Raw genomic sequence first — 1,142,436 nt, 5'->3', positions numbered from 1 at the left:
TGTGGAGGTGTGTGTGTGTGTGTGTGTGTGTGTGTGTGTGTGTGTGCAGTCACATCTCACCCCAGCGATCACCACGGCAACACCGGGGGAAAGAGAGAGGTAACGTGCATACTCCGGTGAAGGAATGGCGTTATTTCATGAGCTCATGATATTCGAACATGCACGGGTGCTTTCTGAAGAGTGGTCTTGATTGCAGTGAAGATCCATGGGCAGCGATCTACACAAACGGAACACACGGCTGCCGGGGACTGGAGCACTCAGTTTGAAACTGTTGGTCAGCAGGGACACGCAGGGCTGAAGGACCTGTTGCTGTGCTGGTTAACTTTACGACTCTATGAGAGCACAGGTAAAAGTTCATCCCATGATCACAGCTTTGGAGAACCTGACTCTGCAAAGAATTATGGCTGTCCATAGTGTCTCTGGGACCCTGTGAGAGTTGGTGCATCTCTGCTTATTCCTCACCTCCCGATCTCCGATAAGTGGTCAGCTATGGCGTGGCATCACCTCTGGTGGTAGAGGTGGTAGAGAGATGGCGCGCGGACTCTCCGGTGATAAATATCTGTAATCTGTCAAGTAGGAGGCCATGCACAATTCTGATTTGGTGGAGACAGACGTGAGAGCACGGAGGAACATCTGGAGAAACTTCTGAAATGCCTGCTTTGCTGCCGCTGCTACTGTGTGATCGAGAATCTCCGGAGGGGAAGGCCCCAAATCCTCGGCTTTGCCTGTTGCTCGGCGGCCGGGGCCGGGGTCAAAGCGCTCGGCAGAGATGGTGCTCGGTGCTCGGTGTCGGAGAGCTGGTCGGAGGCTCGAAGTTTTCGGACGGACTCAGAGTCGGACTGTGGTCTGGTGCTTCCAGGGTGCTGCATCAGCAAGTTTGTGGCGCTGAAAGCTCATGGGAGTGAGAGTTTCTCCCTTCAACTGTCTGCGTGAAATGGGGCTATCGGGACTTTGAGACTTTTTTTTACTGTACCTATGGTCTGTTCTTCTCAAATTACAGTACTGCTTTGCACTGTTGTAACTATATGTTATAATTATGTGGTTTTTGTCAGTTTTGGTCTTGGTCTGTCTTGTGTTTCTGTGATATCATATCGGAGGAACATTGTATCATTTTTAATGCATGCATTTCTAAATGACAATAAACGAGGACTGAGTGTCCTCATAATCTAATCTAATCTAACTGTTCCCATATTTATTTAACCCCAATCTGCTATCCCGAGCTCCCTGTCCCCAGATGAGGAACTATCTATGTCTGCACTGCCTCTGCTCCTTTAACTTCCCTGCCTACAGGCAGAGATTTCTATATCCCCATGATTTCAATATCCATGCTCGCTTCTCTGCGACGTTCGCTCTGCTTTCCCTGCACTGAGTCTGAGGCCGTGGGCCTGCTTTGGCTGCTCCAGGCTTCATGATGTTTACTCTGCCATGCGTGGAACTGAGCCTGAGGCTGTGGCCTGCTCTAGGCCTCGTACCTGAGGACTCACTTTCGTTCTAAATGCTGTTTGCCTATCGCTATTGTCTGCACGATTTTTCTGCTCTAAGCACATCGGCAGTTCGTTGGACTTTTTTTTAATGGATTCATTTGGGTCTCTTTGTTTTGAGGCTGGCTGTGAGGAGACGAATCCCAAGGTTGTATAGTATTTGCATACTTTGAACTTTGTTCTTTCATTTCTTTCTCCCTCTGGCGTGTTATTTCTGAATCCATGATCTTCCTCTCTTCACACTGTGAATTCTGTCAGAACATGCTTCGATTTCTCTGTCCAATGCTGTGAATTCTGTATCTCTCTGTGTGATTTCTCTGTATCCATGACTTCTATGGTTCTGTACTCTGGCCTCACCATTTCTCTGCTCCCTTGCTGTGATTGATATGTCCCTGTGATTTCTCTTTCCGTGTAGCGTGATTTCCTCCCCCATGCTGGGATTTCTGTTGCTAATGCTGTGATTTCTCTGTCCATGGGCTAGGTATCTATTCCCATAACATCTGTTTCCCCTCTCTGAGCTTTTTCCGCCACGCTTTCCCTGAGCTGTGATTTCACAGTACCTATAACAATGCCTTGGTGCTGCGATATCTCTGTCCCAATGATAGCCGTTTACCTGCTGTGATATTCTCTCCTGCCTTGTGTTGTTTCCGTTACAGTGCCGTGACATTGTTGTTCCAGTGCTTGTTCTATTGTGATAACTCCTTCCCCGTTACGATTTCTTTTCACTGTGATTCCCCTGTCCCCTGCCATAATTTTACCCCCCCCCGTGAGATCGCATCCATGTTATTTTGCTTCTCTGTACCAAAGATTTCTTTGCCCCTGTGCTGCTTTCCTTTTGCCCACGGTCTGATATTCCTGACCCCATATTGTGGCATCTCACTCCCTGTATGCTATGATTTCTCCATCCCCATATTTCCTCACAAAGTTCAAAGTAAATTTATTATGAAAGTACGTATACAGTATCTCACCTCCTACAACCCTGAGATTCATTTTTTGTGGGCATACTCAATAAATTCATAGCAGAATAATAACCGTAATAGAATCAATAGAAGATCTCACCAACTTGACTGTTCAACCAGTGTGAAAAAGACACAAGCTATGGAAATACAAAAGAAAGGGATAATAATAATAATAATAATAATAAAAAATAAATAAATAAATAAATAAATAAGCAATAAATATTGAGAACATGAGATGAAGATTCCTTGAAAGTGAGTCCATGGGTTGTGAGAACATTTCAAAGATGGGGCAAGTGAAGTTATCACCTTTGGTACAAAAGCCCGATGGTTGAAGGGTAGTAACTGTTCCTGAACCAAGTGGTGTGAGTCCTGAGGCTCCTATACCTTCTTCCTGATGGCAGCAGTGAGAAGAGCGTATAGACTGGGTGACTGGGTGATGGGCTGCCTTGTGCCTTGCACAATTCTGATTTGATGCAGACAGACGTCAGAAGGCACAGAGGAACATCTGGAGAGATTTCTGAAATGCCCGGTTCGCTGCCGCTGCTACTGTGCGATCAAGAATCTCCGGAGGGAAGGCCCCAAAATCCCCGGCTTTGCCTGCTGCTGGCGACCAAGGCTGAGGTCGAAGCGTTCAGCAGAGATGGTGCTCGGTACTCGGTGTTGGGGGCTGACCAGAGCTCAAAGTTTTCAGACGATTCAGATTCGGACTGTGGTCGGGCATGGCAGGGAGAGTTTTCTTCCTTCTCCCGTCTGCGTGAGATGTGGGATATTTGAGAGACTTTGAACTTTTTACTGTGCCATGGACTGTTCTTCATCAAGTTATGGTATTGTTGCACTGTTGTAACTATATTTTATAATTATGTGGTTTTGTTAGTTTTTCAGTCTTGGTCTGTCCTGTGTTTCTGTGATATCACGCCGGAGGAATATTGTATCATTTCTTAACGCATGCATTACTAAATGACAATAAAAGAGGACTGCGTGTCCTCATAATCTAAAAAAAAGTGTGACAGCTACAGAGAAAGTGCAATGCAGGTAAATGATAAGGTGCAAGGTCATAATAGGTAGATTGTGAGGTCAAGAGACCATCTTATTGTTATAGGGACCACTCAACAATCTTATAAAAGTTGGGTAGAAGCTATCCTTGAACCATGCTTTTAGGCTTTTGCATCTTCTGCCCAAAGGGAGACAGAGTCCATGGAGGGGAGGCAGGTTCCCATGATGTGCTGAGCTGTGTCCACAACTCTCTGCGGTTTCTTCTGATCATGTGCGGAGCAGTTGCTATAACAAGCCATTAGTTCAAATTAATTTATTATCAAAGTTCATATATGTCACCATAAGCAACCCTGAGATGTGTTTTCTTGCAGGAATTCACAGTAAATCCAAGAAACACAACAGAATCACTGAAAGACCACACCCAACAGGACGGACAAACAACCAATGTGCAAAAGACAACCAGCTGTGCAAATACAAAAGGAAAAATGAAATAATAATAATAAACAAATGAGCGATAAATATTGAGAACATGAGAAGAGACTTTGAAAGTGAATCCACATGCTATGGGAACAGTTCAGTGATGGGACAAGTGAAGTTATCCCCTCTAGTTCAAGAGCCTCATGGTTGAGGGGTGATAATTGTTCCCAAACCTGGTGGTGTGGGTCCTGAGGCTCCTGTACTTTCTTCCGAATGGCAGCAGTGAGAAGAGAGCATGGACTGGGTGACGATGGAGACCTTGATGATGGAGGCTGCTTTCCTGTGACAGTGCTACATGTAGATGTGATCAGCGATGGAGGGATTTTACCTGTGGTGGACTGGGCCATATTCACTACTTTTTGTAGGACTTTCCATTCAAGGGCACTGGTGTTTCCAGACCAGGCTGTGATGCAATCAGTCAATACACACTTCACCACACATCTATAGAAATTTGTCAAAGTTTTAGATGAACCGCTGAATCTTTGCAAACTTCTAATGAAGTAGGAGGCACTGCTGTACTTTCTTCATAATGGCACGTACGTGCCGGGCCCAGGACAGATCCTGTGAAATGATAGCACCGAGGAGTTTAAAGTTGCCAACCCTCTCCACCTCTCCCTTGATGAGGACTGGCTCATGGACCTCCAGCTTTCTCCTTGTGAAGTCAATAATCAGCTCCTTGGTCTTGTTGACATTGAGAGAGAGGTCGTTGTTGTGGCACCACTTAGCCAGATTTTCAATCACCTTCCTATATGCTGATGCATCACCACTTCAGGGATGTCGTCAGCAAATCTGAATACACCTTTGGAGCTGTGCTTAGCTTCGCAGTCCTAAGTGTAAGGTGAGTAGAGCATGGGGCAAAGCACACAGTCTTGTGGTGCACCTGTGTGGGTGGTGACGGTGGAAGAGATATTGTTGCCAACCTGAACTGATTGGGTCTACAAATGAGGAAATCGACAATCCAATTGCACAAGATGTATTGAGGCCAAGGTCTTGAAGCTTATTGATTAGTTTTGAGGGGGTGATGGTACTGAATGTTAAGCTGCAGTGGATAAGTAGCATGCTGATGTATGCGTCCTTGCTGTCCAGATGTTCCAGGGTTGAGTGAAGAGCCAGTGAAATGGCATCTGCTGTGGGCCTGTTATGCCAGTAGGCAAATTGGAGTGGATCCAATCTGTTTCTCAGGCAGGAGTTGATATGTTTCAAACCACTTCATCACAGTGGATGTAATTGCTACTGGACTATAGTCATTAAGGCAGGTTACCACATTCTTCTAAGGCACAGGTATAATTGAAGCCTGCTTGAAGCAAGTGGGCACCTCAGACTGCCAAAGCGCTCGGGTAAAGTTATCAGTGAGAACACTGCAGCCAGCTGATTGGCACAGGTATCTAGTACCCGGCCAGGTACCCCTGTCTGCGCTGGGTGCTTTCTGTGGGTTCACCTTCCTGAAGGGTGCTTTCACGTTGGCTTTGGAGACTGAAATCACAGGTTCTTCTGGGGCTAGGGGAGTTCGTGAAGATTCCTAAACGTTTTTGACGGTCAAAGCTAGCGCTGAAGATATCGAGCTCATCTGCGAGAGAGGCCTTGTCGTCAACAGTGTTGCCTGGCTTCGCTTTGTAAAAGGCGACGGCATTCAATCTCTGCCACGGCTGTTGAGCATCCTCCAGTGATTCGTTTCGTCCGGAATTGCCACCTCACGTGTAGAACGGCTTTCCAGAGGTCATACCGGGAACTCCCATATCTTACTTGCTCACCAAACATGAGTGCCACTGATCTGGCCCTCAGGAGATTGTGGATTTCATGGTTCATTCAGGGCTTCTGGTTGGGGAAGACGCTAAATGATTTAGTGAGGACACACTCATCTACATCTGTTTTTATAAAGTCCATGACAACCATGGTATGTCATCTGCATCTGGCCACGCAGTTGTGAGTCCATAGGGAATAGAGTAGGGGGGGTTAGGATACAACCTTCGGGCCGCCAGGGTTTAGAATAATTGTGTTGGAAGCATTGCCGTGTATTCTCAATGGTCGCAGCCTGTTGGTCTGGAAATCAAGGATCCATGAGCAGAGGAGGCATTGACTCCCAGCTCTCAATGTTTGTTGATGACTTTGCTTGGAATTGTAGTTTTGAAGGCAGACCTGTAGTCAATGAACAATAATCTAACATGTTTTTCTCACATAGTGCTGTGATTTCTCTCTCCTCACCTATTCTCTGGCCCAGTGTTGTGATTTTCTCTTTCCCATTGTCTGCTTCCTATGTACAGTGTATCCACACGGGATTTTCTGAGCCTGTTTTGTGCTTCCTTCATGTCCATGATTCGAATTCTCTGATTATGTTGTGAATTATCTGTCCTTGTTTTATGATTTCTTTGGCTCACTTTGTGCATTTAAGCCCATAAGCTCATAAGATATCGGAGCAGAATTGGGTAATTTCGTCCATCGAGTCTGCTCCATTTTGTTATGGCTGACCCATTTCCCTTTCAGCCCCGATCTCCTGCCTTCTCCCCTTATCCCTTCTTAAGCCTGATTTGAACTTCTGCGTCAACTCGACGCCGTAACCTACGCAAGTGGCCTACGCACGTTGTGAGCATTTATACTTGTGCGTCGGTGTGTCTGCGTCGCTCTGCAATTCGAGCACGTCGCACATGCGCACACACCTGCCCGTGCAAGGCTTCACGGTCATGGTAGTCTTTCTCGGGGTAAACAAGTTTAAAGCGAGCGTCTTTTTTCGTAAAAGCGAAACTTGTTCTCCATAATTTCGGAAAGCATTGCAGCCACAGTTCCTTCCCTGCCCTTCAGTCGGCCAATGGGAAGCTATTGCAGCGTAGGAGGAAATGCGATGCTACCAAGCGGACCAATCACAGCTGTTGCGTTCTACGTTGCCGCGACGCGCAGTTACATTTTGGGAGAGGTGCGCGTCAGGCTTGGCGTAGGGATCCGCGTCGGCTCTGCGTAGGGTTTGCAGCGACACAGTACTTACGGTGTCATATGAATTCCACAGATTCACCACTCTCTGTCTAAAGAAATTCCTCCTCATCTCTGTTCTAAATGTACGTCCCATCTGTGTCCTCTGGACTTAAGACTCTCCCACCACCAGAAACATCCCCCCACATCCACTCCATCGAGACCTTTTAACATTCGATAGGTTTCAATCAGGTCCCCCCTCATTTTTCTGAATTCCAGTGAATACAGACCCAGAGCTATCAACCGCTCCTCACAGGATAAGCCTTTCAATCCTGGAATCGTTTCTGTGAACCACCTTTGAACCCTCTCCAATGTCAGCACATCCTTTCTTAGGTAAGGGGCCCAAAACTGCTCATGAATCTCCAACTGAGGCCTCACCAGAGCCTTATAAAGCCTCAACTAACATCCTTCCTTTTTACAATCTAGTCCCCTTGAAATAGTCATAGTCATACTTTATTGATCCCAGGGGAAATTGGTTTTCGTTACAGTTGCACCATAAATAATTAAATAGTAATATGTAAATTATGCCAGGAAGTAAGTCCAGGACCAGCCTATTGGCTCAGGGTGTCTGACCCTCCAAGGGAGGAGTTGTAAAGTTTGATGGCCACAGGCAGGAATGACTTCCTATGACGCTCTGTGTTGCATCTCGGTGGAATGATTGCCAGCATTGCATTTGCCTTCCTCACCACAGACTCAACCTGCAAGTTAACCCTTAGGAAATCCTGCACAAGGACTCCCACATCAATTTCTCTCTAAGGTGTGCGTGTAAACACATTTTTTGCTACTAGCACACAAAGGAATTTAAACTGCGCACAGATGGTTATCACCTTCTACTTCATTGGCATCTTAAGTATATTTCACAGTTGTACACAATCACATTCCCTTTTCGATTTCTGATGCGGACGGTGTTGGCAACTTGGAGTTCATGATGGTTGGTCTGTGAATTTTAGAACTGACTTACTTGTACTGTTTTTAATTGAAGAAATTATTGATTCACTATATCGAATTCCAAAGAAGCAAAGGGCGTGGGGTGCCCAAGAACTGCTAGTTCATTTAAAGCAGAATAGCTTAGTGAAACAGTAGAAATTGCTACTGCAAAAGCTCATGAGGTCAGGAGCGTGCAGCTACAAGAAAGATTTATATTCAATACAGAAACCGGTGTTACCAGCATATATTGTCACAATGCAAAATTTGCTGGAGAATTTGCGGGTGGGAGGAAGTGCAGTGATAACTTGGAAACTTGACTTTTTAAAGTGTCATTTAGCAAGCAAATCACATATGGACGGTGTGCAAAAGCTCTGGTGAGGAAGTCCTTCATTACCCACTACAGGCCTGCTACATATGTTTTGTGAGAGTGCAGATGAACGAGTCTTATTGACAGTGTTTTGCTAGTTGTTAAAATGAATACCTCTACATAGTGTACAAAATTCAGTGCGCACATGTTGCTGTCACGGGGCAAAAAACTGCACAGCACAAGATTTTTGTGCACACTGGTCATTACAAATTAGAGCGAGCATTGTCCCAAGTGCCTTTTCACCTCAGATTTTTGAATTTTCTCTGCATTTAGAAAATAGTCTACGCTTCTATTTCGTCTACTAAAGTGCATGACCATACACTTCCCGACACTGTATTCCATCTGACACTTCTTTGCCCATTCTCCTAATCTGTCTCAGTCCTTCTGCAGCAACTCCGCTTCCTCAAAACTACCTGCCCCTCCACCGATCTTCATATTGTCCACAAACTTGGCCACATTTAACCTTTCTGTCCCCAAGTGTTTTGATTCCAGTCTCAGTATTGTGATTTTCTTGCACTATGCTGTTTCTGCTCTGACCATCTGTTGTGATTTTCCTGAATTTGTGTTGTGATTTCTCTGTCCATGCTACTTCCCTGACCCTGTGTTGTGATTTCTCTGTCTGTGTGATTTCCCTGATTCTGTGATGTGATTTCTCTTGTGATTACCTATTCCTTTTTTCTTTGACAAATTCACCATCTCTCCTGACATCTAATGTTCCCCAGTCTTGACATTTTAATCCTTCCTTCTGACTGGAAGATACCTGCCCTGGACTCTGTGCATTTGGTCGTTAAACACCCTCCACATGTCTAGTGAGAACTTACTCAAAAACAGCTGTTCTCAATTAACTCTCCCTATCTTCTGTCTAATATTCTTGGAATTTGCCCTACTCCAACTTAATACTCCTCTAAGTACACACTTATCCCTATCGAAGTTTTATATCTAGTTTAAAACTTTAGTTCTCCCAAATGGAAGTTCGGTCACCTGGCCAGGCTCATTACCCAGTGCAAGATCCATTCCAGCCCTTCTTCTGGTCAGACAGTCTATATGCTGTTAGAAACCATAAGACAAAGGAGCAGAAGCCAGCCATTCGGCCCGTCCAAACACATTCTGTCCCGCCTAAACCTCTCACTTTGAAGAGGTCCCAATCTATATTTGGGAAGTTGAAGTCAACCACACCAATAACCCTGGTGATTTAGCACCTTTCCCTAACCGGTCTACACATCTGCTCCTTGGTGTCTTGGTGTCTATTGAGGGGGAGGGGGAAATGAGTCTGTTGTTCAATTCCATCACTTTGTTATTTTTGAGTTCCACTCATTTGAATTGGCTCCTTAAGGTTGTCATAGCTGAGGGAGTTAGTGAGGATGAGCTCCCATTATCTACTGTATTAAATATTTCCAACGGCGCGTGCCTCAAATAGCTTCTGACAGCCAAGTCCAGCTCCTGACCTTCAAGAGTGGCTTAACTAACAAGCCCTGTGGAACCATTTCTACTGACAGGAGAAGGTGAAAAACCGGCTACTGGCACCTTCAAACCAGTTTCTCTGGGCAGATGGGGCTTGTCTGCTGCGGTTGGCAGCCCGTCTAGGAGAAGAAAAATGCTAATCTCAAACCTCTGCTGCCTTGCAGCTATATCCACTCATTGTAACGGCTCCAGGAGTAAATCCCGAGGAAAAATCCGGAGCTGGAGACCCTAAGGCAGTCCGACCTTGAGTTCGACACTTGACTGGCAGCTCCTTTGATGCCGCTGGTGCCAAACTGTATCGGTCTCTGCCAATCCTTTGGATACATCAGCTGCGTGGAGAGGGGGAGCTTGCTACATGGGCAATAGCTTGCTGTCCATATCGTACAGTCCTGGCTTGCGTGTACAACTAGAACTCGACATCCATGGTTGACCCTTCTCATGTAGACTCAGCGGAAAGGCTACTCCATTATGTCCCCCCTGAGTGTAGCTGTGATATTGCCCATGATTAATAATGGAACTCCATCCCCTCTTTTACCTACCTCGCTATAACATCGAAACTCTGGAACATCAAGCATCCAGTCCTGTCCTTCTCTCAACCACGTCTCTGTAATGACCACAACATCATAGGTCCATATACTGACCCATGCCCTAAGTTCATCACCCTCACCCACACTGCTCCTAGCATTAAGGGGTGCCTCGTAGGCCTAGCGATTAACGCGATGCTTATTACGGTTTGGTCTGTCAGAGTTTGGAGTTCAATTCCAGCGTCCTCTGTAAGGAGGTTGTATGACCTCCCCATGAATGAGTGGGTTCTCTCCCACATTCTAAAGACCAGTTAGTAGGTCAACTGGTCATTGTAAATTGTCCTATGGTTAAGTAGGTGTTTTGCTGGCTCATTGGGCTGGAAGATCCTGATCTGCACTGCATCTCTAAATAACTAATACCGACTCGACAATCCTCCCGTCCCATTGTGCCTGTCACCTTGCTTCTGCCTGTCCTCCCTTACAGGTTTACTGGTCACGACTTCCACTGTTCCTTCAGTCCCTCCATTTTCCGACCTGATGTTCTGGTTTCCTTTCAATTCCAGCCTCCCATCTGCCTTGCCACCCCTCTGCTCATCTGGCCTTTCTGTCAACCGTGATTCCTCTTTCACGGTATTATGATGTTTTGGCCCCTGTGTTGTGATATCACTCTCTGTGATGACTTTACTTGCCCCATGCAATGATATCTCTGACTCCCCTGTCCCTGGGTTATGATCTCTCTCTCTCTCTGTGCTGTGGTTTCTCTGTTCCTCCCCACCCCCTGTGATTATCCCAATGATTTCTGTTTCCCCCTGCTATGATTTCTCCGTCCCTGTGCACACACCCTATGTGATTTATCTATCGCCATGTTTTATTTCTGTAACGTGATTTTTGTGTTCGCATTTAATGATTTCTCTGCTGCTGTGTGATCTCTCTGTTTTCTGCTATGATGTCTTTGCCCCCTTAATTTGTCTGACTCAGTTTTGTGCTTTCTTTGTCCCCACACTGTCTCCCTCTGTTATGGTTTATCTGTGCCCATGTTTTCTTTGCCTTCTGTTGTGATTTCTCTGCCATGGTATCAGTGATGTCACACTGTGAATTCTGTCTGCCTGTGCTGTGATTTTGTCACCCCTGTGCTGTGATTGCTGTTTCTGCCATGATTTCTCTGTCCCTCTGATTTCTTCATCCCCATCCTTTGAATTCTCTGTATAGTGAGTTCTCTGCAACCATCTTGTGATTTTTCAGTCCCTGTGATTTCTTTTTCCCCATGCTGTTATCTCTCTCTCAGTGCTGTGATATCTCTGTCCTGGTGCTGTGATTTCTCTGTACGTGCACTGTGATTTCTCTGTACATGCACTATGATTTCTCTATACACGCACTGTGATTTCTCTGTACATGTACTGTGATTTCTCTGTCCCGGTGCTGTGATTTCTCTGTACACACACTGTGATTTCTCTGTCCCGGTGCTGTGATTTCTCTTCACGCGCACTATGATGTCTCTGTCCCGGTGCTAAGGTTTCCCAGTCCCCATGATTTTTCTGATCTTACTTTGTGCTTTCTACGTCCCGCACTATAATTTCTCTTTCCGTGTTCTGATTTCCCTGTCTGCATTCTGTAATTTCTCTGTTCCCATGCTGTGATTTTGTGATCTTGTATGGTGAGTTCTCTTTGGTTTATTTGTCCTCTTGGTTTTGCTCTCCCAATGCTATGAATTCTCTAATCCCTTGCTGTAATTTCTCTCCGTTATGATATATTGTTGTGTGAAATCAGCGAGTAGCAGTCCTGTGGGTGAAAACACCTTGTTAATGAGAGAGCTCAGAGGAGAATGGCCAGACTGGTTCAAACTGACAGGAAAGCAGCAGTAACTCAATAACCATGTGTTGCAACAGTGGTGTGCTCTATCGGTCTGTGTTCTATATGATTGAGAAGACTGCCTTCAAACTGTAGTTCTAGCTGAGTGGTGTCAAAGTCCATTGAGGATCCTTTCAGATGTGAGAACTGTGTTTACTTGAGTAGTTTAACTTGCTTGTTCTTGTTACCAATTGTGTAAAAAAAGGCAATTGTCTTGCATTGAATCAGAACCATGTTGTAATGAAATAGTGCTTCTCCATGCTGTTTAATTTCTGTGTTACTACTTTTCTTTCCATGTTATTTTGTTTGAACACCCAGAGGTCGTGATCAATTTAGGTACCAATGACATGGGTAGGATGAGTGACGAGGTCCTGCAAAATGAGTTCAGGGAGTTAAGTGGTAAGTTAAAGGACAGGGACCTCAGGACCTCCAGGGTTGTGACGTCAGGATTGCTACCGGTGCCACGTGCTAGTGAGTCCAGAAATAGGAAGACTATACAGTTTAACACATGGCTAAGGAGATGGTGTAGGGAGGAGGGCATAAGATCTGTGGAACATTGGGCTCTCTCTCTTCCAGGGAAGGTGAGACATGTACAGAAGAGACAGCTTGCAACTGGCCTGGAAGGAGACTAATATCGAGTGGAAAAAGGATGCAACCATGGCTGACAAGAGAAGTCAAAGCCAAAGTTAAAGCAAAGGAGAGGGCATACAAGGAAGCAAAAATTAGTGGGAAGACAGAGGATTGGGAACTTTTTAAAAGCGTACAAAAGGAAACTAAGAAGGTCATTAAGAAGGAAAAGATTAACTATAAAAGGAAGCTAGCAAATAATATCAAAGAGGATACTAAAAGCTTTTCCAAGTATATAAAGAGTAAAAGACAGGTGAGAGTAGATATAGGACCGATAGAAAATGATGCTGGAGAAATTGTAATGGGAGATAAGAAGATGGTGCAGGAACTGAATGAGTATTTTGCATCAGTCTTCACCGAGGAAGACATCAGCAGTATACCGGACACTCAAGGGTGGCAGGGAAGAGAAGTGTGCGCAGTCACAATTACGACAGAGAAAGTACTCAGGAAGCTGAATAGTCTGAAGGTAGATAAATCTCCTGGACCAGGTGGAATGCACCCTCGTGTTCTGAAGGAAGTAGCTGTGGAGATTGTGGAGGCATTAGTGATGATCTTTCAAAAGTGGATAGATTCTGGTATGGTTCCGGAGAACTGGAAGATTGCAAATGTCACTCCGCTATTTAAGAAGGGCGCAAGGAAGAAAAAGGAAATTATAGACCTGTTAGCTTGACATCGGTGGTTGGGAAGTTGTTGGAGTCAATTGTCAAGGATGAGGTTACAGAGTACCTGGAGGCATATGACAAGATAGGCAGAACTCAGCATGGATTCCTTAAAGGAAAATCCTGCCTGACAAACTTATTACAATTTTCTGAGGAAACTACAAGTAGGCTGGACAAGGGAGATGCAGTGGATGTTGTATATTTGGATTTTCAGAAGGCCTTTGACAAGGTGCCGCACATGAGGCTAATTAACAAGATAAGAGCCCATGGAATTACGGGAAAGTTACATACGTGGATAGAGCGTTGGCTGATTGGCAGGAAACAGAGAGTGGGAATAAAGGGATCCTATTCTGGTTGGTTGCCGGTTACCAGTGGTGTTCCACAGGGGTCCGTGTTGGGGCCGCTTATTTTTACGTTGTGCATCAACGATTTGGATTATGGAATAGATGGCTTTGTGGCTAAGTTTGCTGATGATACGAAGATAGGTGGAGGGGCTGGTAGTGCTGAGGAAACAGAGAGTCTGCAGAGAGACTTGGATAGATTGGAAGAATGGGCAAAGAAGTGGCAAATGAAATACAATGTTGGAAAGTGTATGGTTATGCACTTTGGCAGAAGAAATAGACAGGCAGACTATTATTTAAGTGGGGAGAGAATTCAAAGTTCTGAGATGCAATGGGACTTGGGAGTCCTCGTACAGGATACCCTTAAGGTTAACCTTCAGGTTGAGTCGGCGGTGAAGAAGATGAATGCAATGTTGGCATTCATTTCTAGAAGAATAGAGTATAGGAGCAGGGATGTGATGTTGAGGCTCTATAAGGTGCTGGTGAGACCTCACTTGGAGTACTGTGGGGAGTTTTGGGCTCCTTATTTAAGAAAGGATGTGCTGACGTTGGAGAGGGTACAGAGAAGATTCACTAGAATTATTCCGGGAATGAGAGGGTTAACATATGAGCAACGTTTGTCCGCTCTTGGACTGTATTCCTTGGAGTTTAGAAGAATGAGGAGAGACCTCACAGAAACATTTTGAACAGGGTGGATGTGGCAAAGTTGTTTCCCATGATGGGGGAGTCTAGTACGAGAGGGCATGACTTACGGATTGAAGGGCGCACATTCAGAACAGAGATGCGAAGAAATTTTTTTACCCAGAGGGTGGTGAATCTATGGAATTTGTTGCCACGGGCAGCAGTGGAGGCCAAGTCATTGGGTGTATTTAAGGCAGAGATTGATAGGTATCTGAGTAGCCAGGGCATCAAAGGTTATGGTGAGAAGGCGGGGGAGTGGGACTAAATGGGAGAATGGATCAGCTCATGATAAAATGGTGGAGCAGACTTGATGGGCCGAATGGCTGACTTCTGCTCCTTTGTCTTATGGTCTTATGCTCTAAATCAGTGACAGAAATCAGACTGCACTGTCAGAGAGCAGTTACAGAGAAACCAGAGGCAGTGACAGAGAAATCAGTGCACAGTGGTTTCTCTGTCACTGTAGCCTGATTTCTCTGTCACTAGCTCTGATTTCTTTGTCATTGCACTCTGAATTCTCTGTCACCATAGTCTGATTTCTCTGTCACTAGCTCTGATTCCTTTGTCATCGCACTCTGAATTCTCTGTCACTGTGGTCTGATTTCTCTGTCACTGTACTGTGATTTATGTCCTCTGTGATTTTGTGCAGCTGTGTTACAGGTTATATGCCCCCCTCTGTGATTTCTCTACCACAATGCTGAGCTTTTCTGTTTGTCTGTGTGGTGCTTCGTATATTGTGCTGTGATTTTGTGTCACTGTGATTTATTTGTTCTTGTGATGTGATCATTTGTGACAAGAGTCTGTGTTTTCTGAGTCTCTGTACTGTAATATCTGTCACTCTGGTGCTAGTTCTGTGTCATCATGCAGTGATTTTCTGTGATAAACGGGCTGTGATTTCATTGTCCAGGTGCAGGGATTTGTGTTCTAGTGCTGTCACATCTCCTTTCTCCGTGTTGTGATTTTTTCTGCTGATTTCTCTGTTCTTGCGCTGTTTGTTTCTGTGTAATTGTGTCACTAATTGTGACTCCTCCAGGCTGTGCCTGTGTACCTTTGATCAACTGCTGCAGTTTCTCCGTCGCTCTGCATTTTTTTTTGTGTGACTTGCATGTCCTTGTCTCATTTCTGTCTCCCAGTGCTCAGCCTCCTGTGACCCAGTGCTGGAATCTCTCTGACAGAGTGCTGAGATCTCTGAATCACTGCAGTGTCAGTTTTGTTCCTGTCACTCATTCTGCTGAGCTGTCACTTCCTTTCCCCAGGATTTGAATTTTGACTGAATCTCGCTCTGATCTGTGTCCGTGTGCTCTGATATCTGTGTGGCTGCGCTGTGATTTCTACAATGTGATTTGCGTGTCACCAGCGGAGCTGTGTTGGGCCGTGACTTGATGCGTATGCTGAGGTTTCAATCTCATTGTTCTGTGGCGTGGACATTACAATCTCCTCACTCAGTTTCTTCTGCATCTCAAACAAGAGAAAATCTGCTGGAAATCCAAGCAGCACACACAAAATGCTGGAGGAACTGAGCCGGTCAGGCAGCATCTGTGGAAAAGAGTAAACAGTCGACGTTTCGGGCCGAGTCCTGATGAAGGGTCTCAGCCCAAAACGTCAACTCTTTACTCTTTTCCACAGATGCTGCCTGACCTGCTGAGTTCCTCCAGCATTTTGTTTGTGTTACCTCTGGATCTCTGTTCTTTATTTCTATCTTTAATATCTCTATTTTTCCCTTTCAGGGCTCTTTTGAGGATCCTGGCCTGGAGTTACACACTGACTTCAGTTCTTTGCGGGAATGGGACCCGCTCTCAGGGTCTCACGACTGGCTGCTATTCGATATACCAAAGATGCGGCCTAGAAGACTAGTGTACCTCAGGGTGCCGGATTTTTGTGGCTTTGGAGGTGGGTGGACTCGAGGTCGGTGCCTCCGCAGGAATCTGGTGTGTCATGGGAGACGGAAGTTCAAAGCAGCAAGCTGGTTGCTGGCTGTGTGGCCCGAGACCCGAGTTCTTTGGACACAGAGCTCGGAAAAAGCGATGCAACAGATTTTTGACATTGTAAATCAGACAGCTGTTTGTTATGTCTCCCCTCTCGCTATGAAACTGGGACACCTCTTCTCCCTTCTTAGGGAGAGAGAGCCTGTGGTGTGTCGAATTACAGATTGATTGAATGAATAGTTTTTGGGGTACTGCAAGTCTGTGTCTTTAAGGATGCTTTGCCGCACGCTTGAGTGATTGGTGGGGGGCGCCGATGCTTTTTTTGCTGGTGGAGGAGGGGTGATCGTTGTTTTGCTGCTGCTTACGTGTGGGAGGGGGGAGCTGGGGGGTGGGGCTTTGGGGTTCTAACATTTAACTGTCATTCTTTCTTTGGGGCACTCCTTTGTTTTCATGGATGATTGCGAAGTAAGAGAATTTCAGGATGTATATTGTATACATCTTCTCTGACGTTAAGTGTACCTTTGATTTTCCAAGTCTGTTGTTTCTCTCTGGTGTCCTTCTGTATTCTTTGCTCCGTTTGCCTGATGTCTTCCAGTGAGTGGATCGTTCCACGTGGGGAGACAGCAAGTGCATCATGCTGGGCGGAGGGTGGAGAGCAGAAAACTTTGGGAAGACTACTCAGTACCCCAGTCCATCCTAGGCTGCTAATCATGGGAGATGAAAGGGGCCGTTGTAGTCTGATTTCCATCGATGACTTTGAATCCTACTTGTGAGGGGCAGGGACAGGGCCCGCAGGACTCCTTCACACAAGGTTGTCTCACTCTGAGAGGTCACGGGCTGACACCACTCACTCCGCCAACAGATCCACCTGTGTGTCCTCTCTGAGATGGTGCGTTAGGTTTGTGTGGGAGGACAAGTCTGCTTTGCCTTGGAGAAAATGCCCTCATTCACTGGCCTCATCCATTGTTCCAGTGCACCAGTGCATTCCTACTGGTGGTGAACTGTACACAGCAAAGTCAGAGATCACGTAGCCAAAATCTCACACACGATTCACCAGGCATGATAACTTCTGCAAGCCTTGGTCTTTGCACCTCCCTCCTGTCTCTCACTGTGTCCCCAACCCCTCCCCATCTCCCTGTGTGAACCTATCCTGTCCCCAACCCCCTCCCTTCTCTCACTGTGTCCCCACCCTGTCTCCCTGTGTGAACCCATCCTGTCCCCAACCCCCCCCACTGTGTCCCCACCCTGTCTCCCTGTGTGAACCTATCCTGTCCCCAACCCCCCCTTCTCTCACTGTGTCCCCACCCCGTCTCCCTGTGTGAACCTATCATGTCCCCAACCCCCCCCACTGTGTCCCACCCCCGTCTCCCTGTGTGAACCTATCCTGTCCCCAACCCCCCCTTCTCTCACTGTGTCCCACCCCCGTCTCCCTGTGTGAACCTATCCTGTCCCCAACCCCCCATCTCCCTGTGTGAACCCATCCTGTCCCCAACCCCCTCTTCTCTCACTGTGTCCCCACCCCACCTCCCTGTGTGAACCTATCCTGTCCCCAACCCCCCCTTCTCTCACTGTGTCCCACCCCCGTCTCCCTGTGTGAACCTATCCTGTCCCCAACCCTCCCCCTTCTCTCACTGTGTCCCACCCCCGTCTCCCTGTGTGAACCTATCCTGTCCCCAACCCCCCCTTCTCTCACTGTGTCCCACCCCATCTCCCTGTGTGAACCTATCCTGTCCCGAACCCCCCCTTCTCTCACTGTGTCCCACCCCCATCTCCCTGTGTGAACCTATCCTGTCCCCCAACCATCTCTCACTGTGTCCCACTCATCTCTCACTGCCTCCCCCTCTTTCGTGTCCTACTCTTTCCTCCCCGTGTGAACCTATCCTGTCCCCCACTCATCTCTCACTGTCCCAACCCCACCCCCATCTCTCTGTGTGAACCTATCCTCTCCCCCACCCATCTCTCACTGTGTCCCCACCCTCCGTCTCTCTGTGAACCTATCCTCTCCCCAACCCATCTGTCACTGTGTCCCCACCCCATCTTTCTGTGTGAACCTATCCTCTCCCCAAGCCATCTGTCACTGTGTCCCCATCCCATCTCTCTGTGTGAACCTATCCTGTCCCCCACACATCTCTCAACTGTGTCCCCAACCCCATCTCTCACTGTCCTCACCACTCCCTCCCCCTGTGTGAACCTATCCTGTCCCCTCCCCTTCCTCTCCCTATGTGAACATTATCCTGTCCCCCCCACTGTCTTTCACTGTGTCCCCACCCCTCCCTCCCCTGTGTGAACCTATGCTGGCCCCCATCTCTCACTGTGTCCCCACCCCCATCTCCCTGTGTGAACTTATGCTGCCCCTGCCTCTCACTGTGTCCCCACCCCTCGTGAGAATCTCTCTTGCGTCTCCCCCCCACCCACCCCCCACCTCTCACTTGTGCAGTGACTCACTTGCCTGGTTTGATTTGCAGTGGTTGTGAGGTGGGAGTAGAAGCAGAGGCAAGAAAACTTGGTACAGCAGGGGAGAAGTCAGCAATTAAACTTATAAATTAGGGTGTCAGAACAGAGAGTGCTCCTGGTGATGCATTTGTATGACTTTCGCAAGCTGTTAACGTGCACCATTAAGGCCCATCACAATGGGCTCCAGCTGAAATTAAAATGCTCTGTCACAAATCTGCCACATCCACACCCCTGTATCTGAGGAAGTATTCTGATTTATTGAATTATTTCAGTTCATTACATTCACAGGCTCACAGCGAAGCCTTCCCCTTCCCCAGACTTTCACTTCCATTGTCCAAATCTGACGCTCCACATTCACCATTGCTGCCTCTCCTCAGTCACAACCACCTGATGTAAGTCTCAATCCACTCTTCAGCCAGTCCTCGTCTGAGAACCACGTCGCCTCGGACAGTCACGTCTTCCCTCAGTAAACTTGGCTCCATGTTCCGGCAACCCTCTCTGTCGGAGCAGGAGACAAGCATTCTGCCTCACAAGACTCCTCCATCATTCAAACATTTAGGTACCTACCTCCATGTCTACTGATGCTTCTGATACTCAGAAGCATCTGATTACTCATCCAAGTAGCTTAAGCTTATGGTTGAAGTTCAAGTTTCTTGTCATGGGCATACACGTACAGGGTGTAAACGCCACGCAAATCAGCTTTTGCAGCAGCACAGTACATTAGAAACTATAGGGTACGTCCACACTACGCCGGATAATTTTGAAAACGAAGCTTTTTCTCTTTGTTTTGCCCTCCCGTCCACACTGAGCCGGCGTTTTCAGCCCCCGAAAACAGAGATTTTCGAAAACACTCTCCAGAGTGTGTAAATTTGAAGACGATTGTTTCGTATTGTAGTGTCCTCACCCTCCTCACCCTCCAGCAACTCCTGATTTAACTCTAGCCTTGTCATGGGACAATTTATAATGACCAACTAACCTACCAACTGGTTCATCTTTGGACTGCGGGAGAAAACTGGAACACTCGGAGGAAGCTCACGCGGTCACAGGAAGAACGTGCAACCTCCTTATAGACAGTGGCTAGGATGTACCTGTGATAGAACTGGCAGAGTCCACCACTCTCTTGCGTTCTGTACACAAAGCCATGATGTGACCAATTAGACTGATTTCAACTGTACATCTGTGTAAGTTGTCAGCAGGGTTCCGGAGTGGGAATTCCATGCGGGCGGGTGAAATGAGGTCCAAGGACCCCCTAGGCTCGCGAATTGGAGAGACTGGAGCTTGAGGCCTGGTGTTTGGAGTCCCGTCATCGGTGAATCCAGAGTTCAAGGCCTGGTGTTCAGTGATCAGCACGTCCTGGTGTTGATGCCCAGAACTGAGGCCTGAGGGTCAAATCGTAAGTCCAGAAGGTGAGACCTGTTGTCCGGAGCCGAGACTGTGAATGTCTGCAAGTCCACTGGGGAGGCCAAAGCCCACTGTCCGCAGGCCTGAGTCCAAGTCTGCTGGAGGCTAGAGGCCTGTTCTGGGGTTGAAGGACTGTGCACGTAAATGGGTGGAAGAGCAGAGCGAGTCTTGTCTTGTCTTGCGTTGTTGTTTGTTGTTTGGGGTGCTCTGTGTTGTTTTGCCGAGCATTGTGGGCATGTTATGTTGGCACCAGATGTGTGGTGAAAGCTGCAGGCTGCCCAGAGCACACCACCGGGTGCATTGGTTGTTCACGCAAATGATACACTTCATTGTATGCTTTGACGTACATGTGATAAATAAACTTGAATCTTGAATCTTGTGACCAATTAACCTACTAACCCATACATACTTGGGATGTAGGTGACAACTGGAGCACCAGAGGAAACCCACACGGGCACAGGGAAAACGTACAAACCCCTTTCAGACTTGCAGCAGAACTGAACCTCAACTGTGGGCACTTTAATAGCATTATATTAACCGCTGCACGACCGTCCCTCCCCCTCACGCTAGCTTAGCGCATTTATTCACGAAATAGATCACTGACGCTGTCTGTTGTGAAAGCTGTTGTTTCGTGGCAGCATGACGTACAGATTTTATCATGTTACATAAAGATAAATAAATAAATAACGCGAAAGAGGAATAGCGAGGTTGTGTTCGTGGTTTCATGGTCCAGTCAGAAATTTGGTGATGGAGGGAAAGAAACTGTTCGGAAAAGAACTGCGGCTCTTCCAGCCCCGGTACCTCCTCCCTGATGGTAGTAACGAGAAGAGGGCATATCCCGAGTGGAGGGAGTCCTTAATGATCGATGCCGCTTTTGAAAGATGTCCTTGGTGGTGTGGTTTGCCTCATCCACTCACTCTTTCCAATTCCAGCAAACTGAAGGCCGACTCAGAGGAGAGTTAACCTCGTTCCCTTTCCTTGGTACAACATCTGGCCAGCTGTGCCCAGCAACTGAAACCATGCATTCCTCTGGATCTGATTTTTGGCCTTTAACCCCTGCACGTTAAGCTCTGCCCAGTGAGAACTTAGAAAAGAAAATCAGATGAACCGAAACCTCACCCAAACAACCAGACTCCACCAATTTCAGTGGAAGGAAAGGGAAAGGATTATAACCAATGGGTCATCCTCTCTGCCAGATGATTCCTTACACCCTCACAAAGCGCAAAAAAAGGGAGAGGGGAATGACTGTCTGTATGAATGAACAGTTTCCTCATGATCTGCCATTGTGAATGAATACAGACTCAGTCCCCTCCCACTGGACAATCTGAGTGAGAATTTGATCTCCTGTCACCTTGTCCAATGTCTCCAGCGCAAGGAGAGGCTGGACTTTTCAGTTATTGTGGAGTAAGCCCACTCTTGGTGGGACGAGATGCTGGAAGCAAATAACCTGGGCAATGAGATCAAAGTTCAAAAAGTTCAAAGTAAATTTATTATCAAAGTACGTGTAACACCCAGGTTAAGATTTTTACTGCTGTGCTGTAGGCAGTTCTGCAAGAGTAGTCTGGTCTGCTTTCAAAATGTTTAGGTATGAGCTAATGATAAGGGGCTATGTTGCTCAACTTAGGGATGTTGTGTCAGCCAATCAGGATGGTGGAATTGAGAGAAGGTACTCCAGAACGCTGGGTGGAGAGGTTTAGTGTGTCCTTTTGGTGGGAGCTGGGAGAAGACAGGAGGGAAGATGGTTGAGGATGCTTTGTGCAGATGAATGGCTTCTGGGAGAAAGGACCAACACTGCTATGGAGAAGCCCATTTGTTTGAGATGGATTTTGAGCAACATTTGGAAGGTGGTGTGTGCTTTCATGCAAACCATGGGTACAGCACATGAGTTAAAGACAACTTCAGGATGACTGCCAATTTATGTGCACATTTGGACTGGGCTAACTGTAATGGGCCCTTTTAATTTTATCCTTTTTCTTTTTCCTAGTTTGATAAAGCTGAAATTCATAAATATGCTTTCTTTATGATTGTATGCAGTGTACGGTCTGTTAGTTCTTGCTGGTGGGTAATTGCAAGTGGGCAGCATTTACACAGTATTTGCCTGCTGAGATAATTGGCTTGTTATCGAGGGGCTAACCACCCGTGTTTCTGAGAAGTCCAGTAAAAAGGGGTTTCATACGTATTTGTCACAATATACTACCCTGAAATTCATTTTTTTTCTTTATTTATTGAGAGACAGCCCTTTGTGCCCTTTGACCCCCTGATTTTAACCCTAGTCTAATCATTGGACAATTTACAATGTCCAATTAACCTCCCAACCGGTACGTCTTTGGACTGTGCGAGGAAACTGAAGCTCCCGGAGGAAACCCCACACCGCCACGGGGAGAACGCACAAACTCCTTACAGACAGCAGTGGTGGGAATTCAGCTCGTGTCACTGGTACCGTAAAGCGTTGTGCTAACCTCTACACTACTATACCTCTCTACCGTCACAGTAAATACAAAGAAGCACAACAGAATCAGTGAAAAACGGCACACAACAGAGACAGATAAACGAGCAGTGTGCAAACACAAAAGAAATAATAATAAATAAGCAATAAATATCAAGAATATGAGTTGTAGATTAGTCATGAGGTCCACTTTAAAAGGGATAGCTGGACATGGCAAATCACTCACATCTGCAGTAACATGCATTCATCAGAATTGCTTCTTTAACTTCATACCTGAGCCTTAAGTGTACCTAAACCTCGAAAGGCGACAAGCTGGAATATTCATTTCCCATTTCTGGTAAATATTATACTTCAAGAACAAATGGCTACAACCTTGTGATCCCAAACCACTTGCCATTTAAGGATATTGGGAGCTACGAGTTACAGCCAGTAATATCAATGCAAAATGATCACATATGGGATGGATTCTCCTGTCTTTTAATGGCACTTTATAATGGGTTAAAGTCTTTGAATGTTACATGAACACATTAAGTGTTCCTCTGCTAATACTGTGAACAATTATTTCTAGGTTAATGAGTTCACTTACAAAACGTTATTCAATGCAGAGAAGGGGACAATTATCCTTGTGTTCTTTGCATTGCTTTTGTGCTTTCATAAATTCTGGGCGATGAACATTTTAAAAGTTGGCAGCATGGTCTGTGAAACATAACTTACCGCACCTTTGATAACTTGGCTCCAGTTATTCATCAACTTGCACAGCCAGAGAGGGGGAGGGCAGGGTGAGTGTTATTGTGAAGTGGGAACCGGAACAGTCAGAGAACATTCCCACTCACACAAATCAGCTGAGATCGAGGGAGATTGTAGTGCACGTTTTGGGCAGTGGGCCACTCGCACAGGAATCCATCCAATAAGTGAGCACCGGGAGTGCGAGGCCTATAGAACGTGCCAAAACATGGTCAACTCAGGGAGGAGGAGGAGGAGAAGAAGGCGGCGCGATGCAGCGCACGCAGCCTCTCTGGTGAATGATATCTGTAATCTGTCAAGTAGGGGACCGTGCACAATTCTGATTTGATGGAGACGGATGTGAGAGTACGGAGGAACATCTGGAAAACTTCTAAAATGCCCGCTTCGCTACCGCTGCTACTGTGTGGTAACCGGAATCTCCGGAGCAGAAGGCCTCGAATCCTCGGCTTTGCTTGTTTCAGCGGCCAGGGCGAGGTCAAAGGTGCTCGGCAGAGGATGGCACTCGGGAGGCTGTATCGGAGGGGCTGGTCGGAGGCTCGAAGTTTTCGGACGGACGGACTCAGTGTCGGCTGTGGTCGGCTGCTTCCAAGGCATCGACAGTTGGCGGTGCCTGGAGGTTTGTGGCAGGGAGTTTCTCCCTTTTGCCGCCTGCTATCAGGGACTCGGGAGTCGATCGGGACTTGAGACTGTTTTTTACCGTGCCCGTGGTCTGTTCTTCATCAAATTATGGTATTGTTTTGCACTGCTGTAACTATATGTTATAATTATGTGGTTCTGTCAGTGTTAGTCTTTGGTTTGTCCTGTTTTCTGTGATATCACTCTGGACAAACATTGTATCATTTCTTAATGCATGTATGCATTCCCAAATGACAATAAAAGAGGACTGAGTGTTCTCATAATCTAATCTAATCTAATCTAACCCCTGGAACATAATGTGTGGGGTCTTGCTGTTCCCTTCACTGCCCCATGACTGTGGCAAGAATTGCAGCATTTGATTGATTGGTCACTGATTTCCACAGTGAAAGAGTTGATGGTGCACTCTCCATTTCTTGGCTTTACTCTACTTTGACGTGGGAAGGGCACGCAGGCGGTGTGGCGAGGAACATTTCGTCCAGGTCACGCCTGATCACCGTGCCCGGCCAACAAGGACGTGACTGTCACTGAAGAAGTTGTGGCTTTGGGGCTCAGACAGAGAGATGGGTGGGGAGGGGGCTTTTACTGAGGGGCGGGGTGGTAAGTAGTAGGATTATCACTGTCACTTATTTCCTCACACTTCCATGGGACAGCAAGGAACAGAGAATATCATACCTAACGGGAAGGCACTTACTAGATTGCAATCGAACAACTGTCTTAATCACAGTCACTCTGACATCGTGGGGACTTAGAAGTAATTTGTACAGATATTGGTGAGGCTGTGCCTGGAATACTGTGTACAGTTTTTATTTATTCAGGTATAGTGTTGAATCGGCCCTTCCAGGCCAGCAATCCGCCTACTTAACTCTAGCCTAATCACAGGACAATTTACAATGACCAACTAACCTGCCAACCGGTACGTCTTTGGACTGTGGGAGGAAAGAGGAGGGGAACGTACAAACTCCTAAGGGCCGCGGCAGGAATTGAACCCGGGCCGCTGGCACTGTAAAGCGTTGTGCTCACCGCTGTGCTACTGCACTGCCCCCGCTCTGTCTTCATCAAGCTGGAGAGAGTGCAAAGAAGATCTACAAGCATGTTGTGAGGAGTTTTAGGGAAAGGTTGGGCAGTCTGGGTCTTTATTCCTTGGAGCACAGGAGACTGAGGGATGACCTTATAGAGGTGTATACGTTCATGAGGGTCAATACAGTCTTGCCCCCAGGGAAAAGCAATCAAAATCTAGAGAGTTTAACTTTAAGGTGAGAGGGGAAAGAGTTAAAATGGACTTTTTCAAGGGGCAGCTTCTTCACTCAGAGGGTGGTGAGTCTATGGCATAAGCTGCCAGAGGAGGTGGCTGAGGCAGGTACGACGACGTTTAAGAGACACTGGACAGGTACATGGATGGGAAAGGTTTAGAGGAATGTGTTCCAAATGCAGGCAGTTGGGACTAGCTCAGATGGGACACTTGTCTAATGGATGAGTAGAAGCGAATGGTCTGTTTCCACCTAGAACTTAGAATAATATAGCAGAGGGACAGGCTCTTTGAGAAACTAATGAAGCTGATGATATCTCATCTTCTCTGTCTCCACATAGTCCATATCCTCTGTTCTCTCTACATCCATCTGCCTATCTAAGGGCTTTTTAAATGCCCCTGTCATATTTGCCTCCACCACCACCCTTGGGTGGTGTGTGTAAAGAAAACTTGCCCTGCACGTCTCTTTTGAACTTGCACCCCCTCACCATAAATGCATGTCCTCTAGTATTAGACACTTCAGCTCTGGTAAAAATATCTTAGCTGTCCATGTTACTGTTATGCCATTGGCGTTCAGGGCAGCAATGAAGGTTTTTCTTCACTGCTGTTTCCGTAACAATTTCTTTGACCAGTTGAACTCCCCGAACCTGAAGGACCTTTGGACCACTCTTAGCCTGGACTCCACCCATCGACCTGTTTGGCATGGGTGACCCCACTAAGAGCCCTGACTCCAGCCCGCATGGATCTCGGGTCATTTGAGGCACACAAGCCTTCTACCCCTACAACAAGGCTCACTGGTTCCATTTAGTGTCGGGGAATGCATACAGTATACAAATAGGCAGGAGGAGAAGATGGCAGTGCGCGCAGCTCTCCGGTGAAATGATATCGTATCTGTTAAATAGGGGCCGTGGACAATTCAGATTTGATGGAGACAGACGTGAAAGCACAGAGGAACATCTGGAGAAATTTCTGAAATGCCAGTTCGCTGCCGCTGCTACTGTGCGATCGAGACTCTCTGGAGGGAAGGCCCCAAAGTCCCCGGCTTTGCCTGCTGCTGGCGACCGAGGTTGGGGTCGAAGCGTTCGGCAGAGATGGTGCTCGGTACTCGGTGTCGGGGGGCTGATCGGAGACTCGAAGTTTTCGGACGACTAGGAGTCGGACTGTGGTCAGGCATGGCGGGGAGAGTTTTCCTCCTTCTCCTATCTGCGTGAGATGTGGGACTTTCGAGAGACTTTGAACTGTTTTTTACTGTGCCATGGCCTGTTCTTCATCAAGTTATGGTATTGTTGCACTGTTGTAACTATATGTTATAATTATGTGGTTTTGTTAGTTTTTCAGTCTTGGTCTGTCCTGTGTTTTTGTGATATCACACCGGAAGAATATTGTATAATTACTTAATGCATGCATTACTAAATGACAATAAAAGAGGACTACGTGTCCTCATAATCTAAGCTAATCTAACCTGAAACTCTTACTCTTCACAGACATCCACAAAAACACAAAAGGACCCAGAAGAATGGATGACAGTGAAACATTAAAACCCCAAAGCCTCCCTCTCTCCCCTGCTACGCACAAGCAGGAACATTAACCCTCATCCTCCTGCTCCCCTCCCCTTCTTATTTCAGCAGGAAGCATCAGTACTCACCACCCACCAAGGAGAGACCACGATCTACAGTCCAACAAAAACTAATTGTTCACCCGAGAATTCGACAAGCCATGGGCTCTCCCTCTCCCTAACGAGGGACAGAGAGGTGTTGCCTCTTACCCAGAGCGACGGGGGAGACCACCAAAACAAAACAACTGGCTGATTACGATGTTACGGTCTTCCGCGTGGCTTTTATTCTGAGTTCTCTGACTCGAGAATCAGCAGCAAACTTTCCCCCACCATCAAGAGAAAGGGGGGGGAGTGTGTGTGCATGATCACCCAAGTCCAGAGGCCTCTGATAGCCGATTCGCTGTTTGCGATGTTCCGCTTCTCCCCCGTCACCTCAGTCGATGACACTGGCACGAAACCGGTTCGGCCACAGGGCCACAGGTCTCAGGGCCTTCCCTGAAGGTGCACTTCTTCCCGGCCGCATCCTGGGGATATCGAGGAAAGGATAGTTGGTGAGCTCCAGGAGCAGGAACTGCTGCCGTAACATACCACTGCTTCAGCACCGATGTAGATCATGGACTCCATCAGAACCCCATCCACATTGAAAAGGGAAAATGAGACATTAAGGGGAAGAAATTAAGCTGTTTCGCAGATGAGTTCGAAGAAGCCACCCTCTGGCAATATCTTAGCTCTGCCCTCCACTGTGGTCCTCTTGGAGGACCTGTCTATGTCTGCCTCTCACAATCTTATAAACTTAAATCAGGTCTCCCCTCAGCCTTGGTTGCTTCAGAGAAAACAACCCAAGTTTGCCCACCCTCTCCTTATTGGACATCCCCTCTGAACTTGGCAATATCCTGTAAACCTCTTCTGCACTTTCTCCAAAGCCTCCACATTCTTCCAATGATAGGGCAACCAGAACCTCCCGATAATGAGGCAACTAGAACTTCCCAATAATGGGGCAATCAGAACCTTTCAATAATGGGGCAACCAGAAGTGATCTGTGCTGTATCACTCTATGACTCTCTGTTTACCACTAAGAAAGTCTGGAGCAAAAAGCAAACTGCTAGAAAAACTCAGCAGTCTGAGCAACATCGGTGGGGTGGGGAAGAACTGTTGATCTCAATCCTGATGCAGGGTCTCAATCTGAAATGTTGACAATCCCTTTCCTCCCACAAATGTTGCCTCACCCACTGAATTCCTCCAGCAAGCTGCTTTTTGAGCGAGGTCCCACCAACCACCGTCTCTCGTGTCTCCGAGGAAATTTGTACAGCTTTTTGTTAAGTTTATTGGCGCGCCACGGTCATGCAGCAGTTAGCAAGACCTTACGACTGCTCACAGCTTTGGAGTCCAGGGTTCATTTCCGGTGCCCTCAGTAAGCAAGTTCGTACATTCCTTCCTGTGAATGTGTGAGTTTCCTCCGGGAGTTCTGATTTCCTCCCACAGTCCAAAGATGTACCAGTTAGTAGGTTAATTGGTCATTGTAAATTGTCCCGTGTTTAGGCTAGGGTTAAAATTGGTGGGCTGCGGGGCAGCGTGGGCCTATTCTGTGTAACATGTCTAATTAAAATAAATAATACAATAAAATAAATTAATTCGTTAGCAGCCTGGCCCTTAGCTTGTTTGTTTACTTACGCTGGAAATTCTGGAACGTCACTCCTGGGACTGCCAAAGCAAAACTAGTTTATATGTTCACACCAGGAAGTGGCAAATTAACATCGGCACAACCGTGAAGAAAACACATTTCACATAAAATGCTCTCTGGGCAGCTTTAGAAAGTTCCTTTGAGAAAAGTAAGTCTTTAAAGGCTGCATTTTAACAGCGTATTAACTGCTAATTATGTAACTTGTAAATTAACACGTCTTTAACTTGGATTCCTCAAACCATTAGATCACCTTTAAAATGTCAATCAGCAACCAACGGTGAGATCTGTTTGACTGATCAGACTGCAGGCCTTCATGACATCTCCTCGGCCCGATGAAGGGTCTCAGACAAAAACATCCACAGTTCATTTTCCTCCACAGACGCTGCCTGAGTTGCTGAGTTCCTCCAGCACTTTGTGCATGTTCCTCCTTCTAACCGTTTGATTCATTGATAATTGATGGAGAGGAAGCCTGATTTTATTTTTCTGCAAAGCACCAGCACACGTTCCCACAAGTTCCCCAAATTCAGGCACACCAAAGCATTTCTTTCACTGATGTAATTCTGAATTGTGATCATTCCTTGTGTAGCATTAATTTACCTCTATCATTTTGTACTGTAGTTTCTTGCTTTTGGATGGGCCTTGCTCATTTATCATTATTTATTTGTTTTTTTTTTGTTTATTTATTGAGACACAGTATGGCATCGGCCCTTCGGCCCTTCGAGCCTGCACCGGCCAACAACGCCTGATTTTAACCCCAGGCTAAACACGGGGCAATTTACAATGGTCAATTAACCTACCAACTGGTACGACTTTGGACTGTAGGAGGAAACCAGAGCACCCGGAGGAAACCCACACGGTCACGGGGAGAACGTACAAACTCCTTACAGGCAGCGGTGGGAATTGAACCCAGGTCGCTGGTGCTATAAAGCGTTGTGCTAACCACTACACCACCGTGCTGCCCCATTATGACACCGTAAATGCCATTCTGCCCACCAGCTCTGTGCCAGCTCATAGCTGAGTAATCCCATTAGTCCTATTTCCTCCCTGTAACCCTGCAACATATTCAAAGTTCAGAGTAAATTTATGATCGAAGTACACATATGTCACCATATACAACCCTGAGTTTCATTTTCTTGTGGGCGTACTCAATAAATCTATAGAATAATAACCATAACAGAATCAATGAAAGACAGCCCAAAGTGGGCGTTCAACCAGAGTGCAAACAACAACAAAAAGTGCAAATACAAAAAGGAATAAATAACCATAATAAATAAGTAATCAATAAATATTGAGAACATGAGACGTAGAGTGCTTGAAATTGAGTCCAGTGGTTTGGGAACAGTTCAGTGATGGGGCAAGTGAAGTTGAGTGAAGTCATCCCCACTGGTTCAAGAGCCAGATGGTTGAGGAGTAATAACTGTTCCTGGTGCTGTGAGTCCTGAGGCTCCGGTACCTTCTTCCTGATGGCAGCAGTGAGCAGACAGCACAGGGAGCGTGACCTGGGTGGTGGGGGGTCCCCGATAATGGATGCTGCTTTCCAGCGACAGCATTTCATGTAGACGTGCTCAATGGTGGGAGGGCTTTACCCGTGATGGACTGGGGTGTATCCACTTCTTTTTGTAGGATTTTCCATTCAAAGGCATTGGTGTTTCTATTCCAGGCTGTGATGCAGGCAATTCAAAATACTCTCCACTATGCACCTATTGAAGTTTGTCAATGTTTTAGATGTTGTGCTGAATCTACGTAAACTCCTAAGGAAGTAGAGGTACAGTCATGCTTTCTAAGTAATTGCACTTACATGCTGGGTCCAGGATAGGTCCACTGAGTAATTTAAAGCTGCTGACTCTCTCCACGTCTTATCCTCCAGTGAGGACTGTCTCATGAACCTTTGGTTTCCTTCTCCTGAGGGCAATAACCAGCTCCTTGGTCTTGCAGACATTGAGTAAGTATGCCCTGTCCCAAGCCCTTGCTCCCACCTTCCATCAGGTTCTTAACACAATATCATCTGCCTCAGAGGTGACCACACTTCCTACCGGCGAACCAACCACACACTGTTCAGCCATTTCCCACCCTACTTACCGTGCCCAAAGTAAACCTCTCGGACAGGGAACTAACAGCTCAAAGCCTCTGCTGAACGGAGCAAACACCCAGCTCCATGACTTTGTTCTCTGGCCGCAGAAACCCACGCACTGAGGGCCACGCCGGCGTGGCAAACTCCTGACCGGACAGTCAGAACGGTGCACGACTTGAAGGACCCGAGCGAGGGTTCCCGAGGCATTTCTGCCTTGCTGGGTGGAGGCAGCCCTGCTACCTACACCTCCACCTCCACCTCCTACAGCGGTGCGCATTGCACCAGTAGAGTTTAGATGGTGTGAGGAGTGTGCAGTCAGTATCCAGAGGCAGAGACTGGCGTCCGGCTCCTGGATTTGACTATATAAAACATGAGGTAGACACCTGGTCTGAGAAACACGGCCTCAGCCTGTGTCCACGAAGGGGTTTTTTTTATTATTTATTTCAGATTACAGGCTTACTCAATCATCCGTGACCCCAGGTTAAACACTAAAGGCTGACCAGAGGGGCACAGTGTGTTACTGAGGGAAGCGAGTGGATTTTCTTTTGATAATTATTTATGTAAATGCTGCGTTTGGAGTTTGACTTGGCTCCCCTGTGATTAATTATACCTTCCCATCTGTAGCCCTGTTCCCCGTTACCTTTAGTCAGACTCCCTGCCGGGGCTGTGTTCAGGCACGTTCCTCACACAGGACGGATCGGCTGAATCCAGGCCTCCTTCATGTTCGCATATCCACAGATGGTTATTCAGAGTGCGCGGGAGCGAGCAGTCACCGCCGCCCACGCTGACAACGCCAGGCTCGATGAAAAGAGACTGTCACGTTCAGGTCAGGCTGACTGCCGGTTCGGCTGTCAAAGCCAGCACCACGTGGACTGGAATCCTCACGGGGAGAAAGTGTTGGCCGCTGCCTCCTGCTGTGATTCTCTGAGTGGTCCTTCCTGTCGCCAGGACATCCCAGGGCACTTTGCAGCCAGTGTCACTACTCAACATAAAGTGGTCTCTGCAAGTGCCGGACAGTTTGTGCACAGCGAGACCCACATCACAGCAAGCTGATGGAAAGCAGAAACCCTCTCCCAGTGCTGTCCAGTGAAAGGGAACACCTTGGCATCCCACCTACAAGTTTACAAGCTTGCAAATGACACCACCGTAGTGGGCCGTATCTCAGATAACGATGAAGGAAACAGTGACATGGTGTCACGACGATAAGTTTTCCCGCAATGTCAGCAAGACAGAGCTGGTCGTTGACTTCAGGAATGGGCCCCGGTGGACATGAAAGTCTGCAGATGCCGGAAATCCAAAGCATCACACACAAAGCGCTGGAGGAACTCAGCAGGCCAGGCAACATCCATGGAAAAGAGTATACAGTCGACGTTTTGAGCCAAGACCCTTCATCGGGACTATTCATTTTCATGGACCTGCTGAGTCCCTCTAGCATCTTGTGTGCATTGCCAGTGGACATTCACCTATCTTCATCAATGGTGCTGAGGTTGAGAGGGTTGAGAGCTTCAAGTTCAAAGGTCCAAGTAAACTTATTATCAAGGTACACGTATGTCACCATATACAACCCTGAGGTTCATCTACTTGCAGACATATCCAAGAAACACAAATAGAAAGAATGAAAGTCTGCCCCCATCTAAAGTTCCTAGGAGTGAACATCACCAACAGACGGCCCTGGTCCAACCACATAGACAACATGACTAGGAAAGATCACCAATGCCTCTGTTTCCTCAGGAGTCTAAAGAAATTCGGCATGTCCCCGTCGACACCTTATTGTATCACAGCCTGGTGTAGCAACTGCTCTGCCCGTGACCGAAAGAAACCGGAGAGAGTCGTGGACACTGCTCAGCATGGCACAAAAATCCTCCCCTCCACGGGCACGCTCCACACTTTTCAGTGCCTCAGTAAAGCAGCCAGCATGATCTACGACCCCACTCATCTCGGACATTCCTTCTTCACCCTCCTCCGATGGGCTGAAGGCACGTAGCACCAACCTCAAGGACGTTGCCATCGGACTAGTGAATGGTTCCCTAGTATGATAAACTAGACTCTTGACCTCACAAATTATCTTGCTGAGATCTCGCACCCTATTATATACCTGCACTGCTCTTTCACAGTAGCTTTATTTTGCATTCAGCTATTGTTTTGGTCCTGCTATAGGTACTGTTCTATAGATTTGCTGATTATGCCTGCAGGAAAATGAATCTCGGGGTTGTATGTGGTGACCTATACCGTACGTACTCTGATAATAAAACTTACTTTGAACTTTGAACTTTTGAACTTAGTTTTACCCTGTTCTACCTCAATGCACTGTATAATGATTTGACCTGTATGAACCGTACGCAAGGCAAGCTTTTCTCTGTATCTCAGTACATGTGATAATTCCAATTCCACATTGAGCCATTCTGGCAGCTCCACACATACTCCACACCGACCCAGGAACTTTAAACCAAAGGGACGCCAAAGCTGCAGGAGAAAACAGAGGAGCAAAGTGGGAAGTGTTTTCCTATAGCGTACAGAGAGGTGCGGGCAGAGGCAGGCTGTGCACAGGACCCAGCTCCTATTTTAACGAAGCATTTCCATTCACATCAGGAGCTGTGCGCAATTTGTGTGAAATATAGGTTAGTAGTCCAGGCCAGAACCCAAAGGTACTGATGGTCACGTTGACCACGATCTCTTCAGGCCAGTGCTCCACTCCCCAGGAAATGAAGTTCAATCAGCAGCACCGATCGACTAGAAGAATTATCTGTTTAGTGTAATTTTCTTATTTCCTCTGTATCTTTCACTTATTAGGTAGGAAGTGCTGGAAACGGACAGACTCCTTCGCCAGTGGCGTGTTCGGGGACAAAAAGTGTTGTGCTGAGAAACCTAAGCAGGGCTGGCCACTCTAATCACAGCTGGGGCAGAGGTGAGGTGACACTGGAGCATCCACAGGGAGGGCTTTAAACTCATGCTGCCCTACACAAGAAACAAAGACTTCAGCTCGGCTGAGGGAGTAAATCCTTGGCGCAGTGAGTCTTTGAGGCGGGCTCGATAAATTTCACAGCCGATAAATGGGACAAGGAGAGAGGCTGGTTTGGATTTTCTTTATCTGAAGGGGGTACTTGAAAGGGCTGTGGGTTGTGAATAGCTGCTGTGGTTTGGAGGGAGGGGGGAGGGGACCTTTGGCAAAGCTTGGCGTCAGCAGCGAAGAATTTGAAGGTTCTCTGAGGGGGCAGCTACCTTCCCGCCATTGTGTGGCCTCTCAGACTCAGCGCAAGGGCTGCAGAGGCCGAGCCAGGGGAAATGTTAGCGGGGTGACAAATGGAGGAAGCTCGACAGAGGAGCTAATAAATCTTACCTGCAGGCCTCCTGCAACGGGGCCACTGGTGATTAACCCCGATGGGCCTGCAGTACATTACGCTGAGAGGTTAGTATTTCCATCTTCACTCACACAACTTTAACTCTCTCTGTGCCAGAGAGCTTCGGAGTTGTTTATCTCCCAAGTAAAATAAACCAGCAGACAGGGGATTGGCACTGGGCAGTTCAGAACATCATTTGTACCTTGGGATATAATCTCGAGTGAGCAGAGCAAGAGCCCGAAACACTCGACGCTCCGTGCTAATTGAGCATTGTGCGCTCCGTGCTAATCGAAAGATACCAAGCTCTCTTTAGAATGGTGCCTCGGGATCTTCCATGTATTCTCTGAGAGAGCAGAAAAGGACTAATCTTTGGATCCAGTCCAGACTCAGATTTATTCGTTTACTTATCACACTTACATCAGAACAGACGGTGAAACCCGTCACTTGCGTTAACAACCAGCACGGTTTAAGGATATGCTGACTGCAGCCTGCAAGTATCGCCAGACACTCGGTGTGAACATGGCCTGCACACAGTCTTGAGGAAACAGCTATGGAGCGACAGCAAACCGAGACCTTTTCATCCCTCCCATTCACCCGCTCGTACGCCGACAGTCCTCCAAACCCAGGGCAGACCAGCTCCGGGCCTGCAGCCTCCAGTGGACTCGCGGACTCGCATACATCAGGCCCCTGACTTCCCCAGTGGACTCGCAAGCTCAGAAACCCATCACGACAGGCATGGAGCGTTGATTTCCAGACTTCCAATCGACCTTCGTACTTTGATCTTTGCCATTGACCCCCAGACTCGCCAATGACAGGACCCCGAGCTTCAGGCACGCCAATTCACATGTCTAAGGGGTCACCAAAACTTGTGCCTCTTGCCTGCGTGGCCTCCGATCCTGGGTCCCGCCAAGCTGGGGTGGGGGGGACTCGGTGACCTGGAGCAACAGCACTCTTCTTTGTTGGTCTTCATCCACAGTGCTTGCAGGTCTGACATCTGAATGTCCACGTATGTCCTTTGTTACACACCCACACCCCTGTCTTTTGAATGCAGAGCGCAGAGAGGACCTCTAACTCCCCTAATCCCTGTCCCAAAACCCTACTTGACCCCTAACTCCCCTCTATCTCCCCGAAACCATCCCTACCAACCTAAAAAGTAAAAACTAGGTCTAAGCTATGACCTTGCCAAAAACTGCAGCTCAGCACCATCATGACGGGAACCAAAAAACGCAGCACCCCCTCAGTCCTGCTGCAGAACGTACCAGGATCTGGAGACGGACCCACAATCTTCTCACACAAAGACAAGAGTGTTACCCCTGGACGACCAACATGATCTGCAGGAAGCCAGTCTCTTTTGGTCAAGTACCCCAAAAGGAATGAGAGCACCAGGTTCCCTATAAAACATTTGTGCCTCCTGACCTGGGCCAGGCTGGAAGTTTCCGAGGATCAGAAGTTTACAGGGACCTTGTCGGCTGAAACAATGTTTGAAAGAGGAAAGGATTGGATTCAGTCCGGACTGTCCTCAGATCCCACCGCAAGCAACAACACCTAGACATGATGTGTTTCCCCGAGCACTTCCTGCCGACTGAAGCAATCCAAAACTCCCATCGAATGAAAGAATGATTCCTTACTTCACTGCCTTCCTCTTCTATAACTTCTCTCACATATTGTACACAGCTTCCAACTTCAGTCAGTTGTCAAAAGGGTGCAGGAGACTGTGTAATCGGCTTGGGAGGAGGCTGTAGCTACTCCTCTCCCAACACGTCCTCCCACCTAATTCCTGTATCTCCCAGTTCTAATGCCCCAAAGTCTTTCAAATGTACATAATCAATCTTTCTCCAAGGTAGAGAATTCCAAAGATTTACAACCCACTGGGTAAAGGAATTTCTCCTCATCTCTGTCCTTTGATACTAATGCAAAGTTTAAACAAGGTTGATCTTTAGAAATCTGACCCACACCTAGCTAAACATGCAAGCGGGATTAGTTTCCTCAGGCGTACTGAAGGAATTGTCAGAGTCCTCCCTCCTTTAACGACGGCAGCGAAACCGCAGAGTCAAATCAAAAAGCAAAGTTTGCTTGGAGACGCCATTAATTAGGAGCTTTATTCCCCAGACACCCTGACTGACTACTTGTAAAAGGCTGCCAAAAAAAAATCATAGCAGAACATCTGAAGGGGAACTTTCCATTGGTCAAGTGATGGCTGAGGGATATCACCTCATTCAAAGCAACTACTTATGAAGAAACCAGCGACAGTTCTTGCTGCTTCCTGATACCCAGCGATCCATGGTCAAACTTCGGCCGAGAAGAAACTCAGGCCTCAACTGTAATGTCAGATTTCGTTTGAAGTAGTGACTACACAAGTGACCAGGAAATTTGAGGCCCTTTCCTTGACTGTCCTGTCCCCACTGCACCACACTGCCCTCTGGCAATAACGGCTCACGGCAAGAACCTGTAACCTGTAAGCTTTGGACCATTTCCCAAACCTCAGGAGCTTCCTTCTCATGATGAAACCACTTTCTCGTCTGATGACATTCACCACTGCTGTTTATCTCCACACTGGCACAAGTCTCCCTGCATCAAGAAAATCTTTAAACGATGGTGCTTGTATAAGGTGGTATCCATCATTAAGGACCTTCACCACCCTGAATATGTATATGGTATAAAGTATACTGAATAAGATCTATATATATATATATATATTATTGTTGTTATTATCGTTATTATTATTATATTTTTTCTTCTATATTATGTATTGTATTGAACCACTGCTGCTAAGTTAACAAATTTCACGTCACATGCCAGTGATAATAAACCTGATTCTGATTCTTATTCTGAATATGCCTGATCTCATCACTTCCATCAAGGAAGGGGTATAGGCACCTGAATGCTTTAAAAACAGTTTTTTTTCCCTCCGCCAACAGATTTCTCAACAGTACATGAGGCCATGAATACTTCAGTGCTATTCCTCTTTTGCTGTATTTATTTATTATTGTACATTACAGATTTTTTTTTATGTCTTGCATTGCACTGCTGCCTCAAACCAACAAATTTCAGAAAGTATGTCAATGATAAGAAGCTCAATTCCGATTCTGACTTTGTGGATCTCCAGCACAGTCTCTGGCCTCACACTTGACACAAAACTCACAGTCTCCAGGCAACAGTGATTCTTGCACCGGGACAAGTAGAAGTCCTGTGTAAATGATGGAAAGGGTGTCCCAAATACTAACTACTCCTATGTCCTCCTGTCCTGGTTTGGGCAAGAGTCTCTGAGTCCTATATTTGCAACTCAGAAACTGCCAAACTGGAGTGGGAGCAAGTTATCCCATGTTCCCAGAGCAGCTGCCTTAAACAACAGTCCTACTGAAGTCTTTGAAAATCTGAATTAAAATTTGAAAATCTGGTAACACTCAATAGGTCAAGCAGCATCTGTAGAGAGAGAAACTGAGTTAATATCTCAATCATCAACTTGCTGAGTATTCCAAGGTTTAAAAAAAATTAACAATACATACCTAGAGAACATTGTAATTATATTACAATACAATAGTCAAAGACAGTTTAGTGTAGCAGATCAATGTTGCAATTCTCAGTACAGTGACACAACTACACTACAAAGAAACAGTTTTTCTTCTAATATTTGTACATCCATACACTTGTAATGCTACTGTGACACTGTAATTTCCTTTGTGATGAGTAAAGTATCTACCTATTACAACGGTGACACAACTACACTGCAACTGAACAGTTTTACAACAGTGATACAACTACATCACAATGGAACAGTTTTACAATAGTCCTGCTGATGGCTCAGTCCAACATGAGTAAAGCCCTCGTCACCATTGAACACATCTACATAAAACAATGTCACAGAAAAGCATCATCCATAGAAACATAGAAAATAGGTGCAAGAGTAGGCCATTCAGCCCTTCGAGCCTGCACCACCATTCAGTATGATCATGGCTGATCATCCAACTCAGAACCCTGTACCTGCCTTCTCTCCATACCCCCTGATTCCTTTAGCCACAAGAGCCATATCTAACTCTCTCTTAAATATAGACAATGAACTGGCCTCAACTGTTTCCTGTGGCAGAGAATTCCACAGATTCACCACTCTCTGTGTGAAGAAGTTTTTCCTCATCTCGGTCCTAAAAGGCCCTTTATCCTCAAACTGTGACCCCTCGTTCTGGACTTCCCCAACATCGGGAACAATCTTCCTGCATCTAGCCTGTCCAATCCCTTTAGGATTTTATACATTTCAATAAGATCCCCCCTCAATCTTCTAAATTCCAGCGAGTATAAGCCTAGTCGATCCGGTCTTTCTTCATATGAAAATCCATCTTCAAGGACCAGCACTACCCAAGCCATGCTCTCTTCTCGCTGCTGCCATCAGGAAGAAGGTACAGGAGCCTCAGGTCTGACACCACCAGGTTCAGGAACAGTGTTTACCCCTCAACCATCAGGCTCCTGAACCAGTGAGGATAACTTTACTCAACTTCACTTGCCCCATCATTGAAATGTTCCCACAAATTATAGGCTCATTTTCAAGGACTTTTCATCTCATGTTCTCTATATTTATTACTTATTCATTTATGATTATTATGTATTTATTTTTGTATTTGCACAGTTTGTTGTCTTCTGCACTCTGGTTGTACGCTCAAGTCGGGCTCTCTTTCATGGTTAGTATTCTATAGATTTATTGAGAATGCCTGCAAGAAAATGAATCTCAGGGTTTTATATCGTGACATATATGTACTTAGATAATAAATTTACTTTGAGCTTCGAACTTTTGAAATTTGATTGGTTCTGGCTGTTGTCTAAGTTTCCTTGATGATGGTAGAAAAAAAGTATGGTTCATGTCTATAGGAAGGATGTGAGCACTGGAGATGTTGCCTGGAATGGAGTGCGTCAGTTATGAAGAGAGTATGAAGAGGCTATGTTTCCACCAGAGTGGTGGGCTAGAGATACAGCTCTGTCAAAGCAGGTGTGAGATAACCCTTCCCTCTGAAGATCACCCTTGGGCAAGGTACAGCACCTGCTTAGCCTCCCTCTATCAGGGTCTCGTGAAGCCATGGGGGGCAAGTGGTGGATGGTGGGATGAGCAGCTGGTGCAGGGGTCACCCGTCTTGTAAAGACACTGCCCACAAGACAGCAATGGCAAACCATTTCTGGAGAAAAATTTGCCAAGAGCAGTCGCAGTCATGAGAACATGATCACCTGCGTCATATGATAAGGCACATGATGATGACGATGTGGTTCCATTCCTTGGCGTGGAGCAGACCGAGGGAAGACCTAACAAACCTGTACCGATTTCGGAGGGACAGAGGTAGGGTGAACGGGGGAAAAGTGTCCCATGGAGATGTAGGTTTAAGGAGGAGAGTAACACCCACAGAATGCAGGAGGAGCTCAACAGGTCAGGCAGCATTGATGGAGGGGAAAAACCAGTCACCGTTTCAAGCCAAGGTCATTCATCCAGACTCGACAGGAAAGGAAGGGAGCAGAAACCAGAATATGAAGGTGGGAGAGTGGGATGAGCAAAGCTGGCAGGGATTATCTGAATTCAGGTGAGGGAGAAGGTAGGGGACAGGCGATGGGTAGGAAGGATATGAGAAACTAGGAGGCAATAGGTGGAAGAAGTAAAGGGCTGAAGAAGGAGAAATCTAATAGGAGAAGATGATAGACCATGGAATAAAGGGAAGGAGTTGGGGAGCCAGAGGGAGGTGATGGTCAGGTTGTCAGTGCAGAGGAGGGGAAGAAAAAGGATGAGGGGGCCACAGGAATAAGGAAAAACAAAGGGGGGGGGGAACTGAGGGAGGTGTTAATGGAAGTTAGAGAAATCCATGTTGATGCCACTAATGCCATTAGTGCAGGTATGTTCTAGATGGCTGGCATAGACTCGGTGGGCTGAAAGGTCTTTCCTGTGTTGTATGACCGTATGACAAGGTCACATAACGTTCAACCAAACTGGACACCACAAACAGACCAGGTGGTTGTGGATGGCCAATTTCCAAAAGACCACGGCGCATAGGAGTAGAATTAGGCTATTTGGCCCATCCAGTCTACTCTGTCATTTCATCATGACTGAACTATTTCCCTCTCAGCCCCACTCTCCTGCTTTCTCCCCGTAAACTTTAATGCCCCGACTAATCAAGAACCTATCAACCTCCACCTTAACTACACCCAGTAACTTGACCTCCACAGCCGACTGTGGGAGTGAATTCCACAGATTCACCACCCTCTGGCTAAAGAAATTCCACCTCATCCCTGTTCTAAATGGACGCCCCTCTACTTTGAGGCTATTCCCTCTTGACCTAGACTGCCCCACTCTAGATCTTTCAATATTCGATTAGTTTCAGTGAGATTCCCCCCTCGTTCTTCTAAATTCCAACGAGAAATAACGTCCTCACTTAAAGGACATTCGTGACCCAGTCGGGAATCTGGAAACCCTCAACAGGAAGGAGGAACAGAGTTCACAGGTCAGATTTAAGTCCCCTCATTGGACAGAAACACTGACTTGGCTTCTCTTCCTACAGGTGCTGCCTGACCTGCTGAGTGTTTCTGGTTTTACCTCTAGCACCTGCAGGTTTTTGATTCTTCTTGATGATCCAATGGATGTTCATTACTAACAATGACTGATTTGATTTCGCTTTTAGATTATGAACCAAATTGAAGTTCTGCAGCTGTGTTGGGGGAGAGGGGAGAGTTAGTAGCCTGCTGATGTCATCTGATCGGACATCGGTAACCATGGAGACTTCAGAGAAAGTGATTAAAGAGCTGTTCCCTCTGCCAGAAGTGGCTGAGAGCTAGAGGAAAGTGCAAGGAAAAAGAAGCAAAGCGACTCAAGGAAAACCTGTTCTTTCAGTGGTGGGTAGTTCAGGATTTGGAGATTCCAGAGCATTTTACTCTCTGTGCTAGAAATTCCAGTGCTCAAGATTCTAAGTGCTGGGATTCCAGTGTCCGGGTATCTCAGTGCTAAAAGAGCAAATCCTCACAGTCACCGCAAGCTCAAAGGGTGTTGCACCAACTCATGCTTAAACACGTGATGTCTGTGACCCGGCCAAGAGGGCGAAGGTCGAGTCCCTGGCCAAGGGATCGAAGTACTACTGCCCGCCAGCAAGGGGAATTGGGAGCTTTGCACCGCGGCCAATCGCAGAGTTGGGAGGCACAACAGACGCACAGTTGCTGGGACCTGGAGGAACAAGCAAGATGCTGGAGGGACTCAGTGGGTCAGAGGGCATCTGTGGAGGGTAATGGACAGTCGACATTTCAGGTCGAGAGCTTTCATCCGGACAGAGTCCGGAGAGACTGGGGGGCTGAAGGTAGACGGGTTGGAGGTTTGTGGTTAGTCAGTATTGCGAGAGTCATGGGGGCCCAGGGCAAGGCATAACTGTCGCTCCAGGGATTCCTTTTCTCGGATAACCGGATCTAATTTCACCAGGAATCCCTGGAAAATGAGGCCATTCCATGTGGGACTGATACCTAGAGATGAATCCCAGCCAGAGGTGCCCACAGATGCATGATTTGACCAAGAAATAGCCACTTAGACATGTCACTCCAGAGAAAAGCCAACCTTCAGAAGAAAGACATTGATACTTCATGTTGGAATTGGCTTATGATTGTCACATATACCAAGATACAGTGCAAAGGTTGTCTTGCATACTATTCACACCGATCCAAAGGTTGTCTTGCATACTATTCACACCGATCTGATCATTCCACAGTGCATAAAAGCAATACAGAGAGAGTGCAATGCCGGTAAGTGATGAAGTGCAAGAGCATAACGAGACAGACTGTGAGGTCAAGAGTCCATTTTGTCATTCAAGTATCTGATAGAAGTGGGATCGAAGCTGTCCTTGAGCCAGTCGTACGTGCTTTCAGGCTCTTGTATCTTCTACCCAAAAGGAGAAGGAGAAAATGTAGTGGTGGGTGGGGTCTTTGATTAAGATGGCTGCTTTACTGAGATAGCAAGGAGTACAGACAGTGTCTATAAAGGGGAGGTTGGTTTCCACGATATACTAAATCTGCGTCCACAACCCTCTGCTGTTTCTTGTGGTCATGGGCAGAGCCATACCAAGCCATAATGCATTCAGACAGAATGCTTTGTATGGAGCATCAATAAAAAACAGTGAGGGTCGACAGGGACCTGCCAAATTTCTTTAGCCTCCTTAGAAAGTAGAAGCTTTGATGAACTTACTTGACTGTCACGTGCCAAGTTCTGGAGCGAGAGGCAGAGCAGTTTGCACCGTAACTTCTGAAAGCAGTGAGGTAAGTACTTGAAGAAAACATATTACCGTCTCATGAGAACAGAGTCTGAAAATGGGACTGACTTCATTTGCTTTGACAAAGAGTCAGCATGGGCCTCTGGTGCAGTATTGATTCGGAGAGTACATAATGGGGTGAATGTAAGATCAGACAAAATTGGACTCACATCAAGCTAGGCAATATATCCATACGACACTTCCCCACAAAACACGGAAAAGGCAGCCTCTAACCATCCCTCAGCATTTCTAACCCCTCAGTTTCATGAGAGTATTCGCAAATATATTTTTGATAACGTTGACAGACTGCTCTGCATTCTGCTTTGAAAAATCCACTGCCTTCCCCTTTCTTTGATCTCTGTTGTGCTGTTTCCTTGAAAAATTAAATCAAAGGCTTCCTAGTGCAATGGCTGTGAGCTCCCCTCTAAAGCTATCAAATTGATTATTATTTGGTGGGGATTTGAGATTAACACCTGCTGATTAGAAACTTAATAACTTATCTACTGGACTACAGTAAATTTTTTTACCCTTTCTGTGCTGTTAGATTCCAAGAATATTTGAGGGGCTGGTCCAGAAATTACTGGAACTCCGAAGAGGGGTCACCAACACACCTATGGAAAGGTATAAACCCAGTGATCTCAGCGGCTCCCCACTGGAAGTTTGTTTAAGTCCATTCTGGTGAAACATGGTCAGAGAATTTGGGATCGATGAGATGAAAGCTGTTTCTACCGCTATAGCCATTGGATAGTTTATCAGTGGCAGGGATAACCGGTTGTGAGGTGCTCATAATCCTTTACCTGCTACCACCCAGCTAGGTCCCATTAAACTAGATCATGTCTGGAATACCCACCCACCGATCATGTTCTTTTTAGTTTACCCCTCATTGACTCCGGGCTGACATGACACAAGGCAGCAGGCTGGAAATTCCAGTCGGATTTCATGCCATAAGTTTAGGAATCACTCCAACGGAGTGGGGAGAGTTGTACAGGAACCAGTTTTGACTAGTTGTTTAAATCTTCTGGATAGGGAGGGATAGCCCAAAGCCCAAAACCTTAGTTTCAGGAGAGAATCCTTACTTGCTCCACTTGGAACTGTGACTTTTGGTTACAGACTGAACAGGGTCCTTGAGGGTGTGAGGTGGTTTGACAGGGTAGACAGAGAGAAAAAATAGTAAACACAAGAGATTCTGCAGCTGCTAGGAATCCAGAGCAACGTACAAAACACTGGAGGAACTCAGCAGGTCAGGCAGCGTCTACGGAGGCAATAAACAGCTGACGTGAAGGCTGACCCTTCATCGGGACTGGGAAGGAAGAGTGCAGAAGCCAGAATAAGGAGGAGGGAGGGGGTGGAGTGCAAGCTGGGAGGTGATAGGTCAAACCAGGTGAAGGGGAAGATGGGTGGGTGGGGGGGGATGATGTGAGAAGCTGGCAGGTGATAGGTAAAACCAGGTGAGGGGGAAGATGGGTGGGTGGGAGAGCAGGGGGATGAAGTGAGAAGCTGGCAGGCGATAGGTAAAACCAGGTGAGGGGGAAGATGGGTAGGTTTGAGAGGGGATGAAGTGAGAAGCTGGCAGGTGATAGGTGGAAAAGCTAAAGGGGGCAGCAGAAGATGGAATCTGATAGGAGAGGAGAGCGGACCATGGGGAATGTAAGAGAAAGGAGTGGGATGATGATTACGGGAGGTTAGAGAGATTGATATTAATGCCATCAGGTTGGAGGCTCTCCAGACAGAATATTCATTACTAAAATTTATCTATTGAGGTACAGCACGGAATAGTTCTTCCCGCCCTTTGAACCGCACCACCCAGCAATCCCCCAATTTAACCCTAGCCTAATCACAGCACAATTTACACTGTCCAATTAACCTACCAACCAGTGTGTCTTTGGTCTGTGGGAGGAAACCGGCACAGTCATGGGGAGAACATTCAAATCCCTTACAGTCAGCAGCTGGAATTGAACACGGATCTCCCGTACTATAAAACGTTGTGCTAACCACGACACTACCACACCACCTGACCTGAGAGTGGCCTTATCCTGACAGTGGACGAGGCCATAAACTGACATGTCAGAATGGGAGTGGGAAGTAGAATTAAAATGGATGGTCGGTGGGAATTCCTGATTGCTATGGCGGACAAAGCGAAGATGCTTGACAAGGTGGTCACCCAAGGGGAGGGCGATGGTGAATTGAGTTTAAGCACTACTTGTACAATAACTTCCAGACACAGTCAGACCAGGTCTAATGAGGTGAGCGCAAGAGCAAGGCTGCGTGCTCCAGAATGGGTCTGTGTGAGGGAATGTAACGGGACAAATCAGAGGGCAACAGAGAAAACATTGGCTGGAAGGGAAAACCAGAGGAGCTGAAGGGGAATGAGAATAGGCAATAGCAACCGAGGAACCACCGGTCAGCTTTTACAGTTCAGAAGACTGGATATCAGCACGATGAGGGAAGATGTCGGGAGGTTACGGACGCCATTTGCTCAAGTTGCTATCAGGACTCTATCACTGCCCAGCTGCAGCAGAGAGGCCCCTCTCCACTTGCCCCCACCCCCAGCTTGGTCACCATCGTCCCTTGCAATTATTTATTGTGAATGATTGCTGATGTTTGTGGGAAACTTGACATGTGGAAATTGGCAAGCTACGTCTCCCTCCATAGGGTGCTGATTACCCGTTCCAAGCAATCTTCATTTCGTGGTTTCAGGGAGCCTCACAGATGTAACTTTGGTCGTACATTCTGCTGTTCTTGAACTGCTCAACTTGGCTCTTTCCTTCTTCACTTAACCCTTGCAGTAAGAGGGGGGGAGGTGGGCGTGAGTATGGAGCAGTGGGATTTGTCTCTGTGAGGTACAGCAGGCTTGTAACAAGCTGAACAACCAAAGTAATTCAAAATGAAATTCAATCAGTGCCATTTATTACAACACTAGGCCTTGTGTCACATAACTCTTGAGCTGCTTTGTCATTGGCTAATGCTCTCACGGTTGTCAAATGGCAGTCAACAATTTTTCGCTGATCACATCATCCCACAGTGCCTCTTGATTGGCTGCCAATTGCATCATGTGGTACAATTAAGCAATAGCTTCCGCTCCGCAGTTGAGCAAAGAGGAAATAATTATCTTGTGCACTTATTAAACGTCAACATAGTTTACTTTTCCATAAATCACTAGTCTGAGGAAACTAACCTTGCTGTACTTTGATATGATTGGATTTGTATTGATTTTGCTTGTATTGTGCTGAGAAGTTTATTCCACAGTTATTGTCCAGGGGTGACAGATGTCTGTTCCACTGTGATATTACACTGGTGATTTCCACCTGCCCACAGCCACCCTGAACCTAACGTTCCGTGATGGGACTGCACGTGTCTTCCGCAACTTGAGGGTATCCCAGGGTGCTCTGCAGTCAATGGAGAACTTTGAATGTACAGTAGTTAATGTCTTGATGTAGGATATACTCCCGCTCATTTACGCCCAGCCAGCTCTAGAAAGATCAGTGACACCTTTTTGTTTTGAGAGCTCCAGTGCCTGAGCACTGACCAACCCCATACATACACCCCCCCCACCCCACCCCCGTTACATCAGGCTGCTGTTCATCAACTACAGCTCAGTGTTCAACACAAGCATCCCATCCAAACGCTTCAACAAGCTTCAAGGCGTGGGCCCGTCTGCCACTGGATGTTCAGCTTCATCAGCTTCATCCATTCGGAGTTTGAAGAGATTTGGCATGTCAACAAATACACTCAAAAACTTCTATAGATGTACCATGGAGAGCATTCTGACAGGCTGCATCACTGTCTGGTATGGAGCGGCTACTGCACAGGACCAATAGAAACTGCAGAAGGTTGTAAATCTAGTCAGCTCCATCTCAAGTACCAGCCTACAAAGTACCCAGGACGTAGTTAATTCAGAAACAAAGGTTCTGAACTTAAAGAGGGGTAACTTTGAAGGTATGAGACATGAATTAGCTAAGATAGACTGGCAAATGACACTTCAAGGATTGACGGTGGATATGCAATGGCAGGCATTTAAAGGTTGCATGGATGAACTACAACAATTGTTCATCCCAGTTTGGCAAAAGAATAAATCAAGGAAGGTAGTGCACCCGTGGCTGACAAGAGAAATTAGGGATAGTATCAATTCCAAAGAAGTAGCATACAAATTAGCCAGAGAAAGTGGCTCACCTGAGGACTGGGAGAAATTCAGAGTTCAGCAGAGGAGGACAAAGGGCTTAATTAGGAAGGGGAAAAAAGATTATGAGAGAAAACTGGCAGAGAACATAAAAACGGACTGTAAAAGCTTTTATAGATATGTAAAAAGGAAAAGACTGATAAAGACAAATGTAGGTCCCCTGCAAACAGAAACAGGTGAATTGATTATGGGGAGCAAGGACATGGCAGACCAATTGAATAATTACTTTGGTTCTGTCTTCACTAAGGAGGACATAAATAATCTTCCAGAAATAGTAAGGGACAGAGGGTCCAGTGAGATGGAGGAACTGAGCGAAATACATGTTAGTAGGGAAGTGGTGTTAGGTAAATTGAAGGGATTGAAGGCAGATAAATCCCCAGGGCCAGATGGTCTGCATCCCAGAGTGCTTAAGGAAGTGGCCCAAGAAATAGTGGATGCATTAGTGATAATTTTTCAAAACTCGTTAGATTCTGGACTAGTTCCTGAGGATTGGAGGGTGGCTAATGTAACCCCACTTTTTAAAAAAGGAGGGAGAGAGAAACCGGGGAATTATAGGCCGGTTAGCCTAACGTCGGTGGTGGGGAAACTGCTGGAGTCAGTTATCAAGGATGTGATAACAGCACATTTGGAAAGCGGTGAAATGATCGGACAAAGTCAGCATGGATTTGTGAAAGGAAAATCATGTCTGACGAATCTCATAGAATTTTTTGAGGATGTAACTAGTAGAGTGGATAGGGGAGAACCAGTGGATGTGGTATATTTGGATTTTCAAAAGGCTTTTGACAAGGTCCCACATAGGAGATTAGTGTGCAAACTTAAAGCACACGGTATTGGGGGTAAGGTATTGGTGTGGGTGGAGAATTGGTTAGCAGACAGGAAGCAAAGAGTGGGAATAAACGGGACCTTTTCAGAATGGCAGGCGGTGACTAGTGGGGTACCGCAAGGCTCAGTGCTGGGACCCCAGTTGTTTACAATATATATTAATGACTTGGATGAGGGAATTAAATGCAGCATCTCCAAGTTTGCGGATGACACGAAGCTGGGTGGCAGTGTTAGCAGTGAGGAGGATGCTAAGAGGATGCAGGGTGACTTGGATAGGTTGGGTGAGTGGGCAAACTCATGGCAGATGCAATTTAATGTGGATAAATGTGAAGTTATCCACTTTGGTGGCAAAAATAGGAAAACAGATTATTATCTGAATGGTGGCCGATTAGGAAAAGGGGAGGTGCAACGAGACCTGGGTGTCATTATACACCAGTCATTGAAAGTGGGCATGCAGGTACAGCAGGCGGTGAAAAAGGCGAACGGTATGCTGGCATTTATAGCGAGAGGATTCGAGTACAGGAGCAGGGAGGTACTACTGCAGTTGTACAAGGCCTTGGTGAGACCACACCTGGAGTATTGTGTGCAGTTTTGGTCCCCTAATCTGAGGAAAGACATCTTTGCCATAGAGGGAGTACAAAGAAGGTTCACCAGATTGATTCCTGGGATGGCAGGTCTTTCATATGAAGAAAGACTGGATGAACTGGGCTTGTACTCGTTGGAATTTAGAAGATTGAGGGGGGATCTGATTGAAACGTATAAGATCCTAAAGGGATTGGACAGGCTAGATGCAGGAAGATTGTTCCCGATGTTGGGGAGGTCTAGAACGAGGGGTCACAGTTTGAGGATAGAGGGGAAGCCTTTTAGGACCGAGGTTAGGAAAAACTTCTTCACACAGAGAGTGGTGAATCTGTGGAATTCTCTGCCACAGCAAACTGTTGAGGCCAGTTCATTAGCTATGTTTAAAAGGAAGTTAGATATGGCCCTTGTGGCTACAGGGGTCAGGGGGTATGGAGGGAAGGCTGGGTTCTGAGTTGGATGATCAGCCATGATCATAATAAATGGCGGTGCAGGCTCGAAGGGCCGAATGGCCTACTCCTGCACCTATTTTCTATGTTTCTATGTTTCTATGTTTCTTCAGGGAGCGGTGTCTCAGAAAGGCAGAGTCCATTACTACGGACCTCCAGCACCCAGGGCATGCCCTTTTCTCACTGTTACCATCAGGAAAGAGGTACAGAAGCCTGAAGGCACACACTCAGCGATTCAGGAACAGCTTCTTCTCCTCTGCCATCCGATTCCTAAATGGACATTGAACCCATGAACACCACCTTACCACTTTTAATATAGATTATTTCTGTTTTTTCCACAATTTTTAATCTATTCAATAGATGTATACGGTAATTAATTTACTTATTTATTTATTAATATTTTTCTCTGCTAGATTATGTATTGCATTGAACTGCTGCTGCTAAGTTAACAAATTTCACGACACATGCTGGTGATAATAAACCTGATGCTGATCATCAGAAGACCTCCAAGAGTGAGGGTTGGTAACAACTTCTCCTTCTCGCTGACCATCACACTGACACTTGCTTAGCCCTCTGCTCTATACACACACGACTGCGTGGATAGGCTCAGTTCCAACGCCATGTACAAATTCACCAGCGAATTACAAGTGGCGAAAAGTCGGCTTACTGGAGCGAGATAGGATAGCTGGTTTAGTGAAGCCATCACGACAACCTCTCACTCAACATCTGTAAAGCTAAAGAATCGATTACACACTTACACCGGTCTACGTTGGGGGAGCAGCTGTGGAGTGAGTCGGCAACTTTAAATTCCTGGGCATTGACATATCAGATCACCTGTCCCGGGCCCAGCACATAGACGCAATTGTGAAGAAGACACTTTCTTAGAAAGTTAACACTCAAACAGTCTCCTATAGATGACTGGTTGCATTATCAGAATCAGAATCAAGTTTAATATCACTGGCGTATCTCATGAAATATGTTGGTGAATGCAGCAGGCCAGGCAGCATTTCTAGGAAGAGGTACAGTCAACGTTTCAGGCCGAGACCCTTTGTCAGGACTAACTGAAAGAAGAGCTAGTAAGAGATTTGAAAGTGGGAGGGGGAGAGTCTCCTATCATTTTGGATCTCCCCCTCCGCCTCCCACTTTCAAATCTCTTACTATCTCTTCTTTCAGTTAGTCCTGACGAAGGGTCTCGGCCTGAAACGTCGACTGTACCTCTTCCCATAGATGCTGCCTGGCCTGCTGTGTTCACCAGCAACTTTTATGTGTATTGCTTGAAACTCCAGCATCTGCAGATTTCCTCGTGTTTGCGTCATGAAATTTGTCGTTTTGCAGCAGCTGTAAATAGCAATGTATAATAATTTTAAAACTATAAATTACAATAATATATTCCAATCTATGTATAAATAATTAAATTGAATAAGTAGTGCAAAAATAGAGGAAAAGAAATTCTGAGAATGTGTTCATGGGTTCATTGTCCATTGAGAAATCTGATGGCGGAGGGGAAGAAGCTGTTCCTGAAATGATGAGTCGTGGTCTGGAGCAGCAATGAGAATGTGTAGGAAGCTGTGGAGAGGAGGTGAACTCTCCCCAGTACACCATGGGCACGTCCCTCCGTACTATCGGCAGAACCTACAGGAGGACAGCGTCCATCATCAAAGTTCCCCGGCATCTGGACCATGACATATTCTCACAGCTACTGCATGGTACGTTTAAGAGCCTGACACTAGTGGGATCGAAATAAGATAGATATGCATCAAACATAATGCTCCTGTGTCTTTACCTATACTGTGCTGAGACCACATTCTTTACCAGTACTGACACACTGAGTCAATTCCTGCCTTGCTGAACCAATCAGAAAGGGATGTCCTAAATTTTGTGAAACCTACTCCAGAAGGAAGTTCCCATGTTACAGAGGAATGGAAACAGAGAGAAGAAACTCTGAGTTCAAAGTTAATTTATTATCATATATATCACCATAAACAACTTGGAGATTTGTTTTCTTTAGTGCATACTCAGTAAATCCAACAACCATAATCGAATCAATGGAAGACCATACCTAACAGTGCAGACAGCCAGTGTGCAAAAGGTAACAAAATGTGCAAATACAAAAGAAAAAAATAAATAATAATAATAATAAACAAATAAACAAAAAATATTGAGAACATGAGATGAAGTCCTTGAAAGTGAGTCTATAGGTTGTGGCAACAGATCAGTGATGGGTCAGGTGAAGTTGAGAGAAGTTATCTCCCCTGTTACAGGAGCCTGATGTTTGAAGGGTGGTAACTGTTCCTGAACCTGGTGGTGTGAGTCCTGAGGCTCCTGTACCTTCTTCCTGATGGCAGCAGTGAGAAGAGAACATGAGCTGGGTGGTAGGAGTCCCCGATGATGGATGCTGTTTTCCTGTGACAATGCTGTGTGTGGATGTGCTCAGTGGTGGGGAGAACTCTCCCCGTGACAGACTGGACCGCATCCACAATTTTTTGTAGGATTTTTTGTTCTAGGCAATTGCAGGGGGTTTGGGGGTGGAGGCTCTGCTCTCAGGATCACATCCAGCGGAGTAGCAATGATCAGAGTTCCTGAGTAATGAGTTAGTTTGGAGTTTGGGTGGGGTTCGACCATGAACGGGAACCATAAATTGCTGGGGTTTGACTAAATGCTGTTTAGTGAAGAGATTTCTCCAAAGCTTGTCTCCTTGTTTCCCTCGACGGAGTTCCTTTGTACTTCAGCTGGTCAGGACTTGGTCAAAGCCCCTTCTGGACACTGGACTCAGTTTATTCACTCCCATAAGGATGATGTCTGACCTTATTCTTCCTGTTTGCTGATTGAGGACACCATGTCTCAGCCCATTCTGGAGTCCCAACTTCCTATCTTCCCATTTCCCTGACTTCCTACAGTATATCCCTTTCTCTCTCTTTGGCCACATCACCACACCTCTCTGAGCCTCTGCCCTGGCCCCACACTAACCCTGTCCTGGATCCCCCTCAGGGTTCAAGAAAGGTTCTCAGCCCCCTGATCAGTTATCCGACCTCACTGCTCTCTTTTTGGTCACCGGGAAACCACCGCAGAAGAAACACAGGAGCTTCTGATGTGCAAACCAAGGCCTGGGCTTAAATACAATCCACTCCAAAAGCGCACGGCAAAGTTTGACGATACACACGCCAACATACGTCAAGGGAGGCTGAGGAGCGTTTAGAGAATTGCTTTTGCAGGGTTTTGCCAATAAAATGGCAGAGGTGTTTTATGTTTCAGAAAGGCTGTAGCAGCTCATTTATTGAACCTTAAAAAACTGAGCACAAAGTGTGTAAAACCCCTTCACCTACAGTAACTACATCATCATGTCAGAGCAGCCCCCAACTCAACGTCAATGGCTGTGAATTATGTATACTTCCACCAATTATATTACACTACACAGTCCCCCCCCCCTCAGAATTCACTAAAACCGGCATCGTGAGCAAATGCAGCTCAGGTCCTTAGTTCCAAGGGTGGAGGAAAAGCAGGTGCCTTGGGCTCATCCCGAGACGTGTTGGTCATGTCGTGATGGCAGGGGCATGACAGCGGAATCCTCCAAATCTTGGTGGGCCGGTTTAAGGCAATCTGCCAAAACATGTTCAGGTTTAGCCCTCCTGTCTATGATAAAGGTCTTTTCTCCCAGTTACAAAACACGGAATGGGCCATTGTAAGGGGGCCTAAGATGATGCTGGTGTGCATCATGGCAGATGAAAGCAAACGAGGCGGAACGTAGGTCAACAGGAACCCATGAATGCCATGATGGGAGGTAGGAATAGGTGAAAAAGAATTGAATTTACCAAGGAGGGTGGAACACTGTTGAGATGTCAACCAGGCGGTCATGGCTTCAGGAATGAAATCACCAGGCACTCGTAACAGCTGTCCATATACCTACCCAGCCACAGACGACTGCAGGTCCTGTTTTGGAGCTGTTCCGAGCTCCAACAAGACTTACGGGAGACGATCATGCCAACACCCATCAGCCAGCGATGAGCAGCCTTTAAGGAGCGGTGAAACAGCTCACGTAGGCCACTGGGCTGCCATGCTGTGGGGTAGGCTAACGCAGCGGCTCCAAGCCATCACAGCCCAGGGGTCTGATATGAATTTGGGGACCGCGGTCAGAGGGGGCGCCAATGGCGCCTGAACATGACGGTTAATTTTTGCCCGCTGGCACTCCACGCAGACTGCAGTCCGATCACGCACGTCCTGTCGAAGGCCATGCACACAAGCTTTCGTGCAACCATTTTCTGTGAGGCCACAGCATAGTCTGAGGCATCAGTAGTAAAAAGCAGGTGTGCCAGTCGGGTTGCGTTAAAAAGAACTCATCTGGTATCATCAACTGCCCTGGTTATGTCCTCTGACCAGTGAAGCACTTGACGAAGGGTATTGCCTTTAAGTACACTGTCCAGGGCAAGCTCAAGTTCAGCAGCTAATGGAATGAAACGGTGGCAGAAATTCATTGTGCCGAAAAACTGTAGTTTTTTAGCAGTGCGGGGCAGTGGGAAATCCATAATAGCGACTGCTTTTGATGGGAGGGGTTTCGCAAAGATGCGATACCTGAGGAAGTCAATGGTTGACAACCAAACTGGCATTTAGCAAGGTTACTAATCAACCCGTGTTGGCTAAACGCTCGAAAACTGTGGGAGGTGGCGTACCTGCTCGGATTTGGATGCACTGGTGACAAGTATGTCATCCAGGCAAACAAAAAGAAAATCGAAGTCTTTTAATACAGAGTTCATCAGCTGTTGGAAAGTCTGTGCTGCATTTTTTAGTTCAAGTGGCATGTGCAGAACTCAAAGGGGCCAAATGGGGTTATCACAGCCATTTTGGGAATGTCCTTCAAGCTCGCAGACACCTGATAGTAACCCCTAACTAAATCAACTTTGGAAAAAGTTGACTTTCTGCTAAACGTGCTGAAAAGTCTTGGATGCTTGGGATCGGGTAATGATTGAGGTGGTGGCCTCGTTAAGGCATCAGAAATCACTACATGGGTGGCAACCACCATCAGACCAGGACCATAAGGAGGGTGAAGCCCAAGGGTATTCAACTGGCATACAATGCCAAGCCTTTCCACGTTGGCAAACTCAGCCTTCGCGGTTGCCTGCTTTTCATGGTCCAGTCTACGTGCACGGGCATGGACTGGCAGTTCCGTTGTGGAAATACGGTGCTTGACCCCATGTTTTGATACTGTCCTTGAGAATGTGGGCTTGGTAAGGTCTGGGAATTCACCCAGCAGTCGAATAGTGTCACGTGCAGTGGTGCATGCACCTGACAGAGTCATTGTGGAGAACTTGCTGGGGGAGCAGGGTAATGACACAACGTCCTCGACATCCACAAGCCGGCAGTTGTTAAGGTAGACCAACAGACCTTGGGCATACAGGAAATCTGCACTGAACAGAGGTCTAGCCACTTTAGCCTGGACGAAGTGCTAACTTGATCAGGCATTTGCTGCATGAAGAATTCTTCAAAAATAAAACAAGGATGGTGGTTTCCCAGGAGAGTTAGCATGTGGTCCGTTCGCTCTGAAGGCCCAGCATTACCAAGGCCAGGCAAGGAGAGCAACTGTTTGGCGTGCTCAGATTCTGACCTCCAAAAGTCTGTAAAAAGAGGGTTTTCAGTATTTATCGTGTTCAGGCGGGTGTTCAATCAGACTCATCGCTCTCACATGCCCTGGAGTCGCTGAGCAACACAACCACATAGAAATATTTGGCGTTGTCGGCAGATATTTCTCGAAATGTGAAATGAGCCTCAGCATGTTCGAACCGAGCGACGCCATTTTGCTCCCAAAACTCGAGCAGTTTCAAAGCGACTGCATTGGCCGACACGTTCAATAACTCTGGAATCGTCCTAGAGCATTGGGATCACCAGTGTAGGTTTTCACAAATAAAATGGCAGAGGCATTTTACGTTTCAGAAAAGCCGTAGCAACTCGTTTATTGAACACCGCAAAAACTGAATACGAAACGTGCTAAAAACCCTATACGTAATTACGTCATCATGTCAGACCAGCATCTTAAAGTGAATCCCTACTCAATGTCGGTGGCTGTGAATTATGTACATTTCCATCAATTTCATTACCCTACACCTTGAGTCAGTGGACTGGACGGTACTTAGGGATTCATCTTCAAATCTGAATGAGCATGCCACAGTTGTCACCAAATGTATCAGGACTTGTGTGGATGAGTTCGTGCCTGCGAAAACATACCATATATACCCAAATCAAAAGCCATGAATGAACCAGGAGATTTGTAGTCTGCTGAGGGCCAGATCTGTTGCATTCCAGAAGGTGATACAGAACTAGACAAGAGTCCAGGTATGACCCGTGGAAGGCGATTTTAAGAGTGAAAGAAGAACTCCAGTTGCGGTTAGAAGTGGAATTGAATGCATGTGACTTTCTATAAACCTAACATTGTGAGTGGCTGAGATGCTTCTCTCCTAGATGAGCTCGATGTCTTTCATGCACGCTTTGAAAGGGAGAACAAAACTACACCTGTGCTCATCCCTGCAGCGTCTGATGACTTTGTGATCTCTCTGAGGTCTACGTCAGAACACCTTTCGGGAGGGTGAACCTTTGCAAGGTGTCGGACCCTCATGGTGAACCTGGTGGGGCTCTGAAGATCTGCGCCAACCAACTGGCGGGAGTGTTCAAAGGCATCTTCAAACCACAGCTGAAGCTGCTTTAAAAGGGCAACACTCACACCAGTGCCCAAGAAGAGAAGGACGAGCTGCTTCACCATCGCCTAATGGCATTCACTTCTCCTGTGATGAAGTGATTTGAGAGGTTCTTCAAGGCTAGAACCAACTCCTGCCAAAGCAAAAACCTGGTCCCACTGCAATTTGCCGATTGCCCCTATAAGTCAATAGTGGATGCAATTTCACTGGCTCACCACTCATCCTAGGATCGCCTGGACAATGGTAATATCCACATCAGGCTGCTGTTTATTGATTACAGCTCAGCGTTCAACACAATCATACCCTCAGTTCTAACCAACAAGCTCCAAATTATGGGCCTCTGTGCCTCCCTCTGCAACTAGATCCTTAACTTCTTAATTGAGAGACTGTCACAGTCAGTGCGGGTCAGAAATAACGTGTCCTCCCCACTGACGCACCTCAAGAATGTGTGCTTAGTGCACTACTCTGCTGTCTCTATACCCACGACTATGTGGCTAGGCACAGCTCAAACACCATCTACACATTTGCCAGTGACACAACTGTTGCTGGCAGAATTTCAGATGGTACCAAGAAGACACACAGGAGCAAGATAGACCGGCAGGTTAATAGACAATAGACAATAGGTGCAGGAGTAGGCCATTCGGCCCGTCGAGCCAGCACCGCCATTCACTGTGATCATGGCTGATCATCCACTATCAGTATCTAGTTCCTGCCTTATCCCCATAACCTTTGATTCCGCTATCTTTAAGAGCTCTATCCATCTCTTTTTTGAAAGCATCCAGAGACTTGGCCTCCACAGCCTTCTGGGGCAGAGCATTCCATATATCCACCACTCTCTGGGTGAAAAAGTTTTCCTCAACTCCGTTCTAAATGGCCTACCCCTTATTCTTAAACTGTGGCCTCTGGTTCTGGACTCACCCATCAGCGGGAACATGCTTCCTGACTCCAGCGTGTCCAATCCCTTAATAATCTTATATGTTTCAATAAAATCCCCTCTCAGCCTTCTAAATTCCAGAGTATACAAGCCCAGTCGCTCCAATCTTTCGACATATGACAGTCCACCATCCCGGGAATTAACCTTGTGAACCTGAGTGGTGTCGCAAAACCAGCCTTGCACTCCACATCAGTTCGATCAAGGAACTGACTGTGGACTTCAGCAAGGGGAAGTCGAGGGAACACACTCCAGTCCTCACTGAGGGATCGGCACTGAAAAGGGTGAGCAGTTTCAATTTACTGGGTGTCAACATCACTGAAGATCTGTCCCGGGCCTAACTTATTGATGCAATGACGAAGAAGGCATAATGGTGGCTACATTTCATTGGAAGTCTGAGGAGATGAGGTTTGTCACCAAAGGCACTTGCAGATTTGTACAGATGAACCATGGATAGCATCCTAACTGGTCGCATCACCATCTGGTGCAGGATTGGAAAAAGCTACTTGTAGTTGTAAATTCAGCCAGCTCCATCATAGACACAAGTCTCCCCGGCATCGAGAGTGCCTTCAAAAAGCAATGCCCCAGAAAGGTGGCATCCATCGTCAAGGACCCCCTCAGGGAGGAGGCGCTGGAGCCTGAAGTCATACAGTCAATGATTCAGGAACAGCTTCTTCCCCTCTGCCATCAGATTTCCGAATGGACAACGAATCGATGAACACAGCCCCATTTTTTCCCTCCTCTCTTTTCACGCTATTTATTTAATTTAATTTTTGAGCATACTTCTAATTGTAATCTAGAGGCTTATTTAGTATTACATATCGCACTGTACTGCTGCAGCAGAACAACTAATTTCACGACTTATGCGGGTGATATTAAACCTGATTCTGATACTGACATTGCAAAATCACATCAGTTGTTTAATTCTGCAAATTCCCCTCATGTTTTCCTAAGAGTTTAAAAGCCCAGCCCCCACATATAGTCATGGGAGGGTTCATCGCACAAGAAAAAAAATCATATCCCATGAGAGGTTAATAAGCAGATTAGTGTAAACTGGCTGAGTTCTGATGATGGTGAGCAGGAATCTGGGTAAAATGGACTGGAGCACATAAGCCTGTCAATCAAAGGTCTGCTTTGTCCTAATTTGCATTGATGTCTATCAGCCTGATGAAATCTCCATGCAGAAACAGCGCCAGCCCGCTGTGCATCGCCTGTGGCACTCGGCACTCTCTGTCAGGTAACCACCACGCCACTGGAGGCACGGGCGGGAGTGGTGGTCCGACCCGGGCCTGAGGAGGCGGTGAACCGCGGCTGGTAAAGCTGGCCCCCTAGGAACAGCAGTAAGGAACGCAGGGGAGGGCACCATGTCCCGGCGCAGACATTGCCAGCTGGACCAGAGGGTCGGGGGGCGCGGGCAGGAGGAGAGGGGTAGGGGTCGAGGCAGGGTGTCAGGGTGATAAGGGCGGAACAGAAACGAGACAGGAGCATGGCTGATGGAAAACAGGAGTGGGTGTAGGATTGCAGAGGAGCAGGCCAGGGGTGTAGGATGGGAAGAGAAGGGGAGAAGGAGGAGCGAGGGGAGAATGGGAGCAGAGTGGGTTCCTCGGGCTATTAAAGGGAACAGTGGCGGGTGAGGAGGTGAGGGACAAGGGAAGGGGTGAGAGGAGGTGCAGGGAATGAATTTAGATCAGTGCAAGGTTGAGAGCAAGGGTGGGTTTGACATTGACTGAGAGGGCTGATCAGTGAGAGTGGGTGGATGCTGCGGACCGTAGGAGGGTGGGAAGGTGGATGAACAGTGAGTGTGAGGTGTTGTGTGGGATGAATATGAGGTTAGTGACTGTTCATGAATCACTAGCTTCTGGAATGATTCCAGAGGACTGCAAACATTGAAATTCCACTCCACACTTCAGGAAGGGAGAGAAGCAGAAGAAAGGAATTTTTAGGCCAGTTAGCCTGACTCAGTGGTTGGGAAGGTGTTGGAGTCTATTATTAAGAATGAGGTTTCAGGTTGCTTAGAAACACATGATTAAATAGGCTAAAGCCAGCACGGTTTCCTTAAAGGGAAATCTTGCCTGACAAATCTGTTGGAATTTTTGAGGAAGTTACAAGCAGGATAGACAATGGAGAGCCAATGGATGTTGTTTATTCAGATTTTCAGAAAGCCTTTAAAAAGGTGCTGCACATGATCTTGCTAAACAAGAGTCCATAGTATTACAGGAAAGATTCTAACATGGTTAGAAGATCAGCTGACTGGCAGGAGGAAAAGAGTGGGAATAAAGGGGACCTTTTCTGGTTGGCTACCAGTATCTAGTGATGCTATGCAGAGGTCAGTGTTAGGACCGCTTCTTTTTACGTTATATGTCACAAAGAATTGGATAATGGAATTGATGGTTTTGTGAAGTTTCCAGAAGATACAAAGACAGTTGGAGGAGAAGATAGTGTTGAGAAAGAAGGGAATCTACAGAAGGACTTAGAAAGATTGGGTCAGGGTCTTAGATAATGTCTTGAGAGGTTGGTGACGAAAAGTGACCTGGATCCGCTCCAATTTGCCTACTGGAGCCACAGGTCCACAACAGATGCCATCTCATGTCTCTTCACTCAACCCTGGAACATCTGGACAGCAAAGATACATACATCAGAATGCTCTTCATTGACTACAGCTCAGCTTTCAGTACCACCATCCCCTCAAAACTAATCAATAAGCTCAAAGGCCTTGGCCTCAATACCTCCTTGAGCAGTTGGACCCTCGATCTCCTCACTTGTAGACCCCAGTCAGTTTGCATTGGCACCAACATCTCCTCCATGGTCACCATCAGCACAGGTGCACCACAAGGCTGTGTGCTTAGCCCCCTGATTTACTCGCTTTACACCTAAGATTCTACACTGCTCCAATGCCATATTCAAGTTTGCTGACCATACCGCCGCTGTAGGCTGAATCAACGGTAGTGATGAATCAGTAGAGGAGGGAGATTGAAAATCTGGTTGAGAAGTGCCATAACAACAACCTCTTACACAATGTCAGCAAAACGGAGGTCTGCAGGAGGAGGAAACCAGAGGAGAGTGGGCCAGTCCCCATCAGAGGATCAGAGGTGGACAGGGTTAGCAACTTTAAATTCTGAAGTGTTACTATTTTGGAGCACCAATCCTGGGCCCGGCACGTAAGAACAATTACGAAGAAAGCTCGGCAGCATCTCTACTTCCTTCAACACACATCAAAGTTGCTGGTGAACGCAGCAGGTCAGGCAGCATCTCTAGGAAGAGGTACAGTCGACATTTCAGGCCGAGACCCTTCGTCAGGACTAACTGAAGGAAGAGCTAGTAAGAGATTTGAAAGTGGGAGAGGGAGGGGGAGATCCAAAATGATAGGAGAAGACAGGAGGGGGAGGGATGGAGCCAAGAGCTGGACAGGTCTGAACCGGCCAGAAACTTCGACTGTACCTCTTCCTAGAGATGCTGCCTGACTGGCTGCGTTCACCTGTCCAGCTCTTGGCTCCATCCCTCCCCCTCCTGTCTTCTCCTATCATTTTGGATCTCCCCCTCCCCCTCCCACTTTTAAATCTCTTACTAGCTCTTTCTTCAGTTAGTCCTGACGAAGGGTCTCGGCCTGAAACATTGACTGTACCTCTTCCTAGAGATGCTGCCTGGCCTGCTGCGTTCACCAGCAACTTTGATGTGTGTTGCTTGAATTTCCAGCATCTGCAGAATTCCTCGTCTCTACTTCCTTAGGATTTTGCAGAGGTTTGGAGTGATGGTGTAGAGGAGAGTCTATTGACTTTCTGTTTCACAGCCTGGTGTGGAAACACCAATGCCCTTGAACGGAAAATCCTACAAAAAGTAGTGGATAAGACCCAGTCCATCACGTAAATCCCTCCCCACCATTGAGCACGTCTACATGAAACACTACCACAGGGAAGCAGCATCCATCGTCAGGAACCCCTCCAGCAGGACGTGCTTTCCTCTCGCTGCTGACATCAGGGAGAAGGCACAAGAGCCTCAGGACTCACACCACCAGCTTCAGGAACGGTTATTATCCCTCAACCATCAGGGTCTTGAACCAAAAGGGGTAGCTTCACTCAACTTCATTTGCCCCATCACTGAACTGTTTCCACAACCTACGGACTCACTTTCAATGACTTCTCATCTCATGCTCTCAATATTTATTTATTTATCTATTTATTTATTTATTTATTTATTTATTTATTTATTTATTATTTCTTCTTTTGTATTTGCACAGTTTTTTGTCTTCTGTGCTCTGGTTGAATGCCCAAGTTGGGCAGTCTTACATTGATTCTGTTATGGTTATTATTCTGTAGATTTATTGAGCATACCCACAAGAAAATAAATCTCAGGGCTATATATGGTGACATATATGTTCTTATGTAATAAGTTTACTTTGAACTTTGACAATGGGCAAAGAAGTGGCAGATAGAATATAGAGCAGGGAAGTGTATGGTCATGCACTTTGGTAGAAGGAATAAAGGCATTTTCTAAACGGGGAGAAAATTCCATAATCGGAGATGCAAAGAGACTTGGGAATCATGATTCCCTAAAGGGTAATTGATAAGTTAAGCCGGTGGTGAGGAAGGCAAATGCAACGTCAGATTTCATTTCGAGAACTAGAACATAAGAGCAAGTCCATAATGTTGAGACTTTGTAAGGCATCGGCCAGATCACAGTTGGAGTATTGTGAGTAGTTCTGGGTCCCTCAGCTAAGAAAAGGTGTGCTGGCATGGAGAGGGTTCATGAGGATTATTCTAGAAATGGAAGGGTTAACACGTGAGGAGCATCTGATGGTTCTGGGCCTGTACTCACTGGAGTTTAGAAGAATGAGGGAAGATCTCATTGAGAGGATATTGCCTATGGTGGGTGAGTCTAGGACCAGAGGGCACAGCCTAAGAATAGAAGGATATCTATTTGGAACAGAGATGAGAAGGAATTTCTTTAGCCAGAGGGTGAACAGTCTATGGAATTCGTTACCACAGATGGTTGTGGAGGCCAAGTCATTGGGTATATTGAAAGCAGAGGTTGGTAGGTTCTTGATTAGTAAGGGTGTCAAAGATTATGGGAAGAAGGCAGGAGAATGGGATTGAAAGGGAAAATAAATCAGCCATGATTGAATGGCAGAGGAGACTCGATGGACTGAATGGCCTAATTCTGCTCCTATGTCTTATGGTGTAATGGTTTACGGGTGACTGAGAGGGTTGAGTGAGAGGGATGAGGTGCGAGTATGGGCTAACCCACACAAGAGTTGGATCAGCTGGGGTATCATGAACGTGCGGCAGGTTTAAGTGGCCGAATAACCTCTTCCAATGACTCAGCCCTCCACCCGGTGTGTTGCTGTCCTCTCCTCTCCTCTCTCCCTCTGTTTTCTCCTCTTTTTCTTTTCCTCTACTCCCCCCTCTGTTCTCTCATCTCTCTCATTGTTCCCCCCTTTCTCTTCCTCTGTTTTCACCACTCTCTTGTCTGCTCAGCCTCTCTTTCTCTCTCACTCTCTCTCTATTCTCTGCTCTTTCTCTGATTCCTACATTCCCACTGTTGCTTGCTCTCTCACTATCTCTGTTCTCCCCTCTCTCTCTCTTTTATACCTCTCCCCATCTCTCCCTCTTTCTGTTCTCCACCTCTGTTTTATCCCTCTTTCTCTGTTTTTCTCTCTCTCTGTTGTCTGCTCTCTGTTTAATATCTCTCCCCCTCTCCCTCTCTCTGTTCTCTGCCTCTCTGTTTTACCCTCTCTCTATTTCCCTCTCTTTCTCTGTGTTTTCTCTCTCTCTGTTGTCTGCTCTGTTCTCTCACTCTCCCTCTGTTCTCCCCTCTCTCCATTTCATCCCTTTCTCTATCTATCTCTCTCTCTGTTCTTTTTTCTCTCTGTTTTCTCCTCTCTCCATTGTCTGCTCTCTCTCTCTGTTCTTGGCTATCTCTGTTTTCTCTTCTCTTTCTGTTTTCTCATCTATTCCTCTGTGTTCTCACCCCTCTCTCTCTCGCAGTTTGCTTAGCGTGGCCACTGACCAATGAGCAGGTCATCACAAAGAGCCATCGAGCTGGAGGAGCGACACAGACAGGCAGGTTCCTGGTCTGGTAGTGTACATGGATGAGTCAGTCTAAGTACGGGAGGAGGAGGTGGGGCTGGGGGAGGGTTGGGTTGGTGAACGTTCACAACCCAAGGGCCGAGAGCATCGTAACAACCAGTGCTCCGCAAACAGCTCCAGCAGGGCATTGAGCAATCCCATGATCCAGCTCCAAAGGCAATTTGTCAGGAAGGCAGGGAGCGAGGCCTTGGAGCCATGGACCAAAATCCTTGATGAATTATCAATTTTAAAGGGTATTTTAAACAAATAACAACTGAATTATAACTTAAATATTGTTCTTTGTTGCCAAGCAGACAGGTTTAGGAGGGGACCTCTGAGCTTGAAGCCTGGGAAGCTGCAGACATGCCCAGAGATGGAGGGGCTGGAGGAGGCTCGGGTGCCATGGAGAAAGGCAGGCCTGAGGGGCAGCGGGTGAAGAAAGAAGGAGCAGGAGACGGCCACCCAGTCCCATACGGCTGCCCCACCATTCATTATGATCATAGCTGATCTAAACTGGCCCCAACTCCTCTTCTGTGTCATACTTAATTCCTCAATCTTTCAAACGTTTATGCTGCTCCCCCCTAGATATATCTAACGATCCGGCCTCCATCGGTCTCGGGCAGAAAGCTCCTCTGAAGTTCTGGAGCAGGTGAGGGAGTGGACTGATTCTGGAGATTTCAGACACACACAGCAACGTTTCATTACGGGTAGCGGGAGGGGCAAAGGAGCATGATGGGAGGAGGCTGAAGCATAGAACGGATGGGTTGAATGGCCAGGTTCAAAGTTAAAAGTTCAAAGTACATTTATTATCGAAGTACATATATGTCAGCATATACAGACCTAAGATTCATTTCCTTGCGGGCATTCACAGTAAATATAAAGAAACCCATAGAATCAATGAAAAGCCGCACACACGATGGACAAACAACCCAGGTGCAAAACTGCGCAAATATAAAGAGAGAAAAATAGCAATTATAGTAAATCAGTAAGCAATAAATATCGAGGACACGAGATGAAGAGTCCTTGAAAGTGAGTCCGCAGGTGGTGGGAACAGTTCAGTGATGGGGCGAGTGAAGTTGAGTGAAGCTATCCCCTCTGGTTCAGGAGTCTGATGGTCGAGGGGTAACAGCTGTTCCTGAACCTGGTGGTGTGAGTCCTGAGGCTCCTGCACCTTCCTCCTGACGGCAGCCGCCTGGGCGGTGGGGGTCCCTGATGGTGGACTGTTTTCCTGCGACAGCGCTCCATGTGGGTGTGCGGAATGGCGGGGGGAACTTTACCCACGATGGACTCGGCCATTCAAGGGCGTTGGTGTTCCCAATCGGGGCCGCGTGGCAACCGTTCCGATCTTTCAGACCTAAGCCAGGTGATACTTCCTTGGCGCTGCTTTGAATTGAACAGATCGAAGGGAAAGGATGCGCCAACTGACAACATGCATCGTCCGGCAAAACAAGGAGGTAAAACACAGGGGAGGCCGCACCAGCCTGAGCCATTACATTTCCACGTCCTAATCAGCAACGTGCTGAACATCGCCCAGTGCTGCGGGCAAGAGGATTTGCCCGAATTGCTTCATGAGCTGCTGACAGGGCCTGTCCTTTGATTTGCGAATTGATGTGAAGATGTGCTCAATTTGGGACTGAGTGATGGGACTGGAGATGGGAGAGAGTCCGCACAACCCGTGGTGCTACCCTGGGGCTGCGGTTTAATAGGGCGAGGATGCCAGCTCCGCCAGCAGTTCTGAAACATTTCTTGGCTGGTGACATGGAAAGTAAGGGAGATGCCTCATCTCGCTGACAGACACAAAGGAACTGTCAATGAACTGCAAGTCAGACGGCATTGGTAATTACCCTCTCTTCCAGGCTGAATGGGAGATTTCGCTCACAGACGCAGCACCGCTCACAGCAGGCAGTTTTTACCAACACTGCCACATCTGGTCAGATCAGATGTTAACCCTTGCAGAATCAAATCCACCTGCAGCTCAGCCAGCTGTACAACGGGGGAACAGCGCACGCACCCGGCCTCCTTCGGTCAGAGGCTCCGCTTCTCACAGCCCCGGGACACCCCCCATCCAGCGGGGTAGTGCTGATGTGTGAAGTCATGACGAGGAAGCAAATGCACGGCAGCCTCCCACGAGCACGGAGTAATAACGTCCAGAAAATCCACTCTTAGGGTTAACAAAATCAGCTGAGGGGCTAGGCCCGAACTCTCGCTGCACCTCATGGAATACTGCCCGGGTCAGAGACTGTTTCCCATCTAGTTCTCTCCCAAACCTAAGAGAGCAGCCATAAAGTTCATCAACATCTCTACCTCCTGAGGAGGCTGGAGAAATTCGGCCTGTCCCCGTCGACCTTGACCAATTTCCTAATCAATCCACCACAGAAGGCGTTCTTGCCTAGATGCATAATGATGCATGTGGGCAACTGCTCTGCATGCGACCCAAGGCACTGCAGCGGATTGTGGACACAGCTCAGCACATCACTGAAAGCAGCCTCCCCTCGCGGACTTCTCGATGCCTCAGTAAAGCAGGCAGCCTAATCGAAGACTCCAGGCATTTTCCCCTTTCCCCTCTTTCATTAGGCAGCAGGTACAAAGGCCTGAGAGCCTGTACCACCAGGCCTAAAGACAGCTTCTGTCCCGCTGCTGTCAGACTCTTGAACCGTCCTCTTGTACAATTAGCTGAACTCTTGACCTCACAATCTACCTCATTATGATTTTGAGCCTTAATGCTTATCTGCACTGCACTTCCCGGTAGCTTTTCACTTTATTCTGCTTTGCTCTTATTTTACCTCAAAGTAATGATCTGATCTGTGTGAACAGTTTGCAAGACAGGCCTTTCACAGTATCGTGGGTACATGTGACAATAATAAACCAATTCCAGTACCCTCGATACCACACCGCGAGCGTTGGCCTGGATTTTGCTGAAGGCTCTGGAGCGAAGACTGGATCCACAAACTCTCCTGCATCTGTTTCGTCACAGCAGAGGCCGAAGGAGCTTGCGGCAGAAGCTGGCTGTGTTGATAATGAGATTCAATTACAGATACAAGTGCCACGAGTTGTCTATAAAACTGCCTGGAGATTTGAGCATGTGCACCCCCTGCACTATCAATAACCCGAGACACGGAGAGTGCCTTAACCCATCCTGCCACTACACACTGCCATGCTCTCTGTGACAGTGAACTGTGGCGATGCCAATGCCCGACTGAATTCAACCAGGTCCTGCCCGTCACATCAGACAACAAATCCCGCTTCCTCGTCTTTGCTCCCCTTCCCGCTGCCCGCAAACCTCCACATTCCTCAACGCAAAGGGATTTTGACATCTGACAGACGACTCTCCACGGAAATAAGGGACAGTCACAAGTCATCCTATCCGGCTCCCTGCTGACATCTTGTCAATGGAACAAGAGATGTTGATGCGAGGTGCCCATGGTTAAAGTGGCCAACATCCCAAAAATATGGATTTCAGTGGATGCTGGCTGTTTCCAATCTCATTTCTAAATGAGTTCTTGGACCCTTGGAAAAATAATAATCAAAACTGCAGATGCTGGAAATCTGAAATCGAGATCTTAAAATGCTGCAGACAACCAGGAGACCAACATAGCATATCCCCATGGCAAACCTCACTTCAACCTATCAGATATTCCCTTTCATCGACCTATCGCTGCACCCTCATCCCTGCGCCTTCATTAGTACTGGGAAAACTGCTCTTTCCCAATTCTGATGAAGGGCTTTCAATTGAATTGAACCAGCAACTCTGTTTCTTCCACTACAGATGCTGTCTGACCTGCTGAGGATTTCCGGCATTTGTCATTTTTCTTCAATGTTAAAATATATTTCACATTTTTTCCCTTATTCATCATCTATTCAATATTTTCAGTCCATTTTACCTAAGTACACAAAATAAGATTGAAAGTGTGATCAGGATAATTTTGAACAAAAGTAAATCAACACGGTGCAGGGGACAAATGGTGTCACAGAGTGAGGAGAGGTGTGAGGACAGGGGGCTGGTGAAGAGAGAAATGATGGTCAGACCCATGGGGAGGCAGAGTTGGGAGAGAAGGTGAGTGGATAGGAAAGGTTTAACAGTGACTACTGTCTTGTGATGCTCTGGACCTCCAATTACCCAATCTTAGATTTGCTACCTCATTCAGAGGGGGGAAATGGTGAAATATCTAAATGTAAACAAATTAAAAACCTGAACAAATATGTCCTTTGCTTTTCAAGACTAATACAATATCAGGAATAACAACCCATCTATTTTTAATACCTTGTTGCTAGAGCATCCACTGAGTATTAATAATTGCATGATGTAATGAAGGCTGACAGGCAGATGATCAATACGTTTGTATTGAAGATAGCAACTGCTTCCTCGCAGAGTGGGTTTTGTGTGCAGTAGGAGGGGATGTGTTTAATATCACAGTCTCAAAGTCTGCTGATTATAATCGATGAATCTGGAGATCTTGAACAAGCTGATGAAATACAGTGCTGTACTGTGCAAAAGTCTAAGACACATTTGTATAGCCAGGGTGCCTAAGATTTTTGCACAGTACTGTAGTAATTTTATGTATTGCACTGTACTGCTGAAAAAAAAACTAATTTCAAGACATACGTGAGTGATGATAAACTTGATACTGATACGGGTCTCTATTGCGGATCGAGAGTGGGAAGGGGGCAGGGAGAGGGGAATCATGGTTAGGAAAAGGGGAAGGGGGAGGGGAGGGAGCAGGAAGTACCAGAGAGATATTCTGTAATGATCAATAAACCAATTGCTTGCACCCATTCCACCACCACCCCGGCAATCCCTCTCTGCCACCTGCCCTACACCCCTCCCTTTTCCATTCTTTGCTCCCTTCAGATTTACAAACTTGCTTTCCGCTAACACGTTGACAAATACAGTTCTGTGCAAAAGTGTTAGGTGCCCTAGCTCTATACACAGTGTGTGCCTAAGACTGTTGCATTGTTCTGTAGAACACAGATAAAAGGTCATGTTCTGTGCCGAGGGCGTGCACCCTCCATGAGGCAGTGAGAGATGGCTAGGTCAATTCTTCCAAATGTTTTGTTGGGTCATGACAATACCTCCCATGCCCACTGCAATCTCTTCATTAGAGACAGTCACTGCAGATCAAGGGGGGCCGTTCTGTGGCATCTGAGGTGGTGCACAAAGTCTGATGTGAGACCTGGGTTTGTTCACAGATGGGCCAGGAGATGGGAGATGTGTTATTTATGTATGAGCTGACATGTTCCTTCCACCACTTGTCCCAAATGTATGTAAGTCCTCAATGCAAAGGCACAGGTTGTCAGTGCCATCCCACGTCACTGTGGAGTGGTCGGGGTCCAGTCATAGAACGTAGAATGGTACAGTGCTGGAACTGCCCCTTCAGCCCACTGTGTCTATGCTGAGCACGATCCCAAATTAAACTCAACTCATCTGCCTGCACACGATCGATATACTTCCATTCCCTGTCTGTTCATGTGTCTGTCCAAATGTCTCTTCAACAGTCTTATTCCATCTGCTTCCACCACTTTTCCAGGCACCCACCAGTCTCTGTGCAAAACAAAACCTTCCTTGCACATCTCTTTTAAACTTTTTTCTCTTACCAACAATTATTCTTGCCAATACTTGATATTTACAGCCCTGGGTAAAAATCCTGACTGCCTCTGTCAATGTCTCTCATAATCTTATAAACCTCTATCAGATCCCTCGTCAATCTCCACGTCCAGAGAAAGCAAGCCAATTTTTACCAACATCTCCTCATAACAAACACCTCTTATGCACACACACACACGCACACACGCACGCATGCACATGCGCACGCACACACACACACACGCACACACGTTTCTGTAATTGCTGGAAATCTTGAGCAACACACACCAGTTCTGGAGGAACTCAGCAAATCAGGCACCATCTATGGAGGGGAATAAACAATGTTTTGGGCTGAGACCCTCACTGGAACCCAAACTCTTCCACACCCTCTCCAAAGCCTCCAAATCTTTCCTATAATTTGATGACCAGAATTGAATGCAATAATCCTGATCATACGAGCATAAGACACAGGAGCAGAATGAGGCCATTCAGCCCCTTGATTCTGTCTGCTATTCCATCAAGGCTGATTAATTATTCCTCTCAACTCCATTCTTTAGCCTTCTCCACATATTCTTCGATGCTCTTGCTAATCAAGAACCTATCAACCTGCACTTTAAACGTACCCAGTGATTTGGCTTCTACAGCCACCTGTGACAACGAGTTCCACATATTCACCACCTTCATTGCTATTCATCTCTTTCCTAAAGGGACATCTCTCTATTCTGAGGCTGTGTCCTCTTGTCCTAGAGTCTCCACTATAGGAAACATCCTCTCCGCATCAACTCTATCGAGACCATTCAATATTCAATAGGTTTCAATGAAATTCACCCCCCCCCTCCATTCTCCTATACTCCAGTGAGTACAGGCCCAGAACCATCAAACTCTCCTCATAAGTTAACCCTTTCATTCCCGGGATCGTCCTCATGAACATCACCTGGACCCTCTCCAATGTCAGCATGTCCTTTCTTAGACAAGGGACCCAAAACTGTGCACTTACACTACGCCAGATGCAGCCAGACTAATGCCTTATGAAGCTGGAACATTACAGCTTTGCTTTTGTATTCTAGTCCTTGCAAAAAAACCGCTAACTTTGCATTTGCCTTCCTCACCACTAACTCAGCCTGCAAGTTAACCTTTAGCGAATCCTGCATGAGGACTTCCAAGTCTCTTTTCATCACTGGTTTCTGATTGCTATGCCTTTATTCCTTCTCCCAAAGTTCATGACCATACATTTCCCTACACTGTATTCCATCTGGCACTTCTTTGCCCATTCCCCTAATCTGTCTAAGTCTTTCTGTCCTGCTCCCTGATTCCACAGCACAACTTGCCCCTCCACCTATCTATGTATCATCCCTAAACTTGGTCACAAAGCCATCGATTTCACCATCAAACTCATTGACATATAATGTGAAAAGAAACAGTCCTGAGGAACACCACTAGTTACCTGCAGTGGACCGGAAAAGGCCTCTGTTATTCCTACTCTTTGCCTCCTGCTAGTCAGCCAATCTTCTGTCCATGGTAGTATCATTCCTGTAATACCGTGCCCTCTTACCTTGATTAGTAGCATCAGGTGCAGCACCATGGAAATAGCCTTCTGAACATCCAGTGAACAACATGCACTAACTCTCCTTTGTCTATCCTGCCTGTTATTCCCTCAAAGAATTCCTCTAGATTTGTCAGGAAAGATTTCCCATTAAGCAAACCATGCTGACATTGGCCTATTTTATCATGTGCCTCCAAGTATCCTGAAACCACATCCTTAATAATGGACTTCAACATCTTCCCAACCATTAAGGTCAGGCTATCTGGCCTATAATTTTCTGGTGTTTGCATCCCTCCCTTCTTAAAGAGTGAAGTGACATTTGCAGTTCTCCAGTCCTCTGGAACCTTTCCAAAATCTAGCAATTCTTGAAAGAACTCTACTAATGCCTCCACAGTCTCTTCAGCTACCTCTTTCAGAACTCTGGGGTGTAGTCCATCTGCTCCAGGTGACTTATCAACGTTTAGACCTTTCAGATTTCAAAACACCTTCTCCTTAGTAATAGTGACTACATTCACTGGAAATACTTCGGAAAATGTGTGGCTCATGTGGTTGATGGTTGGGTTGAGTTGTTCTCCAATCCTGGCCATCAACAGCACACTGATGATGTCTCCTCGTATGGTGACGAAGCGTTTGAAAGTAAATTGGTAAGATTGGAGAACAATTCAACCCAACTGCACTCAATTCTCCCCCTGTCATTCCTGAATTTCTGGCATAGCCCTGTGTCTTCCACAGTGAAGATGGATGCAAATAATTCTTAAGTTCATTGTCATTTCTTTGTCTCCCATCACTACCTCTGCAACGTCCAGTGGTCCAATATCCATTCTCGCCTCTCTTTTATTCTTTATATATCTGAAATTCATTTTATTTCTATTATCTTATTGGCTAGCTTACATTCATATTTCATTAGTTGTTTTAGCGTTCTAATCCTCTAGCTTCCCAATAATTTTTGCTGTATTATATACCCTCTCTTTTGCTTTGATGCTCTCATGCAGAAGCAGCCTAACCAGAGTTTTATAAAGCGGCAGCATAACTTCCTGACTGTCGCATTTAATGCCTTGACTAATAAAGGCAAGCATGCTGTCTGCTGTTTCCACCGCCCTATCACCCTCTGCAGCTACTTTCAGAGAGCAATGGACTTAAATTGCGATATTCCTCTGTATGTCAACACTGCTAATCTTGCCCTTAACTGTGCACTGTCTCTTTACATTTGGCCTCCCAAACAGCAACACCTCTCACTTGGCCCGATTAGACTTGATCTGCCATTTCTCTGCTCTTATTTGCAATACCTTCTGTATCGTTTGGCACACTATCCACAACACCACCAAACTTTGTATCTTTAGAGAATTTGCTAACCCACCCATCTACATTTTCATCCATGTCTTTATTTGTAATCACAAACAGCAGAGGTCTCAGTACAGATCCCTGTGGAACACCCCTAATCACAGACCTCCAGCTAGAAAAAGTCACACCAACCACTACCCTCTGCTTCCAATAGGCAAAGCGATTCTGAATCCATATAACCAAGTTAGCTTGGACCCATGTATCGTAATCTTCTGCTTGAGCCTCCCATGAGGGATCTTGTCAAAAGTCTTAATAAAATCCAGGTAGACAACATCCACAGATCTACCTTCATCACCTCCTCAAAAACCTCAAATCATTAGCAAGACATGACTTGCCCCGCACAAAGCCATGCTGTGTTTCTAATTAAACCTTGGTTTTCCAAATGTTCGTAAATTCTATCGTAAGAATCCTCTCCAATAGCTTCCCTGTGACTAATGTGAGACTTAGTGGTCTATAACTTCCAGTATCACCTATTTTTCCCTTCTTGAACAATGGAACATTAGCTCCTTGCCTGTCCTCTGGGACCTGACCTTGTGACTAGAGAAGATACAAAAATCAGTTATCTCATAACATGTCTCTAAAAATAATCCAGGCTATATCCCAGCAGGTCCTGAGGATGTATCTGCCTTAAGGTGCCATACTTGATGCTGCTTAACAAGTTAAGATCCCATGGTATTACAGGGAAGATACATGGATAAGGCAGTGGCTGATTGGCAGGAGGCAAACAGTGAGAATAAAGGGAGCTTTTTCTGATTGGCTGCTGCTGATTAGTGGTGTTCCACAGGGGTCCTCGTGGGAACCACTTCTTTTTACGTTATATGTCAATGATGTAGATGATAGAATTGATGGCTCTGTGGCCAAGCTTGCAGACAATATGAAGATAAGTGGAGGGGCAGATGGTTTTGAAGAAGCGCAGAGGCTACAGAAGGAATTGCACAGATTAGGAGAAGTGGCAGATGGAATACAGTGTCAGTAAGTATATGGTTGTTCACTTAGGTGTAATGTTGGGGATTTATAAGGACACTGGTGAGGCCTCACTTGAAGTACATTCTGTCTAAAAAAGAATGTGTTGGCATTGGAGAGCGTTCAAAGGAATTTCACAAAAATTATTCTGGGATTGAATGTCTTATCATATGAGGAGCGTTTGATGGCTCTAGGCCTGTCCTCACGGGAATTCAGAAGAATGATGGGGATCTCATTGGAACCAATCGAATGTTGAAAGGCCTTGATAGAGTGGATGTGGAGAGGATGTTTCCTATGGTGGGGGAGCCTAAGACTAGAAGACATCACCTCAGAAGAGAGGGATGTCCATTTAGATCAAATGAAGAAAAATTTCTTCAGGCAGAGAGTGGTGAATCTGTGGAATTCGTTGCCAAAGGCAGCTTTGGGGGGCCAAATCACTGGGTATATTTAAGGCAGAAGAGATAGATTCTTGATTAGAGAGGGCATGAAGGGATACAGGGAGGAGGCAGGAGATTGGAGCTGAGAGGGAAATGGATCAGCCGTGATGAAATGGCAGAGCAGACTTGGTGGGTCAAATGGCCTAATTCTGTTCCTCTGTCCTATGGTCTTAGGGTCTTAGGGTCTTAATATTCTTCAAGAGATCCAGCACCACCTCTCTCTTATCTCAAAATGCCTGAGCACATTAGTACACTCCACACTAATCTCACTGTTCTTCATGTCCTTCATCCTTGGTAACCACTGATGCAAAATACTGGGTAAGGACTCACCCTCCCCACAACATCCTCCACCCCCAAGCTCATATCTTCCCTTTACCCTTGTGTGGTTCTACTCACTCCCTAGTTATCCCCTTGCTCTTGATGGTTTGTATAAAATGGGATCCTACTTGTCAAGGACTCTTTGTGGCCCCTCCCGGATCTACTAATTCCCTTCTTGAGTTTTGTTTTTAGTTTCTTTATAATCCTCAAGCGTCCTCTGTGATTTTATCTGACATATGTTTCCATTTTCTTCTTGACTAAATTCATCACTTCTCTCATATTCTAAGGGTTCCCTGACTTTGCCAACTTTGCCTTTTCTTCTGAATAGAACATACCAGTCCAATACTTTATAGTTGGTCTTTAAACACCCTCTGCCTGGAGGCCCAAAAACAGCTGTTCCCAATTAACTCTCCCTTAGTTCCTGCCTAATAATCCTGTAATTTGCTCTGCTCCAGTTTATTACTTTCACACTTATCCTTATTCACTGGTATCTTAAAACTTAATAAGCTGTGATCTCGATTTCCTACAGGTTCTCCCAAAGAAAAGTCAGTCACTTGATCACCTCTCAACACCATGTCCATTGTGGCTCCTCATCTAGTTGGACTATTCCCATACTGATTTAAGAAGCTGTTTTAGATGCAGTTAACAAATTCTGCCACATTGAAACCTCTTGCACGAAGGAGGTCCCAGTATGTACTGATGAAGTTCTCACCTCAACTGTCTCAACTTGCAGTTCTAGTTTCTCAACTCTCTCATCATAAATTAAATGCTCCATCCCAGGTAACATTGACGCTTGGCATTCAAGATGACATATTAAATTGGATTAGACATTGGCTTCATGGAAAAAGCCAGAGAGTGATAATAGATGGTTGCCTCTCCGACTGGAGGCCGGTGACTCATGGTTTGCTGCGGGGATCAGTGCTGGGTTCGTTACTTTTTGTCATCTGTGTCAACGGTCTGGATGATAATGTGGTAAATTGGATCAGAAAATTTGCGGATGGCATCAAGACCGTGGGTGTAGTGGACGGCGAGGAAGACTATCAAAGCTTGCAGTGGGGATGGGACCAGCTGGAAAAACGGGCTGAAAAATGGCAGCTGGAATTTAATGGAGACAAGCGTGAGGTGTTGCGCTTCATTGCGACCAACAAGGGTAGGGCACTGAGCAGTGTGGTGGAACAAAGGGATCTGGGAATACACATTCATAATTCATTGGAAGTGGATGCACAGGTAGATAGGGTAGTAAAGAAAGCTTTTGGCACATTGGCCTTCAGAAGTCAATGTATTGAGTACAGGAGTTGGGATGAAGTTGTATAGGACGTTGGTGAGGCCTAATCTGGGGCATTGTGAGCAGTTCTGGTCACCTACCGACAGCATAGATATAAATAGGATTGAAAGACTGTAAGGAAAATATACAAGGATGATGCCGGGACTTGAGGACCTGAGTTATGGGGAAAGATTGAATAGTTTAGGACCTTATTCTCTGGAGCGCAGGAGAATGAGGGGAGATTTGATAGAGGTATGCAAGATTACGATAGGATAAATGCAAGCAGGGTTTTTCCACTGAGGTTGGGTGAGACTAGAAACAGAGGTCATGGGTTAAGAGTGAAAGGTGAAACGTTTAAGCGGAATATGAGGGTGAAGATCTTCATTTGGAGGGTGCTGAAAGTGTAGAATGAGTTGCCAGCAGAAGTGGTGGATGCGGGTTCGATTGCAATACTTAAGAGAAATTTGGATAGGTACATGGATGGAAGGGGTTTGGAGGGCTGTGGTCACGGTGCAGGTTGATGGAACTAGCCAGAATAACAGTTCGGCATGGGCTAGATGGGCCGAAAGGCCTGTTTCTGTGCTGTGGTGTTCTGTGACTCTATGACTTTGAGTATGACAAGTGCTATAAGAAGTGGAGAGTCTGTCATCGTGGCCGAGTCCGGCCCCCTAGGCCTGAGTTGATGTAGTAGTAGTGTAACTGCCCCTACATCTCCTTCCTCACCACTACTTAGAGCCCCAGACAGTCCTTCCAGGTGTGGCAGCACTTCATTGACACGTCTGTCAGGGTCATCTACCCGGTGCTCCCGGTGTGGTGTCCTTGGTGAGAACCGGCCCAGACTGGGAGATCACTTTGTCGAGCACTTTTGCTCTGTCCAGCACAAAAGGCGTGATCTCCCGGTGGCCACCCGTTTCAATTCGACTTCCCATTCCCATTCTGACACGACTGACCATGGACTCCTCCACTGCCTCGATGAGGCCACTCTCAGGTTGGAGGAGCAACACCTCATATTTTGTCTGGGTAGCCTCCAAACTGGTGCCATTAACATTGATTTCCCCAGCTTCCAGTAACTCCTCCCCCTTCCTCCTTCTCCTTCTATATTTAAGGTCGGGTGCTATATGGGAGGCAGGGTTTAAGGGTCGGCACAACATTGTGGGCTGAAGGGCCTGTACTGTGCTGTACTATTCTATGTTCTATGTTCTTATTTCCCATTTCCCATTTCCCAATATGGTTCCCCTCTCACTCCTTCTGTTCTCCTCATCTGCACCCCTCCCCCCCACTGTTCCCCTCACCCTCCTCTTTCTTGTCTGGCCCCCGTCTTCTCTCTTATTAGATTTCTTCTTCTTCTGCCCTTTACCTCTTCTACTTATCCCTTCCCAGCTCCTTGCTTCACCCAACCACAAACCTTCCCCCTCACCTGGTCTCACCTCCCAGCTTGTACCCCTCCCGCTCTCCCCACCTTCTTATTCTGACCCCTGCCCCCTCCCCGTCCAGTCCTGATGAAGTGCCTCGGACTGAAAGGTCGACTGTTTATTCAGTCAGCTGCTGCCTGACCTGCTGAGTTCCTCCAGCGTTTTGTGTGTTTTGTGAAATGTTAACCGTTTGCTTTCCACGGACACTACCCGACCTGTGGTGTGTCGCTAGCATTTTCTTGTTTTATTGTACATGTCTACTTCATTTTCCTTCTCATTAACTTCCGTGTGACCACCCCCCCCCACCCCGTGAACTCTGTCGCATTTTATTGGGCAGGAGTTAACTTCCAGTAGGTCCTCTTGATAAATATTGTAGAGCTGAGGGCAAAACCACCATGGAGGAAGCTGATGAGTGATGGCCCAGCAAAGGTTTTCTGTCTGGGAATATGTTCCAGTTGGTTACCCCACTGGGGCTGTTACTTACTTTTCTTATTGCTCTAAAGTCCGATGAGTAAATTGCAAAGGGAACTTTCACCAGCCTCTACAAAGAATGTGATAGCAGCCAGCAGAAGAGATTGACTAGGTTGTGGCAGGACCAGAGATGTTCGTCCACAAGGAAAAATTGACATTGATTATTGAAGCACTGGAGACTAGATGAGGTTGAACTGGGAGGTCTAAGGTTCCAGGGGCTTAAAATTGGATCGGAAATCCTTACCTCCTATCCACAAACTGTCTGATGTAGTGTTGAAAGCATCTGTCGAGGAGCTGTGTACATACATCTACTGATGCTTCTGTACACATCTTCAGTGATGTTCCTGGAATCATCGGGTGTTTCGGGTCTTTCAACATCATACAACCTCCTCCAGGTGACCCAGCCGGGGCTGATCAGACCCCAGCTTGTGTCCAGATGGCTAGCGACTTATGACTCCATGGCTCCCCTCTTTTGAGCCACAGCCATCTTGAGGCCCTCTCTGCCGATGGTGGTACTGCGGATGGCTCTCCTCTTCCTCTCTCCCGCGATGCCCAGAATGCTGAAGGCTCTAACTAAAGAACGGGCTACGAATCCCCTACAACCAACCTCCACTAGGAGACACCTCGCTCTCCATCCAGCCTGCTGACAGTTGCTGACCAGTCCTGTGTACTTGGAGAGCTTCCTTTCAAAGGCCTCCTCCAAGCGATCTTCCCATGGGACTGTCAGCTCCAGCAGTACCACTTGCTTAGTAGACTCAGACACTAGGACAATGTCTGGTTGCAAGGTGGTGGCTGCGATATGGTTGGGGAACTTCAGCTGCCGTTTGTGTCCAGCTGGCTAGCTACTAAAGGTTATGGGGATAAGGCAGGAACTGGATACTGATTGTGGATGATCAGCCATGATCACAGTGAATGGCGGTGCTGGCTCGAAGGGCCGAATGGCCTACTCCTGCACCTATTGTCTATTGTCTACTTATGACTCCATGGCTCCCCCCTTTTGAGTCACAGAAGGAAATGTCAACATTTCAGATTGAAATCCTGCATCAGGACTGAGAGTGGGGAGGGACAGTAGCCTGGGTGAGGAGGAGAGTGGGAACAGTGAGACAGGGCTAGTAGGTAATCTGTCCCCCAAGGAGGGGTGAAGGATGATGGCCCGTTCCTGCATCCAGCACCGTCTCACCTCCTTATAGTAGATGGGAAGATGTTGGAGTCCATTATTAAGGATGACTTTTCGGGGTACTAGGAAGCACATGGTAAACAGACCAAAGTCAGCATGGTTTCCTTAAGGGGAAATGTTGCCTGACAAATCTGTTGGAATTCTTTGAGGACATAACAGGCAGGATAGACAAAGGAGAGTCAGTGGATCTTCTCATGGTTGAGAGTCAGTGCATGTTGTTTACTTGCTTGCAAGGTGACACACACAAGGCTGCCAAACAAGATAAAACCCATGGCTAATGTAGCAAAGTTACTAGCATGAATAGAAGATTGGCTGATTGGCAATTGGCAAAAAAGGGCCTATTCTGGATGGCCGCTGATGACAAATGGTGCTTCACAGTTGTTGGCATTGGGACCACGGCTTTTCATGTTATATGTCAATGATTTGAATGACGGAACTGATGGCTTTGAGGCCATGTTTGCAGACAATACAAAGATAGGTGGAGGAGGATGTAGTGTTGAGGAAGAAGGGAGTCGTGCAAAAAGATTTCACAGATTGAGAGAATGGGCAAAGAAGTGTCAGATAAAATACAGTGTGGGGAAGTATATGGTCATGCACTTTGGTAAAACGAATAAAGGCATAGACTATTTTCTAAATGGGAGGAAAATTCAAAAATACAGAAGTGCAAAGGGATTTGGGAGTCCTTGTGCAGGATTCCCTAAAGATTAACTTGCAGGTTGAGTCGGTGGTAAGGAAGGCAACTGCAAAGTTAGCATTCATTTCCAGAGGGCTAGAATATAAGAGAAAGGATGTGATGCTGCGGCTTTATAAGGCATTTTTCAGACAGCACTTGAAGTGTTGTGAGCTGCTTTAGGCCTCTTATCTAAGAAAATGTGTGCTGGCATTGGAGAGGGTGCAGAATAAGTTCACGAGAATTATTCTGAGAATAAAAGGGTTAATGTATGAGGAGCATTTGATGGTCCTGTACTCACTGGAGTTTAGAAGAATGAGGGAGGATATCATTGAAACCTATCAGATATTAAAAGGCCAACACAGTGTGGATGTTTCCTATAGTGGGTCAGTCTAGGACCAGAGGGCACAGCTTCAGAATAGGAGGAAGATCCTTTAGAAGAGAGATGGGAAGGAATTCCTTTAGCCAGAGGATGGTGAATCTGCAGAATTCATTGCCACAGATGGCCGAGGAGGCCAAGTCATTGAGTGTGCTTAAATCAGAGGTTGATAGGTTCTTGGTTAGTTAAGGTGTCAGGGCATTACAAGGAGAAGGCTGGAGAATGGAACTGAGAGGACCAATAAATCGACCATGATGGAATGGCGGAGCAGACTTGATGGGCCAAATGACCTTCTGCTCCTATGTCTTATAGTCCTATATCTGCTTCTCCTACTATACTCTCAGTCCCGATGCAGGGTCCTGAACCTGAAACATCAGCCATCCCTCTTCCTCCACTGATGCTGCCTGACCTGCTGAGTCCCCCTGCAAAGGGGTTGTTCACTCGTCCCAGCGACAGCGGTCTTGTGTGTCTCCATTTCACTCCGGTGGCAATTGGTAAAGTAGCACCCAACTTCAATGATCTTAAATATTTCCTGGTTTACAGGAACTGTGTGATCTTGATCTCATGGAACATGAGCCACACTTAGCATCACTGCCATTAACCATTTGGAGTTGCCAAGGGTTACCAAATCTTCCATTAAAACATGGGAGAAATTCTGGATCATCGTTTTTTTGTGGACAGAGAGTAATAATGATAATAACAACTTAGCCATTCCAAACACATATAGCCTTACAGTAATCAATCAGTTTACAACACCAGAAATTATTAAAAGAGGGAACTGAAGGACTTTGGAACATGAACAGAGTATACATTGTCCCAATTGTAGTATCTACAACTGGTATCATCCCAAAGGCGCTGCACAATAGCATTAAAAAATTAGGGGTACAGTGTAATATCTATGTAAATCGTCAGAAAGCCACAATATTAAACACCACTAGAATAATCTGAAAGTTCCTAGCAATTGAGAGATGAGCATGCTTGGCTGTGTCCGTACCTCAGGTTTTACCAGCTTGAGCTGAATTTCTATAATAATAATTATAAAAATAATAATCACTTTATTTATAGAGCACTATTCATGCAGATAATTTAATTCAAAGCGCTTTGCAATAGGATGAAAGCACAAACATGAGAACGAATAAAAACTAAAAATAAAAATAAGCATGAAAGTAAAAGACAAAACGATGTTAGTTAAAAGCAGGGTTAAATAAATAGGTTTGGAGCTGGTGTTTCAAAGTGTCAGCTGTGTCTGCATCCCTTATAATTTTAGGGATTGAATCCCACAGTTGAGGACTGTAGTTCAGAAAAGCTGACCCTGCCAATTTTCTTGTGAGGGAAATTGTTTAAATTTAAGAGACCGGTGGAAGAAGACCTGAAAGCTCGAGCAGGATTATAAAACGAAAGCGATTCTGTGATGTATTCTGGTCCCAGGCCAGTGAAAGCTTTAAAAACAAGTATGAGAACTTTAAGATCAATTTTAAAAGATGCAGAAGCCAATGGTGAGTAGTTAGACTGGGAGTAATATGAACCCTCATCCAGGTTTTGGTTAAAAGACTAGCAGCAGTATTCTGAATGAGTTGAAGTTTGTCAATAGCTTGCTTTGGAAGGCCAGTAAATGGTGCATTGCAGTAATCTGGTCCATTCGCTATAAAGCTGTGAATTAGTTTTCCAGCGTCATTTCATGACAGAAACAGTCTCTTGATTTCCCAGTGAGTGAGGGTGCTGCCAGTCACATCAAAGCCCGTACTGCAGCGGGACGGAGGGACAGGTCAGACAGCCAAAGCACAGCTGAACGTCAGCCTTGGCCGCTGTCCAGAGTGACGGCCAGTCGGACCTCCCTAATGGGATCAACACACCTGAGATAAGAGGGGAAATCAGGGCAATTTCCTGCTTGGCTTTGCAATCCTGAGTCTTGCAACTCCAGAGAATGGAGATGGGTATTCACACCCTGAGAGAGGGATCTTCATGAAACTATTTCCATGTCCAGAGGAACATAAATCAAGTGAATTAGCAAAAGACCCAGGGAGCAGATGAGAAAGATGCAGAGATATTTTTAAAAACTTTACTGTCAGGTAGTATACAACAAGATCTCACAGTGACGAACGGCCAGGCAGGAGCATCGAGGAAATTTCGTTTATTGAAATGAATAAAGAAAATGCTAGAAACACTTGTCTGGTCAGACATCATCTGTGGAGAAAGAAATAAAATTAGCATTTCAGAAACATGGAATTTCATCAGAGCATTTCCAATATTTTCTATTTTCTAACACGGCGGTGATTTTGCTTTTAGTCCCTGGATCAGCGATGTTGATTCGTGGATGGATATTGGCCAGGACTCCAGGAACTCCCTGTTTGCAACTGAGAAGTAGCACAGGCCTTTACACCCAACCGAGGCACAGACAGATCTCTCTCGCATCTCACCAGCCACAAGTCTGCACAACGTGGAACTCAATTGTCCGTGAAAGGGGCTCAATTCCTTAACCTCATGAATCTCTCTGCGCCTCTACAGAATTACTCTGAGTTATGTAGAAAATAATACAATATGGATATATTAACATTTTAATTTGATGATACATCAACATGAAATCTCTGATTCACTCCGGCCTAATTATAGCAGTTCGTTGTCTCCAGGCTTGTCTGCCTCAGCAGTTTTATACTGTCCGAACCCATTATTCTGCTTGTTTATAAAAGGAGAATTCTCTTTGCTCCATGTCTCTGGAGACTGTTCACACCATCCTCACAAGGCATGAGGAAGTCTGGCAGATCGCAAACACAACGTACGAACTGTGCAAGTGTTGTAAATTCTGCAGCAGACTATATCAGCAAAGCAGTGAGAGCTGTAAAACACAACCGCCTGAGCACAGCCAGAGAGGAGAAGTGAAGGCAGAACCAGGCAGGGAATTGTGGAGAGAAAGTTCACCAAAAGTAGAGCAGTGTTAGACAACATTATGTTGTAAAGAGAGATGAACTTTGTCAAGTGAATAGAACAGTGAACACGCTGTATGAACTGAACTGGACTGGAATTCAAAGCCTTGTACAAAGGATTGTTAAACCTTTGAATTGCCTACATTCTGGTTGCCCCACTATAGGAAGGACGTTGAGGCTTTGGAGAGGGCTGCAGAAAAGGAAGCTGCCTGCTTTAGAGGGCAGATGCTATCAAGAGAAGCTGGATAAACTTGGGTTGTTTTCTCTGGAGTGCTGGAGGCTGAGGGGAGATCTGATAGAGGTTTACACAATTATGAGAGGCATGGATGGAGTATCTGTTTCCCAGGGTTGAAATGTCTAATTGCCAGAGGACATCCATTGAAGGTTTGAAGGTGAGAGGGGATAGGTTCAAAGGAGATACGAGGGGTAAGTATTTTACTCAGAAAGTGGCGGATGCCTGGAATGTACATGAATATCGATTTCTCGAACTTCCAGTAATGTCCCCCCCTTCACCAGTCCCATTCCCTTTTCCCTCTCTTATCTCCTTGCCCGCCCATCACCTCCCTCTGGTGCTCCTCCCCCCTTTTCTTTCTTCCATGGCCTTCGTTCCTCACCTATCAGACTCCCCCTTCTCCAGGCCTGTATCTCTTTCACCAATCAACTTCCCAGCTAGTTACTTCATCCCTCCCCATCCCGGTTTCACCGATCACCTTGTGTTTCCCTCTCCCCTTCCCCTACCTTTTAAATCTACTCCTCACCTTTTTCCCTCAAGTCCTGCCAAAGGGTCTCAGACCGAAATGTCGACTGTACCTTTTCTCCATAGATGCAGCCTGGCCTGCTAAGTTCCTCGAACATTTTGCGTGTGTTGCTTGGATTTCCAGCATCTGCAGATTTTCTCTTGTTTGTCAACAATCATGAAGTGCCTTGAGCAGCTGTATAGTAAATTGTATACCATCCTACCTTCCAGCTACATAGGATCCTTTCCAGTTTGCCTACTGCTCAAACCAGTCCATTGGTGACGTCGTAGTCTCCGCCCTCCACTCCAACCCGTCCCATCTGGAAAACAATGCCTCATACGCCATTGACTTCAGCTCTGCATTTAACACGATCATCTCTCAGAGGCTGGTGGGTAAAATGTCTTCGCTGGGACTCAACACCCCTCTCTGTAACTAGATGTTGGACCTCTTGACAGAAAGACAAGAGGTGGCAGTGGCAGCTCAAGCTCTGTCACACGGAGCGTGCACAGCCCACTGCCCTTCGTGCTGCTGACTCACAATAGCACTGCCAGATCCAGCTGAAACTGCATCATCGAGTTCACTGATGACACAACAGTGGTTGGCCTCATCAGCGACGAGTCAGCGTACAGAGAGGAGGTAGAGAAGGCTTGTCAAATGGTGCGAGAATAACGACCCGAGCCTCAACATGGACAAGACAAAAGAGATGATTGTAGACTTCAGGATGGCACAAGTAGACCATTCTCATTTTTTGAGGATGTAACTATGAAAATGGACAAAGGAGAGCCAGTGGATGTAGTGTACCTGGACTTTCAGAAAGCCTTTGATAAAGTCCCACATAGGAGATTAGTGGGCAAAATCAGGGCACATGGTATTGGGGGCAGAGTACTAACATGGATTGAAAATTGGCTGGCGGACAGAAAACAAAGAGTAGCGATTAACGGGTCCCTTTCGGAATGGCAGGCGGTGACCAGTGGGGTACCGCAGGGTTCAGTGCTGGGACCGCAGCTGTTTACAATATATATTAATGATTTAGATGAGGGAATTAAAAGTAACATTAGCAAATTTGCCGATGACACAAAGCTGGGAGGCAGTGTGAAATGTGAGGAGGATGTTATGAGAATGCAGGGTGACTTGGACAGGCTGGGTGAGTGGGCAGATGCATGGCTGATGCAGTTTAATGTGGATAAATGTGAGGTTATCCACTTTGGTGGTAAGAATGGGAAGGCAGATTATTATCTAAATGGAGTCAAATTAGGAGAAGGGGAAGCACAACGAGATCTAGGTGTTCTTGTACATCAGTCACTGAAAGCAAGCATGCAAGTACAGCAGGCAGTGAAGAAAGCTAATGGCATGCTGGCCTTCATAACAAGGGGAATTGAGTATAAGAGCAAAGAGGTCCTCCTGCAGCTGTACAGGGCCCTGGTGAGACCAGACCTGGAGTACTGTGTGCAGTTTTGGTCTCCAAATTTGAGGAAAGACATTCTTGCTATTGAGGGAGTGCGGCATAGGTTCACAAGGTTAATTCCCGGGATGGCGGGACTGTCATATGTCAAAAGATTGGAGTGACTGGGCTTGTATACTCTGGAATTTAGAAGGCTGAGAGGGGATATTACTGAAACATATAGGATTATTAAGGGATTGGACATGCTGCAGGCAGGAAGCATGTTCCCGCTGATGGGTGAGCCCAGAACCAAAGGCCACAGTTTAAGAATTAGGGGTAGGCCATTTAGAACGGAGCTGAGGAAAAACTTTTTCACCCAGAGAGTGGTGGATATATGGAATGCTCTGCCCCAGAAGGCTGTGGAGGCCAAGTCTCTGGATGCTTTCAAAAATGAGATGGATAGAGCTCTTAAAGATAGTGGAATCAAAGGTCATGGGGATAAGGCAGGAACTGGATACTGATAATGGATGATCAGCCATGATCACAGTGAATGGTGGTGCTGGCTCGATGGGCCAAATGGCCTACTCCTGCACCTATTGTCTATTGTCTCTCCATTGCACATCAAAGGCTCTACCGTGGAGAGAGTAAAGAGCACAAAGTTCCTTGATGTGCGCGCAACACATGAATGGATGATCTAACCAGGACCCACAACGCCTCCTCACTACTCAAGAAGACACAGCAGCATCTACACTTCCTGAGGAGATTGAGGTGTGCAAGGCTCCCCACCCCCATTCTAACAACTTTCTGCAGGAGAGCCATCAACAGTGTCCTGTCTGGCTGCATCGTTGTGTGGTACGGAAGCTGCAAGGCAATGCACCTCAAGAGCCTACAGAGTAAAACTAGGGTCTCCCTTCCCTCTATTTGTGGCGTTTACTGGGAGTGTTGCAGACGAAGGACCCAAAGCATTGTTGGGGATCCCTACCACCCATCCCACAATCTCTTTGACCCACTACCATCAGGAAGGAGGTACAGAAACATCATGACTAGGACTGCCAGACTGTATAACAGCTTCTTCCCTCAGGCTGTGAGACTAATGAACACCCTGCCTCCACCGAAGTCTTGTCATTAGGGCTGTTTACCTGTGCTGCGCTTTACTACGTGCATTTTGAAATATATCTTATTAACTTATCTATAGTATAATATGTTGGTTTATGTGCTGTGCGTGATATATGTTGTGTGGGTGTGAGGTCTGTTGTTTTGTTTGGTCGTATATACAGTATGTACATTCGTAAGGCCAGTGATGTTGTGGGGATGGAACTGGACTCTCTGACGGTGGTGTCTGAAAAGAGGATGCTGTCCAAGTTGCATGCCATCTTGGACAATGTCTCCCATCCACTACATAATGTACTGGGTGGGCACAGGAGTACATTCAGCCAGAGACTCATTCCACCGAGATGCAGCACGGAGCGTCATAGGAAGTCATTCCTGCCTGTGGCCATCAAACTTTACAACTCCTCCCTTGGAGGGTCAGACACCCTGAGCCAATAGGCTAGTCCTGGACTTATTTCATAATTTATTGGCATAATTTACATATTACTATTTAACTATTTATGGTTCTATTATTATTTATCATTTATGGTGCAACTGTAACAAAAACCAATTTCCCCCGGGATCGATAAGGTATGACTATGACTATGACTACAGTCAGATGACAATGAACCGGAAGTTGAACTTTCAGTGGTTTTTCTCCAGGATGAAAGGGGACAGCCTGATACACCAGCCTCTGCTCTGAGCACAGCTGGAGGAAGTTAAGTACAGGGATGGATGGGGTACAGGAAGCTCTTAGCTGGGAGCAGGGGAGAATCCACAGTATGGCACTCTCAGTAAATGTTCCTAGCTGTATTGAAGAATACTCCTCCAAAACTACAGACATGGACCTTCTGGAAAATGAGCAATGTTATATGGTATATATAGACAGAGCTTTAGTGCAGTTTCTCTTTCTGCAGATGATGCAGAAACGTTACGCCAGTCACCACTCATTGTACAAAGGTGTATAAATGAGAAGAGAAAGGGAAGGAATTAGAAATGGAGGAAAGGAGGGAAAAGGGGGAAGAGACTGGGAGAGAGGGGGAACAGAGAGGGAGATGGACAGAAATGTACTAAAAAAGTAGGAGGAAAGGAGTAGGGGAGGGGTCAAGGGAATGGAAGCAAAGGTTTGACTACAAACAGTGTCCATCCTTACCTCAGTCCTAAACAAAGAGGAGCAGGTGTTGTCCTGGGGTCAAGGCCAGAATCCTTTCACCAGAGCCAAAGTGACTGGCCCTCGGCCCCTCCGTCAACCGAGAGCCACTGCCCTTTCAGAACCACGAATGGTCAATGTAATGAATGGGCAAAGCACAATCAAAGCAGGTTGCATGCTTCAAGTGGTTTTCAGAGGTTTAGGCACCATCTCGATTACAAGAGTCCAGGAGCGAGGAGAACCCCAGGTTTAGTCCTGCAGATGAATGCCAAACTTCAGTTGCAGACCCATCGGGGTGCTCTTGCCATTGTCCCAGGAGCCTGCACCCACCAGCTGGACAGTGTTTGAGCAGGGTACCCCTGTCGGGCCTGTTGGGGACACAGCTTTGTCCCACCTGGACGGATCTGCCTCATGCTCGGTGAGTAATGGATGAAGGGATATCAGTTTGACAGCAGTTCTACAGGTGGAGTTCCTGCCCCCCCAAAAAAAAATCCCCTTCCTTCTCTCCTGGGAGAAAGTGAGTTAGTGGGAGCAGCAGGAAGTGTGCGCATGGGGTGTTGCCATGGTGATTGTATTGGCTCTGACAGGCTCCGACAGCAGCTGTCTGTGAAGCTGCCACAATCTACACTACAAAGATGATCCTGCACAACTTCAAAGGGCTGATGTTCACATCAGAGCTGCTTTGATGAAGCTTCCAGTTGAGAGACTTTCTGAAAGTCTTGTTGCTTTATAGATGGAGGAAGATCATTCCAAACACTGCACCTAATGAAGTGGTGAGTTTCCGTGCAGGATTGCCTGCCTCGTGGGGACAATCGTATGGGAGGAGTGTACGACTGGTGTCAATGGTGGGTGATGTCAGCCTGTTTCTGTGCTCTGTCACACCATCACCCAGTGATTAGGGATAGCCGTAACTGGAACTCGCTGGGGCCTGTGATTTCTCACCAGTCTGATCCTGGAGATCTACCTGTTGCACGGCAATGGACCAGGTGAGAAAGTGAGCGAGGAGTCTGTCATCCTGGAGAAAGGACACAGAGGCCTCAGGTCCCGGTGAATGGCATCCAGCAAACCTCAGAGCAGTACCCCGCGAATCTGAATCCCATCGGATTCACAAAACAACGTGCTTCAACATCTTGCCATGTAATGGGAGTTTTCATCCTGCCCCGTTGTGAATAACCTCCCCCCAGACCCTCAGCACCCATGTCAAAGGGATGAGTCCACAGCTGTACCCAACAGTACCTGGAAGTAGAAATGGAAACACATATGAGCCCGCGTCCAATCAGAACCTGCTCAAACCCACCAAACCGAGCAGCGCAGGAGGGTGAGGGGTGAGAGGATGTGTGTGTAGGGCTGGGTGAGGGTAAGGGTAGGACTAGGTGAGGAGTGAGTAGGTGTGTGTGTAGGGCTGAGTGAGGGAAGAGGAGTGAAGTGACTGGGTAGTGAGGGATGAGGGTGAGCGTAGGATTGGGTGAGGGGTGAGGTTAGGACTGGGTGAGAGATGGGAGTGAGGGTAGGGCTGTGAGGGGTGAGTGGATGTGTGTAGGGCTGAGTGGGAGGTGAGGTGAGGGGATGGGGAGGTAAGGACATATCTGTGACTGGAAATGATTAGATATGGCCGAGGTGTTGGGGGCGGTGGGGTAAGTTGATCTGGTTGTCAGTGGAGGATGTTGGGGCTGGTTGGGTGTTCGAGGGCTGAGGATGGGGGTGTTGGGGATATCGTTGATGGGGCTGGTCTCTCGCATCTCCCACACCACCTACTGATCGCCCAGACTCTCTCAGCCCCCACCCAGCTCCTGTCACAAACAACCACAATGTTGTGGGCTCTCCCCGAACAACTGGCTTCGAATCCTTTGAACAGCGTGGTCCACAAACTATTGGCGTGGTGCGAGGACAGGTCCATACTTCACGGAGGTCTCCCCTCCATCATCAGCCTTCTCCAGCCAAGGGCAGGGAACCTGATCTCAGCCAATGGCGGGGTCTACGCTCTGCCTGTGACCTACCCTGACTGGCAGGATGCCCTGCCCTTCCCTCTGAGGGTCACACACTCCTGTCCTCGCGTTCTAACTGAAGCACAGAGAGTTGAGGAACCCTGCTTTACTGCCCCAGGTAAGGTTCCCAGATCGAGTTGAACTTCCTTTGGTCCAGCAGCAAAGGATCTTCACTCTGTGTGGCCCTCTGCTGACGAGCACCTCTGGCATTTGGTTCCTGTCCCATCTTCCTATCACTGTAAGCCCGGTTCATTCGTTCATTAGTGCGACCGGTGGCCGGGGAGCTGCACGACCTCAGTTGATGCGCACACAGACTCTCATGCTACGGCGTCGCCCGCTGCAGCCGCCCAGGGCAGGAGATGCCGGAGGCGGTGTGAGAGAAGAGCGGTGGGCACGCTGGAGTCCATGCAGGGTCGGGGGCTAAGCCGTCCCGTCGATGCTGCTCTCCAGTGATCGGTTCAGTGGATTGCATGCAATGCTTGTTCCTGTGGGTACAGGGCTCCAGGACAACACTCCATGCTCCACCAACCTTCGGACCATCCCACTCGGAGTTGTGCTACATTATTTTTGTGACTGTATGTTTTTCAGCAATTGCAACTCTATCTGCTACAGCATGCACTGTGTGCTGTGTTTGACTGTTCCTGCTATGGTTTGCACCTTGGCTCCCAAAGAATCTTGTTTCGTTTGGCCGTGTACCTGCGTATGGTTGAATAACAAATAACCTTGAACTTGAACAGGCTGCCCAAACCTTGTTGTGATCACGAACACGAGAAAGCCTGCAGATGCTGGAAATCCAAAGCAACACACACAAAATGCCGGAGGAACTCAGCAGGTCAGGAAACATCAATAGAAAACAGTAAACAGTCAACTCTTCTTCAGGACTGGAAAGGAAGGGAGAAGATTGCCTGAATAAAAGGAGGTGAAGGCCGGTGGGCGGGAAAGGTCGAGGACAGGAGAAGAAAGATTCTGGTGGGAGAGGAGAGTGAACCATAGGAGAAAGGGAAGGAGAAGGGGATACTGGTGGAAGTAACAGGCAGGTGAGAAGGAGTGGAAGATCAGAGTGAAGAATAGAAGAGAGGGGGAATTTGTTCACCGGAAGGAGAAATCAATATTTAAGCCATCAGGTTGGAGGGTACCCAGATGGAATATAAGGTGTTGCTCCTCCACCCTGGGCACGGCCTCACCTTGGCACAAGAAGAGGCCATTGATGGACACGTCAGAACAGGAATGGGAATGGGAATTAAAATGTCTGGCCACAGGCAAGTCCTGCTTGTGACGGGTGGTGCGGAGATGCTCGATGGAAATGGTCCCCCAATTTATGACGGGTCTCACCAAAGTAGAGGAGGCCACATCGGGAACACTGGACACAATAGACGACCCCAGCAGACTCACAGGTGAAGTGTTGCCTCACCTGAAAGGACCTTTTGGGGCCCTGAATGAAGGTGAGGGAGGAAGTGAACTCTCCTTCCCAGTCTGAGAGAGGAAAATAAACAAATTCTTTCCTAGTGGACTCGGCTTGACAGCCAGTTAAGGGCCCATTGACCCCACCCACCTCCATGATGTTTTAAACAGACAGAAAAATTGCTGGTCTTCTACCAAGGTCATGTGATTGTGTTTTTACTTTGATGTGGGAGATCGTTTTGTCCATGGAACTGGTTCTCAGATCACTCTCAGGCCTTCTGAACAATTGGTAATCTCACAACATTTCACCCAAACAGAATCTGAATCAGATTTAACGTCACTGGCATACGTTTTGAAATTTGTTAAATTTACGGCAGCCTTACAATGAAGTACATGATAAATAAATATAGAGGAAAAAAACTGAGTTACATTAAGTATATATATGTCTATTAAATAGTTGAGTTCAAATAGGTAGTACAGAATAACAGAAATAAAATAGTAGTGAGGTAGTGTTCATGGGTTCAATGTCCATTTAGAAATCGGGTGGCCGAGGGGAAGAAGCTGTTCACATACCAATCCTCATAGAGGGATCAGAAGTGGAGAGAGTGAGCAGCTTCAAGTTCCTGGGTGTCAAGATCTCTGAGGGTCTAACCTGGTCCCAACATATCGATGTAGTTATAAAGAAGACAAGACAGTGACTATACTTTATTAGGAGTTTGAAGAGATTTGGCATGTCAACTCAACAAATACACTCAAAAACTTCTATAGTTGTACCATGGAGAGCATTCTGACAGACTGCATCACTGTCTGGTATGGAGGGGCTACTGCACAGGACCGAAAGAAGCTGCAGAAGGTTGTAAATCTAGTCAGCTCCATCTTGGGTACTAGCCTACAAAGTACCCAGGACATCTTTGGGGAGCGGTGTCTCAGAAAGTCAGCGTCCATTATTAAGGACCTCCAGCACCCAGGGCATGCCCTTTTCTCACTGTTACCATCAGGTAGGAGGTACAGAAGCCTGAAACATAGAAACATAGAAAATAGGTGCAGGAGTAGGCCATTCGGCCCTTCGAGCCTGCACCGCCATTCAGTATGATCATGGCTGATCATCCAACTCAGAACCCTGTACCAGCCTTCCCTCCATACCCCCTGATCCCTTTAGCCACAAGGGCCATATCTAACTCAGTGATTTACACTCAGTGATTCAGGAACAGTTTCTTCCCCTCTGCCATCCGGTTCCCAAATAGATATTGAATCTTTGGGTACTACCTCACTTTTTTTTTAATATACAGTATTTCTGTTTTTGCACATTTTTTAATCTATTCAATATATGCAATTGATTTACTTGTTTATTTATTGTTATGATGTTTTATTTTATTTATTTATTTTTTCTCTGCTAGATTATGCATTGCATTGAACTGCTGCTGCTAAGTTAACAAATTTCACATCACATGCCGGTGATAATAAACTGATTCCGGTTCTGATAATAAACCTGAATCAGTGAGTGTGTGCCTTCAGGCTTCTGTACCTCCTTTCCAACGGTAACAGTGTGAAGAGGGCATGAAATGGGTGGTGAAGGACGACACCTTCCTAAGTCACCACTTCCCTTGAAGATGTCTTGGATACAATGGAGGCTGGTACCCACGACAGAGCTGACTAATTTTACAAGTTTCTGCAACTTATTTCGATTTTGTGCAGTAGACCCCCCCCCCAACACATACACGCACACGCATCTGCCTGAGTGACCGTGGTACAGGGATGAGCAGGGGAAGCGTGCTCCTGGCCATAGACACTTCACCTGCGGAGGACAGGGATGGGAGGGGATATGTGGCCAAGCTGAGCAGCTGTAAAGTGAAACCAGCTGAGCAGGCTTTCCAGTGTTCTTTTCCTGGCAGCCTTGCCATTGCGGGATTAGCTGCTACTGTTCTCCTTCGATGCTTCTGGAAGGTGTTTTGCAAATTGACTCTCATCTCCTTTCAGCAACACTGACCTGATTTAAAGCAGTTGGATGTGAAGGGCCGTGTGGAATCCATCTCCTTCCTGTAGGCGATTAGGAGACCAGCCGCAAAGAAATTGTGTCAGGCCCGTGTGAGTTTAATTTGTACAAATGAGTATGCGTGAAATGCTCGAGGATGTGAATGATCTACGAAGGTGAGAAAGATTTCCGAGTGTGTGTAAATGAGAAAATATCCACACAAAATCTTTGTGTGTGTGTGTGTGTGTGTGTGTGTGTGTGTATTAATCTGCATGCGTAAACGTGCCATTTCAGTTGATATGTAGGTGAGTACGTGCACAATTGTGCATCTTTGTATGTACACGTGTATGTGTATGTATACAGGTATGTCTGAGTGTGTGTCCATGTGTGTGTGTTTGTCTGAGTATATTTAATGCATATGTATGTGTGAATGTGTTTGTCTACAGCATATACTGTATGTGGTTACATATGTGTGAGCTTGTGAGTATGTGTGTATATGTGTGTGTGTGTGTGTCTGTGTGTGTGTGTGTCTGTGTCTGTGTGTGTGTGTGTGTGTGTGTGTGTCTGTGTGTGTCTGTGTGTGTGTGTGTCTGTGTCTGTGTGTGTCTGTGTGTATATGTGAATGTGAGTCTGTGTCTAAAACCTCACTGAAGTATAACACTCTTGTCCTTGATCTCATTTTACTGCAGGAAAGTTTTATTAAATTATGCCACTTGCAACTCCCCTTACCCTTCCTACCTATAAAATAGTATCACCCAGGAGTGTTCAAATCACCTGATGCCAACAGTGCTTTGAGAGCCGCTGAGCTGTCTGTGTGAGGTCATATCATGGTGGTAGGCAGCACAGAACACTGTTAATTGTTATTACAGGACCTGGACCTCAGTGACATCGCCAGCATTTTTTTGCCCATTCGAGCAGACGGGGCTCGTCGGCCGCGGTTGACAGCTCACCTGGGAGAAGGAAAGCTCTGATCTCGAACCTATGATGCCTTGCGGCTGTACCCACTCATGGGGACGTCTTCGGGAGTAAACCCCGAGGGAAAACTCTGGAGGTGGAGAGGCAGTCCTACATTCAGTTCAAAGCCAAACTCCTGCAACACTTCTGGTACCAAACTGCATTGGTCTCTGCCATTCCTTTCGGTTCATCAGATGCACGGAGAGGAGGAACTTGCTACATGGGCAATAGCTTGCCCTCCATATCATACTACCCAGGCTTGCGTATCTAGACAGCTAGGACACACTATCCATGGTCACTCAGACCGACAGAGGCCTCAGAAATATCCTTGACAAGGTGGTGATTATCTCCCTCCTGAAGCATTGCATTCCTCTTGGTGCTGACATGGTGCTGTTGGGTTGAACCTCCAAAATTCAGACCCAGTGGCAATAAAACTCGACATTGTACTTCCAACTGAGGACGTGGTGAGACGTGGGGGGACGTGCAGGTGGCCGTGCTTTCCTGCATCTCAGTAGGTTTGGGAGGTACTGTTGGAGTAGCCCAGGCAAGTAACCACAGTTCATTTTGTGGACGGTACAGGATGGGGCTGGAGTGCCCGTAGGTGGATTGCCATGCCTTGAATGCCGTCGAGCTTCAGGGTTGTTGGAGCTGTGTCGTATTCTTGATTGGTGCTCTGTAGCCCTCTGGGTGCAGGAGATCCCAAGCACTTACACTGTCGGAACTGCAACTGGGCATTAAAAAGATCCATTGGGAATTTTTTCTCTTCCCAGCTCCAAGGCAGACAGACAAAAGCAGGCGCGGCACGGACCAGGCAGCGGATCTGGGCCGTGATGATGACTCATAGAGTCACTGAACGTTACAGCAGGGAAACAGGCTGTTCGGCCCAAAATTTTCACACTGAGCAGTGAACACCTTTCGAACTAACCCCATCTCCCAGCACTTGGCTCATGCCCTTCTGTGCAAAAATCGATTGGTACACATCCAGACTCTTATTAAAAGCTGTCAGCAACTCTGCTTCCACCACTCTCTCATGTAATGTATTCCAGCTACTCACCTCTTGGGGTGGAAAAGGTGTCCCTCAGATTCCCTCTAAATCTCTGTCCCTCACCCTAAAAATACATCCTCTAGTTTTATCCAGCTGTGATAGGAGGTACGGATTCCTGCAGTCTACTCTGTTGAAATTTGTCATGTTCCCATCAACCCTTACCAACTCTTATCAACGCCTCACAGAAATCACCCTCTCCAGATGCATGGGCAACCGTTCGGCCCATGACCACAAGAAACTGCAGAGCATTGTGGACACAGCTCGACACATCTCATCTTCTCTGCACTTTCAAGGATCTACAGACTTCTGCTCCTTGGTACTCCCTAGGACATGACCATTCATGGTATGTGTCCTAGCCTTACCCGTACTCCCAAAATATGTCATCTCACATTCATTTGGGTTAAACTCCATCTGCCATTTCACCGGTACGCCGATGCCTCTCTGCAACCGGGGACAACCTTTTACACTCTTGATAACTCTGCCAGTCTTCATGTCGTCTGCAAACTTACTGACCACGTTTCCCACATCTGCCATCAGTTCCATCAGTTACCACAAACCCTATCTAAATGAACAGCACAAGCATTGGTAAATCAGACTTGAAAGCCAGGTTATCCCGCCTTACAGAGCTGTGAAAGCTGTGTTAGCTGTGTTCGCTCTCATAAAAAATGCCATTATGCAGTAATGATGACCTAACAAAAGCTGTGTCTTTGCTGCAGGCAACTCAAGGCTCAGGGCTGATTCACCTCTAATTGCTTTTTGATGGCACCAAGACATGAACTTACGATCTATTGTATATTTCTGCCAGACGAATTATACAGGACATTAACAGAATTGGAGACAAATTTGCTGTTTGAAAGACAAGCAATCATGGTAATTGGGTCTGAATTTTGAAAGGAGGTGTCAATAAAGGAGCTGTTAGTATGGTATTCCTGTGCTTTCCCCTCCAGAAGGAGGATCACTGCGTTCTCTCTGACCTCCACAGATCAGACCTGCAACACAGTTTGGATGCACAAGGCAGCAAAGTACCTGAGCTGTGCTGAAGGAAGTGTAAATACAAGACATTGTGTAGATGCTGGAAATCCAGAGCAACACACACACAAAATACTGGAGGAATTCAGCAAGTCAGGCAGCATCTATGGAAATGAATCGTTTAGGGTCCATTATTCATTATTGAGTTCCTCCAGCATTTTGTGTGCACGTTCCCCTGGAAGGTTAATTAGTTCAGTGAAACATTCAAAATAGATGTACAGATTTTTTTTTATTGGCTGAGTCTCTGAAAGGCAAACTAAGCAAGACTGTGAGATGGGGAAGAAGGGGAATCTGGAAATACCCCTCCGATCTGATTCGTACTCCACATCAGGCCCTGTGAATTATTTAAATGATCAAGTTTCTGTTTACATACTTGTTTGCTGCATCCAGCACCAAGCTCAGGATCAGTTACGCCTTTACTGCTGGCGGCTGTCCGGCGTTGAGAAGACGCCGGAGAAAATCTGCACACCTTCAAAATGTAGACCATTCATTAATGTTGACTTCATCGCTTAGTCCGGCTCCAGCTGTAGATTGCCAGAGACGATTAGAAACTCTGCCCAACCTCCAGGCTCGGCAGGAAGCTCAGAGACCCTGGCCTTCACCCTGCCTTGTGCAGCTGGATCCTGGACTTCCTGTCAGGTGGTAAGAGTGGGCTCCCTCACCTCCACCCCTCTGACCCTCAACACAGGAGCACACTCAGGGCTGTGTCCCAAGCCCCTTCCTTTACTCTCTGTATATCCATGACTGTGTCGCTACCCACAGCTTCAAACTGCTAATTAAATTTGCTGATGATACTGCATTGATTGGCCTTATCTCAAATAATAACAAGGCAGCCTACAGAGAAGAAGTTATCACTCTTACACAGTGGTGTCAAGGAAATAACCTCTCCCTCAATGTTGCAAAAACAAAGGAGCTGTTTGTGGACTACAGGAGGAATGGAGACAGGCTCAGCCCCATTGACATCAATGGATCTGGGGCTAAGAGGGTGAACAGCTTTAAGTTCCTTGGCATAAACAACACCAAGGAATTCCGTACATACTGGCTGTGTAGTGAAAAAGGCACAACAGCACCTCTTTCACCTCAGGTGGTTGAAAAAGTTTGGTATGAGTCCCCAAATCCTAAGAACTTTCTATAGGGCACCCAGCCAACACACTTTTCATCCCTCTTCTCTCCGGGAGAAGGCTCAGGATCTTGAAGACTCGTACGGCCAGATTTGGGAGCAGCTTCTTTCCAACTGTGATAAGACTGCTGAACGGATCCTGACCCGGATCTGGGACGTACCCTCCAAATATCCGGACCTGCCTCTGGATTTTTTTGCATTACCTTACTTTCCATTTTTCTATTTTCTATTTATGATTTATAACTTAAATTTTTAGTATTTATTATCAATTTGTAATCCAGGGAGTGGGAAGCGCAGAATCAAATATCACTGTGATGATTGTACATTCTAGTATCAATTGTTTGGCGACAATAAAGTATAAAGTATAGGACCACAACTGAAAGCATCCTGACTGGCTGCATCACTGCCTGGTATGGGAGCTGTACTTCCCTCAATCACAGGAGTCTGCAGAGAGTGGTGCGGGCCCCCAGCACATCTGTAGATGTGAACCTCCCACTATTCAGGACATCTACAAAGACAAGTGTGTAAAAAGAGCCTGCAGGATCATTGGGGACCTGAGTGTCCCCAGCCACAAACTCTTCCAGCTGCTACCATCTGGAAAACGGTACCATAGCATAAAAGCCAAGACCAACAGGTTCTGGGACATCTTCTTCCACCAGGCCATCAGACTGATTAATTCATGCTGATACAATTGTATTTCTATGCTATATTGACTGTCCTTTCATACATACTATTTATTAGAAATTACTATAAACTGCACATTGCACATTTAGTTGGAGACGTAACGTAAAGATTTGTACTCCTCATGTATGTGAAGGATGTAAGAAGTAACGTCAATCTAATTCAGTTCAGTTCTCTGTCAGGATGTTTGAGTTGCTGCAGGTTCACCGGTGTAAATGAACAGCAGGCAAAGGGAAAACAAGGTAGAGTGAGACCCCTGCCAAGTGACTGAAGCCTCGATCATCTTTCAAACACTTGCCATGTAGCTCAGTATATAAATCAGACAGGCAAAGGGACGACCAGCAGATCTTCCAAGCCTTAAAAAGCTGTGGCATCATGCTCCATCCTGCAAACCTCCAGCAGCCAGCAGCCAGCAGCCAGCTAGGTGAGCCAACGGAAAGAGTAGGTTCTAATCCCAAAGCTTTGAAGGGATTGTTTGACTTGGTGAAGAGTTGTGTAGATGCAGTTTCGCTGAGAGAACCAGGGAGAGAGGATGAAGTTGGATTACTCGAGACCTATTCAAGGGTTGCGGCCGGCCGATGGTGTAGAGGCATCAGCACCAGACTTTGAGGCGAGTGGTCCTGGGTTCGAATCCAGCTGGTTCCTTGCACGCTTTCCTCCTGTGCCGGGTCAAGCTAGCAACTCGGCCTCGTAAAAACAAGCAGAAATGATAAAGAAGATGCTGGGAAGCCAGCCGATGTGCCACAAGGCGTGGAGAGAAATAACAATTCACGGGTTGACCAGGAACCACAACGGAAACTCATTCTCTGAATAATCCATATCAGCGTTCCTCTTTCTTTAATCCCTTTCTCAACATCTTTGTCAAACACATTCAATTATCCCCCAGTTTTGTCCAACCTGGACTATAATTTAAACCTTTGAACTGATTTTATTTCAGTGGCTCTGTGCTGAGCACTGAAGTTAGGTGGCAGGTGAGTTTTGATAAATTGAGTCGGTAACGTAAAGTCTTGATTCATCTGAAATGCCTTTGTAGGGGCAAACCTGTAACAGCCAAGCTGCTAGGCATCAACATTCAGCAATTCACTCAGCCTCGCTAAACTGAAGTGGGCAGCTTTCTAGATTCCTGTACCTCACATTATTGAAATAACTGTTAGCTCCCTCACATTCACCTAGATACGAAGTATTCGCTGAATCTAAACTATTCCTAACTTCAGCACTTTGGAATTTCTTCAAGGCATCCAACCAATCACTTCGGGGAAAGGCAGTGCCAGAGAACTTATTCCAGTGGCCTTTGCTGAACTCCTGAGAAGGTCGTAAAAACAAAGGAGCTTATCTTTTACATTCTATCTGTTAATACTTGATAGTTTTATAGTGTGTTTATTACAAGGCAATATATCAAATTCCCCTTTGGTGTCCATGCTGCATTAGTGATGAGCTGCTCTCGTGCTCAGTGAGGGCAGAGCAGTGGAGTCTGTTTGATAAGCAAGTTTACCCGGTTATCAGCTTGCATCTGTTTTCTCCTCTTCTCGTCCTTACTACAGATAGTTCCCTCAGGTTACCTCTGTTACCTCGTATCAAATGCCATTCAATGAGTGTCAAAAGCCGCAGGGGCTGAAAATCTAAACTAAAAACAGAAGATGTGGGAAACTCTCAGCAAGTGAGACCACATCAGCCGGAAGAGAGGCCGGGCTAACGTTTCATGGTTGAAGGCCTTTCGTCAAAACTGGGAAGGAAACAAAGGAAACTTGTAAAGCAGCAGAGAGGGTGGGGGAGGACAATCCCACAGATGGGCTAAAACCAGGGTAACCATGGGGATAAGATGTAAACAAGGTCATGGGTCACTGAGTAAATGGGAGTAGTCAGACAGTGAGAACAGGGACAAAGGAATGATGGAGTTGCAAGATGGAGGGCAGGAAGACGTGGCTGGCAGGTCAAGCTGGGCAGTTGTCCTCCCCCAGAACGGAAAAAAAAAGGGAAAAGGTAAATAAAGGAGGGGAAAGAACAAAAGCAACAAGCAATTGCAAGGGGAAGTGCTGCAAGAATAGGAGTGCTTGGTGGGAATGGAAGAGTGCACTAGGGAGACACAAAAGAAAGGGTTCCTGCAAAGGGCTGTAAAGGGAGGAGATGGGGAGATGAGTCTGGTGGCACAATGTCTTCGAAAACCTTGTGTTACACACGCAGAATGCTGGAGGAACTCAACAAGTCAGGCAGCGTCGATGGAGGGGAATAAACAGCCATGTTTCGGGCTGAGACCCTTCACTACAGCCCAAATGCCAACTGTTTATTCCTCTCCATAGGTGCTGCTTGACTTGCTGAGCTCCTCCAGCAAGTTGTGTGTGCTGGTCAAGATTTCCAGCTCCTGCAGAATCTCTTGGGTTTAAAACCTTGCGCTGTTGTCTCGGATTCAGAATCCTCCAGAATTCACTGGAAGTTCCAGCAATTACTGCCTCCCATACAATGAGTTCTCAAAGCTAGAGAATGTAATCTTCTTACAGAAAGACGTGTTTCCAGGCTTCCCACAATGCTTTGCAGAAACAGAAGTGTAATCACTGTTGCAGTGTGGGAAATGCATCTCCTGTTTAGCTGATAGAAAGGCCCCGCAGACTGTAGTGAGGTAGCCAAGTTTTCGCAGGTGGGCAGAGATTCCAAATACTGGCACCTAAAGCTCAAAGGCTGGCCAAGTAGCTTTGAAGAAAATTGATAAATTGGTTTATTATTGTAACATGCATCGAGGTACAGTGGGAGACGTTGTTTTGCATGCCATCCAAACAGATCGTGTCGTTACATCAGTGCATTGGGGTAGTACAGGGGAAATAAATGACAGAATGCAGAATGGTGTTACAGTTACCAAAACGTGCAGTGCAGGTAGATAATAAGGTGCAAATACTTGGGAGGCCAGAGATAATATTCATCTTTAGAAGAGATTAAAGTTCATTGGCAAATCTAACAATAAGTTGCCATTTTTCTTTTCCTTTATGGATTTTTTTTTTTGTTTCTTTCATTCAAAATTCACAGGATCTCCTGCCTGTACCTAGAATCCTCAACATTACTGCGCCTGAAACAGGGGATGGTCTAACCTGGACAAAGGTTAAAAGACTACATACTAGGCTTTAGAATGGCCTGAAATGCTCACTCACCTTGTACAAACAGCTGGATAGAGGTTTGTGCAGCAACTCATTCTTTTGGTCCATCGCAATTGCTTAAGCTACAAAGTCACTCTTAAGTTCTAATTAAGTTAAAACCTGTTTACGTTGCGGCCTTCGCAACTTTGGGATGCCTGATCTTACCACCGATGAAGTATTTGTGAAACGCGGTCAGGGTTATAATGCAGGAAACTAAATTGCTAATTTGCACATAGCTAGGTTCCACACACAGTAATGACCAGATAATCGGTTTCAGATCTGTTGATTGAAGAATACTGTTAGACAGGACACTGGGAAAAATAAATCTTGCTTTGAAAGGTGCACTGGGACCTTTCCTGCCCACCAGAGAGGAAAGGCCTTGTTTAAAACTGCATCTGAGAGACAGCACTTCTGCTGTATTGAATTATGTGGCTCAACACATGCATCTGAAAGGTAATAAGTACCACAAACAATTAGAGGCAAGTTCAGGAAAAGCAAATTCACCCAAGAGTAATTAGGTCTGGCATTCACTGCCTGAAACAATGCAGAGAGGGAAACTTCGGTATGGATCAAGTGACAGTTATAAAACTGCAGACCAAGACCTGGGGACTGGGAATAATCCAAAAAGGTCCCAGGTCACTTTTCATAGAACAATCACATACAAATTGACACCCATCTGCAGAAACAGGTACAGGGAGAGATAGCTAAATAATTTGGAGAGACGGTATATTCCATACAGAAAGACAAAAAAGGATGTAGAAGATTGAGGATGGCATTCCAAGGCCAAAACAGCAAGAGGTACACGCAGCAACAAGGAACATTTTTAAATCCACGATTGACGGGACCATGGGACTAGAGGAGCACGCAGACGCTCTCAGGCAGAAGTAGGGCTGAAGGAAGGAGATGCAGAGTTTTTACAAATTTCTCCTTGCTGTAGCACACAGTAAATCCCAGATCATCCCAGTAGCTCGAGAACACTACATGGAGTGTAAGGAGGTTCACTCCATCTTGTACCATAGTTAGATGATACTCCTGTTGAAAGCAAGATGTCTGAAATATTCACCAAGTCATTGTATGGAGGCTGGGCTGCATCTGGGAGAGAGAGAGCTCTAGCAGCCCCTCTCTGCCCTTCCCAGCACTGCTCTCTGCTGATGAACAGGGTCTCAACAGCCCTGCGCCTGATGGGATTTCTATCCCAGACGCTGCACAAGAAGGGAAGAGCAATTGCGATACCTTATCACAAGAATAGCCAGATGAAAGAACCCGGTAACTATAGAGCTGTGAGACTAACACCAGTGGTTGGGAAGGGGACAAGTCACTTGGAAAGACAGGGACTGATCAGAGATGGCCAGCAAGGATTTGGTATTGGTTTAATATTGTCACATGTACCTAGATACAGTGAAAAACTTGTATATTGTTCATACATACTAAATCATTACAGAATGCATTGAACTAGAATGAGGTAGAGCAATAACAATGTCAGGGGCAGATCCTGTCTGACCAATTCGATTGAATTCTTGAAAGATGAACCGACGTGTATCAATTAGGGCAGTGTGCTAGATGTACTTTATATGGACTTCAGAAAGCCATGGACAAGATCCCACTTGGGAGATTGGCCCAAGAGATCCAGAGCAAAATTACATTTTGGATCCAACATTGACTTGGCAATCAGAGACAAAGGGTCATAGTGGAGAGTAATTCGATGTCTGTGTTATTTCACGGGCACTGGTCAGAAGCAGAATCAGGTTTAATATCACCAGCATATATCATGAAATTTGTTAGCTTTGAGGCAGCAGTACAACGCAATATATAGTAATATAGAAAAAAATAAACAAGCAAATCAATTACAGTAAGTATATACCTGTATATATACGTATGTATATTAAATAGTTACATTTAAAATAGTGGAAAACCAGAAGTTTTTTTTTAAAGTGAGGTAGTGTTCATGGGTTCAATGTCCACTTAAGAATCAGATAGTAGAGGGAAAGAGGCTGTTCCTGAATCACTTAGTGTGTATCTCCTTCCCAGTGGTAACAGTGAGAAGGGGGCATGTCCTGGGTGGTGGGGGTCCTTAATAATGGACACGGCCTTTCTGAGGCACTGCTCCTTGAAGATGTCTTAGATACTACCGAGGCTAGTAGCCAAGATGGAGCTGACTAATTTTATAACTTTCTGTAGCTTCTTTTGATCCTGTACAATAGCCCCTCCCCAACCATACCAAACTGTGATGCAGTCTGTAGAAGTTTTCGAGTGTTTTAGGTGACAAACCAAATCTCCTCAAACTCCTAATGAAATATAGCTGCTGTCTTGTCTGCTTTACAGCTGCATTGATATGTTGCGTCCAGGTTAGATCCTCAGAGATATTGACACACTGGAATTTGAATTTGCTCACTCTTTCCACTTCTGATCCTTCTATGAGGACTGGTGTGTGTTTCCTCATCTTATCCTTTCTGTAGTCCACAATCTGTCCTTTGGTCTTACTGACTCTGAGTGCATGTTTGTTGCTGTGACACCACTCAGCTAGCTGATATATCTCACTCTTGTACATCCTCTTGTCACTGTCTGAAATTCTGCCAACAATGTTTGTATCATCAGTAAATTGATAGATGCTGTTTGAACTATGCCTAGCCACACAGTCATGGGTATAGAGAGAGTAGAGCAGTGGGCTAAGCACACACCCCTGAGGTGCGCCAGTGTTGATTATCAGCAAGTGGAGATGTTGCTTCCAATCCTCACAGATTGTGGTCTTCTGTTCAGAAAGTCAAGGACTCAGTTGCAGAGGGAGGTACAGAGGCCCAGGTTCTGGAGTTTTGCAATCAGAACTGTAGGAATGAGCGTGTTAAACCCTGAGATATACTCAATAACTAGCAGCCTGACATGGGTATTCGTATTGTCCAGGCGATCCAAGGCCAGGCACTGATGCAGCATTTTAGGATGCTCTCTCCTGCGCATCTGTAGAATAAAGTGAGTATAGAGATGCACAGTCCAGTCTCTGCAGCCTCCTCAGAAAGCAGAGGTGTTGGTGAGCTTCCATGATTGTGTAGGATGTGTTCGGGGGCCATAAGAAATCGTGTAAATGTGTACAGCCAGGAGTTTGAAACTGCTGGCAGATCCCATGGCTGTGCCACCAATTAATTAGGCCATGTTTTCCCTAATGTTCGTAAATCCTATCCCTTGGACTCCTTTCCAACAGCTTCTCTACCAATGGCATGAGATTTGCTGTTCTATAGTTACCAGCGCTATCCCCATTTCCCTTCGTGACCAACGGAACAACATCAGCTACTTAGCAGTGCTCGAGGACTTCCCCTATGGCTTGAGACAACATGATGATATTAGTCAAGGCTCCAACAATCTCATTTCTTGCCTCTTTCAATAACTTGGGGTGATCCCAACAAGCCCTGGGGTCTTACCCTCCTTAATGTTTTTCAAGAGACCCAACACTACCCCCTTCTTCATCTCGATATGCTGTAGCATATTACACTGATCTCCATGTCCTCCATCCTTCTCCTTGCTAAGTACCACCTCAAAGTCCTACAGCTCGCAGCTACCCTATTGCCATGTCATCTGCAAATTCTACTAATCACACCTCCTACATTCCTATCCATATTGGTAGTGCCTTTAACGGACAGGAGATTTGGATGGAGAGAAGCCCCAGACTGTTCACCGCAATTTCCCTCCTTATCACAACCCATCTGACCTTGTAAAAGCCGAACCAAAATACAGGAGCTCCCATGCCCCACGGTATTGTGGGAGAAACTTCAACCCAAACCCTGCAGTGGGTCAAGAAGAAGTTTCTCCACCAGCCTCTCCAGCACGAGTAGCAACAGCCACACACCTACTTGCCAGGAAATAAAATCTTTCTCATTCCATCACACTTCCTATCTTATCCTTCCATGGTTGTTGACCATCTCAGCATCTGCTTGATTGCAATGAACAAAATTGTTTTTGTAGTGCCAAACCACACCCATACATCTAGAACACAAATCTGCAATCGTTAATTAAGCTCTGGTGCATATCTCCATGGTCCCTCTCAGATGTTGTACCAACCTGGTGTACAGCCTTTTCCTGACTGCAGAGAGGCCTAGGCAATGGTTGCAAACTACACTGTGCTTTGATGACCCAGCTTTGTGATATGTGGGCTCACCACACCTACTTGGTTGGCTACTGGGCAAACCAAAGATACAACAGTGTGGCTGAAGTGGATCACCAAGAGAGCTCAGCAGTTTCTGCCTCCATTGAGCCAACGCAGCCTATTGGGGAATGGGTTAATGAAATGCCACTCCATCACCAGAGGCCTGGTGAGAAGTGATATCCAGAGGCCAGAGGCCTGTTGAGAGGTGATACCCAGAGGCCTGAGGCCTAGTGAGAGATGATACCCAGAGGCCTGAGGCGTAGTGAGAGATGATACCCAGAAGCCTGAGGCCTAGTGAGAGATAATATCCAGACCTGTGATGCCATCAGCTAAAGATTTCACTGCTACCCCAACTTCTACCAGAATCTCTGGAATTCTCTACCCTGAGAGTTGTGGAGGCTGGATTGGATTATTGCAGGTGTTTAAAGAGGAGGTGGATTCACTTTTGAAGGACTAGGGAATTGAGGGCCTCGGAGAACCAGCACAGAAGAGGTGCAGATCAGCCATGATGGTTTCTGAATGGTGGGATGGGTTTGATGGGCTGAATCACCTTCTCCTGCTCCTGTATTCCTTGTGTGTAGTGATGGCTGAGCCGTCACCACCAGTTTGCTCCGTACTTGTTAAAGAAACACAGTCCTTCCTGTGTGCAAGGGTGCTGGGAGGTGCCTTAGTGTTCCTCCTGACATTTGCACACAGTCAGACCTGCCAGGACCCAGAGCTGTGTTCCCGATCTGAGTCCCTGTGAGTCACGCCTCTGGAGTGCCACAAATGGTATTGACTTCATCCCCCATGCTTCAAGATTCCAGCGGCAACTCCTCCAAGCCCCATGTGTTGCATCCTTCCCTTCTCAGGAATGTTAGGGAGGAGTGAACTTGGACAGATAAGATTGGAATTCGTGACCTGTGACGTGCTGTAAGGAACAAGAGCGCAGTCACGTCCGGACTAATCAGGGTAGCCTCTCCGTGAATTGCTGGTTTTAAATTACGGAGTTTCTCAGTTTTGAATGTTCCGCAGCTGGCACCGCAGACGTGTATGAAGCAGGCCATGATGCACACCTGGAGGATTTTAGATCTTTGCAACTGCTGTTCCAGCTGCATCACCAGCTACCACAACCAGCTTTCACCTGCAACACACACAAGGTGCTGGAGGAACTCAGCAGCTCAGGCAGCTTCTGTGGAAATGAATAAACAGTCGAAGCTTGAACTGCCTGAACAGTTTTCTTCTGGATTGCTTAGGCAGAGCCTTCTAAAGCAAAGCACGAAGCGTTTCCACTTGCAGGTGATACCAGACCCATGGACGATAAATATCAGATTGTCACTAATAAATCCAACAGGGAGCCCAGGGGAAGTCTCACTCCCCAGAAGGTGATTACAATGGCAGAGTCACTACCACGGGGAATCATTAAGCAGAAAAGCATAAATTTATTCAGGGAAAGCAGCTGAGAAGAAGGGAATAAAAAGATGTTCATTAAGAACCTAGGAAATAGGATCAAAAGCAGGCCATTTCCCCCACAGCCCTACAATGATACTCTTCAAGATCTTGACTGATCTCCTGCATCAAACACTACTTTCCTGCCCCATCCCCATATCTCTTGATTCCCTCAATTAACCCTTCTCTGTCTGATAGGAACTCAGTGCCGGAGGCTCTGTATTGCCCCAAGGTGGAGATTTGCCAAGAATCCCCACAGTCTCATTCCTAAATAGCTGACCCTCTATCCTGAGGTGACACCTCAGACAGTGGGAAGAAGCATCATCCCTCCATCCACCTGTGGAGCACTACAGAACTTTGGATGTTTCCTGCATCTCTAATTCTTCTAAACTCCGGAGAGTGAAGGCCAAATTTGCTCAGTCTTCCTCATCTGACCAACCCCGCCACCGGAAGATCCGGTGTGGTGAATCTTCACTGCGCTCCCCATACAGCAAACATACGAAAGGAAACCGAAGCTGAACACACTACTTCAGGCGGGGTCTCACCTGCCTCTTGTATGGTCAGCTGGGTGAGGCCAGGCAATAAGATGGCGGGAAACTCCAGTGGAGCCTAAACAACAGTAGAGAAATTAGGGTCGACTGCCCTGATTCTCTACTTTCTAATGTTAATACTGCTCAAATTTAAGGCACTTTTCAGAAACATAGAGTCATAGAATCAACTGGCATGGAAAAAGGCCCTGTGGCCCAACTGGTCCATGCTGACCAAGATCCCCGTCCAAGCTTGTCCCATTTGTCCACCTTAGGCCCATATCCCTTAAAACCACATACATGTCCAAATGCCTTTTAAAGGTTGTTAATGTATCTGCTTCAACCAGTAACTCTGGAAGGTCAGTCCATTTACAGACCACCACCTGGGTGAACATGTTGTTCCTCAGCTCCCCATGAAAAATCTCCCCTTTCACTTTAAACCTGCACCCTTTCGTTCTCGATTCTGGCAAAGAAGGTTGTGCCTTCACCATATTTATGCCCCTCATTATTTTATATCTCTCCCTACTATCACCCCTCATTCTCCTATGCTCTAGTCTACCCAAACTCTCTCGAAATCTCAGTCCCTTGAGTCCCGGCAACATCCACATCAATCTCCTCTGCTTTCTGTAATGCTTAATGTATCTTTCCCACAGCAGGATGACCAACCCTGAACACAATATTCCAAACAACAGGAATTCTGCAGATGCTGGAAATTCAAGCAACACACATCAAAGTTGCTGGTGAACGCAGCAGGCCAATCAGCATCTATAGGAAGAGGCGCAGTCGACGTTTCAGGCCGAGACCCTTCGTCAGGACTAACTGAAGGAAGAGTGAGTAAGGGATTTGAAAGCTGGAGGGGGAGGGGGAGATGCAAAATGATAGGAGAAGACAGGAGGGGGAGGGATAGAGCCGAGAGCTGGACAGGTGATAGGCAAAAGGGGATACGAGAGGATCATGGGACAGGAGGTCCGGGAAGAAAGACAAGGGGGGGGGTGACCCAGAGGATGGGCAAGAGGTATATTCAGAGGGACAGAGGGAGAAAAAGGAGAGTGAGAGAAAGAATGTGTGCATAAAAATGAGTAACAGATGGGGTATGAGGGGGAGGTGGGGCCTAGCGGAAGTTAGAGAAGTCAATGTTCATGCCATCAGGTTGGAGGCTACCCAGACGGAATATAAGGTGTTGTTCCTCCAACCTGAGTGTGGCTTCATTTTTACAGTAGAGGAGGCCGTGGATAGACATGTCAGAATGGGAATGGGATGTGGAATTAAAATGTGTGGCCACTGGGAGATCCTGCTTTCTTTGGCGGACAGAGCGTAGATGTTCAGCAAAGCGGTCTCCCAGTCTGCGTCGGGTCTCACCAATATATAAAAGGCCACATCGGGAGCACCGGACGCAGTATATCACCCCAGTCGACTCACAGGTGAAGTGATGCCTCACCTGGAAGGACTGTTTGGGGCCCTGAATGGTGGTAAGGGAGGAAGTGTAAGGGCATGTGTAGCACTTGTTCCGCTTACACGGATAAGTGCCAGGAGGGAGATCAGTGGGGAGGGATGGGGGGGACGAATGGACAAGGGAGTTGTGTAGGGAGCGATCCCTGCGGAATGCAGAGAGAGGGGGGGAGGGAAAGATATGCTTCGTGGTGGGATCCCGTTGGAGGTGGCAGAAGTTACGGAGATTTTCCAAATTTTCCAAATGCAGACTCGCCAATGACTTGCACAACTGCAGCATGACATCCGAGCCCTGTACTCAGTGTCTTGACTAATGGGGGTAAGTGTGTGAAGAGCCAGCTTCTCCACCCTGTCGACCTATGACACCACTTTCAGGGAACCATATACTTGTACTCCTCGGTCCCTCTGTTCTTCAACACACTCCAGGGCCTTACTGTTTACTATGAAAGTCCTACCCTCATTTGTCTTCCCAAAAAATGTAATACCTGTTATACGTCTGAATTAAATTCCATTTGGACAACTTACCCAGCTCCTGCAAAACATAGTGGATACAGTTCAGTCTGTCAAGGGTAAAGCCCTCCCTCCCTACCATTGAGCAAATCTACACAAAGTGTTATTGCAGGAAAGCAGCATCCATCATCAGGGACTCCCACCACCCAGGCCATGCTCTCTTCTCGCTGATGCCATCAGGAAGAAGATACAGGAGCCTCAGGACCCACACCACCAGGTTCAAGAACAGTTACTACCCCTCAGCCATCAGGCTCTTGAATCAGTGGGGATAACTTCACTCACCCCATCATTGAACTGTTCCCACAACCTATGGACTTACTTTCAAGGACTCTTCATCTCAAGTTCTCAATATTTATTGCTTATTTTTTTATGATTATTATTTCTTTTTTTCTTCTGTATTTGCTCAGTTCGTGGGCACGTGGCCAAGTGGTTAAGGCATTGGACTAGCAACCTGAAGGTCGTGAGTTCGAGCCCCAGCCAAGGCAACCTGTTGTGTCCTTGAGCAAGGCACTTAATCACACATTGCTCTGCGACGACACTGGTGCCAAGCTGTATGGGTCCTAATGCCCTTCCCTTGGACAACATCGGTGTCGTGGAGAGGGGAGACTTGCAGCATGGGCAACTGCTGGTCTTCCATACAACCTTGCCCAAGCCTGCGCCCTGGAGAGCGAAGACTTTCCAGGCGCAGATCCATGGTCTCGCAAGACTAACGGATGCCTTTAATTTGCTCAGTTTGTTGCCTTTTGCACGTTGTTTGTTCATCCTGTTGGGTGCGGTGTTTCATTGATTCTAATATGCTTCTTGGATTTACTGTTTATGCCTGCAAGAAAATGAATCTCGAGTTTGTATGTGGTGACATAAATGAACTTTGATAAAAAAAATTACTTTGAAGTTTGCACTTTGACCAAGATCCCTCATAATCTCTGATAACCATCTTCATGTAATCTAACTTCCTATGGCACCTTATGTAAGAAAAATTAATGCTGAACTCTAGGAGAAATGAGGATACCTGGCGCAGAGGTAAGCTTTAAGTACCAGATTAGACAGGAAATCCTGGAGTTTTGGGCTTGCACAGAGAAAATCACCAGAGAGCAGGGAAGCTGGGGATTCACTAGAGGCCAGAACTGGAAGAGCACTGAGATCTCCAGGGGCTGTAGGGCATCAGAGATATACCATTCCATCAGCTATATTCTTTGTTGTACTGTGACAATAACATGCTGTAGATTATTGAATGCAAACCACAGACCAGACCAAACACTATAAAACTGCCTGGTTGATGTGATGAAAAGGCTAATCGACCAGAAGCCTGCCCAAGTAGATTGACTCATTTGTAAATGTAGATATAATTGTACAGTAGCAGCCAAGGTTTAATATCCATTAATCAAACGACATTTTAAAAAATTACTGGATTCAATTCCTCCAAAAACAAAATAATTAAGCTGCTGAAATACTTTGGCAAAATACTGAACAGGGAATTAATTCTGCAATTAAAATGTCTGCTAATTAATACACACTTCCAGACACCTTTTAAAAATGTCAGTTATACTTTGCTAAGTTGCTTGTCAGTTTCTAAAGAAAAGACTGGCTCTGTTGCTGTGGCAACCAGAGAGGGAGAATGTACAAATGTGCTTTTTACATGCAAACCATGGCATTAATTGCACCCATCAACAAATCTTGGCAACTAAATTTGGAATACTTTTATTTTACTTTAAAGCGTAAAAATCAGTGCATTGTTGCAATTTCAGAAATAGCAGCACTGAATACTTTCAGTAAGGCTCTCACTAAAACATATGGATACACAGGCAAGCACAAATATATATGCATACACACGATGAATCGTAGAGTCATAGAGCACTACAGCACAGAAATAGGCCCTTTGGCCCATCCAGTCCATGCTGGTCTGGTCTTCTGCCTAATCCCATCCACCTGCACACGACCATAGACCTGCATACCTCTCTTATCAATGTACCTAAGCAAACTTCTGTAAGATGTTACAATTGAACCCACTTCTACCAATTTTGCTGGCAGTTTCTTTTATACTTGCATCGCCCTCTGAGTGAAGATTTTGCTTCCCAGATTCCCTTTAAATATTTTACCTTAACCTATGACTTCTGGTTCTAGTTTCACCCAACTTGAGAAGAAAAAGACTGCATGCATTCACCCTATTTACGCATGCTCCTACATGTGTGCAGGTACAGATGCCTCGAGGCACATACACAGCAGCTTCTTCCCCTTTGCCATCTGATTTCTGAATGGACATTGAACCCATGAATACTACCTCACTACATTTTATTTCTAATTTTTGCACTACTTCTTTAACTAATATATATATATACTGAATGTAATTCACTGTATATTTTCTCTACATCATCATGTATTGCATTGTACTGCTGCTGCCAAGTTATCAAATTTCGCGACACAACTCCATAATCAAGTTCGCAGACGACACCACGGTGATCGGTCTGATCAGAGGGGCTGACGAGATGGCCTACAGGGACGAGGTCCAGCACCTGGCTGCGTGGTGTGCAGACAACAGTCTGGCCCTTAACACCCAGGAGACCAAGGAGGTCATTGTGGACTTCAGGCATGCCAGGAGTCACACTCACGTCCCCATCTACATCAACAGAGCTGTAGTGGAGCGCGTATCAAGCTTCAAATTCCTTGGTGTCCACATTTCCGAGGATCTCACCTGGTCCCTGAACTCCTCCATCCTAATTAAAAAGGCACAACAGCGCCTTTATTTCCTGTGGAACATCAAGAAAGCTCACCTCTGTCCCAGGATACTGACAGACTTTTACCACTGTACCATTGAGAGCATACTCACCAACTGCATCTCAGTGTGGTATGGCAATTGTTCTGTATCAGACTACAAAGCACTCCAGCGTGTGGTGAAAACTGCCCAGCGGATTATCGGCACCCAATTGCCCACCATTGAGAACATCTACCATAAACGCTGCCTGGGCAGGGCGAAAAGCATTATCAGGGATGCATCTCACCCTAACTATGGACTTTTTACTCTCCTCCCATCCGGTAGGCGCTACAGGAGCGTCCACTCCCACACCAGCAGGCACAGGAAGAGCTCCTTCCCTGAGGCTGTGACCCTGCTGAACCTCTCATCACAGTGCTAAGCAGTAATGCACCCATATTGTACTGTCTCAGTACTTTTATATTTGTGTGCTGTAGCACTTCTTTTATTCAGAGTTATTTTGTAAATAACATTATTCTTTGCATTTCTGGTCAGATGCTAAATGCATTTAATTGACTTTGTATCTGTACTCGGCACAATGACAATAAAGTTGAATCTAATCTAATATGCCAGTGATAGTAAACCTGATTCTGATACTGACGAACTTCTCATATAACTTCATATCATCCCAACTGATTATGATGGCCAATGTGCCAAAAGCTCTCTTTATGACCCTATCTAGCTCTGATGCCGCCTTTACAAGTGTAATACCACATCATGCATACCCATGTCACACATCCTCATACACACAATGCCCACACATAAACATAAGGTCAGAGAAATACAGCCGTAAGTATATACACAACCTTACACACACACACACACACACACCCTCACATATCACCCTCCCATCCTGAACTATAATGGCATAGGGCCAGTTGCTATGAGTGGGATCTTTGATTCCAAATTTCAGCAGTGACGTAATGCAAAGTTCCTCAAGGAAGGAACTGGCTTTTACTGACCAGACCCATACCACTGGGGCAAGTTATATTCAACAAACATAGCTATCAGGTAGAAGGGGATCTGTGTATGCGATGAAACTATCATAGCTGATGGTAGGGGATAATCCAAGGTCCTTGATCGGTAATTAATACCCATTAAATTGTCACTCAGAAGAAACCTGGTCAAAAAGCAGAGAGAAATGCAAAATATATTAACAGGTCTGGTGGGCATTACTTTTGATCTAATTTGTAAATCATTGATGGGGTAGCCAAGGGGCAGTTTTATTTTATCTAAGCAAAGCTTTAGCTTCTGTGAAATGTTCAAGGGGAAATTTGAGAGGATAATTAACACTATCTTCAACATGAGTTTTGCCTGTCCTTGCATTGTTCAATGGAATAAGTGGAGGGAGAGAGCAGAGAGAATTTTAGACTGTACGAAATAAAAACGCACAGCATGTCAGGTCGCTTTAGTGGAGAAAGAAAAAGAGTCAATCTTTCAGGTTCATGATCTGTGTTCAAAGATCAAAAGCATGTTTTCAGTTGTTGATAAGGCTGGGGCAGCTGACAATGATACTTTTGTCTTTATTTCTGATTTCCACCATCTATGTCTTCTTGCGTTTTGAATACCCAGCATGGAACTTTTTCTATCGTGACAGTGGGTGTTTAATGGGAGGTATATTCAGTGACTGGCTTGTACTATACCTAGACTTGGGAATATATGACAGGATAATGAACAGGGAGTTTTAATCAGAAGCTGCTGCATGCTACACCAGCCCTGAGTGTGTGATGGGATAGAGGGAACTTCATGAACTTTCTGCTTGCTCATTCTCCCACTTTTCAATCCTGCTTAATCCTATGTCTACAAAACTGAACTAAGCCACTCGGCCCTTTGTGTCCATGCTGCCTGCCCTTAGTCCTCGGCTTCAGAGTTTACAACACTGTGGATGTTGATCCAGTAACTTTGTAGAAGCGACAAGGGCTTCAGCCTTCACCACTCTTCAGCAATGAAACTTCACCACTCTTTGCCAAGCAAAAATTCCATCTTATCCTTTAGTCCATGATTCTGGTCACCAACTTCTCTGACAAGTATTTCTCTTTCCTGTTTATTGGAATCAGAATTAGATTTAATATCACCAGCATATGTGGTGCAATTTGTTGTTTTGCGGCAGTAATACATTGCAATACATGGTAACAAAACTATAATTTACAATAAGAAGTATACACGAAAAATAAATTAAACAAGCAGTGCAAAAAGAGAGGCGAGAAATTGCTGAGGAAATGTTCATAGGTTCTTTGCTCAATCAGAAATCTGTTGGTGGAGAGGAAGAAACTGGCCCAAAACATTGAGTGTGAGTCTTCAGGCTCCAGTACCTCCTCCTTGATGGTAGCAATGAGAAGAGGGCGTGTACTGTACTGGATGATGGGGATTCTTAATGATAGATGCCACCTTTTCGAGGCATCACCTTTTGAAGATGCTCTGGATTCTGGAGTGGATAGTGCCTATGATGGAGCTGGCAGAGTTTACAACTTTCTGCAACTTTATCTGCTCCATGCAAACAGTTAGAATGCTCTCCATGATATACCTGCAGGCACCTGTGTGTCTCTTTGCTGACAAACTAATTCTCTTCAAGCTCCTAATGAAATACAGCCACAAACAAGAGAAAATCTGCAGATGCTGGAAATCCAAGCAACACACACGAAACGCTGGAGGAAGTCAGCAGGCCAGGTAGCACCTATGAAGGCAGTCCTGCCAAAGGGTCTTGGCCCGAAACGTCGATTGTACTCTTTTCCACTGATGCTGCCTGGCCCGCTGAGTTCCTCCAGCACTTTGAATGAAATACAGCCGCTGTTGTGCCTTCTTTGTAATTGCATCAACGTGATGGGCCCAGAATAGATCAGTGATGTTGACACATAAACTTAAGAGTGCTCACCTTTTGCAATGCAGATCCTCGGTGAGGACTAACTTTCCCTTCCTGAAGTCCACAATCAATTCCTTAGTTTTATTGACGTTGAGTGCAAGGTGGTTACTGACACTCAGCCAGCTGACCTATCTCACACCTGTACACCTCTTCATCATCATCGGAAATTCTGCCAGCAATGGTTGTATTGTCAGCAAATTTATAGATGTCATTCGAACTGTGCCTAGCCGCACAGCTGTTAGTGTAAAGAGAGTTGAACTGTGGGCTAAGCCCGTATTCTTGAGGAGCGCCAATGTTGATTGTCAGCAAGGAGAAGATGTTATTTTCAATCTGCTCTGACTGTCTGTCTTCCTCCTTCCTGACAATCCACAATTAAATGTGCTTCATTTCAGTCTCCTCCCAGGATGCTCAGCTCCAAGCTCAACAACACCAGCATGGCCCCGGGGCAGTGCCCCTCATTGCCAATCTCTCATTGCTACAATCAGAAGTTCCACGTGCTTCAAAAGGGCAACAATTATACCATTGCCCTAGAAGAGCAGTGAGAGCTGCCTTAACGAACATTGTCCAGTAGCACTCACAGAGACGGTGATAAAATGTTTTGAGAGGTTGGCCATGGCTAGAAACAGCTTCTGTCTCAGCAAGGGCCTAGACACATTGTAATTGCCTATTGCCACAATAGATCTACAGTGGACACGATCTCATTGGCTCTCCATGTGGCCTTGGACCACCTGGACAATACAAATACCTATGTCAGGATGCTGTTTATTGATTACAGATCAGCTTTTAACACCATCATTTCTATAGTCCTGATCGAAAAGCTACAAAATATGGGCCTCTGTACCTCCCACTGCAACTGGGTCCTCAGCTTCCTAACTGGAAAACACAATCTGTGTTCTTTGGAAATAACATCTCCACCTCGCAGACAATCAACACTGGCGCTCCACAGGGATGTGTGCTTAGCTCACCGCTCCTCTCCCTCTACACCGTGACTGTGTGGCTAGGCACAGCTGAAACGCCATCTGTAAATTTGCTGATGAAATAACCAGATAGTGATGAGAGGACATACAGGAGTGAGATGTACCAGCTAGTGGAGTGGTGTCACAGCAACACTCTTGCATTCAACATCAGTAAGATGAAAGCGCTGGTTGTGGACTTCAGAAAGGATAAGACAAGGGAACACAAACCAATCTTCATAGTGGAGAGAGTGAGCATTTTCAAGTTACTGGGTGTCAACATATCTGAGGACCTAAACTGGTCTCAACATAAAAATGCAGCTATAGGGAAGGCAAGACAACATCTATATTTCACTGGGAGTTTGAGGAAATTTCGTATGTCACCCAAAACACTCACGTATCTCTACAGATGTACTGTGGAGAGCTTTCTAAGTGGCCGCATCACCATCTAGTATGGGGGGTGGGGGTCGCTGCTGCACAGGATCAAAGTAAACTGCAGAAACTTGTAAAATTAGTCAGCTCCATCTTGGACACTAGCCTCCATAGTATCTAAGACATCTTCAAGGAGAGGTGCCTCAGGAAAGCGACGTCTATCATTACGGACTCCCACCACCCAGAACATGCTCTCTTCTCATTGTTGCCATTAGGAAGGAGGTACAGAAGCCAATGAAGCATGACTGCGCAGGCACATGGATGTCAGCAAGTTAGACCAGCGGGAAGAATTTAAAAGGAGAGCAATTTTTCTTCACTGGTTTGTTTGAGGCACGACTGCATAGGCACGTGGACGTAGCAAGTTAGACCGGTGGGAAGAATTTAATAAGAAGACAGCTTTATAGAGCAGGCACCAAAGTAGAGGGAGTCAGAGTAGGAGGGCTTTGGCTCAACAGGGCTTCGATGATAACAGGTCGAAGTGAGGTAAGTTACTTGTGAAGAATAGGAATAGGAAGTATGTCTGTGAGGCTGGTGTACTTAACTGGGTGTCAGATATGGGATGTCCGGGAGACTCCCAGCCTTCTGGACAGCCACATCTGTGGCAGATACGTCGAGCTGCAGCTCCTTAGGGACCGGTTTAGGGAACTGGAGATGCAGCTCGATGACCTTCGTCTGGTCAGGGAATGTGAGGAGGTGATAGAGAGGAGCTATAGGCAAGTAGTCACACCAGGGCCTCGGGAGACAGATAAGTGAATAACAGTCAGGAGAGGGAAGGGCAAGAGTCAGATACTAGAGAGCACCCCTGTAGCTGACCCCTTAACAATAAGTACTCCTGTTTGAGTATTGTTGGGGGAAGCAACACTGGCTATACCTCTGACACAGAGTCTGGCCCTGTAGCTCAGAAGGGTAGGGAAAGAAAGAGGATGGCAGCAGTGATAGGGGACTCTATAGTTAGGGGGTCAGACAGGCGATTTTGTGGACGCAGGAAGGAAACGTGGATGGTAGTTTGCCTCCCAGGTGCCAGGGTCCAGGAGGTTTCTGATCGTGCCCACGATATCCTGATGGTGAACATCCAGAGGTCGTAGTACATATTGGTACTAACGACATTGGTAGGGAAAGGGAGGAGGTCTACAGGGAGTTAGGAAGGAAGCTGAGGAGCAGGACCACAAGGGTAGTAATCTTGGCATTACTGCCTGTTCCACGTGACAGTGAGTATAGGAATAGAGTGAGGCTGAGGGATTGGAGCAGGGGGCAGGGATTCAGATTCCTGGATCTTTGGAACCTCTTTTGGGGCAGGCGTGACCTGTACAGAAAGGACGGGTTGCACTTGAATCCGAGGGGGACCAATATCCTGGCAGGGAGGTTTGCTAAGGCTATTGGGGAGAGTTTAAACTAGTTTTGCTGGGGGTAGGAACTGAGCTGAAGAGAAGGAGGAAGGAGCGATTGGCTCACAAGTAGCAAAAGCTTGTGAGTATTGTGAGAGGTGGGATTGGCAGATGATAGAGAAGGGAGGCACTCAGACTGATGGTTTGGGATGTGTCTATTTTAATGCAAGGAGTATCATGAGCAAAGCGGATGAATTTAGAGCGTAGATCAGTACTTGGAGCTATGGTGCTGTGGCCATTACAGAGACTTGGATGGCTCAGGGGCAGGAATGGTTACTTAGAGTGCCAGGCCTTAGATGTTTCAGAAAGGACAGGGAGGGGGCAAAAGAGGTGGGGGCATGGCACTGCTGATCAGAGATAGTGTCACGGCTGCCGAAAAGGAGGAAGTCATGGAAGGATTGTCTACTGAGTCTCTGTGGATAGAAGTTAGAAACAGGAATGGGTCAATAACTACTGGGTGTTTTGTATAGACCACCCAGTAGTAACAGGGATGTCGAGGAGCAGACAGGGAGACAGATCCTGGAAAGGTGCAATAATAATAGGGTCGGCATGATGGGAGATATTAATTTCCCCAATATTGTTTGGCATCTCCCTAGAGTGAGGGGTTTAGATGGGGTGGAGTTTGTTAGGAGTGTTCAGGAAGTTTTCCTGACACATTATGTACATAAGCCTACAAGAGGAGAGGCTGTACTTGATCTGGTATTGAGAAATGATCCTGGTCAGGTGTCAGATCTCTCAGTGGGAGAGCATTTTGGAGACAGTGATCACAATTCTATCTCTTTTACCATAGCATTGGAGAGGGAGAGGAGCAGACAAGTTAGGAAAATGTGTAATTGGAGCAAGGGGAAATATGAGGCTATCAGGCAGGAACTTGGAAGCATAAATTGGGAACAGATGTTCTCAGGGAAATGTATGGCAGAAATGTGGCAAATATTCAGGGAATATTTGTGTGGAGTTATCCATAGGTATGTTCCAATGAGACAGGGAAAGGATGGTAGGATACAGGAACCGTGGTGTACGAAGGCTGTTGAAAATTTAGTCAAGAAGAAAAGAAAAGCTTACAAGAGGTTCAACAAACTAGGTAATGATAGAGGTCTAGAAGATTATAAGGCTAGCAGGAAGGAGCTTAAGAATGAAATTAGGAGAGCCAGAAGGGGCCATGAGAAGGCCTTGGCGAGCAGGATTAAGAAAACCCCAAGGCATTCTACAAGTATATTAAGAGCAAGAGGGTAAGACGTGAGAGAATAGGACCAATCAAGTGTGACAGTGGAAAAGTGTGTATGGAAACTGAGGAGGTACTTAATGAGTACTTTGCTTCAGTATTCACTACGGAAAAGGACCTTGGTGATTGTAGGGATGACTTACAGCAAACTGAAAAGTTTGAGCATATAGACATTAAGAAAGAGGATGTTCTGGAGCTTTTGGAAAGCATCAAGTTGGACAAGTCACCGGGACCGGATGAGATGTACCCCAGGCTACTGTGGGAGGCGAGGGAGGAGATTGCTGAGCCTCTGGCAAAGATCTTTGCATCATCAATGGGGACAGGAGAATTTGCAGAGAATTGGAGGGTTGCGCATATTGTTTCCTTATTCAAGAAAGGGAGTAGAGATAGCCCAGGAGATTATAGACCAGTGAGCATTACTTCAGTGGTTGGTAAGTTGATGGAGAAGATCCTGAGAGGCAGGATTTATGAACATTTGGAGAGGCATAATATGATTAAGAATAGTCAGCATGGCTTTGTCAAAGGCAGGTCGTGCCTTATGAGCCTGATTGAATTTTTTGAGGGTGTGTCTAAACACATTGATGAAGGTAGAGCAGTGGATGTAGTGTATATGGATTTCAGCAAGACACTTGATAAGGTACCCCATGCAAGGCTTATTGAGAAAGTAAGGAGGCATGGGATCCAAGGGGACCTTGCTTTGTGGATCCAGAATTGTAGTGGCAGATAGTGTTCAACCCAGATAAGTGTGGGGTGGTTCATTTTGGTAGGTCAAATATGATGACAGAATATATTATTAATGGTAAGGCTCTTGGCAGTGTGGAGGATCAGAGGGATCTTGGGTCTGAGTCCATAGGACACTCAAAGTTGCTGCGCAGTTTGACTCTGTGGTTAAGAAGGTATACAGTGTATTGGCCTTCATCAATCGTGCAATTGAGTTCAAGAGCCGAGAGGCAATGTTACAGCTATATGGGACCCTGGTCAGACCCCAGTTGGAGTACTCTGCTCAGTTCTGGTCACCTCACTATAGGAAGGATGTGGAAACCACAGAAAGGGTGCAGAGGAGATTTACGAGGATGTTGCCTGGATTGGGGAGCATGCCTTATGAGAATAGGTTGAGTGAACTTGGCCTTTTCTCCTGATAAGAGGTGTATAAGATGATGAGAGGTATTGATTGTGTGGATAGTCAGAGGCTTTCTCCCGGGGCTGAAATGGCTAACATCAGAGGGCACAGTTTTAAGGTGCTTGGAAGGAGGTGCAGAGGAGATGTCAGGGGTAAGTTTTTTATGTAGAGAGTGGTGGGTGCATGGAATGGGCTGTCAGTGACAGACGAGGAGGAGGATGCAATGGGGTCGTTTAAGAGACCCTTGGACAGGTACATGGAGCTCAGAAAAACAGGGGGCGATGGTTAACCCTGGGTAATTTCTAAAGTAAGTACGTGTTCAGCACAGCATTGTGGGCCGAAGGGCCTGTATTGTGCTGTAGGTTTTCTATGTTTCAACAATTCAAAAACAGCTTCTTCCTCTCTGCCACCTGATTCCTAAATGGACATTGAACCCATGAACACTATCTAACCACTCTTTTCAAATTTCTGTTTTCCCACTACTATATATCTTTTTTCACACCCCTTATGGCTGGTATGTATTTTTCCCTCAATCTCAGATCCTCCACCAGAGGCCTAGGAGCTTGATGGTTCATTGCAGGTTCTTAGTACTGTACTCTCCTGGACCAAATCTTAGATGTTGTTCCCAGGATGTGATGGAGCCACTCTCCCAGTTCAGGTGTCACAGCCCCAAGTGCTCCTATCACGACCGGGATTACTCTGGCTTTAACCTTCCACATCCTTTCTATCTGCTCTTTCAAGCCCTGGTATTTCTCCAACTTCTCATATCCTTTCTTCCTGATGTTACTGTCATTCAGGATCGCCAGATCTATTACCATTGCTTTCTTCTGTTCCTTGTCCAGTATTCCTGTGTCCGGTTGGTTGGCCAGTACCTGTTTATCAGTCGGTATTTAGAAGTTCCACAGGATCTTAGCTCTGTCACTCTCCACTGCCTTCTCGGGTGTTTCCGATCTGGACTTGGGAGTGTCCAATCCATGCTCCCGTACACAATTCCTGCAACTTGCTTGTGCCATTCAGTGTATGCTGTCCCTGTCTGCATCTTGCAGCCTGATACTATGTGCTGGATGGTTTCAGCAGATTCCTTGCACAGTCTGCATCTTGGGTCCTGTCTGGTGTGATAAACCTCTGCTGCTACTGCTCTTGTGCTCAACCCTTGTTCTCGTGCAGCCATGAGCACTGCCTCTGTGCTGTCCCTCAGCCCAGCCATTGGCAGGACTTTCTTATGCCAGCAACCTCTGATATCTGGCGATGGTACATCCCATGAAGCTTATCCTGCCAATGCCCTCTGGTCCTCTGGCTCTGCTACACCCACTTCCATTTCCACATCCCTGCCTGCTGTCTGAGGTTTTCCCTAGCAAGTCATCCTTAGGGACCATCTTCCTGTCACAAAAAGCATTCATGCCCCCCCTCAGAGGTTTTCATGTTTTATTGTTTTACAACATTGAATCACAATGGATTTAATTTGGCTTTTTTGACACTGATCAACAGAAAAAGACTCTTTCGTGTCAGAGTGAAAATAGATCTCTACAAAGTGATCTAAATTAATTACAAATATAAAACACAAAATAATGGATTGCATAAGTATTCACCCCCTTCAAGTCGGTATTTAGTAGATGACACACCAAATCATCACTGGTGCAGCCAGTTTGGTTTTAGAAGTTACATGATTACTTAAATGGAGATCACTGTGTAGAGTCAAGGTGTTTCAATTGTAAAAATTGTAAAAGATCGTACAAGATCCAACTGCTGATGAGTCAGTATCCTGGCAAAACTACACCATGAAGACAAAAGAACACTCCAAGCAACTCTGTGAAAAGGCTATTGAAAGGCACAAATCAGGAGATGGATACAAGAAAATTTCCAAGTCACTGAATATCACTTGGAGTACAGTTAAGTCAATCATCAAGAAATGGAAAGAATATGGCACAGCTGTAAATCTGCCTAGAGCAGGCTGTCCTCAAAAACTGAGTGACTGCACAAGAAGGGGACCAGTGAGGGAGGCCACAAAGGGATCTCTAACAACTCCAGAGGAGTTACAAGTTTCAGTGGCTGAGATGGGAGAGACGGCACATACAGCAACTGCTACCCGGCTGCTTCACCAGTTGCAGCTTTATGGGAGAGTGACAAAGAGAAAGGCGCTGTTGAAAAAAAGTCAGTTGAAATCTCGGCTAGAGTTTGCCAGAAGACATATGGAAGGCTGAAGTCAGCTCGAAGAAGGTTCTATGGTCTGATGAAACCAAAATTGAGCTTTTTGGCCATCAGACTAAACGCTATATTTGGCGTCAGCCTAACTCTGCATGTTATCAAAAACACGGCATCTCTACCGTGAAGCATGGTGGTGGCTGTATCATGCTGTGGGATGTTTCATGGCAGGAGGCCATGGAAGGTAGAGGGTAAAATGATAAAATACAGGGAAATCCTGGAGGAAAACTTGATGCGGTCCGCAAGAGAACTGCGACTTGGAATGAAGATTTGTTTTCCAGCAAGACAATGACCCCAAGCATAAAGCCAAAGCTACACAGGAATAGCTTAAAAGCAACAAATCAATGTCTTGGAGTGGCCAAGTCAGAGTCCAGACCTCAACCCAATTGAAAATTTATGGCTAGCTGAGATTTTATATGAGTTTTCTTCAACAGTGGCTTTCTCCTTACCACTCTCACATAAAGCTGCGACTGGTGAAACACCTGGACAACAGCTGTATGCGCGGTATCTCCCATCTCAGCCACTGGAGCTTGTAACTCCTCCAGAGCTGTCATTGATCTCTTGGCGGCCTCCCTCACGATCCCCATGCAATTTGACAGAGCTTGAGCCGTTTTGTAAAGAAGAATGGGAAAAAAATTGCAGTGTCCAGATGTGAAAAGCTGATAGAGACCTATCCACACAGACTCAAGGCTGTAATTGCTGCCAAAGGTGCATTTACTGAATACTGACTTGAAGGGGGTGAATATTTATGCAATCAATTGTTCTGTGTTTTATATTTGTAATTAATTTAGATCACTTTGTAGAAATCCGTTTTCACCTTTGACACAAAAGAGCCTTTTTCTATTGATCAGTGTCCATTAAAAGATAAATTAAATATGTTATGATTCAATTTTGTAAAAGAATAAAACATGGAAAACTTCCAAGGGGGATGAATACATTTCAGCTCATGGATGTTTCGCATTTCTTCCATGACTATGGCCTTGACACTTCTAAATCCCCGTCCTCCTTTATTCCGGCAGGTGTACAGTTGCTCGATGTTGGACTTTGGATGGAATCCTCCATGTATTGTAAGTAGTTTCCGGGTCTTGATGTCAGCAGCTTCAAGTTTGTTCCTTGGCCACTGTTGCGGCTGGGTATCTGATGACTGGTAAGGAGGAGAGAGAGCAGCGCGCCTGCGCGTGCGCAGCCTTCCCATGAAAAATGATATCATATCCGTTAAACAGGGGCCGTGGACAATTCTGATTTGATGGAGATGGACGTGAAAGCACAGAGGAACATCTGAAAAAATTTCTGAAACGCTCGCTCGCTGCTGTCGTTACTGCGCGGTCGGGAATCTTTCGGAGGGAAGACCTCAAAATCCCCGGCTTTGCCTGCTGTTGGCAACCGAGATGGAGGTCGAATCGTTCAGATAGTGATGGCGTTCAGTACTCGGTGTCGGAGAGCTGATCAGAGCTCGAAGTTTTCGGATGACTCAGAGTCGGACTGTGGTCGGGTATGGCAGGGAGAGTTTTTCCTCCTTCTCCCATCTGCATGAGATGTGAGACATTTGATAGACTTTGAACTTTTACTGTGCTCATGGATTTCTTCATCAAGTTATGGTATTGTTGCACTGTTGTAACTATATGTTATAATTATGTGGTTTTGTTAGTTTTTTTCAGCCTTGGTCTGTCCTGTGTTTTGTGATATCACACCGGAGGAAATATTGTATCATTTCTTAATGCATGCATTACTAAATGACAATAAAAGAGGACTGCGTGTCTTCATAATCTAAAAAAAATGTGTTGATGGCTCTGATCTTGTTCTTCCCATTCGGGTTGGCTATTTAAGATATGTCTGACTCTTTGGAAGTACTTGAATGTTAAAGTCTTCCTTGTGTTCTCATCGTGGCTTCCACGGGCCTGCAAATCCCCAGATATTGTAGCTGTCCTGAACATCTGGTATGTGGCCTTCAGGAAACTCGACTCATTCATTCTTGATGAGTTTGCCTCTTTTCACTACCATCCGGCTGCACTTTTCCAGGCCAAATGACATCTCGATGTCTCTGCTGTACACCCTTGTCAGGTGGATGAGTCAGTCAATGTCTCTTCCATTTCTGGCATACAACTTGATGTCATCCATGCAGTTACAGTAATCCACAGAATTTCTCTCTATTATCATGTATTGCTTTGTACTGCTGCCGCAAAGTTAACGAATTTCATGACAGATGCCGGTGATAACAAAGCTGATTCTGATTCTGATCTTACTGCCGGGCGTCTCTCTGTGTTTTCTCATTCCCCTGCGTTGTAGGAGAATGAGGCAGTCGCTGTGCATCGAGGATGGTGTACTGCCCTGCCAGTTCTGTGGGTTCCAAGGTGGCTGATGTGACTAACATAGTAAACCCTTTCACGAACAGGCAGGGCACTCCCAGGAGTCGGTGGGGATTTTACATTTTTACAAGGGCCTTGAGCACATCCTTGGGTTTTTTTTTCTCTCTGGTTAAAATCTCTTCCACAGATAAGGCTGGGAGTTAGACTGTTTGCCTCGGGAGTCTGGTGGCAGGGATGTGACCAACATTGCCTCCCTACTGTGGCCACTGAGTGTAATTAAGGTGTTAACACAGGAGCTGTTAGCCTGGGAAAGAAACACTAGTTCACTCTTCTTTCCACTTAATTTGGTGGATTTTGCTGAGACCTTTGGTGGTACCTTTTAGGTGAAGTTCAAGTTTAATTATCAATCAACCATACAGACAAATGAAACAGGTGCCAAGGTGTAAAACGCATTACCAACAGCACACAGCACCTAGCACATATGGTTATAATAGCAGGAAACATACTGTCATTAAAAATGTAATGGTCCAAGTCCCTGAATGGTCAGTAGAATGATTGTGCTTGGGATAGTGTCCTGGTCCAGCTTGTTCTTCCACCAAATGAACACTGGGGGGCAGCACAGAGTGAACACTGATGTAGTGATTGACCTGCATTTCTTCCTGTCTACTGCATTGGATTCAGAGTCCATAAATTGCTTTCATCTATGGTGGAGAAAGCAAACATGAAGGAATGATCCTGAGCTCCCTGTTCCTGACACTTTAAACCTCAATCCCATTCCCACTTTGACCTTTATGTCCAATGCCTCCTGCACTGTAACAACGAGGTTTGAGAACAGCATCTCGTTTTCCACCTGAGCTCGTTGCAGGCTTTCAGACCCAATATCAGACTCCCCAGCTTTAGTTAGTTTGTTCTTTTTTTCTGACTGTACCAGAGCTGGCTACCTCTATCTGAGATTATTTTGATTCTGTTTTCTTTCCCCATGTGTTTTCTTTCCCCTTGTCCTGTTTGCTATGCTCCATGATCAACATTAAATGACTTAGACAAAGAAGCATAATGTGTGTGTAATTGCTACTCCAACTGCTCTGTTGACGCATTTAGTCTCAATTCTGTCCCTTTTACCCACCCATCTCTCCCCACTGAGGTATAATGTCATCTCCTCTTTCCCAGTTTTAACTATGGATCTTATATCTGAAATGTAAACTTTTCTGTCCCATGGAAACTGCCTGACCTGCTGATCTTTTCCACATTTTCCTTAATGACAACAAGAAAAGGAGATGATTATTGACTCCAGGAGAACATGCACCACTCATATGATCCTTTACATCAGTGGCACAGCAGTGGAAACTCCTGGGAGTACACATCACACCCAATCTCTCATGATCCCAGAACATATCCCACAGTGTCAAGAAACGCTCACCGACATCTCTGCTTTCTGAAGAAGCAGAAGAGAGCTGGACTTTGCACATCCATACTCACGTCACTCTACAGATGTGTAGTAGGGAGCATCCTAACAAACTGCATCGCTGCTCGGTGTGGAAACTGCACTGCAGTGGGCAGGAAGTCAAAACTGCCCACACATCACCGGCACCAACTTAACTGCCATCAAGGGCATGTTTGGAGAAAGGTGCTGGAAAAGGGCCAGTAATATGACGGATCCCACCCACCTAGCTCATGGACTGCCTCTTCCACTCCCATCAGGGAGGAGGCTACGTAACGTCCAGGCCAGGACCAGCAGACTTAAAAACAGTTACTTTCCACCCACTGATTAACACCTCCACCCACTAACTCCACCATTACTGTATTATTTCCCATCAGACACCTTGTGTACAGCCTTTATGGACATGCAATCAATTTATGTATATGTAGGGTTCTCAGTAATATTAACTGTTAACTACGAATAATAAAATGGCTTCTCTGAAGTGTTATAATGAAATGAATTCTCTGTAACGTTAATTGATAAGGTAATGTTCGTTGTAGCTGAAATGTTTGGGTTATAAGTGTAGATAACGGGGAACTAAGCAATGGAAGTTACGTTATTCTATCTGTATGTGTGGGAACCTGAGTGAGTGTGCGGGAGATCGGTGAGGAGAAGCGAAGAGGGAGGACGTGTGGGAAGCGCTCTGGTAGACCACCGTGGCTGGTCCCAGTCCGAGGGTCGTGGAGTTCGGAGGAGATCGAATGGTGGACCGAGGATATTGCATGAGCTCCAACGTGTGCACAAACTGTATAGTCTCTATTCTTGGCATCTTTTTATTTTATATTTTTGTTTCTCTACTGACTCCATAGTCACAGTAAAACTTATAAAGTGTAGTCGTTTAATCGTACATCGTGTACTGTCTGATACTGTACGTTGTGAGGTTTGTACCGGGGTGCATTACACAGCATCTATGCAAATGGGAGACACAGTTTGGCGGGCAGACGGCGGTTTCCCCTAGACCAACGTGGATTGATAGAGCTGAGTGTTACAATAGACAATAGACAATAGGTGCAGAAGTAGACCATTCGGCCCTTTGAGCCTGAACCGCCTTTCTGAGATCATGGCTGATCATCTACTATCAATACCCGGTTCCTGTCTTGTCCCCATAACCCTTGATTCCCCTATCCATAAGATACCTATCTAGCTCCTTCTTGAAAGCATCCAGAGAATTGGCCTCCACTGCCTTCTGAGGCAGCGCGTTCCACACCTCCACAACTCTCTGGGAGAAGAAGTTCCTCCTCAACTCTGTCCTAAATGACCTACCCCTTATTCTTAAACCATGCCCTCTGGTACTCGACTCTCCCAGCAACTGGAACATATTTCCTGCCTCTATCTTGTCCAATCCCTTAATAATCTTATATGTCTCAATCAGATCCCCCCTCAATCTCCTCAATTCCAGCGTGTACAAGCCCAGTCTCTCTAACCTCTCTGCGTAAGACAGTCCGGATGTCCCAGGAATTAACCTAGTGGACCTACATATATAAGATTTATTTATTTACTTATTTATTGAGATACAGCACAGAACAGGCCCTTCCAGCCCTTCGAGCTGTTCTGCTCAGCAATCCCCCGAAATGACCCGAGCCTAATCACAGGACAATATACAATGACCAATTAACCTACTGACTGGTAGGTCTTTAGAAAGTGGGAAGATACTGGAGCACCCGGAGGAAACCCATGTGGTCAAGGGGAGAACGTACAAACTCCTTACAGACAGTGGCAGATATTAAACCCGGGTTGCTGGTACTGTAAAACAGTCTGCTAACCACTATGCTACCATGCTGCCCCATCTTATGTATTTACAGTATATTTTTATTATTATTATTGCTGTGTACTTTATCTCCTGCGTTTGTTTTGTGCTGCATCAGATCCGTAACAGTTACTTTGCTCCCCTTACACTTGTGTACAGGAAGTGACATTATCTCGAATCTTGAATCCTTTCCAGCACCTGCAGTTCCTTTATCTCCATTTGGTGTCCAGAGGGAGCCGGGTGCCTGTTACATGAGCCACTGAAAGGTAACCTGCAGGTACAGCAAGCAATTCAGATGCAAGGCCTCAGCAACGAACACAACTACTGGGGAAACTCTCTGCGGTTCAGGTATCATCTGTGGAGGGGAGTGAACAGTCAACATAACGGCCAAGACTCGTCATCATTAGGATCCTGATGAAGGGTCCTAACCCGAAATGTTGGCTGTTTATTCCCCTCCATAGATGATGCCGGAACTGCTGAGCTCCTCAAACATTTTTCGTGTGCTACTTAAGATTTAGATTATGAAGAAACGCAGTCCTCTTTTATTGTCATTTAGTAATGTATGCATTAAGAAATGATACAATATTTCTTCTGGTGTGATAGCACAGAAACACAGGACAGACCAAGACTGAAAAAGCTGACAAAACCACACAATTATAGCATATAGTTACAACAGTGCAACAATACCATAACTTGATGAAGAAGTCCATGAGCACAGTAAAGTTCAAAGTCTCTCAAATGTCCCACTTCTCACGCAGACGGGAGAAGGAAGAAAGACTCTCCCTGCCATGCCGACCACAATCCGACTCTGAGTCATCCGAAAACTTCGAGCTCTGATCAGCTCTCCGACATCAAGTACTGAGCGCCATCTCTGTCCGAACGATTCGACCTCAACCTCAGTCGCCACCAGCAGGCAAAGCCGGGGATTTTGAGGCCTACCCTCCGAAAGATTCCCGACCGCGCAGTAACGACAGCAGCGAACGAGCATTTCAGAAATTTCTCCAGATGTTCCTCTGTGCTTTCACGTCCGTCTCCATCAAATCAGAATTGTCCACAGCCCCTATTTAACAAATACAATATCATTTTCACCGGAGGGCTGCGCACGCGTGGTGCGCTGCCTCTCTCCTCCCGCCTTATCTAGTATCTAGTATCCTGCCTTATTTCCAGTATCTACAGAATCTCTCATGTGTATGTAGACCTTTGATGTGGAAGATTTGGGCAGAGAAATCTTATTGCAATGATACAGTGTCCTGCAAAACTGCAGCTGGAGTATTTCCCTCCTGAGGAATGGGTGGGGATTGGGGGAACAATCAGTAATGTGAAGGTACACTAGACTGGTTGCTAGTATAAGGACCACAGTTCAGTCAGGGGTGCAAATGTGATGTTCTAGCAGAAGACGTTAAACTCTCTAAACCTTTTATCTTTGTGGTTTAGATTAGAGATGATCGCAACAAAAACTTCCACAGATCTTTCTTTTACAGAGAACCTCTCTGTAGGTTCTCTAGGTTGTCAGGACCAGGGACACAGCCTCAAAATAGAGGTGGGGGGGCGGGGTGGCAGACATTCAGGACCAGATTACAAGTATAACAATCCTTCAGTGACAAGGTTGTAAATCTTAGGAATACTTTGCCCAAAAGACCTAAAGAAATTTAGTCATTGAATATATTCAAGTGAGACTGAGAGAGCTTTAGTTTTCAAGGAAATTAAAGGATGTGAGATTAGTGTGGGAAAGTGGCAGGGAAGGTAAACATCAGCATGATCTTACCAACTGGGAGAGCAGGCATGGGGTCCTGTTGCTAATTATTACCTTCTTATTTTCTTATGACAAGGATTTACAGCTCTCTGAGAAAGACATTTCACCTCATTTCAGCTTTCGGTGCTTGGCTCCTTATTATGAGAGTCAGCCCAGACCAGTCTAAACTCCATCTTCAGCAAAATCTCCTCACAGCTAAATCTGGCTCTTGACCCTCAGAATATTACACATGCTTCAGTGAATTATCCCCGATGCCTTGCCATCAACATTACTGAAGCAACATCTGGTTATTATCAGACCAGTGTTGCTGCGTAACCACAATGGCTTCACTTCAAAACTAACTAAAAGATTGTAGATTGCTTCAAGGTTCAGAAAGGCAATGTGTAGGTGTACGTCCTTCTTCCAATGAGTGCCAGGCACAGCATGATTCTGTTCCTGGACTTATCTTCCCTTTTCACAGCAACTTACAAAAGCAAGTACTGCAGATGCTGGAAATCTGAAATAAACAGTGGGAATGCTTGTAGTTTCAAAGGTTCATTTAATGTCAGAGGAACGTATACAATATACATCCTGAAATGCTTTTTCTTCGCAACCATCCACAAAAACAGAGGAGTGCCCCCAAAGAATGAAAGACAGTTAAATGTTAGAACCCCAAAGTTCCCTTCCCCCTACCGGCAAAAAAATGCATCCGCACCCGTCACCAACAACTCAAGTGTGAGCAAAGCAACAATAAAGTCATAGACTTGCAGTTACCCCAAAGACTACTCATTCACCCGGCATTCAATATACCACAGGCTCGCTCTCTCTCTCCCCCCCCCCCAATAAGGGAGAAAGAGGTGTCTCCATATCACAGCGACCGGGGAGACATAACAAGATAACAAGCAACTCGCTGGTTTACAATGTTAGAAGTCCATTATGTCACTTTTTTTGAGCTCTGTGCCCAAAGATCTCAAGTCTCTGGGCACACAGCCATAGATATTCCGACTCCCCCGATGACGCACGGTTCAGTAGGTCACTAGCCATGGAGAGAGAAATAGAAGCATTGTTGATGAGCTTTCATCAAAAACATAAACTCTTCATCTTTACGCAGCTCCTTCCCTCCTGCAATTAGATTTCATGAACCCATGAACACTACCTCACCATTTGTCTTTTGTACTATTTATTTATTTTATAACTGAGAGTAATTTTATGTCTTGCACTGAACTGCTGCCACAAAACAAGTTTCATGATATATATCAGTGATAATAAACCTGATTCTGATTCTGGTGTTGGAGTGGATGCGATGAAATATTCCACTCCAGAGGTCAGTTCTAACTGTATTGTAGCAGGAGCACTACTGGATGTCACACTGAGGGATGATCGGCCCTCAGGGAGTGTCACACAATGGGAGAGGTGGTACAGAGGGAGGGTCGCATTGTAGGAGGGGTGGTGATGAGGGATATCCACACTGAGGGAGGGTGGTACTGAGGGATATCCACACTGAGGGACGGTGGTAGTGAGGGATATCCACACTGAGGGACGGTGATACTGAGGGATATCCACACTGAGGGAGGGTGGTAGTGAGGGATATCCACACTGAGGGACGGTGATACTGAGGGATATCCACACTGAGGGACGGTGGTAGTGAGGGATATCCACACTGAGGGATGGTGGTACTGAGGGAGTTCAAGTTCAAGTTTAATTGGCATTCAACCATACATGAATACAGCCAAACAAAACAGCGTTATTCCAGGGCCACGGTGTTAAACACAATGCCAACACTCATACACAGCACAAGACACATATAAGATATTAATAAAATACAGTCATACAAAAAATATGAGAGTCCAACATCCTGTATCCATGGATGTTGCAGCAGTCTGCAGTCGAAGACAATACGGCTTGTCTTCTGTCGAGTGAACACTAGGGGCAGCACTGACTCCAGCTTGGACAGCGTACCACAGCTCCCCTGTCACTCCATTGGAGCGCACCGACTCCCAATCCCTCTCTCCTGGGACTTGCTGCATTTCACATTAACAATGTCCAACAGGGTCTTGCGATCACAAGAAGAGCAACTAAGCTGCTCACCCTGCTGTTAGACTGCGCACCGCCTTCACCCATCGAATCCTCCGACGCCTCTTGATGCTGGCAGCGGTGCGATCCGCGCCAAGTCCCGACCCTTCAGTTTCTCCGCTGATGAGCAACTGGCTGACTTTACGGCGGCGCTGAAGGGGAGTCGCACTGAGGGAGGGGTGACACTAACGGAGAGCTGCACTGAGGGAGGGGCGGTACCAAAGGAGAGCTTCTATTGTTTAGTGCATCAAAAAGCAGGCTTCGGTGTGGTTTTGGTCACAATGATTATTGAAGGGCACGGCAGCTTCCAGTAAGAGAATCTATTCTAACTCTAACAGCAAGAATGCTTAAATCATAAGTATAACTTCAGACAATGACCTCACTGCATCCTCTGACCATGTCACTTGTTTACCTAACCACAAAATTCAGAAGAAAACTTCTGAAATGCCCGCTTCGCTGCCGCTGCTACTGTGTGGTAACCGGAATCTTCGGAGCCGAAGGCCTCGAATCCTCGGCTTTGCTTGTTTCAGCGGCCGGGGAGAGGTCGAAGGCGCTCAGCAGAGGATGGCGCTCGGGAGGCTGTATTGGAGGGGCTGGTCGGAGGCTCGAAGTTTTGGGACGAACGGACTCAGTGTCAGCTGTGGTCGGCTGCTTCCAAGGCATCGGCAAGTTGACGGTGCCTGGAGATTTATGGCAGGGAGTTTCTCCCTTTTGCCGCCTGCTATCGGGGACTCGGGAGTCAATCGACTCTGGGACTTTGAGACTTTTTTTTACCGTGCCCATGGTTTGTTCTTCATCAAAGTATGGTATTGCTTTGCACTGCTGTGTTATAATTATGTGGTTTTGTCAGTGTTAGTCTTTGGTTTGTCCTGTTTTCTGTGATATCACTCTGGAGGATCATTGTATCATTTCTTAATGCATGTATGCATTTCTAAATGACAGTAAAAGAAGACTGAGTGTTCTCATAAACTAAGAAAAAATTACATTGTAACAGCACCTTCCATCATATGTTAATTTTCATATTTTCTTATACAAAAGGCTATTCAGCCCATTGAATCTATGTTGGCTCTATCCAATCCTATCACTCATTTATTTCTCACATGACCATCAAACCCCTGACTTGACCCCATTACTCTAGGAATGATTTATTGAAACTGGCTAAACTTGAGTGCTGTGTGGCCTCGGGCCAGATCAGCTGCTCAGAACTGGGCTCCTGTCATCATCACTGAGGACCGTCAGCAAAATTGTCCAGCAGCACAGTCTGTACCCTGATTGCCCGAACTAACATCAGAATCAGATTTACTATCACCGGCATGTGTCGTGAAATTTGTTAACTTGGCAGCAGCAGTTCAATGCAATACATAATCTGGAAGAAGAATAAAAAATAAAATAATTATAATAATAATAAGTAAATCAATTACAGTATACGTATACTGAATAGATTTAAATAGTGCATGAACCAGAAATAATACATATTAAAAAAGTGAGGTAGTGTTCACGGGTTCAATGTCCATTTAGGAATTGGATGGCAGAGGAGAAGAAGCTGTTCCTGAATCGCTGAGTGTGTGCCTTCAGGCTTCTGTACCTCCTGCCTGATGGTAACAGTGAGAAAAGGACATGCCCTGGATGCTGGAGGTTTAATAAAGGACGCTGCCTTTCTGAGACACCGCTCCTTGATGATGTCCTGGGTACTTTGTAGGCTAGTACCCAAGATGGAGTTAACTAAATTTACGAGCCTCTGCAGCTTCTTTTGGTCCTGTGCAGTAGCCTCCCCCCATACCAGACAGTGATGCAGCCTGTCAGAATGCTCTCCACAGTACATCTATAGAAGTTTTTGAGTGTTTTTGTTGACATATCAAATCTCTTCAAACTCCTAATGAAGTATAGTTGCTGCCTTGCCTTCTTTATAACTACATCGATATGTTGGGACCGGGTTATAAAGAAGGCAAGACAGCGATTATACTTTATTAGGAGTTTGAAGAGATTTTGGTATGTCAACAAATGCACTCAACAGCTTCTATAGATGTACCGTGCAGAGCATTCTGACAGGCTGCATCACTGTCTGGTATGGGGGGGGGGCGGGGGTCCACTGTACAGCATCACGTCAAACTACAGGATAAGCCACAGTTCAATGGGGGGGGGGCCACAGGAGGGCATCATGGGATTCAGCATCAGAATACCTGAATGAGTTAACAGCCTACTTAGACTGCAATACTTTTAAACAACAAAAACAATACTCAGCTGAAAAGTTTAAGTGTCCTCTAGCTAACAAATCAGATTAAAACTCAGCGGATGAGTTGGTAGCCGATTAAACAGGTATCAGGGAGAGGAACCTCCGAAGTGTCTCCATCCTCAGAGAAGGCTGGAGCATATAAAACCAGGTTCACCAAGAGGTGCTGAGTGGATAATCGATTGCAGCTTCCTGTTGACGCTTCCAACAGCACAGAAGCCAATTTAATTCACTCCACATGATATCAAGAAACAGCATCAGGCACAGCAAAGACTATCAGGGCAAACAGCATGCCAGCTGTAGCACTGAAGCTACTCCAGAGACAGAGAACAAATTGTTTGAAAACAGTTCGTACCCTGGCATCCCCCCAATAACGTGGAGCATTGGCCAGCTACATCCTGTCCCCCAAAAGCAGGGCAATCCAATCCAGCTAATCATTGCCCAGTCAGTCAGCAGCAAAGTATTATCAACCCTTCTACCAGTGGAGCCCATTCCTCACTCTGATGCCCAGTTTCGTTTTGCCAGAACCATCTAGCTCCTGGGCTCACAGCAGCCTTAGTCTAGACACAGGTCAAAGAACTGACTTCTGGAGTCTAGACACGGGTCAAAGAACTGACTTCTGGAGTCTAGACACAGGTCAAAGAACTGACTTCTGGAGTCTAGACACGGGTCAAAGAACTGACTTCTGGAGTCTAGACACGGGTCAAAGAACTGACTTCTGGAGTCTAGACACAGGTCAAAGAACTGACTTCTGGAGTCTAGACACGGGTCAAAGAACTGACTTCTGGAGTCTAGACACAGGTCAAAGAATTGATTCTAGAGGCAATCTGAGAGTGACAGCCCATGATACGGAGGCAGCATTGACTGAACATGGCATTAGGAAGCCCTGGCAAAATTGCTCGGAGGGGTGACAGGGGACGCACAGCACTGGCTGGGGTCATACCTCACACAGTGGGAGATGGTCATGGCTGTTGGAGGTCAAACATCCCGTCTGTGGGACATTACCTCGACCACCTCCAGCTGCTTCATCATAGGGTCAGAAGTGAATGTTCACTGATAATCGCAGAGTATTTAACTCCATTTTCAACTCCAGTGAGTAAAGTAGCAAAACCTAAACACCATCCAGGCATGGACTGATAAATAACAAATGACATCCAGGCCACAGATGTCCCAGACAATGAGTATCTTCAACAAGAGAAATTCTGACCACTTGATCTCAGTCCCTTTACCATATAACTCCAACCATTGTTGACACAACTGGTACAAATCCACATCAATATTCTGAGGTCACCATTGACCAGAAATGCAATTGGGCAGTCACATGACTAATTCTTAATTGATTTTTACAGGAGTGCCATTGATAATGTCCTGACCAGCTGCCTCACTGCCTGGTATGGGAGTTGCAAGGCGTCTGACTGCAAGTCCCTACAAAGGATTGCAAGGAATGCTGAGAAGATTGTCGGGGTCTTTCTTTTACCCGTCAGAGTTATTTATCAAGAGCGCTGTGTACGCAGGTCGCTCAGCATTGTCAGTGATCCCGCCAACCATCCAACAATCTCTTTGACCCCCCTATCATCAGCAGGAGGTACTATATCATCAGGACAAGAACTGTTAGGATGGGAAACAGCTTCTACCCCCAGGCCATAAGACTACTGAACTCCCTCCCGCCACTCAAGTCTTATCACATATGAAGCACCTGTCACGTTGTACTGTTTATATGCACTTTATTATTTCTTAATGTATTTGTAGTAATATTACTTATGTGTTACACGTGTGAGTTATATGTACTGTGTTTTTATTTTTTTCCAGAGGAATGTTGTTTCATTTAGTGCTGTTCATCTGTATGTCTGATGACTGAATGAAAATACACTGAACTTGAACTTGAACTTAAAGAGATCGGGAGGATATCTTAGGTCCTGCCGAAGGGTCTCGGCCTGAAACGCCAGCTTACTCTTCTCCACAGACGCTGCCTGGCCTGCTGAGCTCCTCCAGCATTTTGTGTGTGTTGCTTGGATTTCCAGCATCTGCAGATTTTCTCTTGTTTGCAGAAGGGTATCTTGGTGGGCAGCTTACCTCCTGGTACTGCACAGCTTATCCACAAAGCTCAAGTCAGGAATACGATGGAATGCTCTCAACTTGCCTGGAGGTGTGTAACCCCAACCATCATTGACACCACTGGTACAAAGCAGTGCACTTAATCACATCTCACCCACCACCCGAACGTACATCCCACCCACCGCCCGAACGTACATCCCACCCACCACTCTAATGTACATCCCACCCACCGCCCTAACGTACATCCCACCCACCGCCCTAATGTACATCCCACCCACTGCCCTAACGTACATCCCACCCACCGCCCTAATGTACATCCCACCCACCACTCTAATGTACATCCCACCCACCACCCAAACGTACATCCCACCCACCATCCTAATATACATCCCACCCACCACTCTAATGTACATCCCACCCACCGCCCTAACGTACATCCCACCCACCATCCTAATATACATCCCACCCACCACTCTAATGTACATCCCACCCACCCACCTAACGTACATCCCACCCACCATCCTAATATACATCCCACCCACCGCCCTAACGTACATCGCACCCACCACCCGAACGTACATCCCACCCACCACTCTAATGTACATCCCACCCACACCCTAACGTACATCCCACCCACCACCCGAACGTACATCCCACCCACCATCCTAATATACATCCCACCCACCACTCTAATGTACATCCCACCCACCACCCGAACGTACATCCCACCCACCATCCTAATATACATCCCACCCACCGCCCTAACGTACATCCCACCCACCACCTGAACGTACATCCCACCCACCACTCTAATGTACATCCCACCCACTGCCCTAACGTACATCCCACCCACCACCCTAACGTACATCCCACCCACCACCCTAATGTACATCTATTTTACTACTCACAGCAGTTTGGTGTTTTGAGCAGCGGCCAGTTGGAGATCTGAAGCCTGAGAAGACGTACCTCACTCAGGTTCACTGATTGAGTAGATAAGGCATTGACACGTGGCAGTTTGGTGTTTTGAGCAGTGGCCAATCAGAAATCTGACGCCTGAGAAGGCGTAGATCGCTTAAGTGTGTTGATTCAGTGGAAAAGGCAGTGACTCACTGAAGTTTGGTGTTTTGAGCAGTGGTCATTCAGCAATCAGCAGTGATTGGCAAGAAGAAATTAAAACAAGGCAGGGGCAAGCAGAGTGGCAATTGTTGGAGCGGACAGAGTTAGAGTGGGATTTTGAGGCTTTAGTTCTTCAAGGCTTCAGCAAGGAGAGGCTTGAATGAGAGAAAGCAAAAAGCTGTAGGTAGAGTTCCCCTCCCCCACCACACACACAGTTTATGTATTGTTTTTTCTTCTATACATTTGCTTAGTTAGAACAGTAGGGATGCCAGGCAGGATAGTTGAATGCTCCTCTTGTGGGATGTGGGAAGGCGGGGAGACTTCCCGTGTCCCTGACGGCTATTCTCGTGAGAAGTGCATCCAGCACTAAGAAACTGGTGCTGAAACAGGATGAGCTCTGGATCGTTCAGGAGGACGAGGGGGTAATAGACAGGACGTAAAGAGAGGTAGTTACATCCAAGGTGCAGGACACAGAAAACTGGGCGACAGTCAGGAAGGGGAGAGGGCTGAAGAGTACCCCTGTGACCAACCCCCTCAACAACAGGTATACCTCTTTGGATACCGTTGGGGCTAAATGACCTAGCGGAGGAAAGTCACAGCAGTCAGGTCTCCTCTGCCACTCCGAAGAAGTGAACTGTGGTGACAGGGAATTCGTCGGTGAGAGGAATAGAAAGGAGGTTCTTTGGATGAGCACAAGATTCTCAGATGGTATGTTGCCTCCCAGGTGCCAGGGTTTGGCACATCTCGGATCAAGTCCTCAGCATCCTTAAGTGGGAGGGTGAACAGCCAGAGGTCGTGGTCCATGTAGGTACCAGTGACATAGGTGGGAAGATTGATGAGGATCTACAAAGTGATTTTAGGGAATCAGTGCTAAGTTAAAGGGCAGGACTTCCAGGGTTGTCGCCTCAAGATTGCTACTCCATGCCACGTGCTAGTGAGGGCAAAATTAGGAAGATCAAACAGTTTAACACGTGACTAAGGAGCTGATGTAGGAGGGAGGCTGTCAGAGTTTTGGATCATTGGTCTCTCTTCCAGGGAAGGTGGGACCTGTATAGAGAGATGGTTTGGACCTGAACTGGAAGTGGACTAATATTCTGGTGGGTGGTTTGCTAGTGCTGCACGGGGGTGGGGGGGGGGTGTAGTAGGAGGCAGTGGTTTAAGCTAGAGTTGCAGGGGGATGGGAACCAGTGTGCCAGAACAGATAATGAAGAGGTTGTGGAGACAGATATTAAGACCTCAGACAAAGTCAGTAATCAACAGGCTGAGCATGGTGCGACTGATGTGCTGAATTGTGTATATTTCACTGCAGGAGGTATGGTAGGAAAGGCAGGTGAGCCCAGGGCATGGATCAACACCTGGAATTATGATATTGAAGCCATTGGTGAGACTTTGGTTACAGGAGGGTCAGGGCTGGCAGCTCAGTATTCTGGGGTTCTGTTGTTTTAGATGTGACAGAGCGGGAGGGATGAAAGGAGGAAGCGTGGTGTTACTAGTCAGAGAAAATGTCACAGCCGTGCTCCATCAGGACAGACTGGAGAACTTGTCTAGTGAGGCTTTATGGGTGGAATTGAGAGAAAAGAGGGGTATGACCACTTTAATGGGGCTATATTATGGATAGCCCACGGGATTTAGGGTACAAATCTGTAGAAAATTTGCAGACTGTTGCAAAATTGGGGGTGTAGTGGACAGTGAGGAAGACCATGAGACCTTGCAGCAGGATATGGACCAGCTAGAAAAAAATGGCAGATGGAATTTAATGCAGAGAAGTGCAAAGGTTGTACTTTGGAAGGATCAACCAGGGTAGGTCTTACACAGTGAATGGTTGGGCACTGAGGAGTGCGGTGGAACAAAAGGATCTGGGAATACAGGTCCATAATTCCTTGAACGTGGCGTTACAATAGATAGGGTCGTAAAGGAAGTTTTTTGCACATTGGCCTTCATAAAGCAAAGTATTGAGTGCAGGAGGTGGGATGTTGACATTATATAAGACATTGGTGAGGCCTAACTTAGAGTATTGTGTGCAGTTCTGGTCATCTACCTACAGGAAAGATGTAAATAAGGTTGAAAGAGTGCAGAGAAACTTTACAAAGATGTTGCCGGGACTGGAGGACCTGAGTTTTAAGGAAAGATTGAAAAGAAGGACTTTATTCCTTGGAATGTAGAAGATTGAGGGGAGATTTGATAAAGGTATTTAGAATTATGAGGGTTATAGATAGGATAGGACAGGTGCTATGTGGGACTACATCTAGAAGTTATGGGCTACAGGTGAAAGGTGGAAAGTTTAAGGGGAACATTAGGGGAAACTTCTTCACTCAGAGGGTCTCGAGAGTGTGGAAGGAGCTGTCAGTGCAAGTGGTGCATTCAGGCTTGATTTCAACATTTAAGAGAAGTTTGGATAGGTGCCTACATTGTAGGAGTATGAAGGGCTATGGTCCTGGTGCACGTCGATAGGTGTAGGCAGTTTAAGTGGTTCAGCACGGACTAGATGGGCCAAAAGGCCTGTTTCTACGACTCTAACACATATCTCACCCACAACCCTGACATACATCCCACCTGCCACCCTAACACAAATACAAGAAAACCTTTAGATGCTGAGAATCCAAGCATCACCCTAACGTACATCCCACCCACCACCCTAACATACATTCCCCTCACCACCCTAAAATACATCCCATCCACCATGCCCCAGGGCACAGAATCGACAAAATGCACTGCTGACCCTTACCTAGGCTATTCTGGTAGCACCTCCCAGACCTGTGACCTCTATCATCAGTAGGAAAAGGGTAGGAGGAGATTGGAACAACACTATCAGCTGGATTTACAGTATCCTGATTTGAAAAATACCATCAGCCCTTCAATATCACCCAATTGAAATCACAAAACTGCCTTCCCAAAGACACTGCAGCAGATCAAGGCAGTGACTCACCAGCACATTCTCAAAGTAGTTCAGGATGAGTGATAAACGCTGGCCCTGAACAGGTGAAGGCCAATTTTGATGAGAGGTCATCTATCAAAAAAAAGAGCTCTGTTTCTGTCCCCCAAATGCTGCCTGGCCTGCCTGTTTTGATTTCACATTTTCAGCATGTTCTGTTTCTCATTTCCCTTGGTTGGGTGGACCTCTTCAATTGTGTACTTGTTTCTGATGCATTTGTTTCAACACTTAACTTTCATTTAGCATTTTGCATTCATTCACCTTTTAACTTGATTCATCGCCTTCCTGGGAGTTTTCATTGTCAGGAATGGATTCATGGAGTCACGAAGTTACAGAGTTACACAAGACAGAGTCCAGCCCAATGTGTCCATGTTGACCACGCATACTAACCTCATCAACCAGCACTCGGCCTTCAGCCTTCTTGCCTTGGTGATTCAAGTGTGATTTAAGTTCAATTACTCATTGAGATACTTCTGAAATGTTGTGATAGCTCCTGCCTTTACTCCATCCTTTCAGACAGTGTTTCACAGATACCAGCTGCCCTACACCTGAAAATATTCTTGTCAAATCCTCTTTATACACTCCCCTCCTATCTTAAACCTATGCCATCCAGATTTTGACATCTCTGCGTGGAAAGAAGTTTCCTAAGTATCCCGTCTATGCCTTTCATAATTCTTTATGGCTCTCTCCATTCCCCCTCAGCCTGCTCCACTCCAACCCAACTTATTCAGTCTCTCCTCAGAACTTAAACATTTCATCCCTGATGAATTTCCTCTGCACCCTTTCCAGTGCAATCACATCCTTCCAACGGTGTGACAAACACAACTGCACACGGCAGTCCACGTGTGGCCCAACCAAACTTCTATGAAGTTGTACTATAGTTCAATGCTTTACATCCATACCCCAACTGATGATGTTTTGTATACCAGTCACCTTCCTCATTACCTTAGCTACACGTGCTGCCACCTTCAGGAATCTTTGAACTTGTACTTGAGACCCTTAGTTCCTTCGTACTCCCTAGTCCCTAATTTTGATTGTAGATGTCCTATGATCATTAATCCTCTCAATGTGCCTCACCTCACACTGATCAGAACTAAATTCCATCTGCCTATCTTATCAAGTGATCACTGTTTTCCTGTAACCAAAGACTACCCTCCTCACTTTCAGCAACACCAGCGAATTTTTAAGGCTATCTGTGAGCTTAGTAATAATGTTGCCTCCTGCACCCATCACAGTTGTTCATGGATATGACAATCAGCAAAGGCTATACTTGCATACATCAGCGTCCACAGGCTTCCAATTTTAAAAAAAACAATCTGCCATCATCATCTCCCACTGCCAAGCCAACTTTGGACTTACTTTGGATCCCATAAACACAGCCATGTCAAAGACCTCACTGAAATTCATCAATTGCACACATTTTGCTACCTCTTTGAAAAAAAAACACAATCAGATTGGTCAGACAGTGCTTCCCCCTGATAACTCCTGAATAATTCCTGCCTTTACAAAAGTAGATTAATCTTGTCCCTCGGGGCGTTTTCTGAAAACATCCCCGGAAATCGGATGGCAGAGAAGAAGCTGTCCCTAAAACATTGAGTGTGTGTCTTCAGGCTCCTTTACCTCCTCTTCGATGGTAACAACGAGAAGAGGGCATTCCTGGGTGATTTGGATCCTTAATGATGGATGCTGCAATCAAGTATAAACTAGTTCTCAGATCTGGATTCCATTACTCTAATGACTCTAACTCTCTTACAGAAAAACTGCTTTGCTATTTATCAAAAATACATCCCCTGCTCTGGACAATCAATACTTGTTTGTTCTTTTCTCTATTCCTGAGCTGTAGCAAGGTCAGTCCCCTACATGGACAACAATGCAGTATCAGCTCCACTGGAGAACAACCAGCAGCAGGGTGTGATATCATTTGCATTCAAGCAAGAAGCTACACAAGCTATGATTCATTGTGAACTAACATATTGCTGGAATAATTGTTTCTCCAAGGTTTCTTTTAATATTCATACAGCTCTCTCTGTGGGCCCGATAGAAGTACAGTCACACAGGGGAATCAAGAGATGATTGATATCATTAAGAATCATCAATGCAAAGTGAAGAATTGCCCATTACTGGGCACTAATTCTGCCTGCACTCCATGTGTAGCAGAGGTCCATCACAACTCTTCAGCAGTGACTGCCAGTGTTGTCCATGCATGTTTGACCTCAAACCATAAGCACATGGAAGCCATCTTTCCACTGCTGACTAAATTCCACTTGGACTTTGTGAAATGATCTGATCAATCACTTCCACAGTTCTAAACCAGCACTGCTGGACACTGTTGAAAGGCTGCATACATGCTAACCTCCTGATGTGGGCTTTCATTCAATGATTTGTGTTTGACATGTGATCCATCTGTAATCCCCTCCCTGAGAACTTTAGAAATGATTACTCATTTCCTATTTTAAACATCATTGGCTGGTTCATAATCAATTCTGCAATGATTAAACTTCATTTGGACTCAACAAATGAGGGGAAATGATTGTATCATCTGTAAACTTATAGATGGCATTTGTGCTGTGCCTAGCCACATGGTCATGTAGAGAGAGTAGAGCAGTTGGCTAAGCACACATTCCTGAGGTGCACCTGTGTTATTGTTAGTGAGGTGGAGATGTTATTCCCATTCCACACAGTTTATGGTCTTCCAGTTCGGAAGTAGAGGATCCAATTGCAGTAGGGGGTACAGAGACCCAGGTTCTGTAGCTTTTCGATCAGGACTGTAGGAATGATGGTGTTAATTGCTGAGCTGTAGTCAATAAGCAGCATCCTGACACAGGTATTTGTATTAACCAGGTGATCCAAGACCACATGCAGAGCCAATGATATCACATCCACCATAGACCTATTGTAGCGATAGACAAATTGCATTGGGTCCAGGTCCTTGCTGAGAGCCTGTCAGAGATAGTTTTTGATGGACTCTGGATCAAGGTCTGTTTGGGGGCTTTGTTTTTGCTTACACGGTGGGGGGATGTACTCTTGCTGGCGCAATTGGGGGGAGGGGGATGGGAGGGTCAATGCATTTGCTGCTGCTTGCATGTGGAAGGGGAAGGGGCTTTTAGGTTCTGATGTTTTATTCATTCTTCAGTGTTTTCTGTGTTTTGTGGATGTCTGTGTAGAGTAAGAATTTCAGGTTGTATACTGTATACATTCTCTGATATTAACTTGAACCATTGAACTACTGAAGTGAGACCACTGTAGATAGTAAGCAAGGACGTGGCCTATTTCTAAGCATTTCATCTCGATAATTCCATGATATACACCACACCGCATAAACCACACATACACACCCACCCTCATACACGCCACACACTCACAAACGCTAAAAATGTCACACAATCCTGCACACACTACACACTGACACAGAGCAAACCTTCATACGTACAGTGGTACTTGTTCACACGTACAACATGTACTCAGATACACCAGCCATCCCCACACACACACACCCACCACACATGCTACACAATGCTACAGTACATTGCTGCACACAGGCAGATGAAGACAAAGTTCTCTGCATGAGGAAAGGCATGTCACTTCATGCAGTGTATTCTGCCGAATTCCTTTGGATCTGTCCCAGGATATTCTGCAGTCTTTTCAGAACCTTACTGAAAGACGGCTGCTCAAGTTTCCCACGTGCTTGCAGCCAGGGTGAGGTACTGCAGCTGTTTCTCCTCCTGTCCCAGCACCACCCTCCCACTCATGGAAAGTGCGCACTTCCATGGCCCTCCTCGGCCTCAAGAAAATGCAGCCATGGTAGGCCAACTTTCCTTGTGTAATACCTACTGCAAATATCCCAATGTGCTTCAGCAGGTCAACTTTCAAGCAAGTTTTAAAGTGTCACATTAAGAGTTTTAAAAAAAAGTAGACGGCCTAAAATTTAATCAAAGGGCTTGGCTTTAGGAGGAAGGGGAGAAATTTTGTACTGGAGTTCTGGAACAGGACTTGGCTGATGAAGCAACTACATTCAAGGATGCCGAAGAGGCCAAATATTTTAGATGGAGGGAGAGATTACAGTGCTATAGAAGGCGCAGATGAACATAAGGCAGTGTCTCTGAAAGATGGTCAGCTAGATGGTTATTTCGGGATTACTATGTGAGAAAGTGTGTGACATGAGTGTGTGTGTGTGTGTGTGTGTGTGGTGTATAGTTCATAGTTCATAGTCACACTTTATTGATCCCGGGGGAAATTCGTTTTCGTTGCAGTTGCACCATAAATAATTAAATAGTAATAAAACCATAAATAGTTAAATAGTAATATGTAAATTATGCCAGGAAATAAGTCCAGGACCAGCCTATTGGCTCAGGGTGTCTGACCCTCCAAAGGAGGAGTTGTAAAGTTCGATGGCCACAGGCAGGAATGACTTCCTATGACACTCAGTGTTGCATCTCTGTGGAATGAGTCTCTGGCTGAATGTACTCCTGTGCCCAACCAGTACATTATGTAGTGGATGGGAGACATTGACCAAGATGGCATGCAACTTGGACAGCATCCTCTTTTCAGACACCACCGTCAGAGAGTCCAGTTCCATCCCCACAACATCACTGGCCTTATGAATGAGTTTGTTGATTCTGTTGGTGTCTGCTACCCTCAGCCTGCTGCCCCAGCACACAACAGCAAACATGACCGCACTGGCCACCACAGTATCTGAGTGTGTTTGCTGTGTACTAGTTTGTGTGGAGTCAGAGCTACTACTCAACTCTCAGATGCATGAACTTTGCAATGGGGTTTGTGTGTGTGGAGTCACTTGATAAAATGTTCACTCACGTCCCAAGAGGAATTCGATGGCAGTCATGGGCTGAAACTGCCTGACGTATTCCTCTCTATCTTGTGGTCAGTATGAGCAGTGGGTCTTTGTTGTAGTCTAAGTGGTGCTTACTAAACCAAGTGTTGAACCACAGCCCTGGGAACTCTCCCTCAACTTCTGTCTAGGCCCCACACCCTTCACCTCACTCATCACCCACTGAAAAGGCCTGGGTATGTTGGTGACAGCTTTGTGCATAGCTTTGATAGCACGTCGTTGAATGGCTTGGGTGTGGGAGGGAGCAGGTGATAGCAAACTGAGTCAAATAGTTTACAGGGGATTGGCTGCTGCTGGGGGTGGTTGGGAAATTGTTGCAAGCAGCAAGCCCCCAGAATTAATACCCTTACCGAAGCAGATTAAACAAAGGGTGTTGGTACTAAATGGGGAGCAGCTCAAAGCAGTGGACTAACAATCAAATGGCTTCCATGCGCAAAGCCTGCAAGTGCTAATGTACATTTACCCTTTGCAGCTGATTTTTGTGAAGTGCCTGTTTCTCTGAGCACAGCATGCCTGAAAAAACAACTGTCAGAGGTGTGCCTCAGCCCCCAGCTCCAATTGCATTCTGAGTCTGCTAAAGGTCAGATTCACTGGCAGGCATGATTGACGGCCCGTTACCTTTGACCCTGAAACAGGGATCAAGTTCAGGTTTCAAGGAATCGGTGGGGGTGGGGAGGTGAAAAGGCTGGTTTCCTGCTGAGTAAAATCACAGAACATACCAACTCCCGCAGGATTTAAAACACAGCAAAACAAGAACCCAAGGTGCAAATCTGCAGGGAAAAGAAGTGAGCTTTCAACATAAAGAGCCCACTAACTGGCAACTGAGAAGTAGATTTTGAACACAATATCTGATGAACAGACAGTGTCTTCTCAGCAGACCGACAGAAAATAGCCGTTACTCACCAGAAACTGAAATGTGATATGATTTGGAACATTAACCAAGATGTTAAAGCTTTGTACATTTTAAACAATATTTCTCCGTTCAACTTATACCTTTTCTTTTCACTTCTCTCTTGTCCTCTCGTTTCCACCCCTTCTTCTCCCTTCCTCCCACCTCCCCTCCCTCATTCCCCACTCAACCCTCATTCTCCCTGGTGACTACACCAGCGATGGAATCACGCAATGCCAAATAACACATCAACTCAGCATGGAGCAGATTGTCTACCAACATATCATGTCCGTCTGATTAAAATATCTTTATGAAGCTGAAAAGAGTTTAAATCACCTGTTTTAAGTCACAATACCCATGAGAACAAAAGTTGTAAAACAACTACCCAGTACTTAGAGGGAAAATGTCTGCTGTAATGAAAAAAAATCCTTTGTTTGGATTCAAAACAGAACCCTCATTTTCATCTGAATACATACAAAAACCACTGTGGGTCTGATTTTGTGGTGGGTTTCCACAACTTCCAGTCGCCTCTAAAATTACCTTCTCCATCTCTATAAAATGAAAAAATCCTGGACGTTATTCATGATCAACAGATTTTCTATGACAATCCACATGTAAACAAAATACCCCATACCATTACACCCAGTGAGTTCAAAGTTCAAAGTATGTTCATGTCACCATTCCCTACCCTGAGATTCATCTTCTTGCAGGCATTCACAGGAGGGCAAAGAAATACAATATAATCAATGAAAAACCACACACAAAGAGTAACAACCAATGTGCAAAAGCACAAGAATAAACAAGAAATAAAAGAATACAAGAATAAATACAAGATAAGATAAACAAACAAATATATAACACCGAGAACATGAGTTGTAGAGTCCTTGAAAGTGGGACCATAGGTTGTGGAATCAGTTCAGAGTTAAAGTGAGTGAAGTTATCCATGTTGGTTCAGGAGCCTGATGGTTGAAGAGTAATATCTGTTCTTGAACCTGATAGTGTGGGTCCTAAGGTTCCTGTACCTTCTTCCCGTCGGCTGCAGCAAGGAGAGAGCACGGTCTGGATGGTGAGGGTCTTTGATGATGGATGCTGCTTTCTTGGGACAGCACTCTTTGCAGATGTGTTCATTGGAAGGGAGGGCTTTGCCCGTGATGGACTGGGCTGTGTCCACTACTTTTTTGTAGCCGTTTTCATTCTTGGGCATTGGTGTTTCCATACCACGTCATGATGCAACCAGTCAGGGCACTCTACACTGTGCACCTATAGAAGTTTGTTTAAGTTTTATATGACTGCCAAATCTGTGTCAACTTCTTTGTCATGGCCCTTATGTGTTGGCGCCAGGACAGATCCTTAGATATCATACCACCAAGGAATTAACCCCCTTCCACCTCTGATCGCCAGAGGAAACTCTGGATTAAATAAAAGTATTATTGACAAAATGTCCTGACAAAGGATCCAGGTCGAAACCTCGACTGTGCTTCTTCCTATAGATGCTGTCTGGCCTGCTGCGTTCCACCAGCGTTTTGTGTGTGTTGCTTGAATTTCCAGCATCTGCAGATTTCCTCGTAGAGTATTGACAAAATGTAATAGGGCACATATCAAAACTCCATTCCTGTCACACTGGACATTCACCAATATGCTTACCGACTGAACCACTCTACAACAGATGCCATAGCATCAGCCATGCACCTGGCCCCGACACACCTTGAAAACAAGGGTACTTAGGTTAGAATGCCATTTCTGGATTCCAGTTCAGCATTCAACAGCACTGTGCCATGGACTTTGGTGAACAAGCTCCTACTCCTCAGTCTAAACACACCACTGTGCAACTGGGAGTTAGGCTTCCTAACCTACAGACCCCACTGAGAGAGTCAAGATGCACAGCTGCTCCTCCCTGCCGATCATCCTCAACACGGGTTCCCCCCCCACCCCCAGGGTTGAGGGCTGAGCCCACTGCTGAATGCTACTCACACATTACTGCTTGGCCACACGCACGAGTAATCACGTTGTCAAGTTCGTCGATGACACGATCGTGGTGGGGCTCATCACCAACAACAATCAGAGAGCCTACGGAGAGGGGGTGGAAGAGCTCAAGGCCTGGTGCCAGGCAAATAACCTCTTCCTCAATGTCAACAATGATTATTGACTTCAGAAGAACTCGCTCTACTCACATCCCTCTTTACATCGTCAGCGCGGCAATGGAAACAGCGAGCAGTTTCAAACTCCTGGGAGTGCACATCTCACACAACCTTTCATAGTCCCCGACACATCGCATACAATCAGAAAAACTCACCAAGGCCTCCATTTTCCGAGGAAGCTGAAGAAAGCCGGACTATGCACAGCTAGAGTCACGTTTCTTCTGCAGGTGTGCGGCAGAGAGCATCCTAACTTGCTGTGTCACTGCATGATACAGTGCAGCACACAGGAAGGCTCTGCAATGGGCCGTCAAAACTGCCCAGACCATCACCACCAGCACCAGCCTACCTGTTATCAAATACATATACATCGAAAGGTGCCAGAAAAGGACCAGTAACATCATGAAGGATCCCTCCCACCCTGCTCATGGGATGTTTATCCCACTCCCATCAGGAAGGAGGCTACGTAGCATCCACACCAGGACCACCAGACTCAAAAACAGTTACTTCCCCGATCAACACGTCCACCCACTAACCCACCACCACGATTTTATCATTTCCTGTCAGAGTCACCTTATGTACAGAGACTCCTGTGCGCAGTGTCACCTTACAGAGATACACTCAGTCTAGGGGTACTGTTTATAAGCTATTGTATGTACATATTTATATTTATTGTGTTTTTTATCATTGTGTTCTTTATCTTATTTTGTTTTTCTGTGCTGCATCAGATCTGGAGTAATGATAACTTTGTTCTTTCTACTTGCATACTGGAAATAACATTAAACAATCTTGAATTTTGAAAAGGGACATCATAATTCCATGACATTTCCCATCTCTGTACCTTGAAGAGGTATCTTTAATACTGTGCAAAAGTCTTAGGCACAGATACATAGCTCGGGTGTCTAAAACTTTTGCATACTACTGTTTATAGTTAAAATAGGAAGGTAGTTGGGGAAACAGAAAAAAAAGAGTATTAGCTTTGGATTACCTCAGTAGTATTAAGTGTTATTTGGTAACTGCAAAGACCTAATATGCAGCACTGTGCAAAAGTCTTAGGCGTCCTAGCTATATGCAGTATATGTGCCTAAGATTTTTGCACAGTAGTGTAGATAGAAAAGGCTTAGAGAGTGTCAGCCAGACGCAAGAACATGGGGTTAGTTCGGAGAGGTATGTGGGTCAGAATGGTAATTAGGCTGAAGGGCCTCTATAACCTGATAAATCAGTGAGTCGATGTACCAGGATCCGTACAGTGTCACAGTCAGTACAGTCACTCCAGTGACCCATGTTCAGTCCTGACCTCTGATAGTGCCTGTGTGGGATTTCCATCCTCTCACTGTGACGGCATGGGTTTCCTCGAGGGCAGGGGTCCACAGATCCCTTGGTTAATCGTAAGGCTCATTGGCATTAAAAAGCGTGGAAAGCCCTGCCCTAGGAGCTCCTGTTTCCTCTTACATCCCTAAGACAGGTTGGTCAGTATACTGGCCACTGTAAATTGTCCCTAGTTGATGGTGAGTAGACGAGCAGTCGGCTTTTGGAGGAACTGTTGGGAATGTGGGTTGAAAAGGGTAGGATTTGTGTTAATGGGCACCCTAACATTTGGAGTGGACTCTGTGCACAGTACAACTCTGAACAAAATGTATCTGTGACATTTCATATAAATTTCACATGGAACTGTTAAAAGTAAGTTAGAGAAGACACAGGCATAAAAGTGAGAAAACTGGGTGTATTCATCTTGTAGCCAAGGCATAAACATATTGGTCAAGTCTTTATTAATAATGCCTGCAGTTGCCACATATTTCATTCCCCTGAGCCAGGAGCAGAAAGTCTACCAAACTAAATCCCAATGGTCCTGAGTATTGTAACTCCAGAAACAAAGTGTCCATTCATGCACTTCTTACATATAACCTGTAATGAATTATACTTTATACTTTATTGTCGCCAAACAATTGATACTAGAATGTACAATCATCACAGCGATATTTGATTCTGCGCTTCCCGCTCCCTGAATTACAAATCGATAGTAAATATTAAAAATTTAAATTATAAATCATAAATAGAAAATAGAAAAATGGAAAGTAAGGTAGTGCAAAAAAACCGAGAGGCAGGTCCGGATATTTGGAGGGTACGGCCCAGATCCGGGTCAGGATCTGTTCAGCAGTCTTATCATGGTTGGAAAGAAGCTGTTCCCAAATCTGGCCGTACGAGTCTTCAAGCTCCTGAGCCTTCTCCCGGAGGGAAGAGGGACGAAAAGTGTGTTGGCAGGGTGGGTCGTGAGTTACGTAAACAAACAATGCTTAATGAAACAATGTATTTACAATATTACTGAAATATTAAATATATACACACATACACATTAATATATATATATACACACAGTAAATATATGATATAATTACTATAGAAATATGCACAGCATTGTAAATTTCAAATTCTCCCATTCTGGCTTAAAGATCTCATCGCTGTGGAGGATTTCTTACTGGTGTGGGATAATGCCTTTCCTAACAGGGGGTGGGATGGGGAGGAGAGGGTGGTAGGGGGACACCCTGCTTGGCAGGTGAGACTTGAAACAATCTCAGGTTCTACGGCCTCCTCTGTGCTGGTTGTAGGAGTTGACTCTGGGAATGCAGGAGGTGATTCTGACAGCTCTGGACACATTTCTTCTCTAACAATTGACTCTACTCTTCTTAACTGATTGAGTGTCCAATCTCCACTGTGTAGGAGAGTGGTCCAATTCTCTGTAGTCCCTCTCCAGGTCTGCTTGTCCAGGAGCGAAACATCAAACCCTCCTTGTTCGAGGAGCCCTCAATTTGTCTCAGCTGTTTTCCTTCTGAATCCTCCTTCTGAGATTGGGTTTGAGGAGATCCAAGCATGAATGCAGAGGGCAACCCAGGGACAGCATACGTAGCTGGTGAGTGTACTGCATTGCGATATGCAAGGAGGAAGTTGGCAAGCTTCTGATTCAGTGTAGTGCATTCCGCTAACGTTGTTTGCAGTGCATTCTTTAGGGTCCAGACAAACCTTTCTGCCCAAACCATCTGTAGTTGGGTGTTATGATGCACATGTAATATATCTTATTCCATTTATTTCCAGGAATGACTGAAACTGTTCCACAACAAAGTTCGGTCCAATGTCACCAACTGCGTATTCTGGAACACAAGTCCTTCAGAAGAGACCTCTCAACACATCAACAGTGTGCGAGGCTGTTGGGAACACTTCAGGCCACTTTGTAGCTGCATCCACTACTACCAAGGAAACATCTGGGAAAATCCACATGAATCCTCTGTTAGGACAATTCAGGTCATTTCCAGGGATAGAGAGGCGCTGATCTTGGCATTGTCTGGATGTGTTGGCCATCTGGAGCCAGAGATTCCCAGGAGTGAATGGGCATATTGCATTTTCACTATATTTGGCTCCGTCTGCCTGGTGAACACTTCCTGTGGCAGAGGCTAGATTAGAGTGTCTGATCAAAAGTACCTACGCACCCAGCTTTCGTTATTCATTTCACCCCGGTTAATACGAAACCTCATCCTTTTTCTTCTAATTACACTTACAAGTTTTCTTCCACAACTTCTACACCGTGGAATCCTGCATTAAAGGTGCTACTGGGAAAAAAAGCACTGGACAACAAAGATTTTGCTTCCTGAATCTTATGTGTGTATCTTATGGATTTTGGGCTGTTGATCATGAAAATTGCCGTGAAACATGCACCATAATTTTTGAATTGCCTGTATTTGCTATTTCAATTCATAATTCAAGTCGATTAAAATGTTGCACACAATGTAAGCTGAAAAGTTTTCTGTCTTGTCCAGGCATGCCTGGGTGTGCTTTGGGTTGCCAGCACGACCTACAACAATGGCATCTTTTTATTGATTCTTCAGTGTTCAGCCTGAAAGCTGTGCTGCTACACGATGGCAATGCCCTCCCTTCAATACCAATCGGCTGTGCAGTACGCATGAAGGAAAACTACCGACATTTGGAAGTTTTGTTGAAACACATACAGTACAGCAACTACAACGGGAACAACTGTGGTGACCTGAAAGTAGTAGTGCTGTCACCAGGAACACAAAATAATCTGCAGATGTTGGGGTCAAAGCGACACTCACAGCACGCTGGAGGAACTCAGCAGGTCGGGCAGCATCCGCGGAAAAGATTGGTCGACGTTTCGGGCCGGAACCCTTCATTAGGACTGAAGAGGGAAGGGGCAGAGGCCCTATAAAGAAGGTGGGGGGAGGGTGGAAAGGAGAAGGCTGGTAGGTTCCAGGTGAAAAACCAGTAAGGGGAAAGATAAAGGGGTGAGGGAGGGGAAGCAGGGAGGTGATAGACAGGAAAGGTGAAGAAAGAATAGGGGAAAACACAATGGGTAGTAGAAGGAGGCGGAACCATGAGGGAGGTTATAGGCAGCTGGGGGAGGGGCAGAGTGACATAGGGATAGGGGAAGGGAAGGGGAGGGAATTGCCGGAAGTTGGAGAATTCTATGTTCATACCAAGGGGCTGGAGACCACCTAGACCGTATATGAGGTGTTGCTCCTCCAACCTGAGCTTAGCCTCATCATGGCAGTAGAGGAGGCCATGTATAGACATATCTGAATGGGAGTGGGAAGCAGAGTTGAAGTGGGTGGCTACCGGGAGATCCTGTCTGTTGTGGCGGACAGAGCGGAGGTGCTCGACGAAGCGGTCCCCCAATCTGCGTCGGGTTTCACCGATGTAGAGGAGGCCGCACTGGGAGCACCGGATGCAATAGATGACCCCAACAGACTCACAAGTGAAGTGTTGTCTCAACTGGAAGGACTGTTTGGGGCCCTGAATGGTTGCAAGAGAGGAGGTGTAGGGACAGGTGTAGCACTTGCGCTTACAGGGATAAGTGCCAGGTGGGAGATCCATGGGGAGGGATGTGTAGACCAGGGAGTCGCGGAGGGACCAATCCCTGCAGAAAGCGGAGAGGGGTGGAGAGGGAAAGATGTGCTTAGTGGTGGGGTCCTGTTGAAGGTGGCGGAAGTTGCTGAGGATAATGTGCTGGATCCGGAGGGTGGTGGGGTGGTAGGTGAGGACAAGGGGAACTCTGTCCCTGTTGTGGTGGCGGGAGGATGGGGTGAGGGCCGAAGTGCGGGAAGTGGAGGAGATGTGGGTGAGGGCATCATTGATGACAGCAGAAGGGAAACCACGATCCTTAAAGAAGGAGGACATTTACTAGGAATGCAGCTTGGATACACTGGGTACTGTTGTTTCATTTGTGAATGGGACAGCCGTACTGAAGAATCTCAATACATTAAAAAGGATTGGCCTCTCCACAAGCAGTTGATTTCAGGGCAAAAAGGTATGGCACATAAGCCATTTGTAGACCCCACAAAGGTACTTTTACCTTCTCTTCATATAAAACTGGGGCTTTTGAAAAATTCTGTGAAGGCAATAAACAAGGAAGGTGAAGGATTGCAATATTTGAGACAGATGTTGCCCAGAATAACTGATGCCAAGATTAAGTAAGGCATTTTTGTTGGTCCGCAGATCAAACAGGCCATCAATGACGGGCAATTTGAAGAACTTCAATTCGGAGAAAATGGCATGGAAGGCATTCAAGAACATTGTTCAAAAATTTCTTGCCACCTACAAAGCACCAAACTACATGCAGCTGGTTGATAACATGCTTTAAGAATACAAAACTATGAAGTGCAACATGTCACTAAAGATTCATTTTCTGTATTCCCATTTAGACTTCTTCCCTGCAAATCTTGGCGCTGTCAGTGACGAGCATGGTGAAAGGTTTCACCAGGACATCATGGTCATGGAGAAACAGTATCAGGGCAACTGGAGTCCGTCAATGATGGCCAATCATAGTTGGACACTTACACGGGAAACCTCAGACACTGAGTACAAACGGAAATCATGAACAAAATATTTTTAGCTTGGTTGATCTATTGCAAAATGTCAGCACCATTATGCAACTAAGCACATTATATTCAATAAAAGTTAATTTCTTGTTTCTCCAAATTCCTATGTGATACAAGTAGAAGGGTCTCGGCCCGAAACGTCGACTGTACCTCTTCCTAGAGATGCTGCCTGGCCTGCTGCGTTCACCAGCAACTTTGATGTGTAGTCTGAATTATCTTTGTGTTCAGCTTCAAGTGGTCTATCATAACTCAAAAACAAATACTGAGGAAGCAACACTTTTGAAAAAAAAATGCTGTCCTATGAAATTAATGTTGTTCAGCTTTAGTCTCTCTTTTCTCATGCAATCAATACTTCTTAACTACAGGCCATTCTTAGGTTACAAATACTCAACTTACTGACACCAGTAGTGTGAACAAGTTCCCATAATATCATCAATTTCAAAAGTCTGATGTGTTAGTTCCTACAAATGGTAGAACTAGTTTCCTTTCCCACTAAATGCTCTTATCAGTCTTTTTGAATGCCATTCATTATAATACTGTGGAGGTGTAGTTAGCTCATTGTGCGATATTTGTGTGCCTTCTGACTTAAAAGAAAACATTGATTAAAGGCCATGTGAAAAACTAAAACTGATTCATTACCTGGGAATGGACTGGATATGCTTTCAAGTTTATTTTGCAATTTTGACTTGGCTCTCTCAACCTTTTAAAGCTCAGACATTTAAATGAATTGACCTAATTCAGACTGGAACAAGAGACCGCAAACATTCCAAGACAATGATGCTGAAACTTAAACGCTTCCATAATGAAGGTAATATGCACTTACTTTTCCCTAAATACAATAACTAGAGCCATATTTCTTTTATTTTAACTGACAAAAACTGAAAAAAAAAACATACCCAAAGGCCTACTTGGACATTTTCTTCTTTTCCAATACAACTAGTGATAAATAGGAACCATTCAGGACTTACATTTCGCTTTCAATATGTTTCATGTACCTTTCAAATTATTTGACAGGCCTGCTTTGCAGAGGATGTTTTCTGTTGTAGGAGAATCTAGAACTAGTGATTACCATTTAAAACAAGAAGGCATAAATGAGATTTCCCCCCCTCCCCTCCCTCAAACATCAGTGTAAGCAGAACCCTTGAATATTTTTAAGGCTCTGGCAGATAGCTGATAAGCCAGAGGTTAAAAGGTTACCGCACACAGACAGGATTGCAGAGCTGAGATTAACATCAGATAATCTATGATTTTATTGAATAGCAGAGCAGGTTTGAGGAGCTGAGTGACCTACTCATGCTCCTGATTCATATTTTGATGAGACGCCATTTAGCGATTTTGCCATTTGCAATATCTTGCATCTACTGTCATGAAGAGCTTTGAGTGGTTCGTCGTGGCTGGAATCAACTCCCGACTGAGCAAGGATTTGGACCTGCTGCAACTTGCCTATTGCCATAATAGGTCTACAGCAGATGCGATCTCACTAGCTATCCACTCGACCTTGGGTCACCTGGACAATATACTTATGCCAGGCTGCTGTTCATTGACTACAGCTCAGCATTCAACACAATCATACCCTCAGTTCTAATCAACAAGCTCCAAAACGTGGACCCCTATACCTACCTCTGAAACTGGATCCTTGACTTCCTCACAGACCATAGTCTGTGTGGATTAGAAATAAACATCTCCCCACTGACATTCGATACTTGTACACCTCATGGATATGTGTTTAGCCCATTGCTCTACTCTCTGCACCCATGACTGTGTGGCTAGGCACAGCTTAAACACCGTCTATAGTAATGTGCAAAGGTCTTAGGCGTCTTAGAATTTTTTTTTACATGGTTTCAGATGGTATGGCCTCCACAAAGTCCTGATCTCAACATTATTGATGCTGTCTGGGATTACCTGGAGGGACAGAAGCAAGCGAGCAAGACAACCAGTGCCTGCAAAAGAATCGTGGCAAGTTCTCCAAGATGCTTGGAACAACCTACCAATCAATTTTCTTATAAAATAACACAACAGTGTACCTAAGAGAATTGATGCAGTTTTAAAGACAAAGGGTGGTCATACAAAATCGTGATTTGATTTAGGGCTTTTTACTACTGTTTATAGCTTTTTTTTTGATATTTAGAAACTTTTCATTTTTGAAAGCATATTAACTTCACAGAATATTTTTCACCTGTGCAAAAGACTTTTGCACAGTACTGTATAAATTGTTGGCAAAATTTCAGATGGCGAGAGGAGGTGTACAAGAGTGAGATATACCAGTGGTGTAACAACTGCAGCCTCGCACTTAACATCAGTAAGACCAAGGAATCGATTGTGGACTTCAGGGACATGGAGCCGAGGGAATAAACACACCAGTCCTCATCGAGAGATCAGCGGTGGGAAGGTTGAGCAGTTTCAAGTTTCTGCGTGTCAACATCTCGGAAGATCTATCCTGGGGCCAACATATTGATGGAATTGCAAAGAAGGCACAACAACAGCTATATTTCATTAGGAGATGTAGAGACTTTGAAGACCAAAGACTCTCAAAAATATCTACAGATGTACAGTACTGTGGAGAGCATTCTACCTGGATGCATCACTATCTGGTATGGAAGGACCACTACACAGGGTCAGAAAAAGTTTCAGATAGTTGTAAACCCAGTTAGCTCCATCATGGACACTAGCCCAGCATTGAGGACATCTTGAAAAAGCGATGCCTCAAAAATGGCAGCATCTATCACTGATGACCCCCATCGCCCAGGACATGGTCTCTTCTCATTGAAGAGGAAGTACAGGAGCATGAAGGCATTTCACTCAGTGATTCAGGAACAGCTTCTCCCCTCTGGCATCGGATTTCTGAATGGACAATAAATTTATGAACACTACCTCACTACCTTTTCCTTTTTGCTCTACTTACTTAATTTTTTTTAAATTTATACTTGTTACTGTAATTTATGGTTTTTTTATTATTATGTATTGCATTGTACTGCTGCCACAAAACAACAAATTTCACGACAGACAGTATGCCAGTGACATTAAATCTGACTCCAATTTAGTGGCTTGTTTTATTAACTGCTTTGTTGAATACTGGAGAGCATTCACAACATTTCTGCTAGCCAACACAACCTCTGTAGAAGAATCCCTCAGCCTGAATAATTTGCTCAGCTACAAAGGAAAAAAATGTATTTGGTTTTGCCAACGTATGTTTATGACAGAGTACATCATGCCTTTGAATCAATCAAAGTTTCAGGAAGTGAAGCAACCCATTTTCATTGTTAATGCCTCTGGAATGAGAATAATCACAAATACAGTTAACTCCGATAATCTAGCATTTTCAGAATTTTGATTGTGCTGGATTAGCAGGTTTTCCAGACTATATGTTACCTCTTATAAATACACTCTTAATTAACTTTATTGAAGGAGGGTACACAGTATTTAAATAAATTTTCCACAGGGACCATGGGAACAGGGGCCCCTCTGGGTGAAAAGGATTCTGCGTATATAGCTCCCAGGCCTGGGGAGTGGGATGTGAGTACAGCACCTATCACCTGACAGGCCAGATGCCAAATGACCTCCAAATCCAAGTCATCATATTGTGGATTATCACAGTTTTACTGTGCTCTTCTTTGCTAAACTTCCAATCACTTACCATCGGCGTGAAATTTAAAACCCCTATTAAGCCTTTGCAGTGTCTAATGACTACCACCACCAGCAGGACAGTTAACATAACATAACAAAGTATAACAAAGGAGCATGCTATCTGGCTCTCGAGCCTACTCCACCATTCCATAGACAATAGCTGGTCTCCTGCCTCGATCATTTTTTCTGCTCTATCCTCAGGGGATAAAGAATTCCTAATGTTCATCAAAAGTAAATTCACATTTCAATCCTGGATTTTGATACTGTGACCCCCAGTTCTAAACTCCTCAGACAGAGGAAACTTCCTCTCATGTTAAGACCTCTAAGAATTTCATATTTTTCAATGAAGTCATCTCTCTTCTCAATCCCAAAGCATAAAGCCCTTAGCTACCTAATCTACTTTCATTTGACAGATGGCTACCACAGGGGATGGTCTGGTGAATCCCCACTGTAGGAAATATACTCTTTTTTGTGGTATGCAGTACTCAATACCACAGGCGTAGTCTCACCAAATCCCTCAGGGCAAACTTTCTCCAGTCATTCAGCATAAAGTGTTTGACAGTCAGCAGACCTTTCAGAGAGTTCCACCTGAAGTTAGTGTCAGTGTGTTCTACCAATGCCATTGATTTGCATTAACCTTCACTGTCTGGGACGTCTGTAAAAAAATGGTGAGGAAGAGTTTCAGAAAAATTGGACCTTGTGGTCCACTTGTGGCCTGGATCATAAGGTTCGGTGTGGATCACTAATAACATCTCCTTCTCTCTGACAGTCAACATAGACGCACCTCAAGGACGTATGCTTAGTCCACAGCTCCATCCCCTCTCTGTGCTCATGACTATGGAGTTAAACACAGTTCAAATGCCATCTATAAATTTTCAGATGACCCCGCTGTTGTTAGCAAAATCTCAGAGAGTGACAAGAAGGCATACAGGAGTAAGATAGATCAGCTGGTTGAGTGGTGTTGCAACAAAAACCTCACGTTCAACGTCATCAGAACCAAGGAATTGATTGTGGACTTCAGGAAGGAAAAGCCGGGGAAAGGAACACGGGAGTCCACATTGAGGGGTCAGCAGTGGTAAGGGTGAGTAGCTTCAAGCTCCTAGGCGTCAACATCTCAGTGGATCAAGCCTGGCTTCAACACATTGATGCAATCCCAAAGGAGGCATGACAGCAGCTCGACTTCATTCGGAGTTTGAAGAGATTTGGTAGTCAAGTATACAAATCGCTATCGGTATAGCAGAGAGCATTCTGACGTTACATCACACCCTATATGGAGGCTCTGATGCACAGGATTACAAGAGTCATTTTGCGGGTTATAGACTCTACTAACTCCACCATGGGCAAAACCCTCCCCACCGTCAAGGCCATTATCAAGAACAGTGCCTCACAAAAGTGGTATATTTTATTAAGGATCCTCAGCACTCTTCTCATTACCACCATCAGGAAGGAGATTCAGGAACCTGAAGACCAACGGCCAATGATTCAAAACAGCTTCTCACCCCTCCACCATCAGATTTCTGAATAGCTCATGAAACCACGAACAGGAACTCATTTCTCTTTTTTGATATTATTTACTTATTTTTGTGATCTATAGTAGTTGTATGTTTTTGCACTGTACTGTTGGTGCAAAACAACTAATTGTACATCATCCAAGTCAATGATACTAAATAACTCTGACCTGACCTGATCTGCAAGTACTGTTTGCTGATGATTATTGCTTTAGGTTTCGTAGTGTAATGGAAGCAAGGGCATAGGAACGAGCTGATACCTGAGCACGTGGAATCAGATAGACCTTGTCAAGTTTATGTCAGAGGTAATTGGAACAAAAACTCACATTAATAACCCAATGGAATACTACGCACAGTTTTGGTCTCCAGGAGGCAGACAGAAAGAGATTTACCAGACACGTTCCTGGGATAAGAGGGTTGTCCAATGAAAAGAAGATAGACAGTTAGGATCTGAGATTAGAATAATTGTGGTGACATTATCGAAACGTATAAGGGTGAGTTTTCCAATGTTTTCACGAATGGGACAGAGACCAACAAGATGACAGAGACATAAAAGGAGGGACCATTCTTTTAACTCTGAGGTGTGTAAGAAGTTCTTTTCTCAGAGGACAGTAAATCTCTGGAATTCTCCACCCCTGAGGGTAGTGGCAGCCAATTATTTAAGGTGGAGATAGATAAACATTTGAAAGCTGAGGCAATTGAAGGTTACAGGGAGTGGCACAGAAGAGGAATTGAGGTCAATAAGGATCAGTCATGATCAAACCGAATGGTGGTATGGGCTTGAGGGGGTGAGTGGCCAACTGTTGTTCCTATTTTCTTTGGCTTTTGTGTTCTCAACTGCCTGGAATCATACCTCACAGATGGTTGTGGCTACCGCAGTTTGATCACTCAGTCCTAAGAGACTAGTGTGGTGGTGGTGGTAGGGGAGTTTGTAATTATGACAGTTACCCGGGTCCAACCACCATCGGCTGATTCATTAAGAATCTTCCTTCCATTGATAATAATTCACACTCCTGTCATCAGCAAACCTGTAAATTTCACACTTGGTCCCCTCATAAAACATATGGTCTATATCCTTCCATTCCTTGTCCCGTTCACATGCCAGTCTGAATATCCCTTAAACATTACAACTGTATCTGCCTCCATCAGCTCCCCTGCCAGCATGTTCCAGGCACCCTCCATTCTATATGGAAAATAAAACAGCCTTGTAAATCGCTCCCCCTCTTATCTCAAACCTAAAAGCTATTTGATATTTCAATCCTGGGAGAAAGACTGACCCCACCTCTCATAATTTTATTAACTTTTATCAGGTTCCCCCTCCCCCCTCAGTCTCTGGCATTACAGAGAAAACCATCCAAGTCTGTACAACCTCTCCTCATCGTGAATACTCTCGTATTCCCCCAGCTAAATCATTCGTGGAATGGGGTTAAAGTTCAAGTTGTTGACCCTCTTCATACTGAGTAATACGACAAGCCTTGCAAAGCTTGAATCCCCAGCATTTTGTGTGTGTGTGTGTTACCTTGATTTCCAGCATCTGCAGATCTTCTCTTGTTTGTGAAAGCTTGAATCTTTCTGCTTCAAAGCTTACGAGTGATTCTTAAGGGCTTTGCACAGAAAGATCGCGAGGTGCTGCAGGTCATTTCTTGGGATGCATGTATGTTCACTCAACCCGTTACAAGTCCAGTCATTGCAGATGGTGTCATAGTCATGGTGTCATCCAGCATGGAAACACCCCTTCACTCCAGGGAGTTCACATCAAGTATCGAGTATCCATCCGAATCTCCCCAAAAGCTAATCAACTCCCCCAGATTCTCCTACACAGCAGGAGGGAATTCACCTTCCGGCCTGCACTTCCTTGCATGAAATTGGAAACCAGAGCACCAGAGGAACATCACGTGATCAGACAAAGACAGAGCCTGGCATAGGTCGGTGGAGCTGTGAAGCAGGAGCCCGACTGGCTGTACCACTGTGCTACATAGGAAGACGCCAGCCATCGGCAGTGCTCATAATCTGAGGCCATCTGCTGTCTGGAGTCCACTAAGGAGGTTGCTCCCAGCTTCCTATGTGACATGCAAGCCAGGACTGTACGATTTGGAGGGCAAGCTGTTGCCCATGTAGCAGGCACCCCTTCTTCATGCAGCTGATGAATCCAAACAAATGGCAGTTTGGCACCAGCAGCATCGCAGGAGTTGCCAGCCAGCTTTGAATTCAACATAGGGCTGTCTTAGGGACTCCAACCTCCCTATTTTTCCATTGGGGTTTACTCCCGAAGCCTTCCCCATGAGTGGGCATAGCTGCAAGGCAGCGGAGGTTTGAGATCAGAGTTTTCCTTCTCCTCGGTGAGCTGCCAACTATGTCTTATGAGTCCCAACTGCCTGAAGAAATCGGTTTCAAGGCACCAGTAACCTGCCTTCTGTCAGTAGAAATGGTTAGTAGCTAAGCCACACGTGAAGGCCAGGAGCTGGACTTGGTTGTCAGAGGCTATTTGAGACGCATGCCATTGGGAGCATTTAATAGGTAGTGGGAGCTTATCCTCGCCCCTGACTATAACAACCTTAAGGAATCAAATGCTCAAAACCACTGTAATGTAAAACATTTCTTCTCTCAGATAAGTGTCACCAGTGACCTCAGAGAAAGAGCATCAATATCTGCAGACTCATTAAAAATGCATAACATGATTTACTACAATGGATTTTTACAATCTCGGATGTGGAAACCTGCAGTTTGACCCAGCTTTTATGCTCATCACTAGACGTACTTTATTTTATATAAATCATTGTTGTGTAAATAGACAATCAAATATCATTTAAATATTTCAAGTAAGAAAAAAAAATCCAGAGCACAGGCAATGAATTAAATACATTTTAACAATACGAATTTGAATACACATTGTAATTTTGATTTATTTGTGCTTTGAGCCCAAAAGTTGACGATTCTTGGTGAACTTTTTAAAATTGATTTTGCAGAATAATAAAAACTAAAAGAACACCCTGAACTGAATCAAAAATAAAAATCTCAAACCTTTCTCTGAGCTCCTCCTATTCTATCTTCATTCCCAAAAGGAGGTGACTCTTGCTGGAGTACAAACTTGCACACTATACATGGAAAATTTGGGTTGTCTAGGGCTTCATGGAGATCATAAAGTGTTCACCAGGCTTTAACTACCAAGAAAGTCTGAAAGGAAATATGATGGTCCTTCCCTTGGTTCACCCCAAACACAGGAGTCTGTGCTCTATCTATGCGCTGTTCTGATGGCCACGATGAGACAAACATCGAACGCTGCTGGAAGGTCAACACCTCTGTGAAAGGTCTACATTGCTTTACCAAAGACTTGCCGGTCTTCCAGGTGTAATGGGAGGACTGACACTGGCACTTCCAGGTGCAAAAATCCGGACTGAGGGACACACTGAAGCTGGTGCAGCTATCCCAAAGGCTGTGTGGGGAAGGACTACGATCTGGGGCCCTACCACCAATGAGAATTGAGGAGCTGGACCTCATGTAACAGTCGCTCAGATATTTCATGGATGCATTGTCTAAGGAGACATGGATGGTATTGACACATTGTGAGAGACTACACTGAACAACATGTCGTAATTGACTTTACTAAAGACGCTATCAATGAAATATATTCTTGCAAAAAAGAATGTCCTTGCTTCTCTGTCAAAACTTGTTCAAGTGGGCAGTCATCAATAGTGAACCTTGGCAGGAAGCTTATGTGAGGAGAATTAGGGTGCAGTAGCTTTAGGCTGTAGTCCTCCCCAAACACTCTGGCATTTTCAACTTCCAGTTATATGACGCTACAGAACCTGAAATATAGCCTGGTGTCTCAGGACCTCTCAAGCAAAATATGAAACTGCCCATCATGGGGACATTTTAGGAAAGCTCAAGGATGTGGGCTTTATGGAAGGAGTGGTGATGCACTGATCTTTAAGGAGGAAAATCTGGAGGTGAAGCCTTGGCAGATGATATTACCAAAGGGAAGGAATTTGAGGTAATTAAAAAAGCAGCATTGAAGATGTGCAGATATTTCAAATGATTATAGAAAATGAGGGTAAAGCGATGGAAATATTACAAGTATGAAAACTGATTTTAAAAGTGAAAAATTGATTAATTAAAGCCAATAAGGTGTGGTTCATTTGTTATGCATCTTGTGTGACATGGGCAATCATGGTCTTTTCATGACCATGACTATTCTTGACCATTTTTTCTACTGGGCAGTGTCTTTGCAAGATGGGTGACCCCAGCCATTATCATTACTCTTCAGAGATTGCCTGCCTGGTGTCAGTGGTTGTATAACCAGGACTTGTGCACCAGCTGCCGATATGATAATTTACCAACGGCTCCCAGAGCTTCAAGTGATCCTAATCTGGGCATCTAAACGGGTGCTGCATCTTGCCCAAGGGTGAGGCTAGCGGAGGGAAGAGGCACCTCATACTTCCTTTGAAGGACATATCTCCACCCTGCCACCCAAAGGCATAGTAAACGGTACTTATTGCAAATCAGGTATAGTTGGCAGAGTTTTGGATGACCTCAGGTTTAAAAAGGGTTGGTTAGAGAATGAGTGGGGATGGGCAAGTCCAACGCTACCAAAAATGTAGATGTAGGGTTAGGGTCTGATCTCATAAGAAGCCAGAGTCAGTTCATGTTAGCTACCACAGTTTAAATATAACTTTCTTTCTGGGGAGCTACTTTGCAGCTCAAACAGGGAACTGTAAATCTCTACAAGAGCAACAACAGGATGGCCTTTAAATATTGAAACAGAACCTGTGCTGTATCCTCTGGTGAAACACAGGTGACATTAAGTACACAGAGTTTTGAATGTAGTCTTACCGGATGAGGTGGAGAGATACATTCTAAGATCGCAATGACAAAACAGCTGTTTAACATAATAAATCAAGCTGAAAGAGTATAAATGCTGGCTGTAAGAAATCGAATGAGCTAATGTTCAGAGCTCCCACCACACCATGCAACTCACACCCACAGTTCTACCCTCTGACAATTGTACAATATACCCTGAGCAAAGCTTTATGTGAAGGAAAGTAGGAATATTGCAATTGCTGCCAGGACTAATTAGTAACTGTCATAATGCTCTGAGTGTGGCACCAGAAAGCTGCCATTGGGACCGTAGGATATCTCAGTACTCAAATCAACACCTCAAACACCAATATACAGTTCTATCAAATCACATTGCCAATGTTTTCAGCATGAACATCGCTGCCCTGCAGTAAAGACTGTCTACAAGATCCTAAATGCAACACCCATCTGCAGATTGTGAGATGTTACAGATAAACTTTGTAGCAGTTTGGGAAGTTCCAGTGGTCACAGAAATTGATGGTTCGTGTTATCTTTACAGTCACTGGTGATAACGGTTCTGTTTTTGCAGCTGCAGAGGTATCAGGACTTTTGCTTATCATTGGTCCATGATGAGGAGCATGTAGGAAAACAGCTCAATGAATGCCCTTCTTGAATTAGACTTCCTACTGAGTGTTTTTGTACGCCCCCCCACCACACACACACACACACACACACACACACACACACACACACTCTCTTGTTCTGGCAGCCATTCTCTGTTTTGCCCTCTCCTCAGTTTGCAATCCTGTTTGGACGGTCAGCCCAAAACCACATGCTTAATCCTGCAAAACAAATCACTTGCTACCCTCCGCAAATAAATCAGTCAGCAGGCAACATGGAAGAAAGTGATGAGCCCTTTAGTTGGAGCAGATGGTATTTTTCCAACTGTAATTTGCTGGTCCTCCACGCAAATCCTTGTGAGTTGACGGCCAGATTTTAGTTGCACTGGCATCTAATTTGTCGTTCTACCGTCAAGTGAACTTTGCACACTGTTTGATGTCACAATCTGACTGTTGTGCATCCTGCTGATGTACATAACCATTAACTGTGCTGCAATGTTTCCGATTTGAAAGACCACACAAATCATGCTTCAAAAGTGCACATGAATTATCAAGGTGTTGTCCCAGTGCCCTGGTCAAGATTTATCTCTCCATTCATATCTCCAAAGAAATGAGGTTTTGTCATTTTTCTCATTATTACTTGTAAGAACACGTAAAAACTGACTATTATGTTTGTGCACACGATAACGTTAATTGTTTAAAATGAAAAACTATCTTTAATGTACCTTCAGATATCCTGATAATACAAAAAGGCATGATATAAGGCAAATTCTTTTATTCTCTTTTCACAAGATGAAAAAAATGATGACTTATTTTCCATCAGAGGAAATGAAATCCCGTGACAGTTGATACTATGATCTGAGGTTCATAACCAATTAATGAATGTATGGAGAATGTTGCATCATTAAAAAAAATTACTACACTTTTCTTACCCCTGCATTTGTTTTAGGAACACGTTTTTATGGCTGTCAAGTACAAATGATTCAATTCCCAAACCAACTCTGATCTTTATGGAAACTGAACAAAATGTCAAAATTCCTCTTAAAAGGTACATTCTTCAGAAATGTCGATGCACTACCAGTACTTTCCTCAGGGCACCTTGCTCATTTTTCTCCAATGTTCTCCAGCAAAACAGTTCATTTTGTAATTTAAAATAAAATATCTGAGATTGTAAATTTTGAACCTAACATGGTGAAATGTTACATTGGGTATGAACATTTAGGGTATCCAGTTACAGTAGTAGTTAGTCCCAAGTAGAATAAATTTAGCCACAACTTCAATAGATTACTAGCTTTACTGTATAAATGCCCACCCCAGCCATTCAATGGTCTGTGAGGTAAAATTGCTCTGAAAAGAAGTTTTGACATAAAAGCAAGGATGTAGGGCTTTGCTTATGTGAGAGAACCAAGGATTAGATCAATGTCCAGTACAAGTCCAAAGGGTCTGTTATCCTGAGTACAATCTTTCTACCCTTTAAGGAGTCAATTTTATTTTCCCAATCTTTGCAGGTTTGTTGATAAGATTTTTTTCCATATTGGTGCTTCTGAGTTTCCTTTCTTCTTCTTTAACTGTGATTTTCCCTCCATCAAAATTGACAGCCTCTCAACTGTGTCTACTTCATTTCTCTCTTTTCTCTTTTCAGTCCCTCTCTTTCCACACAAGTGCAAGGATAGAGTTCTAATTGTCCTCACTTTCCACAATGCCAGGCTCCACGTTCAATGGGCCAATCTGTCTAATTTCTTCCAGCTACAGAGAGATGCCATTTCCAGACACATACTCCCTATCCTTCACATCCTGAATCTGTCGGAGCAGCTGACGGCTTCCAGTCATAAACAAGAGAAAATCTGCAGATGCTGGAAATCCATCCTCCCGCCACCCTACCAGAGATAGGGTTCCTCTTGTCCTCACCTACCAACCCACCAGTCTCCGTGTCTAGCACATAATTCGCCAGAGCTTCCGTCAGCTCCAATGGGATCTGACCACCAAGCACACCTTCCCCTTTCTCCCACCGTCTGCTTTTCCGCAGGGTTTGCTCCCTACGCGACTCCCTTGTCCATTCATCCCTTCTGGCACTCATCCCTGCCAGCGGAACAAGTGCTACACCTCCCCCGTCACTACCATTCAGGGCCCCCAAACAGTCTTTCCAGGTGAGGCAACACTTCACCTATGAGTCTGCTGGGGTCATTATCTGTGTGAGGTGCTCCCGGTGTGGCCTCCTGTGAGACCCGATGTAGATTCGCTAAGCACTTACGCTCCATCTGCCAGAAGCAGTGGGATTTCCCAGTGGCCATCCATTTTAATTCCACTTCCCATTCCTATTCCGATACGTCAATCCATGGCCTCCTCTACTGTCGTGGTGAGGCCACACTCAGGTTGGAGGAACAACACCTTATATTCCATCTTGGTAGCCTCCAACCTGACGGCATGAACATCAATTTCTGGAACTTCTGGTAATGCCCCACCTCCCATCTCCTTCACCATTCCCCATGCCCTTTTCCCTCTCTCACCTTATCTCTGTGCCTGCCCATCGCCTCCCTCTGGTGCTTCTCTCCCCTTTTCTTTCTTCCATGGCCTTCTGTCTTCTTTTCGTATCCCTGCTTTCCAGCCTTGTATTTCTTTCAACAATCAACTTCCCAGCTCTTTACTTCATCTCTCCCCTCCCAGTGTCACCTATTGTGTTTCTCTCTCCCCTCACCCCCACCTTTTAAATCTACTCCTCGTTTTTTTTCTCCAGTCCTGCCAAAGGCTCTCAGCTTGCAATGTCAACCATACTTTTTTGCAAGGACGCTGCCTGGCCTGCTGAGTTCCTCCAGCATTTTGTGTCTGTTGCAAGGCCTCCCAGTATCAGTTGTCTACAGGGCCTGTCTCCTAGTTTACTGTTCCACTTCCATAAGATCATAAGATATAGAAACAGAATTAGTCCACTTAACTCTTTGAGCACGCTCTGCCATTCAATCATGGTTGATTTTCTTTTCTGAATCCCATTCTTACGCCTTCTGCCTTTAACTCTTAATCACCTTACGAATCAAGCTCCTATCAATCTCCACCCTAAACACACCAAATGACTTGGCATTCGTAGCCCTCTGTGAAAATGAATTCCACAGATTCACCACTCTCTGGCTGAAGAAATTCCTCCTCATATCAGTTCGAAAGGGACGTCCCTTTATTTTGTTGTTGTGCCCTTGGATCCTAGAATTTCCGCACCCTCTCCACATCCACTCTATCCAGAATCTTCCGTATTCTGTAGGTTTCAATGAGATTCCACTCTCCTGCCCCACTACCACCATTCTTCTGAATCCCAGTGAGTACGGGCCCAGAGTCATCAAATGTCCCTCGTACAATAACCGTTAATTCCCAGAATCATTTTTGTGAACCTCCTCAGAGCTGGCACTCTTTCCCTCAGACATGGGAGCCAAAATTGGTCCCAATATTCCAAATGCAGCTGGAACAACAGTAAAGCCTCAGCTGTACAGCCTCGCTTGGATATCATTGTCTTCTCAAAATGATTGCTAATACTGTATTGCGTTTTACTTCCTCACTGCCAACCCAACCAGCATATTGACCTTAAAAGAATCTCAAAATAGGATTGCCAAGTTCCCTGGATTCCATCTGCTGCTTCTTTGTCCTTCTTCAGTATGCCTGCCTCCACCACACTACCTGTTCCTCCACCCATCTTTGTACCATCTGCAGACGTGGTCACAATGTTATCATCTCCTTCATATAGATCCTTTCCACTCATGATGCTCGCCAACTGCATCTCAGTGTGGTATGGCAATTGTCCTGTATCGGACCGCAAAGCACTCCAGCGTGAGGTGAAAACTGCCCAGCGGATTGTCGGCACCCAGTTGCCCACCATTGAGAAATCTACCATAAACGCTGCCTGGGCAGGGTGAAAAGCATTATCAGGGATGCATCTCACCCTAACCATGGACTTTTTACTCTCCACCTATCCGGTAGGCGCTACAGGAGCCTCCGCTCCCACACCAGCAGGCACAGGAAGAGCTTATTCCCTGAGGCTGTGACACTGCTGAACCTCTCATCACAGCGCTAAGCAGTATTGCATCCGTATTGTACTGTCTCAGTACTTTTATATTTGTGTGCTGTAGCCCTTTTTTATTCACAGTTATTTTGTAAATGGCACTATTCTTTGCACTTCTGGTCAGATGCTAAATGCATTTCATTGGTTTTGTATCTGTATTCAGCACAATGACAATAAAGTTGAATCTAATCTAATCTAATCTAATGATCACACCCCTTCTCATTACGCCTTCCCATTAAATCTCAGGAGATGGCATATCTGCTCTCTCACCTCTTCCCTTCTCCTACTCAGGGACTTAAACACTCCTTTTAAGTGAAGCAATTCCAATTTAATTTATGAATTGTTTTCATGAGGAAGTGCTCTGAAGACTGGACAAAGGTATTCTGCAGAGGTATCCCTAAACTTTCATTTGCTTATCAGTTTCCATTCTACTCCCAATATGCTCTTGGCTCCATCCGTCCCCCTCCTGTCTTCTCCTATCATTTCGGATCTCACCCTCCACTTTCAAATCTCTTACTAGCTAGCTTTTCTTTCAATTAGTCCTAACGAAGGGTCTCGGCCCGAAACGTTGACTGTACCTCTTCCTAGAGATGCTGCCTGGCCTGCTGCGTTCACCAGCAACTTTTAAGTGTGTTGCCCAATATGACCTGTCTTTGGCCTCTTACACCATTTCTTTGAAGACTGGCTTAAGCATGAAGAATAAAACTCTATCTGTTAATTCAACATTGAATCAGAAAGTTTCAGATAGCCAGACTTTCCAGTTCAATTGTAACATCACTCATCTACAATGTTTACTCAATTTTCTCTCTTCATTGATGCTGCCTGACTTACTGAGTATTTCCATGTCAGCTAGAATGTGTCATTTTCACCCTGATATAAGCATCCCCTCTGCAGTTGCCACTTCCCTAAAGGTCATTACCCTAAAATTGCTACTCAGCTTCTCCACGGATGCTGCCTGACCCGGAGTATTATCAGCATTTTTTATTTTGTAATCAAAGAATCCGTTCCTTCTAACACAGAGGAGAAATTTAAAAGAGGCATTCAAAATTACGAGAGCTTTTGATGGAGAGAAGAAATCCGTTTCCACTGTTTGACAGAGGTCAGAAATGTGAGTCAATTTGCATAAGAATCAGAGACAAGATGAGATGATATTTGCCTTATGCACTCTGTGATATTTAAATGCACAAACTAAAAGGGACGGGGGAGGGGAGAATGGGAGGACTGTAGTTCCAACGGTGGCTTTCAAAAAGGGAGATAGATGTATATACAAGAAATTTGCAGGGTGACAGAGAAAGAACACATCAGGCGCCTGACTGTAACTCTTTAAAAGTGCAGCAGAAGCATGATCGATGGATCGCTTTTATTCTGTGCCATAGGATCGATGATTCATTGAAAGACAATTCTGAAATAAACTTTCCCCTACCATCTTCTAATTTCTCAATGTCTCACGTATGTCAGAGAACTTGTCTTTGTCTCATTCTCCAACTCCCTGCTAATGGGAAATATTTCACCTGGCACTGATCCTGATCATTTTTACACCTCTTTTCACCTCAGAATACCAGAATTGAACCCGTGACCATAAATCAGCTACTATCATCCAGCGAACAAAATCTTGTTTCTATTCCCAAAATGAGCATGCACAAAGGGTTAATTTTATTACTTTTTCTTGCTAATTAGGTTACAGAGAGCACGGGAGATGCAAAACATTGCAAGTCTTTTTCTTTATCGCCTGCTGATTTACTTTAAACCATTCTTCATCGGTGACTTTTTATCTTTTTTGCACAAATCACTTAGTAATTTCAGCAACATTATAATCCCTAAAATCAAATTTGGTTGAAAGTAATCATTCAAAAGTTTTTATTTCAAAATAGAGAAAACATTTCCCCATTAAGCTTCATGTACCAAATAGAGAAGTCAAACCCTCTCCACCTTTAACTTATTTATTTTTACTTGCCAGGAAAGATCCATTAGTGTTGTATAAAGAGGATATTCACTGGTGACAGGTGATTTATTGTGAAAAACCAAATGGCGATTGACACATGTCACTGATGGTACAGCAAGAATAACTCATTAGTTTCCGTAAAACAACTTGTTTCTGACATGTCCACTATTTGAGCATGTGTAGATCTGCTGGCTTATTAATTAATGAACAACTCTCGCAATGAGACTCCGTTGTAAACTCCAAACACTTCAGGCCCATTATCTCTTTGACCAATTATTCTGCCTTATAACATTTCTCGTATTATATACTTTAATTAACTGTTAAGATATCTTATCAACTTGTATTGCAAAGTGAAGTAATACTGCAAACAAGGTATCTGATGGTAAGTCATGATTTAAAATAAACAAAAACATTTCCGAACATTTGCTCTTGCTGTGTTTATGACTTGTGTGCACACGCCATTCAAGTTTATTTTTTGTAAACCATCACTCAAATGTCGTGCATCGTCTCTTCAATCTGCCAATCACTGGCTCCGGAATGTATCAGTCACCAGCAGCACCAAGGCAAAACCTCACTTGCAACAGCAAGAGCCGTTGCCTAGCAGCAAGAGCTGCCAATCATCCGGTGTCCCTCCACCGCCAATCATTGTCTCCTTCAACGGCAACCCTCGGAGTCCGTCTCCTAGCAGCGGCATCTGTCAATCATTCGCGCCATGGGCGGGTTCCGCAAACCGAGCACGGCTGGGCCGTCCATCAAGCCCACACCCGCCAATCCAGGACGAGCTGGCAGCCGACGAAGGCAGCAAAGCCACCTCCACCAGTAAGACGAGAGACCCGCAGCTAGGGGGCGGGACGGCAAGGTCTCGCTTGAGCGCACTTTTTTTCCTGTGGCTCCCGCCGTCAAAACAATCGGCGACGAGCTGGTGCGGGTGCTGTGCGCTCGAGCTGCGAGCGGCGGTTAAAATTCGAATTGCTCCGTCCTTCGGCTGGCTTGCGCTCGCGAGCCGCTGGGGCCAGTCAGTCGGACCGGCCGCTCCGTCCTCTCGGTCTGTGACGGGGATCTTTGGATATAAGCCGGCGTGCAGAAAGGAAGAAAAACAACCCGTGACATTTGGCGCGGGTGCTGGGTTCTGTGTGTGCGCGCTCGGGGAGGCGACTTGCTTGGGATTAGCCCGCCCTTCCATTCCAAGCCTCGGCCGACCGGCCTCTGGCTCTCTTTGTGTGTGTGTGGGGGCCGGTGTGTGATGGAGGACCAGTCCCGGCTGCTGCAGCCTCACCCCGGGGTGGCTCTGGCGGTGCACTCGCTGCCCCCTCACTCTCAAGCGGACGGAGGCGACCCCGAGGGTCGGAAACAGGACATCGGCGACATCCTGCAGCAGATCATGACCATCACTGACCAGAGCCTGGACGAGGCGCAGGCCAGGTCAGTACTGCGGGTCTAACCAACCTCGGCAGGAAGGTCCCCTCCCCACTTCAGTAACATGACAGTATGCTCACTGAAAGAAAAAGTTTATCTCCAGTTTTAAACCAAACGCCATTTTAGAGTTTCATGCTGAATAAAAAGTAAACTATCAACTTTCTCCAATCTCAACAATTCACTGACTCTTTGTCCAAAGAAACTTTCACTCCTCTCACCGTGTACTCTGTACATGCCAAAGGAATAAAATACATATCAAGTATTCACAATTCTTGATGCATTTTTTAAGGAGGGAATGAACATCGGTCGATTTTAATTTTATAATTCTCGCCGATAGGTCACACTTTATTTTAAATCTACTTGGACGTATCAAATAATTCAGTCGTAGCCCATAGTGTTCAGGTTTTGATATGGAACGCTGTTCAGTGTATTGTATGGGTATTACTATATGGGGGCGGGAACTGATTCTAGTTCTGGCTTGTGGTTTGTCTAACTCATTACTGAATTTAATAAGGGACATGTTTTGCAGTACAGTAGTGGAAAGGGGATATTCGATGACCTGGTAATTCTAGACTTAATTCATTAAGTGTCTGCCTAAATTAGTATTATTGAATGCGCTGCTGGAGGCGTGGAGTTAGTGTTTCAGGTACATTTGGGGTTCAAAACTGAATAAGGTTTAGCCAAATGCTAATTACAGTACATTTGTTTGACTAATGTGCCTTGTAACCCTTTTTAATCAAATTTGCAAATGGTCTTATGAGAACGAGGATGATAGTAGGCAAAGCAAATGTTGAGAAAATATTTGGAACTGCAAGTAATCGGAGTGTAACACAAACGCTAGTTTGTGGAAGCCCGAGTGGTTGACAAAGACGACATAGTAAAAGTTTCTTCAAAACACAGACTTGGGGACTGCAGTTGAATAAGCAATTGTTGCCGGTGAAAATAAACTGATTCCATTATTTACAGTGGAGGATTTTTGTATTGAATTGAGTAGACCTTCGTCGAAAAAAGAATTTGGCGCCACTATAATTTTGAATATTTTTATCATGTGTCCGTATGCGCTCGGTAAGATTAAGATCGGATGAGAATCCAGATTGTATTGAAAACATCATGTGTTTTCAAGCTACAATGTTACTGTAAATAGAGAGTGACAATATAATTGACTTCAAAGAATCACTGTTGGTTATACTCATTTAAATACTTGTTGAATAATTTTTTTGTGGTGTTTGATCTTTTATTTTTCCATAAGAGTTAAATGCCACTCCGCTCTAAATTTATCCAATGTTAGGTGAGTACTAATGTAAAGTTAAAAAGAGCTGCATTCAGCTATAATTAAACAGCACTTTAATGCATCTGCATTTGTGAAGAAAAGGTGAAGATGGAATAATGGAAGTGATTTAGTAAAAGTTGGTTGTCCAGAAGTGGGTTAGTTTGTTAAAATCTATATGTATTTTCCCCCATAATTTAGAGCAACATGTGTTTTACTGGTGTCACTTACGGCAGACTATGTAGAATTGTAAAGAATTTTCTTAAACTTTTATGCAAAATGTGCTTCAAAATTGAACATTACTCCATTTATCAAAATCTACTGCTGCAGATAATTTTAAAATTTAAAACCTCACTTAAGATTATAAAGTTTCTAATAAGTGTGTATTTTAATATATAAATTGTAGTATAAGGCAATTGTTCTGGTATATATGTTTATAATTAACGTATATTCTGTGATAATTGCACTATGATTTTGATGAGAACAAAGGTGCCAAAAGAATCCATAAATTGTCTTTGCACTTCAATCCTTTTCACTATTTGCTTTATAGAGCAATTAATTGATTACAAATTTTAATCAACAGATAATTAATCTATTCATCAACATCATCTGGCCAACCAGTATTGGCATTGTGACCAAGATGGGATATGAGATTAGGTAGAAGAAAATGAAGTGGGGCCAGGGCTCTTTAAGGTTCAGCTTTGAGGCATTGCAACCTATTTACACCCATTGTTCATATTGTTTTCCATAGAAATCTACTACATACAGGCATTAACAAAATATAAAGAGGCTCTTTTAAAAATAGTAACTAGTTTAATTTGTATGATATATAGAAGTACACAATACATTGAGCTCATTTAGTAAGATGTAATATTTATAAATTTCAGCTTGCTTTGAGTACTTAACTGACAGCTCACTATGGCAATCTGCTATCAGTTTTTCAGAAATGTCAGGCTAAGAATTGTGTAGGATATGAAATGCTGAACAATGTCAAATATTGAAGTCCGTGTACTTCTGCAACTGGAATGTAATGGCTGAATTTGGACATCCAATTTTGCTTACAATCCAAATAGATTGCATGTTGTACTTAAATTGTTTTAGACTTTAACAGTATTCCTGACACTTCCTTTGAATAATCTGTTGTTTCAGGTTCTTGTACGGTGTGTAGTGTTTTATGATGAAAAAATATTTTGTGTTCTAGTTGGAGATCTTAATAATTTGACCAGGCCTATCCACATTATTAGCTTTTTTTATGGAAGTATATAATTTGTTATGTCTTTATCTGTGCTATTATTACTGAAATTAAGTTCAGCATATGACTCTTATGATAGGTACATTTAATGTCAGAGAAATGTATATGATATATATCCTGAAATTCTTGCATGTTTAATAATTGTTCCTTTAGGTAAACACGATTTTATTTTCATTCAATTACATTGTGGTCAAAACTATCTTGTTTTGTGATCTTTTCACCACCAGCTTTTTAGTTTTGGTTATTTGTATTAGGCATTTTGATCTTGTTTTTAATGTTTTCCCTGAAAGGTGGAAGATTGTGGTTTAGAGAGTTTACCACAATATAGATAAATAATTAATGCTGGTGAAACTAACTGCACATTTTTTAAAAATCTGAAATTATATTTGATAAAACTGAATTAATTTGAAGAATGAGTGTATTTGATGTGTTTTCACTTGAGCATGTCATTTTATAGCAATTCAAATCCTTTTTAATGAAAAGTGAAACATAATGTTGATGTATTTTGAAAATAATAAATAGAAAGCCAGTTAGTTGTGTAGCTTTCAACAGTAGTACTGCTGGAGTTTTCTGCTGGCTATGTAAGCAAATGTAAAACAAAGGATAGTTAATTCACTTTCTGAAGCATTTTAAGGTGCAGAATTGTATTGTTACAAAGAAGAAAACAATGGATTGGAGATTAGATTTTGATACATTTATGTTGTAGAAAACTAAACCAAACCAAGTTGAATGGATGGTTTGTATATGACTTCTGCATGGTTTTAACTTTCCTATTGGTACTGGATTTGTTAGTACTATTTACTATTGTGTTCTAACACTAGCATTCTTTTTATTTTCCCTGTATTTTGTGTTTTTTTATATATATTTTGCAGTCAGATTATTTTGTTGCTAGTGCCTATGGCTATATCCAGTCTATTTCATAGGCAGCATGGTTTTGTTGTGTCTTTGCTTGAGACAGTTAGCTGCAAGATTTGAGAAGCTCTAGTGGGAAATGTTCTTTATAAGCTTTCTATTTTCCTCTTTCTCCAAGTGTTTTTGCTGTAATGGGCAGTAGTATTTGGTTGAAGAAAGTACATTTATTTTAATTGTCCACCAAGAATGCTGTATATTAGACACTGCCATTTAACAACTTTGTACCATATAAAGGGAAACATTGTATTTTTTGATATCTTTTCAAAAGCTCTAGTCATTGTTTCCTTTCCTCACCCCCCCCCCCCCCCAGTGTTTCGTATCTTGCTATCTAGTTGTGGAAAAGACCTGCCAGGTATAGGAGGAATGCTTACTTGTGATTGCATTTGGGTATTTGATTACAGTGAACCAACAGAATGGATTAGGAATTATTTGTACAATTTTGTTATGATATTGTTCTCAGTTTTCTTGCTTTGTACCCTAACTTGTAGTTAGAATCCTTTGCAAACATACCATTATTTTGCTTTGTCTTTTAAGTTGTGTCCATTGTTCCATATTGTTGAAATACAGTTACTATAACAGACCAGGCATGGTTTGGTTTAACTAAATTTTTGTAGATTTTCTGTAATGGGATTTGTATAGATATAGGAGTTGTATAAGTTTAAATGATAAATAATTAATGTCATGTAGTTGCTTAAAGTCTGCTAAACTACAATTTTAAAGTGCCATGATTGAATCTGTATATGAATTTTGGATATGAATTTAGAAAATAGCTTTGTCCTTCAGCAAAAACATTTTGTAGTTTTTTTGTTTTAAAGATCCTTTTTTGTGGAATTTGTATAAGGTTTATGAATGTAACAATCTGAGCAATAGCAATAAATAATCAACATAATTTAAGATAAATTGCTGTTGGAAGTAAGACAAATTCTAAGATAAATGGCTTGAAATGAAATGTCGGGGTTTTAAGATTATATTCACCTCTGATTACTAGGTGTAATATTTTCCAAAACTCCTCTGTTTTTAAGTCGATTTTACCATATTTAGTTTCTTTCGGTCTCTGTATAATTTATCAGTTGCTTATGGTCATGTTCAGCAAGAAGATTGTTTGCTGTAGATGGACCAGCTTTATTGACATTTTATTATCAAATTTAGTTTAAAGTTCCATAAGCAAGATATGAAAAGGTGTAGTTTTTTGAGTCTTTTGAAGTCTGGGAAATTTTTAAGTGAGGAAATCCAGTTCAGAACGCAATTAATGCTTTGGTATGTATCAATAGTGTGTGCAATTGGTTGTCAGTCACTGATGAGCAGTTAAATATTTTAATAGCATGTTTACTACAGCTTTAATTGACGATTTTGACGATGTGAAATTTATTAGAAAGATTACAATATTTTTAAAAGATGTATAATAGGAATTGGAAGTCGGGAGCCGTCCCATGTTGTTATTGAGTGTTAATTCAATGCAATTTTTAGGGGTCTAACCGCTGCCTGGGGAAACTCGTTCGTAATTGAATGTCAGTGTTTCACATTGATGTTCCCAATTTTGTGCTTCGATGCAGTATGTTTTGGGTGTTTGAAATCGTCGTTTGCCATTCGCAGTTTAGAAGGCGATCCTAATGTAATTTTAATTATTTTGCAGGAAACATGCGTTAAACTGTCACAGGATGAAACCAGCTCTTTTCAGCGTTTTGTGTGAAATCAAAGAAAAAACAGGTACTGTTTGCGAATGCATTAAACATCTTTTTGCAACTGAGAATGAGTGAGATGCATCTCGCCATGTTAGTTGTGTCAGAACTGTAGAAGTCTCGGTGCGGTGCCGGCTCCTGTCGATCGCCTTCGGAGCGGTCCATCACCTTATTGACACTTGAGTCGCTATTTGCTGTTTGCGACTTTGTTAATTTCTTCGATTTAGTTGTTGCGATGCAAATTTTTTAAGCAATATGATCTCGACTAAATCGCTGAAAATAGTGCTTTAAGCAAAAGTACTAGCGAGACCCGCAGTTTCTTCCGACTAGTTGAAGCTGATTGCGTTGAAATTAGTTGTACTCACTTCCTATGATTAATGTTTAAAAGTCGCCATATAGGGAGTTGAGCGTTTTTCTATTGCTATATATAACTGATATGATATTGTGTATATTCATGAAGAACGAAGGCTGTGGCAACGTAATGTGTGAAAGTAGGAAGACAGAAAAGGATCGTTGGGCTGGAAATGGCAGATCTAGCAAGCTTTGTACGAGCACAATAGCAGCAAAAATCTCAGGACAAAAGCATCCCCGTTTCCTTTTATTATGCGACGATTAGCAATCATTTCACAAAGTTTGTGCTTTTGTATGTTCTAAAGATCGTTAATGAGTCCACGGAGAAGTCTTTTTAATTAGTTTGGGCACGGAGTCACGATAAAAGCAATTGCTGTTTTCAGGCACTGTTTAAATATTTTAAAAGGTCAACATTAAAAAATACATTGGGAGAGTATTTTTCTCTCTGAGGAATATGTAAAATCCCTTTTTTGGATTGGATAGACAAGACATAGTGAAATAGAAACTGGTGTTAAAACACGTATGATATTCCACAATAAATTATGTTTAGATTTTAGTGACTAAAATTTGCAAACCCAATCCAAAGCACTCTTGGGTTCTTGGATTACATGATTGTGGTAGCTTTTTATAAATGGAACCTAAATGATAGCTCACCTCATGCAGAAAAGAGCTTTTGTGAAGTTCTGGTAGGGTTGTGTCAACACTGTAGGAAAAGTTCAAATAAATTTGGGTAGATTCAGAAAAATAATTGTATTCTTTTGCAAGTCATCTAATAGAGTTTTGCTTGGAATTCTGTAAAACTGGAAAAATTCTGTGGTGGTCTGCAAAAGTTTGTGGCAATGTTATCTGGCAACTCCATGCCAAAATTATTTTCAATGTTGTGAATCAGCTGTCTCAGTTTTGATTAGCTAACATTTTTTTTGTTGAACTGTGCCCTTAAAATTACACACAATACTTAATTATTTTTAAGTGCAAAAACATTTCAAATTACTGTGTGAAGAAAGCTTGTTTAATGTGAAATGTTACTTGACGCTAAGGAACTTAAAACTTTATTTCTTTGAATAAATATTTAACCAAAAAATAAAATCTGTATTCTGCAGCAGAATTTTGTAGTTCAAACTTGCTGTTAATATTTTATTTCTCTGTACCTTTAGTCATATCATGAAACATTCACACAAACACTATATCACCAACTATGTAAATTGAAAATCAGCCTGTAGCAAGTCTGGTTCTGGCAAGTTGCACATCTGACAGCTTTACCAAAAATTCTGTTCTTCAAAATTAGTTTAAAAAATACCATTCCAGTATTTGTGTAGTGTGATTTACTAATAACATGTCTTTTTGAAATAATAAAATTTAATCTTCATGCATAGATGGAATAATCATTTTCCAGCAAACAGTTATGCAGTCTAGCTGGCTAACTTGAACTTTGCAATCAGCCAATGCACTGGGCAGAACAAAGCTTATTGCAGAGAGTAGTGGTTAGCATGACACTATACACCTTTGGGTGACAGAGTTCTATTCTGGTGTCCTCTGTAAGGAGTCTCTGCATATCCTTCCCGTGGAATGAGTGGATTTTCTGTGGGTGCTCTGGTTTCCTCTCTCAGTCCAAAAACGTACTGGTAGGTTAATTGGTTATTGTAAATTGTCCTGTGATTAGGTTAGGGTTAAATTGGAGTTGTTGGGGTGAGGGGGTGTTGCAGGTGCGGTGTGGCTCAAAGGGCAGGGAGGGCCAATTCTCTGTTTCTCTAAATAAAATTAAAAAAAAATCTGCTGGAGGGATGTATTTGTAGTTGAAGTTTTAACTGAAACAAATTAAACTCCTACACATAAAAAATGTACTGATGTCTTCAGTAAATTTCCTCCAGAGGTTTCATGAAGGTCTCTTAAGTGTAATGAGTTAATAGATTGGCCTCTCAACTCCAGTCACCTGAATTCAACACTGAATTACAAAATCCTGTGTGGAAAGGGTTTTTGATGTTTTTGAATTAATGAGCACCATCTAACCATAAACAGCTAATCTAATATTCTATAATTTGTCAATTTGCAATTCTGCCTAAGATGCCCTATAACTGCTATAAAAATGGAGAACTTCATACCATATGTGCAAGTCTGGTTGGAATTCAAACAAACTAGTGGAAATCACAGATGTTTGGGATTGGTGACAAAATAGTTACAGGGTCATACAGCACAGAAAATAGCCCCTCAACCTACCATGTTTATTACTAACAATCAGTTGTCTTTCTGCTAATCCCACTTGGTCTCTGGCCAATTTAAGTGATTGTATAGACACGAAGTTGTCTTTTTTTCTTGAAAACTAGAGGACATAGTTTTAAGGTTAAAGTCAAGGTTATAGTCATATGCACAAGTACATGTACAAGGTGCAGTGAAAATTTTACTCACAATTACTTTCTGAGGTGAAAGGTTTAATAAGAATCTGGGGGCAACCTTTTTTTCATAGCTGGTGACAAATAGTATGGAATCTCCTATCAGAGGAAGGGCTTGAAGCAGCTACATGAGGTACATGCAGTAAGTATGTGGCCAGGTATATGGATGATAAATTTTAGAGACATGTAGGCAGAGTATTGAAAAATGTGATCAGTTTGAATATTCAACTTGGTCAGCAAGAGCCAAAGGGCCTTTTTCCATGCTCTACAATTCTATACTAAAATGTTATAGAAGTACCTGCCTCATCCAGCCTCTTGGGTAGTGGGCTTCAGATCCATCCATTCTCACTGATTCCACTTAAACTTATTTTCCCACTTACCTAAAGTTGGTAAGTTTTAGATTCCTTAAGTCTTTTGGTGGAGAAAGGAGTAAGTTAGTTCTCCACCGCTAGACTTGCTGAACACGCTGTTGTTCCATATACAAAATTTAAAGAATAGCACTCTAGCTAGTATTATTAAATGTGTGGTACCAAATTAAAATGTGGAAATCACGGTCTTTTCAGCTTAAGGACAAAGAAGTTGGAAGTTGCAGAAAATCCGTGAATGCTGCTTAATAGGTCTGTTCAAAATGTACCTTTATTAAATACTGACACAATTTCAAGGATAATCTGCCTTTTCTCAGGTCATGACATGTGGCATTGATTTATATCAACCAGTATCAATTTGGATAACTTGAATGGGACACTTGTGAGGCATTCCAGCAGCTTCTCTTAAGCTTCTAGCACCTGATTATTGTTACTGGACTTACTCACAACTGTATAAATTGATAAGCTTGACCATGCTGTTATACTTGATGGAATGCTCTTTCAGTGAAAAAATGTTCTAGTTCACATATTCCCATTCTGAATATGAACAAGTTTCATTTAGCTAGCTTCGGTACTGCCTTGAAGGATATGTGAAATATCTTATCAGAATACTTCTGTAGTGTTAAATCATATGTGATTTTTAAATAGCATGGTGTTAGTATTGAATAGAGGCAATGCAGGTGATTTCTTGTGCTACAGATGCTCTAAATTTAAAAAGGAAACGTAATATTCTTGACATGCACAACATCTGTGGAAAGGGTTACCATTTCAGGTAAATGGCCATTTGTCAGAACTGGTGGGGGAGGGGTGCTGGGGGAGATGGAAGGAAGTTTAATTGTGCCCTTCTATTTGATACCAAGCAAACTGATGAGCTTTTCTAAGGAAATATTTAAAATTTACAGCAATTTCTGTTTATAAAGATCAATGATCTCAGATTGTAGTAGCAGGGTGCTGGCTACTGGACTTGAAGTAGTAATAACTTCATTCTTCGGTGTTCAGGATGGGAGATCATTCTGATTCTTTTAGAATGAAAGTATTTTGCTGATAGCTGTGTTGTCCATTGGTGGTTGAATTGCTTTGAATAGACTTTTAGACCAAGCCTAAATCTATATTTCCATTTACTTACATTTTAAAATTTGCTAAAAATAGATCTTAGTTGACTCTTAAATATCAGACTGGCATGTGGCATGGAGAACAATTTCTTTCTAGTTTCGAGTCAATTTATCAAATAAATGTAAGAGTCAAAATAGCTTTCAAGAACTGTGTATGTTCCTATACTTGTTGGAATTCTTGAGTATATAATTGTAAGAAGTTGTACTGAATATGATCAAAGTCGTGTTTCTTTTGGAGGATCCTATTGAGCTGGATTTTAAATTCAGTTAGGTGTCTTGGTTCAGTAGAAAATGTTGAAAATATTTTTCTTGGAATTCTTTCATTTTCAGCAGTATTGCGAATGTATTAGGAATATAATAATGGATGCTGTAATTGATTTGTTGCGTAGATGTTTATATAGTGAAGTGTACGGGAGTTAATGTTGCTATTTATAGCAATGAAGTAACAAATAGGAAACTGCAGCAAATGTTCTTAGCATTTTTTGGAGGACTGCTGCCCTAGTAATGAATCAGATGTACAAGTTTGTAATTCAGACTTACAGCTGCTGAGATGTATGCTGTTTAATGGGTCAAATTTCTACATAACTTTGTGTCCCTGCATTCATTTATAGAGTTGGAGAGTGTGCAGAGGAGATTGATGTTTCCTGAGATTCAGTGTTTTGGTTCTGAGGAGAGATTGAAGACTCTAGGTCTGTTTTCCTCAGGGCAGAGAAGGTTAAGAAAGGACTTTGAGGTATATAAAATTGTTGGGTATAGATAAGGTAGAAACCTTTACCCCATATGAGAGAGAGAGAAAACTAGAGGGCATAGAGTTAGGTAATACATTTAGAGGAGATTTGAGGGGTGGTTTTTCACCCAGAGAGATGAGCACTTGGAAGAGACTGCCTGAGAGAATAGTAGAAGCAGTTGCTTGCCAACATTTAAGAAGTGTCTAGCTGAGCACTTGGATTACCCAGAAATAGCAGGTTACAGGCCAAGGACTGGAAGATGGGATTAATATCGAAGGTTGTTCACTGGTTGGTGTAGACATGGCAGACCATTTTGTGTAGTTCTGACTTTGACTTGTGTCAGGTTTGGTGGACAAGTCTTGCTGACTCTCCACCTCTGGGAGTCAGTTCGTGAGGCCTGTTGAGTAGACTCCAGTTGTCATAATATTGTGAGTCATCCCTGGGACATCACTGACAAAAGGTAAAGTTGGGGCAGAGCTTTGTCTGTTGTCAAAGTTGTGAAGTAATTTAACAGTTTTAAGTGTCTCTAATATTATTCAGAAATATAAAAACTACTAAAATTAATGTGAATAATTAAAAGATATTTCAATATTTTACAGTTAAGCAACTTACTTTGATTAGTTTTTAATGATTTTCTCATTAAATATGTAGTAATTTGACTTCACTTTTTCAGTGGAGAAATATTCCCATTCAGGTCAAAAGGATCTCTGATCTTGTAGCAGGTCTTGTAGCATGGTTGGATACCCCAAGAATGGAGCTGTCTTACTGATTGAATTATTTAACTTATTTCAGTGTATTACAATACTACTTGCTGTTGCACAGAATCATGTTATAATTTTGTGATCTTTTGTGATCTATCCGAGCTTGGCCCAGATCTTGTGGTTATAGTTTGGTAGAGACATCCAGCAAATGCAGGAACTGTGTTCACTGACTTGTAACTTCTTGCATTGGATACTGCTGGAGTATAAAAAGTTTTCAACGAGTTCAGAAATGCTTTACTAATTAAATGTCTTAATTGGTGGTCAAGGGAGAAACTTTTATACTCATTGCACTTTGGAATTATCTACTTCCATTCAGCTGTTTGGCTTTAGAATTGGTTTTCAAAAGGAAAATGGTTAAGTACTAATGGCCATTTGATGACTAAAGTTACCAAGAACTACTAGATGAATTTTATTTGTGCACTGCTAATTGTTTTTCTATATTTTAGTAATTCTTTAAACTTAAATAGTATGTTTGTCTGTGGAAACAGTAAATAGATTTTTCCTAATGTACCTTGGTGATCAATGGAGTTACACTGATTCACAAATGTAAATTCTGCTAAATGGCTGTAAAATTGAGTAGGTTTAATGTTAGCAGATTTTACATACATTTTTACATACAGCTTTAAGTATTTAAATCATCTGCAGCAAAGCTAGTATGATTGGAAGCACACTAAGTTATTCTTGGGGTAGTTAACAAAAATGTTTTTGAGCAGATATGCAGACATTGCATGACTGCCGAAATTGCAGGACAAGACCAGGCTGAAAAAATGTGTGTGCTGTCTGGGGAGAAACAGTTTTGTGGAATTATAGAATTCCTCAGGAGATGAAGTCTGTAATTGTATGAGATGCAATTGCATGTATGATGGTCTTACTCCAGAGGAATATATGAAATGTCATTGGCTTGGCATTAATTAGATTAGATTAAATTATGAGGACACGCAGTCCTCTTATTGTCATTTAGTAATGCATGCATTAAGAAATGATACAATATTCCTCAGGTGTGATATCACAAAAACACAGGACAGACCAAGACTGAAAAACTAACAAAAACTACATAATTATAACATATAGATACAACAGTGCGACAATACCATAACTTGATGAAGAACAGTCCATGGCACAGTAAAAAAGTTCAAAGTCTCTCAAACGTCCCACATCTCACGCAGACAGGAGAAGGAAGAAAACTCCCCCTGCAATGCCCGACCATAGTCTGACTCTGAGTTGTCCGAAAACTCCGAGCCTCCGATCAGCCCTCCGACACTGAGTACTGAGCACCATCTCTATCCGAACGATTCGATCTCAGCCTCGGTCACCAGCAGCAGGCAAAGCTGGGAATTTTGGGGACTTCCCTCTGGAGATTCTCGATCGCACAGTAACAACAGCAGCGAACCAGGCATTCCAGAAATTTCTCCAGATGTTCCTCTGTGCTTTCACGTCTGTCTCCATCAAATCAGAATTGTCCACAACCCCTATTTAACAGATATGATATCATTTCACCGGAGAGCTCCACACGCTGCGTCGCACTGCCACCTTCTCCTCCTGCCGTTAGTGAGAGAGAGATTGATGTGCCAAACAACAGCACTGTCTTTTTCAGTTAGTTTAATTTTAATAGGTTATTTTAGATTTTTTTTACTATATAATGAAGAATTAACAGATCTTATGGTTGAGGATCCCTTGGGCATATTAGCCTGAGTTTTGGTAGAAATTCAGATAGAGTTTGAGGTGAACCCCTTGAATTAATAAGTGCTCTCAACTTGAATAAGGGCAATTACAGTGGTATGGAGGTAGAGTTATCTGGTTTATTGCGTAAATAAGCTAAGAAAGAGGGTCACTAAAGAAACTGCAGATGCTGGAAATTTGGAGTAACACACAAATACTGAGGAACTCAGTAGGCTAGGCTGCGAGGTGATGGGTGAATCCAGGTGAGAAGGGGAAGGCAAGAAAGCAAGGTGGAGGAATGGAAGGGAATGATGTGAAAAACTGGGAGGTGATAGCTGGAAGAGTGAAAGGCCTGAAGAAAGAGGAATCACAGAAGAGGACAGTAGACCATCAAATAAAGGGAAGGGGATGGGGAAACCAGAGCTGAAGGTGATAAACAGGTCATGAGGATGAAGGAGGGGAATGAAAAGGGGTAAATAGGCCACATAGACAAGGGAAAAACAAGGAGAGAGTAATTTAAAAAGTGAGTGGAGTGATTACCAGAAGTTAGAAAAATTGTTGTTGATGCTATTGGGTTGGAGACTACCTAGACGGAATTTGAGGTGTTGCTCCTCCTATCTGTGCTACCCTATGGTAGTAGAGAGGCCATGGGCATACATCAGTGTGGGAATTGGAAGTGGAGTTAAATTAGCTGGCCACCAGAAAGTACTGGCTATTATCGCAGATGGAATGAGGATGTTGAGCAGGAGTAGGCAACCTACAGCCCGCGGGCCACATCCGGCCTGTGAGCAAGTATTGGGATACTATACTTATCTGGCCCATGAGCAATTTTTTCCCCCTTATTCTGAGTGTTTCACGTGACCACACTGATGGACATGCATGGTGTCTTGTTACACTGGCCCCAGGCAGACTACCTTATTAATATGTATTAGATACTCTCCGTGCACGTGCAGGTTTTCAGATGGGATCGTTCAAATTTGTAAACAGAAACAGTGTCACTGTGTTTTAACAAGAAATCCACGCTAAATATCCAGATATTTACATGTGCTACGATACTTATTGAATAACTCACGTTTCGAAATAAAATCATAAGAAGAAAATTCCAATGGCAATGAATGCAAAATGCAGGAAGGTAGACGCTGAGTGCTGATATTATAAGACCTGCCATAGTGGAAATTTTAACAAGTTTCCTGGGCAAACAAGGAAAGATGAAGTTGGGCAAATGAAGGCTAGTTTCGGAAAACAAACGTCATTTTTTGCCAGGAAAAGCAGTGAAAATGAAGGAAATATCTGTGCCAGCTACGAAGTCTCAAAACGTATTGCAGAAAAGAAGCTTTTTACAGATGGAGAGTTTGTTAAAGAATATTTACTGGCAGTGGTGGATACTGTTTGTCCTGAAAAGAAATCTTTATTTGCGTCAATCAGCCTGTCAGCAAGAACGATCACACGGTGAGTTGAAGAAATGTCAGCAGATGTTAAAGCAACACACATCAAAGTTGCTGGTGAATGCAGCAGGCCAGGCAGCATCTCTAGGAAGAGGTACAGTCGACGTTTTGGACCGAGACCCTTTGTCAGGACTAACTGAAGGAAGAGCTAGTAAGAGATTTGAAAGTGGGAGGGGGAGGGGGAGATCCAAAATGATAGGGGAAGACAGGAGAGGGAGGGATGGAGCCAAGAGCTGGACAGTTGATTGGCAAAAGGGATATGAGAGGATCATGGGACAGAAGGCCCAGGGAGAAGGAAAAGGGGGAGGGGGGGAAAAAGGCAGAGGATGGGCAAGGGATATAGTCAGAGGGACAGAGGGAGAAAAAGGAGAGTGAGAGAGAAAGAATGTGTGTATATAAATAAATAACGGATAGGATACGAGGGGGAGGTGGGGCATCAGCAGAAGTTAGAGAAGTCAATGTTCATGCCATCAGGTTGGAGGCTACCCAGACAGAATATAAGGTGTTGTTCCTCCAACCTGAGTGTGGCTTCATCTTGACAGTAGAGGAGGCTGTGGATAGACATATCAGAATGGGAATGGGATGTGGAATTAAAATGTGTGGCCACTGGGAGATCCTGCTTTCTCTGGCGGACAGAGTGTAGGTGTTCAGCAAAATGATCTCCCAGTCTGCGTCGGGTCTTGCCAATATATAGAAGGCCACATTGGGAGCACCAGACTCAGTATATCACCCCAGCCGACTCACAGGTGAAGTGTCGCCTCACCTGAAAGGACTGTCTGGGGCCCTGAATGGTCGTAAGGGAGGAAGTGTAAGGGCATGTGTAGCACTTGTTCCGCTTACAAGGATAAGTGCCAGAAGGGAGATCAGTGGGGAAGGAAAGTGGCGGGGGGGGGGTCCATCTGGGTATCCTCCAACCTAATGGCATGAACATTGACTTCTCTGACTTCCGTTAATGCCCCACCTCCCCCTTGTACCCCATCCGTTGTTTATTTATTCATTATATTTATATATATATATATATATATAAAATGAATAAATATATAAAATATTCTTTTTCTCTCTCTCCTTTTTCTCCCTCTGTCCCTCTCACTATACTCTTTGTCCATCCTCTGGGCTTCCCTCCCTCCCCCTTTCTTTCTCCCTAGGCCTCCTGTCCCATGATCCTCTCATATCCCCTTTGCCAATCAACTGTCCAGCTCTCGGCTCTATCCCTGCCCCTCCTGTCTTCCCCTATCATTTTGGATCTCCCCCTCCCCCTCCAACTTTCAAATCCCTTACTCACTCTTCCTTCAGTTAGTCCTGACGAAGGGTCTCGGCCTGAAACGTCGACTGCACCTCTTCCTATAGATGCTGCCTGGCCTGCTGCGTTCACCAGCAACTTTGATGTGTGTTGCTTGAAATTCCAGCATCTGCAGATTTCCTCGTGTTTGCATTTTGTAGAGATTGGAGGAATGTGGATGATCTTCAGGCAGGAGGGATTGTTAAGAGGTATCATTAGCATAATTGGTTTGACAGGGCATAATGTTTTGAAGGGCCTGTTCATGTACTGTTACTGCTCAGTTCCATGACTTGAGCCTTTTCAACTGGCTTTGGATACTTGGTTGAGTTACTTGCCACAGGATGGAAGCCGGTTATTATTAGAAAGATTATTTTATTTCCCCCACTTTTTTAAAAAGCTAATGATAGAATTAACTTGAGTATAAATTCAGAAGGTCATTAGTGTAATCAATTCCCATTATTATACATAAAGATAACCCCCAAATTCCAGAAGTTCTCATTAGGTAATGTCCTTATGGAACTCTACACAGTATTATGACCACAATCCTAAACATCAAGTTTAGGCCAAGGTTCCTTGGTTTTAATATTTGTAGTTTTCTCTAACAATCTAAAGGAGTCAATCAGTTTCCTGATTGTCTGGAAGTTAAAACATTACCAAGATTACTATTTTTAAATAAAGCATATTTTCAGCACTTGGCAAACCATTAAAGTGCGGATTACTGTATACTTACTAAACATATGTAATTATTTCAGATAAACATCTTTTCATTTAGCATTGTGATTAAGTGGTATTATATCTTTGGTCCAGTAACAAAAGAATAATATTTAGTTTATGTGCATTAACATTAGTATTCATGGTTGATTCTACCTGTATTCAAAGTAATTTGATTTATCTATCTAATTTTAGAAATCTCATGGAATAAATGATAATTGGAATAATTTTGATCCATTAAATACTTTAACATTTTTTGCTTTTTATATTCAGAAAAGTAATTATTTGACACTAGTAGTCATTAAATGCAGTATGCATTCACATCATATGGGTGTCAGATCTATGAATGGCTTTTGCTGTTTGGAAGTACAAAACCTGAAAGCAGCTATTCATCATGTGCTTTGTGTCTGTCATTCAAAGTAATTTCTAATTTTGAACTGACCTATTTTTGTTCTATATAGACATTTTTTGTTTGCTCAAAAAAAGTTTCTTGCTCTGTATGCATGTGTGGTATGGTACTTAAAGGAATTGGAAGACCAAAGGATCGGAAATAACTTCACTGGAGGTTGGGGCAAGTTGCAGTGTTTCTGTACTGACCAACATACCCCTACATTTATTTTACAGCTGCATGGACCAACCATTGCTCTGAGCAGGAAATTTTTGGACTGAAAACGCTGCAGCACTTTCAATTTTTTTTTGCAATATATGCATACTATTTAAATTAGAATGAAAATGGAAAAATTGCATACTTTTGATTTTATCTATTAATTGAAGGTTGTATAAAATACAGTGCAACAAAGAAAATCTTTCACGATTCGTAAACCTTGGCTGTCTTTATTTCATCAGTGCAGCAACTAAGGCTGTGCGTATGGGAGCATTTCAGTTACTATATGGCCGTGCACCAGCGCAGCTTGGAGAGAATAGAGGTGCTGATAGATATTGGTAAATGGAAAGAATTTCCCCTAATTCTTATGTGAGGCGATTTAGGATATGAGACATTTACCTCCATTTACTGTAAGATTTGAATCAGAATCAGGCTTTATAGCACTGGAATATGTCAACTGTACTTTTTTCCATAGGTACTGCCTGGCCTGCTGAGTTCCTCCAGCATTTTGTGTGTGTTGCTTTGATTTCCAGCATCTGCAGATTTTTCTCTTGTTTGGGATTTAATTTGGCTTTTTTAAAAAACCCTGATCAACAGAAAAGGCTTTTTCATGTCAAAGTGAGAACAGATCTCTACAAAGATATTTAAATTAATTACAGATTATAAAACACAAAATAATTGAAATCATAAGTATTCACCCCCTTCAAGTCAATATTTAGTGGATGCACCTTTGGCAGCAATTACAGCCTTGAGTCTATGTGCATAGGTCTCTATCAGCTTTGCACATCTAGACACTGCAAATTTTCCCCATTCTTCTTTACAAAACTGCTCAAACCCTGTCACATTTCATGGGGATTGTGAGGCAGCTCTTTTCCAAGTCTAGCCACAGATTCTCAATTGGATTGAGGTCTGGACTCTGACTTGGCCAGGCCAGGACATTAGTTTTGTTTTTAAGCCATTCCTGTGTCACTTTGGCTTTATGCTTGGGGCCATTGTCTTGCTGGAAAACAAACCTTCTCCCAAGTCTCAATTCTCTTGCAGACTGCATCAGGTTTTCCTCCAGGATTTCCCTGCATTTTGCTACATTCATTTTATATTCTACCTTCACAAGCCTTCCAGGGCCCGCTGCAGTGAAGCACCCCCGTAGTATGATGCATCCACCAATGTGCTTCATGGTAGGGTTGGTGTGTTTTTGATGATGTGCGGTGTTTGGCTTATGCCAAATGTAATGTTTAATCTGATGGCCAAAAATCTCAATTTTGGTTTCATCAACCCATAGAACCTTCTTCCAGCTGACTTCAGAATCTCCCACATGCCTTCTGGTGAACTCTAGCCGAGACTTCATGTGAGTTTTTGTTAAGAACAGTGGCTTTCTCTTTGCACTCGCCCATAAAGCTATAACTGGTTAAGCACCTGGGCAGCAATTGTTGTATGCACAGTCTCTCCCATCTCAGCCACTGAAGCTTGTAACTCCTCCAGAGTTGTCATAGTTCTCTTGTTGGCCTTTCTTCTTGAGCAGTCACTCAGTTTTTGAGAATGATCTGCTCTAGCCATATTCTTTCTATTTCTTGATATTGACTTAGCTGTACTCCAAGGGATATTCAGTGTCTTCGAAATTTTCTTGTATCCATCTCCTGACTTGTGCTTTTCAATAACCTTTTTGCGGAGTTTAGAGTGTCCTTGTCTTGATGGTATAGTGTTTGCCAGGATACTGACTCACCTGCAGTTGGACCTACCTAGATACAGGTGTATTTTTGCTACAATCAGTTGAAGTACCTTGACTCTACATGGTGATCTCTAATTATGGACTTCTAAAAGCACTTGACTGCACCAGTGATGATTTGGTGTGTCATATTAAAGGGCGGTGGGGGGGGGAGGTGAATACTTATGCAATCAATTGTTTTGTGTCTGATATTTGAAATTAATTTAGATTATTTTGTTCAGATCTATTTTCACTTTGACACAGAAGTCTTTTTCTGTTGATTAGTGTGACAAAAGCCAAATTAAATCCACTGTGATTCAATGTTGTAAAACAATAAAACATGGAAACTTCCAAGGAGAGTGAATACTTTTTATAGATAACCTGGGTAAAAACATAGGTTGGTGGGTTAATAAGTTTGCAGATTGCTGGTGTTGTTGATAATATAGAAAAATGACAAAGAATGATCAGAGTTTCTCAACTGAGGTTCTGCGAGGGTTGTTTGTGGTTCCGTGAGAGGTCGCGATTTAAAAATAACATTTTTTTTGAACCGTGTGATGCGCGATGCTAGCACTCGCAGTGGTGGGCAGTGACTGAGTAGCCCCATTAGAGGTCTGTCAGCCCAGTATGGCAGTGCAGAATAGGAATATGTTTATTTTGTTGAGTCCATTCTCATTTTTTGATGTGAGATAGGGGAGGCTGTTGATAATTGATGAACGCTGTATTGCATAGAGGGGAGTACTGTAGGCTGATAGGAAGCGTGAACTGTGTTTTCCGAGCATTGAATGGACTCACCCATTTTTATATTTTGTTAACCCCTATGTTTTACAGACAAGTCTGACGGTCCAGTGTGGTGATTTTTGAATTGCAATCTTCTGAGTCATTTCATTGTACTAGTGCAACAATGGACACAAAGAAAGTCTGTCTTTACAATGGGTTTTACATGGATTGGTGATCCAAGTTGTCTTATTCCATTGTGCTTAGTCTGTGCAAACAACTTACGAATGCAGCAATGGCTCCAGCAAAATTGAAAAGCCACTTAACTACAAATTACAGCCGTGTGACTCATAAAATTGCTGATTATTTTGAATGGCTATTGGAATCTCTGAACAAACAAAGTAAAGCCTTTGTTAATAAAGTCACAGTCAGTAAAGGGGAGCTGGAAGAAAGTTATTTAGTAGCAGAAGTTATTACCCAGAAAAGGAAAGGTTTCATGGTTGTTGAGAACCTAATAATGCAAGCATTTAAAATTATAGTGGGTAAAATGCTAGGACAAGATGCAGTATGAAAAATTGAAAAGGTTTCGCGTTCAATGAATATGATGGCTGGTTCTTCACTTGTGAAGATCAGGAGGGAAGAACAGTCCTCAGGAGCAGCAGTACAATCGTTGGTGACTATAGAGGCCAATTAGGATCTGCAGACTTTTGAGCAGTAGGGATGTGGAGACAGTTGGGATGTGGTGCCTGGGTAGTAGGATTCTTCCTGCATCTCCTCTTCTCTTCAACAGTTGCTGTTCTGGATTCCTCAAAGTTCTTGGCTTCACCTTGGATCAGCATTCTCCAGTGGTCTCTGTCACAAGCCAGCTGCTGCCACTTATTGACATTGATGTTTGCCTTAGAGAGCTGCTGCTTAAATCAGTCTTTGTACCTGTTGTGCGGGGCACCATGATCTCTTTTGCCTTGAGAGAGTTCTCTCTAGATCACCGCTTTCAGTGACCTGGAGTTGTCCATGCGAGACATGTGGCCTGACTGCCGGAGCTGCCTGAGCAGCAAAGTGGTTTCAATGCTTGGAAGTTGAGCCTTCTCCAGGACCTTGTTGTAGGAGACACGATACTGCCAGCTGATACCCATGATGGAGCAGAGGCAGTGCTGATGGAGGTGCACGAGCAACCAGATTTGCTTGCAGTACAAGACCAGGCTTTGGAGCCGGATAGTGTTGTGATAACGGCAGCTCTATACATCTGGAGTTTGGTGGTACACCTGCACTGTTGGTGGTTCTTCCACATGCGTTTCTGGAAGTGCCCGAAGGCATTGCTAGCTCTGGTGAGTTGATTGTCAACTTCCCTTACTACTGTAGTGTTTTTGGATAATACACTGCCTAGGTAGTGAACTGCTGAAGGGTGGTTGTCAGTGGTGATCCGCGATGGGTTGTAAATGCCACGAGGAGGTTTCTGATGGAGGATCATTGTTTTCTTCAGACTGACTATTAACCCAAAAGACCTTGCAGCCTTGGCGAACTGTGACTGTAGCCTGTAGCACGTCCTCTGTGCATGAGAAGAGCACTGTTGTCTGCATATAGAAGCTCAAGAATGGGCTTTTGCATGGTTTTTGTTCAGGTGAGAAGGCAGCCACTCTCTAACAGTATGATAAGTTGTCGTATTGATGACATGTCACATGATGCTAAAGAGCTTTTGTGTGATAAACTGAAAAAAAATAACAGCTTATCTATCCAGGTTGATGAGTCAACAGATTTTACCAATAAATGTCATGTTGTAGCATTTGTAAGATTTCTAAATTATGGTGAAATTCAAGAAAACTTTTTGTCTATTGCAAAGAGCTGCCCGAAACAAATAAAGGCCAAGATATATTTAATGTTTTGTCTTCATATGTGGAAACAAAAGGTTTGTCTTGGAGAACTGTGTTGGTATCTGAACTGATGGAGCCCATCAATGGTTGGCTCCATCAGATGTTTTGTTTCTCTTGTTTAAAAAAACAGAAAATCCTGATGTTATCACAACACACTGCTTTCTTCACAGAGAGGTGCTGATTTCAAAAACTCTTGCAGATAAAATGAAAAAAGTTCTGGATGAATCGACAAAAATTGTTCAACAAAGACCAGTTCACTCGGAATGTTTAAAAAAAACTGTGTGAAAACCTGGACAAAGAGCACACCTATCTCCTGCTGCATACAGAAATCCGGTGGCTTAACAGAGGAAGAGTTCTTAACAGGGTGTCGGAGCTGAAAGGTGAATTGCAGGAGTACTTTCAAGAAAATTATATGCCACATTTTGCTGTGTGCTTTGAAGATGAAGAATGGCTGCAGAAACTAGCTTTCTTAGCACACGTTTTTCTTCATACAAACCAATTGAACAAGTCTCTGCAGGGTCCTGGAGAAAATGTTTTGACTTCAAGTGACAAAATTCTTGGATTTAAAAGGAAATTGAATCTTTGGAAAAATCATGTTGCAAAAGGAAATCTTGAAATGCTTCCACTGCTACTTGGGCTTGAGAGTGAAGAAGGATCAGAAAGTCTCGAGTCTTATTGAAAACCACCTGGAAGAACTGCAGAACAAAGTTGAACAGTATTTTTCCTCCCTTTTAACACAAGTGTATGAGTGGGTGAGGGCCCCTTTCTCTAAATCTTCTGTTCAGCTTGAGAACTTGACTTTGAAAGAAGAAGAACTTTGTGAGATGCAGTTTGATCATGCACTTAAGATGAGATTTATTGACCTGCCCCTGGACGTTCTAGATTTTTGTGAAAGAAGAGTATCCTGCCATTCATAGGAAAGCAACAAACATTTTGCTGCAGTTTTCAACTTCTTGCATGTGTGAGCAAACTTTTTCTTGATTAACAAGCATCAAGAGCAAGGGTAAAGATCGTCTCATTTCAGTTCAAGGTGAAATTGTGTGTGCTTATCTCAAGTTCATCCCAGAATTGAGTATTTGTGCAGCAAAAAGCGAGCACAGGTTTCACATGCTAGGCCTATATTTGACCCTGATCATGTCAATGTAAGGCAATGTTTTTTTCAAAGCCTTGTATAAAATTGTGTCTTAGGCTATATTTTCATTCATATTGCTTTGGCTTGTGGTTTTTAGTAATTTTACTATTCAACATTGTCAATAAATTTTCATGTTGTAAATAGCTTTAATTAAAATCAATTTATAACCTTTACTTAAATTAAATCTACCAAGCCTACTTTTAGAAAAATTAAATCCCATTTTGGCTTAAGTTAGTTATTTAACAGAAACTTGTTATGTTTGCCTTATGAGTTTCTAAAATTTATGAAAGGTTAGGAAAGAGATTAATTTCAAGAAAGGCAAGTTAAGCTTAATCTTTTTTTTCAAGAAAGATTGGCTATAAATTCATTCTCTGCTCAAAAGAGCATTGACAATTATTTTTGGATTATTGTATCTACAACTTGCTGATCATGTTAATGTACCATGAGCTGTAGACTCAATAATTTTTACGCAGGTGTTCCCTGAGACCTGAAAATTATTTCAAAGGTTCGTTCAGGGCAAAGGTTTGAGAAAGGCTGATAAAGAATGTTGTAGATCAGTTGCAGATATGGGCAGAAAAATGGCAGGTATTCAAGCTGACCCAATATGATGTGATGCACTTTGGGAAATGAATGTAAGGAGCCAGTTAAGTGTCTTGGCATCAACAGTGTAAGGAGTAGAGAGATCTTGAAGTCCAAGTCTGTAGCTCCTAAAAGTGGCTCCACAGATTGATAGGGTGGTAAAGAAGGCATAAGGCATGCTGCCTTTATTAGTCAAGTCTTTGTGTTTAAGAGTTAGCTTTATAAATCACTAGGTTCCATCTGAAATATTGCATTCAGTTCTGCTTGCCCCATTATAGATTGTTAAATCTTTGAAGAAGGCGCAGAAGTGGTTTACCGGGATGCTGCCTGGATTAGAGAACATGTGTTATCAGGGGAGGCTGGATAAACTTGGGTTGTTTTCTCTGGAGTAGCAGAGGTTGAGGGGAGATAGAGTAGAAAGCCAGTGTTGAAATGTCAAATACCAGAGGCATTCATTTAAAGTGAGAGGGGATAAGTTCAAAGGACATATGTGGACAAATAAGATGGGGGGTGTTCAAAAGGCTCTTAGGCACATGCATTGAAAGATATGGATATTGTGTAAACAGAAGGGAATAGTTTAGTTGAGTATTTGATTACTAGTTTAATTTTGCACAAAACTGTGGTTTGAAGGGCCTGTTCCTGTGCTGTGTTCTTCTCTGTTCTATTTCAGGCTCTATGTCAATGGGGAATTTTGTATTTAAAATAATACATCTTACAGTATCCAAGGGATTTTCAGCAGCTAAAACTAACATCTAGTTAGTGAGACAAAAATGTTTAAGAATGAAGGTTGCTTATTGCAGTTATCGGAGGAAGATCTTTGGAGAATTCTGATCCTATATGTTGGAGTTTAAAGTAAAATAGAAGGGAGAAATACACACAAAATCTAGATTTCAGTACAACTGATGACAGAAACCAGGTCTTGTTTATCTGTCAATTTTCTTAAGTGCTGATCTGATCCTTGGTGGTTCAGGAATGTATACATCAGAAGCCTGTGCTATCTAATGATTTCAACGTGTAGAAAGGAAAAGGGGGCTTTAGAACTGGTTGGGGATGGGGCGACGAGCAAGCTCTGTCCTTGAAATAGCGGGAAAAATCATTTACAATTGCTCAAGCCACATTATGATAAATCTGTAAAAGACTGTATTTCTGAACATCTGGAATGATAAAAAAATTAAAAATTTAAAATAAGTCAACTAAATATTAAAAATGGTAAAAGAAAACAATTACCTGATGCTTTTGTCCACTATCCATTTAAATTGACTGTTTGTTCTTGCTTAGGTTTAGGGTTTAGAGTGGTTCTTGGTGGCATTTGCATTGTCTATGTGTCGACATGGGTTTCCCCTGAGTGCTTTGTTGGCCACTGTAATTTGGCACTGAAGTAGATGGGTGGAAAATCACCAATGAATTGATGGGAATGTGGAAGAATTGGTTGCATGGGGAATGGAACTGTTGTACGTTCTGTGATAACCACTTTGTCGGCTTTAATGTCGATACAAAATGAGCAGACAGGTTTCTCGGTGTAATGGTTGTGGGTTTGTTTTGTCACTGGAGTTTAAAAGAGGAGTTCAATGTTGGACTGTTGTCAGAAAATGATTAATGAAAGGTATTCAGTGATTTTGGGATGTATGCTGCCTGGTTGTCTCATTTGATCCTCCCTCATCAATGTCAATCCTATCCACCAGCCTATTAACTATTTTCCCTTATTTGTAAAGTTTGGAACATAATTCCACTGAACCACCTATAACTGTGGATTATAATTATACTCTTAACAATTTACATATTCTAGCATTTCACAAATATTTAAACTAATATATTAGCTATCACTGAGGCTGTGCTTCAAGATGTTCATGGAATTCAGTATACCAGGCATATACTGTGTGACTTAGTCCATTTAAAAATCTGTACTCCTGCTGAGAAAAAGCATTATCAAACACACTTGGCAGTGGAGACTTACATTTGGGTTTATCAGAAAAGTCTATTTTTTTTGCTTGTATATCAATTTGGAATGGAAGAAGTAGGGAACTTGTGTATATATATTTAAGTGGATTTTATTGGGTGTGCTCAAAGCTAAAAATCAGGCATTCTCTTCTAATGGGAATTTCCTGAATGATGTTTACTTTGAACTTATTGGCAAGTCACCTGATTATAAAACCCATAGTAGTGTTTTGGCAATTGTTTAAACCACTCTCCTAGGCTGAACCAGCCATTCACACTGTCAAATAGCTTGAATGTTTGTGAATTAGTGACATTTGGAATAATTAAAAAATAAGTTAAATTATTAATATTTCTTAATATTAAAAGAATAGTAAATGCTAAAAGTGATTAAATACATTTAGATTTGCTTAATTTAAAAGAAGTAAATGAATTGAAGCTTATTTGTCTCTCTCACAGTGGTGCGCCTGATTGAAATGAAGTTGCAGATCCAATTGGCAAATTTTCCAATGTCACTGCTGGGAAACTGCAGGAGGTTGGCACACCATTCTGGACTCCATGAAGAGTTCAATGTTAGAGCACTGTTGGAATAACAGTGCTGAGGGCCTGTCAGGATAATGAGCACTCTTGTTATGTGGAATTGTGCTGTGGTCCTGAACCTCTTGACATTTATGTGGGGAAATGCTACTATTTACAAGGAGAACTGCCTCTGTTTCATAAATTCCCAGCCATATTTTGTTGTACTTATTTATGAAATGATATCTGGATGTCACATAAACAAAAGTTTTTCACTGTATGTCAGTATATGTGACAACAATAACCCAATACCAATAGTAGTTCCAAAGTGTATGAATATACCATAAGATGTTAATATCAGCCATGAATATAGTATATTTTCTGTTGAATGTTTTATGCATTGCAGAAGAACTCAATTTTATAAAATTGAATATTAAATGTAATATTGCATAATTTTAATTGTATATTGAACATGGATGCAGGTGTAGACTTGAAGGAAATAATTGATCTTTTAAAAACAGTGCAGTTGGGAAGCTCTTTGTTTTTAAGCTCTTTGTAAACTGACAGAGGATGCACAGATAAATGTGTGCTACCCAGAAAGCTAATTGAACATGTATTCAATGGGCCTAAAGGACTAGAAAAAGCAATTGGAAAAATATTACAGCTGAATTAGTTTTATAAAGCGATTAATAATGTTGCTGTAGTATTGAAGGATCCTCTTCAGAATTCCACAGCAAGTCACCTGACACAATAAAGCACTTAAAATTTAAGATACGTATCAATGTGTGGACTGGGTACTTAAGTTGTCACATTGATCTGATTCCCAAGGTGCTGGGTGCATAGCTTATAAACCATAATTTCTAGGGTAATATTCTAGATTGGTGTTGGCTGTGCCAAATTGAACTGGTGTTGAGTTCAAAGTCCATATACGAGTGGGTTTCAAAACCCACATATACAGGGTGACACAGTGGCTGACTTGTTCAGCACTGACAAAGTCCTTCACAGAACTTCCTGTGTGATGTTTACATGTTCTCCCTGTGACCATGTAGAATTACCTCCTGGTACTCTGGTTTCTCCCAACATTCTTCAAAATGTGCAAGTTTTTAAGTTAACTGACCATAGTAAATTGTCCCTGTTGTCTAGGTGAGTGGTATAATCTGGGAGATGATGTGGGAAAGGTGATGGCAATACATGTATGGAGAATAAAATGAGGATTAGTGAGAAAAAGGACGTATGATGGTTGTTGAGGACTTAGTTGGCCATAGGGCTTTTTTTTCTGTGCTGTCTCTCTATAACTGACAATCCTGGATGTTTAGGTAATTCTAAAAAGCTGCTAAATGGCAGTTTCCCAGGAAGAGTAGTGGACTGGAGTTGTGTTGAATAAATTGTTTCTCTAAAATCAATTGGCTCTTCCAATATTACCTACTGGGAATCGTCTCCCAGGGGAAGGCAGGTTTATGGTGTCATGGATGATACTGCCACACAGGTTGAAAGGGGGAAAAAAGGAAGAGCTATTGTGATAGGCAATTCAATTGTAAGGGAAGCAGCCAGACAGTGCTGTGGCTGCAACTACAGGAATACTTGATTTTTAGGAAGAACATGCAAAAAGAGAGGTGGAATAGGGTTAGGGTTTTAAAAGAGGAAATTAATACAAAGTGGTAAAGGGTATTACCTCTGAGAATCAGAGTAGTGGAGTTTAAGTGTAGAATGGGCTCTGCAAGCAATCTCAATATTATGTACTCCAATTGATCTGCCATGGAAAGCAGGTTATTCTGTATTTTGCTGCTGATTTTTTTTCTTCTTCATGGTCTATATCTGTCCTGAGAGGTACATCGTAATTGCTGAAGGACTTTCCTACTAAATTGGTGCCACAGTTTTGACATTTTGTGGCTGAACTATGATTTTTATGTTGGGTTTAGGAATATTTTGAAACAAAAAAGGAAAGCACATTGATTGATGACATCTGTGGAATCTCAGGGACAGTCGTGATTATAGAAGGGTAGAGCTGTTCCTGAAGAGCCTTGAAAAATAAAGAGCTATACCTGAAATCCTTGTGCTAACTAGGGCTAATTAACAAGCCAAATAAAGTAAATAATGAAATGTTTATTTTTCAACAAGCGGGAACTATGAATAAACCTAAGACAATTTAGGCCAGTGGTTATTTTGCCAAGTGATGGGTTGAAAAGTTGCTCTTTTAAAAGCATCAACTATTGCTGTAATGTTTTATTCTTAATTTATATTTTTTGTCTGAACATTTGGGTTATATTTCATAGTAAACCCCTGCTGTTTAAAGTAATCTTTCAGGAAATATGTAAGCAACCTATAAGCTTGGATACTATAAAATTGTTTGGGTGCCAAAAGTTGCAGTTGCGAATAGAAGAAAGAAGAAGAAAGCCCTTAACTCCAACTCATGACGGCGTTTTTTTAGCAGGCTTTCTTATTTTTACGAGGCAGAGTTGCTAGCTCATGCTCAACCCAGCACGGAGGGAAAGCATGCAAGGGAGCTGGCTGGATTCAAATGCGGGAGCTTTCGTTCCGAAGTCCGTTGCTAATGCCACCAGCCAGCCGTAGTTGGGAATACTGAAGTGAAAATCTTAACATTTTTCTTCACTCCAGCTCCATCTGCAAGTTTGCAGATGACAGCACCATAGTGGGCCAGATCTTTAAATTGCGATGAGACAATACAGGAAGGATTTAGTGTCTAGTGGAATGACATGGTTTCAAGACAATTTTTCCACAGTGTCAGCAAAATGAAAGAGCTGGTCATTGTCTTAGGGAAGTGGTGCCAAGCACCAGCATATACATGCATCAAAGGTCATGAGATAGAGGTGGTTAAACTTCATTTGTAGATGTAAGACCATAAGATATAGGAGTAGAATCAGGCCATTTGGCCCATGAAGTCTTCTCTACCATTCCCTCTTGGCTGATTGGTTATCTCTCAACTCTATTCTCCTAACTTCTACCTATAACCTTTGACACTCTAACACATCAAGAACCTATCAATCTCCGCTTTAGATACACCCATTCAGTTGGCTTCCACAGCTGTCTGCCAGTGAATCCCACAGATTCACTACCCACTGGCTAAAAAAATTCCTCCTCATCTGTTCTATTTTGATTTTATATTTGATAGGGTCCATGTTACTGTAATAATGTTACTGTAATATTGAAGGATCCTCTTCAGACCTTTACCATAGCTCCGGACAGGGATGGGAGCAGATGTTATGGGAAAGTATTTAATTGGGGTGGGCAAATTATAATGCTATTAGGCAGGAACTTGGGAGCATAAATTGAGAACACATATACTTGGAAATGCACACTAAAATATGGAGTTTGTTAGGGAGCATTGGTTCTGGATAGGTTTGTCCCATTAAGGCAGGGAAAGGATAGGGTGAAGAACCATGACTGTCACGATGTGGAACATCTAGTCAAAAGAAAAAAAGAAGCTTAAGATTTAGGAAGCAAAGATCAGACAGGACTCTTGAATGTTTCAAGGAAGACCGGAAGAAGGTTAAGAATGGACGGGAGAGCTGGAAGGGTGCATGAGAAGGCCTTGGCAAGTAGGATTAAGAGAAACCTCAATGCATTTTACAAGTACATGAAGAACAGGAGGATGACTAGAGTGACGCTAGGGCCAATCAGGAGTAAAAGAGGAAATGTGTTTGGAGTACGAGGAGGTAAGGGAAATCCTTAATGAATACTTTGCTTCACTATTGAGAGGGCTCTTGAATAGGCTGATATGCTAGAACATGTGAGATTAAGTAAGGGGATGTGCTGGAACATTTGATAAACATTAGAATAGATAAGTCCTTGGGGTCAAATATGATATAGCCCAGGGAATTGAGGGAAGAGATTGCTGCACCTTTGGCAATGATCTTTGTGTCCTCACTGGTCACTGAAGTAGTCCCAGAGGATTAGAGGGTGGCAAATTTCTTTGTTCAGGAAAGGTTATACGGATAACCCTGGGGATTATAAAACAGTGAGTCTTACATCAATTATGGGAAAATGATTGGAGAGTATTCTTAGAAACTGAACTTGAAAGCATTTGGAGAAGCATAGTCTGATTAGGAATAGTCAACATGGCTTTGTGAGGGACAAGTTATGCCTCATGAGCCAGATTGAATTCTTTGAAGATGTGACAAAACACATTGATGAAGATAGAGACGGATATGTGGATTTTAGTAAGGCATCTGAGAGAATTCCCATCCAAGGTTCTTCAAGTATGTGTAAAATGCATTGGGGCTCATTCAGAAAGTCAGGAGATATGGAATCCATGGAAATATGGCTGTGTGGATTTAGAATTGGCTTGCGCATAGAAAGGGGGAGTAGATAGAATGTATTCTGTCTGGAGGTCAGTGACCAGTGGTGTTCCACAGGGATCCATTCTAAGACCCTTACTCTTTTCGATTTTTTTTAATAAAAGAAAATGGATGAGGAAGTTGAGATGGATTGCAGTTTTAGCCTGGAGGAACTTGATAATTTAAATACACAGGGATTTTGAAGTTATTAAGAATGAAAACCCTTTTTAAGGTCATATTAAAAAATTGTGTACTCCAGGAAAGTTCTTTAAGTGTTAAACAGGCAGTAACAGAACTATAATTGTAAATTTAGAATTCACTAAAGTGGAAATTTCTTCTGCATAATCAAAAAGTGGCATTTGGCCTGATAGAGGGGGAAACAAACATCACTGAGGGATATAATAGTAATCAATTTGTGTAATAGCACTGTAGTTATACTTGTCAGGTTTGGTAGCATTGTCAGGAGGTAGATAGTTCTTGTTCCCAGTTCATGCAAACGAGAACCATGCTGCTACATCGTACCTAGCAGGCTGTTACATCCTGAAGCAAAGATTCTGCTGCTTGGATTTGGATGAGTTGGTGGGGTGGAGGGGAGAGGGGATGGGAGTGGTGATAGAATGTTATTCAATCTTAATAATAATACCCTACAGAGCACTTTTCATACGAACAATGTAGTTCAAAATGTTTTTCAATGGGATAAAGTGCAAGCATAAAAATAAGACAAAATGATGTTAGTTAAAAGCAAGGTTAAATAAATAGGTTTTGAGCAAGTGTTTAAGAGTGTCAACTGAGTCTGCATTCCTTGGATATGGTATTCGACAGGTTAGGAGCATAGTTTAAAAAAAGCCAACCTATCTCAAAATTTTCTTTTGAGATAGATACTTCAAATTTAGGAGACTGGTGGAAGAAGACCTGAAAGCTTGAGCAGGATTATAAAATAAAAATGACTCTGTGATGTACTCTGGTCCCTGACCATTGAGAACTTTAAAAACAAGCATGAGAAATTTAAAATCAAGTCTGAAAGATACAGAAGCCAATGGTGAGTAGTTAGGACAGTTTCTCATTCTGGTTTTGGTTAAAATTCCAGCAGCGGCATTCTGAATGAATTGAAGTTGGTCAATAGAATGCTTTGAAAGGCCAGTTAAAAGTGCATTGCAGTAATCTTGTCTATTTAAAGTAAAGGCGGTAATTAGTTCTACAGCATCATTATGAGACAGAAACCGATGTACCTTTGCAATATTTTTTCATTGTAGAAATGCTGCTCTGGTCACTTGCTTTATGTGGGATTTAAAATTCAAATCTGAATTGAGGATGACACCCAGGCTTGTCACTTTTGATTTTACAGGTGGGCTTAGTTCCTAAGTTTATCAAGAAATTTTAGCTTTGGGACCAACTAAAATTAATGGATATGGCCCAGACCATCACAGGTAATGCCTTCCTCACCATTGAGCGCAACTATACAGAGCGTTGTCACAGGAAAGCATCCATCATCAGGGGCCTCCACCACCTAGGTCATGCTACCTTCTTGCTGCTACCATCTGAAAGAAGTTACAGGAGCCTCATGACTCTCACCATCAGGTCAGGAACGGTTATTACCCCTCAAACATCTGGCTCTTGAACCAGAGAGGGCAGCTTCAATCAAATTCAGTTGCTCTATCACAATCTATGGACTCACTTTCAAGGACTCTTCACCTCATGTTCTTGATATTTGTTGCTTATTTATTTATTATTATTTATTTTTCCCTTTTGTATTTGCCCAGTTTTTTTCTTTTGCACATTGGTTGTCTAACACCCCCACCCCGTTAACGGGAGGGGAGGAGAAGATGGTGGCGCGACGCAGTGTGTGCGGCTGCTCCGAATTGATATCGTATTTGTGAAGTAGGATGCCATGCACAATCCTGATTTGATGGAGACAACCGTGAGAAGCATGGAGGAACATCTGGAGAAACTTCTGAATTGCCTGCTTCGCTGCCGCTGCTACTGTGCGATCGAGAATCTCCAGAGGGGAAGGCCCCAAATCCTCGGCTTTGCCTATTGCCTGTTGTCGGGGCTGGGGTCGAAGCGCTCGGCAGAGATGGTGCTTGGTGTCGGAGAGCTAGTCGGAGGCTCGAAGTTTTCGGACGGACTCTGAGTCGGACTGTGGTCGGGTGCTTCCAGCATGCTGCATCGGCAAGTTTGCGGTGCTGGAAGCTCATGGCAGGAAGAGTTTTCTTAATTCAACAGTCTGTGTGAGATGATGGGACTTTCGAGAGACTTTGAGACATTTTACCGTGCCCATGGTCTGTTCTTCTATCAAATTACGGTATTGCTTGCACTGTTGTATCTATATGTTATAATTATGTGGTTTTTGTCAGTTTTGTCTTGTGTTTCTGTGATATCATTCTGGAGGAACAAATTGTATAATTTCTAAATGCATGCATTACTAAATGACAATAAAAGAGGACTGCGTGTCCTCATAATCTAATCTAATATGGTCTTTCATTGATTTTATTGTGAATATTGGATTTACTGAGTATGCTCACAAGAAAATGAATCTCAGGGTTATATATAGTGACATATATGTACTTTGAAAATGAACTTACTTTGAACTTTGAGATATTTCAGTTTTCATTTTGCCCTTGTGATAAAACAGCTCATGCATGACTTGTCAGAAAATAAACTGAGAAGCATAGTAAAGAAGAGAAAAAAGTGAATGATATCAGAACATAATAAGTAGAAGCAGGAATAGGATCATGTCTAATATAATATCTTAGTACAACCTTCCTCCATAATCCTTTGATTCCTTTAATATTCAAAAATCTATTGAGTTTTACAAGGTATATATTCAGCAAATGAGCCTCCCAGGCTTTTGGAACTCGGATAGATAATTCTTCAGGGTGAAGAAAGTTATTCTTATTGGATTCCTGAGTAGCTCTTATTTTGAAACTGTGACTTCATGTTCTAAGGACCCCAACAGAGGAAACATCATCTTCCATTTAAAATGAGGGTTTACAACCTTTTTTATGCCATGGAGCTTTTCCATTAACTGAGGAGTCTGTGGACCCCAAAGTATCGGAAAAGAGACAAGGAATAGATAATAGTGTCACCTCTGACCTGTTCACTTGATGATATATACTGACATAACGGAATCCTGTCATGGAAAAATAATTCAATGAAGACTTGATTTAAATTCTGTAACTTAGAAATATGAAAGGTGAGTTCATGGAGATGTATATGTAGAAATTGACCTGCATGGGTAAAGTAAAGTTAAACGGTCAGATTGTAAGATAATTAACAGATGTTTTGTTCCAGGGCCCATTCGAAGGAAATTTAGTAGTGCATGGGAGGTTCAAGAATTTGTCCTATATTCTGCCATTAAAGAATTGTGTAAAGCTGGGTTAGTTAGGTAGTTGAAGCAGGTAGTCCAGAGATGAGGTATGGTGAACAGGATGAATATTGGACAGAGTTGGTGCATTTAGTGAGCAGAGGTGTCAGGATGAAGGTAGCCACTGGGAAATGGTAGAGATCTATATTTAGGAGGGGTTACAATGGTTGAGTGGAGAGCTTGTACATTAGTAACCAGGAAGGGGTTATTAGAGTTGGGGAAAGATGGCTGTTGATAGTTGGGGTGTTGTCAAATGGTGATTGGGTTGAATGGTGAGTTGAGGAATAAGGGATGTTGCAGTTGGAGTTGTTGGCAGAGAAGAGATGAGAATTAATCTTAAAAATGACTTGCTTAAGACTGGTTTTCAGCATCAACCCGATATGATGTTGCAGGCCATATACTTAAAAATAAAAATCCTGGGAATGGTGTCTAGTTGTGCATTGCACGTATTTAGGTTCTATTGTATGTTAATCCATTAATGCATTGAGAACCTGGAATAAAAGTTGTGCACATTATTCTTCTTGTAAGCATACGTGTGAGTGAGCCAGTGTTGGAGTGGCTCTGGCGAGATCAGGCTTAGGTGAGGTAAGTATGTTTTCTTTATTCTTCATTCCTTATCTGTTACGGCACAGTGCAGTGAAAATGGCTCCAGGGGCTGCATTTTGTTTTGTGTGTGAGAAATAAAAGTGTTAGAGGCAAGGATAGATACTAGACCACTGGGAAATGATACTGGAGAAGTAGTAATGGGAAACAAGGAAATGGCAGACAAACTGAATTAGTATTTTGCATCAGTCTTCATTGTGGAAGACACTAGCAACATGCTGGAAGTTTTAGTGTGTCGGGGCAAAAGTGAATGATGTTGTTATTACTTGGGAGAAGGTACTTGGAAAACTGAAAGGTCTGAAGGTAGATAAGTCACCTGGAGCAGGTGGTCTACACTCCAGGGTTCTGAAAGATGTGGCTGAAGAGATTGAGGACACATTTGTAAATATTTTTCAAGAATCAATGGATTCTTGCATGGTTCCGAAGAACTGGAAAATTGTAGATGTCACACCACTCTTCAAGAAGTTAGAGAGGCAGAAGAAAGAAAATTATAAGCCAGTTAGTCTGACCTCGGTGGTTGGGAAGATATTGCAGTGGATTTTTAAGGATGTGGATTTGGAGTACTTGGAGGCACATGATAAAATAGGCCGAGGTCAGTATAGTTTCCTTAAGGGAAAAATCTTACCTGATGAATCTGTTGGAATTCTTTGAAGAAATAACAAGCAGGATAGATAAAGGAGAATTGGTGGATGTTGTGTACTTGGGTTTTCAGAAGACCTTTGAGAATGTGCCACACACAAGGCCACTGAACAAGTTAAGAGTCCATGGTTAAGAGCATTGGCTGATAGGCAGGAGACAAAGGGTGGGAATAAAGGAAGCCTTTTCAGGTGGTTGCCGGTGATGGGTGGTGTTCCACAAAGGTCTGTATTGGGACAGCTTTTTATGTTATTTGTCAATAATTTGGATGATGGAATTGATGGCTTGGTGGCCAAGTTTCTGGACAATATCAAAATAGGTGAATGGAAGGTAGTTGAGGAAGCAGAGAGGCTATAGAAGGACTTGGACAGTTTAGGAGAATTGGCTAAGAAGTGGCAGATGGAATACGGTGTTGGGAAGTTTGTGATCATTCACTTTTGGAGAAGAAGTAAAAGCATAGACTATTTTCTAAATGGTGAAAAAATTCAAAACTCCGAAGTAGAAAGGAACTTGGGAGTCTTTATGCAGGATTCCTTAAAAGTTAATTTGTAGGTTGAGTCGGTGGTGTGGAAGGCAAATCCATTTAGCACTCATTTCAAGAGGATTAGAATATAAGAGCAAGGATGTAATGTTGAGTGTTTATAAGGCACTGGCAAAGCTTCACTTGGAGTATTGTGAGCAGTTTTAGGCCCCTTATTTAAGAAAGGATGTGCTAACTTTGGAGAAGGTTCAAAGGAGGTTGACGAATATGATTCTGGGATTGAAAGGTTTATCATATGAGAGTTGTTTGATGTCTCTGGGCCTGTATTCATTGAAATTCAGAAGAATGAGGGGGGATTTTATTGAAACCTATTGAATGTTGAAAGCCCTCCATAGAATGGATGTGGAGAGGATATTTCCTATGTAGGGGGAGTCTAAGAGCAGAGGGGATAGCCTCAGAATAGTGGGATGTACATTTAGAATTGAGATGAGGAATTTATTTAGGCAGAGAGTGGTGAATCTATGTCATTGGTTGCCATAGGCGACTGTAGAGGCTAATTCATTGGGTGTACTTAAGGCATAGATTGATAGATTATTGATTAGTCTGGGCATGAAGGGCTACGGGGAGAAGGCAGGAGATTAGGGCTGAGAGGGAAGTGGATCAGTCATGATGAAATAGTGAAGCAGAATCAATGGGCCAAACGGCCTAATTTTGCTCCTATAATTTATGGTCTTCTCATCTTCATTATTTCATTTTATGATCTAATTTCAATTAAAAATATGGCATAGAACAGTTTCCAAGTATTAAAGTTGTTCAAGTTGTTGTCATGGACAGACTAGAAGTTAGTTGATGAATTTCAAAATAAGATGTGACGGTTTATTTTTGGAGCAGTCCAATCAGTTACTGAAAGTGAACTGTTTTCCCCCCAATGAAAAAAATATATTTAGACCATGTACTATAGAAAACTACAGCACATAACAGGCCCTTCGGCCCACAATGTTGTGCTGACCATGTTACTCTAGTACCTATCTGGAATTTCCCTACTGCAGCGGTCCCCAACCACTGGGCCACAAAGCATGTGCTACCAGTCCGCAAGGAAACGATATGATTTGGCGATATGAGTCAGCAGCACCTTTCCTCATTCCCTGTACGCACTGGTGAACTTGAACGCAGGCGAGGTCATGACCCGGGCGTCATCCATGTCAGCGCGGGAAGGAGATCAACTTCTTGAGCTTGCAAATAATGGCGGGCTGAAAAGTATGTTTGACATAACATCTCTGCTGGCATTCTGGATCAAAGTCAAGGCTGAATATCCTGAGATAGCCACTAAAGCACTGAAAACGTTGCTTCCATTTCCAACATATCTCTGCAATGAATGCAACAAAAACTAAATTGCGGAATAGACTGGACATAAGGAACCCCCTTCGACAATCGCTGTCTCCCATCACCCTTTGTTGGGACCGTCTTGTTGTAGGAAAACAAGCCCAGGGCTCCCACTGATTCAGCGATATCGGTGTGTTGCAATGATTTTATATGTTCATACAGGGAAAATATGTGCTGTGTGTTTAATATCCAAACGTTACTTAAAATGTTATGATGCTATTGACTTATAAGTGACTTATATAACCATATAACAATTACAGCATGGAAACAGGCGATCTCGGCCTTCTAGTCCGTGCCGAACACTACTCTCGCCTAGTCCCACCGACCTGCACTCAGCCCATAACCCTCCATTCTTTTCCTGTCCATATACCTATCCAATTTAACTTTAAATGACAGCATCGAACCTGCCTCTACCACTTCTACTGGAAGTTCATTAAACACTTACTTCAAGCTCCCCGTCCTCACCTGATAATTGACTTATCACTATATTCATGCAAGGAAAATATGCACTGTGTGTTTAATATTAAATTCGTGAGATAAACCCTTTTAGAAATGTAATTGAGTGTATTAGCCACTTATCACCTATATTCCAGGTTGGCCGGTCTGCAAGAATATTGTCAATATTAAACTGGTCCGCAGTGCAAAAAAGGTTGGGGACCCCTGCCCTACTGAATAGCCCTCTATTTTTCTAAGCTTCATGTACCTATCTGACTCTTAAAAGGCCCAGTTCTTTCAATTTTTCCATTGGATGTCTAACATATAATCACTGGCAATTTGGAGTGTTTCAGGTTAAATATTTTATGCTCAGAAAATGATACTTAGAAGAAGGGAAGTTATTTTGTTGCCTTACTAAAACTTGTGATCACTATATTGCAGAGACAAAATGAACACACATTTTAGGCAAGGCAACAGAATTGCAAAGGCATCTGCCAGAGAAAGAAGAGAACTTGCTTAACAAGTTTCTAAAGTTACGTCTAAGATAGACAGAGGTATGTTAATCTGTTACCACCAGAAGAAAAGCATGCTATTGAAAGAGGTTTCCTGGTGCTGGCCAGAGTTCATCCAAAGTTCGTCTTGGTTTATTAGTTTAAGATGGTTATTCTGAGCTCATCCTTGTCTAATTTAATTATAGCTTTGTTAATGGTTTCCCAAATAGTGCATGACCATTAAGGCAGAACAAATTATATAATAGACCTCAGAAATTTCAGCCAGCAGAATGCACACAAGTTTGCAACTGTTGTAATTACTGATGCAGTTTTCATAAAGTTCTTAACCCATAAATTGCTGGCTCATCCAGTAACATGGCATTGTCTACAAGAAATAAAATGATTCGATTCATCTGCTTGCAAAGTTCTATTTCCAAATTACCTTTGTCTCATCCAATTTAATACCTTTTGAGCCTTTATTTTTCCTCTGTTTAAAGTAGATTTTGAAAGATTTCTTTCCCTCTGCACTGCACTAAAGAGTTGTCACAGGTCTTCTCTTTTTAGTAATTAGATATGGTGGCTGAAAATAACTTTAAATTTCAGTTTTCCATCCAAACAAAAGATTATTTAACAAAAATATACTTGAGATGTGGGCATGACTCTCATCATTAGTTTCAATTTGGTACTAAGCTGCCACTTTGAACAGTTATTATTTGTAACATTTTGATCTATCTTATCCCTTGGGGACTTTTTAATTTGTTTTTTTTTCATGTTATGTATTCTCATCTTGATTTAGGGTAAGCAGCATACACAAAATGCTAGCAGAACTCAGCAGGTCAGTCTGCGTCTACGGAAATGATTAAGTAGTTGACGTTTCAGGCTTTCTTTAGGACTGGAAGGGAAGGGAAGGGAAGACAACAGAATAAAAAGCAACACACATAAAATGCTGGTGGAATGCAGCAGGCCAGGCAGCATCTAGAGGAAGAGGTACAGTCAACGTTTTGGGACTAACTGAAAGAAAAGATAGTAAGAAATTTGAAAGTGGGGGCGGAGGGGAGGTAGGATAGCTAGAAGGTGATGGGTGAGGCCAGGTAGGTTAGAAAAGTAAAGGGCTGCAGAGGAAGGAATCTGATAGGTGAGGAGAGTGCACCACAGAAGAAAAGGAAGGAGGAGGAAGGGGAAGTGATAGTTAGGTGAGGAGCAGCAAGAGGCCAGAGTGGGGAATAGAATAAGAGGGGAGGGAGAGGAAAGAGAACTCTGTTCATTCTATCGACCAGAAAGAGAACTCTATTCATGCCATCAGACAGAATACACAATGTTGCTTCTCCACTCTGAGGACATTCAAGCAGGCCACGGACTAACATGTCAGAAAGGGAATAAGAATGGGAATTAAAATGTTTGGGCATTGGGAAGCTCTGCTTTTGGCAGATGGAGCAGAAGTACTTGACAGAACAGTCCCCCAATATATGACGGGTCTCAGCAATGTAGCGGAGGCTGTATCGGAAGCACCGGACACAATAGATGACCCCAGCAGATTCGCAGGTGAAGTGTAGCCTCACCTGGAAGGACTGTTTGGGGGTTCTGAATAGATGGATATAAAGGAGGAGATGAATGGGCAAGTGTAGCACTTTGGCTGCTTGCAGAGATAAGCGCTGGGAGGGAGATTAGTGGAGAGGGACGATTGGACAAGGGAATCACTGAGGGAGTAATCCCTGAGGAAAGCAGAGGGAGAGGGGAGATAAAGATATGTTTAGTGGTAGGATCCCTTTGGAGGTGGTGGAAGTTGCGGAAAATGATGTATTAGATGAGGGGGCTCATGGAGTGGTAGTTAAGGACAAGAGGAACTCACAATTAAGGGGCGGGAAGACAGGAAATGGAGGTGATGTAGATGAGGACTGCATCAATGGTGGAGTAAGAAAAATCCTGTTCTTTGAAGAAGGAGACATCTCTGATGTCCTGGACAGATGCAGCGGAGATAAAGGAACTGGAAAAGGGAATAGGAGACAGGGTAAGAAAAGGTAACATCAAGATGGGAATTGCTAGGTTTATAAAAGCTGTTGGCTGAAAGTTTTTCTCCATAGATGGAGACGGAGATTGAGAAGGAGGACGTAGGTGTCCGAAATGGACCAAGTGAATTTAAGGGCAAGTTGAAGTTAGAGACAATGTTGATGAAATTGATGAGCTCAGCATAGGTGCATGATGTAGCACAAATGCAGTCATCAATGTAGTAAAGAAAGAGTTCGGGAGCTTTACTGGGCAAGGCTTGGAACGTGGACTGTTCTACTTAGCTAATGAAAAAGCAGATATAGCTGGGGCCCATGCAAATACCCATGTCTACCCCTCGAGTCTGGAGAAAGTGGGAGGAATGTCCTACACCTTTCCATTCACCTCCTCCCCTCACCTCAACTCAGAGCCCCAAATAGTCCTTCCAGGTGAATCACCAGTGAATTTGCTGGGGTCATCTATTGTGTCCAGTGCTCCCAATGTGGCCTGCTCTACATTGGTGATGTTGTACATTTAGTATTTCAATAATATTTGAGTGTGAGTGTGTGTGTGTGTTCGTCAATGGGTACATTTAATGTTGGAGAAATGTATCCAATATACATCCTGAAATTCTTTTTCTTCGCAACATCCACAAAAACAGAGAAGTGTCCCAAAGAATGATTGACAGTAAAATCATTAGAACCCCAAAGCCTCCCCTCCCCCAGCTCCCCCTCCCACGCTCAAGCAGCAGCAAGGCAACGACCCTTCCCACCCCCGCTAGCAAAAAGCATCAACACCCTCCACTGAGCACTCGTATGCAGCAAGCATCAATAAAGACACAGACTTGCAGCACCCCAGAAACTACTTGTTCATCCAGTAATTTGATATACCACAGGCTGTCTCTCTCCCTAATAAGGGAAAAAGACGTGTCCCTGTCACACAGCGAGAGGGGAAACATAACAAGCAACTCGCTGGTTTATGATGTTAAAAGTCTGTTGTGTCGCTTTTTCTGAGCTCTGCACCTAGGGAGGCACCATAAAGGTGCGGTTCTCTAGACACACAACCCCCAGCAGCTAACCTGATGTTCCGTATTCTCCTGTGACGTTTCAGCCAGGGGCACCGTCTTCAGAGCCATGAAAATCCAGAACCCCAAAGGTGTGCTCGCCTTTCAGGCTTCGTCTTTGGGATATCAAAAGTGGCTGGTCATGGGGCCCTGAGAGTGGGTTCCATTCCCTCAAAGTCAGAGTATAACTCCAGGTCAGGGTCTTCAAAAGAACCTTGAAAAGGAAAGAAAGAGATATCAAAGATGGAAATAGAGCTGTTTCTGAAGATGTAAGCAAAGGACTCGCTGTTTAGTGCCATCTTGACTTTGCTGCACCTCTATCATACGTGTGCCTGTGTGTGTATGTATGTTATATGTATAAATGCATGAAATGCATACATCATGCTAGTACATGATACATGCTTGCTTTGTCTAAAGTAAACATGAAGTTGGACACAATTTTTGGACTCCCTTGTCTTCCTTTGCATTAGTTTAATACTTGAAGTTACACAATATAACATTGGCAATGAGGTATTTTTTTTTAAATGAACCTGAGACCAATACTGATCTGTTGAAGCACAGCCAGATGTTGAAATAAAAAAAATACAGTAAGAGCAATGGTGAGTAAAAAAAGCACAGCCCAGCATGTGCAGCGATGGTTGAGTTAAACAAAGCAGTGCACCATGTCTTTTTCAGAAGGGAAGGCACGATTGAGTTTTTTTTTTAAAAAAAAGGCTTAAATGGAAGGATTCAGGGTTCCTAAGCAGTGAGTACTGGGTGATGATTATTATTTAAAAAAAGAGCAGAAATGGCTGGCTGCATTGGAAAGATTGACAAATTTGATTACACAACGGGTAGCTGGCTATTACATGCTGAGCTAATTCAGCATTATTTTGAAGTAAATGGAATATCCAATGAGAACCGAGTACCAATTTTGCTAAGTGCATTAGGTTTAAAGACATACAGTTTGCTAAGAAATTCAACGGCTCCAATCAAATCAGCATGTGTGAGATTTACTGATATTGTAAATGTGATACAGGAACACTTAGAACCAAAGCCACTGTTGATTGCAGAGGATTTTAAGTTTCATAAGCAGAATCAAAAAGAAGGGGAGTCCATTTCAGTGTATGTGGCTGAATTGAAGAGATCGTTTGAGCATTGTGGGTTCGCTAATTGTCTTAATGATTCACTGAGAGATTGGTTAGTTTGTGGAATGTTACAAGAAACCATTCAAAACCGGCTCCTAACTGAAGCACAACTTACATTTAAAATAACAGTTGAAATTGCTGTTTCAATGGAAACTGCAGACAGACACAATTGAGTTGCAGTTAGGAATGAAAGTGAGCATGAATAAAATTGCAGTGTCTTAACAAAAATCTGCCTGGCCAAACAAATTGTGTTATCGTTGTGGTAGGGCCCTCACATACAAAGCAGATTTAAGGTGAAATTTGCAGAAAATGCAACGAAGTAGGATGCGTACTAAGAGCATGTCAGGCAAACAAAAATAAATAGTCTGCGGCATAAAAAGCAAAAAGTCAAGTTACAATTTCAAAAAAATCCCTAATCTGCATGCTATTGATGAGAAATCTGATAATGACAAGAATATCACAGGACTGTAGCCTAGAGATTTACAGTGTGAAAATTAACAATAGGCAAGCAATATGGCTTATACCAGAAGTGACTGGGAAATTAATTAAAATGGAGTTGGACACTGATTCGGCTATTTCAGTCATTCCACAAAATGAGTTTGAACAGCATTTGAAAGGTACCCTGCAAATATCCAAATAAGAACTTTTACTGGAGAAGGGATAATTCTTGTGGGAATGATGTGTAACAGTGAAATACAACTAACAATAAGTCACATTGGGCTTGGTATGTAGTAAAAACAGGAGGATCAACATTGTGAGGATGTGCGTGGCTGCGTCAACTACAACTTGATTAGGGGTCCATCCACTATTTTCATGCCACATTCTTTGCAATGAAGCCAACTGAAAGTGAACTAAGAAAGGTACTGGATGATGCCTCAGCTGTCTCTAGGCCAAACACCATGAATCATTGCCCAACAGAGGACAAACAGGTGGTGGTGCTGACCTCTGCCTTTGCTTAGAAAGCATATAGGACCAAGGAAGGACATGCTGCTCAGAGGAAGCATGAAAGTGACGAAAGTAGTGGTCTGACTGCAACAGTTTTCGTAGACATTGTATTTGAGGAAGCTTCTGGTATGTTAATTAGCCAGTTACTTGCGAAATATGGTTTGGTTTTAAGCTGGAAGAGAGTTGAAGGAGCTTTAGAAAAGTTGCAAACATTCAGCTTTTGTGAGTCTAAAGAATGCACTGCGAGCAATGACAGCAGAACATACTACACTAACACTGAATCAAAAGCTCACCAATTTCCTCTTTGCATATCACAATACAGCACATTTCATAACCAGCAACTCACTAGCTCTGCTGTTTCTGAGTCAACCTTGTGTTCATGCTTGGATCTCCTTAAATCTGATCTCAGAAGGAGGACGCAGGACAAACAGCTGAGACAAATTGAAAGCCTCTCAAACAAGGAGGTTTGTTGTTTCATTCCTGGCCAAGCTGTCCTGGTGAGGGATGACAAAGGTGATCAAAAGTGTGTACTCAGATAGATTAAGAACAGAACTGGACCACTCTCCTACACAGTGGTGATGGTGCCTAATCTGAGACAACACATCGATCAATTGAGGAAAGCAGAGTTAATTGTTAGAGAAGAAATTTGGTTACCACTAACAAAACCACTTCCTGTAGTCTGAGTCATCCACTATTGAGGAGGCCCCAGAACCTGAGATTGTTTCCAGCCACAAGTCTCAACTACCAAGCAAGGTGAAACCCTTTGTCTGGAAAAACATTATCCACAAGAGTAAGAAATCTTCCAAAGTGATTAAAATTTTAAGCTTGAATGGGACAATATAAAATTTACTATGCTGTGGATGCTTGTATATAGTAGTTATATAGCTGAGTATAGTTGAGTTGCATACACTATTTGAGTTGAAATTTATAGTTAAGCAGGGAGGAGTGTTGTGTATTAATATTTGAATATTAATACTTGTGTCTATATATTTGATTAAGCATTCTTGTTCATTTAAATAAATTATAGGTTATATGTATAAATACATGAATTGCATGTGTCATCATGCTACCATGTGATACGTGTGAGCCTCATTTAAAGTAAATGCAAACTTAGAGTCCCGTGTCTTCCTTTGAATTAGTTTAATATTTTGAAGTTACAAAACATAACAAGTAAGATCTGTTGTAATTTGGGGGACTGCTTCGTCAAGCACCTCTGCTTCATCTGCCAAAAGCGGAACTTCGTGGTGACCATACATTTTAATTCTGATTCCCATTCCAGTTTTGATATGTTGGTCCATGGCCGCCTCTTGTGCCATAATGTGGCCACTCTCGGGGTGGAGGAGCAGCATCTTGTATTCTGCCTGGGTAGCCTCCAACCTGATGGCATGAATATCAATTTCTCCTGATTTAAAAAAAAAATCCCTCTGTTCTCTCTCTTCTACTCCCCACTCTTGTCTTTTGCCTGTTCTCACCTGCCTGTCACCTACCCCTTGCCCCCCCCATGTCAGATTCCTTCCTGTCCAGCCCTTTATCTTTCCTACCCACTTGGCTTCACTTATCACCTTCTAGCTATCCTCCTCCCCCTACCCCACCTTTTTATTCTGACATCATTCCCCTTCCTTTCCAGTCCTGAAGAAGAGTCTCAGCCTGAAATGTTGGCTATTCATTCATTTCCGTAGATGCTGCCTGGCCTGCTGAGTTCCTCTATCATTTTGTATGTGTTGCTTTGGGATTTCCAGCATCTACAGAATCTTTTGTGTTGTTGATTGAGGATAACTTGCTTCCGCTCTGATTTTGTGGGCTCTGATGTGACTGATTTTCAAAGCTTTCTATAAATGGGCCAGGAGATGGCTGACAGGTGAGCAGAACACTCCTTTTTTGGCATTACTGGGTATCCAATGCATGAACTTGAGGTTCTTGATGTCATTTTGTGTCCATCATCTCTATTTTGTAGCAGTGTTGGGCAAGAGTTTCCCAAGAGTCTGTGCCATATTTTTAATCATATATAATTGCCCCCATGTCTTCTTCGAATTTACTCAGTAACCTTAAATGCATACATGTATGTCCTCTGGTATTAGATATTTTAATCCTGGGAAAAAGATACTGCCTGTCTGCACTATCAAAGCCTTACATAATCTTATAAACTTCTATCGAACCTACCCTCAGGCTCCACTGCGCCAATGAAAACAACACAAGTTTGTCCAGCCTCTCTTTAATCAGGCAGTGTCTTGATAAAAATAGCACCTGCCCTCTAATCCAAGTAAAACATCTATTTTCAAACATCCGTTTCCTGAATGAAGCAAAAGCTTTGGTGATTTAGTGAAGGCAGTGATGATTGTCATCATCTATATATGTATTCATTGAGTGGTGGCTCTGGAGAAATGAGAAGCAGTCCACATTTTGTAAGGTCTTATTGTAAACCTTTATTATCAGAGAGCAAGTGGGTTGGTGGGAGACTTCTGTTTTGTGGATGTAGAGCTCAAGACCTATCCTCTCCAATGCTTGAATGAGTCAGTCAGTGACAGATTGAAGCTCAGCCTCTTAGTATGCGCAAAGGCTTGCATTATTTGTGTACTGCAGCTGGATTCTGGAGGTTATATAGTTTCTGGTACTTCTGAGTTTATCTCACTTCCAAGGGAAATTTGTTGGTGAGCTGCGACGTTATGGTGAGAAAGAATAAGTAGAGTTTTAGGTTAATGACAATGAATTAGATACATTTTAGTGACAATCCAGTAGCCTAATGGCCACTTTTAATGATTTTTAAAGATGTTTTGACACTGCCATCATGAGATTTGAATGCACATGCAGCACACACTGACTCAATTGTCCATACAAGATGCTGGAGGAACTCAGTTGGTCAGGCAGCATCTATGGAAATGAATAAGCAGTCAACGTTTTGGGCTGAGAATCCTCCTGACCAGCTGAGTTCACAGTATATTATGTTTGTTGCTTTGGATTTCTAGATCTGGAATTTTTTGTTTATGTTTTTTCATATGTCCATGCTACTTACAAGGTTAATAGGTTTGTCACTGAAAAGGTATGTGTAGTGCACAGGTTAACAAGATTCTTTGGTGAGGTATAGGTTAATATTTCAACAACCATTTGCTAACTAGTTCCATTCTGAAGCCATTACAGGCAGTCCCCGGGTTACGAACGAAACCTGTTCCTAAGTCTGTCCTTAAATCGAATTTGTAGGTAAGTCGGAACAGGTGCATATGGTTCTTATTTAGCATCAGTTAGTCAAATGTTTGTCTTAGGCTACGTCCACACTAGACTGGATAATTTTGAAAATGCCCGTTTTGCGTAAAAACGACAGGCGTCCACACTAGGCGTTTTTAAAAATACCTCTGTCTACATTAAAACGGATATTTGGGTGAATCTCCTCCTGCTGGGCATGAGCAGGACACACACAGAAAGCAAGCGAAGAGGAAACGGTATACTTGGTGTGCGTTTGTTCAGTTACAGACGAGAAAAAACTTAAACGGAAATTGCCAAACGAAAGACTTGGTGCACGTTTATCCAGTTACAGACTAGAAAAACTTAAAAGGAAATTGCCAAACGAAATGCAATAAGGCTTGTTACTGGGCAAAAGTGAAATTTGCTGTTACCTTATTTGTTTGCCTTTACTTTTGCCATGTCCTTGTGTATTATTTTGCTGTATTTAATATGTGCAATAAAACGAATTACTGGGCAAAAGTGACAATTGCACCTATTGAATGTTTGCACAAGCAATACATTAATAAAGCACCTTGTTAAATGTATAAAACATGTCTGCATCAGTGTTACCTTGTATTTCCATACGATGTTACATTAGGCTGTTACACATCTATTGTCAGATATTGTTGTGGTGTTGGGGGTTGCGTTCAAGAAAACAATGAAATGCCAAGCTGCCGCCACCATTTGTTCCGGTACGTCATGACAGCAGTTTTAAAAATATGCAGTTACCCCATACACACTACGCTGGATATTAGGCATTTTCAGATTTATTCACTCTGGAGAGCGTTGTTGAAAATCTCCGTTTTCAGGGGAGGAAAACGCTATTTCAGTGTGGATGGAGGGTCAAAACGAAGAGAAAAAGCTTCGGTTAAGGATTTATCTGGTCTAGTGTGGACATAGCCTTAGTATATAGTATATATTTTACCTTTCTATGCGTATAAAACACTTAAGAAACACGAGTCTTTTCTTGCACTAAAGTAAGGCTAATAGGCATATTACGCTGATTTTGATCATCTAACCAAATTATCAGTAGCCTTTCCATTTCAATAATTAAACCACTGTGTTGCTTAGTAATAATTGTAGCTTTCATCGGGGCAGGACCTTTCACATGCTCCATTATTCTCACTTTATCCTTTAAAATTGTTCTGATCGTTGACCGACTGTAGCCTAATGCTTTTCCAATGACCGATGGTGTTTCACCTCTTTCCGATCGCTTTATTACTTCCACTTATTTTCAATCGTGATCATTTTTCTTTTCTTTGATGCATCACCAGCACTTGCATCTGATTTACGCTTTGGAGACATGGTTACAAGGGTAAACAAGAGAAGAATTTAAGACATATACAAAGTTACACATTCAACACAGTGTTAATGTGATCCGACTTAAAATGGTGGACGGCGTTCTCCTTCCTCGAGCCGATGAACTGCTGAAGCCGCGCAATGTTTTCATGAGCGTCATAAATTTTTAATATACAATAGGCTTTATGGCAGTCTGTTCGTAAGTATGAGTTGTCCGTAAGTCGGACGTTCTTAACCCGGGGACTTACTGTTTGCGAAATTTTAATTTGGTTACTGTTTCTTCGTTGTTCATGCATTCACATGCTTTAATTATTACTTTAATGCTACAAATGATCAATGTTAGTGGACCGGATTATTGTTGGGAAAAACATTAAATCCTGAATATATTGATTTGCTTCATCACTGTGTTATTGATTTTGTTGCTGTATTTGGTCAGAGGATTTACTGTTGATCTTGGTTGAAAACTAGCAATTTTACTGTGCCCTGGCTAATATTTATCCCTCTATCAACATCATTAAACCAGGTTGCTATTTTACTGTTGTTGAGATCTTGCTGTATGCAAATTGACTGCTATGTTTCCTATTTTAAAATGATGGTACTTTAGTGATACTTAATTGCTTCTGTAAAGTAGTCTGAGATGACATAAGGCCATAAAGGTGCCATATAAACACAAATCTTTCGTTTCTGATGCGTATGTTGTAGTGTAGGCTTGATATGTGACATGCTAGACAAGCAAGATCAAGGTCTGCTGTAAACCATGTATGGTTGGAAGAGGACCCCTTTAAACTTCATCTCTGGGGAGCTGTGGGTGTTTTGAACAGTTAAGTTAATAAAAAAAAAACTTAATGGACTCTTTGTGCCATTTCCTTTTACCAAGTCTGCTAATCCAGAATTCTCTACATAGCAATCTGTTAATAGTTGTTTCAATAATTGCAGTATTTTAAAATAAAATTAAATTCTGTTTACTTCTGCTATGCACATCTGCAAGACAGCAGATTTAAGCCAGTATTATGCAAACACTGTTAAAAGTAGGTTGGCATCACATAAGGGAAAGCAAAACAAGATTTTTGGTAAAATTTTATCCTGACTAAAATTGAAATGCTCCCACAGTATGTTTTTATTGGTGTCATTCCCTCTATCTCAGTACTTTTATATTTGTGTGCTGTAGCACTTACTTTTTATTCAGTTATTTTGTAAATAACACTATTCTTTGCATTTCTGGTCAGATGCTAACTGCATTTCATTGGCTTTGTATCTGTACTCGGCATAATGACAATACAGTTGAATCTAATCTAATCTAATACATCTTATTTTGCTTTTAAGACCTGCTGTGTTTTCATGGTTTGAATTGCAACAGAAGTTTTATGTTCATGTTTAAAAAAATAAATTCACACTACTTATGGTGGGAAGAGAGAAATCAAAACAGTGCATAATGAACTTGCAAAATAAATTCCAATTGCACAGACTAGATTTGTTAATATAACTGAAATGTTCTTTTGCTCTGAATTGTTCTTCATTAACACTCCTTTTCATTTCTTCTGATAATAGCAGTGAACATGATTTTCACCAAAACAGAAATGTCTACAGATAGAAAAGCTTCAATTAATTAACTGTTTTGGGAATGATGGTAGTAGTGAATTAGGTGAGAACTAGCCAGTTCCTTGAACAATTATAACTTTTTATCATGTCATAGTAAGATCAGGCAAAGGTTCTGCTGCGTTTACAGAGAAAAATTCTTCAAAGCTATTCATCCCCATTATGTAGTTTATCACGAGTATATAGGAGTCCTGTTCCCAGATTTCAAATATACTCCTACAACACAATATGCCATTTCTGTGCTTCTCATCGTGGAGTCCATCTAGTGCTGTGAAATTTGAATGCAAAGGATCTTATCTTTTTAAAGATCTTATAAACCTAAATATCTCCATCTCAATCTTCCCTTTCTATCATGCAAATGCATCAGGTCCCAATCTTAATATTTTATGACCATCCTTCCAGTTGTAAATCACTGACTTCCCAAAGCCTTTTACTATGAAGTAGATCCGCACAAACCCATTCTTCCATATCTCTAGGGCCTGGTTAATAAATTCTGTTAAAGTCTTGGCACATAGTGAGATTAACCTGATAGTCATTAATCTCTCTTCCACTGTTCAACATCACATACAAACATGCTTAAGAAAGTTAAATATGATGCCAAGTTGAAAAAAAAGATGCATCATGTTGCAAAGACTGATGATAGACCAGACTACTGGGAAAATTTTAGAAACCAGGCAAAAATTGTAAAAAAAATAGAAACGATATAGAGTATGGGAGTAAATTAAATTAACAAATAATAAAAAAAGATGGTAAGAAATGCTTTTTACATATATACACACACATACATACATACATAATGGAAGAAGATAATTAAAATAAATATTGGCCCTTTAGAAGATGAGACTGGATAATTAATATTTGAAAATGGAGAAATGACAGATTCTAAATAATTATTTTTGATCATCTTTGATAAAAGATGCCAAAAGCATGTCAATAATAACTGATAATACCAAGGCAAAGAGAAACCTGAAGCAATTGCTACCATTAAAGAAAAAGTATGAAGCAATATAATGAGGTTAAAGGCTAATAAGTCTCCCTGGACCAGACAATTTGCATCCCAAGGTCTTCAAAGAAGTGGCTGCAGAGATGGTGGATATATTGGTGCGAATTTACCAAAATTACCTGGATTCTGAGACGTCACAGTGGATTGGGAAACTGCAATTGTAGTGACATTTTTCAAGGAAGGAGGGAGTCAGGAAGCCTTTTCCATAGTGTAGTAGTTATCATAGTTTTTGTAGTTTAGCAGTTATCATGTTCATTTCGGTTGCTGATACACTGTGTTCCACTCACTTTAGTACTCACAATAATAAAGTAGTGGTTGTTGAATGGTGACAGATTACATAGTATTGATGTCCTAAGGGACCTGAGTGTGCCTATATATAAATTACTGAAGGCCAACATATAGGTGCAGTAAGCAATTGGCATGTGAGCCTTCATATATGAGAGGGCTTGATTACAAGAATAAGGAAGATCTATTGCAATTATATAGGGCCTTTTGAGGCCACGCCTGGAGTATTGCATACAATTTATTATTATTTAGAGATAGAGCAGGTAACAGGTCCTTCCAGTTCAATGAGCCTGTGCTGCCCAATTACATGCAAAGACCAAGTATCCTACTAACCTGCATATCTTTGGAATGTGGGAGGAAAACAGAGCATCCAGAAGAAACAAGTGCAGTCACGAGGAGAATATACAAACTCCTAAGCGGCACACAGAAAATGTTAGAGGAACTCAGCAGACCAGACAGCATCCATGGAAAAGAGTAAGCAGTTGACATGAAATTTGTTTTGTGGCAGTAGTAGGGTGCAAAGGTATGAAATCACTATAAATTACAAAGAAGTGCAAAAAACAGTATTTATGATTTACCTACCATTTTTGTATTTTGTATCTAAGATAAGATTTTCTTTATATGTTCAAGTGCAGTGAAGGTTCACTTGGTTGGTCCTAGGAATGATGGATTTGCTGGATGAGCCTGTTTTCTTGGGAGTTTAGGAGACCACAAGAAAACTGAAGGTCTTGATCAACTACACGTAGTGAAGATGTTTCCCCTGTCCTGTTGAGAACAAGGGCTAGCTTAGTATGGACTGAGATGAGCATTTTCTTCAATCACAGGGTGGTAAACCCTTTGAATTCTTGACCCTTAATGCTTAGAAAGTGCGATAGTTTTATTAATTTAAGATGAACAGATATTTGGACACGGAGAATCAAGGGACATGGGGATACCGCAGGGAAAAGGCACTGACGTAGATCAACCATGATCTTGCTATCATCAGGAATAGCAGACCATTTAGAAAATCATAATAAGCAGAGTTGGAATGAGGTTGTGTTGAATGTATTTGACGAAGTTCTTGCTTCATTATTCCAGCAACATTGATTTGATCTTGACTTCTGATGCTGTCTGTGAGGTTTGTACACTTTTTTTTCTCTGACTGCCTGGGGTTCCTCTGGGTGGTTGGGCATTATATGCATGTTAATTATGTACAGGTAGGTTGATTGATTATACTAAATTATTCGGGGTGTAGATTAGTGGTGGGAAAATGGTGGGGGGGAGTTCATTGACATGTGGGAGAGTGGGAGAGAACAGTTTGTAGGAAAATAAGTGGGGGTATGAGATTGATGAATCACCATAAATGTGATAGGCTGTCTGGGCTCTGATTCCATATAAAGGGGAGCCAGAAGATGAAATATGTTTGGATTTTCAGAAGACCCCATAACAATACTGATCAAGAAAAGAGTATAGATGTTAGAAGAATAAATTAGCTAATAGAAGACTGAAAGCGCAAACACAAGGAAATCTGCAGATGCTGGAATTTCAAGCAACACACATAAAAGTTGCTGGTGAGCGCAGCAGGCTAGGCAGCATCTCTAGGAAGAGGTACAGTTGACGTTTCGGGCCGAGATCTTTCGTCAGGACTAACTGAAAGAAGAGCTAGAAAGAGATTTGAAAGTGGGAGGGGGAGATCCGAAATGATAGAAGAAGACAGGAGGGGGAGGGATGGAGCCAAGAGCTGGACAGTTGATTGGCAAAAGGGATATGAGAGGATCATGGGACAGGAGGCCCAGGGAGAAGGAAAAGGGGGAGGGGGGATGCCCAGAGGATGGGCAAGGGGTATAGTGAGAGGGACAGAGGGAGAAAAAGGAGAGCGAGAAAAAGAATGTGTGTATATAAATAAATAACGGATGGGGTACGAGGGGGAGGTGGTGCATTAGCGGAAGTTTGAGAAGTCAATGTTCATGCCATCAGGTTGGAGGCTACCCAGACTGAAAGAGTGGGTCCATTTTGGATTAGCAGTACTAACTAGTGAAGTGCTGGTGTGATCAGTGTTGTGGCCACAAATATACGGCTATCGAGTGATACCTTATTACAATAAAATGATCTCTTGACCTCTCAATATACTTCGTTATATCTTGTACCTTATTGTCCACTTACACTGCACTTTCCCTATCTGTTGTACTTCACCTGCATTCTGTTATTGTGTTACCTTGTATTTCTGCGGTGCATTGTGATTTGATCTACATGAGCAGTGTGCAGAACTGACTCTTCAATGTACCCATGTACATGTGACAATAATAAACTAATTCCAAGAAATTGAAACCAGTGTTGCTAAATTTGTTGCAGACACAAAGGGTGGGTTGCCAACTTGTAATGTGATGCAAGAATCCTACAAAGAATCTTAAAGATAGGATAAATAGGATGAGAAATTAGCAGATTGTATATAATATGGGGAACTGTACAATTATCCACTTTGGAAGGATGAAATAATATTATGGTACAAAGGATCTGGGGGTTACAGCTACGGAGAGTAACTTAGAACATTAAAAAAATATTGGTCTTTATTGCAATCTTTGTGGAATATAAAAATGGGCAAAAACAAAAAATTTTGGAAAAACTTAAGGTCAGCATCGATGGAAGAAAAGATGGTCAAAAGTTTGGGTCTGTGCTGCTTCATCAAAAGTAAAAAAAATATGTAAGGGTTGTAAATCTTTGGAATTCACTACACCAAGGATTTCTGCTGTCTGTGTTATTGAATGTATTTGAGATACCTGTATATATAACTATACAGAAAACAGACATTCTGGGAAAGTGATGAGGCCAATACTGGTTAAGCCATGATCTTATTGACTGGTGGAGCAGTCTCATGGGGCTGAGTGGCCTATAGTTGTGCCTTTTTTTTATATATTCTTACATTATTATATTCTGTCCTTTATCATCTTCACATCAATCACACTGCTTCTCTGACAGTGCACAGATGTTTGTCAGTGATTGGTAGAATCAAGGGAGAATTGATGAAATGTGAGGAGAATAAAAATGTAAAAGGATGGTGGTTGTCCATCATGTCCGATGATAACAGGAAACCTATGTGGGAGAGTTTTTAGAGTGAAAAGCTGTTGCACTGGGCAGTTCTACTCTCTTGATCTTAGAAGTCCGGATCCAGTGATATGAACAAGCATCTCAAACTGGAGTCTTCCTTGGCAGTGGATGACCATGACACCTTCTGCACCTTGTCATGCTCTTTGTTTTCCATGGAGCATTGCAGTACTGTCTTCCTGGCCTTTGGATCTCTCTGTAGATCTTATCTGCCGTGTCCACTGGAGCTGACTTCACATGCTAGGTTAGGCATGACCCTATCTTACCGGCAACCCTCACCTGCTTTAGCCTGCCTGTCGAAGCGCTCTACTGGGGTGTGGCTGCTTTCACATGCAAACAGCTACTTGGAGCCACAGGTGAGTGCTGAGTGTCCGGTGGAGAACAAAAATAAGTGAACTGCCCTGGAATGGAGACAACAAGCCCCTTCACCAGAGGTGCTACCCCTCCCTGGCACCCTATGCACGCCAACATAAGAAAAGCGTAATCACAAATGGGATTATACTACAGACCACACCCCCATCCCGGCAGGCAGATTAGAGAAAAGTACAAAAGTAAAAGAGTTGTTGCAAGATTAATTGTATAAATGAGTGTTTGATTTGTGTAACTTTGCTGGGCCAAATACCCTATTTTTTGTGTTTATTACCCTATCATCAATGATCCAATCACAATTGTGATAGAACCACTTCGGTATAAAAATGATCATTCCACGAATATTTGGAACTTTGGGTGTCAAGAAGCCAGAAGAGTAAAGCAAAATACAGCACTTCTAGACACTTTGAAATCTGAGCATTGTTGGAGAGCTTGGGCAATATCAAGAGAGAAGTATTGAGTGAGGGAGAGGAGTCATGGATTCATACAGAACAGAAACAGCCCATTGGCCCACCATGTTGAATCCTCTCTATAGAATTACCATTTACCCATACAAACTCCGTAATCCATTACAGTTTAGTAGTTCAAAGTGCGCATTTGGATGCTGATTAAATGTTCTGAGTGTATCTGCCTCCACCACCATCTCACTTTACACATTCTAAATTGCCCCTCTAGGGTGGCGGGGATGGTTTCTAACTCTGGTTTTCTCTAAAACAGTTACTTATCTTACAGCTATGCCTTCTGATCTTAGACACCTTTGCCATAAGAAAGTCTTTCTTACTATCTACCCTATCAGTGTCTGTCACAATTTTGGTATGCTCTGTTAGACATCCCCCTGACCCCCCCATCACCCTTGTTTCCTTTGTTCCAAGTACCCACTCTTTGTCTTTCATAACTTAAACATTCCATTCCTGACCACATTCTGGTGCAATGGAGACACTAACAACAGAAGATACTATAGTCTGAAGTGCAAAAAAATGAAGTTCTGTTGAAACTCAACAGGTCGAGCAACATCTGAGGAAGCAGAGGGTTAGTAGGCATTTAAGGATGACATTCTGCTTCAGATTCTGCTTCTTCATATACATACTGATTACTTCAGTACTTTGTTTTTAGATATTCTGATGAATCTCTCCTTCACTCCCCCCATGCAAATATGTCTTTCCTGAAGCATGATGACCACATCTGATGACAGCACTCTAGTTGTGGCCCAACAACTTTTTAAAAGTTGTACTATAACCATTCTTCTCTTGCATCAATGTCCAGCTAATGAAGGCAAGTATCTCACAAGTATATCTATTTGTCTATGCTGCTACCTTCAGGGATCCCTGAACTTGTATCCCACCCCTCTGTTTCTTCATACTCCAACAACCCTATTGTGTATGGCCTATCCTTATTCATGTGCCCAAAGTGTTTCACCTTACATTTACAAACAAGGGAAAATCTGCAGATGCTGGAAATGCAAGCAACACACACAAAATGCTGGACGAACTTAGCAGGCTATGCTGCCTCTTCAGACTGTCCTTCTGAAGGATCTTGGCCCGAAACGTCAACTGTATTTTTTCATAGATGCTGCCTGGCCTGCTGAGTTCCTCCAGTATTTTGTGTGTGTTGATCACCTTGCATTTATCAGGATTGAATTCCATCTACCATTGATCTGCTCATTTTACCAGCTGATCAGCTCTGTAACCCATGACTGTCATTCTCACAATCAACTACGCTACAGATTTTAATGCCATTTTTCAAAACATACATTTTATGTTCATATCAAAAAGGTAAAACTCTATATAATGGCCTTCAGAATTATTTCATGTAGAATGATGCTGAGATTTCAAAGGTTAAAACAAGTTTAGAGAAAACTATATTTGTACTCTCTAGAATTTAAGGATAGGGAAGAATTGGAGTTTGACAGAAGTTATGAGAAGCTCTTGGAGAAGGTGAGAAGGTGGTGTCTACAACCAGATTGGCAGTTCCTGCTCTTCATAACTGGAATTAGGAAGCACTTCCACAAGCAGAAGATAGAATAAGTTTGGAACCCTTCTAAACAGGTAAGTATGCAAGATGAAATGCTGATGAATAAGTTCTGTGATCTAGGGCAAAGTCTGTTGGTTGGAATTCATCATAATCTAACTGAACAGTGGTGTATGTCTGAGGTGCTAAATGTACCAGTCCTGTTCCAGTGAAACATTGTACCTATCATCATCAATCCAACACTCTTGGACATCTCCTTGGACCTTAGTTTTCTTGCACCCAAGCTAAACAGCTGTTGAGGTACTTTGTGCAGCTGCACCCACCAGATGTATGTCAGCTATAAAATTACCAGCAATTGAAATTTATTGCATTGCAAATGGCTAAATGAAAGAAGGTTACCATCTGTAGATCTTATACAATTGTCTATAGGTTTAAGGTAGGAGGGGAAAGGTGTGAAAGGGACCTGAGGGGCAAGTTTTTCCATGTAGAGGGTGGTGAGTGTAGGGAATGAGCTGCCAGGAAGTGGTTGAAGCAGGTACACTGATATCATTAAGAAGCACCTAGATAGGTACTTGGAGGGGCTAGTTTAGAGCAGGGGTTCCCAGTCTGCTGTCCATGGACTCATCAATTAATGGTAGGGGTCCATGGCATAAAAAAGCTCGTGAACCCCTGGCTTAGAATTGGGCTGAATGCAGGAAATTGTGATTAGCTGGGTGTGCACTGTGTTCAGCATGAATTTGTTGACCTATATCCATGTTATATTGGTCTGACTTTGACTCTACATGGTTTGTCTGCTGTCCTCCTTGAAGGGTGTACTACTTTTGCTGCCCCTCCAGTTGGGTGGTACTTGCCTGTTGCTAGTGAAGATTTGTAAATCTATCAGAGCCACAACAATCTCCACCGTTGCATCCCATCCACTCATGTGATTGAATCCACTGTAAAGCCTCCTGGAACAACTTTTTGCTTAATGAAAATATGTTCTAGAATTTCACTGAAGCATCTCCTCAAGTTATTACTAAATATCCTTTATGTAGCCCTACTATTTTCCTGTTTGCTTTTACGCTTTATAAACTTATAAGCACTTTTTTTGTGATTTTCCTTAATCTTGTGTACCAGCGAATCATTAAACCCTTCTTTGCCCTGAAATTTGAAAAAATACTCTTCAATGTATTGATGCAATTGCAAAGAAGGCACACCAGCAGCAATCATCCTTCCTTAGGAGCTTGAGGAAATTTGGTATGTTGCTATCGTTAACAAATGTCTATAGATGTACCATGGAGAACATTCTAACTGGTTGCATCACCACCTGGTACGGAAGCTTCAATGCTCTCCTTTTGCACGAGTTTAAAAGATAGTATAACGAGGTAACTTTTTATACATCGCACCATATTGCTGCCACAGAACAACAACTTTCAAGTCAAGTACACACAAAATGCTGGAGGAACTCAGGAAGCCTGGCAGCATCATGGAAAAGAGTAAACAGTTGACATTTTGGGGCGAGACCCTTCATCAAGACTGGGGAAAAAAGAGATGAGAAATCAGAGTAAGAGGTGGAGGGATGAGGAGGAAAAAGTACAAGGTAGTAGGTGATAGGTGAAACCAGGAGAGGGGATGGCGTGAAGTAAAGAGCTGGGAAGTTAGTGAAAGAGATAAAGGGCTGGAGAAGGGAGAATCAGACTGGAGAGGACAGAAGACCATGGAAGAAAGGGAAGGGGAGAAGCACCAGAGGGAGGTAATCGGCAGGTAAGGAGATAAGGTAATAAGGTGAGAGAGGAGAATGGGGAATAGTTAGGATGGTGTGGGGGGTGAAGGCAATACTGGAAGTTCGAGAAATCGATGTTCAGTTCTGCCTGTTCTTCCAGCATTTTGTGTGTATTACTTTGATTTCCAGTGTCTGCTTTATTTGCCATGTAACTTAATTTTTAAAAATTCAATAATCCAGGGTTTTAAATCTACAAGTATTTTTCACCTTAAATGGGAATATGTTGGTCTTGAACTCATTATTTCACTTTTGAATGTCTCCCATTTGAATAGACCTATCTGCTTAAGCCAGGTTCTGCTTAATAATAGTAAAATCAATCTTCTTTCATTTCTGGGTTATCCTTATCCTTTTCATAATTGCTTTGGTAATCCATATGTATGAATACATGTATGGTCTTCTGAGTGTGAGCAACATGAGGGGGTGAATACAGTTTATGAAGTTGAGGGCTGAAATAAATCGCTGCATGTGGATGTTGGAAATAGAAGTGGTGATGGGGCAGGCATTGCATTTCCTATGGTTGCATGATGACATACGTTGGGATATAGAGTATCTATATTAATGGATTTGAATGCTTGTAGCTATTTTCACAGTATTCCTACTAGTACTTCCCTTTTTCTAGGTTTCCCTTTCTCTGTCATACTTTGTTGTGATCAAAACGTCTTTCAACCCTGTGACTGTCAAACTGGTGTGTTTAACCACAGTTCCTGTAGCTCTCCTTTCACTACTTGTTGCACTTGTAACTTTTAAGTCTTTTTCTGAATGATCATAACCTCAACTGTTAACCCTGTTTCTCTTTCTAAAATTGAATTCTGTCTGATTTGCTGAGTGGTTTAGCATTTTTAACTTGAGAAAGGTAGATTGATTTTTTTTTCCCACACAGCCTTAGAACAAGATTTTATCTAAGGTGATTTCCCCCTTGTTCCCAAGAATATAATGCACCTGTAGATAAGCTGTCATTTTATGTAGTGGAACTCTGATTTGGCCTCTCACTTTAACCATAGAACAGTGCACCACAGTAACAGGCCCTTTGGCCCATGATGTTCTGTGGAACTAATTAAGCTAGTAATTAAATGCCAAAGTAATCTAATTCCTTCTGCCTACACAATGTTCATATCCCATATCCCTTCACATTCATGTGCCTACCTAAAAGCCTTTTAAACACTTCTATTGTATTTACCTCCACTACCAACCCAGGCATCCAACACTCGGTTTAAAAAAAACTTAACCTGCAAACCTCTTTTAAACTTTGCCCCTCTCATCTTAAATGCATGTCTTCTATTACTAAACGTTTTGACTCTAGGGGAAAAGAGCTGTCTACCCCATCTTTGCCTCTCAGAATCTTATACTTTTATTTGGTCTCCCTTCAGCCCCTGCAGTTTCAGAGAAAAGCCAAGTTTGTCCAATCTCCCCTTATAGCATGTGGCCTCTAATCTAGGCAGCATCCTTGTAACCTTTTCCACATCCTCTCCAAAGCCTCCACTTCCTTCCTATAATGGGATGATCAGAATAAAATGAAGTACTCCAGATGCAGCTTATCAGTTTTATAAAGCTGCAACTTAACTTCCTGACTCTTGAACTCAGTGCCTCGATTACTACAAGCAAACCTGCCATTTGCTTGCTTTATCACCCTATCAATCTGTGCAGCCACTCTCAGAGCTATGGACTTGGGCCCCAAGATCCCTGTGTACATCAAGACTGTTAAGGGTCTTGCCATTAACTGTGTACTGTCCCTAGGTTTTATTTCCCAAAGTGCAACACTTCATACTTGGCCAGATTAAACTCCATCTGCCATTTCTTACCCCATTTCTGCACCTTATTGAAATCCTGCTTTGTCCTTTGGTAATCTTCTTCAGTATCCACAGCATTGCCAGTCTTTATCATTTGCAGGAGTTAAGAGCCAGAGACATTTGTTTTGATCCAGAATCTGCCTCAAATATTCTGTAATATTTACAATATGTAGATTTATATCATCTCCCAGTCTACTTGGTTACAAGAAGGTGAATTTATGAATTTATAGCGTCGCCTCTGATCTGGGCCGACATTTACATGCTGGGCGGCACCTAATTAATTAGCTTGTTTATTTCGGCTTTTTTGCTTAAAGATGTGCTGGGTGCGTCCCGGCCACCACTGTACCGCTGCGTTCTTTGTGGCCCGGAGGTTGGGAACCACTGGATAAGAGTACAGACTGTCACAAACGTCAATATACGGCACTTGCCCGTGATATCCTGATAGCATGGCGGAGGCTCCACGAAAGAAGGCGAAAACATACAAATTCCATCCAGAACGGGAAGAGGAATTTCTATTTACCTTGGTGAAAGACAAGTGTGTATGTATGTTGTGCCACCAAACACAAGCACTGACTAAAAGAGGGAATCTGGAGCAGCACCACAACACCAACCACCAGAAATTTAAAGACACCCACCCTCCAAAGAGCGCAATTCGTGCCAAGAAAATTGATTATTATTATGATTATGAGGACACGCAGTCCCCTTTTATTGTCATTTAGTAATGCATGCATTAAGAAATGATAAAATGTTTTTCCAGAATGATATCACGAAAACACATGATAAACCAACTTAAAAATTAACAAAAAACACATAATTATAACATATAGTTACAACAAGTGCAAAGCAATACTGTAATTTGATAAGAACAGACCATGGCACAGTAAAAGTCTCAAAGTCTCTCGAAAGCCCTATCATCTCACGCAGACGGTAAACCTCCAGCGCTGCCAACTTGCTGATGCAGCATCCTGGAAGCATCCGACCACAGTCCAACTCTGAGTCCGTCCAAAAAACTCCGAGCCTCCGACCACCTCCCGACGCTGAGCACCGAGCACCATCTCTGCCAAGTGTTTCGACCCCGGCCCCGGCAACAGACGATACGCAAAGCCGAGGATTTGGGGCCTTCGTCTCCGGAGATTCTCGATCGCACAGTAGTAATGACAGCGAAGCAGGCATTTCAGAAGTTACGCCAGATGTTCCTCCGCGCTTCTCACGGCTGTCTCCATCAAATCCGGATTGTGCACGGCACCCCTAGTTATACGTATCAATATAGTTACACAATCGGAATGGCCGCGCGCGCTGCATCGCACCGCCATCTTCTCCCTCCTCTTGAAATCAGGAGCTGAAATCAGGGTTGAAGGCCTAGCAATTGTTTTTCACAAAACAAGCTGCTCAAAATAAGGCTGCTATTGAAGCAGCATTTCGTGTAAGTCACCTTTTGGCTAAACACAAGAAGCCTTTTACAGATGGCGATTTAGTCAAGGAAGCAATGACCATTACTACAGAGACTGTTTTTAATGACTTTAAAAACAAAAACCACATCACAACTGCAATACATAATATGCCGCTTGGCCCTGCAACAGTGACAAGGAGGGTAGAGTCACTGTCAGAGTTCGTGGATCGACTTGCCACTCTGTGAATGTTTTTCACTACAGTTCGATGAATCCCTGGATGTAATGCAAACAGCTCAGCTTGTATTTGTCAGAATGGCTTTCCAGGATTTTACAACAAAGGAGGACTTCCTCACTCTTACAATTAAAGGAGAGAACGAGAGGTGAGGATATTTACAATGAGTTTTAAAAATATGTCCGTGAAAATGACAACCCCATTCATAAACTGGTGGCAATTACTACTGATGGGGCCCCAGCAATGCGCAGTGTGCGCGTTGGTTTTACAGTACTAAAAGTCGGTGCCTACTTCGGGTCAACTTATCTATGTGAAATTGCATTTTCACGGATGAAAAATTATTAAATCTAAGTTCAGGAGCTGTCTTACTGACAGACACCTCACAGACTGTCTCAGACTGGCTGTCTGTAGTTATGAGCCAAATTTCAGAGAACTAGCAATAAGTATTCAGCCCCAGTCATCACACTGAGTGCAACAGTCACTTTTTATTCATTTATTTTTCGTGTTGAAATAAAATTAAATAATGAAACTTAGGATTAACGGTGTGCAATATTGTAATATTCTTAAAGAAAGGTATGCTAGTTACAGTGTTTTTTTGTTTGAATTAATTTGAGAGTTTGATAAAAGTATTTTGTGTAATTCAAATGCAATTAGCCCAAATAAAAGGCCTCAAATTGGTAGTACAATCTGAGCTGTTTTTTCTCTAAACGATTTAGTAGGTAGATCTTGCCTTTCACTAAGGTCGAGGTAGGGGATCTTGGGCTTTAAAAGGTTGGTGACCACCACCCTATTGTACCTGCCTCCACCACCATTGCCGGCAGCCCATTCTACGCACGCTCCACTCTGCGTAAAAAAAAAACTTACCTCTGACATCTCCTCTGTACCCACTTCCAAGCATCTTAAAACTGTGCCCTCTCCTAGATGGACCAATTAATAATTTCTTGTCAGTTGTCACAAGTTAATAATCTTAAGAAAATGGAAATGTTATGAAATTATCCCAAAGGCCATAATTTTTTGCCTTACATCATGTCCACTGTCATGTACTAACCAAATAAAATAAGCAGTGTTTCAGTTCCTTAAATATGAATTGCATGATTTTTTAAATATATTAAGTACATGTAACAATTAATACTGGATGTTTGTATATACCTTTCGTAAGCTGTAGCTAAATATATCATCATTATCATCAGGTGCCGTGCGCAGTTTGAGCTTTGATCGCCATGGCCCACACATTCCTGTTTCGGGTCAAGTGGATCAATTCATTGGTATTCATTTCCAGTTCTCTGGCTGCTGTCTCCATCATCATTTGTCTTTGTCTTCCTCTTGCTTTCTTCCCTTCAATCTTTCCCATAATTACCATGCATTCTAACTCCTCTTTCCTAATCACATGTCAATGAAGTTATGTTGCCTTTTCATGATCTCATACATTATTTCTCTTTTTGTGTTTGCTCTGTTCGTGACATCCTCGTTAGATATTCGTTTCGTCCATGATATTCTCTGCATCCTCCTCAAAAAACCACATCTCTGCTGCTTCAATTCGTTTCTTCATGTTACTAGTTATTATCCAACATTCTGAGCCATATAACATAACTGGATAAACGTAACATTTCAGTACTCTGAGGTGGGTTGTCATGCCTAGTTTAGTATTGGTCAGTATATTCTTCATTCTCGTAAAGGTGTCTTTTGCCATCCCTATTCTTCGTTTGATGTCCATGTTGCACCTGCCATCTGATGTCACCCAGCAAAAGTTCTATACTTGTTTTATGTCTTCCCCGTTTATTCTCAGCCTGCAGAGAGGACTCTCCTCTTTGGATATCACTATACATTGTCTTTTTGCAATTGATAGATAGACCCATTTTTGCACTTTCTTCAACAACTATATCAATTAAGTTTTGTAGTTCTTCCTCCGTACTTGCAATTAACACAGTGTTATCCGCATATCTGAAATCATTGATGTTTTCACCGCCAACTTTAATTCCCAAGATGTCTCTTATTTTTTGTAATATTGTTTCACAGTACACATTAAATAAATCAGGGGAGAAAACACACCCTTGTCTAACGCCTCTCTTGATTTTTGTAAACTGACCCATTTCTCCATCTATTCTACCAGTGGCAGTTTGTTCCCAGTACAGATTTCTGATTAGGCAAAAGTCTTTCGAATCTAGATCTAGAGACTCCTGTAATATTTCAAATAACTTATTGTGCTTTACTTCATCAAATGCTTTTGTGTAGTCGATAAAACAAACAAATCTTTTTGCACTTGAATAGCTCGTTCTGTTAGTATCTTTAACATCAATATTGCGTTTCTTGTACCTTTGTCTTTCACAAAACCAAATTGTTCTTTACCTATTTCAGCTTGTATCTTACGTTTAGCTCTTGTCATCAAAATTCTTAGAAGTATCTTGGTGATATGACTCATTAAAATATGGTCCTATGTAATTCACATTCTGTTGCTCCAGGTTTCTTAGGAAGAGTGATAAATACTGATTTTTTTCATCCCTTCTGGTATTATTCCAGTCTCATAAATGTCATTGATTAAATCAGTAAGTTTTTCAATTCCATAATCTTCAAGGGCGATAATTTGTTCTATTATTAATTCATCAGGACCTGCTGCCTTTCCTTTCTTCATCTTATTTATTGCATTACGAACTTCAGATTTTAAAATACTTGGACCTTCAATGTTTTTGTTAATTTCTGGTTTTTCGCCTTGATCGTCTTCAAACACTTCCTGAATATACTCAGTCCATCTGTTCATAATCTCATCTTTTTCCATGATAATAGTACCGTCCTTTGCTTTCAAACATTCACCTGAAGAACAGAGGAGCTTTTTACCAGTGATATTCTTGATTTGTTGATGTAAACTTTTTGGATCAGTAATAGGGATTCTTTCTATTTGCTCACATTCCTGGTTTAACCATTCTTCTTTGGCTTTTTGACATAAGCTTTTAACTTTTTTATCTAACTTATACTCTATAGGATTTGCTTTCTTCAGTCTCCTTTCTTCCATTAGATTTTTGATTTCATCTGTCATCCATTTATTCTTTGTGCTTTTTTCTTTTTTTAGGAATCACTGACTTTGCTAATTCTACCAAGGCATCCTTTAGAGAGTTAAACTTCATTTCTACATGATTGCTATCATCTTCAACAGATTCTATTTCTAGACTTTGAAATCTATTCCTTAGTTCAATTATAAATTTTTGTCTTAAGCTTTCTTCTTTAATTAATTGCGAGTAGTCAAGGGACTGTTCAGGTTTTTGCTTATTTAGTTTTTTAAGTTTTACTTTTACGTGACATACTACTGGGCTATGGTCACTATTACAGTCTGCACCTGGATATGTTTTGCATTGATTCACTGAGTTTCTAAATCTTTGGTTTATATTAATAAAGTCAATTTGATTTCTAGTGTTATCACCTGGACTTTCCAGGTCCACAAATGTCTTGGCTGATTTTTCAAGCAGGTATTCATAATGACCTGATTATACTTAGTAGATATTTGTCTGTAAGGATCTTGTGAAGTGCATTAATATTTAACTAATGTTAAATATGTTTCTATTATTCTAAGAACATTAGGATGGTCCAAAAGGTTAGATCCATGTGATCCAGAGCAATTTAGCAAATTGAATACAAAATTAGCATGACAATAGGATGCAGAGGCTGATGATAAGGGTTTGTTTTTGTGACTAGATGCCTGTAACTGGTATTGTTCAACAGGCGTAAGAGCTGTGATCCCTGCTGTTTGTAATACATGTGAATGATTTGGATATGGGTGTAGAAGGCATGATCAGTAAGCTCACATCTCAATAGAATTGTTGACAGTGTGGAGAGTAGTATTATGCTACAGGGTAATTTTAACGTGTGGATGGAATGGATTGATAAATGTCAGCTGGAGTTTAATCCTGATAAGTGTGAGGTGATACATTTTGGGAGTACTAGTGAAGCTAGGACATACTGCATGAATAGTGTCCTAGGAAGCAATGAGGAACAGAAGGATTAAGATGTGCATGCTCACAGATCTTTGAAGATTAATCAGGGCAGCGGGGAGATTGGTTGCTGCAACTTTATAAAAGGGTGGTGAGACCTCAGCTGGAGTACTGTGTGGAGTTTTGATGGACATACTATGGGAAGTATGTGATAGCGCTGGAAAGGATGCAGATTCACTAGGAAAAAAAAAAGTCCTGACGAAGGGTCTCGGCCTGAAACGTCGACTGCGCCTCTTCCTATAGATGCTGCTTGGCCTGCTGCGTTCACCAGCAACTTTGATGTGTGTTGCCAGATTCACTAGGATGTTGCTTGAGGTGGAGCATTTCATTTATGAGGAGTTGGGAGTCTATTTCTGTTTTTACTGGAGCAGAGGAGGTTAGTGTGGGGACACTAAAGATGTAGATGTGAGGGTTGAATTGAGATGGAGAACTGTAGTGAAATGTTTAATTCAGTTGTTCGAGAAAACAGTTACTCAGTCTACTTTTGGTTTCCTCATTGCAGAGGAACCATGTTATTAGTGCTGGATGCAGTGCACTAAATCAGAAGTAGAAGTAAAAGGCCTTTTCGGGCCTTTTGTTTTGACTACTCCTCCCATTACTTTGCCCAAGAAGAGCAGGTTGAGCTGCTTAAATGACTATTGTCTAGTAGCACTCGCAACTATAGTGATGAAGTGCTTTGAGAGGTTGGTTATGGCTAGAATCACTTCCTGCCTCATCAAGGACTTGGACCCATTGCAATTTGACTATCACCACAGTAGGTCAGAATCAGATTTATTATCACCAGCATGTGACACGAAATTTGTTAACTTAGCAGCAGCAGTTCAATGCAATACATAATCTAGCAGAGAGAAAGAAAAAATAAATCAATAAAATAAAACATAATAAATAAACAAGTAAATCAATTACGTATATTGAGTAGATTTTAAAAAATGTGCAAAAAACTGAAATGCTGTATGTTTAATGTCCATTTAGGAATGGGATGGCAGAGGGGAAGAAGCTGTTCCTGAATCACTGAGTGTGTGCCTTCAGGCTTTTGTATCTCCTACCTGATGGTAACAGTGAGAAAAGGGCATGCCCTGGGTGCTGGAGGTCTTTAATAATGGATGCTGCCTTTCTGAGACGCCGCTCCCTAAAGATGTCCTGGGTACTTTGTAGGCTAGTACCCAAGATGGAGCTGACTAGATTTACAACCTTCTGCAGGTTCTTTCGGTCCTGTGCAGTAGCCCCTCCATACCAGACAGTGATGCAGCCTGTCAGAATGCTCTCCGCGGTACAGCTATAGAAGTTTTTGAATGTATTTGTTGACATGCCAAATCTCTTCAAACTCCGACTAAAGTATAGCCGCTGTCTTGCCTTCTTTATAACTACTTCGACATGTTGGGACTCAGTTAGGTCCTCAGAGATCTTGACACTGAGGAACTGAAGCTGCTCACCCTCTCCACTTCTGATTCCTCTATGAGGATTGGTATGTGCTCCTTTGTCTTACCCTTCCTGAAGTCCACAATCAGCTCTTTCGTCTTACTGACGTTGAGTGCCAGATTGTTGCTGTGGCACCATTTCCACTAGTTGGCATATCTCTCTCCTGTACGCCCTCTTGTCACCACCTGAGATTCTACCACCAATGGTTGTATTGTCAGCAAATTTATAGATGGTATTTGAGCTATGCCTAGCCACACAGTCATGTGTATAGAGAGAGTAGAGCAGTGAGCTAAGCACACACCCCTGAGGTGCACCAGTGTTGATCGTCAATGAGGAGGAGATGTTGTCACCAATCCGCACAGACTGTGGTCTCATGGTTAGGAAGTCGGGGATCCAATTGCAGAGGGGGGTACAGAGGCCCAGGTTCTGCAACTTCTCAATCAGGATTTTGGGAATGATGGTATTAAATGCTGAGCTATAGTCGATGAACAGCATCCTGACTTAGGTGTTTGTGTTGTCTAGGTGGTCTAAAGTATGTGGAGAGCCATTGAGATTGCGTCTGTTGTCGACCTATTATGGTGACAGGCAAATTGCAATGGGTCAAGGTCCTGGCTGAGGTAGGAGTTCAGTCTAGTAATAACCAACCTCTCAAAGCATTTCATCACTGTCCATGTTACCAGGCGATAATCATTAAGGCAGCCCACATTATTATTCTTAGGCACTGGTATAATTGTTGTCTTTTTGAAGCAAGTGGAAGCTTCCTGCCTGTAGCAGTCAAAACGTCCTTGAATACACCGGCTAGTTGGTCGGCACAGGTTTTCAGAGCCTTACCATCGGGACCTTCTGCCTTGTGTGTACTTTGATAATAAATTTACTTTGAACTTTGAACTTGTGAACTTTGAAAGTTGATGTCCATGTTCAACAAACAGGTAGAAAGACAGCCTAACATTGGCCTCTGAAACAGAGATCACAGGGTCATCAGATGCAGCAGGGATCTTCACAGCTCTAGTTGTGTTCTCTCTTTCAAGGTGTACATAGAAGGCATTGAGTTCATTTGGTAGTGAAGCATCGCTGCCGTTCATACTATTGGGTTTTGCTTTGTAGAAAGCTTTGTACAGTGGATGTAATTTCATTGGCTCTTCACGTGGCCTTGGATCACCCGGACAATACTAAAATATTAAAACTGCTGTTTATTGACTATAGCTCAGCATTTAATATATTAATTCCTACAGGTCTGATCAAAAAATTCCAAAACCTGTGCTACTGTACCTCTCTCTGCAACTGGATCCTCAGCTTCCTCACCTGACGACCATGTCTATGCAGATCGGAAGTAACATCTCCACCTTGCTGATAATCAACACTGGCACACCTCAAGGATGTGTGCTTAGCCCAATGCTCTACTCCCTCTACATCCATAACTGTGTGGCTAGGCATAGCTGAAATACCATCCATAGATTTGCTGACAACACAACCATTGTTGTTGGAATTTAAGATGGTGACGAGAAGGCATACAGAAGCGGGATATATCAGCTAGTTGAGTGGTGTCACAGCAACAACCTTGCACTCAATGTCAGTAAGATTAAAGAATTGATTGTGGACTTAAAGGATAAGGTGAAGGAACATACACCAGTCCTGGTAGAGGGTTCAGAAGCGGAAAGGGTGAGAAACTTCAAGTTCCTGCGTGTCAGCATCTCTGAGGATCTAACCTGGGTCCAACTTATTGATGTAGATACAAAGACAGTGGCTATTTTTTATTAGGAATTTGAGGAAATTTGGTATGTTGCCAAAGACACTCACAAATTTCTACCGATGTACTATGGAGAGCATTCTTATTGACTGCATCACCATCTGGCATGGGAGGCGACTGCATAGGGTTAAAATAAGCTGTAGAAAGTTGTAAACTCAGTCAGTTCCATCATGGGCACTGGCCTTCCCAGCAGCCAGAACATCTTTAAGGAGAGATGCCTCACAAATTGGGCATCCATCACTATGGACCCCCATCACCCAGGACATGCCTTCTTCTCATTACTACCATCAGGGAGGAGGTACAGGAGCCTGAAGGCGCACAGTCAACAATTCAGGAGCAGTTTCTTCCCTTCTGCTGTCATATTTCTGTATGAACATTGAACCCATGGACACTACCTCACTATTTTTCCCCCTCTTATTGCACTGCTTATGATGTAATTTAACTTTTTAAATAAATAAGTATACATACTTTACTGTAATTCAGTGTTTATTATTATGTATTGCAGTGTACTGCTGCCGCATAACAACACATCTCATGACATATGCTGGTTTTACTAAACCTGATACTGAATCTCTTGAATTTTTTTTCATCATCATAAATAAACAGTAGACTTATTTTTCTTTTTTCCACAGATATTGCCTTATTTGCTGGCTTCAAATCTGTGTTTTCCAGGGTAAGAGTTATTCAAAGAGTCACAAGTTCATACTGTGGTGAATTTAGAACAGCTTTTATTTTATATATATCACCGCAGAATCGGAGGTTTTGGGATTGAGAATGACTTGCTTCCACTCTAGTTCTACACATACTGAGGTGACTGTTTGCAGTCCCATCGAGGAAGAGGCTATGTAGCATCTATGCCAGGACCATCAGACTTTAAAAAACAGTTACTTTTCCCAAGCAGTAAGGCTCATCAATGCCTCCAACCACTAACCCACCCCTCCACATCCCCAACCACCACTACTTTATCACTTCCTGTCAGACACTTTTGTGCCTTGAGTTACTTTATGGGCATATGATCAATCTATGTATATAAACTATCTTAGGTATTCATGTTTATTGTGTATTTTTATTATTGTGTTCCTTATCTTGTTTTTTTGTGCTGCATTTGGTCCAAAGTAACAACTATTTCATTCTCCTTTACACTTGTTTACTGGATGACATTAAACAATCTTGAATAGCAGAAAGTGTCCAAAGGAGTGAAAGGGTAAGTGGGTAGTTTGTGCGGTGGTTGTGCTGTTTCTACCATTTATGCTGCTCTTCTGTTGGTCCTGATGCATGGGCTTAGTTCTCAGTACCATCCAGAGTGGTTCCTGTTCCATTTGGAGCAGCTATGATCAAGAATTTCTAGGAGTCAATCTATCTTAGGAATACAACAGTGTAACAAGCACTTCTGGCTCAGCAAGCCTGTGTAACCCAACTGCACCCATGTTGACCAATTAACCTGTCAATGTGGGAGAAAACAGAAGCATCTGGAGCAAAACCACGCAGTCATGGGAAGAATGTATAAATTTCTTATAGGCAGCAGTGGAATTGGACCTGGGGTACTGGATACTGTATTTTGCAGTTTGCTGCTATGCCACCCTGTTACACTGCTGTGCTGTGTTACGTCTTTTTAAGGAGGCTTGAGAATATTCAAGAATGTTTTTCTTTACCCATGTGGTAATTACTTCACCTGATGGAGCTCAGATAGAGTGTGGTCTCAGGCATGTTACGGCTTTAGTAATATTTTTCCAGTGCTTTGAGATGTCTGCTGTCTGGATATCAGAATTATATCATAAGTTTTATGCCAGGTTTGAAGCCCTTTTCCAAAATCGACATGGCTAATATGACACTCTTAAAGCAGTCATGAATTTCATTGCCTTCATATATATGTTAACTATATATATAAAAGTTCCAATATATATGTCTTTGTTTTCTAAGTTGATGCTCTGAGACATTATTATTGGAGTGGTGTTGAACGGCAGGACAGACTGGAAGAGTACTTTGTCCTGTTGATGTTGAATGCCAGGCCCATTCTCTTGTACCCTTTATTGATAACAGTGGAGCTTAGTCTCTGAAAATGTGCAAATGCAGATTCTGTTGGCATATTGTGACTAGACTACTCTACTGTGGCCTTGATTGGACACATTTCCTGTTGATCTGAAAATTAGTTTTTCTCCTACTTGTTGAAGGTGAGGTTCAGCAAAGTTGTGAAAAGGATTTAAAAAATGTCATGGTAATGATGCTTTTGCATTGAGGTTAGCTCTGTTGGCTAGTATCATAGTTTGGATGGAGATGAATTTATGTGGACAGCTGAGTGTGAAGAGGGTCCCTCCTGGTTGAGGGAGTTAACAGTTTTGGCGAGGTTGAAAATGCCTGTGTAAGTAGTTGGTGCAAGAACATGAAAACAATGCTAGGCATGAACTTCAGAATTTTATTTGTGCAGGGCAATTATTTTAAACAGTAATGTGAATTACATTTTAAACTGGTTTTCAGATTCATTCTGTTTGGTTAGAAAAATTGCATTTGTTTCATATTTTTAAGAGGCCTCTGTACAGCAGCAATAGCATATCAACTTCTGACAAGCATTCATGATAAAGAAGAGAAATTAGTTTAAACTTTTGAAAATAAATACTTGTATTATATTTGTTTCAAATATTTGATTTTTATTCCTTTAACGTTGAAGAAAGTACATTAATATTTTAAAAATTCATTTAGAAAATCTCATTGTTCAAAAGGAGAGCTGTTATGCAGTTTTAATGCTTCAATTTCTGTTATACTGCTAGATTTTATTATATCAGTGATTTTTATTTTTTCCTGTTTAGAATGTCTAGGGCTGAGTAACAGTTGCTATTTCACCCCTGATGTGTTCTAAAATGAGAAACCCATGAATGACTGAGCGGTACCAACTAGCTCCAATCTAAACAAGAAACATTTGTATTTAGTACATGCCTGTCACATACCCCACAAAATGTACCATATTTACTTTTCAAATTAAGTTAATTTGTAAAGCGAAATTTGCAGACAACCAAATTGCCCATTGATATCAGAAATTTATAAGTAACTACAATTGCCAAGATAATATTAATGGTATAGATCTTAAAAAGCTAGTTTAGCAGCTAATGATGTGCATTGACTTGTAGACTCCAGACTCATGCCAGGATGGATGCAGAATGGATACCAGGGCTCTCATTGAGTATTAACATTTTCAAATACTTGTGAGCAATTTGTGCAGTATTGGGTGATAATGTGGTGATTAAAATATATGTTTTTAGAGTTTTATAATCGTCTATTCAAGATTTTCTGTTGAGATGTCAGGGCATATTGCCATGAATTTAAAATGTTCTTCCTTGTTTTCAAACCCTGTTGTAACATTGCTGCATCCAGTCCCTGTGGTCTCCTTTAGCACTTAAAAACTCTGTGTTACAATTTTGCCTCTTGTAAATTCTCAATTTCAGTACTTCTAGCATTGATTGTGAGGTCTTTAACTGCCTAGACATTGTGTTTTGTAATTTCCAGCATAAATCACGTTGCCTCCGTTTCTTCCTTCTGTGCTTATTAAGATCTACCTATCTAATGAAGCTTTTGGTCATCTATCCTAATAACATCATTTGGCTTGGCATCAAAACTTTGATAGAGGTGGAGGGAGTGAATGTTTGTTGGTAGTTGGGTGTTAATGTGGGTGTGGAATGGGTGTCACTTGCTGCAGTATACTTCATCTCCGAACTCTTGTAGCAAGTGTATTTATGTGGCTGGGCTATTTGTGTCTCTGATCAATGTTGACCTTCCCAGGATGCTGTTGAGGGATTTGGAGTTGTAATATTGTTGAAAATAAAGAAATCAAGATTGTTTAATGTCAATTCCTCTACACAAGTGCAAGGAGAAAAAAAATAATTGTTACTCTGGATCTGAGGCCGCCAAAGAAAAAAATACAAAGCATAAAGAATACAATAATAATTAAAAAATACACAGCAAATATAAATACATTAGATAGCTTATATAGTATACATTGATTGTATGTCCACAAACTGATGCTAGGCTGTACGTAAGGTGACTAATGGGAAATAGTAAAGTAGTGGTGGAATTAGTGCGTGGAGGTGTTGGTCAGCCTTATTCCTTGTGAAAAATAATTGTTTTTTGATCTTGTGATCCTGGCATGGATGTTATGTAGTCTCCTGCCTAATGGTATTGAACAAACAGTCCATGACCAAGGTGGGTGGGATCCTCCATGCTGTTACTGGCTCTTTCCTGGCACCTTTCTGTTTATATGTACTGGATGGTCAGTAGGTTGGTGCCAGTGATGCATTGGACAGATTTGACTACCCATTGTACAGTCTTCCTGTCCGCCACAATGCAGTTTCCATACCATGCAGTGATGCCGCTTGTTAGGGTGCTTTCTACTGTGCATCTGTAGAGTGATGCATGGCTATGCAAAGTCTAGCTCTCTTCAGCCTCCTCAGAATGTAACAGCGTTGGTGAGCTTTATTGACTGTGTAGGATGTGTTCTGGGACTGAGAAGCTCGAAACTGCTTGCGAGCTGCAAGCATTGTTGTGCCACTGATGTAAAGGGGTGTGTGAGTGATACGAGTGCTCCTGAAGTTCTTTTTGACATAAGGGAAGAGGTTACTTGCCTGGCATCAGGGTTTAAGCTCTTCCACCCCTCTCTGTAGTCCACCTCATCGTTGTTGGTGATGAGCCCCACCACTGAGATTAGGATGTCTTTGCCCAGCACTTGTGTGGTATAATTGTTACTTGCTACTACCATTTAGGTGCAGGTTAATATTATCAGTGATATGACAGTTTCAAAATGAATTCAGCAATGTGCAGCAGCAGAGGATGTTACCGTTTCTGAACTTGTAATAATGGGAAGGTCATTGAAACAGCTGAAAGTGATTGGTTCTGTCTGTAGCAATGAACTAGACCAGAGATAATAGGTTTACAATAATGCCCATTCCCTTTGTACTAGGTTTGACTCCAGTCAGGGAGAGCTCTCCTTTCGATTCCAGTTCTATTCAGTAGTATTAGAGTGCCCTAATGTCATTCTTGGTTATAAGCTATCTTACTTCAGCTGAGACTTCTGCTCTATTATTTTCCATGTTTAGATCAAGGTTGTAGTGAAACAAGGAGCTAATTGATCCTAGTGAACTCAGTAAGTGCAGTTTGACAACATAATCAACAGCACCTTCAACACTATGCTCATGATTGGTAATGAATTGATTCATCAAATTGAATTGTTCCTTTGTGAACCAAATGTACCCTGGCAATTTTCCATATTGTTAAGTAGATGTGTAATAGATATGCTGAAGTAGCTTAGACAGAAGTGTGCCCTTTTCTGGTGTATCTGTTCAGTACTGCAACCAAGATGTCTATTGTAGTTGAAATTATGAAAGGTACATAACATTTTCTGAAGACTGGATTTTCTCCTCATGGAAACATTTGGAAGAAATAGAGATGAATCAACAATGTGGCAATTCTAGCTGAAGATAACAGTATGGATCAGAATTGGGGTTTTTATGGTATGCTGTGGGTGTATTGCATACACTGTATATGGTGCTATTAAAATCAAATTTTTGAATCAGTTGGGTCATTAATGATGGATGCCTCAGAAAGATACCATCCGTCATTAAGGACCCCCATCACTCAGGACATGCCCTCTTCTCATTGGTACCATCAGGGAGGAGGTACAGAAGCCTGAAGGCACACACTGAATGGTTCAAAACAACTTCTTCCCCTCTGCCATCAGATTTCTGAATGGATATTGAACCTCACTACTTTTTTTTTCTCTCTGCATTATTATCTATTGCAATGTACTACTGCTGCATAACAACAAATTTCACAATGTATGTTGCTGATATTAAACATGATTTTGATTTATTCTAATATCCATATGATGAATGGTACATACAGTAGCAGGGTTATTTTATGTTTCCTACTTAGGTTGCAGTCATAGAGTACCACAGCACAGAAACATGCCCTTTGTCCCAACTAGTCCATTCCAAACTGGTATTCTGCCTAATCCCATTGACCTGAACCTGGAATATAGCCCTCCGTACCTCTCCCATCCATGTACTTATCCAAACTTATCTTAAATGTTACAATCAAACCTTCATCCACCACTTTTGCTGGCAGCTTGTTCCATATTCACAACGCCCTGTGAGTGAAGAAATTCTCCCTCATGTACCCCTTAAACATTTCATCTTTCACACTTAACCCATTACCTCTAGTTGTAGTCTCACCCAGTTGCTGGAAAAAGCCTGCTGCATTTAATCTATCTATATCCCTCGTAATTTTGTATACCTCTATCAAAACTCCCCTCATTCTCCTTCACTTTAGAGAATAAAGTCCTAACCTATTCAACCTTTCTCTATCACTCAGGTCTTCAAGTCCCAGCAACATCTTTGTAAATTTTCTTCCTACTCTTTAAATTTTATCTTTCCTGTAGATTGGTGATCAGAGTGCATACAATACTCCAAATTAGACCTCACCAACATTTTGTACAACTTCAACATAACATCACAATTCCTGTACTCAATACTTTGATTTATGAAAGCCAATGTGCTGGAAGCTCTCATTATGATCCTATCTATAGGTATGTGACACCACTTTTTAGGAATTATATGTCTGTATTCCCAGATCCCTCTTTTCTACTGTGCTCCTCAGTGCCCAATGGTTCACTGTGTTGTCCGACTCTGGTTTGTCCTCCCAAAAGGCAACACCTCACATTGGTTTGCATTAAATTCCACCTGCCATTTTCTGTTCTATTTTTCAAGCTGGTGCAGGACTTGCTGCAAGCTTTGATAGCCTTCCTTGCTGTCCATTATGCCCCTAATCTTGGTGTCATCTGCAGATTTGCTGATCCAGTTCACTTGCAAAAGAGTTAAATGCAATGTAGTATAGCAAATGCTGTTACAAGAATCAGTTATTCCTGTGCTTGAGCAAAACAGTGCATGAATCCACAGGTATGTGATGGAGTGTGCTTCCATATCAGAGAATGACTTCAGTTTTTAATGCAAGAGTCAGTTGGTAAGATGTATCACTGTCCTTGAACACAACTCACTGGGGCATTTCTTCTGGCGTTAACCTTTGAAGTTCTCTTCTTACGCCATCTTTTGTAACCTATGGTAGACTGACAGATACCTCCTCAACAAGGGCTTCCAGTGGACTGGAGGTCTTTTGGTGTACGAAAATATTTAAGAGAAAATATTCCTACAGATTTAAGGAAAGTAGATCTGAGGGGAATTAAAATGTTGAAAATCAAAACTGCAGATGCTGAAGGTCTGAAATAAAATCAGAAATGCTAAAAGTGCTTAATAAGTCAGGAAGCATCTGTAGAAAAAGAAACTGTTAACTTTGCAGATAAAGGACTTCAACAAGAACTGGAAATAAGTAAAATAAGTAAGTTTAAAGTTACAGGCAGAGTGGGGAATTTTCTGCAATTTACAACTCCCAAATAAGGATACATCACTAGGGTTTTCTATTGCTAATCATTTGGTGAAAGGGTATATTTAAGAAATAAATAACAAATCTTGTAGCCTGCTCTACCTTCTTTTAAAATTACTAAAATATAACACTGAATTTGAAACCAAAGTTAAACTTCATTCAACTAATCCTACCCAAACTCCCACATCTCAAGTTCCAGAGAGCCTGGCCAAGGCCCCATCTCATTCAGCCTAAAGATCTCGGAGGAGATGGGATGGTTTAAAAGGCAAGGCTGCCAGTCAAGACTGATAAACTAAACTTCCAGTGGTGTGGCAAGGGACTTAATTTGCTGGTTCACAGCAGGTTGGCAGTTTTGTATAGCCTAAAGACTCAGCTGATCAGGTCATTTACAGTTTGCATCTATTCCAGTTTTCTTGGGCTGGAGTGATGCATCCAGACAAGTAATAGTTTTAATTTATATTGCCTGGAAACCAAAATTATCATATTGAGATAACAACAGAGTGTGCATGCTTCCTGAATAATGAGCATGGAGTTAAATGTGCATGTTAACTGTACTTCCTAACTCCTAAGCTTGCTCTAGAGTGCTATCAACTTTTGCTTCTGTTTAGTTGTACTCCATCCCCTCTCAAATCAGGGCTACCAAATTACTGGCCCGATAACATTCTCTGATTTATCTGCTCAAAAAGTCAGTTATTCAGCACCAAATGAGTTTTTAGGCCCATGCTGACCATCAACTATTCACTTATATTAATACTATTTTTATTTTCCTGTATATTCTCATCAACTTCTCCAATCACCTACATACTAAGGGCTTGTTACAGTGGACAGTTAACCTACTAACTTGCACATCTTTGGAATAAGGATGGAAAAGGGAGAATCTGAGGGAAAAACAAACAGTATTGGGAAAATGTGTAAACCCCACACAGGCAATCCTAGAGGACAGGGATTGCTAGATCTGTGAGGCAGCTCCATAGCTACACCAATGCTGCCATATCTTTTCTGATGACAGCATTTTCTATGCCAGTGCGCTCAAGATATATTTCTATGTCCTTAATCTTGTTTCCTTTCCACCATAATAGACAGATCTCCCACATGGAACAAGGGAAAAAAAGTTACCCTCTCCTTCCAGCCCATTCACCCTTCGCATTCAATATATCATCATAATTTCTGCTGCTTTCAACATGGTGGACCGTCTGATACCATTTCCTTCCCTTTCAGCATTCGAGTGACCTTGTTCCTTTCAAGACCCTGGTTCAATCTGCCAACCCAGCAGCACTCACTCATGTCATCTACTCATGCAGCAATTGCCCTTTATCTCTCTTGTTCTCAACATCTATAGATCCAACCCACCTCTTCCAGGTGAAACAGCGATTAACCTGTATTTCTTTTAATGGAGTGTGCTGTGGTTCTGTGACCACGATATGATCACCTCCAAATTGTGGAAACAAAATACAGATTGAGTGTTTGCACAATCGTTCAGTGCAGAAATGTGACCCAGCGTTTTCACTTACCTGTCACTTCACCATCCCACTGTGATATTTCTGACTTTGGTTCTTATGCATTTCCAAAGAAATCAGTGTAAACTTAACTCATCTTTTACATAAACATGCTATAGCTCTTGATTTAGTCTGTCAGAGTTGGCTAATCAACTGAGTATGTATTCACCTGTAAGATTGAAACTGATTTAAGTACATTGCATCAGATACTGCCTAACCTGTGAGTACTTTTGGCATTCTGTTTTATTTCATGTGCCAATCATTTTGTATTTTGTAGTTGCAGTTCCTTTATATTTTGCTCTTTCTCTGTTCTTCAGCCATTGGTTTCTTGAGACAAAATTGCTGCAGTGAACAAGAATCATCTTGAGATGTTTCACCTCTGCCATCAATGACATTTTTTTGTCAATCGATCTTTCATAGTTCCATGCTGTTGTAGAGTTTTTCTTTGTTGTGTTCTCCTTTCTTCCTTCTCTAAAACTTAAAATACTTATAACTGTTCGTTCTGACGCAAGACTATGACCCGAAAAGTTAAGTTTTTCTCTCTACAGATGCTGTGTGATTTGAGTATTTCTAGTACATGTATTTTGCTTTTACAGGCATTCCAGAGTTTATGAGTACTCCTGTTATGGAAACCCCTATGAATAAATAAGTTCTAATAATATTAAATTCAAAAGTTTTGTGTACAGTACATACATGTTTTTTCCTACAAACACCAAAGCTAGTTTTCTTTCTGTCTATTTCTAGTAACTGTTTCTTCATAGTTTAATGTTCCATTGATGCTATTTATTACAATACTGTGTAGCTATGGTTAGCATATCAAGTGATTTTGTTTGTATTTTACAACTCACAGACAAAAATTGACATATGGACATTTGTAAAAACAGAATCTGTTCATTATCTGGGGCTGGTCTGTAATTCAGATTCCAGCATTTGCAGTTTTGTTTATGCTTTTTGTTGCCTTTTATAAATCCCTGCTGAGTCTACTTAATTGTATGCCTTCATGTATACTGATTCTATGTCTCTTGCAGATACTAGCTTGTTAGTACTTACAGCTAGGCTGGTTCCCTGTTTTCTTTCTCTCTTAATGGCAAGCTTACATCTTTTAATTTCTAGACAGCAGAAACTATAAAGTTCCATGAGAATGAAATATTCATTACTTGTGTCTCACAGTAGTTCTTCTCTCATTCATCTCCATTTACACATTATCATGATCCACTAGTTTCCTCTCTACTGGTACCACCACTTTTAAAACCCTAGGGTATTTGGCATTTTCAACATTAGCTAATTTGTAAACATTTTTGGCCCTGTCAATTTTACCAAGCTTTTCTAATTCTCACGAGAATGCTGATTCTGCTCATTTTCTGGAATGCTGCTAGTCCTAATCTTAATGACCTCATTTCTATGATAATGACTGTTAAAATATAAACAGTGTTAGAATACTCAGCACATCAGACAGCGTCTGTAGTGAGAGAAAAAACAATATCTCAGGGCATTAATCTTTCATCAACCTTTAGAAAAATTAGGAATCCAGTGCATTTTAAGTTGCAAGGAGGGAGTAATGGGTATGTCTGGGCAAGGATGGAGACCAAGGGAGACTGACAGCAAATGTTGTGGGGCCATCTCAAAGAGCTGTAAATTGAAGAAGAATGGAGACAGATAAAAGGGGGACAAAAAAGAATGTTTTTCAACACTCACAGCACGCTGGAGGAACTCAGCAGGTCGGGCAGCATCAGTGGAAACGATGAGTCGATGTTTCGGGCTGGAACCCTTCGTCAGGAGAGTTAAAGAATGTTTGTGTTAAAGAACGTTTTTCAGCTGAGATAGTTACTGGAAATTTGAAATAAAAGAGAATGCTGGAAATAATTTCTCCTAGTACTGCCTGTAAGCAACCAAAGTTTATTTTTGCCAGTCTCCCTTTTGAATATTTACAGAAGCTTGTGTATCAGGAAAATTTACTCTGATTTTGTTCTCTTCTGTAAAAGTTCTTTCTCGTGTTCATGTTTTGCTAAATTCTAAACTCCTAATCATTTGGTTTGCTACTTTTAGTTGACTGTTTTTTAAACCTAATTTTTTTAAATTTGTGAGGTACTAGTGCATTATTTTTCCTGTACAGTTTTTTATTCTTGTATACTTGTTTTCAATTATGAATTACTTAGTAGAGATGTTTGGAATTACATCCAACAACTTGTCTTGTAATCACATTTTCTCAATCTACTTTAGCAAATCCACCCAACATCTAGAGTTGCTTTGTTCAGATTTATGACTCCTTTTGTGAATTTAACCAGATTGTTTTCATTTGTTTCATCAGAGATTTCTTTGATCCTATTAACCATCTCATTATGTTATATGAAATCTAAAATAGATTAAAAGATCCTGCAGATGATAGAAATCCAGAGCAACACACACAAAATGCTGGAGGAACTCAGCAGGTCAGGCAGCATCAATGGATATGAATAAACAGTTTACGTTTTGGGCTGATGTCCTTCATCATGACTGGAAAGGAAATGGGGGAGAAGCCAGAATAAGAAGTAGGGCAAGGTGTACAAACTAGAAGATAATAAGCAAAGCCAGGTGGGTAGGGGAGGGGGTTGAAGTAAGAAGCCGAGACATGTTAGGCAGAAAAGAAAAAGGGCTGTTTTTGTGCATATTTTAGTGGCTATCCATTTTAATTCCAATAGCCATTCCCATTCTGACATTTGAGTTCATGGCTTCCTCTACTAGCATAATGAAGCCACTCTCAGGCTGGAGGAACAGCACTTTATATTCCATCTGGGTAGCCTCCAACCTGATGGCATGAACCGATTTCTCCAACTTCTGGAAGTATTTCTTCCTCCCCCTTCCCTCTATTTCATTTCCCCACTCTGGCCTCCTCTTATCTCTTCTCTTCTTACCTGTGTGCCCGTTCTCCTCTTTTTCCATGGTCTACTCTACTTTCCTATCAGATTCCTACTTCTACACCCTTCTACCTTTTCCACTATCAGCCCCCAGCTTCATACATCATCCTTCCTCCCCCACTCACCTGCCTACACCTAACACCCCTATAGCTTGCATTCCTTCCTCTCTCCCTCTCACCTGCATATTATGGCTTCTTTCCCTTCTTTTCCTGTCCTGGTGAAGTTCTCAACCTGAAATGTTGAATGTCTAAAATAGTGTGCTTCTTGGTTAGTTCCATGATATACTGATCCAACAAATTATCTTAAACACATTAAATAAACCTGTACTTCACTTAGACTCCACCTATTCTCTATGAAATACTGCAAGATTGCTGAATTACTGAGACATCAACTGTTATAGGTAATTTTCCCACCAGTGCTTATTGCCCTTTTTTTAAAATTTGGCTTCATCTAAACTGATTTGGCATCTTGATTTTCTCACTGCATTTGTCTGTTAATTTCAGAAAAAAAAAAGCCACTCAAATTATGTTGGCATGGCACCATTTGTTCATAAATGTCTGTTGTCAGTAAATGTGCATTGTGATGACATTTCACAATCAATTTTTTGGTTGCCATGTCTGAGCAGATTTTGAAGTCACTTTTTTTGTTTTCACACTTAAAATCATGGTAAGCCACTGATTAAGCTAAGTTTCAAAAAAAGTACTTAATTATTTCAGACCTACATTGTGCTTCAGTTTATTTCCCCGCGGAAAATTGCAGCTCTGCTTTAAGAAAGCTGTTTACTGTCTGAAATCGATGCTTGAATACTTTAAATGTGCGTGCATTGAAGGTTTGGTGCTGCTTGTGTGTGAGAGGAGTAGGGGGCATCGGGGTTGTTGCTTTTTCTGTCTTTCATTCTTTGGAGTTTTTCTTCTGTTTCGAGGATGTCTGCAGACATTTCTTGTTGTATATTGTATACATTCTCTGATATTAGATGGAACTACTGAACTATTGATATGTATGGTAAGACATGCAAAAAGAAAGTGAAGTTAGAAATGAATATAAAGATCAAAAGTGAAGTGATTTGATACAAAAGGTAAAATAATTAAAGCTTTAATTGTAGTAAGTCAGTTCTTTTAGGCAGGCTTCATAGTTTTTGTGTCTACCAGCTGACTATACCAAGCTCTGCCATGAGTAGAGGTTACCAGATAGATATGCTCAAAGTTATCTTGTAGGGAGGAAAATGCATCTACCCTACCGACTCCTGGGAATTCCTGGCCTATAGCTGCTTAAGTGGAGGTGTAGCTTTCGGGATGGTGTGATGACATTGAGAACCTCCAATCCCTTTTAATGAATGAGAATTCTAATTATGTGGCAAGTGACAGATTTTACAGTGTGTTCACAGCATAATTAGACTCTGTGCTGGTCTCTACAACATGGCCTGCTCATCATGGACTTAAGACAGTCGTTTATAAAGCTACCTCAATGCAGCACTAGGTCTTGATGATAAGCTAGTTTTCCAGCATTGTGCATTAAAAATTTTGCTGTTTGATTTCTAGGACTAGATTTTGTATGAATGTTTGCCCCATTACATCAAGGCCATTGGATTGTACTTATCAATAGTAATAATAATAACTTTATTTATAGAGCACTTTTCATACAGGTGATGTAGTTCGAAGTGCTTTACAATGGGATAAAAGTGCAAAAATGAAAATAAAATTAAAAAAAACAAAAATAAAAGGCAAAAAAGATGTTAGTTAAAAGCAAGGTTAAATAAATAGGGTTTGATCTGGCGTTTAAATGCCAACTGTGTCTGCATCCATTATAGTTTTAGGTATTGAATTTCACAGTTTAGGAGAGAAGTTCGAAAACGCTGACCTGCTAATTATCTTTTGAATAATTGAATGTAAGATTAACTTGTATTATTCATTTTTAGCTGTCTTACAGATTTGTCTGAGAACTGTATATATTTTATTATTATATTTTTTTTTACTTAAAATTATGGACCATTACTAAAATGGATCACAGAAATATGGCATGTAGGTTGCACACATTGAAGGTGGATAAGCTGAGATTTAAAGGTACTAGTTTGGTTGTTCAGAGTACCCGGTCTAGCTGTACAACTTCGTAATATTTTTTGTGGGACCTCTGGAAATGCCTAATTTAGCCTTTTTGTCATAGGTTTGAAGATTCTTTCTTTCTCAATGCCATAAAAATTTTAAAGATTCAGATTCATAGATATCAACAAAATAGATTAATTTCACAATTAGTTAAATGATTATTTTTAAAGCAAATTAAGATGAGAGAAAACATTCAGTGCATTACTTCCATTATGTGCAGTAAAACTCTGATAATCATATATTCAATACTTCAGAAATCCTGATAGTTTGCCAGTGGGTTTGGAGCTGGAGATCCAGTGCATGAGAATTACATGCAGGCAAAGCCAGGGATCTGGAGTCTGGACTATGGACCAGATATCCAGCTGGGTTTGGGGTCTGGAATATCAGTGGTCAGGCACATTGAGTATAAGGCTGGAGCCAGAGTCTGGAATACCCATGTATTTCCTTTTTTCTTTACAGTCACTGAGTTCAGTAGAAAATAGATTATACCTATGTAATATATATGAAGTTTAAAAAAGATAGTGAAAACAGTGTTCTGGTGTATTATTAGAAGTACCATGCAGTAAAATTTGCAAGTCCCAAGGATGATGGATTATCAGGGTTGTGCAGGACCCTGCTTCTATTTCCATTTCAATGCTTGTCAGAAATATTACATCTTTTAAGAGGTGTTGAAAGCAAAGCATTAACTTTATTGAAGATACTGAAAGATATCATTGTTTGAATACTTCCCTTCTAATCCCATTATTGTGGGGTATGTATTACTCCTATTAGTATGAACTATGTTTAACTCTTCATTTCAGTATTTAGAGATTTCAGAAACTTAATGTGAATTGAGATTTTGTAAAAGCATTGCCAAATGTTTAGCACAATATTGTAAACATAGTGGCTGCAACGTAGCAGACTTCTTTAAACTGATGAAACATTTCTCCAGGAAGGCAAATGAAAACATCTGGTGTTAGACTTTACGTTGCATGTTTGTTTGGCAGGCTGCTGAAAGCATAAACTGATAACATCACAGCCAAGAGAAGTACGGAATTTGGAACTTCACCAGACCAAAAAAACCAGGGAACTCCTTTTAATAAATGAATTGAAAAATTGTGAGATGTGCAAGGACTGAGAAAGTAGAATGAATTTGAATTTTTCCAACATGTTACCCTGTGGTCTCCTCTTCTGCCACTATGAGGCCACTCTCAGGTTGGAGGAGCAAAATCTCATTCCATCTAGGTAGCTTCCAACCTGATGGCATGAATATTGATTTCTCCAACTTCTGGTTATTTCCCCTCTGTCCCTTCCTCCTTCTTCATTACCCCACTCTGGCATCTTATCTCCTCCTCACTTGCCTATCACCTCCCTCGGTGTCTCTCCTCCTTCCTTTTCTCCCATGATCTACTCTGTCCTATCAGATTCTTTCTTCTCCAGCCCCTTTACCGTTTCCACTTTTCACCTCCCAACCTCTTACTTCTCCACTCCACCCACCCACCTGGCTTCATCTGTCACCTTCTAGCTTGTCCTGCACCACCACATCATATTCGCATCTTCCCCCTTCTTTTCCAGTTCCGATGAAAGGTCTTGGCCCAAAATGTTGACTCTCTCTTCATTTCCTGAGATGCTGCCTGCCTGCTAGGTTCCTTCAGCATTTTGTGTGTTTGATGCAATAAATTTGAATAGGTGAATTCAATGTGAATGTGATCACAATTAAAATATTCACTTGGGACTGATTTCCATTGGGCATTCCATGTTTCTGTGTTGAAAATATACAATCCATTCTCCTCTTCTGAAATTAGGGTTAGGAGAAGAGATTAGGTACTGGAGCACACAAAATTGATGGTTGGGTTAGATTTGGCCTGGCCAAATGAAAGTGTCCATTTGAATGTCATGATTTGGCGTGATTTGACTGGGCCATGATCACAAACTTAATTGACTCCACATTAAACTGATTTTCAAATGATATTGTTGAAAAGAAATTTAACATATGATTGAATATAATGTATACAACATTTTATGGGAATTATTTTTTTTATCTCCAGTTGGAAATTTGTACTGTTTTACTAAATATGCAATATTAAATCCAGATAGAAGAAAGTTGAGAGAAAAGAGAATGTTCTACAGCGTAGTGGTAGGGTGGTATAGTAGCTTATTGGTTAGCACACCACTTTACAGTGCCAGCTGTAAAACTAATTGGTGTTCATTCCCACCACCATATGTTTCATCTGTGACCTCCGAGTGCACTGGTTTCCTTACACATGCCAAAGATGTATGGTTAAGTTGTGGGCATGCTACATTGCTGTTGGAAGCATGGTGACATTCACAGACTGCCCCCAGCACAGACTTGGACTGACACAAGAAGTACTGCAGATGCTGGAAATTTAAAGTACTGCACAATGTGCTAGAGGAGCTCAGCTGGTCAGGCAGCACCTATGGATGGGATTTAACTGTCCTTTTCATCAGGACTTTGGCCATTGATGAAAATAACACATCTCACTGTATGTTTGATGTACATGTGACAAATAAAGTTAATCTTATCTTTACCTTTAATGTTCCTTAGACCCTCCCCCACTGTGCGCCATAACCGTGATATTCAAATGATACTAATCTGAATTTTCAAATTGGACTGTGTTGGCTATAGATTGAAAATGGTGCATTTCACTGTATGTTTGATGAGCATGTGACATATGAAGCTAATCTTATCTTTATCTTTAAGGTTCCCTTAGATCTCCTGTAACCATGACATTCAAATGATGCTAATCTCAGTTCTCAAAAACTTGGTCATTGCTTTCTTGACCAGTGGCTTATTGTTTTTGTGGTAAAAACTAATTTTAGTTGATTGCTAGTAGTTGAGTATATTAGAAAAAACGCCATTTGGTTTTGGACTATAAATAATGTAAACGGGAGAGAAATAATATGAATGGATTTTCTGTCTTTGGTGTATGAAAATGTGGTTATGTATCCTTGGATGTAGTCCGTTGTTGTTCTTTATTTGAACAAAGTATTCAATCAGTGATATGAGAGAGCCTGAATGGAGAGCGTTGGAGTTCCATCTGATTAAAAGGCTATCATATTAATTATATTCCTGCCTGGCACTTGCATCTTCACTTCCCATGGGATCAGCCTTTTGCTCTTGTGAGTTATTGTACCTATCCACCAGCTAGGCTGAGATCAGCACATGTTGGGAAATTACCTCTGATTACCTTTAAGGTAGTTAACCATTTTAAAGATAATTTAAACTTTTCTCTTTATATTAAGAAAGATTGCCTAACAATTCATCTACGTTGCTATTGGGTTGCTAATTCAGTCCCAAGTGGTTCAACCTTGCCAATTCAAACATAAAGATTGCAATTATTTATTTCCATGCTCATGTCACTGTGAAAACATGTGATTTTGCAAGGCAGTGCTTCCTTATAAACAGCATGGGCCTGGACTAATTTTTATTGAATTTTCCACAGTTGTCAACACTTAGCCGTGTCGCAATTAGAGAGGAGCCCTAATTCTTAAATGGTCTCTTTCCTTGAAGCTCTACTTCTATTGAAAATGATTTAGCAAGTTGAAGTGGAGACAAAGAAGCAGGATGGTGTTTCATGTAAGAATTCTAAGGAACTTTTTCTTTCTAGACCCACTTGGACAGTTCTAAAGAGTATACAACAGATAACCTAAGGTTCATGTTTGAAGGTGACAAGATGTAATGAAGGAGTAGTTAGCAAGCCACGAAAGGATCCTGAACTTAATAATATCTTTGAGCAGAAAGTAGGGGAGGTTATGCCCAGTTCTGATCATTACATTCTAGGAAAGAAGTGAAGATTCTTGACAAGCAGAAGCAATCCACTTGGTTGATTCTAGAGATGAGAGATTTTAATTGCTGTGTTAGTATGGACAAGCTAGGATTGTTCATGTGGAGCAAAGGTCATCGAGGAGAGTTTTGGAAGTATGCAAAAATTGGCAAGTTTCATTGTCAGTGTGGAAACAAGTCATTCAGCCCAATTTGTCCAAACTGATCACTAGACACCTTTCTGTACCATTGTACCATCTCCCAGCATTTGATCTATAGCCTTCTAAATCAAGTGATCATCAAGATCAGGGGTTCCCAACCCTTTTTATCCCATGAACCCCTATTATTAACTGAGGGGTCTGTGGACCCCAGGGTTGGAGCACCTGATTTAGATGCTTTTTAATCATTGTTAGCACCCAGTTTCAGTCACTCTTGGGCAGTGTATTTCAGATGCTGATAATTCTTTGGGTGAGAAAAGGTCCCCTAGATCACCTCTAAATATCTTCCTGATTATCCTAAATCTTTGTCCCCTTTTGTCATCTGCTTCTGATATGGGCAAAGACTTTCTGCCCCCTACCTTATACAAAATAATGAGGAATACAGATATCTCAATCAAATCCCCTCTTAACCACCTCTTCTCCAGAGTGCAAAGACTTGGCTTTTCCAGTTTTTCCTCTTAACTGAAACGCTCCATCCCAGGAGACTAACAGGAAAATCTCCTTTGCATCATCTCCGGCACCACCATTTCCTTCCTAAAGATTGGAAGTTCAGGCAGTATTCCATCTGAGAATAAAGTTGGGACATAACCTCCTACTTATGTATTCTGTGCCCTGTCTAATGAAGGGCGGTATCCCATATGCCTTAACTATGTTTTCTACCTGTGTTGCCATTCACAAAGATCTAAGGATTTGTATTGTTCCTCAATACAGGTTATGATCTTACTGTTAATGATGTATGGTCTAACATCATTTGTACTCCCAAAACTCACCATCTCACATTTATCTGTATTTAACTCCTGCCAGTTTTCAGCCACTTCACCAATACATTGAAATCTCTCTGCAGCTTAGGACTACCTTTTATATTATCAAAAACTTTGTCAATCTTAGTGTCATCTGCAAGCTTACTGATCATCTCCAAGTAATTCACATATACAGTCGATTCCAGTTAATTGGGACACATTGGGACCAATATATTTTGGTCCAACTAAGCGGCTATCCCAATTGGCCAAAGTTTCATGGAAATAAAAGGTATAAGAAAAGATAAACCCCATTATCTGACTAACAAATTATTTACAGTGGATTCTGGCTCATTGGGCAATCAGGTAATTGGAGCAGTCACTTATTTGGGACAATTCTTAAAGAACAAAATCCAATCTAGGGTATTTTCCAAATTCCCTTAGTTTATTTGGGACACTATGCTGCTTAAGTGGGTCAGGAGACTTGCTGAGCAGGTCCTAACTAGAGTCAGTTACACACATTTGTGTGCCCTGCTTAGAGCAAATAGTTTAAATAGCGTCAGTTACCCGTGTTTGTGTTGAAAAACTGGTGATTTTTGTCAGTATAGCTGGCAAGGAAAACAGTAAGACAATTCAGAACTGTTTTGCTCAGTGCAGTTTCAAACATTCAGGTTTAGAGATACTAGAAACGACCAGGAGTGAAAATAAAATTATTTTACTTCTTCAAGTTAGGAGCTACAAAGAATAATCATCTTTATTTTCATTATAACTTTCAAGATTTGGAAGATGTAAATGTTGATAGCATTGTATGAAATATGAAGTCCGTTATGTGCACTAGGTGTCTGTGCTGATTTTGTTCATTTTGTACCCTGGATGAATTCCTCAGTTGATTACTATTAGGAAAAAATGCAGTTTTATAGCACCGTTGGTAATTTTCTAATTTGTTCTGTATTTCATTTAAATGCATAATTTGTTACTCAGTTTGACTTTTTTACACTTTTGTAACTAGTTCCATGAAACTTTGGCTAATTGGGTCAAAATGTACTTGTCCCAATATAACACACACGAAATGCTGGAGGAACTCAGCAAGCCAGGCAGCATCTAGGAAAAGAGTGCAGTTGATGTTTTGGGCTGAAACAATGACTGTACTCTTTTCCTAGATGCTGCCTGGCCTGAGTTTTTCCAGCATTTTGTGTGTGTTGCTTGGATTTCCAGCATTTGCAGATTTTCTTTTGCTTGTCCCAATGTGTTCAATTAACGGAATTCACTCTATTTAAATGAGGGTTAGGCATCCATTAGTCTCATGACACCATGGATTTGCACCTTGGAATGCTTCCAAGGCATGGGCATGGGCAAGGTTGTATGGAAGACTGGCAGTTGTCCATGCTGCAAGTCTCTCCTCTCCACACCACTGATATTGTCCAAGGGAAGGGCACTAGGGCCGATGCAGCTTGGCACCGGTGTCGTCACAGAGCAACGTGTGGTTAAATGCCTAGCTCAAGGACACAACACGCTGCCTCAGCTGATGCTCAATCTTGCGACCTTCAAATCACTGGACCGATGCCTTAACCACTTGGCCACGTGCCAACACTATTTAAATAAAATACAAAAGAAATTAGAACACTAACAAAACTATTACAGTACTGTAAAACCGTGTTAGTTCCTAATAGTTATTAACAAAGGAATTTATTCAGTGTATGCTGGCGTGTTCTTTTGATTGACTTTAAATGAGCAAGTTCAGCACAGACACATTGCAGATAGTAGACTGCCTTCAAACAGTGCTTTCGACGATTGCATCCGCCAATTCTTCAGTTTCATTGTATCATTCAAGATGATTGTGAATACCTGTAAATTCTTTGTAGTCCCTAACCTGAAGAAGTGAAATTGTTTCTCATCACTCCCAGCCATTTTTGGCATCTCCAAGCCTGAATGGTTGAAACCGTAGTGAGCAAATAGTTCTGAATTGTCTTGCTATTTATTACTCGCCAACTATTGGTGACAAAAACCACTGCTTTTTGAGCGTAAACACGCCAGTGGTGCTATTTAAAAATTCTTGGCTCTAAGCACGATGTCACAGATAATCGCCACACGATGTGCATGCGACTGACATGAGTTAAAAATGTTTGGCAACAGTCTTCTGCCCCAGTTAAACGGCAGAGTATCCCAAATAAACGAAGGGAATCCTGGCTATTTTCTTGATTAGTTTTTGCTCTTTAGGAGTTGCCCCAATTATCTGATGGTCCAATTAATCAGAATCCGCTGTTTTACAAACATCAAAGGTCGTGGTATTGATCCTCGTGGGACATCAGTAAAGTGGACAGAGAAAAACTGTTTCCATTAGTTCTTTTTGTGTAAGGCATTGTCCACAGATTTTAGCATATTGGGGAGAAAGTGGGAATAAGGGGAAAGAGCTACATTGCTTGGTGCATGGTAATGTTTTGGAACTCCTGCCAGCACACACCCCAAAGATTATCCATGTTTCAAAGGAAACTTGAAATGAATTTGAGTAAATTCTGGATTTTCATGTTAGACAGAGCATGTGTAGAACTCTGAAGTTAATATATTCAAGCCACTAAATGCTGATTGGTTTGATTTAAAATCACTAAATATCTGGCTGAGTATTTTCTTCATTGTTCTCATTTTGATTCAATTAAATCTGATGTGTGATTCAATATTAGTTTTATTGGGATATCTGGTATGCAATTTACTTTACGAATTGCTTTTATATATCTAAAATAAACATGTTATTCCTTATTTTAACCAGCTTTTTTCATATTAAGGAAAGCTGATTTTCACACTCTCATAATGGTTAACTTTTTCAGTGTCTTTCTTACAAATATTTGGGGACTTGTGTTTAAATTGGGAGATGTATCCACAGCTTAACATTGTACTGGCAGAATCCTATCTTACAGACAGTAAGACAGTCTTCCCTTTGGCATTTCGCACTCACCAGTGATAGTGGCATAGTGGTATATATCCATGAAAGAGTACTCATTGTAGGCCTCAGAATTTACTCTTGACCTCATTGAATCTCATGGAATATGATCAAATATGAACAAAGAAACCTCCTCATGATTACTGGCATCTTAGAATCTGTGCTTCTTTATGCTGAATAGTATTTGGAGGGTGTAATGAAGGAAGAGAAAAGTTATGGAACATGTCTAGGTAAGAGACTTCAGTATCCAATACCGAAAGTGGTGTGCCAGCTCGTGGTGACAGAGTTGGATATGTTGTGAGGAAAGTAGCTACCAGACTGGGTTTGTAGCAGATAGTGAGCAAATCAACATACAAAAAAAACTCTTTGATCTCATTTTCCCAATCTACTTGTGATAAATGCTTCTACTATTGCTGTCACAGACTACTGCATAGTCCTTGTGGAAACACAGCAAGGGTTACCTAACATTCTGCAATTTGGCACTACAGTTATGCTAAATGGAGTATAATATATTCAGCATCTTAAGACCAGGCATGCATGAAGCGTAATGGGCCAGGCAACATCATCAGAAATGTCGCCGTCAATCTGTCACCTCATGGTCTGTCACATATCTCATTTGACCATTACTAAAAAGCTTGGGGATCAACCCTGGTTCAGTGCGGAGTGCAGAATGAAGTAGCAGCAAGCATACTGATAAATAAGGTGCCAGACCAGTGATCTTTCAACTCACAAATCAGTTCTAAGTTCTGCACTCCTTCCATATTTAGTTGTGAATGGTGGTGATCAATTAAATAGCTAAGATGATGGGGAAGATTTAAGAGTCTTCGGTAATAGTGGGTTCCTGGATGTGAATACTAGAGATGATGCTGAACCATTTCGCATCTATGTTCAGTCACAGGTCTGGTATGGATTATCCATCATGGCATCCTTCTGCAATTCTCATCTTCACAGGAATTGATGTTCACTATCAAGAAACAGAATGCAGCAAAGGTTGTAGGTCTGACAGCATACCATCTGTAGTACAAAAGACTTATGATCATTGCCTGCAAAGCAATCCGGATGCTTGTCTTGTCTTGTCTTGTCTTATTTGACCTTACCTCCAAAATTTAGCTCCTTTGCCACCAAGAGAGAAGATGCCCACCCATCGCCTCCCTCTGGTGCTCCTCACCCTTTTTTCTTTCTTCCATGGCCTTCTGTCTCTTTCACCAATCAACTTCCTACTTCTTTGCTTCATCCCTCCCCCTCCAAGTTTCACCTATCGCCTGGTGTTTCTCTCTCCCCTCCCCCACCTTTCAAATCTACTCCTTAGCTTTTATTTTCCCAGTCCTGCCAAAGGGTTTTGGCCCAAAATGTCTACTGTACTTTTTTCCATAGATGCGTGGCATGCTGAGTTCCTCTACCAGTTTGTGTTTGATTGTGTATGTGGCCCTGTAGCTTAGATGGAGTCATCTTCTAGAGAGAAAGAAAATCTAGTTGGAGGAATGTATTTTTGAAGGTGATGGATTTATTTTCTAATAATTATTCTCCAACTGGGTGATAATTTAGCAATTGGCAGCTGATTAAGAAGTTTTTTCTCTATTGCCAGTGTCATAGAACATAGAACGTAGAATAGTACAGCACAGTACAGGCCCTTTGGCCCACAATGTTGTGCTGACCCTTAAACCCTGCCTCCCATATAACTCCCCCACCCTAAATTCCTCCATATACCTGTCTAGTAGTCTCTTAAATTTCACTAGTGTATCTGCCTCCACCACTGACTCAGGCAGTGCATTCCACGCACCAACCACTCTCCTTCCTTTAATATCCCCCTTGAACTTCCCACCCCTTACCTTAAAGCCATGTCCTCTTGTATTGAGCAATGGTGCCCTGGGGAAGAGGCGCTGGCTGTCCACTCTATCTATTCCTCTTAATATCTTGTATAGCTCTATCATGTCTCCTCTCATCCTTCTCTCCAAAGAGTAAAACCCTAGCTCCCTTAATCTCTGATCATAATGCATACTCTCTAAACCAGGCAGCATCCTGGTAAATGTCCTCTGTACCCTTTCCAGTGCTTCCATGTCCTTCCTATAGTGAGGCGACCAGAACTGGATGCAGTACTCCAAGTGTGGCCTAACCAGAGTTTTATAGAGCTGCATCATTACCTCACGACTCTTAAACTCTATCCCTCGACTTATGAAAGCTAACACCCCATAAGCTTTCTTAACTACCCTATCTACCTGTGAGGCAACTTTCAGGGATCTGTGGACATGTACCCCCCAGATCCCTCTGCTCCTCCACACTACCAAGTATCCTGCCATTTCCTTTGTACTCTGCCTTGGAGTTTGTCCTGCCAAAGTGTACCACCTCACACTTCTCCAGGTTGAAGTCCATCTGCCACTTCTCAGCCCACCTCTGCATACTATCAATGTCTCTCTGCAATCTTCAACAATCCTCTACACTATCCACAACACACCAATCTTTGTGTCGTCTGCAAACTTATAAAAATCATGAAAAGTAGAGGTCCCAGAGCCAATCCTTATGGGACACCACTAGTCACAACCTTCCAATCTGAAAGTACTCCCACCACCACGACCCTCTGCTTTCTGCAGGCAAGCCAATTCTGAATTCACCTGGCCAGACTTCCCTGGATCCCATGCCTTCTGACTTTCTGAATAAGCCTTCCGTGTGGAACCTTGTCAAATGCCTTGCTAAAATCCATGTAGATCACATCTACTGCACTACCCTCATCTATATGCCTGGTCACCTCCTCAAAGAACTCTTGTCAGGCTTGCTAGACACAATCTGCCCTTCACAAAGCCATGCTGACTGTCCCTGATCAGACCATGTTTCTCTAAATGCCCATAGATCCTATCTCTAAGAATCTATTCCAACAGCTTTCCCACCACAGACGTAAGGCTCACTGGTCTATAATTACCTGGACTATCCCTACTACCTTTTTTGAACAAGGGGACAACATTCGCCTCCCTCCAATCCTCTGGTACCATTCCCGTGGACAACGAGGACATAAAGATCCTAGCCAGAGGCTCAGCAATCTCTTCCCTCGTCTCATGGAGCAGCCTGGGGAATATTCCGTCAGGCCCCGGGGACTTATCCGTCCTAATGTATTTTAACAATTCCTCCTCTCCCTTAATATCAACATGCTCCAGAACATCAACCTAATACCGAAGAGAAGTATTCATTGAGGACCTCGCTCACTTCCACAGCCTCCAGGCACATCTTCCCACCTTTATCTCTAATTGGTCCTACCTTCAGTCCTGTCATCCTTTTGTTCTTCACATAACTGAAGAATGCCTTGGGGTTTTCCTTTGCCCTACTCGCCAAGGCCTTCTCATACCCCCTTCTTGCTCTCCTCAGCCCCTTCTTAAGCTCCTTTCTTGCTACCCTATATTCCTCAATAGACCCATCTGATCCTTGCTTCCTAAACCTCATGTATGCTGTTTTCTTCCACCTGACTAGATTTTCCACCTCACTTGTCACCCATGGTTCCTTCACCCTACCAATCTTTATCTCCCTCACCGGGACAAATTTATCCCTAACATCCTGCAAGAGATCCCTAAACATCGACCACATGTCCATAGTACATTTCTCTGCAAAAACATCATCCCAGTTCACACCTGCAAGTTCTAGCCTTATAGCCTCATAATTTGCCCTTCCCCAATTAAAAATTTTCCCGTCCTCTCCAATTCTCTCCTTTTCCATGACAATACTAAAGGCCAGGGAGCGGTGGTCACTGTCCCCCAGATGCTCACCCACTAAGAGATCTGTGACCTGACCCGGTTCATTACCTAATACTAGATCTAGTATGGCATTTCCCCTAGTTGGCCTGTCAACATACTGTGACAGGAATCCGTCCTGGACACACTTAACAAACTCTGCCCCATCTGAACCATTGGAGCTAATCAGGTGATCAATATTAGGGAAGTTAAAGTCACCCATGATAACAACCCTGTTATTTTTGCACCTTTCCAAAATCTGCTTCCCAATCTGCTCCTCGGTATCTCTGCTGCTACCTGGGGGCCTATAGAATATTCCCAATGGAGTAACTGCTCCCTTCCTGTTCCTGACTTCCACCCATACTGACTCAAAAGAGGATCCTGCTACATTACCTACCCTTTCTGTAGCTGTAATAGTATCCCTGCCCAGTAATGCCACCCCTCCTCCCCTTACCTCCCCCCCCCCATCCCTTTTGAAGCACTGAAATCCAGGAAGATTGAGAATCCATTCCTGCCCTGGTGCCAGCTAAGTCTCTATAGTGGCTACTACATCATAATTCCATGTATGTCAATGATATCATTTACAGCAATGTTGATTCTGCCCATAAATCTATTCTGTGAAGTATTTTTTAAAACCTCAGAGCAGTTATGTTAAAGGATTTCAACAATTCTGTGGAAATACGTGACCTGAGCAAAAAAAGCAACTTAAGGCCCAGCAACTTTGGTTATGATGCAGCTATATTGCAGGGCAATTTCACTGTACTGCTAGTTAAACTTCGCTGATTATTTTAAAGATTATTCCTCAGGAGCAACAGTTGTTTCTTATGGTGTGAAACCAATGACTACCTAATATTACTGCTAGTATTGGACCCAGTGCTAATTTGTGTTTTGTCATTTCCCTTGGGAATGATGGGGGAAATGAAAAGGATTTCTGTAAGCCAAACATAGTCAAATATTCTCCTATTTCTTTATTGCCTGGAATTTATTGGAGTGAATGCTGTTATTTTGGATGTGACAATTTCTGATATTTTGATATACAGTACATGGCCCTCAGGGAAGGAAAGATACAAATACCATTTGCAACAATTTATAGTTCTGCATCCTAATACCATGAAAGCACTTCTGTCAACATGTGCAATTTATTAAGTACGTACTTTTTAAAGGACCAGCTAAAAAGATGAATTAAACTTGCTATATTTTAAGTAGCACTTTTTCTTTATTGAAATGAACATTCTTAATTGCAAATCAAAGCATGACTGCAAATGATTCAAAAATGCTGGAAAAAATTAGCAAGTAAGCTGTATGTGTGGAAAGAAAAAACAGTTTATGTTTCAAGTCTGGAACTGTTTGTCAAATCTTTTAATTGCAGTTTGTCTGAGACACTGATCTTGATCCTTGAACATAGAACACTATTGCACAGTAGAGGCCCTTCAGCACACGATGTTCTGACCTTTTATCCTACTCTAAGGTCACTCTAACTCAGCCCTCCATTTTTCTATCATCCATATTGGATCCGGCTGGATCGACTAGGCTTGTACTCTCTGGAATTTAGAAGATTGAGGGGGGATCTGATTGAAACGTATAAAATTCTAAAGGGATTGGACAGGCTAGATGCAGGAAGATTGTTCCCGATGTTGGGGAAGTCCAGAATGAGGGGTCACAGTTTGAGGATAAAGGGGAAGCCTTTTAGGACTGAGATGAGGAAAAACTTCTTCACACAGAGAGTGGTGAATCTGTGGAATTCTCTGCCACAGGAAACAGTTGAAGCCAGTTCATTAGCTATATTTAAGAGAGAGTTAGATATGGCCCTTGTGGCTAAAGGGATCAGGGGGTATGGAGAGAAGGCAGGTACAGGGTTCTGAGTTGGATGATCAGCCATGATCGTACTGAATGGCGGTGCAGGCTCAAAGGGCCGAATGGCCTACTCTTGCACCTAATTTCTATGTTTCTATGTACCTATCTAAGATTTTCTTATGTCTCTAATGTATCTACCTGCCTCTATCACCGCTCTGAGTAGGGCATTCAATACCCTCACGACTGTAAATTACGCGTCTGACATCTCCTATACTTTCCTCCAGTAACCTTAAAATTATGTCACCACATATTAGCCATTTCTCCCCTAGGTTGAAGTCTCTGGTTAGCTACTTGATGTATGCCTCTTATCATCTTGTATAACTATAAGGTAACTTTCATTCTCCTTCACTCCAAAGACAATAGCTCAGTCAAACTATCCTCATAAGACATGCTCTCAAATCCAGGGAGCATCCTGGTAAATCTCCTTTGCACCCTCTGTAAAGGTAATCAGAATTGAGCACAATATTCTAGAAGAGGTCTAACTCGTGTTTTATAGAGCTACAATATTATCTCTCGACTCTTGAACTCAATCTGCAACTAATGAAGACTAACACACCATACTTCTCCTTCATCGTCTTATCAACTTGTGCTGCAACTTTGAGGGATTGATGGTTGTAGACCCCACGATTCCTCTGTTCCTCTACGTTACCAATAATCATGCCATTAACCCTGAATTCTGCCTTCAAATTCAACCTTCCAAAGGGAGTTACTTCACAATTCCTCAGGTTGAATGCTATCTGCTACTTCTCAGTTCATCTCTGCATCCTATCAATGTCCCATTGTAACCTATAACAACCTTCTACATTATCCACAACTCCACCAACCTTCAGGTCATAGAAACATTGAAAACCTACAGCACAATACAGGCCCTTCGGCCCAAGAAGCTGTGCCGAACATGTCCTTACCTGTGAAATTACCTTGGGTTACCCATAGTTCTCTTTTTCTGAGCTCCATATACCTGTCCAGGAGTATCATATCCGCCTCCACCACTGTCACCGGCAGCCCATTCCATGCACTCACCACTCTCTGCATAAAAAAAAACTTACCCCGATATCTCCTCTGTACCTACTTCCAAGCACCTTAAAACTGTGCCCTCTCGTGCTAACCATTTCAGCCCTGGGAAAAAACCTATGACTATCCACGCAATCAAACTTCCTAACCCACCCTTCCACTTCCTCATTCAAGTCATTTATAAAAATCACAAAGAGCAGGGGTCCCAGATCAGACCCTTCAGAATACCAGTAGTCATCGGCCTTCAAGGAGAATACACTCCATCTACTACCATCCTCAGCCTTCTATGGGCAAGCCAATTCTGAATCCAATTTTTCCTAAATTCCATGCCTCCGGACTTTCAGAATGAGCCCACCATGGCAATGTTATCAAGCACCTCACCAAGATCTATATGCACCACATCCACTGCTCAATCTTCATCCTTGTGCTTTGTCACATCCTCAAAGAATTCAGTTAGGCTTGTGAGGCACAACCTGTCCCTCACAAAGCCATGCTGACTATCCCTAATCAGACCACGCTTCTCCAACTGCTCATATATCCTGTTCTAATAATCTTCAATAATTTACCCACTAAAGGAAATCTCGCTGGTATATGATTCCATGAATACCCCAACTCCCTTTCTTGAACAAAGGCATAATATTTGCTACCCTCCAATCATCTGATACAACTCCTGTAGCCTAAGAGGATGCAGAGATCATTGCCAAAGGTGCAGTGATCTTTTCCTTCACTTTCTGTAGTAACCTGGGGTATATCCCATTCGGCACTGAGACTTATCTATCCTAATGTTTTTCAACAGTTCCAGCACATCCTCTTTCTTAACGTTAACATGTTCTGGCATATCAGCCTATTCAACAGTGTCTTCAGACTCATCAAGGTCTCTCACTGGTAAACTGAAGTAGTCATTAAGGACCTTTGCCATCTGCTCTGACTCCAGGCATGTTTCCTCTTCTATCCCTAATTGGTGTTACCCTTACTCTAGTCACCCTCTTGTTCCTCACATGCATGTAGAATGCCTTGGGGTTTTCCTTGCCAAGGCTTTCTCATGCTCCTCCTAGCTCTCCTAAATTCATTCTTCAGCTCCTTACTGCATACCTGGTAACCCTCTAGAATCCTGCTTAATCCCAGCTTCTAAGGCTTATGTAAACTTATTTCTTCCCCTTGACAAGATGTTCCACATCTCTCATCAGCCGCGTTCCTTCGTCTTAATAACCTTTCCCTGCCTCAATGGGACAAACCTATTCAGAACCCTGTGCAAGTGCTCCCTTAACAACATCTGCATGTCTAGCCTCCAACCTGATGGCACAAACATCAATTTCTTGAACTTCCGGTAATGCTCCACTTCCCCCCCAAAACCATTCCCCATTCCCATTTCCTTTTCCCTCTCACCTTCTCTCCTTACCTGCCTATTACTCCCTCCCTCTGGTGCTCTACCCCCCTTTCTTTCTTCTATGGCTTTGTCCTCTCCTATCATATTTTCTCTTCTCCAGCCCTCTATCTCTTTCACCTATCAACTTCCCAGCTCTTTACTTCATCCCCCCACCCCCAGTTTCACTTATCACCTTGTGGAGTTCCTCCTCGCCCCCCCCCCATTTTCTTACTCCTCTACTTTTTCTCCAGTACCAATGAAAGGTCTTGGCCTGAAACATCAATTGCTTACTCTTTTCCATAGATGCCGCCTGGCCCACTGTGTCCCTCCAGCATTTTGTGTGTATTGCTATACATTTCTGTTGTGCATTTCCTTGAGTACATCCGTTTCCAATTTATGCTCTTATTTTCCTACCTTATAGCATGATAATTTGCCCTATCCCAATTACTTTCCCATATCACCTGCTCCTATCCCTGTCTAAGGCTATGGTGAAAGTCAGGGAATTAAGGTCACAGTCTCCAAAATGCTCAGCCAGTAAGAGATCTGACACATGACCTGATTCTTGCCTAGCAAGAGGTTCAGTGGAGCCTCACCTTTAGTCAGCCTGTCTACATATGTGTTAGGATATTCCTCTCCATAGATGCTGCCTGACCTGCTGAGTGTGTGAGTTACTCCAGATTTACAGCATCTGCAGAATCTCTTAAACAAGTGAAATTCTACAAATGCTGGAAATCCAAAGCAATACACAAAATGCTGAAGGAACTCAGCAGGTCAGGCAGCATCTATGGAAATGAATAAACAGTTGACGCTTCAGACTGAAACTCTTCTTCAGGACTGAAAAGGAAGGGGGAAAATGCCAGAGTAAAATGGTAGGGAGGAGAGGAAGAAGGACAAGCTAGAAGGTGATAGGTGAATCCAGGTGACTGGGAAAGGTAAAGCATAGAGAGGAAGGAATCTGCTAGGAGAGGAGAGTTGGACCATGGGAGAAAGGGAAGAAGGAGGGGCACTGGGGGAGGTGAGAAGACGTAAGAGGGCAGAGTGGAGAGTAGAAGAATCATGGCAAAAGAGGCCATGGACTGGTATGTTGGAATGGGAATAGGAATTAAAATGATTGGCCATCAGGAAATTCCACTTGTGGCAGATAGACTAGAGATGTTCGACAAAGTGATCCCCCAATTTACAATGGGTCTCACCAATGTAGAGGAGGCTGCATCAGGAGCACCAGATATAATAGATCAGCGGTCCCCAACTACCGGGCCGCGCGGAAACAATATGAGTCAGCTGCACCTTTCCTCATTCCCTCTCACGCACTGTTGAACTTGAACATAGGGTTGCCAACTGTCCTGTATTAGCCAGGACATCCCATATATTGGGCTAAATTGGTTTGTCCCATACTGGACCGCCCTTGTCCCGTATTTCCCCCGCTAAGGTAGAGTGTTCCTATGAAACCTTTCGTGCCGAAATGGCGTAAAGTGAAGAAGCAATTACCATTAATTTATATGGGAAAAATTTTTGGGTGTTCCCAGACCCAAAAAAAACTACCAAATCATACCAAATAACACATAAAACTGAAAATAGCACTAACATATAGTAAAAGCAGGAATGATATGATAAATACACAGCCTATATAAAGTAGAAATAATGTATGTACAGTGTAGTTGGGAAGATGAAGGCAAAACCGATTTATGGGGAAAAAAATCGGCACATACGCGCATGTGCACATGACATGCGCACGTCACGCATGCACACAGGTGCCCGCGCAAGGCTTCATGGTCATGGTAGTCTTTCCTGGGGTAAACTGTCCCGGGATTTGTCTGCTACTTTTGTCCCTTATTTGGGAGTGAGGAAGTTGGCAATCCTAACTGTAAAAGACATATTCAGGTGAGTTTAACCCTACGAACACCCCCCCCCCCCAACCGGGTCAGCCGGTCCGCAAGAATATTGTCAATATTAAATCGGTCTGTGTTGCAAGAAAGGTTGGGGTCCCCTGCAATAGATGACTCCAACAGATTTGCTGTTGAAATGTTGCCTTACCTGGAAGAACTGTTTGGGACCCTAAATGGAGGTGAGGGAGGAGGTGAATGTGCAAGTGTAGTAATTTGGCTGCTTGCAAGGAAAAGTGCTAGGAAGGAGATTACTGGGGAGGAATGAATAGACAAAGGAATCACAGGGAGCAATTCCTGTGGAAAGCAGAGAGTTGACGGGTTGGGGAGGTAAAGATCTGTTTGGTGGTAGGATCCCTTTGGAGATGATGCAAGTTGCAGAGAAAGTGTGTAGGATGTGGACGTTTGTGGGGTGGTAGGTGAGGACAAGAGGAACTCTATCCCTGTTAAGGCGGTGGGAAGATAGGGTGAGTGCAGATGTCTGGGAAATGGAAGAGTTGTGGGTGAGGGCAGCATCAGTGGTAGAGGAAGGGAAACCCTGTTCTTTGATGAAGGAGGGTATCTCTGATGTCCTGGAAAGGAAAGCCTCATCCTTGGACTAGATGCAGCAGAGGCGAAGGAACTGAGAAAAGGGTGTAGCATTTTTACAGGAGACAGGGTGGGAAGAGGTATAGTCAAGCTAGCCGTATGAATCAGTATCTTCCACTAATTACTCCCTCCCGACTAACCACGTTCCTGATATTTATCCCTGCAAGTGGCCAAAGTGGTACACTTGCCCATTCACCTCCTCCCTCACCTCATTCAGGTGAGGCAACAGTTCTTTTAGGTGAAGCAACACTTCACCTGCAATTCTGTTGGATTCATCTATTGTACCTGGTGCTCCCAATGCAGCCTCCTCTACATTGGTGAGATCCATCATAAATTGGAGGTCTGCTTTGGTGAGCACCTCCACTCCATCCACCAAAAGCAGAATTTCATGGTGGCCAACTTAATTTTTATTCCCATTCTCGTTCCATGGCCTCCCCATTTGCCACACTGAGGCTACTGTCAAAGTGGAGGAACAACACCTCATATTCCATCTTGGTACCCTTCAACCTGATGGAATGAACATGGAATTCTCCTGCTAGTTCAAAAAAATTCCAGCCCCTATTCCCTTCTGACTTCTTGCCTCTTTTCTATCACCTCCCCCTGGTGTACCTTCTTTTTCTTTCATGGTCTACTGCTCTCTCCTTTCAGATTCCTTCCTCTTGAACCCTTTACCTTTCCCACACACCAAGCTTCACATTTCACCTTCTAACTATCCTCTTTTACCTCTCCCTATGTTTTTATTTCGGTATCTTCCTCCTTCCTTTCCAGTCCTGAAGAAGGGTCTTAACCTGAAATGTTAACTGTTTATTCATTTCCATAAGTGCTGCCTGACTTGCTAAGTTCATGCAGTATTTTGTGTGTGTTGTAGAATCTCTTGTGCTTAGGAATCCTTTGTGGAAACACCTCACAAATTCTGCCCTACTAAAATTTTTGCACTAAGGAAGTGCTCATCCAATATTAGGGAAGTTGAAATCATGCACCTTTCTAAAATCTGCCTTGCGCTATTACCTCAGTGTCTTGGTTGGGGTGGGAGAGGGTTGGTAGTGCCATAGGTCTGTAGATTAGATGCAATAGAGTTACTGTTGCCTTCCTATTTCTGACATCCGTCCACACTGACTTAGTAGACAATCCCTGCGTGATATTCTCCCTTTCTGCAGATGTGATACAACACTGATTAGTAATGCCACCCCCACCTGTTTACCCTCTCCTTTTCTCTTTTAAAACATCTAAACCATTGACATTCAGCAGCCATTCCTTCCGTTGTGACATCCAAATATTCATAATAGACACAACGTTGTAGTTCCATACTACCCCATGTTCCAAGTTCATCACCCTTGTTGCTGATACTTTTTGCATTAAAATAGACACACCTCAACTCATGCGGCTTTGCCCTATCAACTGCCTATCCTTCCTCATCTCACTACATGTTGTTTCTACGTATCTACTAACTGCTGCATCCTTTGCTGTATTACTCCAGTTCCAAGCTAGTTTAAACCGCACCCCACCCCCAGACAACTCTAGCAAACCTGCCTGCAAGGACATTGCCCCCACTGAGTTCAGGGTCATATTTTCCCCAGAAGATCCACAAGTCTGAAACATTGTCCCCTCCACCAACTCTCAGCCACTCATTCATCTGCCAAATCATCCTACTGTTACCATGACTGATGTGTGGCACAGATAGCAATCCTGAGATTGGCTTCCTCCCCAGCTCCTTATATTTTCTCTTCAGGACCTCATCTCTTTTCCTACCTATGTCGTTGGTACCAATAAGTGCCATGACTTCTGGCTTCTCATCCTCCACCTTTAGAATGCTGTAAACTTAATCTGAGACATCCCTGACCCTGGCACCTGGGAGGCAACAAACCATTCGGATGTCTCTTTTACATCCACAGAATCACCCGTCTGCTCCCCTAACTGTTGAATCTCCTATCGCTATAGCGATCCTCTCCTTTCTCCTCCCCTTTTGAGCCACAGCGCCAGACGGTGCCGGTGACCTGGTTGCTGTGGCATTCCACTGGTAAGTCATCATCTGCCTCACCCCTCACACCCCCCCCCACTTCAAAGTGGTATTCCTGTTATTGAGGGTAATGGTCACAGGCGTACTCTGCACTGTCCATTCCCTTTTCCTCTCCTGAAAAACACTCAGACACCTGACTCCTGCAACTTAGGGATGGAGCTTCTGTTTATCACCTCCTCACTCTCCCGTATGAACCAAAGATCAGTTCCCTAATGTGGTTTGTAAGGAGCTTCAGCTAGATGCACTTCATGCAGCTGTAGTTATCAGGGAGACTGGACCCCCAGAACTCCCACATGTCATATGAAGATACACCACTGACCCTGGTCTCATTCTCACTACACTAACTAGGCAGTAATATACAAAGGAAGAAGAAAATTTATCAGCAACCTACCTTAGTCCCCACCTCTCCTCACAGACACCTCTTGAACCAAAGCCTCTAGCCACTCTAACACTGTCCCACTCACTATGGCTGTTCCACTTAAACCTAGTCTCTTTTTATTGGCTTTTGCCAACCATCTAATTACCCAAGAAGGCAGAACGTCTCAACTGGCCCTTCTGTCTTTTTCAAAGCTCATGCTCCATCCACAGGCCAACAGCTTTGACAATCACAAGAGCACTGAATAAACTGACTGGCTGAAGAATGTCTAATAATTCAGTAATCAGCATCTGGTGTACCACGGGTTTCTTGCGAGCTGGATGGGGTGTAATCAGAGTTTTACTGTACGATCAAGATACAGCTTTGGACTCTCTGGATAAAGCAAAGATTATTAACCTTTGTAACATCCTGGCTAATGTGCAAAAGCCTTTTGCTTCAGAGCAAACTACCTTGTCCCCAGCCAACATGTTCAACTATAGATACAACAACATGTCAAAATGCAAAATTGCTGAAGTGTGTTTTGTTGAACTTTGAACAAATGGACAAGTCCAGTCTGGCTGATTTTCATCTTAAAAATATGAATTAGCAATAATAAGCCACTTCTCTTATTGAGCCTGAAGTGCTATTTAGTTGTAGCTGATGTGACTCCCCCCAGTAACCATTGTGCACTTGCTTACGAAGAATTTATCTACTTCTACTTGAAAAATATTCAAGGAGTCTGCTTCCGCCTGCCTTGGAGGAAAAGACTTCCAAAGGCTCTCAGCCTTATGACCATCACACTTCAACTCTACCTTAAATGGTTGTCCCCTTATTTTTTAATTGTGTCTTCTGCTTCTAGATTCTCCCACATGATGAAACATTCTTGCTTTATCTACCCTGTCAAGACCTCTAAAGACTTTAAATCTTTCTATCAAGTAAACTCTTACTCTTAATCTCCAGTGGATCCTAGCTTTGCTCATAAAACAGCCTGCCCATTACAGGTGACAGTCCAGTGAGCTTTGTATGAAATACTTACAGCATGCCCATTTCTAAATCTTGGAGACTATTATCGTAAATAATATTCCAATTGGTGTACCAGTTTCCACCAATGTCCCAAAGACATGGGGTAAGTATCCAGCCTTGTATCCCTTTTGTCAATCAACTTTCCAGCTCTTAGCTCCATCCCCCCCCCCTCCTGTCTTCTCCTATCATTTTGGATCTCCCTCTCCCCCTCCCACTTTCAAATCTCTTACTATCTCTTCTTTCAGTTAGTCCTGACAAAGGGTCTTGGCCCGAAACGTCAACTGTACCTCTTCCCATAGATGCTGCCTGGCCTGCTGTGTTCACCAGCATTTTTTATGTGTGCTGGTTAGTAGGTTAATTTAACTGCAAGTTTGAATACAGTGTGATTCCACATGACTCTCTACCAGGTCTTTTGCTTTTCATGGTATGTACAGAATGTAATGGCAACAGTTAAGAAATTTGCTGGTGATGCCAAAATAGACCTTATGGTTGATTGTATAGAAGAAAGTTCTCAGCAGAAAATATCAATAGATCATTTAGGTGACCCAAAACAAAAATGAAATTTTTATTCCTGAGGAGTAAGATATTTGGAAAGCGCAAACAAGAGAAAGCACAGTAAATTGTAGGTGAGAAGAATGTAGAACAGAGGTATCACAGAGTACATTATAATGTGGTTAAGAAGACACATGAGCTGCATTCTTTATCAGTAGAGGCAAAGATAATGAGTGTGAGGCTATATCAGAACTGTATGAAATATTAGTTAGGCCACATTGACATAGAAACAAATCGTTTATTCATTGTCACTGGATTTAAATTCTGAATTCCTTACCCAACAGTATCACCAGAAGGTCTGCAGCAGTTCAATAAAATGACTCTCTGTTACTGCTTCGTCAGGGTGTTTCAGGATGGCAATAAATGAACACCTTGGCAGTAATGCCATATCTTGAAAAAAAAGCAAAGAAAAAAGTCCTGGACAGCATACCAGAAGAAGAATCTGGTAGCATTTGAGACTTGCAAGAATGTTGCCAATTTGGAAAATTATAGATTATGGAGCCGACCTAGACTGGGTTTGTTTACTTTGGAATGAGGGAGAGACTGAAGGCAGATAAAATTGAAATGAGAAATATATACAGAATAACAGAAATAACCTATTTTCCTTAACAAAGAGGTTAGTAACTATAGGGCATAAATTTTGCTAGATAACAGGATTAGTAAAAAATAATTCCATTGTTTGATTGATGGAGGTTTGGAAATTGCTGCCCAAAAGGGTGTTGGAGAGACAAGTCTTTTGTCACATTTGAAAGGTGCTCAGATGAGCATCTCAATTGGTATGTTGACCCAAGAATCAAAAACTTAATCTACTAGTGTTGGCAGCCTCCTTTTGTGCCTTAAATTTTGGTTCCATTGGCTAAAATTTGATTTCATGTTTAAAAGCACAGCACCTCTTTCTAATGGGTGTTGTGGAACACTAATTGTTTAAATGACAATGTATTATCAGTCTGGCATTGAGAAGTGCACTGAGTAATTGGGAGTTGAATTTCTCAATCACTGATACTGATAACTACAAGGATGGAAAAAGAGTTAAGTCTAGGGATTTCATCAACTGTACCAATATACAAACTGAAAAGTGTATTAAGCACAGAGCTGATAACATATTTATTTTAAATAATTAACCCTTTTTTTTGGGCAGTGGCTTGTGGTCAAGGGTGTTTTTACAAGAGCCTCTGGAGTGTTTTACAAATAACTATTTAAAATATTGAATATTTGACCATAACCCTCAAAGCTGAGTTTGATTTTGTACTCAACAGCACTTTTCAGCAATGGGAATTGCCACAGGGACCTCGGCTATATTTTTCTTTCCTTACCTTGGGGAACAGAGGCCAATTTTAACCTTAGTTGTTCCTTCTGCAAGATAGTATTTTTGTTTTATAGCTATTAAGCTGTCGATAGACTAGCAGTTGAAGAAGTTGGTATTGCTTATGCTGTGGAGCAGCACCTCCGTGCTGTGGTATGATTTTAATTTATTTTAAATGCTGGTTTTAAGCATTTTAACTATTTTAGGCATTCATATTTAGCTTTAAGCTCCTGACTTAACTCAGGGGTGGAAAGGGACCCTAAATTAATTTCAGTGCAAAGACTAATACAGGTATTGCATTTTTAGCAGTTATATGTTATTCTATTATGCTAAATAGATTGAGCACATATGGATACATTTAAAAAAAATTTATCTGTTTACACTGTGCTCTATCACAAAGAGGACTTGGAAGTTAATTATTTGGAAGTGATGGCCATTATATTACTTTTCGTTCCAGGCATTTATTTATTCTTATAACAGGTTCTTAAAGCAGAGAAAGAGTTTTGGATTATGGTGTAGGACTAGCTTTTTGAAAGATCTTTCTAGTCTAATTCCTTTACTCCTTTCCCATAGCCTTATTTTTTCCCCTTTCATGTTTTAGAATTACTGTTGAATTGCGTCCACCAACTCTTTATAAGTTCCAGAACATCATACCATTTTGTAACATTTCTCCTTATCACAGTGTTGTGCCTGGTAGAACGAGCTTACAGCCATTCTTGGAGCAACAAGCTCCCTATCTTCAGCCAATAAGTATGAAAAAAAAGGCTGTATTGTTTGGCATGGTGATGGCTAAGAAGTTAATCCTGCAAATGTGGAAAATGGACTCTGTGCCTACGTACTGAGAGAACTGGCAAATACTTTACATTTGGAGAGACTGAGACTATGTAATGAGAACAGAGGGGACATCTTTGAAAGGATATGGGGCCCTGTATTGGACTTTCTTACGGGGTGAGGACTGAGGGTTTTTGGTGTGATGCACCTCTGCTGTGTATGTTTACTTTTGCCTTTATATTTTTCTCCCTTTTGCTGCTCAATATTTAATTAGATTTTGTTAAGGTCATGGTTTTTGTAGATGTGCTGATTTTTTTGTTTGTAATAAAAAAAGAAATGAATATGTATGCAAAAGTGGTGAAAATCTTTTACTCCAAGAGTTGCTTATCTCTTGTGTTTCTTTTGCCAATAACTTTAAATCTGGGTTTATGAATAATACCTTAAATTCCTCACCTACATCATTAAAACCCTTTATAATTTTGAATGCTTTTATTGAATCTTCTAATCTACTTTGCTCTAAGTCAAAGGAAAATGTACTAATCTGTCCACTAAACTGATTTTCCTCATCCTTGGCACCGTTCTAACAAATCTCTCTTTCAATGCCATATCTCTTTTGGACACATTGTCCCAGCTCAGATGTAACAAGTGATTTATAAGGGTTTTATGCTGGTGTCGTACAGTTCTAGTTATAAAGCAAAGGATCCCAAGTGCTTTCGTTTTAAACAGTCTTAGTAAAATTTTCTGTCATAAACAGAAAGAGATTCTGCTGATGCTGGCAATCCAGCGCAATACACATAAAATATGGAAGTCATACAGCATTAGGAAAGGGAATAAACTGTGGACATTTTGGGTTAAGTCCTTCTCCAGCACTGCAAAAGAAGGGAGAAGAAGCCAGAATAAGAAGGTGGGGGGCGGGGTGGGGTAAAGAGTACGAGCTGGCAGGTGATAGATGAATCAGGTGGTGGGGGGTGAAGTGGAAAACTGAAGGTGATAGGTGGTAGAGGTAAAGGGATGAAGAAGTAGAATCTTTGAGGAGAGGAGAATGGACCATAGGAGAAAGGGAAAGAGGAAGGAGGTGATTGGCAGGCGAGAAGAGAATGGGTAAGGTGGGAGCTGGAATGGAAAAAAGAGAGAAGAGGTAGAGGGGAGAAATAATTGGGAGTTAGAGAAATTGATGTTTATGTAATCAGGTTGGAGGCGACCCAGACATGTGTTGCCCTTCCAACCTGTGAGTGGCCTCATCGTGGCAAGAGGAGGCCATGGATCAATATGTTGGAATGGGAAGTTTAATTTAAATGGGTGGCCACCGGGAAGACCTGACCTGTGTGGCAGATAGAGCGAAGGTGTTCAACAAAGCAGACCCCGATCTACTGTATGTTGGGACTCCGTGCATCTCACCTTCTAGTTTATACCTACATTGCTTAAGGCCATGCCACTTGTTGCTGCACTTGTGTAAAATTTAGTACTAATGACATCAGTTCATGTGTCTTAAGCTCTTTGTTGTGAATACACAAAATAAACAGCTTCTTTGTGCACACTCAGTTCATACCGATGCTCAACTACCTTCCCCCATTTTCAATAATTCTACACTAATTCTTCTGTATTTTGAACTTTGTACTTTTGATTTCTGTCTGCTAACCCCCCCCCCCCAAATATTAGAGGGCAATTCACACCATTCAACCAATCTGCATGTCTTCTGGATGCATGCTTAGTGCTGTCCATGTATTTATGCATTATTCAAGTCAAGAATAATAATAATAAGTACTTTATTGATCCCGAGCAGGAATTATTTCATTACATTTAAAAACACACAGCTATAATAATAGATAATAAATATAATAATAATATTAACTAATAATAAAGTACAGAATAAATTACACAATAATTTACCAATGTGCAATAATAATGTACAAAATAATACAACAGAGACTATTGTACAATGGTGTGTGTCCTCCTGTTGCACAGAAATTGACACACAGATATGGATCACGTAATTTTCAAAATGTAGTGTTGTAAGTTTTTTTCTGTTTAAATGGATTAAAGGACGAGGTGCATAGTGAATAGCTTCGAGTTGTAGCCTCATGACTCCAGTGACCCAAATTCAATCCTGCATGTTCTTCCTGTGGTCATGTGGGTTTCTTTTGGATGTTCCAGTTCCCTCCTGCATTACAAATATATACAGGCTGGTAGCTTAATTGACTGCTGTAAATTGCTTTCTAGAGTGTAGGTGAGTAATGAAATCTTTTAGGAGGTGAAGGAAATGTGAGTAGAATAAAATATATTCATGCAAATAGATATGTTTTTCCACACAGATTCCACGGTGGTTATCTGGAACAAGGGAAGTGGTGGAAGCACATGCAGTAGTAACATTTTAGAGGTATTTAGACACACGAGTGTAAGAGAACTGATGTTTAGGCGGATGAGGTTAGTTGAATTGGCATCTTGGTTGGCACAGACATGCTATGGTGTACAGTTCTAAGTTCTGTGACCAGTGAGGTACCGCAGAGATCAGTGCTTGGTTCACTGTTTGCTATACTGTATACAAGGGGTGATGTGATTGATAAGTTCGTGGCCTAAGATAGAAGGAGTCAATTTTAGAAAACCTAGCATATTTATTTTCCCTATATTTACACACACAGTCCAGCTGTCGTGGAGCATACAGACCCCTTAATCTGAACTCTAACTCCCCCGTATCACTGTCCTTGAACTCTAACCTGATCCCTGACTCCCCTTTCTGATCCCAAAACCATCGTACAAACCCAACAGAGACCATAGCTCATTACCATCTTCATGACTCCTGTTAGAGTTTGTTTCATCTTTACCTACTGCCATTATGTTAGGGATAACTCTCACTCTTATCTAGATCCAATTTTTAAAGTTGCTGTTGTTTCTCCTTGCTACTGGGCCTGCAATTTGGAAACACTCTGCCTTTATTGAAGGGTGATGACTGTGATATAGGAACTCGTCCATATTTACTAGGATCTAACCATATATTTTTGGAGTACAGTGTTGTAAATTGAGAATAGATTGGTAGAGGACCTCCTTTTGAAGATGAGATAATAAGATCCATCTTATTGAAGATGACTTGGGCCATCTCTTAAATACTTGCACACAGTAGTTTTCCCACTGGGTTTGGAATTATCTTGATTCTGGAGAAAGTTGCCATGTAGGTTAAAAACTTCCCTGTAGTTCACTCTAGTGGAAGCCTATTGATGGTAAGGCACATCACTACAGTGAGGAAGATTACAGTAAATGTCAGGCCTTAGATTAGCTCTGTTATAGAAACTTTGGTTGGGGACAAAGTGGGCACTATGGGTCCAATGTGAAGTTGAAACAAATTTCTGTGGAAAATAATGATATAATCTATAAGAGGTCAATGTACTTTCATGAGATCTTGCTCATCTCTCTAGCAAAGTTGGTTATGACAGACATTTGTATGGAATAGGAATCTGGTGATTTGTCCTTGGTTGCTCTTCTCTGGTGCCCAAAATGTGGTTTTAAATGTAATTTTAAAAACAGATGGCTATCTCACCCAAAGTCTGGAAGTGTCGAAGTTATACAGCACAGAAAAGGCCCCTAAGTCCACTATGTCTCTGCTAGCCTTTATTCCCCACAGTGCTATTTGCCTGGATCATGCCTTGCCCATTCACGTGCTTGTCTGAATGCCCCTTAAATGTAGTAATTGTATCCTATTCCACACCTCATCCAGCATGCTCCAATTCAGGCACAAGCCACTCTCTGTTTTAAAAAAAAAACTCCTCTGCTCACCTCATAGCTATACTCTCATGTTTCTGACCTTTTTAAGTTAAAAGCGATAGTCCAATTTATAAAAGTTGTGAGAGTTGATGAACTGCCAGTGATCAATCAGGAATATCTTGTATAGATTCAGTTGCTTTACTTCTCTCAGATCTGTCCAAGCACCAACCAGCAGCTGACATTGGCGAATTCTCTACTAAACTAGCAATGTTTGTTCATACTCAGCTGAACCTGAGTTTTTGCTTCACAGCAATGCAAAATTGGAGAGTTATTAAAACTGTCAAAATACATGAGCCCTGTTGTAGTCCTGGGTGATCTCGCGTCTACCATAGCTCAGAATAATTCTCCACGCCATTCAAAATTGCATGCCTGACTCCAGACTTCACTTTTATTACCCAATACTGCCTAGTGTCCCTGTTACCTGATTACAGCCTCTGGTGTACAGCATGTACTGTATATACTGTATATTCTTGATTGTCAGTGATATATTTTGCTTTGTTTTTGTTGAAAACTAAGTTTAACATTGAGAAAATTTGGACTTTTTCATGATTTATTTTACCATCTATCAAATTTGTATATGAACATCCTATCAAAACCCATATTTTTCCACTTGGAAGATGGCCATTCAGCCCAGCAAGTCCTTACAGTCAATGTAATGGGTGTCAACATCTCTAAGAATCTATCCTGGGCCCACCATATGTTGATGCAATTACAAGGAAGGCATGATTACGACTATATTTCATTAGGAATTTGAGGAGATTTGGTATGTCACCAAAGACACATGCAAATGTCCACAGATGTACTGTGGAGAGCATTCTAACTAGTTGCGTCACTATCTGGTATGGAGGACCCACTGCACAGAATCAGAAAAAGCTGTAGGAAGTTGTAAATTCAGCCATTTCCATCATGGATACTAGCTGCCTCAATATCTAGGATACCTTCAAAAGGCGATGCCTCAAAGAGGCAGTGTTCATCATTAAGGACCCAATATCACACGCCTTCTTCTCATTGTTGTCATCAAGGATGAAGTACAGGAGCATGAAGAGACATACTCAACACTTTAGGAACAACTTCTTCCCTGCTGCTATTAGAATTCTGAATGGACAATGAACCCTTCTTCAGTATATTTTTCCCTCTCTTTTTGCACTATTGTACATTGTAATTTCTAGTTATACTATTATACTATGTATTGCAATGTACGAGGGGTGATTGAAAGTTCGTGGCCTAAGGTAGAAGGAGTCAATTTTAGGAAACCTAACACATTTATCTTTCCTACATTTACACACTTAGTCCAGCGGTCGTGGAGCATACGGATCCCTTCTTTGTAGAAGTCGGCATCCTGGACCTCCAGAAGTGGTCCACAGCAGGGGTGATTGATAAGTTTGTGGCCTAAGGTAGAAGGAGGTGAGTTATTAATTTCAAACTTGCTGCATTTTCACTCAAAGAGTTGAATTGCACATGCAAGTAACTAGAGCTGTATACCTCATCTCCTTCTACACTAGGCCTCAAACTTATCAATCACCCTTGCTGTGGACCACTTGGAGGTCCAAGACGCTCTCGTTACATGCACGTGCAATTCAACTCTTTGGGTGATAATGCAGAAAGTTTGAATTTAATAACTCATCTCCTTCTACCTTAGACCACGAACTTATCAATTACCCCTACTGTGGACCACTTCTACAAAGAAGGGATCCGTATGCTCCACGACCGCTGGACTAAGTGTGTACATGTAGGAGGGGACTATGTTGAAAAATAAATGTGCTAGTTTTTCTAAAACTGACTCCTTCTACCTTAAGCCACAAACTTATCAATCACCTCTCGTACTACTGTCATAAAGCAATAAATTTCATGACCTGCCAGTGATATTAAACCTGAGTCTGATGCAGGCACTCAGATCAATCCCATTTCCCCTACTTATTTTCCTGTAACCTATTCTGCCCGTACACTCATCAACACCTTGCTGCCTCTCCTATTATCCACCCTCACCAAGCTTAATTAAAAGCACCAGTTTAACCTACCAGCGAATGTGTCTTTGGAGCAGCACACAGTCTCCTGAAGGAACTCGATGTGTTGAGCAGCATCAATGAGAGTAAAAGAATTGTTGGTGTTTTGGATTAAGACCCTACATTAGGTCTTGTGCGGGAATCTGTTGCTCTGCACCATAGCATCCGCAATTTCTTGCGTTTCTAATATTACTTTGTGATGTGGGAAGAATTCAGAGCACTTAAGTTGCAAAGGTAAATTTGCAAACTCCATGCATGTAGTGGGAAAGCTGATATTGAATTTGGCTTTCTGGAACCGCAAAACTGCAATACAACAAGCAGCACCACTGTGCCACTTTAACTCTAGTTAACTTAAAATTTACTGGATAGAAGGATTGATGCTTGTAGATTCATTGTCAAAGTAAATATATATCACATATACAACCCTGAGATTCATTTTCTTGCCAGCATACACATTAAATTCAAGAAACATGGTAGAATCAATGAAAGACTGCACCCAACAGGATGGGCAAGCAACAAATGTGCAAAAGACAACAAACTGCAAATAAAAAAGAAATGATGAGAAATAATAATAATAAATAAATAAGCAATAAAAATCACGAACTTGAAATGAACGGTCCTTGAAAGTGAGCACATAGGTTGTGGGAATAGTTCAGTGATGGGGTGAGTAAAGCTGAGTGAATTTATCCCCTTTGGTTCCAAAGCCTGATGGTTGAGGGGTAGTAATTGTTCCTGAACCTGGTGGTATGGGTCCCGAGGCTACTGTACCTTCTTCCTGATAGCAACAGCGAGAAGAGAGCATGTTCTGGGTGGTTTGCAGTTCTTGATGATGAATGCCGCCTTCCTGTGACAGTGCTCCATATAGGTGTGCTCAATGGTGTGGAGAGCTTAACCCTGATGAACTGGGCTGTATCCACTGCTTTTTGTAGGATTTTCTGTTCAAGGGCATTGGTGTTTCTATACCAGGCCATGATACAACCAGTCAATATACCCTTCACCACAGAAGTTTTTCAAAGTTTTAGATGCCATGCCAAATCTTTGCAAGCTTCTAAGAAAGTAGAGGCACTGCCGTGCTTTCTTATAACTGCACTTGAGTGCTGGGCCCAGGAATGATAACGCTGAGAAATTTGAAGTTGCTGATCCTTTCTTCCTGTGAACCTCTGATGAGGACTGGCTCATGGGCCTATAGTTTCCTCCTCTTGAAGTCAATAATCAGATCCTTGGTCTTGATGACATTGAATGAGAGGTTGTTGTTATGACACCACTCAGCCAGATTTTAAATTTCCCTCCTAAATGACGGTTATCACCACCTTTGATTATCCAAATAAATGCAGGAAATGGTTCAACATACTATAAATATTTTGGGCATTAGGCACTATATAGTTAGTAAAAGCATGCCAAAAGTATTATATTATTGTGTTTTCACAATGAAACAATTGTGTGTATTATGTGATCGATATAAATGTGTAAAATGTATATTTTTAAAATTCACAAGTTCAGAAATAAATGGGTTGTGTCTTGACTTTGTTGTTGTAAACCACTGGTTGAGTAATTTCAGCAATAAGTAGAAGCCCAAGACCTGTTTTTGATACCAGAACATTGAACTGTTAGTTTACCATCATGTCTTATTGATGATGTTGTTAAAGTCAAATCTGAATAAAATGTGGGAGACCAGCTTCTTATCGTCATCACAGTTTATTGCACATTCTCCTGCAGGAGTTTGAGACCCAGGCCCAGCCACCCTCTGACAAGTGGGACTGACTTAGTCAGGTTACAGCCGTATATTTAAACATAGTAAGCCACATATGTTACTATTGCGAGATGTTATTAGAACTGGTATACCCACCAAATCTGTTGGTACAAAACTTAGTTACAGTTAAGAGAGTCCACTGAATCAAGGTTTAATTACAGTTGGATTTGCTGTCCAGTCCATATCAGTTATTCCCCTTGCTAGGCCCTAACTTAATTACAGATGGATATTCATTCCTGTCCTTATTGGTGAGTTCTCTTCCCTTTACTCAAACAAGGGTATAATGTATAATTTATCAAATTCTCAATGCCTTTCTGCCAATTAAAAGGGAAGCAGTATAAGCTGATTATTTTTCTAACTGCTGAAGACAGAGTTTACTTCAGTTCAAAAATTCCTGTTCAGTCCCAATTATTCTTTTAGCCAGAGGTTACTTAGGTTCAAAATGATTTTTTTATATCCTCAATTCCTCAATGTAGGATTATAATTTGCATTTGGAGATGGCCATGCTACACAGTTGCTTTGTCATTCTACTTGCTGACAGTTTCCTTTCCCCATGTGTATTTACTTTGACATTCATTTAGTTGGACGATTTGCAATCTTATTGTTCTAAATATTGATAAATCTAATCTGCAGATTCTCAGTGTCTCTTTTAGTATCCAAGTCCATTAATTCTGAAATGCAGATCAGTTTCTTTACAGACCTATTCTCTATTATTTTTCTTCCTTGTAAGCCAAAGTACACCATGATTAATTATGATTCAGATCTCCACTGTACTTTTTGTTTGAATGTTGGGTCACATAAGTCATCAGCTTTTGTAAAGTTGAGTGTTATTAAGTCAAAATTAATCTTATTTCATTTTACTTTGGAATGCATTCTTTGCAAAGTATCTAAGATCTAAGAAGAATTAACAGTCAATGATAATGAAGGGTCTCAGCCTCGAAACTTCGACTGTTAATTCCTCTCCTTAGAATGTCTGACCTGCTGAGTTCCACCAGCATTTTGTGTGTGTGTGTGTGTTACTCTGCATTTGCAGAACCTCAAGTGTTTGCCATTCTTTGTAAAGATTGTTATGAGGAGTATTCACCTGCAAATTATAGTTCCTGACATTGGAGGTGATTCAGAACAACTTTTTTCTGGTTGTACCACCCTCCTCTGGATTCATACACCTTTACCAACTTCTACACCCTTCTTATTGGATTTGATTGATAGTAATACTGTTCTGCAGATAATATTGCTTGTCTGCTTTACAAATGAAGATGTTACAGGTTTCCCCCGCCATCCAAAAGTAGAGTGTTCCTCTGAAACGGTTCGTAAGCCGAAATGTCGTAAAGCGAAGAAGCAATTACCATTTATTTATATGGAAAAATTTTGTGAGCGTTCGCAGACCCAAAAATGACCTTTCCTATCATGCCAAATGACACATAGAACCTAAAATAACAGTAACATATAGTAAAAGCAGGAATGATATAATAAATACACAGCCTATATAAAGTAGAAATACTTTTCCACAATCATTGCCGGCACAGATCTCTGTAGCGAAAATCTCACGCAAGCGCCGTCGGCAGAAAATCTCACGCAAGCGCTGTCGGCAAAAACACGGAGTAAGCGCTGTCCAGTAATCTTTAAACTATGAAGCTGCCAAATAACAGATAAAAATACACAGCCTATATAAAGTAGAAATAATGTATGTACAGTGTAGTATCATTTACGGGAATCAGGAAGACAGCGAGCACACTGATGATGGTGTGTTAGACTGAGTCGTTGCAGGCTGGGGTGGTGCAGTGGCCCCCAACCTCCAGGCCGCTGAGCGATACATTGCCACGAAGAACGCAAGGGTCCAGCGGTAGCTGGGAGGTACACAGCACATCTTTAAGAAAAAAGGGTCTCGGCCTGAAACGTCGACTGCGCCTCTTCCTATAGATGCTGCCTGGCCTGCTGCGTTCACCAGCAACTTTGATGTGTGTTGCTTGAATTTCCAGCATCTGCAGAATTCCTGTTGTTTGATGCTAATTAATTAGGTGCCACCCGTAATTGTCGACCCAGATCAGTGCTGATTTCCGATTGCGTCGTCTCCGATTTGGGCTGACAATTACGTGTCGGTGGCACCTAATTAATTAGCATGTTTATTTCGGCTTTTTTCTTGAAGATGTGCCGTGTGCCTCCTGGCTACCTTTGCATTCTCCGTGAATCGGTATCTGTCCGTGGCCTGGGGGTTGGAGTGGTGGGACACTGGGGTGTCATCTCGTCGCCTGTTACCATTAGAGCAGGCAGCTCATCTTCTTCTATCTCTGCCCGCCTCGATGTCGAAGGTCGAGGTTCGTCGTCTGCTGTGGCTGATGTGGAAGGCTTGCTTGATTGCTGAGTCTCGCGCATTTTTCTATCACACAGTTCTTTATAAGGACTCAAACCATCCTGCAAATATCCCCTAAGCCGACGTACCCTTTCAAAATTAAAGTCGTACTTTATCATTACTCATTCAGTTTCCATTGTTATCCTTTTTTCTTCCAATTGCATCAGCTCTTCATCTGTCAGTTCTTGGTGATGGGATGCCAAAACCTCTTCAACATCATGTTCGTCAGCTTCCACAAGCCAAACTCACGTTGTCCTTACTTCATTCACCACGATCAAAACGCTTAATTATGTCTAGTTTTACCATAAGTGTAACACCCTTACGAGCTCTTTCAGGCTTTTCCGATACCATAGAACTCATCTTGCAAATGGCTGCTCACAGGCATGTGTTAAAGCAAAGCAGTTCCCAATCCGGGGGAGAGCGGCTGCTCAGGGCGCGCTGATTTTTTATCGCGCACTGAATTTTTTTTTCGTAACAGTGAAAACACCTTCTGAAAGCAAAAATAGGGTACTAATGTAGGTCTTTTGTAACAGTGAGGTTTCGTAAAGCGAACGTTCGAAAAGCAGGGGATACCTGTAATGATTATGGTATCTCTGAGGAACCTACAGTGTTTTCCTCTTCCCTGATTTAGGAACTTCTCAAATTCTTTCTGCCATCTTCATCTAGGACTTTAAGGATACAATTTACTCCAGATACCATGCTTTGCAATTGACATGGCCTTTTTCTATCTTATGAGACAAGGGTGGTGTTCAGATTGGATTAAATAGTGTTCGTTCATTTTCTCTCTCTGTCTCTCTCCTTCTCTCCCTCTCCTCCCTCGCTCCTCCCCCTCTCCCCCTCCCTCTCCCTCCCCCTCTCCCCCTCTCTCCATCCCTCTCTTTCTCTCTCCCCAGTCAGTGCTGACTGTTACACTTCTTTAGCCTTTGGGTGTTTAGATCAGTGGTCCCCAGCCACTGGGTCGCAAAGCATGTGCTACTGGGCTGTGAGGAAACAATATGATTTAGTGATATGGAGGGAGGAGAAGATGGCGGCGCGACGCAGCATGCGCAGCCGTTCCAAATGAATATCGTATTTGTGAAGTAGGATGCCGTGCACAATCCGGATTTGATGGAGACAGCCGTGAGAAGTGCGGAGAAACATTTGGAGTAACTTCTGAAATGCCTGCTTCACTGCCGCTGCTACTGTGTGATCGAGAATCTCCGGAGACAAAGGCCCCAAATCTTTGGCTTTGTCTATTGCCTGTTGCTGGAGCCGGGGTCAAAGCGCTCTGCAGAGATGGTGCTGGGTGCTCGGTGTCGAAGAAGTGGTCTGAGGCTCGGAGTTTTCGGACGGACTCGGAGTCGGACTGTGGTCGGATGCTTTCAGGTTGCTGCAACGGCAAGTTGGCGGCGCTGGAAGTTTACCATCTGCGTGAGATGATGGGATTTTCGAGAGACTTTGAGACTTTTACTGTGCCATGGTCTGTTCTTATCAAATTACAGTATTGCTTTGCACTGTTTTAACTATATGTTATAATTATGTGGTTTTTGTTAGTTTTAAGTCAGTTTGCCATGTGTTTTTGTGATATCATTCTGGAAAAACATTGTGTTATGTAACCGGCAACAATGAATATTAATCGAGACAGGTTTTATGAAAACAACCAAACATTTAGTAAACATGTATAAACGATAAGGAGAAACAAAAAATAACAAAGGAAAACTTTAACCGGAGATTAACAGGTATGCAGCCGTTCATCAACTCCACTCGGCTCTGGTTCTTAAAGCGTTAAATGCGGGAACAGTTCTTAAAGCGATACAGTCAGATATAGTTCTTAAAGCAATAACTTCGAAAGTCCAACAGTTTTACACATTCAATCGGGAGAGACTTCTCTGGAGAAGGATTTCTTCACTGACGCACCTTTACTGCCGGTTCTGTCCACAGGATTCCCGATGCCGAAAATAAACAGTTTAAATCGACTGACCTTAAATTCCTTTTAGAGAGAGAGAGCCTTTGTGCATGAACTCATTGTGCTTTTACAAGAGTTATCTCGATGCAGGTTCCCTCCAATGAAGACTCAGTAAGGTCGATCCTTTATTAAACTGCCAAACGATGCCGACTTCTCTCGATCCTTCACTTCGATGAATTCTTCACTCTCCCTTCAAAACTGTCAGAATTGAGTAAATTGGCACTTCCAGCCACAAACTTCCAGTCCAAATACAATATCTTGTAAGAGAATGCAGCCTCCGTTTTAAAAATGAAACTGCGTCACAAAAACAAACACGCAACAGAAATGGAGACACAACACGTTCTACCTGGAGACCTACAAACTCAAAAACCTACTGCGTCACCTGAGTCGATCCTTATATAGTCACGGGGCACATGTCATCATGTGACCTCACATCGGTGGGAAAATCACATCAGGTGACCTCCAAAAGACCATTACATCATTCTCACAAAAAAAAGATCTCCTTGAGCATGTAACACCTCCCACCAAAAAAAAATTTTGGTCTCCTGAAGAACAAAAATTTAACAATTTATACAAAAAAAAACAAAGGTATAAAATTTACAAAATACACAATATATATAATCTTATCTTTCAGCCCTTTACAAACTAATGTACATTAGGAGTGTTATAAATGATAAAATATCACTTCAAAAAAAACAAATTTTCATTGTACATTTAACATCTAGACAGTCAGTGATCACATTATCTTTACCCTTGATATGAGTGGTCAAAATATTGTACTCCTGTAACATTAAACTGGATTATTAAATTGGAGTTTAATTTCCTTAACCCTTTTCCTTAACAGTCACAGTGGCAACTTCTCTCTCATAATATGGTTTTATCATATTTATGTGACACAACTGTGTTGTCTTTCTCCTATCTGGGGTTTTTAACCACATAATCCACCTCATTTACTTTAGATTTAATCTCATAAGGACCATGGAATTTGGCTTGTAATGGGTTCGTTTGCCCTGGGAAAAGAGCCAACACCTTATCTCCGGGCTTAAATGACCTCATCCTAGCTTCCTTATCATACCATGTCTTCATCTTCTCTTGAGCTAACTTTAAATTCTCCTTGGCCAAACTACAAGCTTTGTACAATCTGTCTTTAAATTTCAAAACATAATCTAACAAACTAGTGTGTACTTCTTTATTAATCCACTGTTCCTTCAACAAAGCCAAAGGTCCTCGAACTCTATGTCCAAACACAAGTTCAAAAGGACTAAAACCTAGTGATTCTTGTACTGCCTCCCTGACTGCAAAAAGTAGTAAATGTATACCTTCATCCCAATCCTTTTCATTTTCTACACAATATGTCCTAATCATAGTTTTTAATGTAGAATGAAATCTCTCCAAGGCTCCTTGTGATTCTGGATGACAGGCTGAGGAAATAATCTGCTTTGCTCCCAGTTTATAAACTATCTGCTGAAACAACCCAGACATAAAATTACTTCCTTGATCTGATTGTATTTCCTTAGGCAACCCAAAATAAGTGAAGACTTTTATAAGAGCTTTTGTCACAGTTTTAGCTGTTATATTCCTAAGAGGTATTGCCTCTGGAAATCTAGATGCTGTGCACATAATAGTTAATAAATATTGATGTCCAGTTTTAGTTTTTGGCAAAGGGCCTACACAGTCTACAATGATTTTTGAAAACGGCTCACCAAATACAGGAATTGGTTGCGGTGGAGCCACTGGAGTAACCTGATTAGGTTTACCAACAATTTGATATGTATGACACGTTCTACAAAATGTTGCCTCATCTTGTCTTAAACTAGGCCAATAAAAATGTTTAGAAACTTTGTTCATAGTTTTCTTTACCCTTAAATGACCACCCAAAGGAATACTATGAGCCATAGTCAAAATCTCATTTCGGTAAATTTTAGGAACAACAACCTGATGATTAACTTCCCATTCCTCACTAGCGGGAATTGTAGGCGATCTCCACTTTCTCATTAATACCTCCTTTTCAAAATAATATCCAACTGGTACTTTTCCAATTTCACTATCTGGAAGAGCTTGTTCTTTTAATTTAACTATCTCAGGATCCCTACCCTGCTCTGCTATCATCTCCTTCCAAGATAAAGACATATCTTCCTGATCAGACTTACCACCAAAATCCTGATCAAATAAGGTAGGTAAGAAAGTTTCTGATACATCCTCAAAATTCAAATCTTGATTTGAACTGTCATGGGTAACAACCACATCCTTTACATCAGTCTTTTTAGCCATAGCTCTTGTTTCAACACAGGAAGAATCTGTGTTGGAATCCTTCTGTGGTTCCTCAGAATTTGAATTTATTGTCAAATGCACTTGAGGAAAAACTTGACCACCTGCTAAACCATTCCCTAACAAAAGAGAAACATCATTCACAGGTAAACTGGATTGTAGTCCTACTTTAACAACCCTTGTAACTAATCCTGACCTTAAATTTACTCTATGTAAATGTACTGGCATTAGGGCACTCCCTACTCCTCTTATATAATTTACCTCACCAATGTCAGACTCATCACTAAACCTTAACACGCTATCTAATATTAGTGATTGTGAAGCTCCAGTATCTCTAAGTATCCTTATCGGTACTGCATTGGATCCTTCTTTCAAGGATACAAATCCTTCTGTTATAAAAGCCTCATATCCCTTCTTAACTTGGTCAGACTCTGACACATCTTCATTAATATTTTCTAAACCCTGTGGTTTTACAGGTTTTCCACTATGCTGCACACAAGCATCTGGGGCCACTTCTTTCTCTTCCCGTTTCAATCGGAAGCAGTTAGCCACTACATGTCCAGGTTTCTTACAATAATTACAAATAATACCAAAATGTCCTCCCTTCATCCTTACTTTTCTCATTAACTTCAGATTTAATTTCTGATTTACCTTGACTCTCTGTGCTAGTTTTCCTTTTAAAAAATTTACCTGGAGAAAATTTATTCTTGTGAATTAAAACATACTCATCAGCCAATTTAGCAATCTCCTGCAACGTAGCAGTGTCCCATTCATTTAAGTATGTTCTCACTTCAACAGGAATGCTTCTTTTAAATTCCTCCTGCAAAATTAGCTCTTTCAATTTATTATACTCCCCATTCACATTTTTAGAGGAAACCCATCTCTCAAAACACACAGATTTCTCATAGGCAAATTCCACATAAGTTTTTTCCACCGATTTCTTTAAACTTCTAAATCTTTCTCTATACGCTTCCGGAACCATCTCGTATGCTTTTAATATATTCTCTTTAACAATATCATAATCCAGTGCTTGTTCAGCATTTAAAGCTGTATAAACTTGTGCCTTGCCTTTAATTACACTTTGTAGCATCACTGGCCATTGTTCCTTCGGCCACTTTAAACTCAGAGCAACTGTTTCGAAATGCTGAAAATATGCATCCACATCAGCTTCATTAAATGGAGGAGCCAAAACAACCTCACGACTAGCAATAAATTGTTTTGTAGAACCAGAAGACTGATTCCCAGACCTTATTTTCTCCATCTCTAGCTCAGATTTCCTCTGGTTTTCAGCTTCTCTTTCTCTCATTTCCACTTTAAATCTTTCAAACTTTAACTGTTCAAGATGCAACTGCATTTCCAAATTACTCATTGGAAACTTCTCTAACACCTCCTCCTCAAAATATTCCAAATTAATATAATGTTCAACAATTTTCCTTTGTATGAAAGCCTTGGTAGAATTTCTCGTAATTCCTTTAATATCCAACTTCTTAGCAATCTCCAATACCACAGGTTTTCTCGCATTCTCTAAAAATCCCGAGTCAGGCGTCTTCAAAAACTCGTCAATATCCATTGTTGCCGAATACAACACATACACCAATCAAACCAAAAAAAAATCGGATATTCCCTTTTACCAAATCAAAATTGCAATTACCAGCACTTAAACTTAAAATTGGAACATATCCCGGACGAGCCCCCACAAAATTATGTTATGTACCCGGCAACAATGAATATTAATGGAGACAGGTTTTATGAAAACAACCAAACATTTATTAAACATGTATAAACGATGAGGAGAAACAAAAAAAAAACAAAGGAAAACTTTAACCGGAGGTTAACAGGTACGCAGCCGTTCATCAACTCCACTCGGCTCTGGTTCTTAAAGAGTTAAATGCGGAAACAGTTCTTAAAGCGATACAGTCAGGTATAGTTCTTAAAGCAATAACTTTGAAAGTCCAACAGTTTTACACATTCAGTTGGGAGAGACTTCTCTGGAGAAGGATTTCTTCACCGACGCACCTTTACTGCCGGTTCTGTCCACAGGATTCCCGATGCCGAAAATAAACAGTTTAAATCGACTGACCTTAAATTCCTTTTAGAGAAAGAGAGCCTTTGTGCATGAACTCATTGCGCTTTTCCAAGAGTTATCCCGATGCACGTTCTCTCCAACGAAGACTCAATAAGCTCGATCCTTTATTAAACTGCCAAACAATGCCGACTTCACTCGATCCTTCACTTCGATGAATTTTTCACTCTCCGTTCAAAACTCTCAGAATTGAGTAAATTGGCACTTCCAGCCACAAATTTCCAGTCCAAATACAATATCTTGTAAGAGAACACACCTTCCGTTTTAAAAATGAAACTGCGTCACTAAAACAAACACACAACAGAAATGGAGACGCAACACGTTCTACCTGGAAATCTACAAACTCAAAAACCTACTGCGTCACCTGAGTCGATCCTTATATAGTCACGGGGCACATGTCATCACGTGACCTCACATCGGCAGGAAAATCACATCAGGTGACCTCCAAAAGACCATTACATCATTCTCACAAAAAAAGATCTCCTTGAGCATGTAACAATTGTATCATTTCTTAATGCATGCATTACTAAGTGACAATAAAAGGGGACTGCGTGTCCTCATAATCTAATCTAATCTAATATGAAACACTATGAATCAGCTGCACCTTTCCTCATTCCCTATCACGCCCACTGTTGAACTTGAATGCACGCGAGGTCATCAGTGACCCAAGACGTGCAAAGGAATGAGTCTGTGACCCATTTGTGAATGTCCCCGGTGAATCATCCATGTCAGCGCGGGAGAAAGATCAACTCCTTGAGCTTGCAAATGACCCTGGGCTGAAAAGTATGTTTGACATAACATCTCTGCTGGCATTCTGGATCAAAGTCAAGGCTGAATATCCTGAGATAGCCACAAAAGTACTGAAAACATTGCTTCCATTTCCAACATCATATTGCTGCAAAGCGGAGTTTTCTGCAATGAATGCAACAAAAACTGAATTGCGGAATAGACTGGACATAAGGAACCCCCTTCGAGTATCGCTGTCTCCCATCACCCCTTGGTGGGACTGTCTTGTTGCAGGAAAACAAGCCCAGGGCTCCCACTGATTCAGCAATATTGGTGTGTTGCAATGATTTTATATCTTCATATGAGGAAAATATACGCTGTGTTTAATATCCAAACATTACTTAAAATGTTATGATGCTGTTGACTTATAAGTGTCTTATAATTCAGTGGTCCCCAGCTTCCAGACCGCGGACCGATACACCCTGATTGCTGGTTGCATCGCCTCTGATCTGGGCCGATATTTACATGCCGGGCGGCACCTAATTAATTAGCTTGTTTATTTCGGCTTTTTTCTTAAAGATGTGCTGGGTGTGTTCCGGCTACCGCTGTACCGCTGCATTCTTCGCGGCAATATATGGTTCGCGGCCGGGAGGTTGGGAACCACTGTTATAATTGACATCACTATGCTCATGCGAGGAAAATATGTGCTGTGTTTAATATTAAATTCGTTAGATAAACCCTTTTATAAATGACTTATAAGTGACTTATAGTTGACTTATCACCTATATTCCGGTCGCAATTAACACACCCCACCCCCCGTTGGCTGGTCCGCAAGAATATTGTCAATATTAAACCGGTCCACGGCGCAAAAAAGGTTGGGGACCCCGGTTTAGATTGTAGGCAAAACTATGCTGACAATATCTGCAAGCTGCTAGATTTAAAAGTTCTTTCCACTCACCTACTTATTGGAAGGTATAAGACTGTGAAGCATACTAGAGAACTACTTTGTGGGGTCCTTGAAAGCTTTGACATTGTGAAGAAAGGAGACAAATCTGAATGTGGCATTTATAGAGGATTTATTTTATTTAAGGTTACTGCACAGAGCAGGCCTTCTGGTCCAACGAGGCGCACCGCCAGCAACTAACCAATTTATACTTGCAAACAACAGGAATTCTGCAGATGCTGGAAATTCAAGCAACACACATCAAAGTTGCTGGTGAACGCAGCAGGCCAGGCAGCATCTCTAGGAAGAGGTACAGTTGACGTTTCAGGCCGAGACCCTTCGTCAGGACTCAGGACTTGTCCTGATGAAGGGTCTTGGCCTGAAACGTCGACTGTACCTCTTCCTAGAGATGCTGCCTGGCCTGCTGCGTTCACCAGCAACTTTGATGTGTGTTGCTTGAACCAATTTATACTAGTTATATTAATCACAGGACAAGTTAAAATGACCAATCAACCTACTAACGGGTGCATCTTTGGACTGTGGTAGGAAACTGGAGCGCCTGGAGGAACTCCGCCCACCCCCTCCCCACCCCAACACACACTGGAAGAAGGTACAAACTTTCTTACAGAGGATGTGGGAATTAAACTCCAGACTCTGACATCCTGAGCTGTAATAGTGTCATGCAAACCACTATGCTACCAAGGATTCTCTTGTTGCTACTGAAGGGTCTTTACACGAGTTCTCTTCAATTGTTAAAGAGTAACTTTACGAAATTGTATTGTGGATTATGTCTTTCTAAAGGCACTGTGGACATAGAATAGTACACCACAGGAATAGGCCATTTGGCCCAAAGTGTTATGCTGAACAAGTTACAGTAATGATGCCTAATTACCCCAGTCCTTCCTTCTGGCACTGTAAGAACTGCTGCCGTAAAACAACAGCTTTCATGACATCATGCCAATGATGTTAAATCTAATTCTGATTCTTGCATGTGGTCTGTATTTATCCATTCTGTGCACATTCTTGTGTTTATCTAAGAACCCCTTAAATATATATATGCCTCCACCAACCCTAGCAGAGCATTCCAGACACCCACGACTTTGTTTCAAGAACAACATCTGTATCACACATCTCCTTTGAACTTGCACCCTCCGACTTGAAATGCATTATCAAACATTTCAAGTAGTAGAGATTTCAGCCATGGACTGTCTATCTTTGTCCCTCATAATTTTATAAATTTTTATCATGTCTCCCATAAGGCTCTGCTACACCAGAAATAACAGCCTTAGTTTGTCCAGCCTCTCCTTATGGCACCTACCCTGTAATTCAGGCAGTATATTGGTAAACCTCTTATGTACCATATCCGAAACCTCTACATCTTGCAATAGGGTGACTAGAATGGATGTAATTTTCTAGTTGTAGTCCTATCAGTCTTCGCTGCACATTAGCCACAAGAAAAACGCAGGAAGCACCATTAAAAGACCACGTACAACTCTGACGTTCTTTTTTCTGTGTGCATACTTAGCAAATCTATAGAACGGTAACTGTAAGCAGGATCAATGAGCAACAAACTGTTACAGAAGCAAATCCAAGCTGTGATTCCCATTAGTGGGTCCACCACAGACCTGACCTAGTACAGACTGAAGTCAGCTAAGGCTGCAACATTACCCCAAAACTACTTTTGATTTTTCATGTTGTAATATTGCATCACCTTTTGCCATTATGTACAAGATCCTTCTGCATTTATTACTAGCTTACAAAAAAATGCTGCTTCCTGTACTAAAGTGGAGGACCTTGCACTCCTCTACGTAGTGTTCCATCTGCCATATTCTTGTCTATTCACAGCACAACTATCTCTTTACACTCCCTTTAGAGTCATAAAGTAACATAGCATGGAAACAGGCCCTGCAGCCCAACTGGTTAATGTTGACCACAACATCCTCTCAGATAGTCCCAGTTGCCCATGTTCAGCTAGAACACTCCAAGCCTCTCACCTCCATATACCTATCCAACTGCCTCTGAAATGCTCCAGTTGTACCTTCCTTGACCATTTCCTCTGGCAGCTCATTTTGGGTACTGGCTGTGTAAAGAAGTTACCACTTGGGTCTCTTAAAACTTCTCCAAGTGCAATTTGTCTCTCTTGTGAAGGTTACTTCTACGCCAGATGAGATCCCAATGATTCAAGAATCCGAATCTCTGCCTCCTACACCAGCTCTTCAGCCATGCATTTATCTGGTCTCTCTTTCTATTCCTGGACTCACTAGCATGTGAGTAGGAGAAATCCAGAGATCATTATCATCACCCTTAATGTCCTGTATTTTAATATTTTCCTAACTCCCTAGACTTGCCCTTATCCCTTGTTCTACCTATGTCATTTGTATCAATGTGAACCACAACCTACCTATTCACCTACCCATTCAAGAACTTTCTGCCTTCCTGTTTACTTTTCTATAGATTTGCTAAGTATGCCTGCAGAAAGAGAATCTCAGGGTTGTATGTGGTGACGTGTGTACACTGATAATAAATTTTACTTTGAACTTTGAACAAGCTTCAAAACCTGGGCCTCTGTAGCTCTGTCTGCAACTGGATGTGTGTCTTCCTCATCAAGAGGCTGCAGTTTGGCAGATTGGAAATAATATTCTCTCCTTGCTGACATCAGCACAGGCCCACTTCAAGGATGCGTGCTTAGCTCACGGTTTTACTCTTGCTGCACCATGACTGTGTGACTAGGCAGAAACAGCACCTATAAATTTGCTGATGACACAGCAGTTAATGGTAAAGTCTCAGATAGTGATGAGGAGACGTACAGGAATGAGATGGATCGGATAGTTGAGTGGTGTCAAACAACAAATTTGCACTCAACATCAGTGAAACCCACAAATTGATTGTCGACTTCAGGAAGAGGAAGGTGGAAGAACACACATCAGTCCTTATCGAAAGGTCAGCAGGGAAAAAAGTGAGCTGTTTCAAGTCCCTGTGTGCCATTATCTTTCAGCCCACCACATTGAACAAATTTCTACAGATGTACATGGAAAGCATTCCAACTGGTTGCATCACTGTCTGGTATGGAAGTGAAATGCATAGGTAAAGCTGCAGAGGGTTATCTGTTGTGTACATACATATATTGATGCTTCTGGACACATTTTCAGTGATGCTTCTGGAATCATTGGGAGTTTCGGGTCTTTCAACATCATACAACCTCCTCCAGGTGACCCAGCCGGGGTTGATCAGACCCCAGCTTGTGCAACTCAGCCAAATCCATAATGAGCACTGCCTCCCCACCATTGAAGACATCGTCAAAAGGCAATGCCTCACAAAGGTGGCATCCATTATTAAAGCCCCTGTACAGCCAGGACATGCCCTCTTCTCTTTACTGCTGCAGGGAAAAGGGTACAGGGGCCTGAAGACACACACTCGATGTTTTAGGAACAGCTTCATCCCCACTGCCATCAGATTCCTGAATGGTCTTTGAACTCATGAATACCACATCACAATTTTACTCTCTTTTTGCACAACTTATTTATTTATATTTTATATCTAATTCATCTATTAAGTATATCTTTGAAGTGTTGGTGGAGTGCCAGGAAAAAATCTATTGGAGAGCTTGCAAACTCTACATAGATAGTACTCATGGGTAGAATTGAACTGGGTTGCTGGAGCTATGAGGAAGAAGCACTAACTTCTGCATCATTATGCACAAACAGTAAAGTAAAACACTGGAATATTTTTACTCCCCGGAAAAAAAGTTCCAGTAACTCAACTGGATTCTGCTGTGAGCTTTGCTGAATTGAATTGTGAGATGATAGATAATTGCATACCTGACCAGATGCAAAAGTATAATGAATGTCAACTGCATCGATGGAAAGTTAAGTGCAACATTTTGGTGTTGTAAAGCAGTTCATAATCATAAAGCTGTTAAAACATGCATTTATGACTATTATGTGAGTTTGGAAATATTGTTGAATTTATCTTCACATTTTATTTCTATGGGAGAATAGATTCATCATGCAGCGAACATAAAAACGAGATTATCTGCCCAAGATAATTTTTTGGAGGACTATAATTATCATATAGGTATACCTTTTCTATGCATTTACTTGGGAAGCTGAGTGGTTTTTCAAACTTGCCACAGGGGATGTGAATTGTTGCCCTGTAGTTTAATGTACTCAACCTATGTGGGAAAAGCTGACCCACAAAACCAAGAAAAGCTCAGTTCTAACAAGCCAGTCAGAGAGAGTTTAAGAGAGTGACAGAAATGAATGGGTTCTACCCCAAGCAGCCTGTGATTAATAGCCTTTGTGTTTGCAAACATAGTCTCACTGTCAGTCCTAAGGCTGGAGTAAGATAGAATAAAAGCATATGCAACATGTATTGCATTCCTTTGGCTGGTTGTTAGTAGCAATGGGTCCTATACAACTCCCCCTCCGATTACCACACTTTTCTCTTTTCATCTTCTTGTTCCATAGATCACTGCTTCTGTGCCAGTTGTGCTTTATGAATCCTGTGCATTTTGTTTTCAAGCTACATTACATTACATGGCAGTTTTTCTCTATCAATTTATATCTGTTTCAGTCAAAGTGCAGCTGTGAACTGCAGGAGAATATGATTCATGAAAGCATAGTGACATCCCTACAGTGGATTAAGCACAAAGTGGATAAAAAATGTAGTTGTATCAAAAATACAGCTTGGGCTTCTTAAAAGATTTCCATTATTGATAAGGGTTGTGAAATAGCCGATAGAATATCAGACCTTTTGGTGACTTAAATTTAAAAACGTTATTCAAATATTTACTTTTGACTGAAAATTTGTATTTAATACTTTTGAACAACCTATGGTAAGGCTGTGGGGCTTATGGAATGTTTAATTTCTTTATTTAATTTTTGTCCCATACAAATTGGGAGTTATAGCCTTATATTTCTAGAGAAATATTACATCTACATTAAATATCATCGTTACATTATCAACTGTGGTGATTCAGACGGTCTCCTACTCCCACACCTCATGAGCATCATTTGCATCTCCCTAAGCAGTTGTGTGAAGAGATGGAAATAATCTGGCTAGAAGTTTGGAATATTGGGTCTCTGTCTCTCCACCCCCCCCCCCATCATTTTGTTAATGTTGGCAGTCAGAAACATTCATTCATAAGGAAATTAATTCTGAAATAAGTTATCATCCGCTTCTTATTTGCATTTATCTAGAATGTTGGCTTTAACTTTTCAAACCTATTCAGGACATAGTTATTAGTTCTATGTTTCTCTGCATTATCTTGCCTGAGAGATTCTGCACCCAAGTGAAAGACTGCCTGAGGTTTCTTCATGGCATTCCCTGACTATCTAATGAGCTGCATCTTTTAGGGTTTTCAGGGGCATTGTTTTGTTCTTTGCTATGAGTTTCATATTTTCTAGATAGAAAAGACATAATTATTCTACACTTTTCAGGGCTTCTAACATTCAGCCATACCCTGGAAAGGGTAGATATTTAGGAGTTTATAGTTGATCCATCTATCTTAACTTCAGGGCAAAACAAATAAGTTAAAAGTTGTAAAGCTTTTGTGTTGCTTTATGTTGCTTACAACGTTTTGATCCTTGACACACATCTAGCCAGTCTAGTCTGAACTCTTTTACCACTTCATTAGTCTGAATGGAGTGGAATGAATGTTTGATCATTGAATCGTACATCAATAGATCAATCTTTTTCTATGTAATGAAACAAAATAAAATTTGACCTAAGTGGCATGTGTGATGGACATCTTTTATCCATCAATTTGAATCTATGCCCCTGACCCACTAATGGGAGCAGCTTCTCCCTATTTGTACTGTCTCATGATGATCTTGTACCCATCCATCAGACCTTCTTTCAACATTCTTGTTTCAAAGAATACAGTTGCTGCTTCTCTAGTCAAAGCCTGTTGCTGAAATAGTAAATTTAAGTAAATTCTTTCTGCTTTCTATCTAGGGCCTTTCTATAGTGTGATCATGATTTTTATATAATACTGAAATTGTAGCCTAGTAGTGTTTAGTAAAGATTTGATTTAACCTCTGTCCTTTTGTATTCTGTGCCTATGTTTATGAAACTTTGGGTCCTGTATGCTGTTGTAACTCCTCTCTCAATATGTTTGGCTACCTAAAGGAGCGCCTGCTTTAAAATCAAATATTAAAATTGTTTAGCTGGTAAAGTGAACATGCCATTGTTCCTTTTTAAATTCATTTTTGGGATCTGAGACTATAATTATATCACAATCATTTTGTCACCTACACATCACGCCAACCATCATATTTGTCCTTCATGAAACACTATAGTCCTTCTATAAAGGTACCTCCCACTATGCTGTCGGACAGAAAGTCACAGAATTTGAACTTGGGCTGGTAATATATTTCTAAGGCAGGATAGTGTGTGGAACTGCTGTATGTGGTACTGCTGACCTTTTCCTTGGTGGTAAAGGTTGCAACTAGTTCTGGAGCACAGGTGTTCAGTACTACATATGATTGTTTGGTTCCATTGTCTTTGCTGAATCCGCTGCTCACATCTTTCTTGATATCACATGGAGTGAACTATATTGGCTGGAGACTAGTTTTTGTAATAGTGAGGATTTAAGGAGAAAGCTGAGATCCTGAACAAGGTTGTGAATTCTGGTGCTTCCAGCTTAAGGTGAGTGACAGCGTACTGGTAAATCATAAGGCAGGAGGATCAACTAAAAACGTTATATATAACATCTTTCATGAATTATGATGAGCTATCTCCACAGACAGTGAGGAGGCAGGCATAGGTGAGGCTGGTTCGGGGGATGAGCCGTGCTGGGGCGTTGTGAGGCACAATATGTTTAAGCCGCCGGGTTCACAGACTGAGCTGTTATCACTACAGGAGGTGGTGTGAACAATTTGGAGAGGAGTTGATGCAGATGCCTTGTGATGCTTGTCTACCTAGCCCAGATGCGAGGCTGGATTGCTCCAAGGGCCGAGTAGATTTGATGAGATCGAGAATGGCTTCGAGTGGGGTGTGCTAGGCATATTGAGGCACTGAGAACCAGGTCCTAGAACGTGGCACTACTCGGTGCTTGGACAATTTAAATGCTGGCTTAGCTAGACTGGAAGCCTGAGTGTCAGGTATGGAAGCGAGGGTTAGTTTACTCTCATGTGAATGTTCATTCCTTTCTCCATGGCACTGAGGCTTGGCTTGGGCCTACTCCAACTTCTCCAGCAGCAGATCTGGGGCTCAGTCTGGTTCAGGATGCTTTCAGCTTGCTTCTGTTGTTTGCACGATGTGTATCTGTGTCTTTCTTTCCCTAGGCAGTGGTCTTCGGTCTTTTTTTTGGTTGGGTTATTCGAGTTTCTTGCTCTGTGGCTGACAAATTTCAAGGTGTATAATTTATACATTCTTTGATAATTAATGTGCTTTGAATCTCTTTGAATTCTTCAGTGTTCTCTCTAGCACTCACATTGCTGAAGGTGTACTGGAAGTCTTCTCTACTTCATGTATTATTCCACAAAGACCTCAAAACCTTTCTCAAGTTCCAGGCAATGTACGCGAAGTGATTAATCATTCAACTATTTTCTGTCCCTTAATTATAATGATAATATCAAATCCCATAGTTAGCTTTAATTATAGCACATACTGAATTCTTCAAGTTTGCAAATGTTGTTAGACTGTCTCTCTACCCAATTTCCCAGTTTCTACTAAGTATACAGGTTTTAGTTCCAGAAGGATCCTCCCTGTTTAGAAACATAGAAAACCTACAGCACAATATGGGCCTTGCGGCCCACAGTGCTGCACCGAGCATGTGGGTCTCTCAATTTCTAGCAGCCTTTTCTGCAACATCTGACATATCTGCTGATAATTGCCACAACAATTGCATCTTCACTTTTAAGTGTGGATCCTATGCTGCTTAATTGTCTGCACTATCCATGAGTACTTGTAGAAGGACTGTAGAGATTCAATGTTATTCATTGCTTCTGAGATTTGTTAGCACACAAGTATTCTTGCATTGTAGCTTCACTAGGTGGTTGCTCGATGCATTGGAGTAAGACCTTGTTTTAGATTGCAATATAGAAATTGCTTTAAAACTAATTTATTGAAAAAAAGATTTCAACATCTTTAATGCACAGACATATGTTTCAGGAGGCTAACTTTAGGAGGACAAAATTAACTGTAGTGAAAAACTTATAATAGTGAGTTGAGAAGAAGTTGATAAATAATGGTTAGTTGGCTAAATATAGTGATGTGATTTTGTGAAAACAAAAAACTACTGGCTGGAAATATTGGACTTGTAATTCTAGGATACTGGAAACATGCAGGTAGTAAAAGGACAGTTAATATTTCAGGTTAATTGCCTTTCATCAGTAACTTAGTGAGAGCTGTTATGTAAGGGGAAGAAATGGAATTTGTGTGGGATTGGCACTGAACAGTGAAAATGCAATTGTTGTGGCAATATCAGCAGATGTTGTAGAAAAGGCTATTGGAAATTGAGAGAACATCTGAGGTAAGGAGGATCCCTTGGGGACTACAAATTACATCTTTGATAGAAGTTGGGAAATTAGGTAGAGAGACATTCTATCAACATTGCAAATTTGAAGAATTCAATCTGTGCTATAATTAAAGCTAACTATGGGATTTAATATTATCGTTGCAATTAAGGGAAAGAAAATAGTTCACATAGATTGCCTAGAACTGGAGAAAGGCTTTGGGGTCATTGTGGAATATGGAGGCTTTGGATAAAAGAGGTGATGTATGGTCTTCAGCAGCTGGTGAGAAGTAGTATGTGGAGGATAAGAGATTAGACCCAAGTTGGAACTCTTTCAGGGATACTGTAGTGGGATAGAGTAGGGAAATAATAGAAAATGAAGCCTAATTACTCAACCTCATTTAGCGGAGGGGTGATGGTGCCAGTGAAAATGCTGATTTTATTTCAGCAGCGTGATATTATGTTTGAGAATTGAGCTTATTTGAAAGTAACAACATTTTACAAAGCAGTGTCAAAGTTGAAAGCTATAATTAGAAAGAACTCATCAGAAGAAATATGAGGCAGATTACTGAAGATCAGAAAACAATGCAGGGGACAAACTGATATCGAAGTGTCAATTGTGCTGGCTAGTGGAGTTTAAAATTGCATTTGAAGTTTTGATTTCTTCATAACACAAGCATTCTTTCACTGTTTAAAGGCATTTCCGAACAGAACTCTTAATAAATTACTAATTATATTTTACACATTCTGAAAAATGCTATCCTGTGGCAGATTGACTTCTGATCCAGTAGGGTCAGGAGTATAGGATGCATTTCAGAAGGGAGTACAATAGAAGAATTGTATAGATTGTTTGGCACGTGGGTCATCCTGAGGTGATTAATTTTGTTAGGCAAGGTATTAGATTAGATTATGAGGACACTCAGTCCTGTTTTATTGTCATTTATTAATGCATGCATTAAGAAATGATACAATTTGTTCCTCCAGAATGATATCACAGAAACACAAGACAAACCAAGGCTAAAAAAAACTGACAAAAACCACATTATTATAACGTATAGTTACAACAGTGCAAAGCAATACCGTAATTTGATGAAGAACAGACCATGGGCACGGTAAAAAAAAAGTCTCAAAGTCTCTCGAAAGTCCCATCATCTCACGCAGACGGTTGAAGGGAGAAACTCTCCCTGCCGTGAGCTTCCAGCGCCGCAAACTTGCCGATGCAGCATCCTGGAAGCACCCAACCACAGTCCGACTCTGAGGGGGAAGTACAAAGAAAATGGAGAGAAGGGCAAGGAAATGTGTAGGTGCAATTATGGTGGCAGCTGGAAGAAGCAAGGTTGCAATGTTGATGTGGAGATATATTAAGAATCTGTTTAAAAAGTGTACTATAGAATCTTCTAGTGATCATTTGTTGTACAGTTTACTATGAATAAACTGACCAAAATCTACAGGTTAACTTTGGACTCTTCATTGATTTTACTGATCCATTATATGATTAAATACCTAGACAAGATGTAAGATTTTACAACTTAATAACATTTCTCTTGTGTTCCATTGACCACCATCATTTTGAAGAATCAATTAATGAGCTATTCAATTTCTTCATCCGATGAGCAGCTTGGAATTTTCCTGCTAATAATTTGTATTTTTTTCTCAGAAAAATCCTCGTGTCTCAACTGGCAGTCTGACTAGAACAATTATTACTGTGTACCAGCATATTATAGAGCAGAATATGCAGTATGTGGGTTTGAGAAGGAATTTTCAGCTATTTAAGGTGCCTGAAACAGGAAGGAACTAGTTATCTCATATGGATAGATGAAAGAAAATGATTAATCATCTCTTGGATACATTAGATGAAATCTCATTTGTAGTAGTGCAAGGGTTCTCGACCTTTTTTTATGCTATGGACCAATACCATTAAGCAAGGGGTCCGTGGATCGCAGTTTGGGAATCCCTGCAGTAGAATGTCATTGATGAGTTGTTTATAGTTAACATTTTTATTAATGGTTGGATCACCTGCTGCAACTTGAAATCACAGTCAAAAGGTATCATTGTGGATTTAAGAAAATTGCAGTGTGTATATACAAACTTGCTATCACATTTTGTTGTGATGATTTTAAATTGATTTTGTAGGCATAAGGTGACACAAATGTGATTTGATATTATAGTGTTGAATACTTAATGGTGTTACTAACACCTGATTCTGCTACTTAGGATGTAACTAAAAATGTAATTCATCAAATGCTTTTAAAATGGCTTGTCAATATCAATTAAAACATTTTTTTTTGTTGAGCGGCCAAATATATACAAAGTATCGCACACAAAATGCTGGTGGAACAGCAGGTTAGGCAGCATTTACAGAGATGAATACACAGTTGATATTTTGGGCTGATACCCTTCTTCAGGATTGAAAAGGAGGGGAGAAGATGCCAGAATGAAAAGGTGGGGGGAGGTGAAGGAGGATAGCTAGAAGATGATAGATGAAGCAAGATGGGTTGGAAAGATAAAGGGCTTGAGAAGAAAGAATTTGACAGGATAGGAGGGTGGACCATAAGGGAAAAGGAAGGAGGAGGGGACCTAGGGGGAGGTAAGAGACCAGAGTGGGGAATAGAAGAAGAGGGGAGGGGAAGGAGGAATCGATATTCATGCCATTAGGTTGGAGGCTACCCAAATGGAATATAAGGTGCTACTCCTCTACCCTTAGGGTGGCCTGATCTTGGCATAAGAGGAACCAACATGTTGGAATGGGAATGGGGATTGGAATTAAAATGTTTGGACACTGGGAAGTTCTGTTTTTGAAGAATGGAGTGAACGTGCTCAATGAAGTGGTCCCCCAACTTACGACAGGTCTCATCAGTGTTGAGGGGACTGCATTGGGAGCACCGGACACAATAGTAGATTCGCAGGTGAAGTGTTGCCTCACCAGGGAGGTTTGTTTAGGGCTCTGAATAGAGGTGAATGTACAGGTATAGTACTTAAGCCGCTTGTAGGGATAAGTGCAACAGTTTGTTGGGCCTTGTATAGATCTTCAGCAATTTGACAACCAGGACCCTGAAGCTGCTCACTCTTTCCAACACTGACCCTTCAATAAAGACTGGTTTGGTCTCCCAACTTGCCCTTCCTGAAGTCAGCATTCAGTTCCTTGGTGTTATTGATTGTTGTTGTGACACCAGTCAACCAGCTAATATCGCTCAATCCTGTATGTCTTCCCATCACCAGAATCAGAATCAGAATCAGGTTTATTATCACTGGCATGTGATGTGAAATTTGTTAACTTAACAGCAACAGTTCAATGCAATACATAATCTAGCAGAGAAAAAAATAATCAATAAAATAAAAATAATAATAATCAATAAACAAGTAAATCAATTGCGTATATTGAATAGATTAAAAAAGTGCAAAAACAAAAATACCGTATGTTAAAAAAAGTGAGGCAGTGTCCAAAGATTCAATATCCATTTAGGAATTGGTTGGCAGAGGGGAAGAAGCTGTTCCTGAATCGCTGAGTGTGTGCCTTCAGGCTTTTGTACCTCCTACCTGATGGTAACAGTGAGAAAAGGGCATGCCCTGGGTACTGGAGGTCCTTAATAATGGTTGCTGCCTTTCTGAGACACCGCTCCCTAAAGATGTCCTGGGTACTTTGTAGGCTAGTACAAGATGGAGCTGACTAGATTTACAACCTTCTGCAGCTTCTTTCAGTCCTGTGCAGTAGCCGCTCCATACCAGACAGTGATGCAGCCTGTCAGAATGCTCTCCACAGTACAACTATCTGAGACACCGGTACAACACGGTAGAACCATCTGAGTTCTTACAACAACAGTGGTGTCATTGGTGGATTTATAGATGGCTTTTGACCTGTGTGTAGCCACACAGTCATGAGCATAGGGAGAATGGAGTAGAGGGCTAACTACGCATCAAGGTTGTCAGCGAGGAGATGTTACACTGAAGGTGTGTGGGTTTGGATTTTCTTTAATCCTACTTGCCAAGGACACTTCATGGCCCCTTTTTACTCTCCTAATTCCTTGCTTGTATTCTCTACTACTTTGTGTATATTCTTTAAGGGCCCAATTTGATTTTAGCGTCCTAAATCTTGCATATGCTTCATTTTTTTCTTTTTGTCTAGATAAGCAACATCTCTCTTCATCTGAGGTTCCCTAACATTGCCATTCTTGTCTTTCTTTTTCACTGAAAGATGTTAGTCCTAAATTCTGATCAGCTGGCCTTTAAACGCTTCCCACATGTCAGATGAGGGTTTAACTAGTAACGGCTGTTCCTAATGTGCTCTCACAATTCCTACTTGATATCATTGTAATTAGCGTTTCCCCAATATGGTAGTATCTCTTCTCTTGAAGTGCAGTTATGACGTTCTCTCTGATAAGTATTGCAACTCCCCCACCTCTTTTGCATCTCTCTCTATTGCATCCCCATCAATATTAAATTGATGGTGCTTAAGTTATTGATGTGAAGAACATCTTTGTCTCCATCAATCATCATTATACACGGTGAATTGGTGGTTTGGATACAGAATTTGCCTTCCTTCAGAAGGTATTGGTGGAAGGTAGTTGATGTCATGGCTAAGAAAGCTCACTAGTGCCTTTACTTTTTCAAGAGGCTAAAGAAATTTGGCCTGGCCCTGTTGACCCTTAACAAATTAGTGTGGATCAGTGCTGGACCCTTTGTTATTGGTAACACTTGGTTGAAAATGTAGGTGGATTGGTGAGTAGGTTTGTAGATGGCACAGATTGGTGGATTTGTGGATAATGAAGAAGGTTTTCAAAGGATACAGCAAGATATGGATTGGTTACAGATATGGGCAGAGAAATGGCAGGTGGTATTTAATCCAGCAAGTGTGACTTTGCTAATCCACTTTAGAGATCCAGTATTAGAGAAGGTATTCCACCAGTACCTTCTAAAGTAAGACAAATTCTGAATCCAAACCACCAGTTCACTGTGTATAATGATGATTGATGGAGTCAAAGATCTTTTTCACAGCAATGACCTAGGGACCATCAATTTAGTAATGACAGGACACCAAACACAGACCCTTGGAACTGGCCACAGAAGTGATAAGGTGGTAAAGAATGCATATGGCATGCTTGCTTTCATGGTATAAGTAGCTGTATAAAACTTTGGTTAGGGTGAATTTACAATGAAGTGTGAAATTCTGGTCTCCCCATTACAGAAAGAATGTGGAGGCTTTGCAAACGTACAGAAGAGGTTTAGCAGGATGCTCCCTGAATTAGGTGGCATTAGCCAGGAGTAGTCGTGGAAGCAGATACAATAGTTCATTTAAGAGGCTTTCAGGAAGATGAATAAATATGTAGGGAATGGAGTAATTTGAATCTTATGCAGGCAAAAGAGGTTTTAGTTTAGCATTGTGTTCAGCACAGACTGTGGACTGAAGGGCTTGGCCCTGTGCCATACTGTTCAATGTTCTCTACTCTGTAATTTTAAAGTCCTGTGAAAGATGATGGCCAAATTTATTAAGGTCTCAGGTCATGATTGTGTTATGTACCTCATGGATGTCTTGTGACCGTCTTATGACCATGATGTAATTGAGTATCTTATGAGCATGATGTAATGGTCTTGTGGAGGTCACATGATGTAATTTTCCTGCCAATGAGGTCACATGATGACCTGTTTTCAACAAGTCTATAAAGGAGACCCCTGGTGTGACACAGTTAGTTTTTCAGTGTAGTTTTGTGTTAATTACTCCGTATTGCTGCGTATTTGTCTTATGACGCAGTTACGTTTTAAAGTGGAGTTCTACTTTCTATTGTAAGTAGTATTGGAGAGTAAAGACCTTACCAAAGTACAGGAATTCGCAGAGTCGAGTAAAGCTGATATCGTTTGGCAGTTTTGGAGAGGATCGACCTTTATTGAATCTTTGTTCAAGAAACAGTGACTGCATGAGATAACCCCTGCTAAAGTAGGAAAGGTTGTGCAGTGTCTGTTCTCCAGAGGAAAAGGTCAGTTCCTTTAAACCGCTTATTTCCGTTGCTGTGAATCCTGCGGACAAGGCAGGTTCCGGCTGGGATCCGCAGTAACGTCACGTCTTCGAGGAATTCTTTACTTCAGGAAAGTCTCTCCTAATTGACTATATAAATCTCTTGGATGTTCGAATTTATCATTCTAAGTACTGTGTTGGACTTTACCACCTTAAGAACTGTTTTCGCATTTACCCTTTTAAGAACTGTTCCAGAGTTGCCGTATAGCAGTTAACTTCCGGTTAAGTTAGTCGTTTAAATGCATTTCGAACTTTTGAGCAGAGTTTACTAAATATTTGTTTGTTTTTACAAAACCTGACTAAATTCGATATTCATTGTTGCCAGTCACATGACAATTGCCGCTACTGTCTATTGTGGCAGGAGATATTTCCATTGTCATCCAAATTATGGTTGAACTGTGGTTGCCATAATCTTCTAAGTAGTCTTGTCTTCATTAAAGGCTGCCTCCTTGCTGGAATTGCCACTTATTCCAAAATAACCATTTAATCTAAGCCATCTTTGTAAAATCACTAGTGCCTGCGTTTCTGATCATCAGTATACTGGTGACTGTGCCATTCTCTTATACCTTGAGAATGACCTCCAATCTGTATGAATTTTATTCTCAAACCAGTTAAGGCCTAGGTTGAGAGTTAATATCAAAAAGATCATTGTGCTTTAATCAGCCGGTCTTATGCCTTGCACATGATTCACACAAATCACAACTGAGAGATGAAATTTGGAGACAGTTGAGTATTTCTGTTATCTCTGTGGACACTTCTGTTGCAGTTCTTGTATCAGCTATGAAGAACGCAGATTTCACTGTTTGGGTGCTTCTTTTGAGAAGCTATTCTGCATTTTCATTGTGTATTATAGAAGACCACCAAGGTCCCAGCAATAAAATATTTGTCATCACTATTCCCACCTATGGATATGAAAATTGATTGATGTACTGGCAATGCCTCAAATCAGGAATGAGGTTGTCAGTGATACCTGGAAGATGATATGCCTTAAGTGGGAAGGTCACCACACAAATGACAGTATTCTCACTCATGTCAGTCTCACTTGCATTGAATCAATAATTCTCAAGAACTACTATTAGATGATTAGCTAATCTGTGCTGTTGCAAAATGTTCACATCCACTAAAGAAGCCTGCTATTCCTTTTTCCCCCTCATTAATTGGAGAACCAATACTTGTTCAGAAAAAATACCACAAGGACATTTAGTAACCACCATCCCCACTAAAACCATACCCGAAGGAAATGAATAGACATCTAAGCTGGGAGGAGAAAGTGAGATATGGCCTGGTTCCAGGACAAGCACAAATTTTCAGGAGCTGGATTGAGAACAAAAGGACCTCCAAGAAAAATGGCTCATCTTTTCAAGAAAGAATTGGACCCAAATTATCCTAAAACGCATAAATGAAAAAGTGGTGAAGACCATCTTGGAGAAGTTATAGAGTGATATATTCACACAACTGGGAAACTGGTCTTTTGATCCAAATCTAAAAAGAAAGAACAGGAGGAATATGTTGGGATGTCATGTTCATAAACTTTTTAAACTGAACTGAGGTGTTGATAATGATAGGGTGAGTGGGATCAGAGTGTGCAGAGAAAAAGTTAAATGGATACAAATTATTGGTTAGGCTACAATTTGAATACTTTATCAAGATGTGTAACATCAAGAAGGATAATGTGACATGGAGAACATTACTAAAGTGATCTTTGGTAAAGTGAAGAAGTAATAGTGTTGGAAGCAGAATACACAATCCTTATTAGAAAGAAAAAAATAGTGAGAAACAAGCAGCTGAAAAGGAATGGAGAAAGTGAAAGGAATGGTTTAAGACCTTTTTTAAATTGACTGAGTAATCTCATATGCTGCAAAACAGATGTAGTTTTGAGTGACTGAAATATTTAAGGGCAAAGTTGAACTCTATTCATATGCAGAGGTCCAATGAAAAATTTACTTGTAGCAGGATCACAGGCACATGGCGTAATATAGGCAGCATTCGTAAGTAAAACAAACATAAATTAAATACAAGTTTTAAAAGAAAACACAGAACAAAAAAAAATGATGTAGTCCATTTTGGTGCAAAGTAGTCTAAGTGTTAATAGTGTTTCCAAACTGTAGTGTTCAGTGTTTTGTCAGTTGGTTCAAGAACTGAATGGTTGAAGTGAAGTCGCTGTTCTTGAACCAGGTGGTGTGGGACATTTTAGACTTCTGTACCTCTAACCAAAAGTAACTGAGAAGATGGCATAGTCCAGAAGGTGGTAGTCTTTGATGTTGGATGTTGCCTTCTTGAGGCAAGCCTCCTGTAAATACTACCACTGGTGGGGAGGGATGTGCCCATGATGCATTGGGCAGATGCACTGCTTTGTTCAGCTTCTTGTGTTCCCATGCATTTGAGTTGCTGCACCATACCACGATGTACCAAATAGTCAGGATATAGAAGTACTTACAAGCTTCATGTCATAGTGGTATAATTATATGAAATTCTTTTTTCTAAAGAGATGCTCGACTTTAGAAATGGCGGAGCAGACTCAATGGTCCGAATGGCCGACTTCTGCTCCTTTGTCTTATGGTCTTATGGTCTTCTTTTGATATACTTCGTTAGAGTCTTTAAACCATTAAAAAAATTAGATCTGTGAATTGGACATTAAAATGGCACTGATAAGTGGTGACTCTTTGCATGCAGTTCCAATGGGAATCATCAAATTTTCCCAATCAGGTCTACTACAGCTGAAATCCTCAGTTGCAGCCATGGGTATTTCAGTAAGCAAAATTGTTTAAAGATACTTAAAAAATCTATTGATCTTCAAAGTTGACGGAACCTGGACGTTAGACCTGGGCCTCTGTATCTATCTCTACAACTCGATCCTTGACTTCCTCAACGGGAGACCCCAGTCAGTGCAGATTGGAAATAACATCTCCTCACTGATGATCAACGCTGTTGAACCTCAAGGATGCATGCTTAGCCCAGTGCTGTACACCCACGACTATGTGGCTAAGCACAACTAAAGCACCATCTATATATTTGCCAGTGACACAACTATGGTTGGCAGAGTATCCAATGATGACAATGAGGCATAAAGGAGTGAGCTGGTTGAGTGGTGTTGAAACAACAACCTTGCACTTAACGTCAGTAAGAACAAGGAATTTATTGTGAACTTCATGAAGGAGAAGTTGAGGGAACACACACCAGTCCTCATTGAGGGATCAGCAGAGAAAAGCATGAGCAGTTTCAAGTTTCTGGGTGTCAACATCTCTGAAGATCTGTCTTGGGCCCAACAACTGATATAATTACAAAGAACACATTACAGCGGCTGTATTTAATTGGAGTTTGAGGAGACTTGGTATGACACCAAATATTCTGTGGAGAGCATTCCAACTGGTATGAAGGGTCCACTGCACAGGATCGAAAAAAGCTGCAGGAAGTTGCAATCTCAGCCATATCCATCAGGGGCAATAGCATCCCCAGCATCGAGGACATCTTCAAAAGGCAATGCCTCAAAAAGGTGGTATCCGTCATTAAGGTTCCCCATCAGCCAGGACATGCTCTATTCTTACTCCCCGCAATCAAGGAGGAAGTAAAGAAGTCTGAAGAGACACACTTCTTGAACCAATAAACGCTACTTCACTATTTTTTTTGTCCTCTTTGCACTATATATATACGTTTGTAGTACAAAGAGTGTGTGTGTATGTATATATATATATATATGTGAAATTGTAATTTATAGCTTTTTCTTATGTATTGCAATGTACTGCTGCTGCTAAACAGTGATATTAAACCTGATTTCTGATTCTGAATTACAAATGGCACTGTCGATTTCTTATCTGCTTGAAGAAATTCACATCAATCAGTGTCAGATTTTATCTCCAGAAAAACTTCATGTTCGATGATAACATTTTCAAGGCAAATCTGGTTTTAATGGCTGCAGTGGGTATAAGCAGTTGTGAACTGAATTCCAGCTTCATTTGACGGGTTTACAGGGGAAATTTGTGATGTGTGAAGTAGTTATCTAGTGAGTTTTAGGAAGTTCACAGTCTATGGGATCTGTAATCAATCCACTTACAGTAACACTTGGCAAGTCAATAACCCGTATAACTTAATAGTATCAGTTTAACAATGTTATGTAAAACAGCCATTTCATTTTCCAGCCTGCTGTAAACAGTATATCATTGTGTATATAGGATACTGTGCAAAAGTCTTAGGCACATATATATATAGCTAGGATGCCTAAGACTTTTGCACAGTATTGTATATTAGGTCATTCCAGTTACCAAATAACACTTAATACTACTGAACTAATCCAAAGCTAAGTACTCTTTTTTTTCTGTTTCCCAACCACCTTCCTATTTTAACTGTTATACAATATCGTGCAAAATGATTTTTGTAAATAGTGTATGTATAGTGTAGATTTTTAAAACTAGTATAAGTGATATTAGCGTGAAAGTACACTCCTCCATATTAGCTTCTGAGCTTGTATTGAGTAAATGAATGCTTGCAAAGAGGAAATACCTTAAGGTAGTTTCTCATATTTCTGGTTGAGAGTCTTCTTGGGTTAAAGAGAAAACATCATTCCTGAATCTTAGGTTGATTCTATCTTTTACATAAACACCAGGAATTCTGCAGATGCTCAATCCAAGGTAACACACGCAAAGTGTTGGAGGAACTCAGCAAGTCAGGCACCATCTATGGAAATGAATAAACAGTTGATGTTTTGGGTCGAGACCCTTCTTCAAGACCGGAGAGGAAGGGGGAAGATGACAGAATGTTATCTATCTAAAGAATTCTATCTTCTTTATTAGGTAGGGCAGCAGACACCATTGCAGAGAATGTCATACTAAAAGCATGGGGAAAATACGTGGCCTTATTTCACTCCGTTGGTGACTACGAATGGTCTGAAAGCTCTGTCACCCATAACTCTGACCAACATCCTGTCATGGAATTGTTGGACAAATGTGACGAACTTCTCATACCATGGATCTTCATAGCAAAACTGTCAATAGCTTTAATGTGATCCTCACAGGTGGTGAACAAGCTGCAGGTTTGTTCTTGTAACATGGAATTTTCTTGCTGTAAAGAACATGCCCACTGTTCCACTCCCTTCATGGAAACCATAGTGCTTTTATGTGGTTAGTGATCTACCAATATATATCTTATATCCTCTGAAATTGCAAGCTACTAAGTTCTGGGAGATTAGAGAAACAACATAAGTACATCTTGTGACGAGAATACACATAGATTAAGATGTAGCTGTCCTGTGCTGGCACCGGGGGTATCAGCAGTTGGTCTGCCACCTCTCTTCAGGAGAGGGAGAGATAAGGAAAACAATGGAGCAGCATTTGGGAGATGTGTAATGAAGGGACGGGAGAGAGAGCTGTCTAGAGCGGCTCCCCCTTTGAACCCTGAACTGTTTGAAGTGATGGACAAGCGATACCCCAGCAGGGGGATAAAAAGGGACAGGTTCGCTAAGGCAGGACACACACGACACCCGAGGTAACGAGACCCTGGAAGCGGTGCACCTCTCACAAGTCGGTGGGAAGCTGTTGGACGACTGATCGCGGGATCAAGCCATAAACGCACAGGGTGGAAAGGCACGATCGACGGGAACCTGGTGTGTGTCCACCCTTGCCTGGGTGCCAGGTTCAGCGCAGGGAAACGATCGTATCTGGAAACGGAGGGTTCACGGTCAGTGACCTCAGATGACATCACAAAAGGACTCGCCCGACAGCTGACTGCGAAGGTCTGTGTGTGGAAGCTGTGTTTAATATTCATTCGTTTTGCTCTCTCGCCTCTCCCCCCCACTGTCCATCACCATGGCAACGATTACTGCGAACTGAACTAAATTGAACTGGACTTTGTGTCACTTTGAAACTGGTCATTTACCCCTAGACAACGATAGAGCTTGATTAATCTTGTTATCTTAATTCTGTGTATGTGTGTGTTTATCATTGCTGAACTGTTGCATTTATTATCCTTTTTGATTAGAGTACTGTGTTGCTTGTTTCTTTAATAAAACTTTCTTAGTTCTAGTAATCCAGACTCCAACTGAGTGATCCATTTCTGCTGGTTTGGCAACCCAGTTACGGGGTACGTAACATAAGTGGGGTTCTCGTCTGCGATTTTGAACGCTAAATTTGGGACGGAGTAAATTGATTGGGTCAAAATTCCCGAAAGAAAGAAAAGACAAACAGCAGAAATGGAGGCTGAGGAATTTATAAAGGCGCTGACCTTGGAGGCATTAGAGGATGCCAGGAAATCGGAATTGGTAGCTGTGGCCAAACGGTTGAATCTTGCTAAGGGGAAGTCAACAATGAGGAGAGAGGAGATACACAGAGCTATCGTAGAGCACTATGTATCTAAAGGTGTGTTTCCCCAAGGTGAGCTGGAGGTGGTGTCTATTGAAAAACCTGCCGGAGACGCGGTACAGGTGCAGCTTGAAAAACTGAGACTCGAGCACGAGTTCCGGGTACGACAGTTGGAGCGAGAAGAGAAAGAGAGAGAGAGAGAGAGAGACAGTTGCAGCGAGAGGAGAAACAGAGGGAAAGGGAATTCGAGTTGGAGAAGTTAAAGATAAGGGCCGAGCAGGGGCTCGTGCCAAACCAAGGTGGAGGGTTCCGGGCGACCCAGGAGGTTAGGCTGGTTCCCCCATTTAATGATACCGATGTGGATCGGTACTTCCTCCATTTCGAAAAAGTGGCTGTAAGTCAGGACTGGCCGAGGGATAAGTGGGCTGTTTTACTTCAGAGTGTACTGAAAGGGAAAGCCCAAGAAGCTTACTCTGCTTTGTCCGCGGAAGATGCCCAGAGGTATGAGGTGGTGAAAGAGGCCATCCTCAGGATTTATGAGTTGGTCCCGGAGGCATACCGGCAGGGGTTCCGGAATGCGAGGAAGCAGTGGGACCGCACGTATTTGGAGTTTGCCCATGAGATGCAGACATATTGTGAGCATTGGTGCGCCTCAAAGGGAGTAGAGGGGGATTATGACAGACTGCTACAGCTGATCCTGATTGAGCAGTTTAAAGGTTGTGACCCTGAGGGTATGAGACCCTACCTAGATGAGAAGGAGGCAGCCACGTTAGCCGCAACTGCTAAGTTAGCGGATGAGTATGCGTTGACGCATAAAATGAAGTTTGCCCCGAGTAAAGGCTACCAAAAGGGTCGTCAGGACGGCGGGGAGAGTCCGCCGGAAAAGTCAGAAAGTAAGCTGGGGACTAGTGAGAAGAATAAGGTAGACCGGGAGCAGTCTGGTAGGAAGTCTCCTGGGGTCGTCTGTTATAATTGCGGGAAAGTCGGACACTTTGCGTCCAGGTGCTTTGCCCCAAAGAAGGAGACGGAAAAAGGGAAAACAGCGATTTTGACTGGCTGTATCGAGCTGGTAAGCAAACCGCTAGGACAGGACAGGTCTGCCAAAGTTCAGGAAGGGCGCGAGAAGTTTATCTCGGCCGGATTGGTGTCAGTGAAGGAGGGGTTAAATCCAGTTCCAGTGCGGATCTGGAGAGACACGGGAGCGTGTCAGTCACTAATACTGAAGAGTGTATTAGAGTTTAGCTCAGAGACCCAGACTGGGGAGGTAAAGGTCAAAGGTGTTGGGGAAAGGACAGAGTCAGTCCCTTTACACCAGATACAGTTACAAAGCAACCTGGTCTCTGGACTAGTCACGATCGGGGTGAGGTCCGAATTACCGATGAAAGGCGTGAAAGTCTTGCTCGGTAATGACGTTGCCGGGGGAATCGTGTTCCCAGTCGTGAGATTGACAGGTCGGCCTGCCAGCATTGAGGCCCCGCCCATGGACTCACAGGTTCATCATGGGGCTGCGGTGGTAAATTTAGCTGAGACATTTCTGCCAACCTTGTACGAGAAGGGGGTAGAAAATGAAAAGAAGGAGTGTGGTGAGACAAGAGGTAGTGAGGGAGCTGGGACAGATGTAGCAGTAGCCAGGAAAGAATTTGTGCAGACGCAGGAGCGAGACGAGGGGCTGATGGTTTTGGCAGAGACAGCTCTCTCTGACACAGACTTGACAAGGGAACTAGTAGGCTATTGTGTGGAGGAGGAAGTGCTAAGGAAGCAAGGGAGACCAAGTGCCGTGCCTGCAGATGAGGAATGGGGGGTGGTGCAAAAGAGTTATGGGGATGAGGTTTTTAACCTGGCCCACAAGGTACCCCCCGGTGGACATTTTGCGGTGCTGGAGGAAACAGTTGGTGGAATCATGAAAGAGATTTACCGGCTGCCCAGGCGGAAGGATGTTATTGATTATGGCCGACGCGAACTGGGACGGTCACAGGCTTTTGATATGCTAACAAATCTAGTCGGAGTTAGCGCAGAAATTAATGAAGCTAGGGGCCCCCGATAAGAGAAAAAAACCATTTTGAAAAGATTAGTATGGTATCGATCAGATGGGAGAAGGCTATTGTTTTGGCCAGGTCTGCTGATAAGGTCTCTCCCTTAATCCCCGAACAAAGCGACTCTTTAGGAGAAGTAATTAAACAACTTGCACCCATTTGTTTGATTGTCCCGAGGCGATGCAAAGAACTGGGACATTGGGTGGTGTCAGTTACAATAGGTCAGCCTAGTAAGCAACATCTATGTAGAATGAGTAATTCAGTGACTAAAGGGCTGACGAACACAGAGGTGTGTATTGGCAATTTAATACGGCTGTCTGAAGCCAGCTTGATAGTGAACCTTGAAAAAAATGAGTTCGGCCACACGAAGGTCACTTACCTGGGAATTGTGGTGACACAGGGGCATCTGGCAGCGATGCAAGCTACAGTGCAGGCTTCGCTGACCTCCCACCCCGACAGACAAGGCCCTCAGAAGGCTCTTGGAGATGGTGGGGTACTGTAGGAAGTTTTGCAATAACTCTGCGGTCACTACCCCTCCCCCCCTACTAAGCCCTTGCGAGAGAAAACTAAGTCGGAATGGGACGACCCTTGTTATTGTGGTCTGGGACAAAACCAAATGAGAGGTTACATTGATCGCAATTCATCAGTGTTTTTGGCCACTATGAAGTTTGCTAAGTTGGAGCCTGGTCTAAGGGATTATTAATAACACCTATAAAAGGAATAGAAAATGTGAATAGAAAAGTCCTGACGAAGGGTCTCGGCCTGAAACGTCGACTGCGCCTCTTCCTATAGATGCTGCCTGGCCTGCTGCGTTCACCAGCAACTTTGATGTGTGTTGCTAGAAAATGTGATGGCTGACTGTCTGCCAGGTGTTGACAACTTCAAACTCGCTGTATTAGCCAAATAGCTGATAAAGATGTATATTTGTGTGTGTATCAAATAACGTATTCATGTTTGTAATTTTTACCCCCCGGTAAAAATCCTTAAAGGGGGGAAGTGTGACGAGAATACACATAGATTAAGATGTAGCTGTCCTGTGCTGGCACCGGGGGTATCAGCAGTTGGTCTGCCACCTCTCTTCAGGAGAGGGAGAGATAAGGAAAAGAATGAAGCAGCATTTGGGAGATGTGTAATGAAGGGACGGGGGAGAGAGCTGACTAGAGCGGCTCCCCCTTTGAACCCTGAACTGTTTGAAGTGATGGACAAGCGATACCTCAGCAGGGGGATAAAAAGGGACAGGTTCGCTAAGGCAGGACACACACGACACCCGGGGTAACGAGACCCTGGAAGCGGTGCGCCTCTCACAAGTCGGTGGGAAGCTTTTGGACGGCTGATCGCGGGATCAAGCCATAAACGCACAGGGTGGAAAGGCACGATCGGCGGGAACCTGGTGTGTGTCCACCCTTGCCTGGGTGCCAGGTTCAGCGCAGGGAAACGATCGTATCTGGAAACGGAGGGGTCACGGTCAGTGACCTCAGATGACATCACAAAAGGACTCGCCCGACAGCTGACTGCGAAGGTCTGTGTGTGGAAGCTGTGTTGAATATTCATTCGTTTTGCTCTCTCTCCTCTCCCCCCCCACTGTCCATCGCCATGGCAACGATTACTGCGAACTGAACTAAATTGAACTGGACTTTGTGTCACTTTGAAACTGGTCATTTACCCCTAGACAACGATAGAGCTTGATTAATCTTGTTATCTTAATTCTGTGTACATGTGTGTTTATCACTGCTGAACTGTTGCATTTATTATCCTTTTTGATTAGAGTACTGTGTTGCTTGTTTCTTTAATAAAACTTTCTTAGTTCTAGTAATCCAGACTCCAACTGAGTGATCCATTTCTGCTGGTTTGGCAACCCAGTTACGGGGTACGTAACAATCTCTTGTTAGTGACTTCTGAGAATGAATCAGGAAAAAACATATTTCTGCATTTGGATATGATGTAGAAATGTAATTTTGGATAAACTGGCAATGTAGTGTTTTTACATGGAGAGTAGGTGCCAGGAATAGGCTGCCAAGGGCAGAGGTGGTAGTAGAAATGATAGAGGTGTTTAAGAGTATGTTAGGCAAATGTAGGAATTAGCAGGATTTGAAGAGATCTAATTTAGTATCATGTTTAACACAGATGTTGTGGACCAGACGGCCTTTTCTTATACTGTATAGTTCCATGTGTTTGGTACCACGGCGTCACCTATTACAAAAATCTAAAAGGAAAGAAAGCCATATATTCTCAGTATTTCCCAGATTATTATTCAGTGAACATACCTGTATCATAGTGATAGCGTAGTTTTCTACCTGTCCAAGTTTTGCTGTTAACTTTGCCTATGAACTACGGATTATAAGGTTCTGCTGCATCAGTTGCATATTGAGATTGTCTCCTGAATGAACCATGAGATTGTCTCACTAAAGGTGCATTCAGAGTGTTACATATCGCGACATATTTTAGCATCAGCAAATGTGCCAAGGAAAATTTGAACTAGATGGACAATTAATCTGTCAACATGTTTACTCCTTCAGTGAGTTAAAATATCCAAAGTGCTTTCACACTGAAGAGAGATCACACCAATCTGAGACCCTAAATTGCTGATGGGTTCACTGAATTAATCAATTAAGATAGGTAGCCTTGTTATTTCTCCAAAGGCTGGGAATATGAAGTACTGATTCATGTCTGGAATGGTGATTGATGAAGAGGAGATAGCACACAATTGGTCAATGTCTGTAAGAATGGATGGTAGTTTGAGTTCACCTATTCTATTTTCTGTAGCACTTGTGATTTGTTTTAGAGATTGCAAGTTATACACTCTGGTTATTCAGCTGACAGGTGTTCTTAAGTAGAGTTGGAGGGTTAGATGAAGAGTGTATCATGTGTGGCTACATATAGATTACATGAAAAAGGAAAGGTAATATTCATTGGGTGGAAGGGTGGAGATATGCCTCTATCAGAGGAGGTGTTATGCACTGCTTTCCTCTGTTAGCCTGCAGGTTACCCTTGGACAAGGTGTAGCACCTCCCCCCTCCCAATCAGGGTCAAGTGAAGCCATGATCATATGAGCAGCTGGTGCATATCACAAGTCCTGGCTATGTGACCCACTGACACCAGGTAGACAATCTCTGTAGAGTATGGCTAATGGCTAGGGTCATTCGTCTTGTAAAGACACTGCCCAGAAGACGGCAATGACAAACCACTTCTGTAGAAAAATTTTCCAAGAACAATCATGGTCATGAGATCATGATCACCCATATTGTACGGCACGACACATAATAATGATGGTGATAAATATTCATGCTGATCATATGCTACTCTGAATTATTTGCCACACAAAGGGTCAGGAAAAATCCAATTATTTGTCTGTATTTGTCAATGGATTTCCAAAATATTTCTGAGCTCAATCTCTTCTTTCCTCCAAAGGTATTACGTATATGCAAGTGCATATACACTTTTCATTGATTAACTAGTGACTTTTGTGATCCCTTTAACTTAAGTGGTCATTGAAAGGATGCAACAATATATCATAAATGAATCTTAATTTATGATTTAATTTGATTATGGTAGCATCAATAATAATACTGTATAAGGAAACCCAACATGATTTAATGAACAGTCTCTGGGAAATGATGGGTAAGGGAAATTGCATTTCTATTTATTCAGTATTTCAGCCTATTGCAATAATATGAAAAAGCAATTTAATTAAATGAGCATTAGCCTAATATGATCCATGAAACAGACATACACTTCTTGTTTAACCCCCTTAACCATCATTTAGAAAAAAATATTTTATCCAATATCAATGAGCTCTTTTAAGATAATTATAAACAAAATGTATAAAAAGCAAAATAAAACATTTCAACATCTATATGCCTGAGATCTGAAATTAAAAAAATAAAGATCCTGGAAATACTCAGCGGATCAAACGGGAAGAAAAACTGAGTTAATTAGTTTGTGATGAAATGTCACCTAACTTAAAAGTAAACGTTCTCTGCTTGCATGCTTCTTGACCTAATGAGTATTTTTAACATTTTCTATTTTTATTTCAAATTGTACAGTTTTGTTTGCACTTTGAATTATGTGATACGAAGTACTATTTTATAAGCATCTTTTTTTAAAAGTGAAGAAATAGGATAGATACTTGAAAATGAGAATGTTAAATAGAAAGAGCATTTAAGGAGAGGACACTCGGACAATGTGGCTAGTGTAAAATCACTTGTGCATTTTTTAGGAACATAGAAGCATAAAAAACCTACAGCACAATACAGGCCCTTTGGTCCACAATTCTGTGCCGATCATGTACTCACTCAGAAATTACCCAAGGTTACCCATAGTCCTCTATTTTTCTAAGCTCTATGTACTTATCCTGGAGTTTCTTAAAAGACTCTATCGTATCCGCCTCCACCACCGTCGCTAGCAGCCCATTCCATGCACTCACCACTCTGTGTTTAAAAAAAACTTACCCCTGCCATCTCCTCTATACCTACTTCCAAGTACCTTAAAACTGTGCCCTCTTGTGTTAGCTATTTCAGCTCTGGGAAAAAGCCTCTGACTATCCAGATGATCAATGCCTATCATCATCTTGTACACCTCCACCAGGTCACCTCTCATCCACCGCCGCTCCAAGGAGATAAGGCCGAATTCACTCAACCTATTCTCATAAGGCATGCTCCCCAATCCAGGCAACACCCTTGTAAATCTCCTCTACACCCTTTCTATAGTTTCCACATCCTTCCTGTGGTGAGGTGACCAGAACTGAGCACAGTTCGCTAAGTGGGCCCTGACCAGGGTCTTGTATAGCTGTAACATTAGCTCCAGCAACTCAGCGCTGAATTTAAATGAATAGATGTAAAACTGGATTCTATTCAAAAAACTTTAAGTGAACATGATAAACCGATAAAAGAGAATGAAGACATTTTGACGATGTTGGATGCGAAGACTGATGACCTGGAAAAGATCTGTAATAAACAGTCAAAGGTTAATGAAACATTAAGACAGAAGATTATCGACTTAGAAAATAGAAGCAGAAGAAATAATTTATGTATTCTGGGTTTTAAAGAGTTAATGGAAGGCAATCAGCCTTCAGAATTTTTTGCAAACCTTTTGGCTAATTTATTTCCGAATATTTTAAAATCTCCACCTAAAATAGATCGAGCTCATAGATCGCCAGTACCAAGACCTCCTCCAGGAGAACGATCCCGTTCAGTGATCATTTGTCTTCATGACTTTCAAACAAAGGAACTTTTAATTCGTGAATCTTGTCGGAAAGGTATGATTGATTATGAAGGCCAGAAGATCAGAATTGTGGAAGATTTTTCACTCGAGGTGTTGAATGGACGCTGCAAGTTTCAAAAAGTTACGTCGGAGTTGTATAATAAAGGTTTTAAACCCTCTCTTCGTTACCCCACTCGTCTTAGAATCATTTTGAAAAATGGCGCTCAGAAATGGTTCCGTTCGATTCAAGAGGTGCACGATTTCTGAATTTCCGAATCAGTATCAGAAGTTTAACTGTTCAGTAATTCCCTACATAAATCTATGTTGCATCTGCCTGATGGATCCTTTTTTTAGAATCAGCAGTCAAACTGCTTATTACTTTCTTTTATGAACAACTGATTTTTTTTACTTTTGGTATACCTGTGTATCTAATTTTTTTTGTACTTTTATTTCTTTTTTAGAAAATTAAAGGCTTAACCTTAGTAAGTTTTCATTGAGTTAATACTTTCCAAATTAATATGTTCTGATTTTTCTTAGTTCTTTTTAATAATTTATACTATATTTTTTCATGAGGTTTTTTAAATAAGTTTAATTTTGCTCTGTTTTTTGTTGTGTCATGTTGGAATGCAGTTAGCCTTGGAAATTTTTCAGAGCTCAGCCAGTAGATTGTTTTGGGAGGGTAATGTTGGTAGGTTTAGCTGTCGACTGCCCTTTGGTCGATTTTCTTTCTTTGGGTGAGGGGGGTGGGTTTTTTCTCTTCTATCAGCTGTTTGCTTCTCTTAGCTTCATTTGTTGCTTGGTTACTTTATCTTAAAGCTCATTGTTTGGATTTAATATACATTCCAGCGGTTTTTATTCTAACCTCTCTTTTAAGCAATATTTAAAATGGACCAAACTATTAACTTAAAAACGCAAACACGAGGAAATCTGCAGATGCTGGAAATTCAAGCAACACACACAAAAAGTGCTGGTGAACGCAGCATGGTCCTGACGAAGGGGCTCAGCCCAAAACATTGACTGTACCTCTTCCTATAGATGCTGCCTGGCCTGCTGCGTTCACCAGCATTTTTTGTGTGTATTGCATACTATTAATTTAATTAGTTTTAATGTGAAAGGATTAAACCATCCTGTGAAATGTAATAAGATATTTAATTATATTAAGAAATTGAATGTCTCAATTACTTTTTTTTACAAGAAACACATGTTCGTAAATGTGATAATTTACACCTTCTCAGCTGTTGGAAGGGCTTATTGTTTCATTCCTCTTTTCCTCCTTTCAGGCTAAGGCTAGAGGAGTTTCGATTCTTACAGACAATTCAGTTTCTTTCGTTGAACATAATGTAGTGTCCAGTACCAATGGGCGTTTTGTTATAGTGTCAGGGAAATTAGATAATAAATTAATGGTTTTTGCTTATTTGTATGCCCCAAATATAGATGATCCAGGTTTTTTGAATGCTTTTTTTTTTGCTTTTACCAGATTTAAGTCTGTATTCTCTAGTTTTAGGAGGAGACTTCAACTGTTGTCTAGACCCTGTTTTAGATTGCTCATCTTTTAAACGATTGACTTTTAGTAGATCTGCCTCCTTTATCCAATCTTTTTTAATGAAATGTGATATTGTTGATGTTTGGTGCTTTTTGTATCCAACAGATAGCGAGTACTCATTTTTTTCTCATATTCATCATACGTATTCCAGGATTGATTTTTTTTTATTGATAGTCAATTGATTCCATTGGTTCAATCTTGTGAATATAAAGAAATTGCTGTTTCAGATCATGCTACTGTGTTTTTATCTTTAAATCTTCCGGGTGTCTCCCGAATAAACAAATTCTGGCGTTTTAATCCAACTCTGTTATCTGATAAGGATTTAAAAAAATTTTTGGAGAGACAAATTACTTGTTTTTTGAAGTGAATATACTAGAAGAGACTGCTAGTCTTATTTTATGGGATGCTTTTAAGGCTTATATTAGAGGATAAATTATTTCTTTTACTGCAAGTGTTAAGAAAAAAGCTAATAAGGAGAGAATTGAATTAGCCAATCAGTTGAAACAATTAGACCAAAAATATGCTTTGGCTCCAGATCCTGCTTTATATAAAAGACGTGTTGAAATTAAAACTAAATACGATCTGCTTTTAACTTATCCAATTGAAACTCAACTTTTAAAAGATAAAAGTCAGTTTTATGTTCATAGAGACAAAATGGGTAAACTATTGGCTAACCAATCAAAGACCTCTATAGTTAAATGCCAAATTAAAGAAATTTGTAAAGCTAATGGTGATAAAACATCCGATCATTTAGAAATAAATGATACTTTTAGAGAATTCTATTTTAAACTTTATAGTTCTGATCCTCCTAAAGATAATACTGTAATGAATAATTTCTTAGATTGATTAAACATTCCTACACTTTCTGATGATAATCGAAAATTGCTGGATCAACTCATTTCTTACAAATTGCCATGGTTGTTCACTGTTTGCACTCGGGGAAGGCTCTGGGTCCTGGTGGATTTTCTGGAGAGTTTTATAAGGCTTTTCCTCTTTGCTTATACCTCACTTATATTCAGTCCTTTTGGACTGTTTTAAACTAGGTAGGTAGTCACAATCTTTTTATGAAGCCTCTATTTTGCTTATTCTTAAAAAGAATAAGGATCCAACTGAATGTTCTTCTTATAGACCAATTTCCTTACTTAATGTTGATACTAAAATTTTATCTAAACTTTTGACTCGTAGGATTGAAAATATTTTGCCATCTATTATTTCTGATGATCAGACTGGATTTATCAAAAATCGATACTCCCACTTTAATATTCGTCATTTATTGAATGTTATTTATTCTCCTTCTAAAGAGATATCGGAATGTGCGATATCCTTAGATACTGAGAAATCCTTTGATCGGGTTGAATGGAATTATTTATTTAAAACCTTCGAAAAATTTAACTTTGGGCCCGATTTTATTCAATGGATTATATTACTTTATTTACCTCCCTCTGCTCAGGTTCTTACTAACTCTCAGAATTCTAAACCATTTAAACTTCAACATGGAACCAGACATGGTTGTCCTTTGAGTCCTTTGATTTTTGATTTGGTCTTAGAACCTTTAGCTATTGCTTTCCGGGAATCTAATTATATCACTTGTATTTTAAGGAGGGGTATTACCCACAAAGTGTCGCTTTATGCTGATGACCTTTTGTTCTACACTTCTAATGTGGAGTCTTCTTTACTTTCTGTACTTTCTTTACTCTCCTGCTTTAGTCAGTTTTCAGGATATAAACTTAACTTTATTAAGAGTGAACATTTTTCTTTGAATAATTTGGTATTAGTTAATACTAACCTTCCTTTTAAAATTGTAAGAAATCAATTTACTTATTTGGGTGTAACAATTATTAGGAGTTATAAATTCCTTTTTGAAGAAATTTTTTAAATACTTCTGCATTATGCTAAGAAGGCAGTATCGAATTGGTCACCCCTCTCTTTATCGTTGATTGGCTGAATTAATTCTATTAAAATGAATATTTTGCCTAAATTTTTATATTTATTTCAGGCCATACCTTTTTTTGTTCTTAAATCCTTTTTTGATTTTCTGGATTCTATTATATCTTCTTATATATGGAAAAATAAAATTTCTCGATTAAATAAAGTTCATCTTCAAAAAGCTAAAAAGAATGGAGGTTTAGCCTTACCCAGTTTTAGGTTTTATTACTGGGCAGTCAATGTACGGAATCTTACATTTTGGTTATATTATATTAATAGAGAGGACTGTCCGGTGTGGGTTTCTTTAGAAGCTAATTCTGTTCATGTATTTTCTATCACTTCTCGGATCCTCAATTCCTTTATCATTAAGTAATTTAACTGATAATTTTCTAGTTAAATACACCTTGAAGATTTGAGTACAATTTAGAAATTATTTTGGTTTATTGAGTTTTTCACTTTCAAGTCCCATTTTTTCTAACTTTTTTTTTAAAACCTTCTATGACTGATGTAGTTTTTAAAGAGTGGAATAGATTGGGTATTAAATGTTTTCAGGATTTGTTTGTTAGAGATAGTGTCTCTTCATTTGAACAATTGTCAGCTAAGTATAGCCTACCCAAAACCCAGTTTTTTTGATATTTTTTCTAAGTTTCAAATTAGACACTTTGTGCATTCTCAAGTACATAATTTTCCTAAAAGTCCAGATAAGAATTTACTTGATACAATTTTTAATTTGAAACCCTTCCATAATGGATCTATATCTAATATTTATGGTATCTTGTTGGGAATGAGAAATATTCCTTTAGACAAAATTAAAAATCTCTGGGAACAAGATTTACAGATTCCAATTTCTGAGGATACTTGGAATGAAATTTTTAAATTGGTTAATACCTTATCGTTATGTGCCCGTCATTCCCTTCTACAATTTAAAGTGGTTCATGGGGCCCACATGACCAAAGATAAGCTCTCTCATTTTTATTCGACATATCTCCCTATTGTGATAGATGTAACAATGGAGAAGCTTCACTAATTCATATGTTTTGGACTTGTCTGAGTCTTGAAAAATATTGGAAGGAAGTATTCCGAACTTTTTCGGTGCTCTTTAAAGTAAATTTTAAACCTAATCCTTTGACTGCCTAATTTGGTATTGTTGGAAAGAGAAGATTCGCTGTTCAATTTCTGAACCTAGACAAGATTTTCTAACATTGTGGGGACCTTTTTTGAATTATTTTCAAAATCTTTGATTTGCTATTAAGTATAGATGTTGGCTAACAATATGTTTTATTACATAAGGATTTTTTCCTTTTCCTTTTTTTTTAAACCAAACAGCTGTTTTTTTCTGGTAGTGGATTTAGATTTTTTTTGTATAATAGAAGTATCTCTTTTCAATATTATGTTTAAATTTAATGTATACGGATATGGGGTAATGAGACTATATTCGTGATTCCAATATATTGTAATCGATATATAGTAGTCATAGTCATAGTCATACTTTATTGATCCCGGGGGAAATTGGTTTTTGTTACAGTTGCACCATAAATAATTAAATAGTAATAAAACCATAAATAATTAAATAGTAATATGTAAATTATGCCAGGAAATAAGTCCAGGACCAGCCTATTGGCTCGGGGTGTCTGGCCCTCCAAGGGAGGAGTTGTAAAGTTTGATGGCCACAGGCAGGAATGACTTTCTATGATGCTCTGTGTTGCATCTCGGTGGAATGAGTCTCTGGCTGAATGTACTCCTGTGGCCAACCAGTCCATTATGTAGTGGATGGGAGACATTGTCCAAGATGGCATGCAACTTGGACAGAATCCTCTTTTCAGACACCACCATCAGAGAGTCCAGTTCCATCCCCACAACATCACTGGCCTTACGAATATATTATATATCCTACTGTATTCTGTATTCTTTTATGTAAGAAATCAATAAAAATATTGAAAAAGAACATTAATTCTCGGCTCTTAAACTCAGTCCCACAGTTGATGAAGGCCAGTGCACTGTATGCATTCTTAACCGCAGAGTCAACCTGCGCAGCAGCTTTGAGTGTCCTGTGGACTCAGACCCCAAGATCCCTCTGATCCTCCACATGCCAAGAGTCTTACCATTAATACTATATTTTGCCATCATATTTGACCTACCAAAATGAACCACCTCGCACTTATCTGGGTTGAACTCCATCTGCCACTTCTCAGCCCAGTTTTGCATCCTACTGTGTCCTGCTGTAACCTCTGACAACCCTCCACACTATCCACGACAGCCCCTTCATTTGTGTCATCAGCAAATTTACTAACCCATCCCTCCACTTCCTCATCCAGGTCATTTATAAAATTCATCAAGAGTAGGAGTCCCAGAACAGATCCCTAAGGCACACCACTGGTCACTGACCTCCATACAGAATATAACCTGTCTACAACCACTCTTTACCTTCTGTGAGCAAGCCAATTCTGGGTCCATAAAGCAAGGTCCCGATCCCATGCTTCCTTACTTTCTCAATAAGCCTTGCATGGGGTACCTTATCAAATGTCTTGCTGAAATCCATATACACTACATCAACTGCTCTACCTTCATCAATGTGTTTAGTCACATCCTCAAAAAGTTCAATCAGGCTCGTAAGGCACGACCTGCCTTTGACAAAGCCATGCTGACTATCCCTAATCATATTATGCCTCTCCAAATGTTCATAAATCCCTCTCAGGATCTTCTCTATCAACTTACCAACCACTGAAGTAAGACTCACTGGTCTATAATTTCCTAGGCTATCTCTACTCACTTTCTTGAATAAGGGAACAACATCTGCAACCCTTCAATCCTCCGGAACTCTCCTGTCCTCATTGATGATGCAAAGATCAACGCCAGAGGCTCAGCAGTCTCCTCCCTCGCCTCCCACAGGAGCCTGGGGTACATCTCATCTGGTCCTGGTGACTTATCCAACTTGATGCTTTCCAAAGCTATGAGAGACATTGATAGGATAGATAGAATTATTTTTGAGGGCAGGTCTTTAGAAGTAGAGGTCAGAGATTTAAGAGGGAAATTCAAAGGAGATCTGAGGGGAAAATTTTTTACTCAGAAGGCGGTCGTTAACTGGAATGAATCTCCAAAGGGAGTGGTAGAAATAGATATAATTAAAACATTTGAAATTGAGCCATATCAGATTAACTGTGAGAATGTGGTTCAATGTTCAAAGGACATCTGTTATCAAAGTATGTATACTTTACACATCCTTGAGATTCGTCTGCTTAAGGGAAAACAAATCCAAACAAACTCGTTAAGAAAAGAAGACTGTAAAACAACCAATGTGCAGAGAAAAGAAAACAAATTGTGCAAACAATAAAAGTAAGCAAATAGCATTCAGAACTGAAGGTTTATGAAAGTGAGTCTGTCCACAGGTACAAAGCCAGATATCACTGGCCAATTCAAGAGCAGGTCACAGCCTCAGCTCAGCACAGAGCTGAGTAAACGTTGCAGGCAGCGAGCTGAACTGGCCTGGCCCTCACCTCTGGCCCTGAGACTTTTGACCTTGTCAATCTGGCCTGGCACTTAAATTGTTCACATATCGGGTCAATTCTTGCTTCAATTCGGCCTGGTGCTTAAATTGATCAAATCTCTGCTCTTTCCTCACTCTCAAGCCGGAGACTGGGCTTCGCCTTGACTCTGCCTCGCCTCAGTTTTGTCCCATTGAATCGCCTCCAAGTCTGCTCCAGCAATGGCCGCACATTGGCTTGTTCTCTGCTCTCCCATCTGGACCCCGCTGCCTCATTTCAGTCTGTACAAGTCGCATTGTGACGGTCCTGCACCTTTGAGACTTATTTCACACCGCAAAAATGCCAGGTTGTACAGGTGGTTCGAAAACTCAACTCGGAATCAGAAGTTACAGACTCTTGTTTGCAATGATTATATTGCAAAAAGTGGGCATGCAACTGATTAATAATGCAGTGAATTATTGGGCCTCCTATGTGTGGGAGGTGCTCTCTTTCGGTGCGGGTATTCGAGTGTGTATGTTTTCATCTCAGTCGGCCCAGTTTGTTGCTCGCATACTTGAAGATGCCCAGTGTGTATCATTACCTACCCAACTGAGTAAAACGTTTAATTACACTACTCCGTTGTCAGTCTTGCCCCGCATGTATGTAACAGAAAAACATTTGGTCAAGTAATTAGATAGGAATGATATAGAGGGATGCAGACCTAATTCAGTAAATGAGCTTAGTTTAGGTTGGCATTAAAATAGGCATGGATGAGGTAAACCGAAAGGGCCCATTTCTGTGCTGAACAAATCTGATTTCTAAATTGAAACAATCTGATCCAATGTACCTTCTGTTTCACATCAATACTATTGTGCCGTGCCAGATACCATATTGGAAGTATCAAATTAGGGCAAGGCTGCTTCTGCCAATGACTGGAAAAGTCTCCATAGTAATGAATTTTTATATTTTGCATTCGTTCTAGCCTGAAGCTCCAGATAGTTGTAACATCTCATGATTTTATATCCACTATTGCGTAAGGGTGATTGTTGGAAAAAGACTCACTGATCTAAGTATATTTCTTTCTCTCAGGCCACACTAGCCCTGAGTTTCATGAGAATATCAGGTTTCCATATTGCTCATGCTGCCATTGACTGCCCACACATCACATTGCAGCAAGCCAACTTTGAGAAGCAGTGATCTACTCTATCAATTTCCAGATGGTGTGTGACCATAAACAAAGCTTAATGTAAGCCAGTACCAAACATGCTGGCAACAGTGAAGTTACTATTCATTGTGCAGCAATCTCACTGCCATCACAATTATTTGACAAAAGTGTTCTTGAGTATTATGGATTCCCATCAGAGCCTTGATTCCATGCATATGCCAAAAGCTGTGCTGCTATATGAAATGGAAAAGTGATTCTTCTGCCTGACCATTATGCAGGACATTTGCAAAGTGGGTGTCAAGACTTGTCATACTTGTCATATGAAGTACTCTTGTCCCACTTCAAGAGCCAACCTAGGTCCCCAAATCTACAGTAAGCGGCTGCAAACGATTTAAGGGTGGGAATGAGTGGTGGAGTTGGGGTGTAACGGTATTGAACCAACTTCACTTGCCCCATCATTGAAATATTCCCACAACCAATGGACTCACTTTCAAGGATTCTTCATCTCGTATTCTTGATATTTACTGCTTAATAATTGTTATTATTATTTCCTTATTTTTGTATTTGCACAGTTTATTGTCTGCTGCATTCTGCTTGAATGGCCAAGTTGTTGTAGTCTTTCATTAATTCTGTTATGGTTATTTTTCTACAAATTTATTGAGTATGCCAACAAGAAAATGAATCTCAGGGCTATATATGGTGACTAATATATTTTTTTGTAATAAGTTTACCTTGAACTTTATGATGGTGTTAGTGTAGTGGACATATTAGGTAATGGGATAAGTGTGACATAAGTAACAGATACTGACTAAAATATTCATTAGCAACTTGTAAACAGGCCCTATTCCTCATTCCAGAACGTTCTGGCTGGTCCTGGCTGTGGCCATGTGCAATGGACAGAACTAATTCTTATGTTCATTGCTGATAGCCACAGCTTCTGCTTGGCTACAATGTAAAAGCAAAGCTTTCACATAACAAATATTCACAATAATATTTGCATATTAGCTCATGGTGCAAGCACTGATTAAATACGGCAACACACACAAAATGCTGGAGGAACTCAGCAGGCCAGGCAGCATCCATGGGAAAAAGTGCAGACAACGTTTCAAGCCGAAACCCTTCGGCTGGACTGGAGAAAAAAGGTGGGAGGAGGGGAGAGAGAAATGCCAGGTGATAGGTGAAGCTTGGAGGGGGAGGGATGAAGCAAAGAGCTAGGAAGTTGATTGGTGAAAGACACAGAGGGCCATGGAATTAAGAAAAAAAAAGGGGGGAGCACTAGAGGTAGGCGATGGGTGGGCACGGAGATAACATGAGAGAAGGACAAGGGGATGGAAAATGGTGGGGGGGAGGCATTATTGGAAGCTTGAGAAATTGATGTTCATGCCATCACGTTGGAGGCTACCCAAATGGAATATAGGGTGTTGTTCCTCCATCCTAAGTGTGGCCTTATCCTGACAGTGGTGGAGGCCATGGATGGACATATAGGAATGGGAATGGAAGTGGAATTAAAGTGGGTGGCCAGTGGGAGATCTCGCTTGTTCTGGTTGACGGAGTGTAGATGCTCAGTGAAGTGGTCTCCCAGTCTACACTGGGTCTCACCATTTATGGCTTGCAGTATCTGCAGCTTATAATCAGATATGTTGTTTATTGGATGATTGAGGTACAAGTTTTAGGCATGAGAATGTCATTGCTTTCTCAAGTTACGGCACTATCCTACTGGCTTTAAAGGAAATGACCCCTCCTGGTGATTCTTTTGTCCAATCTCCCAGTGCATTTGGGTGATTTGTGAATGGTGAAATCTTGAACTTTAGGTACAATCCTGATTGAATGAGTGTTGTTACGTGAAATTGGTTGTGGTGTATTGTACAGTGTTTGAACGCAGTGGTGCTGTTGGTGGCAAGACAAAATCACTGTTCTCAAGGAACCTTTTGCCATATCACCTCCCTTTTGTGGTACAACCTTGCATCAACTGCCACAGCCTTTATTGAGTGTTCTGATAGTTTCTGTTCTGTGGATCCAGAATTAGAATCAAATTCATTATCACTAACATTTGTCATGAAATTGGTTGTTTTGTTGCAGCAGTGCAGTCAGTCCAAAGGATTAAAATACTATAAGTAGGGAAAAATAAATAAACAAACAAGTAAATAACACAAAAGAAGAATAGCAAAGTACATGTACAGTTCAGAAATCTGATGGCAGAGAACAAGAAGCTGTTCCTAAAACATTGAGGATGGCTCCTCAGGCTCCTGTACCTGCTTGCTTATGGTAGCAATGAGAAGAGAGCATGTCCTGAATGGTTAGGATTCTTAATGATGAATGCTGTCTTCTCGAGGCATTGCTTTTTGATAATGTCTTGATTGTGGGGAAGTTGTGCCTGTGATGGAGCCTCTTTCAATCCTGTGCATTGGAGCTTCCATACGAGGCTATGATCCAGCCAGTTAGATTGCTCTCTGCCATACATCTGTAGAAATTTGCCACCTTTGAAACTTCCCATCACCATGAAGGCCAGTCCAATATATACAGTGCATGGACCCTACTCGAAACATATAATAAGCATTCAATTCTCAAAATGCTTTCTGCTGTAGAATGTCTGTTATTGCTGCCATAGCTATATTGCATCCTCCTCAGAGATTTATGTGCATTCAATTATTGGTAGTTATTCATGATTATGGGTTCATGTTAAGGAATGCAGCCAGTGAACAATGATCCATCCTGGACTCAGCAATAATACTAATATGTAACAGCACGAATTTGACATGCTGCCTAAACTGTTCTTAATGATCGTAAGTTAGTAGTTGTGCATTATGAATCCCACTCCTGTTTTCAAATCTATTTAGTTCAGCTTTTATTTCCTAAAGGTTCTAGTGCATCTTAATTGTTCATTTACTAAATAAAGCTTATATTTATACTGGCAGATGGAGGTATTTTTATAATGACATACAAAGCAGACTGTGTTTTCTTACTGTATCTGGATTAGCTATGGTCTCCACCTCTCATAGCTAGCACTAATCTTTAGTTGGGTTCCCAACCTGGGTCCATGGTTAAGCACGGCATTGGTCCATGGCCTAAAAAATGGTTGGGAACCCCTGCATGACTCAGCATATGCTGAGTGCTTTCAACTGGCGATTCTGTTAAGACTATAAACTTTTACATTTAATAATTTTATAGTAGTTAAATCTGCATAGTACCATGTAGATTTTTGTTGTATGGGCTAATCAGGAACCAGTAGAATAGTTCATTTAATCCTTCCTGTCAAAGCAGTTATGCAATTTTTCATAACAATATTGTTGATTGCCATTTTAAGATTATAAATAGCATTCTCCAGAAGATTATAGTTCATTAGAAAGCAGATGAATTGCCTGACAGACTAAAACTTCACCTACAATTATGAGCTAAGAGTGCAGTGAAAAGTGTTCATAAATATGCTTTTTAAAATCATTCCTAGGAAAATTAGTGATGGTTGTTTATACCGAGGGTGGTGTTTCTACATAAGTCTGTCTTTTGCAGTGAAAACTGTGTGATCTACTAATTATGTACTATTAATTGATATACTGCCTGACTGAGAATACATGAATACGGGGTGAGCTGCAGAATTGCAAGTGTGCAGAGATGGTGTAGGATGGTTGAGTACCATATCTCCTTAGTTTTGATCTTGCATTCCACACAAGCTTTGATTCAGTCTAGCTCTTGAATAGATAGTTTCCATGTGCTGCATTGTTGCTTTGTTTACCTGACATCTTTCAGAATGTCTCTTCATAAAATCTGATGTGTTCTGGACAAAGTAGAGAGAAAACGAGTTTGAACAAATTGCATATCATTCTCATTTTGGCATCACTGGGCGCACACAGCTCATTAAAAGACTGCAGATCTTTAATTAATGATATGTAAATATCCTCAAATGGATTGGATTTGCATATCGAGAGAGATTTGAACGCTTTAGGATGTAATATATTCTAATTAAGGTTTAATTAAAAATGATGGGAATTTCATTTGGCCTTGCAGAATTATTTTAAATTTTGATGAACATCAAGTGAAGAATGTAGTGCGAATATATAACCCTCTGTTTTACTGCAGCTTTGATTTTACAATGTGCCTGCCCTTGCGCAATATTTGTAAAAGTGTAATTAAAAATGAAGAATGGAGGAAGCAAGGCGTTAGTACTTGATTGGGTTATCTGTTGTCTTCTTAGTCATGCTTGAAATTTTTTAATAGTTTTTAGCCGATGTATGATAGCCATGCAGCAATTACGTTAATGGGATACTATTAGCCTTGAGCTGCTAGGCAGATAACAGCTGAGATCAGAGAATTAATATTTGTGACTTTGACTCATAGATTTCTTCATCTTGGTGGACCTTTAAGCAAAATTTACATTCTTGGAGATAGAGGATCATTCTACTCAGATATTTTCCATCTTCATGCATAATGGGAATATTTTCAGATGGAAAATGTTTACTCGAGTTACAATTTTTAAGTAACAGTAATTGACTGCTTTTCATAAAGCTTTGGAATCTACATGTAGAATCATTGTACATTTTGTTTTCTTGTGTACTTATAAATTCTATACATCATAATTATCCCATTGCTGATGAGAATGCTAAACCTAGGTTGCTAGCCAATTTTGCCTTCAACATGTTTACAAAAATTACTATCATATACTGCAAAGTGTGAATTAGCACGTGCTTTGATGAAAGTAATTATAGATTCAGATTCAGTTTCATTTATTTATTACGTACATCAAAACATACACTGAAATACACAGCATATAAAGATGTGCTGGAGGTAGCCTGCAAATGTCACCATATATTCTGGTGCCAACATAATATGCTCATGATTAAAGCCACTGTTATCCAATCCTATCTCACTTGGAAAAATGAAGTGGTCAGTTTGGTTTGAGATTTTTAGTATTTCTACGAACGAAATACAACTTCTCAGAACAAATTTTTATCATTTTAGAAGGCAGTACATATCAATTTTAGCATTGTTCATATTACCTTTTCCTTTATGGTCCTGTATCATTCAAATCACTGTTTAATTTCCATGATGGGAGGATGGTTTTGCACATGGCAGTCATGCATACAGTGTATGCAATTCATAGCATCATCTGTTCGCAATTCTGATTTTGATATCAGCTTGCTCAATTGCAGCTAATGGACTAAGTGTGATTATTTAACATTATTGATAATTTGCTGTCTAACCGCTCCTGGTATTTTGAGGAGAGCATGAGTGAGTTGGCAAAAAGATGGCCTGTAATGAGGAGAAAATATGAGGTTATCCACTTTAATAAGATTTCCAGAGAATAAAGTAAGTGGTGCAGGACTGTTAAATGTTGGTATTGTGAAAGGAAGTATGGTATCAGCATGCAGGAGTGGCAAGTAATTAAGGAAGCAAATGAAATGTTAGTCTTCAATGCAAGGAATGGAAAATAATTCTAAGGAGGTGTTCCTGCAACTGAATGAGGTTTTAGTGAGAACAAAGCTGAGCAAAAGTTGGAGTTTTGGGGTTAATTAAAAAACAATGTACTTTGAAAGTAACGTGGAGTATATTCACTGGAATGATTCCAGGGATGAAAGGATTGCCACCAGGAAAGATTGACCAGATTTGGCCTATAGTTAGAGAGTTTAGAAGAATGTAGTATTCACTACTGTTGCTGAAGAAAATGATGCCATATTTTAACTTCATTCTCCTTCAGATTGCTTATCATCCCCGCTGTGATACATTGTAGTCATTTTCATAGAAGGTAACATGATGGGGGGAAGTGGGGAGAAGAAATAACATACAAGTGAGGAAAGAGAAGCACTTATTGGATGGTCACAAATCTAAAACTTTGATTTTCTCTTTTCACAGTTGCTGACTGACCAGCTAAATTCTTCTGTATTTTCTGTTTTAATTTGTTGGATATTCACAAAATTGGACATGCTACTAATATCCGAACATAATTAAGAGCATTGGATGGTTGCTAAATTCACGATAGTAACATAACAGCATGAATTTCACATACATCCTGGACTGGGTTAAATGGGTGCAATCATTTATGCTTTACTATTTTTCAGTGCTTGTTAATACAATTTTTGTGCCTGTGTATGTTTTTGCTTCTGATACAGTGTTTCATTTTATATGAATCATATGTATCCATAATTTTCTAGCTAAGAGTCTCAGTGCCAGTAGTGATATTATAGCTATTTTTCTCTTGCGATCCATATATTTGTGCTAAAATTTATGAAGGAAACAAATGGGTCCTGTTTCTAGATTACTCATTCTCCATTATGTTGGAATAATGTGTTCTTTATGGGATTTTGAGAGTTAGTTGTAAGGCCAGAGTTTGGACTTCATTCTGAGCTTTATCCAGTCATTCAAATGACTGTATTTTGTAAGCATTTAATAATTTTTCTAGAAATGTGATTTTTCCATCTGTCTCTCTTTTACATATACGCTAGTGTTCCATCCATTGTATAAAGACTGGGATTCTATAATATAAAAAGCACGTTATCAAAATAGTGATAGGTTCCAGAATTCTTGAAATGCTGTCAGCTATTGCTAGGAGAATTGAATACAAAAATAGGAAAATTATGTATCTATTATGTAGGGCATCTGTAGAGTATTGGTCTTCTTATTTGAAGAAGACTGTTGGGTGCAGTTTGTTGAAGGTTTATATAGTGATACCTGGAATGGATGGATTGTCTTGTGTGGAAAGATTGACAGATTTGGCAAGTATCTGCTGGGAGGAGCTAGTATTTGCTAGCATAACCCAAGAGGAGACTTGACTGAAACATATAGAATCCTAAGGGATCTTGAAGGGACTATTGTGGAGAAGGTGTTTCCTCCAGTGGAAAAAATTAGAACTTGGGGGTCATTCTACTAAACTAAAGGACTACTTAATTAGGACAGATGAGATTTTTTTTCTCTCAAAATATTTTGGAAGTCTCTTCCTTAAAGGGTAGTGAAAAGGGTCTTCAAATATTGTTAAGAATTAATCCACCTTTACCAGGAAATGGTTACCACAGGAGACCCCAACTCTAAATGTACTTACGGAAATTACAATGGACATTTACAAAATGGAGAAGGTAACAGTATCTGTTAATCATAAGTTGGAACAATTTTATTCATACTGGAAAAATGGTTTAACTACATAACACCTCATAGGCCTGATTTTATTCTCACAAGTCAATGAATATGTTGTGAAAAAAGATCACTCCCTACTCTGTACATAGTTTTCTTCTTTCAATTATTCTTTCTTTCCTCTCCTTTTTGTAAGTGTATACCTCAGATAACTATTATGTGGAGATTTGTGACAAATATGATTGTGAGAGTAAGCGTTCGGCATGGATTAGAAGGGCCGAGATGGCCTGTTTCCGTGTTGTAATTGTTATATGATATATAGCAATTGTTATATGATATATATGTACAGTATCTGAAATACATCTTATGGAAATGTTTCTTTGATGATGAAATTCAATAAAAAATAAGTTACAAAAAAAAGAATTAATCCACCTTTAATGAGCAAGGGCTAGAAGATCATTAGTTTATTATTTGGCACCTGTTTCGAGAATCAGTGAAAATCTTTTGTTTGTAAGCCATCCAGATGGAGCATTCCATAATGCAGAAAGTGCAGTGCAGATCAACAAATAAATTGCAAGATTCACAACACGCTAGAGGAACTCAGCAGGTCGGGCAGCATCCGTGGAAACGATGAGTCAACGTTTCGGGCTGGATGGTGTCCGACCTGCTGAGTTCCTCCAGCATGTTGTGAGTGTTGCTTTGATCCCAGCATCTGCAGATTAATTAGTGTTTAATAAATTGCAATACCATGGTGAGGTAGATTGAGCGATTAGCGGTTCATCCTTTATTATATAAAAGGCCTATTCAAGCATTTTATAACAGCGTTATAGGAAGAGCCTGATGGTGTGTATGTGTACTCCAAACTTTTGTACTTATTGCCGTGAAAGAGGGTAAAAGACGGAATGTGTAGTGTGGAGGGAATCTCTGATTACGTTGCTTGCTTTATCAAGGGAATTGGAAGTATAGACAGAGTTAATGGAGGGAAGGTTGGATTTTGTGATGTACTGGGCTGCAATCAAAATTCTCTACAGTTTCTTGCCAGGGTTCGGCAAGAATGTAAGATAGAGGTTTTATTTTAATCAGGCATGATTATGTTGAATGACATAACAAACTCAAGGAGCCAAGTAGCCTACTCCTCCTTTTCATCTGTTAACTTCTGATAGAATAGGACTGTGTTAATGGTGAAGTCTAGAAGAGTTAATATGTGAAGAAGATTAAGCCATTCACATTTTAGTGAGTGGTTAAGTGACCCATTTTTCATATTCTGTGGAATTCAATTTGCTCATAAGATGAGTGTTGCATCTTTAGGATTTCTAACAGCTCCAAATTGCTACCATTTATGAAGATATTATGTTACCATAGTACTTCCTAATCCCAACTTTTTGTTTAAACAATTAGTGCAGTATATAGTGGGTAGGGTGTTCTAGGACTTAGTCCCAGCAAAAAAGAGAAAGTGTTTCCAAGACAAAATGCTGTGTGACATGGAGAGGACCCGAAGATGGTAAGGTTGCTGCTCATTTTCTCTTTAGGTAGTAAGGATTGTGGATTTTTAAGAGTAGATGTGAGAGTAGTCTTGTTAAGCTGCTGTTTTTGGCTCTATCCTAGAGTAAATATTTGGGAAGATCAATGGGGTGCCAGTTAAGGAGCTTGTTTTATCTCAGATGATGTTGAGTTGCTGTCATCCTGGCAAGGGAAGAGTATTCTATCATAGTCATTGCTGTGTCTTATTGATGGTAGGAAGGCCTTGGGGTGTCAAGAAATGATCAGTACAGATACTAGGATTTGACCAGCTATTGTATCCGTAGCTCTTATTGGGCTGGACTAGTTTAATTTTGGACTAGTATTGGCCTACAAGGATTTTGATGGTTGGGGGTCTTGTCAGAGATGGTCTTTGCCTAAAATCTTTAATTGGTTCTAATGTCTACTCTGTATGAATTATTGTAGATAAATTTTCTAACCTTTTTATATTTGGCTTTTCATTTCTTTGCATCACCTTAATCTTCCGAATATGTGTCATTGGTCTTGTTCCAACACCAATAGTTGGCTGCCACGAGACTTATGAAACTCGGGTTGTCTGATCTTCTAAGGGTATAACTTTTAGCTTTATACTCTCCTTTTGGCAAAAAGCATTTACCTTTGGTTTATTTTTGCCACTGACATAGTGGAACCGAAGAGTAATATTCCTGGTATGGTACTATTCATACTGTCTGAGGGAAGATTTTCAAATCCATTGTCAGGAAAATGAATTTTGCCATTTGTTCCAAGGTCAATGTCACTAACATTTAACTTTTTGCATGCTTGACATAAGGCTTACAACACAAGAGCTCTGCTTAGTCCTTTATAGAAAGGGATTACCATAAAGATAGCAGACTCTTTACGGATATTTTCAAAGCCTTCTTGAAAAATTGTGACATTTTAAAACTCATCAAAAGAGGGAGTGAGCATCTGAGTCTCTTTACTGGACCACAAAGAAATCTAGCAAAAGCTGCTGAAGGAATGCATCATCTCCTGCAGTACCCACCACCTGCCCTGTTGAACACCTCCCGCCAAGCAGTAATGCTCTGTGGACCAAGCTTCATGAACATAAATGGTGCCTAAGGAGCGGAGATATCAATTTAATTTATTAAGAAATGTACAATAGCACATTGCTGTTAAAATTGGTGCCATGTCTGGGGAAGTTACTGGAGCCATGAGGCAGGAGATTGACACTGACAATCTCCTTTCATGCCTTAATTTCAGAAATATCTTCACTTTGATGAAATATAAGCAACCTGGACTACTTGAAATCATTTAATGTGCCTTTACAAAGGGGTTGCAACCTTAAACATCCTCCCTTAGATGTGGCCTGATCTGCTATTTTCAGCTATTTAGAACATAGAACATTACAGCACAGGATGAGGCCTTTCCGCCCACGATGTTGTGCCAAAATAATTAATTTAATAACTCTTAACCCCTTCCAGTTTAAGATGGTCCTACTGAAGATGGGCATTAACATACTGGCAGTAAATAAAGCAAGAAGTAAATGAAATACTTTATTAGTAACACATTTTCTGTGGAAAATTGTGGTAGACAATCACTGCAAACAATAAAGAGGCAAGCAAAAGTGAGGCTAACTCAAGGCTCAAGACATGCCAGTGTGATGCAAAGTTGGAGCGAGGTCGAGGCGTGTTCGAGAAGCGATCGGAGCAAGGTTGAGACATGGTTAAGATGAAGTCGGGAAGTGAGAAGCAGAGAAAACTCGGAGTAAAGGAGATTTGGAGCCCTTTCACCTAAATTGAGAGCAAGGTTTGATTGATCTACGTGCAGGGCCGATTTTGGAAAGGTCATGTACAGGCCTTGGTAGCGGGTTCCAGGCCCAGAGTGACAGAGCCCAGATCCTAGTGCAAGGAACGGCCCAATGTTTTGATGATTTAAATGCCATGCTGGGTGGATTGAAAAGCAGGGTGTTGTGACTGGAAGTGAGTTTCGGGCTGGTTCTGTGCGTTGCTCTGGATGTTTACTCCACTCTCCATGGCACTGAGTCCGAGGCTGTGGCCTGCTCCAATTGCTCCAGGCTTTGTGTCTGTGAGCTCTGCGATGCTTTGTTCCGCTGTGTGATGTGTTGAGGCTGTGACCTGCCTTGGCTGTTCTGGACTTGTGTCTATAGACTCGATTTCATTCTGCATGCTGTTGCTTACTTTTATTGTTTGTATGATTTGTGTTTTTTCCCCCTGCTTTCTGTGCACATTGAGTGTTGTTTTTTTAATGGGTTCCTGCAACCCGTTATGTTGTATGGCTGCCCACAAGGACAAGGATATGAATCTGAAAGCTGTATAATTTATACATATTTTGATAATAAGTGTACTTTGAACTTTGAACTTCTGCCTCCACGTGGTCCATATCCCTCCATTCTTTGCGTATTTATGTGCTTGTCTTAAATGTCTCTATTACATGTTCTTCCACCACCACCCTGGGTAGGACATTTCAGCCATTTGCTACCCTGTCTCATTAACTGCACCCACTATAGTATTTAGGATGTTGACTCGTGGAGAAAGATACAGTAGTTTACTCAATTATACCTCTCATAATGACTTGGATTTCTATTGGGTCTGTCCTCAGCCTCTATAACTCCAAAAAAAACCCCATAATTTGTCCAACCTCTTCTTACTGCACAGGGCCTCTAATCCAGGCTGCATCCTCGTAAACCACATATGAACATCTCCGTAGCCTCCACATCATTTTCTGTTTGTATTAAAATTCATTGCTAAGTTCAGTTTCTTGTTTTTGATACTGGAGGTGAAATTTATTTTAGCCTTGCTTGTCTAATGAGCATATCCTAAAGCTATGTGTTTTTCATCATTTTCTTGCTTTTTCACAATTCTGAAATGTTAACGTAAGTGGAAAGATGGATATTTTACTTGAACAATGTATTGTAAAAGTTAAATTATTCAGTTTTAAAAATAATGATTAGTCCTAAGTAAAATTGGTGATGGATTGAATTTTAGTATCCATCAACAAAATTAAATGTTTATTTTAGGTACAGTACTTTTGCATGTGAACAGGCTGTCGTTTTACATTTGATGTAAAAGATTGTAGTGTTGCCATACCAGTGTTCATCTTGTAATGGTAATGGAATTGTTTCTAATTCAAATGACAGATTTATCACAGCCTTTGATTCTCAGATCAGATACTTTTCCATATTATCATCAATAAACTTGCAGCTGGTGTCAGAAAAGTCCGAGGGGATTTGTTTGAAATCTGTAACTGACAAAACTACAGGAGTGATTGGTATCATATGGAACATTAATGTATTCTACACTCTGCCTGCTTAAGCTAGGAGTTGACACAGCTGGAGCACCAAGTGTAACAATTAATGGGGCTCACTTTCGCTGTATTAAGTAGCAAGAGAATTTTATTGTTCTCATGTAACAAATTTATTCATCAGTAAGTGTGGGATCCTTCATGCTGCACATGAGAATACTAATAAAGGAAGATAGTTCAGGAGTATGATCTCTATTAATATGTGACACAACTGTTTTTGGCTATGATGATTTTTTCTCTTTAATTTTAGTAGATGATTCAAATCTGACACAATCTAGCTGAACTCATGATTATTCATGGCTATAGTGCTACATTGCACCTCCCCACTGAAGCACAGAGTGGAATTCTGTGTGATTTGCTGTGTATTTTCTTTCAAGATTTAGTTGTTAGGTCTTTGTGGCTTCAGAAAAACCTCATGGCATTTTGTTTATGTCGTATTACAACACTGTAAATTTGTAGTTTAATTTCTTGCATATAGCCATCAACTCCTGTTTGATTCTTTGCCACCTATCTTTTCTATGGTATAATTAACAGTAGTCAATTAATCTATCAGTACATCTTGGGACGTGGGAGAAATCTTGAGCACCCAGCAGAAACCCACAGTCACAAAGAGAGCATCCCCAGCTCCACATAACAGTACCTGAGGTTTGGATCAAACCCAGAATCCCTGAGTTGTGAGGCAGCAACATTAACTACTGCCCATCTTTGCCACCTAACTATTGCAACATAAGGCACTGGGCTAAAGTACTTTCACAAAGGCCTTTTAATAAATATACAGTATGGACAAGACAAGGCATGCATTGGTTGAGATGAAATTGTGAAATACTTTTAAGGAAAACGATGTAGTCATATCTAAATGGCATTGGATCCTATCCTCCTTAGTGAAGGTTCAGTTCTTCTGCAACCTCCAGAAGGAAATAATGGAAGAAAATGTCCACTGTTTGAATCATGTGTCCTCTTCACAGATGTAACTTAATTATTTATGGTATGAGGCACAATGTATGTTGATAATGGGATGCTGCCTGACCTGCTGAGTTCCTCCAGCATTTTGTGTCTGTTGATTTAAAATTATCGTTTACTGCAGAACAAGGTATCAAGGGAATGTAAACTCTGATAATCTGGCATCTGATTGTTCAGAAATCCGGATTGTTGAATATCCTGTTTACTTGTAATTAGACTCGAATTGAGCTGGAATCCAGAGTGCTGCAGAGCTGGGATTCACATCTGAAACATCAGCAGTTAGGAGCCAAGGTCTGGGGTGCTTGTATATTTGCCGATCCCTTTAAACTCACCAAGTTCACTTGCAAATTCATTATATTATGGTGTTATATGTGTAAAAAGTGAAATAAAAGTGTGTTTGGATATTAATAGAAATTACTACCAATATCCTGAAAAATTTGCCAGTGCTGGGTTATGAGTTATCAGTGCTGTGCTGTACTACTGGCAGTCAGACTTGTCTTTAAATTTTAATAAAGGTGTTTGTTGTACTGCTCTCCAAAATTTTTAATAAATGGCAAAATTGTGATAGTACATTTCAGTTATTTCATTGATGTTCCTGCAAACCTGACTGCAAAAGTTTTCAAAAATTTAAAATAACTTGGTTTTCTATTGGTCTTTTTTACTTAAAGTTTTCAGTATTTAGTTCTTAAAATTGCAAGTGTTTTAGCAAGAAACTGTTATTCATTGTACCATCTTTTCATGCATTAAATTAGTATAAATAATGCTTAGTGCAGTGGTCTTCAATCAAATTTGTGCATCCCTTTTTTGGATATTGCCATTCGATGCTTAAAAGAGATTTGAGGAGGTTCATCGCAAATTAGAAATCTAATGCATGTTAAAGGGTCCCTTTTGGAAATGTATGTGTAATGCCCTTGGTTCATATTTTTACTGTTATGCTGTATGTATTTCAATTTGGCAGTTCTGTAAGAGCAACTTGTTTTCAGCTTGTTTGGGTTATTGTTGAAGATAAGAGATGAGGAGAAGTATGTGCCATCCAGTTGGGATGCACAAATTAAGGGGAGGTTTCTGTAGTTGGGCTTGGGTGCTTTTGTTTGAGAAGAGTTGAAGAGAGAAGAAGCAGGAGAGAAGAGTTCGTAGGATTCGACCTGGAGTGGGACCATGATTCAATGAAGCCAGGGGCAAAGATCATTGACTATGGAGGAACTGTGAGCTCCAACTTGTGCATATTAGACTGTTTCATTAAAATGGCTCCCTTTTTTTTGACACACACAAAATGCTGCTGGAACACAGCAGGCCAGACAGCATTCATAGGAAGAAGCACAGTCAACGTTTCGGGCCAAGACCCTTCGTCAGGACTTCGTCATTGGGTATATTTAAAGTGGAGGTTGATATGTTCTTTCTTATTCTGGGTGTCAAATGTAAGAAAAAAAGTGATCTCAACACCGACCCACGCAGAACACCACCAGTTACCAGCAGTCAACCAAAAAAGCCCCTTATATTCCTACTCTTTGTATCCTGCCAGTCAACCCATGCTAGTATCTTTCCTGTAATACCATGGTCTCTTGTTTAGCTGCCTCATGTGTGGAACCTTGTCAACGGCCTTCTGAAAATCCAAGTGAACAACTCACTTCCGCTGACTCTCTCCTGTCTATCCTACCTGTTATTTCCTCAAAAAACTCCAACAGATTTGTTTGGCAAGATTTCCCCTTAAGGGAACTATGCCAACTTCAGCCTATTTTATCATGTGCTTTCAAGTACCCTGAAACCTCGTCCTTTATAATGCGCTTTAACATCTTCCCAGCAACTGAAGTCAGGAGAGCTGGCCTATAATTTCCTGTCTTTTGACTCTCTCCCTTCTTAAAGAGTGGAGTGAGAATGAGTCTTAAGCCAATTTTGCCATGCTTTATCAGACATTTTTCAGGCTTCATTTAATTTCTAGAGTATCTTCCCACACTATTTTCTTGCAATGACATTTTATATTTGTAGATATTCAGGAAGAACAGATTATCCAAGCTTTTACATTATCAGCAATCAAAATTCAGAATTTAAATTCAGAATTAAAATAATTTGTCCATACTGTATTCAGAAAGATTCCTGCTGTTGATCATAACCTGATCTGTTTAAAGTGAGAATGTCAATTGAGGTCAAAATTTTGCTGGTCTCTGGTGTTTGTAATGACTAAGCACCTGATAAAAGGCTCACAGAGAAACTAGGGCAAGACAATGAAAGAATGGACCCATTAAACTCTATCCAGCATAGACATAAATTTTTTCATGAGGAGTTTATAAGTAACAAATGATTAGGTTTAAAAAGAGAAAATGGAAATGTTTTGCTAACTGAAAATCCAACAATTTTGTGTAATGGTCTTAGGTGCAGTATTCCTGTAATCGGTCTCCCTGTTGCTACTTATTATCCACCTGAATTCCTGGATGTTATTTGTTTAAATTAAAATATTGTTTTGTGCAAGCGAAACTAATCAGCTGTTATTTTCAGAGAAGCAAGGAATCAAATTTGATGAAAAATAAATTATCTTTAGCTTTGTGATGATATAATTTTCTGCACAGGCGCTCCAGTCAGTAGTAGTGAGTAGCTCAACTGAAATTCCCTGATGTGAGGGAGTGAGTAAAATTCTTGCACCCCACTATTAGAGTATGGTCTAATATTAGTTAGACACCTGCTTATAGGATGCTCAATATCCCCTTGTGCAATTGTGCAATTGGATCCTGGATTTTCTCAGTTGTAGATCCCAGTCAGTTGGGATTAGCAAAAACATCTCTTCCACAATCTCCATCAGCACAAGAGCACAATGGGGATGTGTACTTATCTGCCTGCTCTACTCACTTTACGCCTATGACTATGAGGCTAACTACAGCTCCAACACCTTATGCAAGTTTGCTGATGACACCATTGTTGTGGGCTGTATCAAAGGTGATGAATTGGCATAAAGGAGAGAAATTGAAAATGTGGCAGAGTGATGTAATAACAGCAACTTCTCACTCAATGTCAATAAGACTAAGGAGCTGATACTAGACTTCAGGAGAAGGAAATCAGAGGTCCATGAGCCAGTAATCATCGGAGGATCAGAGGTGGAGAGGGTCAGTAACTTTAAATTCCAGGGTGTCACCATCTCAGAGGACCTGTCCTGGACCCAGCCTATAAATATAATTGCGAAGAAAGCATAACAGTGCCTCTACTTTCCACAGGAATCTGTGGAGAATTGGCATGTCATCAAAAATCTTGGCAAACTTCTGTAGATGTGGGTGGAAAGTGACTGGCTGCATTAGAGCCTAGTATGAGAATAACAATGCCTTTGAGTGGAAAATCCTATAAAAGGTTGCGGATTTGGCTGAGTGCATCACGGGTAACCCCTCCCAACTATTGAGCACATCTACGTGAAACGTTGCCATAGAAAAGCAGCATCCATCATCAAAGATCCTCATCATCCAGGCCATGCTCTTTTCTCACTACTGCCATCAGGTAGAAGGTACAGGTGCCTCAGGACTCGTACCACCAGGTTCAAGAACAGTTACTATCCCTCAACTATCAGGTTCTTGAATAAAAGGGGACAACTACACTCCTTCAAGAACAGTTTTATCTTGTTATTCCATGTTCATTATTTATTGAGATTTATTTATTATCTGCATTTGTATAGTTTGTTTACAGTTCCTGATGGTTACAGTTTACAGATCTTGTTTACAGTAACTGTTCTGTAGATATGCTAAGTGTGCCCACAGGTAAAGAATCTCATGTTGTATGTGGTGACATGTATGTACTCTTGATAATAAATTTTACTTTGAACTTTGAAGGTAATGGGTTATTCAAAAGTTTTGTTCTTTGGGTGTGGCCATCCCCATGCTACCAAATGCTAGCCATTAACTGGAGCGTGGTATATCAGCACAGGGAAATTATGACACAATTAAACATTAATTTGGCCATGACGTGAATATTAGGTGCAGTTCTGGTTACTATACTATGGAAAGCATGTGATTGTACTTTGAATGACCAGTTGAGTAGCCAAGACATAGAGACTATGGAAAAATTGCTGGGAAAGTGAGATTACTGTAGATGGAAACTTGATAGTCAGCATAGACATGATGGGTCACAGGACCCACTTCTATGCTGTTGCATTCTTTGACAAGCTAATTTAAATTGTAAAATAGCTGTATGACTCTGTGGCCAGCATCATCAAGATATAAAATGTGTAATCTGGCCTGATCTGTGCTGTATGACTTTATAGTAAAGATTGTTGGGCTACATCTTTAGGCATTTTTAAAAATATGAGCTGGTAAATTATGCAAGAATTTCTCACTATATGCAAACAGATGGGAAACTGATATCAAAGTAAGACTGAGAAAGGGAAGGGACAGATGAAATCCTAGTTGAAAGAGTAAGATGTTAGAAATCAGCAAGAGAGAAAAGTGGAGAATTAAAATTGGTTTGGAAAGAAGGTCCAGAGAACTGTGATCAAGCAAGCTGATCACGTGTTATCATTCAGACTGAAGAAAACACAAGCATCTAATAATGTTTAATAGGAAAGTTACTACAGTCATTGCAGAATTGAAGACAAATGATTTAAGTTTCATGCTGTGAAGTGGGGGTAGTGTAATACTATAGTAGGTTATCAAGGATGGAAGCAAAGTGCAAGCTGGGGCTGTAAAAGAGGAGGGACATTGCATTATTGATCAAGGGGACCAAAAATGCAGTATTGAAGGATGATGTCTTAGGTGGTTCTTCAAATGAAGTCATATTGGTAAAGATTAGACATAAAAAAGACACAGTTTGTTGGGATTATGCTGCAGACCTACCATTACTCAGTGGAAGATAGAGGATGGGGCAGAGAGGTGTGAGAAGAATAATGTTGTAGTGAGGTTTTTCAGATTTCTCCAATATTAACTGGGATCATCATGTGTGAAAAGATTAAACAAGATGGAATTCTTAAAGTGCATCTGGGAGACAAAATCATGTTCTCTACTTCAGGAAAACAGATCTAGTCTCTCCTTATAATTGAATAGCTCCATCCTGGTAACATCCTGGTGATTCTCTTGTATCTTCCTTACTTGGTCTGGTCTACATATGACTTCCGATGCAGAGCAATATGATGGAAATAATATGATTTTTGATGATTAACAGTAGAAGCAAGAAAGCTTCTGGTCACCTCATTAGAGGAGGGATGTGGATACTATAGAAAGAGTGAAGAGGAGATTTGCAAGGATGTTGCCGGGACAGGAGAGTGTGCCTAATGAGAATAGGTTGAGTGAACATGGCCTTTACTCCTTGGAGTGATGGAGGATGAGAGGTGACCTGATAGAGCTGTGTAAGATGATGACAGGCACTGATTGTGTGGAGAACCAGAAGCTTTTCCCCAGGGCTGAAATGGCTAACACAAGAGGGAATAGTTTTAAGGTACTTGGAAGTAGGTACAAGGAGGATGTCAGAGGTAAGTTTTTCACACAAAGAGTGTGGGTGCGTGGAATGCACTGCCAGCGATGGTGGTAGAGGCGGATACAATAGGGTCTTTTAAGAGACTCTTGAATAAGTACGTGGAACTTAGGAAAATAGAGGTCTATGTGGTAGGGAAATTCTAGTCAGTTTCTGAAGTAGGTTACATGGTCAGCACACCATTGTGGGCTGAAGGGCCTGTAATGTGTTGTATATTTTTATGTTTCTATGTTTCTAAAGTGGGAGGGTGGAAGAGAGATAAATAGGGAATGGTTTTCCAATCCTGAGTTCTTTAAAGGAAGATAATACGCTTCCTTGGCTTCAATATTATTGTGGCACAGGGAAGGAGAAGAGTTCCGTTAAGAATCTCACTTGATGATTTAATGAAGGAAGAGAGAAATCTGAGGTGATGATCATACTGACCTGCAATGGAAAACATAGCCAAACCTCTCAATAAATTCATGAAAAAGTACCTGACTGCCAAAGTATTCCTGTGCAGGCTGAAGGCTATTGTAACAATTGATGGAAATGACTTTTAGAAAAAAATCTGCTGGCTTCAGCAACTTTGCTTGCTATATTGTGCTTTTTCAGGAAAAATACTTGAGATTAGTAGAAATATAAATTTGAGCACTGGGATTAACCCAAGTGCTCTCTGTACTACTGGATTGTAACAACGTATTACAGCTTTTCATGTTATCAACCTACATGCTACTATATTATTTCAGTTATTTATGGCTGTTGTTCACAATACAGCTTGACATAAAACTGTGCAGTATCACAATTCTAGCTTGTCGTGCCACAGCTATAGTCATGCAATCTACTACATTAATTGATTTTTAATTTAAGGTTTAACGTTTTATTAGTTCAAAGGCATATCGTATCAAATTTGAAATAGAGGTATGCACTTCATCTGTGAAAAGAGAAATAAGGGCCAAAACCTTTCAGCAGAACTTGGAAAGAGAGAAGCCAAGTTGTTTTTTTACAGAGGGTGGCGGAATTTGGAACTTTTTGCCTGAGTAAGAGGTCGAGCCAGAAGACATCTTGTCTTCAAAAAGCATATAGATATGCACTTTGAATGGAGTGACCTGCTAGGCTGTATGGATTATACTGGAACGTGGATTTAAAATGAAGTGCTTTCTACTGCTGGCACCTTTCCATGTGGTTAAAAAAAATCTGTTATTACAGAATCTCCCTTCTGAAAAGTGCTTTTAAAAAATATAAATTTTTACACCATTCTTAAAGTTTCTTTGCTCAGACAGTTATTTGACCAACCATTCATATCACCTCAGTCACTGCATTGCATGTCGATCAACACATCAAATTCCTAATATATGTAAATATAAATTCATGGGCTGCACAGCAGCCTTGTGGTCAGCATAATGCTATTACAGTACCAGTGACCTGGGTTTAATTTCACTGCTGTCTGTAAGCGGTTTGTACATTCACCCCATAACTGCAATGGTTTCCTCTGGGTACTCTGGGTTTTTTTTTCTCCCACATTCCAAAGATGTACAGGTTAGAAAGTTAATTGACCCACATGAATTTAAGTGGGCAACATGGGCTTCTTGGGCCAGAAGGACTTGTTACTGTGCTGCATCTCTTAAAAATAATATGATGAATAAAGTTGATCCTTGATCCCTGGTATTAAAGATACAACTAATGCTTTGATTTAGTTTGGTGTAATGGCAAGGATGGAAACCTGATTCAAAATATTTTTGAGTATATTTTTAAATTGTTTTGTCTGGAGAGGGCACAACCTATAATGCCAATTGACAATTGGTGAGGAAATGAGTCTTGTGAACAAAGTGAGTTGGGAGAGGGTGTTAGCAGAGATAGGAGGAAGGAAATTAGAGAGCAGCTTGGCTTCAGTGCATTGCTAAGACACTTGGCAGGATTGGTAAAATTAGATGAGGTGAGGCTGGTGTAGAAACAGTAAAAGTACTAAATCATAAGACCATAGGATGTAGGAGTAGAACTAGAGATTTGGCCCAGCAAGACTGTCCTACCATTTCATCACCTCAGCCCCAGTCTCCTGCCTTCTCCCCATATCTCTTCATGCCCTGACCAATCAAGAATTTATCAACCTCTGCCTTAAAATGATTTAGCCTCCATAGCCGCCTGTGACAGTGAGTTCCACAGATTCACTCTCTGGCTAAAGAAATTCTCCTCATCTCCATTCTAAGTAGACATCCCTCTATTCTGAGGCTGTGTCTTCTGGTCTTAGACTCCTCCACCATAGGAAACATTCTCTCCACATCCACTCTGTTGAAGCCTTCCAACATTCGATAGGTTTCAATGAGATCCTCCCTCATTCTTCTGAATTTCAGTGAGTACTGACCCAGAGACATCAAATGCTGCTCATGTGGTAAGCCTTTCAATCCGGGAAACATTCTTGTGAATCTCCTTTGAACCCTTTCCAATGTCAGCACATCCTTCCTTAGATAAGAACCCAAAAACTGCTCAAAGTACGCCTGGTGAGGCCTCACCAATGCCTTATTAAGTCTCAACATTACATCATTGCATTAATATTCTAGTCCTCTCAAGATGAATGGTAACATTGCATTTGCTTTCTTGACCAACAACTCCACCTACAAATTAACCTTTAGGGAATCTTGTATAAGGACTCCCAAGTCCCTTTGCAACTCAGGTTTTTGAATTGTCTCTCTATTTAGAAAACAGTTTATGCTTTTATTTCTTCTACCAAAGTGCATGACCATACACTTCCTGACACTGTATTCCACCTGCCACTTCTTTGCCCATTCTCCTAATCAGTCTGTCCTACAAAGGTTCAAAGGTCAAATTTAATGTCAGAGAAATGTATACAATATACATCTTGAAATGCTTTTTCTTGACAAACATCCACGAAAACAGAGAAGTGCCCCAAAGAAGGAATGACAGTTAAACGTGAGAACCCCAAAGTCCCCCCCAGCTCCCCCCTTCCACGTGTAAGCGGCAGTGAGCAATGATCCCCCTTCCCCCCACCAGCAAAATGACGCACATTGATACCATCACCGAGCCCAAGTGCGTGCTAAGCAATAGCAAAGACACAGACCAAAGTTACCCCAAAAGCTTTGCATTTCATCCGACAATCGACAAACCAAAGATTCTCTCTCTCCTGTAGCCTCTCTGCTTCCTCAACACTGCCTGTCCGTCCACTTTATCTTCATATTGTCTGCAAACTTGGCCACAAAGCCATCAATTCTATCATCCAAATCATTGACATATAACATAAAAAGAAGCAGTCCCAACACAGACCTTTGTGGAACACTACTAGTCACTGGTAGCCAGCCAGAAAAGACTCCCTTTATTCCCACTCTTTGCCTCCTGCTAATCAGCCAATGCTCTATCCTTGTTAGTATCGTTCCTGTAACATCATGAGCTGTTAACTAGTTACTCAGCCTCATGTGTGGCACCTTGTCAAAGGCATTCTGAAAATTTAAGTACACAATATCCACCAATTCTCCTTTGTCTATCCTACTTGTAATTTCTTCAAAGAATTCCAATAAACGGCGGGAGGAGAAGATAGCAACGCACCGCGTGCGCGCAGCTCTCCGGTGAAAATGATATCGTATCCGTTAAATAGGGGTCGTGGACAATGCTGATTTGATGGAGATAGATGTGAAAGCACAGAGGAACATCTGGAGAAATTTCTGAAATGCTGGTTCGCTGCCGCTGTTACTGGGCAATCAAGAATCAACCAAAGGGTAGGCCCCAAAATCCCCGGCTTTGCCTGCTGCTGGCGACCGAGATTGAGGTCGAGTCGTTCGGATAGAGATGATGCTCGGTACTCGGTGTCGGAGGGCTGATCAGAGGTTCGAAGTTTTCGGATGACTCAGAGTTGAACTGTGGTCGGGCATGGCAGGGAGAGTTTTCTTCCTTCTCCCGTCTGCGTGAGATGTGGGACATTCGAAGGGACTTTGAACTTTTTTGCTGTGCCATGGCCTTTTCTTCATCAAGTTATGGTATTGTTGCACTGTTGTAACTATATGCTATAATTATGTGGCTTTGTTAGTTTTTTCAGTCTTGGTCTGTCCTGTGTTTTGTGATATCACACTGGAGGAATATTGTATCATTTCTTAATGCATGCATTACTAAATGAAAATAAAGGAGGACTGCGTGTCCTCATAATCTAAATCTAATCTAATCTAAATTTGTCATGCAAAATTTTTCCTTAAGGAAATCATGCTATGATCTTACTTTAATCATGTGCCTCTAAGTACTCTGTATCCACATCCTTAACAATCGACTCCAACATTTTCCCAACCACTGAAGTCAGACTAACTGGTATATAATTTCCTTTCTTCTGCCTCTCTCCCATCTTGAAGAATGGAGTGATATTTTCAGTTTCCCTTTCCTACAGAACCATGCCAGAATCCATTGATTCTTGAACTAATTACTAATTTCTCCACAATCTCTTCAGCCACTTCTTTCAGAACCCTAGGGTGTAAACCATCTCGTCCAGGTGACTTATCTACCTTAAGACCTTGCAGTTTCCCAAGCACCTTCTCCCTGGTAATATCAACTTCATTCTCTTCTGCCTCTTGACACTCTTGGATATCTGGCATGCTGCAATTGTCTTCCACAGTGAAGACTGGTGCAATGTACTTACTTCGTTCCTCCGCCATTTCCTTGTCCCCCATTACTACCTCTCTAGAATCTTTATCCAGCAGTCCGATACCTACTGCTGCCTCTCTTTCACTCTTTATATATCTGAAGAAACTTTGGTACCCTTTTTATATTACTGGCTAACTTACCTTCATATTCCATCTTTATCTTCTTGCTAACGTTTTAAATTTGCCTTCTGTTGGTTTTTAAAAGCTTCCAATACACTAACTTCCCACTAATCGTTGATCTATTATATGCCCTCTCCTTGGCTTTTATGTTGGCTTTGATTTTTCTTGTCATCCATGATTGCATCATCCTGCCTTTAGAATACTTCTTCCTTGGGATGTATTTATCCTGTGCCTTCTGAATTGCTCCCAGAAACTCCTGGCATTGATACTCTCCCATTATCCCTGCTCGTGTTCCCTTTCAATCAGTTTTGGCCAGCTTGTCTCTTATGCCTCTGTGGTTTCCTTTACTCCATTGTAATCCTGATACATCTCCCTTTAGCTTCTCTTCAAATTGCAGGGTGAATTCCATCATATTATGATCACTGGCCCCTAAGAATTCCTTTACCTTAAGCTCTCTAGTCAATTCTGGTTCATTATACAACACCCAATCCAGGATAGCTGATCCTGTAGGGGGGGTCTACCAGGAGCTGCTTTAAAAAGCCATCTACAGGCGTTCTATAAGTTTCCCCTCTTGGGATTCAGCATCAACCTGATTTTCCTGATTTAGCTGCATATTGAAATCCCTCATGACTATCATAACATTATTGAAAGTTGTTTAGGCTTAGAACTGAACAGTTCTTGCTCTCTTCATCAGTGGAATCAGGAGAGTTCTGCTAGGGTTGAGCATGAGGAGGCAATACTGGGTACTTTTCAAAAAAATGAGAGAGAAAGTTAAAGTTTACTTTAGCAGAAATTATATTTGTACTTTGCGTGAGGGTTTGCCTTGAAACCCTCCCTATGGCACTGTAATAAAAAAAAGATGGTGGTAAAGGAGATGAAATTAGGGCATATCTACATAATACAATACAATATTCTTTTGTTTAAAATATGGATAGTCAGTGGCTAAGTAAAATATTTGGAGCTCTCAATTAGACACTAATAAACAATTAAATCAGAATATATTTAGGTTGTGTTCAATGGTTATGAGATCACAATGATTCAGATGCATTTTCAGCTGTAACATTTTCATGTCTATTTGCTCTCCTTTTTATCACCTGTCAATGACTTTTTAAATGATCCCTGCAAGCTTTTTCTACCAATGCATCTTGTGGGAGCGTCATTTGAATGGTGCTTATTGGTTGGATTGTCATGTTTGTTGCACAAACAATTGTTGAAGCAAATCTCCTTTGCTGAAGGCAAGATTGGTGTTTAATACAATGTTCAATATTTGTTGTGGGTAGATTATATAGTAAGGTATAAAAGTGGGAATTATCTCATGTGTTTTCGGGCTAGTGGTGGGGCTTATCTTTCAGTGGCAGCTGTTGAATCAATAGATTGAGATACTATCTGAGTGTTGATCTAAAATCTTTTAATAATGTATTTGGTTTATTGGTTGGTCTTGGCACAAGTTCTAATTCCATACTAGATTGGTTATAGGGTTATAGAGCAGGGAAGCAGGCCCTTTGGCCCAATCATTCATGCACACTATGATCCTTACTTGGTTGATATTCCTCTAAACTTTTACTTTCCGTGTACCTGCCCAAGAGTCTTTTAGACATTGTAATTGTATCCACCTCTACAACATTCTGTGCTCATTCCATTAAGCCACCCCTCTCAGGTCCCCTTTAACTCTTTCTCCTTTCACCTTAAATCTATGCTCTCTAGTTTTAGTCTCCATTACCCTGTGACAATGACTGAGACCATCCACCTTATCTCTGCCTCTTATAATTTCATAAACACTCTTCAGCCTCCTTCGTTCCGGGAAAAACATACATGTTTTCCCTAGAACAAAGCTTAACATCTCCCAAGGATACACATTGTATCGAAAAAATAGGCAGGTAGGTAGAGGGTGTGGGGTGGCCCTGCTGGTAAAAATAAATGAAATCAAATTCTTCAGAAAGAAGTGACGTAGGATTGGAAGATACAGAATCCTTCTGGGTAGAGTTAAGTAACTGCAAGGTTAAAAAGACTCTGATGAAAGTTATCTACAGGCCTCCGAACAGTAGCCAGGATATGGGGTACAAATTATAATAGGAGATAGAAATCATATGTAATAAGGGCAATGTTCCCATAGTCAAAGAGGATTTCAATATGTAGATAGATGGGGAAAATCAGGTTGGTACTGGAGAGAGAATTTGTAGAAAGCCTACAAGATGGCTTTTTAGAGCAGCTTGTAGTTGAGCCTACTAAGACAAGAGGTATTTTTTGGGTGTTGTTTAATGGACCAGATTTGCTTAGGAAATAGTAAAGGAACCCTTAAAAGGCTGTAGTCATAACATGATAGATTCACCCTGCAGTTTGCGAGGGAGAAGCTAAAATCAGATGTATTTGTGTATTGTATTGTAGTGGAGTAAAGGGAATTACAGGGGCATGAGGGAGGAGCTGGCCAAAGTTGATTGGAAGGGACAATAGTGGGGATGATGGCAGAGCAGAATGGCTGGAATTTCTGTGATCAAATTGGAAGGCGCAGGATAAATACATCCCAAAGAAGAAGTATTCTTAAGGGAGGGTGAAGAAACCACAGCTGACAAGGGAAGTCAAAGACAACATAAAAGGTTATGAGGTGTTTTGAGAAGCTGGTGTTGAAGCATATCAGCTCCTGTCTGAGTGGCGATTTGGATCTGCTCCAGTTTGCCTAATGAAGCAACAGGTCTACAGCAAATGCTATCACATTGGCTCTTCACACAACCCTGGAACAACTGGACAGCAAAAATGCAAACATCAGGATGCTTTTTATTGATTACAGCTCAATATTTAATACCCTGATCTCTTGAAAACTAATCAGTAAATGCCAAAACATGGACCTCAATAGCCCCTTGTGCAATTGGATCCGGATTTCCGTACTTGCAGGCCCTGGTCAGTTTGGATTGGCAAAAATAATTCCTCCACAATCTCCATCAACATAGGAGCACCACAGGGATATATGCTTAGCCCCTTGCTGTACTCGCTTTACAACTATGAATGTGTGACTAAGTACACCTCCAACACCATCTACAAAGTTAGTTTATGACACCACTGTTGTGGGCTGTATCAAAGGTGGTGATGAATCAGCATACAGGAGGGAGACTGAAAATTTGGCTGAGTGGTGTAAAAACAACAACCTCTTACTCAATGTTAATAAGATCAAGGAACTGATTATAGACCAGGAGAGGGAAACCAGAGGTCCATGAGCAAGTAGTTGTTGGTGATCAGAGGTGAAGAAGGTCAATAACTTTAAATTCCTGTCACTTTCTCAGAAGACCCGTCCTGGACCCCATCATTTAAATATAATTACAAAGAAAGCACGACAGTGCCTTTAGTTCCTCAGGAGTCCACAGAGATTTGGCATGTCATCAAAAACCTTGGCAAATTTCTATAGATGTGTGGTGGAAAGTGTGTTGACTGGCTGCATTAGGGGCTGGTATGGGAACACCAAAGCCTTTGAGTGGAAAATCCTACAAAAGGTTTTAGATTCGGCATAGTATAGCTTTCTCAACCATTAAGCACATCTACACTAAATTTTGCTGTAGAAAAGCGGCATCCGTTGTCAAAGATCCTCACTACTCAGGCCATGTTCTTTTCTCGCTGCTGCCATCAGGTAGAAGGTACAGATGCCTCAGGACTCGCACCACTGGGTTCAAGAACAGTTACTACCCTCTTGAACAAAAGGGGATAACTACACTTTCTATTTCTGGTGGTCCCACAGCGGATGGTCTCACTTTAAGAAGAACTCTTTATTTTGTTTTTGCACAGTTTGTTGTTCATTGATCCTGTTTACGGTTATTGTTCTATAGATTTGCTGAGTATGCCCACAGGAATAAGAATCTCAGGGTTGTATGTGGTGACATGTATGTACTCTGATAATAAATTTTACTTTGAACTTAAAATAAAGAAGGCATATAATATAGCAAAAATTAGTGGGAAGATAGAGGATTGTGAACCATTTACAAACCAAATAAAAAGCTTTGAGGAGAGAAAAGATGAAATATGAAGGTAAGCTAACCAGTAAATTTAATAGAAGATATTAAAAATTGTTTTCAGATATACTGTATAAAGAGTTTACTGGCAAGAGTGGATATCGGACCACTATAAAATGATAATAGAGAGGTAGTAGTGGAGGTCAAAGAAACTTGAACGAAGTGTGGAAGACATAAGCAGTAAATTCGATAATGTCAGGGGGCAGAAATGTGTGTAGTTGCTAATACTAAGGAGAAGGTGCTTGGGAAGCTGAAATGTTGAAGGTACAGAAGTTGCCTAGACGAGATGAACTACATCCCATGATTCCGAAAGAGGCAGCTAAGGAGTTTGTGGATGCTTTGGCAGTGATCTTTCAATAATCACCAGATTCTGGAATGGCTCCTGAGGACTGGAAAATTGCAAATTTCACTCTACTCTTCAAGAAGGGAGGGACTCAGAAGAAAGAAAATTGGAGACCAGTTAATTTGACTTTAGTGCTTGGGAAGGTGTTTGAGTCCATTTTTAAGGATGAGATTTCAGTGGACTTGCAGCCACTTGATAAATTAGGCCAGTTCTGAATTGTCTTGCTGCTTTTTTCTTGCCCACTATTAGTGACAAAAATCACTGTTTTTTGAACACAAACACATACAACTGATGCTGTTTAAAAACTGTTTGCTCTAAGCACAGTGTAGTGTTTAGTGGCCACATAAGTGCACGTAACTGATGCTAGTTAGAAACTTCAAAAACGGTCTCCTGGTCTAATTAAGTGGGAGAGTGTCCCAAAAGAACAAAGGGATTCCCGGCTAGTTTTTGATTAGTATTTGTTCTTTAAGACCTGTCCCGAATAAGGAGCTGCCTCGATTAACTGATGGCCCAATTAACTGGAATCTACTGCATTTGTAATGCCTGTATAATTTGGCATCTGGAAATTGTGTTGAACCTAAGTGTAGTTTAGTGATAGAGATACAAATCAGCAGTTGACCTCTTGGAGTCCATCCAGTTAAACCAACTCAGTGTCTCTAACCAACCTCTATTTTTTCATGCCCATGAGCATTTTGGGGCTGCTGAGATTAATTAATAATTTTTTTGTAGAATACTGTAAGTGGCTTTTGGAAATATTAAATAGAAATGATTACCACAATTTTCTTGAGTTGTCACTATTGCATTAAAGATAGGATTAGTGTAAAAATTAGTGCTTGTTGGGTTGACATAGGCTCAGTGGGCTGAAGGGCCTGTTTCCATGTGATGTTCAGTTAACTTATGTTGTGGGCCAGTTGGTTAGGTATGTATTTCTTCATTGATATAATTTTTTACAGCATGCTCCTGATAAGGAATTTGATTTTCTTACACTGATAAGAAGTAAAATGAATGGGTTTTTAATTGCTACTATTCTGAATAACAACGTTAATGTTAATGCAGTCTATTCTAATCTGCTGCTATCTCCCATTATAGCACAAACCTGACAAATTGCTTTGCTGCTAAGCTTGTGTTCCAAACTGTCAACAAAGAATGATGCAAGGTACCATGAAATGTTTACATTCAACACTGGCAATTTGCATGCATTTTCTTCATTCTACAAATATTTACTTGTCCAATAAATAAACTTTTCTTCAAACAAATCTTTTCAAATATGTATCTTTAATTTTCCAATTAGCACTATTGATTTTTTGCCCAACTAAAGCATTCTTACATTTTTACAAATCATTCTAGAGCATTGAATGGGTATTTTCCATGGTGAAATGCAATTGCTTTGCTAAAATACTTTGCTTTTTATGCTCAAGTAATTGTTTTGGCCTGTATTGATGGGAAAGGTTAAAGAGATGTCATGAAACACGGGAATTAAACAGTAAAAAATTAATTCATGCTATTTTCAATTGGCCCATCTGCTGCTGAATTTTATTGACCTCTAAAATGTACTTTTAATAGTTGCCAGCCATTCATCAGCATCTAAAAATAAAAGGGAAGTTATTTGCAAAAAATTGTGAAAGTATATGTAGATGTTAAGGTTATTAATCATAAATTCTATTTCCTAAATTGATATGCGTGATTATATTTATGGCAGCAGGTTGGTTTGAAATCTTCAAACAGTCCTGTTTCTTTGTGATGTTTGTTTCAGAGGACTCATGCTGGCATGTTTCCTGTTAGCTATTTGACCTTTCTCCTCCATTCATTCTCATCTTATTTTCATCCTAGTTTCATGCCTTTGCTATTCTTTCTTGCTGTGATTCTCCCTGTGGTAACAAAAAGCTCTTCAGAATTTATATACATTTTAGAAGGTCTTCAATATAACTTTCCTGCAGTTATTCCTGAATGGCAAATGTTGGCTTGCTCATGAACTACTATAACATCCATGCTGTCCAAAAGGAGACATGTAATAGCAATGAAGCCTTGCTGATTTTTGATTTCCTCCTCCGTGTAACAAACGTCTGAGGATCTGACTTACTGAGTTATTTAACTGATACCTGAGATAGGCATGTGTGACTTGCTTGTACACACAATGCTGTGTATTTCAGCCACTAGGAAAGCACAGGCAGGGTTTTGAGTAAATTACCAGCTAATTTGTTCCAAGTGAGGCATCCTTCATTTAATAAAAATATTAAAACTAAGTCTGGTCATCTTGAGTTTTTTTCCCTATTTTTTTGTTTACTTCAATCAAAACATCAATTCAGTCCAGTTCCAACCACTTTTTCAATTGAGAGAGTATCTCATTTCACCTACTGATCAGCTGTAATTAGAAAGGCAAATCAGTTGGATAGCTACAAATAAATGTTTTATTGCTATTTATTTAAGTCAATAAAAATTAGCAGTCTGGGGTCTGATTGAAAAATAATCAAGAATTGATTTAGCCATATTAATTGATCAGAGTTGTCAGTTCACTAATGCTGCTAGATAAGTAATTATATTACAGTAGTCACACTTAACTAAAAAAACTCGAAATCTTATAACACGCACAAAATGCTGGATGAACTCAGCAAGCCGGACAGCATCTATGGAAAAGAGTAAACAGTTGACGTTTTGGGCTGAGACCATTCATCAGGACTCTTGTAAGTTCTGTCAGTTTTTCCTTCGGGTTATAAAGGGTGCCTTTGTTTGCCTTTTAGTGTTAACTTTTCTTTAATCACTATGCAATTCCTTGGTAGAATTACACATTTTTCATTATTTTCATGAAATATTTTAATTTTGAATCAAGACTAAATTTGCAGTGATGACAGAACCTATCATAGTATTCTGTATTAAGCAGTAAGAACATCTGTTGAAAAAGACGAATCTATGGTTTTATATTTTGATAAACGAGAGTTCATATTCACTCTAAATTGACAGTTTTCATGATTTTTGAGGTGGTTATTATTCTGTTATGTCATATGCTTAATAAAATATCTTTCACATTTACGCAGTGATGGTCTATTAATAATTGAAGTTCAACAGTGTAGACCAGCCTTTCTCAACCTTTTTATCCTGGAGGAACCCTTGAAATAATTTTCAGGTCTCAGGGAACCCCTGTGAAAAATTATTATATCTGCAGCTCATGGTACATTAGCATGATCAGTAAGTTGTGGTTATAATAATCCAATAATAATTGTCATTGCTCTGTTGAGAAGAGAATGAATTTTTAGCCAACCTTTCTTGAAAAAGCTGGGCAGTTAAGCTTAGCTTACTTCTCTTGATATTAATCTCTTTCTTTCTCTTTCATAAATTTTAAAAACTCATAAGCAAACATAATGAATTTCTGTTAAATAACTGGCTTATGCCAAAATGAGATTTAATTTTTCTAAAGGTAGGCCTGGTAGATTTAACTTAAATAAAGGTTGTAAATTGATTTGAATTAATGTTACTTACAACATGAAAATTTATTGACAATGTTGAAGCAGTGTGTTGTGACAACGTCAGAATTTTGCTTTACAAGAGAAGCGAAACCTCTCACGGAGCCAACCATTGATGGAACACCATCAGTACAGATGCCAACACAACTCCTCTAAGACAGACTTTTTGTTTCCCAATATGAAGACAAAACATTAAACATATCTTGGCCATTGCTTGTTTCGGGCGGCTGTTTGCAACAGAAAACGTTTTCTTGAATTTCACCATCATTTATAAATCTTACAAATGCTACAACATGACATTTATTGGTGAAATCTGTTGACTCATCAAGCTGGATAGAGAAGCTATTGCTTTTCAGTTTATCACACAAGACTTCTTCAGCATCATGTGACATGTCATCAACACGTTGACTTATCATACTGTTTGAGAGTGAAACCTTTTCAATTTCTGGTACTGCATCTTGTCCTAGCATTTTACCCACTATAATTTTACATGGTGGCATCATTAGATTCTCACTAACTGTGACTTTTCCTTTTCTGGGTAATAACTTCTGCTACTTAATAACTTGCTTCCTGAATCCTTTTACTGTGACTTTATTAACAAAATCTTTACTCTGTTTATTTTGAGATTCCAATAGCCATTTAAAATAATCAGCACTGTTACTTGTCATATAGCTGTGATTTGTAGTTAAGTGTCTTTTCAATTTTCCTGGAGCTATTGCTGCATTTATAAACAGTTTGCCACAGACTAAGCCCAATGGAATAGGACAACTTGGATCACCAGTCCATATAAAATCCATTGACAAATAACTTTCATTGTAAAGATGGACATTTCTTTGTGTCTGTTGTTGCATAATAAGAACGGCATAATAAATAACTAAATGAGAAAGCTGCAAAAGAAAAGAAAACTTAAAATAATTTACTTCTAACCTACACAACCCCCTTTTTGCATTGTTTACGACAAAGGCAATGCGGCAGGCCAGCAGCTGATTCACTGTGCATAAAAATTCCTTCTTTAGGATGTAAATTTCCCTCCAATTTTTTACTACACCGATAGCTTGTTCACTCCTATAAGTCATTCGGCGACACGTAAAGGGAAGTTGGAGGAGGTAATTCAGGAGAGTGTGGCTGATGTCACAGCCCAAATTGAGCGAGTCCATTCAATGCTCCTCATCAGCTTGCCGTCCTCCCCTCATGCAATGCAATGCTCACAAATTAACAACAGCCTCCCCTATCTCACATCAAAAACTGAGAATGGACTTAACCAAATAAACACGGTCCTACTGTGCACTGTCATACTGGGCTGAGAGACCTCCAATAAGATTGCTAATGGGGCTTCTCGGTCACTACCCACCATCGTTAGCATCACAGAATGTGTGAAGTTCAAAAACCAATTTTTTTAAATCACAATTTCTCGCAGAACCCTAGGTTTGAGAAACCCTGGTGCAGACTGATTAGAAACTTCTTTTTCCATCTCTGAAAAATTAGTGCTGTTAGAAATGATTGAATCTTGATTCACAAAATTCTTGAGCTCCTGAACTAATCGTAGGAATATGCATTGGTTCACTGCAGTGATGGGTATGCTGTACTGGCATTAAACCAAGGCGAGTTTTCTTATGTATTGTAACTTCAAAACATAAAAACTAATTGACAGGAAACACTGAGCCAGGAATAACATAGAACATAGAACATAGAAATTTACAGCACATTACAGGCCCTTCGGCCCACAATGTTGTGACAACCATGTAACCTACTCCAGAAGCTGCCTAGAATTCCCCTAGTGCATGCATCTGCCTCCACCACCGCCGCTGCCAGTGCATTCCACGCACCCTCTGCTCTGTGTGGAAAAACTTACCCCGACATCCCCTAACTATGTTTTTACTTTAAGTGAGGTGCACACGTATATGATATGGTGGCTTGATGACACCTGCCATTCCTGTACTTCTACATATAACCATAATGAATTATTACACAAACAAAAATGTTTACTTAAACAATATAGTGATAACATAACTCTAATATTACTTAGCTATAAATTCCAACTCAATATAGAAAGAGCCTCGATAGATACATATTTTTTCCTCCTCACCTCTTATGGGTGGTATGTATGTGTATTTTTCCCTCAATCTTGGATCCTCTACCAGTGGCCTGGGAGCTTGAGGGTTTGGTGCAGTATCCTTTCTGTTCCTAATCATATTTTCTATAAGTTTCACCTTTAAATCTGCATTGGTCTGGTGTATATGAATCCCTGCCACAATTTGTTCATCCACGCCAGTTTTGGACATTGCAATTTTGATATTGCTCACTCTCATTCCTGACTACAACTCAATTACATTTCTGTTACTTATCTTAAGTACCATCTGTTACTTATTTTTATGCACACATTCTTTCTCTCACTCTCCTTTTTCTCCCTCTGTCCCTCTGAATATACCTCTTGCCCATCCTCTGGGTCCCCCCCCCCCCGTCTTTCTTCCCGGACCTCCTGTCCCATGATCCTCTTGTATCCCCTTTTGCCTATCATCTGTCCAGCTCTTGGCTCTATCCCTCCCCCTCCTGTCTTCTCCTATCATTTTGGATCTCCCCCTCCCCCTCCAACTTTCAAATCCCTTACTCACTCTTCCTTCAGTTAGTCCTGACGAAGGGTCTCGGCCTGAAACGTCGACTGCACCTCTTCCTACAGATGCTGCCTGGCCTGCTGCGTTCACCAGCAACTTTGATGTGTGTTGCTTGAATTTCCAGCATCTGCAGAATTCCTGTTGTTTTCAATTACATTTCTGGCAGCTCTTCCTGTTCATGCAGTGATTTCTACTGCTCTTTTAACTGTAAGTTATGTTTCAGTTAGGACCTGTTTTTGAATGCTTTCTTTTAAGATTCCACAAACTAAACAATCTCTCAGTGCATCATTAAACCCATCACTGAACTGACAATGCTCAGCAAAATCTCTTCAATCCAGCAACATATGCTGAAATGGACTCCCCTTCCTTTTGATTCCTCTTTTGAAACCTAAAACGTTCTGCAATCAACAATGGTTTAGGTTCTAAATGTTTCCGCATCACTTTCGTGATAGCAGCAAGGCTCACTTTGGCTGGCTTGGTTGGAGCAGTTAAACTTCTAAGCAAGCTGTATGCTTTTCCACCCAGTGCTCTCAGCAAAACAGATACTTGTTTCTCATTGGCTGTTGCTTGAATATACGCTCACATACATATTCCAGTTATTTCTTGTGGAATTGTTTGCATCTATCTTTCTGGTGTAGCCATCCTTTTCTGCTTTTTAAAAAAAATCTTGAGTATTATCACCTTGTACTCACTGTTTATGAACTCATGAATTTGTTTGTTTTCTGCCATTTTTAAAACTCGAATGTCTTCTCCTCTTGTGAAGAAAGCGTGCAGCACTTCTTTAAAACTCAAACATCTCACTGCACTTGTGTTACTTCCAACAGGTGGATAGTCATCTCAGGTTCATTTAAAACTTCCTCGCCACCACTGTTATGCTTTGTAACTCCAAAACATAAAAACTAATTGAAAGCAAACACGGAGCCAGGAATAACGTGTCTAACTATGTTTTTACTTTAAGCGAAGTCCCACATATATGATGTGGCAGCGTGATAACGTATGCCGTTCACTTACTTTGTGCATATAATCGTAATGAATTATTTGAACAAAATGTTTACTCAAATAATATTTACAGTATTACTCATATCTTACTGATATATTAAATACAGAACAAATTTACCTCTACTACGAATTCAAAAGCAATAGAACCTTCAACAACCAGCAATAATTCTTCAATCATCAGCACCACAAGCAAAGTATTATTCTAAAGTTAAATTAAAAATTAATGTACTAGAGATGCTCAGCAGGCCAAGCATCTGTAGTCTCTTGTACTGCCATCATTTTGATTTTAATTTCAGAATGTGAGTATGCCGTTTTTTTTAAGGTTATGAGGACACTCAGTCCTCGTTTATTGTCACGTAGAAATGCATGCATGCATTAAGAAATGATACAATGTTCCTCCAGAGTGATATCACAAAAAAAAGGACAAACCAAAGACTAACACTGACAAGACCACATAATTATAACATATAGTTACAGCAGTGCAAAGCAATACCATAATTTGATAAAGAACAGACCATGGGAACGGTAAAAAAAAGTCTCAAAGTTCCGATCGACCCCCAATAGTCCCTGATAGCAGGCGGCAGAAGGGAGAAACACTCTCTGCCACAAACCTCCAGGCACCGACAACTGTCGATGCATTGGAAGCACCCAACCCCAGCCGACTCTAAGTACGTCAGAAAACTTCGAGCCTTCGACTAGTGCTTCGACCCCATCCTGGCTGCCAAGCAACAAGCAAAGCCGAGAATTTGGGGCCTTCCCCTCCAGAGATTCTGGATCACACAGTAACAGCGGCAGCGAAAAAGGCATTTCAGAAGTTCCTCCAGATGTTCCTCTGTTCTCTCAAGTCTGTCTCCATCAAATCAGAATTGTGCATGGCACCCTACTTGACAGATCACAGATATCATTCACCGGAGTGGCTGTGCAAGCTGTGTCGCGCCGCCATCTTCTCCTTCTAATTTTATTTTATCTTTATGTTGTTCTACTTTTGATGTTTTGGGACCTTTACTGTGCACACTTTGGTTGTTATATTTTAAACATAAGTGGATGAACTTTATATGTAATTTTTATGGCAAACTGTTGTACATGTATAGAGTGTTTTATGGCACAAGATAAATGTGAGTTCATTCCTTTCTAGTGAAAGAATTCAGAAAGGGTTTTCAGATCTGCAATTGACAGCAGGATGATTTATTGTGTTTATAGTTTTACAAAGTAAAATGTTTATTATGCAGTAATATTGATTCATGTCAGGATGCTTGTATAACTGCAATGTTTAGAATAGACTAGCTATTTTAAAAATATGGGGCATGACAACTATCAGGGTTCAACAGAGAATATTTTTGAATGCCCCATGAATTTTTTAAACAGTCAGCTAGGACTGAGCAAAAACAGATCAGCTTCTGCACTTCTGTAGCTATAAGAATTATGGATTAAAAAAAAGATGGCACCATTTTGTTTATGTTTCCAATTTGCTATGAATTTTGTTGAACTGTTTCCTCTGATAACTCCAATGTGAATGTGTCATTAAACATATTCTTTGGAAGCTTGTGCTGCTAATTTGAAAGGTATCATAAAAATAAAGCTACCCAGACCTAACATGAGTATTCAATAAATTATGTGTCATTTGCTGATGGTTAAAACTTTATAGTGCTTAATTTTAAAAAAATGATCTTGTGAAGTTGTATAAAGGCTTGCTAGTACAAATCTAGAAATTTTTTTGTTGTCTTGGTAAAGCATTAAAACCTTGGTTGTCTGCCTTTCCATCCTGTTGCTTAGGAATTAAATCCAGAGCATATAATGGTTTCAAAGAGGACATTGGCAAGTTAAGTTGAAATAAATTTTTGTACATTTCTGGAATTTTTTAGTTACACTATCATTTTGTAAGCTGTTATAATTTCAAAAGAATAAATATTTCAAACATCAGTAACATGTAAGTACTTTACGACTTTATTTAGTTTTGTTCCAAAGAGCGTAAAGACAGGTAGGTGTTAATAGGTAGGTACTTTAATGATTTCATGGCACTTTAGCTCTCTTTACTGGTCTTGAAATAACCAGCTTCTTATGGTCTTAGAATGCTAAATGGAAAATCTAAATGTATAGAACCTGGTGGCTAACTGACCTAAACTGGGCAGGACTCAATTAAGTCTATCAGGTTTAATTCGGGAGTGAAAAAATATATCCTTGCTCTTGGGTCAGGTTAGGTTGGTCCACCATAAATAAGTGCAAATTTTCAGACTCTGTTATATTACATTTTAGACACAGAAAGGTTCAAATATTTGTTTGTATTGTATTTCATTTCAGATGTTGCTATTCAGAATAAAATTTCTCAGTTAAAACCTAAAGCAAAAGTGCATATTCCCAGTGAGGTAATGGAAATTGTTACTGTTTTAGAGCTAGCCACATGCTGCAGGGACTCGTGCATTTTATAAACTTGGTTTCCTCTGTATTGAGGCTCTGGCTGAATTTGGCTCAAAATTCTTCTCTTCCTGGAGTGTTTCGATTGGGATGAGGGTGGGAGTGGGAGCATCAAAATGCAAGGTTGCCTCATGCTTTGTACCTTGTCTGCATGCAACTATTCCCACAACTCCTTCCAAAGCTGAAGGGGAAATTGCTTTAAAGTTTACTTCCTGGCTCAGTGCTCCAGTCATATTGCCTTTAATTTCTCTGGTGGTAGATACTGCTATATTATATGGGTGCTACTGTGTATTTTAAATCCCAGTCATGATGTATTGTGGTAATATAATTCCATTAATCTAATGAATGATCTGATAGTTATTACAGAATCATGATTAAACAGTTACTGCAGTTGGGTATTTAAATATATGAAATTCTTAAAGGAGTTGATGTGCTGCTGAAGTTTTTCTATGACTAAGATGTCTAGGGATGGAGATTGAGGTGGACGGTCATAAATCTCAAAATAATGTTCATCGTCTAGGACCTCAGTTGAGAAGAAACTACTTCATGTAGTGAGCAGGGCAGAGTGGTTGTTTACTGCATTGCAAAGTCCACCATATTTGTGGGATTCAGCAGGGAAGTGGCATTGAGTTAAAACACCAGTATGATCTTATTTATTTCTTGAACTAGTGGGAAAGGCTGAATAGCTTAACGTGTTTTGATTTCTAGTGTCTGTTTTCCCTGCATTTGCAATGCATACAAAATTATCCCAGTTCTATTGGTTTTAACAAGAGCAGCAATGAAAATATACCCTTTATAGCTTTATAGTATGGAGACATTTCTGAGCAGAGCTTGGTTTGCTGACTTTAGCTAGAAGTAGCATGACTTTAGCATGAAGGACATCAGGATGCTTTTCATTGACTACAGCACCTTGTGCAACTGGATTCTCAGTTTCCTCACTTGCAGACCCCAGTTGATTCAGACTGGCAACAACATCTCCTCCACAGTCACCATCAGCAGAGGTGCACCACAAGGCTTTATGCTTAGCCCCCTGCTCTACTTGCTTTACACTTGTGACTGAGGCTAAGCATTATTCCAGTGCAATATTTAAGTTTGCTGATGACACCACTATTGTTGGCCGAATCAAAGGTGGTGACGAATCAGCATATATGAGGGAGATTGAAAGTATGGCTGAGTGGGGCCACAACAACAATCTCTCACTCTATGGCATCTAAGCTACATATCTAATTATTGACTCCAGGAGGAGGAAACCGGAGGTCCATGAGCTAGTCCTGATCGGGACATCAGAGATGAAGAGGGTCAGAAACTTTAAGTTCATCATTCCTGAGTCAAGCATGCAACAGCCATTACAAAAAAAAGGCACAGTAGTAAATCTACTTTCTTAAAAGTTTGTGAAGATTTGGCATGATATCTAAAACTTGGACAAACTTCTATAGATGTGTGGTGGAGGGTATACTGACTGGTGTATAATGGCCTGATATGGAAACTTAAAGCCTCTGTACAGAAAAGCTTACAGGAAGTAGTAGATTTAGCCTAATCATCACAGATAAAGCCTTCCCCACTGTTCAGCATATATAGAAAAGAGCACTGTCGCAGGAAAAAAGCATCCATGATCAAGGGCCCCCACCGTACAGGCCATGCTGTCTTCTCACTGCTGCTATCTGGAAGAAACTACAGGAATCTCAGGACTCACACCACCAGGTTCAGAAACAGTTATCACCTCTCAACCATCAGGCTCTTGAACCAGAGAGGATAACTTCACTCACCCCAACACTGAACTGATTCCACAACCTATGGACTTATTTTCAAGGCCTTTAGAACTTATGTTCTCGATATTCATTGCTTATTTATTTATTATTATTTTGGTTTTTAAAAATTATATTTGGTTGTGCACAGTTTGTTGCCTTTTGCACATTGGTTGTCCATCTTTGTTGTGTGAGGTTTTTCATGGATTCTATTGTTTTCTTCTGTATTTACTGTGAATGCTCGTAAGAAAATAAATCTTAGGTCTGTATATGGTGACATATATTTATTTCTTAATAATTTACTTTGAACTTCAAACCTGAGTGTGAATATTAAGTATTTAGAAAATTAAGAGTCCTCTTGGTTGGTTCAGATTGACTGTTTATAGCGGGTTTCATTTTATACTTCTGTAGATCCCTATCATGATGGAATGAGCCAATTAATGTTTCTGGGGTTCAGCTAGTGTCAAGTTCTTGTGTTAAAAACCTAAAGTTTTAGAAAATGTATTAATCTTTTATAATTGTGAGAATGTAAAATATGCTTTTAAATTAAGTATGTTTTTGACTGTTAATCATTAAGTAATTCTGTTGTGAAATTTATCATGTATGATACACAGCTGAAAAGTAGAAAGGGAAGAATCATCTGCAGAGTCACTATCAAGGATAGAGAATGTACATTTTCAAGTTAACTAGCCCTGCATCACACCATCCACATCATTGGCAAAGATTTTCTCATAAGAATAGATTCATTTTTTTTCTCTTGATTTCTGAAATATAGAACTAAATAATTACTACATTGCTATCATGATCACAGGCAAGTATGAAACACAAACAGGAGTTGTCATAGATCAATAAGATGTAGCATGATTATGGTCTGCACACTGTTCCAGGAATCAGTTGGAAATCCACAGTAATTAAGCTACTGTGCTAATTATAGATCGGTATTACAAAGATAATTTTTTTTAAGGTGTAGTAAAGCTTACACAATTGTGCGGTGGCATCTCATTGTGAGAGAGAATTGCTATGTAGGGCAAAGTAACAAGGGAAAAGTTCCCTCTTTGGTCACAAATTGAAAGGGACGGAATGTTCACTCGTATCTGCATATGTGATATAAATTCAACATGTATGCATGTGAATTGCCACTGTCAAATGATGAAGAACATCGGTAGCTCTATAGTGAAAATTCCATTTCTGAATCAGAATATTCAGGGAGATACTTGAAAGAGGCAGATATGCGCAAAGGCCAATGGATATATTTTCCATTACTATTTTTATAATTTGTTATGACCTTTGTTGAAGGGTGCACTTAATTATATGCAAATCAAATGGGTTAGTTATTTACTTTAATTGTTGTTATTGATGAAGCTGCTGAAGTTCCGTAATTATAAATTTTCTGTTGGGGCAAAGCAGAGTCATGTTAGTTTGTATAGAATATTTTAAGGAATAACAGTTGAGTGAAATCTGGCCCTTTTGAAACTGCCATGCCTAAGACTGATTGGGTTGTGGTTAGTTTCAACTACTCATAATGCTAAATGAATCTATATGAAAAGGAGAAGTCAGATGGTGAGTGGCTTGGTGACAAATGATAACCTCTTGTTCATTGAGTGAAACCCTCTGGGTTATGGAGTGAGCTAGACTGTGGCACCTAAAGCATGGAATCAATTGATTATAGCAGAATTCATTGTTTCCTTCAGAAATCTCATCTCCAACAGGTTAGGATTGCTGAAGTACCATTTTCCAGTTTCAGATGCTCCATTAGGACAGGAGTATGTAATAGAGGTAATTAAAATTGAGAGGGATAGATAGGGTAGATAGTCAGAATATTTTTCCCTAAGATAGGACTAACAAAAATAGGAGGGCATTGGTCTGAAGTTAGAGGAAAACATTTTAAAAGGGACTTGAGGTGAAAGTTTGTTACACAGAGTGGTTTGATTACTGGAATACACTGCCAGAGAGGTGATGAAATTTAGAGACAATCACTAGGTTTAAATGGTTTCAGACTTGAACAGGTAGGACACAGACAGACATGGACCTAACGAAGTCAGATAGGATTAGTACAGATTGACAAAAACAATGACATGGGCATGGTAGCCCTTGGGACCTTGTGGCATAGTTGTACTCTATGACCTAAATCTGCTGTGATACTGAGTCGTCATACGGTATTCAGCCTCCTGCCCTCAACTATTTCACCATTCCACTTATCTGACAACCACTGCTGCCACCTCTGCCAGAGCATAATATCACATTCAGGCTTTCTGTGCTTAAAGTTAACCTTCAGAGCCTTTTGCCGACTCCTTCACTAAATGTCTGTTGCCTTCCATAAACTATGTTATCAGGTTGGGCAAAGATACACCAAAAATAGACAATAACTAAATGCATAAGAATAATTAATTGACTTTCAGACTGTATAGATCACAGAAGGAGGGCATACACAAACCTCCACTGAGTAAGGAGCTAATAGCACACCTTGAAATCTAGGTGTGATATATAATTGGAGAGTCAGGACTTTTTAAAGGCAAATGGAATTACTTTATGATTGTCAGATGTACTGAGGTACAGACAAAAGTTTGTCTTGCATAGTATTCATACAGATCAATGTATTACACAATTCATTGAGGTAGAACAAAGTAAAACAAAAACACTGACATAGTGCCGTGCAAATTATCAGTAAGGTACAAGATTATAGCAAGATAGATTATGAAGTCAAGACATAATTTTCTTGCTAATTTTTCCTTAACAATATTCTGTCCAGAAGAAATGACTGTATTTCTGTAATATAAATGCCATGTTCAATATTGTTAATATATAATATAATTTGATAATTATCTCTATCTGTCCTAAATAGACGTACTTGTTTGATTGCAGGGTATTTACTGTTAGACATAAGAGTCATCATCACAAAATATCATTTAGGACTAAGAGGAGAAACTTCTTCACTGAGAAGGGCAGGAATATTAAGGTTTTTACATCATGTAAGTATAAGAACATTCAAGAGTTGTACAGGACAGAAATCCATATCTTTTTGAAATTAAAGTAACCGGAGGTTTGCTAAGGCTATTGGGAGAGTTTAAACTTGCATTGCTGGCGGGGTGGGAACCAAAATTAAGAGACAGAGGAAGAGGTGGTTGGCTCACAAACAGAGAAGGCCTGGAGGCAGTGCGAGAGGGTGGATAGGCAGGTGATAGAGAAGGGACATGCTCAGACCAATGGTTTGAGATGTGTCTATTTTAATGCAAGGAGTATTATGAACAAAGCGGATGAACTTAGGGCATGGATCAGTACTTGGAGCTATGATGTTGTGGCCATTACAGAGACTTGGATGGCTCAGGGGCAGGAATGGTTACTTCGAGTGCCAGGCTTTAGATGTTTCAGAAAGGACAGGGAGGGAGGCAAAAGGGGTGGGGGCGTGGCACTGTTGATCAGAGATAGTGTCACAGCTGTAGAAAAGGAGGAAGACACGGAGGGATTGTCTACGGAGTCTCTGTGGGTGGAAGTTAGGAACAGGAAGGGGTCAATAACTCTAATGGGTGTTATTTTAAGAAACCACCCAATAGCAACAAGGACATCGAGGAGCAGATAGGGAGACAGATTCTGAAAAACTGTAATAATAACAGGGTTGTCGTGGTGGGAGATTTTAATTTCCCAAATATCGATTAACATGTCCCTAGAGCAAGGGGTTTAGATGGGGTGGAGTTGTTAGGTGTGTTCAAGAAGGTTTCTTGACACAATGTGTAGTTAAGTGGACAAGAGGGGAGGCTGTACTAGATCTGGTATTGGGAAATGAACCTGGTCAGGTGTCATATCTCTCAGTGGGAGACCATTTTGGAGATGGTAATCACAATTCTATCTCCTTTACCATATCATTGGAGAGGGATAGGAACAGACAAGTTAGAAAAGTATTTAATTGGAGTAAGGGGATATATGAGGCTATCAGGCAAGAACTTGGAAGCATAAATTGGGAACAGATATTCTCAGGGAAATGTATGGAAGAAATGTGGCAAATGTTCAGGGGATATTTGCATGGAGTTCTGCATAGGTATGTTCCAATGAGGCAGGGAAAGGATGGTAGGGTACAGGAACTGTGGTGTACAAGGACTATTGTAAATCTAATCAAGAAGAATAGCTTACGAAAGGTTGAAAAAACTAGGTAATGATAGAGATCTAGAAAATTATAAAGCTAGCAGGAAGGAGCTTAAGAAAGAAATTAGGAGAGCCAAAATAGGCCATGAGAAGGAATTGGCGGACAGGATTAAGGAAAACCCCAAGGCATACTACAAGTATGTGAAGAGCAAGAGGATAAGCCATGAGAGAATAGGACCAATCAAGTGTGACAGTAGAAAAGTGTGTATGAAACCAGAGGAGATAGAAGAGGTACTTAATGAGTACTTTGCTTCAGTATTCACTATAGAAAAGGATCTTGGCGATTGTAGGGATGACTTACAGCGGACTAAAAGCTTGAGCATGTAGATATTAAGAAAGAGGATGCGCCAGAGCTTTTGGAAAGCATCAAGTTGGATACATCAACGGCACCGGGTGAGATATACCCCAGACTACTGTGGGAGGTGAGGGAGGAGATTGCTGAGCCTCTGGCGATGATCTTTACATCATCAATGGGGACGGGAGAGGTTCCGGAGGATTAGAGGGTTACGGATATTGTTCCATTATTCAAGAAAGGGAGTAGAGATAACCCAGGAAATTATAGACCAGTGAGTCTTACTTTGGTGATTGGTAAGTTGATGGAGAAGATCCTGAGGGGCAGGATTTATGAAAATTTGGAGAGGCATAATATGCTTGGGAATAGTCAGCATGGCTTTATGAAAGGCAGGTCGTGCCTTACAAGCCTGATCGAATTTTTTTGAGAATGTGACAGAACACATTGATGAAGGAAGAGCAGTAGATGTAGTGTATATGGATTTCAGCAAGGCATTTGACAAGGTACCCCATGGAAGACTTATTGAGAAAGTAAGGAGGCATGGGATCCGAGGGGACATTGCTTTGTGGTTGTAGACGGGTTATAATCTGCATGAAGGTTGGTCACCGGTGTTGTGACTCAGGGATCTGTTCTGGGATCCCTACTCTTTGTGGTTTTTATAAATGACCTGGATGAAGAAGTGGAGGGATGGGTTAGTAAATTTGCTGATGACACAAAGGTTGGAGGTGTTGCGGGTAGCGTGGAGGCCTTTCAGAGGTTACAGTGGGACATTGATAGGATGCAAAACTGGGCTGAGAAGTGGCAGATGGAGTTGAACCCAGATAAATATGAGGTGGTTCATTTTGGTGGGTTAAATATGATGGTAGAATATAGTATTAATGGTAAGACTCTTGGCTGTGTGGAGGATCAGAGTGATCTTGGGGTCTGAGTCCATAGGACACTCAAAGTTGCTGTGCAGGTTGACTCTGTGGTTAAGAAAGCATATAGTGGGTGCATTGGCTTTCATCAATCGTGGGATTGAGTTTAGGAGTCGAGAGGTAATGTTGCAGCTATATAGGACTCTGGTCAGACCCCACTTGGAGTACTGTGCTCAGTTCCGGTCGCCTCACTACTGGAAGGGTATGGAAACCATAGAAAGGGTGCCGAGGAGATTTACAAAGAAGTTGCCTGGATTGGGGAGAATGCCTTATGAGAATGGGTTGAGTGAATTTAGCTTTTTTTCCTGATAGAGGTGTATAAGATGACGAGAGGAGTTGATTGTGTGGATAGTCAGAGGCTTTTTCCCAGAGCTGAAATAGCTAGCACGAGAGGGCACATCCTTCTACTTAACCTATTTCTTTGTTCAGAGATTGTGAGACATCGGATGTACTGTCATGTTCAGTAATGTACAATAAGATAATCACATTTCCAGAAGAATTTTATGGGACATTTTTAATACTTTGATGGTGATTGATGATAATCATGTGTTGATTGATTTTAATATGCGGATCAGTTGAGAGAAAAAAACAAGTGACTTATTTTATTTTCTGTATCTATTTCACTTAGCAAAATATAATTACCACAGTATTGTCAGTCTGATAAAGGAGTCCAGAACTAGCACAGAGCTCAAGACCCATCCTTTCCAGTGTGGAAGTGGTGGCCTTTTCATTCACACATGGATGTAACATGATGTAATATCTAGATGCTAGAAATTTGAAAGAAAAAATAGAAATGTTTGAAACATACAGCATGTTAAGTAACAGCTGTGGAAGATCTTAAATCAGAAATGGAGAGGTAAGAAAGTAAGTATATTTTAAATTGCAGAAAGGTGTGAAAAGAGAAAATAGTGGGATTCTTTGTGATAGGGTACAGGCCAAAGTTGTTAAGGTAACAATTATTTAAAACTGACAGTTAGAGCCAAGAGAATAAGATAAGTAAATAAGTAAATTGAAGCAGAAAGATATAGCCAGTCTGTGAACAGAAAGTAAAAGGGTAGTTAACTGAAGCATGTAGAACAGAAATAGGGCCACTTTGCCCACATTATAAATACCTTTCGGGTTGCCTATATATGCTAAGCATAATCATATTTGCCCACATTTGGCCCATATTCCATTATGTCTTTTTATACAACACCTATACTAATGTTTTTTAAACATTGTAATTGAATCTGTCTCTACCATTTCATCTGTCAGCTCGTTCCAGATAACCTCTCACTTTAACCTGTGCTCTCCAGATATCATAGAGTAATTTAGCATAGGAGAAGGTCCTTTGGCCCATCTTGGTCTATGCTGACCTAGATTCTTATCTAAGCTAGTCCCATTTGCCTGCATTTGGCCTATATGCATTTGTCGAAGTACTTTTTAAATACTGTTAATGTAGCTACCTTAACCACTTTCTCTGGTAGTCCTTGCCATAAACTGATTACTCTGTGATCAGTTGCCCCTTAGGTTTTCTACTAAATCTCCACTCCCACTTAAATTGTATGTCCTTCTGTTCTTGATTTCACCAACCCAGGGAAAAAGGCTGTGTATATTCGTCCCAATGTATGCTGCTCATGATTTTATACACTTCTATAAGATCATCCCTCATTCTCCTACGCTTTAATGAAAGAAAGTCCCAACCTATTCAACCTTTGTCCATGAATCAGAATCAGGTTTATTATCACCGACATGTGATGTGAAATTTGTTAACTTAGCAGCAGCAGTTCAATGCAGTACATAATCTAGCAGAGAGAGAAAAAAATAAACATAATAAACATAATAAATAAACAAGTAAATCAATTACGTATATTGAATAGATTTTTTAAAATGTGCAGAAACAGGAATACTGTATATTAAAAAATAGTGAGGTAGTGTCCAAAGCTTCAGTGTCCATTTAGGAATCGGATGACAGAAGGGAAGAAGCTGTTCCTGAATCACTGAGTGTGTGCCTTCAGGCTTCTGTATCTCCTACCTGATGGTAGCAGTGAGAAAAGGGCATGCCCTGGGTGCTGGAGGCCCTTAATAATGGACGCTGCCTTTCTGAGACACCTATCCCTAAAAATGTCTTTACTCAGTCCTTTGAGTCCTGGTAGCATCCTTGTATATGTACTTTAAGACTCCCCTGTCCTTCATCTAGACAATAGGCTGGTGAAATTCTGAGACCCTTTAAAAGAATGGGAAGCTGGAAGTTGGAGAGATCAAAGAAGGAGTACGATGGAGAGTTAAAGTGAAAGACAATTACATTGCCTTTAGATTGGTGGCAGAGTAGTGGAAACTGCAAGCAGCTTTAAACTCCTGGGAGTGCACATCACATAGAACCTCTCATGGTCCCAGAACAAATCCAACACAGTCAGGAAAACTCACTAATGCCAGTACTTTCTGAGGAAGCTGAAGAGAGCCGGACTTTGCACATCTATACTTTCATCATTCTACAGGTGCGCATTAGATAGCATCCTAACAAGCTGCACCGCTGCATGGTACTGAAACTGCACTGTGGTTGACAGGAAGACTGTGCAACATGTAGTCTGAACTACCCAACCCATCACTGGCACCAGCCTACCCACCATCAAGGACAGAAATACGGAAGGGTGCTGGAAAAGGGACAATAGCATCATGCAGGATCACATCCACCTTGCTCATGGACTGTTTGTCTCAGTCCCATCATGGAAGAGGTTACGTAGCATCCATTCCAGGAACACCAAACTCAAAAACAGCTACTTTCCCCAAACAATAAGATTGATCAACACCTCTGTTCACTAACTCCACCACTACTTTATCTTTCCCGTTGGTCACCTTACCAATCAACCAAGCTATCTTATGTATTTATATTTATTATACAGTTTTTATTATTACTATTCTGTTCTCTATCTGTGTGATTTTTTTGTGTGTTCATCAGATCCAGAGTAACAATTATTTTGTTCTCCTTACACTTGTATACAAGAGATGACATTAACAATCTTGAAACTTGAATCTAGAAGTTCAAGATTGCCTTTGGGACAAATGGAAATGTTTTGCTAAGCAATTGCAGTCTATATTTGTTTACTCCAGTGTAGACGAGGCTGTGTACATTGATTGAAGTCCGTAAAGTGACGCTAGGTTGTACATAAGGTGACTGATGGGATATAATAAAGTAGTGATAGAGTCAGTGGGTGGAGATGTTGATCAGCCGGGGAGCATTAAAGGCAATAAAGTAAGAATGGAAACAGTGCAAATGAATAGTGGATCTTTTGGATGAACTATTTGGGTGCCTAGAAGTAACAAGGGAAGAATTAAAAGGGCAGGAATTGCATATCTTAGGGTTGTTTGGGAAAGTGTCACGTGGAGTAGAGTGGTTGATTGAGATAGAAGAATGCCACAGAGTCTTGGATGGAACAATCCCTTTGGAATGTTGAAAGTGGAGATGAAGGGGTGTCTGGTGGTGGACTTCTGTTAAAGGTGTCGGAATCATAGGGGATAATCTATTGAAAGTGGAGGCTGATGGGTGGAAAGCAAGTCTAAAGATAATCCTATCTTCGTCCTTATAGAAAGCAGAGGGGATAAAAACAGAAATGTAGAAAACAAGAAATTTTGTTGAGAGACCTCCTGCTGTGGTGGAGGGATAGGTAGAGTTAAGCAAACAGATCCTTGGTATAAAAAACTGTTACCAGAACAGGTATAATAAAGACAATGAAACTAGGAAAATTGAATGTGTCCTTAAAGGAAAATGGGTGAGAGGAAGTGTAATTAAGATAGTTATAGAAGGTGGTGAGCTTATAAAAGATATTGGCCGTTAAACTGTCTCTTGCAGTGGAGATAACAAGAAAAAGAAGAAAAATCATCTGAAGATTTTCTCTTGTTTGTGAAAAGAAGAGCAGAGTTTATTCTGGACTCTGTAAAAATGAGAGCAGAATGGAAATTAGGACTACTTTCTGTAAATTCTACAGGAGGAGATTAAACATGATAAAAATGGTAGGAAGAAATAAGTTATTGGTGTAAAAACATACTGAAACAGTGGGTCTACCAGGATGACACTCATTGTGGAGGATTTATGTTACTCCTTGGGTGTTACTGGCAAAGCTTGAATTTATTGTCCATATCTACAGTAATTGCCTTTGAGAAAGTGATAATGATGGTTGCCTTAAACTGCTGCAGCTCTTCTGGTGAAGGTACTCTCTCAGAGATGTTGGGATAGAGGTTTGCTGATACAGACCCAGTAACAATGAAGGACCAGTCTTATATTTCCATTCAGGATGGTATGCAACTTTGATGGGATTATGTAAGTAGTAATGCTCATATATGTATGCGCCTGTGATCATCTTAGTGCTAAGAGTAACTAGAGTAAGTAACTGCAGTGGAGTTTGTGTCCACTGGTCACCAGACCCAATACAGGTCCTCAACCCAAAACCTCGACAATTCTTTTCCCTGTCAGATGCTGCTCAGCCCACCGAGTGCCTCCAATAGCTTGTTTTTAGCTCCAGATTACAGCATTTGCAATCTCTTGATTCTTCTTGATTTTACGGGGTTGTTGCAGGTGTTGTAAGTAGAGAAAGGAGTAGATTAGCATGAATTAGTATCACATTGACAGTGAGATCTAGAGAAGGTAACAGATTGGGAGGTAGGGGCTAGATGGATAGGAGATTTTGAAGATGTAAGCAGATTTGTATTTAGAGAAGATTTTTAAGGACACAATGGTGGTGGCAGTTGTAAAGTTCCCCATTGTTTTGGGGAGAAGGTGCGGTATATAGATGAAATTAAGATTACTGCTTAATCAGCGAATGGAGGATCAGAAGTGAAAGTGAAAACACAGCGAAGGTGACAGGAGGAAGAGATGCAGACAAAGGAAAATGAAGGAAGAAAATGAGAGAATTCAAGTACTGTTGAAATTTGGTCTCTGTTGTCTGAAAGAAAAAATAATTTTATATTGATGTAATGTCTGATGGAATTCACAGTAAGTTTGTAAATTGGATACAAGTTGGCTTATTCACTGGGAGTAATTTGGAAAATACAGGATGAATTCATTATAGAGAAGAAGTATTCTAAAGGAAGGTTGATGCAACCAGTTAAAGTCTTTTACCCAATGTGTTAAGGTCAAATACTAGTGGGCATAATTTTAGGTGAGAAGAGGAAAGTTAAAAGAATATTTTAACGAGTAAGTTTTTTTTGTACAGAAAGTGGTAAGTACTTGGAACGAGTTGCAAGGGGAAGTGGTAGAAGCAGATATGATAGTGGCGTTTAGGCCATAAGACATAGGAGCCAAATTAGGTCATTTGGCCTGTCGAGTCTTCCATTTAAGAGGTATTAATGTAGGCACGTGAACAGGCAAAAAATAGGGATATTGGCCATATGAATGTAGATGAGGTGAATTTAGATTAAGATCATGGTTGGCACAGGAATGGTTCTTGAAGTGTATTATATTCCATGTTCCTATCTAAGTTCAAAGTAAACTTATTATTGAAGTACATACAGTGGCATGCAAAAGTTTGGGCACTGCTGGTCAAAATTTCTGTTACTGTGATTAGCTAAGCGAGTAAAAGATGACCTGATTTCCAAAAAGGCATTAAGTTAAAGATGACCCATTTCTTTAATATTTTAAGCAAGATTACTTTTTTATTTCCATCTTTTACAGTTTCAAAATAAAAAAGGAAAGGGCCTGAAGCAAAAGTTTGGGCACCCTGTGTGGTCAGTACTTAGTAACACCCCCTTTGGCAAGTATCACAGCTTGTAAATGCTTTCTGTAGCCAGCTAAGAGTCTTTCAATTCTTGTTTGGGGGATTTTCACCCATTCTTCCTTGCAAAAGGCGCCTAGTTCTGTGTGAGATTCTTGGGCCGTCTTGCATGCACTGCTCTTTTGAGGGCTATCCACAGATTTTCGAGGATGTTTAGGTCGGGGGACTGTGAGGGCCATGGCAAAACCTTCAGCTTGCGCCTCTTGAGGTAGTCCATTGTGGATTTTGAGGTGTGTTTCGGATCATTATCCTGTTGTAGAAGCCATCCTCTTTTTATCTTCAGCGTTTTTACAGATGGTGTGATGTTTGCTTCCAGAATTTGCTGGTATTTAATTGAATTCGTTCTTCCCTCTACCAGTGAAATGATTCCCATGCCACTGGCTCTAACACAAGCCCAAAGCATGATCAATCCACCCCCTTGTTTAACAGTTGGAAAGGTGTTCTTTTCATGAAATTCTGCACCTTTTTTTCTCCAAACATACTTTTGCTCATTACGGCCAAAAAATTCTATTTTAACTTCATCAGTCCACAGGACTTGTTTCCAAAATGCATCAGGCTTGTTTAGATGTTCCTTTGCAAACTTCTGACGCTGAATTTTGTGGTGAAGACCCAGGAAAGGTTTTCTTCTGATGGCTCTTCCATGAAGGTCATACTTGTGCAGATGTTGCTGCACAGTAGAACAGTGTACCACCACTCCAGACTCTGCTAAATCTCCTGCAGGTCTTTTGCAGTCAAATGGGGGTTTTTTCATTTGCTTTTCTAGCAACCCTATGAGCAGTTCTCTCGGAAAGTTTTCTTGATCTTCCAGACCTCAACTTGACCTCCACAATTCCTATTAACTGCCATTTCTTAATTACATTACGAACTTAGGAAACAGCTACCTGAAAATGCTTTGCTATCTTCTTATAGCCTTCTCCTTCTTTATGGGTATTATTTATTTTAATTTTCAGAGTGCTAGACAGCTGCTTAGAGGAGCCCATGGCTGCTGATTGTTGGGACAAGGTTTGAGGAGTCAGGGTATTTATAAAGCTTTGAAATTTGCATCACCTGGCCTTTCCTAACGATGACTGTGAACAAGCCATAGCCCTAACAAGCTAATTAAGGTCTGAGACCTTGGTGATAGTTATCTGAGAGCACAAATCTCTTGGGGTTCCCAAACCTTCGCATGGTGCTCCTTTCCTTTTTTTCACTCTAAAATTGTACAAAACAAAAATAACACGCTAATCTTGCTTAAAATGTTGAAAAGAATGTTTCATCTTTAACTTTATGACTTTTGGAAATCAGTTCATCTTCTACTCACTTAACTATTCACAGTAACAGAAATTTTGACCAGGGGTGCCCAAACTTTTGCATACCACTGTATATATCACTATGTATACACCTGAAATTAGTTTTCTTGCAGGGATACTCAATAAATCCAATAAATCAGTGAAAGAACCGCATCAAATAGGGCAGACAACCAGTGTGCAAAAGATAACAATCTTTGCCAGTTCAGAAGAAAAACAAATAATAATAAAGTAATAATAATAATAATAATAAACAAAAAGGAAGTAATATTAAGAACATGAGATGAAGTGTTCTTGAAAGTGAGTCCATTGGTTGAGGGAACAATTCAGTGATGGAGCACGAGAAATTGAGTGAAGCTATCCCCTCTGGTTCAAGGGCCTGATAGTTGAGGAATAATAACGGTTCCTGAACCTGGTGGTTTGAGTCCCGAGTCTCCTGTACCTTACTGATGGCAGCAGCATGAAGAAAGCATGACTTGGGTGGTGGAGTCCCTGATGATGGATGTTGCTTTAAACTATAAGACTATAAGTTATACGCCAGAATTAAACCATTTGGCCCATCGAACATGCTCTGCTATTTTATCTTGACTGATCCAATTTCCTCTGAGACCCAATCTCTTGCTTTCTCCCTGTATTCCTTTCATGCCCTGACCAATCAAGAATCTATCAACCTCTCCTTAAGTAGACATAAAGATGACCTTCACAGCTGCCTGTGGCAATGGATTCCACAGATTCACCACTCTCTGGCTAAAGAAATTATTCGTCATTTCCATTCTAAAAGGATACCCCTGTATTCTGGATTTAGACTCCCTCTACATAGGAAACACCCTCTTCACATCCACTCTATCAAGGCCTTTCACTATTTGATAGGTTTCATTGAGGTCATCCCTCTTCTGAACTTTCATGAATGCAGGCCCAGAGCCATCGAACACTCTTCATTCAATCCTGGAATCATTTTTGTGAACCTCCTTTGAACCCTCTCTAGTTTCAGCACATCCTTTCTACGATAAGGGGCCCAACCCTGCTCACAATACTCAAGTGAGGCCTCACCAGTGCTTTATAAAGTCTCGATATTACATCCTTGCTTTTATATTCCAATCCTCTTGAAATGAATGTTATATCATATTTGCCTTCCTCACTACAGACTCAACCTGCAAATTAACCTTTAGGGAATCCAGCACAAGAACTCCCAAGCCCCTTTACGCCTCAGTTTTTTTGTATTTTCTCTCCATTTAGAAAACAGTCAACCCTTTCATTTCTTCTACCAAAGAGCATGACCATGCTCTTCTGGATGATCTATTCCATCTGCCATTTCTTTGCCCATTCTCCTAATCTGTCTTAATTTCTTCTGGAGACTCTCTACCTCTTCAAATCTACCTACCCTTCCACCTAGCTTCATATCACCTGCAAACTTTGCAACAAGGTTATCAATTCCATCATCCAAATCGTTGATATTCAAAGTAAAAAGAATTGGTCTCAGCCACAGACCCCTGTGGAACACCACTAGCCAACCAAAAAAGGCACCCTTTATTCCCACTTTTTGCCTGCTGCCAATCAGCCACTACTTTATTCAAGCTAGAATCTTTCCTGTAACGCCTTGGATTTATAGCTTGCTAAGCAGCCTCATACTGCTAGAGTCTTCCACAGTGAAGACTGATGCAAAATACTTATTCAGTTCGTTCACCATTTCCTTGTCCCCATTACTATCTCTCCAGCATAGTTTTCCAGTGGTTCCATATCCACTCTCACCTCTCTTTTACACTTTATGTAGCTGGAGAAACTTGTGGTATCCTCTTTGATATCACTGGCTAGCTTACTTTCGTATTCTATCTTTGTCTTAATTATTTTTTTAGTTTCCTTCTGTTGGTTTTTAAAAGCTTCCCAATCCTCTAACTTCCTACTAATTTTTGCACTGTTATATGCCCTCTCTTTGGCTTTTATGTTGGCTTTGAATTCCCTTGTTAGCCGCAGTTGTGTCTCTTGCCTTTAGAATACTTCTTCCTCTTTGGGATGTATATATCCTATGCCTTCCAAATTGCTTCCAGAAATTCCAGCCATTGCTGCTCTGCCATCATCCCTGCCAGTGTTCTTTTCCAATCAATTCGGGCCAACTCCTCTCTCATGCCCCTGTAATTCCCTTTAGTCTACTGTAATACTGAGACACCTTACTGCGACAGCACTCCATGTAGATGTACTCAATAACATCTACACATGATTAATTGAGGTGTATCCAGTACTTTTTGTAGGATTTTCCATTCAAGGGCATTGGTGTTTCCATACCAGGCTGACGCAACCAGTAAATATACTCTCCACTGCACACCTATAGAAGTTTGTCAAAGTTTTAGATGTCATGCCGAATCTTCATATTGTGTGCTGGGCCGAAGACAGGTCCTCTGAAATGATAACACTGAGGAATTTAAAGTGGCTGACCCTCTGCACCTCTGATATTCCGATGACATCTGCCTTATGGACTTCCATCTTCCTAAAGTCAATACTATGATTGTGTTTCAGGCAGCAAAAACCTGCTATTCTCTCAGGAAGACTGCATTCATTCTGCCAACTTTGCTACTTGCAATACTGTAGTTACTTTTCTTAGTGTTATTAAGTTATTCATCCTCACTAGGATGACCTTCAAAGCCATTGGCACCCTTGCAACATTCTTAACTAATTGGAGTTGTATTACTTAAGCATACAAGTACATTGTGAAGCGCTAGGAACATGGGCACTGTGTCAATGAAATATGGTAATTTGTTAACTTATGTCTGAAATATAGAGTCATTTACAGTATATGTTTGTTTAGAATATTTAACCTGTAGTGTTTTTTTTTATTTTCATGTTGTGTCCAAGCAGTTCATGATGTTATTTGTGACGGGGAGAAGATGAGGTGAGAAAATGTTAGTAATGGAGAAATGCGGTAAAGGCAACTGGTGTTAGACTTCAATGTGTTCTCACGGACTGCTGTGGTAGTAAATGACTGTTTGGTTTTCCATGCCCTCAGAAAATTGAGATTATGTTATTTTGTGTTAGATCACCACAAATCTGAATATATAGGTTGGTGTACTGCACTCTCTTTTAAAGCACACTTGTGTCTTCAATTTTGTCGCCATCCTTCAATTGTTTTGGCAACATAAGCTGTTGTAGAGTGTTGCTGTGACTTGAGTGGTAAAGTGCTTGGAGCTACACACTTGGAGTCAGATTAAGAATGTTCTTCAAAGATTTCTGAGGCACCTTTCATCCAGACAAGGTAAATGTTGTATAAGAAAAGCCATCTTCTTCTTCATGTGCCTTGCGCGTTACACGCTTGGGCGATCATGGCTCTCATGATCCCTCGCGGCGTCAATGATATCTGGCACACTTAGATCTGTTAGTTCTTTCACAGTTGACCATATAGTTTCTTCTTTGCCTTCCTGTACCGCATTTCCCAGGAATACAGCCTTGTAATGTAAGGTATTCTATTTCTCCCTTTCTGATGACATGGCCCAGGAATTTAAGTTTCCTCTCATTTAATGTTCTCATTAAAGATCTTTTTGTATGGGCACATTGGAGTACTGTCTCATTAGTTACCCTATTTCTATATGATATTTTCAACATTCTACAAACGTTTGTACTAAGAAACCACATTTCTGTTGCTTCTAAGTTTATTTGGAGTTCTGGTGTTATAGTCCATGCTTCGGAAGCAGACAGCAAGATTGACCAGATGTAACATTTTAGTAGCCTAAGCCTTGTTGTCATAGAAATGTGTCTGTTGGTAAAAACAGGTTTCACTTTTTGGAAGTTGGTTCTGGCAATGGCAATTCCTCTTTTTGTTTCTACTTTACTTCTAGTATCTTGTGATATAAAACTACCAAGGTAATTAAAGCTGGTATTTTGTTCAATCTCTTGGTTACTGATGTACAATTGGCAGTTGGGAGTATCCTGCTGTTTTGATATTACCATACATTTCGCTTTTTTACTGTTGATGGTTAGACCAAAAGAAAAGCCATACCACTACAAAATAACACCACTACTACTTACCTGGTCTCCTTGATAATGTAACCGTTTTTGGGCTCACTTCTTTGTAGTAACATTATTGTCAAAAATATTTAGAAGCTTTCATCTCCTTAATCACAAATCTCATTTCTCCTTGCAGTTCAGCTCTTAAGTACTCTACGTCCATGTATGTAAACTAGTGTAGCAGAGCAGAACAATATATAAAGATTAAGATATAGACAGGAGTATGTAATTCATTCTCTCAAGACTACTATACCATACAACAAGATTAAAGCTAATTTTGCACCTCAAATGGCGTTTTTTTTATCCTATCCCATATACCGTGATTCTTTTAATATATGGAAACCTAATCACCTTTGTTTAAATGCAATCCATAACTGATCCTCCACAACCTTCTGAGCTAAAGAATTCCAAAGACTCACCACTCTCTGAATGAAGTAATTTCTTTTCTAACAGCTATTAGTCCTGGACAATTTAGTTGTCAGAATATCCTCCCTGCATCTATTCTGCTTAGCTTCTAAGAATTTTGTATATTTTAATGAGGTCACAGCAATGGTTTTCAATCTCTCGTTATTCTTGTTTTTTCCCTCTACCAAAGTAATATAACCTCACATTTTTCCATGTTTTACTTCATTTGCTACCATTGATTCAACATGTCTATTTTGTCTTGCACTCTCATCACTACCTAATTCTCAATTAGACCTTTCATCAGCAAATCTAAGCACATAGCATTTTGTAACACCTGTGTAGCACCAGTCTTATCAGGTGACTAGTCGCCGCACTCTGAGAAAATCAAATTACTCTAGGTGCTAGTAGGGCATCAGTAGAATCCAGGTATCAGAAGGAGGCAGTGAATAGAAACCACACACTTCTGGAGATAAGTTTTGTTTATAAGAAAATAACAATATGTACAAAATATTTACATGAGCAAGAACAATTCAGAATTCGAACATTCTGTTTAGGTTCCAAATCTTAGATATCAATCCACAACAAATTTCTTTTTAATTAGAATCAGTGATATTCATTAGAGTAACCTTTGTTACTCCAATTTCTCTAACTAATTAGATCTAGTGTTATTCCCTATTTAAAAGTTTACAGATTAAACTTTCCTTTTTACTTATCCCTAGTTAGTTAGGAAACCAAATATAATTCCTGTTCTCAAGTATTAGAGTTAACTTCAGTTTCAGTTCCAAGCAATATATCTACAAGTTTAAATTCAAATTAAAAAATTACATACACTGTTTAACACCTTTCACGACAATTCTCCAACATCACAACTCTTAAACAAAGTAAATCTCATTCAGTAACTTGTCAAAGTCTTGCAAAAGTAATCAGTTCTTGCAGAAAATCTAATTCAGATTTTTCAAATGAAAATAAACTTATGCATCCAACCATATTACATCCTCTGCGTCATTACACATTTTGATCCTGCACTGGTTCTTCATCTTGGGTGGCTCGCCATCTTGTCTCTTAGTTCATTGTAATGAAATAGTTTATCATCCACAGAAAGTCAATTCACAAACTTGTTCAAAAACTTGACCAAATCCCTTGGTATGGTTTTGCAGAACTAATTCCCGACTACAAGGTGGAATTTTGCCGATATTGTTAAAGCTGCTGCATGTTATAGCTGTAGCTTCAATAAATCTTTTATTGCTATTGTCTCTCCTCCAGGGGTTTCACCCTGAAGTTTTCAAGTTAGTAGGGTAAAGATACTCACTACTAATTCCACTCTTAATAGTTCATGTCTTCAGCTTCTAATTGTTGCTGCTTTTCTGTCTTTGTTCATCCTGTGTCAGTCCCGTTCCGCCCTCCCAGAGCATATTTTCAAATTATCTTTTTTTAAATCAGTAAACCTCGTTTTCATCCCTCCACAGGTAGAACTTTCTTTCTTTTTCTTTTTCCAATATTTTTATTAAATTTCATATACACAAATACAGAATTCATAAGGATACTTATTATAAATCAAAATAAGGTAGCCCAAAATGCACTATATATAAATCACACTGATACAATCACGGTATCCCATATTCATGATCAATTAAATAAAATAAATTGGATTATGAAATACAATAATATAGTTAATTATATTATTTAAAAAATCTACACCCACTACCAAGACAAAGCTGGTTGGTAAAAAAAATCAAAAGAAAAAAAAGAGTACTTTACCATATAGTGTCTTATAATAATAGCCCAGATCTATATTTTGATAACAATAACATTTCAAAGATTTTCAAAGTAGTTCAGAAAGGGTCCCCATAACATTTGGAAATCTTGATTAGAATCAGAAATTGAACAACGAATCTTCTCTAAATTTAAACATGAGTTAACATTGCATAACCATTGAGCATGTATGGGGGGGGGGGCAACCTCCTTCCATTTAAGCAAGATCGCCCTCCTAGCCATAAGAGAACTTAAAGCCAGTACAGGTTCACAATCCCTTATCCGAAATCCTTGAGGCCAGTTGCATTTTGGAATTCAGAATTTTTCAGATTTTAGAAAATTGATAATTATATTGATAATTAACCTGTCTCAGTGCGAGTGGACTTTAAGTCCTGGGAAAGCTCCGGACCTACGCACATCCTCTCGTATGCTTTAAACCATCTCTAGATTACTTATAATACCTAATACAATGTAAATGCTATGTAAGTAGTTGTTATCCTTTATTGTTTAGGGAATAATGACAAGAAAAAAAGTCTGTGCATGCTCAAACAATGAGTGCTGGAGAGAGAACTTCCGGGTTTTCTTGATTCGCGCTATTTTTGACCTTTTCACAGTGAAATTAAACACAAAGTCAACAGTGAACACAAAAAAAATAGTTAAGTGGGATAAATAAGGACTACAAATACTATTACAGTTTTATTAAACATTCAATAAAACATAAAAATATACAGCTTTAAACGAACCGAATCAAACACATGGTAAATGACGTAAATACTCTAGGACATAGGTTATTGAACCAGTCAGAAAACATTTCTCGGGTTACCCATGCTTTCTTGTTTGCATAATAATGCACAGGTAAATTGCGTACATCTTTCAGATATCTCGGATGTTGGCCTTTTCCAATCACTGCCAACTTCACCTTGGGTGTGCCTGCTGCATTGGCACACCCAAGAATCATTAACCTGTCCTTAGCATCTTTAAAACCTGTTGGTGCTCTCTCATCAGCCGTTGTTAATGCTTTTCTAGGAACGTAGCGCCAGTACAAAGCTGTTTCATCAACATTGTAAATTTGTTCAGGGCTAAGGTTTTCATCAGATATTATCTTGGCAAATTCGTCAATGTAATTTTCAGCTGCTTCATGATCAGCAGAAGCTTTTTTAACACAGATTTTCAGATATTTTACACCATGATGCTTCTTAAATTTCTGCAGCCAACCCTCTGAATATTGACACTCACCTTCAATGTTCAGTTCTTCATGGTATATTCCAGCTTGTTTCATGATCAACATGCCATTCAGTGGCATACATTCACTTCTTCGTTGTCTAATCCATTCAATCAACACACGGTCAAGATCTTCATTTTTTGCCCTATGCATTGTTTTCCTGTTTTTCATTAGTTTATGGTCATCACTGTCACCATAAAACTTCAGTAATTTGTCTTTCTGTTTCTTTAAATGATATACAGTGGTGGTTCCGACGCCATATCCTTCAGTAAGATGCCACACAGACACACTACGATCAAGCTTCTGCAATAACTCCACTTTCTGTGTTATCGAAAAGGATAAATGCTTCCTTTTCTTTTTCTCATTGTTACCCATAGGGTTATCTGCAGCTCTTTTTGACATTTTCACAGTGAAATTAAACACAAGGTCAACAGTAAACACAAGGTCAACAGTGAACACAAAATGTCAGTGAACAGCAAATGCACGTGTAACCAGTACGACGCGCTGAGCCACAACTGACGTCTAGCTAATGCTGCCACGTCACACCTGACTGACGTCAGTTGTTGGCGAAAAAAACTTCGGTTTTTGGAGCTTTTTCGTTTTCAGAATTTTGGATAAGGGATTGTGGACCTGTACCTGCAAGTGAGAAGGCTCCAAAATTATAGCTCTTTCCTCAACAATACCAAATAAGGCAGTCAAAGGATTGGGCTTAAAATTAACTTTAAAAAGTACAGAAAAAGTTTGGAATACATCTCTCCAATATTTTTCAAGGCTCGAACATGACCAAAACATGTGAATTAATGAAGCCTCTCCATTATTACATCTGTCACAATAAGGAGATACATCTGCAAAAAAATGAGAGAGCTTGTCTTTAGACATATGAGCCCTATATACCACTTTAAATTGTAGGAGGGAATGACGAGCACATAATGATGAAGAATTAACCATTTTGAAAATAGCCCTCCAGGTCTCATCAGATAATGAAGTCTGTAAATCCTTTTCCCAATCTTTTTTAATTTTGTCTAAGGGAGCCATTCTCAGTCCCAACAACAGACCATAAATATAAGATATTGAGCCATTATCAAAAGGTTTCAAATTAAAAATTACATCTATTATGTTCTTATCCGGGCTGGTAGGACATATATGTAGTTTAGATCTTAAAAAATCTCTAATCTGTAGATATAAAAAAAGTGGGTATTTGCTAAGTTATATTTCACTGAGAGCTGCTCAGAAGAAGAAAGAATCCCTCCAAAAAACAGGTCCTGAAATCGTTTAATGTCTAATCTATCCCATTCTCTAAAAAATAGATCGGTTGTAGATGGTTTAAAAAAAAATTAGAAAAAATAGGACTAGAAAGAGAAAATCTCAATAAACCGAAATGTTTTTAAACTGTAGCCAGATCCTCAAAGTGTGTTTAACCACCAAACTGTCAGTTAATTTATTTAAACAAGAAGGAAGAGAGGATCGGAGAAGAGAAATAATAGAAAATTTCTTAACAGAGTTGGCTTCCAAAAAGACCCATATTGGACAATCTTCATGATTAATATAATATAACCAGAACGTAAGATTTCATATGTTAATTGCCCAATAATATAACCTAAAATTGGGTACAGCAAAGCCTCTATTCTTTTAATTTTTTGAAGGTGGGCTTTATTTAATTTGGGTTTTCTGTTCTTCCATATATAGGAAGAAAGAATCGAATCTAAAGAATCAAAAAAAGACTTAGGAATAAAAACAGGTACGGCTTGAAAAAGGTATATAAGTTTAGGTAAATATTCATTTTAATGGAATTAATTTGACCAATCAATGATAAAGAGAGAGGCAACCAATTAGAAAGTGTCTTTTTTACATAATTCATTAAGGTTAGAAAATTTCCTTTGAATAGATTTTTATAATTCTTACACCGAAATATGTAAATTGTTACACCCAAATATGTAAATTGTTTTCTTACAATTTTAAAAGGAAGGTTAATATTGGTTGGTATCAAATTATTTAAAGTAAACAATTCACTCTTATGTAAATTCAATTTATATCCTGAAAACTGACTAAAATTAATCAGTAAAAGAAACATAGAGGGTAAAGAAGTTGTAACATTAGATATAAAAAGCAATAGGTCATCAGCATAAAGCGAAACTTTACGAATACATGTGGCCCCCGTTTTCCGAACATTTGCTTTACGACACTTTGCTGTTATGAAAGACCTACATTAGTTACCTGTTTTCGCTAACAGAAGATGGTTTCACTTTTACGAAAAAAGGCAGCACATGCCCGAACAGCCAAGCTTCTCCCCTGGAACTGCATTCTAGCCGCCATTGCTTAAACACGTGCTTTATCTCGATTTATTTTGTGCATCCGTTAGCAAGATGAGTTCTAAGGTATCGGAAAAGCATAAAAGAGCAACTAGACATAATTAAGTGTTTCGATCGTGGTGAATGAAGTAAGGACATTGTCCTCGCGTTGAACTTGCCTGCGTCCACCATTCGTACTATTTATACGCAGAGAGAAAGAATTTTGAAAGCTGTCGATGTTACTTTTGGTTCTGCTTGTAGCAAAGTGGTCTCTCTTAGTCAGCATCCAATAATGGATAAAATGAAAAGTCTATTGCTTGAGTGGATTGATGGGTGTACAAAACGTGGTGTTCGTTAAGTTTTCTTATACTTAAGGAGAAATCAGACAGTCTTTTTAATCAGCTGAAACAGAAAGCACTGGATAATGGTGATGAAAGTGTTGTGAAAGTGGAATTTAAAGGTGTCATGGGTGGTTTGATCGGTTTCTGAGGCAAGGGCAGCTTCATAGTTTCACGTTTACTGGAGAGAGTGCTTCGGCTGATATTGAAGCTGCTGAAAAGTTCCAAGCAGAACTGAAGAAAATAATTACAGAAGGTGATTATTCATATAAGCAAGTGTTTAACTGTGACAAAACTGCAATTTATTGGAGTCTTCCCAATTCCAGTAAGTGAAACTACACTGTACATACATTATTTCTACTTTATATAGGCTGTGTATTTTTATGTGTTATTTGGTATGATTTGGCAGCTTCATAGCTTAAAGGTTACTGGAGGGAGTGTTTCTGCAGAGAGCTCTTGCGCCGTGTTTCCGCCGAGAGCGCTTTTGCCGAGAGTGCTGCCGTGAGATTTTCGCTGCGCTAGACAGTGCTGCAGAGAAGTATTTCTACTTTATATAGGCTGTGTATTTACCATATCATTCCAGCTTGTACTATATGTTATTGTTATTTTAGGTTTTATGTGTTATTTGGTATGATTTTGTAGGTTATTTTTTGGGTCTGGGAAAGCTCAAAATTTTTTCCCATATTAATGTGGTAATTGCTTATTCACTTTACGACATTCTGGCTTACGGACCGTTTCATAGGAACGCTCTACCTTCGGATAGCAGGGGAACCCTGTAGTACCTTTCCTTAAAATACCGGTGATATCTTTAGACTCTTGAAAGGCAATTGCTAAAGGTTCTAATACCAAATTAAAAAGCAAAGGGCTCAATGGACATCCTTGTCTGGTTCCACGTTATAGTTTAATTGGTTAACAATTCTGAACGTTAGTAAGGACCCAAGCGGAGGGAGATAAGTAAAGTAATTTAATCCAAGGAATAAAATTGGGCCCAAAATTAAAATTTTCTAAGGTTTTAAATAGGTAATTCCATTCAACTTGGTCAAAAGCCTTCTCCACATCCAGAGAGATCACGCATTCCGATATTTCCTTGGATGGAGAATGCATAACATTTAACAATCGCCGTATATTAAAATGGAAATATCGATTTTTAATAAATCCTGTCTGATCATCAGATATTATAGAAGGTATAATATTCTCGAATCTACCGGCCAAAACTCTAGACAGGATCTTAGCATCAACATTGAGTTAAGAGATTGGTCTATATGAAGAGCATTCAGTGGGATTCTTATTCTTTTTAAGAATAAGCAAAATGGAAGCTTCATGAAAAGACTGTGACAACCTACCCACCTTGAAGGAATCAGTAATGGTAAAACATAAATAAGGTATAAGCAATGAAGAAAAAGCCTTATAAAATTCTCCAGAGAATCCGTCAGGTTCTGGAGATTTCCCAGAATGCAATGAACGTATAGCCTCAGTGATTTCCTCCTGTGAAATAGGTTAGAACTTTCTAACATTACAACTTTGGGTTTAATTAACCTGAGTTACAATTTGGAGACTCAACGTGGCTGTTGTTATGGGTTGTGAATAGTTGGGTTCCAAACACCAATCAATACATTACCTCCCACTAGTCACAGACTACTGATCTGAGAGCCTGATTATTCCTACACCAATTTTTACTGTCTGTTAACCAGCATTCAATCAATGCTGTTTATATTATCTCCAGCCTTGTTCCCTAATCTTAACAAAAGCCTTCTGAAAATCAAACAAACATTAATCGATTCCCCCTTATCTACTCTGAAAGAAATACCCTCAAAGAACTCTAAGAGATTAATTGAACTTGGTTCTCCTTTAGCTAATGATAACCAGAGCCTGTATTATCCCAAGAGTCACTGTTTTTCAAAACTCTGGTATGTTTTTCAGATCCTTGGGAATTGCTGGTTTTCAGGTTCTTTAATTTCTACAGTAGTTTCATTTATTACTACAAATAATCTTAAGGAATTTTTGTGATAATGACATTGATGTTTCATTTAGGCTGTACTGATTTTCTCCCCCCTCATTTGCACTGTACTGTAGGTTCTCCAGCATATCTGGGACATCTGTTGTATCTCCACTTCTCTGCCATTTCCTTTTTCTCTCATTATATATCATAGTGTGCTTCAAATACAGAACCATATTATTTGACATTAAAAGTTGCAAAAGAAATGTTACAACTTTATCTTGTGCCATTTAAACTTCATATTTAAGGATATGTTTTTGCTGATGCTTAATTTTTTTTCCTGTGTTGTGGGCACGTGAACCTTAATTTCCACTCCAAGTAAACGTATTGTTTCCAGTGCCAGTCAACAGTACAGATTTTAATATGTTGAAGCATCTATCATTGTAAGTTACATTATGGAATCCTTACGTTAACAAAAAAACAGTGACTTCATGCCAGTGGTAAAAATCATCTGCAGTATATCATTAAAAACAAACTTGTTTTTATAGTGAGGGATAAAGCATTTTGTAGTATTCTTGCTCAGTGTAATTTTATATTCTGTGAAATATTTATATTGGTTTCAAAGAAAGTTTCTACTTAATTTAAGCTGTTTGCTGATCAGAAAAGATGTACCATAATACTTTAATATTACTGATGAAATTAGTTGTTATGGTGCAGCTATGAGCCAGAGTCAGATGCAACAAACCCACAAATGCACTGGGAAAGTGTTGTACTGTACATTTTAGCTGACTAAACTGATTTAATAAATATATGGAAGGATAGATTTACCTAAAAAAAATTGGTTAGAGAATGCTATCTTCCTGCTTGCCTTTCTGATCACGTACACACCAACTCCCAACAGACTCCCTGATAGCTTTGTAGATTGGGAAATTTGTCTGTAATGCAAAGAATTCTAAGAAGGAAGCCTACTTAAATACATCTCTGTGTGGTACTACTGTCCCGTGGGATGTCGACTTGAAAATTGCTACCTGTTTTAGAAATGAATTGGAACAAAATGAACTCCCCTACAGCTTGCAGTGATGCTGACTGCGATTTTATACTGTCTTTGAGAAGCCCAAATGAATTGTTTTATTAGGCATCAGTATTTAAATATCTGCTGTAAATGTGCCAGCAAATGGAGATGAAGATAGACAGAGAGTTAGATCTCAATGTTCTCTGTGCCATCTACAGTCATCTCTAAAAACAAAACACCTCTAAGATGTCAGAGAAAAACTCTGTCATTGAATTGGCTTCAAAATTTAAATGAAAGATGCTGTAAAGTGCAAGTTCTTAATTGCCACCTTATTTGCATAAGTATGCAAATTAATGACCTATCATATGAATAGCAATTTTTCATAAGATTTTTCAGATTTGCTTGAAAGTATCTGTAATTAATAGTAGTGTTCTGCATAATCTTGGCTAATGGATGGATATTATGCATGCAAATATACAAGACATGACAGTCTTTTCTGCATTTAAAAAAAAAAGCAGATTCAAAGCCTGTACACATCTTCTGGTCTTTTGATTTGCCTTTCCTGTATGCTATGTTGGTGCTGGAAGGATGGCGACACTTGCAGGCTGTCCCAGCACATCTTCAGACTGTGTAAAGTGGCGCAATTCACTATTCGTTTTGATGTACATATGATGAATAAAGTTAATCTTCTAATTTCAATTGCTTTCAAATGGTAGCATTTGTTGTGTGTTTTAGAGCCAGTTTAAACAACCTCTCTTTTAAATTGATAACTTTCATTGTACTTCTTTACCTTCAGTGTTAATTTGAAGCAAAATGTCATTTATTAATATGCAGGGTTTCTGTAATTACAGTATTTATTTAATTCCATTATTCCTTTTTGAAGTAATACTATCAAAGTTTTGTTAAGAAAAAAAAACTGTAACGGTTAAGTGTCACAGTGGCTCAGGGAGCAGAGCTGCTGCCTCACAGTAGCAGAGACTTGGGTTAAATCCTGACCTCAGGTATTGTCTGTTTGCATGATTCTCTGCAAATGTGTTTTTTTCCTTCGGGTGCCCTTGCTCCCGCCCCAAGTGCTGTAGTTTAATTGGCCGCTATAAATTACCCCTAGTGTAGCTGAATGATAGGATCTGGGAGTGGGGAAAGAGTTGATGAACATGTTGGAAAATTAAAAAAATAGTATTAATATAGCATTAATGCAAATGAGTAATAGATGATTACTATGTTCTTAGTGGGCTGAATGGCCAGTTTCTATGGTGTAAGTCTCTGTACAAAAAAAGCCACGGTATGTAAATACATTCTTATCTTATGGCTGATCATCTCAAAATCCCTCAGATGTAGTTAATTTTTTTGAAGTACAGATACCATTCTGGTTAATAATTTGTTCTTACAGTTTCAAAACAAAAGTGGTGCTGCGTAGCTGGAAATTGTAAAGCAACAATGTGCAAATTTCTGAGTACATTGGTCTTCTCACTTTGTGACAGTATTTTCCTTCTCCATTTTTTTGCAGTGTTAATTAATGGTAGCGAAACAGTGAAGATACATCTGCAGTGAGATTTTGAACATCAATGATTTAAGAAACATCATCTGCTACTTATTTATACATCAACCAGCTTTATAACTCTGTTTACTCCTAAACTACCCTATTTGTAGGGATGCTATTCATTCTACATTGTTCTGTGATGAATCTGTGACCTCATAACACCTTTGAATGATAATGCATGTGTACTTTGCATGCGTTAGTCCTGACGAAGGGTCTTGGCCTGAAACGTCAACTGTACCTCTTCCTAGAGATGCTGCCTGGCCTGCTGCGTTCACCAGCAACTTTGATGTGTGTTGCTTGAATTTCCAGCGTCTACAGAATTCCTGTTGTTTGCATGTGTACTTTGACTGTTTTGCCAATAGACTTAAGGCCTGTGGGCACTCTTGGATTCCATCCTGGCTGTAGGTACAGACCTCTGCCATGTTTCATTATTTGCTGCTCATGGCTGTATTACAAAGGCTCCAATACCATACATGGCGAGGAAACTTCACTACTTTTCCTTCAGCCTATTGGAACACGTAGAGTGGTCATGGTATTTGATTGAATTGTAGGCTCTCCCAAATTTCAGATATTAAGAGGCTGTACTAAGGTCATTAAAAGAGACCTGCCTGACCTTCTTCTACCTGGAGTGTCTGGCTATGGTCTTGGAATCTCACTGCATAAAGAGCTGCTTTCTACCAGTAGAGTGTCTCATCAGTCCATGCAGGTTCTTCTGACCTCCTGGAAGCACACTCCTATTCTCTCATTTCTCATCATTGAAACGTCAATCTGTTCTTTCACTGGCTGAAGTCTTCTCACTGGAAGAGTATAGTTTGTGTCAATAGCTTGCCCCTTTTTAAGAGTTGCATGCAAAAGCCACAGGTGCTGTTTGCAGCAAGAACTGACAATCTTTTAGTCTGGAATGTTGTGCCAAAATAGACAAAGCCAATTTCAATTCACTGTTATACAGCGAGACGTGACAATGTTGTTCCAGGACTTTTGAACTGGAAGTTCTCACTCTTTCTGTGAGTATCCTTTGCTGATTTAACATTTTAAAAAGCAAGTAGAGCAATTTCTAGTCCAGCAGTCATTTTGCAGACAACAAGATATCCACTACCTGAGAGGTTGCATTTATTACCTATCTTTGCTATGCACTTTACAACTTGGTTACAGTAAAGGCAAATACATTAGGGGCATTTAAGAACCACTTAGATAGGCACATGGATGAAAGAAAATGGAATACTGTGTAGGAAGGAATGGTTAGATTGATCTTAGTGTAGGTTAAATTGTAGGCACAACACCATGAATCAGAGGTTCTGTACTGTGCTGTTAAGTTCTTGTTCTATAAATTATATAGAACTTTTACAAGAAAGAACACAATTAGAGCTACAAAGTCCACCTTAGTGATCAAAGTGGTCATTGTGTTGCTAAACTGTGGTGATCAGGGTTTTGCTGGTTGATAGAAGTACTGAATGGTTAAAGGGAAGTAGCTCGTTTTGAAATTGGTGGTATTGGACAGGCTTCTGTACCTCCTGCCAAATGGTAGCTGTGAAAAGATGGCATGGGCTGGATAGTGGAGAGTGTTGGAAAGATTATCGTAGAGTGAATTATTGCTGTATGTTTAAGAACAAGGTCTAACAATAGTCAAATTTGTAGATCAGTAGGTGCATCTTGATTCGGTATTACCACTGTGGTTTCTGCATATAATCCTCGCTAACAGCACAGTATTTAATAATTATCATATTTGTGCTGATGCAGTCTTTTGTTGCAGTAAACTGAAGTCCTTTGTGTCCTCTAAGGTGAACAAAAGAGAGATCCTATGGCACTATGTCGAAGAATTCACCCTGGTTTATCACTCAACCAGCTCACGGGTTATTATTGTTTTGCTGTTTGTGTATCCTCTGTACGCAAATTAGTTTCTGTTTCCCAAAGTGTTACAGTAATTATGCTTCAAATATGTTGCATTGTTTACTGTAAAGTCACAATTAACAGGTTAATTGTTTTCCAACATTAGATATTGTGTAACTCTGTGTAAGACATAAACCCTGATTGTAGTTGATGTTCAGCTGAAGTTAGCTGGATCTATCAGTTTAGCTGTAGCATTGTTAGTGATGGCAGTGCTGTTCCTAGGGTTGTACCCTTGATCTGACCAACTTTGTCAATATTAAAAATGTCATTTGTTTTTTAGTTTTTGTTTAGTTAAACTTCAAAGTCTTTAGGTAGAACGTTGTAATCTGAATGATTAGTAATAATTTTTTTGCTGCTGAAATAGAATGGCAGTTTTATTTTTATATACCAGCTGTGGATTGTGTTTCTTAGTTTTTTTTTCTGTGTTAATTTGCTCTATATTTTAACAATAAAATACAGACTGAGTTGACTTTCTGTGATCTTTACAAGCTTCTGTTTTTGTTAAATAAAAAATTAATCTGAATAGAACTGCAACATGTTGCACAGCAGCAGTAAGGGTAGGGAAAACCATGGGAGAGCAGACTCAATCTATCACAAGTGAAAAATAGCTTCTTGCATAAAAATGTAACAGGTGCACTCTATGCAAATCAAACAAAACATTCAACTTTGTGATCTACAGTGTAGGATAGAGGAAATTAGAAATGTGATTGCAACAGAATGAAAATTGATATCAACTTCTTTATTGCTTCTTAAGGAAAGTGTAATAGCCATGTACATATTCATCTATCTCTTCTGCGTCAAATGTCTTCCACTTGATATATACTTTCTTGTCATTATATTATAAAAAAGTAAATCTTGAAGTAGACTTATTATGTTATAATTGCTGAATCCTTGTTGTCAAATGATACTACTTTATCTGCTAGGAACATAATTAGCAGCCTCATTAAAACTTAAAAAATACTTAGATGACGACATGGTAGGTGCATGGTTGATATTCCTCTTAGCAGGGTATTTCTAGAACCGTGGGCCATCGCCTCAAAACATGGGCTGGCCATTGACGATAGAATTGCAAAGGACCTCTTCAACCAGAGGTTGAAGATATATATTTGGTTCAACAAACAATCTGCTGAAGGAACTCAACAGGTTGAGCAGCATCTGTGATGGGAAAGGAATTGTTGACAATTGGGTCAAAACCTGCATCAAGACTGAGAGCGGAGAGGGGAGATGGCCAGTATAAAGTGAAAAAAAGGAGGGGTGAGACAGGAGCCTGAGATTCGATACAAACTCACAACCTTTGTCTCACCTGCAGAACGGGATGTGGTAAAACTGTCCAAACAAATGTGAAACTACAGTTGAAAAAGCGAGGGGCCATCTCATCCTGCACATTTCCTGAGGTTGATGACCTTTGGTCTACTAAGGCAACCAAGGGGTCTGTGTCTTAAAATACTACTGTTGTTAGGCATGTAACTATGGGGGTAGCTAGGAAAATTGTTTACTGCTACTTCACAGAAAGTATATAAAAAAGGACTCTGTATTTGTGTGCAGATAGAGAGAGACCACTGGTACGGTTCCCGTGTGTGCCCGAGAAGTGTGCTCTCTCTCCAGTAGCGAGCTACTAATAAAGAAGCAGTTGCTTTATCTCCCGTAGTACTGTGTGTTCTTGCATCAGGTAGCAGGTGATAATTAGAAGTAAGGTTTAACAATATAAACCTTGTACAGCACCTACATGTCTACTTCATACTGACTCATTTTGCATTTAAAACATAATGCATTTCCATAAAATAATCATGTAAAAGTGCACAAAAGCTTGGTTTGGAAATTCATCCTAAGACATTTAACAGTTCTAAGTGAGATTCAGATATTTTTTAAGAACTTTTAAAATTGAAGTAAAGGCTAAGAAATTTAAGTGATTTGTGAAAAGAAATTTAAATATCACAGAAACATTTAAATGTTAAACTATTGTAAAATAATTGTGCAATAGGTTACCCTTTTAACACCTGATAATCCTATGAATGGTATTTCAGATTGAATTCCAAGTATGACTTCTTGTTAGTCAATACCTTAGGACTGAGGATGACGTACTTACAAATGGCACAACCTGTCTAACGTAGCTTGCTGAGTGTAACTAGGACCTCAAATTTGGAGATGTTTGTTTTGGAGAGGACACCAAATTGGTTCCATCAATGAATTTAGATGTTTTTTGTGGAGAAAACATTCTTGAAAATTTTCCGGTGTCTTGAAATGTCTGTGCCCGTCATTACAACAGATGAACAGCAGATGCTATTTCATTAGCTCTTCACTCAACCCTGGAACATCTGGACAATGAAGATGTCTACATTAGTACGCTCTTCATTAGCGATCACCCCTGAAAACTAATCAATTAACTCCAAAACCTAGGCCTTAATACCCCCTTGTGCACTGGAGTATCGATTTCCTCACTTGCAGACTGCAGTCAGTTTGGAATGGACATAACATCTCCTCCACAATCACCATCAGCACAGGTGTACCAGCACATTGTGTGCTTAGCCCCCTGCTCTACTCGCTTGTCACTTATGACTTGAGGCTAAGCACAACTCCAATGCCATATTTATGTTTACTAATGACACCATTGTTGTTGCCTGAATCTAAGGGGGTGATGGATCATCACATAAGAAGAAGATTTAAAATCTGGCTGAATGGTATCACAACAATAACCTCTTTCTCAATGTCAGCAAAACCAAAGAACTGACTTTTGATGACAGGAGGAGGAAACTGGAAGACCATGAGCCAGTCATCATCAGGGGATCAGAGGTGGTGAGGGTCAGCAATTTTAAATTCCTCAACGTTATCATTTCAGAGGATCTGTTCTGGATCCAGCATGCAAGTGCCATTACAATAGAAGGCACGACAGCAGCTCCACTTTCTTAGATGTTTGTGAAGATTTGGCATATCATCTAAAACTCTGGCAAACTTCTGTAGATGTTTGTTGGAGAGTTTATTGACTGGTTGCATCACAGCCTGGTATGGAAACACCAATGCTAATGAAAGGCAAATCCTACAAAAAGTAGTGGAGACAACCTAGTGCATCACAGGTAAAGCCCTCTCCACCATTGAGCACATACATAAGGAGAGCTGTCGCAGGAAAGCAGCATCCATCATCAAGGACACCTCCATCACGCAGGCCATGCTCTATTTTTGCTACTTCCATCAGGAAGAAGGTACTGGACCCTCAGGGCCCACACCACCAGGTTCAAGAACTGTTATTACCCCTCAACCATCAGGCTCTTGAACCAGAGGAAATAAATTCATTTGTTCCACCACTGAACTGTTCCCACAACCTATGTTTCTTTCAGTGACTCTTCATTTCACATTCTCGATATTTATTGCTTATTTATTTATTATTAATTTGTTAGTGTTTTTTTTCTTTTTGCATTTGCAAAGTTTGTTGTCTTCTGCACATTGGTTGTTTGTCTTCTGTGCGTTTTTTCATTGATTGCTTTGTGCTTATTTGTATTGACTATGAATGCTCAGGAAACAATCTCAAGGCTGTATATGGTGACGTATATGTATTTTAATAATCAATTTACTTTGAACTTTGACTTTGTTGCAGGTAGTCTCACTTTCAGAAATAATAAGATGTAGCTATTATTTTTACTTAATAGCCAAATGGGTTTTGTACCAAGTCTGAGGTCTTGATCTTCAAATGCCCCTTTCCACAAAAAAAAAGGCAGCTCTGTTGGCACATTGAAAGCAATGATATGGGGAATGGTCGGCCTTTAGCAGGGTCTTATTGTGAACCTTTATTGCTCCAGGGCAGCAGGAGGAGCTTGTTGGTAAGCAATTATTTTGCAGCTGTTGAGTATAAGGTCCATGTTATGCTCAGTATGTTTCATTGAAAGTGTTGTCAATGGTGTGGAGCTCACCCTTTGTGTAATCAAAAGTGTTATCCATATATTACGACTGAACTATATTTAAGTAACCTTGATTCTGGAGTGTAATCACTGTAGATTGAACAGCTTCCCATGAGTTTTGAAAATTAGCTTCATATGCAAGGGAAGTTTATTGGAGGCAAAATACAGCATTGCAACCAAAATTTGACATTAGTTCACTGTGGGTGGTTCTGTTGATTAATATTGTGGCCTGGATGTCATTATAGTGCAACTTGTGGAGTAATACAGAAGGAAAACAGACCCTTTTGACCCATCTTGTCTGTTTTTCCGCAAGGTCCCTTTGATGTTTGGTTAAGTATAAAGTAGGGATGAATTTCTGTAGGTATATGAATTTGTAGTGGGTGTTGTATAGTCCCTCTCAGTTGCTGGAGTCAAAAGCTTTGAGGACATGTATAGTGCTGGTTCTACCTCCTTCATATTTATGAAGCTGTCACGTGGTGAAAATTTTTGAATGTCCCACTGGATGGATAGGGTGAGTGCTTTTATGATTCTAGGGTCAACTGTTCGGCCATGAAAGATGGTTGAGCAGTATTCTAATGATGACCTCGTCTGTGACAATCGGCAGGGATTCCTCTTCATAGATACCATATCAGGTTGTATTTCCTTTCTTGATGATCATGATTATAGCATCTCTACCTACATGTGAGTTTGTGACTGATGCTATTAACCATTGAATTCTATCGTTTCAATGGGATACTGTCAATTTTCAACGCCTTGCTATTTGTGGGATATCAGTGATAAGTGCTGTGGAAATTTTAGCTAGACCATGTATTTTCTTTCTAGCATTGGATTACATGTGGACTCCAGCAACAAAGAATGCTGACAGATGCAATGCCATCTGTCACACAAAAAGTCTCAGGCTTGATGTTTAACACCACATGTCTGAGACTAACTTAGACAACTAAACACCCAGTTGTATCTACTGACCTAATATCCAGGGGTGTGTATGAATTAAATTAATTGAACTGTGCACCATCAGGCCATATTTTTTTGAAATTCCAGTCAATTAAAAAATCTCTGGAGCATGCCGAACAGTAATGTAAATCACTAACTTGTGAATACTGTTTTATAAGGTATATGTAAATTATTACTGTGGTAGCTTTATTGCAAGTCTTTACCAAATCAGAAACGGAGTCATTGTCTTGTATTATTGCACTCTCATACAAGCATCTTGTATCTTCATTCAAAAATCTTAAGTATATTGCAACATTCCAAACAACTTTTGTGTGAAAATGATTTTGCGATATCTAGTAATATTGTAGTTTTCCAACTTGATTAAGCTTGTTCATTGTACTGACAAAATAGAGCATGTAGTTGTCTTTATCTTTTATATGTATTGAAGATTTTCTGAAGTGCTGTGTTCCTATTATAGCTGTATTTTCTCATTAAAAATAAATTGAATATTTCACAAAAATAAAAATTCTTATGTTTTCCAGTGAGCGGTTGAGCTGCTGCCCACTAGGCTGGATATAAAATAAATATCAAGATCTTTGTGGATGTGATGCTTAGTTAGCAGGGTTCTAAGACTTACTGCTGTTAATATTGTGTACTCATTATGAAGTGTTTGAAAGGGAGTTTAGAATTCAATTTCTAATACTTTTAGCTTAAAACCTCCTGTTTGCTTTGATTTTGTATATGTGGAAACAATTGAAGTGCTGCTGTAATTCATCAGGGTTGTGTAGATGGACTGTTACTGATCTATGGATAGAATTTGAAAACCTGATCCGTCATCCATTTTTGTTGTGTATTGGAAGAAACATTGCGCATATTTTACCTTATTTCCATTTAAAAGCTTCCTCTTTGAAGACTGCTGCAGTGGATTGATAAAGGCATCGATTATAAGTTTCATATTCAGTTTCGGATTCACATTGTGCGAAATTCACTGGAGAGCAACATCAATTAAAATGCTAATTCAGGTATTTGGCAGCGAGTGCAGATTGACAGTGTGAAGAATTGCACATGAAAAGGCAAGCAGAATTGTAATGGAGACCACAGCCACATTCTGTATGCACAATAATGTGCATGGATTGCTGAAAGAAGACAGAAGATGTTTGAAGAGCAAAACAAAGCCATGGTCGTTCATCTCCTGTATTGACAATAGCTTGCAGCTAGAATTTTGATTTGGCTTTTCATTTATGTACCTTACCACTCCAAAACGGAGTGTATTTTCAGTCATGACTACTGCTGCAATTACGCTTGTAATTGTAATTGTAGTGTATGTCAGGCACTCTCAGTAGTTGCTGCCATTGCCACTTTGTGATCAGTCAACAGGAAGCACAAGTCTGTGGAGCACAATTACCTCTCCCTCACTGTGACCCAAGTTCACCACAAAGATGTGGTGTAAACATCGGATTGCATTCATTTGGGAATCGTGATCAAAATAGTTGGTTTTGTAAAAGGGGATTAGTGTCTTGCCATGTTAATACGTGTATTATTCTGTTTACTACTCTCTTGTATTGAAACTAAAGCAGATTCAATAAGTGGAGAAAAACATGCTTTATGTTAGCTATGCTATATTTTCCTCGAGAAAACCAAAGCCTATTACATAACAACATAAAATCTATGTAATATTGAATGACTCATTTAATATTTTAATATTTCTCCCTATGCATGTGTGTGTGAATTGGTTAAACAATGCATATTACAAAATTAAAGGAGGAAAATGATAATTGGATCTACTGAAGAGAATGTGTCCTGTTAAAATTAACATTAGCAATAAACATGTCCTTTAAGGAGTCAGTAGTAAAATAATTGGCTTAAATCCTATGATCAAAGTTGTCACAAAGACAGAATATTTAGGTGGTGTGATCCTGAAAGCTTTCTATTTCTGTCTGTCTTCCAACTGGTGAAATTCTTATCTTTCAGTAATGAAAGTATCTGCTGATTTAAAAAAAAGTCTGCTTAAATAATCAGTCGAATATCATGCGCAATATGGATAATAACCATGAAATGACTTTGGCAGAGTGGGAGAATTACTGTTGAGCACAAGACGCAAGAAGAGATATTTGGTAGAAATACTGAAAAGTGTAAAATATCCATTAAGTATGCATTATTGGTAGAAGTTTCCAATATGCCTACTATGTGCATTTGCAATACTGTTTTATTGTGGAACTAGAAAGCTATAGGGTCATACAGCACACAAATAGACCTTACAGTATGCCATCTTCGTGCTAGCTATCAAGTAGTTATCTGTACTCATAGCACTTTCCAGTCTGTAGCCTCCAATGATTTGGAAATTCAAGTGCTCATGAAGATAATTCTTTAATGGTGTGAATTTGCCTTTACTAGCCCCTCAAGCAGGTATTCCAGATTCCAATAAACTTTTTATCTCTAGTAATGCTTTGCTGGTTATCTATAGAATATGTTTGTCCTGCTAAGTTTGCTCAATAAAAGGCCACTCTAAGATTTCTTCTACTTTGAAAATCATGAAGTCAAAATAAATTTCTTATATAATTAACTCAATAAATCAACAACAGGAAGTATAAGGTAAATGTTCTGTGAATCGCAGAATCTTATTATTAAATTGAATTGACTTTATTACTTATACCCTGGGTCAGTGTGGAAGGAAACAGAGTAGGAAGGCTTTGGCTCAACGGGACTTCAGCGATAACGGTTTGAGGCGAGGTAGGTTGCCTGTGTAGAATACAGACAGGAAAAATGTATGTGAGGCCGGTGTTCTGTGCTCGGTGTCAGATGTGGGAAGTCCCCACTTCCTGGACAGCCACATCTGCCCCAGGTGCATCGAGCTGCAACTTCTTAGGGACCATGTTAGGGAACTGGAGATACAGCTCGATGACCTTCGTCTGGTCAGGGAAAGTGAGGAGGTGAGAGAGAGGAGCTTAATGTTTATATGGCTTACCTTTTTTGTATACTTACTCAATAAAAAGATTTAAAAAGAAAAGAAAGAGAGAGAGGAGCTATAGGCAGGTAGTCACACCGGGGCCTTGGGAGACAGATAAGTTGGTAACAGTCAGGAGAGGGAAGGGCAGGAGTCAGATGCTAGAGAGTACCCCTGTGGCTGTACCCCTTGACAATAAGTACTCCTGCTTGAGTACTGTTGGAGGGGAAGGCCTACCTGGGGGAAGCAACAGTGGCCACGCCTGTGGCACAGAGTCTGGCCCTGTGGCTCAGAAGTGTAGGGAAAGGAAGAGGATGGCAGCAGTGATAGGGGACTCTGTAGTTAGGGGGTCAGACAGGCCATTTTGTGGATGCAGGAAAGAAGCATGGATGGAAGTTTGCCTCCCACGTGCCGGGGTCTGGGATGGTTCTGATCATGTCCACGATATCCTGAAGTGGGAAGGAGAACAGCCTGAGGTTGTGGTACACATTGGTACCAATGACATAGGCTGGAAAAGGGAGGAGGTCCTGAAAGCAGACTACAGGGAGTTAGGAAAGAAGTTGAGAAGCAGGACCACAAAGATAACACACATCAAAGTTGCTGGTGAACGCAGCGGGCCAGGCAGCATCTATAGGAAGAGGCGCAGTCGACGTTTCAGGCCGAGACCCTTCGTCAGGACTAACTGAAGGAAGAGTGAGTAAGGGATTTGAATGCTGGAGGGGGAGGGGGAGATGCAAAATGATAGGAGAAGACAGGAGGGGGAGGGATGGAGCCGAGAGCTGGACAGGTGATAGGCAGAAGGGGATACGAGAGGATCATGGGACAGGAGGTCCGGGAAGAAAGACGGGGGGGGTGACCCAGAGGATGGGCAAGAGGTATATTCAGAGGGACAGAGGGAGAAAAAGGAGAGTGAGAGAAAGAATGTGTGCATAAAAAAGAGTAACAGATGGGGTACGAGGGAGAGGTGGGGCCTAGCGGAAGTTAGAGAAGTCAATGTTCATGCCATCAGGTTGGAGGCTACCCATACGGAATATAAGGCGCTGCTTCCTGCACGCATGCAGAACTCGTTGACTTTATTAACTTTGCCTCCAACTTTCACCCTGCCCTCAAGTTTACCTGGTCCATTTCTGACACCTCCCTCCCCTTTCTAGATCTTTCTGTCTCTGTCTCTGGAGACAGCTTATCCACTGATGTCTACTATAAGCCTACTGACTCTCACAGCTATCTGGACTATTCCTCTTCTCACCCTGTCTCTTGCAAAAACGCCATCCCCTTCTCGCAATTCCTCCGTCTCCGCCGCATCTGCTCTCAGGATGAGGCTTTTCATTCTAGGACGAGGGAGATGTCTTCATTTTTTAAAGAAAGGGGCTTCCCTTCCTCCACTATCAACTCTGCTCTTAAACGCATCTCCCCCATTTCACGTACATCTGCTCTCACTCCATCCTCCCACCACCCCACTAGGAATAGGGTTCCCCTGGTCCTCACCTACCACCCCACCAGCCTCCGGGTCCAACATATTATTCTCCGTAACTTCCGCCACCTCCAACGGGATCCCACCACTAAGCATATCTTTCCCTCCCCCCCTCTCTCTGCATTCCGCAGGGATCGCTCCCTACACAACTCCCTTGTCCATTCGTCCCCCCCATCCCTCCCCACTGATCTCCCTCCTGGCACTTATCCGTGTAAGCGGAACAAGTGCTACACATGCCCTTACACTTCCTCCCTTACCACCATTCAGGGCCCCAAACAGTCCTTCCAGGTGAGGCATCACTTCACCTGTGAGTCGACTGGGGTGATATACTGCGTCCGGTGCTCCCGATGTGGCCTTTTATATATTGGTGAGACCTGACGCAGGCTGGGAGACCGCTTTGCTGAACATCTACGCTCTGTCCGCCAGAGAAAGCAGGATCTCCCAGTGGCCACACATTTTAATTCCACATCCCATTCCCATTCTGACATGTCTATCCACGGCCTCCTCTACTGTAAAGATGAAGCCACACTCAGGTTGGAGGAACAACACCTTATATTCCGTCTGGGTAGCCTCCAACCTGATGGCATGAACATTGACTTCTCTAACTTCCGCTAGGCCCCACCTCCCCCTCGTACCCCATCTGTTACTCTTTTTTATGCACACATTCTTTCTCTCACTCTCCTTTTTCTCCCTCTGTCCCTCTGAATATACCTCTTGCCCATCGTCTGGGTCACCCCCCCCGTCTTTCTTCCCGAACCTCCTGTCCCATGATCCTCTCGTATCCCCTTCTGCCTATCACCTGTCCAGCTCTCGGCTCCATCCCTCCCCCTCCTGTCTTCTCCTATCATTTTGCATCTCCCCCTCCCCCTCCAGCTTTCAAATCCCTTACTCACTCTTCCTTCAGTTAGTCCTGACGAAGGGTCTCGGCCTGAAACGTCGACTGCGCCTCTTCCTATAGATGCTGCCTGGCCTGCTGCGTTCACCAGCAACTTTGATGTGTGTTGCTTGAATTTCCAGCATCTGCAGAATTCCTGTTGTTTGCGTTTAAAACCACAAAGGTAGTCATCTTGGGATTACTGCCTGTGCCACATGACAGTGAGTACAGGAATAGAGGTGGAGGATAAATGCTTGGCTGAGGGATTGGAGCAGGGGGCAGGGATACAGATTTCTGGATCATTGGGACTTCTTTTGGGGCAGGAGTGACCTGTAGAAAATGGACGGGTTGCACTTGAATCCGAGGGGGCCCAATATACTGGCGGGGAGGTTTGCTAAAGCTACTGGGGAGAGTTTAAACGAGGATTGTTGGGGGGTGGGAACCAAACTGAAGAGATAGAGGAAGAGGAGGTTGGCTCAGAAATAGAGAAACTTGGAGACAGTGTGAGAGGGAGGATAGGCAGGTGATATAGAAGGGACGCGCTCAGACCGATGGTTTGAGATGTGTCTATTTTAATGCAAGGAATATTATGAACAAAGTGGATGAGCTTAGAGTGTGGATCAGTACTTGGAGCTATGAGGGTGTGGCCATTACAGAGACTTGGATGGCTCAAGGGCAGGAATGGTTACTTCGAGTGCCAGGCTTTAGATGTTTCAGAAAGGACAGGGAGGGAGGCAAAAGGGGTGGGGGCGTGGCACTGTTGATCAGAGATAGTGTCACGGCTGCAGAAAAGGAGGAAGACATGGAGGGATTGTCTACGGAGTCTCTGTGGGTGGAAATTAGGGACAGGAAGGGGGTCAGTTACTCTACCGGGTGTTTTTTATAGACTGCCCAATAGTAAGAGGCACATTGCGGAGCAGATAGGGAGACAATTTCTGGAATGGTGTCACAATAACAGGGTTGTTGTGGTGGGAGATCATAATTTCCCAAATATCAATTAGCATGTCCCGAGAGCGAGGGGTTTAGACGGGGTGGAGTTTATTAGGTGCATTCAGGAAGGTTCCTTGACGCAATATGTAGTTAAGCCTACAAGTGGAGATGCTGTACTTGATCTGGTTTTGGGAAATGAACCTGGTCAGGTGTCAGATCTCTCAGTGGGAGAGCATTTTGGAGACAGTGATCACAATTTTATCTCCTTTACCATATCATTGTAGAGGGATAGGAACAGACAAGTTAGGAAAACATTTGATTGGAGTTGGGGGAAATATGAGGTTATCAGGCAAGAACTTTGAAGCATAAATTGGGAACAGATGTTCTCAGGGAAATGTACAGAAGAAATGTGGAAATGTTTAGCAGATATTTGCATGGAGTTCTGCATAGGTACATTCCAATGAGACAGGGAAAGGTACAGGAACCGTGGTGTACAAGGGCTATTGTAAATCTGGTCAAGAAGAAAAGAAGAGCTTACAAAAGGTTGAAAACGCTAGGTAATGATAGAGATCTAGAAGATTATAAGGCTAGCAGGAAGGAGCTTAAGAATGAAATTAGGAGAGCCAGAAGGGGCCATGAGAAGGCCTTGGTGGACAGGATTAAGGAAAACCCCAAGGCATTCTAGAAGTATGTTAAGAGCAAGAGGATAAGACGTGAGAGAATAGGACCAATCAAGTGTGACAGTGGAGAAGTGCTTATGGAACTGGAGGAGATAGCAGAGGTACTTAATAAGTACTTTACTTCAATATTCACTATGGAAAAAGATCTTGGCGTTTGTAGGAATGACTTATAGAGGACTGAAAAGCTTGAGCATATAGGTATTAAGAAAGAGAATGTGCAGGAGCTTTTGGAAAGCATCAAGTTGGATAAATCACTGGGACTGGACGAGATGTACCCCAGGCTACTATGGGAGGCAACGGAGGAGATTGCTGAGCCTTTGGCGATGATTTTTGCATCATCAATGGGGATGGGAGAGGTTCTGGAGGATTGGAAGGTTGCAGGTGTTGTTTCATTATTAAAGAAAGGGAGTAGAGATAGCCCAGGAAATTATAGACCAGTGAGTTTTACTTCAGTGGTTGGTAAGTTGATGGAGGAGATCCTGAGAGGCATGATTTATGAACATTTGGAGAGGCATAATGTGATTAGGAGTGGTCAGCATGGCTTTGTGAAAGGCAGATCACGCCTTACGAGCCTGATTGAACTTTTTGAGGATGTGACTAAACGCATTGATGAAGGAAGAGCAGTAGTTTTAGTGTATATGGATTTCAGCAAGGCATTTGACAAGTTACCCCATGCAAGGCTTATTGAGAAAGTAAGGAGGCATGGGATCCAAGGGGACATTGCTTTGTGGATCCAGAACTGGCTTGCCTACAGTAGGCAAAGAGTTGTTTTAGACGGGTCATTTTCTGCATGGAGGTCAGTCACCAGTGGTGTGTCTTAGGGATCTGTTTTGGGACCCTTACTCTTTGTGATTTTTATAAATGAGCTGGATGAGGAAGTGGAGGATGGGTTGGTAAATTTGCTGATGACACAAAGGTTGGAGGTGTTGTGGATAGTGTGGAGGGCTGTCAGAAGTTTCAGTGGGACATTGATAGGATACAAAACTGGGCTGAGAAGTGGCAGATGGAGTTCAACCCAGAAAAGTGTGAGATGGTTCATTTTGGTAGGTCAAATATGATGACAGAATATAGTATGAATGGTAAGACTGTTGGCAGTGTGGAGGATCAGAGGGATCTTGGGGTCCAAGTCCATAGGACACTCAGAGCTGTTGCACAGGTTGACTCTGTGGTTAAGAAAGCATATGGTGCATTGGCCTTCATCAATTGTGAGTTTGAGTTTCGGAGCCGAGAGGTAATGTTGCAGCTATATAACCCTGGTCAGACCTCACTTGGAGTACTGTGCTCAGTTCTGGTCACCTCACTATAGGAAGAATGTGGAAACCATAGAAAGGCTGCAGGGAAGATTTACAAGGATGTTGCCTGGATTGGAGAGCGTGCCTTATGAGAATAGGTTGAGTGAACTTGGCCTTTTTTCCTTGGAGTGATGGAGGATGAGAGGTGACCTGATAGAGGTGTATAAGATGACGAGAGGCATTGATCGTGTGGATAGTCAGAGGCCTTTTCCCATGGCTGAAATGGCTAGGACGAGAGGGCGTAGTTTTAAGGTGCTTGGAAGTAGGTACAGAGGAGATGTCAGGGGGAAGTTTTTTACGCAGAGTGGTGAGTGCATGGAATGGGCTGCTGGCGACAGTGGTGGAGGCAGATTAGATAGGGTCTTTTAAGAGTCTGCTGGACGGATACATGGAGCTCAGAAAAATAGAGTGTTATAGGTAACCCTAGGTAATTTCTTAAGGTAAGGACATGTTCGGCTCAGCTTTGTAGGCTGAAGGGCCTGTATTGTACTGTAGATTTTCTGTGTTTCTATATACATGAGGGGTAAAAATCATTACGTTACATCTTTACTCAAATGTGCAATGTGCAACTATAGTAAGTTATAATAAATATTATGTACAACAGGATAGTCAATATAACATAGAAATACAGTTGCATCAGCATGAGATATTTTTAAATTGGCATGGTTTTTGTATGATGGTTAGCAAACAAACGTAGTGATTTTCAGTGATTAGCTAACTAGTTTAATATTTTATTAGGCCCACTAAGTAAATGTGAAAGGTTGTAAAAGCCCTTCTGTTAAATGGCCCATCACCTTCCTATACTGTTAAATTTTGTTTGAGTGATAAGACAAAATACTTGTGCATGATAAATAGAAGTCCTTATAAAAAAGTAATAAATTGTTTTGCTTTATTTGAAATCTCAAATTCCTAATGTTAGAATGCAGGCGAATTGTCATTTTGTATGGTATTTATAGTACAGTTTGTATTAAACCAACATTATACTGAAAATGTTAAGTTTAAACTGATAGTTGAAGGATAGGTTGCCACCACAAGTAATCTTCTAAACTTACTTTTAAAAGAACACTGATTTGATGTTCTTAGTTCTTTGGTAGGGCTTTGCAACCTTTGAAGAAAGAAATCACCCCCCCCCACCCTATTAGTCCTAAAAGAGAGTCCCATGAACTGAAGGTATCTTCTAGTTCTAGACTTGAGAGGGGCAAGGTGGGGTCACAATGATACTGAATTGGTGAAGCCTCATTTTATCTTTCAGTGAGTTCAGCCCTTATTCATTTAAACTGCAGGTACTGAGGCCCATTTTATTTGGTCTCCATAGAACAATTATTAGACATCCGTTAGTGCTATGTGAATAATGTAATTTTCCTAGAATTTATTAAGATAATTTCTACTTCAGCAATTACTCCCTACCTACCAAACAATTATTATAGAAGTTCTCCTTGGGTTACATGCACTTGGCTTTTGGACACACATAGTGTTTGGAAGATTGAGAGGTTGAATTTGCCAGCTGCTGCTGGCTGCAGACACTATCTGCTGGGTTAAAATGGGACACTTTTATGTGCTTTCTTTCCCAACCTCCTGAACTGTAATAATATGGCTGGGTCAAACCAAGCCGAGTTGGGAGTACCGAGCAGACTAGTTTGCTTACTCACTGTGTCAGAAGAGGCTAGTTGATCGTTGCTCTTCCCCTGCCTGCTCACTCTCTTGTCACAGCTTTTTCTGTGATCCACTCCCATGCAGTATTTTTGTTTATTTCTGACTTATGAACAGTTCATGTTATGAGTAGTTCTCAGGAATAGAGCCTTTTGCAACCTGGCGACTGCCTATATCTTATATTAAGTAACATATTCTACAAAGATTATTGCATATGGGATCTGCTGAGTTGCTCCTAATATGAGGCATAGGGATTGTGACTGCAATATGAGTGAACCTTTAATTGCCCTCATGAAGGGGGTGTCAAGGTAGGTTTGCATGTCATGCCTCAATATTTAGATCCAGCAATGATAAAGAAATGGGGACATATTACAATTCAGGACAATGCAGTGTATGTGGATTATAGTCTGTGGGAGGCTAGTGGCTGGGCTCTTGACTAGAATATCAAGTTTCTAAAGTACTGGTAAACAAGCCATGCAGCAAGTGGGGAGAAAAGTTAGGATAATTCAAGCAGGTTCAGTGGGCAGAGCTGACAAGGGTAGGTTAGGGAGTGTGTGAGGACTGACAGGCTCAACTTCACTGTTCTTCTTGCAAAGAAGCTCACAGGTTGATCAAATGAGCTTGGAGCGTAGATCTACACTTGGAATTATGATGTTGCATCACGGAAGCATGGTGAAAGGAAGGGCAGTTTAGCAGTCTAATGTTCCATGCTGTAGAAATTCATGACACAACAGAGGGAAATGCAAATGAGGAAGGGGCTCACATCATTGATTTTAAATAATCAAATAACAGTACTTAAAGAAGATATCTGGAGGGATCAGCCAATGAGGCTGTATAGATAGAACCTATGTGTCAGAGAGAGGCAATCACTTTGTTGGAGTTATGTTATAAGCATCCTGATATTTAGTGGGAATTTGAGGAATGGCTGTGTTAGAAAATTGCAGAAATATGTAATAACAATAGGTTTTGTAATAATAGGGGACTTTAACTTATTGTTTGTAGATTGCCTTATTGCAAGAGGTTTTGACTGGGAGAAAAAGTGTGGCCAAATATGTAGAGAATCCTACTAGTGACCTGGGAGTACTTAACCTTATCCACAGAAATAAAGCTGAGCAAGCAAAGGTGTCAGTGGGGAACAGTGACCATAATTCTGTTAAGTTTTAATTTAGTTATGGAAATGGATGAGGCTCGGCTTCAAACCAATGTCTTGAACTGGGGGAAGGCAGACCTCAAGAGCATGAGAGAGACCTGTCAAAAGTAGATTGGAAGCAGATGCTTAAAGGGATAAAGTAACAGCTGACAAGTAGGACTCTCTTAAAAAACAATTAATAAGAGTTCAGAGCCAGTAAATTATGGTAAGGGAAGCAAAAATGCAAAAGATTAGGAAACCTTGGACAGCAAAGGTTATGGAATGTTTGATTATGGGGGAAAATAAACAAAATCAGAATCAGGTTTAATATCACTGGCATCTGTCATGATATTTGTTATTTTGTGGCAGAAGTGCATGCAAAATATATTAAATGAATTACAATAAGGAATAGTTTAAAATAAATTAGTACAAAAAGAGAGCAAAAAAGAAAAGATTCATGTAGTGAACATAGGTTCATTGCCCATTCATAAATCTGATGACAGAGGGGAAGAAGCTGTTCCAAGCATTGAGTGTGTGTCTTCGAGCTCCAGTACCACTTCCTTAATGGTAACAATGATAAGAAGGCATGTCTTGGGTGATGGGGTTCCTTGATGATAGCTGACACATTTTTAGACATTTTCCTCAATACTGGGGAGGCTAGTTCCTCCTGATGGAGCTGGCTGAGTTCACAACTCTTTGCAGTTTTTTCCGATCCTGTGCAGTGGTCCTTCCATATCAGACAGTGATTCAACCAGTTAGAAGGCTGTCCACGATACCCGTAGAAATTTATGAAAGCGTTTAGTGTCATGTCAAGTCTTCTCAAGCCTTTAATGAAATAAAGCCGCTGTAGTGCCTTCTTTTTAATTGCATCAGTATGTTGAGCCCAGGATAGAACTTCAGAGATGTTGACATCTAGGAACTTGAAACAGCTCACGCTTTCCACTGCTGATCCCTCGATGAGAACTGGGGCGTGCTTTCTTGACTTACCCTTCCTGAAATCCACAATCAATTCCTTGGTCTTACTGACATTGAGTGCAAGGTTGTTGATTCAATGTCACTCAGCTAGCTGATCTGTCTCGTTGTTGTACGCCTCGTCATCACCATCTTAAATTCTGCCAACGATAGCTGTGTCATTGGCAAAGTTATAGATGGCACTTGAGTTTTGCTTAGCCACACAGTTGTGAGTAGAGCAGTGGGGTGAGCTCACATCCTTGAGGTTGGCAGTGTTGATTGTCACAAGGAGGTGATGTTATTTCTGATCTGCCAACTGACTGGTCTCCTGAAGAGGAAGTCAAGGATCCAGCTGCAGAGGGTAGTTCAGAGGACCAAGTTTTGGAGCTTGTTAATTAGTACCGAGGGAATGATGTTGTTGAACCTTGAGCTATAATCAACAAACAGCAGCCTGACGTAGGCATTCATATTGTCTAGGTGATCCAAGGCCAAGTGGAGAGTCAGTGAGATTGCATCCAGTGTAGATCTATTGTGGTGATAGGCAAATTGCAGTGAGTCCAAGTCCTTGCTTGGGCAGGAGTTGATTCTGGCCAGGCCAACCTTTCTAAACATGTAATCACTGTAAATGTGAGTGCAACTGGTAGATGGTCATTGGGCAGCTCCTACTGCTCTTGGACAATGGTATGATTGGTGTCCTTTTGAAACATGGAATAACTGGGATTGATGTTGTTTCTTGAGGAATGTAAAGTGTTTAGGAGGGAACTTAAAATATTAGGAGGACAAAAAGGGAGCCATGAAATATCCTCAGCAATGAGATTAAGGAGAATCCCAAGAGGTATCAGGAGCAAGAGGGTCACCAGGGAAATATTGGGTCACCTCAGAAACCAAAGGGGCTGATCTGTGTTTGGAACTCGAAAATATAGGTGAAGTCTTAAATGAATACTTCTGCTCTGTATTCATCAAGGAGAAGGACATGGTTGATAGTATGTTCAGGAATGGATATGCGGATAATCTGAAACGTTCCATATTATGAAGAAAGAATGTTAGATGTCAGAAAATTGATGAAGGAAGGGGGAGTAGCCATTATCTTTATGGACTTCAGTAGGACATTTAAAAAGGTGCCACTTGGGGACTGGACCAAGGCGAACTGGCTAGTTGGATCTAAATTCAAACCTTTGACTTGAAATGACATTTCTGTTTCTCTTCCCACAGATGCAGACTTGGATATGAATGTAAGAATTTGGGAAGTCAAAAAAAAAGTGTAGGACATGTATGGGAAATAGTAGGGCACTTAGCAATGTTGATGAACGAAGGATCTGAGGATTCAAGTATAAAATTTCTGAAAATTGCAACACAGATGGGATGATGAAGACATGTATCATTAAAAAAAAAGACTTTGCAATTATTAGACCGTCCCATCATGTATGTTGGTTGTTAGCTAAATTTCTTGTCTTTTACTTTGAATGCACTGACTACACTTACAAATATGACACCCTGTTCGGAATAATTATATAGTCAAGATCTGCGTTGAAATTTCATTTTTTCCCTATCTGGATTGTTATCTTGCCTTGGAAATGCCCTTGTTCCAGTTGAATCAGCAGTAGAACTCCATCCATATTCTTTTAGTTAATCCTATAACATAAGAATTCAGAACAGGAGTGAGTTATTTAAGCCTAGCCATCTAATGAGAAATGGTTTATCTGTGATTTGACTGCATAAAATCGTCTTTTTCTCATTTCACTTGCAACCTTTGAACAAGGCTATATCAATCTTAAATATTTTCATTATACTTTTCACCACTCTGCCTCCTGTAAGACTCATTCCATTTTCAGAATTCCTTATCTCTATAGCTTATATTTCAATAGTGAGACATTCCTCACCATTGCCTCTGAAGTGACTTCCAGAACCATGGGATCTGTTCTGCTGTAGTGGCAAAATCCCTTGACACATCTCATCTATTTCCTGTAGTTCTTCTATCACATGCTGTCATCGTGGGTACAGCAAGAACAAGGTTTTTCTGGTCATCAACTTCCATCCCACCAACGTCCATTTTCAACAGATCAACTCTTTGCAATTTCTGTTAGCTCCTACAAGGTTCCGTATGTATTCCCCTCCCCTTCTGTATCAGCATTTTGAAGTGATCACTCCCTTTTCAACTTCCTGGTCCATTGTTCCATCCCCACGGACCACTCCCTGTCTTTGTGGCATTTTTTCATGCAACGGCTGGAGGTGCAACAACTGTGCTTTCACCTCTTCCCCTTCCACCATCCAGCAATCCAAACGGTTATTCCAGGTGAAACGGTAGTTTACTTGTAGCTTCTGCACTCTAATATTTCACATTTGGTATTTGCAGTGTGGTTTATAAAATTATTAAGGACATAGGACAGACAGCCAATCATTTTCCCAGGGTGTGGGGATCTAAATCTAGTCAGCACAGGTTTAAATTGAGAGGAGAAATTTAAAGGAGGCCTGAGAGGCAAGTCGTTTTTCCCCCAACACAGAAGGAGGTGTATATATGGACCAAGCTGCAGAAATGGTTAAGGCAAATATAATTATAACATTTAAAAGCCATTTGTAAGGGTACATGGATAAGAAAGGAGTGGAGGGACATTTGCAGATAGGGTTAGTGTAGATGGGTTTCACATTTGGCATGGGCAAGGTAAGCAGAGTTAGTATTACTCTGCTATACTACTTTATGACATTGGAGAAATCAAATGCAGATTGGGGATCTAAATTCCAGAGCACTTTCTTTCAATCTGCACGAGTGACCCCAAGTTTCAGTTGTCCAGCACTTTAATTCTGCATTATATACACTCATTCTCACCTGTCCAACTAACTTGATTCCCTCATACCCATTAAATTAATTACTCCTAAATAGTCAAATGCTCAGGAACAGGACAACGTGATTGCAGAAGAGGCAGGGAGAAGGATTCAGAGGATAGCTTTAAAGTAGCTTCAGCTCTTAGCTTACCATTGTCTAGCTCAGGGGTCCCCAACCTTTTTTGGGGAGGGGTGTTCAAGTAGGGTTAAATTCACCTCAACATGTCTTTTACAGTTAGGGTTCCCAATTTTCTCACTCCCAAATAAGGGACAAAAGTAGCAGTCAAATACGGACAGTGTTTACCCCGAAAAGACTATCATGACCATGAAGCCTTGCGCGGGCACCTGTATGCGCATATGTGCCGATTTTTTTTTCCCACAAATCAGTTTTGGCTTAATCTTCCTGACTATACTGTACGTACATTATTTCTACCTTATATAAGCTGTGATATGTATTTATCATATCATTCCTGCTTTTACTATATGTTAGTGTTATTTTAGGTTTTATGTGTTATTTGGAGTGATTTGGTAGATTATTTTTTGGGTCTGCGAACGCTCAAAAATTTTTCCCATATAAATTAATGGAAATTGCTTCTTTGCTTTACACCATTTCAGCGCGAAAGGTTTCATAGGAATGCTCTACCTTAGCGGGGAAATACAGGACAAGGGCGGTCCCGTATGGGACAAACCAATTTAGCCCAATATACGGGATGTCCCGGCAGATACGGGAGAGTTGGCAACCCTATGTTCAAGTTCAACAGTGCGTGACAGGGAATGAGGAAAGGTGCAGCTGACTCATATCGTTTCCTCGCGGCCCGGTAGCACACGCTTTGCAGCCCGGTGGTTGGGGACCACTGGTCTAGCTGGTGGAAGATTCTTGCTCCCTCTATAAGGAGGTTGTGCAAACTGTCCAGAATCATGGCACAGATAGCCATTTAAGTGGGAGGAGAAAAGGAAAGTAATGTAGTCATAGGGGATAGCATAGTTAGATGAATAGACACAGTTTGCTGTAACAAAGACAGTTTGTTGCCTGTTTGGTTATATGGTTCAGGATGTCTACTGGTTTGGAAAAGAACTTGAAATAGGAAGGAGAGAATCCAATGCTTATGTTTCATGTAGCCATTAACAACATAATGGGGATGAGAAGCTTGGGGCAAAACTTATTAATGCCTAACCAAAAGGGTGATAATATCTAGATTATTACCTGAGCTATATGCAGATTGGTTAAAGCTAAATAAAGGGAGGCATCCTTTACCTTCACAAGGTTAAGGGTAGATAATTTCCCAGAATCAGATAGGATTTATCCCATGCTGTTACAGGAGTCAAGGGAAGAGATTGCTGACATTTTAAAATCTTTTCTAACCACAGGTGACATACCAAATGTCAGTAGGAAACCAAAAGTGGATCTTCTTTTCATGAATGGCAACAGGGGAAAGCCTAGTAACTATAGATATGTGACCCTAACATTGGTGGAGTTACTGGAAAAAGAACATAGGTAGAGGATCAGTTGTAATGGCAGGACAAATCAGAAAACAGCCTTTTAATGGCAAGTTAATATTTAGGAAAATGAAGTTCCTGTTTTTATAGCATCTGTCTGAAGTCTGCCTACATACCCATTCCTCTGTCTCTTGTTGATTTTTGTTTCTAATCTGTATCTATCTTGCATTGTTTGAAATGTCTGGGATATCCTCCCTGAAGTAATGTAATCTATGATTAAGAATGCAATACCTCCTCCCTTTTTATTCCCCTGAAAATTCTATATCCTGGGATAATGAGTTGCCGGTTTTGCACCTCTTTCAACTGTGTATCAGTGATGGCAATACTATTGTTGACCCATGTGTTGATTAAAGCTTTGAGTTCACCTGCTTTACTATTTACTTTTTTTGATTTAAATGAGATATAACTCTGAGTTCCCTTGATATGTGCTTACTTGCTTGTCCTGCCAACTGAACTTTGTATTTCTCCTCATTATCTGAGCTTGCTACCCAGTTTAAACCTTCTCCAAACGTTCCCATCAATGATATTGGTCCGACTCTGGCTTAAATGCAGCCCATCCCTCATATATAGAAAGTACCATCCCCAGAAATGGTCTTTATGATCCAGAGACCTAAAGCCGATCCTCCTGCACCATTCTTTCAGCCATGCATTCAGCTGACTTATCCTTCTATTCTTCTACTCATTGACCTGTGGTGCCAGAAGTAACACAGAGATTAGAAGCTTTTTAAATCACTAGCTAGCTCAGGAAACTCACTTTTCAGTATGTCATCCCTTCTCCTACCCAAGCCTTTAGTACCTACATATACTATGACCTCTGGTTGTTCATTCTATCCTTTCAGACTGTCTAGTAGCTGCTTTGAGATGTCCTTGAATCCAGTGAGCCAATATTCCAACACAGTGCCCTGTATCTGACCATAGACTCCCTTATCATGACTTTCTCCCAGACTTCCAACTTCCCATTCAGTGTTCATTTCCGTATTCACTTTCTCTTTTGGTTTCTTTTAGTAAATATATGGTTCTTGCTCTTAGGGTTGTCAACTGGCTGCTAGCACAAAAGAATAAACTCATTCTTGGTCACCTTTCTAATAGATAAATTATTATTTGCTGTTTTGTTGTTTATTAAATCTTGCTTAATGTTTCCTGCTTCCTTGTTAGTCTAGGGCATATTATTGCAGAAAACTATCCTGAGGGCACTTGAGAAATTTACGGCTTTTCAGATGTGAAGATGTCTGCTTATCTGCTAATCTATCTACTTTGTCTGTGTATCTGCTTAAGTACCATATTGGTTGTTAATGCAAGAGTAATGATCTAAAAGGCTACCACTGATAATTCAGAGACATTAGTTTAATTCCCTCAGCAGCTGCAGAACTTAAATTTGGCTAATTAAATACATTCTGGAATTAAAAAGCTAGAGTCAGTAATGGTGCCCATGAAACTACTGGATTATCATAAAACCCAACTGATTTTTTAATTCCCTTAAAGGAAATAAAAATCTGCAGACCTTGTGCAGTATGGACTAATGCAGGATTCCAGACCTGAAATGTTAACTGTTACCATTTTCATAGGTGCCTGAGTTTTTCCAGCATTTTCTGTTTTCCTTTTGGGCTAGAGTGACTCCAAACTCAGAGTAATGTTAATGCCTTGTAATTGTCTTCTGAAATGGCTTAGCATTGGGCATGTTAATAATGAGCCTGTTAATAATGGGCCCAGATATCCACATCCTATAAATACTTATCTCCCATTTAAGTTGTCTTATTTTTTTTAAATTCTAAATTTATACATTTGGATACTTTGTGTTTTGTATAACTCCCATTAAAGTTTCTTGTCTCCAATGCCAGCTTTCCCATTGATCGCTCCCTACACAACTCCCTTGTCCATTCGTCCCCCCCATCCCTCCCCACTGATCTCCCTCCTGGCACTTATCCGTGTAAGCGGAACAAGTGCTACACATGCCCTTACACTTCCTCCCTTACCACCATTCAGGGCCCCAAACAGTCCTTCCAGGTGAGGCATCACTTCACCTGTGAGTCGACTGGGGTGATATACTGCGTCCGGTGCTCCCGATGTGGCCTTTTATATATTGGTGAGACCCGACGCAGACTGGGAGACCGCTTTGCTGAACATCTACGCTCTGTCCGCCAGAGAAAGCAGGATCTCCCAGTGGCCACACATTTTAATTCCACATCCCATTCCCATTCTGACATGTGTATCCACGGCCTCCTCTACTGTAAAGATGAAGCCACACTCAGGTTGGAGGAACAACACCTTATATTCCGTCTGGGTAGCCTCCAACCTGATGGCATGAACATTGACTTCTCTAACTTCCGCTAGGCCCCACCTCCCCCTCGTACCCCATCTGTTACTCATTTTTATGCACACATTCTTTCTCTCACTCTCCTTTTTCTCCCTCTGTCCCTCTGGATATACCTCTTGCCCATCCTCTGGGTCACCCCCCCCCGTCTTTCTTCCCGGACCTCCTGTCCCATGATCCTCTCGTATCCCCTTTTGCCTATCACCTGTCCAGCTCTCGGCTCTATCCCTCCCCCTCCTGTCTTCTCCTATCATTTTGCATCTCCCCCTCCCCCTCCAGCTTTCAAATCCCTTACTCACTCTTCCTTCAGTTAGTCCTGACGAAGGGTCTCGGCCTGAAACGTCGACTGCACCTCTTCCTACAGATGCTGCTTGGCCTGCTGCGTTCACCAGCAACTTTGATGTGTGTTGCTTGAATTTCCAGCATCTGCAGAATTCCTGTTGTTTCCCATTGTTTAATTGATTTCACCTGAATCACTTGGTTCCAAGGTGCCTATGATCCCCTCTCATGTAGATGTTATTACCTGTTTTATGTCTCATGTTGCTGTACCTTGCAGACATGTTTTAGTAATGGCTAACCTGTCTTACCCAACTTGCACTTCATGCACTTGATTATGAAAAAAAGCTTATGTGTCACTTATTCTGACATGTCCATGTACTCACATGTATGATTCACGATATCTTTACATTCATTAGTTTTCTTCTTGCCTTTAGTGCCCAATGCTAATTTTCTGATTATTCTTCACTTTTTTGTTTTAGACAGTATTATTAATAAAAATAATAGCTTTTTGATCACTTGTCACATTTAAAGTTTAAAATGCATCTATTTTCAATGTATACTGTATACAACCTTCATCTTCTTGCAGGCAGCCACAAAATAGAGGAATACAATAGGACCCATTTAAAAAAACCCACACAAAAAACACCCAACGTGCAAAAAAAAGAAAAAAATTTGTAAACAATAAAAAGGTAAACAAATAACACATGAAACAGTAACCTCAGAGTCCCTAAAAGTGAGTCCACATCTATGGGGTCAGTCCTGCACTGAGGTGAGTGAAGCCAGTCCAAGAGGCCGATAGCTACAGGTCATAACCATGGAGCTAGTTCAGCGCTGAGGTGAGCGCCAGTGGTTGCAGGCCACGGTTGCAGAGCCAGTTCAGTACTGAAGCAAGTAAACCCTGTGGATTGGTAAGTTTATCAATGGTTTATCCTTCGTCCTTAGTCTTGATGCCTTAATCAAATCGCAAAAATAGTCTTAAAAAAAGTTAAACAAGAAAGACTTAGAACATGAACTGTAAGGTCCCCGAAAGTGACTCCACAGCTGCGGAGTCAATTCAGCTGAGGTGAGTGAAGCCTATGCAGGAGCCAGAACAGCCAGAACTCCTGTACCTCTTGACAGTAGTGAGAGAGGATGACCAGTCAAATGCAGGCAGATGGTGCCGAACACTTGTTCATTTTCCGCTATCACCTTTGACAATTTTTTTCTTGCTCAATGTTTTAATCGGTGTGGAATGATGGAGATGACCATAGGTTCATCTTCTGCTATCAGGCCTCGATACAGCATGCACCCCTCAGTGGGTTGTTCCTGCACTCTCAAGAATCTATTTTGTCACCTAGGAGTATCTAGTTTTGTAAGCTGTCTGCAAAACATAGTTGTTGGTTGCTGCTGCCATTTTTACAGACTGTCCCTGATTTATGAGGTCCAACATATGAAATTCCCTAAATATAAGCAAGCTCACATAATACTATTAAATTCAGAAGTCTGATTATACATACATATGTTTATGGCAGAATTAGTTCTCCACCCTATTTTCAACCCCATCTCCCTCTCTACTTTTACTAATTGTTGTTTCTTATCAGTTTTATGTGCTTTTGATGTTATTTATCAGATAACTGCAGAGGATGTTATTTATCAGATAACTGCAGAGGTATGGTTATCTCTTTGATGATCTTTGTACATTTTCTTATTTATGAATGAAATTGATTTGAGGACATTTTAAAAATGGAACCTGTCCATTTGCCACGGATTGTATACATTAGTTTAAATTCCTTGTGAACCCCCAATGGCTAGTCCCAATCTGGTTCAGTTCCTTCCACATACTGGTGCTCGCATAGTAAAACAAATAGCATTATTCTTCTCAACATTGTTCCTGCACTGTGTGTTCTCATAGCTATAGGTTATATTGTTTACCCTGATTTGAGATACTATTTTGGGAGCAGATAGGAAACAAGACTTTGCCCAAATCAGACTTTGATTGAAATATGCTATCAGTCCTGCTTATGGTAATCCACAATGCTGTCACATTAAACTGCAGCTCTTGACTGCCTTTCTTACCAGCCTCTTATTAAAAGAGGTCAGGATGTTTGGAGACCTTCTGACAGCAACTTATGCTTATACTTACAGTAGTAATTGCATTGCACCTGTTGTTCAGGGTCTAATTATAAATAATGATGAGGCTCCTTTTACTCTATATTCTATTGATCCCATCAATCTCGTTCCGATTCCATAGAAGGCGTTTCTGGACTTACTCCACGCTGATGTGTAATTCAGCTTATTTATTGTATTATTGCCAGAGGAACTCAAGGTGTAGACATTAATGAAAGCAAACATTCACATTCTGAAAGTATAAGAGATTTCAGGTGCTGTAACCTGGAATGAAAAACTTTTAGTTGAACCTGGTGAGTAAGGCAGCATTGCTGAAGGGAAGTGAACAGTCAAATGCTTCAAGACAAGATTGGACTTGACCGGAAACATCAGCTATTTATTTCCCACCACAGATGCTGCATGACTTGCTCAGTTCTTTCAGCAGTTTATTATTAGCATTCTGTCGTTGAAAGACAGAATCAGCTCTGTCATAATCTGTTACTTTGTCATATTTCCTGTTGATGTGAAAGGAGGCCATTTGGCCCAACAAACCTATGCTAGCTTTTAGAGAAATGAAATCAATCCTATTCGTCCAGCTATTCTCCTGTATCCTGTTCTTTCCCAGATGTTCATTTGTCTCCTCTCCCGATTTCCCTGACGTTCCCTTATAATAAAGGCAATTTACTGTCAGGAAAAATCTTCTAACCAGCAGATCTTTGGAATTTGAGAGGAGCACCCAGGGGAAATTCAGGTGGTCACAAGGAGAACCAGTAATCTCTACCCAGACAACACCAAAGGTCAGGATTGAATCTGAAAAGCTGTAGCAGAGAGGCAACAGTGTTATCTGTTGTATGCTCTGCCACCGCTTGTTAAATTAATTGGATTTTATGTTTTAGTCTATAATGTGTATTTAATGTAAGTTAACATAGTTAATTACGTCCTAAAACAGTGCATATTTTATCTACTTATTGCATCAAATTTATTGAAATCACAAAACAAGCTTTGAAAGCAAAAGCAGCTCTCCTTTCCTCTCCACATTAAATTCCCTTGGAACCAACTTTCCAGATTTATAGTTTAAGAATGATAATTTTAAAAACCATTCCACATCCCCGCTCACAGCCTTGTGAAGTTAGACTGAAGGATTAACCAAACTTTGCAAGTCAGCACACTTGAGCATCTGATGAGTTTTTATGTATACAAGTGTCCCCTGTTTTCCGAACGTTCGCTTTACGACACCTCGCTGTTATGAAAGTCCTACATTAGTTACCTGTTTTCGCTAACGGGTTTTTTCACTGTTACGAAAAAAGGCAGCATGCGAAAAAAAAGACAGCGCGCGCCCTGAGCAGCTAAGCTCCTCCCCTGGAACTGCATTCTATCCGGCATTGCTTAAACACGAGCCTGTGAGTATCTGTGCTTTATGTTAATTTATTTTGAACATCCGTTAGCAAGATGAGTTCTAAGGTATCGGAAAAGCCTAAAAGAGCTCATAAGGGTGTTACACTTAGCGTAAAACTAGACATTATTAAGCGTTTCGATCGTGGTGAACGAAGTAAGGACAAAGTGAGTTTGGCTTGTGGAAGTTGACGAAGATGATGTTGAAGAGGTTTTGGCATCCCATGACCAAGAACTGATAAATGAAGAGCTGATGCATTTGGAAGAGGAAAGGATAACAATTGAAACCGAATTCAGTAGCGAATGGACCGAAAGTGAAATCGTCCAGGATCTGAACGTGAAGCAACTGCGTGAGATTTTTGCTGCAATTGACAATACTGCAGTGATTGCAGAAAAGTACGAATTTAATTTTGAAAGGGTATGTAGGTTTAGGGCATATTTGCAGGATGGTTTGAGTGCTTACAAAGAACTGTATGATAGAAAAATGCGTGAGGCTAGCAGTCAAGCATACTGTCGTTTTTCAAGCCTTTCACATCAGCCACAGCAGACGACGTACCTCGACCTTCGACATCGAGGCAGGCAGACATAGAACAAGATGACCTGCCTACCCTGATGGAAACAGATAATGATGAGATGACACCCCAGTGTCCCACACTCCAACCTCCGATGACTCAACCTAACAGACCATCATCAGTGTGCTTGCTGTCTTCCTGATTCCAGTAAGTGATACTACACTTACATAACATTATTTCTACTTTATATAGGATGTGTATTTTTATGTGTTATTTGGTATGATTTGGCAGCTTCATAGCTTAAAGGTTACTGGAGAGAGTGCTTCTGCCGAGAGCGCTTGCGTGAGATTTTCGCTATGGTGGACAGTGCAATGATTGCAGAAAAGTATTTCTACTTTATATAGGCTATGTATTTATCATATCATTCCTGCTTTTACGATATTTTACTGTTATTTTAGGTTTTATGTGTTATTTGGCATGATTTGGTGGGTTATTTTTGAGTCTGCGAAGGCTCACAAATTTTTCCCATATAAATAAATGGTAATTGCTTCTTCACTTTACGACATTCCGGCTTACGAACCGTTTCACAGGAACGCTCTACCTTTGGATGGCGGAGGAAACCTGTATTCTACCTTTAATGTAATGAAATGTGGAAAGGAAATTTATGGAGCAGAGCAAATAAAATTTGACACTGAGGCATATAAAAATAACGGTAGATTCTTTGTTATAGACTTTAATTAATGTCTTTAAGGGATTTTAAGAACAAGAAAGAGAAGCTGAGGAAGGAAATTCTAGAACTTAAATCTTTGGGGTCCAAATGCATGTTTTCTATTGAAGGAGCAATTACAGTTGAGCGAAGGAGGTTGCAAATATTGCAGGAAGTTATTTAAATAGCTCCAATGTGCCCTTTGTATGGCCTTTCTCATTCCACCATCTAGAAACGGATGGCACGGTAGCATAGTGGTTAGCATATTGCTTTACAGTACAGGGAACCCGGGTTCAATTCCCTTCACTGCCTGTAAGGAGTTCGTACGTTCTCCTTATGACCGCATGGGTTTCCTCCCACAGTCCAAAAATATAACAGTTAGCAGGTTAATTGGTCATTATAAATTATCCTGTGATTAGGATAGGATTAAATTGGGCAATTCCTGAGCAGCACGGTTCGAAGGGCTGGAAGGGCCTATTCTGTGCTACATATCAATAAATAAATCTTGAGATCACCTTAAAGATTATTGCCACCTATTCACCTATCAGCATATTGCTAGTTGACTGACTAATGTTCTTGTTAAAGCACTGAATTAAATTTTGATTCTTCTTCACATTCTTCTTTGATTCTTCTATAGCTTCACTTTTTTTTCACAATTTTGTATTCTTCTTTTTAATCTTTTGAGTTAACTGTGTTTTTCCAGTGCTGGTCTTGATCATCTAAGTTTGCTGAGGACACGAAGATAGGTGGAGGGGCCAGTAGTGCTGAGGAAACGGAGAGTCTGCAGAGAGACTTGGATAGATTGGAAGAATGGGCAGAGAAATGGCAAATGAAGTACAATGTTGGAAAGTGTATGGTTATGCACTTTGGTAGAAAAAATAAACGGGCAGACTATTATCTAAATGGGGAAAGAATTCAAAGTTGGGAGATGCAACGGGACTTGGGAGTCCTCGTACAGAATACCCTTAAAGTTAACTTCCAGGTTGAGTCAGTAGTGAAGAAGGCGAATGCAATGTTGGCATTCATTTCTAGAGGAATAGAGTATAGGAGCAGGGATGAATTGTTGAGGCTCTATAAGGCGCTGGTGAGACCTCACTTGGAGTACTGTGGGCAGTTTTGGTCTCCTTATTTAAGAAAGGATGTGCTGACGTTGGAGAGGGTACAGAGAAGATTCACTAGAATGATTCCGGGAATGAGAGGGTTAACATATGAGGAACATTTGTCCGCTCTTGGACAGTATTCCTTGGAGTTTGGAAGAATGAGGGGAGACCTCATAGGAACATTTCGAATGTTGAAAGGCATGGACAGAGTGGATGTGGCAAAGTTGTTTCCCATGATGGGGGAGTCTAGTACGAGAGGGCATGACTTAAGGATTGAAGCGTGCCCATTCAGAACAGAAATGTGAAGAAATTTTCTTAGTCAGAGGGTGGTGAATCTATGGAATTTGTTGCCACGGGCAGCAGTGGAGGCCAAGTCATTGGGTGTATTTAAGGCAGAGATTGATAGGTATCTGAGTAGCCAGGGCATCAAAGGTTATGGGTGAGAAGGCAGGGGAGTGGGACTAAATGGGAGAATGGATCAGCTCATGATAAAATGGCGGAGCAGACTCAATGGGCCGAATGGCCGACTTCTGCTCCTTTGTCTTATGGTCTTATCCCAATTGTTTGCAATGGGTTTTATATCTTTAGCCAAGCCCTAATTTCATATATTTTTAGTCTAAACCTTGGCAGTGGTTAAATTACTAGATTCGTAATCCAGAAACTGAGATTCATAATACTGTGGAATTTAGCTTCTGATAATACGTTTCTAAAATCAAGTCAATACCAGTGAAAACTACAAGATTACTGGACTGTGTTAAAATAAAAGTCACCTAGTTCATTGATGCTCTTCAGGGGATAAAATGTGCCATCTTACCCAGTCCCACCAATGTGGTTGACTTTTAAATAACTAAGCAAGCTAACCATTTCAAGGACAGTTAAACATGGGCAACAAACATGGTCTTGCCAGTAATAGCCGAAACCTGAAAGAAGAACAACTTTGGTTTAACCTTAAAAGTTACCTCTATAAGTAGCTCATTTTTATCATCTGCATTAATATCAATTTGTAGTTGATATCAAATCTTGTTTGATAATGGTATTGTAAAATGCCGTGGGATGTTTTGCCATTCAAAAAATACTACTTAATTACAAGTTTTTATTAGTTATAGGTGCAGAGATCAGTATAATATAAGGAGAGAAGAGATTAGTATTGTGTGTGAAGGAAGTTTCTACTTAAGACAACGAGAGTGGTGATATAGAAATGGTAGAAGGGTTGAGATAGTGAGGGGGAGTAAGGAGAGGATGGACTCTTACTGTACACTGTACATGTGGGAAAAAAACTGTTTTCAGATGATGCCTTTGAGGTCAGTGTTCAGTGCGAAGTGTGAGGAAGCTAGAATCAATCCTCTGAGATGTCAGGGGTGGTGGTGTGGGAGTAGGAAGAGAACACATTGCAGGTGTTTACTGTTTTATAAGATGCTGTCTTGGAGATGGTTTTTCTCAGCTGGTTGTTAGAGTTAGATGGCATAAGACCATAAGATGTCGGGGCAGAATTAGGTCATTTGGCCTATCTAGTCTGCTCTGTCATTTCATCATGGCTGATCTATTCCCTCTCGGCTCAAACCTTCTCCCTGTATCCCTTCGTGCCCTGACTAATCAAGAACCTATCAAGCTCTGCCTTAAATATACCCAATGACTTGGCCTCCACATCCACCTGTGGCAAAAAAATTACTCAGTCTTTCTCTGAAGAAATTCCTTCTCATCCCCGTTCTAAAAGGATTCCCCTTTATTCTGAGGCTGTGTCCTCTGGTCTTAGACTCCCCCACCATAGGAAACATCCTCTCCATATCCACTTTATCAAGGCTTTTCAACATTTGATATGTTTGATGAAGTATTGAGAAGGTCAAGGAAGAATATTTGCCAAAATGAGGTAGAAGGCCATCTGTATCTTTGATAAAGGCCAGTTTGGCATTGTAACAAGGCAGGAACCTGATTTAAGTACGTTGGAGAGGAGCTGGGATAGTAGGTTGCAAGGGCAGGAGATCAAGGTATTGCTTAAAAAAGTGACGAAGACAGATTTGAAGTAGATGGAACCTGATGAGAGAGAACTAGCAGTAATATCAACATACCTTTGTTATTTTGTTGGATGTTGGCATCACCTTACAAGGTTATCAGTTTTTGGCTGCCGCTTATTGACCTTCCAAAGATTGTGATCTATCTCCTGAACTATTAAAGTTCAACAAGTAATCTATTTCCTGCTACCAGTGAGAAATGTCTAGGACTTCGTTTTGGCAAAAGTTAAGGAATGACAATATATCTCCAAGACATGGTGGTTTGTTACTGTGTTGGAGCTGTTCTTGTTCTTTTGATGCTATAGGTCCCGTCGCACTCACATTCATCATCATGAAGTGTTTCAAGAGGCTCATCATGAGGCACATCAAGACCCTGCTGCCCCCTCACTGGACCCCTGCAGTTCGCATACTGTCCCAACCATTCAACAGATGACGCCATTGCCATCACCCTCCACCTGGCCCTAACCCACCTGGACAAAAAAGACACGTATGTTCGAATGCTGTTCATAGACTTCAGTTCAGCATTCAACACAATCATTCCTCAGAAACTGATTGGAAAGCTGAGCCTACTGGGCCTGAACACCTCCCTCTGCAACTGGATCCCAGACTTCCTGACTGAGAGACCCCAGTCAGTCCAGATTGGAAGCAGCATCTCCAACACCATCACACTGAGCACGGGTCCCCCCAGGGCTGTGTGCTCAGTCCACTGCTGTTCACTCTGCTGACCCACGACTGTGCTGCAACACACAGCTCGAACCACATCATCAAGTTCGCCGATGACACGTCTGTGGTGGGTCTCATCAGCAAGAACGATGAGTCAGCAGACAAGAGAGGAGGTGCAGCGCTAACAGACTGGTGCAGAGCCAACAACCTGCCTCTGAATGTGAACAAAACAAAAGAGATGGTTATTGACTTCAGGAGGACACAGAGCGACCACTCTCCACTGAACATCGACGACTCCTCCGTAGAGATCGTTAAGAGCACCAAATTTCTTGGTGTTTACCTGGCGGAGAATCTCACCTGGACCCTCAACACCAGCTCCATAGCAAAGAAAGCCCAGCAGTGTCTCTACTTCCTGCGAAGGCTGAGAAAAGTCCATCTCCCACCCCCCCGTCCTCACCACATTCTACAGAGGACGTATTGAGAGCATCCTGAGCAGTTGCATCACTGCCTAGTTCGGAAATTGCACCATCTTGGATCATAAGACCCTGCAGCGGATTGTGAGGTCAGCTGAGAAGACCATCGGGGTCTCTGTTCCTGCCATTACAGACATTTACACCACACGCTGCATCCGCAAGGCAAACAGCATTATGAAGGACCCCATGCACCCCTCATACAAACTCTTCTCCCTCTTGCCATCCAGCAAAAAGCACCGAAGTGTTCGGGCTCTCATGACCAGACTATGTAACAGTTTCTTCCCCCAAGCCATCAGACTCCTCAATACCCAGAGCCTGGACTGACACCAACCTACTGCCCTCTACTGTGCATATTGTCTTGTTTATTATTTATTGTAATGCCTGCACTGTTTTGTGCACTTTATGCAGTCCTGGGTAGGTCTGTAGTCTGGTGTTGTTTTGTGTTGTTTTACGTAGTTCAGTGTAGTTTTTGTATTGTTCACGTAGCACCATGGTCCTGAAAAACGTCTCGTTTTTACTGTGTACTGTACCAGCAGCTATGGTCAAAATGACAATAAAAATTGACTTGACTTGACTTGACTTGAGGTTACTATCATAGAATTTCTGGTGCATAATGCTGTACTATTCTAAAACAGAGAGTTGATGATGGAAAAGAAGTTGTTTATGGTGGTGGGTGGGTTGTTATGGACGAAGGTAACTTGGTATCAAAACTGTTTCATTATATGATGCTTCAGGTAAGTGAAGAACACCCCTTCGCACACTTGCCCTACCTATAGTAGGTTGAAAGGGTTGAAGAGTGAAGTCTCTGGCCGGAAGTACATGACTATTGGTGTTTTACCTGGGTCCATACTGGACCTCTGCTGTTGATGACAAATGAAATGACTTTGATGAAAATGTGAATGAGTAAATACAGTTTGGAAGCAATACAAACTTGATGGCAATGTGAATAGTCTAGACGATTACTTAAGAATACAGTGGGAAATAGATCAGTTACAGATACATTCAGTATCCAGTTTATTAGGTACTTCCTGTTCATCTGAACAACAACTGAACCTCTTGACCATATCTGCATGTTTTATACACTTGAGTTGCTGCCAAATGATTGGCAGCAACTCATACATAAAAGTATGCAGGCATGGTTGGTTGGCTGATTAGATATTTTCACTAAAGTGCAGGTGTCCCTAATAAAGTGGTCACTGAGTTATGTGTGGAGAAATGGCAGACAGCTAAGTGTGAGATGTTGCAGTTTGGGAAATCAATGTAAAGGGATAGTACATGGTGAAATTTGAACAATTAACATTGTTGAAGTAAGGTATGCAAGGATTTTGGTGTCTTAAGTCCTTAACTTCCTGGAAGTGGCTGCACAGGTTGATAGGGTGCGTTAAAGGCAAATGGTATGCATGTCTAATTAATTGAGGCATTGTCAAGAGTCAGGAAGTGATGTTGCAGTTGCATAAAACTCTAGTTAGGCCACATCTGGAGTATTTTATTCAAGTGTGGTCACCCTATTATTAGAAGGATATGGAGGCTTTGGAGAAAGTGCAGAAGAAGTTTGCTTGGATGCTGCCTGGATTAGAGAGTATGTACTACCTGGGAAGATTGGACAAACTTGAGTTGTTTTCTCTATAGTAGTGGTGGCCGAGGAGTGACCTAATAGTTCATAATATTATGAGAAGTATAGATAGAATAGAGAGCCTGTATCATTTTCCTAGTGTCAAATTGTCTAAAAGGTGAGAAAGGGTAAATTTATAGGGGAGATTTGGGCAAGTTTTATTTTACACAGAATGCTGTGACAGGGGAGGCAGTGGAAGTGACTACAACAGAAGCTATTTGATAGGCACATGAATATGGTTAGGGTGAAGGGATCTGGACCCTCTGTAGGCAAATGGATATAGTTTAGTTAGGCGTTTAATTACTAGCTTAATTAATTTGACACAGCATTGTGGGCCAAAAGGCCTGTTTGTGTGCTCTACTGTTCTGTCACTTGCTCAATTTTCATGTGATTGATCTAGTTAGGCAATCCTAATGGTGTTTTTTTTTCATGTGGTATTTCTCTACAGTGCTGTAAGGAAGTCGTACTAAATGTTCATTGCTTAATGAGGCACCAATGTGGGTGTCTGGAGGTTGGCATATCAGCTATTAAGTGAGAATAGGTTTGAGGGAGGAGTTGGCTTCTATGGAAAAGGTAACTATTTTATATCATCCATATGTCTATCCTCTTCATTTAAAATATCTTGTGTGTAGATAATTTTACAATTGTTTATTTCTATAATCTCTATTAATATCATAAAGGATATATGTGCCTGATTAATTGTACATTAGATTTAGAACTAAACAAATAAAATTGTATTGAACATGCCTAATAAAGAGGGATTCATATAAAAACATAAGTTGAATTATCGTTGGAGCCAGAAATTGTAAGAGCGAGGCATATAATCAAAGAAATTAAAGAAGCCATTAACTATACAGCATTAGAGATTTTTGCATTAAATTGAAAACTTGGCATTTCTGTGAGAGTCCTACTTCCCACTGTGTAAGTATATTGGCTGACAAAGATTCAGAATAAGAAAATACTGTAGTACTTCGCTGAGCACGATAGACTGATTAAATTAAAATATCTTTTCTTACTGTGCTCCGAGCTATATGGAAGCTATCACTACTTAGCAGAGACAATATCTGTTAGTTTTGGTCATTGTATAATGAGACGGCCAGCTAGGAACATGCTTAGAGTTACTCAATAGCTTGTAGTCAGATAAGGCACACAAATATTAGTTTTATTCTTTAATTTTTCATTCTGATGAATGACGTTGGTAGTCCACCGTGGCAGGAAGCAAGGCCTTGGGCAATTCTTCATATAAGAGCATTTCTTTCAAATTTTTCAATGAGCTGTCAAAGACAGTTAACTTCATGCAAATTCAGTCTGCGGCTTCTCTTAATTTGGCATATAGGCCTACTGTGTGTTATGGCACGTTCTAGTTGGCTGGGATTTAAGGCAATGCAAATACAAAGTAAGCAGATTTTCATAAATTTTGTTACAAATAGACTTCAAAGGGAATTTTGCATTAGCCTTTCCTACAATTTTGACATTTGTTTCAGAGTATGGCTTTCATCTTTGGGAACTGTACACTGCATGCATTCTGCTTTTAATCCATTTTTAAACAAAGCTATATATTGAATATTTGCATATAAATCAGGTTATGCACATCTACAAAAATGTGCTCTGAATGCAGGAAGAAAGATGAAAGTGAAGAAGTTAATCATTAAAAAATTTAAAATACCTAGGACTGTCTGATTAAAGTCCTGCTCCAGTGAGAGCAATGCTTGTGTATTACTTTTCAGGAATTAAAAAGAATAGATGAGTACACAGTTTTAGAAGGTGAGGGGTTAAACACTAGACCATTAGCTGGAGCGGTAGCATAGACTGGTCATGTCATTTCTCAAATCCATAACTCAAAAGTTTCTAGGTCTTCTGCAGTTTGCCTATAGAGCCAATAGATCTATAGTTTCAAGATTCACGATTGTTTAATGGCATATCCAATACACAAGTGTAAAGGAAAATGAAATAGTTGTTAATCCGGATCTGATGCAGCACAAAAACACTCAAAGATAAAGAGTACTATGAATATAACTGCATAAGAGAGCTTAAATGCATAGATTGATTATATGCACATAAAGTGACACTGGTACAGGATTATTTCTGCATAAGGTGATTCTGACAGGAAGTGATAAAAGTAGTGGTGGTGGGGTGGAGATGTTGATCAGTCTTAGGAAAGTAACTGTCTTAGAGTTTGGTAGCCCTGATGATTCAGTTAACATCAGTCTGGACTTCATACTGTAGCACCTAGACTCCCCTGGAGCTTATGTCAGGATTCTCTTTATTTATTTCAGTTCAGCCTTCAATACCAACATTCCTGAGCTTATGCAAAGGGAAACTCTGTAAACTTAATGTTCCAGGTCCCACCTGCAGGTGGATCCCAAATTTCCTGTCTGACAGTAGGCAGTATGTGGGACTAGGCAAGCACATCCCCACATCCCACTCCCTCAGCACCATTGCACCGCAAGGGTACGTGCTCTCCCCAATCTTATTTTATCTCTACACCAATGACTGTGTCTCCAGTGATTCATCAGTTAAATTCGTAAAGTTTATAGACAACACTGCTGTCATTGGATTATTCACAAGAGATGACAAATCCAAGTACCACAGGGATGTAAACAAGCTAGTGTCCTGATGCAGTCACAACAACTTGGATCTGAATGCCTTGAAAACCATGAAGATGTTTATTAACGACAGGAGGAATGTGTCTCCTCTCCACCCATTTATCAGCACCATGATAGCATAGCTGTTAGCGCAACACTATTAAAGATCAGGGCATCAGAGTTCAGAGTTCAATTTCGGTGCTGTCTGTAAAGAGTTTGTAAGTTCTTCCTGTGACTGTGTAGGATCCCTCCGGCTGCTCTAGTTTCCTCCAACAGTCCAAAGGTATACCGTAGTAGGTCAATTGGTCATTGTAAGTTATCTTGTGATTAGGCTCGTGTTAAATTGGTAGGATACTGGGCGGCGTGGCTTGGTAGGCTGAAAGGGCCTGCTCTGTGCTTTATCTCTAAATAAAAAAAAAATAACATTCAGGTTCTTGGGCATCATTATTTTGCAGGACCTCAGCTGGGAGAAACATATCTCCTTCATCAACAGAAAAACTCAGCAGTGGATGTACTTCTTGCAGCACTTGGTAAAATGCATCTCCCCAAGAACATAAAGATATAATTCTACAATGCTATCAGAGAGAGTATTGTCACATGTGCCATTACTGTCTGGTTTAGTCAGCATCCTCTCACAGTATGCAGAAACTACAATGAACTGTCAGGTCAGTTGAAAAGGTCATTGGCTGCAGTCTACCATCACTGTATGTGTCCAGGACAAAGAAGTGAGCAGCGAAAATGATTGTGGACACTATCCATCCAGCAAACTACCTTTTCTAAAACCATCCTTCTGGAGCGCACTACAGTGCTATTAAAATAAAAAAACTTAATTCCTTCTTAAAAGTTTCTTCCGCAAGGCAGTTAATCTGTTCAACTACTTTAGTTACCCTGACCCCACTCCCCTCTATCTATTACCTACCTCAGTCCTTGGACTGCACTGTAAACACTTTAAAATACTTCTTAATAATGCTGTTTTTGTTGCAAATACATGATGGTACTTGTGTATTTATGCATATTTTATTGCATATTTGTATTTTAACCTCTAATCAAAGGTTATGAGGATAAGGCAGGAACTGGATACTAATTGTGGATGATCAGCCATGATCGCAGTGAATGGCGGTGCTGGCTCGAAGGGCTGAATGGCCTACTCCTGCACCTATTGTCTATTGTCTATAATTTTATTTTTATATAATTCTTTATTCTTATAATTGTTGGATGTTGCTGGTTTTGTTGTATGTTGTGCCAAAACAACAGCAATTTTCAAATACATGTAAGTGTATTGGTGAATGAAGTTGATCCTTAAGTTATTGGATATTACTAGACTTCTGGCTCAACAATCTAGAAGCACTAATTGAATCCCACCACGTGACAGCTGGAGAATTTAAAATCAGATAATTAAATAAGTATTTTAAAATATGCTAATCTCTATACTGTAAATACTGTCATAAAAATGCTTCTGGTTTACAAATCACACACAGGAAAGGAAATCTACTGACAAATGCAAGTGCAGAAAAATTTAACTAAGCTCTTTGTTTGTTTATTTATTTATCTGTCTCTTTTTTTTAATCTATTTAGAGACGCAGCATGGAACAGGCCCTTTCAACCCAATGAGCTGTACGCCCCAAGAACCCACCTATTTAACCCTAGCCTAAGCACAGTATAGTGCCTAACGGCCACACAATTGCGTGTGACTGACGTCAGTTAGAAACTCTTCAGCAACAGTTTCCTGTCCCAATTAAGTAGCATAGTGTCCCGAATAAACAAAGGGATCTCAGCTATTTTCTCTATTAGTTTTGATCTTTAAGAGTTGTCCCAAATAAGCGGCTGTCCCAAATAAGCGGCTGTCCCAATTAGCTAATGCCCAATTAACTGGAATCCACTGTACTTTCTTCTTCTATAGCCTAATTGGAGCATCAATATTGTGAGCAGTATTGGGCCCTAATCATTGGAGAGAGTTCAAAGGAGGTACACATAAATGATTCTGGGATTGAAAGGTTTGCCGTTTGGGGAGCATTTGATGTTTCTGGGCCTGTACTTAATGGAATTAAGAAAAACGAGTGGGGATCTCATTGAAACCTATCAAATGTTGAAAGGCCTCAAGATAATGGATGTGGAGAGGATGCTTCCTGTGGTGGGGAGTCTAAGACCAGAGAACACAGCCTCAGAATAGGGGAACGTCTATTTAGAATGGAGATGAGGAGGAATTTCTTTAGCCAGAGAGTGGCGAATCTGTGGAAATTATTGCCACAGGCAGCTTTGGAAGAAAAGTCACTGGGTATATTTAAGGCAGAAGTTGATAGATTCTTGATTATTCAGGGCATGAAGGTATATGAGAAAAGGGAAATGCATCCAGGTGAAATTGCAGAGCAGACTCAATGGGCCAATTGGCTTAATTCTGCTCCTATCATCTTAAGTCAGTCTTTCATGATTGTTGCACCATTCGTTGCTGATCAAAAACCATTTATATTCCTTGATTCCAGATCTATTTTTATTAATTGGGCTAGCATCAATTACTTTTGTGGGATAATTGTGCTTTTCTACCACCCCTTTCATCTGCTGTCCTTGTTAGATCTGGATGTAGACACTAAGAATAGAATACTTAACAATTCTGAACACCCAGACTCAATATCAGCAACTAAAGGTGAATAAAGTGCACTGTTCCACATCAATAATGTGATAATGTGATACTCTCAGAAAAGAGTAACATTCTTGTAATGTTCCTGATAATGCCAGTCATGGCCAACTAATTGTCCCAAAACTATCATAATTCTATTTCAGTGAAGGTCCATACAGACGTTTCAGAGGGAAGACTTTCAGTATCTTAGGTTGGACCTGGGCTTGAAGTTCAAAGTAAATTTTATTATCGGAGTACATATATGTCACCATTTACAACCTTAAGATTTATTTTACTGTACTCAATAAATACCCAATATGTCTATAGAATAATAATCATAACAGAATCAATGAAAGATTGCCCAACTGGGGTGTTCTACCAGAGTGCAGATGACAAACCGTGCAATTACAAAAGGAAGGTATAATAAATAAATGAACAAATAATAATTAAAAAAATAAACAAACAAACAAGTAAGCAAGCAATAAATATTGGAAACATGAGATCAAGGGTCCTTGAAGGTGAGTCCATTGGTTATGGGAACATTTTAATGATGGGGCCAGTGAAGCTCAGTGAAGTTATCCCCTATGGATCAAGAGCCTGATGGTTAAAACATAGGAACTGTTCCTGAACCTAGTGATGTGTGTCCTGAGGCTCTTGTACTGTCTTCCTGATGGCAGCAGTGAGAAGAGAGCATACTGAGTGGTGGGTGTCCCTAATGATGGATGTTGCTTTCCTGCGACAATATTTCATGTAAATATGCTCAATAGTTGGAAGGGCTTTACCTGGGATGGACTGGGTTGTAACCATTACTTTTTGTACGATCTTCCGTTCAAGGATATTGGTGTTTCCATGCCAGGCTGTGACATAGCCGGTCAATATACTTGCTACTACATATCTATAGAAGTTTGTCAGAGTTTTAAATCTCATGCTTTCTTCGTATTTGCACTTATGTGCTGGGCCCAGGACAGGTCTTCAGAAATAACAACACTTAGGTAATTGAAGTTACTAACCCTCTCCATCTCTGATCCTCCGATGAAGGCTGGCTCATGGACCACTGGTTTCCTTCTCCTGAAGTCTATAATCAGCCCCTTGGTCTTGCTGACATTGAGTAGGAAGTTGCTGATTTGACACCACTCAGTTAGATTTTCAATTATCCTCCTATAAGTTAACTCATCACCTCCTTTGATTTGGCCTATGACGATGGTGTCAGCTAGAATGTGCCATTGGAGTTGTGCTTGGTCACACAGTCATAAGTATAAAACGAGTAGAGCAAGGGACTAAGCACACAGCCTTGTGGTGACGAAGCTGATGGAGATCATGGAGGAGACGTTGCATATCCAAACTGACTGGGGTCTGCAAATGTGGACATTCAGGATCCAGTTGCAGTGGAGGTATTGAAGGCAAGTCTTGGAACTTATTGATTAGTTTTGAGGGGATGATGGTATAATTGATCCCATGCATCTTAATCTTCTGGATGAACTGCCCCTCTGTTCCTTGTCAAACGCCTTATTAAACCTATGTTAATATAACTATATAACCATATAACAATTACAGCAAGGAAACAGGCCATCTCGACCCTTCTAGTCTGTGCCGAACTCTTACTCTCACCTAGTCCCACCGACCTGCACTCAGCCCATAACCCTCCATTCCTTTCCTGTCCATTTAGCTGTCCAATTTAACCTTAAACATTCCACACAGCTACCACTCTCTGAGTAAAGAAGTTCCCCCTCATGTTACCCCTAAACTTTTGCCCTTTAACTCTCAACTCATATAACTCTTGTTTGAATCTCCCCCACTCTCAGTGGAAAAAGCCTATCCACATCAACTCGATCTATCCCCCTCATAATTTTAAATACCTCTATCAAGTCCCCCCTCAACCTTCTCCGTTCCAAAGAATTAATTCCCAACTTGTTCAACCTTTCTCTGTAACTTAGGTGCTGAAACCCAGGTAACATTCTAGTAAATCTTCTCTGTACTCTCTCTATTTTGTTGACATCTTTCCTATAATTCGCTGACCAAAATTGTACACAGTACTCCAAATTTGGCCTCACCTATGCCTTGTACAATTTCAACATTACATCCCAGCTCCTATACTCAATACTCTGATTTATAAAGGCCAGCATACCAAAAACTTTCTTCACCACTCTATCCACATGACATTCCACCTTCAGGGAACTGTGCACCATTATCCCTAGATCCCTCTGTTCTACTGCATTCTTCAATGCCCTACCATTTACCATGTATGTCCTATTTTGATTAGTTCTACCAAAATGTAGCACCTCACATTTATCAGCATTAAACTCTTTATCTGCCGTCTTTCAGCCCGCTCTTCTAACTGGCCTAAATCTCTCTGCAAGCTTTGAAAACCTACTTCATTATCCACAACTCCACCTTTCTTAGTATCATCTGCATACGTACTCATCCAATTTACCACCCCATCATCCAGATCATTAATGTATATGACAAACAACATTGGACCCAGTACAGATCCCTGAGGCACACCACTGGTCACTGGCTTCCAATCTGACAAACAGTTATCCACCACTACTCTCTGGCATCTCCCATCCAGCCACTGCTGAATCCATTTTACTACTTCAATATTAATACCTAACGATTGAACCTTCCTAACTAACCTTCCGTGTGGAACCTTGTCAAAGGCCTTACTGAAGTCCATATAGACAACATCCACCGCTTTACCCTCGTCAACTTTCCTAGTAAGTTCATCAAAAAATTCAGTAAGATTTGTCAAACATGATCTTCCACGCACAAATCCATGTTGACTGTTCCTAATCAGACCCTGCCTATCCAGATAATTATATATACCATCTCTAAGAATACTTTCCATCAGTTTACCCACCACTGACGTCAAACTCAGGCCGATAATTGCTAGGTTTACTCTTAGAACCCTTTTTAAACAATGGAACAACATGAGCAATACGCCAATCCTCCGGCACCATCCCTGTTTCTAATGACATTTGAAATATTTCTGTCAGAGCCCCTGCTATTTCCACACTAACTTCCCTCAAGGTCCTAGGGAATATCCTGTCAGGACCAGGAGACTTATCCATTTTTATATTCCTTAAAAGCGCCAGTACTTCATCTTCATTAATCATCATAGTTTCCATAAGTTCCCTGCCTGTTTCCCTTACCTTACACAATTCAATATCCTTCTCCTTCGTGAATACTGAAGAAAAGAAATTATTCAGAAGTTCCCCCATCTCTTTTGGCTCCACACATAGCTGTCCACTCTGATTTTCTGAGGGACCAATTTTATCCCTCACTATCCTTTTGCTATTAATATAACTGTAGAAACCCTTGGGATTTATTTTCACCTTACTTGCCAAAGCAACCTCATATCTTCTTTTAGCTTTTCTAATTTCTTTCTTAAGATTCTTTTTACATTCTTTATATTCCTCGAGCACCTCATTTACTCCATGCTGCCTAAATTTATTGTAGATATCTCTCTTTATCCGAACCAAGTTTCCAATATCCCTTGAAAACCATGGCTCTCTCAAACTTTTAACCTTTCCTTTCAACCTAACAGGAACATAAAGATTCTGTACCCTCATAATTTCACCTTTAAATGACCTCCATTTGTTTATTACATACTTCCCATAAAACAAATTGTCCCAATCCACTCCTTCTAAATCCTTTCGCATCTCCTTAAAGTTAGCCTTTCTCCAATCAAAAATCTCAACCCTGGGTCCAGACCTATCCTTCTCCATAATTATACTGAAACTAATAGCATTGTGATCACTGGACCCGAAGTGCTCCCCAACACAAATCTCCGTCACCTGACCTCTCTCATTCCCTAACAGGAGATCCAACACTGCCTCTTCTCTAGTTGGTACCTCTGTGTATTGCTGCAAAAAACTATCCTGCATACATTTTACAAACTCCAAACCATCCAGCCCTTTTACAGTATGGGCTTCCCAGTCGATGTGTGGAAAATTAAAATCTCCCACAATCACAACCTTATGCTTACTACAAATATCTGCTATCTCCTTACAAATTTGCTCCTCCAATTCTTGCTCCCCATTTAGTGGTCTATAATACACCCCAATAAGTGTTACTACACCTTTCCCATTCCTCAATTCCACCCAAATAGCCTCCCTAGACAAGCCCTCTAATCTATCCTGCCAGAGCACCGCTGTAATATTTTCTCTGACAAGCAATGCAACATCTCCCCCTCTTGTCCCTCCGATTCTATCACACCTGAAGCAATTAAATCCTGGAATATTTAGCTACCAGTCACATCCCTCCTGTAACCATGTTTCACTAATAGCTGCCTCATCATACTTCCAGGTATCAATCCATGCTTTAAGCTCATCCACCTTTCTTATAATGCTCCTAGCATTAAAATAAATGCATTTAAGAAATTTTCCACTTCTTACTCTCTGTTTATCACCAATGGTGCAAACAACTTTACTGTTTTCTTTTTCTTCCTTCTCCGCTACATCTGTTCCTACACTCTGGTTCCCCTCCCCCCTTGTATCTAGTTTAAATCCACCGGAGCCTCTCAGCAAACCTACCTGCAAGAATATTTGTCCCCCTCCAGTTCAGATGTAAACCGTCTCGCCGGAACAGGTCCCACCTTCCTTGGAAAACTGCCCAATTATCTATGAATCTGAAGCCCTTCGTCCTGCACCATGTCTTCAGCCACATGTTGATCTGCGCTATCTTACTATTTATGTTGAAATGTAAAATTGCAATTTTCTTTATAGACTGTTTAGTTGGAAATAACACAGTACAATAAGGGACCATTTAATTCATTCTGACTCATGCAAATTTTTCAATTTGCTGAAGATGTGGTGAACTAACTGGGAGAAGAATGTGGTCTTAGAGACAAAGTATATATCACAAGGATTTAAGAACTGGCAGAGGATTTAATCCATACTTTGTCTCCAATTTCACAGAAAATATGTTAACCATCCCAGGAAAATTGGAGCTAAAGTTAAATGCAAATAAAGTATCAAGGAAATTTAGCAATGAACTATTGCTAGAAAAGTGCATAAACCAGAAATTAATAATTCCTAGTTTCTAGATTGTATCCCAGACTTCTGAAACAATTCACTATGAAATTAGTGGATTCTCTGGTTGTCATCTCCCAAAATCCTCTAGATTGTGGGATGGTTCCTGTAAATTAGAGGCTAGCAAGTGTGATCCTGGTAATAAGAAAGGAAGGAGAGAGTAGATAAGGATCTACAGACTTTTTAGTCTGACATTGATAGAGATACAGTATTGAAAGAATAGTTTGCATCGATATATATGCAAGAATGGAATAGATGGGATTGCTCTGAAAACTGAAATTTATGGTCCCAATAGCCTCCCCTTGTGTCATAAGAAGTTTGATATATTGTTTTTAAAAAGGAAAAGTATGATTTTAAAAATTGGCAAAAGATCAGGAAAAGTGATGAAAAGCTTTTGTAACAACAAATAGCTAGGATCTGGAATTTGCTACTTGTTTGCATGATGGATAAAGAGTGATGACAATATGAGAAACAGAAGCAGAGGTAAGCCATTTAGACTCTGGGTCTGTTCCACCTTTCAGATCATGATTCATTTTTTTTTACCTCAGCAGTACATTTCTGTAGAACTCTTAATTCCTTCAATTCCCTTAATATCCATAAACCTGCGGATTTTAGTCTGAATATATTCAGTGACTGAACCTCTGCTGGCCTATTGGATAGAGAATTCCAATGATTCACTACCGGTAGTATGAAAAAATTTTTCTTGTGTGACATAAAGAAAAAGCTGAATGTATTTTGAGAATATGATCCTTGCAACTGTATCAATGTACTCTTTCTAGCCCCATAAAAATTTGGTATATTTCAGTGAGATTACCCAGATTATGTAGGTCAAATTTGCTTATTTCTTTGTAAAATAGTGCCTTCAGTACTCAGAACAGGAATTGATCAATTGGTTGAATTATGCTGTCTAGTATGTAATATATCATAACCACAGTAGGATACTTTTTGAAAGCATGGTTAGTGCTGCAATCTCTTAGTTTTGTATCATTTGCAGATTTGAACATTTTACAAATGGCCTCCTGACGTAAGTTATCATGAAAGATTGTGAAGAGCTGGAGTCTCAGCCCCATTCTCTGCAAGCCCGACTAGTTAGAGCATTTAAAAACTCCTACTCTGTTTTTTATCCGTAATCAATCTTTAATTCTATGTGCTCAACCACTTCTTGTGTAACACTTTATCAAATCTGTACTTTAACCTCTAACTTTATTTTCTGTGCAATTCTTTATTCTTTATAAATGTTGACTGTTGTTTTTTGTTGCATGTCGCACCCTGACCAGCACACTACAGCAAATTCCTAATACGTGTAAATGTATATGGTGTATAAGGTTGATCCTTGATCCTTGAAATGTGTTCTGATATTGAAATACAGCAAATCTACTCCCTATAATTCGTTAGTTACCATCTCAATAAATCTACATCCTATCAAAGATGATTTCTTTTTCTCTGACTCTGCCCAATCTTATTAGTATTTTGTAAGTACCCGATGAGCACTTCCTTGATAATATTCAAGTATTTCCCCTACAGATGATGTTTTTCCCTCTCTCTCTCCCCCCCACCTTTCTCTTAAATAATGGGGTTACATTTCTTATTTTCCAGTCTAGTAACCTTTATAGAGTGTGTAGAACTTTGGACAAATGACAAATCCATCGCTACCTCCTATAAAACTGGGATGTGTTCATCACGTGCTGCGTATATTGGTATCAGCCTGATTAATTTCTCCAGTACTACTTTTTACATACTGTGTATAATCAAGGCTTTCAAAAAGAAATTGGATTGGAATTTGAAAGAATAATTAGCAGTGCCATAAAGGATGAGGGAATGGGATTGTTTGCTGTACTTAGACACAGCACAAATTTACTGTGATAGACCTCTTTCTGTGCCATAATGATTTAATGATTCTATATGCACCATTGGCAATAATGACAAAGGCAGAGGTTATAAAATCAAGATGAAAGTTAACGGTCAGTATACTAATATAAATATCAATACACCTTTCTATTGCTCACATATTAGCGGTTGTATTACATTAAGAATTCTGCAAAGTGTCTTTAACAAAAATTTGGTCCAATCTGAAGGAATAGCCTGATGAGAAGTTGTAACCCCAGATCAGATGTTAATGTGTAGTTTCTCATAAGAGTAAACCTACTAATCATGGTGGCTAACCACACAACAGGCCAGAATTATTCTGGAAAATATAGGCTCAAATATTTAAACATGGACTGGAAGAATGTATTTAGTATGAACTCTTAGCTACAACTAGGTAAGGTTAGAGCAATATGCAGAAATGTTCAAACATGCATATTCTGCCATTAAAAGGTCCTGCTTCAGGATGGCACCAGTGGCAATGTGACCAATGGTGATGTCCTGTAGTCAGTATGTGAAACAACTATTACTTCTTTTAAATATGCTCCTACTACTAAAATGTGTATGATTGGAGCCTGTAGTATACATTTTGATGATATGTTTTTGGGCCAACTGAACAATCTGGTGCTGTTGTTGGCTCTGGGAAATTTGGAAAGGTTGAGAGCAGAGTGTGCGGCCTAAAGGTGGACCATGAACCCATGATTGGCTCTGTTACCTCCAATTCTGATTTCAAGCTGCATACAGTGGCATGCAAAAGTTTGGGCACCTCCGGTCAAAATTTGTGTTACTGTGAATAGCTAAGCGAGTAAAAGATGACCTGATTTCCAAAAGACATAAAGTTAAAGATGACACATTTCTTTAATATTTTAAGCAAGATTACTTTTTTATTTCCATCTTTTACAGTTTCAAAATAACAAAAAAGGAAAAGGGCCGGAAGCAAAAGTTTGGGCACCCTGCATGGTCAGTACTTAGTAACACCGCCTTAAGCAAGTATCACAGCTTGTAAACGCTTTCTGTAGCCAGCTAAGAGTCTTTCAATTCTTGTTTGGGGGATTTTCACCCATTCTTCCATGCAAAAGGCTTTTAGTTCTGTGAGATTCTTGGGCCGTCTTGCATGCACTGCTCTTTTGAGGTCTACCCACAGATTTTCAATGATGTTTAGGTCGGGGGACTGTGAGGGCCATGGCAAAACCTTCCGCTTGTGCCTCTTGAGGGAGTCCATTGTGGATTTTGAGGTGTGTTAGGATCATTATCCTGTTGTAGAAGCCATCCTCTTTTCATCTTCAGCTTTTTTTCTTTTTTTTTACAGGCAGTGTGATGTTTGCTTCCAGAATTTGCTGGTATTTAATTGAATTCATTCTTCCCTCTACTGGTGAAATGTTCCCCGTGCCACTGGCTGCAACACAAGCCCAAAGCATGATCAATCCACCCCCCTGCTTAACAGTTGGAGAGGTGTTCTTTTCATGAAATTCTGCGCCCTTTTTTCTCCAAACATACCTTTGCTCATTGCAGCCAAAAAGTTCTATTTTAACTTCATCAGTCCACAGGACTTGTTTCCAAAATGCATCAGGCTTGTTTAGATGTTACTTTGCAAACTTCTGATGCTGAATTTTGTGGTGAGGACAAAGGAAAGGTTTTCTTCTGGTGACTAGTCCATGAAGGTCATATTTGTGCAGGTGTCGCTGCACAGTAGAACAGTACACCACCACTCCAGAGTCTGCTAAATCTTCCTGAAGGTCCTTTGCAGTCAAACGGGGGTTTTGATTTGCCTTTCTAGCAATCCTATGAGCAGTTCTCTCGGAAAGTTTTCTTGGTCTTCCAGACCTTAATTTGACCTCTACTGTTCCTGTTAGCTGTCATTTCTTAATGACATTACGAACTGAGGAAATGGCTCCCTGAAAACGCTTTGCTATCTTCTTATATCCTTCTCCTGCTTTGTGGGCCTCATTTATTTTAATTTTCAGAGTGCTAGGCAGCTGCTTAGAGGAGCCCATGGCTGCTGATTATTGGGACAAGGTTTGAGGAGTCAGGGTATTTATAAAGCTTTGAAATTTGCATTACCTGGCCTTTCCTAACGATGACTGTGAACAAGCCATAGCCCTAACAAGCTAATTAAGGTCTGAGGCCTTGGTAACAGTTATCTGAGAGCTCAAATCTCTTGGGGTGCCCAAACTTTTGCATGGTGCTCCTTTCCTTTTTTTCCACTCTGAAATTGTACAAAACAAAAATAACACACTATTCTTGCTTAAAATGTTGAAAAGAATGTTTCATCTTTAACTTTATGACTTTTGGAGATCAGTTCATCTGCTACTAACTTAACTATTCACAGTAACAGAAATTTTGACCGGGGTGCCCAAACTTTTGCATGCCACTGTAGGTTAAAATGGCAGTGTGAGTGCAACAACAGTTTTTGTGGTTCTCAAAGGAGATACGATGGTACGTTTCTGGGGACCATAAGGTAAACTTCAAAGAAACAGACAATTCTACTTTTTATCGATGTTACCAGATATGTATGCTGAACTCTCCAGTGTTATGTCCTTTGCTACATTGCACTTATCACAGACGTGTGGAATAGAATTGTAAAGTGTGAAATGTAAAAAGTTTGATCAGGGAGCAAAATATATTGATGAGGGCAGGGTTGTAGATTTTAAAGGATTTTGATAAGGTCTCACTTGAGAGACTGGTTCAAAAAGTTGGATCCAGCACAATGTGGCAAAATTGTTTTGGCAGGGGGATGGTAGAGAATTGTTCATGTGATGGATACCTGTGACTAGAGGTACTCCATTGGATTGGTGCTGGAACCTTTGCTGATTGTAACATTCGTGAATAATTTTGTTGTGTATATAGGAGACGCGATCGATAAGTTAACAGATGACACTAAGATTGGTGGAGTTAGTAACATATTGAAAAGACTTAGGCTATAAGGTGATATTGTTGTGTTGGTGAAATGGGCTGAGAAATGACAGGTGGAGTTTAATCAAGGTTAAAGTAAGGTGATGCATTTTGAAGGTACTAAAAAGAAAATCTGGAGTGCTGTGACAGCAAAAACTTATCTAAAGAAGAATCAGAGGTTCAAACGTACAAATTAATGTCAGAGAAATGTATACAGTATACATCCTGAAATGCTTTTTCTTCTAGACGAATTGGAAGCATTTCAGAGAAGGTTTACTGCACTGATCCTGGAATGCCCAGGTTATCTTTATTTTTTTCTGCCAGGTGTCCATGAATTTTTAGAACTCTCCTTTTAAAAGGGTAGTGAAAGTGTTTTTAAGACCGAAATACATTGGTGCTTGGTAAGCAAGAGATTATGAGATAAAAGGAAGTGGATTTGGAGTTGATGATAGCACATATGGTGAAGTAGGTTCAAGGGGCCAAGTGGCCTACTTCTGTTCTTATTTTACACAATATTGTAACAAAAGTTGTATCACGTGATAAATAAATTTTCTGGAAGATGCACACCCACATGTTATTCTTCTTTACAGACAGTCCCTTGGCATTGATGATTACTTGCCTGATCCAGAACCCTGATTTGAAGGGTTCTAAAGTGGCTAATAAGGCCAAGTGTGGGAACTGCAGCTTGACCACTGAGATTTGGCTAACCTTTGCTGTGAAGTGTGCTGACTGCATTGAAGTACTTCCCATATGTATGCCACATAAGCTACCCTTATTGCAATGTCAGCTGATGAACAGTAGTTGCTAGTTTCAATATGTTTATAAGGAGAACCCAAGCTAGTGTTGAACTGATCTGAGAAAGACAAGGGAGTTAGATCTTGTGAACTTAAAAGGAATTCCAATTCTTAAGTTGCTGAATTTTTTCAATATAGCAAAGCAATAGTGAGACTCATTAAAACTTACTGTATTCAGAGCATTGAATTTGAGCATTATCAAGTTGATGCTAAGAACAGCATCCCAGTCACAAATTTAATAAATTATGAAAATTAGAGAACTATGACTCATAGCAGCCTTATTTAGTACTCCATATCATTATGAGTGATTATTAATTACTTAGTAACTATGACCAACAGAAAAGTCGTGAGAAATGATTTTGTGGTTAATATGCAGATCTGTGTTGCAGTTTATTCAGAGAAATATGATATATTATGAAGATTTCTCTCTTATCCAATATAGTTTCTACTGAGTTATCTGGCATCTTTGGATATACATGCAAGTTTCATTTAAAAAAAGATTATTTGTAGCAGTATCAAAATGTTGGCTATCCAGTGGAGAGAACTTTTTCATTTTATTCTTTTTTTTAAAACATAGAACACAAAACAGGAACAGTTCCTTCAAAGTCTAAGTATATTTTATCATCAAAAGTATATATAGTATATGTTACCATACACAACCTTGAGTTTAATTTTCTTGCAGGCATTTTACGGTAAATAAACAAATACAATAGAATTCATGAAAAATCACACATTCAAAGATGGCATATTGTATGTTGGCCTTCATCAACCGTGGGATTCAGTTCAAGAGCAATGAGGTAATGTTACAGCTATATAAGATCTTAATTAGACCCCACTTGGAGTACTGTGAAAACATATGCGTGGAGCTGGAGGAGGTAACGTAGGTACTTAATGACTACTTTTCTTCAGTATGCACCAGTGAAAAGGACCTTGGCAATTGTGGAGAGGACAAAGTGGACTGAAACACTTGAGTGTATGAAGAAAGAGGATGTGCTGGAGCTTCTGAAAGGTATTAAGTTAGATAAATCGCCAGGACCAGACGAGATGAACCCCAGGCTACTGTGGGAAGCAAGGGAGGAGATTGCTGAGCTTCTGGCAATGATCTTTGTGTCATCAATAAGGATGGGAGAAGTACCAGAGGATTGGAATTTTGCATGTGTTGTTTACTTGTTCAAGGAAGGGAGTAAATAAAACCAAGGAAATTATTGACCAGTGAGTTTTACTTCAGTGGTGGGCAAGTTGTTGGAGAAGATCCCGAGGGGCAGGATTTATGAGCATTTGGAGAGACGTAAACTGATTAGGGATGGTTGGTATGGCTTTGTCAAGGGCAGATCATGCCTTACAAATCTGAATGAATTCTTTGAGGATGTAACAAAACACATTAATGAAGGTAGAATAGTGGATGTAGTGTATATGGATTTCAGTAAGGCATTTGATAAGGTTCCCCCTGTGAGGCTCATTCAGAAAGTAATGAGGTATGGGATACAAGGAGACCTTGCTTTGTGGCTCCAGAATTAACATGACTACAGAAGGCAAAAGGTGGTTGTAGACAGTTTGTATTCTGCGTGGAGGACGGTGACCAGTGGTGTTCTGCAGGGATCTGTTCTGGAACCCATTCTCTTTGTGATTTTTATAAATGACCTGGATGAGAGAGTGGAAGGGTGGGTTGGTAAGTTTGCTGATGTTGGGTGTGTTATTGATAGTCTGGAGGGTTGTCAGAAGTTACAGCAGGACATCAGTAGAATGCAGAACTGGGCTAAGAAGTGGCAAGTGGAGTTCAACCCAGATAATTGTGAAGTGGTTAATTTTGGTAGGTCAAATTTGAAGACAAAATATAATAATAATGGTAAGTGTGGAGGATCACCTTGATTTTGGGGTCCATGTCCATAGGATTTTCAAAGCTACTGCGCAGGTGAACAATGTTGTTAGAAGGTATATCGTGTGTTGGCCTTCATCATCGTGGGATTGAGTTTAAGAGCCATGAGATAATGTTACAGCTATATAAGATCCCACTTGGAGTATTGTGCTCAATTCTGGTCACCTCATTGCAGGAAGGATGTCAATACTATAGGGAGAGCACAGAGGAGATTTACAAGGATGTTGCCTGGATTGGAGAGCATGCCTTATGAGAATAGGTTGAGTGAATTTGGCCTTTTCTCCTTGGAGTGACGGAGGATGAGAGGTGACCTGACAGAGGTGTATAAGATGATGAGAGGCATTGATCGTGTGGATCGCCAGAGGCCTTTTCCCAGGGCTGAAATGTCTAACACAAGGGGGCATAGTTCTAAGGTGCTTGGAAGTGGGTACCAAGGGGATGTCAGAGGTAATTTTTTCGCACAGAGAGTGGTAGAGACGGATACAATAGGGTCTTTTAAGGGACTCTTAGATAGGTATATGGTGCTTAGAAAAACAGAGGGCTATGCAGTAAGGAAATTCTTGGCAGCTCTGGAGTAGGTTACATGGTTTGCACAACATTGTGGGCTGAAGGGCCTGTAATGTGTTGTAGATTTTTTATGTTCTATGAACAAAGACTGACAACCAATGTGCAAAAGAAGATAAAATGTGTAAATAAATAAAAAAAATATATAATACTTAGAGCATGAGTTGCAAGGGGTTCCTGAAAGTGAATCTGTAGGTTCAGTGTAGTTATCTACGCTGGTTCAAGAGCCTTATGGTTGAAGGGTAATAATGGTTCATGAACCTGATGGAGAGCCTAAGCCCTCTGTACAGTACACCCTGCCCAGTGAAAGTAGTGAGAAGAGGGCATGGCTTGGATGGTAGGGGTCCTTGATGATGGATGCTGCTTTCTTGTGGAAGCACTCCATGTAAGTCCTGCTGAAGGGTCTCGGCCCAAATTGTTGAATGTACTCTTTTCTATAGATGCTGCCTGGCCTGCTGAGTTCCTCCAGCATTTTATGTGTGTTGCTTAGATTTCCAGAATCTGCAGATTTTCTCTTGTTTTTAAATGTGCTCAATGGTGGAGAGGGTTTTTCCTGTGATGGACTAGGCTGTATCCACCACTTGCTATGGAATTTTCCATTCCTAGGCATTGATGTTTCCATACCAGGCTGTGATGAAACAAGTTAAGGATACTCTCAATTGTGCATCTATAGAAGTTTGTAAAAGTTTTTGGTGACATGCTGAATCTATGCAAATTTCTAAGGAAGTAAAGGTTCTGGTTCCAGGATAGATCCTCTGATTTGATAGCGAGGACTGGCCCTTAATGAGGACTAGCACATAGACCTTTGTCTTCTTCCTCCTGTAATCAATAATCAGCTCTTTGGTTTTGCTGATGTTGAGAGAGAGGTTGTTGTGACACCATAATATTGTGCCAAACTAATTCAGAATCAGGTTTCATATCACTGGAATATGTCATGAAATTTGTTGTTTTGCATCAGCAGTGCAGTGCAATACATAAAAAAAAACACTGTAAAAAAAATCCTGGCAATTTTTTTGATTAGTTTTTTTTGTAGGAGTTGTCTCAAATAAGTGGCTGCCCCAATTAAGCGATTGCCCAATTAAGTGGAATCCACTCTGTGTGTGTGTGTGTGTGTGTGTGTGTGTGTGTATATAATAGAAAGAGAGAGGAAACCATAGAGGCAGTGTACATGGGTTTATTATCCATTCAGAAATCGGATGACGATGGGAAGATACTGTTCCTAAAATACTGAATGTGTGTTTTCATACCTCTGTACCTCCTCCATTGGTAGCAATGAGAACCGGACATGTCCTGGGTGATCTGGGTCCGTAATAATAGATGCCACTTTTTGAAACTAATGACTTAATTAAACTAATCTATTCTGCCTGCAAATGGATATTCCTCCATATATTTTGCATCTGTCTCCAACCTTACCTCTGACAATGCATATCAAGCATCCACACACATCTCCTCTCATTTTAAATTCATCCCTCTAGTAGTAAACATTTTGACCCTGAGAGGACGATACCAGCTTGCAATCTATTTTATAAATTTATCTGAGATCTGATTTGATCTGTTGATCCAGAATAAACAACCCAAGTTTGTCCAATTTCTCCTTGTAGTACATTGTCTGTAAGTCAAGCAACATTTTAGTATATCTCTTCTGCACCCTCTCCCAAGCCTCAACATCCCCGCTTCAGTGGAGTAGCCACAATTAAATACAGTACTCTGGATACAGCCTACCCAGACTTTTATACAGCTGCAACATAACTTTGTTGAGTCTTAAACTCAGTGCCTCATCTAATATAGGCAAGCATGCCATATGCCTCCTTTACCTTCCCATCAACATCTGCAGCTCGTTTCAGGGGACTATGGACTTAGACCTCAAGATTCCTCTGTACATCAAACAGGATTTATTCACAGGAAATAGATAAGTTTAAAATTGTGAAGAGGGATGAATATATATGGAGATTAATATTTTACATTTGCATAATATTGAAAAACAAATGAAAAATCTTGTTAGCCTTCTTCATTAGATCCATGTATATATGCAGCTAATGCTGTGAATCCTACTTTTATTCCACTGTGAACATGACAACATATATTACATATGAACCCCTTATTTTGGAGAATAGATTACTGCACTAAGTATTAATCTACCATTTAATTACTTCTGTACTTTTAATGTGCTGCTTTTGGTCTTCATTGTACTGCATTAGACATTATTGAAGTCAGCTAATGAACAGAAGCTGCTAGTTGGAACTGTGATTTACAGTTGATATCAGTGTGCTTTTAATTATCATTTGAATTTTATGACTGCTTTTTATTGGGTGAATCATGTATAAAATCAGTTGCGATTTGCACGGACCAATTAACACCACTTTCCTAACCACATCCTCAGCATGAGAGCAGTGAGCAGCACATCAGAATGACCCCTTGTAAAACACAATGACAAGCTGGACAAAAAGAGATTCAGCACTAGGCATCAAAGATGAAAAACAAAAGTGCATGACAATGAATCTGCGATGATGTCTCCTCAGTCAGTCAGTCAGCCATCCTGGTGGTCGCTTGCATCGTCCCCCTGGAATTGTTTGGCAGCGATGCCCCAAGCCTCTCTCTGCTTCATTTGGCTGTGCTCCACATCATCCGTTTAATCATGATTGCTATAGTCAGTAATGTTTCAGTGGACAGACACAGTATAGGCTATAGAGTTATGAAATGATAGTCTGCTCCAAACCACAGGCCTGTGTCGATCTTTGTTGTGGTCCAAGAGTCTCTTTTGTACTGAATTATGTAATTACAAAACTATAGACTATATACAAAGGCATTTAGCAAGGTTGAAATTTGCTTAAAAAGAGCACAATAAGAAATAATTTTGTTTTATAAACGATGTTTTCTGAGCCAACTTGACGAGAGAAATTTTGATTTATTTAGAGCTAAATAATGTTTGTACCTGAGGATTAAAGTAAATACATATAAAGAATATTCTCTGGGTAAATAACATAATATAATAACATATCTGACTTCATAATGCATACTTGAGTGAAATGTTAGTGGCTTATAAAAATCATATAAAATATGAATTTTTTTTTGCGTCATTGGGCTTATGGGAATGTTATTTTGTAATTTCTTAAGATTGGGTATAGATCTATGTTAAAATAAATGTATCCACTTGCAAATATATCATTTGCATTATTTTTATCCAGCACACAATGCATAAAGCAGTAGTGCTCTTGGACAGTATCCTGGATTTACTTGCACTTCAACATCCTTTCCTGCTTAGAAATGGCCTGGAGTTCATTTGATCCCTATTATCACAGGTTGACCTGATTTGGGAACTTGCTGCATTGGAAATTGAAACTTCCATAAATATTTCTCGGTTATCTCAAAGCATTCAGCGTGACACTGTAAATTTTCCTGTGAAGCATCAGTGAGCCAATAATGAGGCAGACAGTTGGATATATCAGCATCAATGTTACATCTTATTTATGGGCAATTGTTTATTTCATTTAAGCTTACCTATGAATTGTTTTGTGAATGTAAATAGAAAAAAAACTGTTAGGGGTATCAGTAAAAGGATACAGTAATTTGAGATTACTTAAGAGATTGGGAGAACTTTCTTTGCCTAAAGGGCTTGTGTGTGGATATCTCTAATAGATGAGTATTTATTGTCAATGAGAAGGTATTGGTGAGATGCTTGGATGCTCTGCAGTGTCTTGATAAAGGAAGTCCCACAATTGGATAGGGAGTTCCAAGATCTAAATCAATGAGGATGAAACAATGGCGATACATTTCTGTATCGGGATAGTGTGACAGGATTACATTATGTAAGTTCCCCTATGTCTGCTGCATTTCCTTTGGTGGAAATCACTGTTTTGAAAGGCACTGTCAAAGACACGCTGACAAGTCATTGCAGTGCTTTTTGTAGCAATGATGGAGCAAGTGAATGTTTATATTGATGAAGTGGGTTGCTTTGATCGAGATAGTTGTGAACCTTTTGGCATGTTCTTGGAACTGTATTGAACTACTTGTGGAGAATGTTCCATCATCTTTTGGTGTGTCCATTCCAAATAGTAGAAAGGCTTTATGAGTCAGGTGTGAGCTCAACTTTTATAGCTAGACAATTTACAAAGGTTGTTCACTTAAATTCTTAGTCAGTGGTAACTCACCAAGATGTTGATGATAAAGGACTTCACATCAAGGCTAGGTGGTTAGTCTCTCTCATGTAAATAGTCTTGCCGCATGCTGGCATGGAATTTTCTGAGATGTTGCAAATAGAATCAATGGCATCAGTGGTGAATATCCCCAGCTGACCTTATAATGGAAGGAACATTACTGATGTGGCAGTTAATGATGGGTTGGCTTAAAAACTACCTGAAATAACTCCTGTTACATCCAGAAAGGACATGGAGACTTCAGAGAGGATGTTGAAGAGGTTTACTGAATTAGCTATAAAGGAGATGTTTAACATATCTGAATTGTTTTCTTTAGAGTACAGGTTTCCCCCGCCATCCGAAGGTAGAGCGTTCCTATGAAACGGTTCGTAAGCTGGGATGTCGTAAAGCGAAGAAGCAATTACCATTTATTTATATGGGAAAATTTTGTGAGCGTTCGCAGACCCAAAAATAACCTACCAAATCATGCCAAATAACACATAAAACCTAAAATAACAGTAACATATAGTAAAAGCAGGAATTATATGATAAATACACAGCCTATATAAAGTAGAAATACTCCTCTACAACGATTGCCTGCACAGATCTCCGTAGCGAAAATCTCACGCAAGCACTCTCGGTAGAAAATCTCACACAGGCGCTGTTGGCATAAACGCGCTCTCCAGTAACCTTTAAACTATGAAGCTGCCAAATCTACCAAATAACATGTAAAAATACACAGCCTATATAAAGTAGAAATAATGTATGTACAGTGTAGTATCACTTACTGGAATTGGGAAAACAGCGCCGAGCACACTGATGATGGTGTGTTAGACTGAGTCATCGCAGGTTGGGTGGTGTAGTGGCCCCCCACCCTCCGGGCTGCCGACCCGATACATTGCCGCGAAGAACGCAACAGTAGCCGGGAGGCACACAGCACATCTTTGAGAAAAAAGCCGAAATAAACATGCTAATTAATTAGGTGCTGCCTGGCACGTAAATGTCGGCGCAGATCAGAGGCGATTGCGGATTGCATCGCCTCTGATCTGGGCCGACAATTACGTGCTAGGCAGCACCTAATTAATTAGCATGTTTATTTCGGCCTTCTTCTCAAAGATGTGCTGTGTGCCTCCCGGCTACCACTGCATTCTCCACAAATCGGTACAGTATCTGTCCGGGGCCTGGGAGTTGGGGTGGTGGGACATGGGGGTGTCAACTCATCGTCGATCAGGGCAGGCAGCTCATCTTCTCCTATGACTGCCCACCTCGATGTCGGAGGTTGAGGTTTGTCGTCTGCTGTGGCTGATGTGGAAGGCTTGCTTGACTGCTGAGCCTCACGCATTTTTCTATCACACAGTTCTTTGTAAGCACTCAAACCATCCTGCAAGTATCCCCTAATCCTACGTACCCTTTCAGAATTAAAGTCGTACTTTATCATTGCAGCAAAAATCTCACGCAATTTCTTCACTTTCGCTACTGCATTCGGTTTCAATTTTTATCCTTTCCTCTTCCATTTGCATCAGCTCTTCATCTATCAGATCTTGGTCGTGGGATGCCAAAACCTCTTCAGCATCATCTTCGTCAGCTTCCACAAGCCAAACTCACTTTATCCTTGCTTCGTTTACCACGATCAAAACGCATAATTATGTCTAGTCTTACGCTAAGTGTAACACCCTTACGAGCTCTTTCAAGCTTTTCTGACACCTTAGAACTCATCTTGCTAACGGCTGCTCAATGCAACATGTTTAAGCAATACCGTTCCAAATCCGGGGGAGAGCGGCTGCTCGTGGCGTGCGCTGCCTTTTATCGCGTGCTGATTTTTTCGCGCGCTGATTTTTTATCGCCGCTGCCTTTCTTCGTAACAGTGAAAACACCTTCTGAAAGCGAAAACAGGGTACTAAAGTAGGTCTTTCGTAACAATGAGGTTTCGTAAAGCGAACATTCGAAAAGTGGGGGACACCTGTATTGGGTCTGATAGGCAATCTGATATATGTGTATAAAATTATGATGGAATCTTTTTTGAAGAGTCTTAATGTCAAATATTATAGGGTTTAAGAAAGGAAGAGCAAAGTTTAATGCAGGTGTGTACGGTAAGATTTTTGTAGAGTGATTTGTGCCTAAAAAGTGCTGCCACAGAAGGAGGTGAACACTCCTATAGTAACATTTCAGAGGCATGTAGACAGGCATGTGAACAGGCAGGGGATTGAGGGACATAGACCTTATGAAGGCAGATGGGGTTAGTTAAAATTGGCATGGCTGGCATAGATATTATTGGCAGAAGGGTGTGTTCCTCTGCTGTACTGTTCTATGTTCTAGATTAATGAGAACCATTTTCCTTTATGTGAGACATGTGTCCTTCTATAAACCTTTTACTTTCCTCTCAATGACATCAGATTTTACCAGGGCTTGTTGATGTCATAGTTGGTTAAATGTCATCAAGGGTAGTGTCTCTTGCTGGCTCTTTTTTTTTCAACATTTAGACCAAGGTTATGATGAGGTCAGGAGCTCAGTAGATGTGACCCAACTCAAGCAGAGAATCAGTGAGCAGATTTTGCAGTTTTGAAAGTATTGTAGGATCTTGCTGTTAAGAAGAGTTGATTGATTGCCTGCATGAGATTTGTCTGATTTTTGTGAACAGGACGTAAAGGTAAATGCAATTGTGAAGAAAGTATGGTAACACCTCTACTTCCTTAGGAGTCTGTGGTGATCTGGCATGACATCAAAAGCTTTGACAAACTTCTATGGATGTATTTTAGAGAATGTATTGACTGGCTACATCACAGTCTGGTGTGGAGACACCTGAGCCTTTGAACGGAAAGGCCTACAAAAGGTGGTGGATTTGGCCCAGAACATCATGAATGCAGCTGTCCAAGCATTGAGCACATCTACATGAAACACTGTTGTAGGACAGCAGCATCCATCATCAGAGATCCTCACCACCCATGCTCTTTCTCGCTGCTGCCATCGGGTAAAGGGTGCAGGAGCTTGGGAATGGCACCACCAGGTTCAAGAACAGTTGCTACCTGTCAACCATCAGGCTCTTGAACAAAGAGGATAACTACACTCACTTGCCAATCCATTGAGATGTTTCCACACCAATGATCTCACTTTAAGGACTTTTTATCTTGTTTTTTCATGTTCTCATTATTTATGACTATTTTTGTATATTTGTATTTGCACAATTTGTTGTCTTTTGCACTGTGGTTGATCTTTCATTGATCCTGTTATTGTAACTGTTCTATTGATTTGCTGAGTATGCCCGCAGGAAAACGAATCTCAGGGTTGTATGTACTCTGATAATAACATTTACTTTGAACTTTGAAATTTTATCTGTACTGCAAGTATTTGGCAAGGGGTATGACTTATTCTAGTATTATAGCTTTTTCTGTATCAATTGCTTCAGGTTGGATGAAGACTCATTTCTATGTATCCAGGGACATTGGGAGGTAGCCAAAATGGATCATACGGTTCTCAGTATGTGATTGAGGAAATTCCATCGTTGAAAGGAAAACTAGATTTGAAACTGGTTTCTAAAAAGCAGAATTAGTTTTGGATTACTCCAACATAAAATGAGCTGAATTGCTATGTTACACTGAAACTGTGTGACATAACTTTGTCTGTTCCTGGCATTTCAGTCATTATGTTTTTGTTATTAGCGCAGTACTTATCAGTGAAATATCTCTGGGTCCTCAATGAATGTGAACATACGTTCAGTACATCTATGCAAACATATGATGTATGATAATATGCAACAGTTTATGATGTTACAATGTGAAGAAACAAACCTTGAGTTGTTGACAAATGCTGTTGATCTACTGAAGTTCCTGTGGTCTAGGTTATTTCATTGTGCATTCCCCAGGCACTATCGTTTATTACTTAAATTATTTGGTGAAGATGTCAACACATCCCAGGCCATGAAACAGAGTGTGCACCTTAGTTGTGTGAAGAGAGTCATTATTCACTCGTGGCTACTGTCAGCTGTGGAGTGTGCAATATCAGCTTTTTTTAAAAAGGAGGTTTTACATCAACATTTTGGAATGAAGTATTCTGCACTAGTTAAACATCTTTACTCCACTGCTTTTAGTTAAGGTCTATTGATTTCTTTCCTCTTTCTAAAAATTTTGAAACAGGAATTAATTTTTCTTTCTTTTCGTTAGGTGAAAATGAGCTGCAGCTTTTGATAAAGTGGTTGTGTTTAGTGTAATATCAAGCTCAAATGTGCACTTTCCATGGTGCAATCATTTATTAAATGCTTAAATTTTGAAATTATTTTTCACAATTGGACGGTCATCCATCTGATGAGTGAATAGATTTGGAGCTACTGAATGATAACAGATTAACTGAATCTTAATGTTGGTTATGACAGGCGTTTGAGTTTATGACCAGCCAGATTGAGAAAGTTATTTGCCTGGAAATTCAACTGTAAGTGCTCCTTGTTTTCAGTACTAGGCAATTGAATATTGATTTTAGTTTTCCAGAGTGAAATCTGATAACCATTTAGATGGGTCATATTCTGCATAGAGGTCGGTCACCAGTGGTGTGCCTCAGGGATCTGTTCTGGGACCCCTACTCTTCGTGATTTTTATAAATGACCTGGATGAGGAAGTGGAGGATGGGTTAGTAAATTTGCTGATGACACAAAGGTTGGGGGTTTTGTGGATAGTGTGGAGGGCTGTCAGAGATTACAGTGGGACGTTGATAGGATGCAAAACTGGGCTGAGAAGTGGCAGATGGAGTTCAACCCAGGTAAGTGTGGGGTGGTTCATTTTGGTAGGTCAAATACGATGGCAGAATAGAACATTAAAGGTAAGACTCTTGGCAGTGTGGAGAATCAGAGGGATCTTGAGGTCCGAGTCCACAGGACACTCAAAGCTGCTACACAGGTTGACTCTGTGGTTAAGAAGGCATACGGTGCATTGGCCTTCATCAATCGTGGGATTGAGTTTCAGAGCCGAGAGGTAATGTTGCAGCTATACAGGACCCTGGTCAGACCCCACTTGGAGTACTGTGCTCAATTCTGGTCCTCACTTTAGGAAGGACGTGGAAACCATAGAAAGGGTGCAGAGGAGATGTATGAGGATATTACCTGGATTGGGGAGCATGCCTTATGAGAATAGATTGAGTGAACTTGGCTTTTTCTCCTTGGAGCGACGGAGGATGAGAGGTGATCTTACAGAGGTGTATAAGATGATGAGAGACATTGATCATGTGGATAGTCAGAGGCTTTTTCCCAGGGCTGGAATGACTAGCATGAGAGGGCACAGTTTTAAGGTGCTTGGAAATAGGTACAGAGGAGATGTCGGGGGAAGTTTTTTTGCAGAGAGTGGTGAGTGCATGGAATAGGCTGCTGGTGGAGGCGGAAACGATAGGATCTTTTAAGAGACTCCTGAATAGGTACACGGAGCTTTGAAAAATAGAGGGCTATGGGTAAGCCTAGGTAGTTCTAAGGTAAGGACGTGTTCGGCACGACTTTGTGGGCCGAGGGGCTTATATTGTGCTGCAGGTTTTCTATGTTTCTATGTTTATAGATAGTATGTGCCATTTCTGAAATTTAGTTAGGCACTGCGAAGTGTGTGACACAATTTTGGCATCAAGAGTGCATATATTGGCTTCATTCACTGTGTGAAAGTGCAGATGAATTTAGACTACATAGACCTGGAGAGCCCTTTGTTTGGTATTCTTTGGTAATCTGATCTTCATACTGATGTGTCGTACTGAAACATCCAGAAGTAATTGATAAGAGTTTGGATCATCAAATCTGTCATCATCCATTTCCCTCCCTTCCGTCACCCACCTATAAAACACCTATAGTCTCCGAATGAGTCAAGTTTGCCCCTCAATACCCGAGCTCCAGTCCATTGGTTCTAGACACTAGGTTTTCCCAACTCCTTCCCAACCAAGTTCTTTCCAATTTCTCCAGCTATCAGTCATGCAAACATTCATCTCTGCCAGGACTCCCAGCCAGTCATTGATCAATGTCCTTTAATACCACTTCTGATTGACCGTTGCCACCCCCCACATCCCCACTACATCTTTGGCCTGGCTGTCTCATCACTCACCCCTCTGCCCCCACCCCTCAGAATAGAGAATATTCTTAACCATAAGTTTGTAATAGTAGATAATTACAGAAACTGTCCTTGTTGCCCCATAGCTTTGCTCATCTAGTGCATTGCACCCACTTGTATGTGACATGATCCTAATCTACTAATTTATTTATTGTACAATTCATCCCTCTTTTTCTAGATGTCTTCTCAGTGTTTGTTTATTTTTCTGTTTGAAACAAATGACTTCTCAACAAAAGGATGAGCAGATGATGATTTCAAGTTCTTTTAAACAACTGCTAGAAGCTGCCTGCATGTGGATCTTGGTTTTTCTTAAAGTGTGTTTTCTCTTTGTGGAGCATTCCTCAAGTCTAATAGCGAAGTAAAACTACAGCTTATTGAAATATGAAATGAAAACTCGAGATAAGCAATTATGGAGTGAGAAATGGAGCTACTATTTCAGTTCAAAGTTCTCATACCTGAACCCTTTCTCTGTTCCAATTCTGATGAAAGTTCATCAAGCTGGAACATTTACTCTATTTCTCTGTTGAATGATGCTATCTGACCTCCTGAGCATCTCTAACGTCTTCTGTTTTGTTCTAATATTTAATTACTGACATGAACACCCCCATATCCTCATATTAATGAATACTTTGAACTCAATTATAATTGTCTAGATAAAAATGGGTAGGAATTGCTATTCCATTGCCCATATTTCCTATAAAAATCAATTTGCCAATTAATATGCACAGTGTGTCTCCATTTCCAGTACGAATCTACACAGACATGTCTCAATCCCTTGTTTTTTCCTGCTAGCTGTCTTTTGTTTATATTTTCCTTTTCTTGCCTCCTTCCTAGTTTAGATGAATGAGAGTTTAGAAGAATAGAATTGATTTTACTGAGACAGTTAAGATTCTGAGGAAGGCAAGATGCAGTGAGGCTATTTCCCCTGGTAAGGTAGGCTAGAGCTCAGGGATATAGTTTTAGGATAAGCAGTGTCTGATTTAAGACTAAACTGAGAAGGAATTTTGGTTTGAAAGCTGTGAATCTTTGTAATAAATTAGACAGCCCTGAGAGCTGTGCATGTAGAGTTATTAAGGGTATTCAAAGCTAAGACAGAAATATTTTTGGGCTACAAGGAATCCAGGGCTTGTAGAGTTGACTTATTGAATGGCAGAGTAAGCTCAAGGGCTAAAGTCCCTTGTGTTCATATGTTTTGCCCATCACTCTTTCCTTTCCATCACCTTCATCTTTTTCTGTCTTTTATCTCCAGTAAAGAGACATCAAATGAAAAAAAAATGTGAATAAGAATTGAATTGGCATATAAAATCCCATTTTAATTTTTCAATTTTTCTCTTTAGGCTGTCCTTTGGGATTGAAATGACTTGTTTTTTTTCCATTAATTCCTTCTAATAAGTTCTGGTGTTCCCATCATAATAATTGCGAGCAATGACTGACTATCGTTCTATTACAGTAACTCTGCCTGACACTCATGAATGAAAGAATTAGCTTAATTGCATGTGAGTGGATGTTGAGAAAATGAGCAAAAAATCCTGGAATTAAGAAGATTATAAAGCTGATATTTGAAATGCTATGTTTGTTTCTTTACCAGTTTTAACAATATAGCTGTCTCCATATCCTATGCACATCACAGCTGGAATCACTGCATAGAATTTACAGGTTTTACATTTAACCTTGTGTTCATGACAAAGTCGCCAACATAGATGCTAAATGCCATAGCAGTTGTATTCATTAATTTTCCATCTAGCCTTTGAAGAGAACTAGATATAGATACTGGAATAATTACAGTAATCATATAAAAATTCTTTTTAAAATGCATCTATTTTGCATTCAATACCAGCCCCGTGAATTTGTTTAAAGTGTAGGGCTTCCCTGTTGGGTTAATATTGATGCTAAACTCAGTCACACAAATCAGGCTCAAATGAATTCTGAACAAATGATGCCAAAAGACTTTCAATATTCATGCATAAAGCTTTGTATGAGCTTTTTTTTCCATCCTCCCCCACTGCTTTGAGCCACTGAGACTTCTCCCTGCATTAGTCTCATGGAGATGCTTCTAGAGAGATGAATTGCCATAATGGAAATAGTGAGTGATGATTCACCAGCCATGCACTGTATAATTACCTGCAGGCAAGTCCACTTCATCCTGTGTGTGTCATTTTCATCATAACACTGGATGCATTAAAGGTATTATGTCTTCTCTCTTAGCAGACTTGTTAAATATCTCTGTTCAAGAATGGATGTTGGTCTGAAATCTGCAAAGTATTTTAATTGAACCTAAACTATATTTTAAAGAACTCATAACATAATAATAGAAGGAAAAGGGGGACAAAGATCATACTAAGATTTCTTTAATAGAATCCTGATATTTTTTGAAATATAACAATTTGAATGCAGTGGCAGAGCTTCCCTAACAAAGAAACACTGCATTTTATGTTAAACATTACTTCAAAGATTTAACTTTCCAAGTTATGTCATATTCATGTTTCTGCCAAAAGTAGTGTTTTTTTTACTGGTAGGAGATCATTTGTTATGGTGCAGAAGTTAAGAAAATAATGCAAACCTTTCAATTGAAATTATTTCCAAAGGAAAGTAAATTTTGTTGGAATAACAGAACTTACTTTCATTTGTTTTCCTTTAATATTTTTCATGTAGTTAATTGACAAACTAACTGCATTCATAATGGCTTTGTGGCTAAAACTGTTGCCTGGTGTATTGTCAAATCAGGCAAGTTCCTAGGTTCAACAAATGATTTTTCCTGTCTTTAGTTGGGTCGACAGTAGTGGTATTACAACTAGTACCAGTTCTATGGCCTAAAGAGGAGAACACTGAACCAAATTTCTTACTTTGCGACACCACTGACCACTTGAATAACCTGAAAATATGCTTTTCTGGGCATCCGAAGGAGGGTTCATACTGCCCATGGAAATGATGTCCAGAAGATATTGGGTAGTTGAAGTGGTGAAAAAATAGGACAAGGAAAAGTAATACTGTATTTGGAAGAGAGAATATCATTTACAGTTGGGAGAGAACATTGTTTATAGTTTAAAAATTCACTTTGCCTTGCTGTCTTAAACTTGCCCTTCCTTCCCTCCCCACCCCCCAAAAAAAAGCAGGTAGTCACACATTCACTACTGAAAATATACAGCTTTGGTCAGTTGCCTTGACATAAATATTATTTACCCAACTTAACCTCTAGTGCTCTAAAAACCTTATCACCCAGTTTTGAAATTTGGGAAGTGGGGGCTGTGGAAATGGAGTTATAGATTTTATCTAACCTCTGTGTGAGTAAACATTTTTTGTGTACAAGATCTCTGAATGATCTGATTACAATTTTAAGGTTATGGCCAGTTGTTTGTGATTGCCTCACCAGAGCATACTCAATTTCTCACTATCTATTGAAATATTTTAATCAACCTTTAATATTCTATATTCTGGCAACTACTCCCTTAATTTGAACAACCTGTGCTCTTCTTTACTCTTTTAACCTTAGTAGCATTTTGTGCTGCAACCTTTACTATTTTCTTTCTAAAATAAAACAGAAAATTCTGAAAATAATTAATGTAGCTTTTGTGAAGAATGAAAGAGAACAGATGATTCAGGTCAATGAACTCTCATCAGAACTTGCAGTGCTCTAGATGCATTCAGAGAGTTTTAATTTCCAATACTTAACATTCTAGACTTTTGGAGAAAATAGATCAATGTTCCATTCATCTGTGTAATGTTGATTTTTTTTATTGATATCAGTACCTGGATGCCTAAATCTTGACTTGGACAGTTTTTAGTTTCTCGGTATTCTCTGATACATCTCATTTCCAAAATGGAGTTCATTTTCATATTGAACTCCAAATACAAAGCATGTGCTGAATCACTTAATATTTATTTATGATCTTCCATGACTATCTACACTGTTTATTGGAATCAGCATTAGATATACATTTTTTCTTAAATTTCACACCATTTATAAACAGTACAGCTCCCAAGGGCAACCACCAGTCACATCGTACCAGTTAAAGTGTTCTGTATCCTATAATTCCATATCCAAGTATTTTCATTTTATTAATAGTCTTTTATTAATATACCATATATGCTTTCTAATGTGTTTTATCTGCCATATTGTTTCTCAGAATTTCACTAATTGAGATTTGATACCATGTTGTGAGTCTTGAGTCAGCTCTAATCGTCATGGAAATACTTACATGCAAGCCATGATACTCACCACCAGATCTACAACAGAACCAATCTCAGTGAACTTTAGAGTTAAACATCACTGCCCCAATACGTTTCTCTATGTTTTTCACAAACTCTGTTGCACCACATCTCCAGAAAATGTTCGGTAAAAGTGAAGCAAATCTTCAGAACTAATGGAAAACTTTTCATCTTACAGTATCTACTCTCCAGAACCAATGGAGATGGAGCTTCTATTTGTGTACTATAGGAGGTTAAGGTCTAATACATCATCAACAGTTTACAGAATCACAGGAAAGGTTGGGTCTTCTGTACCCCAATGCTATTCAACAATAAAGGTTCATGAGTAGCTGCTGGCTCCCAATATATGGGAAATAGTCTACCTTTTAGCTAATGTCAGTGATAAAATTCACCACTACCTTTTTTATGCCAGCATAGCATTTGGTTAGTTGAGGAAAAGATTATCTGAAGGCTAGGACTTCAATCCTGCCATAAAAATCCATGGTAAGGCAGCAGTGATCCCAAGTTCCTGTCAGCTTCTGAGACCTGAATTACCAAGATAAGCATTTCAAGATGCTTACAATCATTTCTGTGAAATCTGTTAAATTCACTGGAAGGATAAACAAATTAACAACACCATCTTCTTTTCCCAGGTCAACATTCCCAACGATGAAGCCCTAATTGCTTGTATTTGATGTGTTGGGTTCTTCATAGGTTTCAAATGCCTGACACCAGACTGCCTGATAGCAGTCTAAATTCTTTCATAGGAGAATATTGCTAGATAGAGAAAGAAAAAGATTTTAAAATGTTTTCAAACAGTCTTTGAAGAAAGTGTAACATCCCCATTAGCTCCTAGGAATATCTAGCCACTCAAAGTGGTGAAGGAACAATAAGAATTCTATTGAGAACCTTGAGGCCATGTATCTGACATGCACAGCAGCCTTGTTTAAGAGAATAGATGTGTGACCCAACTCACAAACTACATACTGCTTTCCCTATCAACCACCTCTTGTTCCATCTGTGGAAGTATCTGTGTTTCCCACATCGGCCTCATCAACCACCTTAGAATTCATGGAACTAGAATCAAAGGAAGACATCCTTGATCTGAGGGGCAGCCTATGAACCAGGAGATGAACAATGTCTATGCTTTTGAATTTTGTAGCAATTATACTTTATCATACTCCTAGTGGCAAACCTTGGACTAAAGATAGCACTTAAGTAACCTCAGATTAAGTAGCTACACTCTTTGCGATTGTCTTATTACCACATAGTGTCTGGTCTGAATGCCAATTCTTTGGTTACCCCTTTTGTGGAGAATAATTATAGCCACATAATTAAAGTTGCATATATTTTTAAATGTTACGTCAAGATGCTGGTGGTGATGTTAATGATCTATTTATTACACACCTCTAGTTAAAAGTGGTAATATGATTCCTCAAGTAATTTTGTCTGTATACTGATTGCACAATATGATAGGGTGCCAGTGTGTGAACAGGCAACAGAGATCTGGATTACTGAAAAGAGACTTGAGTTTGAATCTCATTAGCTGGAGAAACTAAATTAAAATGGGTACAGAATTCAATCTCAGTGTCAGTAGTCTTGAAACTTCGGATTTTTTTCACTGATATCTTTCAGGGAAGAAGCCCTCCCGTCTTTACTTAGTGTGGAATCATGACTGTGATTAAATGCCTCCTCAGATCTGGGGAAATTAGAGAGTGACATATCTGGTGAATGATTTTTAAAAATTTTTATCTGTTAAGAAATGAGAGTATTTTTCAGGCTAATTATTCTGACAAAATGCATTTAGTGGCAGTTTATTCTGAGAGTGCGCATACAGAGAATACTGTACTATGTATTGCATATGCACCAAATACAATGTCTTATTAACATTGGCTATATTTGGCTGTAAAGCACTTTGGGAAATCATCATGAGAAGTGCTATACAGACCAACGTTTTCCCCTTGGCAATCTCTGAGGCATTGATTTCTAGTAGAGTTACATTGTCATAGGTAATGACTGCTGTTAATACCTTGCTTAATTGCTTGCTTTTCATGCATGGCCCTTCAGCAACAAGCACTGGGAAGTATATGATCATCAGACAATCATAATCATGCCTTATCTTGTCCTTGATCAAATTTGAACTTAAGTACAATTGCAGCCTTTTCTCTTTTTAGCCCTGGAGATCAAATCCTTTCACAAAAAATAGCACTGTCCAGAGCATGAATTTGACACTGGTTTTGATCAATGGGTCAGCTGTTCATGGAGCTTAAGGGAAAAATATATTTATGAACTTTAATCTCTGCACATTCCTTAATAGTATTGTGGCAATATCAAATAATCTTAGACTTTCATCTGATTAATCTCTGATGTGGGTTGTTACCATATTTTTATTATTACTAGAGTTGCTATCTTTAAGGGATTTACAAATTTTCTTCAAGTAAGCCAAAGATGACACTTTATATCCTGCACTGCTGGGTAGAACATGATGTATTCTTGCAATACTTCATAGTTTATTATAATAGTGCAACATTCCCCCCTTTATGTGAATGATGACATAGAATACATCTTCCATCACAGAAAATCAAATTTAAAGTGTAATTTGATGTCATTTCTAAGTGAAGCCATTTAATCAAACTCAGTGATATATTCCCGCATATACTATACATTTTGTTCTGCTACTACCACTTTTAACTACATTGTCAAATCTATGAGCTGCTTCTTTTATTCTCAAAAACACATTTTAAGATGAATTATTTTAGACTGCAATTCATCCCACTGAAATTACAATAATAGAATAGAATAGAAATGCTTATGTTATTAAGTACAATAAACCAGCCACGCATTTTCACATACTCTGCAAATCTTACAAGACTAATCTTTTTATGCTGAGCATTTGTTCAGGTGCACATGGCAAGAGTTTGTCAAGCTTAATAAGGTTCTGGGAATTGAGTAATTATTAACCTCAATATAGAGGATAGTTATGAGTTCAAGCAGTAATTTTGCTGCTTCAAGTGCATCATCTAAGTATGCTGTGTTAAATGAAAAGTTAAATTGGTAGATTGTAGGAACCTCAAATTAGGCCTAAAATATTATTTAGTTCATATAATGATAATACCATATGAATCTGGCAACAACATTTTCACAGTGATTTCATCCTGACCAAAGCATGACCTGTCATAAACTATATGTGTCCAATAAGTAGATGTACAGTATTATACAAGCAATACTTCCAAGTTTATAAAAATAACTGGTCTTAAGCACATCAGATAGTTCGTTCAGAATAATAATATTTATACTTCTTTGACTGCTGACGGGCATTCTGCTTGATCAAAGTGTATCGAGATTTAAGCTCATCCTCTTTGATTCTACCATCAGGCAGGAGACTCCTGTTTAGATTACCTTGTTAATATGGTTGAGATCAATTTAGTCAGCTAATATGACTACATGGTTTTATAAGATTTGTTGTTAGATTTTGTTTCATAACAGACATTTAGCAAAAGATAGCAAAATAAAAACATATGGAATGAATTCATAACATTATAGATACAGTATCCGTTGAGGAGCAAATAGACCAGTTACATTTCAGTTCAATAACTTCTTGTCAGAAATGTCAAATTTGACCTGCTAATTATTTCCAGCATTCTGTGTGTTTATTTAGTCAAATATTCTGTGCTTATCAGCACCACTCATTCAGTTGGACCTCTTGACTGCTTAACTTACTTCATCAGGTTCAAGTGAAAATTGCTATGAATTGCTTTCCAACTATCAACAGTAGTGATGCGGTTGGCTATGTTAGTGCTCCCTCTAATGCCAAAAAGACACATTTTTTCAGAGGAGGTTTCTGATCTCACAATCAGACAAGATTCTTTCCATGTTATTATGGAGCTTTAAAATTGTTCCTACTTAAAAATTTGTGCGTAGTTGAATACCAGTTGTAAGATGCTGTTTATTCTTTTCATATCCAGATATGTTTCCAGATACTGCGATGCAGAGGCACCACATCTTGAAATTGGAATAAAGCAGGAGATAACTGATTGAATTTTATTTTTTTCATCTGTGAGCAACATTTTCATAGCCCTTTACCCAATAATAGTTATTCTTAAAAATAAAATCTAAGACAGAGAAGAAAATATTCTACTGGACTGTATTATTTTTATACATTGTAGATTCTTAATTAATCATTGTTACCTGCTGTCTGAAGATACATAATAAGGGTAATGCTTTGAGCATAATAGATGGTGTTGATGGAAGGGCTTCTGGTAATTGCAAGCCTTTGCCTTGTCTGCAGAGCACATTGGCAATACTAGGACCCTAAGGATTTTAAGGGTTCCAAGCTTGTGTTCTGTCATGGGCAAGCCCAGTGACCTGCCATCATTGAACAGTGCACAGTTTTCACATGTAAGTTGTACGACAGATTTCATCTGGCTTTTACCACTTGACTTGCGACTAGCTTATGTGTGAATAATTAATGGCAATTAATGTTTAATTACAGTAATTAGACAAGTCACAGAAAATTAAGCTGCAGCTGGGAGGGATGTAGTTTGTGGCATAGAAGAAGGCTGCAGCATCCTAACTATGCTGAGCATTTCTGACAGCGTGGCATAGCTCATATATACCGTTTCCGACACGTTTTCTAATTGCTATTGAATTACACCCCCGTGTTTCAACATTCCACTAAAACGGGCAACTAAAATATCATGTCAAGCATGTCTTGTGATTTATTTTGTGATGTTGTAGATAAGAGCTAGGCAGATTAAAATCACCAAGGTGGAGAAAGGATGGGTTCTCTTGCATAGTTAAATCCCACTGTATATTGGTATCTGTACTGCTCTTGAAATAAATAGAATTATTGGACTTGGTGACATTTTAATTTATTTTTATTCAAACAAATGAAATAGTTACATTCAGTGATTTGGTATTAGATGATAGCATGGGTGGATATAACCAGACAGTAAAACATTTTCTTGGTGAGACTGCCTGAGCAAAAATGGCAATAGTGTCAAATAATATTCCATAATAATATTTCCAGTAGAAATAATGAGATATTTCCCTAAGACAATAGTTTTTTCACTAAATTCAAATAAAAATAAAAAAGCTTTAAACACCATCAAAACGAAAGTCTATAATGCTGATTGATAAAATTAGCCACTGTTTTGCTGTTTAAGTATATTGTATCTTCAGTTTTCAACTCTACCCCCACCCCCGGCAAACCCTCACAGGATAATTTATGGTGATTGAAGTGTGTGGCTACTGATTACTTTCAAACTACCTGCCCAAATGGGCCTAATGATATTCATTCAGTTGTGCCTTAGTAATTGGGTTGAGAACCCTGTTCTGGATAGTAGTCATAAAGGATGCATTTTGATGTTGATACTTTTTTGCAAAATGCGATTCATTGTACAGGCAGGAGGGATCATATCACAAGACAATTATTAACCATCCATGCAGACAGATTTTAAAGATGCTTTCTCTTACAGCACCTGCAGTTGATTTGACAGACTATTCTGTCTCCATTACCCTCGCTGTTAGGCTTTTCCACATGTATATTGCACTGTATGAGGAAAAATTTCTGAATTCAGCCCCAAAGCATCTTTTTCTATCTGTGTTCTTATTTCACTTGCACTTAGGCTGTGCACATAGGAAGTCGTATTTGTTGTTAACTTTGCCGTACTCTCATTTTACCTTTCAGACACCTTACATTCAGGTTAAAAATTGTGTGTTCTCAGTCTTTCACGCTCTGGATTACTCCTTCTGACCCCAGTGATTAGCCCTAATAGCTCTGCTCTGTCTTTGGCGGTTGTATATCTCCCATGTGAATATTCTGTCTGTCTGTCTGTGTCTTGTTTTACGGCGGTTGGCATCTAGCTTAATGGTGCATTACCGCCACCCTCTGCTCCAGAATGTGCACTAGACATACATTCTAAATCTCTTCACCCAATCACGCGCGCGCGCACACACACACACACACACACACACACACACACACACACACACACACACACACATATATACAAACCTACACTTCACCCTCCCATCTTTGACCATCGTAGTATCCTATTCCTGTTTATTCTTCATATTCTATAAAAAACCCCTGTATCCCTTATGTGAATATTCTGTAGGCAGCTCACAAAGGGGTATACTACAAACGAGGCTTCCAGTGGATCTTCTAATGATTGGAAGTAGGGTGGGGGGGGGAGTAATGTGGGTGGTAGAGTACTCTCAGAGTGTTAGATTGCTAGGAAGAATTGATAAAAAAAAACAGTACTCCACAGAAAGGAATAATTTAATGCTTACATTTGGGACAGCTGCATTGCAGGTTGGCCACTCAGCTGCTTCTTAGAGGTGGATGAAGAGAAGATGAAATCTGTTCTTCAGTATGGAGCTTCAGCAACCTGCCCAATGCAACTATGAACATCAAGTTCTTGAGATGCAGCAGGGAACACCTGACTGCAATGATCCTGAGATGAGGAAGCTGAGAAAGAGTTTGGCCCCCACAAGCAAAGCCGTCTAGCCAGACTTGGGGCTGTATTAGAAGTTGCAGGAGGATACAGATGTAAGTGGACACAAGAATGTTGTTTGCTGTTGGACTCTGGCCATATTATTTGCCAAGGGAAATCTCGCATGCAATTGTGGTTGTTGTGTACATCCCTCCCTCTGCCAACCCGACGCCGGCGTGTAACATCATTTACACCGTCATAGCCAAATTACAAAGCTAGCACCCGAGTGCCCTCATTACCATCTTGGGTGACTTCAACCATGTTATCATGGCTGGAATACTGCCCAACTTCACACAGTATGTGAGCTGTACAACCAGAGGGGAGAGGACTCTGGATTTGATGTACGCTAAACGTTAAGGATGCATACAGCTCCTCTCTCCTCCCCGCCGTTGGGAAGGTCAGATCACAACCTGGTGCATTTAAAACCCTGCTACGTGCCTCTGGTGAGGAGTAAACCTGCAACCTCGAGGACAGTGAGGAAGTGGTCGGAGGAGGCTTATGAGGCGCTCCAGGGTTGTTTTGAGGTGACAGACAGGCAGGCACTCTGTGAGCCACATGGAGAGGGTATTGATGGGCTCACAGAGTGCATCACTGATTACATCAGCTTCTGTGTGGACTGCAGTGTTCCGACAAGAACTGTCCTTTGTTATTCAAATAACAAGCCATGGGTAACAAAGGACATTAAGGACATCCTGAACGCTAAAAAGAGGGCGTTTAGAGATGGAAATAGGGAGGAGCTGAGGACAATACAGAGGGATCTGAAAGCCAGGATCAGGGAGGCTAAAGACAGGTATAGGAGGAAGCTTGAGTGGAAACTCCAGCAGAACAACATGAGAGCGATCTGGAGTGGGATGAGGACCATCACTGGGTTCTGGCAAACTAGCAACAGAGGAGCTGAAGGCAGTGTGGACAGGGCCAATGAACTTAACCTGTTCTTTAACAGATTTGACATTGTGGCTCCTGCTCATCCCCCACATGAGTCATCTGTTGTCGGCCCCCAACCAACACATACCTTCCACTCTCCCCTCCTACCCCTCCTCACAGTCCCCCACCCTGCTCTCATGACTATACCCCTTCCCCACACGAAACCACCACGGTGGGCTTCCTGGCTGAACAGGTGAGAAGACAGCTGAAACGTCTCAACCCAAGCAAGGCTGCAGGACCGGATGGTGTCAGTACCAGGGGCTCAAAGCCTGTGCCCCTCAGCTATGTGGAGTACTTCACCATGTCTTCAACCTGAGCCTGAGACTCCGGAGGGTTCCTGTGCTGTGGAAGACGTCCTGCCTCGTCCCTGTGCCAAAGATGCCGCGCCCCAGAGGCCTCAATGACTACAGACCGGTGGCATTGACCTCCCACACCATGAAGACCCTGGAGAGACTTGTTCTGGAGCTGCTCTGGCCTATGGTTAGGCCACACTCAGATCCCCTCCAGTTCGCCTACCAGCCCCGACTAGGAGTTGAGGACGCCATCGTCTACCTGCTGAACCGTGTCTACGCCCACCTGGACAAGCCAGTGAGCACTGTGAGGGTCATGTTTTTTGACTTCTCCAGTGCGTTCAACACCATCCACCCGGCTCTTTTGGGGGAGAAGCTGACAGCGATGCAGGTGGATGCTTTCCTGGTATCATGGATTCTTGATTACCTGACTGGCAGACCACAGTACATGTGCTTGCAACGCTGTGTGTCCGACAGAGAGATCAGCAGCACTGGGGCTCCACAGGGGACTGTCTTGTCTCTCTTTCTCTTCACCACTTACATCTCGGACTTCAGCTACTGCACAGAGTCTTGTCATCTTCAGAAGTTTTCTGATGACTCTGCTATAGTTGGATGCATCAGCATGGGAGATGAGGCTGAGTACAGGGCTACAGTAGGGATCTTTGTCACATGGTGTGAGCAGAATTATCTGCAGCTTAATGTGAAAAAGACTAAGGAGCTGGTGGTAGACCTGAGGAGAGCTAAGGCACCGGTGACTCCTGTTTCCATCCAGGGGGTCAGTGTGGACATGGTGGAGGATTACAAATACCTGGGGATACAAATTGACAATAAACTGGACTAGTCAAGGAACACTGAGGTCCTTTAACATCTGTCGGATGATGCTGAGGATGTTCTGCGAGTCTGTGGTGGCCAGTGCTATCATGTTTGCTGTTGTGTGCTGGGGCAGCAGGCTGAGGGTAGCAGACACCAACAGAATCAACAAACTCATTTGTAAGGCCAGTGATGTTGTGGGGATGGAACTGGACTCTCTCATGGTGGTGTCTGAAAAGAGCATGCTGTCTAAGTTGCATGCCATCTTGGTCAATGTCTCCCATCCACTACATAGTGTACTTGGTGGGCACAGGAGTACATTCAGCCAGAGACTCATTCCACCGAGATGGCCATCAAACTTTACAACTCCTCCCTTGGAGGGTCAGGCACCCTGAGCCAATAGGCTGGTCCTGGACTTATTTCCTGGCATAATTTACATATTACTATTTAATTATTTATGGTGCAACTGTAACGAAAACCAACTTCCCCCGGGATCAATAAAGTATGACTATGACTATGAAATATGGTTTCTCCTTTCAATAGCACAGTTAGAATCATTGAGTCATAGAACACTACTCCACAGAAACAGACCTTTCAGACCATCTGTCTGTGCCAAAACATTAATCTGCCTATCCCAATTGACCTGCACCTGGTCTATAGCCCTCATCACCAATGTACATATCCAAATTTCTCTTAGATGGTGAAATCAACCCTGCATCTACCACTTGTGCTGGCAGCTTATTCCACGTTTTCACCAACCTCTGAGTGAAGAAGTTATCCCTCATGTTCCCTTTAAATATTTCACCTTTCACCCTTAACCCATGACCTCTAGTTGTAGTCTCACTCAATCTCAATTGAAAAAGCCGGCTTGCATTTACTCTAGCTTTACCCCTCATAATTTTGTATACCTTTGTCAAATCTCTGCCAATCTTCTACATTCCAGGGAATAGAGTTGAAATCTACTCAACCTTTGCATAGAACTCGGGTCCTCAAGTGCTGGCAACATCCTTGTAAATTTTCCCTGTGCTCTTTCAATCTTATTTACATCTTTCTTGTAGATAGCTGACCAAAACCACACAGAATACTCCATATTAGGCCTCACCAATGTCTTATACAGTTCCAACATAACATTCCAAGTCCTGTACTCATACATTGATTAATGAAGGCCAATGTGTTAAAAGCTTTCTTTGCGACACTATCTACAATTATGAGTCTGTATTCCCAGATCCCTCTGTTCTTCTGCACTCCTCAGTGCCCTACCTATCATTGGTTGGTGCTACTGAAGTGCAGCACCTAGCACTTGTGTGGATTAAATTTCATCAGCCAGTTTTCACCCATTTTTCCAGCTGGTCCAGATACCCCTGCATGCTTTGGTAGTCTTCCTTGCTATCCATTACATCCCTAATCTTGGTGTCATCTGCAAACTTGCTGATCCATTTTATCACATTATCATTCAGATCGTTGACATAGATGACAAACAGCAATGGGCTCAGTACCGATCCCTGCAGTGCACCACTAGCCACAGGCATCCAGTTAGAGAGGCAACCATCTACAACCACTCTAGCTTCTTCGGCGAAGTGATTGTCGAATCCAATTCACTGCCTCATCTTGAAAGTCAAGCAACTGAGCCCTCTTGACCAACTTCCCATGCGGGACTTTGTCAAAAGCCTTGCTGAAGTCCATGTAGACAACATCCACTGCATCTACTTTCCTGGTAACTTCCTCGAAAAAACTCGATGAGGTTGGTTAGACAAGACTTAACATGCACAAAGCCACATTGACTATCTCTAGTCAGTCCCTTTCTATCCAAATACTCATATATCCAGTCCCTTGGAATACCTTTCAATAACTTTATCACTACCCATGTCAGGCTCACTGGCAGATAATTTCCTGGCTTATTCTTAGGACCTTTCTTAAACAATGGAACAACATTAGCTATCCTCCAATCCCCACATGGCTCACACATGGCTAAGGATGTTTTAAATATCTCTCCTTGGGTCCTTACAATTTCTGCACTAGCTTCCCACAGGGTCCAGGGGAACACCTTGTCAGACTTTGGGGATTTATTCACCTTAATTTGTTTTAAGGCAGCAAACACCTCCTCCTCTGTAATCTGTATAGGGTCTGTGACCTCGCTGCTGCATCTATCATGTCTAAAACAACAGAACTCTGCAACACTGAGCTGCCTTTCCTGCTCCTCCTGTAACAAAGTCCCATTAATGGTTGTATGTCATAATCCCATGTGCTGATCTATGCCTAAATATGTACAGCTCAGAACATTTGTCCCACCTTTTGTTTCCTGACCTCATATGTAGGCCTAATAACATCTTTCTTCACGACCTCTCCACTGTCTGCTCTGGTTCTCATCCCCCTGCAACTGTAGTTTAAATTCCACTCCTACCCCCCACCCCATGCAGTATTAGCAGACCTTCCTTCTAGCCCTCTAGGATATTATTCCCCCTCTAGTTCAGATGCAAACTGTCCCTCCTGTACATGTCATAGCGTCTCTGGAAGAGAGCCCAATGATCAAAAATCTGAAGCCCTCCATCCTGCGCCATCACCTTAGCCACATGTCAAACTGTGTGATCTTCCTATTTTTGGCCTCACTAGCATGTGGCACAGGTAGCAATCTGAGATCACAACCCTGGAGGTCCTGTCCTTTAACTTAGCACCTAACTCCCTGAAATCACTTTTCATGACCTCATCATCCATCCTTCCATGTCATTGGTACCAATATGGACCATTCTAGCTACTCACCTCTTCTCCTAACCAACGAATTCTCTATCGCTACAGCTCACTTCTTCTCTATCCTTTCCTCCTGAGCCACAGATCCAGACTCAGTGCCAGAGGTCTGCATGCTGCAGCTTTTCCATAGTAGGGTGTTTCCCCCACCATACCCCCCCCACCAAAGAGTATCTAAAGTGGTATATGTAATATGGAGGGGAACGGCCACAGGTGTTCGGCACAGGCTATCTTTTCCCTTTCCCTGTCTTGACAGATGCCCACGAATCTGCTTCTTGCAACTTAGGAGTGACTACTTCCCTGTAGCTCCTATCTATCACTTCCTTATTCTCCCATATGAGCTGAAGGTCATCCAGCTGCAGCTCCAGTTCCTTAGTACAGTCTCTAAGGAGCTGCAGCTCGATACATTTCATGCAGATGTAGTTATCAGAGAGACTGGAGTCTCCCATATTTACCACATCTCACACAACGAATACACCATAAATTCTGGGCCCATTCTCAGTGTACTATATATGTACTAACAGAAGAAATCTCATCAGAGATTACTTAGAGCTGGTGTCTGTGCTTGCCCAAGCCTGTCGAGCCAACTCGACCACTCTAACACTGTCCCACTGACACAATGGTCACTCCTCTTGCACTTCCTTTCTTTTTATTGGCTCAAACAATGATTCACTTCTGATGAAACTTACAGTTTTCAAATGGCTCTTGCCCTACAAGTTGTTGCTCTCACTTGCTACTTCAAATAGTAATTCACTCCTGACGAGATGTGCAGTTTTCAAATGGCTCCCACTGGTGTGTATTTAATATTTAAATAATTGAAATATTGCAGAATATGGGTAGCTCATATTGGCTATTTGGATGTTTGGTTGATCTCCGAGCTTAGCCAAATTTTAGCAGATTTTTGGTTTCAATCGAGAGGCTATCATTGGTGCGCAGTTGCGAGTATTGTCTCCGCAGAATACAGGCTTATATACTCCTCCAGGGTCAATCGTAATCTGGTTGGCTGGTTCAAAAACACTGTGATCAGTTTAGCAGTAGAAGATTCTGATTGGCTAACTTTGAGGGAGGTCCATTGGAAGTGCTTGCTTCATTGTCCAGATCGTAGGATTACTGGAGATTCATTGATTGTTGACATCATCATTTCTCTTTTCTCCATTAAGGGTTCATATACTGGATCTATGTTGATATGTTGTTGATAGATCTTTCTGTAGAGAAGCATGCTCCAAGAAATTCTCATTCAACAAATCGCCGGTAGTCTCGGAATCTGGGCAGCGAAGCAAACACTTCCAATGGACCTTCCTCAAAGCTAGCCAATCAGAATCTTCTGTTGCTAAACTGTTTACTGTTTTGAACCATGATGTCTAATCATATCCATTCGGATCCTGGATGAGTATATAAGCCAACATTCTGAAGTGACAATATCCTCAACTGCGCACTGGTGATGGCTTCTGGATTGGAGCTGATCTGTCTGCAAACATTTTGCCATGCTCTACGATCAACCAAACTTCCACATATTTAAGTAACATTTGAATAATCTTGTATAATTATTGGTTGATTAAGCATTCTTGTTCGTTTTAGTAATTCATTGCGAGTTATAGGTATAAATACATGAATTATATATGTGATCACACTACCATGTGATACATATGCACCTCATTTAAAGTAAACACGGTTAGATGCACATTTGGACTCCCACATCTTTCTTTAAATTAGTTTATTGTTTTGAAGTTACAAAACATAATGCCCACCCTACCAGATGTCGCTCTCTCACTCACTACTTCAATAAACGAATAAGCAACGTTCTTTTGAGACTGAAAATTACTCTGGAAAATTATGAGAATCTTGCAAATTGAATTGAATTGACTTTATTCTTTACATCCTTCACATACATGAGGAGTAAAAATCTTTACGTCTCCGTCTGATTGTGCAATGTGCAAATTATAGTAATATGTAATAAATAGTATGTACAGTAAGATCTACAACAGAACAGTCAATATAGCTTAGAAATACAACTGTGTCAGCATGTTAATCTGTCTGATGGCTTGGTTGAAGAAGCTATCCCAGAGTCTGTTGGTCCTGGCTTTAATGCTGTGGTATCGTTTCCCGGATGGTAACAGCTGGAACAGTTTGTGGCTGGGGTGACTCGGGACCCCAATGATCCTTTGGGCCCTTTTTACGCTCCTATCACTGTAAATCTCTTGAATAGTGGGAAGTTCACAACCACAGATGCGCTGGGCTGTCCACATTACTCTCTGCCAAGGCCTGCGATTGAGACAACTACTCGGCAGAGACCAGCCAGTGACAGAGCCGGTCAGGGTGCTCTCAATTGTGCCCCTGTAGAAAATCCTTAGGATTTGGTGTCGAATTTCTTCAACCGTCTGAGGCGAAAAAGGTGCTGTTGTGTTTTTTACACTACACATCTGGTATGTACAGACCAAACGAGGTCCTCAGTAATGTGTGTAGAACATAGAACATTACAGCACAGTACAGGCCCTACGGCCCACAATGTTGTGCTGACCTTTAAACCCTGCCTCCCATATAACCTCTCACCTTAAATTCCTCCATTTACCTGTCTAGTAGTCTCTTAAATTTCACTAGTGTATCTGCCTCCACCACTGATACCGAGCAGCTTAAAGCTGTTCACCCTCTCAACCACAGATCCATTGATGTAAATAGGGGTTGGCCTGTCTACATTCCTCCTGTAGTCCACAACCAGTGCCTTTGTTTTTGCGACACTGAGGGAGAGCTTGTTTTCTTGACACCACTGTGCCAGGGTGATGACTTCTTCTCATTATTATTTGAGATAAGGCCAATCAATGTAGTATCATCTGCAAATTTAATTAGCAGACTGGAGTTATGGGTGTACAGAGAGTAAAGGAGGGAGCTTAGGACCAAGCCCTGGACTGGCTGCTGTGTTGAGGAGCGAAGTTGAGGGAGCCCACTCTTACCACCTGCCAGCGACCTGACAGGAAGTCCAGGATCCAGCCGCACAAGGCAGGGTGAAGGCCGAGGTCTCTGAGCTTCTTGTTAAGCCTGGAAGGAATTTTGGTGTTGAACGCTGAACTGTAGTCCAAGAACAGCATTCTCACATAAACATCCCTCTTCTCCAGGTGTGTAAGGACAGTGTGAAGAGCTGTAGCTATTGCGTCATCTGTCAATCAGTTGTGTCAGTAGGTGAATTGTAGGGGTCCAGTGTGGGTGGTAGCATGCTGCAGATATAGTCCTTGACCAGCCTCTCAAAGCATTTGCTTGTTATTGAAGCAACACACATCAAAGTTGCTGGTGAACGTAGCAGGCCAGGCAGCATCTCTAGGAAGAGGTACAGTCGACGTTTCGGGCCGAGACCCTTCATCAGGACGAAGGGTCTCGGCCGGAAACGTCAACTGTACCTCTTCCTAGAGATGCTGCCTGGCCTGCTGCGTTCACCATCAACTTTGATGTGCGTTGCTTGAATTTCCAGCATCTGCCGAATTCCTCGTGTTTGCTTGTTATTGAGGTGAGTGTGATAGGACGTCTGTCATTCAGACATGTTACCTTGGTTTTTTTAGGTACAGGGACAATGGTGGATGTTTTCAAGCAAGAAGGCACTCTACACTGGGAGAGGGAGAGATTAAAAATGTTTGCATACACATCAGTCATTTGTGCCACGCACATTCTGAGTACCTGACTTGGGATACCATCCGGTCCTGTAGCCTTGTGGCTGTCCATCCATTGGTAACACATGCGTACTTCAGCCTCAGAGATGACCAAGTTGCAGGTTGCATCAGTGGCTCTCCTTAGGGACTCAGTGTTGGCAACATGGAACCGAGCGTAAAAAAGACTTAGCTCATCTGGGAGAGATGCCGCAATGTTGGCAGCACTACTGCATTTAGCTTTGACGTCTGCAGTAGTGTGTAGACCTTTCCGTAAGTTGCGAGTGTTATTGGTGGAGAGTTGTGTCTGAATCTTGTCCCTGTATTGTCTTGCATTACTTACGGCACCACAGCGTTAAAGCCAGGACCAATAGGCTCCAGAATTGCTTCTTCCACCAGGTCATCCGACTGATTGTATTACTGTTGCTGTTTGAGGAAATTAATGTTTGCAGAGGTGGATGGAATTGCAGTCGTGGGTTAATTTGGCCTGAATGGTGCTGAGGTTTTTGAGTTTTTCGTACATATCCTAAGTTATGCCTCATAAATGGTAGAAAGCCTGGGTAATCCATCTTTGATCTTCTTTTGCAGCCATGATATTTGTGTGGTCTGTCGAGATATATTTCTCTCTTCCTCCCAAGTGGTGGTGGAGGATTTTGTGATAGTACCATGATTGAAAATCAAGGACAGGTGGTTCTCACTTATTGGAAAAGTGATGCAAAGGAGGCTAGAACAGAAAAGACCAAAATGCATAAGCCAATTTAGGTCATGAATTCCAAATTATTTCTGTCATCTACACTATTAAGGAGTGTTTTATTTCAGGGGCCTTCCTCAAAATTGATTATAAGTCTATAAGAAGCTAAAAGGTGAAAGTAATGGATCTGTAGTGATCCATCCAGTTAGCAAAACTGCAAAGTTTATTAGAAACCTAACAAATACCATGTTTTCACTCAATCTCATGACATTAGTTGCAGGTTTTTAAAATAGGTTGTCTTTCTATGTTGTACTGCAGAATTGTAAATAATGAGACAGCTCATCATCATCTAGTGTGTAACTCCGCAGTGTTCCTAAACCTCCTCACTCCCATTTCATTTCATTATGGGCTTCTTCATATTCTGTTCTATCATATTGAAAATTTTTTTAAAAGACCATGTAATCCGTCACTATAGGATATTACATATCTATGTGGTTTCTACATTGACCGCTAAAGGAAGCAATACAAATTGATATTGTTCTGTGTGGGGATTTTAGTTCAGACTGTTTCAAGCAGAGTGCTTTGTAAATATGCTCATAAATACATTTGAATTGGTCTGCAGAGGTGTTGCCATTTGTAGGCTAGGTTAACTTGTCAGTGATTTAATATTAGCTATTTTAGAGTAGTTATACATGATATTTTTAGTATTATTGCTTTGATGTTCTACTTCTAGCTTTAACCATACAGTACTTCGACCATATATTTTAGGAACAGTCCCTGAATATGATTTATGTCCCCAGGCAAACAATGATCTTTGTGAAGTGTCTAATTCACAACATGGATCCCCGCAGTTTATGTCGGCTGGCTGCCAACCTGAAAGTTATATTATTCTGTATATGCATATGTATGTACCTGAGTAACCTGAACCCTGATTTGTACTGCCTTGCTACTAGAGCCACACATGCTTATCTAATGTTGCAATGATCAGAGAGGAGCAGAAGATCAAAGATGGTCAGAGGAAAGGTGGGAATCAAATGGGAGAGTGAGAATGAGGAATGCAGAGAAATGTTCAACCACCAGTGCTGTTTCCACTCTCCAGGAAGGACAGGATTGCACTGGAGATGGTGAAAAGGAGATGAAGCATGGTGATGCCTGGAATGAAATGTTTCAGTTATGAGAAGAGATTGGATAGGTTGGTTTTGTTTTCCACATTGGTACAAATAGTTAAGTCATTCATTCATTCATTGCTAATCCATGGTTCCCACGAAGGAGGCATTAACCTGCATTTATTTATGAAGTGTGTTTGATTCTGTTTCAGTAGAACAATACCATACGCAATAATCTGTCTTACATTTATTGTTAAAAGATGGGTTTCTAAAAACTTTCACTGCACCATTCAACCTACATCCTATCCCCTGGCTACCTTACTCTGCTACTATCCTTTGTGGAAAACATGCACACCCTGCTGGGTAACATAGACACATACTGCAGAAGCTGGAAATCTAGAGCAATATACACAGTGTGCTGAAAGAGCTCAGCAGGTCAGGCAGCATCAATGGAAAAGAGTACATGTCAGAATGGGAATGGGAATCAGAATTAAAGTGTTTGGCCACCAAGAAGTCCCGGATGGTGCAGAGGTGCTTGAAGAAGCTTTTTTCCAATTTATAACAGGTCTCACCAATGTAGAGGAGGCCACATTGGGAGTACCAGACACAATAGATGACACCAGCAGACTCGCAGGAGAAGTGTTGCCTCACCTGGAAGGACTACCTGGAGCTCTGAATGGAGATGAGGGAGGAGGTGTATAGGCAGGTGTAGTACTTAGGCTGCATGCAGAGATAAGGTCCAGGAGGAAGATTAGTGGGGAGGAGTGAATGGACAAGGGAATCGTGGAGGGAATAATCCCTGCAGAAAGCTGGGGAAAGGGGAAGAGGTAAAGATAAGTTTAGTGGTAGGATCCCTTTGGAGATGGTGAAAATTGCAGAGGATAATATGTTGTATGCAGAGGCTGATGGGGTAAGGACAAGACGAGCTCTATCACTATTAAGGCAGTGAGAAGATGGCTTCATTGCAGTGCAAATTTATTTATTAAAGGGAAACAAAATATTGAGTATATTAGAATTTTGTAAAGTTGTGTCATGGAATGTGAGTTTCTGAGTTCTTAAATGCAGATTCCCACGTGCTGATTTCTAAACTTTTGCCCTTTTTAGAGGCCTGATGCCTTTTCTGCTTCCTCCATTGAAGGAAGAGATTTAACTGTTAAAATTGTTGCTGTGGTTCTTAGCTGCCTCCTGGCAGAAATATGAGAGTAGGTTTTGTATGTGAAAATGATATATGGTATTTGGAGAAGAAGGGAGAGAGACTTAAAATTTGGAGAAAATCCATTAAATTATTTGTTCATTGCTGTAAGGCAATAAGAAATTGCTGAGTTTGGTGGTAATACATTACATGTCACATTATCTAATTTGGTATGGCACTTTTCTGTCATTCTGCATCGCAACAGAAAACCTAATAAAATATTGATTTAGCAATACAGTGTAAGTGTGCTGCTAAATCGGCTTTCCTCTAAGTCCTTTTACAAAATGCCTGTGATCTGTTGTATATAAATGAATTGCAGTGCACGAAAAGTCGATATGTAGCAGAACACTGCAGCATTGCTGCATTTTGAATTATGTTTCAGCCTGAGTCTATTTCTACCACTTCAGAGTACTCTGTGGTGTTTTATTCTTTGGAGATTGTAGGTCAAAAGTTCATTCATCAGCAGGGAGTTTTGTGATAGTGCTTGGTCCTCTGAAAAGTTTATTTATCTTAAGCAGTTTCTCAACAGTGTAAAGTGTTATTTATTTAAATACAGCATGATAAAATATCCCAGTAGCTGGTGTGGATAATAGTTTTCATTTCATCATGTAGCCAGCCAGGATGCTGATGACTTTTTAGGGAAATACAAATTTGAGAAGGATATCACATGATGTTTCACGTTTGACAGAATCAGAGCTTTTTGTTTGAAAGCAGGCAGGCTTTGTAGAAAGCAACACACACAAAATGCTGGAGGAAGCCAGCAGGCCAGGCAGCATCTATGGAAAAGAGTACAGTCGACATTTTCTCCAGTCCTGATGAAGGGTCCCAGTCCAATACGTCGACTGTACTCTTTTCCATATATGCTGCCTGGCCTGCTGAGTTCCTCCAGCATTTTCTGTTTGTTGCTTGGATTTCAAGCATCTGCAGATTTTCTCTTGTTTGTGAGAGACTATATATAAAGATGATTGCTGATTCCCACAGTTTCGATTTGTCACATGGTGAAAATCATATCGATTGTGCCCCTTATTAGGTGGAATCTGCATTGTACCTCAGGGAGAATTGCTTCAACGCTTGAAATGTGCATTTCATGAAAGATTTTGGAACGACTGTCTCTGTGGTAGGTTTCAAGTAGTCTCTTCTGCAATGTTCATGGTTGCAAATCTCCATTAAGATCAACATGATTTTTATAACTCTTGAGTTCCCTGCATGAAGTGTATGTTAACATGTGGCATATACGTATGATGCGTATGGATGTGTTCACTGTAGTTAGAGTCCAATAAAATAGTTGCACGTACCCTTGGTTTCTCTGTACCTCTTATGTTTCTCTGTTTACTCTACGTTGCTCATGTTTGACATGAGGAACCTGTGCATGTAGACAAACCTTACAGAATGGCAACAATCAAAAATTAACAGAGAAAACATTATATCTTTTGTGTGACAAACTTGACTGAGCAGTTTGTGGAGGTCCATGGCCCTTTCTTTTCACTTTAACCATGTGCAAAGTGTATTTGTCTGTAGCAAAGACTGCAGTGTATGAAACAGTAAGAAATGAGTAAAAAGTACAAGAGAAGTTGTGATCTGGAACCTTTATGGAGACATGGTTGCAAGGGTAGGTACTTAATAATTAGGGATATTTAGATAGAGTGGAAGGAGGAGTGTTGGGTATCTATTGATAAGAGGTTAAATAAGTACTGTTATGAGAGGTGACCTAAGCTTAGAAGATGATGAATCCACTTGGGTAGAGTTTAAAAAATAGCAAAGAAAGAAGACACTGGTAGGAATAGTGTACAGACCCCATACCATATGATAGGGTATAATCAATGAATGATGGAAGGGTGTAGTACAGTGGAATAACTTATCACATGTGCATTGAAATATATAGTGAAATGTGTCATTTGCATTAAAAACCAACACACCTGAGGGTCAGTCTAACTTACCAAGATTTGTACATTCAGGGCTCCAGATTTTGGACCTTGATTTCTGGACTTCTGATCTGATCCCAAGACCCACCAATCACCAAACATATTAGGCCTTGAACTCTGGTCTCACTGATGATGGGATCCCAAATGCCAGGCTTTGAACTCTGGTCTCACCGATGAGGAAGCCTGTGGAGGGGGTGGGGTATATGTGTTGACCTTGTTCCACTTGCCCATATGGAACTCCCAACTCTGGTACCCAGCAACAACTCACTGTGTGGGAGTGGCATCAGCTCTTGTCCATGATGGCCCACCAGCCTGATATCCAACTGGACATCCAGGCCCGGTTTGTGGTAGTCTCATGTCCACATTGATGGCCTTCAAATGCGGAGTGGCAATTTAGTCTCCAGTCTGACCTTCAGTTCCTCCATATTCCTGTCCCTAAACCAATACCTGACACCTAACTCCTCTTTCCCCAAAATTATCTCTAAAAATCTAAAAACATTGAACTAAATCTGAGCTGTGAAATGGAGGTTGCAGCTCGGCACCATAGTGGATATGTTAATCATAATTTTCCTAAAATCTTGAGAATCTGGCATATTACCAGATTGGAGAACTACCAAATAGGGGATAGAAAAAGACAAGTAATTGGCCTAACTTGGGAACATGTTAGGATCAATTATTAATTAATAGCCACATATTTGGAATGTTATAGTTTAATCAAATAGAGTCAGCATGATTCATGAAGGGAAAATCATACCTGACAAAATCATTAATTTTTTTGAGGACGTCACAGCTAGATATGTTTAGATTTACAGAGAGCTGCCTCACAGAAGTTTAGTCACAAAGTAACAAGCTATGGGAGGTAATATACTGGCTGTATCCACCACTTTTTCAGGCTTTTCCATTTTTGGGCACTGGTGTTACCAAACCTGACCATAATGCAACCAGTCAGGATACTCTCCACTGTGCATCTATAGAAGTTTGTCAAAGCTTAAGATGGCATGCCAAATCTGCACGAACTTTTAAGAATGTAGAGGTGCAGCTGCAATTTCTTTGAAATGTTTTTTATGTGCTGGTCGCAGGACAAAAGGACACGAAGTAGAATCTTATGAAATGATTCACAAGACAAACTCAGTGAGGATTGTGGCTTCAATGCATCAGCACAGAGAAAAGTACATTCTCATAAAAGTTATAACTAATCTGACCAAAATTATAATTACTGCAAATGTGTACATTAGAACCTACTTAGAAAATGAGACATAGTGACAGTATTAGGCTATTTAGGCCATCTTGTCTGCTCCACCATTTGATCATGGCTGTTTTATTTTTTCTCTCTCAATCCCATTCTCCTGACTTCTCCCTGTACTTCTGATGTTCTTACAAAGCAAGAACCTATCAATCTCTGCTTTAAATGTACCCAATGACCTAGTCTCCACAGCCATCTGTGGCAATGAATTCCACAGATTCACCATCTTCTGGCTAAAGAAAGTCCTCCTCATCTCTATTCTAAAGGGACATCCTTCTATCCCGAGGCTGTGCCCGCTGGATCTAGACTCTCCCATTATTGGAAACATCCTTTCCATGTCCACTGTATCCAGGCCTTTCAATATTCCACAGGTTTTATTGCGATCCCCCCACCCCTAAGGGAAGGACAAGCAATTTAGCTATTTACTCTTAGTCAGGAATAAAGTCAGTGTTAAGATTTATTTTGGACAGGTATGGGAAAGATGTATGTATGATTTGACAGATGGCTTTATTGTGTGACCAGGGATAAAGGCAAACTTGGAACTTGACAAGGCAGGAACATAGAAATAGAAGCAGGAATGGCTAGTCTACTTTAATACTGTTCTGCATTTCTGCCCATCTCATTTTACTGCTAATGAATATTGAATATTCCTTCTTGACTGTTTAAGATGCCTTCCATAGTGGAGAATTTCACAGATTCTTCACTCTCAGGGTGAAAAGTATTTACTACTCCAGGCTCTTTCAAGATTACTGCATTAATTGTTAGATTGGGAGGGAATGTTGGATTTTTGCGTTGCAGTGAAAAAGAATTTCAGAGTAACAGCCACAGTGTATACTCAATTGACACAGGAGTACGTAGTAGTAAAGAAAGTTTGTAAATACACTTTGAAAGAATTGGGATGCATTGGGTAAAAGTCTAAATAAAAAATTACAGTAATTATTTCAAGTTTGAACTGTTACCTAATAGTATGGTTAATATTAAGACATAGAATAATCATTCCAATTATCCTCAGGAAAAGGATTTTAGTCAGGGTGCATGTCACGCACTGTGAAATTATCAGTAAGAAGACTTCTTCCAGTAGTTTTGTATACTGACTGAACATTGGTTGTATTATGGATAGCAAGGAAGGCTATCTAAGGCCACAGCAGGATATAGATCAGGTGGAATGTTGAAGGGAATGTGTGTAGATAGAATTTAATTGAGATAAGTTGAAGGTCGATAGATTTTGGAGAGTCATATATAATAAATGATAGGCTGCTGAAGAATGTTGATAAATAGGGGTCTGAACTGTTCAAGTTCCTGATGTTACTGTGAATTGAGTCACTGGATAGACACTGGCGCTGGGTGATACAGCAGTCTTTATTCATTGTGACAACCAAGGCACTCTGTTGGAGATCCTCTCAGTAGAATATTCCTGGACTCAAAGTTATCAAGTTTTTACATTCTCATGATCAAAGGTAATGGCGGGTGATTCAATACAATTGCAATAATTACAATAACATTGTTTACTTAGATATTTTGAGTCTGACAAATGGTTTCATTGAATTACACCATATCATTGGGAGCCCAGTATAACTGATAAGACATCTCTGAATGCTCATAGATCTTTACTGGAATATAGGAATTCACACAGATGGTCTAAAAGAGAAACCCAGACACCCACAACATTGTGAGGGCTGACTCATTGGGTAGACAAATATTCCGGTGATTGATAGAACAAATATGCCAGTGACCATGTTTAACGTGCTAGGTGACAAACTAAAATGGCTGTTGTGGAGGCTTCTTTGAACTCGGTCAGAATGGTTGAAAGTGCCTGATGCATGGTTGATAATTGTAAACCAATTAACATTCCCAGTTGTCTTACTTTTGGCTGATATATACAAGATGTATCATGGTCTCTTGAGCAGCCAGCCTGCTGTGGGCCAGTATAATGTGCTCTGTGGGCAACAGTATTTAATTTCAAACTGGTTAATGCTTGCAATTGACCTTCAGTACTGAGGACTAGTACTCATTTCAATTAAGCCCAGTATGTTCACATAATTCCATAATCCTTGAATCCCTAACATTCTCCCAGATACAGGTAGATAGCCTATTAAAGATGGCATGTAGCATGCCTGCCTCATTGTTTGGGGTGTAGAATATTAAAGTTGGAATATTATATTGCAACATTACGAAACACTGGTTAGAGTACACAGAGGGGTGAGGGCAGTTCGAGTCATCATATTACAGGAAGGATGTGGTTGCATTGGATAGTGCAGAGAAGATCTACTAGGTTATTGCCTAGATTGGAGAACTTGAGTTAGGGGGAAAGCTGAGTTTGTTCTGCTTGGAGCGGAGAAGGAAGAAGCAGTGACTTGAGGTATATAAGTCCATATGACTATAAGAAACAGGAGCGGGTTTAGGCTATTCAGTCCGTCAAGAGAGCTCCATAATTCAATCATGGTTGATTTGCATTTTTCTAATATGAAATTGTAAGAGGCATAGAAAGGGTAATTAATCAGAATTTTCTTTCTCTTGGGATATCAAAAGCAAGAGTGCATGGGTTTATGGTGAGACAAGCGAATTTTAAAGGTTATATGAAGGGAAAGGTTTTCATTACAGAAAATGACAGATATCTGGAATTTGCTACCAGATGAAATGGTGGAGTCTAGATTTAAGAGACAATCACTTTAACAGGAAAGAATCCAGACCTAATGCAGGAAAATAGGATTAGGTAAATGAGGAAAGTGGTCAACATTGATGTGACAGAACGAAGGGCCAGGTTCTGTTCTGTGACTGTTGATAAGGTGCTGGAGGAATTGTGTCCAACTGTACAGTATACTCCCTTGGGCATTAGTATAAAATAGCTGAATCAAGTACCTTCATGTTTGAATACTATACAACTCCACACTCTGTTCTTCAGTGGAGCTACTACTCCAGGTGTAAGAGTTAATTGTGAAAATCTAAAAGAATAATGCTTATCACAGAACAATTAAAATTGTTTGTTTTTGAATTGTAAATAATTATGAAAGAAAAGGTTAGAAGAAATATTGGAAAAAAACATACCTAGAAAATTTAGTGCAACCTAGCACAGAGTGACTTGCTAACTGTAATTTCAGTCCATTCTGCCCATACCTCTCTTAAGTTCTGCCTTAACCAAGTTTTCTGGTTACAAGCAAAAGAAAATCTGCAGATGCTGGAAATCCAAGCAATATACACAAAATGCTGGAGGAACTCAGCAGGCCAGGCAGCAAAGAGTAAGGTTGACGTTTCAGGCTGAGACCCTTAATCAGAACTGGAGAAAACGTTGACTGTACTCTTTTTCTATAGAGGTTGCCTGGCCTGCTGAGTTCCTCCAGCATTTTTTGTGTTACCAAGTTTTCTGCTTGCTCATTTCATATACTCACCACCCTGTACATGAAAAAGTTGCCCTTCGGGTCCCTGTTTCCCCTCTCAGCTAAACCAATGCCCCCTAGTCTCAGACTACCCTACCCTGGTGAAAAGACTGGGTTGGGGAGCTGATTATTGGCCTAATCGTTAGGGCACTTTAGATGAGGTGCTTGCCGTTTTAGTTGTTGTTCTTCTTGCTTAGATACTCTTACAGGAGAGAAGGCTTTGAAGTTACTATTTGTGGGGATAAGGTGAAAGGCACTGGATGTTCATTTTGCATGGGGGTTGGGATGGAAAATGTATGTGATATTTGAATGGTCATAACAGAAAGAAAACCAGGCAGGAATTGAGGAAAAAGTCATGGGAAACATTTTTGAAGTAGGCAGGGTGGATGTGGTAGACAATCCAATATTTGGAAGAGGGTGAGATTGGAGAGGCTAGTTTGTTTTTACGGAGGCTTTGGAAGCATGAGTTGGGTAAGATATGGGGTTGAGAGGGTTGGGGAGAGAACACCAACTGTGATAGGAAGAATTGCAAGGCCAGTGTGGATGGGGCTCGGGGAATTTTCTATAGGCCACCTAATAAAAATATTGCAATGGTAGAGGCGATTAACCAAGAAATAACTGAGGATTATAAGAATGAAACGGCAGTTGTCGTGGGGGATTTTAACTTCCACATAGATTGTGTGAGTCAGGTTGGTCAAGGAAGTCTTGAGGAAGACTTCATAGAATGCATCCATGATGACTTTCTTGAACAGCATGTTAGTGAACCTACAAGGGAAAATACTATCTTAGATCTAGTCCTGTGCAATGAGACAGGTAAGATTAATGATCTTGTAGGCAGGGATCCTCTTGGAAAGAGTGATCATAGTATGATTGAATTTCACATTCAGATGGAGGATGAAATAGTTAGATCTAAAACTAGTGTATTATGCTTGAACAAGGGAGACTACAACGGGATGAGGGAGAAGTTGGCTAATGTGGATTGGGAGCACTAATGTGGATTGGGAGCACAGACTATTTGGTAGGACAGTTGAGGAACAGTGGAATACTTTCAAAGAGATTTTTCACAGTGCTCAAAAAAAGTATATTCCGGTCAAAAGCAAGGACAGTAAGTGTGGGGAGAGCTAGCCTTGGATAACTAAAGAAGTAAAAGATAGTATCAAATTAAAAGCTCGTGTACAAAGTTGCAAAGAGTAGTAGGAGGCTGGAGGGTTGGGAAAACTTCAGAAAGCAACAGAGAACAACTAAGCAAGAAATAAGGAAAGGGAAGATAGAGTATGAAAGTAAATTAGCACAAGATATAAAAACAGATAGTAAAAGTTTTTATAAATATATAAAGCTGAAGAGGGTGGCTAACGTCAATATAGGTCCCTTAGAAGACAAGAAGGGGAAATTGATATTGGGTGATAAGGAAATGGCTGAGGCATTGAATGACTATTTTGTGTCTCTCTTCATGGTGGAGGACACGTCAAATATGCCAAAGAACGATGTTATGGACAAAATGGGAGGTGAGGACCTCGATAAAATCACTGTCACTAAAGAGATAGTGATGAGCAAACTAGAGGGCCTGAAGGTAGATAAGTCCTCTGGTCCTGATGGGATGCATCCCAGGGTGCTGAGGGAATTGGCGGAGGTTATAGTAGATGCGATCGTAATCACTTATCAGAACTCTCTAGACTCTGGGCAGGTCCCGGTGGATTGAAAGACAGCAAATGTCATGCCACTTTTTAAAAAAGGATGTAGGCAAAAGATGGGCAACTATAGGCCAGTTAGCTTAACATCTGCAGTCAGGAAAATGCTTGAAGCTGTCATTAAGGAAGAAATAGCGAAACATTTAGGAAGGAGCAGTTCCATTAGACAGACGCTGCATGGATTTGGAAAGGGCAGGTCCTGTTTGACAAACTTACTGAGTTCTTTGAGGACGTAATGAGTGCAGTGGATAGAGGGGAACAGGTGGATGTCGTTTACTTGGATTTCCAGAAGGCATTTGATAAGGTGCTGCACAAGAGACTTATAAATGAGATACGGATGCATGGAGTTGGAGGAAGTGTATTGGCATGGATAGTGGATTGGTTAACCGATAGAAGGCAGAGAGTCGGTATAAATGGGTGTTTCTCCAGCTGGCAGTCAGTGGTGAGTGGGGTGCCGCAGGGGTCAGTGCTGGGCCTGCAGCTGTTTACCATTTACACTGATGATTTGGAAGAGGGGACTGAGTGTAGCGTAACAAAATTTGCTGATGACACTAAACTGAGTGGAAAAGCAAATTGTACAGAGGATGTGGAGAGTCTGCAGAGGGATATAGAAAGGCTAAGTGAGTGGGCCAAGGTTTGGCAGATGGAATACAACATTGGTAAATGCTAGATCGTCCATTTTGGAAGGAATAATAGAAGAGCAGATTATTATTTAAATGGTGAAAGATTGCAGCGTGCTGTTGTGCAGAGGGACTTGGGAGTGCTTGTGCATGAATCGCAAAAAGTTGGCTTGCAGGTACAACAGGTTATTAAGAAGGCAAACGGAATGTTGGCCTTCATTGCTAGAGGGATTGAATTCAAGAGCAGGGAGGTCATGCTGCAACTATACAGGGTACTGGTGAGGCCGCACCCGGAGTACTGTGTGCAGTTCTGGTCTCTATAGTTGAGGAAGGATATACTGGCTTTGGAGGCAGTGCAGAGGAGGTTCACCAGGTTGATTCCAGGGATGAAGGGGTTAACCTATGAGGAGAGATTGAGTCACCTGGGACTATACTCTGGAATTCAGAAGAATGAGAGGGGATCTTCCTGAAACATACAAAATTTTGAAAGGGATTGATAAGATAGAAGTAGGAAAGTTGTTTTCATTGGTAGGTGAGACTAGAACTAGGGGACATTGCCTCAAGATTCAGGGGAGAAGATTTAGAACGGAGATGAGGAGAAACTGTTTATCCCAGAGAGTAGTGAATCTGTGGAATTCTCTGCCCAGGGAAGCAGTTGAGGCTTCTTCACCAAATATATTTAAGATGCAGTCAGATAAGTTTTTACATAGTAAGGGAATTAAGGGTTATGGGGAAAAGACAGGTAGATGGAGCTGTGTTTATGGACAGATCAGCCATGATCTTATTGAATGGCGGGGCAGGCTTGATGGGCCGGATGGCCTACTCCTGCTCCTATTTGTTATGTTCTTATGAATTGTGAGTCTGGAATGTGTGATTTTGGAGGAGGTTAAGTGCAGAGTGTGGGCGGACTGAGAATTTTGGTAAGTATTTTATTTACCTGCTTCTCTCCTCAGACCTCATTGTATTTGTGACACTACATGTCCACCAAGTACATCAACAGGAGTTGTGTGAAGAGAATTTTAAATGAGGTAACGAACAAGATTCGCAACATGATTTAAATGATTTGACCCCGAACTGGTTGCAACACCAAAGTTCAAAGTACATTTATTATCAAGGTATATATACAGTATACAACCTTGAGATTCATCTTCTTGCAGGCAACCACAAAACAAAGAACCGCCATACAACCCATTTAAAGAAAAAATCCACGCACAAGCCTATCAAGTGTACAAAAAGTAAAAAATCACGGGAATTGAATCCAATTTAAATTTAAAATTGAAGTTAAATTTAAAATTGGTCTGGGTCTAAGCCTTGGATTCATAGTTCAGTGCGTGTTGTTCTCAGTGCAAGAGATAAAGACATTTTTTTTCTGGTTTTGATAGTTTCTTCTTTCAAAACTGGAATCTGAGTACAAACCAGATTATAATCTATCTAGCTGTTGGTTGTCCGTTGTATCCGATGATGACAGTGAAACCTGTGCAGGAGGGTTTTTAAAGTGGAAAAACCATTACACTGGGGCAGGTCCATTCTCTTGACTTTGGAAATCTGGATCCACTGCTAAGATTAGTTGTCACAACTGGGCTGTTCCTTGGATGCAGAGGATGACCATGACTTCTTCTGTGCCTTGTTAATGCCCTTCGTCCTGCACGAAGTATTTCAGGTCTCACTGCTGATCTCATAGTATGAGGCTCATCGGCTACCCGCAGCTGGTTTAGTCTACCTAGCTACTTGAATGCGACAGTGGCCACACTCCGGGGTACTGGAAACAGCTTCTTGGAGCCACAGGTGAGAGCTGAGTGTCCGGTGGGGCTTAAAGGTGAGAGAGTTCCCTCCGATGACAAGCCCCTTCACCAGAGATACTAATCCTCCCAGAACACCCCACAGACCCCATCTAGCTTCCATATAGCTAATATATACACACACACTTTAATTATGTTTCGGATATAACATCTTGTTTATAAATCATCGTATGTTAGTATTTTTAATGGAATATTTCTAGAATATTCAGGCATTATCTCTCTGCATAATTTTAGCATACCAGTAATTTTATTGGGTAAGTAGCTGTTACTATTCAGTTATCAGGAAGGCTGAACAAATGAGAGAGGTTTAATATTTCCTTATTTAATAGGTAAAAGTAAATCAACAATATGAAGAAACAAAGAAGGGTTCCAGTTATTTACCCGAGTTCATTAATACTGAAGGGACAGATGAGATTTAAGAATTTTTCCACCTTCCATTGTGGGAGATGTAAGATGCCTCTATGGACCATTCTATGATCTGAATTAATAGCTAAAGTAAAAAGTAATGAGGCTCCAAACATCAGGATAACTAATGTTTAGTTAATAGTTTATAACTATTTTGTGAATATCATCACCAGATACAGCTTCCACTATTAGCATTACTGCTATAAACATTGGCAGAAGCCTGTAGTTTATTTTTAAACAACATAATTTTGATGATTGATTTTCTGTACAGTGCCTCTTGATCTAATGATAAAAATAAACCATATAAGATCAGTTAACCGTAAAGGTGTGACTGGTTGTGAAGGACTGACTTGTTTTAGTTGGGAAACCACATGTGATGTGTAACCTGCCATCCCGGATCTTTGCCAATATTGTGACTCTGCAGCTGTGCTTTCTCTGTTCCCCTGCAGCCTGGCCCACTTTCCAAGATGACCTATGGTCAATGTCAAATGCAACTGCTTTCTTACTGTGTTCGATATTTTACCTTATTGTCATTTGAAACCTTAAATGAAGTTTAAATTACGTAACTGGAAATGTCACCGTTGGGCTCATCAAGAATACAAAGTGTTCCGGCAGATTAAGACAAAAGCTTTACAGGCATTCCCCAGGTTACGAATGAGATCCGTTCCTGTCTGTTTCTAAGTTGGATTTGTACGTGCCGGAACAGTTACATCCGGTCTTATTTAGCGTCAGTTAGTCAAATATTTGTCTTAGTACATAGTACATATTTTACCTTTCTATGCGTATAAAACACTTAAGAAACACTTCCAAATACACTAAAACATCTTAAACATAATAGTACAGTACATAATAATACAGTAATAATAAAAGTAACTACATACGATTCCATTGGTGTCTTGCATACCGGAAGGGGCATTCGTGAGGTAATGTTATGATGGACCTGGTGCTGGAGAGTCAGGGTTTGATTCTGCTGCTGGAGAGGGTGGAGTTTACTACTGGAGTCAATTTCTTGAAGTAGGCATCAAGGGGAGGTTTGTACAGGGCTTTTCTTTTTCTCATCATAAGTGGCCTTGTAGCAGCTGAGGTCCTCTGTAACTGCATGGTAAACTTTGGTGAACCTCTCTGTATTAGGATCTTGCTCCTCTAACTTTGCCATCCCTGCTTCAATGAGACAAAAGGCTTCAGCTAACTCTTTCATCACAAACTTTTTTGGTTCCAGAGTTCCTAGGTCCCAGTCTTTTTCTTCCTCAAATGCTATCATCTGCTGCTCAGTTCCATAAGGTCTTCATTGGTCATTTCTTCGGCATGGGAGTCGAGTAACTCTACATCATATTCACTGATGTCTAACTGCAGTTCATTACCAATATCAACCACACTGTGCCTGGCTTCAGTGATGTCGTCAGCTGTAAACCCCTGAAGAGCATGCGTGAATTGGGGGCACAATTTAAGCCAAATACAAAGTTCACACTCAACACAGTGTTAACGGCAACGTGGTCCAACTTAAAATGGTGGATGGCGTTCTCCTTCCTCAAGCCGACGAACTGCTGAAGCCACGCAATGTTTTCATGAGCGTCACAACGTAGTGCATGCGTTTGTTATTACGAACCATTGTATTTGACTCAAATTTTCAATATAATAGGCTTTATGGCAGTGGGTTTGTAAGTACGAGTTGTCCGTAAGTTGGATGTTCGTAACCTAGGGACTGCCTGTACTGTCTATTCTTAAGTGTTTCAGTTGTACACTGATGTACAAGAAATTAACTTATGAGGTTAATATATTACTAAAATTTGTAAAATTTTTTGTGCAAGAACTCATTTACAATATTTGGAAAGCCCTTGGAACCTCCTGTCTTTTATGCAAATTGCATTTCTATCACAGAAGCTTGTATGTTATTACAACTTCTGTGATGGAAATGCAGTTCCATTAAAAGACAGATGTAACAATCCATCTAAAATGCTGGAGGAATTCAGCAGGCCAGGCAGCATCTATGGAAAGGGATAAACAGTCGACGTTTTGGGCCGAGACCTTTCATCGGGACTGGAACAAAGAAATTAGGAGCACAAGGTTGTGGTCTACTTGGAGGACTCTGAAATATGTAGCAGCCATATTACAAATTAAGCCTAAAGTGCTGCTAGTTTGCCTACTAAATGCTGTTAGATTTCCCAGTTGGATATACCCCAGATTATTGGGAGAGGCAAGAGATGGGATTTTTGGGGCCTTGACCAATACCTTCATGTCCTCTCTAGCCACAAGTGAAGTCTGGAATGACTGGCAAATAACTGATACTGTTCCATTATTCAAGAATGTTATGTTGAAGCTGTACAAGACTTTGATGAGGCTTAATTTTGAGTATTGTTTGCAATCTGGTCAGCAACCTACAGGAAAAATATTAATAAGATTGAAAGAGTAAAAAGAAAATTTACAATGCTGTTGTCAGAATTTGAGGACCTGAGCTAGAGGGAAAGATTGAATTGGTTAGGACTTTTTTCATTGGAGCATAGGAGAATGAGGGGAGATTTGATAGAGGTGTATAAAGTTGATGAGGACTATATGGATAAGGTAACTGCAAGCAAGCTTTTACCACTGAAGTTGGTTGAGACTAGAACTAGAGGTCATAGGTTAAGGCTGAAGGGTGAAATTCTTATGGGGAACCTGAGGGGGATCTTCACTGTGGGTATGGAATGAGCTGCCAATAAAATTGGTGGACACAGGTTTGATTGCAACATTTAAGAGAGGTTTGGATAAGTACCTGGACGGGAGAGGTTTGGAGGGCTGTGGTCTAGGTGCAGGTTGATGGAACTAGGCAAAATAATGGTTTGGTGTGGGCTAGATTCACATGAATTTGCTGGAGGTTTTCTTGACATACCAAGTTTCCTCAAACTCCTAATGAAATATAGCCTTTGGCATGCTTTCTTCATAATTGCATCAATATGTTGGGAGCAGGATATATCTTCACTGATGTTGGCACATAGGGACTTGAAGCAACTCACCCTTTGTACTGTTCAACCCTCAGTAAGGTCTGTTGTATGTTCCCTCAACTTCCTCTCCCTGAAATTCACATCATTTCCTTGGTCTTATAATGTTCTATAGTTCTACTTAATATCAGAGAAATGTATACAATATACATCCCTGAAATTCTTTTCCTTTGCAGACATCCACAAGAACAGAAGATTGCAACCAAAGAATGAATTACAGTAAAAATGTTAGAAGCCCAAAGCCTCCACTCCTCTCTCTCAGGCACAAGCAGCAGGAAAGCAACAAACCCTCCCCCACTCCCACCTACTTCCGCAAAAAAGCATCAGTACCCTCCTCCCACCAAGCATGCAGTAGCAAAGCCCCCAAGAAAGACCATAATCTGAAGTACAACAAAAACTAATCATTCACCCAACAATTTGACATACCACAGGCTCTCTCTCTGTCCCTAATTAAGAGAAAAAGAGGTATCCCCTTTTCAGAACGAGAGGGGAGACAAAACAAAACAACTTGCTGATTTACAGTGTTAAAGTCTGTTGTGATGCTTTTTTCCCTCCGAATTCTGTGACTCAGAAATCGGCAACAACCTCTCCCCCACCGACGAGGTGGGGGGGGTGGAGTGGGGGAGAGGGAGACACCAAGCCTTCCAACAGCTGATCCAATGTACCATTCCCCCCACCCCCCGGTGATACTTCTAAGTTGCACTGGCTTAGCATCAGCCTGTCCCCAGGGCCACAAAACCTCAGAACCCAAAGGTGCGCTAGTCTTCTAGTCCTTGGGATATCGAAAAGCACCAATCATGAGCCCTCGAGAGTGGGCCCCACCACCGGAAAGAACCTGTAACTGTAACTCCAGGTCAGGCTCTTCACAGAACCCCATCTACCTTGAAAGGGAAAAGGAGAGACATTACAAGTAGAAATTAAGCTGTTTTCGCAAATGGACATGAAGGCATCACAATTTAATGCTATCATGACTCCACCTACGAAATGGAGTGCTAGGTTTTTGTTTTGAAATTATTCAATTAGCTGATCTATCTCACTTCTGTATGCCTCCTCATTACTAACTAAAATTCTACCAGCAATTGTTGTCATCATTAAAATTACAGATAGTAGTTAAGCTGTGCATTGCCACACAGTTGTGAGTTCAGAGAGAGTAGAGCATGGTTTAAGCACACACCCTTGAGGTGTGCCTGTGTTGATTATTAGCGAGGAAGAGATGTTATTTCCAATCTGCACTGACTATGGTCTTCCTATGAGGAAGTAAAGGATTCATTTTGCAAGGGTACAGTAGGTACAGAGGGCCAGGTTTTGGAGATTGTTGATTTAAACCAAGGATATGATTGTTGAATACTGAACTGTAATCAGTAAACAACAGCATGAAACATACATACTGCTGTTATCCAGTTGGTCCAAGGCCAAGCGGAGAGCCAATGAGATCGCATCTGCTGTAGACCTATTTTGGTGATAGGAAAATTGCCGTGGGTCCATGTCCTTGCTCAGACAGGAATGAATTCTAGCCATGATCAACATCTTAAAGCACTTCATTACAGTAGATATGAGTGCCACTGCTCAATAGTTACTGAGGCAGCTCACTAGGTTCTTGGGTCCCAGTATGATTGATGCCCTTTTGAAGCATACAGGACTGCAGGAATGAGAGATCAAAGATGTGCTTGAACATTCCTGCCAGTTGGTTGACACTGGTTTTCTGTGCCCTATCAGGTACAGCATTGGGGCATGATGCCTTGCAAGGATTCATACTTTTAAATGATGTTCTACTATTGGCATCTGAGACAGTTATTACAGGGTTGCCAGTTGCTGCAGGGATTTGCACAGGCATAGTTTTATTCTCCCTTTCAAAGCATGCATAAGAGGTGTTGAGGTTGTTTGGAAGTGAAGCATCGCAACATTCATGATGGAAGGTTTCACTTTGTAGGAAGTATAGCCTCAAACTCTACTACAGCCGATCTGCATCTGATCGTGTGTCTAGGTTCACTCAGAATTGCGTTTTTGCTCTTACAATAGCCTTCCGTTGAACATATCTGGACTTGTAGATTTCTGGATCACTGGTCTTGATGCAGATTGGGCCCTCGGCATCCTGCGAATTTCACAGTTCATCCACAGTTTCTGGTTTGGGTATGTACAGTATGTTCTCAAAGGCACATACAGTGGCATGCAAAAGTTTGGGCACCCCAGTCAAAATTTCTGTTACTGCAAATAGCTAAGCGAGTAAAAAATGACCTGATTTCCAAAAGGCATAAAGTTAAAGATGACACATTTCTTTAATATTTTAAGATTACTTTTTTATTTCCATCTTTTACAGCTTCAAAATAACAAAAAAGGAAAAGGACCCGAAGCAAAAGTTTGGGCACCCTGCATGATCAGTACTTGGTAACACCCCCTTTGGCAAATATCACAGCTTGTAAATGCTTTCTGTAGCCAGCTAAGAGTCTTTTAATTCTTGTTTGGGGGATTTTTGCCCATTCTTCCTTGCAAAAGTCTTCTAGTTCTGTGAGATTCTTGGGCTGTCTTGCATGCACTGCTCTTTTGAGGTCTATCCACAGATTTTCGATGATGTTTAGTCAGGGGACTGTGAGGGCCATGGCAAAACTTTCAGCTTGCGCCTCTTGAGGGAGTCCTTTGTGGATTTTGAGGTGTGTTTAGGATCATTATCCTGTTGCAGAAGCCATCCTCTTTTCATCTTCAGCTTTTTTTTTATATACAGACAGTGTGATGTTTGCTTCCAGAATTTGCTGGTATTTAATTGAATTCGTTCTTCCCTCTACCAGTGAAATGTTCCCCATGCCACTGGCTGCAACACAAGCCCAAAGCATGATCAATCCACCCCTGTGCTTAACAGTTGGAGAGGTGTTCTTTTCATGAAATTCTGCACCCTTTTTTCTCCAAACGTACCTTTGCTCATTGCGGCCAAAAAGTTCTATTTTAACTTCATCAGCCCACAGGACTTGTTTCCAAAATGCATCAGGCTTGTTTAGATGTTCCTTTGCAAACTTCTGACGCAGAATTTTGCAGTGAGGACGCAGGAAAGATTTTCTTCTGATGACTCTTCCATGAAGGTCATATTTGTGCAGATGTCACTACACAGTAGAACAGTGCACCACCACTCCAGAGTCTGCTAAATCTTCCTGAAGGTCTTTTGCAGTCAAACGGAGGTTTTGATTCGCCTTTCTAGCAATCCTACGAGCAGCTCTCTCAGAAAGTTTTCTTGATTTTCCAGACCTCAACTTGACCTCCACAGTTCCTGTTAATTGCCATTTCTTAATTACATTACAAACTGAGGAAATGGCTACCTGAAAACACTTTGCTATCTTCTTATAGACTTCTCCTACTTTGTGGGCATCATTTATTTTAATTTTCAGAGTGCTAGACAGCTGCTTAGAGGAGCCCCTGGCTGCTGATTGTTGGGACAAGGTTTGAGGAGTCAGGATATTTATAAGGCTTTTAAATTTGCATCACCTGTCCTTTCCTAACGATGACTGTGAACAAGCCATAACCCTAACAAGCTAATTAAGGTCTGAGACCTTGGTAAAAGTTATCTGAGAGCTCAAATCTCTTGGGGTGCCCAGACTTTTGCATGGTGCTCCTTTCCTTTTTTTCACTCTAAAATTGTACAAAACAAAAAATAATACACTAATCTTACTTAAAATGTTGAAAAGAATGTCTTGATGAAGTCAGTGACAACTGAGGCATATTCATTCAGATTCAAAGATCAATTCCTGAATGTGGTCTAGTCTACCAGTTCAAAACAGTCCTGTAAGCAATCCTCTGCCTCCCCTGACCAAACCTTTGTGGTCCACACCACTGATATTGGGGACCTCAGTCTCTGCCTATCTGCAGGGAACAGAAATTATCCAGGTGACGAAACTTGCCTAAATGTGTGTGTGGGATGCTGTAACAGTAATCAAGTGTGTTGGCTTCTCTGGTTTCACAGGCGACATATTGGTGGTAAGAGTTTTTTTCAAGCTGGCCTTGTTGAAACTTGCAATGATCAAGAAGGCATCAGGGTGCCCCATCTACTGACTGTTGATCATGGTACTCAACTCCTCCAGTGCCAGCCTGACAGTGGCTAAGGGTGGAATGTACACTGTAACCAACATGGTGGCAGATAACATGGACGACATTTGATCTCCAGATGTTCCAAGTCGGGGGGAGCAGGACTGAGATGGAACTGCTATATCTGTGCACCACAGTGTATTAATCATGAAGCAAATGCCACCACCTCTTCCTTTAGAAGATACCACTGTCCAGTCCATGTGGTGAAAGGTAAAGCTCTTGGACAGCAGCACTGTGCCTGGAGTGCTGGGATAAACCATATCTCTGTGAAGGAAAGAATGCAGCAGTCCCTGTTGTCCCTTGGGTACTGCAATCTTGCTCTGAGGTCTTCAATTTTATTTTCCATAGACTGGACACTAGCCAGGAAGGTGGTAGGGAGTAGGATCTTCAGGGACTTGCGTTTCATTTTAAATTGCACTCGCTACCTGCGTGGTCTGTGGTCCAAAGTATCTAAAAGATAGAATTTTTAAACATCTCGAGAGAATGTTGCTTACCTGTGATTGTAGATTTCAGTTGTAGTAGTTATAAAGGAGAATATTTGATGATTTCTTTGGAAACTGTAATAAGTCATCACTCTCTGGTGCCACCTTGGTAGTATGGTAAAGAAGGTATATAGCATGCTTATCTTTATTAGTCAAAGAATTGAGTTCAAGAGTCGTAAGGTTACGTTGCAGCTTTATAAGCCTCTAATTATGTCACATCTGGAGTATTACGTTCAATTCTGATCACCCCATTATACAAATTATTTTATTACTATTTTATGCTGAAGCTTTGGACAGGCTGCTGTAGAGGTTTGCCAGGGGTAGTACCTGGCTTAAAGAGCATGTGCTATAAGAAGAGAGACAAACTTGGGTTGTTTTCTTTGGAGTGGCAGAGGCTGAGAGGAAACCTGATAAAAGAGTAGAAGATTATGAGAGGCATAGATAGAGTAGGCAGCTGGTATCTTTTCCCCAGGTTTGAAATCTCTAATACCAGAGGGCATGCATACATTTAAGACGAGAGTGAATAAGTTCAAAGGAGAAGTGCAAGGAAAGTATTTTACACAGTGAGTGGTGGGACCTGGAGTATTGGAGGCAAATATGATAAGAGGTGTTCAAGAGGTTTCTAGATAGCAATGGCTACATCCATTCAGGAAGGATGTAGACATTGTGTAGGCTGAAAGGATTAATTTGATTACTAATTTAAATAGTTTGGCATAACATCATAGACCTAAAGGCTTTTACTGCTCTGTATTCCAGATAATATGCTTTCAGATTACAATACATTGTTTATAATTCTGTGCCGAACAACACCTCCAATTTTAGAACAAGTTACTTTACTTACTTCACTGCTGTTTCTGGTCATGAGGGTGTCTGATTTGATGGAAATCCATTCTATCCTATCAGCTGCAATTGCCATTTTTTAAAGGTAAAGGCACTCTTCTGCTGTCAGCTTGAGATTCTTGCTGCTTTATTTACTGGCTGTTCAGTAACCAGAACTCAGTATTGCAAATGATATCATGCATTGCCAAAAGACTTAATATTAATGTGTCACCCTACTGTTTCTACCTGTCACTTTGAAACGGGTAATTAATGGCAAATAAATGAGACGTCAAGTGAAGTTTAGGTACATTCAACAACACTCTCCCTGGCATCATCTGCCTGTTCTCCAACAAAGTTATTAGAAAATATTGCATTGTTTTGCCAGTTGTTTTTTGAAAATCGAAGTCATTATTGTTTCTTAAATAATTTATTTTTAGAAAATATTGCATTGTTTTGCCAGTTGTTTTTTGAAAATCAAAGTCATTATTGTTTCTTAAATTATTTATTTTTAAAATGTTAATTAAAAATATGAGTACCTTGAAACAATGGTCTGAGGACTTTTGCATGGAGAGTCAATTGAATTAATTGCAGATATTAACCTGAAAAAATCAGTATTGTTTTATAATTACAATCTTCACAGTTTTACTCAACGTCATTATACTTAAAAGGTGTGAGTTTAGGCAGCATATTTATCAACAATTTTAAGGTGATAAAATTATTCTGAAAATATGACAAAATTCACATCTGTTTTGCATCAATCTTGCCAATAACAATTTATGTCAAAATTTGCTGAGAATCTTATTAATAAATACTGGAATATAAAACCTAGCAGAAATCAGCATAAAATAAATGGGCCTTAGATCATGAACCATGTTTCTTCTTTTTTTCTTCATTAGTACGGCGATGTCATTAACATTCTTTCTGTGTCCAAGCACACACATATAAATAAAATTTAAGGAAATTTATTAATTCATTGATTCTGGTCTCAGGAGAAATTATACAGAAATACAGGATATGTCTCTTAAAAATCTATAATATGACATGCTGCACCTAAAACTTTGATTGCAATTTTGTTATGCTTATAATAAGTAAGAAAGCAAGAAATGTGTATTCTCTACTTATATGAGGAATAAGCTATGTAATAACGCTAGATTAGCCACAATTGGAGTACTGTGTCTGATTCTTGGCACTGTAATTCAGGAGTGATATAAAGTGGATGTGGAAGAGATTTGCTAAAATGATTCCAGGTTTGAGGTACTAGTGAGAATAGGCTAGAGAAAAGAGAAAGCTTTTGGATAAAGTGAGAGGGAGCAGCTTCAAAGACCTTTGAAAGGATAGTTTTGTGTACAGAAATTGGTTCATATCTGGGGCTCACTCCAGGGGCTCTGGTTATGAACAAGGAACTCCAGGAGATGGTAATATTCAGATACAATCATTACATTTAAGAGGCTTTGAGGAAGGCACTTGAATAGTCAAGGCATAGAAGGATACAAGTCTATTACAGCCAGAAAAGATTAGTGTAGATGAGCAAAAAGGTTGGCATGCACTTGACATCAGGGCCCTATTTCTACACTGCAAACTCTGTGACTAAGAGGAGCTCCAAGGGGTTTAAGATTAAGATATAGATAAAGAGAAACTGATTCCCAATAGAGAATGGGTGATGACTTAAAAATAGGGGACTTGAAAGAACTAAGGTGACACAGCAAGTATAGGGTCTGGCAAGGACTGCCATGAGTATTAGTAGATTCTGTATTAACATTCAAAAGAGAGTTGGAAATGCATGAGAAAGAATTTATAGTGCACTGAGGACAAGGACAAGCTAGATTTCCCCTACCAGTTTGGTCTCAATAGGCCAATTAATCTCATGATTTAGCCATTCTAAGATGACTAACTTAAAAGAACAAAATTGATGAACAAATTGCTTTCAGTGCCAGTGACCCAGGTTCAGTTCCACTGCTATCTGTCATGAGTTTGTGTGTTCTCCCTGTGACCACGTGGGTTTCCTCTAGATGTTCCAGTTTCCTCCCGCATTCCCAAAATGAATGGGTTAGTAGATTAATTGGGCTTTGCAGGTGTGTTGGGCCAGAAGGGCTTGTTATAGTGCTGTATCTAAATAAAAAGGAAGTAAAATAAAGTTGGTGTAATTTTTGTGAATTTCTTCAAATCCATCTGCTCATTATCCCCTTACCATCCAGTTCTATGTATCACCTACCAGCCTTTATTCCATCTGTTTCATCCTGCTACAATCTCTCCTGCTCCCCTCTGTCATGATGTAGGGTCTTGACACAACGTGTTGACTTGCACCTTCTGCCTTCACATGATACAAATTAAATCAATATATGTACTGTGCTCAAATTTTATTTTTAGAGCTCTTTCAACCATTGTGCTAAATTACTGTCTGCATTGTTCATTCACAGAAGAATCAAACTTGAGTAACAATAAAGAATCAAAGGGTCTTAGTTGAAGGGACAGATATCTCTCTTGGACAATGGCAGAATGCTTCGTCTTTCTGCAAAACAAATGTTAAGTAGACCAACCCGACTTGGGATCTCAGTCTTCACACCAGCAGATGGGCTCAGCAAGATGGCCTTCAAAATTAAGTGGTCAGAAATAAGTAAAACAGAAACTGGAGAAGGGAATCAAAAGAGATGGCACTCATGGCAGGAAGGTGCTAGTAAGATTTCTGCAAGAGCCTAAGTTTCATCATAAATGACTGCATGTTCTGGAAACCTGAGCTGCAAGTGAAAATCTCTTTCAGGTGTGAATACAAAAGTCATACCTATAAAAGATGAAAGGCTCTTCATTTTGTCAGTGGAGTTATTCTGGACTTCTGCATGCAGCATGGGTGTCATATGTAGCATATTATCAGCAAAGGTAGCAGTTTCTAGTGACCCTGATTTTGGCTTGAGAGCAATGCAAACACAAAGTGCATTTTTTTTTGTTGGAATTTTATCCACAAAGGTTGTTGAAACTGTAGGTAATCCATGAGACCTGCCAAACCCTTCTTTGTACTGATCTATGTAACATTCCTGAACATGAAACCTTATGCAGTATGGGAGTCCCAGTCAATATGTTGGAAACTTAAAATCACCTACGATAGCAACCTTGTTTCTTGTAACAGCCTGCGATCGCTCTACAAATTTGTTCTTCAAGTCCCTCAGACCATTTTAGTATAGCCCCATTAACATGGTCATATTTTTCTCGTTACTCAGTTCCACCCATAATGTCTCACGAGATGAGTTCTGTAGTCTCTTGACAGAACAATGCCGTGACATTTTTCTTGACTAGTAACACCATCCCTCCTTTTTCAGTCCCTCTTGCTCTTTTGGGACTTAGGAACTTTATGATGGAATTGTAAGTCCATTAATGAGAGTCCAAATGATGTGAAGTTAAGCTGAACAAATGAATCAAACAAGTTACCTTACTGCTTTCCTCATCCATATTACCAGCTTGTATTCTGATGGCATCAAATACAGAAAAATGTGCAAAAGTTCTAAGAACAAGAACTGTTGGGGTTAACTCTGGATTTAGTTTAGTATAATCATCTGACTTAAGATTTGATCTATCTGTTAAATCACTGTATTCCTTATTCTATTAGTAAAGTATTGCAAACTTTTTCAATGATAGTTAACATCAAAGTTGGGTTCATTGCCATATGCACAAGTGTAATGAAAAAATTACTTGCAGTGGCATCACAGGCACTGGCTTTGAGATCAACAGGATTCAGAAGAAAAACAAATTGTACACAATTTTTACAAGAAAAAAGACAGTAGTCCATTTTAAGTAATGTAGTCGTGGAGTTGCTATAATGATGTGATTACTAGGGCTGTGCTTCAGAAGTTTAAGGTTTATATTATTATGTCTCTCCCATGCATTCATCAGCTCTCTCCTCCACATTTCTGTACTTAGTCCAAAAAGTAAACATTTGATGTTCTGCTTTTTAACCCTTTCTTTTGCTGCCTAAATACTGCTTGTAGCCTTAAGTAACATACACAAAATGCTGAAGGAACACAGCAGGTCAGGCAGCATCTATAGAAAAGAATAAAGAGTTGACACTTCAGGCCAAGAGCTTTCATCAGGCCCCTCACCCTTCCCTTTGAGGATACTCTGTGTCATTCACTGGTATCCTTGAACCTGACACCAAGGAGACAACATTGAAGATGTAACTGGTGTTGGTCCTTCAGCCCTATGAGTTCCCCTAACAGTATTTTTTCATTGTACTTATTTACTTGATTTTCTCACTGTAACTTTAGTTTCCCAACATATCTGAGGGAGAACACAAAAAAAATCAGTTTGGCTGATTTTGTTCTCAATTATAATTTCCTCATTTCTGAATGTAGGGGTTATTTACCTTCACTAACGTTTTTCTCTTCACATATTTGGGAAAAGGTTAATATATTTTTATGGTCACTGAAGCTTACCTTCATATCTGTCTTCCTCTACCCCTTAATCTTTTTGTCTCTTTACCTTAAGCTGATTAAAAATATTATTTTGAAATCAGATGAACTGCACTTTATGGAGATGTAAGTGAAGACATTTCTTCCTCCTACTGACTGGCTTGAGTGTAGCACTCTAGACCTGTAACTAGAGTCACAGTGAGATAGTGGAAACGGGCCCTTTGGTCTATCACAAACCACCCAAACCATCCATTTACACTAAGAACACGACTGGTACAGCACAGGCATGATGCAAAGATCATCATCAATACCCGAACAATCTCTTCCCTCACTCCCTGGAGTAAGCTGGGGTATATCCTGTCCGGGACCAGTGACTTATCTATCCCAATATTTTTTAGAAGATCCAACACTATCTGTTTCTTAATGTGAACATTATCCTTTTATGCTGAGCTCATATTGTTCCCTCTCCCTGGTACAAAGTGTTGAAGCAACTGTTCATTTAGGACCTACCCTAACTCCTTTGCATCCAGGCACATATATCCCCATTTATCCCTGAGCATTCCTATCCTCAGTTTAGTGATCCCCTGTGTTGTTCACATACATACGTGTAGAATGACTTGGGGTTTTCCTTAATCCTACTTGCTTCTTCTAGCTCTTCTAATTCCCTTCTTAAGCTTCTTCCTGGCTATCTTATAATTCTCAAGAGCCCTGACTGCTTCCTAAACCTTATGCTTCCTTCTTCCCATTAACTAAACACTCTGCCTCTCTTGTCAACCATGCTTCATTCACCCTACCTTTCTATGTCACAGTGTAACAAGTCTATCTGGAGCTCCACATAGGTGATCCCTAAGCAACCACCACATACAGTGGCATGCAAAAGTTTGGGTATCCCGGTCAAAATTTCTGTTTCTGTGAATAGCTAAGCGAGTAAAAGATAACCTGATTTCCAAAAGGCATAAAGTTAAAGATGACACGTTTCTCAAAAGGTCAAGATGGCGCCGGTATCTGGTGACTCTGCGCGTGCTCTCTCGAGCAAACTACCCTCTGCACTATCCTATACCCGAGAAACCATTCTAAACCTCCAATCTGCTACATCTAGCAAGACCAACAACACCCTGGCGAAGCTACTGACCCAGCTGGAGATCACCGCACCAGAATTGCTTCTTCAACTCTGGACCGCACCTGGACCCAACCAGTGAGGCCTGGTCCGAGGCCCAGCACGTTCCCGGAGACCCGTGGCCTGCTACCATGCCGGAGTGCTTAGAGACACAGCCCATTCCGAACAGCACCACTCCGGAGCAGACGATCACACAGAAGTGATGTCGGACGCCCCAGACACTTCCCCGGAATGGCCACCATAAAGCCCCATTGGTGGCCATCCACAGCTGCCGGAAGTGAGGCCTCTGCTGCTGACCTCTGAAATCAAGCCCGAGGCTTGACTGGAGTGGAGGCCTCTGCAACTGTGACTCAGCTCACAGACTTGTTTCAGCATTGCTCAGCCCGACCCGGAGCGCCCGACAACGCGACCAGCCGATCGATCCCCGCGGGACGCATCCACCAACCTCAAAGAGTTGCCAACAACACACTGCATCAATGGAAACCTGGAAAGATGCACTATTTACCGAGGAAGAGTGGGAAAAAAGCTGGGCTGCTGGTCAGATTGAAGCTGAGGGGCTTCAGGGTTCCTATGCCCACCATCCTACTAGCTAATGTGCAAGCCATAGAGAACAAGGTGGATGATCTTAAAGGGAGACTCACCTACTGCAGAGAAATGCTGTGTATTCTGTTTCACCTAGACCTGGCTCTCCCCTGCTACCCCCAACTGTGCCATCCGATGGGAGAGATTTTTGATCCATCGGATGGACCGCAGGGCATCTTCGGGCAAGACAAGGGGAGGTGGTTTGGATACAGTGGCGCTGACAAGCTCCTGCAGCCTAGACCTGGAACACCTGTCGGTGAAGTGTTGTCCCTACTAAATGCCACGGGAATTCACCTCGGTCATACTGACAGTGGTCTACATTCCACCCCAGGCGGACGTGGAGTGTGCTCTGAACATACTGTATGCCAACATCAGTGAACTTGAGACCAGGTATCCGGAGGCTTTGCTCATTACAGCCAGGGACTTTAACCAGGCCAACCTCAGAAAGGCGCTGCCAAAGTTATACCAACATGTCTCCTGCCCCACTAGAGGCCCGAATGTACTTGACCACCGCTACATAGCAGTCAAGGATGCCTACCATTCCGTCCCATGACCTCACTTCGGAAAATTGGACCATCAGGCCGTACTCCTCCTCCCGGCTTACAAACAGAAACTGAAGCAGGGGATCACGGTGTCAAAAGTGGTGTCGCATTGGATGGAGAAAACGGATGAGGTCCTCCGTGACTGCTTTGAATCGGTGGACTGGTTAGTATTCAAGGACTTGGCAGCTAATCTCGATGAGTATGTCTCAGCTGTCACGGACTTTGTCTGGAAATGCACGGAGGACTGTGTGTCTCGCAAGACGATCCGGGTATTCCCTAACCAGAAACCTTGGATGAATTATGAGGTCAAATCCCTTTTGAAGGCTAGAGCTGCGGCTTTTAGGTCCGGGGATACCAGTTGCTACGCGGAATCCAGGCGTGAACTCTGGAAAGCCATTAAGGGCGCCAAGTTAGAAGCCCAGGCTAACCAGGGGGATGCCGGTAGACTATGGCAGGGTCTAAATGAGATCACTGGGCACAAATAAAAAGCTGGGAATATCAATAACTGTGGCGCTTCTCTTCCTGACGAAATTTACGTATTCTACGCAAGATTTGAACAGAAGAGGAGCGTCCCGCTCCCTCTGCGTGAACCGGACCTGGTGGCATCGAGATTCATCACCACCGAGGAGGACATAAGAAGGGCCTTCCTGGAGATAAATCCAAGGAAGGCGAGGGGCCCAGATGGCATCCCGGGACGGGTTCTCCGGGGCTGTGCAAGCGAGCTAGCTGAAGTGTTTGCTGACATCTTCAACTGCTCCTTGCTTCAGTCTAAGATTCCCTCGTGTTTTAAGAAGGCAACGATAATCCTGGTGCCGAAGAAGAGCAAGGTGGCATGCCTGAATGACTATCAACCTGTGGCTCTGACATCAATTGCTATGAAGTGCTTCGAGCGATTGGTTATGGCACACATCAACCGCAGCCAACCGGTCAACCTCAATGCTTTGTGATTCGCCTACCGAAGCAACAGGTTTAAGTTCCTCAGGGTCAATATCACAAATGACCTGACTTGGTCCAACCAAGCAGAGTCCACTGCCAAGAAGGCCCACCAGCACCTATACTTCTTGAGAAAGCTAAAGAAATTTGGCCTCACTATTTTTTATAGATGCACCGTAGAAAGCATTTTTCTAGAGTGCATTACAACCTGGTATGGAAGTTGCCCTGGCCAAGACCGGAAGAAGCTGCGGAAGATCGTGAACACGACCCAGTACATCACACAAACGAATCTTCCATCCTTGGACTCACTTCACACCGCACGCTGTTGGAGCAGTGCTGCCAGGATAATCAAGGACACGACCCACCCAGCCAGCACACTTTTCATCCCTCTTCCCTCCGGAGAAGGCTCAGGATCTTAAAGACTCGTATGGCCAGATTTGGGAACAGCTTCTTTCCAACTGTGATAAGGCTGCTGAACGGATCCTGACCCGGATCTGGGCCATACCCTCCAAATATCCTAACCTGCCTCTCGGTTTTTTTGCACTACCTTACTTGCCCTTTTCTGTTTTCTATTTATGATTTATAATTTAAATTTTTAATATTTACTATTGATTTGTACTCCAGGGAGCACGAAGCACAGAATCAGATATCGCTGTGATGATTGTACGCTCTAGTATCAATTGTTTGGTGACAATAAAGTAAAGTAAATTAAATAATAAAGTAATATTTTAAGCAAGAAAACTTTTTTTATTTCCATCTTTTACAGTTTCAAAATAACAAAAAAGGAAAAGGGCCCGAAGCAAAAGTTTGGGCACCCTGCATGGTCAAGTACTTGGTAACACCCCCTTTGGCAAATACCACAGCTTATAAACGCTTTCTGTAGCCAGCTCACAGTCTTTCAGTTTTTGTTTGGGGGATTTTCACCCATTCTTCCTTGCAAAAGGCTTCTAGTTCTGTGAGATTCTTGGGCCGTCTTGCATGTACTGCTCTTTTGAGGTCTAGCCACAGATTCTCGATGATGTTTAGGTCAGGGGACTGTGAGGGCCATGGCAAAACCTTCAGTTTGCGCCTCTTGAGGTAGTCCATTGTGGATTTTGAGGTGTGCTTAGGATCATCATCCTGTTGCAGAAGCCATCCTCTTTTCATCTTCAGCTTTTTTTTTACAGACAGTGTGATGTTTGCTTCCAGAATTTGCTGGTATTTAATTGAATTCATTCTTCCCTCTACCAGTGAAATGTTCCCTGTGCCACTGGCTGCAACACAAGCCCAAAGCCTGATCAATCCACCCCTGTACTTAACAGTTGGAAAGGTGTTCTTTTCATGAAATTCTGCACCCTTTTTTTCTCCAAACATACCTTTGCTCATTGTGGCCAAAATGTTCTGCTTTAACTTCATCAGACTTGTTTCCAAAATGCATCAGGCTTGTTTAGATGTTCCTTTGAACCTTTTGAATAAGGCCCCCCCCCCCACTCCTGGTATTAAAAGATGAAAAATAGACGATCAAATCCACTCTATTGCAGTTTTAGATGCTCTTTATTATTTAAATGTGTCTCCTGCAAAAAGGCTATGTCACCCTTTCCTTTTTCAGGTTTAGTAGGATTTTTTTCCTGTTGATTGGTGAATAACGCCCCTTAATGTCCCTTTTTTAACTATTTATTTATTTATTGATTGATTTATGAATGATCTTAGCCAAAAGGCCGAGAAGTGAGCCCCTTAATGTTCCAAGTACACAATTTTAATATATTACTGATCATAATAATCATTTGACTCCGGAGGAGAAGAAACTTGACTTAAGATCAGTTGAACAGCAATAAGTGAATTAAAAAAAAACACATACACAAAAAAAAAGCGCCAACAGCGCTGAACAAGAGGACTTTACCCCACTCTTAAAGGGGATATCTGAACCTTCTAGCACCCCATATTCTGCCCCACTGCCAATATGGCATTTAACATAGTCAAAAATGAAAACGGCATAATTTATCAATCCACCGATTTGTTACCATCATGTTTAAGCTCCTTCAGGCTGGAGCAGCACCGCTAATTTAAACAAATAATGAAACTATATTAATCAAAACAAATATATTACCCATCCTATAAGATATCTTGCTGTCAAGTAATGAAAAGGTGAAATAAAGCGACCATCGAGCATGTTATCGTCCATAACCAGGGCTACACAGTATATACATTCTTTAGCCCAACGTGTCTACAAAAGTTTTAGCTTTGTCAGGAGGATCAGAAATCTTGGTGGTCCCGTTGTAGGTGATTTTCAGCGTCGCTGGTTACAGCATAAAGTACTGGATTTCGGATTCTCTCAGCCGCTTCTTTACCTGGTCGAATTCCTTGCACTTCCGAATAATGGCTGCCGAAAAATCTTGAAAAAACATAAGCCTGGATCCCTCATATATTAAAGCCTAGGCATCAGTCCCACGGCGTCTCGAAGCCTCTATCACTCTTTGTTTAACACCGAAATTATGAAACTGCACAAGGACAGGTCAAGGACGTTGGTGTGGGCCCGGTTTTGGAGCCAGCGTACGATGAGTTCTTTCCACTTTAATGCGTCCAGCCGTGGTTTCCAAATCAAGGAAATTAAGCAGCCAACCCTCAAAAAACTTCGCTGGCTGGCTGCCTTCTGTACCTTCAGGTAGGTTGATGATCTGTATATTCTTCCTCCTACCTCTATTCTCAAGATCATCAATATGGTCAGACAGGCTTTGAACTTGCTTTTCTAGCGCCTGGATGCAGCTTTGGGCCTGATCGGCTACAGTCTCAACCGTGGAGACTCGGCCCTCGGCCTTGTTCGTTCTTGTATCGAGATTTTTAAGCTCCAGTATGTGGTTCTGGAGTGTTAGAGAGAGTGGACCCAGCTTCTCGTCCATCATTTTGGATATGTTCTCCGTAACTTCCTGAATTACTTGTTAAAAAGCAGGGTCCAACGTGTTAGCATAGCTAGCAGCAGCTAGCTCCTCAGCCCCGGGCGAGCGCTCTGTGCAGTCCATCTTGGCTGCCTTTTTAGTACTTTTCAATGGCATGGTGTTGAAACAGCTCAAAAAAAAAATCAATGTTCATGTTATTAAATCTGACACTTGGGCATATTAAAAAAAAGTTGAAACGGATATGTTTATATACGAAATTATCAGTGTTGCAGTGCTGAGCTCAGCAAAACAGACCTTTCACTGCGCCGCCATCTTGAAAAAAAAACCTGCTATTCATTTTTAGTATCTTAGAAAGAGGAGCAGGTCTAGACCATGATGACTTTGAGCCTGCTCTGCCTTGATCAATGTTGACCCTCAGTCTCAGCATTTTCCAATACTATTACATATTTTCCTCCAAGTCATGGTAACATTTCAGAATGGAATTCTTATTAATCTTTGCATTATAGATTTACAAATCTATAACGCAAAGATTTCCTTCTTTGTGTTATACGGATGCAATGAGAAGTATAGAGTTGATGGATGCTGGTTTCTGTATTTTGGATCCAGGACAGGTCATTCAATCCGCTCCTGTACACTGACTCATCACCACCTATGATTCAGTCAACAAGAGTGGTTTTGCCTGCTTATCCCTTTCTCTTCCTCCTTTCTTTATCATGGCATCTTCAAATCCACTGAAACAATTTCAGAATATACAAAAACCCTGAAGGTAAAATTATCTATTTCAAAACTCGGGATATGGATCATCAGGTCTTTCGGATTTATCAACTTTGAAGCTCATCAACTTGCCTCGTGTTATTTTTTAACTTAGTTCCTTCAGTTCATCATTCCTGCTCAACCTTTCATTCTCTAACATATCAAGCAAATTTTATCCATGAGGTAAATTATTCTGCTAGTTCTTCAGTTCTCATTATAAACTGTGCTGTCTCTGTTTGGAAGAGGCCCACATTTGTCTTCACTAATCATTTCCTTTTTATGTACCTATAAAATATCCTACAATCCAGTTTTATGTTTCTCATCAATCTACATACATCTTGCCTTCAATTTCATGGTCCTCCTCTGCCAAGTTCCAAAAAGTTTCTAATCCTTAGGCTACCCACACAAAATGCTGGAGGAACGCAGCAGGCCAGGCAGTATCTATGGGAAGAAGTACAGTTGACGTTTCGGGCTGAGACCCTTCATCAGGACTAACTGAAAGGAGATAGTAAGAGATTTGAAAGTGGGAGGGGGAGGAGGAGATCCGAAGTGCTAGGAGAAGACAGGAGGGGGAAAGATGAAGCTAAGAGCTGGAAAGTTGATTGGCAAAAATAGCTTCATCCCTCCCCCTCCGGTCTTCTCCTATCATTTCGGATCTCCCTCTCCCCCTCCCACTTTCAAATCTCCTACTATCTCTTCTTTCAGTTAGTCCTGATAAAGGGTCTTGATTCAAAGCGTCGACTGTACTTCTTCCCATAGATGCTGCCTGCCCTGCTGCGTTCCACCAGCATTTTGTGTGTGTTGCTTGAATTTCCAGCATCTGCAGATTTTCTCGTGTTTGTGTTTTTAATCCTTAGGCTAGCTGCTATTTCTGGCAACTTTCTAAGTCTCTTTTTTTGACATGATACTCTCTTTAATTTTTAGTGTCAGCCACAGATGATTTGATTTTCCTTTTGGGGTTTTAGTGCCTTTCAGGAATGTATTCTTTTGCAGTGTATGTATGCATTATTTCTTTAAACACCAGCTACTGCCATATATTTCAAAAAAGTGTTCTCCCAGTCACCCATTGCGAACTCTTCTCTCATATCTTAAGAGTTTATTTTGCTTGATTTAAGATTTTAGATATTTGAGATCTAAATATGGCAGAAAAGCCAGCATTTATTTATTACCTTACTTAATTGGACTTGAGAAAACCATGATGAGGTACCTTCTTGAACCTCTGCATTCTTTCTGTCAGTTTCAGGATCCATATTCAGTAATAACATAGTGATGGTGATACGTTTCCAAGTTAGGATGGTGTGAGGCGGAAAAGAAAAGGTGAAGGATTGGTAATCCAGTTGCCTTTATTATTATTTGTAGTAGACACCAAGTGTTTGGGAGTGTTAGGGAACATAACCTAATAAGTGTACAAATCAGCATGGAAGCTAATAGTACTATACAAAAGTATGTTTACAGAATATGCTTCAGTACATTGTTAATTTTTCTGTGTTGCATTGATTGCCAATATCACTTGAAACCTAACTGAAAAATGCAGGGCTTTCAGTACGCAATCAGTTAGTTGGGAATCATTGCTGAGGATCTTTTAATTGATTATTGATGCTGTTAGAATTGCTCTTCATTATTTTACAAGCCTTTGTTAAAATTCAATAGTGTAGTTTAATTTTGATATAGATCTTGAATAATATAAAATTTTAATGCACTGAAATGTTAAATATCAATAGCATACTACAGATTCATTGTGAAGTTATTTGTTAACCTTAGATGATAAATCTGTAGTTCCATTGCTAAATCCCAATCTCTGGAATTTTTAATCCTAATCTCTATTTGATATGTTTTACAACAGGCAGTGCTTCTGACCATATGTGAGAAGGCCACTTAAAAAGAAGCTTGTACATTTTTAAAGGATTTTCTACCACTAAAACATCTCTTTGACTGTATGTCTTGTGATTAGTTAAATGGTACATGTATCATTCTTCAATTCCAACTGCTTTACTGGATGGCAATGTGCTATATCATTTTAACACCTGTTGATTATGGCAAATGTATGGTTTTATTTCTTGGCACATTTTTTTATTGATGTTTCCATTGCAAAGTCAATAACAATCTCTTTTGCTCTACACAGTGCTGAGTATTCGGGGTGTCCAAGAAGAGGAGCCTCCAGATCCACAGTTGATGAGACTGGATAACATGCTTTTGGCAGAAGGAGTATCTGGTCCTGAAAAGGGTGGAGGTTCAGCTGCAGCAGCAGCGGCAGCAGCGGCATCTGGTGGATCACCAAATGACAATTCCATCGAGCACTCTGACTACAGAGCCAAACTTGCACAAATCCGACAGATTTACCACTCAGAGCTGGAGAAATATGAGCAGGTGTGATCCATATAACCAAACATTGGAAAGGAGTAATAGCTCATAGTACATTGGCTTTACTTCTTTTGAAATTTTGTATTTGTGTTCAGCAAATAAATCCTTTCACCAGTAGTAAAATCAATTCAAACATGAAATGAAGCATTCGGGTTGTTTGAGTGACAAACATTAGTGGATTGCCTTACAAGTTTATATTTAACCTTTGTAAAGCATGATTTAATCATAACAAAAACCAAATGTTAGAGCCAAGTGAATTTTTTCTAGAGAGATATTTACAGAACATAAGCCTCTACGTGTTAATGAATCTGGCATAGCTGGACAATAATGAATGAGAGAAACTTTGCTTACACTCCATAATTGTCCTTAAGTAGTGTCCAATGTTTTTACCTGGTGGCTGACAGCTTGACAATCTAAACTATGTACTTCAGAGGCTCATTCATAATAACATTTAACTTAATAATGCTTAACAAGATATTGATAAATGTTATAAAGCCACAAATGCCATAGTGTAAGTTAGTTTTTCTTTAAAGTGTAAAATAGTCACATTTTACAAATTACACTCTAATTATTCAAACAATACAATACAAATTCCTTCATCTAAGGTCCTCATAAGGATCTGCTTGTGTATAAAATGAAAATCTGACCCATCCACAGCAAATCTGTGCCTGACCTGAACTCAAGTACTTACAACTTTTTCCATTACCAGACTCAAAAGGCACTTGGAGAACCACATGATCCAATTTTTTTTTCTGAAGTTGTGGAGTATTGCATGAGAACTTTGTAGCATGTTGTCTATAGGAGCAGAAAGCTTCATTTACTGATATAGAAATAACACAAATCTCATTATTACCATCCATTTATGAATTCTATCTGATGAGTTCCTTGTTAATGCATCTTCTAATCTTGGATTGTTCTGTGGGTAGGCATGTAGTGAATTCACCACACACGTCATGAACTTGCTTCGTGAACAAAGTCGGACCAGACCCATTTCACCAAAGGAGATTGAGCGCATGGTTTCTATTATCCACCGCAAATTCAGCTCTATTCAGATGCAGCTAAAGCAGAGTACATGTGAAGCAGTGATGATCCTCAGATCTCGATTCCTTGATGCAAGGTAAGTTTCAAACTGCAGGCATCTGTTGAAACTGTTGATGCTGTTGTTACTTGTAAAAGTGAAGTATTGCTAAATCTGTATGAGTTTTTGACTGCAAACTGTTAATTAAGGACTGATGGAGAAAGTACCTCATTTCTCCACTTGCCACTCGAGAAGCCATCAATGGGCAAAGATTCAAATGTGAGGCTTTCCATATTATACAAAACAAACTGCTGTCATAAAATGGCTGCAGATCTACAGGTGAGCATGTGTGTAATAAAGATGTTAATGAAACTCTGTGGCAATGCTTAAATGTGTGCTAACTACACAAATGGAAGCTCAATGGAAACATGAACTCGAATGACCTGGTTTCATGCTTGTGACTTGCTGATTCTATGGCACTGTAATTTCCAAGGAAGCAAACATTGCAAGAATGGTACTGATGGATAATATTGAACTTTGCAAAAAAAAAATCTAATATAATGAAAGAACATAGTGACAGAGTTTGTTTTATGGTGCTGTTAGTTATAATATATATCCAGTGAAACACCCAAAGAGAAATGCTGGCTGGTTTTATTCTCATTAGAATGTAGGAGGCTGAGAGATGACCTTATGAAGTTTTGTAAAACACTAAGAGGCATGGTTAGGGTAGGGAATTTGAGTCTTTTTACAGAATACATAGGTTTAAGGGTAAGAGGGGAGAAATTTAAAGAAGATCTGAGGGGTAAGTTTTTCCACATGGTATGTGGTAGTTATATATGAAGTGAGTTCCAAGTGAAGTTGTAGATGTAGATATAATTACAGCATTTAAACATATATACATATTTGGAGGGTACTAGGATGGCAAAGGATGGGAGACAGGCCTAATGTGAGCAAATGGGATTCGGTAGATAGGCATCATGGTTTCCATGTGTAAATTGGGCCATAGTAACTGTTCATGTGCCATACAATTCCATGATACTATAATGTTAAGAATACATGATACTGAAGATTTGAAATAAAGACACATTCGGAGTTGGGTATAGGACAGCATTAAGTGATGCTGGTAGGACTAATGGTGAAGAACTGTAACATTGCTTTGAAGCTTGAAAGAGGGGATCATTTTCATATCAATACATGGGATTGGAAAGTGAAGCTGAATAGGCGAGAAGCCAAAGAGACAGAAATTGAGTTTCACTGTAACCTGAAAACTTACCAACCATGTCTTCTACGTTGTCATCCAAATCATTGATACAGGTGACAAATAGAAATGGGCCTGGCACCGACCCCTGAAGCATGTTACTAGTCACTGGTTTCCAGTACTAAAAGCATCCTTCCACTCTGCTTCCTATCATCATGCCAATTTTGTATCCAGTTAGCCTGCTTTCCCAGGATTCCAGGGAGATGTAACTTTTCAAAGCAACCTATTGTGTGGAACTTTATTAAAGGCCTTACTGAAGTTTGTATAGACTACTGCCTTGCCTTCAATGACCTTGAGTCGTTAGTTTGTTTGTGATGTGCCATGTCATATGACATAGGCAACCATGATCTATGACCATGATTGTTTTTGCCAATTTTTTCTACAGAAAGGGTTTGCCATTGCTACCTTCTGGGCAATATCTTTACAAGACGAGTGACCTCAGCCATTATCAATACTCTTTAGAGATTGTCTGCCTGGTGTCAGTGGCCGCATAACCAGGACTTGAGCTGCTCATACGATCATCCATCACCTGCTCCTATGGTTGAGGGCTAAGCTGGTGCTACACCTTGGTCAACGGTGACCAGCAGGCTAGTGGAGGGAAGGAGTGCCTTACATCTCCTTCGGTAGAGATGTATCTCCACATTCCCCCCCCCCCCACCACCTTCAAAACACTTAAATCAAATTCATGAGACCTGATCTCCCACACACAAAGCAATGCTGATTATTCCTAATTAACTCATCCTTAAAATGCGCACATGTCTTATACCTGAGAATCTCCTCTAGTCACTCACCTACCTAGATGTTAAGCTTAGTGGTCTATAGTTCCCCAGTTTTTCTTCGCAGCCCTTATTAAATAACATTGGCCCCCTCCTGCCTTCTGGCACATCACCTCTTGTTAACAATGATACATATATATATTAGCCAAGGCTCATTCAATTTGTTCTCAAGCTTCCAACGGTGTTTTTGAATATACCTTTGATATCGTTTTGAGGAGGTTACCAAGGAGGCTGGTGAAGGGAAGGTCGTGGATGTTGTCTACATAGACTTTTGCAAGATTTTTCACAAAGTCTCACTTGAGAAACTGGTCCACAAGGTTAAGTCACTTGGCATTCAGAATGAAGTAATCATTTGGATTCAACATTGACAATGGGAGAAGCCAGAGAGTGGTAATATATGGTTGTCTCTCTGACTGGAGGCCTGTGATTAGTACTGAGCTGCAGGGATCAGTGCTGGCTCTTTTGTTCTTTTACATATATGTTTATTAATGACTTAGATGATAATGTGGTAAACCGGATCAGCAAGTGACACCAAGATTGGTGGCTTAGTGCACACTAAGGACAGCTATCAAAGCTTGCATCCTCACCTCAACCAGCTGGGCAATAGGGCTGAAAAATGGCAGATGGAATTTAAAGTAGACAAGTGTGAGATGTTGCACTCTGGGAGAACAAACCAGGGTAAGACCTACACAGTGAATGACGGGGCTCCATAGTGTGTGGTAGAACAAAGGAACTTGGGAATACTAATTCATAATTCCTTGAAAGCGGCATCCCAGGTAGATAGGGCAGTAAAGAGAACTCTTAGCAAATTGCCCTTCATAAATCAGGGCATTGAGTACTGCAATGTTGAAGTTGTATAAGATGTTAATGAGGTTGAATTGAGTTATATAGGGAAAGGTTGAAAAGGTTAGGACTTTACTCCATTTATCACAGGAGAATTAGGGGCAATCTTATAAACATATACAAGATTATGAGGGACATAAGGTTGGTTGAGACTAGAGTAGAGGTCATAGGTTTAGGGTGAAAGGTGAAATATTTAAGAGGAATCTGACGGGGATCTTCTTCACTCAGAAGGTGGTGTGAGAGTGGAATGAGCTGCCATCAAAATTATGAGGTTCAAATTCATCTTTTAGGACCGGATTGGATAGATATATGGATGAGAAGGGTATGGAGGGCTATGGTCTAGGTGCAGGTAGATGAGACTAGGCAGGAGACAAGGCTGGCATGAACTAGATAGGCCAAAGGGCCTTCTTCTGTGCTGTGGTACTCTAAGACCTGATCAGTCCCTGGAGATTTAACTTGATACACTTTAAAAAATCCAGCATCTCCTCTGCTGTGATGTGTACTATCCTTGATTAACTATCTCACATTCTGAAATCTTCATGTTTTTATCCAGAGTTAAAAGAAAGGTGAAATATTCATTGAGGATCTTATTCCTCTTTTATGGCTCCACACATAGACGCTTACTTTAGTCTTTGAGGGGGCTTGTTCTTTCCCATTTTACTGTTTTTCCCTTAACATCTTATAACATCTCTTTGGATTCTTCATTATTCCTTCTGTCAATGCAATCTCATGCTCCCATTTTGCCATTCTGATTTCCTACTTAAATATACTTTTGTATCCTGTACACTCATCCAGGGATTCACTTATTCTCAGCTGATATATCTGAACGTGCATCCTTTTTTCCCCTTACCAGAGCCTCAATATCCCTCATCATCCAGGGTTCCCTAACCCTACCAGTCTTATCCTTCACTCTACAGGAACATGACAGACCTTGAATTCTTGTTATTTTACTTTTAAAAGCCTCCTCCCCCGACTATATCAATTTATAACCAATTTAACCAATTTCCCCTGGGATCAATAAAGTAATGCTATGACTATGACTACTATATACCAATTTGTCAGCAAATAACCTGCTGTATTCAACTTTTGCAAGTTCTGTCTAATACCGCCAATATAGAACAGTACAACACAGGATCAGAATCAGGTTTATTATCAGTGACATAGGTTGTGAAATCTGTTGATTTGTGGTTGTAGTACAGTGCAATACATAAACAAAGAAATTAATATAAGTTACAATAAGAAGTATAAAAAATCCATAAGTAGTGCAAAAAGAGAATAAAGTAATTTGGTACAGTGCAGGCCCTTCAGCCCTTGGTGTTATGTCAGCCTTTTAATCTACTCCAAGATCATTCTAACACTTCTCTTGCACATAGCCCTTCATTTTTCTTTCACCTATGTGCTAATTAAGAGTGTCTTAATTGTCCCTTCCTCTGCCACCAACCCTGGTAGTGGATTCAATGCACTCACCACTCTCAGTGTAAAAAAAACTGCCTCTGACATCCCACTTGTACTTCCCCCCCCAATCACCTTCAAATTATGTCATCTCCTATTTGCCATTTCTGCCCTGAGAAAAGGTTGCTAGCTGTCCACTCAATCTATACCTCTTACTATCCTGTACACCTCTCAAGTCATCTCTCGTCCTCCTTTGCTCCAAAGAAAAGAGTCCGAGCTCAATATTTTTCTTGTGAGTCATGCCATCTAATCTAGGCAACATCTAGGTAAATCTCCTCTGCACCCCTTCTAAAGCTCCCATGTCCTTCCTATAATGAGGCAATATTAAGAAGAATTATCTCAAAGTCCTAATATTTAATCTATATGAAATAATTCAGGTTTGAAAACACAATTAAGGTAATTTTAATTCTTAATCACAAAAGATAACTAAATCAACAAGGATTGTCAATTGCTTTTTGTTCTATTGAAAGTAATGGAAAAGTAAATTGGGCAAGATAGACAACACACTGCTTAACTGTTATTGGCCAACACTAAAAAATTGTTATTAGTTTAAAATTAAAACTTCTCGTATTCACATGAAATGAAATTAAGGGAACAACATTAGTTGAAGCAGCCAGCTAGTTTAGAAGAATGAAATGAAAGTTAATGTAGTTATTTGCAGACTCTTGCAACAAGAAGAAAGTATGAATAGCACTTAATCATGGGCATTACACTTCCTGAAGAGTGTGTACATGCTGGAGCATCTGGAGGATAGATTTATTTGTTGCTGCAGAACAATGATCAAATCTAACAAAAAACCTGCAATCATTGCTTTTGGCCAACCACTAAATGGGTGGGATTGGTAAAGTAATCACAGGCTGTTTTGCATTTATTGCATAATCTCCTAAGCATCACAATAGGAATTCAGATCTTCAGGGGAATACTCTATGCCCCTGTATCACAGCAATACTTATTCATGCTCCAAACTCGGCTCGTCAGTTATTAATGCTGTACGTGATTTCCTTGTCTTCCAGAATAATGCTCCATATCTTTTTCCTTAGTGTGATTACCTATTCTCCTATTAAGTACATTAGTGATTTCTATTAGTAACTAGCTTCAGATTAACATCAATCTGCTCCATTTATTTCTTAGTGACCATATTATTTCAATGGCTTCCAGGTTTTCTTTTTACTTCAAGTGGAAACAGTTTTATAATTATGCAGATCCTTGTTAGGTCACTCACAGCTTTTGCAAATAAAATAAGACCGAGCCATTTCATCCTATTCTGGCAAGTGTAATCTCACAGTTATCACCAGTGCTTTCTCATTCCAGCCAAGGCTTCCAGGAGTTTAACCTTGACCCCATTCTGCTCTCAATATTGTTCCTCAATAGCATTAGCTTACTCTCTGGGGTCAATTTATGCATGTTCAAATTTCATCTCGCCATTATCTCTAAACTTTTATCTGTATCTCCATTTCTCAGCTCTCTATTGAAAAGATAGAATTTCCGTCCCTAATTGTTTTTGTGAAGACATTGATAGTAAAGGATCTCCCACAACATTGTTATCCAGACTGTTTTACACTTTTAATCCAGCATAGTGAAGGAATGGTAATCTATTTCTAAGACAGACTGGTGGATCACATAAGAATTTTGGTGTTAAAATATGGTTAGTGTCCTTCTGTGTCTAATTGGAGCAGTTATGTATTAGGTCAGTGTTTTTATGGAAGACTTTCTAAGTTGCCTCAATAAATCCTACAGATGATATATACCACAACATTAGTATGCCACCGGTGGAGGGAATAAACATGTAGTATGGGGGATGGAGTACCAATCAAGTACATTAACTTGTTCTGCGTGATTTCAGGTTTTAAATACTTTTGAAGTAGTACTATGAAGACTAGGTGGAGCAGTCCACATGCTCCTGACATTCCTTATTGAGTCATATTCCTAGAATCATAGAGCACAAAGAAGGCCATTCAGCCCATCACATCCATGCCCACCATCAAGCATCCTTCAGCCAAAAAAAAATAATCTGCTGGAGGAACTCAGTGGGTCAACAGCATCTGTGGTGGGAATTGGACAGCTAACATTTCAAATCAAAATCCTCATGCAAGTATCAATTTCTAGCACTTAGTCCATAATGCTCTAACTTATACTGTCAGCCAGAGATGTACACGATTCTTCAGCTATGGCCTAATCAAAGTTTTGTAAAGTTGCACTAAACTATATGGTGCACCAATTTCTTCCAAATAACTTTGTAGTTATCTGTTAGAATAGATGAAATATGTTGTTGACTTTACAACTTTAATAAGTCGTGAACGCCTAGTGCCTTTCCACAACGTAATTTTTGAGGAAATAAAGCAATGTAATCCAATTAATTTAGCTATGCTATTGATTCTTTATGGCTATTAATTTTAACTATCAACCAAGCCCTTTTTCCCACCATGTTCTCACCACTACCTCAGTTATAATGCACCAATAATTCCCCAGGCACATGACTGTTAAGTGGACTGTGATCCAAATGTCCACACTGTATGTGTTTTTATCCTGCCAGTTTTAAAATAATCATACAAATGTGCTGTGTCAGCTGTCAATACTGTCATCTAAGGCAGCAAAATAAAGCAATAATATTTTGGGCAGTGAATTGTAATTTTGTCAAATGGTCAACATCTGTGTTCTCTGTTTTTCTAGTAACTCTGCTAGCTGACAGATTCCCCACTTTACTGCAGTTTTCAAGCAATATCACATTTGAAGGCATTACAAGGCAAACACTAGCGTGGGTTCCAAGTATACAAGTAAATATGGAAGGAAAATGTTGAGCAATTGACAAAAAGGTCCCTCACTGGCCAGCACTATGTCTTCAAGAAGAAATTTGAAGAAACCTTTGCCTCTTGCAATAAAGGACAATGTACCAGATGCCTCCCTAATTGGCTGTTACATCAGTATGGTAATTTTCAGTGACATATATATACCTCACCACTTCAGATGTCAACATTTCTAATCTCTCCATTTCAAGATCTGTGGCATTTCTCAGCAAATAACCTGACATTATTTTTCTTACTTGTCCACTCTGTTCTTCTATAACCTTTTGAAGTCTCTTTGCATCCTCATCACTACTGACATTGCCATTTACTTTGATTCATCAGCAGACCTGTCAATGCTATGTTCACTGAGCTAAGTTGTTTATTGTGAACAGCTTTGGCCCAAAGGCTTTGTCATGGCTGGTTCATTTCTTCCCTATTGAAACTAGTTGTCCTCCATCTACAAAATTTTCTTAAGATTGACTTTTTTCTCTTCTCCATTATCCATTACAAAATGGCATTGCTCATTGCTGTTCCTAGGTGTTCGCCATTGTTACATAGTCCACTCACCCTGTCTCATTGCTGAGAACCAAACCCAGTAATTAGACTTAATTTGTTGCGCTGATAACATATTAATCAAGCTTCCCCTACATACTTCAGAAACTGCACCTCTTCTTTATCTTTTCCCCAATGTTATTCCAATCACCTCTGTAACTTCTCTACAGATTTTCCTTACTTTTTTTTCACTATTTAGTAGTCTGTAGAACACCTTGTATCATGATTATAGTCTAATTGTCTAATTCTGTCCTTAACCTTTCAAGGCCAACTTATGTCTTCAATGTTACAACATCTTAAACAACAGAACCACATCATGTTTTTTTGTCACAATTGATACCATCTATGTGGACTTTAAAATGGCATTAACAAAGTACCTCATAGTAGGTTTGCCATTAAGGAGACACAGAGATTCTGTAGATGCTGGAAATCTAGAGCAAATGGCATTTTTTTTGCTGTAAGATTGAATGGAATAAAATGGACAGTAGCAGCTTGGATGGAAAATTGGCTAAGTGATATGAAAGAACTAGTGCTTTGAAATCTCTTAGTGAGCAGGACTGGGACTACTACTTTTCTTAATGGTTTGCATATAAAAGGACAGATTTCCAATGGTGGAAATGGCAGAACACTCGGAATTATTGCAAACTAGAGGAGAATACTAGTAAACTTAAGGATGACATAGACGGATGTAGAAATGAGTGGATGTATATCAGATGAGATCAAACACAGAAGAGTGCAAAATATTACATTCCAGTCATCAGAATGAGATGAGACACACAAAGGCACAGTTTCAAAAGTGGGGGGGTGGGGATGTCATTTTGTAATCGTCGTGGTGGTGGCTATCCCTCAAGGTCGAGGATGATGGTCTTCGTTCTGTTGATCTACTTATGGGCTCTCAAGTGGCTTTTGAGTCCAATCTTGGCTTTGAAAGTTCTTCCACATTCAGGGCAGCTAGTTCCAGATGGCAGATTGGGCTTTGGTTGTTGATGCCTCTCTTTCCATTTTCTTCTCTTTTCTTCTAATTCTGCACATCTGTTGGCTTCGAAATTTGCTGTTTCTTCTCGGATGATGGCTTGCCAGAGTTTCCTGTCCTTGGCATTGGTTTCCCAATTGTTGATGTTGATGTTACATTTCTTCATGTTGGCTTTTAAGATGTCTTTGAATCTCTTCTGTTGTCCTCCTCTTTGACGTTTGCCTTCTTTCAGCTGGGAGTAGAAGATTTGTTTCGACAGATGTTCGTCTTTCATCCGAACAACATGACCGTTCCATCTTAGTTGGTTCTTGATGACGTAGGCGTCAATGCTTATTGTTTTTGCTTCATTTAGCACACTGATGTTGGGTTCTTCTATCTTCCCAGCTGATATTTAAGATGTTTCGAAGACAGCGTTGATGGAACTTTTCAAGTGCCTTCAGATGTCGTTGGTATGTTGCCCAGGTTTCTGATGCATACAGGAGTGTTGGGATTACCACTGCTTTGTACACTAACAATTTGGTGTCTGTTTGGATGTCACGATCATGAAAGACTCTTGTTCGGAGACGTCCAAAAGCTGTTCCAGTGCATTTAAGACGATGTTGGATCTTGTCATTAAGGTCGACATTGGAGGAGAGGTGACTTCCAAGATACGGAAAGTGGTCCATGTCTTCCAGGGTTGTTTCGCCAAGTTGAAGTGATGGTTCTATCCGATTTGTCTCAATTGGTGAAGATTGGTAGATGATCTGAGTCTTCTTGGAATTGATGATAAGTCCAAATTTCGTGTATGCACGGTTGAAGGCAGTCAGAATCTGTTGTAGGTGGTTTTCTGAAGGAGCTGCAACACTGTTGTCATCTGCATATTGGAACTCGATGAGGGAACTTGTGGATGTCTTCGTTTTGGATTTGAGACGGGCAAGATTGAAAAGTCTGTCATCTGTTCTGTAGACAATTTCGATTCCTGGGGGTAGGTTGTCCTTGATAATGTGGATGATTGTCGCAATGAAGATGGTGAACAAAGTTGGGGCAATCACGCATCCCTGTTTTACTCCTGATCTAACTTGAAAAGACTCACAGTTACTGTTGCTGACCACGACTGTGGCAAGCATGCCATTATGGAGGAGTCTCAGGATTCGAATGTACTTTTCAGGACATCCATAAGTGGATAGGACATCCCATAGGAGTTCCCTTGATCCCGAGTCAAAGGCTTTGGGGAGGTCGATGAATGCCATGTACAAAGGTTGAAGTTGTTCACAACATTTTTCTTGTAGTTGTCGCATTGTGAAGATCATGTCGATTGCTCCACGTGATGGTTTAAAACCGGCTTGTGTCTCCGGAAGGATCTTCTCAGCTAAAGGCTTGAGCCGGTTGTTCAGAATGTGGGTGAGGATCTTTCCTGCTGTGGCTAACGGAAATTCCATGATAATTTCCGCATTCGGATTGATCGCCTTTCCTTTTGTGGATGGTAACAATTGCTGAGTCTCTAAAGTCTGCTGGTACGTCTTCATTTATCCAGATCTTGATGAGAAGTTGATACAGTTGATAATGAAGCGGCTTACCTCCAATTTTGTAGACCTCAGCTGGTATTCCATCGAGTCCAGCGGCCTTGTTGTTTTTCAAGGTTTTGATGGCTTCCTTGACTTCTTCAAGTGTTGGTATTTTGCTTAGGGAGTCGTCAACGGGCTGTTTTGGAATGTTGTTAATCACATTCCTGTCAAATGAGACAGTTTGATTTAGAAGATCTTCAAAGTGCTCCCTCCATCTAGAATTGATGTCAGCATTGCTCTTCAGGATGGTTGAACCATCTTTGCTTTTGAGAGGGGCTTGACTTTGCGTGGATGGGCCAAAAATAGCTTTAGTTGCATTGAAAAAGCCTCGAGTGTCATTGGCGTCTGCTAGTTGTTGGATTTCCTGAGCTTTCTTCCTCCACCATTGGTTTTTCAGGTTTCAGATGCTCTTCTGGACTGCAGCCTTGCATTCCTGATAGTGTTTCCTTTTGGTAGCCGATTGTTGGTCATATTGTAAGGTAATGAAAGCTTTTCTCTTTCATCGATGAGTTGTTGGAGTAGTTTGTTGTTATCATCAAACCAATCCTGATTTTTTTTTGTCTTGAACCCAGTTCTTTCTTTGCAGGATGTGATGATACCATTCTTCAATTGATTCCAGTGTTCTACTACAGATGGTGGGATTTGTTGAGGCAGTTGTTCTTGAAGATTTTGTTGGAACTTCTGTACATGGCTGATGTCTTGAAGGATGTCAACATTAAATTTCTAATAGTGCTCTGATTTTGGTGTTTCCTTTTGGGCTGAATCTTCATTCTGATGGTGGACGAGATGAGTCGATGTTCTGTCCAGCACCCGTCAGCACCAGTAACAGCTCTTGTTATCAGTACATCTTGTTGGTCCCGAGATCATACAATGATGTAGTCGATGAGGTGCCAGTGTTTGGAGCGTGGATGCTGCCAGGAGACTTTGTGCCTGTTTTTCTGGCAAAATAGGGTGTTTGTAATCACCAAGTTGTGTTCAGCACATTTGGTGAAGAGGAGTGTTCCATAGGCGTTGACCTTGCCAACTCCTTCCTTGCTTATTATTCCAGTCCAGAGCCTGATCTTCCCCGACTCTGGCACTGAAGTCTCCCAAGAGAATGATCTTGTCGTTGTTGGGAACAGAGGAAAGGAAGTGGTCAAGTTGGGCGTAGAAGTTCATCTTTACTTCATCTTCAGCATCCAGAGTTGGAGCATAGGTGCTGATGATGGTAGCGTGTTGTTTCTTGACAAGTTGGATTCTCAGAGTCATGAGACGTTCGTTGATTCCCAGTGGTTGCTCTGTCAGCTTCTGAAGTAGGCTGTTTCAGATGGCAAAACCTACTCCATGGATCCTTGGTTGTTTAGGATCAAGTCTTTTCCACAAAAAGGTGTATTGATCTTGCTCTTCCTTTAGTTGCCCTTCTCCAGGTCTGCGGGTCTCACTCAGAGCAACAATGTCAAAGTTGAATTTTTGGAGTTCCCGGGCAACAAAGGCAGTTCTCCTCTCTGGTTGCTCTGAGTTTGGGTTATCCATCAGAGTTCATATATTCCAGGTTCCAAATTTCATAGTTTCACTTCTCGATATTTTTTGACCGCATGATGGTGATCCCACTGGACACAGCTTTCCAGACGGGATGGGATGAAGCAGACTGTTTTTAGGGCACCTTTTCTAGCCCCTTCCCAGTTCAGGGTGAGCAGAGTGGATCCTAAATAGGGCTGCTCAGATGTGAATACTGCTGCCGAACAACTTTCCTGCTTCTGTCCAAAAGTTGAGCGACTGACTCAAGTATTCACCACTTTCGTGCCGGTTCTTGACTAGGAGCTTCCAGCCATCACATTGCCTGCTCCTGTCACCCTTCCCCGATTGCCGAAAGACTTGAAGAAGTGGCCCACAGAACGAAGACGCCAGTGCGTGTATTTGTTTAACGTGTACTTGATGTTGCACTCCAAGAAGCACACGATACTTCACAAATCAACCAACTGATTCCAATGGCATAGAAACCACGACGACTGGAGCTGATGGATTTGTTGCAGCCTTCATCCGCCTTTACAGCCGTTGAGTTCGAGGTAACTTCATCTGCCTGTTCCACCGTTGAGGTCTTGGTTGGATTGTACTTTGTCAGGGACCTCACCCTCGACCTTACCGCCATGGGTGACCCTACCAGGAGCAAGACGGCATCGCTCTCGGGATCTCAGGACCACACAAGCCTCTGCACCGCGACAAGGTGACAATCCATGGAGAAGGATTGTAATAATAGAAAGTGGTAGGGCAAGAAGATGCTTAGAAAATCATAGGGGATACTGGACTTTATAAACAGCAATAGAATCATACAACAGGAAAACAAGCCGTTTAGCTCACCATAGCCATCCCAACCATTAAGTACCCATCTATACTAAGTTCCCTTTAACATAATGGGGCCTAATTAGTGGGATATCAAGATGGATTTCCACAGAAACATACATTTGCACAGCACAGAAATGGGCCTTTCAGCCCACTATCTCCATGCTGACCTTTTTGACCATCTACACTAATCCCATTTGCCTGCATTAGGACTATATCTTACTATGCCTTGCTTCTTTAAGTGTTACAGTGAATCAAAATGACTGGTTTTTCTTCAGGCTGGAATTATGTAGTTAGTAGAGTGCCCCAAGGATCACTTCGTGTTTATACATACTGTAGAATAAGATAGCTAAGGAAAAGACCACTTGGCCCAAAATGCTAGAGCTAACCATTATCTCAATCCAACCTAGTGCAAATCTCCTTTAAATGGTCCTCTTCTCACCTTAAACCTATAACTATATAGCACTTCTACCCTGGGAGAAAGACTGCTATCTGTATTAATAACTTAGAGGAAGGGAGCAGAGTATAAGGTAACCAATGACTTGAGAACAGTTGAAATGGCATGCTGCAAAGACAGTATTTGTACTCTGCAGCAGGGTATAGATGGGTTGAAAGAGTGGATAAAAACTTATCCAGTGAGTTTAATGTGAGAAACTATGTGTTCATGCGCTTTGACAGGAAGAACCAAAAGGCAGGGAGATGACAAATGAGTGATTAGGTGTTGTGCATGAAGCTTAAAAAATGTTAGACTACTGCACGAAGTGCTCACAGATGCAAATGGTATATTTTTTATTGCAAGAGGATTGGAGTTCAGAAATAGAGAAGTATTGTTACAATTGTACATGATATTAGTGATGCCAGAAATGGTGAACTCTGCATAGTTTTGGTCCCCTTATCTTAGAAAGCATATACTAGATACTGCAACTCTACATAAAATTGGTTAGACCATGCACAGAGCATTATATGCATTTCTGGCTGCCACACAGAAGATGAGAGTGCAGAGGAAATTCACAAAGGTATTGCTTGACATGCTGAGTTCCTCCAGCAGACTGTTTGTTGCTCCAATTTTCAGCATCTGCAATCTCTTATGTCTTCATTAAGATGTTGCTTGGAATGAAGGACTTTAGTTACGTGGAGAGACTTATAATATAAATAAATTCATAACAAATGGAAATAGGTCATTAGACTCACCAGGTCGACGCTGACCAGTGGACATCAATCTGTATTAATCCATATATCTTCCAGAAATTGGCTTGTATCCTTGTATGTCGAGAACACTCCTTAAGTGCTGTCGACAGCTTTGCTTCTGTCACTCTCTCAGGCAGTGTATTACAGATACTCACATCTCTCTTGAGTGAAAAAGGTCCTCACCAAATTCCATCTGCATCTATTCTCCATCATTCGAAATCTCTTTATTTTAGTTAACCTTAAGAATTCAAGTCAAGAATGGCCAGGTGAAGTAGTAATGTTAAGAAATGGGAGTCATGTATGATGAGGAGAGTGGGAACCCATATAAACCTCACAGATAAATTGAAATTGATTTAAAATATATTTTAGATGTGCATAAGTATTTTGTCAAAGTAGAGAACAGACAGATAGCTGGGAAATTATTTCAATGCCCAGAATAGTCAGGAGAGATTTGATGACATGAAATGTAAAAGATCAGGACGTTGTCGCAGAAGTGAAAATACAGTAGTGCAAAATTCTTAGACACATATACAGCTCTAGGATGCTTAAGGTATTTGCACAATACTAAAGTAATTTTATGTACTACACCACACTGCTGCCAAAAAAAATTAATTTCATAATATATGTGAGTATTGATAAAGCTGTTCTGATATGGGTCTCTGTTGTGGACTGAGAGTAGAAGGGGCCCGGGGGGGCGGGGAGCGAGGGGCGCGGGGAATCATAGGAAAAGAGGCAGGGAGAAGGGAGGGAGCAAGAATCACTAGAGAGACATTGTGTAATGATCAATAAACTAATTGTTTGGGGAATCAAATGACCTTGCCTAGTGTCTCAGGGCTGCGCGTGTCTGCACCCGCACTGGCCCTTCCCGTTGCTCCCACCCCTAGTAGTCCTTCTCTGCCTCCTTTCCCACACCCCTCCCGCGACACTCCACCCTCGCCATTCCCAACATCCTTTGTTTCCGCCAGGTTTACAAACTTTCTTTCTGCTCCACATTGACAAATACAGTACTGTGTAAAGGTCTTAGACACCCTAGCTGCCCAAGACCTTTGCATAGTACCGTAGCTTTTGCTGGAGATGGATTAAATAAGTGAATGAAAGCTTAGTCCGTGTACAGCACACCACCAAGGTGTGTGTAGTAACTTGGTCAGCAGTTGAAAATTTCCTTGGTTGTGAATGGTGGTCAGGGAGTCAAGCTTTTGGCAGAGATACTAGGCAATGGCTTTACCTTTTCTTACGTATTTAGTTATAGAAAGCACCTGCTTTTCCAGTGGTGTCCAATAACAACAATACAACTACAAAGGAACAAAAACTTGAGGTTAGAGAGGAAAAGTCATTGGTAAAAAACAAAGGTCAGATAAGAGAAGTAACTTCGGTGCAACGGGTTTTTATTATCTTGTCAGCACTAGAGTCATAGTGATACAGCATGGCAACACACCCTTTGGCCCAACTGTTCCATGTTGACCATAGCATCCTCTCTATGAGTCCCAGTTGCCTGTGTTTGGCCCATAACCCCCCAAGCCTCTCCTCTCATTATACCTCTTAAGTGTTGCATTTGAACTGCCCTCAGCCACTTACTTTGCGAGTTCATTCCAGATTACTCACTACGCTGTGTGTAAGAAAGTCTCCTCTCAGTTCTCTTTAAAATCTTTCCCCTTTTATCCTGTATTGGTGCCCTCCAGTTTTGGACTTCCCAACCCTAGGGAAAAGACTACAACCATTCACCTAATCCATACTCCTCACTTTTGTGAGGTCACTCTTCACCTGCATTCTAGGGAATAAAGATACAGGATGGCCATCCTCTCCCCATATCTCAAGCCCTCTAGTACAGGCGGCATCCTCGTACATCTAATCTGTACTCTCTTGAACTTGACAATGTTTTCCTATATCAGGATGACCAAAACTGTATACAATACTCCAAGTACAGCCTCACTAACAGTTTATAAAACTGCAACATAATATCCGTGACAATATCCGTACTCCTGAACTCAGTGCCCTGACTGTTTAAGGTCATGATGCTAAATACCCTCTTCACATGCACAAGTGAAAAGGACATTGCACAACTGCTTTCAATGTACTGTGAACATTGCACTGTGGGTACACCGCTAGTCACTTGGTCTCCAGTCAGAGAATTAACCTTTAACCATCACTCTCTGCATCCTACTAAGCCAATTCGGAATCTACCTTACTAACTCCCCTGAATCACATGCGAGCTAACATTCCAGATCGAGCTGCCACGTAGGCAGAGACGTTACTAAGTAAAATATAGACAATAACTACTGTCCTACCTTCATCTATCCCCTTAGTTGCCTCACGAAAAACTTGATTAGTCAGATATGACCTCCCACACACAAAACTGTGCTGATTTCCTGATCAGGCTTTGAATATCAAGTGATGCTGGATCTTATCTTCAGAATTCCATCAAGGAACTACCCTACAATTGAAGTGAAGCTCACCAATGTCTAGTTCCCTGGTTTGCCCTCAATACCCTTCTTGAACATTGGGACACATTAGTTCCAGTCTTTTGGAACATAACTAGTAGTTAACAATGAAACAAATATTTCCACAAGGGCCTCACTGTTCCTTCCATGGCCTTTTGTAAGATCTAGGGTTACACTTGGTCAGGCCCTGCTTAATACACTTAAAAGTTGCAAATACTGCCTTCTTCATAATAGGCATATGATTCAAGTCTTGCTACTTATTACCCTTATCTCTTTGGCATCCATAATATTCTGCTTAGTAAACTTCAGGGAAAAATAGACAATTATATACCTCATCCATCTCCTGTGGCCCCACACGTAGACTTCCCCAATAGTTTTTAAGAGACCTATTCTCTCTTCTTTCCCAAGGACTCCTTGGGATTATCTTCTACCCTGTCAAAAATATATATTTTATCAATGGATTACATGAAGCAGATTCAAAAATAACTTTAAAAGAGAATTATATATAGGCAAGTGAAATGAATTAGACAGCTACTTCAAAGAAGTGACACAGTGATGACAGGCTTCAGGACCTCTAACGTAAAATACTTTGATTTGTAACAGTGTAAATGGATAGTATAACATTGATAATTTACAAGTTGAAGAAAACAAATGGCAGATTAAGATATGATTGGTTTAGTACAGTGAAAAAAAGGTTAAATGCTTGAGACCCACAGTAAACCAACAATTTTGAAACCTTTGTTTGTTTCACTTCAAAGGCGAAAACGACGTAACTTCAGCAAGCAGGCTACAGAAGTCCTGAACGAGTATTTCTACTCTCACCTGAGTAATCCCTACCCTAGTGAGGAAGCCAAAGAGGAACTGGCAAAGAAATGTGGTATCACAGTGTCACAGGTACAGCCTACTCTCCCAGCTTCAGCCTGGGACTCGCCTGCAGTCCACATCCACAGATATCACTACACATTTCCCTCAAGCCAGCTTGGAGAAACAAGCAAAACAACAAATGTAGGAGAAAAATTTAATATGTAAAGTGTGCTTATATATATATATATACATGTTTGAATTATTTGCTAGGGATTATGAGATATTGCGATATTGTACATCATTAAATTTACGGTAGCTGGCTGCTCTCTTTCACACTGCAATTATACTGACATTGTGTATATTGCTGTAGCCCAACGTAGATAGAGAAGGGGTTCCAAAAAACAAAATTCTTTTTTATTAGTTAATTTGTTTCCCAAATCAAAGCTGGTGTAGTACTATAGTTCGCTGGTGTTTTGAGTTCAAATCTAGACGAAGTGTAATCATGTGTATAAACTGTACCACTCCCCCAGTGGGATTGGCAACTACCTCTTCTAACCAAATCTTATTTTTTTTTAAATATTACATTAATTGAATTGTCACAATCAAATCAGTTGCTCCTGTTGTGTATGTAAATATATTCATGATTCAGATAACAGGGACTTAGGCTTTCCATGAAGGTAAAAATATGTTTATGTAAATTGGTCTGTTGTTTTTATGTGTCATATACTGCTACATACCTTCCAGTGCCAGCGATAATCTAGTCCTAGATTTTCCTGCCCGCCGTACTGTACAAGCACTAAACTTCATGGATTTGCAGGGTAAAGTCTTTATTACAATATTCCAAGAGCTGCAATAGCTGCATATTAAAGAGTAGTGTTATGAGGTACCAAAATATGCAATAATTACATCTCATCTTGTGTTTCCCTAGGTAGCAAATTCAGTACGTTAGAAACACCATCACTTTTAAGCGAGATCATTAAGAATCTGTAATTTGATTCCTATATGACTGGGATAAATATTTTATTTTGTGTCTCTCAACATATCTGCATCTCACTGAAACTCAGATCTTAAGTCTTTTTTCTCCCATCCTGCTCATGAGATTCTCTGTAAATTTGAAATGCTGGCAGGTATGTGTCTGGCCAAAAATATACACTTCTGTTTTGCAAGATGACCTTTTTTTGTATTTGGGTGGGTTATTGGTAAAACATTGAGCATTTTGGACATATATATTGTACTGGTAATGTCAAAACAATAAAATAAACCTGATAAGGCATTTTTGTTAAAGATGGTACAACACAAGCCTCCTTATGGAAACAGCTCTTTGGCGAGCATGCCCCTCCCTTGATCCAATTGTTCTATTAAACAGATATTGCTGAATGTGGAGACTGAATCATTTTGGTAAGAAATATTCTCTTTACAAGAACATTCACATTTAATAGGTATTTAAATTGGCTTCAGTTCAAAATATCTAATTTAAAGGAAAGATCTGTGGTTTCAAAAATATAAGTAGTAGATGGATTAAATTTACCATTTAAACACTAAGTGCTAGCACTCCATTACAATTGTGTTTTTATTTTGCCTTATTTAATCATTTAAGTCATGGTGTTCTCTATCAGTGCAGAATATTGTGACATTATTATACCAGTTTGCAGCACCATCTTGTAATATTATGATGCCACAATATTGTATGTTATCAGGCACATCTAAACTAAATAAAATGCATGCCTTAAATTTGAGCTGAAATTCTTGTTTCTGTGGTAACTGAGTCCCTGGTTCACTGTAATATGGTTGTTAACTTTTTCTGGATAGATAGTGGTTGAAGCATGGGGTTTCTAATTCTGGAAAGATTTGTTATTCCCTAGATTATCCACTGCTTGAATTCACAAATACACATTGGGAAAGAGTTTCAGTAGATGCCTGCAACCTGTACCAAAAATTTATGAGAGAAAAATGCTATGCCATCCTGTACCATCACTGGTGAAATGCAAGAACTTGACAAAACTTTCAAGTTAACAGATGTCATCAAAAGTTGTACATTTACTGCCAAAGGAGTAGAAATTTTAGGATTTTATTTTTCTGTTCTCATTAAGGTTTTTCTTTGTGAAATTTTCACAGTCACCAGCTTCCATGGTGGATGGTAAAACAATTGTTAGAGGTCCCCCGAAATTAATCAAATTTAGCCAAGAATGAATATGATTTCTGCTCTGCTTTTAAAGAAAAATCATAGACTTTTCCTTTAAACCGCATGTGTGGTTTAGGAATGTTTCAACAATTTTTATCTGGCACATCCTAAGCAAAACATAAATGCCATATCAGGTCTATGCTTTGGAGTGTTAAATATTTTCTATTAGGTATTACTCTGCATTTTTATAAGCAAACTTTATTTTGAATCCCAGTTACCAGAACTTCAGATATTTAATTGCTAGAAGGAAGAAGGTTAGATGAAAGAGTATGACCTTCCTTTTTTATCAGTTATTTGCAATACAGTGGATTCCGGTTAATTGGGCTATCAGTTAATTGGAGCAGCTGCTTATTTGGAACAACTCTTGAGGAACAGAAAGTAACTGAGTAAATATCTGAATACCCTTTGTTTATGTGGGACACTATGCCGTTTCATTGGGATGAGACACTGTTGCTGAACAGTTTCTAGCTAGTGTCAGTGCTGTGCACCTGCATGCCCATTAGACACTATACCACATTTAGAGCAAACAGGTTTTAAATTTCAACAGCTGCATGTACTTGTGTTTTAAAAAGAGTGATTTTTATCACTGATAGTTGGCGACAAATAAGCTGTAAGACACTGCAGGACTGTTTACTCATTGTAGTTTCAAGTATTTAGGCCTGGACAGTGAAAATGAAACAATTTCACTACTTCAAGTTAGGGACTACAAAGGATTTGAAGGTATCGACAATCATCTCGAAACTTACAATGAAAATGAAGATTTGGAAGATGCAATCGTGGAATGCATTGTATGAGGGCAGTCCGTTATCTTCACTAGGTGTCTGTGCTGATTTTGTTCATTACCATCAATCAAAAGAACATGGCAGCGTACACTGGATGAATTCCTCCACTGATAACTATTATGAACTAATACACAGTTTTATAGTACTGTATTGTATTGATAATGTTCAAATTTGTTCTGTACTGCATTTAAATATATAGTGTGTTACTCAGTTAAACAGTAGTTTGTCTCTTTTTATATCTATTTAACCATTTCCATGAAACTTTGGCTGAGTAGGGCAGACACTTAATTGGGCCAAAACGTACCGGTCCTGATGTGTCTCAATTAACCAGATTCCACTGTACTGTATTATCAATTTCTTAGATATCTTTCAAGATGAGTCACATTTTAAAATTACATTGGCCTTCTGTTATTTTGGCTGCCAATTGTTAATGATCGTTTGCTTTGAGTAGCAAGATACTGAAGGTCAAAATACTGGCCAGTTCAACCCATAATCTCCTGTATGCCTTCTATACTTCCAGCAGGAAAACAGCTGAGTGTAATCCATAATATAGTGTAAAGTATTTTTAATGATTAAATCATGAAAGATAAAATCAATGTATTAAAAAGGAAGAAATAGCAAAAACGTGATAAAAGTTGCTTATCAAAAAAGATAATTAAGAAATTTACATCATTATGAGACCTGTGGAAACATTTACTGTCCCTGGCAGTCTTTTGATGATTATTACTGGTGAGTCTTGTTGTTCACTTTTTATTTTATTACTGACTTCTTTTACATTACAGTGTAGAAAAAAAAGGGGATAAAATTTTAAAACATAGAGTTTAATTGATATGAACAATATAAAACAAGATTTCCATTTAAATTAACTAATTTATAGTCTTAATATATACATGATATTCAAGAACCATTTGGCCCTATAGTAACTCTTCACCTCCCATTCTTTGATTCTACCACAAACTTTAGAATTGTAAGCTGCAAGATGCTTCATAATTAAGAATAGCTAGTTCTGAACATGGAAATGTCAAATTCTAAATTAAATCTACTAAAATGTTAAAAAGATGATCATTTCCTACGTATCCATTGTAGGTGTGAGTTAGTTGCTAGCATGGCACAAATTAATTGATTGAGCAAGAAACGGAAATTGAACAATCCTGAAAAGTTGACTCTTTATTCTCCTCCATAGATGCTGCCATTGTTTCTCCAGCTCTTTGTGTGCAGTACTCTAGCTTTCCAGCATCTGCAGATTTTCAAACAGTTGTTAATTAGCAAAGAAGTAAAGTTGTATCTAAAGATCAGGAATGGAATCAAGTATATTGGTCTAAATCTTCAAACTTTTATCTTCTACAATCTTCTTTCCTTATGTAAGTTCAGGGGGAAAAAAGTGCAAGACCGAGATGACGTTAAAACCAGAGCATTGTTTTAGTATGATTGATGAGCAGTTCAGATAATTGTGTTGGGAAATGAGTACCCTGCACATTTTAATTGGTTTATTATTGTCGCATGTACCAACAATCAATGAAAAAAAATGTTTTGCATGCTATCCATACAGAGCATTTCAAAACATAATACACCAAGGTAGTACAAAGGGAAAAGCAAGATCAGAATGCAGAATATAGCATTACAGTTACAGAGAAAGTGCTTTGCAAATAGACAATAAGGTGCAAAGACTGAGACAGACTGTGAGTTCATCTTTATTGTACAAGAGGCCCATTCAAGAGTCTTTTAACAGCAGGATAGAGTTGCCATACCAAGATGTGATGCATCCAGATAGTATGCTTTCCATTGTGCACCTTGAAAATTGGTAAGAGTTAACAGGGATATGCTGAGTCTACTGAGCTTTCTGAGGAAGTAGAGCTTCTGGTGAGCTTTCTTGGCCATGGTTGAACCAGGACAAGTTATTGGTGATATTTTTAGCAAAGAACTTGAAGCTCTCAATCACCTCCACCTCAGCACCATACTCTGCCCCACTTCCTGAAATCAATGACCAGCTCTTTTGTTTTACTGACATTGAAGGAAAGGTGGTTGTCTTGACACCATGTGACTAGGCTCTGTTTCTCCTTCCTATCTTGTTATTTAAGATCTGGCCCACTATGGGGGTGTCATCTGCAAACTTGTGGTTGGATTTAGATCAGGATCTGGCTACACAGCTGTCAGTAAAGTGAGAGGCTGAAGATGTAGTGTTGTAGGACACCACTGCTGAGAATAATTGTGGATGATGTTGCTGCCTATCCTTGTTGATTGTGGTCTTTTGGTCACGAAGTGAATGATCTAGTTGGAGTGGGAATGTGCTGAGTCCTAGGTCAAGATTTTGGGAATGATTTTGTTTGGAATTATGGTGTTGAAGTCGGAGTTACAGTCAATAAACAGGAGCCTGATGGAGGCGTCATTGTTATCCAGATGTTCCTGAGATAAGTGTAGGGCCATGGAAATGTCACCAGCCTTGGGCAAGTTTCAGTGGCAGGCGAGTTGCTTGATGTCAGAGCCACTGCGCAGTAGTCTTTAAGGTGTCTTGCCTTATTTTTCTTTGGCAGTGGGTTGGTAGTGGTCTTAAAGATGTGGAAATCTCTAATTGAAGTAGGAAGAGGTAAACAACCTCTGCAGATACTCCATGCAGAATTTAAGAATGTGATCAGGGATTCCATCCAGGCCTTCAGTCTCAGGAAAACTGACATCTGCAATAGTGACTGTGGATACAGTGCATCAGAAGCTGTAGGTGTTAACCTTCTGTTCAAAATGTGCATAGAATATATTGAACTCATTTTAGAAGGATGCATTCTTGTCAGTGATGCTATCTGATTTTGGTTCGTAGCTCATTACAAAGTGCAAGCTTTGTCATGCCACAATTGATAGCTGGTCTGGGACACTATTGTGAATTGGTATTGCCTCTTGGCATCCCTGATAAGGTCACCCGATTTGAATGCTGCAGATCTGGACTTCAGAAGGATGTTGATCTCTTGGCTGTTCCATCTGAGGAACACTCAGATTGATCTCTTTGGTAAGCATGCCTCTACACACTTGCTGCTGAAGTCTTTAACTTTGGTGACATCCTCATTCAGATTGTCTGCTGAGATCTTAAATAGGGACCAGTGTACTAACTCAAAACAGTCTTATAAAAGCTCATCTATTTCCTCAGAACAGCACTGAATGATATTCTGTATTGGACTCTCCACTTTAGTTTCTGTTTGTATGCAGGGAGATGGAGCACAAGCTGGTGGCTTGATTTACTGAAGTCCGGGAAGCAGATGTATCAGTAGGCATCTTTATTGATTAAGTAGCAATGGTTGAGGGCATTTGGGCCCTGAAGGTACAGGAGACATGCTGATAGAATTTTGGTAGCACGCTCTTGAAGATGGCCTGGTTGAAGTCACCAGCTATGATGAATGGGCCCTTGTACACCATATTGAGGCTGTGGATCACAGAGTGGAGTTCACTTAGTACAGGCTTCAGGTCCACCTGGGCTGGGATGTAGCCTGTTGTCAGGGTAGATTAAGTGAAGATCTGTGGCAGGTAGGCACTTGATTGTTAGATATTCCAAGTCTGGTGAGTGTGAACTCATCAGGACCTTCACATCTGAGCATTATGAGGAGTTGATTAGGAAACAGACCTCTCTATCTCTTACTTTGCCAAGCACAATTTCAGGAAGTCTAGCCTTATATAGAATGGGGATAAACTTAGCAAAAAAAAGTTAGTCCCTGATATAAAATTTCTTTCCACATATGGAATGACAGCTTCATGGTGTCACAGGCTTGAGCTAGGTTTCATGCCTATCTGAAATTTATGGTGGCAAGTGAAAAGAAGGAATTAATGTTCCTCAGCTCTTGAGAGGTTATCCCCAACTACTATGTATGCCATAGCAGCAAGTTGCTGTAAAGGGTCAGTTGTAATGGCATCACCCCAGGACCTGGTATCAGTGTAGGAAAAGATTCAAAAAAACTCACAGGAGGAACAAATGTCAGTAAACCTCTTCATTTCTCTTAATGTCATTAGCCAATATTCCTTTCTTTCTTACTCCACCTTTCTAATATATTCCTTTTCTAGCTATAGGCACAATGTCATTCTCCTGCATCCCTGCACTACACAACTAACACATCCTCCCAGGATTCTTCAAGTTCTGTATTGTTGCTCTTTTCACCATCACCCTCTCAATCCTCATTCCATCTTCTCCCAATTCTTATCCATGAACGTGTGCACCTTTTGTTACCTACTCAGTGGACACTTAGCAGCTGACACAAATTGCTTCTGCAGCACATAATGTCAAAGAAGAGACCACGACCAGGGAGGAGAACCTATTTATTGTAACTGGCACTTAAGTGGAACGAGAAACTCCAGAGATTACTGACAAAGGTAAGGCCTTGAACATCGCAGAAGGCATGGCTGACGGCTCACATGAGCAGTTGGTCTGCAATGTAATTGCAACTGCTCATTGATTTCAGGATATATTCAACAAATTCAAATTGCATTTTGAAGATTGACACCTGAAAATTTCAGAGTTGTCATCATTCTTGACATTTTTCTCTTTTGTTTAGGTCCTGGTTAGGAGGAATAGCTTCCTGCAGAAGATTCTTCAGAGGAGCAAATTCTGAAGACGCACAGTCAGGCTGTCCAGTACCCTACTAGCATTCTTTGGAGTTAGAAAGCTACTAGAAGGGTCTACTGTACATGAGATAGAAAAACATAGTAATATGTAACAGCATGATCTGCTGGTGAGGACAACCCTGAAGAATGAGGTCCTCTCCCAGCTCTGCTGAATTTAGGACTTGGGTCAAGCCTTGAAAAAAAACAGTTTTTTGAAGCATACATACCAAAACTCAGAAACCTGCTAAGTAGTTTCAGGATCATTGTTGAGGAAGTAGAGAAGTTTCTTTCCAATGTGTGTGATCTCTGCACCTGACAGTCTACCTTAATAAGTCAGAAACTTCCATTGAAGTCATTCCACTGCAGTAGATGACTGCAGTCATTGTAGCTTTGGGACAAGCTCAGTCAGTCTGCATTAGACTTGGTTCATCTTGTGCCGATTAATGAACAGAAAACATTCAGCACTTTGCAAGAGTCATTGTTCTTCAGCAATCTACTCTCCCATTAATCAGTGGAAGTGATGAACACCAGCCTTAAGTGATGCCTGCTTCTGGGATGGTAGTACACTTGCTCCTTCACCATCCTCTTGATCCTTGCTCACTAAGATGCCAGCATTCAGAACGGAGCACTCAAGGCTGTCAGCTACACTCATTGATGGGCCCTTCCAGTGAAACATTGCTATTTCCAGTAAGTTTACAAAATCTTATGAGAAAGGCAATCGGATTGAAAATAAATGAAAAAGTATCCTTGTTATTAAATCACGTTTATCATATTTGATGGTTGAGCCTAGAAAATATTGTTGATCTTACAATACCAGTACATTAGTATGATTGCTGACCAAATGTTCGTTGATGAAGATAGTTATATAATTATGAAAGATCAAAACAGACTTTAATTGAGAGAAATTTTAAGTGGTTTTCAGGGTAAGAAGGTGGTGAGCAATTGACATTCTTTACTTCTGTCCAAGAATTGTTGTGATGACTGTCTTCTGTTTTTCTCTTCTCAGTCCTATATGGGGACTGTAGCTTTGGATTTCTGTCCCCTGGATGCAAGATTTTAAATATGTTGAGGAATAGTGGGTTGTCACGCTCATTAGAGACACTTGGTGGAGACTGCTGTAGGCAATCCAAATGCTGTTCAGATTTCTGAACTCCTGCTTCAACACCTTTCATCAGTGTTTACGAATGCTTTTGGTGGCTCTGATTAATTCTGTACTGCTCAGTTTTTCTCAATTCTGAGACTACCCAAGGAATTCTTAATTCTGTCCGTCAGCAGACCTGCAACCTGATAAAAGGATCAAATGTTGAGGGGATGATCACATTGCAGGAGAATTTTGTCATGGAAGCTGGCAATAGGATACATGAGAAGCAAAAATTGCTCTAGAATAATTAGATAGTTCAAAATATTCCACACAATCCAAACATCACAGTGACAGACAAATCTAACTGTGTTTTGGTGAGTCCTCCCTTAAATATGGTATCAGTGGCTGCTTGAGTTTCCTTTGTAGATGCTAGCTGGGTCTTATATAGCCTGATGATACACGTGCAATTTGCCAATTCTGCTTCTTTGACGCTAGGATGCGTCTGACCATTCTGAACAGCAGTTCATCATACTGCCCAGTTCATCAGTTCACTGTTCCTTCAAGAGGCTAACAGATATAGAACAAATGAACTTAATGAATAATTAAGCAATTAGATAGCTCAAAACTTGCCTAATAATTCAAACCCCAGCGAGGCAGGCAGATTCAGGTATTAATTCTCCCTCCCTGCACCCCGTATACTGTATCAGTGACTGAGAGACCAGTTTAGATTTTATTGTCAGATAGGTTTCTGGCCAAGGCTTCCTTAACTGATATTGAAGTCCAAACTTGTGATATATGTATGGGGACACTTTTCACATTTTCATGCCTGTGCTGATAAGTAAGAACAAAACAGTAGTGGAGAACTTATACTTATAAATTCTTCCACATAATTTGAGCTCAAATAACACAGTGAATGAAGGACACCACCAAATCTCAGATATGAATTAAGGCCCAAAGCTGTTACTATGTGCTTTATGGAGATTAGATCCAGGAAGAACATTCCTGATAGGGAGTTTGGGGAGTCCCAGGACCAGAGGCAAGGGGTATATCACTAAACACTGGGGTGAGGAGAAATTTCTTCTCCCAGGGAGTAGTGAAATCTGGAATTCTCTACTATGGAAAGCAATTGAAGCCAAAACATTAAATAGACCCAAGGAATTAGATATTGTTCTTGGGATGAAGCTGGAACAGGGACTGAATGTTGCTGATTAGTCATGACCATAATGAATGACATGAAAGGCTAGAAGAACTGATCAGCCCATTCCTGCTCCTAGCTTTCATGTTCCTGTGTTTCTATGTGTGTGGTGGGCTAGCAGTGGGGAAGTGTGAGGAGAGATTGGTGATGGAAGACCTGCAACAGTGACAGGAAGGTGATAGGTAATTAGATTTGGAATATTGCCACAGAGTTGATGGATATTTACAGCAGACCAGGAGGTGGGGAGGATATGTAGCATAGCATTTGCATCATGCAGGACCATTTGGTAGGTGCTGTAGAAATAAAACCACAGTTACCCTTGAATTGCTGTCCTAATGGCAGTGTGGCTCATGTTCTCCTGTAGTTCTCCAAATGAGCATTGTATAGCTAACAACATCATCAAGCTAGTTGAGTGGTGTTGCAGCAACAACCTTGTACTCAGCATCAGTAAGACCAAAGAGCTGATTGTGGACTTCCGGAAGAGTAAGATGAGAGAACATAAACCAATCCTTATGGAGGGATCAGAAGTGGAGAGAGTGAACAATTTCAAGTTTTTCGGTGTCAAAATCTCTTGAGGATCTAACCTGGTCCCAACATATCAATGCAGCTATAAAGAAGGCAAGACAGCGGCTATAATTCATGAGGAGTTTGAGGAGATTTGGTTTGTCACCTAAAGCACTCAAAAACTTCTGCAGATGTACCATGGAGAGCATTCTGACAGGCTGCATCACTGTCTTGTATGGGAGGGCTACTGCACGGGAACGAAAGAAGTTGCAGAAAGTTGTAAAATTAGCTCCTTCGTGTATTCAAGATATCTTCAAGGAGTGGTACCTCAGAAAGGCAGTGTCCATTATTAAGGACCCCTATCATCCAGGACATGCCCTCTTCTTATTGTTATCATCAGGAAGGGGGTATAGAAGCCCGAAGGCACACAGTCAGCGATTCAGGAACAGCTTCTTCCCCTCTGCTATCAGATTTCTGAATGGACATTGAATCCATAAACATAACCTCACTTTTTAAAAATTTAATTTTTTATATATGTATGTATACTACTGTAATTCACAGTTTATGATTATGTTTTGTACAATGTATTGCTGCCACATAACAACACATTTCAAGACATATGCTGGCGATATTAAACCTGGTTCTGATTCTGATCTCCACCATCCAGGTCATTCTCTCTTCTTGCTGCTGTCATTGAGTAGGAGGTAAAGAACCCTTCGGTCCTACACCACCAGGTCAAGGAACGGCTATTACCTTTTAACCATCAGGCTCCTGAACTATAACATGGATAACTCAACTCTGAGTACATACACAAACCTGCATAAAACATTCAAATATTTATCTGATAATGAAATCTTTCTTTAGCAACAGGTTTCACTCATTGCTTAAAGCAGAATCAAACTGGACATACCAGCCAACAGATCCACTGTAGAACCATTGGTTTTGAGGGAGTCTACTGTTTTTCTTTTTGACTTTCAGGGAGTAATGAAAAATCTAGGGGTCTCCTTGAATTTATTTGCCAGTAAAAACACAGTATATAATAAACGAGCTGGAATAGACCATTCACCTGTTTGTATCTGTCTACCGCTCAGTAAGACCACTACTAATCTTTAGCTTAGAACCACTTTGCTGCATTATCCTTTCACTTAGTCAATAAAAATCTGCAGATCTCTGTCTTGAGTGTATTTTGTGACTGAACCTCCACAACCCCACTAGTTAGAGCATTCTGGGCCAAAAGATTCCTTATTCTTTCTGTCCTGACTGGCCTATCCCTGTAGCTATGATATTTTGTTCCTGACAACCCAGGCAGGTGAAACAACAACTCTGCATATACCCTGTCAATTCCTGCAAGAGTTGTGTAAATTTTAAACCGCTCACCTTTCATTCTTCTAAATTCAGGACAGGAAATGTTGTTGGGATATACAGTAAGTGATTCGTTCAATAATATTTCTGCTGAACTTCTAACATAATTATAATCTTCATGGTGAATGCATTTTCTAACTTTCTGCTTTGCAGGACTACCTACATTGCTTATCTTGCGTTCATGAATTAATTCTTGTTTAATTCCTTAAGTAGCTGACAGTAATTGACCTCACAATGCAATGGCTAAGAATACATTGAAGGGCTAACATTTCAAGCCAGGGAAGACCGCACTTACTCAAAGGCCTACTTTGTGGTTGAGTAATCATTTCTGACCTACTCAACCTCACCTGCGCCTGTCATTACTAAAGTCATGCACAATGGATGACTTCTAAAGAATGGGCCTTATTAAGCAGTTCTTTTGTGTGACCATGTGACTTGTGCATACCTGGTAGTCTTATAGTCTTTCCCTCAGAGGTTGCTGTTGTGAGTATGAAATAACACACCAAGTAGAATCAGCTTCTTGTTGGAGGCCATAGTGTCATTGTCAGAATAACATAGCAATTATGATATGAGTTGAATTATTTCACCATGGTTACCTGTGCTACAGTGAGACTGTACTTTTCAGTTGAAAAAACTTCTCATTGTCCAGTCACAGTCAGAATTTTCCTCAAATAAGAATGGAAAATGCTGGAAATGCTCCAGTGCATCTTTGGAAAGAGAAACAGGCAGTGTTTCAATTTTGCATCCCATTTCAGAGCTGGGAACGGAAGAAATGCAAGTTTTCTGTAGAAGCAAAGGTGCAATTCCTGTAGTAGGATGAGTCCAACAGTTGAATGTACGCAGTTTCTAGAACATTTTTTGTCTGTATAATGAGTTGTGAGTGGAAGATGGTGGAATTTGCCTGTAAGGCTAAACATATGCATTTAGGATTCAAAAAAAAAAGTAAATGGAAAATACTGGAAAAACTAAATGGGTCAGGCAGCATCTGTGGAAAGAGAAACACTTACTGAAAAAAAATTATCCAGGCAGCTCCATTAGTTGACTGGATTTAACCTTTGCACATACATCTAATTAATGAGTGCTTTCATGCCCTGTTCAGAAAACCTGGGAACTATCTCCCTCTGCAGCCTAGCTCTCCTCTAAGCAGCCACAGCATAAGTTCTGCTCTGTACCTGCAATTGGGGTTGTGCTCAAATGAGGGTGATTTCCCTTTTTTAGTAACAGAACTGTATTTATGTTGAGAATTATACAGGTCATGAATTAGCGTTTCTTTTAGGAGGAACATATAATGATTTTGGCCAATTTTCTGTAAGTGTGAAATGTTATGAAGAGAGTGGGGAAAAGGCAACTATGTGAGGTTGTTGATTGCAACATTTGTGAAAGGTGCCATCCAATTTTAAGCTACAGGTGTCTCTAGCACACTAACACTGTAAAGACCCCTTTATTTTCTACCAAAACCAGAAAATCTGAGTAAGGTGTCTTTTAGTGAGATGCTCCTTTTCACTTAACTTTCTGAGTAAGCTGTCCAGGATTAAAAATAAAGATTCTGTTATTACTTTGAAATATGATTGTAGAACCTAAATAATATAAGCAAACTGAGTGAAGGTGAGTATGGAGTATCCCATTGTGGTAGAAAGTTCCCCTTTTCTTGCTACGCTGGATCCTTTCCAGTTCGCTTATCGCTCAAATTGGTCCACTGATGGTGCCATTGCCTCTGCACTCTGTCCGTCCTACTTGGAAAATGCTGCCTCATATGCCAGGGTAGTGTTTATCAACTTCAGGTCGGCATTTAATACTGACATTCTTCAGAAGGTGGTGGGAAACTGTCCGTGTTTTGTCCCAACATCTCTGTCTGTAACTGGACCTTGGACTTAATACAGAACAACCACAATCAGTCAGTATTGGCAACAACATCTCTAGCTCCAGCAGTGAGCACCAGTGTCCCCCAGGGCTACGGGCTCAGCTCACTACTGTTCACACTACTGACACACGACTGTACTGATGGATCCAGTTCAAACCGAATCATCATATTCGGTGATGACACAACAGTGGTTGGCCTCATTAGCAATGACAATGAGACAGCATATAGAAAGGAGGGAGAGCAACTGGTAGAATGGTGTGACCACAATAACTTGAGTCTCAATGTGGACAAAACTTAAGAGATGGTTATGGACTTTAAGAAAGTCCTGTTGACCACTTCTCACTGCACATAAATGGCTTCTCTGTGGAGAGTTTTGGGAGCCTCAAGGTCTGGGAAAGCATATAACAGATGATCTTATCTTGGTCCCTCAAAACTACCTGTTTCATCAAGAAAGCACAGCAGCATCTCCACTTCCTGAGGAGATTGAGGTGAGTGAGGCTCTCCCCACCCATTCAAACCAATTTTTACAGGAGCACCATTGAAAGTGTCTTGACCATCTGCTTCACCCCTTGGTATAGGAATTGCAAGGTATCTGACCGCAGGTCCCTACAAAAGATTGCAAAGACTGCTGAGAGAATCATCCCGGTCGCTCTTCCACTCATTTGAGACATTTATCAGGAGCACTGTGTATGCAGGGAGCTTAACATTGTCAGTGACCCCTCCCTTCTGTCCAACATTCTCTTTGATCCCCTTCCATCAGGCCAGAGGTACCGTAATATCAGGACAAGGACTGTCACGATGGGAAATAGCTCTTCCCGCAGGCTGCAAGACTACTGAACTCCATGGCACTACCCAGGTCTCATCACGTATGAAGCGCCAGCGATGTTAACTGTTTGCTTTTTAACCTGTATCGTAAATGCAGCTGATTTTTTAAAAAATTTGTTTTGATAATATTGCTCTCTGTGTTGTGTACTGGGTTTTGTACCTTGCTAAGGAGGAATGTTGCTTCATTTGGCAGTACATGTATACAGTTGAATGACAATAAACTTGAACTTGAATTTGAGTAACCATTCACTTAAATAAGATCACTAATACATATCCAGTTGTCCTCTCTGCATGGAACCAGTTGGAACTATCTGTTCAATGCACTATCTGGGCAAGTAGCAGTGTAAATTACAAGCATAATGGAACTTCTCAAACTATTGAACTGAACAAAGTAATCACTTTTAAATGGGAAGAAAATCTTAGTGCCAATTGAACAGGAGACATCTTTAATTCCCAGTCTGCTGAATTCATTTATTTTATTTGGGTAATGGGATATCAATCAATTTCAGAACCCTAGGAAATGAAGAGGTAAATTATTTTTCTTCCATTTCACCACTCACTAGTCCTTGCTGAAAAATAATGTTAAATAACAACAGAATGGGATTTGGTTGTGATGACATTGCAAAGAAATAGGCATCTCATATTCTTAGTTTTTTGTGAAGACTATTAGTTTGCTCAGATACTGGAGGACTGCCAGTACTCTTGGAGCCATTACCAAGCAGGTCCACACCTTCAAAAAGAGCAAAAATAGACATTTCAAAAATATTGTTAAGAAAGTAATTTGCTATTTGTATCCATTTAGTTTCATATCAGAATTACGTTTTTGAATAAATATTATACAAAATCCCATGCTGCCAGTTAATTTGGTCTGTATTTAATTTCTTCCTATTTTCTATGACATGATTAATTATAATATGCCACTCATTCTTCTTGTCTTGCAAACAACAGGTGTCGAATTGGTTTGGTAATAAACGAATCAGGTATAAGAAGAATATTGGAAAATTCCAGGAGGAGGCCAATCTTTATGCAGCCAAAACGGCAGCAGATGCCACAACTGTGGTAGCCCAGCAAGGGAGTCAGGCAAATTCACCTTCCACACCCAATTCAGGTAGGCCTCTCTGATAACCTTGTATATACAGTTATGGAATTCCAGTCCTCTTCACAAGATAAAAAAAAAACACCAGCGCTTCTAAGAGCATTATGTAGAGTGCATGTCACTTTTTAATGATGCAATTTGTTGTTGAATGACGATTGTAATTGGGACTAAGCTTTCACAATTGTGTATTTTACATGTTTGTTTCTTTTGGGATATTATTCGATGGACAAAAATCTATATAAGACATCAAGATATCAAGAACAAAAACAGAATGGGACTGTGATGATGTTTTGAGTTGGGACTGTAGAGAATGCATTATATTTGCTTAATCCCACAGTTCCTAAATATGTAGCAGCAATAAAGTAATCATGACCTTTGAAGGCAGTTGCTCATGAAATGTCATTAGTTTTACTTCTGGCTTATAACTTATTGCTTAGTGAGCACACGCAGTAAAGTGGTTCTGAGCATGGTGAGTATAAAGATCCAATCAGCAAATCTTTTCAAGTTAAATAATATGTACTCAGAGAAGTTCAAGTTTACCAACCCTTTTAAAGAGATGAAGTATCTAACATTATGATTTATCTCTTGAAATTTCTGTTTAGAAACTTTCTGGAAGTCTTTCCCACTCTCAGCTCCCATGATTGAAGATTAGTGGAAGGATGTGGAGGATTGGTAGTGTTGAATGGATTTGAACAGTAAATGTTGGAAAATTGTACAAGGGGAAGAAGTTATGGACTAAAGAGCAGTTAATATTTTAATATTTCCTTTCATTTGGGAAATGATATGGCTAAGTATGGTTTAAGATACAAAGGAAGAAAAAGGAGAAATGAGAGTGAAAAGGAAGCACTGAAGGCATAAGAGTTTATTGACAAAATGAATGATGCTGTAAGCCACAAAGAGGATAAAGGGCCTGGCTGAAGGAATAGGGGAGAGAACAGAATAATTTTATGAAGGGCAGATATTGCATTGCTGTGATGACACACAACAGTGCAATATATAGTAAGGGAAGTCTATATTGGTGACGCTGGAAGGTAAGTTAAAGTCCTTGAAGGAATGCTGAAAAAAGAAAGAAGTGGACAACATGTTTGATGTTGGAAACATGTTGAAGGAATCAAAAATAAAAGAGTATAATCTTCAACCATAGAACAAAAATAGATGCTGCATATACTCAGGAGCCCAGGCAGTACTTGAGAAGACAGAGTTAGTGTTTCCTGTTGATGACCACTAACCAGAACTTGGAAAAGTTGGAATTAAAAATAGGCTTAGGTTGCTGAGAGGGATGTTTTGAGAATGAGGATAGTGGTGGTGGTGTTACTTGTAGGAGGGTAGTGCAAGCTTGTTAATTGCAGCCATCTGTCCCAAAAGAGAATTAAGTATAACTACAGAAGAGAGAGAAAGAAGAATGTTGTCTCAATGAGATACAAATACTGGAATTGGTAGGAGCCTGAAATATAAGTAAACTCTGGAAATATTCAGTTGGTGTGGCAGCAATTTAGAAAAACAGAGTTAACTTTATAGATTTACATCCTCAATGAGAACTGACCAGTTTTGATGCAGTATCTGAAATTGTTGAATTCATTTGCTTGGTCCTGAGAGCAGTATTGTGCTTTTGTTTGAGAATGGTGACGCTGCCCCTGAAACCACTGCTCACTTTAATTATGCATCTCACTTTGACCTTTTAGCTTTAGTGCTACACTTTTGCAATGAAGTTTAGTATAAGCCTGAAGAACAGTAATTTATCTTCCATCTGGGCACATTGTAGGGCTTAGAATTTAACCCTGTATTCAACAGTTTCTGATAAAAAGCCTTCCTAGTCTGTATCAGAACTGGCCATTTCCAATGAAATGTCATTTAAAAAGTTAATTTTCTGTGTTCCTCTCTACAGAGATGTTACCTTACCTGCAATTCACTCTCATTAAAAATTTCCAGCAACTATAATGTAGTGTATTTTACCTCCCGTCTCTTCTCATTTGTCTTCTGTTGACACCTCCTTTCATTACCCTCTCTCAGCTAGTATCACCACTGCTTATGTTTTTCAGTTTCTTTTGGTTCCATCATGTCACAGATATTTCCTTTCTTCTTTCACTTTGTTATAATTTTGTCAAGATGGTGCTGGCAACACCTCAAGACCATACAACATAGGAGCAGAATTAGTCCAATCAGCTCATTGAGTCTTCTCCAACAGTCCATCATGGCCGATTTATTACTCAGCTCAACCCCATTCTCCTGCCTTGTCCCCATAACCTTTGATCCCCTGACTAATCAAGAATCTAACACTCTCCGCTTTCAATATATCCAGTGACTTGGCCTCCATAGCTACACGTGGCAATGAATTCCACAGGTACACCACCTACCGGCTAAAGAAATTCCTCTGCATCTCTGTTCTAAATGGGAATCCTTATATTCTGAGGTTGTGTCCTCTGGTCCTAGACTCCCCTACTGTAGGAAACATCCTCTTCACATCTGCTCTATTTTGGCCTTTCAATAGTCAATGGGTTTAAATAAGATCTCTATGAATACATGCCAGAACAATCAAATGCTCCTTGTACCTTAACCCTTTCATAGAAACATAGAAAACCTACAGCACAATACAGGCCCTTCGGCCCATGATGCTGTGCTGAACATGTACTTATTTTAGAAATTACCTAGGGTTACCCATGGTCCTCTATTTTTCTAAACTCCATATACCTATCCAAGAGTCTTGTAAAATGCCCTATCATATCAGGCTGTACCACTGTCGCCAACAGCCTATTTCACGCACTCACCACTCCCTGCATTAAAAAAGAACTTACCCCTGACATCTCCTCTGTGCCTACTTCCAAGCACCTTAAAACTGTGCCCTCTCATGTTAGCCGTTTCAGTCCTGGGAAGAAGCCTCTGACTATCCACATGATCAATGCCTGTCATTATCTTATACACCTTTCATCATCTTAGACACCTCTATCAGGTCACCTCTCATCCTCTGTCGCTCCAAGGAGAAAAGGCCAAGTCCACTCAACCTATTCTCATAAGGCATGCTCCCCAATCCAGGCTACATCCTTGTAAATCTCCTCTGCACCCTTTCTATAGTTTCCACACCCTTCCTGTAGTGAGGTGACCAGAAATGAGCACAGTACACCAAGTGGGGTCTGACCAGGGTCCCCTAAAGCTGTAACATTACCTCTTGGCTCTTAAGCTCAATCCCACGGTTGATGAAGGCCAATGCACTGTAAGCCTTCTTAACCACAGTCAACCTGCGCAGCAGCTTTGAGTGTCTTATGGACTCAGACCCCAAGATCCCTCTGATCCTCCACACTTCCAGGAGTCTTACTGTTAATACTATATTCTGCTATCATATTTGACCTATCAAAATGAACCACCTCACACTTATCTGGGTTGAACTCCATCTGCCACTTCTCAGCCCAGTTTTGCATCCTATCAATGTCCCACTGTAACTTCTGACAACCCTCCACACTATTCACAACACCCCCAACCTTTGTGTCGTCAGCAAATTTACTAACCTATCCCTCCACTTCCTCATCCAGGTCATTATAAAAGTCACAAAGAGAAGGGGTCCCAGAACAGATCCCTGAGGTACACCACTGGTGACCGACCTCCATGCAGAATATGATCCATCTACAACCATTCTTTGCCTTCTGTGGGCAAGCCAGTCCTGGATCCACAAAACAATGTCTCCTTGGATCCCATGCCTCCTTACTTTCTCAATAAGCCTTGCATGGGATACCTTATCAAATGTCTTGCTGAAATCCATATAAACTACATCTACTGCTCTATCTTTATCAATGTGTTCAGTCACATCCTCAAAAAATTCAATCAGGTTGTAAGGCACAGCCTGCCTTTGACAAAGCCATGCTGACCCTCACCCACCTGGACAAAAAAGACATGTACATTCGAATGCTGTTTATAGACTTCAGTTCAGCATTCAACACAATCATTCCTCAGCACCTGACTGGAAAGCTGAAACTGCTGGGCCTGAACACCTCCCTCTGCAACTGGATCCTAGACTTCCTGACTGGGAGACCTCAGTCAGTCCAGATCGGGAGCAGCGTCTCCAACACGATCACACTGAGCACGGGGGCCCCCCAGGGCTGTGTGCTCAGTCCACTGCTGTTCACTCTGCTGACCCACGACTGTGCAGCAATACACAGCTTGAATCACATCATCAAGTTCGCCGATGACACAACCGTGGTGGGTCTCATCAGCAAGAACAATTAGTCAGCATACAGAGAGGAGGTGCAGCAGCTAATGGACCGGTGCAGAGCAAACAACCTGTCTCTGAATGTGAACAAAATAAAAGAGATGGTTGTTGACTTCAGGAGAGCACGGAGCGACCACTCTCCGCTGAACATTGACGGCTCTTCTGTTGAGATCGTTAAGAGCACCAAGTTTCTTGGTGTTCACCTGGTGGAGAATCTCACCTGGTCCCTCAACACCAGTTCCATAGCCAAGAAAGCACAGTAGCGTCTCTACTTCCTGCGAAGGCTGAGAGAAGTCCATCTCCCACCCCCCCATCCTCACCACATTCTACAGAGGATGTATCGAGAGCATCCTGAGCAGCTGCATCACTGCCTGGTTCGGAAATTGTATCGTCTCGGATCGCAAGACCCTGCAGCGGATAGTGAGGTCAGCTGAGAAGATCATCGGGGTCTCTCTTCCCGCCATTACAGATAATTACACTACATGCTGCACCCATAAAGCCAACAGCATTGTGAAGGACCCCACACACCCCTCATACAAACTCTTCTCCCTCCCGTCATCTGGCAAAAGGTACCAAAGCATTTGGGCTGTCATGACCAGAATGTGCAAGTTTCTTCCCCAAAGCCATCAGACTCCTTAATACCCAGAGACTAGACTGACATCTACATCATTTATTATTATATTGTAATTTGTCCTCTACTGTGCCAATATCTTGTTTATTATTTATTGTACTGCCCTGCACTGTTTTGTGCACTTTATGTAGTCCTGTGTAGGTCTGTAGTCTAGTGTAGTTTTTGTGTTGTCTTATGTAGTCTAGTGTAGCCTTATGTTGTCTCACTTAGTCTAGTGTAGTTTTGTGTTGTTTCATGTAGCACCATGGTCCTGGAGGAACGTTGTTTCGTTTTTACTGTGTACTGTGGCAGCAGTTTATGGTCGAAATGACTCTTCGTAATCACATTATGCCTCTCCAAATGTCCATAAATCCTGCCTCTCAGGATCTTTTCCATCAGCTTACCAACCGCAGAAGTTAGACTCACTGGTCTATAATTTCCTGGGCTATCTCTACTCCCTTTCTTGAATAAGGGAACAACATCTGCAACCCTCCAATCCTCTGGAGCCTCTCCTGTCCCTATTGATGATGCAAAGATTATTGCCAGAGGATCAGCAATCTCCTCCCTCACCTCCCACAGTAGCCTGGGGTACATCTTGTCCAGTTTCAGTGACTTATCCAACTTAATGTTTTCCAAAAGCTCCAGCATATCCTCTTTCTTAATGTCTATATGCCCAAGTTTTTCAGTCTGCTGTACGTCATCCCAACAATCGCTAAGGTCCTCTTCCGTGGTGAATACTGAAGCAAGGTATTCATTAAGTACCTTCGCTGTCTCCTCAGGTTCCATATACACTTTTCCACTGTCACACTTGATTGTTCTCTCACGCCGTATCCTCTTGCTCTTCACATACTTGTAGAATGCCTTGGGGTTTTCCTTAATCCTGCTTGCCAAGGCCTTCTCATGGTCTCTTCTGGCTCTCCTAATTTCATTCTTAAGCTCCTTCCTGCTAGCCTTATAATCCTCTAGATCTCTGTCATTACCTAGTTTTTTTAACCTTTCGTAAGCTCTTCTTTTCTTCTCAACTAGATTTACAACAGCTTTTATACACCATGGTTCCTGTACCCTACCATCCTTGCCCTGTATCATTGGAACATACCTACACAGAACCCCGCACAAATGTCCCCTGAACATTTGCCACATTTCTGCCGTACATTTCCTGAGAACATCTGTTCCCAATTTATACTTCCAAGTTCCTGCCTGATAGCTTCATATTTCCCCTTACTCCAATTAAACACTTTCCTAACTTGTCTGTTCCTATCCATCTCCAGTGCTATGGTAAAGAGAATAGAATTATGATCACTATCTCCAAAATGCTCTCCCACTGTGAGAACTGCCACCTGACCAGGTTCATTTGCAATGCTAGATCAAGTACAGCCTCTCCTTTTGTAGGCTTATCTACATATTGTGTCAGGAAACCTTCCTGAACACACCTAACAAACTCCGCGGCATCTAAACCCCCTGCTCTAGGAAGATGCCAATCAACATTTGGGAAATTAAAACCTCTCACCATGACAACCCTGTTATTATTACACCTTTCCAGAATCTGTCTCCCTATCTGCTCCTCAATATCCCTGTTACTATTGGGTGGTCTATAAAAACACCTAGTAGAGTTTTGGTCCCTTTCTGTTCCTAACTTCCACCTAGAGAGATTCAATAGACTATCCCTCGATGACCTCCTCCTTTTCTGCAGCTGTGACACTATCTCTGATTAACAGTGCCATGCCCCCAGCTCTTTTGCCTTCCTCCCTGTCCTTTCTGAAACATCTAAAGCCTGACACTCTAAGTAACCATTCCTGCCCTTGAGCTATGCAAGTCTCTGTAATGGCCACAACATCATAGATCCAAGTAGTGATCCATGCTGTAAGCTCATCCACTTTGTTCATGATGCTTCTTGCATTAAAATAGACGCATTTCAAACCATCAGTCTGAGCGCATCCCTTCTCTATCACCTGCCTATTCTCCCTCTCACACTGTCTACAAGCTTCCTCTATTTATGAGCCAACCGGCCCTTCCTCCGTCTCTTCAGTTCAGTTTCCACCCCCTAGCAATTCTAGTTTAAACTCTCTCCAATAGCCTTAGCGAACCTCCCTGCTAGGATATTGGTCCCCCTCGGATTCAAGTGCAACCCGTCCTTTTTGTTCAGTTCACACCTTTCCCAAAAGAGGTCCCAATGATACAGAAATCTGAATCCCTGCCCCCTGCTCCAATCCTTCAGCCACGCATTTATTCTCCACCTCACTCTATTCCAATACTCACTGTCGTGTGGCACAGGCAGTAATCCTGAGATGACTACCTTTGAGGTCCTGCTTCTGAACTTCCTTCCTAGCTCCCTGTGGTCTGTTTGCAGGACCTGCTCCCTTTTCCTACCCTGTCATTGGCACCAATATGTACCACGACCTCTGGCTGTTCACCTTCCACTTCAGGATATTGTAGACGCAATATCTTTCTTATCCAGAATCATTCTCGTGAACCTCCTCTACATCCTCCAATGCCAGCACATCTTTTCATAGATTACAGGCGCAGAACTGCTCACAATACTCTAAGTGCAATCTGACAACATTCTTATAAAGCCTCAGCATTACATCCTTGCTCAAAAAGGTTCAATGGTTCTATATAATATAGGAAAAAGTATACATTATGCAACCTGAAATTCTTACTCTCCACAGACATCCATGAAACAGAAACAAAAACCCAATGAATGAATTGTAGCTCCTCTCCCCCTTCGACGCACAAACAGCAGCAAAGTATCAACCCTCCCCCACCTGCCTCAGCAAACACATCTATCTCACTAACAAGGGAGAGAGGGTTATCAGTCACAGTGACAGGGAAGACCAAGAGCTCGCTGTTTTGATATTACAGTCTACCACATTGCTTTCATTTCATGTTCCTTCACCATTGAGAGATAGCGATTGCTCGAGAGCAGAGGCTTCCAACAGCTGCACATGCTGTCTTGATGTTCCGATCTCCCGCAGCTCTTTAGTTGCCGACACCAGCGAGGAATCGGGTCCACAGGGGTACCCCCTGGCCACATCTTCCAGGCCACTGCTGGAGATATTGAAAACGGCCGCTCAGCGAGCTCTGAGAGTGGGAACCCACTGCCATGAAGAACTGTGGTTTGAGTGCAGCTGTAGATCATGGACTCCAACAGGATCCCAGCCACCTTGAAAAAGAAATAAGAGAAGAATTTAAATTGTTACACAGATGGACTCGGAGAAGTTGCCCTCTGGTGCTATCTTAGTCCTCTCAAAAATGTATTTTCCGGCCTTACCGCTGACTCAGCTGCAAGTTAACCTTTAGGAAGTCCTGCATGAGGACTCCCAAGTCCCTTTGCACCTCTTATTGAATTTTCTTCCTTTTTAGAAAATAGTGTACACCTTTTCTCCTTTTACCAAAATGCATGACTTGCACTTCCCTGCACTATAGTGGTGCTAGAAAGTTTGTGAACCCTGTAGAAGTTTCTCTGTTTCTTCATAAGTATAACCTAAAATGTGATCAGGTCCTCAAGTAAGTCCTAACACTAGATAAAGAGAACACAATTAAATAAGTAACACAAAAGCATTATACTTGTTCATTTATTTGTTGAGAAAAATGATTCAATATTACTTGTATTATTATTTGAAAAAGTAGGTGAAAGCTATTTGGAGTCGGGTGCTCCAATCAATGAGATGAGATTGGAGCTGTGGGTTGTAGAGGTGCCCCTGCCTTATAAAAATGACACATAAAGTCAGTCTACTGACAGAGCCTGTTCTTCTCAAGAAAGATCCATTTTTGTGCACCATGCCTCGATCAAAACAACTTTCAGAGGACAAAAAGAATTGTAGAGATGCATGATGTTGGAAAAAACTACAAAAGCATTTCTATAGACCTCAGTGTCCATCAGCCCACAGTAAGAGAAACTTTCTACAAATTGAGGAAACCCAGTACCATTGCTACTCTCCCTAGGAGTAAGCTTCCTGCAAAAATCACATCAACAGCACAATGTGCAATGCTGAAGGAGGTGAAAAAGAACCCAAGGGTAACAGCAAAAGACCTGAAGAAATCTCTAGAACTTGCTAACATCTCTGTTCATGTGTCCACTATGCGAAAAACACTGAACAGAATGCTGTTCATAGAAGGACACAACAGAGGAAGCTACTAATCTCCAAAAAAAAAGATTACTGCATGTCTCAAGTTTGCAAAAGACCACTTGGATATTCTTTCACGCTTCTGGGACAACATTCTGTGGACAGATGAGACAAAAGTTGAACTTTTTGGCAGAAATGCACATTGCTATGTTTGGAGGAGAAAGGGCACTGCACACCAACACCAAAACCTCATCTCAACTGTTGAAGCATGGTGGAAGGAGCATCATGGTTTGGGGCTGATTGCTGCCTCAGGGCCTGGACAGCTTGCAATCGTTAAGGGAACAATTAATTCAAAATCTTACAGGAGAAGTCAGGGTAGCAGTCCATCACCTGAAGCTTAATAGCGTAATTGGATAATGCAGCAAGACAGTGATCCGAAAGACACAGTGTAAATCAACAACAGAATGGTTTAAAAAGAAGAAAATTTGTGTTTTGGAATGGCTGAGTCAAAGTCCTGACCTTAAACCTATAGAAATACTGTAGAAGGACCTGAAGCAAGCAGTTCATGCGAGGAAGCCCACTAACATTTCAGAGTTGAAGCAGTTTTGTAAGGAGGAATGGCCTAATATTCTTCCAGGCCAATGTGCAGGACTGATCAGCATTTACCGGAAACATTTGGTTGAAGCTTTTGCTGTACGAGGGTGTCACACCAGTTACTGAAAGCAAAGGTTCACATACTTTTTCCAACAAATACATGTAATATTAGATCATTTTTCTCAACAAATAAATGAACAAGTATAATGTTTATTGTGTTATTTATTTAATTGGGTTCTTTTTTTATCTAGTTTTAGGACTTGCGTGAAAATCTGATCACATTTTAGGTCATATGCAAAAATAGAGAGAAGTCCACAGGGTTCACAAACCTTCTAGCACCACTATGTACTCCATCTGGCACTTCTTTGCTCATTCTCCTAATATGTCTTAAGTTGTTCTGCTTCCTCAACACTACCTACCCTTTCATCTATTTTCATTTTGTTCACAAACTTGGCCACAAAGCTATCATTTCCGTCAGTCAAATCATTAATGTATAAAGTGAAAAGAAGCTGTCCTAACACCGATCCCTGCGGAACATAAATAATCACTGGCAGCCAACCAGAAAAGGCCCACTTTATTCTCACTCTTTGCCTTCTGTCAGTCTGCCACCCTTCTGTCCATGTTAGTATCTTTCCTGTAATACCATAGGCTCTTATCTTGTTAAGCAGCCTCATGTACGGCACCTTGTCAAAGGCCTTCAAAGTAACAACATCCACTGATATTCATTTGTCTCTCTTGCCTGCTATTTCCTCAAAGAATTTCAAAAGACTTGTCGGGCAAGATTTTCCCTTAAGGAAACCATGCTGGCTTTGGTGTATTTAATAATGTGCTTCCAAGTGCCCTGAAACCTCATCCTTAACAGTGGATTCCAACATCTTCTCAACTACTGAAGTCAGGCTAACTGAGACTTGGTGACATTTCGCAGGCAGCTCACAAAACTTCTAGGTATGCTTCTGAACTATTGTTGCTGCAATCTGCAGCCTATAATTTCCCTTTAAGTAACGTACTTTTCAACTTGCAAAACAAACTGGCGATTTTACCATCTTCTGATAGACTCAGTGCACTCAACTCTCAGGAATGCAGGTATGGCACCTTTAAGTGGACATGGCAGAAGAGAGGAGGAAGGGGAGGACTAAAAGCCAAAATGGCAGGGTGTAAAAACTCCTCCCCTCAGCATCTTGTTAGCGAATGTACAATGACTGGGAACAAAACAATGGATCTAAGGACAAGATTGTTGTATCAAATGGAAATGAGGGATTGCCATGTTCTCTGTTTCATTAAGACGTGGTTCACTCAAGACATGTTGGATAGGGTGTTTATGCCTGAAAAGTTCTCAATCTACCAGATGAATCAATCTACAGAACATTCGGGTAAGGTAGGGGTTTGTGTTTCATGATAAACTCTTATGTGACAAGAGACTTAGGTGAGGATGGTTAGGACCCAAGGGCTGAGTGTCGAAGAAAAGAATCAACACTACATGAGTCTGAAATGAGGACAGTTTTCTAAAAACTCCCTGGTTAAGATTTTTACTGCTATGCTGTAGGTATTTAATTTTAGCAGTTCTGTAAGAGCAGTCTGTTCTGCTTTCAGTGTTTGGGTTTGAGCTCGTGATGTTGTTGCCTAATGTTGTGAATTATGAGGTTGTGATGTTCATGCTTAGGAATGTAGTGTCATCCAATTAGAATGGTGGAATTGGGAGAAGGTTCTAGAGAATGCTGGGTGGAGAGTTTTTTGTGAGGGATACTGGTGTGGGTCAAGGTCTTTTTGGAGGGAGCTGGAAGAAGACAGGAGTGAAGATGGCTGAGGATGCCGTCCCTGTTGCACAAGGTGCTATGTGCAGATGAATGGCTTCAAGGAGGAAGGACCAATACTCCCTGGGGGGAGCCCATTTGTTCAAGATGAATTTCAAGTGACATTTGGAAGGTGGTGTGGGGTTTCACCCAGACCATGGGTGGGCCCAATGTGCGAGTTAAAGATAACTTCAAGATGAGCTCCAACTTATGTGCACATTTGGACTGGGTTAACTGTAATGGGCCCTTTCATTTTTTTTTCTTTCTTTTTCCTACTAATGGTCTTCACGCTGGAGGACACGTCTATTATGCCAAAGAATGATGTTATGGACGAAATGGGAGGTGAGAACCCAGATAAAATCACTGTCACTGAAGGTATAGTGATGAGCAAACTAGAGGGCCTGATGGGATGCATCCCAGGATGCTGAGGGAATTGGCGGAGATTGTAGTAGACGCGTTGGTAATCATTTACCAAAGTTCTCTGGACTCTGGGCAGGTCCCAGCAGACTGGATGACAGCAAATGTCACGCCACTTTTTGAAAAAGGATGTAGGCAAAAGACAGGCATCTTAACATCTGTAGTCGGGAAAATGCTTGAAGCTGTCATTAAGGAAGAAATAGCGAAGCATTTAGAAAGGAGTGGTTCCATTAGACAGACACAGCATGGATTCAAAAAGGGCAGGTCCTGTTTGACAAACTTACTGGAGTTCTTTGAGGACATAATGAGTGCAGTGCAGAGAGGGGAACAGGTGGATGTCATGTACTTGGATTTCCGGAAGGCCTTCAATAAGGTGCCGCACAAGAGACTTATAAATAAGATACGGATGCATGAATTCGGAGAAAGTGTATTGGCATGGATAGTGATTGGTTAACCAATACAAGGTGGAGGGTTGGTATAAATGGGTGTTTCTCCGGTTGGCAGTCAGTAGTGAATGGGGTGCCGCAGGTGTTGGTGCTGGGCCTGCAGCTTTTTACCATTTACATTGATGATTTGGAAGATAGCAGATTTGCTGATGACACTAAACTGAATGGAAAAACAAATCGTACAGAGGATGTGGAGAGTCTCTAGAGGGATATAGATAGATTAAGTGAGTGGGCCAAGGTCTGGCAGACGGAATACAACGTTGCTAAATGTGAGATCATCCACTTTGGAAGGAATAATAGAAGAGCAGATTATTATTTAAATGGTAAAAGATTGCAGCGTGCTGTTGTGCAGAGGGACTTGGGAGTGCTTGTGCATGAATTGCAAAAAGTTGGCTTGCAGGTGCAACAGGTTATTGAGAAGGCAAACAGAATGTTGGCCTTCATTGCTAGAGGGATTGAATTCAAGAGCAGGGCAGTCACGTTGCAACTATACAGGGTACTGGTGAGGCCACACCTGGAGTACTGTGTGCAGTTCTGGTCTCCACACTTGAGGAAGGATATACTGGCTTTGGAAGCAGTGCAGAGGAGATTCACCAGGTTGATTCCAGAGATGAAGGGGTTAACGTATGAGGAGAGATTGAGTTGCCTGGGACTATACTCTCTGGAATTCAGAAGAAAGAGAGGGGATCTTATAGAAACATACAAAATTTTGAAAGGGATAGATAAGATAGAAGTAGGAAAGCTGTTTCCATTGGTAGGTGAGACTAGAACTAGGAGACATTGCCTCAAGATTCAGGGGAGAAGATTTAAGACGGAGATGACGAGAAACTGTTTTTCCCAGAGAGTGGTGAATCTGTGGAATTCTCTGCCCAGGGAAGCAGTTGAGGCTTCTTCACTAAATATATATAAGATACAGTTAGATAGATTTTTACATAGTCGGGGAATTAAAGGTTATGGGAAAAAAACAGGTAGATGGAGCTGAGTTTACGGACAGATCAGCCATGATCTTATTGAATGGCGGGGCAGGCTTGATGGGCCGGATGGCCTACTCCTGCTCCTATTTCTTATGTTCTTATGTAACTGTTTGATAAAGCTGAAATTTGTAAATATGCTTTCTTTAGAATTGTATGCAGTGTACGGAATGTTATTTCTTGCCGACAGGCGATTGCATGGGGGCAGTAATTACACAGTATTCACATGGATCGGGGTTCAGGTGAGCGAGACATCCCAACCTCCCGGGTTTGGTGAGACTGAAGTCATAACGATCCTAGATGTATGGAGTCTGGAGTATGGAGATGTATGGTAGTTTTCTCACCACTAAGTCTGGTGGCGGGGAACTAACAAGGTGCATCTCTAGAGACACCTGGTATAACGGGGTTTCATGTTAAAATCCTGGCACCCAAAACATGGCTGCCTACTAGCGGGGCAGGCTGAATCTTTAAAGGGTCCACACGAGTGATCCATGTTCCGGAGAGTCAGAGCATCTAACCCCAGAAGATGGCACTGTCGGGTGCGTATCGTAACACTTTTCATTGTGCTTAGACGTAGCAGTCTTGTCACTCTCTTGTTCTGCTGACCTGGAGCATCTAATGATTAAATGCTATACATTCTACTTACCAAGAGAGTTCTCCTCCATGATCCTGACCACAGTTTACATACGTCAAGGGCAGATATTAAGCAAATATTCTATGTTTTGAGTTCTGCAATTAGCAACAGCCTAGCTTGACACCTTTTAAATCTTTGCTGGGGCTTCAGTCAGATTTGCCAATTGTCATCAACATGTCACCTATAGTGCCAGGGATTCCAACGCACTTGACCATTATTATACTACAATTACCATTCGATCCTTATACTGCATTTCAGGAAGATTCAGATTCAACGTACAGTACTTGTATTTGGAAGTATGTATGCAGTATACAGCCCTAAGATTCGTCTTCCCTCAGAAGACAAAAATAAAGAAAACTATGGAACCCATTCAAAGAAAATCAGCAAACCCCTCCTCACCAATGCATGCAAAAAAACACGCAAATGGCACAAAAACAAGCAAAAACCAGTCTATAAAACAGCAAGAGTCCAGGCATATTCAGTTCTGCTGAGTTCAGTTCAATCTAGTGCTGTGTTGTTTGTTATCTACAGGCCACCCTGATCAAAATCTCACAAAATAGCAACAAAAAAAGGAGTGACCAGAAACACATCATAATGAAAACTACAGAGTCCAATCCACAAACCACTTCGATTAAACCTTGCTCAAGACCTGGGACTTGGGCAGCACCATCCTCCAACAGCATCGAGGGTGAGGGAGGGAGAGGGAGAGAGAGACCATTCAAATACAGGGACCTTCCTCTGGGAGCAGTGAGCAAGAGAGACCGTCATGTGCAGACATCATCTTCAGGCAGCAGCAAGCAAGAGGCTGGCAGACAGCACTGAACCCCCGCTCGCCTTCCACTTTCGCCTCGATGATTTCAATCTTCCTCAACGCTTTAATCAACAGCATCCGTGAGAAATGGAGTCGATCGTAGATTCCAGGCTTCTTGGCCTCAAGGCTGCATGCTTTGTTCAAAACCTCACCGAACACCCTCGGAAACAGCCAAGTTGCTCAATCAGCCCGAAAACACACCACCAAAATGTAGATCACAGGCTCCAACAGTAGCAGAACCATATTTGAATGAGAAAGAAGGTGTAGAAGAAGAGAAAGAAGTAATTTTGTGAACTGACTGGAGAATGTCTTCCTTCATCACATTGTTTGCTGATGCTGTCTTCTTCCAGAAGAAATCTGAACATCTGGCTATCTTCCTCCTACCTGCACACTGGCAGAGGCTAAAGATCAAGGCTGCAGAATTAAAGGCAACAGTGGTCACAGGAAGCAGAGGAGCGGCTACAGTATTGCTTCAAGCTGGTGGACGAGGCCATGTTCAAGAACTTATCAGAGGACTTGTACAAATACACCACATCTTTCATGGACTTTATAAAGACAGTCATGGACAAGTGTGTCCCCACAAAATCATTCAGCATCTTCCCTAACTGGAAGCTCCTGAATGAGCCAAGAGATCCACAATCTGCTGAGGGCCAGATCAATTACATTGAATCTGGCGGATAAGTAAAATACAAGAGGTTCGGGTATGACTTCTGGATAGCCACCTCAAGTAGAAAATGGCAATTCCAGGCTAAACTTGAATCTCAGGATGCTGAACGTCTACGGCAGGGTTTGAATGCTATCGCCTCCTACAAAGTGAAACTTTGTGACATTGTTGTGCCACAACAGCCTCTCACTTAATGTAAGCAAAACCAAAGAGCTATTTATAGACTACAGGAGGAGGAAACCAGCGGTCCATGAGCCAGTTCTTATCAAGGGTGGAAGGGGTCTGCAACTTCAAAATTTTTGGGGGAGCGTTATCATTTTAAAGGATCTGTCCTGGGTCCAACATGTCATCTAAAATTTTGACAAACTTTTATATATGTGTGGTGGAGAGTCTACTGACTGGTTGCATCATGGCCTGGTATGGGAACACCTATGCCTTTAAACAGAAAAAACCTTCAAAAAGTAGTGGATACAGCCCATCCATTACAAGTAAAGTCCTCCCAACCACTGAGCATATTTACAAGGAGCATTGTCACAGCAAAGCAGCATCCATCATCAAGGACTCCAGCCATCCAGGCCATGCTCTCTTCTCACTGCTGCTATCAGGGAGAAGGTACAGGAGCCTCAGGACACATACCACCAGGTTCAGATAGCTATTACTCCTCAACTACCAGGCTCTTGAACCAGAGGGGATAACTTTACTCACCCCAGCAATTAACTAATTCCACAATTATGAACTAATTTTTAAGGACTCTACAGCTCGTGACCTCAATATTTATTTATTTATTTTGTATTTGCACAGTTTGTTATCATTTGCACAAAGGTTGTTTGTTTGTCTTTGTTGTATGTCATTTTTCATTTTTGTTGTGTTTCTTTGAATCTACTGTGAATGCTTGCAAGAAAATGAATCTCAGGGTAGTATATGGAGACATATATGTGCTTTGATAATAAATTTTCTTTGAACTTTCCATTTCTCCCCTTCTAAGCAACTAAGAATTTATTTTGTCATCTGTACCTGGGTTCAATGTAAAGTCATCAGATTTAAGTGTTAAATTTGTTTCTGTCTCCATAGTTAATGGCTGATCTGCTAAGTATTTCCAGAATGTTCTGTTTCAGTTTCCGATTTCCAGCATATGGAGTTTTTTTTCTTTCTGTTGAATGCAGCTGGAATGCAAGATGAGGATAGGAGGGACCCTTTCATAGCTTTGGGAAGGAAGGAGAAATGCAAGAAATAGAATGTAGAATGGACAAATGTTGTGCAATGTATAAAGTGTGATGCTTTCTTGTAGAAATGTGTAGAAAATGATAACCTGACACAGAAGTTACTACACAAGCCCTTTCCTTCACCTGTGTTCAAGTGTAGGTTAGAATATCCCCATGGTAGCTGGGAAATTTAAATTAAGTTAATAAATCTGGACAGAAGGGAGGCACAGTGGTTCTGCCTCTGCTCTCGTGACCCAGATTTGGGTACTGACATCTGCTGATGTATGGGTACAGTTTCCATTCTCCCCCATGACTTCATTTTGCCTGGGTGCTCCAGTTTTCTCCCACATCCAAGATGTGTAATCTGTTACATTTAGATTTAGGTTCCTTTAATATTTGAGAATGTCTACAGTATACAACCTGAAATGTGTACTCTTCACAGACATCCATGATACAAGAGACCTCATAGAATGAATGTTCGAACATCAATGCCCCAAAACCCCCACCTCCTCCCATCCTGTGCAGAGGCAGCAGCACGTGTACCACTCCTCTCTCCCCTACTCACACCAGCAAAAGCACCGGCCCCACCCTGCAAGCAACTGTAAAAGCTCCCAAAGAGACCTTGATCCACAGTCCATCAAGTCACTATACTGACTACTGTAAATTCCCCCTGCTGTAGTGCCTGGCAAAAGAATTGGGGTTGGTGCTAAAAGTTGCTGATAAACAACCTTTTCAATAGTTTTACTTAAACATGGTAAGTTTGATATCGGCCTGTAGTTATTAATTATTGAGGCATCTAGGTTAACAACAGGAATTCTGCAGATGCTGGAAATTCAAGCAACTCAGTCCTGACGAAGGGTCTCGGCCTGAAACGTCGACTGTACCTCTTCCTAGAGATGCTGCCTGGCCTGCTGCGTTCACCAGCAACTTTGATGTGTGAGGCATCTAGGTTGTTCTTTTTTAAAAGAGGCTTAATAACTGCAGTTTTCAGGGCTTTCGTGAAGTAGCCTAATAGAAGAGAAGTATTGACTATTTGCAGAATGTCTGGTGCCACGCAAGTAAAAACGTATTTAAAAAAGGTTGTTGGTAAAATGTCAAGGGAACAGGAGGAGGATTTCAGGTGTAGCACAATTTCTTCTAGAGTTTTATAGTCAATAGGTTTGAAGTTAAGAGACATGATGAGATGTTTACAGTAGTGGGACCAAGAGGACAGAACTACACGCAGCCAGTCAACTGGTTTCTTCTAACAGAGGTAGTGAAGGTCTGGAATTTATTAGAAGTATTTAAAATGGAGGCAGATACGTTTTTGGAAGATTGGGGATATGAGGATCTGGTACAGAAATGGAATTGAGGGCAATACAAATCAACCAGGATCATATTGAATAGAAGTATGGCTCGAGGGATGGAATCCCCTAGTTCTGCTCCTGTTTTCTTGTGTTTGAACACAGCATGTATAACATTATGCACAGTAATGTCCTTCAGCCCATGACGTTTTGCTGAGCTTTTAGCCTATTCTAAGATCAATCTAGTCCTTCCCTCCTGCATAGCCCATAACCTTCCATTTTTTTACACCTGTATTACAATCTAAGAGTCTCTTAAATGTCCTTTATGTATCATCCTCTACCACTACCACCAGCAATGCATTCCAGGTACCTATCACCCTCTGTGTGAAAAGCCTACCCATGACATCTCTCCTAAACTGCCCTCTAACCACCTTAAATAGATATTCTCTGGTATTAGTCATTACCTCCTTTGGAAAAGGGCACAGGCTGTGTACTCTGTCTATGCCACTTATCATCCTATATCCTCTATCAAGTTGCCTGTCATCCTCCTTCGCTCCAAAGAGAAAGGCTCTAGCTAACTCAACCTTTCCTCAAAACACATGTTCTCTAATCCAGGCGGCATCCTAGTAAATCTCCTGAGCTTCCATATCCTTCCTATAATGAGTCAACCAGAATGGAGCACAATTCTCCAAGTGTAGTCTAAAAGAGACTAGTAGAACTGCAACATTACCTCGTGGCTCTTGAACTCAGTCCCCTAACTAACGAAGGTCAACACACTGTATTGCCTTCTTAACCATCCTATCAACTTGCCTGGCTGCTTGGAGGGTTTTATAGAGTTGGACCCCCAAGTTCCCTCTACACTGCTAAGAATAAAAAATTCTTGTGCATTGAGAGTGAATAGGTTACATATAACTAAGGGGGAGAATGCAACTCATTCTGAGCACGAGCATTAATTGATGGGCTGCAAAAAAAATCTTCTGTGTTGTAGAAAAGTGTGAGATGGGAGAAAATGTTATGATTTTGTGGAATTTGATGTATGTAATTTCTTGAGGCTTTTGTGCCTCTGCACAGTATAGACAGAGGAAGCTCATATAATATAAATTGCTTCATCCTTTGCAATATATACAGTGCCTCTTACCTGTTCTGCACATATCTTTTTCTCTGGAGCTTACCAGAGGCGATCTTAGATACGTTGTTTGGCTGCTACATAGCACTTCTAAAACTGGTCACATTAACATTTTAGCCCAGAAAAAATATAAACTATTGAGCTGAATAGAATTATTATGTATTTTTCTTGACACTGGTGTGTCACTCTTCTTGCGAGTTGAAAGTAACTTGCATATTCCTTTCTTTAGATTAGACCTTTGGAAATACATTTCCAGTTATTGATTTTATTCTCATTCTCTGTTGGTTTTCTGCTTGATGATGAGCATGTGAATATAATGTATGCTTTGTCACTCTGCACATGGTTTCATGATGTACTTTGATGCATTTCCACAGTGTGAGAAATATTGTAAGAATATTATTCGACACATATTCATAAATCAGTGTAATATTTGATTGAGATTGTTCTCTGTAGATTCTGGGACAGAACCTGTGGGCTAAGCAATTGAACTTTGTATCTAACATTGGATGAGAGATGTATTTCATAACTAAACCAGTTTGTCTTCATTAAACATGGACACATTCCCATTTATCTTCTGGACCTATGATCAGAATGTGTGCCCCAGTTTTATTTTCTCCTCACTAGCTCTGGCAGCTGGAGTCATTTGTTTCCTCCTACTGCCACCCTTAATGAGATCAAACCTGGGATTCTCATACAGACATAAAGGCAAACATATGAATTAGGAGCAGGAATAAGCCGCTCGCCCCCTGCCCTTATGGTGAAATGATAACCACAATTCTACATTCTCATCTGTCCAACAGTTGCTTAACAATGCCTTAAGATAGTCAAAGACTGCCTTCATTATCCTTTGAGGTCCAAATTTATTCTGAGAGAGAAAAAAATAAGTTTCGTCTTTGTTTGAAATGAGTGGCCCCTTATTTTGAAACAATGACACTAGTTTTAGACTCTTTGACAAGGGGAAACATCCTCTCCACATTCATCCTGTCAAAGCCCTTCAAAGTAAACCCCTCCTCACTCTTCTAAATTTCAGTTGTACAAGTCACATTTGTACAATCTGTTTACTTAAACAATCCACCCATTCAAGGTATGGGTCTAGGAAACCTTTTCCGAGTTACTTCCAACTCCTATTCATCCTTCCTTAAATAAGACAGCATATTCTCTATATAGGATTTCAGATATGGTCTTACCCAGTATCTTAAAGAACTGAAGCACAACGTTCCTACATTTGTATTTAAATCCTTTTGCAGTAAATGGTAACAGACTGGGAGCCTTCCCAGCTGTATGGCTACATGTCATCTGATAGGAGGAAAGGTGAAAGATGATAACATTTGGAAAATATAAAATAAATTAGGAGACTAAATTATTTTGCTGCTATTATGTTACTAAATGATATCTACCACTTGTACAATTATAACCTACCGTGGATTTTTAAAGGTGGACATTTTTTAATCCTGAAAGTCAGAATATTCAAGCAGCAGTTGGTCATTATTTCATCTCTGCATTACAGGGCTTGTGGAGTTGGTTGTAGGGTGGCTGAAACAGAGAATGAAAGAGAGTGAGAGTTAGATCTTGCCTCTTGATATCTGATTATGATGTTAGATCAATTGCTGCCTTTAAAATGTTCATAGTTATTTTATACAGGGTAATTCTATATACATTTCCTAGTTGAATAAAATTAGTGTAGATATAATACAAATCTTTCTTTTTCAATTACTATAGGTAACTATATTACTGTAGGTTTCTTTCACTAACAGTAATTAAAACACTGATTTGTGCTTGTGGCAACTTCGTATCCATTTCATGTACATCTGCCCTCACTTCATCCTCCTGCTGCTACACCAGGGATAGGGTTCCTCTGGTCCTCACCTACCACCCCATAAGCCTCTGCATCCAGCACATAATTCTCTGTAGCTTCCACTATCTCCAACGAGATCCAACTCCAAGCTCATCTTTCCCTCCCCCTGACTTCCCATTTTCTGCAGGGACTGGTCCCTGTGCAACTCTCTTGTCCACTTGTTCCTCCCAGCACTTATCCTTGCAAGTGGAATAAGTGCTACACCTACCTTAACACCTAATCGGATTCCGTGTTTTCCAGCCCTTAATCTCTTTCACCAATCAACTTCCCAGCTCTTTACTTCACCCTTCTGCTTCTCCCAGTTTCATCTATCATCTGCCACCTGGCACTTCTTTCTTCCCTCCCCCCACCTTGTTGTTCTGACTTCCTGCCCCCCCCCACTTCCTTTCCAGTTCTGAGGAAGGGTCTTGGCCCAAAAAGTCAACTGTTTATTCCCATTCATAGATGTAGCCTGACCTGCTGAGCTCCTCCAGCACATTGTGTGTTATTGCACTTTGTATCCAATATTGATTAATCATTATTTGCATAATCTTTAGACACAACATTTAAAGCAGTGACCAAAGTTTCAAAGCCTCAACTTGAGCACTTGATAGCCAAAGAGCAATTACCAGATTTCTGGCTTTCATACTTGCTGATCACCAATGTTCATGTAACTGCTGAGTTTTAATTTATTTTGCCATTTCTCATCTACTTGGCAATGAATGGGAGTCCTGATGAAGGGTCTCAGCCCAAAACATCAACTCTTTATTCTGAGTTCCTCTAGTATTGTGTGTGTGTTGCAAAGTTACATAAAGTTAGTTGTCAAAGATAATCATAATTACATGATTTCTTAAAGTATCCAGCTGTGTCTGATAAAGGTAGTTTCCTGAGCCACCTTGTCCAGTGCCTGTATGCTCAGTTCACTGTTCTCATCAGTATGTGGAGTTTCTTGCACGGCTTTCATACTAAATATGGAAAGGCGGAGAATTCTTGGCTTAAATTGATACACTGCTTTGCTCGGTATTCAGGTTTCAGGATCTTACCACTTCTTGAGAACATTTTTTGAAGAAAAGGTCACATTGTTGTATTTGTAGCTAGTTGCCATACCATATCTCCAAAGGCTGTGTTTTTGTCAGGACCGTGATGACTGAATTGCTTCCTTCCCACTACCCTTTCCTGCTTCCTCCCCATCCATTCAGCCCCTTCAGAATGTACTTTTCTTTCCGAATCCTTACAGCTCCGTCATGCAGTTTTTTTCAGGCAGTAATGGAAAAGCAAACTACACTGGATGTTGCTAATCTGAAATTAAAACACAAATTGCATGAAGTCAAGAAGGATGTTTAGAAACAGTATGTTTCAGGTCATTAATCTCTCATGGGACCTTCGTCTTACCACAGATGTTGACTATCTTTAATATTGTCTGTTTCATTAGCTCATTTATTGATTCTAAGAGTACAATTGTTTTGGAAGTAATTGCTCACTTAGTGTCCCATTTCAGTGCATTTCAAGTTCTCAACTAGTCCCACAGATCTATCTCTACAAGCAGTATTTCTGCCTCTATGTTACAAGATCTATTCTGCCTTCCTCTCATTGACTACAGACCCATATGCAGCAGGGTAACAATAACAGCAAACTTACAGCAACAAGTTGTCAAGAGCTTTTGACAAAAATGCACAAAATCTGTGTAGACTTTTATCCCCTTTCATAGTGATGATGTGTGGATTGTTCTGCCTCTGAAAATGCAGTGTGTTGCTACAAGTTGTTCTTTTAGCAATACAGCGAATGCATTTTCACCCAATCGTTTGCAGTGAGTAGGGTGTAATGGTTCCCTTTATTTGTGTGACATTGATAATTTTTGTGACAATATTTCAGTCAGTATATAGAAATTTCTGGGTACTTTTCTCTGGGGGGAAAAGCTTACAGCGATAAGCACTTTGACATTGCGCGCAGTCTACATAAAGTATTATGTGAGAGATATTGAGGCTTATACCAGCTGACAGCATATTGTTCTTGTCCATTTTACACCCACTTGCTCAAGTATTACTAATCGTGCATGTTGTCTTCAGTTTTAAATTATTCTTCACATATTCTTAAGGTATTCTCTAACTAAGACTAATTCTGTCTAAATAATCTGTTTTCTTTCAACTGAAACCTTACTCTTCCTACTATCAGCTGAGTAACAAAAACTAAATCCTTCAAGGTGCATAATGCATGTAACTAACAGATGATTGTGAGCATGTTAAATGTTTAATCTGGGCATTTTGGGTGCATGCAGCTTTGATTGTGAACTCCCCCCTTTCTGTTAGCACTATCTCAGTGCTTGGCTCAAGGGGAGACATACTGTGTGCAATCTTTGCGTGATTCAGGTACCTGACTCTTTCCTTTCCAGGTTCTTCTGGTTCTTTTAACATGCCAAACTCTGGAGACATATTCATGAATATGCAGTCACTGAATGGGGATTCTTACCAGGGTTCTCAAGTTGGAGCTAACGTACAGTCACAGGTAGGCATAGGACAATTCATTTGGAGTACAGGACATCTCAAAGAGAATAGGATAACAACCCCTGTCCACAAAAGAAGCTTCAAGGTTTGATAATTCCTGCTCCTATTTACTAGCCAATACCTCCTGCTAAATATTGTGTGTTTGAGGTCTATGAAGGTATGGTGCTTCCTATGGTTGAATTGTGTTCTAATTATATTTTAGCTCTCACACAAAGAATAGCTACTCTTGTATGAAAATCTGAGAGAACAAACCTCTCGGGGAATTGTCTCGGAGAAGCATCCAAGTAGTAGAAGAAAGTATGGTGGTCGTAGTGCTATGGGTTCTGATCTGGATCAGGAACTTTCAGTGAGTGGACTTGGTATTGGGAGTTTTTATTTGGAGTCTCCCCAGCAGTTAGGTGAGAGAAGCTATTGGACGCAAGAAAAATGGAAAGTTAACCAAGGTACTAAAATAGCAGCATAATAATGCCACTGTTCCAATTTGAGACAAAATATTAATGCAAGAACAAACTTGGAAAGAAAAACTAAGAAGGAAAGGGCTGAGAGTGAACTGATAGTCCTTAGAGATTATTTAAAAATACCGAATAGCTCAGTAGATTAAATGTTATTTAAATAACATAATTAAATATTCACTGTAATGCTTTGCTGTCACTGATTCACTTGTGTATTATACCTCATATTATTACCAATATTTTGTTCAACACTACATTTTAGCTTTTTTTCCAACACAATTTCTTTGATATTCACATTCAAAAATGTATTCACACGGAGAGTGGTGGGTGGGTGGAACGCACTGCTGGCAACAATGGTGGAGGCAGATACAATAGGATCTTTTAAGAGACTCTTCGATAGGTACATGGAGTTAAGAAAAATAGAGGGCTACATCATAGGGTAATTCTAGGCAGTTTCCAGAGTAGGTTACTTGGTCGGCACTACATTGTGGGCCGAAGGGCCTGTAATGTGCTATGGATTTCTATGTTCTATGTATTGAGATTGGTATGGAACAATAATAAAGGAATATTTGGGTAGAAAGCAAATTTTACACACCCTCAGTACTTAAAGTCTAAAGGGCAGGTTTTAAATTGTGTAGGCACTGCAACATTAATACTTAATTGGTGATTTATTGTATGCATATGTTTGTTCCAATCCAGGGGCTTAAAAATAGAATACAAGCTGAGATACTTAGTCAACCAAGGGCAGGATCTATTGTCAGAGGTTTTGAATTTCAGGTGAAATGTTAAGCTCATTCGTCATCCTCAGGTGGAGTTTAAAGGAGGTGAAGAAGAGCAGTGGAGTTTTTCCCAGTATCATGACCATTATTTATCACGCCATAGGTTCTAATAGATGAAATAAAATTAACTGACCATTGTCATATTACCTTACATCCTCACTGTGCAGTCAATTTTATCCTCAGTTGCCACCTTTTGCTTGCTGCATGCCTTTGATTCTTTCACCCACTGCATTAACTGGATGCAGTTCTAACATCCCAGGATAAGAGAAATTTACAGCAATATTGATTGCCATTGGCACATCATATCCACAATAGTCAAAATGGAAGTTGTTTAAGTTAATTCCGCTTCCCAAACCTCTGTAGGCTATAGCTTTTCAAATGTTCATTAGCTATGTATAAAATGTGGTAAAGGCTTCTTTCTGCCTTTAACTCCCCTTTAAACTTCCACTTAAATCTTTGTCCTCATGTTATAAAGCATTCTGCCAAGGAAATAGGTGCTTCCTGTTCACCATGTTCAGGCCTATTATATAAGACCATAAGATATAGGAGTAGGATTAGGCCATTTGGCCCATCAAGTCTGCTGTGCCATTCAATCATGGCTGATCCTTTTTCCCTCCTCAGCCCCACACCCCGGCCTTCTCCCTGCAACCTTTGATGCATGTTCAATCAAGAACCTATGAAGCTTAAATACACTCAATGACCTGGCCTCCACAGCTGCCTGTGGTAATAAATTCCACAAATTCACCACCTCTGACTGAAGGAATTTCTCCGCATCTCTGTTCTAAATGAATGCCCCTCTATCCTGAAGCTATGCCCTCTTGTCCTAGACTCCCCCACCATGGGAAACATTCTTTTGACATCTACTCTGTCAAGGCCTTTCAGCATTCAAAAGGTTTCAATGAGATTCCCCTCATCCTTCTAAATTTCACCAAGTACAGACCCAGAGCTATCAAGCGTTCCTTGTATGATAACCCTTTCATTCCTGGAATCATCCTTGTGAACCTGCTCTGAACCCTTTCCAATGCCAGCACATCTTTTCTTAGATGAGGAGCCTAGGACTGTTCACATTACTCAAGGCCTCGCCAGTGCCTTATGAAGCCTCAGCATCACATCCTTGCCCTTGTATTCTAGACCTCTTGAAATGAATGCTAACATGGCATTTGCCTTCCTCACCACCGACTCAACATGCAAGTTAACCTTTAGGGTATTCTGCACAAGGACTCCCAAGTCTCTTTGTATCTCAGATTTTTTGGATTTTCTCCCCATTTAGAAAATAGTCTGCAAATGTATTTCTTCTACCAAAGTGCATGACCATGCATTTTCCAACATTGTATGTCATTTACCACTTTCTTGCCCATTCTCCTAATCTGTCTAAGTCCTCCTGCAGCCTACCTGTTTCCTCAACACTACCTGCCTCTCTACCAATCTTCATATCATCTGCAAACTTGACAACAAAGCGATCTATTCCATCATCTAAATCATTGATATACAGCATAAAAAGAAGCGGTCCCAATACCAATCACTGTGGAACACCTCTAGTCACTGGCAGCCAACCAAAAAAGGATCCTTTTATTCCCACTTGCTGCATCCTACCAATCTGCCAATGCTCTAACCAAGGTAGTAACTTTCCTGTAATACCATGGGCTCTTAACTTGGTAAGCAGCCTGATGTCTGGCACCTTGACAAAGGCCTTCTGAAAGTCCAAATATACAACATCCACTGTATCCCCTTTACCTTTCCTACTTGTAATCTCCTCAAAGAATTCCAACAGGTTGATTAGGCAAGATTTTCCCTTAAGGAAACCTTTGTCCTATCTTGTCCAGTATCACCTAGTACTCCATGATCTCATCCTTAACAATTGACTCCAACATCTTCCCAAACCCTGAGGTATGTTTATTTGGTTCAATTAATCTGTCTTTAATTTTATGCTTCAAAAGTCACATTCTCCTCATGATAAGAATTTTTCAGCCCAATTAATCTTCTCATGCTCTCACATATTTGCTGTATTGTGATAACCCAAACTACATACAGATGTAGCTGTAGAATAACAAGTGTTTTATGTATGATGCCACTATTCACACACTCTGTATCTTGTATGCCTTCTTACCTACCTTATGGACCCATGTGATTATGTACAGGAAACTATGGATATCATGCCAATTTCCTCTGTTCCTCTGCTTTTAAGAAGTGTATGCCACATATACTGTTTATTACTTTGCTGTGCTTACCCATTCGAATATAGTTAATGTGTCTCTGGATTGAATTGTATTTGCATATTTCTGAATATATAACCAATCCATTGATATTGTCGTACAGCCTGATATTTAACCACATTGCCAATGTTGATGTCTTCAGTAAACTTAATTGTGTTTCCTACTCTCATTCAAATCATTAATATATACGATAAAAAGAAACCATTTAGTGAATCTTGTAAAGCATCTCTGCACATAACCTGGGAATCACAGAAACACCAGTTTACCACTGCCTTTTACTTTCACCTGCAGAGCAATTTTTAATCCAGCTTGTCACTTTCCTTTGGATCCCATGTACAACAAAATATTTTAAAATTCATTCAAATTTAATTTTGCATACAAAGGAGGCACTATAGAAGTGTTAAAGGTTGTAAAAATATTTTTTTAGAATTATATAAAAGTCTACTCAATAACCACTTCACTAAAATACAGAAGAAAAGAATACATATAGACCAATAACACTTTTAATTCAATGCTGAAGGGAGCAGCCTCTCCCACAAGTGTGTGCGTGTTTTCTTCCTCTTCCTCTCCTCTTCCCCTTCCCCAGGGTTCTGAAAGAGATTCTGAAATGGTTCCTAAGGACTGGAAAATTGCAAATATCATCTCACTCTTTACGAAGGGAGGAAGACAGAAGCAAGGGAATTATAGGCCAGTTAGTCTGACGTGTTGGAAAAATGTTGGAGTCTATTATTAAGGATAAGGTTTTGGAGTACTTCTAGGCACATGATAGGCCAAAGTTTGCATGGTTTTCTAAAGGGGAACTCTTGCCTGACAAATTCTCTGAGGAAATAGCAGTTTAGACAAAGGAGAGTCAGTGGATATTGTTTATTTAGAATTTCAGTCCTTTGACAAGATGCCGCACATGAGGCTGCTGAAAAATGTAAGCGCCCATGGCATAATAGGAAAGGTACTAGCATGGATAAAAGATTGACTGACTTGCAGGAGGCAAAGAATGGAATAAAGGGGTCTTTTCTGGTTAGCTATCAATGACTAATGGTGTGCCGTGGGAGTCAGTGTCGGGACAGTTCTTTTCACGTTATATGTCATTGATTTGTATGAGGGAATTGAAGGCTTTGTGGCCAAGATTGTAGGTGTTACAAAGATAATTGGAGGGGCAGGTAGTGTTGTGGAAGCAGGGTGTCTGCTGGCTTGGGGGGATCAGCAAAGGAGTAACAAGATGGAAGTGTATGGTCATGCATTTCAGTAGAAGGAATAAAGGTGCGAACAATTTCAAAAATAAGATATGCACAAAGACTTGAGCGCATTTGTGTAGGATTCCCTAAAGGTTAACTTGAAGGTTGAGTCAGTTTTAAGGAAGGCAAATACAATGTTCACATTCATTTTGAGAAAATTACAATACAAAAGCAAGGATATAATGTTGAGTCTATATACAACATTGGTCAGACTGTACTTGGAGTACAGTAAGCAGTTTTGTGTCTCTTATCTAAGAGAAGATGTGCTAGCATTGGAGAGGGTACACAGAAGGTTCATGAGAATGATTCCAGGAATGAAAGGGTTAACATATGAGGACTGTTTGATTGTTCTGGATCTGTACTTGCTGGAGTTTAGAAGAATGGGGGGGGAGGGTGCAGAATCTCTTTGAAACCTATCCAATCTTGAAAGGCCCAGATAGAGTGGATATGGAGAGGATGTTCCCTATGCTGGGATAATCTATGACCAGAGGGTCACAGCCTCAGAACTGAGGGATGTCCATTTAGAACAGAGATGTGGAAAAAATTCTTTAGCCAGAGGGTGGTGAATCAGTGGAATTCATTGCCACAGACGGCTGTACAGGCCAAGTCATTGGATATATTTAAGGTGGAGGTTGATAGGTTCTTGACTAATGAGAGTATCACCAGGAAAAGGCAGCAGAAAAGGGTTGAGAGGAATATTAAATCAGCCATGATGGAATGGCAGAGCAGACTCATTAGGTCAAATGGCATAATTCTGCTTCTACGTTTTAGGGTCTTAAATGCTGATTTATGTTAGTCCGCCAAAATGTTTAAGTTAATTTACGATAACCATCAATGTTAAGATAAATGGCATGTGGTTACTCAATCTGTCTCTTTTTTTAAATAAAGCTGCCTTATTTCCAATCTTCTTTACCTCTGGAACCCCTCTGAAGAGAATTATAGCCAGAGCCTACTCTATATTTGGATCAGCAAGTTTGCAGATGACACAAAGATTGGGGGTGTATTACACAGCGAGGAAGACTGTCAGGGCTTGCAGTGAGATCTGGACCAGTTGGGAAAATGGCCAGAAAAATGGCAGATGGAATTTAATTCAGGCAAGCGTGAGGTGTTATTCTTTGGTAGAGCCAACCAGGGTGGATCTTAGACAGTGGCTTACGCAAAATTCTGGAGGAACTCAGCATCTATGGAAAAGAGTAAACAATCAATATTTTGGGCCAGAACCCTTCATCAAGACGCAGATGATTTCCAGCAGATTTTTTAGTGTTTGTAGTGCACAGAGGAGTGCAGTAGGACAAAGGGATCTGGGAGTACAGGTTCATAATTCATTAGAAGTGGTGGCATAGGTAGGCAGGATTGTAAAGAAAACTTTGGACACATTGGCCTTCATAAATCAAGATGCTGAGTACAGGAGATGGGATGTTATGTTGAAGTTGTGTAAGACATTGGTGAGGCCTAATTTGGAGTGTTGTATGTAGTTTTGGTCACCTACCTAGAGGAAAGATATGAATAAGGTTGAAAGAGTACAGAGAAAATTTATGAGGATGTTTTGGGGACTGGAGGACCTGAGTTATGTGGAAAGGTTGAATAGGTTAGGACTTTATTCCTCGGACGTAGAAGGTTGAGAGGAAATTTGATAGAGGTATACAAAATTATCAGCAGTATAAATAAGAGAAATGCAAGCAGGTTTTTTTCCACTGAGGTGGAATGGAACTATAATTAGAGATCATGGGTTAAGGGTGAGAGGTGAAATGTTTAAGGTATGAGGAGAACCTTCTTCACTTAGAATCGTGGAGATATGGAACAAGCTGCTAGCACAAATAGTACATGTAAGATCAATTTCAACGCTTAGGAGAAGTTTGGATTTACATGAATGTCAGAGGTATGAAGGGCAATGGTCTGGGTGCAGGTTGATGGGACTGGGCAGTTTAAATAGTTTGGTATGGACTAGATGGGCCGAAGGGCCTGTTTCTGTACTGTACTTTTCTAGTCTCTATATGGTTGCCCCCTTTAAAGGCCCAGGATTTATTTTATCCATATCTCCTGATTTATTTACCTTTAGCAAGCTGTAGTCCTTATCTTGTCTCATTCTTTTTGTATTTATCACTTCCATTACTTCACATTTTCTCACAGCCCTTCTTTGATGACAGATACACCTGCACTCTCACGCAGAATTTTGATCTCTATTTGGAACATTGGACTTAATCTGTACAAATGATTTATCTGTGGTCCAGATCTGTTGTTTTACTTAGCGGATAGAAACATAGAAAATAGGTACAGGAGTAGGCCATTCGGCCCTTCAAGCCTGCACCGCCATTCAGTATGATCATGGCTGATCATCCAACTCAGAACCCTGTACCTGCCTTCTCTCCATACCCCCTGATCCCCGTAGCCACAAGGGCCATATCTAACTCCCTCTTAAATATAGCCAATGAACTGGCCTCAACTGTTTCCTGTGGCAGAGAATTCCACAGATTCACTGCTCTCTGTGTGAAGAAGTTTTTCCTAATCTCAGTCCTAAAAGGCTTCCCCTTTATCCTCAGACTGTGACCCCTTGTTCTGGATAGATCCATCTGAAGTAGCATTGTTGCTTCCATGCTGTCCTATTGCCATTCTGTCCTCTCACCCAGTCCATTCCTAAAACACTGTCCACACCTGTTGCTGGGCTTGCTAGCTCTCTTTAACTATGTTTCAGGAACGCTGTTCTTTCTGTGTTCCTTACTTTGTTACTTCCCAGATAATTTCTGAATAATTGAAATGCCCTCTTATTACTACCTTCTAGTTTCTGATGTGTCAAACTTACCAACGCAGTTTCTCTTCTTTTTCCCCTGTAGGCACTCAAAACAATCTGATGATCATCCCTTTACTGCTCATGTTCAACTTACTGACCTTATTTATTTAATTTTGTAGCATATCATCCTGGCAGTTGTTTGCTTAAGTTATATTGCACCCATGTTATCTTCTCCCCATCCCTGACTCTATACCTTGTGAAAACCAAAGTGTGGAATTATCAGGCTACCTTTTCTATCAACCCATGATTCTCTAATGACCATGGTTACAGAATGGCTACTTGGAATTAAGTCTTGTAAAGCAGATCATGCATCAAGGTGAGGCAGAGTCTCCTGTGCTGGTCTACCATTACAGAAACCAGAAAATGCTGTTCTGTCAATATCGGTGGAGAGAACAGATAGCTATTTCCGGTGTAGACCCTTACAGAGAACTGGAAAATATCAGAGACGAACACCACTGGAAGCAATGGATGCACATGTGCACACATTCAATCTTTCATTTACACAGACAACAATTTACATTAATATACAATCTTTAACATAATAATATGTCTCAAAATGTTCCATAGGTGCATTACCAAACAAAAGCCTAGAAATTGGATTTCACCCATCCTTGAAGTATTAAATAATGCTGTTTTCCTAATGACAAATTGGAGTCAGCAAAGAAATTGAGAAATGCCCACATTAAGAAATTGCTTTTGTTTTTTTTCCCCATTTATTGGTGGTTTAACTTGACATGCCAGCTGACATCACATTTGCCATCTTATTTAGTGTGCTTCCCACTGGGATGTTATGGAATTAAAAAGCACAGAAACAGGTCTTTTGTCTGTCCATGGTAACCTCACATTAGGTCTATCCTTGTTTATTCAAGTGTCTGTTTAACTGTCTCTTAAGCATAGTGATTGAATCTGATTCCACCAGCTCCTCTGGTAGTGTGTTCCACTCTCAGTATTAAGTAAACTTATTCTCAAATTCCCTTTAAAATCCCTTCTACTTACTTCTTGTTTTTTGATACCTATATCACGGGAAAAAAGATTCTGACTCTACCTATTCCTGCCTCTTATCCTTTTGTTTATCTTTGTCAGGTCACCTCTCAGCCTCCTACACTCCAGGAAAAATACTTGGAAAATAACTTTAACGGACTAAGAGCGGACTGGCTGGAGTTATATTGGGAGTAGATCCTCGTGGGTAAAATAAAATCTGACAAGTAACAAACTTTTTAAAAAGGGTTAGCAAGGGTTGAGCAACAGCACCTTCCAGCAAAGGGGAAAGGAAAGATAGCAAGATGATGGAACCTTGGATGACAAAGATTATTTAAGGTTTGATCAGGTAAAAAAAAGGAAGCATTCGATTGGTCTAGGCAACTTGGATCCTCAATTCCTTGAGGAAAATATAGAGGATGTAGAGAGTATTTGCAATAGCAATTAGGAGCACAAAAAGAGGCCATGAAATATGCTTGACCAGTAAAATTAAGGGCAATCCTATATATTTCTATTGAGTATATCAGGTGCAAGTGAGTGTGTGGAGAAATTTAAAAGGCCAAAGGTTTGATCTCTTCTGTGGGGCCAGGGGGTATTGGTGAGGTCTTAAATAAATAGATAGATCAGTATTCACCAAGGAGTAGTACATGAAAAATAGTAAGTTCAGGGAGGGACACGTTGATTGTTAGGACCAAGTAAGTATTGAGAAGGTGTCAGATGTCTTGGAATGTGTATATCTTGATAATATGATCTATCTCAGAATGCTGTAGGAAACAAAGGAGAGATTGCTGGGGCATCTTCGTAGGCGAGGTATCAGAAAACTAGGGGATGCTGATGCTGTTCCTTTACTGAGGAAAGGCTAAGCCAGGTAATTACAGATTGGTGGGCTGTTGAAAATTCTAAGAGATAGAATTTCTGTTCAAGTGGAAAGCCAGTGACTGATGGATATAGTTAGCATGGAGTTGTGGTGGTGGGGGGGGGGGGGGAGGGGGAGGGATCCCTGTCTGAATTTTTTGAGGAGGTAGTCAAGAAGTATAAAGACAGGGCAGTAGATATTATCTAAGTTAATGAGGTCACTCTTGGTAGGTTGGCACATGGGATGCAAGGAGAGCTGGGTAATCATATCCAAAATTGGCTTGGTAATGGAAGGCATAGTGGAAGTTTGGTTTTCTGACTGGAAATCTCTAACCAATTGTGTACCACAAGGACTTCTGGTCACCACACTATAGCTAGGAGGTAGTAGTGCAGGAGGGAGTACAGAGGAGGTTCACTGGGGTGTTGCCTGGAATGGGGGGACTTTAATTAGGTGAGAGATTGGGCACATTCAGCTTGTTTTTCCTGGATCAAAGAAAGATGGGGACCTGATAGAAGTATTCAAGATTATGAAAGGCATGGATAAGGGTAGATAGTCAAAATGTATTTCCCATTATGAAAACAAAAGCAAATAGATTGAAGGTGAGATGGAAGAGATTTAAAGGGGATCTGAGACGGAAGTTTCCAGCAGAGAGTGTTGATATCCAGAATACCCTGCCAGAGGACTTAGTGGGATCAGATACAATTAGCTCACTTAAGAGGCACTTAGACATACACTTAAGTAGCAAGCATACAATAATATGGTCCTAATGTAGGCAAAAAGGTTGGCATGGAAATGGTGAGCCAGGTGGTTTGTTCCTGGGCTGTACAACTGTATGACACTCTCATAACTGAAGCCCTCCCCGGTGAATCTCCTCTGCATTCTCCATCCTGCAGTGTGGTGACCAGAATTACACAAAGTGTTCCATGTGTAATCTAACCATTACTGTTTATTTACTTGCTTAATGCCTGTTATGTAATCGGCATCTTGGGGCAGCAATAAAGGTCCTCCATCTCTGGCAGGGTTCGGGGCTTCCTTCATCATGGTAGTAGCTTCCCCTCGATTTTCACTACTGTCAGCCATGTAAGCCCCAGAGGAGACACAGGATACCATCACACTCAGATGTAGGAGGATCCTTCATTGCTGTTTCTGTAACAGTTTTATTTTACCTGTCAGGGTTGCTGGCCCGGAGCTGAACACTTGAACCTGGAGGACCGTAGACCACTCTTAACCTGGACTCCACCCTTTGACCTGTTTGGCATGGGGGACCTACCAAGAGCCAAAGCATAAAGCCCTGACTCCAGCCAACATAGTGCTCTGGGTTATTGAAACATTTAAAACCTCTAAACCATAACAAAGTTGTGGTCCTCTTAGAGTAAACCTGTATTTGGTGCAACCTATTGTGCCAATTTTTATCTCAACACCACCAATTTCTTTTAATTCTTGAAATTATAAACATTTCTCCTACATTCACATCAAAGTTAATAGTACACGTTGCAAACAATAAGGATCCCAGCATTAATTCCTGCAATTCATCATTGGTCACGGACATGAGAACGTAAGAAATAGGAGCAGGAGTAGGCCATCCAGCCCATCGAGCCTGCCCCGCCATTCAATAAGATCATGGCTGATCTGTCCGTAAACTCAGCTCCATCTACCTGCCTTTTCCCCATAACCCTTAATTCCCTTACTATGTAAAAACCTATCTAACTGTATCTTAAATATATTTAGTGAAGAAGCCTCAACTGCTTCCCTGGGCAGAGAATTCCACAGATTCACTACTCTCTGGGAAAAACAGTTTCTCCTCATCTCCATCCTAAATCTTCTCCCCTGAATCTTCAGGCAATGACACCTAGCTCTAGTCCCACCTATCAATGGAAACAACTTTCCTACTTCTGTCTTATCGATCCCTTTCAAAATTTTGTATGTTTCTATAAGATCCCCTCTCATTCTTCTGAATTCCAGAGTATAGTCCCAGGCGACTCAATCTCTCCTCATAGGTTAACCCCTTCATTCCTGGAATCAACCTGGTGAACCTCCTCTGTACTGCCTCCAAAACTAGTATATCCTTCCTCAAGTATAGAGACCAGAACTGCACACAGTACTCCAGGTGCAGCCTCACCAGTACCCTGTATAGTTGCAGCATGACCTCCCTGCTCTTGAATTCAATCCCTCTAGCAATGAAGGCCAACATTCCGTTTGCCTTCTTAATAACCTGTTGTACCTGCAAGCCAACTTTTTGCGATTCATGCACAAGCACTTCCAAGTCCCTCTGCACAACAGCACGCTGCAATCTTTCACCATTTAAATAATAATCTGCTCTTCTATTATTCCTTCCAAAGTGGATGATCTCGCATTTACCAACGTTGTATTCCATCTGCCAGACCTTGGCCCACTCACTTAACCTATCTATATCTCTCTGCAGACTCTCTACATTCTCTTTACAATTTGCTTTTCCACTCAGTTTAGTGTCATCAGCAAATTTTGCTACGCTGCACTCAGTCCCCTCTTCCAAATCATCAGTGTAAATGGTAAACAGCTGCAGGCCCAGCACCGACCCCTGCGGCACCCCACTCACCACTGACTGCCAACCGGAGAAACACCCATTTATACCGACTCTCTGCCTTCTATCGGTTAACCAATCCACTATCCATGCCAATACACTTCCTCCAACTCCATGCATCCGTATCTCATTTATAAGTCTCTTGTGTGGCACCTTATCGAACACCTTCTGGAAATCCAAGTATATGACATCCACTTGTTCCCCTCTATCCACTGCACTCATTATGTCCTCAAAGAACTCCAGTAAGTTTGTCAAACAGGACCTGCCCTTTCTGAATCCATGCTGCGCCTGTCTAATGGAACCACTCCTTTCTAAATGTTTCGCTATTTCTTCCTTAATGACAGCTTCAAGCATTTTTCCGACTACAGATGTTAAGCTAACTGGCCTATAGTTGCCCGACTACAGACTACAGACTTTTGCCTACATCCTTTTTAAAAAGGTGCTGTGACATTTGCTGTCTTCCAATCCACTGGGACCTGCCCAGAGTCTAGAGAGTTCTGATAAGCGATTACGAACGCATCTACTATAACCTCCGCCAATTCCCTCAGCACCCTGGGATGCATCCCATCAGGACCAGGGGACTTATCTACCTTCAGGCCCTCTAGTTTGCTCATCACTATCTGTTTAGTGACAGTGATTTTATTGAGGTCCTCACCTCCCATTTTGTCCATAACATCCTTCTTTGGCATATTAGAAGTGTCCTCCACCATGAAGACCGACACAAAATGTTCAATGCCGCAGCCATTTCCTTATCACCCAATATCAATTTCCCCTTCTCGTCTTCCAAGGGACCTACGCTGACTTTAGCCACCCTCTTCCGCCTTATATATTTATAAAAACTTTTGCTATCTGTTTTTATATTTTGTGGTGATTTACTTTCATACTTTATCTTCCCTTTCCTTATTTCTTGTTTAGTTGTCCTTTGTTGCTTTTTAAAGTTTTCCCAATCCTCTAGTCTCCCACTAGTCTTTGCAACTTTGTACAGATGAGCTTTTAATTTGATTCTATTTTTTATTTCCTTAGTTATCCAAGGCTGGCTCTCCCCACACTTACTGTCCTTACTTTTGACTGGAATATACTTTTGTTGTGAAAAATCTCTTTGAAAATTGTTCCTCAACTGTCCTATCAAATAGCCTGTGCTCCCAATCCACATTAGCCAACTCCTCCCTCATCCCATTGTAGTTTCCCTTGTTCAAGCATAATACACTAGTTTTAAATTTAACTATTTCATCCTCCATCTGAATGTGAAATTCAATTATACTATGATCACTCTTTCCAAGAGGATCCCTGACTACAAGATCGTTAATCTTACCTGTCTCATTGCACAGGACTAGATCTAAGATAGTATTTTCTCTTGTAGGTTCACTAACATGCTGCTCAAGAAAGTCATCACAGATGCATTCTATGAAGTCTTCCTCAAGGCTTCCTTGACCAACCTGATCAGAAGAGCATCCTCTACCACTATCTGCCTCTTGGGTCATTCAGTACTGCCCATGAAAACCACACAAACTGCTGTAGGGAAATGGAGGGACATATGAGCAAGAAGTGGGGTGGGGTAGTGGTATGTGCTGCATTGTAGCACATCCCACAAGCTCTGGAGGAGACCTTGTCACGTATAATCCTGAGGGACACAACTCACAGAACCTTGCACTGTGGTACACAAATGAAATCTTACTCATGTTGCCGTTTTGCAAAAGGGCAGCCAATGATTCACTAGCATTAAAGGCTCATTGGGGATCCTTTAGAAATATATGATTCCCAACTTGCTTTATGGTTTCCTCCTTTGTTTAGCTATGAATGAAGAACGTAACCTATTGTCAAGTCAGAAAGCATGCTGCACATATTGGTGATGCTGTCATATGCATGAAATGCGAAAAGGAGTGCACACCTTCATCATACCAGCAAGTTCCTGATGGCCAGGACTTCCATCGTATAGGTGCAAACGCTTCAGAACACACAAACCATTCGTTTAGTACTGCTTACACATAAAACAAAATGTGCTTTTCATCTAACCTAGTATAGGTGCTGAGCCATGGACAATATTAGGAAGAGACTGTGGGAGAATAAAAAATCAAAGTATCAATGAGCTTAAAGATTCAGGCATATGGAAAGGAGGCGATGAAAGAGATAGGCAGCAAATAAAGTCATGGAAGAGCTTGACATTATGTTTTGACACAATTGCTTTGCAGATTTCATAAATGCCAGGCTTGTATCAAAGCAAGTTTAGTGAAATTTTCAACGGTTTTAGAAAAAAATATTAATTTCTAAAGTTAAAAATGTAATTTTGACAAATGCACACATTCCACTTGGAAAGCTTCCAATCATGTTAGATTGCTGACTGCATTGGAGAATTTGTAGCTTATAACTATAAATTTCCTTTAAATGGAAGTAGGTCATGGAAACAGTGAGAATTGTACTTCACCTGAAACTTAAAGGGGAAGGTCTCGTTTTGTTCTGCAAAATCTTACTGCCACAGCAGCTTTATTAGCAATAATTATCACCTATTACTGCAAGCCTTTAGAAGATTCCTTTCATTTGAGGAATACAATAATTTATACACATCATCATCATCATAACATTATAGCACATCAAACACTGGACTTACTCACTCTTCATTAAAATTGGTCCTCAGATTGACTTTGGGTTGCTTATTCTACACAGACATTATCCTGCTGATAAAATGTAAATCATACAACATTCTCAGCATAGTGTTCTTGTTTCCTTCTACCCTCCCTTATTTGCTTCTTCATGTGATTATCTAGCATCTTGTTAAATGTGTACTATTTGTCACTTCTATTCCACGAATAAATAGGTCACCAAATAGCAGTGGTGGAAATTTCAGATGGACGTGGTGAATTCACAAGCAATTGATCTCTTTAGCAGAGCCAATGCTTCAGAATGTCTCTCTTTAAGTAAAATTTGAGATTTAAAGGAAGTGTAATAACGAGCATGTTTATACAAGCTATCTTAGCACAAATTAACAGGGGTTTGATAAGCAGTGAAACTGATTTTTATACTTTACTAAGTATTTTTACTTGGAAAGTTTGCACAAGAATCAGATAAAATTCTATGCCAAGGGCCTTCCTGAATAATGCTGCTGTCAATCATGTGTAAATGGATAGCCTAGTGTATTGGTACAGATTTGAATGAGAAAATTGAATGAGCGCCTCTAAAATATTTCTACAACAGGACTTAGATTTCATCTTTGAACTAAAATAAATCACTGCTCTCGTCTGCAATTCAGTGTTCAGATTTCATATTTTGTTTTTTCAAGAAGTTCTATTTCATGTCATAACCATTGATTTTTAAAACGTATCTTAATCTCGCCCTGTTTACAACAATACTAGACACTACGCTTGTGTATGACTAAGAAAGTGTAACCAACTGAACAAACAAAGCAAATTCTACATGGCCCAGGACTGACATGTGAAATTATTGCTGCACTGGTGTTGAAACAATCACTCCGTATTCAGTATTGCTTTACAAGTAATGTAAAACCATTCAGCATTGACACAAGCCCTTCCGCCCACCTCATTCATGCTAACCGTGATGCTTATCTATGTTCATCCCATATGTCTGCATTAGGCCTGAATCCCTCTACATATTTCCTATTCAAGTACCTGTTTGAACAGCCTTTTAAACATTGGAATTATATTTCCCTCTACCTCCTCTGGCAGCTGATTTTGGGGAAACATGACTTGTGGTATCATCTTCCCTATCTCAAGCTGTATACTGTACATTGTGCAGGCTATACTTCACTATTTAACACTGCAAACACAATGTTCTCAAACAACCTTCCCAGAATAACAAAATTCAAAATTCAAATGCCAACCAACTGAACTATTCTGTACAGTCTATAGCCTTAGCATAAGTAATGTTAATACAAGGAAAGAGATTATTATGCAGAACATTTTGATTTCAGGTCATGATTGATTTTGAGAAATGAGATGTCCTGGGAATAGTGCTCCAGTAAAGAATGGGTACAATGTATTTACATTGTTCATTTAGATATTACGTGATCATATTTACATATATTTATTCATTGTGAAAGTGGATATAGGTGAATGCATAGAGCATCCTATGTGGATTCAGTGGAGAAGTTGATAAGTTGACTTGTTTTGCCCTTTAGGTGGATTCCCTGCGTCATGTTATACACCAGACAGGCGGCTACAGTGATGATATAACAGGAAGCCAGATGTACACCCCAAGGCGTATAGATGTAAGAATCATCGTCTCCTATTTTATGCCTGTGGCTTTAAAGCGTTGAGAATTAAATGGTTACATATATATATATAAATTAATATACACATATTAATTTTAGTCAAGGTTCCCATTCATTTCTGAACATAATGCCTGAATGAAATAAGATCTAGTGTTTTCCTGGTGTATGTGATGAATAAACTTTTTTCGGGCTTCCAGCCAGTTACAGTTATCAATTATAACCAACATTTTGATGACAAACTCTGCCATCTTCTCCCTGAAATGTCGGTTATAATTTGTACCCGGCTGGAAGCCCAAGAAGAGTTTATTCATAATTTCTAGATGTCTTTAACATGAATAGCAGTGTCTGTGGTTAATTCTAATCACTTGTCACCCTTGATTGGCCTATTTTTGTCCATTGCCATTTAGTGCCTCCACTGTGGTAAAGCAAGGTTCAGCGATGGGTACATGATGTCTCCAAAATTCACTCTTTCTTATTAAGAAAAGGAGAAGATAAGTTCAGTTTTTAGCTAGGTTTGTGTTGTTAATGGTAATCACAGAATTACTGGATTGCTGCACGCAATTAGTTTGTTAATGCCCTTCAGCAAAAGAAGTCTGTTGTTGCCACTCAGTACTCAGATTCACAAAGCAGATTTCAGAGGTCTAGAGCAGCTTGGGGTGTGAATTTTTTGGTCCAACTTGCTTTCCACACACTCATTCTGCCTTCCACCCTCCTGGTTGTAATGAACATAAGTGTAAGGTGAAAGGGATGAAGAATGGGTGGGGGTGGGGAGGTCAGTGACTAACCCACGATCTGGAGACATTCATTTACATATGGCAATGAATGTAATGTCTCAGATTTTACTTCCCATGTTTCTGGCCTTGAGAAATCCATCAGATAAAGGGGCTGCCTGGCGGGATAGAAAGATCCAGCCCAAACTGCTTCCCTCCATAGTACACATGCTGCCAGCTGTCGGCTGCAAGTGTATGATCAAGTGAAGGAGTGCTGTCACCTTTACCTCTGACTATGTGAAGGAAGAAAGATACAGTCTGGTATCATGGTGAATTGGAAAAACTATCTGAAACTTCTGGTTCAAAAGAGGTTGTAGGATGAGGGGGAAGAAGCATCTGAGGAATATGTAGAAGTCTTCAGTGTGCTGCTCTTGGATGTGGACTCAGTGGTAATTGCACCAGTAACTGCCACTGCTTTGTTCCAATGGAAACAAACCTGCTCCCTGTTTACTGTAGCTGGCACCAATTACATATCATCGCCATGGTACCATAGTAGTGAGCTGAACACCATTGCAGCTCGGGGTGATCTAGAGTTCCAGCACCGCCTGTAAGAAGTCTCTGAAAGTCCTCTCTGTGGAATGGGTGGGTCTTCTCCAGGTTGTCCAGTTCCCTCCCACATTCCAAATACATAGCAGGTGGATTATTTGGTCATGGTAAATTATCCCATGGTTAGGTTAGGATTAATCGGGTTGTTAGGTTGCTGGGGCGGTGTGACTCGAAGGGCAGGAAGGGCCTGCTCTGTACTGTATCACTAAACAAAAAATAAATCTTCTGCTAGTAGAGAGGGTTAGGTCTTAGTGTCTCAATAATGGTTCAATATCCAGCTGAGAGATGTGGCTGTGAGGTTCAATGTGTGTAAAGATGAGCAAATCAAGTGTCAATTCTATTTACCATAAACATTCAGCTGGATTAGGAATTTGCTGTGGTGCATTGGCACACATGCAACAAAAACAACATTCACAATTATATAAAAATAAAGTTAAATGAATATGGAATAAAATGTTCATAAATACACAAATATCAGCATGTATTTACAATGTAAACAGCATAATAAAACAGTGGGTTTAAGTGTTTACAGTGCAGTGCAGTGGCTGAGGTAATAGATGCAGGGGAGAGGTGATGAGCTAGCTAGAATGGATGAACAGATTACCTGCCTGGAGGAAGAAGTTTTTAAGATGGTGTGGTTTCTGTTTTAATAGCCTATAGCACTTTCCAGAAGGAAGCTTTTGGAAAAGCTGGTTTGCTGGGTGGGTTAGTATCCACAATGACGTTTTTCCTGCTCACTTCTTAGTCTTGGAGACATGCAAGTCCTGCTGCGATGGTAGAGTGCAGCTAGTGGCATTTCCTGCTTACCTGACAGTTCACTGTAGTTTTCATGTATTGTGAGAGGATGCTGTATGTGATGCAGTGGTAGAATTGCATCGGCACGTTCTAGGGAAGATAAAATCTTAGTAACCAAATGAATGTTAGGTAGAAATGATAGATTGTTGGTAGTGAGTGGTGGGTGATAAATAAAACACTGTGTGAGGCTAGTCATGTAAATGGAGTTCTATGATGAGTTGACTGACCCCGACCTCATATGGATGTGGAGGTTTGGTGTCTGTCCTCTTAAGTGCTGTGTAGGCTCTCCTCAGCTGCCTGTACCAGTGGCTGAAGTGCTCCTCCCAGAGCTGCGGATTCCACCCATCAGTAGGCACAGTGGACATGGTATTGGCCAGGAAAAGTCTATGGCATCTTCAAACCCTCCTAGGTCTCTGAAATGCCTTTCAATTCCAGCAGCCCACAATAAGCACTATCTTTTAAGAGGTGGTTTCATTCAGTAACAGCGAGCTGTAACTAGCGCAGGACAATCATGAAACTATGGAGATAACAAGCACTAGAAGTGGATTCACACAGAGAGCATGGGACTGGAGTTTGGGCATGTCCAGCATCAGGTTAAATCAGCTTAATCGTGCTTTGTAACCCAATAGCTGATTACAAGATGTCTCCAGCTTAGCACTCTGTAGCTGTGGACATCCCTCCCATTAGAGACTGAGAGTGTGATTTCTATTATGTTGAACTTGTCTGGAGCATTCTATTAGACAATAGACAATAGGTGCAGGAGTAGGCCATTTGGCCCTTCAAGCCAGCACCGCCATTCACTGTGATCATGGCTGATCATCCACTATCAGTATCCAGTTCCTGCCTTATCCCCATAACCTTTGATTCCACTATCTTTAAGAGCTCTATCCATCTCTTTTTTGAAAGCATCCAGAGACTTGGCCTCCACAGCCTTCTGGGGCAGAGCATTCCATATATCCACCACTCTCTGGGTGAAAAAGTTTTTCCTCAGCTCTGTTCTAAATGGCCTACCCCTAATTCTTAAACTGTGGCCTCTGGTTCTGGACTCACCCATCAGTGGGAACATGCTTCCTGCCTGCAGCGTGTCCAATTCCTTAATAATCTTATATGTTTCAATAAGATCCCCTCTCTGTCTTCCAAATTCCTGAGTATACAAGCCCAGTCGCTCCAATCTTTCGACGTATGACAGTCCCGCCATCCCAGGAATTAACCTTGTGAACCTACGCTGCACTCCCTCAATAGCAAGAATGCCCTTCCTCAAATTTGGAGACCAAAACTGCACACAGTACTCCAGGTGTGGTCTCACCAGGGCCCTGTACAGCTGCAGAAGGACCTCTTTGCTCTTATACTCAATTCCCCTTGTTATGAAGGCCAGCATGCCATTAGCTTTCTTCACTGCCTGCTTGTTTTCAGTGACTGATGTACAAGAACACCTAGATCTCGTTGTGCTTCCCCTTTTCCTAACTTGATTCCATTTAGATAATAATCTGCCTTCCCATTCTTACCACCAAAGTGGATAATCTCACTTTTATCCATATTAAACTGCATCTGCCATGCCCACTCACCCAGCCTGTCCAAGTCACCCTGCATTCTCATAACATACTCCTCACATTTCACACTGCCACCCAGCTTTGTGTCATCAGCAAATTTGCTAATGTTACTTTTAATTCCCTCATATAAATTATTAATATATATTGTAAACAGCTGCGGTCCCAGCACTGAACCCTGTGGTACCCCACTGGTCACCACCTGCCATTCCAAAAGGGACCCGTTAATCACTACTCTTTGTTTTCTATCAGCCAGCCAATTTTCAATCCATGTCAGTACTCTGCCCCCAATACCATGTGCCCTGATTTTGCCCACTAATCTCCTATGTGGGACTTTATCAAAGGCTTTCTGAAAGTCCAGGTACACTACATCCACTGGCTCTCCCTTGTCCATTTTCATAGTTACTTCCTCAAAAAATTCCAGAAGATTAGTCAAGTACGATTTCCCCTTCGTAAATCCATGCTGACTCGGACCAATCCTGTTACTACTATCCAGATGTGTCGTAATTTCATCTTTTATAATTGACTCCAGCATCTTTCCCACCACCGACGTCAGGCTAACCAGTCTATAATTCCCTGTTTTCTCTCTTCCTCCCTTCTTGAAGAGAGGGACATTAGCCACCCTCCAATCCACAGGAACTGATCCTGAATCTATAGAACATTGGAAAATGATTACCAATGCGTCCACGCTTTCTAAAGCCACCTCCTTAAGTACCCTGGGATGCAGACCATCAGGTCCCGGGGAGTCATCAGTCTTCAGACCCAACAGCCTATCCAACACCATTTCCTGCCTAATATAAATTTCCTTCAATTCATCCATTACTCTAGGTCCTTTGGCCACTATTACATCTGGGAGATTGTTTGTGTCTTCCCTAGTGAAGACAGATCCAAAGTACCTGTTCAACTCGTCTGCCATTCCCTTGTTCCCCATAATAAATTCACACGCTTCTGTCTTCAAGGGTCCAATTTTGGTCTTAACTATTTTTTTTTCCTTTTCACATACCTAAAGCAGCTTATACTATCCTCCTTTATATTCTTGGCTAGTTTACCTTCGTACCTAATTTTTTCTCCACGTATTGCCTTTTTAGTTACCTTCTGTTGCTCTTTAAAAGTTTCCCAATCCTCCGGCTTCCCACTCGTCTTTGCTATGTTATACTTCTTCTCTTTTATTTTTATACTGTCCATTACTTCCCTTGTCAGCCACAGCCTCCCCTTAGGATCTTTCTTCCTCTTTGGAACGAACTGATCCTGCACCTTCTGCATTATTCCCAGAAACACTTGCCATTGCTGTTCCACTGTCACCCCTGCTAGGGTATTGTTCCATTGAACTTTGGCCAGCTCCTCCCTCATAGCACCATAGTTCCCTTTGTTCAGCTGTAATACTGACACTTCCGAGTTCCCCTTCTCCCCCTCAAATTGTAGATTAAAACTTATCATATTATGGTCACTACCTCCTAATGGCTCCTTTACCTCGAGGTCCCTGATCAAATCCGGTTCATTGCACAACACTAAATCTAGAATTGCGTTCTCTCTGGTAGGCTCCAGTATAAGCTGTTCTAAGAATCCATCTCGGAGGGACTCCACAAACTCCCTTTCTTGGGGTCCAGTACCAACCTGATTCCTCCAGTCTACCTGCATGTTGAAGTCCCCCATAACAACTGTAGCATTACCTTTGCGACATGCCAATTTTAACTCTTGATTCAACTTACACCCTACATCCAGACTACTGTTTGGGGGCCTGTAGATAACTCCCATTAGGGTCTTTCTACCCTTAGAATTTCTCAGTTCTATCCATACTGACTCTACGTCTCCTGATTCTATGTCCCCCTCTCGCAAGGGACTGACTAGTGTTAAATATCCAGTTGAACTTGTAAGTAATATGGCTAATGATTAGCAGCAGTATGTTCTTAAAATGAGACCTGAATGAACATGTCAGCTCCTTCTAAGCCCCCTAGTGTACAAAACTTTCAAAATTATAAGGGATTTCTTGAACTTTTTGAACTTATGAATCAATGAACAAAATCAGGATAAAAAATCTGACCGTAGAAATGTTTTGAGGCCATTTAAGTGAAATCTGTAGATTAGATTACCTTAGATACTGAAATGAACCCCCCCACCCATAATTCTCCCATCCTTCTCTCCCCCCAAATCCTCTCCCTCCCTTCCATACTCCTATCCTTTTATCTCCAATGCCCTTCTTTCCCAGCATTTTCTCTCTCTCTTCTAGCCTGTCCCACATCTGTCTCACCTCCTCCCATATATACTCACGATCAGTTACCTTTCTCTGTTTCTCTTCCATCACTTTCCTCCACTCTCCTGTCTCTCCCACAACTCCTCTTTCAAGCACTCTGTACACTCTTCTCTCTCTTCTCATTGCCACATTCTCTCCCCTACTCTGTTATTCTCCCAAACCTTCTCTACCATGTCTGTAATCCCCATCCCACCTCTCTCCCAATAAATGTATTCACCCCCTTTGGAAGTTTTCTTGTTTTGTTATCTTACAACATTGAATCACAGTGGATTTAATTTGGCTTTTTTGACACTGATCAACAGAAAAAGACTCTTTTGTGCCAAAGTGAAAACATCTCTACAAAGAGATCAAAATTAATTACAAATATAAAATACAAAATAACTGATTGCATCACTATTCACCCCCTTCAAGTTAGTATTTAGTAAATGCACCTCGGGCAGCAATTACAGCCTGGAGTCTGTGTGGATAGGTCTCTATCAGCTTTGCACATCTGGACACTGCAATTTTTCCCCTTTCTTCTTTATAAAACTGCATAAGCTCTGTCAGATTGCATGGGGATCATGAGTGAACAGCTCTTTTCAAGTCCAGCCACAAATTCTCAATTGGATTGAGATCCGGACTCTGACTTGGCCACTCCAGGGCATTAACTATGTTGTTTTTAAGTCATTCCAGTGAAGCTTTGGTTCTATGCTTGGGGTCATTGTCTCACTGGAAAACAAATCTTCTCCCAAGTCCCAGTTCTCTTGCAGACTACATCAGGTTTTCCTCCAGGATTTCCCTGTACTTGGCTGCATTCATTTTACCGTCTACCTTCACAAGCCTTCCAGGGTCTGCTGCAGTAAAGCATCTCCACTGCATGATGTAGCCACCACTATGCTTCACAGCAGGAATGGTGTGTTTTTGATGGTGTGCAGTGTTAGGTTTACACCAAACATAGTGTTTAGTCCAATGGCTAAAAGTTCAATTTTGGTTTCACCAGGTTTCTTCCAGCTGACTTCAGAGTCCCCCACAAGCTTTCTGGCAAACTAGCTGAGATTTCATGTGAGGTTTTTTTCAACAGTGGTATTCTCTTTGCCACTATGCCATAAAGCTGCGACTGGTGAAGCACCTGGGCAACAGTCGTTGTATGTGGAGTCTCTCCCATGTCAGCCACTGAAGCTTGTAACTCCTCCAGTAGGTCTGTTGGTGGCCTCCCGCACGATCACTCAGTTTTTGAGGACCTGGCCTGTTTTGGGCGGGTTTACACCTGTGCTATATTCTTCTCATTTCTTGATGATTGACTTAACTGTACTCGAAACTATATTTAGTGACTTGGAAATTTTCTTGTATACATCTTCTGACTTGTGCTTTTCAATAACCTTTTCATAGAGTTGCTTGGAGTGTTCTTTTATCTTCATGGTGTAGTTTTTGTCAGGATACTGATTTATCAGCAGTTGGAAATACAGGTGTATTTTTACTACAATCAGTCAAAACACCCTGACTGCACAAAGGTCTCCAAAACAGAACTCCATTTAACTAACAATGTGACTTCTAAAACCAATTGGCTGCACCAGTAATGATTTGCTGTGTCATATTGAAGGGGGGTGAATACTAATGCAATCAACGATTTTGTGTTTCATATTTGTAATTAATTTAGAGATGTTTTTACTTTGACACGAAAGGGTCTTTTTCTGTTGATCCTTGTCAAAATTAGATCCACTGTGATTCAATGTTGTAAAACAATAAAACATGAAAACTTCCGGGGGGGGGAGGAATACTTTTTGCTGGTGGTGGCATCCGTTAGTCTCACGAGACCATGGATCTGAGCCTTGAAAGGTTTTCCAGGGTGCAGGCCTGGGCAAGGTTGTATGGAAGACCAGTAGTTGCCCATACAGCAAGTCTCCCCTCTCCACGACACCGATGTTGTCCAAGGGAAGGGCAAGGGCCGATACAGCTTGGCACCAGTATCGTCGCAGGAGTTGCCAGAACGAGGTTGAAGGCAACGTTGGACTGCCTTAGGGACCCCAGCTCTGGATTTGTCCTCAGGGTTTACTCCCGAAGCCTCTTCCACGAGTGGGTATGGCCGCAAGGCAGCTGAGGTTCGAAATCAGAGTTTTCCCTCTCTTAGATGGACTGCCTTCCCAGGCTGATGAGCTCCATCTACGAAGCACCAGGACCCACCTTCGCACCTTCTCCTGTCAGTAGAAACAGTTCCGCCGGGCTTAGAGGCTAAGCCACACGAGGCGGCCAGAAGTTGGACTTGGTTGTCAGAGGCTATTTGAGGTGCATGCCGTAAGGAGCACTTTTAGGAAGTGGGAGCTTGTCCCCACTACCACTCCTCAACTTGACAACCTTGGAACTGTATAGGCACTGTATATCATACTCACTTTCTATCTCTGTTTCTCTTCTCCTACTCATCCCACTCCACATTAGAGCCTGTGTATGAAGTGACCCTACGCATTGTCAATGGCAGCTAGGCCTTCACTCCTTCACTCCCACACCTTGAAGCAGTGACCCATTGCAAGGACTCTCTTCATCTGCATGCACCCAATGGTTGAAGAGCTCCTTCTACAGCCACCATATGGATTCTGTCCATCAGGAGACACAATGGACATGATACTTGGCAAGAAAAAAATCCCCCAAAAGTGCACGAAAAAAGTACCAACTGCTTTTCCACATTCCAAAAGCCTTTTTCTCTAGCTTCTGGAACTTGGCTGTGCTCAAAAACTCCCTCTCTATCTTAAGCCATAAGTTCATACAACCGGGAAACAGGCTCTTCAGCCCTACATGTCCATGCTGACCATCAAACATCTATTCACACTAATCTTCCAAGTACCCTATATTCCCATTAACTTTCCCAGATTCCACCATTCATCCACATGCTAGAAGCAATATGCTGAGGGCAGTCATCCTACCAAGCAGAACTGCCGAGATCCTAGGTTTCTTCCCACTTACACATGAAGACCTTGCAAACTCTACACAGAGATTTGGATTGAACCCAGTTCACCAAAGATGTGATACAGCAGCTCTACCTGCTGTGCCACTGTATCACCTGTCACTGCAGAATGAGGCCCAGAAGAAATATACCACTGTGACAACCCATTCTTTCCTGCTGCAGTACTACTTCACCCACGAGAAGCTCTCTGCTGAAGTCAAGTTACACTCCACAATGAAATTCAGACATTTGAATATGTGCACACTTGTAAGGAAGAACAATTCAGGAATTATGGATTTGTATCCCAGATTACTCTTGTTCCACCATGCTGCCTTGTTCCCAAACCTTTCTCCGCATGTGCTACCATAGGTTTTCTTCCCAAGGTACAACACCTCACACTTGTTTGCCATTTTACAGACCAGTTTTACAGCTGGTCCAGATTTCTCTGCAAGCTTTGATAATCTTCCTCGCTGTCCACTACACTCCAAATCTTGGTGTTATCCATTAATTTGATGCTCTGGTTAACCTCTTTATCGTCCTGCTCTTTAAAATGGATAATAATCCTTTTGACCTATGATGCCACTTGCAAGGAATTATGGATAAATACTCTCAGCGCCATTTGTTCTACCACACACTTGAAGCTCTACCATTCACTGTATAAGTCTTACTCTTATTCTCCTGCAATGTAACACATCACATTTCTCTGTATTAGATTCTGTCTGCAATTTTTCCGGCTGGTCTAGATCCTGCTGCAAACTTTCATAGCCTTCTTCGTAGTCAACTACATCCCAATTTTGGTGTCATCTGCAAATTTGATGATCCATTTCAACACATTATCATCTAAATTATTAATATTGATGATAAACAACAATGACCCAGCACTGATCCCTGTGGCACGCCTCTGTTCTCAGGTCTCCAAGTCAGGGAAGCAATCATCTATTACCCCTCAGTGCCAAGTAACTTAAAGCTCTGGACCGGCCTGTCATGTGGAACTTTGTTGAAAGTTCACGTAGTCAATAGCCATGAGTGACATTAGGTTTAGTGGCCTCTAATTTCCCGACTTATTCTTAAGTCTTTCTTGAATAAAGTATCCTCCAGTCTTCTACCACCTCACCCACGGTTAAGCATGTTTTAAATATCTCTGCCAAGGATTCTGCAATTCCTGAACTAGCCTCCCAAAAGATCCAAGGGACGCCTTGGGGATTTACCCACCCTAATTCACCTCAAGACAGCCAGCATTCCTGGTCTGTAATCCTGACAACTTGTAATACTGTATGTTGGCTGAATGAAATCTTATACAGACTGAGTGTGAATTAATTCCATCAGATTTGTGACTTCTTGTTTCTCTCCAATATTCAACGTTCAGGTCATTATTATAGAGAGACCCGAATCTTGTGTTTAGTTACAGTTTGTCATTACTGTGATGCCATAGGACTTCTGATTTAATTTTTACCAGAGGCATTGGAGAAGGAATCATCAGCTTCATTTCTTCTAATTTCTGTTGAAAGTTGTCCTGATGATGACCAGTTTTGTGTTTTGAGTGAAATGTGGATGGCTGGGGCTTAAACTGCTGAAGGGGACTTTCAAAGCAGTTAATGAGCTGAGCCCAGGTTGAGCACTACTTTGAAGAAGAGGTCATTGCTGGTACTATGTAGATGTGAAGAGGAAAGCCAAAATGGATGGATGTTGACTCTTACTCTTTTTCTCTCAGGTTAATGGCAGCTGGCAGGATGCTCCTACCCCATCTTCTGTGACTTCACCCACTGGAGGACCAGGCAGTGTCAACTCAGATACCTCCAACTGATGAGTTGTCAGTGGTCGTCTACTGCCCATTGGTTTTCACTTCACTAGGCCTATTGGATGAGAACGTGATTCCAACTTGCTATCATTAGAAGGGTCTTTAGGATACTTTCTCGGGTAGAAGCTCCCTGCCACCTGTATGTAAATATAGTATGACAAGAAAAGGTATTTATACATTTTTCACACAACTGAGTGCAGCCAATTACCTCACTGTAAAACCCTTTTGAAACCAATAGAGGAATGCTTCCTGTTTAGGTTACAGTGCTTACACACTACCTCTCAGCAATACACATTAGACATTCCCATCCTTTAGTCACCACATACATCTGTGAGTTTTAACTATCTGTTCCCTTCATTCTCTGTGTTGCAATGCAATTCAGCCTCACAGGTCAGTTGTATTAGGAAAAGGTTATTTCAAGTCTGATGCATGAAAATAAAACCCACCTATTACAGCTTTTCAAAGTTCCTGCTTCTAAATGAGCAGCTGTTTAGCCGTGTTTTTATATAGGTTGACGTGACTGCAGAAACTGACATTGAACCCTACACTGACCATGTGATTGTGTTAGGGCATGCAGGTCTAATAAACTAGTGCAGACTGACTTGTTGTTTTCTGTTGACGTGTTAGTCTTAGTGTCTGACTAGAAATTAGTACTAGTTTTAAGAGATCAGCTCAGAATCTGGCTAGAAAACAAATTATTTCTCAGGGCTGACCTTGGATCATTTCATTTTCAAGCTTGGTAACAGTAGGATAAAGGATATTTTACCAGTAGCACCAATGTGTTACAGCAACATGAACTAACACATAGCCCCAGCCAAATGGATTGCTGTGTTCTATACAAAAAAAAACAATTTAAGGATTGACCTCAGTTACTGTGTGGAAAGTCTCTGTTGGTGACTGGACTGACTTAAACCTAGTCTGCACTCGCCTGTGTGATAATGTTGAAGCAGTGTGGTAACATTGTGCCTGCTGACAGCTGTTACTGTTCTGCAAAGTGTGAATGTTAACAATGGCCAAAGCCCTTTATTAACGTTTTCTTAAAACTGACATTAACAATGAAAAATAAAATAATCATGAATTTTGTTACTTATTATGACCTTATGTACTCTGTAGTTCAATTCCTTAGTTATGCTTTATCAAATCCTGCTTTTCTGGAGCCCCAGTTGGCGATGCCTTTTGGGCAAACTCCTGTTTATCAAAATGGCAAACCTATCGACTTATTTCAAATTGGGGGTGAGAAGGGTAGAATTATTGGAATAACTAAATAAAATTTGGCAGCCTATATATAATCAGAGTTAACAGCAGGAGACAAATCTATCATACAAACAGGACATATAAGTCTACCATTCTGATAACTAAAATTTGTTTGTAATGTTGGAAAATTACTTTGGTAAAGTACTGTAGGGATTGCAGGAAGGACATGTCTTCATTCGAATTTTATAAATGTCAGCACAGACCGTCAAAAAGTAACATAATATCTTTTTGCAAATGTGGAGTTGTAACATTCCCGAGTATCACCTCCTTTTGGTGGTCGCCTTCTGTGTGCAATTAGTGTCTATCCAAATCTACACTGCCTGTACCAAAAATCTCCATTAACACAGACGCTAACAAAAAGTACACGTGGTTCAGCTTTACTAACTTTTTTTAATCTTACGTTTCTGACGTTCTGTATCTTGATGGTTGTGATGTTTGAACTTTTGAAATTTGATGTTATTGTACAAATTCTGAATCCCAAAGGTAATTTTTACTTAGTGAACATGCTGATTCATTACTGTAACTGTAAAGGAATGACTGGTTGAAGTTCAACAGGGCTCTGTCCCAGAAAACTTCCTCATCTCTTTTTAGAACAGTGTATGGAGGCAGTTTTCTGTTTGCTGCAGGACTCCTCCCTGCCCCTGAATGTGACATGTTTTGCTATGAATGTATTCAGTCTCACGAAGCTTTAGGTCGGCGTTACTGCGTGCATTGGTCCGAAGTGATCTGCAGATTTGGATTTAAAAATTGACAACAGACTACTGAGGTTCTGTGTGCAACATGCCAAAGCTGCAGGACAGCCGACTGAAAAGGAGCGGGAAATCCAGGATTACTGGGAGACCAGCAAAAAAAAACACAGCCAGTCACTCCCGTTTAAACATTCAAGCATTTAAGATAGTCTCCTGCATATTACTTTTAAATTAGAAGTGCTTTTTATCAGTTTTCATGTAATTTTCAACGCAGAAGGTTTGTACAAATTGGATGAAAATCTTCCTGATGTGCGAACATTAGCCTTCAGACAAGCTGCTATTACAGTTGATGACCACAGGAGGCAGCCTGCGCTCCCAGCTCCGCACTGATCACTTTTAAACCACGCTGCAAGATGTTCACCTGTTCACCCACTGCACTAAAATAACACAAAAGTTAAACTCACTGTGTGCTGCACATGTCCTCTGTTAAATGTTTCAAATTAATGTCTAATATAGTGGTCTGCCGTTTTCCGAAAGTGTCATCCAATCCTGAAGATTTGATTTCAGTGTAAGAATGAAGCTGTGTAAAACTCTAACCTGTGACTGTGATCCACTAGGATAATTCACTTTCCAATGCCAAATACAAGTGATTTCTGTTTTATGGAGCTGGAAAGCGATGGGGGTAAGGAGTAGCATAAAACATTTAACAAATAGCAGGCCTAATCAGTGGCATTTCATTATCAACACAAGTTTCAATTTTTCAATCCAGTTGAAGTTTCAGCAATATTTTGGCAGAGGGCATTTTTTCTCAGTGGAATTTCACTAACTGACCATTTTCTAACTTTGTAACCTGGGCCTGGGAAGGGTGGTAGTATTCATTCCACTGGGATAATAAATATGAGACATGTTTTTACATTATATTTTCACCTGAAAGTCTATTCCCACTCACCCACCCCCCAAAAAAATCTATTTCCCCAGTACACAGGATCTCTCGTTGGGTAACAACAAAGCTGAATTTATATATATTATATACATACAGAAATAATTTCCTGCGGCAAGCTACCATCTAAAGTGTCAGTGTTTTGGAAAAATAAGACTAAAGTATCAGTATCTTCTGGTAGTAATAGAATAGTGGTCTGAGACAAGCAGAATCAGATATCTGTTTAAATAGAAGTCTATTGTAAACTTTTTATTTAAAAACAACACTTACACCTTACACTTCTGGTGTAACTGCAAGCACGGTGGGTTACTTTTCAGTTACTGAGTGGAATGGATTCATGCCTTCACAAAACATTTTTTCCATTCCATTTCCTTTAAAGCCATGTTGTTACAGCTCGATAGTAATTTGGAGAAAAACCATGTTGAGGAAGAGTGTATTGCGTTTTTATTTGTATGGTTAACATGAAACAGAATAAAATGTTCCTTTTGCCACAAACCAGAGTTAATATAAATCTCAATGACATTTTGTGCAGTTTTTAAAGCATAAATTAAATCAGCAGGATGGTCTGTCCTGGGTGAATGGAACAAAAGCATGATCCGTGCTCAGCACTGGAACCTCCTACCTCTTCAATTTTGTACCTCCCTCCTTTTGTATCAGTGCTTAACTGTGTACATTTTAATTTGTTCACTTTTTTATATAAAGTCCAATGAATATAGGCCCAGTCTGTTTTATCTATTTTCATGTGACAAACTCACCATAACACTAATCTCTCCCTTATATACTATACACTCATTAACACATCATCTTTCTTGGATAGGGAGACCAGATCTATATCGCATTCCATGAGTGGTCTCATCTGGACTCTTATTACAATTGGAGCAAGTTGTCTGAATCTTGCAATAAAGACCAACATACTAACCCTATTCCTGTGCGATTTGTTAATCATCCATGTGCAAAGGTAACCAGTCCCTTCTCACCATTAAGACAAACACCTGCTTTATTTTTCTCTTTGAAAATATACTTACAATTTCCCCCTCATTACATTTCATCTGCATATGTTTGTGCACTGTTTAACTGATCTATATGCAACCCCTCCCCCCCAAAAAATTTGCATCCTCATCCAAACTACTTGGCTTTGTGCCAGCAGGAAACATATTTTAAACAATCCCTTCATAAGTCCATAAGATACAGGAGCAGAATTAAGCCATTTGGCCCATCGAGGCAGCTGCCATTTCATCATGGCAGATCCATTTCCCTCTTAGCCCCAATCTCGTGCCCTGTATCCCTTTGTGCCCTGACTAATCAAGAATCCATCAACCTCTGCCTTCAATATACCCAGTGACCTGGCCTCCAAAGCCACCCGTGGCAACAACTTCCCCTTCATCTCTGTTCTAAATGGAGCCCCTCTACGCTGAGGCTGTGTCCTCTGGTCCTAGACTGTCACACCACAGAAAATATCCTCTCCACATCCACCCTTGTCAAGGCCTTTCAACATTCGGTAGGTTTCAATGAGATCCATGCCCTCCCTTCTGAATTCCAGTGAGTACAGGCCCAGAGCCATCAAACACGCAGCATATGATAAGACTTTCAATCTCAGAATCATTTTCATGAACCACTTCGAACTCTCTCCAATGTTAGCATATCCTTTTTTAGATAATGAGCCCAAAACAGCTCACTTCACCAGTGTCTTATAAAGCCTCAGCATCACATCCTTGTTTTTGTATCCTAATCATCTTGAAATGAAGGCTAACATTGTATTTGCCTTCTTCACCACTTAGGGAATCTTGCACGAGGACTCCCAAGTCCTCTTGCACCTGAGATTTTTAAATTTTCTCTCCATTTAAAAAAATAGTCTCTGCTATTATTTCTTCCACCAAAGTGTATGACCATACAAGTCCCAACATTGTATTCCATCTGCCACTTTTTTGCCCATTGTCCTAATCTGTTTAAGTTCTTCCTCAACACTACCTGCCCCTCCACCTATCTTCATATTGTTCGCAATCTTGGCCATCAATTCTATCATTGACATAAAACAGAAGAAGCGGCCCAACTCAGATCCCTGTGGAACACCAGTAGTCACTGGCTGCCAACCAAAAAAAGGCTCCATTTCCATTCTTTGCTAAAGCTCTGTTCATGCTACTACCCTTCCTGTAATACCATGGGCTCTTGTTAAGCAGTCTCATGTGTGGCACCTTGACCAAGACCTTCGGAAAATCCAAGTACACAACATCCACTGATTGTCTTTTATCTATACTGCTTTTTATTTCCAAGTACCCCAAAACCACATTCTCAACAACTGACTCCAACATCTTCCAGTTTCCCAAGCACCTTCTCCCTAGTAATAGCAACGTCACTTTCTGCCCTGGTGCACTCGAACTTCAACTCTTATTTCAGGTGGCACCTTATCCAAACCATTCCCGACGTCAAAACACACCCTTATCAATTTCTCACTCTGACAGTTATGGCCTTGAAAATTAGAACTAATTTATTCTGCAATTTTCTTTCCTTAAATCTTTGCTCAGTTCTAATGTTTTATAACTGCTGATGTCAGAATTGCACCAATATCCTGGCTGGGAGGCTCACACTTTGTTTTTCTATTTTACACAATAAAGTTACAATTGCCAGTTTCCAAATTTTAGAAACCTACAGCATTAGCTGTGGAATTTAAATGCACCCACATCTCCAGCTTCTTCTCCAAAATGAAGGTCATTATATCCTGGATATTCATCATTTTGAAATCCCATTTATTTCTCTCTCTCTCTCTCTATATATATAAATAAATAAACACACCATGCTCTTTTTAGGATTCCTCATTGACTGAACAATTGCATCTCTCCACACCCTCCAATAATGCAATCTTTTGTTTTGAAGTAAATTAATATTTTCTATTTTTCAAATGGCTATGAACACATTACTTTCCTCATGGAATTTAGTACCTGTCAATCAATGAAACATGCATTTCCTAATTAATGTGGCATTTGATTTTTCAAAGCCACTGGCACATGCAAATTCTTCAGTGTTAATATCAACTGGAAGAGCTGATACACATGCTAGAGTCATTTACACCAAAACAATTCCACTACTGGAATTCAGTACTAAAATCCATTATTTAAGTTTCCTACAGAAAGGGAAGTACAAACTGCATTTACTGAGGTGTTCATACCCAAGGTACAGGCTTCAAACAGCTATTTGACTACTAGGGAAGAAGGCAGTCAGTGCTGGGTTCCCCTCTGCAAGAAGTATATCGCTTTAAATACTGCTGGGGTGAGTACCTTCAGAGCACAGCAGCAGCAGGACACGGGTCAGCTGCTGTGTAGCTGGCTCCAAGGCTCAGCAGGAAAGGCAGAGCAATAGTCATAGACTTGATAGACAAAGAGGAGGAAAGAGATGCCAGGGTGGTGTGTTGGCTCCAAAGTGCTAGGGTCGAGAATGCCTCAGAAAGGCTTCAGAATATTCTCAAGGGTGGTGGACGGGGTGAGCCGCCAGAGGTCACAGTGCATATGGAGCCCAATAATGAAAAGGGGGAAATCCTGTATGGATATATATATATATATATATACACACACACACACATATATATATATATATATATAGCAGAAAAAGGACATCAAAGCTAGTAATCTCCAGTTTACTCCCCCTGCCGCGCGCTGGCATGAATGAGGGGCTGAGAAACTGGTGCAGAGGGCAGGGTTTCAGCTTCTTGGATCATTGGAACCTCATGGGGCAGGAGTGATGTATACAATACCTTCACCAGAAAGGAACCAGTACCCTGGCTGAGAGGTTCACTAGTTCTATTCAGGAAGGTTTGGTTGGGTGATGGGAACCAGAGATTACGTCAGAAAATGAAAGGATTGAGAGGAAAGTTCGTACGTCTAGTAAGAACAGGCAGGAGCAAAATCATTGGCACAATGGGTCTGATGGGTTGAAAGTGTGCATTTAATGCAAGAATTAGTAACAGTAAGGATGATCAACTTAAAACATCAATCAACACAGAGTTATGATACTGTGGCCATGACCAAAATTTGGTTGACAGAGGGACAGGAATGGATGTTTAATGTTACAGAGTTTCAATGTTTTAGAAAAGGAGGCAAAGGACTGGGAGAGGAGGAAAAGTGGTATTAATCAGGGACAATATCACAGCAGAACTCAGAGGGGACATAATGGAGGGCTCATCCACTGTCAATGTGGATATAATTTTAAAATAAAAGTTAAGTTCTCTGATGGGATTATATGACAGAACCCTCCCCCCTCCTGCTCTTTATAGTCACTGGGACAGTCAGGAACAGATTAGGGAAATTTGTAAAAACAACAGGGTGGTTGTAGTGGATTACTTTAACTTCCTTAATATAGACTGGGACTTCTTTACTGCAAGAGGTTTACAAGGCAAAATGTGTTAGGTGCATCCAGGAAGACTTCTTAAATCGATAAGTTGATAGATCAAAGAGGGGCAAAATGAACCCGGTGATGGGTAATGAGCCTGACCAGGTGACCAACCATTCAGTGGGGGAACAGTTCGGGACAGATGACAACTCTGTTTTAAGATGGACCTTGCAGCAGAGATTTAAATCAGAGCAGAGCAAATTGTGAGAGTATTAGACAGGAACTAAGGAGAGTTAATTAGGAACAGCTGTTTTTTGGGCATTCATATCTGACAAGTAGAGGGTGTTTAAAAGCCAACGACACAGAATGTATAAAATACACAGGTATGTTCCAATAAGAAGGAAAGGCATGGCAAGGTGAGGGAAGTTTGGATGTCAAGACAGGCGGTGAATTTGGTCAAGAAAGAAGAAACGTGTAAGGTTTAGGAAGCTAAACTGAAACAGAGCCCTTGAGGATTATACAGAAGACACAAAATGAACTAAGACCAGGAACGGCCACCTAAATGAGTACTTTGAGCATTTGCCAAGGAGCATGTGGAGGATAGGAGATCAGTGTGGAGTATACTAATATACACTCAGTGGCCACTTTATTAGGCACCACCTGTACCATCTTTACGGCTGAATCCCATCCACTTCAAGGTTCAACATATGCATTCAGAGATGCTCTTCTGCACACCACTGTTGTAATACATAGTTATTTGAATTACTGTAGCCTTCCTGTCATGAACCTGGCCATTCTCTAAGCTCATTACCAAAGCCCACAGAACTAACACTCACTGGATTTTTTTTTTGTTTATCAGACCATTCTCTTTGTAAATCCCAGGTTTTAAAGAACCCATTAAATAAGACCATCATACACCAAATGCACAGAGAAAAAAAACAAATTATGCCAACAATAAAGTAAGCAAATAGCTCAGAATTGAATTGAAGTTTTATGAAAGACACAAAGCCAGGTATCACTGCTGGAGTAGGCCACAGCCTCAGTTCAGGAGCTGAATAAAACATCATGGAGCAGAACAGCCTCTCGCCTCGTCTCCAGTCCTGACACAATGACCTTTACAATCTGGTCCAGTACTCTCTGGGGTATGAACCCCGCCACCACAATTTGCACAGCACTTTAATCAATCAGACATCGGGCCTTCCCTCACTCTCGGGGATGCCATAACACTGCTTCAACCCCGCTCCCGCTTTCCTCAACCATTTCTCACCTGCACCCCTGCCACCACCACCACTCACCTCTCTGTTGTTAGCAATGACCATTATTAATAACATTTTATTAATAAGGTAATTAGTAGTTTTCTTTGTTTTGTTTTTTGCCACCAATAAAGAGTCTCTGGGCATCAGTGGTGCCATCTTAAACCGGAAAGGATAATCCTGGAAACTAAAGACCAATGAGTCCCTTATCATTGGTAGGGAGGTTACTGGAGAGAATGCTTAGGGATATCATTTATCTGCATTTGGAAAACTGTGACCTAATTAGGGACAGTCAGCAGGACTTTGTGCTGGGTAAGTCAAGTCTTAATAATTTGAATTTTTTTCAAGATGGTGAAAAAAGTGATTAATGAGGTAGAGCTGTGGATGTTGCCTACCTGGATTTTAGTAAGGCATTTGACAAGATTGCTCATGGGAGACTTAATTAAATTAAGAGGCATAGGATGCAATGGTTGGATTCAGAATTCACTTGCCTATATAAGGCAAAGGGTAGTGGCTGATGGGACTTTGTCAGGCTGGAGGTCTGTGGCTACTGGGACCTCCACAGTTTGTATAAATAATAGAAATGACCTGAATGATAATATAGATGGGTGAGTTAGTAACTTTGCTGATAATATAAAGATTAGTGGTGTGGATAGCACAGAAGATAAGGGTGGAGTAATGGTGGGTGGAATGGTGTTGCACTTTGGGAGATCAAATGGCAAGACTTTTATCAGTGCCTAGGTGAACAGAGGAATCTTGGAATCTAAATTCACACTCACTGACAGGGTGGAAAAGACAGCAAATGGCTTGCTTGCTTGCTTTTATTAGTCGAGGAACTGAGTTTGAGAGCTGGGAAGTTATATTAGTTTTATAAAACACTAATTAGGCCTCATCTGGAGTATTGCATAGATGGGTCACCCCATTATAGGAAGATGTAGAGACATCATTGATGTTGCCAGGTGGTTTACCAGGATGCTGCCTGGATTAGAGGGCAGATTCTATAAGGAGAGGTTGGACAAACTTAGGATTGTTTTCTCTGGAACTACAGAAGCTGAGAGGAAATCTGAGAGGTTTAAGATCATGAAAAGAATAGAGGAGAGCCAGTATCTTTTTCTCCGGGTTGAAATGTCTAATACTAGAGGACGTGCATTTAAGTTGAGAGAGGAAAAGTTCAAAGGAGATGTGCAGGAGATACAGAGTGGTGGGTGCCTGGAATGTGCTGCCTGGGGTGGTGGTTGAGCAAAGTACAATAGAGGCATTCAAGAGGCTCTTGGACACAAAAATGTACAGGGAACTGAAGGACATAGACATTGTGTAGACAAAAGGGACGAGTCTAGATGAGGGCATTTGATTACTAATGTAATTAGTTTAGCATAGCATTGTGGGCTGAAAGACCTATTTCTGTGCTATACTGTTCACAAAGTTAAAAGTATGGACAAGAGGATACAAATTAAATATAGCTGACAGTATATTTAAATACCTGATGATTGTAAGCAGATATTCCAGTTGTGAAGAATCAAAGCATCAAGGAGAAACACTGCATTCAATGTCTGATACCAATGAGCATATTTCCTGTGTCTATTTTGCACTAATCATTATCAGTCTGATCAGCATTAAAACCTTCTTTTAAAAAATTGAACATGCATTTTAAGGGTTTATTAATTTTTGGAAAGACGCCATTGATATGGGCCATTAGTTGATGATTCTGAGCCTTCTGGAACCACTGCAAGTATCTAAGTGACTTGAGGATGCTGTGCTATTGCAGAGTGAGCTGTCAAACTGGGACTGTTGTAACGAAAGAATCATTATCAACCAGCTGGCGTTGTACTCTATTTCTGTTCTAATACTCCAGTTGCCAGTGGTTTTGAGTTCACGCTTTCTGGATGACTGCTCCAGTTTTCTATTATATTACTGCACTGTAACCACTGAAGATTAAATACAAGGAATGAGACACTAACATCTGCAAGGCCTCATCAATTTAGAATCCAAAAGCAAAACACAATAGAATGGTCCAGCTCAGGAACAAGTCCTTTGGCACACCAAGTCTGCACTCGCCACGGTAGCAATCTAAACTAATCCCACCGTCTGCACAGGATCTATATCCTTCTATTCCCCGCTTCTCAAACATTGCTCTCAAATGTGCTTCTGACTCTATCCCTGTCAACATGCTTGAGGCACTTACCACTCCGTTTAAAACCCGCTTTATAAAATTTCCTTTAAACCTACACCCTTGCACTACAAACCTCCGCTCTCCATAATTACTATTTCCAACCTGGGGAAAAGACTGACGGTCTAATTTATCTATCCCTCTCATAACTTTTAGAAACTTTTATTTGGGTGATATAGTTCCATCAGGAAATATCTTACTGAAAATAAAACAAATTGTTAGAAATACTCTGTGGGTCAGACTGCATTTGAAATGAGTAATTGTTGATGTATTTCAGGCCACTGACCTTTCATCATCGATAATGAAGGACACTAAGGGGGGAAAAAAGGCAACAATGATCAGTACAAATGCTTTTAATATACAACTTATAATGTTAATTTACAGACATGTATCAAAATATTTTAGTCATTCAGGGGAAAATATGGTTCTAGTGCCTGAAACTACAAAAACATTGAAATTTGATGCACTTAAATGTCATTTTCTTGCTTGTGGTCACTGTTTTTGTAAACCACAACTCCTCTGTCTGAAAAAATTCACTGATGAAAGGTTTCTGGGTCCCACGTCTCCCAGAATTGCCTCCCATCCCATCCAGCATCTTATTGTTTGGGCAGATTTATCTTTCCTGCATGAAATTCTGCTGTGACCTTGGAACTCCTCTGGCTGCTCTAGTTTCCACCCATATCCCATGTCCTGGACACATGCAGGTGGGTAGGTTAATTTACTGTGAACTGCCCTTAGTGTGTAGGTAACCAGTAGAATCTGTTGGGGGGGGGGGGCAAGAAGAAAAAGTAGGGAGATTAAAAGGAAGCAGGATGTAAGGTAGGATTAGTGTAAATGAGAGGTTGACGGGCAGTGTGGACTCTGGACTGAAGAGGTCATTTCTGGGCCATATCCCCCATGGATCTAAATTGTGACAAATGGTTTGGATATGGAAATGTTTGAGTTCTTAAACTAAAGCTTTTGATGTAAAGTCAGGTTTCTCTTCTGGACAATAATAGTTCAGTACAGATAATCCAGAACAAATATACAAATATTTCAGTCAGCCAAGGATAGCCTTTAACGTGATTCCTCACTTTTAGTTATGGACTAGAAAGGTGAAATCTGATCTTGGAGATGCCCAATCCCTTTGTTACTGACATTTTGTGTACGCATGTCAATACTGACTGCTGGGAGTGACTCAAATATTAACCTGATTGAAAGCAGAACCGAAGACGCTGGTTCAAGACTCTGCCCGTTCACTTCATCAGTCTGTAATGTACAGCAACAAGTTCACTCTTGGATTTTCAGACCAAAACAATTGTGAATGTCGCACCCTACATGTCAGATGTATAACAACAATTATATTGTATTAAAAGATAAGGATGTTTGTTAAAAGGTGCAGGTACACAATGCTCAGATTTCATTTTTGTTTTTAAATTACAGCAGTGTAAATCATTCCTTTAGATCTGCTTCTGCTTTGAAGATGTTGGGTCTCAGACATTCTTCCATGACCATTCTTCATGTGAGCTGGTCAGCAGTGTAATCCACTCAGTGTTCCAGTGCATCCACACCACTGTTTCCTTTCTCTGCCACCAAATTTACCACCCCATACTAGGAAGCCACAGTCTAAACGTTAGTAAAGGGACCACATTCCTCAACAGGCTTAACCTGAGGGACCTTGGGGGGAAAGTGTACCAGGCCTGTTAACCTCAGTAGAAAACATTAGCCTCAGGATAAAATCCTGAGCATAGTTCAAAACCAATCACATGTTCTAGTCAGAGTCTCAGGGCTTTGGAAGCACTGAGGTGGGTTTCATTTAGTTTGTTGAGGACTACCTCATTTTCTTCCTTTACTCTTCATGGTCATCAGAAATTTCTGAAGTGGACACTCTTCCAACCCTTCAAATGCTTGGGATGCTGTAAAGAAAGCAACAACTGGTCAAGTTTGTCACAGGTTTGTAAAGCTACGTATTACAGTAACACATATCTCCACACTTCTCTCTCTCTACCATGCACGCCCCCATGTCTCATTTGCAATCACTGTTCCATTAAGGCTCTTGTTCTCCAGCACAAGTTGACTGAATTGGCAGAGTGAGTGAAAAGCCAACTAGTTCCCTCCCTCATGTTAATTATTCTGGTGCTGAAGAAAAAAACCTCAGGAATATTAAAGTGAAACCTTCAACAATGAGTTCATGTAAAACAGTTACACAGAAGAGAAAGCATAAATCCTTGAAGAGAAAGGTTCCACATAACAGAACAGAAAGAATTTCTGGCACAGATAATAAAAAACCCTCTTACTAGCAGCTCAGATCATGACTCCAAATAGTGGTTTACACTGACAATACAACTAATGTATTTACTAGGTGAAGGTCTCTGGCTGAGGCACATCAATGTACACATTCCACGGTGAAAGCCTGATAAGCAGGAGATGTTCACTCACCAAAGGATGGGAAAGACATGGTTAGTGATAGATAGGATGGTTCTGCATCTTTTCTCAAATCCTGGTGATCCAAGTTTGGAAACTAGTGATTGGGAAGGCAGATTTCATTGCTTCACCTCAGAGCAGATTGCAGATGTGTTCAGACACAAAGAAACTCACCCAGTTCTTGGGATATGTGCTGCAGGCAAGAACCCCATTCCTTTCTGGCTCTGGTAATTAGGCTCATGGTTTGCTGCAGCTGGTCCGTCTATGAGAGATTAGAATGTATTTCAGGTTATTCCCAAGCACTTAAGAAACTTGCAAACTTCCATTTTTGACATCAAACACAGCACACATCTGACAGAGCCTCAGCACTTAACAAAAATCAGTGATTCCCTTCAATCCAACATGTACCAACTCAGTGGCAGCGAAGTTAAAGAATGAGAACAAACTAGGTAGATATTTATGCAAACCCACGACAATAAGCTCAAGTTGTCTCACCTAGTTATATGCAGGCAGTAATCATAAGCATTTCACCCCCACCCACCACTTCCACACATTTTTTTTATTTGTTGTAGTCATCCTCAAGGTCACTTTCGAATTTTCTGGCAAGAATTTGAAGACTGCAGCACTTTACTACAAATTGCTTATGTGAGCCTACACTGGCTGAACTGGGGATGGTTGAATAAGTCTGGAAGCAACCTTTACGAAGGATATACTTAAGTAACACAACGGAGAGGGGACAAGAAGCAGCTGTGATTCTATCCTTGCTATCTAAATGAGATATTTAAGCATACAAATAAAACTAAAAACTTTGCTCATCCAGTTTGTACCTGTTATGGGAAGTCCCAATCTCATCTCTGTTGCCTGCACTTTGCTGAAGAGGAGGATGGCTCAGTGGAGCTCAGCCAGTGCAGTGACTGAAGGCAAGCTGGTCTCAACACAACTGGTAGACACACCACTGGAAAGATATACCGACACTGAAGGAGGAGTAGAGGTGATTCACTAGAACGCTGCCTGGGTTGGAGCAATTTAGTAGTAATAATGGAAGACTGTCTGTTTCATTTGGAGCAGAGATGCTTACTAGGTGACATGATTGAGCAAAATAAAACTACAGAATAAAACTGCAGAATAACTTTCCCCCATATCAAAGGTAGATAACATTAAAAGACATGGATTCAGAGGAGAAGAAAACAGATTCAGGAGGGATCTATATGAGCCTTTTTCATCAAGAGATATCATTCTGTATTTTAATTTAGTCACTACTCAAATTCCCTCAGCGGAATCTTTTCCTTGTTCTTCCTATGTTAAAGCACAGTTAAAAGGTTAAGAATCTCTCAATCATTATTTGAACCACATGCAAGCAGTGTTAGTAAGATGAGAGAGTTAAAGGTTGGTGAGGGAGAATTCATGGGGCAATTATTGAAGAAGGAGAGAGCTGTTCTGATGGGACGGGCTCCAACTGAACCATGCCAGACTAGGGTCTTGGCGAATCACGTAACTAAGGCTTTGAACGGAACAGGAGGAGGAGCAGGTTCAACAGCTTGGAAATATATGGATAAAGTAAAAGGGAAGGAGAGTGCAAAAGGGGATACTGAGGTCTCCATAAAAAAAATGAAGTTTAAGGAAGGATAAAAATTTAACTTCAGGCAACATGGAGACAAAATTAAGAAGGCTGATGAATACAAGATTGAAGGTGTCACACTAAACAAGATAAGATAGATAAGCTTATAGTGCAGTTAGGATCTGGCAGAGATGACGTGGACATCAGTCATGGTTGAAAGAAGATCACATGTGGTAGCTAAACATTCAAGGATACACATCTTATCGGAAAGACAAACAGGTGGGCAGAGGGGATGGGTTGACACTGTTGGTAAAAATGAAATCAAATCTTAAGAGACAAAGGATCAGAAGATGTAGAATCCTTGACTGCAGTAGGGAGAAGGGGATTGGAAAGTTGAAAGGTCTGAAGGTAGATAAGTCACCTGGATCAGATGGGCTATACACGAGGTTTCTGAAAGAGTTAGCTGAAGAGATTGTGGTGGCATTAGTAATGATCTTTCTAGAATCACTAGATTCTGGTATGGTTCTGGAAGATCAGAAAATTGCAAATGTCACTCCACTCTTCAAGAAGAGTAGAAGGCAGAAGAAAAAATTTTTTGGCAGCTGATCTCAGTGACTGGGAAGGTGTTGGAGTTGATTGTTAAGGATGAGTTTTTGGGGTACTTGGAGGCAGATGGTTTCCTTAAGGGGAAATCTTGCCTGACAAAACTGTGGAAATCTTTGAAGAAATAAGAAGCAGAATAGACAAAGGAGAATCACTGGATGTTGTTTACTTGGATTTTCATAAGGCTTTTGACAAGGTGCCACACATGAGGCTGCTTAGCAAAGAGCACTCGCTGATTGACAGGAGAAGAAGAGTGGGAATAGGGTAGGTATTGGCACTGCTTCTTTATATACTGTATGTCAATGCTTTGGATGACAGAATTGATGGCTTTGTGGCCAAGTTAGTGGATGATATGAAGATAGGTGGAGGGGCAGGTAGTGTGGGGGAAGCAGAAGTTGTTACATTAGAACTTAGACAGATTAGGAGAATGGGCAAAGAAGCGGCAGATGGAATTGTGTCAGGAAGTGTATGGTCATGAACTTTGGTAGAAGAAATAAAGGTCTACACTATTTTCTAAACGGGAAGAAATTTCAAAAATCCGAGGTACAAGGGGATTTGGGAGTCCCCATGCAGGATCACTTGCAAGTTAAGTCGATGGTATGGAAGGTAAGTGCAATGCTAACATTCGTTTCTAAACAACTAGGATTTTTTGCCTCTGTGGGCCTGATCGCGTATTAATGAGCAGTGGGTCAGATAAATGCCATAAAAAACTTGAAATATGGGAATTATCTATTTAAATACATCTAGTTATGTTTTGCCTCAAATTAATGAATAACGCATGCTAGAAAATCATCTGTGCTTAAGGTTGCCTACCCCTGGTCTAGGATATGAAAACAGGGATGTAATTCTGAGTCTTTATAAGGCCTCACTTGGAGTATTGTGATCCGTTTTGGGCCCCTTATCTAAGAAAGGTCATTGGGTGTACTTAAGGCAGTGGTTGATAGGTCCTTGATTAATCAGGGTGTGAAAGGTTACAGGGGGAAGGTAGGAAAAGTGGTGTTGAGAGGGAAATGGATCAAATGATGGAACAGGCTCGATGGGCTGAATGGCTTAATTCTGCTCCAATGTTTATGGACTCTAAAAAGGGGCGGGACACAGAAGAAAGGAAATTATTGGGCAGGTAGCCTGACCTCAGTAGTTGGGAAGATGTTAGAGTCAATTAGTAAAGATAAGGTTTCTGGGTACTTGGAGGCACATGATAAAATAGACTGATGTTACATGGTTTCCTTAAGGGAAATCTTGCCCGACAAATTTGTTGGAATTACAAAGGAGAGTCAGTGGATGTTTACTTGGATATTTAGAAAACTTTTGATAACCTGTCACACATGAGGCTGCTAAACAAGGGAAAAGCTTATGGTATTACCAGAAAGTCATGAGCATGGATAGAAGATTGGCTGATTGGCAGGAGGCTAAGCGTGGGCATCAAAGGGGTCTTTTTTTGTAGGTTGCTGATGACTAGTGGTGTCCCGCAGGGATCAGAGATAAGTCCACTACTTTTCAGGTTATATGTTAATACTCCATAACTGAATTAATGGCTTTGTAACCAGGCTCGCAAATGATACAAAGATGATGAAGGGGAAGGTAATACTGGGGAGACAGTGAATTTGTAGGACTTGGACAGATAGGGCAAAGCAGTTGCAGATGGAAAACAAAACAGGTAAGTGTATGTTCATGAACTTTGGTGGAAGGAATAAAAGTGTAGACCATCTTATGAAAAGAAAGCGAATTCATAAATCAGAGGTGCAAAGGGACTTGGAAGTCCTGGTGCGGGATTCCTTAAAGCTTAATTTGCAGGTTGACTTTGCATTCATTTCAAGAGGACCAGAATATATCAGCAAGAATGTAATGGTGAGGCTTTAAAAGGTGATTTTGAGTATTGTCAACAGTTTTAGGGCCCATTTCCAAGACAGGATGTTCTGGCATTGGAGAGGGTCCAGAGGAAAATTGTAAGAATGAACCCAGGAATTAAAGAGTTAATGACAGGAGCATTTGATGAGAGGATCTGCACTCACTGAAGTTCAGAAGAATTGGGGTGGGGGTGGGGTGATTGCATTGAAACCTACTGAATATTCAACATGCCTAGATAGAATGATTTCTACTAGTTCGCTATCACTTGACATGGCCCTGATGTAATTTTAATGTTATGACTCCTTATCCAGAAGTCCTCATCAGGAAAAATCTCTCTCAGCTCCATCACATCACTGAGTATTCTAGCCCAAGATAAAAGCCAACATTCCAACTGCTACTTTTCAAGTCTGCCTTTAGACTAGCAACCTAGAACAGTGGACAGGCCTGTCAGTGTAGACCCAAGAGATTGCAGATGTTGGAACCTGGAACAAATACTCTCTGTAGGAATACAGCAGGTAGAGCAATATCTATGGGGCAAAAGGAACTGTCAACATCTCAGAGTGTTCAGGGATTTTAATGTTTCTATTAGTTTACCAATTCTACCTGGGTCTAACCTTTCACTTTAAAACAGAGAAGACCCAAGGTAGACTCCTAGCATAACTGCTTTCTGCTTCCCATTTTCCATAACCTACAATTCCCTTCTATCCTCTTGCAAACTGCTGGCTCTGCTAACCATCCCCCACCTTATGTAGCTCAACACGAACACACCTTTTGTAATTAGTACAGCCCAGTGACTGCTCCCTCCACTCCTGATAAACTCTACCCAACTCTCTGAAACTTATGCAACACACATCAAAGTTGCTGGTGAACGCAGCAGGCCAGGTAGCATCTCTAGGAAGAGGTACAGTCGACATTTCGGGCTGACAACGAATTTCCAGCATCTGCAGAATTCCTCGTGTTTACGTCTCTGAAACTTATTCCTTGCACTCAGCCCTCTCACTCCATTCCCTGCCCCATCAAAATCAAAACTCAGCCTGTTCACTCACAATGCACTCCAGGCTCTGAAGAGTCTGAATATCCTCATTCAGAATGGAGTGATAATCTGGTTTGCTTCTGATCACATCCATCTGTGAATGTTCCATCACATGGCTTAGTTCCAATGTCACTCCATTCACTTTTGCTTGTTCCAACTCACTGAAATAAATAAAATGATTACTTTAATTCACTCTCGCTCTGAAGGTTCATAAAAGGCCTTTGCAGAAAGCACTTCGTTAGAGTCTCCAAATCTGTCATTATAAGGCAAACCCGTGCATGCACCCAGACCCCTCTTTACTCTGACTAGTGGAGTGTATTGGCTCCCACACACTAGAAACTGAAGTAATTAACATGAAATTTTGAAGTTTGAAGTAAATTTATTATCAAAGTACATATAGTACCTATAAAAAGTATTCACCATCCTTGGAAGGTTTCATGATTTATTGTTTGACAACACTGAATCACGGTGGATTTAATTTGGCATTTTTGCCACTGGAAAAAAAGAAAAAGATTCTTTCGTGTCAAAGTGAAAACAGATGTCTACAAAGTGATCTAAATTAATTACAAATATTAAACACAAAATAATTGATTGCATAAGTATTCACCACTTTAATATGACACACCAAATCATCACTGGTGCAGCTAATTAGTTTTAGAAGTACCATAATTAGTTAAATGGAGATCACTGTGTACGATCAAGATGTTTCAATTGATTGTAGTAAAAATACACCTGTATCTGGAAGGTCCAACTGCTGGTGAGTCAGTATCCTGGCAAAAACTACACCATGAAGACAAAAAAATATTCCAAGCGACTCCGCAAAAAGGTTATTGAAAAGCACAAGTCCGGAAATGGATACAAGAAACTTTCCAAGTCACTGAATATCAGCTAAGTCAATCAAGAAATGGACAGAATATGGCACAGCTGTAAATCTGCCCAGAGCAGACTGTCCTCAAGAACTAAGTGACTGTGCAAGAAAGGGACTAGTGAGGGAGGCCACCAAGAGACCTATGACATCTCTGGAGGAGTTACAAGCTTCAGTGGCTGACATGGAAGAGACCTATCCACACAGACTCAAGGCTGTAATTTCTGCCAAAGGTGCTCCTACTAAATACTGACTTGAAGGGGGTATATATGCAATCAATTTTTTTTGTTTAATAATTGTAATAAATTTAGATCACTTTGTAGAATTGTGTTTTCATTTTGATACGAGTTTTTTTCTGTTGATCGGTGTCAAAAAGCCGAATTATATTCACTGTGATTTAATATTGTGAAATAATAAAACATGAAAACTTCCAAAAGGGAGAATACTTTTTATAGGCACTGTATACGTCACCATATACAGTGGCATGCAAAAGTTTGGGCACCCCTGGTCAAAATTTCTGTTACTGTGAATAGCTAAGTGTGTAAAAGATGACTTGATTTCCAAAAGGCATAAAGTTAAAGACGACACATTTCTTTAATATTTTAAGCAAGATTACTTTCTTATTTCCATCTTTTACAGTTTCAAAATAACAAAAAAGGAAAAGGGCCCGAAGCAAAGGTTTGGGCACCCTGCGTGGTCAGTACTTAGTAACACCCACTTTGGCAAGTATCACAGCTTGTAAACGCTTTTTGTAGCCAGCTAAGAGTCTTCCAATTCTTGTTTGGGGGATTTTTGCCCATTCTTCCTTGCATAATGCTTCTAGTTCTGTGAGATTCTTGGGCTGTCTTGCATGCACTGCTCTTTTGAGGTCTATCCACAGATTCTCGATGATGTTTAGGTCGGGGGACTGTGAGGGCCATGGCAAAACTTTCAGCTTGCGCCTCTTGAGGTAGTCCATTGTGGATTTTGAGGTGTGCTTGGGATCATTATCCTGTATTAGAAGCCATTCTCTTTTGATCTTCAGCATTTTTTTTAACATACGGTGTGATGTTTGCTTCCAGAATTTGTTGGTATTTAATTGAATTCATTCTTCCCTCTACCAGTGAAATGTTCCCTGTGCCACTGGCTGCAACACAAGCCCAAAGCATGATCGATCCACCCCCAACAATAATCAGCCAGCATCGCCCTGATACTGTTTCTCCATGACTGCAATGTCCTGGTGATACCTTTCACCATGCTCATCACTGACAGTGACAAGATTTGCAGGGAAGAAGTCTAAATAGGAATGCAGAAAACGAGTCTGTAGAGACATGTTGCACTTTATGGTTTTGTATGCTTGAAGCATGTTGCCAATCAGCTGCACGCAGTTTGGTGCTCTGTAGTTGCCAAGAAAATTTTCAACAACACCCTGGAATGCTTTCTACGCGATTTTCTCCAGTCCCACTAGAAGTACTTTGAATTACCTGTCATTGATGACCTGTTGATTTGTGGACCAACAAAAATGCCTTTCCTTAATCATAGCATCAGTTATTCTGACTTGAATTATGAATTGAAAAAACAAATACAGGCAATTTCAAAAAAAAATAGTGCATGATATGAAAATCACTATGAAATTTTCTTGATTAATGGCCCAAAATCCACAAGATACCCTCAAAAGTATTCGGGAAGCAAAATCTTTGTTGTTCAGCATTATTTAGAGGACTGTAGATGCCTGCTCTGTGTATTCAAGCAGAAACCAAAAAACATCGGGCATTAAAAGGAATTAAAGGATGTGGAATTGGGTTGGAAGTGGTAGAGCAGCCCTGAAGAACCATGTGAACCAACCATGTTCCTACTTCATGTGCTGTGTACTGAATGAAAGCATTGTTCCATGGGGATTGCAAACATTTTATAGAACTCCATTTACCAACAACTATAAGCTGGTGGATTCTAACACTGGGAACTTAAACACCCATGTCAGCTGATTGATATTAAAGTGAACTAATGAACCGTGGGAGTGGTTTTGAAGTCTAATTTACTGCGGCTCAAAGCAAAACATGCAAGGAATGTAAGCTAATGGATCATTTCACTGGTTACTTTACACAAAAATTCCCATGACAGTGTAGGTTTCCTCTTGGTGCTCCGGTTTCATACATACAACACAGAAATCTACAGCATATTACAGGCCCTTTGGCCCACAATGTTGTGCCAACCATGTAACCTTCTCTAGAATTTTTGAACTGCATAGCCCTCTATCTTTCTAAGCTCCATGTACCTATCTAAGAGTCTCTTAAAAGTCCCCATTGTATCCGCCTCCACCACTGTCGCCAGCAGTGCATTCCACACACCCACCACTTTGTGTGAAAAACTTATCCCTCACAGTTGGTGAGGTGTTCTTTTCATGAAATTCTGCACCCTCTTTTCTCCAAACATACTTTTGCTCATTGCGGCCAAAAAGTTCTATTTTAACTTCATCAGTCCACAGGACTTATTTCCAAAATGCATCAAGCTTGTTTAGATGTTCCTTTGCAAACTTCTGACGTTGAATTTTGTGGTGAGGACGCAGGAAAGGTTTTCTTCTGGTGACTCTTCCATGAAGGTCATATTTGTGCAGATGTTGCTGCACAGTAGAACAGTGCACCACCACTCCAGACTCTGCTAAATCTCCTGAAGGTCTTTTGCAGTCAAACGGAGGTTTTGATTGGCCTTTCTAGCAATCCTACGAGCAGTTCTCTTGGAAAGTTTACTTGGTCTTCCAGAACGCAACTTGACCTCCACCGTTCCTATTAACTGCCATTTCTTAATTACATTACGAACTGAGGAAATGGCTACCTGAAAACGCTTTGCTATCTTCTTATAGCCTTCTCCTGCTTTGTGGGCACCATTTATTTTAATTTTCAGAGTGCTAGACAGCTGCTTAGAGGAGCCCATGGCTGCTGATTGTTGAGAAAAGGTTTGAGGAGTCGGGGTAGTTATAAAGCTTTGAAATTTGCATCACCTGGCCTTTCCTAATGATGACTGTGAACAAGCCATAACCCTAACAAGCTAACTAAGGTCTGAGACCTTGGTAAAAGTTATCTGAGAGCTCAAATCTCTTGGGGTGTCCAAACTTTTGCATGGTGCTCCTTCCCTTTTTTTCCACTCTAAAATTGTACAAAACAAAAATAATACACTAAACTTGCTTAAAATGTTGAAAGGAATGTTCCATCTTTAACTTCATGACTTTTGGAGATCAGTTCATCTTCTACTCACTTAACTATTCACAGTAACAGAAATTTTGACCAGGGGTGCCCAAACCTTTGCATTCCACTGTACAACCCAGATTCATTTTCTTATAGATACAGTATACACAATAAATCCATAACAGAATAATAACCATAATAGGATCAACAAAAGATCACACCAACTTGGGTATTCAACCAATGTACAAAAGACAACAAACTCTGCAAAGAAAGAGATAATAATAATAAATAAACAAACAATAAATATTAAGAACATGATATGAAGAGTGCTTAGGTTATGGGAACATTTCAATAATGGGGCAAGTGAAGCTGAGTGAAGTTTTCCTTTTGGTTCAAGGTCCTGATGGTTGAGGGGTAATAACTTCCTGAACTTCGTGGCTCCTCCTGAAGGTAGCAGCAAGAAGAGAGCAACTTGGTTGGTGGGGGTCCCTGACAATGGATGCAGGTTTCCTGCTAGAACATTTTGTGTACATGTTCTCAATAGTGTGGAGGGCTTTACCTGTGATGAACTGGGCCATTTTTTCCTTTCAAGGACATTGGTGTTTCCACACCAGGCTGTGATCCAGCTACTCAATATTCACTCCACCACACATCTATACACATTTGATTGCTATGCCATTAATATTAGTACTCACACCACTTTACAGTAACCAGTGGTCAACAGGAATGAAAAAGCTCTCACAGTACTTGCCCAAAGCTGACAGCACACATGCAATTGGCCACTGAGGGAGTAGAAATACCAAATCTCAGTTTGCAGTGCTGCAAGTGTAAGCACCAAATGTCTTTGTTCAAACTTAGAACAGCATGATGCAGTAGAAATAGAGAACTCTTCTTCAGGGCAGGAAGGGAAGGAAAATGGAGAAATACAGAAGCAATCCCAGTGGGTTAAACCTTGAAGATGCTCCTATACACTTAACAGCATTAAAATTGATCATATAATCCGTTATTTCCTGGGGTTGGTTGAGAGATAAATATTGATGTGAACATTCATTAAAACAACTTGAAAAGATACATAGATAGGTAAGGTTTACAGGGTTATGGGCCAAAGGTGGGCAAAAGGATCTAGCTTAGACTGGAATCTTGGTCAGCATGGATGTTGGGCCAATGGGCCTGTTTGTGCTCTACAACTCCATAACTCCCTTAGTCCTCATACCACCTTGGCCTACCTACCTAACTACTTAGTGAAAGGCAAGATCTACCTACTAAATCGTCTAGAGAAAAAACAGCTCAGATTGTACTTCCAATTTGAGGCCTTTTATTTGGGCGAATTGTATTTGAATTACACAAAATACTTTTGTCAAACTTTCAAATTAATTCAAACAAGAAAACACTGTAACTAGCATATCAAACAGGCCAAAGCTGTCTTTCTTTAAGAATATTACAATACTTCACACCTTTAATTCTAAGTTTCATTATTTAATTTTATTTCAACATGAAAAATAAACAAATAAAAATTGACTGTTGCACTCAGTGTGATGACTGGCACTGAATACTTTTTGCTAGTTCCTTGAAATGTGGCTCATAATTACAGACAGCCAGTCTGAGACAGTCTGTCAGTAAGACAGCTCCTGTACTTAGATTTAATAGTTTTCATCTGTGAAAATGCAATTTCACATAGATAAGTTGACCCGAAGTAGGCACTGACTTTTAGTGCTATAAAACCAACACGCACACCATGTATTACTGGGGCCCCATCAGTACTAATTGCCACCAGTTTATGAATGGGGATGTCATTTTCATGGACATATTTTTTAAACTCGTTGTAAATATCCTCACCTCTCGTTCTCTCCTTTAATTGCAAAAGAGTGAGGAAGTCCTCCTTTGTTGTAAAATCCTGGAAAGCCATTCTGACAAATACAACAAGCTGAGCTGTTTGCATTACATCCAGGGATTCATCGAACTGTAGTGAAAAATATTCACAGAGTGACAAGTCGATCCACGAACTCTGACAGTGACTCTCCTTGTCACTGTTGCTGGGCCAAGCGGCGTATTATGTATTGTGGTTGTGATGTCGTTTTTGTTTTTAAAGTCATTAAAAATGGTCTCTGTGGTAATGGCCATTGCTTCCTTGAATAAATCGCCATCTGTAAAAGGCTTCTTGTGTTTAGCCAAAAGGTGACTTACACGAAATGCTGCTTCAATAGCAGCCTTATTTTGAGCAGCATATTTTGTGAAAAATGATTTCTGGGCCTTCAACCCCGATTTCAGCTCCTCAACTTTCTTGGCACGAATTGCGCTCTTTGAGGGGGGGTGTCTTTAAATTCCCGGTGGTTGGTGTTGTGGTGCCGCTCCAGATTCCCTCTTTTAGTCAGTGCTTGTGTTTGGTGGCACAACATACATACACACTTGTCTTTCACCAAGGTAAATAGAAATTCCTCTTCCCATTCTGGATGGAATTTGTACGTTTTCTCCTTCTTTCGTGGAGCCTCCGCTATGCTATCAGGATATCACAAACAATTGCCGATTGTGTTGCCTCTGATCTAGGCCGACATTTACGTTCCAAGCGGCACCTAATTAGTTAGCTGGTTTATTTCGGCTTTTTTTCTTAAAGGTGTGCTGGGTGCATTCCGACTACCGCTGCATTCTCCGCGGCAATGTATCAGTCCACGGCCCGGAGGTTGGGGACCACTGCTGTATGTTGATGTTTGTGACAGTCTGTACTCTTATCTAATCTAATTGGTCACTTTGATGCAGCACAGGCTACGCTGAAAACCTGGTGCATGGTGGGGGAGCTACACACATGCGCACTGGGCAGAAAGAACAGAACTAAAACCCCGCAACCCGGAAACAATCTCTCTTTACAAACAGCTTTCAGTAGCAAAAGTATTGCTATATTACCATTATCCTAATTAGTATTATTTATTTTTATAATGCTCACATTACAACAGTATTTGTGTATTTATTTTTGATTTTTTCAGGATCTACTGGGAAAGTCTCAAAGATTGACCGGTCGATCGCGATCGAAGGTTTGGCGACCACTACTCTAAAAAGTAATCTTGTAGGCATCCTGCAAAATTCCCATCATTGAATCCGGCACCAATTTGATTTCCCCAATTTTCTTGCATATTGAAATCCCCAATGACTATTGTAATATTGCCCTTTTGACATGCACATTCTATCTCCCGCTGTAATTTGTGGACCATATATTTGCTACCGTTTAGAGGTCTGTACATATATAACTCCCATCAGGGTCTTTTTACCCTTGAGGTTTCTTGGCTCTACCCATGATTCTACACCTTTCGATTCTATGTCACCTCTTTCTAATGATTTGATTTCATATTTTTTTTAAACTAATAGAGCCACCTCACCCCCTCTGCCTACCTGCTAGTCCTTTTGATACAAGTACTCTTGGACATTAAGAACCAAGCTATAATCTTTCTTCATCCATGATTTAGTGATGCCCACAACATCAAACATGCGACTCTGTAACTGTGCCACAAGTTCATCTACCTTATTCCATATACTGCGTGCATTCAAATGTAACACCTTCAGTCCTGTATTCATCAACCCTTTTCGACTCTGTCCCCTCTTACATTGCAAATCATCCTGTTGATTGTAATATTGCCCATCAGCCTCTCCTTGCTAGCAGTCTCACTGCACAGTGCCTCTGTTTGTAAACCAACAACCCCATCTTCAGCCCTATCACTCCAGTTCCCATCTCCCTGCCAATTAGTCTAAGCACCCCCTCCCACCCCAAACAGCTCTAGTAAACTTGTCCATAAGAATATTGGTCTCCCTCCAGGTTCAGATTAACCCCCCCTTTTGTACAGGTTGTAGCTTCCCCAAAAAAAGATTCCAATGATTCAGAAATCTGAACCTCTGACCCCTGCACCAGCTCCTCAGCCACACATTCATCTGCCAAATCATCCGATTCTTACCCTCACTGACACATGGCACAGGCAGCAAACCCGAGCTTACTAGCCTGAAGGTCCTGCTTTTCAGCTTTCTACCTAGCTCTCTAAAATCTCTCTTCAGGATCTCCTCACCTTTCCTACCTATGTCATTGGTTCCAACATGTACTGAGATTTCTGGCTGCTCACCTTCCCCCTTTAGAATCCTGTGGACCTGATCCAAGACATCCCTGACTCTGGCACCTGTGAGGCAAAATATAATCTGGGTGTCTCTATCACGTCCACAGAATCTCGTCTCTATTCCTCTAAATATGGAATGCCCTATTACTACTGCAGTCCTCTTCAGCCCTCTACTCTTCTGAGCCACAGTGCCAGAGACCCAGTCACTGCAGCTCCCCCCGGTACGTCATCCCCTTCAACAGTATCCAAAGTGGTATGTATACTTACTTTTGAGGGAAACAGCCACAGGGATATTCTGCACTGGCAGCCCATTTCCTTTCCTTCTCCTGACAGTCAGCCAGTTACCTTTGTCTTGCGACCTACGGGTGACTACCTTCCTATAGCTCCTATCTATCATCTCCTCAGTCTCCCGAATGAGGCCAAGGTCATCGCATTGCAGCTGCAGTTCCATAACTCATTCTCTAAGGAGTTGTAATTCAGTGCACCTTATGCAGATGTGGTTACCCGGAATGCTAGAGCTCTCTCAGATTTCCCACATCTCACACAAAGAACACAACACTTTAATGAAGTCTTCAGGAAAATTTCCTGTACTGCTGGTTACTGGGAAGGGACTTGAGTTCAAGTCTGCAATGCACCTTCAGGCACATTCTGCACTGGTCAAACAAACAAACCCATTTGATGAAATATTGGCACCTTTCTAATTTCCAAGTAGCTCGAGCATTTTCTGTTTTAATTTCAAGTATCTCTGTGCTTCCAAATGACTTAATTGAAGCTCACATATTGCAAAAGAGAATCAATGTATCAGGTAACCAGAAAATGAGGCAAGGGCTTACCTGGCTGCTCGGTCTGCGGTTTGCTGGTAGACTTCCAACAGTTGGTTCCAAGCTACACACTCAGTATTCAATCTACAACAGGAAAAAAATAATCAATTAATAAATATCATTTAAAAACATGTTCCCAAATATTATCAAACACTATCCACCAGAAATTTATTACTTATATTTAGCAATACAATTATGGAAAAATACAGTATTCTCTCCTGTTCATGACCAACTAGAGATCAGAGCCATAATTGAGACAAAGACAGTTTTCCCACTGAAAACCTATCCAAGCCAATTGACAATATAGTGAAATACAACTTCTACAGAAACTTTGCAAGAGTACCACACAGAGCCTCCTGTAGGGCCAGTATTTTTGGTGGGCTGAGGGAAAGAAGGAACGATGGGCAAGTAAGCCGGAGAGTAAAGATAGAAGAGGATTTTAATACTGAAAGATCACAAATACCAGTATTTCTTGAATAGAATCACTTCCTGTTTTGACAAGAGCCTTAATCAAAAATATTACTTATTAAAATATAATTTCACTTTGTAAGAAACTCCTGTGTTTGAACATCTAGACTATATTTAATTCAAGGCCAACAGTGCCACTGAAGGAAAAGCAATGGAGCTGTTGACCTGAAATTACAGTGACACAGATGCTAGGCTGCCAGCAGTCATTTTTTGAGTTTTCTTAAAATTGTTATTTATGAGATAAATATTTGCCAGGGCCTTGGGTAAAACTCTCCCATTATCCTTTGAAAAGCACCGCAGCATCTTTTCGGCAGAACCTGGGAGAATAGAGAAACCTTGTTTAGCAGCAAATCTACAACAGCCTTGACAATGTAGCACCATTTTAACAGTTTAACTATGTCCCCCTCATGGAGACCTACACTAACAATCTATTGATTTAAAGCATTAGTGCTTTGGAAGCTGAAGAGTAGATATTTATGGTGCACCAAAATGGATGCTATGTATAACACTAATATAAACAACAGGAATTCTGCAGATGCTGGAAATTCAAGCAACACACATAAAAGTAGGCCAGGCAGCATCTCTAGGAAGAGGTGCAGTCGACGTTTCAGGCCGAGACCCTTCGTCAGGACTAGCAGGACAGGCAGCATCTCTAGGAAGAGGTGCAGTCGACGTTTCAGGCCGAGACCCTTCGTCAGGACTAGGGTCTCGGCCTGAAACATCGACTGCACCTCTTCCTAGAGATGCTGCCTGGCCTGCTGCGTTCACCAGCAACTTTTATGTGTGTTGCTATAACACTAATATATTCTTCAGATAAAGTAAAAAACACAATGTTCCAAAAATGCTTTCATTATGTAATCATATCAATTTTCCAAGTCTTACCATCCAACTTAGTGGAGTGTCACGCATTTAGCTTCCCCCAAGTCTCTGAGGAGCTACATCTTGGTGTACCTGGTACAGATTCAGTTATCCGGGAAGTCTGGAGGTCTCCCAGAATTCCCACATCTCACACAAAAAAAACACAACACAGCCCCTGGAGCCATTCTCACTACACTGACGAAGAATGTAGAAGAAGAAACTTAACTCAGCCAAGCATGTTGAGCCAAAGCCTCTCCCCTCTAACACTGACCCATTCGTACAATGGCTGCTCTGCTTGACTCTACCTTATGTTTATTTGTTGTTGCTAATGAATCGCATTTTGACTGGGCTGCCGGAAAAAAGACTCTTTTTAAAGTCTCTTGGCTCGATCAATGTATAGCCTCCTTTGTTGATTTGATTGGGCCACCTGAAAAAGCCCAATAGCTAGGGAAACAGAGACAGTTCTCTACTACAAAGACAAAAACAGATTGTGTTGCCTTTGTAGTGCTAGGGTTAAGAACCTCTTTCTGGGTTGAAGAACTTGGAATGGGATGGAAAGGATCCAGTGCTCGTGATCCATATAGGACCTAACAACACAGGAAGTACTGGGAAGGTTGTTCTGGTGGGGATTACAGGTTTCCCCCGCTATCCGAAGGTAGAGCGTTCCTATGAAACAGTTTGTAAGCCAGAATGGCATAAAGCAAAGAAGCAATTACCATTAATTTATATGGGAAAAACTTTTGAGTGTTCCCAGACCCAAAAAATAACCTACCAAATAGCACATAAAACCTAAAATAACACTAACGTATAGTGAAAGCAGGAACGATATCATAAATACACAGCCTATATAAAGTAGAAATTATGTATGTACAGTGTAGTTTCACTTAACAGAATCGGGAAGATTTAGCCAAAACCGATCTGTAGAAAAAAATCGGCACGTACACGCATGCACACACACCTGCCCACGAAAGGCTTCACGTCATGGTAGTCTTTCTCGGAGTAAACACAAGTTTAAAGCAGACGTCTTTTATCGTAAAAGCAAAAATCCTCTTTCAGTAGGTGAAAACAGGTACTAATGTAGGTCTTTTGTAAAAGCGAAGTGGTGTAAAACGGGGGACACCTGTACAAGGAGTTTAGGAAAGAAATTGAAAAGCAGAACAAGGGTGATAATCTCCAGGTTATTACCGAGCCATGTACAAATTGGCAAATCCTAAGTAGGATTAGAGAGGTAAATGAATGACTCTGTAAGGTTATTTATAACATAGAACTGATGGCAAATTGTCCTGGTCCAGCTTGTTCTTCCACTGGGCAAACACCAGAGGGCAGCACTGAGCAAACACGGGAAAGCAGCACTGACAGTGGTGGCTAGCCCTCGATCCAAATGTAGATTCCAGCTTGCCCAGCAGAGGCTCTCTCACAAAGCCTCAGTGTCTCTTCTCCTAGTTGGCTGTAACAGGCGACCTTGCGGCCTCAGCCTAGTCCTTGTCACAACCGAGGTAATGTCATTCCTGCCAATGAACCAGTGAACCAGACTTGCAGTCATCTACATTACTGACGTCCAACAGGATCTTGTGATCACAGTAAAAACGTCCAAGACAATCACTCACACTGCGTACCATCCAATGGTACACAAGTCTAGGCGTCAACACAATAACAGTAGGCAACGAGTCCAGCTCCATCACTACCAAGCAACTCACTAATGGGATAGTCCCAATGTTCTTAGTATCTAGCAGTGACTTGCAATCTCAAAGAAGATGCACAAGATGAAGAAATACACCTTTGATTGGACTGGAGTAGTCACTGTGTCCGAGTGTACTCTCGTTTAACTGGAAGACGTGACAACACACAAGGGGGTTGCTTTCCTTCCTCAGTCTGCTTTTTGGGGTAAAGGCCGCTCCTTCAATTTTCCAACAGCCAATGCTGAGTGGTATTGACAGTATGGCTGCTTACTCTGATAACATCACTGTGATAGGCATGGATCAAAGGGAACTATGTAATCACTTGTACCATGTTTTGACTCTGGATTGTGATTTTGGGTAGAAAAATGCAGCCTCCTGATGTCTTCAATCAAGAATCTGGGGCTCAACGTAGATGAGCACAGTTGTTGTCCACACCCTGAAAACATTGCTTTCTTAAAGATGTCTCGACCATCAGATATCAGCATCTTACAATCATTTTTGGGCATTGTCAGTCATTTTTCAGCATTCCTCCCAGCAATGGACCTACTGAGGGAGTCACTCAATGCCCTGCACAACAAGATGCCACATGGAAATGGTCCAAATAATGGCAAGTCTTTTGATCAGGTGTAGAATATGCTGTAATCCGACCTTCTGTTGAGCATTTTGACACAGAGTTGCCAAACATTGTCATGATGGATGTGTCCAAGTACAGGGCAGAACACGTCTTATCCCTTATCTTCCCTGTTAGTTCCGAGAAAGCTGTCATGCATGCACCAGATCACTAACTACAGCAGAAAGGAACTATGGACAAGATCAAGAAGGAAGCCTTGGGAATCATCTTTGCTGTGAAGAAATATCACATGATGGTTTATGGCAAACGCTTCACTCTCCTTACTGATCACAAACCACTGTTGTTCATCTTCAGGACTAAGAAAGGCATTCCATTGTATACAACTGACGTTCACAAAGGTGGGCAACAGTGTTATTAGCCTACCATTTTGAAATTAGTACACATCAGGAGGAGAAGATGGCGGCGCGACACAGCGTGCGAGGCCTCTCCGGTGAATGATAGCGGTATTTTTAAGTAGGATGCCGTGCAGAGACAGACGTGAGAAGCACGGAGGAACATCTGGAGAAACTTCTGAAATGCCTGGTTCGCTGCCGCTGCTACTGTACGATCGAGAATCTCCAGAGGGGAAGGCCCCAAATCCTTGGCTTTGCCTGTTGCTGGCGGCCGGGGTCGAAGCGCTCGGCAGAGATGGTGCTCGGTGTCAGAGGCTCGAGGTGTTTGGACGGACTCAGAGTTGGACTGTGGTCGGGTGCTTCCAGGATGCTGCATTAGCAAGTTTGCAGCACTGGAAGCTCATGGTAGGGAGTTTTCTTCCTTCTACCGTCTGCGTGAGATGTTGGGACTTTCGAGAGACTTTGAGACTTTTTTTTTTACCGTGCCCATGGTCTGTTCTCTATCAAATTACGGTATTGTTTGCACTGTTGTAACTATATGTTATAATTATGTGGTTTTTGTCAAGTTTTTCAGTCTTGGTCTGTCTTGTGTTTCTGTGATATCGCACTGGAGGAACTGTATCATTTCTTAATGCATGCTTTACTAAATGACAATAAAAGAGGACTGCGTGTCCTCATAATCTAATCAACCCATGAACTTGTTCGGCAGATGATCTTTCCTGAGTTGTGAATCAGCAGGTTACTGAAAATGAAAATATAGTCATGACTGCGATTTCAGTTTATCATGAAGTTCACCAGGCTACATCAGATGATGCTGAAGGTCTTCCAACCACCACCACCAAGATCAGAGCAGAAACAGCTGAAGATTCTCTTCTTAAGCATACTCCAGTTACCTCTGATGGATGGCCAGTCAAAGTTGAGGAAGATGTTGTACCCTTCTACTGGCATCATACATCGCTCTCAGCTGTGGACTTCTGTCTAATATTTGGAGATAGAATAGTGATTCCACAAACACTTCAACCATAAGTACTGAATCACTTCCACCATGGTCAACCAGGTATAGATAAGATATCACATCCATATGCAAGCAATGTATTTAGTGCTCAATGGCTGATCTACAACCACAGCCTCAGGCTACCAGACCTTGGAGTTGTCAATACTCATGTATTGACTTTGCCAGGCTAAGCAATGGGTGTACCTACTTTGTTCTGATTGCTGCCTACTCCAAATGGTCAGAAGTATAACCATGACATCAAAAACAGAGGCTACCATTCAACAGTTGCTGCAGATCTTCAGCCATTTTGGAATGCCAGAAATGACAACAGAACCCAATTCAGTGCACAACAGTTTGCTACATTCTGTCAGAGCAGTGGAATTATCCACATCTGCTCACCCCATATCATCCACAGCCCAACAGCCAAGCAGAGATTTGTGGGTACCTTCAAATCATCACTCCTGAAATCGGGAGGGGAAGAAGCATCAGCCAGGCTCTTAACATATTTCTGCTGACATATCGAAATGCAATGCTGCCACAGCATCCAACATCCGACACAACAGATGGTCAGGTGCACCTTGGCTAACAGGTGAAGTTATTCAAGCCCAGAGCTACAATTTCAGCCAGACAGTATTACAATGGCAAGACCCCAGGATACCAGGTCAGATTTCCAAATGCATGGGGAAAGTGCTCTATGAAGTTTATTTTTATTTAATTTAGCACATTTATTTACTTATTTTAGTTATCATAGACGGACATTCTTGGTGCCACCACATCAACCAGACATGCCCCCCTAAAGGCACAGCAGGTTTATTTGGCAGAACACAGAATTAGACCTTCATCTCCTGGATGAGCTCGAGTTATTCACTCTCAGACATGAAACCCAAAGCAGGCCCATTGCTTCAGCCTCAGTTCAACTTTGAACTCTATAGTTATGACTGTGAGACTAAGTTCTAATGGCATCTTTAAGTTTGCTGACAACTCAATGACATTGGCCAAATCAAAGGTGGTGACAAGTTAACCTATATGGTCAATACTAAAAATCTAGGTGAGTGGTGCCACAATCTCTCACTCAATGTCAGCAAAACCAAGCAGCTGATTATTGCCTAAAGGAGGAAACCAGGGGTTCATGAGCCAGTCCTCATTCAGGGCATCGCAGGTGGAAAGAACCTGCAACTTTAAATTCCTAGGGGTTTCAGAGGATCTGTCCTGGGCCCAGCATGCAAGTGCCATTACGAAGAAGTTCCTTAGAAGTTTTTGAAGGTTCAGCATTACATGTAAAACTTTGAAAACTTCTATGGATTTGTGGTGGAGAGTATATTAACTGGTTGCATCATGGCCTGGTACAGAAACACTGACGGCCTTGAATGGAAATGTTTATGAAAAGTAGTGGATATGGCTCAGTCCATGACACGGAAAACCCACCCCACCATTGAGCACATCTACAAGAAGCTCTGTTGCAGAAAAGCAGCATCCATTGTTAATGACCCCCAGGCTATGCTCTATTCTCGCTGCAGCCATTAAGGAGGCAAAAAAGCCTCAGGATTCACACCACCAGGTTCAGAAACTGTTATTACACCCCACCCCACCCCAACCATCAGGCTCTTGAACCAGTGGGGATACCTTCACTCACCCCATCACTGAACTGTTGCTACAACCTATGGACGTACTTTCAAGGACTAGTCCTCACATGTTCTTAATATTTATTGCTCATTTATTATTTCTTTTTTTTAGTATTTGCACAGATAGTTTTCTTTTGCACACGGGTTGATTGTCCATCCTGTTGGGTGTGGTCTTCATTAATTGTACTGTGTTCCTTGTATTTACTGTGAATGTCCTTAAGAAAATGCATCTCAGGGACGTATATGGTTACTTTGATAATAAATTTACTTTGAACTTTAATTCCCCCATTTCACCCTTTGGGGGCCACACAACTATCGTTTTCCTTTTTGTATATGGAATATTTTGCTGTGTTGCCTATCAGTTTACTCTCGATCAATTTTGAACCTCTTTATTAGCTTTTTAATCCTTCATGGTTGATTCCTGAAAAATCTTCAGATCCTCTGAGAAAGTCATTAGCTCGGGGACTAGTGGTGCTCACTCTCAAACTGTATTTGGAATATGGCTAAGCTATGATCACTACTCCCTCTCAGAGTTCGACAACTAGTTGCTTGTTAATCTTATCTTATTATAAAGGACTAAATCTAAAACAGTATAATCCTGATTCAGTAACACAGTACTCCAAGAAAGTCCACAATTTGCACCTTCCATATCAGATTGATTAATCTAATCGTTATGCAGATTAAAAACACCTGCAATAATTTCAGTTCTGTTCCTACACCATCTCTGTTTATGATTTGCCCCACTGACAGACAACACTTTAGGGCCTGTAGACCATTCCCACCTATGTTTTCTCTTGTTAATCCTCATTTCAAAATTGATTTTACACCATGTTTCTCTGCATTTTATATCAGTATTTATCATCAAACTGATACCTTCCTTAGTGAACAATGCTACCACAACTCCTTTCTTATTTTGCCTGTCTTTTGGAACATCCTGAAACCCATAACTGTGAATAAGCCTGTTAAATCAACCTCATTTATTTTCACTTATGCTGTCAACTTGTCTACCTTAACACAAATGACATGATTTGGCTACAGGGAGCAACTGTATCTCACCCAAACCTTGCTCCCCTTTCAATCCCCTTCAAACTCCTTTACAGGGCAAGAGATTTTGGACAAAGAGAATCACACACAGGAGATTTTGCAAATACTGGAAAACTTGAGCTACAAATACAAAGTGCTGCAGAAACTCAACAGGTGTGGCAGCATCTCTAGAGAGGGCTGTTTATGGAGTTTGACTATTTATTCCTTTCCATAAGTGCTGCCTGACTTGATGAGATCCTCCAGCATCTTGTGTATGTTGCGGAAGGTGAAACATGATCACAGATGGCAAAACCTGTTGAACTCAGTAACACAGAAAGGTTTTGAGAAGTGTTAACTCTCACGCAGTATTGCTGCTTTGTAATGCCGGCAGCCTGCAATGGGGCCATCTCAAGTATGCATGCCCTGTCCTTTATATCAATCACTGAATATTTGAAGCCCAACACTCCGCCAATTTGTTCTGGTATTTCTCCCTTCTCAGATCACACTTTTACTGAGCAGCTTTTCCTTTACTTAGATGCATCACATAAATCTTTTTTTTTGCTTTAGAGAAGCATGGTAATTATAGAGTGCACCATTATTTATAAAGTATCACTGCAGAACAACATGGTGCTCCAAAGGTGACTAGCATTTTTGCCGCAGGATCGACTTTGTGTTGCCAACAAACGCTCTCATTCACCCAGCACACCAAGGAAACTAGCTCTACCATTTTAAAGAATGCTGAATGGCATTACTGTCTTGAAAGACCAAACAACCAACTCGTACTATTGCTTCTATTTTCAAGATTTCTACCAGGTTTAATGAGATCCCATCACCAACCACATCTTCTCCTCTCCATTCCTTTCACCTTCTGCAGGGACTACTCCATCTGTCTCCCTGGCATGCTCATTCCTCCCATTCACCCCTGCAGGAAGTGCAACACATTCTCACATCTCCCCCCTTACCACCATCTGGGGACCCAAACAGGCAAAGATCACCATATTCTTCCTCCAACATCGTCTACTAAATTCTGTGCTACTGCCTCCCCTCATCGACAACCATTCACCTTCTAAACACATTGTTCAACCACAGGCTTCCCCTCAATTCCCTTATCTAGTTATTTCAGCATTTGTCTTTCTCCTCTCCCCTACTGGTTCCCAGGAACACTTCCAGCAGATTTCAGCACTGGTGCCTTTGTATTTCTGCTCATCTCTCACTAGCAGCTGTCTCCTGCCCCTTCCCCCACCTCTTCTCATTGGCATCTTTTTGTCTGTCTCCACCCATCATTCACTTACCTCTGTCCCCCAATTCCATCGCTCTCCTCCCCTACAGGGCTCCATTTGCTCATCATTCTTCACCTCTCAGTCCCTGGGCACCTGCCTCACCACTACCACTTTCTGCATTATACTGGCCATTTTCCATCTTCACCCTCAGTCCCAATCCAAATACCTGAAACATCAGCTCTTCCCACTTACTCCAACCCTGCCCCAATAGACACTAGCCCACCCACTGCATCCTTCCATCAGTTTGTATGTTTCTCCAAATTGTAATCAGAATTCTGGCCTCATGAAAGATCTGGCATGTGTAGATTAGGATAGGTCACTTTCTGACAAAGGTATGATTGATAAGTGGGAGACCTTCAAAAGTGAAGTACAGAATTTAAATGTTCCTGTAAGAATAAAAGGTTAACAGGTTTATGAAACCTTGTTTGTTGGGAGATACCAAGGCCATGGTTAAGAAGGCAGATATTAGAAATAAGCAATTAAAAGAATCAAATGAGGCGATTAAGGAGTATAAGAAATACAAGAGAACACTTAAGAGAGAAATCAGGAGGGCTAAAAGAGGACATTATGTTGCTCTGGCAGACAAGGTGAAAGAAAATACCAAGAGCTTCCATAGACACATTAAGAGTAAAAGGATGGTAAGAGAAAGATTTGGCCATCTTGAAGATCAGCATGGTCATATATATAAGGAGCTGAAAGAGATGGCAAAGAATCACTATGAATTTTTTTGTATCTGTATTTATATGGGAGACAGACACAGGGTCCATAGAACGGTGGAAAAAGAGAAGTGAGATCATGGGTTGTATCCAGATTACAGAGGAAATGGTGCTTGCTACCTTGAGGCTTGACCAGGCGCCTCTTGGAGCTTGCGGGATACTAGTGCAGAAAATACAGTGGCTGTACAGAGGCATTCAAAATGTCCTTAAGCACGGGTGAGGTACCAGAGGAATGGAGGATAGTGAATGTTGTTCTGTCGTTCATGAAAGGCTAAGAATAAACCGGGAAATTACGGGCCAGTGAGCTTGAAATCATATGTGGTTAAATTATTGGAAGGTTTTCTAAGGGAATAGACAGGGCCTGATTAGGGAGAGCTAACATGGCTTTGTGCATGGTTGGCATTGTCTAACCAATCTTAAGTGTCTTTTTTCCAGGTCACCATGAAGGCTGCTGAAGGGAAGACAATAAACGTTGTCTACATGGATTTAGAAAAGCCTTTGACAAAGTCCTGCTCGAGAGACTAGTCCAGAAGTTAAGTCACTTGGTATTCAGGGTGTAAACTTGATCTGGACAGCAGGAGAAGACAGAGTGGTAGTAATGGTTGTCTCACTGACTAGAGGCTTCTGACTAGTAGTGTGCCACAGAAACTGGTACTGGTCTGTTATCGTTCATCGTCTACATTAATGATTTAGTTTTTAATGTGGTAAACTGGTTCAACAAATTTGTGGATGACACCAAGATTGGGGGCGTAATGGACAGCAAAGTCTATCAAAGCTCGTAGCATAATCATTTATTTATCTAGAGATGTGGCGTGGAATAGATCCTTCCAGCTCTTTGAGCTGCACTGTCAACAGCTCACCAATGTAACCCCAGCCTAATCACGGGACAACTTACAAAGACTAAACGAACTTATATCTTTGGACTGTGGGAGGAAACCCATCCATTCCAGGTGAGAATCTAGAAACTCCTTACAGAGGATGCCAGGATTGAACTCCGAACTTCAGTGTTCTGCATTAATCACTACGCTGCTGTGATCTAGACCAGCTGAAAATGGCAGGTGGAATTTAATGTAAATAAGTCCAAGGTGTTTCATTGATTCTATTCTGGCTCTTGGATTTGCTGAGTATGTCCACAAGACAAAAATTCTCAGGGTTGGATATGGTGACATACATGTAGTTTACTATGGAATTTACTATGTTGCACCAAGGGAAGACAAACCAAGGTAGGAATGATAGGGCACCGAGAAGTGTGGTAGGACAGAGGGATCTGGGAATACAGATCCATAATTCCTTGAAAGTAGCATCACAGGTAGATAGGGTTATAAAGCGAGCTTTTGGCACATTGGCCTTCATACATCAATGTATTAAGTACAGGATTTGGGATCTTATGTTGTAGTTGTGTATGACATTGGTGAGGTCAAACTTGGAGTATTGTGCGCAGCTTTTGTCACCTACCTACAGGAAAGATATCAATAAGTTTGAAGGAGTGCAGAGAAAATTTACAAGATGTTGTCGGGAGTTGAGGGCCCAAGTTATAAGGAAATGTTGAACAGGTTAGAACTTTATTCCTTAGAGTATAGGAGAATGAGGGGAAAACATACAGAGGTACACAAAATTATGAGGTGCATAGACCAGTGTAAATGTATGTGGGCTCTTTCCCTAAAGTTCTATGAGACTAGAACCAAAGGTTTATGTTTATGAATGAAAAGTGAAATATTTAAAGGGAACCTGATGGGAAACATTTTCTCTGAGGGTGGTGCAAGAGTGGAATGAACTTCCAGCAGAAGTGGTGGATACGGGTATGGAGGGCTATGATCTGGATGTGAGTAGATAAGATTAGGCAGAAACACAGGCCATCACGGCCTAGACGAGCTGAAGGGCACATTTCTGCTCTATGATTCTAGGCCTCTACCTGCAGTTTCCTAATTTTATTTTCTATGTTGGTGCCAGGAAAAAACAACCCAACTTTGACCCCTATCCTGCAACTAAAACATCCTCTCCACTCAAGTGAATTTCTCTCAATTCAGGGACTTTGACACCCTTTCCAAACAGCAGACTGGAACAGGTAGGTTTTCTTCTACAGAGTATTAAAAATAACACATGCTTATAGAATGAAGTGGTTTGGTTATGAAAAAAGTGTTACTAATGGTGTTTCCAAACTCCTGGGATTCAATGTTAATTCACAGGCAAGACCTCACATTCCTACCTGGATATGTCATCCTTGAGCTGATTCATCAACTTTTTTGTTTCTGGTGTGGGAGGAACACTGAAAGGTAAAAACATCAGGGTCACAGGTATTGGATTATGAGCAGACCAGTTTCACACTGCCAGCAATGAGATGATGCACTACCACAGGAACTCCGTGCATGACAGGCGTTGAACAAATCAAACATACACAGCAAAACAGTGCCATGGCAACAGTTGTACAACATTTGAAGAACATGAACTTTGGTGAAAATGATCAGTCAAGGATGAATGGGACCTTTTATTATGGTAGGTACTCTATTAAGGCAGCAAGGTGTAGACAGGAGGTTTATAAAATTATGAGAGGATAGATGGAGTCTTTTTCCCAGGGCAGGGAAATCTAGAATTAGGGGGCACAGATTTAAAGCAGAAGTGAAGATTTTCACTTTGACCCAATTTATACCGAAGGTGCCGTGTATATGGAATGAATTGCCAGGGGAAGTGCTCATAGCACCTATGTACACGACAGTTAAAAGAAATTTGGACAAGTTCATGGCTAGGAAAGGATTAGAGGGATTATGGGCCAATTGCAGTCATATGGACTAGCTCAGGAAGACGTTATCGATATGGATCACAGGCACCCCCATCCTTCTGAACATACATACACATATGGACTCCCAACCGGCTTTGCATTATTCAAATGTGAATATTAAACCTTTATGCTTGTACAGTACACATTGCATCAGAAATGTAGGAATGATTAGTATGGACTCTCCAGTGAAATTCAGTGTTTGTGTTTACTTACGCTTCTGGTTCCTCAGTGCATTTCCTCAGTGTCCCATCCAATTTCATTGTCTCTATGACTCGTTTAACATCATTGGAAATAGCCGAGGCTGAAGATATAACCAAAACACTGTCAGTATTATGTACAGGTTGGGTCTCCATTACTAAAAAGAGCACATTCTCCAATAGAGGGAGTGCAGCAAAGATTTACCAACAATAGTTGGCCTGTCATATGTTGAAGAGGTTAAGCCTCTATCCATCACAAATTAGAAGAACAAAGCAACCTAACCGATGTACATAATTTCTCTTAAGTTCTAAACCGGGAATCATAATTAAAAAATGTGATCTCAAACAGAATAAATGACCAATAAAATAAGCAAAAGTATTTTACTTTTGAGATTCAATTTGTCTGACAGCACGACAAGCTTATGATTTTATAATCTTGTGTAGAATTGCAATAATGAACTAAAGACCCATCACTGACACTTGATGAAGCAGAGATTTACACTGAACAGGATACTGATCAGCACATTTACAACACTGCTAATTTTGCAGGCCATGAAGCTTTGCCATATAAACTGTGGATACAACTTAAATATACTGGTACATGGTATCTTTAACGTTATAAATCAACAGAGAGGCCAGGTGGCTCAGAAAGGATGTAGGTTTTCCTGAAGGAACATCAGGAAGAGGGAGAACATTTAGTACAGGAATTTCAGAAGATAGGCAATCTGACAGCCAATGAAGAAATGGTTAAGAACAGGGCTGCAAGCTGGACTGCTGCACTACCACAGAGACAAGTGGGGCTCAATCCATGGAAAGATCCGAAATGATACATTACATCAATCCACTCTATAAGGGAAGCTCAGCACACACCGTGGGACTCCAGACAAAACTGCAGTGATCTCATTTTGTGCTTATAAAGGGATACTGCCAGAAGCACAAGGTATCCAGGAAAAAATTGCCGATGTTCCTTATCATAGCAATGAGGGCAGTCCAAAGGAGATTCACCAGGTTACTTCTTATCAGGAAAAACTAGAATGTTTGGGCCTGTATTCCTCTAAGTGAAAAATGAGGGGTTACAGGATCCTAAGCGAACTTGGTAAAGTAGATTTCGAGGTGCTTCCATTAGTCATAAACATTGAGTAATAACTGCAAAATAAAAATCTGAGGTACACAGAAATCTGTTCCCACAGGGGGCAGTGAATCTCTGGCTAGTGGAGGCCAGATCATCTAGATATATCCAAGGTGGAAATAGTTAAATATTTGAAAGATTGAGGAACTGAGGGCTATGCGGAACTAGCACAGAAAAGGAGATGAGGGTAGCATAGGTCAACCATCATCGCACTGAATGGTGGGGCATGCCTGAGGGCTTGGTGGGAGCCACAGTAGCGTAGTGGTTAGTACAACACTATTAAAGCTCGAGTGTTCCAGAGTTCGGAGTTCAATTCCAGCTACGTTCTGTAAGAAGCCTCTGTACGTTGAATCCCTGTGGAATGTGTAGGTTTTCCCCAGGTGCCCTGGTTTCCTCCCACAGTCCAAAGATGTACTGGGCAAGTTAACTGGTCATTGTAAATTGTCCTGTGATTAGGTTAGGGTTAATCGGTGTTGTGGGATTGCTGGGGCAGCATGGCACAAAGGGCCAGAAAGGTCTACTCTGTGCTGTATCGCTAAATAAAATAAAATAATACTCCTGCTCCAATTTTTTGTGTGTTCTTATACACAATATATAGCCAATCAGAATCGATGAGTCCAGAGAACAGAATGGAAGTGTGAACTTTATTAAGGGGAATCAAAGCACTGAAAATGAATACTTTCAATCCATCATATGCAGCACAAAGCTATCTAAGGGTATTCAGCATAACTGAATGATTGAGACAAAAGACAAAGAAAAAAAATCAAGACTCACCATCTATTTGAAAGGCTTCTTGTGGTTCCAAGGAGTGCTGTAACTTCTGTAGGGTATACTGTGAAAATAATATCAACAGCTTTGCATCTAATTATCTACAAAGTCAAAAGCAAAATAGTCAGCCAAATACAAATTAACACCAAAGACTTAAGGCCTTTTATGCTGATCCATGTTAGCTCAAAATAACAGATATATTCATGAATAGTGCTGTAACTGATCTTTGCTTCCACATAATCACTCACTTTAAGATTACAGCTTTGGCATAATGTGGACTACGGTGCTGCTTAGAGCTGAGCACTACTGACTGGATCATCTGTAGTGGTGAGGTACCAGACAAACAGCAGTCAAATAAAAAGGCCCACATATCTCAAAAATTGGTGGATGAAATTTTGCTTGTCAATGGTGTATATTGTTATTAGATTCAAATTAGTCTTTCACCAAAGATCGTACAGTCGCCATTCCACAATGGTTTCTCCATGCAAATACGAGTGGGTTTCTACCATGTACTCACAACCAAAGATTAAGATTTACATAATGAAAAGAGGGAAGAGTGATTAACCTTCAAATTCTTCCTGCCCAACTGAGAAGTAAACTGACTAGTGTCACTTGCAGGAAGCACAACATGAAAAGCATTAATCACACTAATAGATTCATTACAGATCAATTTTGGATGAAAATAATCTAAATTATACTAAAATCTATTTTATTTTTACACAGCATGGAAAATTCATATCCTCCAATTTTTTTTATTGAAATCCTACTGAATATGCCATCAGAATGCTTGCTTAAATAAGTTTCTTACCTCAAGACACAGACGAAACAGCTCTGCGAGCCTTTCTTCCCCAGGTAAATCCAAGCTGATATCTTCGCAGATTTCTGGGGGAAAGAAAAGGGTAAAGTTGAAAAGCTAGCGGTAAAATGTGCATTTCAACTGCTTCAGAATTAAGTGCAATGATATGTACACCTGATAAAACATTTGAAACAAAATCCTTATTCTGACTTTTCCTTAAGAAAAGTAAAAAGCTTGCACTAAATAAACTGTACTCCAAAGTACTACCAGCAGGTCTCCTATCCCACCAGGAATCATGGTTGGACCTTGCTGAAGGTTGACTGGGTGATTCTATTTAAAGGCAAAGGAACCGTTTGCAAGTGAGAGGCTTTTTAAAAGGGTGATATCAATAATCAAGATGTAGCATGTTCCTGTTAAGGTGAAGGGTACACATAACAAGCTCAGGGAATCTTGACTGACCAGATATAGAGGCTCTGATCTGGAAAATAGAAGCATACACTGCAATTATAAATACAAGAAATTCCCTAGATGCTAGAAATCAAGAGCACACATACAAAATATTGGAGGAACAAGGCAGGTCAGGCAGCATCTGCGGAGAGGAATAAAAAGTTGACATTTCAGGCCGAGACCCTTCATTAAGACTGGAAAGGAAGGGAGAAGAAACCACCATTCAGGGCCCCCAACAGTCCTTCCAGATGAGGTGACATTTCACCTGTGAGTCTGTCAGGGTCATCTATGCACCCGATATGGCCTCCACTACATCAATGAGACCCGACAGAGACAAAGGGACTGCTTCATTGAGCACTTTTACTCCTTCCACCACGCAAGGCAGTATTTTCCTCTGGTCATCCATTTCAACTCTACTTCCCATTCCCATATGTTGGAGTATGGCCTCCTCAACGGTCATGATGAGGCTATTCTCAGGTTGGAGGAGCAACACCTCATATTTTGTCTGGGTAGTCCCCAATCCGATCGCATGAATATTGATTTCTCCACCCCCCCTTCTCTTTTTTATCATTTCCCATTCAGGTTCCCCTATTACCCTTTCTCCTCCTCAACTGCCCTTCGCTTCCCTCTGGAGCTCTTCCTCCCCCTCTCTTTCTCCCATGGTCCACTGTCCTCCTCTTCAGCTGTAGGGAAGTTTCTGGATGGAGTTCAGAGGGCAAAATCTACCATCATTTCAATAATCAATACCAGATCAGGAATAGTCAGCACTGTTTTGTGTGTGGGACGTTATACCTGACAAATATTTTAGTGTTTCTTGAAAAGATTACCAAGGGAATGAAGGACAATGGATGTTCTCTATAAGGACTTTGCGAAGGCCTTGGCAAGATCTTCACAAGCACAAGTAAGTCTGCAGATGCTAGAAATCCAAAGCAACATGCATAAAACACTGGAGGAACTCAGCAGGCCAGGCATCAGCGATGGAAAAGAGTAAACAGTCAACGTTTCGGGCCAAGACCCTTCATCATTTTGTGTGCTGGCTTGGCAAGGTCTTGATTGGCAATTTGATCTGGAAAGGTCACATGGGATTCAGCAGGAGCTAGCAAAGTGGATTCAGAATTAGCTCAATAGTAGGATGATGGTTAAAAGTCAATTTTTTCAACTGGAGGCGTGTGACTAATGGTGAGCCAGGGTCAGTATTGAGACCTCTGTTATTTATTATTTATAGAGTTGATTAGTGTATATATGCCACAATTAGCAAATTTGTTTATGATTCTAAGTTAAGGGGACTTGTTGATAGTGAAGCAGGTTGCAATAAATTGTAAAGATATCTTGACCAGTTAGGGAGATGGGCTGAGGAATGGCAAATGAATTTCAACTTAGATAAATATGAGGTGATTTATTTTGAATATTCAGATCTAGGTAGGATGTATACAATTAATGGCAGAGTACTGATGAGTGTTGTGCAAAAGAGTACAAGAATGAAAGGTGAAAGTGGCGACGTCAGCGATTAGCATGCTGAACATGCAGTCAGGGCATTGAGTTTAGGAGTATGGACAATACAAAGTATTGGTGAGACTGCACTTGAAGTATTTTGGACTATTATAGCAAAGATATTCTCATGGTGGAAAGGGTACAGAAGATATTTGCAAGGATGATACCATGTTTGGGTTAAAAGAAAAGGTTGGCCACGCTGGATCTTTGGATAGGTGCATGAAAGCAAGTCTTGGGGGGTTATGGGCTGAACATTGGCAACTGGGACTAGCAGGATGATGCTGAAATCAGCATGAATTAGATGGGCTGAAGAGCCTGTATCCGTGCTTCATTACTCTATGACATTAGGGAATCAGCTAATTTAGAAGAACTTATGATTTACTGCTTGGGGCCATGGACGTTGAAAACAGAAGACAAAAGGGCATGGTATTACACCTTCAAAGGTTACATGAGAATGTGCCTTGAGATTGGAAGCAGTTAGCGGAAATGGAAGAACAGACCAGAGTCAGACAGAATTGTCCCCCAAAATGGCGACAGCAGAGAGATGTTAGAATCCCTGGAAATCATGGAGGACAGTAAAATGGAAGGAGAGTAATAAGCCAGTAAACTTTACTAGGAAAAGAAATGACCATCTTTGCTCTGGCTGGGAGAATGAGTGAAAGCAGAAATGTATGAAACTGAGAAATGCAGTGAAGAACCTTGAAACCTATGGTGGAGGGGAAGCCACAGTTAAGAAAACAAGGCATCTCAGACAACCTTGACCCACTGCAGTTTGCCAAAACAGGCCTACAGCAACCACCATATTCCTGACTCTACAGTCACCTATGAAGCTTCTGGTTAGTAAAGACATCTACATTAGAATATTATTTATTGACTACAGCTATGCCATCAATACTATAATTCCTAGCAAAATCATTACCAAACTCTGAGGGCTGAGAGTCAATGCTTCCTTTTACACTTGACCAAAGACCACAGTCAGTAAGGATAGGAAGTAACATCTCCATCACAATTTTTCTAAACAATGATGCTCCACAAGGCTGCATCATCAGCCCTCTACTCCACTCCCTGCACACTCCTAACTGTGTGGCCAGATTCTGCTCTGACACCATCTACAAATTTGCAAATGACACCACTACAGTGGTCCCTATCTCAAATAATGATGTTGAAGTACCAGGAAGGAGATAGGGAGCTTGTAACAGGATGTCATCTCAACAACCTTCCCGATGCGAAGGTTGAGCGCTTCAACAGACCATCTTGGTCCAACCATGTAAATGTCACGGCCAAGAAAGCTCACCAATGCCTCTGCTTCCTCAAGAGGCTAAAGAAATTTGGCGTGACCACATGAAACTTTTATCAAATTTTATCAATGGCCCTTAGAAAGCATCTATTCTGGAAACATCAAGGCTTAGTATGGCAACCGAACATAATAAATTGTAAGGAATTGTGGACACAGCTCAGTACATGAACCCCACCCTCCCCTCTACAAACTGTCTATACTTCTCACTACCTCAGTCAAGCAGCCAGCATTATCTAAGACCCCGTCCACCACATTCATTCTCTCTTCTCCTCCTCCCATCAGGGAAGAGATACAAATGCCTAAAAGCATGTACCACCAGGCTCAAGGACATCTTCTACCCACTGTTATAAAACTACTGGATGCTTCCCGAGTACAATAAGATGCATGTTTCACCTCACAATTTACCTTGTTATGATTTTGCATCTTATTGTCTACCTGCACTATATTTTCGCTATAGCCTTTACATTTTATTCTGCCATCTGCTATCACTTTACTTCAATGTCCTGTGCAATGAATTGATCTGTATGAAATGATGCACAACAAGCTTTTCACTGTACCTCAGTATACATGATAATAAGAAACCAATTCTAAAAGCTAATGTTGTAGAAAATCTCAGCATGAAATCAGGTAAAAAAAAAGAAACTGAGAAAAGAAAGCAGGTTGAGAGTTATAATGCACATAGGTCACTAGCAAATACTTTGGGAAATGGACATATGTAAAGAAATAGAAAAGGAAAAAATGAATTGTGTAAAATTGAGAATATAGTGGAATTTGACAAGAAGGTTTCATTGGGGCATAAAGCACCGACAGCATTCAAACATAACAACCTATAATATGCCCCAAACTGGGTACGCTCAACAGTGTAAAGCAAGGAAAGAGACAAATTTCTTAATGTCAAATATATTGATATGATAGGGAATGAATTCATTGAAACTAAAGCACTGCATCCACAATGTCTACATGCAGAAGAGAAAGCTCCAGGAATGCCACACAAAATATAGACTCTGTTGTGTTTGCCATTCCACTACTATCAACTCTCTCTCTCTTGCACCCTAAAACTAAGCTCATTCTTCCTCACCTGTAACATCTCGTCGAATTGGTGGCAAAGATTTTCGCCCTTTACCACCTTTAAAGCTGGAGCGTCGCCAGGATCTTGATCGTGACTGGGGGCTTTTCTTAAGCAGTGTTTTTGGTGACATCGCCTGACTGATTTTGGGTCCTTCTGTGAGGGTGGTATGGGATTCCTTGACAGGAGCTTGACGGCTTGAGTTCCCACCATCATTTCTTGGAGAGACGAGGCTGGAATCAGTAAATTGACCAGCACTTAGACGGCCACTGCTCTGGTTACGGAGGCTCCTTCTTTGTGGGAGTTCCACCTGCTTTGAGGCAAATTCTAAAGAAAGAGATGGAGACAATTTAATGAAAATCAATACAGAATTGCTCCTCTTCGTAGACTGCACTTGACTGAACACAAGTTACTGCATAAACTACCAACGTCCTTTCTCATTTCGTTCTTCAACATAACAAATACAGAGGAATTTATGCACAACTGTATCTAGGTTCATTCAGTAATTAGACCAACTGTTTCCATTCCATAAGTCTTGGCATAGATCCACTATTAACTGCTAATTTCAGCCAAGACTAAACCAAGCTTTAATTATGGTGTAACGTTAACAATAGGCCCTGTCTTCCCTTTCTGCTAATCTCTGAAACAGACTGAAAAGCTTGATATTATTTTTCTGCCAAGAGGGTGCTTTTTAATTGTTCAGCTGAAGGCCCAAACTCAACAGGCTCCTTATGCATATATGATCAATATCCACCTGACTAGAATGCTGCAAACCTCTTTGCATCCAACTTTTAAAGCAATTACTATATAGCAAGTACTGAAGATGATCAGCTTAAATTGGCAGCAGTAATATGAAAAAACAAAGGACAGATATCCAAGGGAACTACGGTGCAAAGTTAGGAATTCTGACTTTTGTAGCAAAGGATTCAGAAAAGTCCCTTCTGAAGACTCACTATAAATACAAGTGAAGAAAATGAACACTCTCTAAACAGGGATGAAATTTGACTTCTGCTCCCTAAGGTCAAAACCAAATGCTGCACAGCAAATGTTACATGGGGAATGTACAGTAAAGACAGATACCAACGCCAACATTTTAACTTATTCAGCTAAGTAGGAGAGGACACAGAATTTCGTAATGCCACAGAAACAGGTCTTTTGGCAATGTTTATGTTTATACTCCAATGGGCAGAATAAGTATTAAGCCAAATTAGTACAGAAAATCCCCAAGAATATGACCAAGCAATGCACCTAATTGATTAAGATGACTGGAGGAAAGTCAGAGGTTTTTTTTTAATATAAACACATAGAGTGTTGATTGCATGGAATGCACTGCCAGTGACAGTGGTCGAGGCAGATACTCAAGGGACATTTAAGAAACTTTTAGATAGGCAAATATAGAGAATTATGTTGACTAGAATCAGGGCTTTATGCTTTGGCTCTTGGTAGGCTCACCTATAGGTAGAGGCCAGACTAAGAGTGAAGCCCTGCACATCATCAAAGATAGAAGAACTTCATTGCTGCCTTAAACACCAGCGGCATAATGAGCAGCAAGCTCATGGGAGAGAAGGGTTAGACACATCTTCGAGTAGGTTAAAAGGCCAGCACATCATAGCAGTCCATAGGGTCTGTACCGAGCTGCATGTTCTAATTTCTACCCAATAAGTCAATTTATAAATCAAAGATGTGAAGGGTCACTGAAGTTTAATCAAGTAGCATCTATTCTTATTACTAACTCAACTGCTTATGCTCAGCTTGCAGCTTTCCAGGACCACTCAGTTCAAGACCACACTATGGCTTTGATCCACACATGAACCACAGAACCAAGGAGAGAGTGACTGTCCGTGTTCTCAAAGTATTTGTCTCAGTGTGACATCAAACAGCTCTGGTAAAATTTAAACAGTGGTCATCAACGGAAAAACTCTCCAATGATTAGAGCCATATCTTGCACAAAGAAAGATGATTGTGCTCGTCAATAATCTTTCTTTGTTCACGGAACTGTCCAATGATGAGCTCCATCAACAGAGTCCAACTCACAGCCCAGCCCGCCACAAGCCACAACTTGGGAGGTCACCACTGATCAGAAATTTAACAGAATCAGCCACAAAACTCTGCCCACAAGAATAGGTCAAATGTATTCTCACAGGCACAAGAACTGCCATCTACAAAGCACAGTTTAGGAGTGTGACGATACACTATACTTCAAGATGTGTAGCTCCATCAGCACTCAAGAAACGTAATGTAACATTGGAATAAGTACTCCATTTGACCGTCACCAAAATATCAACCTACCTGTCTTCCCTCTGTTGCCACTGTGCAATATCTGCCATCTACAAACATCACTGCAGCTTGCTACCTAGTCTACTGCAAAAGTCTTGCCAAATCTGTAATATGTCCTAAAAACAAAGGAGACTTGACTGGAACGCGTTCCTGCAAGCTCCTTTCCAAATTTATAAACTGACCTGATGTGAAATATACGTATTAAGCACCCTACTATAGATACATTGATACTTTATTGATCCCATATAGAACATCTGATGGATATCACTACTCAATGTGAGCATATTCTTACCAGATTCCACATGCTTTTGATATCTGTTACGTTTCTTTTTTGATGAGGACAAGGCCTATTAAAGAAATCAATTAGGTTACAAACAGCAGTTATTATGATCTGTTCAGAACAATTGTGAAATGAATTTTATGTAACCTGTAAAACCATTTAGATTCCTAATTAAATGCCTCTTACAATGGAGACATAAATCTATTAAACATATAAAGAGCTTTGAGTTTGATAAGTGTGTGCAAAGTAAAACTTCCATTCTGAAGTAGAAAGAAGAAACCTTGGTAAATGCAACTTTGAAAATGATCTGAATTTTAAGATTTAAATTACATCGGCCAGGGTGAGGAGAAGAACTTCAATTAAACTAGATAATTTCTCTTTCTGGCATCTGGCATGCACACAAACCATACACTTTCCAGCGATTATCACAGGAGAACTCCCCACCACCCTCTTCCTCCTCCTCCAAGGCAAGGAACACAAGAAGTAACACTGAGCCTGGTTATAGAACAGTACAGCACAGGAACAGGCAAATCAGCCCACAATGTTGTGCCGAACCAGCTAAAAAGCAAATTTAAAAAACAAACAAACACTTTGGTTGGTACACTCAAAGAACCCAAAGCATTGAAAATTGGACTGTTATGCTGTACGAAGACCAACATTCAACAGAACAAGTTTATCGGCCAGATTGAGGCAGCAACACTCCAAGATCATGATCTAGATTAAAGCAAACCCAGGAAGGAGCGGAGAAAGATCAACATTGTTCATTTTGATATAAAATTTAAAAAAAATTAAATTACCAACCTGATCTGGTTGTGGTATGTTTGAATTGGACCTCCGGAGTCTGGTTGCAAAAAGAACAGAAATAATCAAAGAAAACATCACTTATGGCAATAAAACTTTAAATAAATACACTCAAAATTTGAAAACAGTATTTTTTTTACAAAAGCAAGTTTGAAACACTCTCTCTTACATATATTGTTTCAATAAAGAATGAGAAAACATTCAGTTATGTATTTAGCATAACCTCGAGGTGTCTCAAAGTGCTACTGAGTAAAGCAATTACCTTACATTTATGGCCATAATTGCTGACTTCCTAACTTGCCATTAGCACAATTTAATGAATGATAAACAGAGATAGAATGAGCAGTTACTTGAAGAGGTGCAAGCCAGGATTGATTTATTAAAAGCAAATCATGTTTAAGGGTTTGCTGTTGAAAGAACAATGGGAAAGGTAGTTGATGTGCTATGTAGAAATCTGCAAATGTCTTTTAAAAGACTTAATAGACAAGAGCATCCCTACAGCAATCATGGAGTGAGGACGGAACTCTGGATTAGTTTAGGAGATTTAGCAGCAGGTCAAAGGAATGTCAGCGGGAAATACTTTTATGATAGTGCTGATAATTCAGTTCAGTTTAGCAGTTATGGAAAAGGACAAAGGTCAAATCAGAGTAGAATTTCTAAATTGGGGCAAGGCAAATAATACTGGACTGAGCAATACACAAAAATGCTGGAGGAACTCAACAGGTCAGGCAACATCTATGGAGTGAAATGAACTGTCAACATTTCAGGCCAAGACCCTCCAACAGAACCGGAAAGGAAGGGGACAGAAGCCAGAATTAAATTGTTGGGGAAGGGCGAGGAGCACAAGATGCAGGAAATAATTGAGTTCAGATGAGGTAGAGCTAGGCAGACGGGGGAGGGAGATAAAAGAAAATATCCCTCTCTGAGAATCTAGGTAAGGACAGATAGAAGGGGCAAAGGGAAAAAGGAGGAGGAATCTGAAAGGAGAGGACAGTAGACCATGGAATAAGGGGTAGAGACAGGGACCCAAAGGAAAGCGATGGGCAGGTCATGAAGGCAGGGGAGGAGAAGAGAAGGGATGAGAGGGCCACTGGAGTAAGGGAAAACAAAGGGGGGGGGAGGAAACAAAGAAAAGCAAGGGGAGTGGTTACTAGAAATGAGAGAAATCAATATTGATGTCATTAGTTTGCAGACTACCAAGACTGAATATGAGGCATTGCTCCTCCAAGCTGCACCTGGCACTATTGTGACAGAAGAAGTGGCCATGGACAGACATATTAGTGTTGAAATGGGAAGTGATTGAAATGGCTAACTACGGAAAGACCATGGCTGTTGCGGCAGACAGAAGGAAGGTGCTTGATGCAGCAGTTCCCAATCTGTGTTGTGCCTCAGCAATGTACATACAGAAGGCTGCACTGGGAACATTTTTCTTCCCTGAGGTAACAAGCCTGTGGTTGTCAAAACTCTTTCTCAAATCCATGCACACTATGTCCTGCACAGTAAACTGGTCAGAAAAACAAACGTCCTAAGAGAGAGTGGCAAATTACATCTAAGTTGCTTTGGTGACAGGAAACCAAAGGAGTTTTTGCAATGGGAAGATTATTTGTGAAGATTGATAAAAAATTTTCGCAACTTATTAAAGTCTGGTCACATTTACTATCATATTAATAACTTGAACTTTAAGTGGGAGGTAATACATTGCGAAGCTGCAACAGGACAAAAGAATATAACAAATTGAAGGAGACCATGTGAAAGCATACAGATACTCTGCAGCTCAGGGGTCCCCAACCCTTTTTGCACCGTGGACCGGTTTATTACTGACAATATTCTTGCGGACCGGCCGACGGGGGGTAGGATTGCCAACAGACAAGATTAGCAGTCAAATACGTTGTGCTTACTCCGAGAAAAACTACCATGACCATGAAGCCTTGCGCGGGCACCCGTGAGTATGTGCCGATTTTTTTTCCTACAAATCGTTTTTGGCGATTCTGTTCAGTGAAACTACACTGTACATACATTATTTCTACTTTGTATAAGCTGTGTATTTATCATACCATTCCTGCTTTTACTATATGTTAGTGTTATTTTAGGTTTTATGTGTTATTTGGTATGATTTGGTAGGTTATTTTTTGCGTCTGGGAATGCTCAAGAATTTTTCCCATATAAGTTAATGGTAATTGCTTCTTCACTTTACGCCATTTCAGCACGAAAGGTTTCATAAGAATGCTCTACCTTAGCAGGGGAAATACGGGTAAAGAGCAGTCCCGTAGGGGACAAACCAATTTAGCCCAATATATGGGATGTCCCGGCAAATACGGGACAGTTGGCAACCCCGGGGGGGGGGGGGGGGGAGTGTTAATCACGACTGGAATACAGGTGATAAGTCAACTATAAGTCACTTATAAGTGGCTAATGCACTCAATTTCGTTTCTAAAAGGGTTTATCTAATAAATTTAATATTAAACACACAGCGCACATTTTCCTCGCATGAATATAGTGATAAGTCAATTATAAGTCACTAGCATCATAACACTTTAAGTAACGTTTGGATATTAAACACACAGTACATACTTCCCCGTATGAACATATAAAATCATTGCAACACACCAATATCACTGAATCAGTGGGAGTCCTGGGCTTGTTTCCCTGCAACAAGACGGTCCCGTCAAGGGTGATAGGAGACAGCGATACTCAAAGGGGGTTCCTTATGTCCAGTCTATTCCACAATTCAGTTTTCGTTGCGTTCATCGCAGAAAACCCCACTTCGCAGAGATATGCTGGAAATGGAAGCAACGTTTTCAGTGCTTCCATGTCTATCTCAGGATACTTAGCCTAGACTTTGATCCAGAATGCCGGCAGATATGTTATGTCAAACATAGTTTTCAGCCCGTCGTCATTTGCAAGCTCGAGGAGTTGATGGATGACACGTGCGTAACGACCTCGCGTACGTTCAAGTTCAACAGTGGGCATGACAGGGAATGAGGAAAGGTGCAGCTGACTCATATAGTTTCATATCGCCAAATCATATCGTTTCCTCGCGGCCCGGTAGCACATGCTTTGCGGCCCAGTACCGGTCCGCAGCCCGGTGGTTGGGGACCGCCGCTCTAGCTTATGAAGACCTAATTTGTTCACAGTCCATATGTACAAAGTAGCACTTGGTAGAAAGATAGGATGGATTTGATACTGGGCTGCAATGATCTTCTGTGTAGGATCTTGGTTCATGGCTGCATCTCCAGCTTGTGAACTGTAAAGGTTAATAACACTTCACTGGAACAGAACCCTGCTGTAACCCACAAACAGCCTGTCTAGCCACAGAACCCTAAAGAGGTACAAAGGTCGTTTAAAAGATTTGTGAGGAGTTCTCCTAAATTAGCAGTGCATAGATTCAAAGTAGAGGTTGTGCGAGAATTACACATATTTACCATGCTGAGGCTTGAGTACTGCAAACAGTAATGATCATCACAGAACAGAAAAGATATCATTGTGAACAGCCACAATCTCATTGGTGCAAAATGGGAACATAGTGACAATAAGAAAAAGACATGATCCACTGAGGTAAGAGTTAAAAAGTGTATGAAATGGAAGTATCGAAGTTAGGAAGGACGTATTTCCCTTGGCCAGGAGATCAAAACTCAGTAGACAACTATTTCAATTAATTGGTAGAAAAATGTTCAGACTAAGCGCTTGAAAAGAGAAACCCTCATAAAAGTATCGAGGTATTATGTCTAAAAAAAATTCTAGATCAATAAATACATCATATCCTCACAGAGCCACAAAGAGTTTGCAGTGAGCTGAGAAGTTTAAAACATCTGTTATCATGCTGAAATTCATCTTATATTGCTTTTTGGCATTGAAAGAAAAGAGATCTTCGAATAAGCATCACATTCAGAAAATAGAACATTAAATTGCTGGATGTCACATACTAAAACTGTAGTGAGCTAAAATTTCAATTGCTGCAAAGATTTTTAGAGGCTTATCAATCTCCACTTGAAAACAAGATGAGCAGTTTTTCCAACATCCTGGAGATTAGAAAGGTAATCAATTAAAACAGAGTATCCTGATTGGTTACAACAAGGCCTGGTACGGAAACACCAATGTCAAAGAACGGAAAGCCAACGACACAGCCTAGCCCATCACAGGCAAAACCCTGCCCACCAATGAGCACATCTACAGAAGGCTGCCACAAGATAGTAGCATTAATTGCCAAAGACCGCGAGCATCCAGGCCATGCTCTCTTCCTGGTGATGCCATCGGAAGGAGGTACAAGAGGTCACACACCATCAGGTTCAGGAACAGTTATTATCCTGCAACCGTCAGGCTTCAAACCCAGTGTGGGTAACTTCACTCAGTTCAGCTCTGAACTGACTCCACAACCTATGTACTAACATACAAGGACCTCCAAGAATAGTATTATGTCTTCCCTGGAAAATATTATCAAAGGAGGCGGATGCATTGTTTTGAAAATAATAGTAATTAATTTACTTTGAAGCACACTGAAACATGGGGTTAACTACTGGCAAAAATCCCGGAAATCATCGACCAAATGCCAAAATATTATTTGATAACATGGAAGCCCAGTTTCTTCTTTGGGGCTCATTCCTAAAAATTATCAGCAGCAAATGGGTGATTAAGACCATAGTATCATCACAATTTACTTTATATCCCTAAGAAAAATGGGACAAATATGAATAAAAGGTCTAAAAAATTCTAGGTATAGAAACACGTCATATCCTCATGGTTTGCAGCGAGCTGCGGGGTTTGAAAAATCTGTTACCATGCTGAAGTTTGCCTCAAATTGCTTTTCGGCTTTGGAAGAAATACGCCAGCTCTCAGGCAGTCCCATTACCCCTCTCCTCCACATGCACATCAACACCTTGATTCTTCTACCACTTACATTAATAAAGTTAATTTTGAATTAGTCTATTAATCTAGCCTATGTTTGAGATGTTTGTGGAAATCAGAGAATGAAGATTAACCCAGGCAGTCATATGAGGGTTTGGTCACGGGGAGAATAAACCTCTGCCTGAGCAAGGACCTGGACTCACTAAAATTTTCCTACCACCACAACACGTCTACAGTAGATGCAATCTCACTGGCTGTCCAATCAGACTTGGACAACCTACATCAGGCTGCTGTTTATTTATTACAATTTGGTGTTTAACACTATTTCCCCTTGGTATTAATCAACAAAATTCAAAACCTGAACCCCTGTACTACCCTTTGCAACTGGATCATTGATTTTCTTATCAGGAAATCAGTCAGTGAAGATCAGTAATATCATCTCCTTCTCACTGACTCCTCAAGGATGCGTGGTCTACTCCCACACTCTCATGACTATGTGGCTAGGTACAGCTCAAACATCATCTATAAATTGCCGATGACTCCACTGTTGTCGGCAGAATCTCAAATGGTGCCAAGGTGGTGTACAGGAGCTATAGTTTGGTTAGTTAAGTGGTTTCGCAAAAACAACCTTGCACTCAACAATCCAAAGAAAGGATTGTGGACTTCAGGAAGAAGGGAGAACATATATCAGTCTTCTTTGAGGAGTCAGCAGTGGAAAGGGTGAGCATCTTCAAGTTCCTGGGTGTCAACATCTCAATCTATCCTGAGCAACATATTAGTGCATTTGTGAAGAAGACTATACTTTATTAGGTGGTTGAGGAGTTTGGTATGTCAGCAAAGACTCTAGCAAATTTCTATAGATGTACCATGGAGAACATTTTGACTGGTTGCATCACCACCTTAAATGATGGCTGTGCTGCACAGGATTGCAAAAGGCTGCAGAGGGCTGTAGACTTAGCCAGCTCCACCAGACATAACCTCCCCAACATCAAGGACATCTTCAAAAGGTGGTGCCTCAAGAAGGCAGCATCATCATTAAGTAGCATCACCATCAGGAGCATGTCTACATCTCATTACTCCCATCAGAGAGAAGGTACCGGAGCCTGAAGACCCACGTTTAACATTTTGGGAACAGCTGCTTCCTCTCTGAGATCAGATCAGACTTCTGAATGGTCCCTGAGTGCTACGTCACTATTCCTTTTGCATAATTTACTTTTAAATTATAACTTACAATATTTTTTATGCCTTGCACTGTACTGCTGCCACAACACAACTAATTTCATGGCAGACATCAGTGAAGATAAACCTGATTCTGATGAGAGGCCATAATCAAATCCTCGGGACTGGACCTGTGAGGCTCAAGGTCCCAACAAACATAACCACTAGGTTTTACTGTTTTGAGCAGAAAATTTTCAATAGACCTTTTGGGCAGTATTACCATGGTCCTCCAATAGTGCAGGGAATATTTCATGTGTCCTTAAACTGTAGGTCAGGCAATACCTGTAAGGAGGAATGGATAGTCGACGTTTTGGGTCAAAGCCCCTCACCTGGACTAAAAGAAAGAGGAGAGATAGCCAGCATAAAGGTGAAGGTAGGCGGTCAGGCAAGTAGCATCACGCAATAGGTGGAACAAGATGAGGAAGCACAGACAGGAGTGAAGAATGGAAAAAAGCGATAAGAAGCCAGGCAAGTGACAGGCAAAGCAGCTGGGAAGGCAGATAGGAGCAATGGGGGTGGGGTGGGGTGGGGTGGGGTGGGGTGGAGGGGGGGGAGGAAAACCAGTGTGCGAAGTATGGGCATGTAGTTTTGATGAAGGGGGGAAAAAAGGTAATGAGGCATATAGAGGTGTAGAATCAAAGGTGGTGACGAATCGGCATATGGGAGGGAGATTGAAAATCTAGTTGAATGGTGCCACAATAATTACCTCTCACTCAATGACAACAAAACCAAAGAGCTAATTATTGACTACAGGAGGAGTAAACCGGAGGTCCGGCAGCCAGTCCGCATTAAAGAACCAAACATGGAGAAAATCGATAAGTTTGAGTTCCTTGGCCTGGGGCTGGTACGTAAGTGCTGTTGCACGGCAGCACATGTACTTCATTAATCAAAATCAGAAGCGGGTTTATTATCACCGGGATATGTCGTGAAATTTGACATTGGTTGCTTGTCAGTCTTTGAATGTGTGTCGTTTTTCATTGAATTACTGCGCCCGCAGAAAATGAATCTCGGGAGAGTATCTGGTGATATATACGTACTTTGACAATAAAATTATTTTTGAATTATTCAGAACTAGGCGGATCAAAAGTGGAGAATGACACAGCTGGGGGGGGGGATATCGTCCACTTTCCGAGTAAATACATCATTTTCTGATCTCAGTCTCAATTATAATATCTCATTCGAAAACCATCGCCTCTACCAACGCAACAGTCGTTCACTCCTGAATAAATGAAGTATTTTAGGTACACCAGTCCTTAACTAAGGAGATGCTAACCTTACCTTTGCTTGATGTTCTCACTCTCCGCCATTTTTCACGCTTTCCCGCTCCCCGCGCGAAGGATCACGGATCTTTGTTCATACGTCAGCCGCAAGGCCCGCCGGTCAATGTAGTACGTGGCGAAGTTTTGTGGGGAACGCGTAATGCAGTACTGTATAGAGAGAAAAGGAGACGGATGCCTTCACGTATACGTAACTGGGAAAATACCACACCCGTGCCGGAAATGCTAACACTGTTGGTTGCGTGGAGCCACCGACAGCCGTCGTCAATGGGAAGCGTTCGGATCCGAGCCTGTGAGGCAGCAACTGTCAGTCAGGTTGAAAGGGCGGCACGAGCGATCGACGCCGGCGGCCGGCATCCCGGAAAGAGCCGAACAGACTGCCAACACCTGCAGCTCGCCGAAAGTTCCGAGCCCGTCGGCCGAGGAGGGGGATCGTTCAGCTGAAGGGACCGCGGCGGCCGGGTGGGTGTGAGTTTCTGAGGGAAGCGAGCGGGAGGGTGGTTTGGGTGGCCTGCCGCCGCGTTGGCGGTGCTGAGCTGCGTACCTGGGTGCGGTAGGTCTCTCAGGTGAGTGTCGGGCTGGAGCACCCACCTGAGTGACGAGGTTTAGCGCTGGGCTGAGCTTTACAGCGCATTCTCAGTATGTAAACGTTTAGTACAAACACAGCGACTCGAACTATACCGACAGATTGTACTGTTCCGATAGATTAGACTGTAGTTTTTGAAAATCGCTATTTTATATTTAATTCTTCCTCTCGTCTCGCAACTTCTTCCTTGTCGATATCGTCATCGTGTGTTCTAGGTCACCTCTGCCTAATTGCGATGCTTGTGTGATTCTTCAAGGGGAACATTTGTATCCACTTTCCGTAGTTCTCCATACAGTGATAAGGGGACTTCATGATTATATGGAACAATGGTTTTTTTTAAAAAAACTGGGCGTCTTAGATATCTCCCGACAGTGTTTGTGATTAAAGGAAACTTTATCTTTAAAACCTGAATTACCAGTGTTGATTCAGGAAGCATTTCCTCAAATTTAGGTAGTAGATTGCAGAATCTGGAGCAACATTGAGAAACTCCTGGAGTAGCACAGCGGATGAGGAAGCATCTATAAAAGGAAATGGACTGTTGACATTTCAGGTCAAGAACTTTCATCTGGATGAAGAGTCTCGACCCAAAACCTTAACTAAGATATAATATAATGGGAATTCTCAGAGTAGATAGCACCTGTAGGTAGAAATACAGTTAATATTTCTGGATGATGACATTCCATTAGAATAGATCATTGGAGTGCTTCAAATTAAGCATGGTGAGTGAAGAAGTAGATGTACACATAATACATAGTAAGTTTCTTTCATCCTTCTGACTAGAGGTTTCACATCTCTTGCCAACTATGGTTCCTTCACCTAACACTCTTTCCCTGCGTCAATCCAGTCCAGAAGCCCATGGAAGTGCTCCCTAAACAACCTCCACATTTCTATTGTGCATTTTCCTGAGTGCATCTGTTCCCAATCTGCAATCCTAAGTTCATTTCTAATAGCATCATAATTTCTCCCTCCCCCATGATATACTTTTTCATACACCCTGCTGCTGTTTCTCTCAAAGGTTTTGTTAAAGGTCAGGGAAGTGTGGTCTTTGCCTTCAGAATGCTTGCCCACTAAGAAATCTGACATCTGGTTCATTGTTCAGCACCTGATCCAATATGGCCTTTCCTCTAATTGGCCTGTGTACATATTATGTCAGATATCCCTTCTAGACACACCTAACAAATTCCATCCCACCTGAATCTTTTGCGCTAAGGAGTTGCTAATCAATATTAGGGAAGTTGAAGTGAAAACCCCCCTGTTTTTTTTTCTGCTCCTTTCCCAAATCTGCTTCCTGATACGTTGCTCAGTGTCTCTGTTGTTGGGGGTCTATAGAATTCTCCCCCATTGAGCAGGCGTTCCCAACCCTGGGGTCCACGGACCCTTTGGTTAATGGTAGGGGGTCCATGGCATACAAAAGGTTGGGAACTCCTGTAATCAAGTGGTTGCTCCCTTCCTGTTTCTGAACCCTTACATACTGACTCAGTAGACAAACCCTTTAGGACATCCTCCCTTTCTGCAACTGTGATACTATCCCTGATTAGCAATGCCACTCTCCCTCCTCTCTTACCTCCCTCCCTCCTTTGTCCCTTTTGAAATATCTAAATCCTGAAACATCCAACAGCCAGATCACCCTATTCTTGCCCTTGCTGGCATCTGGTACAGGCAGCATTCCAGAGATTACTACCCTTGAGGCTTTGTGTTTCTGCTTCCTACATGGCAGCATATGTTCTCTCTTTGGGATCTCATCCTTATTCCTATGTCATTTACCACAGCTTCTGACTGTTCACTCTTCCCCTTTAGAATGCTGTAGACCTAGGCTGATACATCCCAGACTTTGGCACCCGGAAGACAACATGCCATCTGGTTGTCTATTTCCAGTGAACAGAATTTCCTGTATTTTACCCTAACCTATGAATCCTCTTATCACTTCTATACTCCTCCCCACTTCCCTTCACTTTTGAGTAACAGAGCCACAGGTTCCAGAGAGCTGGTCCCTGCTGTTTTCCTCTGATAGGTTGTTTCCACTCCCCCCCCCCCGCAACAGACAAAAACATCCAAAGTTATTGAAGGGAACAGCCATAGGGGTACTCTGTATTGCCTGTCCATTCCCTTTTCCTCTCCTGACAGTTACCCAGCCACCTGCCTTCTGCAACTTAAGAGTGACTAACTCCCTGTAGCTCTTATCTGTTACCATCTCATTGTCCCGTACAAGCCGTGGGTCATCCAGCTGTAAGGAGCTGCAGCTGAATGCACTTAATACAGATGTAGTAAGCAAGGAGACTGACATGAAAAACATACCACTGACCCTCAAGCCATTTTGTCTACTCCAGTTAGACATTAATAGACAAAGAAAGAAACTTACCTTCGCCTCTACTCCTTCTTGCCAAAGCCTCAAGCTCTCCACTCTAACACTGGCTGACTCACTCTGTGGTTGCTCCCATGATTCACAGCGCTTAAAGTTTGCTGCTGCTTCTTCTAGGCCTTTGCGAAGTGCCTAATAATTTGCAATCTCTCAGGCCTGCCAAAAGGTTACAAGATACTCTTCTCCCTTGTTAAAGCTCAAGCTCACTGCTGCAAACAAGCAACTGCTCACAATATTTCAAGCCCTTTGAAAAGTTCTGAAAGGCCCCGCTCCCTTTTTAAAGCTTGCACTCACTCCTATGAACAAGTGACAATTAAGGGTCATTGCTTAAAAATAAGACCCATGAGTGAGACTTTTTTTTTCTGAGGATCATGAGCTTTGAACATGCTTCCTCAGAATATCTGAATATTTTCAGCTGAAGATGGATGTATATTTGATCAGCAAGAGAGCAGGAAAAAGAAATCCCCAAGTTGTCAAAATTAGAGGACATGCTGCAGTGCATGATTGGTTGAAAAGTCTCTCTCCATGCTGGTAACTATTGTATGCTTAATATTTCAATAAATTTGAGTAATCTTGCATATTTTTGAGTGATCACACTTTCCTGTTTGTTTACAGTAGCATGATAGTGTAGTGGTTAGCGCAGCATTTTATACTACAGGTGACTCGGGTTCAATTCCGTGTAAGGAGTTTGTTCTCCCCATAACCACAGTGTTCTTCTGGGTGATCTAGTTTCCTCTGACAGTCTGAAGACATACCAGTTGGGTAGGTTAATTGGTCGTTGTAGATTGTCTCGTGTCTAGGCTAGGATTAAAATTGGCAGAAGGGCTTGAAGGGCCTAGTCCACACTGTATCTCAATAAAAATAAAATGAACGATTATGGGTAATTTTTAATTTCATACAACATCGTGCTACCACATGATGTATGAGTGCTTCACTTAAAGTAACCATGAAGATTCACCCGCATTTTTGGAATCCCTTGTTTTCCTTTTGAAATAGTTCAATGGTTTCATTTACCATCAAAGAATGTATACAGTATACACCCTGAAATCTTTACTCTCCTCAGACATCCATGCAACAGAAGAGAAAAAAACCCCAAAGAATGAATGACAGGAAAACATTAGAACCTCCAGGACCCCTCCCAACCTATGCACAAGCAGCACAAGTTACAAAACATAACAGTATCTGTTCTATATCCAGCTTCAGAAGAATGTCATTCATAGGATTTTGTTTCTAAATTTGAAGCCCTGTCTAGCTTTACTCCTATGTTTTGTAAACTTATGTTCCATATCAATGACTTCTTATAAACTCTTCCACTGATGCAGTTCGACCTGTTGAGTATTTTCTGCACTTATTGTTCCCATTTCATATTATCAGCCATCTATGGTGTTTTGCTGTTGGATAACAAGACCCAATCTTGCATTTAAAATCTCTTATCAATGCGAATCTTTATTTTCACAAGCACTTTACAAGAACGCAGCGAAGTAATGACGGAGTGTCCTGATTGTGTTGGTTGCAATAGCAGTGCTTTGGGGATTTATTTCTCCTGTGTATTACCAAGAATAATGGCCGTTGTGTAACATGGGAGGCTAGGTGCATTGTTAGTCATGCAATGCTAGGACTTGGATGACTTCCCTCTTGTTTACAATTGGCATTTGAATCTGCAAAGTAGTTTACAGATTGCATAAAGACATTTTTCGGAAAGTTTATTGTAGTTTATGTGTATCAACCACTTTTCTTTCTGCACATTATAGATATTTAACTTCCCTTATTCAGTTATATAAAAAGAGAATATCTAATCTTCTGTTTTACTGGACTTCATGAAGTGTCAGGGGTGAAATTTAATTTAATACCTCCCCTATCAACCTGCATTGCAGATTAGGATTTACCTACTTGTATTTTGAAACTTATAACTTCACCTTTCTTGTTCAATTTTTTGGAAGGCCTGGGTAGTTAAAGGTATTAAAGACAAGGTTGCCATTGGAAGAGTGGAACCATTTTGCTGTAAAAATAGAAGGGATATTTATTTCAACCCAAGTGTTTACCTGACAGTCTATCTTAACCAACCCTATTCGAACTGATTGTCTCTTAATTTTACACACTGATTTGTATTTTATCTCTATTTTATGCTTTGAACTTTGTAACACTTGCATTTCAGTTTTTGTTTCCACCTTATCATTTAAATTACTTCTTTTTCTATTGTATGAGTAATCACTGCTATTTGTAGTTCTGTCCTTGGAAGCACTAAAGGAAGTACTCTGTGGTTCATGTGGTTTGTTCCTGTAATGCACGACAAAGCCTGCATTAGGTGTGTGCTTTTATGGTTTAGCGATAAAAATGCTGCACCATATTTTGCTCTCAAAAGGAAGTAATAATTTTTGGATGATTGTGAAATGCTCGCATCTCATTTGATTTTTAATAACACATTTGTAAGTGTAAAGGATCTCATCCTAAATCATCAACTGTTTATTAATTTCCATAGATGCTGCCTGACTGCTGAGTTCCTCCAGCACTTTATGTCTGTTGTTCTGGATTTCCTGCATCTGCAGGATCTCTTGTTTGTGTGTAAGTCAGTGCTCTTGGCATAATTTTAATGGTGCTGCATCTGATGATGTTGCATTTTTATACAACCAAATGACCTTCCTGCAATATTTTTGTCCCTAATTTAGGGTTAACAGTATCTTCTATTTTCACTTGATACTGTATAATAATTTTAATTATGCAGAATTTAGAGCTAGCGAGTTTATGCTCCTCTTTTGTCATTGTGTGTTGTGCTTTCATATGCAGAAGGAAGTTTTTTTTCAAAAAACTTGCAGATAATGTAAATCTGGAATAAAAACAGAAAATACTGGAAACATTCAACAGGTCAGATGGCATTTGTGGAAAGAGAAACAGTTAATATTTCTAGTGAAGGACTCTATTTAGATTGGTTGTGGAAATTGGTTTCTGGCATATGTTAATGAGTTCTTAAATAGTAGGGATTTTGTACCTTTGTTCCATTTAAACATCTTCAAACACTTTCCACCTTAACAGGAAACTATTGATTTAAGTTTTGAAAACTTTATATTTGTAGGAGAGTTTCCAGAGTTTAATTATCTTTTTTTGAGATAAAGTGCATTCTAATTTCAGATCTAATTTCTTTGGGTATTAATTTTAAATTTGTGCTTTCTCAATTTGGATTTTACCATCAGTAGAATTAATGTCAAATCTCTATACATTTGCAGATCTTGATTAGATCACTCCTTATCAGTCTAAACTCAAAGGAGTGTGTATTTTCTCTCTTCATTTAACACAGGGGGCATATGCATTTGTTAGTAGTATTATCATACCCACATGCCAAAAATGGTTCATAAAAGCAGTAAACTTGGTTAAATGGTCTGGCACAAAGTTTAATATGTGCATCAAAGCTCTTCGACCTCCATCAGTACCATCATGCCAAAGAGTTTCAAAATTAGTATTCGTGATTGATCTGGCTCTGGCATTGGGAGTATCTTCAACAATAGTATGTTTACCTTAAACTCGAGTATGCTATTTACTTGTAGTGCTTATATTGCTAACCTTTGGACTGTTTGGCAAGCTACAGGAGTATACTGTAGAGTTAGTGAATGTGTTCTACTATTGAATAGCAGTTGTCCATTTAAACACTTTCTTAAGGATGTTATTTTTCCTGAATGGAGATCCAACAATCGCTGTATTCCATCTTGGTTGGAATTCATCTGAATTGGCACCCTGAAGTGACGTTTGAGTGGTACTCAACTAATCTTATAGCCATGTAAAGATGAAGGCAAGGCCAAATTGATCCAAGAACTACTGGGTCCAAACTGCATCAATGATTACTACTTCAGACCCTCATGGATTCCCTACCAGCACATACCTCGAGGTGGCTCAAATATAGAACGGATGTAATGGTGAGGCTTTGTAAGGCACTGATGAGGCCTCACTTGGAATATTGCGAGCAGTTTTAGGCCACTTATCTAAGAAAGGATGCGCTGACTTTTGAGAGAGTTCAAAGTAGGTTCATGTAATTGATTCCAGGATTGATGGTCTTATTACAGGAGGAGCGTTTGATGGCTCTGGGCCTGTACTTGCTGGAATTTAGAAGAATGGGGGGGGGGGGGCAGAAATCTCATTATACCTATCAGATGTTGAAAGGCCTAGAAAGAATGGATTTGGAGAGGATGTTTCCTGTAGTGGGGAAATCTAGGACCAGAGGGCACTCTAGGACATAGAGTGACGTCCATTTATAATGGAGATGAGGAGTTATTTCTTTAGCCAGCGGTGGTGAATTTGGAATTCGTTGCCACAGGCGGCTGTAGGGGACAGGTCAATGAGCGTATTTAATACGCAAGCTTCTTGATAAGTCAGGGTGTGAAATGTTATGGGGAGAAGGCAGGAGCATGGAGTTGAGAGGGAAGTAGATCAGCCATGATCAAATGGCAGAGCAGACTCGATGGGCTGAATGGCCTAATTCTGCTTCAATGTCTTAAGTTGGTCTGAAGAATCTATTTGCCTGTATGGTCACACATTCAGTTCTCTCAATTGCTGTGATGCAGGATCATCCAAGAATTCTGCTTAACTGAGATCCAAACCATTCACTTCCTCCTCCTTTGATACACTGTGTGCTTAGCTGCAAAGTGAATTTAAAATAATTTGGCAAAGCAGCTTTAGCAGCAACTCCTAAGCCAACACATCAATATGATATCCTTCCCATTCTCTTTCAGAAGGCGTTGGAAACCTTGCACTTTGTTTGAACTTGTAGCAATGGCCTTCACCTTTGTTTTTATTGGTGTAACTTCAATGCTGATTAAGGAGCTAGTCATAGAATCAGAACTGTATGGCACAGAAATAGTCCCTTCTGTCAAACTCGTATGTTAACCAATCCATTTAAAGAGTTTGAACAATTGTCCATAACTGCATGTAAAAAAGCGTAATTACTTATCTGATGTTCTGCATTCCATCTGGTAAATTTAGTTTTGTGGTGGAAATAAATTGGGAACTTTAGTATTTTGACTCAACAGCGATTTTTAAAAAAAGAGCATCAAAAATAGGAGCAGACTTGCAGGAGATAGTATTCCCTAATGTGCCACAAGGTTTGGGAACTGTTGTGAAAGAAGCCTCTGTAATTTGCTTTTGTGGATAGTGTATACAGCAGCTACTGAATGCCAGTGATGGAGGGAATGAAGATTTAGAATGGGAGGCTATAGTGCCAGTCAAGTATCCTTGATGATGCCTCACTTCTAGGTTATTGGAACTTTATTCATTTGGTTGCAGTCCTGACTTTTGTGGTGGGAAAGTCTTGTGGATAATAACAGGAATCATCTGTTACAGAATATTTACCTGGTCTGTGGAATGCTTGCATATATAGTTGGTCCAATTAATTTATTTGGAGATGCAGTCAGATGAGCCTATGTTCTGTCAACTGATCCTAAAAGTACCTCCACCAATGTCTTAGCATTTACCTGCTTTCTGAGAAGCAATTTAGCCGCAGTGATCACTGACTGCTGCTGATTTTGTTACTAATACTCAAAATGGTGTAAGAAAATAATGACTTCATGCACTTGCTGGTTTATGGTTTAAATTTTTTTCCAAAGGATTTTTACTTGAAGAAAGAGTTTTTTATTTCATAGTTTAAAATAGTCATTGGGATATTTTCCACTGTTGCAAAATGTTATACAGGCACCATTTATAACTCATGGAAATACATCCCATAAAGACGCTGGTCAGGGTGTGTCTTGCATATTAATGGAGTGAATAGTTTTGAGCAGGATTTTCAAACTGTAGCTGGAGACTTTAAAGTATTCCTCATTCTTCCACATGTATTTTCCTGGTATTTACTTTCAGAAGCCACATAAAACCCTGTCTTTTGAGTTTTAATTCTTTCTTAATTCAGTCCTGCCTTCTGTTCTTGAACTCCATCCCTTTTCTTGCTATCTGCTTGTAAAAGTGTTTATTGATCGTAGATGTAAAGTAGTTGCCTGGCAGTAGGGAGGTTTGGGCTGGTGGGGGAAGATGCCTCTCTGTAATACGAAGAAACAGGATGATGAAAGTTCACTCATGAGAACCATTAGCTCAGTTTCTCTCTCCACAGATATTGCCTCACTTGCTCAATATTTCCAGCATATTTTGTTTTTCCAGCATCTGCAATTTGCTTTATAAAAATTGCCAGGAAGTAAGGCTGTGCCTGAAAACCTTCCAGATTTGGATCTAAAGGAACAAGCATGATGCCACAATGGAACTTCATGCGGTGCCTAGCTGCCATTGAGTGTCAGTGTCACTGGTATTTCAAATGGGGCCTAGCTGCCATTGGGGTGTCAACATGAGGCAGAAACTAGGGACAGGGACCCCAATCGAGCCAACTACATATTCCTTAAGTTGCTTCAGTACATGATTGCACCATGTGCTTGAACATGCATTGCTGGGTATGTAGAATGATGTGCCAAGATCTGAAGAGATTTGCTGGCAGATAAGCTGTAAATAAGTTATTATTTAAAAGCAACCTTCTTCGGAAGAGCAGAAGTCCTGAAATTGCTCAGTAGATGACTCTAGCCCTCTTATTTACTTGTAGTAATATTTCCTGGTTCTTGGTCCATTCTGGATCCCAACAGTACAATCAGTTCTGTTCCATCCCCACTCTACTTTCTGTAGCTTATAATTCAATGTGTCGCACATATCCATAAAAGCCCCTTTGATTATTTTACATTTATCCATACTGAGGAGTATATTACAACATGCCAACACAGCTTTACAACGGGGAGAAAATGAAGGTCAGACCAGAGGCAGGAACGCTGACTGCTGCAGCATTCTGCCACCTCCCTCTGGAAAATTTGTATACTGAACCTGTGCCCACTGCTTAGAGGAAGATAATTAATGGTTTAATTATTTTCAATAGTTTTTTTTAAAGTAGTATCAACTTTATAAAACTTGCATTTTTATTGTTTGTTTTCAAAATGTCCTAGGTGACTTTGGATGTTTGTGAACTTCAAGCATTCAATAATAATGATTGCTTTATTAGCTGGTGAGCCTGCAACACGGTTTCATCAGCTGTCAAAGCCCCTGTGTTGGAGTAGTGGGGACCAACATTAGCCAAAGCCCTGTGTTGCCCTGGATCTGTCAAGGTGTTTGGCCCTTAGTAGGGTCACTCATGCCAAACAGGTCAAAGGGTAGAAGCCAGATTAAGAGTGGTCCACTAGTCCTCCAAGTTTGGGGGTTTAGCTCAGGGCTAACAACTCAGACTGGTCAAACAAAACTATTACAGAAACAGCAATGAAGAAACCTTCTATGTCTGTGTGCGACGGCATTCCTGAGCCTCACCTGCATTACAAATGGTAGTGAAAACTGAGAGGAAGCTACTGGCACAATAAAGGAAGCCTTGAACACTGCCACAGATGGAGACCTTTCATTGCTGCCCTAAATGCCAAGGGTTTAGATTTAGATTTTTTTTAGATTATGAGAACACTCAGTCCTCGTTTATTGTCATTTAGAAATGCATGCATGAATTAAGAAATGATACAATGTTCCTCCAGAGTGATATCACAGAAAAACAGGACAAACCAAAGACTAACACTGATAGAACCATATAATTATAACATATAGTTACAGCAGTGCAAAAATACCATAATTTGATAAAGAACAGACCATGGGCACGGAAAAAAAAGTCTCAAAGTCCCGAGTTGATCGACTCCCGAGTCCCCGATAGCAGGCGGCAAAGGGAGAAACTCCCTGCCATAAACTTCCAGGCACCGCCAACTGCTGATGCATTGGAAGCACCCGACCACAGCCGGCACTGAGTCCGTCCGTCCGAAAACTTTGAGCCTCCGATACAGCCTCCAGAGCGCCATCCTCTGCTGAGGGCCTTTGACCTTCCCGGCCGCCAAAACAAGCAAAGTCGAGGATTCGGGGCCTTCTCCGGAGATTCTGGATCACACAGTGACAGCGGCAGCGAAGCGGGCATTTCAGAAGTTTCTCCAGATGTTCCTCCGTACTCTCACATCTGTCTCCATCAAAACAGAATTGTGCACGGCACCCTACCTGACAAATAACAAACATCACCACCGAAGTGGCCGCGCGCGCTGCATCACGCCGCCATCTTCTCCTCCTCCTTTAACAGGCAGTAAAACTCATATCAGATTTGGCAAATTGACATCTGAATTTGCTTTAATGATAGTAGTGTTGTAGATAATCTAATGATGTAATATGTTGTTAATATTCTTTCAAACTATGGTAAAATTCCAGTAACAACTGGTCTGAGATGTTCAATTCACAAACAGGAGAAAATCTGCAGATGCTGGAAATCTCAGCAACACACACACAAATTGCTGGAGGAACTCAGCAGGCCAGGCAGCGTCTATAGAAAAAAGTACAGTCAATGTTTCGGGCCGAAACACTTCAGCAGGACTGGAGATGCTGCCTAGCCTGCTGAGTAACTCCAGTATTTTGTGTGTGTTGCTCTGACATGTTCAATGTTTTGATTCTAATGAGCTGATTATAGAAACATAGAAAATAGGTGCAGGAGTAGGCCATTCGGCCCTTCGAGCCTGCACCGCCATTTATTATGATCATGGCTGATCATCCAACTCAGAACCCCGCCCCAGCCTTCCCTCCATACCCCCTGACCCCCGTAGCCACAAGGGCCATATCTAACTCCCTCTTAAATATAGCCAATGAACTGGCCTCAACTGTTTCCTGTGGCAGAGAATTCCACAGATTCACCACTCTCTGTGTGAAGAAGTTTTTCCTCATCTCGGTCTTAAAAGGCTTCCCCTCTATCATTATTATTTAGGCTTGTTATTTTTAGTTATTACAACATTTTTTTTAAGTTAGTGTATTGAAATACATCTTCCAGTTAACCTAGTTAAGTTTAAAGGGAATGGAGATTCCTGGGCAGGGTGAGTGAGAAGGGAGCATGGCAGACGTCTGTTAGTCAAATACCAAACCAATGGTATTTCTACGTCATTGTATAGTGGATGACTTATTTGTTTGTTTGTTTATTGAAATACAGCGCGGAATAAGCCCTTCAAGCCACGCCACCCAGCAATCCTCCAGTTTAATCTGAGCCTAATCACAGGACAATAAGACAATTTACAATGACCAATTAACCTACCGACCGGTACATCTTCAGAAGAAACCGGAGCACCCAGAAGAAATCCACGCGGTCACAGGGAGAACTCCTTACAAGCAGCGGTGGGAATTGAAACCAGGCCGCCAGTACTGTAAAGCATTGTGCCAACCACTACACTACCGTGCCACCCAAACTAAGTCTGAAGGAATGTTCTCTGCTACCTCATTGCTACTTTCCCCCAATATAACAGCTCACAACGAGGATGGGATTTAAACCCACGCATGCAAAGCACAATGGATTGGCAGTCTGTCAATTTAACCTCTCAGCCATGAGTTTTACTACATTTCCTTTTTGTTTCAAGAGAACTTGTATATTTTGTGAATTATTCAAGGAAGGAGTCATAGGTGTGTTTTTTTTCCTCAACCTTCAATTTAATTTGCTTTCATTTGATCTTACAGGACTTTGATTTGAAGTGGTGAGTAGCCAGAAAGGGATTCCGCTTGCCCACTGTTTCACATGGCTGCACTAGAGACCAATGATTCAAACTATTACCCTCTGACTGGTATAGGATGGGCCTCAAATCAGAGCACATGTCCAAAGGAATATCAACTGGTATAGTAATTCTGTGTTCACATTTTTATTTTCACTTGTTGAATTCACATTTGAAAAAATGGGATAAATTAGGAACCTATAGAATAATTAGTTTTAAGTCTGTTTTTCCAACGTTATATGATCATCACTGGCATGACTAATTAGTTTTTCGTATTGCTAATCCTTCTTTGCCCTTGAGAAGCTGTTGAGGAAGTGCCGTGTAGACTTTCTGCAGTCCACGTGGTGAAGTTCAAGTTTAATTGTCATTCAGCCATATTCACGAATACAGCCAAACTAAACGGCATCCTTTCGGGGGCCAAGATGCAAAGCACAGTACCAACAGTCACACACAGCATATATAATTATGATAACATTAGGTAGAGATTTACGGGATTTCAGTCCAGTGACATTGAGAAAATGGTCTGTTATACTTGTTGGTATTTCGAAGCAACTGATGTCCTCTTCTTCACGGTGGTGTTAATAGGTTTGGGTGCAACCATATAAAAAAAACCTTGTTTATTTGTTTCTGCACATACTATCAATAGTGTAATGTCAATACAGCAAAGAGGGATCACAATTTAAAGTAGTGGAGGGGTCCGGATGAACACAATAGCTTCATCATGACGGATGCTGAGTTACTGCCTTGCTGTATCAGTAATGTTCATTGGTATTTTTTTCTGTCCCACACCTGCAGGTGGGAATGATCTGGGGTAATGGGTGGATCATTGTTAATTTTTGCAAGTCTACAATAATTAATTCCTAGCACAAGGAGAAAAGCCGGGATGGTCAGTGCATATTCTTAAAAGATGGGCAACATTTGATCAACCATGAAATATATTGAAAAATAGGAGATGGGATTCTGATTTTGCAACCTTGGATGTCAAGATTGTATAGGATAATGCATATAAATAAAAAGAAATGTTTCAGATTCTGAGAGCTCCGTTCTAAAGGTGCAGGACTAGAAATAAAATCAAGATAGATGTAGTGAGGGTAAAAATAATGCGAGTGGGAAAAAAACATGGAAACTCCAAAGATATCCTATAAATTTAGTATGTATAAGTAAGGAATGTGTGCGTCTATTGGAAATAAGGAGGTAACCTTTGTGGAGGTGGACAATGTGAATAAGGATTTAGTGCTTTCCCGGCATATATGACGAATAAACTCTTCTCAGGCTTCCAGCCATTTATACGTATCGATTATAACCAACGTTTCGATGATAAACCCTGCCATCTTCTTCCTGAAATGTCATTGATGATTTCAATCCAATAGCGAGTGTGAAGGTAGCAGAAAGTTGAGCTGAATGTTAATTGGTATTTTAATGACTGGTAGGTTGTTTGGAGTGTGATTTCTTGGGGGCTTAGTGCTACGTCCTTGTTTTTTTGTGATACTTATTTCTATAAGCTAGACAAATGTAGCTGGCATCATTAAGTGATTATACAAAAATTGAGTGTGTGGGTGCTATCAAGGAAGAGAGTATAAGGAAGATATTTTTTGACTAACTGGGTGAATGGAAAACTGGCCAATAGTGATCAGCCTGCAGAAGGATGAGTAATTCATTTGCCTGACGATGAAGACCAAAGCAATGGGAATACAGAAGAAATAGTAAGGAAATTGCAGTGGAATCCCATATTCATGACCTTGAGATAGCTAAGGCAAGCGATTTCCATTGGTACTGCAAAAGTTAAGTGCGCAGGTCATAAGAACTAAAAAAGTATTAGACTAAAATGTAAAACAATAGCTCTGTGTGAACTTGTTAAGGAAGAAGAGGTACCAGGGCATATGAAGTCTTATTTAGTGCTAAGTCCAAAAAATTTGGTCAAGAGATTGCTGTAGCTTATACCATCCACTATAAATGTCTCTACAAGATAGCATTTCTGAGTAGGCATTGACTTGTGAGTTACATTTGTGTTGTTTGCTCCAAACTAAAAACTACTTGGCATTTAAAACTGCCCATCATTTGTGTATATATATTTTAGATCACTGCAACTGTAGAAGGATCTTCTGCAAACTTTGCTAAAGGCTTTGGTCAGAAATCTGGGTGCTACCTGTGTGCCAGCTCCTTGCTGGTTAAAGAGGTAGGTTATCATCTGTTTTTCCTGCTTCCACCCCACCCTCAACATAGTGTGTGATATTACATTGAAGATCTTATAGAGTATGTTAAAATTGGTTTAGATGCAACAAGGAAATGGAGCCTAGTGTCATGGTAACAAGACAAAAGCCTTTCCCTCAATGACAGCAAAGCAAAGTACTGGATATTGTATTCAAGAAATGAGATGGATTATAAAACCCTGTCTAAATTAATGGTGCTGAGGTGGAGATGGTTGAAATCTTCAAGTTTCTATGTGTAAATATCATCAAAAATTTGTTCTTGTTCAGGTACAGCCAGAAAAGCACACCAACACCTCAACTTCCTCAGGATGCTAAGGGAATTTGGAATATCTTTGAAGATACTTACCAACTTTTATTGATGCAATATAGAAAGCATTCTATCTGCATGCATCACAACTTGGCGTGGCAGCTGCTCTATGCAAAATGGCAATAAATTGCAGAGTGATTATAGTCAGGTCCATCACACAAATCAGCCTTTCCTTCATTGACTCCGTCTACTCTTCCTGCTGCCTTGGGAAGCAGCTACCATAATCGAAGACCTCTCGCATTCTGATCATTCTCTCTTCTCCTTCCTCCCATCGGGTAGAAGATGCAAAAGCATACCACCAGGCTCAAAGACAGCTTCTATTTTTCTGTTATTGGACTCGAGAATGGACTCCTCGTGCTAACAAATGAATTCTTGATGTACCTCACTGTTCATTATTTGTTTATCTGCACTGTACTTTCTCTAACCGCAACACTAAATATCCTGCATTCTGTTTTCATTTTACTACCTCACTGTAATTATATATGCCATAAGACAGAAGATTTTCACTCTGTCTAGGTACATGTGATAACAATAAACCAATATAAATGAGGGTCCTTTGACTGCAGCTCATCGTACAGAATGTTCAGGGCTTAGCCACCTCTGTCTAGTCCACCACCACGTCAGTTTTAGAAACATAGAAACATAGAAAATAGGTGCAGGAGTAGGCCATTCGGCCCTTCGAGCCTGCACCGCCATTTATTATGATCATGGCTGATCATCCAACTCAGAACCCAGCCTTCCCTCCATACCCCCTGACCCCTGTAGCCACAAGGGCCATATCTAACTTCCTTTTAAACATAGCTAATGAACTGGCCTCAACAGTTTGCTGTGGCAGAGAATTCCACAGATTCACCACTCTCTGTGTGAAGAAGTTTTTCCTAATCTCGGTCCTAAAAGGCTTCCCCTCTATCCTCAAACTGTGACCCCTCGTTCTGGACCTCCCCAACATCGGGAACAATCTTCCCGCATCTAGCCTGTCCAATCCCTTTAGGATCTTATACGTTTCAATCAGATCCCCCCTCAATCTTCTAAATTCCAACGAGTACAAGCCCAGTTCATCCAGTCTTTCTTCATATGAAAGACCTGCCATCCCAGGAATCAATCTGGTGAACCTTCTTTGTACTCCCTCTATGGCAAAGATGTCTTTCCTCAGATTAGGGGACCAAAACTGCACACAATACTCCAGGTGTGGTCTCACCAAGGCCTTGTACAACTGCAGTAGTACCTCCCTGCTCCTGTACTCGAATCCTCTCGCTATAAATGCCAGCATACCGTTCGCCTTTTTCACCGCCTGCTGTACCTGCATGCCCACTTTCAATGACTGGTGTATAATGACACCCAGGTCTCGTTGCACCTCCCCTTTTCCTAATCGGCCACCATTCAGATAATAATCTGTTTTCCTATTTTTGCCACCAAAGTGGATAACTTCACATTTATCCACATTAAATTGCATCTGCCATTTGTTGCTGCATCCTGTGGAAGTCTTGAATTTATCAATAGATTTGTAATGCATAAAATCTTTCGGTTCCATCTGCCTTTGCACTCAACATGAGCTCTGACAGCGGAGCACGTACTTGCTGAGGTCCAATAGCCCTCAGTCATTATAGCACAGAATGGGCCAATCATTAACTACAATGGGTATGTATCCAACGGCAACTTGGACCATGACGCAGCTAGCAAAGCTCATTGACTACATGAGTGGGTTGGAAAGGGGAAATAAAAATAATTTGATTAAAAGTATTACACTGCATAAAGGCATCCGTTAGTCTTGCGAGACCATGGATCTGCACCTGGAAAGTCTTCACTCTCCAGGGCGCAGGCTTGGGCAAGGTTGTATGGAAGACCAGCAGTTGCCCGTGCTGCAAATTTCCCCTCTCCATGACACCGATGTTGTCCAAGGGAAGGGCATTAGGACGCATACAGCTTGGCACCGGTGTCGTCGCAGAGCAATGTGCGATTAAGTGCCTTGCTCAAGGATACAACGCGTTCCCTCGGCTGGGGCTCGAACTCAAGACCTTCAGGTAGCTAGTCCGATGCCTTAACCACTTGGCCACGTGCCCACATTACACTGCAGAAGTCTCATAATTAGAATTAAAACCAGCATTTTAAGCTTTGTCCAAATTTCGAAGTTCTATAACTTGGAGAGCTATGAAACATAGTCAGTTCTGTAGTTGACCTGGCTTCCTGGATGTATTGCAGCCATCTACCTTTCTGTATGTGTGTGAATTGAGCTTGGTCCCAGGCACCCAATTTGACTGTTCATTGATTGTCAGGCCCTTTGCGGAAGACAGCCTTGCCATGTACTTCCACTGCCAATTCTGGAAACATATCAGAACTCATGGATTCATGCAAGACATTTGAAAACTGTTTGGGCCAAACAGCACAGTTAATGTACAACAAGAATAGCATGAACCCATATCTTTGGGGGGGTGCGGGGGAGTGCATGGTGGGGTGAAAGGTGACCATCACAGTAGGCTTCAGTGAAGTCTCAATAGTCCATCTGGATCCAAAATGTATTTATTTCTTGAGATGGCATGGAACAGGCCCTTTTGGCCCAACGAGCCACACCACCCAGCAACCCTACCTAATCACAGGGCAATTTACCATGGCTAATTAGCCCATTAAACAGTACATTTTGGGAATGTGGGAGAAAGCAGGGGCACACAGGGTACGCAGGCACTCGTAGGAAGAATCTGCAAACTTACTGACAGCATTGGAATTTAACTCCAAACACCAACGCCCCGAGCGGTAACAGCAACGCATTAAACACTATGCTAGCTGGCCAGTGGTGTCGTGGCATCCCCACTGGACTTCGAGGCAAGTGGTCCTGGGTTCGAATCTAGCTGGCTCTTTGCATGCTTTCTATTCATAATGGATTGAGCGTCGAGCTAGCAACTCAAGCCTCGTATGAAACAATCAAGTGCTAACAAAATGGCAAAGTTGCCACCCGTTGCACCACAAGATAACCGCCACACTACCGTGGCACTGCTGACTCTAATTCTATCAGTTCCATTATGATATAAAGACAATTTCAAAGCAATTTGTGGTTGAGGTGCTTAGAATGTTGGTGTCACCAGACTTTGAGAGGATATGTTGATTGTGTGTTAATATTAAGCTCTATTTGTCAGAATCCTCAGGGAGATGTTGTGGCAGATATCCAGTTACTTCTTGATAAAAGCCCTTTACCTTCAGGATATACTTTTGTGGATGAATTCTTAGACTCAAGTAAGTATTTTTTTACAACAATCTTAAAGTTGTTTTGGTATGAAATGGAAATGTAACTGGTTGTTTTAACATAAACATATCGTGCCTGGTACTTAAATCAATTGGTGGACTAAACACCTGCGCATTTTCCTGGTACCTGGGATGAGAGAAAATAAAGACTTGAGCATGTCTCATAAATTTCTTTAATAATAAAAATTGAACATACTCGTGTATTGCATTACATATGAACTTGATGGCTCAAATAGCCTTCAACTGTGCTATGTCATGCTGCTTAGCAAATCAATAAATTTGTTTTCAACTCTGAGCTTAAGCTTCTGACCTTATCAAATTCCTTCTTGGAACTCCATAGAAATAATGTGTTACTATAGTGTAATTTTGCTATGTTATATTTGCTATTATAAAGGCATTTTTTGTGTTACATGGCGACCTTTACCTTACCTGGCATTATAACTCACTGGTGCAGGAGTGTCCAAACTGTCTGTGTTAGCGAGTCCATCACTAATTTACCTTGAAGCTTTCATCTCCATATTTCTTGTATGTTCATGATTCTTGATCCTCTATCTTTTGTTTGCATATCTTGTTATTCTTGTGCTACTCACATACAATTAAAACAAATGTCAAATGATCAGATGTTATAATTTAGGATCAATGAAGCAAGTGGATAAAACCAGCTGCTGTAAAAGTCCAGATTCATGAATCAGAATGCTTCTGATTTAATTTTAACTTGGATTGTTGGTACTCATGGACTATATCCTTGGATCAGATACTGTTGCACCATGTTTCTAAGTCATTGTATAATGAATGATTGATAAGTTGAACTTGTCTATCATAACCTATTGGTTAAGCACAGAATAATGGCAAGGCAGCAATTTGAGTTTTAATTCTATCTTAAATCTGTGTGGCATTGGCCACTATAATAGTCACTTTCTCATTTTTATACAAGTCAGTGAAACAGCTGCCAACAACTTAAACTAGGTTAGAACATCGATTCTGTTTTGCTAGTCAATGTCTGCTTAGAGGGACTGGTCGCAGAGAAGCCATGGACACTTTGTTTTGATTCACACAGGCTCTAAAGGGATTTTACAAACGTTTGTAGAAGAGAGCCAAATTCGGTACAGACCACCTGTGTACTCCCTGTTAGCTTTGTATATTCCATACACAAATATTGTCTTTCACTTGTCCCAATATCAAAAATATTGTGCGATCTTTTGTCTAGCTTCTCCATCCCCCTGATAATCAAAGGTGAAGGGCCTTAATGAAAAGTACTGTCAGAACCCAGTCAGTCACTTCAAGCATTAAAAAAGCAGTTGGAAGGACTAGAACTGCACAACATCCAAGGGATCATTTCAACTACTGCTTAGCATGAGTACAATTGGATTATGACTGTGAGTCTTGGGTATCAAGTTGTGAGGGTTTCTAGCCTAAATCCCCATTGGTGTTGGGATGTGCCTGCAGTTTTGACTATATTTCCACATTCTTTTAACCCCTTTCATTCCCTGGCATACTCTTCTCCCAGTTTTAACTATAGTAACAGTTCTCTCTTCTTTCTTCAGAGGTTTCAGTGTCTAAAAAGAAACGTTTATGTATTAGGAAAGTCCCATTCAAAGAGGCAGACACTGCTGTGTTTGATATCAAACTGACTGGGAAAAGCAAGCAGTTTGTGCCTTCGTATACATGCATAGGGTAAGTAATGTCTGCCTTAATTATGCCAGAAGTTTTTTTTTAAGAAGTGAAAGACGTTCCCTGTCAAGTGTAATTTTAGCATAATTGAATAATTGCATAATTTAGCATAACTTAAGTAAATTTCATGGCAATGTATACAGTACAGATTTGTACTTGTATTAATTTTCGTTGTGTTTAATAGAAAATCAGAAAGATGGATAGCATTGCTCAGTTTCATGAGGAGAGCTTTCTATAGAGCTTAAGGTATTTTCCTGTAATCACAAACCTTGCTTGAACTCATTTCAGAGTATAGAAGAGGCTTTTTACATGCTCTGAATAATGTGCGTCACTCATCAGGCACCATATCTAATCAAATGCTTTCAGTTTGGTACCTAACTACAAGAAAGGATCTGTTATTTATTGACTAGTTTCATTATTTGATTTAAAGACTGCTCCATTTTTCTGAGGTTTTATCTTGATGCATGTTTATCAGGTACAGGTCTCTGCCTGCGTTTATTAGGTATCCACAGGTCTGCCTTGGTTTCTGTTTATTTTGCCTGTTTGGCGTATGTTTGCTAAGCATATACACTCAATAACTATTTTATTAGATACCTCCTGTGCTTTATAAAGTGGCCACTAAGTGTAAGTTTGTGGTCTTCTGCTATTAGGTGCATGAGTGGAACCCGATGTTGTCCTCTGCTGCTGTAGCCCTTCCATTCAATATTCGACGTGTTGTGCCGTCAGAGATGCTCTTCTGCACATTCCTAGTGTAATGGGTATACATTTGAATTACTTTTGACTTCCTGGCAGCTTGAACCAGTCGGACCATTCTCCTGAACCTCTCTCATTAACAAGGCGTTTTTGCCCGCAGAACTGCCACTCACTGGATGTTTTATCTTTTACACACCATTCTCTGTAAACTCTAGAGACTGTTGTGCGTGAAAATCCCAGGAGATTAGCAGTTTCTGAGTGACTCAAGCCACCTGTCAGTCACCAACAGATATTCCAGAATCAGAGTCAATTAGATCACATTTCTTCCTCATTCTTTTGTTTGGTCTGAACAACTGAACCTCTTGACCATGTCTGTATGCTTTTATGCATTGAGTTGCCTCCAGTGTGATTAACGGATTAGATATTTGTATTAACGAGCAGGTGTACCTAATAAAATGGCTACTGAGTGAGATGTATGTGGGATGCACAACTATGTCCACAATGTGTGTGTGCAGATGTATTAGCTATTCTGTTTTATTTTTATTTTACAGAGAGCTAAGTGGTTTTGTCATCTGGTGTCTCAAAGGGAGAGTAGCCAAACCAAAACCACTGCCCAAGCCAAGAAGCATGAATAAAGATATGAAAAGTCTATCAATAGAGAATGAAATTTCAAAGTCCTCGCCTCAAAGGTATATACATTTTTCAGAGAATATATCAACTTTTTTAGTTTTGAATTGTGACACTGCTACAAAATCCCATCTTTTTTGGCATTATTGACTTTTTGATGTAATAAAGACTTAACGAAGATTTGTCCTGCCATAAAAGCTGATATTTGTCACAGGATTAAGTCAAGATGGCTATCTCCACTGATGAAAAGTAAATGAAAGTACGTGGTAAAGTTTATGAAAGCTACATTTAAAATACTCTTCGATTTTTTTTCAAGCAAAAAGCAAGAAAGTGATGCATTTGCAGTTCGTCTTAGCAAGAGGCGATCAACTTTAGAACCCAAAGATGCTGTGTACAGCTCAGAGAATATTTATGGGATCTCGGGTAAGGGTGGACAGCCTACTTTTTCCATTACTTCTAATTCTTTAAAATGAGGGAAAGTAGAACCATAAAGGGAGAGAGAAATGTGAGAGATGAGACTGCTTTTAAAAGATCTTTCTCGAGTACTGCTCATTCTGGACTGGTGTTGATCCAAATTCAAATGAATGCTTATTTAAGGGCCACAGAAACTCTACTCGCTGCATTTATCAGTAGCTTTAGGAGCCAAGTTCAAATTAAAGGATATTTTTAGCCCATGTATATGATGATTGTCTTTCCTTATTTACATGATTGTACCTCCCCCCGCCCCGGTCACACAGTACTTGTTGTGGAACTGGCAGCTGTTTAGCTGTTTAAGATCAATGTCAGATATGGAGGTAATTGCAGCAGTGGAATGCCATTATAGACGTGGTTGAGTGCGCAAATTCAACCCTGACAGTCTGTGGAGGACCCAGCTCCATCATGTCAGACTGTGTGCCCACTGCAGACTGTTCACTTTGTGAGCTTCACATAAGCTGTATATGTAACACAAATGGATTTCTTGTTTAGACCTGGGTCCCATCCCCAAGGTATCTCATTATGTAGACAAATATTCTGAAATCTGAAATCTGAAACATTTCCGGCCCAAGTATTTGGATAAGGGATGCTCAACCTGTGGCTGTTTTAAATTATTTCCCTTAATATAGCGTGACATTGATGGAGGGAAGATCAAAACTGTCAGACCATAAGATATAGGAGCAAAATTAGGCCATTGAGTCTGCTGCACCAGATCATCATGGCTGAACCATTTGCTTCTCAACCTCAGCCTTCTGCCTTCTCCCCGTATCCCTTCAGGCTAACATAATAAGCAGTATGGTTCTGCTAAGCTATCTTTTCAGGGCAGATTCTGTGCCCCATGTTCATTTTACTGTCCAGTTTCATCCTCTTACTGATTTACTGTTCGGTGCATCGATCTCAACAGCCCTCTGAGTCACAGAATGCCAACTATGTACAATTTTCTGCTGAAATAAGTTTCTTCTCTGCTCTGACTGATTTACATTATGAGAACACTCAGCCCTCTTTTATTGTCATTTAGGAATGCATACATGCATTAAGAAATGATACAATGTTTCTCCGGAGTGATATCACAGAAAACAGGACAAACCAAAGACTAACACTGACAGAACCACATAATTATAACATATAGTTACAGCAGTGCAAAGCAATACCATAATTTGATGAAGAACAGACCATGGGCACAGTAAAAAAAAGTCTCAAAGTCCCCGAGTCGATCGACTCCCAGGTCCCTGATAGCAGGTGGCAAAAGGGAGAAACTCCCTGCCATAAACCTCCAGGCACCGCCAACTTGCCGATGCCTTGGAAGCAGCCGACACTGAGTCTTGTCTGTCCGAAAACTTCGAGCCTCCGACCAGCCGCTCCGATACAGCCTCCCGAGCGCCATCCTTTGCTGAGCGCTTTTGATCTCGCCCTGGCCGCTGACACGCAAAGCTGAGGATTTCGGGGCCTTCTGCTCTGGAGATTCCGGTTATCACACAGTAACAGCGGCAGCGAAGCGGGCATTTCAGAAGTTTTCCAGATGTTCCTCGGTACTCTCATGTACGTCTCCATCAAATCAGAATTGTGCACGGTCCCCTACTTGACAGATAACAGGTACCATTCACTCACCGGAGAGGCCGCGCGCGCTGCCGTCGTGTCGCCATCTTCTCCTCCTCACAGTGCAGTGAGAATGCAGAATGATCTCCAGTGGAGGTGGTGGATGTGGGTTTGAGTTCAACATTCAAGAGAAATTTGGATGGGTACATGTATAGGAGAGGCGCAGAGGGCTAGTCTGGGTGCAGGTTGATGGGACTAGATGGGTCAAAGGGCCTGTATGTGTGCTGTAGTGTTCAATGCCTCTATGATGTTGTCTATGTAGACTTCAGCAAGGCTATTAATGAAGACCAATTGGTCGGCTGGTCCAGCAAGTTAGATCAGGTGGGTTACAAAGTTGACTTGGTGGAAGCAGAAGGAAGTTGTTCTTCAGATCTGAGACCTGTGAACCAAAGGTGTGCCTCAGGGATTAGTGCTGTCTCCCCTATTTGTCGTATATATTATCAATTTTGTTGAACATGTAAGTAGCATGATTTGGGTAAATTTGTGTATTTTGGTAGTGGACAGTGAAGAAAGTTGTCTAAAGTTACAACAGTGTCCAGATTAACTGGAAAAATGCATCAAACAATGGCAGGTGGAATTTAACTTCAACAAGTATGAAGTGATCTATTTTGAGAGGTTAAATGAAGGCAGAAATGGCAGGGCTCTGTGGAATGAAACAGCTCAGGGTGTTTCTCTGAAAATAGTGACACAAGTAGACAGAGTGTAGCCTTCATTGGTTGGAGTATTTAGGTACAAGAATTGGATGGCATATTATAGCTGTACAAGATGTTATTTAGATTTGTATTAGTTTATTGTCATATGCACCAGGGTGCATGAAGTTACTTGTTCATGTGAAACTAAGAGTTAACTACATACATTATGAAAATAAACACAATAAATACAGTGAAGAGTGCAAAAGAACAGAATGGTGCAAAATTGCAGTGCAGTCTCAAGTAGTGTAAAAACAAATGTTGTAGAAACAAATTTGAATTAATAATGTTAGATAAAATTGGGAGTCAGTCCAAGACCATGGCAACACTATCAAGAAGGGAATATGAAGTAGGGGGGTGGAGGGTGGAAGACAGGACTTGAAGTACTGTGTGCAGTTCCGGTCACCATACCATATGAAGAATGTGATTAAGTGAGAGATACAGAAAAGATTCAGAAAGATGTTGCTGCGACTGGAAGGCTTGAATTCTAAGGAGGGGTTGGATAGGCTTGGACTGTTTTCCCTGGAGTGAAGGAGTCTGAGGAATTACTTTAGACTAGAGATTTACATATTTAAAAAATAATGAGGAGTATAGATAAAGATGATGGTCACTTGTCTTTGTCTCAAGGTAAGGTACCTAAAGTATAACCTTGCGTTCAACAAGCTTCTTGTGGCAGGTCAGCTAAGTTTCAAACCAAGATGGTACTGTTCAACTGGTGGTGATTATATTTCAGAGCTAAGGTCATCAGTGGTCAAACTGCATTGTGCACATGATGCTTACATTTGAGCACAGTCTGAAGCCAACTTGCAAAGGAGAGAACAAGCCAGCATTCACTGTCAACAACTCCCAGTTCCTTTATCAACCTGCCTCAGCTTTTTTCATTTCAGGATATATGTGTGACTATACTTATCAAAAATATGGTTCATTTTATATTTGTTCTCCTTGCTGATCTGCACTAACAATAAATCTTCACTGAGATATTTTGACCAGAGGAGAAGCTAGTTTCCTGTGTTTGACTTGTGAGTTTGCTAATAGTAATAGAGTGATAATGAGAATGGGAGATAATCACATAAGAGAGGAACAGATTAGATAATTTTGAAAGGGTTAGATATTTGTGGTGTTGGAATATAAAGCCAGTTTTACTCTTTTTTTTTAAAAACAGCTATGGATGGTGTCCCTTTCACTTTACACCCCAGATTTGAAAGTACGATGAATGTAAGTACAACCTGTTGCACTGATCACAATTGTGTTGTAGTAATTTCAAAATGTGCTTTTCTCAGATTGTTTCTCTTCAGCAACTTTCCATGGTACGTTACTATCTGAAGAAAACCTGCCTTCTATTTTATTCTATTGATTTGTAGTGCAGAATAGGCCCCCAAGCCACGGTGCCCAGCAGTCCCCCAACTAAACCGTAGCCTGATCATGGGACAATTTACAACGACCAATTAACCTACCAAATGGCACATCTTTGGACTGTGGGAGGAAATGGGAGCACCCTGAGGAAACCCATGCAGTCATGAGGATAGGGTACAATCTCCTTACAGGCAATAGCGGGAATTGAACCCGCGTCACCGGTACTGTGCTAACCACTACGCTACCATGCTACCCCATTTTACTACATCCTTGCATATTCACAGACAAAACTCTTGAGCGATTGGCTATAGCTTTGTTGTTTCTGGACTTCTTTAACTAGAGGTATCTGGTAGTCTTTGGGGTTGACGGGATATGTAAAGGTTATGGTGCCTAACCTGTACACCTCAGCTCGTGCTCCTGCTGCTCATTTTCTGGGGAGACAGGTCTTTTCATATGCTACCAAAGACACCTTGTACTGTGACTTTGGTAGGTAGTCCCACTCCCTCAATCTCATTAATTATTATCGGTGCGTTATTTCCACTGTCTTGATTGCTACTGATCATAGTTTAGAGATTCCTTTACAATCAGCCACCCTCCCCTTCATTCAAACTGCCATCTTATTCTGACACCACCCGTCACTGATCACTGTCGAGAGGTTCTCAGCCACCAAAGTCTGCTCAAACCCTTCTACAAACTCCCCATTTCTTATCTAGTGTCAAAAGGTCAACACAACCACTGCAGCTTCAGCCTTGTCATCAAACCAGCAGACAGGGGTTGGTATTAAGTTTATTATCGTCCCTTTTACCAAGATTCAGTGAAAAACTTGTCTTGCATACTATTCATAATGATCAAATCATTACGTAGTGTATTGAGGTAGAGCAAGGTAAAACAATAGCAATGCAAAATAAATTGTAAAACTACAGAGAAAGTGAAGTGCAGGTAAATAATAAAGAACAAGATCATACCATTGTGTAGTGAACTCACCTCTACATAGCAAAGGCAAGGCAGTAGCTCTTAGACATCTCCCTGGATTTTGTCCCTACTAATGACATTCAAACCACCATTTTCTGCACCAACACATATATCTCATGATTTCAGGAGAACTTCCCTCAATGGCCTCCAATCTCATCCTTTCTCCAACCCCACATTGCCCTGATCTACCTAGGTCCATTGTCTCTGCCTGTTTTTGCCCCCACTTATGTCCGCATATCTTGATTCCATCTTGCCCAACACCCCGCCCCCCCCCCCCCTCAGACCCTCCTTACTTATATCTGGGATACCTCACATGACCTCCAATATGTCAACATTTCCAATTCCCTTATCTCATCTGTCCCCGTACACCTCTTCTCCACTAGGAAAGCCTCAATATTGTTTCTTCGTGGACATGATGCAACCAACCGCCTCTAACAACACTTACTGCTGCCTGGAGCACTTGTCCTTCCCCTCGATAACTTCTCTTTAAATTCGTGCTACTTTCTCCAGATAAAAGGGGTAACCATGGAACCTTGCATGGGTCCCAGCAATGCCTGTCTTTTTGTCAGCTTCACTGAGCAGTCTCGGATACTAGCACCATACCCCACGTCTTTCTCTGCTATATAGATGACTGCATTGGTGCTGCATCTTGCACCCATGTAGAACTTGTCAACTTTATTAATCTTGCCACCAACTTCCACCCTGCCCACAAATAATACCTGTGACGGACTATCCATACATCTACTACAAATCCACTGACACAGTGCTTGCATTCCCTCTCTTGCACACACTTCATTCCATTCTCCCCATTACAGTCTGTTGTGCTTCCTGCTTAAGATGAGGCTTTTCATTCTAGAACATCCTACATGCCTTCCTTCTTTAGGAGCTGCTGTTCTTCCTCTACTGTGGTTAATCAAGTCCTTATCCATGCCTCTTCTATTTTCTGCACTTCTGCTCTTACCTCTACTCCCCTCCACCCCAGAAGAAAAGTGATAAGGTCCCCTGGTCCTTGCTGTCCACCCTCCACATCCTGTAGACCATTCCCCCCCCCCCCATTCGCCATTTACTCCTTGATCCCACCACAAGATACACCTTTTCTTCCTTTCCTTTCACAGCAGGGGCCACTCTCATGACTCCCTGTTTCACTCATCCCTCCTCACTGACCCTATCCCCTCCCTGGCACCTTCCCCTGCAACTGTTGTTGGTGTAATATCTGTCCCTCTACTGCCTCCCTCCAGTAACCTAAGCAGCTCAATCAGGAGAGGCAGAGGTTCACATATATCCCCTTCGATCTCTTCTACTGCATCCAGTCCTCTCAATGTGGCCTCTTTTACCTCGGTGTGATGAAGCACAGAGCAGGTGATTGGTTTACCAAACACCTGAATTCTGTCAGTGATGGTTATCTGGAGCTCCCCTTTGTAGTTGCTTTAATTCTCCCACACTGACCTTTCTTCCCCCAAGCCTCCTCCACTAACAGATTGAGCCCAAACACGAACTTGATGAGTAGCATCTCATATTCTGCCTGAATACTCTTCAGCCTAATGGCATGAATATTTAGTCCTTGCATCTCTCCGTCCCCTTCTTTTCCCCAGACTCTCCAGCCATTCCCCCAGTTCCCCTTTCCAAATTCTTCCATCCATTGTATCTTCCATAACCATATAATCCTAGCCACTCGCCATTCACATTCTCTATATTAGTTTTTTTTTAAATCCTATTTACATTGCACATTTGATTATGTTGTAGCTTCCAACTGTCATTTTATTTTTCCACATCCGTGATCTCCGTCTCAGAGGCCAATGTTGGGCTGTCTTTAAAGAGAGTGAACCCTACAAGGCGGAAGGTCCCGATGGAGTACCTGGCAAGGCTCTGAAAACCTGTGCCAACCAACTAGCGGGAGTACTCAAGGACATTTTCAACCTCTCACTGCTGTGGGCGGAAGTTCCCCCTTGCTTCAAAAAGGCAACAATTATACCAGTGCCTAAGCAGAATAATGTGAGTTGCGTTAATGACTTTCGCCCGGTAGCACCCACATCGACAATGACGAAATGCTTTGAGTGGTTGGTCATGACTAGACTGAACTCCTGCCTCAGCAAGGATCTGGACCCATTGCAATATGCCTATCGCCACAATAGGTCAACGGCACGCAATCTCAATAGCTCTCCACACAGCATTAGAGCACCTGGAAAACACAAACACCTACATCAGGATGCTGTTCATCGACTTTAGCTCAGCATTTGATACCATCATTCCCACAATCCTGATTGAGAAGTTGTAGAATCTGGGCCTCTGTACCTCCCTCTGCATTTGGATCCTCAACTTCCTAACTGGAAGACCACAATCTGTGTGGATTGATCATAACACATCCTCCTCGCTGACGATCAACACTGGCACACCTCAGGGGTGTGTGCTTAGCCCACTGCTCTACTCTCTCTATATACACATGACTGTGTGGCTAGGCATAGCTTAAATACCATCTCTAAATTTACTGATGATACAACCATTGTTGGTAGAATCTCAGGTGGTGATGAGAGGACGTACAGGACTGAGATATGCCAACTAGTGGAGTGGTGCCGCAGCAACAACCTGGCACTCAACGTCAGTAAGACGAAAGCTGATTGTGGGCTTCGGGAAGAGTAAGACAAAGGAACACATACCAATCCTCATAAAGAGATCAGAAGAGGAGAGAGCGAGCAGCTTCAAGTTCCTGGGTATCAAGATCTCTGAGGATCTAACCTGGTCTCAACATATCGATGTAGTTATAAAGAAGGCAAGACAGCGGCTATACTTTATTAGGAGTTTGAAGAGATTTGGCATGTCAACAAATACACTCAAAAACTTCTATAGTTGTACCATGGAGAGCATTCTGACAGGCTGCAGCACTGTCTGGTATGGAGGGGCTACTGCACAGGACCGAAAGAAGCTGCAGAAGGTTGTAAATCTAGTCAGCTCCATCTTGGGTATCAGCCTACAAAGTACCTAGGACATCTTTGGGGAGCGGTGTCTCAGAAAGGCAGCTTCCATTATTAAGGACCTCCAGCATCCAGGGAATGCCCTTTTCTCACTGTTACCATCAGGTAGGAGGTACAGAAGCCTGAAGGCACACACTCAGTGATTCAGGAACAGCTTCTTCCCCTCTGCCTTAAATGGACATTGTATCTTTGGACGCTACCTCACTTTTTTTTAATATACAGTGTTTGTTTTCGAATGTATTTTAAAATCTATTCAATATACATATACTGTAATTGATTTATTTATTATCTTTTTCTCTCTGCTAGATTATGTATTGCATTGAACTGTTGCTGATAAGTTAACAAATTTCACGTCACATGCTGGTGATAATAAACCTGATTCTGATTCTGTCTCCACTCATCCTTTGTCTAGTTTACTCACCTACCTATCAGTACTTCACCCGACTATGCCAACTGGCCATTCCCCTTTCTCTCTCCTCTCTCTCTGTCTGATGTGAAGGGTCTCAGCCGAAACAGTAACCGTCTACGTCCCTCCTTTGGGGCTGAGTTCCTCCAGAGACTGCAGTTTGTTTTTTATATCTTCAAAAGATCTTTTATCTTCTGCTGAGACTCTCACTAATAGCCATTTTCAGTTGGTGGCCACTATTGTTGAAGTTAGATTGATTTTAACATTCACAAGTACAGTGATCAGCCTGACACTGTCAGGACAAACTGAGGCCGTATTGCAGTCTTTACCAGCATATCGGTTTGTGGTCTAATAATTATGTAGCTGCAATGCATTGGGGTTGTGCTGTAGCTCACATTTGATGTTTTCCTGCAGGTCCCCAATACTAGCATTACAAATGTCCAGATTAAGAGCCGTGCTGAAATAGAGAACGAAGTAAGTGTAATGTACTGGTGCATGTCTTATTTGATAATGCAGTTTTTTAGTGGTCACGTAAACCATTTGTCTTTTGTTTTGGTCTATTTTCTTCTTGTCATTTTGCAAATGAGTGATTAAAACTGAATAGTCAACTTATTTCTGTTACCTTGACTTTTGAGCAAAAATTAAACTGCTGGAACTTAGTGGTCTTGTGAAGGAATTGTCGAAACCATGCATCAGGGTCAGATGGAAAGTATTGGTCTTAGTGTAGTGTTTCAGTCCAAAATGTTGACCAACCCCCTGCCTTCAGAAATTCTGCCTTACTCACTGAGTTCCTCCTGCGGTCTGCTTTTTGCACTAGATTCCAGCAGCTGTTTTTGTTGAGTTCTTGCTTTACCTGATTTTCACCTCATCTTCACATTCTTCACGTTTCTACAAAGCCAGTTTCTGAGTTTTCTCATTTAGCAGAAGGCAGTGGTAAAATGAATGCTTGTCTTTTGGCCATATCCAACAACACTTGGGATTGGAACCCAATCCAAGATGAAGCGGCCTGCCTGGTTGGCACACCACCCTCCAGCACAAGTGTTCAGATACCATTGGCACATTGGCTGGCATGTGTATAATGTACAAAATGCACTGCTGTTGCTCATCCAGGCCCCTCCAGCAATGCCCACATCAAAAGTTGAACTTATTGTCATATACACAAGTAACGTGAACATTGGTACAATTTAAAAACTTGCAGAAGCAGGTCCATTACTGTAACTCTCCCAACTAGAAATGTTTGCTATTCCTTCAACACTGCTGAATTTTAAGTTATGGAAATGTGGAACTTAATAACACATGGAAGTATATTTACTGTACTGCAGGGGTTCAACACGAGTTTGAAGGCAGTTAGGGATAGGAATGCTAATCATTCCAGTGACTCTCATGTTCTGAAATGAATTTTAAACAAGTGTAATTAATACAGGGAAATGGTAGGGTGATGCGATTTGGTAGAAAGGATGAAGCAATATAGAATAACTGATACTATTCCAAAAGGGCTGCTGGAGCAGAGGAACCTGTAGGTCTGGGTGTAGAAATCAAGTGGCAGGGCAAGTTGAGAAATTGGTTAATAAGATACAGAGAACTCCGTACTTTATTAATAGTGACATATATAGATTTGTCCAGCCTCCGCTAAAGTATTGTGTTCAGAATTGATCACCATGTTATAGAAAGGATGTGAAGACATTAGGAAGGTTGTTGAAAAGATTTGTAAGCGTGGTTATTTAGATGACGGACTGCATATATAAGGATAGATTGTCTTTAGGGAAGATCTATTGAAGTCTATAAAATAATGAAGAAAGTGATGGTAGGGAGCTGTACTAATTGGTGAAGGGGTTAATATCCAGAGGTCACAGCTAAAAATGAAGGGGGAGAAAATAGAGTAACATGAGGAAGTGCATTGTGTATGTATTTAGGATGTGTTTTTAATCAGGAAAGCACTGTTTGCAGATGTATGGAGTATTTCCACTCCTTGGATTTTTTGAATTGGATGAATATTCAGCGAGGAATATTGTAAAATTGTGCAAGTCTATGGAGAAGGAGCCAAGTTGTGGAACTAATGAGTTTCCTTTAGGTTGCAACCATTCCGTGATCTTATTTTTAACAAATGTATTGTAAGTCCAAAAGTACAGAAAGAACCCTCATATTATGACAAACCAGATTCTTTTTGGTTCAAGCAACACACATAAAAGTTGCTGGTGAACGCAGCAGGCCAGGCAGCATCTCTAGGAAGAGGTACAGTCGACATTTCGGGCCGAGACCCTTCGTCAGGACTAACTGAAGGAAGAGTTAGTAAGAGGTTTGAAAGTGGGAGTGGGAGGGGAAGGGGGAGGGGGAGATCCAAAATGATAGGAGAAGACAGGAGGGGGAGGGATGGAGCTAAGAGCTGGACAGGTGATTGGCAAAAGGGATACGAGAGGATCATGGGACGGGAGGCCCAGGGAGAAGGAAAGGGGAAGGAGGGAAGCCCAGAGAATAGGCAAGGAGTATAGTGAGAGGGACAGAGGGAGAAAAAGAGAGAGAAAAAAATATATAATAATAAATAAATAATGGATTGGGGTATGAAAGGGAGGTGGGGCATTAACCGAAGTTAGAGAAGTCAATATTTATGCCATCAGGTTGGAGGTGACCCAGACGGAATACAAGGTGTTGTTCCTCCAACCTTTTTGGTTCCTTTCTTAACCCCTTTCCCTTTGATGATGTATTTAAAGGGAAGCCAAATATGTACTTGAAAGGAGTACAGTAAAAGGATATGCTGAGGGGTGTGTGATGAAGAGGCTTGGGTGCAAGCAGTGAGGACTGCAGGACAGTTAGGCCAAATAATCATCAGTTTTAAGTATTATTAACCAATTTCATATGAAACTTCAGTGTACAGCATGGAAGATGGCCATCCATGATGGCCAGCAGGCACCCATCCATACTATCCCATCTTCCAGCACTTAGCCCATAGCCGTCTATACCTGGGTGATTCACATATCCCTACAAATACTTCTTAAATACTGTCCACAACTGTACTTCCATCACTTTCTTGAGCAGGTCTCTCAAACTGTTGACGTGACCTATTTCCTCATGTTTAGCTATGAATCTGCTTTGAGTTTATTTGGATTATGTATATTTCTCTAAAATCAGGAAAAGTTATTTTCCAGTCAGTGGAGACAAACGTAACATCACTGTACAACAAAGGAGACATCTGTTAACTTGGAAGGTAGCACATTTAACAACAGTATTCAAGAAAGGAGACCAGAGTACAAAGGAAAACAGTCGATCCAGATATGCTGCCTGACCTGTTGAATTCCTCCAGCAACTTATTTTTCACTCCAGTCATCAGCATCTGCAGTGTCTAATGTCTCCCTAAAACTACTCATCAGTTAATTTGACATTGATTGTAGAGAAAATGATAGGATTGGGCAGTTAGCTTGCATTTACAAAAGGGAAAAGCAAATTTAACACGGACTATGTTAGCTGTTTGAAGTATGTAGTAGAATAAACAGGGACAACCAGAAGATGTGGTGAATTTGGACCTTTAAGAGACCACACAATTACTAAAATCAGGGCACTTGGTATTAGAACAAGTTATGGATTGAGTATCAGTTAAACACACAGCAGATTGGAAGAAAAATGTCATTTTTTTTGGTTGGATGGAAACGTAACAAGTGGGGTGGTAAAGAGATCTTTGATTGCATTGTAGCAATTTGCAATCTGTATCAGTGATGTGGATGAGGGGTCCACAGGTAATGTGTTGAAGCTTCTTATAAATACAAAACAGTACGTGCTGTTGGCTGTAAGGAGTATTTGATGAAGCTTTGGGGAAAATAGACCAGCTAAGTGACTGAGTGAAAACAATGAAGATGAATGTAATGTGAAAGAATATAAGGTTGCTCACTGCTTCAGCAGGAAAAAAAATTAGAAATGTGGGGTATTTTTAAATGATCAAAGCCAATGGGGTTGTATAACACAGAAATAGGCCTTTTGGCCCACCACTGCACCCATCTATACTAATTCCATTTAACTGTATCAGTTCTATACCTTTCTGTGCCTTGGTGATTAAATTTTTCTTAAATGTTGTTTTCACCATCCCTCCTCGTATGTAGCTGAAATGTAACACATCATTCCTTGGAGCTTAGGAAACTGAGGGGTAATCTTATAGAGGTTTTTCAAATCACAAGAGGCATAAAAAAGATGAGTGCACAGAATCTTTTTCCCAGAGATGGGGAATCAAGAACCAGAGGTTTAAGGTGAGATGGAGAAATTTAGTTGGAGTGGAGGGGAAACATTTTCACGTGTATATGGAAGGAACTGGTTGAGGCAGGGACAATAACAACATTCAAAAGACATAGGGATAGGAACATGGGTTACATGTAGGCAAATGGGATTAACCTAGATGGACATCTTGGTCAGCATAGATGAGTTGAGCCTGTTTCCATGCTGTGTGCCTCTTACTCTGACTGTATAAGTTACTGGAAAAGAGAATCCTGAGAAAGCTCAGCAGGGCACAATGTGGAGAGAGAAAAACTGAATTAAACATATTGAGGTGAAGAGTAAACTGGGAGTGACATCATGTTGTTAGAACTTGGGTCTAAAGTAGGTACATTGTGCCAAGGTACTATGTGAATGAATCTGAATTGAGCGGTATCAGTTGACTCAACTCAGTTGCCATCTGCTCATTATTGTTTGAGCTAATCAGAATAGATTTATAAGGTTTAGGGTGAGTTGTGGGTTGGTAGAACCACATCTGTTGATTCTGTGAGAGCCTCGGTGGATAAAATAAAGGTTACGTCACAGAAGGAAGCCATTTGACCCATCATGTCTGTGTAAGGTCTGTACCAGAATAACTCTTGTTCCACCAAGTGGCCCTTCCTATTATATACTAAAGCAGGTTCCACAATGGAATCTATCTCCACCACATGTGCAGGCAATGTATCTAGATTCCAATTACATTTTACTTAAAAAAGCTTTTATGTTGGCACTCATTCTTTTCTCTTTTATTTTATACCTGTGACTACCAGTCCTTGAGCTCCCCTCCCCAATGGGAACTAATTCCATCTAGTTACACTGATTGCCCCCCTCCCCTCACCATTTTATATTCTTGGATAAAATTTTCCTTCTGCCCTCTCTTTAAAGCAGACAATCACAAACTCTCCAACCCACCCTTATAACTGTACGTCCTTATGCCAGAAACTTCCCCAATTTTTGTCTGCCTCTTGTTTGAGACTAGAATCTTTGAAAAAAATTTGTCAAAGATCTTGTTCTTAGTGTTCTTTCTCAGCAGTGGGTTTGTTTCCTCAGATGACTGTGTCAGTAATGATCAGAAGGTTCTTCTATTAGAACTTCATTCAATCTTCACTCATTCCTTCACAAAGAGGATTGCTGTATTTGTCCCACTTGTAAACCAGCTGGTTAGATTCATTTAAATAAAATTCTAATCTAATGTAAATATTTTTCCTTCATTTTAGTATAACTACAGCTTCATGACAGAGAAGACTGCAGCTGCCAGAATCCCGCCAACGGCCTCCTAGTTCAGGATTCGGTGCAAGTCCAACAGAACCCAAAGATGCAGCCTCCTTCACCACAAAGTCTTACCTCTGACTTCAGATAAAATCCCTGCTATTGTTCTTGGGTGTCACTGCAAAACTTAACTAAACTTTCATGAGATCACACCAAGGATCACTCGCACAATCCAAGACAACCTCTGCAGCCACTGTTGTATTTTTGTTGAAAGAATTCAAGGCCCTATCCATCTGTACATTGCTGTTGAAACAGGTCCTGTAATCAAGTAGGGCCAATTATGTAGTGGGTAGGTATAGTTTTAGCTGTATTCTATATAACCAATACAACAGAAGAATGTGAGATCAAATGAAAAGTTGAAGTGAGGGAGTTGGGGTTGTCTAGGTGGGAGGGGGATAAAATTGCAGAGTAGTGCAATATTTGAAGTGGGGTAGGAGGAATGTTTGGTTGCCAGTTGTAGCTGGAGCTTTGCTTTCATTGCCAGCTGGCTGGTGTAGTAAGGCAGGGTGAAAAGTAGCCTTGTGAATGGGAAGAACAATTTGTACAAACAGGATCATTTGACTGTGTCCCTAAAGCACCCATCTTATGAATTGATTCTACATATACACAGCACAGGATATCTCCAGCAGGCCTGTTTTCCCTGAATGGTTGCTGCCCCTGTCCATTCATTGCTGCTCTCAATTTGAACTAAAGTTCCTAAGTTCCAGGTAGGGGTGCAACAGTAAACAAGGAGGGGTTATTACCTTTTTGATAAGATAGGGTGTAATAGCAGTACATATTGCTGTCAGTTATAAGAGTTTTCATTATTTAATTAGTAGTTATTAGTAGGTTTATCCAACCCTCAGTTTGGGTTCAGTGTTGGAAATATTCATGAGACCAACTGGAGTAAACTACGTAACAATACACTCAAGTCTTTGAAGCTGAACTTTTGATTTGTAAATCATACCACATTATTGATCTGTCTGCTTTTAAACTTTGTTTCCAGCAACTGGTTTTTAATAAATATTAAAATTGCAGAGAATAAGCAATCTCCCAGTGTAATTTTCTCTTTCCTTTCAATCATTCAATACAAAGTATAGTTGGCCAACATTGTCCCTCACCAGTGAGTGTGAATTGTGCATGGAGAAGAAAGCCTTCAAGTGATTGTATTTTACAGTAACATTAACAAAATCCTCCTAAATCCAGATTAGGATTAAGATCCAATCTTTTTTTTTTGCATGTCATCTGTCTTGACCAGAACACAATGGAGATATGACAATTAATCTCAATTCAGTCAGGGAGGGAACTAAAAGCCATTTCTACTCTAGCCCCCTGGCTAATGAACCGATTAGATACTAGTTGAAGGACTTTGCTGACTCGGCTCTGATGCTCCTTGCTGGTAACTTAAAATATGTGGCTTCTCTTTTGCAGTGTGGCTAGTGCATGAGAACTGAAAACATGACTAAGAAAAGTTAGGGGAAGAGCATCAGTGAAGAAACTAAAGTATTAAACAGCCGTATCAATTCTGTGAATGTGCCTAGTGAGGCTTCAGGAAATCCTGCAGGTCAGCAAACTACTGCTACAATGGCGTAAGTTCCCCACCATCTCGAACATTAGTGTGCAGATAGTAGGTAAATTGAAGAAAGACCTGAGAACAATGGTTCCACTTCTGACTGCCATTGCCTTAATGCAAGGGGCATAAATGGGCAGGATTTCCTTGAATCCAAGAGCCTACTAAAGACAGCAGTACTGCATCAAATGAAACAAAACAGGAAAGATGCAACTATTGGTGAGGGACAATGTGGGAGTAGTGACCATAAATTATATAAGCATTAAGGTGGTCAAGGGGGGAAAAGTTAACATATGGAATTGGAGAAAAGTGATCTCAATAACGTAAGAGGATACAGCAAAACTAGATTGGGAGCAGGTGCTTGCGGATAAAACAACAGCTGACGAATGGAAGGATTTTAAAGGAGAGTTGGTAAGACTTCAGGGCCAGCAGATTCCAGTGATGGCAAGATTAGGAACCATGAATGACAAAGGACATTTAAGGAATGGTTAGGTAAAAAGCTTATAGAAGGTATAGGCAACAGTGGAAGATAGAGAAAATGGAATGAGTCTCCTTGAGAAATATAATATGGGAAAGAATTTAAAGGACACTAGGAAGGCAATAAAAAGTCATGAAATATCTCTGGCAAGAAAGATTAAGAATCCCAAGACATTCTATCAAGAGCAAGGTGAAGCAAATAGGTTTTCTTGAGCAGACAGGTGATATAGATGAGGTCATGCTGCAATTGGACATCAGTTTATTGACTTTGGCACCCAGGTACTTCCCAACCCTCCCTCCAGCTAAATAAACTTTTGCTGCCCAGTAAGAGACTTAATAATGATGATATTTTGGGTATAGTGCCCAACATAGATGGTCTTCACATCAAACAATTGGGTCAAATTATTCTCATCTTGGACTTAGCATGACAGTATAGATCCAAAACAACAATGCATAAAACATTAAACATATTTTACACATTTTTTTCATGAATTGCTTATAATTAGTGTGGTGGAATGTAATCTTCAAGTCCTGGCAAGATGGCAAAGCCTAGCTGACAATGATCAGTATTAACAATACATTTTGATCCTAAATGCCAGGTAGATGCTACAGGTGTGACTAAGTGAGGTGGTATTGCCTTTTTGATAAGGCAGGGTGTAAGAGCAGTACTTTGGGATCATCTAGTGAGGCCATATGGGTGGAACTTAGAAATCAGATCATTCTAGTGGTGCTCTGTCAGAAACCCAGCAATAGTCAAAATTTGAGGAGCAGATGGCTACAGAACTTGCACATAGTTGTAAAAATAGGATCGTATTAGTGGGATTTTTTAAAATTCCACAGTATGGATTGTGCTACCTAGCGTTTTAAGGGCCTGGGCAGAGTGGAATATGTGAAATCTGTCCTAAATCAATATACAGAGGGCCCTACTTGTGAAGGTGCAATACTAGATGACCTGAGGGAACAAAGCAGAGCAAATCACTGAGGTGGCGGTCAGGGAGTACAGGTACTTAAGCTCTAGTGATCGTAATCTCATTAGCTGTAAGACAGCGATGCAAAAGGATAGGACAGGTTGAAGTCCTAAAACAGAGCAAGGGAAACAAGGCAGGATCTAACAGAAGTACAAACGTAGATTAGGTGAGCCTATTTGAAGAGAAAGGAACAAATTGCATGTGAAAGGCTTAAGAGTCTGGGGTAACATGCTCCTGTTGAGGTGAAGGGTGAACATTGCAAGCTTAGGGAACTTTGGCTGACAAGATATTGAAACTCTGATCAAAAAGAAAGAATATCTTGGGTTTAGAAGGCAAGGACTAATGAAATCCCTTGCTAAAGAATACACGAGAGAATTCAGCAGGGCAAAGAGGGTATGATGTAGATCTGGCAGGTATGGTTAAGGAAAAAAAAAGTTATACAGCTATATTAAAAGGGTGGCCAAGGAAAGAGCATGTCCCCTTAAACATCAGCAGGAGCACCTATGGGCAGGATTTTTAACATTTTTCTTACATGTTTACTGAGCTGAAAATAATGGTTTCACAAAAGGTAACAAGTGGAGATGTTTTAGAGGACATTCATGTTACTAGGGAAGAGGTATTTGTAGCCTCATGCTGCATTGCAGTGGATAAATCAGTGGCCAGTACATTCTTGGACTCTGGAAATCTAGAGAAGAAATTGTGAAGGCCCTTGTGGTTATATTTGCTTCATTATCAGCCACTGTAGTTTCCAAAGAGTGAAAGATGGCTAATGTTGTTCTGCTGTTTGAGGATGATAGGAAGGGCAAGCCGAGGAACTATAGACCAGTCAGTCTGACATCAGTAGTGTGCAAGTTCCTGGAGGGAGGTCTAAGTAACAGGATCTGATTATGAGAAGTCAGCATGGCTTTCAGTAAGGAAAATTCTGTTTCATAGCCGCTGAGATTTTTTTGGGCGGTAACCAGAAAAGTACACGAGGGTAGGGCATTGAATGCTGTCTACTCGGCCTTTAGCAAGGCCTTCAACAAATTCCCAATTGCGAGGCTGCTTTGGAGGGTTTGGAATCCAAGGACAACTAGCTAGGTGGATTCAAAACTGTCTCATAGTTTTTCTTAATGGATCCACTGAAATGTGGAAAAAAATTGAACCCACTTTGGATTTATACTATGAATGATAGGGCTCTAGGGAGTGTAATAGTAGAGAGGAACCCAGAGGTACGAGTGAATAGTCTGTTGAAAATGGTATCACAGGTAGACAACGGTGAAAAGGGCATTTAAAATGCTGGCAGTCCGAGGATTGAGTATTGGAGTTGGGACATTTTTGTTGCAGTCGCATTAGCTGTTGGGTGAGGCTCCACTTGGGAGAACTGTGTAAGATTTTGGTCACATTTATAATGGTTAAACTGGAAAGAATGTAGAAAAGATTTGAAGATCTTAAGGGCACGAGTTATAGGGAGTGGTTGTCCAGACTAGGTCTTTATTTCATAGAATACAGGAGAATGCAGAGTAACCTTATAAGTGTTTAAAGTTATGAGAGGCATAGATAAGGTGGATGGCAAGTCTTTTTTTCTAGGCAGGGGAGTTCAAATTAATCGACATTGGATCTGTTTGAAATCAAGGGACAAGTTTTTCCACACAGGGATACGTATATAGGGTAAGCTTCCAGAAAATGATTGAGGCAGGTTCATTATATGTTAGTGAAAGTCCCAGTTTCCTCAGCACTGCACTAACTGCGTGTGTACCAGTCACAATGAGCACTTAATACAATGGTGCAGCTGATTTTAAAGTAGTTTCAGAAGAAAGCTGTGCATAACACGTCCATTCAGTGATATTTGTTTATTATAAAAGCCCCCAACTCCAGAAAATCTCTAAAAAGTTGCAATGATGGATAAGTTGCCTAAAATCTGAGAATGTACAGTGAGAATTTCTTCATGCAACATTTGCAATTCTCTATCCCAGACACCTGTGGAACCTCACTTATGTCCAGACACTTAAGATGCAAGATTAACAAACCACATTCTGCTACTCAAATTGTTCCCTCAATGGCAACAGATTGTATTAGTGTAGTATAGAATCACCACTGAAATAGCAGTGGCATGTGATTGCTTTTAAGAAAATAGTGGATTCAACACTTATTTTCTAAAACTGAGCACAAGAGTACAAGCTGCTGTTTCAGTGGACGGAGTGCCACATTACCTGAAATATCAACGCTTTAGAAAAGATGATGCATGCCACCATCTTCCCAGGTGGACATGAAAGAATCCAGAGTACAATAAAACCGAAAGAATGTTGAAATCTAAACAAGTAATCAAAATAGCAAATTATAGGAATTTGCTGTAATTAAACCGATTGTATTTCCTAGTAATTTCGAAAGCTAATATTTAGTCCATAAATTAATGGCATTTGGAATGTCCCATAATCAACTGGTCACCAAGGTTTTTAAAGAAAACCACAATGGTGGAGAAATTGTGGAGTACATACTGTACAGAATGTGAATTAGACAGTGAAAGCTCACACAGCAAAACTGAAGGGCAAGTGTTTGCCTACAGCACAAAATGACTTGAGATCTGCTCAATATTTAATACATTTGCACAATTGATTCCAAGCCAGGAAAGTGGGTTTATTTGGCAGGTGGATATGCAATTCTGAACAATTCCTTTAGAAGATTCAACTTTTCTCCTGAGCCATATCCTAGCAACTCCTCTGTTTACAGACACATAAAAGAACAACCGCAACCAGCAGGAGATACCCATCATTGAACACAGAACACTGCAAGAGCGCACAAAATCTTGCTGCACCAAGTTCTGCCTGCAGCTTGGTTTTTAGAGAGAGTGGATGATGAAATCTTTATGGTCAAAATGCAAAGTACACATCTTGAAGAAATTCCAACTTATGGGCAAAGCCAGAGAATGTGGATGTGCAGGACGCCAGAATCTTGGCCTGTGAGAAGGAAGTTAGTTAGTTAATAAATCATTCAAGTAGTTGTTACATTGCTGACAAGGGCTCAAGATCTCAGCAGTTAATCAGCTGAAAGAGGAGAGAGAGATGGACAGTGGTAGAGAGCAGTAGAAGTTCTTTGTCTTGATGAAGAGGATACCAGGACATAAGAACTGAATCTTAGCTTAGGATTAAACATGGTGCCAAGATGGCAAACAACTGTTTTGCACAATGACACTGGACATTTGCTAGTGTTCCACTGGGTGGGATTTCCATCAGATGATTAAATTCTTAACTATCCAGTCACAACCAGTAAATGACTCATGGTTTTTCTTCCCACCCCCACAGTCGACAAGCAAAAATGCATCCCTTCTTCCTTTCCATTTCTTTTCCACATACTCCCTACCTTAAATTACAACCCCCCCGCACCCCCCCCCCCGTCAGCTTATGTTCACAGAGCAAGCAATTCAATACTGCTGTGCATTCATTGGTTTTCACACAGGTTCAGGACTGCCAGAGCCATTATTTTCCAATTAAGATATTATATTTAAATACAATTACTATTTTTTTTTAAAATGCTTTACCACGCCCTTCTCTTCATTAAGGACTTTCAGCTCTGGAACCCTCCAACATCCTCACTGCCACGAATTCTACCTTGCTCCACGTTACTAATTTCACTGCTCCAGCAATGATGTCGTAAGCTTGGTTACCAAGGCCCCAAGCTCTGGCTCTCCCTATGGCTCCAGCTTCTTTTCACATACACACTTCTGTCAACAGTTCTGTTCTGATTCAATGTCAATGCTTTATGGATACTGTTTTTGTGAAACACCACATTAGGGCTGTTATAACAAATGCATGCTTTATAGTAAATCCTTGAACATGCACACAATCCATAACTACATATCAGGCAGTTTAGCAACATAACCAGTAGAGGTCCAAGGTTGATGGTAAAAGAGAAGTAGATACTGTTATCATCAATACGGGTGTCCTCTGCAAGGAGCAATGTATGGAGGGGACAAAAACATATTTGGGGACTCAAATGATGACAATGCTGATAAAGAGAAAAGGGCAATGTTCAAGGTAGTGTGGTTACAATCTATTTGGTAGGAATGGGCCCTACCCATGGACTGGGTAATGTAAAGTGCTTAGGAAACACCATAGCAAACATGTCAAAGTCCAACAGCAATGTTAATCAATGTAAGGAATACTGCATAAGAATATTCTAATCATAATATATTTACCATCACAAATAGCACAGTTGTAATTTGAAATCAAATATGGAATTGAGGAAATCAACAGGTTTGAAAGAGGAAGTAGTGAAGGAATTGGAAGAAGAGTGGTTCAAAATGAAATATTTTTTCCAAGAATGTGGAATTGTTTTGTTTTCGATGCAAAATCATGATTTGGATACAGGCAAACCCAGTGGGAGATGGGAAAGGTCATTAGGATCATGGGAACTGGCCTTGCCTGCTAAAGTTAAAAACTACAGGCAACATGCATGCAGCAGAGATTAGAAACAAAGGACAATCCCACTGCTGAGGGAAGCGATGTCTTGCAATCTGCCAACATTTTGATAATTTGAAATCCAACTAGCTATGAAAGGTCCTGGATGTTGATACTTCAAATATCACCTGGGCCATTACACAAACAGATTGCTCCATGATAATGAGTTGCCACACCAGGTGGCAGTGAAATGTTCTGGTTGGCGGTTCTGTAAAACCGAAGAGTTACACTTTCATTACCACCTGAAGTTAAATTTGGAATTTAAATCCCGGATTTTTCCTCAAAATGGTACTGTTTTTTAGAATGTTTTATTTTGGCAAATGTCGTGCTGTATTCCTTTACTGCTGGTCACTGCAAGTAATCAGTACCTTCATGAGCTGGGGAAGGACATCTCCCCAGTGTCAGAACTATTTTGTACATTCTGCCAACTAGTGTGCATACACCAAGATTCAAGAAAGTTTAATGACATTTCCTGTACGCAAATATAAAGAACAAAATAACTGTTACTCCAGATCCGACGCAGCACAGAAAAAAACACAATAACTAAAAATAAATATAAATACATATCTTATATACATAGATTGTATGCCCATAAAGTGACACTAGGCTGCACATAAGGAGACGGACAAAAATAAAGTAGTGGGTGGAGGTGTTGATCAGCCTTACTGCTGGAGGAAAGTAACTTTGAGTCGGGTGGTCCCGGTTTGCATGCTACATAGCTTCCTAATGGGGGTGGACAAACAGTCTATAAGCAGGGTGGGTGGGTGGGATCTTCATGTTGCTGGCCCATTTCCAGCACCTTTCTGTACATCCTTGATGGCAGGTAGACTGGTGCCAGTGATGCATTTTAGAGCCTTCCTACCCACTGGAGTGCAATTTCCACACCAGGCAGTGATGCAGCTTGTTAGGATGCTCTCTACTGCATTATCAGTAGAATGACACGAGTATGGATGTGCAACATCCAGCTCTCTGCAGCCTCCCCAGGAAGGGCATAGGTAATCTTCCTTCTCTATAGGGTGTGTTCTGGGACCATGAGAGATTGTGTGTGTGATGTGGACTCCTGGGAGTTTAAAACTGCTTGAAGTTTCCACTGCTGTGCCGTTGAGGTAAAAAGGGGTGGTGCGAATCTCCTGAAGTCAATAACTTTCTTTACCTTGTTAACATTAAGGGAGAGGTCATTTGCCTAGCACCAGGCCTCGAGTTCCTTCACTTCCTCATCGTTTTTGATGAGCCCCACCACGTCATTGGCAAACTTGATTGCTTAGGTGCTTAACCCTATAATCATTTGTGAGCAAGGCATACAGCAATGGGTTCAGTACACAACCTAGGGAGGGAGGAGTGGTTGTGCATCTTGACTGAAGTCTGTTGGTTAGAAAGTCCAACACCTAGTTGCACAGTAGTGTAATTAGACCAAGGAGTAGGAGTTTGTTCTCCCAGTTCTGTAAATGTTGAAAGCTGAACTATAATCCAGCAATGGCTTTCTGACACAAGTTCTGTGTCTCAGGGCAGAGTGCAAGACGGATGCAATGGCATCTGTCGCAGAGTGGTTCTGTTAGTGAAACATACTGGTGAGTGTCCAACATGACAGGAGTGGCGTTTCTGACATGTGCCATTATCAGCTGTTCAAAGCACTACATGGTGATTGGCATTTCGTGCTACCAGGTGGTAGTCATTTAGCTCTGAAGGTGTAGAGTTCTTTGACACAGGAATGACTGTGGCTCATTTGAAGCATGTAGGGAAAGCAACTTGGATGAGCAAAGTACTGAAGATACCAGTGGGGTCATATGCACATTGCCTGAGTACTCAGCCTGGACGTTGTCTGGCCTGGCCACCTCATGGGGGTTGACTCTGCAGAGTATTTTCCACATCTGCTGCTGCTTCAGAAGGTGGCTGTTTATCTGGGAGGGGACATCGTTTGAGGCCGGGGCTGCATTGCATGCCTTGAAGCATGCACAAATTGTTTAGTGCATCAGGAAGCGAAGCATCACTGGTAGTTGACACTTTTCCCTTGTGTAGTCAGTAACGCCCTTGACGATAATCGAACAAGTGTTCTCCTGGCTGCTCCGGGAACTGTTCTGTCACCAGACTGGATGGTAATGTCCCCAGCTTTTAATAGGAAGCGTACCTCAGCATTCAGCTAGAGCTCCTGGTTGAGCCACGAGATGAGCATTTTGAGGTGCCAACGTTGTCCACAGAATTACTGATGCAGCTGATGATAGATGTCTTCTCAGTTTGTGCAGCCTCGTTATACACCTGCCAGTTCATCCATTCAAAACAGTCCTGGAGCATATATTGCCTCATTAGGCCATACACTGATGTCCTCAACTGGTTTCTCCATTTTCAGTAGCAGTCGATATGCTGGGATTAACATTATGGAGATGTAGTCAGAGAAGCCGAGGTTAAGCTGTGGTATGACTTTATAAGTACTATGTCTATTTGCTCCCCTAGAAACCATGGTGACATGTTGGTGGAATTTAAGTAAAATGTCCTGCAGGTTAATATGATTGAAATCTCCTGCAATTATGAGGAGAACATCTGGATGCTTGTTTTATAGATAGTGATGATGCTGTAATGCTCTCCTAGTGTGTCCTTAGCATTCACGCTTGGTGGGGGGGTGGGGGGGGGAGAGAGGGGCGGGGAGGTTTGTAGACATCACATTAAACTCCCTGAGCAGGTAATGGGGCTGGCATTTAATTGTAAAATGCTCAGTTTTCCCAGAGCAGTGACTGCTAACTGCAGAGGAGTCTGTGCACCAACCTTTGGCAAGGCACACAGAGTCCACCTCCTTTGGATTTTCCTGCCAGGGAGTTCCTGTCTGCACGGAACAGTCAGCCCATCAAGTTGAAACGCCGTCAGGCATGTTGTTTAACCATGCTTCGGTGAAAGGCAGAATGAAGCAGTTTCTCATCTTTCTGTGCATTCATTCTCAATCTCAGCAAGTCCATTTTATTTTCTAGCTCGTGGATATTTGCCAGAAAAAGTGATGGTACTGCCTGTCTGGTCAGGTTAACGCTCAGCTAGCTAGCACCCCAGCTCTCTCGCCATGTTTCTGTTTCCTCTCACATCGCCTGCGTCTGCTGCTTCCTTGGCTAAGCTGCCAAGGCAAGGTCACTGTCCACAGAATCCCTAGTCTGTTAAGCACCACTACTAACTCTGCTGCTGCTGGATTAAATGTAGTTTTGTCTAAGAGTTCAGTGGCACTCTATGTACAAGAGCTTCAGATAACTGAAATCCCTGGCCAGAAAATTTGAAACACTAATTTAAAAATAGCACCAGTATCGTGAGCTGGAGTAACTACTTCATCTCTGTGCATCGCCATCTTATACAGTAGCCAGAGATAGCAGGGTCCAGGTTTATGCTGGGAATATACTAGGGAACAGCAGACATCTCACTTTACACGGCTGCAAAACACACCAAAATGCTTTAAAGGTGTGTGATCAGACAAGGTTCAATACTCATCCAGACAGATACACCTTTTAATAATATGCTCTCCCCGGTTCGTGCAAGTCTGGTGACTGAAGATTCAGCCTTCAGCAGGGAGCACAGAATGGAGCAGGTGGATAAGAGGCCCAGAATGGAGGGACACAATCCATATTCCCCACCTTGTGGAATACCCAGGCCTCAGCAGCTGTGTTTGACTGCAGATAATGACCAGGAAAACCTTCCACTTTATATGAAATGCATTCAGAATATTTACCATGGAGGTGATAAAACAAAAGCAGAGCAGCATTAATGAAAATTTCACATTCCATAGTTTGTAAGTTTGAAGAACTGAGTGGCTCAGAATTCACAAACACTCGCAGATGGTACATGGATTTATTGTTTCCTCACCAAATTGTTTTTGTTTAGGTATGAAAATACCAGTCTTTGTATCAAAAGCCATCTAAGAAAACCATCGGTGTGTTAAAAGTCCACCTGTGGGAGTGGCTTAATGCCCAGGTCTCTGTGAGCTCGGGTATCAGGAAGGCACACGGAATCTGCTGCTGCCCAGCAATGCCTGCAGTGTCCGGTCTATCGCAAGTGCTGTCAGGAAGTCAGCCACCAGGACTCCCGCAATCACCACCTTCAGCTGGATAAAGAAACCAGAATTGGGTTTATGTACATCTGAAAATCTCTCCCCCATCCACTCATAACCCCTAGGTAATAGCCAAGAAAGTCTGCAGCTTTACAGATTACTACTCCCACTCCTCCCTCTAATCTTTTGCAGTAGCTAATTTTCACAAGACATTTAGTCATGGGTTATTTTAAAGCAATGAATGTCACTGCTCAGTTTACTTTCCTTTGAAAACAAACAGCTACACACAACAGGGATCAGTGGCTGACCTACACCCACTCGCACCTCTGACCTGCCGACAGGACAAGTCCAGTCACAGACGGTGCAGTCAACGCAGTGCTGAGCTCTGACTGATTGTTGCCTGAAGTCTGTACTGCACAACTGCTGTGAATTCTGTACTGAAGGGAATGGGAGGACTGGTGCTGAGCAGGAGGGGAATAGGCATTGGAAAGTGACCAGGCACATAGGCTTTACATACCCTCTCCCTAGTGAGGGTGTTAAATACAACTGTCAAATGAGAAGTTTCAGCAGTTTATCAATATTTGAAAGTGGAAAATATGATTAATTTCCAAATGTTGTTGCTCTCTGCTTCAATAGCTCAAAATGGTGAAATCCTCTGAGTAAACGATTCTCATTTCCTCCCATTCACGAGCTCCTCTCTTTCTGACATTGCAACGCCACTCCCATTTAACAGCTCACCTCAGATTTTGTTTGAATTCCTCTCCACTTGATTTCTCACACTCTGACAAGGCCTGCACTGATCTACTTTTGGTTCTTTCACGACACACCTGCTGCCTGTAACCAAGCCAGTCCCTCTTCAGGTACTTTGACTTCACAAGATCATTGATCATTTTCATCCCCATAAATGGGGTAAATGAAATTCTAACCTAATGTCCATTGCTCTTCCTCCAAGAACGTACCGATTTTTCACGGCCATAAAGCCCAATAACACATGAATGTCAGTGATTTGCATTCAAGGTGTAATCAATTGGCATTCATACCTCTATTGGGATCTCGACTAGCCCGAACTGCTGGTTGAACTCTGGCGAGGAGCCGGTGAGCAGGCCCACAATGGCAAGGCCGGAGATAACAATACTCCACAGCAAAGGCTTGTTCTCCCTCAGGCTCTCCATGAACGGGTGACCCTGAAAATTACACACAGAGAAATCACAACAGACCCCATTCCCCAAACGTTACAAAGGACAACGATAAACCAGGTTTCACTAAAGTGGTGAGATTAGGGAGGAGCATGTTGATGAGGAAGAGGTGTGTGCATTGATAAACGTTGAAGTGGACAAGTCCTTAGCGCCCTTTCAGATTTATCCTATGATACCAACGGTGGTGATAGATTGCTGGGACCTTCAGATTTTTGTATCTTTAAGTCACAGAAAACTGGACAGTAGCAAACATTATTCCTTATTTAAGGGCAACTAGTAAAAACAAAACAAAGGCCAATGATCTTTACATCAGTAGGAAGGAAACTTGATTTTTAGGCATAGGATTTACTTGTATTCAGAAAAGCATGCTTTATTTTTACTTAGAGAAACAGCACAGTAAGAATCCCTTCCAGCCCAACAAGCCTGCGCCAATTCACCTACCAAAGGAATAAAAGCATAGATTATTTTCTAAACAGAAAGCCAAGAATGCAAAAAGTGCAAAGGAATTTGAGAGCCCTCATGCAGGTTTCCCTAAAGGTTAACTTGCAGGTTGAATCAGTGATGAGGAAGGCAAATGCAATGTTAGCATTCCTTTCAAAGAGGACTAGGATATAAAAACAAGAATGTAATGCTGTGGCTATAGAAGTAAGGGAGAGCTCACCGAGTACTGTGAACAGTTTTGGCCCTTATTTAAGAAAGGATGTGCTGACATTGGAGAGGGTTCAGAGGAGGCTCACGAGAATGATTTCAGGCATGAAAGTTATCATTGAGGAATGTTTGATGGCTCTGGGCCTGTACTCGCTGGAATTTAGAAGAATGAGGGGTGATCTTCAAACCTATCAAATGCTGAAAAGCTTAGACAGAGTGGAGAGGATGCTCCCTTTGGTGAGGGAGTCTAGGACCAGAGGGCACAGCCTCAAAATAGTGAGATATCCATTTAAAACAGATGAGGAGGAATTTCTTTAGCCAGAGGGTGGTGAATCTGTTGAATTTATTGTCACGAGCGGCTGTACAGGCTAAGTCACTGGGTGCATTTAAGACAGCAGTTCATAGTCAAGGCATGAAAGCTTATGTTGAGAAAGCAGAAGAATGGGGTTGAGAAGGAAATGGATCAGCCATGATGAAATAGCAGAGCAGACTCGATGGGCCAAATGGCCTAATTTTGCTCCTGTGTCTTATGGTCTTACTAATTAATTAAATGTGACCAATTAACCTACTAACCTATAAGTATTTAGAATGTGGGTGGAAACCCACGCAGTCACGAGGAGAACGTACAAACACCTTACAGGACAGTGGCAGAAATTGAACCTGGGTCATTGGCACCGTAATAGTGTTGCACTAACCACTTTGCTGCCCTGATGCCCCATGATTAATAAACTCATTTATTAATGAGTCAGCTGCAATTGCATGGGAGGTCCCATCTCATAAACTTGGGAGTTTTTCCTAAGAAAGTAATGAAGATAATTGGAGTTTAGGGCAGTGGCTGTTACAAGGACCATAGTAAAACATTTGGAAAGGTCCCTCATGGTAAGTTGGTCCACAAGATTGAGTAGCAATCCACAGTGTGATGGTAAAATTGGCTTGATTTTAACAGATATGGCAATGGTGGGGGAATTTGTCTGTAACAGTGGCATTCCACAAAGATCAATGCTAGGGCTCGTTTGAGATGATCTTCATGAAAATGTATTGGTCTGATTAGCAAGTTTGCAGAGGACAGAGAAATTGGTGGAGTTGTGGATATTGAGGAAGAATTTGGCAGGATATAAATTCGAGTGGAGTAGTGGCAAATAGAGTTTATGAAGTTTTGCGTTTTAGAGGTCAAATACAAATATGAGATAGTAAATGGCAGAACCTACTGGAAGGAGCACTGATGTGCAGAGATAACTCGGGATCCTAGTCCATAAACAGTGACGCCACAAGTGGATAGGGTGGTAAAGGTGGTGTGTGGCATAAATACTTGGGGCACAGAGTGTAAAAGTTATGTTGCAGCAGTACAGACACCACACTTGGCGTACGTGCAATTCTGGCTCCACACTAAAGGAAGGAGTGGAGGCTTTAGAGAGAGTACAGAAGAGGTTCACCATGATGTTGCCTTAACTAGTGAATACTAGCTCCAAGGAGCGGTTGAACAAACAAATTGTTTTCTCTACAGCAAGGGTTCCCAAACTGGGATTCATGGACCCCTTGGCTAATGGTAGGGGTCCATGGCATAAAAAACATAGGGAGCCTCTGCTCCAGAGTGTTAGAGGCTTTGAGGTACTTGATAGAAATATATAAAATTATAAGAGGCATAGACAGGGTAAAGATCATCTCTTTACCAGGAAGCAATTTCAAATAGAGAGCGTATGTTTAAGGCAAGAGATGGGAAATTAAAACACAACTTGGTGTGCACATCTAATTTAGACAGCAAACAATCGCAGGTACCTGGAATACGCTTCTGAGGAAGGTGGTAGAAGCAGCTACAATGGCAGCATTTTAAAGATATTAGGGAATAGAGGGTAACTGATCGTGTGCAGGCAGATGTTATTTAGATTGGCTCCTTAGTCAGTACAAAGGTGAGCCAAAGAGCCTGTTTCTGTGTTTAATTTTTTCTCGCTGATGATATGGCCCTGTGTGACCAGACACTGCCCTCCAATGACTGTTTAATAACAGACTCAGTACAACATCCCATATGGTGTGATGGACAACCCCAACCCATGTTTAGGGCACTGACCGTTCTTCCTACCTTATAATTAATGGCAAAGGTGGCCATCTGCATGGCCATGGACATTATGTAGACAGTACTGTTCACGAGGCTCGGCTCAAATTCTTTGTCTAAATCCACAAATTCATCTGTCCTGGAAAAGGCAAAGGACAAAACCAAGTTGAGTTAAATAAAACACAAGGACTTCTGACCCTCAGCTTCCATAAAACCCTGTCCTGGACAATCTGTCAGGTATCTGGTACTAAGAATAAATACGCATAATACACCTTCTCCAGTAAGAGATACCTCTGAGATACAACCCTTCAGCTGATTAACCTGAGCTACAACACCAAGTCAGAGACATGGCAACATCACCTCTAACATCCATCCGAGTCCGTGGAAGCTGCTGTGACAGGGAACTATAATGGTAAATGTCTTACTGCACTTCACTGAAATGGTTATGTTAACAACCTATCCAGGAAAGGAGCATTGTACCTGTACAGTGTCAAGTGTGCAGTTTACCACTGACTTGCAGATGTTTAGGAAGCGAGCTGATCACTGCAGAAGCCTCAGTGCACATGACCTGGTCTAGCTGCAATTTTTTCTGGCCTGTCTGGTTCAACTTCTGATCAGTAACAACTTGCAGGATGTTACGGGTAGAAAATCTGATCGTGGTAATGATGGCCAAAAGATGTCATTCAAAGATAGGTGTCATTTAATTATAATTAAATTGTCACTTTACCTTGATTTTTGACTGCTGAGGGATGATTGTGTAAAACATTAGAGATCTCACACATCAGGGACAAACTCAATGCAGACCAGCAGATTTCAGTGAAATTTGTCACAGAAACTTCACTGGCTAAAGCCGACTAGAACAATCGGAACTTAGAACAGTAAAGCACAGTACAGGCAATTCAAACCCACAATATGCTGACCTTTTAACCAATCACTCTAATGTTTCTCCAAAATTGCCCACCCCCATTTTTCTTTCATCCATTTGCCCAAGAGTCTCTTAAATGCTCCCAAAACATCGGCCTCTACCACCATCTATACTCTCCTCCAATCTCAAGGCTTGTGCCCCTCTCAATTGAGCTATTCCTCCCGGGGGGAGGGCGGGGAGCGAGAAGAGAACACTGGTTGTCCACTATGCTCATTATCACCTTATACGCTAATACCAAGTCTCATATCCTCCTTCATTCCAAAGAGAAGAGCCCTAGCTCTCTCAAACTTCATTCATAAAATGTGCTCGCTAATCCAGGCAGCATCCTGGTAAATCTCCTCTGCACCCTCTCTAAATTTTCCATACCCTTCCTGTAATGAGGCAACCAGAATTGAACACAATACAAGTGCAGCCTAACCAGAGTTTTATAGTGCTGCACATTACCTCATAGTACTAAATGAAATTTTCCAAAACATTAAGCCAACACACCATACACCTTCTTAGCTTAACTTAACTATGCACACTAACTTGGATGGATGAATGTAGACCCCAAGATTCCTCTGTTCCTCCACAATGCTAAGAATCTGCCACTAACCTTCTATCCTGCCAAGTTCAACCTTCCAAAGTGCATCACTTCACTTTTCCGAACTGAACTCCATCTGCCACCTTTCAATCCAGCTCTTCATACCATCAACTTGTGAAGGCAGCAAACAAGATGGCACCAGCAACATACTGCAAACAGCTCACAAGACTGCCAGATACTCATCTTCTAAATGCACTGAACTGTGATCGATTACAGCCTGCAATTTCCCCTTTAAGCATGTATTTTTTGAGCCGACTAAATGGTCTGGTGCTTTTGCAATCTCCTGGGGAATTCAGCATGGATGAGAGCAGCGAGTGCAGAGTTCAGCACCTAATGGTGGAGCACAAACCCATGGTCAGCTCCATTACTCCGTGACAATTAGAGCATAAAGCAAGATTAAAATCGTTGAGAACGAGAGCTGAAAATGAACAGGCCCATTTGACGGGTGGAAGGTGCAGGAGTCCCGAGTCTCACACCACTGGACTCGGGAGCAGCTGATGCCCTACAGCCATCAGTCTTCTGGACAGGCTTCACTTGCCTCAGCACTAAGTGCAGTCCACAACTGTGGATTCACTTTGAGGTTCTGCAGTTCATATTCCTTGTGTTTTTGTTTTTTTTAAAAAACTACTTGCGCGATTTGATCGCCTCACGGCTGTGGGGACACACTTTGAGACTGTGGTTAATGTTATTTGTTTACTTTTTAAAACAAATGTTTGCACGATTTGTTTTTTCCCCCCACACAATGGGAGTTTGATGGTCTTCTTGTGTGAGAGTTTATCTTTAAACAGGCGTTATTGTGTTTCTTTATTTTGTGGCTGCCTGCAAGAAGATGAATCTCAAGATTGTATATTGTATATAGTATATACTTTGAAATAAATGTACCACAAACACTACTTATTTAATTACATATACACACAGACAAACTTTAAAGCCTCAAAAGACAAACTGAATACAGCGATAGAAATTGGCAAATTCACACAAGGGAAGTGCACGTGCAATCCTTACGCAAGCCCCTTTCTATTCTCGGAACTATCTAGAATTAACAAGTCAGGGGTGAAAGAGAAGAGAGCCTCACCTGAAGGAGGAGTGTTCTTGTGCCGTCCTGTACAAAAATACTAAGCTGATGAAGTGGACTGTAAACTGCAGCAGGACCGTGAGGATGGTGTACAAGTTGAATATGTTTGGCAATGGACGTACCTTGGACAGGGACTTCAGTGGCTGCAGGAGATCAGGAAAACAGCAAATTAGAGTGAACTGTTGTGCATCACATCTCCCAGTGTACTTCACCCTGCAGCCAGTCCACACATCTCACACACACTCACCAGCTTACCAGATTACTTGACCTTAGTCAGGAAGCCAGGCTCAGGTAAGTCCCTCATGACCCCACCACAACCCCCACAAACAAATCCTAGGTCAGTTGAACCCAAAACTGGAATGGTTAAATAATCCAGGACTAGTTGAAGCTGGGTCACTGGTAGTATTATATTGTCTCAGGAACACTTGAATCAGTCGAGCATTGGAGGGTTATGGACCTAGTTGTTAGGCCATGCTGTAAGTATGCAAGAGTGCCCTCTGATCGCCTGGACGAGTTGGTCCAAATGGTCGGTACCCATGCCATACAATCCTCTATGCATAGATTTTCCTCCCTTTTTTAAAAAATTACAATGTAGGAAGTCATTTGGTGCAAGTCCACCTGATTTCAGAAATCCCATTCCCTCTCATGTGTTCACATAGCCCCTGTAGTTTTGTCACCTACCAACCAACCTGTACGGCACCACCCTAATGTTTTCTGGCAACAATGAGGAGCAGAGTTATCACAAAACCTTCCCATGTTAACTACTTAAGCAGTTCAGAAAATACCAATTGCCCTTGGGTTCCTACTGCAGATTCCAAATGAATCCTCAGCTCGTTGTCATTGGGGTCAGCTGTTACCAAGGGGCAACTGATTCATTCTTTTCACAAAATTTCACAACAGTCTAAAATTAGACAAGGCCAAAATGACCACAACTTCCCTACATCTAGTTAGCTCACAGGCCTGGACTCTCAGTTCACACAACGTGACGGCTGGAGATTACATTCACCTAATAATCCGGAATCAAAACAAAAAGCAACTCATCTTAGTAACAGTGACAAAACCAACTGATCCCCATAAAAATTAGTCTGGTTCACTGAGAATTCTCAGGGCAGGAAAGAGCCCTCGTCTGGCACTTGTGACTACAGACCAATAGCAACATGACTGACTGTTAAAATGTGCTCTGAAATAGTTCAAAAAGTCAGCAGTTCGGGGGAACCAGGGATGGGCATCCAGTAGCACTCACACCCCGAGAACCACATTAAAAAACATTTAAGAAATGCTTCTGGATGCTTTAAGTAAACAGAAATTACAAATACATGAAGCATTGTGTCTGGGCAAGTCAATTCACACGTGAACCACAGCTTACTTTACCTTGGATCTGGAGATGAAGAGGAAACAACCGGCCAAAAGCAGTCCTTGGAGTGTGGCCTGAAAGTCACTGAACTTAACCCCTTCCAGGTACAGTACGCTCTGACTATAGGCGAGGATCAGGGCGTTCAAGGCCAGGATCTTAAACATCTGTAGTGTGGTCACCAATGTGCACCGCCCCTGCTTTATTACATGGCATACTGCAGAGACACAGTGGGGGAGAGAACACCAAAAATATTAAACGCAGTTTGTGCCCACAACTCAAGGTGTATTCCTGACCTTATTGGTGTTTTTTCCTGGGGGGGGGGGGGGTATAGAAAATCAGCTATCTTACATGGTTGCTGGGAAAGACGGAGAACAAAGTATAGAATAATTACTTTTACGTTAGCCTAGAATGTGCTCATGCACATACACCTCAGAAGTGAACTAAAGTACTGATTACCGCAGCCTGTGATTAATGACTTGTAAAAACAGGCAAAATGATTTTAAAATATTGAACTTGGTTTAAGAACATTTAAGTTTTATAATTAAAGCCAGGAGAATAAAACAAACCAAGTCACACTGAGTCCAGAGTAAGAGAAAAACATCACATCTGATGTCCAGCTCTCCTCCAGCTTCCACAATGCAATGTACAGGCAAGGAAGTCGACGAGTAAAACCAGGCAGAGTACCTCACAGCAAACCCTGACAGTACCACTCAGAAGGCAGTGTGTTTCTGATCATTATTCTGAAGTCAGGGTGAGGGATCATACAAGAATACTCACTGCACATAATGGACGACAGCTTAGAAGTAAATGGTGCTGCAATGCTGGCATCTCCCAGTTTAATTATAGGCATCTGGTCGTCCTCTAGGTCTTTCAGCACCTGGTTAAGACGCTCCTACACAAAAAGGGGAAAGGTGGATGGAGAAATGACAACGGAAATATGGACTGCACATATAAAGACGAACTCTGGATTATTCCCAGCAACAGACCCACAGGTAAAGACAACCGAAGCCTCTAACCCCTTCGTTTATTACGTCACTCTCCAACCTCAGCCTAGTGGCCATAATACTCAGATGACCTGGAGGGAAATGAATACTATTTAATATGCGCTGTGAACTCCACAAAACAGCCCATCACAGCCATCTTCGATCCACTGTCACTTTTTATTCTCACTGCCTAATCCTTGCTATGCCCAACATCTCAGGATGTCTGTCCTCTACCCTCTAAGTGCTTATCCTTAATGCTTTTCACTGACTTCATTCTTGACCTTGTTCCACTTTACATGGAGTGAACCACTCCTCCCCTTCCTTCACTCCATTCCTATTCCAATCTTGTTGCCTGAGCTTTCAATCTCATCAGAACAAGACTTGTCCTAGTTGTATATAATCACCCACTGGTTGCACATGATTGTTAATGGAAGAAATGGGCACTGGAACAGGTATTTAAGGGAGTTCAATAACTCAATGCTCTAATTAGTAACTGCTTTGGGAGTAAATCAAGGACAAAATTGTGTACATCTTGGCTTTATGCCGAAAACAAAATCAGCATAACAAGTTGGGACTAAGATCCTGTTTCCATGCTGTATGACTACAACACCCAAAGGCTTTCTTGGAAAGTTGAAATTTCAAGACAAAACTCCCATGCTGCTGACATACATTAGCCATGCAGAACTTGCACTATTCTCAAAATTACATGAATAAACAATGGTGGTATAGAGGTTAGTGTATCAAAATTACACGAATAAACAACATATGGATCAGCATGGTAGTATAGAGGTTAGCGTATTGCAATTACAGCGCCAGCTACAAGATCGGGATTCGATTCCCACCACTGTCAGTAAGGAGTTTGTATCAACACACATAAAAAACGCTGGTGAACGCAACAGGCCAGGCAGCATCTATAGGAAGAGGTACAGTTGACGTTTCGTGTTCTCCCCCGTGACTGCTTGGGTTTCCTCCAGGTTTTCCAGTTTCCTCCCACATTCCAAAAGGCGTACAGTTAGGGTTAGTGAATTGTGGGTATGCTATGTTGGTTCTGGAAGTGTGTTGACACTTGGAGACTGCCTCGCATAATCCCTCACTATTTTGATTTGACAGAAATAACACTTTGACTTGTGTTTTGATGTAGGAGTGACAAAGTTTCTTTAAAATATTTTTCTTCCTTTGTTAAGCTTTTGAAAATATTATCTAGACTACTGACTAGTATCTTGACTATGGGGTGTGCTGGTCTGATCTGCCCCAGGGCGTCAGATCAGAGAGCTGAAACAATAGATACAACTTGAAAGAGTGTTCAATAGCACACGAAAGAAAACTATAGGGAGAACCTGAGTATGTGTTGTATATTAAATACCATTAATATTTCAGTAACATTGTAATTTGTTTAATTAAGCTTTCTTTGTTGCTTCAATAATTCATATGTATGAAGTACATAAACATCATACATTATCACGCTACCACATTGTATGCTGCTGTTTTGCTTGAAGCAAAAACGAAGTGAGACTCGCATTACGGACTTTGTTTTCCTTTGTTAGTTTTATGACGTGGAGTTACAAAACCTTATTGATGTGTCACAAACATGAGAAAATCTGCAAATGATTGGTGTAATTATTTACTGAAGTTCCATTTAGAGACTGAAGCTGACGCAGAGTGAATTGAATAAAGTATTCTAGTCTACATAGTCTAGAACACAAAGTCTTTCAACTGAATCGATTATAAAATAATCAAGCTATCAAACTAAATGCGCTTACATGTATCAAAAGGCAGAACTACATAAAGTGTTGGAAGTAATGAACCAAGACTGTCTTGTGGGAACATTCCAGTATTACTCACCCGGTGCAGAGCAAGCTGTTCCTCTCGCTGTGACATGAACCGCTGCCTTGCTGCTCGAGAGCTTAGCTTCATGTTGCTGCCTGCATTAGAAGCAGAGGATTTCCCATCGCTTATCCCATCTTTTGTCTTCCTTTTCTTGTCTGGAATCCGCTCGGGAGTGTTGGCTAGCAAGGCCACTCCTGGAATCAAAAAAAAAAGGACAAAAATGCTGAGCTATGAGAAGTTTTGACCAACTGAAGCCAGGTTGCCTGGGACAAGAGGAGAGATTGCATATACCTGTGGGACAAGGTAATTGCAAGTTTATTTTGAAGATCCCAGGGATAACAGTTGGGCTGTGGTATCAGAGTATATGGGGAATTGGTGTCTTAGTAAACATGATATATGGGAAGGAAATTAGAAACATTCACTCCAGTGATACTGATGACTCAAGAAAAAGGGAAGACAATACAGCCTTAGTGAAACTCCAGGCAGTTCAAGGCAAATTGAGAGTATTCTTATTAGAACAACCATAATCCATTAATCCATTGTTATACAGATATGAGAAGTGACTTTTGCTGTAGATGTAATTAAGCCTGGCGTGCATTTGGAGTCTTGTGACAAGTACAAGGTACCCAGAAGATAAATCAGAGAAACTTGAGCATCTGACAAATCTGGAAGTTGAAAAACTGAATGGGTTGCTCAAGTACCTATGACTGATGCACAATAAACAGAGGCTAAATAAATACCAGATAACCAAAGGTTTGAAGTTATGGGAATCCAGAAGAAATATATTTACAATACTGTACAAAAGTCTTAGACACCCTAGCTATGTGCCTAAAACTTTTGTACAGTAATGTACGTAAAGTGCTCAGCAGCAATATCAGTGGAAGATATTAGAAGACAGTGGAAGGAGATTTTCAAAACTCAATCAAGTACAACCAAAAGCAGAAAATCTTTCCAAATAAGACCAAAATTAAGTTTAATTTGATGGAAATAAAAATTAAAATCAGATAAAATTAAAATAAAAATAAATGGAGTGGATAACTTAGAGGTCTGCAGGATGGAAGACTGGCAAACTGACAAAAAGCATCAGTCATTATAGTTTCCAGAGAACTTGACGAGTGTTTGAATTCAACACTAAGTACTTCGACAGGATAACAATATTTTGTTACATCAATGCAACTTGCCATGCACCGTGAATGAACTATTCAGACTTACCAACATCAGCATGCTTTAAGGCTCCAACGTCATTAGTTCCATCACCACACATCAACGTTGTGTAACCCAGGCTCTTAAAACTGGTGATTACAAGCTCCTGCACAGAGAAGGGAAAGGCATTCACTCACAGACAGCTCACTATGAAAGCTGAACAAACATTACCTGAAACTAGGAGAAACTCTTTCAAGAGATTCATCGGAAAAAGAAGTCCATCACCATGTTGAAGCAGGCCAATTCCTTCATAAAAGGGGAATTAAAACCTTCATAAAGTCAAGCTGTTGGCACTTCACAGTATCTCAAACGTTCTTCCCCCAGGTAATTCATCTGATTGAGCATTCTAGATAGCCCCACTCCCCACCCCAACCCCTCTCTTCTACCCCATCACTGCACTAAACATTTTAAATCACATTTTACAATGTTTACTTTGCAATTACATGCTTGTATTTATGCATTATGCACATTTTATCCCATATCCGTACCTTAACCTCTAACTTTATTTTTATAAAATGTATTCTTAATAATTGTTGAATTTTGTTGTTTTTGTTGCATGTTACACCCTGACCAGAGCAAATTCCTGATACGTATAAATGTATATAGCAAATAAAGATACTCCTTGAATTCTTGATCCTTTAAGTGGAGGGTTACAGCAAGCCCACATGCAGTGATGACTGAATCAATTTTAAAATCATGAATAAAACATGGGTTTGTTAAAATAAAACTACTTTCTCATGGGGAATTGGTTTGGACTATAGTCCTGGGAAAACCTAGTGAACTGTGATCTATGGTGTACCCAATTAGTCCATACTCTGATTCAAAAATTGTACTCAAATCCCTCTGTGGTTCTACCCATGCCTACTTCTACCTCCTTAAAGCCAAGAGCCTATGGTAGCCACACCTACAGTCAAATAGAACTATCTACACACCTTCTGTATAAACTCAACCTAGCTGTTTTGTTAGACACCAACTATATTTGAATCCTAATGCACTGATTCCCCGACTGAAATGCAAGACCCTCTAGCTAGGAAGTGAACAAGAGCGGAGTGGTAGTGTAGTGGTTAGCATAACACATTTACAGCACTAGAGACCCAGCTTCAATTCCACATTGTCTGTAAGGAGTTTGTATCTTCTTCCATGACTGCATGGATTTCTTCCAGGTGCTCTGGGCTCTTCTCACGTTCCAAAGACATACGGATGAATAGGCAAATTGGTCAATTGGGGACTCTTTGGGTCAGAAGGGCCTATTACCATGCTGTTATCTCTAAATAAAAAGAGCAGTGGTAAGGATGATAAGGTGCATGAGATTTTAATATCACAACCACTAATTTGTTGATAAAGCTCAAAGTAGAATATTTGACCTGCTAGTTGCTCCAGCAACAGGGCTGCCAGCAGTCCCCAAGAATCTTTAGACAGCCCCAGTTTCTTTGAAGCAGGGCTCCAGAAAAGTCACTGGGTTTTTATTCAGGGGTAGAGAGTGGGTGAGTGAGGGAGGCCAGATAAGAGAAGAATTTTTTTCATGCTGAACAAACTAGGCTTTCATCCCCGAAGACTGGGAACTACTGTAGCAGTATCTCCTTGGCTTAGTGCCAGGCTTGGTTTTTACACTTCTGTGAATTACCTCCAAGGTGTCCGCACATATCTTTTGTTACTAGCGCACAAAGGAATTCGCGTCACGATGAACGTTAGGACCAGGGGAAGCTGGGGAGCTCAGGAGCCGCTGCCCACAGCTGCTGTTGAGTCCCGAGTCGGAGTAAGTCAGTGTAAATAAAAATTTGCGGAGAGTAAAATAAACACAATTTGAGAATTATCGATCCATTAATTTAATGCATTAACAGCACACGTCAATGGAACAGAAATACTACGGATTCAGCAGCAGCCACATGCAGTGGCTCCTGAGCTCCCAAAATCCATCCTCACGGCGCAAATTCTTTGTGCAATTCCTTTGTGCGCTAGTAGCAAAAGATGCGTGCGTGGAAAACACCTTAGAGGGAACATTGCTTGGGTGTTACTACTATGAAAGCTTAATGATAATACGAGCTTTATTGTAAAGTCTAACCTTCTGTTTCGGTGCAACCCGGGCAAACACCTGGATGTGAGGCATAAGCTTCATCAGAAATGGCTTGTCCACTGTAACTAGGTAATTAAGGCCTTCTCCAGTCATACACAGGTTGTAGTCTTGGGTTAATTCACTGGATTGTGTTATCATGGGAACAGTAATCGTGCCATCAATGGACTCCCATTGCCATGTAGCATCTGAGGATTAATATAGAACAACCAGCCTTTAGAAACAAGGACAGTAATCTACATACACAACTTCAAAACCCAAGGCTCTCTGGGAAGTTCTGCCAACAAATTTTTAATGCATGCTTATATTTCCACACATTAGTCACTTCCCCTTAATTTAGTGCTGATCATGTAGAATTTCAACATACCAAGTAAGATGTTTGTGCAGGCTTGATGATCTCACCCCCTCCCCCCACAGTTTTCCACAAAACAATGCCAGCCAGAACTGACACTAGGCAGCATCTGGTTTCCATCATGATCAGCTGCACTGATCATCTAGAAAACATTACCTTACTTTCAAGAGAAGCCTGCAGTATCTTCCATTTGCCTGATGCCGTACAATTCTGCTAATGTAGGATCCATTCAGCAACTCTGAATGAGTGGGATGTGTGAGCACATTTGGTTTCCAGACAAAGCTTTCATTAAACAAGGACTGACATGACTTGACACTAACTGCAGTTTTACCAGGGGTCACTGCAAATTAGAATGTGCAGGCTTCAGAACAGAAGTGCCCCAAATTAACAAGGTATGAATTGGCACAAGTGCAACAAGTTAGAAATAATGTTCAATATCCTGGTTTTGTTGTTAATCTGGTCCTTTCTTTCAATAATAACCAATCAGGCTTCCACTGTGATAACACACTGCACTGAGTAAACCAGGAATCACAATAAATAATTGAGCTGCCACTTGATTATCCCGAGGTAATGCCTGCTAAAAATCATTAGAAATGATGCAATACTTAATCAGAATACCATCTATACTTCAGGAAAAGATATCTACAGACTTTGGATAAGTTATTATAACTTGCAATAAAATATACTTGTCTGAGGATCAAACAGCTCCACAAACAGCTAGATGCAATACTGCCATTTATATTGTCTACGCTCTAACTTTTACAGGTGCATTTCCAAACCATACCAGTAGAGGGGATGTTCACCAAACCCTTTATAAGGCATTAATATTTTGGATAACAGCTTAAAGGCAACAAATTTAGGTTTTAAAGCAACTTTCTCAAGAGCTAGAAAACTTCACTAACAGTGTTGTTTGTTCCAATGTAACCATATCACTATTCCTAATGGTTTTCCAAGTTCTGATGGAAATCATTGTTGAAATCTCACTGCTTCTCCCACAAATTCTGATCTACTGGGAGTTGCTTCCATTTTTCCTAGCTAAAACTACTAAGGGGCAGAGATAAAGTTATACAGTACAGAAACAGGCTCTTCTGCTCAATTCATACATGCTGACCAAGCTAAGTTACTCCACAATCAAAACAAAGCACTTCAGCTCACAGAACTGGGCAGTAACATGTGGTAAAGGCAGAGGCTGCAGCATTTGCTTCACTAAAGCACTGTGGTGCACAGGCATGTTGCTTCTATGTTAGTTCTGCTCCCCAGGTCCAGAACATGAGGCAGTCAAATGTTTCCAGTGCTACCTGCTGAGGGAGATCTCCACCGTCATCCTTATAGTGGAGTACTTTTCACTCCTGGCAAATGTCACGCTGACACTGGAGGAGATGAACACCAAAATTATGTGGTAAGTCACAAGACAGTACACTGATGCTGTCCTAATCAACCAGTCCAACTTGAAGTCTCTGATGAACTATCACCAACAGGTCACCTGCATAAACAGAGGACCAATATTCTTGATCACTGTTATACAGTGGCATGCAAAAGTTTGAGCACCCCGGTCAAAATTTCTGTTACTGTGAATAGTTAAGTAAAAGATGACCTGATTTCCAAACAGCATAAAGTTAAAGATGGCATTTCTTTAATTTTTTTAAGAATACTTTTTTATTTCCATCTTTTACAGTTTCAAAATAACAAGGGCCCGAACCAAAAGTTTGGGCACCCTGCATGGTCAGTACTTAGTAACACCCCCTTTGGCAAGTATCACAGCTTGTAAACGCTTTCTGTAGCCAGCTAAGAGGCTTTCAATTCTTGTTTGGGGGATTTTCACCCATTCTTCCTTGCAGAAGGCTTCTAGTGCTGTGAGATTCTTGGGCTGTCTTGCATGCACTGCTCTTTTGAGGTCTATCCACAGATTTTCGATGATGTTTAGGTCAGGGGACTGTGAGGGCCATGGCAAAACCTTCAGCTTGCACCTCTTGAGGTAGGCCATTATGGATTTTGAGGTGTGTTTAGGACCATTATTCTGTTGTAGAAGACATCCTCTTTTCAACTTCAGCTCTTTTTTTAAAAAATACAGACGGTGTGATGTTTGCTTCTAGAACTTGCTGGTACTTAATTGAATTCATTCTTCCCTTTACCCCGTTGTTCCCCATGCCACTGGCTGCAACACAAGCCTAAAGCATGATCGATCCACCCCTGTGCTTAACAGTTGGAAGAGTTGTTCTTTTCATGAAATTTGGCACCCTTTTTTTCACCAAACATGCCCTTGCTCATTGCAACCAAAAAATTCTATTTTACCTACATCAGTCCACAGAACTTGTTGCCAAAATGCATCAGGTTTGTTTAAGATGTTCCTTTGCAAACTTCTGACGCTGAATTTTGCGGTGAGGACGCAGGAAAGGTTTTCTTCTGATGACTCTTCCATGAAGGTCATATTTGTGCAAGTGTCGCTGCATAGTAGAACAGTGCACCATCACTCCAGGGTCTGCTAAATCTTCCTGAAGGTCTTTTGTAGTTAAACTGGGGTTTTGATTTGCCTTTCTCGCAATCCTACGAGCAGTTCTCTCGGAAAGCTTTCTTGGTCTTCCAGACCTCAACTTGACCTCCACTGTTCCTGTTAACTGCTATTTCTTGATTACATTACAAACTGAGGAAACAGCTACCTGAAAACGCTTTGCTATCTTCTTATAGCCTTCTCCTGCCTTGTGGGCATCATTTATTTTAATTTTCAGAGTGCTAGGCAGCTGCTTAGAGGAGCCCATGGCTGCTGATTGTTGGGACAAGGTTTGAGGAGTCAGGGTATTCATAAAGCTTTGAAATTTGCATCACCTGGCCTTTCCTAATGATGACTGTGAACAAGCCATAGCCCTAACAAGCTAATTAAGGTCTGAGACCTTGGTAAAAGCTTCCTGAGAGCTCAAATCTCTTGGGGTGCCCAAACTTTTGCATGGTGCTCCTTTCCTTTTTTCTCCCATTCTAGAATTGTAAAAAACAAAAATAATACACCAATCTTGCTTAAAATATTGAAAAGAATGTTTCATCTTTAACTTTGACTTTTGGAGATCAGTTCATCCTCTACTCACTTAACTACTCACAGTAACAGAAATTTTGACCAGGGGTGCCCAAACTTTTGCATGCCACTGTATCTTCTTCTTCTGGCTATCCATCCCATAGGATGATGATGGTCCCTTTCTGTCAGTTAGTGGGGTACCCCACTCCTCAGAGAGGAACAGTGTGTGTGTGTGAATAGATTTTAGGTGAGTAGGGGGTTGTACAGGTCCAGACCCACCCTCCCAACATCCCCTCCCGGATCCAGCGGCATGATGGGGTCCAAGACGGTTGAGGGAAGTTCTGTTGCAGTGAATGGCCACACCAAGCTCCGATGCAAGGGATGCCCTTTCCGCGCTTCATGGCACGTGCTTGCTAGATGGCCGTTGACCCTACGAGAGGATTCATCCGCCCTTTGACAGGTCTTGTTTCTCGTCCTGCAGGGTGTCTAGCCACCCTCCTCACCAGGCAAGCCTGGTGGGGGAGCCAGTTTATTCGCTGACCACCCGACCACGCCACAGCACTGGGTTACATGGTACCAGTAGCACTCAGATGAGTGACCTGACCACATTGCACCACTATCAACGACACTTACCTGCCTTCTTTGCCAGCATTTTAGCAAGTCTGATCACCTGGCTGTATTTCTACTTTCAAACTAAGGACTGAAGCACCAGTGGTGAGGATTTCAAGTGTGTTTAAGGGAGGTGGAGAAGTGTTTTCTGGACTTCTTTGAATTGATGAACTGAACCACAGTCATATCTAAATGAGGACGCCATAACTGTCAGCAACTTCTAAACCTGCATGCATGAGTATGCACCTTTGAGAACATACTGAGTTCTCACAAACCAGAAACCCTAGTTCAGGGGCTCCCATTCTGGGATCCACAGACCTCTTGCTTAATGGTTAGGTCTATAGCATTAAATAAAGGTTGGGAACCCCTGCCTAAGTGCACCAGATTCAAAGTCTGCTGACGGCTAGAGCTGTGCCAGGATTTTGTTCATTGACTTCAACCCAACATTTAACATGACTGTCTCTCAGAGGCTGGTGGGTAAACTGCCCTAGTTGGGACTTAAATCTCCTCTCTGCAAATGGATCTGACTTGTTGATGGAAAGACCCCAGTCAGAGTTGGCAGCAACATCGAGCTCCAAGATGCTGAGCACTGGTGTCCCCCCAGAGTTGTGTAGACTGCCTACTCAAGACTGTACTGCAAGATTCAGCCCAAACTTCATCAACTTGCTGATGAAACTACAGTAGCTGGCCTCATCAACAATGATGAGTTGGCATACAGAGTCTTGTCAAATGGTGCGAGAACAACCCCAGTCTCAATGTGGACAGAAGAGATAATTGTGGACTTCAGGAAGGTAAAGGTCAACCATTCTCCATTGCACATCAATGCTCTGCTAGGGAGAGATTAAGAGCACAACGTTCCATGGTGTGCAGATAACCAACAATCCAACCTGGACTCAACACCTCACTAGTCAAGGCAGCAGCGTCCATACCAGGGTTCCCAACCTGTGGTCCAGAGACCCCTCAGTTCATGGTAGGGTTCCATGTCAGAAAAAAGTTGGGAACCCCTGGTCTAGCTTTTCTAGGAAGATTGAGGCATGCAAGGCTCCCTACCCCCATTCTAGCAGCTTTCTACAGGTGCACTACTGAGTATGTCTTGCCTGGCTGCATCATTGTGGGGTACAGGAGCTGCAAGGTATCAGACCGCAGGATCCTGCAAAGGATAGCAAAAATTGCTGAGGATCATCAGAGTCGCCCTCCTCCTATCTGTGACGTTTATCGAGAGCGATATAGATGAAGCATTGTTGAGGACCCAAAACACCCATCCCACAATCTGTTTGGCCCACTGCCATCAGGAAGGAGGTACAGAAGCATCAGGACTAGGACTATTGCCAGACTGGCTAATAGCTCCTTCCTCAGGCCGAGAGACTAATGAATACCCTGCCACCACTAAGGTCTCATCACTACAACAGCGAGCTTGTTACTGTATTATCATTGTTTACCTGTGCTGCACACTACATGCATTTTCATTTATTAAGCTACTTATGGTAATATATTGGTTTGTGCGTTGTGAGACACACATTTTATGGGTGCAGAATGATCCACAGGGATTGTTTGGTTGTATATATGTACAGTCAGATGACAAACTAACTTTCCTCAACCATAACTGCCTTTGCTGCCACTTTCAAGCATCCTTGGATTAGTCTAAGACCTGTTTATTTTAAATAGTCCAAAACCTTGTAACTAAGGATCGCCAAGTCCTAACTTCATTAGTGATCACAAACCACCTCACACTTGTCTGGATTAAACTGCATAATCGGTTACCTGTTACACAAAACATGTACATGCTCACATTGATTTTGAACAGACAATAGTAAAACAGCCCCATTCTCTGCTCCTTTTAAAGAAAAGGCAAACATATTAGGCAAGAGCAAGGCAAAGGCTTTACCTTCATTCTGTGGTGCCTGGAGGACAAGAGTGTGCGCTTTCTGGATGAAGTGGAGTTCACGGGCTACATGGCAAGCCGTCAGTGGGTTATCACCAGTGATCATAACTACCTGCAGAAAGCCAGAGGAACAGAATGAGTGAAAGATGGACAGCGTGGTCCAGGAGAAAAGAATGCCCCCCAACTTCCAAGTGACACAAGGCTTTTCAAGAGGGGTAGTAGACTGAGGGAAGAATGCAAATGGGTCTGTTGAAGGCAGCATAAGACCATAAGACACAGAAGAATTAGGCCATTCAGCCCATCGAGTCTGTTCCACCATTCCATCATGGCTGATCCTGGATCCTGGATCCCCCACAACATCATATTCACCATATCCTTCAATATCCTGACCGATCAGGAAACTATCACTTCTGCCTTAAATATACCAATGGACTTGGCCTGCACTGCTGTCTGTGGCAGACCACTCCACAGAGTCGCCTCTCTAGTTTAAAAAAATTCCTCCTTACCTCCATTCTGAAAGGTCACCCCTCAATTTTGAAGCTGTGCCCTCTAGTTCTGGAAACCCCCACCATAGGAAGCATCCTCGCCACATTCACCTTATCTAGTCCTTTCAGCATTTGGTAGGTCTTAATGAGATTGCCCGCATTCTCCGAAATTCCAGTGAGTACAGGCCCAAAGCTGTCAAACACTCGTATGTTAACCCTTTCATTCCCAGAATCATCCTTTTGAACCTCCTCTGGATTGTCTTCAATAACACATCCTTTGAGATATGGGGCCTAAAACTGTTGACAATACTCTAAGTGGTTACTAATTTGACTAAGTCCTGTTGCAACGCATTGCTTCCTCAGCACTACCTACTCCTCCACCCACCTTCATATCATCAAACTTTGCCACAAAGCCATCAATTGCATTATACAAACCATTGACAAACAATGTGAAAAGTAGTGGTTCCAATACTGATCACCGAGGAACATCACTAGTCATTGGCAGCCAACTAGAAAAGATCTCCCTTATTCCCACCCACTGCCTTCTGCCTGTCCGCCATTCCTCTATCCATGCCAGCATCTTTCCTGTTTTATCTTGTTAAGCAGTCTCATGTGTGGCACCTCATCAAGGCAGAGAGTATAGAGCTGAGAACGAGGGTTTAAAAAAAATACAACAGTAAGATAACCAAGATTTGCTGGGAAAAACAAAAATAAGGTGGGAGAAAAATCAAGGGCGAGTTAATCTAATTAAACATGTATATCGTAATTGCTTTCCTTATAACTCATGGCCAAATTCAGCTCGTCCTTGTGCCGGATGCAAGCAATGTGAGGATTCAATTTAAAGCAAATATTCAGCATTTCAGAAGCAACACACAAAATGCTAAAGGAACTCAGTGGGTCAGGCACCATCTCTGAAGGGAAACAGACAGTCGATGCTGCAGGTTCAGACCCTTCATCTGGACTGAGATATAGGAGATATAGTCAGTATAAAAAGGAAGGGATGGTGCAAGGATGGGATTTGTTAACAATTCCTATTGGAGTGTTGCTTTGATAAGCAGAGCTAAGCAGCTGCTATGATACTTGTTCTAACACAGATCAGAATGCCTGGCTCCTTAAAGTGTTGATGGCTCCCATCTCAACCCACTAATTGATAATACGTGTAGTGTAACTGCATACTGACCTGATGTGATGCATTCTGGATCTCTCTAATCACGGCTTTTGAATCACTCTTAAGGGGACAAGAGACAACAATGAAACCAGCAAATTTCAGGTTTGATTCCAAATCCTCACGGGTTATTTCTCGTGCCTGGAATGCATGAAAAAGACAGGAACAAAATTAATGACAGCTCCCAAACAAAAAGTGACAAGCACAACACAACAGACAAATATGCATATTACTCCAAACTGCACAATGCTGTCAACTGTCAAGGAACATTAGAATATAGATTTGCATCCTGCCACCTACCGTACATGCCTCTGAGTGCTCTTTCTTGACGTCAATGTGACTCCCAGGACAGTGCAAAGTGCCTTGTGGGAACTACTGAAGAAATATCGGAGCAAACAAATATAATACTATGCAACAGCTATGTCTGTACATCAAGAGCACTTGGGGAAGGAATGAAGTGTCAGTTTAAATGACCTGTGATTCTACACATGAATATTAACAAGTTCAGTTTTCATATGGAGGAGAAAGAAGGGGAATAACTGGATTAAGATGGGCATTCATAATCCAACACCACTTTCAATCCAAACATACTTACTTTGAAATTCAAATATAAAAGTATGTCTCATTTGCTGGTATAATTACATTCACCTGCCAGATGCCGTAGAAAATAAATTGCATTTTAGTTCACAAGTTTCATTTTAAATATCACCTCAACACCAAACTAGCATCCTTCACAACAGAGGCTGTCCCCAGGGGCTGCACTGCCAGATACAATCACCAGTTACATGGAAACAAGTCGAACACAAAGCTGCTCCAACATCAGCTGGCTCAGATTTCAGAGAACTGCTCTTTGAACGGAATCTCCATGTACTGTATTCAGTCTTCACAAGGTGGTGTCCTTTACAAAGGACAAACAAGACCCGGCTGGGTGATGGTTTTGCAGAGCACCTTGGCCGAGGCTGGAGGAGTGACCCTTAACCTGACTCCCAGCATTTTAATTCAGCATCCCACTCTAATTTTTGTTTATGACCTCCTGCATTGTTATAATGAGGCCTAATGCACGCTGATCTCCCATCTGGGCACAACACAGCCTGCTGGCCTCCATCAAATCCCCCAGCTTCAGATTACTTTCTGTATCTGGTCACTTCTCCCAGTCATTTGGCTTAGTTTTTCTGACCAGTCTGGCCTGCTGGGCACATTCAATAGCCTCCCCATTAACACAATACACAGACTAAGAACATCAAAGCACTCATAACTCTACCATCAACACATTTCATCTCACCCTTTCAGAGAAATTCTTCTCTTAACCCATTTTTCTCGTACTCGCCTACTGACTTGATTTCCTCGTTTCCAATTCTGACAAAACCAACTATCTCTCTCTCCACAGATGCTGCCTGACCTGTTGAATTTTTATTTTAGATATCAGCATCTAGTTTTACAATTTTTAGTATTCATATCCTCAAACATGGATGTAAGCACCAGCAAGGTCAGCATTCATTATTTATCTCCTCAGCATTCATTATTTATCTCCAAATGCCCTTAACAGGGTAGCAGTGAACTACTTATATCATCTGTTTTAGTCAAAGTACTCCTATGGTAACAATACTCACTAGAATACAGTGTCAGGATGCTGGCCCAGAGACAAATGTTGACAAAGTATCAATTCTGCATCTGAATAGTGTGCAAACTAGTGGAACACACTGGTGAGAATTTGGAAGGTGTTGGCAAGCAGCAGGGCATCACTCCAGTGTAGTTTGTCAAGGGCACATAACATCAGGCCTGAGTGCATTTTGCAGATGGCTTTAGTGCACTGATTAGCATTAGATTCAAAGTTTAAGTACGTTTATCAAAGTACGCAGTACACAATCCTGAGATTCATCTTCCTACAGACGGCCACAAAACCAGAAAAAAAACCATGAAATCCATTCAAAGAATCTCCCCCCACCACATGAAAACTGCAAAAACAAGCAAAAAAAAAATATAAAACACAGAATCAACTTGGGCAATGAATACTTAGGGTAGTAAATAGCATGAAAATCTAGTGGACAATATTGCCCTGGAAAAATTTGGGAAGGGATGTGTTTGTGGGGTAGGATGATGCTGAATCAATCCACCCCACAAAAGCACCCTTTCCCAATGATAAAAACAGATTTGCGTGCATGGCCGCTTGTGTCCCACTAAAGCTGGTTGAACAAGATCTCTTGCTTGTATGTGACCTTAAAGCGGCCTTTCACACAACTGCCTTCCACCAGTTGCTGGGCTCCTTTCCAGCCCCACTCTACCACCCCCAATTTCCTTTAACCCAGCCATCAGCAAGCCCAGTTCTATTAACCTAGCATTGGTAACCATGTAATCAGTTTCCAAAGCACCCCGGCATCTAAAACATGGCCCTTCTGCCATTTACAGCAACCTTTAAACATACCCTTAGACCAAAGTTTGGTTGATGCAATATCTCCCCAAGCTGGCTCAGTATTAATATTTGATTACACTACACCGTGCTCAAGCTGCTGCATACGACACTAGCTGGATTTTAAAGTACTGCCTTTGGTGAGTTGATATTGAATTACCTGTTACAATCATCCTCATATTTAGAAAAATACACCTTCTACCTGAAGAAAAATGATTATCCATACAAAACATTACTGGTGTAAAATAGCATCTTTATGATGAGGTAATATTGCTATTTGTTTGACATGATTACCTGAGGTATGAAATAGCAAAGAAGTTTTTACCTGGTGATGAGTCAGATATCCCATCTCTTTATATCCCAAGGCCAACACCCTTGCTCCTTCTCGCGACATCTCAGTGTGGACATAATCATAGTTACTAGGTCGCTCAGAGAACTAGAAAATAGCATATAGTAAAATCAATTAACCCCACAGAACAGCACATCAAAAGCAGGATGAGTGAAGTATTATGTATAGTAATAAATCTGTTTCAAGTCCTTCATAGAGCAATGAACCTTTGAAGTCCTTATCAATCTTTACAAAGTGGACTTTGCTGTTCCAACTGTGACTTAGAATTTGTAATTTGAAGGCAAACCTTTGCGTTGTCCTTCAATAATCCAAGGTACTACATTAGACAGTGTGGTACTTTGCAACACTGAAAGCAGCTAGTTAGATCACAGTGTTTAAGGTTGCCATTAGACAGACATCACCGACTTAGGCCAAGGGTAGTCCTACCCTTTCTCCCTTTTAAACTTGCATTCAACTCTGTAGCTACTACTAAACTACTTCCACAATCCTTCCTATTGATGAATTCTAGATCATAACACAATGTTCAACATGCATCTCTGGTATTGCCTTAGCCATTCACATTGCCATTAAGTGGGAGATAGCTGTGGATTACAGTTAACCATTATAGAAATGGCTTGGTGAGTTCAACTGTGTAATAATAGCCTTTTGCTTGTCATCACAAATAGAAGGCTTTTCACTTAAGAAAATAAAGAACAACTTCCCCTTACTAAGTCTAGTACACTGTGCCATGCTCAGTTCTATGCCACAGTCGGTCCCTTACCATGCTACGCAATGTCTCAGGTGCTCCCTTCACCGTACTGAAATACTGGAGATCCGTGGAACCCATTGTTTCATAGGAGCCGAGGACCGACATACGTTTCAGTGCACTGGCAAAATGAAAGCGCTGGTGGATTTTCAGACCTTGTGACCTGATACTTTTAGGGAAAACTTTTTCATCTGCAGAGTAAAGAAAAATGTGGTAAACAGTTCAATTCAATGTCATAAATAATCGAAAAACAATTGAAATTGGCTTATGAAAACAGACTGGAAAGTTTATGCAGCTTTGCTTAAAGTTGGGCAGCCAATGAAACTACAAAGGTGAGGGTATGTTTCTTAAAAAGAATCACTGAGCCTTTCACCCAGTCATTCAAAATTAGTTCTCTGGAGGAATCCTTCACCCACATTCCTCTCACTTTGCCAAGCTTACAAAAGTAATACCTATTTAATTATTCTAATGGCTCTAGTTGATTTTGCCTTCACTAGATCATAATTATTCCATGCATAAGGTCTTCCTACCCATCAGCTCCCATTAAATCTGTTACTTGGGCCTTAGGTTAAATGGAGAGACTCCAATAACTCATCTAAAGCCTTTATTATTTGTACACCTGTCAGGCTCAAGGAGCACAAAATATTTGGTTGCCAGCCAAGACCAGGATGACACCTGTTCAAAAAAAAAAAATCATGGAGATAGGAAAAGTACATCCAAAGCCCTTTGCCTAAATGCCCAAATAACTTAAGTGTAGGATCTTCCACTGGAATTGGAAAAGCAAGCAGAGTTTCCCATTTTTAAAACCAGGATAAGCCAAAACCAGGAAACCATAGGTCCATAACTTGATTTAAATAAGGCAGGATGATCAGAAGTTTTATTATGACTCTTTAAATGGAGAAGGCTTAATGGGGATATCCAATACAGGCTGATGGAATTGAATTAAAAAACCATGCCGATGAGAGCAACCCAACATAAATCACCTACATGATTTTCTAACAGTTTTCAATAAGCACAGCAAGGAAAAATCTTAAGGAATTATTGGTTCAGTTTCAGTTCATTGAGCATTAGATCAACAACTAGAAAACAAGCTGCCCCACTCCTTTCACCTGACTCTTTGGGTTATGCTTCAATGAAACTACTGGGGCCTTAATGCCCACATTCTCTCAAAGAGTTCACTGGAAAATGTTTCTGAGGTACGGTGCTAAGGATCTGCTGGTCTGGTACCAAAGTGCCCAATGCATTAGATTAAATTAGCTTCACTGTACTCCAGACAAACATAGGCTTATGGGTCACTTGATCAAGTTTACAAAATCAAGGAACAGCTTGTGTTTATGTAGACTATGCATTTAGGTGAAGCAGAAGTCACACTTCAAGGTTATGCAAAGACAGAACTGACCAAAATATTGCAGGATCTTCTGACATTATACGCCATCAGCACTTGTGGTGAATTCCTTCAATTGTCAACTGGATCGATTTCTGATTGGAATGACATCCTCCAAGAAGCAGCATCTTGCAACATATCTGCAATTTTCATTGAGTGGAGATTGCAGCAGTCCTCTGGTTCTAAGAGGTGGCATGGGTTTTCAAATGTTTTTTTCTAAAGCTTCCAGCAGGAGATTTGGCATGTTCTGTTTATGTTGGGGCGTGTAGACATGATGCCGGAGATATTTGTACAAAGAATTAAAGTTCAAAGTAGAAACAAAGACACCACTAAGTTAGGAAGCAAAATGGCAAATGCGGATGGTTTTGAGGCCTTTATCAGGACCTGGAAAACACTGCTTTGTGTCACTTTAATTAAAGGAACAAATCGGAAAGGAAAAACCAAGGGCAGGGTAGTGGGCAATGAAGAGAAAGCCTGAACTCAGGCCAGTGTGGGAGCAGGGTAAGAAAGCACAGCACGTATGGCAGTACACCATTCAGAATTTCTTTGACTGAATGAGAAATAAAATTGGTTAGCACAAGGAGTTAGTGCTGCAGGATGCTTCCACTATTAAAATTTGCAGCAGCTATTAAATCAAATTCAAGATATCAGAGTGCCACTAATGAAATCTGTATGCATCCAGTTCTTGCAGAGTACCTGCATTAGCAACTCATGCTGATGAGCACATCTTCACAACACTGGATTAATGGAAATAGAAAACACTCTTCTCACCTTTTGTGAGTGTCCAGTCAACTGCTGTTAGCATTGCCTTTTCAAGAGGATCACCAACTAATGTCCCATCATCCATCTGTACCAGTGAATGACATGTTGCCACCACTCGGTGCGTCTGCAGGGGAATCTCAGATACTGGGACTAATTCTTTTCCTTCCCTGCAACAGAAGTGAAAACAAAATCCATTTTCTCCCAAAATGCAGCAGAATTAATCACACTACACATTCAAACCAAATTTTTAAACAAATTATAGACAGTAGAAGGCAGCCGTCGATCCCAGGGGATCATGGGTTTGTGCCTCTGGTGGACTGTATCCTCTCCAGGGTGCAAGCCTGGATGGGAAGATTTGAAGAACCGGCTGTTGCCCATGCAGCACGCTCCTGCTCTCCACGTCACTGATGCAGTCCAAGGGAAGGGCAAGCACCAATACAGCTTGGCACCAGTGTCACAGAGGTTGCTAGAGTGAAGTTGTAAACATCAAATTGCCTTAGGGACGCCGGATTTCTTTCTCGGGGCTTGCTCCCGAAGCCTTTCCCATGCGTGGATATGGCCGCAAGGCAGCTGAGGTTTAAAATCAGTGTTTTCCTTCTCCAGATTGTAGACAGATGCTTAATTTAAAAACTACCTTTCCATTTGAACAATTAAGTCTTTCAATAAACATTTAAAAGTGGGTTGAGATGATTCAAACAGCAACTCTTACGAGTGCAGAACTCGTTTAGGAACTGTTTTCTCATTGTGTAATAAACACTAGCTGTTTGAAAATCAGCGCATCAGTAACATGAAGTTTCTCCACGTTCAAGCCCTGCAGTAGAATCTCCAGAACAGATGCTGCAACTAGGATTTTGCTCCATACCCAGACAAATACAGTAGATTCCAGTTAACCGGACCATTGGTTAATTGGGGCAATTGCTTATCTGGGACAACTCTTCAGGAAAAACAAACTGAGAAAATAACCGGGATTCCTTTCATTTATTTGGGACACAATGTCACTTAATTGGGGCAGGAGACTGTTGCTGCCAGTTTCTAAGTAGTGTCAGTCGTATACGCAGGGGTCCCCAACCTTTTTTGCACTGCGGACCGGTTTCATATTGACAATACTCTTGCGGACCGGCCGACCCAGGGTGGGGGGGTAGGGTTGCCAACGGTCAAGAGTAGCAGTCAAATACGTTGGGTTTACCCAAAGACTACAATGACCATGAAGCCTTGCGCGGGCACAAGTGCGCATGTGTGACTACGATTTTTTTCCACAAATCGATTTTGCCGATTCTGTTCCGGTGGGGGGGGGGGGGGGGTTGTTAATCACGACCGGAATATAGGTGATAAGTGGCTAATACACTCAATTTCGTTTCTAAAAGGGTTTATCTAACGAATTTAATATTAAACACACAGCACATATTTTCCTTGCATGAATATAGCGATAAGTCAATTATCAGGGGAGGACAGGGGAGCTTGAAGTAAGTGTTGAAAAAACTTCCAGTAGAAGTGCTAGAGGCAGGTTCGATATTATCACTTAAAGAAAAATTGGATAGGTACATGGACAGGAAAGGAATGGAGGGTTATGGGCTGAGTGCAGATCGGTGAGATTAGGTGAGAGTAGCATTCGGCACGGACTAGAAGGGCAGAGATCGCCTGTTTCCGTGCTGTAATTGTTATATGGTGATATGGTTATATAAGTCAATAGCATCATAACATTTTAAGTAATGTTTGAATATTAAACACAAAGCACGCATTTTCCCCGTATGAACATATAAAATCATTGCAACACACCAGTATCGCTGAGTCAGTGTTTCCCTGCAACAACACGGTCCTATCGAGGGGTGAAGGGAGACAGCGATACTCAAAGGGGGTTCCTTATGTCCAGTCTATTCCGCAATTTAGTTTTCCCTGCATTCATTGCAGAGATATGTTGGAAATGGAAGCAACGCTTTTCAGCCCGCCGTCTTTTGCAAGCTCGAGGAGTTGATCTCCTTCCCGCGCTGAAGTGGATGATGCACAGGTAATGACCTCGCGTGTGTTCAAGCTCAACAGCGGGCGTGACAGGGAATGAGGAAAGGTGCAGCTGACTCATATAGCCAAATCATATCGTTTCCTCGCGGCCCGGTAGCGCTTGCTTTGCGGCCCGGTGGTTGGGGACCGCTGGTATACGTGTCCTGTGGCCATTAGACACTATACTATGCTTAGAGCAAACAGTTTTTAAATAGATCAATAACATATGTTTGTGTTTAAAAAGCAGTGATTCTTGCCACTGATAGCTGGTGAGAAGTAAACAGCAAGACAATTGCTCAGTGCAGTTTCAAGCCCTCAGGCTTGGAAGTGCCAGAAACAGCCTGGAGTGAAAAATGAAACAACTTCACTGCTTCAAGTTAGGAAGTATGCAGAATTTGAAGGTATCGACAATCATCTTGAATGTTTACCTTTGGTCCTCACTGAACACTCAGCTCTCCCGTGTCTCCAAGTAGCTGTTATGTTTTGTTTCAACAAGTGGGGAAAACCAATTGAGGGTAGCAGGCAAGTCTCATAATAGGATATTATGAGATGGGATATGTCTGTCCTAGCATGCAAAGCCATCTCCAGCAGACTAGGTGGATCAGATCTACAGTGAGATCCAACTGCCAGTCAGTTGGTTCTACAATGCTATGTGGAGCGAAGGGCACAATTGAGGCACAGAAAAAGTCACACTCATCTACTGCAGCCAGGGAAGAGTGGAACTGCCCCAGTGCACAGCTTTTCCACTTCAAAAATTCTCCAATTCAGGTTTCCTGTCATTGTCAGATATGGTGGACAACCACCAATAACATTGGTAGTGTTCTAATTTATTCGGTATTTCATTTAAATGCATAATTTGATACTCGATTGAATGGTAATTAGTATTTTTAATCCTTTGACTATTTCCATGAACCTTTGCTAATTGGGGCAGCAGCTTATTTGGGCCAAAATGTACTGGTCCAATGTGTCCCAATTAACTGAAATCCACTCTACTCTACAAACACATCAACAAATACCAATTCTCTTCAATTGCACAACCAACCTGCATGGTGATTAAGATTCTGCAGGCAGTCCAAGTAGGATAAGCTTTGCATTATTTGCAGAATTTTCAGTAAAATGTCTTAATTGTCAGGTCTTAGTATTTGCATGGAGAAGGAGCTGATGGGTCACCTTCTTGAGTACCAAGAGCTGACTTGATACAATGTAGTGCCTTGCTGGGTCACAACAGAGTTGAGCTTTGGTGTAAGCTTGTCCATGCTGACCACACTGAGTGAGGCTGACAAGTAAGAAAAACTCCAGGTTTTGGAAATCTAAACAATTCTTTTTCTATGTAACAAAAACAGACAACTTAACAGGTCAGACATTGTGGAAAATGTTAACACTTCAGCCAAAGGCAAGCCTTTAAGAAACAGATTTCCTTCCTTAAAATGCGGATCTAAACCAGCTACAGAGTTTTGGAGTTGTACAAAACCTTAGTGAGGCCATATTTGGAGTACTGTGCACAATCGCAGTCACCATAGTACAGCAAGGATGTGGAGACTTTGGAGAAGTCACAGAAGAGGTTCACCAGGAAGTTGCTTGCCCATATTAGTGGGTACAAAAATGCAGGAGAGAATGGACAAACTTGGATCATTTTCTCTGGAGTTCAGAGGCTGAGAGGAGACTTAATAGAAATGTATAAAATTGAGAGATACAGATAGAATAAATAGTTTCGACCCCAGGATGGAAATGTCAAATACTAGAGAGTGTTGCTTTAAGGTAAGAAGGGAAAAGTTTTAAGGAAATGTGCAAGACAAGTTTTTTTTTCTAAAAATAAATCCATAGCAAGTGCCTGGAACATACTGCCAAGAGGCAGTACATTCCAGACACTACCAGCTCATGTCAAGCAATTACACCCATGTGACCAATTAACCTCATCAGTACATCGTTAGAATGTGGGGTGGGGGAGAAACTAGAATACCCAGAGGAAACCCATACGGTCACAGGAAGAGCATACAACCTCCTTACAGACAGTTGCATAATTGAACCCGGATCACTGGCACAATAATTGTGTTATGCAAATCACCATGCTATTGAGTTGTCACTAGTTCACTTGGCATTATGACGGGCACAGACACTGGGTCAAAAGAAGTTTCTGTGCTACACTGTTTAAAAAGCTTTAATATTTAACAGCCTTGTGCACATTTTCACTGATAAGGCTTTTAGTTCAAGAATTAAAATTCCAGTCTTTAACCTGCAGAGTGAACCAGGGCCACACAGTTATTGGGTAAATAGTCCAGGCATCTGTAGTATAAGTTAGTAACATTGTTGTAATAATATTTAACAAACATTTCACGTATGGAACAAAGCTCTAGTTGGACTATCTTTAAGTTATTTTTCCACCTGTCACTGAGCAGATAAGAGTCAGAATCCTACAGTACAAAGACAGGCTCTTCAGCCTACAGTCCATGCTGACCAAGAGTTCCATCTAAACCAGTTCCCTAAATTTGTCCCATATCCCAACCTTGCCTAGCATGTCCCTGTCCAAATGCATGTTAAAAGTTGTTGATGTACCTAGCTCAACCTCTGTCAGCTCATTCCTTGGTGAAGAGGTTGCCCTCAGGTTTGTATTAAATGTGTACAGCAATAAAAAATTTTAAAATGAGAGGCGAATGGTAACAGGGTAGGGAGTCCAAAGCTACAGACATAATCTTAGAGAGGGGGATAAAAAAAAAAGATATAAAAGGATCTGTGGGGCAACTTTTTTCATGTAGAAGGTCTTGAACATTCAGTGAGCTGCCAGAATTGGCTGAGGCAGGTCCAACAGCACTATTTAAGCAGTACTTCGTCGGTACATGGAATAGCTGGGTTGAGAAAGATATGGGCTGAATGCAGATCATTGGGATTAGCATAGACAACATAGTCAGCATGGACTTGCTGGGCTGAACAGCCTATATTCCCGCTGTATGACTAAATCTCCTCTCTCACCTTGGGTCTATTCCTCCTAGTCCTTAATTCCCAAACCCTGGGAAATTACTGCATTTATCCTACCTATGCTCTTCATGACTTTTTACACACCTATAAGACCACATTCTCCTATGCTTCAATAAAGCCCCAACCTGCTCAACTCTCTCCATAGCAGTCCCTCAAATCTCTTCGGCACTCTTTCCAGCTTTTAATTGCATCTTTCCTATAGTAAGATAACCAAAACAGAACAATTTTCCAAATGCAGCATCACCAAAGTCTTGCACAACTGCAATAGCAACCCCAAGTACTATACTCAATACCCTGACAGATGAGGGCCAGTGGAGCTTTTTCCACCATCCTGTCTACCTACAATGCCAATTTCAGGGAACTATGTACTCTGTTCTACAACACTCTCAAGGGCCCTACCTCACTGAGGGTTTTACACTCATCTTCCCAAAATGCACCATTTATCACTAAATTGAATTAAATGCCATTTGCCATTCTTTGGTCCACTTACCCAGCTGATTAAGATCCCACTTTGAATCCTGATAGCCATCTTCATTGGTTTATGAGACTACCTATTTTCGCATCATCTGCAAACTTGCTAATTATGACTTTCACATTATCAAACAAATAATTGACATGGCAAATAGCAAAGGGCCTAGCATTGACCCCTGGAGAACACTAGTCACAAGATTCCAGTGCAAGAGAAATAATCTTCCATCATCACCCTCTGCTTCCTTCCATCAAGCCAATTAGCTAGCTCATACTGGATCCCAGGGAGACATAAAAACACCAAGTTAACACACCTCTGTGGCCAGTAGGGATCAGTTCTCATGTATTAAATAACAGAAAAGTGCAAATATGACCTGATAAGCAGAAAGTATCCATTGATAGAAGTTGGTTGTGAAATGGAGTGGAGAAAGCTTATCAGCCAAGTTAAACACAAGAGATACTGTAGATGCAGGAAATCCAGAGTAACACAAAATCTTTGAGGAACTCCGATCAGGCAACGTCTATGGCAAGGAATAAGCAGTTGGTGTTTCAGACTAAGACTTTTCATCAGGACCGGAAGGCAATCAGGCCAGAGAACTGAAAATATTTGGAGATTGAGAGCACGTGAAATGTCAATGTAGGTGGGAGGGGATTGAACCAAAGGGGATACTATAGAGTTGGGCTATGCAGACAAGTTCAGCAAGTCTGGAGCAGTCAAACAATGGGCCTTTACTAATAAATGGGTCAAAACATAAACTGTTTATTCAATTTTGTAGATGCTGCCTGACCTGCTGAGTTCCTCCAGCATTTTGTTGTGTTATCAGCTAACATTTCTTCTTTTCAAATCTTTTTATTGTTATATTATACAGGAAAAATAACATGAGTACATTGAAGTAACAACCCTTACAATGTCTCAAAAAAGATATTATCTTAAAGATCAAAAAAAATTTTGTCTTAACAAAAAAAACCTACTAAGCAGAAAAGTGAGAAAAAAAAAAGAACCCATTAGGTGTACAACCCCGGAGTCATGCGTCATACAAAAAGCTTCTAAAAAATAATCATCAAACCGCCAGCTAACATTTCTTAATGAGGTTTAACAAATTGGCTGCATCCTGTGTAACACACAACACAGCAGTATCCAAGAAAAAGGAGAGTGCTGGAAAAGCCCAACAGTTACATCTAAATTGGCTTAAGATTGAAAAGCAGTCATTATCATGAGGCTTAGAAAGACAGAGCAAGGAGACAAGCCTTCTGTCCACTGAGTCCAAACTGCATTACATTTATATTAGTCCTACGTTAATCTTATTTTAAATTCTCCCCATGTTTCCATCAATTGCATCGTCTCTGATCTGGGCCGACAATTACGTGCTGGGCAGCACCTAATTAATTAGCATGTTTATTTCGGCTTTTTTCTTAAAGATGTGCTAGGTGCCTCCCGGCTACCGCTGCATTCTCTGCGAATCGGTATCTGTCCGCGGCCTGGGGGTTGGGGTGGTGGGACACTGGGGTGTCATCTCATCATCATCTGTTTCCATTAGAGCAGGCAGCTCATCTTCTATGTCTGCCTGCCTCGATGTCGAAGGTCAAGGTTCGTCATCTGCTGTGGCTGATGTGGAAGGCTTGCTTGACTGCTTAGCCTCGCGCATTTTTAGATCATACAGTTCTTTGTAAGCACTCAAACCATCCTGCAAATATGCTTTAAACTGACATACCCTTTCAAAATTAAAGTCGTACTTTATCATTACTCATTCGGTTTCGATTGTTCTCCTTTCCTCTTCCAATTGCACCAGCTCTTCATCTATCAGTTCTTGGTCATGGGATGCCAAAACCTGTTCAACATCATCTTCGTCAACTTCCACAAGCCAAACTCACTTTGTCCTTACTTCGTTCACCACGATTGAAACACTTAATTATGTCTAGTTTTACGCTAAGTGTAACACCTTTACGAGTCTTTTAGGCTTTTCCGATACCTTAGAACTCATCTTGCTAACGGCTGCTCACAGGCACGTGTTTAAACAATGCCGGCGAGAATGCCGTTCCAAATCCAAGGGACAGCGGCTGCCCAGGGATTTTTTTTTTGCATGCTGATTTTTTTTAAAAATGCACGCTGCTTTTCCCGCGCCCTGCCTTTTTTCGTAACAGTGAAAACACCTTCTGTTAGCGAAAACAGGGAACTAATGTAGGTCTTTCGTAACAGTGAGGTTTTGTAAAGCAAATGTTCGAAAAGCGGGGGACACCTGTAATCATTTAAGATCATGTTTAGGGACAGAACACATCATTGCCTACCTGTATGATGCCATACAACAATGGATAATATTAAAAAAAGAGTGGGAAAAGGAGGTTGGCTACAGAGATAGAGGAGGTTATACGGAATGAGGCTTTGGAGTATGTTAACTCCTGTTCCATCAATGCCAGGCATTGTTTAATACTATTTAAAATCCTACATAGATTACATTACTCAAAAGTAAGGATTTATAAAATATTCCCAGAGGTGTCCCCAATGTGTGAGAAATGCAAGTTCTCAGAGGCAGATTTGTTACATAGTTATGCTTTATGTCCCAGGATACAAGAGGAGTGGAAGCAAATATCTGAGGTCCTATCGAAGGTACTAAAGGTTCAGATAATACCAGACCCCATTTTAATAATTTTTGGAACTTCTGCGAGGACAAAAATTCCAGGCTACCCAGCAACAACTCCTGACCTATGGCATACTTAACGGAAAGAAAGTCATACTGATGTTCTGGAAAAAGGAGGAAACTCCATCACTCAAAGAGAATGGCTGGCTGCATTAATGGATACTCTGCATCTAGAGAGGATAAGATACGTTATCAAGGGCAGACTCAAGGAATTTGAAAAAACCTGGCAATCATTATTGTTGTATTTAGAAGAGATCGACAGCTGAACTAAGTGTGGGGAGCGGTAGGACCTAACCAGCACATACGGGAGGGGTGAGGGGAGGGTAGGGCTGGGAAGGGGAAAGGAGACAGGGTGGTAGGGTTTCCTTTGCTTTTTGCTTACTATACATAGATTCTTTTGATTTTCATTATGTTGTTATAAGGAAAAGAAAAAAAGTATTGTACTTTAGGACATTGTCTGTTGTGGTTAAAGTGATGTTGCTTCACAATGAAAATATTTGAAAATAAGAAACATTTTAAACAAAAACTGGGCAGCAAAAAAGGAAATGATATTTAATTCAGAACGTATGTGATAGTGCAACCAAGCAAAGAAAAAAGATCAAAATATGTTCAGTTTGGGGAAAAAAAAGTAAATTAAAAGCTACACACATCAAAGTTGCTGGTGAACACAGCAGGCCAAGCAGCATCTGTGGGAAGAGGTGCAGTCGACGTTTCAGGCCGAGACCCTTCGTCAGGACTAACTTAAAATTAACTTAAACTAAATTAAAAGCTACTGTGGCTTCATTTATGCTGGACTGCAATTTCCATATAGTTCTCTAGGTGTCACTGTTGGCCACTGAGAACAATTTAGCAGTTGACCAAAGCCTTTTTGTAAGGTTAGGGGTCTCAGATCTCCTATTTCAAAGCCAAAAATCCTCAGATCCATCAGTTTAAGTACCTAATTGAGCACAATCTTAAGATTCCATCCCACAGACTATGCTATGAACCAATCCTTAGCCACCTGCTCCATACTAATGAACTCCACATGGTGCCTATAAGAGGCAAAGTTTACTGCTCAAGCAAGAATGTAGGGCCTTGTAAAAAGTATCCCACTCCCAACCCTTTGTTTACACAAATGGTATTACAATCAAGGATTTTGATCAATTTAGCTGCAGATTTTTAAATTTATGAATCACATGCTTTTTTCACGGAGTCCAAAAAAACAGAAAATTGTAAAGCATAAAAAACTAATTCAAAAACTAAAATGTCAGCAGTTCAAAAGTACTCAACTCCCTTTGCTCAGTACTTAGTTGAACCACTTCTCACATCTATTACAGCCAATAGTCTTTTTGTACAAGTCTATTAGCTTTGCACAACGTGACAGAGCTCATCCTTTATTCCCTCTCTTCAGCCCCACTCCCAGCCCTTTGATGCCATGTCCGATCAAGGACCTGCCAATCTCTGCCTTAAATACACCCAACAACCTGGCCTCCACAGCTGCCTGTGTTAACAAACTCACCACCCTCTGGCCAAAATCTGTTCAGTGATGCTTTGCAAAGTCTTCACAGGCAAAGACATGATTTTTTAAAAATTAAAGCTAGAGCTTCTTCCTTGCCAGTCTTACGTAAATACCTTTTTGTGCAAGGCCTTTGAGATTGTGGAGCCAAGAACCTCATCTCCCATGCAGCCACTGACCTGCAGCTCACTCAGTGATTGTTGGCATCACAAATGCCATCCTTCTCCAGCAACTTAGTTTAGGGGACAGCCTGACCTGGGCATTGTAGCTGTGGTTTCATTTTTTTTCCCCACCATTTCACGATTGTCTGAGGTCCAATGTATGTTCAATGTCTTTTAGATGGTCTTGAACCCTTCCCCAGATCTATGCTTCTGTTATTGTTTCCCTGACTCATCTTGGATGTTCCCTAGCCTTCATTTTGGTTGGGTCTGTTGAAAATCTACCAGACTGCTGGTCCTTACAAAGAGAGGGGACATTTATTCTATGAATTCATTTAAAACACGTAACCCTCTACATAAATAAATTGTGAGAGTTTCTAAGGTAATACATATATTGCACCCAAGGCAAGTTAGCATAGTAATTACAAAGGAGGTGAATAGTTCTTCAGCCTCAATTTTGGTTGCTAATTTTTAGTTAATTATTGACAAGGGTTGGAATTTTCCTTTTGATTTAACATGGATAATGTTTTTTAGATTAGCTCAAAAAATCCTACTTCAACATATCTTAAACTTAGAAAATGAGACAGTAAAATGGGAAAATAGTTGTGTGAGCTGAATAATCTTGCAAGGCACTATAAAAGGTTGCAAATGAAATTTTTCAAAGTCTGCTTGCCATTGTGATTTCTTCTTTGTTTTCTTATATTTTTTGTTTTCCTTTTTAATATTACTGAAAGTGGTTTAACTCTGCTATAAGTAATTCAGAAATTTACTGAAAGTCTCCTTGCTAATGGTGACTCCATAATTATTTTTTGAATTACTGAAAATGGTTTAACTCTGTTATAAGAAGTTCAGAACTTTATCGAAAGTCTCCTTGCCATGGTGTCTCTTTCAGACTCGATTTGATTATTTAAAATGGCCAATTGCTATTTTTTTCCTTTTTTTTTCCTGTTTTTTTATATTTGTTTTCCTTTTAAATTTAATTTTTAAATTACTGAAAATGGCTTAACTCTGCTATAAGTTCAGAAATTTATTGGAAGTCTCCTTGCTATGGGGACTCCTAAATTAATTTTTAAATGACTGAAAATGGTTTAACTGCTATAAATTGAGAAATTTTGGAAAGTCTCCTTGCTATAGTGTCTCCTTCAGACTCGATTTGATTATTTAAAATGGCCAACTGGTACTTTTTTCTCCCTACAAGCAACACACATCAAAGTTGCTGGTGAACGCAGCAGGCCAGGCAGCATCTGTAGGAAGAGGTGCAGTCGACGTTTCAGGCCGAGATTTCTTTTCAAATTTTTTTAATTACTGTATTTTTTTTCTTCACGGATATGGTAATCTGGATTATTATTTCAAGTTAAGTCTAATACTTTTTGATAGTACTGTTTTCTTTATGTATAATTTTAATTCTAAGTGCATAAGCTCTCCAGGTTTTTTTTAAAAACTGTTAATTAAACGGAGCTCATGAAGCTATACAGAAACTGGAAGTTGAGGTTAGGGGTAAAGAGCTCGCTGCTGTTCTTTGGTAGCTTTCTTGCTTTGGGTTCTGAGTGGGGGAGGATTTCCTAGTGCCAACATTATTTAAACAATTCTTAGTTATCCTTTGTTATTCATGACCTTTTTTGTCTTGATTTTGTTTCTTACTTTTGCCCCAGAGCTGTTATTAGAATGTTTGTCCATATTTATGCTTACTACCCTATATGATTTTTTTTATATGACAATGGTTAGCCCGTTGAATCTTACAAGCTGGAATGTTAAGGGATTGAACCATTCTGCTAAAAGGAAGGTGTTTTCACATAAAGCAGCTCAAAGCTGACATTACTTTTTTGCAACACATATTTGTAGTTTTAATAACTCTCATTAACCAGAATGATCCCTTTGAGCTTCACAACAAAATTTCGGATACAAATGGTCGATTTATTATTGTCTCTGGGAAATTGTGTAATAATAGGGTAGTCTTGCTAATTTCTATGCTCCCAATTCAGATGATATGGATTTTTTTGACAGTTTTTTTTTCCTTTACTGTCTGACTTGAGTTTATATTCTCTCATATTGGGTGGTGAATTTAATTGTTGGTTAGATCCAGTACTGGATCAATCTTCTTCTGTTCCCAGACTCCCTAATAATTCTGCTTTATTTATTCACTCCTTCCTTTCTAATTATGTTATTTCTGATGTGTGGCGTTTTTTTTCCATCCTACTGAGACAGATTATTCCTCTTTTCACATGTCCATCATACTTTTACTAGAATTGATTATTTCTTAATGGATAATCAACTGATTCCATCTGTTCGCTCTTGTGACTATCAGAGTACAGTGATTTTAGATCATGCTCCAAATACCCTGTCCATAAATTTCCCTGGTCTTCCTCAAATGAACAAACATTGGTGTTTTATTCTGACCTTGCTGTCAGATAATGAGTTTGTAAAATTTATGAAGGACCAGATAACTTTTTTTTAAAAGTACTAACATGTCATCTGAAATCTCATCCCAGATCATCCGGGATGCCATGAAAACATATTTGAGGACTCAAATAATTTCATATACTGTGAATCTGAAAAGAACGATCTACTTAGAGCATTTAGACTTAATTGGTCAAATTAAAGCAAAAGACCAATTATATGCCCAGACCAAAAATCCTGAATTGTGTAAGAAGAGAGTAGAACTTCAAACTAAGTTTGACCTCATCTCCACTCGGCCGATTGAATGCCAACTTCTTGAAAGTAAGAGCTGATTTTATATTCATGGGGATAAGTCCGGTAAATTTTTAGTTAACCAACTAAGACGCTCTAAAGCTAAACAACAAATCACAAAAGTTCGAATGGGAAATGGGAACATTACTTCGAATCATTCTGATATCAATGACACATTTAAGAACTATTATTTTCAGTACGCTGGATGAACTCAGGTCAGGCAGCGTCAGTCAGAAATGATGATTCGATGTTTTGGGCCGGAACCCTTCATCAGGACTGAAGAATGAAAGATGAGGAAGGACTTGAAGAATGCTTGTAGCTTCAGTTGAAAGACCAGTAATGTGAAAGACAAAGGGATGGGGGAGGGGAAGCATTGACGTCATAGCCCTGAAAACAATGGGTAGTAGAAGAAGGAGGCGGAACCATGAGGGAGCTGGGGGAGGGGGTAGAGTGAAATAGGGATAGAGGAAGGGAGGGGAGGGAATTACCGGAAGTTGGAGAATTCTATGTTCATACCAAGGGGCTGGAGACTACCTAGACAGTATATGAGGTGTTGCTCCTCCAACCTGAGTTTAGCCTCATCATGGCAGTAGAAGAGGCCATGTATAGACATATCTGAAAGGGAATGGGAAGCAGAGTTGAAGTTGGTAGCTCACCGGGAGATCCTGTCTGTTGTGGCAGACAGAATGGAGGTGCTCGATGAAGCAGTCCCCCAATCTGCGTCGTGTTTCACCGATGTAGAGGAGGCCGCACCGGGAGCACTGGATGCAATAGATGACCCCAACAGACTCACAAGTGAAGTGTTGTCTCACCTGGAAGGACTGTTTGGGGCCCTGAATGGTTGCAAGAGATGAGGTGTAGGGACAGGTGTAGCACTTACACTGACAGGGATAAGTGCCGGGTGGGAAATCAGTGGGGATGGACGTATGGATAAAGGAGTCGCGGAGGGACCAATCCCTGCGGAAAGCGGAGAGGGGTGGAGAGGTAAAGATGTGCTTAGTGGTGGGGTCCTGTTGAAGGTGGTGGACTGATGCTGCCCGACCTGCTGAGTTCATCCAGCGTACTGAAAGTGTTGCTTTGATCACAGCATCTGCAGATTATTTTGTGTTTAAGAACTATTATTCTCGACTTTATACTTCTGAATCTTTAAATGAGAATATCTCAGTTGAGCATTTTTTAAATAGTTTAAATATTCCTTCGCTCTCTTCTGACTTTAAAGCAAAACTCAATGAACTATTATCATTAGAGGAAATATCATCTGCCATCTCTGTATTACGGTCGGGTAAATGTCCCGGACCTGATGGCTTTTCAGCAGAATTTTATAAATCATTTCTTCACTGCTTTTGTCTCAATTATTTTTAGTTCTATCCCATTGTTTAAGCATGGTAAATTGCCTGCATCATTTAATGAGGCATACCTTAAGAGGCAGTGATCATAACATGTTCACTGTGAAATTTGAGAAAGAGAAGCCGAAATCCGATGTGTCGGTATTTCAGTGGAGTAGAGGAAATTACAGTGGCATGAGACAGAAACTGGCCAAAGTTGACTGGAAAGGGACACTAGCGGGAAGGATAGCACAGCAGCAGTGGCTGGAGTTTAGGCAAGTGAGGAAGGTGCAAGACAGATATATTTCAAAAAAGAAGTAACTTTCGAATTGAAAAAGGATGCAATCGTGGCTGACGAGAAGTCAAAGCCAAAGTTAAAGCAAAGGAGAAGGAATACAAAGATGCAAAAATTAGTGGGAAGATAGAGGATTGGAGAAGTTTTTAAAAGCTTGCAAAAGGAAACCAAGGTGGTCATTAAGAGGGAAAAGATGAACTATTAAAGGAAGCGAGCAAATAATATCAAAGAGGATACTAAAAGCTTTTTCAAGTATATAAAGAGTAAAAGACAGGTGAGAGTAGATATAGGACCGATAGAAAATGATGCTGGAGAAATTGTAAAGGGGAATAAGGAGATGGCGGAGGAACTGAACAAGTATTTTGCATCAGTCTTCACTGAGGAAGACATCAGCAGTATACCGGACACTCAAGGGTGTCAGAGAAGTGTGTGCAGTCACAATTACGACAGAGAAAGTACTCAGGAAGTTGAACAGTCTAAGGGTAGATAAATCTCCCGGACCAGGTGGAATGCACCCTCATGTTCCGAAGGAAGTAGCTGTGGAGATTGCGGAGGCATTAGGAATGATCTCTCAAAAGTCGATAGATTCTGGCATGGTTCCAGAGGACTGGAAGATTGCAAATGTCACTCTATTTAAGGGGGCAAGGAAGCAAAAAGGAAATTATAGACCTGTTAGCTTGACATCGGTGGTTGGGAAGTTGTTGGGAGTCGATTGTCAAGGATGAGGTTACAGAGTACCTGGAGACATATGACAAGGTAGGCAGAACTCAGCATGGTTTCTTTAAAGGAAAATCTTGCCTGACAAACCTATTGCAATTTTGAGGAAATTACAAGTAGGCTAGACAAGGGAGATGCAGTGGATGTTCTATATTTAGATTTTCAGAAGGCCTTTGACAAAGTGCCACATGAGGCTGCTTAACAAGATAAGAGCCCACGGAATTACGGGAAAGTTACATACGTGGATAGAGCGTTGCCTGATTGGCAGGAAACAGAGAGTGGGAATAAAGGGATCCTATTCTGGTTGGCTGCCAGTTACCAGTGGTGTTCAAAAGGGATCCGTGTTGGGGCCGCTTCTTTTTACGTTGTACATCAACGATTTGGATTATGGAATAGATGACTTTGTGGCTAAGTTTGCTGATGATACAAAGATAGGTGGAGGGGCCGGTAGTGCTGAGGAAACAAGAGTCTGCAGAGAGACTTGGATAGATTGGCAGAATGGGCAAAGTGGCAAATGAAATACAATGTTGGAAAGTGTATGGTTATGCACTTTGGCAGAAGAAATAAATGGGCAGACTATTATTTAAATGGGGAAAGAATTCAAAGTTCTGAGATGCAAGGGGTCTTGGGAGTCCTTGTGCAGGATACCCTTAAGGTTAACCTCCAGGTTGAGTCAGTGGTGAAGAAGGCGAATGCAATGTTGGCATTCATTTCTAGAGGAATAGAGTATAGGAGCAGGGATGTGATGTTGAGGCTCTATAAGGTGCTGGTGAGACCTCATTTGGAGTACTATGGGCAGTTTTGGGCTCCTTATTTAAGAAAGGATGTGCTGACGTTGGAGAGGGTACAGAGAAGATTCACTAGAATGATTCCGGGAATGAGAAGGTTAACATATGAGCAACGTTTGTCCGCTCTTAGACTGTATTCCTTGGAGTTTAGAAGAATGAAGGGAGACCTCATAGAAACATTTCGAATGTTGAAAGGCATGGACAGAGTGGATGTGGCAAAATTGTTTCCCATGGTGGGGGAGTCTAGTACAAGAGGGCATGACTTAAGGATTAAAGGGCGCCCTTTCAGAACAGAGATGCGAAGAAATTTTTTTAGCCAGAGGGTGGTGAATCTATGGAATTTGTTGCCACGGGCGGCAGTGGAGGCCAAGTCATTGGGTGTATTTCAGGCAGAGATTGATAGGTATCTGAGTAGCCAGGGCATCAAAGGTTATGGTGAGAAGGCAGGGGAGTGGGACTAAATGGGAGACTGGATCAGCTCATGATAAAATGGCGGAGCAGACTCAATGGGCGAATGGCCGACTTCTGCTCCTTTGTCTTATGATCTTATGTATCATTCTTTTAGCGAAAAAAGGCAAAGATCCGACAGAGTGCTCTTCATATAGGCCAATTTTTTAAAATTAAATATCAATGTTAAAATTTTGGCTAAAGTTTTGGCTCATAGATTAGAAAACATCATACCTTCTATTATTTCTAAAGATCAAACTGGTTTTATTAAAAATAGTCTTTCTTTTTTAATATACAGTGCTTACATTTAATATCTTATATTAACCCTCAACTGGGATTCCTGAATGTGTTATTTCTCTTGATGCGGAAAAAGTGTTTGATCGCGCCGAATGGAATTACCTTTTTGCAGTTTTAGGGAAATTTGATTTTGGATCAAGTTTTACTACATGGATTAAATTGAAATATTCATGTCCCACCACTTCTGTTCTGACCAACTCTCAGCTATCCCAGTCTTTCAGTCTTAAACGTGGCACTCGTCAAGGTTGCCCTTTAAGTCCATTACTCTTCGATTTGGCTATCGAGCCACTTGCTATTGCGTTTCGTAGCTGTGCTGAAGTGACGGGAATTTGGAGGGGAGGTGCTGAGCATAAAGTTTCCCTTTATGCTGACGATCTTTTACTTTTTATATCAAACCCGACTACCTCCTTCCTTACCCTCAATGTTTTCACTTCTTAATAAACTTAACCAACTTTCTGGTTATAAACTTAATTTACATAAAACTGAACTCTTTCCCATCAATAGAGAAGCACAAGCTTTAGTATTCCACGATCTCCCTTTTAAAGTAGTTAAGAATCAATTCACTTATCTTGGTATTACAGCAACAAGGAATTTTATGAATCTTTTGAGAAAATTTTAACAATCTTCTAAACGCTACAAAACAGAGTTTGACACAGTGGTCACCCTTGTCTATGTCTCTTGTAGGTCGTATTAATGTTATTAAAATGTATATCCTTCTTAAGTTTTTGTATCTATTTCAGTCTTTACCAATTTTTATTTCTAAAGCTTTTTTCGATGGGTTAGATTCTATTATTTCATCTTATCTATGGAAGGATAAACATCCTAGACTTAATAAAGCTCATGTTCAAAAATCTAAAAAGGAAGGTGATATGGCCTTGCCTAATTTTCATTTATATTATTGGGCAGCCAATATTCGTTCTTATTTTTTGGTCTTTCTTCCATAATAAGTCTGACTGCCCAAAATGGGTGCAATGGAGTTGAACTCTACTAAGGATCTTTCAATTCCTGCACTTCTCGGTTCCACACTTCCTTGTCATTTGCCTAGACATATTGTTAATCCCCTTATCAGCCATACTTTAAAAATATGGGCTCAGTTCAGAAAATTTAATGGTCTTCATGGTTTTTCTCTCTCTAGTCCTATTTTACACAATCATCTTTTCCTACCTTCTATGCAGGTTTCAACATTTTACAACTGGCATAGAAAGGGTATTAGACACTTTGAAGATCTTTTCATAGATAACTGTTTTGCAACTTTTCAACAATTGTCTGTGAAGTTTAATCTACCTAATACTCATTTCTTTAGATATCTTCAAATTAAACATTTCATTAACCCTCTGCTATCAAACTTTCCTGAGATGCCTGAGCAAAATGTTCTGGATTTGTTTCTTTGTATCAATCCATTGGGTAAAGGTTTACTTTCTGCTATTCCGGATAAGTTAGTGATTTTGAGGCGTGCCCCTTTCGATAAAATTAGAACTGCCCCGGAACAAGATCTAAATATCTCCTTATCCGATGAGGTTTGGGAATTAAGTCTGTCAACTCAACCTCTATTATGTGTTCGCCACTGCCTTTTGCAGTTTAAGGCTGTACACAGGGCTCTTATGTCTAAAACTAAGTTATCGCGGTTTTATCCTGACATTAGTCCTGTCTGTGATAAGTGTAAAGGGGCTGAGGCTTCCCTTATTCATATACAGTCATAGTCATATATTGGACCTAGCCTAGTCTAGGGAAACTTTGGAGAGAAATTTTTTCAACCCTATCTCATATTCTTAATTGCCATTTAGAACCTAACCCTCTGGTTGCTCTTTTTGGCACCCTGGGTGATGTAAATTAGCACTTGAGTCCGACTAAATGCTGAACATTATCTTTTGCCTCTCTCTTGGCTAGATGGTTGGTTCTCCTTAGGTGGAAAGATGCTGTCCCACCCACTCATGCTCAATGGCTTAGTGATATTATGGCCAGTTTAGACCTTGAAAAGATTAATTATTCACTTCTCAATTCGGACATAAAGTTTCATAAGGTGTGGGCACCTTTTCTCGAATATTTTCACAATTCTTCTTTAGGGTAAGTTTTTCCTTTTTTTTGTATGCTACAATCCCTTACTTCCAGCTTTTTTTTTGTGAGTTATACGGTTGTTGTGAATTACATTATACTTTTGGTAGTCGGCATTATACTTTCTTTTTTCCTATATATATTTACAGTTCTCTGGGGTTGAATGCTCTGATTGATTTTTTTTCTTTTATATGCACAATGGTTGGCCTGGGTCTTTATTTTTTCAGTGGGAGGTTGGGGTGGATACTAATTTTACATAATTCTCTTTTGGCTGCTTTTTCTTCTTATTGCTATGAATTACATATTGGATTTGTTTGTTTCGCACTGTATAAATCTCCATTTTATCGTTGGGTTCGCTTTCTGTAGTTTCTTGTAGAAATGCATTTTAAAAATTAATAAATAAAAGGTTGCAAATGATACAAAGATTGATGGTGTTGTGGATACCTTAGAAGACTGGCAAAGAATACAACAGGGTTTATCAGAAAAATGGCAGATGGAGCTTATCCTGGGTAGCTGTGGAGTGTTGCACCTTGGTAGGTCAAATGCAAAGAGACAGTACACTGTTGAGGGCAAGACCCTTGAATGTTGGTAAGCAAAGGGATCTTTAGATCCAAGTTCATAACTCCTTGAAAGTGGCTACAGTGGTTAAAAAGGCATAAGGCATTCTTGCCTTTAATAGTTGAGGCATTGAAATCAAAAGCCAGGAAGTTAGGTTGCAACTCTATAAAACTTAGTATGGCCGCAAAAAAGGAGAAAATCTATAAATGCTGGAAATCCAAAGCAAGACACAAAATGCTGGAGGAATTCAGCAGGCCAGACAGCATCTCCGTATCTGCTGCCTGGTCAGCTGAGTCCCTCTTGCATTTTGTGTTGCTCCAACTGCTGTTGGAGTATTGCATACAGTTCTGGTCACCCCATGATAGAAGGAACTTCGAGGCTTTGGAGAGGGTGCGAGAGAGATTTACCAGGATGTTGCCTGGATTAGAAGGCATGTGCTAAAACAAGAGGCTAGACAAATTTGGGTTTTTGTCTCTAGAGAGGAGATCTGCTAGATGTTTAAGATTATGAGAGTAGTAGACAGAAAACTCAAAATTCAAGTAAATTATCAGAATGCACATATGTCACCATGTACAACTGAAATTCATTTTCTTGCAGGCATACTCAATAAATCCATAATGGAATCAATGAAAGCCCATACCAACTGGGCATTCAACCAGTCTGCAAAAGACAAACTGTGCAAATACAAAAAGAAATAATAAATAAATGAACAAGCAATAAGTAGAGAACATGAGATGAAGGGTCCTTAACAGTGAGTCCATAGGTTGTGTGAACATTTTAGTGATGGCGCAAGTGAAGTTGAGTGAAGTTCAGGAGCTTGATGGTTGAGAGGCAATAACTGTTCCTGAACCTGGTGATGTGAGTCTTGGCCTCCTGCATCTTTTTCCTGAGAAAAGAGCAGGTCCTGGAAAGCTCCAAAGAGAATGGAGAGCACAGGTGATTGAAAGATCAAAGGGACATGGACTGGAGTGTGACCAGCAGCCATGCAATTGCACCCAAGGAAAATGTCAAGGCCTCTAGGAGATGAGTACAGAAAACTAGCATGAAAAGGAATACACACCTGAGTCCAGCAACACCTCGGACCACTAGGTTGTCACTTGTTAGAGTGCCAGTTTTATCGAAGCAGCAGAATTCGACTTTCCCAGCGAAGGGGATTCGGAAAGGTTCCGTACAATACACATCTAAAAGAAACGCAAAACATTAGCACTCTTTCCCTGATACCAACCAGCAAAACCCAGTAGTGCTTAAAGCAAAGCTTATGGCAATACCTTACCAGAGGACCTAATTTTACAACCACTTTCTACTTTGTAACAATGATTACAGGGGAAAAAAATTGCCATGGATGTAAAGTATTTCAGGCAAAGGCCAAAAAGGGAAAAAAGGAAACTAATCTCTTCTGCAGAATATTTATAATTATCAGCTTTATAAGGAGTGTAGCAGAAATTCACTGGCATTACTGGAACTTCAAGGTTTAAATTACAAAGGATAGAGATTACATAATCTCTTGTAATCTCTGGAGTACAGAAAATTAAGGGTAAATTGAGATTATGTAGGATTTTGAAGAAAATTGAGTAGATGTGGCAAAACTTTTAGCTGATTGTGGAAGTTTCGGGTGGGACGGGTAGGAGGACTGGTGGTACACCACAGAAATAACAAGGAGAGTTGTGGACTTGTCCATAACTGAAAGACAGGCTTTTCAGCAGTGAAGTGCTTTTTTTAAAAAAATAATTGAAATTTAATTAATTGGTGTTACATTCACTCATGTAAAGCAGGGGTCCCCAACCTTTTTAGCACTGCGGACAGGTTTAATATTGACAATATTCTTACGGACCGGCCGACCCGGGGGGGGGGGGGGCGGGTAGGGTTGCCAATGGACAGGAGTAGCAAATAGGTTGTGTTTACTCCGTGAAAGACTACAATGACCATGAAGCCTTGCACAGGCACCAGTGAGCATGCCTGTACGTGCCAATTTCTTTTTCCAAAATTCGTTTTCGGTGATTCTGTTTGGCCGGGGGGGGGTTAATCACGACCGGAATATAGGTGATAAGTGGCTAATACACTCAACTTCATTTCTAAAAGTGTTTATCTAACAAATTTAATATTAAACACACAGAGCATATTTTCCTCGCATGAATATAGTGATAAAGTCAATTATCAGGGGAGAACAGGGGAGCTTGAAGTAAGTGTTGAACGAACTTCCTGCAGAAGTGGTAGAGGCAGGTTCGATATTATCATTTAAAGAAAAATTGGGTAGATATATGGACAGGAAAGGAATGGAGGGTTGTGGGCTAAGTGCAGGTCGGTGGGACTAGGTGAGAGTTGCGTTCAGCACGGACTAGAAGGGCAGAGATGGCCTGTTTCCATGCTGTAATTGTTATATGGTTATATAAGTCAATAGCATCATAACATTTTAAGTAACGTTTGGATATTAAACACACAGCACATATTTTCCCCGTATGAACATATAAAATCATTGCAACACACCAATATTGCTGAATCAGTGGGAGCCCTGGGCTAGTTTTCCTGCAATAAGACGGTCCTATCGAGGGGTGACGGGAGACATCGATCCTCGAAGGGGGTTCCTGACGTCCGGCCTATTCCGCAATTCAGTTTTTGTTGCATTCATTGCAGAAAATTCCGCTTCACAGAAACATGTTGGAAATGGAAGCAACGTTTTCAGTGCTTTCGTGGCTATCTCAGGATATTTAGCTTTGACTTAGATCCAAAATGCCAGCAGAGATGTTACGTCAAACATACTTTTCATCCCGCCGTCATTTGCAAGCTTAAGGAGTTGACATCTCCTTCCCGCGCTGACATGGATGATGCGTGGGTAATGACCTCGCATGCGTTCAAGCTCAACAGTGGGCGTGACAGGGAATGAGGAGAGGTGCAGCTGACTCATATCGCCAAATCATATCGTTTCCTCTTGGCCCGGTAGCACATGCTTTGCGGCCCGGTGGTTGGGTACCGCTGATGTAAAGCTTCAATTGTATCAAAAAGAATATGATACCAGAACACCTAGAAGCAGTTAGGATACAGATGAACCATAACCGAATTTAAGTAACCCAGGATTCAGGCATTGAATAACCTGCTCCTGCTCTTCCGTACTCATTTCAGGCTTTATTTCCAATTTTGTGTTCAAACTCAGCAAAACTTATAAACTCTTCTCGGGCTTCAAGCTGGGTACAGGTATCGATTATAACGGATGTTTTCAATGACAAACTATCTTCTTCAGCCAACTCTGCAATCTGCATCATCCCTGAAGAAAACTGGCAGAATTTGTAATTGAAACCTCTATTATAATTGATACCTGTACCCGCTTGAAGCCAGAGAAGAGTTTTTTTTTTAATCATATACACTGGGAAAGCACTAGATCCTTTTTCAGCACAACTGATTTCAGTGCCCCAGAGTGAGGAGGGTGACTAACAGAAGTACAGGAGGCATGAGGAAAAACCAGTAATAAACTTGTGCAAGCATTGAATGAGTGATTGAAGCATTTCATTCATGGCACATCATCTCTTCTTCTAGTATTCTATTTATAACACTGCCAGTTTGTAAAAATACAATAAACCCCTTCTGCTGTCTTAACCAATCTTCCATCCATCCTATATTTATTTTGCCCAACATCACATTAACAATTGAGACAACATACGCATTCTCTCTTCTAACTATAAGGTTAACTACTAGGAAAGTTAAGATGACTACTTAGTTGCTAATGACAGCCCTCCAAACTGCTAAGGTAGTTTAGAGGAACTCATGAATGGACTGCCTTGATTTTCATTGTGGTGATGCAAGAATGTTTGCTGGACAAAGTAAGCTGTGGTAAATATATTAGATTGGATGGAGGGTTTGTTAAAAAATAACATGGGGAATAAATTGTAATTTAGCTATGGATTTGTGGATTGTTAAAAATCTATGGATCTGCCAAACATGAAATCAGTTTCATTAAAATAATGTGCATACTTCCTGATCTTTCACGTGGCATGTTATCACATTCCCTACAGATTCTTGAATTCTTTCAGCAAAAAAATATAAATTTTCCGATTTCCTCCTGCCCTTCTTTCTTGACCTACTAGTGGGATACTTTAGAGTAGTCCTGAATCTGGAGAATTTCAGAAAATTACAAATGCATCGATAGTTACTAGCTTAAGATACAGGCAATTAGACTCAGGATGTCAGATTTAAGTACCTTTTACATTTAGTACCTCGTTCTGATATTATCTATGTACTCAATAGATCCTTGGTCCACCAACATCATTGACTCCTACAGTGGTCAGATCAGTTTAATGCCTCAGTCATTTCTCAGTCTTCATATTTCCATTTCTTATGGTCTAACCCCCATTACAATTCATTTTTGGTATTATTTGTTTTTTATTGGCACAGTCTTATTTTGCACTTTGATTGTCAGTCTTTGTGTAGCTTTTCATTAATTTTATTGTATTTCTTTGTTCTGCAAGAAAATGAATCTCAAGGTGGTATATAATGACATATACAAACTACAAATTCACTTTGAACCTGTACCTCAAGAGATTTGAATTTCCTTTTACCCAGGTAAAAGAATACTCCTGAAATTACCTTTATAAAAAGAACTTATTCTTTACTCCCTTCAACTTTTTCATTTGCGGCTATTTCTGAATCCACCCTAACTATTGAGCACTATCCCTAATGTCTTTAGTTAACCATTGAATGCCTCCATGGAGTTTACATTTGTTAAGAAATTAAGTTTTATTTTCTGAATGATTATCATTTATTGGCAAGTGTTTTAATCTAATGTTCTTGACCATCTCCCTTGTAATTACAATTAACTTCAAGGTGTCAATTTACATCAAAATTCTGCCAGTGTCAAAAAAAAAAGCTCAAGCAGATACCTTTAGACTGATGCAGGTCACACACAATAAACCAGATTTCTTGTAAAGGTGACTCAGATATTGGATTGCAGACTGTTCATGGTTACTCATACAAAGATTCAGAAAGCATATAATATTAGCCAAATTAAATCTTGCAGTGGAAGTAATTGATTTGGTTAGGAACTTGGATGAGTGGCAAGAGAGAAGAAATAATGGACCAATGCTTTAAAAGGCAGAATATGACAAATGCTACCCTACCAGGATCAGTTAGGACAGCAGCTCACCCACCCTATCACCAACCTAAAAACAGAAAAGAAACCAACCATCCTGTTGTGCATGATCCAATGGCAAGCAACATCTCACAGACTGTAGTTGGAAGTAGAAATAACCAGGGCAAAATAGTGACAATTAGACTTCTATATAGCTTTTTGATGATTAAAGACTGCCACACATTTGGCTGTGTGAAAGGCAGAAGGCAGGAATCATTATGAGGAGCAATTCACGGTGACCAGGAGATTAAACTGTGAACAAAGTGACAGTAATACAGAAAGTAACAGCAGTGACAAATACAGATCTTCTAAAGCAATGAGCCACAGGAGCACAGCAGGAAGTGCAAAGCGAATACACCTCAGGGTGTTGGAGCTTGGAGTTCAATTCTGTTGTCATCGGTAAGGAGTCTGTATGTCCTCCCCGTGGAATGCCTGAGATTTCTCCAGCTCCCCCGGTTTCCTCCCACAGTCCAAGGACGTTCTAAGTAGGTTAACTGGTCATTGTAAATTGTCCCACGATTAGGTTCGGGTTAAATCAGGATTGTCGGACGTTGTGGAGTAACGCATCTTTAAGGGCTGGAATGGCCTATACCTTACTACATCTCTAAATAAATAAAACACTGCAGATGTACCAAATTTCTCAACTCAGGAACCATTTATACACACACACACAGGGGGAAGGTAAAAGTCTATAACCAGTTACCATGGCTTACAAAATTAGACTCAGCATCTAAAACTAGGCGATAGCCTTTAGATCTCATTGAAAAGCAAGATGTTCAAGGGACCAAAAGGTCTATACCTGCTTCATCAGCTGCAGAACAAGTAGACTGCTTAGAATTCCATCATATAAAAAAGTTCATATACTTTATCAGCCCACTGAGTCTGAGCCATCTCTGCAGACCTTATCAGGAGTTCCAATCCCCTATTTCCCTTCATCCAGATTCCCCCCACCACCCATATTAGTTGTAATCTTCAGTAATCGATTTGTTTAGCAAGCTGTAGAAGGAAACCAATGTATTCGGGAAAAACCCATATGGTCATAAGGAGAACATGCAAACTCCACACAGATAACACTACTGGTCAGGATTCACTCTAAACCACAGGGGCTAAGGCAAGAATATCTCATCCATTTTCCCTAGAGAAGCTATGACCTATTCTGGAGACTCATTAGGAAAAGCAGAAACACCAGTTTCCAAGATTCCACTCATTGAGTTCTATATGAAAAGAGGACACCGGCACATCCAGAAAGAGACTGCAGCAGAAGGTGTAGCTGCTTTCCCACCCCCCCCACACTCCATCCCACAAGTCTTCAACAGATTTTAAAATTACAGCTTCAGATCATTAAACTTGATTGTGTCAAAGATGTGGGATGTTCTGCTTTTTCAAAAAATTATGAATTTAGTCTCAGCTGCCTCATGTATCCCCATACTGGTCCCAGCTCACAAACAGGAACTAATACCAGAAAACATCAAAAGAAACATCAAACAGGCAGACTCATTTATAGGTTCTGTTTGTCAGCAATTAACAGTTTATAGTGCTCTTGCATTCGGTAACTATTGTGGTCTGCATGGCTTGGAAATCTAGCCTTTGATGAATTACATTTCACAGAGACTGCATGTAAACCCTCGCTTAACCAGATACCACACAACAAAGAACTTGCTCATCTAGTAGCCGAGACTTTACGTCAAATTTTAACTGAAAATTTATATCCACTTGAAAAATGTAATCACCAAATAACCAGCACGCATTATATCTGTCCAACCAATGTTATAACAAAGAATAGACCAGATAGAGAACACAAAAGTCATAATGGGATTTTGTTTATCAAAATTAATTTTCCCTTTTCCCCCCCAGTATCCATCTCTAGGACAGAATAGAAATCCAGTGACTTGGCTCCAATTTTCATTATCCCCACAATGAACAGAGCCAGCATGGGCCCAATGGGCCAAATGATTTTATGTGCTGCAACCATTCAATGATTCTAATTAATGGCTGGCTCTTTGACCAGATACAACAGTACAACAAGTATGACTGAACAATCCAGGATAGGGAGCATCAACAACACTCTTCCTTAAGAATGGAGCGCATGGCAGTGTGCAGGCCAACACCATCTCAGTGGTACAGTCTAGATACTTTCCTGACCAGTAAGACAGAACTGTGGGGTGCAGGTGGGGGCCCCAAAATGAGATTCAAGGGATGTAAGAATATTGTGAGAGGAAAACCCTCCATTTTATTGCATGACAGAGCAAGCAGTGTCCAAATGACCATAACCTATTTGACATTACGAACCCATCTCATTTTACTCATTACAATCAAGACAAAATCTGCAGATGCTGGAAATCAGAGCAGCACACACAAAATGCTGGAGGAACTCCGCAGGGCAGGCAGCATCTATAGAAAAAAAGCACAGTCGACATTTCAGGCCGAAACCCTTTGGCAGGACTGGAGAGAGAAAGCTGAGGAGTAAATTTAAAAGGTGGGGGGAGAGGAGAGGAAACACTAGGCTATAGGAGAAACTGGGGGGGGGGGAATGAGCAAAGAGCTAGGAAATAGATTGATGAAGGAGCAGAAGGCCATGGAAGAAAGGAAGGCGGGGGGGGGGAGAAGAGCACCAGAGGGAGGCGACAGGCAGGGAAGGAGATAACATGAGAGGGGGGAAAAAGGAAATGGGAAATGGTGAAGGGGGCTGGGAGAGGCATTACAGGAAGTTTAAGAATGCATATCATTCCATCCCTAGGCCACATTTTGGGAAATCTGATCATCTGGCTGCCCTCCTGCATGCATATAGGCAGTGGTAAAAGAGGAAGGCTCTGGAGGGAAGGACAACAACGAGGTGGTTGCAGGAGACAGAGCAGCAGCTAAGGGACTGCTTTGAGTTGGTGGCTTGGGCCACATACAAGGACAGAAGGATCTTAATGAACAGGCCACAGTTGTCATGGACTTTCCAAATTCACTTGTAGACGAGTTTGTCCCCACACAAAAAAAAAGTCTTCCCCAATTGGAAACCATGGATGAACCAAGACATTTGGAATCTGATAGGAACAGCTAATATGTGAGTGGGGCAGTGTTAAAGAGCGATCGGGTTTTGCCTCAACAAGTTTCGGTAACAGGCAGAGGCTAGAGCTTAAGCTTGAGAAGTTCAAGCTTAAGGTATAACAAATGTAGGAAGGATGGTGGTTCAAACAGTGGAATCAGTGCCAGATGTTCGAGAGTGTCAAGGGGCAGAAGTGAGGGCAGCCGCTATTAATACGGAGATAGTGTTCGGGAAACTGAAATATATGAAAATAGATAAGTCACCTGGACCTGATGGAGTACACCTCGGGGTGCTAGAGGGGCGGCTGAAGAGACTGTGGAGATATTAGTAATGATTTTTCCAAAAACAAAAAATCCAATCAATTCTGGTATGGTTCCGGAGGACTGGAAAATTGCAATTATCACTTCACAAGGGAGAGACCGAAGTAAGGAAATTATATGCCAGTTAATCTGACCTCAGTGGTTGGGAAGATACAATGTTAGTGATCATGAGGACTAGAATATAAAAGCAAAGATGTAATACCAAGGATGTATAAGGTACTGGTGAGACTTCGTTTGGAGTATTGCAAGCAGTTTTGGGCCCCCTTTTTAAGAAAGGATATGCTGACTTTGGAGAGGGTTCAGAGGAGGCTCATGAGAATGATTTTGGGAATAAAAGTTATTTGAGCAGCGATTGAAGGCTCTATGCCTGTACTCACTGAAATTCAGAAGAACGAGGGGGATTTCACTGAAAACTATTAAATGTTGAAAGGGCTCGATAGAGTGGATATTTCATTTGATGGGGGAAGTCTAGGACCAGAGGGTACAGCATCAAAACAAAGGGACATCCATTTAGAACAGATGAGGAGGAATTTCCTTAGCCAGGTGGTGAATCTGTGGAATTCATTGCCACAGGCAGCTGTGGAGGCCAGGTTACTGCCTGCACTTAAGGCAGACAGAGCTTGATAGGTACTGGATTAGTCATGGTGCGAAGGTTAGGAGAGGAGGCAGGAGAATAGAGTTGAAGGGGAATGGATCAGCCACGATGAAATGGCAGAGCAGACTTGATGGTCCAAATGGCCTAATTCTGCTATATCTTATGGGATACACCTGCAAGATGTGGTATTGCAGAGTACCTAATGATCTCTCTGATGACCCCATCTGCAGAAATTTCAAAGTACATTTATTATCAGTGTATACTATATGCAACAATGAGATTTGTCCCCTTACAGTCAACCCCAAAACAAAAACCCAATAGAACCCATTCGGGAAAAAAAGACTGAAACACCCAATGTGCAGAAAAAAATTGTGCAAACGATAAAAATAAGCCAACAATACTCAGAAGTGAAGTTCAAGAAAGTGAGTCCACAACCATGAAGCCAAATACAGTCAGTCCAAGAGTTCGTTAGCTGTAGGCCATAGCCTCAGTTCAGCACAGATAGATAAACCACATGGGATCGAGAACTGAACACCAGCCCACCCCTCAACTCTGGTCCTGACATTTTCAACCTGGCCCAGTGCGCATACTGGCCAAACAGCTGGTCGTCTCACATTCCCAGACCTGGGCCTTGCCACCTTGATATGCTCTTGGGCCCGGGACCCACCTACTCTATTCAGTCCACACCCAACCTTTCCAATTCAGCCTGGTATGTAAATCATTCATGCTTGTTCTTCACTTGCAGGCCCAGGCCAACCAACTCGATTCAGCCTGTACATGCCATGCTGCAACAATCCTGCACCTCTGAGACTTCAGTTCACACCACACAAAAACGACAGGTTGTACAGGTGGTTCAAAAACTCAACTCCGAAGGGAAGCTACAGGTATTGATTGCAGTAACCATTTGAGAAAAGGTGTGATTAATAAAGTAGTAACAGGTGTTTTTCCTGCCAGTCACTATACTTTACAAACACCATCTTAAACCTGAAGACCAGATAGTGAAGTTGCATCCAATTTCAGGTCCTGACAGACAAGGTCAAGGAACTGGTGCTGTAAGTGGACGTACTCAGGACCAGCAAGGAGGCTGAAAACCTCAGGTGAAACTTTTACTGAGTTGGTCACACCCAGAGTGCAGGCTTCAGAAAGTAGATGGGTGAGCACCAGCAGTAAGGGGAGTTGAGCAGTTAGTGCGGGGCTCCTGACCCCTGATGGTGATGAGGCAGCACAGAGTGAGATAGATCAGCTGGTTGAGGGGTGTTGCAACAACAAACTTGTACTCAGCACCAGTAGGACCAAAGAATTAATTGCAAACTTCAGGAAGGGGAAGTTGAAGGAACACATACCAGTCATCAAGGCATCAAAAATGGAAAGCGTGAGCAATCTCAAGTTCCTGAGTGTCAGCACATTTGAGGAACTATCTTGGGCCCAACTTATTAATGCAATTACAATGAAGGCATGCCAGCCACTGAAGTAGTGGCATCAGCACCAGACTTCAAAGCAAATGGTCCCAGGTTCAAACCTGGCCAGCTCTTTGCACACTTTCCATCTGTGCTGGGTTGAGTATCAATCTAGCAACTCTGCCACACAAAACAAAACAGACAAATGTTAAAGAAACGGCAAGGTTGCCACCCGAGGCACCACAAAATGCAGAAAGGAACATCAAATAGCACTCTAGACATGACAGCTGCCATCCTTCATTAGGAGTTTGAGGAGAATTGGTACGTCAAAAACACTTGTAATTTTCTACAGATATAGCATGGTGAGTATTCTAACTAGTTGCACCACTGTCTGAAATGGAGTGGACACAGCACAGGATCAGAAAAGGCTGCAGGAATTTGTAAACTCTGCCAGTCCCATCGTGGACATTAGACTTCCCAACACCCAGGACACCTTCAAAAGGCAAAGCCTCAAAAAGGCAGCATCCATCATTAAAGACTGATCACTCAGGACATGCCCTATTTTCATTGCTACCATCAAGCAGGTACAAGAGCCTGAAGACTCATACTCAACTTTTCAGAAACACCTCTTTCCCCTCTGCCTTCAGATTTCTGAATGGACAATGAACCCATGAACACCTCAGTATATTTTTACCCCCTTTTGCAATGCAAACTAATCTCATATATACTTATTGTAATCTATCATTTTTATGTATTGGAATGTACTGCTGCCACAAAACAAATTTCACAACATATGCCGGTGATATTAGACCCAATTATGGATGGTAGATTCAGGCCAGTAAAAACCAGGAGCAAAGTAATAGATACTACGTGATGGATAGTTTTATGTGAAACCATAAGACACAGGAGCAGAGTTAGCCCATTTGGCCCATCAAGTCTGCTCCGCCATTCAGTCACGGCTGATCATTCTCCTCCAACCCCCACCAACCCAATCCGTGGCCTTTTCCCCTGTAACCTTTGATGCCATGAATAATCAAGAACCTATCAAGCTCTGCCTTGAATACACCCAACAACCTGGCCTCCACAGCTGCCTGTGGTAACAAATTCCATAAATTCACCACCCTCTGACTAAAGAAATTTCTCCACATCTGTTTTAAATGGACGTCCCTTTATCCTGAGGCTGTTCCCTCTTGTCCTAGACTCCCCCACCATGGGAAACATCCTTTCTGCAACTACACTGTCTAAGCCTTTCAACATTCAAAAGGTTTCAATGAGAATCCCGCCCCCCCCCAACAACTTTCTAAATTCCAGCAAGTACAGACCCAGTGCCAAGTATTCCTCATATGATAGCTCTTTCATTCCTGGAATCATCCTTGTAAATCACCTCTGGACCCTTTCTAATGCCAGCACATCTTTTCTTGGATGAGGAGCTCAAAACTGTTCACAATACTCAAGGTGAGGCCTCACTGGTACCTTATAAAGCCTCAGCATCACATCCCTGCTATACAAACCATAACAGGTAGCTAAAATCACAAATACAAGAAACACAGATATAAACAAGGCATACAGCTTATAGGCACAAAATAAACATGAGCCTAGGCACAAGCCAAAGCTCAGCCACATCAGGAAGATTCAAACGCTAGTGAATAGAGGTAAGTTTTCAGCCTGAACTTAAGGGTCAAGGGAGGGGAATGCTGTTCCACAGTCTAGGGGCTACAACAGCAAAGGCGCAGTCACCCCGAACTTAAAAATTTAGATTGTGGGACAGCCAGGAGCCCCAAGTCAGCCAACTTCGAAGTAGAATAAGGGGTTAGAAGCTCTGCGATATTGGAGGGGGCCAGACCATTTAGTGCTTTATAAACAAACAGGAGAACCTTAAAATCAATTCTAAACTGTACTGGAAGCCAGTGGAGAGAGGCCAGGATATAAGTAATATGGTCCCTCTTCCAGGCACCTGTCAGGAGCCTGGTTGCGGCGTTCTGGACCAGTTGCAGGCAGGACAGGGATGACTGACTAATCCCAGTATACAGGGAGTTGCAGCAGTCCAAGCGAGAGGATATAAGGGCGTGGATTACTTTCTCGAGATCTTTGAAAGAGAGAAACCACTTGATTTTGGCAATAGTATGAAACTAGAAAAAACTGGTTTTACTACTGCATTAACTTACTTGTCAAACTTAAAGGCCAAATCAAATATCACACCAAGGTTTTTGACATGGGGTTTGACAAGGATGGGCAGGTTACCAAGACTGTTGGTAATCACTTTGATGGAGTCAGGGGGGCCAAATAGGACAACTTCAGACTTGCCTTCATTCAACTGTAGGAAGTTTTGTACCATCCAACACTTTATGTCCTCAAGGCAGTTCATGAGGTTGACTAGATTTGACTGGTCATTTGGTTTCAAGGGGAGATAAAGCTGTGTGTCGTCAGCATAACAATGGAAGGAAATGTCATGTTTTTGAATGATTTGGCCGAGGGGAAGCATGTATATAGAGAAAAGAATGGGCCCTAGGATGGAACCTTGTGGGACCCTGCAGGAGAAACTAGCTGGAAAAGAGGAAAATTTGCTTATGTTGACTGAGAAGCTTCTATTTTTGAGGTAGGATGTGAACCAGTTCAAGGTAGTGCCATCAACACCAACCCCGTACTGGAGACAGTCTATTAAAATGGCATGATCCACAGTATCGAATGCTGCGCTGAGGTCAAGAAGAATTAGGATGGCAGAGTCACCTGAGTCAGTAGGGAGGAGGAGATCATTGTACACTTTCAGCAGGGCAGACTCTGTGCTATGATAAGCCTTAAAACCTGACTGAAATCTTTCCAAGATGTTGTTTTGGTGTAGGTAGGGCAGCAATTGACTAAGAATAACCTTTGAGAACCTTTGACCGGAATGGAAGCTTAGAAATAGGTCTGTAGTTACTAGGTAAGGTAGGGTCTAAGTTAGGTTTTTTCAGGAGGGGCTGGACCACGGCGCGCTTGAAGCAGGTTGGAACGGTAGCAGTGGCCAGGGAGCTGTTGATAATAGAGAGGATGCTGGAACCGGCTATGTCAAAGACATCCTTCAGGCGGACAGTGGGGACAATGTCAAGGGGGCAGGTTGCAGGTTTCAGGTTTCATGGTGGAAACAATCTTTGTAAGGGAGGGTAGTGTGATGAGTTGCAAAAAGTCCAGTTTAGATGAACAGACCAGTGAGACAGTTAGGTCACAGGTGGGGGAGAGGGAAGAGAGAAATGTTCATTCTAATGTCTTCAACTTTGCTAATGAAGAATTTTAAAAATTCTTCGCACTTAGCAGGGGACACATCTAAACTAATATTAGGGGCGGGACAAATGACAGAATTTATGGTACTGAATAGGACCATGGGATTATGAAAGTTGTTAGAAATTAGGTCAGAAAAGTATTTTGTTCTCACAGCCTTAACTGCATCCTGATATTTGTGAAGATTGTATCTCAAAATTTCAAAGGAAATTTGAAGCTTATCATGCTTCCACTTTCGTCCAGATATTCTGCACTTCCTCCTCACAGCTCTGGTAGTGTCATTAAGCCAAGGCAGACCTTTAGGTTTAGGCTTTTTGAATATAAGGTGAGCAACAGTATTCAGAATAGAAGAGCAGGTGGTATTAAATAAGGAAGTTAGTGCGGAGATGGGGAGGAGAAGCCTCAATACTGCAGGTATTAGGAGCAGCTAAGACAGCCTCAGAGAACTTACTGGCAGTCGAAGAGTTAACGTAACGAGCAACGTACAGGAAGATGAAACTTAGTGGGGGGGGGAAGCAGAGAAGCATCAAGCATAACAGCACCACGACCCGACAGACACGCATCAATTGTTTCCACATTGCAGATCATAAAACCAAATGATAAGACCAAGTCAAGTGTATGGCCTAGCATGTGAGTGGGTCCGGTGATGAGCAAAGCAAGATTAAAAGACTCAGGCAGATGCATAAACTCACTTACGAGAGACTTAACAGGACAGCAAACATGAATATTAAAGTCACCAAGAATCAGAACTCAATCAAACTTGGGCATAGTATTTGAGAGGAAGTACGCAAATTGAGTGATAAATTCTTCATGTATTTTTGGTGGACGATATACAAGAGCAATTTAGAGGGGGATTGACCAGGCCCACTTTGATTAACTGCACCTTGAAGCTGGAGAAATAATCAGAGTTCTGTAGATGGCAATTAAAATGTTTCTTAAACACGGCGGCTAGACCCCCTCCACATCCGGAGGGGGTAGGCATGCTAAAAAAGTTACAGTCATCTGGACAGAGTTCAACAAGTGGAGCAAGCTCACCAGTGCTTAACCAGGTTTCCGTCATCAGGAAGAAATCCAATCTTTGGGCAGTGAAAAAGTCATTGAGAATAATAGTCTTATTGGACAAGGATCTCACGTTGATCAGAGCCATTTTGACTGGAATAGCAGTATAATCTGACAATGGCTCCCTTGCCAGACGGCAGAGGTGCTGGAAGACTACTCCACCACGCTCCACAAATGGCCTGGCAGGGAGCCCGCAGGGCAGCGGTCTGTGTCTGGGATAATCGGTCGGAGAAAGGCGTACCTAGTCTTGAGGGAGTGCCCAGGAATGGAGAGACATGGCCGACCGGGTCCAACATCGTTGAGTGGAAAAGGTAGACCGGTGCCGAGTGAGAGCGGGCAAGATTCCTCAGCTTAACCGAGGCGCCTGCACGTTTACTCCGCCTCCTAGCTCGTTTCCTACGGTGGTAGCCGCAGGGTCGAGCCCATATACCTTCAGGTAGTTAGGAAAATAGAGAGCAGTGAAAGCTTCTTTGTCCGGAATCCCGAGTGAACAAGTCCACGACAGAGGATCGAATATGCAGTCGTGTCTGACGATCGTAGACAATAGTGGCTTGCACATCATGTATACACAGAGACACAAACAGAGCCAGGACAAACAAGAACAGCAGAAGGTGACAACATGCAGCCAAACACAGTGGCGCAACAAAAGGGCCTGCACGAGATCTGGTACTGGGTAATCAGCCTGGCCAGGTGACAGGTCTTTCAGTGGGTTATCAGTTAGGGAAACAGTGACCACAACTCCTCAAGTTTTAAGACAGCTATAGGCAAGGATAAGCATGGACCTCACCGAACAGTATTAAATTGGAGCAGACAAATAATGAGAGCATTGGGCAGGAACTAGGAGTTAATTGGGTACAGCTGTTTCCAGGCATCTGCAATGTGGAGGATGTTTAAAGACCAACTGCACAGTGTACAGTACGGATGCGCTGCAGTCAGAAGGTAAAACAAGGATGGCAAGATAAAGAGTACCTTGGATGTCAAGACAGGTGATGAATTTAATCAAGAAAAAAAAAGTACATAAAAGTTTAGGGATCTAGAATCAACAAAGCTAGAAAATAACTCAAAGGGAATTAGGAAAACCAGAAGGGGCCATGTAAAGTCCTTGGTAAATAGGATTAAAGAGAATCGCAAGGCAATCTATGCAGACACTAAGAGCTAAAGGATAACTAGGGAGGGGGTTCAAATCATCAAGGATAAAGGGGGAACATTTGCTTGGATGCAGAGGATGCAGGTGAGGTCCTTAGTGAGTACTTACCAAGGAGGAGGACGTGGAGGATAGGGAGGTCAGTGCTGAGTATATTGATATGTTAGGGCATTTTGAGGTAAAGAGGAGGCAGTGTTGGGTCTCTTAAAAGATCATTAAGGTGGACATGTTCCCTAGGGCTTTATGGGCTATACCCCATGTTATTGAGAGAGGCAAGAGAAGGGATTGCCAATATCTCATGTCCCTAACCACAGGCAAGATCCCAGAGGACTGGCAAGCAGCTGTTGTTGTTCCATTACTCAAGGAGATAATGGTACAACAACTGTTCTGTGTTCTACATGAGGGCCAGATCTCTGGGTTTCTGGTCCGGTGAAAGAAAATACATGAGGTAAAGGTACGACCTCCAGAAAGACCAAGCTTGAATCACAGAGGGATGCTTGACAGCTGTGGTAGGGCTTCAATCCCATCACCTCCTGCATCAGGATCCACTTCATGACTACAGCTCTGCATTCAACACCATCATCCCTTGAAAACTAATCAATAATCTCCGAGACCTAGTCCTCAATACCTGCATGTGCAACTGGATCCACTACTTCCTCACTTGCAATCAGTTCAGATTGGCAACAATATCTCTTCCACAATCACAGGACTGTGTGTTTAACTCCCTGCTCTACTCATTTATACTTCTGACTGAGGGGCTAAGTACAGCTCCAATGCTATATTGAAGTTTACTGCTGAAACCACTGTTAGCCAAATCAAAGGAGGTGATGAATCAGCATACAGAAGGGAGACCGAAAACCTGGCTAAAAAAGGTGCCACAACAGCAATTTCTCACTCAATGCCAGCAAAACCAAGGAACTGATTATTGACTACAGGAGGAGGAAACCAGAGGTCCATGAGCCAGTCCTCATCAAGGGAGAGGTGGAGAGGGTCAGTAACTTCAAAATCCATGCCATTATCATTTCTTAGAAGTTTGCAAAGATTTGGCATGTCATTTAAAACTTCCATAGGTCAAGTATTCTGACTGGCTGAATCACTGAAAACTATGTTCCTGAATGAAAACGCCTACAAAAAGTAGTGGATAAAGCCCAGTCCATTAGGGGTAAAGCCCTTCTCAACATTGAACATATCTACAAACCAAGCTTTCGCAGGAAAGCAACATCCACCAAGGACCCTCACTTTCCAGGCCATGCTCTCTTCACCACTGCTGCCATCAGGAAAGAGTACAGGAGCCTCACGTCCCACACCGCCAGATTCAGAAACAATTATTACCCTTCTACCATCAGGCTCTTGAACTAGAGTAGATAAATTCACTCACCCCAATAATAAACTGATTCCTCAACCTATGGACTCACTTTCAAGGACTCCACAACCCATGCTCTCAATATTTATTACTTATTTTTCTTTCTTGTATTTGCAATGTGCTGTCCTTTGCACATTGGTTGTCTTTGTTGTGTCCAATATTTCATTGATTCTATTGTTTCTTTGTATTTATTGTGAATGGCTGCAAGAAAATGAATCTGAGGATTGCATATAGAGACACATGTACTTTGATAATTTATTTTGAACTGTCCTCAATTTCTTTAATTACCCGAAAAATCTCAATCGTGATAGGATTTCCCCTGCAAAAAGCCATGCCGACTACCCCGATCAGTCAGTGCCTTCCCAATCCTGCGTAAATCCTATTATTACTACTACTACGTCGACTCAGGCCTAGGGGGCTGGTGTCGGGCATAAATCCTATTCCTGATGATATATTCTAATACAGTTCCATTGCATTAACACAAGGGTCACAGGCCATTCATTACTCAACTTATTCCTACTGTCTTTCTTAAATAAAGGAACACAAGGTATTCTCCAGTCTTCTGGCACCACATCTGTGCCAATCAAAGATGCAGTGTGGACTTGACAACTTCCTATATTTACTCATGAGCCTCTTAATTTAATTATTGAACTTCCTTGCAATATATGGGGTGTGCAGACTGCTCCCAAGCCCCCTTTGCTAGGTGTTTGTAAACCAATAAAACTCTGCAGCCCACAGTCTGTGACCACACTTGAGAAGTCCTATGTATGCCATTCTCCAGGGCAGCCTGCTTCTATGTTCCACATCCTATACATTGTAGATTGACTGGCAAAGTCCACTATATTTACAGAGCACCTTTAGTAAGTTATTGCATCTGCTATTGCAATCTCCTTTTCCTGAATATTTATTTGCTTCTAAAAGGACACAGTAAACGATATACAAAGCTAGTGCATTCTATGTAGCAGCAAGCCAGTCTTCTGACGTGCTATTCAAACATTTCCTTATAGCTTCTAACTATTTGCTTTAGTTGCACTGTGTTTCCTACATCCTCCTCACAATAAAAGTTACATCTTGTGATCTGCTCACATCTTATTTTGCTACGGTCAGGTAAATGATTACTTACAAAGCACAAACCATAACTAATGAAAAGGAACATGGTGATTTTCAACATTTAGTCTGCTACAGCTGGCCAAATTAAGTTAGTCTGGCTCTAAACATCCTTAATGTTTTACATTGGAGATTCAATATCATGTGACAAAATGACATTTGACAATTACTAAGCAAAATGCTACAAGGATGAGATACATTAAAATTAATTTCCCTATGATAACCACCTAGAAAGGCCTTTTTAGTTTCATGGTACAAGAAAGGGAATGCTACACTAAGCCATTAACTGTATTACACTGTCACCCTGAATCTTGCTGTCTTCATTCAATTGACAAGAATGTCCTTGTGTTCCAAGGTAAAAGCTCTGAAATTTAATGACCAAAATTTTATTGGACAGAAGGTGGACCTGTATGCCTATTGTGCCTGTGGCAGGAAATCTCACCACACTCCTAACGCCGCCCCCCACCCGCCCCCCGACCCTTTTCAACTTCAGCTCTTTCTTCAAACCATCCAACGGTTCCGTATCCATCACATTTTGGGATCTAGCATTCAACTTCCACGGGATTAAAAATCTTAACTTTTGCCTCACTTTTAATAATACCTTTTGTTTAGCAATTCTCCAAATAATCAAATAGTACAATAATTACCTTTGGGTTTCTCAAGATCTGTCATCTGAGCAATTTAATCAGATTACTTTGTGGCAAAATGGAAAAAGAATCTGACTTTTGCCCTTTCTTATACTCCCAGATATCTGCAGTGAATCCATTCTGCACTCTTTCAGGTTTGCACATCTCATTAATGCTAACCAAAATGTTGTACATGATTCAGCCAGTGAGATAATTTGCGCTTTATGGCCAAAGAAAAATATAACCTTGTCAGCCAGCCCTCCACTCTCCACTAACAAGCTGTTGAAAGGTAATTATCCACATTCTCTTGATGTCAGGTACACTTAAAGACCTTGACCAAGTGGCTGCTAAATTGCCTGAGTGTCTCAATGATGACAGATAGCAAACAAAAGGCTGTAATCTTCAACTACTTCCATTCAAGAATAATCTATTCTGCTCCTGTATGTACTCTAAATTAAAAAAGGCAGCCATTAAAAGGCATCCTTTTTTCTATTGAATACGTACTCAATATTTCACCCTCCAATTACGATATAAAGGCTTGTGGTTTGAAGTGTTATTATGCCCTTCCGTATTACAAAGTACTTACGGAGTTTAGCCAAGGCAATAAGGGAAGTGTTGACAGCCAGTGATAATTCAATTGGGAGCTCAGGTGGAACAACAGATGTTAGGATTAACGTACATTCCAAAAACAACTTGTAACGGTTTCTGTTTGGGTCCTTTGTGCCTGTAGACAAACAAAGCTACATTAAAAATAACTCTTTGAAATGACAAAAGAACTGGTAATGACTCCTAATATCTGGAATTCAAGGCACGATCAAGATACAAGTCTAAACAGCTTCAATATTAACAATTGCAATAACGAATTGTTTGGTAAGTGTTATGGACATCACAATGAATTTGCTGATAGGGAACAGGAAATCTTCAGAAAACACAATCCAATTGATAACAAACTGCATTGCAAATTCATAACCCCCTCTTCTTTATGCTTTTAATCCTCAGCAACATTGTTGTCACTGAATGAAGGGGGAAAAAATTGAAAAAGTAACTTCTAAAGTCAGCCATATGCAAGAGATTACATCTTTGTGCAGAATACACAGATAAGGGGAGTGGAGTGTAAAAATTACTAAAGTCATTTATTTGCTTTTGCCTCATGTTAAAACATTTTATCATGACCATACAATCTAGACAGTTAACAAGACTGCAATACACACAAAATGCTGGTTGAATGCAGCAGGCTAGGCAGCATCTACAGGAAGAAGTACAGTCGACGTTTCAGGTCGCGACCCTTCGTCAGGACTAATGTAAAGAGACAGTAAGAGATTTGAAAGTGGGAGGGGGAGACCCGAAATAACAGGAGAAGACGGGAGGAGGAAGGATGAAGCCAAGAGCTGGGAAGTTGATTGGCAAAAGGGATACAAGGCTGGAGAAGGGGGAGTATCATGGGACGGAAGGCCTTGGAAGAAAGGGGGAGGGGAGCACCAGAGGAAGATGGAGAACAGACAAGGAGTTATTGTGAGGGAAAGAGAGGGGAAAAATAATAAATTATGGATGGGGTAAGAAGGGAAGGAGGGACATTAACGGAAGTTAGAGAAATCAATGTTCATGCCATCAGGTTGGAGCCTGGCCTGCTGCATTCCACCAGCATTTTGTGTGTCTTGCTTGAATTTCCAGCATCTGCAGATTTTCTTGTGTTTGCGTTTTTAAATTCACTACTGCAAAGCCTCTTCCAGGGATGCCACTCCTCCCCTTCTTACCCTAGAAGGGAAGAGAAACTTACCTTCTACCCAGACATAAACAGCTGCAGCAATAGCAAAGATGAGAAGGAAAAGGATGAAGATAAAAGTCTCCAGATTGTTGGCAGTAACTCGTTTGACTCCAAATAAGATTGTCCGCAGCAATTTTCCCTGAGAGTTTCAAAGATACCGAAGTTAAACTCAAATATTTTTAGGTTTTTTGCTCACTCTTCCAGTTTGCAAATGTAATATAGCTGTACTTTACTTTCTAGTTTATTCCACGGATGACCATTATAGGCTCGATTTTGCAAGACTAGATGGTGGCTTTCTAGTAATTTTGTGACAAAAATAATGGTACAGGAAGGGGACAGACCGGAAAAAGGACAAGAAACTAACAACCTGGAAAAGATGCATAAAAGGTGGCATCAGGTCAGACCAAGATATGAAGTGAGAAGTTGAAGCACTTCCATTTAAACATCTTATGTTAAGATAATCTCCTAAATGCACATACAATTTAACTGTTTGATGCTATCAATCTTATGTACAAATCTTAAATAGCTTTAATAAAAATATCTGGTAAAAAAAATTTAATAAACAAATTAAAAATTCACAATTCATTTTATAACCAAAATGAATAGCCATTATGCCTGCTGCTTTGGTGACTACAGGATGGAACTTCAACAATATATTTCTAACACAACAGATGCAAATTAATCCTAAAACCATTGCTGTTATTCTTTGAGTAACAATAACATTCCAGTCTATGAAATTGTCAGAGTCATGTTTCAAGAAACTGAACTTTTCAGTCCAATTAAACTTGGAGGGCTTGCACAACTGATCTATGCAAGTTGATATAACTCAAAGATCAAAGTAAATTATTAGAGTACATATGTCACCATATACAATGCTGAGATTTGCTTTCTTGCGAGCAGACACACAACCAGCATGCAAAGGACAACAAATGGTGAAAACACAAAACAAATAAGCAAGAATAAATATCGAGATGGGGTCACACGTAGATAGGTCATAAAGAGCTCTTGGCACATTGTCCTTCATAAGTGAAAGTAGGAAGACAGGATGTTATGTTTAAGACAATGGTGAGGCTTAATTTAGACTCTGCAGTTCTGGTCACCTACATACAAGAAAAAGATATCAATTGGATTGAAAAATTACAGAAAATTTACAAGACTCCACCCATTACTTCAGGACCCAAGTTTTCAGGAAAGGTTGTACAAGGAGAATGAGGGGAGATTTGATTGTGAGGGGTACAGACAGGGGAAATGAACAGGATATTTCCACTAAGGTTGGGTAAGACTGCAACTATAGATCATAGGTTAAGGGTGAAAGGTAAAATGGTTAAGGGAAACATGAGGGGGAACTGCTTCACAAGAGGGTGGAGAGAATGTGGAACAAGCTGTTAACAGAAGGAGTGGATGTGGATTTGATTTAAATATTTAAGAGTAATTTGGATAGGTAATGGATGGGAGGGGTGTGGAGGGGCTATTGTACAGGTGCAGGTCAATGGGACTAGGCAGATTAATAGTTCGGCATGGACTAGATGGGGCGAAGCGTCTGTTTCTGTGCTGTAATGTTCTATCAGTAAGCTGAAGGTTTGACTCTCAGCCAGCGAATCACAAGTATGGTTAATAATTTCACCTCATCGTATCAGTTAAACTATCAGTGCTTAACAGACTACATGTTTCACACAGATTATTCTACTCACCTGAGAAGTATTAAAACCAGTCCTCAGGACATAGGCAGCACACCCGTTATCCACAGCTGGGGAAGTAATTAATAAAAGCAATGCTAGTGGATAGCCAAAAAATAAAATGCCATTTGCTAAGCAAGCACAAAAGCTAGTGTACATATTTACATATAGCAATGAACAAAATCCTAAATACAAAAGTGCTCCATAATGTACTTGATGCTCTTCAAGTACCAAATTGGTGATGTGGTTGACAGTGTAGAAGATTGTAAAAGGTTTCATCAGGATCTAAATCAATTGGGAAAGTGAGCCTATGAATGGCAGATGGAATTTAACTCAGCCAAATGCAAGGTGATGCATTATGGCTAGATAAAGCAGGGCAAGCCTTACACTGGACCTGGGAGCATTGTAGAACAGAAACTTAAGAAGGGAAGTATATAGCTCTTGGGGAGTGGTAACACAGGGCAGTGAAGATAGCATTTGGCACACAGGCCTTTACTGACCGGGGTACTGAATACAAGACTCGGGGCATCGTGTTCCAGCTGTAAAGACCACGCCTGCAGTGATGCATGCAGTGCTGGTCACCATACTACAGGAAGGATAAAACTAGAGAGAGTGCAGGAAAGGATGTTGCCAGGACCAGAAGGCTTGTGTTATAAGCAGAGACTGGATAGGCTGGAGTGAAAACTGGAAAACCTGAGGATGACAAAATCATGAGGCATAGATAAGGCGCATGGTGAGAGTCTTTCTCTCCCCCCCTCCCCCCCACCACCACACACGGGAATCTGGACTGGAGAACAGTGACAAGGTGAGAGAGGAAGATTTATAGGGGATCAGAGGGGCATGTTTTTCCACACAAAGTTGGTGGATATATGGAATGTGCTGCCAGTGGAAGTGGTAAAGGCAAGTACAATTACTACATTTTAAAGACATTAAGACAGGTACATAGAAGTTTTCAGGGATTTATGCTAAATTAAGACGACACCTTAGTCGTCACAGAAAAGTTGGGCTGTAGAGCTGACAACACTAACAGAATATTAGCATTATACGTGTCCCTTTATATTGTTTTAAACAGTTAATTTGTCAAATTCGTAAACACTGAAAGGTAGACAAGCTAACAGTTTGTGAAAACTGACAACAGTTCTTTGCCAATGCCACCATCTCCTGATTCAGATGAATAAATTACATCAACAGGAGTATATATCATAATTATGGTAAAATAGATTAACTGAAGACAAATGTGAAATGGACATCATTTCCTTGAAATAATTAAAATTTGATCATGTTATATAGAGCAACTAATGTTTGTTCTGGTTCAGTGAACAAGATTAACAGACCAAAGTATGGATTTTTAAACACACAAGAAAACTTGCTGATGCTGGAAATCCAAAGCAAAACACAAAATGCTGGAGGAACTCAGCAGACCAAGCAGCATATATGGAAAGGGATAAACATTTCGGGTCGGGACCCTTCATCAGAACTGAAAAGAAAGAGAAGTCGAGTAAGGTGGGGGGAGGAGAGGAAGTAGTACAAGGTGGTAGGTGATAGGTGAAACTGGGAGTGGGGAGGGAGTGAAGTAAAAAGCTGAAAAATTGATTGGCAAAAGAGATAAAGGGCAGTAGAAGGGGGAATTTGATAGGAGACGACAGAAGACCAGGGAAGAAAGGGAAAAGGGAGGTGCACCAGAGGGAGGTAATGGGCAGCTAAGAGGAGAAAACAGGAAAGGGGCATGCTGAGGGGGAGGGACAACGAACAGAAGCTCGAGAAATCCATGTTCATGCCATGAGGTTGGAGGCTACCCAGACTGAATACAAGGTATTGCTCCTGCAACCCAAGTGTGGTCTCATCGTGGCAGCAGAGGCAGCCGTGGACTGACATGACCCACCACTTCTTACTGAAATCTCCTTCCTTTCAGTCCCGGTGAAGGATCTCAGCCCAAGACGTCAACTGCTTATTCTTTTCCATGGATGTTGCCTGGCCTGCTAAGTTCCTCCAGTAATTTGTATTTTGCTGTGAACATTGCTTCCACTTGCCTACCACCTCACTTGTGCATGGTGCTATTATAAAGTACAGAAATAAACCAGAACTCACTTTTCTATCGTGTAAGCAGTATAATATTACCATTACGCTATTAACAGGAGAAATTATGGTTTGGCAATTGTGCAGTGTCTTTTTCCCGTACTTACGTTTGAGTCCTGCACTAGATTTTTGAGGTGGAGTATGTTGAACTACTTTCGTTCCCCCAAATATTACATGCAGCTTTGAATCGGACTGCAAGTCCAGTATGTGATTTGCAGCAATATCTTCCACTGGTTCCTATTGAGAGTCACCACAGCAAAAATATTACTTTTTCATTTTCTGGACTTTCTATCAAGAAATTAAAGATAGTTTCTGGTGATGTATCTTTGTCAACAGGTGGCCTAGAAAAACCAATGTCTCTTGCCATTGGACCAGTACCAACATGCACTTGAAAAGTTCTTGTCTATGAACATACTATTGCTTAAAACTAAAGGACAATTCCTGTCAATCAAAATCTGCCATGAGGTCAGCAATAATTGGCTCAAACTCCATTCCCATTCCAACCATTTGTTACAAGATATGGCTCCCTAGAATTTTCCTGTAGACTATAAAATACTAATAGCTTGCATTTTATACAAAATATAGGAATCAAAAAAGAGTTGAGCATGCAAGTTGTCAGACCGTAAGGGAACAATGGAGAGGAAAGCAGGAAAATGGAATTGTTCTGATTGCTGGCTGGTTCCCAGTGAGCAGAATGGCCACCTTCTGTAGTTTTAAATAGCAGAAAAGTGCAGCAGATAGTTCCAGCAAACTAGAGTTCTAGCATTGTCTGTGGGGAAAAATTCACATTCTCCATGTGATAGTAAGTTTCCTCCCACATTCCAAAGATATGGCACCTGTTAAGTTAGTTGGTCACTATAAATTACCCATTGTGTGTCTATGTGGTCAGTGGGCAAACTTGTGGATGGGGGTTTAGGGAGGATAGTTAATCTGAGTGAACAGGTATCAGGGAAATTAAGTGGGAATAGAATTGATGGGATTGGGCTGAATGGAATCCTTATCACAATACATGTAGAGCCTTTCTACAATAAAAACATTGAACATTCATAGCAATATTAAAATATAAACAGTCACAAAGGGAGATATTAAGAACTGGTGGTCAAAACTAAATGATTTTAAGCAGCATCTTAAAGGGAGAGATACAGATGTAGAAAGGGAAAGAATTTTTAAACAGGCTTGGGAAGCTATAATTGGGCTCCTAAAAGTGAAATGACAGATGACAAGTGTCGTCAGACCCAATGTCAGTGTACTAATAAGACTAGTTTAGGGCAGCAATTTAACTTCAGCTCAAATTTAAAGATTGCAAGGCGAGAACTCATTAAAAACACTATTAAGATAGCCAAATCCAAGGTATCAAAAGTGCAGCTGTTACCTTTAGCGGGTGAAGAGGCAGGGCAAAGCTGATGCTACCATGGAAACAAGCAACCTGTGTTATAGTTTACTAGACTGAACTTAATACAAAGTACAAAGTGCAATAGACAATCTGGGAATGCATACACCTTTTCCCTAGCATAGTAAAAATTATTTAAGAATGGCCAGATATGCCTGAATGAAACTGCTCAGCATGTGATTGATTACTTTAAATTAGTAAATATCAATTTCCCAACAACATAACTGCTCCAAATTAAAATTCCTCATTTCTAAACCTTTAATGGTTTCCCAGAATAGCACTCTAACACTAACACATTACACCATTACCTTCATCTGTGGAACAGATTCTCCTGTTAGCATAGCTTCATCTACAATGCATCGCCCTCTGAGCAACAGAACATCACAGGGGACCAAATTCTCATGAGGTGAACGACCTAGTCAGAAATAAAGCAACATAATTAGAGGATAGTAGCAGGCAGCAGACAACAGATTAGAAAAAGTTTAGTTATGCAGTGTTTTCACAACTTCATGCTATTCCAAAGCACTTTGCTACAATTAATTACATTTTCTGAAAAGTTGCATAATAGATTTAACACAATGCCGATTAAATCACAAGAGCGTTCCATACAAGACTCGAGTCAGATATTTATCACATCTTACTCCCAACTCATTTCCCAAACAATTAGGTTTTGATTGAGATTTCAGCATTGTCCAGGGAGCAAGGAAGCTCACTGTGGGATTGAAGAGAAGCACCCTGTGGATTGTGTTTTAAATTGAAAATTCCCTAAGTCAATCCAAAAGCGCCTGAATTCAAGCTAAATTTTAAGTTTATTGTCAACCACACACATTGTACACTGGCAGATGAGACGATTCCTCCAGACCAAGGGACACAACACAGTACATACAACTCACACACACAGTAATATTGCCACTAATAAATTAACAATAAGGTGCATATATGATACAAGTTAAAAAATAAACTGTACAACGCTACTAACGCTTTATACATGAGACTATATAATGAGATTCATACGTGGAGGCAGGGAGTTCAGGTCTAATAAGTCTATAAGACATAGGAACAGAATTGAGCCATTCAGCCCATCAAGTCTGCTCCATCATTCCATCATGGCTGATTTCAGATTCCACTTAACACCACACACCTGCATCCTGACCATATCCTTTAATGCCCTGACTGATCAGGAAACCATCAACTTCCACCTTAAATATACCCATGGACTTGGCCTCCACTGCAGTCAGTGGCAGAGCATTCCACAGATTCATTACTCTGGGACTTTAATAAAAAAAAAAAAATCCTCCTTACCTCTGTTCTGAAAGGTCACCCCTCAATTTTGAGGCTGTGCCTTCTAGTTCTGGATACCCCCACCATAGAAAACAACTTCTCCACATCTACCTTATCTAGACCTTTCAAAATTTGATAGGTTTCAATGAGATCCCCACACATTCTTCTAAATTCCAATGAGCACAGATCCAAAGCTGTCAAAAGCTCCTCAAATGTTAACCCCTTCATTCTCAGAATCATCCTCGTGAACTTCCTCTAGACTCTCTCCAATGAGAGCACATCCTTTCTGAGATATGGAACCCAAAAACTGTTGTTAATACTCCAAGTGCAGTCTGACAGTTTCTTATAAAGGCTGCATTATCTCCTTGCTTTTATATTCTATTCTCCCTTGAAATAAATGTCAACATTGCATTTGGCTTCTTTACCACAGACTCAACCTGTAAATTAACCTTCTGGGAGTCTTGCATGAGGATTCCCAAGGTCCTCTGCACCCAATAGCAATTACGTAAATTGTTAACTTTTGCATACTGCTTCACAGATTTTCAGGCTAACATGTGAAGCTTTGTGGTGGAAGCACAGAATAGAAAATTTTACATTTATGTTTTTTCTTTCATATCTTTAAATCAAATATTAATCTTTGACAAGTCACCCAGATTTTATACAACTTAATATTTGGAATTTTTCTTGTTGACAAGAATTTTTCGTGTAGAGGTAGACAACAAAATTAATAAAAACTTGCAAGCTTGTGTTTTTCAAAATTTCCAATACTATTTGCTAATTCTGGGTTCACTATAGCTGCTATCTGAGATGGATGATCATGTTTGACTAATTTTTCTTTTCAACTAATTTAAATGGCACCATATACAATTACTTATGTATTTTGTAAAAAGAGACAAGGCATGAACATTCAGCATCCTGTGCAGTATCTGGAAAGAAAAACCAATAATGTATCATATTACCGTCCTGTCATCAGAATATAATGGTTAAACTAAACAAAACAGTAACTAACGCCAATGATTTTTGGATATTTTTAAACGATTGCCAAGAAACGCAGGCACTGCTCCAGAAATGAATACAGTAGTGCAATGAAGGATTCAGTGCAGGTTTAAGCAGATTTATTTTCCATTTCATGGTCTAGGGTAAGAAGATGCTTCCCACCCTAAATTCTTGTCCTGTTGCTACGTTACCACCTGCCTGATAATGGGGCATCAGAGGTTGTTGGATGGAATGGATGGGAGGAGTCACTGATAATGTTAAGGATCCTGCATATGTAACTTTCCTAATACCTTGGATGGGTGGCAGAGAGACCCTGATAATCCTCTCAGCAGTCCTTGTAATACTTCTTAGGGTCTTGCAGTCAGGTAATTTCAATTCCTGTACCAGACAGTGATGCAGCTTGTCACGACATTCCTGATGGTGCTCCTGTAAATACTAGTTACATAGAGCAGGGGTCCCCAACCTTTTTTGCACTGCGGACCAGTTTAATATTGACAATATTCTTGCGGACCGGCCAAATGAGGGGGGGGGTAGGTTTGCCAACGGACAAGAGTAGCAATCAAATACATTGTGTTTACCCAGAAAAAGACTACAATGACCATGAAGCCTTGCGCGGGCACCAGAGCGCATGCTCGTCCTGACCTGCCGAATTTTTCCTCTCTGAAAATCCTTTTGGCGATTCTGTTCGGGTGGGGGGGGGGGGTGTTAATCACGACTGGAATGTCAGTGGTAAGTGGCTAATACACTCAATTTTGTTTCTATAAGGGTTTATCTAACAAATTTAATATTAAAAACACAGCGCATATTTTCCTCGCATGAATATAGTGATAAGTCAATTATCAGGGGAGCTTGAAGTAAGTGTTGAACGAACTTCCAGTAGAAGTGGTAGAGGCAGGTTCAATATTATCATTTAAAGAAAAATTGAATAGGTATATGGACAGGAAAGGAATGGAAGGTTATGGGCTGAGTGCAGGTCGGCGGGACTAGGTGAGAGTACCGTTCGGCACGGACTAGAGGGGCCGACAAGGTCTGTTTCCATGCTGTAATTGTTATATGGTTATATAAGTAAGTCAATAGTATCATAACATTTTAAGTAACGTTTGGATATTAAACACACAGCACATATTTTCCCCGTTTGAACATATAAAATCATTGCAACGCACCAATATCGCTGAATCAGTGGGAGCCCTGGGCTTGTTTCCCTGCAACAAGACGGTCCTATCGAGGGGTGACGGGAGACAGCGATACTAAAAGGGGGTTCCTTATGTCCAGTCTATTCCGCAATTTAGTTTTCCTTGCATTCATTGCAGAAAACTCCGCTTAGCAGAAAAATGTTGGAAATGGAAGCAACGTTTTCAGTGCTTTCGTGGCTATCTCAGGATATTTCGCCTTGACTTTGATCCAGAATACCGGCAGAGATGTTACGTCAAACATACTTTTCATCCGCCATCATTTGCAAGTTCGAGGAGTTGATCTTTTTCCCGCACCGACATGGATGACGCGTGGATAATGACCTCGCGTGCGTAATGGCTCAACAGTGCGTGACGGGGTATGAGGAAAGGTGCAGCTGACTCCTATCGCCAAATCATATCGTTTCCTCGCAGCCCGGTACTGGTCCGGGGCCCACTGGTTGGGGACCGCTGACATAGAAGGACGTTGGGGGGGGGGGGTGGTAAACGGACCTCACTCACATCAATCTCCTCAGGAAGTGGAGACGTTTCTGTACTTTTTTTGACCAAAGAGGTATCTTGAGGAATCAGGTAAGATGTCCATTTTGTGCACTCCCAGAAACTTGGTGCTCCTAACTCTCTCCGTGGATCATCTTTGTCCTGTCCACATTGAGTTCTCAAATAGTTGTGCTCACACTTTTTTTTTTACCAGCTGCTCTATCTCTCCTCTGTACACCGTCTTGTCTTCATCGTTGATGAGGCTCATCAATAAACTTGATTTGGTTTGAACTGGCTCAGTGCAGTCATGTGTCAGCAAAGCAGTGGACTGAGCACGCAGCTCTGGGGAGTGCAGATGCTCAGCATCATGAAGCTGGAGATATTTCTACCAACATGAACTGACTGACCTTTGCCAAGTCCAGGTGTTGAGACCCAACTACGAGAGTTTATCCACCAGGTTCTGAGGTATGACTGTACTGTACTGAATATTGATCTAGTCAATAAACAGCATCCTGGCATACAAGGCACCATTTTCCAGGTGGGACATGATGGAGTGGAGGGCAGAGGCTATGGAGTCATCAGTGGACTGATTTGAGAGATAAATGAACTGGAAATGGTACAGGAGACATGAAAAATGGAGGGAAAAAACACAGCTCCATGTTTTTTCTACGACTTAAGCATGCTGAGGATTAGGTTGTGTACACTGGATTAGACATCTGTACATGTATTATTGGCTCCAAGCATTTAGCCATTTAACTCTGATATTCTCACTTCCCTGAATCTTCACTTCTCAATTCTTAACACTTAGAAAAAACTTTCAACTTCATCTAGTTTTCACAATGTTCCACATGTTCATCTTCCATTTTAGTTGTAGACTCAGCCAGCTCCATCATAGGCACTAATTCCCAACCATAGAGAACAGCTTCAAAAGTCAGTGCCTCAAGTTGGCAACTTCCACCATGAAGGATCCTTTACCATCCAGGACATACACGCTTATTACTACCATCAGGGAGGTGGTGATACAGGAGCCGGAAAACACGCACAGAGTGTGTAGGAACTGCTTCTTCCCCTCTGCCAGATTTCAAAACAGCCCTTTAATCCATGAGCACCTCACTCCCTTGTTCTCTTTTTGCATTGTGTGTTTTTAATTTATAGTAATTTTTATGCATTGCACTGTACTGCTGCGCAAAACAACAAACTTTCCAACATCTGTCAGTGATAATAAACTCGATTCTGATTTAGTTCAATCATACTTCTATGACTTAAAAGCCAGGCAACAATCTGATGGCAAACCTACATTTTGCAACCATCTCAAATCACTGTTGAATCAGCTTCAGAATCACTTCCCCAGTATGAAACAGTTAGCTGCACAATACTGTAATTTGGAATGTAGATGAAAGGCTGTAATTTTTTTAAAATCCCAGAACATCAACATTTCAACACTCCAATACAAGGCATGTCAAAAATGGATTTTGCGCAAAAGCTCTATTTAAAAACATTGTGGAATAGTACTCCATCATCCACATGGTCATAATTTGCTCGAGTAGTATTTCCATATTAATAAATGACTCAAGTACTTGCCTATTGAAACAATATCACCAGGAATGAGCTCATCACTTGAGATCTGTCTCCACTTCCTGTTCCTGTAGACCTGGAGGAAACAAATAAAACTAGTGTGGACATACTAGTTAGAGCAACACATATTCCTGACGATCAATCACATCAGGGAAAACCAACAGAAAACGAAAAAATTCCAGTATTCATTCAAGCATCAGAAACCAGCACAAAACACATGCAGTAAGATGGCCTAATCATAGCATAGCCAAATCTTTTTACATTTGATCCAAGTTAAATCTCTCATTTATGAATGTTGTAACTGCAATAAAGGTAATGGAAAAGTGGGTTCAATTGAAACATAATTAAGCAGCAAAGAAACACATGTAAAGGAACAATAATTCAGTTGGCAAATGTGCTGGATTGTTTTCTCTGGAGTGGAGGCTGAGAGGATTTCTGACGGAATTTATAAAATTATGAGAGGCATAAAAAGCCAGAGTCTTCTTTCTCCCCTAGGGTGGAATTATCAGATACTAAAAGTATAACTCAAAGGTGTGAGGGAGAAAACTTAAAAGACATTTACAAGCCAAGCATGATTTTTCAAAATTATATAACCAGAAGAGTGGTGGGTGCCTAGAATATGCTGCCAAGGGAGGTGATGGAAACAGACACAATAGCAACTTTAAGATGCATTTAGACATGTAAACAGGTAGGGAATGGGGGAGAGACATTGACCACATGCAGGTCGATGGGATTAGTTAGGGATCAAGTTTAGCACAATAAGCATAGGCCAAAGGATCTGTTCCTGTGCAAAACAGTTCTAGGTTCTATTTTTCTTGTGTCCAATTTCTGTATCTTAAATTTCTGGTATTCAACAGTGAGGTAAATTGTGTACCACACATGTTGCTCTTGTAGTGACAATGACAAAATGGAGAAGTGTAGAATGCCAGGCATCCAAGAATAACACTATTAAGATAGAGTTTAATAATTGTAATAAACTATCATGACTCTTCCTGGATCTCTAATTAAAAGAGAGACAACCAGTGTCATTTATGACTTCCCCAACCTCACACTAGTTGAATACCAGACAACCTTACTTGTACAAGCTCCTACCTGGATCATGTAGGGCTTGTTGCCCATTTTCCGGATCTCTGACATGTTCCTCATTTGTTGCTGCACCAGGGAGGCTTCAAAGGCCACCAGCATGAAAAGGGTAAAGACACTGTAATACCAGTACTCATCCAAGCACCACAGACCCACACAGAACACCTGGAAAAAAAGGACAGACTTACAATATACTCACCACTATGTACCCAAATATCAGATTGATTGTTAAAAGGAGCCTAACGTGAACCTCCAGCACCGCTGTATTCTGCTACCAGGCTAGGTTACATTGGAGCGGAATTCTTTATTTTCCTCACTGAATTCAAAGTCAACAAGAGATGTATTTGCATTGAAATAGAACCACTTTCAGTGGTTGAATAGCAGGTAGATTTTCAACCTTTACGGTAACTGAAGTTTTTAATATAATATTTACTTCACAAACAAAATTCAACCTTATTTTTACAAAAGATAAATTGCTGTCCGGCAGAGAGAGGAACACTGGATTCCTCTCAAGAACTTGGACAGGTCATCTTATCTCGCTGTCTGTTAAATGTAATAAATTTGTTGGTGCAAACAAGCAGGTACCATCAAGACCTGGAATCACACAGATTAAAGTGTCACTCTTAGGACAAGAATCCGTCCTGTTACAAAGCATATAAATTGATTCCAGCTTTCCACTCATGGCTGAGGATACATCTTCCAATATGCTTAGCTTCAGCCACGACATTTCTTTTTCATGTATAGCCACAGACAGAATATTTCTCAATGTGCTTCAATTACTAAGTCTCCTGCACTATAAATAACACATGTTGGAATCTTACCCTGAATGCTTCACATTAAAATTCAAACAGAACTGATAAATGGAGAATTTATCTTTCTGTGGCCTCCAATACATCGTGTGATATAACTCATCAAAATGGAAGGCAAGTAGGTGCAGTCAGAGGTTGGACCAATGCCCCTGCAATGTCTTTGCTAATATGTCAAGGTGCAAGGAATATTCATAAAGAATTAAAGTGCCAGAGAACAGAAAGAGAATAAATAACAGTTCAGATCTAGGGGGGCTCAGGGATGAAAGATAAAACAATGTCAAAAGAGTTTGGTGAACATGTGAGTAATGAATATAGTGTGCTAAAGTGATCAGGTAACTTTAGGTACCACACCATTAAGGTCCACAATATAATGGCAAATACAATGACTCCAAGTACTGCAGGGATTGAGTGATGGTGGGGGGAACTTTACAGCCCAAAAGGAAATAGAAACTGAGAGCAGTACTGTACAAGGATGAACAGCAAAAATGTAGAACCTGTGGCCTGTCTAACTTGCTCAGCTATTCAATTATGGCTGAACTTACACCCAGTCCACCAGCAGGAATTAGAAAAATTACTGTTACTAATGATAGAAAACTGATTTGAGAAACAAACCATGGAAGATTATAACAGCACAAAGCTACAGAAACTAACAGGACTTCAATTTTCCAACATGCAAATTATATTTCGAAGAGGGAGTTAGATATGGCCCTTGTGGCTAAAGGGATCAGGGGGTATGGAGGGAAGGCTGGTACAGGGTTCGGAGTTGGATGATTAGCAGTGATCATACTGAATGGCTGTGCAGGCTCGAAGGGCCGAATGGCCTACTCCTGCACCTATTTTCTATGTTTCTATGTATACAAGCACGGCTAGAGCACTTCTAGCTTAAGAAGGCAGCCCTATTGAATTAGCATCTTGAGACCAAAATATAGTCGATGGAGAAAGTATTAGTGAATGTATGAAATGATAAAATCTTCACATTTAGAGTACTTATGGAGAACTACAAGGAAGCACCAAAGACAAAATGCAGTCCAATTTCAGTGAGTTCCAAGGGCATTTAGCTCCAAAGGGCTGCAATTAAAAATTAGTAATCCAAGTGTTGCCTAAACAATGAGAGGCAAAAAAGGAAAAGCATCAAAGAGTAGCAATGTAAGTGAGAAAGGAAGACTACCGTAAGCTACAGCACCCTCATTTCAATCTTAAAAACAAAATTGTAGTGGTTGAAGTCCTCAGCAAGTCAGGCAGTATACATGGAGAGAAACATTGCCTCAGTACTTCTAGAAACTCCTTTCTTATAAATTGCCTGTATTTTCAATTATTTCCTTTTCCATGCTAACATCAGGAGAAAAACAGCTTGCAATAATTGAGAAAAATGTGTGGAAGACATCCAAAAAAAAGGAATAAAGGCATCTGAGAATAGAGCAATACACACAACGTGCTGGAGGAGCTCAATACATCAGGCAGCATCTAGGGATGGGAACAGTTGACACACAGGCCATGACCCTTCATCTAGCCCTGATGAAGGCTCTCAGCCCAGAATGACAACTGTTTATTTCCCATTCGTAGGTGCTGCCTGACCCACTGAGCTCCTCCAGCACATTGTGTGTATTGCTCTAGGTTTTAAGCCTCTGCTATACTTCTTGTGTCTACGAGAATAATATAAAATGGGGAAATATAATTAATAGAGAGAAAGGCCAATGTAATGTTTGAGTGATGCACATATGCTAGCCGAATCTCAACAACCAGAGAACACAGATTTAAGGTAATTAGCTCAATAATGAGGAATTTTTCTTCCGATGTTTCAAGTCTAGATCCTTATCAGGACTGAAGAGTATTGGATTGAAATGTTGACTGTTCATTTCCCGCCAGAGATATTGCTTGGCCTACTGAGTTTCTCCAGTTTTTTTTTTGTGTTGACCCAGATTCCCAGCATCAACAGTCTCTTGCCTCAGGATTTTTTTTCCACCTTGCAAGCAAAGGTGACCCATAATTCAGTTTGATAGATAATTGGAGATTATAATGGTACAGGAAGAGATGTAAATAATCAGTGACTGGGTGGCTTAAGACCAGGCGTGGGTACAGTGGGCTGAAGCCAAAAGACTTCCTCTCCTCAATGCTCATCAATTTGATGATCCGATGATGGGAGTTCAAATATCATTACTTTTCCATCTATAGCAAAACACACAAAATACTGGAGGAACTCAACAGTCAGGCAGCTTCTATGGAGAAGAATAGTCAGGTGATGCTTCGGGCCAAGACTTTGATGAAAGGTCTCAGCCCGAAACTTCAACTGTTTATTCCTCTCCAGATACCGCCTGACATGCTGAGTTCCTTCAGCATTCTGCATACATTATGCCGGAAACCCAGAGGCTGCAGAATTTTGTGGGTTTATTACCTTTCCAGCTGTTCTACAATGCTGATTTGGTGGACTCGATTTATCAACATACTTGATATGAAAAAAAAACACGCTTAGACAGCTTCCCTCACTTAAATTGTAACATTTAAAACAGATTTACTTCAGTACTGATGCACGATCATGCTATATGCAAAATACTCATATTAAAGTCAAAAGTGGTAATACAAATACTCTATTTTTAAGCAATTGTAAAGGCACCTACCTGAAAAACAAAGAAAGGAGCTGTGGCCCTCTCTTTGAAGAGTTGCATAAATTCAGGAACCACCATTTCAGCCCTGCCAAACATACATATCAGAAATGAGGACAAATGCTGCATCATACTGTCAAATTTACACAGATACTTTAAGTACATGGGAGTATATGCAATCAAAGATCAGTTTAGCAGGAATCACTGATCTGTATTTTTAAATAATCGTGTACTTCAAACTTTGTTCCTTCCCATTTAACCCCAAACACACCAACTCCTTAGGATAATACTCCTAAGGAGCCTTGGCAACCTAATCCAATGACACAGACAGCAGTTGATGCTACCCTGCTTTTCTTAGATCATAAGCAAAGGACTATAACCTGAAAGCATGTAATGGGAATTACAATATTTCAGTAAAACTTTTCATCATTTATTTGTATGCTCCAAAACATCTTTAATCACAGAATAGTAATTGATCTTGTTAAAAACTTTTGAGTTATTGTGAAAAGTGCTATCAAAAACATTGAAAGGTAGTTAATTAAAAACGCAAGGAAAAGCATGACATTTTACCATTCTAAAAACGTATACTACCTGATCCTCATCTTAGCATCTTGAAGCCATTTCTCCATGTAAGCAGATGGAGCTGCTGTTTTTATATCTAACAGTCAGGATGGCGATTTCCTGGCGCTGGGCAATAGGCACAAATTCATTTTCGGCTCAAGTCAAGAAATCATTGCAAAAGTGTAACCAGCAAGTTCAAGATTTCTGAACTTGGTGGTACTAACACCAAGGTTACTAGACCAGGGGGGAAAGCACAGAGGAATGGGACTAAACAGACAGGTGCAAACACAAGCGGTGAGTAATTTGAGGACATTCTCTCAATGCTGATTACAATTTTACTTCATTAGTCTGCAACAACTGATTTAATGATATAGATCCTGCATCTGATGCAAGGTACATCAGATAGCTCCAAAGATAGCTCAGTTATGAAGCCATCATTACGGAAGAATCTTTTGTGCACTAATTATAAAATTTACACACAAACTACCAAAAATGTAGTTATCTTTAAAAGTGGAAAAAGACCGCAGCTATTGTATAAATAAAATTATATCATCCAATTTCAAATCATCTTCAGTACATACTTGTTTGTACCATATTTCTTTTCAGCAGCTTTCAGTTCTGTTTCATCCTGGAATCCCTTGGCAGTCTGGTAAAACTGAAGTTGAAAATCTACTGGAAAAGCCACTGAAAGGAACTCATTTTCATCTTCATCATACCAGTATTTAATCTTCTGAAACTCAAAAGAGATGATTTTCTGATGATTCTTGTCCTGCAAAGAGATAAAATTATTTAAGCACTGATATGTAAACTCTGAGATTGATGGAAATGAAAAAGAAATAAAAAGGCAATCACTTCACATTCAACAAGCAACACTCAAAATGATTACCTCAATTGTACCCAAAATCAATCCCTGCCCAAAACTTTGTAGTTCACATTTCTAAAATGGTTCAATTTATCTTCGATTGAAGCTTTATTCATTTCATACCCATCAGAAAGTTATCCATTTTCCCCCCATTTCAAATATTTTTGCTCCACTAACACTTTATTTTAATACTGAGTTCACCTTGCCTATTACTACTTCAGAACTATAAACACTGCATAGCTGATGCTCCACCAAAACTTTTCACTGACCTATGTTTGCCTTCTGCGCATCCTTAGCTATTCAGGAATCCCATTTTGAAGTGCAAACATCATTTACTATATTTAAGATTACACTGCACTCTGAAGAATCACATAACCAATAGATTTATGCTTCTCTATTCTGGTAGTTTACAATAAGAGGGCAAGCATAAGCTATTATGTCTTTTACACCTGTTTCACCGTTCATCAAAATCAAGGCTGACTGCCTCAGGGCCAGTTTTCTGCACTATCACCATATACCTCAATTCTGTCAAGATCCTGAAATCTCTCTTACAAAGGTCAATTAAACCTCCCTAACTTCCGAGTTAAAGTTCACTTCCTGAGTTAAGAAATTTCTCATCTCAGTGCTAAACAGCCTTTTCATCAAACTGTTCACTGGTGCTAGCATACTTAGGGGAAGTATCGTTCCCGCATCTAGACTGTCAAGCCTCTTGTTTCTAAATTGCAATAAGAACTTCTCTCATTTAAACATACCATGGCTGTTACCAGTTGAGAACTTTCACTGCAAGCATCTCCTTTCTTGGACAAGGAAACCAAAACTGCACTTAACACCTAATGCAATAGGGTTTGCTTACTTCAATAATCAACCCTCTTGCCACAAACATTATTATACGGTCAACTCACCTAACCTCGTGTCTGCACAATGGTTTTTAATGACCTGTGATGTCAACTTTACCCTCTGTCATCATTTAGTATGTGCACCAAAACTAACTCTACATATCCTCCTTAAGCCTCTTCATATCCTCCTCCCAACTGACTATCTCAGACAGATTTGGAATAATGAAATTTCATCCCTCCTCACCCAAACTGTTGGATAGATTCAGAAAACTGAGAGCTTAAGTATCTTCCATTTCAAGATTCCATTGCAATGTAATTTTGAATTGTGAAAAACAGCAAGTATTTTCAGCCACATGCACAATGCATACCTGGTCATGTTGAAGCGGCACCAATTCAGGGGACCCATTATTAGGAGTAGGAACAACCTTGGCCCAAGTTGCTTTGAAAGGACTTTGTTCCTATAGTACAAGAAATCAAAATGATTGCAGACAATGAATTTTTTTGGTTTGTTATCTGTTCCTTCTAAGCATCCAATAATTACTATTAATCATAAATTTATTTAGAGATACAGCATGATAACAGACCCTTCCAGTTCAACAAGCCCAATTACACCCATGAGACTAATGAACCTACTAACCCACGTCTCTGGATTGTGGGAGGACACCAGGGGAAACACAGACTCACGGGGAAATCATACTAACTCCTAACAGACAGCAGAATTGAACCTGGGTTGCTAGTGCTGTAATAGCATTACGTTAACCACTATGCTACCACATAGGTGCCAAAGTTACATCAAAATACTAAGATCTGCTGCTTCCCTTAATATGCTGATGTAGACCTTGAAACATCTTCCACTTCCTTCAGCAAACTACTCCCCTTTCCTCCAATACTTCTCTACACTTCCCTAAAGCTGTGTCTTTTCCCCTCAAAACTCCACTCAGGCCAACTTCTCCCCACCATGGTTCAATTGCCCATCACCATGAATGGGATGAGACTCTGGCTCTAGGATTGATTAGCTCCATTATACACTCCTTTAACTAGTTAGCAAGATTGAATCCTATGTTGCAACTCTACCAGATTAGCATCATGATTTTTATGCCTGGTATGAGATCTCCATCTTCAGATATGCTCTTTAACAAATCAAAGATTTACCTGCCTCATTGAATGCAATGGTGAGTTTCATTATCAATGTCTGTCTTCTCCCATGATCTCACCGTTAGCCTTTACCATCCAGCAGCATTATAGTGCAGCAAGATCAGATTGGGAGAGTTTGACTTTATTGAATGCAAGGCGCATCCTCTGGTACGTTGTGGTGAACAAACCAACAATATCTTTGAGTTCAGCCTCCAAGCTCACAAGCATTGTCTGCTTATTGCAGCTAAGCTACTGAGGCTCAGGTGAGCTTGGTTCTGGAATATTGCTGCAGCAAGTTAAGACTTTCCATATCAGTTTTGAAGATCAGATCAGTTTCTATGGAATTTTATTGGTGAAATGTAACATTGCATGATAAAAGATTGACAAGTGAAGTGGGCAATGATCTTCAGTGTTTTAATGAAATGAACCAAACACATTCCAACCCTCCACAACCAACTGATTCTTGCTAATACAAAGCAGAAACATATTTATAATCCAATTTCCAGCAGTGACATTCTTATCTACACCGTGCATACACATTACCCCCTCAAAGTGAAGCAGTGGTCTTCATGTCAGATTAATGCTTTGCAAGGATGTTTTGGCCATTATGGTTTCACCAAAAACAAAATCAGAAAATTACAGCATGGTAGACATTATTTGTTCTGTCAAGTCCAGCCTGGCTCTGTGTAAGATGATGCAAAGTCTTCAACTCTACCACCCACTACACCTTACCTCTGCAAATTCTCCCACCTCCTAGCTCTTTTACTACTTTTTCAACACTACAATTGACTCTGCCAAGACTGTTACCATGGCAGAGTAATCCAGACTGTAAATAATCGCTACATGAATTGTTGTTTCCTCATGCCATTTCTGGCTATCACACCCAATTTGGTATCACAGGCCAACCTTTAAATCATGACACATGAACCATATTGGATCGACTGCGAAAATTTGGCAAGTGCACTGATGGCTAATGGATCACACAGTGAATTGGTAAGGCTATGCTCTCTTCTAACTGCTGCCATCAGGGATGTGGTACAGGAGTCTTGGGTCTGACACCAGATTCAGGAACAGCCCTCATCAGGCTCCCGGGCCATCATGGACAACTTCATTCACCTCACCACTGATCTGATTTCACAACTTATGGACTCACTTTCATGGACTCAACAACTCATGTTTTCAGTGTTATTTATTTACTTTTTTCGTATTTATAGTTTGCCTTCTTTGGCACATTGGTTGTTTGTGACTGTGTGCAGTTTTTCCACTGATTGTATTGTATTTCTTTGTTCTGCAAGAAAATGAATCTCAGGATAGTAAAGACGACATGTTCTTTTACACTGGGTCTCCTACATGCAAAGGCTCCATGTTTTTTGTACAGGCTTTCGAATGCGCACATTTCCATCTTGGCAGGCCCAGTACGTCATTAACGCACTAAGCTGCCCAGTGTGTGCAGTGGCTAATATGCCTCAGTTAATTCTGCTACTGCATTGTCGGGCGTGCTCTGCACATACGGAGCATGCACACCCACAACACCCACAACCTCATTCATTGTACATGACATTTAAGATCTAGAAAGAATGTCAAAGCTCACAGGGTGAACACCTAATAGAAATTAGGGAAAATAAATTGGCATGATCCATTGGCAGAGCATACTTGATGGGTGAATTCTGCACCCATATCTTACGATAGCTACTTAGGCAGCGTGAGAGACACACACACACCATCTTGCCATTGCTAAAACCATAAGCAAAACATTCCATTGTTAGCTTGTGGACTTAATTTATAGAAATTGGAATACATTTGGAAAAATATGTCTTTTAAACAATTATATACTGTATACTGCTTAAACACTTATGGAATGCAGCAGTTTAAATTTACTTTTTTAGCTGGTTTGACACAACACTGTGGTCCAAAGGGCCTGTTCCTGTGCTGTATTGTTCTTTGTTCCAAGCGCCTACAACTCTCTAATATAGTTTGCGCCAAATCAGAAGAATGGTCTATTTAAAGATTTAATTTTATATGAACCTGAAAATATACATTTCCTTTGATTTAATTCCTAAATTCCTGTATCTCAGTACTAAAAGTAGTATACCTTGTGTTAAAAGTATTGTCATTCATGCTCCTGGGTAAACTTGCACTGCATATTTCCTACTAGGTATACCCCCAATTCTTCTTGCGTAAGGATGGTGCACCTGGTAGGGCACTGGAAACCTGTGCCAACCAACTGGCAGGATTGTTCAAGGATATCTTCAATCTCTCACTGCTGCAGTCAAGGTTGGCACCTGCTTCTAAAGGGGGACAATCATGCCAGTGCCCAAGAAAAGGGTGCCTCAATGATGACTGCTCAATTGGATACAGGTCTACAGAGGATCTCGACTCTCCAATCAGCCTCGAGTTGACCGGACAATAATACCTACGTCCAGCTGCTGTTTATTGACCACAGATCAGAATTCAACATAATCAAGCCCTCAGTTCTAATCAAACTCCAAAACATAGGCCTCTGTACCTCCTTCTACAACTGGATCTTTCATCGGGAGGCCACAGTCAGTGCAGATTGGAAATAACATCTCTTCACTGATAATCAACATCAGTGCACCTCAAGGATGCGTGCTTAGACCACTGCTCTATTCTCTATGCCCATGAATGTGTGACTAGGCACAGCTCAAACGCCATCCATAGATTTGCCAATGGCACATCTATTGTTGCATCACCACCTGGTATGGAGGGCCACTGAACAGGGTCAGAAAAAGACAAGTTGCCAACCAAGCAAGCTCCATCACGGGTATTAGCCTCCCATCAACAGCATCTTCAAAAGGTGATGCCTCAAAAAGGCAGCATACATCATTAAGGACCCCTCATCCAGGACATGCCCTCTTCTCATTGCTATCATCAAGAGGCAATACAAGAGCCTGAAGAGAGAGACTCAACATTTCAAGAACAGCTTCTTCCCTTCTGCTATCAGATTTCTGAATGGACAATGAACTCATGAACACTATTTCAGCACCCCCCCCAACTCTTTTTGCACTACTTATATATACAAAATTAAGTATTTTTTCTTATTGTAATTTAGTTTTTCACATATTGAGGTATATTGCTGCTGCAGAACAACAAATTTCATGGCATATCAGAGACAAAAAAGAATCTAGTGTTTTCCTGGCGTATATTACAAATAAACCCTTTCAGGCTTCCAGCCGGATACAAATATCAATCATAATCGATGTTTTGATGACAAACTCTGCCATCGAAACCACAGCTCCAATTGATACTTATATCTAGCTGGAAGCCCAAAAAGAATTCATGACAGGGAAATTAAATCTGAAAAACAAAAGTCAGAATGCTCCACATCAATTGGTTTTCCTTTATCTATTTTATAACCAAGTCTTCAAAAAACTTCAGATGACAAAATTAAGATTAGCTTTATTTGTCACAAGCATATTGAAACAGTGAAATATATTGCTTGGCTCAACGAACAGTGGATTTTGCTGGAGGAGGTGGGGAGCAGCCTTCAAGCATCATCAACATAACATGCCCAAGTCTCACTAGCCCCAACTGGACATCTTTGGAATATAGCACAAAACTGGAGCACCCAGGACAAACCTATGCAGTCATGGGGAGAACGTACAACCTCCTTACAGTGGCGGGAATTGAACCCAATTGGTGATCACTTGCCCTTTAAAGTTATGCTACCACGATACTAAAGTTATGGACAGCTATACTTGACTATCGAACATAAATCCATACTGACTCTGCTTTTTTTTATCCAAAACATTTATAACTACATGCTTAATAGTACAGAAAATGCCGAATTTGATTCAGGTAGGGCTAAGTGGTTAATAGTTCCTCATTTTGATAGCTTCAAACTTCAAACATTGCTATCCAGTCATCAAAGATAATTCTAGAATTTAAAGTACTTCAGAGATGGTAATCAAAGCACTGACAATCTCTTTTTCACACACATGTTCTCAGAGCACCAAATAGACTGCACTGATTGAAGTATTACATCACCAGAAAGTAAAATCAAAAACATGGGCTCCTTGACAGCTGGAAATTTGAAACAGGTACTGCTTACAGTTGCATCATAAAGTGCAAGACATCAGGTGGGTATTGTAGATAAAACCAAGAAAAATGCTCCCTTTTGGAACACAAAGCAGGGTTGAGGAATGGCCAGATGATAGGATACATGATCAACAAACCAGTTCCGATCGAGGTTAGAGATGGAATCAGATGTACATCAGCTCTGGCAAGGTTCGCAGGCCATTACTTCCAACAAAACAGAATGTAACAAACATCACAAATGTGAGAAAGTCTATGGATGCTGGAAATCCAAAACAAAACACTGGAGTAATTCGGGTCAGGCAGCATCTACAGAAATGAATAGAGAGCTGCCATTTTGAGCCAAGACCCTCCTTCAGGACTGAGAAGGAAGGGGAAGATGCCCAAATAAAGAGGTAGGGGGACATGAAGGAGGCTAACTGAAAGGTGCTTGGTGGAAGATTCACAGGATGAAGTGTTGCCTCACTTAGAAGGACTTTTTGGGGCTCTGAACGGAGGCGAGGGAGGTGGTACGTGGCCAGGTGTAGCACTTGGGCCACTTGCAGGGATAAGTGTTGGGAAGGGCACATGGATTAGGGAAGCGTGGAGGAAGCAATCCCTGTTGGGGGAGTCGGGGGAAGAGAGGAGAGAAGGTGAAGATACATGTTCAATGGCAGGATTCCTTTGGAGCTGATGGAAGCTGTGGAGGATGACGTATTAATGCAGAGGCTGATAGGGTGGTAGGAGGGGGAAGAGAATGGAATTAAGATATGAGGACACTGGTTCAGTGGGGCAGGAGCAGGTAGAGACAGTAGGCCTACCCAGTCAGTCCGGTTTGTTCACCTTGATGCTGTTTTGTGCCAAAGGTCGGCTGGCGTTTACAGGATTCGCCGTGAATGCAGAGCAACACATATCGGCCGGACGGGATGCACTGTGGAAATGTGCATCAAGGAGCACAGGAAGTGCATCCGCTTGGGTTACCTGGAAAAATGCAGTAGCAGAACACTGCATTCACAATGGCCATAGGATTAACTTTGACGGTACAAAACTACTGTGTCACACCAATGGTTTTGGGGACCGCCTGGTGAAGGAAGCCATTGACATAAAACTAGAGGAAAATAATTTTAACAGACGGAAGTCTCACTCTAAGTAAGACTCACAACACGCTGGAGGAACTCAGCAGGTCGGGCATCAGTGGAAATGATGAACTGATGTTTCGGGCCGGAACCCTTCGTCAGGACTGAAGAAAGAAGGTGGGGGAGGGTTAGAAGGCTGGTACATTCAGTTGAAAAACCAGTAATTTGAAAGACAAAGGGGTGGGAGAGGGGAAGCAAGGACCTCATAGGCAGGAAAACAATGGGTAGTACAAGAAGGAGGCGGAACCATGAGGGAGCTAGGGGAGGGGGCAGAGTGAAATAGGGATAGGGGAAGGGAGATGGAGAAAATTACCAGAAGTTAGAGAATTCTATGTTCATACCAATACTATACCTCTTCCCATCCCGTCACATGCAAAAATGCCATTCCCTATTCCCAGTTCCTCCGTCTCCACCGCATCTGCTCCCAGGATGAGGCTTTCCATTCCAGGACATCTCAAATGTCCTCTTTCTTTAAGGATTGTGGTTTCCTTTCTACCATCATCAATGATGCCCTCACCCGCATCTCCTCCATTTCCCGCACTTCAGCCCTCACCCCAACCTCCCGTCACCACAACAGGGACAGAGTTCCCCTTGTCCTCACCTACCACCCCACCAGCCTCCGGATCCAGCACATTATCCTCCACAACTTCCGCCACCTTCAACAGGACCCCACCACTAAGCGCATCTTTCCCTCTCCACCCCTCTCCGCTTTCCACAGGGATTGGTCCCTCCGCGACTCCCTTATCCGCACGTCCATCCCCACGGATCTCCCACCAGGCACTTATCCCTGTAAGCGCAAGTGCTACACCTATCCCTACACCTCTTCTCTTGCCAACATTCAGGGCCCCAAACAGTCCTTCCAGGTGACGCAACAAATCACTTGTGAGTCTGTTGGGGTCATCTATTGCATCTGGTGCTCCCGGTGCGGCCTCCTCTACATCGGTGAAACCCGACACAGATTGGGGGACCGCTTCGTCGGGCACCTCCACTCCGTCCGCGCAACAGACAGGATCTCCCGGTCGCCACCCACTTCAACTCTGCTTCCCATTCCCATTCAGATATGTCCATACATGGCCTCCTCTACTGCTGTCATAAAACAACAAAGTTCACAACATATGCCAGTAATATTAAGCAACATACATCAAAGTTGCTGGTGAACGCAGCAGGCCAAGCAGCATCTATAGGAAGAGGCGCAGTCGACGTTTCAGGCCGAGACCCTTCGTCAGGACTAACGTTAGTCCTGACGAAGGGTCTCGGCCTGAAACGTCGACTGCGCCTCTTCCTATAGATGCTGCTTGGCCTGCTGCGTTCACCAGCAACTTTGATGTATGTTGCTTGAATTTCCAGCATCTGCAGAATTCCTGTTGTTTACCAGTAATATTAAACCTGATTCTGATATGCCTGATGCTGGTATCACATTGAAGGTGTCTGCATGATGGATGGTTGAATGTGGAGGCTTATTGAGAGGTTATAAAAATTCAAGTTCCCTAAACCATTGATAGGAGACAAAAGACTTAGATAACAAGATAATTAAGAGATAGTACAGGAAAGTGCTGCTGAGCAAACATACTGAACCCATTTGATACTCCTGCTTTCATTTCTCACATTCCTATTATCCACTACTGATAAAGCTCCAAACACTGCTCTCCTCCAAAACAGTTTAAGGGCATTTTCAAAGTCCTGTGGGGGAAAAAATATTCCCTTCATTTCTCAAGAACCCTAGACTGCGATTGCTTAAAAAAGAGATGCCACATGAAAACATGTACTTCCTATCGATGGCCAGAAAGGACTACAATCTACAAATCAGCACACAGAAATGAGGAAAGGGCGGCGGAAACAGGCGAAGCAAGTCTTTGTTCATGCCATGCTGTTGTAGGAACGGAAGTGGCCATTTTGTGAGACTGTCCTGGAAATCGCTATTTTGTGAACTATTTCATTCTCCTGGATAACTTAATGTGAGCAATTGAATGTGGATACAAGAAATTTCTAATGACCTGCTTAAACCTGAGAACATTCTCAGAAAAGTTGTTTCTTATGTAAAATGGTGGCTTGCAGAAGGAACAGCCCATCATCCAATTGCCTGGACCCAGTGTTGGGTTGACCTAGGCTATGGCCACACTACACCCAATAATTTTGAAAATGAAGCCTTTTCTCTTCGTTTTGCCCTCCCGTCCACACTGAGCCGGCGTTTTCAGCCCCGAAAACGGAGATTTTCAAAAACACTCTCCAGAGTGAATAAATCTGAAAACGCTTAATATCCAGCGTAGTGTGTACGGGGTAAACGAAGAGATTTAAAAACGTTGTCGTGACAACACCACAACAACAATGCTTTTTTCTGCTTCAGCTTGGTACTGCGCAAGCTGTTATAACGCGCAGTCGGTGTGAACGGCGTGAGAGTTAAATTGTAAAGTGAGCTTTTTTGACTATTTAAAAATGCTGTCATGACGTGCCGGAACAGATGTTCGTAGTTTTCTTGAATGCCACCACCTAACAATTTCAGAACAGACGGACGAGACTGAAGCCAGAAGGGTTAGAAATGTACTCACCAAATACTTTGACCCATAGCTTACTGAATAAGTATACTCACTTCGCCCTGTTTTTTGTCCTTGCTTGTATGAAGGTGGTTCACCTATTTATGCAAGTATTTCTCTGACAATAGATGTGTAACAGTCTAATGTAACTTTGTATGGAAATACAAGATAATGCTGATGCAGACGTTTTATACATTTAACAAGGTGCTTTATTAATGCAACAGAGTTAGTCAGTTTTTCAATGTTCATCGTCAGCTGGGTCATACTGTCCGTGAACTCCGTCGGTTGCCTCCATACGCTCCAGTATTTGTTTTTTTTAAGTTTGAAGTCCTCCTGAGCGAGAGCCAAGAGCAATTCCTTTAAAGTTTTTCTACTCTGTAACTGGACAAACACGCACCAAGTATACCGTTTCCTCTTCGCTTGTTTTCTGTGTGTCCTGCGCATGCCCAGTAGGAGGAGATTCGCCCAAATATCCGCCTAATGTGGACGGAGATATTTTGAAAAACACTTAGTGTGGACGCCTGTCATTTTTACTCGAAACCGGCGTTTTCAAAATTATCCGGCATAGTGCGGACGTAGCCCTAGTTAAACTGAGTTGAACCTCTATTAGAACAAAAGAAATCACCTCAGGCACAAGGCTACTGGAAAGGGCCATTAAGCAATATGCTTGTAGCCCCGAGCCATACCCAATGATAGGCTAACACAGGTCAGATGACTTCTAACCAACGAAAGTGAATCATCAACTGATCAAGAAAAAAATAAGAATGGAGAATTTTGGGAGTACAGGCAGCAACAACTCAGACCAACCATCGCAGAAGTAGCTGACCCCATGTCAGAAACACGGAGATTACATTAGGATCAAGAATGCCTGGGCAGTGTAGAGACCCCCACCTTTCCACCCACCCCCCATCAGCTTTTCTTTTCAACTGTTCATGGAGGGGTCAGGGAAGCCTAGGTGTGCAAACAGGTATTCAGTTGGGTAAATTTCATGTGATTATGAACTGAGCCAATAAAGTAGTGGTCGCCAACCAGTCGATCGCGATGGACCGGTCGATCTCTGAGACTTTCCCAACAGATCTCGAAAATAATTAAAAAATAAACACACAAATACATTATGCCTGATAACCTTTTTGACGCAAATATGTAGTAATTTCTTTGAAAAAGGACCACTTGACAACTTCATGCCCAAAAGGAACAACTTTATCTGGAACGGTAAAACAAAATTCACATAAAGATTTTTACTGACGCGCACTGGGCAGAAAAGACTGGAAGGAAAACCCCGCAACCCCGGAAACAATCTCTCTTTACAAACAGCTTTCTGTAGCGGGAGTATTGCTATATTACCATGATCCTAATTGGTATTAACTTATCTTTATAATGCTCACAACACTTCTCTCCCTTTAAATTTCAACATTCCCCAAATGTAAAAGAAATGGGAAACTAAAACAGTGGTGTCATTAGCTTGTGTACCCCTGAAACTTATACTAGTGTCTCAGTGACAGTTTACCAATACCAGGAAAGTTGAGGAGCTGAAAACAGGGTTGAAGGCCCAGCAAACATGCTGCTCAGAGGACATGGATCGACAATTGTTAAAGGACTTGTCACTCTGAATATTTTTCATGACAGTTCGATGAATCCCTGGACGTAATGCAAACAGCTCAGTTTGTTGTATTTGTCAGAACGGCTTTCCAGAATTTTACAAAGGAGGGCTTCCTCACTCTTTTGCACTTAAAGTAGAGAACGAGAGGTGAGGATACTTCCAATGAGTTTTTAAAAAAGTCTGTGAAAATGACATCCCCATTCATAAACTGGTGGCAATCACTACTGATGGGGCCCCAGCAATGCGCGGTGTGCGCGTTGGTTTTATAGCACTGTTCCGTAATGACCCTGATTTTCCCAACTTCTTGAATTATCACTGTGCGATTCATCAGCAGGCCTTGGCTGGGAAGGTTGTGGACTTTTCTCATGTAATGACACTGGCGGTCAAACTGAAACTTGATTCGAGCAAAAGCTTTTCAGCACCGCTTATTCAAGGCGTTATTGGATGAGCTCAATGCCACTATGGCCTGTTTGATAGGCTAGTTAGTGTTTCCTTGGTTGAATTAATTTGAAAGTTTGACAAAAGCATTTTATGTAAGTAAAATACAATTAGCCCAAACAAAGGGCCTCAAATTGGAAGTACAATCTGAGCTGTTTTTTTCTCTAAATTATTTAGTAGGTCAATCTTGCCTTTCACTAAGGCTGAGGTAGGGGATCTTGAGCTTAAAAGGTTGGTGACCACTACAATAAAGGTATTTGACAGTAAATACAGATTTTCTCTTTCCCCAACTAATCATTATTGGGGGGTAAATCCATGTAACAATATCAGTGCAACACAAGCACGCAGAGGGGTGCAAACCAAAGATGGTCTGCTCAACATCCCCGACAACCCATCTCTCCGCTCAACCTCCCCGACGACCCATCTCTCCGCTCAACCTCCCCGACGACCCATCTCTCCGCTCAACCTCCCCGACGACCCATCTCTCCGCTCAACCTCCCCGACGACCCATCTCTCCGCTCAACCTCCCCGACGACCCATCTCTCCGCTCAACCTCCCCGACGACCCATCTCTCCGCTCAACCTCCCCGACGACCCATCTCTCCGCTCAACCTCCCCGACGACCCATCTCTCCGCTCAACCTCCCCGACGACCCATCTCTCCGCTCAACCTCCCCGACGACCCATCTCTCCGCTCAACCTCCCCGACGACCCATCTCTCCGCTCAACCTCCCCGACGACCCATCTCTCCGCTCAACCTCCCCCACGACCCATCTCTCCGCTCAACCTCCCCCACGACCCATCTCTCCGCTCAACCTCCCCCACGACCCATCTCTCCGCTCAACCTCCCCCACGACCCATCTCTCCGCTCAACCTCCCCCACGACCCATCTCTCCGCTCAACCTCCCCCACGACCCATCTCTCCGCTCAACCTCCCCCACGACCCATCTCTCCGCTCAACCTCCCCCACGACCCATCTCTCCGCTCAACCTCCCCCACGACCCATCTCTCCGCTCAACATCCCCGACGACCCATCTCTCCGCTCAACATCCCCGACGACCCATCTCTCCGCTCAACATCCCCGACGACCCATCTCTCCGCTCAACATCCCCGACGACCCATCTCTCCGCTCAACATCCCCGACGACCCATCTCTCCGCTCAACATCCCCGACGACCCATCTCTATGCTCAAAATCCCCGACGACCCATCTCTCTGCTCAACATCCCCGACGACCCATCTCTATGCTCAAAATCCCCGACAACCCATCTCTCAGCTCAACATCCCCGTCAACCCATCTCTATGCTCAAAATCCCCGACAACCCATCTCTCAGCTCAACAGGCATCAGCAGAAGCTGCAGATGCTGCACAAGACTCTTGATGTCAAAATGGAATGGAAGCATGTTATCAACTTCAAGGGACTGCTAATTACGATATCTGCATTGTAAGTTACCCATTCTGGTACACCTACACAGTACATTCCCTGCCCTAATGTCCACGCTCACCTACAAATTTTCTGTAACCCTATTATCAGCTATTACAGTTTAATATCCTTGCCAACAGGTACACCGACAGCATGCTTCTACTGTCCTTAATTCAAGAATGCCTACATTGTCCTACCTCTGCCTATTCTCTGCAGCTTAAAACACACTGTTTTACAGTTTCCCCAATTCTTATGGAAGATCGTCAATCCAAAACATTAATTCTGCACCACTCCACCTACAACGTTTAACCTGCTGAATATCTCTAGCAGCTTATGATTTTGTTACCTACACCATGTCCTTGAATCCCAACCTACCCACACTCTTTGCACCCAGCCCCCTTACCTACCTTACAATCTGATTTATTATCACCGGCGTGTGACGTGAAATTCATTAAATTAGCAGTTCAATGCAATACACAAAACAGAAAAAAATCAAAATAAAATAATAAGTGTATTGAATAGATTAAAAACCATACAAAAAAAACTGAAACCGTATACATTAAAAAAGTGAGGTACTGTCAAGGGTTCAATGCCTATTTAGGAATCGGATGGCAGAAGGGAAGAAGCTGTTCCTGAATCGCTGAGTGTGTGCCTTCAGGCTTCTGTAATTCCTACCAGATGGTAACAGTGAGGAAAGTCCACAACACCCCCTACCCTGTCATACTTACGCCTTCCATATGCAGTCCCCATTAAGTAGCACACCTTCACCATACATACAATCCCTTTATCCCAGTGCAACCACACCTCATACACCCTGTTGTACCCACACTGTGCCCAGTCAACCTCCGTAGTCCAGCACGCATACATGTGAACTTCTCCCCAACTAACCTTACGCAAAGCATACCCTGTTTGTACATTACCACTCCTACATCCCAGAGTAGTTATTATGCGCTCTTACCTATGACAGCTGGTGTACCTCATCTTTCTCTCCCCTACACTCGGAACCATATAGAGGTTGTATGCCTTTCGCTAGGTATACATCCCCATCCCTGACCATTCCCCTCGCAGGCGCGCAATTCTTACCGCGGTGCAGGTAAGCAGGCAATGTGCGTGCACTGACCAGTGCCCGGACAATACGGTGAGGATGTGGGCGATTCCCAGTGCGGCGAGCGCGATGAGACCCGCCTCCGGGTACTGGCTGACCCCGTAGCGGCACACCCACAGGTACAGCCAGGCGACGTACAGCGCCGCGAAGGGCCCGAGGGTACCGTGCAGCAGCCAGTGCCGGCGGCGGTAGAGCGACACACTCTCCACCAGCTCATCGTGGAGGACGGCCGCCCGCCTAGGTTTGGCCTCCGCTTCCACCGCACTCATCGCCGGGCTGGGAGAGACAGGCCCGACATCGTGACGCTGCACAGCAACCGGCATCTCCTCCACGTGACCCAGCGGCGACTTTACTACCACTTCCGGCTCACGTGACTGACCTGGCCACCATATTTCCGCTAAGAGTGTCACGGAACTGCGCGTTTTACCCCACACTTTGAGCTACTCCTGTACAACTGGTGCTACGTCCTCTTTTCTTAGAAATTATTCTGCAGAATGGCCAACGGCGATCGCAGCCGCCGCCTGGATTTGCAGGTATCACCCAATATCGAATCAAAAGGGAGCTAATAATGATGGTCAGTCGGCTGGTGCAATAGGATGCGGCGACTGTAGGGCAGTGGGCAGGGCTTCTCCCGTGGACCAATCAGCTTCGCGGTCTGTCCTCTTCCTCCCGTAACCTTGGCGCTGCGTGCCGGTCGGTGTGGATGTTCCGGCACCATGTGAGTGGGGGGTCTACTGTCCGGTTTGTTGAGGGGGGAAAAAGAGCGGGGTCGTGGTATTTTACTGGCAGTGGAACAAGGGGAAAGAATAGCGCTTAGGCTTTTGAAGTAATGATGTTTAAATACTAAACGAAAGTTTGAGGGTGTCTTGCCCTGTAGAGGTGAGTGATCAGTGAAGGGAAGCACCGTACCTGTTGGAGGGATCCTTGGCTACCCTCAAGCAGGTAACGTTTCATAGTTGGATCTTTAACCAGAACTGGGAAGAAGAAAAGAAAATTTGGTTCTCCTCTGAATACCACCATCTGTACAGTTACTGACAAGCCTCTTGAAGACAATTTCGATTTAGTTACAGCAAAGATGTTGAATGATGCAATGAATTAACCATAAGGTCAATACTTCCTTGGAATCATCATCGTGCCGTGCCCAGTTTGAGCTTTGACTGCCATGGCCCACACACTCCTGTTTTGGGTCAAGTGGATCAATTCATTGGTATTCATTTCCAGATCTCTGGCTGCTGCCTCCATCATCATTTGTCTTTGCCTTCCTCTTGCTTTCTTCCCTTCAATCTTTCCCATAATTACCCTGTATTCTAACTCCTCTTTCCTGATCACATGTCCAGTGAAGTCACATTGCCTTTTTATGATCTCATATATTATTTCTCTTTTTGTGCTTGCTCTGTTCATGACATCCTCATTAGATATTCATTTCATCCATGATATTCCTCAAAAATCACATCTCTGCTGCTTCAGTTCATTTCCTCATGTTACTAGATATTGTCCAGCATTCTGAGCCATATAACGTAACTGCATAAACGTAACATTTCAGTGCTCTGAGGCGGGTTGTCATGCCTAGTTTAGTGTTGGTCAGTATACTCTTCATTCTCGTAAAGGTGTCTTTTGCCATCCCTATTCTTCTTTTGATATCCATGTTGCACCTGCCATCTGATGTCACCCAGCTTCCTAACTACCCTCCAACTTCCTTGGAATACCCTGATTAATAACCATCAGGATCCAATCCAGACCTCTGGATTAACAGGCCTGCATTTGTATAAGTGTGGGTTTTCGTTGACAAACATTTGGATCTTCCAACATTCCACCAGCATTTTAACATTTTGTAATTTTTGCTCTATCATGGGTATTAGAGGCCTGATAAGCATTCCAACTGGAGCCATATGCAAATACAGGGTTCTCTACCATTTGTAATTTTGATTGGGGCATTCTTGCTACATTGGACAGATAAGAATTGGTATTGTTTCATTATTGTCACATGTACGAGGAGACAGTGTGACGAAAAACCAAGTTATCAGAAGATTGATGCTGATGAGAGAGATATGAGAGACAAAGGGAGAAGCGTTCAAAATGTTAATGAGAGAGGAGAGAGATTAACGAAAAGAGACACAGTTCCGAGTATTGACAGACCAGTTGCTTTGAACCTGAACTGTTTGAAGTTTGATGGACAGGCGATACCCCAGCAGGGGGATAAAAGGAACAGGTTCGCTAAGGCACGACAGACACCATGAGATCACGAGATAACGAGACCCTGGAAAAGCGGTGTGCCCCCACAAGTTGGTGCGAGTTTGGAGGTCTGGTCATGAGACCGACCATAGACGCACAGGGTGAAAAGGTACGATTGGCGGGAACCTGGTGTGTGTGTCCACCCTTGCCTGGGTGCCGGGTTCACCGCGGAAGAACGGTCGTATCCGGAATGGAAGGGTCACAGTCGGTGACCACAGAAGACATTAAAAGGGCTCGCCCGAAAGCTAACTGCGAAGAATGAAGGTCTGTGTGAATCAGAATTTGCATATTATCTCTCTCTCTCTCTCTCCCCACACCAGCACAACAGCGATTACTGCGAACTGTACTCAGCTGAACTGAACTCTGCGTCACTTGAGACTGATCATTTTACCCCTAGACTGCGATAGAGCTTGTTTGATTCCTATTACCCTAGTTCTGTGTACATGTGTGTTTTATCATTGCTAACCTGTTGCATTTATATCCTTACAATTAGAGTACTGTGTTACTTATTTCTTTAATAAAACTTTCTTAGTTCCAGTAATCCAGACTCCAACTAAGTGGTCCATTTCTGCTGTTTTGGCAACCCAGTTACGGGGTACGTAACAACAGTGAAAAAAGCTTGTTCTGTATACGGTGTATGCAGATCAGGTCATTACACAGTGCATTGAGCTAAAATCATAAGAGAAGGTAGATTTGAGACAAAAGAGCCCATTTTACATACAGTAGATATGATAAGACAATGTATCATACAAAATTCAGTTATACAGTGAAAAAGTACAGAATGGGCCAGTGATCAACCCATTTATACTGACCCTTTTGTAAAACTACAGTAATCTTATTTGTACATGTCTTGCCTATTTGACTATCTGTACAAATGAAGACCAAATTGGCCAGATAATATGCCAATCAGATGTAAATTGGCTCTCTGCAATAACTGCCCCTTCCATGTTACTTTGTGTTACTTTTACAACAGCTCTATCAGAATCAGGTATAATATCACCAGCACTTGTCATGAAATTTGTTACCTTTGCCGCAGCAGTACAGTACAATACACGATAATAGAAAAAAACTGAATTACGGTAAATATATATACTGTAACATTGATGTGGCCAGTCAGAATGCTCTCCACAGTACATCTGTAGAAATTTGGGAGTGTTTTAGGTGACATCCCAAATCTCAAACTCCTAATGAACTGTAGTCACTGTCTTGCCCTCTTTATAGCTATGGTGCTTCACTTCTGAAAACGTGGTTGTAATTTGAAGAGAGCTTTAAGTGCCAAGGCAAAAATTACCTCTAACTTGGAAGACAGTGGCAGTATCATGGGCAGAAAAGGGTTGACTGAAAGTAAACTGGAGATGTGCAGGTGTAATGTTCTGAAAATGTGATGTTTCTAACCCATTACCCTAAATACGTCAGACTTTAACATACACAACCTAGTTTCTGAAAACTTAAGTTACACATTTCAATTTTATTTCTTTTTAAATTCATCATAATATTGTTTATAATTGCACTTGCTCTTCCAAATAAAAAAAGATGTATATCTAATCTTTACTCTGTTTTAATGGCAGGCAAGCTGCTTTTGAGATAACCGCACGCTACTGTTCAAAAGAAATGGAGGCATATGGGGAATGTGTCACATTGAATCCATCTTCGTGGCAGAGGGACTGTCATCAGCTGAAAACCACAGTTGCACAGTGCACATCATCACAGTGAGTTTGATTAGGAGCAGCTAGATAATAATTGTTTGGGTCTCCAGTGAGTGAAGAGCATTGAAGGTCCAATTGAGGATCAGCTGGTTATGCCCAAGTCAATAATGAGAAGTCAACAGCACAAAACTTAGGTAGCTGCTGGGTGTGATGTTAAAACAAGGCCACTCCATTGAAATAGGAGTCTGCTATGTAGTAGAAGTCAAAAAAGTCAGTCTGTCCCGAGCCTTTGTGGCTCATCAGGCCAGTGCTTGTGCCGGTTTCTGTGTACGAGATTCCCCCCCCCCCGCCCCCCCCCCCGATACCACGCTAGTCTGTTAACCATCAGTTAATCTGCGAGGTTAACAGACCCAGCGTTCATCAGTACCCATTTTCAGCTGGGTGGACTGGAGCGGTGTGTGGTTAAGTGCCTTGCTCAAAGACACAACACGCTGCCTTGACCAAGACTCGAACCCACAACCTTCAGATCGTGCGCCCAATGCCCTAACCACTTGGCCACGTGACACACATGTAGTAGAAGGGTGAGGAAAATTTTTCACACTATCTAGGCCGATGCTTGGCCTTTATCACCATTTCTGTATATAACGTTTTTAAAAATCTGATCATCTTCACATTGCTGTTTTCACAGTTCACTGTGCTTAAATTGTTTATTGCATTTTCTGCATTGCAACAGTGACTAAATTATTAGAGAGCTGGTCATTGAAAGCACTTTATATAGAGTTTACAACTTAGCCCTTGGCACAAGCCGTTAAACTAAACCCTTTAGCTTTAAATTCCTCTGCAATGAGGAAAAGTTTTCTAATATCTATGCCATTCATAATTTTGTATTATACAGTATGTAGTTTGATATGTCACATGTACAATCCTGAGGTTAAGTTTCTTGTAGGCATTCACAGTAAATACAAGAAACAATATAATTATGAAAGACTTCCCCTAACAGGACAGACAAATAATCATGCAAAAGACCAACAAACTGCAAGTACAAAAAAAAGAAATAATATCAAGAACATGAGATGAAGAGTCCGTGAATGTGAATCCTTAGGTTGTGGAATCAGTTCAATGATGTACAAGAGCCTGAGAGTTGTAAGGTAATTGTTTCTGAACTTGATGGTGTGAGTCCTGAGGCTCCTGTAACAACTTTCTGCTGGCAGCAGCAAGAAGAGAGTATGGCCTGGATAGTGGGGGTCCTCGCCAATGGATGCTGCTTACGTGCAATAGCACTCTGTGTAGATGTGCTCAATGGTGGGGAGGGCTTTACCCATGATGAACTGATCCGTATCCACTACTTTTTGTAGGCTTTTCTGTTCAAGGGCATTGATGCAACTAATCAATATACTCTCCACCACACATCTCTAGAAGTTTGTGAAAGTTTTATACGACATTCCGAATCTTCACAAACTCCTACGGAAGCAGAGGCGCTGCCATGCTTTCTCCCTAATGGCACCTGCTTTCTACTGCCCTACGTACACAGCTAGCCACGGAGTTCAACAGCTTCTCAAAAACCACCTGAGCCAAAAGCTTTCTTCAGGGTTTTTAATGAGAAACCTTTTTGAAAAGGTACTGCTATTTCATGGGCAACTAAAGACTAGATGGAGATGGGTATCTTTCTTCCGTGTTTGCTTCGTCGAAATCCAAATTAACCAGTGCAGGAAATAATGTTAAAAAAAACTTTACGAACAGGAAATGATGTTTGTACAAAACAAACAGTGCCTCTAGAGACAGAACACTCCCGGCCTGACATCCATGTGTCAATTTAACTACTGAAACTTCTTAAAAGTCAAATGACCATTTCATTATGTCTTTGGCAAAGGAACGGACAGTCTCAAAGACTAGTATTGAATCAGTCTTACTGCACAGTTTTTAACCGTTCTCACTTCGAAAATGTCATCTTTGATGGTAATGGTAATGTCCGACCAGTGACGTGGTGCTCACCCAGAACGACGAATGGTTGGGGTACCTCTGAAGGGAGTCGTGCTCTCTTAATACATCCTCCAACTTGCTGTGTCACCTCAGAGTCAAGAAAGGGACAGAGCTCACTAAGGTAACTGGATTGGAAGATGGTCCTGCTTTGTGATGCACCGCACTTCCTCTGCATATACCTGTCTTTGAACAACAGGAAGGATTCTGACCGTTTCCTGATTCAGTTGCTCTCCAGCTTGCCTGTATTTGGTTGAGCAGAGGTACTAATGTAAGAGTGCTTGGTTTACTATCTTCTCTTTCATGCAGATACTATTCTCCCAGTGTCTGAAATGATTTGGGCATCCATTCTCCCAGACATTAGTCTTGCATGTGCTGGCAGTGGGTTGATGGGTTGATGATCCCCATCAAGATGACACAACCCAGGTCCAGTTGTTGGGCAGAAGGTGCATGGAACCAACCAGTACACGGTTCATGTATCATGTGCATGGATGGGGTCTCTACCAAGCAGTAGGAAAAGCTCAGCAGAAGAGTCACGGGAGAATCTTGTCAGCTATATCCTTAAGATGTGGATAACTGCTTGCAGCTTCAGGGGTTGGGATTTCATCCCTGCTGTTAGGAATATAGTCACACTCACTGAAGGTTGGCAAGGGTAAGAACACCTTCTCTCCTGTTGACTCCACAACAGATCCACTGACTCTTCTTCCAGAAATGTCTTGTGTCCTGGAACATGTCTTTAGAGTGTCTGAGCAGACTGAACCTTGCTAAATGTGTCAAAGAATGTTAACTTTACCAATGGCACATTGCTCTGATCATACAATACCTGGAGATTGCGGCGGCATTAGTAATGCTCTTTCAAAAATCACTAGATTCTGGAATGGTTCCGGAAAACTGGAAAATTGCAAATGTCATTCCATTGTTCAAGAAGGGAAAGAGCGGAAGGAAGTAAACTATAGAGCAGTTAGTCTGACCTCACAAGTTGGGAAGATGTTGGAGTCAATTATTAAGGATGAGGTCTCAGGGTACTTGGAGGCACGTCAAATAATTGCTCGTAGTCAGCATGGTTTCCTCAAGGGAAAATCTTGCCTGACAAATCTGTTGGAATTGTTTGAAGAAATAATAAGCAGGATAGACAAAGGAGAATTGGTTAATGTTGTGTACTTGGATTTTCAGAAGGCCTTTAACAAGGTGCCACACATGAGGCTGCTTAACAAGCTATGAGCCCTTGGTATTACCGAAAATATTCTAGCATTGATAAAGCAGTGGCAGAAGGCAAAGAGTGGGAATAAGGGGAGCATTTTCTGTTGGCTGGCAGTGACTAGTGGTGTTCCACATGGGTCTGTGTTGGGTTACTGATACTAATTCTTTTTATGTTGTATGTCAATGATTTGAATGATGGAATTGATGGCTTTGTTGCACAGTTTGCAAATGAAATGAAGACTGGAGGAGCAGGTAGTTTTGAGCAAGTAAAGAGGCTACAGAAGGACTTGGAAAGATTTGGACAATGGACAAAGAAATGGTAGATGGAAACAGTGTTGGGAAGTGCATGGTCACACACTTTGATAGAAGAAATGAAAGGTTGATTATTTTTTAAATGGAGAGAAAATACAAAAAACTGAGGCACAAAGGGACTTGGGAGTCCTGTGCAGGATTTCTAAGAGGTTAATTTGCAGGTTGAGACTGTGGTGAGGAAGACAAATGCAATGTTAGCATTCATTTCCAGAGAACTAGAATATAAAAAAAGGATGTAATGTTGCGACTGGTAAACCACTGGTGAGGCCCCGCTTGGAGCATTGTGAGCAGTTTTGTGCCTCTTATCTTCGAAAGGATGTGCTGAAACTGGAGATGGTTCAAAGGAGGTTCATAAAAATGATTCCAGGGTTGAATTGCTTGTTTTATGAGGAGCATTTAATGGCTCTAGGCCTGTATTCACTAGAATTCAGAAGAGTGAGAGGGGTGACCTCATTGAATGGTGAAAGGCCTTGATTGAGTGGATGTGGAGAGGATGTTTCCCATGGTGAAAGAGTCTAAGACAGAGGACACAGTCTCAGAATAGAGGGGCCCAATCACAAACAAGAGAAAATCTGCAATGCTGGAAATCCGAGCAATACACACAAAATACTAGAGGAACTCAGCAGGCCAGGCAGCGTCTATGGAAAAAGTACAGTTGATGTTTCGGGCATTTTAAAACCCATAACTTTGTTATCAATGTGCACTGCCCTAACCCTTGTTGCATGTAGCAGTATCTCCCCACCAAGCCACTTACAGCGAAGGTCTAGCTCTTCACTGGGTTTGAGACTTAGTCCTTCCACAGCACTACGGAAGAGATACTTCCAGGACAGGTAATTAGTAGGCACTTCGGCTTCTGCTAGAGCAGCCTGAGCTTTTCACTCTTCCCCCAAGTGCACTTAAAGCAGCCTGTACACACGCACCTTCCATGACTATACAAGCTTTCTCCAAGTCTATGTGAGCCTTCTCCATTTTGCATCTCAGCTTCTTGCTGCTTCAGCTCTGGCGTAAGCTCGTACTGCACCTATGCTAATCGTGGACTCCTTCAAGCAACGCGAAGACACAGCCGATGCACTGTATTCTGACCTAGTTCCTGGCGATCGATGTTGCTCAGGTTGGAAGCTGACATTCAGCTGTGTCTCCAATTGGCAGGCAAAGCCTTTGAAAACAAGTTATCTGTTCACTCTACTGACCTCATAGATCATTGTGTACGAAGCTGGACAGGGAGTTAAGTACTCTCTCAAAAAACACCCGAGTGGAAGCTTTCTAAAGGGTTTTCAATGAGAAAACATTTTTAAAAGACATTGCTTCAAATAAAGAATGGATGGAGGTAGATGTCTTTCTGCTCCAAGTTGAAATCCAAATTAATCCATGCAGGAAATGATGTAAAACAACAGATTACAAACAGGAAATGATGTTTGTACAAAGCAAACTGCATACAAAATGAATAGTGCCCCCTAAAGGCAGAGTATATGTGCTGGGACCAGGACTGATCCTCTGAAATTATAACATAGAGAAATTTAAATTTGATGACTCTTTTCACCTCTGATCGCCTGATGAGAACTGACACATGGACTTCTGGTTTCCTCCTCCTGAAGCCAATAATTAGTTCCTTGGTCTATCAGGTCCTATCTCAATTTTTATAGCAAAGAGAATCAAGTTAACTTATCCTATCTCTTCATAACTGCAAAGTTCCATCACAGGTAGCATCTCCTTCACATTCTTTTCAGTGCAATATATTATGATGTGGTGACCAGATCTGTAAAAATACTGACAGTATTAAGCTATGGCCTACCCCAGCTAATGAAGGGCACTATCCTATATGTCTTCATCATTTTTATCCACCTGTGCCGTCACTTACAAAAATTCATGGATTTATACACCAAGGTCTCTATTTCTCATTACTCATTTGGCCCCTACCATTCACTGCGTCTGTCCTTCCTGTATTAGACATTCAAACAAAAATATCACCTCACTGGACGAGGATTACTTTTCACCTGCTATTCTGTGGCAAGGGTTTCCAACCTTTTTTATGCCGTGGACTAATACCATTAGTCATCTGGAAAGAAATGGATCCATCAGGCAGATGCAGCATGGATTCAGCAAAGGCAGGTCCTGTTTGACAAACTTACTGGAGTTCTTTGAGGGTATAACAAGCGCAGTGGATAGAAGACAACAGATGGGCGATACTTACTTAGATTGCCAGAAGATGTTCGATAAAGTGTTGCATAAAAGACTTAGATTATGAGAACACTCAGTCCTCTTTTATTGTCATTTGGAAATGCATACATGCATTAAAAAATGACACAATGTTTCTCCAGAGTGATATCACAGAAAACAGGACAAACCAAAGACTAACACTGACAGAACCACGTAATTATAACATATAGTTACAGCAGTGCAAAGCAATACCGTAATTTGATGAAGAACAAACCATGGGCATGGTTAAAAAAAAAAGTCTCAAAGTCCCCGAGTCGATTGACTCCCGAGTCCCGAATAGCAGGCGGCAAAAGGGAGAAACTCCCTGCCATAAACCTCCAGGCACCGTCAACTTGCCGATGCCTTGGAAGCAGCCGACACTGAGTCCGTCCATCCGAAAACTTCGAGCCTCCAACCAGCCCCTCCAATACAGCCTCCTGAGCGCCATCCTCTGCCGAGCGCCTTCAACCTCGCCCCGGCCGCCGAAACAAGCAAAGCCGAGGATTCGGGGCCTTCTGCTCCGGAGATTCCGGTTACCACACAGTAGCAGCGGCAGTGAAGCAGGCATTTCAGAAGTTTCTCCAGATGTTCCTCCATACTCTCACGTCTGTCTCCATCAAATCAGAATTGTGCACGGTACTCTACTTGACAGATTACAGATATCATTCACCCGAGAGGCCGCGCGCGCTGCTGTTGCACCGCCATCTTCTCCTCCTCCCTTAACCATAAGATAAGAATGTATCGAGTTGGGGGCGATGTATTAGCATGGATAGAGAACTGGTTAACCAATAGAAAGTAGTGAGTTGGGATACATGGTGTTTCTCTGGTTGGCAATCAATAGTAAGCGGTGTGCTGTAGGGGTTAGTGCTGGGCCCATAACTGTTCACGATATGCATTAGCGATCTTGAAAAGGGGACCGAGTGTAGTGCTTCTAAGCTAATGACACTGAACTGAGTGGAAAAGCAAATTGTGCAAGGGATATGGAGAGTCTGCAGAGGGATATAAATAGGTTAAGTGAGTGGGCAAGGGTCTGAAATTGCAGCATGCTGCTAAGCAGAAGGACTTGGGAGTGCTTGTGCATGAATCACAAAGGGTTGGTTTGCAGGTGCAGCAGGCTATCAAAAAGGTAAATGGAAGGTTGGCCTTCACTGCTGGAGGGATTGAATTTGAGAGCAGGGAGGTTATCCTGCAACTGTACAGGGTACTGGTGAGGCTGCATCTGTGTGCAGTTCTGGTCTCCTTACTTGAGGAAGGATTTACTGGCTTTGGAGGCGATGCAGAGGAGGTTCACCAGCTTGATTCCAGAGATGAGGGGCTTAGATTATGAGGAGAGCTTGAGTCGACTGGGACAGGACTCACTGGAATTCAGAAGGACGAGAGGAGATCTTATAGAAACATATAAAATGATGAAAGGGATAGATAAGACAGAGGCAGGAAAGTTGTTTCCAGTGGTAGGTGAGACTAGAACTAGGGACATAGCCTCAAGATTCGGGGGAGCAAATTTAGGATGGAGATGAGGAGGAACAGCTTTCCCACGGAGTGGTGAATTTGGAAATCTCTGCTCAATGAAGCAGTAGAGGCTACCTCAGTAAATATACTTAAGTCAAGATTGGATAGATTTTTGCATAGTAGTGGAATTAAGGGTTATGGGGAAAAGGCAGGTAGGTAGAAATGAGTTCATGGTCAGATCAGCCATGATCTTATTGAATGGCGGAGCAGGTTCGACCTGCCAGATGGCCTACTCCTGCTCCTATTTCTTATGTTATGTTCATTAAGCAAGGGTCCTGCCTAGGTTCTACCTGTCTTGTCACCCCATAGCCTATAACTGTCTAACTCAGTATCAGCAACAGCACCACCAATTCTGATGTCATCTGCAGACTTACTAATCATACCTCCTCCATTCTCACCCAGACAGTTAAAGTTCATTACAAACAACAGTATCCCATCAGTATCACCGTCTCTTGGAGATACCTCTGAGCACAGGCTTCAAATCATAGAAACAACCCTGTATCATCATCAGTAAATGAAAATCAATGATGTGCCAATGCTGGAAATGTGAAATAAAATCAGAAAATGCTGAAAAACGTGGCCCATCATGCAGGTTCAGTGGAAAGAGAAGCAGTTAATGCAGGGGTTTCCAAACTGGGGTGCATGGACCCCTTGCTTAATGGTATCAGACCATGGCATAAAAGAAGTGTGGGAACCCCTGAGTTAATGGGTCAAGTTTGGGACCTTTTATCAGAAAAGAAAGAGTGAATATGGGGGAGTGCAAAGGATGGAATTAAGGAAATATATTTGATAAGATGAAATAATTAGGCTATTTAACCTGATGCTGAGAACATGGGATAGAGAAGGCAAGTGATATTTCATAGACTTCCTTTGCTTTCCTAATCTATTTTAAAGTACCTAAAAGATCTCTCCTGTTTTCAATTCTATATCCTTTTTAATCCAGCCCTCAATATTCCTTGATATCCAAGCTTCCTCCACTATCACCTTCTACCTCCTGTTACAAAGTAAATTTTGATCCAATTTGTTAAATTGCTCTTGATCCAATGGACTCTCACCATCTGGACTGGTTTCTAATCTTAAACCTTGTTGGAGGACTTGTTCAAGAGAAATTAAGTTTGCAAAAGTGCACATACCTCATCAATTTACTTGGTTAACTCTTGGCAAAAGTGAAACTTTTCAGACAGAATCTACCCCTAAAATTGTCACGCTGACTCTTTTTGATTAACCCAAGTGTAGAGTGATCTTCTCTAAAAGTTCTTCCAAAAAACTTTCCTCCCACTGGTTAGACCTTAGTTATTTGGCTTATCCCTACTGCTCATCTTGATTAGATGTACCATATTTGCTGTCCTCACTGACATCTAACATTCAGTAAAGATTTAAAAATCCCTGCCAGAGATCCAGCATTCTCCTTCCTTGCGTTCCAAAGTTCAAAGTAAATTTATTATCAAAATACATGTATGTCACCATATACAACCCTGAGATTCATTTCTTGCAGGCATTTACAGGAAAATAAAGAAATAAATAGCTTATAAAAAGCCATTCGTAACAAACAACTGATGTGCAAAAGAAGACAAATTGTGCAACTCTTAAATAAATGTAGATAATACTGAAGAAGTGAATAGAAAATACTGATGTGTGTTATCACAGCCTGGGATGCATCACTGGGAATTTATTCACAGAGACATCTAACACTTGCTCCTTTTATGATAACGTGTTCCAGAATTTCACATGTCCCTCCATAAATTTGCCTGTTACACATTTTTTTTCTTAGTAAACTGAAGTATTCATCTTTTTAACCTTATCTGTGACTAAGTATATACAGATTTCCACTTTGGTCCCTGTTTGTCCTCTTATCTGCAATGTATTCTTTGGGATGTTTCTTAATCTCATTTGCAGGTAGTATTTCAGATCTCTTCTGTACCTTCCTAACTTCTTTCTAAAGTAACCTTCTGTACATTTTACCCTGTAGGGACTCCTTAATTTCATTAGGCAGAATTCACCCAGACTGTTAAATGGTTAAGCTTGCCATGTATGTTACGTGTTACATTGTACACCACTCTGTTTTGGGCGTGGGGTTTTTTTCTTATATATACAATGTCGCCATTTGTTTGCTGTGGGAATAAAGTGTATGTTAGAAGTAATTACACTCATGTCGATTTTTGTCGACACTCCTACAACTCCCTTGAAGGCTCTCTCCTACTTTTCGATCCTTAATACCTGCCAAGTATTTCCTTTCTTTTTATTTATTCCTCAATGCTCTTTGATGTTAAGGGTCCCTTGAGATTGCTGTTCATATCTTTCACCCTTATAGGAGCATACTGGCCCCAAACTTGCATGACTCCTCCTTATACAGTGAGGACCTACTGGAAAGTAGTTGCTCTCATTCTGCTTATGCTGGCTCCTGTGTTGTGTTGGTGAAATTGGCCCCTCACCCATTCCATGATCCTAATCTCTAGACCATCCTTACCTCCTTCCGTAACTACCTTGAAGCTTAAAGATATGGTCACTGTCTTCAAAATACTCTCACTTGACATTCCAGCCACTCGCCTGACTATATTTCTTAATATTATGCTGCTCCATACTAGTTCAAGGGTTGGCCTGTGGCCAAGTGGTTAAGGCATTGGTCTAGTGATCTGAAGGTCGCTAGTTCGAGCCTCAGCTGGAGGCAGCGTGTTGTGTCCTTGAGCAAGGCACTTAACCACACATTGCTCTGCGATGACACCAGTGCCAAGCTGTATTGGCCCTAGTGCCCTTCCCTTGGACAACATCGGTGGTGTGGAGAGGGGAGACTTGCAGCTTGGGCAACTGCCGGTCTTCCATACAACCTTGCCTAGGCCTGCGCCCTGGAAACCTTCCAAGGCGCAAATCCATGGTCTCACGAGACTAACAGATGCCTATAGAACTAGTTAAAAAATTGATGCAGTTTATAAACTCTGTTCCCCTTCTGAGCCTTACACGCTATGGTGAGCCCAGTCAACACTGGGGAGATTGAAATCCCCTATTAATCTTACAGCATTCTCTGATGTATCTTCTGTTGGCCTATAGAAGGACTATAGCATAACTCTAGCAAAGTGATTGCACCCTGCTTTGTTCCTCAACTATTCATACTACCGTATTAGTAGAGCTGCCAGGATATTCTACTGAATTTCTGCGGTGATGGACTTCTTAATCAATATTACAATGCCGCCCCATACATATCCAAGCCTCACTCACCCATTGTGTCTGGAATGTTAAGTTGTCAAGCCTGCCCTCTTTCCAGCTGTGTCTGTGTAGCAACATTAACATGTTCCCATCTGTCAAACTACACTCCTAAATTACACACACAAAATGCCAGAGGAACTCAGCAGGTCAGGCAGCATGTATGGAAATGAATAAACAGTTTACCTTTTGGATTGAGACCCTTCTTCATGACTGGAAAGGAATGGGAAAGACTCCAGAATAAAAAATGTGGGGAGGGGAAGGAGGAGAGCTGGAAGGTGATGGATGAAGCCAGGTGGGTGGGAGAGATAAAGGACTTGAGAGGAAGGAGCCTGATAGGAGAGGAGAGTGGACCATAGGAAAAGGGAAGGAGGAGGGGAACCAGAGGGAGGTGAGAAGAGGGAAGAGGCTAGAGTGGGGAATAGAAGAAGAGGGGAGGGGGAGGTTTTTTTCCCTCAAAGTTCTACCATTCTAGTTGGACTACTTGCATTTAAATGCAGTTTAGCCTTGCATTCCTCCAATGCCTTATCATGCCCACGTCTGCTCTGCCTCTGGGGATGACATGGTTGACCACATATAATTGACTACGTCTACCCTGCGTCCCATTTCTCTGCCAAATTGATTAAAACCCTTCCTAACAGCACTTGTTAACTTTTCTGTAAGGTTGTTGGAATTGTTGTTCCGAATCAGTCCCAGTGCCCTCTCTCCTATACTATCCATTCAACCATGCATTCATCTGATCTTCCCTCCTAATAGTCACTGCAGCACCACAAGTAATCTAGGGATTAGATAACCTTACAGCTCCTGCTCTTTAAATTCTAGCCTGGCTCCCTAACTTTATGTTGCAGGGCTTTTTCCCCTCTTTGAGCTTAGTCCCAAGATGGATCACAACCTCTGCCTGTTTACCCTAACCCGTTGGTGTGCTCTGCAACCATTCTCTGACATGAGAGGTTACACGTTATCCTGGATTCATGAACACAGAAATACCTATCCATTCTCCTCGGATTGTAGCACATCTTTTGTGATGATTGCTTCACAATTTAGGTAAAGGCAGTCAGAGAAGGAATAGGTGACTACCAGGCAGGAGATGAGAGGCAGGCAGTCCTGAAAACCTCAGATTTCCTTTCTCTCCAATATTCCCTCCATGTTGGAAAATGGTGGGTGTTAATGTATCCTTGACAAGCCCAGCCAGGGTCCATGGACACTGGTAGTAAGGATAAGGCACTTTAGTTATAGAAACATAGAAACATAGAAAATAGGTGCAGGAGTAGGCCATTCGGCCCTTCGAGCCTGCACCGCCATTTATTATGATCATGGCTGATCATCCAACTCAGAACCCCACCCCAGCCTTCCCTCCATACTCCCTGATCCCCGTAGCCACAAGGGCCATATCTAACTCCCTCTTAAATATAGCCAATGAACTGGCCTCAACTGTTTCCTGTGGCAGAGAATTCCACAGATTCACCACTCTCTGTGTGAAGAAGTTTTTCCTAATCTCGATCCTAAAACTTCCCTTTTATCCTCAAACTGTGACCCCTTGTTCTGGATTTCCCCAACATCGGGAACAATCTTCCTGCATCTAGCCTGTCCAATCCCTTTAGGATTTTATACGTTTCAATCAGATCCCCCCTCAATCTTCTAAATTCCAACGAGTACAAGCCCAGTTCATCCAGTCTTTCTTCATATGAAAATCCTGCCATCCCAGGAATCAATCTGGTGAACCTTCTTTGTACTCCCTCTATGGCAAGGATGTCTTTCCTCAGATTAGGGGACCAAAACTGCACACAATACTCCAGGTGTGGTCTCACCAAGGCCTTGTACAACTGCAGTAGTACCTCCCTGCTCCTGTACTCGAATCCTCTCGCTATAAATGCCAGCATACCATTCGCCTTTTTCACCGCCTGCTGTACCTGCATGCCCACTTTCAATGACTGGTGTATAATGACACCCAGGTCTCGTTGCACCTCCCCTTTTCCTAATCGGCCACCATTCAGATAATAATCTGTTTTCCTATTTTTGCCACCAAAGTGGATAACTTCACGTTTATCCACATTAAATTGCATCTGCCCTGAATTTGCCCACTCACTCAACCTATCCAAGTCACTCTGCATCCTCTTAGCATCCTCCTCACAGCTAACACTGCCACCCAGCTTCGTGTCATCTGAAAACTTGGAGATGCTGCATTTAATTCCCTCATCCAAGTCATTAATATATATTGTAAACAACTGGGGTCCCAGCACTGAGCCTTGCGGTACCCCACTAGTCACCGCCTGCCATTCTGAAAAGGTCCCGTTTATTCCCACTCTTTGCTTCCTGTCTGCTAACCAATTCTCCATCCACATCAATACCTTACCCCCAATACCGTGTGCTTTAAGTTTGCACACTAATCTCCCGTGTGGGACCTTGTCAAAAGCCTTTTGAAAATCCAAATATACCACATCCACTGGTTCTCCCCTATCCACTCTACTAGTTACATCCTCAAAAAATTCTATGAGATTCGTCAGACATGATTTTCCTTTCACAAATCCATGCTGACTTTGTCCGATGATTTCACCGCTTTCCAAATGTGCTGTTATCACATCTTTGATAACTGACTCCAGCAGTTTCCCCACCACCGACGTTAGGCTAACCAGTCTATAATTCCCCGGTTTCTCTCTCCCTCCTTTTTTAAAAAGTGGGGTTACATTAGCCACCCTCCAATCCTCAGGAACTAGTCCAGAATCTAACGAGTTTTGAAAAATTATCACTAATGCATCCACTATTTCTTGGGCTACTTCCTTAAGCACTCTAGGATGCAGACCATCTGGCCCTGGGGATTTATCTGCCTTTAATCCCTTCAATTTACCTAACACCACTTCCCTACTAACATGTATTTCGCTCAGTTCCTCCATCTCACTGGACCCTCTGTCCCCTACTATTTCTGGAAGATTATTTATGTCCTCCTTAGTGAAGACAGAACCAAAGTAATTATTCAATTGGTCTGCCATGTCCTTGCTCCCCATAATCAATTCACCTGTTTCTGTTTGCAGGGGACCTACATTTGTCTTTACCAGTCTTTTCCTTTTTACATATCTATAAAAGCTTTTACAGTCAGTTTTTATGTTCCTTGCCGGTTTTCTCTCATAATCTTTTTTCCCCTTCCGAATTAAGCCCTTTGTCCTCCTCTGCTAAACTCTGAATTTCTCCCAGTCCTCAGGTAAGCCACTTTCTCTGGCTAATTTGTATGCTACTTCTTTGGAATTGATACTATCCCTAATTTCTCTTGTCAGCCACGGGTGCACTACCTTCCTTGTTTTATTCTTTTGCCAAACTGGGATGAACAATTGTTGTAGTTCATCCATGCAACCTTTAAATGCTTGCCATTGCATATCCACCGTCAATCCTTTAAGTGTCATTTGCCAGTCTATCTTAGCTAATTCACGTCTCATACCTTCAAAGTTACCCCTCTTTAAGTTCAGAACCTTTGTTTCTGAATTAACTATGTCACTCTCCATCTTAATGAAGAATTCCACCATATTATGGTCACTCTTACCCAAGGGGCCTCTCACGACAAGATTGCTAATTAATCCTTCCTCATTGCTCAAAACCCAGTCCAGAATAGCCTGCTCTCTAGTTGGTTCCTCGACATGTTGGTTCAAAAAACCATCCCGCATACATTCCAAGAAATCCTCTTCCTCAGCACCTTTACCAATTTGGTTCACCCAATCTACATGTAGATTGAAGTCACCCATTATAACTGCTGTTCCTTTATTGCACACATTTCTAATTTCCTGTTTAATACCATCTCCGACCTCACTACTACTGTTAGGTGGCCTGTACACAACTCCCACCAGCGTCTTCTGCCCCTTAGTGTTACGCAGCTCTACCCATATCGATTCCACATCTTCCCGGCTTATGTCCTTCCTTTCTATTGCGTTAATCTCTTCTTTAACCAGCAACGCCACCCCACCTCCCCTTCCTTCATGTCTATCCCTCCTGAATATTGAATATCCCTGAACGCTGAGCTCCCATCCTTGGTCACCCTGGAGCCATGTCTCTGTGATCCCAATTATATCATAATCATTAGTAACAATCTGCACTTTCAATTCATCCACCTTATTACGAATGCTCCTTGGATTGACACACAAAGCCTTCAGGCGCTCTTTTACAACTTTCTTAGCCCTTTATACAATTATGTTGAAAAGTGGCCCTTTTTAATGCTTGCCCTGGATTTGTCGGCCTGCCACTTTTACTTTTCTCCTTTGTACTTTTTGCTTCTACCCTCACTTTACACCCCTCTGTCTCTCTGCACTGGTTCCCATCCCCCTGTTGTGAACTAACCTCCTCACGCCTAGCCTCTTTAATTTGATTCCCACCCCCCAACCATTCTAGTTTAAAGTCACCTCAGTAGCCCTCGCTAATCTCCCCGCCAGGATATTGGTCCCCCTAGGATTCAAGTGTAACCCGTCCTTTTTGTACAGGTCACGCCTGCGCCAAAAGAGGTCCCAATGATCCAAAAACTTGAATCCCTGCCCCCTGCTCCAATCCCTCAGCCACGCATTTATCCTCCACCTCATCGCATTCCTACTCTCACTGTCGCGTGGCACAGGCAGTAATCCCGAGATTACTACCTTTGTGGTCCTTTTTCTCAACTCCCTATATTCTCCTTTCAGGACCTCATCCCTTTTCCTACCTATGTCATTGGTACCTATATGTACCACGACCTCTGGCTCCTCACCCTCCCACTTCAGGATATCTTGGACATGATCAGAAATATCCCGGACCCTGGCACCAGGGAGGCAAACTACCATCCGGGTCTCTGGACTGCGTCCACAAAATCGCCTATCTGACCCCCCTTACTATTGAGTCCCCTATCACAACTGCCCTCCTCTTCCTTGCCCTACCCTTCTGAGCTACAGGGCCAGACTCTGTGCCGGAGGCACGGCCACTGTCGCTTCCCCCGGGTAAGCTGTCCCCCCTAACAGTACTCAAACTACACAGAAGCTGAATGTTTTCTTGAAACAGTGGAAGTTGTGAGGGACAGAGAAAATATTAAGTCATGAAGAATCAGGCAATCTGAATCTAGGGGAATTGGTGATATAGAATGAAACTGGCTAAATGATCAAAATTAGTACAAGGACAATCCTTTCGTACAACAGTGGTTAGGGTGTGGAATACGCAGTTGGGGCAGAATTAGTTGTAGCATTCACAAGAGAGCTGAGTAAGTGTTGAAAGGAAGGAGTCTGCAAGGCTGGGGGTTGGGGAAGGGAACGGAGAGTGCACTTGCCACAGAGCAGGTATGAACATGACAGGTCCAAATGGAGTCATTCTCCGATAATCATTGTGGACTCTGCCCAGTCATGTAATGTTTTTCCAAGTACCATGTTATCCCTTCTTAAAGTGGAATTAATTTTTCTAAAAACATATCATAACTGGCCTGTTTTTATTTTGGAGTGGTCATGTTATAGTTGTTGTTTTCCAGTTGGATGAAACTATTTTAGGATCTGCATCTGCTGCTACCTTGTTTAGAACCTTATATTGTCTTCATATTAATTCCTTTTTAATTTTCTCAATCTAATTTTTCCTTTTGTTTCTTTATCTGAGATAATTCAAACGATGTCTCTGTCATTTGCTTACATAAATCATAGTTTCTGCTGTTATTTCTTCAAAGAAATGTCTCTTGCCTTCAATTCTCTTCCATGTAGAGATTTGTACAGGGTTTTTAAAACCTATTTTTACTCTATTGTTCTTTTTGCCACTGTTTTAAAAGAAAGGTGTTTCTAAATCTGACGACACAACACCCACTGCATTCAACCATGAACTGTTAGCTCTGCAAAGAATTCTGTTTTTGTTTACAAATCTTGCTTGCCTGCTGTTTTCTATTTCTATTAAGTTGAATGTAGTGATCGTTGGCCAATCCATGTAAATGGATTAGTGCAATGCTATTACAGCTCGGAGCATTCAGGAGTTCGAAGTCCATTTCCGGCGCCGTCTGTACACGTCCTCCGCGTGGAATGCGTGGGTTTTCCCTTGGTGCTCCAGTTTCCTCCCACAGACCAAAGACGTACCAGCTAGGTTGCTGGTATGGCAAGGCTCAAGGTGCCTGAGGGACCTACTTTGTGCTATCTCACTAAATAAAATAAATATTTCAGTTATAAGTATTTGCAATTGATCGAGGAAAAGTACTCAGGATTTAGATTGTTGTTACCACTTTTATACTGAGAGTGATGAAAGCATTCCTACATGGGACAGTTGATGGGTGCACTTGAGAGCCAGTAATTGTACTGTGGATAAAAGATTAGGAGGACGATCATTTGGGTAGACCAAGATGAAACAAGAATGGGAGAAGATTAAACACCAGCTTAGGTAGCTGGTCTGGTCCTTAATTCCTTCTCATTCTTGAAACTAGTTTACTGTTTCTTCATTTTCTCTTAATGCTGTGGAATCAAGTGTTCATAGTGTAGACCTGCTGATTTGTTGTTCAATTTGATTTAGATTTTCCTGCATCTTCTAAAGATGTTGTTGCTCCTTTTTCCCGTAGACTTTCTGTAGTTTATTCTTCTTTATCTATTTTTGGGCGTAACTTGTTTTTCACACATTCAGCATGAGCTGCTGTTTCATTGCTGTTCCACATGCAAGAGCTTAACATCTCAACAGCCATCTATATGTCTTATCATCAAGGGCTGGGGGGCCTGTTCCTGCGCTCTACTGTTCTGTGGTCAATTTCATCAGTTTGGTGAGATGGTTAGTTATCCATTTTTAATGAACTGGATATCAATGTGAATCAAAATTAAAAACAATATGCTGGAAATAGAAGACCAGGCCATATCATTGGGAAGTGAAAAGCTAACGTTCCAGGTCAGGGACCCTTTGATGATTCCTTCCCAGATCTGATGAAAGGTCTTCAACCTGAAACATTAGATCTGTTTCTCTTTCCACAGATGCAGCCATAGCTGCTAGGTATTTCAGGCAATTTCTGTTTTTGTTGTAGATTTCGAGCATTTGACGTTTTCTTAATTTTCATCAATGAGAGTCAGTTTTTCCGGTAGTGGTAAATCAGGAAGCACGCTTTCCACAGATGGGACACCAGGAATTCACTTCCTCAGGATGCTGGGTGGTCAGTTGAAGTTTTGGGGATTGATTCCAGTCTATTTTTGAGTTGAGGACTCAACTAAATCCAATAAATAGAGGCAATATGCAGATCAATTATGATCCAACTGAATGGCAGAGACCTCAAAGGTCTCCTTTTACTAAGTTTCTGGAGTTTAACTGCTATGTACTTTGTACTTAGGATTTTACGAAAAATGTGTGAACAGTTGTTGGATGAAATCTGTGCTCGCAGGTGCTGCCTGAGTTTGGATCAGAAGGACAAAAGCCGACCAGTTTGGAGTGGGTCTGCATTTGTACCAGTACCTGCATTTTTGCAGAATCTAAATGCTACCACTAAAGGACCTCATGCCCAGAACCAGCTGTGACAGTTTCAGAACTGTGGTCGTGACGTGAGGGTTCAGAAACCAGCTCCCTATTCATCTTTACACTTTTGTTTATCTGCAGCAGGAGAATGTGGGAGTGTGGAAACACCTTGGCAAGTAAAAAGTGGGGCAGTATGTAGATGGTAAGAAAGCATTAGAGGAAATTATGTGAAATTTTAATTTAAATAGTTCACTGAGAAGGAAGGAAAACATCAGTGAATCCAATTGGTGTAAGTCACAGGGGCTTTTAAAAACAAGACTGAAAAAAGAATTCTCACAAAACAAAACAGGATACACTTGGAAATTAAAGCAAGATGAACACTCTGAACGAAAACTGGTCGTATATGAAGACCTGTAATGTTATCTGTTTTAGGAAACAACTGAAGCATTTTGTAGGACTATGATGTCTTCATTTAATTCCAAAGCAAATCTGGTTATAATGTTTATATTCTGAGAGTCTGACATCAGATTGAATTGTTCTGTTCTGAAATCTTACAACGGATAACCATCTCCTTACAGCCCAGTTATTCAAAAGATCCGTGCAGAATGTGCCGAGCCCTTCTTGACTTTTGAGCAGTGTTTGAAGCAGAACCAGTCATCGGTTATGAATTGCACAGATCATGTCAGCAAGTTCCTGGCCTGTGCAGAGAAAGTCAAAGTGCAAACCTCAGGTAAAGCATTTCTGCAATCTCTCTAAAGCTGCAATAGCACAGTGTTAGCTACACACATTTAATACAAAAAATTGCAAACTAACATCCCATCACATTTGTTCCATTCCCTGGCTCCTGTCAGATGGTCTGGTCTTTGAAATAATTGCTCGTAGCGTAGGCGAACATTTCACTGTGATAATAACATAGTGCCTCACAATCTCTCTCAGATTGCATTCAAACCATTTGAATAAGAGCAGAGCTGTGTTTGTCTTGTTTCACCAATACGCTTGGATCCGGGTCATTGTTTCACTTCAGTTATTAGAATTTTGCTGTGTGGAACTTGGCAGCTATGATGCCTGCATTCTAATAGTATATATTTGAAGGACTTTTTCCACTGGCTGCAAAACATTGGAAAATCCTAAGATCCGGAAAAGTGCTATTGAATAAACCTGTTTATTGACAAGGCACGATGTTGTTGTTTATTAGTCGAGTGAGCGATGTTTATGTCATAATAGTCAGCAAGGCCATGAATCCACTTAAGTATATGGGCGTTCTTAACTGTCTTTGAAATTTAACACTGGGGAAAAAAGTCTCCAGTACTTAAAACATCCATATTGGAAACAGGCTGTTCCTGTATTCAAGGTTGTTGATTTGTATTTGAAGTTGTCTCTATTTCCTTGTGCTCGGCAAAGGTGCCCTTCTTTTCATTTTCCTATCGTTGAAGCAAAAATACCAATTAAGATTCATCAGCAAGGAATTCATTTGGCTATTTAACTGTGCTTCCAGTATTCTGGAGTATTGCCCAGTTATACCCAAGGATAAGTATTTCGAATGAGATCCTAAATATGGGGAATCTAAAGCAGGGAAGCCTGTTGTCAGTGAGAGTGAAATATGTTTATTTCCTGTTTAATATTCAGTGTTTCTTGTAAGGTGAAAGAGAAATTAAATGAGATCAAGGGTTTATTTAATTTTGTTTGTTTGTCCAAGGTTCTGAAGATGTAAGCAATTATGAGCATGGACTCTAATTAAACTATTGAAACAACTAAGTACATAGTTTAACATGCCCCTTTTAATGGGGTTATAATTATATTCCTGTGCACGGCCCTGCATATGTATTCTGCAATCCCTAGTAAATTTCTGGTCTGACTGAACCCTTCTGACCATTGGGACGAAATAACTCATAGTTTCCATTGTCCTAAATGTCAGAGGTGCATCATGGGCTGGAGCAGAGAGAGGTAGTGATCTGCTTTCTCAAAGGCAGATGCATGATGATAATTAACTCATGATCTCCCTCTGCCGTAGAGGAGTGCTCTGAATTATTGTGGTTGGTTCTGAGCATATTTTGGACAGAATGTCAAGTACTTAGGGAGAAAATAGTTAGTTGGAACTGTTCAAAATCATGATGCTGTTGATGGTGTAAACTAGCAGAAACTGTTTCTCAGTGGCAGAAGGAGTAATGACTGTAAGGCTGTGGGTTAGTGCAAGAGAGATGATACGAGGAGAGTTGCACTGTGAATTGTGATCATCTGGAATGCATTATCTGAAAGGGAAGCAAATTCAATGATGGATTACAAAGGAAATTGATAAATACAAGGTGATAAATATTCTAGACTATGGAAATAGATCAGGGAAGTGAGACGAGAGATCTGGCAAAGACAATGAAGTCTGAAAGACCTCATTTTGTGCTGTATCGTTCTACACTGCTTTCATAAGGACATAGCCCACAAAGGGCTTGTACTGTACTATAGCAGTGAACAGACCATTCAACCCATGATGAAGTGCCAATTTAAGCAAAATAGCCTTATCTTGTGTATCGTCTATATCCATCCATTCCCGTCATATTCATGTTCTATCTAAAATCTTAACCTCCGCCAAACTGCCTGCTTCCACTACGACCCCCGGTAACCTATTCCAGGCACCTACCACTCTCCATATTAAAAAAAAACAGCCTGTCGCTCACATCGCCTTTAAACTTCTCCTCTCTAGCCTTAAAAGCAGGCTCTCTTGATATTGTATTTGAAATTTCTACCCTGGGGAAAGATTCTGACTGTCTACCTTATCAATTGCCTCTCGTAATTTAAAAAACTTCTATCAGGTCTCCATTCAGCTACTGATGTTCTAGGGAGAACAACGTAAATTTGTCCAACCTTTCCCTTACCTCAAACCTTCTAATCCAGGCAGTATCTTGTAAATCTCTTCTGCACCTTTTCCAAAAGGTGCGTCCTTTCTGTGATGGGGCAACCAGAACTACATACAGTACTCCAAGTATGGTCTGACAAAAGTTTGATATAACTGACCTCGTTACTCTTATACTCAACACCCGACAATGAAGGCCAGCATTTCATATGCCTTCTTTATCACCTTATCCACATGCAGAGTGCAGAGAACTGTGGACCTGGACCACAAGATTCTTCTGCACCTCAATACCGTTATGGGGTCTCCCATCAACTTCTAGTTTCCTCTCTATTTTCATTTGACAAAGTGCAACACCTCACACTTGCCCAGAATAGTAGTGATGTTGCATTTGCTATCTACAAATCTCCAGCAACCATTCAATAATGCATAGAATTTTGGAAGATGACAACAAGTGCATTCACTGTTTCCATAATTACTTATTACTCGTACTGCGGAATACAGACGATCCTGAATATGCTGAGCAGTTATGCCATTTTCTATCTGTAGTGCACAATTTCCTGTTGGCCATTACAGTTTTCCACATACTTTCAGTCCCATTGTTATAGAAAGTAAAGAAGCAAAAGAATCAAAAAATTTGCATGAAGGTTTTTTTATTGCAAGCCTTGCTCACGCTGAATTACAAATCATTTTTAATACGTCTGCAAACACTTACACAAAGCTGGCATGTAGAGGCAGAAATCTCTAATGAGGTTCTGCAAAATGGCTAATGTGATAATACGAGTTCCTGTTCTTCCTTATGCCTTCATTGTTTCCTGCATGTTATTGCTATTTCCATTCAGGGTTTTTAGCACTGTCGGGCTACAATCCAGTGCATTGAACAATCAGATGGGATTGCTTAGTGCTCATTTTCAGGATGCGGCATGTGACCTTCGGAGTAAAATGCCAATTCTGCTTGGTTGACGGTTATTGACATCCATGGAGAAATATAAAATTCCATAGACCATGAGGTGTTTTTATTTGCTATTAGTTAAAACCAGAACGATTCATGTCCTGATCATGGTGCTAGAGAGAAGACAGACTTAAGAGTTCAAGGATGGAGCCCATTTGCTTTAGAACTGACAAACAAGGCAGAAACTATCTTGCTACAGGCCATAAAATTTATAAGGAAATTACAAAACTGTGAAGGATTTGTAGTGATGAAGTTTGGTTTTCAGTTACCACAATATCATTTGCAATAAAGTTAAGGGGGGGTGAGAAAGGGGGAAAATTATAGAATGAGTTTACAAGGGTTTCTTTGGCCCTTCTGTTTTAGGCCAAATAAGGATGGAGACATTGCCTGATCTGGTCTGGGAAATAAAATATGCATGTGTCGCCAGGAAAACAGTCAGGGAACCATATTCAACAAAGGAATTTCAGTTGGAGGATGCTACTTTCAATGGAATAAGAAGACAAGATAAAGTTGAACCAAAGCGTAGAGTTTAAAATGTTAACAGAATGGTGGAAATGTTTGAGAAATAGGCTTTACATTCACCAAAGAAGAAAGGTAAGAAATCAGAGCTGTGGGTGACAAAGGAAAGCAGGAATATGAAGAAGCAATGTATGATATATACTAAGTGAATAATTTGATCCAGAACCAGACTAATATATTAAGCAAAGAGGAAAATAAGCTAGATAAACTGAAAATATGAAAATAGAGCTTGACATCAAAAAGAACACAAATTTCTTCCAAAGACACAACAGAGGTAAGGGAAGAGGTGGACCTAGTTAATGACAGGAATTTTAATTTCTTTCTTTGCTAAAGAAAAGTATATTGCTCATGTCCTGGTAAAATGGAGGTTGGGGGAGGGAGAGTGAAGAGGTATTTGAAATTCAAGGGATACTACCAATTATGGCTATGCTTAAAGTAAACATCTGATCATGGGTTTCTGAGGATAGCAGAGATGCAGATTGTAAATAGGTCTTGCATCATCTGCTAACTCTTCTTCAAATACAGCAGAGGTGCTAGAGGAACAGTAAGTATAATGCCCTTGTGCAGCTAGGGGCGTCGAGCTACAGTACATCCCAGGCTATCAGTTTGAACTGAACTGTGGGAAGTTTTTAGAAGTAATAATCAGAGAGAAAATAACTAGATACTTGAAGAAGTTTGAGTTCAGGAAGATATTCCAGAACAGATTTGTTAAAGGCACAATTATATAAGATTAACCTAAAACGATACACATCTTTGAAAATGGAGGACTCATTGAAAAAGTGATTGGGTAAGTGCATGGCATCCAGGCTTCATAAATAAACTAGAGTTGCAGGGGAATGGGAACCAGTGTGCTAGAACAGACAGTGGTGATGTTGTGGAGACAGGTGTGGTTAAGACCTCAGAAGAAGTCAGAAATCAAAAGGTTGAGCATGGTGCACTCAAGACTAATGTCCTGTGTATACTTCAATGCAGGAAGTAACGTCGGAAAGGCTGGTGAGCTCAGGGCATGAAACGACACATAGAATTATGACATCATAGCCATTAGTGAGACTTGGTTACAGGAGGGGCTAGACTGGCAGCTCAATATTCCGCGGTTCTGTTGTTTTAGACATGACAGACCAGGCAGGTTTAAAGGAGGAGGGGTAGTGTTACTAGTTAGTGAAATTGTCACATTAGTCCTCCAACAGGACAGACTAGAAAAAGCGTCTAGTGAGGTATTATGGGTGGAACTGGGGAAAAAGAAAGGTATCACCTTGTTATTCGGGCTATATTACAGACTACCCAACAGTTCAAGGGATTTAGAGGAACAAATTTGTAGTGAGATCGCAGGATGTTGCAAAAAACATAAGGCTCTTCTGGTAGGTGATTTTAACTTCCCACATATGGACTGGGTCTCTCATACTGTCAAAGGACTAGATGGGATAGAGTTTGTCAAATGTGCTCAGGAAAGTTTCCTGAATCAGTACGTAGAAGTCCCAATACAGCATGCAATACTGGATCTGCTATTCGCGAATGAGGCAGGGTAGGTGACAGAGGTTTGTGTAGGGGAGCACTTTGCATCTAGTGATCATAATTTCAAAGTAAGTATGCAAAATGATAGGCCAGGTCCATGGGTTTAGATTCTAAATTGACCTCACGAGAAAGGATCTCACAAGTATGGATGGGGACAGGCTGTTTTCCTGCAAAGGTGTACTTGTTTAGTGGGAGGCCTTTAAAAGTGAAATTTTGAGAGTATAAAGCTTGTATGGGCCTGCTGGAATAAAAGGTAAAGATAACAAGAGTGGGGAATCTTGGTTTTCAAGTGATATTGAGGCCCTGGTTAAGAGAGAAGAAGAGGTGTATAGCAAGTATAGGCAGGTAGGAACAAATGAGGTACTTACAGAGTATAAGAAATGCAAGGGAACTATTCTGAAAGAAATCAGGAGGATTAAAATAAGGCATGAGGTTGCTCTAGCAGACAAGGAGAAGGGGAATCCTAAGGGATTCTACAGATATGTTAAGAGCAAAAGGATTTCGAGGAATGAAATTGGTCCTCTGGAAGACCAGAGTGGTAATCCATGCATGGAGCCAAAACAGATGTGGGAGATCTTAATTTTTTTTTACATCTGTATTTACTCAGAAAACAGATACACTGAGACGATAGAAGTGAGACAAAGTGGCATCAACTTCACGGACCCTACAGAAGAGGAGCTGCTTGCTGTATGGAGGCAAATTAGGGTGGATAAATACCCAGGGCCTGACAAGATGTTCCCTCGTACCCTGTGGGAGTCAAGTGCAAAAATTACCAGGGTCCTAACAGAGATATTTAAATCATCCTTAACGACAAGTGAGGCACCGGAGGAAATGATGTTCTGCTGGTTAAGAAGGGCTCTAAAAATAAACCCCCAAATTATAGTTGGTGAGCCTGACATCAGTAGTGGGAAAGTTATTGGAAGTTGTTCTAAGGGACCGGATATATGAGCATTTGGTTAGACATGGACTGATCAGGGATAGTCAGCATGACTTTGTGTGTGGTAAGTTGTGTCTAACCAATCTTACAGAGTTTTCGTGGAAGTTACCGGGGAAGTTGAGAAGGCAAGACAGTGGATGTTTTCTACATGGACCCTAGCAAGGTATTTGACAAGCTCCTGCATGGGAGGTTGGTCAAGAAGATTCAGTCACTTGGCATTCAAGATGAGGTAGTAAATTGAACTTGACATTTACAAGGTTGTACCAGACCTAGAGGACCTGAGTTATAAGAAAGATTGAATAGGTTAGGACTTTATTCTTTGGAACTTGGAAGATTGAGAGGAGATTTGATAGTGGTATACAAAATTATGATGAGTATAAATAGATTAAATGCAAGCAGGCTTTTTTTCATTGAGGTTGGGTGGGACAACTAGAGATCATGGGTTAAGGGTGAAAGGTGAAAAGTTTAAGGGGAAACTTTTAGTGAGAGTGTGGAATGAGCTGCTAGCACAAGTGCTGCATACGAGCTTGATTTCAATGTTTTAAGAGAAGTTTGGATATGTACATGGATGATAGGGGTACGATGGGTAATGGTTCCAGTGCAGGTCGATGAGAGTAGGAGATTTAAGTGGTTTGGCATGGACTAGATGGGCCAAAGGGCCAGTTTCTGTGCTGTACTTTTCTATGACTCTGATAGAGCCAAATGTTACAGGAGCATAGGGTCAGGTGATCACTCTTGAGTTGCAACTAGAGCATTCTGACTAATTGTAGCCACCTCCCTGGGAAAAATGTGTAGATTCTAGGGAAGATGCAAAAAAGATCTCTTTGTGAATGAGGGATTTTGACTATAACTTTAGACAGAAGCATCTGGGGCTGTTCATAGGAGCATAAATGGTAGATATATAGAAAATTAACCGGTTTTTATATGTATAAGGTAACTCATCGATTAATGAGTGATTCAAGGACCAGTAGACACATTCAAATGAGACAAACAGAGAGGTTAAAAAAGCTTGTTTATTCAGATTGGTTGTGATCACTTGCCTATAATGATGATAGAATCAAAGTTAGTCAGGGCTTTCAAAGGGGAACTGGACAGACACTAGAAAGCATAACTTGATGGGCTATGAGAAAGAGCAGGTGCATAAGACATTGGATTTGCTCAGTGGACCAAAGTAGCCCCTTCATAGCTGTCTTGGTCCTAAGATATTCAAAGTTTGAAACAGTGCAGCATCAGTTCACTAAAGCTGATTTCCAGAATGAGGGAAGTGTGTTGGAAAGAGCATTTGACTATGGTCTGTCTATATTTTGGTAAGTTGAGAAGAATGAGAGAGGATCTAATTAAGACATACTTGAGTTTTACAGAAATTGAGACTGTAGATGCTGAGAAGTTTCTCTCTCTCTCCATGTAAGGTTCAGAACATAAGAACATGGCCTCCGGTAAGGGGTTAGCCATTTGAAATTTTGTTGGGAAATTTTTTTATGCATTGAATTATAAGCCTTTTGCATTCTCCACCCCAGTAGGGTGTGTCTATTTAGCCGTTGATCTCAGGTTTGTAAATATTCGGAGGATGGGAAAATCAACAATTTTAATGAATTTTATGAATTACACGATTGTCTTCTTGAATGACATGTCTAATCAGTCTGCCACTGTTTCTTATGTTAATAAGCTCCCTTTGACACTTCTGTACTCATTTTTCTTTGTCTTTGTTCTTAGGTGAAACTATGCAATAGGTTTTTAAATCACTGGGTGGGCTTGACTCAGTCACAAATCCCACACTAAAGGAGCTGCCTTCATCACAAATCTATCATAGGAGGAAGATATGTGACCTGGAGAGGCCTGAGGATCAACTATCAGTATGGGAAATACAGCAAAATGAAACATCTGCATTGATGAAGAAGAAATTAAGATCGTATTTTTAAAGGGAAAAATTAAACCGATATAAATTATTAAAAAGAAATTGAATGGCATTGAAAATCCAGAATGTTCTGGGGAGATAATCGTGCATTTTCTGGTGTTTTAGTGCCTTAGAAAAGACTGGCGTAAAAGGTGCTTTCCTGTTGCTGGAAATTGATAGTTATGGATGGCATTTAAAGCTTGTGATGCCATTAATTGTTGGTATATTTAGTCACAGAATACTTTTGATGATTCTGCCTTGAAGGGTGGTGACTGAGAGATGAGGGTGGGGGAACAGTATTCACAACGGCACAATTTAGAGAACTACTTTGAGTCTGAATTTGAAAGGGTAAAATTAGTTAAACATGTATGGTGGCAACAAGCTCTTGCTTTAGGAATTGCTGGACAATAATGGAGCTATTTCCATCCAGTTTCCAGTCTAGCAATCTGACACATTCTTTGCCTTTCTCGGTGGTACCGTGACAGTAATAATGGGAAAGTCGTACACCTTCCATCGGACATAGCAGCACATGGAATACACGAGGATTTCCATCCCTTCATCAGCTGATTATGTGTTTTTAGACATGCAGGACTTCAACAATTTTTTTTATAAATCTATGGCAGTACATAATCCCAGAACTGACCCTGTGACCCCATAACAGTGAATCAAAAACTGGTGATGCATCAGCCAGAGCACCTTGTGCTGCGTTGCATGGAATCTCTTTCTGGTTGAACATTCTCAATGGGCCAAATGGCCTAATTCTGCTTATGGTCTATTTCTTAGTCTATAGTTTGTCAAAAATTGAAGTTTCACAGAGATGTGATGTAACTTCCTTTTTTTTCTTGCAAATCTCCTGGACAGATTCATTGTGGGGGGGGGGGGGGCGTGGAAAGTCACCTTAACTGGGAAAAGCATTCATCAAAGGTACATCACCAAAAAGAAACTGGTGGTATTTGGGGAAGGAATAGTCATTAATGGTAACATTAAACAAAACTAGTATATTTTTCAGAAGCTACAAAAGCCTGGGAATGAAATTAGATTGTCTTGAAAGTAACTTCAAGTACCTGGTGAAGGGTCTCAGCCTGAAACACTGACTGTTTATTCATTTCTATAGATGCTACCTGACCTGCTGAGTTCCTCCAGCATTTTGTGTGTGTTGCTCTGCATTTCTAGCATCTGCAGAATCTCTTGTGTTTCTAGAACCTTGGACATTTTTGAGGCTTGGGCATATTTAGTTACTGAGGGATACAACACAACAGACCCTTCCAACGCAATGAACTGTACTGTTGGCAACCCACCTACTTAATTGTCCTAATCACACAGCAATTTACAACGAACAATCAACCTACTAACCAGTACACCTTTGGAATGTGGGACGAAACTGGTGTACCAAGAAGGAAACCTGTGAGCTCACAGGAAGAACGTACTAACTTCTTACAGACAGTGTCAGAATTGAACTCCAAAGTCCGACGCCCCAAGCTGCAATATCATATTAACTGCTATAGTACTATGGCACCCCAACCATTTTAACATTTGCAGTTCCAATTTTTCAGTGAAATATTTCAAAAATCTCTGCTTGTTCATTTATACCTTGAAGCCTTCCCATACGGAAATCGTAAAGTGAAAGGGCAGAGTGAGATTTTCTTTGATTTGTGATGCTTTATATTGAGTTGGCTTTGTGGTAAAATCCTGTCGCAGAATAATAACAAAGGAAGGTCCTTCTCTCCACTTTCCCCCTTTCTCCACCCGCTCCTCCACCCCCTCCTCCTCCTCCCCCCTCCTCTCCCCCTCTCCACCCGCTTCTCCTCCCCTTTTGTTTCTCTTTCTCTCTTGCTCTCTCGTCTATCCGATACTTGAAAGCTTAAAGTCACATTCCTGGGAATCCAGCCTAACACAGTACCTTCTGAGTGCTTCATTGTTACTGATACTGTCTTTCAAACTGAATCTACATTAACTCTTCCACGTGGGTAAAACTTTTAGAAGAAATGTAGTGGAGAAAACCTTGTACTTTGGATTGCTATTATCTCCCGCAGACATCATAAGACATAGGAGCAGAATTGGGCCATTCAGCCCATCGAGTCTGCTCTGCCATTCCATCACGGCTGATCCCGGATCCCACTATAAGACCATTAGACATCCTGAAATAGATTATCAGCTCATTGTTGCATACAATTTTAGAAGAGGTTGCAACATGGTATTTCATTGCCATTCCTGATAATGTTGACTGAATTTCAATGTTTTTCATTGGCTGTAAAAGTACTTTAGTACTCCCGGAATTGTAAGTTGTTCTATGGAAGTGGAGGTCTTTCATTAATGCAATTTTACTCTTGGACATTAAAGTCTCCTTAAAAATTAATGAAGAGTGTGTCCGCTAAACCATATTTATTATTTCTGCTGTTTTGTTCTCCTCCACCCTTCTTATTTACACTCTTGTCAATGACCAACAGGGTTACTTCATGGGGAATTGAGGCTAAGCAACGGCACCCTGGAACATGAGCCTATTTCTCAGAGCATGTTCTCCTTACTGGGGGTAAAGGAGAAAGTATAACATGGCAGAAATTAAGAAACTGAGATGAAGCTAAGGATAGCAGGGGGTGTGAAAGGAAACATTAGCCTAACACTATGTTCCAGTGTAGCACCTTGTAACATTTTACCCTACCTACCAATATAATGTGTTACTGAAAATATTTAATTGCATTGGCTATGAGGTTGATAGGGCACAAAGGTAGAGGTGTTTACTGAAACTCAACAGGGGATAAAATGGCTTTTGCTTTGCCATCAGTGGCACATATATCACCAACTTTTAATGAAAACTTCCCATCTAGATCTCTGAGGCTTTTGCTTTTCCACCACAATTGTTGTCAAGGGTCAGATCAGAGGGATTTCCCCTGGAATCCTGCCACTGTGATATCATCAAACATGCTGTGTGACCCGTCAAAGCATTTTCACGGACAGCTGATCGGGGAGAAAACTGCCATTTTAATTAACTTTCTAAACATTTTTGGTGCTAAATATAGATCAGCACATCCACATATGATGAAACAAAAGCAGAAATTTCAATGTTTTCATAGTCTCTTTGTGTACAATTCCAAATTATTGTCATTGTTTCAGTGGTCCTTTATAACCCAAATAATTTGTATTCGTCATGTTTGAGGTATTTTTCTGAAGTGCACGACAGTGACACAAAATAGACCTATAATAACTAGTCAGTTATTAAATTTGCAACTGTTCAACTAATTTTTGATTCTTTTGAAACTATAAAGGAACACTGATTCAAATACAACAGTTTGGATATTGGTGTGTCAAACTAAAATGTCCAGAAATCGGAAAAAGTCAATGTAATGACCCATTTTTTTGTGACCATAACCAAATAAAAACTTCATTGTAAATGTGAAATTACATTTTATGTAATTGTACCCAAGAAAATACCTTATTTCCATTGTTTAAAATTCAAAAATTAACTGATGCCGGGAATCTGAAAGAAAAAAATCTTTTTCACCAAAATGCCCCTTAATTCTATCCCCCCCCCGCTTTCCACAGGAATCGCTCCTTACGCGACTCCCTTGTCCATTCGTCTGCCCCATCCCTTCCTACCGATCTCCCTCCCAGCACTTATCCTTGTAAGCGGAACAAGTGCTACACATGCCCTTACACTTCCTCCCTTACCACCATTCAGGGCCCCAGACAGTCCTTCCAGGTGAGGCGACACTTCACTTGTGAGTCGGCTAGGGTGGATATACTGCGTCCGGTGCTCTTGGTGCGGCCTTCTATATATTGGCGAGGCCCGACGCAGACTGGGAGACCATTTCACTGAACACCTGTGCTCTGTCCGCCAGAGAAAGCAGGATCTTCCAGTGGCCACACATTTTAATTCCATGCCCCATTCCCATTCTAATATGTCTATCCATGGCCTCCTCAACTGTAAAGATGAAGCCACACTCAGGTTGGAGGATCAACACCTTGTATTCCGTCTGGGTAGCCTCCAACCTGATGGCATGAACATTGACTTCTCTAACTTCCATTAATGCCCCTCCTCCTGTTCTTACCCCATCCCTTATTCATTTATTTAATTATTTCCCCCTTTTTTCTCTCTCTCTCTCTCATCCCTCTCACAATTACTCTTTGCCTTCTCTCCATCTTCCTCCGGTGCTCCCCTCCCACTTTCTTTCTCCCTAGGCCTCCCGTCCCATGATCCTCTCATATCCCTTTTACCAATCACCTGTCCAGCTCTTGACTCCATCCCTCCCCCTCCTGTCTTCTCCTATCATTTTGGATCTCCCCCTCACCCCCACTTTCAAATCTCTTACTATCTCATCTTTCAGTTAGTCCTGACAAAGGGTCTGGGCATGAAACGTGGACTGTGCTTCGTCCTATGGATGCCGTCTGGCCTGCTGCATTCCACCAGCATTTTGTGTGTGTTGCCTTAATTCTTCAGTTGACTACCTCATTGATTTACCTTCAAGGGAAAAACTCCTTTCTGGTCACTTAATTTAGGGGTCTATGCACATATAAATCACCTTTTGGCATCTATTTCAACGGAAATCAAGTCCAACTCAACCACACCTCTCTTCTCACCCAAGAATTCTCAGTCATGGAACACTACAGTACAGAAACAGACTTTTTGGCCCATCTAGTCAATGCCAAGCCATGAATCTGCTTAGTCCTATTGATCTGCACCCAGACCATGGCACCCCCATCCATGTACCTAACCAAATTTCTCTTAAATGTTGAAATTGCCCTCACATCCTCCACTTGCACTGGGAGCTCATTTCACACTCTTACTACCATCTGAGTAAAGAAGTTTCCCTTCATGTTCCCCTTAAACTTTCACCTTTCACCCTAAATCCATGACTTCCAGTTGTTGTCTCTCCCAACCTTAGTGGAAGTTGTTTTTGAGTTGTCGAGTGTGACTTTTTAGGCTCCAGTGTCCTCACTCCTGTGCTGGTACACTCAGAATACTTCTTCCGTAAGGACCCTGTTAACACACACAAAATGCTGGAGGAGCTCAGCAGGCCAGGCAGCATCTATGGAAAAGAGTACAGTCAATGCTTCGGGTCAAAACCCCTTCAGCAGGACTAGGGTCATTCCCTACGTGAGCCTCCTTTATTTAGTACCTGTCAAGCATTGGCTGCCTGCAGAAAATGCCTAATTCCAACCCCCTAGCAGGTTTAATTCAAAGGGATCTGCACACCTAAAGGGTTGACCAGCTTTATAAGATGGAGTGTGGTGTATTAGTTGTGGGGAAGGAGAAATAATCTGAGGAGAAAGACTGGGAAGAAAAAACATCCAAGAACTGGGGCACAGTTGGATGTGTAGTGACAGTGGTTTCAATAGGTACACTTAATGTCAGAGAAATGTATACAATATACACCCTGAAATTATTTTTCTTTGTGGTATGACATCTGAATCCACATCTGCCACATTAGATGCAAAACTGCCTTGAATAGGGTGGGGGGTGATGGTGGTCACAAAGTCCTACATGGAATCAAGCCCTTTGGCTCAACATGTCTATGCTGACTGAGCTATTCCCACTTTTCTGCATTTGATAGATTCCCCACTAAAACTTTTCTGTCCATGTACCTGTCCAAAGTTGTCCCTCAGGTCTCTTTTAAACCTTTGCCCTCTCACCTTATATATAGCTTTAGACTCCATCCCTCTCTGCCTCCTACATTTCGGGGGAAAAATCGTTAATCAGCTTCTCATCACTCAAACTCTCCAGTCCCAGTAACATTCATTTTAAGATTAAATGTTTGGAATAATTATTATGCTTCAGAGAATAGCTGTATCATAGCTAGTAATGTGTACTGGCGAGCTGGGTCGGATGGGTTAGTTGATAGATTTTGGCACAACCAGACAATGTGTCAGAAGCAATTTGTGAAAAGTTTACCAGTCAACTTTGAACTCTTCTGTAGCTCCCCATAATCTGCCAGCATGACATCATTCTTCTTTCTGCTGAGTTCATTAGCACTAATGTAGACCTGGACATCTGTCTTTGATCTTCCCTTTACAACTACCACTAATAAATTACCTTTCACCAACTCGGACTGTCCCAGAACACAAAGCTGCCAGTTAAACTCAAAGATCCCTTCCCTAAGCAGGTGGCTTGGTACAGATTTCATATGTCCCACTTAAAGTGAGTTGGGGCAGTTAATTATTCTGGATGCATAAACTTTTTTGGTGTGCAACTGTAGTTTGTGTCACAGTAACTTTGTGCATGGGAGTTGTTAATTGGAGTTGCCTGTGTGTGTGAATGGGGTAGCTGAGTATTTTTTAAATTTCCTTGGAAGTTCTGTTAGCAGCATGTTAGAGCAAATGATGTGTGCTAAATGTTATCCCACAGTTCCATAATTCCACGAGTGAAGTTTACACATCTGCAGCTTCTACTGAAATGTCATTGTGACACAATAAAGGGGATATTTATTATTCCTGATCTCAGTTGTTCCCCCCCCCCCCCATGGCCCTGACACCAAGTTATCCTTCCATATGTAGTGATCCAGCTGCCATCATATCCCGATCTGGATTTGATCAAACACAGAGTTATGTGAAATTAAACCGCAAGGCATCCTTTGCGAAGTAGTGTTTCTGGCATTCGAAAGCTCCTGATTGGAAATGAATTTGTATCTGCGTGACAGTGGCATTGTGGTTTCTGATGTGATCGGTGTAGGATTGTGTATTTGTTTTCAAATTGCTTCATTGCCTTGCCTTTTAGCATCTCTGTTAACTTCCCTTATTCTAAATAATTGCTGCATCCTTGAGTGTAATTAATTGAGTGTATTACTTCACATGGGCGCCACGGTAGCACAGCGGTAAATGCGATGCTAGTACAGCTCAGGGTATTGGAATGCATTTCTGGCATCCTCTGTAAGGAAATTGTCCAACCTCCCCGTGAACCCGTGGGTCTCTTCTGGTTGCTCCAGTCTAAAGACGTACTGGTTAGTGTGTTAAATAGTCTTTGTTAATTGTCCTGTGATTGGGTGGGTTGCTGGGTGTTGTGGCTCGTTGGGTCAGAAAGGCCTGTTGCACTGTGTATCTTTAAATAAATAAAAACATGCCCTGGCTTAAGTGCTTCCCAATTATCTGACTGCAGATTTTTGTTTAATACACGCCTTGAAATGTCTTGGAGAAAATAACTATGCTAGAACCACAATATGAACGCATTTTATTGGTGAGTGTAAGAGGGAGCTTGCAATTCAACTGTAACTGTGGGGAGTAATTGACTGGAATTGCCTGTCAATTGAGTGACAGCACTAGATAGCTGGGATACCTAGAACAGAATTTCCTTCAAGGCTCTGCTAGCAAGCGTTGAGTTTGGGTGCACAAGCGACGATCTTGGGGCTCACTAGGATTTAATTTCCTTAATGAAACAGAGATCAAAAATAGACTCTAACACAATCAAGCACAATTACATAATCTATTGATGTTGTCAATATTCATTATAGCAACACCATAAGTGAAGGAGTGGGAATGAAAATCAACAGTGCCTTATTCCTCCTTTTGTTCTGCATTGTACTGTGTCATTTTAACAGCTGTTGAACTCTTGAAGTGTGTATGCAAAGTTTTCTTTTCCTCATGAATTTGAATGCTTATTCAGCATAGCTTTGAGTTAATTTAACTAACACAAATTGCTGACTTTAGGTACTTTTAAGTCAGTCCTTTTGTTTCAAGCAGACCCGTAACTGTGTTTGCTCATTATCCTTCCACAATGAACACTTCTTTATTGTGGGTGGCTGTGTGAAGGTCCAGATGATCGTCAGTTAAATCACTTTGTATTGACCTATAATCTTTATGTATTTCCCATTGAAAGTTGTCCTCTCAGTGAAATAGAGTGATCCATTGGCCATTTGCAAAGCTATTGTTTTCTAAGCCGAAATACAGATGGAGTAATTCATGTATTATTTAGCACGCCGCCCTGAAATCATTGAATTAAGCAGCGCTGTCAGCTGGAGTGTCTAGGTAGTCTCCAGCCCCTTGGTATGAACATTGAATTCCGGTAATTCCCTCCCCCTCCCTTCCTCTATCCCTATTTCACTCTGCCCCCTCCCCCAGCTGCCTATCACCTCCCTCATAGTTCCGCCTCCTTCTACTACCCATTGTGTTTTCCCCTATTCCTTCTTCACCTCTCCTGCCTATCACCTCCCTGCTTCCCCTCTTCCACCCCTTCGTCTTTCCCCTTACTGGTTTTTCACCTGGAACCTACCAGCCTTCTCCTTCCCACCCTCCCCCTAACTTCTTTATAGGGCCTCTGCCCCTTCCCTCTTCAGTCATGACGAAGGGTTCTGGCCTGAAACGTCGACTCATCATTTTCACAGATGCTGCCTGACCTGCTGAGTTCCTCCAGCGTGTTGTGAGTATACTTACTCTAATTGATATACTTATCGATATTTTATATTTTTTTATAATTTATATTTTTTCTATATTATCATGTGTTGCATTGTACTGCTGCCATTAAGTTAACAAATATCACAACATTTGCCAGTGAGATTTTGATCTATATTGTGCTGTATTCTTTGCCAGTCTTGTACACATCTCTACCAACAATCTAGGTATCATCCACAAACTTACGAACCCACCTACCTATATTTTCATTGGGTTATTTATATACATCACAAACAGTAGAGGTCCCAGCACAGACCCCTGCAGAACTCCACTAATTACAGACCTTCAGCTTGAATAAACCTTCGACCGCTACCCTTTGTTTTCTATGTGCAAGCTAGTTCTGAATCCGAGCAGCCAATTCCCCCGTGGACTCCATGCATCCTAATTTTCTGCATTAACCTCCCATGAGGGGATTTGTCAAATACCTTAATAAAATTCATGTAACCAACGTCCATTGCCCTATCTTCATCAATCTCTCTTGTCACGTCAAAAAATTCAGTCAAGTTGGTAAGACACAATCTGTCCCAAACAAAGCCATGCTGGCTCTCTCTAATTAGGCTGTGGGTTTTGAAATGCCCATATATCCTATCCCTAAGAATTTTCTCCAGCAATTTCCCTACAACTGACTTGAGAATCACCAGTCTATAGTTCCCAAAACTTTCCCTTGTTCTCTTCTTAAGTAGAGCTACAACTATAACTACCTCCAGGACCTCGCATGTGCCTAGAGAGGACACAAAAGATACCGGTCAAGGTTCCAGCAATCTTGTTTCTTGCCTCCTTCAATAACTTGGACCAATTCCGTCAGACCTTGGGGACTTACGCACATTAATACTCATTAGGAGACTAACACTTCCCCCTCCTTGACCTCTAAACTTCCTAATATATTTATACACTCAGCAGTGATCTCCTGGTCCTCCATATCCTTTTCCTTGGTAAATACTGAAGCAAAGTACTCATTAAGTACCTCACTCACGTTCTCTGCATCCAAGCAAATGCTCTCCTCTTTATCCGTGAGTGGTCCCACCCTCTCCCTAGTTATCCTCTTGCTCTTGAGGTATGTATAAGGTGCTTCGGGATTCAACTTCATCCTAATTGCCAAGGACATTTCCATGTTGGGATGTTAAATGTAGTCAGTAAGAAAGTATGCAATAAATGGCAGGACGCTTGGGAGCATTGATGTACAGAGGGGTCTTGGTCCAAGTCCACATATTGCTGAAAGTGGAAACACATTAGAGAGGGTGGTGAAGAATGTATATGGCATATCTGCTTTCTTTGGTTCAGTGTGTTGAGTATCCAAGTCAGGAAGTCGTGCTGCAGCTAACTGTGGTTAGGCCACATTGGACTAATATTTGCAGTTTTGGATGCTGCATTACAGGAATGATGTGGAGGCTTTTCAGAGGGTGCAAAAAAGAAGAGGTTCACCAGGATGTTACCTGGATTAGAGAGTATTAACTACAAGGATACATCGGGAGAACTTAGGTTGTTTTCCCTGGAGTGGTGGAGCTGAGGGGTGACCAGATAGAAGCTTATAAAATTATAAGAGGCATAGTTAGGATAGCTAGTCAGTCTTTTTTTCTCAGGGTGGAAATGTCAATTTCTCAGGGACATAGCTTTACTATTGTGGAGGGAAAGTTGATTTACATAGAGATAGGTACCTGGAATGTACTGCCAGTGGTGGCAGTGGAATCAGATAGCAACATTTAAGAGGCATTTAGACAAGCACATGGACAGTTGAGGAATGGAAAAACTGACAACAAATTTGCACACAAGACCTGATCAAAAACAATGAGTTAATGATCAATTAATTGTTGAGCATTTAAACGTCTCTGGGCCTGTTCAGAGGATGGAGGAGGATCTCATTGAAACCTATCAAATATTGAAAGGCCCGGATGGTGGAGAGGATGTTTCCATTAGTAGAGGAACCTAGGGCCTGAGAACACAGCCTCAGAATATAGGGATGTGTCTTAAAAACTGTGTTTCAGCAAGAGGGTGGTCGATCTGTGGAATTCATTGACACATAGGGCTGTGGGGGCCAAGTCATTTTGCTTACATTGAAGACAGAAATTGATAATTTCTAGATTGGTAAGCAAGCATTATGAGGAAATGGTAGGAGAATTGGGTTGAGCAAACAAAAAAGAGCGTCATGAATAAGTGGCCAAGCAGGCACAAAGGGACAAATGAATGAATTCTTCTCCTCTATCTTACCATCTTAGGAAAAAGGCATTGGTGCTAGGAAGATAACCCCTGGTGTTCTCTGAAATTATTACATGGGGTCAAGAGTATAGTTGGGCCTTCAGTTAGTTGAATCCCTGATAGGTATATGCAGTGTTTCCTCAGGGCTGCACATCTGTGGCATCTCTGAGATGAATTGTAGAATCCATTTCAACATCTGCATCTCGGGCCACTCCATTTTACCAGCTAATAAGTGAGGTAATAGAGCCAAGGAGTCGCACACCACAGAAATAGGCCCTTTGGCACAAGCTGCCTACGCTGGCTGTCAATACCTGACCATAGTAATCCCATGTGATTAAACCTCCAAGGTAACATCCCAGCAGAAAGAAGATCTCAGTATCCATGACGTTTAAGAACCCAATAGCAAACCTAGGCTTCAGGAATGATTAAGTACCACCTTGATGCATTTTTACTTGTAAAACTGTGCCACGCACCGGTGAGAGTAAGAATAGCATTATTTATTTGGCAGGTGAATGTGTTGCTGAGGAATTGGTGCAGTGGGAAGGTTTCAAATTTCTGGGGAATGTATGACCTGTACAAAAAGAGCAGGTTACACCTGAACTTGATAGGGGCCAATATCTTCACAGGCAGGTTTGCCAGAGCTGTTTCAGAGGGTTTAAATTAATTTGGCAGAGAGATGAGAACCAGAGTGATAGGGCAATGGATGGCGCATTCGTTTATCATAGGAACAGAATGTGGCCATTTGGCACATCGAGTCTGCTCTGCCATTTCATCACAGCTGATCCATTTTCCCTCACTGTCCCAGTCTCCTGCCTTCTCCCCTTAACCCTTCATGCTTTGACTAACCAAGAATCAATCAATGTCTGCCTTAAATATACCCAATGATTTGTCCACCATAACCACCTGTGACAATGGATTCAACAGAGTCACCACTTTCTGGCTAAAGAAATTCCTCCTCATCACCATTCTACATGGATGTCCCTCTATTCTGAGGCTGTGTCCTCAAGTCTTAGACTCCCCAACTATAGGAATCATCCACACTATTGAGGTCTTTCAATATTCGATAGGTTTCAATGAGATTCTACCCTGCCCCCCCCCATTCTTCTGAATTCCAGTGAGTACAGACCTAGAGCTATCAAACACTCCTCATATGACAAGCCTTTCAATCCTGGAATCATTTCAGCAAACTTCCTATGAACCCTTTCCAATGTCAGCACGTCCTTTCATGGATAAGGGGCCAAAATCTGCACACAAAACTCCAAGTGAAGTCTCAGCAATTACATACTTGCTTTTACGTGCTAGTCCTACCAAACTGCATGACCATACACTTCCCAACACTGTATTCTATCTGCCACTTCTTTGCCCATTCTCCTAATCTGTCTGTCATTCTGTAGCATCTCGACTTCCTCAAAACTAACTTCCCCTCTACATATCTCTGAATCATCTGAAAACTTGACCACAAAACCATCAGTTCTGTAATCCAAGTCATTGATATAATGCAAAAAGGAGCACAGACCCCTGTGGAATACCACTAATCACTTGCAGCCAACCAGAAAAGGCTCCCTTTATTCCCACCCTTTGCCTTCTGCCAGCAGCTTTATCCATGCTAGTATTTTTCCTGTAACACCATGGGCTCTCAACTTGTTAAGCACCCTCATGTGTGGCACCTCATCAAAGACCTTCTGAAAATCCAAGTACACAACATCCACCAATTCTCCTTTGTCTATCATGCTTGTTATTTCTTCAAAGAATTCCAACAGATTTATCAGGCAAGATTTTCCCTTCAGGAAACCATGCTCAATCTGGCCTATTTTATCATGTGCCTTCTCAGCTTTAACGATCAACTCCAACATCTTCATAACCACTGTGGTCAGACTAACAGCCCTGTAATTTCCTTTCTTCTGTCTCTCTCCCTTCTTGAAAATTCACAATTTTCCATTCCTCCAGAACCATGCCAGAGTCTTAGATTCTTGAAAGATCATTACTAATGACTCCACAATCTCTTTAGCCACCTCTTTCAAAACTGTGAGATGTACACCATTTGGATCAGATGACTTATCTTCAGACCTTCAGACCTTTCCATTTCCCAAGAAATTCTCTCTAGTAATGCCAACTTCACACACTTCTGCCCGCTGACACTCTTGAACATCTGGCATACTGCTAGTGCCTTTCACAGTGAAAACTGATGCAAAATACTTTGTCTTTGTCCATCGTTTTAATGTCCTTAATTACTACCTCTCCAGCATCATTTTCCAGCAGATCGATATCTACTCATACCTCTCTTTTATATTTTATGCTTCTGAAGAAAATTTTTGTAGCATTTTTAATATTATTGGTTAGTGTACATTTAAATTCCATCTTTTCCTTCTTTATGACCTTTTTAGTGGCCTCCTATTCATTTTTAAAAGTTTTCCAAGCCTCTAACTTCCCAGTAATTTTTGCCCCATTATATGCCCTCTCTTTGGCTTTTATGTTGGCTTTAACTTCTCTTGTTAGCCACAGTTGTGTCATCTTGCCTTTAGAATATTTCTTGCTCTTTGAGATGTATATATCCTGTGCCTTTTGAATTGCTCCCAAAAATTCCAGCCATTGCTCCTCTGCTGTCCTCCCTGCCAGTGTTCTTTTCCAGTCAATTTTGGCCAGCTCCCCTTTTATACCTCTGTAATTCCCTTTACTGAAATGTAATTCTGATATAGCTCTCCTTCTCAGATTGCAGGGTGAATTCTATCCTATTATGATCACTTTCCCCTAAGGATTCCTTTACCTTAAGTTCTCTAATCAATTCTGGTTCATTGCACAACTCCCAGTCTAGAATTGCTGATCCCCCCCAGTGGGTTCAATCTCGAGCTGCTCTAAAAAGCTATCTTGTAGGCGTTATACATAATCCCCCCCTTGGGATCCGGCACCAACCAGATTATCCAATCTACCTGCATTTTGAAATCTAGCATGACTATTGTAACATTGTTCTTTTGGCATGCATTTTCTTTCTCCTGTTGTAATTTGTAGACCACAGCTTTACTAATGCTTGGAGGTCTATATATAACTCCCATCAGGGTCTTTATACCCTTGCAGTTCCTTAACTTTACCCACAATGATTCAACAACTTCTGACCCTATCTCTCCTTTTTCTAATGTTTTGATTTCACTTTTTATCAACAGAGCAATGCCACCCCCCTCTGCCTTCCCATCTATCCTTTCAATACAATGTGTATCTTTGGATACAAAGCTCCCAGCTATAATCTTCTTTCTGCCATAATTCAGTGATGCTCACAACATCATACGTGCCAATTTTGTAACTGTGTCGCAAGTTCATCTACCGTATTCTGTATACTGCACACATTCAGATATAATGTCTTCAGTCCTGTATTCACCCATTTCGATTTTGTCGGCGAGCAGATACAACATGTAGTGAGACTGTGAGGAAGGATAGGCATTTGATATGACAAAATTGCAGTCAGTGGGATGAGTTGAATTGTAAATAGTGGGGGTGGGTTAAATAGTTTGGGAAAAGTGGGGATAAAGTAAATACGAAGGAGGGTACACAGGAGGTTACAGAAGATTCTAGAATAAATAAAAAGACAAAAAGTCTAGAAGAGGATAAAAATTTAACTTCCATTAACTTGGAGGCAAAGTTGAAAAGGTTGATGAATACAAGAGAGAAAGTGTTATATGTGAATGTAAGTAGCATGTGGAATAAGGTAGATGATCTTGTAGCGCAGTTAGAGATTGGTAGGTATAACGTGGGCTGTGTCATGTCTGAAAGAAGATCACAGTTAGGAGTTTAACATCCAAGGATACACATTGTTTCATAGGACAAGCAGGTAGGCAGAAGGCTCTGTTGGTAAAAAATGAAATCAAACCCTTTGAAAGTGGTAACATAGGATCGGAAGATGTAGAATCCTTGTTTGTAGAGTTAAGAAACTGTAAGGGTAAAGAGACCCTAATGGGAGTTATATACAGGCCTCCAAACAGTAGCCAAGGTTTGGTGTACAAATTTCAAAGGGAGATAGAAAAGGCATGTAAAAGGTAGTGTTATGATAGCCATGGTGGATTTCAATACGCAGGTAGATTGCGAAAATCAGGTTAGTACTGGATCCCAAGATTTGATTAGGGAGCTCAAGGAACCCTTATGAGGCAGTGATCATAATATGATAGAATTCACCCTGCAGTTTCAGAGGGAGAAGATTAAATCAGATGTAACAGAATTACAGTAGAGTAAAAGGAATTGCAGAGGCACGAGGGAGGAGCTGGACAAAGTTGATTGGAAGGTGACACTAGCAGGGATGATGGCAGAACAACAATGTCTGGAATTTCTGGGAGCCATTCAAAGGCACAGGATAGAGTCATCCCAAAGAACAACTATTCTAAAGGGAGAATGAGGCAACCGTAGCTGACAAGGGAAGTTAAACACAGCGTGAAAGAAAAAGTGAAGGCATAAAGTGTAGCAAAAATTAGTGGGAAGCTGAGGATCGGGAAGCTTTTTAAAACCAGCAGAAGGCAACTAAAAAAGCAATAAAGTGAGCAAAGATGAAATATGAAGGTAAGATAACCAATTATATAAAAGAGAATACCAAAAAATTTGCAGATATATAAAAGTGAAAGAGAGGTGAGAATGGATATTGGACAACTGGAAGATGATGCTGGAGAGGTGTAATGAGGGGACAAAGAAATGGCAGATGAACTTAATAAGTATTTTGCGTCAGCCTTCTCTGTGCAATACACCAACAGTATGCCAGAAATGTTAGTGTCAAAGGGCAAAAGTGATTGTAGTTGCTCTTACTCTGGAGAAGGTGCTTGGGAAGCTGAAAGGTCTGGAGGTGGATATACCGGGGTTCTGAAAGAGGTAGCTGAAGAGATTGTGGAGGCATTAGTAATAAATCTTTCAAGAATCACCAGATTCTGGAATGGTTATGATGGACTGGAAAATTGCAAATGTCACTTCACACTTTTGGAAGGGAGGGAGGCAAAAGACAGGAAATCATAGGCCAGTTAGCCTGATTTCAGTGGTTGGGAAGATGTTGGAGTCCATTATTAAGGATGAGGTTTCAAGGTACATGATAAAATAGGCTGAAGTCAGCATGGTTTCCTTAAGGGGAAATCTTGCCTGACAAGTCTGTTGGAATTCTTTGAGAAAATAACAGGCAGGATAGACAAAGGAGAGTCAGTGGATGTTATTTATTTGCATTTTCAGAAGGCAAGGTGCAACACACAAGACTGCTTAACAAGATGTGAGCTTATGGTATTATAGAAAAGATACCAGCATGGATAGAAGATTAGCCAACTGGCAGGAAGCAAAGAGTGGGAATAAAGGGAGCATTTTCTCATTGGCTTTCGGTGATTAGGGGTGTTCCACAGGGATCAGAGTTGGGACCGCTTCTTTTCACAGTATATGTCAGTGATTCAGATGACAGAATAGGCTTTGTGGCCAGGTTTGTGGACAATACAAAGATAGGTGGAGGGGCAGGTAGTGTTGAGGAAGCAAAGAGTCTTCATAAGTATTTAGTCAGATTGGGAGAATCGGCAATGAAGTGGCAGATGGAATACAGTGTGGAGAAGTATATAGCCATGCACTTTGGTAGAAGGAATATATTTTCTAAATGGGGACCAAATTCAGAAATCGGAGCAAATGGAATCATCGTGCAGGATTCCCCTAAGGTTAAATTGTACATTGAGTCATTGGTAAGGAAGGCCAATGTTACCATTCATTTTGAAAGGACTAGGATATAAAAGCAAGAATGCAATTATGAAGCTTTATAAAGGATTGGTCAGACCACACTTGGAGAATTGTGAGCATTATCTAAGAAAAGATGTGTTGGCATTGGAGAGGGTCCAGAGAAGGTTCATGAGAATAATCCTGAGAATGAAAGGGTTAACATATGAGGAGTGTATGATGGCTGTGGGCCTGTACTCATTGGATTTTAGAAGAATGGGTCGGGGGTTCTCATTGAAACTCTTCAGAATAGAGATCAGAAGGAATTTCTTCAGCCAGAGGATGCCACAGACAGCTGCGGAGGTCGTCATAGTGTATATTTCAAGCAAAAAAAAAGATTCTTAATGAGTAAGGGTGTCAAAGGTTACAGGGAGAAGGAAGGAGAATGGGGTTGAGAGGGATAATAAATCATTCAGATAGAGGCAGGAAAGCTGTTTCCACTGGTAGGTGAGATTAGAACTAGGTGACATAGCCCTAAAATTTAACGTAGAACAAAAAACATTACAAGACATTACAAGGTTTTAACAATGTTGTACCGACCTTTTAACCTATTCTGAGAACAATTTAACCCTTTCTTTCCACATAGCCCTCCATTTCTCTATCATCCATGTACCTATCTAAGGGTCCCTTAAATGCCCCTAATTTGGTGAAGTAGGTTCAGGATGTGGAGGAGCAGAATCTACATTTTCTCAGAGAGAGTAGTGAATGGATGGAATTATCTGCCCAGGGAAGCTGCAGAGGCTAATTCATCAAATATATTTAAGACACAGCTAGATTTTGCATAGTAAGGGATTAAGGGTTTTAAGGAGATGGCGGGTCATTGGAGCTGAGTCCACGACCAGATCAGTTATGATACTGTTGAATGGTGGAGCAGGCTCAAAATGCCAGATAGCCCAGTCCTGACACTATTTCTAATAGTAGCTTTTCCTCCACACTCAGGTCTTGCGTTGCTAAGAAATTTTCAACCATGTTCCAATTTGAGGAGATGAAATGAGGGAGCTTTAGGCATATTCTGGTGCCAAAGAAGATATTTTGAAATATTAGCTAGTAGATATGTTCCAGATGCATCCAGTTGTTGGGCTGAGGAGAGAGGAAAGATTAATGAGATACTATTATCATTCCAGCCCACAGCACAAATTTCTGTATAAAGGTTTGCCAAACATCTGTGTCTCATCTGCAACTTTGTAAAATATTTAAATTGAACAAATTGGAAATCTAATTTGCACATCTGGTAGTGTATAGTGTTTGGTAAGGTTTACAGTGAAGTCTCATCATTAGCATTGCAGAGAAATCTTGGACCTCGTCCAAACACGGATGTTTTCGGCTCATGTTTGTTTCAGATTAATACAAGTTGGTTTGTGGACTGTGCTGCTAACGTTAACCTGGATTTACAATCCCCATACAATTTGAATGAAGTTCTTCAAACCACTTAGGGTGGTTAGCTTAATGCTATTACAGTGCCAGCAATCGGTGATAGGAGTTTAATTCCCATCGCTGTCTGTAAGGAGTTGATACTTTCTCCCCATGACCACATGGATTTCCTTCAGGTGCTCTGGTTTCCTCCCACAATCCAAATACGATGGGTTATGGTTAGGTGGACTGGCCAGTCACATGGTGATACTGGTGGGCTGCTGCCAACACATATTTGGACTGTGTTGGCTGTTGACACAAATGGCACATTTCATTGTATGTTTCAGTGGATATATGACAATTAGAGCTTTTCTTTGAAATTTCTTCACTTAAGGGAGAAAACAATAAGCTCCACCTTCATGTTGTGTGGGTTTAGAAGTTGAACTGGTATTATAGAGCCTTCTGCTGGGAGCTGCTGTGTTCCTAGAACATGTCAGTGGCAATCTCAGAGTCAGGCAGATTGGATTCTGCAGTTGGGGTTAGCGAGTCGGTCTGTAATGGGACTTTGCTTGGGGAGGGGTCAGTTTGGAATCTCCCATTGAGGAACAGATGAAGCTGCAATCTGGGTTCTGTAATCTGAGGTACATCTCCTATTTCAACCTTCAGCACTTGCTTGCCTTTGTTAGCAGGCACTCCTTGAGGATCACTTCTTTGGCCAATGACTAGAGATAGAGCAGCCCTGGACATATCCCGAAACAGGCTTTAGGCCCCTTGTGTGAAGATGCAAACGGCGAGATATTTTCTGCGAGAACAGTCTACGTCCTCTCCTATCATTCCTTCTTCTTCAGCCCTTTAACTCTTCCACCTATCATCTCCAACCTCTTACTTCATCACCATTCTCCCACCCACCTGCCTTCCCCTTCACCTGGTTTCACTTATCAACCTGCCAACTTGTACTACTTACCCTCCCCCCAACTCTTATCCTAGCTTCTGCCCCTTACTTTCCAGTCCTGATGAAGGATCTTCGTCCGAAACATTAAGGTTTACTTTCCTCCATAGATGCAGCCTGACTTGCTGATTTCATCCTTCATTTTGAGTGTGCTGCTGAACATATTTGGGGTTGGATTACAATAGTAAAATGGATATACAATGGATCCTGGTTAATTGGGCCAACAGTTAACTGGGGCAAATCATTAAGTTAATTGTTAAGTGTCCTTACCGTTTACTCTTTTCCATAGATGCTGCCTGCCCGGCTGAGTTCTTCCAGCATTTTGTGTGTGCTGCATTTAATTGGGATGGTTGCATATTTAGGCCAACTCAGAAAGAGCAAGAGCTAATTGAGAAAATAGCCAGGATTCCTTTCACTTATTTGGGTCATCCTGACACCTAATTGGGGCAAGAGACTGTTGCCGAAAACTTTTTAACAAGCATCAGTCGCGTGCACTTGTGTGACTGTTAGACACTATACCATGCTTAGAGCAAACAGTTTTTTAAATAGTATCGGTCGCGTGTATTTCTGTTCAAAAAGCAGTGATTTCTGTCACTGATAATTGGCAAGAAATAAACAGTAAGACAATTTAGAACTGTTTTGTTCACTGCAGTTACAAGTATTCAGGTTTGGAGATGCTAGAAACAGCCAGGAGTGAAAATGAAACGATTTCTCCACTTCAAGTTAGAAACTACAAAGAATTTGAAGGCAATCATCTTGAATGTTCCAATGAAATTGAAGATTTGGAGGATGCAATCATCGAAAGGATTGTATGATGGCAGTCCATTATCTACACTAGGTGTCTGCACTGGTTTTGTTAACTTACAGTCAATCAAAAGAATGGCAGCGTACACTGGATGAATTCCTCTGTTGATAATTATCGGGAACTAATACAAAATTTTATAGTACTATCGTAGTATTGATAGTTTTCTAATTTGTTTTGTATTTCATTAAAGTACATACTATGTTACTCAGTTAAATGATAGTTTGTCTTTTTAATACTTTTAAACTATTTTCATGAAACTTTGACTTATTGGGGCAGCTTCTTAATTGGGCCAAAATGTATTGGTCCCGATGTGCCCCAGTTAACCGGGATCCACTGTATGTCTGGCCTAGCAGTTGAGAAAAATGAACCAGTGATCTGAACAGCAAGCAATTTACATTCAGTTATTGAGTAAATCTGAAGTGAAATGCTCCTGACTGCGACTTGAATTTTGGGCCAAGCTATCTGGTTCACAATTGCCCTTTCGGAAAGGCCACCAGTCCCACTGCAGATAAACCATTGTCAAGGAGTGCCTGCTAACAAAGGCAATTACTTCTGGGGCAATAGGTGGGATCCTTAGTAAAGCATACATAAAAATTATAGTGGGAGATTTCTGCCTTTTAGTTGTAATGATAGTTTCTGGATTAAAATGATTAATGGGGTATGTGGAAACCCTTCACTGTTCATGAAATCTGTGGAATTTCTGGCCAGTGGCAATAGTTTGGAGGAACGAATGCAGAAAAAATCTCTGGCTAGAGAAACTGGTAGTTCAGGACTAGAGGTTAATTATTAAGTACTAATCACCAACATTATAGAGTTTAACACAGTGATGGCTGAAGGTAGAATGGATGCACTTTAGCTTGAGTGTTAGTTTAACGGTGCTGATTTCTCCTCTATTCCTCCTTCCTGCTGAAAGCTGGACGTGAACACTATGACTAGAAGGAACTAGACTTCAGCGTCATTCTGGTTGTATGCTTTTTTATTTTTTTTCATTCAGTGCACGTGTGTGTGTGTGTGTGTGTGTGTGTGTGTGTGTGTGTGTGTTTGTGTGTGCAGGAGGGGAAATGAGTGGTGTGAGGCAAAATTGCATGAGCATTGTCCACGGCGGGTGGAATCGCTGCTTTCCTTGTGCTTCAGATGTTATGTAAGTGCTGCGAAGGGCAAATAGCGACGACAACAACAACCCTACCACCGAGTACTTGTAAAGAAGGCAAAGATTCCTTGGTGGATTGCAGCCAATCAAGAAGTGAAGTAGGAATTCTGCATGGAATACAGCCGGTCGATGGGGTTTCCCACTCTTGCAGGTAGGCGGCTGGATTCGGATGAGACCAGGAGACTGTGTGAACCATCACGATCCATGCTATGAAAAACTGTCTCCGAATCTAGCTGACACAAAGGAAAACAGATGTCTTAATCTTAAAGTGCAGTTTTTCCAAGTTTTATTTGTTGCTGATTCCCTCCTAGCTTCTAAATCAGTCGGGTGCTTCAGTGTCCTTATCCCCTCCAGAAGATGACAGTTCACATACAGAATTCAGTACTACTTAAATCACAAACTGCAGTCAGTGTCAATGTTATGTTCCACATAATGGTTCTCCTGCCCTAATAGATCTCACATCTTCACATACAAGGCTCTCCTTTGTGTTTCCCTTGCCTCCCTTCAATGCATCAAAGGTATTTACCTTTTCCACTCTGTGGTGGTGAATTCCACATTCTCATAACTCTCTGTTCTGGGGAGATTTGAGTGACATTGGAGGGTTATCTGACAATCACAACTGAGCCAGTTCCAGTTTCTTAAAATCCACATCAGCCTGTTTTCAAAACTGTGAACTGTTTTCACAATTTCACAATTCACTGGATGCATGAGAGGACAGACACCCTGCCTGATATTGCCTCTGAACACTCCCTATTCTGAATCCCACTGAAATTCCCCTTCATTTCTACCACTAAGACAACATAATTCAGGGGAGAGCAAAAGAAAAGATGATACAGGGATAAACAAGAGAAAATCTGAAGATACATACTGCTGAAGGGTTTCGGCCTGAAACATCAACTGTTCTCCTTTTCCAGATGCTGCCTGGCCTGCTGAGTTATAACCAAATAACCATATAACAATTACAGCACGGAAACTGGCCACCTCGGCCCTTCTAGTCCGTGCCGAACTCTTACTCTCACCTAGTCCCACTGACCTGCACTCAGCCCATACCCCTCCATTCCTTTCCTGTCCATATAGCTATCCAATTTAACTTTAAACAACAACATCGAACCTGTCTCAACCACTTCTGCTGGAAGCTCGTTCCACACAGCTACCACTCTCTACATAGAGAAGTTCCCCCTCTTGTTACCCCTAAACTTTTGCCCTTTAACTCTGAACTCATGTCCTCTTGTTTGAATCTCCCCCAGTCTCAATGGAAAAAGCCTATTCACGTCAACTCTATCTATCCCCCTCATAATTTTAAATATCTCTATCAAGTCCCCCCTCAACCTTCTACGCTCCAAAGAATAAAGACCCAACTTGTTCAACCTTTCTCTGTAACTTCGGCAATGAAACCCAAGTAACATTCTAGTAAATCTTCTCTGTACTCTCTCTATTTTGTTGACATCTTTCCTATAATTCGGTGACCAGAACTGTACACAATACTCCAAATCTGGCCTTACCAATGCCTTGTACAATTTCAACAGTACATCCCAACTCCTATACTCAATGCTTTGATTTATAAAGGCCAGTGTACCAAAAGCTTTCTTCACCACCCTATCCACATGAGATTCCACCTTCAGGGAACTATGCACAATTATTCCTAGATCCCTCTGTTCTACTGCATTCTTCAATGCCCTACCATTTACCATGTATGTCCTATTTTGATTGGCCCTGCCAAAACGTAGCACCTCACATTTATCAGCATTAAACTCCATCTGCCCTCTTTCAGCCCACTCTTCTAACTGGCCTAAATCTCTCTGCAAGCTTTGAAAACCTTCTTCATTATCCACAACCCCACCTATCTTAGTATCATCTGCATACTTACTAATCCAATTTACCACCTCATCATCCAGATCATTAATGTATATGACAAACAACATTGGACCCAGAAAAGATCCCTGAGGCACACCACTAGACACCGGCCTCCAATCTGACAAACAGTTATCCACCACTACTCTCTGGCGTCTCCAGCATTCTGTATGTGTTGCTAAGATGCTGCAGGGCTTTCATGGTTAGGCAGCATCTGTAAGAGAAATGGAGAGTTGATGTTTGGGGCAAGGCCTTTCATCTGTATCTGCGGTCTCTTATGTCTCTATTCCACTGTGAAGTCTCTTCAGTGTATTCCCACTTTGAAAAGGTTTTCCTCCTCTGACATCCATTTCCCTCGACAGATGCTGCCGGAAACTCGCTCTTTTCTCCTGATTCCAGTATCTGTTGCCTCTTGTCTCTTAATGCAGTGCAGATTTGGAACCAGGACCTTTCTGGTTTTTTTGAATGAAAAATCAATAATGTGGCTGTCATTTCTCTCAGTCTATTCAATTGAATCGCTGCTCTGAAATTCCCAATGAGGCCAATAAGTGGGGAGAGGCCAAAACCGAGAGCAGTAGATGAGCGATGGACAAGCCTGAAGTTTTTTACAGAGTGTGGAAGTGAGAGGTGGAACACACTAGGTTGTTATTCACAAAATCTACCTTTTATAAGGTTACCTATTATAAAATGCTATTTTATAATTGCTCTGCTGTTACAGGCAATGAGACTCATTAATCTCCACGTAGACTGTAAACAGATTATCTTCCTGTTTCTTTAAGGCTCTTCTTAAAGCTTTGTCCTTAATATTGCCGCTCATCCTAAAAGTCACCAACCTCTTCTTTCTGTGGTCTTTTAGGGCATCAAGTTATTCTTCACAATAAAGTGTCCCTGAATAGATAGCATACATTTTCTTCAACATTCACAAGCAGTGATCTCATTGAGATGCACAAGTTCCTGGACGGACGCAGAAGGCTGAGAGGTGTTTCCTCTCGCCGAGTGCCGTGAGGTTTGGGGGTGGGGAGTCTGAGCCCGAACGTTTGCCTATTTCAGACTGAACCCAGGAGAAATTGGTTTCCACCGAGTACTTATAAATCCTTTTGTAGATGGTTATTCAGATCTGAAGCCTCTCAATTTTTATACTTCCTTATGACAAAGAGGGAAGCCATCTGGTCCATTGAGTTTATACTGGCTTTCAACACACTTCCATTTTCCCACACATTTCCCTGTAATCTTTCTCCCCCACGTTCTCATTAATTCCCCACCCAGCGCTCAACTACCTTCAGCAGCCATGCCCTTGGAGCATGGAAGGAAAGCCGAGCCCTCAGAGAAAACCCACATGATCACGGAGAAAACAGGCGTAGTCCACACAGATAGCAGTGGAGGCTAGGAATGAATCTGGGTTGATGGGGCCATGAGGCAGCAGCTCTACCAACCTCGTCACTGTCTTTGGAAATCTAGGGATAATGTGGGAGGAGTGGATCAGCTTTGGTCTATTGAACAATGGAAAAGCCTGAACCCTGTTTATCATCTTTCTACCTTCCTATCCTCTGGACGTTCACCTGGTTACACCCTCAATTTTTCATGAGCGTCCTTTACTGTGACTCAGTTCTGTGCCCGTGCTCGGTCCGTCCCTGTCCGATGAATTCACTCGCCGCGAGGCTGCGTGTGATCACCTGGTGATGGGGTGAGATCCCGGCTGAAGCAGTCCACGGTGTAGCTGCTCTCATTGATTGGTCTCAGCTGTTGGTGCTGCAGAGAGGGATAGGAAGCCATCATCCTTTTCATCCCTGGGGCACGCGCCACACCTGCTCATGGGGCAGAAAAAGACACATTGGCAAATGGAATGTCTAAGGGAGCCAGTCAGCAGTTGACCTTGTTAATGTCTGTAGGGGCAGAGCAATCCACCATCAATCATAGTCATCAGAGGCAAGCTCACTACCAACGTCCATGGCATCAGCCATCTTGGTACCAATCTTTGGAATTCCTGCCCAGATTTTTGTCAAAACTTCACAACATTCAACTGGGAAAGTGGACCAGGGGGTGGCAGATGGAGTTTAACTCAGACAAATGTGAAGTCATGCATTTTGAGATGTTATCCCAGAGCAGGACACACACAGTGAAGGGTAGGGCCCGGGAGAATGTTGTTAAAACAGAGAGAGCCAAGGGTACAAGTTCCCTGAAAGCTATGACACAGGTAGACAAGTTGGTGAGGAGGTCATGTGGCATGCCCGGGGCAATGAGTACAAGAGTTGGGACATCATTATATAACTGTGCACATGATGGTCAGACGACATCTGCAATATTGTTCTGGACAACAACAGGAAGGTGTGATTAAGCTAGAGTGGGTGTAGATCCTCAAGGATGTTGCTGAGACTGGAGGGCTTGAGTTATAAGGAAGGATTGAATAGGCTGGGGCTAGAATGAAGGAGGCTGAGGGTTAACATTATAGATGTTCATAAAATCATGAGGGAGGTAGAGAAGGTAGAATGTTACAGTTTTCTCCCCCCCCAGGATCCATACCCATAGCCCATGTGGCCTAGTTTCCTAGTGCGAGCCTCCTGGTGTGGTGGAGGGAAAATAACCTGAACATTTACATAGAAATACAGTAGGGCTCAGGGCTGGCCCAATCACAGCCTGAGAGTGGAATGTATCTATTCTCAAACCCAGCATCAGAGCTGGTTGCCTACACCGCACTAACCAGCTATTTATCATGTCAAGTTGGCTTTGGCCCTGCCAGTTCAGGAAATTTTTTTTTTAATTAAATGCAATCGTGAACAATAGCCAGATCAGAAATGCTGATCAAGTCAGCTAGTTCCCAAAGAGAACTCTGATAGGCCAATCACTGCTGCTCAGCGATAGAACACAAAAAAAACATATGTACAATTAAAAAATGGTAGAAATACTGGAGTCATGATGATCATGAAGTCTGCTGGGGAGAGACATTTATACACATGCTGTTCTCCATAATTCAAAGAGATTGAAGGATAAGGTTGCAGGGTGACAAAACGTGGCAGGAGCACTTGGAACTAAAAACTAATCCCGACCGGGAGAAAACTGTTCTTTCCGCACTGTTTCCGCACTTCATTCCCAGAGTTTCCAAATGATCTGGACCTATAATATCTATAGAGACCTCTGCTGCCATTTCTCCTGATGGAATTCTGTGTCTCCCAAAGGTTCCTGAAATATTCCATATTGGTGTTTATGCAAGCTGTTCCGCTGCCAAGTTCTTCATTTGATGGTTGCTCCACGTAGCAAAATCACAGACCTCCTCAGTGGTCGGCATGAGCTTGGACCTACTTGGACCTCATGCACCATCTCATGGAGAATTCAGCCCAGGATCGAGGAAGTCAAAGGACATTCTTCCTTCCATTCGTTTGAATGGAAGGGAACTGTTGACAGGAGCTTTGAGTAATATTTTAAGTGATAATCATTTTAAAATTACTTGCCTTAAAGTTTGTACAACTTTCAATGGCTTGTTAAATTATTTTTTAAGTACTTAAATAAGTTTAAAGTTTGGAGGTCAATTAGGATTTTAAGTTTATCTTTAAATATTTCTTTATTTTGACCACTTGGTGGTGTGGCTTGTTTGGCCGACTTATTTTTAGTTCCCAGCTTGTGGTAGGGCTCATTCTCACTGCCCAAGTATCAGTCTCTATGCAGGGAAGAGGACAACAGATTCTCAGACTTGCCATTGGGAATCTGTCCGGCTGTCACTGTAGGGATTGCTGAAGGGAAGCTTGTGATTCTAGCCTGTTTACCAGTGCCCCCAAAATCCTGTCCGTTCTGGTTCTTCTTTCCTCCTCTCCTTCAACCATCGCATTTCTAGATTTTGATGACTAGCTTTGCAAACCCACGACTTGGTGTTTCTTGTAGTAACAACTGTAAATAGAAGTGTTTGCTGTTTCTTGTTTACTAAATTAATAGGATGTTTGGCTCAAATTGTTTTCAAAGCTTGGAAATCTTAGGGTTTGCGGCCTAAGACCATTACATATAGGAGCATAATTAGGCTGTTCTTCATGCCTGTTCCTCCATTCAATCATGGGTGATCCTTTTTCAGCCCCGTTCTTCTGCCTTCGCCCAGTAACCCTTAACTCTCTTATCACTCAAGAACCTGTCAATCCCTGCCTTAAACATACCCAATGACTCGGCCCCCACAGCCCTCTGTGGCAACGAATTCCACAGGTTCACCACTCTCAGGCTGAAGAAATTCCTCCTCATCCTTAAAGGGACATTCCTTCATTCTGAGGCTGTGTGGTCACTTTAAATTTAGGGCTTAGTTGCAACACCCTCACTGAGGTGGTGATGGAGGCAGGTACTTGCACATTTAACGAGCATTTGATAGCACGGAAGGCTATTGGTGAAGTGCGTTGAGTGTGGGTAGGTACTTGATGGTCCACTTGAAGGGCCTATTTTTGTGCTATATGCCTTTAACGAATAAATCTTAAAACTGCAGCCTGCAATCTGTTACAGACTGAACTCTGATACTGAAATCTACTTTGTCCACGAATGTTGGTACTCACTGGTCTTGCATTTCTGTGACAGGTTCGAGGAGGTGTGAGGAATATTTCCTTGTAGCAAGCGATCTTAAAGGAAGTGTTCCAGGCAATAGACATTAAATTGCTGACCAATTTGAAATGTCTTTACTATGCTGTTCAATTTAAAGAAGTTATTAAAAATCTTTTGAAAACATTATCTTTAAATGTAGTTGTCTGTTAATTTAGATTATGTTGAAGTGTTTCAAATTTTCCAAATATTAAAGTTAATAGTTCAGAATAAATCCTAAAATAGCTTTTTGGTATATAGGCAGAGCCACTTACTGGCATAATGCAATGATGGCTGCCCAGCATTTTATCCAAAATTATTGAGCTGCAGGATGCACGTTAAGTTTTGTCAAGGGCGGCAGAACACAGAGTCTGCAGATCTTCTCCCCATGTTCTTTAACACCAACCCTTTCCCATGAAACGCTTTTCTGCAATGAGAATGACTGTTGTTGCTAAAGCCCCTCTTAACCTCTGATCTAAGGATCCCTGATCACTCTTTCACCATGAGACCCCCTGGCAGTTCTCCCCATCCCCCTTTCCCTCCCCTGTCTCTGGCCGCTGTCAAATCGGGGATCACTGAGCACCCGCTCACCTTCACTGTCCAGGCTGTTGTGCCTTTCCCTTCGATTCGAGCGGCATAGCGAGCCAAAGTGCTGGCTGTTCAGACGCTCTTGTTCCTGCTGCTGCCTTCGAGCAAGTTTCTTCATCTGGAGATTTCAGACAAAAAGGGGATCAGCTTTTACGTTTAGAACTGATCTTCCGTGTAAGAAACACAGGTTATAAACACTTTTTTTGCAGGTGTAAAGATTAACAGTATTCTCAACAGAAAGAAATGCAGTGGGGTTCAGTTTGAATCATGGTCACTGTCCTCCATGATTTTGAGGTCCTGAAGAGATTAAACTTCGGGGAACCAGACGAGAGCACCAGAGATACCAGAGCCTCCAAATGCCGGAAAACTGAAACAACACACAGAGGAGGTGGTGAAGAGCAACACGTCCGGTGGCATCTCCGGAGGGAAGTTGTAGGGTTCTCAGGACTGAGATGGGTTACTTCCAGCAGTCTGGGTGGTGTGAGAGAGGGAGGAGGAGGCCACGAGCAAGAAGATTCAAGTACAGGGAGGTACTACTGCAGTTGTACAAGGCCTTGGTGAGACCACACCTGGAGTATTGTGTGCAGTTTTGGTCCCCTAATCTGAGGAAAGACATCCTTGCCATAGAGGGAGTACAAAGAAGCTTCACCAGATTGATTCCTGGGATGGCAGGACTTTCATATGATGAAAGACTGGATCGACTAGCCTTATACTGGTTGAAATTTAGAAGATTGAGGGGGGATCTTATTGAAACGTATAAAATCCTAAAGGGATTGGACAGACTAGATGCAGGAAGATTGTTCCCGATGTTGGGGAAGTCCAGAACGAGGGGTCACAGTTTGAGGATAAAGGGGAAGCCTTTTAGGATTGAGATTAGGAAAATCTTCTTCACACAGAGAGTGGTGAATCTGTGGAATTCTCTGCCACAGGAAACAGTTGAGGCCAGTTCATTGGCTATATTTAAGAGGGAGTTAGATATGGCTCTTGTGACTAAAGGGATCAGGGGTATGGAGGGAAGGCTGGTACAGGGTTCTGAGTTGGATGATCAGCCATGATCATACTGAATGGCGCTGCAGGCTCGAAGGGCTGAATGGCCTACTCCTGTACCTATTTTCTATGTTTCTATGTCACAATCTCACAGAGTCTCAAGAGCCAACAGGTACGGTAAATCATAATGGTATTTCAATGGATTCCACCTCAAGGACCCTGTCATCTCACAGAGGTTTATCGTTTGAGTCTGACGTGGGATTTGTTGTAGATCCATACCACGTGGAAGCAGGCCCATCAAACACCTCAAAGTTCAAAGTAAATTTATGTCACCATGTACAACCCTGAGATTCATCTTCTTGTGGGAAATCACAGTAAATATAAGAAACACAATAGAGTCGATGAAAAACTGCACCTAACAGGACAGGCAAGCAACCAATAGTCCAAAAAGACTGTGCAAATACAAAAAGAAATAATAATAATAATAAATAAACAATAAATATCGACAATATGAGATGAAGAGTTCTTGAAAGTGAGTCCAGTTCAGTGATGATGTGAGTGAGGCTGAGTGAAGTTATCACCTCTCATTCAAGAGCCCTGATGGTCGAGGGGTAAATAGTTGTTGTTGATGCGGTGGTATAGATCCCGAGTCTCCTGTACCTTCTTCCTGATGGCAACAACAAGAAAAGAGCATGGCCTGGGTGGTGGGGGTCCTTAATGATGGATGCTACTTTCCTGCAACAGCACTCTGTGTAGATGTGTTCAAAGGTGGGGTGGGCTTTACCCGTGATGGTCTGGGCCATATCCACTGCTTTTTGTCGGCTTTTCCCTACCAAAGGCTTTGGTGTTTCCATACCAATGGAACACCTATTTACACCAATCTTATGCTCATTCCATACTTCTTTCCCAACAGACCATTTGGGTCCCTCCAAGTTCTACCATTCATCTGCAAGCTGGGGGGAATTTGCGCTGGCCGATAACCTACCAACTGCATGTTTTTGGAATGTGGGTCAGAGGAAGGACGTTTCAACTCCACACTGACAACACCCGAAGTCAGGGCTGAACCTATGTCACAGGAACGGTGAGACAGTGGTCCTATTAGCTACACCGCTGTCCCACCCACTACCAACCCTTCCATTGAGCACCTTTCAAACTGGAGCCAAGGTCAGCTGAGTTCAGATGTGTCCGGCCTGGTTTTTGGATTGGGGTAGGGTTACCATACTGGTAAATCCCTGGCTGGCAGAGAGGTGAGAAATTTGCACTGCTTTCAGTCTTTCACAGCCTCAGTACAGTGCAAGTGATTTAAGGTTGAGGAAAATCTTCTGAAGTAAAAAGGAAATGGAAGAGATGGCCTTTGCTGGAATCTGGGATAAAACATTGGAAGAATCCAACAAGTCACGCAGCATCTGTAGCGGGGAAAAGGAGTAAGTTTCAGGTTGAGACCCTGCATTCGGGAAGTTGAGGTAAAAAGTTGGGTTTCGTGTTCTGAAGTATTGCTACTACAGTAATTTGAGAAACACGGCAACTAATTTGTGTTCAGCAAGATCCCACAAACATCAAGGAGATTTTGGCCAGTTAATCTGATTTGGCAATGCTCTGGCCAGGCAAGGGGCTAACATTAAATGTGAAATTCAGCAGATGCTGGAAATCTTGAGTAACAACACCAAATACCAGAGGAACAGTATTTCAGTATGTTGCAGAGGCACTTTAGTACATCAAAAACACAGCTTTTCATCTGACCTGCCCCAGTGCTGGGTCTCAACCTGAAACTTAAAAACAGAGGCACTGATACCGGGAATGCACAGATGCTGCCTGATCTGCTGAGTTCCTCTAGCATTTTGTCTGTGTTGCCAAGTGGCCAATATTGTTATTCTTGGGATCTTTCACCAGGCAGATGCACCCATCATTGCTCGGTACCTCATTGATTGGATAACGTCCTGTGTGTCTGGAGTGAGACGTACATCCACGATGTTCAGAGAACAGTGCAGCACGGTGATTTACAGAGCAACTAGCTTTCACTTTAGTGCTCCTTACTAAAGGAAGATTGTGTGGGAGTGGAGCAGTGGCAAAGATGGCTGAGAACAAAGAACAGAAGATCGAGTGGGGCCAGACAAATGGAAGAAGTGAAAAATGACTCTCACCTTGGCTCTTTGGTTCTGAAACCAGACTTGTACAACCCGCACTGTGAGGCCGGTTTCTGCAGCGAGGGTCTCCCTGACCTAGAACAAAACAAAGGCACTGATACTGGGAATTACCCCCTCGGTAATCTTCCCTCCCCCCTTTGTGCTGGCCTTCGGATTCTCAGCATTTGGGCAAGTGCCATTTTAGGTTTGTGCGTTGAAAAATATTCCCCTGTGCACCCAAGTACTTGTGTGGATGACGATAAGCTCAACTTTGACTTTGGCTCTTGACTGCTGTTGTAAAATTCCTGTTGCACCACACTGTACAGGTTAAAGCAGCCAATTTGATTTTTACCACGGTAATCGATTAGAACGGCAGGGTTTCTTATGATGTACGGTTGGGCATCCTAGGTTTGTACCTGCTGGAGATTCAAAGGATGAGAACGAGCTTGTCAAGTTGCAACCAGGGATGAGCATATATCTCTGGGCCTGTACTCAACAGGGCTCAGAAGGATGTGAGGGGATCTCATTGAATCCTATGAATACTGAAAGGCCCAGAGAGAACATTTCCACTGGGGGTGAGTCCAGGATAGGCTCAGAATAAAGGGATGTCCCTTTAGAACTGAGTTGAGGAGGAATCTATTTAACTAGAGGGTGTTGAATCTGTGGAAGTTGTTGCCACAATGACTTGGAGGCCAAGTCATTGAGTGTATTTAAGGCAGAGTTTGATAGGTTCTTGATTGGTTAAAGGGATTAAGGATTATGGGGAGAAGGTGGGGCAAGGGATTCGAGAAGTATCAGGCACGATTGAATGTCAGAGAATACTTGGTGGGTTGAATATGTCCTGATTCTGCTCCTATATCTGATGATCTTATGGCATTAAATACACTGCTTGCTGATGGCAGCAATATTCCAGTGCCAGCATAGAATAACAGGGGCTTAGGTAAAAGTTGTAGAGTTCTACACCACAGAAATGGGCCCTTCAGCCCTCCATGCTCGTGGTGACTTCTTTTACCCATCAACACCAATCCCATTTGCCTGCTTTGTGGCTACGTCCTTTTTACGCCTGGCACATTTTAGAGTCTGTTTGACTTCTTAATCATAGTGAGTGACTGCACACCACCTCTGTCAGGGGGTTGCAGGTATCAACCACTCTGTGTGAATAACTTACACCCCTCACACTTACACTTCCTCCCCTCCGCCATCAGATTTCCGAATGAACAATGAACCCATGAACACTACCTCACTACTTTTTCTTTTTTGCTCTCTTTTTGCACTATTTGTTATATATATACGTGTGTGTGTGTATATATAATTGTGATTTATAGTTTATTTTTATTATGTTTTGCAATGTACTGCTGCCACAAATGCCGCAGGTTCATTACAACAGCACATGACAAACGTCCAGCTCTATAACGACCTATTGATGCTCACCACTAAAATCGAGGTGAGAAGACTAGCGGGGCACTGTCTACGCCACCCCGACCTACCTGCCAGCCTAGTCATCATATGGGAACCCAAGCACGGGAGGATGAACCCTGGGCGCCCTCTAAAGATTGTGGTCAACACGCTCCTAGAAGACAGCGGTGTGGCTAATGTAGATAAACTGAACACACTGATGAGGGAGAGGGAGAAGTGGAGAGCCCGTCATTGTGCCCGACGCCGGCCCCCTAGGCCTGAGTCGACGTAGTAATAGTAGCTGCCATAAAACAATAAATTTCATGACATACGCCAGAGATATTAAATTTGATTCTGATTCTGATCCCTCAGATCTCTTTCTTCTCCTCTGATGCCAGGTGACATCATCTCAGAATCGGTCAATATGTAAGATATATGACTGGCCTTGATAGTGGGATGAAAGATGGGAATTTAGTGTTGAGGTTACAATCAGATCACGCACAACATTAAATTGCTGGGCAGATTTAAGGAGCTTGCTTTCTTGGGCCTAATTTTATGTTCATCCAGTGCCCAAAATGTTCACCCTCTCCACCAGTAACATCTCAGCACATTCTGCCTATATGATGGTACTGCAGCAACTCACCAAGTACTCTTTGACACAAACCTCCCAATTCCCTTGACCTCAGTGCCTGGCAGGGGAAGTCAGGAGAACACGCAACAGTCCTCACTGAGAGGTCAGCAGTTGGAAGGGTGAGTAGCTTCAAATTCCCATGTGTCGGCATCTGTCCTGGGCCCAGCAGATCAAGGAGGCACACCAGCAGCTCTACTTCATTTGGAGTTTGAGGATTGGAGTGGTGCCTTGCAAATTTCCCTAGATATACAGTGGAGAGCATTCTGACTGGTATGGAGGCTCCAATGCGTAGGACCACAAGAGGCTCCAGAGGATTGTTGACTCAGTCATCTCCAGTATGGGCACAACCCTTATCACCATCAAGAAAATGGTGCCTTGAGAAGGTGATATCCATCGCTACGAACCCTCACCACCCAGGTCATGCCCGCTTATTGTTACTAACATCGGGGAAGAGGTACAGGGGCCTGAAGACACAAAATCAGTGATTTAGGAACAGCTTCTTACCTCTGCCATTCCATTCTTGAATGGGTCATGAGCACTACCCCAACACCGTTTTTTGAACTATTTCTTAGTAATTTATGGTAATTTTATGTCTTTGCATTGTACTGCTACCACAAAACAATAAAGTTCACATGGTATCAGACAATGATAACAAACCTGACTGTTCTGATTGATCAGGTCCACTTTCTATCCTTGGCCCATAGTTTCCCATGCCTTGACAATGCAAATACTCCTCTAAATATTTGCTAAACGTTGCGAGGTTGTCTGTCTCCCCCATTCCCTCAGGAAGTGCAACCAGGCTTCCAACCACACCAACCCAGAGGCTGAGCAATGAGTTCTGAACACCCTGTACGGCTTTGGGCACTCAGACACACCTTGCCCTTCTCATGGCTCAAGGGTTGTATTGCCTTTGTACAACGACTCCAGCCCTGATGGTTGATGGGACACTGTGACTGGTGGTGGAGAGCTGTTGCTTCCAGCTGCTGGGCCGAGACCCACTTGCACGCGCCTCAGTGCGCAATCTCCCCCGCAGTCCTGCTCCTACCTTCCTACAGGGTTTGGATGACACCTCAAAGGAAGCCTTGAAGGCCCGTCGCTGCTGGGTGGTGAGGATGGTCCGCGGGCGTTTGGGCCTTAGGTGCACTCTGCTTTCACCATTGTCTTTGTCGAGGCTCTGGCTGAGTCGTCTGTCATCCTCGTCTCCACTTCTCACTGCCAGAAAAGACAGAGTGTGAAATACTGAGGATGGACGTCTCTTTTGCTCTGTCTTTGAAGGATGATTGTCCATGCTGTATTTACGACAGTTTCCGGACATCCCAAACAATTCAACATAGGGGAAAATTCCAAGGCACACAACAGGTGACACTTGAACCGTTTCTATTGCTATAGACAAACATGTTCGTCACATTGGAGACAGCATGATACCCCATGGAATTACTGGATAACTATTCCTTGGACATGTGTGAGGTTACAGGGAAATAGTCATATTCATAGTCATACTTTATTGATCCCAGGGGAAATTGGTTTTCGTTACAGTTGCACCATAAATAATAAGTAGTAATAGAACCATAAATAGTTAAATATTAATATGTAAATTATGCCAGTAAATTATGAAATAAGTCCAGGACCAGCCTATTGGCTCAGGGTGTCTGACCTTCCAAGGGAAGAGTTGTAAAGTTTGATGGCCACAGGCAGAGAATAAGATTGATGGGAGCATTCTGTGAGCTGACACAGTCTTGAGGGGCTGAATGGCCTCCCCTCTGTCTTATAAAAAAATGTGAAAATATTGGTTTGAGGGAGGAAACATTTTCAGGTCACCGGAAGGAAATGATCCCTTTGAAACATACCTTGGAATCACTGACAGGGCAGGGTAAAGGCATTCAGTTAAAAGATCGCTCCGGTTTGTCTCTCCCCTGATGCAGCCTGACCTGCTGAGTACTTTCAGCTTTCCCCGCTTTCATTTCAGACTTGTGGCAGTATTTTTGATCTTCCCTCACTACTACTCTGGATCATCCACCTAACTGCCTCTGTCTATGAGCGGCAGTGTGAACCTGCTGCTGCCAGCCTCTGTATGTAAAGAGTTTCTACGTTCTCCCCGTGACCCCCAGGTGCTCCAGCTACCTCCCACAGTCCAATGACGTACCTGTTGGTCAGGTAATTGGTCATAGTAAATTGTCCCGTAATTAGGCTAGGATTAGATCAGGAGATTGTTGGGCGGCACCTCTCAATGGGCTGAAAGGGCCGATTCCTCGCTGTATCTCAATAAATTATTAAACGACTAGGTCCCTCAGTGTGATGAAATGGTCTCCTGACCTCACAATCTACCTTATATTAGCACTTGTCTGCCTTGTAACTGCGATGGCATATTTTTTAGATTATTTAGATTAGATTAAATTTTTTAGATTATGAGGACACGCAGTCCTCTTTTATTGTCATTTAGTAATGCATGCATTAAGAAATGATATAATTTGTTCCTCCAGAATGATATCACAGAAACACAAGACAAACCAAGACTAAAATAAAACTGACAAAAACCACATAATTATAACATATAGTTACAACAGTGCAAAGCAATACCGTAATTTGATAAAGAACAGACCATGGGCACGGTAAAAAAAAAGTCTCGAAGTCTCTTGAAAGTCCCATCATCTCACGCAGATGGTTGAAGGAAGAAACTCTCCTTGCCATGAGCTTCCAGTGCCGCAAGCTTGCCGATGCAGCACCCTGGAAGCACCTTACCACAGTCCGACTCTGAGCCTCCGACCAGCCCTCCGACACTGAGCACCGAGCACCATCTCTGCTGAGCGCTTCGACCCCGGCCCCGGCAACAGGTAATAGGCAAAGCCGAGGATTTGGGGCCTTCCCCTCCAGAGATTCTCGATCGCACAGTGGCAGCAAAGCGGGCATTTCAGGCATTCTGCACATTATTATTGTTTTCCCTAGTTCTACCCTCAGTGCACTGATATAATGAAGTCATCCCGCTGGATGGCATGGAAAACAATGGTTTTCACTGAACCATAGTGCATGTGACAGTAATCAACCAATTTACCAACTCTGTCCTTGTACACCGCCACCCCAGCACAGGGACTATCCACACCGCCACTACATGAAGGAGGGGCGACCCAGTGCCAGTGCGCACAGGCTGGAGCAACACACACTAAACATTGGAGGAACTCAGCAAGACAGGCGGCGTCAATGGAGGGGAATAAATAGTCGACTCTTTAGTCCACTCCGTAGATGCTGCCTGGCTTGCTAAGTTCGCCCAGCATTTTGTGTGTGTTCCTCTAGATTTCCAGCATCTGCAAAATCTCTGGTGTGTATCACATAGACCAGAGTTGACAAAAATGTAACCTAATTCCTCCCTCCTTCCCCTAATCCCTCAATAATTAATCTGATTGCCTAGTGAGTGTTGTGAGAAAACAGCGGCCGCTGGATGATGGTGATGCTTTGCATGAGTGATTTTCCTGCTGAAAGGTGCTTCCTTTCACCTTTGAAGATTTAAGATGAGTCTATGGTTTAGGAACTTACAGGGAGTTGGGAAGGGTCTGGGAGACGCTTATCTGCTGGGAGTTGTGGAACGCCAGAGGTCATGCTGTGCTTAACGATGAGACAATGTTCTATAGATCTCTGCCTTCCCGGCCACTGCAGGAGGACCGAAGAAAGGTGGGTGATGCACTATCAATTACTCCAAAAGACTGGAAGTTGAGTAGATACTGAAAGGCTTTTATTAACAGTAAAATGGGACCTCGTCCATGCTGAGCATCTGTCCTGGACTGAGAGGAGGAGCAGTGACACAATTGTCTTTCTACAGGGGTCTGTGGGAGGAGCCACAGGAGCAGTCAGCAGAGGGCGTGTCCTGACAGGTAACCCAGTTACAACATATATATATGGTTTACCGCAGTGGGGTAGAATTGCATGAGTTGTCTTTAAACTTAATGATAGATCTCTTCCTTACTGAAGTACCCATGGCTGTGAGTGTGGACGTCAGCACCTGTGACAATGATCAAACCGTATTTGATGATTCCCATTGGAGCGACGGGCATAGAGTCTCCACATCGGCACCACCTTGAAGCAAATTTCTACAGGTGTAGCGTGCAGAGTATTCTAACTGGCTGCCACGCCGCCTGGTGCAGAGGGACTGTTGCACAGATTGGAAAAAGCTGCAGAAAGTTGGAAATTCAGCCAGCTCCATCATAGGCACGAACCTCCCCAGCATTCAGGACACCTTCAAAAGGCGATGACTCAGGAAGGTGGCATCCATCATTAAGAACCCCCTTCACCCAGGATATACCCTCTTCTCATTGCTACCACCAAGAAGGAGGTGCAGGTGCCAGAAGACACAAACCCAGTGTTTTCAGAAACAGATTCTTCCCTCCACCATCAGATTTCTGAATGGACAGTGAACCCAGGAATGTTATCTCACTATTTTTTGCTCTCTTTTTACATTACTTACATAATGTAATTTTTAATATCTATCTCTTCGTGTAATTTATAGCTTGTAATATTGCATCATTATTTCACGACATCTGCTGGTGATATTAGACCTGATTCCGAGCTGTTTTGTGAGGAGGCGGGGAAGGCTGCTTGGTCAGATTTCTGGCAATAATTCATTGTGTAAGTGGGGGTAAATCTTTGGGAGGGGGCACTATAGCAAAGGCTAGAACAGCAAACAATCTGCTGAAGTATCTGTTGGAGGTGGCAGGGAGGGAATTGTTACTGTTTTTGGTTGAAACCTTGCATCAGGAGTGAAGTAATATGATTGACAGGTTACTCCAAGAGGCGACGAGGAGAATGGAGTGGGTGGTGAGGATGCTGTTCTGTCAGTCAGTTCACAAGAGGGAAGGGGAGACGAGGTGAGGGGTAGGAGGGGTAAGTCCATCAGAGAAATGAAATGACTCTGCCCATTACATTGCAGACACATCTCTCCGCACTACTGGCAGTATCTGCAGGAGGTGCTGTCTCAGGAAGTTAACATCCATCATCAAAGACCCCTACCATCAAGGCCATATCATCTTCTCCCAGCTACCACTGGCCAAGAGGCACAAAAGCCTTAACTTGCACACCACCAGGTTCAAGGGCAGCAACTACCTTTCAACCACCCGCAACCCACCCCCCGAACGAATCTGCAAAACCCTAATTACGAGAACTGAGCAACACTTTGATCACCTACACTAAAATGGACACTTCTTTTGTTCTAATTGAGTCCTTTCTTGTAAAAATTGTGAATACTTTATGTTTAATGTACCTTTCTCTTGTGAATGTTGTTTACCTGATGCTGTGTGCCAGTGACACTGCTGTAAATAAATTTTTCATTGCACCTGTGTGTGCATCTACTTGTGATGGTAATGCCAAACTCAACTTTCCCTTTGGATCTTCCGAGACACTGGGTCAGGTCATGAGATTTATCAGTGCAGGGTAGAGAATAGGTTGGGGGAAGTGATTCATTCTGTGGAATGCTGATCAATCTACATGTGGGGCTGGATTGGGGGACGGGCAGCTGAGATGATGGAAGGGGTTGGTCCAGGAATTCCAGGGCTTCAGCCCTTGGCAATCGAAGATGCAGCTGCTAATAGTGGAGCTTCTAAAGCAGGGTTTGGATCAGTAGCCGTGCCGACGTCTGTTGTCCATTCCAGACAGCCGCAGCATGAAGAGGCAGCTAAACTGGTGAGTCAGGAGTTACTTATGGACCAGGTTAGGAAAGGACAGCTGGATTAATCAACAAAATATCTCTGTTATTTCAGATTTATTTATTTACTTGAATTTGAATGCCACAGGTTTTTTTGAGGAGGATTGAACCCCTTAAACAGAGCAATAGGCCAGAACTTTGGCTACTGGGCCCGTAGAAGAGATGGAATTTGGAGAAACACAGATATCTTGGTTGCCATGGGATACGAGAGATGGCAGAGGAAACCTGAGGCCAAGGGCGGATTCTGAAGCAAGGAGGACAGTTTCAAAACCATGTCATTGCTTCTGGGAGACAGAGTAGTGCAAAGACTCATGGTATGAGTGGGCAAGAGGCAGACTTTAAATTTCTAGATCACTTAAATTGGGGGGGGGATGCATGGGTTGTCACCCAGGAATGCACTGGAGTAGTCAAATCCCGAGCCATAGATAGCCCGTGAGTCAGGCCACAACACCGAGGTGCATGAAGGCAGTTCCAGTGAAGCTGTTTGGAAGCACATCTCACAACAACAAGTTGTGAAGAGATCAACTCAGTCTCAGAGAGCCGGCAGAGGGGAGAAGCTGAGGTGATGTACGTTGTAAAAGGCTTTTGTGTTCCAGATTTCTGGTTTGAGGAATTGCTTGCCCATCCAACATAGATGAGTGACAGGAAGCTGGATGGTATAATTTTGGAAAGGTTGATGACAGAGTAATGTCAAAGTGTGCATGTGGAGCGGAGTGGTGGGGTCTCCGATGACATTCTGAACTGGTGAGTTGTAGGAGGGGAGGAAGATAGACCTTACCAGTAATGCCATGGCCACAGGAGAGTAGCTGCTGCAGGTAATTCTTTAACAATAACTGGAAAGATGATCAGAGCCATTGAACTGAAGGACACCCATAGTTATATGAGATTGTATCACAGCAATTCAAATGTGCAGGAAGGTTAGAAGCTGTGGAGAATAGTGGACTCGGCCCATTATGGGCACCTCCCTCCCCACCGTCGGTAGTATCTCCAGGAGGCATTGCCTCAAGAAGGCAATATCTGCCCTCAAAGATCCCCACCCTCTGGGCCATGCCGTCTCCTTAGCCACCATCGGGCACAAGATACTGACACCTGAAGTCGCACATCACCAGGTTCAAGAATAGCTTCACCATTTGTGTTTTGAACCTACCTGCGCAATCCTAATCACTGGAGGGGAATAAACAACCGATATTGCAGGTTGAGACCCTGCATCAGCATCCCGAAGGGTCAATTGATTATTCCCCTGCCTAACTTGCTGAGCCCTCCAGCATTTTGTGTGTGCTGCTCAGGATTTTCAGCATCTGTAGAATCTCTGGTGTTTAACCCTAATCAATACCTCAGTAGAGTAACACCATGTCCACTTTAACCACTTTGCAGTACATAGAACGGTACAGCCCAGTACAAGCACGATGTTGTGCTAACCTTATAACCTATTCCACCATCAATCTAACCCTTCCCAATAACTCAGGCCATTGCTCTCCATTTTCCTTACATCCCTATGCTCAACTGAGAATCTCTTATATGTCCCTAATATATCAGCCTTTACCACAGTGTATTCCAGGGACCCAAAACTCTGCAAAAAACCTATGTCTGACACCTCCCCTATACTTTCCTCCATTCACTTTAAGCAGATTTCCTCTGGTATCGCTGCCCTGGGAAAAAGATGCTGGCCGTCCACTCCATCTGTACCTCAATCTTATACTGGGGAGGCCTCACCTTGAGTATTGTGAACAGTTTTGGGCCCCTCATCTTAGAAAAGATGTTCTGGCATTGGAGAGGCTCCAGAGGAAGTTCACAAGGATGATTCCAGGAATGAAAGGGTTATCATACCAGGAATGTTTGATGGCTCTGGGTCTGTATTCGCTGGAATTCAGAAGGATGAGCTGGGGGGGGGATCTCACTGAAACCTTTCAAATGTTGAAAGGTCTAGACAGAGTAGATGTTTCCCATGGTGGAAGAGTCTCGGACAAGAGGGCACAGCCTCAGGATAGAGGGACGCCCTTTCAGAACAGAGATGTGGAGAAATTTCTTTAGCTAGATGTGGTGAATTTGTGGGATTTGTTGCCACGTGCAGCTGTGGAGGCCAGGTCACTGGGTGTATTTAAGGCAGAGATTGATAGGCTCTTGATTGGACATGGCATCAAAGGTTACGGGGAGAAGGCCGGGAACTGGGGCTGAGGAGGAGATAAAGAAAAAGATCAGCCATGATTGAATGGCAGAGCAGACTCGATGGGCCAGATGGCCTAGTTCTTCTCCTATGTCTTATGGTCTTCTACTGTAACATAATAAACTAATTGTACTCTTTTGTATAAAAATTGTTTATAACTTATGTTTTTAATGTGAGTGCTGCTTATCTGATGCTATGTGCCTGTGATGGTACTGCAAGAGTGATTTTCATTGCACCTGTGTGTACATGTACCTGTGCAAATGACAATAAACTCAACTTTAGATTTCCTTCTATGGTGCATTATCTAACGAACATAGAACAGTCCAGTTCTGCCTGGTTATGTCCCTGAACTGTTCAGTGATCGGGAGTTCAGGCTGGTGTTTTCCTGGGCAGTCCGTTGACAGGCAGGCTGGTGTAAATGCTTCCAAAGCCTTAAATGATAGGAAAGGCTCACATTTGTACAGAGCCTTTCACAGTACCCCATAGCCCTCCACAAACATTGAGGTACCTGTGAAGTGTAATCACTGTTGTAATTTGTATACAGTAAAATCCCATACACAGCAAGTAGGCAATTGATTTTCTCCATAATATTGTTAAATTCAGGGTAACTGCCCTGCTCTTGTTTATGACTCTGCCATGGCATCTCTAACATCCATCTGTGAGGACAGACAGAAACCCATTTTAACACATTCAACAGACAGCACCTGCAAAGACCTTCTATATCGGGCTATTTCCTACTCTGGTCTCTGTGTCAGACGTGACCTCAGATTTGCTGAAATTGCAGCCATCTGGTTCAGTGTAAGAGGGACCTGGGGGCTCTCTTCGGATTCCCAGCCAAAGTCCACCCCTCAGCCGACGTCACTCCACCATCAATCTGGAATGTTGTGGGCAAGTTTACTGCGCCCAGTGACCATACACTGCACTGTGCATGTATCTCATTGGTAAATCTGAGTCGTTCCCCTCCTCTAGATCAATCCACACATTGTGAGCAAGGCATGACTGAACAACAGGAGGGTTCACTGTCTCTGCCTTCAGACAGAACCATCCTCCCTGTAGAGTTTCCCTGTTTGTACATTTCACTCACAGAAACCCCGGGCTCCTGGACCAGCTTCACTCGCCTCTGTGCTGGACTGGCCCTGTGGAATGTGGACTCACCTTCGGGGTCCCTGTGGAAAATATTCTGTGTGATATTGTCTTTTTTTTATTGTTTGCGCGATTTATTTTTTCACACATTGGATGTTTGACGGTCTTTATGGTGTGGGTATTTTTAATAGATTCCATTGTGTTTGTTTTGTGGCTGCCTGCAAGAAGTCAAATCTCCAGGCTGTATACAGTATACTATACATACTTTGATGATAAATGTACTTGAATTTTGAACAACACTTGCAAATCTCTTGTCACACTGCTTTAGGAGTAAGTCCTTCTACATTTGTCTGAGTAACTCGACAGTCATGAAGAGCTCAAACTGCTGCCTCCACCCCATCACCCTGGGGTTGGCTCCACTGTACCAGCACCTGACAGGCAACCAGCAGATTATTCAAATATTTTAAACCTCACTGCAGGTCCTGGTGTTTCTCTGACATTCAGGTTACTGGGGGTACAGGAAAATCCTGGGCAGACAGCTCCTTTCTTGGAGGTCGTCTCCCACCTCAGCCCTACTCCTTCAGCAAACACACTCCTTGCACTGCTGAAGCTTCACCTGCTGTGTGATTTGAAAGACACCATTCTGGCACAGGTAGCCCTTTGTCTTCCTGCTTGTCTCCTTCCTGCAGCAGTCTCCACCCTCCTCTCCACTACCCCTCTCATCTATTGCTCTTTGCCACATGCCACTGTCTCCCAACTCAAACCCCTCCCCTCCGCCACCTGCCGCAACCCGCCATCATCTTTTATCCTTCCTCAGTCCACCAGTCACCTTGGGCTCCCATCTCAAAGGTTCAAAGGTTCATTTATTATCAAAGTATACAACTCTGAAATTCTTCTTCTCCAGATTGCCACAAAACCAAGAAAGAAAAGAATGGCAGCATGATCATCAACGCTCAAATCCCTCCTCCCCGCACAAAAAAAACAAACAAAAGTGGAACGACCCTCGAAGCATTCCCCCCACCCCCCGACACACAAAACATGAGAAAGATCAGGCGAAAAACACAGAATATAATAAACTATTTAGGCATCCGTTAGTCTTGCGAGACCATGGATCTGCGCCTAGAAAGTCTTCACCCTCCAGAGCGCAGGCCTGGGCAAGGTTGTATGGAAGACCGGCAGTTGCCCATGCTGCAAGTCTTCCCTTTCCACGACACCAATGTTGTCCAAGGGAAGGGCGAAGGCCGATACAGCTTGGCACCAGTGTTGTCGCAGAGCAATGTGTGGTTAAGTGCTCAAGGACACAACACGCTGCCTCGTCTCGGGCTCAAACTCACGACCTTCAGGTCGCTAGTCGAATGCCTTAACCACTTGGCCATGTGCCCACACATAATAAACTATAAGACAGAAAAAAAGTCTATAGTCCAAGTCCATATCCAAAACGCAGAAAACCTGGGTAACATTCTCACCCCTCAAACTCTCCTTTTCAGTACTCTGAACTCAGTCCTCACATAGGGTCACAACCGAAAACACCGACAGTTCGTTTACCACACACCCCCTCACCCCTTCAAGCTGCTCCACCCATTAAGTTGCTCCGGCAGATTGATTATTGCTCACTCTTCTGAAAAGTGTGTGGAGGGAAGGGGTGAGAACCTCAGTAAAAGGGGTTAGTCACTCAACACCATACCTTGGTACTTGGAGGCAGAAAAATGTACCAAAGGTACTGAAATCTCTATGCTGTGCAACAGATGTGACAACCAATTTGTGTATAGCAAGATCCCACAAGCAGCAAGGTGCCGTTAACCAAGCAGTCAGTTTAACGACACTAGTAGAGGAACAAAGGGTGGCCGCATTCCCAGCCCTGTGTTAATGTGCTGTTGGTAATGTGTGCAGTGTTATTGCACGGCTCGGCTCCAGTACCTGGGTCAGTGTGGCCGGGACTGATTCCACTCAGCACTTCCCGTTCTTTCTCAAAGTCGCCGCGGCACAGCAGTTGCCCCTCCTTCAGCACGAACTCGTCGCCCCGCCGTAGGGGCCGCTCGCACTCGCAGCAGAGGAAGCAGTCCACGTGGTAGACGCTGCCCAGCGCCCGCAGGACGAGCTCGGAGCGGCCGATCGCCCTGCCGCAGCCTCCGCACTTGGTGACGAAGAGTCTGAAAGACAAGGTCAGGGAGAGCGGGTCAGAATCAGCAGCCTGGACACGGAGGACGGGGGGTGTGGGTGGGGGGAGTGATAACGGGAGAGGAGCTGTGGTTCTGGAAGGAACACAGCCAGGCTGCAGGCTCTGGGAAGGGTGCAATCTTGGATCCTTGGCGCTGCATTAAAACACAGTCAGGTTATTAACAGTACTCGATACAGTCCACCAATGGGGAACCATCCTGTGTTCAACATACAGCAGTGGGATTACATGTGTTTCTAGGACACTGGCTATTCAGCCCATCTGGCTAATGTCAACCTTTAGGCTTCAAACCAGACTTCCCCCACACAATTCCACACTGCCTTTTCTGTATAACTGTTACCTACAAAGCAGTGGTGTGAACCTCATTGAGAATATTGCCACCAGTCAGAGGCTGATCAGTCTCTACAAGCTGCTAAGCGGTGAATCATTCTCACCGCTTCAGCTTCACCATTGCATTGCCCCCTTGTCCAACTCATTCCTTCCACATCATCAAACCTCAGGAGGCTTTCTGACTCCCAAGTCTTTTCCCGGCTTCAGAGGCCCTTGCTGCTGCCCTCACCCACATCTCCTCTATTTCCTGAACATCCGCTCTCACCCCATCTTCCCGCTGCCCTAACAGTGATAGTGCTCCTCTTGTCCTTACCATGAGCAGCCACATCCAACACATCACTCCGCAACTTCTGCCATCTCCAAGGAGATCCTACTACCAAACATATCTTTATCTCCCCTCCCCTTCTATTTTCCACAGGGAATGCTCCCTCCGTGATTCCCTTGTCCATTCGTCCCTCCCCACTAATCTCCCTCCCTTGCAAGTGGCCAAAGTGCTACACCTGCCCGTTCACCTCCTCCCTAACCTTTTTTCAGAGCCCCAAACAGTCCTTCCAATTGAGGCAATAGTTCACCTGTGAAACTGTTGGAGCTGTCTACTTTGTCCAGTGTTCCTGATACACCCTCCTCTACCTTGCTGAGATGCATCGTAAATTGGGAGACCACTTCATTGAACATCTCCACCCCTTACGCCAAATGTAGAGCTTACTGGTGGCCAAACATTTTAATTCCAATTCCTATTTCCGTTCCAACATATTGGCCCATGCCCTCCTCTTGTGCCAAGAAGAAGCCAGCCTCAGGGTGGAGGAACCGCATCTTATATTCTGTCTGGATTGCTTCCAACCTGATGGTTTGAGTATTGATTTCTCCTTCCAGTAAAATATCTTTCCCACCCCCTCCCCTCTTCTTTTTCCCACTCTGACCTCTTACCTCTTCTTACCTGCCTAACATCTCCATGGGTCCCCTCCTCTTCCCTGTCTCCTATCAGATTCCTTCCTTTCCAGTCCTTTACCTTTCCTACCCACCTAACTTTACCTATCACCTTTTTGCTATCTTCCTTTCCCTCCCCCCACCTTTTTATTCTGGCATCTTCTCTCTTCCTTTCCAGTCCTGAAGAATGGTCTTGGCTCAAAATGTTAACTGTTCATTCATTTACATAGAACATAGAACATAGAATAGTACAGCACAGTACAGGCCCTTCGGCCCACAATGTTGTGCTGACCCTCAAACCCTGCCTCCCATATAAGCCCCCACCTTAGATTCCTCCATATACCTGTCTAGTAGTCTCTTAAACTTCACTAGTGTATCTGCCTCCACCACTGACTCAGGCAGTGCATTCCACGCACCAACCACTCTCTGAGTAAAAAACCTTCCTCTAATATCCCCCTTGAACTTCCCACCCCTTACCTTAAAGCCATGTCTTCTTGTATTGAGCAGTGGTGCCCTGGGGAAGAGGTGCTGGCTATCCACTCTATCTATTCCTCTTATTATCTTGTACACCTCTATCATGTCTCCTCTCATCCTCCTTCTCTCCAAAGAGTAAAGCCCTAGCTCCCTTAATCTCTGATCATAATGCATACTTTCTAAACCAGGCAGCATCCTGGTAAATCTCCTCTGTACCCTTTCCAATGCTTCCATATCCTTCCAATAGTGAGGTGACCAGAACTGGACACAGTACTCCAAGTGTGGCCTAACCAGAGTTTTATAGAGCTGCATCATTACATCGCGACTCTTAAACTCTATCCCTCGACTTATGAAAGCTAACACCCCATAAGCTTTCTTAACTACCCTATCCACCTGTGAGGCAACTTTCAGGGAGCTGTGAACATGTCCCCCCAGATCCCTCTGCTCCTCCACACTACCAAGTATCCTGCCATTTATTTTGTACTCTGCCTTGGAGTTTGTCCTTCCAAAGTGTACCACCTCACACTTCTCCGGGTTGAACTCCATCTGCCACTTCTCAGTCCACTTCTGCATCCTATCAATGTCTCTCTGCAATCTTTGATGCTGCCTGACCTGCTGAGTTCCTCCAGCATTTTGTGCGTGTTGCTCTGGATTTCCAGCATCCGCAGAATTTCTCGTGTAGAGAGGTTCTTGTATTGTAAGTCACTCCATAAAGCCAATAGCTTTGGTTACCTCCCTCTCAGGAACATCATGTGAAGACACCAGTTTCCATACGTACAGGAAGTTCTGCTTTTGGCGGATGGAGTGGAAGTGCTCCCCCAGTTCACGATGGGCCTCAGCACCATCTCACCACCAGACCTCACCCCTCCACTGCCCACAGCTTGTTAGAAACAGCACCGGGTGAGGAACATTACATCAGATGAAGTGACTGGGAAGACTAAAGGCAATGCTACTCACTAGCAACTGACACCATCCCTCTCTGTGACAAGAGACTGGAACTGAACCAGACTCTTCACACATTCGTGACGTTCTTGGACCTTGTAAGGGTTTAATATCACAGATCCTTACCACTGACCAGGTCTGCTGAGCCCCACGCCTGTAACATTACACAACATGGATTGCTTCGGGTTATGGATATATTGGCATGCCTTTCTTATGTCTACTTTGACCTTTCCCTTCCTCTCCTCTCATCTCTTTCATTTTACCCTGTTTACTTAAGGTTGCTTGAATCATTTTCCCTCTTCTCACCTGTGCTTGGCCTACAATTGGCCCCTAATTTTAACACCATCCTGTTTGTAAAGGTCTCCTTGCTCTCACATTCTGTATTTCCATAACCTTATCCAGCTCTATAAACCTTCAGTACCTCTGTTCTCTCCCAGCTTTGGCCTCTTGAAATTTTCTGAATCCAGTTGCTCCATAGTTGGCAGCTGCAATCTCAGTTGCTAAGGCCTGTAATTCCGCGCCAGACCATTCACCTCTCTGACCCAATTTATTACAGTATGATTCAGCTGGTCCGTATGAACTAGGATGTCCCAGCCAAGCTAGAACCCTTTGCCAGTGGTTGGTCTATAATCTTCTAAATTTTTTCAATCTATATACCTGTCCATCTGCCTTTTAAAAATTGTTATTGAAACTGCCTCAACCACTTTCCCCGACAGCTTATTTCGAATAGATACCACGCTTTGTGTTAAAAGGTTGCCTCTCAAGTTCCCCTCTCACCTTAAACCGATGCCCTCCCATTCTTGATATCCCATCTCTGGGAAAAAAGACTGAGTGCAGTCTATGCACCACCCCCCGCCCGCCATGATTTTATACACCTCTACAACATCGCCTCTCAGTCTCCTAATCTCTAAGAAAAAAAGCCCTAGCCTGTTTAACCACTCCTTATAACTCAGTACTTCAAATCCAAGAAGCATTCTTCAAAATCTTTCCTGCACTTAACAACATCTTTTGGATCACCAAATTTCAACAAAATACTGCAAGTATGACCTCAGCAAATTCTTGCACAACTACAACACCATAGCTCAGCTTCTAGACTTAATGCTCCGATTTGAAGGCCAGTGGGTCAAAAGCCTTCTTCACCATCCTGTCTACCTGCGGTTCTACCTACAACTTACTAACCATGCCTTGTACACTGTTACCCAAGTTAATGATTTACACAGATGACAAACAACAATGAGCCCCGCACACCACTAGTCATAGGCTTCTAGTCTGAGAAATACCTTTCCACTATTGCCCTCTGCTTTCTACTATGAAGTCAATTGTGTATCTAATTAGCCCGCTCTCCCCAGATTCTATGTGATCTAACCATCCAGAGGAGCCTGCCACGTGGAACATTATCAAAGGCCTTACTGAAGCCCATCACCCTATCTACGTCCTTACCCTCATCAAATTTCTTGTTAATCTCATTAAAAAACTCAATCAAGTTTGTAAGACAGAATCTCCCATGTGGATGTCTCAGATTTTGTGTAGAGCCTTGGGACGTTCGGTTACTGCTTACCAGCAATTCTTTATTAATTGACCTTTTGATGTGCCAGATTGTTGCACGATATTCAGGAAGGTCTTTCCAAAATACTTAGCAACATAAAATTCATAAATCATTCCTGAATTCTATGGTTACATTTCAGACACTAATCATTGACATCTTGGACTCCAGTCAGCCTGTAGCTCCTGGGCTCTAGCAACCCGCGCATGAGCGGCAAGTGATCAGCCTCAGATATATGTGAAGATAGAATGGTGATTCTGACTCAGAGTTCACCAGAGAAAGAGCGTGGAGTCTCCTCTAACTTCCATCCTGCTCTTAAATTCACTTGGTCCATTTCTAACACCTCCTTCTCCTTTCTCAATCTCTCAGTCTCCATCTCTGAAGACGTACTGTCTATCAAAATCTTTTATAAACTTACTGATTCCATTGGCTATCTTGACTATACCTCTTCCTATCCTGTCTCCTGTAAACGTGCTATTCTCTTTTCTCCGTTCCTTCACATCTACTGCATCTGTTCCTAGGATGAGGTTTCCCTTTCCCGAACATCAGAGATGTCCTCCTTAGAAAAGAGAATGCAGAACGTAGAAATCTGCAGCATATTATAGGTCCTTCAGCCCACAATGTTGAGCCAACCATGTGTAGCCGCCCCCCCCCCACCCCGGGCCAGCCTCAGAGTCGCTCGGCTCGCTGTCGTCTAGGGAAACAGCCCTTGGCCCCACCAAACTGGGTAATTAGTTTGTGTGGGTGCTCGGTGCTCGGTGTCGGAGAGCTGGTCGGAGGCTCGGAGTTTTCGGACGGACTCGGAGTCAGACTGTAGTCGGATGCTTCTGGGATGCTGCATCGGCAAGTTGGCGGCGCTGGAGGTTCACCGTCTGTATGAGATGATGGGACTTTTGAGAGATTTTGAGACTTTTTACCGTGCCCATGGTCTGTTCTTTATCAAATTACGGTATTGCTTTGCACTGTTGTAACTATATGTTATAATTATGTGTTTTTTGTCAGTTTTTAAGTCGGTTTGTCATGTGTTTCTGTGCTCATTCTGGAAAAACATTGTATCATTTCTTAATGCATGCATTACTAAATGACAATAAAAGAGGACTGCGCGTCCTCATAATCTAATCTAATCTAATTTACTGAGGAGGGAAGAACGCTATTGAGAGGCTGATCAGGTGGTCGTGGCGTCAGGAATAAAATCACCTGGCACTCGTAACGGTTGCGTGTATAGCAATTCAGCTGCGGATGACTGCAGGTCCTCTTTTGGAGCTGCTCTGAGCCCTAGCAGGGCCAACGCTCATCTGTCAGAGAAGCCCTCAGAGCAGCCTTTAAGGAGCGGTGAAGCTGCTCGCATAGGCCATTGGACTGTGGGCAATACACCATGGTGAGTTGTAGCCTACAGCCAAGGTTCTGAGGCATTGCAGCCCAGAGGTCTGATGAGAACTGGGGACCCCGGTCAGAGGAAATAACAGATGGGGTGCCAAACTGAGCAACCCAGGTACTGATGAATGCTCGAGCCACGTTTGCGGCCATCATCGATGCTAGAGACACAACCTCTGGCCACCTGGTGGTACTGTCCACCGTGGTAAGGAGGTGCTTTTAACCACGGCGGGGGGGGGGGGGGAGACTAACAAAGTCCACATTGACAGGGTCAAACTGTTGCTCAGGGACCTCAAAAGGTGCCTGGACATGACGGTTAATTTTTGCCTGCTGGCAATCCACACAGATTGGACTCTGATCGCGCACATGCTTTCTAAGGGCATGACACACAAACTTTAGTGCAGCCAGTTTCTGTGAGGCCTTCCAGACATGTATGGAATCAAAAGCTGTCCATATCCAGTTTGCAGGCACTGTCGGGCGAGGGTGACCAGTTGAGACATCGCACGGGAGAGAAGGCCCAGTGTCCTTGAACTTAATATCAGCCAACCACAGGCTTGTAACTGCTGTTCAGTCAGCCTGGATCTTTGGCTTGGTAGCTTGGTTAGCTGCCATGCCGGCATAGTCAAAGACAAACAGCCACGGCGTGATTTTTCCACTTGATACACTGTTTATCAGTTGTGAACTCTGACTGGTGGTGCTGTTGCCGTGCAGGCCAAGGGTCTGATATTTTGGGCATCGTGTGTACGAGGGGTATGGGGTCAATGAACGCTGTGACATGGTGACACTCTAGAAGAAAACAAAAATGGCGGACAGCCAGACAGAGACCGAGAAGCTCACGGTCAAGCATGCTGTACTTCCTTTCAAGGGGGAGGAGATGCTGACTGAAGAAGGCGAGCGGCTGCCACATGCCTTTGACTAACTGTTCGTGTAAAGCACCCACAGCGTAGTCTGAAGCATCATTAGTAAAGGGCATGGGTGTGCCAGTAGTGTCGTGTTTGAAAGAGTTTGTCTGGTATCATCAAATGCCCTGGTCATGTCCGCTGACCAGTCAAGCATGTGATTAGGGGCATTGCCTTTAAGCGCACTATAAGTTCAGCAGCTCGTGGAATGAAGCGGTAATAGAAATTCACCATACCTAAAAACTCCTGTAGTTTTTTAGTAGTTCAGGGCAGTGGGAAATTTATAATAGCAGCTAATTTTGATGGGAGGAGGATTTCACTTTCTGTGGAGAAGCAATGGCTGAGAAAGTTAATGACTGACAACTGAAACTGGTATTTAGCCAAGTTAATAATCAACCCGTGTTGACTTAAGCGGTCAAAATGTGTGCAGAGATGAGATATGTGTTCAGATTTTACGCACTGCAGGGAAGAATGTCATTCAAGTAAACAAAAAGAAAATCTAAGTCTTTTAATACAAAGTCTATCAGCCATTGGAAAGTCTGTGCTGTATTTTTCAACTCATAGGGCATGCGCAGAAACTCAAAGAGACCAAACTGGGTTATCACAGCCATTCTTGGAATGTTCCCTGAGCATACAGGCACCTAATGGTGGCCCCTAACTAGAATGACTTTGGAAAAAATTAATTTTCTGGCTAAGTGTGCTGAAAAGTCTTGGATGTTAAGGACAATCGAGAGTGGTGGCCTCATTAAGGCACTGGTAATCACTTCATGGGCAGCAATCACCATTGGATTTAGGGACCATATGGAGGGACAAAGCTATTTGACTGGCGTGCAATGCCAAATCGTTCCATGTTGGCAAATTCAGCCTCTGTGGTTGCCAACTTTTGGGGTCCAGTCTATGCGCATGGGCATGGACTAGGGGGTCAGTTGTGGGAATGTGGTGCTCAACCCCATGTTTTGTGACTCCAGTGGAGAATGTGGGCTTGGTAAGGTTTGGGAATTGGCCCAGCAGTCGAGTAAGCTCTCATGTGGTGGTGCATGTGCTTGACAGAGTCGTTGTGGGGAACTTACTGGGGGAACAGGGTAACATCCCAAGATCCTTGACATTCACAAGCCGGCAGTTCGTAAGATCAGCCAGCAGTCTTTGGGCACACAGGAGATCTGCACCGAGCAGAGGTCTAGCCTCTTTAGCCAGGATGAAGTCCCATGTGTAACATTGCCCACTGAAGCAGATCGTCAGCCGTTGTGGCCCGTAAGGCTAGATCCTGCTGTCGTTGGCAGCCTCCAGTGAGGTTTTGTCGCTCTTTGCTTTCTTATCAATAGGCAATGCTGACAGCGCACTCATTTGAGCATCCACGTCACACAGGAAGCGTCGCCCTGAAAGGGTGTCCGTAGTGAACAGAAGACAACCCTGGCAGCTGGAACCCATGGTGTTCACAGACCTCTGACGTCCTGATGCGCTGACACTGTCAAAGCTGCAAGATGGTCAGCACTTCCTAGTGTTCGTACCAAAGTACGCGCGGTAAAAACACAGGCCCGGCATAGTCTGTTTCACAGCCTCGGGCATCCTTAAGTTGGGAACTGGGATTATTGAGGTAGAGAAAGGAAGAGGAATGATGCACCATTGCTAAGTGAGTGTAGACAATCAGCCATTTTAGCAAGCTCCCTATTGTCTTGCACGGGTGCATTAGCGAGGGCTATGTGAACTTCATCAGGCACTTGCTGCATGAAAAGTTATTTAAAAATAAAACAAGGAGAGTGATTTTCCCGGGTGGGTGTTCTAGCAGACTCACCACTCTCACAGCTGTGGAATTACTGAGCAATGCAGCCACATAGAAATATTTGGTGCTGTCGGCAGAGATTTCTCACAGCGCAAATTGGGCCTCAGTTCGTACAAACCAAGCAACAGCATTTTGCTCTGAAATCTCCTGCAGTTTCAAAGCGGTTGTGTTGGCCAACATGTTCAATAACTCTGGAATCATTGTGGAGCATCAGGGTCAGCAATGTATTGTAGCTTTTCACAAGTGAAAAAACACGACGGAGGTGTTTTATGTTTAAGAAAAACCATAGAATCTCATTTATTGTACTCCAAACACTGAACACAAAGCGCAGTAAAAAAAAATTACGTAATTCCAGCATCACGTGAGAACAGCCTCTCAAAGTGAAGTCCAACTCAATGTCAATGGCTGTGAATTATCTACGTCTCCATCAAATACATCACCCTACACGAGCATCCACATCCAACATACTTTTTCTGCAATTTCCGCCATCTCCAGGGTGACGGACTACTTACTTATTCGTTCCTTTTCTTTAGTGACGCGCTCACGTATGATGTGATGGCTTAATGATAATTGACATTCATGTACTTCTTACATATAACCCATAATGAATTATGTAAACAAAAGAATGCTTAATCAAACAATATACTTACAATATTACTCAAATGTTACTGACATACTGACTACCTTGCACCATCACCCCAACAGACTGCTGAATGGTCCACAAACCTATGAACACTACCTCAGGCAACACACACAAAAAATGCCGGTGAACGCAGCAGGCCAGGCAGCATCTCTAGGAAGAAGTATGGTCGACGTTTCGGGCCAAGACCTCACTATTACTCTTTCACACTGTTTATTTATTGTTTGTGACTTACAGTAATTATTTTTGTCTTGCTGCCACGAAACAACAGTATATGCCAGTGATAATAAACCTGATTTTGAATCATTCAAGATGTACCACTGAGGCGCAGAACCATTATACTACAACAGAGATCAGGTAGCAATGATTAGAAAGCCACCACTGGTCACTATATAACAGACTTGGAAACGTAAATCAACCCGCACCCCCGTAGAGATAGAACTTAGATTTAATTAACTGAATTAGTCTGCAAGGAAGAGCCTGTAGCAGTAATGGTGCCTGTGCAATTACTGAATAATATAAAGTCCTATCTGAGCTGGAGAAGGAGATGTGCTATCTGCTTGCTAAGTGACTCAAAACCATGGTGTTGAAGCTGATTTTTTAACTGCAATCTGAAATGACTGAAGGAGGTTCAAGGAGTTTAAAGGGAGAATTGCTTTCATGCCACATAATTAAAGAAATCTTTGTTCCTTGTTAGCTTAAAACAGATTTCATGTGTAACAGCTCTCACCACAAGATTTACTCAAGTTTGTCTCAAGATGGCGCCGATACATAGCGACTCTTTGCGTGCAGCTTGGATGTGAATTATCAGATATTCCCGTTTAGGACTAGTACAGCTATAAACCACAGACACATCTATATGTACGTCAGTAAACGACCGCATGTTAATATTTTTAAAAAATCTATCGATACTCAAATCTAGCTTTATTGGCAGATCCTGGACAGCAGACTTAGGTCGCAAATGCAGATTCCCTTCAAGAAAATGGAAGTGTTGAAGCCAAGTGGGTCTGCAGATATGATTCAATCGCTAAGGTTTTAGACCCCCAACTAACTTGCTGATGAAAGTACAAAGTGTACAAATAAAATTGAAGACCCCAGAGGAAGACTCCAGTACCAGACGGACATCAGACACTGATGTGTACTTTGTTTCACGGATGGAATGCCATAGTCAATAGCTTCAACACCCTCTGCAAAAACATGACAGCTCAGTCTTTTAATGGTAGAGGAAGTGGAGTATGCTTTGAGATTAATTCATCATGTTGCACAGACATGGCAATTCTGTCTGTCTTGCTCACCCAACCTGGAATATCTCGTGGTTGTGTCATCCATTTTATCTACTGGGCGAGTTTTCAGCCATTACCTAGTAATGGTGTACCCTCCACCTCAAGCCAATGTCAAGCAGGCACTGGAGGAGCTGAGCACCATGATCAACAGTCACAAAATACAGAGGCATGAAGTGTAAAAGAGAGACGAGAGTGGATATCGGACTCTGGAGTGGTAATGGGGTCAACAAAATGATTGATGAACTGAATAAGTATTTTGCATCGGTCTTCACGGTGGAAGACACTAGCAGTGTGGTGGAATTTCGAGGTGTCGGGGATCATGAAGTGTGTGAAGTTACCATAACGAGAGCAAAGGTTCTTGGGAAACTGAGAGGTCTGAAGGTAGATAAGACACCTGGACCAGATGGCGTGCATCCCAGAGTTCTGAAAGAGGTGGCTGAAGAGATTGTGGAGACATTAGTAATGATCTTTCAAGAATCACTAGTCTCTGGGCTGTTCCGGAAGACTGGAAAATTGCAAACGTCACTCCATTCCTCAAGAAGGGAGAGACGCAGAAGAGAGGAAACTATAGGCCAGTTAGCCTGACTTCAACGGTTGGGAAGATGTTGGAGTTGATTATTTAGGATGAGGTCTCTGGGTACTTGGAGGCACATAAAAAATTATGTCATAGTCCACATGGTTTCCTCAAGGGAAAATCTTGCCTGACAAATCTGTCAGAATCCTTTGAAGAAATAACAAGCATGATAGACAAAGGAGAATCGGTTGATGTTGTGTATTTGGTTTTCTAGAAGGCCTTTGAAAGGGTGCCACACATGAGGCTGCTTAACAATCTATGAGCCCATGGAAAAGCCACAGGAAAGATTCTAGCATGGATAAAGCAGTGGCTGATTGGCAGGAGGCAAAGAGTGGGAATAAAGGCAGCCTTTTCTGTCTGGCTGCCGGTGACTAGTGGTGTTCCACAGGGGTCTGTTTTGGGACTGATTCTTTTTACGTTGTATGTCAATGATTTGGATGATGAAATTGATGGCTTTGCTGCAAAGTTTGCAGATGATAAGATGACAGCTGGAGGGCTCGGTAGCTTTGCTGAAGTAGAGAGGCTACAGAATGACAAACAGATTAGGAGAATAGGCAAAAAAAAACTGGCAGATGGAATACTGTGTCGGGTAGTGGATAGTCATGCACTTTGGTAGATGAAATGAAAGGGTTGACCAATTTCTAAATGAGGAGAAAACACAAAAAATGAGATGCAAAGAGTCCTTGTGCAGAATTCCTTAAAGGCTAATTAGCAGGTTGAGTCTGTGGTGAGGGAGGCAAATTCGATATTAGAATTCATTTCAAGAGGACTAGAATATAAAAGCAAGGATGTAACTTCGAGCCTTTATAAAGCACTGGTGAGGCCTCACTTGGAGTATTGTGAGCAGGTTTGGGCCCCTTATCTTAGAAAGGATGTGCTGAAACTGGAGAGGGTTCAAAGGAGATTGATGAAAGTGATTCCAGGATTGAATAGTTTGTCATAAGAAGAGCATTTGATGGCTCTGGGCCTGGATTCACTAGAATTCAGAAGAATGGAGGGGTCACCTCAAAGAAACCTATTGAATGCTGAAAGGCCTTGATAGAGTGGATGTGGAAAGGACGTTTTCTAGGATGTTCTCTAACTGGTTGTATCACCATGTGGTATGGAGGGGCCACCGCACAGGATCGGAAAAAGCCACGGACAGTTGTGAACTCAGACGGCTCCATCATGGGCACTAGCCTCCCCAGCATTGAGGACACCTTCAAAAGGCAATGCCTCACGGTGGGGGGGGTTCTTACCAGGACATACCCTCTTCTCGTTGCTACCATCAAGGAGGTGGTACAGGAGCCTGAAGAAACACACTCAATGTTTCATGAGCAGTTTCTTCTCCTCCACCATCAGTTTCCGAATGGTCGACGAACCCATGAACTCTTTTTTTGTTACTCTATTTTTGCATGACTTATTTGATTAATTACATATATATTTTTTATTGCAATTTATAGTTTTTAAAATATTATGTATTCCATTGTACTGCTACTGCAAAACAACAACTTTTACAACATAGACCAGTGATATTAAACCCGATTCTGATTATTTTCCTGGAAACATTCACAAAAACATTAAAGTTGAATGAGTATTGGTTTAAGGGCCATGTTCCTCATTTATGCACCTGTCAGAATTAACTGTGCAATGGCCGCCACAGAGTACAGGAGATCATTAACAAACAAAGATCAACTAACGTGCCAGCTAACAGGCCTGAGGCAGCCTGAACCAGGTGACAATGTCCTGAACCTGAGCTTGCACCCACTGAGGGGGATTGCCTTGGGCATGAGTTATTGAGGACACATGCCGCTGTATTCCTTGCTCCCAGGAGCCAACAGCCTTTTCATTGCAGCTCAGCCTTTGGTCCTGAACACAATATCCTGTTGCCTCACTTCTCATTTCCTGTGTACGAGGTTGTCCCCATGGATTCGAGGGAGATGGAAGAAGCTGCTGCTTTATTGCATTTTTAATGCAGCAGCATGACAAGATTAGAAGCAAAACATGGTTTTCCTTTATTAGAATCTCTAATTCAATAGCTGAAAAGAAAAGTGGAAATGTTATTGCATATTATTATGCAAATCAGCAGTATGGAGGTGAAGGTTTAATAATATCTTTCAACAAGAATAGAAAGGGATGACATTTGAAGGATTAGGATCAACATTGTTGTTAGTACTGGTTATTGATTGCTCCATGGGTTTAACCTCTTCAGCTGTCCTACCATCAGATTAATTCCAGAAAGTTATAAAGTTTGTCTTCCTCAGGACAGATGAACAATGACTGCTTATTTCCCTTCATAAACGCTGCCTGACCTGCTGATTTCTTCTATCAGTCGGTGTGTGTCGTCCGTGAAGGAGGTGCTGCATTACCGGGGAAGCGTCAGGTAACCCCTTGGTCCAAGAACAACTTTACTTCTGAGATGAACGATGAGGCTGTTGAGGGATCTTCAACAGCTGTAGGAGTGATGGGTATTTCAGGTGATAATACTTTCCTTTTCCATCAACACAGCTGTGATTGCATCAGCTGGTAACCGGATCTCAGTGCCAAACCAAATACTCCACCTCCACTTTGGTGGTCTTGGGTCAGACGTTGCCAGGAATCATTGAGACCGCTGCATTTCTCTGTGAATCCATAAATCTTTCTTTCTCATAACATAATCCCTTGACAGAACTGGGAATCTGTCAGAGTGTGATGCCTGGAATTTGAACAATCTGGCCTGTCCCACACTGAGGGTAACTGGGCTGTGATGTTGGGGCGTCAGCCTGGGACAGGACATTGAAGTTGCCTCGCTGACCCTTCCAAAGGATTAGGAAGGATTTATGGATGTATCACCGGTGTTATTCCTCCAGTAATTTGAGTTGGTGGTCCAGGTCTCAGAACTATCTACACATTGCTGTGGTGTTTGTGCTGTACTGGGCCAATGCTGCACTATTGATATCCTGAAAACAGGCCCCTTGGCCCATCTAGTGTCAGGCCTGCACAGGCAGACACCTCCCAGACTCCACTCAGCTAACAGGAGTTAGCTGCCACTCATCACCGGCAGCCTATTTAAACCCATTTCTCAGACACAGCCCTTGTTCACCCATTGAGCCAGCCAGCCTCAACCAGATTCTTCTAGCCTTCAGTTACCTTGTCATGCTAAGTACCTGTCCTCCCTTGTTTTCTGGCCCCTTGTGACTATATCATTTTGCAATTATTATTAAAGTTATTGCTCACCACTAAATCATCTCTGCTGCTTTGTGTTTGGGTGAAGCCTCTACATAACCAGACAGGATGAATGAACCAGCGATTGCCTAGAGGAAGACGCTCATTGACATAAATGCACAATCCAGAAACAGTAGGAAGTCACTGACTATCTGCTCGTCACTCTCATCAAGCTCTCCGTCTCAATACAGCAACCCTGTGCCAGCTAACCTCCTTCTTTGGAGCCCTGGACTCCAGAATCCGAAACCAACCCAATCATGCAACCTCCTGTCCCAGGGCATCTTACACTTCGAGCTCCAGCCAAGATTGCCTTCATCATTTCTCTTGTGACCGGGCGAGCTCTGATCTGGTCTGCCCCTCACTGAGACAATAAACCATTATTTTCAATAAAAAAGGAGGAACGCATCGCTGATACGTGCTGGGGTTTTGACCACCTGGGTAGTGGAGGGAGGCAATGGTGAGATACTTCGCCTGTGTCAATGCTCACACTTGGTGGATAACACCGCAGAATTCAGGGCCCTGGCTGGAATGTGGAAGTGTTGCAGGCCCTTTACCATCATGACCTCTCAGAGAGTTTGAAAGACAAGCTGTCTACCCAAAAATGCTCACCAATCTCAAAAGCCTCATCACTCTGGCCATCTGAATTGACAAGCATCTCATGGAATGACCCTCCAGACTATCGGCTACAATCTCAGTACCATTCCCAGAAACATTTCAGGCCGCAGGACCCTCACGGCAATGCCTCCAGAACTTACTCGGAGCCACCGATCACCCACGCGTCGGATGCATTTCCCACTGTGTCGGGGAAATGGTGCCACCAGGTAGACATGAGGGGCCTTCTGTCTGGTAAGCTCCCTCTGGCTCCTCGTTCCAGCACAGAGACCAACCCACTCCCTCTGTCCTGTTCCATATCCCAGCAGTTCTACACACATGCAGTTGGCTCTGCCGGAATCCGGTACCGCAGCAGTCAGCTTTCTGAACTTCTGTACTAGACTCTACGAGTGCGGCTCAGTCTCCCTCCCGAGCCTATCTCTCAGCCCTTCTGCATCGTGGCCATTGAAGGATGTCCCTGAGGGTCTGGGACGGTCAGAGTGCGCACACACGGTCTGTGCATGAGATTTGGAGAGCACCATGAATGCATGCAGTTCCACCAGATCGACTCAGCCAGCACTCCTCTCATCTTGGGTTACCCCTGGCTCTCCATTCATGACCCTCACTTTGTCTGGTCACCCAGTTCTCAGGCGAGTTGGGGACCCACCTGCCTGAAACCTCAGCTGACCTCACCCCATAAAAATCCATGAAACAGTGATCATGACAGTGGTGGACCGGTTCTCCAAGGTGGCCTACTTCACTGCCCTCCCTAAACCTTGTCTGCCTCTGGGATGATAGACATAGTTCTCCAACATGTTCCCTAAAGAGATCTCTGTATTTCTGTGTTTTGGTACAGAGGGGGCTACTACAATGGGACCCACCCACTACGGAGGGGGTGCTGCATTGTTGACATGCCGGAGTTGTGGTAGAATGCATTTGCTGCTGCACTGGGGAAGAGCTGCACTTCTCATGGGCCCAGTCATGAGGAAGAGCTGCACTGCTACTGCACGGAGTTACTGTGGCACCACCCCATGGAGATCTCAATACCCAACAGCAACTGCCTGTGGTCATGAACCAATGCCTGGATGCTTGGAACACCAGCCCTTCTCCCCAAGACTCTTCCTCAGCCACAGTCTTCAGAGAATCATTGGTCTGATCTCTTCTTATCAGCCGTAACCCAGCTTCCCTTTCGTTCTGAGCACAGGCCTCTGATCAAACCATGCTCACTGGCTCTCACACTACCTCCACATCCTTTACACTTGTTTCATTGTTAGAAACATAGAAAACCTACAGCAGGGGTCCCCAACCGTTTTTGCACCGCACACCGGTTTAATGTTGACAATACTCTTGCGGACCAGCCGACTGGGGGGGCGGGGGGGGGGGTGTTCAAGTAGGGTTGCCAACTTTCTCACTCCCAAATAAGGGACAAAAGTAGCAGTCAAATACGGGACACTTGTGTTTACCCCGAGAAAGACTACCATGACCACGAAGCCTTGCGCGGGCACCTGTGTGCGCATGCATACATGTGTGGCATGTATGTGCCAGGTTTTTTTCTACAAATCAACTTTGGCTTAATCTTCCCAATTCTGTTAAGTGAAACTACACAGTACATATATTATTTCTACTTTATATAGGTTGTGTATTTATCATATCACTCCTGCTTTTACTATAGGTTAGTGTTATTTTAGGTTTTATGTGTTATTTGCTATGATTTGGTAGGTTATTTCAAGTTCAACAGTGCGTGACAGGGAATGAGGAAAGGTGCAGCTGACATATAGTTTCATATCACCAAATCATATCGTTTCCACGCGGCCTGGTAGCACATGCTTTGCGGCCCGGTACAGGTCTGCGGCCCGGTGGTTGGGGACCACTGACCTACAGCACAATGCAGGCCATTTGGCCCACAATGCTGTGCCGAACATGTACCTACTTTAGAAATTACCTTGGGCAGCCCATTCCATACACTCACCACTCTGTGTAAAAAAATTACCCCTGACAGCTCCTCTGTACCTGCTTCCAAGCAGCTTAAAATTGTGTCCTTTCGTGTTAGCCATTTCAGCCCTGGGAAAAAGCCTCTGACTATCCACATGATCAATGGCTCTCATCATCTTATACACCTAAAGCTAGCTGGATGAATTCCTCAGTTAATAAACAATTATGAATGATATACAGTACTGTATTGCCATGTTCTAAATTAATCTGTATTTAATTTAAATACATAATTGGTTACTGAGTTAAATGTAATTTGTCTTTTATATCTTTTTTTAACTATTTCCTTGAAGTTTCAGCTAATTGAGACGGCTACTTGATTGGGCCAAAATGTACTGGTCCTGATGAGTCCTAATTAACCGGAATCCACTGTATAGGAATTCCTAAAATTAGTGTACCTGTTTGGTCAAGATTAATAATTTCTTTTGGGTATCCAGCATAGAATTTGGAAGTTTCTGGATGGTATGGAGCACTGAACTGCAGTAAGTGGTGAGCAGGGAGGAATAGGCAGGCTGGTAAAGTTTTATCAATGCATCAGAGAAAACACCCGATCGGAATATGTTACAGCTTAGTATGGCAAGAAACTACAGAGAATTGTAGACACAGCTCAGGACATTCTGTAACAAAACTATTGAACTGTCCCTCTAGGCAGAAGTCCATGATCAGGCATAATTGTGATGTCAAGAGTCTATTTTATTGTATAAGCTATTCTGGGCTCTCTCCATATTGTTTCACAGCTGAGCTGAGAAATGGCAGATGGAGTTTAATCCAGGAAGGTGTGAGTGATTTACTTCAGAAGTAAAGGCAGAATGTGAAGGCAGAATACAGAATTAACAGTGTGGAGGAACTAAAGGATCTTGGGGTACACGATCATAGATCCCTCAAAGTTACAATGTAGGCTAGCAGGTTGATTAAGGAGGTATATGGTGTGTTGGTCTTTGTTAGTCGGGGGAATTGAGTTTAAGAGCCACAAGGTAATGTTGTAGCTCTTTAAAAATTCTGCTTAGACCATACTTGGAGTATTGTGTTCAGCTCTGGTCAGAAGGATGTGGGAGCTTTAGAGAGGTGCAGAGGAGATTTACCAGGATACTGTCCGGTTCAGAGAACATGTCTTAAGAGGAAAAGTTAAGGAAGCATGGGCTTTCCTTTTTGGAAAAGAGGATGAGAGATGACTTGATACATGTGTACAAAATTATAAGAGGCATAAACAGAGTGGGCAAATAAGATTTTTTTTCCCGGGATGGAAATGGCTAATACAAATAGGCATGACTTTAAGGTGTTTGAAGGAAAGTATGGGTGGGGGGGAATGTCATAGAGTTGCAGGTGCCAGGGCAGTGGCAGAAGCAGACACATTAGGGACATGGGTAAATGAAAAATGGAATGCTAAGGTGGAGGGAAGAGTTTGGAGGAGGTTAAAGGGTTGGTACAACATCGTGGACTGAAGGACTCATACTGTTCTATGAAATCTGATGTAAATCCTCCTGGCAGTACCTTAGAAATTCTGCCCAATCTAAGCACCTTGTACTAAGAGACTCTCAATCAAGTTAAGTTCACCCACTACAACAGTACTTTTGTTTTCACATTTTGCCGTGATCTGCCTGTATATTTAATCCTATCTCCTGCTGGCCTACAGGACAGAAGACTTGTAGTATAATGTGTCTTCCTTTTTTTTTAACCGTGTTGTACCAGACATTCAGCCATTCTTGTCTGGCACGTGGTGTCAGGATTAACTGGGTCACGTTATGAACGTTCCCGACTCGACCCTTGTATTTTTTATTTTTTAACGAGGCTAGCTCGACACTCAACCCGGCAAGGATGAAAAGTGTGCTCGGGGGTGGCCCGACCTGGATTCGAACTCGGGAGCCTTCGCTTCGGAGTCCAGCGCTGATCTCACTGCACCACCAGCCAGCCTGAGCTCTACCCACATTCTTCTTCCTGAGCTCTACCCACATTGCCTCACTGGATGAAGCCTCCAGGATGTCCTCTCTAAGTGTAACTTTGACATCCTCCCTGATCAGTAACTCCCCCACCTCTCTACCATGTCTGAAACATCTGTGCCTTGAAACATTGAACTGCCAGTCTTGTCCCTCTTTCAACCTGTAATAGCTGCAACATTGTAATTCCACGTACCAGTCATAGTCATAGTCATTCCTTATTGATCCCAGGGGAAATTGGTTTTCGTTACAGTTGCACGATAAATAATAAATAGCAATAAAACCATAAATAGTAATATGTAAATTATGCCAGGAAATAAGTCCAAGACCAGCCTATTGGCTCAGGGTGTCTGACCCTCCAAGGGAGGAGTTGTAAAGTTTGATGGCCACAGGCAGGAATGACTTCCTATGATGCTCTGTGTTGCATCTCGGTGGAATGAGTCTCTGGCTGAATGTACTCCTGTGCCCAACCAGTCCATTATGTAGTGGATGGGAGACATTGTCCAAGATGGCATGCAACTTAGACAGCATCCTCTTTTCAGACACCACCGTCAGAGAGTCCAGTTCCATCCCCACAACATCACTGGCCTTACGAATGAGTTTGTTGATTCTGTTGGTGTCTGCTACCCTCAGCCTGCTGCCCCAGCACACAACAGCAAACATGATCGCACTGGCCACCACAGACTCGTAGAACTAATACAGGTTCTGAGCTCACCTGCCTTACCTGTTATACTCCATGCATTAAAATAAGTTTGCTTCAGACCATCGAGCCTCCCCTGTGCTCATTAACCTCGTTCTGACTATTACACTTACCAGACTAAACATCTACTTTCTCCTAACTCTTCATCTTCTCTGGTTCCCAGATGTCACTGCATTCACTTAAACCCTCCTGAGTAGCTCTAGCAAACCTCCCAGTGAGGATGTTGGTCACGGTCTTTAGGTGTAAATCATCCCTCTTGTACAGGTCCAGTGTGCCATTGAGAAGATCTCAGTAATCTGAAATCTTCCCTTTTGCACCAGATACCTATAATTCAGCTAATTATCTCCTCTCTTCTGACCTCAGCGGCATTGCATTAATCCTGGGATTACAATCTTAGATATTTTGCTTTGTAACTTCCAGCCTATCTCTCCAAACTCTGCTTGCAGGACCGCTTCTCGCTTCCTGCCTACGTCGTTTGTACCAATAGAGCTCACAACCACTGGCTGCTCATCCTCACCCTATAGAACGTGCTGTGCCTGCTCCAAGTCGTTTTGGCCCCTGGCGGCAGGAAGGGAACACGCCACGCTGAGGTCTTGCTTGCAGCCACGGAAGTGTCATTTTGTGCACCTGACTATAGAGTCCCCAACACTATCACTCGCCTGTGCTCCTCCTTTCCCTGCTGAACAACAGGGCCAGATAGGTGCCACTGATGTGGCTGCTGCTGTTGCCTTCCCCTTCCACCTCCTCCGAGCTGTATCCAAAACAGGAGGGAGAGAGAGAGGAGGAGGGGAGGAGGGAGAGAGAGGGCGAAGAGGGGAGAGGGGAAGGGGAGGGGGAAGGGGAAGGAAGTTGGAGGGGAAGAAAGAGGGAGAGAAAGAGAAAGAAAGAAAAATAGCCACAGAAAACTCCTGAGGTACCTGCTTTTCCCTCCTGGAGGTTACCTGTCTACCTGCAGTGTGATCCACATGAAAGTCCTGCCTGTAACACTTTCTGCCTTCTGCCTCAGTGAGTCCGGCTGCTGTGGTCTGGTTCATGTGGTCTGAAAGGAACAGCCGCTGGACATACTTCCTGTAGAGCTAGTCAGACTACACGCCCAGACCTGAGTAAGAAACTGGTACTCTTGGGGGAGACCTGGCTCACAGGGTGAATATCAAACTCCACATCTAATATCGGAGCTTCAGGCTGGGGGTGGGGGATGGGGGAGCAGCCCTCTTTGAAATCAGCAGCAAACACTGTTTTATTTCAGAATTGGCTTCAGATTCTGTGGCAGCAGATAATTGGTGAAACGATTTAACCTGATTAAATACAGAAATATAGAAGATGCAAGTAGGAGTAGGTCATTCAGCCTTCAAGTTAGCACTGTTGTTCCATATGATAATCTCTCTATCTCAGTACAATATTTCTGTAACACACATAAAAGTTGCTGGTGAACGCAGCAGGCCAGGCAGCATCTCTAGGAAGAGGTACAGTCGACGTTTCAGGCCAAGACCCTTCGTCAGGACTAACTGAAGGAAGAGTTAGTAAGAGGTTTGAAAGTGGGAGGGGGAGCGGGAGATCCAAAATGATAGGAGAGGACAGGAGGGGGAGGGACGGAGCCAAGAGCTGGACAGGTGATTGGCAAACGGGATATGAGAGGACCATGGGACAGGAGGCCCGGGGAGAAGGAAAAGGTGGGGGGGGGGGGAGGAATTATTTCTGCTCTCTCTTCACACTCCTGATGCCTTTTGAGTCAAAAAATTTATCTAGCTCTTCCTCAAATATATTTAGTGCAAAGTTCAAAGTAAATTTATTATTTAAGTACATACATATATGTCACCACATACAACCCTCAGATTAATTTTCCTGCGGGCATACTCAATAAATCTATAGAATAATAACCATAACAGAATCAATGATTGACCGTACCTTGGGCATTCAATCAGTGTGTAGGAGATAACAAACTGTGCAAATATAAAAAGATATAATAATAATAATAATAATAATAATAAACAAATAAGCAATAAATTTTGAGGACATGAGATGAAGAGTCCTTGAAAGTGAGTCCATTGGTGGGCAAGTCCAGTTGAGTGAAATTATTCCCTTTGGTTCAAGAGCCTGATGGTTGAAGGGAACCGGGTGATGTGAGTCCTGAGGCTCCTGTACCTTCTTTCTGATGGCAGCAGCAAGAGGAGAGCAAGTCCTGGGTGGTGGGGGTTCCTGATAATGGATGCTGCTTTCCTGTGACAATATTACATGTAGATGCGCTCAATGGTGGGGAGGGCTTTACCCCTGATGGACTGGGCCATATCCACTACGTTTTGTAGGATTTTCTGTTCAAGGGTATTGGCGTTTCCATACCAGGCTGTGATGCCAAGTCAATATACGCTTCACTAAACATCTACAGATGTTTGTCAGAGTTTTAAATGTCATACTGAATCTTTGCAAACTCCTGAGGAAGTAGAGGCACTGCTGTGCTTTCTTTGTAATTGCACTTATATGCTGGGCCCGGGACAGATCCTCCGAAATGATAACACCGAGGAATTTAAAGTTGCTGACCCTCTCCACCTCTGATCACCGTGATGAAGATTGGCTCATGGACCTTTGGTTTCCTGCTCCTGAAGTCACTAATCAGCTCCTTGGTCTTGCTGGCATTTGGAGTAGGGGGTTGTTGTTATGGCACCACACAGCCAGATTTTCAGTCTCCCTCCTACATGCTGATTTATCACCACTTTTGATTCAACCCATGTCAGTGGTATTGTCAACAATCTTAGATATGGCATTGGAGCTGTGCTTAGCCACACGGTTTTAAGTGTAAAGTGAGTAGAGCAGGGGGCTAAGAACACGGTCTGGTGGTGCACCTGTGCTGATGGAGATTGTGGAGGAGATGTTGTTGCTAATCTGAACCGACTGGGGCCTGTAAGTAACAAAATCAAGGCTCCAATTGCACAAGGAGGTATTGAGGCAAAGGTCTAGAAACTTATTGACAAGTTTTGTGAGGGCGATGGTATTGAATGCTGAGCTGTAGTCAATAAAGAGCATCCTGATGAATACATCTTTACTGTCTCGATGCTCCAGGGTTGAGTGAAGAATCAATGAGATGGTACCTGCTGTGGACCTGTTGCTTCAGTAGGCAAATTGGAGGGGATCTAAGTCACTTCTTGGACAGAGGTTTATATGTTTCATCACCAGTCTCTGAAAACCCTTCATCACTGTGGATGTAAGTCCTACTACTCAATAGTCGTTGAGGCAGTCATCACATTCTTTTTGGGCACCAGAATAGGTAAAGCCTGCTTGAAGCAGTGGGTATCTCAGTCTGCTGAAAAGAGAGGTTAAAGATCTTTGTGAACACTCCAGCCAGTTGATCAGCTCTGGATTTTAGTACTTGGCCCTGTACCCTGTCTAGGCTGCTTGCTATTCGTGGGTTCAGCCTCCTGAAGGTTAATTGCATGCCAGCCTCTGAGACTGAGTTCAGAGGATCATTGGGGACTGTGAGAGTTTGTGTTCCTCCATGTTTTAATGGTCAAAGCGAGCACAGAAGGCATTGAGCCCATCTGGAAGCAAAGCCCTGCTGTCACCTATGTCGCTTGGTTTAACTTTATAAGAGGTGATAGTACTCAAGCCCTGCTGCAGCTGTCGAACGAGCATTCTTTGCTGATTCAAGTTTAATGATTCAAGTGCCTTGATCTTTCCAATTTCCCCAGTAATGAATTCCCCAGGTTTACCCCTCAGGGTAAAAACATTGCTCCTTCCCTCAGACCTAAATCTATTGCTCTGTAACCTGTGCCTTGTGCTTAGTGATGCTGTGCACACAGTGATTACTGACCTATACTTACAGTGATCTTACATATTGGTCTGGTCATGGTCCTATCCCTTTGTTGCTCATTAATCATTTACAGCCATCGATAATTAGCGCTCAAAGTTGTTAAACACAGACTGTAATCTAGGATGGTGCTGTTATATACACAGTGATTACAATCCTACACAGTCTGATATAAAGCTTCATTGTTATTGAGAACATAACTGTTATCCCATAAATAAAATAGTGCTATTATACAAATTTGATTACAGCATTTAGCACAGTCCTATTATGCAAAGCCTGATTACAGCCTCACATAATTAGAACTGAAAGGAAATCCTTTCTGTACACCGTGCACTAGACAGTGCACAGGGCCACAACAGGTATACAATAGGCACTATCTCACTGGCCCTACACAGCTCTGGAACTTCTAGACAACAGCAATACAGGCTGTTGTTTATCGATTTTTATAGGCATCCGTTAGTCTCATGAGACCATGGATTTGCATCTTGGAAAGTTTCCAGGGCGCAGGCCTGGGCAAGGTTGTATGGAAGACTGGCAGTTGCCCATGCTGCAAGTCTCCTCTCTCCACGCCACCGATGTTGTCCAAGGGAAGGGCATTAGGACCCATACGGCTTGGCACCGGTGTCGTCGCAGAGCAATGTGTGGTTAAGTGCCTTGCTCAAGGACACACACGCTGCCTCAGTCAAGGCTCGAAATAGCGACCTTCAAATCACTAGACGAACGCCTTAACCACTTGGCCACGCACCAACACTGTTTATTGATGACAGCTCAATGTTCAACACCAACAATCCCTAAGCATTAATCAACAAGCTTCAAATCCTGGGCCTCCGTACATCCCTCTGCAAATGGATCCCTGACTTCCTCATTAGGAGACCACAGTAACAACATCTCCTCCTCGCACACAGTCAATTCAGATACACCTCAAATACGCATGCTTAGCCACTGCTCTGCTCTCTCTGTCATCATGACTGTCCGGCTAGGCACAGCTCAAGTGCCATCTATACATTTGCCAGTGATACTGCTGTTGTTGGCAGAACCTCAGAAGGCAATGAGGTGTACAGGAGTGAGGTGGGTCAGCTGGTTGAGTGGTGTCACAACAACAAACTCACCAAGAAACTGATTGTGGACTTCGGGAAAGGGAAGAAGGGAGAGCGTGCACTAGTTCTCATCAGGGGGACTGTCCTGGGCCTAACACTTTGATGCAGTCACTAACACAGCATGTCAACATCTGTACTTCATTTGGACTTTGAGGAGATTTGGCACATCACCAAATACTGTACACATGAAAATTTCTACAGATGTATGATGGAGAGCATTCTAACTGGCTGCATCTCCACCTGGTATAGAGGCTCCAATGTGCAGAATCAAAAGAAGGCTGCAAAGTGTTGTCAAAGGGGGCAGGGAGAGGGGAATCATAGTTGAGAAAAGGGGAAGGGAGAAGGAAGCACCAGAGGGACATTCAATAGACCAATTATTGGAATCAAATGACCTTGCCTGATACCTCAGGGTGGGCGTGTCTGTGCCTACTCCACCTCCATCTCCTGTTACTCCTTCCCTGCCACCTATCCCACACCCCTCCCACGGCACTCCATCCTCGCTACTTGCGGCATCCTTTATCCCCACCAGATTTACAAACTGTTCTCTACTCCGCGTTGACAAGTACAGTACTGCACACAAGTCTTAGGCACCCCGTGCAATGTACGTATATGTGCCCGAGACCTTTGCACAGTGACGTATACCGTAATGATTGGCAGCACAGTTAGAAGTGCTACTTTTACTTTTTCTTCTGCAATTATCACGTGCTCCCACTCCAGTTCTGTGGATCTGAGGTGGTTAATGCGGCCAGTGTGAGAACCACAGACCTTTCCACAGAAGGGTCAGTAGATGCACTAGAGGGTAAATTATGAGTGGTCATCTCTAAGGCACATAATGTGAACTAACATTACGAAATGCATGATAAATTCAATTTTCACTTGTGGAGTAATGGATTGGTTAGGTACAGTGTCCAAAACGTCTGGAGCATTATACAGATGATTCCAGATAATGGACTTCAAGGGGATTTAATGGCTTTATTTTGAGTTAAGGGGACAGTGATAACTGCCAGGACAACAAACACATACGTATAAAATCAGAGGACTTGGCCACTTGGCCTCTTAATCCTGCTCTTTCACTTAATAAGATCATGGCTGATCTGAGTGTAAATCCAAATCCACATTTCCATGTCCACCCACTAACTTTTCTTGCCTCACGCTTATCAAGACCTGTCTGTTCTGCCTTAAAAGCATTCACTCTGGTTCCACTGCTCTCCGAGGGAGACTGTTACAAAGACTCACAGTCCTCTGAGAGAAAAAGATCCCCCTCATCTCTATCTCGAATGGGTGACCCTTTATTTCTAGACAGTGGCCTCTAGTTGTAGATTCTCCCACGAGAGGAAACGTTCTCTTCGCATCCATTCCACTAACTCCTCAGGATTATTTATATGTTTCAGCCAGGTCTCCTCTCTTTCTTTGAAATTCCAGCAGATACAACCCCAGCTTGCCTAGCTTAGCCTCGTGGGACAACCCATCCTTTCCAGTATTGGGTCCAGTAAATCTTTTCTGAATTGATTCCAACATATTAACGTCCTTCCTTAAGTATGCAAACTATTTCTGTACACAGTGCTCCAGTGCTCCTATATAACTGAAGATTAATTTCCTTAATTTGTGCTGAATTGTCTCTGTCATAAATAATTACTTTGCTGGCTTTCCTAATTACACAGTGAGCTTGTATAATAGCTTTCTGTGAGTGATGAATTGGACACACCTACTGCCCTGTGTTCAGAGTTCTACAATTCCTTACTATTTAGATAGGTTTTCTTCTAGACAACTCAGCCAAATATCAGATTATACTTCATTTGCCAGATCGCTGCCTGCCACCTCTCTGCATTTCTTGTTACCACCTTATGTCCATTTCATATGATGGACCATGTGGGATAGAGGTGCATAAAGTGATGACAAGCCAAGACAGGGTGAAAAGTCAGTCTGTTTCCCATCGCTGGGGGGTCTAAAGCTACAGGGCATAGGTTTAAGGCGGGAGAGAGGAGATTTAAAGGGGATCTGAGGGGTAAATATTTCACACAATATGTAACTGGTATCTGGAATGAGCTGCCCGAGGAGGGGCTGGAAGCAGAAGTGATTACAGCAACATTTTGGAGGCAGCTGGACAGGCAGTTATATGAGCAGAGAAACAAAGGGAGATGAATTAACGCAGGCAAGTGGCTTAGTATCAATAGTCATGATGGTGAGGGAGAGTATTGATAGTGGGTTAGTATCGATAGTCATGATGGTGAGGGGGAGTATTGATAGTGGGTTAGTATCGATAGTCATGATGGTGAGGGGGAGTATTGATAGTGGGTTAGTATCGATAGTCATGATGGTGAGGGAAAGGAGAGTATTGATAGAGGGTTAGTATAGATAATCATGATGGTGAGGGAGAGTATTGATAGAGGGTTAGTATTGATAGTTATAATGGTGAGGGAGAGGAGAGTATTGTTAGTGGCTTAGTATCGATGGTCGGTTTAGATGTTGTTGGCCAAAAGGCCTGTTTCCATGCTGTACAACTCTATACTTTCCAACTAACTTTCCTCCCTATATCTGCGCTGTCAGCAAGTTTATCAATCGCACTTTCAGTTCCTTCTTCCAAGTATAAATTGGAAAACATCAAGCGAGAGCTCAGCACCAACCCCATTTACACCCTGTTAACCACTTAACCCCAGTTTCCCAGCTGAACTGGTATCTTACCTCCACTAAATCCCTTTCCGTTGTCCTCATTGTCTCATCAGGTTCTACCCCTCACCCACAATTACTGGTGGTAACTTACAGTGGCCAGTTAACCTGCCAACCTGCATACCTCTGGGATGTCTAAGGAAACTGGAGCACTTGGAAAACCACGTAAAGGTCTAAAATAGACTGCAGCTGAGGTCAGGCTTGAACCCTGGTGTTCGGTACTGTGAGACAATGGTCCTACCCGCTCTGCCACTGAGCTGGCCTAGATGTGTTATATGGTGACATAAACATTTACTGTGATATAAATAGTCATTTTCAGATGAGTTAATAAAAAAAAATCCACCAACTTTCAAGATTCAGAGCATCTTCAAGATGGCACCAACAAGCAACGCGACCAATGGTGATGTCCTCACAAAACTGCTTCTTTTACTTTTCTTTCAGATATGATTCTACTGATAAGCTGCGTGCAATGGGAACCTGTGATTTACACTTTTATGGTGTGTTTTTGTGCTGATTGAGCGATCAGGCGCTTTCCCGCCTCCGAGGGAGTCCGGTGAGGTTTGGAGCGGAACGTGCAGCCTGGTGGCCTGGAAGCCGGGCAGAAGGCCACGATCAACCCCATTGCTGTTCTCCAATGGAGGTGTTGAGCGAGGCTGAAGTCAGTGAAGCTGTGAGTGGAGGACAGGCCGGTATTCAGCGCCGTCTGCCCGTGTTTCCTCTCGCTAGCTGCTGTCTGAGGAAAGGGCAAGGGATCTACGTAGCGAGGATTGATCGGCGAGGCTCGTGGAGGTGGACTCATTTTCCTGGGCTTTTGAGGTCCACGTTCCATGTGTTACATGCTGGTTGCTGTTTCTGAGCAGTTTGATCGGGGAGATCGATGCGGACCGGGGTGCTTCGGTGAAGAGCGGCTCTGCAGGCTGCAGTGGGCTAGCGCTGCGAGGCTGAACTGAATCCTCCCGGACTCCTGCTTTGATGTTGATATCCTATGTGTCGTCCGCTTGCTCTTTGCCAGTTGCGCATTTCGTTCTGTTTTCACGTGTTGGGAGTTCAATGTTTTCTTGAACGGGTTCCATGGTGTTTCTTTGTTTCGTGTCTGCCTGCAGGAGGACAAATCTCAGAGTTGTATTCTGTATACATACTTTAAATCTTTGAACCTATTCCCAAACTCAGTACACCACCCCACAAGTACAAATGAAGATCTCACTGAACAGTTCAACCATGTTTCAGTACCGTCTGTTTTTCAAATTCCTATCCACTGTCTGACATTTTAAATCAACTTTATACTAGCGTCACCCCTCATCGAATGAGGAACACAACCTTTGTTGCCCCGTACCCCATTATTTTAAACTATCACCCCATAAAGATACTCAGGGCTATTAATCCCCTTGTTTCAAATTTTGTGATTCAATCTAAAGTATTTTAGTTCTGGAAACCAACTGGTGAATACATCCCTCTGATTTAAATTTCTGGAGCAAGTCATACCAGGAAGTGTAGTTTGCAGCTAAAGGAGAATTTGATGAACAGTATTTATCTTTGACGGTGATTCCTGTACGTCTCCAATCCTTCCCCACTTGGTCCTCACACACCGCTATCACATTCATCCACCACTCCCTAAGCCACATATACTCAGTCACGGAGCTACAGAAAGATGCAAAACAGAAACAGGCCCTTCAGCCCATCGAGTCTGCAGTGCCATCAGTCGCCATGTACACCAAAACCATTCTTCATTCTCCCAATTCCCCAATGGTTCTCCCTCCCACATAGGAACCAAGAGCCATCTACAGCAAACAATTAGCCTCACAATCTGTGCACTTTTGGGACGTGGGAGGGAGCTGGAGCACCCAGGAAAGCTGATACAGGGACAGGGAGAATGTGCAAAATTCCACACGGTTAGGCTTGAGCCTGGGTTGCTGGAGCTGTGAGATAGTGACCGTACCAGCTGTGCCTCTCTGTGCTACCGTAAAGCGTAAAGCATAGAACAGTACAATACAGGCCCTTCAGCCCATGATACTGTGCCAACCTTTTAACCTACACCAAGATCAATCTAAAACTTCCCTCCTGCGTAGTCCTCCATTTTACTTTCATCTATGTGCCTGCCTAAGGGTCTCTTAGATGCCTCTACTGTATCTGCCTCTGCTGCATGTTCCAACCACCCACCACTCTCGGTGTGAAAACCCACCTCTGACATCCTGGCTACACTTTCCTCCACCTTTAAATTAAGCCCTCTAGTATTAGCTATTGCTGCTCTGGGATAAGGGAACTATCTATGCCTCTTATAATCTTATACACCTCTATCATGTCGCCTCTCATCTTCTCGGCTCCAAAGGAAAGCCCAAGCTTGCACTGCCTATTCTCTTAAGGGATGCTCTCTAATCCAGGCAGGGTTCTGGCAAATCTCCTCACAACTCTCTCTAAAGCTTCCACATCCTTCCTATAAGGAGGTAATCGGAACTGAACACAATATTCCAAGTACAGCCTAACCAGAGCTATACAGAGCTGCAACATTATCTCGCGGTTCTTTTACTCAGTCCTCCCCCTCACGGAGACGAATACACCATACACCTTCTGTTAATGTGTGTGGCGGCCCTGGATGGGGAACCCAAGACCCTGCTGTCACCCCCCCACCCCACGGCTAAGAATCCTGCTTTTAACCTTGCACTCTGTCTTCAAGCTCAGACTTGCTAAGCGTATCATTCCGCACTTGAAGAAGCCTGGAAAATGATTGGTCATGAGTCTGCTTCGGCCTTCACGAGGCTGCAGCCCACAGATGTTTGCCATGGAGACGTGGTTTCTGATCCTTCCCCAGCAAGTTCCAGCTGATGCTGCACATCTAAGCACATGTGAGAAAGAAGCAGGCAGTGCTTCATTTGGTGACCAACGATAAAGCTACGGGACACTATATTCCCATCAATCCATTCACAAATCGACACAATCCCTCAGCGTATTTACATTTTATAGACAAAATCACATTCTGCACAAATCCGTCTATAAACTAGCCACATTCAATGTCAATGATTAAGTAAGGCAGTGGAGAGCAATGGGTACAGGACTGGTCCTAGCCTTCTGGCACATCACCAATGGAATCCAACGTATCCAGTTAATTCAAATTTCTTTCAGAGTGGGAATACTAATAATTCCTCATCTAATAAGTTAATTAGCTATAAGGAGAAGTTGGATAAATATGGATTGTTTCTCTGGAGTCAGAGTCGAGGGAAGATCTAGTAAAAGTAAGTACAACTAACAGGCCTAGACTGGTTAAGGAGTCAGAATCTTTCTCCTAGGGTTCATCTGTTCATTATTTGCAGTGTCATATGATGTAGGGGAGCATGGTCTATGACCATGACTGCTCTTGGCAAATTTTTCTACAGAAGTGGTTTGCCATGCCTTACTTCTGGGCGATGTCTTGACAAGCCAAGTAACCTTGGCCATTATCAATACTCCTCAGAGATTGCTTGGTGTTAGTGGTTGCCTAACCAGGACTTGTGATGTGCACCAGCTGCTCATACGACCACCCACCACCTGCTCCCATGGCTTCACATGACCCTGATCACGAGGCTAAGCAGGTCTACACCTTGCCCAAAGCTGAGCTTCAGGCTAGCGGAGGTAAGGAGCACCTTACACCTCCTTTGGTAGAGATATATTTCCACCCCGTCACCTGGTTTCCCACAGTGGAATAATCAAAGGAGATGCACTGTGCGAGGAAAGTATTTTACATGGAATGCTGTAGTTGCCTGGAATGTACTGTCAGGGGAAATGTTGGGAACAGATTTAGCAACATCTATGAGGTAATTAGACAGGCATGTGAAAAGGCAGGGAATTGAGGAATAGGATCATGAGCAGGCAGACGGGATTCATTTAATTTGGCATCAGGAGCTGAAGTAGGTGTCCCCGTTCTACACCATTCTGTGGTCTATATTCTCGTGTTTGAGATGTTCCACATTGTGAAGTAGGCTAGAGTGAGGAACCTTACCAAATGCTTTCAGAAAGTCCAAATGGACTGGCTGTTGAATTTCTCACCCACTGTACCCGAATAATTTCCTTAAGGAACACGTCTACATTTGGTGATCACAAAGCTATTGTTTGAAAAGCTCTATCATGGGTTACTAATGACCCCAATGCCGGGCTTGTAGGCTTCTTGTGCCTTGCTCTGATCTGTCTCTGCCTTAGTCAGCTGCAATTTCCCCCCTTTCCCCATCTAGGTAACATTCCCCATGTTTTTCTGCTCAGATTTTGGCCATTGTTTTAGAACATAGAACATGGTAGAGCACAGAAACGGGCCCTTTGGTCCACAACGTTATGCTGAACCAGCTAAAAATTAAATCAAAAACACGCCAAAACTAATCTCTCCTACCTACACAATGTCCATATCGCTCCATCTTCCTCACATTCATGTGCCTAACTAAATTCTCTACCACCATACCATTTTCTCCTTGACCTTCTCCTCAGCCCAGTACGGGAGACATTGGGAGACCGTTGTGCGAGTGACATATTTGCATGAACCTGCTTCCTTTAGGTTCCTGCAGGAGGAGGGGCCATCACAGTATTTGTTCTGACATGCTATGCCGTAATGGTTCCACCTCCCACTTCCAGTGATCAGGTGTCCAGTAAACCCAACATTATCTCCAGGGAAGGCAATAGGAGAGGGTGCGTTGGATAAAGGCTTACCTGGACTCTGTGGTGGAGGCCTCTCTGACGGTTTTTCTTCAACACCTACAGCCCTTTGCTGTCCTGACGGTTCCCTTGTTGAAGTGTTGCCTGGGCCACACTGAGTGGCTGTGTTGTGTTCGCCCGAGCCATGGAATCTGTCTCCGTGAGGGAGAGAACAGCAAACCTGTTATCAGGGGACAACCTAGAGCAGAAGAAGGAAGATCAAGGGCCAAAGCACACTCACCAGTTCCCTGAATATGGACGTCTTCAAAACCCTCTCTGTGCCTCCAGACTGTCCTTTGCTGTGGTCCACCTCCTGTGTAAAAGACTCAGACTTCAGATATTCAGTGGGTTACACACCATCAACATTTCACATTGAGATGCTTGCCCCTAGGTACAAGACTGGACTTGGCCACAATACTTGGAAACATTAAAGTGTTTTCTGTAGCTGTGTGTGCCTGTGTGTGATCTGTATATATTTGGTATGTGCACCGATGTTGAGGGATGTGGAATGTATCTGTTGTGTGCATACATATAAAAGAGAGACAAGATTACAATTGACATGCTAATGCAGACACGACATCAGGGGTGAACAGAACGCCCTCCAGATGAACCTCTTTTCCTCAACTCCCAAACAAGTGAAACAAAAGGCTGGGCACACGCGGTTCTGGTGGGGAGACATTTCATGATTCAGGACATGGACCTCTCAGGAGACAAGGGGCTCACCTGTTCTCTCCTCAAGCAGTCAGCTGCTGCTCCGGGGGCCTCATTTAGCCCAGGTGACCTTTTATAGCCTCTTCCCCAACTCAGAAGGTCGCTATCTTGCCACTGAGTGTGCTTACATTGAATGCAGACTTCCGCAAACTACACAGTCAACCTATTCAATCCAAGTACACCAAGAACTCAGATCCCTTTGACGCCCAAACTCACTTGATCTAAACCCTCAAAAGCAACTGACTTCTCATCCAGTTGGAACACGGTGCAGATACTGCTAAGTGTCAGAGCTGTTACCAATAACACTGAGCGATTGTTCTCTGTTATATCCAACACCCACAGGCAGCTCTTTTGTGTCTTAAAGGAACATGCTTTTGAAAACTGTATTGGTTCTTTGAGTGCTAACTATTCTCTGTCCACCATTACATCTTTCAAACTCTTTACCAAACAACCACAGGTGATTATACTTCTATTGTCTCCTTTGTTTCGATTTAAGCCTCTGGATTCACAATGAATTTCATCACTTTGAACCTCAAGAGTCAAATTCCATCCACTTAGGGTCACTCTTTCCCAAAAGCCCAACAAATCATCATATAACTTCTCTCAATGTGCAGTGTCAGGTCCAAGATTCCCTTATCCCTGGCTACTTCCTCCACAGATTGATCTAGAAAAAACATCTCATAGACTTCTGGTGAATTCATTGACCACATTCTAATTGGTAAATTGACTTACACATTCAATTTGGAGATTAAGTTCTTAATTATTATATTACCACACCCTTAATTGTCTGCTTCATTTAGGCAAAAGGATAAATCTAAAAGAACGTCGATACAATCAGAATCCAAACAATGGCTATTAAGGTCTTGATGTCAGAACGTTCAAACGTCTGAGTGGTTAAGGATGTCAGACCTTGGACTGGTAACAACATATTTCAAATGACATCAGTGCCCTAAACTCACCAGAGCAATATTCAATTCACGGGATGCAACTTCAGTAATTCCTGGACGACAGCTTTCTCACCATTTACCAGCAATCCAACAAATGAAAGATGTGGTCAGTAATATGGCTAAATCAGTGCTACAGCCAAGACACAGGAATCACTCGGATTGGTCCAAAAGTCTTAGGACTATCCCCTGAGAGCAGGTGCTTCAAAATAACATCACTCAACAAGGTTCACCCAAGGAGAGGATGAGGCAGGTCTACCAATTGGAAAGAGGCTGCAGAAGGTCACCAATATGCTGACACAATTATTTTAAAATCAGGAGCTGGCATATCCAAATTTGGCACAACTCCCCTGAAGGCAGTAGATGGAACAATGCAGGAGTTGTTGGAAATGTGGCTTCTTTTAACATGGATAATCATTACACACCAACTACTTAACTATCTTCATAGAGCAAGGTCTTATAGAGCGAAGTGGGAACTCAACATGACTGGAGATTTGACTCTGCTGACAGTGCTCAATGGAGAGAAGGGAAGAGTAATGGAGAGAAGGGAAGAGTTACACAGAGAAGGGCTGGGCACTTCAACATTTGGCTGAGCTACAGATCACTGAGGCACTGTTAGCCAATTCCCTGAGACACCAGAGTATCTCCACCTCCCTTCATCGGCAGAAGAAAGCCAAACATTGGAAATCAAGGAAAGGATGAAATTCCTGGAGAACTGTACACAGCAATGACCCAAAGGTTCATCATCATCATCATCATCATTATGTGCCGCGTCGTATGACGTAGGTGATCATTGTTGTGTCTGTGCACAACCACATAGAAATTAAATAAAAGCACACACACAGGAGATGACTTTTACTGGTGTATTCACATTGCAGTGAGAGAAAGAGAGAACAATGTGCATGTACAGACAACAGGTCAATACATAGTGCTAAGGGGTGTTGGGGGGGTGTCATTACTCTGAAAGAAATAGATCCATACATTACACTTCAACCCCCTTTAAATTATTGCAACATAATACTGTGTGTGTACAAAACAGTCAATTTCCCTTTCATAAACCCATATTTCAAATAAACATATTTTCACAATAACAGTCCATAAATAACTTCACAGTTCTAAAAGTTCAGTCTTTTGGGTGGTGCTCTGTTTCTTTCCTGGATAGAGCCTCTGGACCTGTGGCGTGGCATCAGGCTTGGCAGGTGTCTTGTCAATGATAACGTTCTCGTCAGCGCTCTGGACCTATGGAGTGGCGTTAGGTTGATACGTGTCTTGTCACAGACAACATTCTCGATTTCCAGGTCACGTTACTGTCAGTGACATCATCACTGAGAGGTAAGAATGGTGACTGTAATGTGTCCATCTTGTTGGATACAGTCAACTCAGGTGTATTCTTCAGTTGAGCATCCAACATCAGGTCCACATGATGTCTCTATGTCTGATCTCCAACATGCACTGTTCACATCTGTGGTCCAGTTCTTGTAGCTATCCTGCCGGGTGTCCACTTGTCTTCTCAGTAATCATACGCTAGGACTTCCTGTTCGATCTTAAATATCCTTGCTGCTTCATTTGGCAACTGGCTGAACTGTATTTGCACTTCCTTTTGCAGATCTGATTTCAGGAGGTCTACGCGAGATCTCAGATACCAGTTGATGAATAGCATTGCAGGTGTTTGATTCGTTGTCGCATGAACAGAGTTGTGATACACAAAAGGGAAGTTGTCCATCTTGTGCTGTAGAGAAATATCCTCCTTGTCCATCACTGTAATGGTCTTCTTGAAAGTTTGGATAAACCTTTCAGTTAACCCATTCATTGCTGGGTGGTGAGGAGTTGACTTGAAATGTCTGATGCCGGTTTTCTTCGTGAACAGTTGGAATTCTTCTGACATGTATTGTGGTCCGTTGTCACTCACAATTGTTCTGGTAAGTCGTTTCTGGCAAAGATAGTCTTCAGAGTGGAGACAGTCATTGCTGAGGTGGTTGACTTCATTGGTATGACCTCCGGCCACTTTGAATGAGCAATCAGAAACATGGAGTCCATGAATGGTCCAGCAAAGTCAATATGTACTCTATGCGATGGTGAAGATGGCTACTTCCACAGGTGTAAAAGTACCTGTGGGGCTGCATTTTGAACTTTTTGGCATCCTAAACAGCTTTTGGCAAAGTCTTCAATCTATTTATCTATTACCGGCCACCATACTTAGCTCCCGGTGAGATTCTTCACCCTGATCGTATCCAGGTGTCCTTCATGCAGATTTTCTAACACTCTGGTGTGCAATTTAGAGGGAATTATGACGTGAGATCCACACATAAGCGTTCTTTGATGTATAGACAGTTGGTCTTGTCTCGCTGAGAACTCTGGAAGCATAGGGTTACCATAAGCTGGCTAAACTTGCACGATGATTTCATAGACCTTTGACAATGGTGGGTCATTCCTTGTTTCTCTTTGTATTTCAGAATTTGCTACCGGCAACTGGTCCACCAATGCGGTGTGGAACTCTTCAGTATGAAGACTTCTCTTCTTCAGTTGCCAGTAGTCGAATACTTGCAAGCCATCAGCGTTGCTGTGTTGTTTGGCACCCTTGAGTGGGTTCCTAGAAATAGTGCCCAGCGTTGTAACCGGGCAGCAGACACCACTGGAATTCCCTTCCTGGGATCGAAAATGGACACAGGGGATCTTTCACTAGTGTAAACTTTTGTCCGTAGAGGTAGTGGTGGAACTTCTTTATTCCCCATACTAGACTAAGGGCCTCTTGGTCGATCTATGCGTAGTTGCATTCTGCTCTCGTCTCATAGTGATCTTGAAGCAAGTGCAGTCGGGTGTTCAGATCCATCTTTCATAATCTGTGACGAAATGGCCCCTATGCCATAAGGGAACGCATCACACGCCAGTCTGATGAGCAGGGATAGGTCATAATAGGTGAGCAGGTCATTGGATGTTATTAAACACTTTGTTTCCTTGAATGCTTTTTCACATCTTTCTGACTATTCCCACTTTGCTCCTGTCCGTAACAGTGTTCAATGCGTGCAGCACTGTAGCAATGTTTGGATGAAACCGCTGGTAGTAGTTTATGAGGCACAAGTATGACCTGAGTTGTGACACATTTTCCAGTTTGGGTGCCTGTAGCACTGATTCAGTCTTCTCTTGTGACTTGTGTAAGCCATGCTGGTCAATGACATGTCCACAATATGAGATTTCATTCTTGAAAAACTCACATTTCTCTCTCTTTGCACACAGACCATACTCACTCAGCCTGGTAAGTACTTTATCAAGGCCCTGGAGGTGCTCTTCATCATTTCTGCCAGTCACGATGATGTTATCAAGGTAACATTGACTTTCTGGGATATCTTGGAGCACTTACTTCATTGCTCTTTGCCAAATTGCTGGAACTGATGCGACGCCAAAGATTAGACGATTATACTGGAACAGTCCCTTGTGAGTGTTGATTGTGAGGAACTTCCTGCTTGACTCCTCAATTTTTGAAAACTTCTCCCTGCCTGCCAAAGTTGCAAAAATGTCTTCTATTCGTGGCAGGGGATACTGCACAGTACGCAGCATTGGGTTGATGCTCACATTGAAATCCCCACATATGTGAATGGCTCCGGTCTTCCCTTTCTTGATCAGCAGGACAACGGCGTGGCCCAGTCACTCCACTCAAGCTTGGAGAGAATTCCAGATGCCTCCAATCTCTGCAGTTCAGCAACCACTTTAGAGCATAAGGCACTGGAGGTGCTTGGAATCTTGGTGTTACTGCTTCATTCAATTCTACTCTGGCCTTCATGCTTTTAAGTTTACCGATCCCATTTTCAGACAGCTTTTCATTAGCATTAAGTAGCTGTGGCAGTTTCTGGTTAGAGCTACCATTTGGGTTGCCATTGCCTGTTGATTGCACCACTGAGAGCTTTGACTGAGTGCCAGTCTAGTTGGATTTTTCTCAACCATTCATGTCTGAAAAGTGCTGGCCCTCCACTTTTCAATACTATTGTGTTTGGCCTCCAAACATCACACTTACCTTCAGTTTGTATTTGGGAGAGACTTTTTTTTTGCCTGTGTAAGTCTTAGCATCACTGCGGTCTTCTCTAATGGTATCTTAGAAAACAGTCTGTTGTAGTCAGCCTCTGGAATTATGGACAAAGCTGACCCTATATCCAGCTCCATTTTCAGCTTTACACCAAACACATCTATTGTGATCCATATTATATTGCGACCTGCTTCAGTAAAGCTATGAAGTTCTAGGCATGACAGCTCACCTTTGTCAGACCCAATGTTGTCTGATTCTGTTTTGCATTGGGTAACTTCATGCATTTGCTTCGTTTTGTGTCTGAGACTTTTCACTCAGTGGTGCTTTCTGCAGACCTTGCCCACTCCCTCTATGTGTCCTTGTCTGTGAGACTTTCTGCAGACCTTGCCCACTCCCTCTATGTGCCCTTGTCTGTGAGACTTTCTGCAGACCTTGCCCACTCCCTCTATTAGAGTGCCCTTGTCTGTGAGACTTTCTGCAGACCTTGCCCACTCCCTCTATTAGAGTGCCCTTGTCTGTGAGACTTTCTGCAGACCTTGCCCACTCTCCCTATGTGCCCTTGTCTGTGAGACTTTCTGCAGACCTTGCCCACTCCCTCTATGTGCCCTTGTCTGTGAGACTTTCTGCAGACCTTGCCCACTCCCTCTATGTGCCCTTGTCTGTGAGACTTTCTGCAGACCTTGCCCACTCTCCCTATGTGCCCTTGTCTGTGAGACTTTCTGCAGACCTTGCCCACTCTCCCTATGTGCCCTTGTCTGTGAGACTTTCTGCAGACCTTGCCCACTCTCCCTATGTGCCCTTGTCTGTGAGACTTTCTGCAGACCTTGCCCACTCTCCCTATGTGCCCTTGTCTGTGAGACTTTCTGCAGACCTTGCCCACTCCCTCTATGTGTCCTTGTCTGTGAGACTTTCTGCAGACCTTGCCCACTCCCTCTATGTGCCCTTGTCTGTGAGACTTTCTGCAGACCTTGCCCACTCCCTCTATTAGAGTGCCCTTGTCTGTGAGACTTTCTGCAGACCTTGCCCACTCCCTCTATTAGAGTGCCCTTGTCTGTGAGACTTTCTGCAGACCTTGCCCACTCTCCCTATGTGCCCTTGTCTGTGAGACTTTCTGCAGACCTTGCCCACTCCCTCTATGTGCCCTTGTCTGTGAGACTTTCTGCAGACCTTGCCCACTCCCTCTATGTGCCCTTGTCTGTGAGACTTTCTGCAGACCTTGCCCACTCTCCCTATGTGCCCTTGTCTGTGAGACTTTCTGCAGACCTTGCCCACTCTCCCTATGTGCCCTTGTCTGTGAGACTTTCTGCAGACCTTGCCCACTCTCCCTATGTGCCCTTGTCTGTGAGACTTTCTGCAGACCTTGCCCACTCTCCCTATGTGCCCTTGTCTGTGAGACTTTCTGCAGACCTTGCCCACTCCCTCTATGTGTCCTTGTCTGTGAGACTTTCTGCAGACCTTGCCCACTCCCTCTATGTGCCCTTGTCTGTGAGACTTTCTGCAGACCTTGCCCACTCCCTCTATGTGCCCTTGTCTGTGAGACTTTCTGCAGACCTTGCCCACTCTCCCTATGTGCCCTTGTCTGTGAGACTTTCTGCAGACCTTGCCCACTCTCTCTATGTGCCCTTGTCTGTGAGACTTTCTGCAGACCTTGCCCACTCCCTCTATGTGCCCTTGTCTGTGAGACTTTCTGCAGACCTTGCCCACTCCCTCTATGTGCCCTTGTCTGTGAGACTTTCTGCAGACTTTTTCTTTGAACCAACCATCATTTGCATCGTGGGAGGATTTGCCACATCGATAACATCTTTGGCTTTTTGCACTATTCAGGGACATTTTGTGCATTTCACATCCTCACCTCCTTTTCTATAGTTCTGCTGCATCCTTTGCTGTAGTCTCTAACAATATGGCAATGGTCAATACCCATTCTAAGGTTAGGTCTCTTTCTGCCAGGAGCCTCGTTTGAGTGCTTTGACGATGCATGCCGCATACAAGCCTGTCGCTTAATGCATCAGAGAGTCGATCTCTAAAGTCACAGTACTGGGAAAGTTTGCACAGTTCTGCATTGTATTCAGAAATGTCTTCATCTTTTGACTGGTTCTTTTTGTAAAATCGAAATCTCTCAGCTATTGCCAACAGTTTAGGGCTCAAGTGATTTTGTAAAAATGTAACAATTTCGTTGAACGTCTTGCTTGCTGGCTTTTCAGGGCTTGCTATTTTGCTTAAGAGTCTGTACGTTCTTGGGCCCATTAAGTTATGAAGTGTAGGGACTTCGTTTTGCTCCTCCACTTGTGCGCGTTACAATACAGTTTAACCCTCTCAATATACGACTCCAAGGCTTCATTAGCCCTGTTCAATTCATCAGCTTTCCCGACTGAAGCCATCACCATGTTATTTTCACTTTAAATGCAATGTGTCTTTTGCTGTTACTCGCGGGTCCTTCGGCTGTTTAACTCTCACTATTTCGTCCCGTAACTGACGGTGCATTTCATGATATTTCCTGACATTCAGGTTCATACTCGTCACCAATTTGTTGTATCTGTGCACAACTACAAATATATTAAATAAAAGCACGCACGCCAGAGATGGCTTCAGCTGGTGTATTCACATTACAGAGAGAGAGAACAATGTGCATGTGCAGACAACAGATCAATACGTAGTGCTAAGGGGTTGGTCATTGCTCTAGAAGAAATAAATCCACACAATGGCAATACAAATTCCTACAGAAGTGGTTTGCCATTACCTTCTTCTGGGCAGTGTCTTTATAAGATGGGTGAACCCTCCCCTCCACCACCCCAGCCATTATCAATACTCTTCAGAGATTGCCTGGTGACAGTGGTCGCATAACCAGGACGTGATATGCGCCAGCTGCTCATACGACCACCACTGCCTGCTCCTATGGCTTCGCATGACCCTGATCGTGGGGCTAAGCGGATGCTACACCTTGCCCAATGGTGACCTGCAGGCTAGCGGAGGGAAGGAACGCCTTACACCTCTTTTGATGAAGGTTAGCCAGGTGTTTTATGGCATCTTGAGTTGTATAGAAGAAAATGTTGAAAAGCTACTGTTCAAAAGCACACGCTGGAAAGCTGATTCTGGAAACCACAGACACATCTCCCTCCTCTCCCTGCAGTCTTCACTGACTTGTCCAAACGTCATGACACAATCAAAAATGGAGCTTTGAATTATTCCATAAAACACAATGTTCAAATGTCTGTTCCCTGACCAGTTGACTGGCAACTGCTTTGCAATGGTGATGCATTTGCAGCTCTAGTCCTTTTCAACGAGTTTTTTGCCTCAGGCACACCAGAGAAAACTTGAATCAGGGAATGTACATCTTCACTTTATTCCAATGTTTATGCACCAGCTATACCCATGAAAGTATCTGGGCTGCATCACTACCAATCGCAGTTCCATAGGGAAGGTATCACCCCTCCATTCAGCAAAGGCATCTCAGAACTTGCGTAATTCTGAACAAGAGTTACCAATTGATCTTTGCCAATTTGAGGGTCTATACTGCTGTTCCCTCTTTAAGATCCTGAGGCGTGGACCCTCCTGGTCTGGGAAAGTGCTGACAGAATCACAGCAGTTATGATCACAAAGTAGGATGGGTAAGTCGCCAGGATAGAAGAGTGCTGATGCTTTATATGGGGAGTTGAGGGAGGGAAACAGAGGTAAGACAGATAGATATCATTCTACATTGAGCAGGACTGATCACAAGGATGGGATAAGTAGATCAGGGCAGGGTCAGTAGCAGCCTCCTGAAAGAAACATTTTCCAGTGGGACTTAAGGAATTATCTCCCAGCTCCATGTGAATGGAAACACCAAGTTATGGCATCATCAGGGCCACAGATCCCTCACATGGTCCATCCCCAGTGCAGACCCTTTGCATACAGTCCATGTTAACACGGATCCTTACACATAATTCATGATGGGCATGCACCATTCACAGGGTCCTTCATGGATGCAGACCACATACAATCTCCATTCCAGACATGGACTGCTACACAGAGACCATCATGAACATGGATCTAACACAGCGGGACAGCCCCATCATAGACATGAACCACACGTTCAATCCATCACAGACATGGACCATAACTACAGCAGGACGGTCATTATATCACCTTAATACTCTGTCCCCAGGTAGGCTTTATCAGTTTCCTTTGCTCCGTTCTCCTCTCTCCCACTACCTCACAGGTCACTTTCTGCCTGCGTATAACACAGAAGAGTATTCAGAGGCAGGATTAACCCAGGGGAGGGAAAGTGAATGTTACCGTTATTTGGGAAGAAAAGGTGGCAGACCTTCCCCTGGGAACTGAAGACCACTTAGTAATTCTAATGGTGAGGCAACAGCACGAGGCGGTGGGGGATACCACTGTCAATATAAAAAACTGGAATTCGGTCACATCGAAACAGCGAGCCGATGGTCTCCCTCTTGTCGGATACAGGAGCGATCTCTCTCTCTCCCTCGTTAGTGGGAGAGAGAGAGAGCCTGCCTGAGGTTGAAGTGTTGACATGGCTAGTAGTTTTTGATGGGCTCTAGGTCATGGTCCCTGGGGGCTTTGCTATTGCTTGCATGGTGGGTGGGGGGGGGTAGGGCGGGTTGATGCTTTTGCTGGAGCGAGGGGGTGGAGGGGGAGGGGGGAGTTGATGCTTTTGCTGCTACTTGTGTGTGGGAGGGGCAGGGGGCTGTGAGGTTCTCATGTCTTCTGCCATTCATTCTTTGGGTTTTACCCTTCTGTTTCGTGGATGTCTGTGAAGAGGAAGGATTTCAGGTTGTAAACTGTGTACGTTCTCTGATATTAAACTGAACCACTGACTAACCAGTAGAAGTGTTAGTGTGGACAAGAGTGGTGCCAGTGATGTCGTGTGTCTAGATATTCGAAAGGACTGTGAGGGGTGCCGTAGAGTAGACTAACCTCTCTCCCTGTTGCAGCAGGCCCAGGTTAGTGACGGGCACCAGACCCAGAGAGTCCGTTTGTCCACAGTTCGACCAGTGCAGGGGTGAAAGGAGGTAAAAGTTACCACTGTGCCAGTTTGTACCAGCGCCTGAAGTTTGCCACTTTCACCACACCTCCAGCTGCCACTGCATGGCCCACAGATGGTCAATGTTTCCTTATAGTGAGGGGAGGCGGCCTCCACAGGAGAGGGTGACAGCGGTCAGCGGACCGAGGGAAGCCATTCCCCAGCCACACGTGGTGCACGGCAGGCTCATCATCCTCGGTACTCAGGGAAGTTAGGGTTTATTACCAGATCGCAGCCCACACTTCCATCTCAGGACTCTTCTGTCCAACTCCGACATAGGTCCTTCTGTAACACACCAGCGAGACAAGTGACTGGAGTGTCTGGACTGGGTCTGTGCTGCTCCAAATCTGAAGCAGTTTATGTCGGACTTCCAGAGCACAGGAGCATCTGTCAGATGGGGCATTTGCTGAAGTCAATGCCCCACTAGATGAGAGACCCTAATTAAATCCTGGTTGCAATACCTGTTGCCGATTTTGGATGGTCAGAGTGGACATCCCAGAGCTCAACGCCCTGCCTCCCTGGAGCTCAAACTCATCAGGATAGAAGACCCCGTGACTCCCGCACGGTCCCTGGTCACGGTGCTGAAGCGGGTTCTCTGCGGCACTGCCGCCATAACAGACAGCGGTTTGCAAGGTTCCGGTATGCTGCAGGTACCGAGGCTGTTCCTCTCCTGGTCAGGACCGTGTGCAGAATTCCCCAGAAGTCCCATTTCAAACCTGTTAACAACAAAGGTGGACTCACCAAGACTCCAAATAGTGAGAATGTGAGTCTTGTACTAAACCCAACACTGCCGGTGACGCGGCCTCAACCAGGTAACCAGGAGGTAGGATCCAGCACACCGGTTACCTGTAACGTTGAGTAGATCTTCAACAGTCCAGACGAAGGGCCTCAGCTCAAAGCGTCGAGCGTCCATCTCCCTCCATAGGTGGTGTCCTAATCCAGAGTACTCGCTGTTAACCAGGGACCTGGTCTCTACACTCCCTTTCAACTTATCTGGTTCACTGGAAGATTTATTAACTATCTAAAATAATAGATCTAAAACAGCAAATAATATCTACAACAATGAATTTAATGTATATTGAGACAGCAATAGACAGGGTGGGAGATACGTCAGTCTATCAGAAGTCTCAAGTGTGCTGGATGGTTGGTGCTCTGATCTATAAAGAATGTAGTTACTATTGATTGACCAATTAATAAAAAATAATGTCAATTATTTATATTATTTTTAAGCTGATTTCCCTGAATGTTACTGAGTGAATGGTGTTAAAGTTCACTCAGTGAAATGGGGTTAAAAATAATATAAGTAATTGAGATTAAAGTCAGGTAATAAATAACAGTAATACGAACAATGCCCAGTAAAACTTCATAAAATAATCTGTTCAGATTTTAAATAATATATAACAGTGTTAATAAAAATGACATAAACTTATGATAGGTTTTGAATAATATTAAGAAAACTGGTCACAAAATGCAGACAAGATATACTGAGAGTGTATATGACTGTACAGTGGTAGCTGGCTGTGAGTAAGGTAAAGAATATAGAGTAATGGTAAAATATGTAATATAGAGTAATAGCTGATAATAACCATTGTAAATACCAGGGTAAAAGTTTATTATAGATAATAAAAGTAACTGGGCAACAAGATGTTATAAAATATAAACAATATAGAGAGCAGGTGACAACAAACACAAAGTAGAAGGGGTTCTTAAAAATCAGCAGAACATTTGATTATAGATCAATGAGTGGTTACAAATAATACAAGTGATCACTTTAGTGATTGCTGATTATAGCACAACTAGTTATAAATAACACTGTTAGAAGGATGGAAATAACAATAAGTATATTATGATGGAGACTAACAATGAAATAGAGACTGAAAATATTGTAATTATTGAAATAATATTGATTAACTACTGGTTATAAATAAAATACTGTTGCAATGGGTTAAAAATAACCTATTTTTTCCTAGCGACTCAAACCCAGCAGCACTTCCCTCGGAAAGACCTCTAGGCAATGTTATTAAAGTTCTGAGATTTATGGATTGCACTGTGGTTCAAAGTAACTGCAGCTCACATTGGCCTCTTTCAGTTCTATACTGTTTTCATGCTCTTGCTCTTTCTTTCTTGTTGCTGCCCGGCAGGCTGGAGGTTTGGGGTTTGACGTTCTTGTTGCGTCTGGGTGATCTGTTTGTTTTTGTACGAGGGAGGGTTTGGGGAAGGTTTGGGGTTTGTGAGTTTTTGTTTCTTTTTTCTTTGCGTGTGTGGGGGGGGGCACAATTGATGTATTTTCTTTCAACTACCTCTATGGTTTTCTGTATTTTATGGCTATCTGGAGAAGACAAATCTCAGAGTTGTATCCTGCATAGATACTTTGATTGTAAGGTGAACCTTTGAAATTCTACAATAAGTAGCTTAGAAATAATATAGTTTACTGATGGGTTATAAATAATTTAAACTATATTTATTTATTTAGCGATGCAGGGTGGAGTAGGCCCTTCTGGCCCTTTGAGCCATACTACCCCAGCAATCCTAACCTAATCATTGGACAATTTACAATGACCAATTAACCTACCTGGTACGACTTTGGACTGTGGGAGGAAACTGGAGCACCGGGGAAAACCCACATATTCCACAGGGAGGACGTACAAAGCCCCCTCACAGTGAAGCGCCGGAATTGAACTCTGAACTCCAAAACGCCGCGAATTGTAATAGTGTCATGTTAACCGTTATGCTGCCATAGCACCTAGTAGTAGAATAACACCTGGCTGTATGTATAAATATGCAGGGACAGGGGTAGGCAGCTTGAATTAATACACATTATGTTGGCTGTTTGTTTTTATAAGTAACATGGATGGCAGCAAGTTAAAATAAATATGAAAAATGTATGAGAATTGGTTATATATGATATAAATAATATAGAGTGACAGCTGTTTATTAACACAATAACAGTAGCAGCTGATCATAAATAATATAGAGAAGCAACTGGTTACAAAGATGTGGAGTCACAGAGTGAGAGCCTGTGATACATAAAGTAAAGTGATTTCTGGCTCAATGTCAGATAAATAAAGGAGTGATAGCAGGTTCTAAATCATAGAAATAACACACATTGAAAGAATGTTATAAATAAAAATAATGCTGATATTATTTTAAATAATATGCATAATGCAACATAATGACAAGTGTTAAAATATAAATAACAAAGTTAAGTTTATAGTTTAAAACAATGGCTGGTTATTAATAATATAAATGTTTGTTAGTTATACAATTAGCACAGGATCACAATTGCCCTTAACAATTACTGTGTATGTATATGTATATACTATAATAATAAAGGCATCCGTTAGTCTTGCGAGACCATGGATCTGCGCCTGGAAAGTCCACACTCTCCAGGGCGCAGGCCTGGGCAAGGTTGTATGGAAGACCAGCAGTTGCCCACGCTGCAAGTCTCCCCTCTCCACGACACCAATGTTGTCCAAGGGAAGGGCATTAGGACCCATACAGCTTGGCACCAGTGTCGTCGCAGAGCAATGTGTGATTAAGTGCCTTGCTCAAGGACACAACACGTTCCCTCGGCTCGGGCTCAAACTCACGACCTTCAGGTCGCTAGTCCAATGCCTTAACCACTTGGCCACATGCCCACATACAGACTTATTGGGACAGCATGGTAGTGTAGTGGTTAGCACAATGCTTTATAGTACCTGCAGCCTGGGTTCAATTCCCGCCACTGCCTGTATTGCGTTTGTACGTTCTCCCCGTGACCGCGTGGGTTTCCTTTGGGTGGTCCGGTTTCCCTTACCGGTTGGTCATTGTAAATTGTCCTGTGATTAGGCAGGGATTAAATCAGGGGTTGCTGGGTGGCCTGGCTTGAAAGACCGGAGGGCCCGTTCTGCGCTGTATCTCAGAAAAAAACAAATATTGCACACTGTGGTCCTCATCGTGGGATCAGAAGTAGAAAGAGTGAGCAATTTCAAGTTCCTGCATGTCAATGTCCCCATGGATCTATCACGGGCCCAACATATTGATGCAATTACCAAGAAGGCACAACCATGGCTATGTTCCATTTGGAGTTTGAGGAAACTTAGTCACCAAAGACACTCGCAAATTTCTATGGGTGTACCAAGGAGACCATTCTGACTGGCTCCATCACCATCTAGTATTGGGAGGCGGGTGGGGGGAGCACTGCACAGAATCGATCTAAGCTGCAGAATGTTATAAACTCAGGTCAGCTTATCACGGGCACTAGACCCTCCCCCTTTCCCCCCAGCATCCAGAACATTTTCAAGGAGCGATGCCTCATAAAGGCAGCATCCATCATTTAGGACCCTCATCATCCAGGATATGCCCTCTTCTCATTCCTACTATCACAGAGGAAGTACAGGAGTGTGAACATACACCTCCAATGATTCAGGAACAGTTTCTTCTGCTCTGCCATCAGATTTCTGAATACCATCAATACCACTTCATTGTTTTTTCCCCTCTCTCTTTGCACTACATATTTAACTTAAAAAATACATATTTATAAATGTTAAGTATGTATAGCAACACACACAAGATGCAAGAGGAACTCAGCCGGTCAGTCAGCATCCATGGAAATTAATTAACAGTCGACATTTTAGGCTGAGACCCTTCCTCAGGACTGAAGGTGAATTTAGAACATAGAACAACAAATAGCATAGGGCAGCAGTTACTTACAACTAAGTTAAATAATAGAGGTAATGGCTATAAGTAATAAAGAGAGAGTGGGTTATAGAGATATTATATGTTAGAATTAACATAACAGAGGAGTGAGAAGCAGAACAGAATACCTATAATATAAATATTTCAATGCCTGCACTCAGCTATCCACTGCAGCACACCATTTACTATGGGAAAAACCTTCAGGAGGGGCTGACCTAAGCCCTCACTTTGATAGATCTTTGGAGGACAAAGTGACAACCAGGCTTCAGGAGCCCACAGCTCAGCTCTGATGGCTGCTGACAACTCATTGCTGTTAAAGGTAACTTCACTGCTCCTGAATCTTGCTGCATTTAAAAGCATTAAATAGATTTAAGTAATACAAAAATCTGACTAATTTTTAAAATATATTTAAAATGTGGAGCATCAATACACTGCATGAAACTATGATTAAGGACATACTGTAAATATTAATATTTACAGGAGGGGAGGAGAAGATGGCGATGCGACACACCACGTGCGGCCGCTTCGAAGTATCGTATTTGTAAGTAGGATGCCGTGCACAATCCTGATTTGATGGAGGCAGATGTGAGAAGCAGGGAGGAACATCTGGTGATCAAGAATCTCCGGAGGGGAAGGCCCCAAATCCTCGGCTTTGCCTATTGCCGGGGCTGGGATCGAAGCGCTCGGCAGAGATGGTGCTTGGTGCTTTGTGTCGGAGGCTCGAAGTTTTTGGACGGACTCAAGAGTCAGCTGTGGTCGAGTGCTTCCAGGATGCTGCATCGACAAGTTTGCGGCGCTGGAGGTTCATGGCAGGAAGAGAGTTTCTCTTCCTTCTACCGTCTGCGTGAGATGATGGGACTTTCGAGAGACTTTGAGACTTTTTTTTACCGTGCCCATGGTGTGTTCTTTATCAAATTACGGTATTGCTTTGCACTGTTGTAACTATATGTTATAATTATATGGTTTTTGTCAGTTTTTCAGTCTTGGTTTGTCTTGTGTTTCTGTGATATCATTTTGGAGGAACATTGTATCATTTCTTAATGCATGCATTACTAAATGATAATAAAAGAGGACTGCATGTCCTCATAATCTAATCTAATTTACAATGACCAATTAACCTAATTGGTGCGTCTTTAGTCTGCGGGAGGAAACTGGAGCACCCAGGAAAATTCCCACACGTTCCACAAGGAGGATGTACAGAGGCTTCTTACAGAATGGTGCCTGAATTGAACTTCAAACTCTGCAACACCCTAAGCTGTAGTAGCATTGTGCCAACTGCAATGCTACCATGGCAACCAGGCAAACTGAATGATTGCCTGTTCAGCAACTATAGTCGCTGTTCTTGTTACTCTACAGCCTGCACAGACTGGGCACTAACATGGCAGAACATTTACTTTCAAAGCTGCATGTTGTACATCCGTGAGTTTGAAATCACTCAGTACCTCACTCTGATGTCTCTGTTGTCAAACTCCTGTACTGTTTCACTGAAGTTCTACACCTCCCTTAATCCTCTCCCACAATCTATCAAACTGAAAATCCATTCTTGGCTTTGTTTGGACACTACATTCTAGTTTATTGCACTTTCTCTCCAAGTTCTTCCAACTCTAATCCTAGATGTCAAACGAGAGTGAAAAATCAGTTGGCTGCCTTCAGCCCTGTGGCTGGCTTAGATTTCCCAGAGGTGGGGCTGCAACTTCAGTGAAAAGTTGTTCTTTTAGCTTCCTCATGCAATAGAACTGGCAAGCTCATTGAAACTTGGCCGCTCTTGGAGCCAAGAATGGAGATAAAGAGGAATTTCTTTAGCCAGAACATGGTGAACTTGTGGAATTCGTTGCCACAGGGGGCTGTGTGTCATCAGGCATAGTTAAGGCAGAGCTTGATAGATTTTGATTAGCCAGGGCATGCAGGGATATGGGGAGAAGAGAGAAGATTGGGGCCGAGAGGGACATGGATCTGCCATGATGAAATGGCGGAACAGACTCAATGGGTCAAATAGCCTAATTCTGCTTCTATATCTTATGGTCTCATGGTCTAAAATGATCTCCAAAATCTCTTGAGAAAGAGGATGTGCCGGAGCTTTTGGAAAGCATCAAGTTGGATAAGATGAGATGTACCCCAGGCAAGGGAGGAGTTTGCTGAGCCTCTGGTGATGATCTTTGCATCATCAATGGGAACGGGCAAGGTTCCAGAGGATTGGAGGGTTGCAGATGTTGTTCTATTATTTAAGAAAGGGAGTACAGATAGCCCAGGAAATTGTAGACCAGTGATCTTACTTCAGTGGTTGGTAAGTTGATAGAGAAGATCCTGAGAGGCAGGATTTATGAACATTTGGAGAGGCATAATATGATTAGGAATAGTCAGCATGGCTTTGTGAAAGGCAGGTCATGCCTTACGAGCCTGACTGAATTTTTTGAGGATGTGACTAAAACAGTGATGAAGGTAGAGCAGTAGATGTAGTGAATATAGATTTCAGCAAGGCATTTGACAAGGTACCCCCTACAAGACTCCTTCAGAAAATAAGGAGGCATGGGATCCAAGGAGACTTTGCTTTGTGGATCCAGAACTGGCTGGCCCACAGAAGGCAAAGGGTGGTTGTAGACAGGTCATATTCTGCATGAAGGTTGGTCACAAGTGGTGTGCCTCAGGGATTTGTTCTGGGACCCCTATTCTTCATGACTTTTATAAATGACCTGGATGAGGAAGTGGAGGGATGGGTTAGTAAATCTGCTGATGACACAAAGATTGGGGGTGTTGTGGATCGTGTGGAGGGCTGTCAGAGGTTACAGCGGGACATTGATAGGATGCACAACTGGGCTGAGAAGTGGCAGATGGATTTCAACCCAGATAAGTGTGAGGTGGTTCATTTTGGTAAGATAAATATGATGGCAGAATTATAGTATTAATGGTAAGACTCTTGGCAGTGTAGAGGATCAGAGGGATCTTGGGGTCCAAGTCTATAGGACACTTAAAGCTGCTGCGCAGGTTGACTCTGTGGTTAAAAAAGCATACGGTGCATTGGCCTTCATCAATCGTGGGATTGAGTTTAGGAGCCGAGAAGTAATGTTGCAGCTGTATAGGACCCTGGTCAGACCCCACATGGAGTACTGTGCTCAGTCCTGGTTGCCTCACTATAGGAAGGATGTGGAAGCCATATAAAAGGGTGATGCCTGGATTGGGGGCCACGCCTCATGAGAATAGGTTGAGTGAACTCGGCCTCTTCTCCTTGGAGCGACGGAGGATGAGAGGTGACTTGACAGAAGTGTACAAGATAATGAGAGGCATTGATCATGTGGATAGTCAGAGGCTTTTTCCCAGGGCTGAAATGGCTATCATGAGAGGGCACAGTTTTAAGGTGCTTGGAAGTAGGTACAGAGGAGAAGTTAGGGGTAAGTTTTTTTACGCAGAGATTGGTGAGTGCGTGGAATGGGCTGCCGGCGACGATGGTGGAGGCGGATATGATAGGGTCTTTTAAGAGACTCCTGGACAGGTACATGAAGCTTAGGAAAATAGAGGGCTATGGGTAACCCTAGGTAATTTCTATGGTGAGGACATGTTCGGCACAGCTTTGTGGGTCGAAGGGCCTGTATTGTGCTGTAGGTTTTTCTATATTTCTATGTCAAACAAATGAACATTTTAAATGTCCTGATTCTGAAACACGATGATCAGTAGAAGTAAGCGCACTGTTTGCATCACTGCTCATTTCACTGTAGCTAATGTTCCTACCGCTTTGATTTCACTTGCTTTGGTTTGGTGAGTTTGGGCTAGCTGGCACTAGTTAGTGCAGATTGGCTCACGTTGGTTTGGTGAGTTTGGGCTAGCTGGTTTTAGTTAGTACAGACTGGCTCACGTTGGTTTGGTGAGTTTGGGTTAGCCGGCTTTAGGTAGTGCAGATTGGCTCACGTTGGTTTGGTGAGTTTGGGATAGCCGGCACTAGTTAGTGCAGATTGGCTCACGTTGGTTTGGTGAGTTTGGGCTAGCTGGTTTTAGTTAGTACAGATTGGCTCACGTTGGTTTGGTGAGTTTGGGTTAGCCGGCTTTAGGTAGTGCAGATTGGCTCACGTTGGTCTGGTGAGTTTGGGTTAGCCGGTTTTAGTTAGTGCAGATTGGCTCACACTGGTTTGGATCCATTTGGTGGACTTTGGTTTGGAACATTGTGCTTGGTTTAGATTGTTTGTTCACATTGCATTTATTTCTATTGATTTGATCTGATTATGATCTGTTAGAGTCAGTCTGATTGTACGCTAAGTGGCCACTTTATTAGATATGCCTGTATGCCTACTTGTTAATGCAAGTATCTAATCAGCCAATCATGTGGCAGTAACTCAGTACATAAAATCACACAGACATGGTCAAGAAGTTCATTTATTCAGACCAGACATCAGAATGGGAACGAAACATGATCTAAGTGACTTTGACCATGGAATGATCATTGGTGCCAGATGGCTAGTTTGAATATCTCAAAAACTGCTGATCTCCTGGGATTTTCACTCACAGTGGTCTTTAGAATTTACAGAGAATGGTTCGTATCATCCATTAAAAATCCATTAAATGGCCGATTAGTGGGCAAAAATGCCTTGTTAATATAACAGTCTAGAGTCATGGACAACTACAGCACAGAAACAGGACCTTCAATCCATGCCAGGCCATTTGAACTACCTATTCCCATCAACCTGCACTTGGCCCATATTCCACCTTCCCATCCACCTACCTATCTGAATTTCTCTTGAACATTGAAATCAAAATTGCATCCACCACTTGTGTTGGCAGTTCATTTCATACTCTCACCACCCTCTGGGTGAAGAGGTTTTACCTCACGTTGCCCTTAAACATTTCATCTTCCACCCTTAACTCATGACCTCTGACAGTAGTCCCACCCAACCTCAAAGGAAAATGCCTGCTTGCATTTACCCTATCTATACCCCTCATAATTTTGTATACCTCTAAAAAAATCTTCCCTCAATCTTCTATGTTCTAAGAAATAAAGTCCTACTCATGTTCATCTGACCACAGCTTTCCTTTTCTCCCCCTTTTCCTTCTAAGCCACAGGGCCAGACTAATGACAGAGACCTTTGTGCTGTGACTTTCCTCTGCTGGACCATCCCTCCTCCCACCCCTCCCAACTGTATCCAGCGTTGTTGAGGGGATGGCCTCAGGGGTACTCTGCACTGTCTGTTTAACCCCGTTCACTCTCCTGACCGTCACCCAGTTTCCTGTGTACTGCACCTTGGGTGTAACTACCTCTCTATGTGTCCTACCTATTACCCCCTCAGGCTCCCAAATGATCTGGAATTCATTCAGTTCCGGCTCCAACTCTTTAATGCGGAGTGTTAGAAGTTGCAGCTGGATGAACTTCTTGCAGGTGAAGTCGTCAGGGACCCTACTTTCCCAAGTCCCGCAAGAGGCGCATTCGACTATCCTGCCTGAAATCCCTACTGCTCTAACTGAGCACTTATAAAAAAGGAAACAACAAATAAAACAGACAGAAAATCTGCATATATCTTTTCACTATCTCTTGCTGAAGCCCTGACAGGCTAAAGTTTCAAAACCACCACTCTGACGCTGTCTACTCCAACAACGCTGCTCCAGCTTGGCACTACCTTATTTCAATTTGTGCTTGCTTATGAATCTCGATCTCTGACTGGCCGCTATTCAAACACTGAAACTCCCACAAAGCGCTGCTTCCTAATACTCACTCTCCGACCTGAGTGAGTCACCATCTCTCTTGCTCCCTCCCCATCTCTGGTTTCAAACGCCAGAGGCCAGATGAGAACGGCCAGAGTGGTTCAAACTGACAGGAAGGCTGACAATAACCATGCTTTACAACAATGGTGCACAGAAGAGCATCTCTGAACGCACAGCACATTGAACCTTGAAATGGATGGGCTGCAGAAGCAGAAGATCATGAACATACTCTCAATGGGCACTTTATTAGGTACAGATGGTCTCTAATAAAGTGGCCACTGAGTGTAGTTGGCTAGATTGCATTGTGTTTGGTTTGATTGTGGTATGTTAGTTATTGTTGTTTTAGGTCTGGTCTAATTGCATTTGATTCAGGTTGTAAATTCCTCACTCTCAACACACACAAAAATTGCTGGTGAACGCAGCAGGCCAGGCAGCATCTATAGGAAGAGGTACTGTACGTCGACTGTACCTCTTCCTATAGATGCTGCCTGGCCTGCTGCGTTCACCAGCAATGTTTATGTGTGTTGCTTGAAATTCCAGCATCTGTAGATTTCCTGGTGTTTGCGTTTTTAAATTCCTCACTCTGTTAGCTAACAACACACAAGTGAGAAGAACACACAGAAATGAAGCAAGATTGGGCCCTCAAACACCAAAACCTGTTCTCTCATCTAATAAATTTTAACAACTACTATAACTTGCAAAATGTGGATTTGAGTTATCAAGTAATGTTGGGGGATTTGGTGACTCAGACGTGAACTTATGTTGCTGCTAAATGCTACAAAGCAATAAATAAAGTGGCTAGATTTCTTTATAAGTATGAAACCAGAAGAAAGAACGAAGATCTCAACAGAATCCAAAGACCTGACAACAATAATCTGACTGATGATGATGCTTTTGCTCTTTTGACATTCTGTTGTAATATTATCCAAACCACAGCATTAGAATATTCACATCTGACCAGAACTTCTAGAGTTTTAATTTTGAGAGAAGAAACAGACAATGATGCATAAGCAGTAAATGGGCTGAGGAATAGCTAAAGCTAAACTATCCATTTCACTGGGGAGAGACTTGGGCTGCACATTGGACTTTTCGGGGGGGGGACTAACATTAGAACAGAGAACAGTAGACCATAGTATGGGCCTTTCAGCCCATGAAATTGATCTAACTTATATAAACCTGTGCAAGAAAGTACAGGACCCTCAGCACCCATATCACCAGAATCAGCAACAGGGTCTTGAACCAGTGGGATAACTTCACTCGCCCTATCACTGAACTGTTCCCACAGCCCATGGACGTACTTACAAGAATTCTTCATCTCATCCTCTCGATACTTATTGCTTATTTATTTGTTATTATTATTTCTTTCTATTTTGTATATGCACAGTTTGTTGCTGTTTGCACACTGGTTGGTTGTCTGCCCTGACTGTGAGGTCTTTCATTGATTCTGTTATGTTTCCATCAAGTTTCCAAAAGACACTTTTATACTCAACACCAGTGTGCTACTGACTGTCCTCATTGTACCTGAATGCCAACACCCTGCGGTTCATGTCTGAAGTCTCGCAGATCCTCTTGTTCTTACACACTTTGTACTTTCTCTCCACTTTTTCATACTACTTTCCAAATTGGATAACCTTACACTTTCTAAATTGTACTCTAAAAGTTCCAACATTTTCCAACTCACTTAATCCATCTATTTCCCCTTACAGGCACTTTGTGCCTTCATTGCAACTTGCCAATCCACCTATTTTTGAACCATCATCAAATTTGGCTACAGAATTATGGCCTTTCAGTCATCAATACAGGTAATGAATAGATGAGGTTCCAGTATCAATCCCCTTGGTACCCAATTAGTTATAGGCTGGTTATCCAAAAAAGAGATCCACTGATCCCAACTCTCTGTTTTTTGTGTCACCTACTCCCCTGTCCATGCTGATATATTACCATCAGCCCTCTGTGATATTATCTTGAGGGGTAACACTTCATATGGTCCTTTTGATCTCGTCTCTTCTTTATTTTTTTTCTATTTTCTTTGCTGAGATTTTTTTCCCTTCCCCCTTCCCTCTGCTTCATTTCCCTATTCTGGCCTATTACCTCTTTTCCTCACCTATCACCTCCCCGGTGCCCTTCCTTCTTTCTATTCTCCTCTCCTATCGGATTCCTTCTTCTCTCGTCCTTTACCTTTCCCACCCACCTGGCTTCACCTATCATCTTCTAGCTAGTCCTCCCATCTTCCCCCTTCCTTTCCAGTTCTGAACAAGGGGGTCTCAGCCCGAACTGTCGACTGTTTATTCATTTCCATAAATGCTGCCCGACCTGCTGTTCCTCCAGCATTTTGTGTGTGTAGCTTTATGACACCTCGTTGACCTTTATTTGCACCACTTATTACTTCCTCAAAGAACTTTCCCTTTCCTTAAAGCCATGATGGCTTTCGTTTTTTATCTCACAACTTTCTAACTGTTACATTCTTAACGGTGGAGCCCAGCATTATCCTAGCAATGGATGTCAGCTGAAGATGCCTGCATGTTCTTGTTTATTGACTGTGAAAACGTGCTTCTTTCCATCACATTGAATATCTCAGTAAACTAAAATTTCACCTCATTACCCAGGAACCTCCCACTAGAGGAATTTTTTTTCTCTCGACGAGTCTTTGAAGACTTTAATCATCTTAATTATCTTAACTAGAAGCTCCCTTTAACCTTTGTTCTACAGAACACAAACCTACTTGTATTTTAACTCCTCAATCCCTGGCATAATTCCAGTACTACACTCTATATAGGAGTAGGATTTTTTTTGCAAGTGCATCCATAGAGGGCCCTGATCTCCCCACTTTGTGACATAGTGGAACTGTACAGATTTATCTTGTGGAAAAGAGGGTGACCTCTTGTCCCCATCTGGCGTCTTTGAAGGTACTTCATTAAATGCCTTGTGGTTTAGGACATCCTGATGATATGAAAGGTGCCCACATAAGTGAAACTTCTTTCATAAACCAACCTGAAATGAAACTTGAGGAGAACCAGCATGGGAACTCTTCAATAATATGTTCCACTTCTTGATCCCCTAAGACATCTCCATCATATAATAGACAGCTCTCTCCTGGATGAGAGGAGATGCTGTGAGACTCAACAACCCATAAAAATACAACTCACTTCACTGAGACCCACCTAGTGTTATGAACATCAATGCATTCTGCTTACTGTGTACATTGTGGGTGCAGTGTGCACTGTGTCACAGGGTCATAGTCAAACAGCACAGAAACATGACCTTCAGCCAACTTGTCCATGCAGACCAAGATGCCCATTTGAGCTAGTCCCATTTGCCCACATTTGACCCATATCCCTAACCTTTCCTATCCAAGCACCAGTCCAAATGTCTTTTAAAGTCCCTGCCTTAACCACTTCCTCTGGCAGCTCCTACCATATGTGCACCAGTGAAGAAGTTGATCCTCAGAATTCTGCTAAAAATCTCCACATTCGCCACAAACCTGTGTCCCCAGTCCTTGATTTCCCAATGCAGGGAAAAGCACTGCATGCGTTCCGCTATCCATATGTTTCATGATTTTATACATCTCTGTAATGTAGTGATTACTCTGTGCAACATGAAGCGAAGTGTGAAGTGTAGTTACTGTGTATAGGGTGGGTGCAGTGTGTCTTACAAATCCTTCAGAATAACTTGTGTAACTGAGATGATTAAGGGGACCAATGGAGAAGCTATAGATGGGGCAAGAGATGGCAATTGGGCTGGGTGGGTGGGTAGTTTGTGAGGCAATGAATTGTCTCTCTCTGTTCCGAGTGCATAGGCACCAGGTATATTATACAATTTCAGATGTACCATCTCCACCTCTCAGTCACAGGCCTGGTATTTCCAGGAGTTGGTAGGCAGGCTGCATTCTCCAAGGAAGTGCTCCTCGTGTTCATGGATCTTTTCCTCTGGTAATTTCCCTCTACAATAGTCAGAATAAAATGAGTTGAGTGTCAGGGGTACAGGTGGCATAACTCACTTTTATTCTGATTCTGTTGTAGGAGGAGATTATCAGCCGAACAGAGGAATACAGCCATGGTCTCGGTGCTGGGATATTGACCTGTTAGTGGACACTGATGTTGCATCACTTATCCTTTTAGGGATTTTGAAGGTTTTTGCAGAGACATTAGTGTACTTTTCCTGTGCTTGAGGTGCCTGCTGCTGATGTCAGTAGGAGGGCTGGGATTACTGCCATGAACTCTGTGCCAGCTGAGGGTCTTTCTCTTCAAACGCCCCTTTGCTAAATCAATCAAAGGTTATGTTAGCATGTTAAAGGCAGTGGTAAATTTCATTATGTCTATGTTCACCACGAATGGTCCCAAGACCTGGGAAGTGGTCCAACGTCTCACTTCGAACTCTTTTTACCAAAGTGTTTAGCAGTGCAATGGGGCAAGTTGAAAAAGGACCTCAATTTATGGATGATGAATGTAAGCAATGGTGAGTAAACCAATGCTGGTTTGGAGCTGGGCTTCCGAGCATGCACATATACAAGCATCTATATACTACAGCTGGCAATGACAGGAGAATGCCATCACTGTGGGTTGGACTGTTCCCAACTTGTTCAATGTCCAACATTTGTTAGAAGTGGGTGGGGTAAAGTCAGAGGTTTCAGACTGGTTATGCTATAGACCCAGTAACATCATGGTTTGTGAGAAACAGCCTTCATTTGTGAATATCCAAATTTGAGGAGGGTCATCACATGCTTTTGCAAGTGATGGAGTCAAAGATATCTGTGCTGTAGAAGTGATCCATCGCTGTACTTGCATTTTAATTGTCACACATGAAAATTGTGTCTATTGCATCTCTGGTTTGTGAAGATGAACAGGAGGAATGCCACCAGAAGGACCTCCTGATGCATTTTGCTTTGTCTATTTCATTCCCATTTGGCAAGTGGCCGGGCAATAAAATGACAGGCTTATTAATGATGCCTGCTGGAGAAAGCAAATGCAAAATACCCTCCTTGGTTATTGCTCATGATAGTTTAAAGCTTCAAAGCTTCTCTCATGGAATCTGCCATGTAGCAGTTTGGATAGAACTCAGTTGCATTCTTGAAACACACTGATCCTTCATCTCCAGTGGTCCATGGAACAGCTCTGGCTAGCTCAGAAACGCTTAATCATTCCAAAAATCCAAAAGATTAAACATTGACAATAATGGGCATGGAGCCCAGGTAATGCCAAAGAACAATTAATAAAAATAGTGAGAATAACAGAGAGCGAGGAATAAGTTATAGAGCTGCAGGGGTTTTAGGTCACATTATAAACTCTTGACAATGGAAAAAGTATTCATAAAGCTATCAGCCTCTGAGATCTTACTGGATCCTTCTCAAACAAGCATTCAGCTCAGATTTATAACAGGGACATCTATTCAAACCAGCCTCTTTCTCTTTCTCTGGAAGAGAGGCAGATCATGGAACGGGTTGGAGGACCGGTCTCTGCAGAAGGGAAAATAGCAAACGTCAGTGCATTAGACTGACAGAGCAGCTAATACCCATTGGCACGCTTCATGGGAGTGATTAAATAGGGAATATCTGATACTTAGGTGTGATTATATGGACAGATTAGATACCCAGGAGTTATTATTCGGGGAAAGTGAAGTTTAAAGAGTAATCATACAGGGCCAATAGAAGACCAGGAATGATAATAACAAGAAAAAATTCAGTTAACAATAAAAATAAGTACCGGAGACAGATCATTAATACCCAGCACTAATCATATGATGCAATGGGTCCGTCACTTTAATTATTAGCCACGTCCATCAAATAGGGTGAAAGAGAGCCACACAACCCCTTACTTTTGGTTGCTATGTGACCAAGTCCGGGCTGAGTGTGAATGCTGCAATGTCCAGCCGAAGGGGTCTGCACGTGGCTGGCAAAGGCAAGCTGGGCAGCTCATGATGTGAATCAGTGCAGGACGGAGATAGAGGGCCTCGTGGCATGGTGGCATGATAACAACATTTGCCTCGATGTCAACAAAACAAAAGGACTGGTCATAGACTTCAGAAAGGGGGTGGTGCACATGCTCATAGAACATAGACATAGAAACCTAGAGAACATTACAGGCCTTTCAGCCCACAATGTTGTGCCAACCATGTAACCTATTCTAGAAACTGCCCGGAATTACTTGTCCTCTATTTTTCTAAGCTCCATGTACCTATCTAAGAGTCTCTTAAAAGACCCTATTGTATCCGCCTCCACCACCATCACTGGTGATACATTCCACACACCCACCATTCTCTGTGATAAACCTGCCTCTGACATCCCCTCTGTACCTACTTCCAAGCACCTTAAAACTATGTCCCCTTATGTTAGCCATTTCAGCTCTGGGAAAAAAGCCTCTGACTATCCACACGATCAATGCCTCTCATCATCTTATACACCTCTATCAGGTCACCTCTCATCCTCTGTCGCTCCAAGGAGAAAAGGCCAAGTTCACTCAACCTATTCTCATAAGGCATGCTCTCCAATTCAGGCAACATCCTTGTAAATCTCCTCTGCACTCTTCCTATAGTGAGGTGACTAGCTCCTGTCTACATTAATGGCATTGAGGTTGAGAGAGTTGAAGTTCCTTGGTGTGAATATCACCAATAGCCTGCCCCTGGTCCAATCACGTTGCTGTCACAGGCAAGAAAGCTCACCAATGCCTCCACTTCCAAGCAGCTAAATAAATATGGCATGTTCCTGCAGACTCTTGCCAATTTTTACTGATTCACCATGGAAAGCATTCCGTCTGGATTCTGGCTTAGTATGGCAACTGTGCTGCGAGAGACTGCAAGACATTGCAATGGGTTGTGGACACAGCTCAGCACATCACAAAAACTAGCCTCCCCTCTATAGACACTGTCTATGCCTCTCTCTGACTCAGTAAAGCGGCCAGCATAGTCAAAGACCTCACCAACCGTTGATATTCTCTTTTCCCCCATAAGCAGATACACAAGCAAGAAAGGATGTAAATAGCAGGCTCAAGGAAAACTTGTATTCCACTTTTAGCAGAGCCTAGTTTGGGCCTCTTGGACAATAAAATGGACTCTTAGCTTCACAGACTACCTTGTTACGATCTTTTACTTTATTGTTTACCTGCACTGCACTTTTTAGGTAGCTATTACACCTTATTCTGCTTTGTTATTGTTTTACCCTCTATGCACTTCGTAATGTTTCATCTGTATGAACAGTGCTGTATGCAAAACAAGCTTTTCACTTTCTTGATACATGTGACGATAACAAACCAATACCAATATCAATACATATACCAATACTCTGTTGACTTCAAAATCCATGCTGTAATTTTGAAACCACCCTCTGATCAATGACCTTTATGATCAGGAAAACAAACATCAGGTTAAATGACGTGACAGACCCTCCACCATATGCCAACCAGTGCTAATTAAAGGAATTAGGTTATTTACTGAAATGTTCATGAAGCTGATTGAATTATTCACAAGCTTGTCATCATGAGCTGAGTTTGCAATCTTCTATCCCCTCCAACACCAAAGTTGCCTATGACCAAAGCTGTATCAAACTCGGCTCAACCAGTCTAAGGGTGAAGCTGACGCTGGGGCGCAGAGATTATCATGGGGTGTAGTGATCACGGGCTGGTGGTGGGGGGTGTGGTTAGTGATCACGTTGGGTGGAGGGGCTATTGTAGTCGTCACGTGCACTGACCAGTCCAAGCAGATCTGACGAAGCCTCTGCTTATAGGTGGACAGCATCCGCGCTCTCTCTCTCTCTCTGCTCAGCAGCAGGAAGGTCTCCTGCATCGTGCCTAGGCCCCCTCCCACCTATCCCTTGCTGCTGGAGCCCAGCCGGAGGAGATGAGGGCATTGGGTGACCTTCCCGTCATCATCGCTGAAAGCCTCCATGCTGATGGCGTTGCTTGTTCTGCTGCTCAATCGTTTGTGATTGTCCATCCTGGAGAAGGTTGAATCACCGTCCAACACCCCCCTTCAACCACCTCTCCCCACCCCCACCTCACAGGGCATCCCCTGGCATGTGTTTTTTGTGAAACTCCCCTCCCCTTGTCTCTCTGATTCTCTCCCTCTTTCAATCTCTCTCCTCTCTCTGTAAATCTGTCACTCTCTCTTTCACCCACTCTCACTATCACCACCTCTCTCTCACCGGACACCCCCATTGTGTGTGGCTGCCGCAGACAGTGCACCTTTAACAGTGCCTCCTTCCTCTCTTGCACAGTCAGGTGTGGCAGCTGTACCTGGCCGAGACTGGCCAGGTTAGGATCCCTACAGGTTAGTGCTCCCCCCTGGCTGTAAACCTCACAAACATCCTCCACACTCCTTTCCGGAGTTAGTGCCAAACAGAATCACGTCTCACACCAAACACAGCAGTTTCGATTGATTGGGAAGTGCTTGTAAGGAGTTCTCTGAGAACATCAGTCATCCCAGAACACGATGCATGAGGGCTGCCTGTTAGCTGAGTGAGTGGCTGCTCACTGAAGACAGTGATGAGGAGGAGGATAAGGAAAGGTGACCTGTTGGAATTCCCAACCCCAGAGAGCTCGGAGTCAGAATCAGGTTTTTTATGACCATCTTAAACATGAAATTTATTGCAGCAGTAGAGTGAAAAGACATAAAATTACTGTAAGTTACAAGTAAATAAAGTAGTGTAAAGGAAGGAATAACGCGGTAGCATTCATGGGTTTAGAGATCCGATGACTATAAGAAAGAATGTTTCTGAATCACCGAGTAAGGGTTTTTCAAGCCCTCATTCCCCCTCCTTGAAGGTAATGATGAGAAGAAGGCTGGTCCCAGGTAGTGAGATGCCACCTTCTTGAAGCACTGCTTCCCGAAGATCTCCTCGATGGTGGGGAGCGTTATCCATTTGATGGAGTTGGCTGAGTTTGTACCCTCTGCAGCCTCTTTCAATCCTGTGCACTGGAGACTCCATACCAGGCCGTGACAAAACAGCCAGAGTGTTTTCCAGTGTATACGATCATAAGACCATAAGATATAGGAACAGAATTAGGCCATCTGGCCCATTGAGTCTGCTCCACTAATTCACCATGGCTGATCAATTTTCCTCTCAGCCCCAATCGCTTGCCTTCTCCCCACATCCCTTCATGCCCTGACCGATCAAGAATCTATCAATTGCCTTAAATATACATAAAGACTTGGCATCACACAGCTGCCTGTGGCAAAGAACTCCACATATTCAAATGGCAGGAGGAGAAGATGGTGGCGTGATGCAGCGCGTGCGGCCTCTCCGGTGAATGATATCGTAATCTGTCAAGTAGGATGCCATGCACAATTCTGATTTGATGGAGGCAGACATGAGAAGCATGGAGGAACATCTAGTGAAACTTCTGAAATGCCTGCTTTGCTGCCGCTGCTACTGTGTGATCCGAAATCTCCGGAGGGGAAGGCCCCGAATCCTCGGCTTTGCATGTTGCTCGGCAGCCGGGGCCGGGGTTGAAGCGCTCGGCAGGGATGGTGCCCGATGCTCGGTGTTGGAGGGCTGGTCGGAGGCTCGAAGTTTTCAGACGGACTCAGAGTCGGACTGTGGTCGGGTGCTTCCAGGGTGCTGCATTGGCAAGTTTGCGGCACTGGAAGCTCATGGCAGGGAGAGAGTTTCTCCCTTCTACCGTCTGCGTGAGATGATGGGGCTATCGAGATTTTGAGACTTTTTTCACCGTGCCCATGGTCTGCTCTTATCAAATTACTGTATTGCTTTGCACTGTTGTAACTATATGTTATAATTATGTGGTTTTTGTCAGTTTTAGTCTTGGTCTGTCTTGTGTTTCTGTGATATCACACTGGAGGAACATTGTATTATTTTTTAATGCATGCATTTCTAACTGACAATAAAACGAGGACTGAGTGTCCTCAGTCTAATCTAATCTAATATTCAGCACTTTCAGGTTTAAGAAATCCCTCCTCATTGCCGCTCTAAAAGGACACCCCTCTATTCTGAGGCTGTGTCCTCTTGTCTTAGACTCTCCCACCATAGGAAACATCCTTTCCACATCCACTCTATCAAGGCCTTTCACCATTCAATAGGTTTCAATGAGGTCACACATTATTCTTCTGAATTCCAGTGAATACAGGACCAGACCTATCAAACGCTCTTCTTAAGCCATTCAATCTGGGAATCATTTTCATGAACCTCCTTTGAACCCTCTCCAGTTTCAACACATCCTTCCTATGATAAGGGGCCCAACACTGCTCACAATACTCCAAATGAAGTCTCACTAGTTCTTTATAAAGTCTGAACACTACACCTAGCTTTTATATTCTCGTCCTCTTGAAATAAATGCTAACATTGCATTTGCCTTCTACACCACACTCAACCTGCAAACTAACGTTTAGACAATCCTGCACAAGGACTCCCTAGTTCCTTTGCAAGCTCATTTTCTCTCCATTTAGAAAATAGTCAACCCTTTCATTTCTACCAAAGTGCATGACCATACATTTCCCTACACTGTATTCCATCTGCCAGTTCCTTGCTCATTCCCCTAATCTATCTAAATGCTTCTGTAGCCTCTCTCCTTCCTCAAAACTACCTGCCCCTCCACCTATCTTCATATTGTCTGCAAACTTTTCAACAAAGCCATCAATTCCATCATTCAAATCTTTGACACATAATGTAAGAAGAATCGGTCCCATCACAGACCCCTAAGGGACACCACTAGACACCGACAGCCAGTCTGTACAATCACTAATCAGTACTGACTGTGATCTCCTGATGAGGAAGCCGAGGATCCAGTTGCAGAGGGAGGTGCACAGACCCAAGTTTCAAAGCTTGATTAATAATGAGGGGGTGATGATATTTAATGTCGACCAGTAATCAATCACTTTTAGAGACACTACGCACTGTTGCTAGACTTGGCAGGGAGTTTGGCAGTGGGGCCTATTCTTGCTGAAATGCTCCAGTACTGGGAATCAGGGACTGGAGTCCATTGCCTGTCAGACACAGTGGAGACCCTTAAGCAAAGGGGAAGGGAAACAAATGCCCTGATATTATTTCACCTTAATGTTTTCGATTATTTGTAAATATTTCAAAATATTTCAATGATCAATTTTAAATCAAGATGCTTTTACTTGAATTATCGGAGCGTTCCTCCAGTAATGAATCTTCACAGGCTGTAAGCATAAGTCTGTTTATATATGTTTCTGAACACCAGTGACATTTTACAGTCTGAATATGGGATGGATGCTCCACCGTCAGCCTGACCAGGCCTCTGAGAGTGTCAGTGGGGTGAGATCTCCGAACTGGATCAGCTGAGGCCCGTCCCTGTCCCCATTGAGGCTGACTCCCAGCGAGGTGTCACTACCTGATTCCCAAATGTAGAACATTAAGGAGAACAGGTGTCCCCATGGCAACCAGGTGAGCGCCAGTGGGCAGCAGCTCCAGGTGGTCCAGGGTGAACCAACCTATTGATGTGCCATCTGAAAGACAGCTCCTCCAAACGTGCAGCACCTCCTCTGTACTGCACTAGAGGGTCAACTTGGATTATGTACTCAACTCCCCAGAGTGAGACTGGAACCCTTGTCTTTTCAAGTCTGTCAGAGTACATTCAGATTATTTGCCTCATTTAAGATTGTGAAAGGTGCATTTGAATCCGAGTTCTTTATCCTCCAAGTTATCACCATGGGATTTTGCTGTGTCTGGCTCTGGTATTTGACCATAAAATCCCCAAGTCCCCCAACCTGGGATCCATTCACAAGTTGCGAAACCTTTTGGCCATGGTTGGGTTCTCCAGCAGGAATACTGATGATGGAGTGGGGTCAACTGGGTGAGGCATGTTTACATGTTTCACCTCCAACTGGGGAATGTGAAATTGACGGCAATGGTTCGGACACCACTGAAAGAATGGTATGCTGCCTTCAGTTCGGGTGAATAAGACGGCTCTCAAGTCAGCAAGAGCTGCACTTTGCCATGCCGTCAGGAAGGCAAAACAGGACCATACAGGAAAAAACCTACAGCTATTTCTATGACGCCAGGGACACATAATGCATGTGGCAGGGCATTCAGGGCTTAATGGACTACAAGTCCACCCCATGTGTCAATCACGGTGATACCTCTCTTGCTGATAGGTTGAATGTTGTCTGCGCACGGATTGATGCACTGACCAGTGTGCTGATGGGGAAAGCTCCCCCGAAGAGCAGGCACTGTCTAATTACAGCTGATGTGAGGAAGACCCTATTCAGGGTCAACCCACGGAAAGCTGCAGGGCATAACAACATGCCTGGTCGGGTACTGAGAGACTGTGCAGCCCAGCTAGCACATGTTCTCAGGGGCATCTTTAATATCTCTCCAAAACAGTCCACTGTCCCTGCAGTCTTCAAGGCCACCACCATCAGCCAGTGCCCAAGAGGCCAATGGTAACCTGCCTTAATGACAACCGTCCCGTGGCACTGATCTCAATAGCGATGAAGTGCTGTGAGCCGCTGGTCGTGAACTGCATCAAATCCTGCCTTCCCACTACATTGGAACCTTATCAGTTTGTATATCATCCAAAATGGTCCATCGAAGATGCAATAGCCTCTGTCTTCCCTTTGGATACAGAGATGGATGGGGTGCCTTCATGATATTATGTGTCTGATCACAGCAAGGGGTTAAGGAGTCACATGTTTCACTCTGAGTTTGGCCTTCCTAGTATTCGTTCACCATGCCCTGGCTGTTATTGAACTGAACCATCGCCAAGTTCTTCTCCACTACCTACAGATTTATTGGTGTCTTTTAATAGTTTCTTCATGTCATGTCTTGGCCTTTGAAACGGTTGGCCAGAGGCAGCCTGGGAACAGGCATTCTGTGTACTACTCCCCAACACAACATCATGAAGTTCAGGTCCAGCGAGCATGGGGGAGTTCAACACAAAGATGTCTGTGTCCAAGCTGCCTTGCACTAGCAGTTCCAAAACATGAAAACAGAGACAAAGAGATGATTGAAACGTCCCGCGCTGTGAACAACTACTCCTGCTTTCAGCAACGCTCTCCTCCTTTAAAGAGCAGAGCAAAGTTTTCTTTTATAAATTAGCTGACACTGGTCAAAACAACAATTTGTCCCACAGTCCGGCATCTCCCCCACACTCTCGGCTTCCTCCTTCACATGGGATGAAAACTGGAATGTTTCTCAGAGTTCAGTTCCAAGGGAAGTTCAGGCTGCGGAGGGGAAATGGGCACAGATGGACGAGGTGAGGTGTGGAGGAGGCTGCAGGTTTCGCCAGCACCAAACTAATGATTCAGATAACTCCTGCCTTCCTCTGCTCTCCTGCTCACTGTAAGCTGCACTTCAAAGGGACTAAATTCTTGGGAAGTGCCTGGAGCACACCATGTTATCTTGTTATGTGCAACTTTATGAAAGCTTCTAACTTCAAATGAGGGTGGGGGTGCCTCTAGCAAAGGCAGACGGTTTAAGTGTAAAATTAAAGGACTGAAACACAAACATTCTGTGTGGCTAGCTGCACAGCTTTGCTTTTACTTGGGAAATTATTCAGGATTGGGTTAGGGTTAGGGATATCCTGGCCAAACAAAGTTGTTGTGAGATTTTTCCAACAGTCCCAACTCTCTTTTTATTTCTTTGGGAATACCAGGTAAGGTCGAGTAGGTAGGATTGTAAAGGACAACAAAAGCAATAATTTCTTTTCATATCGTGCCCTTGTATCGCAAGATACTTTAAGGCCCTTTGTGGGAACGTTAGCAACTCAATTTGACACCATTCAACATGAATAGTTGAACAATTGGTGGAAAAGTGTGTCCTGAAGTCCCACACCAATAGGTTCAAACGTGCAGAGCAGAGTGTGGATTACCCTGAGGTGTGGATTACCGCTACCCTGTTCCAGTTACTGCTGCCTTGTTCTGTCCTCCAGACAAAAGGTGAAAGCTCCTGTTCTTCCTGGGTCAGCACCTGCTGCCTGTGTGCTAGCTCCTGTTCACAGAGCATCCTTCCTGTCTGAGCAGTGGCTGAGGCTTGGTGGGAACTGACCCAATACAGAGCAGGAGACAAAGGAAGAGCTCTGCGTCCCAGTATTGGATGTCAGCCAAGCATCTGACAAGTTCAAGGCAGAGAGGGAATTGAGGGAAGTGATAAAGAAAACTGGAATGTACTGTGAGTGTGTGATGTGGAGGCTTGATTTTTGGACAGCGGAAGGAAGAGGTCAAGAGGATGAAAGTCCTGAGAGAATGTGGGCATCTCTGCAGACCACCAAGGGACTGAGATTGAGGGAGGAAGACTGAAGCAAACTCACATCAAAGGGACCTGGAGAGAAATGGAGGGTTATTTCTGAACTAGTTTAATGAAAGAACAGGTCAAAGATGCAGAAATTGGTATAATAAAGGAGTAGAAGTATGATATGAAGAGTGCTGGAGTGACTGATATGGTAGGTTGGGTGTATGGAGAGGAACCAACGATGATAGGGGATGAAGGGAAGTCTGGGAGAAGACAGGTGAAAGGTGGTTAGGGAGGAGAGAAGTGGAGGCTGGAGGTGTAATATGGGGTCATCTGGTGTAATGGGGGATCCAAACTTCGGAACCCATAGAATAGTACAGCATGGAAACAACACCTTTGGCCCAGCTCATCCTTACCAACCATGTACTTGCTCTCACCATTGGCCTTGTGCAGAAAGAGAAACATTGAGACCAGCTGAAGCTCATTACTGAATAAAGCAAAGAATGGATGGATTCATGTTGATCACATTGTGATGTACAGCCTGACCCTAATTTTATCGGCCCTATCATTTCCTATGGCAATGCTCACATGCCATCTGTCCCTGTGACCTAGCTCTACATGTCTACATTGCATTTAACGTTGATCTATAATGGATTCTGTTTAATCCTCTGAACTTGCACAAAAGCTTGGCTGTGTAGCCATTCTGAACTGATACGCTGTCCGGGCCATGAACCTGCTGGTTGGATCTTTAGGTAGAGCTCAAGATCTCTGGTCCAAACTTGTTCAGTGTTTCAGGTTGAGGAACATGGGGGTGGGGGTGGGGAGGGGATGGTGATGTTAGGGATAAACTGCTGGGGCTCTGTGTGTTGGAGCAATAACACTGGCCGCTGATAACAGTATTACTGAATTCAAGCACATCTGTGGTCAGTTTGAGCACTTCTTCCATTTTCTCATTCTCTGAGAGGTTCTATGGGGGAACTGACCCAAAAAGTAGTGGAGGCTGGCCAGTCCATCACAGATAAAGCCCTCCCCAACACAGAGCGCTGTCACAGGAAAGCACTATCCATCATCAAGGGCCTCCACCATCCAGTCCATGCTCTCTTCTCGCTGCTGCCATCAGCAAGGAGGTACTGGAGCCTCAGAACCCACACCACTAGGTTCAGGAACAGTTACTACCCCTCAACCATCAGGCTGTTGAACCGGGGGGGGGGGATAATTTCATTCAAGTTCACTTGCCCACCACTGAACTGTTAGCAAAACCTATAGACTCACTTTCAAGGATTCTTCATCTCATGTTCTCAATATTTATTGTTCAAAGTAAATTTATTATCAAACTGGATATATGTTACCATATACCATAAGACATAGGGACAGAATTAGACCTCTTGGCCCATTGAGTCTGCTCTGACATTCAATTATGGCTGATCCCTTTTCCCCCTCCTCAGCCCTATTTTCCGGCCTTCTCCCCATAACCCTTGATGCCATGTCCAATCAAGAACCTATCAAACTCTGCCTTAAATGCACCTAATTACCCAGCCTCCGCAGCTACATATGGTAACAAATTCATCACCCTCTGGCTAAAGAGATCTTCCACATCTGTTTAAAATGGACACTCCTCTATTCTGAGGCTGTGCCCTCTTGTCCTAGATTCCCCCACCATGGGAAACATCTTTTCCACATCTACTCTGTCTAGGCCTTTCAACATTCGAATGGTTTCAGTGAGATCCCCTCCCCCAGCCCTGAGATTGATTTTCTTGTGGGCATACTCAATAAATCCATAATTACCATAACAGAATCAATGAAAGACTGCATCAACTTGGGCGTTCAACCAGTGTGCGAAAGACAACAAATTGTGCAAATACAAAAATAAATTTAAAAATATTAATAAATAAGCAATACTGTTTCATTGTGGCGGTCTTTAACTCCCTTCTTTTCCTTGTAGTCTTGTTGAGACTTGAACAGAAGCCCGCAAAGTTACGCTCCCTGCTTACCTTCACCCTTACCTGAGAAAGAGGACAATCGTTTTGGCTGACGCTGGTAACGAGCCGTATTCCTTTAGAATTTAGATATTGTTTTCAGCCGCGGTGTTGGCATCCAACTTTCAGTTTGAGAGTTTTAGTTAACGGCCCCGTTGGCCTAGCGTTTATTGTTTTCCTTTTCCTTAAATTCCTACAAAGTTCGCATTAAAGTCTGAGAACTGTCGACCGACGTCAGCGTCTCTCTCGGCACTTGGGCCACAACTGAATGTTCTGACATAACCACCGTCCACATTTCACCCCCAGAGCCCTCACTGTTCCTTTCAGCCAATCTTGTCCACTTTTACCTCGTCACTATCAGCTGCTTCCTTCAAAGGTCCATTAGCTGTTCTACTCATCTTCACCTCCCTCCACTCTACTTGGACGAGCCAACAATCTCCTGCTCCAAATCCTGAGCCCCTTGTGTCATTCGCTCTTGAAACATCCCACAGTTCAGAAAACAGCGCATGAACCTAATTCCAGCTTCCGAATTTCTCCGCATCTACTCGGGCTTGGGAAGTGAACCAAACTCTCGACGAAGGGCTCCCGTGACATCCGTTCTGTTATGTACGTGCACAGCAAGAACTACAACGGAACAGTATGGTTAAGTGTTTTTTATTATTAAATCAAGCCGTGCCACTCACAGTGTGCGCACTCGAACGCCCGCGCCAAAAGAGCGAGTGCCGCCCGTTCTCCGCGCAATCGATCGGCCGCATGCGTGCAGTCAATCCGATGCGGTGCACGTTGTAAAGGCCGGAGCTGAGCATCCTGTGTCTCTCAGTGTGCAGCGAGGGAGCCCCTGATCCATACATGCCCATTACTGCTGACAATTTGTTGAAGCCCCAGTTACAAGCTGTGATATTTTATTCATTCTCAGGACCCAGAACGTTACTGGAACGACCTGCAGTTTGGGCCACTGTAATGTTTGGTGAGTACTGTAATGGCTCGATGCTCATGTACCGCATGCTAAGACATTTCGCAGACCGTGGAGTTGAGAGATACAGCGGGAGCAAGTGAAGAAAGGGTGTTTCCTTTACCGAAGTGGCTCACTCGGATCTGTTGGCCTATTCCCCAATCCTCTCTGCTTCCTTTAACACCTCAGCGTTTGACCAATCTGTAGCCCATGTTGCTAATAGATCTCCCTTTGAAGCAGGGTTAGGCTTTATTCTAACACTCTCTTTGGGCAACATAGCATCATACAATGTATAAATGCAAAAAAAAAATTGTATGCCTAAAATCTGAAATATAACCAGAAACTGCTGGAAACAGGCAGTGACTGTGAATACAGAAAAAAATATGAAATATTAACTAGATAAATGCATGTTGTCGTTGAGAGTTCCTTCTCCAAGGATAGCAGGGAGTGGGATTATCCTGAGCAACCTTTCACCTGCATTTACAACCAAATCAAACCACCAACCAATTTTGATGCTCTGCTTTACACCAAGAGCTTTTGTGCTGGCAGAACATTCAAAGCCAAGATAGTGATTCACAGGACCGTAGGGACGAGGAGTGTGTTGACAGGCTTAGACTCAACCAGTCTCTCTGCTGGCAGACCCTTCCTCTTAGCCGCACCTCTTCTGACACTGGGTAGGGAGCAGGGTGGGGGGGGGTACATTGTAAAGGGTTAATCTTTATGCTTGTTGAATGTTTTCACCGCCACTGTGGCCTTGAACATACGTGAACTGGTTGCAGGAGCTGTGATTATGACCATGGGATGCAATACGACTGTGAGAATGCTAGACTATGGGAATGCAGCCGTGGGAACGTGAAAGTTAGATGAACACAGGGGTGGGATTTGTGAAGTGTAGTGACAAGTGACGACTGGATCCAGTTTGGTGGTTTGAGCTGGTGCGTACGTATCGGTCCACTTACTGATGTATTTCATTTCAGTGGAATGCGTATAAAAGTAGAGCATTTGGGGCTTGAGGGTAGTTCTTCATGGCCTCACTGATGCGCTGGTCATGAACAGCACCACAGATCGGATGAAGTAGGAGATGTGCTGCAGTTAGAGGGGCCTGCCCATGCCTAGATAGGTGTTTAATGCTTGCTATTCTGCCCTAATAAACAAAGTTTTGTAGTTCTAAATAAATAATTGGAATCTGTGTCTTTCTGCCTATCCAAGCCAGTTCCGAGACCCTTTCATATAATAACATTTTGGCATAGCCGGCAGGATCTGATGCGTGTGGTTGAAAGCAAAAATGTTTGGAAGTAAGAGTAAGAAAGAACATCCCCCACCCACTCCATACAAAGAATACAGGGTATTGGAATAGACTAATAACTCCACAGGATTTGGCAGTCTCGCCAGTTTACTTGCAGACCACAGAATGCAAGTGGATTGGACAGACAAGCTGGACTCCCTCAGAGGTAAAGATGGGACACCATCTCATGTTCATACTAAAGGGATAAGGGTTCCCATACAAGAGGGTGTGCCAGAGAGGGGTTTATGGCCATCATAAAACAACACAAGAGAATCTCTTGGAAAGAGGAGGAAATAGGGAATCTTAAACATCAGTAAACAATGCCCTAGGGGGGCGGTTGGGGAGCCTGAATCTTTGTGGGGGAGAGTTATAGCTGTGGTAAAGGTTAAGCATCCCTCCCTGTTAGATTGCGATTTAAAATCTTGAGAAGAGTGGAAGATAGTGGAGGAGGAAACTAGGGCTGTTTGTCAGTGGGATTTATGAAGGTGGGGATGGCCCGGTGGAAAGTTCACCTTGACCATGGTAGAATCAGCAGTCCGACCCCCCCCCCCCCCCCCAGCATCTGAAAGTAATAATACTGCCCTTTTCAGGTTTGGTGGCAGTGAGGACAGTAGGACTGGCTATCCAGCTCTTGGAGAGTTTGGGACTGTAGGTGGGGCTCATAGCCAGTGAGGAAAATAGAGAAACAAAACAGAGGGGTTTTTGCCTGATATACAAGGGTCTCTGGTGCTGCTCGAAGCACGGATCCCAAAGGAACGGGTGGACAGGATACCTACCGCTGCCTTCTATGCTTCATGGAAAGATCATTGTCAAAATAAGAAGGGAGAGGAGCTGCAAGGGGGAGAGTGGGGGAAAGGGGCTTCTGCTGATTCCGCAACCAATGGTGAGAAGGACTCCTCCTTATATTCCTCCCTTGAGGTATTGCGAAAAGCTCTCCGAGACCTGCAGCAGCAGATGGCAACCTCCCACCCCACTTTCATAGGGGTGTGGCCAGGGCTCCCCGTGAATATGCTCGGCAAATCTTTCTCAGCCGGGAGACTTTAGGCCTTGTGCATCTATTGCGCTACTTTGGGGAAAGGGGAACGTACAATGATCAATGGCATTTGTTGAAACCAGGGCCGAACACACTGTGGAGGGACGGGGTAAAGTATAGGAACATCAGAGAAGGTGGAAGACATTGATTCAGGAAAATGCAGATGCAAGTCAGGAAAAGAAGTAAGACTGTCAGGAATGTGAATCACGTGGAATGTGGTGTCACAGAATGTGGGCCCTGTGTCAGAACACATGGAAAATAGTAACACAGAACATGGACCAGTGTTACATCACCTAAAACCATTTCCCATGGGCACGGGATATTAGACTTGTAACAAATAGCACACTGTGCACAGAAAGATCGGCCTTCCATGGGCAATGAAAGGTAAATGGATGAAGTGCAAATGTCAAAGAGGTAATGAAGTCAGGAAGTCACACAGGGAGAGCAGAATGAATTCTAAAATCTTAAATAACATTAAGAGAGGGATCCGAGCACTGCCTGTTTGCGGCTGTCCAGGGGAGGTGCTGGAGGCTGAGTGGCACGGTGTTGGTGCTACTCGGCTGAAGATAAGTTGTATTGTGTTTGACTGCACACTGCTGCAACTTTCATGGACTTAGGGACTTGGACTATATTGTTTACTGTACTTTACTACAACCTTATATGTGTGATATGTGCCTTATGCTGTGCATGACTGTTGGTACTGTGTTTTGCACTTTGGCCCCTGAGTAAAGCTGTTTCATTTGGCTGTATTCATGGGTATTCATATATGGTTGAATGACAATTAGACTTGAATTTGAAAAAATTAATGAATGTCTGGGAAAGCCTTGGTGTACGACCCTCCCCCACCAGTGAGAACCACTCAACTACCAAAATGTCATAGAAGAGATTTATAAAGTGAACTTTGGCCCACGTTTTGTGAAGGGATCTTGGTTTCATCCACCGCATCAAATGGTCTCTAATGTGCCCAAGGAGCTGCCCCAGACTGGATTTCGGCACCACCCACGCCACCCTTGGAAATTGGAAGTATACAGACCAGTGACTGGATCTCCTCACGTTGAGCCACGAAGGTTGGAACGGCCATAAGTGAGTCAGTGAGGAAGCTAGTGACAGGTGGAGCCTGCACCAGCAGTGACACACTTGGGCTGGAACTGTTCACAATGGAAGTGATGCATTTAGGTGATGCACTGCATCTCTCTGTTTGGCAGACTTATATGCTTGATCCAAAGTTAACTAAATTCACCGATTAAAGACTTCCTTCCCGTATCACACCACACAGGAACAATGCCTTGCTTCATATATGCACCTCACAAGTTTAGCCCTAGCTCAGGAAGGTCTCAGCTAGACGTGAAGCCTTGGACGACATTATGGCTTCCAGTGATTCCTGGTCACTCTATAACATTTTCTGTAGAATCATACATCATGGAACCAGGCCATTCAGACCAACTCACCCATGCTGACTATGTTGCCCAATGAGCTAATCCCATTTGCCCATTTGCCTGCATTGGGCTCATAGTCCTCTAAACTGTTCCTATCCATGAACTGATCTAGAGGGCTTGTTACTAACTCAACCATTATTTCTGGCTGCTCATTCCAAATACGTAACACCCTTTGCATGAAGGAGCTGCCCCTGTTGTCCCTTCTCAATTTCTTGCTTCTGATCTTAAACTATGCCCTCTTGTCTTTAGCACTCCTTCCCTGGAAAAAAGACTATCTTGTCTATGGTCCTCAGGATCTTATCAGGTCACATTTCAATCTCCTACCTCCCAGTGAACTGTCCTGGTCAACACAAACTGTCCTGGTCAACACAACCTCTCCTTCTATTTCAGGCAGCTGAGTCTAGGTAATATCCTGGTAAATCTTTCCTGCACCCTGTCTTGTTTCATAACATCTATCTTATAACAAAGTGTCAAAATGGTTGTTGTGACATACTTAGTGTGGTAGTATAGTGGGTAGTGCTTGCTGCTCTGTCTTTTAGCTTCCACCCTGGCTAGTGGTCTTGTGAAAAGGAGAGCAGAATGTGTAAGTCTCTCCCTGCCAGTACAGAGCCTCTCCAACAGCAAGCCTCATGTAGTGTCTCTTCGCTGGCGACGTTTGGAAACTGAACTCCTTTCGGACTGGCTAAACTACAGAGGATGGGGAGAAAGTCTGACCCCTGTACACATAGCGCACAGGCCCACCAGTGTGTACACACCCTGGTGCTCATGAACCAGATCCCCAGCTATGGGTGAACAGCCACACTGCTTGGTGGGCAGCCTCGGGAGAGACGAAGGCTACGGGAGTAAACCCAGACGACAAATCCAGAGTGGAGCTCCTACGGCAGCTGGACATCATTGAACATCCTCCTGGCAGCTCCTGCAGCCAAGCTGGTGCCAAACGTATTGCTTCATAAGCTTTCCTTTGGACGACACTGATGAGGCCGAGAGGGGAATCTTGATGATTGGACATCTCAGGATCTCCATACCTTCTGCCCAGGCTTGTGATGATGAAGATCAACGCCCATTGTCCTTCGAGACAGACAGATGCCAACCATAATAACGTAACCCGGATCTGGGCCATACCCTCCAAATATCCGGACCTGCCTCTCAGTTTTTTTTGCACTACCTTACTTTTCCTTTTCTATTTCCTATTTATGATTTATAATTTAAATTTTTAATATTTACGATCAATTCACACTCCAGGGAGCACGAAGAGCAGAATCAAATATCACTGTGATGATTGTATGCTCTAGTATCAATTGTTTGGTGACAATAAAGTATGAAGTAAAGTAACCAAAAACATACACAATAGGCCAAGTGGGGCCCCACCATATCTTCCATAACTGCAGCACAACTTCCCAGGTCCCACTCTCGGTGTCCTGACAGGTGAGCTGGGCCAAAGGTGTGCCAAATGTATTCTTCACCATCATATCTACCTGTGAACTATACACCTGCAGTCCTAGCTCTTTGTTCTACAAAACTCCCCCACATCCCACCATTTACCACAAAAGCCCTACCCTAGTTTGATCGGATGGTCTTGGCGAAGGTTGTGAGCAGAGACTACAATTGCCCTGCTTGCCCACAGAGAAAAGTTGGCAACATTACTGTAACTCCATTGTTCTTCAGCAATGACATAACATATTTACATATGGTAAAATGATCTAGTTGGGAGGCTTATGCTCCGAAGGGCAAGAATTAGTCATCTTGTGGGCCAGGTCTCAGGACTTACCTTTCAGTTAGTAAATTCTTCTCAGACTGCAGTCCACGCCTCCAGATCCTGCTTTTCATATCCGAGCAACACTTATTCAGAATCAGAATCAAATTTAATTTCACTGGCCTATGTCATGAAATTTGTTTTGCTGCAGCAGTAGGTAATAATTTTTTAAACTATAAGTTACAACAAGATACATATACTGTATATAAAATATGTAAGCAATACAAAATGAGAGCAAAAGAAAAATAGTGAGGTAGTGTTTGTGGATTCATTGTCAATATATTCTGCACCAGATTACATTGATACCTGGGGAACAATTCTTTTTGTTACTTGGCAGGAGAGAGCTTTCTTTGAACTTGTGCCCAGACTGCAGGCAATCCCATCAAAGATGGCAGTATTACTCTTACAGGATTTCTCCATGTTTGTGTCCATAATAGTCTCTTAAATCCAGACACCAATTACGACGTATTTCCCAACAGCCATCCAGCTTCTTGGCACACTCTCCCTATCTGTGCCTGCCTCCATTAGGTCTGGCTCTCTATTGGAGGAAATGACGGGAAGTCCTGTGAGTGACAGCAGCTTCCTCCAATCAGGAAACACTTGACACCTACAACACTCACCTGCCCGCCTCACCTTTGAGTCTTGGCACAAGAAACAGTGGCAGGTAATGGGGTTCTAACATCTCTGAGGGCTGACAGATATGTTCACTTTACCTTGAACTAAATGAATTGAATAATTTTAACTAATGGCTTATAAATACTTACAGAAACGTAGGTGAATTGCAGATTCTCCAAGGAAGCAAGGGGGTATGTTTGTGCCCAATCTGTGCTAACCTCATGGGCTTCAGAGAATGGTTCTGCAGCCTCAAACTTCTAGGCCCAGGTTGCCACCCAATTACTTCCTTCATAAGCAGCATGGTCAACAAGAACAGAACTACTGGGTGAGACATTACATGGTTCAATGTCTGGCAGAAGAATACATGGCTGAGAACTCGAAAGTTAAGTGGAACCACTTTCTTCTAACCTGGCATAAGGCAGAAGCTCAATATCAGAAGATCGAAATATACAGTAATAACACTGAAATAGTCACCAGGCCATCAGAAGGCCAAGAGATCTTATAGCCACAAGCCAATCATTACGACATTGAGCATAACATCAGAAGAAAGGGACAAAAATGAGCTAACAGGATACTTGTACGATCAAAACATGATCTATTGTGGATTTCTGAAATAAAACTTGTAACTGAAAAATCTTTGAAAGTTTCTAGGGTTTACCAGCAGGGTAGATATAGGGGGATGTAATGGATCTCCTATATTTGGATTTTACAAAGCTATTGTGACACATAAGGAATTATTATTTCATAAAAGGAATATGTCATCAATCCAATGAATGGTTGAGGACTGAACACAAGAAAATAGGAGTGGGAGTAGGCTACTTGGTTCCTCAAGCCTGCACCACCATTTAATATGGTCATGACTCACCTTCCCTAAGCCTCAGTTATCTTCAGTTCACCATTGCCCTCCATTCCCTAATCATTATCTACTTTCTCTTTTCCAACAATCCAGTCTCCACAATCCCCTGGGGTTGAGAGTTCCAGGGAAACCTTACCCTCCAGTTTAAATGACTGCTCTCCACCCTAGTCTTTTATTCACTGTTTAATGGGCAGAAGGCAGTGAATTGGAATGAGTGGGTTTTGGGGTGGCAAGTTATCATGAGAAACAGTGGGAAGATACGTGTGCTAGGATCTCAGATGCTGAGGGCTTACACCAATAAATATGGCTGAGTTCAGAGTATCCAACTTTATCAGTGTCAAGTGTGAGAGAGACCCAGGCACACAGAGCTATGAATCACTTAAGTATTTGAACAAGAAGATGGCAGATGAAGTAAAAACAGGGATCTGAAATAATCCAACTTGGCAGGAGGAAAGGCAAAAGAGCTAGATGGATCCCCAAACAGGTAAGCTGTCAAGGGGAGTGGAGAGTCGGCTCTTATCCTATTGAGTGGCAGGGGTGAATCAAAGGGCCTAATTCTACATCTTTTAATGTTTTCTGGAAGATTGTGCTTTTTTGGTGAGGGTGCACACGTGATGGTTTCCAGAGGGACACCGCTGTCTTTGTACCATGGAAGCCAAGATGCAGAGTATTCAAGGGAATTGTGGATAGCCTTTGTTGCAGTGGGTTGAGACATAAGAGAAAGGAAGTTCTGTTGCCTTTGATAGGGTTTATGACCACATGTGGAGTACAACAGTTCTAGCATCCTCATCAGAGGAAAGATCGACCTACTGACAAAAATGAGAATTAACACTACCACAATATCAGAAAAAACCAGCTATGTTTTGCAACAATCGAATAATGTTCCGTGAAACATCCCAAACTTAGAACAGTTTACAAAATATCAGAATAATTGTCAATTGATCATGAACAACAAATCATCTCAATTCTAAAATAATATAGTACCTTCAAAACTCTGGAATTATCAGACTAATCTCTGAATAGATTAGCGCAGACTAATTGGTGCAACGGAATCTCTGAATTATCAGCAAATCGTCATAATCAAAGTCTAGTCAAAAACATTCTGATGCCAGAATAGACAATTCATACCAACTCATAATCAAAAGTCCCTAAAAATGTTGGAGTCACCATTAACTTGTATCCGAATGAGCGTCAGACCACTGCAAATGAAATATTTTAATCAGCTTTAAAATGGTTGTACAATCAGCAATTCACCACAATCAATGAATAAATCTGGAATCATTTTAAGTTTTAGCAAATGCCAGTATAATGTTATCAAGTTAATCTGTTGGTGTTTTCAATAGCAGGATAATCAGCAAGCATTTTATGAAACATTTTTACAAAATCCTTCATAATTGATTAAATACACCATCATTAGCATTTCAGAATAATAACCAATGCATCAAATCAACAATCCAGTGTTACTAAAGGCAATTTATTTAACAATCCCTAAACTTTCAATGTAAAATGCTCACAATCCCAGAGGAAGCAAAAGTCCACCACATTCTTGGAAAACAATCTAAATGTTCAAAGTCTAGAATAAAAAAATTATTGCAGTCTCAGAATGTTTAACAGTTGATCACCATTCCAGAGAAATAATCTATTCTAAATAAAGAACAAAGAATATATAGTTCAGTACTATAGTATCATTAGAAGGCAATGCTGGACCAGAATAAGCAACAATTCTTATCAATGCTTAAATAATCAAAACATTTTTATAATCAAAGTGAGGTGGCAATGAATCCAGAATATAATTTATCTTAATCACAGAATAATTGTGATAATCAGTTCATCAGATTGCTGAATAATTAATTAACCATGATATATATTTTTCCCAGAATGACTAGCAGTTCATTGTAATCCTGGATAATTATATGGGATGTCAATAAATTGCTGATTGATTGTTTTATTGATTACAGGATCACAATGAAATAAGCCTACAAAATCATTGACTAATCAAAATCTTGGGATAATATTTCACAACAGTCCAAGGGTTACAAATGATAGGGCATTTTTGCAATAAATACTGAAATAGAACAGATCCAGAATAAATCTCATATGTAATATTCTCAGAAATATCAAACATCACTTCTAGAAATATAACTATTTTACCAATATCTAGATCAAATAGCTGATTCTGAAGTAATCAAAAGTGCATCAAAATCCCAGATCAATTCAATGTGAAAATCTTAAGCATTTAACAAAACATTAAAATCCCATAAGGGTACATAATCATCAGAGAACTAATAAACCATTAAAATTTCAGAAAATTCAATGAGCAGCGATAACCCCACAATTAGTTCATCACAATGTACACTTGATGAATCAAAAACAGAGTCTCAGAATAATAAACCAATCCTTGAAATCCTAGAATTTCATCAGTTTCCCAGTCGCAGCATCCATTGAAAAATTAAAAAGTGATGAACAAGTCTTCACCAGATAAAGCTAATATTCATTAAAACTTCAAGGTAATTAATCATTCAGTCATTTACTCCTGCAGGAATCATCAATTCCTTAAAGCAAGAGTTCCCAACCCTTTTTATGCCATGGACCCCTACCATTAACTGATGGGTCTGTGGACTCCAGTTTGGGAACCGCATTCTTAATGCATCATTAGCTTCAATTCATCACATTCAGAGATAGCCAACAATTCTTCACAATCCCAGAGAATGCAACAAATTTCAGTCCTGGATAATTTCTCAATCTCAATTCAGTACAATTCTAGGATACTCAATAATTAATCACAATTGTGATACAATCAATGCTGCAGTCAAAGCTATTAATCAGTACCCCTCACATTCACACAGGATTCAAACTTTCATAATCACAGAACTATCAACATTCTGTTCTAATCTGAGAATAATCACGAAATCGTCACGACCTCAGCAATTCTTTTCCAATCATACCTTACAATCCCAGAGCAATCAGTGGGTTACTGAACTCTAGGAGTAATCAAAATCAAGGAAATTCCCTCAAGAACATTGCAAGATTTAAATCAGATCAAGCTGTGAAGTAATGTTCAGAACTCAGCAATCTGGATGACTGCATTGCAACATAGTAAGTGAATGAACGACCATCAATCCTTACTTTTCATAGTCGTGTTTGCAGTACAGCATCTTGTTGCGCCAGTAGCAGGTACCGGTGAGTGGCCGCAGACATACTGTGCATTTCAAACATCCCTCGTGCCAGGATGCTTCGTTGGTTCGCAGGAGGAAGCGGTCGGTGATGGTAATGTTGCAGCCCGCACAAGTCTGCCCTGGTTTCTTCTCCGAGCCTGAACAACGACATCCAAAAGTGAGTTTGCAGAATAACTTTGCATTCCCGCCCTCTGGTTTGCTGCTGCCCCCATTCAACACCTTAAGCGTCCATTCCCTCCATCATCTAAACAGGATCCCTGATTCATGAATACCTATCAAAACAGTGACACATGAAATAACTTTATCAAAGCTCATTCATAATTAAAACAGAGTTAAAGCTCCAGCTCCTCAAGAACCTCTCATCCTCATTCCCAGACCTGTGAGACAATGAGAGATGTGAGGGCTGTCTGCCTCCCCCAATGTAATCGATCAGCTCTCAATGGCCTTTAAAGAAGTTTGGTGACGGCTTTGATACACTGCAGAAAGTTGCTAACCCTCTTAACCCATAAGGGCACCTACTCCATCCTATACTGCACATGTAACATCTTGTCTGTAGTGTTACTGCCACGGGTGTAAAGGTGGATGTTAAAGAGAGAAGTCCCAGCACTGTGATCAAGTACTAACCAGAATCCAAAGTAGGTGCAGTGTGCTTCAAACACATGGAGGTTTCTTCTGTTTTCATTTTGCTTGGCACATTTAGTGACCCAAACCTATGAAATTAACAGATACATATCAACTTAATAGCACAAATATGTCTGTGAACTCAAAACCAGAAATTGTTATCAGGGTGAGAAGTAGATTTGGGATTGTGTGACATTACTTCATAAACTATTGTTAAACCAGACTTGACTAGGGAGCTTAAGGTAAAGGAACCCTTAGGAGACAGTGATCATAATATGATAGAATTCATCCTGCAGTTTGAGAGGGAGAAATTAAAGTTAGGTGTGTCAGTATTACAGTGGCTACTACTACTACTACTACTACATCAACATCAACTCAGGCCTCCCGCGTCGGGCATGATGATGGACTCTCCACTTCTCCCTCTCCCTCATCAGTGTGTTCAATTCATCTTCATTAGCTGCGCCGCTATCTTCTAGGAACATGTTGACCATAGTCTTGGAAGGGCATCCAGGGTTCACTAGGCTGGCAGGTAGCTCAGGGTGGCGCAGACAGTGCCCCATTAGTTGCAGTCTTCTCGCCTCGATTTTAGTGGAGTAAAGGGAATTACAGAGTTCTGCGAGAGGAGCTAGCCAAAGTTGCTTGGAAGGGGACACTAGCAGGGATGACAGCAGAACAGCGAAGGCTGGAGTTTCTGGAAGCAATTTGGAAGGTGCAGGATAGATACATCCCAAAGATGAAGTAATATTCTAAAAGGAGGATGGCACACCCCTGGGTGACAAGGGAAGTTAAAGACAGCATAAAATCAAAAGAGAGGGCATATAATTTAGCAAATATTAGTAGAAAGATAGTGGATTGGGAAACTTAAAAACTAACAGAAGGCAATTAAAAAGTATTAATTATTTCCAAAGTATAGCTTTTGTCAGGTAACATACATGTGCAGTCAGGAAGTCCTGGTGATAGGACACAAGAATTTTCAATAGCTGAAACCACTCAGAAAGTATTTGAAGGTTAAGTCTACATCAGTTATTCCAGATACAGATCGTTCTCAAGAGAAAAAAAATACTGTTTGCTTATCTCTTCTTGTTGGTGACCCTTGCTGACAGACCATTGCCACCACTCATTACCTTCATCTGAAGGAAAAGTCCACTCAATGGAAATCTCCTTCATTTATACATAGCATCAAAAACTTCCTTCTCACACGGTAGATCACTTTACTAGTAAGCGTTAGTCAAGCTGTTTACCACATTCTAGACACATGATCCATCGTCACACCAGTGGGTTTTTAATCAAGGAAAACAAGAGATTCTGTAGATGCCGGAACATACACAAAATGCAGCCATGAACTCAGTTCAGGCATCTACACTTAAACATTGGAGCCACTTTAGCTACCTTCCAGACTTTATGAAGTCCGCCAATGATGAACAGTAGTATTTATCACTTATTTATTTATTCATTTATTTATTATTAATAATAATTTGCTTTTGTATTTGCACAGTTTGTTGTCTTCTGTACACTGGCTGAATGCCCAAGTCTTTCATTGATTCTGTTATGGTTATTATTCTAGTATGGATTTATTGAGTATGCCCACATGAAAATGAATTGTAGGGTTGTATAGAGTGACATATATGTACTTTGATAATAATTTTACTTTGAACTTTGAAATATTTCTTTGATATATCACCCCAGCTGACTCACAGGTGAAGTAGTCGGGTCTCGCCAATATATAGAAAGCCGCATCGGGAGGACCGGACGCAGTATGTCACCCCAGCCGACTCTTCCTCCCTCACCACCATTCAGGGCCCCAGACAGACCTTCCAGGTGAGGCGACACTTCACCTGTGAGTCGGCTGGGGTGATATACTGCGTTCGGTGCTCCCGATGTGGCCTTCTATATATTGGCGAGACCCGATGCAGGCTTGGAGATTGTTTCGCTGAACACCTACGCTCTGTCCGCCAGAGAAAGCAGGATCTCTCAGTGGCCACACATTTTAATTCCACGTCCTATTCCCATTCTGATATGTCTATCCACGGCCTCCTCTACTGTCAGGGTGAAGCCACACTCAGGTTGGAGGAACAACACTTTATATTCTGTCTGGGTAGCCTCCAACCTGATGGCATGAACACTGACTTCTCTAACTTCCGTTAATGCCCCTCCTCCCCTTCATACCCCATCCGTTATTTATTTATCTTTTATTATTATATATATATATATATATATATATTTCTCTCTCTCTCCTTTTTCTCCTTCTGTCCCTCTCACTATAACTCCTTGCCCATCCTCTGGGCTTCCCTCCTCCCCCTTTTCCTTCTCCCTGGGCCTCCTGTCCCATGATCCTCTCATATCCCTTTTGCCAATCAACTGTCCAGCTCTTGGCTCCATCCCTCCCCCTCCTGTCTTCTCCTATCATTTCGGATCTCCCCCTCCCACTTTCAAATCTCTTACTATCTCTTCTTACAGTTAGTCCTGATGAAGGGTCTAGGCCCAAAACGTCGACTGTACCTCTTCCTAGAGATGCTGCCTGGCCTGCTGCATTCACCAGCAACTTTTATGTGTGTTGCTATTACTTCATTGTGATAGTACTTAACTCCATTCGTTCCGTCATAGTATTTGTCGAGACCTGGACACAGCTACGCTTCGTTATCTGCATTCAGCCTTGCCTGAGATATTGGAATGCCGAGTCAACTAACTCTGAAGACTAATGGTATTCATTTTATCGTTAGTTGTTCTTTTCAGCCACAGTGTGGGCTTCATTTCCCATTTGAGTGTTTTAGTCAACGGCCCTATTTTGTTTTCTTTTTCCCTTTAACACTGTCCGCATTAAAGTCTGTGAACTATCGACCTGCTTCAGGGTTTCTCACTCCGCACTTGGGCCGTATCCCCATCGAGTGACAGCAAGTCTCGAACCAAAACACAAAGATGGACCCAGCAGAGAGAGAGAGCAGCTGACCTCGGCCATGAGATTCATTGGTCCGAGTGTTTCGTTGAGACAACAATGTTCCGTTGGAATTCCTATGTATAAACTCTTGTTTCGGTCTCCATCGTGACAGAAGGACCTTGCCAAGTAATGGACCCAGCAAAGTTTGAACAGTGATGGATTGATATCGGTGGCTTGAGGAGAGAGTGCCTTGTTTCTGAGTGCATGTCTTGACTCTACATATACAGCTTCTCTAGTCTACATTGAGTCTCTCCGGTATCCATACCAAGCTTTCACGTCACGTACCCAGGTTCCCAGCTTTGTGGTTCCATGACCCAGGTCTGCATAACAAAGGAGCGCTTCAAGCAAGCTTACCAATTGATTCAACAAATCACCATTCAAGTCAGTAGTGTAAATTCTGGAAGAACCCTTCTCTAAAAGCTGATCCCTGGCTGGAGTGTGCAAATACACAGGTGAAGTAACCCTATCAAGAGTATCTTAACCTCTTGCTGAAAGTCATGGTACAGACTGGGGACATTGAACTTCCATTTAACAAATTAAACAGGTCTACAGAGAACCAGCTAGTTTTGCGATGAAAGGAACCTGTCTATGCTGTCTTGATCTGTAAAACTGAGTATATCCTAATTGTCTCTGAAAAAAATTGTGAAAGATAAAACACTGGGAAACATTGAAAACATGAAACTTGAAACCTAGAGAAGGAAGCTTTTCAAATCTCGCTCAATGACTTTTCTCTATGTTCCCAAGGTTTTTATTGTTCCGATTGTTTCCAAGACTTATTCAATGTGTTTAGGGTTTTTCAAAGTCCTCCCCATCTTGAGGACTCCCATGTCTCCCTCTCAGCCCCACCTGAGGTTTCTTGATCTCAGTCTGTTGGGGTTCCCAGGTCTCAGTCTCTCTGGATCCCCAAGTTTCCCTGCCTCGAGTTCCCCATGCCCCCTTCTCAAGTTCCCCAGGTCTCTCGAGTTTTCAGGTCTTCCAGGGCCTTCAAGTGCCAGCTATAGGGAGGGAGGTCCTGTTGTGACTTCTTCAGGCCTGTGCAGGGCATCAGAAAGCATTTGGCTCTGAGGTTTTTAGATCACCTGAATTGGTTAATTGTTGCTTACCAGTTAGTAATGTTTTTAGAGTTTCTTGTGGTTTTCTCGAGCGACTCGCTCTTTGCAATGTGGTTTCCTGGTGCTTTCTATTTAAGTTTATTTTGATGTTCGGATTCTGTTAGTTTTATTGTTGAAGCAGATGCCGGATTAGCTCCAATCTGAGGGTCCTCATTTTGAGAATGATTTGTCTCACGGTGTCACTTGGTCGAGCTACCTCCGGCTAATGTCTTGTTTCTGTCTCTACATGGAAGTCGTTGTCTCCGATACTGGCAGTGCACACAATGGCATTTATTCATTGGCATCACTGGAGGACATCTTGGATAAGTCCCTCGTTCGGGACTTCCAGCAGACACAATTCCGTGGCGCCTCAGGGGCTGCGCCTAGAGAGGGAGCCCTGTCACAGCCACCAATTCGGCAGCGCAGCAGATTCTGCAATTGCGCTCGTGAACAGGCACGTGTCAGCTAATTATTACTTCATTGTGATAGTATTTAACTCCATTCATTGCGTCGTAGTATTTGTCGAGACTCGGACATAGCTACACTTGGTTATCTGCATTCCGCCTTGCCTGAGAAATTGGGCTGTCGAGTCAACTGGCTCTGAAGACTAGCGGTATTCGTCTTATTTTCAGTTCTTTTCAGCCGCAGTGTCGGCTTCATTTTCCATTTGAGTGTTTTAGTCAATGGCCCTGTTTGGCCTAGCGTTTATTGTTTTCTTTTCCCCGCTAACATTATTTGCATTAAAGTCTGTGAAATATCGACCCGCTTCAGTGTCTCCCACTCCGCACTTCAGCCATATCTGCAACGGGTGACAGAAAGGGGATGAAATAAGAAGGTGGAAGCTGATAGGTAGAAAAAGTTAAGGGCTGAAGAAGAAGGAATCTGATAGGAGAGGAGAGTGGGCCATGGGAGAAAGGGAATGAGGCGGGGCATGGGGCGGGGGAAGAGGGTGATAGGTGGGTGAGGAGAAGCAAGAAGGTGGGGAAATGAAGAAGAGGGAAGGGGAAACTTTATGGAAGTTGGAGAAATTGTAGTTTATGCCATCAGGTTGGAGGCTACCCAAACAGAATATAAGGTGTTGCTCCTCCAACCTCACAATGGCAGAAGAGGAGGCTATGGACCGACATGTCAGAATGGGAATGGGTATCGTAACTAAAATGGTTGACCACTGGGAAAGCCTGCTTTTTTTAGTGGATGCAGCAAAGGTGGTTGACGTGGTCTTCCAGTCTACGATGGGTGTCATCAGTGTAGAGGAGACCGCATCAGGGAGAACTGGATACAATAGATGACCCCAACAGATTTGCAGGTGAAGTGTTGCCTCATCTGGACGGACTGTTTGGGGGCCCTTAATGGAGATGAGGGATGAGGAAAATGGGCAGATGTAGCACTTCCGCCGCTTGCAGTGATAAATGCCGGCAGGGAGATTAGTGGAGAATGATGGATGGACAAGAGAATCACGGAGGGAGTGATCCTTGCAGAGATTGGTTGGGTGGGTGGGTGGTGGTGGTAAAGTTACCAGGAAAGTTGTTGAAGGCAAAGCAGCGGTTGTTGTCTACATGGACGTTAGCAAGGCTTTTGACAAGGTCCCACATGGGAGATTGGTCATGAAACCTCAATCACTCGGCATTCAAGATGAGCTAGTAAATTTGATTAGACATTGGCTTCGCAAGAGAAGCCAGAGAGTGATGGTCGATGGCTGCCTGTCTGACTGGAGGTCTGTAACTAGTAGAGTGCCGTAGAGATCGGTTCTGGGTGCTGGGTGTTGTCATCTATATCAATAATCTGGATGATAATGTGATTAACTGGATCAACAATTTTGTGCAGGGCAGCAAGACTGGGGGTTTAGTGGACAGCGAGGAAAGCTTGCAGCAGGATCCGGACCAGCTGGAACAGCAGGCTGAAGAATGGGATATGGAATTTAATGTAGGCAAGTTTGAGGTGTTGCACTTTGGGAGGACCAACCAGGGTAGGTCTTACACAGTGAGTGGTAGGGCACTGAGGAGTGCGGTAGAGCAGAGGGGACTGCGAATACAGATCCATAATTCTTTGGAAGTGGCGTCACAGGTAGATAGGGTCCTTAAAGCTTTTGACATAATCGTTTTCATAAATCAATGATTTGAGCACAGGAGATTAGATGATATATTAAAATTGTATAAGACATTGGTGAGGCCTAATTTGGAGTATTGTGTCTAGGTTTGGTCACCTACCTACAGGAAAGATGTAAGTAAGATTGAACGAGTGCAGAGAGAATTTACAAGGATGTTGCTGAGACTTGAGAGCCTGAGTTTTACTGAAAGATTGAATAAGTTAGTACTTTATTCCCTAGACTGGGCAGATGGGGCTCGTCAGCCTTGGATGGCAGCCCACCTAGGAGAAAGAAAACTCTGATTTTCAACTTGCACTGCCTTGCGGCCAAACCCACCCATGGGAAGGGCTTCGGAAGTAAACCCAGAGGAAGAAATCTGGAGCCGGGGTCCTTAAGGCAGTTTGATACTGTTTACAACTTCACTCTGGCAACCTCTGTGACGATGCTGGTGCCAAGCTATATAGTTGCTTGCCCTTCCCTTGGACAACATCAGTGATGTGGAGAGGGGGAACCCGCTGCATGGGCAACAGCCGGTTCTTCAAACCTTCCCACCCAGGCTTGCGCCCTGGAGAGGATACAGTCCACCAGAGGTGCAAACCCATGATCTCCTGGGATCGACGGCTGCCTACTACTATTCCCTAGAATGTAAAAGATTGAGGGGAAATTGGATAGAGTTAGAGAACATTATGAGGGGGTAGATAGGGTAAATGCAAGTAGGGTTTTAACAGAGGTTGGGTGAGACACAACTAGAGATCAGGGGTTAAGTGTGAAAGGTGAAATGTTTAAGGGAACTTCTTCACTCGGGGTGGTGAGAGTGTGGAAAGAACTGCCAGCGGAAGTGGTGGATGTGGGGTCGATTTTAACATTTAAGAGAATATTGGATAAGTACCTGGATGGGAGGGGTATAGAGGGCAGATCGATGGGTCTAAGCAGATTAATGCCCTGCACGGACTCGATGGGCCGAAGGTCCTGTTTCTATGCTGTAGTGTTCTATGATTCAATATAAATTACGCACGAAAATGCGCTGCGCGTGTTTGTGACTTTGTGATGCTTGACATTGTTCTGACAAAACAAGTCGCACACGGTCAACGAACAGTTAATGAGCCTTTTATAAGCCTTTAAACCTTTAACAATTGTTACCCTAAACTCAGTCAGGAAGTCTCTCTTCCTCCTCGGCCCCTGCACTGAGTAAATGTGCCCAGCACAGAGTAAAATTCAAATCGCGCCCTGACCATTTCTCACACTCTCGGGGAAATAATTCCTCGTCCTCCAGTTTCCTGTTTGCAACCATCGCTCTTTGGAGTCAGGTATGATTGTATCGGCTGGTAAAGATAATTCCGGATGATCATGTTACGGTGTTTGAGGTTGTTCACCGACCCCCACCCCGAGGTATTGCCTCCCTGGCAAACCATCGCAGTGCGTTAAGGCTCCCGTTCGGAGGCAGCGACTGGGCCGGCGCCGGAGAAAGGGACCCGAGAGAGGAGAGACGGAAGATACTGGGATAAAAATAAACCACAACCAAATACAGAGGATACCGGTGTACGGATTCAGAAAAATACAGTATTAAATAAGTAACTTTGTAATCTGCCTTAATGTAATTCGATCTGATATGTAAACACCTATTTATTCTAATCTAAATATATTGATAGAATGAGCTAATATAATTACCTAGTACATGTTTCGACAGACATTTTAGCAACTAGACATTTTGTATCAGAAGTATTTAATACGGAATTAATCCTAAATGTAATGGAAATATAGATATTTCTCAGGGTGAGTGTCAAAACCAGGAATTAATGTGAGAGGAAGGAACTTTAAGAGAATGTGAGGGGAAAGTGTTTTTAACCCAAAAGAGCGATTGATACGTGGAACTCGCTGCCAGTGGAGGTGGTGGAGTCAGATATGGAGACACTTAGACACACTCTTGACTAAGCTAAGCGTTTAAGACCATGTCCACTAGACATAGAACAGAATTGGGAAGGGCCATTTAACTGTCATTCATTCTTTGGGGCATTCCTTTTTTTTGTGGCTGTTTGCAAAGAAAAAGAATTTCAGGTTGTATATTCTATACATTTCTCTGACATTAAATGTACTTATTGAAACCAAGTGATAGGCTATTCAGCCCATCGAGTCTGCTCCGTTCTTCCATTATGGTTGACTTATTTTCGCTGTCAACCCCATTCGCCTGCCTTCTCCCCGTAACCCATGATCAAGAACTTATCAGCCTCTGCTTTAAATACTGTATACACAATGAACCGTCTGCACAGCTATCTGTGGTAAAGAATCCAAACGATTCACCAGCTTCTGGGAAAATAAGTTTTCCTCATCACTTAAGCACGAGGAATTCTGCAGATGCTGGAAATTGAAGCAACGCACATCAAAGTTGCTGGTGAACGCAGCAGGCCAGGCAGCATCTCTAGGAAGAGGTACAGTCGTCGTTTCGGGCCGAAACGTCGACTGTACCTCTTCCTAGAGATGCTGCCTGGCCTGCTGCGTTCACCAGCAACTTTGATGTGTGTTGTGTGTTGCTTTCCTCATCACTATTCGGAGACTGTGCCTTCTGGTCCGGGACTCCCGCACTATAGGAAACATCCTCTCCACACCCACTCTGTCTGAGAGAAAGATATTAATGGGATATGGATGTCAGGATATGGTTCCAATGCGAGGAAGCAGATAGGCAAAAAGGTCGGCGTGGACGCGACGGGACAACTGGTCAGTTTCTGTGCTGTATTCTGTGACTCGACAATCCACGCGTAATACATACACAGTTAATATTGATCTTCGTAATCAAAGCTATTGAATAGAGGTTTTAAGCGCCGACCCGTGTGCAGGAGATTGTAGACAACTGAGGAGAGTTTTCGGGAATATTTAATAAATATCCGTCAGAAGAATCGCATGATCTAGGAATTTGGGACCCGGCGTCAGATGTTGGAGCCGAGGTCTGAATAATTAACCGTGGTTTAGGTGAACGTTAAATATCCGAGTCCTTGGTCCCAGTGCCCCGGGTACTAGCTTGACCGGGCACACACACACCTAAACATCGCAGTCCCTTCTTAGACACCGGTACAGGTGAGACAAATTCGGCAAAACACGGCTGAGGACCAGATTCCCCCGCCGTCCCCAGGATTCCCCACCCTGTGCGGTCAGGTGCTATGTTAGCCCGGTTATGGCTGCCCGAGACGAGACACAGACACAGACACCCCCCCCCCCCCGCATCCACCCATCCATCCATCCGGATCTGTGCAGAGTGCTCAGTTTACAGTATACTCGTGCTAATTTAATATTACCGCGAACGATACAGAATAAACTCTTAAACTGAACTGATGTATTTCGACCGGAGCCAAAATGATCAGGGCTCAGACCGGCGGTTAGTTCCAGCTGTCACGACATCAACGCCGGGCTGTGCAGCTTATTCCATAGTATACCGGTTCAGACCCAGGTGAGGTACCGAGAACCCGGAACACCGGTACCAAGGACACGGATACTGAACTTTCCACCAAAACCACCAGTTAATCTGACCCCGACTCCCAGACTCCGCGAATTAATCCTCGTCTCCACAAAACTTAACGTCAGTCTCTCCGTCGCCCCAGCCACTACCCGCGACCCTTTGAATCAACTCCCACGTGGAATGAAACGGTTCGCACTTCACCGCGCTGTAACACTTGCCGGCCAGTTACAGGGACGGTGTTCACCGAGTGCCAAAGAGAACTCGCAGGGGCAGCCTCTCACCTTCGTCCTAGTCCCTCAGCATCAGTAGCCCGCCGGGGTTGGAGGAGATTCGCTCGCCGCTCCCTGCGCCCATTGTTCTCCGCGGAAAATTCCTTATGGGAAGATGCGTGGCCAGGTGACCAGAACTTTACCGGACATCAGTAGCGGCGGCGGCTTCCCCGAGACCTGACTTCTGTGCATTCCCGGCACTGTGTCAGGGTGTGTTTGAGGAGGGGAGTCCCCACGCACCGCTTTTAAAGGGGGCAGTGGAAGTATTGGCGCCCTGTGACGTTTCGTAGATCGGCCTCCTTTCTCAAGTAGGGACCAACGCCTGTCAGAGAGTCTGACCGGGAGGATTAATATCAGGGGAAGGGGCCACTGAATGAAACCACCTCCCCAAAACACGGACGCATAAACATCTCATCCGAACACCGTAAAGTGTGCTCCCGCACAGATGTATATCCACACAAGGTCAAAGCCAGGTCACACATTCCTTCCTCCATCCATTCTCTCTCTCTCTCTCTCTCTCACACACACACACACACACACACACACACCTGTAAGCATCACGCAACAAGTGTCAGTGGTTGCTTCTCGGCGAGTCCCAGGAAGAGGAGGGGAGAGCGCCTGGGGTGTTCCCGCTCCCGCTGCAACTGAACTGAAGTCTCCAGTCTCAGCCCAGATGTTGCATCTCTGTCATGACTACCACAGCACACCCACCTCTGTGTGAGGCGGTGTCTTTGGCCAAGTTCTTCTAACTGAGGCGGTACAGCGGGTAGAACCACTGCCTGACAGCGCCGGGCATCCAGGTTCAATACCGACAGTCGGTGTGAAGTTTGCATCTTCTCTCCGTGCTGGCGTGGGTTTTCCCCCGGGTGCTCGGGGTTCCCGGGTTGGTAGGTTATTGGTCATTGTAAATTCGTCCTCGTGTGTGGGAGGTAGAATCTGGGGCGAATGATGGGAACGTGGGAAAACATTCCATAAAATATGATGTGTAGGATTAATAAGCAATTCACACAGTAAGCTGGAGGAACTCAGCAGGACAGACAGCATGTATGGAAAGGAGGAAACAGTCGACGTTTTGGGCTGAAACCCTTCTTTAGGACTTATTTACTCTTTTCCATAGATGCTGCCTGACTTGTTGGATTCCTCCAGCGTTCTCAGTGTGTGTTGCTTCTGATTTCCAGCACCTGCCGACTTTCTGCTGTTTGTTAACATGCAGGTTGATGGTCAGTCTAGACTCAATGGGCCAAAGGGCCTGTATTTGTACATCTCTTCATGAGCCTAACCGGATTTTTAGCTGAGAGTGGTCTCTCTCGAATTTCACTGGTCACAAAGATTGATTTGAAATGAATACGTTTATTTCCATCATAGGGTAATTTTCCAAAACAATCCTCATAGAGGGATCAGAAGTGGAGAGAGTGAGCAATTTCAGGTTCTTGGGTTTCAATATCTCTGATGACTTAAGCTGGTCACAGAATATTGATGCAGCTATAAAGAAGGAATGACGTAGCCATACTTCGTTAGGAGTTTGAGGAGATTTGGTTTGTCACCTAAAACACTCAAAAACTTCTACAGATATACTGTGGAGAGCATTCTGACAGGCTGCATCACTGTCTGGTATGGGGGAGGGGAACAACTGCTCATGATTGCAGAATGTTGTAAAATTAGTCATCTCCAACATGGGTACTAGCCTCTGTAGTATCTTCAAAACATCTTCTAGAGCAGTGCCTCAGTAAGGCATCATTAAGGACTTCTATCAACCTGTCATGGTCCGGTCCGTGAAGTCCGTATTCTGGTTCATGGTCCAGTCCATAGCTCCTTATTCCAGGGTTTCTGGTTTTCCCCAGTTTCTGTTGTAGGCACATGATTCTCGTTTTGGGGCTGAGACATAAATACCTCTGCAAACCAGGGATTCCCTGCTGGTCTGTTCTGTTCCCCTCCTTGTCTTTCCCCCCTTGCCTGACTCTCTGCCTGCTCACCTAGCCTGGATACCCCGCCTGTATCGCTGAAGTTTTCTGCCGGAGCAAGACCGGAGCCTTGTTAGGTCAAGATAAGGAACTGTCTTTTGTTGTGAGGAATTGTCTCTCTGTGTCCATGCCTTTGCTAGGTAGGTCCAGCCATTTGCCACTACCTAGTGTTGGAAACTGTCTCTGTGTCCTCGCCTTCACTAGGTGGGTCTGGCTGTTTGCCACTACCTTGTGTTGGGATCCGTCTCTTCATGTTCGGCGTTCTGTGTATGAGTCCTGGCCCTACGTCCTGTTCCCAAGGAGGGGTCCTGGCTCTGTGTTATGTGTATGAGTCCGGCCTATGTCCTGTTCCCAAGGAGGTGGCCCGGCTCTGTGTTTCGTGCTCCTGTCTCTTCTAGTCCAAGGCTCCATGCTCCTTAATTCCCTCGTTCAGTTTGTGCCTAGTCCAGTCCTATCTGAGTCCTGTCCATGTGCCTTTACCTGTCCTTGTGTCTCACCCTACCCAGGAGTTCCTCACCCAAGCCATGTCCTGTCCTGTAGCCTCGTCTTGTCCTCGCCTAGTTCTGGAGTCTGAGCCCAAGGCAAGACCCAGGTTCTGGGTCCTTGTCCAGTCTCTGGCTCGGAGTTCAAGTCCAGGCTCCTAGTTCATGGTTCCTTGTCCGGTTTCCCTGTTTCTTGTCCAAGTCCTAGCACAGGTCCTGCATCCTTGTCCTGTTCCTAGTACTTCAGTGTTTGTGTCTTGCATTTGGGTCCGTTACCAATGCCCCCATTGTGACACAACCAGGACATGCCCTCTTCTCATTGTTACCATTAGGAAGAAGATACAGAATCCTGAGCACACACACACTCAGTAAACAGCTTCTTCCCCTCTGCCACCTGATTTCTGAATGGACACTGAAACCATGAACACTACCTCATCAATTTTTATTTCTGATTTTGTACTATTTATTTAATTTAACAGTTTAATATACATAGGTTGAGACCAGATTGATTCCTGGGGTGGCAGGACTTTCATATGATGAAAGACTGGATCGACTAGGCTTATACTCTCTGGAATTTAGAAGATTGAGGGGGGATCTTATTGAGACATATAAAATCCTAAAGGGGTTGGACAGACTAGATGCAGGAAGATTGTTCCCGATGTTGGGGAAGTCCAGAACGAGGGGTCACAGTTTGAGGATAAAGGGGAAGCCTTTTAAGACCGAGATTAGGAAAAACTTCTTCACACAGAGAGTGGTGAATCTGTGGAATTCTCTGCCACTGGAAACAGTTGAGGCCAGTTCATTGGCTATATTTAAGAGAGAGTTAGATATGGCCCTTGTGGCTAAAGGGATCAGGGGGTATGGGGGGAAGGCTGGTACAGGGTTCTGAGTTGGATGATCAGCCATGATCATACTGAATGGCGGTGCAGGCTCGAAGGGCCAAATGGCCTACTCCAGCACCTATTTTCAATATACAGTATATATATATATTTAATGTAATTCAGGTTTTTTTCTATATTATCATGTATTGCATTGTTCTACTGCTTCAAAGTTAACAAATTTCATGACACACGCTGGTGATAACAAACCTGATTCTGATTTTCCTTCATGTCTATTTAAGAACTTCAAGTGCTAACTGGATGAGTAATGTAATAAGGGGATATTTGGAGTCAATCCTCAGATTCAGGGAGAATGGAAACACTCAAAGGATAGAAAGCCTCAAATCTGAACTGAGCAAACAGTCTGCAGGAGGAAACCAGTGTGTCTCAAAAGGGAGATGGCAGACATGGTGGATCAAATCAATCACCAAACTGGAGGAACAGTGCGAGGTGGTCAGTAGGAAGAGTCCGAGTGTGGAAGGGAGTGGACAGTGAAGTTATTCAGCACAATACAACAACACAAAGCAGGATGCAAAGAACTTGGGGTCTAAGGAGGAGCAGGAAACGAAGGAAATCTGTGATAGTAGGGAATGGTATGAGGGAAGCAGAGGGGATTGAAGACTGGAACTCACCATGCCAACAGTTTGCGCCCTGAGATACCAGAGGGAGTGGTCTTGTAATTAGTGGATACTTTGCTGACCATTTTACAGTGATATTTAGACTCTGGAACAGTTCCAGTGGATTAGAGGGTGGCTAATGTAACACCACTATTTAAGAGACAGAGAGAAAATAGATGGGTAGATGGTTGACTGACAGAAGGAGTATGCAAATGTTGGAGTCATTTGTAAATGATGTGGGTGCCTTGTGCCTTTACAAAATAGGGAACCATACTTGACAAATATACTGGTATTTTTTTGGAGGAGTTAACTAGCAGAATATGAGGGGAGATTTGTCTGAACTTTCACAGAGCTTTGCATAGGTCTTCAGTGAGAGATAGCACCAAAGTGTAGCCTTTATGATTGGAGTTATTATGCCAACAGAGAACTGATAGGAGACAAAGAGTAGGAATGAACATGTCTAGTTCTAAGAACAGGTGCTGGTTGCTGGGGTATCACAGGCTGGGACCAGTTCCAGTAATTGTCTCCCCCCCCCCCGACCTTTCACCATTCCCCATTCCCATTCCCCTCTCTCACCCTATCTCCTTACCTCCCTCTGGTTCTCCTCCACTTCTCTTTCTTTCATGGCCTTCTCTCCTTTCAGATTCCCTCTTCTCCAGCCCTTCATCTCTTTCACCAAATGACCTCCCTGCTCTTTACTTCACCCCTCCCCCTCTCCTGCTTTCACCTATCGTCTACGTGGTACTTCTTCCTCCCCTTCTTCCCACCTTCTTCCCATCTCTTTTTCCAAGTCCTGATGAAGTGTTTTGGCTTGAAACGTTGCCTGTTTACTCATTTCCACAGATGATGCCTGGTCTGATGAGATCCTCCAGCATTATGAGTGTATTACTTTGATTTCCAGCAACTGCAGATCTCCTCTTGTTTGTGTCACAATATATATTAATGATTCAGAAGAGGGGATTAAAAGTAGTACTTCCAAGTTTGCAGGCACAAAACTGCATGGGAAGGTGACAGACAGCAGTTTGATTTGGATAGTTTGTAGGATTGGACACATACATGGCTGGTTAAATATGAGGTGGTCTACTTTGGTGGCAATAACAGGAAGGCAAATTATTATCTGAATGACAATACATTGAGAAAGGGGAGGTGCAACGAGATCTGGATGTTCTTGCAAACCAGTCACTGAAGGTCAGCAAGCAGTTGAAATGGGTGATTAAGAAGGCAAATGGCATGCTGGCCTTCACAATGAGAGTATTTTAGTACAGGAGCAGGGGTGTCTTGTAATTGTACCAGAAGCAATGTGACACCGCACATTGAGTATTGTCTGCCATCATGGTCTCCTTATCTGAGGAAGGTTGTTCTGGCTGTGGCGGGGGGGTGCGGGGTGTAGTTCAGACTGAGAGCTGGGATGGCAGGAATGATGCTTAGAAGAGTTCAGGTAAATGAGGTTTATAGTCACTGGAATTTAGTAGAGTAGGAGCGATACTGTTGAAGCTCCTGATGTTTCCCAATGCTTGTGGAGTCCAAGGTCATGGGCAAAGTTTATGATAAGGGATAAATCATTCAGAACTTGGAGAGAAGAGAAGCTTCTTGCCTCAGAGAACAATGAACTCTACACCATTGAAAGCAGCTGAGTTCAAGTTATTGAATACAGTCAAGAAGGGGTTAAGATTTTTCTTGAGACTAAAGGGCTCAGGAAATGATAGGAGGGAGAAGGTACGGGAACTGGATGGTGTAGCAGGCTCAGAGGGATGAATGGCCACTCCTGCTCCTATTTTCAATGTTTCTATATAAAGCAAACTTTCTGGACAAATTCACCGATGAATGTTCAAACCCTGAGTCTATTTTTATTTACTGCAACATAATTTCCAGTATTGAGAGTTAATGCAATCCCTCAGGAATGCAGAATAACAAGAACAAGATGTGGATAGCATTTTCACAGTTCTGTTCAAGTATCTCAACAACAAACGCACGTGCGTACACACACACACACTTACCCACTCATACACATATCCATTCATACTCCGACACACACATTTACTCATTCACACTCAAACACACACACACACACGTACACACAAGTACATAGTTTACTGAAAGTGGCATCTCAGTTACACAGGGTGGTGAAGATAGACTAATCAAGTTATATTGCATCAAAGGAGTCCATTCAGTGCAACACAGTGTCAATCAATGGCATCTTGGCTAAACTTGTGCCGTCTGATTGTGTTTAACCTATTTCCCTCTTAATCTTTCCTAACCATGTCCATGTCCAGGAGTCTATTAAATGTTGTAATTATACCTGTCTCAACCACTTCTTCTGGCAGTTCATTCCACACAAATATCACCCTCTGTGTGATGAAGTGGCCTCTCAAGTGGCTTTTAAATCTGTCTTGTCTCACTTTAAACCTATGCCCTTCAGTTTATGATTCCCTTTACTTAAAAAAAGACTGGTGCATTGACACCCACTATGCACCTCATCATTTTATACTTCTCTGTAAGGTCACCCATAGTCTCCTAGCCTGCTCATCCTCTTCCGATAACTCAGATCCTTGAATTTGCAGTATTCTTGTGTACCTGCTTTTGAGCGTAATGACAACAGGGTAACCAAAACTGAGCACAGTACTCCAGATAAGGTCTCACTAATATCTTGTACCATTGCCACATCATATTCCAATCTCCATACTCAATGTCCTGACTAATGAACGCCAGCATGCAAAAAGCTTTCTTCACCACACTGTCCACCTGTGGCTCCATTTTCAGGGAGCCATCTACTTGCAATCCTTCTATTCCACAGAACTCCCCAGAGACCTACTTTTCATAGTGTAGGTTCTACACTGCATTTGACTTTCCAAAGTGCATCTGTATTGAAATCTATTTTCCACTCTTCACTCAGTTCCTTAACCGATTAGGATCTCCTTGTAATCTACAATAACCTTCTTCACCCTGTCAACAATAGCTCCTAATTTTTTTGTCATCCACAAGATTATTAATCAAGACGTATGCATTCACATCAAAATCATTTACGTAAATAACGAATGACAAGAGTTCTAACACGGTCACCTGTGGCACGTCACTAGTCACTGGCCTCCATTTTGAAAGACAGCCTACAACCACCACCCTCTCCTTCCCACCTCCAAGCCAATTTTGAACCCACATAACACCTGGATTCCTGAGACCAAACTTTCCCATTCAGACTGCCATGTGGGACCTCCTCAAAGGCCTTCCCAAGGTCCAAACAGATAATATTCTCTGCTCTACCTTCATCCACTTTTTTGGCTACTTTTGCAAAAAAAGAACCGTGAAAGACTTGTGAAAAATGGCTACAATGTACAAAGCCATGCTGACTCCTCCTAATCAGACTGTGTCTATTCAAATGTTGGTATATCCCGTCCTGCATAAGTCTTTCCAGTAACTTCCCCACTACTGAAATTAGGCTGATCAGCTTGTCGTTCTCTGGCTTGTACTTGCTACCATTAAACAATGGAACCACTTTAGCTACCTTCCAGTCTTCAGGAAGTTCACCACTGGTGAATGATGAAACAGATATCTCTGTAAGGACCTCTTGTATTTATTCTCTACCCTCTCACAAGATCTGTGGATATACTTGGTCAGGCCCTGACCTTACTGCACTGTAAGGCTGAAGAAAACTTGTCTCTAGTAATACAAGTGTTATCGGCACTTGCGCCTTTTATCTCTGGAGCAACCACAAATTTCTCCTCAATAAACATAGAGGAGGAATAATCATTAAAAATCCCTCCCATCTCCTGTGGCTTGGGGGTGTAGGTGGCCTGCTGAACTCTGATGGAGCCTACTCTCTTCCTGGCTACCCTTTTACTCCTAAACACAGGAAAATCAGCAGATGCTGGAAATCAGTATCAGAATCAGAATCAGGTTTATTATCACTGGCATGTGATGTGAAATTTGTTAAATTAGCAGCAGCAGTTCCATGCAATGCATAATCTAGCAGAGAAAATAATAATCATTATAAATAAAATAAAAATTATAATAATAAATGAACAACCAAATCAACTATGTATATTGAATAGATATTTAAAAAATGCAAAAACTGAAATACTGTATGTTAAAAAAAAGTGAGGTAGTGTCCAAAGATTCAATGTCAATTTAGGAATCGAATGGCAGAGAGGAAGAAGCTGTTCCTGAATCTCTGAGTGTGTGCCTTCAGGCTTCTGTACCTCCTGCCTGATGGTAACAGTGAGAAAAGGGCATGCCCTGGGTGCTCAAGGTGCTTAATTATGGACGCTGCCTTTTTGAGACATCGCTCCCTGAAGATGTCCTGGGTACCTTGCAGGCTAGTACCAGAGATGGAGCTGTCTAGATTTACAACTTTCTGCAGCTTCTTTCGGTCCTGTGCAGTAGCCCCTCCATACCAGACAGTGATGCAGCCTGTCAGAGTGCTCTCCATGGTACAACTACAGAAGTTTTTGAGTGTATTAGTTGACATGCCAAATCTCTTCAAACTCCTAATAAAGTATAGCCCCTGTCTTGCCTTCTTTATAACTGCATCAATGTGTTGGGACCAGGTTAGATCCTCAGAGATCTTGAACTTGAAGCTGCTCACTCTCTCCACTTCTGATCCCTCTATGAGGATTGGTATGTGTTCCTTCGTCTTACCCTTCCTGAAGTCCACAATCAGCTCTTTCGTCTTACTGGCGTTCAGTGCCAGGTTGTTGCTGTGGCACCACTCCACTAGTCGGCATATCTCGCTCCTGTACGCCCTCCAGAGCAACCACACACAAAATGCTGAAGAAACTCAGCAAGTCAGGCAGTATCTATGGATATGAATAAACAGTCAACGTTTTGGGCTGAGACCCTTCTTCAGGACTGGAAAGGAAGGGGGAAGATGCCCGAATAAATAGGTGGGGAGGGGAAGGAAGACAAGCTAATAGGTGATAGGTGAAGTCAGGTGGGTAGGAAAGGGAAAGGGCTGGAGAGGAAGGAATCTGAAAGGAGAGGAGAATGGATCATAGGAGAAAGGGAAGAAGGAGGGGCATCAGAGGGAGGTGATAGGAAGGTGAGGAAAAGAGTTAAGACTCCAGGGTGGGGAATAGAAGAAAAGAGAAAGGGGAGGCAAAGAAAATTAATTGGAAGGAGAAATCATTTTTCATGCCATTAGATTGGATGCTACCCGGATGGAATATGAGGTGTTGCTCCTCCGTCCTCAGACTGCCAATTTACCTTGGATCCCATGCACCTTAAACATCTGCACGAGCCTCCCGTGTGAAACCTTGTCAAAGACCTTGCTAAAATCCATGTAGAGCAGAGGTCCCCAACCACCGGGCCGCAAAGCATGTGCTAACGGGCCGCGAGGAAACGATATGAGTCAGCTGCACCTTTCCTCATTCCCTGTCATGCACTGTTGAGCTTGAACGCACGCAAGGTCATTACCGGCGCGTCATCCACGTCAGCATGGGAAGATCAACTCCTCGAGCTTGCAAATGACGGCGGGCTGAAAAGTATGTTTGACGTAACATCTCTGCCGGCATTCTGGATCAAAGTCAAGGCTAAATATCCTGAGATAGCCACGAAAGCACTGAAAACATTGTTTCCATTTCCAACATATCTCTGCAATGAATGCAAGGAAAACTGAATTGTGGAATAGACTGGACACAAGGAACCCCCTTCGAGTATCGCTGTCTCCCGTCACCCCTTGATGGCACCGTCTTGTTGCAGGGAAACAAGCCCAGGGCTCCCACTGATTCAGCAATATTGGTGTGTTGCAATGATTTTATATGTTCATACGGGGCAAGTATGTGCTGTATGTTTAATATCCAAACGTTTCTTAAAATGTTATGATGCTATTGACTTATATAACCATATAACAATTACAGCATGGAAACAGGCCATCTCTGCCCTTCTAGTCCATGCTGAACGCTACTCTCACCTAGTCCCACCGACCTGCACTCAGCCCATAACCCTCCATTCCTTTCCTGTCCATATACCTATCTAACTTTTCTTTAAATGATAATATCAAACCTGCCTCTACCACTTCTACTGGAAGTTCGTTCAACACTTACTTCAAACTCCCCTGTCCTTCCCTGATAATTGACTTATCGCTATATTCATGTGAGGAAAATATGCGCTGTGTGTTTAATATTAAATTCATTAGATAAACCCTTTTAAAAACGAAATTGAGTGTATTAGCCACTTATCACCTATATTCCGGTCGTGATTAACACCACCGCCCCCCCCGAACAGAATCGTCAAAAACGATTTGTAGAAAAATATCGGCACATACACGCATGCGCACACAGGTGCCCGCGCAAGGCTTCATGGTCATTGTAGTCTTTCTCGGGGTAAACACAACGTATTTGACTGCTTCTCTTCTCCGTTGGCAACCCTACCCACCCCCTCCCCCCCACGTCGGCTGGTCCGCAAGAATATTGTCAATAATAAACCGGTCCACAGTGCAAAAAAGGTTGGGGGCCCCTGATGTAGAGAATATCCACAGCTCAGCCTTCATCACCACCTTGAAAAAATCACTCAAGTTGGTACAGCATGAATGGCCCCGCACAAAACCATGCAAGTTGACTTTAATTCTAATAGTCTTCCAAACCCTTATAAACTTTATCCCAAAGAATCCTCTCCAATAGTTTCCGTACCAATGACATGAAACTCACCAGTTTATGCCTCTTTCCCTTCTTGAATTATGGAAATAAGATCACTGGAGGGTGGTGACACTTTGTGTGCAGCTCCAATGGGAATCATGGAATATTCCCGTTTAGGACTACTACAACTGAAGACTGCAGCCACAGCCAAGGGTACTTCAGTAAGCAACAATGATCCTCAAAACTGGCAGATCCTGGACTGCAGACCATCCAGATAGTGAGTGCAGATCCCTTTAAGAAAGCACTGCTGTCAGGCTTGGCTGCTGGTTAAACTGAAAAGCAGGGTCCTGAAAATCTCACTCCCTACCATTCTCCTGGCTAATGTCACGATAGACTGGTGTCCTATCCGGGGAGGGGGGGCGGGAGGAGTCTTGTACTCTCAGTCGTTTCACACCACGGAAACCAGCATAAGCACCAGCCTGATGGGCCACAAGGCTCGTGACAAACTTTAATCCTGGCTAATGTACAATGCCTATCAAAAGTATTCATCCCCTTGGAAGTTTTCATGTTTTATTGTTTTAAAACATTGAATCACAGTGGATTAATTTGGCTTTTTTGACACTGATCAACAGAAAAGACTCTTTCATATCAGTGAAAACAGATCTCTACAAAGTGATCTAAATTAATTACAAGTGTAAAATACCAAATAATTAATTGCATAAGTATTCACCCCTCTTAATATGACACACCAAATCATCACTGGTGCAGCCAATTGGTTTTAGAAGTCTCATAATGAGTTAAATGGAGACCTGTGTGCAGTCAAGGTGTTTCAATAGTTAAAATACACCTGTATCTGGAAGGCCCAACTGCTGGTGAGTCAGTATCCAGGCAAAAACTACACCATGAAGACAAAAGAACACTCCAATCAACTCCGCAAAAAGGTTATTGAAAAGCACAAGTCCAGAAATGGATGCAAGAAACTTTCCAAGTCACTGAATATCCTTTGGAGTACAGTTAAGTCAAGAAATGGAAAGAATATGGCACACTGTAAATGTGCCTAGAGCAGACCATATTCAAAAACTGAATGACCGTGCAAGAAGGGGACTAGTGAGGGAGGCCACCAAGAGACCTATGACAACTCTGGAGGAGTTACAAGCTTCAGAGGCTGAGATGGGAGAGACTGTGCATACAGCAACTGTTGCCCGGGTGCTTCACAGTTTAATGGGAGAGTGGCAAAGAGAAAGCCACTATTGAAAAAACTCACATGAAATTTCAGCTGGAGTTTGCCAGAACGCATTTGGGAGACCCTGAAGTCAGCTGGAAGAAGGTTTTGTGGTCTGATGAAACCAAAGTTGAACTCTTTGGCCATCAACTAAATGCTCTGGTGTAAGCTAAACACCGCACATCGTCAAAAACACACCATCCCTACTGTGAAGCATGGTAGTGGCTGCATCATGCTGTGGGGATGCTTCACTGCAGCAGGCCCTGGAAGGCTTGTGAAAGTAGAGGGTAAAATGAATGCAGCAAAATACAGGGAAATCCTGGAGGAAAACCTGATGCAGTCTGCAAGAGAACTGTGACTTCGGAGAAGATTTGTTTTCCACCAAGACAATGACCCCAAGCATAAAGCCAAAGCCACACAGGAATGGCTTAAAAATAACAAAGTTAATGCCCTGGAATGGCCAAGTCAGAGTCCAGACCTCAATCCAGTTGTGAATTTGCGGCTGACTTGAAAAGGGCTATTCACTCATGATCCCCATACAATCTGATACAGCTTGAGCAGTTTTGTAAAGAAGAATGGGGAAAAATTGTAGTGTCCAGATGTGCAAAGCTGATAGAGTCCTAGCCACATAGATTCAAGGCTGTAATTGCTGCCAAAGGTGCATCTACTACATACTGACCTGAAGGGGGTGCAAACAATTATTTTTTGTTTGATATTTATAATTGAATTAGAGTACTTTGTAGAGAGCTGTTTTCACTTTGATATGAAAGTCTTTCTGTTGATCAGTGTCAAAAAAGCCAAATTAAATCCACTGTGATTCAATATTGTAAAACAACAAAACCATAATAAGATATAGGAGTAGAAGTAGGCCAATCATGGGCCGATCCAATTCTTCCAGTCCATTGCTTTCTCTCTGTATCCTTTGATGCCCTGGCAAATCAAGAACCCATCTCTCTCTGCCTTAAGTGCACCCAATGACTTGGCCTCCACAGTCGCTCATGGCAACAAATTCCACAGATGAAACATGAAAACCTGAAAACTTCCAGGGGACACACATAAAAGTTGCTGGCGAACGCAGCAGGCCAGGCAGCATCTCTAGGAAGAGGTGCAGTTGACGTTTCAGGCCGAGACCCTTCATCAGGACTAACGAAGGGTCTCGGCCTGAAACGTCGACTGCACCTCTTCCTAGAGATGCTGCCTGGCCTGCTGCGTTCACCAGCAACTTTTATGTGTGTTGCTTGAATTTCCAGCATCTGCAGAATTCCTGTTGTTTGCGTTCAAACTTCCAAGGGGGTGGAGGGTGGTGAATACTTTTTATTGGCGCCGTACAGACTTTGAAAAATAACATTGAAGGCCTCGGAGCAAAACTGCAGTACCATGAGAGATGTCAAGGACTGCTGTGTACTCTGCTTCACAGAGACATGGCTGACCACTGGCACTTTGGACACAGCGCCATTGGATGAGTGCGTGCTTGCAAGAACACACTGGACATACTCAAACCAGAAGCTGTGGATGAGTCAGGAGATACGCCGTTTACAGAGGGCTAGATCTGCAGCAATACTGTTGATCCAGTTCTGTACAAGACGTCCATGTAAGACCTATGGAAGGCTATCATAAGAGCTAAAAAAGAAATCCAGTTGATGTAAGACAGAATTAGATGCATGTCAGCTCTGGCAGGGCTTGCAGGCCATTACTTCCTGCAAGATGAATCCTAATATCATAAATGGCTGTGATGCTTCCCTCCCTGATGAGATGACATCTTTTATCCACATTTTGAGAGGGAGAATTAAACTGTACCTGTGTATCACTGCAGCATCAGGCGACCCTGTGATATCTATCTCAGAGGCTAACATCAAATTGTCTTCCGAGAGGGTGAATCCTTGCAGGGTAGCAGGCTCCAATGGTTTACCTAGCAGAGCACTGAAATCCTGTGCCAACCAACTGACTGGACTGTTCAAGGACATCTGTAACCCCTCACTGCAATTCCACCGCCTTGAAAAGGTAATCGATCACACCAGTGTCAAGAGGAGTGTGAGCTGCCTCGGTGAACAGCCAAAATCGATCCATAGTGCATACAATATCACTGGCTCTCCACTTGGCCTTGGACCAGCTGGACACCAGCAATACCTACCATTTTTTGATGACAATTCAGCATTCATCAGCATCATCCTCTCAGTACTGATCAGTAAGCTTCAAACCCGGCGACTCTGTCTGCAGCTGGATCCTTGACTTCCTCATTAGGAGACCACAGTCAATCAGGATCGGAAATAGTCATAGTGATACTTTATTGATCCCAGGGGAAATTGATTTTCGTTACAGTTGCACCATAAATAATTAAATAGTAATAAAACCATAAATAATTAAATAGTAATATGTAAATTATGCCAGGAAATAAGTCCAGGACCAACCTATTGGCTCAGGGTGTCTGACCCTCCAAGGGATGAGTTGTAAAGTTTGATGGCCACAGGCAGGAATGACTTCCTATGACACTCTGTGCTGCATCTCGGTGGAATGAGTCTCTGGCTGAATGTACTCCTGTGCCCAATCAGTACATTATGTAGTGGATGGGCGACATTGTCCAAGATGGCATGCAACTTGGACAGCATCCTCTTTTCAGACACCACCGTCAGAGAGTCCAGTTTCATCCCCACAATATCACTGGCCTTACGAATGAGTTTGTTGATTTTGTTGGTGTCTGCTACCTTCAGCCTGCTGCCCCAGCACACAACAGCAAACATGATCGCACTGGCCACCACAGACTCGTAGAACATCCTCAGCATCGTCCAGCAGATGTTAAAGGACCTCAGTCTCCTCAGGAAATAGAGACGGCTCTGACCCTTCTTGTAGACAGCCTCAGTGTTCCTTGACCAGTCCAGTTTATTGTCAATTCGTATCCCCAGGTATTTGTAATCCTCCACCATGTCCCCCTGACCCCCTGGATGGAAACAGGGGTCACCGGTACCATAGCTCTCCTCAGGTCTACCACCAGCTCCTTAATCTTTTTCACATTAAGCTGCAGATAATTCTGCTCACACCATGTGACAAAGTTTCCTACCGTAGCCCTGTACTCAGCCTCATCTCCCTTGCTGATGCATCCAACTATGGCAGAGTCATCAGAAAACTTCTGAAGATGACAAGACTGTGTGTAGTAGTTGAAGTCCAAGGTGTAAATGATGAAGAGAAAGGGAGACAAGACAGTCCCCTGTGGAGCTCCAGTGTTGCTGATCACTCTGTTGGACACCCAGTGTTGCAATGATATCTCCTTCTCACTGACAGTCAACACAGGCTCACCTCAAGGATGCATGCTTAGCCCACTGCTCTACTCTCTTCACCCACTGCTGGCTCAGCACAGTTCAAGCACCATCTATAAATTCGCTGATGGCACAATTGTTGTTGGCAGAATTTCAGATGGTGACGAGAAGGTGCACAGGAGTGAAGAGGACCATCTGGTTGAGGGGTGTCACTACAACAACCTTGCACTCAACCTCAGTAAAACCAAGGAACTAATTATGGACTTCTGCAAGGAGATGTCGCCACCCCACCATCGAGGACATCTTCAAAAGGCATTGTCTCAAGAAGGGGACATCCATTATTAAGGATCCTCACCAACCAGTTATCATTGGAGAGCAGGTACAGGAGCCTGAAGACGCACACTCAAGATTTTAGAAATAACTTCTTCCCCTCTACCATCAGATTTCTTAACAAACCATGATCCCACGGACGCTACCTCTGCTTTTGCTCTCTTTTTGCACTACTGATTTTTAAAATAATTTCTTATTGCAACACATAGTAATTTTTATGTATTGCTGCCACAAAACAACAAATTTCACCTCAGACAGCAGTGGGAATTGGAAAAAAAACCCAGAACTTTTCATCCTTCCTTTTCCACTCACCAAAAGCAAGATTGCCTCAGTCTGCAGCACACAGTCAATGCTGGAGGTTCAGAAAACCGACCAGTCTTGTCTCATTAACTGAAACCTACTAGAGGATGGGCTTTATACAAAGCGCCACAAAGATGGAAACCTTCCACCAATCCCCCTCAGCTCATCATCCTGTCTGGCAATCACGTTCCATGTTACAAATAGATTCAAGGATCAGAGGATCAGAGGTGAAAGTTACCGCATCCTCTACTGTGCCAGCAGAATCTTCAGCCCCTAGACCTACAGACAATCAAGGCAGTATGGGTCCCTGGAAATTACTTCAGAAGAAGGCTGGTCTTTGCACAAGAGATGCCTGTCATAATTCCAGAGTATCGAATGCATGCATTTACTGCTCTTGCTCTTCCTACTGGCGGAGGGAGTGGGTTCACAAGGTGCTGAGGGTGAGTAAGTGTAGGGAATTTTATCCATGGTACACAGTATAACCAAAGTGCATCAATGATGGGTGTCTCAATGCTTAGAGTGATAGATGGTCTGCTTTCCCCCCGGGTGGCATTTGGTTTATTGGGTGTTGGAAATGCACTTGGGTAATTGGAAAGGACTCTGTCCATTTCGTGGTGCATCTTGTAGATAATGGAAAATCTTTGAGGTATCTGGAGGTGAGTCAGTCACCACAGGATTCCCCATGCGCTGACTTGATCTGGTAGAAGAGTACTTACAGAATGTGGCAGGTCCAGTAGAGCTTCTGGACAGTGGTAGCACTAGGATGTTGACGGTTGGCACTTTGCGAAGGTAATGTCCGTTAGTGCCATTAGCAAACATGGTGTACTTCATTTGGAGAAGGATTGAGCTTTGTGCATTCAGTGGACAGCCCTCTTTCTCCTCTTCTGCTGTGATGGAATGAAGAATCCTGCTGATGCTGCTGAAGATGGTCAGGTGCAGGACTCTTCACCTGAGGACTCCTATAGCAATGTTCTGGGATGGGGATGATTTACCTCCAAGACATACCACCATCTATCTCCCTGCTTGTACTCCTGACTCCAGCATCTGTAGTCTCTTCTGTCTCCACAGGTTGCTGTGGCTCTGCTCTGGAATGGTACTGGAGCTGCCCAGGAAAGATGTTGGAACTGGTCTGGAACAGTTCTCGAATTGCCCTGGAACTGTTTTGGAACTTCCCTGTGCCCTGCCTCCTGTCTCTCACGGACTGTGTGGATCAAGGGCTGGTGATGAGCACTTTGTCCAAAGTGCAGTAGCCATTCTGTTCCATAGTGTCACCATACCAGGGACCAACCCAGTGGCACAGAAAGACCACAGGAGGTCTCTGATCATCGGTGTAGACTCAAGATGGGTAACATGGGTTTTCACCCTGTGACTGGGACTTAGACGTTTCTCCCAGAACTAGGAAGATGTTTTCCTGGGAACAGAGAGATGTTCCCCTGGAAAAAGGGAGCTGTTCTGTGGAAACAGGAAGATGGTCCTCTGGGAAAAGAGCTCCAAGAGCAGGAAAATATTCCTGCAGGAACAGGGAGATGATCCTCCAAGGGCAGGGAGATGTTCCTGCAGGAACAGGGAAATGATCCCCCCAGGGCAGAGAGATGTTCCTGCAGGAACAGGGAGATGTTGGTTGATTGGTAAATTGGTTTATTACTGCTACATGTACCAAGGTACATTAAAAAAAATTTGTTATCCATACAGAGAATTTCATTGCAACATATTGAACCAGTATAAGGGAAAGCAGTAACAGAACGCAGAATAAAGTGTTACATAGAACATAGAACAGTTGTTGTGCCAAACTTTCAAGGTGACGAGAGAGCTAGGCAAGGATGGTTTGGACCCAGGAGCTGGAGTATCCGAGACCAGAATCACGACACGATATGAGACTGAGATGAGGACAGGGTTCTAGTCTAGACGTTAGATGAGAATCCAGAGCAGAGTTGACAATTGAGCAGTGAATCTCAGTTCAGGGGCTCTTTAAATATTAAAATCCTGGCACCAAAACACGGCCGCCAGTTTGTGGAATTTAAAGAGGCCGCGCCAGCTATCCATATTCTGGAGAGGCAAAGCATCTAAACCCAGAAGCTGGTGCAGTTAGGTACTCATTGTAACATTTAACCTACTCCACAATTATTCTAATGCTTCCCTACCACATAACCCTCCATTGTGCTACCATCCATGTGCTTAAGAGTCTCTTGACTCTCCCTCCCACCACCACTGACAGTGTGGCCCATGCACATACCACTCTGGGTAACAAAACCTACTCTGACATTCCCTTATTCTTTCCTCTAAATGCCTTAAAACGATGACCTTTCGTATTAGCCATTTTCACCCTGGGAAAAAGGCACTGGCAGTCCACTGTATGGCCCATAACACCTCACACACACCTATCAAACCACCTCTCATCCTCCTCCACTCTAAAGAAAATAGCTCGTGCTTGCTCAACCTTTCCTAATAATACATACTCTCATCTAACATAGCCAGCATCCTGGTAAATCTCCTCTGCATTTCTGAAGCTTCCATCCTTTCTATAATAAAATTACCTGAATGAGCACAATATTCCAAATGTGGTATAACCAGAGTTTTATAAAGCTGCAAGATTACTGTTACATGCTCAAGGAGATCTGTGTTTTTTTTTGTGAGAATGATGTAATGGTCTTTTGGAGGTCACCTGATGTGATTTTACCGCGGATGTGAAGTCACGTGATGACATGTGACCCATGACTATATAAGGGTCGACCCAGGTCGATGCAGGGGTTTTTTTTGAGTTTGTAGATTTCCAGCTAGAACGTGCTGCATCTCCATTTCTGTTGCGTTTCTTTTTGTGACACAGTTTCATTTTTAAAACGGAGTGTGCGTTTTGTTGTGAGATACCATCTTATTGGACTGGAAATATTTGCTAGATGTGTTGATTTACCCAATTCCCATAGTAGAAGGGAGAGTGAATAATTTATCGAAGTTACAGGATCGAAGGATCGAGAGGAGTCAGCATCGTTTGGCAGTTTCATTAAGGATCGACCTTATTGAGGCTTCTTTGGAGGAGTAGCTACCTGCATCGAGGATAACTCTTGCCAGAAAGAGCAAGTAGTTCATGCAAAAAGGTGCTCTCTCTCTCTAAAGGAATTTAAGGTCAGTTGATTTAAACTGTTTATTTTCGGCATCGTGAATCCTGTGGACGGAACCAGCAGGAAAGTTGCGTCGGGGAAGAAATCCTTCTCCAGAGAAGTCTCTCCCAATTGAATGTGTAAATCTGTTGAACTTTCGAAGTTATCGCTTTAAGAACTATATTTGACTGTATCGCTTTAAGAATTGTTTTCGCATTTTAATGCTTTAAGAACCAGAGCCAAGTGGCGAGTTGGTGAACGGCTGCATATCTGTTAACTTCTGGTTAAAGTCTTCGTTTGTTTTTTTTTTCCTTATCGTTTCCTTATCCGTGTTTAATAAATGTTTGGTTATTTTTATATAACCTGTCTCGATTGATATTCATTGTTGCCGGTTACGTAACATTACCTTGTGGCTCTTGAATTCAATCCCCCGACTAATGAAGATCAACACACCATACACCTTCTTAATCACCCTCTCAACTTGCATGGCAACTTTGAGAGATCTATGGATGTGGTTCCCAAGACCCCAATTGCAGACAAAGTGCAATGCAGGTGGAAAATATGAGTAAGTTCATCTTAGAGTCTTAAAAGTTAGCTTTAAAGAGAAAGAGCAGAACAACTATAACAGAAGCAATGTGTAGATCTGGAGAAAGCAACTTGCAACAACTCACCATACCTCGGTGCCATCTTTAGTAAAAGTTATAGAAAATAAACTGTGCGCCACCAATTTGAATGAGGGTTGCTCTTTCAAATGCAGCAAATGAGGGGTCAGATGAGAAGTGTATCCTGCTCTTGGCTCAGATCATCAGTGTAAGGACCCTGACTCAGGGCAACCCAGCAGCTCGCCATCAGCACCATCTGCCCATTATCTGCAGCATCTAACAACCATAGGCCAACACGTACCATTCCTTCTAATTCAGATAACTAGATAGTCCATTACACTGTAACCACAGTTTGCTGACACGTGCTCTCCGAGTCTTCTGCATTCGTGTTCCCCTTCCCTTTCATCCATAGGTCTGCTTGCATCAGCAATGGTCAAATGTGAAACAGCAGGTTGGTGTTTAACTTCCCTGGAATAACATTGTTATTGGGTGGATTAGTCTAGGTCAGCTTAAAGCCAGAGAGGATGCACTCTGCAGCCTCCCACCTCTGTGCCACAGAGCTCATATCAACTGTGTTCCTTTTCATATGCTGTAAAACTCTGTTACCCCAGAGTTTTACTTAGTCGTAACACACACAAGCACATCCCCAAGCAAATGTACAGTCTCCCGAACAAGTACACGTGCATTCCTCTGATGTCCTGAATGACAAGTAACTACCTTTTACAATTGTTGGTCCAATCTTACCACACCACCCAGTGCTGTTTGATAGCTGGTCCCTTACAAAAGCTCAAACACACACCCACACAATCAAACACCGCTCTTTAGTACCTACCATTTGTTCCACAGGAAGAGGGTCTTCTACAGATACATGGAGATATGTCCAAAACAGCAGGGAGGTCTTCCCTCAGGAACAGGGTGATGTTCTCAGAGAACGGTGCAGAGGTTGGGCAGTGGAATACGTTGGCTGTGGGATGTATCAGTCTGACTGTGTGGTGTTGGACCTGTTGCCTATATTCTGGAGATCAGTGCCCTGACCCTGATAGTCCCACGTGTTGGTCAGTGTGTCACTGTTGTCTTCTCTCAGGGAGTGAACACCTTCCAGCCCCAACTCTGCCTTCACCTGCAGCCCACCTGGAATTCCTGGCCGTGTCCTCGTGATAGAATGGGCTGTTCAACATCTCACCTACCAAGGGCAGGGTCTTACTGCAGAGACTCCTGGATGAGGGGGAGGATGGGGGTGAGGGGAAACACTATCACAGTAAGGGGTTTCTAGGAGTAAACACATTCACCGGTAGGCATCAGGGTGGCTAGAATAACCTAACATTATGTTGATTAAATCAAGTTAGTGTGATCAATGTCCAATTTTTACCCGAGTGGGATGTAATAATCAGCAGGGAACTGGGCATTGTACCGCTGTGTGTCAGAACTGGCTGCTTCCTCTCATAGAATAAGCACAGCTTCAGGGAAATCGACTTAAATAACGATGACATCAGAGCTGGTGGACTCCTTTTATGAACAAAAAGATACGTAGAAGAAGCCAGCATGAGAAGAAGTAGGGGAATAACACTGCTGGTGGCCACTTCAACTGGAGCAGAAACCTAATTAGATTAGATTAGTTTAGATTGTGAGAACACTCAGTCCTCTTTTATTGTCATTTAGAAATGGATACATGCATTAAGAAATGATACAATGTTTCTCCGGAGTGATATCACAGAAAACAGGACAAACCAAAGACTAACACGGACAGAACCACATAATTATAACATATAGTTACAGCAGTGCAAAACAATACCATAATTTGATGAAGAACAGACCACGGGCATGATTAAAGTAGTCTCAAAGCCCCCGAGTCGATCGACTCCCGAGTCCCCGATAGCGGCGGCAAAAGGGAGAAACTCCCTGCCATAAACCTCCAGGCACCGTCAACTTGCTGATGTCTTGGAAGCAGCTGACCACAGCCGACACTGAGTCCGTCCGTCCGAAAACTCTGAGCCTCCGACCAGCCCCTCCGATACAGCCTCCTGAGCGCCATCCTCTGCCGAGCACCTTCGACCTCGCCCCGGCCACTGAAACAAGCAAAGCTGAGGATTTCGGGGCCTTCTGCTCCGGAGATTCTGGTTACCACACAGTAGCAGCAGCAGCGAAGCGGGCATTTTAGAAGTTTTCCAGATGTTCCTCCATACTCTCACGTCCGTCTCCATCAAATCAGAATTGTGCACGGTCCCCTACTTGACAGATTACAGATATTCATCACCAGAGAGGCCGCGTGCGCTGCCGTCGCGCCGCCATCTTCTCCTCCTAGAGACTTAGTGGCAGTGATGGACTTGATGGAGAGTGATAGACAATGAGACCTTCAGACATAGGAGCAAAATTAGGCCACTTGGCCCATCAAGTCTGCTCTGTCATTCCATCATGGCTGATTTATTATCCCTCTCAACCCCATCCTCCTGCCTTCTCCCCATAACCTTTGATGCTCCGACTAATCAAGAACCTATCAATCTTCACTTAAAATATACCTGTTGATTTGGTCTCCACAGCCATCTACAACACCTTCTGGCTAAAGAAAGTTTCCCTCATCTCTGTTCTAAATGGATGGCCCTCTATTCTGAGGCTGTGCCCTCTGGTCATAGACACACCCATTTTTGGAAACATCCTCTTCACATCCACTCTATCTGGGCCTTTCAATATTCAATAGGCTTCAATGAGATCCCCTCTCATTCCTCTGAACTCCGGTGAGTAGAGGCCCAGGAGCCATAAAATGCTCCTCATACCTTAATCCTTTCATTCCTGGAATTATTCTAGTGCACAACCTCTGGACCCTCTCTAAGACCAGCACATAGTTTTGTAGATAAGGGATCCAAGACTGTTCATAAATCTCCAAGTATGGTCTGACCAATGCCTTATAAATCCTTTACATTATATCCTTGCTCTTGTAGTCTAGTCCTCTCAGAATGAATGTTAACATTGCATCTGCTTTCCTTATGACCTCTTCAACCTGCAAGTTATCCATCAGCGAATGCTACGCAAGGACTCTCCAGTCCCTATGCACTTCTACTTTTTTAATGTTCTCCCCATGTAGAAAATAGTCTACGCTTTTATTTCTTCTGCCAAAGTTCATGACCATACACTTCCCTACACTGTATTCCATCTGGCACTTCTTTGCTAATTCTCCCAATCTGTCCAAGCAGAACCTCTGCTTCCTTAGTACTCTCTGCCCCCACCCAACCTATCTTTGGATCATCAGCAAAACTGGCCACAAAGCTATTAATCTGTCACCCAAATCATTGACATATAATACGAAAGAAGTGATCCCAATACTCACTCCTGTGGAACACCACTAGTTACTGGCAGCCAAGCGGAATAGACCTCCTTTGCCCCCACTCTGCCTCCTGCCAGGCAGCTCATCATCTGTCCACGCCAGTATCTCTCCCGTAATCCCATGGTCCCTTATCTTGTTAAGCATCCTCATGGGCAGAACCTTGTCAAAGACCCTCTGAAAATCCAGGTACACAACATCCATTCACTCTCCTTTGTCTAACCTGCCTGTTATTTCCTCAAAGAATTCCAACAGGTTTATCAGGCAAGATTGCCCCTTAAGGAATCCATGCTAACTTTGGCCTATTTTATCAAGTGCCTCCAAGTATCCTGAAATGTCATCCTTAATAGTGGGCAGTAACGTTTTCCCAACCACTGAAGTCAGACTAACTGGCCTGTACTTACTTTCTTCTGCCTCCCTCCCTTTTTAGAGTCGAGTGACATTTGCAAGTTTCTAGTTCTCTGGAACCATTCCAGAATCTAATAATTCTTGAAAGAATGTTGCTAATGTCTCCATGATCTCTTCAGAACCCCCTTCGGCTACCTCTTTCAGAACCCTAAGGTGTACTTGATCTGTCCCATGTGACTTAAATACCTTCAGACCTTTCAGCTTCCAAAGAATCTGCTCTTTAGTATTAGTAACTGCCCTCACTTCTGCCCCCTTCCCCGACACTCTAGAATTTCTGGCAGTCTGCTAGAGTCTTCCACAGTGAAAACTGGTGCAAATAACTTATTTTTCTTTGTCCACAATTACTACCTCTCTAGTGCCATTTTCCAGCGGTCCAATATCTGCTCTCACAGCCCTTTCGCTCTTTATATACCTGAAAAAAAATCTTCTGATATCCTTTTTGATATTATTGGCTGACATGCCTTCATATTTCATCTCAGGAGGAGGAGAAGATGGTGGCGCGACACAGTGTGCGTGGCCTCTCCGGTGATGAATGTCTGTAATCTGTCAAGTAGGGTGCCGTGCACAATTCTGACTTGATGGAGACAGCCATGAGAAGCACGGAGGAACATCTGGTGAAGCTTCTGAAATGCCTGCTTTGCTGCCGCTGCTACTGTGTGGTCCGGAATCTCCGGAGGGGAAGGCCCCGAATCCTCGGCTTTGCCTGTTGCTTGGCGGCCGGGGCCGGGGTCGAAGCGCTCGGCAGAGATGGTGCTCAGTGCTCGGTTATCGGAGGGCTGGTCGGAGGCTTGAAGTTTTCGGACGGACTCAGAGTCGGACTGTGGTCAGGTGCTTTCAGGGTGCTGCATCGGCAAGTTTGCGGCGCTGGAAGCTCATGGCAGAGAGAGTTTCTCCCTTCAACCGTCTGCGTGAGATGTTGGGCTATCGGGACTTTGAGACTTTTTTTCACCGTGCCCATGGTCTGTTCTTATCAAATTACGGTATTGTTTTGCACTGTTGTAACTATATGTTATAATTATGTGGTTTTTGTCAGTTTTAGTCTTGGTCTGTCCTGTGATATCATACTGGAGGAATATTGCACATTTTTTAATGCATGCATTTCTAAATGACAATAAACGAGGACTGAGCGTCCTCATAATCTAATCTAATCTAATCTTTTCTCTCCTTCTGGATTTTTTTAGTTGCATTCTGTTGTTTTTTTAAAGGTTTCCCAATCCTCTAACTTCCCACTAATTTGTGCTATATTATGTGCCTTCTCCTTTGCTTTTATGCTGTCTTTGACTTCCCGTGTCATTCTGCATTTAGAATATTTCTTCACGCTTGGATATATCTGGCCTGTGCCTCTGAATTGCTCCCGGAAACTCCAGCCATTGTTGTTCTGCCATCATCCCTGCCAGTGTCCTGCCTCCTAAAGGTTCCTTTACCTTAAGCTCCCTGGTTCATTACACAGTACCCAATCCAGAATTGGCTTTCTCCTAATGGGCTCAACCATAAGCTGCTATAAAAAGCTATTTGAAAAGATTCAAAGTACATTTATTATCAAAATATATATACAGAATATAACTTGTAGGCATTCTACAAATTCCCTCTCATGGGATCCAGTACCAATCTACCTGCATATTAAAATCCCTCATGACTATTGTAACATTGCCCTTTTACATGCCATCTCCCATTCTATCTCCATATCCTGGCTACGGTTCAGAGGCCTGTATATAACTCCCATCTTAACGCTACCCACGAGGATTTTCCATCTTCTGATCCTATGTCATCTCTTTCTAGTGATTTGGTTTCAATGTTTACCAACAGAGCCTCCTCACTCTTATGATTACGTGCCTGTCATTTCGATACAATGTGTATCCTTGGATGTTACGCTCACAACTATGATCTTCTTTCAGCCATGACTCAGTGACGTCCACAATATCATAACCACCAATCTCTGACTGCTGTACAAGATTATCTACCTTATTCTGTAAACTGCGTGCATTCAAATATAACACCTTCAGTCTTACAACACACATCAAAGTTGCTGGTGAACGCAGCAGGCCAGGCAGCATCTCTAGGAAGAGGTACAGTCGACGTTTCAGGCCGAGACCCTTCGTCAGTACCTCTTCCTAGAGATGCTATCTGGCCTGCTACATTCACCAGCAACTTTGACGTGTGTTGCTTGAATTTCCAGCATCTGCAGAATTCCTCGTGTTTGCGTTTACCTTCAGTCGTATATTTGTTACCTTTTTCGATTTTGCATCCAAGTTACACTTCAACATGGTAACATGAAGGGAGGAGAAGATGGCGGCGCGACGCAGCTCGCAGTGGCCACTCCAGTGATGATGTCTGTTATCTGTCAAGTAGGGCGCCGTGCACAATCCTGATCTGATGGAGACGGATGTGAGAAGCACGGAGGAACATCTGGTGAAACTTCTGAAATGCCTGCTTCACTGCCGCTGTTATTGTGTGATCCAGAATCTCCGGAGGAGAAGGCCCCGAGTCCTCGGCTTTGCTTGTCGCTCGGCGGCCGGGGTGGGGTCGAAGCGCTCGGCAGAGGATGGCGCTTGGAGAGGCTGTGTTGGAGGCTCGAAGTTTTCGGACGGACTCAGAGTCTGCTGCGGTCGGGTGCTTCCAATGGTGCTGCATTGGCAAGTTTGCGGCGCTTGGAGGTTCATGGCAGGGAGAGTTTCTCCCTTCTGCCACCTTTGTGTGAGATGATAAGACTATCGAGACTTTTTTTTTACCGTGCCCATGGTCTGCTCTTTATCAAATTATGGTATTGCTTTGCACTGTTGTAACTATATGTTATAATTATGTGGTTTTGTCAGTTTTAGTCTTGGTTTGTCCTGTGTTTTTCTTGTGATGTCATTCTGGAGGAACATTGTATCATTTTTTAATGCATCCTTTTCTGAATGACAATAAACGAGGACTGAGTGTCCTCATAATCTAATCTAACCTAAACTCATCCCACTGACTGCAATTTTGCCCGATCATCTGCGTGTCCTTACTACTGCCTCACTACACAATGCATTGACTTGTATACCAACTGCCCCATCCTCAACCCTATCATACCGGTTCCCAAACCCCTAACAAATGAGTTTAAACCCTCCCCAAGGCTCTAAGAATCTGCCCACCGCATATTGGCCCTCCTCAAGTTCAGGTGTAACCTTGTACAGGTCATACCTTCCCCAGAAGAGATTCCAATGACCCAGAAATCAGAAACCCTGGCCCCTGCATCTCTTCCACAGCCACTCATTCATCTTTTTTCCATCATCCTATTCCTGCCCTGACTAGCATGTGGCACCGGGCATAACCAGAGTTTGTTTTCCTGGAAGTCCTACTCTTCAGCCTGGTACCTAATTCACTATAGTCACCTTGACCCCCTTTCCAATATGCACCATGGCCTCTGGCTGCTTACCCTCCGGCTTGAGAATCTCCTGCAGCTGCTTTGGGACATCCTGGACCCTAGCACCTGGGAGGCAACACACCATCATGGCGTCTGTTTTCTGGCACTGCTACTTAAAGTACCTTTCTTCCACCACTGACATGGCGGAGGAGTTAATAGTGTTCACTGGAGCAACCACAGTCCAAGGCTGGCCTGATAGGTCACTCTCGCCCCGTCATGTTTGTTCCCAGGGGAAATGCCAGCTTCAAATAAACAAACCGCATACAGGGGTAAGGTTCTATACTGAGAGCCAATATTTAGAGGTCTATGTCCCTGCTCTCTCACTCAGCAACTGGCAAGTGTAAGAACCGTGTAATCCTGAAAGCTCCAATGGTGGGCAAGGCTAGTGAAGATTGTTCTCAAAGTCAAAATCAAGTTTATAATCAAATCCCCAAACACATGTATGCACGGGTGCAATGTAAAAACTTACAACATCAGAAAAGGAGTGTTCATAAGAAAATGGTAAATACAAGAAAGAATTCAAAAATCAAAGTCCATTGTAGTGGTCATAAGCTTGCTGAACCGTAGGGGTGATGAGGGTTTTGCCGGTTGGTTGAAGAACGGAATGGTTGAAGACAAGTAGTTGTTCTTGAACCTGGTGGTATGGGACTTCAGGTTTCTGTACCTAACCTCCAGATGTAATAAGAAGGCATGGCATCCATGGTGGGGATCCTTGATGATGGATGTTGCCTTCTGTAGATCTTGCTGACGTTGGCGAGGGATGTGCCAGTGAGTCCACGACTCTCTGCAGCTTCTCACATTCCTGCACAATTGACTTGTTGCATCCGATCATGATGCAACCATTCTGGATACTGTCAACAGCACATCTGTAGAAGTTTGTTAGAGTTCTTGGTGACAAGCTCAACCTCCTTAAACTTCTGAGAAAGTAAAGGCGCTGGCCCGCTTTCCTTGTGACAGGATCTCTGCGTTGGACCAAGGACAGGACAGCCGATATATGATGCTTTCCTTGTCATTAGGTCTATGTGCTGGGTCAAGGACAGGACATCGGATATGATACCCAAGGATTTAAAGCTGCTGGTCCCCTCCACTTCTGCTTCCCCAATGTAAACTTGGACATAATTCACCCTCCTTCTTCTTCTTGAAGCAAATCAAATCTTCAGTTCTACTGACATTGAGCAGATTGTTGTAGCATCACTTAACCAAATGTCCGACCTCACTCATGCATGCTGACATATCGCCATCTGTGATTCATCCAACTACAGTGGTGCTACTGGCAGATTTCACACAACGTTGGAACTGTGCTTGGCTACACAACCTTGTGTATATAGGAAGTAAAGCAGGATCCAAGCACGGAGCCTTGAAGTACACCTGGGTTGATGGTCAGTGAGGAGATGTTATCGCTGTTCCACACTGATTGAGATCTGCTGATGACAAAGTCAGGGATCCAGTTACAGATGGAGGTGGAAGAGCCAAGGTCTTGAAGTTCGACAAAGGGTTTGAAAGGGATGATTGTGCTGAACGCTGAGCTGTAGACATTGAACTCAGCGGGTCGAGCGTTATCTGGGGGGGGGGGGAGGAAGGAATTGTCAATGTTTTGGGCTGAATCCCTGCGTTAGGACTGAGAGTTGGAGAGTGGAGATGGCATGTGTTAAGAGGAGAGGGGATTGATGGACGGTGGAGGAGTGAAGGATGACGGGAAGGTGGAACTAGGCTGGGGAGGGGAGGGGTTGAGTTGGGACACAATGGCAAAGACAAATTGCAAAGATTTCTTCATCAATAGTAACATCCAGTATTTGTCCATTTCTTCTGGAGACTGAAGCTGTAAACATTCCCAGTGGGAATATCACTGAATGTTCAAACACATTGGTTGGGTATATTTTATTATATATTTAGGGATAGAGCGTGGAGTCAGGCCCAATGAGCCACACTGTCCAGCAACTCTAGCCTAATCACAGGGCAATTCACCTACTAACTGCTGTGTCTTCGCACTTTGGGAGGAAGTTGGAACACCCGGGAGGAAATCCACATACTCATGGGAAGGATGTACAAACTTACAGACAGCGTCGGAATACTTCGATGTGAGTTGTAATAATGTCATACTCACCACTATGTTACTGTAGAGCCCCAGGAAGAATTGTGTGTGTAACCTCACTAATTTTACTGGTGCTGTGATCAACAAACTTTTCCTTAAATGTTGCTTTGCGCCTGTGTGATAGGGATCTGTAGTTCCAAAGCGCCCCCCGGTGGCCAGTGGTATTGCAGCAGGGACGGAGCTCAGAGCTGGTTACCAGCACACTGGCGCCAGCTTGTGTCCATGGACAGTTGATCCTCTTTCAGCTCCCAACGACAAACGTGCGTTTACCAACATCACCAGCACAGTGCTGACTTCGGCCATTAGGATCAGAATCAGGTTTATTATCACGGCCCTTTGTGACATGAAATTTACTGTTTTATGGCAGCAAGATATAAAAGGCTAGAAATTACAAAAATAGATACATCGTAAAAATACATGCGATCATATCAACACACATCAAAGTTGCTGGTGAACGCAGCAGGCCAGGCAGCATCTCTAGGAAGAGGTACAGTCGACGTTTCAGGCCGAGACCCTTCGTCAGGACGGCATGCGTTCATATCGATGGATTTATTCAATTATTTATTTATTGACATACAGTGAAGAACAGGCCCTTCAAGGCAATCCCGAGTTTAATCCTAGCCTATTCATGGGACAATTTACAATGACCAATTAACCTACTAACCAGTACATCTTTTGACTGTGGCAGGAAACCAGAGCACCCCACCTGGAGGAAACCCACATGGTCACGGGAAGAAAGTACAAACTCCTTACAGGCAGTGGTGGGAATTGAACCCTGAATCCTTGCACTGTAAAGCGTTGAGCTAACCGCTACGCTACCGATTGGCTCACGGACCACTCAGAAACCTTATGGTGGATGTGAGGAGGCTGTTCCTAAATCACTGAGAGATCTTCAGGCTCCTGCTTGTCCTCCCTGATGGTAGTAATGAGAAGAGGGCATGTCACAGGTGGTGAGGCTCCTTCATGATGGATGCTGCCTTCTTAAGGGTTGGGGCTTCAAGGAAGTAGTGGGGGGGGGGAGGTGATGAACTGAAAATATAAGAATGGAGTTAAAGGGAAAGAGAGAATAAGGAAAGTTAAGAAAGACAACAGAATTAAAGGGGCAGAAAGCTCAGGAAGGGATCGAAGAATATGGCCAATTGCAATAGGAATCGATGTGAAAGGTGAGGGGAGTAAAAGTATTACTTTAAAAGGATTAAAAGTATTATATATGAATGCATGGAGTATAAGAAATAAAGTGGATGAGCTTGAGGCTCAGTTAGAAATTGGCAATTACGATGCTGTGGGAATAACAGAGACATGGCTGCAAGAGGACCAGGGCTGGGAAATGAATATTCAGGGATATACATCCTATTGAAAGGACAGACAGGTTGGCAGAGGAAGTGGGGTAGCTCTACTGGTGAGGAATGAAATTCAGTCACTTGTGAGGGGGGACATAGAATCAGGAGATGTAGAGTCAGTATGGATAGAACTGAGAAACTGTAAGGACAAAAAGATCCTGATGGGATCCTGATGGGAGCCCCCAAACAGTAGCCCAGATATAGGGTGCAAGTTAAATCAAGAGTTAAAATTGGCATGTCGCAAAGATAGTTCTACAGTTGTTATGGGGGATTTCAACATGCAGGTAGACTGGGAAAATCAGGTTGGTACTGGACCCCAAGAAAGGGAGTTTGTGGAGAGCCTCAGAGATGGATTCTTAGAGCAGCTTGTATTAGAGCCTACCAGGGAGAAGGCAATTCTGGATTTAGTGTTGTGTAATGAGCCAGATTTGATAAGGGAACTCGAGGTAAAGGAGCCATTAGGAGGTAGTGACCATAATATGATAAGTTTCAATCTACAATTTGAGAGGGAGAAGGGAAGATTGGAAGTGTCAGTATTACAGTCGAACTAAGGGGACTATGGAGCCAAGAGGGAGGAGCTGGCCAAAGTTGACTGGAAAGATACCCTAGCAGGGATGACAGTGGAACAACAATGGCAGGTATTTCTGGGAATAATACAGAAGGTGCAGGATCAGTTCATTCCAAAGAGGAAGAAAGATTCTAAGGGGAGCAAGGGGCGACCGTGGATGACAAGGGAAGCCAAGGACAGTATAAAAATAAAGAAGAGGAAGTATAACATAGCAAGGATGAGTGGGAAGCCAGAGGATTGGGAGACTTTTGAGGAGCAACAGAAGATAACTAAAAAGGAAATACGGGGGGGGGGGGGGGAAAGATGGGGTACAAAGGTAAACTAGCCAAGAATATAAAGGAGGATAGCAAAAGCTTCTTTAGGTATGTGAAGAGGAAAAACTTAGTTAAGACCAAAGTTGGGCCCTTTAAGACAGAAACGGGTGAAATTATTATGGGGAACAAGGAAATGGCAGATGAGCTGAACAGCTACTTTGGATCTGTCTTCACTAGGGAAGACACAAACAATCTCCCAGATGTAATAGTGGCCAGAGGACCTAGGGCAACAGAGGAACTGAAGGAAATTCACATTAGGCATAAAATGGTGTTGGGTAAACTGATGGGACTGAAGGCTGATAAATCCTCAGGGCCTGATGGTCTGCATCCCAGGGTACTTAACGAGGTGGCTCTAGAAATTGTGGACGCATTGGTAATCATTTTCCAATGTTCTATAGATTCAGGATCAGTTCCTGCGGATTGGAGGGTAGCTAATGTTATCCCACTTTTTAAGAAAGTAGGGAGAGAGAAAACAGGGAATTATAGACCAGTTAGCCTGACATCAGTGCTGGGGAAGATGCTGGAATCAATTATAAAAGATGAAATAGTGGCATATTTGGATAGCAGTGTCAGGATAGGTCCGAGTCAGCATGGATTTACGAAGGGGAAATCAGGCTTGACTAATCTTCTGGAATTTTTTGAGGATAGGATGTAACTATGAAAATGGACATGGGAAAGCCAGTGGATGTAGTGTACCTGGACTTTCAGAAAGCCTTTGATAAGGTCCCACATAGGAGGTTAGTGTGCAAAATTAGATCAAATGGTATTGGGGGTAGGGTACTGACATGGATAGAAAATTGGTTGGCAGACAGGAAACAAAAAGTAGGGATTAATGGGTCCTTTTCAGAATGGCAGGCAGTGACTAGTGGGGTACTGCAAGGCTTGGTGCTGGGACCACAGCTATTTACAATATACATTAATTATTTAGATGAAGGGAGTAAAAGTAACATTAGCAAATTTGCAGCTGACACAAAGCTGGGTGGCAGTGTGAAATGTGAGGAGGATGTTATGAGAATGTAGGGTGACTTGGACAGGTTGGGTGAGTGGGCAGATGCATGGCAGATGCAGTTTAATGTGGATAAATGTGAGGTTATCCACTTTGGTGGCAAGAACAGGAAGGCAGATTACTATCTGAATGGTGTCAAGTTAGGAAAAGGGGAAGTACAGCAAGATCTAGGTGTCCTTGTTCATCAGCCACTGAAAGTAAGCATGCAGGTACAGCAGGCAGTGAAGAAAGCTATTGGCATGTTGGCCTCCATAACAAGGGGAGTTGAGTATGGGAGCAAAGAGGTCCTTCTGCAGCTGTACAGGGCCCTGGTGAGACCACACCTGGAGTATTGTGTACAGTTTTGTTCTCCAAATTTGAGGAAGGACATTCTAGCTATTGAGGGAGTGCAGCGTAGGTTCACGAGGTTAATTCCCGGGATGGTGGGACTGTCATATATCAAAAGATTGGAGCAACTAGGGTTGTATACACTGGAATTTAGAAGGATGAGAGGGGATCTGATTGAAACATATAAGATTATTAAGGGATTAGACACGCTAGAGGCAGGAAACATGTTCCTGATGTTGGGGGAGTCCAGAACCAGAGGCCACAGTTTAAGAATAAGGGGTAGACCATTTAGAACGGAGTTGAGGAAAAACTTTTTCACACAGAGGGTTGTGGATCTGTGGAATGCTCTGCCTCAGAAGGCAGTGGAGGCCAATTCTCTGGATTCTTTCAAGAAAGAGTTAGACAGAGCTCTTAAAGATAGCGGAGTGAAGGGATATGGAGAGAAGGGAGGAAAAGGGTACAGATTGTGGATGATCAGCCATGATCACAGTGAGTGGTGGTGCTGGCTTGAAGGGCTGAATGGCCTACTCCTGCACCTATTGTCGATTGAGTAGAGATGGTGTTAGAGGTCAGACAGGGATGTGTCTGTCTAACGCAGGAAGGACTTTGCTTCCCAGTAGGACCGAGGCTAAAACCTTCTCCATGAGAAGGATTGGGGCTCACCCTTCAGGGTGCTGAAATGTTTTGAGATTAGGGAGTTACCCTACCGCAACCAGGGATTACAGGTTACCCACTGGGCTGCCCAGGGTGACTGGGTGACGAGCTGACGGCTCTGACTGAGTTGCGCGTGGGACTGGTCACAGGTCACAAGGATAAACCCCTCCCCCTGGCCGGGGCTGTGGAGAGGGCTATCTGGAGGTTAGGGTGTGGGAGCGTGGGGGCAGAAGTGATGACCTGCTGGTCATTTCCCCCTCCACCCTGAGCTGAAGCCAGTGATCAGTGCGGTGGAGGCTGCAGTGAGTCTGTGGCACCTGACAGCTGTTCAAAGTTCAAAGTAAATTGACTATCAAAGTCCATCCATTGCACAAAGTACAATGCCAATATCAGGATGTCATTTATTGGCTACAGCTCAGCGTTTAACTCCATCAATCCCACAACTCTGATTGAACCTGGGCCTCTGTACCTCCCCCTGCAACTGGATCCTCAACTTCCTAACCGGAAGACCACAACCTGCGCCGATTGGAAATGGCATCTCCACCTCGCAGACAATCAACACTGGTGCACCACGGGGATGTGTGCATGGCCCACTGCTCTGATCTCTCCATACCCATGACTGTGTGGCTAGGCATCAAAGACCATCTGTAGATTTGCTGATGATACCACCATCGTTGCCAGGATCTCAGATGGTGACGAGAGGGCGTACAGGAGTGAGATATGCCAGTTAGTCGAGTGGTGTCGCAGCAACAACCTTGTACTCAACGATAGCAAGACCAAAGAGCTGATTGTAGACTTCAGAAAGGGTAAGGGTGAAGAGAGTCAGCAATTTCAAATTTCTGGGTGTCAATATCTCTGAGGACCTAAATTGGGTGCAACATATCGATGCAGCTATTAAAAAAGGAAAGACAGCACCTATATTTCATTAGGAGTTTGAGGAGATTTGGTTTGTCAACTAAAACACTCAAAAACTAGGTATGTACCATGGAGAGCGATCTGATTGGCTGTATCACCACTGGTATGGGGAGGGGGAAGGGGATGAGCTACTGCACAGGATTGAAGCAAGTTGCAGAAACTCGTAAAATTAGTCAGCTCCTTCTTGGGTACCGGCCTCCATAGTATCCAAGACACCTTCGAGGAGCGGTGCTTTAGGAAGCCACGTCCATTATTTAGGACCCCGATCACCCAGGACATGCCCTCTTCTCATTGTTACCATCAGGAAGCGGGAACAGAAACCTGAAGGCAAATACTCAGCGATTCAGGAACAGCTTCTTCCCCTCTGCCATTTAATTTTTAAATGGACATTGAACCCATGAACACTACCTCATTACTTCTAATTTCTGTTTTTTTTGCATTATTTATTTTAATCTAACTAATTAATAGAATATATATACTGACTGTAATTCAGTTTTTTCTATAATTATCATGTATTGCATTGTACTGCTGCCGTTAACAAATTTCATGACATATGCCAGTGATATTAAACCTGATTCTGATATATCACCATATACCACCCGGAGATTTTTTTTTCTTGCAGGGATACTCAGTAAATCCAAGAGACACAATGGAATCAATGAAAGACTGCACCCCACTGGACACAAAACAACCAATATGTGAAAGATAACAAGCTGCAAATATAAATAAATAAACAAACAATAAATATCGAGAGCAGGAGATAGCGAGGCCATAGGTTGTCGGAACAGTTCAGTGATTGGGTGAGTGAAGTTATCTCCTCCAGTTCAAGAGCCTGAAGTCTGAGGGATAGTCATCATTCCTGAAAATGAATCTCAGGATTGTATATGGTTACACACAGGTACTTTGGTAATAAATTTACTTTGAACTTTGGATAGCTGCCAGGTACCACACATGCCTGCAAGCTCACAGTGTGTTCTGAGGCTCCTGCACCTTCTTCCTGATGGCAGCAGTGAGAAGAGAGCGTGGCCTGGTTGGTGGGGGTCCCTGATGACAGACGCTCCCCACATCGCACCAGGCACCCCTCACCCACTGTTCTGTCCATTCGAATGAAGTTCGCTGGGTGACTAACAGAGAGAGTGGGAGAGACGAGAGATGCTAGGATCTGGAGGAACTCAATGGGTCAAGCAGCAGCTACTGGGAGCAGAGGGATGGCCAGCGTTTCGGGGTGAGACCCTGCCTCAGGGCTGAGACTGGGGAGGGGACGTGCCCAAGGGAACAGCTGAGTGGGAGGCTGGGGCAGGAGACAGGTGGAAGATGGGCAGACGGAAGCAGGTTGGGGAGGGGATGAAGGCAGAGACAGGCTGGGAGCTGATAGTTGGAGGCAAGAAGCCGCAGATGATGGAATCCAATAAGTAATAGAGGGACGGGATATAAGAGAGGAATGGAGGCCAGATAGTAACAGGTGGGGAAGGAGGAGAAACAGAGGGAGGAAGGAGGAGAGAGGAAGGAGCACAGGGAGGGTAGGTCACCTTAAATAGTTCATTCTGTCAGGTTGGAGACAACCCTAGCCGAACATGAGGCATTGTTCCTGTGTTTATTGATTAGCCTCACCCTGGCAGAGGACAGACATGGCAGCGTAGGGCTGGGAGGGGAGTTGAAATGGCATGAAGCAGGAAGCTCAGGACAGAGGGTAGATGGTCCACAGGGACTACGTTTGGTCTCACCAATGCAGACGAGGTCACCTCAGCAGCACCGAGTGCCGTAGCCACATTTGGAGGAGGTGCACACGATGTCTGTCTCACCTGGAAGGACTGTTTTCATCCTGGGACGGTGATAGTAAAATACAAACATTAAAACTAGTAGATTCCACCAGGGATGGTGACCATTTGGCACATGTGCACACAGCATGCATTGCTGCATCTCGATTCTTTAACACCCCCCACCCATAATAAAAAGATACATATTGATTACCTCTACTGCCGAATAACAGTTTTACCAATATTAGGGTGCCACGGTAGGTAGCGGTTAGTGTGACACGATTACAGCTCAGAGCATTGGAGTCCAGTGTTCAATTCTGTCAACTGTAAGGAGTCTGTACGTTCTCCCCGTGATCGCGAGGGTTTCCTTCGGGTGATTCGGTTTCCTCCCACAGTCCAAAGACGTACCAGTCGGAATGTTAATGGTCATAGTAAACTGTCCCACAATTAGGCTGGTGTTAAATCAGTGGTTTTCTGGTGCTGTGGCACGAAGGGCCAGAAGGACTATTCCCTGCTGTATCTCTAAATAAAAATTAAGAGCAGTGAAATATCTTCACAATAAATATCAGCTTAGAGGTGCCAGATATACAGTTGTGAGAACACGTGACACTGGATGATACATTTTGAAATCCTTGCAGACCTGGTGGAGACATCGGTATTTGGTAGGACAGTTGGAATTGGCTAGTTCTGCTTATATTTTTTTCTTCTGTCATTAGTGAGTGAACATTGGATATTCAGTGATATTAACAGTAAATACTATATGTAGTTTAGTGCCTCCATGAATATTTATTTTCACAATAAACATATTTATATTATTTATTTATTTAGAGATTATAGTGCAGAGCGTGCCTTTCCGGCCCAAAGAGACAACAACCCACCTACTTAATTCTAGCTTAATCACAGGACAGTTTGCAACGACCAATTAACTTACTAACTGGTAAGCCTTTGGACTGTGGGAGGGCAATCCACATGCTAACGGAAAAGGCGTACAACTTTCCTACAGGGGTCGCTGGAATTGAACTCTGAACTCCAATGCCCTGACCTGTCACACTAACCACGACTCTACCATGATGTCTAAATACTAGTAAAGTTGTCATTTAAATTTATGAGCAAGGTACTTTTAAATTGTGTTTACGCTGTGGGTTTGTTCAGATTATCAGCAAAGAAACAAAAATGTTCAAGTGATGGGAGGAGCTGTGGAGACTTTCAAGAGGGTTGCTGTGAAAGACTTGGCATGATTAAAAAGAGTGATCAGGTATTATGTATCTTATCTTCTGATACAGGGGTGTGTACAGGACTGTGTACAGGGGATAAAGTTCAGAGCTGTTGTTGTCTGACACATGTGTCAGATCTTCTTAGCCCGGAGGGCCTCCCAGCCCCTTCCACTGGTACCGGGCAACAGGAACCCACTCCAGTCATCAGCACGTCTTTTCCAACCGCCCACCACCTCAAAGTTAAACACTGCAGCCGCTCTAAATCTGGAACTGAAGTTCTATCCCCAACACCGTGGGGCACGGTCACGAGAAGGACTGCGGTGGCTTAAGTAGGTGGCCCATCCTCACATTTTCAGGCCGGTTTAGGATGGTGAACGTCACTGGCATCCCACGAAGGAAACAAAGGGCACTGGGAACAGAAAGTAGTGGAAGTGCACTGCAGGTCGGGCAGCATCTGCGGAGAGAGAAACCTCTCAGATCAATAGTCCTTAGAGTCCCAGAACACTACAGCACAGAAGCAGGTACTTAGGTATATCTAAACCATTAATATGCCTAGCCCTATCGACCTGCACCTGGACCATCGCCCTCCATACCTCTCCCATCAATGCACCTATCCAAATTTCTCTTCAATGTTGAAATTGACCTAGCATCCACCACTCCTGCTGACAGTTCGTTCCAAACTCTCACCCCTTCTGAGTGAAGGTTTCCCCTCTTTCACCCTTAACCCATGACCTCTAGATCTCCCCTTCATCAGAACAAGGGGGAGAGCAAGTAAATTTTATGGCCCCACCCTATCAAAGGCCTTCCCTCCATCCTGTCCACCACCCATTCCGACAAGGGGCTTTCCACAGATGCCGCCCAACCTTCAGTGCACTTCCACCACTTTCTGTCCCCATTGCCCTCCAATTCCTTCATGGGATGTCAGTGACATTGACCATCCCACACAGGCCCTAAAAAGGTAAGGATGAGACACCTATTTGTATGCCTGCAGTCTTTCTGGTGATGGTGCTGGGGAGGGAGCACCAGGATTTCGACCCAGTGATGATACGAAACCTGCGATATCTTCCATGCTGGTAGGATGCCAGACTTTAAATAGAACCCATAGATGGTGTTGCCAGTGCCTGCTACCCTTCAACACCTGAATGGAAGATCATAACTCTAATCGCTGCCTTGGCTGCAGTGGTGTCTGGCTTCGTGGCTGTGGCCCCCCTTTGGTGAACTTTAGCTCTGAAAGTTATTTGCTTATTTTCATTGTTTGCACGATTTGACTTTTCACCCTGCACGTTGGATGTTTAATGGTGTTCTTTTTTCAAAGGGTTCTTTGTTTCGTGGCTACCTGTAAGAAGACAAATCTCAAGGTTGTATGTAATGAACGTATCTTGAAAATAAATGCACTTTGATTAAAACAATGGACTTCCTATTTTTGTCTGAATTGTGCTCTTTCTTACATCATTTATATTCTTGCGAAGTTCTGTCTCTAACGTCGTCTTTCTGTGATGCTGCTGAAAGCACATTTTTCATTGTACCTGTCCATACTTGTGCCTCTGACAGTAAGCTGGACTTTGACTCACTTTGACGTAGGTTGTATCTGCTGTCCTAAAGGCTCCGTGAGTAATGGGAATGCAAGTTGTAGATGGTGCGCAGTGTGCGTACTGGTGGTGGAGGTAGTGAGTGAGGGGAGGGGAGAGGATGGAAGTGGGTCGAGGAGGGAAGGGCAGGAGAGTTAGGGGAACCCCAGGTGTAAGGAGACCCTGGACCCGAGTGGACAGCAGAGGGAGCTGCCTCTGATGCTACCAAGGTCACAGTGCACAGAGTGGCCGAGGTTCCACCCCAGAGCACACAGCGGCTGATTCAGGTGTTCCCAGGTAAACGGACTGTCGGCTGCAGGGCACATGAAGTCACAAACACGTGGCACACAGACTCACTGAGGACACAGTCACACAGCACACAGCTCATCCGGTCAAACGTCTCACACATGGTCACCGAGCATGCACACAAACTTTCTCAGGATCTACAGAGCAGAACCAACTCCATCTCCATGGGCCCGAACAATGTCAGGAAAATATCACTCCAGCGTACCTGAGAGAAAGGGAGTAAAAATTCAGAGTATATACACACACACACACACACACACACACACACACGTATATATGTGTACTGTATATTCACACATACTAGGAGGGGATCCCAAAATATACAAAGGCAGATATTAATGAAGAAGTTCATGATTGCCTTTGATGCACCTGCTCCAGCCAATGGAGGAACAGAATGTTCAAGGAGCAAGACCTTAAACCCAACACAAATCACAGATCTCCTGGTGTCCTGGGCCAGCAGTGACCTCTCCCTGAGGTTCTGAATCTGAGGCTCCAATGAAGTCATGTCAAGGCACCGGGGAATACAATCCCTTCAAATGCTTCCAAATGCCCTGGCAAGCTGCAAACCAGCAGCATCCCCCTCCCAGGACGAGGCCCCAGTCACGCCCAGTGAGCACCATGGGCAGGCATCCTTCATCTCCCAGCATCTGACCCCTCAAACTGTTCAGAGTGCAAAGGGCATTGAGAACCACATATTGCTCATTGGGAGCACCCAGAGATCCTGTGTATAAACGGAAGGGAGTTTTGCACCTCATAGACCACCCTTCCACCCTCCTCATTTCCCAACACCCCACCACCTGTCACAGTGTGTGGCTCGCAGAGATGTCTCAGACCCACAGAGCTGGAGTGGATGGCCTCCATTCCCAGGGGATGGCCTCAGGTGAAGCGATGTATAGTGAGACTAGGATCTACAATTAAAGACATGGAACAGAACAGTGGGGAAAGTATGATGGGATTGGGCAGAGCTAACAGAGTATTATAAAAAGGTGATGACATTTGATCTTAAATAATGTGCTGGAGGAACTCAGCAGGTCGAGCAGCAGCTGTGGGGGAAATGAACTGTTGACGTTTTGGATTGACACCAGCTTCGAGACTGAGGATGGACAGGAGTGATGGTCAGTATAAAGAGTGGAGGGGTAGTGGTGAGACAGGGGAGGGCAGCTGGGAGACAGGTAGGAGAGTCTAATATCTGACGTTTCTGTCACATTTGCCAGTTCTGTGGGCAATGGAGCATATTCCGATGAGGCGTCACTCAGGGTTTTTCTAAGACATATGTCGGGTATAGGGGCCTGTGGGTGGGGCAGAGGCAGGGTGGAAGTTCAGGGCGAATGAAACAGTGAGAGTCGGGGGAACTGTGTTGCCAGAGCAATGGTCTATGCTGGAATGCTTCAGCACGTCTGGTACCTCTCCAGCAACGTGGACCAGGATTCAGTGCGAAGTGTGGTGACAGGGAGCTCCAAGAGGAGGAGAAGGTGGAACATAATCTGCTGAGATCGGGGAGGTCACTGGTTAAGGCAGCCCAGCGGAGGAAGTGACCTGTGACGACTGCTGTATGCATGGTCATAGGTGCAGTGACATGGCACGTACACAGAAACACACACACATACCCACACACCAACACAGATGCGCAGAAGAACTCCACATACACGTATGTAACTGCACACACAGACTCAAGCTGATGCAGACATAACACACTGAAGATGCTGGAATCTTGAGTAAAAAAGCAAACTGGTGGTGGGGCTCAGAAAATTAGACAGCATCTGCGGAGGGAAAGGGTCAGTCAACGTTTCAGGTTGAGACCCTTCAGCTGGACAAAGATAGACAGACACAAACTTCTAAATAGATAAAGGCGGGCAGGTGCACGCATGCACAAGCGTATACGGACAAACACTGGTGCATACAAACGCACACACAGAGCCATTGTCTGGAATAGATGTCATTGCTCTCAGTCAGAGTGATAAATACAGGCCGATCTCCCTGCTCTGTTCAGTCAGCAGGGAGCCCCTGGGGGCAGGGGTGTGGACAAACAGCTTAGCTTTGCGTGTAGCCACCTGTGGGAGACGGAAGATAGCGGTGGAAGGCGCTGAGTGTCAATAATGCTTGTGAATCTGTTCACAGACGTTAGTCAGATTCTGCACAGCTAATGAGAACATCAAAGGCAAAGGGTTTGGAGAGAGCCGTGTGTTGTGTAAAAATTCATCATCAAGAATTCACCATCCGGGCCATGCCCTCTTCTCACTGCTGCCGTCAGGAGTCTCAGGACCCACATCACCAGGCTCAGGAACAGTTATTACTCCTCAACAATCAGGCTCTTGAGCCAGAGGGGATAATTACATTCTCCCCATCACTGAATTGTTCCCACAACCCATGGACTCATTTTCAAGGATTCTTCATTTCATGTTCCTGACCTTTTCGCTTATTGTTTTATTCATTTTTTAGTATTTTCACAGTTTGCTGTCTTTTGCACATTGGTTGTTTGTCCGTCCTGTTGGGTGTGTCTTTCATTGATTCTATTGTGTTTCTTGGATTTACTGTGTATGTCCGCAAGAAAATTCTCCAGGTTTTATACAGTGACATGCGTGCAGTTTGATAATAAATTTACCTTCAACTTTTGAACTTTGAATCTGACTGTGCCTGCACCTTGAGTCGAGCCCACTCCCCTTCCACTGCCAGGAAAAGCCTTTTTGATTTCATGAGGAGAGGCTGTTAATTCTTTCAGTGACTGTAGAGTGGAAGGAACGAGATGGAGTCTTGGCCACCAGCTCTCACATCTATCATCCTTCAGCAGAGGGGCTATGCCTGGATAATGTTCTACCAGCTCCACCTTGTCCCACAGACCTAGGCTGTGCTGAGCTAAAGATTAATGCCTTGTACATATTTCAGCTCATCCAGAGAGTTTACCAAATAAGGCCATGGCTGTATAAAGGGACAAAGCACTCTATCATCCATGGAGTGTGCTGTCAGGTCCTGAGTGATTAACGCTGCCAAGCTGTTCGGGGCCTGAGTGGTAGTGGTTGATGAAGAGAGCTTTGCTATAGTGATTGTTGATTTCAGCACTCAGTCGAACTTTCGGCAATTGGAATAAGGTGGGGAACCACCCTTCACACCCTCAGAAATGTCAGCCCCTCTGTCCACTCTGCCTGCAACAGGACCGGTGTTCGGGCCGGAAACTCCAGTTGCTTACGGCTGCTTAACTCTGATCGGCTGCCTCCACCGGATCTGGTCCCCAACACCCCCCTCCGCTCAGCCTTCCCAGAGAATTGCTCCTGATTTTCCCTTTAAGTTGAACATTTACATAACGTGCATGTCATGGGCAAAGTTGGTGGTCTGTTGTCCCTCCCCGATTACTCCTGAACTAGGAGGTGATTAAGAATCAACATTGGTGGGTCTGAAGGCACACATGGAGCAGATTGGGAAAGGCTGGCAGTGAAGTGTCTGCTCTTAATGACACACAGTGAAACACGCGTGTGCATACACACACAGGCCCAGACACATATGCATAAACGCACACTGGCGCATGTGTGCATGGTTTCAGAAGCCCAGCACACCTCGGGTGAAGTCATCTTTTCATAGAACTTGCACAATTGTGCATATATTTACGAATTGTGCATTTCTTGTCATATTGTCTCGTGTGCTTGTGTGCACATGTGTGCATACATACACACTCAAACAGAGGCTGGCTTCACGGTACCTGTTAAAAAAAAATTAAATTCCAGTTGATTCAATGACTTGAATTACCAGCACCAGCAGTGTCCATAATCCAGATCACAAGGCGCTCGCCCAGTAGTTTAACCACTGGCCTACTCTTCCCCCAAACACAGAGCCTTGTCCATCAGTCAGATTGCTCCCTGTGTTGCCCTTCCCCCACCACCTAGAATCCCCTCAAAGATCTCCTGGACATTGGATACTTCAACACACTCATCCTGAGAACAAAAGGGTCAATATACAAGGAGCATTTGATGGCTCTGTACTCCCTGAAGTTTAGAAAAAATGAAGGAGAATTTCACTGAAACCTATCAGATATTGAAAAGCCTAGTTAGAGTAAATGTGGAGAATCTAGAACCAGAGGGCACAGACTCAGAATATAAAGATGTCCATTTAGAATAGAGTTGAAGAGGAATTTCTTTAGCCAAAGGGTGGTGTATCTGTGGAATTCTTTGCCTGAGATGGCTGTGGAGATCAAGTCATTGGGTATATTTAAAATGGAGATTGATAAGCTCTTGATTAGTCGGGTATCAAAGGTTATGAGGAGAAAGCAGGAGAATAGGCTTGAGAGGGAAAATAAATCAGCCGTAATCGAGCAGATCATGGAGCAGACTCAATGGGCCAAATGGCATAATTCTGCTGTTATGTCTTATGGTCAACTATCCTCTCCCCAGAGATCCACGTTAAATCACTAGAAGTAATGATCGAATTATATTCAGCCCAGCCTGTTCCCCACTTCCCAGTTCTACCAGTGTGAATCCAGAGTAAGTCAGAGTGAGTGAGTGAGTGTGTGAATGCGTGTGCGTACGTGTGCGTGTGCACGGGGAGGGGGGGGGTTCTGCCTCTGTGAACCATGTGGGTGCCTACCAACACAGAGTCTCTCACACGTGCACAGACAAATGCAAAAAGATGCACACAATAAACAAGAGGAACTCTTTCACCGTTGAGCAATGGGAGGATGGCGTGGACATGGACGTATGGGAAAATGGAGATGTAGGTGAGTGCAGCATCGATGATGGAGGAAGGGAAACCTCGTTCTTTGAAGAAGGACTTCTCAGATGTCCTGGAAAGGAAAGCTGCATCTTAGGAACAGATCTGGTGGAGACAAAGGAACTAGGAAAAGGGAACAGCATGTTTACAGGAGGCAGAGTGGGAAGAGGTATAGTCAAGATAACCATGAGAATCAGTAGGTTTATAAAAGATACCAGTAGACAGTTTGTCTCCAGAGATGGAGACAGTGACATTGAGAAAGGGGAGAGAGGTGGAACCAAGTGAACTTAAAGGCAGGGTGGAATTGGGAGGCAAAGTTGATGAAATTGATGAGCTCAGCATGGGTGCCCGCAGCAGCTACAGTGCTGTGGTCAATGCAGCACAGAAAGAGTTGGGGGGTATTATCAGAGAAGGCTTGAAATATTGACTGTTCTATATAGCCAATGAAAAGGCAGGACTTTTTGGGGTCCATGCAGGTGCCCATGGCTATCCCTTGAGTTTGGAGAAAGTGGGAAGAACCGAAGGAGAAGTTGTTGAGCACGAGGACCAGTTCTACTAGATCGAGCAGGGTGGAAGTAGAGGGGAAGTGGTTTGGTCTTTTGTCGATAGCTTTAAGGCCTTCTTGATGGGGGATAGAAGTATATAGGGTCTGAACATCCAAGGTGAAAATGAGGTGGTCAGGGGCAGGGAATTGAAAGCTGCTGAGGAGATCAAGAGCATAATAAGTGTTGCGGATAAAGGTGGGAAGGGACTGGAACAGATTGGATAGTATGGAGTCGAGGTATGAGGACACAAGCTTAGTGGGGCAGGAGGAGGGAGAAACAATCGCCGACCTTGGCAGTCATGCTTGTGGGTCTTGGGTAGAAGATAGAAATGAGCAGTGTGGGGTAAGGGAACTATGAGAGAGAGTTTGGTGGCAGTGGATGGGAGCTCTCTGGAGTTGACGAGGTTGGTGACGGTGTTGGAGACAATTTTGTAAATGCTCGGAGAGGGGTCCTGTTCAAGGGGTAAGAAGCAGGAGGTGTCTGAGGGTTGATGTCAAGCCTCAGCAGGATAGAGGTCAGTGTGCCACTCTGCAACAGCACCCCCTATATCTGAGAGTTTGATGGTAGGGTAGGGATTAGTGCAGACAGAATGGAGGGCAGTACATCAGAGGGGTTAAGGATAGAGGAGGAGAGAGGAGTACTGAAATTGAACCAGTTGATGTCTCACTGGCAATTAGAGATGAAAAGATCCAGAGCAGGCAGAGAACCAGAGGAGGGTGTCCAAGAAGAATAGGAAGGATGGAGACAAGAGAGAAGTGGTCATCGGTGCATGATGGGGAACTCTTGCCAAAGAAGTAGTCATGGAGATGGAGATGATGGAAGAAGAGCTCGGCGTCATGGTGATTGTGGAACACTGAGGTGCAGGCAAAGGTGATCAAAGGTAAAGCCTTGTCAAGGGCACCAAGTTCCACCTCAGAGAGGGGAGGGTCGGAGGGTATGGTGAAAACACAGCAACAATTAGAGCTGGGATCAGAGGGAGGAGGAGAATTGGTGGCATCAGAGGAGGGAGGAAGGTTGGGGCATTCAGGGAAGGTAGGATGGGAGGATGATGGAGACACTGAGGTCCCAAGAAGCGACGGTGGGGGCGGGGGGGGGGTGTGCCTAAGGGACCCAGGGTTGGAAAGTGGTAGCAGAGGAAGGGGAGCCTAGGAACTCATCAGCAGCGAGGAAGAGCTCAGCCTGGAAGTAGTGGTGGCCGAGGTCTGGGCTGGAGCTCGAGCCACATCTCTGTCCTTCTCCTGTAGTTCACAACCCTTGCAGTGTGATGACTAGAATGGTACACCTCAGCAAACCATGGCGTAATTAGTGCTTCACATATTTCCATTACTGATTCCCTGCTCTCATACTCTGCACCAGCCTGGCCGATATCTGATCATCTCTTTAACCTCATTATCTACCTGTTACCTGAAGCATTGTATAATACCTCAGAACCTCTACCTTCTTGGTACCCTATAATCTATTGTGCTTTCTCTTCTGTACTTGAATTTTCCAAATTTAATTTTCCTGGCTTGGGTCACCCAACTGCTTTATTGATATTTTCCTGACTGAGAACCTTCTTCCACACCAGTTCAGTTTTAACATCATCAACAAAGTTCTCAACCATTGTCCTTGTATTCAAATCTAAATTACAGTATGTGTACACGCCATGAAAAGCAGCAGCCTGGCAGAGAGCCAAGTGGAACCCCACCGCAATCAGCCCTGCAGTCAAGAAATCCTAAGTGACCACTATTCTCTGTTTTCTGCCACTATGCCAATTTTTGGATCCAACCTGCCATTTTCTCTTGGATCTCATGAACTTTTACTTTCCTGATCAGTCCTTACCAATCCATGTGTTCAACACCAAGTGTTCTACCCTCATGAGCAACCATGGCTTTCTCCTCAATGAATGTTGGGGAGAATGTTCAACAACTCTCTACCGTCACCCTCTGTCTCTTATTGCCAAGCCAATTTTGGATCCAATCTGTCATTTTTCTCTGGATCTCTTGGACCCTAACCTTTAGTGCCAGTCTCCCATGTGGGACCTTGTCCATGGCTTTACTAAAGTCCATGTAAACCACATCTACTGCACTGCCGTCATTGATACACCTCTTTCAAGAATTCATTCAGATTGGCAAGGCAGGATCCGCCCCTGATATTGACATTGTAAGTAAGTAGTCAGAGAAAGCTCCATCAACAAACCATATAATGTGGTGACCAGAACTGCAGGCAGTTCTCCAGTTGGTGTCTGACCAATAAAGTTGGACTATAGTCTCCCTACTTCTGTATACAGTGTTTTGACCAATGAAGGCTGGTATCTCACTTGCCTTCCTAAGCATGTTATTTAACTGCATTGCCACTTTCAATGATCTGTGGACCTGCTCTGCAAAGACCCTCTGTTCCGCAAGACTCCTTTGGACCCCTGCTGTATGTGTTAGCTTCAGTAGTACTCCCAAAATGCATCACTCTACATTTGTCTCTATTCAAGTTTAATTGTCATTCAACCACACACGAATACCCATGAACGCAACCAAACCAAACAGTGTTTCGACAGGGCCAAGGTGCAAAACACAATACCAACAGTCATACACAGCACAAAGCACATACAAGATAGCAGTAGACATACAGTCACACAAAAAAATATAACATAGCTCAAGTCTCTGAGTCCTTGAATGTGTCGGCAAAAGCAGGCCCGTAGCAATCTGCCGTCGAATGCACTCCAGCTTACCTTCCACTGAACGAACACCAAAGCCAGCATGAACACTGTGCCACACCATCTCCAGCACCGATTCTGATACTTCTGTCCTGGATGGCTGCAAACAGGCGATCCTGTGGCATGAGGGCCTAGTTCATGCTACAACCAGGGCCACACAGCTCCCCAACCATCAGTCCCACCAATAAACCAGTGAACCTGACTTGCAGCATTCTACATTATCAATGGCCAACAGTTAAACTCCATTAATCTGGTATTTCCCAGCCCATTTTACCTGTTGCCTAAGACTACCCCACACACTGTTACCAATCCTTGTGTCATTTGGGAACTTAAAGATCATTTGCAGATATTGCAAACAGCAAGGATGCCAACACTCGCTGATAATTTCACTGGTGCACCTCAAGACCGTGTGCTTATCCCACTGCTCTACTCTCTCTACACCCATTGCTGTGTGGCTAGGCACAGCTCAAACACCATCTGAAAATTTGCTGACAGCACAGCTATTGGTAGCAGACCTTCAGATGGTGAAGAGAAGGTGTACAGGAGTGAGGTATATCAGTTAGTTGGGTGGTGTCACAATAACAACCTTGTACTCGTCAGTAAGAACAAAGAACTGATTGTGGACTTCAGAAAGGGTAAGACAAGGGAACACACACCAGTCCTCATAGAGCGATCAGAAGAGGAAAGTGTGAACGATTTCAAGCTCCCGGGTGTCATCATCTCTGAGGATCTAATCTGTGGTCAACATGTTGATGCAGCTACAAAGAAGTCATAACCGTGGTTACATTTCATTAGGAGTTTGAGGAGATTTCATATGTCACCAAATTTCTAGATTTGTACCATGGAGAGCAGTATAACTAGTCACCATCTGATATCGAGGAGGGGGGCACCGCACAGGATTGAAATAAGCTGCAGAAAGTTGTAAGCTCAGTCAGTTCCATCATGGGCACTAGCCTCCCCAGCGTGAAGGACACCTTCAAAAAGCAATGTCTCAGAAAGGCAGCATCCATCATTAAGGACCCCCATTACCCAGGACATGCCCTCTCCTCATTGTTACAACCAGGGAGAAGGAACAAGAGCCTGAAGACACACACTCAGTGACTCAGGAACAGCTTCTTCCCCTGTGCATTCAGATTTCTGAATGGACATTGAACCCATGAATACTACCTCACTACCTTTTTTGCACTACTTAGTTAACGTAATATTCCTTACTGTAATTCGCAGTTTTTATTATAACGTATTGCATTGTACTGATGCTGCAAAGCTAACAAATTTCATGACATATGCTGGTGATATTAAACCTGATTCTGATTCTGACCAGTGCCTGTGGAACATCACAGACATCCAATCGCTCTCCACTATGACCCTTTGTCTCTGATTGCCAAGTCAATGTTGGATCCAAAATGTAATTTTGCTCTGGATCTCTTGGGCCAATCTCCCAAGTGGGATCTTGTCCATGGCTTTCTGAAGTCCATATAAAGTACAGCTAGCACACTGCCCTAATTGATACACGTCGGTTCATCTTTCAAGAATTCAATCGAATTGGTCAGACAGGATCTGGCCCTGACATTGTTATTGTTTTACCTCATTCTAGTTCAATGCACTTTGCAATGATTTAGTATGTATGAACAATATACAAGTTTTTCACTGTATCTAGGTACGGGTGACAATATTAAACCAATACCAAATCCTTGCTGGCCATCTCTGATCAGTCCCTGTCTTTCCAAGTGATTTGTCCCCTTCCCAACCACTGATGTTAGTCTCACAGCTCTGCAGTTACCGGGTTCTTTGATGCAGCTATTCTCGATAAGGTATCGCAATTGCTCTCCTCCAGCCAACTGGTGCCTCACCTGCGGCTAATGAAGATTTGAAAATCTCAGAATGCAACAACCTCTTCCCTTCTTGTGCAGCCTCTGGGATAGAAATCACATCAGGCGCAGGGTTGTTGAGACCCTGTTCATCAGCAGAGAGCAGTGCTGGGAAGGGCAGAGAGGGGCTGTTGGAGCTCTCTCTCTCTTTCCCAAATGCAGCCCAGCAACAGCCTCCATGTTGTAAAACCCCTTGAACAGGGAACGTGTTGTGTCACAGTGGTGCCCAGCTGGCTTTGATTCTGGGAGGATAGGGCATCGTAGGACAAGCCCATGCCAACCACCCACTACAGACTGGCTGACTTCACCTCAGACAAGGACTCGGGGTTGTTAATTCGGTGACGGACAGTATTGGTTATTCCATTCACGCCCCTAGCTCACTACCCCCACCCCCCCTGTATTCCGCCACCTACCACCATTCACCACCTCCACAATTGCTCCCCTTCCCCTACCAGACCTCTATTCTCCCCATCCCACTCACCCCCTACCTTTCTTAAACAGCATGTTACTGAACCTGCAAGGGAACATGCTATCTTGGATCTGCTCCTGTGGAATGAGACGGGTAAAATTATAATCTTGTGGTTAGGGATCCTCTTGGAAAGAGTGATCACAGTATGACTGAGTTTCTCATACAAATGGAGGGTGCAATAGTTCGATCTAAAACCAGTGTATTATGCCTAAACAAGGGAGACTACAATGGGATGAGGAAGGAGCAGGATAGTGTAAATTGGGAACACATGCTATATAGTGGAATGGTTGAAGAACAGTGGAAGACTATCAAAGAGATTTTTCACGGTGCTCAACAAAAGTATATTCCAGTTAAAAGCAAGGATAGTAAGGGTGGGGAGAGCCAGCCTTGGATAACTAAGGAAATAAAGGAAGGCATCAAACTAGAAGCTTATGCATACAAAGTTGCCAAGAGTAGTGGGAAACTGGAAAATTGGGAAAACTTTCAAAAGTAACAAAGAACCTTTAAGCGAGCAGTAAAAAAAAAGGGAAGAGGGATTATGAAAATAAATCAGCACAAAATACAAAAGCGGATAGTAAAAGTTTTTATAATTATATAACGAGGAAAATGGTGGCTAAAGTGAACATCGGTCCCTTGGAGGATGAGAAGGGGGAATTGATATTGGGAAATGAGGAAATGGCCGAGGCTTTGCATGACTATTTTGTGTCAGTTTTCATGGTGGAGGACAAGTCTAACATGCTAAAGAGGGATAATATGGATGAGATGGGAGGTGAGGGCCTCGATACAATAGCTATCACTAAAGAGGTAGTGCTGAGCAAACTTGTGGGACTAAAGATAGACAAGTCCTCTGGTCCTGATGGAATGCATCCCAGGGAACTGAAAGGAATGATAGAGGTTATAGTTCAGGCTTTGGTGATAATTTACCAAAATTCTCTCGACTCTGGGCAGGTCTTGGCAGATTGCCAGAACTCCTCTGCTCAAAAAAGGATGTAGGCAAAAGGCAGGTAATTATAGGCCGGTTAGTTTAACATTTGTAGTTGGGAAAACGTTTGAAGCTATCATTAAAGAAGAAATAGTGAGGCATCTGGAAAGAAATGGATCCATCAGGCAGACTCAGCATGGATTCTGCAAAGGCAGGTCCTGTTTGACAAACTTACTGGAGTTCTTTGAGGACATAACAAGCGCAGTGGACAGGGGTGAACAGATGAACATTATTTACTTGCATTTCCAGAAGGCATTCAATAAGGTGCCACATAAAAGACTTATCCATAAGATAAGGATGCATAGAGTTGGGAATGATGTATTAGCATGGATAGAGAATTGCTTAACCAATAAGAAGCAGAGATTTGGGATACACGGATGTTTCCCTGTTTGGTAATCAGTGGTGTACCACACCGTTCAGTGCTGGGCCTGCAACTGTTCATGGTATACATTTAACGATCTGGAAGTGGGGACCAGGTATAGTGTATCTAAGTTTGCTGATGATACTAAATTGAGAGGAAAAGCAAATTGTGCAGAAGATATGGAGAGTCTGCAGAGAGATATAGATAGATTAAGTGAATAGGCAAGGGTCTGGCCGATGGAGTACAATGTTGGTAAATGCGAGGTCATCCACTTTGGAAGGAAAAATGGAAGATCAGATTATTATTTAAATGGTAAAAGATTGCAGCACGCTGCTGTGCAGAGAGACTTAGGAGAGCTTGTGCACAAATTGCAAAAGGTTGGTTTGCAGGTGCAGCAGGCTATCAAGAAGGCAAATGGGATGTTGGCCGTTGCTGGAGGGATTAAATTTGAGAGCAGGGAGGTGCTGCAACTATACAGGGTACTGGTGAGGCTGCATCTGGAGTACTGCATTTAGTTCTGGTCTCCTTACTCGAGGAAGGATATACTGGCTTTGGAGGCAGTACAGAGGAGATTAATCAGGTTAATTCCAGAGATGAGGGGGTTAGACTATGAGGAGAGATTGAGTTGCCTGGGACTGTACTCGCTGGAATTCAGAAGGATGAAAGGAGATCCTATAGAAACATATAAAATTCTGAAAAGGATGGATAAAATAGAATCAGGGAAGTTGTTTCCACTGGTAGGTGAGACTAGAACTAGGTGACATAGCCTCAAGATTCAGGGGAGTAAATTTAGGACAGAAATGAGGAGGAACTGCTTTTCCCAAAGAGTGGTGAATTTGTAGAATTCTCTGCCCAATGAAGCAATGGAGGCTTTAAGGCAAGGTTGAATAGGTATTTAAGACAAGGCTGGATAAATTTTTTGCATAATAGGGGAATTAAGGGTTATGTGGAAAAGGCAGGTAGGTGGCGAGAGTCCATGGCCAGATCAGCCATGATCTTATTGAATGGGGGAGCAGGATCGATGGGCCTGATGGCCTACTCCTGCCCCTATTTCTTATGTTCTCCCCTTGCCCTTCCTTCACCTCCCCCCTCTCATCCACCCCAGCCAAACCTGCCACACCTGTCCTCCTCCACTCACCTCTTCCCCACCTACCTTGTCCCCTCCCCATCCCATCCCTGCAACGTTATCTCATGCAATGTTACTCCATACCCCTTAACAACCACATCAACTTGCGGGGCAAATTTGTGGGATCAACGGGCATGAACCTCAAGATCCTCTGTTCCTCCACACTGCTAAAATTCCTGCCATTAATCCTGTATTCTGCCTTCAAAATTGACCTTCCAAAGTGAATCATTTCACACTTCTCTCTAGGCTGAATTGCACTTGTCACTTTCTGGCCCAGCTCTGTATCCTGTCAGTGTCCTGTTGTAAACGATGACAACATTCTATCCACAGCTCCACTAATCTTTGTGACATCTGCAAACTTACTGACCCACCTTTTCTCTTTCTCATCCAAGTCATTTGTAAAAAAAAAAATCACAAAGAGCAGAGGTCACAGAACAGATTCCTGTGGAGCACCACTGGTCACGGACCTCCATGCAGAAAACTCTCCAAACACTACCACCCTCTGCCTTCCAATGGGCAAGCCTATTCTGAATCCAAACAGCCGAGTTTTCCTGGATCCCAAGAGCCTAGTGCTTTGTGTGGAATAAGCCCCTTCCAGCCCTTCGAGCCATGCTATCCCAGCAAACCCGATTAACCCTAAACTAATCACAGGATAATTCACAATGACGAATTAACCTACCTGGTATGCCTTCGGACTATGGGAGGAAACTGGAGGAGCTGGAGAAAACCCATGGATTCCACAGGGAGGATGTACAGAATGGCACTAGAATTCAGCTCCAAACTCCGGAATGCCCTGGGCTTTAATAGCATCACAACAACCGCTAAGCTACCGTGGCTGATTGAGCCTACCATAGGAACCTTATCAAATGCCTTACTAAAATCCATATACACCAACTTCATTGCTCTACCTTCAACACGTGCTTTGTCACATCCTCAAAGAATTCAATCAGGCTCATGAGGCACGACCCGCCCCTCACAAAGCCACGCTGACTATCCCTAATCAGACTATCGTGCTTCTCCAAATGTTCATAAAACCCGCTCCTAAGAATCTTCTCTAATAATTTGCCCACCGCTGAAGTAAGACTCACTGGTCTATAACTCCCAGGGAAATCCCAACACCTTTTCTTGAACAGACGAATACTACTTGCCACCCTTCAATTATCTGGTACCACTGCTGTGGGCAGCGAGGGCACGAAGAACATCACAGGCTTCAATGGGCATCAAGGACCACTTATTTTTGTCCTAGCTGATTCTATGACCCTTGCCCCAGCACAAACACAAACAACGCTGGGAGACGCTGCACCTTTGGCATAAAGTGTTATAGTTTATTTTAAACAAAGTACCAGAGGTGTTGCCGGATTGGGGTGAATAATTACCGGGAGAGCGCAGTGTCCGCGGTGTTGTGCTCTCAGGACCCGGGGACAACGCTGCATAAGTAGAGCACAACATTGATCCTTCCTCAATAACTCAGGGAAAATCCCCAAATATACATTCAGAACTCTCCAAAATCAGCCATCTACAAAAATAAATGTAAAACTTAAATAAAATATTTTATATATAACATATATAGAATGTCACCGTCTGAAGCTATTTTATATCACGCTTGTGAATTGCATTCACTCTGGTGGGACACATCCCAGAGATCGATGCCTTTAATACTGACTTGTGGGGTACTTTGAGAACTATCTGGATGCTTTTAGAATCTGCAAGATTTTTCAGCATCTTCTCAGCGACTGACCGTCCACTAAAATGAAGCGTGATGATTGCACACAGAGCAAGGCCGTGGGGAGCAGTCCCCAGAACACCGACACCCCGCGAGTGAGGACACCTCATCAGTCCGTGCCCCCGTACAGAACACCCCGGGGTCCCCCAACCCAGCGACAGCTGAGAGGTGAGGCAGAAGCTGACAGGGCTGGAGAGAGGACCACACTGGGTGAGGAGGAGACAGGTGACATCAAGGTAGGTGCTAGGAACTGGAAGACAGAGATAGAGGGAGACAGAGATAAAAAGATACAGATGGTGACAGAGACAACAACAGAGGGAGAGATAGGCAATGGGAAGGGTGCTATGAGGGAACAGCATACAGGATGAAGGGAGCCTGTGATCCCTCTTACGGTTTGGGGCTGCCGTTGTCCCTAGTTCTTCAGGCACGTTTCCAGCAATAGGACCCTCGGCAGCATATCCTCCCCAGATGAACAGGATGGAGGAGGTAGTACTTCCCTTGATCTCCCTCCGGTGGCCTTGGAGGGAGTGGGAGAGGAAGGGAGTGGATGGAGGCAGTTAATGAGGGGGCTGGTGAGGGAATAGGAGGAAGATGGAGGTATAGGTCGAGGGGTGCTAGAGAGGGAGGTGTAGGGATAGACGGGAAAAATAGGGAGTGAGGGGAAGGAGGATGTAGTGATGGACGAGAGGTGGGATGGGAAGAAGACAGTAATGAGGGGAGGGGGCAAGAGAGGTGGGAAAGGGAGTGGATCATAAGGGGTGGGAGGGACATTGGAGAGGCAGGGAAGGGAGAGGGCAACAAGGAAAGGGTGGGAGGGGCAAGAGAGAGGTGGAGAAGGAGGAAGGAGTGGTAAAGTAGATGTTGGATCCAACTGTTTAATTGTCATTATCTTTGCAGTTCAGCAATTAATTATCTGCTAGCATTTTAAGTAGCCATTATATGCATAACAGTTCATTAGGTCTCTAGAGGCTGTAGAGAGTAAAATTCTGAAGCCTCTTTGTTCATTCATTCTTGGAATGAGTATCTTCTCATTGGTTAAATTTACTGCAGTAATGATTAAGTATTTTCTAACTTGGACAGTGGGGTGGATATATGTCTCTACCAAAGAAGGTGCAAGGTGCTCCTTCCCTCTGCTAGCCCGGGCAAGGTGTATCACCTGCTTAGCCCCCGATCAGGGTCATGTGAAGCCAATGGAGCAGATGGTGGATGTCGTACGAGCTGCTGCCGCATATCACAAATTATGTGACCGATGTTGCCAGGCGGACAATCTCTGAAGGGTATTGATCATAGTTGGGGTCACTCCTCTTGTAAGGACATTGGCCACTTCTGTAGAAAAATTTGCCAAGGACAAGGACATTTATGGAGGACCGTGATTGCTGCTGTCAAACGACACCACATAATGATGGTGGTTTTCTAATTGGATCTATGGAATTTTCCTTATCTTTGGGTAGAAAAGTAGCTGTTTCATGCTAGATGCCATCTTTACTTTCTCTTCTCTCTCCAAATAGTAGACCTCTGACCCTGGTAGTTTCAACTTCCATTTGTTCTATCAATTCTTAAAACGATCGTGAAGCAACAAACTTAATGGTTCATCCCCGACTTCCGAAAGAATCACAAATTTATACACCAGGATCCAACATTGGGTTGTGGGAGGGGCTGGGTAAGGAGGGTGTGGTGAGGCAGCTTGTGGGAAGGGGGAAGGGAGGGGTGAGGGAGAGAGGGGGGTGAGGGAGAGAGAGGGGAGGAAAGGGTGATGGAGAGAGAGGGGAGAGGGATAGAGGGGGAGGGGGGTGAGGGAGAGAGGGGAGGGAGAGGTGAGGGATAGAGGGGGAGGGAGGCGTGAGGGATAGAGGGGAAGGGAGGCGTGAGGGATAGAGGGGAAGGGAGGAGTGAGGGATAGAGGGGGAGGGAGGGGTGAGGGAGGGGGAGGGATGGGTGAGGGAGAGGGGGAGGGGGAGGGATGGGTGAGGGAGAGGGGGAGGGAGAGGGGAGGGAGGGGTGAGGGAGGGGTGAGGGAGGGGTGAGGGGGAGGGGTGAGGGAGAGAAGGGAGGGAGGGGTGAGGGAGAGAGGGGGAGGGAGAGAGGGGGAGGGAGGGGTGAGGGAGGGAGGGGTGAGGGAGGGGGAGGGATGGGGAGGGATGGGGAGGGATGGGGAGGGAGGGGTGAGGGATGGGTGAGGGATGGGTGAGGGATGGGTGAGGGATGGGTGAGGGAGAGAGGGGGAGGGAGAGAGGGGGAGGGAGAGAGGGGGAGGGAGAGAGGGGGAGGGAGGGGTGAGGGGGAGGGGTGAGGGGGAGAGGGGAGGGAGAGGGGAGGGAGGGGTGAGGGATAGAGGGGAGGGAGGGGTGAGGGAGAGAGGGGGAGGGAGGGGTGAGGGAGGGAGGGGAGAGAGGGCTGAGGGATAGAGGGGAGGGAGAGGGGAGGGAGGGGTGAGAGAGAGAGAGAGGGGGAAGGAAAATGGTGGAGTGCGCTGAGGGCACACAAACCACACAGCCCTTCAGAGTTGTTGAGTGGGGAACCCTGGGGATGGGAGGGAGGTGAAACAAACCTCCAAAGAGACAAAACGAAGGAAGGGGAGACCCACATACCCCACACAGACAGGAAGCACAGGTGTGAACCGTGTGACCATGTGGTAACCTCCATGTTGCCAAGTGACCGTGCTGTTACAGAGTGGTTCAGGGACGAGCGAGTCCTGTGAGCTGGCCCGCCCACACCTGCTGCCAAATCAGGCCCCCGCTCCCCCCGTCCCCAAGTCTCAGAGGAAGATGATTTTCTTTGCGAGCTCCCGCTCAATGTCTGCAATTAAGCTGTCGAATTCCTTCGTCCTCCCACCAAGAGTGGATTCAAAGTCCAGCTCTCCGCCATCGGGAAATAGCCCGCCATCGTGGCTGGTGTCAGGGAACAACTTGTCACCTTGTCCATTAACTGGGTACAAATCATAATCATGTCTGCTGGTCGACATGGAACCACAATCTCGTGTATCCGTGTGCCGAAAGCTACTGTCCTGTGAAGCTGTATGCCATGGCCCGCTGTCCCACGTGTCTGCGTGCAGCAGCCTACCATCCTGCACGCCTGTGCGGTGAGAACCACACAGCCTTATTTCCGTGTGGCGTGTTCCACCGTCCTGCGTGTCCGTGTGGTGTGCGCCTCTGTCCCGCGTGTCCGTGTGATGTACACCTCTGTCCCGCGTGTCCGTGTGACACGAGCCTCTGCTCCACGTGTCCGCACGGCGCACGCCGCCGCCCCGCAGCTCTGTACGGTGCGGGCCGCACTCCCGCGGGTCCGCGGGTCCCAGCAAGCCCAGGACAGCGGCATCCAGCGAGGTGAGCTGGTCGCGGTCACCTGCCTCCTGGTCGTTCCCCGAGCGCAACAGGTTTCGGCCACAGCTGCTCCAGTCGCCGGCGTGGCGGTAACGGGACGAGCTCGCGGATCTCCCCACGCGGGTGCGGCACACCACCTCGTCAGCGACCGGGCTGCCCGCGGGGGCCTGGGCTCTGGGGCGCAGGCAGTTGGTTGACGCTGGCCACTCCAACAACGCATCTCGCTTCCGTCTGATGCGGTCACCTGCGGGTGAGAGCAGGGAAGAGTGTGGACTGGGCAAGGACCAAGGCTAACACCTGCCCCTCCCGACAACCTCCAGCACCCAGAGCTACGATTACACAGCTCCCTGAAGGGACACGTGGGGAATGGACGAACTTCACAGAGGGTCACATCTGTGGAACCGAGCTGGGAACAGCAGGGTACATTCCCCTCCAGACTATCCCATATCTCAGCCCACTATTCCCCCCCACCACTGCCCTGATATCTGCCTGACTTTACCATCATCCACCCAAGTCTCCATCCCTGAACACTCCACACCCCTAACCTCTCCTCCCACCTCTGACCCTTGAACCTGATTTCCCCCTCCACATGCTGGCCTCTCCCCTTCCCAGCCCACTCTCCAACCCCCAGTTTCCCTCTCCACCCTCCTACCCTCCACACCCACTCCCCCTCCATACCCTCTGACTCTTCACACCCCTGCTTCTCCCCCACCCCCTGACTACCCCCCCCACACCCCGTAGCCTCTCCCCTTCCTATCTCTGACCATCCACACTGCCCCCTCCCTCCCTCTGCCGTGGTCAGTCTAAGCCTCAGGACAAGTACGGCTGGGACGTTATTCACTGAATGATCTGGCTCTGCGAAATACAGAGGGGACTTACTGTAGGCGGCAGCCCAAGTAGACGTGCAAGCCCGTGGACCCATGCCTTCGGCTGGGGCAGAGAACAGACCAGCACTGGTGTGACTTTATAACACATTGAGATAGCACCTGAACCAGCAAAGCCCAGAAGGCTAAACAGTAGAAAACTGGATTAATAAAGATAGGTACCTGATAAACCTGCAGATACAAGGCCCGATTCCACAAACCTACCCTGCTGCGCAACGGTTGTACCGAGGCTGGGTCCGCCCATTGACTGGTTCTCCACTCAGGACCATTCCTAGGGCTGCAACAGGGCTGTGGGGGTTTGGGGCCCCAGAAGGCAAGCAAGGGGTTGAGGACCAGGTCCTCGTTTCAATGGGTCTCCCTGCCTCCACATGTCACTAGTCACTAGTACTCCCTCAGACCCAGCTTCCAGTCGCGGTGATGTAGTCACAACTGCCTGAGGTGACTCTGATGAGAGAACCTCCCAGCGCCCCAGTGACAGCTCACCACCATTCTTCTGCAGCTGTTCAGACTAAGAAATGTAACTCTGAAAGGGGCTACACTTCATCCAGCGATTTTGATCCATTTTTGTTTACTTAATGATACAGATAGGCCCTTCCGGCCCCTGAGTCAGTCACCCTGGACAACCCCCGACTTAACTCTCACCTAACCACAGGACAATCTAATTAACCCAGCTGGTGTGTCTTTGGACTGTGGGAAGAAACTGAGGCACCCGGGGAAAAACCCATGCATTCCAGCGGGAGGATGTACAGAGACTCTTTACGGAACGCTGTTGGAGTTGAACTCCAAACTCCGGCGGCCTGAGCTGAAATAGCGTCACAACACCCACAACACGCTGAAGGAACTCAGCAGGTCGGGCAGCATCCGTGGAAATGATCAGTCAACGTATCAGGCCGGAACCCTTCGTCAGGACTGAAGAGGGAAGGGGCAGAGGCCCTATAAAGAAGGTGGAAGGAGGGTGGGAAGGAGGAGGCTGGTAGGTGCCAGGTGAAAAACCAGTAAGGGGAAAGATAAAGATAACCAGAAAGGTGAAGAAGGAATAGGGGAAAGCACAATGGGTAGTAGAAGGAGGCAGAACCATGAGGGAGGTGATAGGCAGCTGGGGAGGGGGCAGAGTGAAACTGGGATGGGGGAAGAGAGGGGGAGGAAATTACCGGAAGTTGGAGAATTCAATGTTCATACCAAGGGGCTGGAGACTACCCAGATGGTATATGACGGTACTACCCATTGTGTTTTCCCCAACTCCTTCTTCACCTTCCCTGCCTATCCCCTCCCTGCTTCCCCTCCCCCACCCCTTTATCTTTGGGTATCTTTATCATGGTTAACATTAACCATGGACTTTTTACTCTCCTCCCATCTGGTTGGCGCTACTGGAGCCTCCGCTCCCGCACCAGCAGGCACAGAAAGAGCTTCTTCCCTGAGGCTGTGACACTGCTGAACCTCTCATCACAGTGCTAAGCAGTATTGCATCCATATTGTACTGTCTCAGTACTTTTATATTTGTGTGCTGTAGCACTTTTTTTATTCGCAGTTATTTTGTAAATAACACTATCCTTTGCATTTCTGGTCAGATGCTAAATGCATTTCATTGGCTTTGTATCTGTACTCGACACAATGACAATAAAGTTGAATCTAATCTAATCTAATCTTTCCCCTTACTGGGTTTTTCACCTGGCACCTACCAGCCTTCTCCTTCCCACCTTCCCCCCACCTTCTTCATAGGGCCTCTGCCCCCTCCCTCTTCAGTCCTGACGAAGGGTTCCGGCCCGAAACGTTGACTGATCCTTTCCATGGATGCTGCCCGACCTGCTGAGTTCCTCCAGCGTGTTGTGAGTGCTGCTTTGACCCCAGCATCTGCAGAGTATTTTGTGTCTACGCTGAAATAGCGTCACGCTCACCGCTACCCTACCGCAGCGACCAATGACGGAGCAGGGAGCCGGAACCGGAGCCAATGGGACTCTGCATCCAGCACATCGTTCTCTGCAACGTCTGTCATCCTCAACGGGACCCTACCACCAAACACATCTTTACCTCCTCCCCCCAGCAGCACCACTCACTGCATCAGGAACATACTCCTCCGTCAATCAGACCTGCCACCCCTGGCCCTCTGCAGAGGGTGAATTATCCCCCCACTCAAAGAAAAACACCACAAATGCTGAAAACTGGAACAGGAGCAGAGAAAGCAGGTCAGGACCCAACGTTAAGGTTTCATATCGAGAAGGTTTTTCCACAGAAGTCAGCTGAGTTGCTGTATATCATAAATACAAGAGATTCTGCAGATGCTGGAAAGCCAGAGTAACACACACAAATGCTGGAGGAACTCAGAAGGTCAGGGAGCGTCTATGGAGAGGAATGAACAGACAGCATTTCAGGCTGAGAACCTTCATCAGAACTGGAAAGGAAGGGGAAAGAAGCCAGAATAAGAAAGTGGGGAGAGAGGGAGGAGTAACAAGCTGGCAGATAGGAGATGAGAAGCTGGGGGGTGATAGGTAGCAAAGATAAAGGGCTGAAGGAGGAGAGGAGGGTGTGACCAGAGGGAGTGAGAGGCAAGTGAAGGGGTAAGAGAGGAGCCAGAATGGGGAAAGGAAAAAAAGAGAGAATGGGGAGAGAAGAGAAATTTCCAAAAGTTAGAGAAATTGATGTTCATGCCATCTGGTTGGAGGTTACCTCGATGGAATACGCTCCTCCAACCTGAGATCACGGCAGCAGAGGAGGCCATGAACAACAATTTGGAATGAAGAGTGGAATTGAAACGGCTGGCCACCAGGAAATCCCGATTGCTGCATAATACGGAGCAAACGTGCTTGGCAAAGTGGCCCCCCAATCGAGACCAGGTCTCACCAATGTAGAGGAGACCGCACCGGGAGCACCAGATATCACAGATGATCCCAACAGATTTGCACCTGACACGTTGCCTCACCGGGATGGACTGTTCGGGGCCCTGAAAGGTGTTGAGGAAGGAGGTGAAGGGGTAAGTGCAGCACATGTCACTGACAGGGATAAGTGCCGGGAGGGAGATCAGTGGGGAGGGATGAATGGATGGAGTCACCGAGGGAGTGATTCCTGTGGAAAGTGGATTGTGGGGGAGGAGGTAAAGTCCCCAGTGAAGGGGCTCGGCCTGAACCATCGACGAGTTATTCCATTCCACAGATGCTGACCGACCTGCTGAGTTCCTCCAGCATTTTGCATAGGAGCTGCTGTACACATCTGACATGTCTCTCAGGCCAGGCCTCTCTCTTCCCCTACCCCTCCACTCGCTGCAGCCTCTCCCCTCAGAACTCTCTCACTGGCCAAGTGTTCACTGAGGTAGCTGGGCTTCTCCTCAGCTCAGCACTCCCAACCACGCTCTGTCCAAAATTCAGACCAAGCCACTGAGGACACTTACACTCTGAGAAATGTTGCCTGGACACTCCAGGCTAGATAGTAAAACAACTGAGCCCAACCTTCCCTGACACACAGGGTGGTCTTTGTCTTCACCTTGTTTTCCATCTTCCCATTTAAGATGGCGCTGGGTGAAACGCAGTGACGGCCTACTGGTAGCAAACAAAACTACTAACTACTTTATTAATCACACTTCTTCTCGGAGATGGTCACTGCAATCAATAGCTTTTTAGAGTTGAGCCTTTGGACCACCAGTACGAACTGAATTCTTGAGGGTGCAGGACAGATGTGGCACTGCGTATATGGGCTGAATCAGGGCCCTAGAGTGAGGAACGAGCCAACAATTGGCCATTGCTGGAGTGGCTTGCTGATTCGAAGCAGCAGATCTAGGCCAGGTGAGGCAGAGCCGAGGCGGGGGGTGGGGGTGGTGCCTGGGCCGAGAGCAAGGAAAGAACCGAGGTTTGGCTGATTTTTTGCACTGGGCCAGATCGCAAAGGTCGGGGTGTCGGGGCCAGAGGTGAGGGTCAGGCCGGTGTTCAACTTGTAACTCATCTCTGTGCTAAACTGAGACTGGCCTGCAACGAACAGGCTCTTGGATTGGCTGCAATAATGACCGGTTTTGTGGCTATGAGTTCACTTTCGTTGTTTAGTGGTTTGCTTATGTTTTACTGTTTGTATGATTTGTTCTTTTTTCTACACATTTGTTTAAATGGGCTGTATTGGATTCCTCTGCTTTGGGGCTGCCTGTAAGGATTCAGCCTCAAGGCTGTATATAGTATACACAGTTTGATAACAAATGCACTTCGAACTTTGGTCATGAACCTGATGGAGTCTACTCAACCCCGATCAAGTTGATGGGGATTTTGGCCTCATGCAGACTTGCTATGATTAGTCAATAGCTTAACAACCAAAGCAGCGCACGAAAAATGCTGGCGGGATTCAGCATTTATGGAAATTGACAAACAGTTACATTTCAGGCCAAGACCCATTTTCAATCACTCTGCCTTCTCAGGTGCCAATCCTTTTATGTCAACGATTCCTACTTCCAGCTCATTTTAAGATCCATTCCTTTACAGAGCAAATCATCGGGTAAAAGCACCTATCATCTTTCACTCTCGCTGACAATGTGGAGAGGGTAGGGTCAGGGGTGTATTTTTTAACACCACTGCACCCTCACCTGCCCCAGCACCACCCATTCCCTCTCAGATCTGTCACATCACTGATTGCTCTCACCTCCGTCAAGGATCGATGCCCTCACTGATCACCCAGAGTGTGTGGGCACAGCTCGCATTCAGGACTAGAAGTGCTGCAGGTAGATGGAGATTAAACAGCCATTGATAGCCAGCATCACCACCAAGCAGACAGGGAAGCTAGACCAGGTCACCAATGCCCATCAGAAGTGAACCTTGTCCTTTCCCCCCCCCACCTCCCTTCACACGTACCCAGTCCCACACCAACGTGGTTCAACCCTCATCTACCCTCCAAAATATCCTGGGAACCTACGTAGAGCAAGCGGAGAGAGGAGCTCAGGGGGACCCTGACACAGGGACGTTATGAATCACAGTCCACTGCACCGCAACCCAGAACACTGTTCCTGCCCCAGCCTTGAGGATACTGACTGTTACAAGTACTTCTTCCAAGCCCACACGGGGAACACCAGGGTTACTTCAGTGGGAGGGAGGGGGCAGGGTCCCTGACCAGTTCCAAACACACTACTGAGTTACCCAGCCACCAGTTACAATACATGAGATGTGAGACTGAAGGACTAAGGATGCCTACTCCGACTCCTGGTCCCAATGTAGGGATAAACAAGGAGTTATTAGCTGGGTGGGGGGAGTTTGACTGTTTTCCCTTCAGTGGCTTTGATGCTGAGACAGTGTCTGTAACTCCCGACAATCAGCAGCTCACTCCCCGCCCACAACCACCAGAAAACCCGACCGTGTACTCACTGGGCCACAGCTGCAGCAGGTAGTGTAAGACCTCGATGTGCCTCTTGAAATCCAGAGCGCTGGCGAGTTCCTTGGAGTGCGAGAAGGCGCAGGAGCCGTGCTGGGAGTTTTCCTGCTTCTGGCCAAGGAGCACTGGCCCAAAGCACACCGCCAGGTTCTGGCACGTCATCTTGTTGGACTCCTGGAGCGAGGCCACCAGGCTCAGATGGTCAAGAAGCAGGGTCAGTGTGGCCTGACGGAGGACAGCACAGGCGTTACAAGGAGAGGAGTGGGGAGTGGACACACACCATCCCTGCCCGAGCCTCTGCTGCTCCAGGGAAAAGGGGTCTCGTTTACACAGTCCACAACACCAACATCACTATCACTTCAGTGAGGGGGGAGGGGCAGATGGAGAGGGAGAGGAATGGGTGCGGGGGAGAGAGAGGGGGTCGATGGGGGTAGAGAGGGAGGGTAGAGGGGGTAGGGGGGTAGAGAGGGGGCAGAGAGTGGGGGGGTAGAGAGCGGGGGGTAGAGAGGGAGAGAGTGAGGGGGAGAGAGCGAGGGTGAGGAGCGGAGGGGGAGGGAGAGACAAGAGAGAGGGTGGGAGATGCTGGAGGTCCACACTATCACAGGGCGAACATGAAAACTCCACACAGGCAGCACCAGTGGTCAGGATGGAAGCTGAGTGTCTAGAATGGTGGACAGCCTCACGACTGCCCCATTATCTTTCCCCTTACTGGTTTTTCACCTGGAACCTACCAGCCTTCTCCTTCCCACCCTTTCCCCACCTACTTTATAGGGCCTCTGCCCCTTCCCTCTTCAACCCTGACGAAGGGTTCCGGGCCAAAACGTTGACGATTGTTTCCACGGATGCTGCCCGACCTGCTGAGTTCCTCCAGCATGTTGTGAGTGACTGCCCTGCTCTGTCACCCCCTGCCTTGGCGAAACATCCAAAAGATCATCCCGGTGGGGAGTGTGTGATGGGGAAGTACTGGTATTTACACAGCAGCTTCCTCAGAATTCGAGGAACGCTCTACGTCTGGGAGGTTGTAAATACAGTGCAGTGGTGGGGGAAGCAGCAGCCATTTTGTACATAGCAAGATCCAACAAGCAGCACTGACAATGTGATCAGATAATCTGTTTTTCCTTTTCCCCCAGACATAATTCTAATGCCTGATCAGCTTTGAGCACAAGGTGAGTTGAATATCTCCTCAGGAAGACGGGAACATTGAGAGTAATGCACTCCCTTGGAGCATCGGTCCTGATACATGTTCAATGCATACCCAGGGCTGCCATCCCAAAGGGGTGGGCACAACCTTCTAGCTCAGACAATGGTTTCCAGAAGCAACTTCACTCTCGGGTCTCTCCCTGCCCCTGTTGGAGGCAGGTTGCTTGCCCTACCGAAGCCTGGAAAATAACATTATATCTGATTTTGATTTTATTTTTATAGATAGATAGACTGCGGAGTCGGCCCTCCCAGCCCTTCGAGCTGCACCACCACCAACCCCATTTAACCTTAATCATGGACAATTAGAATGACAAATTCACCTACTAACCGATGCGTCTTTGGACTGTGGATGGAAACCAGAGCACCCAGAGGAAACCCATGCGTTCCATGGGGAGAACGTACAAACTCCTTACAAAGGACGCCGGGATTGAACTCCAAACTCTGACGCCCCGAGCAGTAACAGTGTCGGGCTGACTAGTACACCATCACGGTGAGTTGTAATGCACCCGTGAACTAGTGGCGAAAGCAGATTGGATAATGTAGATTAGTGACAAAAGCATATTGGATAATGTAGATTAGTGGTGAAAGCAGATTGGATAATGTAGATTAGTGGCAAAAGCAGAATGGATAATGTAGATTAGTGGTGAAAGCAGATTGGATAATGTAGATTAGTGGCAAAAGCAGATTGGATAATGTAGCATGAAGGGTTTACTACACCCACCTGGACCTCTACTCTCCCATTGTGCTCTGCATTTCTTTGCTCTGATTTCTAGGCCACTGTGGCGCCCAATTTTCCAGACTCCCTCCCAATTCAAACCAATCCATTGATGAAAAATAGATCGGGTACCCTGTTTGGTAAATGTGAAAACTAATTTGCTTGTGGCAGGAGTCAACCAAACTTTAGATGGGATTGAGATTCTGGGTTCTGGGGGAGAGAGTGGGGCGGGGAAGTACCACCATTGGAGATGGTGTTGTGGAAGTCACGGCGGGGCAAGGATGGACCGGGGCAGTTGTAGTCAAGTGAGACCGCTAGGGATACCTCTGCTTACTACAGACAAGATGGTGTGTACTCAAGTGAGACCTCTGTAGTGAGACTTTTCCAGAAAGCTCTTCCCAAAACATAGCTTTCCTTTAAAGAGGTGACATAGAATTGGAAGGTGTAGAATATCCTTGTGGTTAAGAGCTCAGAATTTGTAAGGGTAAAAAGACCCTGATGGGACTTATATATGGGTGCTGAACTGTTAGCAAAGATGAGAGCTACACATTACAACAGCTGATAGAAAAGGCATGTCAAAAGGGCAATATTACAATAGTTATGGGGGATTTCAACATGCAGGTAGATTGGGAAGATCAGGTCGGTGCTAGATCCCAGTGGGGAAACTTGTAGTTGGCTTTTCATCTCGTGCTTGAGCCCACTGGGGTATCAGCTATTCTGGATAGGGTATTGTGCAAGGAACTGTACTGATTAGAGAGCTTAAGGTAAAAGAAACCATAGGGGAAGTGATCATATATTGATTGAATTCACCCGGAAATTTGAGAAGGAGAAGCTAAAGTCAGATGTATCAGTATTACAGTAGATAAAGGGAATTATCGAGGCACGAGGGAGGAGTTGGCCGGAATTGATTGAAAAAGAACATTGGCAGGGATGAGGCAGAGAGGCATGGCTGGAATTTCTGGGAGCAATTCAGAAGGGGCAGAATAGATACATCCCAAAGATGAAATAGTATTCTAAAGGCAGGATAACACAACTGTGGCTAACAAGGGAAGACAAAGCCAAAAGAGACAGCATACAAGAGAGTAAAAATTAGTGGGAAGTTGGAGGATTAGGAGGTTTTAAAGACTAACAGAAGGCAAGTAAAAAGATGGAATTCAAATGAAAGCTAGCCAATAATATTGAAGAGGATACCAAAAGTTTCTTCAGAAATATAAAGGGTAAAAGACAGACAAGAATAGATATCAGACTGCTGGAAAATTATGCTGGAGAGGTAGTAATGGGGGACAAGGAAGTGTTGGATGAACCAAATAAGTAATTTTGCATCAGTCTTCACTGTGGAAGACACTAGCAGTATGCCAGAAGTTCGAATCTTCACTCAAAACTGTCAGGGGGCGGAAGTGAGTGAAGTTGCCATTACTAGGGAGAATGTCCTGGGAAAACTTCTGAAAGAGTTGGCTGAGGAGACCGTGTAGCCATTATTAATGATCTTTCAAGAATCAATAGATTCTGGCACGGTCCCGGAGGACTGGAAAATTGCAAACGTTGCTCCACTCTTCCAGGAGGGATAGGGGCAGAAGAAAAGGAATTATAGCCCAGTTATTCTGACTTCAGTAGTTGCGAAGATGTGGGAGTTGATTGTTAAGGACGTGGTTTTGTTGTACTTAGAAGCACATGTTAAAATAGGTCGAAGTCAGCATGATTTCCTTAAGGGAAAATCCTGCCAAACAAATCCGTTGGAATTATTTGAAGAAATAACAAGCAGGATAGAACAAAGGAGAATCAGTGGATGTTGTGTACTTGGATTTTCAGAAGGCCTTTGACAAGGTGCCGCACAGGAGGCTGCTTAGCAAGTTAAGAGCACAGGGTATTACAGGAAAGATACTGGCATGGATAGAGAATTGGCTGATTGGCAGGAGGAAACAGTGGGAATAAAAGAAACCTTTTCAGATTGGCTGCTGGTGACTAGTGGTGTTCCACAGGGGTCTGTGTTGGGACAGTGTCTTTTTATGTTGTAATTCAACGTTTTGGATGATGAAATTGATGGCTTTGGGGCCAAGTGTGTGGATGATACGAAGACAGATAAAGGGGCAGATAGTTTTCGAAGAAGCAGGGAGGTTGCAGAAGGACTTAGACAGATGAGGAGACTGGGCAAAGAAGTGGCAGGTGGTTTACAGTGTTGAGTTGTGTACGGTCATGCGCTTTGGTAGAAGAAATAAAAGCATAAACTGTTTTCTAAAAGGACAGAAAATTCAAAAATCTGAGATGTAAAGGGACTTGAGAGTCAGCACGCAGCATTCCCTCAAGGTTAATTTGCAGGTTGGTGGTGAGGAAGGCAAACGTAATGTTAGCATTCATTTTGAGAGGCCTAGAATATAAAAGCAGGGATGTAATTTTGAGGCTTAATAAGGGATTGGTAATTTGGAGTATTGTGAGAAGTTTGGACCCCTTATCTAAGAAAGCATGTGCCGACATCAGAGAGTGTTCAGAGGAGGTTCATTCTGGGAATGAAAGGGTTACCATATGAGGCTCTGTGTCTACATTCCCTGGAATTCAGAAGAATGAGCGGGGATCTCATTGAAACCTATCGAATGTTGAAAGGCCTCAAAAGAGTGGATGTAGAGAGGACGCTGCCTACAGTGGGGGAGTTAGGACCAGAGGGCACTGCCTCAGAATAGAGGGGTTTTCATTTAGAATGAAGATGAGGAGGAATTTCTTTAACCAGTGAGTGACGAATCTGTGAAACTCATTTTCACAGGCGGTTGTGGAGTCACTGGGTACATTTAAAGCAGAGCTTGATAGATTTTTGATTAGACAGGGCATGAAGGATTACGGGGAGAAGGCAGGAGATTGGGGCTAACAGGGAAAATGGATCCACCGTGGTGATATGGCAGAGAAGACTTGATGGGCCAAATAGTCTAATTCTGCTCCTGACAGTATGGTCTTTACTCAACAGGGGCTGCTGGAGACAGATAAGAGAACAGAAGGATGTGAAACATACCCGACGACTAAGGCTCTATTGTCTGCTCAAACAACAGGAATTCTGCAGATGCTGGAAATTCAAGCAACACGCATAAAAGTTGCTGGTGAATGCAGCAGGCCAGGCAGCATCTCTAGGAAGAGGTGCAGTCAACGTTTCAGGCCGAGACCCTTCGTCAGGACTCACAGGCCAGGCGGCATCTCTAGGAAGAGGTGCAGTCGACGTTTCGGGCCGAGACCCTTCGTCAGGACATCCTGACGAAGGGTCTCGGCCTGAAACGTCGACTGCACCTCTTCCTAGAGATGCTGCCTGGCCTGCTGCGTTCACCAGCAACTTTTATGTGTGTTGCTCTATTGTCTGCTTGAGGTTTCGCTGATCACCTCTGCTGTCAATGGTGTTTGATCTTGCGAGTTGGGAGTTCAGAAATATATTACACTAATCGATTCCTGTAACCGATAAGCCAATTCTGTATAAAAACATCAGTTCTCTGTTCAGGCTTCAGAACAGCGTGGGTGACAGAGGCCTCAGCTGTTCTCCTTGTGCACAAGTAAAATAAAAGGAAGAGTTGTAAGTGCTTTTGTGTTCCAGGCCCGGTTATTTTAGATATTTTATTATTGGTGATGTCAGGGACATTTGCCACACTGCTATTTCAGTGTGTGGCCAAGTGGTTAAGACGTTTGTCTACTGATTTGAAGGTCGCTAGTTCGAGCCTTGGCTGAGGCAGTGTGTGTGTGTCCTTGAGCAAAGCACTTAACCACACATTGCTCTGTGACGACACTGGTGCCAAGCTGTATGGGTCCTAATGCCCTTCCCTTGGACAACATCGGTGGCGTGGAGAGGGGAGACTTGCAGCATGGGCAACTGCCGGTCTTCCATACAACGTTGCCCCGGCCTGCGCCCTGGAAACCTTCCAAGGCGCAAATCCATGGTCTCATGAGACTAATGGATGCCTATATAAATTTCTGCAGACCACGGGAGGTCTCCCCCTTGTTACAATTATATCCCTGCAAAAGCTGGAGTGCAGCAGGGATCGGGAAGAACTGAATGTACAGGAAATATTGGGAATGATCAGTGGTGAAAGAATGAGGGGATGGGAATGGATAAGGCTGCATCCCGAGATTCCTGTGTCATAGTTTCCCGACTAATGGAGAGGAACTGCAAGGCACTAAAACACTGCAAACTGGGAAAAGAAAACAAAAATCCATACACTACCAGATTGTTAGCAAAGTGAAAAATTATACAATACTCATAATTAAAGGAGATTCATATAAACCTCTGTTACACCCATCACCATGTCAGACTGGTGTTTTTAATTGATCTTACATGGGCTGTGCTCACCACAAAGCCTTTTATAGTCACTGAAGCCCCTTGAAGAAAAAAATGGCAGGATCTCACAAGGTAATGAGCAGACTGACGAGTCGTCCACTAAGGGATGGGTAGACCTCCTCCTGGCTCTAACATTGCTCACTGATGTCCTCAAGAGGCCGGGGGCTATGGGGACAGTGCTTTGCGTTTCACCCAGAGGATGGTGTTTCAGGTAGTGTAACACTCTCTCCGTACTGCACAGACAGTTTAAGTGTTGCTGTTTCGGGCTCAGGAGAGTGCCCTGGGTTATGGTACCATGCACTGCCCCATGGCCAAACGACGACGACGACCCTTCTGCACACTTTCTCCAGGACCCCGACCGGAGTGTGGCAGTGGGCCTGGTCGCTGGCAGATGCGTCCCCGAAACTGGTGCACACCTGGCATCAGAAGCCCATGGTCTGGTGCGTGAAGCCAGGCTTCAGCCCGCACCGTTCGACATGCACAAAATTCTGGAGGAACTCAGCAGGTCAGGCAGTATCTGTGGAAAAGAGTAAACAGTCGATGTTTCGGGCCGAGACCCTTCGTCAGGGCAGTTTGCCTGCCTGTCCCTCTCTGTTTGGAGGCCGTCAGCCAATTGAGTTGTTTAAGCTCACAGAACAATCATATTGCCCCCAACTGTTTTCCCCACAACCTACTCTCCACACACTTCCGCAGATTCTACCACACACCCAAACAGAGCCGCCAGTTAACCCACTGATCCACGTATTTGGGACATGGAAGGAAGTCGGAGCATCTAGGGAATGCATCATGGCCACATTGACAGCGTGCGAACTCCAAAAAGACAGCATCCATGGTCAGGGTCATATCTCAGTCACTCAACAGGGCATTACTAACAGCCTTGTCGTTAAACTTAAAAAGGGAAGGAGGGCAAGGGGCTGGAGAACAGCAAAGAGTTGGGCCAAATGGCCTTCTTTCAAAGCTGAACGTTCCATGGAGAAGACATGCACCAGACAGGTCACATGTGGGCATGCGGTGGTGAGATAACAACTTCACCTGCACAGTACACAAGGACTGTGCACATCCCACACAGGGAGCTGCCTCACTGCCAGCCTGCAGGGTAGCCAAGCACGTCGCATGGCATCTCTGCGGGCGGGGAGGGATGACGGCAGATACGAGAGGAAGGTAGATTCCCACAATGCTGAACTGAATTGAATGGAGGTGAGGCTGTGGGCACAAACTGGGGAAATTCTGGCCTGGGCCTGACAACAGGCCCACCCTACGATATGCAAAGGGTGGGTCTCTCCCAGTAGTGACCTCGGCTGTGGAAGGAGCAAAGACCACGAGAGATCTTGGCTCCTGTGGAAGATGAAGAAGTCATTCATCATCGCCTCAGTAGACAACTACTTGTTGGTTCTTTGCTCTGTTCTACACATGTGTGCACACACTTACACAGTGTCATCACACACACACACAGACACACACATCTCTCTGACTCATCCCATGATATCCAAGGCCAGCCGGCTCATTTTACTGCTGGGATTCCTGGCACTGCAGGGCTGTGATTTCATTACCTTCTCAGCCTGAGGGAGGCAGTCAAGCAGAGCCACCGCGTTGACGGCGCGGAGGCTGGCGTCGGGCACACCATTGGACATCTTCAGGGGCCACGTGGCCGTGGTCTCCAGCACCACATCGTAGAGGGTCTTTGTGATGAGGGGAGACGGGAGCTCGCGAAGGTAGTCCTTGAGGATGCCTGTGGAAGTGGCAAAGGTAGAGAGTGAGCAACACCAGCGTACACTGTCACCAACACAGTGATGGTGTGGCTCTCCCTCCTTCTGGGCACCACAACCTGGCCTTAAACCGAGGCTCGTCTCAGCCCAGGCAAGGAACGCGATGGATTGTCTGGGATCTGTAAATCACAGTCCTCGAACCCATTCACTGCCAAACGACTGCTCCCCACCCCACCCCACCCCATAAACACCCACTACAGCTGATAGGCCATCTGATGCTCTGATGCCCTGAGGCAGGAATTCAGTCACCTCCTTCTGGTTTGGCCTGGAGGTGACGCCGTCTGAAACGGGACTCCATTGTCCCCACCTTCCCAGGGGGCAAACAGGGATGGGCAATAAATGTTGGTCTCACCTGCGATGCCCAGGTCCTGGGGAACGAAATAGTAAATAGTCACCTCCCCCTCTGCGCAGTGAGGCTGCGGCTGGTGCTGGAGAGGCGAGTACAGGAGAAACGACGCAGGAGTCAGAAAGACGGGGAGCTCGGGTGGTGTGGAGAATGGGGGGCGGGGAGGGAAGGAACGGAGGTTGGTGGTTAAATCGTGAGACTGGGGCTTGGGGTGGTCACCGGGAATGACGAACATATGGAACACTGGCTGTGGGAAAACTGCTACTTACAATGTTTGTCTACTCTAAATTAATATTGAAACCACTCCTGTGTAGATAGTGTGCAGCTGCATCACTGGTCTGGCCTGCTCCTACAGAGAGTCATAGCACACTACAGCACAGAAACAGGTTCTTCGGCCCATCTACTCCATGCTAAACGTTATTCTGCTTTGACTCATTGACCCACACCTGAACCGTAGCCCTCTGTACCACTCCCATCCATGCACTCACCAAGACTACTTCTTGTCCTAAATAAAAATCGTTGAAATCTGACATCTTTCCGAGCCCTTTCTATAGAATTCCACATGGATTGGAAAGGAACTGTTTTCTTGCTTATATTGTGGTGGATTTTAATTTCTCAGAGAGCCTCAACCCAGAAAGCTCACCAAAACTGTTATGAGCCCTGAGGCCTCTGTGGCGAGGAGAGTTCGGCTTCTGGGGTTCATGAGCACCTGCATTCATTAACTGTTGTGTTAACTAAAGACATTAAGCCCTGGTGCTTTAATGTTTAATCTTGTCAAGTTAATTGTGATTGGCACTGGTTTTCTGCTCTCCATGATTATTTAATTCGGACTCTTGATTAGCGTGGATTGCGGGGTCCTTGTGTTGAGACTGATTTGTCTCACAGTGTCTCTTGGTTTATGCCACTGATGTCCTGCTGGTATTCCTACACATACCTCTTGTTTCTGTCTCTACGTGGGAGTCTGCTGTTCCTCCGCACTTGGGTTGTGTCGTTGACGGCGCTTCCCGCAACAGATTCTGTCGTCCCTCCACACCTGGGTTCAGTCATTGCCAGCTCTCACCGTGACACAAAACCCCTACTTTCTCAGGGGGCTGAAAAATTCTGGCATGTCCTCATCAACCCTTACCAATTTTTACTGAATTTGGTATGTGACCGCAAGAAACTGAAGAAACTTGTGGGCACAGCTTAGCAGAAACCAGCCTCACATCGATGGACTTGGTCTGTACTTCTTGCTGCCTCAGTAACGCAGCCAGCATGATCGAAGACCCCACTCATCCCAGACATTCTCTCTTCTCCCCTCTCCCACTGGGCAGAAGACACAAAAGCCCGAAAGCACGTTCCATCAGCTCACGGACAACTTCTATCCTGACATTAAGACTATTTAATTGCTCCTTAGTACAATAAAATGGACACTTCACCTCACATTCTACGTTATGACCTTGCACCTTATTGTGTACGTGCACCATACTTTCCCTGTAGCAGTAACACTTTATTTAATATTCTGTTATTGCCTTCTCTTGTTCTAGCTCAATACACTGTGCAATGATTTGATCTGCGTGCAAGACAAGCTTTTCACTGTATCTCAGTGCAAGGGACAATAAACCAATGGCTGGACCATGTTCATTTTTGTGGCTTAACGGGATCACACCTTCTTAATGTAGCTTCCTAATCAACCAAAGTCAGCTCACACCTCAAACCTCCATATTTTGCTTTGCTTAGATTTAAGACCCTAGTTTCAGACTGAATTACATCACTTGTAATCTTCAAATTAAAATTCTATCATGTTATGATCGCTGCCCCCTAAAGGTTCTGATCATGAATTAATCCTTTCTCAATGCACAATCACAAACATCCTTTACCTTTGATGAAATTAAAACGCAGAAATGTTGGAAATACTCAGCAGGTCAGGCAGCACGCAAGGAGGGAGAAAGAGAGCCAATATTTCCATTTCTCTTTCCGCAGGCGCTGGCTGACGTGCTGAGTGGTTGCATCTTTGTACAATTCTTTTATCTAGAGGGGAGGCAGAAAGCAGGGAACAACAAGGCTATTAGTAACGCCAGCAGAGAGGAAGTGTTACAAGCCATCATGAAGAACATCCCAGCAGGGCACTTAAAAATCAAAGCAAACATGAATCATGCAAGTAACTATGGTTTTGTACAAAGGGAGATCATGTCTGACCAATGTATTGGGGTTCAGTGAAGCTGGGCCATGTGCTGTGGATGTCCACACTTCGATTTACTGAAGTCATTCGATAAAGGTGCGACAGTATAGCAGAAAATAAAAGCCCACAATAAGGGGCATAACATACTAGTGAGGACGGAAGAGTGGCTGGCTGATAGTGAACACGTCATGAGTATTGTCCCACAGCGAATGGTGATGGGGCCTCACTGAAGGTGCAGCTGCTAGAATTGTTGAAGACAGAAAGATAAAGAAGAATGCACGTTGTAATAGGGATAGGCAAAGACTACAGATGGATTCAGGTACATTATCTGGGTGGGCAAGGGGCTGGGAAATGTAGGAAAATACAAAATGATCTGATTAGCCGGAAACTAAGAAGCACATAATCTGGTTCATGAGGAACGACAGATGAAGATGGAGAGTTTCTGGGCGCCTTAGTGCAGTTAGTCCACAGCTTCAGTGGGTGATTTGGAAAGCTGATAAAAAGGTTTCAACTTACTGAATACAAAAGTAGAGAGATCGTGCTTCAGTTCTATAGGACATTGGAGAGACTAAATTCCAGGCATTGTGTATAGACTTCAGAGATTGGAACTGTATGGATTACTGAAATGATGGGGTTGAGGTGACATATGTAGATAGGTTGAACAGGCTTGCTAGAACTTGGAAGACAGAGAGGGAACTTAATTGAAGATCTTGATATGGACATAGGACAGTACAGCACAGGAACAGATCCCAGGCCCATCATGTCTGTACTGACCATGATGTCAATCTAACTAAACCTATCTGCCTGTCTGCATATGGGTGATGTCCTTTCATCACCTGTCTGTCAAAGCACCATTTAAATGTTGTTACTGTCTCTGTTTCTACCACCTCCCCGGGCAGAATGCTCCTGGCACCCACCACTCCGTGTAAGAAAAACTTGCCTTGTAAATTTTTGTTAATCTACCACCACTAAGGTCATGCTCTCTTCTCACTCTCTTCTAATCAGGAAGGTGGTACAGGAGCCTCAGGACCCATACCAGCAAGTTCAGAAACAGTTACTACGCCTCAGCTATCAGACTCTTGAAACAGAGGGGATAAATTCACTCAACCCAAAATTGAACATCTGCCACTTCTTTGCCCATTCTCTCAATCTAAGTCCTTTGCAGAATCCCTGCTTCCTTAACACCATCTGCCTCTCCACCTATCCTCATATCGTCCACAAACTTGGCTAAAGCAGCCATCAAATTTGTCATCCAAGTCATTGATATATAATGTTAGCTAATCTTCTATCCATGCTTGTATCTATGCTGTAATACCATGGGTTCTTATCTTGTTAAGCAGCCCCATGAGTGGCACCTTGTCAACATCCACTGACTCTCCGTAGTCTATCGTGCCTGTTACTTCAAAGAATTCCAACAGATTTGTCAGGTAAGATTTCCCTTAAGGAAACTATGCTGACCGAAACCTCATCCTTAATAATGGACTCCAACATCTTCCCAACCACTGAAGTTAGGCTAACTGGCCCATAATTCAAGCTCCCGAGCCCATAAGGCTCAGGAGCTTGAAGACTCGTACGGCCAGATTTGGGAACAGCTTCTTTCCAACTGTGATAAGACTGCTGAACGGATCCTGACCCGGATCTGGGCCGTACCCTCCAAATATCCAGACCTGCATCTCGGTTTTTTCGCATTACCTTACTTTCCCTTTTCTATTTTCTATTTATGATTTATAATTTAAATTTTTAATATTTACTATCGATTTGTACTCCAGGGAACGCAAAACGCAGAATCAAATATTGCTGTGATGATTGTACTTTCTAGTATCAATTGTTTGGCGACAATGAAGTATAAAGTATAAAGTATTTTCTTTCTTCTGCATCCCTTCCTTCGTAAAGAGTGGAGTGACAGTTACAAATCTCCAGTCCTCTGGAGCCATTTCAGAATCTAGTGATTCTTGAAAGATCATTGCTAATGCACCAACCATCTCTTCAGCCACCTCTTTTGTTACCCCCCTCCCCCCCCACCGCAATCTCCAGTACTCTACCAGAGGCCTGGGAGTTTGAAGGTTCAGCGCAGTATCTTTGCTGTCCCTTGTAGTGCGCTCTCCTGGACCGAGATCTCAGATGTTGTTCCCAGTATCTGTTGGAGAAAGTCTCCCAGTCCAGGTGTCACAGCTCCAAGTGCTCCTATCACCACCGGGATTACTCTGGCTTTAACCTTCCACATCCTTTTTATCTGCTCTTTCAACTCCTGGTTTCTCCAATGTCTCATATTCTTCCTTCCTGATGTTACTATCATTTGGGATTGCCACATCTACTATTATTTTGTTCTGTTTTCTTGTTCAATATTACTATGGCTGGTTGGTTGGCCAGTACCTGCTTACCTGTCTGTATTTGGAAGTCCCACAGGATCTTAGCTCGGTCATTCTCCACTATCTTCTCAGATGTTTTCCATTTGGAGTTGGGAATGTCCAATCCATATTCAATGCACATGTTCCTGTACGCAATCCCTGCAGCTTGGTTGTGCCGTTCGGTGTCTGCTGTCCCTGTCTGCATCTTGCACTCTACTCCTATGTGCTAGATGGCTTCAGTGGATTCCTTGCACAGTCTGCATCTTGGGTCCTGTCTGGTGTGATAAACCCTTGCTTCTATTGCTCTTGCGCTCAGCCTGTTTTTGTGCTGTCCTTCAGTCCAGCCATTGGTAGGACTTTCTTATGTCAGTCAGCTTTGATATCTGGCGATGGTGCATCTCATGCAGTGGCTTATCCTGCCACGGTCTCTGGTCCTCTGGCTCTGCTTCACCCACTTCCATTTCCATGTCCCTGCTTGCTGCCTGAGGTATTCGCCTAGCAGGTCATCTTTAGGGTCCATCTTCCTGACATCCTCTTGGATGTTTCACATTTCTTCCAGGACTGTGATCTTGACACTTCCAAGTCCTCATCCTCCTCTATTCCAGAAGGTGTACAATTGGTCAACGTTGGACTTTGGAGGGAATCCTTCATGCATTGTTAGTAGTTTCCAGGTCTTGGTGTCAGTGGCTTCCAGTTTGTTCCTGGACCAGCACACTCTTGCAGCTGGGTATCTGAAGACTGGTGGGGCAAACGTGTCGATGGCTCTGATCGTGTTCTTCCCATTCAGCTGGCTTTTTAGGACATGTCTGACTCTTTGGAGGTACTTAGATGTTGCAGCCTTCCTTGTGTCCTCATTGTGGCCCGCAGAATCCCCAGGTATTGTAGCTGTCCTGAAGATCTGGTATGAGGCTTTCAGGTAACTTGACTCATTCATTCTTGATGAGTTTGCCTCTTTTCTCTACCATCCGGCTGCACTTTTCCAGTCCAAATGACATCCCGATGTCTCTGCTGTACACCCTTGTCAGGTGGATTAGTGAGTCAATGTCTCTTCCATTTCTGGCATACAACTTGATGTCATCCATGTACAGGAGGTGGCTGATGGTCACTCCACTCTTGGACCTGTACCCATGTCCACTCTTTGAGATGATCTGGCTGAGGGGGTTCAAGTTTCTGCAGAGCAGCAGAGGTGCTACCATCACCCTGGTACATTCCACATCTGATGGATACGTGTGCTATTGGCTTTGAGTTAACTTCTAGCATTGTCCTCCAACAGCCCATTGAGCTCTTGATGAATGTCCTCAGTGTCTTGTTGACAATGTACAGAGACGGGCATTCCAGGATCTATGTGTGGGGCATTCAGTCCCATGCTTTCTGGTAGTCAATCCAGGCTGTGTTTAGGTTGGTTTGTCTGATCTTGGAGTCTTTCAGGACTGTTTTGTCTACCAATAGTTTGTGCTTAGAGCCTCCCGTTCCATTACCAATCTCCCTCTGAGCAGGACTCAGGAATTTACACACGTGTTCCTTCAGCTTGGTGGCAATGATGCCTGATAGAAGCTTCCATGTTATTAACAGGCAGGTTATAGGCTGGTAGTTTGATAGTGTTGCTCCTTTGTGAGGATACTTCATTAAGAGTACTGTCCTTCCTTGAGCTAGCCAGTCAGGGTGGGAGCCTGCTTTAAGCAGCTAGTTCATTTGTGCTGCCAGCCATGTACGTAATGATGTTCGTTTCTTCAGCCAATAGGCGAGGATCATGTCAGGCCCTGGTGATATCTAGTTCTTCATGCTTGCTACCCTTTGCTGGACATCTACTGCTGTGGTGGTGACTGGTTCTTCTTCTGGGAGGTTGCAGAGACTTGCTTGTAAGTCTTTCAGCCAATGGCCACTGGTACTATGTGATGCTCCTTTCTCTCATATACTCTTCCAGTACTCCGCAGTTGCTGTTTTGGTTGGTTCAGGTACTGGCATGTTGTTGCTCTGGAACTGTATAAATACTTTTCCTGGTTCTTGGAGAACAGTGCATTTATTCACTTGGTCTCTGCGTCCTTAGTGTACGTCTGTAATCTGGTAGCCAACCGTTGCTTGGCAGTTTCCAGGCCTTCGGCTGTGAACATACCGATGTATGTCCTCAGTAACCGAGATGTGCTTTTGGTCTTCCCACCTTTTTGCAGCTCGGTTAGCCTGCTGACTTCCATCCTTGTGGTTTTCATCTTGGCTTCCAGTCATCGTCTCCGGGGTGGGGGGGGGGGGGTGGTTGGAACAGTATTTCAACTTGTAGCCCAGCATTTCTAGAATTGCTGCTGCTGGTGCATATATCAGGTTATTGTTCTCAGTTATGTTGGAGGTTGCATTATGAGTAGTGCTTCATTGTCTGCTTCTAGCAAGCTGTTTGATGGAATTTTATCACTAAGTCTGGGGAGCCTAGGTCGTTGATTAACAGTTTCCAGTTTAGCTCTGATCTTCTCTCTGATTGCAGCAGCCAGCGTCGATATGTCCCGGGGTGAGGTTCGAACTTGCATTTCCCGTGTACAAGGTGAATGCTATTACCTTTGCACCATCTGTGATTTGTGGAGGTGGAGTTTGAACTCGTATTTCCTGACTGGCTTGGTTCTGCAGTGATGTTGCCGTAGTGCATTGTGATTGTATAGCTTACAATTCAAGATGTGATAGCAATCCTCTGTTGGCAATGTCTGAGCACCGAGTAACCAGTTGTTTTTCCGTGAATGAGGACAACAGTCTTCGTTGTTGCCAGAGTCCCCACATGCGCTTCAGGTACCCCCTTTCATGTGGGTTGCTGTTAAAGTGGCATTCCAATAATTCCATGTTGTCCAGTCTCGTCCTTTTATGGTTTGTTCCAGAAGCCATTATATTGCCAGATGGTCTTGTTTCCCCAACCGTTGAAGCTGACCTTGCTGACGCAGCCGATGTTCGAGCCGGCATGACTCTTCCTGTTCTTGTCACTTTCATCCAGATGTTTTTGTGAACAGATGTAATTGTGAGTTTAAGGGGTCCAGCCCAAGACCCCGAGTGGACCACCACCACCGGGACCCGAACCCTGGACCCCTGCATCGGGGCAGGGCAGAGCCCAGATGGTTCCCAATGTCAGCCTCTACTCCTGGCAGCCTCAGACTCGGCCTGAGGGCCAGTGGCCTCGCAGAACAAAAAAAACCTTTGGTATTCTTGGCTAGCTCACCTTCATATTTAATCATTTCTCTCCTTATGTATTTTTCTTAGTTTTCTTCTGTTATTTTTAAAAAATCTTCCCAATTCTCTAACATCCCACTAATCTTTGCGATATTATCTGTCTTCTCTTTTGCTTTTATGCTGTCTTTGACTTCCCTTGACAGCCACTGTTGTCTCCTCCTCCCTTTAGCATACTTCATTATCTTTGGGACGTATCTATCTCACACCTTCTGAATTGCCCCCAGAAACTCCAGCCATTGTAGTTCTGCCGTAATGATGATACATCGGACTTTAGTTTCTTCCTCTCAAACTGCGGATTGAATTCTATCCTAATATCATCTCTGGTGAAGGGCTCCTTTAATTTAAGCTCCCTTATCAAATCCAGTTCTTTACTTAACATCCAATCTAGAATTGTCTTTCCTCTCGTGGGCTCAACCAGTCAGTCTTCCAGAACCATTCCAGAACCTACTGGTTCTTGGAAGATCTCTTCACCAGCTGGGCTGCAGAGGTTCAGCTTGGCTCAGCCGTAAATACATTTCTTCTTGGTAACACCCAGATCCCGAGAACGTAAAGTTGGCCCTGACACGCTGCTCCTTCTGCGCGAGAGAGGTTTCTGCCTGACTCCTCCCTGAATTTCCTGCTCGCCAGTTTCATCCCCCATTAGCTTACCCCTGCCCTTGCTTCCACCGGCAAGTCTAGGTGCTCGGGGCGGGTCTAAGAACATCAAGGTGGCAGTTGTTATGGACAGGAACAGTGGAAGGAGATTCAAAAGGAGCTTTCACAAGAGGATCGAATGATGGGAATTCCCATGGACTGAAATAACAGAGTATAGGGTGAGCTAGGGTCCCAAGGGCAACTCCCCCCTTACCCGTGATGACATTGATGTCTGGATACATGTCTTCGCTCAGGTCCACAGAAGCACTGTCCCGTTCAAAGGCGTCCCGCAGCTCCTTCTTCACAGCGGCCGATCCGCAGAGGCGATACAGACCTACAGCCTGGGGCATCCATTCAGTTGGACAGACATCACACACAGTGAACAGAAATTATTGCAGAGGCACTGGGAAACGGCAGGTAACCCCAGAACCCACAAGGGCGTCCCAAACCCAGCACGGGGCCCAGGACTGCAACTGTTAACCCCTAAGGGAAGAAGTGAATGGTGGAGGGGGAAGAGTAGGGCTGTGAGTGTCCCAGGGGGTTTAGTCATATCAGGCTGACAGGCCTCTCCTGAAGCACCCATGGTCAGGGTCCAGAGTCCCACTCGCCTGGTCCCAGCACCCACCCTAAGTAAATGGACATCAGGGAAGAGGACATAAAATCCTGAGAGATTCCTCTATCTTGACATTTTGTTTGCAAAATTTATCCAAGGAGTTGTGTGTTTTCGTGGTATGGTTCAAGACTTTTCTGGGTGGGGGATGTAGTGCAGTGACCTGCCAGTAGAGGGAGCTGCAGGCAGCAGAATTGTCCAATCAACAGCACAGCACGGGGTCCCCGGCATCTTTAGCCCTCACTTCAGCTGGAGGGTGTGGAAGCCCCTTTACACCCCCCCCCACTGCACACCGCCCTCTGCCCCCAGCGGCGTCATCCACACACTGCCCACTGCCACACTCCGCTTACCGTCCACACATGGTTCTCCACACCGCTGCCTCACGATGCCCTCTCCGCACTGCTGTCCCTGCGCTACTGCCCTCTCTCTACACTCTGCCCACATTCCCAACGTCACTGTGACCTGTACTCTCTCTACACACCCCATGGCCCCAGTACTCCATCTCCAAGATTCCCCCCGCGCCACTCCCATTCCTTCCACAAGCTATCATCCATTGAACTTTGCCCCTCCCTAGCAAACGCTTGACAGACTCTCTCCCTCCACATCTAACACACACATACCCAAGCCGACTCCCACCTCCTCCCCAGCTGCCCCCTCCATCACTCACACACACTCCGAGCCAGCTCTCTTCTCCCCGCTCCCTCCATCTGTCTCACACGGACACACACACCCGTCCCCGAGAGGCAGCTCCCTCCTCTCTTCCCATCCTCCATACTTCACAGACGGACACTCTGAGCCGCAAAACACATGAAAATCTGCGGGTGCTGGAGACACAGAGCAACACACACACAAAATGCCAGAGGGACTAGCATTAGGGGGAATGACCCTCTGAGCTACTCTCTCACCCCACCTGCTCCTTCAGCCCCTCCCTCCCTCTGCCCCACCACCCCACCCACCCACACACACACACATCACTCAGCCTCACCTTTAGGCCTCGCTTCTCGATCTCGGAGACACACTTCTGTATCAGCAGCGGCACGCTGACTCCAGAACACTCCCGCTCCACCAGATCGCTGAGCTCCATCCTGAAGACCCTGAGCTCGCGCTGCTCCTCAGCGTAGCCTGCCGGCACCTCCCACACCTCCACCAGAGACACCTTCAGGTACAGGACTCCCCGGGGTTCCAGCTGCAGGGCAAGTTGGTGAGTGCGGGTTCCTTCCGGGGAGGGAACATGCTCATTAAAGATGTATCACTATGACCAATTGGTCTGCAGGTTTCTGCAACTGATATGCTTACATTACTGCACTAGTAATCCAGAGGTCTGGACAGTCGAGGGTTCAAATCCCACCCCAGCCAGGCCACGGAGCAAATTCTGGAATTCAAACATCCACAGTGGTGTCCCTGGTTCACTGGTGACAATAGGGAAGTAGCCTTTACGCGGTGTGGTCCGTGTGTCTCCAGACCCATAGTGATGTGACTGATTTTGCAATATCCTGGCTAGTTTTTTAAACATTTCTTTACATTGTTTCTATTTCTTTTTCATTTATTTTTATTATTAATTGTTTAATTTTTAAAACCTGTTTGCATTTATTTTCTGCTTTTTAAAAATTTATTTATCTACTTACTTGTATTTAATGTATATTTTTAAAATTTTTATTTATTTATTTTATTGTTCAAAATTTCTTTTTCCTATTGATTGATTGAGACACAACACAGAACAGACCCTTCTGGCCCTTTGAGCCGTGCTGCCCAGCAATCCCCTGATTTAATTCCAGCCTAATCATGGGACAATTTACAATGACTAATTCACCTACCAACGGTATGGATTTGGACTGTGGGAGGAAACCGGAGCACTGGGAGGAAACCACAAGGTCAATGTGAGAACGCACAAACTCCTGGATTGAACCCAGGTCGTCTGTACGATAAAGTGTTGTGCTAACCATACCTCTCCATGCCACCCTGCGATCAAGGGCAATAAGGGGTGGGCAGCGAATGCTGGTCCAGTCAATGATCTGCGGGCAGCTAATCAGATCGCCTCCTTCCCTTCTCCTCTCTGAATAACACTGTCCCAACCTCTGCAAGTAATCCTTGTAACTGTGGTCCCTCATATTTGGAATCATTGCCCCACATATTTTCTGAACCTTTATAGAGTGGCGTGCAACTGGAACGGAACACAATACTCCACTTGAGGCTGGAGCGGTGTTCTTTGAAGATTCAGCTTGACTTTCATGTGACTATAACAGTAGAGCTACTGCATCACAATTCTCGATGTTGAGGTTCAATCCTGACCTTTGGCTTTGTGTATGTGGAGCGCAACATCTTCCCTGTGACCGCTGGGGCTACTCCCAGTGCACCAATTCCCTCCAAAATCTCAACAATGTGTAGACCGATAGATAAATCTGCCTCTCCCGCCCCCCCGCACTGGACATTATCCCTCGTGCACATGCACCCGATACGCTCTGCAGGGAATGGAGAGGGGGTAGTGTAGTCGATGAGTGCTTGATGTCCAGCATGGATTTGGTGGGCTGAAGGGCCTTTTGCCATGCTGTTCTACACTTACCTCTGCTCTGCACATTTATTTCAGACAATATCCTCTCCTGTCTCTCCTCCATTTCCCACAAAATACCTTCACCTCTCTCTTCTCCACGTTGAACTTCCCTCGACATGTTTGCCCACTGCAATCTGACCTTGTCCTCACCACCGTTTACAACGCTGCTAAGTTCCGTGCTGTAGGTAAACTTAGAAATTGTAGCTTGCAATCACAAATCCGGGCCGTTAATATAGATCTAGTATAAAAAAGCAATGGCTTGAATACGAATCCATGGTGATTACGTTTATTCACCTTGCTACAGTCTAAAGACCAACTATTGACCATGACTCCTGTTGTGTGTTACTTAATCAATTTCACATCCACACTCTCAGTCCCCCTCATTCTGTGTGCTTCAACTTTGCTGATAAACCTACACCCAGTGGCCACTTTACCAGGTACACTGCTCGTTATTGCAAATATTTCTAATGTGCAATCATGTGGAATGCAGACATGGTCAAGTGGCTCAGTTGTTGTTCAGACCAAACATCAGAATGGGGAAGACCGTGGAGTGAAAGTTGCTGACAGACAGGCTGGTTTGAGTATCTCAGAAACTGCTGATCTCCTGGGATTTTCATGCAGCATAGCTTGTAGACTTTACAGAGAATGGTGCAAAAAACAAAAAAAAAATCCAATGAGTGGCAGTTCTGTGGGTGAAAACACCTCGTTAATGAGAGAGGTCAGAGGAGAACGCCCAGGCTGAAAACTGAAGGGTGACCCGATAGTGCTATGTATATTTATGGGAAGCATAGATATGGAAGAAGGAATCTTTCTCTCAGAGAAAATAGTTACCCTTCTGCATCCAGAGGGGTAATAAAAACAAGACGGGGCAGGTTTACGGTGAGAGGAAGGAGCTTTAAACAGGACACGAGGGATTTTTTTTTTTGTTGCTGCTTAGAACTGATTGCCAGAGGAGATGTTGGAATCAGACCATTTAACAGGCATTTAGACAGACATTTAAATAGGCATGGCATAGAAGGCTATGGTCCCTTCATGTGGGCAATTGAGATTAGCGGAGATGGGCAGAAAAGGTCAGAATGGATGAGATGGGCAGAAGGGCCTGCTTCTGTTCTGTGCAACTCTGTGACTTGAAATTGGACAAAAATGGCTTGCCCTGTGCTGCCTTCATTAATCCATTCTCCTGCAGGTGAGCCAGGATCAATTCTTCTAAAGGTTCCCTCCCCATCAAGCTGCCTCTCTAGTTCTGGATGCGCTGTGGTCCCTTTGGTGTGGAGGCCGGACAGGGCCGGACAGGTCAGGTCCCTTTCGACTCAGATGCAGGCACCAGAACTCCCCGGGACGCGCCAGAGCCCGTCACACTTCCTGCCTCGTCACGTCCCGATATCCCCGGACAGGGACCGGTTCGCCCAAGGGCGTCCACTGCCAAAGACTGGAGTACATCGCAAGCTGGAAGAGCAGCATCTGGGCCTTCGACTGCAGTGAAGTTATTTTGAAAAAAACAAAACCCCCGCACAGCAGCAAGAGTGGCCCTGCCCTGCTGGTATGTACCTCGCCACACTAGCTGGTGCAGCGTTCCAGTCAGCCCTGAGCCAACCTCCAAACACCTCTCTTCTGAAGCAGAGCGGAGATATCTGTGGGTGTCTTTATTTTTCTGGGACATGTGGTCAGGGTGCCAGCACACAATGTGCTCTGCTGATGTTCCCCATCCCACAGGCTGCTTCCAATTATACCTTTCCCTCCTACTTAAGTCCAGTCTGGTTCTCACAACCTGGCCAGGTGCCGGAGACGTGGAGAGGACCTGACTAGCTCCCGAGTCAGCTGCAGTCCCCTCCTACCTGCTTCTCCCTGGCCCCGGTACCAAGCCCAGCCCGTCCTTACTGGGTCTGGACGGGACAGGCAGGGCTGGGACCGGAGGCAGCTCCAGCACTCCAGCTGGCTGGGCCAGATGGCTGCTGGATGATGGATGGCTGGGCGGAGGAAGCCAAGTGCTGAAGGTTCCAACAGCTTGAGGAACGGCCAAGGATGCCCTCATCCCCCTCTGCTACACAAGGATTCCAGAGAACAAAGAAATCACAGACCTGCTAAACCACTTCCACGTGCATCCTGCCACAAAGAGCGCTGTGAGACGCAGCACCGAGGAGAATAGGAATCTCCCAGGAGTCAACTGTAACAAACCCCTCAGTGTTAAACTACTGTATTACCGGGCACCCACTGAGGATCTGTCACCAGGTAACCGGTCTGTTGGCACAGGAACTGTGCAGGACACCCACAGGAAACGCCAGCATGTAAAGCGGTGACATGAAGGCAGCGCCGATGTCAGCGGCCGTCAGAGGCTCTGAACACAAGGCCATGAGATATAGGAGCAGAATTAGGCCATTAGGCCCATCGAGTCTGCTCCGCCATTTCATCATGGCGGATCCATTTTCCCTCTCAAACCCAACCTCATCCATTCTCATCTTTGTTCAGTTAGCCTTCAGTCTGACCCCCACCCCGTCAGCATTCACTGGCTTGTGGTGAGTAATACACACACAGGACTGCTGATAGATTCTTGATTGGTCAGGGCATGGAGGGATATAGGGAGAAGGCGGGAGACTGGGACTGAGGAATATTGGATCAGCCATGATGAAATGGAGCAGGCTCGATGGGCCAAATGGCCTAATTCTGCTCCTATATCTAGTGGTCTTATGGACTGTTCTACTAGTCTTCTGGCCAGGGAGAAAAACGTAGAAAGAATGCCCCTGAAGGCAGCATATCTGGCCTGTGATAAACACCTCAGGGACCGGGGTATACTCTCAATACTAACCGAGGGTTATTCCTTGGGAGACGCCCTCGATTTGCCTCTGCAATTTCTCCTCTCAATATTTCCTCCCACAGGATGCAGGATTACTCTCACTGGGATTTACCCTACTTCCGGTTAGCTATTTGTTGACTGCTCACCTTTTAACGCCGACCAGACTGGAGGTGGGGCCTACGCTTCCGTGCGGAGATCATTGAATTGCTAACCCTCTCGTGATGCCAGAAGCCCTACATCCTAATGATAACCTCCGAAGATTAGTGCCCTCCTGATCCTCGGTGGGGAAGGAAGGGGGTGCGGATACCCTCTCAATGCTGCAGTGATCGTTAACCCTCTGTAACCCAGGAGTTTAACCCATTGCCGTCCAGAGGGCTTTCTCCTTGGAAGGAGGCGGTTGCGGCAGGGGCCGGTACTGAGTGCCGGGGCGGGGAGCGGCAGGGTCAAGAACGGTGCAGTACAGGGCTTTGGGCCGGAAACTCCCTCCCGATGCTTCGCCCTGAGAGAAGTGAACAGGACCCGGCAATCAGAGTGCTTCCTGCAGGAAGCTGCAGCCCGCAGCCCTTCACAGCGTGATCAGCAGCGTCCTGGTCCGAGCGGCCCAGCAGCAGCTCTCAGGCAGACTCCCGCCTATTCCTTCCTCCCAGCTGGTCTCCACCGCAGTTCCGAGGACACTCGGAGCAGGGCTGAGCTTTGCACCTGCAGGTGGCCTCCTGTGGGACACTCCACACCCCACACACTCCGGCCGCTGATGGCTTTCTCAGGCTCCTTTCCGAACGACCAGATTCCTTTTGGCTGAACACAAGCTGGTCAACGAGTTAACCGTTTGTGGGAGGAACCAGGCTGCAGGACAGATCAGGACAGGAGAGGGAGATCTTCCTTTCTTTCCAAACCCTGAACCGGGACTGATGAGGAGATCCCGCAGCTGGGCGGAGGACTAGATGTCCCTCAACATGATTCCAACACCAGTCAATGTACAGAGGGACTGCCGTTTTCTCGGACACCGGAGACACGTCGGGGCTCCTGTGGGCGGATTGGGCTGTGCTGGGACCTCTGCTGCAGATTAACCCATCAGCACTCTGTGTGGAACTTTCAAGTGAGAAAAGGCCATTTAACTCACCCCCCCACCCCCAAATCACTCAGAGGTTACTGAAGTGCACCACAACTGAAATTGACACCGTCCATTTCCTGGCCTCGACAAACTGCCTGTTTTGAACATAGAACATAGAGGTCTACAGCACATTACTGGCCCTTCGGCCCACAATGTTGTGCTGACCATGTAACCTACTCTAGAAACTGCCTAGAGTTTCCCTAGCACATAGCCCTCTATATTTCTAAGCTCCATGTACCTATTTAAGAGGCTCTTAAAAGACCCTATTGTATCCGCTTCCACCACCATCGCCAGCAGTGCATTCCACACACCCACCACCCTCTGTGTGAAAAACCTACCCCTGATATCCCCTCAGTACCTTTTTCCAAGCACCTTAAAAATATGCCTCCTTGTGTTAGCCCTGGGAAAAAGCCTCTGGCTATCCACAGGATCCGCGACCCTCTTCATCTCATGCACCTCTATCAGGTCACCTGTTCATCAGGGTGCTGAACCTGTTTTCTTTCTGCTGGGGTTGATCCTCAAACGTCCTCTCCTCGTGTGTGTGAAAAGTTTGCCCCTGACACCATCCTTGGGAACAGGGAAGGGCAAGGTCGCCACCATACAGCACAGAAACGGGCCCGAGCCCGATGAAGGTTTTACCCAAAATGTGGCTAATTCCAACTAAACACCGCGCTCCCCCCTGTCACCAGACACGCGCGCGCGCGCGCACACACACACACACACACACACACACACACACACACACACACACACACACACTCAATCACAGAGCTGGACCTACTGAGTTCCTTCAGTAGGTTCTGTGTTTCTCCTTCATCCCACTACGTCTATCTTAACCACCGAGTACCCCATCTGCAGAAATCCCATTTACCAGCATTTTCACGCCTTGGTGGTCCAGCAGCTAACTTGCCTAATTTTTAAATGTGGGAGTCTCTGCCTCTTCCAGCCCCTCAGATTTCAACCATCCTCTAGGGGCAAAACGTTCTTCCTAAGATCCCCTCGAAACCTCCTGCTCTTCCCCTGATCCTACACTGCCTGGTTTCCAACACCCCCATTATGTGGAAGAAGCTCCTCACTGTATTTTGGCAGAGTTGCCCCCCACCCCCCAGCCCCCAGCCTCCTCCACTTCAGGGAGAGCAGACCCAGCCTCTCCAGTTCCTCCTCATAACCAAAACAATCCACTCCAGGGGAAAACTCCTCCTCAACCTCTCCACCACCGTCCTACAGCGCGGTGACAGAACTGCGCACAGAATACACGGGTTAGCCCGCAGAGCGGAGACGGGATGGCGTTGAGCCTGTAAGGTGGGACACCACCGGCCCCTTACCTCTGAAGAGCGGAGGGAGCAAGGCGGTCCCGTGACAGCAGATACGGTTACGGCAGGAGCTGGGGTCCCAGGTAAAGACCAGCAGCTTGAGCTGCTGGGAGTGTTCCAGCTCGATGTTGAAGGCGTGGTCCAGGCTGAGGAAGGAGTCCCGGCAGGTGAGCAGGGCGGTGCGGGCCTTGCTGACCGAGTCCACCTGGATGGTGCAGAAGATATCCCTGAGGCCCGGCCGAGGCGGCCGGACACCCTCGATGCCGAAGAGGCGGATGTGGACGAGGCCGGACAGGTACTGCAAGCAGCGCGGTGGCTCACCGCCGCCGTAGGGGCGGAAGGAGGCTGTGTCCAGACCCTGGAGCCAGCGGGTGCTGAGCTTCCCGGCCCGGGTCGCCAGTTCTGGCGAGTCGCCGTCGCTGAGGTAGCCGGGCCGGCTCAGCGAGCGGGTGCCCCATTGCTTCGTGGGTCGAGGCTGGCCGCCGCGGGCGCTGACGCTGCTGTCCAGGTGGTAGCGGCAGATGACGTTACGGTCAGAGGGGGGCAGCGGCGGCCCGGGGGAAGGGGCGGCCGGTCGGGGGCAGCCTCCCCCGCCTTCCCCCGGCCCCTCGCGAGCCGAACGGGACGTCCCCCTCAGGCTGAGCTTGCGCCGCAGGTCGGGCAGCCGGCGCATCCTCATCGACAGCTTGCGGACCGTGCCGGGAGACTTGACCCGATCGGAGAGCGAGCGGTGGGCTGCTGCCCTCTTCTTCGCCGGGCGGGGGCTGGGGGGCAGCCCCTGGTTGCTCTCCGTCTGGACGTCTGCTGCACCGTCTGTGGAAGAGGGTGAAGGGGACGAGGGGAGGGGGTGGAGGAGAGGGGAGGGGAGAGGGCAGGGGAGGGGGGATGAGGGGAAAGGGGGGTCAAGGGGAGAGGGTAGGGGGATGAGACAAAGGGAGGGGGTGGGGGACGAGGGGAGAGGGGAGAAAGATGAGACGAGGGGAGAGGGGAGGGGACGAGGGGAGAGGGGAGGGGGACGAGGGGAGAGGGAGGTGGATGAGACGAGGGGAGAGGGAGGGGGACGAGACGAGGTGAGAGGGAGGGGGACGAGACGAGGTGAGAGGGGAGGGGGACAAGATGAGGGGAGAGGGGTGGGGGACAAGACGAGGGGAGGGGGTGGGGGACAAGACGAGGGGGGACGAGACAAGGGGGGACGAGACAAGGGGGGACGAGACAAGGGGGGACGAGACAAGGGGGGACGAGACGAGGGGAGAGGGGAGGGGAACGAGGGGACAGGGGTGGGGTCAAGGGGAGAGGGATGGGGAGAGGGTAGGGGGTGAGAGGGGAAGGTATGAGGGGTGGGATGAGCGGGAGATGAGAATGGAGGAGGGAGGTGAGAGGGGAAGAAATTTGCAGATTTAATACGTTCCTTGTTTGCCTGACTCCGGAACTTTCACAACGTCACCCTCCATCTGCACCCTCCCCCCCACCCCAGCATCCACCGCTCCTCCCTAACCCACCCCAGCAAACACACAGCTGAGGTGAGGATGTAGAGTGGAAGGAGTAACCTACCCTCTTGTTGAAATTGGCAATACGCAGTGTAGGGAGGGGAGGTGTGGAAGGAGAGCTGCTCTCAAGATTTAAGAAGTATCTAGGACAAAGATATGAGTCACCATGGCATAGACAGCTATGGACCATGAGGTCAGCATGGAAATGATGGGTCAAAAGGCCTGGCTCTGTGTTGTATGACTCTAGGACAATGTGATTTGTTCCTCACAGTTTGGGTGTTGCCGACATTTATAATCCAAATCACTAACTGAGAAGGTGGTGGTGATGAAGCACTGTACAACCGTACAAGGGGCCATTTCTTCCCTTGCTGCCTGTGTGGAGTTTGCACGTGCTCTCCGTTACAAAGCAAGTATGCCTTGGATGCACCAGTTTCCTCCTGCACCCTAAGGACATGCCAGTTATTCGGTAAACTTGTGCCCTTGTGGGAGGTTTGGGACAAATTGATCAGAATGTGAGAGAGAACAAGTTTCAAGATAATAAACAGGGTAAAGAAACTGATGGGATTGCTGAGGGCCAGTATAGATTCAATGGGCCAAACAGCCTCCTCCTCATTATAAGGAAACTTGAGAAGGGCACTAGTGAACCAAGTAAATTTTCCTGACAAGCTATTACATAGTTCCTACAGTCATCGTTGTTAATGATGAGTTGTGGTCTGTGGTGGGAGTTGAACTCAGACCTCTAGATTACTGGACTAGTATTCTAACCGCTGTGGCCCCTGTAATGATAATTTGCTCCTCTTTCAAGCTTTCGAGCCAATATTATAAGGAGCTGAGTGAGTTTTTGGAAGTTGTACTGAGTCTCCGCAGTCAGCCGTAGAGGAATACACATTTAAATAGTGCTCTTGAAAGGTAGACCTTTAAAGGCAGCGAGATAGATGCAGACAGACTTCCCTAGAGAGCAAGGTCAGAGGGGGTGGGGCTAAATCAGAGCAAACGGAGACAGAGACATGTTCTCCGCATTAAAAACAAATACCAACTTTCACTGAGCTGGTGTTGTTAGCAGTAAACGTTCCCAAGATCTTCAGGTAAAATTCAACGGGAGCTGCGTGAGGTGAAGTTGGAGCACAGCCAGGTCACCTCTCAAGGAGCTTCTTTAATAATTCCTTTCCTCCTTGGCCTCAGCCTCGTGGCAGCTGAATCAGGGACGAGCTTCACATCCCACTGGCACCACACCCCTTTGCCCCTCCCTGGGTTCTCACTCCTTTATCTTGGAGAGCTGAAGCCAACACCTTCTCCTTCTTGGGTGCCACCACACATCCTACACGGACCACAGCCACCCAGTCCTGCTATGGCCACTACCCTAAATGGTACCAGGACACCTAACCGGCTCAGCCTGCTTCTGAAAGCCCTTCCCCTACTGTACTCCCATCAGTCCCCGCAGAAGCCCAGTTCCCATCCATTAAGAAGCAGCTTTCCGCAGGAGTTTCGGTGTTTGAACAGCATCCAAACAGAGATCAGGCGAGGGAAGAGGTGACTCATACAGATTGGTGAGTGTGTATTAAAAAGCAGGGGAGATTCAGCGTTTGAACAGTGGATATCGGACAGTTCTAGAGTGGGGATTTGAGGCTTTAGCTCTTCAAGGCTTCAGTGAGAGAAGGAAAAAAGCCGCAGGTAGATTATTTTCCATTTATTTATCATTTCCTTCTTTATAATTGCACAGCTAGAACAGCAGGGATACCAGGCAGGATAGCTGAACGTTCCTCTTGCGGGATATGGGAAGGCAGGGAGACCTCCAGAGTCTCTGACAACCACACTTGCAAAAATTGCATGTAGCTGCTGTTTCTAACACTCCATGTTAAGAAGTTGGAGCTGGAACGGGATGAACTCTGGATCATTCGGGAGGCTGAGTGGGTGCTAGATAGGACATAGAGAGAGGTAGCTGCACTGCACCCAAGGTGCAGGAGACAGGAAACTGGGTGAAACGGGGTTAAGGTGCCAGTGCAGAGTACCCCTGTGGCCATCCCCGACAACAACAGCTTTCCAATTTGGATACCGTTGGGAAAGGGGGATGACCTAGCAGAGGAAAGTCACAACGGTCGTGTCTCTGGCACTAAGTCTGGCTCTGTGGCTCAGGAAAGAGAGGGAGAAGAGGTGAACTGTGGGTGATAGGGGATTCGTTCATTAGGGGAACAGAACGGAGGTTCTGTGGACAAGAGTGAGATCCCCAGGTGGTGTGTTGCCTCCCAGGTGCCAGGATCCTGGACATCTCGGATCGAGTCCTCAGCATTCTTAAGTGGGAGGGTGAGCAACCACAGGTCGTGGTCCATATAGGTACCAATGACGTAGGTAGGGAGAGGAACGAGGCTTGGCAAAGTGAGTTCAGGGAGTTCGGTGCTAAGTTAAAGGGCAGGAGCTCTAGGGTTGTCATCTCAGGACTACTACTCCATGCCACATGCTAGTGAGGCCAAAAATAGGATGATCATACAGATTAACATGTGGCTAAGGAGTTGATGTAGGAGGGAGGCTGTCAGAGTTTTGGATCATTGGGCTCTCTTCCAGTGAAGGTGGGAACTGCACAGAGGAGACGGTTTGCATCTAAACTGGAGGACTGATATCCCAGCGAGAAAGTTTGCTAGAACTACACAGCATGAGGTGGGGGGAGATTAAACTTGAGTTGCAGGGGGATGGGAACCAGTGTACCAGAACAGATAGTGGAGATTTATGGGGACAGATGTTGGTAAGACCTCAGACAAAATTTGGGAATCAGAAGGTTGAGCATGGTGCGACTAATGTTCTGAGCTGTGTATATTTCAATGCAAGTATTGTAGGAAAGGCAGATGAGCTCAGGGCATGGAACAATACATGGAATTATGATATTGTAGCCATTAGTGAGACTTCACTGCAGGAGGGGCAGGACTGGTAGCTCAATATCCTGGTGTTTCGTTGTTTTAGACGTGACAGAGTGGGAGGGATTAAGGGGGAGGGGTGGCACTGCTAGTCAGGGAAAATCACTGCCGTGCTCAGTAAGGACAGACTGGAGAGCACGTCTAGAGGGGCTTTACGAGTTGAAATGAGGAATAAGAAACATATGACCATATTAACGGGGCTATAATACAGATCACCTAACAGTATGCGGGATTTAGAAGAACAAATTTGCAGTAAGATCGTAGACTGTTGCAAGAAACACAAGCTGTGACAGTAGGTAATTTTATCTTTCCACATATTGATCGGGACTCCCACACTGTAGATGGGATAGAGTTTGTCGAATGCGTTCAGGAAAATTGCCTTAATTAGTACACAGAAGTCCCAACGAAAGAGTGTGCAATACTTGATCTCCTAATAGGGAATGAGACGGGCCAATTGATGGAAGTTAGTGCAGTTGAACACTTTGCATCTAGTGATCATAATGCCATTAGTTTCAAATTAATTATTGAAAAGGACAGGCCACACTTGGTTTTAGAGTCTAAGTTGGAGAAAGGCCAATTTTGATGGTATCAGAAATGACTTGGCAAGTGTGGATTCGGACAGGATGCTTTAATCCTAGAACATAGAATAGTACAGCACAGTACAGGCCCTTCGGCCCACAATGTTGTGCCGACCCTCAAACCCTGCCTCTCATATAACCCCCCACCTTAAATTCCTCTATATACCTATCTAGTAGTCTCTTAAACTTCACTAGTGTATCTGCCTCCACCACTGACTCAGGCAGTGCATTCCACGCACCAACTACTCTCTGAGTAAAAAAAACCTTCCTCTAATATCCCCCTTGAACTTCCCACCCCTTACCTTAAAGCCATGTCCTCTTGTATTGAGCAGTGGTGTCCTGGGAAGAGGTGCTGGCTACTCACTCTATCTATTCCCCTTAATATCTTGTACACCTCTATCATGTCTCCTCCTATCCTCCTTCTCTCCAAAGAGTAAAGCCCTAGCTCCCTTAATCTCTGATCATAATCCATACTCTCTAAACCAGGCAGCGTACCCTTTCCAATGCTTCCACATCCTTCCTATAGTGAGGCAACCAAAACTGGACACAGTACTCCAAGTGTGGCCTAACCAGAGTTTTACAGAGCTGCATCATGACCTCGTGACTCTTAAACTCTAACCCTCGACTTATGAAAGCTAACACCCTGTAAGCTTTCTTAACTACCCTATCTAGCTGTGAGGCAACTTTCAGGCATCTGTGGACATGTACCCCCAGATCCCTCTGCTCCTCCACACTATCAAGTATCCTGCCATTTACTTTGTACTCTGCCTTGGAGTTTGTCCTTCCAAAGTGTACCACCTCACACTTCTCCGGCTTGAACTCCATCTGCCACTTCTCAGCCCACTTCTGCGTCCTATCAATGTCTCTCTGCAATCTTTGACAATCCTCTACACTATCTACAACACCACCAATCTTTGTGTCGTCTGCAAACTTGCCAACCCACCCTTCTACCCCCACATCCAGGTCGTTAATAAAAATCACGAAAAGTAGAGGTCCCAGAACAGATCCTTGTGGGACACCACTAGCCACAACCCTCCAATCCGAATGTACTCCCTCCACCACGACCCTCTGCCTTCTGCAGGCAAGCCAATTCTGAATCCACCTGGCCAAACTTCCCTGGATCCCATGCCTTCTAACTTTCTGAATAAGCCTGCCATGTGGAACCTTGTCAAATGCCTTACTAAAATCCATGTAGATCACATCCACTGCACTACCCTCATCTATATGCCTGGTCACCTCCTCAAAGAACTCTATCAAGCTTGTCAGACATGATCTACCCTTCACAAAGCCATGCTGACTGTCCCTGATCAGACCATGATTCTCTAAACGTCCATAGATCCTATCTCTAAGAATCTTTTCCAGCAGCTTTCTCACCACAGACTCACTGGTCTATTAGTTACCCAGACTATCCCTACTACCTTTTTTGAACAAGGGGACAACATTCGCCTCCCTCCAGTCCTCCAGTACCATTCCCATGGACAACGAGGACATAAAGATCCTAGCCAGAGGCTCAGCAATCTTTTTCCTCGCCTCGTGGAGCAGCCTGGGGAATATTCCGTCAGGCCCCGGGGACTTAAACATCCTAATGTATTTTAGCAACTCCAACACCTCCTCTCCCTTAATATCAACATGCTCCAGAACATCAACCTCACTCTTATTGTCCTCACCGTCATCAAGTTCCCTCTCATTGGTGAATACAGAAGAGAAGTATTCATTGAGGACCTTGCTCACTTCCACAGCCTCCAGGCACATCTTCCCACCTTTATCTCTAATTGGTCCTACCTTCACTCCTGTCATCCTTTTGTTCTTCACATAATTGAAGAATGCCTTGGGGATTTCCTTTACCCTACTCGCCAAGGCCTTCTCATGCCCCCTTCTTGCTCTTCTCAGCCCCTTCTTAAGCTCCTTCCTTGCTTCCCTATATTCCTCAATAGACCCACCTGATCCTTGCTTCCTAAACCTCATGTATGCTGCCTTCTTCCACCTGACTAAATTTTCCACCTCACTTGTCACCCATGGTTCCTTCACCCTACCATTCTTTATCTTCCTCACCGGGACAAATTTATCCCTAATATCCTGCAAGAGATCCCTAAACATCGACCACATGTCCGTAGTACATTTCCCTGCAAAAACATCATCCCAATTCACACCCGCAAGTTCTAGCCTTATAGCCTCATAATTTGCCTTCCCCAATTAAAAATTTTCCTGTCCTCTCTGATTCTATCCTTTTCCATGATAATGCTAAAGGCCAGGGAGCGGTGGTCACTGTCCCCCAAATGCTCACCCACTGAGAGATCTGTGACCTGACCCGGTTCGTTACCTAGTACTAGATCTAGTATGGCATTCCTCCTAGCTGGCCTGTCCACATACTGTGACAGGAATCCGTCCTGGACACACTTAACAAACCTTTCTGGCAAAGGTATACTTATTAAGTGGGAAGCCTTCAAAAATGAAGTTTTGAGAGTACCAAGATTGTATGTTTCTGTCAGAATAAAAGGTAAAGATAACAAGTGTGGGGAACCTTGGTTTTCAAGAGATATTGCGGGTCTAGTTAGGAAAACAAAAAGAGATACATAGCAGGTATAGGCAGGTAGGAACAAATGTGGTACTTATGGAGTATACAAAATGCATGAGAACACTCCTGAAAGAAATCAGGAGGACTAAAGGAAGGCCTGAAGTGACCCCAGCGGACAAAGTGAAGGAGATTCCACAGATATGTTAAGAGCAAAAGGATTACAAGGGATAACATTTGTCCTCTGAAAGATAAGAATGGTTATCTATGCATGGAGCCAAAAGAGATGGGGGGTGTGGGAGATCTTAAATGGATATTTTTCATCAGTATTTACTTGGGAGATGGACACAGAGTCCATAGAAGTGAGGCAAAGCAGTAATGAGGTCATGGACCCTATACGTATTACAGAGGAGGTGCTGTCTGCTGTCTTGAGGCAAATTAGGCTGGATAAATCCCCAGGGCCTGACAAAGTGTTCCCCTTCACTCTGTGGAAGGCAAGTGCAGAAATTGCTGGGGCCCCAGCAGAAATACTTAAATCATCCTTAGCCACGGGTAAGTACCAGAGGTTTACAGGAGAGCTCATCTTGTTCTGCTCTTTAAGGTGCTAAGAATAACCTAGGCTGGAGAGCCTGATGTCAGTAGTGGGAAAATTACTGGAAAGTATTATAAGTGACCGGATATATCAGTATTTGAATAGACACAGACTGATTAAGTATAGTCAGCAAGGCTTCACATGTGGTAGGTCATGTCTAACCAATCTTATAGAGCTTATCGGGGAAGTTACCAGGAAAGTTGATGAAAGAAAGGCAGTTGATTTTGTGTACATGGACTTTAGCAAGGCCCTTGACAAGGTCTCGCACAGGAGGCTGGTCAGGAAGATTCAGTTGCTTGGCATTCAAGAAGAGGTAGCAAATTGCATTAGATATTGGCCTGGTGGGAGAAATCAGAGTGTGGTAGCAGATGATTGCCTCTCTGCTTGGAGGTCTGTGACTCATCGAGTGCCATAGGGATCAGTGCTAGGTCAGTTGTTGTTTGTCATTTAAAACAATGATCTGGATGATAATGTGGTTAACTGGATCAGTAAATCTGCAGATGACACCAAGATTGGAGGTGTCATAAGACTGTGAGAAAGACCATCAAAGCTACCATAATTCATTTAAGGCCTTCATAGATCAAAGTATTGAGTGCAGGCGTTGGAATGTTATGTTGAAGTTGTATCAGATGATGGTGAGGGGGAAGGAGAGATGGGGAGGAGAAGAGTGGGGAAGAGGGGGGGAAGGGGGAGGGGGAGGAGGGAGAGGGGAAGGAGGGGAGGAGGGGGAGGAGAGGGGGAAGGGGAGGGAAGGGGGGAGGGGGGAGAGGGGGAGGGGGGAAGGGGGAAGGGCAAGGGGAGGGGGAGGGGAGAGAGGGGGAGGGGGGAAGGGGAGGGGGAGGGGGAGGGGGGAAGGGGGAGGGGGCGGGAGAGCGGGGGGCGGGAGAGAGCGGGAGTACGGGAGGAGGGGAATAGCCCAGGCCAGGTCAATGACTCCTCACAGATTAACGACCTGAAACATTTATTGATGGATGCTGCCTGGTCTGTTGAGTGTTACCTACATCTCCTGCTGTGGTTTGAGATTTCTAGCAGCTGCAGCAGTGAGCTATTGGAGACAGGATGAGTGAAGTAGTTTGGGGTAAAGATTCAATGGTACCTCATCCCAAGACCAATAATCTCCATCCATGGTTTGAAGGCCATTGTGTGGACCAACTGGAAATAGTGCTCCACTGGTGCCTACACCCGTTCATAGCTCCAGATGCGTACTGCCTTGTCTGGTTACTCTCCATGTCCTGGGACTGATCACTCACCTGACTGTCTGGTCTTCTGTGTACTGCTCCCCTGCTGACCGCAACTCCACGACACTCCAGTGGCTGTCACTGGGTGCGAAGGTGCACGGGATTTCGGAGGCGAGGATTCAGCTGGACATCTTATTGTTCGTGGCTCCAGTGTCCTCTCGGTGCTGCTCGGCACCCCCAAACAGCTGGGCTTCCTCGCACCATCGCCAGGGCCGGTCTCGGCCTCGTTCGGCTGGGGTATCTCCACGTACCACACCGCCTTGCTGCTCCCAGGTTTGCGTGGCGCTGGTATCACGTACTCGTCCTCTGGAATGGGATTGTACCAGATCGCCCCTTCCCCCACTCTGTCCCTCCTCGCTTCACTCTGCCTTGTGGTGTGGGTGCCCTGCTCTGGGCTGGAGCTCCGCGCCAGGCTGGATACACACGCGGCACGGGTAGTACAGTCCGTTCCACTGTCCGCACCACAGGGAGGTGCAGGAGTGCCGGGACCCCTGGATGAACCATGGGTGCAGTCCCTGTTACTCTGTTCTTCACCAATCGCACACATCGCCTGGTTGTTCTCTCCATTCGTGGCAATTGCTGCCGTGTCCGGGACCTCAGAATCTGAAGGGGGCAAAACAACGTTTATCAAGGGCCTGCTCAAAGAGTTGGAGAATTTCACTGAAAGGACAGACAAGGATTCACCCATCAGGTTAGTCCCTTAACTTTTCATGCTGTCCCATCACACATGCCCAGGGCTGGAATCTGAGTGAAGCTCCTTCAACACCACATCATAACACACTTCCATGGTACTGGTTAGACTCTGAGTGAAGCTCTCTGTCCCATCACACAGCTTTAGGGTTGGACACTGAGTGAAGCTCCCTCTATGCCTTCCCATCACACACCCCTAGGATTGGACACCTAGTGAAACTCCTTCCACATACTCCCAAGGATAGACATCGAGTGAAATTCTCTCAATGCTATTCACTCACAAACTCCCAAGGTGTGGGAGAGATACTGAGTAAAGTTCCCTCTGCGCTGACCCATCACACATTCCCAAGGCACGGGTCAGACAGTAAGTGCTCCCTCTATAGCATACCATCACACACTCCCAGGGTTAGACTGAATGAGGCACCCACTACACTGCCCTGTCACACAATCAAAAGGTTAGAAATTGAGAGAGGCCTCCCTCTACACCGTCCATCATACACTCCCAGGGCAGGGAGAGTACAGAGCTGCCAAAGTTGCTGAGTCAGTATTACTATCCAAGGAAGCATCTTATTACTCTCAGCAATATGGAAGTTCAGAAGGTCTTTTCCCAAAGTCACTTACAGCAGGTGCTGCACTAACTTTTGAAACTACAAACTGCGCCTTCAGTAACAAATCTCACTATTACCCAGGTCAGAACTTCCTTGATTCAGGGTCCACTGTGGAGGTCTGTGGACACCCTACACTATTGTCATAGTCATAGTCATACTTTACTGATCCCGGGGGAAATTGGTTTTCGTTACAGTTGCACCATAAATAATTAAATAGAAATAAAACCATAAATAATTAAATAGTATTATGTAAATTATGCCAGGAAATAAGTCCAGGACCAGCCTATTGGCTCAGGGTGTCTGACCCTCCAAGGGAGGAATTGTAAAGTTTGATGGCCACAGGCAGGAATGACTTCCTATGACGCTCTGTGTTGCATCTCAGTGGAATGAGTCTCTGGCTGAATGTACTCCTGTGCCCAACCAGTCCGTTATGTAGTGGATGGGAGACATTGTCCAAGATGGCATGCAACTTGGACAGCATCCTCTTTTCAGACACCACCATCAGAGAGCCTCTCCATTTTCAAACAACACGCCCTCCTCTCTGTATGTGTCTGTTTGTCTGTCTCTCTCTCCCAACACACACACACACACACACACACACACACACACACACACACACACACACCACTGACTCTGCCTCTTTCTTCTCACTCACCCTATCTCTGGCCTTATCTCGCCTACCCTCACACCCCCTCCTTCTCTGGACACGTCAGCTCCTGCTCCCAGCCTGCCACTAGTTCTCGGTTCCATTACGGTCTACGGGAATCTCCATGGGCTGGTGAGCCTAGGAGTGAAGGATGCTAGTCTAGACCACCACTGCAGGGGACTACTGTTGCAGCTACAGTTCCTCAGTGGCTGCAGAGAACCCAGGTCTCAGCCCTCTAACTCATGTCTGTGCAGTTGGAGTTCAAAGGAAGGCAGCAACTTAAATGACAGGAGAGGCTCTGGGTGGACCAGTGTGGAACTTGCAACCTTCCCAGTGCAAAGAGTCCCAGCAGTGATCCCATTCAGTCATCTACCAGAAACGAGGCCATTTGATCCATCCAACATACTTGGCATCAGTACAGCAGTCCAGTCAGTCCCATTGCCCCACTCGATCTTTATTTCCCTGAGATGCTGATCTAATTTCCTAATCAAATATCTCTGATTCAACCATTCTTGAAGACAGTGGATTGGCCACTCTTCATGTGCAAAAATCCTTTCTCATATTCCTCGAAATTTCCATTTTGTTCCTTCTCCTGCTTGTAGCATAGGCTAAAGGGAACTAATTTTCTCTGGTCACCTTTCCTCAACCTGTTATAATCTCATTTATATCCATCAGATCTCTTCTCAACCTCCTTTGCTTCAAGGAGAATGACCTAGTTAATTTTGTGACGAAATATGCTCCTGCGGTATTAGGAACCCGACAACACAGCAGCCAAGGAACGGAAGACCTTTGCTTCTGGAGCAAGCAGGTCCATAGCTGATTATTCCAAAACAGTTACAACACCAGCATCCACCCAACAATGTGGAAAATTGTTTAGATGGACCTGAATGACAGAAGGCAGGAGAAATCCATCCTGACTAATCCCTTCTCATACTCATCAAAAAAGTGAGGAAAGGTGTGGTCAACAGTTCTGAAGGGCACATTAACTGGAGACGTACTCTCTGAGGCCCAGATTAAACTTTGCCAGGACCACTTGGTAAACGAGAACACCTTCATCCAAAGAGCTGAAGTCCGGATGTGAGGGTGACTGCCCTCGATTGAGTGTGTCATTGTGTAGCCCTGGCAAAACTAGTCTACGGGCAAAGGGAAAACACTCCAGTTAGTGTGGTTGCTGAGGATCTTGATTCAAGTGACTCATCTCCTGACAGCCTAACACTATAGCAGAGTGTGGCAGAATCTTTTCCATACGCAGCACCAACAGTTTCAACATTACCCGGGACAATCATCCTCTATATCAAAGTTCTTGGGCAAGAGGAAAGTATATGGTTAATGACAGAACTCTTAGGAGTACTGCTGTATAGATGGCTCTCGGGACATGAGTTCACAGTTCCCTAGGAGTGGTTACACAAGGAGATAGGGCGGTACTTGCCTTCACCATTGGGGGTTTGAGTATAAAAGTTAGGAAGATACATTTTTTCTTTGAAATATTGCATGTAGTTCTGGTTGCCACACTACAGGAAGAATGTGGAGGCTTTGGAGAGGGTGCAGAAGAGATTAGCTGGGACACTACTTATTTATTTAAAGAGACAGTGCAGAACAGGTCCTTCTGACCCAACGAGATGCACCACCCAGCAACTCACCTATTTAACACTAGCCTAATCACAGGACAATTTACATTGGCCAATCAACCCGCTATCCAGTTCGTCTTTGGACTGTGGGAGCACACAAGGGATTAACTACAGGAGACTGGACGAACTTGGATCGTTTTCTCTGGCGTGTTGCAGGTTGAGAGGCGACCTGATAGAAATACTGCAAGTAAAATTATCAGAGGCAGCGATCGTGTCGTGCTGAGGGTGAAAGTGTCAAGTTCTAGAAGGGGTAGCTTTAGGGTGAGAAGGGGACAGTGTAAAGAAGATCTATGAAGTAAGTTGTACACAGAGAGTGGTTTGGGAGACGGTGAAAGGAAGAACAGCAATAAAGGTTGGGAGGCAATTAGACAAAATACTGACTGCCTACTTCCCGCTGACTCCCACCAACACTTTGTTGCTCAAGATACAAGAACAGGCAGGGTACAGAGGGAAATGGATCTTGTCCAGGCTCATGGGGTTAGTTTAGATTGGCGTCGTGGTCAACACAAACAGGGGCTATTCCTGTGCTGTACTGTTCTCTGTTCTGTCGCTACACCCGTGTAAGTGCTGTCCCATTCCTCCTAACATGCAGGAAAGCAAATAAACATGCGACTGAAAAATGTGGTTTTAAACAGATTCTCCAAATACCAACTGCTGCAAGAGCCACATTGGAGATATGGTATGTCGGAGGGGTCTCGGTGCCACTAGCTCGACAGAGAGAAATGAAGGAAGTGTGTAAGGGTCGTGTGCGGGGGAAGGTGAAGGGAGAGAAAAGGGAATGGGTCATGTCCTACAGACTGAGTGCAACAGCCTGCCAAGTGTGCAGGAGAAAGCACAGCGTGAGTGTGAGTGAGAGAGCTTGCTACGAATGAGTGTGTAAGAGCATTACACACCAGTGAGAGCATGCATACAAGCATGTGAGTGTGAGTGGACAAGAGTTGACGTGCGAGGGATGTGGGCGGCTACTGGAGCACAAAGAGGTGGCACGAACTCAGCCCCTGTGCGCTCCTGCGCATTCTCACCTGCACTCTCCTGCAGAGCATGACCTGGGACTGTCGGAGCTACGCCAACTGGGCAGACTGCTTCACACGGCTTGAACTCACATACCTCGCGGGAGAGGGTAAGGAAAAGATCGACTTACGAAGCAGCAGCCTGCCAAGTTTTTAATCAAATCAGTCTGGGAGCAGGATAAACACAGTTTTGTATCCATTAGCAACACTGCCTCAGAAACATCACTGCTTAGACCGGCTGGCATTCTCAGAGGGGTGGGCCGATTTCACGGGCTGCAGCAGGGTTAGGAGGAAGACAAGGCACAGTGAGACTATGTGGCAGTTTTTCATACCAACACCAACAGGCCAAGCGACAGTGCTGGAAATGTTTGGGAGGAGCCTGGGAAGGGGGCTGGAAGCCAGAGGTTGCTGAACCTTTGGAATTACCCGTTGCCGAGAACATTCCAGAGAGATGGATAGAAGTGTAACTCTGGACAGATTTCAAAGGTTCAAAGTACATTTATTCTCAAACTATGTATCCAGTGTACTGCCCCAGATTCATCCTCTATTAGGGAGCCACAGAACAAAGAGACACCATGGGACTCTTTAAAACATCAAAACACCCAATGTGAAAGAAAAACATATTGTTCAAACAGTGCAAAATGAGCAATTACAGACAGAATATTAAATATCAAACCACAGGATCCCCAAGAATGGTCCAGGAGTGACAGGCTCCCAGTCTGTTCAGTTTAGCGCTGTGTCGATGACAGCAGGCCTCAGCCTCAGACCCAGTTCCACATCAAAGCGCCTAGTTCAAATTGCACAAATAGGGTAACCAGAAACACGTAGAACACGATAAGCAAGTCTGCGGGCCGCATTCAGCATTGAGGACATTAAGCAGCAAACCGCAGTGTCCCGGAAAGAGTCCCACAGACACAAGCCACACCTCCGCGGTGACCGAACCCAAGACTCCTGCATCTTCCTCCAGAAGCAGTGAGAGGGCGACTAGTCAAACGCGGGCAGACGGTGCACACCACCCACTCGCCTTCTGCTCTCGTCCCTGTTGATTTCAGTCTTGCTCGGCGTTTTAATCAGCGAGGAGTAAGGAAGTCAATCATGGGTTCGTGTTCCGCCATTAGGAGACGACGGCCACACACCCTGTTCAGATTCCCCAGAAGGTAGCAAAGCCGCCGGATTGCTCAGTTGGCCCGAAAATACATCATCAAAATTGAAAGCACGGGCTGCAATCAACTGCAGTTCGGAAGAAGAAACATTTTTGAAAGAAGTAGTAGTTTCGTGATCTGGCAGCAGGATCTCGCCGTCGGTCACTGGAGTGAAGGGACCTGGAGTTTCGTACAGTAAGGTGCTGCTGAGGTAGAAGGCTGGCCAAGATCTTACTGAATGGCGGAGCAGGCATGAGAGGTTGGACAGTCCGCTCAACTCTGATAAGGAGATGTGGAGAAGGAGGAGGGAGTAAATCTACACAGTGCTGGTTAAGATCAGAGTGGTGATCTGCTCTAGGCACGACCGGTACAGAGGGCAGCCCCAGCACAGAACCCACCCACATGCTCTACCCCTCTGGACAGGTTAGTGTCCCAATCATCTCCTCAATCACAGCGGCAGAGGCCATTTGGCCCATCATTGAAAAATAAAATCACAGTTGATCACCCCGCCTCTGTTCCACCTCAACTCCCCCCACCCCCGCGTCACCTTCTGCATCATGAAGTTTGTCCGTCTCCTTTTGACAAGCTCTGGGCACCCGCCCATCCTGTTCACCTACTGATTGGAAGCTCCCCAGCCCAGGGGCCATGCTCGGTACCCGTGACCACCCACCTTGGATTTCCGGCCTGCCTAGCCCATCAGTTCTGAGACATATAGTTACCATTCACAGCGCTGAGACGCCCTCAGTGTCCCACTCCCTCTCCCCACCCACCAAGCCGGGTCAGTGCTCAGACAGTAGTGGATTTGGGAGGGGAATGTGTGTACATTCTAAAGTGTCTTTGGGTTGTGACTGGTGACCCGAGTTCGTTCTTTTTGCCAGCCTCCCTGCTGGACTGCATCCTGCGTGTTGGGTGGGATGTGTGTTGGGTGGGACGTACAGTGGGTAGTACCACAGAATCAGAGACACACAGTACAGAAACTTGTCCTTTGGCCCATCGTATCCTTTCTGACCCCATATCCATCTCTGCTAATCCCACCTTCTCCATAGTTTTCTTGGTGTTTATCTAAGCACCACACACAAAATGCTGGAGGAACTCTGCAGACCTGGCAGCATCTATGGAAAATATACTGCCTGGCCTGCTGAGTTCCTCCAGCATTTTGTGTGTGTTGGTCGGATTTCCAGTATCTGCAGATTTTCTCTTGTTAAGTGTTTATCTAAATACTGTACCTTTGTCTCTGCCTCCATCACCCACTGTATTCCACACTCCAACTGCCCTCTGGGTGATAAAAGGTCTTCCTGAACTAACAGCCCCTTGTTTAAACGCTGCTGCCTCACATCCCTGGAGACCCTGGTTCGACGCTCCGGTGCAGTCTGTGTGGAGTTTGCACGACCTTCCAGCAACCGAGTTTTCTCCCACATCACAAAGATGAACAGGTTAGTGGGGTGTGTGGGGTGAGGGTAGCACCTCTGCTGGAGGGGGTTTGACGTATCCATTGCGGGGGAGCTCCCTCATTTTTCGTCCCCGCTCAGCTCTCACCCGTGGCTCCTAGTAACCGCGACAGCGGCCACACGCCAGTACACTGCTCTGACAGCTGGCCTAAACCAGGCCTCACATCGAGGAACATGCCTGCCCACAGCACGCGAAGTGAGCACCGACGGACTGGGCCGATGAGATCCACGGTGAGATCCAACGGCCAGGCAGGCTGTACTGCAACGCTCTGTGGAGAATGGCAAGCGCGTTAAGGCACAGAAGGCATCATGGTCATCCACTGCAACCAAGGAGAACCCCAGTCTGTGACGCTTGTTCGTACCACTGGACTCAGTCTTCTGAGAGTGGAACCGCCCCAGAGCAACGGCTTCCCCCTTGAAGATCCCTCCCACCCAGTTTCTATCATTGTCGGTCACGCAGACAACCACCCCACAGGTATTAGTCATTGCAAATGACCCTAGTGCTCACTCTTCCTTCAGTTAGTCCTGACGAAGGGTCTCGGCCTGAAACGTCGACTGCGCCTCTTCCTATAGATGCTGCTTGGCCTGCTGCGTTCACCAGCAACTTTGATGTGTGTTGCTTCAATTTCCAGCATCTGCAGAATTCCTGTTGTTTGCTAGTGTGCAGGTGAGTGGTAATGACAATAGGTGGGAGCTGTCGGACATGGCGTGAGAGCGAATAACTTGCAGGCACCCAGGGAAATAAGGAGAGGTAAGAAATGGGATTAAGGGGGTTGTTTCCCCGGAGCTGACCTGTACCCGATGGGCTGAATGGCCTCCATTGTCATTACAGGATTAAAACTGACAGGTTGGGTGAAAGGGGTGGGCCAGCTGTCAACATCATTCACATCTGTAAGGGGGGGGGCTCTTCCTCCCCGTGAGGTGGTTTTTGGTGCCGGGAGTTATGAGCAAGCCAGCTGCAGCCGACCACGGAACAACAGGCCCCTTGCCTCGAGTAGTTCCCTGAAACTTGGCTCCTTGTTTTCCCCGGGATTTGCCCGCCTGCAGCACAAAGGAGGGTCTGTGGTGAGATCCCCAGCTCCTGCCTGGAACTGAAAGCACCATTCACACGTCCAAGGCAGGAGAACAAGGCCAGTTTCAGAACGCCTGCAGGTTTAAAGTACAGCAGCGGAAGTTTAATCAAAAGTGGAAGCGCGAGTTCAGGCTTAAAATTAGATTGCTGGAAATAAGCAGCCTGTTTATGTGGGAGGCAGGCTCAGGTTAACATCAGCAGAGCACAGCACACGGGCCCGGACCGTCTAACAGTCCTGCAGAATAAAGCCGTGCCTGTGGGCTGCACTGAGTTACGGCAGAGGGTGGGGAGGGAGCAGGGTGAAGTGCGACACCCCGGGTGTGGGACCGACCCACAGCACCGGCTTTTCGGCTCTGCTGTCGGGATCGGCCCCCCCCCCCCACTCTCTCTGATCGCTTCCCAAGGGCACCAGCCTACAAGACAAATTGCTGCTAATTTGTCAATAATCAGGGAGATCTCCTCAGAAAGGCTAAACTGCCTGATGTCGAGATAAGGCCGCGGCAGAGGTCAGCTCGGGACCGAGCTCAGAGGCCGCCGAATCGCGGGCTTTCAGAGGGGTTCACGGGTGATGGCGGAGACGGCGGGGGCAGAAATCCCCTCGGGAGAGGAATGAGGGGAGAGGGGAAGAAAAGAATGAGGAGGGGAAGGGAGAGGGTGAGGATTGGGAAAGAAAGAATGGGGGAGGGAATGAATAAGTGCGTGACAAGGGGGCATGAAGGCAGTGGAAGTGAGTGGGCAAAGGGAGCAAGGGGTGAAGGGTGAGGGATGTTGGGGAAGCTATCTGGGTGGACCAGGAAGAACAAAGTAAGGCCAAGCCATGGGCGGTGCAGAAATCTGTGCATATGTACATGGGGGGGCGGGGTTTAACTGTGCTGGACACCTCCTGGTCTGAAGCCTCAGAGGGGTGTTACAGTTTGAGACATGAATGGACAGATCCCACTGGAGGTCAGAGGGCAGACTTCTACAGCCTCTGATTTCAGGTCTCTAGCATCCTGCGCCCCTGCAGGTATCTCCATCTCAGCCTTTCCCGCACTGCGTCCTTCTCGTTACTCCAACGAAAGGCCCCTCACATCTGCTGTTGTAGCACAACCCTTCCCAACCCCGAGTGCGCTGGAACTTCCCCCTTCCCCAGAGCCCTCCTCTACGCTGAGATATAATTCTGCTTTGTGCGCTCCTTGGCTCCATCCACCTGGCCCAGGTGCCTGCTCTCGTTCCCTGGCAGAGCCCAGCATTGCTGCCGCGCCACACTGCGTAAAGCTTCCATCGGCTTCTGTTAACTGAAGAAACTATTCCCACAGCATCTTAGTCACTTATCAGGAATTCACAGTGAACTATCAACAAGAACTTCCTGTGCATAATGTCTTCAACAGTTCCAATTATAACTCAGTTGCTGAAACGTAGCATGTCAAGGATACTTTCAGCTTGTAGATTATACGATTACAGAATGCCTGACCATATATGGAAAATGACCAAGTGCAGTCACTCTCCCACCACCCGGGGCACAGGCAAGGCCGTTAAATCCAGCCCGCTAATCCCCTTCGAATGGTTCCACTCCCTGAGCATGGTAGCCATGTTTCACTCCGCTCACCCTTGCCCTCTTGCCTTCCAGAACCACTCCAAGTGTCCCAGTGTTGGATCCGTGGAGGCACTTGAAAGAAATCCTGCCCCCCCCCCCCACCCCTCAGTAAAGTGGCCACAGAACAATACAGCACAGGAACAGGCCCTTCGGCCCGCAGTGGGTCAGTAGCACATTGAAATATCTGGGAAGGGTTGGGGTAGAAGGGGAGGACAGAGGGAAGATTGAAGGATGGCTGCTGAGAAGGGAAAGGAGGAAGGGGCTGAGTGATAGGGCGTGATGGTGAAGGGGGGGTCAGAGTGAGGGCAAGTGACAAGGAGGTGGAGATGAGCAACAGTCTGAGGTGAGAAATGTCCAGGGGAGGGTGAAGACTGAAGAGAAAGGTCCAAGATCAGCGAGGCCCTGCTTGGCAGAGGAACTGTGCATACAAAACTGACATTTACTGTAGGAGGACTCGCTGAGGAGCACCATGGTCTTCCAGAATGGCGCAAGTCCAGAGGGGCTGCCCATTGTCTGCGCAGAGTAAATCATCACTAGAGTCTCAACTCCCACCTGTCTGTGGTCAAAGAGCTGCCCCAGATCGCCGAATCACAGAGTGGATTCCATCCAACCAGAGCACACCGGGCTGTACAACAACTCTAAGAGAAGGACAGGGAGTAGCATCAAACGCCAGACGTAGACCTTACACAAGCCTTTTACTTTATGTACCGAGAGCGACTGTGGAGAATCCCTGTCAAAACGTAGCTGCAGTCAGAAGACTGACTCCACCCCATCCCTGCCACACTGTGATACAACACTGACCCAATCCCAGCACAGACAGGGGTCGCCCAAGGCTGTGTCATGGCCCCAACTATGTGCAGACACCATAGCCACACTCCCTCCTCTCCTGCCCTGCCAAACGAGCATCTCACTGGAGTGGAGACACACGACAGCACAAGTGGGCAACTGTTCAACCTACACTTAATATTACGGAAGTGTCTATATTTTGACGACAACAAGAACAGGAAGTGAGAAATATTCAGCAGGTCAGACAGCGCCTGTGCAGAAAGAAACACTGTTCCCAGCAACTTCCATTTTTCTATCAAATTCCAGACTTAGATTTATTCAGTTTGATGCCACTTTCTGGCTGCAAGGCTTGGGTGGACGGCTTGAGGACATTAAAAGTCATTCCTAACCTTTCCTCGTCAGTCATTCTGACTGTGTCCTCTCAGCAACCCCACACTCCAAACACACTGCCTTCCTTGGGTCTTTCTTTCCACTGGGGCATCGCCAGTTCTTTATGTTGAGATGATAAGAATCCCCTCCCACGATCCGGCAGCACAAGCCAAGCCCAGTGTTTGCTCTTCACACCAGCCCTGCTTCACCTCCCTGTCCACGTCACCGGCAATCCCTCGTGCACTTCTTCAGCTTCTCTCTGACTGCATCCCTGATCTTCAGGCCCACTCTTCCCCGCGTATACAAATTCCGCCAAATCCCCTTCCACGGTTGTTGGGGACTGTCACAAGTTCATTGCCCTCGAAACATCCTTCATAAATTGTGCGTGGAGAGCATTGCTGGGGTGGTGGAAGAGACAGATACATTAAGAACATTTAGGACAATCTAAGATAGGTACATGGATGAAAGAAAAATGGAGGACCACGCAGGAAGGAAGGGTTGGATCATCACCAAGAATGTTTCTGGACTTCTGCACTCAACACTATTGTCCCACAGACCTTGGTGAACAAACTCCTACACGTCAGTCCAAATACACCACTGCACAACTAGGTGTTTGACTTTCTAACCAGCAGACCTCAGAAAGTCAGAATGAACAACTGCTCCTCCCTCCCCATCACCCTCAACACGGTAACTCCCCAGGGGTGTGTGCTGAGCCCACTGCTGTATACTCTGCTCACGCACGACCGCACGGCCAAACACTCGCGCAATCACATTGTCAAGTTCGCCGACGACACAACAGTGGTGGGGCTCATCACCAACGGCAATGAGACGGCCTACAGAGAGGAGGTGGAAGAGCTTGAGGCCTGGAGCCAGGCAAATAACCTCTTCCTCAATGCCGACAAGGCAGTTATCAACTTCAGGAGAACTCGCACCACTCACACACACATCCCCCTTTACATCAGCGGCACAGCAGTGGAAAACACAAGCTGTCTCAATCTCCTGGGAGAGCTCATCACACAGAACCTCTCATTGTCCCAAAACACATCCCACACAGTCAAGAAAGCTCACCAACGCCTCTAAGAAGGCTGAAGAGAGCTGGACTTTGCACGGCCATACTCACATCATTCCACAGATGTGCAGTAGAGAGCACCCCAACAAGCTGCATCAGAGTTTGGTGTGAAAACTACACTGCAGCGGACAAGAAGACTCTGCAATGGGTAGTCCAAACTGCCAGTGCATCACCAGCACCAGCCCAACTACCATCAGGGATATATATATATGCACAAAAATGGCCAGAATCTTTATGAAGGATCCCACACACCCTGCTCATGGACTATATGTCCCACCGCCATCAGGGAGGAAGCCATATAGCATCCAGGTCAAGACCACCAGAGTCAAAAACAGTTACTTTCCCCAAGGAGTAAGACTGATCAACTCCTCCACCATTATTTTATTATTTCCCATCAATCACCTCGGGTCACTTTATGCACACACAGTCAATCTATGTATATAAGCTATATTATGTATTTATATTTATTATTATTGTGTTCTTTATCTTCTGCGTTTGTTTTGCACTGCATTGGATCCGGAGTAACGATTATTTTGTTCTGTTTACATTTGTGTACAGGAAATGACATTAAACAATCTTGACATTGACATGTACAGTAGGTAAAATAGTCATACTTTATTGATCCCGGGGGAAATTGGTTTTCATTACAGTTGCACCATAAATAATAAATAGTAATAAAACCATAAATAGTTAAATAGTAATATGTAAATTATGCCAGGAAATAAGTCCAGGACCAGCCTATTGGCTCAGGGTGTCTGACCCTCCAAGGGAGGAGTTGTAAAGTTTGATGGCCACAGGCAGGAATGTTGTGGGCCGAAGGGCCCATATGTTCTTTAATTTCATACACCACTTCTCGTGGGACCCATGCATCTTTTCTCCCCCCATTATTCTGTCTTTAATGACAACTGCTCCTCCACGACCTGGATCGACACGTTGACATTGTGGGGAGGCTTGTGTGCCTCAACGACTCACGGCCACGCCAGACAAAGATCGACCCAACCCCAGCTCCCGAACGGACAGCTTCGCGTCTGCCCCTCCTGGGCCACACTTCGATTAGAGGTGTGAATGCCATTATGAAGCAACCACAATGGCGACCGCTGAGTAATCAAAATCGTGGATCACTCTCAGCCTCTCCGGCCAGGGGAACCCCTGTGATACAGCAGCCTGTGAGCAGACACCCATCCAAGCTTACAACTGTATTTAGTGTAACACTCAACTTGCATTCACATATATTATCCAAAAAAAAGTTACTTTGTTTATACATGAATCCATCCCACCAGCTTCCTACAAAAAAGTAGTAGATACGATCCAGTCCATCATGGGTAAAGCCCTCCCCACCATTGGGCAGGAAGCACCATCTATCAGCAAGACCTCCACTGCCCAGTCCATGTTATATTCTCAGGAAGGAGGTACAGGAGTGTCTGGACCCACATCACCAGGTTCAGGAAAAGTTATTGCCCTTCAACCATTAGCCTCCTGAACCAGAGAGGATAACCTCACTTGCCCCATCACTGAACTGAACCAACGGATTCACTTTCAGGGACTCTTGTCTATTTATTTATTTATTATTATTACTTTTTTCCCTGTTTTCTTTGTGTTTGCACTGTTCGTTGTTTTTTTTTTGCACATTGGTTGCTGTCTGTCCTGCTGGGTGTGGTCTTTCATCGATTCTATTGTTTCTTTTATTTACTGTGATTGCTCACAAAAAAATGAGCCGCCAGATTGCACATGGTGACATGTACTTTGATAATAAATTTACTTTGAACTTCTCCACATGAAAGGCCAGAGCTTTGTGTGACCTTGCGCAGCAGCTTCCCTCTCAACGCCTTCGGACCGGGGCGATCGCCCACCCTGCCAGGGCTGCTGCTCAGGTCACGTTCACACATTATATCAGCTACCGCCAATCCAATCTCCAGACCACAGCCGGATGTCGGCAGGTCACGGCTGGACACCAGCAGGTCGCACACACCTCACCGCTGGAACACCTTTGGGCTCAATGGGACAGACGTTCAGCTGCCGGAAGCATCACGTTCCCATACCACCGGCACTTTGTTTCCCAGCCGCAACACAAGCAGGCTATTCAACTCCGGGGTGCTTCTCTGATAGGTTATGTGATCCCCGGTGGGTTACAAGTTATCTGAGTGTCAGGCTGGAGCCTTGGCCAAATTCCACTGCCCCACTATCTCCACAGGCTGAACCTGTGTGGACAGGACCAAACCTGTGGTGTGCTGGGCTTTGGGATTCAGCCAATTCCTCACAGGGCCATTGGCGAACCTTATAACTACTCCCTTAACTAGTGCACAGGAGTTCATATACCATAGTGTTAATGGAAAACACAGCAGTGGCAATTAATGTGATCCAGATCACAGGCTGGAAGGAATTAAATGATTCCTTTCATCTGAAAACGAGAGTGGAAACTGGCTTGATTGCTGAGTCCAGCCGAGGGAGTCAACTTCTGCACAAGACCTGTGTGCTAGAGGTCCCCTGCTCTGAGACTGGGGGGGGGGGTGAGGCCACAGGGGGCTCATTTTCATTCCAGTACAGGGCAGGCTGACAGCTAACGCTGTGGCTGATGGCCAGTCATTTAGCTTCCTATCCCAATTTCCACTCTAACACGTCGGTCCACCGGGCTCGGAGGCCACTCTCAGGGTAGAGGAGCAACACTCATGTTCCGTCAAGGTCACCCCCAACCTGATGGCATGAACGTGGATTTCTCCTCCCGGTACTTTTTTCCCCCGCTCTCCCTTACCCCTTCTTCTGTTTCCCACTCTGGTCTCCTACCTCTTCTCACTTGCCTATCCCCTCCCCTGGTGTCCCTCCTTCCTCCCTTTCTCCTGTGGTCCACTCTCCTTCCCTATCAAACTCCCTCCTCTCCAGCCCTTTACCTTTCTCACCAACCTGGCTTCACCCGTCACCTTCTAGCTAGCCCTCCTTCCCTTCTCCCACCGTTTTATTCTGGCATCTTCCCCCTTCCTTTCCAGTCCTGATGCAACATTGGCTGTTCATTAATTTCCATGGCTGCTCCCTGACCTGCCGAGATCCTCCAGCAATTTGTGTGTGCCACACTGTGAAAGCTGCCAGTCCAGGTCTGCCAGCGATCTATAGCGTCCAGCTCCATCTGAGGGCAGGGCAGCTACACACACACTCAGCCCAGCGTGGACGCAGATACCTGGACAGTTCTCAGCAAAGCCACGGTTGTCTTCATCAGTGAGCTTCCCCAGCTCTTCCTGCTCCCAGCCCATATCATAAACCACCTCCTGCACTTTGGGGCTCCACGAACAAACTGCTCAGCTTCCGGCGTTCCAGGGAGGAGGGAACGAAGCCTCCTCCATCGGGACACCAGTAACAAACAGAAGCCAGCGGGTAAACCAGTGCCTGTCCCGGCCAGAACAGAGGACTCACTCCTCGTCAAATGACATGAACACTCCAGCATGTCCCAGAGTAGGAAGTCGTGAGTCCCACTGTTTTGGAAACCCTCACTTTAACATACCTTGGTTGCAACTGTTGCCTCCACCTATAACCTCCCAACCTCAGTCACTATCTCCCCTCTCTCCTCGTTATGTGGTCCTCATCTGCATCCCCCTCTCCTTCCAGCTCTAGACCCACCCCTCTCACCTGTTTATACTGGCTACCTACCCTCTACTCTCAGCCCAGTTGAAGGGTCTTCAGCCCAAATGGTGACTGTCAATTTCCCTACGTAGACAATGTTTGCCTCGCTGTCCTCCCCCAGCTCCTTCGGTGTCTCAAGACACGAGCGAGCACCTGACGACGCAGACCAACAGGCCTGGGCTTTGTTTGACCCACGATCGTAAGGAACTGCAGAGAGTTGAGGACACAGTTCTGCACATTCTGGAAACCAGCCTCCTTCCTATGGAGTCTGTCTACACTTCTCACAGCCTCAGTAACGCAGCCAGCATAATCAAAAGCCTCACCCAGCCCAGACAGCCCCTCTTTTCCCCTCTCCCACTGGCCTGAAACCATGCACCACAAGGATCAAGGACAAGCTTCTACCCCGCTGTTGTAAGACTATTACATGGTCCTGCAGGACGATTACAATCTACCTCATTACGATTACAGTTTTATTGTTAACCTGCCTTATTCTGTAGCTGTTACACTTTATTCTGCATTCTTTCATTTTTTTTTAAAACTTCGTTCCACCTCAATGTGCCGTAATGATCACATCTGGAGACAAGATTTTCATTGTGTCTCGGAACATGTGACAGTAATAATTCAATCCCTATACCAACTTGCATACTCTAAAATATGGAAGTGGAGCTGGAAGCCCGGGCACTGCGGCTTTCTCCAGAGACAGATTGACTCCAGAGCATCTGACACCAAAGGACAATTCCTTCAGGCTCTATGATAGAGGGTGAACTGTTCACAGGCCACTTTGCACTGGAGCGTGGTAGAAGGTTCTGTGGCAGCTGGCGAAGCCATTGGGAGACCCATAGGCTCTGCCCCCTGGGGGGGAGGGGGGCAATGGTCTGAAGGAGTGAGTGGCTCGTGAGGTCTGACATGTACACTGAGCATTGCTGTGCCCCAAAGGTGAAGATCATCGCTGGATGCTCCTTCTACATTTTCAGTGGGGATGAGCCAAGGATTCGCACAGAAAGCCCAAAATGTTACACCTTTCCCCAAGAGGATTTGATAACAGTGTGCACATTGTGATAATCCCCACTCATTCAGGAGAAAGGCACTGTGAGAATCCCCACTCATTCAGCAAAAAGACACTCTGAGAATTGCGACTCATTCAGGAGAAAGACATTGTGAGAATCCCCACCCATTTATGTGAAAGAAACTGTGAGAACCCCCACTCATTCAGGAGAAAGACACTGTGAGAATCGCTACCCATTTAGGTGAAAGACACTGTGAGAACATAAGAACATAGGAAATAGGAGCAGGAATAGGCCAATTGACCCACCGAGCCTGCTCTGCCATTTAATAAGATCATGGCTGATCTGGCCATGGACTCATCTCCACCTACCTGCCTTTTCCCCATAACCCTTAATACCCATACTACGCAAAAATCTATCCAACCTTGTCTTAAATATATTTACTGAGGTAGCCTCCATTGCTTCATTAGGCAGAGAATTCCAAAGATTCACCATCCTCTGGGAAAAGCAGTTCCTCCTTATCTCTGTCCTAAATCTACTCCCCAGAATCTTCAGGCTATGTCAGGCTATGTTCAGTCTCACTTAACTGTGGAAACAACCTTCCTGCCTCCAACTTATCTATCCCTTTCATAATTTTATATGTTTCTATAAGGTCTCCACTCATTCTTCTGAATTCCAGTGAGTACAGTCCCAGGCGACTCAATCTCTCCTCATAGTCTAATCCCCTCATCTCTGGAATTAACCTGGTGAACCTCCTCTGCACCGTCTCCAAAGTCAGTATGTCCTTCCTCAAGTACGCAGACCAGAACCGCACGCAGTACTCCAGATGCGACCTCACCAGTACCCTGTACAGTTCCAGCATAACCTCCCTGCTCCTAAATTCAATCCTTCTAGCAATGAAGGACAACATCCCCTTTGCCTTCTTGATAGCCTGCTGCACCTGCAAACCAACCTTTTGCAATTCATGCACAAGCACTCCCAAGTCTCTCTGCACAGCAGCGTGCTGCAATCTTTCACCAGTTAACTAATAATCTGCTCTTCCATTTTTCCTTCCAAAGTGGATGACCTCTCATTTACCAACATTGTATTCCATCTGCCAGACCCTTGCCCATTCACTTAACCCATCTATATTTCTCTGCAGACTCTCCGTATCCTCTGCACAATTTGCTTTTCCACTCAATTTAGTGTCAGCAGCAATCTTAGATACACTACACCCTGTCTCCTCTTCCAGATTGTTAATGTACATCATGAACAGTTGCGAGCCCAGCACTGACCACTGCGACAAACCGCTCACCACTGATTGCCAACCAGAGTAACACCCGTGTATCCCAACCCTTTGCTCTCTATCAGTTAACCAATTCTCTATCCATGCTAATACATCACTCCCAACTCTATGCATCCTTACAGTATGGATAAGTCTTTTATATGGGACCTTATTGAACCCCTTCTGTAAAATCCAAGTAAATAACATCTATCTGTTCCCCTCGAACCACTCATTCTGGAAAAAAGACACTCTGAGAATCGCCACTCATTAAGGAGAAAGACTTTGAAAATCCCCACTCCTTCAGAGGAAAGACACTGTGAGAATCCCCTCTCACTCAGGAAAAAGTCACTGTGAGAATCCCCACTCAGTCAGGTGAAAGAGTCTGTGAGAATCCCAGTCATTCTGGAGAAAAACACTGTGAAAGACCCCACACAATCAGGGGATAGGCACTGTGAGAATCCCCATTCAGTCACTGGGAGACTCCCTACACATTCAGGTGAAAGACATTGTGAGAATCCCCACTCCTTTCAGTGAAAGACACTCAGAAGCCTCTCTCAATTAGGTGAAAGACACTGAGAAACTCCACAGAGAGGTGAAAGACATTTTGATAATCCCCATTCATTCAGGTGAAAGACTCTGTGGGACTCCACACTCAGGTGAAAGAGACTGTGAGAATCCACACCCATTTACCTGAAAGGGTGAGAATCCCCACTCATTCTGGATAAAGACACTCTGAGAGTCCCCACTTATTTAGGAGAAAGACACTCAGAATCCGCACATATTTACGTAAAAGACACTGTGAGAATCCCCACCCATTTGGGGAGAAGACACTGAGAATTCCCGCACATTCAGGGGAAAGACACTGCGAAAAACCCCACTCATTCAGGTGAAAGACACTCCGAGCATTCCCACTGACTCAGGTGAAAGGCACCATGAGTTTTCCCACTCATTCGAGAGAAAGATATTGTGAGAATCCCCACTGATCTAGGTTAAAGGCATTGTGAGAATCTCCATTCATTCAGGTGAAAGGCACTGCGAGGAATCCTACTGATTCTCATTCTATTTGGGCCATCAAGGTGCCAACACTCAGATCCACCACAGATCCAATTCCTGTGCAGATCCCTGTCAAATGCCGAGGTTTTTCTCAGTCTTTCATTCATCTCCAATAAATTCCTCACCAATTATCAATGCAACAACAAGGCAGCGGTCAATCATGTTTGCAGGCTTTAAACCGGTGCAGCCTTAGAAGAACTTTGCTTGCCCCAGCGGACCAGGAAGCACCATCCTCGAATAAGGGGTGGAATAATTAGGACCGAGATGTGGAGAAATTCAAGGGGTGGTGAATAGTGGGAATTCTCTGCATCAATGGCTCAGTCATTGTGTTCATTAAAAGCAAACCTAGTGATGTCTGGGCGTTAAGGGAATCATGGGACACATGCTGGAGAATGGCTGAGGTGGAAGGGCAGCCAGGAGCTTGATAAATGCCAAAGCACATCTCAGGGGCCAGGTTGCTGACTCCTGCTCCTAATTCTAATGTTCCTGTGCAGATAAGGTACGTGTTATGAAACTTAGCAGAGGATGGACTTGCATCAAGTTGCCTTCAGTCAGGAAGTCCCATTGTACAATTACAAGAGTCAAGGACAAATACAAGTTTCCTTTTTGTTTCAACTCCACCAAAATGAAATCAACGTCCATCAAGAGCAATTTTCTACCATTGGTAGATGACAGGTCTCCCAACTCACCACTGAGATTGACCCCATGTTTACTAGACCTTGGTGTAGGATTCTTAACACCCTCAGCCTCTCCCAGATTAATCAATTGTCCCCCTCCCTTTTTCCCTGCCCTCCACAAAATGGTGTCTCAAGACAAAAATCTTTGTTGGGAAGCTTTCCTTTTATTTGTTAAGACACATAATATAATAGCAGAGAGATTCTGGTAGATTTGTACACAGGACTAGACAGACCATAGGCTTGGCACTTCAGAAAGTGCTAATCACCAATTATAGGAAGTACTTGATCGGACCAGAGAGAGTATAGATAAGATTCACTGGAGTGACCAGACAGGGTACAGATAAGATTCACTGGAGTATTGTCAGGAGAGAAAGGTCAGGCTGGGCAAGTTACCTTATGGAGTCTGAGGGAGGTTTAATTGTATTACAGTAAAATGACGAAGATCCTACATAAAACAGAAAACACCAATTTTCCTTAGCAGAATTGGTTAAAAACCAGGGGTGGGGGGTGCAGAGATCTCAAGTAATTGGTGGAAGGATTAAGAGATGAAATACTTTCTCACCCAGAGAGTGGTGGAGTCTGGAACTCACGACCTGGGAGTGTGGGAGAGCCAGAAGCCTCAACATACGTAAACAGTGCCTGGGCTGTAACCTTCAGGGCTAATACACCAATACAGAGAGGTGACTATAGGCCAGTGGCTATTTTTCAATGAATGGAGACACAATGGAGCAAATGGAGTGTCATTTTAACCCAGTGCGTGCTCTCCATCTGTTCTGGGATACAGTCTGTACTTTTTACTACACCATCTTTGCCTCAGGTTTCATCTGCTCCAATATTGTCTCTACTCAATGTACAGCCCCAGGAAATTCCAGCACCTTCAGACCTGGGAGCATATCCCAATCCAGTCCCAGACCACAGAGACTTGAGGGCCTATCCCAATCCAATATCAGCACCCTGAGACACGAGGATATATCTCAATCCCATGCCAGCACATCCAGGCCTGGGGACACATCCCAATCCAATCTCCTTCTCGATTTGGTAAGGAAATTAACTTCTGACCATGGGCTGGAATTTGAACCACTGTGAAGAAAGATCAGAGATCTGGGACGAATGGAAGTTATTTCAAGGGTAGCACAGCAACAATGGGCTGAACAGCCTCCTTCCCCTCTTCCACTGACTTTGCAGTGATCTCTTTCAAACTGAGTGGGGCTCTGTATCAGCTTTTAAAATGGTCATGGTTAACTTAACTCGTTAAACCTCGAGCTGATCTGATACCCGGTGCAAAATAATGCACTCAAGCCTCAGAGCAACTAGTACCCTTGGTAAAAGACATGAAGTACTGTAGCCGAACTAATGAGAAGCTTCATGTTGTTAATTACTCTATTACAGGATACAGAAAAAGTTCTGGGCACCGCCCAATATTTCAACATTTATAGTAAACTTTTAAAGAAAGAACTAGAGCAATAAAAAATAAATCTTAAATGATCCCTAATGGATTCAAATCTGAATGAATCAGAATATTTGAAATGAAAGATATGGCCAATAAACTGGATTTTTTAAAATATTAATTTCGTGAACATTTTCACTTGCAACAGTAGTAATTACTATTAAGATTTATAATAATTCTGTAAATTTTCATGCTGTAACGACCTTACTGCCACCAACTGGAACTGTCAATATAGCGTGACATGTTTACATAGGAAACTTCTATCATAAATGTATACAGGATTGATGACGACAGAAGGGGGAGTTGCACTACAAACCCTGGTCCAACACTCGCCACCTTTTAACCCCATTGAAAGTGAACTGCTGGCTGGAGTTAATTTCCACATAGCTTAGCCGTAAGTCATGTGACTTTAAGTAAATTTAAATTATGGTTTAAGCTAAGGTTTCTTAAGTTTGTCATTGCCAGAAGGCCGGGGTGGGGGAGAGGGGGGAAGATAGTGGGGACAAGGTCCTACTACCTAGTAAATGCTCCCAGTAGCATGAGTCCCAAATAGCCCCTGACATCCAAGTCCAGGTCCTGGCCTTCATGTATAGCTTAGCTATTAGGCTTGGCAGAACTGTTTCTTCTGACAGGAAAAGGGGCAAAGGCAGGTTACTGGCACCTTAACAGTCACTCTGGGCAGATTTGGCTTGTCAGCCGTGGTTGGCAGCTCAGCTAGGAGAAGGAAAACTCTCATCCACTGCCTTGCGGCTATACCCACTCAGGGGAGAGGTTTCAGGAGTAAAACCTGAGGAAAAATCCACAGGTGGATTCCTTAAGGCAATCCCTACATTGAGTTAAATGCTGACTGGCAACTCCTGCGATGTCGCTGGTGCCAAACTGTATTGGTCTCCGCTGTTCCTTTAGATTCATCAGCTGCATGGGGAGGGGAAGCCTGCTGCATGGGGAGCACTTTCCTCTCTGTATCATATTGCCTCGGCTTGCATACAGGCTCGTATATTGACTACGTAGACGCAACGTCCATAGTTGACCCCGAGCAGTGGAGGGCCTCAATTTAAACTAAGCATGTTTATTTCCAGTGGACCAAACTAAGAAACTTGTTTCGAACTTTGGTTAAAAACCAATGCAATGTTCTGGCCTCTCAGCTATACAAAGGAATAAAAGGTGTTTCAGGCAACACACATCAAAGTTGCTGGTGAACGCAGCAGGCCAGGCAGCATCTCTAGGAAGAGGTACAGTCGACGTTTCGGGCCGAGTCCCTTCGTCAGGACTAACTGAAGGAAGAGTGAGTAAGAGATTTGAAAGTGGGAGGGGGAGGGGGAGATCCAAAATGATAGGAGAAGACAGGAGGGGGAGGGATGGAGCCAAGAGCTGGACAGGTGATTGGCAAAAAGGGATACGAGAGGATCATGGGACAGGAGGTCCGGGAAGAAAGACAAGGGGGGGGGACCCAGAGGATGGGCAAGGGGTATATTCAGATGGACAGAGGGAGAAAAAGGAGAGTGAGAGAAAGAATGTGTGTATAAAAATAAGTAACAGATGAGGTACGAGGGACAGGTGGGGCCTTAGCGGAAGTTAGAGAAGTCGATGTTCATGCCATCAGGTTGGAGGCTACCCAGGCGGAATATAAGGTGCTGTTCCTCCAACCTGAGTGTGGCTTCATCTCTACAGTAGAGGAGGCCGTGGATAGACATGTCAGAATGGGAATGGGATGTGGAATTAACATGTGTGGCCACTGGGAGATCCTGCTTTCTCTGGCGGACAGAGCGTAGGTGTTCAGCAAAGCGGTCTCCCAGTCTGCGTCGGGTCTCGCGAATATATAAAAGGCCATATCGGGAGCACCGGACGCAGTATATCACCCCAGCAGACTCACAGGTGAAGTGTCGCCTCACCTGGAAGGACTGTCTGGGGTCCTGAATGGTGGAAAGGGAGGAAGTGTAAGGGCATGTGTAGCACTTGTTCCGCTTACACGGATAAGTGCCAGGAGGGAGATCAGTGGGGAGGGATGGGGGGGACGAATGGACAAGGGAGTCGCGTAGGGAGCGATCCCTGCGGAAAGCAGAGAGGGGGGGAGGGAAAGATGTGCTTAGTGGTGGGATCCTGTTGGAGGTGGCAGAAGTTACGGAGAATAATATGTTGGACCCGGAGGCTGGTGGGGTGGTAGGTGAGGACCAGGGGAACACTATTCCTAGTGGGGTGGCGGGAGGATGGAGTGAGAGCAGATGTACGTGAAATGAGGGAGATGTGTTTAAGAGCAGAGTTGATAGTGGAGGAAGGGAAGCTCCCTTCTTTAAAAAAGGAGGACATCTCCCTCGTCCTAGAATGAAAAGCCTCATCCTGAGAGCAGATGCGGCGGAGACGGAGGAATTGCGAGAAGGGGATGGCATTTTTGCAAGAGACAGGGTGAGAAGAGGATTTTTTCAGGAAGTTTTCAGAGTTTTCAAGGCTCTAAAGGGCGACACCAGAATTGAAAGAAATGTTTAGAAGGATGGCTAGATTGCATGGGGTCTAGGGGCAGGTAAACAATTGGATTCAGAAGTGACCCAGTGTTAGGAAGCAGGTTGTTTCTTGGACTGGAGATCTGTGTCTGGTGATGTACTGCAGAAGATGGTGCTGGGACCTTTGTTGTTTGAAATTTATTCATCTGAATGTATAAGACATGGTTTGCAGATGACGTTAAAACAGGTGGTGATGTGGATAGTGTGGAAGGCTGTGATAAATTACAGTGGGATCTGATCAACTAGATCGGTGGGCTGAGGTTGGGAAATGGCTCTCAATCCAGATCAACGTAACACGTCGTATTCTGGGAGATCAAACCAGGGTCGGACTAGTACAGAGAACGGTAGAACAGAGGGACCTAGCAGTGCATGTGCATACTTCACTGGAAGTGGTGTCACAGGTAGATAGGGAGGTGAAGTGGTGCTTTCATGCTCGTTCTCATCTGTTAGGGCACTGAGTCTGGGAATTTGGAAGTTATGTTGCAGCCATAAAAGATGGTGAGGCTACACTTGGAGCATTGTGCACAGGTTTTGGCCACCCTATCGTAGGAAAGGTGTTACTGAACTGCAGAGAAGATTTGGCAGGACGTTGCCTGGACTTAGGGGCCTGAGTTACAAAGAGAGATTGTGGACACTGAGACTTCATTCCCTGCAGTCTAACAGCCTCAGGGATGACCATGGAGGTATACAAGATCATGAGGGGCACAGACAGATGAAGGCATGTGGTCTTTTTTTTACAGCATGAGGCTAAATTAAACAAGAAGGTATGGATTAAGATCAGAGGGAGGAGATCTAAAAGGGACGTCAGGGGCAGTTTCTTCATGCAAAGGGTGGTGGGATGAGCGGTCAGAAATAGTGGCAGAGGCAGACACATCAGCAACATTTGAAAGCCATTGAGAGAAGTACATGGATAGGAGAGCTTTCACCAAACGCAGGCAGATGGGTAACACAATCAGCATCGACAAGTTGGCCTGAGGAGCCTGTTACTGAGCCATACGTGTCTACGAATCTAAATCGGGATTGGCTCTTTTTTCCAGGAAGAGGATGGCTGAGTAAGTGGTGAAGAGATAGAGCGGTGAAAATGTTTGGTTGGCTACCAGTCACATTCTCTGCAGTAATTATGGAAGTGGCAGAGGGCAGCGATTGACATAGCAGAAATGTTTTGTTTTATTATTTATTTACATCTTTGGATGTTGTCATGGGAAGAACATACAAACTCCTTATAGGCAGCAGCAGGACTGGTACTGTAACCCGGGTCATGGGTACTGTAACCCGGTCACTGGTACTGTAACCCGGGTCATGGGTACTGTAACCCGGTCACTGGTACTGTAACCCGGGTCACTGGTACTGTAACCCGGTCACTGGTACTGTAACCCAGGTCACTGGTACTGTAACCCGGTCACTGGTACTGTAACCCGGGTCACTGGTACTGTAACCTGGGTCACGGGTACTGTAACCCGGGTCACTGGTACTGTAACCCAGTCACTGGTACTGTAACCCAGGTCACTGGTACTGTAACCCAGTCACTGGTACTGTAACCCGGGTCACTGGTACTGTAAAGTGTTGTGCTAACCACTACGCTACCATGCCATGCCATAGTCATAGTCATACTTTATTGATCCCGAGGGAAATTGGTTTTCGTTACAGTTGAACCATAAATAATTAACCATGAGGTGAAAGAGTGTCGAGCTAGCACTTATACTCATTGGCATCTAATGGGGACCTTGGGAAAGGATGAGAATGTGGGACTCCTCCTCTTATTTGCATCTGAAAGCTAGAGAAGGATGTGGTGGTGGTGTTAGCTGGATAGATGATGTCAGCACTCGCAGTTTGGTTTAGTTGTCAGTTCCTGCATTGCAGCTCTAATGTAATCAATATAACCAAATCACTCTCTGTACCTGCCACAGTACCCATATCATAGCCCCGCACACTGAGGTAGGCTCATGTTATCTCCCTGTACAACTGCACACTAAGCCCCACGATCGCAAACATACATAGAGCCCGAGTATAAGATGGTGCACGCTGTAAACGGCTGGCGCTGGGTGAGACCATCACACCTCATTACAGGGTCAAAAGCTGAGTGTTACTGGTCTACTGCTTCCACGTACACAATAACATAAGACCATGAGATATAGGAGCAGAAGTAGGCCATTTGGTCTATCGAGTCTGCTCCACCATTCAATCATGGGATGATCCAATTCTTCCAGTCATCCCCACCTCCCAGCCTTCTCCCCATACCCTTTGATGCCCTGGCTAACTGATGCTGAGGATGTTCTACGAGTCTGTGGTGGCCAGTGCGATCATGTTTGCTGTTGTGTGCTGGGGCAGCAGGCTGAGGGTAGCAGACACCAACAGAATCAACAAACTCATTCGTAAGGCCAGTGATGTTGTGGGGATGAAACTGGACTCCCTGACGGTGGTGTCTGAAAAAAGGATGCTGTCCAAGTTGCATGCCATCTTGGACAATGTCTCCCATCCACTACATAATGTACTGGTTGGGCACAGGAGTACATTCAGCCAGAGACTCATTCCACCGAGATGCAACACTGAGCATCATAGGAAGTCATTCCTGCCTGTGGCCATCAAACTTTACAACTCCTCCCTTGGAGGGTCAGACACCCTGAGCCAGTAGGCTGGTCCTGGACTTATTTCCTGGCATAATTTACATATTACTATTTAACTATTTATGGTTTTATTACTATTTAATTATTTATGGTGCAACTGTAACGAAAACTAATTTCCCCCGGGATCAATAAAGTATGACTATGACTATGACTAACCAAGAACCTATCTATCTCTGCCTTAAGTACACCCAATGACTTGGCCTCCACAGCCCCTTGTGGCAACAAATTCCAAGGATATACCAATCTCTGACTAAAGTAATTTCCCCACAATGGACCCCAGGGAACAGGTCACAAAGGCAGTGCCACCGATGAATGGGGCTTCAAACCCCCCTCACACATAAACAGCTGTACCCATTGTGGACACATGTTAATCAGCCTCAGTGTTGTTAGTACCTCAGGACCAACAAGCTACAAAAAAGAACACTGCACACCAGAACTACACTCAGGTGTAGCATGTAATAACACAGGAGCACCAAGATATAGGTGGCCTCAGCCGAAGGGGTAGAGTTAACAGAACATCTCATAATCAGGAGGGAGCCGTCCAGGCAGATCGGTTTCGAGTCATAGGGATGGAAAGTGTAAGGATGAAAACTAAAAAATACGGCTTAGTAGACAGCATACAAATACGGTGCCTACAAAAAGTATTTAACCTCCCTTCGCCCCTTGGAAGTTTTCATGTTTTATTGTTTTACTAAATTGAATCACAATGGATTTTGGCTCTTTTTGACACTGATCAACAGTAAAAGACTCTTTAATGTCAAAGTGAAAACAGATCTCTACAAAGTGATCTAAATTAATTAGAAATATAAAACACAAGATAATTGATTGCGTAAGTATTTGCCCCCTTTCATCTGACACACCAAATCATCACTGGTTTTAGATGTCACATAGTTAATTAAATGGAGATCACCATGTACAGTCAAGGTGTTTCAACTGATTGTAGTTAAAATATACCTGTATCTGGAAGGTCCAACTGCTGGTGAGTTAGTATTCTGGCAAAAACTACACCATGAAGACAAAAGAACATTCCAAGCATCTCTGCAAAAAGGTTATTGAAAAGCCGGGAGATGAATACAAGAAAATTTCCAAGTTACTGAATATCCTTTGGAGTACAGTTAAGTCAACCACGAAATGCAAAGAATATGGCACAGTTGCAAATCTGCCTGGAGCAACGTCCTCAAAAACTGAGTGACCGCGCAAGAAGGGGACCAGTGAGTAAGGTCACAAAGAGACCTATGACAGCTCTGGAGGAGTTACAAGCTTCAGTGGCTGAGATGGGAGAGGCTGCACATTCAACAACTGTTGTCCAGGTGCTTCACCCATGCAGCTTAATGGGAGAGTGGCAAAGAGAAAGAAACTGTTGAAAAAAACTCACATGAATTCTCATCTAGAGTTTGCCAGAAGGCATGTGGGAGACTCTGAAGTCAGTTGGAAGAAGGATCTATGGTCTGATGAAACCAAAAATGAGTTTTTTGGCCATCAGGCTAAATGCGATGTTCGGTGTAAGCCAAACACCACACATCATCAAAAACACAATATCCCCATCGTGAAGCATGGTGGTGGCTGCATCATGCTGTGGGAATGCTTCACTGCAGCTGGCCCTGGAACGCTTGTGAAGGTAGAGGGTCAAATGTATGCAGCAGAATATAGGGAATCTGATGCAGTCTGCACGAGAACTGCGACTTGGGAGATTTGTTTTCCAGCAAGACAATGACCCCAAGCATACACAGGAATGGCTTAAAAAGAACAAGTTAATGTCCTAAAGTGGCCAAGCCAGATTCCAGACCTCAATCCTACTGTGAATTTGTGGCTGGACTGAAAAGGTCTGTTTACTCATGATCCCCGTGCAACCTGACAGAGCTTGAGCAGTTTTGTAAAGAATAATGGGGAAAAATGCAGTGTCCAGTTGTGCAAAGCTGATAGAGACCTATCCGCACAGGTTCAAGGCTGTATTTGCTGCAAAAGGTGCATCTACTAAACACAGACTTGAAGTGGGTGAATACTTATGCAATCAATTATTTTGAGTTTTATATATTTGTAATTAATTTAGATCACTTTGTAGAGATCTGTTTTCACTTCGACACAAAAGAGCCTTTTTCAGTTGATCAGTGTCAAAAAAATGTCAAATTAAATCAATGTCATAAAACATGAAAACTTCCAAGGGAGGAGTGAATACTTTTTATCGACACTGTACATGCCAACTGGTAAACTGAGACTTCGGGCATGGGCAGCCCAGATTGATTCACTGCATATTTGTAAATCATCTTGGATCGCAAATAACATGAATATTACACAACTCAACATGTTCTTTCCAGATAGAGTCCATGTTTGAAAAATGCCTTGCCCTTCCCTGCAGTCTTTGTGACAGTTAACATAAGCCTGTCGGCTGATATCCACTTTTGTGTGTGGACACCAGCACAGAACTTGTACAGGCCATGATGGTCCTGGTATGCCAGTTCAGACTGGGGTGTTCCTAACGTGCTCTCCTTCCCCTGGGTCCCTCATTGTACGCCCAGGCCCCATCTCACCTGGAACCTTCCCACTACTGCCCAGCAAGTCAACAAGCTTCATTTAACAGACGGTCAGTTGGTGTTGGAGCCCATAAATAAAAGGTAATAAAGAAAATATTTCATGTTCAGTTCTAGTAACTCCTTTATAGGAAGGATTGGAGACTGTGGAGATGTTTACCAGGTGGCTGCCTTGAATAGAGAGTATGTGCTATAAGGTTGGACGAACTTGAGTTATTTTCTCTAGAGGGTCAGAGGCTGAGGGGAGACCTGATACACGTTTTTAAAATTATGAGAGGTATAGATAAGGTAGAGAGATCTTTACCTCAGGGCAGAAATGTCAAACATCAGGAGACATGCTTTTAAGGTTGGGGGGAGTTCAAAATTATGTGAAAGACAAGTTTCTATTTTGCAGAAAGTGGTAAGGGTCTGGAATGGGTTATCAGGAATAGGAGCAGAAGGCAGTATGATGATGCTTAAGAGGCTTTTGGATGAACACGTATGAAAGGAATGGAGGGATATGGGTGGAATGTAAGAGGGGTATAAATTGACGTCAAGATGGGCACTACATCGTGGGCTAACTGGCCTGTCCGGTGCTGTACTGCTCTGCATTCTAAAATCCTTCTGATACTTTTTCCAGTATGTCACTCACTGCAGGAATCTTTAATTCCTGTATGTTTCACAATTTAAGGACGGTCTGAATTAATTCTGTGGTGCTGCACACAGTGACACCAGTCGCTGCAGACTCAAAACTATTCTTGAATATCTGAGGTGGCAAACAGGATGAGGCCTTCAAGGGGACGTTATTACGCCAAAAAATCCACCAGTTTGTCGGCGAATCAAATACTATTTCTGCTTAAGTAAAATCAGATGACACACCAATCTTCCCTGCTTTATCCTTTTACTTATTTTACTGTCAACGGTGCGGTGTTGCAGACGGGATCTGGAACGCATTCCTGAGCTCCCCACACTCACTGACTTGCTTCATTTCATCAAAATGAATTATCAACAGTCGCCACTTTAAGTATGTAAACACTGTTTCCACTGGAGCAGCAGCAAGTTATTCCCCAGTACCTTTTTAAAAAGTTTCATTCCGATGGGATTTATCCGCCTCCTCCCTTCCCCCAGCCTGAGAGAAATAAGGAAATATGCTATTTTGGAAACCTTCTCACTCGTCGAAACTCCTTTCAAAATCTGTCCCATCCTTTCCCCCCCCCCCCCACCTTCTCACTGAACACCCTTAAATACTCTTGCTGTCATGTAATGTGTCCGGTTCTTTTGGATGGTGGTGTGGAGGCAGAGGAATGTTTTTAAGTCACAAACCCCTGGGATATGAAGCTCAAGTTTAGTCTACAAGTGGCTTTAGACCATAAGGAGGGTTGTTGTCAGCCTGAATGCTCCCAGATGGCTCCTCCTTACACTATGATGTATTTGTGATGATTGCAGAATTCCAGGGACCTAACAGGCTTCTAGGATTGACACCAGCTGTCACTCAACATCATCCCACAACTCAAAGGTGCCTTCGTCCTCTTGTCCCTACTCACATATGTTGACCACCTGAATGCTTGGTTAGTTCCCCCCCCCCCCATTAGCCTCTCGCTGTTGTAGCACCGTCGTTCCACAGTAGACACAGGGCGCTCGGCTTCTCTAAATGACACAAGTGCTCAGCACGGTCTTAACTTTTGGACCAGAGAAGAGGAGAGGACTGGGTCACTGCCCTTGCCAGCACCAAGAACTTGCCACTATGCAAAAGCACATCACTGGAGATGTAAATTAGCTATCTCAGCCCCACGCTGTGCGGAGAAGAAAGTGGATGCTGAAGTCCCAAAGCTGCTCCAAAAAAAATCACCCACCCATTCTCCCTCCATACTTTAAATGGCATCACACTTCTTCGGTCTTCAGTTTTTGAGGCAAATGATGCCAAGGGTCTGATTGGAAAAGCAGTACGCCCAGTTGCTGCTCATCTGTCCTTCAGTGTCAGGCCTCGCCACTGGCCCAGCTGAACTGACTGCCCACCTCAACACTGAGGGAGGGGGTTTACTTCCAGTCTGTTCTCCACAACCTATCAGCCGAGTTGAAGTGGAGAGGTGTTCAGTCCTGGAAGGTTTTGGACGAGGTGGTCCATTGCAGCTGTAGTCTGTGACAGAAGGAGCTGCACTCACCTGGATGGGCCCAGCTTAATGCCACTCTGCTTGTTCAATATCCCCAATACAGACTGTCCCTGATCTCAGCTGTGTTGTACCACTTGTTTTCTTGTGGCTTCTGCTGCGTGATGGACCACTTAGTCCAAAACCCTCCAGGACTGAACACTTCTCCACTGCAACTCAGTTCACATCTCCACGCACTCCTAAGTATCACTGGCCCGGCACTTAAGACCACGAAATCCACACAGACCCAACTCCACTCCCCAAAATCCCACTCTCATCCCACCTCTCTTGCCAACGCACTCATCTCCTTCCCCTTGCTGACTCTCAGACCCTTGCCCACACCCATCCTCTCCCATTCCCACTGATGTCTTTTCGCGACCCTCACCGGTTTCCCCGTTAACTGCCGCTCCACCCCAATCTGCTCCCTTCTACGCCCATCTGCTCCTTCGCTCCCTCCCACCTGTGCACTCCGCCATTCGCCACGGCTTCTCCCCACTTTGCTTTAGCCTCACTCATCTCCTTCCAACCACACTCTGCCCTCCCTTCCCATAGTCCAGACACTTAACCCCTCCCCAATTCACCCCTCTCCCTCTCCCCTTCCATCCTGCCCTCCCCCACCTGTCCCAATATCCTTTGCCCATTCCCCTGGACACCCGTCTCCTGTTTCTGCCCCACAAACTTCCTACACTCTCCCATCCATTGTCTCACCTTCACCCTCTACCCCATTCTCCCCTGATCTACCATTCTGTTCCTCCTCGCCCCTCCATCCTTTTCCTTCTTGCCCAAATCTAGCCCTCTTTCCTCAAGCTGGGGTGGCCCTTGCCCTCTCCCTCTCCCTCCTATCCACTTCTCCTTCCCTCCTATCCTACCCACCTCTCCTTCCCCCCATCCGTCTCTCCGTCCCTCCTATCCACCTCTCCTTCTCTCCTATCCATCTGTCCTTCTCTCACCCTTTTTTCTTCCACTCTCCCTCATTTCCTCTCCCCATTAACACTCCAGGTCCCCCCTACCTCCTCCTCCTCCTGCCCTCTTCTGCCCCACCAACCTGACTTCCTCTCTATCACTCCCCTTCCCTCTCTCACTCCTCTTCCGCCCTCCAGTTCCTTCTCCGATGATGCGCTCCTACACCTCTGCTGTCACATCCTCCTGTCGTTCTCCTCAACCCCACCTGTTCCACCCTTCTCACCAGCTCCTCTCCTCCTCTCTCAAACACCCCACCCTCCTTCCCTGTCTCCTCCTACAACCCTACCTTCCTCCCTTCTCGCCTGTCTCCCCACCCCCTCCTTTTCTCTATTGCTTTCTCCATACCCTCTACCCCATCTGATCTTGACCCCCTCTGCTTTCCATCCATTTCCCCACCGAACCACCCTTCCTCGCACTGCTCCTCGTACATTCTTCATCCTCCCCTCCCTGCCTCCTCACCTCTATCCTCATCACCTCCTCCCTCACCCATCCCACTCCTCCTCCAATTTGCTCCCCATCCTGATCTCTCCCACTTTCTCCCCGGCTCTTCCCTTTGGTTACTCTCATCCCTTTCTCCTCTCTCCTCTACCCCTTGCCCCACCATTCCCTCTTGCCTCACCCCTCACCTAACTTCCCCTACCATTCTCTTGCTCGACTCCTCTTCATCGAACCCAAAACCTCTTCATTCCACTCCCACCTGCCCCTATCCACCTTGTCCTACCCCCACTCCCCCCACACTCTCTGCCCCAACCACCTTTCCCCTCATTCCCCTCCCTCTCCTATTCCCTTTCCCCTTCCCTCTTTATTTCCATCCTATATTCTCTGTTCTACTTTCCCCTCTCTACCTTCTTTCCTCGCCCACACCCTCCTCTCTTCCCTCTTCCCCCAAACACCACTCTCTCCTCTTCTCCTTCCCGATTTGCGCCTCCCTCTTTCTTTTCTCCCTTCCCTCCTTCCCCTGCTCCCTCTTTCTCCTTCCCCTCTCTCCATCTTCCCCCTACCCTCTCCTTACTCATTTCCGTACCCCATTCGTTACTCTCTCCTTCCCTTCTCTACCTTCTCTCTCCCTTCACCGCACTCTCGTCTTCCCTCCCATCCTCCTTTCGCTCAATCCCTTCTCTCCTCTTCCTTCTCTCCTACCCTCCCTCTCCTCTCTCTTCTCCCTCCGCTCTTTTCTGCTACTCCCAATTCTCACCCCTCCACCTCCCCTCCCCTCCTCACTCTTCTACCTTCCCTCCCTCCCCTCTCCCTCCAATCCCTCCTTCCCTTCCTCCCTCCCTCCCTGTACCTTCACTCCGTGCTCCCTTCAGACTTTTCCTTCTTCGGGCTCGAAGTTTGGCGAAAGTTTTGCGGAATAGCGGTTCTGCCATGTCGAATGCAGGACACCGCCTGCGGCTAGCGGGATGTCTCGTCGCTGCGCTCTTGCTGCCGCTCCGCTAGTCCCGATGCCGGTCCCGGTGTGCCCGCCGCCTCTTGGGCCCCCCTGTCACGGAGCTCCGCTGCAATCCGCTCGCTCCTTCAGCGCCAGCACATTCCTGGCCTCCCCAGGGAGTGTCTCCAAACTCCGAACGCCGGTCCCGTCAGCCACCCCCTCCCCACAGCGCCTCTCCTCCGGCTCCGGGCTCCAGACCTTCCCGGGAGCATCTGACCCACCTCTTCCCCGATCAGGGCGGGCTGTCCCGGAACCCAGTGGCGGTGGAGTGGAAGCCTTCCTCCCCTGCGGTGCCGGGGATTCAGGGACGGTTCCTGCTTGCCTTCCCCGCCGCTGGGAAGTGTAGTTTGCAGGGATTTGATCTCCAAACTCTGGGAATGGGAAATGGGAAGCAGGGATAGGAATGTAGGGAGGTTAGGGAATTGAAGACCCGGTGAGCGTGCCAGAGAAAGTCTGGGAAAGGAAGTGGGGTCAGGGATTAGGAGCGAGGGGTGGGAAGCAGGAACCGAGTCTGGGAAAACTGCTGGAAACATTCAGCGGGTCAGGCAGCCTCTGGAGAGAGAGAAACGGGGTTCGCGTAATCGGATCGGAGATCCTTCGCCAGAAAGGCGAGATCGAACGTACTGGAGTAGAAAAAGGGAATGAGCTGGGCAGATGGAGACCCAGGAAGTTTCAAGTTCATTGTTGTCATAGACACACATGCCATAAACATTAGTTTTTGTTTTCTGCAGCAGACAGGCACAAGATAAGATGAGGGCAGACATGAGTCAAAATAAATTTGTATTAATATAACTTGCTCATAATTTACGAAATAAACATTAGAATCCGAGGGGCACAGATGCAAGATTGAGAAACTAAATCAATAAGCATATTCCAGGAAAGAGTGGGGAAAAACTTTAGGATCCAGAAGGGAAATCTGTGCATGGGACCAAGGGAGGTGGGTGAAGGCTGCAAGGATTCTATCTTGGTGCAACAGAGGGTATTGCAGAGGCAGGATTGAGGGAGGGGGAACAGTGAAACTCTGGAATAAGGTATTAGAGGTTTTGTTGGGGTTAGAGGCATATCAGATCCCAGGGCCTGATGAGATGTATCTCAAGCTGCTATGGGAGGCTGGAAGGACAGTGCTAGGACAACTGAGTTTTAAATCTTTCCTGTTTATGGTTAAATTGTCAGATTTTGGTGCATCAGTCATTTTATTGCAGAAGGGCAACGGGGATAAGCAAAATGCAAAGTAATTTTATTATCAAAGTACATTTATGTCATCATATACAACTTTGAGATTCATACTCAATAATTCTATAATAGAATAATAACCATAATAGAATCAAAGAAAGACAGCACCAACTTGGACATTCAAACAACAGAAATGCACAAATACAAAAAAAATGTAAATAAACAGTAAATATCAAGAACATGAGATGAAGAGTCCTTGAAAATGAGTCCATTGTTTGTGGGAATGTATCAATAACGGGGCAAGAGAAGTTGAGCAAAGTTATCCCTTTTGTTCAACAGCCTGATAGTTGAAGCATAATGACTGTTCCTGAACCTGATAGTGTGGGTCCTGAGGCTCAGTTACCTTCTTCCTGATGGCAGCAGTGAGAAGAGAGGATGGTGGGGGTCCCTGATGGTGGATGCTGCTTTGCTGAGACAGCACTCGACGTCAATATGCTCAGTGATGGACTGGGCCATATCCACTACTTTTTCATTCAAGGGTGTTAGTGTTTCTGTACCAGGCTGCGATGTAGCTACTCAACATTCTCTCCACTACACATCTGTAGAGCCAAGTGATTACAGGACAGTGTCTAACATCAGTAGGAGGGGAAGAATTCTGAAAAAAAAATGAGATTGATCTATGATTAAAAGACATGGAATATTGAGGATAGTGAGCACAAACTTGATAGGGGAAATCTTGTCTGACTGAGTTTTTCAAAGAGTTAAAGGTAGTGCAGTTGCAGTGATCAAGTAAGGCTTTCAACATCTGTGAATAGATCAATGTCGAAGGTTAAATGGTCTACTCATGCTCTATTTCTTATGCTTGTGCATTCTAAATGGATGTTGGGAATACGTCATGGAGAAAAGGGTAATCACCCGGAAAACAGCGGATTTCATGCTGCAGGGGGTGAGAGAGCCAGTGTCTGAAGTGGCTGGGCCAGGGTTAGGGAGTGAAGATCAGGGTCTGAGAGTGAGGGCCGATTGCTGGAGTCTGCGAACAAGGGTAAGCATTGACTGGGTTAGTCATGGAAGTGTGGAATTTACGAATGGGAGTCAGGATTTGCCAGGATCCGGGAGTGCCAGAGGGCTGCTTGTGTTTGGGAGTCAGCATAGGGTGAGTTTACCCTGTGGATCCCATGATATCAAGCCCCAGGGATAGTGAGTGGAGGTGCTCCCTCTCTCGACCTCACTGACATTCTACCCTTTCCCATGTCTCACAGCAGCTTGAGGAAGCTTGTCCTAAGATCCCTTTAACCTTGTGCCTCTTTGTCCTTGTTTCTCTGCTGCAGGACACCATTGCTCCTGTCGTGAGTTGTTGCTCTTTCTGTTCTCTGACCTGGACAGACCTCAGGTTTCCAGCAATGTGCCCACGTTATAGCCTTTTCCCGTTTGAGCACATCAAGGGCAAATTGTGGTGGACAGCTGCCCTTTCAAGCTCAGCACCACATGGAAGTCACCCTCCAAGCTATAAACCACCCCAACTTGGAAGTATATTGATGTTCCTTCCTTGTCACTGGGGCAAAATCGTGGACCTCCCTCCATAACTCTATTGTCAGTCTACCCACACCTCAGAGACCATAGTGGATCTTCTGAGTCAAGGACGGGTAAGTAAACGCTCGCTCAGCCTGAAAGCCTCCATCCCTTGAATGAATAAACAAAATAATTCCCAGGACTGATAGCAAGAATCGATTTCCACCAAAGCCACAGAAACTAGGAGAAATGCATACAAAACTCTGGAGGATACCGTCCTCAGGAAAAGTCTCAGCCCACGAGATTGACTGTTTATTTCCCTCCATAGATGCCTCCTGTCTTGCTGAGTTCCCCCTGCATTTTAGACCATGAGACAGTGGAGCAGAATTAGGCCATTTTGCCCATTGAGTCTGCTCTGCTTTTCATCATGGCTGATTCACTTCCCTCTCAGCCCCATTCACCAGCCTTTACCCCATAACCTTTGACACCCTGACTAATCACGAACCTCTCAACCTCTGCCTTAAATACACCCAATGACTTGGCCGCCTGTGGCAACAAATTCCACAGATTCACCACCCTTTGGCAAAAGAAGTTCCTCCTCATCTCCATTCCAAATGGATGTCCCTCTATTGTAAGTTTGTGCCCTCTAGTCCTAGACCCCTGCGCCATAGGGAACATCTCCACATCCACTCTGTCTAGATCTTTCAACATTCTATAGGGTTTCAATGAGATCTCCTCATTCTTCTAAATTTCAGCGAGTAAAGGGCCAGAGCCATCAATCGCTCTTCAAACGATAAGCCTTTCATTCCCAAAATCATTATCATGAACCTCCTCTGAACCCTCTCCATATCGGCACATCCTTTCTTAGGGGCAGGAACGGCTGACAATACTCCAAGCGAGGCCTCACCAGTGCTTTCTAAAGACTTAGCATTGCATCATTGCTCTCATATTCTAGTCTCTCGAAATAAATGCTAATATTGCAATTGCCTTCCTCAACACTGACTTAACCTACAAATTAACCTTTAAGAAATCCTGCATGAGGATTTTTGAATTTTCTCTCCATTTAGAAAATAGTCTACACTCTTATTCCTTCTGCCAAAGTGCATGACTGTACACTTCTCGACACCGTATCCATCTGCCACTTTTTTGCCCATTCTCCTAATCTGTCTAAGTCTTTCTGTAGCCTCTCTGCTTCCTCAACATTACCTGCCCCTCCACCTATCTTCGTATCATCTGCAAAATTTGCCACAAAGCCATCAATTTTGTCATCCAAATAAGTGACATTCATCGCAAGAAGAAGTGGTCCCAACACCGCCCCTTGCGGGCCATCACTAGTCACCAGCAGCCAATCAGAAAAAGGTTCCTTTTATTTCCACTGGTTGCTTCCTGCCAATCAGCCAATGCTAATATCTTTCCTGTAACACCATGGGTTCTTATCTTGTTAAGCAACCTCATGTGTGACACCCTGTCAAAGGCCTTCTGAAAATTCAAGTACATAATATCCACCAATTCTCCTTCCTCTATCCTGCTTGTTATTTCAGTATGTTTTGTAACTTCAAAACATTAAACTAATTCAAATGAAGACACCGTAGTCTGGGAATGTGTGGCTAATTTCAAGTTTACTTTAAGCAAGGTATCACATGATAGTGTGATGATGTATGCAATTATCATATTGTTAAATATAATCCTTCCCTCGGACAACATTGGTGTCGTGGAGAGGGGAGACTTGCGGCATGGGCAACTTCTGGTCTTCCATACAACCTTGCCCCGGCCTAGGCCCTGGACAGTGAAGACTTTCCAGGCGCAAATCCATGGTCTCGCAAGACTAACGGATGCCTTTACTAAATATAACCCGTAATTAATTGGGGCAGCACAGCAGTGTAGCAGTTTGCACAAGACTTTACAATACAGGCAACCCGGGTTCAATTCCCACTGCTGCCGGTAAGAATTTTGTATGTTTTCCCTGTGACTGTGTGGGTTTCCTCCCACAGTCCAAAGATGTACCAGTTGGTAGATTAGTTGGTCATTGTAAATTGTTCCATGATTAGGATCGGATTAAATTGGGGGATTGCAGGTTCGCATGGTTTGAAGGGCTGGAAAGATCTATTACATGCTGCATGCCCATAAATAAATAAATAAATATTTTGGTCAACAAGAATACTTAATCAAACTAAGTACTAAGTAATCAAAATTTTTACTTAAATATTAAATACACAACACTCCTCCCTGCTTAGCACAATAGAGAATGCTTCTCAACTATATACACAAGATACTATAAAATGGAATTACTATACATAGACATAGTGAATTTTAAATTGTCCCATTCAGGCTCAAAGATTTTATCACTATGGAGGATTTCTTGCTCTTGTGGGATAGTGTCTTTTATAGAACACAGATCACAAAACAGTATAGCACAAGAACAGGCCGTGATAAGGAAGTGGAAATCCCCCAAGACAACAACCCTCTTATTTTTACACATTTCTTTAATCTGATTACTTACTGTATCTCTTCCTCAATATCCTGGTGGCTACGAGTGGACCTGCAGTACAATCCCACCAGTGTCATTGCACCCTTGCTGTACCTGAGTTCTACCCAAATGGACGCCTCCATTATGTCTTCCCTGAGTGCAGCTGTAGTTTTTTGTCCCTGATTCATAATACAATTCTCCCCCGACCCCCTTACCTCCTTCCCTATCTTTTTTAAAACTTCTAAAACCTGCTACATTAATCACCCATTCCTGCACCCGCCCCCCCAACCAAGTTTCAGTAATGGCTACAACATTGTAGTTTCCTGTACTGATCTATGCTCGAAGTTCATCACCCTTACCCATAATACTCCTAGCATTAAAATGTACGCACTTCAACCTATCCAACCCATCATACCTGCAATTTCAATTTTGCCTTTCAATACCTTTCCTGATGTCTACCTTCTGGTCCGATCCTTTCCTTACTGATGTGGTCCTCCAATTCCCAGCCCCCCTCAAAACTAGTTTAAATTCTTCTGAGTAGCATTAGCAAAACTCCCAGCCAGTATATTGGTTCCTCTCCAGTTCAGATGCATTCATCCCTCTTATAGAGGTCACCCCTTCACCAGAAAAGGCTCCAGTAATCCAAGGACTTGAAACCCTGTCCCCTGCACCATCTCCTCAGCCTCTCATTCATCCGTGCTATCACCCCATTCCTACCTGGACTGGCCCGTGGCACAGGGAGTAACACAGAGGTCAACCTTGGAGGTCATTCTCTTCAGCCTCTTTCCTCACTCTATATACTCACTGTGTAGGACCTCTTCCCCTTTTCTGCCTATGTCATTGGTGCCAATGAGCACCACGACCCCTGGCTGTTCATCTTCCCCCTTGAGAATATCCAGCAGCCAGTCCGATACAGGATCGCAAGACCCTGCAGCGGAGAGTGAGGTCAGCTGAGAAGATCATCGGGGAACAACATACATCAAAGTTGCTGGTGAACGCAGCAGGCCAGGCAGCATCTATAGGAAGAGGCGCAGTCGACGTTTCAGGCCGAGACCCTTCGTCAGGGGTCTCTCTTCCCACATTTGGAGACATTTACACCACACGCTGCATCCGCAAAGCAAACAGCATTATGAAGGACCCCACACACCCCTCATACAAACTCTTCTCCCTCCTGCCATCTGGCAAAAGGCACCAAAGTATTGGGGCTCCCACGACCAGACTGTGTAACAGTTTCTTCCCCCAAGCCATCAGACTCCTCAATACCCAGAGCCTGGACTGACACCAACCTACTGCCCTCTACTGTGCATATTGTCTTGTTTATTATTTATTGTAATGCCTGCACTGTTTTGTGCACTTTATGCAGTCCTGGGTAGGTCTGTAGTCTAGTGTAGTTTTGTGTTACACACATCAAAGTTGCTGGTGAACGCAGCAGGCTAGGCAGCATCTCTAGGAAGAGGTACAGTCGATGTTTCGGGCCGAGACCCTTCGTCAGGCCTAACTGAAAGAAGAGCTAGTAAGAGATTTGAAAGTGGGAGGGGGAGGGGGGATCCAAAATGATAGGAGAAGACAGGAGGGGGAGGGATGGAGCCAAGAGCTGGACAGTTGATTGGCAAAAAGGATATGAGAGGATCATATCTCTTACTAGCTCTTCTTTCAGTTAGTCCTGATGAAGAGTCTCGGGCTGAAATGTTGACTGTACCTCTCCCTAGAGATGCTGCCTGGTCTGCTGCGTTCACCAGCAACTTTGATGTGTGTTGCTTGAATTTCCAGCATCTGCAGAGTTCCTCGTGTTGTAGTTCTGTGTTTTTTTTACGTAGTTCAGTGCAGTTTTTGTATTGTTCATGTAGCACTATGGCTGAAAAATGTTGTCTCATTTTTACTGTGTACTGTACCAGCAGTAATGGTTGAAATGACAATAAAAAGTGACTTGACTTGACACCCTGGACCCTAGCACCTGACAAGCAAGATCACTCCGCTTGGCGGGTGAAGCATGTTACTGTGAAATCAATCTCACGTTCGGGGGCCTCCTCCATGGTGGTTGTAGACGTTGACTCTGCGACTGTGGGAAGTGGCTCTGACAGCTGTGGACACCTTTCTTCTTCTGCCTTTGTCTTCTTCTCATTTGTGCAGTTTGGTCTTGGGAAGGTGCGTTTAGTTCACTGGAGTATTCTCTTATCAATCCTTCTATTGCTCCCTTTATGATCTGATCTCTCCTCTTGGTTTATCATCCACAACATCGCCTGATGAATCCTCTATTGACTCCTTTCTGTTTGACTTTCCATTCAACCTGCTGGGGGCTTAGTCTTTGCATCTACTTTTTGTCTCCCACTTGAAGTTCATGCAATAACCTTAATGCACACAGAATAGATTCTGGTTCTTTATACTCACAGTTGGACAACTGATTTTGTCATTTACACGTTTCCTCTAAGCAGCATGGTCCTTCCTTGGTCCAATATGCTTTCTAACCAGAGGCACAGAGGCATCAATACATGTTTGTCATCTGTTGGGCAATGATTCATGGTGTACAGCATGTAGACTGTTTTGGCATCATCCAGTACCTTACCTAATTTGCTTTCATATGGCTTCATTACAGGGGATGTGGCATGCAAATAGTGGATGGGTCTCCAATCAAGTTGTAGTTGTTTCAGCCAATCACGTCCCCATAATGCTGGTCCTTCTGTTTTTACCACCTACACGTTCAGTGTGGCTTGTTGTTGTTATGAATGACATTCCCACAGGAGTTATTCTTTCTCCAGTATAAGTTCTTAGTTGGATATCTGCAGACTTCAGTTTAGTACCTTTGTGATGCCATTCAAACTTATTTTCTGGAATTACTGAAACAGCTGAACCAGTGTCTAATTCTATTTTAATTAATTTGCCACTCACTTCTGCTGTAAGCCATATTGCTTGTCTATTGTTAATTTTCTCACTGTAAACCTCAAGGCTACGCAGTCCTATGTCATTTTCATCATTATCAGATTTTTCATCAACAGTGTGCAGATCAGTGTTCTTTTTGAAATTGCAGCTTGACTTTTTAGTTTTTTGTCTTCTCTGTGCAGTCCATTTATTTTTGTCTGCCTGACATACTGCTTGTGTCCTACCTTGTTGCATTTTCTGCAAGTTTCACCTTGAATCCTGCATTTGTTTGGTGTACATGAGCCTCGCCACATGGTAATACAATTTGTTTGTCCAGTCTGGCTTCTCTTTAGACACTGCAATTTTATTCATACTCACTTTCAATCCTGACTCCAACTCAATTGCGTCTTTGTCTGAGGTTGCCATTGAAACAACAATTTCAACTGCTCCTTTAAATATAAGTTGTGCTTCAGTTAGGAGTCATTTCTGAATGCTTTCTTTTAAGTTTCCATAAAATAAATGATTTCTTAATGCAACTTTAAGCCCATTACCAAACTGGCAATGCTCAGATGGTCTCTTCAAATCAGCCACATATGCTGAAAATTTTTTCATTTTTCGATTCTGCTTATGAAACCTAATGCGTTCTGCAATCAACAATGGCTTCAGCTCCAAGTGTTCCTGCACTATTTTGGCAATATCAGCAAAGCTAGTTTCTGCTGGTTTAGCCAGAGCCGTCAAACTTCAAAGCAATCTGTAAGCCTTTAAACCCAATACTCTTAGCAAAATTGGTACTTACTTCTCATTGGCTATTTTTGTTGCTTCAAAATATTGTTGAATAAGCTCAGTATACATACTCCAGTTATCTTTTGTGTAAGGAAATGTGTCAATTTTTCCAGTGTAGCCAGTCATTTCAACCTTTTTCTGATTACCAATGACCCTCTAATTTCTAATGACCAGTGTGTGCAAAAATCTTGTGTTGTGCAATTTTTTTGTCCAGTGACAACAACATGTGTGCACTGGATAGTTTCTTCAATAAAAAGAGTATAAATAAGCCAGTTCTAACATTTACACTCATCGCAAACGCCATGTTGGCAACACCGTCCACATCAGAAACCAAAAAAGGAAATGTGTTTGCGTAAGATTGTGAAGTATACTTAACATGCCAACGAGGTAGTGGGCGACAACCTTTTGTGCACAGTTTAAATTCCTTTGTGCTCTAGTATGCACACGCGCACACTCCTTAAGGGAACATTGCTCGGTACTGTACTCACACTTTATGAACCATGAATTCCCCTGTTCACTGTCTTTTTAAAAAAAAAAATCAGTCATGTATTCCCTTCTGAAGACTAAGTGCTGCACTACTTTAAAAAAACACTTGACTGTGTCTGCATGTGCTGGGCTGTGTTTTTTTCACTCACTGTTGCTCTTGCGGCTTCAGACATGCTACGCTTTAACAGGTCAGTTGCCATCTCAGGTTTGTTTTTGAAATACCTCATCCCCAATGTTATGTTTTGTAACTTTTAAATATTAAATTAATTCAAAGGAAAACATGGCAGTCCAGGAATGTGTGTCTAATGTCAAGTTTACTTTAAGTGAGGTGCACACAGATCATGTGGTAGCGTGATGACATATGCAAATAAAATATTTTTACAGATAACCTGTAAGTAATTATTTAAACAAATAAGAATACTTAATCAAAGAATATACTTACCACATTACTGAAATATTACTTAAATATTAAATACGGAACAATTTCCACAAAGAATTCCAAAAGATTTATCAGGCAAAATTTTCTCCTAAGCAAACCATGCTGACTTTGGCCTGTTTTATCATGTATCTTCAAGTACATCGAAACCACGTTCTTAATAATTGACTCCAACACCTTCCCAACCACTGAGGTCAGGCTAACTGGCCTATAATTTCCTTTTTTTCTGCCTCCCTCCCTTCTTGAAGAGTGGAATGACATTTGCAATACCCGTTCCTCCGGAACCATGCCAGGATCTATTGATTCTCGAAAGGTGCCCCCACACCCCCTTCAGCTACCTTTCCCAGAACTGTGGGGTGTAGCACGTCTGGTTCTGGTGACTTATCTACTTTTAGACCTTTCAGTTTCCCAAGCACTTCCTCCCTAATAATACCAACTACACTCACTTCTGCCCCCTGACACTTACAAACTTCTGACATACTGCTAGTGTCTTCCCCAGTAAAAACTGGTGAAAAATGCTTATTCATTTCATCTGTTATTTCCTTGTCCCCCATTACTACCTCTCCAGCACTATTTTCCAGCTTTCGCCTCTCGTTTTGCTCTTTATACATCTGAAAATAACTTTTGGCATCCTCTTTGATATTATTGGCTAGCTTTCCTTCATATTTCATCTCCCCACCCCCCATGACTTTTTTTTTTTAGTTGCCTTCTGTTGGTGTTTGTGTGCATTACTCAAAATTTCCAGCATCTGCAGAACCTCTTGTGTCACCGAGAGACTGAGTGTGTTGATTTTATTGAGTTAAGGTCTGCTGCAGTTTCCAAATGCCAGGGTAGGATGTGGAATGCATTAATCATGCAAGTGGTACTACACAAGCATTAAAGGAATTCTTCTACACCCTCTACCTTGATCTGCAAACTCCTTGGCCAGTCTTCAATTACTTGGAGTAATCTTCAGCTAAGTGGTAGAAGCCATCATCAATGGTGAGATCAAGCATCACCTACACACCAGCGGCTTACTCACCACTGTCCAGTCTGGGCTTCGCACAGATCTCTCGGCTCCAGACCTCATACAGCTGAAACGTGGACCAAAGGCAACAGCCCTTGAGACCGAGGCAGCAGCTAACCACCCGCAATGTCATAAAGTTGGAAGTCAATGGGCATGTTGTGAGCAGAATTATCTGCAGCTTAATGTGAAAAAGACTAAGGAGCTGGTGGTAGACCTGAGGAGAGCTAAGGTACCGGTGACCCCTGTTTCCATCCAGGGGATCAGTGTGGATGTGGTGGAGGATTACAAATACCCGGGGATACGAATTGACAATAAACGGGACTGGTCAAAGAACACTGAGGCTGTCTACAAGAAGGGTCAGAGCCGTCTCTATTTCCTGAGGAGACTGAGGTCCTTTAACATCTGCCGGACGATGCTGAGGATGTTCTACGAATCTGTGGTGGCCAGTGCTATCATGTTTGCTGTTGTGTGCTGGGGCAGCAGGCTGAGGGTAGCAGACACCAACAGAATCAACAAACTCATTTGTAAGGCCAGTGATGTTGTGGGGATGGAACTGGACTCTCTGATGGTGGTGTCTGAGAAGAGGATGCCGTCCAAGTTGCATGCCATCTTGGTCAATGTCTCCCATCCACTACATAATGTACTGGTTGGGCACAGGAGTACATTCAGCCAGAGGCTCATTCCACTGAGATGCAACACAGAGCGTCATAGGAAGTCATTCCTGCCTGTGGCCATCAAACTTTACAACTCCTCCCTTGGAGGGTCAGACACCCTGTGTCAATAGGCTGGTCCTGGACATTTCATAATTTACTGGCATAATTTACATATTACTATTTAACTATTTATGGTTCTATTACTATTTATTATTTATGGAGCAACTGTAATGAAAACCAATTTCCCCTGGGATTAATAAAGTATGACTATGACTATTAAAAGGAACATACCAGAGTCATACCTCACACACAGAGAAAGAGGCTGCGATTGTCAGACTGATCATCATTACAAGTGTCCACGGCCCCTCTTCCTTCAGCTGATGACTTTCCTTGCATTATATGATCAGAAGCAGGGACATTCACAGACAATGGTTCAAGTTTCAATTCCATTGCAACTCTGCAGATGAAGGAGCATGTGGAGGAACAGTCTTGCACAATATTCAGGCATGCACTGATAGGTGACAATCTTGCATGGGTAGATAATGTTCTTGCCACAAAAATACCAGGCAGTGGCCATCTCCAACAAGAGGGAGTCAAACCACCCAATAGCATTGCTTTCAGTGACTTCCACACTATCAATATCGTGGCCAGGTCATTGACCAATATTGAACCAGCTACTTTGACTGCAAGAACGGAAATTTTTCTCCTGTCAGAGCTAGAAGACCCACATCTTCCCTTCTGACATCAGATTTCTGAACGATCCATGAACACTACCCCACGATTCCCCTTTTCCACTATTTGCTTATAGTCATAGACTTATAGAAAAGTACAGGCCCGTTGGCCATTCTAGTCCACACCAAACCATTTAAACTGCCTCTTCCCATTGACCTGTCCTCCATGCCCCTATCATCCATGTACCTATCCAAACTTTGCTTAAACGTTGAAATCGAGCTCTCATGCACCATTTGTGCTGGCAGCTAATTCCACACTCTCATGACCTTCTGAGTGAAGAAGTTTCCCCCTTATGTTCCACTTAAACTTTTCTTCTTTCACCCTTAACCCATAACCTCTGGTTGTAGTCCCATCCAACCTCAGTGGAAAAAGCCTGCTTGCACTTATGCTACCTATATCCCTCATAATTTTGTGTACCTCTATCAAATCTCCTCTCAATCCTCTATATTCTAAGGAACAAACTCCTAACTTACTCAATCTTTCCTTATAACTCGGGTCTTCTAGACCTGGCAATATCCTTGTAAATTTTTTCAGTACTCTTTCAATCTTATTTACATCTTCCCTGTAGATAGGTGACCAAAACTGCATGCAATACTCCAAATTAGGCCTCACCAACATCTTATACCATTTTCAGCATAACATCCCACCTTCTGTTCTCAGTACATAGATTGATGAAGGCCAATGTGCCAAAAACTTTCTTCATGACTCTATCTACCTGTGATGCCACTTTCAATAATTTATGGACCTGTTTTCACAGATCCCTTTGTCTATCACACTCCTCTATGTCCTACTGTTCACTGTGTAAGACCTACTCTGGTTGGTCCTACCAAAGTGCAAAACCTCACAATTGTCTGCATTAAATTCCATTTGCCATTTTTCAGCCTATTTATCCAGCTGATCCAGATCTATCTGCGAGTCACAATAGCTTTCCTCACTCTTCACTGCACCCCCAATCTTGGTGCCACCCACAAATTTGCTGATCCAGTTAACCACATTACCATCTGGATCATTGATATAGATGAAAAAACAACAGCGGACACAGCACTGATCCCTGCCGCATTCCACTAGTCACAGGCCTCCAGTCGGAGAGACAGCCATGTACTACCACTCTCTGGCTTCTTCCACAGATTCAATGTGCTGTCTAATCTACTACCTCATCCTGAATGCCAAGCGGCTGAGCCTTCTTGACCAACCTCCCATGTGAGACGTTGTCAAATGCCTTGCTAAAGTCCACGTAGACAACATCCACTGCCCTGCCTTCATCCACTTTCCTGGCAACTTCCTCAAAAAACTCTATAAGATTGGTTGGACATGATGTACTGTGTATGTATATTATGTATGTATATATGTATGTATGTATGTTTGTATGTACTGTATATATGTATGCATGTATGTTTGTATCCATCTATGTATCTCAAACATGAGAAAATCGTGATGAAGGGTCTCAGCTCGAAACGTTGACAGTTTATTCTTTGCGTAGATGCTGCCTGGGCTGCTAAGTTCGTCCTGCACTTTGTGTGTGTATCTATGTATACATTTATTGGTGTTCGTCCATCGTCAACGTCGATGAGGACCTCGACACCATTATTAACCAGGTGAGGGTAGCCGACAGAGTCGAGGCGGCTGGAGATGGGAGTAGGCGCAGTGGATGACCAGGACGCCTTCTGTGCCTTGTCCTGCTCTACACGTTCCACGACGCTTGCAGAGACGGCCTTCTTGACCGTTGGACCTTCCACTGGTCTCGTCCGCTCAATCTGCCAGAGTCTGTCTTCACATGCTGGGATAGACAACTCCCTATCTCACCGAGGGTTTGAGACCCGTCGGCTACCCTCACCTGGTTTAGCCGGCTTGTCGAAGTCGTTGCCCGGGGTGTGGCCGCCGTCACATGCAAACAGCTACGGGGAGCCACAGGTGAGAGCTGAGTGCCAGGTGGGGACCAAAGGTGGACTAACCACCCTGAAAAGGACGCGACATGTTCCCCCACCAGAGGTGCTATCCCTCCCTGACACCCCGTACACCCCATAAATGTATCCATTTATTAGTGTAACCTAAAATAATCTTTTATATGTATTGCTCTGTAAAGCGATGATTACTGATGGACACGGATACTGCCCTTGCCAGTCAATTTAAAACAAAAGCTTTATGAAGCTTTCATTATGTGGCTGGGCCCCTGAAATACTTGTCCCTGGTCTATTAGACGGATCTGGAAGAGAGCTGTCCATTGTCACTGGTTTTCACAGAGGAAATAGACGTTCAGTAAAAGGATAGGTGTCTAGTGCAGGTCTCCATAACTAAAGAGAAGGCACTCAATAAGGTCTTGGTGCATTTAAACATAGAACACAGAACAGTTCAGCATAACCCACTATGTCGTGTCAATCTTTTAACCCACTCCAAGACCAATCTAACCTTTCCCTCATACATGGCCTGTAACCCTGCGTTCTTCTTTCATTGGAAGGTGGATAGATCTCCAGAACCAGAGGGAATTTATCCCAGGCTGCCATGTGAGCGAAGCAAAGAGATTATTTGAGTCTGGCTGAGATTGTTAAATCTTCTCTGACCCGAAGTGTGGTTCCAGAGGTCTGGACGACACCAAACGTGGGCCTGCTTTTCAGGAACATAGGAGAGAAAGACTTGGTAACTATAAACCTATGTGTCTAGCATCAGTGGTAGGAAGTATACTGGAAGATGCTGAGGGAGAGGGTTAATGATCAATTGGAAAAGCAGGGATTAATCAGAGGAAGCCAGCATGGCTTTATCAGGTATAGATCCTATCTGACCAATCTGATTGAATTCTTTGAAGAGTAACAATGCCTATCAATGAGAGTAGGGCAGCATATGTGATTTATATGAATTTTAGTAAAGCCTTTGACAAGGTTCCTCATAAGATCTAGGTTAAAGAATCTTGGCCTCGAAGGATTCATGGCAAGTAAGCAAATTGGATGTAAAATTCAGAGATAGAGGGGGTCACAGTTTGGTACAGAATCTGCACTGTGGCAGACAGGGGAAATGGACAAGGGGTCATTAAAGTAGTCCACGTATCACCGACAGCAGTTTACCTGCATAGACATTCAATGGTCACTTTTTTAGGTACACCTGAACTTGTTAATGCAAATATCTAATCAGCCAATTATGTGGCAGCAACTCAGTGCATCAAATCATGCAGATATGGTCAAGAGGTTCAGCTGTTATCAGGATTGGAGAAAAAAATGTGCTCCAAGTGACTTTGACAGTGGAATAATTGTTGGTGCCAGGCAAGGTGGTTTGAATATCTCAGACACTGCCGATTCCCTGGGATTTTCATGCTCAACAGTCTCTAGATTTTAAAGAGAATGGTGCAAAAAGACAAAAACATCCAGTGAGTGTCATTACTGAGGGCAAAATGTTCTGCAAATGAGAGATGTCAGAGGCGAATAGCCAGATTGGTTCAAACTGAGAGGAAGGTGACAGTAGCTTTAATAATTATGACAGTGGTGTGCAGAAGAACATCTCTGAATGCACAACACATCGAACCTGGACGTGGACGGGCTACAGCAGCAACGGTCCACGAACATGCACCTGGTGGCCACTTCAGTTTGTACAGGAGGTACCTAATAAAGTGGTCACCTGAGCTTATACAGAAGGGAGCCAGAGAACGTTCCAGTAATATGCAGGATCCCACCCTCCCTGCTCATGGACTGTTTGTTTGACTACTCAGCATCCACACCAAGACCATCAGACTCAAAAACAGCTACTTCCCCCAAGCCATCAGGTTGATCAACACCTCCACCCAGCAACCCACCTCACCACTCCCCGCCTCCAGCACTGCATACACATCACCTAGCGTCACTTTGTGTACGTACAATCACTCTATGTATAGAACTGTTACTTGTACATTCTGTTTTATAGGATTGGTTTTGTATTTATATTTGCTGTGTTTTTAGAAGTTGTGTTCTTTATGCTTTTTGTGCTTTTCTGATGCTGCACTGGATTGAGAGTAACACTCATTTCATTCTCCATCACACTCATGTATTGAAGATTGTCAATAAACAATCTTGAATCGAAGGTCGTTTTCACAATTGGATGTGACCAGTGATGTTCTGCAGGGCTCAGTAATGGGACTCTTGCTGTTTGTAATACATAAGAATAACTTAAATGTGTGGGAGACGCATCAGCAAGCTCACACGTACCAAAGATTAGTGGAGTTGTTGATAGTGTGCAGGGTGCACTATGATATAGGTGTCTTGATGACATGGTAGGTGGCATTTAATCCAAAAAATTGGGAGCATTAACGAAGCAAGGGCACACAACATGAATGGTGAGATCCTCAGGAGCATTGTGGAATGGAGGTACCTTGCAGTACGTCCTCAGATCCTTGAAGGTGGCAACACAGACAATCTGGTTAGGAAGGGACGTAGCATCCACGTCTTCATTAGACAGAGCACCACATATAGAAGTAGAGAAATGATGCACCAACTTTATTGTATATTTGTCAGAGCTCAGCTGCAGTAACACATACAGTTCTGGTCAGGGTGCTGGAGGAAAGGTGTGACAGCACTGCAAAGGGTGCTAAGGAGAACCACCATTGTGTTACTAGGAATGGAGAAGTTCATTTCTGAGGAGATACTGGAGAAGATGGGTCTGTTCTCCCTGGAACGGAGGAGGTAAAGAGGTGACCTGATTAAGATACATAAAATTATGAGGAATAGACTGCAGATGGGACAGACTTCAGGAAAGTCTTTCTCTTGTCGGAATGAATAATGCTAGAGCATATAGATTACGGGTAAGGGGAAAGAGATTTAGAGGGGTTCAGAGGGGGACCTTTTTCATCCAGAGAGTGGTCAGTACCTGGAATGCACCACTGGAGAGAGTGGTGGAAGCAGAGTTGCTCTGGCACAGAGGGTTATGGACCAAGGTTTGGGAGATGGGATTAATAGAGGTAAGTGCGGCTGAGTTGAGCTGAGTGGCCTGTTACTGTACTGTATCCCTCTGTGTGCCTCCTCGTGTTCTATATTCTGGACATCCAGTTTCTCTCTGGCATGCCAGGTGACCTATGGGGAAGGTTAGAAGCGAGACGGGGCTTTTAATAATAGGATTAACCACCTCCACAATGCCCAAACATGGAGAAGAGCACCAAGTGGTAGAGATGCTGCCTCAGAGTTTTAGAGTCCTGGGTTCAATCCCAACCATGGGTGTTCTCTGTGTGGAGTTTGCACGTTCTCCCTGTGACTAATGGATACATCAGTGCCCCCACCTAAATCCCAAGGCCATGAATATTGTTAGGTTAACTCATCACTGTAAGTTCCCCCTGGTGTGTGGCTAAAGAGTAGAATCTGGAGAAAGTGGATGAGAATGCAAAATGGCTGAAGTAAGTGGATGGATGCAGACTAGATGGGCCAAAGGTCAGCTGCTTCCACATTGAGTCTCTCACTGTGACTCCGTGGCCCGGAACGTAGAGTAACAAATGCTGGAGGACAACTGGAAGTGCAGCACTGGGATCTGAGGTGAATGAGATTGGACTGGAGAAGGGGATCAATGCAGAGGCTGAAGGATTGATGTAGCGAAGGAGCGAAACTGTGAGGTCGGGGAGGGAGAGAAATGAATGGAGTGAATGGTTGAGAGAAATGAAAAGGTCTGCTTCCCTTGTGAGGTCATTAAATCTCCTTCACTGTTGTAGTTCTTGAGTGTAACACTTTAGCCATTGAATCTCCACAACCTCTGTCCAGGACTCAAAGATGGTCCCACAGGAGCTATGGAATAGTGCTTCCCACTTTGCCCCAAGCCAGACTCCAGGGCAGTCGGCAAGCTTGGCAAAGTTCAGTCTGTTCTACTCCTATCCAGGAATCTGGACCAAGTCTTCTACAGACCCCGAGGACAGGCAGTAAAACATTTCAGGAGGTTGGCAATGCATGAAATGTTTTGTGAAGTCCACCATAAACTGTGCTGCAGAAGTGGAACACTGATTATATCCCTACTTATTTATTAGGGCACAGAGGGAGACCATTCAGCCCACTGGGTCTTTGCTGGCTCCCAAGGAGAGGTCCCATCAATCACATTCTCTTTCTCTTTATTTTTCCATAATCCTGGAGCAGCTCACCAAATCTCCTTTTGCCAGTTACCAGAATCAGGAACAGGTTTAATATCACTGGCATATATTGTTGTTTTGTGGCAGCAGTACATAATAAAAATTTATAATTGACAATTGGAATATATAGTATATAATAATAGGTGGAAGAGAAGAAACTTCCAGAAATGTTGAGCGTGTGTACCTCCTCTTTGAGGGTAGCAATGAGAAGCGAGCATGTGCTAGGTGAAGATGGATGTTGCCTTTTGAAGATGTGCTGGATGCTGGGGAGGCTGGTACCCATGATGGAGCTGGCTAAGTTTACAACTTTCTGCAGCTTTTTCCAATGCTGCGCAGTGGCCCCTCCATACCAGACAGTGACGCAACCAGTAAGAATGTTCCCCACAGTACATCTGTAGAAATTTGCAAGAGTATTTGTTGGCATACCAAGTCAACTAAAACGCCTAATGAAATATAGCCGCCGTCATGCCTTCTTTGTAATTGCATCGGTATGTTGGGTCCAGGATGGGCTTTCAGAGATGTTGACACCTAGAAACTTGAAGCTGCTCGCTCATTGCACCACTGATCCCTCGACGAGGACTGGTGTGTGTTCCCACTTCTCCTTCCTGAAATACAGGATCAATTCCTTGCTCTTACTGACACTGAGTGAAAGTTCTTGTTGTGAGACCACGCAACCAGCTGATCTACCTCACTTCTGTACACCACCTCATCACCATCTGAAATTCTGCCAACGATAGTTATTGCCATTGGCAGATTTAGAGATGACGTTGAGCTGTGCCCAGCCACACAGCCGAGGGTGTAGAAAAACACGCATCACACATCCTTGAAGTGTGCCAGTGTTGATTGTCAGTGAGGAGATGTTACTTTTGGTCCACGCAGACTGTAGTCTCCCGGTGAGGAAGTCAAGGATCCAGTGGCAGAGTGGGGTACAGAGACCCAGGTTTTGGAGCTTGCTGGTTGTGTTGAACGCTGAGCTGTAGTCAGTAAACAGTAGCCTGGCATACGTATTTCTATTTTCCAGGTGACCCAAGGCGGAGTGGAGAGTGATACGCAAATTACAGTGGGTCCAGGTCATTGCTTAGGCAGGAGTTGGCCAAACTCTCGAAGCACACTTCATCACTGTAGGTGTGAGTGCCATGGGCAAAAGTTATTGAGCCAGCTCACCTTTCTCTTCTTGGGCACGGGGATGATCGTTGACCTTTTGAAGCAGGTGGGAACCTCCAACTGCAGGTTGAAGATGTCCCTAAACACTCCCTCCAGTTGTTAGGCACAGGTTTTCAGTGCCCTACTAGGTACCCCATCAGGGCCTGAGGCCTGGCAAGGGTTCACCCCCTTGAGAGATGTTCTGACGTTGGCCTCCGAGACCGAGATCACAGGGTCACCAGATTCTGCAGGGACTCGCTCAGGTGTAGCTTTATTCTCCCTTTCAAAGCGTGCACAAAAGGTGTGGAGCTCATCTGGGAATGAAACATCACTGCCATCCATGATGTTAGCTTTTGCTTTGTAGGAAGTAATGACCTACAAACCCTGGCAAAGCTGACGTGCATTTATTCTGTTCTAACTTCAATAAGAACTGTTTTTTTTTTGCTCTTAAATTAGTCTGCTGTAGTTGTACCTGGACTTCTTGTATTGTTCTGGATCACTGGTCTTGAATGCCTCAGACCTAGCTCTCAGTAGACTACGAATTTCCTCGTTCATCCATGCCTTTTGGTTTTGGGTATGTCTGGTATGTTCTCAAAGACACACACTCATCCGCACAGATCTTGTTGAAGTTGGTGACAACTGTGGCATATCCATTCAGATTCAAAGATAAATCCCTGAATGTTGTCCAGCCCACTGACAAAAAGCAGTTCTGCAAGCCTCCCTCACTGGTGCTGCAGTCTTTAGACTCTGCCTCCACATTGGGAGTTACTGACACTCGGGGGAACTTACAGAAGCCAATCCAACCTCCAGAATGTCATTGAGATGTAACTGGTACACCTGCAGGGAGAACATGCAGACTCCACACAGACAGCACTGTGCCACGCTGCTGCAGCAAGGACTGTTGGGAGATCTGCGAAACATATCCAGTTCACCAACTTTGCCCTCAAGGTACCAGTTTCAAAACTTTAATGAAACTAGAGCGACGTGGGGGGGACAGGAGAAGGAGGAGTGCGGGGGAGAGTAGTGAGGGGATGAGGTATAGGGAGGAATGGGAGGGAATTGAAGGGGAGAGGTGTGAGAAGGAACAGGATGGGAGTCAAGTGAGGAGAAGAAGAGGAGAGGAGGAAGGGTAAGGAAGCTTTGGGGAAGTGAGGGGGAGGGGAAAGAGGAATGAGGGGAACTAGAGAGGAGTGAGGGGGATAGGAGTGAGGAGGGAGAAGTGAGGGGGAGAGGTGTGGGGGAGAGGAGTGGGGGGAAGAGGAGTGAGGGGGATGGGAGTGAGGGGAGAGGAGTGAGAGGGAGAGGAGTGAGGGGGATAAGATTGAGGGGAAAGGAGAGAGGAGTGTGGGGGATAGGATTGAGGGGAAGGGAGTGAGGAGAGAGGAGTGTGGGGGATAGGAGTGAGGGGGATGGGAGTGAGGGGAGAGGTGAGGGGGAGAGGAGTGAAGGAGATGGGAGTGAGGGGAGAGAAGTGAGGGGGAGAGTAGTGGGGGAGAGGAGTGAGGGGAGAGGAGTGAGGGGGAGAGGAGTGGGGGGAGAGGAGTGAGGGGAGAGGTGTGGGGGAGAGGAGTGAGGGGGGAGTGAGAAAGGTTTCATGAGGTGGATGATGTTGAGGAGAGTTTGAGTGACGTGAGGAGGCAGAGGTTTAACTGAGCCACTCTCCCCAGAACCTCACTGTGGGAGATTATCGAACACTGTGTTACTGTTTAACATTAATTTTCTGTCTCAGAACCTGTAACTTCCCAATGCTGTGATTGTTCTTTAGTTACACCTTTGCACCAATATAGCTGGTAAAGCTGTGTGTTCCTGTAGGTTATTTCCTGTGGAAAGAATGAGAGAAGGTGTTGCGTTTGCTCCTGGTGTGGCTGATTCATTGTTTTCACTCTTTCCCATCTCCACACTTTATTTGCCTGTCCCCAGTGATGCTAGGGAAAGTGGGGGTGAGTCACCACCATGACCCAATCAGTCTCGCGAGTGAAGGTGCTACACAGCGCTGTTAGGGAGGGAGGGAGTCCCGGCATTTAGACCCAGTGATGGTGAAGGAGCAGCAATACGATTCCAGGTTAGAATGGTGTGTCCCAGGTGTCCACTGGTGGTAGGGATGGAGATTCAGGAGGTGCTGTTCGAACAGAATGGTTGAGTAACTGTAATACATTCTGTGGTCTGTAGATACTGCAGCCACAGTGTGCCAGTGGTGGAGGGAGTGAATATTCAAGATGGTGGATGGGACATTCATCAAGTGGCCTGCTTTGTCCCAGGTCAGCATAGACTCAGAGAGAGTTAGAGAGAGAGAGAGGTAGCACAGAATCAGGCCCTTTGTGTGATACCCCATCTCAGTGATATCTTGTTCAATGGATACTCCATCTTAAAAATACAGGTTGATGTCCCCATGTCCGAAATTCCAAAACATGCAAACCTCTAATATCTGAATTTTTTTGAGCGCTGACATGACGTCACGGTGCTGGGAAGGTTCCCAGGTGATGCCCAGGCCTCTGCACACAACTGCTCTGAGAAGTGACCTCACATTTGTAATGAACAGAAGTTAACGAAAACTAGAAAAGCACTGCATAAAGTGAAAAATGAAGTTCTGGATTGTGTGTTGAAAGAGTGGATACATCAGTGTCAGAGTGAACATTTGCCACTTAATCGTATCCGTTAGTCTTGCGAGACCATGGATCCGCGCCTGGAAAGTCTTCACTCTCCAAGGTGCAGGCCTGGGCAAGGTTGTACGGAAGACCAGCAGTTGCCCATGCTGCAAGTCTCCCCTCTCCACGACACCAATGTTGTCCAAGGGAAAGGCATTAGGACGGATACAGTTTGGCACCAGTGTCGTCGCAGAGCAATGTGTGATTAAGTGCCTTGCTCCAGGACACAACACGTTGCCTCGGCTGGGGCTTGAACTCACAACCTTCAGGTTGCTAGTCCAATGCCGTAACCACTTGTTGATCAAGAACCAAGCAGAGATCTATCACAAATAACTGAAAATTGAAGGTAACTGTGAATATTCAGGAGGCTTTCTGCAGAAATTTAAGAAAAGGCATGGCATTAAATTTTTTAATATTTGTCGTGATCAGGCATCTGCTGATCACAAAGTGGCAGAGAAATTCATTGATGAGTTTGCCAAGATGCCGCTGATGGAAATCTAACGCACTGAACAGCTGCATCAGTACATATGTGTGATGAGCAAATGGAAGACAAAGACTCCTTACTGGTAGCACATACATTCAGACTTGGAAATAGAAACATAGAAAATAGGTGCAGGAGTAGGCCATTCGGCCCTTCGAGCCTGCACCGCCATTCAGTATGATCATGGCTGATCATCCAACTCAGAACCCTGTACCAGCCTTCCCTCCATACCCCCTGATCCCCTGATCCCTTTAGCCACAAGGGCCATATCTAACTCCCTCTTAAATATAGCCAATGAACTGGCCTCAACTGTTTCCTGTGGCAGAGAATTCCACAGGTTCACCACTCTCTGTGTGAAGAAGTTTTTCCTAATCTCAGTCCTAAAAGGCTTCCCCTTTATCCTCAAACTGTGACCCCTCGTTCTGGGCTTCCCCAACATCGGGAACAATCTTCCTGCATCTAGCCTGTCCAATCCCTTTAGAATTTTATACATTTCAATCAGATCCCCCCTCAATCTTCTAAATTCCAACGAGTATAAGCCTAGTTCATCCAGTCTTTCATCATATGAAAGTCCTGCCATCCCAGGAATCAATCTGGTGAACCTTCTTTGTACTCCCTCTATGGCAAGGATGTCTTTCCTCAGATTAGGGGACCAAAACTGCACACAATACTCCAGGTGTAATCTCACCAAGGCCTTGTACAACTGCAGCAGTACCTCCCTGCTCCTGTACTCGAATCCTCTTGCTATAATTGCCAGCATACCATTCGCCTTTTTCACCGCCTGCTGTACCTGCATGCCCACTTTCGATGACTGGTGTATAATGACACCCAGGTCTCGTTGCACCTCCCCTTTTCCTAATCGGCCACCATTCAGATAATAATCTGTTTTCCTATTTTTGCCACCAAAGTGGATAACTTCACATTTATCCACATTAAATTGCATCTGCCATGAATTTGCCCACTCACCCAACCTATCCAAGTCACTCTGCATCCTCTTAGCATCCTCCTCACAGCTAACACTGCCACCCAGCTTCGTGTCATCCGCAAACTTGGAGATGCTGCATTTAATTCCCTCATCCAAGTCATTAATATATATTGTAAACAACTGGGATGGCATCAGCAAGCTATCTCAATATATATTCCAAAATCTTCAAATATTGATATCTTAAACATTTCTGACCCCAAGCTCTGAGGATAAGGGGCACTCAACCCGAGGAATCATATTTGAGGGGTGGTATGTCTCAAGGATACTCTGCCTCACAGATACTCCATGCACATAAGGAGACACACTGACGTGAACATCATCAGGGAACCTGCCGAGGATTTATAACAATTGATTCCTGGGATGGCAGGACTTTCATATGATGAAAGACTGGATCGACTAGGCTTATACTCGTTGGAATTTAGAAGATTGAGGGGGGATCTTATTGAAACGTATAAAATCCTAAAGGGATTGGACAGGCTAGATGCAGAAAGATTGTTCCCGATGTTGGGGAAGTCCAGAACAAGGGGTCACAGTTTGAGGATAAAGGGGAAGCCTTTTAGGACTGAGATTAGGAAAAACTTCTTCACACAGAGAGTGGCGAATCTGTGGAATTCTCTGCCACAGGAAACAGTTGAGGCCAGTTCATTGGCTATATTTAAGAGGGAGTTAGATATGGCCCTTGTGGCTAAAGGGATCGGGGGTATGGAGGGAAGGCTGGTACAGGGTTCTGAGTTGGATGATCAGCCATGATCATACTGAATGGCGGTGCAGGCTCGAAGGGCCGAATGGCCTACTCCTGCACCTATTTTCTATGTTTCTAATTCAACAACTTCATGTTACTTTAAACAAAAAACAACAGAAAATGCTGGAAGTGCTCAGCAGATCAGGTGACGTCTATAGGATGAGAAACAAGTCAAGGTCAGAGGGTCGCTTGCCTCAGTAGGGAGCACTGTTTGGGACCCTGAATGGAGATGAGGGCGGAGGTGAATGGGCAGGTATAGCACTCCTACTGCTTGCAGGGATAAGTGCTGGGAGGGAGATTAGTGGGCAGGGATGAATGGACAAGGGAATAATGGAGGGAGCGATCCCTGTGGAAAGCAGAGAGCACCATTCCCTTTTAATTTTTTTTAACAGCTGCACGGTCCAATCGTTGCTCTGAGCAGGAAATTTTTACGTGACTTGAAAACTGCGTGACATTTTGATAAAACTTCATATAAAATAAAAGTTTAGCTGTGCAGCAGCGAAGTTTATGTGTGCAGGAGCATTTCAATTACTGCATGACCAGGCCCCCACGCAGTTTACAGGGAACAGTGATGAAGAGTTAGGGGGAGGTATAGATGGGTTTGGTGGTAGGGTGTGCAGAATGATGTGTTGGATGCAGAGCCTCACAGGGTGGTAAGTGAGGACAGGAGGAACTCTATCCTTGTTAAGGCGATGGAAGATGAATTGAGCATGGATTTCTGGGAAAATGTGTAGCTGAGGGCAGCACTAGTAATGGAGGAAGGGAAACCCCATTTTTCAAAGAAGGGGGACATCTCTGTTGTACTGGGATAGAAAAGCCTCAAACTGGGAACAGATATGGTGCATATGAAGGAACTAAGGAAAGGGAATATCAGTTTTACAGGTGACAAGGTGGGAAGAGGTATCGTCAAGATAGCCATGGGAATCAGTTAGGTTATAAAAAGTATCAGTAGACAGGTTGAGAAAGAGGAGGGCGGTATCAGAAATGGACTGAGTGAATTTGAGAGCAGAATGGGAGTTGGAGGCAATTTTATTGAACTTGACGAGGTCAGAATGGGTATTTCAATAATGCAGTCGTCAATGTAGCGCAGAAGGAGTTAGAGAGCATTACCAGGGGAGTTTTGGAACGTGGACTGGCTCCATATAGCCAATGAAAAGGAAAGCATAGTTGGAGGCCATATGGATGCCCATGACTACACTTTTGAGTTTGGGGAAGTTGGAGAAGTCGAAATAGAAATTGTTGGGGGTGAAGACAACTTCCGCCTGATGGTGGAGGGTGGTGGTAGAGGAGAACTGATCGTGTCTTTCGTCAGGGAAGAAGCAGAGAGCTTTAAAGCCGTCTTCATGGGGGAAATAGTATAGTATAGAGACTGGACATCCATGGTGAAAACGAGGTGATCAGAGCCAGGGAATTGAAAGTTGTTGAGGAAGTTGAGAGCACGTGAAGTATCATGGATGTAGGTGGGAAGGATCTGAACCTACCAAACCCACAAAGGAAAGGGTAAAATAGAGTCAGGTTACACAGATACGAGTTCAATGGGCTGGAACAAGCAGAAGCAATGGGCCTACCTGGACAATTATGTTTATGGATCTTAGGTAGGGGGTAGAAATGAATAGTACGGGGCAAGTGAACAATGAGGTTGGTGGCTGGGGATCGAAGATCTGTAGAGATAATAAGGTTGGTGATGGTGTTGGAGACAATGTGCTGATAGTCCTGAGAGGACTCCTTTCCAAGGGGTAAGCAAGAAAAGGTGTCTGAGAGTTGCTGCCTGGTTTCAGCAAAGTAGAGATCAGTCTTGCAGTGTCTGCTTGCCACTTACATTAAGAACTGAAGACTGGACATTTATGACAAGAGGCTGAACAAAGAATGTCTGTCTGTAGGCACCATATCCGATGCGGACTTTGGTGACCATGGTTTTCCATAAAGATCTAGAACAAAGAAATATTGGTTGGAAATTTAACTCACTCAGAAATAACTTAACTACCACCCCATGAGGCTCCGCATCCAACATATCATCCTTTGTAACTTTGGCCATCTCCATAGAGATCTTACTACCAAAAATATTTTTACCATCCCCTCCTCTGCTTTCTGAAGGGATTGCTCCCTCTGTGATTCCCTTTTTCATTTGTCCCTCCCGGCACTTATCCCTGCAAGGAGCTGAAGTGCTCCACATGCCCATTCACCTCCTCTCTTGCCTAATTCAGGGCCCCAAAGAGTCATCACTTCACCTGTAAATCTGCCAGGGTCCACTACTGTGTCCAGTGCTCCCGATGAGGCCCCCTCTACTTTGGTGAGACCCGTTTTAAATTGAAGGGAAGCTTTGTTAAGCACCTCCTCTCCATCCTCCAAAAGTGGAACATTCCGGAGGCCAGATATTTTAATTCCAATTCCCATTCCTGTTCCAACATGTTGGTCCATGATCCATAATCTTCTCTTGTGCCAAGTTGAGGCCACTCGCAGGGTTGAGGGGCATCACTTTATATTCCATCTGGGTAGCCACCAAACTGATAGTGTGAATATCGATTTCTCCTTCCAGTAAAAAGAAGAATCCCTCCCCTCTCCCCTCTTCTTCTATTCCCCAACTCTGGCCTCTTTCCTCTTTTCACCTGCTTATCACGTCCCCTTGGTTCCCTTTCTCCCATAGTCCTCTCCTATCATATTCCTTCCTCTCCAGCCCACATAGCTTTACCTATCACCTTCTAACTATCCTCATTCCCCTCCCACCATCTTTTTTTATTCTTGCATCTTCCCCCTTCTTTCTGGTCCTGAAGAAAGGTCTGGGCCTGAAACATTGACTGTTTATTCATTTCCATAGATGCTGCCTGACTTGCTGAGTTCTTCCAGCATTTTGTGTGTGTTGCTTACCCAAAAATAGCTTTGATCTCTAACAGTGTCAGCTGCTGTGTTAGAAAGCTGAGCTTGGCAAAAAAGGCCCACCCCTGGCCCTGAACAGTGACTCACTCCTCAACACTACCTGCCCCTCCAACTATCTTGGTATTGTCTGCAAACTTGCCACAAAACCATGAATTCTACCATCCAAACCATTGACATAGAACACCACTAATTACCAGCAGTCAACCAGAAAGGCCCCCTACTCTTTGCCTCCTGTCAATCAGCTAATCTCCTATCCATTCTAATATCTTTCCTGTAATACCATGGGCTCTGATCTTGTTTAGCAGCCTCATGTACTACACCTTGTCAAAGGACATCTGAAAATCCAAGTAAACAATATCCACTGACTCTTCTTTGACTAATCTACCTGTTACTTCCTCAAAGAATTAAAATAGATATGTCAAGCATAACTTCCTCTTAAGGAAACCATCCTAACTTTGACCTATTTTTTCATGTGCCTCCAAGGACCGACAACTCTTAAGGTTGTATAATGCATACGTACTTTGAACTTTGAACTTTGAACTTTGAAGTACCTCAAAACCTTATCCTCAGTATTGGGCTCTGACATCTTCCCAAACACTGCAGTCAGGCTAACGAGCCACTGATTTCCTTTAATTTTCTGCACCCCCCCCCACTTCTTAAAGGAGGGTCTGTACTGGACAATGAGCCAGGCTGGCTGACCAACCTTTCCGTGGGTGAACAGTTATGGAACAGTGACTGCAACTCTTTTAATTTTAAGATAGCTGTAGATAAAAGTTAAGTATGGACCTTGCGGGAAAATATTAAATTGGAGTAGGGCAAATTATGAAAGCATTAGGCAGGAACTAGGGGGTGTTAATTAGGAACGGCTGTTTTTGAGCAAGCCCACATCCGACACGTGGAGGATGTTTAAAGACCAATTGTACAGAGCACAGAACAGGTATGCTCCAGTCAGAAGCAAGGATGGTAAGGTAAAAGAACCTTAGATGTCGAGGAAGGTGGTGAAAAAGGAAAAGTACGGTATGTAAATCTGATGAAGCAAGAATCAAACAGAACCCTTAGAGGTTATAATGAAGCCAGAAAAGAACTCGAGAAGGTAGTGAGGAAAGCCAGGACAGGCCACGAGAAGGCCGAGGCAATTAGGATAAAAGGAATCCCAAGGCATTCCATACATATATCAGGAGCAAAAGGATAACTAGGGAGAGGGTAGGACCACTCAAGGACAAAGGGGTGAACATTTGCTTGGATGCAGAGGATGTGTGAGAGGTCCTAATGAGTATTTGACATCAGTATTTACCAAGGAGAAGGAGAAGGAGGACAGGGAGATCAATATTAATATCCTAGGCATTTCAAAGTTAAGGACAAAGTAGTGTTGGTGTTCCTTAAAGTGCATTAAGATGGATAAGTCCCCAGGGCCTGATGGGATATACCCCAGGTCATTGAGAAAGGCAAGTGGAGAGATTTCTGGATCCTTGACCAATATCTTTGTGTCCTCTCTCGCCACAGGCAAGGCCCTGGAGGACTGGCGAGTAGCTAATGTTGTTCCATTGTTCAAGAAGAGGACCAAGGATAATCATGGAAACTAAAGTCTGATGAGTCTTGTGCCAGTGGCAGAGAAGTTGCTGAAGAGAATTCTTAGGGATGGGATTTATGACCATTTGCAAAGCCATGGCCTAATTAGGGAGAGCCAGCACAGATTTGAGTGGGGCAAGTTATGCCTTACTAACTTGATTGAATTTTTGATGAATTGTTGAAGGTGACTGATGAACGGATGGATTTTAGTAAGGTGGCTGACAAGGTCCCTCATGGGAAGCTCATCCATAAGGTGCATGGGATCATGGTAAATTGGCTGATTGGATTCTGAACCTGCTTGCTCATACAAGACAGAGGGTAGTGGATGAAAGGACTTATTCTAGCTGGAGGACTGTAATTAGTGGTGCTCTGCAGGGATCTCTGTTGCTTGTGATGTATATAAATGACCTGGATGAAAATGTAGGTGGGTGGCTTATTCAGTTTATTAATGATACAAAGATTGGTAGTCTTGTGGAAAGAGTGGATGGCTGGCCGAGAATACAGAGGGATATAAGTCAATTGCAGACATGGGCAGAGAACTGGCAGATGCAGTTTAACCCAGCCAAATGTGAAGTGTTGTGCCTAAGTCTCTGGCTATCCATCCCATGGGATGATGATGGCTCCTTTCAGTCAGTTAGTTGGGTGGTACCCCACTCCTCAGAAAGGAACAGTGTTTGCATGAGTAGGGGGTTTCACAGGTCCAGACCCACCCTCTCGACATCCCCTCCCAGATCCAGTGGCATGGTGGGGTCCAAGACGGCTGGGGGAAGTTCTGTTGCAGTGAATGGCCAGACCAAGATCCGATGCAAGAGATGCCCTTTCCGCGCTTCGCGGCATGTGTTTACTAGATGGCCGTTAACACTATGAGAGGGTTCACTCGCCCTTTGACAGGTCTTGTTTTTCATCCTGCAGGGTGTCTAGCCACCCTCCTCACCAGGCAAGCCTGGTGGGGGAGCCGGTTTAGTCGCTGACCACCCGACCATGCGACAGGTAGCACTGGATTACATGGTACCAGTAGCACTCAGATAAGTGACCTGACCAGATGTACCTAAGCGGGTCAAATGTAAAGAGACAGCACACTGCACAGGGCAAGATCCTTCACAGTGTTGAGGAGCATTGAGATCTTGGGGTCTGAGTTCATAGTTCCATGAAAGTGGCTACACAGGCTGACAGTATGGTTAAGAAGATATATGGCATGCTTGCCTTTATTAGTTGAGACATTGAGTTCAAGTGTGAGGAAACTATGTTGCAGCTTTATAAAACCCTAATTAGGCTGCATCTAGAGCATTGATCCAGTTCTGGTCACGTCACTATAAGAAGGTGTCAAAGCTTTGGAGAGGGTGCAATCTGAACTAGAGAGCATGTGCTAGAACAAGAGGTTGGACAAATGTGGGTTGTTGTCTCTGGAGCCTTGGAGACTGAGGGGAGATCTGATAGAGGTACTGTTTTATGTTCTATGTCCCATGTGCTAAATACTGCACTTCCTCTTTCTCAGTTTCCAGCTCACCCAGAAGCAGAACAATTATTCCCTTGCTGACTGCAGCGGTGTCCTCCTTGCCAAAGATGAACATCATGCCCTCAGGTGACTGGATTCAATGAGGCTGAGCCCTCCGTTGGTCAGGGTCGACCTTGGATACTGTGCCCTAGCTGTCCAGATACTCAAGCCTGAGCAGTACAATATGGAGAGCAAGCTGTTGCCCATGTAGCAAGCTCCCCCTCGCCATGAATCCGATGAACTCAAGTGAACGGCAGAGACAGATACAGTTTGGGACCAGAAGTGTGGCAGGAGTTTGGCATTGATCTCAATGTAGGACTGCCTTAGGGAATCCATCTCCGGATTTTTCCCTCGGGGTTTACCCCTGAAGCCTCCCCAGGAGTGGGTGTAGCCGCAAGGCAGCGGAGGTTTGAGATCAGAGTTTTCCTTCTCCTAGAAAAACTGCCAACCACAGCTGATGAGTCCCATCTGCGCAAAGCGAATGGTTTTAAGGTACGGTAAACTGCATTTACCCCTTCTCTTGTCGGTAGAAATGGTCCCACCAGGCTTAGTAGCTAAGCCACACGTGAAGGCCAGGGACTGGATTTGGTTGTCGGAGGATACTTGAATCACATGCCATTGGCAGCACTTAGTAGGTAGTGGGAAGTTGTCCTCATTATCGCCCCGGCTATAACAAATTGAAAAACCAATTAAGGAACTTCAAAGGATTCAATAGACCTCAGATTATCCAATACAAAGGGTTAATTTCTGTCCATGTGAGATATGTTGAAGTGAAATTTAGTTTTAAGTTGTGGATTTATTCTTAAACTAGACCGCATCTGCCCAGAATGATTACACATAGAACAGGGCTGGATTTCACCCCAGGGACTAGAGCTGAATGTCAGTGTAACAAGCGGCCTTCTGCAGTAGATTGAAGTAATTTGGCAAATCATGTCCTTGGGGTGCAGTCCAACCCTGTTTTGATAACTTTATGCAAATTTTTGTTGTTCCTGTCATCAGTGCTGTTGAAATTTGCTGGGTTATTTCAATGTGTTCTGCTTTCAGGACAAAATATTTTTGTTTAAATGTCATTTTAATTTTGTAAAAGATTTTGTTTGAATGGAAGGCCATTCTTCATTGAGATTTTATTAAATTGCACAGGAAGGGATGTTGAAAACAGTATCTAGGCTTGGTGGGAGGGCAGTATCTGCTGCTTCCTTCCCTTTACCAGCCAGCTGTCTGGTCTGTAGTGGGAGCTGATCTCTGCCAGTACAGTGGGAGGGAAGAGTGCTGGGCTACAATGAATTGCAGTGCCACTTCACAGAGCTGTCAAAATTTCCAGTGAATCCAGGTAAAAAGCCGGCCTCGGACAAGTTCAGGATCAGGCTATGATATGTTCCCTTCCCTCCAAATATCCTGATGGCATTTTCTGTCTGAATTTGCACATGCTTAGCAGCCAGTTGTGGGGCTGGTGCATTTTCAGGTGTCAGAGCGAGACGACGCGAGGCCCCTTCAACTGGGTACAAAGTGCTTTCTACACATTTACATTGTGCTAAACACCTGGATCAACATGCAAGAAACAGCACATCTTGATGCCTTCCCCATCATTTTGGGGGATTTTAACCAGGCCAGCTGGATAAAGTCACTAAATAATTACTAACAACAAATCACTTGCGGTACCAGAGGAAATAACACAGTGGACCACTGTTACACTAAGATCAAGAGTGAACACTGTGCCATCCCACGCCCACACTGATCACCTGGCTGTACTTCTACTCCCTGAGTATAGACAGAGACTGAAGACTGCAGCACCAGTAGTGAGGACCGAGAAGGTTTGGATGAGGAGGCACAGGAGTACCTACAGGAAGACTTTGAATCAGTGGACTCAATTGTGTTCAGGGAGTCATCTTTGAGCTGGGTGAGTATGCCATAACTGTCACCGACTTTATTAAAGCCTGTGCGGATGAGTGTGTGCCAATGAAACTTACCGTACATTCCCAAACCAAATGCTATGGATGAACCAGTGGTGGGTATCTGAAATTCACTGCTAGAGAAGGTCAAGGACGAGATATGACAGTGATGTTTAAGAGTAGTTTCTACAGTTGCATAAACAGGCAGGGAATGAAGGGATATGGATATGTGGGCAGATGGGACTTATTTAAAATCATCATGGTAGGTGCGTATATTTTGAGCCGAAGGATCTGTTCCTTTGTTGCACTGTTCTATGTTCCACCTGTGTTCTACAGACCATTGAAATGCTTTCTCCTGGCTGGTTCAAGCTTCTTGAAGGTTACTGAAGCAGGACCCATCTGGCCAAGTGTAGAGTGTTCCATTACCCTCCTAGACCTGTACCTGGAGGTATCAGCAGATGAGCTAATAGAATCAGAATGAGGTTTAATATTATTGGCATATGTCATGATATTTGTTAACTTAGTGACAGCAGTATAATGCAATACATGATTATATATAGGCATCCGTCAGTCTCATGAGACCATGGATTTGCATCTTGGAAGGTTTCCAGGGCGCAGGCCTGGGCAAGGTTGTATGGGAGACCAGCAGTTGCCCATGCTGCAAGTCTCCCCTCTCCACACCACCGATGTTGTCCAAGGGAAGGGCATTAGGACCCATACAGCTTGGCACTGGTGTCATCGCAGAGCAATGTGTGGTTAAGTGCCTTGCTCAAGGACACTCACACTGCCTCAGCCAAGGCTCGAACTAGCGAACTTCAAATCACTAGATGAACGCCTTAACCACTTGGCCACGTGCCAACATGATAATATAGAAAAAAAGTTATATATATATGTACTAAATATTTAAAATTGTGCAAAAGCAGAAATAATAAACGTGAGGTAGTGTTCACGGGCTCAATGTCCATTTATGAATCGGATGGCAGAGGGGAAGAAACTGTTCTTAAATCACTGAGTGTGTGCCTTCAGTTTTCTGTACCTCCTTCCGGATGGTAACAATGAGAAGGGGACATGTCCCGGGTGATGGGGGTGCTTAATAATGGACGCCACCTTTCTGAGGTGCCACTCTTAGAGGATACCTTGAATAATATGGAGGCTAGTACCCAAGTTGGAGCTGACTAATCTTACAACTTTCAATTCCGTACGGTAGCACCCCCCTCCCCCCACCAGATAGCGGTGCAAACTGTCAAAATGCTCTCCAAGGTACATCTGAAGAAATTTTCAAGTGTCTTAGGTGACAAACCAAATCTCCTCAAACTCCTAATAAAATATATCCACTGTCTTACTTACTTCATAGCTGCACTAATATGTTAGGTCCTCCATGATCTTGACACCCAGAAACTTGAAATTGCAAACTCTCTCCACTTCTGGTCCCTCTATGAGGATTGGTCTGCGCTTTCCTTGCGCTACCCTTTCAGAAGTTTACTATCAACTCTTTGGTCTTACTGGCGTGGCGTGCAAGTTTTTGGCTGCGACACCACTCAACTAGCTGGTGTATCTCACTCCTGTACACCCTCTTGTCTCCATCTGAGTTTCTGCCAGCGATGGTCGTATCATCAGCAAATTTATAGATGGCTTTTGAGCTACACCTAGCCAAACAGTCGTGGGTATAGAGAAAGTGGAGCAGTGAACTAAGCACACACCTCTGAGGTGCACCAGTGTTGATCGTCAGCAAGGAGGAGATATTAGTACCGACACAGATTTGAAGTCGAGGATCCAATTGCAGAGGAAGGCACAGAGGCCCAGGTTCTGTCGCTTATTGATCAAGACCATAGGAATGATGGTGTTACATGCTGAACTATAGTCAACAAACAGTACCCTGACATGGGTTTGTATTGTCCAGGTAGACTAAACCCATGTGAAGAGCCATTGAAATTGTGTCTGCCATAGACCTATTGTTGCAATTGGCAAATTGCAGTGGGTCCAGGTCCTTGCTGAGGCAGGAGTTGATTCTAGCCATGACCAATCTCTCGAAGCATTTCATCATCTTAGGAATGAGTGCTATTGGACGATAGTCATTAAGGCAGTTCACACTATTCTTCTTAGACACTGGTATAATTGTTGCCCTTTGAAGCAGGTGGGAAGTTCGGACCATAGTAATGAGAGGTTGAAGATGCCCTTGAATACACCCACCTGCCAGTTGGTTGGCTCAAGATTTCAGAGCCTTACGAGGCACTCCATCAGGGCCTGCCACCTTGCGAGGGTTCACCCTCCTGAAAGACAGCCTGACATCACCCTCTGAGACAGAGATCACAGGGTCACTGGGTGCAGCAGGGATCTTCACAGCTGTAGTTATGTCCTCCCTTTCAAAGCAGGCATGGAAGTCGTTGAGTTCATCTGGTAGTGAAGCATCGCTGCCATTCACGCTATTGGGTTTTGCTTTATAGGAAGTAATGTCTTGCAAACCCTGCCAGAGTTGATGTGCATCCAGTGTTGCCTCCAACCTCGCTCGGAATTGTTACTTCACTCTTGAAATAGCACTCCGCAAGTCATACCCTGGTTTCTTGTACACACCTGGGTCACCAGTCTTAAATGCCACTGATGTAGCCCTCAGCAGACTATGAATCTCTTGGTTCATCTGTGGTTTAACTGCAAGGTATTCCAGGTCTGGTGAACAAAATTGGTATGTACTGACCCACTGGTGCACCACGAGGAGTTGATCATGAGGCATACACCTCCACCTCTGCTTTTGAGACACTCGACAGCCCTATCCTGATGCAAATATATATAGTGAACCCGTCAATCTGAATTGCTGCATCCAGTATGGAAGGGGTTAACCAGGACTCCAAGTACCCAGAATCTATCTTGCTTCTGCAGGCAATGATGGTGTGGGGCTGCTCGAGAGAAGTTTCTGGTGGATGCTGATGTCCAGGATATTGATGAAGGACTTGGCCATGATAATGCTATTGAATGTGATTGGTGCTTGGACTCTTTCTCTTTGATTGGCTAGATTGTCATGAACATTATGTGGCAAATTTCTCAACGTCGTTGAGGCGGGAGGAGAAGATGGCAGCGCGACGCAGCTCGCAGAGGCCACTCTGGTGGTGATGTCCGTTATTTGTCAAGTAGGGTGCCGTGCACAATCCTGATTTGATAGAGATGGACGTTAGAGCGTGGAGGAACAACTGGTGAAACTTCTGAAATGCCTGCTTCGCTGCTGCTGCTACTGTGTGGTCCAGAATCTCCGGAGGAGAAGGTCCCAAGTCCTCGGCTTTGCTTGTCGCTCGGCGGCCGGGGCGGGAGTCGAAGCGCTCGGCAGAGGATGGTGCTCGGAGAGGCTGTGTTGGAGGGGCTGGTCGGAGGCTCGAAGGTTTCGGACGGACTCAGAGTCCGCTGCGGTCGGGTGCTTCCAATGGTGCTGCATTGGCAAGTTGGCGGTGTTTGGAGGTTCATGGCAGGGAGAGTTTCTCCCTTCTACTGTCTGCGTGAGATGATGAGACTATCAGGACTTTGAGACTTTTTTTTACCGTGCCCATGGTCTGCTCTTATCAAATTATGGTATTGCTTTGCACTGTTGTAACTATATGTTATAATTACGTGGTTTTGTCAGTTTTAGTCTTGGTTTGTCCTGTGTTTTCTTGTGATATCATTCTGGAAGAACATTGTATCATTTTTTAATGCATGCATTTCTAAGTGACAATAAACGAGGACTGAGTGTCCTCATAATCTAATCTAATCTAAAAAAAATGCTGCATTGCAGGCGTGGACTGTCTCGTAAGACTATAGACCATAAGACAAGGGAACAGAATGAGGTCATTCGGTCCATCGAGTCTGCTTTGCTATTCAGACAAGGCCGATTTAATCTTCCTCTCAACCCCATTCTCCTGCATTCTCCCTGTAATCTTTGATATCCTCAGCCAATCAAGAACCTATCAACCTCTGCTTTTAATACATCCAATGACTTGGTCTCCATAGCCATCTGTGGCAATGAATCCCACACAGGTTCACTACCCTCTCACTGAAGAAATTCGTCCTCTTATCTGTTTTGAAGGGGCATCCTTTCATTCTGAGGCTGTGCTCTCTGGTCCTGGACTCACCCACTATTGAAGACATCCTCTCCCAGTCCACGCTATTCAGGCTTTAAAAGTGCAGTCATTCAATGAATTTTAATGAGAGTACACTTCAATTGCACAAAACAACAAATTTCATCACGTTAAAGGCATCTGTTAGTCTTGCGAGACCATAGATCTGCACCTGGAAAGTCTTCACTCTCCAGGGCGCAGGCCTGGGCAAGGTTGTATGGAAGACCAGCAGTTGCCCACGTTGCAAGTCTCCCCTCTCCACGACACCGATGTTGCCCAAGAGAAGGGCATTAGGACCCATACAGCTTGGCACCAGTGTCGTCGCAGAGCACTGTGTGATTAAGTGCCTTGCTCAAGGACACAACACGTTCCCTCGGCTGGGGCTCGAACTCACAACCTTCAGGTAGCTAGTCCAATGCCTTAACCACTTGGCCATGTGCTCATCACGTGTGCCATTAATAATAAACTAAATTCTGACTCCCCCCATTCTTTCTGAACTTGGAATTGAGGTTACAATCACAACAGTGGTTATCGTATTACATGGTAGAACAGGGTTGAAGGGTACAGTGGCCTCTGTCTGTTTGTAGTTTCTTTGCAGATAATTGAAATAAAACTGGTAGGCTACAGATGTAACATAGAGAACATTCTGACTGGCTGCATCACCATCTGGAACGCTGCTGGTAGTGAGGGCGACTACTGTGCAGGATCAAAGTAAACTGCAGAGTGTAGTAAAGTTAGTCATCTCCATCGCGGGTATCAGACTCTGCGGTAACCAAGACATCCTCGCGGAGCCGTGCCTCAAAAAGGTGGCATCCATTATTAAGGACCCCTCCCCCCACCAAAACCAAGACATACACTCTTCTCACTGCTACCATCAGGAAGGAGGTACAGAAGCCGGAAGGCACACACTCAGCGATTCAGGAACAGCTTCTTCCCCTCTGCCATCCGATTCCTAAATGGACATTGAACCTTTGAACACTAGGAGACCTGCTGAAGGGTTTTGGCCCAAAATGTCGACTGTACTTTTTTCCATAGATGCTGCCTGGCCTGCTGAGTTGCTCCAGCATTTTGTGTGTGTTGCTTGGATTTCCAGCGTCTGCAGATCTTCTCTTGTCTGTGACCTCGTTGCTTTCTTAAAATTTCTGTTTTAGTACTACTTACTTTAACTATTTACTATACATATATATATACTTACTGTAATTCAGTTGTTTTGTGTTTTATCATGTACTGCATTGTTCTGCTGCTGCAAAGTTAACAAATTCACAACATATGCCGGTGATATTAAACCTGATTCTGATTCTTTATGAATAATAAGGCTGATGCAAGAGCTTCTGCAGATACTAGAAATCTTGAGCAACACACACAAAATATTAAGTCCTGATTAAGGGTCTTAGCCTGTAATTTCGACTGTGAATTTTCCTCCATAAATGCTGACCTGCTGAGTTCCTCCAGCATCTTGCATGTTTTGCTCAAATTAATAGATTGGTAAGGCACAGTTCCATCTTTAATATTCTCCTGAACATTAATGCTTCCTGTGGCCTTTACTGTATACAACAGCCTCAGACAGTCCTGAATATCGCTTATACAGTTAGACAGTCGTGGAAACAGGCCCTTCAGCCCAACTATCTATTCTGACCCAGGTGCTTTCCTGAGCTAGTCCCATTTACCTGCATTTGGCCCTTGTCTCTCTAAACCAGGGGTTCCCAACCTGGGGTCCATGAACCCCTTGGTTAATGATAGGGGCCTGGAGTGGAAAAAAAGATTGAGAACTCCTGTGCCTCCTCTAAATCTTTCCTCTCTATGTGCCTATCATAATATCTTTTGAACATTGTAATAGTATCCAGCTTCACCACTTCCTCTGGCAGTTTATTCCATAAACCTACCATCCTCTGTGCAAAAAATCTGCCCTTTTAAATCTTATTCCTACTACTTTAAACCTGTATTTTCTAGATCCACACTCCCCTGCCCTGGGGAGCAAGTCTGTGACCATTTACCTTAACTACACCCCTCATGATTTTATCAACAGCTATAAGATAGAAAGCTTGGATCTTTGAGCTCTGCTACCTTGCAGTTATAACCACTCATAGGGAATGCTTTGGGAGTAAACCCCGAGGATAAATCCGGATCTGGAGTCCCTGAGGCAGTTCCATGTTGAGTACAACGCTGATGGACAACTCCTGTGACACCACTGGTGCCAAACTGTGTCGGTCTCTGCTGTTTCTTTGGATTCACCAGCTGCGTGGAGAGGGGAAGCTTGCTGCATGGGCAACAGCTTGCTCTCCATGTCTCACTGCCCCGACTTACAGATCACATAGACAGGTGGGCTGCCACACATATGGTTCACCTCGACCTCGACCAACGGAGGGCTTTCATGCGGGAGGAGAAGATGGCGGCGCGACGCAGCTCGCAGCGGCCACTCCGGTGAAGGATATCTGTCATCTGTCAAGTAGGGTGCCGTGCACAATCCTGATTTGATGGAGACGGATGTGAGAGCACGGAGGAACATCTGGTGAAACTTCTGAAATGCCTTCTTCGCTGCTGCTGCTACTGTGTGATCCAGAATCTGCGGAGGGGAAGGCCCCGAGTCCTCGGCTTTGCCTGTTGCTTGGCGGCCGGGGCGGGGTCGAAGCATTCAGCAAAGACGGTGCTCGGTGTCGGAGGGCTGGTCGGAGGCTCGAAGTTTTCGGACGGACTTGGAGTTGGCTGCGGTCAGGTGTTTCCAATGCATTGGCAAGTTTGTGGCGCTTGGAGTTCATGGCAGGGAGAGTTTCTTCCTTCTACCATCTCTGTGAGATGATAGGGCCATCGGGACTTGAGACTTTTTTTACCGTACCCATGGTCTGCTCTTTATCAAATTACAGTATCGATTTGCACTGTTGTAACTATATGTTATAATTATGTGGTTTTGTCAGTTTTGGTCTTGGTTTGTCCTGTGTTTCTGTGATATCATACCGGAGGAACATTGTATCATTTTTAATGCATGCATTTCTAAATGACAATAAACGAGGACTGAGTGTCCTCATAATCTAATCTAATTTTGTCAGTGGCTGTAACGTCTCCCCACTAACTCCAAGAAAACCAACTCAGCTGATCCAATCTCTCCTTGTAACTCAAGCTCTCCAGTTCCAGCAACATCCTTCAGAATCTCTTCTGCAACGTCCCTAGTGAAAGCACACCTTTCCGAGAACTGGATGACCCCAGAATGGCACACAGTACTCCAGGTGCAGTCTCCCCACAACTCGTGCAGCTGTAACATGATGCCCTGGAATGAAATGAACTGTTTGGATGCTGGGTTCTGAGAAGGGAGATAAGGTGGATCTGCACTCGGCTCTGTGACCCTATGAAAATGGGTGTGATTGCCTCAGCCTTTCTCCCCTGCTGGGCCCCTCATCGCAGAGGCTGGGGGTGGTCTCGGACTGTCCTTCGCCCACTAGCTGTTTACGTACAATTGACCCTGACAGGGTGTGATAATTCTGCAGAGTTCAGAACTGATCCACTGACTGTGACAGTGCTTGGCTCTGTTTGTCATGCACTGGCTTTGCTCTTCGCAGTGCAGCTGCATGGTGTCACGTTTAAATGTGCCTGCGCTGCACCCACTGGGTGATCCCTGGTTGCCGGCAGTGACAGAGTGAGGTCACGGACCCTGGTGGTGACATCTCTGCTGCTGCTGGGGCTCCACTCCACCTTGGAGGGGGGCTGGGGAGTTGTCACCCATCATGATCCCCCGGTCTACCCATTTAATATGTTTGCAGCTTCACTCAGCACAACATGTCCCTGTGGAGACATGCCTTTGTCCCCACTAATGTGGTGAAGTGAGCAACCTGCCAAAGCTGTCACGGTACACGTGCCTGCCACAGCTGGAGTTGTGAGGATTACAAAGCATTAAATCATTAATGATGGGTTATATGTAAAATACATTAATTGCATACGTCAGCATGCTACCGCGTGATACGTGCTCGCCTTGCTTAAAGTAAAAGACACAGTTACATCCGAGTTTTGACTCTCATGTCTACTTTGATTTAGTTTAATGTTTTGAAGTTACAAAACATTGGCGACAAGGTGTTTTTTAAACGGACCTGAGACAGCTAGAGACCTGTTGAAGTGCAGCGAGACACTCAAAATAAATTAAAACACAGCGAGGAAAGTTGAGTTACACAAGCATGCATTCTTTGGAAGGGAAGACATGACTGAGTTTTTAAAAAAACCATAAACAGAAGAATTCATGGCTTTGTAAAGGCTGAGTACTGGGTATAATAATCAATGGCTGGCTACATCAGAATGATTGGCAAGTTTGATTACACAACGGGTAATTGGCTCATGTATACTGAGCTATTGGAACAGTATTTTGAAGCAAGTGAAATGGCCAATGAGAAATGAGTGCCAATTTTGCTAACTGCATTGGGTTAAAGGCATACAATTTGCTTCAAAGTTTGGCTGCTCCAGCCAAACCATGAGAAATGAGCTTTGCTGCCACTGTGAAAGTGATGCCGGAACAATTAGAAGTGAAGCCATTGCTGACTGCAGAATGCTTAAGGCTTCATAAGTGGAATCAAAAAGAAAGGGAAACCATCTCAACATACATGGCTGAATTGAAGAGATTGTCTGAGCCTTGTCAGTTTGGGAATGGTCTTAATGCTGCACTGGGAGATTGTTTAGTTTGTGGAACCTTAAAAGGAAGCATTCAAAAACAGCTCCTAACATCTTACATTCAAATGAGCGGTGGAACTTGATGTTTCAATGGAAACTGCAACCAGAGACACAATTGAGCTGCAGTCAGGAATGAAAGTAAGCGTGAATAAAATTGCAGCGTCTAAACAGAAGTCTGTCTGGCCAAACAAATTATGTTACCAGGGCTCACGTATACCAAACAAACGCTGATTTAAAGATGAAACGCAAAAAACGCAGCAAAGTAGGACACATACAAAGGGTATGTTGGGCAGACAAAAATAAAGAGACTGCTCAGGGAAGAGAAAAAGATAAAAAATAAAGAAACTGTTTCAAGAAGGGCATGAATCTGCAAGCTGTTGATGAAAAATTTGATAATGATGAGAGTGACCAAGGATTATGTAGCCTTGAGATTTACAGTTGGAAAATTAACAATAGACAAGCAATATGGCTCACACCTGAAGTGAATGGCAAATTAATTAAACTGGAATTGGACACTAGTTCAGCTGTTTCAGTCATTCCACAAAATGAGTTTGAGAGGCATTTTAAAGGTAACAAACTGAAGCCTGCAGATATTGAACTAAGAACTTAAACCAGGGAAATGATAACTCCTGTGAGAATGACATTTGTGAGTGAAATACAACGACCAACAAGCCACGTTGAGCTTCTATGTGGTAAAATCAGAAGGACCAACATTGTGGGGATGTGATTGGCTGGAACAACTGCAACTTGATTGGAGGTCCATCCAATGAAGCCAATTGAAAGTGAGTTAAGAAATGTACTGGATGATGCCCCAACGGACTCCATGCTGAATACCATGAACTGTAACCTCACAGAGGACAAACAGATATTGGTGTCAACCTCTGTGCCTGTGGTTGGAAAGCATATTGGACCAAGGAAGGACAACGCTGCTCAGAAGAAACATGATAGTTATGAAAGCTATGGTTTGGCTGCAACAGCTTTTGCAAGCAACATTTCTGAGAAAGCTTCTGATATGTTAATCAGGAAGTTACTTGCTAAATGTAGCTATGTTTCAAGTTGGACGAGAGTTCAAGGAGCTTCAGGAAAGTTGCAGACATTTGGCTTTTGCAAGTATAAAGAACCAGAATCTACTTTGCATGTATTAATGTTATTGCATGAACTTCAAGTGGATGACAAAAGGTTGCTTGTAGAAGTAGATGCAAAGACCAAAGCCCAGCTGGAAGAATGGAAGACCAAAAAGAAAGAAGTCAATGGAGATACAAAAATAGAGGAGTTGTGAGGTGATGTTGTTGATGAGGAAACCAAGAGGAGAGATCAGATCATAAAGGGAGCAACAGAAGGATTGATAAGGGAATACTCCAGTGAATGAAATGCAGCTTCCCAAGATCAAGATGCACAAAGTAGACGAAGAAAAGGGAAGAAGAAGAAAGGTGGCTCCCGCTGTCAGAACCACTTCCTATAGTCTCATAGTCAACTCCTACAACCACCACAGAGGAGGCTCTGGAACCTGAGATTGCACAGCCACAACTCTCACCGGCCAAGCAGAGTGATTCCCCTTGTCAGTCAGGAAAGCCACTATCCCACAAGAGTAAGAAAGCTTCCACAGTGATTAAATTTTTAGGTCTGAATGGGACAATCTAAAATTTGCGATGCTGTGGACTTCTGTATATAGTCATTGTACAGTACTATATAATATATGTGTGCAGAGTTGAGTTGCATTCTCTTTTGAGTTGGAGTTTATAGCTAAGCAGCTGGAGTGTTGTGCATTTAATATTTCAATAATATTTGAGGGCTCTTGTGTGTGTATATATAATATGGTTTGATTAAGCTTTCTTGTTTAAATAATTCATTAAGGATTATATGCATAAATATGTTAATTGCATGTCATTACACTATCACATGTTACGTGCATGCCTCGCTTAAAGTAAAAGATGAGGTTACACCTACATTTTGGGCTCTCGTGTGTTCTTTGAATGAATTTAATGGTTTGAAGTTACAGAACATAGTACACCCCTCTTTACATTACCGGCAGAGCAGTAGAAACTTTGAGCAGTTTCAAACTCCCGGGAGTGCACATTATGAACACAGTCTACGCAATCAAGAGAGCTCATCAGTGCCTCTACTTTCTGAGGTGGCTGAGGAGAGCTGGATTATCAATACTCACAACCTTCTGCAGATTCTCAGTATGCTCATCCTGAAGTGTTGCATCATTGCATGGTACAAAAACAGCACTGTGGCGGGACATAATGCTCTACAATGGGTAGTCAATAGCGCCCAATGCATCACTGGCACTCGCCTACCCACCATTGAGGATATATATACAGAAAGGTGCCTGAAAAAGGTGGGTAATATCATGAAGGATTCCATTCACCCTACTCATGGACTATTTGTCCCAATCCCATCAGGAAGGGAGCTACATAGCATCTATACCAGGACCAACCGACTTAAAAACCATTACTTCCCCAAACAGTAAGGCTGATCAACACCTCCACCCACTAAGCCAGCCAGCCAACACCACTTTATCATTTCCTGTCAGAGCCGCCTTAAGTACAGACAGTCATCACTTTATGGACATTCAATCAGAATCGTTCAAAATCACCAGCATATGTCATGAAATGTGTTATCTTAGCAGCAGTACAATGCAATACATGCTAATATAGGAAAAAAGGTAAATCGATTACAGTAAGTATATATGTGTATTAAATAGTTAAATTAAAAATAGTGAAGAAACTGCAATAATAAAACGTGAGGTAGTATTCATGGGTTCAATGTCCGTTTAGGAATCGGATGGCAGAGGGGAAGAAGCTGTTCCTGAATCGTTGAGTGTGTGCCTTCAGGCTTCTGTACCTCCTTCCTGATGGTAACAGTGAGAAGAGGGCATGTCCTGGATGATGGGGGTCCTTAATAATGGACGCTGCCTTTCTGAGGCATCGCTCCTTGAAGATGTCTTGGATACTATGGAGGCTATGTTATAAGATCAATCTATGTATATAAGATACCCTATATATTTATATTTATTGTGATTTTTATTATTGTGCTCTTTATCTTATTTTATTTGTGTTGCCTCGGATCTGGAATAACAAATATTTTGCTCCCCTTTACACTTGTGAACTGAAAATAGCATTAAACGATCTTGAGTCTGGACAATTCAACAAATGTTCAATTTTTTCTAAGAGTATTATAATTCTTAAAAACATACAAAAATATTCATTCAAAAACACCAAATTTGAGAAGGTACCAACAATATTCTTGTACCTGAAGCAGTAACTCTGTCTCCACAGATGTTGCCCTACCTGCTGAGGACGCCCAGCATTTTCTGTTTTTAACATTAACAGTGACAAAATCTCCCATCAGCTGATGTACTAATTCCAGTATTTCTGTGGGATGCCTGTGCAGTGCAAGTGAATGAAATTCCACCTGATTTAGGAATCCACTTCGGAGACACAAGAAATTTTGCAGATGCTGGCAATCTGGAGCAACATGAATAAAGTGTTGAAGGAACTCAGCAAGTCAGACAACATCTATGGATGGAAATAAACAGTTGATGTTTCAGGGTGGTGTCTTTATCAGTTCTGAAAAGGAGGCCCAAAATGTCAAATGTTTATTTCCCTCTATAGATGCTGTTTGACCTCCTGAGTTCCTTCAGTATTTTGAGTGTTGTTTAGGGAATCCATTTTGTGAGTTTGTTATTGATCTTCAGCTGCAGGCCTGCCTCTGACCAGCAGGTGGAGCAGTTGGATGTACATCTTTTACCTCACTAACAGTTAAAATTCATCGAGGATGTGCACCCATGGGAAAACACGTTTACATTTCGCTAACAAATCAGGTTTGTGCCATTTCACAAACTGATTAACATCTGACGGACATCTGAAAGTGACCTGGCAACTTCACCGTTGCAACTTTAAATTAAATTGCAAAGGCGGGTTTTTAATGAGTCCCCTGGAGGCTTGAATCCAATTTGGATGTAGGAAAGCCCTTTGTTTCCACTCTTATCCATCTCTCTCCAGCAATTTCCACGCAACTGGAATCCGACCATCTAATCATTCCCGTTGGATATATCACCTGAAAGAAAATACTTCATGAAATAAAAAAATATCCCAGTGCAGCATTTTCCAGTAAGCGACACCAAACAAAAAACTTAGAAAATAGAACAATATAGTACAGCACAGTACAGGCCCTTCGGCCCATGACGTTATGCTAACCTTTTAACCTACTCGCATTCAACCTACACAGCCCATAACCTCCAATTGTCCTACATCCACTTTAGAAAGGTGTACCAGCATTTCCGGCAGTGCATTCCAGGCACCCGCCATTCTCTGCGTAAAATGCCAGCCTCTGAGATTTCCCCAGAACTTCCCTCTGTCTACTTTTAATGCATATCTTCTGGTATTGGCCTTGCTACAGTGGGAAAAAAGGGGCCTCCTGACCATTCTGTCAATTCCTCTCATAATCTTATACCCGTCTATCAGGTCGCCTCTCATCCTCTGTCACCCCAAAGAGAAAAGCCCGAGCTCACTCAATCTTTCCTCATAAGAAGCGTTCTCAAGTCCAGGCAGCATCCTAGTAAATCTCCTCTGCACCCTCTCTAAAGCTTCCACATCCTTCCTATAACGAGGGAACCCAGAAAAGAACACAAGTGCGGTCTAACCAGGAGTTTATAGAGCTGCAACACTACCTGGTGGCCTTGAACTCAGTCCCCCAACAAATGAGGGCCAGCAAACCATATGGTTTCTTAACCACCCTATCTATCAACATGCAAGGCTATGTTGGATGATCAATGGACTTGGACACCACGTTCGTTCTGCTCCTCCACACTGCTAAGAATCCTGCCATTAACGTTGTACTCTGCCTTCAAGTTCGATCTTCGAAAGTATACAACTGACACTTTTCTGGATTGAACTCTACCCTCATTTGCTCAACCCTGCATCCTGTCTATATCCTGTTGTAATCGCTGACAACCTTCTATACTATCCATCACCTTCATTTCATCTGCAAACTGAATAATCCACGCCTCCACTTCCTCATCTGAAGTTCAAAGCACAAAGCACAAAGCAACTTTATTAACAATGTACAAATACGCCACCACACACAACCCAGAGATTCATTTTCTTGTGGGCATATTCAATAAATCCACAGAATAATAACTATAACAGAATCAATAGGAGACTGCACCAATGTGTTCAACTAGTGTGAAAAAGATAACAAATTGTGCAAATACAAAAAGAAAAATAAATAATTAAGTAAATAAATACACAATAAATATTTCCTTTGGTTCAAGAGCCTGATGGTTGAGGGGTAATTACAGTTCCTGAATCTGATAGTGTGAGTCCTGAGGCTCCTGTACCTTCTTCATGGTGGCAGCAGTGAGACGAGAGCATGACTTGGGTGGTGGGGGTCAGTGATGATGGGTGCTGGTTTCCTGAGACAGCACTTCCTATAGACGTGCTCATTGGTGGGGAGGACTTTGCTCCTTTAAAAGTCAGTGACTTTCAAACCAAATACCCCTTCATTATTGCAGGTGATTTTAGCAAACCTAAAAACGGTCTGGCCTAAACTCTACCAGTTTGCTGGTTTTGCTACCAGAGGTGAAAATACTCATGACGTGGTTTATAATAGAATACAAGGCACAGAGAAAGAATTTCCCCAGCACACATCGGGCTCTCAGATTGCTTATCTGTTATGCTGGTTCCAGCGTGTTTGAGAAACCACTGATGAACTCAGAGGGTTATAGACTACACGTCTGCCCTGTGTGTCAGTGACCAGGATGCCTCACTCCCCAACAGGCTGAATGTCTTTTACGCCGGGTTTGATGCGCAGGACAAAGTGCAGGCAAGGAAGGCACCTCTTCCCCCAGGGGAGCAGACCGTACGTCTTGCTGAAGCTGAGGGTGGGGATGACCCTGGCCAGAGTCCTCCCACGCAAAGCTGCATGGCCCAATAATATACCAGGTTGGGTTCTGAAAGACTGCACATCGAAGCTGATGGAGGTGCTGATGGATATATTCAACCTTTCTCTGGAACAGTCCATTGTCCCTCGTTCCAGTGCCAAAGGAGGGAGGAGAAGATGGCGGCACGCCGCAGTGCGCGCGACCGTTCCAAATGAATATCGATATGTGTAACTAGGGGTGCCGTGCACAATCCAGATTTGACGGAGACAGCTGTGAAGCGCAGAGGAACGTCTGGAGAAATGTCTGAAATGCCCGCTTCGCTGCCGCTACTACTGTGCGATCAAGAATCTCCGGAGACGAAGGCCCCAAATCCTCGGCTTTGCGTATCGCCTGTTGCCGGGGCCGGGGTCGAAACACTCGGCAGAGATGGTGCTCGGTGCTCAGTGTCGGGAGGTGGTCGGAGGCTCGGAGTTTTTCGGACAGACTCGGAGTCGGACTGTGGTCGGATGCTTCCAGGATGCTGCATCGGCAAGTTGGCGGCGCTGGAGGTTCACCGTCTGTGTGAGATGATGGGACTTTCGAGAGACTTTGAGACTTTTACTGTGCCATGGCCTGTTCTTATCAAATTATGGTATTGCTTTGCACTGTTGTAACTATATGTTATAATTATATGGTTTTTGTTAGTTTTTAAGCCGGATTGTCATGTGTTTTCGAGATATCATTCTGGAAAAACATTTTTATCATTTCTTAATGCATGCATTACTAAATGACAATAAAAGGGGACTGTGTGTCCTCATAATCATAATAAGAAGGTGATAATAACCTTCCTAAATGACAACATCCAATGGCATTAAAATCAGCCATTATGAAATGCTTTAAGTGGCTGGTCATGAGGCACATTAAAGTCTTGCTTCTGGCTATATATTGGACCCTTACCAGCTTGCTTTTCACTCGAATCGGTCCACTGACAATGCAGTAGTTTCTACCCTCCACTCTGTCCTGTCCCACCTGGCAAATGGATCTCATATGCCAGGCTGCTGTTTATAGACTTCATTTCAGCATTTAATACTCCAGAAGATGGTGGTGAAACTGTCCTCGGTGGGTCTCAAAAGCTCCCTATGTACTGGATCCTGGATTTCTTAACAGTAAGGCCACAGTTAGTCCGTGAGGGCAGCAATGTCCCTCGTGCCAATCTGCTGAGCATCGACACTCCCCATGGCTGTGTGCTCAGCCCGCTGCTGACGTATGACTGTGTCGCAGGATCCAGCACAAACCCTGTCATCAAGTTTGCGGTTGACACAACAGTGACGACGAGCGGAGAGAGGAAGGGGAGTGATCGGTGGGAGAAGACCAAGGAGATCATTGTGGACTTCAGAAGGTGCAAATGAACCATTCCCGCCTGCAAATACAAGGCTCGGCCGTAGAGAGTTAAATGCACCAATTCCCTGGAGTTCACATTATGGATGACCTCACCTGGTTTCTCAATATCACCTCCTGCAACGAGAAGGCACAGATTGCGGCAAATGCAGCATCTTACATTGTCCAGCAGGGTCTTGTGATCCTAGAGAAATTTTCCCTTTTGGATAGAGGCGAAGGTGATGCTTCCTCATGGAAGTGCAGTTTAAGACTGGGCCATGACTCTATGACTGGCAAGGGAGGGAGAAATTGTGAATTCAGTAACTGGGGAGGCAGCAGAGACTTTTGTGAATATAGATATGACTCCAGGCTGTTAAGTTTCATTTCAGGAACCTTTTCCTCAAGGTTTCAGTGCATCTGAAGTGGGGAGTGAAGAACTAGAAGTGTGGTCCACATTGGTACCACCAGCATAGATAGGAGGAGGGGTAAAGTCTCCCAACTTCAGGGCAGGGAGCTAAGAAAGAAGTGAAAAAGTAGGAATTGAAATCAGACAGCTCTAGGGATATCCCCTGCATCACCTGTATGTACAGAAGTAGGATGGTAAGAGCACATGGGTGTGTGGTGGGAGGAGTAGGGAGGCTGTAGATGGATGAGACCAGGTCAGTTTCTAGGGCAGCTTGGAGACATACAAGCCAGCTGGTTACACCTCCGTAGGATTAGGTCCAATATTCACAGAGGGTGCATTATCTGGGTTTTTTGGGGGGGATTTAAAAAAGATTAGTGTGGGCATGTGGCCAAGTGGTTAAGGCATTGGACTAGCTGCCTGAAGGTCGTGAGTTCGAGCCCCAGCCGAGGGAACGTGTTGTGTCCCTGATCAAGGCACTTAATCACACATTGCTCTGCGACGACACTGGTGCCAAGCTGTATGGGTCCTCATGCCCTTCCCTTGGACAACATTGTTGTCATGGAGAGGGGAGACTTGCAGCATGGGCAACTGCTGGTCTTCCATACAACCTTGCCCAGGCCTGCGCCCTGGAGAGTGAAGACTTTCCAGGCGCAGATCCATGGTCTCGCAAGACTAACGGATGCCTTTATTTATTTAAAAAGATTAGCTTTATTTGTCACATGTACATCAAAAATATTGGAACATATAGTGAAATGTATTGTTTGTGTCAACAGCTAACACAGTGCAAGGATAGGCTGGGCAGTTCACAAGAGTTGCCATGATTCGGGCACAAGCCTGGCCTGCCCACAACTTCTGAACTCCAACCTGTATGCCTGAAACATGGGTGAAAATCAGTATGGAAACCCGAAGACAATCAAAAGGGTGGTGGAAGTTAAGAATCCAATCACAAACAAGAGAAAACCTGCAGATACTGGACAATCCAAGCAAGACACACAAAATACTGGAGGAACTCAGCAGGCCAGGCATTATCTCTTGGAAAAAAGTACAGTCGATGCTTTGGGCCAAAACCCTTCGGCAGGACTGGAGCAAAAATGCTGAGGAGTAGGTTTAAAAGGTGGAGGGAGGGGAGGGAGAAACACCAGGTGATCGGTGAAATCTGAAGTGGGAGGGATGAAGTAAAGAGCTGGGAAGTTGATTGGTGAAAGAGATCCAGGGCTGGAGAAGGGGGAGACTGACAAAAGAGGCCAGAATGTGATGGAAGAAAGAAGGGGAGGAGCACCAGAGGGAGGCGAGAGAGGGAAAAGGGGATGGGGAAAGGTGAAGGGGGGGGAGCATTTCAAGTGCATGAAATCGATGTTCATGTCATCGGGATGTTAGGAATGTAGTGAGTAAAATGCAGAAACCAAGGCAGGTAACAGGGTTGGAGAATAGAGGTGTTAAACATGTATCCAAAGGCACTTTATTGAAATGACAAATTAACTGCATGGATGAGCTCAAAGGGCACTATCTCAACAGAAACATAACTGCAGGGTCTCTAAAACTGGAGGGGAAGTATTCAGTACTTTTATTGTTTATGATGGACAGCCAAAAAGAACTAATTTAATTTTTATTTCATTTTCTGTTGAAAGCTCCTTAACCAGTTACAGATGCTGCCTGGCCTACTGAATGTTTACAGCGTTTTCTGTTTCTATTTAGGAAAAGAAAATGAGCCAGGGAGTGATTGAATTCGGGGTGACTGGCACAGTGGTTGGAGCGGATTTTGGCTCAGCAGCTTGTAATGAGGAGCTTGAATTAATCTCGAGGGAGCTACACAGCAGCTGGGGACGGAGGAGATCAGTTGAAGTTGTTAAAGCCTGGGAGCGGTAACAGCGATGTAGAGCCGTGGCTCTTTGTAGTTGGGCCAGGACAGGCTGTTGGAGGTGATCACTCCACAAGCTGGCTTTTCGGATCAATTTGTCCATGTAGATTCACCTTAAAGCTGTGCCCTCTAGATTTGGACTCCCCTACCCTCGGAAAAGATCTTAGCCATTCACATTATCTAGGCCTTCATGATTTTATTAACCTCCAGAATGGGGGCTCCCAATTTTTTTATGCCATGGAGCCTTACCATTAACCAAGACGTCAATGGATCCCAAGTTGGGGACCCCTGCTCTTGAAGGACAACCCTTATCTTCCCATGCTCCAGGGGAAAATAGACCCAGTCTCTCCTTGTAATTCAAGTCTTCAAGTTCCAATAACATCCTGTGAATCATTTATGCACCCTTTCTAACCTAATAGCATTCTTCCTACAGCCAGACAATCAGAACTGCTAATAATGCTCCAAGTATGAGAAAACGGAGAATAAAACTGCATCTGCGTGAATCCCTGCAGCATGTGGTGACCCTATGACCCCTGTCTTGGAAACAGCATCAGAACATCTTTCGAGAGGAAGAACGCTCGTGCGGAGTCGGGCCCTGATGGGATTCTGAAAACCTACGCCAACCAACTGGAGGGAGTGTTCAAGGACATCTTCAATCTCTCACTGCTGCAGTCCAGTCAAGGGTTCACACCTGCTTCAAAAGACGACAATCATACCAGTGCCCAGTTACTATCACCCAGTGACACTCACATTTACTATGATGAAGTGCTATGGTGACAGGTAGTAGGAGTGGGCTCCCTCACCTCTGCCCCTCTGACTCTGAACACAGGTGCCCCTCAGGGCTGTGTCCTAAGCCCACTCCTTTACTCTCTGTACACCCATGACTGTGTCACCACCCACAGCTCCAATCTGCTAATGATACTACATTGATTGGCCTTATCTCAAATACTAATGAGGCAGCCTACAGAGAGGAAGTCATCACCCTGACACAGTGGTGTCAAGAGAACAACCTCTCCCCCAGTGCCACAAAAACAAAGGGGCTGGTTGTGGACTACAGAAGGAATGGAAACAAGCTAACTCCTATTGACATGAATGGATCTGGGGTTGAGTGGTTGAACAGCTTTAAGTTTCTGGGCATACACATCACCAAGGATCTCACGTGGTCTGTACATACCGGCTGTGTGGTGAAAGAGGCACAACAGCGACTCTTTCACCCGAGATGGTTGAAGAAGTTTGGCATGAGTCCCCAAATACTAAGGACTTTCTAC

General features: G+C 42.8%; 8 protein-coding genes and 1 long non-coding RNA gene across 16 annotated transcripts; 4 read left to right on the top strand and 5 right to left on the bottom strand.

Annotated features, from left to right (window-relative positions):
- Window positions 1-167,661: 167,661 nt before the first annotated feature.
- On the top strand, window positions 167,662-598,628 carry pbx4 (pre-B-cell leukemia transcription factor 4). Of its 5 annotated transcripts, none has more exons than XM_063035749.1 (9): window positions 167,662-168,230; window positions 173,289-173,362; window positions 511,730-511,974; window positions 512,895-513,085; window positions 529,871-530,117; window positions 545,232-545,391; window positions 568,413-568,525; window positions 584,512-584,601; window positions 595,139-598,626. In XM_063035749.1, the coding sequence occupies exons 1-9, from the start codon at window positions 168,052-168,054 to the stop codon at window positions 595,229-595,231; spliced, it is 1,392 nt and encodes a 463-aa protein (XP_062891819.1). In that variant the 5' UTR covers window positions 167,662-168,051; the 3' UTR covers window positions 595,232-598,626. The 5 variants fall into 5 exon arrangements, with proteins under 5 accessions (XP_062891819.1, XP_062891820.1, XP_062891823.1 ...); XM_063035750.1 differs by having other exon boundaries at window positions 529,871-530,006; window positions 595,139-598,623; XM_063035753.1 differs by lacking the exon at window positions 568,413-568,525 and having other exon boundaries at window positions 595,139-598,625.
- LOC134339340 (uncharacterized) lies at window positions 545,431-566,334 on the bottom strand. Its single transcript, XM_063035756.1, has 3 exons — window positions 566,253-566,334; window positions 565,609-565,722; window positions 545,431-553,347 (listed from the first exon to the last, which is right to left on the bottom strand). The coding sequence occupies exon 3, from the start codon at window positions 551,325-551,327 to the stop codon at window positions 550,401-550,403; it is 927 nt and encodes a 308-aa protein (XP_062891826.1). The 5' UTR covers window positions 551,328-553,347; window positions 565,609-565,722; window positions 566,253-566,334; the 3' UTR covers window positions 545,431-550,400.
- A 7,551-nt stretch (window positions 598,629-606,179) lies between the features above and the next one.
- LOC134339339 (kinetochore-associated protein DSN1 homolog) lies at window positions 606,180-652,645 on the bottom strand. The gene is made up of 12 exons (XM_063035755.1): window positions 652,498-652,645; window positions 645,160-645,199; window positions 644,371-644,425; window positions 641,814-642,128; window positions 637,513-637,586; window positions 636,711-636,768; window positions 634,824-634,911; window positions 634,041-634,100; window positions 622,244-622,315; window positions 613,307-613,454; window positions 608,426-608,513; window positions 606,180-607,743 (listed from the first exon to the last, which is right to left on the bottom strand). The coding sequence occupies exons 1-12, from the start codon at window positions 652,524-652,526 to the stop codon at window positions 607,664-607,666; spliced, it is 1,107 nt and encodes a 368-aa protein (XP_062891825.1). The 5' UTR covers window positions 652,527-652,645; the 3' UTR covers window positions 606,180-607,663.
- Window positions 652,646-652,729: 84 nt separating this feature from the next.
- On the top strand, window positions 652,730-688,733 carry mvb12a (multivesicular body subunit 12A). 2 transcript variants are annotated; one of them, XM_063035758.1, is made up of 10 exons: window positions 652,730-652,964; window positions 664,955-665,108; window positions 667,064-667,162; window positions 670,632-670,728; window positions 672,282-672,411; window positions 673,653-673,790; window positions 674,045-674,151; window positions 677,650-677,702; window positions 682,602-682,661; window positions 687,638-688,733. In XM_063035758.1, exons 2-10 carry the CDS (start codon window positions 665,013-665,015, stop codon window positions 687,698-687,700), a joined length of 843 nt encoding a protein of 280 aa, XP_062891828.1. In that variant the 5' UTR covers window positions 652,730-652,964; window positions 664,955-665,012; the 3' UTR covers window positions 687,701-688,733. The 2 variants fall into 2 exon arrangements, with proteins under 2 accessions (XP_062891828.1, XP_062891827.1); XM_063035757.1 differs by having other exon boundaries at window positions 652,732-652,958.
- Window positions 688,734-694,063: 5,330 nt separating this feature from the next.
- atp13a1 (ATPase 13A1) lies at window positions 694,064-797,142 on the bottom strand. Its single transcript, XM_063035883.1, has 26 exons — window positions 796,652-797,142; window positions 783,647-783,736; window positions 782,162-782,349; window positions 781,035-781,107; window positions 777,620-777,775; window positions 776,534-776,603; window positions 771,317-771,423; window positions 769,726-769,855; window positions 767,558-767,613; window positions 765,879-766,005; window positions 764,688-764,825; window positions 746,146-746,266; window positions 726,203-726,360; window positions 724,063-724,238; window positions 723,279-723,389; window positions 720,562-720,687; window positions 718,900-719,008; window positions 713,041-713,237; window positions 710,988-711,084; window positions 709,791-709,969; window positions 707,743-707,857; window positions 706,983-707,179; window positions 705,612-705,754; window positions 703,056-703,167; window positions 700,175-700,318; window positions 694,064-699,188 (listed from the first exon to the last, which is right to left on the bottom strand). The coding sequence occupies exons 1-26, from the start codon at window positions 796,994-796,996 to the stop codon at window positions 699,078-699,080; spliced, it is 3,576 nt and encodes a 1,191-aa protein (XP_062891953.1). The 5' UTR covers window positions 796,997-797,142; the 3' UTR covers window positions 694,064-699,077.
- Window positions 797,068-827,905, top strand: LOC134339415 (coiled-coil-helix-coiled-coil-helix domain-containing protein 5). 2 transcript variants are annotated; one of them, XM_063035885.1, is made up of 4 exons: window positions 797,068-797,206; window positions 800,474-800,614; window positions 818,914-819,065; window positions 826,811-827,905. In XM_063035885.1, exons 2-4 carry the CDS (start codon window positions 800,517-800,519, stop codon window positions 826,825-826,827), a joined length of 267 nt encoding a protein of 88 aa, XP_062891955.1. In that variant the 5' UTR covers window positions 797,068-797,206; window positions 800,474-800,516; the 3' UTR covers window positions 826,828-827,905. The 2 variants fall into 2 exon arrangements, with proteins under 2 accessions (XP_062891955.1, XP_062891954.1); XM_063035884.1 differs by lacking the exon at window positions 797,068-797,206 and adding an exon at window positions 797,237-797,391.
- Window positions 827,906-847,541: 19,636 nt separating this feature from the next.
- Window positions 847,542-865,336, top strand: LOC134339267 (uncharacterized). The gene is made up of 3 exons (XR_010016369.1): window positions 847,542-847,674; window positions 863,452-863,503; window positions 864,556-865,336. It is a non-coding gene; the product is annotated as an uncharacterized LOC134339267 (long non-coding RNA).
- lmx1al (LIM homeobox transcription factor 1, alpha-like) lies at window positions 847,599-960,908 on the bottom strand. The gene is made up of 9 exons (XM_063035638.1): window positions 960,859-960,908; window positions 951,021-951,106; window positions 950,347-950,533; window positions 870,491-870,723; window positions 860,686-860,852; window positions 857,633-857,710; window positions 854,508-854,622; window positions 851,048-851,179; window positions 847,599-847,752 (listed from the first exon to the last, which is right to left on the bottom strand). The coding sequence occupies exons 2-9, from the start codon at window positions 951,076-951,078 to the stop codon at window positions 847,610-847,612; spliced, it is 1,113 nt and encodes a 370-aa protein (XP_062891708.1). The 5' UTR covers window positions 951,079-951,106; window positions 960,859-960,908; the 3' UTR covers window positions 847,599-847,609.
- A 54,990-nt stretch (window positions 960,909-1,015,898) lies between these two features.
- On the bottom strand, window positions 1,015,899-1,091,062 carry LOC134339361 (rho GTPase-activating protein SYDE2-like). Of its 2 annotated transcripts, none has more exons than XM_063035793.1 (8): window positions 1,090,807-1,091,062; window positions 1,057,694-1,058,284; window positions 1,048,381-1,049,181; window positions 1,041,591-1,041,820; window positions 1,040,210-1,040,336; window positions 1,031,091-1,031,269; window positions 1,023,316-1,023,547; window positions 1,015,899-1,017,348 (listed from the first exon to the last, which is right to left on the bottom strand). In XM_063035793.1, the coding sequence occupies exons 1-8, from the start codon at window positions 1,090,886-1,090,888 to the stop codon at window positions 1,016,540-1,016,542; spliced, it is 3,051 nt and encodes a 1,016-aa protein (XP_062891863.1). In that variant the 5' UTR covers window positions 1,090,889-1,091,062; the 3' UTR covers window positions 1,015,899-1,016,539. The 2 variants fall into 2 exon arrangements, with proteins under 2 accessions (XP_062891863.1, XP_062891864.1); XM_063035794.1 differs by lacking the exon at window positions 1,090,807-1,091,062 and adding an exon at window positions 1,062,276-1,062,625.
- Between the last annotated feature and the right edge of the window lie 51,374 nt (window positions 1,091,063-1,142,436).

The sequence above is a fragment of the Mobula hypostoma genome, chromosome 29 (assembly GCF_963921235.1).
Source record: "Mobula hypostoma chromosome 29, sMobHyp1.1, whole genome shotgun sequence".
NCBI classification, from domain to species: Eukaryota; Metazoa; Chordata; class Chondrichthyes; order Myliobatiformes; family Myliobatidae; genus Mobula; species Mobula hypostoma.
The sequence above is the reverse complement of the archived record's forward strand: the minus strand, read 5'-3'. Positions and strand labels throughout refer to the sequence as shown.

What these genes read in the sequence shown, in the direction of transcription:
- pbx4 (XM_063035749.1), top strand. Translation starts at nt 168,052, where the DNA reads ATGGAGGACCAGTCCCGGCTGCTGCAGCCTCACCCCGGGGTGGCTCTG. An exon ending in AGCTGGAGAAATATGAGCAG is followed by an intron (nt 511,975 to 512,894) that starts GTGTGATCCATA and finishes TTCTGTGGGTAG; the next exon opens with GCATGTAGTGAATTCACCAC. An exon ending in ACACCCCAAGGCGTATAGAT is followed by an intron (nt 584,602 to 595,138) that starts GTAAGAATCATC and finishes TTTTTCTCTCAG; the next exon opens with GTTAATGGCAGCTGGCAGGA.
- LOC134339340 (XM_063035756.1), bottom strand. Translation starts at nt 551,327, where the DNA reads ATGTGGCAAATGTTCAGGGGACATTTGTGCGGGGTTCTGTGTAGGTAT.
- LOC134339339 (XM_063035755.1), bottom strand. Translation starts at nt 652,526, where the DNA reads ATGGCGGAGAGTGAGAACATCAAGCAAAG. An exon ending in TGCACTGAGGAACCAGAAGC is followed by an intron (nt 634,101 to 634,823) that starts GTAAGTAAACAC and finishes TTTACCTTTCAG; the next exon opens with TGTTCCTCCCACACCAGAAA. An exon ending in GCACATATCCCAAGAACTGG is followed by an intron (nt 607,744 to 608,425) that starts GTGAGTTTCTTT and finishes CTTTCTTTACAG; the next exon opens with CATCCCAAGCATTTGAAGGG.
- mvb12a (XM_063035758.1), top strand. Translation starts at nt 665,013, where the DNA reads ATGGCTGCACTAGAGACCAATGATTCAAACTATTACCCTCTGACTGGT. An exon ending in GCTCCTTGCTGGTTAAAGAG is followed by an intron (nt 667,163 to 670,631) that starts GTAGGTTATCAT and finishes TCTATTTGTCAG; the next exon opens with AATCCTCAGGGAGATGTTGT. An exon ending in GAATATTTATGGGATCTCGG is followed by an intron (nt 674,152 to 677,649) that starts GTAAGGGTGGAC and finishes TTTTAAAAACAG; the next exon opens with CTATGGATGGTGTCCCTTTC.
- atp13a1 (XM_063035883.1), bottom strand. Translation starts at nt 796,996, where the DNA reads ATGCCGGTTGCTGTGCAGCGTCACGATGTCGGGCCTGTCTCTCCCAGC. An exon ending in CTGGTTTTAATACTTCTCAG is followed by an intron (nt 766,006 to 767,557) that starts GTGAGTAGAATA and finishes TGAAACTCTCAG; the next exon opens with GGAAAATTGCTGCGGACAAT. An exon ending in CCAGGCACCACAGAATGAAG is followed by an intron (nt 713,238 to 718,899) that starts GTAAAGCCTTTG and finishes ATTAATCCTCAG; the next exon opens with ATGCTACATGGCAATGGGAG.
- LOC134339415 (XM_063035884.1), top strand. An exon ending in GCACAGTGCACATCATCACA is followed by an intron (nt 800,615 to 818,913) that starts GTGAGTTTGATT and finishes ATCTCCTTACAG; the next exon opens with CCCAGTTATTCAAAAGATCC.
- lmx1al (XM_063035638.1), bottom strand. Translation starts at nt 951,078, where the DNA reads ATGAAAACAGAAGAAACCTCCATGTGTTTGAAGCACACTGCACCTACT. An exon ending in TGCAAACACGACTATGAAAA is followed by an intron (nt 870,724 to 950,346) that starts GTAAGGATTGAT and finishes CTTGTCTTTCAG; the next exon opens with ACTCTTCGTCACCAAGTGCG. An exon ending in TCCCGGCCACACTGACCCAG is followed by an intron (nt 860,853 to 870,490) that starts GTACTGGAGCCG and finishes CTTTTCTGGCAG; the next exon opens with TGAGAAGTGGAGACGAGGAT.
- LOC134339361 (XM_063035793.1), bottom strand. Translation starts at nt 1,090,888, where the DNA reads ATGGCAGAACCGCTATTCCGCAAAACTTTCGCCAAACTTCGAGCCCGA. An exon ending in GAAGGGAGCACGGAGTGAAG is followed by an intron (nt 1,058,285 to 1,090,806) that starts GTACAGGGAGGG and finishes TGCCCCCTTCAG; the next exon opens with ATTCTGAGGTCCCGGACACG. An exon ending in GCCTCCCTCAGGCTGAGAAG is followed by an intron (nt 1,023,548 to 1,031,090) that starts GTAATGAAATCA and finishes GTCCTCCGTCAG; the next exon opens with GCCACACTGACCCTGCTTCT.